At 44.7% G+C, this 917,430-nt stretch overlaps 4 protein-coding genes and 1 pseudogene across 7 annotated transcripts; 3 read left to right on the forward strand and 2 right to left on the reverse strand.

Moving 5' to 3' along the window:
- The first annotated feature begins 59,016 nt into the window (after positions 1-59,016).
- agrn (agrin) lies at positions 59,017-605,921 on the forward strand. Of its 3 annotated transcripts, XM_080215414.1 has the most exons (40): positions 59,017-59,603; positions 77,708-77,969; positions 303,420-303,440; positions 361,255-361,302; positions 414,339-414,554; positions 440,313-440,537; positions 446,215-446,439; positions 449,394-449,600; positions 467,346-467,567; positions 483,857-484,051; positions 485,616-485,816; positions 493,967-494,112; positions 500,127-500,232; positions 506,865-506,972; positions 508,993-509,157; positions 510,453-510,596; positions 512,325-512,449; positions 515,959-516,064; positions 520,640-520,767; positions 523,278-523,392; positions 523,503-523,619; positions 528,790-529,179; positions 532,454-532,585; positions 534,109-534,236; positions 536,717-536,831; positions 536,942-537,058; positions 542,159-542,515; positions 546,440-546,632; positions 549,546-549,761; positions 550,854-551,083; positions 555,186-555,320; positions 561,176-561,272; positions 562,978-563,142; positions 565,142-565,253; positions 574,486-574,602; positions 576,903-577,092; positions 580,644-580,731; positions 599,502-599,726; positions 600,307-600,410; positions 602,627-605,921. In XM_080215414.1, exons 1-40 carry the CDS (start codon positions 59,397-59,399, stop codon positions 602,782-602,784), a joined length of 6,558 nt encoding a protein of 2,185 aa, XP_080071540.1. In that variant the 5' UTR covers positions 59,017-59,396; the 3' UTR covers positions 602,785-605,921. The 3 variants fall into 3 exon arrangements, with proteins under 3 accessions (XP_080071540.1, XP_080071543.1, XP_080071544.1); XM_080215417.1 differs by lacking the exon at positions 303,420-303,440; XM_080215418.1 differs by lacking the exons at positions 59,017-59,603; positions 77,708-77,969; positions 303,420-303,440 and adding an exon at positions 346,546-348,340.
- A 24,101-nt stretch (positions 605,922-630,022) lies between these two features.
- Positions 630,023-779,241, forward strand: ptpn11b (protein tyrosine phosphatase non-receptor type 11b). Its single transcript, XM_080215420.1, has 16 exons — positions 630,023-630,142; positions 685,910-686,032; positions 723,340-723,534; positions 729,416-729,608; positions 736,314-736,430; positions 739,647-739,760; positions 742,977-743,073; positions 744,244-744,323; positions 748,459-748,602; positions 758,090-758,221; positions 758,912-759,066; positions 761,003-761,070; positions 764,029-764,180; positions 769,298-769,398; positions 775,394-775,500; positions 778,018-779,241. The coding sequence occupies exons 1-15, from the start codon at positions 630,129-630,131 to the stop codon at positions 775,476-775,478; spliced, it is 1,770 nt and encodes a 589-aa protein (XP_080071546.1). The 5' UTR covers positions 630,023-630,128; the 3' UTR covers positions 775,479-775,500; positions 778,018-779,241.
- A 25,384-nt stretch (positions 779,242-804,625) lies between these two features.
- On the reverse strand, positions 804,626-809,669 carry rnf223 (ring finger protein 223). The gene is made up of 2 exons (XM_080215267.1): positions 809,520-809,669; positions 804,626-806,963 (listed from the first exon to the last, which is right to left on the reverse strand). The coding sequence occupies exon 2, from the start codon at positions 806,954-806,956 to the stop codon at positions 806,297-806,299; it is 660 nt and encodes a 219-aa protein (XP_080071393.1). The 5' UTR covers positions 806,957-806,963; positions 809,520-809,669; the 3' UTR covers positions 804,626-806,296.
- A 55,262-nt stretch (positions 809,670-864,931) lies between these two features.
- Positions 864,932-895,598, reverse strand: c30h1orf159 (chromosome 30 C1orf159 homolog). 2 transcript variants are annotated; one of them, XM_080215308.1, is made up of 9 exons: positions 895,515-895,598; positions 895,208-895,332; positions 881,676-881,760; positions 879,907-880,008; positions 878,709-878,774; positions 878,452-878,586; positions 873,636-873,661; positions 871,538-871,568; positions 864,932-867,944 (listed from the first exon to the last, which is right to left on the reverse strand). In XM_080215308.1, exons 2-9 carry the CDS (start codon positions 895,277-895,279, stop codon positions 867,862-867,864), a joined length of 600 nt encoding a protein of 199 aa, XP_080071434.1. In that variant the 5' UTR covers positions 895,280-895,332; positions 895,515-895,598; the 3' UTR covers positions 864,932-867,861. The 2 variants fall into 2 exon arrangements, with proteins under 2 accessions (XP_080071434.1, XP_080071432.1); XM_080215306.1 differs by having other exon boundaries at positions 895,208-895,298; positions 895,515-895,593.
- LOC145360338 (U2 spliceosomal RNA) lies at positions 893,238-893,379 on the forward strand (annotated as a pseudogene).
- Positions 895,599-917,430: the final 21,832 nt, after the last annotated feature.

The raw sequence follows: 917,430 nt of genomic DNA on the forward strand, positions 1-917,430 counted from the left end.
GGTAGAGAATCATAGAGTCCTACAGTGCAGAAGGGGGCTATTTGGCCGATCAAGTCTGCACCAACCACAATCCCACCCAGGCACTATCCCTGTAACCCTATGCATTTACCCAAGCTAGTCCCCCTGACACTAAGGGGCAACTTAGCATGGCCAGTCCACCTAACCCGCACATCTTTGGACTCAAAAACATGACAAGATACAATTCTTAACTGCTAATCTATCACAATGAGTTCCAATCAAGCAATATTCATCTTATAGACTGAAATGTTTCTTCAAAATTAATTAGCAAAACACAGGCATACTTGCTTTTCTTAGGTTAACAGTCATGGAGCTTTCAGAACACCTTCAGAGAGAGAGAGAGAGAGAGAGAGACAGACAGACAGGCACACTGGTTTCTTCTGGCAGCCCAGGCAGCAACTGCTCTTGGTTTAAAATAAAAATGAAACCTTTTTTTCCTGTAAGCTTAGCTCCTCCCATTAATCATGTGACTCTACCCCTGCCAATCAGCCCAATCAAAACTCACAGAACTCTGCACAACTAATTTAAAATCCCAAGACGACTTAAATAAACAAAAGCTCCATTAATTCCACAAATCACAGAATAGATTATCATAGAATCCCGACAGTGCAGGAGGCCATTCAGCCCATCAAGTCTACACTGACCATAATCCCAGCCAGGTCCTGTTCCCCACGACTCTACTTATTTACTTTGCTAATAACCTGACACTAAGGGGCAATTTAGCAAGGCTAATCAACCTAACCCACCCATCTGTGGACTGTGGGAGGGAACTGGAGCACCTGGAGGAAACCCATGCAGACATGGGGAGAATGTATAAACTCCACACAGACAGTGACCCAAGCCGGGAATCAAACCCAGGCCTCTGGCGCTGTGAGGCAGCAGCACTAACCACAGTGCCACCGTGCTGCCCCGTGTTAACAAGTAACATATTGCTAGATTAAAATCAGTTATTACCCTGCTCTCAGCAGTTGAGCTCCCTGTTTTCCTTGACAACTGGACTCTTGTAACAAAGCACTGCCTTTTAAAGCGACTCCATCTTCAGCGTAAGTTTAAAAAGTGTAGTCCCAGTTTCAAACAAATGCTCTGGACGTCATTCCATTGCTGTTCATGGAATCTTGCTGTGCACAAATTGGCTTTGATGTTCTGATATGATAAGAGTGATCACATTTTAAAAATACTTTATTGGCTGTAAAGTGTTTTGGGACAAAGCGGGGGAGGGGTGGGGGTTGTGAAAGGTGCTATGGAAATGCAGACATTTCTTTTATTCCACATACTTTGGTTACAATACTTTGGGACAGTGCAGTGAATGAGATGTGGCATGGGGTATAAAATGATGCTGTGCGGCCGTGACGTGGGTCATGGAGGCCTTGAGGGCTTAATCTGAGATGAGTCTTCTGTGCAGGACTGAGGGGGTGCTGCATTGTCAGAGATGTCATCTTTCAGATATCACGTTCAACTAAGGCCATGTCCGCCCATTCAGATGGAGATATAAGATCCCAAAACTCCCTGAAAGATAGTTTCCCCTGGTTCTCCGACCAGTATTCATCACTCATTCAGCCTCGTTCACCTTTCTCTTCAGACTCTTCCCCCACCCCAGAGCTTTTGTTACTTTGATCCCAAGCCGATTGGCAAAATATGAAATTAGATACAAAGAGTGGGGTTTTCCGTTCGCCAGCAGAGGGCATCATCGCGGGAGGGACGGGAAAATTTGAAGAGCAACCAAAATTCAATTGACAGGCCATCAAGCCAACCGCTGGCAAACCGCCTCCAGGTACCTGCCAAGCTTACCACTGAGTTGGTGGGGGGGGGTTGTGGGCTGTTCACCACTGGGAAGATCCCAGTATCTGGCCGCCATTAGCTCATTAATGGGCACTGAATTGTGTAGATTAGTGACCAGCGATTGCCAGGTGGGTAACCTCTGCTGGCAATGGGCCACCTCCTGGAAGATTGCCTGAAGGCGGGAGATGGCAGCTCGCTGACCCAATGGCAACCATTGCAAAATTCCTTGTAGTCTTCCCTTCATACTCACCCTCGTAAGGCCTGGAAGATTCTGCCCACCATGTGCATTTGGGAGGAATAATCAAGTTTTCATCCATGTGTCCCAATCAGTGGCACAATGGTTAGCACCGCTGCCTCACAGAGCCAGCGACCCGGGTTCAATTCCCAGCTTGGGTCACTGTCTATGCAGAGTTTGCACATTCTCCCTGTGTCTGCGTGGGTTTCATCCGGATGTGCTGATTTCCTCCCACAGTCTGAAAGACGTGGCTGGTTAGGGTGCATTGGCCATACTAAAGTCTCCCTCAGTGTACCCAAACAGGTGCCGGAGCGTGGCAGCTGGGGGAATTTCACAGTAACTTCATTGCAGTGTTAATGTTAGCCTGCTTGTGACAATAATAAAACTTGTCTAATGCGGAGAGGTTAGGTTTCTGTCCACCTGAGTTTTGACACTAATAAATTTTTAAAAAATCTTTCCAGCACTGGGGTATTTCCTCACGCCTTGCCCATTCATTGATAAACGCTGTAATTCATCAACAAACTCCATTAATATCACTCCGTGTGAGGCAGAGGATGAATCAGATGGACCTTGGTCTTCTTCTGCCTCACAGTTCCTGCATTCCGAGATCTCTCTGTAGCTAAGGATAATGAAACATGAGACAGTGCTGACCTACAGTACTGAGTCAGAACCCACTATTTAACATTCTCACACAAGTGAGATTAAGCCTGTTACACTGAGAGACTAGGTCATGTGGGAAGCTATATCCACAGACCTTCAAATGCCAACACTGTTCCACTCCCTCGGCGAAGAGGACACTGTGTGCCTGTGTACTCAACGCTGTTTGATTACCGTTACCTACTACTCATTCACAGATGGGACCCCCAATCACGTGGTGTCACCTCATTTCTCCTTTACCCATGAGGTTGACCCTCCACCCCCGAAGCCTCAGCTAAACCAAGGTCACCATCACAGACGTCAGATCAGCCTTCTTGAATATCGACTTCTGGAAAGCGACCAGCCAGGATGGCGTACCCGGACGAGCATTCAGATCCCGCGTGGACCAGCTGGCGGGGGTATTCCCAAACATTGTTAACCTCTCCTTACTCCGATCTGAGGTCCCCACCCACTTCAAAAAGGCAAGAGAGGGGATTAAGGGTTATGGGGAGAGGGCGGGAAAGTGGAACTGAGCCACAACAGATCAGCCATGATCTTATTGAATGGCGGGGCAGGCTCGAAGGGCTAGATGGCCTACTCCTGCTCCTATTTCTTATGTTCTTATGTTCTTAAAAACCAGGCAGCGTGGCTAAATGACTATCACCCAGCAGGTCTGACATCCATCATTATGAAGAACTTGGAAAGGTTAGTCATGGCTTAAATCAGCTCTGGCCTCAAGATTGCCTAGATCCCACAACAGTTCGCCTACCGCCGCAACAGGTCCACAGCGGACGTCATCTCCCTGGCCCTGCACTCAACACCGGAACATCAGGATAACAAGAGCATTTATCAAGGGCACTCCTTGAAAATCAAGTTGGTGGGGAATTTGGCCGTGCAGTCACAGGTGTATAAGGAGTATAGTAGGGGGCTGAGAACACAGCCTTGTGGGGCAGCGGTGTTGAGGATGATTGTGGAGGAGATTTTGTTTCCTATCCTTACTGATTTAGGAAGTTCAGGATCCAGTCGCTGAGGGAGGAGCCGAGACCAAGGCCATGAGGTTTGGAGATGAGTTTTGTTGGGATAACGGTGTTGAAGGTTGTGCTGTGGTTAATAAAAAGAAGCCTGGCATAGGCGTCCTTGTTATCTATGAATACCTCATTTGAATCTGCCTCCCCCACACTATCAGGCAGTACATTCCAGACCCCAACCACTCACTGTGTGGAAGAGTTTCTTCTCACGTACTTCTTTGGCGCCGAGGTCAAGGATGTCTCTGAGAGGCCACATGACATTCTCTTGGGAATAGCCAGGTCCACATTAGGACCAATGATCCAGCCAGAGAGAGGGACAGGATCCTAACAACAGATTTTGGAGAGTTCGAAAAGAGATTGGAAACCGGAACCTTTAATCTCAGAATTACTTGGATTTCCAAAAGGCATTTGATAAGGTCATACTTTCCCGGGAGGCTAAGTCCACGATGACTCTCACCAACTCTTACAGATGTACCACAGGAAGCATTCTTTCTGGTTGTATCACAGCTTGGTAAGGCTCCTGCTCTGTCCAAAACCACAAGAAACTACAGAGGATCACAAACGAAGCCCAATCCATCACGAAAACCAATCTCTCATCCATTGACTCTGTCTACACTTCCCGCTGCCTCGGCAAAGCAGCCAGCATAATCAAAGACCCGGACATTCTCTCACCCACCTTCTTCCGTCGGGAAAAAGGTACAAAAGTCTGAGATCGCCACCAACCAACTCAAGAACAGCTTCCTCCCTGCTGCCACCAGACCTTTGAATGGACCTACTCACTTTGCATCCCTCTGTACCAGGGAGTTAGCTGCCGCTCAGGCCACGATGACTGATGAGGAAATTCTGTTGCTAGGCGGATTTAAAATGTTTCCTGTTGTGGGGACAAGAAGTTACAGGTATAGGTCGAGAGGCGGTAGATTTAAAACTGAGGTGAGGAGGGACTGCTTCTCGCAGAGGGTGGTGAATTTGTGGAACTCGCTGCCCCGTAGTGAGGTGGAGTCTGAATCGCTGAATGGTTTCAAGAAGGAGATAGATATATTCCTGATTTTTAAACATGAGTTAAAGGGATATGGGGAACAGTGGGGAGGTGGATTTGAGACCAGGGAGAGACCAGCCATGATTTGATTGAATGGCGGAGCAGGCTCGAAGGACAAGGAGGTTATTCTGAACTTATACAAAACACTAGTTAGACTTCAGCTGGAATATTGTGTACAGTTCTGGGTGCCACACTATAGGAAGGATGTGTACACATTGGAGAGAGCACAGAAGAGGTTTACAAAAATGGTTCCAAGATGAGACACTTTATTCATGATGTTAGATTGGAGAGGATGGGTCTGTTCTCCTTGGAGAGAAGAAGGTTAAGAAGAGATTTGATCGCAATGTTCAAAATCATGAGGGGGCTGGACAGAGTAGAGAGGGAGAAACTGATCCCCCTTGTAAAAGGATCAAGAATGAGACTGCAGAGATTTAAAATGAATTGCAAGATGATCAAATATGATTTGAGGAAATTTTTTTTCACACAGTGAATGGTTTGGGTCTGGAATGCGCTGCCCGGAAGTTTGCTGGAGGCAGGTTCGAGCCAGATATTCAAGAGGGAATTAGGTGATTACTCGAATAGGAACAATGTGCAGGTGTTACGGGGAAAAGTCAGCGCAATGGCATCAAGTCATAATGCATGTCCGGAGACATGATGGGCCAAATGGCCTCCTTTTGCACCATAAATTCTGTGATTTATAAAATTTTCCAAAAGAAATGACTTATCTGGATAATACTCATTTTGACCACATGATGGCGATAGGGTTCTATAATATAACACAAGGTGTTGGTGTTGCTGCTTTCTGCTTTGGAAACACAGGGGGTGATTTTCCAGCCTTGCTGCACCTGGCACAGATTGCACCAACCTTGGAAAAGAGTGTGGGGGCCTGGCACCAAATTGTTGGTAATTGTCCCAGTCCCTGGACAATGGTGCAAAGTGAATCTCAGCCAGAAAGTGTGCAAGGTGGATTAATGTTCTGAAAGTAGTATTTCCATGTGCTTAGCCCATTTGACGCTAGATTCTCCCAACCCTCGGGTCCGGTGGGAATCTGAACTGATCTTCACTGGCAGAGACCAGGCACCATGGCCACACTGGGATTGGGGGTTGCCATGGCCACACTGGGATTGGGGGTTGCCATGGCCACACTGGGATTGGGGGTGTGCCATGGCCACACTGGGATTGGGGGCGCCATGGCCACACTGGGATTGGGGGCGCCATGGCCACACTGGGATTGGGGGTTGCCATGGCCACACTGGGATTGGGGGTTGCCATGGCCACACTGGGATTGGGGGTTGCCATGGCCACACTGGGATTGGGGGGGGCCATGGCCACACTGGGATTGGGGGTTGCCATGGCCACACTGGGATTGGGGGTTGCCATGGCCACACTGGGATTGGGGGTTGCCATGGCCACACTGGGATTGGGGGTTGCCATGGCCACACTGGGATTGGGGGTTGCCATGGCCACACTGGGATTGGGGGCACCATGGCCACACTGGGATTGGGGGTTGCCATGGCCACACTGGGATTGGGGGGGGCCATGGCCACACTGGGATTGGGGGGGGCCATGGCCACACTGGGATTGGGGGTTGCCATGGCCACACTGGGATTGGGGGTTGCCATGGCCACACTGGGATTGGGGGTTGCCATGGCCACACTGGGATTGGGGGTTGCCATGGCCACACTGGGATTGGAGGCGCCATGGCCACACTGGGATTGGGGGGGCCCATGGCCACACTGGGATTGGGGGCACCATGGCCACACTGGGATTGGGGGGGGCCATGGCCACACTGGGATTGGGGGTTGCCATGGCCACACTGGGATTGGGGGTTGCCATGGCCACACTGGGATTGGGGGGGGCCATGGCCACACTGGGATTGGGGGGGTGGGGTGCGATGTTGGGGGGCTCATGATGGGAGACTCACTGGGAGGGTCCAATATCCTGCATGCTGGGGAAAGGATGGGCAACCATGCCATCAATGACAGGGGGAGTGGTGGTTCTGATGTCCGTGGGGGGAGTGTTGGGATTTCCTGGTGCCACTGTCAATTGTTTGGGGCGGGGGGGGACGGTGCCCTTTCAAAACCGTGCCCGAACGTTTTGGCTGCCGGCTGTCCGGTGCGTTGACACCCCACCCCCTCCTCCCCTCCCAGAAGTGGTACAAAACTCACCACTCTCCCAACAAATGACTGAGTTTGGGATGATTGCGTTCCAGACCACGGATCTCTCCCACTTTTCTCACCGTTCTGCCAATTAGACAATTTTGGGAAAATTCAGTCCAGAATTATCTAATATCTATCAAAGGAATATGAGAGATTTAACAAGGACATTATGATATCAGATTTTAATTCATGAGACTCTTTTTGTTGGAAGGCTGAATGTGGAGAGAATAGTTCTGAACTCTTGTCAATAATTGTTGGTATTCTTTGTAAATTTTTTTATTACAGTTTAATTTGAGTGTTAACCGTTTGCTGTGGTTTTTATTCAGATATGTGTAGAACACGCAGTAAGAAGCAATGAGGCTGGAGAGAGTCTGACCTTGTAAAGCACAGTTAGCTCAAACAATAGCTATTAGTCATCCAACACTGAACTCGCACACCTCCAACATACTGATGGCGCAGTGGTTAGCGCTGCTGCCTCACAGCGACAGGGGACCAGGTTCGATTCCCAGCTTGGGTCAGTGTCTGTGCTGAGTCTGCATATTCTCCCCGTGTCTGCTTGGGTTTCCTCCCACAGTCCGAAAATGGGTAGGTTAGGTGGATCGGCCATGCTAAATTGCCCCTGAGTGTCCAAAGATAGTAAGAAGTCTTACAACACCAGGTTAACGTCCATCAGGTTTATTTGGTAGCAAACGCCACTAGCTTTCGGGGCTTTTCCCCTTTGTCAGGTGAGTCAGCAAAGCCTCAAGAGCTAGTGGCTTGTGCTACCAAATAAACCTGTTGGACTTTAACCTGGTGTTGTGAGACTTCTTACTGTGTTTACCCCAGTCCAATGCTGGCATCACCACATCACGTCCAAAGATATGCAGGTTAGATGGATTGGCCATGCTAAATTACCCCTTAGTGTCCAAAGATCTGTAGGTTAGGTGGATTGGCCATGCTAAATTGCCCCTCAGTGCCCCAAGTGTACTGGTTAGATGGATTGGTAAATGCACGGAGTTATGGGGATAGGGTTGGGGGGGGCTGGGATATCCATTCAGAGAGTCGGTGCAGACACAATGGCCCGAATGGCCTCTTTCTGCACTGTAGAGAGTCTATGGATTCCATGGTACATTTTCTTACTAAGTCCCTGGGGGAATCTCATGACGATATCTCATGTCTTATGTTGAGGCCCTTGTAAAGGGCGATTGATGGTAAAGCCACTCAGTTGAAAGGCCATGTTGTTGGATTGAATATTGTCAGAAGATCCAGCCACAAATAGTTTTGCTTCCCTGATCCTTGTGTCATTGATGCAACAACAGCTTACATTTATCTAGCCTCCTTTAACATAATAAACTGTCCCAAGGGTCTCCGCAGGGCCCTGAGAAAGCTAAATTGGAAACCATGCCATATGAGGAGATATGAGCGCAGATGACCCAAAGCTTAGGGAAGGATGTAGGTATTAAGGAGTGTCTTAAAGGAAGAAAATTTTGTTTCAGGGTGTAAAGTGGAGAATGTTTGAGAGAAGGCTCCATGTGGACTGGGAGGTGAAGCTTCCGGAATAGCGATCGGTCATGCTGGATGTGCCTGGTTTCAGCTTGGCCACGTGACCAGAGCACAGGAATAATGGGAGGTTGGGGTGGAAGAATATCTGTGAATGGACTGTGTCCACCTGAGATCAGACAGATCCTGAACATTGATATTTTGACTGACCTTCACTCCCAATACACCGCCTGATGGAGGAGACATTTTGGAGAACGTTGCCACACTCTACTTACTCAGATTAACTCAAACACATCCCTAGCTGAAGTCAATCATTAGCCTGCATTCTCAGCATGTGAGCTATCTGATGCAGACAAATTGGCACCATTTAAACAGAGCTGAATTTTAAACATACCCCCCGCAAGAAACATTTTTTGAAGAGGCAGTATCATCACACCAGTACCACGATGCCATGGCCAGCAAGCTCACCCACCTTGCAGACCGCTCAGTCCCTTTCTCTGCCTTTCTCAGGGGGTCACATCGACCTGTTCCTCACTACTGCCCATAACATATGACCCTATTCAAAGAGGTGTGACTGCCCTCTGGGACAAAGTATTCTGGTATTTCTGCCGTTCCCTGATGTCGGCCTGTGTCTGCAGTTCAGCTTGTAAATCATAATCCTGATTCGGAATTTCTGCTTACACTTTCTGCCAATGTGATTGTCCTGGATCGCCTCGGCATCCCAAACTTCCCACATTCCATACCTGCTTCGCAACACCGGCTCTCCCCACGTCTGTATGGGTTTCCTGCACAGTCCAAAGAATGTGCGGGTTAGGTGGATTGGCCATGCTAAATTGCCCCTTAGTGTCAGGGGGACGAGCAGAGTAAATATGTGGGGCTACAGGGATAGGGATGGATGGGATTGTGGTCAGTGCAGACTCGATGGGCTGAATGGTCTTCTTCTGGACTGTAGGGATTCTATGAAAATATAGAATGGAAATATATTTCATGCATGATACCTCCCCAAGCCCCCCTACCTCTCCCTGCCCCCTGCACCCCCGCACCCACATGGTGTGTTTTCCAGCAGCCCTCAATTGGCTGGCTGCGGGAACTACGGGACCACCAATGTCTGTGGGACTTTGCTTGGCCCATATCTTCAGTCACTGGGGAACCTGACATGGTTTGGAGGGCAGTGGGGGGTGGCGGGGGGGTTGCTGTGGGGGAGGGTTTCCCGTCAATGGGATCAAAGATCCCGCTGGTGGGAAAGGCCAGAACATTCCACTCAGGGGGTGGGATTTTCTGTCTCCTACGCGGCATGTTTGGAGGCGGTGGGAGTGTCCCACCTTTGGCTGCAGGGGGGGAGATCTTCCAGTCCCGCCGTTGTCAACAGGCTTTCCCCCGGGCTCTCGCGGAAAATAGTTGCCAAAGGGCAACGCTGCAAAATCCTGCTGGCAGGAATGGCTGGAAAATCCCACAAATGGAGTTTGATTGGTTCGTCAGTGCCAATGGACCTGCATTTTCTGCCTCAAAGCGCCAGGGACCCAGGTTCGATTCCCGGCTTGGGTTACTGTCTGTGCGGAGACTGCATGTTCTCCCCATGTCTGAGTGGGTTTCCTCCGGGTGCTCCAGTTTCTTCGCTCAGTCTGAAAGATGTGCTGGTTAGGGTGCATTGGACAAGCTAAATTCGTCCTTAGTGTACCCGAACAGGCGCCGGAGTGTGGTGACTGGGGGATTTTCACAGTAACTTCATTGCAGTGTTAATGGAAGCCTTACTTGTGACTAATAAATAAACATTAAACATGGGGCCAGCTGTCTTAGGGACAAGACAAATGGTCAATTGAACAAATTTGAGTTTTTATCAGCACAGCTGAGGGTCTTCTGAATTCTGGAGGTGTTGTGGTTTCACATTGACAATATGATGCTTACAGATTAATTCCCACACTAAAAATTGATTTAAAAACCTATTAAAAAATAAACGATCAAGGTGGATGGAGCAAAATCAATCTTTCATGATGTTATTTTTCACGGGCTGTTCTCACACAGATGATCTCCTCTGCTATGTATTCGGATCATAGGATCCTACAGTTGCAGAAGGAGACCATTCAGCCCATCGAGTCTGCACCGACCACATCAATGAGGATGAAGTAGAAAGGGCCGAGAGCTCCACATTTTTAGGTGTCCAGGTCACCGACAACCTGTCCTGGTTCCCCCTCCCCCATGCCAACATTATAGTTAAGAAAGACCGCCAATGCCTCTGCTTTCTCAGAAAACTAAGGAAATTTGGCATGTCAGCTATGACTCTCACCAACTTTTACAGATACATCATAGAAAGCATGCTTTCTGGTTGTATCACAGCTTGGTATGGGCTCCTGCTCTGCCCAAGACTGCAAGGAACAACAAAGGTTCGTGAACGTAGCCCAATCCATCACGCAAACCAACCTCCCATCCATTGACTCTGCCTACACTTCCCACTGCCTCAGCAAAGCAGTCAGCACGGTTAAGAACCCCACGCAACCTGGACATTCTCTCTGCCACCTTCTTCCATCGGGAAAAAGATACAAAAGTCTTAGGTCATGTACCTGCAAGAACAGCTTCTTCCCTGCTGCTGTCAGATTTTTGGATGGACCTACCTTGCATTAAGTTGAACTTTCTCTACACCCTAGCTATGACTGTAACAGTACATTCTGCACTCTCTCATTTCCATCTCCATGAACAGTATGCTTTGTCTGCATAGCACGCAAGAAACAATACTTTTCACTGTATGTTAATACATGTGACAACAATAAATCAAATCAAATCAAATCAATCCCACCCATCCCTGTCCCCATGACCACATACATTTACCCTAGTTCATACCCCTGACACTACGAGGCAATTTAGCATGGTCAATCCACGTAACCCACACATCTTTGGGATGAATCTGGGTCCCTGGAACTGTGAGGCAGCAATGTTTACAACTGTGCCCTATAATGCCCATGTTTTTATATTAGTTACAATGATACATTTATTGTATCTGAAATTTCACTGGAACACAGCAGGGAGATGCAGGACACTCGATGTCCAATCTTAGTACCATGGGAGGACTTGATGGCTGAGAATTATTTGTAGTATTGTGGTGTTCACTCACAATCCAGCATGTAGCCCAGGGTGGCAGCAGTGTGATTGTTACGATGGCCCACGGAGGAACGTCAGTAGATCTTCCCTGGACCTCGTAGACTATCTTGGGACAGGAATGGCCAATTTAGCATGGCCAACCCACCTAATCAGCACTTCTTTCAAACTGTGGGAGGAAACCAAAGCACCCGGAGGAGACCCATGCAGACACGGGGAGAATGTGCAAACTCCACACAGACAGTGACCCAAACCGAGATTTGAACCTGTGAGGCAGCAGAGCTAACCATTGTGCCACCATGCCGTCCATGCTGTTTGTGGGTTGTAGGATTCCACTCAGAGTAATATTGTTCTGAATGCAAAAAGCACAGTTGGAGAGAGGATAAGATGACTTTACTCTGCACTAATACCCGTGTGAGTACTGCCAGTTGGTGCCATGTGGAACACATACCATCTGAAAGGTAACTTTGTGGGATCTACTAAGATTGGCAGTCAAGAATAGGCATAATCTGGGCCACAGCCAGTTCATTCTCAGGTTGATGCCAGCCATGTGGAGCACACACCAGTGCCACCACTTTGGTTCCCATGTGGGATGTTAATGTACCTTCAAGAAAGGTTTCTTCAAAAAACATCATTTCTACAACTCTCACGGTTTCTGCGGTTTCTTAACTCACAGCATCAGTGATGTCATTGTTGCCAGCTTGACTGGAAATGTCCTTATATTGCTACTTAAATGGCATAAATGGGGTTGTTTTGAGGTTACTCTGGGATTAGTTTTACCATCCAGGATTGTTACAACGACGGTCACGTGTTTTTGGACAGTTTTTTTTTCATTTTCAGTTTGGATCTACAGGTTTGAGTTTTTAGTTTTAGAAGGGACAGCAAGCTAAAAAGAAGTAATTTCCCTCTCTCCCTGGTGTTTTCGAAAATTCTGTTGGTGAGCTGAAAACAAGATCTTGTTTTCCTGAAGGGTAAAAATCTGCTGTTGTTGGGGGCCTGGACCAGACTCTCTCTGGTGTTTTGGGAAGTTGTCTTGTCTTCAAACTGCTCGGAGTGAATCCAGAGAAGTGCAGATTTCAACCAAAGGACTCAATTTCCATTTTCACATGAGCAGTAAACTTTGCTGTTTTGAACCTGTTTAAACGGTTTGTCTCTGGCAAAGATTTTGGTTTGATTGGAATGCATTGCGTAGTTGTTTTGTTTTTGTTTGCAATTGTTAGAAGTTCTTGTTAATATTCTTTCCATTCATGTTAACTATATTCTTAAATAAACTTTGTTTGATAAAAGCTCCCTAGTGGGTCTTTTGAATCATACCTGAAGTGGGACATCTCATGCTTATCCTAGCCAAATTCAAGGTGCAAAACTTATGATTCTACTAAAACACTTTGGAGTTTCTGACCTGAACCATAACAAATGCAATAGGCAACCAGCCAAACAGTCATGTAGTTATGTCTTGGTCCCTCAGTAAGTCTACAAGTTCCATATGTCCATTGCTTACTGTTCAGGAGCAAATACTCTCGCAAATATTGACACACAGAGACTGTTTGCTGTGGAGATTCAAGGGGAGGTTCTAATAAACCACAGCAAAATGGTGACCACCTAATTTAAAATGCAATCTGTGCGTAACATTTTGAAAAAAGTCATTCTCGAGATGTGGATGGTGCTAGCAAGCGCCCACTTCGATTGCCCTTCAGAAGGGTGATGGTTTGCCTCCTTCTTGAATCACTGCAGTTTGCGTGCCGTGACTGTCCTCCCGTGGTGCTAGGGAGGGAATGCCACCTTTTTGAGCCAACCATCCATGCGATATATGGAACTCTAGATGAAGTTAGCAGGAGTGAGGGTCACATCTAACGCCCAGTTTTGCCTCCAATGTAAAATTAGATTGAACAGAATGAGTGATTGGTTGACAACATCGCCATTTGGACGGCTAGATGAATACTGTGGTTTCACTTGCCAAACACTTGAGGATTCCAATGGGCCTCCTTCAAACTGGAACATTGGTTTGTTACACAACAAAGCAATGAGACTGGGAGGACAGATAATGTATCTCAAGTGATGGCTTAAAGTCTAGTTCACTCCTAGCCCCCAGAGTCCAAAATGGCAGACGAGGAAAACTCTCTGTTCTGTAATTAATGAGCTCTTATAACGACATGGTAGATTTCATTGAATAAGTGCTGTACCCTTGTGGTTTTCTTAAGTGCTTTATCAAGTTCCTCTAATTTCACTTGAAGTGATTAACAGTAATAGCTCCTTTCAGATCTCCATAATGTCAAAATTACTCTTCTATGTCAGACACTGTGGATTTAACATTCCCTGAGCATGTCCTTTACTCTGCTTCTCTCCTCACTGTAGCATTGAGTCAAATCTTATTGATCGTAGCCCTTTACTGATAGCAAAACAACTGCTTTGCCTGCTGCTGTGCCGTGAAGTATAGCGCCGCATGTGTGTGAGCATCTTGTTTTGTATTGCTAGAAAATGAGCAGTAAATGTGAGGTATTGCATTTTGAGAGGTCTAATACAGATAGGAAATATACAGTAAATGGCAGAACCCTTAAGAGTATTGATAGGCAGAGGGATCTGGGTGTACAGGTACACAGGTCACTGAAAGTGGCAACGCAGGTAGAGAAGGTAGTCAAGAAGGCATAGGGCACACTTGCCTTCATTGGCCGGGCCCTGAGTTTAAAAATTGGCAAGTCATGTTGCAGCTTTATAGAACCTTAGTTAGGCCACACTTGGAATAAAGCGTTCAATTCTGGTCGCCACACTACCAGAAAGATGTGGAGATTTTGGAGAGAGTACAAAGAAGATTTACCAGAATGTTGCCTGGTAGGGAGGGCATTAACTATGAGGCGGGGTTGGAGAAACATGGTTTGTTCTCACTGGAATGATGGAGGTTGAGGGGCGGCCTAATAGAAGTCTACACGATGATGGGAGGCTACAAGATTATGGATAGAGCAATAGTCAGAAGCTTGGAAGAGTCAATTACTCGAGGACATAAGTTTAAGGTGCGAGAGGCAAGATTTAAAGGAGATACATGAGGTAAATTCTTTACACAGGGGATGGTGGGTGCCTGGAACTCGCTGTCACAGGATGTGGTGGAAATAGATACAACAGTGAGTTTTAAGGGGCATCTGGACAAATACATGAATAGGAATGGGAATAATCTGAAGGATGGGCTTCAGGTTATTCATGAAACCCTACCTTCTCAACCTTGTCCCTCACCTGAGGTGTGCTGATCCTCAGGTTAGATCACCACCTGTCAGCTCTCCCCTCTCAAAGAGGAAAGTAGCCTATGGTCACCTGGGACTACAGTGACTTAATTCCAACCAACCATTGATAAATAAGAGTATACGTGGTGGACATATAAACCCTTATTTATCAATGGCCTTTGCTAGTCAAAGTTAGTTGAAGCTAAGAACTGTTCAAACTGAAATGTTTGTCATCATCTTATCTTTACCTTTCAAATAACCTTTATGCACCTTGAAAGATAATCACTCATAGGAATAAAATATATGCTGAATATTTTGTAGAGAATTAGCCTCAAGGTCCAATATCTCCATCACAACTCACAATGCTGGTGAGGTGTAGACTGATGAACATCTCTCCAGGATTACTTCAACTCCTTGTAGAATCCCGACGGAACAGCATAGAAGGAGAACACTCAGCCCAGCTCCAGAACAGCACCCACCTAGGCCCTTTCCCATAACTCCATGTACTTACTCCACTAATTCCTCACATCTACACATCTTGGGAGCAAGTTAGCACGGCCAATCCACCTAACCTGCACATCTTTGGACTGTGGGAAGAAACCGGAGCACACAAAGGAAATCCAGGCAGAACAAGGGGAGAGTGTGCAAACTCCACCAAGACTGGAATTGAACCTGGGTCCCTGGTGTTGTAAAGCAGCATTGCTAACCACCGTTCCACCGTGCCACCCATCCATCAGAGATCGATGTTCTTTGTCATTAACGGCAGTCTCCGCCTTTCTGGCGCAAATCAATACACCAGGGCTGTCCATATCATTGCAGAGAGCAAGACCATCAGGCCTTGGGACATCTCCATGGAAACGTCACAGTGGCACTCATTGGGTCAGCTTGACGTGAAAAGGAACTTGAAAATATTGAATTTAATGTTCTTCCCAGAGCCAGGTGAGCCAGACTAGCAAAGGTGCTGCCAAGTGGGAGGGTGAAAATAAGTCAAACTCAATCACATTCAAATGTAAGTCCATCAACTGATGCCTAATTGACCTGATGGGTCTATTCTCTGGACAGGTCAGAACACTCTATAAACAATATCATATAGACAACCATTGATTTACACACCAGCATTCTCCAATTATCAGATACTGGATAATTTGTTTTTTGCAAATAGTGAGGAAAGAATATTAACCAGAACATTAGGAGGATTTTTTGCTGCTTTCCTTTACCTCAGGCGTGAGATTGCAGCTTGGGCCTAAGCCAAAAGCCTAAATCAAAGAACCATATCTCTTCGATCAGGTGGTACCACTCTCAACTCTGAGTCTTAAGGTTGTGGATGTGGGTTCCATTCCAGGACTTCAGCACAGAAATCAAGGTTAACAGCCTACTTCAGTGCTGAGGGAGTGCCGCACTGTCAGAGGGTCAGTGCTGAGGGAGTGCCGCACTGTCAGAGGGTCAGTGCTGAGGGAGTGCCGCACTGTCAGAGAGTCAGTGCTGAGGGAGTGCCGCACTGTCAGAGGCTCAGTACTGAGGGTACGCCGCACTGTCAGAGGGTCAGTGCTGAGGGAGTGCCGCACTGTCAGAGGCTCAGTACTGAGGGTACGCCGCACTGTCAGAGGCTCAGTACTGAGGGAGTGCCGCACTGTCAGAGAGTCAGTGCTGAGGGTACGCCACAGTGTCAGAGGCTCAGTACTGAGGGAGTGCCGCACTGTCAGAGAATCAGTGCTGAGGGTACACCGCACTGTCAGAGGGTCAGTACTGAGGGAGCGCCGCAGTGTCAGAGGCTCAGTACTGAGGGAGTGCCACAATGTCAGAGAGTCAGTGCTGAGGGTACACCGCACTGTCAGAGGATCAGTACTGAGGGAGTGCCGCACTGTCAGAGGGTCAGTACTGAGGGAGTGCCGCACTGTCAGAGGGTCAGTACTGAGGAAGTGCCACACTGTCAGAGGGTCAGTACTGACAGAGTGCTGCACTGTCAGACGGTCGGTGCTGAGGGAGTGCTGCACTGTCAGAGGCTCAGTATTGAGGGAGTGCAGCACTGTCAGAGGGTCAGTGCTGAGGGAGTGCCTCACTATTCGAACATCAGTGCTGAGGGAGTACTGCCGGAATCAAACCAGGATCTCTGGTGCTGTGAGGCACCAGTACTAATCACTGTGCCAGTGTGCTGCCCCCACTGTCCATTGCTGGTATTAGTCCAGTAAACCTTCACTGAACTGCTTCCAACATATTTACATTTTTCCTTAAATAAGGAGACCAATACTGTACATAATACTCCACCTCCATCTAGAAGGACAAGGGCAACAGATAGATGGGAACACCACCACCTGCAAGTTCCCCTCCAAGCTACTCTCCATGCTGACTTGGAAATATATTGCCATTCCTTCGCAGTCACTGGGTCAAAATCCTGGAATTCCCTCCTTAACATGCAATTCAAGAAGGCAGCTTGTCTCCACATTCTCAAGGGGCAACAAGGGATGGGCAATAAATGTTGGCCAGCCAGCGACACCCATGTACCAAGAATGATTTTTTAAAAAAATGTGGCTTCACCAATGCCCTGTACAACTGAAGCATAATCCCCGTACATTTGTAATCAATTCCCCTCATTATAATAACATTCTATTAGCTTTTCTGATCAATTGCTGTACCTGCACACCAGCCTTTTTTGATTCATGCACTATGACACCCAGATCCCTCTGCATCTCAGAGCTCTATAATCTCTCACCATTTAGATAATAAGCTTTTCTTTTATTCATCCTGCGCCCGACAGCCCAATAACCTGCTGACAGTCCATGAATATTGGACAAGTTGTTGGGGGGGGGCAACTTGTGCCCGTCAAACCAGCCCCCAGCACTTCAACAGTACTTAATTCACAGCAGCACAGTGGTTAGCACTGCTGCCTCACAGGGACCCGGGTTCAATTCCAGCCTCGGGTCACTGTCAGTGTGGAGCTTGCACATTCACCCATCGTCTGCGTGAGTTCCCTCAGGGTGCTCCGGTTTCCTTCTTTAGCCTGGGTTGGCCACGCTAAATTGACCCTAATGTCAGGGGGACTAGCTAGGGTAAATACATGGGGTTGCGGGAACAGGGCCTGGGCAGGACTGTACAGATTCGATGGGCCGAATGGTCCCCTTCTGCACTGTAGGGATTCTATGATTCTTAGAGCACCTTGGAACAGCCTAAGGGTGTGAAAGATGCTGAAGAAAAACAGGTTTTTCAAAATATAAATGTCTTAAGGACAAGAGGAGGATAAATTTGCTGAACAGAAAGAATAGACAGTACAGATCAATTGAAGGTTTTTAAACTCTATCAATGCAGCTGAACCTTGGAGTACAGATTTGGTTGTAATTTTGAAACAAGCAAATGACTTTGTCTCACAATCAGCAATTGTACAATTGATTTTATGTACGCTTTTTCTGCTGAATAATGGTTATTACAAAGTTAAGGACAGGAATTCATGGAATATTCCGAGTCTCCGTATTCCCTGAACGAGAGTTTGATAGGCAATTCTTTCCTTTGCAATCAAACCTCTGATTTTCTCCCGAGTGCAGCTGAACTTGTGCTGGGTCTCCACCCTTTTGCTGGTTGGGTTGTCCGCATCCTCTGGTACCTCCACCAAGTGACCGTTCTTCGCCTGTGAAGGAGAGGCTAATGGAATTAAACCAGATGCAATTAGCAGAGCACAAATCTGAACCATCCGGTCAACGTTACCAAGGAATTCTTCAACAGAGGAACCTTCCTCCACGCTTGTGTCGAGGTGACCTGCCCAAGGCAGCTGGTCTGTTCATTTCCCTTGGCCTCGTGGCCTTAGTCTTCAGTTTTCCTCTTCTGTTGCTCAAAAGAGTGTCACATTTTCAATTTCAATGAGCGGTACAATGAGGAAGAAATAAATACAAATTGATTTTACTGTTGCCTTCTTTGTTGCGCACTGAGAAGGGGGCCATTTGACCCATCAAGTCCATAGCGAGTCTCTGACAGAGTATCTTATCCAGACATCTAACCGTCTTACCCAGCCATCTAAGGGGCAATTTACCATGGCCGACCCACCAAACCGGCACATCTTTGGAGTGTGTGAGGAAACCAGAGCACCCAGAGGAAACCCTCGCAGACATGGGGAGAATGTGCAAACTCCACATAAGCAGTCACCTCCAGGCTGGAATTGAACTTAGGTCCCTAGTGCTATGAGACAGCAGAGCTAACCACTGTGCCACTGGGCCTTTTCTGGAAGGAACCCCCACCTGTAAGCCACTACAAGCACCACCCCCGCTCCCCTACCACACACACACGCACTCCCGTAGGAGTGGGATTCTTCGGCCGCACTCACCTCAAGACCGGAAAATCCTACCCAAAGTCAACAGACCTTTACATTTTCTGCCCCGCTCCCCCTAAATCCCACCATCCAACTGTCACAATTCCCATGGCGAGCGGGATGGGAAAATTCCATCCAAAGTCTCAAATAATCCTGCCTCTTTACCTCTAAACCTACGGTTCTTTAAATCTAACCTGGGAAGTAAGCCCATAAAACCATAAGATATGGGAGCAGAATTAGGCTATTTGGCCCATCGAGTCTGTTCCACCATTCAACCATAGCTGATGTTTCCCGACCCTGTTCTCCTATCTTTTCCATTCTCCTATCTTAGAAGGTTCACTAGGCTGATACCGGAGATGAGGGGGCTAGCCTATGAAGAGAGATTGAATAGACTGGGTCTGTACTTGTTGGAGTTTAGAAGGCTGAGGGGGGATCTTATAGAGACATATAAGATAATGAAGGAGATAGATAGGGTAGAGGTAGAGAGATTCTTCCTGCTTAGAAAGGATAGCAGAACTAGAGGGTACAGCCTCAAAATAAGTGGGGGGGGGGGGCGCAGTTTATATCGGAGTTGAGGAGGAACCTCTTCACTCAAAGGGTGGTGAGTCTCTGGAATTCTCTGCCCAATGAAGTGGTGGAGGCTACCTCACTGAATATATTTAAGTCACGGGTAGATAGGTTTCTGATAGACAAGAGAATTAAGGGTTGTGGGGGAAAATGTGGGAAAGTGGAACTGATCCACTTCAGATCAGCCAGGATCTTGATGAATGGCAGGGCAGGCTCGAAGGGCTAGATGGCTGACTCCTGCTCCTATTTCTTATGTTCTTATCTTTTCCCAGTAATTTTTGATCCCCTAACTAATCCTGTGCTCTCTTTTCCTTCTTAATGAATGGTAAGCATGTGTAGCGCGCAAGAAACAATACTTTCACCGTATACCAATACATGTGACAATAATAAATCACATCAAGTTGGACTTGATGGTTTCAGTTATAAGGAGAGGCCGGATAGCCTGCAACTTATTTGCATGGAGTGTAGAGGACTTAGGGCTGATGTTATAGATGTCTATAATTAATGAGAGGTATAGATAAGGTCGATAGTCAATATCTTTTCCCAAAGATAGGGGAGTCTAAAACCAGAGGGCATAGGTTTTGGGTGAGAGAGGGGAGGTACTAAAGTGTCCAGAGGGGCAATTTTTTTCATGCAGAGGGTGGTGAGTGTCTGGAACGAGCTGCCAGAGGTAGTAGTAGAGGTGGGTACAATTTTGCCTTTTAAAAAGCATTTAGACAGTTACGTGGATAAGATTGGTATAGAAGGATATGGGCTAAATGCAAGCAATTGGGACTTGCTTAGTGGTGAAAAAAAGGGCATGGACCTAGTTGGGCCAAAGGGCCTGTTTCCATGCTGTAAACCTCCATGACTCTATGACTCAAATCTAATCAAAAGGACTTACCTCTCTCTGTCTTAAATTTACTCAATGACCTGGACTCCGCAGCCTGCTGTGGCAATGAATTCTACAGATTCAGCAACCTCTGGCTGAAGAAATACCCGTTCCATTTCTGTTCCAGTCATTTTCATTTCCTCCATCTCCGACTAATGGGGTCTGAGTGAAGATACTGATCGCTGTTTACTTCTGGGCAACTTTACACGATGGACTGTCCACACTGCCAGGGATAGGAATGAGACTACCCAATTCCACATTAGTTCGAGATAACAGAGAAATGAGCCATAGCCACCCAACTGGATTTAAACCTCTCTCATGGTGATCTTACTAAAATCCCACAAGCAGCAAGGCAGTGAATCCCCTCTTGCTTCATTTTCCAGAAGTAAGATTCGAAGGAGATTGTCATCGACTTCAGGAAGTGTGAAGGTGAACATGCCCCTGTCTATATCAGCGGGGACAAAGTAGAAAGGATTAAGATCACCAACAACCTGGTCCCCCCATGCTGACACGATAGTTAAGGAAGCCCACCAACACCTCCACTTTCTCAGAGGACTAAGGAACTTTGGCATGTCAGCTACGACTCTCACCAACTTTTACAGATGCACCATAGAAAGCATTCTTTCTGGTTGTATCACAGCTTGGTATGGCTCCTGCTCTGCCCAAGACTGTAAGGAACTACAAAGATCGTAAATGTAGCCCAGTCCATCATGCAAACCAGCCTCCCATCCATTGACTCTCTCTACACTTCCCGTTGCCTCAGCAAAGCAGTCAGCATAATCAAGGACTCCATGCACTCTGGACATTCTCCCCTCCACCTTCTTCCGCTGGGAAAAAGATACAAATGTCTGAGGTCACGCACCAACTGACTCAAAAACAGGTTCTTCCCTGCTGCTGTCCGACTTTTGAATGGACTTACCTTGTATTAAGTTGATCTTTCTCTACACTCTAGCTATGACTGTAACACTACATTCTGCACTCTCTCGTTTCCTTCTATATGAATGGTGTGCTTTGTCTGTATAGCGCGCAAGAAACAACACTATTCATTGTATAATATACTGTATATATGTGACAATAATAAATCAAACCAAATCAAAATCAAAATCAGAAAACATGTGAGGTACTAAACATACCACCACCACAAGAAGAGATGCATTTAAAGTGTAAAGGGGATAAACACACAAGGCAGAAAGGAATTGAGAGATATGTTGATAGAGTTTAATGCAGTTTAATACTTAGCAGCATTACCACTAGACATTTAACCCCAAAACTCAGCTAATGTTCTGGCGAGCTGGGTTCAAATCCTGCCACAGCAGATGGTGGAATTTGAATTCAATAAAAAATATCTGAAATTAACTGATGACCATGAAATCACTGTCCATTGTCGGAAAAAATCCCATCTGGTTTATTAATGTCCTTTCGGGTTGGAAATCTGCCGTCCTTACCCTGTCTGGCCTACATGTGACTCCAGACCCATTGCAAATGTGGTTGATTCTCAACTGTTTTCAGGAATGGGCAATAAATGCTGCCTAGCTGGCGACGCACAGGTCCCACGAATGAATAAAGAGAAAGGATGCTTGCGCGGAACACAAAACCCCAGCATGAACCCACTGCCTCAAATGGCCCGGTTTCTGTGTCATGAGTTTAATGTAATCATTTATTTTGATTGTGTTGGCTGAGGGCAGGGTACTGGTTGTGGAGAATGCCCCTCCTGCTCTTTAACTGAAATCGATTTTGAGCACTTTTTGAACAGCAGGCAGGAAGAGAAGGGGGAAAAAGATAAAATAGTGGCTTAAGTTTTCAAAGACAGCCCTGGTATTGCTGCTTTTGTACATATTACAAAGAACAGTCTGCTGCTGTAGTTCATTGTATTTACCCCAATGTGACCCTGGCAGTCAGAGTAATGGAGAGAATCATTCAAAGCATTAATCATGGGACACCTACAGTGCAGAAGGAGGCCATTTGGTCCATCGAGTCTGCACCAACAACAATCCCACCAGGCTCTAGCCCCTAAACTCCGCCGATTTACCCTGCTAATCCCCCTGACACTAAGGGGTAATTTAGCATGGCCAATCCACCTAACCTGCACATCTTTGGATTGTGAGAGGAAACTGAAGCATCCAGAGGAAACCCACGCAGACAAGAGGAGAAAATGCAAACTCCACATAGAAAGTGACCCAAGGCCGGAATTGAACCCAGTTCCCTGGCGTTGTGAGTCAACAGCGCTAACCACTGTGCCACTATACAATCAGAAAATACGCTCAGAAAAATATAGTTAGGAAGGAACAAAGGGCAAAATCCAGTCATAGGATCCTTAAAATGCAGAAGAAGGCCATTCATCCCATCGACCTGCACCAACTCTCCAACAGACCATCTGATCCAGGCCCACAACCCACCCTATCCCCATAACCTCACACATCTACCTCGCTAAATCCCCCTAACCCATACATCCTGGGACACTTAGGGGCAATTTATCATTGAATCATAAAATCCCTACAGTATAGAAAGAGGCTGTTTAGCCCATCAAGTCTACACTGACAACAATCCCACCCAGGCTCGATCCCCACAACCCCAAGTATTTTACTCTGCTAATCTCCCTGACACAAAGGGATAATTTTGCATGGCCAATCTATCTAACCAGCACATCTTTGGGATGTGGGAGGAAACCAGAGCACCCGATGTAAACCCAGGCACACACAAGGAGAACGCACAAACTCCACACAGACAGTGACCCAAACCAGGAATCGAACCCAGGTCCCTCGCGCTGTAGGGCAGCAGTGCTAACCACTGTGCCACCGTGATCCAATTGGATTCGATTGCACCGTTCAGGGTGTAGATTTAACAGCTGTCCAGATGGACATTTCCCAGGTGGACAGGGGGTCAGGAAGAGGAGAGGGGCTTGAGACAGAAGAGTGGGTTAAACATGCAATTTGCTGCATTTAAAAAGATGCGCAATTCAGGTTTGTGTGAGTATAAGAGACAATGGGAAGGCTGCACTGGCCTCATGCACACAGCAGGTGCTTGAATTCAAACTAAGGAAGGCTGGACATTTGCCATTCAATTCTAAGCTATCAAATAATTCATCATTGCCACAAAATCTGCCTTTATCTTGCCCTGTGGAAATATATTTGGAGAGGCAGAAGCAGAGCTCTGAGTTCAAAGGGAATCAAGAGTTTGACTGAAATCTAAATGCCGTAGTTACCCAATAACCTCAGATGTTAAGCCAGTTGCTGTGCCGCCATCTCACAGAGCAGCAATCGTCTCAGGTTCCAGTTCAGGAAGAGAGATTGGGAATCAATTCTGCCTCCTGCTGTCAGTCAGGAACATTGTTTCCTATTGGGACGGAGACCTGAAACCCCAAGAGATAGTCATCGAAGACTTTAACAATCTTGCCTCCTTTCACTCCTGTTGTGCAGGTACTGACTCTTTGTTGCAGTCCAGTTCCATACAGGGTGGTGCGGTGGTACAGTGGTTAGCACTGCTGCCTCACAGTGCCAGGGAACCGGGTTCAATTCCCAGGTTGGGTCACTATCTGTGCAGAGTCTGCACATTCTCCCCATGTCTGTGTGGGTTTCCCTGCAGGTGCTCTGGTTTCCTCCCACAGTCTGAAAGACATGCTGGTTAGGCAGCGGAGTGTGGCAACTAGGGCATTTTCACAATAACTTCATTGCAGTGTTAATGTAAGCCTACTTACAAACACTGATTAATAAACTTTAAATTTCCACCGGCCCCTCTCCGCCACCCCAACATCTGGAATAAATGCCCATTCGGTGATTAGAGTCAACACTGTCAATCCAATCCCATCCTCAGCTGTGGAATAGAATCTCCAGTGCAGAAGGAGGCCAGTTGGCCTTTTGAGCCTTCACCAACGGCAATCCTACCCCCATAACCCTACATTGTTTACCCTCCTAATCCTCTGACATTCGAGGCAAATTAGTACGGTCAATCAACCTAGCCCGCGCATCTTTGGACTGTGGGAGGAAACCCGAGCACCGGGAGGAAACCCACGCAGATACAGGGAGAATGTGCAGACTTCACACAGACAGTGACCCAAGGCTGGAATTGAACCCCATCCCTGGCACTGTGAGGCAGCTGTGCTAACCACTTTGCCACCACTAGAATCAAACAATAGGACCACTGGATGAGAGTCAAGAACCAGAACCGTAACTGATTCTCTCCTCCTTCACAAAGGGATACTGCATCCAACTGTAACAAACTGGCTGAAATCAGATAACCACGTAGAGAGTGAACGGAAGAATGATTAAGCTGAGGTCTTCATCATCTCTTTTGGGTTGAGCTAATCCGTGGACTGAATCATTAGGTGGGGAGGACCAGGTCAAGAACACTTGTCAGCCTACGAGCGATTGAAGGCAACAATTTTGGCTGCGGGCCTGGTTGTCTGTGGTAACGGCGAAATATTTTGATTACCTCTAAACCTTTAACCCTTCCTTCGCCCACTTACGATGTTGAAGAATTCCAGTCATGTTTCAATTTGGCGCAGGGAGGAAATAAAAGGAAGATGGCTTGTCCAGAATGGTTAACAAGATTGCCTTTCCCTTTCGCCAGCACATCAGCGAGATTCAAGGCTTTTGGTCCTCTCAAGCACTTTCGGGAAATTAATGAGCATTTCTTTTTTTGGCAACCGATACCAGAAAAAGCATTTGATTTGTCTCTGGGCTGATTTTCGCAGGCTACAACCTTTCTGATTAATTGCAAGAGACGGGGCTAATGGATGCATGTCCCTTCCCAGTCATTTAATAGATGCACACTAATTAACATATCGATTCCTCCTCATAATCCACAATTCTCCTGCGTCTGCAATTAAACTGTACTCTGGCATTTGTTCAATGCCCCATCAATCTAAATGATGAAAAGCAAATCTTACTGGAAATATTGATTTGAGTTCTTATCATATAATTTTTCCAGAACGGTAAGTGATAAATCTTTGATGAAGATTGAATTTCCAATCCACTCTGCAGTCAGCTATATTGAATTCTGTAAGTAGAGTGACTAGAACTGTACTTTTCCATTGCTGAATGAATGTTTTCTCAGTGATTACAGCTTCTTCTCTTCCTTCTTAGGCAGTCCCTCAGGGTCAAGGGTCATTTGCTTCCACTCCGTTTCAATGGGTTTCAAGATGGCTGCTCGGTCCAACGCATGATCTACAGACTCTCCCCCCTGGGAGACGGGTGCTGCACGAAGGTTTGGGTGGATGGGGTGTCGGATAGAGTGTTTGGAGGTTTGGGAACTGCCTCTGATGCCACAACTTCGCCATTGCACCTTCCTGATTAAGTCCCTCAATGTGATATAAAGTAATGTCTTAAATCGAGTTATCCAATTGAGTTAGAGAATCATAGCGACCCTACAGTGCAGAAGGAAGCCATTTGGCCCATCGAGTCTGCACCGACAACGATCCCACCCAGGCCCTATCCCTGATACGATGTGGAGATGCCGGCGTTGGATTGGGGTGGGCACAGTAAGAAGTCTCACAACACCAGGTTAAAGTCCAACAGGTTATTTGGTATCACAAGCTTTCAGAGCACTGCTCCTTCATCAGGTGAGTGGTATCACGAGCTTTCGGAGTGCTGTTCCTCCATGAGCATCAAAGTTCGTGATGCCAAATAAACCTGTTGGACTTTAACCCGGTGTTGTGAGACTTTTACTCTATCCCTGCTATCACCAGGGTCACTGTCTGTGCAGAGTTTGTGCATTCCCTCCGTGTCTGCGTGGGTTTTCTCCGGGTGCTCCGGTTTCCTCCCACAGTCTGAAAGACATGTTGGTTAGGTGTATTGGCCATGCTAAATTCTCCGTCAGTGTGCCTGAACAGGCACCGGAGTGTGTTCAGGGATTGTCAATCCCACCCTACTGATGTAAAGACCACTTGCGCAAGGTCATTTCCTGTTCTCCAGTGTGATTTGTGTACCTTGGTAAGGCAGATAGAGAGTCTTTCACACACACAAACCTGAGGGGCCATTGTCTCGGGTCAGTTTCTGTAGGAGGGTGTTCTGTGGTTCACCACTGCACCAGGGACATGTCCTGACATGTCTGTGTGTGCATACATGTATGTGTGTATGTGCAAGCCAGGAATGTTGTATGTACTCACAATGATTATGCAATTTAAATCATGTTTCAATTTTTTTAAAGTTTATTTATTAGTGTCACAAGTGGGCTTACATTAACACTGCCAAGCAGTTACTGTGAAACTCACCTAGTCGCCACACTCCGGCACCAGTTCGGGTTCACTGAGGGAGAATTTAGCATGGCCAATGCATTTAAGCAGCACATCTTTCGGACTGTGGGAGGAAACCCACGCAAACATGGGGAGAACATGCAGACTCCGCACAGATAGTGACCCAAGCCTGGAATCGAACCTGGATCCCTGACGCTGTCAGGCAGCAGTGCTAGCCATTGTGTCACTGTGCTGCCCGCCTGAAACTAGAGTATTGATGGTAGATTTTGCAAAGAAGCTGCAAAGATAAGCCATGCATTGCTTTAATTACCACTTTTGAAAGCTGGTACTCTTCTAAATGGGAAGCCTTGTGGCGCAGTGGGTTTGTGTCACTACCTCTGAGCCAGAAGCTGCAAAGATATTTTGGCCTTGGAGGGAGTGCAGAGGAGGTTTACTAGGCTGATACCGGAGTTGAGGGGGTTGAGCTATGAGGAGAGGCTGAATAAACTGGGCTTGTACTCGTTAGAGTTTAGAAGAATGAGAGGAGATCTCATTGAGACGTATAAGATGATGAATGGGATGGATAGGATAGAGGTGAAAAGACTCTTCCCGCTCAAAAAAGACAATAGGACTAGGGGGCACAGCCTCAAGATAAAAGGGGGGCGGTTTAGAACGGAGTTGAGGAGGAACTTCTTCACTCAAAGGGTGGTGAATCTCTGGAATTCTCTGCCCGTTGAAGTGGTGGAGGCTACCTCGCTAAATATTTTTAAGACGCGGGTTGATGGGTTTTTGATAGGAGAGGGGATTGAGGGTTATGGGGAGAGGGCGGGAAAGTGGAACTGAGCAGCGACAGATCAGCCATGATCTTATTGAATGGCGGGGCAGGCTCGAAGGGCTGGATGGCCTACTCCTGCTCCTATTTCTTATGTTCTTATGTTCGTGTCCCATTAAGAAGTCTCACAACACCAGGTTAAAGCCCAACCAGTTTATTTGATAGTAAACCCACCAGCTTTTGGGGTTTGCCCCTTGTGGGTTTACTATCACATAAACCTCTTGGACTTTAATCTGGTGTTGTGAGACTTCTTACTGTGTTTACCCCAGTCCAACGCCGGCATCTCCACATCATGACTTCGTGTCCCATCCCAGGGCTTGATGACCAAGGAAGGTACGTTAATAATGCGGCCAAACAGGAATGCGAACCTGCAAATTCTTCCAAACACGCCAATGGCTGGCAGTAAGAGTGGGAGAGACTACTGGTCAACCATGCTTGATATGGAGTTGTGCCCCTCAATCTATAAGCCTCTTGCAACAGATTGGTGACCTATTCCAAGAATTACTGGCTACGGAAACAGATGAAAGTCTGCCTTAGTCCCACTTAGTGTGGGAAGAGAATTGGATTCATTTAAATGGAGACAGGGTGGTCTGCAACTTGCTGTTCTGGTCAGGTCATTAAACCCCTGCCTACGCTGAATCAGTGCTCTTCAATTAATCAATGCAAGCTGCCCATCTCAAAAACCCCTGACAGATCAGCTCTTCATGTGTTTTGGGACTCTGGTGTTTGAAGAAGAAAGGCCACATCTGTTCTCACGCCACCTCCACCAATACTTCCACCACAACTTCACTGCATCTTGAGGCACTGGTTCTCTCCATCCTGCTGCAATCAAGTGTAAAAACAACAGAATTTATCCAATCTCAAGGGCACTGAACAAGTAGCTGATGCACAGGGCAATTTACACAGCAGAACCTCCCCTTCTCAAGGCCAGCCACCAAACGGCTAACACTCAGAAATGACACAATTACACAGCAGGGCTTTACAATCTCAGGGCCACTGAACAGCAAACTAACCTATGCACTGAAACAATAGAATCTCCCCTTCTCAGGGGCATGGGGTCAATTCCAGATACTTAGGGATGGCTCCAAATCAGGAAATTCTTTTGACACGGAGACCCGACACCTTTCTTTGGAATAGAGAAAAGAACAAAGAAAATTACAGCACAGGAAGAAGCCTTTCGGCCCTCCAGGCCTGCACCAACCATGCTGCCTAACTTAACTAAAACCCCCTACCCTTCCGGGGACCATATCCCTCTATTCCCATCCCAGTCATACACTTGTCAAGACGCCCCTTAAAAGTCACTACCATATCCATTTCCACTACCTCTCCCAGCAACGAGTTCCAGGCACCCACGACTCTCTGTGTAAAAAATCTGCCTTGTACATCTCGTCTAACCCTTGCCCCTCACACCTTAAACTTGTGCCCTCAAAGCTGACACCTCAAAGCTTCCAGCTACCTCCAAGTCTTAAACTTCTGGCCAATTTGGCTACAAACTGAATCATCGGAGACTCACTGGGTCTCCGTTTTCAAAGGAAGCAGGACCAGGCAGAAACTCAGGCGCACTATTGTCACTCTCTTGGCTGGAGAAAGAGATAAAAATTGGACAACAGATGGATTACTATCACTGAATCTCCGATTACCAGCATCCTGGAGGTTACCATTGACCGGAAACTGAACTGGACTAGCCATATACATACTGTGGCTAAAAGAGCAGGTCGGTGACTGGGAATTCTGTGGCGAGTAACTGACCTCCTGTCTCTCCAAAGCCTGTCCACTTTATTCACAGGGCACAAGTCAGGAGTGCGATGGAATATTCTCCATTTGCTTGGATGTGTGCGGCTCCAACTGCCACAGGCAGAGCTGAATTTTCTCAGCTGATTTACAGTGGGGCAGGAGTTGAGCCCAATGTCCTCTTACCAGCACAACATATTGCCAGTGGCAGGAAATTTGACAGCATGGTTGCCCATGGGCCAGCCAACTGAGCCACTTAGATATCCAAGTTAAAGAACAACTTCCCACTCACGCTTCCCAACATTTTGTCCATGTCGGGAGGGGGGAGGGGGGCAGTCTGCCACCACACAGGGAAGCTGCCAGGAAAACCAGCTTGTTCTGGTGAAGGGAATCCCTTTTGGCTGGGTGCTCCATGCTCCATGGAAAAGAATATCCCCCTACTCTCCCTACACTCCGAATATGGCCTCCACTGTGACAACAGCGCCATGATGTCTCTGTTTGCCAGGTCCCGCCCGCCTACCTGCCTGGCTGCAACTTCTCCTAACCACACTTACCTCTCCTTGCCCCACCATTACAGGTGCCCATCTTTCTGTTCAGGAAGCCTCAGCACTGACCGTTGCTCGCAGAGACTGCTGGCCAGCCTATTGAGCGGGCAGTTTCTAAGGGGGTGGAGGGGGTGGGGTGGGAGACCACAGAAAAAGACTCACAATTGGTTGCCATCGGTAAATACTTCCCCAGGGTCCTGCCGCTGACTGCCAGCACCTTACAGAAGATTACAACCATATTCCAATTACTTCATTGACTGTGAAGCACTTTGTGCCAGTGCAAGAGACAAAGAAAGGTGCTTTATAAATGCAGATCCTTTCGTTATCTCATCCCTTTGTTGGTGCAACTCATTTGCTTCTTATTCCACTCTTCAATTAAGCAGTGCACTACCAGTTCCTTCGACTCATTAAGGTTGCCCTCCTGGTTATAATAACTCCAGGAGCTGGCTGTAAAGAAACTGTGCTTTATTGTACAATATAAAGTAAAAGAAAAGCCACAAGCCTGTGGTGAACACAACAGGCCCCAACTGGGCTAATGGAACAATGGATTCACTCAGAGTCTTGCTTTATACAGGGCTTGTTATACAAGCTCCACCTGTTGAGTTAATTACCAATCCCCCAGGGAACTCGCATTCAGCATGTCCTACAGGAGGGGTCAGTCAGTGACTCCCCATGCAAGTCCTGGGAGTTATCACAACTGCTCACTGCGTCACTGTTCCATTCAAGACACATACCTTGCTTTTGATATGGAGGGTTCTTCTGTTCACATCTGGAAAGAGAAAGGACAAGGGAATGATTTTGGTGTATACCCTCCATCAGAACTGGAAACACAATGCTTTCAATGCAGTTGAAGGCTGGTTAACTTTCAGTGCTCATAAAAGGTAGACGGGTCTGAGTCATTTAGTTTTAAATAATTACCTCATTTGGATTCATCCTTCTGAACAAATTATGACTTTGAATGGACAAGGATAGACGAAAATTACAAGCACTGTTTGCTTATGTTGTTTCTAGATGCTGACTGACCTTATCCGTGATTCCAGCATGTTACACTCTCCATTATAATTCCTATTTTTAGTTGTTCAGTGCTCACTTATGTCCACCTTGAATTACAGCTGCCCTTTAACATAAACTTCTTGCCATATACCGTTCCTGTTGATTATCTGAAAGCAAGACTGAGCTAGGAAACACGTGAAGAGCTCTCAAAACGTTGGGTAGTTAAAATCCTTGTGGCAGCCAGACATACATTCCAGGGAAGTCCCAGGTTCAGGGCTGTTTATTGTACTGGAGGTTTTGTACTAACCAGAGCACACAGATTTAAAATAATTGGGGAAAGAATTGGAGAAGAGATGAGGGGGATGGCTTTTAACACAGGAAGTTGTTATAATTTGGACTGCACCTGGGCGGCAAGTGGAAGCAGATTTAATAATTAAATTCAAAAGGGAATTGAATAAATGCTCAGAATCATAGAATCCTACAGTGCAGAAGGGGGCCTTTTGGCCAATCAAGTCTGCACCAACCACTACCCCACCAGATCCTATCCCCATAATGCCATATATTTGCCCTGCTAGTCCTCCTGACATGAAGGGGCAATTTAGTATGGCCAATCCACCTTTCCTGCACATCTTTGGAGATGTATCTTTGAGGAAGATACATTTGCAGGGCTATAGGGAAAGAGTAAGGGGATTCATTGGATAGATTTTTCAAACAGCTAACACAGGGAAGATGGGAGCATCAGCTCCTCAACCTCCACCCATCACTGCATTCAAACTCCAGTTCTGTCCATCCAGCTTGTTACTGTGATTGTAGAGACATGGCTGCAAGATAACCAAGGCTGGGAACTGAATATCCAAGGGACCTCGATACTTCGGAAGGACAGACAAAAAGGAAATGGAGCTGGGTTGGTGTTGTTAGTTAAGAATGAAATCAGTTCAACAGTGAGAAAGGATATAGGCTCAGAAAGCCTAACGTAGAATTAGATTGGGTGGAACTAAGAAACAAAAAGGAGCGAAAACATTAGTGAGAGTTTAAGGTGAGAGGAGAAAGATTTAAAAAAGACCTGATGGGGAACATCTTCACACAGAGGGTAGTGCTTATATAGATCGAGCTGCCAGAGTGTAACACTACATTCTGCACTCCCTCATTTCCTTCTCTATGAACAGTATGCTTTGTCTGTATAGCACACGAGAAACAATACTTTTTGCAGTATGTTAATACATGTGACAATAATAAACCAAATCAGGGAAAGTGATTGAGGCAGGTATAATAGCAACATTTAAAAAGCGTTTGGGTAAATACAGGAATGGAAAAGGATTTGAGGGATATGGACCAAATGTGGGCAGTTGGGACTTGCTGGAAGGGCACCATCAAAGGTATGGACCAATTGAGCCAAAGTTTCCGTGCTGTATTGGTCTATAACTCTATGACCCTATGAGTTGTCTCTGTGCCTCCAAACAGCAGTGGTAAGATGGGGGATGGCATTAAACAGGAAACTTGAGATGCATGTAAAAAGAGTGCTACAGTAATCATCAGTGACCTTAAACTACATATACATTGTGCAAACCACATTAGCACCATTACAGCAGCAAATGAATTCCTGGAGTGTGTACTAGACATTTCTTTTAGAAGAGTATGTTGAGGAGACAACTAGGGAACATGCTATCCTCGATTTGGTATTATGCAATGAGAAGGGGTTGATAAATAATCTTACTATGCCAAGTCCTTTCGGAAACAGTGACCATAACATGATAGAACTCTTTATTAGGATGGAAAGTCAAGAAGTCCAATCTGAAACTCAATCTGGACAAAGGAAACAACAAAGGAATGAGGCGCAAGTTGGTAAAGTTAGATTGGGAAACTTTAGCTGGAATTTTCCAGCCATTCATGACAATAGGATTCTCTGCTCCCACTGCAGTGAATGGAGATTTGGCTGGGTGCCAAATTCTCCATCCTTGCTTGCAGTGTGAATGCCCAGAAAAATCTGGCCTTTATTAAAAGGAATGATGGTGGATGGGCAATGGTTAATATTTAAGGAACAAATGCATGCATTGCAACTATTATACATTCCTTTCTGGTACAGATACACAACAAGGAAAGCAGTCTAACCATGGCTAACTAACAAAATAAATAAAGGATAATATTGGATCCAAAGCAGAGTCATATAAAGTTGTTAGAAAAAGTAGCAAGTCTGAGAATCGGGAATACTTCAGAAATTCAGCAAAGGAGGACGAAGAGGTTGATAAAGAGGGGAAGAAAGACTATGAGAGTAAAGTTACAAGAAACAAAAGGAGACTGTAAAAGCTCCTATAAATATGTAAAAAGACAAAGATTAGTAAAGACAAATGTAAGGCCATTAGGAGTCAAAAACAGGAAATTTTATAATAGAGAACACGGAAATGGCAGAACAATTAAACAACTCTTTCATTCTGTTTTCACAGAGGTAGACACAAATAACTCCCCAGAAATGCTAGGGAATCAAGGGTCTAATGAGAAGGAGGAATTGAAAGAAAATACTGAACAAAAAGCACTGGGGAAATTAATTGGACTGAAAGCTGATAAATCCCCTAGGACAGATAATCTACATCCCAGGCTACTGAAGGAAGTAGCCATGGAAATAATAGACATGTTGGCTGTCATCTTCCAAAATTCTATAGATTCTTGAACAGTCCCTCAAACTGCAGTAGATCAGAGGGTGGCAAATGTAACCTCGCTACTTAAAATAGGATGGTGGGGGAAAACAGGGAACTACAGACCAGTTAGCCTAACATCGACATCGGGAAAATGCTGGAGTCTGTTGTAAAGGACATGATAAGGGGACACTTGAAAATATCTATCGGATTAGTCAAAATCAACACAGATTTATTAATTGATTTGAATTGGTTTATTATTGCCACAAGTCTTAGCATACTGTGAAAAGTATTGTTTCTTGCCCTCTATACAAAGCATACTGTTCATAGAGAAGGAAATGTAGGATGTAGTGTTACAGTCATAGTTAGGGTGTAGAGAAAGATCAACTTAATGTAAGGGAGGTCCTTCAAAAGTCTGATGGCAGCACGGGAGGAGCTGTTCTTGAGTCATTTGGTACATGACCTCAGACTTCTGTATCTTTTCCCAACGAAAGAAGGTGGAAGAGAGAATGTCCGGGGTGCATGGGTTCCTTAGCTATGCTGGCTGCTTTGCTGGGGCAGCGGGAAGTGTAGACAGTGGATGGGAGGCTGGTTTGCATGATGGATTGGGCTACATTCACAATCTTTTGTAGTTTCTTGCAGGCTTGGGCAGAGCACCTACTGGAGAATTTTGTAAGTAATAGAATAGATCAGGGTGAGCCAGTAGATGCTGTGCGCTTGGATTTTCTAAAAGCTTTGGATGAAGTCCCACACAACTGTTAGCATGCAACATTAAAGCACATGGGATTGGGGGGGTATATTGGCATGGATTGAGAATTGGCTAGCAGGCTGGAAACTGGACCTTTTTCAAAAAGGTAGGCAGTGTCCAGTGGGATCCTGCAGGGATCAGTACTTGAGTTCCAGCTATTCACAATATACATCAATGATTTGGAGGAGTGAACCAAATGTAATATTTCCAAGTTTGCTGATGACGCAAAACTTGGTGGGAATGTATATGGTGAGAAGGATTTTAAGAAGCTTCAAGCTGATTTAGAGAAGTTTGGGCAAACACATGGCAGATGCAGTTTAAAATGAATGAATATGAAGTTTTGCATTTCAGAAGAGAGACAGAATGGGAGAATATCATTTAAATGATAGATTGGGAAATGTTGGTACAAAGGGACCTGGGTGTCCTTGTACACTAATCACTAAAAGTAAGCATGCAAGTATAACAAATGGTTAGGAAGTCATGTGGTATGTTACCCTTCATTGCAAGAGGATTTGAGTACATTGGAAAGGATACCTTACTGCAGACATACAGGGATCAGGTGAGACCACAGCTTGAGTACTGTGGGCAGTTTTGGTTTCCTTATCTAAGAAAGCATATACTTGCCATTGAGAGAATGAGGCAAAGCTTCACCTGATGGGTTGAGCGGCATGGTGGCATAGTGGTTAGCACTGCTGCCTCACAGCGCCAGGGACCCAGGTTTGATTCCAGCCTTGGGTCACTGTCTGTATAGAGTTTGCACATCCACCCTGTGTCTGCGCGGCCTTCCTCCGGATGCTCCAGTTTCCTCCCATAGTCCAAAGATGAGCGGGTTAGGTGGATTGGCCATGTTAAATTGACCCTAGTGTCAGGGGGATTAGCAGGGTAAGTGTGTGGGATTACGGGAATAATAAGTGGGATTGTGGGTAGTGCAGACTCAATGGGCCGAATGGCTTCCTTCTGCACTGTAGGGATTCAATAAATCAGACAGGAGAGATTGGGTCAACTGGGCCTGTATTCATTGTAATTTAGCAGAATGAGAGGTGCAGTCCAAACAATGACATTGGCAAGATGTGATCATTACGCCAGGGCTTAAAGAACTCCATGCAACCCTGACAAGGCTCTTGCTTGGCTCCGTAACTATGCACACGCTAAATAAATGCAGTGTGGGCTTACTCAGGAACAACAACTTGGATTAGCATAGTACCGTTAGCATAGTAAAACACCCCAAGTTGCTTCACAGGAAGGATACCAGTAGAATTTGACACTGAGACATGTGAAGTGATATCAGAACAACTGACCTAAAGTTTGGTCAAAGCAGTCAGAATTAATGACACAAGAAATGGGGCCAAATATATACCATTCAGCCATTCAAGCCTTGCTCTACCAGCTAGTAAAGTCATGGCAGATTTTCTACCTTAACATCACTTTGCCGCACGATCGCCACATTCCTTCTTTCCCTTTGCACCCAAAAATTTATCAATCTCTTTCTTGAATGTACTCAGTGACTCAACATCCACAACCCTAGGATGGACAGTTCCAAAGATTGGAGGTTGTGGGGCAACCTGATAGAAGTCTACAAGATTATGAGGGACATGGACAGAATGGATAGTCAGAAGTCTTTCCCAGGGTGGAAGAGTCAGTTACTAAGGGGCATAGGTTTAAGGTGCGAGGGGTAAGGTTTAAAGGAGATGTACGAGGCAAGATTTTATACAGAAGATGGTGGGTACCTGGAAGCTGCTGCCGGGGAAGTAGTGGAAGCAGGTATGATAGTGACTTTTGTGGGGCATCTTGACAAATACGTGAATAGGAATGGAATAAAGGGATATGGACCCCGGAAGAGTCAGGGATTTTAGTTCGGTCAGGCAGCATGGTTGGTGCAGGCTTGGAGGGCCAAAGGGCCTGTTCCTGTGCTGTAATTTTCTTTGTTCTTTGTTCTTTGATTCACAACCCTTTAAGGAAAGAAATTTCTCCTTATCTCAGACCTAAATGTTTGACTCCCTTAAAGGAAAGAGATTTGGGAGGGACCTCCACAATTTAAGGTCTAGGCAGCTAAAGGCATGTCCGCTAATGGTGGAGCCAAAGAAATCTGGGGTGGTCAAGAGGTTAGCGTTGGAGGAGGTAATGGTCTAGTGGCATTATCACGAGACTATTAATCCCGAAACAGCTAATGCTCTGGCGACCTGAATTTGAATCCCACCACAGCAGATGGAATTTTAATTCAATAAAAAAATCTGGAATTTAGAATCTACTGATGACCATAAAACGATTGCCGATTGTCTGAAAAACCCATCTATTTCACTAATGTCCTTTAGGGAAGAAAATCTGGCATCCTTACCCAATCTGGCCTACATTTAACTCTAGAGTCACAGCAATGTGGTTGACTCTCAGCTGCCCTCCAGAGGCGACTAGGGATGGGCAATAAATGCTGGCCCAGCCAGCGACGCCCATGTCCCACGAGTTAATAGAAAAAGGGGTCAGGGATCTTAAAGAGTTGGAGGGCAGGAGGTGGTTATAGTGATAAGGAGGGCATAGGCATGGAGAGAAATTCTAGAAGCTGCTGACCTAATGTAAGTCACCAAGCAGAGTGGGTGATGAGGCCTGGAGTGGGTTGAGATACTGGCTGAGCTCAAATCTAGAGGGGATTCAAAGTTAAATGGCAGTCAGGAAAGCATTGTTGAGTCTGGACAAAGGTTTCAGGATTAGGGATTCCAAGGCAAGGGTAACATTGCAGAGGTTGAAATCGGCATTCTTGTTGATGGAGAGGAAATGGAACTGGAAGCTCAGCTTAGGGCAGGTACCATACACTGGCACGACTTACCTGGAAGGACTGAAAACCATGAGCAGGAAAGGGATGTGTTTGGCCCACTGTAGTGAGAGTCTGCTGTTGCCTGTGATCATGGTTTGCCCAGCCTAGGGTGGAGCAAGCAATCAGGATAGCCAATGAGGTTAAACTGAGATTTTACCTGATACAATTTTTCAAAGCCAACTCAAGTCTTTTGGCTAAAATGAAGCATTAGGTCAAGCCCGGGAGGGGGCTGGCAGCACTGATGTGTGAGGACAGATTGACTAGGTTAGGATTGTTTTCATTGTAGTTCAGACGAATAGTGGGGGGATCTCATTGAGACTTACAAAATTTTAACTGTACTAGACAGGGTAGATGCAGGGAGAATGTTTCTGATGGTGGGGGAGTGCAGAACCAGGGGCCACAGTCTGAGGATTCAGGGGAGACCATTTAGGATGGAGATGAGGAGACATTTCTTCACCCAAAGCATGTTGAGCCTGTGGAATTCATTATCACAGGAAGTAGTTGATGCCAAAACATTGAATGTATTCAAGAGGCGGTTGGATATGGCACTTGGGACGAATGGGATCAAAGGTTAGAGGGAAAAGGCAGGATTAGGCTATTGCGTTGGATGATCTGCTATGATCATAATGAAAGGTGAAGCAGGGTCAAAGGGCTGAATGGCCTCCTCCTGTTCCTATCTTCTATGTTTCTATATAATGCCTCATCCTGTCAGCTTAGATCTCGTTTGATCGAGCCCAAGATGGGATGTATATTCTTGTCTTGTCAGCTTGGATCTGTTTGTCCCTGGTGTGGGGACTCTGACTGAACTCAACTGACTTTTTGGATCAGGAATAAAGTAGCAAAAAGTGCAAAAAAAGGCTCACCTGAAGGGGTGAAAACCATGATGAAGTAAGTGGTTCACCCAGGACGAGTCTGGCGCATTTCACTTGGGGAACACTGATACTTGCCATCATACTTTGCCTAAACTAGGGTAAAATGAAGGATTAGGGTAGCCAATGAGGTCAAACCGAGGCATTACCTGATGCAGATTTTCAAAGCAACCTCAGCCTTTTGGCTAAGGTGAAGTTCGGTTCTGTGGTGCAATGGTAAGCTCTCGGGTTTCTGAATCCAATAATCCGAGGTCAAATCTCAGCTGAACCTTGCTTTTGGGCAACATAGTAGCACGCATTGCTGCCTCACAGCGCCAGGGACCTGGGTTCGATTCCAGCCTTGGGTAACTGTCTGTGTAGATTTTGCATGTTCTCCCTGTGTCTGCGTGGGTTTCCTCTGGGTGTTCCAGTTCCCTCCCCCAGTCCAAAGATGTGCAGCTTGGGTTGATTGGCTATGCCAAATTGCCCCTTAATTGGGTAAGTAAGTCAGGTTATGGGGATAGGGCCTGGGTGGGATTGTTGTCGATGCAGACTTAATGGGGTAAATGGCGTCCTGCACTGTAGGGATTCGATGATTCTATGAAGTGTTAGATGAAGCCCGGGAGGGGGTGCAATGCCTCAGCCTGTCAGCTTGAATCTTCTCTGATCGAACCCAAGGTGGGATGCAAGATCTTGTCTTGTCAGCTTGGATATTGTTTGTCCTTCTCGTGGGAGATTGACTGGACCTAATCTGAATTGGTTTTGTTGATTAGAATTAGAGTACCAAAAAAAAAGACTTGAACACAGGTGGGGAGTAGACAATAAGAAATAAATATCCCTGAGAATTAGCAGGCACCCGCCAACATCCTGGGTCTAATCTTTTTTAAAAGGTTACTTGACTCTTTTAACAACGCTCTCCCCAAACAATTAGAAAGCTGCGTTTACAATCTCCCACAAGAAGGTTTTGAGTTCCATTTAACATTCCAGCAAGTAAACAGGTAGTTCTTTGTTTCAATTTATTTGTGGCATGTGGGCGTTGCTGGCAAGGTCCAGCACTTGTTGCCCACCCCTAATTGCCCCTTGAATGGAGTGGCTTGCTAGGAAGAGTTAACCAGAAATCCTGAGGATCAGGAGAAGGTTAAAGAGGGCTGATTTCCTTCCCAAAGGGACATTAGTGAACCAGGTATGTTTTTACAACAATCACTTATAGTTGTTCTGCTCACCAGAGACTTGCTTTAAAATTGCGGATTTATTAATAGAACTTAAATTCCGCCATGGTGGGATTTGAACCCTTGCCCATAGTCCATCCGGCCCTGGATTATTAGTTCAGTGACATTGCTGTGGTATAGAGGGTTAACAGAGTGGATATGTTAATCTATGGGGAACAAGATGGCACTGACATTAGGAAGTCATGTGCTAGATACTGTAGGCATTGAGAGGTGATGTGACTTCTCTGTGACGCACTATGTATATGTTGTGAATAGTATAAATAAACTAGGTTATAAACAAATAGCCTGATATGTCTACAGCTCCTCATTGCTAGAATCTTAGTTTGCACATTCTATTACCATTGCATCATTATTTTCTCTCCTCATCACCAGTGTTGACGTAAGTCTTACTTGTGACTAATAACTAAACTTTAAAGTTTGGTAGAATCATGGGTGGCACTGCTGCCCATGTGCCAGGGATCTGTGTTTGATACTGGCTTTGACTGACTGCCTGTGCGGAGTGTGCACATTCTCCCCATGTCTGCAAGGGTTTTGTCCGGGTGCTCCAGTTTCCTCCCACAGTCCAAAGATGTGCAGGTTCAGTGGATTGGCCATGCTAAAATCGCCCCTTAGATTGTTAGGCCAGGGAGATTAGCCATGGTAAATGCATGGGGTTGCAGGATGGGGAAAGGACCTGAGAGGGATTCTCTATCAGAGACTCAATGAAGATTCACTGGGCTGAATGGCCTTCTGCTCTCTAGGGATTTTATGATATGAGTTATTTTTTGTTGCATTGCCACAACTCAAAGACAAGGGCATTTTCTTGGTCTCCTACCCAAGATTCCTCCTTCAGTGATCACTACGATATAGTTACTTCCTCACAACCATTGCTGCATTTCAAAGTAACCCATTGTGTGTCAAGTGCTTTCTGACAAAAGGATTTATGAATCCCAATGGATAGGATAACTACTAAAGGAAAAATGAGCTACAGGGCGAAGGAGAATGAGCAGGGTAGCGAGGCTAATTACACAGTTGTTTCAAAGGGCTAGCACAGATGCAAAGGGCTGAATGGTCTCCTTTTCGAGCTGCATTGTTCTATTATTCCATGATTCTAAACTCCTTTGTTTAACCATTAGGTGGTACAATCAGAGGCCGGAACTCTACCATCTTGCCCATCATGGAATCAGAGTGGGCGAGGGTCCGACAAAGGAAGTCTCCGTTGGCCTCGGGCGGGAACTTCCGGTCTCACCCGAGCAAGGCTGTAAAATCCCACCCGTTATGAGGTGTCTGCGGGGCGTTAACCGAGAATCAATCATCATTCTGCTATTGCGCTGTTTACGAGGTCCAGACAGGTTCCAGTTCATGTTTGTTCTTTCACACAGCCTCATGCAATAAATCTAACAACTTCATTAGCTAAATGGAGGAGCACAAAACCCCAACCTCTCCAAATTGGAGCCAAATGGTTTGGCTTTACCTTCAACCCTCTGGGAGAATGCGTGTGTTTTGCTCGCAGTGTGGAATTAATTGCTTGTGGCTGACCAGAACAGTTGACTCCCTGTTACATTAATCACAACATTGCTGTGGTGTGCTAGACCCATAGCAGAGAAACCCTGCAAAATATATACATTGTGTGATAAAAGCAAGACACTGCGACTGCTGGAATCTGAAACAAAAACAGAAAATGCTGGAAAATCTTAGCAGATCTGACAGCATCTGTGGAGAGAGAATGGTGCCAATGTTTCGAGGCCAGATGACCCTTAGTCAGAGCTCAACACAGAGTGAGTCAATCTGTTATCATCAGAGTTTTAAAAACTGATCTGATACAGTTGTTCCTGTGACATAAAGTTCTGTTTCAGAGCAACAGTCTGCTTTGAACAGAATTTGGCATGATCATTGTTTTAAGATGCAAGACTTTTCTTGACTTGATTTGATTTATTATAGTCGCGTGTATTAGTATACAGTGAAAAGCATTGTTTCTTGCGCCCTATACAGACAAAGCATGCCATTCATAGAGAAGGAAAGGAGACAGTGCAGGATGTAGTGTTACAGTCGTAGCTAGGGTGTAGAGAAAGATCAACTTAATGCGAGGTAGGTCCAATCAAAAGTCTGATGGCAGCAGGGAAGAAGCTGTTCTTGAGTCGGTTGGTACGTGAACTCAGACTTTTGTGTCTTTTTCCCGACAGGAAGAAGGTGGAAGAGAGAATGTCTGGGGTGCGTGGAGTCTTTGATCACGCTTTGCCAAGGCAGCGGGAAGTGTAGACAGAGTCAATGGATGGAAGACTGGTTTGCGTGATGGATTGGGTTTTTGGGTGACACCCCATCCAACACCTTAAACATTCATTCCATCCACATTCAATGCACAGTGACAGCAGCATGTATCCTATACAAGGTGCACTGCAGCAATTCACCAAGGTTCCTTCAAGAGCACCTCCCAAGCACCTTCAACTGCCTAGAAAGACAAGGGCAGTAGACACATGGGAACATCACCACCTACACGTTCCCCTCCAAATAACACATTATCCTGACTTGGAACTACATTGCCATTTCATCACTGCCGCTGGGTCAAAATCCTGGAACACCCTTCGTTACAGCACCATGGCTGTACCTACACCACATTTTTAAAAGCACAGTTACAGGATTCATTAGTGAGGCCAACATTTGTTGCTCATTCCTAATTGCCCTTGAGCTGAGATCATTTCAGAGGTTAAGAGTCAACCACACTGGTGTGGGTCTGGAGTCCACATATAGGCCAGATCAGGTAAGGATGGCAGATTTCCTTCCCTAAAGGATATTTATGAACCAGATAGGTTTTTATGACAAATCGACAATGGTTTCATGGTCATTGTTAGACTTTTAAGTCCAGATTTTTGTTGAATTCACGATCTGCCATGGAATTTGAGATGAGCATTACCCGGGGTCTCTGGATTACTCGCCCAGTGACAATACCACTAAGCCATACCCACTGGCACAGCAGTGGTTCAAGAAGACAGCTCACTACCACCTTCTCCAGGATGGACGGCACAGTGGCAAAATGGTTAGCGCCGCTGCCTCACAGCTCTAGGGACCTGGGTTCAATTCCGGTGCTAACCATTGTGGACCTCATTACCCAGTTTGGGGCAGAGTCAAAAAATCTGAGACAGACCTTTCAGAGTAAAATTGGGAACAGCTTCTGTGCACAATGGTTGGTAGAGGTTTGGAAGTCTCATCTGCAGATGGCAAATAATTGCTAGATCAATTGTTAGAATTTAGATTGATAGATTTTTGCTAACTGGGGTAGAATCATGGAATTCCTACAGTACAGCAGGAGGCCATTTGGTCCATTAAGTCTGTACTGACCACAGTCCTACCCAGGTCTGATTCCCATTCCCCCACATATTTACCCTACTAATCTCCCTGTCAATTTAGCATGGCCAATCAACCTAACCTAACCTAACCTCTTTGGAGGAAATTGGAGCACCCAGAGGAAACCCACGCAGACACGGGTGACCCGAGGCTGGAATTGAACCTGGGTCTCTGGCGCTGTGAGGCAGCAGTAATAATCACAGTGCCACCGTGCCACACAGATATGAAGTGCTACAGAGTTTGGTCATAGATCAGCCTTGATCTTACTGAATGGAGGAATGGGCATGAGGGCCAAGTGGCCTCCTCACTCTCCTTTGTTCTTATGAAGTTCTAGCAGTGCATTTTGCACAGAAAGAACATACCGAACTGGATGGTTATGGAGTTTACAAGCGCTCTGTTAAGCAGTAGCTCCAGCCATCACATCCATCACCTCATAAGTTCTCATCAAACGAAATTGCGTTTTGTAAGTCAGAACCAGAACACAAGCACAGAATTCATGAGCTCTGCATTGGACGCCCTCCAAAATGTCTGTTAAATTCATTTCCTTAATAAAAGCGGTGAATGTTCCAGATGGTTTTTTTGGGAGCTGCGAGTGATGTATTGATTGATAGTGATTCATCAATTGCTTGGAAGGCAACATTAAAACTTTCTCCTGGGAGTCGGCTAAATGATCATTGTTCACTTGCCAATATCAGGGGAACTTCAAATTGTGGGTGTTTGGGGAATTGATTAGCACACAGACTGAAGCATTAGCTTTCAGCTTGAATGCTTGAGACGAGAGGCTGCCCCTATATACACATACACATATATATATATTTAAGTGTGTATCTTATTTTAAAATATCTTTCCCGGCAGTAAGCATCACCTCCTGTTCCTTCCCCTCCCACAAGTAGAACTGAGAAATTGTGTAGGTAACTGGTTCATAATTCTCAAGTAATTCTTGGTGTCTCACACTCCTGTCTCTGAGGCAGAAGCTTTTGGGTTTATGCCATATCTGAGCACTTGAGCTCATAATCTAGGCTGCCATTCTGGTGCAGCACGAAGGAAGTGCTGTACTGTTGGAAGAACTATCCATCAAAGGAGACATTAAACTGACGAACTGTCTACCTTTCCTCACAGACGTTAAGGATTCCCATGGCACTATTCAAAGCAGAGCGAGAGCTCTTCCAATCTCTTAGCCAGGGCTTCCACTGAACAGCCCCGAAATAAAAATTAACTGTTCATGCATCTTATTATTAATTATGGAAAATGGCCTGTATGGAATAGCTGCTGCGAGAGTCAATAATCCTTTATTTCTTCCCAAATAACTGTGAGCGGCAGCGCACACCTGGCCTCGCCGACTCTTAGACCTGGGAACATTTGCCTGGATCATTAATAAAGTTTCAGAGTGCTGCCTTCAGCTACTCGAAGCCTCATAGCCGAGACCCTCCCTCCCGGATTAAGCGTCAGCATTTTGAATCAGAGAGATTGAACGCTCTGTATCAGGCAGAGGTCAGAATGAAGAGGTAGCCTATCCCCGGGTAATTCAGAAATGCAAATGATATGCCGATCACAGGCCCCCTTTGAAAAGGCGGCTGCAGATGCCAAGGATTCTGGCAGGCACTCGCTCTCTGTCAACAAAAGCTGATTGTCTGTGCATCCAAAAAAAAGTGCACAAAAAATCTTTGGGACTTAAGGCAGGGAAGCAACGATGCTCACTCCCCAGACCCAGTCTTTCTTAAAACCCAGCAGTTTTCTTCAACGGCTTTAAGAGCTGGGTCATCAAAGAGGCCCTTACAAATGGCACTTCTTTCCTTATCTGTGTTAAAGTTAAAGTTTATTTATTAGTCACAAGTAAGGTTTATATTAGCACTGCAATGAGGTCACTGTGAAATTCCCCTAGTCGCCCACAGTCCGGCGCCTGTTCAGGTCAATGCGCTTAACCAGCACGTCTTTCAGAATGTGGGAGGAAACCGGAGCACCCAGAGGAAACCCACGCAGACCCGGGGAGAACTGCGTCGCCTCCCCATGAGAGCATCATGAGGCTAACCTCTCCCAGGATGGAATGCTTTCTTTAAAAACACCAATTTCTCTTTCTTCTAATTTGGATGTTGAACTTGTTTGTATTGGGGCAAATAGAATCTCGACAGTGCAGAAGGAGGCCATTCAGCCCATCGAGCCCACACCAACAACAATCCCACGCAGGCCCTAACCCTGTAACCCAACGCATTTACCTTGCAAATCCCCCTGACACTCAGAGGCAATTTAGTATGGCCAAGCCACCTAACTCAGACTGTGGGAGGCACGCAGATATGGGGAGAAACGTGCACACTCCACACAGACAGTAATTCAAGCTGGGAATCGACCCGGGTTCCTGGCGCTGTGAGACAGCAATGCTAACCACTGTGCCACCTTGCCATACCTTCACATGGCAATTGGGAAAGGAATAATACATTCTTGCTAGTGTTACCACACCTGCCATGCATCTGTCCATTCCACCGGTATGCGCCCCCCTAAAAGCTGCTATTATCGTCCTAACTGTTTACTACATTTCCAGGTTTTCTGTCATCTGATAATTTTCTATTTATGTCCAATCTCCCATTGATGTCCATGCATGCACGCTTCTGAGAGTGATCCATAGGCGGTGATCAGGAATTGGAACTCTGCTGAAAACCCCTGATCTAACCTAACTTATACACTCTCCACTCCCAGCCACACACAAGGGCACAAGAAGTAGAAGCAAGGGTGGCCACCAGATCTTTCAAGCTTGCCCCACCATATAATACAATCATGGCTGATCTGTGCCAGCCTCAACTCCTTTTCTGTGCCACTCCCCCATTGCCCTCTATTACTCAATCTATCAAATATTTACCCAGCTCCAGTCTGAGTATTTTAACACAGGATTACACAGGATATACAGCACAAAAACACACAATCAACACCTTGCCTGAACTTCATTCAAGCCTCTTTCCATCTTTTCACGTCCAAATCCACCGTCGTGAACCTCTTTTTCCTTCTTCCTTGTTGGTTTGTCAGGGAATGGAATCCCTACAGTGCAAAAGAAGGCCATTCAGCCCATCAAATCCAAACCAACCATAATCACACATAGGCCCTACCCTTGTAACTCCACCTATTTAACCTGCTAGTCCCCCTGATACTAAGGGGTGATTTAGCAAGGCCAATCAACCTAACCCACCCATCTTTGGAGTGTGGAAGGAAACCCGCCCAGACATGGGGAGAACAAGCAAACGCCACACAGACAGTGAGCTGGGAATCAAATCCAGGTCCCTGGCGCTGTGAGGCAGCAGTGCTAACCATGCCACCCAGCTTGTCCAGCTTCCCCTTAATTGGATCTATGCCATGCACCTTGTGGGAGTGAGTTCCACACTCTTATCACACTGGGTAAAGACGTTTCTTCTGAATTCCCTGTTGGACTTCTTGATAACTATCTTACGCTAATGTAATGTTCTTTTCTGCAAAAGGAAACATTCTCCCTGTATCCATCCAAAATAATGTCTCATTATATTGATAAGACCTTGATTCAGCCTTCTTTTACCAAGAGAAAAGAGACCCTGACTGTCCTTTACTGATGGATACATTCACTCAGTTACTGCGATCATCTTTATAAATCTTCTGTGTACCCACACCCAAAGGTGGCATGGTGGCACAGTGATTAGCACTGCTGCCTCACAGCACTAGAGACCCAGGTTTGATTCTTGGCTTGGGTCACTGTCTGTGCGGAGTCTGCATGGTTGTCTGCGTGGGTTTCCTCTGGGTGCTCTGATTTCCTCCCACGCATGCTGATTAGATGTATTGGCCAAACTAAATTCTCCCTCAGTGCACCCAAACAGGCGCCAGAGTGTGGCGACCAGGGAATGTTCACAATATTTTGACTTGCAGTGTTAATGTCAGCCAACTTGTGACACTAATAAATAAACTTTAAAACAGTGCCTCTATATCCATTTTATAACAATGACCAGAACTGCATGCAGAACTCTCAGTGTGACCTAACCATGGTTCAAGCCAGAACTTCCTACTTTTCAAATTGATCTCTATGGAAATAAAATCTACTGCTTGTTTTTTAATGGCCTTGCTAACCTGTGCTGCAACTTTTAGTGATTGATGTATATGTAGTCCAAGGTCTCTTTGTTCCTCTACCCCACCTAAATTTGAACTTTTCAAGTAACAATTACTTCCCTATTCTTCCTACCAAATGTTAAGCTTAATTTGCTGATTATTCATTTTTAAAGCTGTCCTGTAATGTGTTGTTACCCTGAATATTAAGGAGAACAACACATTACGGAGACCATTGAGGGTGGCACAGCGGTTAGCACTGCTGCCTCATGGCGCCAGGGATACAGGTTCGATTCGCAGCTTTGGGTCATTGTCTGTGTGGCGTTTGCACGTTCTCCTTTGTGTCTGCATGGGTTTCCTCCCACAGTCCAAGGATCATGGAGTCATCATAGAGGTTTACAACATGGAAACAGGCCCTTCAGCCCAACTTGTCCATGCCGTCGCTTTTTTAACCCCTAAGCTAGCCCCAATTGCCCGCATTTGGCCCATATCCCTCTATATTCATCTTACCCATGTAATTGTCCAAATGCTTTTTAAAAGACAAAATTGTACCCATCTCTCTTACTACCTCTGGCAGCTTGTTCCAGACACTCACCACCCTCTGTGTGAAAAAATTGTCCCTCTGGACTCTTTTGTACCTCTCCCCTCTCAGCTTAAAGCAATGTCCTCTAGTTTTAGACTCCCCTACCTTTGGGAAAAGGTATCGACTTTCAAGCTGATCTACGCCTAGATGGGCGGGTTAGGTGGATTGGCCATGCTGAATTGCCTCTTAGTGTCCCAAAATTTGCACCTTAGGTAGATCAGTGGGATAAATGTATGAGGTTACGGGTGAGGCTCGATCTTTCAGAGAGTCAGTGCAGAATCGATGGGCTGAATGGTCTATACTGCAGGGATTCTATTATTTTATGATTGTCCGTCCCTCAATTTAACATCACTGAAAACTTAGCAATTGTGTTTTTGATTCTAAAGTCCAAATCATTAAATAATGTAAATTGCAGACAGCAGTTGTCTAGATCCCTACAAAACTTTACTTCCCACCTCTGACACCTGAGTAACTGCCCTTTATTCCCATTCTCTGCTTTCTGTCTTGAAGCCAACTAACAATTCATTCTGCCAACTGAGTGCCCTTAACCCACGTTCTTTCGCCTTATTCATGAGTTTATTTTGAGGCACGTTATCAAAGGCCTTTTGAAAATTCAGATAAATGACCCCTATTGCATTATCATTGCCAACACATTGTGTTACCTCCTCAAAGGATTCAGTAAGGTAGGTCAAGCAAGGTTTCCCCTTTTGAAATCTATGTTCACTATTTTTAAAATTTTTTCTTATTTCTAGATATTCTTCCTTCCATTCTTTCCTTCAATAAGGATTCCATTAGCTTTCCTGCCATTGTTGTTAAGCTGAATGGTCAAGAATTCCCTGGAAATGGAGGTGAGAGTAACTGCCCTTGACAACAAGGCAGCATTTAGCATCATAGAATCCATACTGTGCAGAAGGAGGCCATTTGGCCCATTAAGCCTACACCATCTCTCCAAAAGAGGAGTCACCCAGAGCCTTTCCAGTAACCCCACATATTTATCCTGCTTAACCTTCATATTTTAGGACACTAAGGAGCCATTTAGCATGGCCAATCCACCTAACCTGCACATCTTGGGGCAGTGGGAGGAAACCAGAGCACCCAGAGGAAACCTACGTAGAGACAGGGAGGAAGTACAAACTCCACACAGACAATCACTCATGACTAGGAATTAAATCCAGTCCCCTGGCACTGTGAGGCAACAGTGCTAACCATTGTGCCACCATACCACCCTGGCAAAATTTTGGTCAATGGGAATTTGGAGCAAAACACTGCACTGATTGGAGTTGGACCTGGCACAGAGGAATATGCCTGTGACTGTTGGAGATCAATTATCCCAGTCCCAGAACATCACCACAGGAGTTGCTCAGGGTAGTGTCCTAGGCCCAACCACCTTCAGCTGCTTCATCAATAGCCTTCCCTCCATCATAAGGTCAGAAGTGGGAATGTTTGCTGATGATTGAACAATGTACAACACCTCGATTAATTCACTGTTCAGCCTTCCTTTTTCTGAGAAAAGAGTTTCAATCCATCATTCCTTTCCTGATATGTATATTCATTCGTTACTGGTACATAACTGAATGAGTTCACGACTCCTCCCTGAGCAGTCCATGTTCGTATGCAGCAAGACCTGGACAATATTCAGGCTTGGGCTGATAAATGGCAAGTGACGTGCATGCCAAGCAAGTGCCAAGCAATGACCATCTTCAACTAGAGAGGATCTATCGATCTCCCCTTAACATTCAGTGGCATTGTCATTGTTGGGGGGCCTCTACTATCTACATCCTGGAAGTCATCATCAGCCAGAAATTGAACTGGACTAGGTGCATTGGCCATGCTAAATTGCCCCTTAGTATCCCAGGATGTGTAGGTTAGACAGATATATGTGGCCTCAACTGCTTTCTGTGGTAGCAAAAGCCACAGGCTGACCACTCTCTGGGTGAAGAAATTTCTCCTCATCTCAGTCCTAAAAGGTTTACCCCATGGATCCTTAAACTACGACCCCTTGGTCTAGATTGCAGCACCATCAGGAACATCCTTCCTACATCTAGCCTGTCTAGTCCTGTTAGTATTTTATAATTTTCTAGGAGATTCCCCCCTCATTCTTCTGAACTTTAGCGAATATAATCCTGACCAACTCAGTCTCCCCTCATATGTCCACCCCACCATCCCAGGAATCAGTCTGGTAAACTTCTTCTGCACTCCCTCTATAGCAAGAATACCCTTCCTCAGATAAGAGGACTAAAACTGCACACAGTATTCCAGGTGTGGCCTCACCAAAGCCCTGTATAACTGCAGCATGCTATCCCTACTCCTGTACTCGAATCCTCTCATTATGAAGGCCAACATATCATTTGTCTTCTTTACTGCCTGCTACCCCTGTATGCTTACCTTCAGCGACTGGTGTACGAGGACACCCAGGTCTTGTTGCACATTCCCCTCTCTCAATCAATAGCCATTCAGATAATAATCTACCTTCCTGTTTTTGCTACCCAAAGTGGATAACCTCACACTTATGCACATTATGCTGCATCTACCATGCATTTGGTCACTCATTCAACCTGTCCAAATCTCACCGAAGCATCTCTGCATTCTCTACACAACTCATCCTCCCACCCAGCTTTGTGCCATCTGTAAATTTGGAGATAGTACATTAGTTCCCTCATCTAAATTATTAATATATATATATTGCGAATAACTGGGGTCTTAGCGCTGATCCCTGCAGCACCCCACTAATCACTGCCTGCCACTCTGATAAAGAATTGTTTATTCCTGTCTGCCAGCCAGTTTTCTATCCATCTCAATACACCACTCCTGTCCTAATGAATTATTAAGTATGAAATTTGGCAGATAGGATATTATGTGGGAAAATATGAACTCATCCACTTGGCAGTAAGAATATAAAAGCAATATATTATTTAAACGGAGAGAGATTACAGGACTCTGAGGTACAGGGGGATCTGGGTGTCCTAGTACATGAATCACAAATAACTGTGTCCAGGATACAGCAAGTGATTGGGAAGGCAAATGGAATATTGTTCTTTATTGCAAGGGAAATGGAATATAAAAATAGGGAAGTTTTGCTACAGTTGTGCAGGGCATGGTGTGACCACATTTTGACTAATGTGTATAGTTTCAGTTTCCTTATTTAAGGAAGACTATAATTACAATAAAAACAATTCAGAGGAGGTTCAAGCCACTGATTCCTGGGATGAAGTGGTTATCTTATGAAGAAAAATTGGACAGGTTGGGATGGGCAGCGTAGTGGCACAGTGGTTAGTATAGCTGCCTCACAATTCCAGGGACCCGGGCTTGATTCCTGACTTGATCACTTGTGCGGAGTCTGCACGTTCTCCCCATGTCTGCATGGGTTTCCTCTGGGTGCTCCGGTTTCCTCCCACAATCCAAGGTGAAGGTGTTTATTGGCTATGCTAAATTTTCCCTCGGTGAACACAAACAGGTGCCAGAATGTGGTGGTTGGGGGATTTTCACGGTAAGTTCATTGCAGTGTTAATGTAAGCCTACTTCTGACAGTAATAAATGAAAAAAATTCTTATCCATTAGAGTTTAGAAGAATGAGAAGTGATCTTATTGAAACATGTAAGATCCTGAGGGGACCCTACAGTGGCTTGGGGGGGACTTGGCATGGTGAATGTTCAGACGGTGTCCCCTTCGTGGGAGAAACTAAAACTAAGAGATGCAGTTTAAAGGTGTTTCCCAGCTAAGACAAAGATGAGAATTTTTGTTGCTGGAGAGTCATTGGTCTGTAGCATTCTCTTCCCCACGGAGCAGTGGAGGCTGGGTCTTTGAATATATTTAATGCTTTAGATAGATTCTAGACTGACAAGGGAATCAAAGGGTATGGGGGGCATAGATAGGAAAGTGAAGTTGAGAGCACAATCAGACCAACCAGATCAACCAGATCATAAGATATAGGAGTAGAATTAGGCCATTCAGCCCATCGAGTCTGCTCTGCCATTCAATCACAGTTGATGCAATTCTCATCCCTGTTCTCCTGCCTTCTCCCTGGACTCCTTGATCTCCTTATTGATCAAGAACCTATCTATCTCTGCCTTAAAGACACTCAATGACCTGGCCTCCACAGCCATCTGCGGCAAAGCGTTTCACAGATTCACCACTCTCTGGCTGAAGAAATTCCTCCTCATCTCAGTTTTAAAGGAGCATCCCTTCACTCTGGAGTTATACCCTTGATTGTAGTCTCCCTCACCGGTGGAGAGAGATTCCATGATCTTATCAATGACAGAGCCAGCCTGAGGGGCTGAAAGACCTAAATTGCACATTCGTACATATGAGTAGCAAGGCCTTTGCTATCTCCTTCCTAGATTCCTTTAAAATTGGGGCATCATGGTGGCACAGTGGTTATCACTGCTGCCTCACAGCGCAGGGACCCGGGTTCAATTCCTGGCTTGGGTCACTGTCTGTGTGGAGTTTACACGTTCTCCTCGTGTCTGCATGGATTTCCTCCAGGTGCTCCGTTTCCCCCCCCCCAGTCAGGTTAGGTGAATCGGCTATGCTAAATTGCCATTTAGTATCAGGAGGACTAGCTAGGGTAAATACATGGGGTCATGGGGATCGGGTAGGATTGTGGTCAGTGCAGACTCGATGGGCTGAATGGCCTCCTTCTGCGCTGCATGATTCTATGAAGATCAGAAGATATAATTGATGTGAACCTGGGGTTTCATTTTCTTTGAGTTGTTTTGATTACGTTTTCATGTAAGTGCACTTATCTCATTGCACATCTCATCATTCAATGTTATGTCTACCTGTTCTGCTTCCCTGAAGCCAACAAATTATTTCATATTTTTGCTGTCTCTATTATTATTTGTGGTATTATCCTGCTGATCCTTTAATAACCCTATTCCCAATTGTTGTTTTCCTTTTTTATTGATTCGCCTGTGGAACATTTTACTTGTATGTTCCTCAATGATTTAGCTTCTAATTGCCTCCTTAATTGTATTTTTTTATTCGACTTCTCTTATATTCTCGTATCTCGCACTGCTTTGCTGTCTGTATGTTAAATATATGTCTTTCCTCACCCCCCACATGTTGACTTTGCTCATCCAGGGAGTTCCACAAGTGTTTAGTTTGTTTTTTTCCTTTTAGAGGAATATATTTTTCGTGCACTCAGTTGAGCACCACTTTAAATGTTTCTGAAGTCCTTCCACATTACCGTTTGTTAATATTCTATTATCTGTTCCATTATCCCAAGTTCCATCCTCAGCCCTTCAAAGTCAACTTTTCTCCAATTTATTAACTGGGTTTTCATAGAATCATAGAACCCCTACAGTGCAGAAGAGGCCATTTGGCCCATCAAGTCCGCACTGACTCTCTGACAGGGTATCTTACCTAGCCCCTCCCCTCCACCTTATCCCTGTAACCCCATCCATTTCCCATGGCCAATCCATCTAATCAACACCTCGTGTAGAAGGAAGCAGATTTGACAGGGTAGATTCAGACAGAATGGGGACAGAGTCCAAAACTAGGAGTCATTGTTTGAGGATAAGGGATAAATCTTTTAGAACTGAGGTGAGGAGAAATTTCTTCACCCAGGGGGTGGTGAGTGTGTGAAATTCACTCCCACAGAATGTAATTGAAGCCAAAACTTTGATTTCAAGAAGAAATTGGAGATATCTCTTGGGGCTAAAGGGATCAAGGAATATAGAATCATCGAGTCATAGAGGTTTACAGCATGGAAACAGGCCCTTTGGCCCAACTTGTCCATGCTGCCCATTTTTTTTAAAACCCTTTAGCTAATCCTAATTGCCTGCATTTGGCCCATATCCATCTATACCCATCATATCCACGTAACTATCTAAATGTTTTTTAAAAGATAAAATTGTACCCACCTCTCTTACTACCTCTGGCAGCTTGTTCCAGACACTCACCACCCTCTGTGTGAAAGAATTGTTCCTCAGGACACTTTTGTATCTCTTCCCTCTCACCTTAAACCTATGCCCTCTAGTTTTAGACTCCCCTACCTTTGGGAAAAGATATTGACTATCTACCTTGTCTATGTTGCTCATTATTTTATAGACCTTGGTAAGGTCACCCCTCAGCCTCCTACGCTCCAGGGAGAAAGTCCCAGTCTATCCAGCCTTTCCTTATAACTCAATCCATCAAGTCCCCGTAGCATCCTAGTAAATCTTTTCTGCACTCTTTCTGGTTTAATAGTATCCTTTCTATAATAGGGTGACCAGAATTGCATACAGTATTCCAAGTGTGGCCTTACCAATGTCTTGTACAACTTCATCAAGACGTCCCAACTCCTGTATTCAATGTTCTGACCGATGAAACTAAGCATGCGGAATGCTGTCTTCACCACCCTGACCCCACTTTCAAGGGGCTATGAACATGTACCCCTAGATCTCTTTGCTCTGTAACATTCCCCAACGCCCTACTATTAACTGAGTAAGTCCTGCCCTGGTTCAATCTACCAAAATGCATCACCTTGCATTTGTCTAAATTAAATTCCATCTGCCATTCGTCAGCCCGCTGACCCAATTGATCAAGATCCTGTTGCAATTGGAGATAACTTTCTTCGCTGTCCACTATGCCACCAGCCTTGGTGTTATCTGCAAACTTACTAACCATGCCCCCTATATGGGAGGATATGGGAGGAAGGTGGATCAGGGTATTGAATTCAATGATCAGCCATGTTCAAGATGAATGGCGGCCCATGCTCAAAGGGCCGAATGGCCTACTCCTGCTTCTAGTTTCTATGTAACTGGAGCACACAGTAGAAACCCACACAGACTTGGAGAAAATATGCAAACTCTCTGTAGACAGTGACCCAAGGCCAGAATTGAGCCTGGGTTCCTGGAGCTGTGAGTCAGCAGTGCTAATCACTGTGCCACCATACTGCCCTCAATCACACTTTAATCAGTTTAGTCAGAATGGTCACTGCATCAAACCTGGGCTTATTCCAGTCGAAATTTCTTTTACTCATTCAAGGGATGTGGACGTCACTGGATAGGTCAGCATTTATTGCCCATCCCTAATTGCCCTCGAGAAGGAGGTGGGAAGCTGCTCTAGTCCATGTGGTGTAGGTGCACCCACAGTGCTGTTAGGGAGGGAGTTCCAAGATTTCGACTCAGCGACGGTGAAGGAACGGTGAGGATTGTCATTGTTTGGAGGGGAACTTCCAGGTGGTTGTGTTTCCAGGTATCTCATTCTTCTAGATGGCAGTGGTCATGAGTTTGGAAGCTGCTGCCCCAGGAGCCTGGGTAAGCTCCTGCATTGTGTGATACACACGGCTGCCAATCTGTGCCAGTGGTGGAGGGAGTGTTTGTGGATGCGGTGTCAATCAAGCGAGCTGCTTTTTCCTGGATGGTGTTGAGCTTCTTGAGTGTTGTTGGAGTTACACTCATTCAGGGAAGTGGAAGGATTACATCACTTGTAGATGGTGGACAGGCTTTGAGGAGTCAGGTGGTGAGTTACTTGCTGCAGAATCCCTAGCCTCTGACTTGCCCTTGTAGCCAGAGTATTTGTATGGCTGGTCTAGTTCAGTTTCTGGTTAATGGTAATCCCCAGGATATTGGGGCCTTCAACAATGATATTGTCATTGAATATCAAAAGGCGATGTTAGATTCTTTCTTGGGGATGGTCATTGTAGGCACTTGTGTGGCATGAATGTCACTTGCCACTTGTCTGCCAGGTCTGACTCCAACAGAGTTTTCCCTGATTCCAGTTTTAAGAACATAAGAACATAAGAAATAGGAGCAGGAGTAGGCCATCTAGCCCTTCGAGCCTGCCCCGCCATTCAATAAGATCATGGCTGATCTGTTGTGGCTCAGTTCCACTTTCCCACCCTCTCCCCATAGCCCTTAATCCCCTCTCTTATCAAGAACCCATCAACCCACTTCTTAAAAATATTTAGCAAGGCAGCCTCCACCACTTCAACGGGCAGAGAATTCCAGAGATTCACCACCCTTTGAGTGAAGAAGTTCCTCCTCAACTCCGTTCTAAACCGCCTCCCCTTTATCTTGAGGCTGTGCCCCCTAGTCCTACTGTCTTTTTTGAGCGGGAAGAGTCTCTCCACCTCTATCCTATCCATCCCATTCATCATCTTATACGTCTCAATGAGATCTCCCCTCATTCTTCTAAACTCTAACGAGTACAAGCCTAGTTTATTCAGCCTCTCCTCATAGCTCAATCCCCTCAACTCCGGTATCAGCCTAGTAAACCTCCTCTGCACTCCCTCCAGGGCCAAAATATCCTTGCGCAGGTGCGGCGCCCAAAACTGCACACAGTACTCCAGCTGCGGCCTCACCAATGCCCTATACAGCTGCAGCAAGACCTCCCTACTTTTATATTCAATCCCCCTCGCTATGAAGGCCAGCATCCCATTCGCCTTCCTGACCACCTGCTGCACCTGCAAGCTGGGTTTTTGCGACTCATGCACAAGGACCCCGAGGTCCCTCTGCACCGTCGCCTGCTGCAGTTTTTCGCCACGTAAGTAATAGTCCTTCCTACCATTCTTCCTACCAAAGTGGACCACCTCACACTTGCCAACATTAAATTCCATTTGCCATTTCCTGGCCCATTCGCCCAGCCTATCTAGATCCTTCTGCAGACTCTCCACACCCTCCGCACAATTTGCCTTTCCCCCAATCTTGGTGTCATCAGCAAATTTCGACACCCTGCACTCGGTTCCCTCCTCCAGATCATCTATATAAATGGTAAATAGCTGAGGCCCCAGCACCGACCCCTGGGGCACCCCACTAGTCACCAACCGCCAATCCGAATAGCACCCATTGACCCCCACTCTCTGCCTCCTATTTGACAACCAATCCTCTATCCACGCTAACACCACGCTAACATCCACGCTAACAGTTTTGCTAGGACTATGTGATGCCAGACTCGGTCAAATTGTGCCTTGATGTCAAAGGCAATATAGGAAAGGTATGAATCAGTTACTCTTGGGAAAGATCTCCCGTTCACCATGGCAGATCAGTCTTTAGGCCCTGACAAGGAAGTGTGTTCAGATGGTAAGGAACAGCTGGATTTTCATTGTAGCACTGAATCCCATGCTAAAGTGCTATGGAATGAACATCAACACAAACTCCTGAACCTCCTTCCAGATTATCTTTGCAATAAGATCCACCGTTATGTGCAGGATGTTATATGCGAACCAATGCCTGATGCATCTGTCAGGAGTGTTCTTCTGGACAAACCAGAACAAAAGGATAGGCAGCACGGTGGCACAGTTGTTAGTACTGCTGCCGCACAGGGACCTGGGTTCAATTCCGGCTTGGGTCACTGTCTGTGTGGATTCTGCACATTCTCCCTGTGTCTGCATGGGTTTCCTCTGGGTGTCCTGGTTTCCTCCCACAGTCCAAAGATGTACAAGTCATGTAGATTGGCCATGCTAAATTGCCCCCTTAGTGTTAGGGGAGTTAACAGAGTGGGGTTACAGCGATAGGGCCTGAGTGGGATTGTTGTCCATGCTGACTCGATGGGCCAAATGCCCTCCTCCTGCACTATAGGGGTAATAAGCTGGTGCAACATAGTCCAACCAACTGGAATATTCCATGTGGTCAGAACCTCCTTTGAGACTTTGAGACCCCGGGGGCAAGTGGAAGCTCAGCATGTAGGGACACTTGAACCAGGATTTTCCGAACCCACTCCTGGCAGGAATTGTTGTGGGCAGGATCGGTCAAAGGTCTGTTGACATGGAGCAGGAATATGAATATGGGAAATATGAGCATGGTGGTTAGCACTGCTGCCTCACAGTGCAGGGACTCAGGTTCGATTCCCGGCTTGGGTGTGTGTGGAGTTGCACGTTCTCCCTGTGTCTGCTTGGGTTTCCTCCAGGTGCTTTGGTTTCCTCCCACAGTCTGAAAGATGTGCTGGTTAGGTGCATTGGCCGTGCTAAATTCTCCCTCAGTGTATCCGAACAGGAGTTTGGCGACTAGGGGATTTTCACAATAATTTCATTGCAGTGTTAATGTAAGCTTACTGGTAACAATAATACATAAATAAATAAAAGACTATCCAGTCCTGTGGTGGGCTGGGCTGGGAGAAACCCAGTATTTACATATCGAGGGTCCATGCACAGTTTGATACTGTCGCACACCAAAATAGCCATCAGGATTTGAGCAACACTGGCACATCCCTCACCCACCCACCCACCTACCTACCAGCCCCCGAACCAATGTAGAGATTTATAGAGAATGTCCCTGTAGACTCAGCCCATTTTCAATCTCCCTCTGAAACACGATGCAGTTTGGATGCCCACCAGGGTTCACAAGATGGAGACAGGCCAGACATGCACCGCTCGTGGCTGGTGATTTTGACCTTGCCCCCCCTCTCCCACAGGTGAAGGCTGAACTCAGAGCCCAGCTGAACAATGGAGGTCAGAGGAGTGAGGGGGTCACCTGGAGGAAGAGGAGGAGGCGGTGGTCCTCTCTCTGCTTATACCCGGAACTTAGCTGGCAGCTAATTGACACAGAACGCAAGGTTATTTTTTGATTAGATTTATTATCGTCACATGTATTGGGATACAGTGAAAAGCGTTGTTTCTCATGTTTCTCAGACAGTTCGTAGATTACATAGGAGGGAATGAGAGGAGAAGGTGCAGAGTGATGTGTTACAGTCATAGGTAGGGTGTAGAGAAAGATCAGCTTAATATATCATACTCTATTCCCACCTTCTTCCATCAGGAAAAGATCCAAAAGTCTGAAATCACATACCAGCCAACTCAAGAACAACTTCTTCCTTGCTGCCATCAGACTTTTGAATCTTATACTAAGGTGATCTTGAAAAGGTCATGAATGTAGCCCAATCCATCATAAAAACCAACCTCCCATCCATTGACTCTGTCTACACTTTCCACAGCCTTGGAAAAGCAGCCAGCATAATAAAGGACCTCACGCACTCCGGACATTCTCTCTTCCACCTTCTTCCGTCGGGAAAAAGATACAAAAGTCTGAGATCACATACCAACCGACTCAAGAACAGCTTCTTCCCTGCTGCCAACAGACTTTTGAATGGACCTAACTTGCACTCATTTGATCTTTCTCTGCACTACATTCTGCTGTCTCTCTTTCCTTCTCCCCATGTACTCTATGTATGTTATGCTTTGTCTGTACAGCAAGCAAGAAACAATATTTTTCACTGGATTCCAATACATGTGACAATAATAAATCAAATCAAATCAAATTCTGCACCCTCTCCTTTCCTTTTCCCCTATTCACTCTATGAATGGTACGCTTTGTCTGCATAGTGCACAATATTCATTACTTTTCCTTTGATCCCAATACATGTGACAATAACAAATCAAATTGGGGTGGCACAGTGGCACTGCTGCCTCACAGCACCAGGGGCCCGGGTTCAATTCTGGCCTCGGGTCGCTGTCTGTGTGGAGTTTGCGCATTCTCCCTGTGTCTGCGTGGGCTTCCTCTGGGCGCTCCAGTTTCCATCCACAGTCCAACGATGTGTGGGTTAGGTTGATTGGCCCATGCTAATGACAGGGGGATTAGCGGGGTGATGATGTGGGGTTGCGGGCGTGGGGCCTGGGTGGGATTGTGGCTGGTGCAGCCTTGCTGGGCCGAGTGGCCTCCTTCTGCACTGTAGGGGTTTCTTACGAATCAAATCAAACAATGTGAGTCCGGTCTGATGGCAGCAGGGAAGAAGCTGTCCTTTGGTCAGTGACTTCAGACTCTTATGTTTGTTTTTTTGGGAGGGGAAGGAAGGTCTTGCACCGACCCGAGATGTGTAATGTGCACCACTGCTGATTGGTGTGCCTGTCCTGAATTCCATAGGTGGGTAACCGCAAACCCACCCAGACCACCACCACCCACCTCCCCCCCACACCCCCCCCCCCTTCTCTTTCACCGATACCATCCAGCTTAAGGAAGATCAGAGGAGAATGCTGCATTCCACCACAGGGCAGGGTGTGAGGGAAAGGGGTTGGGGGGTGGGGAGCCACACAATCCCAGAGAGAGAGAGAGTCTCCTCCACCACCCTCTCTGCCTTTGGGGTGAAGTCTGATCACGGCGGCGTGCGGGTTATTGATTAATGCCGGGGCTTTTAGCTGCATTTCCGGGGGGTGGCGTTTTAAAGCTGTGTGTGTATCGCCATCAGGAAAGTGAATGAAGTGAGAGAGAGAGAGAGAGAGAGAGCTTGCGGAGCTGATTTGTATTCTGCACACTGATTATGCAAATCCTTTACAAGCTGGATTGAACAGAGAGAGAGAGAAAGGCAGAGAGAGAGCTTTGTGCCTCAGAGCTTGCTAGCTTAACTTAGGAGAGGGGTACAATTTTTTTTTGCATCCACCCCATTCTCCTCCCTCTTTCTCTCTCTGTGTCTCTTCCTGGGTGTTTGCAAACCCAAGTAGTAGACCAGCACCCACCCCCACCCCAACCTTCCCCAATGTCTTAAACATCTCCGGCTCGCAACAAAATAAGAATACAAGGCGGCATCAGCAATTTCACATTGCTTGAAATCCAACCTCTTTCTCTCTCTCTCTGCTACTTTTGCGTGTGTCTCTCAATGAGAATGGGGCGAGGAGACGCCGGGATGGTGGCTTTGCCCAGTCGGCTCCCAGCCCTGCTGCTGCCGCTGTTACTGCCCCTTGCCCTGGGGTTGTGTCCCGAGAAAGAGTTGGAGAGCCGGGAGGAAGAGGCGAACGTGGTTTTAACCGGGACGGTGGAGGAGATAATGAACGTGGATCCAGTCCACAACACCTACTCTTGCAAGGTAAGGCTGGTGTGTGTGTGTGTGAGAGAGAAACTGCAGAGTGAAACTTACAAAAAGAGACAAGGACTCTCTGCTGAGAGAGAGGGGGAAGTGGGCAGTGTATTCCACTTGTTGCAGGCTCAATAACTCATTTCATCTCCTTTCAGGAGCTGACTTTCAGAGAGAGGTTTTGCGAGGGAAGTTCTGCATTGTTCCTGGGGGATTTGGTCTAAGGTTCTAGCTTCTTGTTCCTGGGGGACTGGGTTAAGGTTCTAGCTTCTTGTTCCTGGCGGACTGGGCTAAGGTGCTAGCTTCTTGATCCTGGGGGACTGGGTAAAGGTTCTAGCTTCTTGTTCCTGGGGGACTGGGTTAAGGTTCTAGCTTCTTGTTCCTGGCGGACTGGGTAAAGGTTCTAGCTTCTTGATCCTGGGGGACTGGGTAAAGGTTCTAGCTTCTTGTTCCTGGCGGACTGGGCTAAGGTGCTAGCTTCTTGATCCTGGGGGACTGGGCTAAGGTGCTAGCTTCTTGCTCCTGGGAGATTTGGGCTAAGGTGCTAGCTTCTTGTTCCTGGGAGATTTGGGCTAAGGTGCTAGCTTCTTGTTCCTGGGGCATTTGGGCTAAGGTGCTAGCTTCTTGTTCCTGGGGCATTTGGGCTAAGGTGCTAGCTTCTTGTTCCTGGGGGACTGGGCTAAGGTGCTAGCTACTTGTTCCTGGGGGACTGGGTTAAGGTGCTATCTTCTTGTTTCTGGGAGATTTGGGCTAAGGTGCTAGCTTCTTGTTCCTGGGAGATTTGGGCTAAGGTGCTAGCTTCTTGTTCCTGGGAGATTTGGGCTAAGGTGCTAGCTTCTTGTTCCTGGGGGATTTGGGCTAAGGTGCCAGCTTCTTGTTCCTGGGGGATTTGGGCTAAGGTTCTAGCTTCTCGTTCGGGGTAGGGAGGGCTGGGCGAGGGTGCTAGCTTCTTGTGTCTGGGAGGGGGCTGGGCGAAGGTGCTATAGCTTCTTGCAAGGGTAAAGGTGCGATCGAGCGACCTCATCGCGTGTTTGAGGCACTCTAAACGTTACACATTAATTTGTACCGCAGAGAAAAGGCTCCTTCCATGTTTGTGTGTCCCAGGCTTATGGAGAATGGTAGCTTTTATTCTTCCTGCAACTTAAAAAGCGTCGTTTGAATTGTTTAAAAAAAACACAAGAGTTTAAGTTGCCATCTGTTTCTTTTACCCCCGCCCCATGAAAAAAAAACTTCAGTGAAGTTTGGGAAAGTTTCCCCGGGGATCTCACCACCTCCAGGGAGGTGACCAGTGACTCCTCCTGTAAGGTAGAGGGAACCAATATCTCAAATAAACATAGCTGCAGGCTACCTAAACCCGACAGACAGCAATCTTTTCAAATAATTGGAACGGCAGCAACAATGTCCTCAGGAGCTTTGGCACAGAGATCTCAAAGCGGGCTCCAATGTGTTCGAGTTTCACCCACCCTCCAGTGCCACTGAACTGTAGCGCCCCAGAGACACTGGCTTCCGCAGCCGGGGTGTTCAAACACAACCACAACCCAGTGGGTTACAGCTTGGGTCTGAGTCATCTTCGGGTATCCTGTTTCGAGGAAGCTGGCCTTTTTCCTTTAGAGTTTGAAGGTTAGGTCTGGCACTTTCAGGGAACATGAAACAAATCCCAGCCATCTGTGCAATTTCACAAAGAGATTTCCAGTAACTGTTTCCCACCCCTCACTAGTTTATAACTCTCTCAGAATCCAACAGCTAGATTTTAGGTAGCGGGTGGATGTGTGGTTGGCTGAAGATGGGACGTGCTTCTGTGCGAAGCGACTTGTGTGTGTGTGTGTATGTGTGGGGTGGGGGGGGGAGGTGGGGAGTAGAGAATTAATTTTCCTTTTGGGAATACCCAGTCAGGAGCTAGCTAGTCATGTGCTTCCCTCTCCTGGAGGTGGTGACACGTGTAGTTAGCTCTCCTGGTATCTCGCCCAGTGAGCCATGCCTAATGTCTTGACAGTGAGTGTCAAAAGATTTATTTGGACCATTGTGGGAGTGCCACAGCCTGTTCTTAACTGATAAGACCTAGGCACTTGTGTAGAAGCAGCCACTGTGGGAAGGGATCTAGTAGTAGGAGCCCCCACCTGATTTTATTTTCATCTCCTTCTCTATGGTCCCCGCTCTCCTCCCAACCCAATCACATTGACGTTTGTTGAATTGTCCCGACTGATTTCTTAGCTGAGATGAGCTAACTTGATATGGACTACAGGTCAAATCTGTATCACGTTGATCTAGAAAGAAAAGATTGGCTAGGATGCTACCAGAACTTGATGGTTTCAGTTAGAAAGAGAGGCTGTATTGACTGGGACTTTGTTCCCTGGAGCATAGAAGGTTTAGGGTGATCTTAAAGAGATTACTGTAAGATGATCTTATAGAGTCTATAAAATAATGAGGGTCATAGATCAGCTAGATAATCAACATCTTTTCCAAATGTAGGGGAGTCTAAAACCAGAAGGCATAGGTTTAAGGTGAGAGGGGAGAGATACAAAAGAGTCCAGAGGGGCAATTTTTTCCCATGAATGTCTGGAACAAGCTGCCAGAGGTAGTAGTAGAGACAGGTACAATTTTGTCTTTTTAAAAGCATTTAGACAATTACATGGGTGAGATTGGCACAGAAGGATATGGGCCAAATGCAGGCAATTGGGATTACTTTAGTGGTTTAAAAAAAAGGGTGGTATGAACAAATTGGGCCAAAAGGCCTGTTCCTATGCTGTAAACCTGTATGGCGCAATAGGGCTCAGTACTGAACCGGGTGAGGTCATCTGAAAGATGTACTGGTTAGGTCATGCTAAATTCTCCCTCAATGTAGCCAAACAGGTGCCAGAGCATGGCAACTTGGGGATTTTCACAGTAACTTCATTGCAATGTTAATGTAAGCCTACTTGTGACAATAAATAAATGAATTTAAACTTATTGCAGGGATTAGAAGCACACCTTGTATGTTGTTAGGCTTATTCATGGAGGAAGTCTCGAGATAGCTTCTGAATGCTGGTAGAGAGAGGTGCTGATTTTGACCATCTCCCAGCAACAGCAAGCTACATTAGGATACACTTCCACAGCCACTGGCTTCCTCTAGGGCTGGCTATGTCTCTGTCTGTTGTTCACTGGATACAGTTTTCCAACAGTGTTCACGGGATAGAGATCAATATGGCTTCTTCCTGTTCTCACTGGATGTGGAGATGGGAGAGAACCTCGGAGGTGAATTGTACCATCCCTACTGCCACTGGCTAAGACTAGCCAACTCAGTCTGCTGCAAGAACTGAAGCGAGGGCACTCTGTTTTGCTATACATTGTCTCTACCAATCGAACATTTGGAAGAAGTTATTCCTGTTGCTGTCACCTCTATCCTAATTCGCACACAATAACATTCACTTATCATCCCAGTGCTCACTGCCTGCAATGCTGCTGTGTCCAAAGATGTGTGGGTTAGGTGGATTGGCCAAGCTAAATTGCCCCTTGGTGTCAAGGGGTTAAGCAAGGGAAATATATGGGGTTATGGGGATAGGGTGAAATCTTTGTCACTGTAGACTCGATGGGCCAATTGGCCTCCTTCTGTAGGATTCTATCATTTTAAAGTTCTCATCCTTGATTTCAGATCTCTCCCTGCCCTCACCTCTCCCTATCTCTGTCATCTTTTGTGGCACTCTGAGATCTCTGCACTCCTCCAATTCTGGCCTCTTGTGTATTTTCTGATTTTTAATCACTGCACTATTGGCTTCTGTGTCTTTAACCGCCAAGGTCTTAGGCTTTGGAATGCCCTGTCTGAACCTCTCTGCCTCAGCCATGCTCGGGATAAATGGCAGAGCAAGCTCGAAGGGCCGAATGGCTTACTCCTGCTTCTGGTTTCTACTTTACCTCCATTTCTTCCTTCTAGAGGCTGCTTGGGGCCGATTCCTTTGGTCTTCTGCCCTAATATCTCTTGTATCTGGCCTGGTGTCAAGTTCTGATTCATTATGTTCCTGTGAAATGTCTGGCCATGTTATACTCCACTAAAGGTGGTTGGCATAAGTGCAAGTTGTGCTTGTGGTCCAAAGCAATGGTGTCCGCCTCATATCCTTCCAGATCACGCTGCCTTGCCTCTGTAAGTAACCAGTATAATCCTGGCAACACCCATGGGAATTGTAGGTTGTTCCTCGTACGCACTTTTTTTGCACTATTTGGAAATGCCCAGCAACAAACAGATCATTCCATTTAGAACTACTGTAATTAGAATGTGTGGGTGTTTTTAGCTCTTTGTAGAAGCTAAGCAGCATTCAGGTCACACTTGGGTCCCACATAATGGCCACAAAAGCAACTATTTTGGCTAAGTTTGCAGGTAATCCTGAATATTATAAAACCTAGCAAAGAGCATGTCCATCAGATGAGAGGGTTGCTCAATGAGGAGAGGTCAAGTAGAGTGGACCTCTTGGTCTTTACAAGAATTGCTCTTATTGAAACCAGCACGGTGGCACAGTGGTTAGCACTGCTGCTTCACAGTGCCAGGGACCTGGGTTCGATTCCAGCCTCAGTTCACCGTCTGTATGGAGTTTGCATGTTCTCCCCGTGTTTTCTCCAGATGCTCCGCTTTCCTCCCACACTCCAAAGGTGGGCAGGTTAGGTGGATTGGCCATGACAAATTGCCCCTTGGTGTCCAAAGGTTAGGTGGATTAGCCATGGTAAATGTGTGGGGTTACGGGGATAAGGCTGCGGGGTGGGCCTGAGTGGGTTGCTCTTTCAGAGAGTCGGCACCGACTTGATGGGCCGAATGGCTTCTTTCTGCACTGTAAAGATTCTATGAAACATCTAAGGTTCTGTGATGGTGAGACACTCGGGTTGTTTTTCCAGACTGCAGAGTCTAAAACCAGGGGCAGAGTCTCAGGATAGGGGCCATTCACTGAGGTTTGAGATAAGGAAGAATGCCTTCACAGCCAAGGGTTGTGAATCTTTGAAATGCTGTACCTCAGTTGTGAAGTATATACAAGAGGGAGCTCTGTGGATTTTTGAATGTTCATGGAACAGTACAACTGATCTCAACCCTGGTTTTATCACACGCTAGTATCCCTGGATAGCAACTGGGAGGTTTTAACAGAGGTTTGACATTTTCGATACATCAAGACATTTCAAATCACTCCCCAGTACCTCTGTTATGACTGTTTACGAGGGCAGTAAAAACTGAAATGTCAACATACAGCTTCTGATCCTTATTCTTATATGAACAAAATAACACCTGGATTACAAGCAAATGACCTCCAAGCCACTGAACTATGGAATGGAAAATTAAGCCAGTTGCTCAATGCTACCCAGCGGCCTGCACTAAAAAGTGTAAACATAGGCACTGTGAAATAGAATCCCTACAGTGCAGAAAGAGACCATTCGATCCATCGAGCCTGCACTGACTGTCCAAAAGAGCATCTTACCCAGGTCCATCCACCTGCCCCATCCCAATAACCTCACACATTTACCATTGGCTCACCCATCTAACCTACACAACTGAAGACATCAAGGGTCAATTTAGCATGGCCAATCCACCTAACCCGCACATCCTTGGGACTGTGGGAGGAGACCGGAACACCTGGAGGAAATCCACGCAGACATGAGGAGGACATGCAAACTCCACACAAACATTCACCCAAGGCTGGAATTGTATCACAGCTTGGTATAGCCCCTGCTCTGTCCAAGACCGCAAGAAACTGCAAAGAGTCGTGAACAAAGCCCAGTCCATCACTCAAACTAGCCTCCCATCCATTGACATTGTCCATACTTCCCACTGCCTCAGAAGATTAAGGACCCCATGCAGCCCAGGCATAATCTCTTCCACCTTCTGTCAGGAAAAAGATGCAAAAATCTAAGGTCACATACCAACCGTCTCAAGAGCAGTTTCTTCTCTGCTGCCATCATTGAATGGATCTACCTTGCATTAAGTTGATCTTTCTTTACACCTTAGCTATGACTATAACACTACATTCTGCACTCTCTCTTTCTCTATGAACAGTATGTTTTGTCTGTATAGTGCGTAAGAAACTTTTCATTGTATGTTAATACATGTGACAATAATAAATCAAATCAAACACCATGCCAGATTGAATCTGGATCCCTGGCGCTGTGAGGCAGCAGTGCTAATCACTGTGCCACCATGCCACTGCGTGTACCTGAATGAAGATGGTGTTAAGCATGGCTATCAGCATCTTTCCTTTGTCTCCTCCTCCCACCCATCCTATTGTGTCCCATTCCATGATGAGCACACTTGCAAGGTTTATCTGTCGGCTTGCTCATGGCTTCTGTGACGGGGCGAGGAGGCAAAGCTTAGACTGGTTACTGCACCCAACCATGGTCAAAGCACCTAACCAGCAAGTCTTTCAGACAGTGTTAGGAAAGTGGAGAACCCACGCAGACACGGGGACAATGTGCAAACTCCACACAGTCACCCAAGCTGGGAATTGAACCCAGGTTCCTGGCGCTGTGAGGCAACAGTGCTAACCACTGTGCCACCCATGAGCCTAACCATGTCCTCACCTGCCTCGCCACTCCAGTAGGGGCTGCAGGAGTTGGGAGTCCTGCCAAATACATTACTTTATTTTAACCAGCTTCAAACTTGTGGTGTCCCTGTGGTAACCCAGCATAGGTTAAAGAACTCAACTGATCTAAGTTCTATAGCCCCATGTAATACACTGGGGAAGTGAGATGCTGGTAAGTCTTGCCTAAGGTATCAGCAGGTGATCCACCCTAAAAAGAGACATGTTTCATGTATGTGCCTTGGTATAGTGGCAATTCTTTGGTGATTAATGTAACCCCCATTTGCACTGTAGGGCAATGCACCTTCTTGTCTGGTTTTGAGACTGGAGCAATGAGCTTCATTCCACCACATGCCCTTTCCTTGCACTGCTCTCCAAGGACCTCTTGGGGGTCACTGTGGGAAGTATACCAACAGCTGACCCAAGAACCACGCAAGATGCTGGTGGAAGTCTAGAGGCTCAATGCTTTCCCTCCTGAACGTGCTCTTAGTGCTTGGGTGGTGAGTGTGGGGGAAGTGGGGGTGTGTGGTGGTGCGTGGGAACAACACATCACCAATCAATGGCACTTTGCTCTCTGTGCCTGTAGGTTGCGGTAAGAAGTCTGACAACGCCAGGTTTAAGTCCAACCGATTTATTTGATAGTAAACTCACAAGCTTTCGAGGTCGAAAGCTTGTGAGTTTACTATCCAATAAATCGGTTGGACTTAAACCTGGCGTTGTCAGACTTCTTACTGTGTTTACCCCAGTCCAACGCCGGCATCTCCACATCATAACTGGTAGATTACACCAGTTAACACAGGGAGCCTTGCTTCCAATCAGTTCTGGCTTAATATGCAATGTAAATTTCCATCCTGTGACTAGCACAAGGTTGGAGTGAGAAATTGCATTTCCTTGCAGACCAGTTCTTCTTTTGAAAGTTGGTTTGGATTTTACTTGAAAGGCTGGAGTAAACTCCTCCGAGCACCATTTCTTTTATGAAACTAGACTTCTACCGCGTAACCTTGTTCCACATAAATACCTGAGAGAGGGGCAAAGAAAACTGATGTAACGGGGGAAGAACTTATCTTTTGTATGGATTCCAATCACCGTTCCTACATGATCCAAAGTACGCCATAACCAGTGGATTGATTTAGATGCATTTTGACTGCTGTTGCGAGGGAAATGCTTTATCCAATTTGCACGTAGCAAGGCCCATTTGCCAGCAAGTGAGATGAATGATCACCTAATCATCCAGATTGGTGCAGTGTTACTTGAGGGGGGGACTGTTGGCCGGGAGACTGGGGGAGAAATTACTCTAAGCATTATACTCGATCTTTCACAACCATTCTGAACAGTTTGAGGAGGGTTGTGGGGGTGTAAGTGGTTTCAGAATACTTCATCAAGAAAACTGCTTCACGAATGCAGAACATAATACTGTTAAATTATATGGCTGATTATAACAAGCCATCATCTTCTATATCTCTCCTGAGGATGCTAACTCAGACAGTGGTATGGTTCCAGGAGAGACCTTTGGCTTCCCTCTACCTTTTTCAAAGTGGCTATTAATCGTGTGTGGACTTAAAGATGGTGCATGTTGACAACTTACCAGTTCCTTTGGAAATAGCGACTTTTCTTGTGCGATCCCAGATCTTTGAGATTTGACCATGGTGGAAGCAAACTGCACAATCTGACCTTTTCCTTACTAAGTATTTCCACACAGTTTGAGGTAGGAAGCATTGGATAGTGATCCAGCCCAATCCGTTATGCAAACCAGCCTCCCATCCATTGACTCTGTCTACACTTTCCTCTGCCTCGGCAATGCAGCCAGCATAATTAAGGACCCACACACTCCGGATATTCTCTCTTCCACCTTTTTCCATCAGGAAAAAGACACAAAAATCTGAGGTCATGTACCAGCTGACTCAAGAACAGTTTCTTCCCTGCTGCCATCAGACTTTTGAATGGATCTACCTCGCATTAAGTTGACCTTTCTCTACATCTGAGCTATGACTGTAACGCTACATTCTGCACTGTGTCTCCTTTCCTTCCCTATGTATGGTATGTTTTGCCTGTATAGCACACTGTTTAGCACTATGCATGCTTGGTTTCATTGGTCAGAATGTTGAATACAGGAGTTGGGACGTCTTGTTGAAGTTGTACAAGACATTGGTAAGGCCACACTTGAAATAATGTGTAGTTCTGGTCACCCTATTATAGGAAGGATATTATTAAACTAGAAGGAGTGCAGAAAAGATTTAATAGGATGCTACCAGGACTTGATGGTTTGGGTTATAAGGAGAGACTGATACTTTTTTCTCTGGAGCACAGAAGGCTGAGGGGTGATGTTATAGAGGTCTATAAAATAATGAGGGGCATAGATCAGCTAGATAGTTAATATATTTTCCCAAAGGTAGGGGAGTCTAAAACTAGAAGGCATAGGTTTAAGGTGAGAGGGGAGAGATACAAAAGGATCCAGAGGGACATTTTTTTCACACAGAGGGTGGTGAGTGTCTGAAACAAGCTGCCAGAGGTAGTAGTAGAGGTGGATACAACTTTGTCTTTTAAAAAACATTTAGACAGTTACATGGGTAAGATGGGTATAGAGGGATATGGGCTAAATGTGGGCAATTGGGATTAGCTTCAGAATTTTTTTTAAAAAATGGTGAAGGACCTGTTTCCATGCTGTAAACCTCTATGACTCTATAAGAAACAATACTTTTCACTGTATACTAATACATGTGACAATCATAAATCAGATCAAAGAGCAGGAACGCTTGATGACTTTAGCTTTTCTTTCTTAGCCCAAGGGAACTGAGTTCAATTGCAACATTCTAATACTGCCCTGATGTACATGAGTTATAGATTAAACTTGATATGGCTGTTTTAGTAGCTCAGAACCCTGTGAGAAAGTGTAGACCTTAAAAGAAGGTCTAAAAAAAACTCCCAATAAAGCACCAAAGGGCTGAGAAGACCCCGGAGCCTGTGAGAAATTACTCAAGCAAAATGTTTGCAGAACGTATCGGTGCAATGAAGTGCATGAGTTGAAGGGTTTTGTGCAGGATAAAGAGGCTTAGAAGCAGCCAGAAGGCTTAAAAATGGAGTTCATTTCAATGCTGACATGTTACCCAAACTACAGCAGCAAGTGGCAGTGCAGAGAAAGCATCTGACTTAGCATTAGGAAAAGTATCTGCGATAACCCAAAAGGAACTAAACCTGTAAAAAAGAAAATGAAGCTATTCCATAGGAAAATGTTCATATCAAAATTGAGTTGGGAGAACTCGACCAGAAGCACAGTCAAGACACAACAGCAGGCAGAAGAGTTACTCAAAGAAGTTGCTGCCCTGAAAGACTCTTTGAAGAATGAGTACCCACTTACGGTAAAAAAAATGCAGAACACTGCTACAGAAAAAGTTGGAACTACCAGTAGCGATAAAGCAATGCACTGAAGAGCAGTGTGAGTTGACAAGAAGTAACCAGTTGAAAGAACAGCCAACTAGGGGATTTTCACAATAACTTTATTGCAATGTTGATATAAGTGTACTTGTAACTAATAAACTTTAAAAGCACTTTAATTGTCCTTCAAGATCAAATACAAAAAGACTATGTAATCTGAAGAAATGAAGACTGTTTTGAACAGAGTAAGAAACCTGAGGAGGCACTGTTGGATTACAGTAAAAAGTCAAATGCAAAACAATTGAACTTTGCAAAGAAAGGGCAAAGAAACGTGGTGAAGCATTTTCAGACGCTGCAAGGATCCTTCAGGTCGAAGTTTATTCCTCTGAAAGATTGCGACAAGAAGCAAATTAATTTAATGTGACTGAACAAACTGGGAAGGTTGGCACAGAAGCTCAGGCGATGTTCCTATTCCAGGAAGAAGCCAAGGCGTACAAGAAATAGATTGAAGAGCTGAAGAAGCAGCTGAATGGAAAAGAGGAGGCATTGAAAGGAAAAGCCGCAGAACCTCCCAAGCTGCGATCGGATAATGAAGCCATGAGCATCGGAATTACAGAACAGAGACAAACTGCCAGCGATGATCCTGGCTAACTGTGAAACCAAAATGAAGGACAAGGACAAAACTCTGCCGCGGGCGGGGAACAAAAAGACAGAAATAAGACTGAAAAATGCAAATCCGATGCTGCAGCCCATGGAACTGGAACAAAAAACACTGGATTTCTCAAACATTAAGACAGCTGAACTCACCAGAGCAGTTGCTGAATGAAATGATTCACAAGCTTGGAAAAGGACTGAAAAATAAGAAAGTGAAGAAATATTTAGTGGAACCTGTTAAACAAATGTGAATACCAGTTTTGGAACAGCAGTGTCCAGCAAGAACGTGGAGGACCCCCCAGAATAAGAAAATCTCTGAGTCCAAGTGTGTTTCCTCCACTTGACTATCTCCATTTGCTTCACTTTTTGCCCTCCTTTGAGTTGCATTCTTTATTGACAACCCATATGCTTTATTTGGATATGATTTGATTTATTGTCACATGTATTAGTATACAGTGAAAAGTATTGTCTCTTGTGCTACACAGACAAAGCACTCTGTTCATGGAGAAGGAAAGCAGAGAGTGCAGAATGTACTCTCACAAAAACATAACTCTCACCAACTTTTACAGATGCACCGTAGAAAGCATTCTTTCTGGTTGCATCACAGCTTGGTTTGGCTCCTGCTCTGACCAAGACCGCAAGGAATGACAAAAGGTCATGAATGAAGCCCAATCCATCACTCAAACCAGCCTCCCATCCATTGAGTCTGTCCACACTTCCCGCTGCCTCGGAAAAGCAGCCAGCATAATTAAGAATCCCATGCACCCCGGACATTCTTTCTTCCACCTTCTTTCGTCAGGAAAAAGATACATCTGAGGTCACATATCGAGCAACTCGAAAACTTCTTCTCTGCTGCCATCAGTCTTTTGAATGGCCCTATCTTGTGTTAAGTTGATCTTTCTCTACACCCTAGCTATGACTGTAACACTACATTCTGCACTCTCTCCTTTCCTTCTCTATGAACAGAGTGCTTTGTCTGTATAGCGCAAGAGACAATACTTTTCACTGTATACTAATACATGTGACAATAAATCAAATCATATCCAAATAAAGCATACGGGTTGTCAATAAAGAATGCAACTCAAAGGAGGGCAAAAAGTGAATCAAATGGAGATAGTCGAGTGGAGGAAACACAGTATGACAATTTCAATGGCGATTGGCAATGCCAACCCAAACCATTCCTCCACTCTCTCTCTCTCTCTCTCTCTCTCTCTCAATCTCTCTCTCTCTCTCTCAATCTCTCTCTCTCAATCTCTCTCAATCTCTCTCTGTCTCAATCTCTCTCTCTCTCTCAATCTCTCTGTCTCTCAATCTCTCTCTCTCTGTCACTCAATCTCTCGATCTCTCTCTGTCAATCTCTCTCTCTCTCTCTCTCTCTCAATCTCTCTCTCTGTCTCTCAATCTCTCTCTCCCTGTCACTCAATTTCTCTCTCTCTCTGTCACTCAATCTCTCTCTCTCTGTCTCTCAATCTCTCTCTCTGTCACTCAATCTCTCTCTCTCTCTCTGTCACTCAATCTCTCTCTCTTTCTCTCTGTCTCTGTCTCTCAATCTCTCTCTCTGTCTCTCAATCTCTCTCTCTCTCTCAATCTCTCTCTCTCTCTCTCTGTCTCTCAATCTCTCTCTCTCTCTCACTCAATCTCTCTCTCTCTGTCACTCAATCTCTCTCTCCACTACCCTGCCCCATATTGCTCTCTAGCCTAACATTATAAACGTTGCAACTTTAAAAACAAGCACATTAAACATTTATGGGCAGCACAGTGGTTAGCACTGCTGCCTCACAGCACCAGGGACCCAGGTTCAATTCCAGCCTGAGGTTACCGAGTGGAGTTGGCACATTCTCCCTGTGTCTGCGTGGGTTTCCTCCAAGTGCTCTGGTTTGCTCCCTCACTCCAAAGTGTGAATTGTCCCTTAGTGTCAGGGGGATTAGCAGGGTAAATATATGGGGTTACGGGCATAGGGACTTCGTTGTCTGTGCAGGCCCGATGGGCTGAATGGTCTCCCTTTGCACTGTAGGGATTTGATGATAAACATTAACTGACGTTCTGTCACTGAGATGAAAGATGGCTCTCTCCATCTCTTGTCCTGGCTGTTGGTTATTGTAGTGAAACCCAGGCTGCTCAGAATGGATAGGTAATGCTCTATCTGGTAAAGCTCTATCTATCTCTCTCTCTATTGGGTGAGCAATGGCACCCAGACTGGGTTAAACAGCGAATACGGCCTCTTAGTTCCTATGATGAATGGCTCTCATCTGCAGTAAATTGAGAATTTAGGGAGCTGAAGCAACTAGAACTGATTTCCCACAGGTAACGTGAAGATTCTTCCTTTTCCCACACTGCACACTCACCCTCATCAGCACTACGCAGTGGCTGTAGCCATAGCAACAGCAAGAATTCTGGGGCATTGGCAAAGCTTTGGGGGTCTATGGGTGGGAGGAGGGGAGGTAAAGATTTCTGATGCTACACAGCGTAGCCAAGATAAAACCAGCTTTGAGACAAAGCCAGGGCCTATGGCAGGTTTTACATTTTTTTGCCCATTTGTCGAAGTTACTGAATCTGATGGAGCCAACCACTGGGTAGTGCTGACTGAATGGGTGGTCAAGCAGGCGCACAACCGGAGAAGGGTCATGCCCGGTTAGACTTGCCGCAGGTGATGCTGGCTGACTTCACACGGCAGGGATTCCTGGGCTTGTGAATCTGGACCTGAGACGGGGGGAGGAATCTGGGCTTCCCACCCCTGAAAAAATGATGGGTCTGATCTTACATTCGTTGGCAGGGTAGAAGATAGCATCAGGTGGAGGCCATTTGGCCCTTCAAGTCTGCTCCCCCATTCATTACGATCAAGGCTGATTGTCCAACTCAATATCCTAATCATGCTTTCTCCCCATAACATAAGAACATAAGAAATAGGAGCAGGAGTAGGCCATCTAGCCCTTCGAGCCTGCCCCGCCATTCAATAAGATCATGGCTGATCTGTTGTGGCTCAGTTCCACTTTCCCGCCCTCTCCCCATAACCCTTAATCCCCTCTCTTATCAAGAACCCATCAACCCGCTTCTTAAAAATAACCTTTGATCCCATTCGCCCTGAGTGCTATATCCAGCCACCTCTTGAATACATTCAATGTTTTGGCATCAACTACTTCCTGTGGTAATGAATTCCATAGCCTCACCACTCTTTGGGTGAAGTCTACTCATCTCCGTCCTGGAACTTTTTGCTGCAGAAGACTGTGGAGGCCAGGTCATTGAGTGTCTTTAAGACAGAGATAAGTTCTTGATTAATAACGGGATCGGGGGAAAAGGCAGGAGAATGGGGTTGAGAAAAATATCAGCCATGATTGAATGGCAGAGCAGACTCGATGGGCCGAGTGGCCTAATTCTGCTCCTAGGTCTTATGGTCCTAAATGGTCTACCCTGTATCCTCAGATTGTGACCCCTGATTCTGGACACCCCCACCATCTGTAACACCATAAGGTGCAGGAGCTGAAGTAGGCCATTTGGCCCAGCAAGTCTGCTCTACCAATCAGTGAGAACATGATTGATCTGATAAGATAATCTGTCTGAGTGACTGAGTCTCTATCTCCAACTCAGATTAAGTTTATTTATTGGTGTCACAAGTAGCCTTACATTAACACTGCAATGAAGTTATGGTGAGAATGCAATGGGATGAGTTTGGAGTTGTGAGGTCCATCCGGGGTTGGACAGCTGGAGATTTTGCAGAATGAGGGAGCCATCAGTCCCTTTCTCTTTACTGACAGTAGCATGTGTGAGGGCAACGGAGTGTGGGACATTGCTACTTGAGACCTACCTTCCTATTACGAGAAATCTTGTGCCACCTCAGTCAATGTCCAGCGTTGCCACCGAAGTTGGCAATCTTCAGCAGGAATGGTATAGCGTGCCAGTGCTCAAAAGCTGGCACAGCAGTTAGCACTGCTCCCTCACAGCGCCAAGGACCGGCTTGGGTCACTGTCTATGTGGAGTTTGCACATTCTCCCCATATCTGCGTAGATTTCCTCTGAGTGCTCCGGTTTCCTCCCACAGTCCAAAAGACGTGCGGGTTAGGTGGATTGGCCATGCTACATTGCCCATAATAAGAACATAAGAACATAAGAAGTAGCATGTGTAGGTTAGAGGGATTAGTGGGTTAAATATGGGAGGTGATGGGGATAAGGCCTGGGTGGAATTGTTGCCGGTGCAGACTTGATGGGCTGAATGGCCTCCTTCTGCACTGTAGGGTTTCTATGATTTCGATGAAGACACCCACCAGAAAGACATTTAATTTGATACATTTTAGAAAGACATCAGTCTCCATCACAAACTCCTGCTTAAAATTAAAGTTTATTTATTAGTCACAAGTAGCTTACATTCACACTACAGTGAAGTTATTGTGAAAATCCCCTAGTCACTACACTCCAGTGCCTGTTCAGGTACACTGAAGGAGAATTTAGCATGGCCAATTCACCTAACCTGCACGTCTTCGGACTGTGGGAGGAAACCTGAGCACCCAAAGGAAACCCATGCAGATACAGGGACAACATGCAAACTCCACACAGACAGTGACCCAAGCTGGGAATTGAACCCGAGTCCCTGGCTGTGTGGCAGCAGTGCTAACCACTGTGCCATTGTGCTGCCCCATTTTGTTATCATCGACTCTTGCCCCCTCCTTGGCACCTGCTTGTGACTGTTTGCAACCTTGCTATGATATCTGATCTCCAGGTGAGGTTCTGTCCACATATCTGTGCCAACACTCAGACTGCCTCTGTAAAAAAAAAACCCTGGCTCCATTATTACCTCAGCTTATCTGATACAGAAAACCTTATCCATGCCTTCCCTAGTTCTGGACTCACCATTCCAACAAATTCTTGACTTGTTGGGCTGAATGGCCTCTTTCTGCACTGTAGAGATTCTATGATTCTAAACCCTGCTGCCTTGACAGCGCTTTGACTAAGTTTTTGGTTACCTGTCCTAAAATCTCTTTAAGTGGCTCTCGTGTCAAATTCCGTTTGATAATGCTACTTTGAAGTCCCTTGGGATAATTTATTGCATTACAGGCACTATATAAATGCAGGTTGCTGTTTCCACTAAATCCTTAACAGTCCAGGAAGTGGATGGACCCGTCCCTAGATTCTGCCTATTGACTATAAATAAGAGGCTCCATCCTTTGGTTTTTGCAGTCCACATTTGAGGCTGATGTGTCATTTTGGTTCCGTTGAAAGTGTTTTCCCTCAACTCGGGAGGGTTGTGGGTTCAGACCACAATCTGACACATAATCTGGGAGCACCAATGCAATGTTATGGAAATGCTCATTGTTCATTTTGGTTTGCTTTATATTGTCACATGTATTGGGATACAGTGAAAATATTGTTTATTGTGTGCTATACAGATAAAGCATACCCTTCATAGAATAAATAGGGGAGAAGGAAAGGAGCGGGGTGCAGGATTTGATTTATTACTGTCATATGAATTAATATTGAAAAGTTTTGTTTCTTGGCGTGCTACACAGACAAAGCATACTGTTCGTACAGAAGGAAATGAGAGAGTGGAGAATGCAATGTTACAGTCATAGCTAGGGTGTAGAGAAAGATCAACTCAATGCAAGGTAAATCCATTTAATGTCTGACAGCAGCAGGGAAGAAACTGTTCTTCAGTCGGTTGGTACGTGACCTCAAGATTTTTGTACCTTTTCCCCAATGGAAAAGTAAAACTGGAGTAATGTTTATTTATTAGTCACAAGTAAGCCTTACTTTGACACTGCATTGAAGTTACTGTGAAACTCCCCTAGTTGCTGCAGTCCGGTGCCTGGTTGGGTCAATGTGGCTAAACAGCACGCCTTTTAGACTGTGGGAAGAAACTGGGGCACCAGAGAAAACCCACGCAGACACGGGGAGAATGTGCAAACTCCACACAGTCACCCAAGCCGGGGAAAGAACCTGGGTCCCTGGCGCTGTGGAACAGCAGTGCTACCATGGAAGAGAGTGTGTCCAGGATGTGTGGGGTCCTTGATTATGCTGGCTGTTTTGCATTGTTGCAGCTGCTGTCTTTGAATTTCTATGCGCGTCTGTGCCATGTTGAGTGGTTGTTAAGGATCCCGTGGCACTACTTGCCGGCTGGGATGGAGTTCTTCCAGTTATCCTGGCAGACGGATTTGAAATCATCGCTTATCCCATTTGCTGAATTTGGGACTCGCAGCTGCCAAATTGGCTGCCGCACTTGCTCACAAAATAACAAGTACATTTCCAGATTAGTTAATTGGTAGTGGAGCACCCTGAGAGATCCTGACAGGCTGGGAAGGTGCTAATATAAAAGTTTACCTTTCTTTTTAAAAGCATCTCTGCCAATTTGCCAGAGGCATTGTCCTTGGATCAGACACCTCGTTCTGCTTAGTGTCTCTCGCAGTGAGGTTTCCTGTTCTGCTTGTGTCTTCCCCACTTAAACAGTGGTGTGATGTTATACAGATTCGCTGGTGTTGGCACTGTTGGGATAGATAAATTGCTTTCATGTGGGTTTCATTGTCCAAACGTGAAACCAGATGATGAGGAAGGGAAGAAGATCCGTGTTCTTGGACGATGGAGTGTGGAGGGAGGACAGTGGCCTTTTGAGTTTAAGATAAAAACACATTGGTTCCTCGTGTACACTTGAAGGCACTGACTTTTGAGTTATGGGACTGACCATTTGAGCTACAAGGAGAGACAGGATAAGCTTGGATTGCTTTCTCTAGAGCAGAGAGTTGACAGGGTAGATAATTGAGGTGTATAAGATTATGAAAGGTATGGACATTTATTGGCCATCCCGAGTTGCCCTTGAACTGAGTAGCTTGCTAGGCCATTTCAGAGGGGAGTTGAAAGTCAACAACATTGCTGTGGCTCTGGGATCACATGTAGGTCAGACCAGGTAAGGATGGCAGATTGGCATGGTGACACAGTGGTTAGCACTGCTGCCTCACAGCGCCAGGGACCTGGGTTCAATTCCAGCCTCGGGTGACTGTCTGCGAGGAGTCTGCACATTCTCCCCTCGTCTGCGTGGATGTCCTCTGGGTGCCCCGGTTTCCATCCACAGTCCAAAGATGTGTGGGTTAGGTTGATTGGCCATGCTAAATTGTCAGGAGGACTCTAGGGTAAATATGTGGGGGTGTGGGTAGGAATGTGGTTGGTGCAGACTCACTGGGCCAAATGGCCTCCTTCTGCACTGTAGGGATTCTATGATTTCCTTCCCTAAAGGACCTTAGAAAAGCCCATCTGGTTCACTAACAATTGACAATGGTTTTCTCGTCATCAGTAGATTCATAATTTCAGATTTTTTTATTGAATTCAAATTCCACCAGCTGCTGTGGTGGGATTTGAACCTTGGCACCCAGATCATTAGCTGAGTCTCTGGATTAATATTACCACTGAGCCATCGCCTCGGGCTGGGTTTTGTGCTCAGATCTCTAGAGTGGGACTTGACTCTATAGCAGACTCACTCCAAGGTGAGTCCCTCTAGGTGAGCAATGGTTCCTGCGGGGAGGTTCCCTATTTGAATCATTTATGTGAAGATCTGACTCAGTGCTAATTTGTGCTCTGTTGTGTGTTGAAGGTGCGGGTCTGGAGGTTTCTAAAAGGCAGAGAGACTGTGAAGAATGAGATTCTCCTGGACGGTGGGAATAAAGTGATGATCTGCGGCTTTGGCGATCCCTTAATCTGCGACAACCAAGTTTCCACGGGCGACACTCGGATTTTCTTTGTCAATGTGGCACCCAAGTCTATGTGGCCGGCTCACAAAAATGAGCTCTTGCTCAGCTCCAGCCTCATGAGGATTACCCTTCGAAACCTGGAGGAGGTGGAGAACTGTGTGGAAGGTATGGACTTGTTTCATGTGTCTGTGTTTCTGTTTTAGATTGCATTGTTTTATTTCCATTTCTCCCGACTCTCTTTATCCCCCCCGCTCCCACCAGTTCCCTGCTGCATGATTGATCCCAAGCCTGGGGCAAGTACCCATCCTTTATGTAAGGTATTACTTCAGTTAAAAGGAAATGACTTACCACTGATGTCAGAAGTGATGCCAGTCGGAAAGCTCGTTGCTGCACTTTGGCAAGTAGCTCCAATGTAGAGGATATCGCAGCTGAGTCTGAGCAGATCTTCATCTTCCGTTCCCAGAGAAACCTCCAAAACTGGGCTGGGAATCAAACATGGGAAGCTTTATATTTCTTGTCTGTATCTGAGAGGTTGTGGAAACAAATCATGTCCCTACCTTAGCAGGTGAAGCGCTTTAAACATTCCAACAGAGACGATAAGGCTGTTTCTAAGTTACTTAATGTGGCGAGCTTGCCATTTCATTACGGGGGTAAGCACTGTAGCCAATTTACACAGAGCAATGTCCAACTCACGGGAATCAGATAAAGACTCAGGTAATCCTTTTTTTTTGATGGTATTTGAGGGGGGAACGTTAGCCCGAACATCACGGCCTTTAACCTGGACAGGAGGAAGAGAATTTGGTTTAATGTTTTACCCAAAAAGGTCAGCTCCATTCGCAATGTAGCACTGCTTCAGCCTTTGTCCATTGCGAGTCTGAGTCCGTGGGTGAAATTTTATGGGAATTGTAGTGGGCGGGACAGAAAATTCGGCCCGAGGTGCAAAGGCCCGTTGACCTCAGGCAGGAATTTCTGGCCTCGGGCGAGCGCAGCTGGAAAATCCCGTCCCTTGTGTGGGATTTGAGGATGGCGTGAAGGGGAGATATCTACCAATTGAGCTAAGCGGACACCAATGATCGCTGGCCTGAGTGCTTTCTGTTAGGGAAGCGGTGACATCTGTTGCTGTTCTTGATTACGATCCGGTGATGCTCTGCTGGAAATTCTATCCGTGTGGAAATCCGCGGAATGTGTCCTTTTCATTCCTTCATCTGCGGTGCTCTCTGGCACTCTGGGTTCACCCACGCACGGAGTGGCTGCTTTGGGTGGAGAATGAGAGTTTTCAGCTGAGACGTACTGGAATTACAGGGGAGAAAGAAAGGGAAGGAAACTGGGGCAGAGAAGAAATAAAAGACACAAATGAATCTTGAAGAACAGGCATTACTGTTTGTGACTGGCCCTAAAAGTGCCAGCTCTTGGTTCGAACAGTCAATCCGAGGGCATGAGAAGTTATGGTTGCGACAAGATGACTGAATATAATCAGGATCCTTTAAATCAAAAGTGGACTGATCAAAACAGCTGAAGATGTATTCTGTAACAGCTGATATGCTGGAGATTACTGCAATTAACTGGGAAAGCCGGAGAAAATGCTTTTCAAATTGCAACTGATCATCATGCTTGTATATATATATTTTCTTTAAAATGGTGCAATTCGATTTTCTAAGCTGTAATTGTCCACATTTGCAAACTGGTCTTAAACTACATGAAACAAATCTGTAATCATATGAATTTATTACAAACAAAACCTTGTATATTTTAGAAAGCAAATTTGAAGGAGCTGGATGTTTCCTGAAAGTTAAACTAGAGAAAGTTAAGGGAATAAAAGTTTTTAAAGTTCTGGGTTGGGAATCCGACACCCAGATCGATTCTGGATTCCAACGCTCTGCCTCTGCTACACCACTCTCTCTGTGATTTATGGTAGCATGGTGGCATTGTCACTGAAATGGTAATCCGGAGAGCTTGGATTTGAATCCCACCAACACGGATGGTGAAATTTGAGTTCAATTTAAAAAAAAACCTGGAATTAAAAATCTAATTATGACCGCAATACCATTGTCAAGTGTCATTAAAAACCCATCTGGTTCACTAATGTCTCTTTAGAGAAGGAAATCTACTGTCCTTACCTGGCCTGGCCTAAATGTGACTCCAGAGCCACAGCAAAGTGGTTGACTCTCAATTACCCTCTGAAATGGCCTAGCAAGTTCACGGGCAATTAGGGATGGGCATTACATTCTGGCCCAGCTAGCAACACCCACATCCGTTTTTGTTGCATCCTGTTTAATGACGCTGATCTAGACCTTAGAATCCCTAAAGGGCAGAAGAAGCCATTCAGTCCATCGAGTCTACACCAACCACAATCCCACCCGTCACCCCACATATTTAACCTGCTAGTCCCGTGACACTAAGCATGGCCAATCAACTTAACCTACACATCTTTGGACTGTGGGAGGAAACCAGAGCACCTGGAGGAAGCCCACACAGACATGGGGAGAATGTGCACACTGTGCACAGACAGTGGCCCGAGCCAGGAATTCCAGGTTCCTGGTGCTGTGACACAGCAGTGCTAACCATTGTGCCATGTGCCACCCTTATTAAGTTATTACAATGAGTTCCTGGATTAATAGCGATGGTGCAGTGGTATTATCGCTAGGCTATTTATCCAGAAACGCAGCTAATGTTTTGGGGAACCCGGGTTCAAATTCCGCCACGGCAGATGGTGGAATTTGAATTCAATAAAAAAGATCTGGAATTAAGAATCTACCCATTGTCGATTGTCGGAAAAACTCATCTGGTTTATTAATGTCCTGTAGGGAAGGAAATCTACTGTCCTTACCTGGTCTGGCCAACATGTGAGTCCTGAGCCACAGCAACATGGTTGACTCTCAACTGCCCTCCAGCAGTGATGAGGGATGGGCAATAAATCTGGCCAGCCAACGACCACCATGTCTCACAAATGAATTTTAAAAATTTGAGAGAATAACTGTCTTTTGGATCACATCCATCAGTCGCTGCAATGGTAAATTCCTAATCTATAGCGACAGCTTTTCCTGTGGAAGGGAGGGAAAGGGGAAAATTTTCCTGAGATGTTCTAGTGATCCTGTTCTGAAAAAATTAGCATATCCCATTAACACCAAATGAGATTATCCAAGCAGTGATGAGAATCTGGGCTGGGGATTTAACTCTGAACCCCTAAAGGGGAGGCATGATACTAGCATAGATTAATTAAACTGAAAGGCTTCAAAGAGATGTGATTATCTATGCAAAAGTGTAAAGCCAGCGCACGTATCATGATCTGCACTTGACGGATTACTTTTCAATTTAATTTTTTATTAAGTGACTCTGGTTTTGTTGCGCAGCCCTGGTTTCTGATTTGATGGAGGTGAAAAGTTGGGATTATTCTCACTCCGACAGGGATAAATTAATCTCTGTTCGCAGTATTTGCCACCTGGCATATGTGCGCTTTGTAGTCCTGGCATCCTCCTTTTAGTTAAACTGGCAGTCGACACAAAATTATGTTGTTAAATTAGTTGTCAAGTAACACCTATTGTGCTGCGTGCTTGTAGTGCCAAGTGATCATTGGAAAATCTCGCCATTGAAAAGTCGGGAAGTTCTAACTGGGGAAAGATATATTTAGAACTAATATCAGGAGGAACATCATTTGTGATCAGCACAATGAACTTCAACTCGTCAAACGCTTAAATTTCTCAGTATTCCTTAAGCATCTCCTTCCAAATCCATGACCATTAATATTTAGAAGGACAGGTTTACTTTATTTTAGTGTCATAAGTAGGCTAGTATTAACACTGCAATGAAGTTACTGTGAAAATCCCTTTGTCGCCACTCTTCGCGCCTGTTTGGGTACATTGAGGGAGAACGTAGCATGGCCAATGCACCCTTACCAGCACGTCTTTTGGAAATGGGAGGAAACCCACATAAGGAGGGGAGAATGTGCAGACTCCACACAGACAGTGACCCAAGCTGGGAATCGAACCCACGGCCCTGGCGCTGCGAGCAGCAGTGCTAACCAGTGTGCCACCATGAAGGGCAGCGGAATCCTAGGAGCACCATCACCTGGCAGTTGCCCTCCGAGTCACTCACCATCCTGACTTGGAAATATTTTTTAAAATTCATCTTCTAGGATGTGAGCATCGCTGGCTCCACCAGAGTTTGACACCATTCTTTCACTGTTGCTAGGTCAAATCCCTGAAACTCCCTAACAGCACTATGGGTGTGCCTACACCTCAAGGACTGCAGCAGTTCAAGAAGGCGGTTCACCGCCATCTTTGAATCATAGAATCCCTAGTGCAAAAGGAGGCCATTCGACAACAATCTTCCCTGGTCCTATCCCTGTAACCACACATATTTACCCTTCTAGTCCCCCTGACACTGAAGGACAATTTTAACACGGCCAATCCACCTAACCCGCGCATCTTTGGAGTGTGGGAGAAAGCTGGAGCACCCGGAGGAAACCCACACAGTCACGGGGAGAACATACGGACTGCACACAGGCAGTAACCCAAGCCGGGAATTGAACCTGGGTCCTTGGCAGTGTGAGGCAGCAGCGCTAACCATTGTGCCACCTGCAGGGGTAACTAGGGGGTAGGCAATAACTGCTGGCCTAACCAGCGCTGCCAAATCTCACAAATGAATTTCAGAAAAAAATGTGTATTTACGTTTAAAGTTTGGATTTGATGAAGTTAGTTCCATTAAAATTTTACACTGTTTAATTTCCTACATTACAACAGCGACTATGCTTCAGAACACTTCACTGGCTGTTAAACACTTGGATGCATCCATTGCCATTGAAAAGTGTTTTATAAAAGCAAGCCCTTTTTAAAAAAAAAATCTGTGCCCTTTAACTCTGGAGCAAAGGACGGAAATGTGATGTAAGAACATAAGAAATAGGAGCAGGAGTTGGCCATCTAGCCCTTCGAGCCTGCCCCGCCATTCGGTAAGATCATGGCTGATCTGAAGTGGATCAGTTCCACTTTCCCGCTTTCTCCCCATAACCCTTAACTCCCCTGTCTATCAGAAATCTATCTACCCGTGACTTTAATATATTCAACGAGGTAGCCTCCACCACTTCAATGGGCAGAGAATTCCAGAGATTCACCACCCTTTGAGTGAAGATGTTCCTCCTCAACTCCACTCTAAAATGCCTCCCCCCCCCCCCCCCCCTTATTTTGAGGCTGTGCCCTCTACTTCTGTTTTCCTTTCTAAGCGGGAAGAATCTCTCCACCTCTACCCTATATAGCCCATTCGTTATCTTATGATGTGTATGATCTTCATTATTATGTGTAATTATCCTGCCGGGATAGGGAGGTTTGGTTTTTTTGAATAAAGGGACCATATTTTTCCTGCCTCCACAACCCCCTCCCCAGCTCCACACCCGTCCCCAGGGCGTACAGGTAAGCCTGGTCTTTGAAAAATACCTGAAGCGGTGAGTTGGGCTGATTTGCAGAGGTGTTGAGGGAGATGTTCTTATCAATGAATGAGTCCGTCATGTCTCCCTGATCGCTATCTACCTGGCTTTGTAACAGTGCTGGTGTTTTGTGAGTGAGGCAGACAGTGAAATGTTATGAATGGGTGTGAGCGATTGGCTTCTCTGGCTTGTCAGCGCTACATAGCTGGACGGATTGATTTTCAGGGAAGCTGTTCTGTTACCTTTCCTTCATCAGATGGCAGGTGAGCATCTTTGTTCAGGCAGTGGACAGTGCAAATTCCTTCTTGAGTTCCTACTTGCCAATGTGCCCACTGAAATCCCTGGCGCTTACAGAACGGTGCTGTGTTAGTGAAATATGTGGCTATCTCTTCCTGAAGCTTCAGCCCTCTATTTCTTTGCTTTCCTTTTCTTAAGATTAAAGTTTATTAGTGTCAAAAGTAGGCTTACAGTGAAGTTATTGTGAAAATCCTCTGCACTATGGCACCTGTTTGGGCACACTTAGGGAGAATTTAGCATGGCCAGTGCACCATAACCAGCACATCTTTCGGACTGTGGGAGAAAACCGGAGCACCCAGGGGAAACACACACAGATACAGGGAGAACGTGCAGATTCCGCACAGACAGTGACCCAAACCGGGAATTGAACCCTGGTCCCTGGCTGTGAGGTAGCAGTGCTAACCACTGTGCCCCATGCCACCCCAGGCACTGACTCTTTATTTGCTATCAACATCCTGGGGGCGACAATGCATTGACCAGAAACTGAACTGAACCTGCCATATAAATACCGTGGCTACCAAAGCAGGTCAGAAGCTAGGAATCCTGCGGTAAGTAACTCACCTCCTGACTCCCCAAAGCCTGTCCACCGACTACAACAAGATCACAAGTCAGGAGTGTGCTGGAATACTCTCCACTTGCCTGGATGAGTGCAGCTCCAACAACACTCGACACCATCCAGGAAAAAGCAACCCCGCTTGATTGTTACCCCTTCCACAAACATTCACTCCCTCCACCACCAACAAGTATTGGTGGCAGTGCATACCATTTATAAGAGGCACTGCAAGAACTCAGCATGCATGCTTCTAAAGAGCACCTTCCGAACCCATGACCACTACCATCTAGAAGGGCAGGAGCAGCAGACACATGGGAACACCACCAAGTCACTCGCCGCTCTAACTTGGAAATATATCATCGTTCCTTCACTGTCGCTGGGTCAAAATCTTGGAACTCCCTCCCTAAGGGCACTGTGTGTGTACCTACACCTCGGGCTGCAGCGACTCAGGGAAGCAGGTCACCCACCACCTTCTCGGGGGCAACTAGGGATGGGCAATAAATGCTGGCCCAGCCAATGATGCTCACGTTCCATAAAAATAATTTTTAAGAATTGCTGGAGTAGAGCTGACGTGGATCTACTTGCTTGTTGTCCTTTGGCATCTTGCCATTTGATAATGAAGCAATGCTGTGCCAGCCCAGCCCCCACTTGGAAGTGACTGTTCTGAAGCAGCTGAGTCAGAGCTGTTCATAAATGTTACTGGATTTGGAATAGGGCGTGGAATTACTCAAACTGGGAAGCGTCCTCATTTATCATTAAACTCCGACAAATCTTGAAGTGTACCTTTTCCCAGGTTTAGCTGAAGTGTGGCTTCACAACGTCAGCCTAGTGATCCCTCCTGGATCTGAGTCTGGAGTGTCAGTGCAGTCAGGAATAGTGAGGAAGGAGGCTCATCACATTCTAACTCGAACCCACCTCGCTAGGATTTGTCGACAGTACTTCAATTAGGACTAACTTTTGGCAAAATTCTGAGAATACAGTTTGACTTGTTAATGTCACATGTATTGGTATACAGTGAAAAGTATTGTTTCTTGCATGCTAGCCAGACAAAGCATACCGTTCATAGAGTACATAGGGGAGAAGGAAAGGAAAGGCTGCAGAATGTAGTGTTACACCCATAGCTAGGGTGTAGAGAAAGATCAATTTAATGCAAGGTAGGTCCATTCAAAAGTCTGATGGCAGCGGGGGAGAAGCTGTTCTTGAGTTGGTTGGTATGCGATCTCAGATTTTTGTGTCTTTTCCTGACGGAAGAATCATAGAATCCTTGCAGGAGGCCATTTGGCCCATCGAGTCTGCACCAACCACAACCCCACTCAGGCTCTATTCCCATGAACCACATATTTATCCTGCTAATCCTCTGACATTAGGGTCAATTAGCATAGCTAATCAACTTAATCCGCACATTTTTGGATTGTGGGAGGAAACTGGAACACCCGGAGGAAACCCATGCAGACACGAGGAGAATATGCAAACTCCACATAGTGAGCCAAGGTCAGAATTGAACCCGGTTCCCTGACGCTGTGAGGCAGCAGTGCTCACCACTGTGCCACAGTGCTGCCACTAAAATCAAAGTGGAGGGTGCGGGCATCGATCCCACTGTTTCTCACATGTGAAGCGAGCACTCTACCATTTGAACTAATCCCTGCAGAAGAAGGTGGAAGAGAGAATGTCCCAGGGTGTGTGGGTTGCTTGATTATGCTGGCTACTTTTCCAAAGCAGCGGGAAGTGTAGACAGAGTCAATGGATGGGAGGCTGGTTTGCGTGATGGACTGGGCTGTGTTCCCTTACCCTTTGCAGTTCCTTGTGGTCTTGGTCAGAGCAGAAGCCATACCAAACTGTGATACATTTGGAAAGGATGCTTTGTATGGTGCATTTGTAAAAATTGGTGTGAGTCATAGCAGACATGTCAAATTTCTTTAGCCTCCTGAGAAAGTCTGAGAACAGTAAGAAGTCTCATAACACCAGGTTAAAGTCCAACGAGTTTATTTGGTAGCAAAAGCCACTAGCTTTCAGGTGTTGGACTTTAACCTGGTGTTGTGAGGCTTCTTATTGTGTTTACCCCACTTCAACGCCAGCATCTCCACACAAAATCTGAAAAGCCAAGTTAGAGTTTTAACTGTAAACCCTTTCTGTTTTTTTTTCCCTTCCGCGATTTTATGAGTTTGGTGGCGACGCACGAGTAGTTTCCACTCAATGAATCTTGCACAATTGGCAACAGCCTGATCACAAGTCTGTTTCCTTTCCCTCCCTGCAACCTTAATAAATTTGATAGGCTTATCTTTTTGGATTGCAATTGACTTTGACAAGATGATGCATCAGAACCCAACAATGTTGGCGTAGGTCCCTCACCACTTGAAAATGGCTCTGGCCTGATGGGGAAAAGGTGGTGATACCGTACAAGGACTTTGATCAAATGTTTTGAGGGAATCTTGGGGTCATGAAAAGTGATATATAAATACACACCCTTCCTTGTGTTCCTTTTCCTTCCTTCCTTCCCCAGACCTATTTTTATCCTGCGGACATCCCTTGCTCTTCCATAGAATCGCTGCAGTGCAGAAGGAGAACATTTGACTCATTGTGTCTGCACCAACTCTCTGAAAAGCATCTTATCCAGCCTCCCGCCCTATCTTTGTAACCCCGTGCATTTACAGAGAGATGAAATTTCTTCACCGAGAGAGGAGTCAGCCTGTGGAATTAGCGACCACAGAAAGTAGTTGAGGCCGAAACATTGAATGTTTTCAAGAATCAGTTAGATATTTCCCTTGAGGCAAAGGGATCAAAAGATGTGGAAGGAAGACAGGATCAGGTGACTGAGTTGGATGATCAGCCGTGATGTAATGAATGGCAGGCTTGAAGGGCTGAATGGCCTCCCCCTCCTATGCCCAACTCTCAAACCTACACATCTTTAGATACTACGGGCCAATTTAGCATGGCCAATTCCCCCTAATCTGCACCTCGTTGGAGTGTGGGAGGAAACCAGAGCACCCAGCGGAAAGACATGGGGAGAGTGTGCAAACTCCCCACCGGCAGTCACCCATGCTGGGACTCCGAGCCTGGGTCCTTGGCACTGTGAGGCAGCAGTGCCAATCCCTGTGCCACCGTGCCATGTATGCAAACGGGACTGCCACTTTACTCTGATCAGGTATCAAATCTTTGCTATGTTGTGTTTCACCACAACATCGTGGGTACGTTTGCTCCTTTCGCCTTCAGTACATCTGGCAGCGGTTCTGCTTTTCTCAAGTAGCAAAACGAATTAACTGGAGAGGAAAATGGAGTTAACCACGAACTTGGCATAACGAGGACGTGTCAGGTGCTTAGTCTGAGAAGTGAAACAAATCCAATTTTAAAGTGCAGTGTGGTTTGAGTATTATTGGTGGCAGTATGTGGAGGAACTGGGAAAGAAACACATTATAAAGTGCAAGGAGGCTTTTCTATAATGGGATTTATTTTCATATTTAAGGTGGCAGACACGCAGCCTAGCAGATGCAGGTTTAATGTTTTGGGCACAGGGTGTGGGGGGGATGTGAGGAAGAGTGTTTCACAGCGAGTGATAATAACATGGGCCTCACTGCCCAGGAGAGGAGTGGACGCAGAGGATATCAGTGGTTTTGATGCCAAATTGAATGGGCACCGGAAGGAAACTTGTAGGGCTGTAGGAACAGAGCAGTGGAATGTGACTGGGCTGTGGGCGGCTGTAGTTAGACCTGCTGCCTCACAGTGCCAGAGACACGGGTTCAATTCTGGCCTGTGTGGAGTCTGCATGTTCTCCCCACGTCTGCATGGGTTTCCACCGGGTGTTCCGGTTTCCTCCCACAGGTTAAGAACGCTGGCCATGGAAAATGTTATGGGTTACAGGGACAGGGCTTGTGTAAGATATTTTTGTCAGAGAGTCGTTGGAGCTTCTGGTGGGCCGAATGGCCTCTTATGCACTGTAGGGATTCTCTGATTCTGTGGCTGCTCTACAGTGTGCTGGCATGGAACCAGCAGGCTGAATGGCCTTCTGTGTCCTAATGACTTGATGATCACTAAATAAGATTTTCACCATTAATCCTGCAATGCAGAGAGTTGATGAAAATGTGGTTCCAAAAAAGTGGATTGGTACCAGGGAGTTGGCACTGCTGCCTCACATCACCAAAGACCTGGGTTCAATTCCCAGCTTGGGTCACTGTCTGTGTGGAGTTTGCACATTCTCCCTGTGTCTGCATGGGTTTCCTCCGGGTGCTATGGTTTCCTCCCATAAGCCAAAGATGTGCTGGTTAGGTGCATTGGCCATGCTAAATTCTCCCTCAGTGTATCTGAACAGGTGCTGGAATGTGGCGATGAGGGGATTTTCACAATAGCTTCCTTGCAGTGTTAATGAAAGCCTGCTTGTGACATTAATAAATCAACTTTACTGGTAATCCGAGTGTGGGTGTTAGTGTATGTGGGGGTGTTTCTTAGGTGCTGAGTAAGCACCCCAAAGGCTCTTTTTTTTTCTCTTTCTCTCTCCCTCTCTCTTTCTTTCATTCTTTCTCACCCTCTTGCTTTTTCTCTCTCTCTCCTTTTCACACTGAAGTCAGCCAATTTATCAGTGGCTCCCATTTATTTAGGATCTTTTTAAATGGGGCAAACCTCCCAGATTGTTTCATTGATGGGAAATGGACTCAGGGCAACGATACATCGAGCCAAAGCTGATTTCCCTTTTCCTCTCTTGTGCTCTGCTGGCTATTTCATGCCTTGTTGAAGAACAGGCATTAGGGATGGGCTCCAGTCCAAATCTTGCACTGGGACAATGCTGTAGATCAGTTGAAATTGCTGTAAATCCCTTAGCTAATTGGATGGAAAGTTTGCTTGCTCTGCCCCTTTCTATCCCAGGGTGTCAAACCTGGTGCCATTAAGCCCATGTGAACACTAAGCCCTTGTAGTTTGGCTCACGTAACCATCTTTATTTTTACAAATAAAAATGGATTATCTTAAGCCCTCTGTTGTGCTGAGTTACCGTCCTTGTCACGACAATTGATAGGGCAATAAATAAGGCCTGTGCCTTTGTGACTGATCACCTGGCTTGTGGCGGGTTAGATTATTTAGCCCGTGCAAAGACTCAGATGGGCAGCAAAATACTTCTTCTTAACTGGCCTGACCTCTTTTGACGTGAATGGACTTGTAGATATAGTGCTGCTGCCTCACTTGATGGATCAGCCTTGAATTGGAATACTAAGATCCGCAACTTGAGATACAGTAACGCGGTGATGGATTTCTAAGTGTGGCCAGGAAGGTGGACACTTGTGCAGCACATGACAATGGCAGCACCCTTGAACGTCTTTACATTGCTGAGTGTCTGACTCACAGCTTTCGATCCACCAGGTTGTGACTATCTGTGAACAATGCTGTAAGACCGCACCATGGAAACCGGTTCCATTTTTCCACACAAAGGGTGGAACTTGTCCGATTGCTTTCTCAAAGTGTTGTCTCGGGTGGGAAAAAGCAGAGGACAGCTTCCCCACCAGGCTTGCTAGCTTTACCTCCATCCCCTCCTTATTCCCAAATACTTTGGGGGAAAGAAAATGACATCATGATGGTGGGGAAGACTTTGAGCAATGTAGGTTTTCTAAAGATCGGAGTGCTCTTTTTTTTAAAGGGTGCTCTGATTTTAAAAATAACACAAACACTGCACGGTACTGACCTGACTTGACCCCACCTACCTGCAGAGAACTCCCTCCACCCCCACAGAGCTTCCCTCCTCTGTGTGCCAGAGGGCAGTGCCAGGGTACAGCCTGGGCATGATCCTATTCCCACCTGTTTATGTCAGTGCGGGCCCTGTTTGCCAGGTGTACATCATCGGAGACCTGTTGTGATCCACGTTGGTGAGATGGCACAATAAGCAATCTAACATGGGAAGAATAATTGACCACAAATGCCTGCTTTGCACGATCAATATTAGGTATTACGGGGTTCCCGGCTTATAAAGTTGGCATTCCTATTACATCATTCTTTCCCATCTTCTTCCATCGGGAAAAAGGTACAAAAGTCTGGGGACACGTTCTAACCGACTCAAGAACAGCTTCTGCCCTGCTGCCATCCAACTTTTGAATGGATCTACTTTGCATTAAGTTGATCTTTCTCTACACCCTAGCTATGACTAATGCTATATTCTGCACCCTCTGCTTTCATTCTCCCCTATGTACTCTATGAATGGTATGCTTTGTCTGTATAGCACACAAGAAATAATACTTTTCGCGATATCCCAATACATGTGACAATAATAAATCAAATCAAGAATCGTTGAAGGGGGACAGGGATAATTTGGGTGGGGAAATCCCACTAGTGTAAGGGTCTCCCACTCGACTCACCACCCCCTCTTCTGTTTTCGCCCTCCTGAAAATGGGGGTGAAAACCTCCACCCCTCCTCCCCCCTTGCCGCAGGTCTGTCAGGTGACAGAGATGGAGAGACACTACTCTGTAACAGAAAAAAGTACTGGCATTGAAAATTTTTCTCTGTGTGAGGAACCAGCTACAGACACAGTCGAGCTCTGGTGTCAGCTTTCACACGAGGGGTGGCATGGTGGCGCAGCGCTGCCTCACAGTGCCAGGGACCCGGGTTCAATTCCGACCTTGGCTGACTGGGTTTCCTACGGATGCTCCAGTTTTCTCCCACAGTCCAGAGATGTGCGGGTTAGGTGAATTGGCCATGCTAAATTGACCCTAGTGTCAGGGGGGATTAGCTAGGATAAGTGAGGATTATGGGAATAGGGCTTGGGTGGGATTGTGCTCGGTGCAGACTCGATGGGCCGAATGGCCTCCTTCTGTACTATGCGGATTCAACGATTTGACTAGGCAGGTGAGGTGAGTGAGAGTTTCTGATTATCTGTGGAAAACGTCCTGCACAGTCATCTAGTCTGGTGTTTTCAGGAGAAATTTATGCAAAAAGAGGAACTAGGAGCAAGAAATGCTCAAAGATTTGAGTGGGTAAATTAGCTTGATTATTCCACACAGGCAGTACATTTTAAACAGTGGGCCACGCACTGTTGAGTAAAACCTCTTGTTTGTTGAAAGCCCAGTAACCAGCTGCTAATAGAGAAACACTGGAGCTGATCACTGATTGACTAGGATTTGCATGTTTGAAATTCCTGCTGCTGGGAATGGCCAGCTGATGATACAGGACTTGAACCACAACCCCCAGTTAAATGAGTGGAGAGTGGGAAGAGGGCTTAGCATCGTCAAGCTCACCATTGGTGGAGACTTGGCTACAGGTTATATTCTTCCTACTTTTGTCACGTTCGATTATGTGAAGTGGCAGGGGGAGGGGATGCAGTGTTGGGGATGTGTAGAGCAGGATGGAGATGTGTACAGAATCGAGCGTGGTAAAAAATGGGTTCTCTGCACGGTGGCACAGTGGTCAGCACTTATGCTTCACAGGGCCAGGAACCCAGGTTCAATTCCAGCCTTGAGTGACTCTCTCTGGAGTTTGCACGTTCTTCCCGTATCTGCATGGGTTTCCTCCGGGTGTTCCAGTTTCCTGCCACACTCCAAAGGCGTGCAGAGTAAGTGAATTGGCCGTGTTAGATTGCCCCTTAGTGTCGGAGAGATTAGTGAGGTAAATATGTGGGGTTACAGAGATAGGGCCTGGGTGGGATTGTTGTCGGTGCAGGCTCGATGGGCTGAATGGCCTCTTTCTGCACTGTAGGGATCCTGCGATTAGTGTGACCAGGTGACAAATGCAATGTGCAGTATCACATTGAACCAGTCTGTTTTCTCTTAGTCTGCAATGAGCCTCCCCTTATTCTTTCAAGGGTGTGAAACAGAGATGAGGAGGAATTTCTTCAGCCAGAGAGTGATGAATCTGTGGAACTCTTTGCCTCAGAAGGTTGTGGAGATCAGGTCATTGAGTGTCTTCAAGACAGAGATAGATAGGTTCTTGATTAGTAAGGGGGCCAGAGGTTATGGGGGAAAAGACAGGAGAATGGGGATGAGAAAAATATCAGCCATGATTGAATGGCAGAGCAGACTTGATGGGCCGAGTGGCCTAATTTTGCTGCTATTGCCTTATGGCGAACATTGCTGGCCAGTACAGCATTTGATGCCCATCCCTACTTGAGAAGGTGCTGGCAAGCTGCCTTCTTGAACCACTGCAGTCCATTTGGTGTAGGTACACCCATGGTGCTGTTAGGAAGGGGCTTGCCATTTGTTGACCCAGTGACAATGGCCAAACCCAAGTCAGGATGGCAGGCTTACAAGTGACGATGCTCCAATTTGGCTGTCCTTTTGAGGTGGTAGAAGTTGCAGATTAATAAGGTGTTATTGAAAACTTGAAGGTATTGAAACCATCTTGTCAGTTAAACACATGGCTGTTACTGTGAGTCGGTGGTGGACGGAATAAAGTTTAAAGTTTATTCATTAGTCATCAGTAAGGCTTACATTAACACTGCAATGAAATTACTGTGAAATTCCCCTAGTCGCCACACTCCAGCGTCTGTTCGGAATATGAACCTAACTAGCACAGCTTTTAGACTGTGGGAGGAAACTGGAGCACCTGGAGGAAACCCACTCAGACATGGGGAAAACATGCAAACTCCACGTAGACAGTCACCTAAGCCGGGAATCGGACCCGGGTTCCTGCCGCTGTGAGGCAGCAGTGCTAACCACTGTGCCACCCTAATGGGAGTCCATCATGTTTATAAGCTGACCATTGCTTAATATCTGGCAGGCCTTCCTGCGGGAATTTAATCTTTCCATTGTAGGGCCTCTGAGAGTTGTCCGCTCGGACGAAGACAACAGCAGTGAGTTGCAATGGTACCCGGGAAATCTCTAAACCCTATAGAACTGAGATTGAAATGAGAGAATCAAATAGAGGGGGAAATAAAACATCCCTTGGACAAACATTCATGTGTAACATTTTTGAATGAGTTATTCGTCTGGAGTGAGAGTGTTGAGGGTTTGGACACAATGGACAGGATTCTCCAACCTCATCTGCAGCTGGGATTCTCCACTCATAGAACTCCAAGAGTGCAGAAAGAGGCCATTTGGCCCCTCGAGTCTGCACTGACCACAATCCCACCTAGGCCCGTAGCCCCACATACGTACCCCTCTAATCTCCCTAACCTATGCATCCCTGGACACTAAGGGGCAATTTATCATGGCCAACGCACTCCTTACCCGCACATCTTTGGACTGTGGGAGGAAACCAGAGCACCTGGAGGAAACCCACGTAGATATGGGGGAGAACATGCAAACTCCACACAGTCACCCAAGCCAGGAATCGAACCTGGGTCCCTGACACTGTGAGGCAGCAGTGCTAACCTCTGTGCTACCATGTTTCCCCGCTCTCACTGGCCGTGACAGTGGGGCATGTGAGATCGGTGAATTGCGACCTAAGTGTTTGCTGGAAGCATGTGTAGGAAGCTCAGCGGCTATCTGTTTGGTTACAGTTGTTGTTCAGCATTATTTCCCCCCCGCCAACCCCCTGCACCACCCCCCACTCCACCCCTTGTTTCTAGAAAAGTCTTTGTGAAGCTGCCAGCAAAGCTGAACAAAGTCAAGCTGTATTTTGCACCTGACAAGTGTAAAATATTCACCTTGCTCTGAAACGGCACCCTCTCGTCTTCATTCAAAGCTTGCCAAATTCTTTCATTTTACAAAACAAACCTGCAGCCGCAGACTGAAAGCTCATCTGATTGTCTGGAATTTGATGAATGAGTCTCCAGTTGTCAGAAGCCCAGGTATTTCCTTAAGACCTTACTAGTTGGTGTCACTGTGTCGAGGATTGTTTCTGCTCTAGGCCCCACTCACCCGAATTTGAACCCTCCTGCCCTTGCCCACCTCACCCCCTTTCCTCCAATTCCTGTCTCCATTCTGGCACAGTGGCGTAGCACTGCTGCCTCACCGTGCCAGGGACCTGGGTTCGATTCCCGGCTTGGGTCACTCTCTCTGTGCGGAGTTTGCACATTCTCCCCGTGACTGCATGGGCTTCCTCCAGGTGCTCGGGTTTCCTCCCGCAGTCCAAGGATGTGTGGGTTAGGTGGATTGGCCGTGCTAAATTGCTCCTAAGTGGCAGGGAGACGAGCTAGGGTAAATGCATGGGCATAGGGGCTGGATGGGATTGCGTTCTGTGCAGACTTGATGGGCTGAATGGCCTTCTACACTGTAGGGATTTTATGATTTTTGTTTTGCTAACAGTTTCTGAGGTTTACACTCATTAATAGCCTTGTGAAAATTTTTATTTGAAGTCTTTGAGATTTTTCCCACTCCTTTTCAGGTGTCCCTCTCTTTTATAATAGCGGGCTCCCTCTGACGGACTGGATTACTATTGATCCAGTTGACTCCGAACCGGGAAATTGGGATGGGATGGGATGGCGGTGGGAAAGTCCTAGCCCAGCCCCCTTCTAAACTGCAATACACTCTGACAAGAAATTTCAGTCCCAAGCCAGTTTGAAAGAAGTCTGCAGTTGAGAATGTGAAGACAACGGCTTGTCAGGTTTAACTGTAACAGGAGCTGTTTAATCTCTACAAGATTCTGAGGGGCATGGATACAGTCTGACAGATAGAAGCTTTTTCCCAGGGTGGAAGAGACAATTACTTGGGGGCCTAAGTTGATGGTGCGAGGGTCAAGATTTAAAGGAGGTCATAGGATCCCTACAGTGCAGAAGGAGTCCATTCAGCCCATCAAGTCTGCACCGACCACAATCCCACCCAGGCTATATCCCCATAACCCCTTGCATTTACGCTAGCTAGTCCCCCTGACACTTGGGGTCAATTTAGCACGGTCAGTCCATCTAACCTGCAGAGCTTTGGACTGTGGGAGGATACCGGAGCACCGGAGGAAACCCACGCAGAAACAGGGAGAATGTGCAAACTCCACACCGACAGTGACCCGAGGCCGGGAATTGAATCTGGGTCCCTGGCGCTGCCCCACTCGAATCACAACCTTCTGACTCCGAGACATGTCTGTGACCCGCTAAGCCCACAGCTGACCTGCAGCAACTTCCACACTGTTTGAGCTGGGGGCAAGGGGAGCAACAAATCAGCCTGGAATCTTGCTCCAGCTCTGGCCCAGTGACTCCTAAAGGAAAGGTGCCTACTTTGCTATCTCATGCTGACCAGTTGCACGAAGCAGTGGCTTGGCATCCGTAGTACTGCACCCAAGTACCCGTCTGCCTTTTGGAGAGGAGGACAGGGAGACTTAATGACCAAAAGAAGTGAATTTTTAATTTGGTAAAACAAGGCAAGAGAAACTGCTACCATACTGCAAGAGATTAATGTCATCGGCGCAGGAATGCAAGCTTTATTTCATGCATGAGAAAATGGCCTGATTCTCAAAGCTTTTTTTTTGTGTTTCACCTATTCACAAACTTGGATGCGGTTCAGCATGCCTGGAGAACAAAGAGGGCTGTGTCCCTCTGGCCTAGGGAGTAAACCTAGTGTGTGTAACAGTGTATATTACCATTCTGTCACTTGGCACACTAACGCAGTGATAACTTGTTTGAGGAAAGTGCATTGTGCTGGATCTATTGTGTGACCTTAAAGAGACAATGTTCAGCTCCCTCTCTGTGGCATCCAATCGTAAAGGCCGGGAAAATAAGATTCGGTTCCTGTTCCGTGACGGGGAACCTCATCACGATAGGGGCAGCCCTGCCGCAACTGGCATCACTGAGCCAGAAATGGGACACGGGGTGGGGAGAAACATCTGGAGTTCCTCAACACTCAGTGAACCCTGCAGGAATGTTGGGTCCATGTGGATGCTTGGTGTGGGGATCTGGTTAATCTTGGCTATAAGGTCCCCATTGTTGATCCTTGGTATCCAGAGTTGTGAGGGAAGTTTAGCTCTTTGAGTGAGCAATTGGGATTATGGCCACCAAGCACAATAGCACAGTGGTTAGCACTGCTGTTTCACAGCTCCAGGGACTAGGCTCGATTCCCATGTTGGGTCACTTTCTGTGTGGAGTTTGCACATTCTCCTTGTGTCTGCGTGGGTTTCCTCCAGGTGCTCAGAAACACTTATCTACGTTCTACCTCTGTCCCATCTTTCCAACCCTCCCCCAACATCTTCATCTATCACAGCTTACAGCTCTGCCGTTTGGCCATTCACACTCTTTATTCTCTCTATGGACAGCCATTAGCAGCCTCTTCCCCTGGTTTCTGTGATAATCTGTGGCTATGACTCATTTTTCATTCCCTCGCCCTGCAGTATAAATGTCTGTCACTTTCTGTGCCTTTTAGCTTTGACAAAGGGTCACCTGGACTCGAAATGTCAGCTCTTTTTCTCTCCTTCCAGATGCTGCCAGACCTGCTGAGATTTTCCAGCGTTTTCTCTTTTGTACCCTTTTGGTACTTTTTATTCCAATCAAAAAACCCAATTCAAGTTAAATCCAATTCCCTATATGAGGAACAAACAGGACTCGAGCTGACAGGATGAGGCACTGCCACCCGCTCCCGGACTCGATCTGATGCTTCATTTTAGCCAAAATGACGAGGCGGCTTTGAAAAATTGCATCAGGTAAAGCCTCGGTTTAACCTCATTGGTTACCGTGATCCTTTACCGTACCCTAGCTTAGACAAACCATCATCACAGCATCATCTTTTTGCACACACTCGCACAATGGCATTAATTTCCAATTCAGTGCCTTGTGTGTGTATTATACCGTGGGTATTTGTGTCATTGGAATATTATTCCCCTGAGGCTACATTGGCATGAGTTCTTGGTGAAATGTTTGCTTTCGGCTGCTGTCATCTCTGGCCAGTTTTAAACCACAAATATGATGATCTGTTGATAACTTGTAATACCAACATATGTTGATTTGAACATGACAATGTCCCATAAGGCCATAAGATAGAGGAGCAGAATTCGGCCATTCAGCCCATTGAGTCTTGTCCACTTTTCAGACATGGCTGATATGATTCTCATCCTCATTCTTCTGCCTTCTCCTCGTAAACCTTGATCCCCTCATTGATCAAGAACCTACCTATCTCCGTCTTAAAGACATTCAATGAACAAAAAACTCAGTCAGAGAGTCAGTGCAGACTCATTGGGTTGAATGGCCTCTTTTTTTGTTTTGTTTTTATTCCAATTCAATCCAATCAAGTCCAATTCAGATTCTCAACAAGTTGAGACATTCCTGATCCAATCTGACAAGACAGGGGTGGCAATCTGTGTGGAGTTTGCACATTCTCCCTGTGTCTGCATGGGTTTCCTCTGGATGCTCTGGTTTCCTCCCACAGTCCAAAGATGCACCTGTTAGGTGGATTGGCCAATGCTAGATTGCTCCTTAGTGTCCCAAGGTCATTAGATGGATTAGCCTTGGTAAATGTGTGGAGTTATGGGGATAGGATGGGGGAGAGGGTCTGGGTAAAATACTCAGAGACTCAATGGGTTGAATGGCGTCTTCTGCACTGTAGGATTCTATGATTTAGCACTTTGGGACATCCCAAAATATTTGATAGACAACAATAAACTTATGAGCTGTATTCCCTCTGCTAATAAAAATAATACAGTAGAGAATTGGCCCATAGCAAAGTCCCACAAGCAGCAATGAAATAATTACTGTGTAATTTGTTTTACTGATGTCAGTGGAAGGATAAATCTTGGCTAGGATGATTATCCTGCTCTTCAAAATAGATCCATGGAATCACTTGTAGCTATTGATTTGATTTACTATTGCCACATGTATTAGTATACAGTGAAAAGTATTGTTTTTTATGCGCTATACGAACAAAGCATGCCGTTCATAGAGAAGGAAAGAAGAGAGTGCAGAATGTAGTGTTACAGTCATAGCTAGGGTGTAGAAAAAGATTAACTTAGTGCGAGGTAGGTCCATTTAAAGGTCTGACAGCAGCAGAGGAGAAGCTGTTCTTGAGTCGGTTGATATGTGATGTCAGACTTTTGAGTCCGTTTCCTGACGGAAGAACGTGGAAGAGAGAATGTCCGGTGTGCGTGAGGTCCTTAATTATGCTGGCTGCTTTTCTGAAGAAGTGAGAAGTGTAGAGTCAATGGATGGGAGGCTGGTTTGCTTGATGGATTGGGCTGCATTCACGACCCTTTGCAGTCTTGGCCAGAGCAGGAGCCATACCAAGCTGTGATACAACCAGAAAGAATGCTTTCTATGGTGCATCTGTAAAAGTTGTTGAGAGAAGTAGCAGACATGCCAAATTTCCTTGGCCTGAGAGGTTTGCCATCCTATCCAACAGATGACACCTTGCACTACTGCAGTAGAAAGTGCTGTACTAAGCATCAGATTAGACCATGTGCTAACATTACCTGAAGGTTTTTAAAAATGTATTTATTCATGTCAGAAGTGGGCTTACATTAATAATGCAATGAAGTTACTGTGAAAATCCCCTAGTGGCCACGCTCCTGCGCCTGTTCGGGTACACCGAGGGAGAATTTAACACAGCCAATGCATATCTTTCAGACTGTGGGAGGAAACCAGAGCACCCGGAGGAGAAAGGGCAAAGTCTGCTCGGACAGTCACCCAAGCCGGGAATTTTAGCCAGGTCCCTGGCGCAGTGAGGCAGCTGTGCTAACCACTGTGCCACCGTGCTGCCTGGCTTCAGCCCATGACCTCCTGAATCTGAGGTGAGAATGGGCCATGGCTAACATGCAAGCAGCTAATCCCTCAGCTTCTGGTGGCCACGTTCAATTCAATCATAGAGGGATTGAATTTCGGAGCCGTGAGGTCATGTTGCAACTGTACAAAACTCTGGTGCGGCCGCACTTGGAGTATAGCGTACAGTTCTGGCCGGCGCATTATAAGAAGGATGTGGCGGCATTGGAAGGGGTGCAGAGGCGGTTTACCAGGATATTGCCTAGTATGGTGGGAAGGTCTTATGAGGAAAGGCTGGGGGACTTGAGGTTATTTTCAGTCGAAAGAAGAAGGTTACGAGGTGACCTAAATGAGGCATACAAGATGATCAGAGGGTTAGATAGGGTGAATAGTGAGAGCCTTTTTCCTCGGATGGTGATGGCTCACATGAGAGGACATAGCTTTAAATTAAGGGGTGGTAGTTATAGGATGGATGACAGAGGTAGGTTCTTTACTCAGAGGGTAGTAAGGCCGTGGAATGTCCTGCCTGCAGCAGTTGTGGACTCGCCAACTTTAAGGGCGTTCAAATGGTCAGTGGATAGGCATATGGACAACATTGGAATAGTTCAGATTAGAGGGTCATTAGATTGGTTCCACTGGTCGGCACAGCATCGAGGGCCCAAGGGCCTGTACTGCGCTATAATGTACTATATTCTAAACAGTTGCGAATCTGAAAATATTGAGAGGCCCCTGCCTAGTAATGAACCTTAAATCCCTCGCATAAATTAACAGGTAAAGTTTAAACTAAAATTCCTGCATCCATTGCATCACAGCCCTGTCACCCAGACCCCAGCAGTCTATACAGGAAGGGAGCCTTAGACCTCTCCCATGCACTGAGCTGCAAGTTGCTCCGGCAAACTTTGCTGGGACGAAGTGGGAGATTTCTCATTGACGATTTGGCTCCTGTGAAGTTTATATTAAGAGTTTTGATCAAGAAGCTGTTTGGCTGAAAATAAGTCACTGTTTATAGACTTAATCTGGTGGACTTCAAAATCCATTAACTCTGCCTTTTTTGTTTCCTGCCCCATGTTGAACTTCACAAGACCTCTGACTCCTACCCCTGCTCTGACTTGAGAGCCCAAGAGGTCGGCCCAAATTTGATCATTGCTAATCTGTCCATTAAAGTTTTGTGCTTCCCACTTATTTATCAATGTTTCTTTGTTCTAATTGGGTTATTGATGGCTGTCGTTTGAGAATGATATTAAGGGGTACAGACCTTATCCAGCCTGTTTAATTTTTAACAAGGCAGAATTTTCCTGTTACAGTGATTTGTGGATTGACCATCGGTAAATCAAAATCTCCCCTTCCTCCCTTTTTTCCTGAGATTTCCTCACCGGTGTGCTACTTCCGATGTTTGTTAGCCAGCTGCCCGACCACCAGACTCCCCGCTTCCTCATGGCCCCCTGGTTTCCTGCGAATGCTCACTCGCTGAGGCAGATTTGTTCCATCCTCACATCCAAAAGCTTCGGAGGTGATGTTGAAGAGTGAGTTGGCAGGCCCTTCAGCGTGGGGAAGCACCAGAACTCATCCTGATCTTTGTGAATGCGTTGGCACCATTTTCTAGTAGAAATTCCAGAATTGTGACCAGGGATGGGAAGGCCAGCTCTTTATAATTGTCCCATTACTACCCAAGATCAGTTAATTGACCACAGTAGTACAGTGGTTAGTACTGCTTACCATAGTGCCAGGAACCCGGGTTCGATTCCAGCCTTGGGTCACTCTCTGTTGGCCTGGGCCTGGGTATGATAGAGTATCAGAGATTCGATAGGATGGATGGCCTCTTCTGTATTGTAAGATTTGAACTTGGGGCCCTTTCTGGTTTGTGGCTCTGGGGTGTTTAACCAATTAGCAGGAATGATTTACAGTGTCGTTAATGAGGGACACATCAAATGGCTTCACAGAAACATGGTCATGCAAACATTAACACTCAGCAAAAGGATGGGTGGCTAAAAGCAATAGTATTAAAGACCAGTCTTAAAGGAGGAGAGAGTCGGCAAAGAGAGAATGTTTGAGCTTTGAACTAGGTACTGAAGACACTATGCCACTAGTAGGGCAAATGGTATGCTCAAGGGACCAGTGTTGGAGGGAAGCAGAGCACACACGGGGATGTCATGGATTATCACAACTCAAGGTTCAGGCCACACTAAATGATACGTTCGTCCATTGAACCTTTGGGAAAATGCGTGCAATGTTGAGTTTAAAAGCTGGAGCATTTTTGCAAAATCTAAATCTTCATCTGTAAAAGGATCATGCCCACCAACACTTCTGTCAGCTCTTGTGTGCTTAGTTACAACTTGCTGACTGCATATTCTGATGATAAGTTAGCCCACCATAGTGCTGTGGATATGAGGCTGGTTACTCACTCACGCTTGCTTGCTCACTCGCAGATTGCGGGGCAGGACTCCTGCCAGATATATGGACTGAAATGTTTGAAATACCAGAGAAGATTTGGTTTGATGGGGCTCTGGCCAAGATTCAGACACAAGTTAACTGTGAGAAATTCCTGGGTGAGAGTTTGTCTTGACATAAAACACCTGTTAATGTTTTGAATGTAACAATTTTTCTCCTAACCTCCTGCTCCTCTCAGCAACAGGCCGGTCTGGTTGGCAAGTTCACTACCCTGTGCTGCTAAAAAACTTAGAGACCTAGAAGGCCTCCACTTTGATGTTAAGCATTTGATTAGTTAGCCGGTCTTGGGTCTGGCTGATCTTCTTAATCCTGTGGGAGGGAAGACTTGGAAATCAGGGGAATTGTCTCTAATGACTTCAACAAGGCCCATCATGCTGGCATCTTGGAGTATGAGCTTCTTGATTGAGCAGGCAATCACCTCAATCAGCAAGTCTCACCGTATGTATTGAGGAGTGTCAGGACAGCTAACAATCTTAGCAGTGGAGATAAGTTTGTAAATAAAGGGAATATGGTGACAAGACATTGGCATCTGAAGTTATTTCAGTTCCAGTTCCTATTGCAACTTGATGACCGCCTTCCACCGCCACCCAAATGAGGCAGCGATGGCCTAGTGGTATTATTGTGGGCCTGTTAACTTAGCTAGTGTTCAAATCCGACCACGGCAGATAACGGAATTTGAATTTAATAAAAATATCCAGAATTAAGAATCTACTGATGACCAAGAAACCATTGTCGATTGTCGGAAAAATCCTTCCGGTTCACAAATATCCTTTAAGGAAGGAAGTCAGCTGTCCTTGCCTGTTCTGGCCTATATGTGACTCCAGAATCATAACAATGTGGTTGACTCTCAACTCCCCTCCAAGGGCAACTAGGAATGGGCAATAAAAGTGCTAGTGGGCTGAAGGGCCTGTTTGTGCTGTAGTTTTTTCTACAAGCTGGCCAGCCAGCAACACCCATGTCCCACAAATGAATAAAGGAAAAGCTTCCCTGTAGTAAATTGCTTCAAAGTTTGAAGTTGAGTGTTGTGTACGCAAACACCAAGTTTAAATTTATTTTATTAGTGTCACAAGTAGGAAGTTACTGTGAAAATCCCCTAGTCTCCACACTCGGGCACCTGTTCGGGTACACTGAGGGAGAATTTAGCATGGGCAGTGCACCTAACCAGCACGTCTTTCAGACTGTGTGAGGAAACCAGAGCACCCACACAGACATGGGGAGAATGTACAAACTCCACACAGACAGTGACCTGAGTCCGGAATCGAACCCGTGCTGCCCCCACGGCAGTTTTTCTACCATAGCAGCAGAGGGCAATGGATTGAGTAGTCAAGGAACCTGAGGGAGGAATGTTGGCCTAGATCCTTTGCTTTTGTTTCGATGTATCACAGGATCACCGTTCTTTACACAAAGACTGCGGTTAACCTGAAGGACAGGAAGGTGAGGGCCCTAATTTTATCTCCCCCTCCTCCTGTCTGCTTGTAGATGAAGCGTTGTGTGAGTAAGGCTAAACCTCAACTTTCAGCAAATGGTACTAAATGTTTTTGTGGAAATTACTTCTTAAAATAAATTGCAGGAGTTGAGAGTTTAAATTGAGTAATTTTAAGCTCATTGAAGTTATTATTTGGGTTTGTGTAATAAGTGTTTATCTTACTGTCTGGCCATTTAAGTAAGAAATTTGTGTTGGCAGAACATATTGAAGTAAACATCAATACAAGTTTAAAATGCTACAGATGCTAGGAATTTGAAATAAAAACTGAGTGCCCTAGGAGTCTCTCTCTTTCTCCGAATGCCAACCCCTCACCCGATCCTGCCATCTCGGCACTTTCCATTCCACAGTGTTTTCCTGTTTCTTTACTTGTCCCATTACCACTTCCTGTGGCATTGTTACCATCTCATTAGGGACCCATTTGTTAAAGTAAATGACATTTGAAATCACTGTTATTTGCTAGAAGAGTGAAGCCACAGGACTCCATGGTTTAAAAGAGGGGTTTTAACTATACAAGGGTCAGCAAGGCAATCACCAAATACTATCTATCCTATAATCCAACACCAAGGATTAATGTGAGCTCAACATGAATTGACGGGCAAATTGTGGTTGAATAAAGTCCAGAAATTGCAATTTAAGTGGAAGGTACAGGTTAAGACAGGAGTTCACTCAGATTTTTGGTGATCATAATCGGTCACAAAATTCTTTAGTTGGATGATCAGCCATGATAGTAATGAATGGTGGAGTGGGCCCAAAGGACAGAATGGCCTCCTCCTGCTCCTAGCTTTTATGTTTCTGTTTCTTCAAACTCTTACCTTCCTCATGAGGAATTTCAGGAGTGGCTTGCTAGGCCATTCAGAGGGGTGCTTGGAGTTGACCACATTGCTGTGGGTTGGAGTCACATGTAGGCCAGACCAGATAAAGACGGCAGGTTTCCTTCCCTCAAGGACCGGATGGGTTTTTAATCTAGCTTGTTCACGATCACCAGTAGCCTTTTAATCAGAATTTATTTAATTAACTCAATTTAAACTCCCTGGCTGTTGTGGATGGGGTTTGACTTCGCATCTCCAGTGCAGCTCGCTGGATTAGTTACTTGTCTGGTAACATAACCACTGTGCTACTGTACCCCACCAGTTTACTAATAGATATGTGAGCATCCATATCTTTGTAATGTATGTAGTCATGCTCTGCAGAGTAGAACTTGGTTTACAAATTCCCTTGCCATGCATGCGTATAATTACTTAATTGCAAATTTTCAGACTTTGTGAAGTGTAGTTTTTAAAAGCACATGAAACACTGCTGTAAAAATGCAGTGAATCCTGCAGCATCTACAAAAGACAAATGTGGATAGTCTTTCTAGTATAATCCAGAATTCTGACAAAGGGTTTACACCCCAAAAATTTTCTCTTTACAGCTGTTAATAAATTAATGGGGCGGCATGGTGGCATAGTGGTTAGCACCGCTGCCTCACAGCGCCAGGGACCCAGGTTTGATTCCCAATTTGGGTCACTGTCTGTGTGGAGTTTGCACATTCTCCCCGTGTCTGCGTGGGTTTCCTCCGGGTGCTCCGGTTTTCTCCCACAATCCAAAGATATGCTGGTTAGGTGGACTGGCCATGCTAAAATTGTACCTTAGTGTCAGGGCGATTAGCAGAGTAATCGTGGGCGGTTATGGGGATAGGGTCTGGTTCAGATTGTGTTCGGTGCAGACTCAACAGCCCAGTGGCCTCTTCCTGCACAGCAGGGATTCTATGAATGATGTGTATTTTCCACTTTGTTGTTTTAATTTTAAATTTTGCTTTATCTGAATATTTGGAAAGGCAGCTTCCGTGTGAGGAAATGATGAGACCGCTCGCAAGATAAAGATTGTCGAGAGGTCCAATTTTCTGCCAGTTCGAACATTGAATCTTCTGGATGAGTTGGAGGAAAAACAGCAAGAGTGGAATGGAGTCTTTGCATGTGAATGGCTAAGATATGACAGGGTGTTTATTGATCCTTGGTCCAGTGTCATTAAGCATTGAATAGTTTACTTCTTAATCTGGGAGACTTCAAGTCAACCGCTCACACAGCACAAGAACGGGAAGTCGAACTTATTAACCTTATGGGGAAAAGATAGACTTGAAATGAACACTGTAATCGTTCTGAGTGGGCTTGGAGCCAAGCAGTTCAGCAGATGTTACAGAACAGCAGCAGGTCTGATGTTCTCCAGCAGAAATGAGCAAATTGCCTGGGAACATTTCCTGCACACTATCTCCTCAGAGCCATTGAGATAAGAGTTTGTATTTACATAAGAACATAAGAAATAGGACCAGGAGTAGGCCATCTGGCCCTTCGAGCCTGCCCCGCCATTCAATAAGATCATGGCTGATCTGTCGTGGCTCAGTTCCACATTCCCACCCTCTCCCCATAACCCTTAATCCCCTCTCTTATCAAAAACCCATCAACCCGCGTCTTAAAAATATTTAGCGAGGTAGCCTCCACCACTTCAACGGGCAGAGAATTCCAGAGATTCACCACCCTTTGAGTGAAGAAATTCTTCCTCAACTCCATTCTAAACTGCCCCCCCTTTATCTTGAGGCTGTGCCCCCTCGTCCTACTGTCCTTTCTGAGCGGGAAGAGTCTCTCCACCTCTATCCTATCCATCCCATTCATCATCTTATACGTCTCAATGAGATCTCCCCTTATTCTTCTAAACTCTAACGAGTACAAGCCTAGTTTATTCAGCCTCTCCTCATAGCTCAACCCCCTCAACTCCGGCATCAGCCTAGTAAACCTCCTCTGCACTCCCTCCAAGGCCAAAATATCCTTGCGTAAGTACGGCGCCCAAAACTGCACACAGTACTCCAGCTGCGGCCTCACCAATGCCCTATATAGCTGCAGCAAGACCTCCCTACTTTTATATTCAATCCCCCTCGCTATGAAGGCCAGCATCCCATTCGCCTTCCTGACCACCTGCTGCACCTGCAAGCTGGGTTTTTGCGACTCGTGCACAAGGACCCCGAGGTCCCTCTGCACTGTCGCCTGCTGCAGTTTTTCTCCACGTAAGTAATAATCCTTCCTACCATTATTCCTACCAAAGTGGACCACCTTGCACTTGCCAACATTAAATTCCATTTGCCAGTTCCTGGCCCATTCGCCCAGCCTATCTAGATCCTTCTGCAGACTCTCCACACCCTCTGCGCAATTTGCCGTTCCACCAATCTTGGTGTCATCAGCAAATTTCGACGCCATACACTCGGTTCCTTCCTCCAGATCATCTATATAAATGATAAATAGCTGAGGCCCCAGCACCGACCCCTGGGGCACTCCACTAGTCACCAACCGCCAATCCGAATAGCACCCATTGACCCCCACTCTCTGCCTCCTATTTGACAACCAGTCCTCTATCCACGCTAACACCCTACCCCCAACTCCATGTCCCCTGACCTTCTGCAATAACCCCTTGTGAGGTACCTTGTCAAACGCCTTCTGAAAATCAAGAAAGACCACATCCACCAGCTCTCCTCTATCCACCGCCCTAGACACATCCTCATAGAACTCCAGTAAATTTGTCAGACACGACTTCCCCTTAACGAAACCGTGCTGCGTCTGCTCTATCAAGCAATTCCGTTCAAGATGCCTCGCTATTTCCTCCTTGATGACGGATTCTAACATTTTACCTACAACAGACGTTAAACTAACCGGCCTATAATTCCCCGCCTTTTGCCTGGCACCCTTCTTAAACAACGGCGCAACATTAGCTGCTTTCCAATCTTCCAGCACTTCCCCGGAATCCAGCGACGTCTGGAAAATAACCACCAAGGCATCCACTATCACCTCCGCCATTTCTTTCAGAACCCTCGGATGCATTCCATCCGGTCCTGGGGACTTGTCCACAATCAGCCCCCTCCAGTCTGTCGAGCACCGCCTCTCTAGTAACAGTAATGTCATTGAGACCCTCCAGTCCTACCACCTTTCCATTTCTAACACCCGGCAAATTATTCACGTCCTCCTCTGTGAAGACCAAAACAAAAAAGTTATTTACGGCCATTGTCTAAAGTTTAGTCCAAGACAAATCAATAATCTTTCTCCTCCTTTCCCATCTTCCTTAGCCAGACATAAATTTTGATTTGATTTATTATTGTCACATGTATTAACACACAGTGAGAAGTATTGTTTCTTGCAACTACACAGACAAAGCATATCATTCGTAGAGAAGGAAAGGAGAGCATGCAGTGTTACAGTCATAGCTAGGGTATAAAGAAAGATCGACTTAGTACGAGGTTGGTCCATTCAAAAGTCTGATGGCAGCAGGGAAGAAGCTGCTCTTGTGTTAATGGGGAGACAATGGGCTAGTAGTGTTGTCACTGAACTATTTATCCAGAAACTCAGCAAATGTTCTGGGGACCTGGGTTCAAATCAGACTTCTTGTATCTTTTTTCCCAATGGAAGAAGGTGGAAGAGAGAACATCCAGGGTGTGTGGGGTCCTTGATTATGCTGGCTATGACTCAGAGGCAGCGGGAAGTATAGACGGAGTAAATGGATGGGAGGCTGGTTTGCGTGATGGGATTGGGCTACATTCATGACCTTTAGTAGTTCCTTGCGGTCTTGGGCAGCGCTGGAGCCATACCAAGCTGTGATACAACCAGAAAGGATGTTTTTTATGGTACATCTGTAAAGGTTGGGGAGAGCTACATTGCCCATATCCTAACTCGCACCAAGTCCCATTCGCTCATTAGTCCCGTGCTCACTGACCTGCTACGACTTCTAGTCCGGCAACACTTGGCATTTTACAATTCCTATCCTTCTTTCCAATCGTTCCATGGCCTCGCCCATCCTTACCTCTAACTCCCCATCCCAGATCTCTGTGCTCTGCCAATTTTGGCCTCTTTGTAAATCCCCAAATTTCATTGCTTTGCCATCGACAACAGTGCCTTCAGTTGCTCACGCTCTTAGCTCTGGAATTCCCTCCTTGAATCTGAACCTGCCTGCCTCACTCTGTCTCTTTCCTCCAGTTAAGAAACTACTTAAATCCTACTCTCTTTGACCAAACTCCTTGGTCATCTCTGTTAATATCCCCTTATGTTGGGTGTCAAATTCTGCTTGATAAAGCTTCTGTTAAGTGCCTTGGGACAATTTACTGCTTTGTTGTTACTGAGCTGTGAGTGGGTGGTTAGCATCGCTGTCCCACAGCACCAGGGATCCTTCTCTACTACAGAAAGCTGTGGGGGCCAGTTCATTAGATATGTTCAAGAGGGAGCTCGACATGCCCCTTGTGGCTAAAGGGATCAAGGGGTGTGGAGAGGAAGCAGGAGTGGGATACTGAAAGTGCATGATGAGCCATGATCATATTGAATGGTGGCACAGGCTGGAAGGGCTGAATGGCCTACTCCTGCACCTATTTTCTGCATTTTCTCTGACCCGTGTTTGATTCCAGCCTTGGGTGAGCGTGTGTGGGGTTTACGCATTCTCCCTGTGTCTGCACAGATTTCCTCAGGCTGCTCTGGCTTCCTCCCACAGAAGTCATGATGTGGGTATGCCGGCGTTGGACTGGCGTAAACACAGTAAAAAGTCTGACAACACCAGGTTTTAGTCCAACCTATTTATTTGATAATATACTCGCAAGCTTTCGGGGTTAGCCCCTTCGTCAGGTGAATGGAGAGTTCTGGCCTCAGACAGAGCATATAAAGCACAGACAGTTTAGAGATTACTGATTAAAATGCGAATCCTTACACCTAACCTGCTGTTCAAGACCTGAAGTGGCTGATAATGTGAGTGGAAGGAGCACTGATCACAGTTTAAAGAGATGTGTATTGTCTCCAGACAGTACAGTAAGTGAGGTTTTGCAAACCCAGGCAAGTCACGGGGGTTACAGATAGTGCGACATGAACCCAAGATCCCTGTTGAGACCGTCCTCATGTGTGCGGAACTTGGCTATCAGTCTCTGTTCAGCGACTCTGCGCTGTCGTGTGTCGTGAAGGCCGCCTTGGAGAATGCTTACCCGAAGGTCAGAGGCTGAATGCCCGTGACCACTGAAGTGTTCACGACAACGGATGAATGAACATCGCTCGACAGTCACCAGGCAAGACTGTTCCCTTCCTGTTGGCGAACACTTCAGTGGTCACGGGCATTCAGCCTCTGACCTTCGGGTAAGCATTCTCCAAGGCGGCCTTCACGACACACGACAGCGCAGAGTCGCTGAGCAGAGACTGATAGCCAAGTTCCGCACACATGAGGACGGTCTCAACAGGGATCTTGGGTTCATGTCGCACTATCTGTAACCCCCGTGACTTGCCTGGGTTTGCAAAACCTCACTTACTGTACTGTCTGGAGACAATACACATCTCTTTAAACTGTGATCAGTGCTCCTTCCACTCACATTATCAGCCACTTCAGGTCTTGAACAGCAGGTTAGGTGTAAGGATTCGCATTCTAATCAGTAATCTCTAAACTGTCTGTGCTTTATATGCTCTGTCTGAGGCCAGAACTCTCCATTCACCTGACGAAGGGGCTAACCCCGAAAGCTTGCGAGTATATTATCAAATAAATAGGTTGGACTAAAACCTGGTGTTGTCAGACTTTTTACTGTGTTCCTCCCACAGTCCAAAGATGTGCAAGTTAGTTACGTTGGCCATGTTAAATTGCCCCTTAGTGTACCAAGATGTGCAGGTTAGGTGGATGGTAAATGTGTGGGATAGGGTGGGGGAGGGAGCATGGGTATGATACTCTGTTAGAGACTTGGTACAGACTCGATGGGTCGAATGGCCTGTGGGGGTTTTATGATTGTAGTTTTTTCTATTTAGAAGGAAGATCAGAGGGAGCTCTCACCGGTGACTTGGCAAGTGTTTGGTCTTCCATCAGCATCATAAAAAAAAAGATTATCGGTCATTTATCATAAGAACATAAGAACATAAGAAATAGGAGCAGGAGTAGGCCATCTAGCCCTTCGAGCCTGCCCCGCCATTCAAGAAGATCATGGCTGATCTGTCGTGGCTCAGTTCCACATTCCCGCCCTCTCCCCATAACCCTTAATCCCCTCTCTTATCAAAAACCCATCAACCCGCTTCTTAAAAATATTTAGCGAAGCAGCCTCCACCACTTCAACGGGCAGAGAATTCCAGAGATTCACCACCCTTTGAGTGAAGAAGTTCCTCCTCAACTCCATTCTAAACCGCCCCCCCCTTTATCTTGAGGCTGTGCCCCCTAGTCCTACTGTCTTTTTTGAGCGGGAAGAGTCTCTCCACCTCTATCCTATCCATCCCATTCATCATCTTATACGTCTCAATGAGATCTCCCCTCATTCTTCTAAACTCTAACGAGTACAAGCCTAGTTTATTCAGCCTCTCCTCATAGCTCAATCCCCTCAACTCCGGTATCAGCCTAATAAACCTCCTCTGCACTCCCTCCAGGGCCAAAATATCCTTGCGCAGGTGCGGCGCCCAAAACTGCACACAGTACTCCAGCTGCGGCCTCACCAATGCCCTATACAGCTGCAGCAAGACCTCCCTACTTTTATATTCAATCCCCTTCGCTATGAAGGCCAGCATCCCATTTGCCTTCCTGACCACCTGCTGCACCTGCAAGCTTGGGATCTTGCTGTGTGTGAATTGATTCCTGCGTTCCCTACATAACAACAGTGACAATGCTTCAAAAGTATTTCATTGTGTGTAACACACTTGGAGGTGCCTGGCAACTGTGAAAAGCACTTTTTTGTTTTCTGAACATCACAATATAGAAACAAGCTGGGATTTTCCAGCCCTTCCTGCTGGCAGGATCTTCCAGACTTGCTGATGACAACCGTCACCCAACCCCCACCACCCCCAACCCCGCCCATGTATGTGACCCCCAACAGCAGGATGGGACAGTCACGCAAAGCGCTGTAAGATTCAGCTATAGGATTGAGGCAAGCCACCTCAAGTGGAAAGCACATCACGGGGAGACTGGATAATCCTGCCCATTGTTTTCATCAGGAGAACATTTTACAGTTGGATCTGGGAAATAAAGCAGAGTAAGCAGATGCCCTTAAAGTTGGGAACATTTCAGAATTCTGACTACAATGTAATGAACTCCAGTGTAAAAATAGCAAAAGATATTTTGGGAGACAAGGATATATAACTGGGGGAGGAAGCAAATTGTAACAAAATGGGAAGGAACATGGCCCATCTTAAATCGTAGAATCCCTACAGTGCAGAAGGAGGCCTGTCAGCCATCGAGTCTGTACCGACAACAATCCCATCCAGACCCTAGCCCCATAACCCCATACATTTTTCCTAGCTAATCACCCTGACACCAAGGGGCAATTTAGCATGGCCCATCAACCTAACTCGCACATCTTTGGACTGTGGGAAGAAACCAGAGGACGAGGAGGAAACCCACGCAGACACATGGAGAACGTGCAGTCTCCACACAGGCAGTGACCCAAGCCGGGAATCAAATCCGGGTCCCTGGAGCTGTGAGGCAGCAGTGCTAACCACTGTGCCACTGTGAAAGAAAGGAAAGTTTGTCAAGTAAAACTGTAGGTGAGCAAAGGTAAATTTGTAAATTGGTTGTGGATTGGGCCTACATCACGCATGGACCAGCAAAGAAAAGAGACAAGTATATCCAAGTTTGGGGTTTTCTTGATGTTAAAAGTTTCAACATTGTGAAGGGTTTTGAGAGAGTGAGGAAGAGTAAATTGTTTCCGTTGGCAGAAGAGTCAGTGCCCAAGGACAGAGTTGAGATAATTGACGAAAGGACCAGAAGGAAGATGAAGAAGAATTATTTTTAGGCTTGAGTTGTTTTGTTCTGAAATGCGCTGCCGAAAAGGCAGTGAAAAAGTAAAGTTTATTTACTAGTCACAAGTAAGGTTTACATTAGCACTGCAATGAAGTTACTATGAAATTCCCCTAGTTGCCACACTCCAGCGCCTGTTCAGGTCAATGCACCCAACCAGCAAGTCTTTCAGACTGTGGGAGGAAACCGGACCACCCGAAGGAAACCCACGCAGACATGGGGAGAATGTGCAGACTCTGCACAGACAGTGACTCAAGCCAGGAATCGAACCTGGGTCCCTGGTGCTGTGAGGCAGCAGCACTAACCACTGCAGCACTGTACCGCCCATCGCACATAGTAACTTCATTGCAGTGCTAATATAACCCTTACTTGTGACTAATAAATAAACTTTACATTTTCACTGCCTTTTCAGGCAGCGCATTTCAGATCAAAACAACTCAAGCCTAAAAATAATTCTTCCTCATCTTCCTTCTGGTCCTTTTGTCAATTATCTCAACTCTGTCCTTGGTCACTGACTCTTCTGCCAATGGAAACAATTTACTCTTCCTCACTCTCTCAAAACCCTACACAATGTTGAAACTTTTAACATCAAGAAAACCCCAAACTTGGATATACTTGCCTGTTTACTTCGCTGGTCCATATGTGATGTAGGCCCAATCCACGACCAATTTACAAATTTACCATTGCTCAGCTACAGTTTTACTTGGAAAGGAAAGCCTGTGAGGCTGTATAGAAAGAGCTGGGAGTGAGGTTGGATCTAATTGTACAGGTCTTTAAAACAGGCATGATGGGCTGAATGGCCTTCATTCTTGCCTTAAGACTCTTATGAGTGAAGATAGATCTTAAAATACTGCTTCTGAAATTGTGTCCATACTTTCTTCCAGGCTGGAGGCCCAAATGGCCTTTTTTGCAATAAAAGTTAGTGTCACGAGTCGGCTTACATTAATACTGCAATGATGTTACTGTGAAAATCCCCCAGTTGCCACACTCAAGCGCCTATTCGGTTACACTGAGGGAGAATTTAGCCTGGCCAATGCACCCTAACCAGCGTGTCTTTCAGACTGGCACACAGGTACAGGGAGAATGTGCAAACTCTACATAGTCACCCGAGGTCAGAATTGAACCAGACTCTCTGGCACTGTGAGGGAACAAGTGCTAACCACTGTGCCACCGTGTGTATTGAAAGAAATGTTTGAATGAGTTAAGGAGGAAAAGGATAGGGATTGGGTGAGTGGGGAGAGACACTGAGTTAAAGGGGAAAATGGGGGGGCAATGATAGGTAACCAAAAGCAGGGTTTTTGAAAGATGGTGAAATGGAAGGAGCTACGAGGCAGGAGGAGAGTTGCTGAATGATTGAATGGGCTGAGGCATGGACAGGCTGGGGAGTGTTTAAAGGGTAAAGATTCTTCTGGGGACTGAAGACAGGGAAAGTTCAAGAGGGTAGGGTGAGTGGGTTTACAGCTGAGAATTTTTGTCCTTGATGTAAGGTGTGAGTGAAGTCTGAACATCTATCAGAACGCAAGGGCAATTCCACAAGTTTGCAGTGCCTCAACTTCCCACAACTCATAAAAAGTATAATTGATAAAGCCCTTTCGTGGGGAGAACAATCTTCCTTTATCCTTTCAGCTGCGATTTTGGTTGCGTGTCTCGGAGAAACCGAGACAGGGAGATGTCTGAACTTGAACCCACTGCAACTCCAGTCCTTTTGCAGAGTGTGGTTAAGGAGTAGCTGTGTTAGAAACCAGAGTTTAAGACCTGTTTTGTTTGTAAAACTGGGATGCAATTCTTTGCATATTGCTTACATTGGATTTCCGTTTGTAACTGACCTTAAACCTATCAAAAGCTCCGCTCTTCATTCCCACAAGGCCCCTTTTGTTTCCCTCAGTTCGAGTCCGCTTTTTCCAAATCGTTCAATGAAATGGTGGAGTATTGTTGAAAATAACTGTGGTTGCCAAGGATTTGACACCAGTTAAAGAAGATTTAATTACTACCTTAACGAACAACAGGGAAGCAAATATGGGCATTCTTGGGGAATAAGGAAAAGGGCGAGAGAAAGTTTTTATGCTCAGTACAAAGTCTCCTTGTTGAACCCATTGAAAAAAACTTGTGAAAATGTCTTACTGTTTAATGGTGTTGCTGAACAGCTAACAGTGCACCCAACCAGAAGAAAACTTCAAGTGTTGAGTCACTCTTTGCATCTAAAAAAGTTTCTTCCGAATATCTACCTTAAATTGCCACTTTTATTCATTTTAAACCACCCTCCTTTGAGTATCCAAGCATATCTATGATGGCACAGTGGTTGACACTGCTGCCTCGCAGTGCCAGGGAGCCGGGTTCGGTTCACGGCTTGGATCGCTGTCTGTGTAGAGTCTGTACATTCTCCCCATGTTTGCATGGGTTTCTTCCGGGCGCTCCTGTTCCCTCCCACAGTCTGAAAGACCTGCTGGTTAGGTGCATTGGCCATGCTAAATTCTTCCTCCATGTCCCCGAACAGGCGCCAGAATGTGGCGACTAGGGGATTTTCAGTAACTTCATTGCCATGTTAATGTAAGCCTACTCGTGACTAATAAATAATTAAACTTTAAACCTTATATTCCAGATTAGTCTGGTCAACCTAGGGAAGTGTTGGCCTTGTTGGACCATAGCATTTCTTTTAACTCCACCTGAGAAAGCAGACAGGGACCCAACTGACCATGAAACCATTGTCACAGGGAGATGTCCTTGTGATATTATCGTTAGATTATTCATGCAGAAACTCAGCTAATGTTCTGGGGACTTGGGTTTGAATCCCGCCATGACAAATTTGAATTCAATAAAAAAAATCTGGAATTAAGAATCTACTGGATCACCATAAAACCATTGTCAATTGTCAGAAAAACCCATCTGGTTTACTAATGTCCTTTTAAGGAAGGAAATCTGCCATCCTTACCTGGTCTGGCCTACATGTGACTCCAGAGCAACATGGTTGACTCTCAACTGCTGTCAGGCAACTAGGGATGGGCAATAAATGCTGGCCCAGCCAGTGACGCACATGTCCCATCAATGATTGTCTGCTTCTCAAAACCATGGGTGTCGACACAGACATCAGATTTCTACACATTGACTTCTCAAAACCATCCCAGCTGTTTCACAGCTGTGACAAATTTGCTACTGAGAGATTATCTCTGTGCAAGTTTGTTTATTTATTAGTGTCACAAGTAGGCTTATGCAATGAAGTCACTATGAAAATCCCCCAGTCGCCACACTCCAGCATCTGTTCGGGTATACTGAGGGAGAATTTAACACAGCCAATTCACCTAACCAGTTGATCCCAAAGATCCCAAAGATTTAACACATGTTGCTCAGGGCATAGATTTCAATGTTAGATTTTTTTGCCTTGTTTCCCACATCTATGTGTTTCTAATCTGGTTGAGTCTATCTTGCTCTCCCTCTCTCATTGTCATGCTAATTGTTAGCACTTCACAAGTTTCATCCCTGGTCTCCATTTGATCCTGTTGCAGAGATATTATCCACCCCACCCCTGGAGACTTGTTAGTGTTGAGCCCTTTAAGCCTGATTAGAACATCTATCTCATTGATGCCAGAGTCCTTAAACCTACACGGATTATTCTCACGGTGGGGCGTGCTACTGCTTAGCTCTCTGCTGAACGCTTCAAGGAAGTATTCATTCACTATGTTCACTTCAATGCCCGTCCTCCATTACATTTGCATTGGCACTCTCTCTCAGATTATCATGCCTTCTTTATTAGGGCAGTCTTTCTGGGTCCTGGAAGAATTTCTTGCTGTTGTTTTTCGCATCAGGCTGGTTAAGTGAATTTGCAAAGATTTTGCAAATGGAGTAGAATCGTAGAATCTGCAGTGCAGAAGGAGGCCACTTGGCCCATCTTGCCTACATTGATCCCACCCAGGTCTTATTCCTGAAATTGCTCATATATTGCAATTGCTCCTAATTCTCCCTGATACTAAGGGGTAATTTAGCATGGCCAATCAACCTAACCCACACATCTTTGGACTGTGGGAGGAAACTGGTGCATCTGGAGGAAACCCATGCAGACATGGGGAGAACGTGCAAACTCCACGCAGTCAGTCACCAGAGGCTGGAATTGAACCAGGGTCCCTGGAGGCTGCAGTGCCAACCACTTTATTCTTTGTTCATTAACTTGCCACATCTTTGCATTTGATTCCATGAGTGTTGTACTGATCTCTTTACATCAGGAATGATGTAGATGTGTTGAAGCAGTTCAGGGAAGGTTTACCAGGCTAATACCTGGAACGGGCGGATAGGCTAGGTCTGAGTCTGCTGAAGTTTAGAAGAGTAAGAGGCAGCTTGATTGAAACAAAAAAGATTCTGAAGGGTTTTGACAGGGCGGATGTGGAGAGGATGTATCCTCTTGTGGGAAAACCTAGAACCAGTGGTCATTCAAAAAATAAAGGGGTGATTATTTAAGAATGATCAGGAGAATTTTTCTCTCAGTGGATTGGGCGTTTTTAGAACTCTCCTTCAGAAGACAGTGGAGGGAGAAGCTTTGACTATTTTTAAGGCAGAGCTAAATAGTTGAAGGTGAATTGGGTGCTGATGGGAATGTGGAGATCCGCCATGATCTTATTAAATGGTAAAGGAGACTGAAGGGTCAAGTGGCCTACTCCTGCTCCAGATTCAAGTGTTCCTATGCACTCATTTTCCCAATCATATTTTTCTTGCTTATCATCCTTTTCACTTGCCCCTGAAGTTTCCTGTAATTGTTTTATGGACTCCATTCTTCCTGCAGGCCTAATGAAGCTAATGTGTTTCTTTTGCAAGTTCTGGTGGTCTGGTGCTTACAAACCCTGCCTTTTGTATCTACATTCTCGAAGCTTGGCTCTGTATGAGTCTTGCATTTTCCTCTGTCTTTTTACAACTTGTTCGCCACTGAGGTGTTCCTGAATAATTTTCAATCTGACATTGGGCACCGTTGACATATTAAGAGTAAATAAATGATATTGTGCTTGCTATCTGCTAAGAGTTATAGAATCATTGAGGTTTACAGCATGGAAACAGGCCCTTCGGCCCAACTTGTCCATGCTGCACGTTTTTCTAAACCCCTAGGCTAGTCCCAATTGCCCGCGTTTGCCCCATATCCCTCTATACCCATGTAACTGTCTAAATGCTTTTTAAAAGACAAAATTGTACCCGCCTCTACCACTATCTCTGGCAGCTCATTCCAGACACTCACCACCCTCTGTGTGAAAAAATTGCCCCTCTGGACCTTTTTGTATCTCTCCCCTCTCACCTTAAACCTATGCCCTCTAGTTTTAGACTCCCCTAACTTTGGGAAAAGATATTGACTATCGAGCTGATCTATGTCCCTCATTATTTTTTGACCTCCATAAGATCACCCCTCAGCCTCCTACGCTCCAGAGGAAAAAGTCCCAGTCTATCCAGCCTCTCCTTATAACTCAAACCATCAGGTTCCAGTAGCATCCTACTAAATCTTTTCTGCACTCTTTCTAGTTTAATAATATCCTTTCTATAATAGGCTGACCAGAACTGTTAGAATCACAGAGAGTGGAAAAGCCCTACAGCCCATCGAGTCTGCACCGGCACACAAGAAACACCTGAACTTCCACCCTAATCCCATTTACTAGCACTTGGCCCATGGCTTTGAATGTTTTGATGTGCCAAGTAGTCTCCCAGGTACTTTTTAAAGGATGTGAGGCATCCTGCCTCTCCCACCCTCCTAGGCAGCACATTCCAGAATGTCTGGGTAAAAATATTTTCTTCACATTTCAGGCAGCGGTAGATCTTAGGCAAGGAAACCAAAGATTAATGGGGATGGATGACAGTGTGACGATGAAACACAAACAGGCCGGCCATGATCGAATGGCGGAACAGGCTTGAGGGGCCAAATGGTCTACGCCTGCACCTATTTTGTGTAGGCGTAGTAAGGAAGCCAGCCGTTTTGTGTCAACAGTTTTGGTGATGTCGATTGAGTAAAGAACAGTTAGCTGTTGATGGGTTTCACAGTGGTTAGCACTGCTGCCCCACAGCGCCAAGGACCAGGGTTCAAATCTGGCCTCGGGTCACTGTCTGCATGGAGTTTGCACATTCTCCCCCGGGTTTCCTCTGGATGCTCCAGTTTCCTCCCACAGTCCAAAGATGTGTGTGTTAAGTGGATTGGCCATGCTAAATTGTCCCTTAGTGTCAGGGTAAATATGTGGGGTTACGGGAATAGGGCCTGAGTGGGATTGTGATCGGTGCAGACGCGATGGGCCAAATGGCCTTGTTCTGGGCCAAGTGCTGGTAAATGGGATTAAGTAGAAGTTCAGGCATTTCTCGCGTGCCGGCGCAGTCTCAATGGGCTGAAGGGACTCTTCTGCACTTTATGATTCTATAACTCTTAGCAGATCGCAAGCACAATATCACTTACTTTCAACATGTCAACGGCACCCAATGTCAGATTGAAAATTATTCAGGAACACGAGGACAAGTTGTGAAAAGGCAGAGGAAAATGCAAGATTCATACAGAGCCAAGCTTTGAGAATGTAGACACAAAAGGCACTGCAGACATTCTATGGTTCTGTGAACCCCGAGCAGGTCAGCCTGGAGAATTCCTGACTCGCTGGGACCTCGCTGAACAGGCAAAAAAAAAACCCCACCTTGGTTTGATCTCTCGAGTACCGCACCTCCGCGCTGTCGGAGTGCTGGGTTACTGTGACAAAATAAATTCATTGTCTGTTTTTGAAAGACTTTGTCCAGAATGGTACGCTGGCAGGAATTTCCTATCCTGCCACAGTGAATGGAGACTTGGCTGGCTGCCAAGTTTGCCAACCTCGCTGCAGCAGGAGTGTGGCGTGAATGGCCAGTAAGATCGTGCCCTTTGGGACGTTCTGAGGAGGGATGTTCTAAGGATGTTATAAGAAGCTTTAAAGAAATTTAAGCTCTTTCTGTACTAGAATATTGGCCTGTAGTATCTGGTGGAATATGAATCTACAGCCTCTTGCTAAATTTATGTCAAAGCGACCTTGCCACCAGCGAGAAGAAGATTTGGGAAGGAAGCAGATTGTTACGAAACATCAGGCATTAACCATATGGATTTGCGAACGGAGTTATGATGTTAATGTTTGAATTTGGGCACCAAATTGGGAGGTCTTGCTAATAATGTGGAGACAACACCAAAATGCGGGAAGGCATTCAAAGTTTGCAATAAATGGCGAATGAAAAGATTCATGACACCCAAGTGTGAGATGGTTAATTTTGGTAGGAGATACAAGAAGTGTGATTCTTCCTCTGAAAGTAAGAAGCCAGATGGAGCAGAGGAGCAAAGTGCTCCAGGAATACGGGTACAGAAATTAGTACAAGTAGCCATGCAGGTTCATAAGGCTTTAAAGATAAAGGCAAAGATGGCACAGTGGTTAGCACTGCTGCTTCACCATGCCGGGGACCCAGGTTCGATTCCCAGCTTGGGTCACTGTCTGTGTGGAGTTTACATATTCTCCCCGTGTCTGTGTGGGTTCCCTCCAGATGCTCCGGTTTCCTCCCACAGTCTGGTTAGGTGCATTGACCCAAACAGGTAACTAGGGGAATTTCACACTAACTTCATTGCAGTGTTAATGTAAGTCTTACTTGTGACTAATAAATAAACTTTCCTTTTACGTTTTGCTCTTCATTTCTAGAGGAACAGAATATAAAATCGGGGAGACAATGTTGAACATAAGAACATAAGAACATAAGAAATAGGAGCAGGAGTAGGCCATCTAGCCCTTCGAGCCTGCCCCGCCATTCAATAAGATCATGGCTGATCTGTTGTGGCTCAGTTCCACTTTCCCGCCCTCTCCCCATAACCCTTAATCCCCTCTCTTATCAAGAACCCATCAACCCGCTTCTTAAAAATATTTAGCGAGGCAGCCTCCACCACTTCAACGGGCAGAGAATTCCAGAGATTTACCACCCTTTGAGTGAAGAAGTTCCTCCTCAACTCCGTTCTAAACCGCCTCCCCTTTATCTTGAGGCTGTGCCCCCTAGTCCTACTGTCTTTTTTGAGCGGGAAGAGTCTCTCCACCTCTATCCTATCCATCCCATTCATCATCTTATACGTCTCAATGAGATCTCCCCTCATTCTTCTAAACTCTAACGAGTACAAGCCTAGTTTATTCAGCCTCTCCTCATAGCTCAATCCCCTCAACTCCGGTATCAGCCTAGTAAACCTCCTCTGCACTCCCTCCAGGGCCAAAATATCCTTGCGCAGGTGCGGCGCCCAAAACTGCACACAGTACTCCAGCTGCGGCCTCACCAATGCCCTATACAGCTGCAGCAAGACCTCCCTACTTTTATATTCAATCCCCCTCGCTATGAAGGCCAGCATCCCATTCGCCTTCCTGACCACCTGCTGCACCTGCAAGCTGGGTTTTTGCGACTCATGCACAAGGACCCCGAGGTCCCTCTGCACCGTCGCCTGCTGCAGTTTTTCGCCACGTAAGTAATAGTCCTTCCTACCATTCTTCCTACCAAAGTGGACCACCTCACACTTGCCAACATTAAATTCCATTTGCCATTTCCTGGCCCATTCGCCCAGCCTATCTAGATCCTTCTGCAGACTCTCCACACCCTCCGCACAATTTGCCTTTCCCCCAATCTTGGTGTCATCAGCAAATTTCGACACCCTGCACTCGGTTCCCTCCTCCAGATCATCTATATAAATGGTAAATAGCTGAGGCCCCAGCACCGACCCCTGGGGCACCCCACTAGTCACCAACCGCCAATCCGAATAGCACCCATTGACCCCCACTCTCTGCCTCCTATTTGACAACCAATCCTCTATCCACGCTAACACCCTACCCCCAACTCCATGTCCCCTGACCTTCTGCAATAACCTCTTGTGAGGTACCTTGTCAAACGCCTTCTGAAAATCCAGAAAGACCACATCCACCGGCTCTCCTCTATCCACCGCCCTAGACACATCCTCATAGAACTCCAGTAAATTTGTCAGACACGACTTCCCTTTAATGAAACCGTGTTGCGTCCGCCCTATCAAGCAATTCCCTTCAAGATGCCTCGCAATTTCCTCCTTAATGACGGATTCTAACATTTTACCTACCACAGACGTTAAACTAACCGGCCTATAATTCCCCGCCTTTTGCCTGGCACCCTTCTTAAACAACGGCGTAACATTAGCCGTTTTCCAATCTTCCGGCACTTCCCCGGAATCCAGCGACGTCTGGAAAATAACCACCAAGGCATCCACTATAACCTCCGCCATTTCTTTCAGAACCCTCGGATGCATTCCATCCGGTCCTGGCGACTTGTCCACAATCAGCCCCTCCAGTCTGTCGAGCACCACCTCTCTAGTAACAGTAATGTCATTAAGACCCTCCATTCCTACCACCTTTCCATCTCTAACACCCGGCAAATTATTCACGTCCTCCTCCGTGAAGACAGAAACAAAAAAGTTATTCAAGACCTTAGTCATATCCCCATCCCCTACCACTAGCTCCCCTTTCTCATCCTCTAAAGGTCCAACGTTCACCCTAGCCAGCCTCTTCCTTTTTATATATTTATAAAAACTCTTGCTATCCTTTTTTATATTAAGTGCTAGCCCAGCCTCATAGCTTCTCCTACCCTCCTTTATCAACTTCTTTGTCAATCTTTGTTGACATTTAAACCTTTCCCAATCCTCTTCTCGCCCACTGCTCTTAGCTACTCTAAATTCCTCCGCTTTTAATTTAACACTTTCCTTCACCTCCTTCGTTATCCACGGCTTATTACCTCTCTTCCTACTGTCCTTTTTAACCATCGGAATAAATTTCTGCTGAGCACCAAGAAAGATCTCCTTAAAGATCCTCCACTGCTCCTCAGCAGACCTACCTTCCAACGCACTCCCCCAGTCCACATTTGCCAATTCTTCTCTCATCCTACCATACTCCCCTCTATTCAAACAAAGGACGCGTGTCCGGGAACCCACTTTCTCCTCCTCCATCTGCACCAGAAACTCCACCATACAATGATCACTCTCTCCAAGAGGATCCTTCACCGCAAGGTCCCTAATTCTACCCGCCTCATTACATAGCACCAGATCCAAGATAGCTCGCTCCCTCGTCGGCTCCAACACACACTGTTCAAGGAAATTATCCCGGCAGCATTCCAAGAACTCCTCCTCGAGCCCACCTCGTCCAACATGGGTCGACCAATCAATATGCAGATTGAAATCTCCCATAACTACTGCCGTCCCATTCCTGCACGCCGCACTTATTTGCGTGTTAACAGCCCGCCCCACCTCCAGATCATTATTCGGGGGCCTATAGACGACACCCACCAGCGTCTTCCTCCCTTTGCTGTTCCTAATCTCCACCCACAACGATTCCACGTTCTGCTCTTTGGCTCCGATATCATCCCTTGCTACCACCTTGATACTATCCTTAATCAGCAGAGCTACGCCACCCCCTCTTTCCTCCTGCCTATCCTTCCTAAACACTTGATAGCCCTGTACATTCATCTCCCAGTCCCTGTCACCTTGCAGCCACGTCTCTGTAATGGCCACCAGATCGTATCCATTTGTGTCGATCTGCGCCACCAGCTCATCCACTTTATTCCGAATGCTTCGTGCATTCAGATAAAGCGCTTTCATCCCAGCCTTCACCTGGACCCTATTTGCCGTAACGCCACCAATTGGGACATCCTCGGCCTCTTCCCTTACCTGTACCCTATCCTTAACTTTAGACCTCGTAGCGTCACCTACCCTCGCACCCTCCCCCCCCCTAATTAGTTTAAAGCCCTGTCTACAGTCCTCTTTACTCGATTCGCCAACACTCTGGTCCCAGCACGAGAAGTATGGAAACATGGTACAAGGCATGGTTAGTAATTTTGCAGATGATACTAAGTTAGGAGGCATCATGATAATGAAGAAGGTTATTAAAACCTACAGGGGGATCTTGATCAGTTAGGGAAGTGGGCCGAGGGTTGGCAAATGGGTTTCGACACAGCTCAGTATGAGGTGTTGCATTTTAGGAAGTCAAATGAGTTAGGACTTGTACACTGATTGGTAGGGTCCTGGGGAGTGTTGAGGAACAGACGGACCTAGGAGTACAAGTACATAGCTCGTTGAAAGTGACATTACAGGTAGACAGAGTGGTGAAGAAGGTGTTTAGCACACTGGCCTTCAACAGTCCAGGGCATTGAGTATGGGAATTGGGGCATTATGTTATAATTGTGTGAGTTGTTGGTGAGGCCACATTTGGAGTATTGTGTACGGTTTTGGTCACCGTGTTATAGGAAAGACACTGATAAACTGGAAAGAGTGCAGTGAAGATTTCCGAGGATGCTGCCGGGATTAGTGGGTCTGAGTTATAGGGAGAGGTTGTCCAGGTTATTCCTTGGAATGTAGGAGAATGAGGGGGTGATCTTATTGAGATGTATAAAATCATGAGGGGCATTGATAGGATGAATGCAAATAATTTTTTTCCCAGAGAAGGAGAACTGAAAACTAGAGGGTATCGGTTTAAGATGAGAGGGGAAAAGGGACCTCAGGAGCAACATCTTCACACAGAGGGTGGGAAATGAGTGAGTTGCCAGAGAAAGTGGTTGAGGTGGGTACGACAGCAGCATTGAAAAAGCACGTGGATAAGTAAATTGGTAGGAAAGGCTCAGAGGGATATGGGTCAAACATGGTCAATTGAGACTAACTGGGAGGGTGCCATGGTCAGCATGGACTGGTTGGGCCGAAGGGCCTGTTTCCGTGCTGTATTGCTCTATGACTCTAGTTAGACCAGATTTGGAGTACAATGCACATTTTTGACAATTTAAATAAAAAAGGATATTGAAATACTGGCGGAAGGTCAGTTGGATCTACAGAGGACAGTATTAGTCTGTGTGGAGTTATCTGTGGTCAGTTGATGGTGTGATGGAGGGTGTTCTTGTTGATGTTCAGTTCTCTGCCTCCCATCCCGAAAAGGAAGCTCAACCAGGGCTGGAAAAGCACAATATTGCAGATGCTGGAAACCTGAAAGAAGATGCTCAGTAGGTCAGGCAGCAACTGTAGAGAGAGAAACAAGAATTAGCTGCTTCAGGTGTGTGACCTTTCATCAGAATTGGGAAAAGTTCAAGATGTAACAGGTAAAGGCTGGGTGGGACAAGGACAAAAGGAAGGGCAGTAACAAGCAAGGAGATGGGACAGAATAGAATAACAGAAGAATTAGTCCTCCCAGGGGCAAAGGAATGGAGTTTGGGCAAAAGAAGATGTGCCTGGAGAAGGCGTGTTGATGTGTGAAAGTGAAAATAAAAGGAAAAAAACAAAACAAGTTTAGGAAAGTAAACGGAGTGGGGCAGAGGTTATGGTCTGAGATTATTGAACTTGGTGTTGAGACAGGGAAGCTGTAAAATGCTGAATCGCGAGATTGACTGGAAGTCTCATTGTTTGGATGGTTGATGACGATAAGATCAGGTTGGTTGCCCTGCCCTTGTTCTCTTTAACTTCTTCGCCCAGCGAGTGATGAGAATGTAGAATTTGCTACCACAAGGAGTAGTGGAGACCCACAGCATTGGTACATTTATGAACATACGAATTAGGGGCTACTCGAGCCTGTTCTGCCATTCAATACAATTATGTTCAGAAATTCCAATTTTTTAAATTTATTCATGGGACACAGGCATCGCTGTCTGGGCAGCATTTATTGCCCATGCCTAGTTGCCCGAGGGCAGTTTAGAGTCAACCACATTGCTGTGGCTCTGGAGTCACATGTAGGCCAAGTAAGGATGGCAGATTTCCTTCCCCAAAGGGCATTAGTGAACCAGATGGGTTTTTCCAAAAATCAACAATGGTTTCATGGTCATCACTAGATTCTTAATTCCGGATATTTTTTATTGAATTCAAATTCCGGATTTGAACCCGGGTCCCCAGAACATTAGCCGCGTGTCTGGATTAATAGTCTCACATAATGTCACGAGGCCATCGCCTCCTCCATATTCCTATCAAGTTGCCTTAGATTCTTGTTAGGCAAGGGAATCAATCTGCCTCTGCCTTCAATATATTCAATTACTCCACTTCTGAGGCAGAGTTCCAAAAGACTCACAAAATAATTCTCATCTCTGTCCTGAAAAAGTGACCCTTAATTTTAAAATAGTGCCCCTGAGTTCTGGACTCAGTCACTAGAAGAAACATCTTTTACATGAACACTGGCAATACTGTTCAGAATCTTATATGCTTCAATCATGACAGCCCTCTCTCTCTCCCAGACTCCACTGGAAGCAAGCCTAGTTTGCCTAATCTTTCCTCCTGAGACAGCCTGTTCTTTCTGGGTATCACTCTAGCAAAACCTCCTCTAAACAGCACCCAACACATTTACATTTTTCCTTCAATACAGAGACCACAATTGCACAAAGGATAAGCGCATGAGGGAGAAAGGAATATTCTGATAATATCCACTACATTACAACTGTGCTTCAGAGGTACATCATAAGTGGTAAAGCACTATGAGATGTCCTGAGGTTATGGAAGATGCTGGATAATATTTAAAATTTATTAATTCATGGGATGTGAGTATTGCTGGTAAGGACAACATTTAATTCCTAGCTGCCCTTGAAGGTAATTGTAAGCCACTGCTTGAGCCGCTGTAGTCCAAGTGGTATAGTTACACCCACAGTGCTGTTAGGAAAGGAGTTCCAGGGTTTTTATAGAATAGAATCCCAGCAGTGCAGAAGGAGGCCATTTGGCCCATCATGTCTGCACCAACTCTCCAGCAGAGCACCTTACCCAGTCCCACCTCCTGCCCTATCCCCGTAACCCCATGCACTTGCCCTGCATAATCCACCTAACCTACACATCTTGGGGTATTAAGGGCAATTTTAGCATGGGCAATCCACCCTAACCTGCACATCTTTGAAGCGTGGGAGGAAATTGGAGCACCCAGAGAAAACCCACGCAGACACTGGGAGAACGTGCAAACTCCACACAGACAGTCACCCAAGGCTGGAATTGAACCCAGATCCCTGGTGTTGAGAGGCCACCGTGCCACCTTCTTTGACCCAGCGACCAAGAAGAAATAGTGAGTCAGAATGCTGTGTAGCCTGCAGGGGAACTTGCCTATACTCCTTGTCTAATGAAGTAGGGTGCGTGGGCTGAATGGACTGTGGGCATGATGTAAAATTCTACGTAAGGGTGTTACCTGAATTGCAAGCCCAGTACTGTCATGAGGGATTGAATTAGGACTTGTTCTCATTCGCTGCAAAGGTGAAGAGAAATGCTGACTAACCAGTCAGCATAATCAGGGACTCCATGCATCCTGGACATTCTCTTTTCCACCTTCTTCTGTTGGGAAAAGTCTGAAGTCACATACCAACAGACTCAAAAACAGCTTCTTCCCTGCGGCCATCAGACTTTTGAATGGGCCTGCCTTGCATTGGGTTGGTCTTTCTCTACACCCTGTCTGTAACACTACATTCTACATCCTTTCCTTTCCTTCTCTATGAACTGAAGATGCCGGCATTGGACTTGGGTAAGCACAAGTCTCACAACACCAGGTTAAAGTCCAACAGGTTTATTTGGTAGCACAAGCTTGTGAGACTGGTGCTGTGAGACTTCTTGCTATCTCTGTGAATGCTTTGTTTGTATAGTGTGCAAGAAATGATACTTTTCGCTGCATACTAATACATGTGACAATAAATCTAATCACAGACCTATGGAGCATTTTCAGTTTTAGATTTTCAGCACTCTTAGTCTTTCTTTTGTTTTAGATACAAAGAGGAGGCTGGATTGAGTACTTTAAAATTACACAGGGGCTAAACGTGGATGATGCATATAAACTATCATCTTGTGTTTGGTCACCAGTGAGGAACAAGGGAGTATTAACATAAAACAGCTGCTAATGGATCATATGAAGAATTGAGGAATATTTTCTGTGTAATTAAGCCATCAGCAACATTAGTTAAAATCCTGACTCGACAAGCTGACAACATTTGGCCTCTTGCTAAATTTACGGGCTAATTTTTGCATGAGAAAGGCGTGGGGATAAGTTTCCTTCGAAAGTATGCCCTATTTTCAAGATAAATGTTGCCTAAACAACTGCCACAGGGGTGGGGATGCACTTTGCGAAAGGGCCACTTCGAATGAGCCTTTTGTTTTGTCCAAGGATTTAAACTGCAGATAATGTTTAAAAATTAGCGGTGCTAAAGTCAGTCAGTCATTAGAACTAGAAAAAAAAGGAGCAGTTTGTTGTTGCCCTGAGCTGTACATCTTGTCTTCTCCATTCTTAACAAAGCACGACTGAGCCTAGAGAGAGACGGCAGTGAATTTATTTAGCTGGGAGTGGGGGGGTTTGTCACCTACATAATCAGTTCAGGCCCTGCAGGGTTTTTTTTTAGATTTCCTCTTGTGGAATCTTGCTAAACAAACTTCTTATCCAAGCGTGGAATTCCAGTGAAGTCACTAATTGCTTGTTTTATCTGGCTTTAACTTTGTATTCCTTCGCTTGCTTTCCTGCTGCAGCAGCTGTTTTCACGGCAGCGTTTCGTAGCAGCCGACCTTACAGAATTGCTCAAGGCACCTGCAATGTGGGGCTGTCATCACCCAGCGACTATCATCCACTCGACTTGGGACTAATAAATGATTCTGGTGTCTCCCAATCTGCTGAGCTCCAACACATGCCTTCTGAAGGAGCTGGTTTTCCAATCTTTATTTATTAGTGTCGCAAGTCGGCTTACATTAACACTGATGTGAAAATCCCCTAGTCGCCACACTCCAGTGCCTGTTCGGGTACACTGAAGGAGAATTTAGCCCGACTAATGCACCTAATCAGCATGTCTTTCAGACTGTGGGAGGAAACCAGAGCACCCGGAGGAAACCCACGCAGACACAGAGAATGTGCAAACTCCACACAGACAGTGACCCAAGGCCAGAATCGAATCCGGGTCTCTGGCGTTGCGAGGCAGCAGTGCTAACCACTATGCCACGCTGTATGTATGCACCTTGGATTTATGGAACATCTCAGTATGGGAACAGATGTCCTTAAGCTGCTTCGTGGCAGTTTTATCTACACATCTTGCGACAAAAAGGGGCAATTTAGCATGGTCAATCCACTTAACCTACACACCTTTGGAGTGTGGGAGGAAACCGGAGCTCTTGAAAAAAACCCACACAGACATGGGGAGAATGTGCAAACTCCACACAGACAGGGGCCAGAGGTCAGAATTGAATCCGGATCCCTGGCAGTGTGGGGTAGCAGTGCTAACCATCGTGCCACCCTGTCAAAGATCACTGCAGAGCTAAAGAAGGGGAGCTATAAACTTGGTTAAAAAGAGTTGGATTTTAAGGAGTGCCTTAAAGGAAGGCGGATGGGTGGGCTGGGAGTGAAGTCAACACGAAGGCGCACGTGGAGCCAGTGTTGGAGGAATGCCGAGTTCTGGGGGTGGGGGGGGGGCCAGTGTGATGGGGCAGAATTCATTTGCCGTCGGCGCTGGCGGGATTCTCTCTTACCGTTGCGGTGAACAGAGACTTGGCTGAGTGCCAAATTCTCCATTGTTGCTTGCAATGGCGGCACGGATGGCTGGAAAATCCCGGCATTGGTGTGAAATTGAGCTGCGGTCAAAGTGCATGTGGGGCAGAAACTATCACAGGGCCAGCACCCTGACACCCTCCTGGGATGTGTGAGAGTATTTTGGTTATTTGAATTGGCCTAGATAGCAGCTGGAGCCTGCTCATTGTATGAGAGCCATGTGGAGAGATGACACCATCTCTAAACTGAGCCAGCGAGTTCCCACGGTCACAGAAAAATAGCTGCCCATCTTTGCAAGTTGACTATGTGTTGGAGGCTCTTCAGCATCATCTATAGCCATGAACATTTGAGGTTAGAATTGAACATTTAAGGTGTATCGAGTGAGTAGAATTGCAGAGAATTAATGCATTGATAAAATAACATGTAGCCCATTTGCATTGGAGTGATTGCCCTTGGCCACTGAGGTGGTAAGGGTATTGTGTAACAAGTCAAGCCAACCCAAAGGATCTCCAGTTCAATCCCCAGGCCTTTGGGAAGTTAGTTGATCTCAGTGAGGATTGACTTCCTCCCCAGTAAGTAACATTTATGTGTATGTTAAACTACAGTCGGTTTGATAATGACATAATTTGACCAATTATGAAGAAGAATCATAGAATCCCTACAGTGCAGAAGGAGGCCATTTGACCCATCGAGTCTGTACTGACTCTCCAGCAGAACATCTTATCCAGGCCCTATACCTACAATCCCACATGTTTGCCCCACTAATCTCCCTAGTTTACACAATTTTGGACACTAAGGGGCAATTTAGCACGGCCAATCCACCAAATCTATACATCTTTGATTTGATTTATTATTGTCACACGTATTAGCATGCAGTGAAAAGTACTGTTTCTTGTGCACTATACAGACAAAGCAATACTGTTCATAGAGAAGGAAACGAGAGAGTGCAAAAAAAAATAGTGTTTCAGTTATAGCTAGGGTGTAGAGAAAGATCAACTTAATGCAAGGTAAGTCCATTCAAAAGTCTGATGGCAGCAGGGAAGAAGCTATTCTTGAGTTGGTTGGTATATGGCCTCAGACTTTTGTATCTTTTTCCTGATGGAAGAAGGTGGAAGAGAGAATGTTCGGGGTGCGTGGACTCCTTAATTATGCCGGCTGCTTTGCCGAGGCAGCGGGAAGTGTAGACAGAGTCAATGAATGGGAGGCTGGTTTATGTGATGGGTTGGCCTACATTCACGACCTTTTGTAGTTTCTTGTGGCCTTGGGCAGAGCAAGAGCCATACCAAGCTGTGATACAATCAAAAAGAATGCTTTCTACAGTGCATCTGTAAAAGTTGGTGAAAGTTGTAGCTGACATGCCAAATTTCCTTAGTCTTTGGAGAAAGTAGAGGCATTGTGGGCTTTCTTAACTTATGTCAGCATGGTAGGGGGTTGGAGGGGGGGGAACCAGAATGGGTTGTTGGTGGTCTGGACACCTAAAAACTTGAAGCTCTCGACCCTTTGTACTTCGTCCCCGTTGGTGTAGACAGAGTCATGCTGTCCTCTATGCTTCCTGAAGTCAATGACAATCTCCCTCATTTTATTGACATTGAGGGAGAGATTATTGTCACTGCACCAGTTCACCAGATTCTCTATCGCATTCCTGTTCTCTGTCTCATCATTGTTTGAGATCCAACCCACTGTGGTAGGGGCATTTGGCTACACAGTCATAGGTGTATAAGGAGTAGAGGAGGGGGCTGGGAGCACAGCCTTGAGGGGCACCAGTGTTGAGGATGATCGTGGAGGAGATGCTGTTGCCTATCCTTACTGATTGTGGTCTGTGAGTTAGGAAGTTCAGGATCCAGTCGCAGAGGGAGGAGCCGAGGCCCAGGCCACCGAATTTGGAGATGGGTTTCATAGGAATAATAGCGTTGAAGGCTGAGCTTTAGTCAATAGATAATAGCTTGACGTAGGTGTTTTTGTTATCTCGGTGTTCCAGGGCTGAGTGCAGGGCCAGGGGGATGGCGTCTGCTGTGGACCCGTTGCAGCAATAGGCAAACTGTAGTGGATCCAGGTAGTCTGGGAGGCTGGAATTAATTCGTGCCACGACTAGCCTTTTGAAGCATTTCATAATGATGGATGTCAGAGCCAGCAGATGATAGTCATTCAAGTGCTCTACTTGGCTTTTCTTTGGCACAGGGATGATAGTTGGCTTCTTGAAGCAAATAGGGACCTCAGACTGTTGTAAAGAGAGATTGAAGAAGCCTGCGAGTATTCCCGCCAGCTGATCCGCACAGGATCTGAGTTCTTGTCCTGGTCCCCCATCTGGGCCAGTTGTTTTCTGTGGATTGACCTTCGAGAAAGCTGCTCTGACATCTGCAATGGTGACCTCAGATACAGGTTCATCCAAGGCAGAGGGCATGCTCTTGCTCAAAACGTGCGTAGAATGCATTGAGCTTGGCAGAGATGCAGTGGAGCCGGCAATTTTACATGCCTTCATCTTGTAGCTGTTATGTCTTGCAGACTTTGCCATAGTCGGTGGGGGTCTGTGTGGCTAGCCTGGGACTCTAATTTGATCCAGTACTTTGATGGATCTCCTTAGATCATATCTGGCTTTCTTGTATATGTCAATGTCGCCTAACTTGAAAGCCTCAGATCTGGACTTCAGCAAGCAGCGGATATTCCTGTTCAACCATGGTTTCCAGGTGGGAAACACATGGATTTGCTTTTACGGCACACAGCCTTCTACGCGTTTACTAATGAAGTCAGTTATTGAATTAGCCCAATCTTTGGACCATGGGAGACTGTAGGACCATAAGATATAGGAGCAGAATTAGGCCATTAAGCCCATCAAGTCTGCTATGCCATTCAATCATGGCTGGTATGATTCTCACCCCCCATTCTCCAGCCTTCTACCCACAACCGTTGATCCCCTTATTGATCAAGAACCTATTTATCTCTGTCTTAAAGACACTCAACGACCACAGCCTTCTGTGGCACTGAGTTCCACAGATTTACCGCCCTCTGGCTGAAGAAATTCCTCCTCACCTCAGTTTTAAAGGAACATCCCTTCACACTGAGGTTGTGCTCTCAAGTTCTAGTCTCTCCCACTGGTGGAAGCATCCTTCTCCACGTCCACTCTATCTAGGCCTCTCAGTATTCTGTAAGGAAACCAGAGCACCTGGAGGAAACCCACGCAGACACAGGGAGAACTAGAAATTTGCGGGCTTAATTTAAAATGGAATGGGTCACGATGAGAAGCGGGAACTGGGTGATGCAGGGAAGTGATTGGTCCACATTTGTGTCACTCTCCGAGGATCCCAATTTAAATCCAGTCTCCTCACACTTTCCTGTTCAATGTTGATTTAACTATCCAATGTTGGTTCAAATTCTGCACATTTGCAGCAATGTTACACTGGGATAAGTGGGTGGAGAGACTCCCAACACACTATAGCCAGGGGCCTAGGGGGCTTGTGATATTCACCAAGAATTTTAACAATATATTTGTCAAGTTCCAGTTTCCACTTGCAAGCAGCCGTTCCATAATTTAGTGCAGTTATTACTTAGCAACATTTAAGCACAGAGTAACACATGTATCATTGCTACGTGCATGAATTAGTCGTCCTGGTTTTTTTTACATGTTATCCTCTCTCCGGAGGCTGTTGAATCTTAAATTCAGATATCAATCAGCTTCTTGTAGTTTGTTCCACTGTCAACTTCCTCAAACATGACCCTGGCTGGTTTGATTTGATTTATTATTGTCACATGTATTGCGATACAATGAAAAGTACTGTTTCATGCACACTATACAGCCAAAACATACCGTTCATAGATTACATAGGGAAGAAGGAATGGAGGGGGTGCAGAATATTAGTATTGTAGTCACAGGCAGGGTGAAGAGAAAGATCAGACTTAAAATATAATTAGGTCTATTCAGAAGTCTGATGACAGTGGGGAAGAAGCTGTTCTTGAGTCTTTTGCCAAATGTTCTCAAACTTTTACATCTTTTCCCAATGGAAGAGAGTGGGCAGGATTTTATAGCGTCGCTCATCCCAAAACTGTAAAATGGCGCTTGACGTCAACAGACCTTCCCACTGCCTGCCCCTCACCCTCTCTGATTCATGTGGTGGGCGAGGCAACAAAATTCTGGTGAATATGTCCGGGATGTGTGGGGCCCTTGATTATGCTGGCTGTTTTTCCGAGGCAGTGGGAAGCGTGGATGTAGTCAGTGGGTGGGAGGCTGGTTTGCGTGATGGGCTGGGCTATTTGCATTCTTGGTCAGAGCAGGAGCCATACCAAGTTGTGATGCCTCTGGAAAGGATGCTTTCTATGGTGCATCTGTAAAAATTGGGTAAGAGTCATAACGACATGCCGAATTTCCTTCGCCTCTCGAGAAAGTAGAGGTGTTGGTGGGTTTTCTTAACTGAGCGGAATATTTGGTGTTGCTTTGGTTTCTCTTGTCTTCTTGATGATGATAGTCACCAGTATGAGTTTTATCTATTGTCAGCTTGTGTCTGTTGATTAGTATTGAGTCCGAAAGTCTTGGAGTGTTTGGAAACCTGTTGAGAATGTGATAAGTTGGCATGTGAATGCATACCCTTGTTATCTACTCATTACCTGGCAGTTAGGACAAAAGAAAGAACAAAGAAAATTACAGTGAAGGAACAGGCCCTTCGGCCCTCCAAGCTTGCACCGACCATGCTGCCCGATTGAACTAAAACCCCCTATCCTCCTGGGGACCATATCCCCCTATACCCTCCTATTCATGCATTTGTCAAGATGCCCCTTAAAAGTCACTATTGTATCTGCTTCCACTACCTCCCCTGCAGCGAGTTCCAGGCACCCACTACCCTCTGTGGAAAAAGCTTGCCTCATACATCTCCTTTAATCCTTGCCCCTCGCACCTTAAACCTATGCCCCCTAGTAATTGACTCTTCCACCCTGGGGAAAAAGCTTCTGGCTATCCAGAATGAGTGTAGATCCATGAGGATTAGGAATGGCAATGGTAGATTGATGTTTGTAACTTCCAGCTTGTCATAAATTTAACTCTCATACTCCTTTAGTGGCAAATTTACACCAAAACTGACGGGAAAAATCATTAGACTGGGGCACAGTGGTGATCAGAAGTCATTGTCAGATACTCGTCCAAAATACCATGGACTGAATTGGTCCCCCATTAGGCTTGCACACTTGGTGAGGCTGGCAACAGGCATGAAATGCCCTTCAGGCCGTGATTGGCTGCAGAACACAATTCCATGTGTGCTGTCGGGGAGCGTGGGTGAGGAGAAAGGGGAGGGTGTGGGCTGGCACTCCAGAACAGCCATTGCAGAGCTGTCTCTGAAGTCTGAGCGTCTCGGCTTCTATAGAGTAAAGGAGACACTAGTTCTGCTTTTTCATAAAATACCTTTATTTCTTTGATCCAACTCCACAAACAATTCTCCACCAACAACCCAGAGCCACCCGTGGCCCCTTTGTATATCAGTGACTTCAATTTGAATCATTGACATCAAATGAGGACTTAATTTCGAAGGCCTGTTAACCCTGACATCTGGGAGCTGTGGAGCAGTAAACAATAAATAGCCAAGGAAGAGCAATGCAAAGAGTATCTAGGCAGCTCATTCAAACACAAGCCACGGTCCCCGGACATCTCTTTAAATTTTATTTCGGCCCAGACAGTTCGTCCCACCCTGGATCGAGGTTGAAGCTAAAATGTGAAGGTTGGGCCAGTCGGCTGATCCACCAACCATAAAACCAGACAGCTCACGTACAGTTATGTTCAGTGGGCCCCTTAATGGAGTCAGCTGCCTGCTTGATAATCAGCAGGCGCACTTCCAACTCTCCCACGTACCCACTGACCAAAATGTTGCTCGAATGCGCGATGGTGTCGGGATGTGAGCCCCGGGCATCTTCTCGCACAATTTCACACACTTTGGGGTTGGGCACATACCCCTCTGAGCAACATAAAAATTCTGGCTCATGACCTGGACATCGTTATCACCACAGAAAGATCAAAAAACAAAACAATTCGGCATGTTTCTCTTCCTCATAACAGGCACAAGTCAGGAGTGTGATGGAATACTCCCCACTTGCCTGGATGGGTACAGCTCCAATAACACTTGAGAAGCTTGACAGCATGCAGGACAAAGCAGCCCGCTTGATTGGCACCACATCTACAAACGTTCAATCCCTCTACCACTGACACCCAGTAGCAGCAGTGTGTACCATCTACAAGATGCACTGCAGCAATTCATCAAAGATCCTTAGACAGACCTTCCAAACCCACAACCACTTTCATCTCGAAGGACAAGGGCAGCAGATACCAGGGCAGACTAATACCTGCAAGTTCCCCTCCAAGTCACTCACCATCCTGACTTGGGAATATACTGGCCGTTCCTTCACAATCCCTGGGTCAAAGTCCTGGAATTCCCTCCCTAACGGCATTGTGGGTCAACCCACAGCACATGGGCTGCAGCGATTCAAGAAGACAGCTCACCGCCACCTTCTCAAGGGGCAACTGGGGAATGGCAACAAATGCAGGCCTAGCCAGCGACGCCTATGTCCCATGAATGAATAAAAACAGTTTGAAATCTCTTATCATGACTGAGCTGATGAGTGGAGTCGTGCAAGATGCTGGCAATAAAGCTGGAAAAATTTTGGGAATGCTCAACACGTATCAGTATTGGTGGACAAAGGATCCCGAGTTAATCTTTCATTGGAAAGGCCTTCAACATCAGTCTTTGATTCTTTCTCTCTTCACCTTTGCTGCTTGACCTGCACTTTCACTTTCACTTATTGTGAACAGAGGTTTCTTTAACAATAAAATTTTGTGGCTTTTAATCAGGACAGCTTGAAAGGCCATTAGTCTGCAAATACAAAGGTCATTCATCATTGTTGCACACCGTAGACAAGTTCATTCACTTCTTGGAAGTCTTGCCTTTTGAATCTTGCTGAGACCGTGATCCAAAGCCATTCTCTTCCATTCCAATCATTTAGTATACTTGCCATAATCATAGAATCCCTGCAGTGCAGAAGGAGGCCATTCGGCCCACCAAGTCTGCACCGACCACAATCCCACCCAGGCCCTAGCCCCTTAACATGATGTATTTACCCTGCTAGTCCCCCTGATACTATGGGGCAATTTACCATGGCCTATCAACCTAGCCCCCACATCTTTGGACTGTAGCTTTAATGATTCAATTTTTATTCCTTCCAAATTATTGCAGGAAAGTCATAGAATCCCTACAATGCAGAAGTCGTCCATTCAGCCCATCAAGCCTGCAATAATCCCAACCAGGCCCTATCCCCATGTATTTACCTGACTCATCTCCCTGACGCTACAGATCAATTTAGCCTGGCCAGACAGCCTAACCCACACTTTTGGACTACCAGAGGAAATCCATGCAGACACGGGGAGAATGTGCAGACTCCACATAGGCAGTGAGCCAAGCCGGGAATCGAACCCGGGTCCCTGGCACTGTGGGGCAACAGTGCGAATCGCTGTGCCGCCTATGTTGGTGGAGTGATATAAGTGCAGGTTGTTGTCAAGTCGCACGTCTGTGGAGTTTGTGCTTGGCATATAGCATAGACGTGCCATTAATAGTTGCAGGGAATTCCAGAGTGTGAAGATTTTCCCTCTGCGTGGAATGAACAGACAGCCATACACATTCTGTTTGGCAGCCTCACAGTTGCAGTATTAGATTGGAGATTTGCCATTAGTATTCTCATCTCTGTGGGTTCTCGCGACTGGAATAGATCTTTGCTGCATCAATTACGAAGCCACTTTTACTATTCCCACATCCAAGCGCAGTGTTGTTCTGCTCTGAAGTCAGGAGGCTGGTGCGGGTCCAGGGTGCGTTGAACAGCGTCCAACATTGCAAATGAATCTGTTTGGAAGGGCACCGTGTGGGCCAGTTTGTCTTCCTTGAGTTGTGAGTTTATAAAAGGCCACCTCTGGCATACAAATTCCCCAGGATTACTGAACAAGCTGTGCACTGTGCGCTGTGGAAGTCACGTGCTGCACTCCAGAATGTAAACAGTGCCCACAGACTGAGGAAACAGTTGAAGACTATTAATTGGCATTCCCAGTGGGGGATATTCCTCATTTATGACCATAGTTTTCCACTCTGTTTTTCTTTAACGTGCTCTCTCTTTCTTCCCTCCCTCCGTCCATCTCAATAATACTTATCTCTTTGACTCAAGCTTTTGACCACCTGTCCTGTTATCTCTCTTAATGTGACTTGGTGTCAAATGTATTCTGCCCTGACTTCATGGGGTCCTTTCTGTAAAAACTACATTAAAGGTGCTACACGAATGCAAGCTGTCGCTAATGGTGTATAGCTTTTTGATTTATTATTGTCTCACATATTGGAATGCAGTGAAAAGCATTGTCTGTAGAGCGCTAGTCAGTCAAAGGGGGAAGGAAAGGAGAGGGTGCAGAGTGTACTGTTACAGTCACAGGATGTAGAGAAGGGCAGCACAATGATCAGCACTGCCGCCTCACAGAACCAGGGACCTGGCTTGGGTCCCTGTCTGTGTGGAGTTTGCACATTCTCCCCATGTCTGTGTGGGTTTCCTCCGAGTGCTCCGGTTTCTTCCCACAGTCTGAAAGACGTGCTGGTTGGGTGCATTGACCCAAACAGGCACTGGAGTGTGGTGACTACAGGAATTTACAGCAACGTCATGGCAGCGTTAATGTAAGCCTTAGTTGTTAATAATAAACTTTTAAGTTTAGAAGTGGCAGCAGGTGTAGAGGGGAGACGAGGAAGAACGCTTTTTACGCAGAGGGTGGTGGATGTCTGGAATTCGCTGCCTGAGTTGGTGATGGAGGCAGAGACCCTAAACTCTTTTAAAAAGTACCTGGATCTGTATCTTAGGTGCTATAAGCTACAGGGCTATGGGTGGGGTGCAAGATGGGCTGAATGGCCTCCTCCCTGTAACTTTTCTATGGTTCTATGTTGGTGATGTGGACAGTGAGCTCGGCACTGGGTTTTCAGAACATTGTAAAATAATGATACCACTTTCTTCCTCACCGTGAGATGTCATCTGATTAGTGGGTTTAAAGTTTCGTGTTTTGAGTTTGTACGCTGGCCAGGATTTTTCAGCCATGGCAGGACCCATCGCGGGAGTTTCAGGGGGCAAATTTTACCATCCCGCTTACCGCGGGAATCGGAGTGGGTGAGGGGTGGACCATGGAAAGGTCCTTTGACCTTGGGCGGGAATTTCCAGTTTCGGGGCAAGCGTGGCTGGAATTCCCGTGTCCCAGCCAATACTTCCGGTGAGACCAGATGACTTGCCAGGTACCCCCAGCGTCTGGGTCCCCGGCATCCAGCAACACTGTCTAAGTAAACTTAGTAAGAAGCCTCAATACCAGGTTAAAGTCCAACAGGCTTATTTGGTAGCACAAGCTTTTGGAGCACTGCTCCTTTATCAGGTGAGTGTAGAGTTAGTTGGGTTCACAAACACGGCATATATAGACAGAATTACAAAATAGTGGTTAGAATGCAAATCCTAACAGGTAATCAAGTCTTTATAGGTACAGACAATGTGAGTGGAGAGAGGGTAAGCACAGGTTAAAGAAATGTGTATTGTCTCCAGCCAAGACAGTTGGTAAGATTTTATCCTGTTTGCAACCCCAACTCTACACTCCCTGATGAAGGAGTGGCACTCCAAAAGCTCGTGCTGCCAAATAAACCTGTTGGACTTTAATCTGGTGTTGTGAGGCTACTTACTGTGCCTACTTCAGTCCAACACTGACATCTCCACATCATAAGTAAAGTCGCGAGAATCAGCTGGGACTGGTGAGGAGGAGTTACTTCCTGGCCCATCAGGCTTGGCAAATGCAGCAAGCTTTACAGTTCTCTCTGGCTATCCCGGGCCTGCGCAAGGAGGCATCAATAAACCAATGTAGGACAGCTGGTATATCCCCTTCCAGATGGGCATACTACACTTGCCAGCTGAGTTGGAGGAGGAGCAGACATTCAGCTCCCTTTTTCATTTCACCCCCCACCCCTTCCCTTTAAGAATATCGCAGAGTTTTGTCAGTCCCACCTTCTGTAGGGTTGAAGGTGTGCCCTGGAGAACTCCTTCAATGGGGGACAGTCTGGGAAGGTGGGAGGGTTGGGGAAGAAAATACATGCGTGTGTGTGAAATTGGGAGCTTGTTCAGCCTGGGAATCTGGGTGGGCCCAAATTAAGCAGCCCTTAGCTTTCATAGACTCCCTACAGTGCAGGAAGTGGCAATTTGGCCAATCGAGTCTGCACCGACAACAATTCCACCCAGGCCCTATTCCCGCAACCCCACATATTCGCCCTGCTCGTCTCTCTGACACTCAGGGGAAATTTAGCAGGGCCAATCCACCTAACCTAACCTTTAGGCTGTGGAAGGAAACTGGAGCACCCGGAGGGAACCCATGCAGACGGTGACCCAAGGCCCGAATTGAACCTGGGTCCCTGACACTGTGAAGCAACACTGCTAACCACTGTGCCACCGTGCCCGCCCATCTTCCAAGTGCGGGAGGAAACCGGCGCACCCGGAGGAAACCCATGCAGACATGGGGAGAACGTGCAACATCCACACAGACAGTCAGCAGAGGTTGGAATCGAACCCGGGTTCCTGGCAATGTGAGGCGGCAGGGCTAACCACCGTGTCGCCCCTTTGAATGGGTGATTAGTACAACAGGAATGGTAAATAGAACTGGCACGCCACTGCTGTACACGGTGAACATTGTGCCATTAAGTACTGAAAATGTGGGCCTGGGGTTGCTGGGTGGGGGTGAATGAATGTTTGGTTTATCCGAAGAGATGGAAGAATCTCCTTTTAAGATACGAGGGCGGACTTCTCAAGAATGTGGCGTGATTTGGGAGTCTGCCTTTGCATTCCCCTCCCCCCACCTGTAGCGAAGATTGACGGATCAGCTGGAATGCGGTCTGCATCCTGATAAGTTTCATTCTTCATCTGCCTGTACACAGGAGCATGAGCAGGCCACCACACAGAGAAACCCTGTCTTTTAATTGAATCTCCTCCCCCCAGCTCCTTCACCAAGGATACCAAGAGCAGATAACAAGAGGCACAGAAGCCTTTTCTGCCACACTTGTCGTTTGAAGAGTGTGTTTCATTTATAACGACAAGCTTGCACTCAAAAGCCTTCAGACCTGCAATTTTTCTCTTGAATTCAGGTGGATGTGAGTTTGGCTGTTCCAAAACCACAAATAGGCGTGGAATCAAATCTGTGTCTTCAGCCAGTGTCTGAACACTCTCAGTAAATAAAACCTTCAATGTGTTCTTCTTGAGCAGTCACCTGATTTAATTTCCACGCAGTCCGTGAGACATTGCTTATGAAATGGGTTTGCTCGCTGTGTTTCGGCTTGGGATTACAAGGAAAGGCCGTTCCCCCAAAGTGTTCTCCCCCTCCCCCTCCGTCTACTGATCTTCCCCGACCCCCGCTGACTGTTCTGCGCTCTTGTTAACATTTCAGATTCTCCGCTTGTTGCTGGTCGCTGCCGGCAGTGCTGGGCTCTGACTGTCTGTCCCTCCACTGCTGGCTGGTTGGGGGCTGGGTGTCCATGGAGAGGGAGCATGCCGTGTCCACGGGCACCATCGAGGCATTCCATACCCACGGTCAATAAGACCCTGAGGGGTCTTATTGATTTTGGGTTTTAACATGTTAAGCTTCATTTGTGATTTGGTTTTTGCTTTAGGCCGTCCTCCCTTTTATTTTGTCCCTCTGTCTGAATTACTTCAACTTCAAAAGAGTTAGCTGTATAGTAGCAGGGTTTTGAAGTGCAGTGTGAGTGGCACAGTGGTTAGCACTGCTGCCTCATAGAGCCAAGGACCTGGGTTCGATTCCTGGCTTGGGTCACTGCCTGTGTGGAGTCTGCACCCTCTCCCCAGGTCTGCGTGGGTTTCCTTCGGGCGCTCCGGTTTCCTCCTACAGTCTAAAGATATGTAAGTTAGGTAGATTGGCCCTTCTAAATTGCCCCTCAGTGGCCAAAGTTGTGCAGGTTCGGTGGTTTGGCCATGCTAAATGCTTGAACAGGGCGGGGGGACTCTTGTGGTTACTAGTTGATCAGTAATAAGTTGTAGAGCAAGATTGCACTTGGAAAAACAGCCAGCATAACCAAGAACCCCTTGCACCCCAGACATCAGGCAAAAGATACAAAATTCTGAGGTCACATATCAACCCACTCAAGAACAGTTTCTTTCCTGCTGCCATCAAACCTTTGAATGAACCTACCATATGTTAAGTTGATCTTTCTCTACACCTTAGTTTTGACTGTAGCATTACTTTCTGCACCCTCTTCTTTCCCTTTTCCCCTATTTACTCTATGAACAGTATGCTTTGTCTGTATAGTGCGCGAGAAACAATACTTTTCACTGTATCCCAATACATGTGAAAATGAAAGATCAAGTCAAAAAATATACTCTGTGGAGAACAGAGTGCAGGTGCATGGAATGGAGCACATGGGGAGGCAATACCCTAGTGGTATTATCGTTAGACCACTAATCCAGAAACTCAGCTAATGTTCTCGGGAGCCGGGTTCAGATCCCGCCACAGCAGATGGTGGAATTTGAATTCAATAAAAAATACCTGGAATTAAGAATCTACTGATGACCATGAAACCATTGTCAATTGTCGGAAAAACCTACCTGGTTCACTAATGTCCTTTAGGGAAGGAAATCTGCTGTCCTTACCCAGTCTGGCCAACATGTGACTCCAGAGTCACAGCAATGTGGTTGAATCTCACCTGCCCTCAGGCAACTGGGAAATGGACAATAAATGCTGGCTGGCCAGCGACGCCCATGTCCCATAAATGAGTAAACAAATAGGATGACACAGTGGCACAGTGGTTGGCACTGCTGCTTCATGGACCCAGGTTCAATTTCTGTCCTGGGTCACTGTCTGTGTAGAGTTTGCACATTCTCCCTGTGTCTGCGTGGATTTCCTCTGGATGCTCCAGTTTCCTCTCACACTCCAAAGATATGCAGGTTAGTGTTGGCTGGCCATACTAAATTGCCTTGAGCATCAGGGGAATTAGCAACGTAGATTCATGGGGTTACGGGGATAGGGCTGGGTGGGATTGTTGCCGGTGCAGGCTTGATGGGCCGAATGGCCTCCTCCGTAGGGACTCTGTGAAGAAAAAGAGGAGATCTAAAACTCCGAACTAGCACTGGAGGTGGATTGATTGTTTCAGCTGTTTAACTTTGGTTCCTGCACACAGGACTGTGAACCTTTTTCCCACACTGAGTTCCCTTCTTTTCGATCACATCTCAGGCCCTCCCTGCCCAACAGTTTAGCTTGGGAAGTGAGGGGGAGGAAACTGAGGGGTTTAACCTTTTCTTAACTTCCTGTGAATTGAGATGAGACAGTCCTGCGGGACTTGCACGTCTGGCTACATAATTCAAGTGTTGTTGAACAGGAAGAGGATACCAATACTGTGATGGACAGAGCAGCAAGAACTCTGCTATTTGCATCTGGAAATAGCCTCAGTTTAAACATTTAGATGGCCGTTCCCTGTCTTGGGCCCCGTATTGTACACTCAGCTGCACCACTATGCCAATGCCTGGTCATATCGAGTGCCTCTCAGATTAACCCTGTGCTCGTTCACTCCTTCTCTTCCGGGGACAAGTTGCTCGCTGTCTGACCAGCATAAGCTACATTCATAAAGGAGATTCAAATTGTGGTAGACTTGGATCATCCTTTCCTCAACGATTCCTGTTGAATGGGGGAGGAGACGAGGGGAAACTGCACACCATGGTTCATCTTTTGTTTTGTCATTCAGGGGATCTGGGTGTTGTCAATCTGTAATTGGCCTTGAATTGAGTAGTTTGGTCAGCCATTTCAGTAATCATCCACATTGCTGTGGATCTAGAGTCCATTATTGCTTCTCTGCAGTAACTGTACAAAGATAACTTCTTAAGACTAAAAGTTATGGAGGCCAGGCCAGGTAAGGATGGCAGATTTTCTTCCCAGATGGGTTTTTAATGACCATCAACTCTTAATTCTTACTGAATTTGAAATGTCTCCATCTGCTGTGGTGGGATTGGAGCCCATGTCCCCATAGCATCATAAAATCCCATCAGTGCAGAAGGAGACTACTTGGCCCAGTGAGTCTGCACCGACCACAATCCCACCCTGCTCCTGTAACCCCACATATTTACCCTAGCTAGACCCCTGACACTGAGGGGCAGTTTAGCATGGCCAGTCAACCTAACCCCACTCATCTTTGGTCTGTGGGAGGAAACTGGAGCACCCGGAGAAAACCCACACAGACATGGGATGAATGTGCAGACTGCACACAAGATAGTGGCCTGAGACTGGGATAGAAGCTGGGTTCCTGGTGCTGAGAGGCTAACTAGTTTGGTTTACTAGTCCAGTGACAATAGCACTTCACCACTGCCTCCCCTTGATAGGAGATGGTCAGTTTTCCTTTGTCAGTGATCTACCAGCTGACTTGCAGAACTGTGTGTGATGCTAACATAGATTCACATGAGCTGAACCCACCATCCTATTGCTTTATGCCGTGCAATGCAAACCACTGGGATCTGGCTTAGATGGCGCCTGGACTTGTCTGCAGTCAGGCCTGTTTATACATCGAAGGCCAGCCTTGTGTTAACCAGGGGAGGTGGGCTTACACAGATCGAGTCACAGAGGCAAATCCAAACCGAGGGTCACTTCCCTCCACTGTCCTGAAGTGGGGTAAAAAGAAAGGAATGTATAAAATGACCTTTTTAATTGGAGTCAAAATCTGAATCCTAGAGGTAACTATCGAACCTGCCTGTAGGCAGATGTGGAGAAAAGCTGAGAAAAAGGAATAGAGATGAGAACTGGAGATGGACCTACATAAAATCCATTGAACTATTGGACCTGGTTTGGAACTCTGTGCCTCAGAAGGTGATGGAGGTGGGGGAAGGGTCATTGAATATTTTTAAGATGGAGATAGATAGATCCTTGTTAGGAAAAGAGAATTGAAGGTCCTCTGGGTAGACAGGAATGTGGAACTTGAAACGCAAACATATCGGCCATGATTGTATCAAATGGTGGGGCAGGTTGGAGGGGTCTAATGGCCTACTTTTTGCTCCTGTTTTGTATTTATGTGTGTTCATTTGGGACTCCCAGCAGAGGGCTTGGTGCTGCCTCACACGTGTACAAAGAACATCCTCCCAGTGTGGACAATGACCGATGTTGACAGGACGCAGAGACATGGCCCCTTCCTGTTGACCTCTCATCTGGCACTGGGTACATGGTCTGGGATTATATCTGGGACTCCTTTCGGACAGAACGCTGGCTGCATTTAAAAGTTCTAAGTGGATTGAATTCCGTTCTATTTCAGTTGAGAACTTTGTGCGGGAGGCAGGAAGTTGGAATGCGGCCTGGATGAGGTTAGGGTGTAGGAGGGGGAGATGAATTGATTTGGATCCTGTTTCAAGTCGGTCCACTGCTTCTGGCATGATCTAATCTGCTAATGGAGACGGTTTGGTGAGCCAGAATTCTGGCTTGTTCTGACTGGTGTAGTCGGGTAAATTTCCTGGGATTCGGGCTGGAACTGAAACAGAGAAACCAGGAAAGGAAAGAAAGAGATGATACTTTTCATGTCCATCCAAAAAACCCAAATTGTTTTACAGCTAATGAAACAATTTTGATTTGAATTTCTTTTGGTTTGATTTGTTATTGTTACAGGTATTAACATTGAAAAGTACTGGTTCTTGCGCACTTTATACACAAAACATACCGTTCATAGAGAAGGAAAGAAGAGAGTGCAGAATGTAGTGTTACAGTCATAGCTAGGGTATAGAGAAAGATCAGCTTAATGCGAGGTAAGTCCATTCAAAAGCCTGATGGCAGCAGGGAAGAAGCTGTTCTTAAGTTGGCTGGTACACGACCTCGGACTTTTGTACCTTTTTCCCGAGGGAATATCCGGGCTGTGTGGGGTCCTTGATTATGCTGGCTGCTTTGCCGAGGCAGTGGGAAGTGCAGACAGAGTCATTAGATGGGAGGCTGGTCTTTGTGATGGATTGGGTTGCATTCACGATCTTTCGTAGTTCCTTGCAGTCTTTGAAATGTACTTTTGCAATATAGGAACTGTGCACAGCAAGCTCCCACACACAGTCGTGGGATAATGACCTGATAACCTGTTTTTTGTTACGTTAATTGGGTGCTGACTATCAGCCAGGACGCCAGGAATATCTCTCTTGCTTCTCTTCGAAATGGTATCAAGTGTGCCCGAGCAGGCCAGATAGGGCGTCAGTTTAACGAATCAAGATTGTACCTCCAACAGTGCTGTGCTCCTTCAGTACTGCACTGCAGTGTCAGCTTTGATCTTTGTGTCAGCATTTGGATATTTGAGGGGTTCTTGGCAATGTGACAAAAGAGGAGTGGGTCAGAGAGGCCGGGTTTAATAAATGAACAAGAAATGTCAGAATATCGCAACTCAGGGCACTAAGTGTATGGTGGGGAACTAAAGAAGTTTAACACCAGTGAAGATTCTACCTGTGCTTCATCTCCTGGTTAAGGCATTACGGAAACTAAATCTCTGAGGGAGATTGTTGACGCTGGCTCTTGCATTGGACAATTCACAAACTCCCATCTCCTATTGCGCGCATCATTAGATTTTTCTCTCTTCCGTTGCTTATCCAATTCCCCTTTCGAATGGTGCAGCCTTCACATCTGGCAAAATATTTTAGATTCCAACAATTCTCTAAAAATTTGTCTCCTGACTTCCCGTTTTGTTCTTCTACTGATTGCTCAAACTAATGGAAGTAACCTTTCACCATTCATCCTCTGGGTATACCTCGACTGCATTATGGAGGGATGGGACCTGGAACAGTTTATTAAGCCCTTCCTAATTGTAGCCATGTTGCTGCTATTCTGATATATCTTTAGCCTGGAAATAATTTGGTTTCCTCATTCCAATGTTTTTGGAAATGTTTGTGTGTGGGTTAGGAGAGAGGAAATGGGGAGCAGTTGGAAAGTGATCTGTTCACTCCCTTTTTTCTCACTCTCTCATTTCAAGAATTTTGACATTTTACCAATTCCATTCATAAAAAATCTAATGAACTGCACACCAAAATGCGCTCGCTCCCCCTCACTCACTCACTGCTGCTGTCATTTCTTTCTCTCACTTTCTCACATTCTCTCTGTCCTGCTACCACCACACACTTTCTCCCTCGCAGCGCTCTCTCCCTCCAACACCTTCTCTCCTTGCTGCTCGTTCCCTCTCTCTTTGTTCACTCATGCTCTCTGTACACGCTTCTCCCTTCTGCTCCCTCTCCACTCTCATTCTTCTCTCTCCCTCTCTCTGTCCTGTTGCCTTGTACTTTCCCTTGTGGTTCTCTCTGTCTCTGTAGAACCTTCTTCCTTTCTACTCATTTCCCCTCTCTTTGTTCATTTACACACTCTCCCTCTCTTACTATCTCACACTCTTTCTTCCTCCCTCTATCCTGCTGCTTTGTACTTTCTCTCCCTTGTGGTGCTCTCTCTCTCCAGCACTTTCTCTCTTTCTGACTCGTTCACTTTCTCTTTGTTCACTCATGCTCTCTCACACTCTTTTCTCCCTTCTGCTCTCACTGCACTCTCTCTCTCTGTCCTGCCACCTTGCACTTTCTCTCTTGTGTGTACTTTCTCCCTCCAGGACCTTCTCTCTTTCCTACTCATCCCCCCTCTCCACATATTGTAATGGGCTTAATAAATAGCACTGGTCACTAATGGGATTGGGCATGCAGCAACCCATGAGTTCTATTTGAATTAACTGGACACAAAGGAGCTCTTGATTCGCACAGTTATGAATTTCAGTTCTTTTTCAGCGTTTGTGGTGTATTTTTCTCCTTGTTGTATTTATTGACTCCTCCAGTGTGGGGCCTGTGTAGTTGGTGGTAACAGCAAAGTGAATCTGCCAGCATTGTTGAGGGTTGGGGAATAGTGGGAGAAATAGTGCAGGGATCTTCGAGCTGATTATCAGCCTGTTCAACCACGTTGGATGCTCCTTCTGTTGCCAGCAAGTTCTGACATTAGACTTGAACCTGGAGCTTCTGATCCAGATGTAGTGATACTACCCACTGCACCATTAGACCGCCAGGCTGGCAGTGAGAAAGATTCTTGGTAATTGGTGTTGGCATCAGCTATGCAAGACTTGATGGCACTGCCATGATCCAAAAAACACTTTAAACTGAGACCAGGTCCCAGACTGAGAGGGTCAGAGTCTCATTGGGCACCAAGTAAGTGAAGTCAGATGTTGTATTAATAGAACCCCTGCAGAGGAGAAGTAGGCCATTCGGCCTATTGAGCTTGCACTGACAACAATCCCAACCAGGTCCTATCCCCATAACCCCACGTGTTTACCCTGCTAATCCCCCAGACACTAAGGGGCAATTTATCATGGCCAATGCAACTAACCTGCATATTTTTGGAGAGCCCAAAGGAAACCCACACAGACATGGGGAGAACGTGCAAACTCCAAAAACAGTGACCCGAGGCTGGAATTGAACCTGGGTCCCTGGTGCTGTGAGGCAGCAGTGCTAACCACTGTGCCGCTCGCAAATGGCGGAAGCGCCAATTCTACAGAACATTGTGGTAAACGTCGGGAATATTCTGGATGATAGCTATCATCCAGTTCCTGTAAAATATGAGACATTTTCCATTGTTGCTGATGGATGGGCATTATGTGAAGGGTGCAAGGGAAAGGAAGAGATTCTTCAAGCATCATGGCTTTTGTGGTAGATATACAATAATTTATTGTTAGTGGACAAAGGGCATGGGTAGGTGGGTGGAGATGTTGATGCTTCCATTCAACATGAACGAAAACACTTTGTATTGGCTGCTCGTTGGCAATGGCTGGATCGGAGCCATTTTGCAGATCTTATTGCCACATCTGGCAAGTGGGAGGCTATCTGACCGTGCTGAATTACTCAGGTTCAAAAATAGATTTGTTTTGCCCATTGTGCAGTAATTGGCTAAGTGCCACAAGCCAAACTCCTTTGCAAATCCCGAAATACTGAATGTTTGCCTTGATTAATAAAAATGTGCACCCTCAGGCAGTTTCTCCCCACCCAGTTTCTCTGAAGTCGGTTCCAATGCAATGGCCCAGCTGGGAACAGAAAGGGAACATTTTCTATCTAAGGAACAGTTTGCAGTCTGTCTCCTTCCCGCTCCCTCTCTCCTCACTGGAAATGGACATGACCATTTTTGCATGCTGTTTGTGCATGTGCATGTATGTTGCATGTGTGTGTGCCTGTTGTGGTGTGTGTGCATATCATAGAAGTTTACAGCATAGAAACAGGTCCTTCCACCCAACTTGTCCATGCTGCCCAATTTTTACCACTAAGCTAGTCCCAATTAGCCACATTTGGCCCATATCCTTCCATATAAATCTTACCCATGTAATTATCTAAATGCTTTTTAAAAGACAAAATTGTACCTGCCTCTACTACTACCTCTGGCAGCCTGTTCCAGACATTCACCACCCTCTCTGTGAAAAAAACTGCTCCTCTGGACCCTTTTGTATCCCTCCCATCTCGCCTTAAACCTATGCCCTCTAGTTTTAGACTCCCCTACCTTTGGGAAAAGATATTGACTATCTAGCTGATCTATGCCCCTTATTATTTTATAGACCTCTATAAGATCATCCCTAAGCCTCCCAAGCTCCAGGGGGAAAAAAGAAATTCCAGCCTGTCTAGCCTTTCCTTGTAACTCAAACCATCAAGTCCTGTAAGATCCTAGAAAAATCTTTTCTGCGCTCTTTCTAGTTTAATAATATCTTTTCTATAATAGGGTGACCTATTGTGTGTGTGGTTATGTGTTTGTGCATGCATGCATGCGTGTGTGTCTGTGTGCATGGGATGAGGGAGGGGGGACTGTTGTAGGCCTGGCATTGCACGGCCCAGAGAATTTCCGGCAACTCTCTCTCACCTGATTTGGTTCTTGGCCATTTCAGGGGGAACTTAAGTGTCAACCGCTTGGGCATGGAGTAATATGTAAACCAGACCAGTTAGGGTAGCAGATTTCCTTCCCAAAAGGTGAACCAGATGGGTTTTTACAACAATTATTAGGGTACGAGATCAGAAACCCCCATTATGAAGTTAGACTAGACCCCAACAATTTTCTGTTCAGGCATTAATCTGAGAATGTGATGTTTCATTGCAGGTGTGATTCTATTGACACACTGGGGAGCTTTTATCAAAACAAACTTTGTTAAACAACAACAGTTTAATGATAACAAATGAATTAGCTCAACATTTAACAATTGAACAATACTTAAACATGACAAGATACAATTCTTAAACTGCCCACCTATCTCTCTTAGTTCCAATTGAAGCAATATTCCCCTTACAGACTTAAAACCCCTGTCAGATTTGGACAGGTTTGAAGTCTAGTGCACAATAATCAGCTTGTGTTTGAGTCAATTGCCAGGATTGACTGTAGGCTCATTGGTAGCGGTTGCTGCTTGTGAGGTGCTGGAACACTCCCACTGTCAGTGAAACTGTGTTTCTACCAGCCTGCAAGTGTGTTTCATGAGGTGTCAAGTTTTAGAAATAGAGGTTGTGGAGCATCCATTATTTGAAACCCTCGACATTGATTGCATTTTGGATTTCAGATAATTTTGGTATTCGGATGCCCCATATAAACTTAAATGGCAATACATTACAGCCAGCCTAGGCAGAGTTAAAATAAATAAACTGGCTCAATGTAAGATGTTGGGGTGAAGTCTTACAAAAAAAGGCAAAAAAACTTAACAAAAATGGCGAGAAAACCAGTGGTGTTTCTCTCCAGATCTTACCCCACATTGGCACAAAAAGTCAAGGGGGGCGTGTTTCATGCTGTCATACAGGAGGCAGGGCCTAAACATGCCAGCAAAACCTGCTTGCTCAGAGATCAGAGTGCCATCTTTAAAGGGCATCCTGATCAGAACCTGCATAAACCACCCAGCGCCCCCCCGACCCCCCCAAGCCCACCACGGAGCTCTCAGTAAACTCCTCCCTCCCCCAAGAATCATTGTCACCTTCTCCCCCCACTTCCACCCAATCACTGCCCTCGCTCCCCTACACACCCTTCCCAAATGGCCAACGCCGGCACCCACTACTCCACTTTCTGCTCTCTGCCCCTCTCCACCCCCTCCCCCAGAAGGTTCCTAATGGGGACTCGCCTGTTGCCTGTTATTTGGCTGGCAATACCAGGTTGGTATGGAGATGCTGGCGTTGGACTGGGGTAAAAACAGAAAGTCGTCCCACAACACCAGCTTAATGTCCAACAGGTGCCAGCTTGTGCCAAGGGGCAGTGCCAGGAGCCTTACCAGGCAGCTTCCTGGTCACGTCTCTCTCCGTCTGGCCTTATACTCACCCTTCCACGCACCCCGCCCACCCCCCTGCGCCCCGGAGAGACCCCCTCAACAAGTTTAAGTCTGGGTGGACCTGTTGGGAATGGCGCCAGTGTGATGTCATGCAGGCGCCCGCTGAGTATCTGATCAGGGTAGGGGGGAAGGTAGGAGGCATGGGGGTGATGGGGTAGTGGGGTGGGGTGCGGGGGGGGATTGTCCTGGAGAGAGTGCTTGCGAATGACATGATAATGTATTAAAATGAACTTTCTGGGGTCCTGCGATGTGCCTCAAGCCTCTCCGCTGCTGAGAGTAGGTACGATCGGAACTCGGAAACCTGCCGGTGCGAATCGCGCTCTCTGTGTTTTGAGCGTGCGCCGCAGAGTTTGGGCTCAAAACCACCCCCGTTGTCACCCGAGCGATAAAATACAGGATAACTGTAAAAGGCTTCTTTGTGACACATTCACCCCACCAATCGCACAGTAAGCCGCCCAGGCAAGACTTCCCGCGTGGATGGTTGTCTCTGGTTTGCGGATCTGCAGATGAAGGATTCCCGACCCTTTTGGATGAAAAGCAGGGGCCTGTTCCACCAGGACCTGCTGGTTGAAGTCACAGTGAACCCGGCAATGGAGCATGGTGACGGGCCAGCAGCTGTCACTGGGAGTTTGCCGCCAGACTGTTAACTGGGAGGTTGAGGGCAGACCTCCTGAAAACTGGAAGGGTGTTTGAACAGAAGCTTTAAGCAGTAAAATGACGACGGCTGGCATGCATGAAACCTTTGGACCGTTAGACTGTTGTTGCTATAGTAACGAACGCAGGCCGGGTTTACAGCGATGACCTGAAACATTCCCTCAGCCTGCAGTAAAACTGGATGGTGATCATCTTACAATTGATAGGTTAATTTTTCCATTAAGGCACTCAGTGAATTTGACCGCTAAATGTCTGCTAAATACAGATCAATCTTATCATTTCATTCCAGACATAAAGCTTGTTACTTTTTCTACGGGTCACAGAGTCACTCTGCGTGTTGTATTGAATTGCGACACTGTCTCCTCTCACTTGGAATTGACTTAATACCTCTTTAAGGAATCTATGGAATGGGTGGCACAGTAGCACAGTGCAGCGTCATAGAAACCCTACAGTGCAGAAAGAGGCCATTTGGCCCATCAAGTCTGCACTGACCACAATCCCACCAATTCCCCACTCCCATATCCCTATATATTTACCCACTAATCCCTCTAGCCTACACATCTCAGAACACTAAGGGGCAATTTTTTGTTTTTAGCAAGGGCAATCAATCTAACCTGTACATATTTGGACTGTGGGTGGAAACTGGAGCGCCCGGAGGAAACCCATGCAGACATGGGGAGAATGTACAAACTCCACACAGACAGTGACCCAAGCCGTGGTTAGCACTACTGTTAACACAGCACCAGGGACCTGGGTTCGATTCCCGACTTGGGTCACTGTCTGTGTGGAGTTTGCACATTCTCCCTGTGTCTGTGTGGGTTTCCTCTGGGTGCTCCGCTTTCCTCCCATACTCCTAAGATATGTGAGTTAGGTTGATTGGCCATGGTAAATTGACCTTAGTATCAGGGGGATTAACAGGGTAAATGTGGTTTATGGGAAAAGGGCCTGGGTGGGGTTGTAATCAGTACAGACTCGATGGGTCGAATGACCTCCTTAGAATCATAGAATCCCTACAGTGCAGAAGGATAGCATTTGAGCCATTGAGTCTGCACTGACCACAGTCCCACCCAGGCCCCATCTCCACAACCCCATATGTTTACCTTAACCAGTTCGCCTGATACTAAGGGGCAATTTAGCACAGCCAATCCACTGGACTGTGGAGGAAACCCACACAGACACGGGGAGAATGTGCAAACTCCACATAAACAGTGACCCGAGCCAGGAATCGAACCCAGGTCTCGGATGCTTTGAGGCGGCAGTTCTAACCACTGTGCCACCATGCCGCCCCTCAACCTCAAGTACTCACTGCATGAATGGCTAACACAGTGTTAGCGCTGCTAACAAGGGAGAATCCTTCAACTGTCTGAAATATGGTGAAGTCTGTACAGAGTCTGGCAGAGCGGCATTGCGGTTTGTCTCCTATGTGTCACGAAGCCTCATTGAATTCTTAAATCGGGCTGTAGTGCCTTTTGGGTGACTTTCTTAAAAAAAAACATTTGGAGCGAGTCAGAAGGGTTTTGTAACTGGATGAATCAGCTATTCATTCCAAAATAAAGCCCCTCATTTTCACATTCTTTCGGACAGTAAGCACCAGAACTTCAAAGGGGGATTGGGGGCGGAGAGTTGGGGGAATACAGTCAGAGCATTATCACTGATGGTGTTTCAGTCTTTATACACTTGCCGTATCTGGCTCTGAATGGGATCTCTCTCACTATACAATTGCGTCTGTTGGTTTGACTAAAAGTTGACCATTTCTTTTCTGGTCAGACTGCGGGCAGTATATGCATTGAACTTGCAACAAAGCAATTGCTCATTGGTAACTGCCCCAGCTTCCTGATGAGTTAGCGAGCATGTGGCCATGTATAGACCAGGAACATCTAGGTTTGACTTGTGGACTCATGGTTCAGCTATAACATTGCTTGTGGGGGGGAGTTACTGGAATCAGAGCACTTGGCCAAGTATGAGCTGATCATAGAGAGAATGGAATTGTGACAAATACATCAAGCTTGGTTTAATTGAAGTGTTGGAGGTCATTAGCATGATGGACAAAAGAGTTGTGGCCTGTATTGCTTTGAAGAAGGCAGTTGATATTGCATGCCATTCACTGAGCAAAAAATCTTAAGTGTGCAGAATTGGAGTTAAACTTGTGACGTGAAGTTTACAGAATACTGAAAGGGCTCGGATAGAGTGGACGTGGGAAGATGTTTCCATTAGTGGGAGAGACTGGGATCCAAGGGCACAGCCTCAGAATAAAGGGACAACCCTTCAGAACCGAGACGGGGAGTAATTTTTTCAGCCAGAGGGCGATGAATTTATGAAATTCATTGCCACAGAAGAAGGCCAGGTCATTGACTGTATTTAAGACAGAGATAGATAGGTTCTTGATTGGTAAGGGGAATCAAAGGTTACGGGGAAAAGACGGGAGACTGGGATTGAGAAACTTTCAGCCATGATTGAATGGCGGAACAGACTTAATGGGCTGAGTGGCCTAATTTTGCCCCTATATCTTATGGTCTTTTGGTGTTTGTTAGCCAGTTCAGAGGTAGGAGACAGCGGCTGAAGAGTTTGTTCTCTGTCTGACAGGATGTGTCCATGTTCTTTTGGTTTCAGACCTGCAACGGGGCTTCGAGCTTTTCACCATGTATAGGATCGAACTGATTACAATTTGCATAACCAAGTTTGCAGGCAGCACTCAGTTGGGCAACCTAGTCAGTCGTATACATGGGAGAATAAAGTTATAGGGCAGGATTCTCTGGCTGCGAATGGGGCTGAAGTGCAAACAAAACTGAGTATATGTTTTTTTTTAAACTAATTGAAGAGGACATGCAGTTTATTACAGCTTACAAGAAGTGTAGCCCAAGGAATTCACAAGACAAAAGACACAAGCATGATGGAAGTCCATGAACCTATGCATCCTATGATTGTGTGGCACTGCTTTTGCAACACCCTCCACCCCAAGTCCCCAGTGCTGAGAGGGAGGATTCCCACGTAAAGAGGCTTGCATTGAAAATCTCCACCATTGGACAGAAACAGGGCATGCTAAGTGTGTTTGGGCAGTGAGGGAGGGCATGGGTATGCAATAGCAGCCAGTGGCAAGAAGGCCTTCTGTGCCATCTAGCATGGCGCATTTATGTTGGCGCATCTAAGCTTAGCAAAGATGTGTTTCGGTGGCGGGAGTACAGTGCAAATTGGTAGGAATTAGCCGTCCTGGGGTTTAAAGTGTTAAATTGACAACAAGTTGCGAAAATTTGCTTTGTATGACCGTGTGTTGAGATGATTGATAGGTGATCTAATTGAAATGTCTAATAAAGTGTTTGATAGGGTAGACACAAATAGTTTCTTCTGGTGGAGAAATCAAGAGTAAGAGGGAATAATCTGAAAACTAGAACTCAGTCATTTAGGAATGAAATCAGGAAGGATTTGTTTTATAAGAAGGGTAGCATAATTATCAAACTCATTCTCCCAAAAGTCTTAGTCAATTGTAATTCAACAATGGGATGATTGATTCCTGTGAATCAGGAAGTAGGGAGCAAAAATAGAACCACAGAATCGCTGCAGGCTATTTGGCCCATTGAGTCTGCACCAATTCTCTGAAGAGCATCTTAATAAAAGTCTGAGGTCATTGCCAATTGACTTTTCAATTTTTTTTATTCAGCCATGGGACATGGGCATCGCTGGCTGGCCAGCATTTATTGCCTATCTCTAGTTGTCCGAGGGCAGTTGACAGTCAATCACATTGCTGTGGCTCTGGATCACATGTAGGCCAGGCCTGGTAAGGATCGCAGATTTCTTTTGGAATCTTGAATAATGTGCAGGTTCAGTCAGCAGTTAGGAAGACAAATGCAATGACAACATTCACGTCGAGAGGGCTAGAATACTAGAGCAGGGATGTACTTCTGAGGCTGTGTAAGGCTCTAGTCGGACCCCATTTGGAGTATTGTGAGCAGTTTAGGGCCTCATATCTAAGTAGAGATGTGCTGGCCTTGGAAAGAGTCCAGAGGAGTTTTACAAAATGATCCCTGGAGTGAAGAGCTTGTGTATGAGGAACGGTTGAGGACTCTGGGTCTGTATTCATTGGAGTTTAGAAGGATGAGGGGGGATCTTATTGAAACTTACAGGATGCTGTGAGGCCTGGATAGAGCGGATGTGGAGAGAATGTTTCCACTAGTGAGAAAAACTAGAACCAGGGGGCACAACCTCAGGCTAAAGGGACAAACCTTCATAACACAGTTGAGGAGGAATTTCTTCAGCCAGAGGGTGGTGACTCTGTGGAATTCTTTGCCACAGAAGGCTGTGGAGGCCAGGTCATTGAGTGTCTTTAAGACAGAGATAGGTTCTTGTTTAATAGTAAGGGGATCGGGGGTTATGGGGAAAACATAGGAGAATGGGGATGAGAAAAATATCAGCCATGATTGAATGGCGGAGCAGACTCGATGGGCCGAGTGGCCTAATTCTGCTCCTGTGTCTTATGGGAATCAAATCTGGATTCTTGGTGCTGTGAGGCAGCAGTACTAACCACTGTGCCACCAAGCTGCCCCATTCCCCATGATATAATAATGGCTGCACATACAAAGAGACTTCTGCAGCATACCTGAGAAGCAATTTGCCCTTCTTGAGGGCGTGAAAGGGGGGAGACACAAAGGAACGTGACAGTTGCTATTGACGAGGTTGGGATTTTTCTAGCCGCGCTCATTCCAAGGCTGGAAATTCCTACCTGAGATCAACAGAGCTTTGCAGGGTTCTCCCTGTCCACTACGATTCCTGCTGCGTTCAATGGCGCAGAGTCGTAGAATCGAAACTGAAGTTGTAAGGTTGGAGTAGCAACAATTTGTAAATGTCATGCGTGTCATTCATCGTAACTGGAACGTTGTAAAGTCGAGAACTGCCTGTAGACCGAATGGAAAATGTTGGTTCATGTTTGTAAGTTTTTTTTAACTAAGCAGTGACAGTATTTTTAGTTGGATTAACAGGGCTTAATTCCATGAATCCTTCCTGTGCAGGCATCTGCTTCTTTCAAACGTATTAATTCTACAATAAATATGATTCTTGCCTCAGGAGGCTTGAGCTTGAAGTGTCCTTTTAAAATTGGAGTTGTACAGAGAGAGAAGCTATACAGTTATCTTAGGATCAGAGGACAAGCCCCAAGGGAACAGCTCCGCAGCTGAGTAATAACTTCCAATTCTCTCTCCTTCCGGTGTTATGGTTTCAGGCAGCTCCTTTGGGATCAGTTCCCCAGAAAGCCGTGACATTCTCTTTGGATGTTGAAAATTTTAATTCTGGCACGTTTGGTTAATTTTCAATGAACGGTGTATTCCCAGTGTCGGAGCTCCAGAATTCCCACTTAGCTTCACAGCTGGAAGTAATAAGGGATGTGTTACACATCTGGACTGCTGTTGGAAGGATTTGTAGTGGAGCTGGGAGGGAGAAGGGGAACTTGCACAGTTTAAATGCTGTTTCTCGGCCGACTGATCTGTGTTCTAGATTTGGAAATGATGAAAGTTTAATTGGCATAATCTGATTATTGTCTTTTGTTTCTTAGTGCTGCATACATTTTAAAAACTTTCTGAAGGAAACACAAAAATGCTTTAGAATCAAGTCTTGAAAAGGTGCAGCTCTGAGCCTGTCAATGCGGGTGTATGTCTGCACTCACAGATGTGCATGCACAAGTGTGTGTGCATGTCCACATGCATACATGTTGTGTATATAGCTATGTGTACTCGCACAAGTGTGTGTGCCTGTAACAGATGTGTGCATGCACACAGGTGGGTGAATGTGTGCAGGCGAGTGGCTGTGTGTGCGGCACACAGGTGTGCAAATGCATGCCTGTGTACATACGCACAGTGTGTGTTTGTATGTGTGCGTATGTGCACACAAATGTGTGCCTGTGTATGCATGGACATGTGTGTGTGCATGCACCAGGTATGTGTTTGCATGTGTGTGTGCATGCACACAAGTGTGTGTTTGTGTTTGTGTGTGTGTGTGTGTGTGTGTATGCTTGTGCATATATGTGTGCGTGCACACAGGTGTGTGCCTGTGTGTTTGCATGTAGCAGCTTGCACAGCTCTTACCCAGCGCACAGAATATTTACAGCACATTTAAGATTGTGAGTTCAATTCTCTTTGCCTCCAGCACTTTGAACCAAAGTTTGAACCACTTTGCATGTCTGGACAACTCCACAGATGCTTTAGATGGTAGATATTTGGATGTTGAAAGTAATGTTGTGGGGGTTGGGGGCGGGGAAAGGAAAGCATGCTGAAGTGCTGAGGGGTGACTTATGATGTTGTTGTGATCGAACCAGATTCCGAGTTGGCTCTTGTTACGGAATGATTACATTGTGTGGCTACCTCTCTCTCAATCAGCCGAAACAGGCAACGGGACGCCTTTTGTTTTTTTTAAACTTTTTAAACTTTCCGTTATTGACGCACAGTTGAAATTCCTGGAATATTGAAAGCCCCACTGCTCTCAAATCCCTATTCTTGCCTGTGTGTCGATGCAGTGGATAGTGTGCGGGAATTCATTTATTTAATCCTGTCCGCGTGGAAGATTGAAACACTGGCACTTTCCAGCAGCATTTAGAACAAAGAGACTTGAATTTATATCGATCCTTCCTTTATGTTCTCGTTACACTCTTAATATCTGGTACTGATACTGGGTGAGTTTAGTATTGGGGCTAAATCTATTACCGGACTGACGCAGTCTGAGACTCCCCGGCGAAATTAGTTTGGGCTTTTGTGCTCAGTTTACCTGTGGGCTTACTTACGATTCTACCAACACTCACCGCATGGGGCAAAAATACACAGTCAGCAATGTTTTTCAAGTTCCATGTTAGACATTGCTTTTCTGTCTAATTTGCCCACATGACAGTCATATACAAAATGATGTGCTGGCTTTGGAGTCACCCATTAAACCTTGTGAATCTGCTTCAATATTCAGTGCCCCCTTGATAGATTGTCTGTTTGTCTGCCTGCCTATCCAGTTACAATAATCATCATAGAATCCCTACAGCGCAGAAGAGGCCATTTTGACAGAGTATCTTACTTAGGCTCTCTTTCCCCTACCCTGGATTGGATTGTATTTATTATGTGTCTCATATGTATTAGTGTACAGTGAAAAGTATTGTTTCTTGCACGCTGTATAGGCAAAGCATGCCATATGTAGAGAAGGAAATGAGCGAGTGCAGAATGCAGTGTAACAGTCACAGCTAGGGTGTAGCGAAAGATTGTAACTCCACACATGACTGATCCACCTAACCTACACATCTTTGGACGCTAATGGGTAATTTAGTATGGCCATTCCATTTAACTTACACATCCTGGGACATTAAGGGGCAATTTAGCATGGCCAGTGAGCCCATTCCAGCACATCTTTTGGACTGTGGGAGGAAACCTGGAGCACCCGGAGGAAACTCACGCAGACACGGGAAAGAACATGCAGACTTTATTTAGGGGATAGGTAGAGTGGACGTGCAAAGACTGTTTTTTCGGGTGGATGGAGCTGTTACTAGGGGCATAACTATAAGGTTCATGGTGGGAGGTGTAGGAGGGATGTCCGAGGTAGGCTCTTTACTCAGAGAGTGGTTGGGGTGTGGAATGCACTACCTCCTGTGATAGTGGAGTCGGACACTTTAGGAACTTTCAAGTGGCTATTGGATAGGCACATGGAGCACACCAGAATGATAGACAGTGCGATAGTTTGACCTTGGGTTTGGACAAAGCTCGGCACAGCATCAAAGGCCAAGGGCCTGTACTGTGCTGTATTGTTCTATGTTCTACTCCACACAGACAGTGAACCCTGGTCCCTGGCACTGTGAAGCAGCAGTGCTAACCACTGTGCCAAGGTGCTGCCCCCAAATCCAGCAGCTTTTTAAAATCCTTTCTCAGGATGTGTGCCTCACTGGCCAGCAATTATTGCCCATCTCTAATTGCCCTTGAGAAGGTGGTGGTGAGTCATCTTCTTGAACCACCATTGTCCCTGTGGTGTAGGTACACCCACTGTGCTGTTAGTGAGGAGATCCAGGATTCTGACCCAGTGGACTGTGAAGGAATGGCGATATATTTCCAAGTCAGGATGGTGAGTGGCTTCGCAGGGGAATCTGGTGATGGTATTCCCAGGCACCTGCTGCTTTTGTCCTTCTAGGGGTAGAGGTTGCCTGTTTGGGAGGTGCTGTTGAAGGATCCTTGCTGCAGTGTGTCAAGTGGATGGTGCACACTGCTGCCACTGTGTGTCGGTAGTAGAGGCCAGAGTGAATATTGATTGTGGTGGATGGGGTTCCAATCAAGCGGGCTGCTTTGTCCTGCATGGTGTTGAGTATTGTTGGAGCTCTTCATTGTGTGGCAACAAAAGATGTACAGCATCACAAAGGGTAAAGAATAGCCTGAGTACAAGTATAAAGCTTCAGTTTACAGCCAACAAAGAAGTTAACTGAGCGGCAAGCTTAATGAACATAAGAACAGGAGTTAACTACTCAGCTCCTTAGTCCAAACAATTCAGATCATGGATAATCTGTACTTCGATGATATCCCCGTCCCATAAAACTCTATCCATCTCAGTCTGGAAAGTTTCAATTGTTGCAGCACCTGCAACCCCTTTGAAGGGGGGGAAGCATTTCACATTTCCCCCTAATTGTTGGGGTTGGGAGTAATATAGGGTCAGCACAATGGCACAGTGGTCAGTGGTCAGCACTGCTGCCTCACAGCACCAGGCACCCGGATTTGATTCTGGCCTCAAGTCACTGTCGATGTGGAGTCTGCACGTTCTCCTCGTGTCTACGTGGGTTTCCCTCCAGGGGCTCCGGTTTCCTCCCAATGTCCAAAAGACATGCTGGTTAGGCGCATTGGCCGTGCTAAATTCTCCCTCAGTGTACCCAAACAGGCGCCAGAGTATGACGATGCGAGGATTTTCACAGTAACTTCATTGCAATGTTAATGTAAGCCTACTTGTGACACTAGTTAATAAACTTTAAATCTTTAAATTTTAGGAAAAAGAGATTTCAGTATCAACTCGATGGGCCGAATGACCTTCCACGCTGTAATGACTCTATGACTTGTTAGGAAATCCACCCCCAGGATTCATAAATATATGTCGGCATTTGAAAATATGTGATTGTAATGGGGAACTACGGTCTTTCTGTACACCCTAATATGACAGTACACTACATTCTGCTCCCTATCATTTCCTTCTTCCTTATATACTCTTTGAATGATATGTTTTGTCTGTATAACGTGCAAGAAACAATACTTTTCACTGTATACTAATACATTTGACAATAATGAATTAAATCAACTACATGGAGTGGGAAGGGGGAGGCTGGATTTGATTTGATTTATTATTGTCACATGTATTGGAATACAGTGAAAGTATTGCTTCTTGTGCGCTATACAGACAAAGCGCACCATTCATAGAGTACATAGGGGAGAAGGAAAGGTGAGGGTCCATAATGTAGTGTTAAAGACATAGCTAGGGTGTGGAGGAAGATCAACTTAATATGAGGTTGGTCCATTCAAAAGTCTGATGGCAGCAGGAAGAAACTGTAAACACGAGGGAGAAAGGTTAGCCAATATGTTCAGATGAAGAAGGGTGGGATGATACTCATACGGAGTATCAACACTAACATAGATGGGTTGGGCCGGATGGTCTGCTTTGTTGCTGTGAGTTCTATGTAATGCTCTATGCAGCTTTGTTTGGGTTGTTGTTGTGTACATACACTGGCTGGATTGTGTCGATGTGACACTGCATCTCACTCTTCAACATGTTGGGTCCAAATCTTATTAACATCTGTGCTGGAAGCAAGCTGAGATGATAGAATGAACTTCAATGCTTTGCATGCTGTTTATAAAAGAAAAGCTAGCTCCTGCTGCAACAGGATTTACTGTGATCAGAGTGGGACTTGTAAACCAAACGCAGGTCTCCCAGCTAATATAGATATTCCTAACTCGACTAACAGACATATCTGGGGTTAAACAAATACTGTTCTAGCTCCCTGCTGGATCTGTGAATAATAACAGACATGAGAAAGTCCCTGAGCCTTCTGCACAGAGTTATTTGATCTTGTCCAAAGCAGCAGTTGAGAGTTGTGGAATGAACTTTGCCCACATTAAGTTGTGCGTATTGAAGGGAAAGGAAATCAGCCAGGATTCCCAGTGACGATCACAGCTCGGTGAACTCTCCAGAAGGATGCATGTGGATGGATGCTCATGAGAAAATAATTTTAAGTTTTATTCATTAGTGTCACGAATAGGCTTACATTAACTCTGTAATGAAGGAACTGTGAAAATCCCCTAGTTGCCGCACTTCGGCATCTGTTTGGGTACACTGAGGGAGAATTTAACACAGCCAATGTACTTAACCAGCGTGTTTTTCAGAGGAATCTGGAGAAAACCCACGCAGACACTGGGAGAACATTCAGACTGCACAGAAAGTGAGCCAAGCTGGGAATCGAACCCGGGTCCCTGGCGCTGTGAGGCAGCAGCGTTAACCACTGTGCCACTGTCCAATTAGGTTTTGCCGTGATGGTCTTCCTGGCGTTTCACTGGGTTAAATGCCATGTACTGGATTTCACTGGAAAAATAACAGTGTTAACGATGCATGATGTTATTAATGAGCATATACACCAGCGAGCTCCGGGGATTAAGAGATGCTCCGTGGTTTGTGAGTCTGCAGGACTTGAATTTTGTGCGATTCCGTACATTTGCTTCGTACAAACAGCATACCTCCCCACCCGCACTTAGCCACCCACTTCGTAATTTTAAAAAATTGTTTTGGATTTGCACGTGAAACCAGTCAGAGAGAATTATGAGTCGGAATTTAACAGAGTGGGTACCTTGTTAATTATTGTTGTAATGGCAATCCTCATCCCTGACCCAGAAAGGGAACTATTTAAAGCCTTCTGTTTCAATTATGGATTGCAGTCATTTGTTGTTGAGGTTTTCAAAGCTTAAATTTTTAAACTTTTTCCCCCGCTTTCCTGTCTGCTGCTTAATCTGGCCTCCTCGCCCCCACCCTGCCCACCCCACTCACATCTTTCTCATAGAATCATAGTATCCTATAGGGCAGAACGAGTAACCCCATGCATTTCTCTTTGACTTTCGTTCTCCCCTGTTCCTCTATTTCTCTCTCAATCCTTAAACTATGTTGGTTGTGGAGATGCAGTATTGAGCCCCCTACTCACTGAGGATCCAGGCACTTTATTACAAAAGAGACAGCTCTTCAGAATATGCATAGAGCCTGATATTATGATGGGTCATTATAGGTGAAAAGAACTCTTCAGCTGTTGTTTCCCTTGTCATTGTTTTTTTTTTGACTGCACAGCGCAGCAATTCCATGACCAGATTTGAGATAATGGTTGAATTTCAGATATGGTGAGCATGTTATGATATTGTCGCCTACGTGCTTTATGTCTTTAAGAACTGCAGCAAGTTCCTACATATCCCAGTGCCTGAAGTTTGGCCTTGACAATCTGAAGATGGTAACTGATAAATCAGTCTGTTGACCTATAGTTGGAATACCAAGTTTGTGCACCAGTTAAAATTGAAGCATCCACATCATTTTGTGAAGTTAATACAGGTCAAATAAAGATCTATTGATTTTATTGCAACCCTTGTTTATTTTTCCCTTGAACTTCCTGCCAAGTAATGATGTGAATCTCGTACAGAATTGTTATGGATCAGAAGGAGGCCATTCGGCCCACTGTGTGTGCACCAGCTCTCCAAATGGGCATCATGACTTTTCCCTGCCTTTTCCTCATACTCCTGAACATTGTATCTATTCAGATAATTATCTAATGCCCTCTTGACTGAACCAGCCTCCACCACACTTCCAGGCAGTGCATTCCAGACCCCAGCCACTCGCTGTGTGAAAAAACAATTCTCACATCACAATTGCTACTTTTGCAAATCACTTTAAATCTCTATTCCTCTCCTTCTTGATTCTTCAATCAGCGGGGACAGTTGCTCCCTATTTACTCTGTCCGGCCCCCCCTCATGATTTTGAACATCTCTGTCCAATCTCCTCTTAGCCTTCTCCTCCCCATGGAGAGCAGACCCGTCCCCTCCAATCTTCATTCCAAATTGAAGTGGGAATTTTTCAAAAGATGCCTGAGAATTTTGAAAATTAAAATCTCGCAAAGGCAAAATCCATGTTTTAAAGCGTACCAAGATTTATTAAAAACATATCCAAAGATGTGCAGGTTAGGTGCATTGGCCATGCTTAATTGTCTCTCAGTGTAGGTTGCATAGATTAGAGGGATTAGCGAGGTAAATATGTGGGGTATGGAACTAGGGCCTAGATGGGTTTGTTGTCGGTGCAGACTCAATGGGGCGAATGGCCTCTTTCTGCACTGTAGGGGTTCTATGTTTCTGTATAAAACTTACACAGTAAGAAGTCTCACAACATCAGGTTAAAGTCCAACAGGTTTATTTGGTAGCACAAGCCACTAGCCCTTGGAGCACTGCTCCTTCATCAGGTAAGAGCTTATTAAGAGCTATTAAGAGCTTACCAGATGAAGGAACAGTCAAATATCTTAGTCAATTGCAATATACTACCCAATTTAGCAACATTTTTATTTATCCATTGATGGCATGGCAGCACAGTGGTTAGCACTGCTGCCTTGCAGTGCCAGGGACCTGGGTTCAATTCCCAGCTTGGGTTCCTGTCTGTGTGGAGTTTGCACGTTCTCCCCACGTCTGCGTGTGTTTCCTCTGGGTGCTCCGATTTCCTCCCATAGTCCAAAGACATGCTGGGTAGATGAATTGACTAAATTCTCTCTCTGTGTACTCAAACAGGCAAATAGGGGATTTTTACAGTATCTTTATTGCAGTGTTAATGTAAACCTACTTGTGACAAATAAGCAAATATCTGATTCCCATCTATTTGGCACATTCTAAAGATGCCATTCGTTTCTTGTATTTGTGGCATAAATACCAAAGTATCTTGATAATATCAAATCCCCAAATTGAAGTTTCCTATCCCTCGTAAAGAATTCTTGGGAAAAATGTTGAGGGAAAAAGATAAAACTTAATGCTCCTGAATGAAGCGACAAGGTTTAACTTGGCAAGGGGCAGGATTGCCTGCAGGGTATGTACAGCAGGAAACAATACAATAAAGTTCAATTTGTGGAGCGCTCCACAATATGTGCTACGGTTGAAAGTCACAGTGAGAGGATAAACAGCAGAAATTGCTTTCTCTCTGGAAGGTGTGACCAGCGTTAGTCTTTGTCCACATGCAGGTATGTTCCTGCATTGATGATTGGATCATGGTCATGAACTATGTACAGTTCTGGTCACCCTATTATAGAAAGGATATTTTTAAACTAGAATGAGTGCAGAAAAGATTTACTAGGATGCTACCAACACTTGATGGTTTGAGTTATAAGGAGAGGCTGGGTAGACTGGGACTTTTTTCTCTGGGGCGTAGGAGGCTGAGGAGTGATCTTATGGAAGTCTATAAAATAATGAGGGGCACAGATCAGCTAGTTAGTCAATATCTTTTCCCGAAGGTAGGAGAGTCTAAAACTAGAGGACATAGGTTTAAGGTGAGAGGTGCAGTTTTTTCACACACAGGGTGGTGAGTGTCTGGAACAAGCTATCAGAGGTAGCAGTAAAGGCAGGTAAAATTTTGTCTTTTACAAAGCATTTAGACAATTACATGGGTAAGATCTGCATGGAGGGATGTGGGCCAAATGAAGACAATTGGCACTAGCTTAGTGGTAAAAACTGGGCAGCATGGACTAGTTGGGCTGAAGGGCCTGTTGCCATGCTGTAAACCTCTATGACATGCACACATACAACAAACACGCAAATCTAGGGGAGCCTAAAACTAGAGGGCATAGGTTTAAGGTGAGAGGGGAGAGATACAAAAGGGTCCAGAGAGGCATTTTTTTCACCCAGAGGGTGATGAGTCTCTGGAACAAGACGCCAGAGGTAGTTGTAGAGGCGGGTACAATTTTGTCTTTTAAAAAGCATTTGAACAGTTACATGGGTAAGATGGGTATTGAGGGACATAGGCCAAATGCAGGCAATTGGGACTAACTTAGTGGTTAAAAACAAGAGCAGCATGGAAAAGTTGGGCCGAAGGACCTGTTTCTATGCTGTAAACCTCTATGATGGGCTGAATCTCAGTTTTATTCATTCAGTCACATCCATCCATCTACAGCGTAGCAGTCTGATGCATCATATGTGCAATTAAGGGAAAACAAAATTCAGGTGCTTTCAAATCGGGCGAGATCAAAAGTATGATCAGGTGTTGGTTCTTGAGCAGCCTGGCCCTGCAGGTGTATACTGTACTCCCGCAGATACATCAAAGACTGTTCAGGTAGCACTCTGCAGAACAACTGGATCTATTTACTGACAAACTCGGTGGAGACATGATAGCTTCCTCCAGGGTTTTTTACCTTCAATGTTAATAATATTCGAGGCACTTAAGTGATTCATTTGTTATCTGAAATCCTGAAAGGAATGTGTCCATTCGTCTGTTCCTGTGTCTTGTCCTGTGTGTTTGTTCTCTCTGTGTGGCTCCACACTCTGTACGTATGGGAGGAGCTGCTTCTAGCTTTCAAATTATAGACTAGGGAGCATTGATCAGAATTGATCCCCAATTTTAAACCACAGCACACTAAATCTAGCAGGGGAAGTTTGCCTAAACCATCCACGTTTTTATGTTATGATGTGGAGATGCCAGTGTTGGACTGGGGTGGGTACAGTAAGAAATCCCACAACACCAGGTTAAAGTCCAACAGGTTTATTTGGAATCATGGGCGTTCGGAGCATTCTGAAAACTCGTGATTCCAAATAAAACTACTGGTTTTTATGTCGATGCGATTTCCCATTCTGAATTCCACACAAGGTAGTTCCCAGCATTTGCAGCACTAAATCCACCAGCAGACTTTGAGATCCTGTTTGCCAGATCGTATAATTCAGGGCAGAAAGAGGCCATTTGGCCCATCGAGCCTGCACTGTCCACAATCCCCATACATTTACCCTAGTCAGTACCCCTGACACTAAGGAACAATTTAGCATGGGCAATCCACTTAACCCACACATCTTTGGGGTGTGGGAGGAAACCGGAGCACCCGGAGGAAATCCTCGCAGACACAGGGAGAACATGCAGACTCCGCGCAGGCAGTGACCCAAGCCAGGAATCGAACCCAGATCCCTGGAGCTGACAGGCAGCAATGCTAACTACTGTACCACCTTGCCACTTCAATATAGATTGGAAATAAAATTAGGTCTATATTTAACATTACTATTCCAAATTCAAATGGACAAACCCATCAAGCATTGAATAAGGCCAGTTTCTCCATTTGAGGCAATGGTGTTTCTCTGACACTCCTAGAATCGAAGATCCTACAGTGCAGGAGGAGACCATTTGACCCATTGAGTTTGCACCAACTCTTCGAAAGAGCATCTTACCCAGGCCCTAGCCCCATAACCCCACATATTTACAAGGTCTTTGAATTTCTTTCTTTATCCTCCTCTTGCTCGGGGCCTTCCTTGACCTAGTCGGAGAAGAATTGGTACTCTGACAAGCACACAGATGGCCCAGTGGAGTGGGTATTGGGTGATCGTGACCTCAATGCTAGCGCTCTTGGCTCTTCATCCTGGGGATAGAATATACAGCAATCATAGTGCACTTGTGGTGGAGAATGTTGATGTTTAACAGATGAATGGGTTCAGTTAAATGGACTGTTTTGTCCAGGTTGTAAACAATAAGTTCCCATAACTTTTGATGGTAAAGGAAGCTTTGAGGCTGGTGTTTCAGAACTGACTTAAATGTGAAACTATTTTTGTACATTTCTATTACTGTAACATAATCACTTTACATGTTACATAAGAACATAAGAACATAAGAAATAGGAGCAGGAGTAGGCCATCTAGCCCTTCGAGCCTGCCCCGCCATTCAATAAGATCATGGCTGATCTGTTGTGGCTCAGTTCCACTTTCCCGCCCTCTCCCCATAACCCTTAATCCCCTCTCTTATCAAGAACCCATCAACCTGCTTCTTAAAAATATTTAGCGAGGCAGCCTCCACCACTTCAACGGGCAGAGAATTCCAGAGATTCACCACCCTTTGAGTGAAGAAGTTCCTCCTCAACTCCGTTCTAAACCACCTCCCCTTTATCTTGAGGCTGTGCCCCCTAGTCCTACTGTCTTTTTTGAGCGGGAAGAGTCTCTCCACCTCTATCCTATCCATCCCATTACAAGAAGCCAACGATCGGCTCAACTTGTTCGGCGCAACTTGTGGGCCGAAGGGCCTGTTTATGCTGTAATTTTTCTATGTTCTATGTTTTCTATGTTCTACCATCAATCCCCCCTAAGCTACATGCCTTGGGACACTAAAGGGGCAATTTTAAAGGAGGCCATTTGGTCCATCAACTCTGCACCGATTCTCTTTGACAGAGTATCTTACTTTGGCCCTTTCATCCACCCTCTCTAATCCACCAAACCTATACAACTTTCACCCAAAGCTGGAATTGAACCTGGGTTCCTAGCACTGTGAGGCAGCAGTACTAACCACTGTGGCACCCTAATTCTGGCACAGGTCAGATCTTGTGCCTGTTCTGCGTAGAATATATAACCATACATTGGGTGCCATTGTTTAGGGGGGTTAGCACTGCTGCCTCACAGTACCAGGGACCCAGGTTCAATTTTGGCCTTGGATCACTGTGCAAACTCCACGCAGATGTTCTCCCTGTGTCTGCATGGGTTTCCTCTGGGTGCTCTGGTTTCCTCCCACATACTAAAGATGTGCAGATTAGGTGGATTGGCTGTGCCGTATTGTCCCTTAGTGTCCAAAATTGTGTAGGTTTGGTGGATTAGCCATGTGAAGTGTGTGGGGTTACAGGGAGAGGGTGGGTGAAAGGGCCAGGATAAGATACTCTGTCAAAGAGTTGGTGTAGACTTCATAGAACCCTACAGTGCAGAAGGAGGCCATTTGGCCCATCAAGTCTGCACTGACCACAATCCCACCCAGGCCCTATCCCCATAACCCCATGCATTTACCCAAGCTAGTCCCACTGACACTAAGAGGAAATTGAGCGTGGCCAATCCACCTAACCCACACATCTTTGGACTGTGGGAGGAAACCAGTGCACCCGGAGGAAACCCACACAGACACGGGGGGAATGTCTAAACTTCACACGGACAGTGACCCAAACTGGGAATCGAACCCAAGTCCCTGGCGCTGTGAGGCAGCAGTGCTAACAAGAGGACACTGGTTTAAGGTGCTGGGGAGTAGGCACAGAGGAGATGTTAGGGGTATGTTTTTCACTGACGGTGGTGGGTGAGTGGAATTAGCTGCTGTTGGCGGTGGTGGAGGCAAATTTGTTAGGGCCTTTTAAGAGACTTCTGGATGAGTAGATGGGACTTAATAGGATTGAGGGTTATAGGTAAGACTGGTAGGTAGAGGTATGATTGGCGCAACTTGTGGACCGAAGGGCCTGTTTGTGCTGTAGTTTTTCTATGTTCCATGTGTGTTCTAACCACTACACAATAAGCCGTGGATAACGAAGGAGGTGAAGGAAAGTGTTAAATTAAAAGCGGAGGCATTTAGAGTAGCTAAGAGTAGTCGGTGAGAAGAGGATTGGGAGAGGTTTAAATGTCAACAAAGAATGACAAAGAAGTTGATAAAGAAGGGTAGGAGAAACTATGAAGCTGGGCTAGCGCTTAATATAAAAAAGGATAGCAAGAGTTTTTATAAATATATAAAAAGGAAGAGGCTGGCTAGGGTGAACGTTGGTCCCTTAGAGGATGAGAAGGGGGAGCTAGTGGTAGGGGATGGGGATGTGGCTGAGGTCTTGAATAACTTTTTTGTTTCTGTCTTCACGGAGGAGGACGTGAATAATTTGCTGGGTGTTAGAGATGGAAAGGTGGTAGGACTGGAGGGTCTTAATGACATTACTGTTACTAGAGAGGCGGTGCTCGACAGACATAGAACATAGAACATAGAACATTACAGCGCAGAACAGGCCCTTCGGCCCACGATGTTGCGCCGACCAGTTACAAAACAATGACCCACTAACCTAAACCAATCCCTTTTCGTCCATAAACCTATCCACGGATCTCTTAAACGCCCCCAAACTAGGCGAATTTACAACTGCAGCAGGCAGGGCATTCCAATCCATCACCACCCTCTGGGTAAAGAACCTACCCCTGACATCCGTCCTATAACTACCCCCCCTTAATTTAAAGCCATGCCCCCTCGTGCTAGATTTCTCCATCAGAGGAAAAAGGCTATCACTATCCACCCTATCTAAACCTCTAATCATCTTATATGTTTCAATAAGATCCCCTCTTAGCCGCCTTCTTTCCAGCGAAAACAACCCCAAATCCCTCAGCCTCTCCTCATAGGACCTCCCCTCCATACCAGGCAACATCCAGGTAAACCTCCTCTGCACCCTCTCCAATGCCTCCACATCCTTCCTGTAATGTGGGGACCAGAACTGCACACAGTACTCCAAGTGCGGCCGCACCAGAGTTGTGTACAGTTGCAACATAACGCTGCGACTCTTAAATTCAATCCCCCTACCAATAAACGCCAAGACACCGTATGCCTTCTTAACAACCTTATCTACTTGATTCCCAACTTTCAGGGATCTATGTACACATACACCTAGATCCCTCTGCTCATCCACACTATTCAAAGTCCTCCCGTTAGCCCTATACTCGACACTTCTGTTATTCCTACCAAAGTGAATTACCTCACACTTCTCCGCATTAAACTCCATCCGCCACCTCTCGGCCCAGCTCTGCAACCTGTCTAAGTCTTCCTGCAAACTATGACACCCTTCCTCACTATCTACCACACCTCCGACTTTGGTGTCATCAGCAAATTTACTAATCCACCCAACTATACCCTCATCCAGATCATTAATAAAAATTACAAACAGCAGTGGCCCCAAAACAGATCCCTGAGGCACACCACTCGTAACCGAACTCCATGATGAATATTTACCATCAACCACCACCCTCTGTCTCCTATCCGCTAGCTAATTCCTGATCCAATTCCCTAGATCACCCCCAATCCCATACATCTGCATTTTCTGCAGAAGCCTACCATGGTGAACCTTATCAAACTTATCAGACTGGAGGGGCTGATTGTGGACAAGTCGCCAGGACCGGATGGAATGCATCTGAGGGTTCTGAAAGAAATGGCGGAGGTGATAGTGGATGCCTTGGTGGTTATTTCCCAGACGTCGCTGGATTCCGGGGAAGTGCCGGAAGATTGGAAAACGGCTAATGTTACGCTGTTGTTTAAGAAAGGTGCCAGGCAAAAGTCAGGGAATTATAGGCCGGTTAGTTTAACGTCTATTGTAGGTAAAATGTTATAATCCATCATCAAGGAGGAAATAGCGAGGCATCTTGAGAGGAATTGCTTGATAGAGCAGACGCAGCACGGTTTCGTTAAAGGGAAGTCGTGTCTGACAAATTTACTGGAGTTCTATGAGGATGTGTCTAGGGCGGTGGATAGAGGAGAGCCGGTGGATATGGTCTTTCTGGATTTTCAGAAGGCGTTTGACAAGGTACCTCACAAGAGGTTATTGCAGAAGGTCAGGGGACATGGAGTTGGGGGTAGGGTGTTAGCGTGGATAGAGGATTGGTTGTCAAATAGGAGGCAGAGTGTGGGGGTCAATGGGTGCTATTCGGATTGGCGGATGGTGACTAGTGGAGTGCCCCAGGGGTCGGTGCTGGGGCCTCAGCTATTTACCATTTATATAGATGACCTGGAGGAGGGAACCGAGTGTAGGGTGTCGAAATTTGCTGATGACACCAAGATTGGTGGAATGGCAAATTGCGCGGAGGGTGTGGAGAGTCTGCAGAAGGATCAAGATAGGCTGGGCTAATGGGCCAGGAACTGGCAAATGGAATTTAATGTTGGCAAGTGCAAGGTGGTCCACTTTGGTAGGAATAATGGTAGGAAGGATTATTACTTACGTGGCAAAAAACTGCAGCAGGCGACGGTGCAGAGGGACCTCGGGGTCCTTGTGCATGAGTCGCAAAAACCCAGCCTGCAGGTGCAGCAGGTGGTCAGGAAGGCGAATGGGATGCTGGCCTTCATAGCGAGGGGGATTGAATATAAAAGTAGGGAGGTCTTGCTGCAGCTGTATAGGGCACTGGTGAGGCCGCAGCTGGAGTACTGTGTGCAGTTTTGGGCGCCGTACTTACGCAAGGATATTTTGGCCTTGGAGGGAGTGCAGAGGAGGTTTACTAGGCTGATGCCGGGGTTGAGCTATGAGGAGAGGCTGAATAAATTAGGCTTGTACTCGTTAGAGTTTAGAAGAATGAGGGGAGATCTCATTGAGACGTATAAGATGATGAATGGGATGGATAGGATAGAGGTGGAGAGACTCTTCCCGCTCAGAAAGGACAGTAGGACTAGGGGGCACAGCCTCAAGATAAAGGGGGGGTGGTTTAGAACGGAGTTGAGGAAGAATTTCTTCACTCAAAGGGTGGTGAATCTCTGGAATTCTCTGCCCGTTGAAGTGGTGGAGGCTGCCTCGCTAAATATTTTTAAGACGCGGGTTGATGGGTTTTTGATAAGTGAGGGGATTAAGGGCTATGGGGAGAGGGCGGGAATGTGGAACTGAGCCACGACAGATCAGCCATGATCTTATTGAATGGCGGGGCAGGCTCGAAGGGCTAGATGGCCTACTCCTGCTCCTGTTTCTTATGTTCCTATTTCTTATGTTTGATGGGCCAAGTGGCCGCCTCCTGCACTTTAGGGATTCTATGATGGTTTGGATCAAAGTGGCTCAAACCATTGAGTGGCCATAAATTCTGTTAATTTGATACTTTGGCCTGTGTGTTGTTTTAGTGTTTATTCCAGACTCGCTCTGTTTGAAAAGTTTCCATTTTTAGCCACTGGCCAAATCTGTGGCAACTGGGATGATGCTGAGTGCTGGAACTGAGGCACCGTTTAGCGTGTGTGAGTCGCTTGTCTGCAAGTGATGCCTTTCGGCTTGCATCCCACATTTCCTTCAGTAGATGCCGCTTATTTTCTGTGCTAATCCAGGTGAAAGATGTGTACATTAGGTGGACTGACCATGTTAAATTGCCCCTAGTGTTATGTATCTATGAAAGATGATGGTGCTGGGAGTTCTTCCCACCTAGCGCCCCCTTCCATTCAGATGCACCTGGATTTGATGCAGGGTTGTTTGAAAGCCCAATCTATATTGAAAGAAGCCTCCCTCCCCCCACTGGGAATAACGAGAATGCTGTTGGAAAAGGAGAGGATGAGCCCTTTCCATCCTGTGCCGTTTAACCACCACTGCCTTTCAAACTGGTCATGATGTGGAGATATTGGCGTTGAACTGGGGTGGACACTGTAAGAAGCCTCACTACACCAGGTTAAAGTCCAACAAGTTTATTTGGAATCACGAGTTTTCGGAGTGTAGGTGAGTGGGCAGTTGGGTTCACAAACGTGGCATATATAGATAGAGACTCAATTGCAAGATAATGGTTGGAATGCGAATCTTAACAGGTAACCTGGTCTTTACAGGTACAGACAATGCGAGTGTAGAGAGAGATAAACACAGGTTAAAGAGGTATGAATTGTCTCAAGCCAGGAGAATTAGTAGGATTTTCTAAGCCCAGGCAAATGGTCGCGGTTACATGTAATATGACATGAACCCAAGATTCCAGTTGAGGCTGTCCTCGTGTGCAGAACTTGGCTATCACACAACACCAGATTAAAGTCCAACAGGATGAAGGAGCAGTGCTCCAAAAGCTTGTGATACCAAATAAACCTGGTGTTGTGAGACTTCTTACCATTTCAAACTAGTGGAAGTGCCCTTATGTTGGAAGAGGGGTGCCTTTGCTGTGATCATTTGTGACAGTGAGTTCAAACTTGACAGCAAAGCTAGCTTTCCCGCCCTCCTCCCTGATCATTCCAACCTTGTTGAGGTAGGAGCATTGAGCTTGATGCACAGCCCTTGCCATTGTGCACTCCGAGGCAAACTCCCACTTTATATTTTGCATTTGAGAACCGTGTTTATTCCTACCTGTTTATTCTGGCCTGGATTTGGGTCAGGAACTTTATTCAATGCAGCGTCTTGTTCCTCTGAGACACCGCAGCGGAAATTGAAGGTCTTAAACGCGAAAGATCTGCAGATACTTGCCTTGCTGGCAGATTGCTTGTTGGTTGCATTGTTTCTTTAATCTCTGATTTCCAGTTAGCGCCAAGTCCCTCATTCAAATTCTTTGGAATCTGGACTCACATGGTCCTGACGTTTTGGCCAAACCAGCTCACGGGCTTCCACCCACTCTTAATCATCTAACCCCATCAACACATCCTTCTATTTCTTCCCCATGTGTTTATCTCTCTCGCTTTCTTTTCATTTAAGTTTACGCAATTCAAAGCGGGGAGAATTTTAATGAGTTGTGAAATTTTTAGACCACATTAAAGAATCTATGTGGTGCCCTGTTTAAATGCTTTAAAGCCCTTAAAACCACTTGGCAATGTTTTTAATTTGCTATAAGCATTGATTCTCTCCCCCACTGCACATGAAGTTGCAGAGACCCGTCAGACATCTTTTTGCAATAAAGGAGTAGTTACTCTTCTCCCCAGGATCTAAGGGCCCTTTTAGAGTCTTTATTCCTCAGGCTCAGTTGGCAGAGTTACTATACCTTGTCTTTTGGCTGGGACCACCTGTTTGAAAGATTATCATTTGATATAATACCATTCCTGACCTCGGGGTGTCTGAGCGCACTTTCAATCCAGAACTTTTTGAAGTGTAGCCAATGCAATAAAACATAGGAGACGCAATAGCCCACTTGTACACAGCAAGCTCCCACAAATGGTAACGTGTTAATGGACCAGGTGCGATGCAGTGGCACAGTGGTTAGCACTGCTGCCTCACAGCGCCACGAACCCAGGTTCGATCCCAGCCTCGGGTCACTGTCCGTGTGGAGTTTGCACGTTCTCCCTGTGTCTGCATGGGTTTCCTCCAGGTGCTCCGGTTTCCTCGCACTGTCCAAAGATGCGTAGGTTTGGAGGCTTGGCCATGGTAAATTGCCCCTTAGTGTCCAAAGATGTGTAGGTTAGGTGTATTAGCCATGGTAAATGTATGAAGTTAAGGGGATAGGGAAGAGGGGGTGGGAGTGAGTGCCCTCTCAGAGACTTGGTGCAGACTTGTTGGACCTGATGAGGACTGCACAGTGGCACATTGGTTAGCACTGCTGCATCACAGCAGCAGGGACCCAGGTTCGGTTCCAGCCTCAGGTCACTGTCTGTGTGGAGTTTGCACATTCGCCCCATGTCTGTGTGGGTTTCCTTCAGGTGCTCTGGTTTCCTCTCACGGTTCGAGAGACGTGCATTGGCCGTGTTAAATTCTCCTTCAGTGTACCCGAACAGGCGCCGGAGTGTGGTGACAAGGGGATTTTTGCAATAACTCCATTGCGGTGTTAATCTAAGCCTACTTGTGATACTAATAAACAAACTTTAAACTAAAGGGGATATCTATAATTCTGATCCCTAACGCCTAAACCTGGGCCTATCAAAGAGGCCGGCTTTGCTATTGAGGCTACAATTTGAGGGATTCAGGATATCTGCAGTCAGGGTTGTTCTGAACTGAATAATGAGCTCACGCAGCTCACGTTGAGATGGAGTCGGTAGAGAGCCAACAGAACTTGTTAAGCCTTGCACTTTCTGTGCGTGTATATATGTACCTCTATGTGTGTGTGTGTGTGTGTGTGTGTCTCTGTATGCCTGTGTGTGCCTCTATGCCTGTCTGTTCTGCCCTAACTCACACTCCCCTATGCTTGTTGAGCGCTGGATATTGGCAGCTTTCAGAAGTTCTGTCCGAGAAGAATCAGTTGAACAGCTGGGTTTCCCGGAATTAGCGTTTGTTTGCTGTAAAAAGAGTTTTGCCAAGATCACAGGCCCCCTCGAGATGTTGTGATGCACCGACAGGAGCTGGTTAGAGTTTCCGTCCTAGCTCCTTGCTCACTCACAGCTGTGGAAATGGGGAAATCTCTGCGAGGAACCTGCCACTGAGGACTGGTTGCCAGGAAAAAAATCTACTAGTGTTTCATTCTGGAAAAAAAATGATTAGCAGAAAAGTTTGAGTTTATAAAAGCCCATTTAGTCCCATTTGTATGAAGGGATTTATGGGGATGTTTGAACACCTCTGCCAAAACTAAAATTGCTTGAACTGTCAGAAGATCAGTGGAATTCCCAGTAAGATTAATTGACACGGTTTCACTCTAGGCTGCAAAGATTTTTTTTGGCCATTTAGTCAGAAGCAGTTCTCAAGTTCAGCTTTACAGAATCTATCTGAATAGAATCGTAGAATGGTCACAACATAACAATTCATCCCATTGTTTAGATGAGACAGCCAATTCTGCACCCTCTCCCCTCGTTAGATGTAGTGAGCCCCTTTAAGGGGCAAGGTTTCAAAAGGTCGTGTGTTTCAAAGAACAAAGAAAATTACAGCTCAGGAACAGGCCCTTTGGCCCTCCAAGCCTGCACCCACCATGCTGCCCGACTGAACTGAAAAAGGAAAGTTTTTTTGTCCATTTTTACACCACCTCAAGATATCACCTCTTTTTAGAAACATGTTGTCAGATGCTGGGTCAGAATGGCCAAGTATTGCCATGTTAGATTTGACTTGAGCTGGTCTTTCACAGTTGGCTGCTTTTTTTATTGCTTGTTTGGAAGATTAGGAACAGCTTAATGCTTTGACTTTGCTTACACTAGATTAGATTTTCTCCGTCCTGGGAAATGGCAGGGCACCTTCTACGGCAGGTTATCTCACCGATATCTGCGCGTTGTACTTTGCCATTTGTGAAGGTGGCAAATCTACCCGAATGATCTACCTTCGTGTAATAACACACGATTCGGGACCATTGCCCAGTCTCGGAAGGTGTTGGGGGTGAGGCCACTCAACATAGAAACCAGAAGCACGAGTAGGCCATTTGGCCCTTCGGGCCTGCTCCGCCATTCATTTTGATCATGGCTAATCATCAAATTCAATATCCTAATCCCCACCTTACCCCCATATCCCTTGATCCCTTTAGCCCCAAGAGCTATATTTAATTTTTTTCTTGAAATCAGGCAATGTTTTGGCCTCAACTACTTTCTGTGGCAGTGAATTCCATGAATTCCACACATTCACCACTCTCTGGGTGAAGAAATTTCTCCTCACCTCAGTTCTAAAATGCTTACCCCTTATCTTCAGGCTATGACTCCTAGTTTTGGACTCCCCCACCATCAGGAACATTCTTTCTGAATCCGCTTTATCTAACCCTGCTAGAATTTTATAAGTTTCTTTGAAATCCCTCTCACTCTTTTAAACTCCTGTGAATATAGTCCTGACTGACTTCATCTGTCCTCATATGACAGACCTGCCATTCCAGGAATCAGCATGGTGAGTCTTCACTGCACTCCAATCTACAGCAAGGACATCTTTCCTCAGATAAGGACACCAAAACTGCACACAACACTCCAGGTGTGGCCCACACCAACGCCCTATACAATTGCAGCAAAACATCCCTATCCCTGTACTCAAATCCTCTCACCATGAGGGGCAACATACCATTTGCCTTCTTTATTGCCTGCTGTATCTGCGCACTTACTTTCAGTGACTCAGGTCCCTCATTTTAAACTCCGTTTTGTTTTGCAGCATATTGCTGGAAAGAACTATTCATTGAACACTATTGCTGCTAGTTTAAGTAATAAGGGGAGGCTGGGTAGACTCGGACTCTTTTCTCTGGAACGTAAGAGGCTGAGGGGTGATCTTATAGAGGTCTATAAAATAATGAGGGGCACAGATCAGCTAGATAGTCCATATGTTTTCCCAAAGTTAGGGGAGTCTAAAACTAAAGGACATAGGTTTAAGGTGAGAGGGGAGAGATACAAAAGGGTCCAGAGGGGAACTTCTTCACACAGAGGGTGGTGAATGTCTGGAACAAGCTGCCAGAGGTAGTAGTAGAGGCAGGTACAATCTGTCTTTTATAAAACATTTAGACAGTTTCGTGGGTAAGATGGCTGTAGAGGGATTTGGGGGTTAAAACAAAAGGACAGTATGGACAAGTTGGGCCGAAGGGCCTGTTTCCATGCTGTAAACCTCTCTGACTCTATGATGACAAATGCAGTGAACAATGTGGAGTCTTAACTGAAGAGACCATGGAGAGGCCTTGATGACTAACGAGATCACAATGACGATCCACACATCAAAAGTGCTGCTGGGTAAAGCACTTTGGGGATGTCTTGGGGTCATGAAAGGTGCTAAATAAATGCAGGCTTTTATTTCCAAGGAAACAACAACAAAACCTCCTGCTGTTCTGTGATGTGAGCCACGTCGGAAAGCTGCTGATAAATGTGTAACTTCACAACACCCTTGGACAATGGAAAGTGGACTTCAGTTCAGCAGGAACAGCTGACTAAAAGCACAAAAATTGTCAGGTTGAAGAACCTGTCCTGGTTTCTCTGATACCAAATCCTTTCATCTGCGCAGACTGAAGGAGATTCTGAGCATTGACAGATTTGAATTGCTCAGTGCATGAGGCAATTTGTCCCATTGTGCATTTTGACAGTTACTGCTGAAGCTGTCACCGCCAGCCTTTCATTTCTCCTCCTCCAGCTCCTTGCTTTTAAGTCAATTTAAGCTGGTGAGGCAGCATGGTGGCGCAATGGTTAGCACAGCTTCCTCACAGAGCCAGGGACCCGGGTTTGATTTCCAGCCTGGGTTTCCTCCGGGGGCTCCAGTTTCCTCCCAGAGTCCAAAGATGTGCTGGTTAGGTGCATTGGCCGTGCTAAGTTCTCCCTCAGTGTACCCAAACAGGCGCCAGAGATTTTCACAATAACTTCATTACAGTGTTAAAGTAAGCCTACTTATGACTAATAAATAAACAATTCTCTTAAAAACATGTATCCTGGTTCTGTTTCCCCCCCCACCGCTCATGAAATAATTTCTCCTCGTCTGTCAAAATGCCTCATAATTTTGAATGCCTCAATTAAATCTCCCATTAACCTGCTCTGCTCCAAAGGGAATTATCCAGGTTGTCTGATACAAAGGCAAAATTTTGCGGATGCTGCAATCTGAGGCAAAAACAGAACATGCCAGAGAAGCTCAGCAGGTCTGACAGCATCTGTGGAGAGAGGCGGCACAGTGGTTAACACAGCTGCCTTACAGCATCAGGGACGTGGGTTCAATTCCAGCCTTCGGTCACTGTCTGTGTGGAGTGTGGACATTCTCCCTGTGTCTGTGTGGGTTTCCTCCAGGAGCTCCGGTTTCCTTCCACAGTCCAAAAGACCTGCTGGTTAGGTGGATTGACCATGCCCCTTTAACTGCCCCTGAATGTTAGGGGGACTAGCTAGCATAAATGCATGGGGTTATGGGAATGGGCCTGGGTGGGATTGTGATCAGTGCAGACTTAATGGGCCAAATGACCTTCTTCTGCACTGTGGGGATCTATGATTCCAAAGTAAAGCTCATTGTTTCTCTGCCGAAGGGTCATTCAGAATCGAAATGTTGGCTCTATTCTCTCTCCACTGAGATTTTCCAGCATTTTCTGTTAACCCAGATTCTCTTCTCTACCCCATGCAACTGAAGTTGCTCATTCCTGCACCATTCGGGAGATGGTGCGTGGTGGGGGTCATTAGACCAGTAATCCACAAGCCCAGGCTAGCACTCTGGGGTTCAAGTCCCACCATGGAAGCTGTTGGAACTTAAATTCAATTAAAGCATTGGGAACTGAAAGACAGGCTCAGTAAAGGTAACCAGGAAACTATCATCAATTGTGGTTAGAAACTCATCTTGTGCAGTCATTGCCGAGGGCATTTAAGAGCCAGTCATGTTGCTCTGGGTCCAGAGCCACGTGTAGACCAAACCAGGTAAGGATGGGAGATTTTGCTCACTAAAGGACATTAGTGAACCAGATGGGTCTTTACAACAAAAAAAATAGAATCCCTATAGTTCAAAAGGAGGCCATTCAGCCCATCGAGCCTAAACCGAAAACAATCCCACCCAGGCCCTATCCCTGTTACCCCATGTACATACCCTACTAATCCTCCTGACACTGAGCGGCCAATCAACCTAACCCGCACATCTTTGAAGGAAACCAGACCATCTGGAGGAAACGCATGCAGACACGGGGAAAACCATACAGACAGTGACTCAAGACTGGAATCTCACCTGGTGTCTAACAGTGTGAGGCAGCAGTGCTAACCTCTGTGCCACCCAACAATCAACAATGATCTTGTGGTCAATGTTAGGCTTTTAATTCCCATATTTTTATTGAACTCAAATTTCACCATCTGCCGTGGTGGGATTTGAACCTGGATCCCCAGAGTGTTAACCTGGGTCTCTGGATCACTAGCCCAGTGACAGTACCACTACAGCACTGCCTCCCTGAATTGATTGCGTAGAATTCCCTGGCTATGTTTGAAGATATTTCTGGTGTTTCTTGTTCAGCACTGTTAGAATGGATTATTTGCCCACTTGCCTCCTTATATGCAATTTGGAAACCATGTAAAATAATTAGTGAAAGAGCTTCAGGAGAAGCTAGATATTTTTGCAGAGTTGTTAGGATCGGGAATGCACAATGTGGTAAAATGCTGGAAGGAGAATCTACTGTGAGAAAGGCAAACGCATGTCCCAAGGCTTCCTCCTGTGCTGTCAGATTCCGTGAAGGCCTACCTTCCAACAGTGACTGCGCTTGGAGTTTGTCGACCGTGAGGGTACGTGCTGAATCTGTGAAATGTGACAAGTAAATGCAAGTTGTTATTCCTCTTCTTCAGTGAAAATCAAGGCAATTCTTTTCTGATCCCTCCAGAGTGTGTCTTCCTGCAGACACTAACTGTGCGAGTTGACGTGCCCTACATCCCAAGTGCTTCATTATTGTGATGTGAAGTGGAAACTTTGTTTTCCATCTCTACACTGGACCGGCTGTGATTCTGACTTGGATGTTTCCCCAGTGCCCAACAGATGAAATAGCCTTTTTGAAAAACGCACTTATCTGTCTCACTTCAATGATTCATCTTCCTCAAAGATCCCAAGTCAATAAAAATTGGATTAATGTTACAGTCAGACTTTACAGAAGCACTTCTCTTTGTATACTTGTGCCAATTAGGAACTGCTGGAGGTGGGCATTGGTGAGGCCGCAGCTGGAGTACTGTGTGCAGTTTTGGGCGCCGCACCTGCGCAAGGATATTTTGGCCTTGGAGGGAGTGCAGAGGAGGTTTACTAGGCTGATACCGGAGTTGAGGGGGTTGAGCTATGAGGAGAGGCTGAATAAACTAGGCTTGTACTCGTTAGAGTTTAGAAGAATGAGGGGAGATCTCATTGAGACGTATAAGATGATGAATGGGATGGATAGGATAGAGGTGGAAAGACTCTTCCCGCTCAAAAAAGACAGTAGGACTAGGGGGCACAGCCTCAAGATAAAGGGGGGGCAGTTCAGAACGGAGTTGAGGAGGAACTTCTTCACTCAAAGGGTGGTGAATCTCTGGAATTCTCTGCCCGTTGAAGTGGTGGAGGCTGCCTCGCTAAATATTTTTAAGAAGCGGGTTGATGGGTTTTTGATAAGAGAGGGGATTAAGGGTTATGGGGAGAGGGCGGGAAAGTGGAACTGAGCCACGACAGATCAGCCATGATCTTATTGAATGGCGGGGCAGGCTCGAAGGGCCAGATGGCCTACTCCTGCTCCTATTTCTTATGTTCTTATGTTCTTAAGTGTGCATTTACTTCTTGCGGGCTGAATTTTCTTTGGATTTTCACCCCTTTGCTCCCAAAGACACTTTCTTGACTTGTGTTTCGGTTGTGGTTCCATGACCACTCGCGTTCATTAGGTATCTGCCCCCAAGAGTCCATTGGAGCCCAGACAGTCAGTAGTCACAGTCCAAGAGGCCAACGCAAGTCACTCGACAAGTGGGTGTTCTGAAAGGTGGAGTGAGCAGAGAATTGGAGATTCCTTCCTCTTTTCTCTTTACCTCCTTCCTTCCAAACCCAAAGGTGCTGGCACCAATTGAAATGCCCACGGTGCCACCTCAACTGAGATCGACAAGGGAATCGAAACCAGGATCTTCCCTGTGTGAGTTTGTGCATACTGAGCTGCATGAAGGGCTATATCTTACACAATAGTGGTGACCACAGACTTCAGGATAATGAAAGTTCCGTCATGTTGTCTGGGGGTGGGGGAGAGGGAAAGGGGTACAAGAGAGTAAAGAAAGAAAGAGTCAAGTGCAGGGTTTATTGACATATCATGGATGGAGAGTTCTAGTCCTGGTATAATTTACAATCCATCCTTCAGATTCACACACACTCACACACTCACTCACTCACTCACTCTTGAGGAGAAACTACTTCTCCCAAAGGATTGTAAATCTGTAGAATTCGCTACCCCATAGTGTGGTGAATGCTGGGACAGTGAGTAAAGTTAAGGATGAGTTAGACAGATTTTTAATTGGTAATGGGTTGAAGGGTTATGGGGAAAAGGCAGGAAAATGGGGATGAGGGGCATATCAGCCATGACCAAATGGTGGAGCGGACTCAATGGGCCGAATGGTCTAATTCTACTCCTATGTCTTATGAACTTGTGAAAAGGGTATTTTACAACTATGAACGTTAATAGTGAAAAAGAACCGTAGAAATCACCAAGGTACAGTAGGTTATTGATCAAGTTTTACTAAATGGGATTAGTATTGATTGTTGTTTGATGATCAACATAGACATAATGGGCCAAAGGGCCTGCACTATCTAACTCGATGACCCCTATAAGCTAGGTTCGTGCATGAAGAACCTTGTTAGGAAGTTCATACCCCCCCTGCTCCAAATTAAAAAGTAGCTTTTTTTTATTTGTTCATGGGATGTGGGAAATGCTGGCTGGGCCAGTATTTATTGCCCATCCCTGAGAGCATTTAAGAGTCAACCACATTGCTGTGGCCCTGGAGTCACATGTAGGCCAGAGCAGGTGAGGATGGCAGATTTCAGTTTTAAGTTTATTTATTAGTGTTACAAGTAATAAAGTTAATGTGAAAATCCCCTAGTTGCCACACTCTGGTGCCTTTTCTGGACATTGAGAGAGAATTTAGCATGGCCAACGCATCAAACCAGCACATCTTTCAGATTGTGGGAGGAAACCGGAGCACCCGGAGGAAACTCGTGCAGACGAAAGGAGAACATGCAGACTCCACATGGACAGTGACCCAAGCTGGGGATTAAACCCAGGTCTCTGGCAGTGTGAGTCAGCAGTGCTAGCCACTGTCCCACTCCAGATTTCCTTCCGTAAAAGGCATTAGTGAACCAGATGAGTTTTTACGATAATGATTCCGTGGTCATCATTAGACTCTTACTTCCAGATTTTTTAAATGGAATTCAAATTTCACCATCTGCCGTGGTGTAATTCGAACACAGGACCCAGAGCCTTATCCTGGGTCTCTGGATTGCTAGTTAAGTGATAACATCGCTATGTCACTGCCTTCCCACAATGCCATGGGATCTTTTCCATCCACCCGGGTAGACAGGTGAGGCTTTTAGTTCAGCGCTTCATCTAAAAGACAGCACCTCTGACAGTGTAGCACACCATGATGTGGAGATGCCAGTGTTGGACTGGGATAAATGCAGTAAGAAGTCTCACAGTACCAGGTTAAAGACCCTCAGTCTTTTGAGATCTCTTATCCATATTGTATAATATGAAATATTTGGGAGTGGGTTTAGGGTGAGAATGAAGCTCTCGAAAATCCCTTCCAAGTATGTTAAATCCATTGTGCGTGAGTAGAGACAGGATGAAGCATTGGGTTTGACTTGCTTAATTCTGCGCAAGAATGTTGGATTGGGCTTGTGTTAACAAGCTTGCTGGCACAGTGGCCTCTGTAATTTAAATGCAAGAATGTTACCTGCGTTGAATTGTAGTTTAAATACCAGATTGAGTATTCACAGCTCTGAGTACCACCTAGAAGAATTTGAAATTGAGTAACTGAAACATCTGCCCCCAATCATTTCAGTAAAACTTGTGCAATCTCTCTTCAGCCTTTTCAAAGAGGCTTAGAGATTATTCCTAGCAGCCACACGCATATAATATCAAATTTTCGACTGTTTTATTGCCTAGTCTTGCTTGTTTCCGCTGATACCTGGTCCTTCCTGGCACCACAGGCCTGTCCCAAGAGGCTGATGCACATCTGTGACCGATAAAGGGGAAGGGTCAGTGGGCTTCATAAACCTGTGCGTATTGCTCGAGGGCTTTCTTTCCAGCAAGGATCAATCTGGAACCTTTTCAAGTGACCGTGAGCAGGAGTGTCTATTGTTTGAGGAGGCAATGGCCTAGTGGTACTATCGCTGGACTATTAATCCAAAAACTCAGCCAATATTCTGGGCACCCAAGTTCGAATCCTGCCACAACAGATGGTGGAATTTGAATTACAAAGTAAAATCTGGAATTAAGAATTGACTGGTGACCATGAAGCCATTGTCGATTGTCACAACAACCCATCTGGTTTGTAGATTTCTCCACTTTTATCTGGCCTGGCTAACATGTGATTCCAGAGCCACAGCAATGTGGTTGAATCTCAACTGCTCTCCAACGCCAACTAGGGATAGGCAATAAATGCTGGCCAGCCAGTGATACCCATGTCCCATGAATGAATAAAAAATAGGTTGCTGGCTAATGGAATTTGGGCAATTTTTCTCTTTGATTTGATTTGATTTATTAATTATTTGATTTATTATTGTCGCATGTATTAGCATACAGTGAAAAGTGTTGTTTCTTGCGAGTTATACAGACAAAGCATACTGTTCATCTCAGCATACCATTCATAGAGAAGGAAAGGAGAGAGTGCAGAATGTCAAAGATTGAATTGGAGCATTGTTAGAGAGTTTGAAAGAGTTCAAATGAAGTTCTTGAAGCATAGAACGAGAGTGAAAAACAGAATTAGAAGGTATGCTGTGTGCAGCTTGCAAGGAGCTGCCTCGGTCCGGAGTTGAGATTGTTCCCTACCTGGGGACATTCAGCACTACCTATTATAGCGCCTTAGTTCGATCAGGTTTGGGGTCTGGAAGGAAAAAGATTGCAGGATTGTGGGGAACACAGCATGGGGGGTGGGGGAATGTGAGACCAATTAAATAGACGGGAGCAAATGATTCTATCAGACTAGGAATTCAATCACTCTGCCCTTCTCAATTTCAGCTAATCATCTGATAAAGTTGGAGCAAAATTTTTTTTGAAGTCAAAAGAATTGGGAGAAGTTTTATTTCATCCTAGGATGGCTTAAACCTTCCCAGTTTTGATTGAGTGGTACTTTAAAGCGAATGCCTTGGGCAACAATATGTGCACTGTAATTATCTAATCTCCAGCATGTTGCTACAAGTGTACACGAGGAATAAATTCACTATTAGATCAGAACCCCCCTCTACATTCACTGCTAGAATCAGTCGTAGAGCTCAGAAGGCGGGTTTACCCTCTCAAACATGGGACTTTGAATTAGCTATCCAATTTACCAACCCCTTGTTCTTGCTCCAAAATCTTGCCCATTTTGTTCTGTTCCAAGAGATATTCCCTTTTGAATGTTATTATTTAATCCGTTTCCACGTCCTTCAAGGCAAGGTATTACATAGAATCACTGAGTCCCTACAGAGTAGGAAAGGGCCATTTGGCCCATCGAGCCTGTACTGACAACAATCCCACCCAGGCCCTATCTCCGTAATCTTGCATATTTACCCTACTAATTTCCCTGGCACTAAAGGGGCAATTGAGCATGGCCAATCGACCTAACCTGCACCTCTTTGGACTGTGGGAGGAAACCGGAGCACCTGGAGGAAACCCACACAGACACAGGGAGAACATGCAGACTCTGCACAGATAGTGACACGAGGCCGGAGTCAAACCCAGGTCCCTGGTTCTATGAGGCAGCAGTGCTAACCACTGTGCCACCGTGCTGCCCAAAATCAAATTTGCTGCATGAAAATGTTTGCTCCTCAACTCCTGGCCTGGTTCTTCAGCCAATGACAATAAATCTGTATCCTCTGGTTATCGGCCCCCAGCTGCCACTGGGAATATTTTTTCTTTGCTCCATCAGAACCTTTTTCTTCCAAACCTCTATAAGGTTGAAAGTTTAAAACTATATTTCGTGATGAAAGTGAAGCTATGAAAATTATCTAACTGAATCATGTAAAACACTGGTAAGGCCACAACTGGAGTACCGTGCGCAGTTCTGGTCACCACATTGCAAGAAGGACCTGTGGGGCAGTACAGTGATTAGCACTGTTGCCACACTGTGTCAGGGATCGGGTTCGATTCCCGGCTTGAGTCTCTGGCTGTGCAGAGTCTGTATGTCCTCCCCGAATTTGCGTGGATTTCCTCCGGGTGTTCCGGTTTCCTCTCACAGTCCGAAAGACGTGCTGGTTGGGTGTATTGGCCATGCTAACTTCTCCTTAGTGTACCCAAACAGGTGCTAGAGTGTGGTGACTAGGGGAATTTCACAGTAACTTCATTGCAGTGTTAATAGAAGCCTACTTGTGATGAATAAATAAACTTTAAAACTTTAATTGCTCTGGAGTGAGCGCAGAGGAGGTTTGCAAGAATGTTGCCAGGGCTAGAAAAGTATCGGTGTGAGGAGAGATTGGAGAGGTTGAGGTCATTTTTCTCAGAACAAAGAAGACTAAGGGGTAACCCTCTGGTAAAGCCACTCTATTCAAGGACAATCAGGGAAGGACAATAAATGTTGACCCAGCCAGCAACACCCACATCCCATGAATGACGAAACAAAAATATTACGAATAACCACTTGGATTGGAGCCCATTACTGATGGGACATCACGCAATGTGGATCATGGATTCATGGAGAGGGAAAAGGATTCACCTCCAGAATTGAATTGAACTGATTTATTATTGTCATATGTATTGGGATACAGTGAAAAGTATTACTTCTTGCAAGCTAGAAGACAAAACATACCATTCATAGAATACATAGAGAAGAGAGAGCAAAGTGTTACAGTTACTGATAGGGTGTAAAGATCAGAAGAGATGGTATTGGAGAGTATAGTGGGGACAGCTCGCAAGGAGTCACCGCCCTCCAGCACCGTCTCAAAGAATTCCCCCAGGTTGGGGCAGAGATACTTCAAAATCTAATAGAACCACATTGGATTTATGAGTATTTTTTAATGACTATTTGTTTGATAATCCAACAAGGTTTGCTGAACAGGTGGATTTAGAAATGTCATCTATTTTAACTTCATTGTTAACACCTTAAGATTACCTTTAGCTAACATTTATCATGTCATGTAACCTATAATGAACTTCAATAAAATATACAAAGAGTGCCCTTGTAATTCAATGAAAATTTCACGACTGAGCTTAATCTTTACTGTAATCCTTGGGGAATGTCAGACTTTTCCTTTCTCTCTCTTCTCCTCTGCTGATCCTAGTAAGAGCACTTTGAGGAGCTTGTGTCAAACCGAATTACCAATGAACCTGGCAGAAACACACAGTTGAGGTAAACGGCCCCTGTCTGTTGACAGCCTCGTTCCCATTATCTGCTCTTCCCAGCTCCTGGAAGTGGTATACAGATTTAGTTGTCGGATGCTGAAATGGATAAATAGGCGAACAGTCCAATCACATACTGAACCTGGAGAGGATTGCAGCCTGAGTGATTCTGAATCCCACGCTTCCAGTTCTTGCCAGGATCATAGAATCCCTACAGTGCAAAAGAAGGCCATTTGGCCCATCGAACCTGCAGTGGCAACAGCCCCACTGTAACTCTATCCCTGTAATCCCACGTATTTACCCAGCTAATCCCCCCCGACACTAAGGGGTCAATTTAGCATGGCCAATTAACCTAACCCCGCACATCTTTGGAGTGTGGGAGAGAACTGGAGCACCCAGAGGAAACCCGTGCAGACACGGGGAGAATGTGCAAACTCTATACAGACACTCACCCCAGGCCGAAATCGAACCTGGGTCCCTGGTGCTGTGAGGCAGCAATGCTGAGCATTGTGCCACCCTAGATAGATTTAAAACTGGGATCATCAAACCATTCCTGTTGTTTGACCGCCAGTTTCACAAGTCTTACACCTTGACTAGCAAATATAGAATCCCTACAATGCAGAAGGAGGTCATTCGGCCCATTGAGCCTGCAATGACAACAATCCCACCCAGACTCTATCCCCGAAACCCCACACACTTACCCTGCTAATCCCTTGACACCAAGGGGCAATTTAGTATGGCCAATCAGCCTAACCCACACATCTTTGGAGTGTGGGAAGAAACCAGAGCACCCAAAGGAAAGCCCACACAGATACGGGGAGAATGTGCACTCTCCAGACAGAGTCACCCAAGGCTGGAATTGAACCTGGGACCCTGGTGTTGCGAGGCAGCAGTGCTGACCACTGTGCCACCGGGTGGATAGCCGTCGGATCTCTGAAACCAGCTGAGATGAAAATACAAAAGATTGAAGGAGGGAGACATTGTGTTTCAGCCCCCTCCCCTCGTTTACATCTTTACAATGTGCACCATCCTTTCTCCAAGGACAGACACGTGACTTTCCCCTTTGTAGTGCTGCTATATAACTGGCTACCATGCCAACGCCCTGAGGCCATTATGCATACAAAACATGTCAAGCAAGAAAGCAACAATTAGGTTGTTGCTTTATTCAGACAATGCACCTGAGGAGACTAAGCTCCCTCATGTTCTTGTCTGCTATGATCTGGTTCATGTAAATGTCACCATCTGAACAATATTTGCTACAGCTGCATGATTCTAGACAGGTTATTGCCATTACAGAGAACCAAAATTATTAAATATAAAAATAGGTATTTCATACACATTTTTAGAAACGTTTTTTTATGCTTCCACGGGATGCGGACGTCACTGGCAAGACCATTGTTTATTGCCCATCCCTAATTGCCCCTGAACTGAGTGTCGCACTTGGCCATTGCAGAGGGCAGTTAAGAGTCAACCACATTGCTGTGAGTCTTTTAAAGTTAAAATTTATTTACTAGTGTCACGAGTAGGCTTACATTAACACTGCAATGAAGTTACTGTGAAAATCCTCTAGTTGCCACGCTATGGCGCCTGTTTGGGCGCGCTGAGGGAGAATTCAGCACCTAACCAGAACGTCTTTCGGACTGTGGGAGGGAACAGGAGCACCCGGAGAAAACCCACATAAACATGGGGAGAATACGCAGGCTCTATACAGACAGTGACCCAAGCCAGGAATCAAACCTGGGTCCCTGGCGCTGTGAGGCAGCAATGCTAGCCACAGTGCTGCCCCATTTATAGAGTCACATATAGGTCAGACCAAATAAGGACAGCAGATTTCCATCTCTAAGAGCGCACTAGTGAACCAGAAGGGTTTTAACAGCATTTGATGGTGCACAGCATTGTCTGCATCACCATTAATTAGATTAGCTTTATATTCCAGATTTATTAATTCAATTTGAATGTCTCAGTGGGATTTGAACTCATGTCACCTGATCATCATCCTAGGCCTTGGAGAACCAGTGATATTACCACAACACCACTATCGTCCTAAGATGTGCAAGTTAGGTGGATTGGCCATGGTAAATTGCCCCTTAGTTTCCCAAGATGTGTAGGTTGTAGGGATTAGCCATGGGAGAGAGGAGGTGTGGACCTGGGTAAGATACACTGTCAGAGTTAGTGCAGACTCGATGCGCTGAATGTTCTCTTTCTGCACTGTAGGGATTCTATGATGTCTTCTATTGTAGCCCAGGGCATTCATCTTGGTTCAGTGAGTTAAATGACTTGAATGGCTGCTAATTCTTGTAATATGTAAGTGAAACCTCGATGGTGCCAACTTACAGCCGTGAACATGGGTGTTGAGTTGAGACATGTGTGTGTCAGATGAGATGTTTTCCTGTGGCCTCGCCAGCCCTCTCAGGCGAAAGCATAAAATCACCGACATTATTTGAGGGAGCTCTCGCTCATGTCCTGGCAATTCTACTGCTGTTTGTGGGATCTTGCTGTGCACTATTTTGGCAGCCCCCTTTTGTTATTGCAACATTGATCATGCTTCAGCAATGTACCATTGTCTGGAAAGCACTTTAGGATGGCCTTGGGTTTTGAAAGACATGGGGTATAATTCTGGCCTTTCTGCCAGTGCGATTCTCCCACCCTGCTGGAGGGAACGGAGATTTGGCTGAGCGCCAAATTGTCCGTCCCCTTTGGCAGCGGCAGTGAGGTGTGAACGGCCTGAGAATTCCAACCATCATGTGGGCAGAGTTTTCGCGGTCCAGCATTGTAAGTGGACCAATGGCCACAAACGTCCGCTCCCTCCACCACCGATTCTCAGTACTGGCAGTGTGCACTATCTACAAGGTGCACTGCTGTAATTCACCAAAGATCCTTAGACAGCACCTTCCATTCCCCCAACCACTTCTGTCTAGAAGGACAACAGCGTACATAGGAATACCACCACCTGCAACTTCCCCTCCAAACCACTCGCCATCCTGACATGGAAATATATTGCCGTTCCTTCGCAATCGTTGGGTCAAAATCCTGGAATTTCCTCTCTAACAGCATTGTGTGTCAACCCACAGCATGCGATTCAAGAAGGCAGCTCACCACCACCTTCTCAAGGGCAAATAGGGATGGGCAATAAATGCTGGCCAGCCAACGACATCCCTGTCCCATGAATGAATTAAAAAAAAGGTTACGCCTTTTGGGCAATCTTCCTGGAGGCACATCGTCACCTGTGCTGGCTACCATGTTGGCAGCAGCAAGTAGCCAATCTGCATTATCAGATGCCCATTGGGGCTATTGCCAGAATCATTCCTATTTCCTTTCACAGTGTGGCCTAGGAGCTGTGGCCACCATTTACTTTAAATTGAAGGAGGCGCCTCAAGGTGGAGGTGTCCCCAGGTTCTGCCCACCCCAACAGCATCCATGCCCCCCTCTGCTGGCAGGTTTGCCACCCCTCCAAAGTGACAGCCCCTCTGACTGGGACCTGCAGCCTTGGGTACTGGCTGGTCCATTGACCTTAAGTAGACGGTGGGCATGAAGGTGGCTTGTTAAGCGGCTGCCTCTGGGAGGATCGCCCAGGTGGGCATCAAGAACCCAGTCAATAAACACAGGTCCTTTTTTTTGCCAAATTTGGTTGGATTTATTCCTGGAGGTCATCGCGTGGTCTCCTTCTTTGAACCTTGTCCCACCTAACCATTCTCCAGACCCGCTGGGTGTGATCTTACTAGCCGCTTACAGCAAGTTTGGAGAATTTGGCGCCCATCCAAATCTCCGCTCGCCGCAGCGGGAAGGGAAAATACCGATGGCATGAATGGCCGTAACATCCCAGCCGCTTTCTTTCTGAAAGATTGGTATTTCTAGGGAATGGTTTCTTGAGGGCATTTTGGTTATATCGTTTTTGTGTCTCAAAGCCTGGACATCTGCTTTGCTGGGGGTTATCTTTTAAGCAGTGTGCACACTTTCGTCTCATTATGTGTGTCGCCTGGTGCCAGTGGCTTAGATTTCCACATTTAACTTGAGGTTTTATCTGCTCTCTGTTTATCATCTCTTGGAATGCTGGAGCTTATCCCGGAGTGTTGAAATATTCCTTCCAAAAGGAGTAGCACTTAACCCAATTAAAAGTGTTTGAGTGAGAGGTATCAATATGAGCAACGCTGACCACGTGACTATCATAGCGTTGATCCAAGACTGATGTATCTAATATTGAACTCTGCAGCAAACTGTAAAATATCTCCTTGGTTGCACTCGCATTAGCCTGAGGTTAGAGATGCAGCATCAATTTAGCTCTGATAACTCACGCCATTCTTAGGGCTGCAACTATAACATTCTTTTACTTACCAACAACAAACCGGGAATAATCCACCATGCCAGCATGAGGGAATAAATCTGCTCTGCTGAGATGTTTAATTAATTTATGAAAAAGCGAAACATTCTCTCATCTTTTCACACAGCAATGTAAGTTTAATATTTCTAGTGGAATATTTCGCCCTATTCCCAGCCCAGTCTGCTTTCATCTCTGTCCCTCACCAGCTCACTGCCCGTCTCCGTCTCTCTGTCTCTGTCCCTTCCTCTGCTCCCCCTCCTCTCACTGTCTCTGTCTCCACCCTCTGTTTCAATCCCTGTCCCTGTGACTCTCTCTGACCCCCATTCTGTGTGCATTCTCCAGTTAAGAGTGCAAAGAAGATTTACAAGGATGTTGCCAGGACTAGGGGGTCTGAGTTACAGGGAGCGGTTGGCCAGGTTAGGACTTTATTCCTTGGAATGTAGGAGAATGAGGGGTGATCTTATTGAGGTGTATAAAATCATGAGGGGCATCGATAGGATAAACGCGCATAATCTTTTTTCCAGGGTTGGAGCATTGAAAACTAAAGGGTATAGGTTGAAGGTGAGAGGGGAAAGATTTAGGAGAGGCCTGAGGGACAACTTCTTCACACAGAGGGTGGCTCGTGTATAGAATGAGCTGCCAGAGAAAGTGATTGAGGCAAGTACAACAGCATCATTTAAAAAGCATTTGGGTAAGTACATGGATGGGAAAGGATTAGGCAATTGGGACTAGGTGAGAGGGCACCATGGTCAGCATAGACTGTTTGGGCCAAAGGGCCTGTTTCCATGCTGTATTGTTCAATAACTCTGTGACTCTTGTTTCCTGGCTCACTCCCCTGTTTGCTCACATTCTTCTTATTCTTTAGACTTGCGGGTAAAAATTAATTTCTCAAGCCTTAGTTGGACGCTGGTTCCAATTCGCAATGTGTCCACAGCCATTAAAGTGCCCCTAATTCAGTGTTAGTGTGCAATTCCAATGATCTAATTGCAGTGTGAGTGTTGGGAGGAAAATATAGGGTGGCATGATGTCACAATATTTAGCGCTGCTCCCTCACAGCGCCAGAGTCCTGGATTCAATTCCAGCCTCGGCTCACTGTCTGTGTGGAGTTTGCACATTCTCCCCATGTCTGCGTGGGTTTCGCCCGGGTGCTCTGGTTTCTTCCCACAGTCGAAAGGTGTGTGGGATAGATTGATTGGCCATGCTAAATTGACCCTTGTGTCAGACGAATTAGCAAGGTAAATGCGTGGGGTTACTGGAGTGGAGCTTGGATGGGATTGTGGTCGGTGCAGACTTGATGGGCTGAATGGCGCCCTTCTGCAGTGTAGGGGTTCTGTTCTAGTTTTGGTGCATCTGGGAGATTTGTCGGAGATTGAGATTAAGATTCCTGTTCAGAAACCCTGAAGTAGCTCTGTGAGCACTTGAACCACGTTTGTGGGACACGCATTGCTGGCTGGGCAACATTTACTGCCCATCCCTAGTTGCCCTTGGGGGGGCAGTTGAGAGTCACAATGTTCATTTATTAGTCACAAGTAGGCTTACATCAACACTGCAATGAAGTTACTGTGAAAATTCCCTAGCTGCCACACTCCAGCACCAGTCTGGGTACACTGAGGGAGAATTCAGCATTGCCAATGCACCTAATATTTAGGCCAAGTTGGGTGAGGATGGCAGATTTCCTTCCCTAAATGATATTAGTGAACCAGATGGATTTTACCGACAATCGACAATGGTTTCATGGTCATCAGTAGACTTTTAATTCCAGATATTTTTTATTGTATTCAAATTCCACCATTTAATATGGCGGGATTCGAACCCGGGTCCCCAGAACATTCGTTGAATTTCAGGATTAATAGTCTAGCGATAATATCATAATGCCATCCTTTCCCATAATAAACTAAAAACAAAAGTGCTTCAATCCTCACACTGATGCTTTTCCAGTAATGAATGCAAAACTAATTTTCCATGAAAACATTCTTGTTTATGGTCACACGAGGGTGTTTAGTTTATGACTTCCTCCCCTTCCCTGCCCCAGCCTCCACTTCGACTCAACCCAGTGCTTTGATCTCAGTTATATGTGTCTCTTTTTCTCCTACCCTGGAAGCAACTCTTGGTTAAACCTCTGATTTGTCATTGGTTTTTTTCCATTGCTCAATGTCATTGGGAGCAACGCCAAGCCTGTGGTGAAGCTGCGGCGAATTTAGTTTTATTTTTAATGATATCACAGGACGTCTCCATCTCGTGTGCCCTCAGTTGATACAACTGAAAACACCTGGATGTGACCACAATCCGTACAGCACAAAAGGAGGCCTTTCAGTCCATCGAGCCTACATCTATAACAATCCCATCCAGGCCCTATCCCCAGAATCCCACTTGCTAGGCGGCACGGTGGCACAGTGGTTAGCAATGCTGCTTCACAGTGCCAGGGTCCCAGGTTCAATTCCAACCTCAGGAACTGCCTATCTGGAGTTTGCACATTCTCCCCATGTCTGCATGGGTTTGCTCCGGTTTCCTCCCACAGTCTGAAGATTAAGTTAGGTGGATTGGCCATGCTAAATTGACTGAAGTGTCAGGGGGATTAGCAGGGTAAATGTTTGGAGTTATAGGAATAGGACCTGGATGGAAGCGTGGTCAGTACAAACTCGATGGGCTGAATGATCGCCTTCTGCACTGTAGGGATTTTATGATTTACCCTGCTGATTCCCTGGGAAGGCATGTAAACTCCACACTGACAGTCACCCAAGCTGGGAATCGAACCTAGATCCCTAGCGTTGTGAGACAGCAATGCTAAGCATTGTGCCACTATGCTGCCCAGTGCCCACACAGGGGTTTTTGCATAAAACCCACAAAACTAAATCAAACAAACTTAGGGACTGCCTCTTAAAGGGACACTGCCTTCAACAAAAAACATTGCACAGTCTGGGTAGGTGCATTCAACATGCTAAATTCTCCCAGTGCACCCGAACAGGCACCGGAGTGTGGCAACGAGGGGATTGTCTCAGTAACATCATTGCAGTGTTAATGTAACACTCTTACAGGTGCTGCCAGACCTGCTGAGATTTTCCAACGTTTTCTCTCTTGCTTTCGCATTCCAGCATTTGCAGTAATTTATTTTTATTAATGTTAGCCTACTTGTGACACTTAACTTTAAACAGCAGTGTGGTTCACTCTCAACTGCCTTCCAAGGGTAACTAGGAATGGGCAATAAATGTTGACCAGTCAGCGATACCCATGTTCCACGAATAAATTTTAAAAAACTCTTGATGTGACTGCAGCTGTGTGACGTTGTCGCTTCACTGCTGACATTGAGGTTTCTGGGTGGGGATCTCCCATCCTAAATCTTTCTGGCCAAGATTTGCAGCAAAGAGAAGGATAATTATCTGGATGATCACATCAAGTGGAGAAACAGTTGGATACAAGAAAGGCCTGTTGTCACAGCAAGACAAGCTTAGCTCGAATATAAGCTCCCAGCCCATGCCGTTTGAGTTCTCGCCTTTTTAATGGTCGAATTCTGCCTCAGCAACTCCTGGCTGGCGGCCAGTAGATCTCTTGCTCATGCATCTCTGTTCACCGAGCTTACTGAATTGTAATAACCTGCCTTTGAAGCCTTGAAAGTTTCGATTGAATCCTGGTGTTTCCAATGTACCTCACACAGTATCATGCACTCTGCGCACTCATCTAACTGAATCACCAGTCAAAGCTGATCGAAGCTGCAAGGCTTTGCAACCATAGATTGCTAATTTACTTTACGGAATGAAACGGGAATGAGGCGTGTGTGTGTGTGTGCGTGTGTGTGTGCATTTACCCTAAGCTAGACCCCCTGAAATTAAGGGGCAATATAGCATGGCCAATCCACCTAACCTGCTCATGTGGACTGTGGGAGGAAACCGGAGCACCCAGAGGAAACCCACACTCTCCTACAGGCAAGGGGAGAATGTGCAAACCCCAAACAAACAGTGACCCAAGCCAGGAATGGAACTCGGGTCCCTGGCGCTGTGAGGCAGCAGTGACACCATGCCACCCTCTGGATGCCCGAAGCGCTTTACAGCCAATGAAGTAGAGGTGTATGGCATGGAAACAGGTTCTTCGGGCCAACTTGTCCAAACCGTCCAGTTTTTACCACTAAGTTAGCCCCAATAGCATGCATTTGGCCCATATCCCTCTATTCCCATCTTACCCATGTAACTGTCTAAATGCATTTTAAAAGACAAAATTGTACCCGCCTCTACTGCTGCCTCTGGCAGCTTGTTCCAGACACTCACCACCCTCTGTGTGAAAAAATTGCCCCTCTGGCCCCTTTTGTATCTCTCACCTTAAACCTATGCCCTCTAGTTTGAGAACCTCCTACTTCTGGGCCAGAAGTTAGCCATAAGTGAGCAGAAAGTGAGATGTTGAGAAGAAAGATGATCACTTTTTTTAATATCAATGTTACCAAATATGGGGGAACTTTCCTATCCCACCCACCAGGGGAATTGTAGCCCCCCCCTTTCCCACCCATCCTTGGAACAAAAGCCAAATACTAGAAATCTGAAATAAAAACAGGAATGATAGAAAAACTCAGCAGGTCTGGCAGCCTCTGTTAAAGCGAGAAGCAGAATTCAAATTTTGAGTCCAATATGACTTTTCACAACTCGTGTTTCCTGCATTGGAGGAGTGGCCACACTTGGAAAAGATACGCCACTGGCTATAAAACACTTTGGGATTCATATAGCGCTTTTCATGTGCTCGCTCGGCATGGCACGTTGACACAGTAGTGAGCACTGCTGCCCCTCAGTGCCAGGGACTCAGGTTTGATTCCTAGCTTATGTCACTGTGTGTGCAGAGTCTGCACGTTCTCCCTGTGCCTGTGTGGGTTTCCTCTGGGTACTCAGATTTCCACTGTCCGAAAGACATGCGGGTTAGGTGCTAAATTCTCCCTTGGTGCACCCGAACAGGCGCCAGAGTGTGACGACGAGGGATTTTCACAGTAACTTCATTGCAGTGTTAATGCAAGCCAACTCGTGGCATTGATAAATAAATTTTATATAAATGCAAGTTTGCCTTTCTTATTACTAGCTTTAAGGTGACGCACTGACTTCTGAATCATCTCATCACTTGTGTGCCACCGATGTATGACTGAGCGACCAGTGCTCTTTGCTGTCCTAATGAGTTCTTTTTGTATTTAAATGCTGATTCACTGGGATGGGACACATGCATAGAATCGTGTACAATGATTTCCTCTTCAAAGGACAGCTGAAGGTTTGATAACTTTGACGAATGCAGCAACTCTGGCTGCTCTTTGATGTTGAGCTTCTAACAAAGACGCACGTCGCTTTCATTTGCAACAACCGCCGCTTTCAAATGAGGGAAGCATTAATATTCATTTTTTTGGGGGGGGGATCTATTAGAAAATGTTCAACAAGCATTTCCGATGCAAAATTTAATCCCAGCTTTTATCTTTATCTTGAGCGTACGATTGAAAAGCAGGAGCCGAGGGCGAACATTAGCCGTAAAATGCACAATAAGCCTTTGACGTGGGAAGGGGCAATGCGGATGGTGCTTCCTCACATCCTTTTTATGTTGTCGTCCCGTACTGGTGGATCTGTCTGGAGTGAATAAAGATCCTACTTCATTGACTCTGTGCTTCGATCGCTGCCTTCTCTCTTTTTTTTTTCCCCTGGCTGCATTAAATTGAGTCCTTTTCAAATGTTGCGCAGGCCCCGACAGAAAAGACCTGTTGGAAGCCTTCGAGCCTGTCACACGGGGCATTGTCTCCTTCACTCCCACCCCCACTGCGGTAGGGTTGCATCTTGGCCTGTGAATTCGGAGAAAACAAAAAAAAACCGTCAGCTCTTTTTGGTGGTGTCGGAAGAATAGGTGCAGCTGTTTCGCTTGGGATTTGAATGACAATGAGGGACATTTGAAAATTGTCCCCCCCCCTCCCCCGCACCTTTTTCCCTCTTCCTTTTTCCTCTCTTCCAAGGCGTTCGTTCACATTGAACTTGTGGCAAACAAACACTATCCCTGCTCAACACTTGTCACAGGAAGCAGCCACTTCCAATCGGTCCACCAGTGCCAGCACAGAGCCACGAGCTCAGATGTTGCAGAGACTGTAAACAGTAAACTCGATCGCGTTGGGGCTGAAGGATGTCCGTCGCTGCAACTCTTTCCTTGGCTTGGGAAATTGTCTCATTTGGAAGTGCCTGCTATAAGTTATTAACGCAAACAGTTGGGCAGCATTGGTGGCACAGTGGTTGGCACTACTGCCTCATAAAGTTGAGAATGAAGCCAAGTCCATCATGTAAACCAGCTTCCCATCCATTGACGACACTTCCCGCTGCCTCGGTAAAGCAGCCAGCATAATTAAGGACTCTGCACACCCCGGGCATTCTCCCTTCCACCTTCTTCCGTCAGGAAATAGATACAAGAGTCGAGGTCACGTACCAACCGACTCAAAAACAGCTTCTTCCCTGCTGCTATCAGACTTTTGAAAGGACTTACCTTGCATGAAGTTGGTCTTTCTCTACACCCTAGTTATGACTGTAATACTATATTCTGCCCTGTCTCCTTTCCTTCTTTCTGAATGGTATGCTTCTCTGTAAAGCGTGCAAGAAACAATATTTTTCACTGTATACTAAATGAGAATAATAAATCGAAACAAATCAAATCACAGCGCCAGGGACCTGGGTACAATTCTGGCCTTGGGTGATTGTCTGTATAGAGTTAGCACGTTCTCCCTGTGTCTGCATGGGTTTCCTCCAGGTGCTCTGCTTTCCTCCCACAGTCCAAAGATGTGGGTTGACCATGCTGAATTGCCCCTCATGTCCAAAGATGTGTAGGTTAGATGGATTGGCCATGCTAAATTGCCCCTTTGTGTCGGGGGGAGGATTAGTGAGGTGAATACATGGGCTTGTGGGGATAGAGCCTGGGTAGGATTGTTGTTGGTGCAGACTCAATGGGGCAAGTGGCCTCTTTCTGCACTGTAGGGATTTGATGATTCTATTCTATGAATTCTTTCTTGCGAACAACTGCCTTTGACGAAGGGTCAGCCAGGCTCAAAACATTGCCTCTATTCTCTCTCCACAGATGCTGCCAGACCTGCTGAGGTTTTCCAGTATTTTCTGTTTTTATTCCTCTTTCAAAGTCCATTCATATCCATGCAAACCACGATTGGGGAGTTTAGTAAATGGCATTCAGTCTGATGTGAGCCTTCATCAGAGCTCAAATTGCCCGGAATTCTACTGCCCCACCCGCCATGAAATTGGAGCGGGCAAGGGGCGGACAATGAAACTATCCGTCTGGCCTTGGGTTGAGCAAGGCCGCAAAATCCTGCCCAGTCTATCCCAGTTATACTGAAAATCAGTGTCTGGAGAATTAGTCTAGGATGTTGATGAATTTTTGATTTGATTTGATTTATCATTGTCAAATGCATTAGTATACAGTGAAAAGTATTGTTTCTTGCATGCTATACAGACAAAGCATACAGCTCATAGAGAAGGAAAGTAGATGGTGCAGAATGTAGTCTCATAGCTAGGGTGTAGGGAAAGATCAGCTTAATATATGGTGGGTCCATTCAGAAGTCTGATGGCAGGAAGGAAGAAGCTATACTTGAGTTGTTTGGTACGTGTTCTCAGACTTTTGTATCTTTCTCCTGACGGAAGAAGGTTGGAAGAAACTTTCATTCAGTTGAACCTGAGCAGGATCTCAGTCCACAATTGCAAGACAACTTCAGCTATGATCGGAACAACCTCCTCCACCCTGTGATTGAGGTGACTCTCTTTATCCACCTACAGTTTTGACTAGCAGCTGCCATTGCCATCGGGAATGGGCTGTGATACCATCCGGTGCTCGAAGCTCACCTTGTCAGATCTCCAAGGAAGTTGCTGCAATGATTTGGGAAAGGAGGGGAATTTGATGCCAGGAAGAAGAGGAGCTTGCGACCCAATCCTTTATTTTCTGCTATTAGAGGACTTGAAAAAAATTAACTCCAGTGAGAGTAACAGTGAAGTGGTTCACTCGAAGGACGGGCTTGAACACATCAGCTTGGCCAGCTGCCAGGCAGTTTTTAATGTGCTGTTTTTTTAATCAAATGTTGGCACAAAATGGCTAACGGCCTTTTGAAAATGAATGAAAAGCCTCTGCTTTCTCAGCAGTTTTCAGTGAAGAGTTAATGCAAAGGTTTGATTAGTAAGTTCTCCACCTGATACAATGCACTCCGCAGTCCCAACTGTACGTTAACCGATTCTGTCCCAGGAACTGATCTTCTGTACCCCGAAGATGTGCAGATTAGCTGTACTGCCCATGCCAAATTAGGGTCAGGGAGATTAGCAGGGTAAAATACATGGGGATGGGACCCAGGTGGGACTATTGTAAGTGCAGGCTCGATGGGCCGAAATGGTCTTCTTCTGTCTAGACCATTCTGTGATTCTGAGCCCACTTTGCCCCTTCCTGCCCCACCCTGAGTGCACTGATACATAGAACATAGAACATTACAGCGCAGAACAGGCCCTTCAGCCCACGATGTTGCGCCGACCAATTAAAAAAGCAATGACCCTCTAACCTAAACCAATCCCTTTCCATCCATAAACCTATCCACAGATCTCTTAAACGCCCCCAAACTAGGCGCATCTACAACTGCAGTAGGCAGGGCATTCCAATCCCTCACCACCCTCTGGATAAAGAACCTACCTCTGACATCCGTCCTATGTCTACCACCCCTTAATTTAAAGCTATGCCCCCTCGTGCTAGCTTTCTCCATCCGAGGAAAAAGGCTATCACTGTCCACCTTATCTAAACCTCTAATCATCTTATATGTTTCAATAAGGTCCCCTCTTAGCCGCCTTCTTTGTAACGAAAACAACCCCAAATCCCTCAGTCTCTCCTCATAGGACCTTCCCTCCATACCAGGCAACATCCTGGTAAACCTCCTCTGCACCCTCTCCAATGCCTCCACATCCTTCCTATAATGTGGGGACCAGAACTGCACACAATACTCCAAGTGCAGACGCACCAGAGTTTTGTACAGTTGCAACATGACGTTACGGCTCCTAAATTCAATCCCCCTACCAATAAACGCCAAGACACCGTATGCCTTCCTAACAACCTTATCTACTTGATTCCCAACTTTCAGGGATCTATGTACACACACGGGGGAACTAACCCACGAACAAAGGAGATTAAATTCCTGCCCTCCACACTTAAAAACAGAAATTGGAGAGTTCTATTTTAGATTTGCACCTGGCTTTAGATTTTGTGAATGTTTTCATTATTTTTTTCCTCTCTCTTGGGCAAGTTTGGACAAGTATCGACTAATAAAGAGTCGGCGCTGGTTTGTTAGGGGCCAGTTGTGTGTTTGACTAACATGATTGAGTTCTCTGTTGTGCTAACGGGGAGGGTGGATGGGACAGCGCAGTTGGTGTTGTGTATATAGACTTTAGAAAAGTATTTGATGTAGAACCACAACTTTAGCTTGTGAGCAGAATTGAAGTCGATGGGGAAAAAAAAGGGGCAGTAACGCCATGAGTGCAAAACGAGCTGAAGGCCGGAAACAGAGTGGCGGTGGGTGAATTGCTGTTTTTCAGGCTGAAGGAAAGTATCCAGTGGGGGTTCCCAAGGTTCAGTAAATAAGACCACTACCGTTTTCGATGTTCATTGATGATTGAACCTGAAGATACAAGGCACGCTTTTGAAGCTGCCATGAAAGTGCAGTAGCTACCGAGGAAGATATCAGTAGAATATAGCCAGACTCTTGGAATGGACGTGAAGTTTAATGCAGGAAAAGTTTTGCAGGGAGAGTGAGGAGAAACTATGCTAAATGGTACATTGTTAAAAGGGGATGCAGGAAGACTATTGGGGATGTCTATGCTTGGTGGCACAGTGGTTAACATTGCAGCCCTTAGCGTCAGGGACCCGGGTTCAATTCCAGCCTCGGGTCACTGTCCGTGTGGAGTCATGGAGTTGCCGGTGTTGGACTGGGGTAGGCACAGTAAGTAGTCTCACAACACCAAGTTAAAGTCCAACAGGTTTCTACAACATTGTCTGCACCGGTAAAGACTTAATTACCTGTAAAGACTCACATTCTGACCATTATCTTGCAATTGAGTTTGTGTCTATATATGCCCTGTTTGTGAACCCAAGTCCTACTCACCTGATGAAGGAGCAGCATTCCGAAAGCTCATGCTACCAAATAAGCCTTTTGGACTTTAACCTGGAGTTGTGAACCTCCTTACCGTTCAGAGTCTGCACATTCTCCCCATGTCTGCATGGGTTTCCTCCAGGTACTCCAATTTCCTCCCGCACTTCAAAGATGAGGATGAACCATGGTAAATGCTTGGGCTAATGGGGATAGATCGGAGGGGAGGGCCTGGTTGGGAGGCCCATTTGGAGACTTGGTGCGGACTGGATAAGCTGAACAATCTCCTCTTGCAGTGTAGGGATTCTATGGGTTGTAAAATTTTAGAAGGTGGCAGGTACAGGTTTTAAAAATGAATACTGGAATTTGACAATACTGCCCATCCCTAATTGTCTTTGAGAAGGTGGTGGTGAGCTGCTGTCTTGAACTGTTGCAGCCCCTGAGGTTAAGGATGCATCCAAGATCCTGGGCTTTATAAAGAGAAGTGTAGAATTAAAAAACCCAGTGTATTTTTCTAAACCTGCAGAACATACTAATCTAACCCCAAGTATGTTGATACCAAGAATTGAATTTCCTTTGTCCACAGGCTAACTCACACAATCTGCAGCACGCTGTAAACTTAGAGTGGCACAGAAAGGGGGACAGTAGGCAGAAAGATCCATGTGTCTAATTACTGGGTACAACACTTTGGGAAGGTGCGGTGGCACAGTGGTTAGCCTTGCTGCCTCACAGTGCCAGGCACCTGGGTTCGATTCCGGCCTCAGGTGACTGTCTGTGTGGAATTTGCACATTCTCCCCATGTCTGCGTGGGTTTCCTCTGTGTGCTCCAGTTTCCTCCTAAAGATGTGCAGATTGTGCATTGGCCATGCTAAATTGCCCTTTTCTGTCCCAAGGTGAGCACGTTGGAGGGATCAGTGGGCTAAGTTTGTGGAGTTGTGGGGATATGGTCTGGGTAAAGGTGCTGTGTCAGAGAGGCGGTGCAGACTCAATGGGCCAAATAGCCTCCTTCTAGGCTGTATTATTTAAAAATTCATCTCTTGTCCCCCAAACAGAGGAAGGATCATCTCGTTGCAGTTTATAGCACGGTTTTAAACATGTGTAAAGAATAACAATTTTGTGCAATATCGCAAATTGCAGGCACTGTCTTCCTTTCTGAATATTTGGTTAGCTTCCATATGGCAATGTATCATATTATTAGTCACACTCAATAAAGTGGGACGCTGTCACAGCAGCACTTTGGCCAAGTCTCCATTATCCACCTTGTGGTTCCTAATGAGAGCTGTAATTTATCTTTCAAAATTACCCTGCTTTTTTTTAAATTGGACTGCGTAGCCAGAGGAAGGGAGATTGTCATTGTTCAACTATCCTAATTTAGCTCATTTCCTGCATTCGGAGCGGTTAGCTTGGTGCTGACCAAGGATTAACAAAAATACAAGGAGCTTTGAGTGAAATTGCTGCAACACAGACCCGTGCAGTTTTGTTAGATTCACAAACCACTGACTTCTTTTAAACACTCCTCAAAAACCAACCTTTTTGAAGAGGGTTTTCGCTCAGCTGCACAGATACCTCCTGATAGGAGGCAGAGAGTGGGCGTCAATGGGTGCTATTCGGATTGGCGGTTGGTGACTAGTGGAGTGCCCCAGGGGTCGGTGCTGGGGCCTCAGCTATTTACCATTTACATATATGATCTGGAGGAGGGAACCGAGTGTATGGTGTCGAAATTTGCTGATGACACCAAGATTGGTGGAATGGCAAATTGCGCGGAGGGTGTGGAGAGTCTGCAGAAGGATCTAGATAGCTGGGCGAATGGGCCAGGAACTGGCAAATGGAATTTAATGTTGGCAAGTGCGAGGTGGTCCACTTTGGTAGGAATAATGGTAGGAAGGACTATTACTTACGTGGCGAAAAACTGCAGCAGGCGACGGTGCAGAGGGACCTCAGGGTCCTTGTGCATGAGTCGCAAAAACCCAGCCTGCAGGTGCAGCAGGTAGTCAGGAAGGCGAATGGGATGCTGGCCTTCATAGCGAGGGGGATTGAATATAAAAGTAGGGAGGTCTTGCTGCAGCAGTATAGGGCACTGGTGAGGCCGCAGCTGGAGTACTGTGTGCAGTTTTGGGCGCCGCACTTACGCAAGGATATTTTGGCCTTGGAGGGAGTGCAGAGGAGGTTTACTAGGCTGATGCCAGAGTTGAGGGGGCTGAGCTATGAGGAGAGGCTGAATAAACTGGGCTTGTACTCGTTAGAGTTTAGAAGAATGAGGGGAGATCTCATTGAGACATATAAGATGATGAATGGGATGGATAGGATAGAGGTGGAGAGACTCTTCCCGCTCAGAAAGGACAGTAGGACTAGGGGGCACAGCCTCAAGATAAAGGGGAGGTGGTTTAGAACGGAGTTGAGGAGGAACTTCTTCACTCTAAGGGTGGTGAATCTCTGGAATTCTCTGCCCGTTGAAGTGGTGGAGGCTGCCTCGCTAAATATTTTTAAGACGCGGGTTGATGGGTTTTTGATAAGAGAGGGGATTAAGGGTTATGGGGAGAGGGCGGGAAAGTGGAACTGAGCCACGACAAATCAGCCATGGTCTTATTGAATGGCGGGGCAGGCTCGAAGGGCTAGATGGCCTACTCCTGCTCCTATTTCTTATGTTCTTATGTTCTTATGGTGTGTCTCGATATAAGATTTTCTGACAAAGTTCCTGTGCATCATCTTTTGGAATGTTTACTGTGTTGAAGTGCAGCTTGTTCATATTTTGGTTGTGCACCAAGAGTGACAAGAAATAATTATCGCCGCACCAAACGTGTTAAAATTTGCACCATATGGATTATTTCATAGAATCCCTACAGTGCAGCAAGAGGCCATTCAGCCCATCAAGCCTGCACCGACAATAATCCCACCCACACCACTAACCCCGTAACCCCAAGTATTTACTCCACTAATTCCCCTGACACTAAGAGGCAACTTAGCATGGTCAATCAACTAACCCGCACATCTTTGGACTGTGGGAGGAAACCCGTGCAGACACAGGAAGAATGTTCAAACTCCACATAGACAGTCATTCAAGGCTGGAATCAAACCTGGGTCCCTGGTGCTGTGAGGCAGCAGTGCTATCCACTGTGCCACCATGCTGCCCAAACTTGGAGGAAGTTTGCCTGATTGATTTTAACACTCCCTAAAGTCCCTTTTAGAAGACTACAGATCTCACGGTGGCGCACTGGTTAGCACTGCGCCAGGTACATGGGTTCAATCCCCAGCTTGGGTCGCTGTCTGTGTGGAGTCTGCATGTTCTACCCGTGTCTACGTGGGTTTCCTCCAGGTGCTCCAGTTTCCTCTCACAGTCTGAACAACATGTTGGTTAGGTGCATTGGCCATGCTAAGTTCTCCCTCAGTGCATCCGAGCAAGAGTTGGAGTATGGCGACTAGGGGATTTTCACAGTAACATCATTGCAGTGTTAATGTAAGCCTACTTGTGACACTAATAAATAAACTTTAACTTTTATCTGGCCTGTAAATGGCTCCAAATGTTAATTAATGGCTGGATTCAGCACCCTGACCACCCCAACAGCTCAGTAACTGCCCATTGAACAACTACTGAATCTACTAAGTATGTGATTACTTCAACTAGTTTAGTGGACTGTACATTGTGACCTCTTCCAATAACTACAAAGGGGGTCAGAATCAGTGGTGGCAGAACCAGTGTAGATTTTGAGGTTCATTAGGAATAATTTTCAAAGGAACACCTGAGTGCGCCATAGTTTAAATTCTTCAATCAGGAGGCACAGTGGATTTATTAATGTTTTAAGTTTATTCTATTAGTGTCACAGGTAGGCTTGCTTAACACTGCGCTGAAGTTACTGTGAAAATCTCCTAGTCACCACACTCTGGCGCCTGCTTGGGTACACTGAGGGAAAATTTAGCGTGGCCAATGCATTTAACCAGCACGTCTTTTAAACTATGGGAGGAAACCAGAGCACCCGGAGGAAACCCACACAGACACGGGGAGAACGTGCAGACTCTGCAAAGACATTGACTCAAGCCAGGAATCGAACCCGGGTTCCTGGCTGTTCGTGTCAACCTCTGTTGTTCCTGGCGCCGTGAGGCAGCAGTGCTAATCACTCTTAATTATTCAGATCAATGCATGACCTGTACAGTATCTAATTCCATGGTTTGTCATTTTCAGATCTCAAATGGTCTCATGTAAAATACAACAGAGGTTGACATGAACAGCCAAGTCTTAAAACAATATAATTAATCAGGGTGATTTTCAGGTCTCTACATTTTGTGTGTGTGTGTGGGGGCGTATGTGGGTGTGGGGGGATGGGATTAGTAGTGGTGAGGTTGGGGAAGAGGAGAGACAGAATGATATGAGTATATGCGTGCACACATGGATCTCTGTGAGGTCTGGGGTGGCGCATGGATGTATTTTGTAACAACAATACAGAAACCAACTGTGACTTAAAACAAATTTTCTCAAAACAGGATTCACAGCAGACGAGTGTTTTGACTGCACTTTGTGGTTCAGTTCATTCTGTTGGTGGGAAATGAGAAAGCTCTTGTTACATTTCCCGTTTTCTCCTTTGTTCTTTGGGTCATTCCTTGTCTCCCCTGGTGTGATGTGTCCAGTCAATGTGTGAGAAGGTGGAAGGGCCTCCCTCTCCAGCCCTGTCACTGAACTCAGGGAACAGTCTGTTATTTCCATCAGTTAACAGTCAACGCATTATCAGATGATTCTAGGGATTTCACCCTTTGGACTCAACCCACAATATCTACTGTAACATTGTCCTTCTGTCTCAATTGGCCATGGAACATAGATAGTGGTGTTACAGAGCGTCTGGCAGTCTTAATCTGGGCTGGGGGTGGTTAAAGTTTGCTAATCCTTTTGGATTGTCCTGACATCTGGACAGCAGAGTGGTTTGTACTGCTGCCTCACGATGCCAAAGACCCAGGTTCAATTCTGGCTCGGGTCACTGTGTGTGGAGAGTTTGCATGTTCTCCCCGTATTTGCGTGGGTTTCCTCCGGGTACTCCACAGTCTGAAAGATGTGCTGGTTAGGTGCATTTGGCCGTGCTAAATTCTCCCTCAGTGTACCCAAACAGGGGCCCGAGTGTGGCGACTAGGGGATTTTCACAGTAACTTCATTGCAGCGTTAATGTAAGAGTACTTGTGATACTGATAAATAAACTTTAAGCTGGAGTTAAAGGTTAACCCCCTGGATGTTGCTATGAGTGACTTTGATTTGATCTGTGTGAACACCCATGGAGTGGGTTTGTATTTTTAAAAAAAGTCTTTCATTTATTTGTTGTTGTTTATTAATTATGAAAATATTCCTGCTGGTTGATTAAAAGTCAAGAATCATTTAATCAACTAATGGCAAGTATTTTCCGCTTTCCCATTGATTGGCAAAGACAGATATATGTGTAATAGTTGGTCAGGTGATGACAGTTCCTGAAACATATCCTCTAGAACTGGTCACCCGAGGATTTCTTTTTAATTGTTCATGGAGTAGAGCGTTGTTGCCCATTTCTTGGGAAGGTGGTGGAAGGCCGTTACGGTATTAAGTATGCCCACTGTCCTATTAGGAAGGGAATTGTGTGACCCAGAGTGAATGGATAACTAGGAGGGAAACTTGTCAGCAGTGATGTTCGCTCTGTCTGTTGCCCTTGTCCTTCTACATGGCAGAACTGATGGGTTTGGAGGGAGCTGGTGAGTTGATGCAGTGCATCTTGTAGCTGTAACTGGAGGCAGTGATTGTTTAACGTGATGTCTTAGTGGGGCGCTGTGGTATTGTCACTCGACTAGTAATCAACCCAGAGACCCTGGATAATGCTCTGGGGATCTGGGTTCAAATCCCACCAAGGCAGATGGTGAAATTTGAATTCAATAAAAGTAAAAAATCTGCTGATGACCATGAAACCATTGTTAATTGTTGGAAAAACCTATCTCATTCACTACTGTCCTTTAGGGAAGGAAATCTTCTGGCTTTACCCGGTCTGGCCTACCAGAGCAATGTGATTGACTCTTAACTGCCCTCTGAAATGTCAGGCAGTTAGGGGTGGACAATAAATGTTGGCCCAGCCAGCGATGATCACGTCCCATAAATGAATTTTTTTAAATGCCCCATTGATATAGATATTCCAGGCCTCAGCATCATCCACATTCTCCTCAATGGCATAAACTTAAATGTGTTTATGTGGACTAAACTGTGTATAATATCTATTTCTTAAACTCTGTTACCAAATTGGGAATGGATCGAAGCTGTCTCAATAGTTTCTTTTTTGACCTTGCCTTCAACTGACCTCTGTACATGTAGATAACACTGGGCCAATTTACATTGTCGAGATTGAGATTGATGCATTTTCATTAGTTGATGGTATCCGGGGGGGGACCAATGACATGTAAATGAAATTGCGCTGAACACAACTGCTTCACAGCACCAGGGACCTGGGTTTGATGCCTGGCTTGGGATTCTGCACATTCTCCCCATGTCTGCATGGGTTTCCTCCGGGTGCTCCGGTTTTCTCTCACTGTCCGAAAGACGTGCTGGTTAGATGAACTGGGCATGCTAAATTCTCCCTCAGTGTATCCGAACAGGCACCGGGGTGGGGTGACTCGGGGATTTTCACAGTAACTTCATTGCAGTGTTCACGTAAGCCTACTTGTGACAATAATAAATAAACTTTAAATGAACAGGCGCCAGAGTGTGGCGAGTAGGGGACTTTTGCAGTAACTTCGTTGCAGTGTTAATGTCAGCCTATTTGTGACACTAATAAATAAACTTTAAAGCTTCAGGTCAGTCATGATCCAACTGATAGACCAGGATGGAGGGGCTGAGTGGCCTGTTCCTGTATTACTCTACTGCAGCAGTTAGTTACCTTTTGAGCTCTGGTTATCTAGCAGTGAAGCCCCATTAGAATCATTGTTCCATTTGCCCTCGGGTTCATCTGCTAGGATTTCCTGAGTGTGGCCGTGAGGGAAAGGCCTGTTATCGTCACTGCTCCCTTATCAGCGGAACAGTTCAAAATCCATCTTTGTTGAGGAAACAGCATTCACACCACCTCGAATTTATCTCGCTCTGTGTGAGGGGCATGGGGGACGTTCGGGGAGATGTTGTAACATACAGGATGGTTGCAAACTTTCATTATCTGTAACTCAGCTTCTGGGAAGTATTCGTGTAGAAATACAGCAATATTGGGAAGGGTATCCTGGCCCTTCCCACCAGCGGGAACACCAGCAGCCAATCTACCATCAATGAACATTGCAGAGAATCCCAACCATTGTTTTTTTATTAAGCAATGAAGGATCAATCTGCTTATATTTCAGGTTTTTTAAATATGACTCCCAGGAATCTGCTGTTATGGTTAAAGAAACTGCACCATTTAACATTTTTCTCAACCAAAAACTTATCAAATTCTCTCAGAAATATGTGATGACTGGTCCCCAATAGGAAATGTTTAAGTTTGTTTTATTAGTGTCACAAGTAGACTTACATTAACACCGCAATGAAGTTACTGTGAAAATCCCCTTGTTGCCACACTCCAGTGCCTGTTCGGGTACACTGAGGGAGAATTTAGCAAGGCCAATACAACTAACCAGCACGTCTTCCGGACTTTGGGAGGAAACTAGAGGACCCAGAGGAAACCCATGCAGACATGAGGAGAACGTGCAGACTCGACACAGACAGTGACTCAAAGCGGGAATCAAATCTGGTCCCTGGCGAAGTGAGGCAGCAATGCTAATCACTTTCATAGAATACCTTCTGTGCAGAAGGATGCTATTAGGCCCATTGAGCCTGCACCAACAACAATCTAACTCAGGCCCTAATCCCCTGACACTCAGGAGCAATTTAGCATGGCAAATCCATTTAACCTGCACATCTTTGGACTGTGGGAGGAAGCTGAAGCACCTGGAAGAAACCCATGCAGAAATGGGGAGAACATGCAGGCTCTGCACAGTGACCCGAAGCTGGAATTGAACCCAGGTCCCTGGCGCTGTGAGGCAGCAGTGCTAACCACTGTGCCACTTCTTAAAACAAGCTTACAATTTATAATTGTGATTTTGTGTGTGTTTTCCCAACTATCTATGTGTCTCTATCTGCCATTCTCACTCTCATGCACAAAGTTATTTTCTGTGTAACACCAAGTCCACAGAACAGAAAGAGGCCATTTAACCCAAATTGATCCATGCGGACTTCAAAGTATTTCTCCTGAATTCCAAATGGATATTTTTCATGGCTACCTTTTTTGATTTGATTTATTATTGTCACATGTATTGGGATACAGTGAAAAGTATTGTTTGTATTGTAAATGATTCTCCTCTCAGCTCTCTTTGTTTAACCTAATCTCCCAAAAACACTTGCCAGGCTCACTTTAGCTGGTGCGCTCTGTGTAATGCTGTGACCCCAGATAATGTTATAACTGGACATGAAGATCTCAGAATAGAACCCTGCCTCAACAGACTGCAACCTTCTTTACTATTTTTCAATCAAACGTGGAGGAACAGAGTTACAGGTCTGCTAATTGGTTTTAACAGCAAGGAAATAAAACATGTATTAAACCTGAAAAAAAAGATTAACGATACAACACTCCTTTATTCCCTCCTTAGCTTAACATATATACACACAGGTTTTAAGATTAACATGGATGACAAAGTACATTTGAAGCTATAAAGGTCTCATAAACACAAACAGGGTGGGATTTTCCAGCTGCACTCACCCCTAAGCTGGAAAATCCCACTCAAGGTCGACAGAGCTTTGCTGGTTGGGGTGGATTTGGCTCGGTTAAATTCTCCCTCAGTGTGCCCAAACAGGTGCCAGAGTGTGGTGATTAGGGGATTATCACAGTAGCTTCATTGCAGTGTGAATATAAACCTACTTGTGACACTTTTGAATAGATTTAAAACTTCAAAGTGTTTCTTCTGAATGCCCAATGGATTTTTTTCATGGCTGTCTTTTTTGATCTGATTTATTATTGTCACATGTATTGGGATACAATGAAAAGCATTGTTTCTTGTGCTCTACACAGTCAAAGCATACCGTACAAAGAAAGGGAAAGGAGAGAGTGCAGAATGTAACGTTACAGTCATAGTTAGGGTATAGAGGAAGATCAGCTTATGTTTAATGCTATGAGTTTTGGTCTCCTCCACAAATTAAAACGTTTATTTAACATTTATGCCCAGAGACCTTTTCATAATCTTACAGACCTCTCCCGGGTTAGCACTTTCTTTTCTAGGAGAGAGTTCCAGCCTGTCCAATCCTACTTACTTGTTATAATCACCCAGTTATAAAAAACAAGCTGGTGGCACGGTGGTTAGCACTGCTGCCTCACAGGGACCCAGGTTCAATTCCAGCCTTGGGTCACAGTCTGTGTGGAGTTTGAACATTCTCCCCGTGTCTGCGTAGATTTCCGGGTGCTCTGTTTTCCAAAGATGTGCAGGTTAAGTTGATTGGCCAAGCTAAATTGACCCCAGTGTCAGGGGGATTAGAATCATAGAATGCCCACAGTGCAGAAGGAGGCCATTCGGCCCATCGAGTCTGATCAGCAATCCCACCCAGGCCCCAATCCTGCAATCCCACACATTTATCCTGCTAATTCCCCTGACACAAGGGTCAATTACCATGGCCAATCAACCGAACCCACACGTCTTTGGAGTGTGAGAGGAAACCAGAGCGTCTGGAGGAAACCCACGCAGACCCGGGGAGAATGTGCAGACTCCACACAGGCAGTAATCCAAGGTTGGATTTGGACCTGGGACCCTGCCACTGTGAGGCAGCAATGCTAACCATTGTGCCACCACGCAGGGTAAATGTGTGGGGTTATGGGAATAGGGCCTGGGTGGGAGTGTGGTCGGTACAGACTCGATTGGCTGAATGGCCTTCTTCTGCACTGTTGAGATTCTGAGTTCTGATTTGCTAAAATTGACCTGAAATAGTAACATTTAAGGAAAGCAGAAATACAAGCGCCTCAGTCCTTTTATAATCAACTATTGACAATACACAGCCTACGTAAACAGCCACCTCAATACAATTTTTAAGTCATTGCTTCTTCCACCTGGTTCTTAACCCTCAGGTTTTCTATTTTTTCTTTTCATTCATGGGATGTGGGCCTCGCTGGCTGGGCCAGCATTTACTGCCCATCCCTGAGGGCATTTAAGAGTCAACCACCTTGCTGTGGCACTGGAGCCATATATAGGCCAGACCGGGTAAGGACGGGAGATTTCCCTCCCTAAAGGGACACCCATGAGCCAGATGGGTTAACGATGGTTTCATGGTCATCATTAGACTTTTAATTCCAGGTTTTTTTTTATTGAATTCTAATTTCACCAGCTGCTGTGGTGGGATTCGAACCCCGGTCTTCCAGAGTTATCCTGGGGTTCTGGGTTATTAGCCCATCGACAATCCCGCTACACCACTGCCCTCCCGCTATTTGTCCTTAGAAAGTATGTCGTGCCGACAGGATTGCATTCCTTAATCCGAGCTGCACGAAGTTGTAGTCAGCCTTTTCCTTCCACTGTGAGTTGCCAGCTCCTTCAGGATTGGCCTGGAGTCTCTCCAAAGAATTAAATATTAATCTGCTGGATGCAGTTGTGTGAGCCGCCTGGTGAGTCATGTATTTTTAAAAAACAGTACAAATTCACTTTGATTACATTTCTCTTCCTTGCAAAAGGAATTCATGGTGGAATAAAAAATTTAACTGGCCGGTGTTGGAATCCTGACTTGAACTACCACAGCTCCCGCGGTGATGGCGCTCCGAGATTGGTGTGAGGACGGACGGGGGAAAGATAAACCTGGGAGTAGTCCAAAGAGGCAGTTTGATGCTTTTATTGTTAAGAGGGGAGGTGTGGAGATATATGAGTTAAGGTAGCTTAATCACAGAGTTCTACAATGCAGAAGGAAGCTATTCAGCCCATCGGGTTTGTACCAATCACAATCCCACCCATGCCCTATACCTATAAGCCCATGTGTTTACCCTAGTTAGTCCCCCTGACACTAAGGGGCAATTTTGCATGGCCAATCCACCTAACCCACACACCTTTGGACTGCAGGAGGAAAGCACAGCACCTGGAGGAAACCCACACAGACACGGGGAGAACGTACAAACTCCACACGGACCATACTGACCCAAGCCAAGAATCGAACCCAGCTCCCTGATGCTGCGAGGCAGCAGTGCTAACCACTGCACCACCGTGCCGCCCCTCCGCAGAGGTGTACAGTGGGTTCTACTGATGGCACACTGGATGACTGTACCATGTGGCTTGTTGCTCGGTCAGCGATGCACAGTAGGCAGCCATGGCAGCTCTCTATTGGGCAATTGCCCTGCCCCCCCCCTCCCCCCCCCCACTCCAGCACTACTGGGTGGCACGGTGGCACAGTAGTTTGCACTGTTGCCTCACAGCGCCAGGGACCCGGGTTCGATTCCGGCCTTGACTGTCTGTGTGGAGTTTGCACCTTCTCCCTGGTTACACGCCGCCAGCAGGCGAACCATCTGTTCGACTGAGCGCCTGTTGTGGACCGTGAATTGGGGCTGGGATTGGACACCGAGCCGGAGGGTTCATTCATTCACAATCTGGTGCAGCAAGTTTGTAGTCTAGGCAGGCAGCTTTTCTTAAATATGGACTGCAGCTGACAGCAGCTGTAAGATCCGTACTTAAATACACATCTGTCCAGTCATAAAAACATCTGATTTACTGACGCCACTTGTGTCAGAATTTGTCTTGCAGTTTCTCTCCTGAAATTCTGTTTGTTTAATGCCGCAGATTCAATTACTGACTGAAGTGCTTACCCTGGTAAACTTTGAATGGAGTAGCTGGGTTAATTGATTCCTGACAGCACTTTGACCGATGCCTTTTCCATTCAGGCTAAACAGCTGGCAATGTGTGCTTGATCAGCTGGGGTGGGAATGTTTGTTCTAGCCCTTTAAATAAAGCTATAAAAATAATTTCGATTTTGCCCTGAACATTTAATTCTGCATTTGTTAAAGGGATTTTGTTAGGTTGCTCAAAAGAGTGGGATGATATTGTCATTTTATTCCAGGTTTATGGTGGGGAGGAGGGCTGGCACTGGAAGTCCAACACTGGCTACCAACTGAGCAATCCCTCAATATGCGAATTTAATGTGATTTATTATTGTCACACGTATTGGGATACAGTGAAAAGTATTGTTTCTTGCATGTTGTACAAGGCATACTGCTCATAGAATACAGAGGAGAGAAGGAGAGAGTGCAGAATGTAGTGTTACAGTCATAGCTAAGGTGTAGAGAAAGATCAACTTAATACAAGGCGAGTCTGATAGCAGCAGGGAAGACACTGTTCTTGAGTCGGTTGGTACGTGACCTCAGACTTCTGTATCTTTTTCCCGACGGAAGGAGGCGGAAGAGAGAATGTCTGGGGCACTTGGGGGTCCCTGATTATGCTGGCTGCTTTTCCGAGGCAGCAGGAAGTGCATCCTTATTTTCACATCCTCCCATAGCTTCACCTCTTCCTAACTCTGTGATCTCTACTCTCCTCCAACTTTACCCCTTCTGTAACCTTGATTTGCATTGCTGAACCATACTGTCAGCTGCTTGTATTTCCCTCCACGCCCTTCCCACTCCTGCTTTAAGACATTGTTCAAATTTAAGCTTATCAACCAAGCCTTTTGTCATCAATCCATATGAGGCTCGGTGTCACATTTTGCATGGTAGTGAATCTTTGAAATGTTTCGGGGAGTTTTACCTTGTTAAGGGAGCTCTACCAGCGCAACAGAGCTATATCCATTTTCATCAAATTACTTCGTGTAAAGAGTAACTGACGCTGATCAACCCAGTACCCACAAGAGTGGCACATGCGCAGTTAGCTGATATAACATGCACTGCTGCATGCATGGCTGCTTCCATCAGTTCACATCAACGTGAATTGATGTCACTCAATGATTCCAACTCAGGGAGCTCGCCCAGCTACACTGACCCTCTCCCTTTGCTGCCTAGCTTCCTTCCTATACAGGACCCTGGTCAAACCCCACTTGGAGTACTGTGCTCAGTTCTGGTCACCTCATTACAGGAAGGATGTGGAAACCATAGACAGGGTGCAGAGGAGATTTACAAGGATGTTGCCTGGATTGGGTGGCGTGCCTTATGAGGATAGGTTGAGAGAGCTCGGTCTTTTCTCCTTGGAGAGATGAAGGATGAGGGATGACCTGATAGAGGTGTATAAGATGTTGAGAGGTATTGATCGAGTGGATAGTCAGAGGCTTTTTCCCAGGGCTGAAATGATTGCCACAAGACGACACAAGTTTAAGGTGCTGGGGAGTGGGTACAGAGGAGATGGAAGGGGTAAGTTTTTCACTCAGAGAGTGGTGGGTGTGTGGCTGCCGGCAATGGTGGTGGAGGTGGATTCGATAGGGTCTTTTAAGAGACTTTTAGATAAGTACATGGAACTTAGTAAGATAGAGGGTTATAGGTAACCCTAGAAGCAACACCAACCCACTCCCCTGCCCTGGCCCGGACTCCTTTTCTCTCTTTCCAATCACAAAGAACTTCAAATTGTTGGGAAAAGCGAAATGGCTTCAAGCCCCATCAGTCATTAACATCTCCAGTTGGAGAAAGGTGAACGCAGGCATGTTATGATACGCCACTCGATAAGGTAGATTTGAGTCAAGTTCCTCCACTTCTGCCCAAGAGATTATTTTCCAGCCTCGGAAAATCTCTTTTTGTTTTAATGTGTAACACGATAATAGATCAATACACAAAGCAATGTGAGCAAAGCATCTGCTGAAGTGAACCGGTAGTTCAGCTAAAATTCAACTCCTTTGCCCTTTTCTTTGGAGCCGGCACAGGAAATGCACCCTCTGCATTTGAGGCATCACCAAACGCAGCCAAAAATCACAGGCTAATTTAAACCAATTGCACTCACGGGCTATTCAGTTTTGTTCTCCTTTTTTTTCCCCCCAATTTGCCCCCTATTGCTCTGAAAGGACTGACCCAGGGACCCGGGTTCAATTCTGGCCTTGGGTCACTACCCGTGTCTGCCTGGGCTTCCTCTGTGTGCTCTGGTTTTCTCCCACAGTCTAAAGATGTGCAAACTAGTGGATTGGCCATGGTAAATTGCCCCTTGGTGTCCTAAGCTATGTAGGTTAGGTGGACTGGCCATGCTAAGTTGCCCCTTAGTGTCCAAATATGTTCAGGCTAGGTGGATTGGCCATGCTAAATTTCCCCTTAGTGTCCAAATATGTGTATTTTAGGTGGATTGGCCATGCTAAATTGCACCTTAGTATCCAAGGATGTGTAAGTTAGATTGATTAGCCATGATAAATGTGCATGGTTATATGGATAAAATGTTTAAAACTTATTTATTAGTGTCACAAGTAGGCTTATATTAACACTGCAATGAAGTTACTGTGAAAATCCTGGGCAGGAGAGTGGGCCTAGGTAAGATGCACTTTCAGAAAGGCAGTACAGACATGATGGGCCAAATGGCCTCCTCCTGCACTGTAGGGATTCTATGAGTGTTTATTACCAGGTAACCCATTCCCCTCCAACCTGCTGAGCATTTGTATGTCAACAGATAACCAGAGCAGCTAAAGGCAGAAAGAGTCCTGTGTAAGGGTCTTTGGGTCTGTGTCTTTGCTTGCACTTCAACTGTTCCCTTTCATCTGAAGGAGATTATTGCTGAATCTCTTGCTGCCCAGAGACAAAAGCTTGCCTTCTTCTGTGCTGTGTGATCTTCAATTATTATGCTTGCGTCACGCTATGACAATGTTAACCTCTCGAACTTTAACCCCTGACCCTAGACTCTACGGATGTCTGTAGTTGGATGTCCAGGCTGTCTCAGAAGTCTGATACTGTGGCAGCGTGCGATCTGCAAAACTCATTTATTAAAGGACTACCTACACAGGGCAGGGGTTATGTGAAAGCAAGTTAGTGGATCTTGTAGCCTCATTTCCCCACATGTTGAAACTTGAGACACCATAAAATTTCACTTTCCTCCGACATCATTCAGTCTGCATGCTCTCATTATAACTGGCGCTGATCATGGGCATTTCACAACGGGAAGTCTCATCTGCATTAAATTCAGTCCAGTTGGTTGACTGTTTCAATGAGGCAAGGTCACAAGAAACCCTTTAGGATTAGCTCATAAGTATATTGCCCTACACCAGAGTAAGTGGGACGAGAAATCATGTTCTCAGGTTCAACAAACACATCGAGAAGAAGATGCACCAGAATGTTCTCCTTTAAAAGTATGCGGCCTCCACATGTTGTAAACTTATAATGGCATGATTAACATTGTAACTGACTATTCTTGGATCCTGAATTGGAGACGTGCTTCCTGGTAGCTCTATACAATGCGTTCAAACTCCAGCACGTCAGAATTGGCCTCTCTGTTGGCTTCCCTGTTATGTTGAGTTAGAATCATGGAATACCTAACAGTGCAAACCCAGGCAAGTCTTAGGGGTTACAGGTACAGGTTATGTGCTACCAAATAAACCTGTTGGACTTTAACGTGGTGTTGTGAAACTTCTTACTGTGCCCATCCCAATCCAATACCGGCATCTCCACATCATGACTAATCATGCGAAGCTGGAATTGAATTTGGGACCTTAGCACAGTGAGGCAGCTGTGCTAACCGCTCTGCCTCTGTGCCACCCTGAGTTGTGTCAGTCATGTTTCTCACTCCTGCCTGCTCACCAGTGAACAGCGTGCCTACCTGGTGAAGGTAGGGTCTACTTTGGAGAGGGCACCAAAATCAAATTCTTTATCAGTGGGTGGCACGATGGCACAGTGGTTAGCACCACTGCCTCACAGCGCCAAGGACCCGGGTTCAATTCTGGCCTCGGGTCACTGTCTGTGTGGAGTCTGCCTGTTCTCCCCGTGTCTGCTTGGGTTTCCTCCGGGTGCTCCAGTTTCCTCCTACTGTCTGAAAGCTGTGTAGTTCAGATTTGGCCACTATCGCCAAGAGACCCAAGGACACTGCTGCTCATCGGGATAGCATCAACTCCCACTCTCTCATTCAGCCCCAGCAATGGGACTTAACCCTCAAGGGAAAGATTTAGCCCCTAGTTCCAACGTCTGACTGATTGGCTATCACCCAATCATTTTGATTATGGTCAGGATGTGTGGGGTGACTGTAAATTTCTCCACTGGGGGGAAGAGGGGAGAATAAGAGATGTAAAAGTGACATCAAACAAGCTATTGTGAAAAATAGGCATTGACTACAAAGGAAAAATCGACTGTGTTATGACTTTCTATTGTAATAGTGCTTTATTGAGTGGGGTGTTTGAAAGGCCTCGGAGCCTCTAGTTGAAGTACCACCACAATATCAGTGTTCATAACTATATAGTTATGTATTTTTTAAAAATCAAATGAGGATTGGTAGGCATGCTGGCACACTAGTTAGCACTGCTGCCTCACAACGCCAGGGAGCCGGGTTCAGTTCTGAGCCGAGCCCTCTCCCCCACCTTATCTCTGTAACCCCATACATTTACTCCGCTAATCCACTTAACCTACACTTAACCTGGGCTAATTCAGCCTGAGCAATCCACCTGAACTACACAGCTTTCAGACAGTGGGAGGGAACTGGAGCACCCAGAGGAAACCCACGCAGACACGGGGAGAACCTGCAGTAAAGGTAAACTCATCATCGCCCCAGATCACTACGGGGCTGTTTTTTCATAAATCAGAGTGCGGGAGGAAACCGGAGCACCCAGAGGAAACTCACGCAGGCAAGGGGAGAATGTGTAGATTTCACGCAGACGTTGACCCAAGCTGGGAATCAACCCTGCATCCTTGACGCTGTGAGGCAGCAGTGCTGACCACTGTGCCGCTGTGTGAGAGAGAGATGACTGGTGGTGATTTAACTTGAAGCTCAGGCGAGGGACAAGATTGAGAAGAATGAATAACCTCAGCTGGTACAGGAATTGAACCCGCGCTATTGGCGTAACTTGGCATCATGAACCAGCCAACTGAGCTCAACTGATCCCATGTATCTGTAGTAGGGACAATGAACTCAAATGTATGAGAGAAGTGTGGAGTCAGAACCACCCCTGTCTCCCCCTCCCCCTGTATTTTCCTATTTCTCTATGCATCTGTCCACCCTCCGAGCCTTTGATGACTCTCCCAGCATCATAATTGGCAACACTATTTTGAATGTGAAAGTAAAATTCTCTCCGAAGCCTCTGATAAAATCATCCCTGTTGACTCCGGTGGGATCTTTAATCTTCCCTGCTCCATATTGATTTGCAAAATCCTTTGCAAAGCAGACTTAGAGAAAGAAAATTCCTGGTGCCTAATAGGCCTGGCTGACCAACTGTGAGCAGGAGTTGAGGGGGCGGGGGGGGCTCCTCTAAGCCGCCTTGTTAACACTAACAGGCCTGCATGTGTGATAGCATTATTACTGTACCAAGCAGCTCAGCGAGGGAGACATGCTGATTTAAAGCATGGACAATTGGCACTGTGTATGCTACATTAACACACGCTCGATTACTGTACTATTCTCTTCCTACAAAACCGCCGCAAGCTATCATTTTTGCAAAAAGAATCTGAGGCGAAATTTGTTTGTACTTTCCATTCTCTTTCGAATACATAAAATTGTGCAGGCAGAAATGAGCATAGAGTAATAAGAGGTGTGCGGCACAATAAAAGGCCCTTCAGCCCATCACTTCTGTGCTGGTCAAAGACAAACCACACAACTATTCCCATTTTCCTGCAGTCGGCCCATAGTATTGCACGAGCGTATCTAAATACTTCTTAAATATTACGAGGGTCTGTGCCTCCACCACCCTTTCCAACAATGGGCAGAGTTTTCCCATTCTGTCCGTCACGGGAATTGCTGCGGACGGGACACTGATCACCCAAAGGTCCGTTGACCTTGGTTGGGACGGTTTTCCGGTCTTGGGGCGAGCGCGGCTGGAAACTCCCGTCCAGTGAGTTTTGCCTCGAGATAAGGGTGAAAAGAAGTGGAGTGGAAATCGTGGCTATTTTAAATCGACAATTATTTTTAAGTACCAGAGGTAAGTTTCGAAAGGAAACTGGATCCTGACTGCAAAAAGAGAAAGCAGAATTGCAGGGTTATGGGGAAAGAGCAAAGCAGAGGAACTAATTAGATAGCTCTGTTAAACTAGAAAGATTTACTAGGATGCTACCAGAGCTTGATGGTTTGAGTTATAAGAAGAGGCTGGATAGGCTGGGACTTTTTTCCCTGGAGTGTAAGAGGCTAAAGGTGATCTTATAGAGGTCTATAAAATAATGAGGGGTTTACATAAGGGAGATAGTCAATATTTTTTCCCAAAAATAGAGGAGGCTAAAACTAGAGGGTATAAGTTTAAGGTGAAAGGGGAAAGATATGAAAGGATCCGCAGGGACAATTTTTTCACACAGAGGGTGGTGAGTGTCTGGCACGAGCTGCCAGAGGTAGTAGTAGAGGTGGGTACAGTTTTGTCTTTTAAAAAGCATTTAGACAGTTACATGGGTAAGATAGGTATAGAGGGATATGGGCCAAATGCGGGCAACTGGGACTAGCTTAGTGGTTAAAAAAAAAGTAGGCAACATGGACAAATTGGGACAAAGGGCCTGTTTAATGCTGTAAACTTCTATGACTCTATCAGAGAAAGAAATCTCACAACACCAGGTTAAAGCCTAACAGGTTTATTTGTAGCAAATGCCACTAGCTTTCGGAACTGGCCGTTCCTTTGTCAGGTGGGTTTGCTACAAATCAACCTGTTGGACTTTAACCTGGTGTTGTGAGACCTCTTACTGTGTTTACCCCAGTCCAAAGCCAGCAACTCCACATCATGCCTATCAGAGAGCCAGGACAGGTATGATATGCCAAATAGGACTGAGTTTAATCAGCCTTGCTAAATTGTCCCTTAGAGTCCCCAAGATATGCAGGGGATTAGGGGAATTAGTGGGGTTAATGTGTGGGCAAAGGATGGACCTGGGTAAGATGCTCTTTCAGAGAGTCGGGGCAGACCCGATGGGCTCAATGGCCTCCTTCTGCACTGTAGGGATTTGATGAATGGTTTTCAACAGGGGCCACAGCGTAACCATCAGGAGTTGACTCCGTTGTTCTAAGTTCAAACCCAGTTCATCACAAAACATCTCGCGGTGGTTCCCAAACATCTCACGCCACAGTAGCATCAGTGTGCGACGGTGTGGAGATTCCGAGGCTGCAGCATGGGTATTTTTGAAGCAGCTGTGACTAGTCATGTGGCGTATCCAGCCAGGGATTCAGCCCAAATTGTTCATAAAAGCAAAGAACATATCCATCCATCTTGGGAAATTCCCAGCTCCTGTACTAATATGGCCAGGACTTTGGAACAGCCTGCCTTACAGATAAGATAGAAGGTTGTTTCCACTGGTGGGTGAAACTAAAACTAGGGGGCATGGCCTCAAAATGAGGGGAAGCAGATTTAGGACTGAGCGAAAGAGGAACTTCTTCACACAAAGGGTTGTGAACCTGTGGAATTCCCTGCCCAGTGAAGTAGTTGAGGCTACCTCATTGAATGTTTTCGAGGCAAGGATAGATAAGTTTTTGAACAGTAAAGGAATTAAGGCTTATGATGAGTGGGCAGGTGAGTGGAGCTGAGTCCACAAAAAGATTAGCCATGATCTTATTGAATGGTGGAGCAGGCTCGAGGGGCCAGGTGGCCTACTCCTGCTCCTAGTTCTTATATTCTTATGCTTGCAGAGGTTGCCGCCATAGGCAATGGATTAGCCTCTGTCCCATTGCCTGCGATTCCTCTAGCCAGTTTCCTTCTCCCTCAGGAAGCATCTCCATGTAGTGTTGCTCCCTTTGGGTTTGAGAATTGCCACCCTCACACCATTAAGCCCTACGTGGAGTGCACGATGCAACAGAGATGGCGGGAGGAATGGGCATTTTGAATGGAAGATGAGGCTTCCAAATGATATGGCAGTCATCATCATTATTCACCCCAAGAATGACTTTTTTTAAACTTTATTTATTAGTGTCATAAATAGGTTTCCATTAACACTGCCAATGAAGTTACTGTGAAAATCCCCTCGTCGCCACACTCTGGCACCTGTTCAGGTACACTGAGGGAGAATTTAGCCCAGCCAATGCACCCCAAACAACACATCTTTTGGACTGTGGGAGGAAACTTGAGCAGCCGGAGGAAACCCAGACAGACACGGGGAGGACATACAGACTCCGCACAGACAGTGACCCAAGCTGAGAATCGAACCCAGGTGCCTGGCATTGTGAAGCAGCGGTGCTAACCACTGTGCCAGCGTGCCACCCGTGGTTAAGCCATGTGGCCTGTTTCTGTGCTGTAAAGCACTATCAAAAATTGAATTGATGGATTTTTTTGTGTATTGGTTACACTGGACCCCCGCCTGCCCTAGTATGCTGACTCCAGATGCCAGTCTAACTGAGGGATAATGATGAGGAATGTGGGAGTTACTAATATGTAATCTAATCGGGAGGTTCAGATGAGGTCACAGCCACAAAACCAAAACATGAGCAATTCTGTCAACAATTGGGCCCCAAGATTAGATTATGGAGTCCCCAACTCATTCCTTTTAAATTGACGAGAATTCCTATTTTGACTTTTTTTTCGCCTTCCGGGGAAAAATATTTGCACTAGTGCCCATTGACCTGCCTGCTCACTGGCGATGTAAGAGCTCATTCACAAGGAGTGTTTAGACTTCCGACCACATGAGCGACTTCAAAAATTCAGGGTTTGTTCCCACCGGGATCCTCACGTTATTCCAGTGAATCACTTTCCAAGAATGTTTTGGCTGGGCAGTTGTTAATACCAGGCTGACCACAGGGCCTTGGAGGATGCCAGGCCTGAGGAGCACCAGGAACAAGTTCAGGCACTACCACGTTCCAGAAAGAGCACATATCAAATTGGTTGTTCCTTCTCCTGGCTGGCATCCAGATGAAGAACTCAACTCTCCGACCCTTGTGTTCAGGCTTAAATTGTGAGGGGGATCTCATAAAAACTTACAAAATTCAAACAGGGAGACTGGAAAGAATGTTCCTGATGGTGGGGGAGTCCAGAACTAGGGGTCATAGTTTGAGTTCTTTTAGAACTGAGGTGAGGAGAAATTTCTTCACCCAGAGAGTGGTGAATGTGTGGAATTCATGACCTCAGAAAGTAGTTGAGGCCAAAACGTGGTGTAATTTCAAGAAGGAATTTGATATAGCTCTTAGGATGAAAGGATTCAGTGATCAGCCATGATCAAAATAAATGGTGGGGCAGACTCAGAGGGCCGAATGGCCTACTTCTGCTTCTATTTTCTACGTAAATCACATCTTTGGTGACCTCGGGGGTCGCTCGCTTTGGGAGAGGGAGGTTATCAGTGAGCAGGGGAATTCCTGATGCCATTGAGTGGGTGGGGGTGTGGTCTTTGTCAGCGAGGAGGGGGCAGGAGTGGTGTAGGGTTTTCTGGAAATCGGGGCGCCCTGATATCTAAGGAGTCTCTTGTTGGCATCTTTAGGTCCCCACATCAAAAAAAATCGAAGTGTGGATCTGATTCGCAACAAACCATCCAACGGGAATCTCACAGTTTTCTCCTTTGGGAGAGTTCCACTTGAAATGTAAATGTAAAGAAATGATTTGTATCAGTAATTAGTTGTGGCACAGTGACAGGTTTAGTGTGTTTTACCAACAGCAAATTTCTTTAACAGCAACAGATCATAATTTTCTTATTCATTCGTGGGACGTGGGCGTCGCTGGCTGGCCAACATTTATTGCCCATCCTGAGTTGCCCTCGAGAAGTTGGTGGTGAGCTGAGTGGCTTCTTAGGCCATTTTGGAAGGTAGTTGGATCCACTGCCTACCGCCTCAATAGATCCGTAGCAGACGCCATCTCTCTGGCCCTGCACTCAACCCTGGAACACCTAGATAACAAAGACACCTATGTCAGACTCCTATTTATTGACTACAGCTCAACCCTCAACACTATTATTCCCACGAAACTCACCTCCAAACTCTGTGGCCTGGGCCTCCCTCTGCAACAGGATCCTGAACTTCCTAATTCACAGACCACAATCAGTAAGGATAGGCAACTACATCTCATCCACGATCATCCTCAACACTGGTACCCCACAAGGCTGTGTTCTCAGCCCCCTACTATACTCCTTACACACCTTTGATGTGTGGTCAAATTCCCCTCCAATTCAATTTTCATATTTGCTGATGACTCCACTGTCATGGGTCGGATCTCAAACAATGACGAGACAGTGTACAGGATGAGGTAGACAATCTGGTGACAGTCCGTGTCCTGTGCGTTTATCCACAATACTGTTAGGCAGGAAATTCCAGAATTTTGACCTAGCGACTGCGAAGGAATGGCGATATATTTCCAAGTAAGAAGTCTCACAACTCCAGGTTCAAGTCCAACAGGTTTATTTGCAGCAAATGTTTGTGGCGTTTGCTACAAATAAACCTGTTGGACTTTAACCTGGTGTTGTGAGACTTCTTACTGTGTTTATCCCAGTCCAACGCCGGCATCTCCACATCATGATATATTTCCAAGTCAGGATGGTGAGTAGCTCGGAGGGGAACTTGCAGGTAATGGTGTATCTGCCCTTGTCCTTCTAGATGGAAGTGGTTGTGGGTTTGGGAGATGCTGTCTATGGATCTTTGGTGAATTGCGGAAGTGCATCTTGTAGATAGTAGACACCGCTGCTACTGAGCGTCTGTAGTGGAGGGTAGATGTGCCAATCAAGTGGGCTGCTTTATCCTGGATGGTGTCAAGCTTCTTGAGTATTGTTGGCGCTGCACCCACCCAGGCAAGTGGGGAGTATTCCATCACACTCCTGACTGGGGCCTTGTAGATGGTGGACAGGCTTTGGGGAGTCAGGAGGTGAGTTACTTGTTGTATTCCTAGACTGCAACTTGCTCTTGTAGCCATTGTGTTTTTGTGGTGAGTCCGTTTGAGTTTCTGGTCAATGGTAATCCCAAGGATGTTGACAGAACGGGATTCAGTGATGGTTACACCATTGAATTTGAGAAAAGCAAATTACTGCCGGAATCTGAAACCAAAAGAGAAAAGACTGGAAAATTTCAGCAGTTCTGGCAGCATCTGTAAGGAGAGAAAAGAGCTGACGTTTCGAGTCCAGATGACCCTTTGAAGGGTCTCCTTACAGCTGCTGCCAGACCTGCTGAGATTTTCCAGCATTTTCTGTTTTGGCCATTGAACTTGAGCTCCAGTTCCCTGGTCTGGTCCAGGCATTTGGGTTACTAATGCAGTAACGAGCAAGAGAATGAAAAAAACTGCCTGATCTACGATCCAACTGAGTTGTAGTCGGTAGAAAGGGCCTCTTAGGGAGGATGGAAGGAGCTTGTATTTATGAAACTGCTTTTGTGTCCTCAGGAGGTTGCACAGTTTTTCACTGCTAATGAAGCGTAGTCACTTGTTGATTTAGGCAAACACTGCAGCCAATTTGCACACCGCAAAATTCTGCAAACAGCCAATAAATAAATTGCCAGCTAATCTGTTCTGGGCACCGTTGGTAGCTGGGAGAAATGTTAGCTAGCACACTGAGAACTCGTTGAGTTCTTACACCGGAGGACGTGTCCTTGATTCAACTCCTCGTGTCAATTCCCTTAGACTGGCACATCTGTGCAGCGCCATATTAACAGCAGATGTCCTGGAGCTTTTTTGTATTTTTCATGGGGACGTGGGCATCACTAGCAAGTGATTACAGCCATAACCCCGAGACGAGTTACTGGCAATAAAGGCACGCCTTTGGAAATGATCTACTGTTTTGACAGCCAGTGTTCATTCAAGCCCTGATCCTTCTGTAGTGATGGTAATTCCCGGTTTTTGATCAAGGCAGAATTAGGGAAAGATATGATAGAGATCAGGATGCTGCGTGACTTGGAAGTTGCAACAATATTGCTGTCCTTGCCCTTTTCCTGTGGTGGAAGTCACAGGGGTGGGAACTGCTATCAACATTAGCTGGGTGATTTTCTTCAGGATGTCCTGTAGATGGTAAGTACCATTGTCAAGGTTTGTTGGCAGAAGAGAGGATAGGTTTGGAGTCCTTTGACTGGGGTGACAGTTAAGCGGGCCACTCCCTGAGGTTGCACCTGTCCATACTTGAACCAAAGCTATATTTTAGAGGATTTGAGTCGTCTGGAGGTGAACCACTTAATGCAGGGACTCCATCTTCTGCCTTGCTCTTGAAACTGCCCTGTTGATATAGATGTCCAGTGAGGTTGGGTGACCCACCATCCCCAGAATGAGACGGGAACAGAGCAATGGTGGAACCTTTGGACATCAGAGAGAAATGGCTGTCCTCTTTATTGTTGGGGATGGTCTTTGCCTGAAAGTGGAGATCCAAACAACTGTCTGTCTCTCCGTGCCCCCCCCCCCCCCGCCCCCCCAAACGCCGTCTCCCAACACAACTCATGTTCAGTCAAGGGCCAATGAGAAGCCTGGTCATTGAATTATACTTTTCCTGCAAGCACCTTGCGGTTAGCGTAAGCAAAAATTTACCTAGCAATGAATAATTTTGTAAAATGTGTTTGTGTTTAATTGCAGAACAGCTTCACAATATATAAATGTGTAGGTTAGGGGGATTAATGCATAAATGTGCATTATTTTGTAGCCATAGATACAGGGCGTAAAGTATCCCCACCCATACAGACTGCATGACAATACCATAGAATCCCTACAGTTGAGAAAGAGGCCATTTAGCCCATTGCGTCCGCATTGACCACAATCCCACCCAGGCCCAATTGCTGTAACCCTACATTTTTACCCTGCTAATACTAAGGAGCAAGTTATCATGGCCAATCAACCTAACCCACACATCTTTGGACTGTGGGAGGAAACTGGAGCATCCGGAGGAAACCCACGCAGACACACGGAGAATGTGCAAGCTCCACACAGACAGTGACCCGAATCTACTTTTGTGAAATCATCATGAATAAAGCATCCTCCCTTTGATTATGGCGCCAGCAGGGGTCCCGTGGTATTTGGTCACAGTAGATAGGACAGACTTGATGTTAAGGTGGGAGTGTTATAGCATGCAACATGCCATGCATTATTCTGCTGCCAAGGGTAATTGCACACACAGGCTGTGGGGTTGCGGGGTGAGGTGGGGTTGGGTTGGGAGCAGGAGTGGGTCATTTGGCCCCTCTAATCTGTGCTACTATTTAGCTAGATCATGGTTGATTGGAATCTTAATTCCACCCGCCAGTCTTGGTTCCATTAGCTTGGATCCACCACCTCCATATTGATGTTTCCAGTTGACATTCAGTCCCCCACAGCTTTCCTGGGTTGGGGGGATGCTTTGTGCCCGTAAGCACAAATAGTGATTTCCCAATAGTTGATTGATGCCAGTGATGCCCTGTCTGGACAGTACATAGAATCCCTACAGTCCAGAAGAAGGCCATTCAGCCCATCAAATCTATGCTGACTTTCTGACAGAGCATTTTACCTTATCCCCGTAACTCCATGTATTTAATCCCCCTAACCTACACACCTTTGGACACCAAGGGGCAGTTTAGCATGGCCAGTCCCCCTAACCTACACATCTTTGGACACCAAGGGGCAGTTTAGCATGGCCAGTCCCCCTAACCTACACATCTTTGGACACCAAGAGGCAATTTAGCATGACCGATCCACCTGACTCACACATATTTGGAGTGCGGGAGGAAACCCATGCAGACATGGGGAGAACATGCATGTTGATAGCTACCCAAGGCTGGATTCGAACCCGGGTCCCTGGCGCTGTGAGGCACAGTAAGTAGTCTCACAACACCAGGTTAAAGTTCAACAGGACTTGTTGGACTTTAACCTGGTGTTGTGAGACTATTTACTGTGCTTACCCCAATCCAACACAGGCATCTCCACACCATGGCTGTGAGGCAGCAATGCTAACCACTGTGCCATCGTGCTGTCCAGCAATCAAGATATCATTTTGGGCAGTGAGATTGGAGCTCATTCCCATGATGAATGTGCCTTCACAGCTAGGCTTGGAGTGGCGCCAGAGCTAGTTTGCTGTGGTTCAGTCCTGAATGTAGTGCTCTCCCCAAGTATGCGCCAGGTAACAGATTATTCTAATAAGAACATAAGAATGTAAGAAATAGGAGCAGGAGTAGGCCATCTAGCCCTTCGAGCCTGCCCCGCCATTCAATAATATCAAGGCTGATCTGAAGTGGATCAGTTCCACTTTCCCGCTTTCTCCCCATAACCCTTAATTCCCTTGTCTATCAGAAATCTATCTACCCCTGACTTAAATATATTCAGTGAGGTAGCCTCCACCACTTAAATGGGCAGAGAATTCCAGAGACTCACCACCCTTTGAGTGAAGAAGTTCCTCCTCAACTCTGATCTAAACTGCATCCCCCCGCCCCACCTTATTTTGAGACTGTGCCCTCTAGTCCTGCTATCCTTTCTAAGCAGGAAGAATCTCTCTACCTCTACCCTATCTATCCCCTTCATTACCTTGGAAGCAGCAGTCAATTTCTGTACAGAAGAAACAAAAGCATCACCTACTTGAGGTACATTCTCACACATCTGATATCACTTAAACCCTTTGAGTGAACCACAGCCTTGTGACTCCTCATTGGAATCGCTTATTTAGTATGGAGCTGCAGTGGTTGCGCTGCCCTCATTGCTTGCGAGGTTATCTTGCGAGCAGTTATCACAAACTTCATAGCGATGCATAACAAGGCCTGAGAACTCATTACTGCCTTTATAAAAAAAGAGAATGGCATTTAATGATATTTTGACATTTCTGATAGGTGAAAATCTGCTGGAATAACATTAGCATGGTGGCCCCCGCCCCTGGCTTCACTCGGCATTTGAACTTCTCTGGCATTTATCTTGTGGCTCAGAATGGCTGGGTTGCAGGAGCAATGTGTTTCCAGAAACCTGACACTTCTAACACCATCGATTCGTAACATCAAGAGAGGCGTCACTCACTCAGCTACTCCCATTAACGAGGATAAAAAGCAACAGACGGACTCGCCTCTCTACATACTCTGCCAGTTACTACCACCCTGCAGTATCAATGTCACAGCCACAGTCATTCGGGGAGGGAGTGCACCAATTATTTTTCTCCAGTTATTTTTAGATCGGCTTTTGACACTGACTGGAGTTTCAGTTCAGATCATAGCAGCTTGGTTGAGGTTTATCCATCGCTTTGTAACTCTACAGAAATGCAGTCTAAAGATGATTTTCACTTGTATTCCTTCACCTCATCCCTGCCAAACCCCCTCTCCCGCCCCACCTTCATTTTCTTCCATTTACTACCAAGCTACAGTTCTACGTCTTTAATCTTGCCGCACAAAAGGAGGCCATTTAGCCCACTGTGCCTGTTCTGGCACTTTCAAAAGAAGTTTAAAGTTTATTTACCTGTTTCACAAGTGTGCTACTTTAACACTGCAATGAAGTTACTGTGAAAATCCACTAGTCGCCACACTCCAGCGCCTGTTCGGGTACACTGAGGGAAAATTTAGCATGGTCAATGCATCCCTAACTAGCACGTCTTTCGGACTGTGGGAGGAAACCAGAGCAAGCGGCAGAAACCCACGCAGACATGGGGAGGATGTGCAAACTCCACACTGACAACCACCCAAGCCGGGAATCAAACCACTGCTGCCTCACAGTGCCAGGGACCCAGGTTCGATTCCCGGCTTGGGTGACTGTCTGCGTGGAGTTTGCACATTCTCCTCGTGCCTGGGTGGGATTCCTTCGGGTGCTCTGGTTTCCTCCCTCAGTCTGAAAGACGTGCAGGTTAGGTGCATTGACCCGAACAGTGCCAGTTTGTGGTGACTTGGGGCATTTCACAGTAACTTCGTTGCAATGTTAATATAAGTTTTACGTGTGACTAATAAATAAACTTTACTTTGCCTCTGTCCCTGGCGCTGTGAGGCAGCAGTGCTTGCCACTGTGTCGTCCATTAATATTGCTGACATGAATTCATGGAGGAAATCCATGCAAACACAGGGAGAGCGTGCAGATTCCACACAGGCAGTGACCCAACCCGGGAATCGAACCCGCTTCCCTGGCGCTGCGAGGCAGCAATGCTAACCACTGTGCCACCCTTAAGTGGTACCTGCGGTCTTCTGGTAAGCAATTGAAAGTGGCCAGGCCTGAGCTCTTTGCCAGGGGCTTGTCTGTCTACTCATGGAGGGCACAGAGCTGTGCCGTAGCCCAACCTCAGTTGCTGCCCACAAACGCTCTCCACTGTGGTGAAACTGCAGCGCGCTGACTGAGATGAGCTCAGAGGCATCAGACTCAAGACTGAGGGTGAGTGGGAGGGGGTGCCGCTTTGAACCAGGAGGATCACAGGTGATTTATCTCAAAATATATGGAGCGAGTTGCCAGAGGTACTTGAACATAGAACATTATAATGCAGTACAGGCCCTTCGGCCCTCGATGTTGCGCCGACCAGTGGAACCAATCTAATGACCCTCTAACCTAAACTATTCCAATGTTATCCACATGCCTATCCACTGACCATTTGAACGCCCTTAAAGTTGGCGAATCCACAACTACTGCAGGCAGGGCATTCCACGCCCTTACTACCCTCTGAGTAAAGAAAGCACTCTAGTAGTAGAGACAATTTTGTCTTTTAAAGAGCATTTAGACGGTGACATGGGTAAGATTGGTATAGAGGGATATGGGCCAAATGTGGGCAGTTGGGACTAGCTTAATGGTAAAAACTAGGCGGCATGGACAAGTTGGGCTGAAGGGCTTGTTTCCATGCTGTAAATTTCAATGACTCTATATGATTTGGGCATTTTGAGCACGTCTCCTTGAAAAACGACATAAAATGACCAGCAAAAACATCAGGCAAGACCGCTAGAAACCAGACAAATAAATAAATTGACAGGTCTTTGCATTTGCTCTTTCTCCTGACGCGATGCACACAGTAATATTAATATCAGCGACTGAGTGCATTCTGACAGAGCAGCGTGTACAGTTCCAAGGATTCAATTAAAGTGATTTGATTTTACAACCACAATTGACTTGAGTGTCACCAATAAATCTCCTCCACTGTACCAGTATTTCTCCTGAGAATGGAGTTCTCAATAACATTAGTTGCTGTATCCCCCACAGTATTCTATAATGGAGAGTGCTGTGTAACTGGATCAGATGCAGTGCTGCAGCCAGCTCTCTGTTACTTGGCTTCTCATTGCTCCATACGCACTCTCATTGACTATCACTGCGATAAATGTCTGTGAAAAGGAGATTGCTTTAGCTGCGCCAGTAAATTTCCGCAGTTCCTGTGATAATGCAAGCTATCATAATTAGCGCTTTCCTGCATTTTAAAAAGGGGAACATCTCACGAAAAGCGTTAAATATTGCAGTGTGTTACTCAACTCTACCACCTACAGTTTGGCTTCATAAACCTGCAATCTGGGAACTGCCAGTAGAACTCGTACAGTGCAGAATGAGGCCAGAGTGGCGTATGCATCAGTGCATCTTCAATAGTGCATCTTACTCAGGCTCTATCCCCAAAACCCCGCACATTTACCATGTCTAATCCCTCCCAACCTACACATCTTGCGACACTAAGGGGCAATATAGCATGGCTACTTAACCTAACCTATACATCTTTGGACACTGAGGGGTAACTTAGCGTGGCCAATCCACCTAAGCTGCACATCTTTGGACTGTGGGAGGAAACCGGAGCACCCGGAGGAGACCCACACAGACACAGAGCGCGTGCAAACTCCGAACAGATAGTCACCCAAGGCCGGAATTGAACCCAGGTCCCTGGCGCTGTGAGGTAGCAGTGCTAACCAAAGTTAAGTAAAGTAAAATTTATTTGTTAGTCACAAGTAAGGCTTACATTAATGCTACAATGATGTTCCTGTGGAATTCCCACAGTGCCACTGTGCATTTTGTTCCCTTTATAACTTTGACAAGTTCAGAGTCAAGTAGTGAATACTTCGTACATCCCATCTCGAACGTTGAAAAAACGTGACAGGGCGGTACAGTGACACAGTGGTTAACACTGCTGCCTCACAGTGCCAGGGACATGGGTTTGATTCCTGGCTTGGGTCGCTGTCTGTGGAGTTTTTACATTCTCCCCATGTCTGCTCCGGTTTCCTCCCACAGCCCAAAGATGTGTGGGTAAGATGGATTGGTCATGATAAATTGTCCATTAGTGTCAGGAGGGTTTAGCAGAGTAAATAGGTGGAGTCACAGGGATAGGGCCTGTGTTGGATCATTGTTGGTGCAGGTTTGATGGACCGAGTGGCCTCCTTCTGCACTGTAGGGATTCTTTGAGAGGAGCATGGCCTTACCTGAGATGTCAGGGTCTGATTTCACAACTCATGAAGGCACTCTTGATATCTCCGCTCCTTGTGTGAGTCAACTCATGAATGTTGACAGGCTGTGAGAGGACGTCACACTCTCTGATGTTGTTCTTGCCTGACATTCTACTAGACTGGTTGGTTAATGATCAAAACAGAATTCTCACCCTCCCCCAAAATCCTATTTTTGAGCTAAAGTCGAGTTAAAATCAACTAACCTCTCACAGAGGACTGAGCATGAGAGCTTGGGTAACTGATTGATTGTGAGACCACCCAGTGCATTGATGTATGAAGAGATTCGATAGTGAGCCATGAAATTTATGAGAGTATAGAATTGAGGGAAAGGAGAAGACCAGCTGGTCCATCAGTCCTTCCCCATGTTCACGATGGCCAAAGCATCAGTGGTTGAAATACTTCTCACATCCTTCTGCTCCCACCACTCTTCCCATTGCTTTGCAATCCGGGAGAGCCTAGAGAGAAAACCCAAGACCCATAAGGAATAAAAAGTGCCCTGGAAAATTCCTCTTCACGGTGGCACGCAGGTCACCTCTCAGCGCCAGGAAGCCGGGTTTGATTCTGGCCTTGGGCATCTCTGTGGAGTTTGCACATTCTCCCTGTGCCTGCGTGGGTTTCCTCCGGCTGCTCCACTATCCTCCCATACTCCAAAGATGTGCAGGTTAGGTAGATTGCCCATGTTAAATTGTCCATGCGTCTGGGGATTAGCAAGGTAAATACGTGGGGAAAGGGCCAGGGCGGGGTTGTTCTCGGTGCAGGCTCGATGGGCCAAATGGCCTCTTTCTGCACTGTGGGGATGCTATGATTCTAATTCCTTCAGGCAATCGAAACGAGTCCAGAAGATCACATGGACTCAGTGTCGTCTCCAACAACACTTGCCTTCTGTATTGTGCGGGGTCTCTGCCACAGTCAATAATGGAGGTGCTTAGGGAGTAAACCCCAACTGTACTGTGGGTCCACTGCATGAGCCAGATGCTACTCTCTAGGAAAAGAAGAATTGGCTGTGATTATTTTTAATTGCTCTTGCTCTTAATTATTCTTACTCATGGATGTGTGGGTGAAAATGAAGCTTTTTGATGTTCCTATTTTCTAATACTTTCACGCTTTCTATGAGATTGGGCAGCACAGTGGTACAGTGGTTAGCACTGCTGCCTCACAGCGTCAGGGACCCGCGTTCAATTCTGGCCTTGGGTCACCGTCTTTTTGCAGAATTTGCGCGTTCTACCCATGTCTGCATGGGTTTCCTCCCACAGTTCAACGGTGTACAAGTTAGGTTGATTGGCCTTGTTAAATTGACCCAGAATTAGCAGGGTAAATATGTGGCGTTACGGAAATAGGCCTGGGTGGGATTGTGGTCGGTGCAGACTCGATGGGCCGAATAGCTTCCTTCTGCACTGTAGGGATTCTAAGATTCTTTTCTAAGTGCTAAAAGGAAACTCAAAACAAAGTGCAGGTAGTTTTGGGGTGTTTAAGATGCCTTTTGTGATTCTGGGACGGTGTTCGGAACTGAAATGTGCCCTTCAATTCTGACAACTGACGGGCGTCGACACAATTAAGCTGAGTTTGGAGGTCATAACCTCGTAACACAACCACACTGCCCGGCTGGTGGGAAAGACAGTCAAATGTCAGCCCGCTCTTTGGAGAGCTTTATTACCCTTCAGGCAAGATGAACTGCAAAATGTGAAGTTTCCTCTTCATAAATCACTCTCCCACATTGCTCGAAGATGAATAACATTGTCGACTTCATGAACTGAGCTGCTCAATCTCCACGGCTCAAATAACTGGCATTAAATCGCTCGCCCTGGGTTTAGACTTGAACATTGGAGGAGCGTACCTGGACTTGTAATTGAGGGGCCTGGGATGGTAATCTAGAGAACGACTGTCCAATGCCTATGAGGGCCGCTGGTTGAAAAACTACAGAGGAATAGGGCGGAATTGTGGTCAGTACAGATTTGGTGGACCGAATGGCCTCCTTCTGCACTGTAGATTCTATGAATTCTCCAGCCGTTCACTGGATTCTCCAGGCCCACCGGCAGCGCATCTCTGCCTGTGGGTTTCTCAAAGTAAAAAGTCTCGCACCACCAGGTTGAAGTCCAACAAATTTATTTGATAGTAAACCCACGAGCTTTCAGAAATGCTGCTTCTTCGTCAGGCGAGTGGAATCCCACCGCGAGCGATCATTGCGCCATCTCCCACCTGCGGGAGGCCGGAGAATCTCACCCACGGTGTTTTCAGGAATAAAAATTGAACTTGAAGTTAAAAGCCCAACCAGTTGGCCAAGAATCCATCCCAAGAGGTGGCTCCAGTCCCACAGCAACATGGTTATCTCAAAGAATAAAAGCAAAATATTGCGGATGCTGGAACAGAAACAGAAAATGCTGGATAACCTCAGCCGGCCTGACAGCACCTGTGGAGAGAGAATAGAGCCAACGTTTTGAGTCTGGATATTTCTTCGCCAGAGCTCCGAACTGCTGTCCAGCAAACTACTCAGTTGTACTAGACAGCAAGGAATGGACCACAAATACCAGCGAAACCCATACCCTGAGAATGAGTTGCATGATAACAAAACCAGACGCAATTGCCTCCAGAATTATCTCAGAATTTGTTTTGAAAATCAAATTCCTTTCACAATCCATTAACTACCACATACTTGAGCAATGGCCTGTGTACAATATTGCAGGGCTGACTTGGTGCTAGACCCCAGTGTTGTCAGTAGATTATCTCACTCTCTCCAGCAACTGCCTGAGTAAAGATAATAATTTCCCTCGGTGTTGCAATCGGAAAACCACATCTGCTTTGAGTTGAAGGTGGAAGCCGCTGTCCCACATTGCATTCCTCATGGACCGTCCTTCCGTTACACGCAGGCCAGTTGGTGCCTGTGCATTGCAACCGACGGCTCCTGTGAGATGTGCACTTTTTGCCTCCCTAGCAACAGTCTCCAGGAGTGCAGTCGGAGGTCATGTCCACCTCTTCGTCTCCAACCCCCCACATCTCCCAACCCCCCAACGCAACACTCAACTCTTTGGGAGGTCAGTTATCACAGCTGGTAAGAACTACCCCCGGTTTGCTCCTGAGAGCTTCCGTTATCCAGCTTCCACCTCCAGATCTGACCTCCCAGGTCTGTGCCTTCCCAATTTGGACTGGTGTCTGGGAATATTCCTTCCTCACTTCCCAGTGTTACTAAGTAAGAGTTCTGAATGAGTAATGTTGGATATCATTAGACCAAAGTTAAGTAATGAGCAATAATGGGGAAGTGATCGCCTAGTGGGATTATCACTCATCTAAAAATTCAGCTAATGTTCTGGGGACCTAGGTTCGAATCCCACCACGACAAGTGACGGAATTTGAATTCAGTAAAAAAAATCTGGAATTAAGAATCTTCTGTTGACCGTGAAATCATTGTTGATTGTTGGAAAAACCCATCTTGTTCACTAATGTTCTTTAGGCAAGGCAATCTACCATCATTTTAATTCTAAGATTGATAGGTTTTGCTGGCCAAAGGTATTGAAGAGAGGCACGGTGGCAGAGTGTTTAATGCTGCTGCCTCACAGCTCCAGGGACCCGGGTCCAATTCCAACCTCGGGTGACTGTGTGGGGTTTGCACATTCTCCCCATGAGTGCTTGGGTTTCTTCCGGGTGCTCTGGTTTCCCCCGACAGATGAAAGACGTGCAGGTTTAGCCATGCTGTATTGCCCCTTAGTGTCCCTACATATGTAGATTAGATGGATTAGCCATAGTAAATGTGTGGATAGGGCGAGGTAGAGGGCCTGGGTAAGATACACTGAGAGTCAGTGCGGACTTGATGGGCCGAATGGCCTCTTCTGTACATTAGAGATTCTATGATACAGAACCAAGGCGGTAAGTGCAGAGTTACATTACTGATCAACCTTAATCTTGTTGAATGATAGAACGGGAGGAGCTGAATGGTCTCCTTCTGCTCCCAATGGTGATGTACTTGACTGTCAGAAGCAGATTGTTGGGGACCAACGCAAGGTTATGGCTGGCAGGCAATGAACCATCAATGGCCAACACACAACGTTGCTGAGCTTCCTGTTCCATGTCCAATGATGGGCACATTTTCAGGTTTGGAATTCTTGGGCAATCCTGTACCACGTTGGTACAATCATTTTGTAAGTTAGGACACTCATACTTTAAAAGCCAAATTGTGAGATTGAAAATGTGCCCCTAGGACAGGCAAGAAAAAAATTTGTATATTCAAATCAAATATATTCAAGAGGAGGCTAGATATAACACTTGGGGCGAATGGGACCAAAGGTTATGGGGTGAAAGCAGGATTACTGTATTGAGTTGGATGATCAGCCATGATCATGATGAATGGTGGAGCAGACTTGAAGGGCCAAATGGTCTCCTCCTGCTCCTATCTTCTATGTTTCTATGTAATCTAGGTGTGGAAAATCAAACCAGAGAAGATTGCATTGCGTATACTGAAGAGACAAGATCAAGCAGAAACTGTACGCTCAGGTGTATAGGAAGATTTTCAGTCTAACAGATGATGTGAAGCTACTGGAAGTGTCTGCCAGTCTAATGTGCATTTATATCAAGCAGGTGACTAATGAAAAAAAATACTCCACCAGAAATCGCTGTTAATATTGCACCAACACGGAAGCCTCGACACATTGTTAACACTTCAATAAATTGGAAATTATAGCTTTGCAGCATCTGCAAATTAAACTGATAAAGCTTCAAGGTAGAGTGGGTATTTCTTCACATTACGCTGCTGGCTGATTGATGATTGAGTTCTGAAGCCTCGTTCGGAACCAGATCAAAGCAGAGAGTCCTGAAGAAACTCAACAGATCTGGCAGAATCTGTGGCGAGAGAGACAGACTTAATGTTTCAAATCCAATATGACTGTTCCTCAGGAGAAGATCATGTCAGACTCGACGTTAACTCTGTTTCTCTCTCTACGTTGCTTCCAGACCTGCTGAGTTTTTTCCAGCATTTTGTTTTTATTTTGACTCCCCTGTGAAAAGAGACACTAAGACTGGAATTCCTGCGGCTGTGATTCCCCAGTCCCACTGCTGTGAATGAATCCTTGGCTGAGCGCCACATTTCCTGTTCTCACCAGCAGTGGTAACAACGCGTGTAAGACTGGAGAATTCTGGCCAATTCTGTCACATCCCCTGACCTTTTTGTGAAAGCTGCCTTGTGTTGTTCCATAATTTTTTTGTGTAACTATGAAAAGGCAAGTTTTCTCGATCATTTCACAGAACAGAGTGGGGGATTGGATGTTGTTTACTGGCTTATTCACCTCGCAGGATATTAAAGGATCATAATCAATATGGAATTAGGGTGATGGAGTCTCTTAAGAAAAATGTAAATCACCCTTCCAGGATAATTAACCATCACTGGGTTTTTGGAACATCCATTTGTAACCGTCACTTATCTGAAGACCATAACTTCAATTAATGAACTGACTAATGGAATGAGTTTCTGTAGAAAATGATGTGTATGCAACATTTGGTTTGAATTAGTGCAGTCGTGAGTGCCAGGAACTCGGAACTGGAATGTTTCCTTTCTGCCTTGTCACAGTCATCTATCACCAACAGGGTTTATGTGACTGTGACCATATATGACCGTCAGTCTGGCTGATTTCTGTGACCCTAGTAGCCAGTCTTTGAGCTGAGGTGGTGAGTGTCAGCAGGCTGACACTCTGCAGACTGCAAGGGGCATCACAGCTGATCCCAGTGGTGTTCTTTCTGAGCATCTTCACGTTCACTTCTCAGGAATGTCACTGGGCAGTGATCAGAAACCTGTGCCTTGTAGGTGCTTTTCTTCCCCTGTTATTTCCCTCCTTTCAATATGCACACACAAACACGCACATGCACACACACATATGCACACACACACACATCGTATACATACACACACCGATACACACAATATACCTACATGCACCATATACACCTATACTGTACATGTACACACCATGCATGCACAACACAAATCCAAACACAGACACACACCATATGCCTGCATGCACACAACATGCGTACACATGCACACACACATACCATACATGCATGTGCCATACGTGTGGACACATATGCACACGTACGCTCTCTCTCTCTAACGCAGTTCTGCAGAGGATGAAACAAAATCTCCAGGCTTGATAGTGATGAGATGGAATGTCGCCTCAGTTACGTTCCTGTAACATTATTGTGTTGTACCTGTCCTCACTTTTGCTCCGTGCGTTCTCAACCTGATTCCATAATATTCGGTTCATAAAGAAAGAATTCTGCTGTTAAGCTTCCTAATCAAAGAGTGCATTCTTGAAATTATGCAACATTTCATTGCTGTGGGGTCAATAGGCACTATAGAGTGAGGTACTTGCGCAGTCTCTGAGCGTTGACTCCACGTGTGTGAAGTATATGAGGTCGGGAAGCTTCACTTTGGTGCAAGACTGTGTTTTGTGGGTTAAATATGAGGGAGTAAGGGGTCATTGCAGCTGCTGGATCCCACTGAGTTTTAAATCAGGACATTGGAGACACGTTTGCAAGTGTAACTTACAAAGGCAGGTTTCTGAATGGAGTATCCAACCATTTCTTAATTTAGCCTAATCACAAGGTGAGATCATCACTGGGAATCAGACAAAGAATTCTGAATGAAAATGAATTTTTAAAACCATATTGTGTGAGAAAACTGGAGTAACATAAATGTGTCACTAGTGGCTCATTAGATCACATACCAGCATCTGTGTCAGTACAGAATAAGATGTGAAACTAAGGCCTTGATCCTCTCAGGTGAATACAAAAGCTCTCTTTGGGCTTCTTGCTTTTTTCTGGCAGTGGTGGCCCCCTTTCTCTTTCAAAACTGGCCCTGTTTCAGATATGGCCCAGGTTCGATTCCCGGCTTGGGTCACAGTGTGGAGTTTGCACATCTTCCCCGTGTCTGCGTGGGTTTCCTCCGGGTGCTCTGGCTTCCTCCCACAAAATGTGCGGGTTAGGCGGATTGGCCATGCTAAATTGCCCGTTCGTACCAGGAGGACCAGCTAGGGTAAATGCATGAGGTTATAGGGATAGACCTGGATGGGATTATGGCAGATGCAGACTTGATGGACCAGATGGCCTCCTTCTGCACTGTAGGATTCTATGACGTATGGCATTCTTCCTGCAGTCTTGGCCAGTATGTTATTCCTTGACAAACCTTGCGGGAACAGGTCACATAGAGTCACAGAGCAATACAGCATGGAAACATGCCCTTTGGCCCGATTTATGCTGACCATGGTGTCCATCCAGCTGATCCCAATGGCCATTATTTTATTGCCCTTCAGTGCACCAAATCGTTGCCACTCTTCCTTCATTATTACAGCAACTACACTTTTTGTTATTTCAAAGAATGTGGGTGTCGCTTGCTGGGCTAATGTTTATTGACCATTCCTAATTGCCCTTGACAAAGTGGTGGAGAACCATTGGCTTCATTGGTTGTAGAGTGCTTTGTGACTTGATTTGATCTGATTTATTGTTGTCGTATATTGGAATACAGTGGAAAGTATTGTTGTGCCCTATACAGACAAAATATAGCATTCATAGAGTACAAAGGGGGGAAGGAAAGGAGAGGGTGCACTCATAACTAGGGTGTAGAGAAAGATCAACTTAGTGCAAGATAGGTCCATTCAAAAGTCTGACGGCAGCAGGGAAGAAGCTGTTCTTGATTTGTTTGGTACGTGACATCAGATTTTTGTATCTTTTTCTCGACGGAAGAAGGTGGAAGAGGGTGGAAGTGATTGCCCCGAGGTTGGGTGCATGCAAATATTTATTTTAATCAGGCCAATTTGCATAGTGGTGATTTTGATCGGCTGTTCAGGTTAATCAAGTACCTGGAAGCTGTGGGATGAAGTAATTAATCCAACCTAAGCATCTGGCTTTGCTTACTCAAGACTATGCCAAGGGAGAGAATTTATGGTGACTCCCTCTGCCATTGTCAGCAGGTGCATGGTGAAACACGTTAGACAGTCATTTCAAACCTTATCTGTTATCTTTACTCATACCTAAATGGGACACTTTTTTTGATGCTCATGCATATTAAGGATTCAAGAGTAAAGGGGATTTTCTGCTGAAATGTAAAAAGTAGTGATGGGTCAGTGAGCAATGGATCAACTGTCCTAATCTCCAACAAAACAGCCACTTAAGTAAATTAGAAATTGTTGGTTTGTGTGATTTAGTGTGGGTGTTATTAGTTCAGGTTGTGGCCTGCAAGTGAGTGTACGTGTTTCAGGAAATCCCAGTTCACATTGATCGGTGAATTCTAAAGCCCATTGGAGCTGATTCATGAGTATGATCATGGAATCCCCACAATGCAGAAGAGACCATTCAGCCCACTGAGCCTGTGCCGACTCCCTGATAGAGCACCCTACCCCGGCCCTCTCCCCTGTCCCATCCCTGCAACCCCACACATTTAGTGTGGCTGATCCATCTAGCCTATATCTTTGGACACTAAGGGACAATTTAACATGGTTAATCCACCTAACCTGCATATCTTTGGGCTGTGGGTGGAAACTGGAGCACCTGGAGGAAACCCATGCAGACATGGGGAGAACGTGCAAACTCCACACAGACAGTGACCCAAGGCTGGAATCAAACCCGAGTCCCTGGAGCTGTGAGGCAGCAGTGCTGATCACTGTGCCACCGTGCTGCCCATGATATTACATGATATCTGTTACATTCTATTTTCCTCGCCAGTCCCTCTCTTAATGCCCTCCCTCCCGCATCCCTCGCCTCTTTGATTTGGAAAGCGAGGTATAAGGTTTGGGGTGCCACTTATACATCAAGGACGTGGAGGCTTTGGAGGGAGTACAGAAAAGGTTTACCAGGATGTTGCCTATTATGGACGGTATTAGCTATGGGAGAGATTGAATAAACTGGGATTGTTCTCCCTGGAAAGATGAGGGAATGACCTGATGGAAGTTGATAAAATTATGAGGGGCACGTTTGAGGCAGACATGTTAGCAACATTTAAGATTTATCTGGATAGATATATGAATAGACAGGGAATAGAGGAGTACAGGCGGTTAGTCCGGATAGGACAATGTGATCAGTGCAGGCTGGGTGAGCCTGTTCCTTACTATACTGTTCTTTGTTCTTTAAGATGATCTATGTTTAGTGCATGTCTTTCTCATGACGAACTAGTTTTCCTTCATTGACAGTTACTTGCCTTTTTTTTTTGACATCGAATCTAATGAGACTTCTTTTTCTCTTTCTCTTGCATGCTCTCTGCCTTCCTCCTGACTGGACGATTCCTCTCCAGGTAAGATCACTGATAGTTATAAAAAGACTGACCTCATGTCTTCTTGCATTAACAGTCCAAAAAAAAATCAGTGTTTATTGATAGATGTCTCTGGGCAGATGAATTGTTGGTATTTTAACTTGCATTGTGTTAACATGACTGGGAAATGGATGTGGGTCCAAATGACTGGTTTAACTGTGGGTACTTGTGATATCAGAGAACAGCTCGGAATTAAAGACCACCAATATCTAAAGTAGCTATCAATTCTTCATCAGAATGTTCAAAGTCTCTAAGAAAGATCATTGCCTTACCTCTAACATTGCATCTGTATAAGGTGCTGGTGAGGCCACACCTGGAGTACTGTGTGCAGTTTTGGTCTCCTTACTTGAGAAAGGATATACTGGCAATGGAGGGCGTGCAGAAGAGGTTCACTAGGTTGATTCCGGAGTTGAAAAGGTTGACTTATGAGGACACTTGAGTAGATTGGGATTATACTCATTGGAATTCAGAAGAATGAGGGGAGATCTAATAGAAAATTTAAGATTATGAAGGAAATAGATAAAATAGAAGCAGGGAGGTTGTTTTCACTGACAGGTGAAATTGGAACTAGGAAGCTTGGCCTCAAAATAAGGGGGAGCAGATTTAGGACTGAGTTGAGGGGGAACTTCTTCACACAAAGGGTTGTGAATCTGTGGAATTCCCTGCCCAGTGAAGCAGTTGAGGCTACCTTTTTAAGGCAAGGATAGATAGATTTTTGAACAGTAAAGGAATTAAGGGTTGTGGTGAGCGGGCAGGTAAGTGGAGCTGAGCCCACAAAAAGATCAACATGATCTTGTTGAAGGCGGAGCAGGCTCGAGGGGCCCAATGACCTACTCCTGCTCCTAGTTCTTATGCTCTCTATGATTTCCATTCGGACCTTGCTATAAATTAACTATGGCTGCAATTCCATAGTGAGAATGAGTACTGGCTGAGTAAATGGAATTAAATCTGATCTAATTCATTGTGTTGAATTCTTTAGAAATATCTTTCCCTTTTGGGCTAGGAACAGAAGAACAGGAGTGGGCCATTCCACCCCTCCAACCAATTTGGCCATTCAAAGGCCAACCTGTACTTTCACCCTGTTTCAAACTTATTTCCTTGCCTATGTAGGGGTGTGGGTACCTCCTCAAGAGCTTGGGAACACACTGGTCTAACATTCTGCTTCTAATTATGCACCAATGTTGGATTGTCACGTGCCCAGAGGCAATACTATAGTTGGTGTGGGAAATAGAAAAATATCACACTGGGGTAGAAAAAGGTTGGACTTTGAATGTTCTGTCCAAGTGCATCGGGTGCAGAACAGTTACGTACAGAGTAAAGCTCCATCTGTTTTGACCAAGGTGCTTAGACACAGAAACTAGAAGCAGGAGTAGGCCATTCAGCCCTTCGAGCCTGCTCCACCATTCATTTTGATCATGGCTGATCATCAAATTCAATATCCTGATCCCACCTCCTTCCCCACATATCATTTGATCCCTTTAGCCCATGGAGCTATTTTCAATTCCTTCTTCAAATCACACAAAACCCAATCACAGAAGAACATCCCTCCTAAATGAGTATAGCATCTCTTCTTCCCAATTCCCATGGCAACCAAGCAATGGCTGAAGTATGATTGGCAGTTAGTGTTGTGGTCCCTAGCCCAGTGGAAACTGGATTGAGATTGCCTGAACTCAGTTCACATTAGGATGAAAGAAGCTGTTTTGTGTCTCCGTTCCTTCTTTTGTCCAATGTACTGTGAGGATTGGCAGGCAACAAGTCTGTTAGATGAGCGTTCCTTCCATAACTGTAACTATCTTCACACCAGGTGGGTGTCCTGTGGTTATCCTGTACAGAGGGAGGATTTGGTGAGCACCCACACCCCATACAATGGTACCCACATCTGCAGCCACGTGCAGTGGCACGGACATCCAACTTGTCAATCCAGAATCCACTCATTGGGTCTCTCTGGAGTGGACCTGGAATCTCCTGGGGTGGAATCAAAGGTGTACCTCAGCAGATTGAGGTGACTTTTACGATTTGGAATGGATTTGAATTAATCTCCTGATGATTATAGAATCCCTACAGTGCAGAAGGAGGCCATTTGGCCCATTGAGTCTGCACCAACTTTCTGAAAGAGCATCTTACCCAGGCTTACGCTTCCCCACCACCCTGTACTTGTAATTCCTCACATTTACGATGGCTAATCCACCTAACCTACAAATCCCTGGACACCAAGGGACAATTTAGCAAATTTGGCAAATCCACTTAAGCTGCACACCTTTGGACCTTGGGAGGAAAATGGAGCACCCAGAGGAAATACACACACACAGGGGGAGGACATGCAGACTCCACACAGATAGTGACCCAAGTCAGCAATCAAAGCTGCGTCCCTGGTGCTGTGAGGCAGCAGTGCTATCCACTGTGCCACCGTGTCACCCTGATGAAAGACCAGTGGTTAACTCACAGCTTCTCTCTGTTCTGCGCCACAGTGGCACAGTGGTTAGCACTGCTGCCTCACAGCTCCAGGGACCTGGGTTCAATTCCGGCCTTGGGTGACTGTCTGTGTGGAGTTTGCACGTTCTCCCCGTGTCTGCGTGGGTTTCCTCCGGGTGCTCTGGTTTCCTCCCACAGTCCAAAGATGTACAGGTTAGGTTGATTGGCCATGCTAAATTGTCTCTTAGTGTCAGAGGGATTAGCAGGGTACATGCAAGGAGTTACAGGGAGAGGGTCTGGGTGGGATTGTTGTTGGTGCAGGGTTGAAGGGCTGAATGGCCTTCTTCTGCACTGTAGGGATTCCGTGATTAGACACCATTCCACAAAACCAGATCCATGAACGCTTTTTCAATTGAAGCAATTGCTAGTTCATTATATTGTGTTTGTTCATTGGCAGTATATTAGCGTAGGTATAATGATTAAATGTCAGCTAAGATCTATTTAGAATTAAATCAGGAAGTTACTTTATCAGAAAGTGTGCAGTGGCAGATATGATCATGCTGGGTTGAATATCACATTGTTTACGACAGCAATATGAATTTGTTTTTGAGTTTGTTTTGTAAAGGCTGATTTTATTCTACTCCCCATTAAGAAGGCACCAGGTGACGCTCGACATGTCTTGACCTTGTGTCGGCAGTTTCTAAATTAGTTCCTTCTCCCATTTTCTCTGAAGAACACAATATCTCTCCGTGATTTCTGTGGGATTTTGTGTTGCTATTAACAGAGTGCAGCAGTGTTTATTGTCTTCTGCTGATTATAGAAAGCCGTGAGTTCAACAACAACAGCGACAAGTGGATTGATGAGAACATTAAGGAAAGTTCTTACAGACATCAGGTCAGGAGGAAACCATTTGGCCCCTTGAGCCTGTCCTAACTCTCTCCACCTGTCTAATCTTTTAGACTAATCTCCTTAGTCTTTGGCTCCCCTATTAGCAGAAATATTTTCTCCTAATCTACCCCATCAGTTTCCTGCAATACCCTGAAAACTTTGCTCAAATCTTCATCAATCCCAGGATATACAACCTTGGTTTCTTTAATCCCTCTTCGTAGTTGAACCCTTAAAGTCCAGGTTTTTGCAATCTTTGTAGACAGCAGTAACTTCTTTTAAATGTTGGTGAAATTTGAAATCCCATTTACCAAAAAGATGAAGCCACAAGTTTCCTTGGTTTAAAACAGAAGACATTTTACTGTACAAGAGTTAATATAGCAAACACAAAATGCAACCTATCCTAATGTCTAACATCCAGAATAAACATAAGTTAAATGGGCATTAACGGGCAAATTGTGACTGCATATAAACTATAAATTGCACCTTAAATGGCAGGTGCAACTCAGGCATATTTTATAATTTGGTCCATTCAGATGTTAGTGGTCATACTCAGTCATTACTTTTTTTTAATTCATTCATGGGACATGGGTGGCTCTGGAGTTACATGTAGGCCAGACCGGGGTAAGGACGGCAGATTTCCTCCCTAAAGGACATTAATGAACCAGATGGGTTTTTCTGTCAATGGTTTCATGGTCATCAGTAGATTCTCAATTCCTGATTTTTTTGTATTGAATTCAAATTCCACCCTCTGCCATGGCGGGATTTGAACCCGGGTCCCTAGAATATTAGTCGGGTTTCTGAATTAATCATCTGGCGATAATACCACAAGGCCATCACCTCTCAATTAAATCTTTCAAACTCTTTCTCCCTCATAAGGAACTTTAGCTTTCTTTCTAGAAGCTAGTCCGATCCCCGGCCATCAGTGTTGATAACTTACACAAGTTTCACGACAAATGACATGTATACTCAACTCAACCTCTGGGTGGGGTAGACCCCTTATTGTTATCACCTGGCCACAGAAACAGCTGCAGCAACTTAGTCTCCGTTTCTGGGTTTGGATACCATCTTCTTCAGCTTGCCTATACTGCACCAGTGCACTCATCAACTACTACCGCTCCGCTTGGACTGATACATGCCCTTTTACATCTTGCAACCAGAAGCTTTGGTTTCCAAGGTTTTCTTGTTTTCTTAGAAACTGAGAGGGTCAGGTTTCCTTTCTATGTTTCCCTGTTCGGTTTCCCTTTGCATTTCGTTCGGAGAGTGAGGTTGAAAAAATACAATCTAAATTTAAAAACACAGGTTTCCTCATAGGGTTTAATTCTAGTAAACCTACATTGCACTCCCATCAAGGCCAGTATATCCTTCATGAGGTGTGATGTACAGAATACTCTGAGTATTCCAGATGTGGTCTGTTCGGGGCTTTGCAGCGTAGTGTCATGACTTCTACCTCCTTTAGATGCTGAATCTTTCTCAGATTTGAATATTTCATTTATGACACAGCAGGAACTTTCAGATCCAAAATTCTTTTTCAGTGCCAGCAGAGATTGAGTGTGAAATCTGCTAAACTTGCATGCGACCCATTCTGTTTTCTCCCCCTGTGGTCTTTCGTGGGTTGAGGGCAACACCAGCATTTATTGCCCATCCCTAATTGCCCTTAAACTGAGTGGTCATTCTGGAATCAACCACATTGCTAGCTGGTCTGAAATATGTCACATGTAGGCAAAACAGGCAGATTTCCTTCCCTACGCAGTGTTAGTGAACCGGATGGGTTTTGAAAGTTTCATGGTTAACGTTACTGAGATCAGTTTTACCTTCCAGATTTATTTTGATTTGATTCATTATTGTTGCACGTATTGGGATACAATGAAAAGTACTGGAATCATAGAAACCCTTCAATGCAGAAAGAGCAAATTTGGCCCTTCGAGTCTGCACCGACCACCCAGACTCTACTCCCATATGCCTACATACTTACCTGCTAATCCCTCTAACCTATGCATCTCACGACACTAAGAGGCAAATTTAACATGGCCAACCTAACCCGCACATCTTTGGATGGTTTCCTACACACTGAACATCAAAAGGTGGTTCCAAGATGGCATCAGAGCAAGGTAACTTCTTGCAAGCTATGCCCAGCATACACTCTAATTCTAAATTTACTCTTATTCTATGCTTTTACTCTTATTCTATGCTTTTAAAACTCTATTCTAACACTTTTACACTCTAGCTATGACTGTGACACTACACTCTGCACCCTCTCCTTTCCTTCTCTATGTATGGCATGCTCTGTCACGCAAGAAACAATAGTTTTCACTGTATCCCAATACATGTGACAATAATAAATCAAATCCAATATCACAGCGTACATAAGGGAGAAGGAAAGAAGGTGTAGAATGTAGTATTACATTCATAGCTAGGATGTAGAGAAAGATCAGCTTAATATATGGTAGGTCCATTCAAAAGTCTGATGGCTGCAGGAAAGAAGCTGTCTCCCCCTGCCCCCCAACTCCAAACCCCTGCCAGCGCATTCACCTGCATCTTTGGTTTATTAGTCTAATAACCTTACCATCATGCTACCATCAATCCTGTTGTCACATCTGTGGCTTATGGCAGCCTCATTCGTTGAACTGAAGGCAGCAAGAGATGATACTGTCTATCCTTGCTCTAAGCAGGTCAGAACATGGCTACAGTAGCACGAGAATTATTTTTGAAGAGTGATGTTTTAACAGCAGCAATGGCTAACCCCTGGTGTGCAATTTGTGAATCGCGATTAACTGACCAGCTGGCTTTATATTCTACGAGCCTGTCAGATAGATTGAAGTGATGTTGAATGAACCGGGTTATAACAGCGGCCCCTGGTCTCAATTTAAACAGCCCTTTGTCAACAAACCTAAAGCTCGTTGACAGACTGTTTGGTGATTGGTGTAAGGCAGGCTCACTCGCTGCTATCAGCTGGGGTGCATCAGGATTTTGAATTTCAATGTCAAAACATGGTTGTACTCCGAGAGAGTTTAAACTTTCTGTACAATAAAAACGGAGGTAATCATCATGTACTATTGCCTCACTGTCCGTTCCATACGACAGTGAGGACTTGCAGCCCTTCATTTGCAAAGAATACTTTTATTTATGACTTTCCTTGTTGCAATTTTAGTTGCTGGCTTTGAATTCTTCTGAGAGGGTTGAATGAAGGTTCTTTGACAACGGCTGTGTACTGAGCTCTTTGCAAACACATCCCCTCCCTCTTTCCAAGCACCAGGAGCAATCATTTGAATTCTTTTAGCCACATTTAGGATTAACATTTCACAATTTGCTTAGGTTTTTCCTGGAAGTTCCATAGGTGCCCCCACTCAAAAAGAGACTTGGTGCATTGCAGCTCTCGGTGAAAGTGCTCTTTATGTGGAACAAAAGCATAAATTCAAGAAAGAGGTTTGCACCGGGTGTAAGAATGTGGAAGAAATTTGAAATTCTCCCCGATGCCATTATTTTGGTTGATCGACATTTAAAGAAAACTTGAACAGATGAAAGTCTCCTGATGAAGGGCCAGTGCTCCAAAAGCTTGTGATACCAAAATGGGCTTTAACCTGGTGTTGTGAGACTTCTTACTGTGCCCACCCTAGTCCAACGCCGGCACCTCTACATCATGGTGCACTGAGGGAAGATTTAGCATGGTCAACACACCCTGACCAGCATGTCTTTCGGACTGTGGAAGGAAACCGAAGCACCCAGAGGAAACCCATGCAGACATGGGGAGAACATGCAGACTCCTCACAGACAGTGACTCGGAATCGAACCCTGGACCTTAGCGCTGTGAGCCAGCAGTACTAACTACTGTGCCACCATGCCGCCAGATCATGGCAGATGAGGTATTGCCTGTTAGCACAGTCTCATTATGCTATGATTTTTGGCTTATATAATGACAATGATTGCTGAGCATCTTGAAATGTTGATGGGGGAAGGAAGAGGCAGAATGCAGCACGGTGGCACAGTGTTTAGCACTGTTGTCTCACAGTGCCAGGGATCCGGCTTGGGTCACTGTCTGTGTGGAGTCTGCAAGTTCTCCCCATGTCTGCGTGGGTTTCCTCTGGGTGCTCCAGTTCTCTCACACAGTCCAACGGTTAGGCTGCATTGGCTGTGCTATATTCTCCTTCAGTGTACCCAAAAAGGTGCCAGAGTGTGGCGACTGGGGAATTTTCACAATAAGTTCATTGCAGTGTTAATGTAAGCCTACTTGTGGCACTAATAAACACAAAACAGCTTTGAGAATGCGAAGCGTAACCATTGTATAGTTATATCAAGATAAAGGCTGTTACCCTGAGTCTTTAGATTACCAAGCGACAATAGCACTATGCCATGGCCTCCCTTCATAAAAACGCAGCGGGTTCACTAATGCCATCCTTACCTGGTTTGACCTACCTGTGAGTCCAGGCACACAGCAATGTAGTTGACTCTTGAATACCCTCTGAAATAGCCCAGCGAGTAACTCAGTTCAACAAATGCCAGTGATGCCCACATCCCATGAATGAATGAAACAAGGGCCAAATGAAAGCCATTAGCAGAATTCCATTTCTTTCAGTGAATAAGGCCTCTCTCTATTCCTCTCACAGATTCATACAGTATAGAAGGAGGCCATTTGGCCCATCATACACATGCTGGCTCTCTGACCAATTAACCTTCATTCCCTTCCATTTTCTTTTTTCTAAGCATCTCCTCTCTGGAGTAAGTTAATCTTTCTTTTTACATCGTCCCCTTCACCACCACAGTCATAAGCTTTTTTGAGTTCAGTTTTTATTAGTGTCATGAGTAGGCTCTAATTAACACCACACTGAAGTTACTGTGAAAATTCCCTTGTTGCCACACTCTGGCACCTGTTTGGGTACACTGAGGGAGGTAGCATGGTCAATGCACCCTAACCAGCATGTCTTTCAGACTGTGGGAGGAAACCGGAGCACCCGGAGGAAACCCACGCAGACACGGGGAGAATGTGCAAACTCCACACAGACAGTCACCCAAGCCGGGAAACAAACCTGGGTCCCAGGCACTGTGGGATGCCTTTCTCCTGAACACCATTAAAGCTTTGTATGCAAGCTCTTTATAAATCTTCACTCATCCGTGATGTGTTTTCTGCCAGTTAATGGATGCTCCAAAGTGACAGTAAAATCTAAAAATAACCTTTCATATAATGAAGGTAATTTAGTAGTTATCCTACCAGTTCAAAACCTCCCACTTAATGGTGTCCATGTGCCATGGGTTTGTGATGTGAGGTTAAGATACTGTGTGCGCAGAATAGAACAAGAAACGCTAAGGGCTGTGAAGTCGAAAGTGAACTCTTAACTGAATGGTCTTTTCTCGTTGTATTAAGAAAGAGGAATGCCCTTCAATTTCACGGATCTTTACAATTCCACCTTCAGTCCTGGTTCCCTTTGTGCAGAGACAATATTAATAAACAGTATGCTGGTAATACTATGTGAAAAAAATGGCTAATATTGTTCTGCATGGAAGGTTAAAACTGTGTCTTAACAGGGAGGGAAGAAAGAAGCACCATCTGTAACTAACCCTTACGGTACCAGATTAACTTGCAGCCACTGCTTGAGTTGTAGGGGCAGCCGATGAGACTGATCAGTGGTGGGACTGTGGTTAGCGCCCGGGTTCGAGTTTGGGCCACTGTCTGTGGAAAGTCTGCACATTGTCTCCACATCTGCATGGGTTTCCTCTGGGTGCTCCGGTTTCTTCTCACACTCCAAAGATGTCCAACTTAGGTGAATTCACCAAATAAATGTGCAGGGTCATGGGGAAAGGGTAGAGTGGAGAGCAGGGCCTGGGTGAAATGCTCTTCCGCAGAGTCAGTGTAGACTTGATGGAGCTAATGACCTCTTTCTGCATTGTAGGGATTCTGTGATAAGTTACAGAGCTGTGGGCTGGGTGCAGGAATGTGGTATTAGAGCGGACACCTGGATGTTCTTGAGCTAGCATGGATATGATGGGCCGAATAGCCGCCTCCTGTGCTGTAACTTTCCTATGGGTCTATGGAAAGGTCATCAACCTGAAATGTCAACTCGCTTTCTCAATACCCCATCCCCCCCCACTTTGCCCCCCTCCAGTCCCTGCCACCCTGCCCCACTCCCATATACATTGCCTGAACTATTTTGCCCGGGGCCCTTCAAAGGAAGGCCAAGCAAGATCCCAAATCCAGATCTGATTTTATTTCTTTAACCACAGATCCTGAGATGGGAGATTATGGGAAAGTGAAACAAGGACTGTTTCCACTGGAGAAGAGGCGGCCAAGATTTGAAAGTCTTTAAAGTTCCCAAGAGCTGTTAATGGGACAGTTAATGGGAGATTAGTTGGCCCTTCAATTATGAGAGTTTTGTAAACTTCAAAATTGTCACTGAGGGAGAGAGGAGACAAGTTAGATGTTCCTTTATTTGCAAAATGTTTGGATCATGAAATGTTTTGTGAGCTGGAAGTTAGCCATTGCGGCTTTTAAGAGAGAAACATGTCAACCTTATGAGGGGAGAGACAACACCATGCATTTCAATTTTGGATTACTCCAGCAAAAGAGCTGGCACTATAAGATATAGGAGCAGAGTTAGGCCATTTGGCCCATCGAGTCTGCTCTGCCATTCATTCATGGCTGATATGATTCTCATCTCCATTCTGATGCTTTCTCCCTGCAATCGTCGATCCCCTTATTGATCAAGATCCTGTTTCTGAGTCAAAGACACTCAATAACCTGGCCTCCCCTGTGGCAATGAGTTCCACAGATTTACCACCCTCTGGCTGAAGAAATTCCTCCTCATCTCAGTTTTAAAGGAGGGTCCCTTCACTCTGAGCTTGTACCCCCATGTTCTAGTCTCCCTGCTAGTGGAAACATCCTTGGCGTGTCCATTCTATCTCGACCTCTCAGCATACTCTAAGTTTCAATTAGATGCCCCTTCATCCTTCTAAACTCCATCGAGTGTCGATCCGGACTCTTCAACCGCTCCTCATATGACAAACCCTTCAGTCCTGGGATCATTCTTGACCCCTCTGGACTCCTCTCTACCCCTGATTAAGGCCAGCACATCCTTCCTTTGGTATGGGGCCCAAAATTGCTCACAATATTCCAAATGGGGTCTGACCAGAGCCCAATGGATTAAACGACTTTCTCTGCTGTAAATGCGTCTGAACTTGGCATCTTCCACTTTACAAATGCTGCTTGTACTGCCCCATCCCTCATGATCTTCAACACTTGCATCAAATCCATCCCCCCCACATAAGCTATGACTGTAACATGACATTCTGCACTCTCTCGTTTCCTTCTCTATGAATGGTATGCTTTGTGTAGCAGGCAAGAAACAATACTTTTCACTGTATACGAATACATGTGACAATAATAAATCAAATCAAATCAATTAATCTCAGTTCAAATGCAAAGGGTAAGAACTCCAGGGACCCTTCTAGTGAAGCTGTGCTATGCCCCATTCCCTGTTTCCTGTTTGCGCTGTGCACCAGTGTAGGTTTCTCTGACGGTGCACGTTTTGTGGGAGTGTTTTATGAAAATGTGTCCTTTGTCCAGCTCCGCAGTTTGCTTCAGCCTCTTGGCAGCTCAGCAACGTAAAGGTGGCAGCTCGACGGGCCTGCCCCAGCCAGATCGCTTTCATGAATGGAGGGCCTGTTGGCCTGTCAGGATTTATCAGAAAGGATGTTGCAGCCTTATTGTTCTCAGCGATTCATCAATCCCCGTTTCCTGCTCTCCTCCGCGGCGTTGAACATGCCTCTTCCTTATCTTCGCCAGGAAGGTTGCGTGTGCAATGTCGAGGCAGAATGGAACCTTTTGTCTTTGGCTAATTCCAGTGTGTTAATTAGACAGATAGGGAGTTTTCACAGTAACTTGTAGTGTGAATGTAAACCTGCTTGTGACTAATAAATAAAATTTTTAAAAATTCCATTTCTTCACACACCAAATGCAAGCAGCGTTTGTAAGGCATCTCTTTAAGAAGAGGAGCAGGAGAAGGGAAAGGGGACTGAGGGGTGGTGGGTTGCATTGAATTTGTTTTTCTACAGCTATGGTCAAACTCACTAGCTTGAATTGTGTCTTGACAATAGATTGTCTGCATTGTGTATCGGGCATCATTAATGATTTTGGTGATGTCATCAAAAGTGCCTCTTTGCCGGGCTTTGGAATTCTTTTCCCGCCACGAGCTTCACTGTTTGTATCGAGTGGGACACAACGCTACCCACTCAGATGCTTGCCCAGTGTTTAAAGGTGGCCCCACGTTGACAAAACAACTCATACGTTATGGTGGCACAGTGGTTAGCACTGCTGCCTCACAGCGCCAGCAACCCAGGTTCGATTCTCAGCTTGGGTCACTGTCTGTGTGGAGTTTACACATTTTCCCTGTGTATGTGTGGGTTTCCTCTGAGTGCTCCAGTTTCCTCCCACAGTCCGAAAGACATGGAGATTAGTTGGATTGGCCATGCTAAATTTCCCCTCAGTATCAAGGGGACTAGCTAGGGTAAGTGGGAATAGGGTCTGTGTCAGTGCAGACTTGATGGGCTGAATGGCCTTTTTCTGCACTGAAGGATTCTTTAATTTGCTCTGACTGGAGTGGAACTCTTTGTGTAGAAGCACTTTATTATGTCCTGAGGTGTGACGGTGCAAATCTTTCTTTCCTTTGTTTGCTTTTACCCAATTAGGCAGCTTGTCCTCACTGTAACTGCAAATAACCACCGACAGCTCAGCACCCCAATCAGTGCGGCTTGCATATATATAGTGCTTATCATGACCAATGGATGCCTCGAAGCACTTTACAGCCAATGAAGTATTTTTTGAAGTGTAGTCACTGTTGTAATGTAATTGGACCAAGTGCTGCAAAATGGGATGAGAATAGATAGTTGCTTGATGACTGGAACAGATAGAATGGGGCAAAGAGCCTCTTCCTGTGCTGTAAAACTCTGAGTGGAATTATCCCATCCCACTACAGGAATCAGTGGCAGTGGAGGGATGTGGGCCCTGAGGACTGGGGGCCATATAAAGGTCCATTGAACTTGGGCGGGTATTTCTGGCCTTGGTGGGGGCCAGCGTGGATGGAAAATCCCACCCCATGAGTCTCGTCGCTGTTGTAATGTCGAAACTGTGGCAGTCGATTTGTACGCAACAAGGTCGCACTGACAGGAATGTGATTACAGTCCAGATAATCTGGGCACAATCTCACCAGCCATTCACACCACACTCATGCTGCAGCGGGCTGGGGCAATCCCGCCAGCGTGAATAGCCGTACCATTCCAGTCTCTGCCTTTGTGTGATGTTGAGCGAGGGATAAATCTTGACCAGGGCACCAGGGAGAACTCTCCAGGGCTTGTCTTCAAAATACTGCAATGACATCTTTCACATCTACCCAAGGTAGGGTCTTGATTGAACCTCTCACCATGCCGCCCTCTCTCAATACCGCACCAGATATCAGCCGAGATTAGACTTTTATCTTTAAAGCCAAGAGTGGGATTTGAACCTGAAACCTTGCAATTCCAAGGCAAGAGTGCTAGCAGGTGAGCTACAACCCGACCCCTGAAATGGGGCTAAAAAGCTCAATGTTATGACTGCCGCTAAATGCCCTAATGGATACACAGGATTAAAGTTTATTTATTAGTGTCACAAGTCAGCTTACATTTACATTTCAATGAAGTTACTGTGAAAATCCCCTAGTCGCCACTCTTCAGCACCTGTTCAGGTACAGTGAGGGAGAATTTAGCATGGCCAATGCATCCAACTAGCTAGTCTTTCAGACTGTGGGAGGAAACTGGAGCACCCGGAGGAAACCCATGCAGACATGGAGAGAACTTGCAGACTCCACACAGCCATGACCCAAGCTGGGTATTGAACCCAGTTCCCTGGCCCTGTGAGGCAGCAGTGCTGACCACTGTGCCACCCAGATGTTAGCAATGGATATAGAGGTATAAAATTTGAAATAACTTAGTGCAGTGGTCCATGGGCCCATCTCCATTCTTACTTAATTCAAATTCATGACGCAAGAATTGTTTATTTTACTCCCAGTCAGGTAAAAGAACGATACTGTAAATGAAACAGCAGCTCAGCCAGTCTGTCAAGGCCAATGCTTTATCAGCAGCGACACTGATCGCCAAATAAGTTTACGGATGTATTTGTCATTCCAGCTGATTTGGGTGGAGTCAGAATCAGCTGATTGAGTCAGCTCCACGCCTAATCCTGATAAGGAATGAATGTCAATCAAAGGTTGAAACTGAAGGATAAGCTAGATATGCTCAATAGTCAAACAGTTTCCAATGGGGAAGCAATAGCCTAGTGGTATTATTGGTAGACTGTTAATCTAGGAAGCTTAGCTAATGTCCTGGGGACCTGGGTTCACATCTCACCACAGCAGATGGTAGCATTTGAATTGAATAAAACATATCTGGATTCAAGAATCTACTGATGACCTTGAAACCATTGTTGGAGAACATGCAGACTCTGCACAGACAGTGACCCAAGCCAGGAACTGAACCCAGGTCCATGGTGCTGTGAGGCAACAGTGCTAACCACTGTGCTGCCCTACTGCAAATTTCACAGTTTAGTGGAGGCAAAATTTTCCTTTAGATAAAGATAAGATTACCCCGCAATGACAAAAGTTTTAGTTTAGAAAACTCCACCGGAACCGGACATTTGATCCTGTGGCAACACTAACAGTGGAAGATGCTGGCCAAGGATATTGAATAAACCCATTCATCGGTTTAGAATAATCGGCAAGTACTTCACTGCTGGGGTTAATAGCCCAGTAATTATCGTGTGATAACGAACAAACATGAGTGAGGGTTTTCTTTGCATAACTGTGGTGAAGGTTGAATATGGACAAACAGACTTCATGACGTAGAGTGAAGTATCTCACAGCCCTCAGGATGGTTCAAGGTAGTGACTGCCTGATTAACATGCCCAATAAGCGTTGAGGTGCGCGAAGGTGGTTTTCTGAGTAAATAGTGTTTCAAATTTACATTAACAACGTGGATTCAGAAGCTCATTTCCAACTGATTGTGATCTGCAGGCGCTACCAAACTGGCAAGGGTGAACGACCAGTTCAGGAACTACAAAACAAATTGTATCAAAAATACATAAGTGGGGAGATAGATTCGTTTGGCGAGATTCCCTGGCCTCCGAGCCCTGTGTTTCCTGCTGGGGGGTGGGGGGGGGGGGCGGGCTGTGGGTGGTGCGCGCTGTTTGCTAGTGGCGGGATTCTCTGGTCCACCGTTATGAATGGACATTCCCATTGATGCCACCCTACGAGGGCAGGAGCCTGTGGGTGAGGGTGCACTGCACGGCAGGACCGGAGAGTCCCGCAGGCGTGAACGGGCGGAGAATTCCAGCCATTGTCATTGCGCCACAGAGGTGGGACAAACACCTCATCAAGTCCACGTGGGGGTCTCTATAGCAATCGGGTCAATCCTATCCACATAGCTCTGCAATGATGTTCGAAACAAGTAAGTATAAAGTGTTAAACCAGGGAAGAAAATGACTGATAAAAGCAAAATACCACAGATGCTGGACTGTGAAATGAAAAATGGTAGTAAATCTCAGCAGGTCTGACAGCATATTTGGAGAGAGAGTAGAGTTAATGTTTCCAGTCTGGATGACCCTTTGTCAGAGTTAATAAGAGTTAATTGGCTGTACAAAATCTGAACATTATTTTGAAAGAGACTCAGTCAACTAGAAACTCAATTTGTCCAATCACTACAGAGCATTAGCCAACAAAGCCATTTTAATGGTTGGCATTTTACCAGCTCCTTAGTGATAGGCTGGGAGGAGGAAAGGCTGGTAAAATGGTATGGGGGCACTTGTGTTTGACAACCTTCCCCTGTCGATCTGCCAGTGGTGAGAAAGCTAGTAGATATGCTGCTTTTACCTAATTATGCCACTTAAAGACCTCCTCCCATCCCTGCGGTTATTTTACCCTTGTCAGGTTAAAGGCCCCAAAGTGCAGCCTTGGGGCTCGTGGCCACACAGTGAGCCCTGGGGAGAAGTGGGGGGCAGACTAGGCTCCTCTTTATCAGACATGCATGGTCCATTGATGGGCCCCCGAGCGATGCTCGAAAGATGCCCTCTGCCCTCAGTGGCTTCCCCCATCTCCAGTCAATACCTAACCCCAGCCTCCCCAGATAACCATTCTTTGAGGGTGCCAGGTCTTTGATACACCCTCACCCTTCAACTTCAGTACTGACCACCACCAGCGATGGCGCTGCTGAGCTGCCAGTCCTCTGATTGGACTGATCGCCCTAGGAGGCGGGCGCCATTTTCTCTTGGACAGCGTCCCCGTTGGCACCTTTGAGGTGGTGCCTCTCTACATCCTGCCAGCGGTCTAAACTTGCACCTTCCATTTTTAACCCCCGCCCCCGCAGTTGGGATCTCTGCCACCTCTGTAAAATTCGACCTACATTGAACTGTGCAGTCAGAAACAATAGCCTTCGAGGAAAGACAGAGTCATGTCCAAGCCACACAATATGGTCCTGTGGTTAGACCACACACCGAGCACTCAGTCCACTGCTGGTCATCGAGACACAGACAAGATTTTTGAGCTCTGGACACAGTTCAGAGAATAACCAATAACCAGAGAATAATCTTATATCGAGAGACTTTATATTATCCAGAAAAACTGGAAACATTTGTGTTTTTCATCCTTTGAAGGAAATAATTTGAATGCAATAAATAAGATATTAAACAGAATAGAAAAGAAACTTCATTTTTATTTAGTTATTTGTGAGTGTGAGAAGTAGGCTTACATTAACACTGCAATAAAGTTAGTGTGAAAATCCCTTCGTCACTACACTGTTCGGGTTCACTGAGAGACAATTTAGCACGGTCACCTAACCAGCACGTCTTTCAGACTGTGGGAGGAAACTGGAGCACCCAGAGGAAACCCATGCAGACACAGGGAGAATGTGCAGACTCCACACAAACAGTGACCCAAGCCAGGAATCGAACCCAGGTCCCTGGTGCTGTGAGGCAGCAGTGCTAACCACTGTGCCGCCATGAGTGAGTGAACTGATTTAAAATGTGGAAGGGTGGGGTGGAATCTTGAAGAATCCCCTTCAAGGGGGATTTTATTCAATGGCTGGACTATGGATGGGGCACCCCATTGCCTTCCCGTTACCACCCTGATTAAGTCTGTGGTGGGTGAGCCCATAGGTGGCTGTTCCACAGTCAATTGGGGTGCTCAAATGGTCAGTAATGCCCAGTGAAGGGCCTCACCCCACTGTCGCTGATGTTAATGCATTGTCGAGTGAGCTCTCGCCATGCAGGGTTGCTAGTGGAATCTGGGGAGGAGGGTCCGTTGTTTATTGAGGGACTCAGCATCGGAATGGCATGGGGGCTTGTGAAAGCCATTCTACTGCCCTTGCACCTGAGTACTGTTCCTCTGCAAATTCCACGCTGTGATTGCTGTCACTCTGGCCTGGGATCCAGCAATGTTCCTAGGCCTTGTGTGTGTCTGTTTGGGCTGTGTGTTTGTGTGTCTGTGTGTGTGTCTTGTGTGGGGCAGGGGGGGAGCCTCTTATAGGGTGGCAGCTCTGGATGAGTAGGACTGCCACCCCTGGGGCTGGGGATAGGCCATTCCTGATCCATCAAGTGTCCTTCATGGAAAGAAATATGGCCGGCCTTCCTGAGGTCAGAGGTCATGCAGGGCTCCCAGGGCCACCTCACTTGGCTGCCGAGAGCCTCTTTACCTCCACAAGATTCCACACACGACGTTAGATGCAGCAGAACATTGAATGATTCATTTCTCACCCTGTTTTTGCTGGGAAGTGGGTTGGGATAGATAGCAAGTTAATCTGATTGTATGAAGATTTGCTTTCAGGGAATGCTACAAGTTCTCTCGAAGGTAATTACTGTTTAAATGAACATAATCATGCAGTGAAACTAATTATACCTGGACTTCAAGTGATTCCACTTCAGATCACACTGTTTAATGTCTTGTGTAGATAACGTTGTCGTTCTGATGCGCATGTAGTTTAAAAATTGCAAACTAGACTGTATAACTGAAGGCAGTGTGGATATATCAGAAAGCTTTATGCACCAGACTGTGCTAAGCTCAAATCGTGGTCTCTGAACTAATCACCTCCTACACCTCCCACTCCAATCCCTCCGACAACCCTCCACATACTCAAGGTCACTGTAAATCCTGCTGCCGGGATCCTCACACGGACCAATTCACTCCGGGTTTGCTGACCTACATTGTCTGCCTTTCCGGCATTGCTTCAATTTTAAAATTCCCAATCTTGTTTTCCAATCCCTTCCGTAGACTCGCTGTTCCCTCTGCCTGTAACCTCCTCCAGTCTCACATCCTTTCAACTTGGTGATGGCCTAATGGTATTATCGCTAGGCTATTAATCCAGAAACTCAACTAATGTTCTGGAGACCTGGGTTCAAATCCCACTGTGGTAGATGGTGGAATTTGAATTCTGCAAAAGATATCTGGAATTAAGAATCTATTGATGACCATTGTTGATTGTTGCAAAAACCCATCTGGTTCACTAATGTCCTTTTGGGAAAGAAATTTGCTGTCTTTACCTGGTCTAGATCCACAGCAATGTGGTTGACTCTCAATTGCCCTCTGAAATGGCTGAGCAAGCCACTCAGTTTAAGGGCAACCAGAGATGGGCAATAAATGCTGGCCTAGCAATGTCCTGTTCCACGAATGAATAAAAAAACTCAGTGCGTTCCTCCAATTCTGGCCTGAAGCACATGCCCAATTTCCTTTGCTGTACCACCAGTGGGTTGTACCATCAGCTGCCTCAGCCCTAAGCTATGAAATTCCTTCCCCGAACCCCTCCTTCTCTCTACTTGTCACTCCTGCCATGCATTGTTCCATAAGAACCTACCTCATCAATCGAACTTGTTGCCACTTGTCCTTATATCTCTTTATGTAGCTTGATGTTATGCTCCTGTGAAGCAACTTGGCTTTTAGAACCAGGGGATTCGAGTACAGGAACAAGGATGTCTTGCTGTAATTATATAGGGCCTTGGTGAGACCACGCCTGGAATATTGTGTGCAGTTTTGGTGTCCTTATCTGAGGAAGGATGTTCTTGCTACAGAGGGAGTGCAGAGGAGGTTTGCCAGACTGATTACTGGGATGACAGGACTGACACATGAGGAGAGGTTGCATTGGTTACGATATTATTGACTGGTGTTTGGAAGAATGGGGGTGGAATCTCATAAAAACCTATAAAATTCAGAAAGACCAGACAGGAAAAGATGTTCCCAATTGTGGGGAATCTGGAACCAGAGGTCACAGTCTAAGGATACAGAGTAAACTTTTTAGAACTGAGCTGAAGAGAAATTTCTTCACCCAGAGAGTCAGCCAAAACATTGTATGTTTTTTTCATTCGTTTGTGGGACATGGGCCAGCATTTATTGCCCATCCCTAGTTGCCCTGGGAAGGTAGTTGAGAGTCAACCACATCACTGTGGCTCTGGAATCACATGTAGGCCAGACCAGGTAAGGATGGCAGATTTCCTTCCCTAAAGGATATTAGTGAATCAGTTGGGTTTTTCCAGCAATGGTTTTATGGTCATCAGTAGATTCTTAATTCCAGATATCTTTTACCGAATTCAAATTCCACCATCTGCCATGGTGGGATTCAAACCCAGGTCCCCAGAACATTAGCTGAATTTCTAGGTTGATAGTCTAGCGATAATGCCACTAGGCTACCGCGCAGGGAGGAATAATCATGCCGATATCCGGTTCCTGACCGCTATCTTGCGAAAGCTGCAGGTAGACTAGCCTAGGGGAAGACAGAGTGCCCTACGCTGTCATACTGTCTTGGTTTGAATAACCTGGTGACACTCGCATGTGGAATGACCACTTGACCTGGATATTGGAAGGTTGATAATACCGCTGTAACTCACCCAGCAGGAGCCATTAGTCAACAGTTTTAATCACCACTAACTTCTAAAAATGTGATCATCAGTGTTAAAATAATGCCATTTGGGTACAACATGTCTTTCTTTTCAATGCAAAACACGCCATGGCGCTATTTAATGAACAGTATAGGGGTTCTCTGGGCAAGCCTTGTAATGCAGTGGGTTAGTGTACCTGCTTCTGAGCCAGAAGCTCTGGGTTCAAGTCCCACTCCAGGACTTGATGGCCAAGGAAGGTGCGTTCATAACGCAGCCAAAAGATTGAGTGTCAGCTTGCAAAATCCTTCCAACATGCCGATGGCTGGTGGTAAGAGGGGGAGAGATTCCTGGTTAGCCCTGCCTGATGTGGAGTGGTGCCTCCTCAAGCTACACACCTCCTGTAACAGGCTAGTGAGCTGTTCCAGGAAAGAAAGTTCGCTCTGGGAACTGACACAAATCTGCCGTATGCGGGAAGGGAAACAACAATCAGGGGTTTTGTCCTGGCCCAATGTCTGCCACTTAACTAACCTCAATAAGCCAAATATTTGGTCATGTGTTTCATTGCTTTGATGCGATCGTGCTGTGTGCAAATTGGATACCACATTCTTCACATTATTAACTCCATTTGGTGCACTTGCTTCCAGGTGAAGCATTTGGAGATGACTTTGTGTTATAAAAGCCTGCATTAGAAACACTCATCCTTTTCTTCAAAACCCTCTGCAATTTCCTCTGGGTTTCTGTTTCAGAGGCCGGTTTAAAAATTTAGAGCCGTCACTGACCTGAATCTGTAATGAACTTTGGGCCTTTTTTGAAATCGTAAGCACAGAAGGCAGATAATTCCCATTATTGTACTTCAGCTGGTAATCATGTCAGAATTTACTCAATTGCAGAATCCTAGACAGAGATCAGCAACCATTGCTAATTATACATATTTATTGCCATTATCTCATTGCTATTCTTGAAGGCTTGCTGTGTGCAATTTGGTTAACATGCTGCCTGCGTTATACGCTAGCGACCACAATTGAAAAGTATTCATTGACTATAAAGTGCTTTGGGACATCCACTCTGGATATGCATGTTATTTTCATTCACCAATGTTCAAAGAATTTAAATATGTGAGCAGCTGAAGGAGGTCTCCTGTATTCCCACCTCCGGCCCATTCCTTCAAAAACGCTTCACTCTAGCAATAAGCCACTTTGGGAATTGGATTGGGCGGCACAGTGGCACAGTAGGTTAGCACTGCTGCTTCACAGTGTCAGGGACCTGGGTTCGAATCCTGGCTTGGGTCACTGTCTGTGTGGAGTCTGCACACTCTCCCCCTGTCTATATGGGTTTCCTCCAGGTGCTCCAGTTTCCTCCCACCGTTCAAAAGAGGTTAGGGTACGTTGGCCATGCTAAATTCTCCTTCAGTGCACCTGATCAGGGGCTGGAGTGTGGTGACTAGGGGATTTTCACAGTAACTTCATTGTAATGTTAATGTAAGCCTATTTGTGACACTAATAAATAAACTTTTTTTTTACTTTTAAAATATCATGGCATGAATCAGGAGGAATTTTCCTGGAATGCTCCAAAGGGTGACCAGCTTTGTGACACAGATCACATTCTATCCTTGGACCCTGAACATTGGAATGGTTGGCCATATTCCGCTAGCTGGCACTGGTTTATATGATCTGGGCTCTGTGGAGACCAATGGACGTAAACAGGTTGTTGGGGACAGCCTGTGAATTATCACTCTTAACTGTATACAAAGCTTGAATCATTCTCGCTCCAGTGTTACATTAGTTCCATCACAAGGCAAGAGACATTTTATACGCAGTATTTTCTAAATTCACCCTGCTGTTTTTGATTTATTTAGGGCCTCTGGGAATAAATAGTAATGAAAACCACTTTGTTCTTTTATCTGGCACATAATTCTGAAAGTATTAATTTCACCAGTCTAATTGGGCAGGATAGTTTACGGAGTGTTCTTCACAGTGACTGTCAGTCTTGCTTTCTGCAGGCTGAGTTCATAGAATCGTAGAATTCCTACAGTGCAGAGGGCAGCCATTTGGCCACAGAATCTGCACCGATTCTCCAACAGAGCATCTGACCCAGTACCAGTTTATGTTCTATCCCCGTAACCCACACACATTTCACAGTAGTTAGCACTGCTGCTTCATAGCGCCAGGGACCCAGGTTCGAAACCTGGGTCACTGTCTTCGTGGGTTTCCTCCAGGTGCTCTGGTTTCCTTCCACAGACCAAAAGACATGGCTAGCTAGGGTGCATTGGCCAGGGAAAATTCTTCCTCGGTGTACCCGATCAGATACTGGAGCATGACCACTAAGGGATTTTCACAGTAACTTCATTGCAGTGTTAATGTAAGCCTACTTGTGGCCACTAATAAATCAACTTCAGATATTTATCCTGCTAACCACCTCCCTCTCTCCAAATCTGCACATCTTTAGACAGTAAGGGGCAATATAGCTTGACCAATCAATCTAATCCACACACCTTTGGATTGTGGGAGGAGGCCAGAACACCCGGAGGAAACCCAGGCAGACACGGGCAGAATGTGCAGACTCCACACAGACAGTGATCCAAGCCAGGAATCGAAGCCGGGTCACTGGCACTGTGAGACAGCAGCACTAACCACTGTGCCATCATGCGGCATTGTTGAATAACTTTGCATTGATTTTTATCTCTATTGAGCTAAAATCTGCATGGGATATACAAAATCGGTCACTGCGCTAGTTTAGTAAGTGTATTCATAAAATCCCTACAGTGCAGAAAGAGGCCATTTGGCCCATCGAGCCTGCACTGACAACAACCCCGCCCAGGTCCTATTCTCATAATCTCACATATTTACTCTGCTAATCCCCCTGACACTAAGGGGCAATTTGGCATGGCCAATCCACATAACCCTCACATCTTTGGACAGCGGGAGGAAACCGGAGCACCCGGAGGAAACCCACGCAGACACGGGGAGAATGTACAGACAGCGACCCAAGCCGGGAATCGAACCCAGGTCCCTGGCGCTGTGTGAGGCAGCAGTGCTAACCACTGTGCCACCTGCCCGCCAAGGTGGCTGAAATCCATTTAGCTTTGTTTTTGCCCAATGTTTGCAGGCTTGGAGCTGCCTTCTGAATCTTTACTCGATGGTTAGAGCTCATCTGCCTGTCCGGATTCCATATAAAATATGAAGCGTGTTGCAGTGGGATTGAAACCATCATGTCGTTCTGCTTATTGAATAAATAACTGTGAGCGCTGGATCCCCCTCAGAGCCCGCCCGCCATTCTTAATCTTTATAAAAAGTGTGCTGCCATTTTTAACAGTCGCCCGATACAGAGAATTTAAATAGAATACTCACTGGCAACGCACGCCCCGTCCCCACGCAACACCCCTGCCCCTCCACCCCATCCCCCAGCTACCCACTAACAACCCCCTGGGGGGACAGTTACTACGTCGGCAATTTTTTAAGGCCGCTTTCATACAAGAATAGAAGAGCTCTCTCGAGGTGAAGTGCGCTTTTCAGATCAAACAAACCTGATCTCCAGGAATAACCGAGGCCTGAAGCAGAACTCTCGCATCAGTGCAAATTGAAAAATCCAAATCATATTGATAGCATCTCAGTGCTAAGAGATGCTTCAATGATTTAAAAAGCTTCAATTATGCGCAGTGCAAAGGAGGATGGAAGCACCTGATTGCTCTGCAATTTTTGGTTTCGTTTTGCTCATAGCAACAAAACGGGCAAGGATCTGGAATTCTGCATCCTAGTCTGTTTTTAGCAAATCTGGTCCTTGGTTGTAAAGGATTTTGGGGCTTCTTGTGGTTGGGAAATGCTCTATATGAATGCAATGCTTTTACGTTGCCCCTTAGCTCCCTGTCATGTATACGCACACACACACACACACACACACACACACACACACACACACACACACACACACACACACACACACACCATACACCTGCGCTCGCACACACACACACACACCATACACACATGCACGCACACACTCAGACACGCACATACCTGCTCTCACATGCACATGCGTGCACACATGCACCCACACACTCAGACACACACATACCTGTTCTCACATGCACATACACACACACACACACAGATGCGCACACACACACACACACACACACACACAGATGCACACGTACATGCACACAACTACAAAGTTATTCACAACAAACAAAACTTAATGTTTAACAGAATCTTCATGAATTGAATTTGAAGGTATCCACTCTCTGTATTTATAAAATATATTGTTTGAAGCTTTTGAATGATCTGGTGTGTCAATCTGTAATCCTTGTAGAGCCTGCATCTGAAGGTCTGTGATGAATGCCTCAAATCATCTCAATTCAATTTGAAAAGTTACAAATCAATGTGCATCATTGTCTTCAGTTCAATTTAATTAAAGCAAAGTAGCTTACCTTAGGAGTGGAATTACTCAGTATTGTGCTCCTTTCCCATCGCCCTGCCATCTCCACCAAACAGTCTTCTGCTCTCCTCCTAAAGGCACTACATTAAGTTAAAGTACCCTTCTGTAGGCTCTGTGGTCTTGTGGTGCACTGGGTTAGTGTCCCTGCCTCTGAGCCAGAAACTCCGGGTTCGAGTGCCACCCCAGCACCTGATGGCCAAGGAGGGTGGGTTCAGAATGTGGCTAAAGAGGTTGAGTATCAACCTACAAAATCCTTCCAACATGCGAGAGCAGGTGGGTTCCAGGTTAGCCATGTGATGGAAAGAATGTTGGAGTCTCAACCATCACAAATCACCGTGGGTTTCCTCCGGGTGCTCCAGTTGCCTCCCATGGTCTGAAAGACATGCTGGCTAAGTGAATTGGCCGTGCTAAATTCTCCCTCAGTGCACCCAGACAGGCGTTTGAGTGTGGCGACAAGGGGATTTTCGTAGTAAGTTCATTGCAGTGTTAATGTAAGCCTACTTACGACACTAATAAATAAACCATAAAATAAGAAGCTTCACAGCTCCAGATCACAATGTGCATATAAAAAGTACACGTTGCCACAACAACCGGGAGTCCCTTAGTGATTTGTAAAACCTCTACAGACATCAAGTGAGCGTCAATGTGATTTTTAACTGAAGGTTTTATCAATAATCTACTCTCTCTATCTGCTGAAATTGTCAATACCAGCCTTGAAAGCTCTAATTATTCCACATCCGCAACCTTCTCGTGCAAAAATTCCAGATTTCTACCACCCTTTATGTGGGTGATGTTGATCTGACGCTTCAGCTGCAAACAACAAAAGAACTAACTTCACAAAATCGAGTCATAGAATCCCTACAGTGCAGAAGGAGGCCATTCGGCCCATCAAGTCTGTATCGACCACAACCCTACCCAGACCCTATCCCCATAATCCCACGCATTTACCCTAGCTAGTCCACCTGACACTACAAGGCAATTTAGCCTGATCGCTCCACCCATCTAAACCACACATCATTGGGCTGTGGGAGGAAACCCACGCAGGCACAGAGAGAATGTGTAGGTTCCATATAGGTAATGACCAAAGCCGGGAATCGAACCCGGGTCCCTGGCACTGTGAGGCAGCAGTGTCACCCTAACAAATCAGAGTAAAGGTTTAATAAAGAAACTTCATTACACCAACCGTCCATCGGGCTACATGCTAGGTCACAGAAGTTCCCTACAATCTCCATCTGCTTTCTATTTATACTGGGATAGCTGGTGAGCTGGCCAAGACAGATGTTACCGTTGACCACATTATAATAGATGAAATGCTCTTTTCCCTTGGTTAGCCTGCTTTACTTTTTATTATTATGCCTTCTTGATTTCCCCACGTCGCCCCCAAAAAGAGAAATGTTTTACTCTACTCTGTTACACCCTTTTTTTTAACATTTCAAACACTTTCATCAGATCATTGGTCAGTGCACGGTGAGTTAATTGCTTTTTGTTGGGGGCCACTCACCCGGTCACAGCATCAATAAGACAAACCACGAAAGCTTGAAACCGCTCAATGTTGTGTCAATGAACAGTGAGAAATTGACAGTGGAGATCAGACAACCTGAACTGTCAATCAAACAATCTGGGCACGGTGTTTCAACAAGTGTGATGGATGACATTGAGTATCTAGACAGTCATTCAGCTTGCTGAAATGCCAGCTCCCCATGGGAAAGTGTTTGACTTGATGTCTCAGTCTCCCGGATTTTGGTTGTCAGTTTTGCAATGTTTGTTGACACAAGTTAAGTGGTTTCAGTGGCTTGAACAGTCATTCACTCCACCCTCGGCATACTGATGCTGCGGTGTGTACAGTCCACAGAAAAGCAGAATCTAGGTTTCTCTCAGCACCTGCTCCCAGATCCTCAACTGACCCAACCCTGAAGGAAGAGGGCAGCAAGAGCAATAAGAACACCATCTCCAACCTCCTCTTCAAGTTGTACACTGTCCTCTCTCGGACACCTTCCTTCATCGCTGCTGGGTCAAAATGCTGGAACTCTTAGTTTCCCGACAGAACTGGGAGAACTTACACCCCAAATGAACTGCAACAGTTCAAGGCGATGGCTCACCCAACCTCCTTCTCAACGGCAACTAGGGATGGCCAATAATTGCTGGTCTTACTGATGACACTTGCTTGGAATTCACTACCCGGGAAGGTAGTGGAGGCCAGAAACCTCACAACCTTTAAAAAGTGTTTGGAAGAGCACTTGAAACATCGTAATGTTTGAGGATATGGGACAAGTGCTGTAAAATGGGATTAGTGTGACTTTAGTGGTAGTTATTGGCGGTGCCAACTCAATGGGCTGAAGGGTCTTTTCTACTCTGTACGACGCTTGCAGCTGAAGAATGAATTCTTAATTATCCACCAAAATTTTCCAATCTTGCACATGGCTGAGATTCTCCAGTCCCGCTGCAATGAATAGAGAGATTTCATTGAGCGTCAAATTCTCCATTCTCGCCAACAAAAGTAGCCAAGCGTGTGAGACCAGAGAATTCCAGCCCTCGAGTGTTTTTCTGTGAGCTATTTAGCATACTTCTCTTTGGTCTGTTGGCTGGCCAAAATGTGCTTCAATTTGTGCTTATTTAGTGTTGATACAGTGTGTTACAATAAATAAAATCAGATCTGATCCAGTATGGTCCAAGCCCAGTGAAAATCTGTTCAACGACACTTCCAATTTCTGTCCTGTAACAGCAGTCTCAGAAACGAACATTGCCATTCCCCATGTAGGTCAGGCTTTCTGTTACTATCCCCTAAACCAACAATCATTCAGGATTAGAGGACAAACACATTCCCCCCACCCTCCTGCCTTCCAGCAGTTACCCACCAAGCAGCTAGCTGTTGTTGGGGCACGGTTCAATCAACACCGACTGCTCACGCCAGTGGGAATCTCTGGTCCTGCCGGCAGTGCGCCGCCACCTGTAGATATCATGGTGACGTGCAGTGCCTGCAATGGGAAATCCCATTGATAGTGGCAGGACTAGGAAATCCCACCGCCAGGGAACGGCACCCCCACATTACACCAAGAAACACAGCTGGGAGACCAGTGAATTTCACCCAATGTTTCTCCACCACCTATGCTGCCAGACCAACTGCATTTCCAGCATTTTTTATTTTTATTTCCAGCATCTATGGTATTTTGCTTTATATCTTGGTGTCCGAGGATCCATTCTTCACCCCTACCCGCCTCCAACGCTGTACAGGTCAATGCTGACTACTTTAAAGAATGGGCAATGGAAAAGATAGCAGAAGGAACCACAGCAAGTTTTTAAAAATTCATTCGTGGGACATGGGCGTTGCTGGCTGGTCAGCATTTATTGCCCATCCTAGTTGCCCCTTGAGAAGATGATGGCGAGCTGCCATCTTGAATCGCTGCAGCCCATGTTTTGTGGGTTGACCCACAATGCAGTTAGGGAGGGCATTCCAGGATTTTGACCCCAGCGACTGCGAAGGAACAACCGATATATTTCCAAATCAGGATGGTGAGTGACTTGGAGGGGAACTTGCAGGTGGTGGTGTCGCCACCTTCAGGAGAGGAGAGGAATGGGGAGAAGACTGGGGATTGGGGTTGCAGAATTGACTTTTAGGTGAAAGGGAAGCACTATCGAACTCATTCCTCTTTTATTTAAAATTTATTTATTAATATGTTCTCCGATAGTTTTATTAGCGGTTCCATTAAGCTGCTCAATACGCATTAATTATATAAAAAGAAGCCAAATAAGATGAAAAGAATCACTTTCCTTTTTGAGGCACAGTCTTCCATATTTGAGAGATCAACATGGGTTTTCATAGAATCCCTACAGTGCAGAAAGGGGTCATTTGGTCCATTGAGCCTGCACCGACAGCAATCTTACCCAGGTCCTATCCCCATAACCCCATACATTTACCCTGACACTAAGGGGCAATTTAGCATGGCCAATGCACCTAACCCCACACACCTTTGGGCTGTGGGAAGAAACTGGAGCACCTGGAGGAAACCCATGTCGACATGGGGAGAACATGCAAACCCCACACAGTCACCCAAGGCCAGAATTGAACCCAGGCCCCTAGCACTGTGAGGCAGTAGTGCTTACCATTGTGCCCCCCTATGTGTGTCGCTGTGCTACAGCACCTTGGAGTTCTAGAGCGTCTCAGTATGCTAAAAACAGCCCTAAGCTGTTTCACAGCAGTTTTACCCACACATCTTTGGACACTAAGGGGCGATTTAGCGTGGCTAATTAGCCTAACTCACACATTTTTGTACTGTGGGCGGAAATGGGAGAACCCAGAGGAAACCCATGCAGACATGGGGAGATTCCCCCCCTTAACCAGCACATCTTTGGATACAAAGGTGCACGTGGGAGGGAACTGGAGCACCCAAAGGAAACCCACGCAGACATGGGGAGAACATGCAAACTCCACACAGACAGTGACCCGAGGCCAGAATTAAACTCTGACCCTTGGCAGTATGAAGCAGGAATGCTAACCACTGTGCCACTGTACCAGTGAGCAAGCAGTGGGCTGCCATTAGCAATTAGTGGCTTTCTAAATCTGTGTACCCTGTGGGGAAATCTCTTTGTGAGCGTGATGGCCGGTAGGTTATTAATCCGAAGAGACTCAATGTTTTTCACTCGTCTACTCAACACGCACCAACTAGCTGATGGCTCTCAGATGTTGGTTCTTTCATTAATAAATGAATGAATCCATGTTAATAAGCTAGCGCTGCAGGTGTGTGTGTGTGTGTTAAAGCAATCTCCATGCATCTTTGTTTATGCAAAATCCTCTCCAACAGAGAAAGGGTTTCATAATCCAGTCTAGTTTAGCTCGGAGTTGCGAGGAATTCCAAGCTGTAAAGGTGCTGTGTTTCAGGCATCCGCCTCTTGTTAATAATCCACAGGCCTCGCAGTGCCTTGAGCGGGAATATTGTGGAAATTTCCACCACTGATAGAAACACCTCTGGATTTATTGCGTCCCTCTGAACAAACGATCAGAATGACCTCCCCGATACTGGAGAACAGCTTCAAAGAATTGGCTCCGGCCCCTGGCTCCTTTGAAGTTCTCTTTAGCTTGTTTGTGTTTGGTTGCTATTCTCACCAGCCACCCATCGGCAGAGCTGGATTGAAACGGCCTGCAGGGTATCCGCCCTGGAGAGGTGGGTCATGTACCTCACCCACTGGACGGGAATCGTCGCTACTCTCTCCATGATAGACACAGCAGAGAGAGGGAGAGAGCGTGAAAAATGCGAAGGAGCGCAGATAATTGATTGAGTTTGCACTCTGCACACACATGGGCGATTGGTAAATTGCTCCATGTTTCCAGGAGGAATAGCAGCGTAAATAAATGGGGTTATGGGGATAGGGCCTGGATGGGATTGTGGTTGGCGCAGACTCAATGGGCCGAATGGCCTCTTTCTGTACTTTATGGATTCTATGATTCTAAGGTTCATATTTGGACAAGTCAACTCGCTGAACACTTTCCCAGGAAGTAGTGCGCTTGTGATGAACAGAGCTCGAATAAAGTCCCTGAAGTGTGTCTTAGACCACAATCAACTGTGTAATTTATAGAATAGAATCCTACAGTGCAGAAGGAGGCCGTTGAATCTGCACTGACCACAATCCCACTCCGTCTCTATTCCCGTAACCTACATACTTACCCCACTAATCCCCCTGATACTAGGGTCAATTTAACATGGCCAATCAACTTAACCCGCACATCTTTGGACTGTGGGAGGAAATCAGAGCACCTGGAGGAAACCCAGGCAGGCATGGGGAGAACATGCCAACTCCACACAGACAATGACCCGAGGCTGGAATTGAACCCGGGACCCTGGCGCTGTGAGGCAGCAGTGCTCACCACTGTGCCACTGTGTGCCATTGTTGATGTCAAAGCCAAATGAATGCCATCCCAGCCCCAGCCTTTTAGAGTCAGCTCCCGCTCCCATATTTGGATTCCTGTTTCCTGATCTTATTAGCATCTCACCTGCTGGAAATGGATGAAACATTTAACAAGAATGTAACGTGTAAGCCTTGGGCAAGCTTTGATTTGCAAGAAGGGGCTGCAATTTCACACGGCTTGTTGTGGCTCTTATATTTGGCACAGATCACAAAACTGTGCTCTGGCCACGTGTCCCTACTCGACAGCGATACATTTTGAACTGGCAACCTGGTCGGTGATTTGGGGCAAAGCTGTTAACTTGTCAGGAATTGCATTTGAAAAGAATGAGATTGATTGGGAGCGATGTAGAATTCCCCATTCATGCGTGTGGTAGAGAGGCATTGTTTCTGAGGGGAAGGTTAGCCAACCATTGAATGCACCGCTGCCAATCTGCTGGAGGGGGGAAAGCAATTGTGAAAGTGTGACAAATTGCATGTGGCCGCTGTTCCGCCCAGTAACCTGGACGGCACCTCTTTAACATGCTGAGCTTGGCTGGTACACATCGCTGCATTTCAACTTTAGTCGAGGGCAGCAACAAAAACCTGCAGGTACTGGAAATCTGAAATAAAAACCAGAGCTTCCAGTAAATCCGGGCTATGATTGTGACACTCCATTCAGCATCCTCTCATTTCCTTCTCTTTGTATAGTATGCTTTGTCTGTACAGTGCAAGAAACAATACTTTTCACTGTATACCAATACATGTGACAATAATAAATCAAATCAAAGCAAAAAAAGACCTTTCATTGGAAGGTTCAGATATGGGCCAGATTTTCCGATCTCTGGATTACCAGGATCCCATGGAAGACCTGACACATTGATTGCTTGGGAAGTTTAAGCTTTCAATTTGCTGTTCCCCGCGACCCTCCAGAAATGTCTCTGACAGGGTCAAAGACTTTGGACAGTTTCAATTCATCCACCTGGATAGTTACCCAGGAAATGTTACATAGAAAAATCCCAGTCTGACTCCTGAGTGACTATACCTGCCCTCCTCCCAGTCCAATTCAGACCTCGGGACACTATCTGTGTGGAGTTTGCATGTTCTCCCCATGTCTGCATGGGTTTCCTCCAAGTGCTCCAGTTTCCTCCCCCAGTCCAAAAATGTGCAAGTTAGGTTGATTGGCCATGCTAAATTGCCCCTTCGTGTCAGGGAGATTAGCAGGGTAAATGGGGGTAGGGCCTGGGCAGGATTATTGAGTTGAATGGCCTCCTGGACTATAGAGATTCTATCTATCTACTACCTTTCCCATCTACTGCCCTCTGCATGCCACTTTACCTCCCTACCTACCTGCCATCTCTACCATCTCATCCACCGATCTTCACTTACCTTGGCCACTAACACACCCTACCCATTCACCCATTTGCTATTCACAATCAGACTGGGCATTTAAAATATCTTAATGGCAGCTGGTACCATAAAAAGGGAGGCAAATTACTGTCCTAGCTTTCTGTGAGGAAGTTGGAGCTGAGGGAGTTCCTCTCCATCTTGGCAAGACGCAGGTAAGTGAGTAGTTTCTGTTCTGGTCAGTGTAGATCACAGCGCTGGACACGGGGCTTCTGATGCTAATCAGCAGATTCAGACCCTCATGTTTAGGGCCACTGTGACGTGAGATAGTATCGCCACAGCGGAAGGAAAACACTGCCAGTGAACTGCTTCTTGTCAGATAGTCCATACTTGAAGCATCAACTTTATGCTCCTCAGCTAATCCGTTAAGTGTTTTCAAGTATTTTCTCTTCCCATTTCAACTTCTGTAGACACTGCAATTTAAAAAAAAACTGAGTATTTGTACATCAGCGGAAATAGACAAAGTGGTACTGGAACATCTGGTGGTTGGCACTGCTGCCTCACAGCTCCAAAGACTTGTGTTCAATCCCTGCTTGGGTCACTGTCTGTGTGGAGTTTGCATGTTCTCCCCGTGTCTGCGTGAGTTTCCTCCCGATGCTCTGGTTTCCTCCCACAGTCCAAAGATGTGCGGGATAGGTGCATTGACCATACTAAATTGCCCTTAGTGTCCCAGAATGCATAGTTTGGAGGGGCTAGCAAAGTAAATTTATGGGGATAGGGCCTAGGTGGGATTGTTGTTGATGCTGACTCGATGAGCCGATGGCCTCCGTCTGCACTGCAGGGATTCCATAATTCAATGATGCCAACATTTGGATTAATCCTGAATTACGTAGCTACACTTGGAATACTGTGTACAGTTCTGGTCACCCTATTATGGAAAGGGTATTATTAAACTAGAAAGAGTGCAGAGAAGATTTACTAGGATACTGTCGGGACTTGATGATTTGAGTTATAAGGAAAGGCTGGGATAGACTGGGACTTTCTTGCCTGGAGCGTAGGAGGCTGAGGGGTGATTTTATAGAGGTCTATAAAATAATGAGGGGCACAGATCAGCTAGATAGTTAACATCTTTTCCCAAAGGTAGGGGAGTCTAAAACTAGAAGGCATAGGTTTAAGATAAGAGAAGAGAGATATAAAAGGGTCCAGAGCGACAAGTTTTTCACTCAGAAGGTGGTGAGTGTCTGAAACAAGCTGCCAGAGGCAGTAGTAGAGGTGGGTACAATTTTGTCTTTTAAAAAGCATTTACACAATTATGTGGGTAAGATGGGTGTAGAGGGATATGGGCCAAATGTGGGTAATTTTTGTGGGACTGGCTTAGTAGTAAAAACTGGGCAGATTGGACAAGTTGGACCAAAAGGCCTGTTTCCATGCTGTAAATTTCTACTTCATTGGCTGTATTACTTCGGGCATCCAGAGGGCAGCATTTTGGCACAGTGGTTAGCACTGCTGGCTCACAGCACCAGGGACCTGAGTTCAATTCCTGGCCTGGGTCACTGTCTGTGTGGAGTTTGCATGTTCTCCTTGTGTCTGGGTGGATTTCCTCTGGGTGCTCTGGTTTCCTCCCACAGTCCAAAGATGTGCGGGTTCGGTGGATTGGCCATATTAAATAGCCCCTTAGTGTCAGGGGGACTATTAGGGTAAATGCATGGGGTTGCGGGCATAGGGACTGGGTGGGATTGTGGTTAGTGCAGACTTGGTGGGCCGAATGGCCTCCTTCTGCATGGTAGGATTCCATTCTTGAAGGACATTATGTCAATGCAATTCTGTCTTCCTTTCACCTTAACTCCCTCTCTCTTTGATTCTCCTATTTATTTCTCTTTTCACTCACTCGTTCCTCCCCTTCATTAGGAAGGGATGAAACTCATTCTTCAAAAGTGCAAGTTCAGATTCCTGCACCATGAAGTCATGTTTGTTACAATTATGACTCATGCAAATTTTGAGAGAACCCCTTTATATGGTTCTAGCCTATTCCGAGAAGCATTGACTAATTTGTATTCCTCTTTGGTGAGTCGCATTGTGGGAAGGTTGTTTTATGGGCTGTGTGACCCTGTTACTGACTAGGTGCATCTTGAACCAAGAGGGCTAGGAGCAGATTGATTTTAAATCCAACAATTCAGCCAAGGGCTGTTGCTTGTTTGCTTCTGATCCCATCTCCAGCCTAGATTTTATCTTGGTAAATCCAAACATTTTTGCAGCTGCTGCGATGTTTGATTTTAAATTCATCATAGTAATTTCTCTGACAAATGATTGTGGTTTTAGGTGGCCTTTTCTGCATCAGATTCAACACTTCCAAAGATATTAGTTGCTGATTAAAGTGTGGTGTCTCCCCCCACATCCCTTCCCCCCGCCATCATTTTAAAAAGCATTTTATTTCTAGTGGTTTTATTTCTAACTGTGATTTTCTCAAGTGATGTTGGGTATTTATTTGGCAGGCTGGAAAACATTAGGATAGTTATCATTTTTATTGTTGTATCTCATATTTTGGGACTAATTCCCTAACTACAACAGCAAATTGCATTTTTATAGCACCTTTCCCTGAATAATGCTACCTAAGGTACTTCAGTGGTGAGTAATTAGAATTTGACACCAAGGCCTGGATTTTTACGATGAGAGAGAGCCTGTTGCAGTTTGATTGACAGCTCTAAGTGGTTACAGACACAAGTACGACTATGAATTCCAATGATTGTTTTTCTCAGGGATTATGCACTTGAATGAAAGATTTGTTCTTAGAAGGGGCTATGTCGTTGAAGGAATGAAAATAAATGGGATTTTATCAACAAATGAGTTTTGTTAACAAAATAAAGTCTGCAAAGACACTTGCACCTTTATATTATTTCATCTCAGCATGACACCTGACACCTGTCTATGATGGACGCAGGTTCATAGTTGATATGGAGAGTGTTAGGGCAAAGGGTAGTGGGGGGGGGGGTGTGGATTGCGATAAATTGGCAGGAAGGTAGCATAAGTTGCTTTAAAGGCCATGCAGGTGGGTAGAGGGGCATGAAAGGTAAGATGGGACATAGGGTGGGGTGGGAACCGTGGGGAGCATGGAAAGTATAAGGGGCCATGGGGAGTGGGTGGGGTAGTATGAAAGGGGAAACGTGTGATAAGTGCAAATTGATGCATTTTGGAAGAAGAAATAAGATGAGGGAGTATTTAAGGAATGGCAGGACACTGGTTAGCTCAGAGGAACAGAGGGATCTTGGGATAATTATTCACAAATCCCTGAAGGCGGCAGATCATGTGAATAGGACAGTTAAGAAAGCAGATGAAACACTTACTTTCATCAGTCATGGTATAGAGTGTAAGAGCAAGGAGGTAATGATGGAGTTATACAGAGCGTTTGGTCGGATTGTAGCTGAAGTAGTGTGTGCAGTTCTGGTCATCTCACTACAAGGAGGATCTGATAGCACCAGAGGGAGTACAGAGGCGGTTCACCAGGATGTTGCCTGGGATGGAGTGATCGAGTTATAAGGAGAGACTGGATAGGCTTGGATTGTTTTCCCTGGAGCAGAGAAGGCTGAGCGGGGGACATGATTGAGGCGTATAAGATTATGAGGGGTATGGACAAGGTGAGCAGGGAGCAGCTGTTACCCTTGGCTCGTGGGTCAACCATGAGGGGACATCACTTTAGGGTAAGGGGGAGGAGATTCGGAGGGGATTTGAGAAAAAACATCTTCACTCAGGGTGATGGGAATCTGGAATGCACGGCCTGGGAAGGTAGTGGAGGTTGGAAACCTTACAACCTGTCAAAAACATTAGGATGAGCACTTGAAACAGCAAGAGTATGGGACAAGTGCAGGAGAATGGGATTAGTGGCCCTTTAGTGGTAATTATTGTCAGTGTGGACCCAATGGGCTGAAGGGCCTTTTCTGCGCTGAATGCTTCTATGACTCTAAGTGAGAGATAAGAGGGCTGGAGGGCCATTGACTTTATAACTTCACAGGTAGGGGGATGATTTTCAGGCTGTTTATCTTCTTGGTGTTTATTGGACCTTGCCGTACATAGATTGGCAACTCAATTTGCCAATGTTAGAGAACTAACCAGGCTGGTGGAAGAGAAATGTTTCTTCCCCTTTCCTGCCCAAGTTGGGATGGGTTGGGGACATGGGCTTTGAACATGTATCGGTAGTTGAGCCCTGTCCTTGAAGCATCCATCATTGTATTGATTTACAGTGGTGCAGGTCTTGCAACTCAAAACTTAAAACGAGGTAGGTCCATTCAAAAGTCTGACAGTAGCAGGGAAGAAGGTGTTCTTGAGTTGGTTCGTACATGACATCAGACCTTTGTATCTTTTTCTCGATGGAAGAAGGTGGAAGAGAGAATGTCTCTTAATTATGCTGGCTGCTTTGCCAAGGCAGCGGCAAGTGTAGACAGAGTCAATGGATGGGAGGCTGGTTTGCGTGATGGACTGGGCTACATTCACGACCTTTTGTAGTTTTGTGCGGTCTTAGACAGAGCAGGAACCATACCAAGTTGTGATACAACTAGAAGGAATGCTTTCTATGGGGTGTCTGTAAAAGTTGGTGAGTCATAACTGACATGCCAAATTTCCTTAGTCTTCTGAGAAAGTAGAGGCGTTTGTGGGCTTTCTCAACTTTAGCGTCGGCCTGGGGGACCTGGACAGGTTGTTGGTGAATTGGACCATTTCTGCTCACAGGAGACCAATTTTCTTCTTATTTTCTTTGGGAAAACCATTCTCTTCATGGCAGAACCTTATTCCCATAAGTTGATGAATCGATCATTGGGATAATTGTGTCAGTTTTAGCATAGAGCACATTGATATCAGTGTATTGCAGTCACGGCTACGAGAAGCATGAAATGGACAGTTGCCTAGTAACTGACACGTAACAGATTTTAGAACAAGTCCGTGCATGTTCTGTTACAGATGGGTCAACTTTATTGCTACCAATTTGGGATCAAATTGGCACTTAGTTATCATCTGCTGTGTTTTGTCATTTTTTGTATTCCCTGTTACTGGAAGTCAGATAGTGGTCAGATTAACCAATGTACCTGGCTGGAATCTGGATTTTCCCATCCCCCTGCAGTGAATGGAGATTTGACTGGGTGTCAAATTCTCCGACCTCGCTGCACTGGGAGTGTGGCGTGACTGGCCAGTAAGGTGGCGCCCAGGGGTTTCATGGAATCATAGAATCCCTACAGTGCAGAAGGAGGCCATTCAGCCCATTGAGCCTGCACCGATCGTAATCCAACTCAGGCCCTATCCCTGTAACCTCACATATTTACCCTGCTAATCCCCCCGTCACTAAGGGTCAATTTAGCATGGCCTGTCAACCTAACCTTCACATCTATGGACTGTGGGAGGAGACCAGAGCACCTGGAGGAAACCCACGCAGACACAGGGACAACATGCAAACTCCACACAGACAGTGACTTGAAGCTAGGAACTGAACTCTGGTCCCTGGCGCTGTGAGGCCACAGTGCTAACCACTGTGCCACCACGCCGTTTCCTTGGATGTGACTCAATGGAATGATTCTAATTTGGAAATAGCAGACCCCAGTTTAGTATATTTTAAGCTGTGCTAACTTCCTTTCATCTGCTGTGTGAGGAGCGTGGTAGACCAGCACTATCGCAGGGCTGGTGTGGAATGTTTTGGGTTACACTACTGATTTATACACCACCCATTAGCTGCACTTTCAGGAGCTTGCTGTAGTTTGTGACATCTGTCACTGCCAACGTAAGTGATGGATGATGTTAGAGCCACCTCTTTAATATTTTTTGAATTCTGATTCTGAGAGCCCTCACCCGGTATTTCCCAGAGCCAGAGGCAGAAATGCTGACAGCCAACTCAAGAACACCACAAATTCTGAGTTAAAAGCAAGAGCAGCTTGAGAATATCACATCATGAATATATCAGTTTAATTTTGGGTTCCGTTCCCTCCACAATATATGCTCAACAAGCTTACTGACAATGCTGCCTCATTGTAGAGATAAGTCATCTTGCTTTTTTTTACATTCATCGAATCATTGAATCCCTTCAATGCAGAAAGAGGCCATTCAGCCCATCAAGCCTGCATTGACAACAATCCCACCCAGGCCCTATCCCCGTAATCCCATGTATTCACCCTGCTAATCCCCTGATACTAAGGGGCAATTTAGCGTGGCCAATCCACCTAACCCGCACGTCTTTGGACTGTGGGAGGAAACCGGAGCATCTAGCCAAAACCTACACAGACATGGGGAGAATGTGCAAACTGCACACAAACTGTGACCCAAGACCGGAATCACTCATGGGACATGGACATTCCTGGTTGGGCCATCATTTATTGCCCAACTCTCGTTGTCGTTGAACTGAATGGCTTGCTCAGCCATTTCAGAGGGCAGTTGAGAGTCAGCCATGTGCAGGCCAGACGAATCAAGGATGGCAGATTTCCTTTGCTGAAGGACATTAGTGAACCAGATAGTTTTTATCTGACAATTGACAATGGATTCCTGGTCATCAGTAGATTCTTAATTCCAGATTTTTTTATTGAATTCAAATTGCACCATCTGCCATGGCAGGATTCGAACCCAGGACATTAGCTGAGTTTCTGGATTCATAGTCCAGCAATAATATCACTAGGCCATCGCCTCCCTTGTCTAATCGGATCAATAGAATGAATCCCATCAGGCCCTTCTGCCTTTGTGTCAAGTTGCGTTTGTATTAGGTAGCGTGACACAGTCAACAGGGAATGTTGATGTCATGTCAAAGAGAAGTGGATTCCTTGTTCAGTTACACCTTGAGGACCAGAGAAAGGAGAGACTATTTCGGAATTGTTGGAATTGCCATGTCATTTGACCTGAATCTCCTGAATTCTCTGGTTCAATATATTCGTTGAAACAGCGCTGAACACCCAGGCTGGGCGTAACCCAGTGGTGTTTTCTTTGTCAGTTACATCCATCGGATCAACAAATGTTCCTGATGGTGCCTGCACAGACTTGCTGCTAGTGCAAGCAGCGTAAAGCAAGGACCGGGTGGTCGAATTTGCTTTCAATGAAGCCCCTCTTCATATGGATGCCTCTGGAATTGTGTCCACAGAGGGGTAGGATTACAGGTGGTATAGTGACAGATTTGTCTCTGCAATGCTGTGGGTAGGTGGAATTTCATATTGAGATGAGAATTGTGATTCACTGATCTGCTAGGCATTTTCTTAGTCAATCTTAACTAGCAGTCAAATCATAGAATCCTTATTTGCAGAAGGAGGTCATTTGGTCCGAACTCTCCAACAGAGAGCACCTTACCCAGACTCTATCACTGTAACCCGACACATTTACCACGGCTAATACACCTACCCATATATCTGTGGACACTAAGGGGAAATTTAGCATGGCCAATCCACCTAACCTGCACATCTTTGGACAATGAGAGGAAACCGGAGCACCTGGAGGAAACCCACGCAGACATGGGGGGAACATGCAGACTCGGCACAGTCACCAGAGACCGGAATTGAATCCAAGTCCCCGATGCTGTGAGGCAACAGTGTCCCTGGAAGACAGCTAAAACAAAGCTAAACATTGTACAAATGAACTTTCTCCTCCTGTATCTTTGTATCTTCACTTGTGTATGAGTGTGTGGGTGTGTCTCTTCTTAACTTTCTATGTGTGTGTCCATGTCACTTCCTGTCTCTGTTCTCAATCAGTGCAGATGCTGAAGGCTACCCTAACCTTTGTGACTGTCAGCCAAGTCAGGGCGGACATCTGTGCCTTACTCACACAGAGAATGGACCTTCTCCAAGGCCAAGCCATAAGTGTGTAATGACTGCATCTCTCCAAGTGCACCACCTCATCAGTCAGAGGAGACTGGGATGGGAGGGTTCCTGGCAAGGGGATCTAAATATGCACGGGGGTTGAATCTTTTGAACTGCCTGCTTCGACTGAAATTTCTTACAATTAGTTGTCTATTCTTTTTATTGGATTTGGCGGGGGTGTCCATGGGGGTCATATGATATGTTACCGCAGACTGAGCCCCTTACTGTTTGTGAGGTTGATTTGTCCTATCTAAGCAGCACAAACATTCTTTATAGGCTCAAAGTCCTCATTCTACAAATGTTCTTGTAGGGTAGAGGTTAAACTCTGATTGACTGTCTATAAGATTGAGGTTTGTGCTGACTTGTTGATGTGAGGAACACAAATGGAAGATTTTGCTTTCATTAGCCACTGTTCAACCTGTAGGAGCTACTTTCAGATATAGACAATAGGTGAACATCATGGTCATCAGCAGGTTCTTGATTCCAGATTTTTTTTATTGAATTCAAATTCCACCATCTGCTGTGGGAGGATTCGAACCCGGGTCCCCAGAACATTAGCTGAGCTTCTGGATTAATAGTCTAGCGATAATACCACTAGGTCATCGCTTGCACTGATGGATGAGATCCAGCTACTCCCTGACCTCTACAGAGTACTTGAACCTTGCAATAGTGGACATGGGTTCCAGAGTATTTAAAACAAAAAGCAAAATAGACATCAAAAGAATATGTAAGTGATTCACTGCTGCCTCACAGCGCCGAGACCCGAGTTCGATTCTGGCCTCGGGTGACTATGTGGAGTCTGCATGTTCTCCCCGTGTCTATGTGGGTTTCCTCCAGGTGCTCCAGTTTCCTTCCACAATCCAGAGATGTGTAGGTTAGGTTGATTGGCCGTGTTAAATTTGTCCCTTAATATCAGAGGGATTAGGAGGATAAATACATGGTGTTACAGGGATAGGGCCTGGGTGAGATTGTTGTCGGTGCAGGTTTGATGGGCTGAGTGGCCTCCCTCTGCTCTGTAGGGATTCTGTGATTCTATGATTCATTTTCAGTGACCTTGCTGTACTGTCCGGTTCCTTTGCTGGATTTAATGATGTTCTGTGCTATGCAGACAGGTTGTCTCTGTTGCTGTCTGATGCCATCTGATTGATAAGTGCATCAAGTTAGGAGCTCTGCAATAATTTAATTTTCCCTTTTGCGGCATCAATCGCAACACTTAGATAAATTGCTTTTAAGTGGCCTCTTGGGAGTGGTACAGTGGAACCTGAGAGCGTGCCTGGCGGAATCGAGCAAAATTTGCAAGGGCTATTTGGAGTGCAGAGCCATGCAGCAAATAGAAAATAGAACAACACTGATCATTTTAACCATTGTGACAGTTTAATGACTTGATTAGATGACTTGGCGTTGTGTTGTAGAAACCACTTAAACACATTGGGCTTCATATCTTGCTACAGGGAGTGGATCCGTCCAATTCAATATTTGTCTTCCTTCCCCCTCGTTCATTTATTTTTCCAAGTTAATTACATTGGATGATGAATGCTTCCATGGTCCTGTAACTATAAACTCCAGTCTGACAATGTCTGCACTCATTCTATCCACAGTAAATTACGCCGTAGTGTTCTGGAAAATTGAATATGAAAATTGATCTCTTGAGCCAAGCCATTGCCATTTCGTGCCTCAGTCTATCCATGTTACCATAATATTATGTCAACTTCTAGGAGTTGAGGGAATGGTAGGGTGGCACAGTGGTTAGCACTGCTGCCTCGTAATGCCAGGGGCCTGGGTTCGATTCCCAGCTTGGGTCATTGTCTGTGCGGAATCTGCACATTCACCCTGTGTCTGCGTGGATTTCCTCCGGGTGCTCTGGTTTTCTCCCACAGTCTGAAAGACGTGCTGGTTAGGTGCAGTGGCTGTGCTAAGTAAATTCTCCTTAGGTGTACCTGAACAGGTACTGGAGCGTGGCGACTGGGGATTTCCCTGTACAGCAGTGGACATGCCCTCGCCACTGAGTGCATGAGGAGGAAAAGAATAGCAAGACGTGTGGTTGACAGAGCGAGGTGTGGTGAGGAACGAGGAAGCTCGTATGGTGGAGGCACGCTAGTGCAGAGATTTTTGGCCTGGATTTTACCAACCCTTTGGTAGTGGGTTGGGAGGGGCCAGATGGCTGACAATGGGGATACGGAATGGAAAGGTGGCTGGTGTCTTTCTCATTGCCCTCCCACTATTATACCTTTTTGCCAGCAATGGGAAAGGTTGAAGATGGCCCAACCATTTGGTAAAATGCGAGTGGAGGCAGGACAGCTGTTTTAGTGCCTCAACTAACCATGAGACATAGGAGCAGAAGTAGGCCATTCAGCCTGTTGAATATGCTCCACTATTCAGTGATATCATAACTAATCTGATGTGCTAACCTTCAACTCCACATTCCCGTCTCATCCTCATAACCTTCGATTCCCTTACTGATTAAACATCTGTCTGTCTCAGCCTTCAACATACTTAATGACCCAGTCTCCACGGCTGTCTGTGGGAGAGAATCCCACAGATTTCGCTATCGTCTGAGAGGAGAAATTCCTCCACGTAGAATCCTACAGTGCATAAGGAGGCCATTTGGACCATTGAGTCTGCACCGACTACAATCTCACCCAGGCCCTATTCTCAGCACCCAACGTATTTACCCTGCTAATTCACCGACACTAGGGTCAATTCAGCATGGCCAATCAACTAACCCGCACACCTTTGGACTGTGGGAGGAAACCGGAGCACCTGGAGGAAACCCATGCAGAGAATGTGCAAATTTCACACCGACAGCGACCTGAGACCAGGATTGAACCCGGGTCCATGGCGCTGTGAGGCCGCAGTGCTAACCACTGTACCACCGTGCCACCCATCTCCGTCTTAAATGGGTAACCCCTTACTCTGAGGTTATGCCCTCTGGTCCAAGACTCTCTCGCAAGGGGAAACAACCTCTTAGCATCTAGCTCATTGAGCTCTGAGTGGGTGGGACATCTGCTGGCAAAATGGCATGAGGGTACAAAAAAGATGATGACAATGTCACCTGCCATCTTCCCATGCTGCCTTCCCAATCTCTCCCCTCCCCCACCCCTGCCAACTCTCAACCCATTCCCAAAAGCCCATTTAAAAGTTCATTGCTGGTGTTTCTGCTTCACACGAGCTCCTCCTTCCTTACCAGACCTCAATCTGTCCTTCTTCCTCAAACACTCGCTGGGTTTCCACCTCAACAGAGCTATTCAGCCATGAGGCCAAGTCTTTAATCACCTGCCCCAATATCTCATTGGCTGATTCAGTGAAAACATGTTGTTTTAATAATGCTCCCATGAAGTACCTTTGACATATTGAGGTATGTTAAAGGTGCCCTGTAAATGCCAGCTGTTGTTGTGTCAATAGTTTTAACTGCATTGTAACCCCCGCATGCAGCTGACTGGCAGTCATCACCATGTGAATCATAGAATCATAGAAACCCTACAGCACAAAAGGAGGTCATTCAGCCCATTAAGCGCTGCAATCCCACCCAGGCTCTATCCCCATAACCCCCAACTATTTATCTTGCCACACCCCCTGGCACTAAGGGGTAAGTTAGCATGGCCAATCCACTTAACCTGCATATCTTTGGACTGTGGGAGGAAACCAGAGACTTTAACCTGGTATTGTGAGACTTCTTACTGTTCTTTTAGCTAAGATGGAGTAACGCTCGCACTAATTCCGACAAAGACTAAGTATGAAGCGAGCTTTGCTTTCACAGCACACAAGCAGGAAGTGAGGAGAGTGGGACTGGCCAGCTTAATTGTCTATATTCTCAGCCACACTGTAAATGGACCAAGAGACCCATTTGTCTAATTTTGCCACAATTTATGTAACGGGATAGCAGCGACTGCAAGGATCCGTTTCCCGTTAACTTCACATCTGTTTCTGTTCGACCCCCCCTCCCTTGAAAAGGAAATTAAATGTTAAATATTTATTGTTTGGCATCTCACCGATCGCACTGCTTTACAACTCTCGGGGGAAGGGACCTGGCCTTGACTTTTTCAAAGATTGCCAAGCTGTTTCCAATTGAAAAAAACGGGTATTTCTTAATTAAATGGAACATGGTGCTGAGTGACCTTGAAATGACCATTTAACACATGTTATCTGACATGCACGGTGGCACAGTGGTTGGCACTGCTGCTCCACCACACCAGGTTCCTGAGTTCAATTCCCATCTTGGGTCACCGTTTGTGTGAATTTGCATGTTCTCCCCGTGTCTGCATGGGTTTCCTCCCACAGTCAAAGGCTGTTCAGGTTAGGTGAATTGGCCATGCTAAATTCTCCCTACGTGTACCCGAACAGGTGCCGGAGTGTGATGAATAGGGGATTTTCACAGTAACTTCATTGCAATGTTAATGTAAGTCTACTTGTGACTAATAAGTAAACTTCAAATTTAAAAAAATTTATTTACATTTAAGATTGAATGAAAATAGCAAAAGGGAAAATTGGTACAAACAGGATTTGTACAATAATATCACATGACATTTGGGAGTTTAAGTTGGGAAAAATAATGTTGCTCAGGGTAGTTTGTCTGGAAGCTCAAATGAATCAAATTTTTCCTAGATGAGTCTTAGATGTAAAGTCGGATAGGTAGCAGCCAATTTGCACACAGCAAGCTCGCAGCAATAATAACCTGCTCAGCTATTTTGGTGATGTTGGTTCAGGGGTAAACGTATGACAAGATACCAGGGAGATCTCCTCTGCTCTCTGGTGAATTGTCCAATCTTTCCGAATGTATCACAGCTCGGTATGTTTCCTGTTCTGACCAAGACCTTAAGAAACCACAAACGGTTGTGAATGTAGCCCAATCCATCATGTAAACCAGCCTCCCATCCATTGACTCTGTCTACATTTCCCACTGCCTCGGCAAAGCAGCCAGCATAATTAAGGACTGCACATACCCTGGACATACTCTCTTCCACTTCTTCCATCAGGAAAAAGATACAAAAGTCTGAGATCACGACTCGGGAACAGCTTCTTCCCTGCTGCCATCAACTTTTGAATGGACCTATCGTGTATTAAGCTGATCTTTCTCTACACCCTACCTGCGACTGTAACATTACGTTCTGCACCCTCTCCTTTCCTTCTCCCCTATGTACTGTACGAACAGTATGTTTTGTCTGTATAGTGTGCAAGAAATAATACTTTTCGCTGTATCTCAATACATGTGACAATAGTAAACCAAATCATAGAATTACTATAGTGCAGAATGTGGCCATTCAGCCCATTGTGTCTGTACTGGCCATAATCCCACCCTATTCTTGTAACCTCACACATTTACCCTGTAAACCTCCCTGACGTTCGGGTCAAGTTAGCATGACCAAGCAACCTAACCCGCACATCTTTGGAGAATCAAACCAAATCATTAGGGATTCTGTTTTCACGTCACCACCCATCTTTCGCATGGAAATTGCAAACTGACAGCATTGGTCATGTCTTTGCAGAGATCCTTTGCCTTCATAGCAAGACAACCCTGTCCCTTCATCTTTGCTGAGATGTTATAAGACGGTCCACTCTTCCACTCTGCAAATCAGAGACCGTGTCTGGGGGAGTTAAAGGGAGGAGATGGGGGTGGGGTGGGGGAGGAGGGGGGAAAGGGGGGCAGGAGAGGTTGACCATTTATCAATGGTTGATCTTTGCTGACTGGCCCCAGTAGATGGTGAAGATTGCCTCAGAGACTAATATTAATCCTCTTGCACGCTTGAGGGTTCTGTACAGAGCAGGTTAATGAACCCATTGTGGATGTCCTTATGCCACACAGTTCAGGAAGAGGCTCACCACCTTCCCAAGGGCAGCGAACGATGGGCAATAAAATGCTGGGCTTGTCAGCGACGCCCACGTGCCTGAATATTAAAAAAAATTGAACACCCTAAAGTAATTTTCCCTGAGTAAGTCAGCAAACAACATTTGCTGCAGCTATGAATTAATCATTCCTGTATGAATTACCATTCCTTTAAGCACAGCCATTGCAAACAATCTGAACATGAGTCATTGACCTGGAGCGTTTGAGTCTGTCAGGAACTAATTTGTTTTAACCAGCCTGCATTCTTTTTGATATCCCTTTTTTGTGGTCTGTGTAGGTGGCTTTTAACTGTGTGTGTGTGTGTGTGTGTGTGTGTGTGTGTGTGTGTGTGTGTGTGTGTGTGTGTGTGTGTGTGTGTGTGTGTGTGTGTGTGGGCTGGGGGAGAATCTGTGAGGGAATAAGTAGTAAAGGTAAAACATGTTGGTACACGCTGAGGGAACACATTGGGAAACCCTGTATCCGCAGCTCCTGATTCCCTGGTTTAATGGCGAACGAATCCCTACTGTACAGAAGGAGGCCATTTAGCCCATCAAGCCTGCAATCCCATCCAGGCCCTATCTCCGTAACCCCACATCTTTCCCCTGCTAATCCCTCTGATACTAAGGATCAATTTAGCATGTCCCATCAACCTAACCCACACATTTGGAGACTGCAAGAGGAAACCGGAGCAGCCGAGGAAACCCACGCAGATGGGGGAAGAATGTGCAAACTCCACACAGACTGTGATCCAAGCCGGGAATCGAAAACTGGCCCCTGGCCCTGTGAGGCAGCAGTGGTAACCACTGTGCCACCGTACTGCCCCTATGCCAGCATGCCGCCCCTTAAGTAGTAAGGGGGTAACCATTTTCCATAAACCATAGACATAGTCTGGAATCTTAAGACCATTCACATCAGCTGGATTTTCTTGTCCTGCGACAGTAAACAGATATTTGACTGAGTGCCAAATTCTCCATTTTCACTGTATAGTATTGAAGTTTATTTATTAGTGTCACAAGTAGGCTTACATTAAGAATGTAATGAAGTTACAGTGAAAATTCCATAGTGACCACACTCTGGCACCTTTTCGGGTACACTGAGAGAATTTAGCATGGCCAATGCACCAAACCAGCACGTCCTTTGGACTGTGGGAGAAAACTGGAGCACCCGGAGGAATCCTACACAGACACAGGGAGAACGTGACCCAAGGCGGGAATCGAACCCGGGTCCCTGGATCGAGTATGGTGGAGGCAGGTTCAACTCTGGCACTTAGGGATGAATTGGATTATTATCTGAAAAGGAAGACTGTTCAAGGCCAAGAGAGTGGTGTGAGGCAAACTGTCCCTTCAGAGAACCAGCACCAAAGCGATGGGCGAATGGCCTCCTTCTATGCTGTAATCATTCTGTGATTCTAGTTTAGGGAGGGATTTTCAGGGCTTAGACCCTGAGCAGCTGAAGGGACGGCCACTAATGGGTGGAACGTAATAAAAATTGGGGATGTCAGAGGTTGGAGCTGGAGGAGCACAGAGATCTCGAAGGGATGAAGAGCTGCAGGTTGTCACAGAGGAAGGATGGGATTTATAAAAATTCCCTGCATCCATGATATCTTGCTTTTGAAGGAATGAGTGGAAGGAAGGATGTGAATTTTGAAATGAAGGTGGTGCTGGAATGGGAGCCAGTGTAGATCAGTTGGCTGGATGGATGAATGGGACTTGGTGCAAATGGAGGAAGGTAAACCCTTGCCCTTGCCAGAGCCCCTTTCATGTGCCCCCTTGGCACTGACAGGGTGCCTTGGGGCAAAGCTCAACCATGGCTCTCAACCCTGGATCCGACAGTTATATCCAGGTCCCCAGAATGGTCATCATGACTGCTTCCCACTTTTAAGAACTGGAACCAGACATTGTGCTACTGAGGTGGGTGTTTGGGGTGGGTGGATGCGCAGGGATGCACTGTGGTTGGAGTATCCAGAGGAAAAGTGGGCAGGGGAAGGGAGTGGGACAATGCTGGTATTTAGAGCAATGGTCACCCAATAGACAAATCAATCTCACTGTCTTTGAGATTCCAGATGCAACTGCCAGCAATGGGGAGTAACCAAATGAGATTTTCCTCTCTTTGCTTTGTAGAAATAGATTGGTTACTTGCCTTTATTTTTTTCTTTTTGGCTTTATGGTTCACTTGGTGTACAAAATCGCACGAACGTCAACTTTTGCCGCTGCTTGGAATTAATCATGCCTGTCTGGATTACCATTTCTTTCAGTTGCAAACGCTCTGAACATTAGTCACTGACCTGAAGCATTCAATCTGTCAGGAAATAATTTGTTTGAAACAGGCGGCATTCTTCTTGTGAACTGTGTAGGTGGCTTTTAACAACGCAAGGGTGGGAGAGGAGGAGGGAACGGCGAGCGGAGGAAGATCAAAAGCGGAAGGAGGCAGAATTGGAAAAATTGGGTGTCTCCAGCCCCCTCGAGTTCCTTGTCCATTGAGATTAATGATCGGAGTAGCCGTTCTTTATGAATGAACCGGGGTGGTGAATTATTGGACTCTTGGCAATCTTTGCCACCGGATTTTGAACCAGGTTCAGGTCAAGTGCAGATGAAAGTGCATTCTTTTCTCTCAGGGCTACACCTGCATGGAGAACCAGTTGTTATCTTGTAAAGCTGTTGAAAGTAAATGATGGCACATTGTTTGGTCACACTGTACAGTCAGTTTCAGCCCAATGGCCTCTGCCCATCTAACACAGGCTTGATATTTTGGACCTGCTTTTTTTAGTTAAAGGTGACCTAGGCCAGGAGGGGCAGAGGAGGGGTCCAGCTGCTTGGATTCAACTGAGGCTATTGTTTAAAGTGATGACATTTTAGTGCAGAATGTTCAGCTGTCATCAGCCTAGTTAGATATAGTAATCCTCCCCTCCGTTCCAAAGGCCTGACTGTTTGATAAATATCAGGCCATTGTATTTCCTGAGGTGTAGTTCCTAGCCTGTTAAGCAGGGCAGAGCCACTAGAATTGTAGGGGAGCATCTTGTGATAAGCTGCTTCCTTTAGTTAAGATGTGGGGATGCCAGTGTTGGACTGGGATAGGCACAGGAAGAAGTATCACAACACCAGGTTAATTTAGTAGCATGAGCTTTCGGAGCGCTGCCTCTTCATCAGGTGAGTCCATGCTACCAAATAAACCTGTTTGACTTTAACCTGGTGTTGTGAGACCTCTTACTGTCCTTTGGTTAAGCAACACTATTATATCTGCTCACCTATAATTGGATCTGTAATGGGAGCAGGAGTCGACCACAATGCTCATCATTTATGGGGTGGGATTTTACAGCCTCGCTCATCCTGAAATCATAACATAAAAGGTCAGTAAATTGCTTTGTAAATTTGCATTTCAGTAGCAAAGACCGTGGGTAAGATCAATACTTTTATTCTGAAAAAGAGAAGTGGCTTTCCACCCATTACAAACTAGTTTTTATGTTTATGTATTAGTGTCACAAGTAGGCTTACATTAATACCGCAATGAAGTTACTGTGAAAATCCCCTAGTCGCCACACTCCAGTGCCTGCTCAGGTACGAATGAGGGAGAATTCAGCACAGTCAATGCACTAACCAGCACATCTTTCAGAATGTGGGGAGGAAACTGGAGCACTCGGAGGAAACCCACGCAGACATAGGGAGAACATGTAGAACTCGCACAGACAGCGACCCAAGTCGGGAATCGAACCGGGGCATTGGCGCTGTGAGGCAGCAGTGCCAACCACTGTGCCACCCGAGAGGCCAAACAGGTTAATTATCAACCTATAAGTCCTTCCAATACACCAAATAGCCGGCGGTGAGGGTGGGAGAGTTTTCTAGTTATCCATACGGCAGAAGGGAATGGTAAACCACTGCAGTACTTCACCAATCATAACCACTGATCACCAAAACTCTCTTCAAGGGAGGCAGGAGGAGGAATGGAAGTGGGTTTCATTAGATAGCTGCTTTCGAAGAGCCAACACATTGGGCTGGATCGTTCTATGACGCTGAACCACTCTATGATCTTTCATAATATTCCTACAGTGCAGAAGGAGACCATTGAGTGTGCACTGAGCACAATCCCAACTAGGCCCTATCCCCATCATCCCATAATTCAATTTACTCCAGCTAGTCCCCCTGACACTAAGGGGCAATTTAGCATGCTAATCCACCTAATCCGCACATCTTTAGAACGTGGGAGGAAACCGGAGCACCTGGAGGAAACCCATGCAGACATGGGGGAAACGTGCAGACTCTGCACAGTGACCCAAGCCGGGAGTCGAACCTGCGTCCCTGGCACTCTGAGGCAGCAGTGCTAACCACTGTGCCATAGCGCCGCCCTCAATTGTGATTGAATAAAGAATTCTAATGATAAGCGGCCCTTTAGTTTCCCTGCAGTTTGGATTGCCGACTTTAATGAAAGCGACATGTGTTTGCCAAACATTTTGTGATCAGCAGGGCACAGCCAATACCTGACGTGATAACTGGTTTGATAGTGAAAGAGGCAGATTGGAGGCCACGTTATTTAAAAATAAGCTAATGTCTTGTCTTGGTTAGACAGTCGTCTTCCATCGTTCTGTTTTGACGATGTTCTCTCTGGATTCCAGTAATAGGTTTAGCTGGTGGAGATATGCACCTCGTGGGACATATTAGATTAAAAGGGGAATGACTAAGAGTGATGGCATTGATTGATCTCCACGCAGAGATTAACTGATACGCTTTGTGTTTAATGTCAGCCTCCTGAATGGAAGTTCAATGACACGCTGTTTCTCCCCCACATTTTATTTCGACAAGCTAAACAAGTTGGAACAGGAGAACAGGCAATAATAAAAGAAGAAACAGTCCGGGTCGAGACAACTTTGAAATTCTTGTAGAAAAATAAAACCTCAGACAGGTGGACCTGCAGCTTAGTTATTTTTCCAGACATTTCTCTTTTTGACCATGGGGTGGCTCGGTGGCACAGTGGTTAGCACTGCTGCCTCACAATGCCAGGGACCCGGGTTCGATTCCTGGCTTGGGTCACTGTCTGTGCAGAGTCTGCACGTTCTCCCTGTCTCTGTATGGGTTTCCTCCGGGTGCTCCGGTTTCCTTCCACAGTCCAAATTCTAACCACTGTGCCGCCGCATTCATTGAACACTTCTCATATTTCTTTTCATTGGTATTATGGTTTAGTAAGGAAGAAAATAATTTGCGTTGTCTGAAAGTTTTTCAAACAAATCAAAAACAGCCGTCTAATCCCCAGGCTCAGCTCCACATAGTCGATGCTCCCGATACAGCCCATCTGCCCCCCGTTCTATGAGGATGTGTCTAGGGCGGTGGATAGAGGAGAGCCGGTGGATGTGGTCTTTCTTGATTTTCAGAAGGCGTTTGACAAGGTACCTCACAAGAGGTTATTGCAGAAGGTCAGGGGACATGGAGTTGGGGGTAGAGTGTTAGCATGGATAGACGACTGGTTGTCAAATAGGAGGCAGAGAGTGGGGGTCAATGGGTGCTATTCGGATTGGCGGATGGTGACTAGTGGAGTGCCCCAGGGGTCGGTGCTGGGGCCTCAGCTATTTACCATTTATATAGATGATCTGGAGGAGGGAACCGAGTGTAGGGTGTCGAAAGTTGCTGATGACACCAAAATTGGTGGAAAGGCAAATTGTGCGGAGGGTGGTGAGAGTCTACAGAAGGATCTAGATAGGCTGGGCGAATGGGCCAGGAAATGGCAAATGGAATTTAATGTTGGCAAGTGTGAGGTGGTCCACTTTGGTAGGAATAATGGTAGGAAGGATTATTACTTACGTGGAGAAAAACTGCAGCAGGCGATGGTGCAGAGGGACCTCGGGGTCCTTGTGCATGAGTCACAAAAACCCAGCTTGCAGGTGCAGCAGGTGGTCAGGAAGGCGAATGGGATGCTGGCCTTCATCGCGAGGGGGATTGAATATAAAAGTAGGGAGGTCTTGCTGCGGCTGTATAGGGCATTGGTGAGGCCGCAGCTGGAGTACTGTGTGCAGTTTTGGGCGCCGTACTTACGCAAGGATATTTTGGCCTTGGAGGGAGTGCAGAGGAGGTTTACTAGGCTGATGCCGGAGTTGAGGGGGTTGAGCTATGAGGAGAGGCTGAATAAATTAGGCTTGTACTCGTTAGAGTTTAGAAGAATGAGGGGAGATCTCATTGAGACGTATAAGATGATGAATGGGATGGATAGGATAGAGGTGGAGAGACTCTTCCCGCTCAGAAAGGATAGTAGGACTAGGGGGCACAGCCTCAAGATAAAGGGGGGGCGGTTTAGAACGGAGTTGAGGAGGAACTTCTTCACTCAAAGGGTGGTGAATCTCTGGAATTCTCCGCCCGTTGAAGTGGTGGAGGCTGCCTCGCTAAATATTTTTAAGACGCGGGTTGATGGGTTTTTGATAAGAGAGGGGATTAAGGGTTATGGGGAGAGGGCGGGAACAGGCTCGAAGGGCTAGTTGGCCTACTCCTGCTCCTATTTCTTATGTTCTTATGTTCTTTACAGCCACTATGCCAACTTCCTGGCAGCTCATGCCAACCCATATTCCCACCCACCATCTTTTGCCCTTACAGCCTCCAGACCAACTCACTCACTAGGCAGATCGCAGGACCCATGCTGTGATTAAATACAATCAAGTTGCAGACTTTATATTTTTTAACTTTCTGTTTTTAAGTGGCATGCACTTTGATCACATACCTTTGATCACATAATCCCTTATAAAAACAAATGTTAATTTAAGTGCTGAAGCCCTTACAGAACAAACGTTGGAGTTCATAGTCCCACTTCAAAGAGTCCATAACCACTTAGAGCCATCAAGCTGTAAAATGATAACCACTCAGTGTGATAAAGGTTGTGAAATCAGTCGCACAACACTAATCCAGTAATGATAATCCTTGGGCATATGTCAGCGGATGTAGCAAAATGGCAAGCAATGATTTCTTTTTTAACAGCTGTGCTTTTTTTAAAAGATTTACTGGGCAGGAGTTTTAAATGCTTTGACAGTTGCTTTTGATAGCTCCCTTGATAGTTCCAATGAGTTTGTGCACTTTATACATGTATTCATGTTCACTTTAACATTGATGTTGAGGTGTCTATCCTCCCACGATCTTCCATAGGCAGTGTTGATGGTATGACCCTGTGCTTTGAGGTACCTCCTGTACCTTGTCCATGTTTTAGCTCTGTACAGTAAGGGAGGGATCGCTGCCACATGGCAGACCATGAGCTTTGTTTCAGTTCTGATGTTGCAATCTTGGAACCCTCGCTTCCTCAGCTGCTCAGAAGCTGCACCAGCAGATTTCAGACAATTGCTGAATTTCTGTGTCAATGTCAGCCTTTTGTGAGAGAGAACTGCAAGGCTTTGGAAGCGTTCCACATTTCCTAATCAATGGGGCTGGAAGTGTGTCCATCTGTACCTTGCTGAAGCAGGACTTTGGTTTTATTGAATCATAGAATCCTGACAGCGCCGAAGGAGGCCATTTGACCCATCGAGACTGCGCTGACAACAATCCCACCCAAACCCCATTCCCACAACCCCATGTATTTACCCTGCTAATTCCCCTGACAGTAAGGGACAAATGTTGAGTTTAAGTTCCATCGACATGTGCGGCTCACTGAATGTGGCAATGAGCCAGTTACAGCACAGTACATACTGAGTGTCATCAGCAGATTGGAGCTGAATAACTGAGGTCAGAGAGGTCTTGGGGTAAATTTTCCAGTCCCATCCACTGTGGGAATCGTCACAGGCAGGACAGATAATGGGACGGACCATTTAAAGGGCTTGTTGACCTCCAGTAGGAACTTCCAGTTTTGGGGCACGTACAACTGGAAAATCCCTCCCCTCCGTTTCTGACTGGCGTCTTCTGACATTAAACAGTCTCCCATCCCTACCACGAATGTTGCAGTTGAACTTTTCCACGTTTACTGAGTATCAAGCATGCCAACTGGACAATATAGATTTAAAGTTTATTTATTAGTGCCACAAGTAGGGTTACTTTAACACTGTAATGAAGTTACTGTGAAAATCCCCTAGTCGCCCCACTCCGGTGTCTATTCAGGTACACTGAGGGAGAATTTAGCATGCCCAATGAAGTCACTGGACAGTGGTCAACAGTGGGAACGCTTGTTGTAAAACTGTCTTTGATTTGATTTATTATTGTCACATGTATTAAAATACAGTGAAAAATATTGTTTCTTGCGCTGTAAAGACAAAGCATACCGTTCATAGAGAAGGAAAGGAGAAGTGCAGAATGTAGTGTTACAGTCATCGCAGAGAAAGATCAACTTAGCGCAAGATGGGTCCACTCAAAAGTCTGATGGCAGCAGGGAAGAAGCTGTTCTTGAGTCACTTGGTCCGTAACTTCAAACTTTTGCATCTTTTTCCCAATGGATAAAGGTGGAAGAAAAAATATGCGAGTGCATGGGGTCCTTGATTACGCTGGCTGCTTTCTCAAAGCAATGGGAAGTGTAGATAGATTCAATGGATGGGAGGTTGGTTTGTGTGATGGATTGGGCTACATTCACAAACTTTTGTTGTTCCTTGCGATCGTAGGCAGAGGAGGAGCCATACCAAGCTGTGATACAGCCAGGAAGAATGCTTTCTATGGTTCATCTGTAAAAGTTGGTGAGAGTCGTAGCAGACATGCCAAATTTCCTTAGTATTCTGAGGAAGTAGAGGCATTGGTGGGCTTTCTTAACTGTAGTGTCAGCATGGAGGGACCAGGACAGGTTGTTGGTTTTTTGTCCCAGGTCAATTGTTCCAATGACTGGTGCAGGTGAACAATTGCATGGTTAGCTGTAGTTAAAATTCCTGTCCCCACCCCTCGTCCCTCCCAATCGTGGTGTCCAGGAAAACATGCATTGGTGTCTCACCAGCTATAATATTGCATACTGAGCCACCACATTCAATTGGCTGGTGCAATGGCACAGTGGTTAGCATTGCTACCTCACAGCTCAAGGGAGCATGAGTTCGATTCCCGACTTGGATGTCTGTCTGTGTGGAATCTATACCTTCTCCCTGTGTCTGTGTGGGTTTCCTCTAGGTGCTCTGGTTTCCTCCCACAGTCTGAAAGACGTGCTGATTAGGGTGCATTGGCCATGCTAACTTCTCCCTCAGCGTACCCGAACAGGTGCGAGAGTCTGGTGACTCGGGGATTTTCACAGTAACTTCATTGCAGTGTTAATGTAAGCCTACTAATAAATACGACTAAACTTAAACTTTAAACATTCTGATGTGGATGACAGTAGCAGTGCATACCAATAAGAAGTCTCAACACACCAGGTTAAAGTCTAACAGGTTTATTTGGAATCACGAGCTTTCGGGGCACTGCTCCTTCTTCAGGAGAGTGGGGGTGCACTCAAGTCCACTCACCTGATGAAGGAGCAGTGCTCCGAAAGCTTGTGATTCCAAATAAGCCTGTTGGACTTTAACCTGGTGTGGTGAGACTTCTTACTGTGCCCCACTCCAGTCCAATGCCGGTATCTGTATATTGGTGCATATCAGGAGTCAGCTTCCTGAAGTAAGCTGGTGCCATTGAGAGTTGCAGGATATTTTTTGTTGCTGCCTTTCTGTCCATCATGAGACCGTGTTACAAGAAGGCTTGTTGCAAATGAAAATAAATGACAGTGGGATGGGAATTTTGACTGACTTTGTTACCACACTCCCACCACCCCCTCCTCTTTAATGCAGCCAGGGGAGGTGGTGGTATTATCACTAGACCATTATTCCAGAAACTCAGCTAATGTTATGGGGACCCAGGTTCGAATCCCACCACAGCAGATCGCAAAATTTAAATACAATTACAATTGGAATTAAGAATCTACTGATGACCATTGTCGATTGTCGGAAAAACCCCATCTGTATCACCAGTGAGCAAAGACAATTACAGCGCGGGAACAGGCCCTCTGGCCCTCCAAGCCTGCACTGACCACCTGCCCGTCTGAACTAAAATTCCATATCCTTCTGGGGACCGTATCCCTAATGTCTGCCATCCTTACCCAGTCTGGCCAAAATGTGACTCCAGAGCCACAGCAATGTGGTTGACCCTTAACTACCCTCGGGCAACTAGGGATGGGCAATAAATGCTGGCCCGCCAGCGATCCCCATGTCACATCAATGAATAGAAGTAAATTCATCAGTTCAACAGATACCATTTGATGTACCCTCCCAGGTGAAGGTGGGATTTCCCACCTCCCTGGGGGTTAGATGGTTTGCCACATCAGATTGGGCCTCTGAGTCAGGCCCCTTGATTGGTTTGGCTGTTTCGAAACAGACAGGGGTGTCATTCAGCCAGGGCTCAGCCTCCCTGAACTCACAGCTCTGCTCAGAAGCAGTCCCGACTGGTCTCTTTTGATGCATGCGAGTGAATATAGGTGCTGTTGGCAGGCACAGGGACATGAAAATGGGTTGGAGCTGAATGAGAGAAGGAAAGGCGGAGGGATATGAGAACCCCAGGGAATGTGCAGACTCCGCACAGACGATGATCCAAGCCAGGAATCGAATCCCTGCCATTGCGAGACAGCAGCACTAACCACTGTGCTGCCCCGATTATATAAATTTAGAGGGTGAATTTATTTTACACACACTCACAATGCAGGAAGAGGGTTTGCAAGCCTCCTCCTTTTTGTATTCATAAAGTTAAAGAGTGGTGAAGAAAAGAGGTACAGAACAAAGAGCACAGGGAAAATAAGAAGTGGATAGAGTCATTTGAATTTCATAAATTCTACCCAAGGACAAGGACAAGGCCATTCAGCCCATTTGGTCACTGCTGCAATTTCTGCTTCAGATGAACCTCCTCCCACTCCTCTCAATTCAACTCTATCACAACCTCTATTCCTTTCTCCCTCATGTGTTTATCTAGCTTTCTCCGATGCTGTTCCCTTGGCTATTCCATATGCTCGTGAGTTCCGCCCTCTGAGCGTGAAGATTTCACTTGAATTCCCAATTAGATTTCAAATCACCATCTTTACATTTAAAACCCCTGTTTCAGGTCTCCTCTACAGATAGAAACATCTTCTGCCACACCTCCCCATCCCCCATGCGGACACTACAGTTAAGAAAACCTACCAACGCCTCTACTTTCTCAGACGATGGGAAATTTGGCATGTCCACGACGACTCTCACCAACTTTTACAGATACACCACAGAAAGCATTCTTTCTGGCTGTATCACTGCTTGGTATGGGCTCCTGCTCTATCCAGGACTGCAAGAGACTACAAAGAGTCACGAACGAAGCCCAGTCCATCACTCAAACCAGCCTCCCACCCATTGACTCTGTCTACCCTTGCCTCGGAAAAGCATAATTAAAGACCCCACGCACCCTGGACATTCTCTCTTCCACCTTCTTCTGTCAGGAAAAAGATACAAAAGTCTCAGGACTGGGACCAACCAACTCAAGCACGGCGCCTTCCCTGCTGACATCAGATTTTTGAATGGACTTACCTCGCATTAAGTTGATCTTTCTCTACACCCTGGCTATGACTGCAACACTACATTTTTCGCTCTCTCCTTTCCTTCTCTATGAACGGTATGCTTTGTCTGTATAATGCGCAGGAAACAATACTTTTACATGTGACAATAATAAATCAAATCAATTCTTTTATAATCTTTAAGATCTCCACCAACTCTCAGGAGAATATCGTCCCATCTCGCTTTGCTTTTCCAGACCAGTGTAATCCCTCGGTTATGTTGAGGAAATGTGAATCATCTAATCTTGCCCCTGCCCCTCACCTCCCCAGTTAGATTTTTGCGATGTAAGCAGGAGACATTCGAATCAATTTTTCATTCTTCTCCAAAAACAAAGGCACCCCCCCGCGATTCGGCAAGAACTCCATATGAATTATTAGGGCTGGTCCCCGCTTCGTTGTAAGTTTTTAATTAAAAGGAAAAGCTCTTGGGCAGAAGATGGTTAAGAGAACAAAGCCCTTCATTCTCTCCCCTGGCCCAGCCCCACCTCTCCCCTGCCTACATTCCCTGCTTCTGAACTGTGACATCCTGGTGGTGTCAATCTGCAGCACTTCAAGTAGAGAGCCTGAATCAAGCTTTCTCATAATGGACTTTTGAAAGCAAAATGCTGCACTTGCACTTTCTAATCCGCCATAGTTTGTGTATCTCGAGTATAAGCTGTTTGTTTTTTCTCTCCCCCCCCCCCCTTCGCCATAAAGCAACGGGATTAAAGGACCCACATGGTCTTTGTGTGTTTTCTGATTTACATTCCAGTATTGTCCACAGACCTCAGTTTTTGCAACAACAGTGGCGGGGAGGGTTGGGGGGGAAAAAAACCCATTGAATTATCCTGCGCTGTTCCATTGAGTGACCTGTTTGCATTCTGTCGTTGCTAAAAAGGCCCAATCAAAGGCTGTTCAGTGCACTGATCTCCATATGAAAGCCGGGTTGCCATGGTAATGGCATGGGTCGCCTTCGCCAGTCCCCGAGGATGTTGGGAAGTGAGCAGCGCAGAGATGGTTTTCAGCACACTAAACCCCGCTCCTGAAGAGAGAAAAAAAACTTGTGTTACCAGTTATACTATTTTCTCTCATCCCCCTTCCCCCTCCCCTCCCAGTGTTGTTCCTCCCCTCCCCTCCCCTCCTCCCCCATTTGGTGGATTGACACTTTTCAGGAATTCCGGACAAGCTCATTGCCAAGTTCATCGACATGAGCATAGGCCAGAAGACCATAAGGCATCGGGGCAGAATTAGGCCACTCGGCCCATCGAGTCTGCTCTGCCTTTCGGTGAATTGCTGTGTCTCTTCTGTGACAAATCACGAGTGGTCACTGGGCCTAAGGCCTGGAACCTTCGCCAACCACACCGGCTGCAACAGTTCAAGGAGGCTTTATTGTGCCCCCTTCCCAAGGGCAATCAGGAATGAGCTAATAAATGCTGGCTTTGCCAATGGTGGCCACATTCCAAGAATGTTATCTCCACCTTTCAAAGAATTCATTGAAGAACCTTTGACCCAGATTTCATTCCCAGGGTCGGGTTCACTGTATTCGGGGATTTCCTGACTGGTTGAACCCGACTCTTAAAAATGGCCACCGGCAGGTCGGATGTTCGGCCAGGAGAGAGTGCGGTGCAGGGGAGTGGGGAGGGGTTGGCTGAAATAAAAGGCAGGGTGGGTGACCCCAGAATAAATGCAGAGGCTGCTAGGCACTGCCACAAGGCCTGCCCCCATGCTCTGGCACTGTGTTTAAATGATAATAATAAAGCAAACCTCTGGCATCATCCCCCACACATTCTGTATACTTCATCATAGGCATCTCTGTGCCGATGGCATGAGAACCCATGCCCTTCTACTCAGGCAGCATTGCCCTAATGCCCCATATCAACTTAGTGTCCCTCTACCCATCCCATACCCTCGTTTCAACTTAGTGCCAATCCATGTACCCCACCCACCACTCTTTGCCTTATTCCTTCCACACCAGCTCACCGAGTATCCTTGGATAATTCCTTGACAGCTTCCTGTCAGCTTTGATAGTTTTGACACTACCTCAACAGCTGGAGGGTTCCTTGACAGCTGCACGGGCCTTTAACAGTCCCTTGATAGCTGGACAGTTCCTTGACAGCTGGACAGCTCTTTGGTAGCTTGACAGTTTTGATGTGCTCATATGTATAATCATGTTCATATTTAACAATTCCAAAGGTTGCCTTACCTCTTCCAAAGATGACCTGGGACTCTAATGAAAGCTATATTTTACCTCTTTGAAGGATATCGAAACACCTTCACCAAGTTCAGACCTCGTGTTCTAATCTGTACAGTCCCGGAATTCCACGCTCCTGTCCTTCCAGATTCCAAGTGGAGATAGCTGGTGACTTAAGTGGCCGGCTGCCTCTGAGAATTGGACGATGTGTCAACCCCGGCCAAACTCCACTCCCACCACACAGAGGTGCCGGGTTTTGGGGGCAGGACTTAGATTTTTCAAGCATTTCTGAGAATTTTGCCACAATGGGCAGCCTTTTGTCATGGTCAAAATCTGAGCCTTTTATTGTTTACATCCCCTCCAAATACTTTTCTCCTGTTTGAGCTGATGTGCCATTCTGCCGGCTGGGAAGGTTTATCCAGTGTGTAGCTAAGCTGTAGAGCTCAGAGGGTTGGATACATCTGTGCAATTCCAGTATTGGGTCAGATGGGAGAGTTGCTATAATTTTCTCTCGACCACTTGGATATATTTTATGCGTATCATTTCATCTTTACAGGGCAAACGGTTAGGAAGCGGAAGAAATGGCCTGATAGGTGGCGAGGGCAAATCCAATTGAGACTTTCAAAAAGGGAAATTGGATCAACATCCATAGAAGAAACAAAAACTTGGTGCAGCCATCGGGGGAAGGGCTGGGGAGTGAGACTAGCTGAGTAGTCCTGTCAGAGAGCCAACACAGACATGATGGGCTGAAGGGCCTCATCCTGTGCCACACTTATTTCATGATTTTGTGTTTTGGTCTCTATATTATCAACCGACTCAAGAACGTATTCTTTCTTCCCTGCTGCCATCAGACTTTTGAATGGATCTACCTCACACTAAGTTGATCTTTCTCTACACCCTAGCTGTGACTGCAACACTACATTCTGCACTCTCTCCTTTCCTTCTCTATGAATGGTATGTTTTGTCTGTGTAGCACACAAGAAACACGACTTTTCACTGTATGTTAATACATGTGACAATATTGGAGCAACAATTACTGTTCCATGATCGTGAACCACGCGCTAAATATCCAATCCTTTTAAAAGTATTTTTCACTTGACCCAAAGAGTTGTTTTGTGTCATAATGTTATGCTTTCCTTTCTCAGAGCGGTGGTAGCTGCTGCTCCAATCTGTTCCCTGAGTGTTTGTTGAGTGATAAGATTATTGTAATACCATCCAGTCAGTTCAAATTCCTTACTCTTCAGCAGCACACTCACTCTTTTGTGAAAATATTAATCACTGCCATTCACACCACCAGCACCTCCCACCCACCCCCTCCCCTCGTGTTTCACTGTTTTATTTCCCAGGCCCACACGTGTTATCTCAAACACACTCGGGATTTCAACATGTGTTATCAATTCACTGATTGTCAAAAAGGGAGAATGGCGCATCTTACGGGCTTGTGGCGAGTGAATATATGTTCAAAAGGTTTCCTCTTGACCAGTTTGTTGTAAGTGCTCAGTCATTACAATCGATTGTGTCAACTTCCTCGGGAAGTTCCAGCTTTAGTCCCATTTCTGTGTACATCTGCTGGCATCAGGAACTGTACAGTAGCAAGTTGTGGCCAAATGGAAGCTAGTTTGATGCTCAGTTATACAGTATTGACTTTCACTCAGGCAAAAAGACACGAGGCCTGATTTTTAGGCCTCACCAGAATGAGGATTGGAGGTGGGCAAGTGCTCCAGGTAGGCCAAGAGACCCTCCCTGCATGCCTGCATACAGCAGTAGCCACAGATCCTTTCTGTAGAGGGTTCATCACACCATCCTCGCTCTCCACCTCCTCCTCCCCACCTCTCCCATCCCCACCTCCACCCCCACACACACTCTCTGATAAACACACACATGCTCACACACACACACACACACACACACACACACACACACACACACACACACACACACACACACACACACTCTCTTACAACAGATACACAAGCTCTGACAAACACATACACACATGCTGTCACTTACACGCACAGAGGGTGGTGAGTGTCCAGAACAAGCTGCCAGAGGTAGTAGTAGAGGTGGGTACAATTTTATCTTTTAAAAAGCATTTAGACAATTTCATGGGTAAGATGGGTATAGAGGGATATGGACCAAATGCAGGAAATTGGAACTAGCTTAGGGGTTTAAAAAGGGAGGCATCGACATGTTGGGCCTGTTTACATGCTGTAAACCTCTATGACTCTATGACACAGATGCTTTCACATACACACATTCACATTCACACATATGCTTTCTCTCTTACTCACATACACTTTCACTCATATACATTCTTACACATACACGCATACACATATACACACTTGCACTCACACACATGCTTTCTTTCTCACTCACATACACTCACACACATACACGCTGTCAGTTGCGCACGCACACATTGGTGGTCTAATAGTAAAATCCATTTTGAAATAAAGGATGGAGAGAGGGTGCTTCAACTCGGAGACACCCTCTCTCCTGCTCACCTTTCATTATAATCTGTATTTCTAACCTGGAGACCTTTAATTGCCCCTCTAAATTTGAAAACCCATCTGCCACCCTTAACTAAACAGCCCCCTTGATCTCTGGCCATTAATTGGTTTCTTCGGGGTAAATTGTGAGAGTGAGTTTCCCCACACAATACGGAGTTTTTGAGCCAGTCGGTGAGGTTCTGAAGTCCAATTGGAAAATCCTGGCCTGTCTCTGAAGAGAGATTTTCGGCTTCTAGCTCCAGACTGCAACAGTCACAGGATAAATGGGACTGTGAGAAGGTGTAGCCTGGCACGATGGTGCACAGCATTCGAGATTTGGGTGAATTTAGCACCCCCATGTCTGCTGACTCTCACAATCCCATCTTCCTCAGTAAGTGATCTGTGGAACTCAGCAGGTGGAGTGCAGAGGTGAGATGTCTAGACAGATGGATGGTAAAAGTATCAGCTAAACATCTCGAGTTGCAGGAACTCTCAAACTGCCTTTCTCCACACGCAAGCTCACACTGGGCGATGGAGTGACAGAGACAGAAAGATGGAGGAGAGAGGTGGGATAGCGGGGAGGGGTGATCACAGGGAGAGCATTGTGAGAAAGCAAGAGACAGAGAAGAGGGGAGATGGGGATAGTTAGATTCGAAAAGAGAGGATGGGAAATAGAGAAGGGTAGAAGAGAAAAGGGAAAACAGAGAGAAAGAGAGAGAAGGGGAAATGGAGGGAGAGTGAGAGAATAAGATCTGGAGAAAGAGAGGAAAGGGAAATGGGAGAAAGGGGAAGCAAGAGAGGGAGATTTGCAATGAGAGAATATAGAATAGAATCATAGAATCCCTACAAAGCAGACGGAGGCCATTTGGCCCATCAAACCTGCATCAACAACAAGCCAACCCAGGCTCACCCCGTTAGTGCCCCTGACACTAAGGGGCAATTTAGCATGACCAATCAACCTAACTCACACATTTTTGGAGTGTGAGAGGAAAGTGGAGCACCAGAGAAAACTCACGCAGACATGGGGAGAGTGTGCAAATTCCACACAGTCACCCAAGGCCAGAATTGAACCTGGGTCCCTGGCGCTGTGAGGCAGTAGGGCTAACTACTGTGCCACCCATGAGAGGTACCCTTTTATTAGGGCAGCTAGACTCAGGTCACTGGTGCATTATTTTGCCCCTGCGGTCAAATGGTAGGTCTGTCGATCTTTAATTGCCTTGCAGTCCGAGCTGTTGTTTAATGATATAAAGCATTGAAGCTGATGTGGATCAGATATCAAAATTAATATAGTGCCAACCTAGCAAATAACACTCTAACATCAGGTTTCCTGTTAGAATCTGACCACCTGATCGATACTGATGCACGAGTGCAGTGCTGGTGGAGTGTTTCATTGTTGGAGCTGTACAGATAGTTGGGGCAGCACGGTGGCACAGCAGTGGTTAGCACTGCTGCCTCACAGTGCCAGGGACCCGGGTTCGATTCCCGGGTTGGATCACTGTCTGTGTAGAGTTTACACATTCTCCCTGTGTCTGCATGGGTTTCCTTTGGGTGCTCCAGTTTCGTCCCACAGTCTGAAGATGTGTGAATTAGGTTGAGTTGCCATGCTAAATTGACCCTAATGTCAGGGAGACTAGCAGGGTAAATATGTGGGGTTATGGGGATAGGGCCTGGGTGGGATTGTGGTCGGTGCAGACTCGATGGAGCAAATGGCCCCCTTCTGCAGTGTAGGGATACTATGATAAGCTGTAAAAATGAGATCCTTATCTGCTGCCCGTATCCCACAATAACTGTGGAAAAAGGAAAAAATGATTTTCATAGTCCTGGCCAACATTCCTCCAGGAACTGTTTATCAGGGAATCCATTTCATTTAACGGGATTGCAAGACAAGACACAAACACAAGAAATGCAACCTGTATACAAATTCTGATTGGGTGCACAACAGCCGTGACTAAACTGCAAATATAACTCAAATAAAAACAGAAAGTGTGTGGAATCTTCCAGCCCCACCCACCACGGGAATTGCAGCAGACGGGACACGGACCCCTCAGAGATCCGTTGATCTCGTGAGGGATTTTCCAGTTTTGGGGCGAGTGCGGCCCGAGAATCCCACCCAGTGTTGGAAAAATGCAGCAGGTCTGAGCAACATCTGTGGAGGGAGAAACAGAGTAGACGATTCTGGTCCCTGGGCAGGATTTTCCTCAAGCAGAGCCCGGAAATTCTCGTTTGAGGCCAGTGGACATTTCCGTTGTTCACCCTTTGCCCGCTCCAATTCCGTAGCGATTTGGGTGGAAGAATTCCGTGCATATAACCCCGTTGTGTTGAAGAGTCACACCCGCTCAACTCTGCTTCTCTCTCCACTGCCGGACCTTGCTGAGTTTATCCAGCACTTGCTGCTTTTATTTTGGATTTCCAGCATTTTGCTTTTATTTGAGAAATATCACTTATTGGATGTGAAGCAGTTAAAGGGTTGTCTTCTTTCTCACTTTTTGAATTGGGGAGATGCTTTTTAAAGAACGGTTTGGAGTTGATCAATTTTACTTTTATCTTGAGGGGATAATACTAAGCTTTCTCATTCACTTTCTCATCTGTATTGCATTTATTTTTACCTTATGGTGCTTATAGGATGGAGGAAGGGGAATTATGTTGAGTAACTGGGTGTGTGAGGTGAACCGGCAATATTCCTTCTCACTCATGTTGGACCAACAAGGTCACATCTCCATTTTAACCAAGTCCTGGCGGATAGCTAGAATACCGTCTTCCTAGGGGCTAGCTGAAAAATGTGTGCATGCAGGAGCATTTTAGAATCCCTATCATGCACAAGGAAGCCATTCAGTCCATTGAGTCCACACCAACTCTCCAACCGAGTATCCCACCCAGACCCGATCCCCATAACCCCACACATTTCATGGAATCCCTACAGTGCAGAAAGGGATCACTCAGCCAATCAAGTGTGCACCAACAACAAGCCTACCCAGACCCAGTCCGCATAACCCCATATATTTACCACACTCATCCACCAACTTGCATACTTTATGACACTAAGAGGCAATTTACCATGGCCAATCCACCTAATCTGCACAACTTGGGCCACTAAGGGGCAATTTAGTATGGCCAATCCACCTAACCTATACAAATTGGGTCACTAAAGGGCAATTTAGCATGGCTAGTTCTTCCTAACCTGTGCATCGTTGGAGTGTGGGAGGAAACGGGAGCACACTGAGGAAACTTATGCAGACATGGGGAGAATGTACAAACTCCACACAGACAGTGACTGAAGGCGGAAATTGAACCTGCGTTGCTGGTGCTGTGCGGCAGCATTAGTTAGCACTGCTGTTAACCGCTGTGCCACCATGGAATGGTGTAGTAAGAAGCCAACAAAAAATATTGCATCATTTGTTTCATGGTACTGCCCCGCTAGACAGCCCAGATAAAATGGGCCAAACAGCCTCTTTGCACTGTACAAGTATCTGATTCTATGATAGCCATGGCCATACCCCTTTACACAACTGTATCAGTCTGACTATGTCATTTTATCCTTGATGTGGTGTTACTGAGATGATGCACTATCTACTGTGAAAACCCGGAGTTTTCTTCTGGGATATGAAAGAAAGGGAGAAAATAGACATTTAAGCACTCAAGACTTTAATGGTTGCTCATTTAATTTGTTGCTGGAATTTCTCTATCTGCGAATTATGTTTTGACTGCATTGACTACATTGTAAAAACAATTCGCTGGACATGAAGACGTTTGGAGCTGTCTTTCTTAATATATGTATTTCCTTTTATCTTGTGCTGCCTATAGGACGCAGAAGGATTAATCATGGTGAGTAACTGTGTCTTATCTCAACTCCTCTCTTTTTTATAAGAAAACTCAGTCTGCGAGATTACACCCTTCATTTTGATTAAATTCCTGATTGGGGGTGGCAATGGAAACTTCACAGTATCGCACTGTCAGGGAGGAGTACAAAATGTGGCTGAACTGTGTATGAGGGTCAGCCAATTTTGGTTCTTTGCTGCACTGGAGTGAGCGAAAGTAAAATAAGATTCGTTGCTTGTGGAAATGTTGACTTGACAGCAATGCATTTTGTCCCTCGCAAACAAGTGAAATTAAATTTTATTTGTTAGTCACAAGTAAGGCTTACATTAACCCTGCAACGAAGTTACTGTGAAATTCCCCTAGCCGCCACACTCTGGCACCCTGTTCGGGTCAATGCATCTAACCAGCACATCTTTCAGTCTATGGGAGCAAACTGGGGCACCTGGAGGAAACCCTCACAGACACGGAGAGAATGTGCAGTGACCCAAGCCCAGAATCAAACCCGGGTCTCCAGTGCTGTTAGGCAGCAGTGCTATCCACTGTGCCACCGTGCTGCCCCCAAACGCAACATTTGCCCAACATGGGGCTCGAATCCACGACCCTCAGATTGAGTCGCGTGCTCTACCAACTGAGCGAGAGAGCCACCCTTTGCTTAATTTTTAAGGTGAATTTTGTGCTTATTAAGGTGCAGTTATGAGGGTGGAGCAGTGGTTAACACTGCTGCCTCAAAGCGCCAGGGACCCGGGTTCGATTCCTAGCTTGGGTCATTGTCTGTGCGGAGTCTGCACGTTCTCCCCATGTCTGCGTGGATTTCCTCCCACAGCCCAAAAAACATGCAGGTTAGGGTACATTGGCCGTGCTAAATTTTCCTTCAGAATATCCGAACAGGTGCCTGAGTGTGGCGACTAAGGGATTTTCACAGTAACTGCATTGCAGTGTTAATGTAAATCTACTTGTGACATTAATAAATAATGTTTTAAAATAGAGCATGATTTCATAAAGGTATAACCTCCCTGTACTTGGCAGCAGCAATGTGCAAAGCCTTTCAACCCCATACTCAGACAAGGCACCCCTTCATTTTCCCACTCCCACCATCTGAATGAAATCAAGGGACCCTCTTGTTTTAAATTGAGTCTGGAATCTTTAACATGTTTAATTCATGACTGATTGAAGAAATTGATTATTTTTGAACCCTTTAAGCAATGTGGTAATTGCTTTTTTTATTCATTCATGGGACATGGGCATCACTGACTGGCCAACATTTATTGTCCATCCCTACTTGCTCGAGGGCATTTGAGAGTCAACTGCATTGCTGTAGCTCTGGAACCACATGTAGATCAGACCAGGTAAGGACAGTAGATTTCCTTCCCTAAAGGACATTAGTGAAGCGGATGGATTTTTCCAACAAGCACTTCTTACCTAGGCCCTACCCCCTAACCCACATATTTACCTCATTATTCCCCCGAACCAAAGATCGTTGACACTAAGGGGCAATTTAGCATGGCCAAGCCACCTAATCTGCACATCTTTGGACTGTGGGAGGAAACCGGAGCACCCGGAGGAAACCCACGCAGACACGGGGAGAATGTGCAAACTCCGCACAGACAGTGACCCAAGGCCAGGAATCGAACCCGGGTCCCCGGTGCTGTGAGGCAGTTGTGTTAACCACTGTGCCGCCGTGATGCAGTTGTCAGGGTGTATAAGGAGAATGGAGGGCGATGGGAAGCATCGTTTTGTGCCCATCCTTGGGTGTTTATTTATCTTTCCTGGTGTTGAATAATGATTTAAATTTCTTGCGGTTTAAATCTTTAACAATTGAAATTTCATCCAAGGTTTACAGAAACTCAATCCATGGATAACATTTTGTGAGCTGGCTAATTCAATTAAACCAGAATTTGACTAAATTCAGTATAACTCAAACACGATGATGGTTAGTCTCTTGTTGGTGGTTTGTCTTTCCATCAATAATGGTCAACCAGTTATAAACACTTTAACTTGCTTGAAGATTACAGGACAGAAACATTTTTCAATCCTTCTTCCAGCTGTTTTATCCAGAATGACTTGCAGACAAGTCAGTGAATTCCATTTAATCAACTGCAAACCTCCGTATGATTCACTTATGGTTGTGCTAGGTTACAGCAGAGACAAGTGATAATGTCACTGGACTAATAATGCCAAGTTGTCCGGGCATGAGTTCAAATCCCACCGCAGCAATGGTTAAGTTTAAATTCGATTAATAAAGCTGGAATTGATAAGCTCGCCTCAGTGCTGGTAACCATGGGAACTACCATCGATTATCGCAAAAACCCAGCTGCTCTACTAATGCCGCTTTGGGAAGGAAATCTGCCCTTCTCACCAGGTCAATTCTAGATGCGACTCCAGAGCCACAGCAATGTGGTTACTTTTCACTGCTTTCGGAAATGGCCTGGTGGATTAGCGGTTAGCACCGCTGCCTCACAGCGCCAGGAACCCGGGTTTGATTCCCGGCTCGGGTCACTGTCTGTGTGGAGCTTGCACATTCTCCCTGTGTCTGCATGGGTTTCCTCCGGGTGCTCTGCTTTCCTCTCACAATCTAAAAGATGTGCTGGTTAGGGTGGATTGGTCATGCTAAATTCTCTCTCAGTGTACCCGAACAGGCGCTGGAGTGTGGCGACTAGGGGATTTTCACAGTAACTTCACTGCAGTGTTAATCTAAGCCTATTTGTAATGCTAATAAATAAACATTAAACTTTAGTTCAAGGGGCAATTAGGGATGGGCAACAAAAGCTGGCCTTGCCAGCAATGCCCACTCCCCCATGAAAGAATAAAACAGTTGGCACCAAAATGGACTAGAGTGGAGTAGCCCCTTGTACAATTGGTATGGTTGTTGCCAAAGGTTAGAAGCTATGATGGTTTAGAGAGTTTTTTTGGCCACCAATTGAGCTGCACAGAACAGAACAAGAGTATTTCATACTGGGGCACCTGTACAGGAATTCCAATCATGCCAGAAGGATGGGAGGAAACAGATTGTGTGAACAAGTTTTCACTTCACAAGCATCCAAACTGTTTGCTCATTGTGTTTGTGGCCTCCTTTCAGCTATAAAGGGTCTATAATGATGGTGCTAACATGTAAAGGAGCAGGTGCACAAGCCTCTACAAGTATGGAACATGCACTCCCTCAGGAAATAGACCATCCTCTAATTACAAACTACATGCAAAGCACTGGAGAGGGAAAGTGCAACTTTTTTATTTATTCATTTGCGGGACATGGGTACTGCTGGCTGGGCCAGCATTTATTGCCTATCCCTAGTTGTCTTTAGAGGGCAGTTGAGAGCCAATCACATTGCTGTGGTTCTGGAGTCACATGTAGGCCAGACCAGATAAGGACAGCAGATTTCCTTCCCTAAAGAACATGAGTGAACCAAAATCCCCTCGTCGCCACACTCCAGTGCCTGTTCGGGTGCACTGAGAGAGAATTCAGCATGGCCACTGCACCTAACCAGCAAATCTTTCAGATTGTAGGAGGAAACCCATGTAGACACGTGGAGTTTGTGCAGACTCTGCACAGACAGTGACCCAAGCCTAGAATCAAGCCCAGGTCCCTGGCACTATGAGGCAACAGTGTTAACCACTATGCCGCCACACCATCCTTTTGACTTTTGGTTGAAGTGTTTAACTGAAACCACCATCTGCCTCACTGATTTGATTTGATTTATTATTGTCACATGTATTGGAATCCAGTGAAAAGTATTGTTTCTTGCATGCTATATGGACAAAACATACCGTTCATAGAGAAGGAAACAAGAGAGTGCAGAATGTAGTGTTACAATCATAGTTAGGATGTAGAGAAAGATCAATTTAATGCAAGGTAACTCCATTCAAAAGTCTGATGGCAGCACGGAAGAAGCTGTTCTTGAGTTCGTTGATGCGTGATCTCAAACTTTTGTATGTTTTTCCCAATGGAAGAAGGTGGAAGAGAGTATGTCTGGGGTGCATGGGGTTCTTGATTATGCTGGCTGCTTTTCCGAGGCAGTGGGAAGTGTAGATAGAGTTAACAGATGGGAGGCTGGGTTTGCCCGATGGGCTGAGTTATGTTCACGACCTTCCATAATTTCTTGAGGCCTTGGTCAGAGCAGGAGCCACTACCAAGCTGTGATACATCTGGAAAGTGTGCTTTCTGTGGTGCACTGTAAAAATTGGTCAGAGTCTTTTTTGGGCAGATGTGAAAGATCCCATTATTTTGAAGGAGTGCAGGGGAGTTCTTCCCACTGTCCATGTCAATGTTTATCCTTCCATCAACATCACAAGAAACGGATGACCTGACCACTTTGCTGTTTGTGAGAACCGGCTGTGTGCCAAGTTAACTGCTGCTACAACCCCTGCATCACAATGCCATACTTCAAAAATACTTTGTTGGCTACAAAGTGCTTTGAGACATCCAATGGGAATGAAAGGTGCTTTATAAAGGAGGTGCCAGAAACCCTGGTTCAATCCCAGCTTTGGGTCACTGTCTATGTGGAGTTTGCACATTCTCCCCGTGCCTGCGTGGGTTTACTCCAGGTGCTGCGGTTTCCTCCCACAGTCCAAAGATGTTCTGGTTAGGTTGATTGGCCGTGCTAAATTGCTCCTTAGTTTCAAGGGATGAGTAAGGTAAATACAGGGGTTACAAGGATATAGGGCTTGTGTGGGATTGTTATCGGTGCAGGCTTGATGGGCCAAATGGCCTCCTTCTGCACTGTAGGAATCCTATGATTCTATTAGTCAATTACAAGGGGGCACAGGTTCAAGGTGAGGGGGGGAATGTTAAAAAAGTTTGAAAGTTTTTTTATTAGTCGCAAGTAAGGCTTACATTAATGCTGCAGTGAAGTTATTGTGAAATTGAGACGTGGGGGAAATCTTCCACATGGAGAGTGGTGCGTGTATGGAAGGTGCTGCCAGAGGGGATGGTGGCATATTCACAATACTCAAAAGGCATCTGGATGGGAACATGATTCAGGAGGGGAATAGAGGGATACGGACCGAGTGAGGGCAAGTTTTGTTTAAATTTGATCTGATTTATTATTGTCACATGTATTAGTATGGAGTGGAAAGTATTGTTTCGTGCGTGCTATATAGACAAAGCATATCATTCATAGAGAAGGAAACGAGAGAGTGCAGAATGTAATGTTACAGCCATAGCTAGGGTGTAGAGAAAGACCAATTTAGTGCAAGGTAAGTCCATTCAAAAGTCTGACAGCAGCAGAGAAGAGGCTGTTCTTGAGTCGTTTGGTATGTGACCTCAGACTTTTGTACCTTTTTTCTGATGGAAGAAGGTGGAAGAGGTACATGGGGTCCTTAATTATGCTGGCTGCTTTACTGAGGCAGTGGGGAATGTAGACAGAGTCAACGGATGGGAGGCTGGTTTGTGTGATGGATTGGGCTACATTCACGACCCTTTGAAGTTTCTTGCGGTCTTGGGCAGAGTAGGAGCCATACCAAGCTGTGATACAACCAGAAAGAATGCTTTCTATGATGCATCTGTAAAAATGGGTGAGAGTCATAGCTGACATGCCAAATTTCATTAGTCTTCTGAGAAAGTAGAGGCATTGGTGGGTTTTCTTAACTATAGTGTCAGCATGTTTAGCTTAGTTCGGGCATCATGACCAGCATGGGCTTGGAGGGCTGAAGGGCCTGTTCCTGTGCCATACTTTTCTTTGTTCTTGTTCTTTGATTCTAAGTCATTTGTTAGGGTGGAGACGAGAAAGATGAGTTGGAGAGATATGTCACAGGATGTGGCGTGCTTGATGGAAATGAGTAGCAAAACGGGAAGCGGGTTTTATTTCCTGAAATCTCCCTGGTCCTTTTTTTCCGCTGTTCCATTCGATGTACTGTCATTCATCTGTGATTTTTAACCTTGGTGCGCTGAGTGGGCGTGCCTGAAATGCAATGTTTTCTAAGCCCCGCGCTTAACATCCTGAGCACAATGAGCGCAAGATTAATGCCAGTAAGATTAAACTAAGGTGTAAACCAGTTGTGGGTGAATTAACACCCTGTCTTGTTGGTTGAATAGAAAGCCTTGGCTGCATTCCAAGGAAGATCTTGAAGCATAAAATCTTTCATTGCAGAGCTACCCGAGCGTGAGGTTATCTGGATGGAGCCTCAGCCAGAGGGAGGGTTATATTAGGAAATCGCACTGATAACGTCTGTATCCAGATGCGAGTCCATTAAAATGAATGGTTGGTTGGATAATAATGCGTTGTGTTTAGTGTAGCACTCTATACTGAAGCTTTCTATTTATTCATTCATGGGGCATGGCTGTCGCTGGCTGGCCAGTATTTATTGCCCATCCCTATTTGCCCTTGGAGGGCAGTTGAGAGTCAACCAAATGGCTGTGGCTCTGCAGTCACGTGTAGACCAGACCAGTTAAGGATGGCCGATTTCCTTCCCTAAAGAACATTAGTGAACCAGATGAGTTTCTCCTGACAATCGACACTGATTTCATGTCATCAGTAGATTCTTAATTCCAGATATTTTTTATTGAATTCAAATTCCAACATTTGCCGTGGCGGGTTTTGAACCCGGGTCCCCAGAACATTAGCTGAGTTTCTGGATTAATAGTCTAGCAATAATATCACTAGGCCATTGCCTCCCCAGCTGTACTCTAAATTCTCCAAATTCTTTTTGTGGACGTCAGCCGTTCTCCTCTGAGTGAGAAGTTTGTGAGTTCACGTTGCGCTCTGGGTACTCTGTTGCAAAAACCAAGTCTATCACTCCAGTGTATTCGAGGGAGCACTAAAGGGTCAACATTGTTGTCTTATCCCAAAGGCAACAAACCTAGAACTCACCCCACTCCCATGGGGAGAATGGAAAAGCTCCTGCAGCACTATTCTGAAGATGAGCAGGGCAGTCCTCCATGTGTCCTGGTCCAAAGTTAACCCTCAACCAATATCCCCCCAAAACAGATCATTTGATTGTTGTCAAATAGCTCTTTGTGTGGGAGCTTGCTGTGCACAAATTGGCTGCTGCATTTCCTAAATTACCATAGTGCTTACAGTTCATTGGCTATGAAGTAGTTTGGGACATCCTGTAGTTGTGAATGATATGTTTCTTGTAAAGGGGTATGTTTAAAAGTCAGCTCTGTTTACACAGTACTGATTTGTCTCCACCAGGCAGTTCACTTGCTGAGAATGCAGATTAATAATTAATCTTAGCTAATGCAGTGTTTGTTTTAGCCTTAATACATTTTTGCTTATTTTGTTTTTTCCCCTGAGGTTTCAGAATAGGTTTTGATTAAGTTGATTAATAGAGGCAGCCATGTGTTAATGGGTGGAGCTAGGCTTACAAGGAAAAATTAAGATGTCCCAAAAGAATAACTTTTAAAAAAAGACATGTTATGGGACTGTGATGTGTGGCACATGTGCTATGGGGCTCTCTGATGAAACCTTTTCTTTGCTAATGGGGACAATGCGTGCAACAACACATGATTTCAGTTTCCCTGGATCCAGCCATTGGACAACCATTGCCCCTACACATGAACACAATCTAGTGACCTCTACTGGAAAATGCAAGACTTGCACAGTTGAGACTTGTCATCGTCCAATTTAACATCAGTTCTTTTCATTGTGATTTGAAAGTTCCTTTGCGTTTGATTTTTAAATAGAAAGTAATGGCTAGAATAACAGTCCATGCATGAATCGAACTCCTGATTACATTGAGGCATTTCGATGTGCCTCACACATTGAATTACATTGAGGCAGATGAAGGCAGAGAGATCTACCTTTGCAAATTCAAGATGGCGCTGTCACCGTGGTGACTTCTTGCAAGCTGTGCCCAGCATACCTTCTAATTCTACCTTTTACTTTCATTCTATGCTTCTGAAACATTATTCTAACTCTTTTAAACTCTCCAATAATGTTTTAATTCAATCTCTTACAGATTTGGCGCATTAAGTTGATCTTTCTCTACACCCTAGCTATGAATGTAACACTACATTCTGCACCGTCTCCTTTCTTTCTCTATGAACGGTATGCTTTGCTTCTATAGTGCGCAAGAAACAATACTTTTCACTGTATATTAATACGTATAACAATAATAAGTCAAATCAAATTGGTTGGTTGTTATTAGCCATGGACCATAAGATCTCAGAGCAAAGTTAGTCTATTTGGCCCAATGAGGCTGCTCTGCCATTCAACCATGATTGATAAGCTTCTTAACTCCATTCTCTTGCCTCTTCCCCATAACCTCTGATCCCCTTATCAATCAAGAATCTATCTATCTCTGTCTTAAATACACTCAATGACTTTACCTCCACAGACTTTTGTGGCAATGAATTCCATAGATTCACCACTCTCTGACCGAAGAAATTCCTCCTGAGTTCTAATGAGTCATTCCTTTACTCTGAAGCTGTACCCTTGGATCCTAGTCTCTCCCACGAATGGAAACATCTTCCCCACGTCCACTCTATCCAGGCCTTCCTGCAAGTTTCAGTGAGACCCCCCTCATCCTTTTAAACTCGATTGAGTACAGACCCAGAATCCTCAAATGCAGTTATATTTAAAGCTTATTTATTAGTCACAAGTAAGGCTTATATTAACACGGGAATGAAGTTACTGTGGAAATCCCCTAGTGGCCACAGTCTGGCCCCTGTTCAGGTCAAGGCACCTAACCAGCACGTCTGTCTTTCAGAATATGAGAGGAAACCCACACAGACATGGGGAGAAAGTGCAAACCCCACACAGACAGTGACCCAAGCCAGGATTCGAACCCCGGTCCTAGCGCTTTAAAGCAGCAGTGCTAACCACTGTGCCACCATGCCCCTTGCTCCATAGACACCAGTGAGGTGATGATCCGTTTAATCCATTTGCCTTTTGAGTCTAATCGGACTTGTATTGGATTTAGAGTGAAAGACTCGCACCAGCCTGCATCATGTTCCATTGAGGGATCCAGTGGGATCAATGGAGAAAGTTTGGCAAATATTCTTTTCCACAAGTGTTCTGTTCTTTCCATTGCCTCAGAAGTGTTTACCTTGTAGCGATGGCAGGGGTATTGCAACTCAGAAGCCGGGCTGGAGCTGATGGGGTCTATCACCATGAAGGTATTGGTAGGAACAAGATGAGCTCAGGCTCCTGCATGTATAAACAGCCCTCCCCCAACTTTGCCTGGACATTTTTAACCAACCTGCCATGAATTGAAATCATAGAAACCCTACAGTACAGAAAGAGACCATTCAGCCCATCGAGCCCACCAACTACAATCCCCCCCAGGCCCTACCCCCATACCCTTACATATTTTACCCACTAATCCTTCTCATCTCAGGACACGAAGGGGCGATTTTTATTATGGCCAATCAACCTAACCCGCACATCTTTGGACTGTGGGAGGAAACCAGAACAGCCAGAGGAAACCCACGCAGACACGAGGAGAATGTACAAACTCCACACAGTCAGTGACCCAAGCCGGGAATCAAACCCAGGTCGCTGGAGCTGTGAAACAGTAGTGCTAACCATTGTGCTAACACGCCACCCAAAAAATGTATACGTGGTCAGTATATACGTGCAGAGTTGACCAGGAGGATATTGTCCTGTTTCAGCCATGCCCTGTGAGTTGGTTACTATCAGTCCCAAGTTGGTAGCTGCAACCTCCGTGCTGTCTTTGAACGTGTGAGAGGGAGGTCGCCTGGCACCCCAGGCCATGGGCTTCATGGGTGTGAGGGTATGCCTTGGGTATGACAGAAACAAAATGTTCTGTTTTCTTCCTCTGGAACACTGTCTGTATGAGTTGGAACCACTGAGGGTTTGAACCACTCGGGAGACTGTGTGGAGTTTGCACTTTCCCCTGTGTCTGCGTAGATTTCCTCCGAGTGCTCCAATTTCCTCCCACACTCCAAAGATGTCGATTGGCCGTGCCAACTTGCTCCTTAGCACCAGAGCTGGCACTTGGAGTGATTGTCGGAAAGTTTTACCCAAAGAGTGTGGTGGGATCTCATACTTGTGAGGGGTGGCACAGTGGTTAGCACTGCTGCCTCACAGCGCCAGGGACCTGGGCTCAATTCTGATCTTGGGTGACTGCCCATGTGGAGTTTGCATGTTCCCCCCGTGTCTGCGTGGGTTTCATCCGGGTGCTCTGGTTTCCTCCCACAGTCCAAAGATGTGCGAATTAGGTGGATTAGCCATGCTAAATTGCCCCTTGGTATTAATGATGTATAGGTTAAGTGGATTGGCCATGCTTAATTGCCCCTTATTTTCGCAAGATATGCAGGATAGATGGATTGGCCATGATAAATTGTCTTTTAGTTTCGAAGTTGTGCAGTTTAGGTGGATTAGCCGTACCAAATTGCCCCTTAGTGTCCAATGATATGTCGGGTAGGTGGATTGGCCATGTTAAATTGTCCCTTGGTGTCCAATGATGCGTAGGTTAAGTGGATTGGCCATGGTAGGTGCATGGGGTTAGGGGGATAGGGCTGCCGGGAGGGCCCTGGGTAAGATGCTCTTTCGGAGAGTCAGTGCAAACGCGGTGGACCAAATGGCCTCCTTCTGCTCTGTTGGAATTCTCGGTGAGCCTTACAAAATGGAGATAATTTCTCGGCTGAGTGGCTGGATGTGACACTGGACTGCTGCCTGGAGATCAAATGAAGGATTGGCTAACGGTTGGAGTGGATTGAGCTGCTGGGCTTCTTAATTAAGTTGCCTTTGAAGGGCATGCAACATCATTTGTAGTTTGGCTCATAAAGCATAAGTAGGCATCTGTTCAAACTGTGATTCTCAACATCCCTCACAATCTCTCCTGCAGCTGAATATCGATCTCTGGAGAGACGGGATAATCTGAGGAGAATGTTGGTCACCCTCCGATCTCAGTTATCCCTCTTTAAAACTCACAGGACGTTTTGTCCCATTGAGCCCTGAAAATTGGGGAGACTGAAGATTAGGAAGGATATAGGGATAGTCAGGACTTCCATTGACAAGAATTTCATATACTCAATAATATGATCCTGCTAATGGGGATTTAATCTTGGATAAACACTGACTTGATCTTGATTTGATTTGATTTATTATTGTCTCTTGTATTGGTATACAGTGAAAAGTATTCTTTCTTGTGCGCTATACAGACAAAGCATACTGTTCATAAAGAAGGAAAGGAGAGAGTGCAGAATGTAGTGTTACACTCATAACTAGAATGTAGAGAAAGCTCAACTTAATGCAAGGTAGGTCCATTCAAAAGTCTGACAGCAGCAGGGAAGAAGCTGTTCTTAAGTCGGTTGGTGCGTGTCCTCAGACTTTTGTATCTTTTTCCCAATGGAGGGAGACCCAATGATCTCAGCTGAAATCATAGAATCCCTACAGTGAAGAAGGAAGTTATTTGGCCCATTGAATCTGCACCGACTCTCCAACAGCGCATCCTTCCTAGGCCATATCCCCATAACCCGATGTATTTACCCCACTAATCCCCCAAACCCACACATCTTGGGATATTCAGGGGCAATTTACTATGGCCGTTTCATCTAACCTGCACATTTTTGGACTGTGGGAGGAAACCTGGAGGAAACACATGCCAACACAGGGAGAATGTGGTCCCTGGCGCTGTGAGGCAGCGGTGCTAACCACTGTGCTGCTCATGAAACCATTGTCGATTGTCGGAAAAACACGTCTAGTTCACTAACATCCTTTAGGGAAGGAAATTGCTGTCCTTACCCAGTCTGACTCCAGAGCCACAGCAATGTGGTTGCCTCTTTAACTGCACTCACGGATGGGCAATAAATACCAGTCCCAGCCAGCAACACCCATGTCCCAGGATTGAATGAGAAAAAGTCTTACTCTCGTTCCTCTTTACTTCCCCCCATTAACACATCCTTCTATTCCTTTCTCCCTCCTGCCCTTACCTGTCTTCCAAATACTTCCTGATGATAGCAGGATCCACATTCTAACCACTGTCTGGGTAAAGAAGGATTTTCCTAGATTCCTCACTGGATTTCTCAGTGACTATCTTATATCGAAGTAGATACATCTTCTTGATGCCAACCCTTACAAACCTCTTCGGGAAAAAGATAGAAAAGTCCAAGTTCATGTAACAACCAACTCAAGAACAGCTTGCCACCAGACTTTTGAATGGACCTAAGTTGATCTTTCTCTACACCCTAGCTATGACAGTAACACTACCTTCTGCTCTCTCTCCTTTCCTCCTCGATGAACGGTATGCTTTGTCTGTATAGCAATACTTTTCACTGTATGCTAATACATGTGAAAATAATAAATCAAATCAAAACATAATTGATCTACTGGGCCACTCCTCTGCCATTCCTTTCAGAGAGAAATCCGTCCAATCTGTGGTTCTATCCTCTCAGTCCTGGCATCGCCACTCATTGTCAGACCTTCTCCGGCAGTGCTGCTGTGTAACAGGGCTGTGTGTGAGGAAGGGACAATGGCACTCAGTGCCCGAGTCCTCTTTGTGGACTTGGAGAGGCAGCCACAGCGAGCGGAAAAACTGGAGCGGAGGAACTCGGCAAAGTTGAAGGGAGGGGGGGACCTTTTTTTTAATTTGAAAGGCGCAGAGAGAGAGAGAGAGATCCGGAGAACAGTGCCATTCTGTCACAGATCTGGCAAAAAGCAGGTTTCCCAGCCAGAGGGGGGTCCCCGCTCAGAACGCAGACCATACTGTTCAAACATCCAGTATTATTCCAGCACAAAGCGAGATCTCAGAATGATCTGTGACACAGCTGCCTCCTTGTGGCAACACATCACAGAATCCTCACAAGTCTGTGACTGACTGTGAGTGCCACCCAGTTAGTTCACACGTTCTGTTCTACCCACTCGCTGCTTCCCAGTAAGTTCCCCGACTATCAGCAGTTACTTGACACTCCGTTTGGCTGCCTCTGGAGGAGGGGTTAGTTTTTGTGCGGTTTTGGTACAGGCTAGCAAGTTTTCATAACTAGGTGGAGAAGATTCTTGACTAGGAAGTGTTAAACCGGTGCAAAAAAAACCACTTCAGAGTGATTACCAGTGCGATTGGAAGCCTTGCCTGGAAGCCTGGCAGGGATCCGTGCGCTAAACTCTTTCAGTTTTCTGCTATCTCGTTACTTTTGCAAACTACTTACGAATGTGTTAATGGGATAACTTCCCAGAAAGAACGAAAAGGTTTGAATATCTCGCGCACATTTATGAGAGTGTCTGTTTTACACTGAGCCACTTTCAAACAGTGAAGTTTACTTATCAGTCACATGTAAGGCTTACATTAACACTGCAGTGAAGTTAGTGTGAAATTCCCCTAGTCGTCACACCCTGGGGCCTGTTCGGGTCAATGCACCTAATCAACACCCTTTTCAGACAGTGGGAGGAAACCCACACAGACATGGGGAGAATGTGCAGACGCCACACACATAGTGACCCAAGCTGGGAACCAAACCCGGGTCCCAGGCGCTGAGGCAGCACAGTGGTTAGCACTGCTGCTTCACAGCACCAGGGACCTGGGCTTGATTCCGACCTTGGGTGACTGTGTGGAGTTTGCACGTTCTCCCCATCTCTGCCTGGATTTCCTCCGGGTGTCCCGGTTTCCTCCCACACTCCAAAAATGTGCGGGTTAGGTTGACTGGCCGTGCTAAATTGCCCCTTAATGTCAGGGAGATTAGTATGTATGTGGGGTTATGGGGATAGGGCCTGGGTTGGGATTGTTGTTGGTGCAGACTCGATGACCCGAATGGCCTCCTTCTGTACTGTGGGGATTCTATGATTCTATATCCTTCAGCCTTTTGAGGTTTGCAGAGATTTGGGTTTAGGCTACAGGAATAGGGCTTGGCTGGGATTGTGGTCAGTGCAGACTCGATGGGCCGAATGGACTTCTTCTGCACTGCAGGGATTCTATGATTCGCTACATACTGTGGGTAAACATGGAGACGGAATGTCACACTGGCTAATTTGCTGTTTTCTAGATGAGATATTTAGCTTTGTCTGCCTCCTTGCTGCATGTAGAGATCCCATGAAACTGTCTGAAAAAGAGCTGGGGAGATCTCTCCAGTGTCCCCGCTAATATTTATCTTGATGGTATTGGTGTGGCCTCCTCACGCCCGTTCTTTAATTGAACCGATTTTGAGCGTAAAGATGGTATTATCGATACAAGGATAGCCCTGAGGATGAGGCAGAGTCTTTGAATGTCACGAGACTCAGTGAAGAAGGTGGGCAAAGTAGCTTTGGCCTTAACAGTTCTGCGAAAGAGTTAATAACAAGGCAGAGGCTTAACTGTGAGACAAACCATGACTTGTACGGAAAGCTATTTGAGCTAGATGTTTCTCGAGTGCTGGGAAAACAGCCCTGAGATTAGAAGGCGTGGGGTACAGTTGCTTGCCACACATTCCTGGTTGAAGTGGCCAGTGTTAGTTTGTCTTGGCACACGCATCTACAGGGAGAAATGCGTGAAATTCTTTACTACTTTTGTTACCCATGACTGCAGATTCCATTGGATAGGGAGAGGAATATAGTCATGGTGAAGATATCCCAAACAAAGCTGCGGTCTGTCTTGTTTTATAATCCATCAAGTTGCATTCCACGCAATTCTTAAATGTATCACTGCTCTTATCTTGAACTAATCCCTTTGCCAGTGAGCTGCCCATTCCAACTTTGAGGTTTCTCCTGAATTTTACTGGCATTATCCGTGATTGTCTTAGGTTTATGGTTCTATATTCTGGGATCATCTTCTCCACATATCTAAACTCGCAAACCCCTTTGTGGTGTTCTCTGGATGCTATCATTAATACACCTCTGTGTAAACCACATAAAGTACACAAGGGAGATTTCCTCTCTCCATCTTCTCATTTGCTTCTCTTCATGTCAGTTGAACTGGTTTGCAGCTTGGATACACTGGACAATAACTAACCTGCTCATCAGGAGGATAGCACTGCTGCCTCACAGCCTTAGGAACCCAGGTTCGATTCTGGCTTTGGGTCACTGTCTGTGCGGAGTTTGCACGTTCTCCCTTTGTCTGCGTGGGTTTCCTCTCACTCTCCAGAGATGTGCAGGTTAGGTGGATTGGCCATGCTAAGATCCATAGAATCCCTACATACGAAAGGAGGCCATTCAGCCCACAATCCTACCCAGGCCCTATCCCTGCCACCTCATGTATTTACCCTGCTAATCCCCCTGACACTAAGGGGCAATTTAGCATGGCGAATCCACCTAAACAGAACATCTTTGGACTGTGGGAGGAAACCTTTCGTATGTAGGGATTCTATGAATTTTAGCATGGGCAATCCACCTAACCTGCACATCTCTGGAAAGTGAGAGGAAACCGGAGCACCCGGAGGAAACCCAGGCGGACACGGGGAGAATGTGCAAACTCCGCACAGACAGCCACCTGAGGGCCGGAGTTGAACCCGAATCCCTGTTCTGTGAGACAGCAGTGCTAACCACTGTGCCGCCATGCCACCCTTAAATTGCTCCTTATTACCAGGGGCATTAGCAGGGTAAACATGTGGGGTAATGGGGACAGGGCGGGATTGTTGATGCAGGCTTGGTGGGCCAAATGGCCTCCTCCTGTATTGCAGGGGTTCGATGATTCTCTCCTTTTGAAGATTACTGACATTCACTAACACATACAATGTTGAAGTTTGTGCGGCTACCTCTGTACTCTGTACCTGAGCAGGAGTCACCGTTTACAGGCACAGAATTGGGGCTGTGTAGAGTGAGGATCTGGGATAGGGGAGAGGGAAATCCCAGGCAGGGTTTACAGGAAGAACACGCTGGTGTGTTATATGACTGAACACCAGCAGGTGGCAATAGAAGATCAGCAGAGTGAAGGACGTGTAAATTGTAGGTTTGCTTAAACCCAGTAATCAATATTCTGGATTCAAGGAGCCCTATTATTTCACATTTCGAATTAAAGGATGATTTTTAAATTGCAGCCTCTAAGCAATTAATTGGTGCTGCATTTTGATTTGCATAATTCCTCACAATTTCAATCTTGCAAAACAGTGATAAGAGTTCCTATTTTTATCGTGGTTTCCAATGCTGTAGGAGGCCATTTGGCCCTTTCCTTGTGCTGGTTTCTGCTGCAGGGCAGCTCAAACCCTCCCACTCTGTCCTCAGAGCAACACATTTACCATCATCGCTGACCTATGGATATGTCTAGCTCCCTCGCTGTCTGAGGTTGGAACTTGTTCACATTCCGGGGATTCTTGTTCATTTTGTGTAAATATTCCCAACATTGTGCAGAATCTGCAACTCAAAGAGACAGATATCAGAGCACACATCCTCCTGCACACACTCCCATACACTTTCCCACACACCCTCTCGCACAACCTCCCACATATCCTCCCGTACACCTCCGTACACCCCCACACACACCCTCACTCACAACCTCTCAAACACCCTCCCGCACATCAACCCCACCCACCAACTACACTCTCTCGTCATTTGCTCTCTCTAACCCAGCTCACACTACTCCCTTCTCTCTCCCCCCCCACCGCCTCACTATCACTCACTTGCGCTCTCTGATCCTCACTCTCCCTCCCCCACATACTGCCCCTCCCTCATTCTCCCAACCCTCGCTCTCCCCCTTCCATTCTTTCTTCCTTCCACTCTCTCCTCCCTCTACTTTCTGCGACCATCGTTCTCTCCTCTCTCGGCACTCTCCTCCTTTCACTCTCTCCTCTCTTCCTGCCCACACTGTGTTCACCAGAACCCCCATTCTCCCCCAGCACCTCTCCCTCCAGCAGCCCTGTCCCCTGTCTGCCTCCCTTGGTGGTTTTGTCTGAGCGAAGTGAATCCAGTTACACAGTGCTCATGCCCAGTTTATCTAATGATGATGATTAACATTGTGACAGGTCAGACTTTTTAAGTAACGATCTGAGGCTATTGTTAGTATTTCACTGAAAGACAGGGTTTGGGGCAAATGGTCAGGAAGCAGTGGTTATGAAAACTTGAATTTCTGTAGCACCTTTCACAACCTCAGGATGTTCCATTTCGTAGCCAGTGAAATAATAGAGTCACAGAGGCTTACAGCATGGAAATGGGCCCTTCGGCCCAACTTATCCATGTTGTCTTTTTGTTAAAACCCCTAAGTTATTCTCAATTGCCCGCATTTGGCCCATATCCCTCTACACCCATCTTACCCATGTAACTGTCTAAATACTTTTTAAAAGACAAACTGTATCTGCCTCTACTACTTCATCTGGCAGCGCATTCCAGGCGCTCACCACTCTCTGTGTGAAAAATAATTGCCCCTCTGGGCTCTTTTGCATCTCTCCTCTCTCACCTTAAACCTATGCCCTCTAGTTTTCGACTCCCCTACCTTTGGGAAAAGATATTGACTATTTAATTGATCTGTGCCCCTCATTATTTTATGACCTCTAAAAGATCACCCCTCAGCCTCCTATGCTCCAGCGAGAAACGTCCCAGTCTGTTCAGCCTTTCCTTATAACTCAAACCATCAAGTTCTGGTAGAATCTTAGTAAATCTTTTCTGTCTCTACTACTATCTCTGGCAGCTCGTTCCAAACACTCGCCACCGTCTGTGTAAAAAAACTGCCCCTCTGGACCCTTTTGTATCTTCCCCCTCTCACCGTAAGCCAATGCCCTCTAGTTTGGCTGTCTACATGAAAAAATTTCTTTCTTTCTGTAACTGTCACTGCCTTTTTTCCACTATTTGCTTCTTTTTTACCTTTTGCTATCTGTCCTTTAGCTCCCCCTGCTCTTGTTGTGCTTCTGCCCTCTCATTCGCGATCTTGAATGATTGTTTCTGTATTTCTCTCTGCCTTTTTCTCTAAGAAGTGAGCTGTCTGGTTCGCCAGATGCTTATCTGCTCACTCTGCTTTAGATGTATTCTGTTTTAGAGCCTTTGTTGACACAGATGTGCAGGGGAATCCCATTATGAATGCTTGACTGACCACCAAATCCACTGATGGATTCAGCTCAGCAGGGGGTCATTTACACAATTGTAAATGGGATGTTTGGCTTTATTTAACAGTTTTATGAGCTTGCAATAACCTTATATTTGTTTGAAATCATTTTTCAATGCCTGTGTGTTTATTTGGACAGCATTAAGGGATGTGGAGAGGATTGAAGCTTTTCTCATTGGGAGTAAGAACGGTTGTTCATGAGCATTTCAAAAAACTTGCCAGTGTTATTGTATGACTTGTTGGCTCTGTACTGAGTGGGTTTGGAGGAGGCACTGAGGTATGGAGTGTGGGTGAGTGGGATGAAGGCAAATGCTCAACAACCATGTTGAGAACTGGGACAATACCCCAACGGATGGAGATGGGCTTTCTAACTATGACATTCACCAGCCCAGATTGCCCCTCAAAAGGCAATGGACTTGTATCCAGCCTGTGCACTGCTTTCTCAGAATGAAATTCCAACAGCTGGGCCAGGATGAAGGCAGGAATGTGGAGTCTGGAACATTCCTGAAAGATGAAAATCCAGCCCTTTGTCTCTTTCTTCCCCTATGTCTCTCTATCTATTTCTCTCTCTCTCGTACTCTCTACCCCTCTGTCTCTATGCCTCTCTGACACTGTCTGTTTCTCTCTGTCTCATCTGACTCTCTCTCTCACACTCTCTACCCCTCTGTCTCTATATCTCTCTCTGAGTCTCTGTCTCCCTGTCTCTCTATCTCTCTCACATTCTGTACCCCTCTGTCTCTCTCACTCTCTCTGTCTACCCCAATCTCCCTCTGACTCTCACTCTCTCATATTCTCTCCAACTCTGTCTCTATGTCTCTCTCTCTCTCTGACTCTTGTCTATCCCTGTCCATTCCCCTGTCCCTCTGTCTTTTACTCACCCAGAACTTCTCTCTGTCTCCCCTGACTCTCTCTCTCTCTCGCACACATACATCACACTCTCTCCCCTCTGTCTCTTTTGCCTCTCTTCCCTTCTGTCTATCCCCCTCTCTCTCTGCCTCTCTCTCTCTCTATGTCTGTCTTTCTGTCTTTCTCTCTGCTTTTTGGCTTTCTGTCTTTCGATCAGTTCTTCCTTGAGCTCCAATTCTGTGGGAGCTGCGGGGATGATCTGATGTCTGCCTGGATTGTGAAAGCTGTGAGAAAGATATTAACCTGATGGGTTTATATCTGGATATAAACGGAGGAAGGAAACTCTATAGGTACAAATGGGAATGATTGCTGCCACATTCATTGCTGGCTGCCATTTTACTGCTTACGGGCTAAAGATTGGATTTCCCCACTCCTGACCTGCAAGGACCCTCCAGTGACCATCACATCGTGGTGAGTAGCCCCATAGAGTCGTGAACTTTGTGAGTGGGCGACTGTAGCCACCCCAAAACCCTCGCACGCTCCGTTCTCCTGGTGTTGCTGTTGACCTCTGAACTCGCCCGAGTGTGAGTGGAAAATTTCAGAAGCGCTTTCACAATATTAATGGAGGATGAATTATTCAAAGGAAAGGGAATTGTGAAGAGGATGTGGTTCTTCCACATCAGCTCACTTATATGTTGCAGAAAATTTATTTGTAATCGGGCAGTGTTTCTGACATTGCGAAATCCCTCCAGATTCACTTCACTGATTTAGTCTTTGTTTTTAGTCTGGGACTCAACTGGAGGACGTGCCAGTAGCTCCGATAAGAAACCTGCCTCTGACTCTGTTGCTGCAGATTTGGCAATGTTTGTGTCCTATGGGCAGCACACTGTTAGCATGTGACTAGACTCCGAATACCTCTGTCTCCCTCTATTTCTCTCTCACACTCTCTCCCCCTCTATCTCTCAGATCCTCTCTGTCTATCTCTGTCTCCCTCTCCAGCCCTCTCTGTCTATCTCTGTCTCCCTCTATCTCTCTCTCTCTCACACTCTCTCCCCCTCTATCTCTCTGACCCTTTCTGTCTATCTCTGTCTCCCTCTGACTCTCACTTTCTTCTCTCTCTCACTCTCTTTCCCACCATCCCTCTGTCTATCTCTGTCTCCCTCTCTATCTCTCTGGCCCCCTCTGTCTATCTCTGTCTCCCTCTGATTCTCTCTCATACTCTCTCCCCCTCTATCTCTCTGACCCTCTCTCACTCTCTCTCTTACACTCTCTCCCCCTTTGTCTCTACGCCTCTCTCTGACTCTGCCTATTGATTCCTGGCTTGAGTCACTGTCTGTGTGGAGTCTGCACGTTCTCCCCATGTCTACATGGGTTTCCTCCAGGTGCTTCGGTTTCCTCCCACAGTCCAAAGTTTGAAAGACGTGCTGGTTGGGGTGCATTGGCCATGCTAAATTCTCCCTTAGTGTACCTGGATTTGGTGACTAGGGGATTTTCAGAGTAACTTCACTGCAGTGTTAATGTAAGCCAGCCACATCTTTTGACTGTGGGAGGATACCAGAGCACCCGGAGGGAACTCACACAGACACAGGAAGAATGTGCAGATTCTGCACATGATGTGGGTATGCCGGCGTTGGACTGGCGTAAACACAGTAAAAAGTCTGACAACACCAGGTTTTAGTCCAACCGATTTATTTGATAGTAAAGGTGCGTTTACTATCAAATAAATCGGTTGGACTAAAACCTGGTGTTGTCAGACTTTTTACAGATTCTGCACAGACAGTGATCCAGACCGGGAATTGAACCCAGATCCCTAGTGCTGCGAGGCAGCAGTGCTAACCACTGTGCCCCGTGCCGCCCACTACAGCCTCACCAAGCCTGCACTGATACATGATGCCTTTCTAAACTGAAAACCTTTTGCCTCTACCTGATCTATCTCCCTCTATTCCCTGGATAGTCATGTATCTGTAAAGATGCCTCTTAAATATTGTTATTGTATCTGCTTCTCCTGCATTCCAGGCACATACCACCTTTTGTGTAAAAAAAACCTGCCTCCCACATTTCCTTTAAATTTTCCCCCTTTTACCTTAAACCCTGAGTAACTGGCATTTCTACCCTGGGGAAAAAAGACTCCCAGTTATCCAATCTTTCCATCCCTCTCAGAATTTTGTAAACTCCTATCAGATCCCTCCATCAGCCTCCAGCGTTCAAATGAAAACAAACCAAGTTTGTGCAATCTCTCTCATCTCTGAGGGCAGTATGGTAGCACAGCGGTTAGCACTGCTGCCTCACAGCGCCAGGGACCTGGGTTCAATTCCTGGCTTGCGCATTGTATGTGTGGAGTTTGCACATTCTCCCCGTGTCTGCGTGGGTTTCCTTTGGGTGCTCCGGTTTCCCCTCTCAGTCCAAAAATGTGCGGGTTTGGTGGATTGCCCGTGCTAAATTGTTCTCTTAGTATCGGGCGACTAGCTAGGGTAAATACACGGGAATAGGGCCTGAGTGCAGACTTGATGGGCCGAATGACCTCCTTGTGCACTGTAGGGATTCTGTAACTCTCCTCATATCTAATACCCCTGGTCAGTGGTTGGGTTTGTGGGGGGGGTGGTGGTGTGGAGAGGGGAGGCGCCCCTTATCCATGTGGGGTGGAGGGTTGAGGGTGGAGGGATGTGTGGAGATGTAAAGAAGGTGTCCTGATCTCTGTACACCAGCCGTTGCCAGCTCCATCGGGCCCTTCCTTGGCCAACACGGCAGTGTCAGACATGGCGGCTGCGTTATCCGGGGAACCACACGCCGTTTTTCTCATCAGAGCTGGCCCTCAGAGTAAATGTCGGAAAGCTTCACACAAAGAGTGCGATGGGGTCTCACACCTATGAGGGGCAGCACGGTGGCACAGTGACTACTGCCTCTCAGTGCCAGGGACCCGGGTTCAATTCCCAGCTTGGGTCAGTATCTGTGTGGACTTTGCACATTCTCCCCGTGTCTGTGTGGGTTTCCACCCAGTGCTCGGGTTTCCTCCCACAGTCCAAAGATGTGCGGGTTAGGTGGATTGGCCATGATAAATTGCCCCTTAGTGCCAGGGGGATTAGCAGATGGAATTATGGGAATAGGGCCTGGGTGGGTTGTGGTTGGTACAGACTCAATGGGCTGAATGGCCTCCTTTTGCACTGTAGGGATTCTATGATTCAGTTCAACATCTCACCTGAACACAAAAAGCAAAGGGAATTGATTTATTTAGCATCCTTCATGACTCCAGACATTGAAAAATATTTCACAGGCAATTAAAAATATTTTTTAAGTTTAATCACCATTCATAGAATCCCTACAGTGCAGAAGGAGGCCATTCAGCCCATCAATTCCACACTGGTAACAGTCCCACTCTATCCCCCATATCCCCACGTAGTTACCTTATTAATCTCTCTGGCACTTAAGAGGCAATTTATCATGGCCGCACACCTTTGGGCTGTGGGAGGAAACCAGAGCACCCAGAGGAAGCCCATGCAGACATGGGGAGAATGTGCAGACTCCACACAGACAGTGACCCAAGGCCAGGAATTGAACCCGAGTCCCTGGCACTGTGAGGCAGCAGTGCTAACTGTTGTAGCGCAGGAGGAGGCAATTTGCGCACAGCAAGATCCCACAAACAGCAATCTGGTAATCATTGAATCCCTACAGTGCAGAAGGAGGCTTTTCAGCCCAGGCTTACCACATAACCGCACATATTTACCCCGCTAATCCCTCTAACCTGCACAGCTTTGGCCACTAAGGGGTAATTTAGCATGGCCAATCTACCTAACCTGTGTATCTTCACAGTGTGGCCAGAAACTGGAGCACCCGGAGGAAGCTCACACAGATAGGGAGAGAACATGCAAACCCAAGGCCGGAATTGAACCTGGGTCCCTGGTGCTGTGCTAACCACTGTGCCACCATGCTGCCCGAGATTGAATAGCCTTTCTTTAGCAATGTTGGTTGAGGGATAGCCATTGGCCAGGCTCCTGGGAATAACTCTCCTTTGCCGTTCCTTGCACTGTAATTCTGCCTGTAATTCTGGAGTCTGGGCTTGTTCCAGGTATTGCTTCCGAGAGTTTCAGTGCCGGATCTCATGGATCACTGGAATTTCGGGGGCATTAATATTCATTGTGTGCTAGGATCATCAATAAAACTGGCAAAGCTGTTCACTGGTAGAACTGCCTCGCCGGGGTAAAGTCATCTTTCATCTTTAAAGTGATTAAGCAGCTTTAATTGGTAAGATAGGTGGACAAGATGGATTGTATTAGCATTTAAATTTAATCTTCTGATGTTCAAACAAAGAGAAATCCTCTGTGAAGCCGTGTTAAACGTCTTGTCAATGCACACCACAGAAAATCTGCGGATGCTGCGTAAATTCCTTCAATTCTGCTAATGCATGCAAGCATTAGCAGACACGATGGGCGGAATTTTACTGGCACATCCACCTGAGATTTGTACAATCCCGCCTGAGGCCAACGTTCTCCGAGCCTTGCCCGCCGCCGGAATCGGGGTGGGCACTCCGGTAAAAAATTCCGGCCTACATCTCTGACTCTCACATCCGAACGCGCACCGAGATTCACTCAGCTACCTCTCCACCTCTGCTTGTCCAGGCACACTGGTTCCTGCTCTCCCTGCATTCCTTGTTTAAAATTTTAACCCCTTTTATTTAATTCTTTGGCGGGATGTGGGCATCGCTGGCTTGCCCAGCATTTGTTGCCCCCACCACGAATTGCCCTGGAGAAGGTGGTGGGGAGTCATCCTCTTGAGCTGCTGTGGTCCATGTGGAGTGGATGCAGCCATTGAGCTGTTAGGGTGGGAGTTCCAGGATTTTGACCCAGCGACGGTGAAGGAACAGCGATACGTTTCCAACTTTGGATGGCGAGATGGTGCACAACTCTTGATTCTATGATTCTAACCTAAATGGACAGAGAACATAAGAACATAAGAAATAGGAGCAGGAGTAGGCCATCTAGCCCTTCGAGCCTGCCCCGCCATTCAATAAGATCATGGCTGATCTGTCGCTGCTCAGTTCCACTTTCCCGCTTTCTCCCCATAACCCTTAATCCCCTCTCTTATCAAAAACCCATCAACCCGCGTCTTAAAAATATTTAGCGAGGCAGCCTCCACCACTTCAACGGGCAGAGAATTCCAGAGATTCACCACCCTTTGAGTGAAGAAGTTCCTCCTCAACTCCGTTCTAAACCGCCCCCCCTTTTATCTTGAGGCTGTGCCCCCTAGTCCTACTGTCTTTTTTGAGCGGGAAGAGTCTCTCCACCTCTATCCTATCCATCCCATTCATCATCTTATACGTCTCAATGAGATCTCCCCTCATTCTTCTAAACTCTAACGAGTACAAGCCCAGTTTATTCAGCCTCTCCTCATAGCTCAACCCCTTCAACTCTGGTATCAGCCTAGTAAACCTCCTCTGCTCTCCCTCCAAGGCCAAAATATCTTTGCGCAGGTGCGGCGCCCAAAACTGCACACAGTACTCCAGCTGCGGCCTCACCAATGCCCTATACAGCTGCAGCAAGACCTCCCTACTTTTATATTCAATCCCCCTCGCTATGAAGGCCAGCATCCCATTCGCCTTCCTGACCACCTGCTGCACCTGCAAGCTGGGTTTTTGCGACTCATGCACAAGGACCCCGAGGTCCCTCTGCACCATCGCCTGCTGCAGTTTTTCGCCCCGTAAGTAATAGTCCTTCCTACCATTCTTCCTACCAAAGTGGACCACCTCACACTTGCCAACATTAAATTCCATTTGCCATTTCCTGGCCCATTCACCCAGCCTATCTAGATCCTTCTGCAGACTCTCCACACCCTCCGCACAATTTGCCGTTCCCCCAATCTTGGTGTCATCAGCAAATTTCGACACCCTACACTCGGTTCCCTCCTCCAGATCATCTATATCAGAGCATTGATGAGGGAAAATATGAAGCGATTAGGAGAATGTTGGAAGGTTGTATGTTGTCTCATGAAAGGGTCTCGAGGTTTGTCTGGTTGAACAATAACTGTTTATAGAAAAATAGGGTGGCACAGTGGTTAGCATTTCTGCCCCACAGCTCCAGCGACCTGGGATCGATTCCCGGCTTGGGTGACTATCTGTGTGGAGTTTGCACATTCTCCCTGTGTCCTCCGGGTGCTCGGGTTTCCTCCCACAGTCCAAAGATGTGCGGATTAGGTTGATTGGCCATGCTAAATTGACCCTAGTGTCAGGGGGAATTAGCAGGGTAAAAGTGTGGGCTCATGGGAATCGGGCCTGGGTGGGATTGTGGTTGATACAGACATGATGGGCTGAATGGCCTCCTTCTATACTCTATGGATTCTACAATTCTATGACTCTGAGGAAAACTTGTAGTGATGCTGTTCCCATACCCCTGCTGCCCTTGTCCATCCAAGTAGTTAAGATTAAGGTTTGGAAGTTGCTATTGAAGGAACCCTGGCGAGTTGCTGCAATGCCACCTGTATGTGGTGCAGACTATTGCCTCGTGTGTCGGTGATGGAGGGAGGGAGTGATTGAAGGTGCTGGATGAGGTCCCTATAAAGCAGCTGCTTCATCCTGGATGGTGTCGAGCTTCCTGAGCGTTACTGGAGCTGGATCCATCCAGGCAAGTGGAGAGAATTCCATCACATTCCCGACTTGTGCCTTGTGGAGGGTGGACAGGCTCTGGGAAGTCAGGAGGTGAGTTACTCACTGGAGAATTCCCAGCCTCTAATCTGCCGTTGTAGCCACAGTATTTATGTGGCCAATCCTGTTCGGTTCCTGGTCAATAACCCCCAGATATTGATAGTGGGGGACTCTGTGACAGTAACGTCATTCAGTATCAAGGGGAGGTGATTAGATTCTCTCACTTGAGATGGCCTTTGCCTGACATTTGTTTGGCACATATGTTACTTGCCACAATGAGCCTGAATGTTGTTCAGACTTGCTGCGTATGGACTGCTCCAAAATCTGACTAGCCATAGGTTGAACAGAAGATAATGCAATCATCAGCCAACCTCTGAGAGAAGGTCATTGATGAAGCAGCTGAAGATGGTTGGGCCTAGGACACTACCCTGAAAAACCACTGTAATGATGTCCTGGAGCTGACATGATTGACCTCCAACAACCATAACCATCTTCCTTCCTGCCAGGTATGACTCCCTGATTCCAGAGACTCCAACTTTTCTATGGTTCCTTGATGCCATACTTGGTCAAGGATAATCACTTTCACCTCATCTCTTGAGTTCAGCTCTTTTGTCCATGTTCGGACCAAGGAGGTAATGAGGTCAAGAGTTGAGAGGTCCTGGCATTACCCAAACTGAGCGAAAGGGGCAGATTGTTGCTGTGTAAGTGTCTTTTGATAGCACTGACCGCAACACCTTCCATCTCGCTGCCTCACTACTGGCAGTCATGATTTCGAACCTCTGTATCCCCCCTTCCTTCTTGAAGGTCCATCCTGAAAACATATGGGCGAAGCTTTCCAGCCCCTGGCATTGGCAGGATCTTCCAGTCCCGTCAAAGTCAACTGAAATTTGAATTGCTCGCCACCATCTGCAAACTCCACACAGACCCAAGCCGGGAATCAAACCTGGGTCCCTGGCGCCGTGAGGCAGCAGTGCTAACCTCTGTGCCACCACGTGGGACACTGGGGTGCAATTTAGCATGGCCCAGCCCACCCTGCCCTGCACACCTTTGGACTTGTATCCTCGAAGCTATGCCCCTGTAGCGATGGGTAATTTAAGGAGGGCTCTTAAAATTGGGTAAGTTGTCAGACTGTTTGCGTCTTTTGTTGGGAGACAGATTAAATGTTACCTTTCTCTAAGTGAGCTTTGAATTATTCAGCGAACCAGGTCATACAGTAATCAGCCAATTAACGTCTTATTTAGAGGAAGAAACACTTTTGACTTCTTTTTCCAAGGATTACAGATCAGGTCAGGCTGTTTTCAAAGATCATTGTTCAGAGGGAATTGGCTGTTGTGGAACCCTGTGTGCATGGTACTGGAGGGCGCATCTCCGAGTGTTAGAGCTTTTCTGTCTCATACTGAGCTGGATGTGCCGGCATTGGACTGGGGTAAACACAGTAAAAACCTGGTGTTGTCAGACTTTTTACTGTGTCATACTGAGCTGCCCAGTGGGGAGTTACTTCCAAACAGATTAGAGCTCCTTTGGATGATGGCGCTCTGCGCGGGGGGTGGTTTTATGGCTCTGCCTTCACCAACAGAATTGCCAGAAAATTCACATTTAGTTTTTTTACTTCCTCTCCGGCTCCTCGTCACATCTTCACGGGAGTCTGACGGTTGGGTTCTGATGTTATTTTGGTTTGATTCTGCCTGATTGAAAGTTTGCATCATTAACTTTCAAGCCTCGGGGATTTTCTTTTCTGTGTATCGCAGATCATTTGCATGGGGCAGAGAGAAAAAAAACAGGACTCTGTCAGCGGGCCCCGAACGTTAAAACGCGATGTATCAGAGCCCCTGCTTAAAAGGGGAAAAGCACATGAAAGAGCATTTTTTTGTTCGCAGCGTGCCATCTGCACTAAGTGAGATAGACATTAGGTAACAATTCCAATACATGGTTATCTTCTGAGAGCGAGTGCGCCTCTTTAAGTGCTTTTGAAAGAAATTTAATGTTTGGCTGTTTGTGTGATCATTTTGCATTTGATGTCTGTAATGTTTTGGAAAGGGCTGCGTCACTGAGGCAGCGAGAGGCGTCTGAAGTAAAATCCGGAATCATAACAATTCCTGAGAGAGAGCCCCCATTCTCTCAGCCATTCTGTGCGTCACCCCCTATTGGGAACCCACACAGGTGTATTTTCGACTTGGAAATGACTCATGCCCCCCCCCCCTCCCCAAGTGGCAGCTGTGGCTCAGTTGGTAGCACGCTCGCCTCTGAATAGCAAGGTTCCGGTTTCAAATCCCACTCTGTGCGGAGTCTGCGCGTTGTCCGCGTGGGTTTCCTCCGGGTGCTCCGGTTTCCCCCTCTCAGTCCGAAAGAGGTTGATTGGCCATGCTAAATTGCCCTTAGTGTTGTGGGGGGGGGTGAGGTGGTCAGCAAGGTAAATGAGGATCACGGGAATAAGGCCTGGGTAGGATTGTGGTCAGTACAGATTCGATAGGTCGAATGGCCTCCTTCTGTACTGTAGGAACTCTACGACCAAAACAAGCTTTTGGTGATGACCCTTGGCCATCTGACCTGATGATGTGTTTCTGTATCATAATTTGCTTTTATAATGTTACTGTGATGTTTTATTACTCTTTATTACTGAGAAAAGTATCAGCCAGGATTGTATGGCGGAGCAGACCCGATGGGCCGAGTGGCCTACTTTTGGTCCGATGTCTTTTATCGTCTTATAATGCTGCTGAGCAGATGCAAGGTTGGTGCTAGATAAATGAAAGTTGTTGCAGTTGCTGAGGAGAAAACTAAATTTTAATCTATTGTCACTTGGGTGAAATCCCAAGGAACCTTTGTCCTATCTGGGGAACCTTTTCCGTTATTGGTTGACTGTTGTCGCTGTGTGGCTTTTTTGACATTCTGTCAATTCCTGACCTTTGCCGGGTCACACTTTAATCCAGTTACAATTGCAAAGAATTAATGGACTCGCCACTGGGTTACGTGCTCTGAATGGCTACACTCGCTGGATCAGGGACAGGCCTGATCTGCCAGATTCACCATCTAAAGCAGGGATAGAGGTAGTCTGAGCAGAATCCATTAGGGACAGGGAGGTGGAAGAAATGGAAAGGACTGGCTGATTTCCCTGGAGGCAGTTCATTGCACAAACTTGGTTAATCAGTCTTTTAAATGAGGTTTCGGGCTTGCTGCTGGATTGAATAATAAAAATAATTCCACTAATGGCTTAGCAACTGTGTACTGAAAATTAGTATCCAGCACTAAATGTATCTGAGTTATTGTTCTGGTTTAGCCGTGGGAAGAAGACAATGGTTGCACCCTCAAATTATAGATTACAATTACAGATAAGAGGTCAGCTCATTTGAATGGTCAGCAACGTTGAACGATCTGCTTTGTCGCAAAGGGTCTAAATCAATGCTTCTGTCTTTTGGGTACAGTTGTTTTCTTACTATATTTTTGTTTCCCTGTGACCTGAGTCACACTGATATCATAATTCATTTGACCACTCTAAGGGGCATCATAGAAAAACTTAATCCTGCCTTCCAATAATGTCCTTTGTCGCCGTGGATATAATTCAGGTTCATATCACGAGGCCCTGTTGGCACAGTGGCATAGCGGTTAGCACTGCTCCCTCACAGCACCAGGGACCTGGGTTCGATTCCTGCCTCGGGTAACTGTCTGTTTGGAGTTTGCACGTTCTCCCTGTGTCTGCGTGGGTTTCCTCCGGGTGCTCCAGTTTTCTCCCACAGTCCAAAGATGTGCAGGTTAGGTGGATTGGCCATGGGAATTTGCCCCTTCATTTCAGGGGTCTAGCAGGGTAAATACATGGGAAATTCGTGGATGCAGCTTGGGTGGGATTGTTGTTGGTGCAGGCTAGATAAGCTGAATGGTACTGTCAGGATTTTCTGATTCCCCATATTAAGGATCAATAAGCAATAGCCCGGAAAACTAGAGTCATTTTCCTTAGAGCCTGGGGGTTAACCAGAGGATTGAGAGAGGTGGTCAAAATCAGGAGCAGTCTAGTCAAAACAGAGAACTTTGGTTGCTAGAGGATGCTGAATTAATGTAACTGAAAAAAAATCCAGGGGGTGGGAAATAGGGAAGAACTTTTTTTGATGATAGGAATGCACTACATACAAGAATGGTGGAAGTTGGAACTCTCAAAAGGCATTTGGATCAATGCTTGAAAAGGAGAGACTTGCAGGACTATCAGGAAAGCTCATGAGACTGGCACAGTGGCATTGTTGCTGGGCTAGTGATCTAGAAAGCCAGGGTAATGATGTGGGAACCCAGGTTCAAATCCCACCATGGCAGATCTTGATCTTTGAATTCAATCAAAATCTGCAAATAAAAGTGTAATGATGACCATGAAACCATTGTCAATTGTCAGAAAAACCCATCTTGTTCACTAGTATCCTTTAGGGAAGGAAATCTGCCTCCCTTACCTGGTCTGGCCTACATGTGACCCCACATCCACAGCACTGTGGTTGACTCTCAAATGCCCTCCATTAAAGCCACAATTCAAGGGCAATTAGGAATGGGCAGTCGGCACACTCCGGTGCCTGTTCGGGCACACTGAGGGAAAATTTAGCGCAGCCAATGCATCTAACCAGCTCACCTTTCGGACTGCGGGAGGAAACTGGAGCTCCCAGAGGAAACCCATGCAGACACGGGGAGAATGTGCAAACCATGCATAGACAGTGACCCAAGCTGGGAATCAAATCTGGGTCCCCGATGCTGCGAGGCATCAGTGTTAACTACTGTACCACTGTGCCACCCTTTGACAAAAATGAACCTTTGCAGAAGTAACTGCTTAATCCCAAAAAAAACAAGCATTTTTATTTAACAAGAGAGTTTGCGTTTTGCACCCACAGGCAGAAGCACAGAGCGTTCAGATAGAAAGATCAATCATTAAGGAATGAATTAACTGTGCTTCTGTGATGTATTTCAGTGTGACATACATGGTACTTCCTTATCCCCAAAGGATTCCCAGTCACCTGGGCTGTGCAGTAACGGTGCTGCATTTCACTGAATGTAGGATCAGCACCTCAGCGGACACTGTAATTTAGTGTTACTCCTTATTTACTGCCATGTTTACCCACAGTTCTCTTGAGCTCCTGCCCGCCCCACAGTTCACATCATTTGCGATGTATTTTACTGCTGTAAGCGGTTAATAAATTTGCAGAAGCTGTATATTAATATAACCCAATTTTTGTCTCCTGTCTTGTTCCCCACCCCCATTAGAGATATGGACACACACAAGACGCAGACACAAAGCCACTAGTGCCAGTAGCCCTTAGGTGTAATTCGGCTGGTGTTGCAGATAGGGGGTGAGATGCTCCGGCCTCCCAGTCACACGTTTCCTGTTGGCGGGAGGTGGCGCAGTGTTTGGTAGCGGCAGGATTCCCTGTTCCCGCCTCTGTCAGTGCGAATTCCCATTGGCATCATCCCATGAAACCCGCACAGCCAGCGGGACTGGAGAATCCCACCGACGTGGACGGCCGGAGAAATCCGGTCAATGTCTCGGTCATATCTCGGGAGCTTTGTTGACCGTTGTTCCTCAGAAGGAATTCTGTATGTGTTGGGGGCGTTAAGCAAAATGTATCAACGGCTGGGATTCTCCGACCCCGTCCGCAGCTGGGATTTTCCAACACCATCTGCGGCTGGGATTCTCCTCGGTGAATGAAAGGTGGCTAATTTATTAATGAAGGTTACTTTCCCTGAAGCTTGTAAAGATAAATGGCCAGCTCCTCTTGGCAATTGATGAGCACATCACACCCAGAGTGTTAAATAGTCTCTGATTCCCTCACCTGAGCACTGGAAAATGCCAGTGAAGAAAGTAAACCTGGCAGGTAGTCCAGAAAGGGCCGCGTGGTCAGTCAAATTTAAAAGCTGAGATTGCGAGAATGAGTTTTGGTCGCAAATGGAGAGTGAAAATTACTGTTTAACTTTGGGAGTTTTGATCCACTCTTGAGATAGCTTATCCAATAGTTTTATATTATTATGAGTTGCGTTGATGGGATGAGTTTATTTATAACGTGTTCACGTGCGGTGTAATGAAGTGGATTAATGATTTAGATTTGGCCTCTCATCATAGCGTTTTAAAGCCTCCCTACAAAAGATTTGACTATCTAGATCAGAACAGAAGGGGATGCTATTGTTACACCCCTGGTTATTACTAGTGTACAGTTAGATATTGCACACTGCAGCCAGCGAGGATAAAGCAGTCACTTTGCTTGTGCTAGTGACCAGCTGCGCACTTTAGCCCAAAAGGCAATGTTGTAACCTTGTCAATCACAAATTACTCACTGTCGGACTGAGACTTGGATTCTATTTGCATCTTGCAGCTGTACCATGGCATTTATATTCACGCGCCTTGCTGCACAACAGTGCATTGGGTGCTCATTACCCTAACAATATAAGTGAGATACTGTAGCTTTAACAAGGTGTTAAAGATAGAGGTCAGCTCATTTGAATGGTTGAAGGATCTGCATTTTGGGTACAGTTGTTCCCATGTATTGTTTACTTATTATATTTTTGTTTCCCTGCGACCTGATTCATTAACATTAATGCACCTGATTCAGCAGTCTTTGCTCACTGAACTTTTGCAGAATATAAGGCCCTCTGTGTTGACTGGGCTGTCCTCAGTCTGTGTTGACTGGGCTGTCCTCAGTCTGTGTTGACTGGGCTGTCCTCAGTCTGTGTTGAGTGGGCTGTCCTCAGTCTGGACGTGAGTGCAGAAAATGTCTTTGAACCAGAGAGGGCAAAGCTTCAAACTGGATTGCTGTCCTGCTTTTAAGGCTCTGTGTTAAAGACCTGTTAAAGGACAGCTGTCTGTGTGGAGTTCGCACATTCTCGCTGTGTCTGCATGGGTTTCCTCCAGGTGTTTCAGTTTCCTCCCACAGTCCAAAGAAGTGCTGGATTGGCCATGCTAAATTGACCCTTAGTGTCAGGGGTATTAGCTTGGGTAAATGCATGGGGTTATGGGGATGGGGCCTGTATGGGATTGAGGTCAGTGCAGACTCGATGGGCTGAGTTCCGTCCTTCTGCACCATAGGGATTCTATGAGTGGGTTAAAGGCAAGTTTCTGGCTTGTTTAGAATAAGCTACGGACATTCACTCTCTTGAAACTTGAGTGAGCAATTGGTAAATCCATAAGAAAGAGGAATAGGAGTAGACCGTATGCTGTAATGTCCCAATGCTGTTGGGGGTTGTGGGTTTTAAGCAAAAAGTGTGGCTTGCACACGGAGATTCAGACTAGCAACAATAAATCTAGTCTCGGAGCTCTGGCCTGTGAAGCAGCAGTGCTAACCATTATGTCATCCCTCATCTCAGCCCCTTATCCTGTGCTGGGGTTCTCAATTCCCCGGCAATGACCACTCTGTGTCCTACACTAATGCATCCATTGAGAATTCTCAGATTGTCGGTGCAGACTCGATGGGCCGAATGGCATCTTCTGCACTGTGGTGATTCTGTGGTTGCCTAAAGAACTGCACTCCAACAAGGGGTGACCTTCCCTCTTTTTTTAATTCATTAATGGGAGACCGTCGCTGGCTGGCCAGCATTTATTGCCCATCCCTAGTTGCCCGAGGGCAGTTGAGAGTCAACCGCATTGCTGTGGCTCTGGAGTCACATGTAGGCCAGGCCAGGGAAAGGTGGCAGATTTCCTTCCCTAAAGGACATGAATGAACCAGATGGGTTTTTCCGACAATCGTCAATGATTTCACTGTCATCAGTAGAGTTTTAATTCCAGATTTTTTTTAATTGAATTCAAATTCCACCATCTGCCATGGCAGGATTCGAACCCCGGACTCCAGAACATTAGCTGAGTTTCTGGATTAATAGTCTACCGATAATACCACGAGGCCATCTTGGATAAGCAAGCACAACTCCAAAATGACAATCCCCAATCATGGGCAACTGTACCCAACCGCGGGCACCCGTAGCTCAAAAGGCAAGAGAAGAAAATCTAAGGAAGGAAGCTTGTCATTCTGGACTGTTTGCAAGACTTTTTTAAGTGGGAAGTTTGAAATTGGTTTCCAATATTTGCTGTTCGCATGCTCCTGCTGTGAGATTCAGTGTATGATTCTGTTAGTAGTTTACCGTGGTCCATGTAATGGGTTCACAGTGGCAAACCTTTCTAAGTAGCTTCCCTCACTCAAACGTAGGGACCTTTTATGATTAAGAAAAAAAGCTTGGTGACTTTAAAAATGACAAAAGATCAGCAGCTACCATACTCAATAGGGTTTTTACACTTGGAAGTGCCTGAAATGATGCAAAAAATAGGTGGGAAGCAATAATGGCTTTGACAAGGTGGTACTGCAACTCAAAGGCAATACTTTTAAACAGGTAATTATAAAGGAACATTAGACTTAGGAACAGGAGTAGGCCATTCAGCCTATTAACCCTGCTACGTCATTTGATAAGATCATCAGTGATCGGGTTATGGTCTCAACTCCACCCTCCTGTTGCTCTTTCTCCACCACCTTTGACTCCCGTGTCAATCAACAGTCTGTTAATACGTTGACAATATATTAACTGAGTATTGAGTTAACAAAGATTCTGGGAAGGTGCGTTTTAGAATATTTCAACAGACTTACAGGCTGGGATTTTACAGCCTCACTCATCCCGAGGCTGGTAAGATCCCGCCCGAGGCCAAAGGAGAATGCTGTTCTGTAAGCCTCGCCCTCCCCAATTCTGGGGCTGGCGTGGTGGTACAATTCTGGTAATTGGGCAGGATTTTCTAGCCTCGCTCATCCCGAAACTGTAAAATCCCCCCCCCCCACACCCCTGAGGTCAACAAACCTTTTCATGGTCTGCCCCTTGCCTGCTCCGGCTCCTGTGGAAGGTGGGACGGTAAAATTCTGGCCTTAATAAACACCGCACGACAGAAATTTATTGCAAAAATTAGTAGAGCCGTTTTCCATTTCAATTCCTTGCTCCTCACAACATGTTATCTAGCATCTTAATTTGTTTTCATCCCCATTCATCATTATAAATCCTTGAATGATGTTGGTGTATATTCTGCTCCTTCATGTTCGCTGCGGCTCAGTCGTAGCATTCTCGTCTCTGAGGCAGAAGATTCCAGCTTCAGCCTCACTCCAGGCTTTGGACCTGGTAGTTTAGGCTCTCACTGCAATGCATTTCTGAGGGGGACAATGCATTTGAAGGGGGGTGTGCTACTTTTCGGATGAGATGCCAAGCCGAGACTCTGGCCAGGGTTTTTCCAGTCCTGCCGCTGTGAGGGAGAGGGTGCGGTGGGCCTGCCTAAAGTTCATTGACTTGGTGGTGAGTGGGTCCTCTGTCCATGGAAGATCCTGTGGCACGCTTTGTTGAAGAGTGGGGGATCCTTCCAGTGCTGTGGTCAATATTTCAACACTCAACTTGCAATAAACAAAAAACGGGTGGTCTGGCCATTTATCTCATTGCTGTTTTTGCAGACCTCTCTGCTGGCTATTTTGCCACTGTGACTGTGTTTCAAAAGTACTTAACTGGCATTTTAGGAATATCATGACAAAACACCCAACTAGAATTCTCCAACCTAGCCCTCTGCTGGGATTCTCCGATCTCTGCACATGGCTGGGATTCTCTGACTTTGCCTGCAGTTGGTATTCTCCAATCTCGCCCACAGCTGGGATTCTCCAATCTCGCCCACAGCTGGGATTCTCCAATCTCGCCCACAGCTGGGATTCTCCAATCTCGCCCGCGGCTGGGATTCTCCAATCTCGCCCACAGCTGGGATTCTCCAATCTCGCCCGCGGCTGGGATTCTCCAATCTCGCCCACAGCTGGGATTCTCCAATCTCGCCCGCGGCTGGGATTCTCCAATCTCGCCCACAGCTGGGATTCTCCAATCTCGCCCGCGGCTGGGATTCTCCAATCTCGCCCACGGCTGGGATTCTCCAATCTCGCCCACAGCTGGGATTCTCCAATCTCGCCCGCGGCTGGGATTCTCCAATCTCGCCCACGGCTGGGATTCTCCAATCTCGCCCACAGCTGGGATTCTCCAATCTCGCCCACAGCTGGGATTCTCCAATCTCGCCCACAGCTGGGATTCTCCAATCTCGCCCGCGGCTGGGATTCTCCAATCTCGCCCACAGCTGGGATTCTCCAATCTCGCCCGCGGCTGGGATTCTCCAATCTCGCCCACAGCTGGGATTCTCCAATCTCGCCCGCGGCTGGGATTCTCCAATCTCGCCCACAGCTGGGATTCTCCAATCTCGCCCGCGGCTGGGATTCTCCAATCTCGCCCACAGCTGGGATTCTCCAATCTCGCCCGCGGCTGGGATTCTCCAATCTCGCCCACAGCTGGGATTCTCCAATCTCGCCCACAGCTGGGATTCTCCAATCTCGCCCGCGGCTGGGATTCTCCAATCTCGCCCACGGCTGGGATTCTCCAATCTCGCCCACAGCTGGGATTCTCCAATCTCGCCCACAGCTGGGATTCTCCAATCTCGCCCGCGGCTGGGATTCTCCAATCTCGCCCACAGCTGGGATTCTCCAATCTCGCCCACAGCTGGGATTCTCCAATCTCGCCCACAGCTGGGATTCTCCAATCTCGCCCGCGGCTGGGATTCTCCAATCTCGCCCACAGCTGGGATTCTCCAATCTCGCCCGCGGCTGGGATTCTCCAATCTCGCCCACGGCTGGGATTCTCCAATCTCGCCCACAGCTGGGATTCTCCAATCTCGCCCACAGCTGGGATTCTCCAATCTCGCCCACAGCTGGGATTCTCCAATCTCGCCCACAGCTGGGATTCTCCAATCTCGCCCACAGCTGGGATTCTCCAATCTCGCCCACAGCTGGGATTCTCCAATCTCGCCCGCGGCTGGGATTCTCCAATCTCGCCCACGGCTGGGATTCTCCGACCTCTCCCGCGGCTGGGATTCTCCGACCTCGCCCACGGCTGGGATTCTCCAACCTCGCCTGCGGCTTAGATTCTCTGACCTCACCCGTGACCGGGATTCTCCAGCCTCGCCCGCAGCCGGGATTCTCCAGCCCCGCTGCAGTGAGTGGCGTTTTGTCTGAATGCCAAATTCACCGTCCTTGCTGGCAGCAGTGGCCGGGCATGTGAGATCGAAGAATCACGGCCAATGTAAACGCACTTTCTTCTTGTGCCTCCCAGCAATATTGGGGTTAAGCTTGTGAATCATACAGAATGAGAGAAGGTTACAGCGCAGGAGAATGCTTGTCATCTACTCCAGGTTATGAGTTTGAATGGCAAGGCAGCTTTGACACTCACCACATCAGCTGGGTTAGTTTGATAATGTCAAGTGAAACTCATTCCATCGGAGGTGAGAAGAAAATCAGCCAGGCCTACTTCCCACCTCTTGTCTGGCCTCCTGTCAGTAATTTACAGATTGACCTAAAGAGGCTTTGGAGGAGTGAGCAGTGCTCTCTCTATCTTTCTGGCTGCTCCAGTAATGGCTGCATCAATCACTGGAAATAACATCCGTGGAGTCTTTTAGCTGGGAAATTATTTGTATTTTGTTCGGGTGCTCCCTTGTGACATTGCCCGAATAGGCAGGCTAGAGCCAGGTACCAAGTGCTCACCCCCTTCTGCCTCCACTTGAGTGTCTAATACTCTGGGTTAACAGTGGCTACTTAGTCTGATTTCACAGTCTGGATACTCTTACACCAAGCAAACCAGAATCCTACAAACACAAGTTCTTTAATGAATAAAAATAAAGGAGTGTAACTCGATGGTGACGGTTGACGAATTTTGTGTCTACCCTTGTGCAACATACAGGTCTCACATAAGGCTTTAACTTTCATAGAATTGTCAAAGCCCAACAGCACGGGAGAGGCCATTTGGCCCATCAAGTCTGCACTAACTCTCTAACAGAGGAGGGTGTTTTCCCGTCCCACCTGCCACGGGAATCGTAGCAGGCGGGGAATGGACCATGCAGGATTTTGCGGTTTTGGGGCAAGAGTGGCTGGAAAGTCCCACCCAGAGTATCTTCCCATGCCCTCTCCCCTGCCCTATCCCTGTAACCCCATACATCTGCCATGGCTAATCCCCCTAACCTACATATCTTTGGACACTAAGGGGCAATTGACCATGGCCAATCCAACTAACCAACACATTTTTGGACACTAAGGGGCCAATCCACCTAACCTAACATCTCTGGCCACTACGTGGCAAGTTAGCATGGCCAATCCACCTAACCAACACACTCTTGCACACTAAGGGGCATTTGACCATGGCCTATCCACCTAACCTACACATCTTGGGACATTAAGGAGCAATTTAGCATGGCCAATCCACCAAAGCAACACATTTTTGGACACTAAGGGGCAATTTAACTTAGGCAACATACCTAACCGACACATTTTTGGACACTAAGAGACAGTTTAGCATGGCAAATCAACCAAATCTATGCATCCTTGGAGGAAACTGGAGCACCCGGGGGAAACCCGTGCAGACACAGAGAGAATATTGCCAAAGAGTTGGCATATCCATGGTGATGTGTGTTGCCTATTTAGGATCTGCAAGGATCTTCAGTTGGGGCAGAGGCAGGGAGGGACATTGGGAGTTTTCTTTGACCAAGAAAAGATTGGTGAATTGAGTAGTCCTGTTAGCAACAATGAGAGACTTTTGGCTTCCTGACCAGGGCTGATGCCAGCCACAATCTCTAGACTTTGACTCCTGTCTGAATTTATCATTGTTTGTTAGAATTGGGTGATGTGAATTAGAGCGACTTGTACCCACTGGGTGGGCTGGGTGCTTCAGATTGCCTGTGTATAATCCTGCAGGCTGCAGTGGAAGGGATCTTCAATTCCGTACAACTGAGCTGGATTTAATCTCAAGCCCTGGGGCCAGAGCTGGCGAAAGACTTACATTTATATAGCGCCTTTCAAAACCTCCAGCCATCCCAACGGTGACGCTTACAGACAAGAAAGTGCTCTTGGAATTTAGTCATGTGTTGTAATCACAGAATAGTAACTGCCCAGGAGGATGCCATTCGGCCCATCGAGATCATGTGGGTCTGCAGCCAAGAGTGAGTGTAATGCGGGAAATATGGCAGCTAATTGGCACACGCAGCAAGTTCCAACAAAGAACATAGTGACCAAAGTAATCTGTTTGAGTGACTTTAATGGAGTGGTGGGGGTGATGGGGGTGATGAATATTGGGCTGAACCCCCCTGTTGTGGAAATAGTGCGATGGGGGAGGATCTGTGAAAGGGGAGACTGGGTTAAAATCTCAACCTGAGGGACAGGTCCTTGAATGACTCAGTGCCCTTGCCACACAGCACTGAAGTGTTTGTGGTACCATGGGGTTTGAATGCAGAACCTCTGACCCAGAGGGTGTTAGCACCTCCGCTATGGCCGTTTTAAAGACTTTGCCATCACTGACTCTGTGTTTTTCCTGTAGGTTGAAGGTTTCCCCTGTCCTTTACTTAAAGTTATCACATCCTTGACTTTTAACACTGATATATTGCAGTGCTCTGGCAACAGTCATCGTGAGGTCCATTTATTTTCACAACATGTTTTCATTCACAATCTAGGTGTCAGCCCCCTTTTTTGCAATACAAATTGTACTGGAGAAATTTAGGTACAATGTGCTTTCCAATGTCCTCGGTGATCAGTGCGACCGTAATTTTTTTTAAAGTGCATTATTTCACAGGGTGTGGGCATCGCTGGCCAGACCAGCATTTATTACCCACCCCTAATTGCCCTTGAGAAGGGGGTAGTAAACCTCCTTCTTGAACTGCTGGAGATGCAGGTACACCCTGTTAGGAAATGAGTTCCAAGACTTTGATCCTGTGATAGTGAAAGAAATATAGAAAATAGGAGCAGGAGGAGGCCATTCAGCCCGTTGAGCCTGCTCTGCCATTCACTATGATCATGGTTGATCATCCAATTCACTAGCCTGATCCCACCTTTGCCCCATATCTTTTGATCCCCTTTGCCCCAAGAGCTATATCCAACTCCTTCTTGAAAACATTCAATGGTTTGGTCTCAACTGCTTTCTGTGGTAACGAATTTCAAAGGTTGAAGAAAGTCCTCTTCATCTTTATCCGAAAAAGGTTGACCCGAATCCTTACAATATGACCCTTGGTTCTGGACTCCCCCACCATCTGGAATATCTTTCCTGCATCTCCCCTGTCTAGTTTTGTTAGAATCTTATAGGTTCCAGGAGATCCTCCTTCATTCTTCTGAACTCCAGTGAACATAATCGTAACCAACTCAAATTCTCCTCATATGTGAGTCCCATCATCCCAGGAATCAGTCTAGTAAACCTGCACTGCACTTCCTCCACAGCAAGAACATCCTTTCTCAGATAAGGAGGCTAGAACTGCACACAGTACTCCAGGTATGGCCTCACCAAGACCCTGTGTAATTGGAGCACGTCATACCTGCTCCTGAACTTGAATCCTCTTGCTTTGAAAGCCAACATACCATTTGCTTTCTTTACTGCCTGCTACACCCATATGCTTACCTTCAGTGGCTGGTGTACGAGGACACCTAGGTCTCATTGCACACTATCCTCTCTCAATTTGTAACCGTTCAGATAATAATCTGCCTTCCTGCTTTTGCTACCAAAGTGGATAACCTCACATTTATCCACATTATACTGCATCTGCCATACATTTGCCCACTCACTCAGTCTATTCAAATCACACTGAAGCACCTCTGCATCCTCCTCGTAGCTCACCCTCCCACCCAACTTTGTGTCACCTGCAGATTTGGGAGATATTAGCTTCTTCATCTAAATCATTAATATATGATGTGAATAGCTGGGGTCCTAGCATTGATCCCTGCAGTATCCCACTAGTCACTGCCTGCCATTCGGGAAAAGAAGAAGGAATCATAGAGTCCTGCAGTTCAGAAGGAGGCTATTTGGCCCATTGAGTCTACACCAACTACAATCCCAAACAGGCCCTATCCCATAACCCCATGCATTTACCCAAACAAGTCCCCCTGACACTCAGAGGCAATTTAGCCTGGCCAATTGACATAATCTGCACATCTTTGGACTATGGGAGGAAACTGGAGCACCCAGAGGAAACCCACACAGACACAGGGAGAACATGCAGACTTCCTACAGAGAGACAGACAATGATGATATATTTCCAAGACGGGATGGTGTGTGGCTTGAAGGGGAATATGCAGGTGTCGATGTCCCCACGCACCTGCTACCCTTGGACTTCTGGGTGGAAGGGGGTCACGCGTGTTTGAAAGGTGCTGCTGAGGAACCCTGAGCGAGGTTACTGCTGTGCAACTTGTGCCTCTCACTGCTGTCACCATGTGCATGAGTGGTAGAAAAAGTGAGCCTTTCAAGTGGTGGATGGGGTGCCAATCAAGCGGGCTGCTTTGTCTGAGATGGTGTCAGGTTTCTCAAGTGTTGTCGGAGCTGTGCTTATTGAGCAAGTGGAGAATATTCCACCACACTGCCGAATAAATGGACGTGCTAAACAGACTGCACGGCCAAGACCATGATGTGCACTTAGGGGAGGGCAGAGTTGGAGCCACTGAGATTCCAGCTGCAAGCATAATTGTTGCTCACTCTTTGGCAGATTGTGGTGATGTCCAGTAATTAAACATGCGGCGTGGTCAGCCCATTTAGGAACTCGAGTTACTTAATGCAGGTTGTCAGGGCTTTACCCTTTTTTGAAAATTGACACCCACAGAGCACTCAGCGTCGTTCTGCTCTGGGGTCGGGCGCTGTAAGTGGATCTGTAGGTGTTTTTAAGTCTTCAGTCAAAGCTTTCAAAGGCATGATCTCTGGTAACCCTACGCTGCTGTCATTACTGTCTGTTAATGTGCCAGTGAATTTAGTTCTGCAGGGAACAGAGAATGGGTTTTGGAACAGAATTCAGGGACGGACGTTCAAGATTTTAACCCTGACGGCTGTCAAAACCCTCTTGCTTGCTTAAAAAAAACCAAATGACTCCTCAGGTACGCCACATCCAAGCTGCACTTCTGATTTGCGTTGCTATTAACCCTGCCTCTCCCTTCAGGCTGACAGAGTGATCAGTTTGCATATTCCCAACACCGAATGTGGTACTGCCAGACAAAGCAGTTACTTGAGGTGCCAACTGCAGGCACTATTCATCTTGGAAAAGCTTAAATCTCTTGTCTTATTCTCCTAAGGTGGCAGAATTGTGAATGTGAATTTTCCCCAGTCAAATGTCCAGCTTAAAAATAAGAGCACCCTCGGGTGTTTCATTAGAGATTTGATTCTTGGCCAGAAATAAGTTGCTATATAAAGCTGTGTAGATATATGACAGTCATTAATTCTACATGGAAAGCAGAGAGAGATTGCTTCTAAATAGAGCCCTTTGTATTAAATTTGCCTCATTTACATTGGGGGGTGGGTGGGATCAAGGAGCTAAAAACTTCACCTGCATTGTTCCTTTAAAGCTGCTTTGTGACTCTGATGTATCCAGCATTAGAGGAACCTTAGAACCTTGAGCAATACACAGTTCAATACCTCCAGCAGACAGGCCTGCAGCACCCAGAGACTCAGAACATTTCCGATTGTCCAGGAAGGCAAGATCAGTGTGAAGATCAGCAACCCCACCCCCGAGCATAGAGTGTGAGCTCACTGCACTCACAATAAACCAACTCCAATTTGTGATGGGTGACATCTGACTTGTCCCAGCTGCCAGAGAGTCTTCAGTGGGCACAAGAGAGGGGGTCCCTCCTGGTGTGGGGAGGAAGGGGGGAGGGTAAGAGATGTTGCTTCATCACACTGATGTACTAGATCCATGGAGGGTCATTGTTGTTTTATTATTTATTATGTAAGCTTACATTAACACTGCAATGAAGTTACTATGAAAATCCCCTGGACGCCACACTCCCGCACCTGTTTGGGTACACCGAGGGAGAATTTAGCATGACCAGTGCGCCTAACCAGCACGTCATTCGGGTTGTGGGAGGAAATCGGAGCATCTGGAGGAAACCCATACAGACATGGGGAGAATGTGCAAACTCCACGCAGACAGTGACCCAAGCTGGGAATCGAACCCAGGTCCCTGGCGTTGTGAGGCAGCAGTGCTAACCACTGTGTCATCGTACCGTCCACAGCATGTAAAGGGTTGTGAGTACCTCTGTGGCGGGGGGTGGGCGGAGGGTGCAGATTCACGGAGAGGGTGAGGCACATTATTTTTAACTATCAAAACATGATGCTAACGCTCTGCACTGTTATTGTTTTCGGGCACTCCTCACTATTGTGTTCGAGAAAGTGCAGGGAAGCAGTTGTTTTATGATAAATTCGTGTTAAGTTGCCCACAACCAGGAAATGGAACTATTAGACATGACAGTGGAGTCAGATTTGTGCCAGAATTTGGGGATTAATTCGCCCCTCCAGAACGTTCAATGATCGCAGACACGCACAGACAGCTGCCGATCTCGTCTAAACCCAGTTGCTTTGTGAAACTGGGAACATTTTACAGCGGCTGGGAAGGTCTGGGGGGGGGAGCTTTATGATTGTGATCATTTTTGTCCCCCCCCAAAAAAAACCCCAGATTTCTGCTGTGGCAAATCTTGCACCTTTCATTCGGATGAGGACAGAATTGTGTTCTGAAAAACTCTGAAACAGCTGGCAGCACAGCTCCACCTTTCCCCCTCGATAGCTTGCTTTTCTCTCCCTTTCCCAGAAGGTGAAGTTTAACCCCACCCACCCCCTCCCACCGACCCCCGTACGAGGGAGGGTCGAGGAATCATCTCCAGTTGCTGGGAGTGTTGGGGGAATAAGGCTCAGACACAGCAGGCTAGTTAGGGGAGTGAGTGTGTGTGTGAGAGAGAGAGAGAGACAGAGAGCATGTACATTCCCAGCCTGTGTCATTCTAACTGCTCTGGCTTTGTATTGTTTTGCTGTTCCCCTTTTTTTTAAACACACTCTCCTCCCACAGGGAGGGCGAGGAGATAATTCCCCAAAGCTCCCTCTTCTTTTGTTGGCTTTGCTAAGGCGAGGAGAACGGGGGGGGGGACAATTCCAGCCTCCAGCCCTGGACTGTTGGGCTGTCGAGAGTCTATTGTTGTATCGAGAATTCCTCCCCCCCCTTAACCTGCTGTGGTAAGGCTGGTGGGGGTGGATCCACCTTGCTGTCTATAGAAGGGAGAAGAAACACAGAGAGGGAGAGAGAGAGAAGAAGAAACTAAAATGTGATCCTGGCAGACAGGAGAGAAGCATTCATTCCGGAGATAAAAGGCAGAACGCGGTGGAAGAAATATTCTTTCTCTCTCTCTCTCTCTTTCTGCACTTGCTGGCGAAACTTAGGACTGGGAAGTCTTTGAAAGCAGGAGAAAGGAGGCGACCTCACCCACTCCGAGGATGAGGAGCGACTGGGACTAACCACAAAACAAGATACATCCAGAGAGAGGAGGAAACATATCAGCAGATTGGGGGAAAAAGGCAGCAACTTGATTCCTGAGACGCTTGCACGCCCAGATTTCCATTCAACGCTGTCTTTTTCAGCAGAAGATTTTTGCTCTCTTGTGTTTTATTTTAGGGTAGGGGGTGTGCGATAGAAAAAATTTACAACTCAAGTGAAGGATCTGCAGCTGAAAGCTTGTTGCTTGGGAAGCGAAGGTTTTGGCTGTCTGTTTTTACTCCACGTTAACCTTGGTCAATTTCTGTGGCCAGAAAACAGGAGGGAGGGAGTTGTAGTGGGAAGGGGGGTATGTGTTTGTAGCCACAAGTCCAGCAGTATTGGAGCTTTCGCTGAGGGGGTTTGCTGAAGAATTTAATACAGAAGGACAAATCTGTTCAGTCTGACAACAGATTTCTGCACTGTGAGTTTTTTTGGATATTGAGGACAGCAGCGTGGAAGAATTGGACTTGAGCTCAAACCTGCCCCTAGGATTCTGCACCAAATTTCAAGCGAAAAGGCAAATTTTGCTCCATAGCCAACTCTCAGTGAAAGAACAGCTGATAGCCCTGTCCAGTTGACCCAAGGAAGCTATTGTGGCTCAGACTGTAACCCTGGATGGTGTGTCTTTTTTTTGAATGTCTTTTTTTTTGTTTAAATGGGGCACTGACACTTGCTGGATGGTCCGCCTGGCTGCTTTTCCTGCAATCCTTTCACGTGTCGAGTGAACCCCTCCACCGATTGCCATGCTGAGTGTGAGCACCAGAGCTGGACCCCGCACAATATGCACCTCTTGAAGACTTGGGAATTATTTTGCTTTGCCCGTGGCTGCTTTCCAGGAGGGAACTGAATCTGCAGCGGTCACTGGCTTGATGTGACATGGGTGGTTTCCGGAAGGGGCTAGGCTATGCCACCTGAGGAGGGGTGGTGAAGATGTTTGACCAGCTTTGGCCTGTTCGTCACCTGGTGTTAGACGTTGTGCCGGGAGATCGCCCTCGGATGGTGGCACTGATTTGAAAAGCCCCCTGCCACCTCCCCCCCCCCCACCCACCTTAACCTGCCCTGCGATCCGGGGGTGCCCGAGATCACCTTTGCCCAGGGTAGCGAGGAGAACGGTGCGTGGGTGTAGTATGGCTGGCGGTCGTTATCCCACACCCCCCGCACATCGGGGCAGGATGTACCAGCATAAGGTCTCACTGGTGGTGAGATACTTCATGATTCCGTGTAACATCTGCTTGATCCTCCTGGCTACCTCGACTCTGGGCTTTGCTGTGCTCCTCTTCCTCAATAATTGTACGTCGCCCATTTCCAATCTTCCAAACGCTGTTCATGGCTGAACTCAGCGCGGTACTTGTTTAAAATCTTGTTGAATTTTAATGTTTGATTTACTTTGCATGACTTGAGTTATATCAACTACTCAGGACACTTTCTATGCCCCCACTAGTTGCACTGGATGTCCTGCCCTGGTTCCTTTCAAGCCTAAATATTAGACTTTACCAACTAAAGTACTAATTGGGATAGGCTTATTATCTGGGGTATCCAACAGCAAAGAGGGCCAACTTTTACCCCTCCAGAGAATAAGTAATGTTAGGCATTGAGAGTGGGTTTAAAGACAGCTGGGCTAATAAGCGAAGTGAAACCAGTCAACGGAAGGCTCTCCCCTTGGGGGAAATTTCGGGGGAATTTAGTTGATTATTGTTGTCACATGTATTGGGAGACAGTGAAAAGTATTGTTTCTTGCACGTTATACAGATAAAGCATAGAGTACATGGGGGAGAAAGTAAGGGGAGGGTGCAGAATATAGTATTGCCGTGACAGATAGGGTGAAATAGGAGTGTGAAGAGTTGGCATGGGCATGATGGGCTGAATGGCCATGTTCAAAATTGTAAGATTTGATGCCCGTCCCTCAACTGCAGAAGACACATTGCGAAGATGCATGTGAAAATCCTGGCTGGCAACTCTTATGTGCCACAGCAAATAGTGTAACTCTACTTATACTCATGGTGACTGCTTGATTTCCGCTGTGTGGATCTGGAGACAGCCCCTGGAAGAGTCTTTATGGAGGAAATGCTATTTTTTAAAGTTTATTTATCAGTGTCACATGTAGGCTTACATTAACACTGCAATGAAGTTACTGTGAAAGTCCCCTAGTTGCCACACTCCGGCACCTGTTCAGGTACACTGAGGGAGAATTTAGCACGGCCAATGCACCTGACCAGAGGAAACCGGAGCAGCCGGAGGAAACCCACGCAGACATGGGGAGAACGTGCAGATGCTGCACAGAACGTGCAGACTCCGCACAGAGAGTGACCCATGCTGGGGAATCGAACCGAGTCCCTGGAGCTGTGAGGTAGCCACGCTAACCACCGTGCTGCACACCTTTAGGCGAAGTGATTGGAAGTCAGTTTCCATCCTGTCATGAGCTTGGTGCCTGGCCAGGGGTTACAGTCAAGAGTGGTGAAAATTAATTAGAGGAGAAGGGAATAAACGGCAGTCCTGTCGCATATAGAATTAAAGAGCACCAGTTTTTGGGAGCTTAGCTGCTCTTTCTGAACCCATTCCAAATGGGGACATTTAGAAACTACTTCAAAGGTCTTCACTAGTTTTCTGATGTAGATCTGTCACTGTAGTCTTCAAAGGAATAATTGCAATATCATAAGAGCCAGAGGACACTTTATATGCAAATGTTATTCTTTTGAAGACAAGATTATTAAAAGGTTTTAATTAACGTCTTCACAAGCATCGACTGCAATATGGCAAGATTTAAGACAAATCTGTAATAATTAGGAAAGAAGTCTTTGATGATGAATTTGGTAACTAGCATTCCTGTTCGAAAATACGTTGTCCCATTGGTGTGGTTGACCGATGTCAGGTTAAGCTCAGGACACTTGTCCTCAGGACGCGGGGGGGGGTGTTGAGGAGCGCCAGTTTCCCATGATTACAATTTAGTAACTTGAAAGCCCAAGCATTCTGTTGGGTGACGAACTCGATTAGTTACGACGCTGTTCATGGGGATGGCTAAGCTGCATTGAGGATAACCATTTGGAGGAAAAGTACTGACGGCACTGCTGCTTCACAGCGCCAAGGACCTGAGTTCAATTCCGACCTCAGGTGACTGTGTGGAGTTTGCACGTTCTCCCCGTGTCTGTGTGGGTTTTCTCCGGGTGCTCCGGTTTCCTCCCACAGCTGTGTGGATTGGGGGAATTGGCCATGGTAAATTGCCCCTTAGTGTCCAATGTTTTGCAGGTTAGGTGGATTGGCTGTGCTAAATTGCCACTTAGTGTCGGGGGATTAGCAGGGAAAATATAGGGTTAAGGGGTTAATGTGGGATTGTTGTCAGTGAAAGCTTGATGGGCCAAATGGCATTATAGGGGTTCTATGATTCTAAGTGTATCTCCTTTGGGAGAAGGGGATAGGAAGCTGGGGGGGGCGAGAGAAGGAAAACTTGTGGCATGAGAGTAAAAGATTTAAGTACAGAATAATCTTCCCAGTTTTCATGCAGCAGGCTGATGAATATATTAAGCTTGAATCTAAAGTACAAGGTGACTTGACTATTCATGATTGCTTCATAGCATGATTCTAAATCAAAGGACATGACATTGGCACTCAGGGGAGTCTCAGCATGCTGCAGTACTCTACTCTTTGCTGACAGTGGGTGGGCTTGCCCTGAACCCTTTCAAGTTACTCAAAGTTGGAAGGATTCATCGTTTAGACATGGGGTTTCTCACTGTTTACTGAGCCTGTAATTAAGTTAAGTAGTTCCTGGGACATCGGAGCAGGGGAAGGCCATTCAGCCCTTCGAGCTTGCCCCACCATTCAATAAGAGCATGGCTGATCTGCTTGTGTCTCAGCTCCACTTTCCTGTCCCCATAACCCTTGACCCCCCCATGACCCTTGACCCCCACATCTGTCAGAAATCTATCGAGCTCAGCTTTGAATGAATTCAGTGTCCCAGCCTCCACTACTCTCTGGGGAAGAGAATTCCTCAGACTAACGACCTTCTGAGAAAAAAATCTCCTTGTTTCTGTTGTAAAGGGAAACCTTTTTTCCTTAAACTGTGTCCCTGGTTCCAGTCTCTCCCACAAAAGGCAACATCCTCCCAGTATCCAATCAATCAAGTCCCGTCAGGGGTGGCACAGTGGCTCAGTGGTTAACACTGCTGCTTCACAACGCCTGGGTTCGATTCCTGGTTTGGGTCACTGTCTGAGTGGAGTCTGCACGTTCTCCCCGTGTCTGCGTGGGTTTCCTCTGGATGCACAGGTCTCCTCCCACAGTCTGAAAGACGTGCTGGTTAGGTGCATTTACCCACACAGGAGGAGTGTGGCGACTCAGGGAATTTCACAGTAATTTCATTGCAGTGTTAATGTGAGCCTCACTAATAACTAAACTTTTTACTTTTGTCTTGTACGTTTCAATAAGCTCACCTCTTATTCTTCTAAACTCCAGTGGCTGTAGGCCTAACCTATTCAACCTTCACTCATAAATAACCCCTTCATTCCAGGAATGAGTGGAGGGAACCTACTCCTGACAGCAGGTCCTGGGATTGGTGGAGTTATGAATTTGTAGATTCATAGGTTATAGAAAGGATATTCGTAAACTAAGAAGAGTGCAGAAAACATTTACTAAGATGCCACCAGGATTTGGCAGTTTGAGTTTTAAGGAGAGATTGGATAGACTGGGACTTTTTTTCCCTGGAGCGTAGGAGGCAAGGGATGACTTTATAGAGGCCTATAAAATAATGAGGGGCATAGATCAGTTAGATAGTCAATATCATTTCCCAAAGGTAGGGGAGTCTAAAACTAGAGGGCATAGGTTTAAGGTGAGAGGGGAGAGATGCAAAAGGGCCCAGAGAGGCAATTTTTTCACACAGAGGGTGGTGAGTGTCTGGAACAGGCTGCTAGAGATAGTAGTAGAGGCGGGTACAATTTTGCCTTAAAAAGCAGATTCCAAACAGACAGCGACCCAAGCCAGGAATCGAACCTGGGTCCCTGGCGCTCTGAGGCAGCCGTCCTAACCACTGTGCCACCGTGCCGCCCAGTTATAAAATGTGCGGCTCATTTTTCAATCTCGTTGAATTTGTGCTGCAATAATGAAAAAGCTCATATCAAATATATGAGTGTAAAATAAAAAAAACTGGTTGGGGCAGATGATGGTGAAATGGATATAGAACGATATCTTTAGTACAATTATAGCTATCATTGAGTGAAAAGTGTAGAAAATCCCACAGCACATTTTTGACATAAAATCTATTATATCAAAGATCTGGGTGTCTGCACTAAGTGCCTCAGCTTTAACAATGTTCCATTAGGAAGCCAGTTGGTCATTAAGTGGAATAGAGGGTCATTTTCTCTCCCCATCACCTTTAACCCTCCTTATGTTCAAGGATACAATGTCAATCTCCTTAACCTCCTCACCTTGAATGAGTGCAGATGTTTAATACTGGAAACAGTTCGATTGTTACTGCATCGCGATGTTCTATTTTAAATGAATTTCCTGATGGACAAGCCAATGGACTGCTTGGTGACTTTGTCTTTATTAAGTAGATCCAATCTTTTTTGTTACTAATTTGTGGGACGTGGGCATCTCTGGCTGGCCAACGTTTATTGTCCATCCTTAGTTGACCGAGGGCAGTTGAGAGTCAGTCACATTGCTGTGGCTCTGGAGTCACATGTAGGCCAGAAGGGGTAAGAACGGTAAATTTCCTTCCCTAAAGGGCATTAGCGAACCAGATGGGTTTTTCCAACAATCGACAATGGTTTCATGGTCATCAGTAGATTCCTAATTCAGGATATTTTTTATTGAATTCAAATTCTATCATCTAGCTGTGGTGGGATTCGAACCCAGATCCTCTGAACATTAGTTGAATTTCTAGATTAAGAGTCAAGCGATGATATCACTACGCCATCACCTAATTAATTTTTATTGAATTCAGATTCCACCACTTGCCATGATGGGATTCAAACCCACGTCCCTAGAACATTAGTTGAGTTTCTGGATTAATAGTCTAGCAATAATACCATTAGGTCATCGCCTTTCCATTGACATCTGACATTGGCTGTCAAGGTATAGACTACCTGGAATATATGCAATTTTAGCTGCATGTTGTAGTCCAGAGTTCTAACTGGCTTTAACTTTCTTTTTATTCATTTGTGGGACATGGGCGTTGCTGGCTGGCCAAGCATTCATCCCATACTTAAATCTAGGTTAACGTTATTTAGTGACAGGAGTTCCATCAATGTCAATAATAATTGTCAATAATAAAATAAGAACATGCATTTATACAGCATCTTTCATGAGCTGAAGATGCCCCAGAGTGCTTTACAACCAGTTAAGTATTTTTGAAGTGTAATGTAAGAAATGTCGCAGCCAATTCTTTGCACAGCAAGATCGCACAAACAACAGTGCGTTAAACTCTAGTTTGGTAATGTCGGCTAAGGGATAACTATTGGCCAGGACACTGGATAGAACTTCCCCTGCACTTTTCTGAAATAGGAATCTTTCATATCCACACTTGCTTTAATGTCTAATGCAAAAAACTGGCACCTCCGGCAGCGCGGCGCTCCTTCAGTATTTCACTGAAATGTCAAACTAGGGTGGGATTTTCCCCGTGGTGTGTTTTGTGGTGGTAGAGGAGACTTGGATTGGTACTGACACCACGGCAGGAGTCTGCTGTCGGCAGGATTGGAATATCCCACCGACGGGAATGGCCAGCCCGAGATTTTATGCCCCTGTCTCCAGAGTGGAACTTGAAGCCCCTGATTCAGCAAAGAGTGCTATCACACAGAACAAGTGAACAAGGCCAAAGGCTTTACCTAGAGTAGATTGATGAACGTCAATCTGAGACTGAGTAGACTGGCACTATACTCATTGGAATTTAGAAGAATGAGAGGGGATCTTATAGAAACATATAAGATTATGAAAGGAATAGATAAGATAGAAGCAAGGAAGTTGTTTCCACTGGCTGGTAAAACCAGAACTAGGGGGCATGGCCTCAAAATAAACAGGAGCAGATTTAGGACTGAGTTGAGGAGGAACTTCTTCACCCAAAGGGTTGTGAATCTGTGGAATTCCCTGCCCAGTGAAGCAGTTGAGGCTACTTCATTGAATGCTTTTAAGGCAAAGATTTTTGAACAGTAAAGGTGAGCGGGCGGTAAGTGGAGCTGAGTCCGCGAAAAGATCAGCCACGATCTTACTGAATGGTGGAGCAAGCTCGGGGGCCTACTGCTCCTAGTTCTTGCATTTTATGTGAATTTTCAAATATAATATCAATGAGTGCACTTTTAAACTTGCCTTGCACATTGCACTAGTCTCTTAGTTTTCTGATGGATAACAGACCCAACTGTTCTTCAGTCCCCAGCCTGAAGGTAGATCTGACCTAGAGTGTCACAGCCTCTGCCACGAATACGATAAGAAAGCAGGTCCCACATCCACCCTCATCAGAATGAGAATCAAACCTTGTGCTGTTGACACCATACTGATCTATACCATCCCTCCTGCCAATGGCAGGGTAGCAGAATGGTCAGCAGTGCTGCCTCAGTGCCAGGGTTTGATTTCCGGCCTTGGGTCACTGTCTGTGTGAAGTTTGCACGTTATCCCTGTGTCTGTGTGGGTGTCCTCCAGATGCTCTGGTTCCCTCCCACAATCGAAAGACTTGCTGGTTGGATGCATTGGCCGTGCTAAATTCTTCCTCAGTGTACCCGAACAGGCGTGGAGTGTGGCGACTAGGGGATTTTTACAGTAACTTTGTTGCAGTGTTAATATAAGCCTACCTGTGACACTAATAACATTTTAAAAGACTGAGCCAACTGGTCCCCCGAGGAGTTTGAGTTGCTGTAGCAAGAGACTGTCTACCTGCATGTTGTAGTGTGGAGCTATGAATGGCTCCAATTTATTTCCAATAAGCAGGAATCGTTCCTGCTCTTACTGCCTGCCAGTCATGTGTGTTGGAATGATTTACAGGCTGCCTTACAATGCCATGCTCATCAATTCCTGCAGGGGACTTGAACCTGGAGCTTCTGATTACTCCTGCCCACAATATAAGAGACCCCCAATCTAGACCCAGTTATAAGGCAGCAAGTACAGAGGGGCTGACCTTCTGCATTGTATATCAGTGGAATAAGATGGCCAGCATCTGACAACAATGCCTGAACTCTCCGTTGTATGAGTCTATGAATGCCCCAGTCCATTGTAAATGCTGTTGCTGCTCATAGAATCTTCGGGTGGAATTTTACCATCCTGCCTGCCATGGAAATCGTAGTGAGTGGGATACAGACCATGAAAAGGTCCGTTGACTTCAGGATTCTCCAGACTTGGGGCGAGTGCGGCCAAAAAACTTTGCCCATAAAGTTCATGCAGTGCTGAAGGAGACCATTCAGCCCATCAAGCCTGCACTGACAGCAGTCCCACCCAGGCCCTAGCCCTACATATTTACACTGCTTTTCACGGTAACTTCATTGCAGTGTTAATGTAAGCCTATTTGTGATGCTAGTAAATAAACTTTAAACTAAGGGGCAATTTAACTTGATCCATCAACCTAAGACCCATATCCTTGGAGTGTGGGAGGAAACTGGAGCACCCGAAGGAAACCTAGGCAGACATGGGGAAAATGTGCAAACTCCACATAGACAATGACCCGAGGTTGGAGTTGGATTCGGGTCCCCGGTGCCGTGAGGTAGCATTGTGCCACTCTGCTGCCCGATATCAGAGGAAGAATTGAACCATCTCCAATTAGCAGCATTTCACAAATGGAAGATTTTATTTTTAGTTCTCTCCAGTCAAAAACCAAATTGGTCCAATCAAAGTCCCTACGAGAGAGACATTACAGATGCAGGCTGACAAGACAGGGCCCATACTTCCTGTCTTGGACTGGATCAACAAGATCGGAGCTGATAGAAGCAAGCATTGTATCCACTTCAGTGCTTGATGTAAGCAGCATCCTAGCCAAAAGACCAAGATGGTGTTTTTTAAAAAGTTGCTTCAAATGAAGCCTCAGTGTAATCTCATTGACGTCTATCAAGTGTAGGATCAAAAACTACACTTGATCTTAGCCAAAGTGCCAAGAAATGGAAGATTACCTTTAGGAATTTGTATCATACTTGCTGTATTGCATAACTTATACCATGTGCCTTTTATCAACTCACGATTTCCCAATTTACTTTATACTGCAGTAGGCACTTTTAATGTTCTAATGTATCTATTGTATCTATGTGAACTCATTCACTGCAATTTTCTATGGCCACTTGGCCTGAATAGGCTGAAAGCAAATTACTGTGGATGCTGGAATCTGAAACCAAAAGAGAAAATGCTGGAAAATCCCAGCAGGTCTGGAAGCATCTGTAAGGAGAGTAAAGAGCTGACGTTTCGAGTCCTGATGACCCTTTGTCAAAGCTAAAAGGCACAGAAAGTGGGAGATATTTATACTGCAGGGCGAGGGAATGAAAGATGAGTCATAGCCACAGAAACCAGGGGAAGGGCTGCTAATGCCTGTCCACTGAGAGAATAAAAGATGTGAATGGCCAAACAGCAGAGAAGCTTGTAAGCTGTGATAGATGGAGATTTTGGGGGAGGGGGGAGCAAGGTGGGACAGAGATAAAATTTAGTAAAGGGGAAGCAAAGGGAGAGAAAAGGTTAGGGAAGGAGGATAAAGTAGGGGGAAAGACAATAAAGAAATAAAAGGTAGAGAACAGTATAAAACTAAATGAAAACAAAGGGGTCAAGGCTGGGTAGAGCAAATCATCTGAGGTTGTTGAATTTGATGTTGAAACCGGAAGGCTGTAAAGTGCCAAGCCGGAAGATAAGATGCTGTTCCTCCAGTTTGCGTTGAGCTTCACTGGAGCTTTGCAGCAAGCCAAGGACAGACATATGGGCATGGGCTGTCACTCTTTGGCTGTTGTAAGTGCAACTCTGACCTAATTGAGGGGTAGTATAGGAATTTATGAAACTCCAAATGAAATCTTCCAGCGCAACGAAGGTATTTGGCTGCAAGAACCCCCCAAACTGGAAGAACTCAACGAGGATGTCAAGGGTGGGATGGTTGGAGGAACTAATTCCCATAGGAGCATGCAAAGTAAATATGCTTCTGAATAATTCCCATCGTTTTCAGCTTGTGTTTTATTATTTATAATTGTTTCATATGTTAATGAGTTACCATAGCGATGTGAATTTCCTTTCAGAAAGCATTTGCCTCAGCTTTTCAGCGAGCCTGAATCAAATACTTTTCATCTACACCAGAAATGTAAATAAGGAGTGACCGTTTATTAAACTGGGTTCGGGGTTCTGGCCTCTGCTAATGAACAAGGAGAAAGAGCTGGCGATGCCTTGTTGGATTTTATTTTCCCAGTCCCTCCCCCCCACCACCCCAATCTTTCCTCTTGCCTTCCATCCCTTTTCACTCCCCTCTTTTCGCCACATCTCTGTCCTCTGAAGAATCCGACTCTTGCTGGGGACAGCCTCGCTGGTGTCAATGCTCTTTGAATACTTGCTTGAAGTGGCCATTCTTCACACATGAGTGAGTGAGTGTTGGCAACTTGTTCAATCATTTTGGGGACCACTTTATTATTTGATCTTTTCCTAGTTGTTTAGAAAGAGGGGAGGGGCTCAGAAACTCTGACTGATCCTCCCCTCCCCACCCCCACCCTCAGCCCTAATGTTAGTACAATCGGTTGTTGCATCTCATTGGTGTTCCAGCTGAGATCAACCCAGAACAGTATTTGAATCCCGAACTGTTCTTATATCTTTGGCTTGTAGGGCGGCACGGTGTCCCAGTAGTTGGTGGTGCTGCCTTACAGCGCCAAGATCCCAGGTTCGATTCCTGGCTTGGGTCATGGTCTATGTGGAGTCTGCACATTCTCCCCGTGTCTGCGTGAGTTTCCTCCGGCTACTCAGGTTTCCAGTTCAAAGATGTGCAGGTTAGATGACCATGCTAAGTTGCCTCTGAGTGTCAGGGGGACTAGCTTGAGTAAATAGGTAGGGTTGTGCCTGGGTGGGAGTGTGGTTGGTGCATGCTCGGTAGGTCGAATGGACTCCTTCTGCACTGTAGGATTCTATGATTCTATTTGTACACCTCTAGTTGACAGCAGATTTACCCCACCAAACCTGCTGTACTCAGAATATATCCTGTCAGATCCTTGTGGCCTATCTCTGTTTCATTACTGTGCCTTGAGAGACATGGGGTGGATTTACAATCCAACCCCTGCGGTTGGGGGGGTGGTTGACATTTAATCCGATGGGAAAGTGAAAGGTGGGGCCTCACCATCTTCCTGCCTCTACCCTGATCTAAGTCAGATGTGGGAAGGCCCTTGCACTGCCTTCCAACTAATGCCCATTGTAGGACCTCATTCTATCACCATTGGTACTAACCCAATGGAGGCATACTTGCTGATAGCTTTTCAGGGCAGTCCTCATTCAAAGATACTCATTGCCTGATCGAGGGACCCAGCAAGGGATAGGGGGGTTGCTGGGAATCACCACCTCCTTCACCCTTGTCCCCGATTTCCACATCCACCCCTCCTTCCCCCAGGACCCTCTAGTCACCATCACTCACCTGAACCTGGATCCAACTCAATCTGAAATCAGTATAAAGGCAAAATACTGCAGATGCTGGAATCTGAATCAAAAACGGAAATTGCTGGAAAATCTCAGCAGGTCTGACAGCATCTGTGGAGAGAGAATAGAGCCAACTTTTCAAGTCTGGAAAACTCTCCTTTAGGTGGCTGTAATACTGCTAGGAGCCACACCAACCCAGTGGAGCTGCTGAGTACAGAAGAGCTATTGCCCTCTGATCGGCTGGCACATCTTGGCCGTTGATCAACCGCCCCTGAAGTCCTTAATTCCCATGAAGGCCTCCCTCTGACCAGTGCCTAAGTGGCCTCAATTCTATAAAAGAAACGGCACAGGACTACCGCTGGTTCTCCAGTTGGCCAGGAAAACCAGGTTGGCTGCCATTAAATTCAGCTCATGGTTTCTCACCTGCTTTGCAACATCCGCATATAGATTTATAAATAACATTTCCTTAGGATCTCTCATAATTCTGGGCATTCCAAAGTGTTTTACAGCTGGTGAATTATTCTTTTAGGTATAGTTGCTATTGTAATGCAGAGAACACAATGGCCAGTTGACACACAAGCTCCCAAAGACCACCAAAGGCCAGATAATCTGAAAAGTGGGGGGTAATTATTGGTTTGGACACCAGAGGCAATGCTCATGTTCATCTTTGAAAGTTGCCAAGGAGTCTCCAACAGCCAGTTGAGAAGACACATAAGCCTGGCGACTAATGCTTCACCTGAAAGATGGTACCTCCAACAGTGCAGCATTACCCTAGTACTGGCACTGGGACAATCAGCCTGGATTTATGCTCTCAAGTCCCTGAAGTGAGTCTTGGTCCCACAACCTTCTGACTCAGTGTGAGAGCAGCTACTTTGAATTGATTTGATTTATTATTATCACGTGTATTGGGACGCAGTGAAAAATATTGTTTCTTGCGTATTATACAGACAAAGCATACCATTCATCGAGTACACAGGAGAGAAGTAAAGGAGAGGGTGCAGAATGTAATTTTAAGTGTGGACCACGTCAATGGATTGGAGGCTGGTTTGCGTGATGGACTGGGCTTCGTTGCAGTTACTTGTGAAGTTGATCAGAACAGGAGCCATGCCAAGTTGCGATACCAAAAGAGAAAATGCTGGAAAATCTCAGCAAGTCTTGCAGCATCTATAAGGAGAGAAAAGAGCTGACCTTTTGAGTCCAGATGCCCTTTGTCAAAGCTCAGCAGGTCTGACAGCTTCAAAGGGTCATCTGGACTCGAAACAAGAGCTCTTTTCTCTTCTTAAAGATGCTGCCAGACCTGCTGACATTTTCCAGCGTTTTCTCTTTTGATTTCAGATTCCAGCATCAGCAGTTATTTGCTTTTACCAAGCTGTGTTACAACCGGAAAGGATGGTTTCTATGGTGCATCTGTAAAAACTGATGAGAGTCGTAGCTACCCACAGATCCGCAGGGATTCAAAGGCTATGGTCGGCACTCCTGCTTATTGGCCAATTACCCCTCCTGGAAAGTGTGTGGTTGTCGACTGAGACAAGATTAGGTGCACTGGATAGTAACTCTGCTGCCTAGGTTCAAATGTGAAGAATAAGCAGTTGGATAACTGTGCTTCTCCAACACCATCGTTGCAAGTCATCAAAGTGGGTGTCCAATCAAAGAGGCTTCCCAAGTCTTGGTGCTCCTCCTTCTGAATTGTTGTTAGTAGTTAGGATTTTTAATTTTAGAAATACACATCCAGAGGTTGTAATGAAATCTTTGAGACGTGACCGGTGTGACAGTATCCATTTCATCTATTCAACAAATCATAGAATCACAGAAACCCTACAGTGCAGATGGAGACCATTTGGCCCATCAAATCTGCACCAAAAACAGAGCATCCTACCCAGGCCCTGTCCCTATAACCCCACACTTTTACCCCACTAATCTCCCTAACTAACACACCTTGGGACACTAAGGGGCAATTTAGCATGGCCAATCTACCTATCCTGCACATCTTGGGATACTAAGGGGCAATTTAGCATGGCCAATCCACCTATCCTGCACACCTTGGGACACTAAGGGGCAATTTAGCATGGCCAATCCCCCTATCCTGCACATCTTGGGACACTAAGGGGCAATTTAGCATGGCCAATCCACCTATCCTGCATATCTTGGGACACTAAGGGGCAATTTAGCATGGCCAATCCCCCTATCCTGCACACCTTGGGACACTAAGGGGCAATTTAGCATGGCCAATCCACAGAACCTGCACATCTTGGGACACTTAGAGACAATTTGGCATGGCCAATCCACCTATCCTGCACGTCTTTGGACTGTAGAGGAACACAGAGCACTTGGAGCAAACCCACGCTGACACAGGGAGAATGTGCAAACTCCGCACAGACAGTCGCCCAAGGCCGGAATCGAACACGGGTCCTTGGCACTGTGAGGCAGCAGTGCTAACCGCTGGTTGACTGATGTTTGTGGTAAAGATTAATGGAAAAAAAGTCACACTGAAGGATCTATAAATTCTCAGGGAGCGATGTTAATCATTTTCTTGCTCTGGGCTAAGTGTTGACATTCTTCCCACTTGAATCCTCTCTGGGCCTTGGGTCCAATGTTGTCTCTGGCACTTCTCGGTGACATTGATTGGCTTGTAATCTTTCGCTGTTTTTCCCTTTCATTTCCAGATAAACCTATGATCAAGTTCACCCCGGCTCCTCCGACATCGCAGGATGGTAAGTGACCGCTTCTTGGAGTTTGAAAGGAACGCAGATGAAAGAATTTGAAGTGAGACAGTGTGCCTGGATATGGAGCGCTTAAACCCAGCTTGGCTGGAATTTAAGAATAACTGTGAGCCTGTCATCATGCAGAAATGGAACTGATTCACAGAATGTGGCCCTCAAAGTATTGTTAAAAAGCCCTGAAGCTGTCTGCAATAAGCACAGTTAAGCTGGCTTACTCACGCAGCAGCAAGTATCTCCCATTAATTCAGATTTTTTTTTTAAACAAAGAATAATCTGCAATCTATTACCACCCCACAGCTCCTGAAGCCACTGGGTGGAGTTCCGTGGTGAATGAGGGTGTGGGGCGAGAGACCATAAGGTATAGGAGCAGAATTAGGCCATTTGGCCCATCGTGTCTGCTCCGCCATTCATTCACGGCTGATAACTTTCTCAACCCCATTCTCCCCATAACCTTTAATCCCCTTAATCAATCAAGAACCTATCTGTCTTAAATACTCAGCGTCCCAGCCCCCACAGCCTTCTGTGGCAATGAATTCCACAGATTCGCCACCCTCTGGCTGAAGAAATCCCTCCTCTTCTCAGTTCTACAGGATCGTCCCTTTATTCTGAGGCTGTGCCCTTGGATACTAGTTTCTTCCGCTAATGGAAACACCTTCCCCATGTCCATTCTATCCAGTCCTTCGTTATTCTGTAAGTTTCAATGAGATCCCCCTACCCTCATCAGGATTTTCATTCTCAGGTTCGTTCTCGTGAACCTCCTCTGGACCCTCTCCAAGGCCAGCACATCCTTCCTTAGATACGAGGCCTAAAATTGCTCACAGAATTCTAAATGTGGTCTCACCAGAGCCTTATAAAGCCTGAGCAGTACATCCCTGCTTTTGCATTCTAGTCTTCCCAAAATAAACGCAAACATTGCATTTGCCCTCCTTACTACCAACTCAACCTGCAAGTTAACCTTAAGAAAGTCCTGAACTAGCACTCTCGAGTAGGGCATGGGAGAGGCAGTAGGGTCCACTGGCTAGCGCAGGAAGCAATGCCAGGTCCCCGACTGTGGGACAGAAATGCTAAATTATCCCAGCTAGAAAGAGGAAGCCCTGGATCCCATATTCCTTTTCTCAACTTATGCTGCCTTCTTTACCAATAATGCGCACCCACCCCCAGGTCTCTATTCTCCAGTGACCTCCCCTTCCGAATTTCACTTTTTGTTAAATTTTGGTCTACTCTTGTTTCCTAAATTGACCTATTGTCAAATCAAAAAGCACTAGACGTGGTCAATTTGACATTACACACTTGGTGGGGTGTGGCAACATGTATGTTGTAGTCTGGAGCTATAGACAGTGAAGATGGAGGCTCCAATTTCCTTTCCAACACACGGTTGATCAGGACTCGCTCCCACTCTCACCGCCTGCCCTTGGCATGTGTTGGAAGGATTTTTGCGGGTTGACACTCAAACCTGTTATGACTCTGTTATGAGCGCACCTCCCTCGGCCATCAAATCCTGGGGTGGGACTCGAACCCGGAGCTTCTGGTTCAGAGGCAGGGATGCGACCCACTGCACCACAAGAGCCCTTGTGGGCAATGTAACTCCTGCAACATTGGACTCGTGCTAATTCCCACATCCTCAGAAGCGGCTAAGTATGGCAAACAATTACCCGGAGAGGATTTCTCCGGTAGATTTTGCATGAAGCATGTTGAAAGACGGATTCCATCCACGATGGGTGGAAAATCAGTCTGCCGGAGATTATTCAATGGATGAGATTTTCCAGCCGGAAATTCCCTTCCGAGGTCAATGGACCTTTGCATGATCTGCCCCTGCCTGCGACAAGTCCTGTCGCGGACGGGATGGGAAAATTCTGCCCTCTATTCCTGCTCATGGTATCTGTTCCTAACTAAGTGCTACATATTGTTAAAAAGCCACAGTTGTACTTTTGACCATTTGTTTCTTCCTGGCATCATCCTAAAATTGTGTAATTGGATCATAGAATCCCTCGAGTGCAGAAGGAGGCCATTCAGCCTGAGTCTGCACCGATCACAATCCCATCCAGCCCTATTCCCGTAACCCTGCTCACCCCCCTTGACATTAGGCTCAATTTAGCGTGGCCAATGAACCTAATCCGCGCACCTTTGGACTGTGGGAGGAAATCAGAGCACCCGGAGGAAACCCATGCAGACACTGGGTGAATGTGCAGCCTCCACACAGACAGTCACCCAAGGCCAGAATTGAACCTGGGTCTCTGGCGCTGTGAGACAGCAGCAGTGCTAACCACTGTGCCACCGTGCCGTGAAACAGAGGTTTCCCCCCACACTCCAAAGATGTGTGAGTTAGATGGATTGGCTGTGCTAAATTGTCCCTTAGTGTCCCAAGATGTGTAGGTTTGGTGGATTAGCAATGGTAAATGTGTAGGGTTACAGGGATAGAGTGGAGGAGAGAGCCTGGGTAAGATACTCTATCAGAGAGTAGCACAGACCCGATGCAAACTCAATGGGCCAAATGAACTCTTCTGCATGGTAGGGGTTCTAAAGTCCTATCATGCTGGAAAAACTCAGCGGGTCTGGCAGCGTCAGTGGAGAGAGAAACAGTTCTTGAGCATTTTCAGCTCTTCAGAACTGAAGAGAAGGGAGAATGTCTTAGATATTAAAGTGTAGCTGTGAGAGATTGCAACAAGATGTAGCAACTTTAAGGCTGATGGGGCCTGGTGTGGGAGAGGGAGGTTGGAATATTTTTTGTAAAAGGGGTTTATGATGGATGAGAAAGGTCACAATCTAGAGTTGCCGAACTCAATGTTGAGTCTCAAGGGCTGCAGCACGCCCCATTGGAAGATGAGATACTGTTTACTCTGAGCTTCACTACAGCATTGCAGCAGGCCAAGGGTGACGTGTGCGCATGAGAGCAAGGTGCCGAGTTCAAATGGCACGCAACAGGAAGGTTAGGGTCATGCTAATTAGGATGCATGAGTTTGATGCATTGCAACGTTCTGCGATTTTTAGACTTACTGCATGTTACTGTACCTGTGGCCCAGGTCCAGCAGTATGACCGAAAAGATGTGGAGTGACAATGATCCCAGTTACCTTTTCCGATGAAAAATGCATCGCTAACACCAGCTTACTGCACATTTAGCATTGTGAAACATGCCAAAGGGTTATCAAACAGAATTTGACTTTGAGCCACAGAAGGGAATGTTAGAATATGTGACCAAAGTAAGATGGAAGAGTTAAAGATGATAGGGAGAGATGGTTGGGGAGGGAGTTCCCAAATGTAAATTCCAGGCAGCTAACTAGATGTCATCTTTGAGGTCTATCAGCCAGCCTATCAGGTGTCCATAGAACCTTAGAATCCCTACAGTGCAGAAGGAAACCATTCATCCCATCGACTCAGCACTGATTCTCTGAAAGAACATCCACCCAAACCTTTCCTCTGCAATATCCCCATAACCCTGTGTGTTTAGTGTGGCTAATCCCTCTAATCTACACATCTTTTGACACCAACGGGCAATTTAGCAATGGGCTGACCACCTAACCTGCTTACCATTGGACTGTGTGAGGAAACCAAGCTTTTGGAATGTTGCCCCTTCATCACTCACCCAATGAAGAGGCAATCAGTCATTCATATAGCACAATGCTGTAATCACTCACTTGATGAAGGGGCAACACTCTGAAAGCTTGTGCTACCAAATAAACCTGTTGGACTTTTGCTTGGTGTTGTGAGGCTACTTACTGTGTCCACGCAGACAGTCATCCAAGGCTGGAATTGAACCTGGGTCCCTGGTGCTGAGAGGCAACAGTGCTAACCACTGTGCAACCATCCCTCTGTGGGTCATTTTTAATATGTACTTGCATCTGATCTATATAAACCTCTATTCTGATGGTTGAGAACACCATTTTAGTACTGGAATTGGGCAAGTGGACAAAAGGTGTAGGTTCAGTGGCACCTGTCACAGGAAGATCAGAACCAGTTCTGTGATTCCAATCTCAAATGCCAACTTGGGTCACAATTTCCAATACCCACTTTGAACAGTCTTGACTTTGAACATCACAGTGTTGTGATACAGTTCCTCCGGCTTATTATTAGGCAGATTAAAGTGTTGTTTTATCACTCAAAGCAATTATTAACAATATTGGAAAGCAGCCAGCTAAGTTTTGCTGCGCATTTCCTTCCTGGTTCCATTTATTTTAGTAATGTGACAGAAATGCGCCTTTTTTTTTGTAAATTGTTTTTTGTGTGACTTGTAATTATAAAGGGATTAAGATAAGTTGGCCCACCATTATAAATGAATCACAGCTGCACCATTACTTGAGCATTGTCTCAGGCCCATTACTGTGAAAGACCAAATTTAATAATTAATGTCGATAATGCAATTCTTAGTTAATTGAATTCAAGGAACCTTTTCATGTATCTGGGGGGCGGGGTTTTGTTTATTGGTCTGCCGCTCTGGAGTTGGAAGGTGACAGGATCGGAGACGGGTTTAACCTTTTTGCAAATCCGGACTCAATCCCACTTTGAGATTTCAGAGCCAGTTGCGAAACAAAAGTGCTGGCTAGGGTGGGAATAAACAGAAGCTGTGTTTGAAGCAAAGTTGCAAGCGCCACAAAGCATCTGTGTTTTGTATTTCTACATAACTGGCAAATTAGAGAGAAAAGAAAGTGTTTGCGTGATGTGGTTTTCTCCGTGGGACGTGGAAGATATCAGATTTTGTTGTCCTGAGGCGAATGTTTCGTGAGGGAATTCCATCCCCACCCCACCCCTCCATCACGTTTGGAAGTTGAACATGTCAAACTCTCCTCCCATCCATTGACTCCGTCTACTCTTCCCTCCCGGCAAAGCAGCCAGCATAATCAAGGATCCCACCCACCCCGGACAGTCTCTCTTCCACCTTCTTCCGTTGGGAAAAAGATAAAAAAGTCTGAGGTCATGTACCAACAGACTCAAGAACAGCTTCTTCCCTGCCGCCATCAGACTTTGGAATGGACTTACTTTGCATTAAGTTGATCTTTCTCTACATCCTTGCTATGACTGTACATTTCAGCACTCTCTCCTTTCCTTCTCTATGAATGGTATGCAACAAACAATACTTTTCACTGTACACAAAAATAAATCAAATCAAATCAGCCCCATTATCTAAAGTTTAAGTTTGTTTATTAGTTCACAAGTAGACTTATAACTCACTGGCAGGTTTGATTTGATTTCATTTATTATTATCACGTGTATTGAGATACAATGATAAGTGCAGTTTCTTGCGTGTTTTACAGACAAAGCATACAGTTCATGGAGCACAGAGGGGAGAAGGGAAGGAGAGAGTGCAGAATGTAATGTTGCAGTCATAGCTAGGGTGTAGAGAAAGATCAACTTAATATCAAGTAGGTCCATTCAAGAGTCTGACGGCAGCAGGAAAGAAGCTGTTTTTGAGTTGGTTGGTACATGACCTCAGACTTTAGTATCTGTTTCCTAATGAAAAATATTGGAAGACCATATTTCAAAGGAGCAGAATTAGGCCACTCGGCCAATCGAGTCTGCTCTGCCATTCAATCATGGCTGATATTTTTCTCATCCCCATTCTCCTGCCTTTTCCCATAATCCCTGATCCCCTTATTAGTCAGAACCTACCTATCTCTGTCTTAAAGACACTCAATGACCTGGCCTCCTCTGCAGCAAAGAGTTGTACAGATTCACCACTTTCTGCCTAAAGAAATTCCTCCTTATCTCTGTTTTAAAGCTTCACCCCTTTAGCCTGAGGTTGTGCTCCCTGATTCTAGTTTTTCCTACTAATAGAAACATCTTCTCCACATTCACTCTTTCCAGGCCTTGCAGTATCCTGTAACTTTCAATAAGGTCCCCCGTCATCCTTCTAAACTTCAACGAGTACCAACCCAAGAGTCCTCAGCCGCTCCTCATATGACAAACTCTTAATTCCAGGGATCATTCTTGTGAACCTTCTCTGGATCCTTTCTAAGGCCAGCACATCCTTTCTTAGATTGGGCCCAAAACTGCTTAAATACTCCAAATGAGGCCTGAAGAGAATATGTCTAGGGCGCGTGGGGTCCTTGGTTATGTTGGCTGCTTTGTTGGCAGGGGTGGGGTAAAGTTCTACCTCCCTGTTTCTCCCTGCTCCCACAATGTAAGGTCCACACCCAGTCTCTCCAACAAACTTCCACCAGGCCGCGCTCCCTCTCCCTCAGTGTGACAGCTCCCCCCGCACCACCCAGCACTAACTAGGTCTTGGACCCCAGGATTTAGGATTGGCTATAGTCCCAGACCTGGTCACTCCTGCAGCGACTACTGGCCAACTGGATTGGCCGACAACTCTCCAAGGCAGGATCTGTGCTTGAGTGGTGGATGGGTGGGGAGGGCAGGGGGGGCTACTGACACTCCACGGAGCGTTAATTAAATGGTTGCTGTGTCATGATCCAGGGGGATGCGTTCCCCACCGACTGTTGGAGTGGGTGGGATGTGAAGCCACACCATCTTGCTGCAGGATTCCTTGCGTTGAGAGTGGGACATTGCTGCTTTCCCCCATCCCCTTGGGCAGTAAATGTTGTTAAAGCTCGTTACTCAGTTGTGGGGGGGGGGGGGTTTATTTGTTTCCGCGTTTCCGATCCGTGGGTTTGGATAGCGTGTTGTTAACCGCCACGCAGCCCATTGATGCCGCTCGCACTCGAGCTGTGCTCTGGGGAGTGACTGACAGGGGCACAGATCTGCACCAGCGCTGTGATTTCAGACACCCGCTGAGAGCAGCAATCGGAGACCGAGCATTTCCCCCATCGGGAAAGGAAAAAAAAACACCATCCAACCAGCTGTCTCTTTTAATAGGCTCCTTTCAGTTACAGTGCAGCTGCCTCCTGACAGCAGGATCTCTGTACCTTCTGCTGAAGAGCTAGAAACAGAGAGAGAGAAAGTCTTGCATTTATATAGTGCTTTTCATCACCACTGTATATCTTAAAGTGCTTTACAGCCAATGAACATAGAACATTACAGCGCAGTACAGGCCCTTCGGCCTTCGATGTTGTGCTGACCAGTGGAACCAATCTAATGACCCTCTAACCTAAACTATTCCAATATTATCCATACGCCTATCCACTGACCATTTGAATGCCCTTAAAGTTGGCGATTCCACAACAGCTGCAGGCAGGGCATTCCACGCCCTTAATACCCTCTGAGTGAAGAACCTACCTCTGTCATCCGTCCTATATTTATCACCTGTCAATTTAAAGCTATGTCCCCTCATGTTAGCCATCACCATCCAAGGTAAAAGGCTCTCACTGTCCACCCTATCTAATCCTCTGATCATCTTGTATGCCTCAATTAACCTTCTTCACTCTAACAAAAACAACCTCAAGTCCCTCAGCCGCTCCTAATAAGACCTTCCCACCATACCAGGCAACGTCCTGGTAAATCTCCTCTGCACCCTTTCCAATGCTTCCACATCTTTCTTATAATGCGGTGACCAGAACTGTACGCAATACACCAAGTGTGGCAGCACCAGAGTTTTGTACAGCTGCATCATGCTGTTCCTCTGCAAAACAAGTACTCTGTTTTGGATGAAGAAATGTCATTCTTGAAAAATTTGCGTAAAATAACCTCTAACAAACGGCAACGTGACGAAGGCCAGGTGACCTTTCTTCGCACTGCTGGTTTGAGGGGTGAATATTGGCCAGGATGGTAAGGACACCTCCACTACTCTTCCTCAGAATCATATCATGGAATCTTTTACATCCAGCCCAGCAGACTGATGGTCACCTCCGACAGTGCAGCACCTCTTCAGTACAGCACTGGGTTGCCAGCCTAGATTGTGGTGCTCATTTCCAGGAGTGGGGCTTGAACCTCTTCCCAACGCCTCCCCTTCACCCTCATGACTCGGAATGCAAGAATATAAGTTGACCCTGGAGAGGAAACAGGGCTAATTCACAGCCTAGGGAGTCTTGGGTGAAGGGTCAAAGGCCCACATGTTGGCCAGGACATCAGGAAAATTTATGTAGACAATGGCGCAAATGTGAGGTTGCCCGCTTTAGCAGAAAGAATATTATTGAATTGGAGAGAGCCTGCAACGTACTGCATTCGGGATGGATCTGAGCATCCTTATACTTCAGTCACAAAGGTTAGTATGCAGGTACAGCAAGTGATTAGGAAGGCAAATGGAATTTTGGTTTTCATTGCAAGTGCGATGGGATGTGAAAGTAGCAAAGCCCTATTTAAACTTGAAAGGGCATTGGTATGACTGCACCCAGAGTCTGCGTGGCACGGTGGCCCAGTGGGTAGCATTGTTGCTTCACAGCGCCAGGGACCTGGGTTCAATTCCGGGCTTGGGTCACAGTTTGTGTGGAGTTCGCATGTTCTTGCCTGGGCTTCCTCCGGTTTTCTCCCACAATCTAAAAGACGTGCTGGTTAGGTGCATTGACTCAGGACTGTGGTGACTAGGAGAATTTCACAATAACTTCTTTGCAGTGTTAATGTAAGCCTTACTTGTGGCTAACAAATGAACTTTACTTCCACTTTTACTTTCACTTTTACTTAATGCTAAATTCTCCCTCAGTGCACTCAAACAGGCACCAAAGTGTGATAACTAGGGGATTTTCACAGTAACTTCACTGCAGTGTTAATGTCAGCCAACTTGTGACACCAATAAATAAAGTAAACTGAATGACAGCTTGTTGGATCTCCGTTAACAGTCAGGAAAAGTTCTCAGGGACTTGTTGTTGGCCCTTATTTCCTCAGATGTGGATACAATGACAATGTAAACAAGGATAGTATTTCATGGAAAAAAATCTTCATTCAATCCAGTACAGTAACGCCCACTGTCAAAACATAAGAAACATAAGCTCAAGTGAGATTGGAAAATCTTGCCTCAGGATAATGGGCATTTCCATTATCTGTCCCTCACTCGCTCCGATTCCATGGTAGGCGGTAGAATTCCGGTGAACATTTGAGAAATACACAGCAGATCCCACCGGATTTGTAAAGAGAAAACACATGTTTAATTTGAACCTTTTGTTTGAAAACTGCACTGCAACATTAAACTGACTGGGGTTAAGGTAGGATCATTGCAGCAGGAAGCATGTTGGCTGGGCCCCTCATAGTCAGGCACACTGATCAAGGGACCCGGTACCAGGAGAGGGGGAGGAGAGGGGTGCTGAAAGCAAACTAAACGCCCTTGCCTTCAACCACTCCCTCCACCATGCTTCCAGCTGTCACACTCTGACACTGGCCCCACCAACAATCTTCACAAATTGTTCCGCATCTCTCCGCAGGTGGGATTCTCACAGCCCACGACCTCAAAGTTGTCTGAAAGGGCATTTGATTCTGTCGGGTCTTTCCCCGTGGAACCGATGGGAGTTTCCCGCTGGATCACCAGCCCGTGAGCAAGACCCCCGAAGGCTTGGCAGAATCTGCTTGGTGGCACAGTGGTTAGCGCTGCTGCCTCTCAGCTCCAGGGACCTGGGTTCAAATCCCAGCTTGGATCACTGTCTGTGTGGAGTCTACACGTTCTCCCTGTGTCCGTGTGCATTTCCTCCGGGTGCTCCGGCTTCCTCCCACAGTCCAAAGATATGCGGGTTTGGTTGGTTTACCATGTTAAATTGCCCTTAGCGTCCCGGGATGCATAGGTTAGAGGGATTAGCGGGATAAACATGTGGGGTGACAGGGATAGGGCTGGGGTGGGATTGTTGTCAATGTTTTTTAGGAGTGCTTCCTAATTAAATCGAAGCTTTATTTACCTTCACCGCCTGGTGTTTGTTAAATGACATGTGGAGGAACATGTAAATAAAATCTTTACATCAGGTTCTAAACCTTAAAATAAGCCAATTCTAACAGCTTGCCCAGACACTCCTTACTCACCCATCAATCTGGATAATGTGCAGCTTTGAGCAGTTGAACCAGAACTGGGGTTTTTGACAGCAAACCTGTCCCAGTTTTCCACTCAGATCCCAAAGGGGAAACAAGATAAACAAGAAGGAGAAAGGAATATCAAGGTGACTGAGAGAGATGGCTGAGGACAAGGCTCCTGTAGAGGATGAATGCTGTCACAATCCAGCTGGGCTGAATGGCCTCTTTCTGTGCTCCAATTAACCAGACTGTAGGGAGGGGCTTGATATGGAAGGGGATGAGAGTTGATTGCATTCTCCTCTCTTGGCCAGGCAAGTTTTAGGATCCCACTGCTAATTTCGTTAACTGGACACAGTAAATCTTCACCACTATGCGTAATGTAGTAGGTTTGCGTAACTTGCAATAGTCTCAAAAATCACACGCGATTAACCATTAGAATAATTTGTGTTTTGACATATGTAAGAATGGCATGGTGGCACACTGGTTAGCACTGCTACCTCACAGCACCAGGGACCTGGTTTCGATTCCTTGGCTTGGGGTCACTGTCTGTGTGGAGTCTGCACATTCTCCCCGTATCTGTATGGGTTTTCTCCGGGTGCTCCGGTTTTCTCCCACAGTCCAAAGATGTGTAGGATAGGTGATTGGCCATGCCATATTGCCCTTAATGTCCAACGATGTGTAGGTTAGGTGGATTGGACATGGTAAATGTCTGGTGTTACGGGAATAAGACTGAGAGGAAGGTGTATCTAAGGGTAAAGTTTGTTTATTAGTCAAAAGTAGGCTTACGTTAACACTGCAATGAAGTTCCTGTGAAAGTCCCCTAGTCGCTACATTCCAGCGCCTGTTCGGGAACACTGAGGGAGAATTTAGCATGGGGCCTATGCACCTAACCAGCACAATTTGGATTGTGAGAGGAAACTGGAGCACCAGGAGGAAACCCTCGCAGACACGGGGATAACATGCAGATTCCACACAGGCAGTGACCCAAGCCGGGAATCGAACCCCAGTCCCTGGCGCTGTGAGGCAGCAGCGCTAACTACTGTGCGACCATGCCTCATCTGGATGGGATGTTCTTTCGGGGAGTCAGTGCAGACTAAATGGGCCGAATGGCTGCACTGTAGGGATTCTATCACGTTAGATATAAATGTCTAATATCCAATTCTTTCTGATTTGGTGAAATCTAGAAGCCTTTTTACACACATTCCAGATTAATTGACCATCTTTGATGGATCTAATCTCCGAGCTTTTGCAAAAATGCTTTCAACTGACAACTTTGATTACTTGCTTGAAATAAAATCGCTCATCGTTGATGTGACACAAATGATAGTTTGATTGGGTAATTGGACTAACCAACTGTTAGGAATGGAGCAGCGAGTTGACATAATTTCAATTTTGGGGAGGCAATTGCCTTGATTTAACTGATTTAGTTGATTGAAGTTATTTGCCCTTTCCGAAACCTTCCAGGTAAAATAAATTCCTTTTTTTTCACAAAAACGTTTTTTTTTTCCTCTTAACTCCTTCCAAACAACAACAGCTTGAACAAATATCGAGCCTGTAAGATTACAAAAAAGGTTTTATTTTTCACAGCAGCCTATTTGAACAAAACGTGACACTGAACCACGCCAAGTAACTTTAGGGCAGCTGACCCCAAAGGTTGAGGTCAAAGTGCAAGGTGTGAGGAAGGAGAGAGAAATTGAGAGACAGGCCTGCCTGTGGCGGTTGTTGTTTTTCTTCCCGCATTGAGTGTTTTCGGTTTATTTACTAGTGCCTCAAGTAGGCTTACATTAACACTGCAATGAAGTTACTGTGAAAATCCCCTAGTCACCACACTCCGGTGCCTGTTCGGGTACACTGAGGGAGAATTTAGCATGGCCAATGCATCTAACCAGCACGTCTTTCGGGCTGTAGGAGGAAACCGGAGCACCCAGAGGAAACCCACACAGTCACGGGGAGAACGTGCAGACTCCACGCAGACCCAATCTGGGAATCGAACCTGGGTCCCTGGAGCTGTGAGGCAGCAGTGCTAACCACTGTGCCGCTAAGGCAGAAATTCATTTGTTTCTATAACTAGTAATTCCTGGAATAGGTCCCCCGCTTGGGGTGGGGTAGTGGTGAAGGGGACGTCTTTATATTGCCACACTCTGTATTGTTGGCTTTGCGTTCAAGGGCTAGAGGAGCTAGGGTGAAATTTTGCCACGCCACACTATCAGTCCCCAGTGAGGGCGGGCTAGCAAGCAAAGGGCACGTGAGACTGGGTAGAGTGGTAACAGTGCTGTCCCAATCACCTACCTACTTTGGCTGGTATTTTACTAGTGGCAGGAAAGGGTGACCTGCCCAACGTTGGACCAGTTGAGGCCTTTAAATTGTAACTGGTGGTCTCGGTGCCACTGCTGTGGGCATTGTAACGGGTGCTCTCTGTAGGCTGCTTCTTCGTTCATTTCAGGGATGTGGACCTTCCTGGTTACATTTCTTGCTCATCCCTAATTGCCTTTCAAAAGGTGGAGGTGAGTTGTCTTCTTCAACTGCTTTATTCTCTGTGGTGTAGGTACATTCACAGCACAGTTAGAGGGGGAGCTCCAAGAACTAATGACAGTGAAGGGAAGGCAATATAATTCCTGATCGGGATGGTGCATGTCTTGGAGGGGAACCTGCAGAGGTTGGTGCCCCCATGTGTCTGCTGCCTTTTCCATTCAAGGTGTTGGCAGTCATGGGTTTGGAAGGTGCCATTGAAGGTGCCTTAATGAGTTACACAAAGGTGCCATTGTGAGTGTGTACCATCTTGTAGATGGTCTTGCATTGGTGATGGAAGGTGTGTGTGTTTAAGGTGGGTAATGGGGTGCTTAGTTGTGGATGGTGTCGAGCTTCTTAAGTGTTGTTGGATCCTCCTTGATAGACACATCTCCTGACCCTGAAGACCTGTGATTGACTTTTCCAACTTTAATTTTAATATTATTAATTTTCATCCAGGGAAATGGAGAGTACTCCGTCACAATCCTGACTTGTGTCTTGTAGATGGTGAACAGGCTTTGGGGAGTCAGGAGATGAGTTACTCTCTGCAAGATTTCCAGCCCCTGACCTGGTCTTGCACATTATTTATAAGACTAGTTAATTTCAGTTTTTTTTATTTATCCATGGGACATGGGAGTTGCTGGCTAGGCCAGCATTTATTGTCCATCCCTAGTTGCCCTTGAGAAGGTGGTGGTGAGCTGCCTTCTTGAATCGCTGCAGTCCACGTGCTGTGGGTTGACCCACAAAACAACTGGGGAGGGAATGCCACAATTTTGACCCAGCGGCTGCGAAGGAATGGCCGATACATTTCCAAATCATAGGTGGTGAGTAGCTTGGAGGGGAACTTGCAAGTGGTGGTGTTCCCATTTATCTGCTGCCCTTGTCCTTCTAGATGGAAGTCGTGGTGGGTTTGGAAGGCGCTGTCTAAGGATCTTTGGTGAATTGCTGCAGTGCATCTTGTAGATAGTACACACTGCTGCTACTGGGTGTTGGTGGTGGTGGAATTGAATGTTTGTGTATGCGGTGCCAATCAAGTGGGCTACTTTGTCCTGGATGGTGTCGAGCTTCTTGAGTATTATTGGAGCTGCAGCCATCCAGGCAAGTGGGGAATATTCTGTCCCAATCCGTGTAGATGGCGGATAGACTTTGTGGAGTCAGAAGGTGAGTTACTTCAAAGTGTTCCTGGCCTCTGACCTGCAGTTGTAGCCACTGTGTTTATGTGGCGAGTCCAGTTGAATTTCTGGTCAGTGGTAACCCCAAGGATGTTGAAAGTGGAGGAATTAACAGTGGCCATTGAATGACTAGGGCAAATGCTTAGATTCACTCTTCTTGGAGATGATTATTACTTGACAATGTGTGACGCAAATCTGACTTTCCTGCTGAAGGGTGGGTCCTACGCCTGACTCGCTGCCTCATCTGTCTGTAGGCCCACTCAGCATGCAGTTCCAGCAGTGACCACCCGCTTCTGGTGGCGCTGCTGCAGATGGCTCTCAGGAGAGGATGGAAGCCTTACCCGAACCAAAGTTGTAAAATTGGCTTTGGGCTCACTGGACCATAGAACCCTACAGTACAGAAAGAGGCCCTTTGGCCCATCAAGTCTGCACCAAACACAATCCCACCCAGGCCATACCCCCATATCCCTACATATTATATCCACTAATCCCTCTAACCTACGCATCCCTAAGAGGCAATTTCTTATCACGACCAATTAACCTAACCCGCACATCTTTGGACTGTGGGAGGAAACCGGAGTACCCAGAGGAAACCCACGCAGACATGAGGAGAATGTGCAAACTCCACACAGACAGTGACCTGAGCCGGGAATCGAACCCAGGACCCTGGAGCTGTGAAGCAGCAGTGCTAACCACTAAGAGAGGGGAAAGAAATCTTTTTTTGTGTGTTTCAGCCAGTGAGAAAAAAACTCGTCAATCTGATGTGAGCACTTGACACTGGCCAAGGTAAGCCACAGATGGAGCCACCATCCAAGGAAAAATCCAATCCTATGTTCGGTGTTCACCTCTTCGGTGTTCACGCAGGGGGACAAGGATATAGCTGAGGAGGACACTGGGTTGCAGGGGAGTAGAATAGACAGTATTACAGTTGATAAGGAGGATGTGCTGGATATTCTTGAGGGTTTGAAAATAGATAAGTCCCCTGGTCTGGATGGGATTTACCCTAGGGTTCTCTGGGAGGCACGAGAAGTGATTGCAGAGCCTCTGGCTCTGATCTTCAGGTCGTCGTTGGCCTCTGGTATAGTACCGGAAGATTGGAGGTTAGCGAATTGTTTAAGAAGGGGAACAGAGACTTCCCCGGGAATTATAGACCGGTGAGTCTCACTTCTGTTGTGGGCAAGGTTTTAGAAAAAATTATTAGGGATAGGATTTATAGTTATTTGGAGAGCAATGAACTGATTGGAGATAGTCAGCATGGTTTTGTAGCGGGTAGGTCGTGCCTTACTAACCTTATTGAGTTTTTTGAGAAAGTGACCAAAGAGGTGGATGGGGGTAAGGCAGTTGACGTGGTATATATGGATTTTAGTAAGGCGTTTGATAAGGTTCACCATGGTAGGCTTCTGCAGAAAATGCAGATGTATGGGATTGAGGGTAATCTAGGAAATTGGATCAGGAATTGGCTGGCAGATAGGAGACAGAGGGTGGTGGTTGATGGTAAATATTCGTCATGGAGTTCGGTTACGAGTGGTGTGCCTCAGGGATCTGTTTTGGGGCCACTGCTGTTTGTAATTTTTATTAATGATCTGGATGAAGGTATAGTTGGGTGGATTAGTAAATTTGCTGATGACACCAAAGTCGGAGGTGTGGTAGATTGTGAGGAAGGGTGTCATAGTTTGCAGGAAGACTTGGACAGGTTGCAGCGCTGGGCCGAGAGGTGGCGGATGGAGTTTAATGCGGAGAAGTGTGAGGTAATTCACTTTGGTAGGAATAACAGATGTGTTGAGTATAGGGCTAACGGGAGGACTTTGAATAGTGTGGATGAACAGAGGGATCTAGGTGTATGTGTACATAGATCCCTGAAAGTTGGGAATCAAGTAGATAAGGTTGTTAAGAAGGCATACGGTGTCTTGGCGTTTATTGGTAGGGGGATTGAATTTAGGAGTCGCAGCGTCATGTTGCAACTGTACACAACTCTGGTGCGGCCGCACTTGGAGTACTGTGTGCAGTTCTGGTCCCCACATTACAGGAAGGATGTGGAGGCTTTGGAGAGGGTGCAGAGGAGGTTTACCAGGATGTTGCCTGGTATGGAGGGGAGGTCCTATGAGGAGAGACTGAGGGATTTGGGGTTGTTTTCGCTGGAAAGAAGGCGGCTAAGAGGGGATCTTATTGAAACATATAAGATGATTAGAGGTTTAGATAGGGTGGACAGTGATAGCCTTTTTCCTAGGATGGAGAAAGCTAGCACGAGGGGGCGTGGCTTTAAATTAAGGCGGGGTAGTTATAGGACGGATGTCAGGGGTAGGTTCTTTACCCAGAGGGTGGTGAGGGATTGGAATGCCCTGCCTGCTGAGGTTGTAAATGCGCCTAGTTTGGGGGCGTTTAAGAGATCTGTGGATAGGTTTATGGACGAAAAGGGATTAGTTTAGGTTAGTGGGTCATTGTTTTTTAACTGGTCGGCGCAACATCGTGGGCCGAAGGGCCTGTTCTGCGCTGTAATGTTCTATGTTCTATGTGTTTATTGTTGCAGCAGTTGGTTGTGTCAATTTTTGCTTCCAGTGGTTAATGATTCCATGTTGCAGGACTGCCCGTTGTCTGCTCAGTGCCATATCATACCCGCAGTGTGACTCAATGACCTTAGAATTTTCATGAAAATGATCCCAGCAATGAAGTGTTTGTCATCTGAGGAATGATTAAGGAGCCTGGGTCTGTACCTGGAGTTTAGAAGGATGAGGGAGTACCTAATTGGAACTTACGGAATACTTGAGAGGCCTAGATAGAGCGGACGTGGAGAGGATGTTCTCGCAAATGGGAGAGTCAAGAACTCGAGGGCACAACCACAGAGTGAAGGGACACTCCTTTAAAACCGAGACGAGGAGGAATTTCTTCAGCTAGAGGGTGGTGAATCTCTGAAACTCATTGCCACAGAGGAGGCCAGGTCATTGAATGTCTTTAAAACAGAGAAAGAGAGAGATAAATTCTTGATCAACAAGGGGATCAAGGAGAAGGCAGGAGAATGGGGATGAGAATCATATTGGCCATAATTGAATGGCGGAGTAGACTCGATGGGCCAAATGACCTAATTCTGCTCCTATATCTTATGGTCGTAAATAATCTAACAAATTTTCATTGTTGGTTAAACTCCCAGTGGCTCAGCTAGACTAGGCAGCCAGGGACTGAATCACACAGAGGCGAGAAAGATCTCACATCTGCCCCCCTGACCTGTGCTGCAAAGATTGCACCTGGTTCCAATATCTTTACTTGTGTCCGGGGACTGTTACTGGAAACGAGCGTGTGGGGAGAGTTTGGGATTTGGCAGAGATGTCCCCCCCAAGGCCGAGGGTCAGCTGGCCAATCGGCTGAATGTTGCTGACGGGGTGGGGTGAGGGGTGTGGGTGGCGGGAACTCCATCTGAATCATGACCACTCAGGCAAGACAACAGCAACTTGCAGCTGGAACTCCGCACAGCAACCAACGTGTTTTGGAGCTGAGAAAATTGTTGGAAGAGGAGAGGGGAAAGAAATCTTTTTTTCTTGTGTCTCAGTCAACGAGAAAAAAAAAACTCGTCAATCTGATGTGAGCACCTCAGTGTCTCGGTGCTGGAGTCCTGGTTGGCTGATGTTCAGTTATTGAAAGAACAAACATCTGAAGGGACACAAAGATTGGAAATGTCAAAACATTGAGATTTATCTCTGTATAAAAAATGGAGCCTGAGGCAATAGTCTGAGGTGGGTTCTCTTTTTCAAATTTGAGGGGCTTTTTTTATTTTTGCTGTGTTATTTCGGCAAATACAAGGACCATATTTCATGGAGTGTTTGTTCCCTTTGGCCTGCTTCCAGTATGGCCAGACTTAAATCTTTCGGAAACAATGCTGCATTTTAGTTGATAAACGGACATTATTGTGGACATTTCGAACTTGTTTGAGGGTCCTTTCTCATCCAGGATCGAGTAGAGAAAAGAGTGACTGAGGCTTAGGACAATATTATGTTCAGCTGTTGAGCCGCTGCTAATAAAAAAACTCCCTCTCCAGCCCCTTTGCCAATCCTGCCTGCCTGAAACTACTTGCCTAATTAACACGATATTACGCCCTCAACATGACATGGAACACTGGAGGAGAGGAGCGTGTGATGGCTTGGAATTCGGGAGAAAGAATCGGGAAGGAACCGAACAGTAGATGGAATGGCCGCATCAAAAATTACAGGAATACCCCCAAATTTGTGCCTCTGCGATAAGCTACACTGGAAAGTCACAGTGCAAACGATTTTATGAGATATGCCTTTTAGACTCAAGTTAGCAGCTATCTCCAGTCAGAATTATTTCAAATAAAGTGCCTCACGAGGTGGTGCACAATACCCCAAGTGCCCTACCGAGAGAGTGCTGCACTGCTGCAGACTGAAGATGTACATAATATTGCTTTGAGCCTCAGTTATTCCTTACTTCATTGGGCCTTGGATTACAGAGAATCCCAGGTCAGGTTTAAAGTGTCACATCAATGTCCCGGTTATCAACCAAGATGGCTGCCGCCCTGCAGATTTGCGCGCCTTGCCTGCTTCCTCATACAGTTAAATGTCCCTCGGCGCTCAGAGAGCTTCTCCTGGCCTGACATGCCTTCCTCAGTCAACAGCGTGAGAAGCAGGATTATTCGGGCATACGTCCCACTGCTGCCTTTGGGATCTTCCTGAGCAGCAAATCATTGCTTCAGGCTGTGTGATTATCTCCCAAGAACCATTGAATGTTGGAACATGTTCTGTCATTTGGTGCCACCATGCTGCATTTCAGAATCTGCTGCAGATTAAGTTTATTTATTAGGGTCACAAGTAGGCTTACATTAACACTGCACGTGGCACAGCTCCAGAGACCCAGATTCGATTCCTGGCTTGGGTCACTGTCTGTGTGGAGTTTGCACACCCTCCCCTGTGTCTGTGTGAGTTTCTTCCGGATGCTCCGATTTCCTCCAACAGTCCGAAGATGTGCGGGGCAGGTGGATTGGCCATGCTAAAATTGCCCCTTAGTGTCAGGGGACAAGCTAGGGTAAATGCATGGGGTTATGGGATAGAGCCTGGGTGGGATTGTGATCAGTGCAGACTCGATGGGCTGAATGGCCTCCTTCTACTCTATAGGATTCTATGAGTCTATGAATGAAGTTGCTGTGAAAATCCCCTTGTCACCACAATCCGGTGCCTGTTCGGGTACACTGAGGGAGCATTTAGCATGGCCAATGCACCCCTAACCAGCACATCTTTCGGACGGTGGGAGAAATCCCACACAGACTTGGGGAGAACGTGCAAACAGACAGTGACTCAACCTGGGAATCGAACCCGGCTCGAATCCCTAATCATTGTGACACCTTGCAGATGAAGGCTAGTATGAATTATTTTAAATGACCGGCCGTCTCGCAGCTTGAACTTTTTGCCTCAGGTTTGAAGTTTCTTAGACATCCCAGGCATTAGCCATGCTCCATGGAAACATGTGATACTATCACATGGTAACATGATACACTGTACGTTCTCACATATTGCAGATCCTGTAGTACCAGGGTACTATTTCCAAACAGATCTGACAACTTGTCATCTTTGTAAGGAGCACATTTCAGGACTAAGTCTAAAGTCACAATTATACCCGACGTTCCACAACATTTTTATGCATTTGTAATTTGTTTGGAGAATTTCAGGAGGAGTTCATATTTCCTTCAATAACATAAAGAGTCAAAGAGAATGGATAAACAAACCATTCTGCATTCAGCCTGATGGGAGGAAAATGCTTTTCCATAAGTCAAAGATTCAGTAATTTCAATTTATAAAACTTGACATCACCAGGGCGGAATTCAGAGTGAATGTAATATTAAAGGATTTCGGAGCTGGACAATTGGACTAAAAGCCCCATCCCAGTTGATTCTAAGGTTTAGCATTTAGGGCAGGATTTTCCAGGCCTGGTGAAGGCAACCTCCTTCCAGAGCCATGCAAATTACCATACATATCGGCAAGACTGGAAGATAGCAAGCTGCCAGAAAACAAGGGGTGGGAAATTCTCACTCATAAATATTAAAAACACATGTCACACAAAAGTCATACGCACACACACACACCATAAACACGCACACCCACAAGTAAACGCACAACACACAAATAAACACATGGATACAAATTAATACGCACACACAAACACATGCACACACAGAAATAAACATGCACACACACAAGTAAACGCACGACACACAAATAAACACACGCATACACACACAAATAAACATGCATACACACAAGTAAACGCATGACAAAGTCACGCGCACATGCACACAAATAAACATGCACGCACAAATAAACACAACACACAAAGTCACACACACACAAACACAAGTACACATGAAGAAACACACAAACACAGGCACATACAAATAAACACACATGCAAACACAAATGAACACATGCACACAGACACACGCACACACAGTCACACGCACGTACAAACGAACACACACTCACAAATAAACACAAACACACACAAATAAACACACATACAAATAAACACACACAGGGAAACACATGCACAGAAAGATGCACACAAACATACAGAAATATACATATAGAGGAACATGCGCACACACACAAAAGACAAAATCTCCCTATCTCCCTCTCTCTAAATAAAAGTCTCCAACATTACCAGCCGACACTGAGGGTTGGGTTCGTTGGTCCAGCTGCAGACTTGAGCTGGGATTGGATGGGAAGAAAGTCATGTGATTCGAATATAATCCCACATTGACACATGATCAAATACTGAAATCTTGCCAAGCAAAGCTAGTAGCTTTTACACAATAACTTGGAACCCTTGTAATAAATATAGTGTCTGTGAGAGAAAGGGAAAGAGTGTGTGTGTGTGTGTGTCGGTACGTTCATGTGTTGTGTGTGAGAGTGCGTGCACATGTATGTGTGTGCGTGTGAGTGTCTGTGCATGGCTCAGGGTGTGTGAAAGTGCTTATTTGTGTGTTTTTTCTCATTCACTCAAAGGTGAGGACAGAGCATTTATTGTCCATCCCTAACTGCCCTTGAGAAGGCGGTGGTGAGCTGCCTTCATCAACTGCTGCAGCCTCTGGGATGTAGAAACACCCAGGGTGCTGTTAGGCTGTGAACGGAAGGTGTGGGTGTGCCTCTGTCCGTGATAAGTAGCAAATCAGATGTTTGCGTGGCTTTAGAGTTGCCTTTTAGCCATGTGTGGAAATCCCATCGACACCCTCTCCCCCCCACTGGCCCCCCCCAACACTTTCTGTCCTACATTGAGCTGCCATTCAGTGACAACCCATTCACTCATAGCTAATTAAGACTGCAATAGTATCTAAATTAGTCTGTTTCTACAGCCAGTCTCGGCTGAACTGTGCTGCCACTGGGGAGAATGAAATTCCCAGCAACCTGCAAGAGAAAAAAAATCCAGACTGGGCTGCCAGGCTGCCTCAGAGTAGAATTAAACCAACACAAAACACACTGCACATCAAAAATCATCTGGCACAGAAAAATCAAGAGGGTTTTTTTGTTCAAGTTTTAAAGTTTGTTTATCAGTGTCACAAGTAGGCTTGCATTAACACTGCAATGAAGTTGCAGTGTGAAAATCCCCTAGTCGCCACACTCCGGCGCCTGTTCGGGTACGCTGAGGGAGAATTTAGCACGACCAATGCACCCTAACCAGCACATCGTTTGGACAGTGGGAGGGAACTGGAGCACCCGGAGGAAACCCATGCAGACACGAGGAGAACGTGCAGACTCCGCACAGACAGTGGCCCAAGCCAGGAATCAAACCCAGGTCCCTGGCACTGTGAGGCAGCAGCGCTAACCACTGTGCTGCCCATGAAAGGACCCCTAGGGGTATTTTAAGCCCCCACAATAGGTAGGCAAGAGAGAGTCAAGGGGCTGGTTAAAAATTTCATGTCTTATCTCCACCTACAGTGCATCGACTTCTGGTTTTAATGGAGGTAGGTGTGGGCTCATGAGGAGTTGTTGGGGAGCTGAGTGACCAACTCACTCCCTACAGTTTTTTTAAAAATTCATTCATGGGCGTCGCTGGCTGGCCAACATTTATTGCCCATCACTAGTTGCCCGAGGGTATTGGGAGTCAACCACATTGCAGTGGCTCTAGAGTCACATGTAGGCCAGACCGGGGAAGGACAGCAGACTTCCTTACTGTAGGACATTAGTGAACCAAATGGGTTTTTCCGACAGTGGACAATGGTTTCATGGTCATCAGCAGATTCTTAATTCCAGGTGTTTTTTTTTATTGAATTCAAATTCCACCATCTGCCATGGCGGGATTCGAACTCTGATGGTTACTCCGTTGTCTAAATCTGCTAACGAGGGCGCAGATTTAAACGGTGTTTCAGATTGAAAAGGCTACCGAGTGGGTACCCCTGTTTTTTGGAAATTCGGTAGCTGAAGGAAGGCAGATATGGCCAAACCCTCCCTCCATCCTTACTCTGGATCCTTGAGCAAACTCGATGCCTGACTCACGCTGCGATCTGAACCCTCAAACCATGCCACAGTCTCCCTCCTCTCTCTCCCCCACCCCCCCGCGCCCCCTTCGCACCTTGGCTGCTGCCCATTACCTCAGGCCTTGTCATGTGCCAGGCCAGGAATTGGAGAGTGAGGCCCTGTTGTTAAGCTAGGCCTGGTTTCCATGTTGCCTGGGCCTCTGAGATACCCAGGCCCCGTCACCCGCTTCCCTGACAGCATCGCCGCAAGTATCGGGGCTGCAATTTAAATATTAGATACTTATGATTGGGTGTGTTTTTTTTCCCAAGCTGTCACAGTGTAACAATCCTTAAGCCCACGGGGTAAATGGAAGCAGATGAAGGTCTCAGCTGGATATTAGGCCTCACTTATCACCATGGCGACAAACAGCCAGCTCTCATACAGTATTCATGTGACCTTTTCTCTTCAAACACAGACTCCAAAATGGAATAATTTGCAGTCAACAGCCTAATATCGTGCCCCCAAGTGACACTCTGCTAGACAAAGCAAGAGGGGGCAAAAGAAATTAGTTGATAGAGCGTTAATAAATAAGTGGACCACTTAAAAGTGGACAAGAATAGCACTTTACAGTCTCTTTCCTGCCCTTTTCCCTCTGTCTCCCGTCTCCATCACCACCAACTTCGTGACCTTATGAAAATTGGTGCAAGCAGCTTGTGTTTTGACACAAACGCCAGGGTTAGGGATGGTCCACATCAGACTCACACCTGTATTTCATTCTCAAGTTTCTAACACCGTTCTGTACACTATTCACTGTAATGAGCTCAGTGAGGTCTGTGAGGCGGAGTACAAGCTCCCTGTTTGAGATACTGATTGCCTGCCCCATCAGGGAGTCTCACCTGTGTACATGATGAGGAGTGTCAGGTCTCCTGCATGGTGGCACAGTGGTTAGCACTGCTGCCTCACTGCGCCAGGGACCCAGGTTCAATTCCCGGCTTGGGTCTCCCCGTGTCTGCGTGGGTTTCCTCCAGGTGCTCCAGTTTCCTTCCACAGTCCAAAAGATGCGCTGGTTAGGGTGCATCGGCCATACTAAATTCTCCCTCAGTGTATCCGAACAGGCTCCGGAGTGTGGCGACTAGGGGATTTTCACAGTAACTTCACTGCAGTGTTAATCATAGAATCCTGATAATGCAGAAGAGGCCATTTGGTCCATCAAGTCTGCACCAACCACAATCCCACCAAGGCTCTATTCCCGAAACCCTACATTTACCCTGCTAATCCCCCTGACACTAGGGTCAATTTAGTATGGCCAATCCACCTAACCCACACATCTTTGGACTGTGGGAGGAAGGTGGAGCACCCGGAGGAAACCCACGCAGACACGGTGAGAACGTACAAGCTCCACACTGACAGTGACCTGAGGCCAGTATTGAACCTGGGTCCCTGGCGCTGTGAGGCAGCAGTACTAAGCACTGTGGCGCCGGGGAATCTGGTGAAGGGACATTGGCCTCTGAGGAGTCCTTTCACTTACTCGAGGCCCATTGGAGGCCCGAATCGGCCTCACCTGATGCACGGAGTAATTCCAGTTTCAATGTGATCGGCATTCTGGCTGGGACGGGGGAAAGATCTTCCGTGCAGGATCTGCACGCAACAGTCTCACATTGTGGTGCACATATGCTGACATTGTGAACAAGCTGCGTGTGTTCACTAGGTCGTGGTTAGAATCTGGGTGGTAGATCCAGATAAGTTTGCCAATTCTAGTTAATCTGATTCCTGACCTGCTACCAGCTGCCCAGATCAGCCAAGCAGAAACCTGCCCACCCCCTTCACATCGCTAATATTGTTATCATTGTAACATCGAATGCAGAAGGAAACCATTCAGCCCATCAAGTCCGCAGTGACCACAACCCCACCCAGGCCCTATCCTTGTAACCCCCCCCCATATTTACCCCACTAATCCGCTGACACGAGGGTTAATTTAGCATGGCCAATCCACCTAACTTGCACACCTTTGGAGTATGGGAGGAAACCGGAGCACCCGGAGGAAACCCACACAGACACGGGGAGAATGTGCAAACTCCACACAGTTAACAGTCTCACAACACCAGGTTGAAGTCCAGTTTATTTGATAATAAACCCACAAGCTTTCGGAAACACTGTTCCTTCGTCAGGTGCGTGGAAGGTTACTTCTGACTGTGTTTACCCCAGTCCAACTCCGGCATCTCCACATCAGACTCCATACAGACAGGGACCTGAGACCGGAATTGAACCCAGGTCCTTGGTGGCATGGGGCAGCAGTGCTAACCACTGTGCCATCCACAGTGCTTGTATTCTGGCCATTGTTTCGTGTATTTGTGGTCACCAAGTATTCACAGTGCAGAAAGAGGACAAAATTCCCGGCTTTTCCCTTCGCCCTCATCCTGCTTCCTCCTAAACATCTCCACGTCGCTGACCTCAGCTGTTTTCTTGTGCTGGTGAATTCCACAACCTGAGCAGCCTGTGCGTGGAGACGTTCTTCCTGAATTCCCCAGCCGGATTCGTAACCCCTGTTGGTGTTGGGAGCGTCCAAGCTTCAGCTTTGAAGGATGACCAAAATGATAAATTGGAGAGGAAATTAGTTTTGAGAGCTGGCTTGGCAATTCTCCGCAGCAACAGCAGCTAATGCAAGGATGTCTCTGAGGCTTGTAACAGAGCAACACATGTATAGTACTGACAGAACTCCACTGACTAAACAACTCGGAGCAAAATTATACTGCCTTCCTTTTTACTGTTCGTTCATCCACCAATAATATTTTTAGAGCATTAATGGCTAAACGTCCAATATAGAAAAGAGCTGTTTTTCTCAGAGCATTTGCTCCAAATAATTGCATTGTCTTGTACTAGAATTTCATTTTGAATCTATCCTTCCTGTTTTGAGGTGTTCCACGTGTAATGTGAAACAGCCTTTGTGGGTTCACAAGAGCGTGAACCGTGGTGAGAGTGGGACCATCATCTGCCCTTGTTTCCATGGCAATGTCCATATCCAACATGGCGGTCGCGCTAGTCAATGCTGTGATCTCTATTTAGATGTACCTGCTGGCAGTGGTGCTCCATGAACTCCCTCCCGGTTTAGTGATACATTGCCAGTTTACAACGGGCATGTTGTTTTGTGCATTTACTGCCAAGCTTGTTCGGTTTCCAGGTGCCCCCATGAGTGCCATCGACCACTGTTCACACTAGGGTGGCAGGGTGGTTAGCACTGCTGCCCCACAGCGCCAGGGACCCAGGTTCCCAGCTTGGGTCACCGTCTGTGCAGAGTCTGCACGTACTGCCCCGTGTCTGCACGGGTTTCCCTCTGGGTGCGCCGGTTTCCTCCCACAGTCGGAAAGATGTGCCGGTTAGGGTGCATTGGCCACGCTGAATTCTCCCTCAGTGTACCCGAACAGGCACCAGAGTGTGGTGACCCAGGGATTTTCACAGTAATTTCATTGCAGTGTTGCTGGAAGGCTGCTTGTGGCACTAATAAATAAACTTTAAAAAAGACTCGTGGGGATTCCTCCACATTTGAACACAATCTCCTTATCCCGAGGGAGTCTGCGTTCTCTCCAAAGGGAAGAAAATACTATCACGGAATTTTTTTTCCACTCAGCACATTGTAGAAAGAACCTTTACACGCGAGGGCTAGGTCCAGACTTTACATTGCAAGCTGTGATCAATGTACTTTCCTTTAGATCGGGCAGAATATAGATTTTTTTTAAAAAACACACGCAATCTCATATCTATGCAGGAACAACTTTACAATAAGTCAAGGATCAAATATTTTTTTCAGTTCACGGTAGTTTCACGCAACCAATAGAACAGTGGTCTGTCCTACAGCCACGAGAAAATATAACAAGCAGGTGAAGTTGCCATAGACCCATGACCATAGACTGATCGCCCTTTTAGAAAAACAGAAAATAGAAGCAGGAGGAGGCCATTTGGCCTTTTGAGCCTGCTCCGCCATCCATTACGATCACGGCTGATCATCAGATTCACTATCCTGATCCCCTCCCACCCCATATCCCTTAATCCCATTAGCCCCAAGAGCTTGGGTGGCACAGTGATTAGCGCTGCTGCCTCACAGCACCTAGGATCCAGGTTTGATTCCCAGCTTGGGTCACTGTCTGTGTGGAGTTTGCACATTCCCCCCTGTGCCTGCGTGGGGGTTTCCTCCGGGTGTTCCGGTTTCCTCCCGCAGTCCAAGGATGTGTGGGTTAGGTGGATTGGCCATGCTGAATTGCCCCTTAGTGTCAGGGGGAATGAGCTAGGGTAAATGCATAGGGTGACGCGAATAGGATCAGGGTGGGATTGTGGTGGGTAGAGACTCGATGGGCCGAATGGCGGCCTCCTGCTCCATAGGATTCCATATGTAATTTCTTCTTGAAATGTGAAGGGGAGAGCTGAGCGAGGGGGTGATTTAACCTGACAGTCACCAAGTCTCAGGCAAGACTTCATGGATAACCTCACTCAGTACAGGAATTGAACCCCGTGCTGTTGGCGACACTTGGTATCACTAACCAGCCATCCAGCCAACTGAGCTAAACCAACTCCCTGAAAGCATTGCATAATGCAGAATTGTTCCATGCCGTGTTTTTCATTGTTGCCCAGCAATGCTGATTCACACAAGGTGGTTACACTTCCATTGTTATTTGCAGGTATTTGTATTGATGCTTCCAAAATATGCCTTCAGGCTGGCAATTAGAGATCAGCAACCGGCTGGCTCTGTAAGCGACGATCACATTCCTTGAAAAAAATTTGTTTTAGATTTTGAGAGTGAATCACTCATAATGTGTCCTGTTCCCTAATATCAGCAGTTCATAGATCCACACAATCCCTACAGTACAGAAGGAGGCCATTTGGCCCATCGAGTCTGCACTGACTCTCCAAAAGAGTACCCCATGCCCTATCCCCGTAGCTCCCCACATTTACTCCGCTAACCCACCGAACCTACACATCTTGGGACACTTAACGGGCAATTTAGCATGGCCAATCCACCTAACCTGCACATCTTGAGACACTTAAGAGACAATTTAGCACGGCCAAACCACCTAACCCACACACTGTTGGACTGTGATAGGAAGCCAGAGCACCCGGAGGAAACCCGGGAGCGAACAGGGAATGAACCTGAATTAGCCAATGCAGTCTGGGGGAGTTGAAATGTACAGAATGAGATAGAAGAAAATAACTCTATGACTTCCTTTGTTCTTTTGAAAAGTGGAACTTAAGTTGAAAACCAAGACAAAGGGTTGCAGGAAAGTTTTTTTTAAAGGAAAAAGAGAGCTCAGAATGTGGTGTTTTAGACGGACAGACAAAAACGCCCCAGGTTTCCGACCTAAGCAGAGCCTGGGGGCGGTCCATGGCTGAGGGACCGCAGGTGACAAAGTTCCAGAGTTTGGAGAAGAAGATCCCAACCTGTTTTGAAACAGAAAGTTAAGAAGTTTTAAAAACAGCTCCTTGGACCTCGAAAACAACAGATCTTCCAGTGAAATTGATAAAGGAAAGGAGGGCAATGGGTTAAAAAGACAGTCTCTCCAGGCAGCCAGAGGAACGGAAGAAAGCTGCAGGAATTGCACAGAGGGCTTCCTAACAATACAAGTGAAGCTCTGAAGATACGAAAAGGACCTGTCGGATTCACGGCAAGGCTTCAAAAGCCGGGGAAGAACACACGGAGAAGCTGTGAACAGCTCAGTGGGAAAATGTTGACAATCTCAAAGTGATAATGCGATTGAAGTGGTTGTACATTTAAGGCAGCAACCACAAGGAGGAACTAATGGCAACAGACAGGAAATTTGGAGACGACCACAGATAGAGGGCAACTCTCACGAAAGGTCCATCAGCAATGAAGATCTCAAAGAAGAGGCAACAAAGACCTCTAAAGGAGGGCACTGAGAGACCCCAGGAGGAGGGCACTGAGAGACCCCAGGAGGAGAGTGTTGAAAGACCCAGAAAGAGACACTCAGAAACCCTGGAAGGACGACACTGAGATATCCTAGAAGGAGGACATCGAAAGACCCTGGAAGGATGACAACAAAAAAACAAGAATTGACCAAATGGAGGGAAATGAGAAAATTGCAAAATGGAAACAAGTCACCTCTTCGTCAGAGACAGACCCAACCCACAGTGAAGCCAAAATGGTTTGGTTGAAGTTAAGGCCCCATCTGTGCAATGTACGTGTCCAGTAAGAACATGATGGATTTCCCTCGGACAAAACACAGAAATTGAAGACTTCAAAAGAAACCTGGAACTGCCGAACGTAAAGAAGAATGGGCAAAAAGAGTTAAAGCTCTAGAGGAAACATCAGAAAATCAGGATGAAAAGACTGATAGCAAACTTGAAAAATAAAAGTTACAAAAAATTTACAAATTGGAGTGAAAAGGGAGAACTTAATGAGACAATGGAGAATACGCTAACCACCCCGCCCCCCCCCCAAAGCAACTAGAACATACAAACAAGACCAGTGAGGAATTGAATCAGGAGAATAAGAACTTGAAAAAGGAAGCTTGACAATGAGAAATTAACTGAAGAGGGAAAAGCATTGAAATTGACAGCAGAATCAGCAATTCAGACAGAGAAACAAGCTGAGATTACGTGCCAGAACGAGATTGCTGAATTGGTCACGCGAGTAGAAAAGCAGTAAGCCTGCATGGAACAGCTCCACGCAAAATATAGTTGCAGTCGACCATTTAAAGTGTTCGTGTTACAAAACACAAGCCTTGGGATCTCATCAATAAGCCAAAGCTTTGACAAATTCTTACTGGTCTATCGGAGCGCCACGCACGCCTCGACCTCACCTGCATTACTCATAATGAAACGGTCTTATGGATTTGATTTTCTAAAATCTCCAAAAGCCAAGGAGAGTGTCAGACAACAACAGCCAGCACAGGTGGAATGGTGTGAAAACAGGCAAAGCACTGAGTGTTCCACCAGGGACAAGGAGCCTTGGCTCGGAATTATTCCACAGGGGAGAAATGGGTTCCTGCCAAAGTCCTTTTGCAAATTAGACTTGTCTCTCACACTGTCCAGACCTCAGATGGCCTTATCTGGAGGAAACACGCAGACTGGCTAGAAAAACAGACCAGCTAAAATTAGAGCCAGTTGAGAATTCAGATTCAGCTTTAGCAGGTCAGGACTTTCCTGTGAACCCGATACCACCAGAGACCGTTTAGGATGCCGACACCTCATCTTCTGTCCAGCTGCAGAGACAGCGTCCAGTTCCCCTGCCAACACCAGTTAAACCAGCCACCACTGGCCTCAATGTGAAGATGTAAACACCCAGAAGTTTACCGTCAACCGTTCCAATTGCAATGACCTCCAGACTGCCTGAATCGATAGCAGTGACTAACTGATTGACTGTTGTTCATGGTGAACTTGTTTTGGGGACGTTCAAATTAAAGGGGGAGGAAGTGTTACATATTTGACCCCGCTGGCTCACTTGTTGCAGTAATGTATGTAAGGTGGTGGAGTAGCAGGTACTCATTCGTTTATCTAGTGTTCCTGAGTGTCGTAGAATCCCTACTGGAAGTCATTCGGCCCATTGGATCTGCACTGACCGCAATCCCATCCAGGCCCTATCCCCTTGACACCACATTTTATTTCCACTCAAACACATCGGGCTCATCCTTTGTCCAAAGAATTTATAACACTGAATTACATATCCACGGCCCACTCCGTGTGGCAATTGCAAGGTTCGTCAGGAAATTCCCGACCCGTGACCTCAATGAAAAGTTGACTTTCGCAACAAAACTTCTCCAATCTTCATCGAACTCTTACCCACATTTCCATTCCATTTGAGTGGTGGACTCCAGTTCTACTCCTGTTTTTGCGGAGAAGGCAGCGATCTGATTCAGAGTTAGCTTGACTAAGACGGCTTATCAACTTGGCAGTTCAATTGCAAATATGCGAGCAAGGTTCGGGGCCAATTATCGGATCATGGACGCTCCCTGCACACCCTTGATGAGCTCGCCTGCCAGACGAAATGGCACCAAGTTTGACTCATTCTTGATTTGTCTTGTTGGGGACCTTTGCAAGGATGTGCAAAACTGGAGCAGGCGGCCATCTTTGCACCCTCTCTCCATTGAAGCTTCCCCCATCGTTCTTGGGCCACATGCTACATCGACTGCCAATTAAACAAATTTAATGAGGACTTGCCATTTAGGCCACAGCCATCCACGTGGAATCTTTAGATGTCCTTCGATCAGCCTATGGCTTATAGGTGGTCATATCTTAATTGGAATTCAGAATTAATACATGGCCACAAGTAGAAAAATACAGTGATTTTTTAAAACTTGCTAATTCCCCTCTCAGGATCAATAAGTGTTCAGAAGTATTTGAAAATCAATAGCTGGCAAACAACACTCCTGCTTTTCTTCATCTGCTCATTCTTCATTTTGGTCTCTAATTAATTCCAAACTTCACCAGATAACGACTTTAACCCTTTTTTGGGGGGAGTCGATTTGCCTCAGAGCTCCAGCACAGCTTCTGTGAACTTGTTACTGCCACAGTCCTTTCGCAAACATGGACCTGTCTCTTACACCGTCCAGACCTTATCTGGAGGAAACACACAGACAAGTTACTGGCTGGAAAACCAGACCGGCTAAAATTAGAACCTACTGAGAATTCAGGCTCAGCTTTGCCAACTCATGCCTTTCAAGACTACAAGAACAATCCCAGGAATGAAGGGTTTGTCGTATGAGGAGCGGTTGAGGAGTCTGGGTCTATACTCGAGGGAGTTTGGAAGGATGAGTGGATGGCTCTATTTGAGACTTGCAGAATATTAAGAAGCCTAGATAAAGCGGACGTGGAGAGGATGTTTCCACTAGTGGGGGAGACCAGAACTCAAGAGCACAACCTCAGAGTGAAGGGACACTCCTTTAAAGCTGAGATGAGGAGGAATTTCTTCAGCCAGAGAGTGGTGAATCTGAAACTCATTGCCACAGAGTTCAGTGGAAGCTAGGTCATTGAGTGTTTTTAAGATAGGTTCTTGACCATTAAGGGGATCAAGGGTTACAGGGAAAATGGGGATGAGAATGAAGATATCAACCATGATTGAATGGCAGAGCAGATGGGCCAAATGGCCTAATTCTGCTCCGAGATCTTATAGTCTTCTGTTCACTAGAACACTGGCGATTCTCTTAATGAGGATTTGACCATTGTCTGTTGGCTAGAAGGACACATCCTTTGAGAGGCGATCGCATTGCTGTAATCCTGACATCAACCCTTCAAGTGTATTCTCAAATTGGTGTGACAGCAATTCGCTATAATGGCACTTGTTCAGCTGTGCAGTACACCCTTATTCCAGCTTCTGACAGAATCTAGACAATGAAAAATGTGCGGCAGTACAATAATGGGTTTTGTCTTTTGCTTTCCGAGAAAATAAATTTCCCTTTGCCGACTTTGCGATAAATATAAATGTGTGCCAGGACAGGCATGAGGGTCCAGAATTTCTCTCTGCGGCGCAGTTTTTTATTTGGAGGTATTTGTGGCTGAGGCAGTACTGTAACAATTTGAAAATGCCTTTTGATGGTCTGAGAGAAATTACCTGCTGTCTTTTGTCCCTCTGGATGGATGGAAGATGGTGAATCTCCTGTCTTGTCGAGTGTGCCGATGCCATTATGACTAATATTGATGGCAGGCCTGTGCCTTAAGGGGGTCTTGCATACAAGCTTCTGTTTTTCATCGTCTTGTGTGAATTGTTTGGTTTAGGAATTCTGATGCAAGGCCCCGGTTTCTTTGCAATCCATTTTATTTGACAGCTTTAATTTTTATCGGGGTTACCTTTTCTGTCCTCCTTTGGAGCAGCTGGCAACATTAAAGAGAAGGGACGTGTGGTATTTTGCGAGGTAACCTTTGTCCCTCGGTGTTTTTAATGAGAATTCACTCCCACATACATCTCACCATCATCAACGCTGGCCAGAAAAACGTGTTAAGATTTTAGAAGTTTGTTTTTTCACAAAGGTGAAGCAAAGTTAGACACTACTGCAAATCTGGTATTCTGTTTTTTGGGTTTCTTTTTTTTATTCATTCATGGGACATGGGCTTCGCTGGCTGGGCCAGCATTTATTGTCCATCTCTCGTTGCCCAAGGGCAGTTGAGAGTCAACCACATTGCTGTGGCACTGGAGTCGCATGTAGGCCAGACCAGGAAAGGAAAGCAGATTTCCTTCCCTGAAGGAACCAGATGGGTTTTTCCGACAATTGATAATGGTTTCACGATCATCAGTAGATTCTTAACCCTAGATTTTTTTTTATTGAATTCAAATTCCATCTGCGGCCATGACAGGATACGAACCCGGGTCCCCAAAACATCAGCTGAGTCTCTGGATTAATAGTCTAGCGATAATACCACTCCGCCATCGCCTTCCCTTAATAAATTAATCGTTTATCTCTGGCTTACAGATAAAGTCCAGAACTTCCTGCCGATGGGTTAGACGGCAGCCAGAGGTGCATTCCAACAGGAAACCCCATTGACAATAGCGGAGCCAGAAGATCTCACTGCCAGCCAGTGGTAGGCTGCCACCCATTGCCACGGAACATGTGGTGGGTTGCGGGGTTAATCCTGCCCATGAATCATGAGGACACGGATTGAGTTTACAGTATCTTGAATATAAAGATTACGGGCAACATAGTGGCACAATGGTTCGCACTGCTGCCTCACAGCGCCAGCGACCCAGGTTCAATTCCGACCTCGGGTGACTGTCTGTATGGACTTTATATGTTCTCTCCGCATCTGCGTGAGTTTCCTCCGGGTGCTCTGGTTTCCTCCCACAAAGGAGGAAAGGATATACTGGCACTGCAGGGGGTGCAGAGGAGGTTCGCTGGGTTGATTCAGGAGTTGAGAGCGTTGGCTTATGAGGAGAGATTGAGTAGACTGGGACTATACTCACTGGAATTCAGAATCATAGAAATATAGAAAAATTACAGCACAATACAGGCCCTTCGGCCCACAAAGTTGTGCCGAACATGTCCCTATCTTAGAGATTACTAGGCTTACCTATAACCCTCTATCCTACTAAGTTCCATGCACTTATCTAAAAGTCTCTTAAAAGACCCTATCGAGTCCGCCTCCACCACCGTTGCCGGCAGCCCATTCCACGCACCCACCACTCTCTGAGTGAAAAACTTACCCCTGACATCTCCTCTGTACCTACTCCCTAGCACCTTAAACCTGTGTCCTCTTGTGGCAACCATTTCAGCCCTGGGAAAAAGCCTCTGACTATCCACTCGATCAATACCCCTCAACATCTTATACACCTCTATCAGGTCACCCCTCATCCTTCGTCTCTCCAAGGAGAAAAGGCAGAGCTCCCTCAACCTGTCCTCATAAGGCATGCTCCCCAATCCAGGCAGTATCCTTGTAAATCTCCTCTGCACCCTTTCAATGGCTTCCACATCCTTCTTGTAATGAGGTGACCAGGACTGAGCACAGTACTCCAAGTGGGGTCTGACCAGGGTCCTATATAGCTGCAATATTATCTCACAACTCTTAAACTCAATTCCTCAATTGATGAATGCCAGTACATCATATACTTTCTTAACCACAGCTTCAACCTGCACAGCTGCTTTGAGCGTCCTATGAACTCAGACCCCAAGATCCTTCTGATCTTCCACACTGCCAAGAGTCCTACCATTAATATTATATTCTGCCATCTTATCAAAATGAACCACTTCTCACTTAGAGAAGAATGAGGGGAGATCGTATATGGAAACATATAAGATTATAAAGGGAATAGATAAGATTGAAGCAGGGAGGTTATTTCCACTGGTGGTTGAAACCAGAACTAGGAAGCGTGGCCTCAAAATAAGGGGGAGCAGATTTAGGACTGAGTTGAGGAGGAACTTCTTCACCCAAAGGGTTGTGAATCTGTGCAATTCTCTGCCCAATGAAGCAGTCGAATGTTTTTAAAGCAAAAATAGATAAATTTTTGAACAGTGAAGGAATTAAGGATTATGGACAGCAGGTGGGTAAGTGGAGCTGAGTTCAGGAAAACAGTAGCCATGATCTTATTGAATGGCGGAGCAGGCTCGAGGGGCCAACTGGCCTACTCCTGTTTCTAGGTCTCAGGTTCTTATGTACCCCAAAGATGAGCAGGTTAGGTGAATTGGCCATGCTAAATTGCCCCTTAATGCCCTAAAATGTGTAGGCTAGGGGGATTAGCAAGGGATGAGGTGGGCCTGAGTGGGATGGTCTTTTGGAAAGTCAGTACAGGCTCGATGGGCCGAATGGCCTCTTTCTGCACTGTAGGTATTCTACGATGAAGTGGCAATCTATTTGAAGTGAGAAATTATCAAAGTGGGGAGTCCAGAACAAGACAGCAAAGCCTTAAAAGTCGTGTGAGGGTGTTCAGGAATAATGTTACCCCAAAGGCAAGTGAGAATCTGGAACTCATTTCTAAAAAGCTGATGATGGGCAGGATTGATGTGGAGATGCCAGCATTGGACTGGAGTAAACACAATAAGAAGTCTCACAACACCAGGTTAAAGTCCAACAGGTTTATTGGTAGTAAACACCACTAGCTTTCGGAGCGTCCCTCCTTTGTCAAGTGAGTGGGGAATTCACCTGTCGAAGGGGCAGTGTTCCAAAAGCTAGTGGCGTTTACTATCAAATAAACCTGTTGGACTTTAACCTGGTGTTGTGAGACTTCTTAATGGGCAGGATTGGCAGGCGTGGAGGAGGGGAAGGGTGGAGATGGGCGGGGAGGGTGTTGGAGGGTGGGCAGTGGGGTGAGGCAACAACAGGAAGTTTCAAATCTGGGTGCCTGATAAACAAGACGGTTAGTGGAGTTAAGGTGGAGATCAGGCATGATCTAATTGAATCGGGTTCAAGGACCTGAGTGACCTCTTCCGGCTTCTCCGCTCCTCTGAAACTGTCACGCCAGCGGGTGGTTAGCTATGATTCAGAGAGATCAGCATCTCTGATACCCCCAAGGTTGACAGATTTGCCAGAACTCACCGCCAAAGCTCACTTGGGCTTTGATGTGGAACAATAAAGGAAGAAAACGCCATGCAAAGTGTAGTGTCAAAACAGCTCGCTTCAGTCAGTGGAAACCCAGGACAATGACTGCGGTTTTTAGTAGTTAAAATGGACTAAATTCACCGGAACATTCCATTTGATATTTTTGAGCAAAATGTGCGTTGGCATCGGTTAGGGAGTTAATGAGTAACATGTTATCCAGATGGTTTGATATCCCCACACTCCCTTCATTTAACAGAATTATTTAACAATGTTGTTTCCCTCAGTCACTCTTGCACACTCAGGCCACATTTAATTCAGAAGGCTGCTCCATTGCGATAGCATCAAAACCCCCGCTGCGTTGATTGCGGAGAAACGGCAAATGAAATATTCAGTCGTCTATGCTTTCTCCTCGCTCTTCTGCCTTATGCTGTTTATCTAATGTGGAAAGACAGTCTTGATAAGCAGCCCAAGGCTCTTCATGTTCATCTTGCAGCCTTGGATGAGTTACATTTCATAGAATCCTACAGTGCAAAAGGAGGCCATTTGGCCCATCACACCTACACTGACCACAATCCCACCCAGGCCCTATCCCCACAACCCCATGCATTTACCCTAGCTAGTCCCCCTGACACTAAGGGGCAATTTAGAATCAGAGAATCCCTGCAGAAGGAGGCCATTTGGCCCATCAAGTCTGCACTGACCACAATCCTACCCGGGCCCTATTCCCATGCATTTACCCTACCTGGTCCCGCTGACACTAAGGGGCAATTTAGCATGGCCAATCCACTTAACTCGCTCATCTTTGGAGGAAACCAGAGCACCCAGAGGAAACCCACATAGGTACGGGGGAATGTGCAAACTCCACACAGACATGACCCAAGACTGGAATTGAACCCGGGTCTCTGGTGCTGTGAGGCAGCAGTGCTAACCACTGTGCCACCGTGTCATCTCTCTGTTCGTATGTCCAGGCTTAACAGTTGCCTGTTAGGCCTCAACCACTGACCTATCACCCATACTGCCCCATGCTCGATGACCTACAGGGGCTCTCAAATCAAGCCACCATCTTGATTTGAAAATTCTCACCCTTTTTTTTCCCAAATCCCTCGATGGTCTTGCCCTTCCCTATCTTTGTAATCTGCTCGAACTCCTCAGGTAAGATTTTATGGCCTTACTCATCCTGAAACCATAAAATCCCGCCTGAGGTCAACATACCTTCCCATTGTCTGCCCCTTGGCCACTCCAATTCCTGTGGTGGAGAGGGCAGTAAAATTCAGGCCCACAGCTCTCTGAGATATTTGTGCTCCTCTAATTTTGGTCTCCTGTGTGCCATCACCAGTTCTAGTCACTCCACCTTTGGTGACCGTGCCTTTAGTTGCTTCGGATCCAAGAACAAAGAAAATTACAGCACAGGAACAGGCCCTTTGGCCCTCCAAGCCTGCACCGACCATATGGCCCAACTGAACTAAAACCCTCTACCCTTCCAGGGACCATATCCCTCCATTTCCATCCTATTCATATGTATATCAAAACACCCCTTAAAAGTCACTATCCTATCTGCTTCCACTACTTCCTCCGGCAGCGAGTTACAGGCACTCCCCACCCTCTGTGCCTCATACATCTCCTCTAAAGACTTGAGTATTGATGCAAAAAAGAGACATACTGATGAAGCTTTTCATCTTGCACTCATCAGGGCAGATTCACAAGAATACCAAATTGTAATGGGAATGACAATTTACACTGCATGCAAAGTGTGTGCTAATTGGTTGGCAAATGAACTCTGGTTGGTAGAATTGTTGCCATGGAGAATACACCTTGGTGAACAGTTAACTGCCAAGCTTTTGTTTAATTTCAAACCGGGCAGATTGACTCATTGGTCAGTCACTGACATGGGGCATGAAAAAAGGGGGTGGCTGGTCTCCCAGCTTTTGTTCAGTTGAAAAAGGCTTAATGCGTGAACATTTTCCTTCTGTCTACATAGTATAGGGTCCTGTGTGTGGGATTTGATAGGATAGATGCTGAGAGATTGATTCTGTTGGTCGATGGGGCACAAGTCTCAGAATAAGGGGCTAGTCATTTAGGATTGACACGAGGAGAAATTGCTTCACTCGTAGGATCTTTACAGTTCAAAGGATCTTTGTAATTCTCTACTCCAGAGAATTGTAAATGCCCCATCATTGAATACATTTGAGGCTGGGATAGACATATTTTTATCTCGGAATTAAGGGACATGAGGAGCGGGTGAGAAAGTGGGAATTGAAGCCCTACAATCAACTATGATTGTGTTGAGTGGTGGAACAGAATAATGGGCCAAATGGTCATGCGTTCCTATTTCTTGTGTTACTCTGTCCATTGGATATGGAGCCGAGGCAAGAATAAGGAGTTAGCTTGCAGAAGTGCCACAATCTCATTGAACCTTGTTCCTCCTTTCCCTCCCGACACTGCCTGCCTCTCTACTTCACTTTCCTCCTCACAGACACTCCCTTAAATCCTATCTCTTTGACCCGTCTTTTAGTCACCTGACTTAATATTCTCTTATTAGTGACTCAGTATTGTACCTTGTTTTATAATGTTCCCGTGTGGCACCTTGTGAAGTTTTGTTACATTAAACGAGCTACATAAATATAAATTAGTAGCGTTGACGATTGAAAGAGGAGGCAGTGGTATTGTAACTGGGCTAGTAATCCACAAATCCAGGGCAATGCTCTGGGGATCCAGGTTCAAATCCCACCATGGCAGATGGTTAAGTTTGAATTCAATAAAAATCTTGCATGAAAAGTCCAATGATGACCACAGAATCCCTACAGTGCAGAAGGAAGTTAGTCAGCCCATCAAGTGTGCACTGACAGAGCATTTTTACCCCTCCGGCGCCATTTACCATGGCCAATCCACCTAACCTGCACATCTTTGGAGTGTGGGAGGATACTGGAGCATGTGGAGGAAACCCACACAGACACCAGGAGAACATACAAACTCCACAAAGACAGTCACCCGGATTCCTGGCACTTTGAGACAGCAATGCTCATCAGTATACCTCATGAAACCATTGTCGATTGTTGTAAAAACTATCTGGTTCACTAATGTCCTTAAAGGAAGAAAATCTGCCATCCTTACCTGGTCTGACCCAGAGCCACAGCAATGTGGTTGGCTCTTAAATGCTTCTGAAAAAGCTGATTCAGTTCAAGAGCAGTTAGGGATGGGCAATAAATTCTGGCCCAGCCAGCAATGCCCACAGCCCCTGAGCGAATAACAAGAAAATAATTACTCCGCTTGTCAGGTTTTCCCCAGCACTTTCATTGGCAGGTTCAACAATGCAGATTTCAACAAGATACCAGAATGAATGCAACAATCCCTGCCGTGGGAACGCCTTGCTTTGTGTGTGAGGGTCAGACATGGGGCCTCAAACACTGATTGATTGAAGTGTCTTAGATAACAGAGCAGATTGACAGGTTCAGTCGGGTGTGACCTGGCTCTTGGGAAGCCCTGAATAAGTGGGCAAAACTAGAATTTAAACAGTGTGTTCATCCGAAAGGAAAAATATTCATCCAGAGCTTGTGCGGTTATGGAATTCAGTGTTTCGGAGAGCTACAGTTCCAGAATGACCCTGAGGCTTTCTGCAGGTAAAGGGATGGGGGGGGCAGAATAAGCAGTGAATGATCAACTTTAGCACAAGGTGGATAAAATTTATTTATTCAGTAGTCACAAGTAAGGCTTATATTAACACTGCAATGAAGTTACTGTGAAATTCCCCTAGTCGCCACACTCCGGCACCTATTTGGATCAATGCATCTAATCAGCACATCTTTCAGACTGGGAGGAAACCAGGGCACCTGGAGGAAACCCATGGAGACACGGGGAGAATGTGCAAACTCCACACAGACAGTGACCCGAGCTGGGAATTGAACCCAGGTTCCTGTGAGGCAGCAGTGCTAACCACTGTGCCACCGTGCCACCTTGTTTAGACAAATGGTCTAATCGTCTTCCAGATGCAAATTTAAACTGAGGCCTCTACTGTCCTCTGAGGTGGAGGTTTGAAGTTCCAATGATGTTATTCAGAAGAAGGGCCGGAAAGTTCTCAACCAATATCCAATATCCCCGACCAATATCCAACCCTCAGCCGATGGCACTGAAACCTGTGGATTTCCACCATGCTGCTTGTGGGAGCTTGCTGTGCACAAATTGTCTGCCTTGCTGCGTCCATTGTAGCGGTGATTACTTTTAGAAGGAATTTCTCGGTGGTAGAGCATTTTGGGGTGACCTTAGCTCATGAAGGACATTGTATAAAGAGGAGTCTTCTTAAAAAATCTCTATTCCAATTCCCACATTCCAAGGCCAACTATAGCTGATTCCCCCCCCAACCCCCTCGTCCTCCCCCAGCTTAGTCAGCGGCGCTGTGCAATGGTTGCTGGAGAGAGGGTTGAGGTCATGTGTTTCTCTCCTCACAGTAACGTGGTTGAGATTGGAAGTCAGTAGAGTGGAGGGATCAGGCTTGCATTGGGCACTGTGTCTGCTTTTGGCGCTTTACGTTACTGTGTGACACCAGTCCATGACACCAGACGCTGCCAAAAGGCCTCTGTTGAATTGGCTTAAGGGCTCCTTGGGAATAATTTGCCCTTTTCTTTAAAACAAAGGACAGGCAGGATTGGAAACGCTCGCATTAAGTGAGACCCAAGCGACAGACAGAGGCCCCAGTGTCTGTCACAGTAAGCTGAACTGGTCGCGTTTGCAACAAAAGGTGCAAATGGACTTTCCGCACCCTGCGAGTACACTGTTCAAAGTCGATTTAATCTGTAGAGCACTATTGTGTGGAGAAAGCAAGATGTGTGTGCCCTCTCACCCATTCCACCAATGCGTTCTGTATGTGTTAACAGGTGTGGAAGTGTTCCCATATTGAGGCCTGCACCTTTACCAATTAAATGTCAAATATTTTCCTGCAAAGTGCAAACTCCACTCAGCACCAACTAATGAAGTGGCAGGAAGAACTTGCATTCTTATGACCCCTCTCTCATCCTCAAAACATCCTAGAAAGACTCCCAGCCATTGTCTGATTGGCCTGCACCAAATTCAGATGGCTGTGATCAGTGTAATTAGCTCAGTTGGCTAGACAGCTGGTTAGTGATGCAGAGCAACGCCAATAGCGCGGGTTCAATTCCTGTACCAGCTGAGCTTATCCACGAAGGCCCTGCTTTCTCAACCTTACCCCTTGCCTGAGATGAGGTGATCCTCAAGTTGAAAGGGAAGGTGATGGCCTAGTGGTATTATCACAAGACTATTAATCCAGAAACTCAGCTAATGTCCTGGGGACCCCGATTCGAATCCTGCCACGGCAGATGGGCGAATTTGAATTCAATAAAAAATATCTGGAATTAAGAATCTGCTGATGACCGTGAAACCATTGTCAATTCTCAGAAATATTCATCTGGTTCACTCGTGTCCTGAAGGAAATCTGCCATCCTTACCGGGCCTGGCCTGGCCCACATGTAACCCAGAGCCACAGCAATGTGGTTGACTCTCAACTGCCCTCCAAGGGCAACTAGGGATGGGCAAGAAATGCTGACCCAGCCAGCTACACCCATATGGGTGAATAAAAAAAGTCACCACCAGTATAGTCACCTGGGACAGTGGCAACTTTCACTTTGACTCTGCCAATGTCCAGTGTCAGACGAATGATTGGTTAGTCTGCGTTTACTGGTGGGGGGTGGGGGTGATGGTGGTTGTGGGGTGGGGATTGGTGGTGGTGGTGATGGCAGTTAAGGTATGAACATGTGGACAAAGTATTGGAAGATCTCCCCCCTCTTCTAGAATAATGGCATAGGGCCTTTTATATCTGCTTGAACCGGCCTGATTTAAGAGAAGCGTTCTGTGACGATATCCCAATTCACCACCTCCCACTCCATCACTGCCCCCCACCTGCCTTGTCCCATCAACCTGTCTTCCCACTCCCATCTCTAATATTTCTTGAACTTATGAAGAAAAGGCAGTTCAAAGGAAATTGGGGAAAAAGCACCCAATTTTAGCAAGGCCCCAATGATTCTTCTCCCTGGCTTGTGTGGGGCTGTACCCCACTCAGCAATTAGTCTTCAATTCCTCGAGGGATCTTTTGGAATGTTGGAAACTGACACAACGAGCGGGAAGGGGAGAGATGGAGGAAGAGTTCTCCTCCGTTGCATATCTGATTACTGTCCAATAACTGTCAGAGCCAGCAAGGTGAAGATATAAGTGGAACAGCAGCAGGGAGGAATCCCAGTCAGTCAACTGGAATCATAGGATCCCTACGGTGCAGAAGGAGACCATTCGGCCCATCAAGTCTGCACAGATCACAATCCCCATAACCCTACTTATTTATCCGACTAACCACCTGATACTAGGGCCCATTTAGCTTGGCCAATCGACCTAACCTGCACACCTTTGGACTGTGGAAGGTAACTGGGGGAAACCCACACAGACACGGGGAGAATGTGCAGACTCTGCACAGACAGTGATCTGAGGCTGGAATTGAACCCGGGTCCCTGGAGCTGTGATGCAGCAGTGCTAATCACTGTGCTGCCCCAAACTAACTGAAGAGAGAACCTGTAAATTTTACAGGTCTTGGGTGAAAGGGGGAGAGAGGGGAGTGGCACGGTGGCATTGTCACTGGACTAGTAACCCAGAGACCCAGGGTAAGGCTCTGGGGACATGGGTTCAAATCCCAACGTGACAGATAGCGCAATTTGAATTCAATAAAAATCCAGAATTAAAAGCCTACTGATGACCATGAAAAAACCATTGTCGATTGTTGTAAAAACCCTTAGGGAAGGAAATCTGCCGTCTTTACCTGGTCTGGACTACATGTGACTCCAGAGCTACAACCATGTGACTGATACTCAAATACCCTCACAAATGAGTAATAAAGGGCGACCCAGCCAGCGACGCCCACATGAATAAAAAACACCGGGGCAAAACATGAAGAGGCGTGCAGAATAAACCACGGCTGTTTTGATTTTTTTTTAATTATCTCAATGTAGAGATAGGAAGGTGGGATCTGTAATTTCCAAATAATCACTCATATTGCCATGGTGATTGCTGGCTATAGGGAAATGGAAATGAATGCAATGAAAAAATGTTTGGCTAAAGGCATCAGTAAGAACCTTGGAAAGGAAAATTAACTTGCACTAAAAAGACTCGAGGAAAGGAGACTGATCAAATACTTTCAGTGCAATTTGAAGGAGGTTAGATATCTTTATATTATAATTCATTGTGTCTGAAATATACATTGAACCTATCAATCTGTCAGCCACTGTTCCTTTCGCACAAGTGTCAATTTAGTTTAATTTGCAGCATTCCTTTCTCTGAATCACAAGATTGTGGGTTTAAGCCTAAGGACTTATTCTAGGTCAATACTTGAATACTGTACTGATGAGGCTGCCTTGTCAGAGGTGTTGACTTTCAAATGAGATGCGAGACTTGATCTGCCGGCTCAGATGGAATGTTAGCACCATGAGCGGCACAGTGGTTAGCACTGTTGCTTCACTGTGCTAGGGATCCGGTTTCGATACCTGGCTCAGTATAGTTATTAGTTACAAGTTACATTCACACTGCAATCAAGTTACTCTGAAAACCCCCAGTCGCCACACTCTTGGCACCTGTTCAGGTGCACTGAGGGAGAATTTAGCACCTAACCTGCACATCTTTGAACTGTAGGAGGAAACTGGAGCACCTGGAGGAAACCCACGCAGACACGGGGAGAATGTGCAAACTGCACACAGACAAGCTGGGAATCAAACTCACGTCCCTGGCACTGTAAGTCAGCAATGCTAACCACTGTGCCACTTGGGTCACTGTGCAGAGTTTGCACCTTCTCCCTGTGTCTGTATAGGCTTGCACCGGGTACTCCGATTTCCTTCCACAGTCTGAAAGATGTGCTGATTCGGTGCATTGGCCATGCTAAAATTGTCGCTCAGTGTACCCAAACAGGCGCCGGAGTGTAGTGACCAGGGGATTTTCACAGTAACTTCATTGCAGTGTTTAATGTAAGCCTACTTGTGACACTAATAAATAAACTCTTTAAAACTCCATTCAACGTGGAGCAGAGGGTGGTGTCTTGGCCAATGTTCTACCCTTGCTACCAACAGCACCCAGTCACACCTCATCCTAATTATCCCTCTTTCCTAGAGAAAAGATCCCCCTGTAGGTGCTGGTGCCCACTCGTACCTGTGCTCGCTGCTGGCGCTCGAGTCCAAAGCCCCAGTGCTGAGCGTTTCACTGGTGGTAACATTCTGATTCACCTCTATCTCTGAGTCACCAGCAGGTAAAGGCAGTAACAGTCACCACCCTTGTGTTAGAAAAGTGCAGGATCTGAGACGTTGAATGATAACAAAACTCTAATGTGACTCAGCTGTCCGGCACGGTAGACTTAACAACCTACGCAGCATCATTCAAGTGGTAAAATGACCCAGTGCTCCTCACAAATGCATTCTCCAATTAAATTTGACACCCAGCTATGTAAGGAACTATTAGAATCCCTACCAGTGCAGAATAAGGCCATTCAGCCCATCAAGTCTAACCAAGTCTCTGAAAGAGCATCTTACCCAATCCCCGTAAATCCGTGCATTTTGCCATGGCCACTCCACCTCACCTGCACTTCTTTGGGCACTGAAGGGAAAGTTAATCACCCCAACCAACACGTCTTGAGACACTGAAGAGAAATTTACCATGGCCAATCCCTCTGACCTACACATCCTGGGACATAAAGGGGCAATTCTGCCACAACCAATCAATTTAACTTGCACATCTTTCGGACTGTGGGAGGAAACTGGAGGAAACTCACGCAGACATGGGGAGAATGTGCAGAATCCACACAGACAGTCGCCCTGGGCCGAAATTGAACCTGGATCCCTGGCACTGTGAGACAGCAGTGCTAACCACTGTGCCGCCCTGTATCAGTGAAATATTGACCAATGCTTGTTGCTGAAGGTGCTGTCCCCCCTTTTCACAGTGGGCGTTTGTGTGTATTGCAAACAGTGATTGCCAGGCAGCAGAGTTGTGCAACCTCCCTGCCCCCTGTACCAAGCCTTGAACTTGTGCCTTTAAATCCACAGTCTGCCTTCGCACACGCAGTGTGCCAGTGTCAATGTAAATTGGTTCTCATGCGAGACATTCAATCTGGGTCACTGCAGTGAGAACAGAGGCAGAGTTACAGCTGTCACCAGAGCTTTGATTTGCATTGCATGACAAAGTGGGAAAGTGAGCCATTATTATCATTCCAGCAGCATGGTGGGGAAGGTCAGGGAGGTGTTGACTCTTGCGTTGGCCCCCACTTGTCTTGAGTGCATTGATTCCATTCCCTTTTTCAAGAAGGATAACCTGTAGTTTGCATTGAGTCACAATTTAATTGGGTCAGATATTTATTTATAAATCGGTGCTGACGAAATGCTCAGATCTGCTGAGCCCTTCCCAGCTGTGGAAGCTGGGGGGGAGAAACGTGAGTAAAACGTGATCGGGGCTGCTGATTGGCTGAAATTATTAATGGACGCCTGCGCCGACTGCGTGAGACTATGCATCATGGGCTGTGGGAGTAATGATGTGGAGATGTTGGACTGGGGTACACACAGTAAGAAGTCTCACAACACCAGGTTTGCCCCTTTGTCAGGTGAGTGGAGAGTTCTGGTCTCTGACAGAGCATATAACACACGTGTGCTTTATATGCTCTGTCACGTGTGCTGTCATATGCTCTGTCAGAGACCAGAACTCTCCACTCACCTGACAAAGGGGCAAACCCCGAAAGCTTGTGGGTTTACTATCAAATAAACCTGTTGGACTTCTTACTGTGGGAACAATGTAGAGTGTGGGACAGAGTTCCTCCTGGAGACTTTGATGCACCCAAATGCATCCTTTTACAACACAGCACTCTTTTTAACTTCATAGAATCCCTACAGTGCAGAAAGAGGCCATTCGGCCCATCAAGCCTGCGCCAACAACAATCCCACCCTATCCCCATAACCCCATCTATTTGCTCCACTCATCCTCCTGGGCAGCACAGTGGTTAGCTCTCAACGCCAGGGACTCAGCTTCGATTCCCAGCTTGGGACACTGTCTGTTTTGTACGTTGTCCCCGTGATTGCGTGGGTTTCCTCCGGGTATTCTGGTTTCCTCCTACAGTCCGAAAGACATGCTGGTTAGGTGCATTGGCCACGCTAAATTCTCTCTCAGTGTACCCGAACAGGCGCTGGAGTGTGGCGACTGTGAGATTTTCACAGTAACTTCATTGCAATGTTAATGTAAGCCTACTTGGGACACTAATAAGTAAACTTTGGTACTAAGGGGTAATCATATATCCCTTCGCCTGGGCTATTGCTAAATAAAGATGGAGAAGTGGAAACATTTGTGTGGGTTGAGAGCTCCAAAAGACTGGCACAAAACCGCTCAGCAGAGCTGCAGAGATGCAACTTTTAACCTGTACCCTGTCTGTGTGGAGTCTGCACGTTCTCCCTCTATCTAAGTAGGTTTCCCTCCAGGTGCTCCAGTTTCCTCCTACAGTCCAAAGATGCACTGGTTAGGTGGATTGATCATGCTAAATTGTCCCTCAGTGTCAGGGAGACGAGCAAAATAAATACATGGGGTTACAGGGTTAGGGCCCGGATGATTTGTTGTCAGTCCAGGCTTGATGGGCTGAATGGCCTCTTTCTGCACTGTAAGTTCTATGATTCTTTGACTTTAGCATGGCCAATCAACCTAACCCGCACATCTTTTGGAGTGTGGGAGGAAACCAGAGCACCCGGAGGAAAACCCAGAGGAATTTGCAAACTCCACACAAACAGTGACCCAAGCCGGGAATCGAACCCAGGTCACGGCACTGCGAGGTAGTAGTGCAAACCACTGTGCCAACCAGTCATGGGACCCTGTGGACCCCTCAGTGGAGAGCTGCTGTTTTCAAGCTTTCAAATGAACAGTTGGTTAAGATACTGCTGGCGACTACAGATGAGGTTGCGGCACTGGAAGATTCTGGGCTTGCCTTGTAGCCTGTGCCTCTGGGGAGTAGGAACGTCGCACGTGGCTTCTGATTTTATTGGCTATTCACTGACCGTATTGGAGGGTGCGCGCTGAGGGCGTGCTGGATGAGAACAAGGGATGGGTTGAGCCGTCATGTCGCTAATGATCTAATAACTCACTGGCACTCAGCGGCAGCGCGGACTGGAGAGTCGCTGTACCAGGGCAATCGAGAAGCGAAATTAGAAAAAGCAAACATTTTTTTTCAGAAGGAGAATGCTTCGTATTGAAGTGTGATCACATTTTCACTGGGCTCTCAAGCGTTGCAAGGTACTTAGAATTTAATGTGTGTGAACAGGGTAAGAACATTTGACCATTAAACATCCCACTTCTGGCAGACCAACTTAATCGTTAAAGAAATAACTGCAGGTAGAAAAGACAATGATGGAATTTATTCCTGATGCTGGAGGTTAATGGAGTGAGAATTCACAGATACCAATTATAATCCATCTTAGTCGATCCTGATCCATTGACCTTGGAACTTCATTTTCACTGCAACTTCCCTGCAAGGGGAAGAAGTATCATTTCAACCTCCAAAGCTACGACTTCCCTGCCTCTAGAGCACGTCCTTATTGAACACGTGGGTTTTCTAAAGTTCATTTGTCGGACATTGTCATTGCGGGCACGGTGGCACAGTGGTTAGCGCTGCTGCCTCACAGCGCCAAGGGCTTGGGTTCGATTCCCGGCTTGGAGTCACTGTCTGTGTGGAGTTTGCACATTCTCCCCGTGTCTGATTGGGTTTCCTTCAGGTGCTCCGGTTTCCTCCCACAGATGAAAAATGTGCACATTAGATTGATTGGCCATGCTATATTACTCCTTAGTGTTAGAAGGGCTGCCAGGGGGATCAGTAGGATAAATATGTGGGGATTACAGGGATAGGGCAACAGTGGAATTGTTGGTGCAGACTCAATGGGCCAAATGGCCTCCTTCTGTGCTATGGGGATTCCATGATTGGCTGGCCAGCATTTATTGCCTATCCCTAGTTGCCCTTCTTCAGTGGGCAGTTGAGAGTCAGCCAACTCTGCAGTCACATGTAGGCCAGACCAGGTGGGGACGGTAGGGAAGTGGTGGCATAGTGGTATTGTCATTGTACTAGTAATCCAGCAATACTGCGTTGGGGACCCAGGTTCGAATCCAACCATGGCAGCTGGGTGAACTTGAATTCAATGAAAAAGTCTAACGTTGTTAAAAAAAAAGCACATGGTTCATTAAAGCTCTTTAGTGGAGGAAACTTGTCATTCTGGCCTAGGTGGGTTGGCTATACTTGCCCCTTACTGTCCAATGATGTGTTGGTTCGGGGGATTAACAGAGTAAATACGTGGAGTACAGGGATAGGGCCTGGATAAGATGCTGTGTTGGAGAGCCGGTGCAGACTAGATGGGTCGATCGGCCTCTTTGGCACAGTAGGGATTCCATTACTTGTATGTGGTCCCATGCACTTTCTAATCAGGTGTTATAACCCAGGCCAGAAGTCCTAGAATGTTTTATGAGGTCAGCCTGGACCATAGGTTTTACATTTTGAATTTGGCACGGGTAAGCCTAAGGTGTTTTACTCCAGGTATGATTCAAATGATCCACTAGGGAGCTTTCATCAAACAAAGTTTATTTAAGAACACAGTTGAACTATAATAAGAAAAATCAGCAATAACTTATACCAAACACAAAAGCACAATTGTGACATTATGTAAACCATAGCAGTTAAGTATACTGTTCCAAGCTAAACAACCCCCATAAATATACTGTAGGTGCTAGATTTAGCGCAGAAAACAAGTAGGCTCATGTGATGCTGGATTTTTCAGCTTTCCAATGCCTGCTGTGAAGCAGTGCTTTGAATGGAGAATTGAAATACTGAGGCTTTCCAGCTCTGGAACTTCCAGCACACCGCGAGAGACAGAGGCACCACTTGCTTCTAGCTAACCAGTCACCGACAGCAGAATTTCCAATACCAGGGAGAGAGACAAAAACAACTGTTTTCAGCCTGCAGTCCCAACAGCTTCTGCCAAAATGAAAGTATAACTTTAGGCATTCTCCCCGTGAAAAACAACTTTCCCACGGCACCACCTGACCTGTCAGTCATTCTACACGCAATTCAAAAAGGACCATAAAACTCTAGGGCACTGTTTTAGGCCAAATTAAAAATCAACAAGCTGCCCATTATATTGCTTCAGCAACAATAAAAGATACCGGTACAGGCATTACCGCAACAATAATAAAAATGCTAGGCCTGCTTCAGAAAACCGCAGAGAAACATGATTAAAATACATTTTTTAAAAGTTCACACAGGTTACAATATTGTGTAAACGTTGAGTGGAAATCAAAGTGCAAATCAGAATTTTAAGGATTATAAAATCATCGATTCCCCGAAGAGCAGAAGGAGGCCATTCGACCCATCGAGCCTACACCGACAACAATCCTATCCAGGCCCCATCCCTGTAAACCCATGTATTTACATTGCTAATCCCTCTGATACCAAGGGGCAATTTAACATGACCATTCCACCTAACATGCATGTCTTTGGACTGTGAGAGGAATCCGGAGTGCTCGGAGGAAACCCACGCAGACACGGGGAGAATGTGCAGACTCTGCACATACAGTGACCCAAGCTGGGAATCAAACCCTGGTCCCTGGCGCTGTGAGGCAGCAGCGCTAACCACTGTGCCACCCGTGGAAACATCATTAAAAGGCTCGCCTGGGATTTGAAACAGGGACCTTTCGCCCGTTTTTGCTGGAAGTACCCAAGGCAAGAACCACACTTGTGGACCAATGAGCCAGAAATTGTATATACTTGTATATATTTAACTGGTAAGAATGGAGATAGATAGAAACAGGAATAGACCACTTAGCCCCCTCAAGCCTGCTTCATCTTCTAGTACACTGTTGCTGGAATTTTACTGGCATGCCTGCCCCAGAATCGGGGCGTGTGAGGCTCGCAGAGTGGCATTTTCTTTGATTTGATTTCATTTCATTTATTATTATCACATGTATTAGTATACAATGAAAAGTATTGTTTCTTGCGTGCTATACAGACAGAGCATACCATTCATAGAGAAGGAAACAAGACTGTGCAGTAATGTTACAGTCATAGCAAGGGTGTAGAGAAAGACCAACTTAATACAAGGTAAGTCCATTCAAAAGTCTGACAGCAGTAGGGAAAAAGCTGTTCTTGAGTTGGTTGGTACGTGACTTCAGACTTTTGTATCATTTTCCTGATGGAAGAAGGTGAAAAAGAGAATGTCCAGAGTGCGTGGCATCCTTAATTATGCTTTTTCGAGGCAACAGGAAGAGTCAGTGGATGAGAGGCTGGTTTGTGTGATGGACTGCCCTATGTTCACGACCTTTTGTAGTTTCTTGGACAGAGCAAGAGCCATACCAAACTGTGATACAACCAGGAAGAATGCTTTTTATGGTGCATCTGCTGGTGAGAGTCAGACCTGACATGCCAACTTTCCTTAGTCTTTTGAGAAAGTAGAGACGTGTTGGCTTTCTTAACTATAGTGTCGACACAGGGGCCATTGGCCTTGGATGGGATCTTACGAGCCTCAGGTGGGCAAGGTGGTAAAATTCCAGCCCATAGCTCCATCTACCTGTCTTGGCTCCACAATTTTTGAACGAATGGAAGAGGTGTTCTCACTGTGTGATCCAGGAGCCCTGTGGATCATCTTTGTTAGACATACGACTATTTATTTCCAATAATTTTCTGCAGCTACATGTATTGGAATTTCAACGCTGTCACAGTTGGAAAGTAGTGCATAAATTGCCCAATAAGACATCACGTAATGAAACCGTGTACCAGCAGACAGGCAAATGAAAGGTTTGATTAATTGACTCTAAAGATGGACCTAACCCAGGGATAATGAGAAATATTGAACTGCAATGGAAATGCGATGGCCTGCCTTAGTTAATATTGGCATCGTAAAGAAGACTCCTTGTATGCTGTCCCAAGCAGAGCAGAGGAGAAAAAATAAATTAGAAAAATTGAGGAAAAAGAGAAAGGGAGAAAATATATGTTAATATGTCAGGATGCATCCAAATTAGAGAGTTCTAGATAGACAAGGGCCTTATGGAGCTTATTACAATTTTCACTTGGTATAACATAAAGATTGTTTGTAAAATAATAGTTCAATCGTTGTATCTCTGTGGCAAGAGTCACCAGGCAGGATGTTCCTTACACGCTTGTGAAGCCTCAGATCCTCAGAAGCCTGCCCTGTGAGGTGGATGGCTTGTGTGTGTGTGGTGGGGGGGGGAGAGTGTAACTCGTTGCGATTTTCTCCAAAATGACTCTCCAGCGGAGGAGTCCATCCTATTAAAAATGGTGGGTGGACCCTGGAGGCAGCAGCAAGATACGATGGCAGATAAGTCATAGAGGCTGGAGTTTTACCTGCACACCCGTCCCGATTTCAGGACAGGCAAGGCTCGCAGAACAGCATTGCCTTTTGGCCTCGGGTAGGATCTTACAAGCCACGGGCGGGCAAGGCGGTAAAATTCAGGCAACAGTCATACAGCGCAGAAGGAGGCTATTCAGCCCATCGAGTCTGTACTGACCCTTCAACATAGCAACTTCCTCAGGCCCTATACCTGTAATCCCAGGGTATTAACCTCACTAATCCCCCTAACCTACACATCACGGGACACTAAGAAGGCGATTTAGCATGGCCAATCCACCGAACCCACACGTCTTTGGAGTGAGGAAGGAAACCAGAGCACCCGGAGGAAACTCACACAGACGTAGGGGCGACTTGCAAACTCCACACGGTCACTCAAGGCCAGAATTGAACCCCGGTCCCTGGCGCTGTGAGGCAGCAGTGCTAACTGTGCCACCGTGCTGCCCATTGAAGTGGAGGTGTTCTCTCTCTAACTTTTTCAAATATTAATTTAACAGTGGCCTTTGCAGACAGGACCCTGTTGTGACCAGGGAACTTTCTGGATTGGGGCCTTGCATCTGGCAGGGATGGAAGCCCCAAGCCTCAGCGAGGGCTGAAAGTTTAGCCCGTTACCTCAGACATTCATTCACCAGTTTTCCCTCTTTCATTTTCCATCCTAAAGAGTGGCTTGTTTATATTCCATTTCCTAGTTTATTCTGATAAAGGCCTCTTTACCCAGATGTTAACCTCTCCTTCCTCTTGTCAGACAGACCTGTCAGGCAGGCCAAGTTGTTATGCTCAGACAGACTTGTATGCTGCAATTCTGCCCCCCTGCCCACCACTGGAATCGGAGTGGCTGAGGGCGGACAATGAGAAGGTCCATTGACCTCAGGCAGGATATTCCAGTCTCGGGTTGAGCAAAGTTGTAAAATCATAGAATCATCGAATCTACAGTGCAGAAGGAGGCCATTCGGCCCATCGAGTCTGCACCAACCACACTCCTACCTAGGCCCCATTCCCGTAATCCCATGTACTTACTCTGCTAGTCCCCCTGACACTGGAGTTAATTTAGCACTGCCAATCCACCTAACCCGCATATCTTTGGAGCGTGGGAGGAAACTGGAGCACGCGGAGGAAACTCATACAGACACAGGGAGAATGTGCAAACTCCACACAGACAGTGACCAAAAAGTGGAATCGGACCTGGGTCCCTGGCGCTGTGAGACAGCAGCACTAACCATCTGTGCCACCGTACCGTGCCACCTGTAAAGTTTCTAATCACACACACACACACACACACACACACACACACACACACACACACACACACACACACACACACACACACGTCTTTATTCCTGGAAGTTTAGCAGCCCATATTGGAAGTTAAATGGGAGAGTGTACCGCTGGGAGTCTTGAACCAGAAAAGTAATCAAAAAACACTTAAAGCAAGCTGAACTGTTTGAGTTATCTCTCTCTTTAAAAGAGTATTGAAAAGTGGGAAAGTTACATTAAGCATGTATACAACTTGGGTTAGAGCACACACAGGGAGTACTCTGTCTCTGTCTGGGCTCTGCAGGCTGGATTGGATGTAGCCCAGCGTGGAGGGAAATATGGTGGAGGAGCACACTCACTCACAAGAGAAACCCCCAAAACATTTCCACTGATTAACATGGAGGGCGGGAAGGGCTGAGACCAGCCTGTTGGCTGCCGGCAGTTCATTAATGAGGCAGCAGACAAAGATATACAAGACAGGGTTCGATGAAGTTAAGTGTTAGCAAGTTTGTGGAACAGTTGGATCAAATGGTCTTGCATCTGTACTGTAAATATATTGTGTCTCTTATCTACGGAAAAATAATGACGACTCTGTAAACTCCGGGCGCAACCTTACCAACTGTTCACGCCACACTCCCGCATGAATTCGAGAACTTGACGCCCAGCCAAATCTCCATTTGCAGACAGCGGGATGGGAAAATCCTGCCAGCGTGAATGACTGTAACCTTCTGGTCAAAACCTTCGATCGTTGCTCCGAGTGTTTCCCTGATGATAACATTGCTGCTACAACCTCAGCTATTTCTGTGCCCATTCACCGTTTGTGGTGGCACCGCAGTTAGCACTGCTGCCTCGCAGCGCCAGGCACCAGGGTTCGAGTCCCAGCTTGGGTCACTGTCTGCGCGGAGTCTGCACATACTCCCCTTGTCTATGTCCATTTCCTCCAGGAGCTCTGGTTTCCCCCAACACTCTGAAAGATGAGGGGGTTAGGATGCTTTAGCCATGCATAAATTCTCCCTCAGTGTACCCAAACAGGCACCAGAGTGTGAACGACCAGGGGATGTTCAGAGTAACTTCATTGCGATGTTAATCATGGAATCCCTATAGTGCAGAAAGAGACTATTTGGCCCATTGAGTCTGCACCGACCACAGTCCCACCCAGGCCCTATCCCCTTAACCCCACATATTTACCCTGCCAGTCCCCCTGACACAGAGAGGCAATTTACCATGGCCAATCAATTTAACCCGCATATCTTTGGACTTTTGATCTTTTTACCTGTGACACTAATAAATAAACTTTAAAACTTGAAAAACAAGCATTGTTCTCATGGATATTTGCTGGCCAGCCAGTGAGTATCGCTCATTGTGTTCTAAGGTGATGTCTGGTCGAATATATGGAGTAGGGTGTGTGGTTGTTGAAAAGATGGGAACTCTAACTCCATTCTCCCCTCCTCTCCCGCAGTGTGTCGAGGTGTCCTCTGTGGATTTGGAGCCGTCTGCGAGAGAGACCCCAACGAGCCAGCCAACGGGATATGTGTCTGCAAGAAAAGTGTCTGCCCGACCGTCATTGCCCCAGTCTGTGGGTCAGATTACTCCACGTACAGTAACGAGTGTGAGCTGGATATGGCCCAGTGCACCCAGCAGCGGAGGATCAAGGTCGTTAGCAAAGGAGTTTGCGGTGAGTCTTGGGGTTTATTCAGGGAGAAACAGTCAATGCTTCAGCACCCAGCAATAAACAAAGAAAGGATTTATCTGCTGCCATGTCAGCCCTTGGCAGCCAATGAATTCCTGCTGAAGTGTAATCGTCGTCAGTACTGAGCCAGCTACTTGTAAAATCGGCACTCCACAAATAGCTGATGGGCGGGGGGATGAGTTAATGTGTGATTTTTGGAACCCTTTTAGTTAGATGGAGAGATGGTGATAGGGCACTTTTTGAACAATATTCCTTCTGTTTTTCTCCGCACGCAGGTGAGGTTTCAGCTTAACTATCCATCCAAAAGTCAGATGCTTAGAATCCCGACAGTGCAGAAGGAGGCCACTCGGCCCATCGAGTATGTACCGTCCACAATCCCACCCAGGCCCTATTCTCATAACCCTCATTTAATTCCCCTGACACTAAGGGGCAATTTCACATGGCCAATCAACTTAACCCCCCTCCCGTATCTTTGGACTGTGGGAGGAAACCGGAGCACCCGGAGGAAACCCGTGCAGACACAGGGAGAATGTCTACACAGAGAGCGACCCAAGCTGGGAATCGAACCTGAGTCCCTGGCGTTGTGAAGCAGCAGTGCTAAACACTGTGCTGCCCGATCATTTGTAAACTATCGTTTGGTTAGCGAAGTTCTCCTTATCGTTACTACTGAACGGCCTTGTTCTAATGGCCCCTTTGTTCCTGACTATGCCACCTGAGGAAATAGTCTCTCCCTCCCCAACTCATTGCCTTGTGACGCTGCGTCCCTGTCTCTGAGCCAAAAGTTCTGGGTTTGAGTTCCACTCCAGAACTTGATGACCAAGAAAGATACGTTCATAACGCAGTCATAGAGTCATAGAGGTTTACAGCATGGAAGCAGGCCCTTCGGCCCAACTTGTCCATGCTGCCCTTCTTTTTTAAAGCCCCTAAGCTAATCCCAATTGCCCGCATTTGGCCCATACCCCTCTATACCCATTGTTACCATGTAATTATCTAAATGCTTCTTAAAAGACAGAATTGAACACGCTTCTACTACTACTACCTCTGGCAGCTTGTTCCAGATACTCACCACCCTCTGTGTGAAACAATTGCCTCTCTTGCCCCTCAGTCCAACAGGTTGAGTAGAACCTTCCAAACACGCCAATGGCTGAGGGTAAGAGCAGGAGAGATTCCTGGGCAGCCATGTGGTGGGGAAAATGTTGGAGCCTCGACCATCACCTCGACATCATAAAAGTGTATGATGTTGCCACAGCAACTTGGACTTCCACGTGCCTCACCAGTCATCTCATTAACTCACTTAATCGGTTTAAACATCTCAGCTAGGCCAGTTGCCACCGGGCTGACTCATAATGAATGATGTGGAGATGGCCAGATGGGGACAAGATGTCGGGGGACAGGTGGCAGTAGTGGAGGCATACCACTCTCCTGAAGAATTGTGCCTTACCTTGCAGTTGGCGGGGTGTGGGGCAGAACTAGAGAAAGAAATTGTTTATGGCTGATTGTTAGTATAAATATTTAACAGAACACAGAATCTGCTTGTGTTAACCAAGCATGGCGTGAGATTCCAACACTCCCAACCCTGTGATTGACATGGTCTGACAGCCCATCAAGAATCCAACAGAAAAAGACTGTTAACACGGCCCCTCTCCAATAGCCTCACAGTGCAAAAATGCATGGATCTGTACTGAGGCTCCAGCGTGAGTGTGTTTTGTTGTCTATCATGCAATCCATACACAGCCCCTCTCAGTTTGCCAAAGCCTTGGCCACATCCAATCCAGTTCAGCCTGATAAGGGAATGTGCTGATTTGTCATTCCACGCGCATAGCTTTGCCCCTGCTGTTCTTTGCTGTTATCTTGTTCCTTCCACCCAACCTGTCCTGATATCGAATACTTGCTGCTTGACAGATATTTTTTAACGATTTCAAAAATAACCTGTTCAAACGGTCCACGAGCCAGTTTTATTTTGCCTCCACAGATTTTCTTTCTTAGTGTTTTTACCTGTATCGTGGCTCGAAAGCACAGTAGTAAATATTAACCGGCAAATGCACAGCGCACATATTGTGAATTTGCTCTCGTGTGTTAGAATAACCGCCTTTACAAATCGGAGTATCGAGTACAAAAGTTGGAGTGTTATGGTAAGGTCGTATAAGGCATTGGTGAGGCCGAATTTAGAGTATTGTGTACAGTTTTGATCACCTAGTTACGGGAAGGATGTAAATAAGGTTGAAAGAGCGCAGAGAAGGTTCACAAGGATGTTGCCGGGACTTGAGAAGCTGAGTTACAGAGAGAGATTGAATAGGTTAGGACTTGATTCCCTGGAGCGTAGAAGAATGAGGGGAGATTTGATAGAGGTGTATAAAATTATGATGGGTAGAGATAGAGTGAATGCAAGCAGGTCTTTTCCACAGAGGCTAGGGGAGAAAAAAACCAGAGGGCATGGGTTAAGGGTGAAAGGAGAAAAATTTAAAGGGAATATTAGGGGGGGGATTCTTCACACAGAGAGTGGTGGGCATGTGGAATGAGCTGCCGGATAAAGTGGTAAATGCGGGGTCACTTTTAACATTTAAGAAAAACTTGGATGGGTTCATGATGAGAGGGGTGTGGAGGGATATGGTCCAAGTGCAGGTCAGTGGGACTAGGCAAAAAATGGTTTGGCACAGACAAGAAGGACCAAAAGGCCTGTTTCTGAGCTGTTTCTATGGTTCTAACAGCTAACCAAATATTGTACATGTCCTTACACAATCACCTGCTAATATTGTCAAGACAAGGAGAAGGTTGTTGGGACGTCCTAGCCAGGATTCCTGCTCCATTGATCACCACTGAAAATATATTACTCGCTGGCCGTTGATTCACTTGCAGGACCTTTCTCCGCGATGTTGCGTTTCCCCCACTTAACAACAGTAAGTGCACTTCTGAAGTATCCCATTGGCTGTGACATGTGTTGGGACTCTGTGAAGATGCGGGAAGAGCGACAGAGAATTGCGAGATAGCCCTTTTCCTTTCTCGTCTTGTAAATTTGTGAGGAGTTGTTCCTCAAGGATCAGTAAGGGAATTAAGGGTCAAAGTGGAGTTGAGGATTATCGTATCAGATTAATCATGGCAGAGCAGACTCGATGGGCCGAATGGCCTACTTCTATTCCTACATCTTGTGGTCTTCGGCCACTTACGTCTATCCCACCAATCAGTCAGATCATAACAGATCCACATTATACAATTCCATCGACCCACCTTGCTTCTGCGGTTCTTAACACCCGCACATGGAGAAGAAATCCACCTCAGCTCTGAAATTTTCAGTTGACGCCCAGCTTCAATAGATTTTAGTGGAGAGAGTTCCAGATTTCCACTCCCCTTTGTACTTTAAATCTCCCCAAACTGGCCAAGCACTCATTATAGGCTGTGCCCCCTGCTCGAGACCCCAGCAACAGATGATAACGTTTCTTCCCATTGAACCTTTTCAAAACATCTTAAACATTCCCGTTAGATTATCCCTGAAGCTTCTGTATTGAAGAGAATACAAGGCTCGTTTATGTAACCAACCCTCACAATTTGCCCCAGTATCACTGTGATGAGTCAGTGCTACTCTCCTTCCAAGACCATTGATTTCCTCTTGAGGTGTTTCAAGAACTGGACACAGTACTGGAGAACACAAGAGAAATGAGGAGCTCTATCCTGTCATGGTTGGGAAGGTACGGCACTTCTGGGTGTCAGTTCCCTGCCCAAATACAGGTCCGACCCACAGCACCACAACCTTCAACGTGGTTAGGACAAGGTCCCAATCCACCCCAGCCGGAATGGGGATCGAACCCCAGACTGTTGACATCAATCTGATCCATACTGGCCACCTGAGCCAGCCGCTCCCAAGATATAGACTACCGAGATGGCTTCGTAAAACAGAAGTGAGGAGGAATTTCTTCAGCCAGAGAATTGAGAATCTGTGAAACTCTTTGCTGTAGAAGGCTATGGAGGCCAGGTCATTGAGTGTCTTTAAGGCAGAGATAGATAGGTTCTTGATTAATAGAAATCATGCAAATCCTACAGTAGAGAAAGAAGCCATTCAGCCCATCGAGTCTGCACCAATGACAATCCCACCCAGGTCCCATCCCCACATCCCTACATATAACCCCTCTAACCTACACATCTCAGAACACTAAGGACAATTTTAGCATGGCCAATCAACCTAACCTGCACATCTTTGGACTGTGGGAGGAAACTGGAGCACCTGGAGGAAACCCACACAGACACGAGAAGAATGTGTAACTTTCACACAGACAATCCATTCGGTAATAGAAAAGACAGGAGAATGGGGATGAGAAAAATATCAGCCATGGTTAAATGGCAGAGCAGATTTGATGGGCCGAGTGGCCTAATTCTGCTCCTATATCTTATGGAGCGTGCATGCACTTTGAGCTGCGTGTTGTAGTCCGGAGCCCTGAAAAGTGATGGTAGAATCTCTAAATTTTTTTTTAATTAATTCGTGAGACATGGGCATCAGTGGCTGGGCCAGCATTTATTGCCCATCCCCAGTAGTCCCTGGAGGGCAGTTGAGAGTCAACCACATTGCAGTGGCTCTGGAGTCACATGTAGGCCAGACCAGGTAAGGATGGAAGATTTCCCTCACGAAGGGGCATTAGTGTACCAGGTGGGTTTTTCCGACAGTCGACAATGGCTCCATGGGTCATCAGTAGATTCTTAATTCCAGATATTTGTTATTGAATTAAAATTCCACCATTTACCACATTGGGTTTCACACCCGGGTCCCCAGAACATTAGCTGAGTTTCTGGATTAACGGTGTAGCGATAATACCACTAGACCATAGCCTCCCTCTCTCTCCATTAGTGGACAGCACAGTGGCACAGTAGTTAACACTGCTGCCTCACAGCACCAGGGACCCAGCTTGGGTCACTGTGTGGAGTCTGCATGTCCTCCCCATGTTAGCGTGGGTTTCCTCTGGGTGCTCCAGTTTCCTCCCAATCTGAAAAATGTGCTGGTTAGGTGCAGTGGCCGTGCTATATTCTCCCTCAGTGTACCTGGACAGGTGCCGGAGTGTGGTGACTGGGGATTTTCACAGTAACTTTGTTGTAGTGTAAATGTAAACCTACTTGTGACACTAATAAATAAACCAATTTATTGCCTGCCATTGGTGCATGGTGGGCAATTCTCAGAGGCAGAGATACTACTTGCTACACCACAAGACCTCCCAGTAAGTACCACACCTTCATGATACTGAAATCTCCCGTTCTCTATGCCGCTCCCAGTTCACCTTCCTCAGAATCTTCCTAATCCATTCGGTAATACATGTTGCCTTTCTATTTCCTGAACTAAAACAGTTCCTTAACACTGACACATCATTAGCACTTATTGTAACAGGCTTTGTTGTCTAGTTAGAGCTTTTTATTTTGTAACTACTTTAAGAAGGATAATGATTACAACTGTGAAGCGACCTCTAGTTAGCTTTGCTCAAACACTTGCTATTGCTTCATTAAGTTTGCATCACTGCACAATTATTTTAATTTGCTACCCATGGTGTTATGAAAATTGCAGCCAATTTTTTTTTAACGGGAAGATGCAGCAATCTGAATTTCCTTCCTGAAGTAGCTAACTTTGTTATTAACTACCTAAAGTATGAGCTGTATAGACTATCCCAGAGTACAGGCTGTATAGACTACCCAGAATACAGGCTGTATAGACTATCCCAGAGTACAAGCTGTATAGGCTACCCAGAATACAGGCTGTGTAGACTACCCAGAATACAGGCTGTATAGACTACCCAGAGTACAGGCTATATAGACTACCCAGAGTACAGGCTGTATAGACTACCCAGAGTACAGGCTGTATAGACTACCCAGAGTACAGGCTGTATAGACTACTCAGAGTACAGGCTGTATAGACTACCCCAGAGTACAGGCTGTGTAGACAACCCAGAGTACAGGCTGTATAGACGACCCAGAGTACAAGCTGTATAGACTACCCAGAGTACAGGCTGTATAGACTACCCAGAGTACAAGCTGTATAGACTACCCAGAGTACAGGCTGTATAGACTACCCAGAATACAGGCTGTATAGACTACCCAGAGTACAGGCTGTATAGACTACCCCAGAGTACAGGCTGTATAGACTACCCCAGAGTACAGGCTGTATAGACTACCCAGAGTACAGGCTGTATAGACTACCCAGAGTACAGGCTGTATAGACTACTCAGAGTACAGGCTGTATAGACTACCCCAGAGTACAGGCTGTGTAGACAACCCAGAGTACAGGCTGTATAGACGACCCAGAGTACAAGCTGTATAGACTACCCAGAGTACAGGCTGTATAGACTACCCAGAGTACAAGCTGTATAGACTACCCAGAGTACAGGCTGTATAGACTACCCAGAATACAGGCTGTATAGACTATCCCAGAGTACAAGCTGTATAGACTACCCAGAATACAGGCTGTATAGACTACCCCAGAGTACAGGCTGTATAGACTACCCAGAGTACAGGCTGTATAGACTACCCAGAATACAGGCTGTATAGACTACCCAGAGTACAGGCTGTATAGACTACCCCAGAGTACAGGCTGTATAGACTACCCCAGAGTACAGGCTGTATAGACTACCCAGAGTACAGGCTGTATAGACTACCCAGAGTACAGGCTGTATAGACTACCCAGAGTACAGGCTGTATAGACTACTCAGAGTACAGGCTGTATAGACTACCCCAGAGTACAGGCTGTGTAGACAACCCAGAGTACAGGCTGTATAGACGACCCAGAGTACAAGCTGTATAGACTACCCAGAGTACAGGCTGTATAGACTACCCAGAGTACAAGCTGTATAGACTACCCAGAGTACAGGCTGTATAGACTACCCAGAATACAGGCTGTATAGACTACCCAGAGTACAGGCTGTATAGACTACCCCAGAGTACAGGCTGTATAGACTACCCCAGAGTACAGGCTGTATAGACTACCCAGAGTACAGGCTGTATAGACTACCCAGAGTACAGGCTGTATAGACTACTCAGAGTACAGGCTGTATAGACTACCCCAGAGTACAGGCTGTGTAGACAACCCAGAGTACAGGCTGTATAGACGACCCAGAGTACAAGCTGTATAGACTACCCAGAGTACAGGCTGTATAGACTACCCAGAGTACAAGCTGTATAGACTACCCAGAGTACAGGCTGTATAGACTACCCAGAATACAGGCTGTATAGACTACCCAGAGTACAGGCTGTATAGACTACCCAGAATACAGGCTGTATTGACTACCCAGAATACTGGCTGTATAAACTATCCAGAATACAGGCTGTATAGATTACCCACAGTACAGACTATGTAGACTACCTAGGATACAGTCTATATAGACTACCCGGTGTACAAGCTGGATAGACTACCTGGTGTACAGGCTGGATAGACTATCCGATGTACAGGCTGTATAGACTACCTGGTGTACAGGCTGTATAGACTACCTGGTGTACAGGCTGGATAGACTACCCCGTGTACAGGCTGGATAGACTACCCAGTGTACAGGCTGTGTAGATTACCCCGTGTACAGGCTGTATAGACTACCCAGTGTACAGGATGGATAGACTACCCAGTGTACAGGCTGTGTAGACTACCCCGTGTACAGGCTGAATAGACTACCCAGTGTACAGGCTGTATAGACTGCCCGGTGTACAGGCTGTATAGACTACCCGGTGTACAGGCTGTATAGGCTACCCGGAGGACAAGCTGAGTCCAGGTTAGGGGACAACAACTTGAATTTCTCTGACCTTTAACAAAGTAAGGCACTACACAGAAACATTATTGAACGGGATGTACGTTAGCTCTGAACCTCTGATCCACAGCACCACAACTTCCAACATGGTTCAGACAAGGAGGTAGGTCCTGAATCTATCCCAGCTGGAATGGGAATCGAACCCAGTGCTGTTGGCATCAATCTGATCCACACGGGCCACCTGAGCCAGCTGGCCCCTCAGGTGTCCAATGTGCACTTTTAACATAACATAAGAACATAAGAAATAGGAGCAGGAGTAGGCCATCTAGCCCTTCGAGCCTGCCCCGCCATTCAATAAGATCATGGCTGATCTGTCGCTGCTCAGTTCCACTTTCCCGCCCTCTCCCCATAACCCTTAATCCCCTCTCTTATCAAAAACCCATCAACCCGCGTCTTAAAAATATTTAGCGAGGCAGCCTCCACCACTTCAACGGGCAGAGAATTCCAGAGATTCACCACCCTTTGAGTGAAGAAGTTCCTCCTCAACTCCGTTCTAAACCGCCCCCCTTTTATCTTGAGGCTGTGCCCCCTAGTCCTACTGTCCTTTCTGAGCGGGAAGAGTCTCTCCACCTCTATCCTATCCATCCCATTCATCATCTTATACGTCTCAATGAGATCTCCCCTCATTCTTCTAAACTCTAACGAGTACAAGCCCAGTTTATTCAGCCTCTCCTCATAGCTCAACCCCCTCAACTCCGGTATCAGCCTAGTAAACCTCCTCTGCACTCCCTCCAAGGCCAAAATATCTTTGCGCAGGTGCGGCGCCCAAAACTGCACGGAGTACTCCAGCTGCGGCCTCACCAATGCCCTATACAGCTGCAGCAAGACCTCCCTACTTTTATATTCAAATACCCTCAAGTTGAGCCGAGGACGTATTAATGAAGTTGGTTAAGGGAGAAAAACAAGAGGCGGAAAGTTTCAGAAGGAAATTTCAGCGCTTAGATAGCTAAAGGCATGGATTTGATTTTGATTTGATTTATTATTGTCACATGTATTGGTATACTGTGAAAAGTATTGTTTCTTGCACACTATATAGACAAAGCATACTGTTCATAGAGGAGACGGTGCAGAATGTGGTGTTACAGTTTTAGCTGGGTTTGGAGAAAGATCAACTTAATGTGAGGTAGGTCTATTCAAAAGTCTGATGACAGCAGGGAAGAAGCTGTTCTGGGGTTGGTTGGTACAGGACGCCAGTGGATATGCAGGCCTTGACTTTACCGGCACAGGGTGGGTGAGGCTTGTAGAACGGTATTCCCAGTTGGCCTCGGATGCGATCTTACGAGCCTTACCGGCACGGTAGCACAGTGGTTAGCACTGCTGCTTCACAGCTCCAGGAACCTGGGTTCGATTCCCAGCTTGGGTCACCGTCTGTGTGGAGTTTGCAACTTCTCCTCGGGTTTCCCCCGGGTGCTCCGGTTTCCTCCCACACTCCAAAGATGTGCGGGTTAGGTTGATTGGCCGTGCTAAGAAATTGCCCCTTAGAGTTGTGAGATGCGTAGGTTAGAGGGAGTAGCGGGTAAAATATGTAGGGATGTGAGGGAGGGCCTGGGTGGGATTGTGATCGGTGCAAACTCGATGGGCCGAATGGCCTCCTTCTGCGCTGCAGGGTTTCTATGACAGGTTTCTCAGGCGGGCGTGCCGGTAAAATTCCGGGCTTCAATCTGGAGTTGTGCAGAGCGTTGGGTACACTCCAGAGGGGGTGGGGTGCAGTGGAATTGTGTGCACTCTGTGGGTCACCGTATTGAATAGTCAGTCACCTCTACGTGAAGTGTAAAAGCACTGGTGGTTCGCTTGTGGCTGCGTTGCCCCCATTTACCTCTGACTGTGGCACACTGCGGGGGGGGCGGGTGCGGTGAGCAAAAGACTGATCTGGTGGATTTCCTGTAATGAAGTTTATGAGGTCCCAGTCTGTCTGCCGGGAGCTGCTTATGCTGCGGCTGCCTTTGACGTGCGAGTTAATGAGGTGTTTGGCTGCAGCCTGGCTCACAGCAGCTGCACCTGGGGTGCTGAATATGAAATTCAAATCCTGCAGTTACTGTGTAAATTAGACTGACCTTTTTCCTCACAGCATTTGATAACATAACTGCAGTTCAGAATGAATCCAGCATTTCATTGAAAAGATGTCATAGCAGATTGGCACTGGCAGGAATATAACGCCATTATAGAGTCATTTTCTTCAAATGAATCAGATAGTGTGAAGAGACAGACCACTCGAAACCCTGACTTAGATATTCAAACGAGTATGTTAAATTTTAAGCCATTCTATCACATTTTTTTAAAGGGGACAGTTGCTGTTGGATGCTCTGTTCTTAAACTTTCTCAACAGCTTTGTATCTGCTGCGATTAGTCAGTCAGGGGAAAGATCTTTTAGATTGGGGGCGGCACGATGGCACAGTTGGTTGGCACCGCTGCCTCACAGCGCCAGCGACCTGGCTTCGATTCCCAGCTTGAGTCACTGTCTGTGGGGAGTCTGCATGTTCTCCCCGTGTCTGTGTGGGTTTCCTCCGGGTGCTCCGGTTTCCTCCCACAGTCTGAAAGACGTGCTAGTTAGGTGCATTGACCGTGCTATATTCCCCCTCAGTGTACCCGAACAGGTGCCGGAGTGTGGCGACTAGGGATTCTCACAGCGACTTCATTGCAGTGTTATTGTAAGCCTACTTATGACGCTAAGAAATGTGGAGATGTTGGGCTGGATTCTCCGACCTCACCCGCGGCTGGGATTCTCCAGTCCGTTGCAGTGAATGGAAATGTGGCTGAGCGCCACATTGCCCTCGCTGGCAGTGGTGGCAGGGTGTGAACGGCTGGAGAATGCTGGCTGTTATATATTTAAACTAGTCATTATCTCTGCTGATAGAATGACACGTGACCTGTAGTAATGCAAGCATAAGTGGCGCAGTGGTTAGTACTGCTGTCTCACAGCACCAGGGACCCGGGTTCAATTCTGGCCTCGGGCCACTGTCTGTGTGGAGTTTGCGCATTCTCCCCATGTCTGTGTGGGTTTCCTCCAGCTGCTCCTGTTTCCTCCCACAGTCCAAAGACGTGTGGGTTAGGTGGACTGGCCATCTGAATTGCCCCTTAGACTGGAATCTTACCACTGTTCACGCCAATGGGATTTTCCCATCCCTCTGCAATAAAGATTCGGCTGAGTACCAAATTCTCAGACTTCGCTGCAACAGGACCGTGGTGGGGATTAGCAGCGTAAGTATGTAGGGGTCACATGGAAAAGCGCCTGGGTGGGATTGTTGTTGGTACTGGATCGATGGGCTGAATGGCCTGCTTGTGTGCTGTAGGCATTCTATGACTATCTGTGTAGTCTCCATTCATTTCTGAACTCTCCTCTTGAGTGTGTATCCATGTATATTCATGTGTGTGCTTTTAGTGAATGCTATGCCAAACACATTTTCACAGTTATGCAATCACACTCCTCCCCTTTTGGTTATATTTAATAGTGAAGTTTTTCTTCTCTCTCGTATGCAGTAATGATTCAATTGCTAGCACCCTCGTCTCAGAGTCAGAACAGACAAACCAATTCTTGCATCATAATAATCGTGATCTCTCAGTAAAATGAAGCCTCACTTGTGACCTTGCAAGAAGCTTCTGATATAATGTCAGGATTATGTATTGAAGAGGCAGCGTCATTCCTGTCCTGTCACACCCTGCTCTGTCCCCAAGAGAACATGCAACTGAAAGGCAGCTTTTCACCTTCAGCGTGGCAGCGATATTTACAGCAGCAAATGGAGAGAGGGCTGTCGACTTCATAGCATCATAGAATCCCTATAGTGCAGAAGGAAGCCATTTGGCCCATTAAGCCGGCGCCCACAACATTCCCATCCTAGGCCCTATTCCCATAACCTCACACATTTACCCGGGCTAATCACCCTGATAGTAATTTAGCATGGCCAATCCACCTAACCTGCACATCTTTGGAGTGTAGGAGTAAACCGGAGCACCCGGAGGAAACCCATGCAGACACAGGGAGAACGTGCAAACTTCACACAGGCATTTGACCCGAGGCTAGAATTGAACCCAGGTTCCTACACTATGAGGCAGCAGTGCTAAACATTATGCCACCGTGTCACCCTATTTGTGGGGCAAAGGTTGCACATGGTTCTCACAATATAAACACACACTATAGTTCAAGGCTCATTCCGGGGCTTGAATTGACAAAAGCGATTTCATTTCTTTCTTCCAAACTTTACAATGCTTCACAATCTGTGCGGCACACTGGTGAGTGTCCCACGAGAAGTGTGCCGCGACTGTGGGGTATGCGCCAAGCCCCGGCTGAGCCACAGCGCTGCCTCAGCATATCTCTCAAGTCCACGCTGTTCCCTTGCTTTTCATTTTCCAACATCGCTTCTGCCGCTTTTACTTTTAACGTGCACTCTTTCCAGTTCTTCTCTTACTGTCAGTCAGATGGCGTCAGCTACAGATCTGGCTTTGAGACATTTTGGTATCCTTTTGTGCTTAATTTTCCACTCCTGTCATGGAGGCCAGTGACACACACACTTCTGTACTTTTCTAGATGTTGCTGTGGGTCAGTCTTGGGGCGACACGGGTGACACAGTTGTTAACACTACTGTTTCACAGCAGCCAGGGACCCCGGTTCAATTCTCGGCTTGGTCACTATCTGTGCAGAGTTTGCACATTCTCCCCGTGTCTGTGTGGGTTTCCTCTGGGCGCTCCAGTCCAAAGATGTGCGGGTTAGGTGTATTGGCCGTGATAAATTAGTGTCAGGGAGATGAGCAGGTAAATATGTGGGGTAAAAGCAAATTACTGCGGATACTAGAATCTGAAACCAAAAAAGAAACATAGAAAAACCACAACACAATACAGGTCCTTCAGCCCACAAAGTTGCACCTAACATGTCTCTACCTTAGAGATTACTAGGCTTACCTATAACCCTCTATCTTACTAAGTTCCATGTACTTATCCAAAAGACTCTGAAAAGACCCTATCGAATCCGCCTCCACCACCGTTGCTGGCAGCCCATTCCACACACCCACCACTCTCTGAGTGAAAAACTTACCCCTTCCATCTCCTCTGTACCTACTCCCCAGCACCTTAAACCTTTGTCCTCTTGTGGCAACCATTTCAGCCCTGGGAAAAAGCCTCTGACTATCCACTCGATCAATACCTCTCAACATCTTATACACCTCTATCAGGTCATCCCTCATCCTTCGTCTCTCCAAGGAGAAAAGGCCGAGCTCCCTCAACCTATCCTCATAAGGCATGCTCCCCAATCCAGGTAACATCCTTGTCAATCTTCTCTGCACCCTTTCTATGGCTTCCACATCCTTCCTGTGACGAGATGACCAGAACTGAGCTCCAAGTGGGGTCTAACCAGGGTTTATATAACTCAATTCCCCGATTGATGAAGGCCAGTACACCATCTGCCTTCTTAACCACAACTTCAAACTGCGCAGCTGCTTTGAAAATGCTGGAAAATCTCAGTAGGTCTGGCAGCACCTATAAGGAGAGAAAAGAGCTGATGTTTCGAGTCCACATGACCCTTTGCAGGATGTTGCAGGATTTTGCAGGTTTTAGAGGAGAGGTTCGGACCCTCCGGTTAAAATTTACACAGGCGATCCAAATATTTTTTGGACAGAAGTAGTCAAATTGATACATTCACTGCAGACTCTTGGCTACAGTTTGCTGGTTTCTATTTCTTTTTAATTACTGAGGGTGGAAATTCTTCATCTTTAGGTCAGTGATCCCAAAAGGTCATCTGTTTGTTGTTGTCCACGCTGTTAACAGACGTTAACAGATCTAACAGTTAGTGGTGGAGAGGTCAGTGAGTGAACCAAAATGAAGTGTAGCACGGCAGAGAAGTGCAGGGAAGAAAATTAAATGTTAAATGCTAATTGGGATTAGGAAGTGGCAGTTTGGACACTCATGAGAATCAGTCAGTTGTGGGTCAGTTTTCTCTACAGATTCCTGTCCACACATTTGGAGTATTGCATGCCTTTCTGCTCGCCACACTACCAGGAGGACTTGGAAGCTTTGGAGAGAGTGCAAAGAAGATTCTCCAGGGTGTTGACTATGAGGCGAGGTTGAATAAACGAGGATTGTTTCAACTGGAAAGATGGAGGCTGAGGGGAGGCCTGATAGAGGTTCACAAAGTGAAGAGAGGCATGGGCAGGGTAGATAGTCAGAGGCTTTCTCCCAGGGTGGAAGTTTCAGTTACACAGGGGCGGGGGTGGCACAGATTCAAGGTGAGAGAGAGGAAAGTTTAAGGGAGATGCGCGAGGGAAGATTTTCACGCAGAGAGTGGTGGGTGCCTGGAACGCGCTGCCAGAGGAGTTGGTGGAAGCAGGCACTTTAGCAACATTTAAGAGGCATATGAACAGGGAGGGAATAGAGGGATATGGTCCAATTAAGGGAAGAGGATTTGTTTTCATTTAGTTCAGGCATCGTGATCGGCATGGGCTTGGAGGGCCGAAGGGCATGTTCTTGTGCTGTACTTTTCTTTGTTCTCCTTCACACAACACCAAACCATGGGGCCACTACTGCCCCCTGGCTCCCAGTCAGTTGCATGGCCATGCTTAGCACGTCAACCACAATCTTCTTTCCATGTGACTTTTTTTGCCAATACCCTATATTTCCCACAAGTGGACAGTGTACCAGTGACTTCATCTCAAGGACACAGACACACAGTGATGGGGAAAGTTATAGAAAAGATCTTAAAATGAAGAATGATAGAAATACATCCAAAATTCAAGCCCAACGTCTGAAGACTTGAGTCGACAGTCCAGAGCGGAGTTTATTTTGGGGAATCCAAGTGATTATTCCTGCGTGCCTTTGTGGAGGAATCCTTGAACCACGACACGAGGGGCATACGATGAGAATGAAGGAACTGGCAAGATTGGATTTCCGCTGTCTGAGCCTTGAACTTGGAATTTCCACCCTCCATGTCCTTCCTTCGAGGGTTCCATTCCCATCTCAGGTCACCAACTGTGTGGAGTTTGCACATTCTCCCTGTGTCTGCACGGATCGCATATCAACTGACTCAAGAACGGCTTCTTCCCAGTCGCCATCAGACTTTACCTTATATTAAGTTGATCTTCATTTACACCCTAGCTATGACTGCAACACTACACTCTGCACTTTCTCCTTCTCTAGGAATTGTATGCTTTGTCTGTATAGCACGCAAGAAATTATACTTTTCACTGTATACAAATACATGTGACAATAATAAAGCAAATCAAAAGAAGCAGAAATTGTTACAGCAGACAGGTCATCTCCCTTGGGATGATGGAGCAGCCGGTATGGAGGATGCACAATGTAAATCAGGTTGGAGAATAAGTACCTGTGCAGAGATTTAGGGAAGGTTTCAGCATGAATGACGAGGTGTGGATACCCTCAATAGCCTGCAGAACTGCTGACTTTCAGCTACCCAAACAAGCGCTGACGATGTGTGAAAGATGGTATCGAGCGGTGGTGGGGCTACTTTTGATAATTGCTGGTTGTGGATTTCAGCTTATTCACCAGCAGTGGGAATATTGTCTCCTTAATTAAATGTGACTCTGCCTCGGTGTCATGAAATCGGCTCCCTGTCAAACAACAATACACAGTTAAGGATGTGTTAGGCAGTGCGCCCATGCCAGCCTGATGAGAGCTGGCCACAGTGATAATTAAATCAGACGTTAGCTACAGGTGACATTTCTTTCAAATATCAACTTGAATTGCTGGAGCCTTTGTGAATTACATTTAATTATACACTGGGAGATTTTGTTATTTTAATAGGCTATACTTTTAAATATGTATTATTTAGAGAGTCCTCCTATTCCTCATTTCTCATTTGTTTTCAATGAATGGAAGATATATTTTGATGGAGGGTCATCGGAAGGCAATGAAACAACTGTTCGAATTCTCCTTGAACAATTTTTTTTGCACGTGACATTGTTCATTTGCAAATGTGTATTCCATCTCCTTCTCCTGGCCGTTACATCTGCATTGTGCTTCTCCCATTCTTTGCACTGCAATTGTCTTCATTTTCAATCCCAGTTTGCAAACCAGAAGTCCAAAATTTGGGATCACTCACCGAAGCTTATTGTCCAGTAAGAGGTCTCACAACACCAGCTTAAAGTCCAGCTGGTTTATTTGATAGCACGAGCTTTTTGAGCACTGCCCCTTCATCAGGTGAGTGGGAGTTGTGTTCACAAACAGGGCATATATGGACACAAACTCAGTTTACAAGATAATGGTTGGAATGTGAGTCTTTACAGGTAGTCTTAAAGGTACAAATAACGTGAGTGGAGAGAGGGTTAAGCACAGGTTAAAGAGATGTGTATTGTCCCCAGCCAGGACAGTTAGTGAGATTTTGCAAGCCCAGGCAAGTCATGGGGGTTACAGATAGTGTGACATGAACCCAAGGTCCCGGTTGTCTCGGTTATTTATTATCCACAAGGGGTGTTCCATTCTGTCGTGCTGGATACGGGGAGGTCTAGCCGTAGTTTTCAATTTCTCCAAAAGGCAGGTGCCCTGAGTGGGGAAATCCTGAATGTCCGGTAACTTGCTGTCCTCTCCTTCTGCAACCTCGTGGAGTCCGTGGACCATGTCTATGCCTTGTGTTATAGGCAATGGCTTGGGCAATTTAATTTGATTTGATTTGTTTGGATTTATTATCGTCACATGTATTACAGTGGAAAATATGCTTTCTTGTACACTATACAAAGCATACCGTACATAGAGAAGGAAAGGAGAGAGTGCAGAATATAGTGTCACAGTCATAGCTAGGGTGTAGAGAAAGATCAACTTAATGCGAAGTAGGTCCATTCAAGAGTCTGACAGCAGCAGGGAAGAAGCTGTTCGTGAGTCAATTGGTGCATGACCTCAGACTTTGAAGCAAATATTCTACAGAAATGTCACCTGTAGTCTGATTTAAAATCTTTTATTGGTTTTCTTTTGCTCTTCAGTCCCATGCTCCTGATCTACGAGCACCCGGTGTGGAGAGGGTGTGAGGAAAACAGAGGAGCTCCTCATGGATCTGCTCCCGGGCTTGGCCAAACTGTCCATAAACAAGGTCCAGACACCAGGCGACCGAGGGGTCATCCGACCCGCCTGTCTGCCCCTCTACTGCAGCTACGTTTGCAGCCAGGTGTCCCTGGAGAGGGAGCAAGCAGGGTCCTCGGGCACCATCGAGGCCTCCCTGGGGTGTATCATTGATCCTTTTAATTGCATTTTGATGTTTACACTTTGTCTTTTGATTTGGGCGGTTCTTTTTCTTAATTTAAGTTTATTTATTAGTCACAAGTAGGCTTGCATTAACACTGCAATGAAGTTACCGTGAAAATCCCCGAGTCGCCACACCCCGGTGCCTATTTGGGTACACCGAGGGAGAATTTAGCGCAGCCAGTGCACCCTAACCAGCGTGTCTTTTGGACCGTGGGAAGGAACCGGAGCACCTGGAGGAAACCCACGCAGACACAGGGATAATGTGCAGACTCTGCACAGGCAGTGACCCAAGCCAGGAATCGAACCCGGGTCCCTGGCGCTGTGAGGCAGCAGTGCTAACCATTGCGCCACCCCTGGGGGCTGCCCTTCTTGCTTTGCCCCAAGTTGGTTTGGTTTAGATTACTTATTTAGCAACAAAAGAAATGTCTGCAGGAGCTGACTCACCCTAGGGAGCGGAGAGTCCCCCCGGGTGTCAGCAGCCTCTCTGCTCTCTCAGCCGACCATTAATTCTTCCTTCTCCATGAGGCTGAGTGTCAGAATCATTGTAGGGAGGAGGCTGTTTGACTGTGTGGAGCATCGCAACGCAACCCAATTCTGCTGTCATCCTGACACTCACACTGTGGCACTCTCCCAGGACAAGGCCCAGAAATAGGAACGTTGTTGGTCTCCCCACCCCCCACTTCATCCGACCCGACTGTTGAGCTGCAGTGGGAGCGGTTAACCTGACCTGCACAAAGCCAATGCACGAAAAGTTAGCGGGAAGTACCCGAGGATTTGGAAAATGTTTCCTGCAGATTTGCGATGCAGGTCGAGGATTACATTTGACTTGGTGGGCTTGAGGAGCGCTGAGCTGGGAGTGAAGTAATAGCATAAGTCAAGTCTTAAAGTTATAGGATTATGGAAAATGTAAGAATGAAGACTAAATTCAATGGTCAGCATTGCTGCCTCAAAGTGCCAGGGACCCGGGTTCAATCCCCAGCTTGGCTCACTGTCTGTGTGGAGACTGCATGTTCTCCTCATGCCTGCGTGGGTTTCCTCCGGTTACTCCGGTTTCCTCCCAATGCCAGAAGGACGTGCTGGTTAGGGTGCATTGGCTGTGCTAAATTCTCCCTCAGTGTACCCAAACAGGTGCCAGAGTGTGGATTTTCACAGTAACTTAACTGCAGTGTGAATGTGACACTAATAAATAAACTTTAAAATGTATGCTCTCAGATTGAGGAAGGAGTTACGCCCGTACACTCTGATTCAGTTGTTCCTTGCTATTTAAGCAGACTTGGTGCGTGTGTGTGCTTAATGTGTATACATCCAATACCCCCAACCCACCCACTCAGCCCATGTTTTAGGTAATCTCGTTACTCTTTCTGAGAACCTCCCCGAGGGCTGGATTGTCATGCTCCTGGCTCAGTGTGTAATGCTGGCTGCATTATTCAGTCTGTCCATCCAAAACACTTCCCAGTTTGAATTGACTTCCTCTGGCTTTGTCTCAATTATAAAGCCCTGCAATTCTGTTTGTTTTGCTGATTGCAGTGATTAGGCATATCGAGTGATTAGTCTCCTGAACCACTCACCTCTTTCCTCTCCCAACTCTAGCTATTTCAACACCATTTGTAAAGTAAATACGTAAGTACATTTATTTATTAGTGTCACAAGTCAGCTGACATTAACACTGCAATGTTGTTACTGTGGAAATCCCCTAGTTGCCACATTCTGGTGCCTGTTCTGGTACACTGAGGGAGAATTTAGCATGGCCACCTAACCAGCATGTGTTTCGGGCGGTGGGAGGAAACCAGAGGAAACCCACGCAGGCACAGGGAGAATGTGCAAACTCCACACTGCGAGCCACCTGAGGCTGGAATTGAACCCGGGTCCCTGGTGCTGTGAGGCCATGGGGTGTTGTGAGACTTCTTACAGTGTTTACCCCAGTCCAACACTGGCATCTTCACATCATGGCTACCATCAACACCGCAAACTGCTGGCTCCAAGTGGAGAGGATCTCCAAGAGTATTATGCATATCGACACAGACATCAAGTTTCTACAGGGTTGCAAGAAAGCAGACTTGAGTTTGTGTCTTTATATGCCCTGTTTGTGACTAGAACTCCCACTCACCTGATGAAGGGGCAGCGCTCCGAAAGCTAGTGGCATGTGCTACCAATAAACCTGTTGGACTTTAACCTGCTGTTGTGAGACTGCTTGCTGTGACGCAGCAGTGCTAATCACTGTCACCATGTCACTTGTTGTAAAGGCAGGGGTGGGTCATGTCTCAATAAAACATGGGAACCTTGACAGTTGTGATATTTAATATTCTGCAACTATTGAAGGATCTCCTTTAAGTACCAAGATTGTGATTATAAGCAACAGAATTTTCCTTATCAGCTTGAGGGAACAGTGAGATAAGTAACTTGCAGTGAATAAAGGAACTTCTGACAATACACTGAGAATGGTCCAATCTCTACACCGTATCTTCTGGAAACATGATAGTGAGACGGTTGTTTCCTGATTAACAGCTGGGATTGCTTCTGTCAAAACCCTAATTATTCATATTCCCAGGGGAGTGAACGCACCAGGTTCTCTGAGAGAATGGAGCATTGACTGCACCCACCTACAAGTTGGGCTGACTAGATAAACAAGCAAAGAATTGCAGTCAACCCACGGAGGCAAAAATCTCTGAAACAATCTGATAAATGTTGCTTCTGCTGGAGATGTATTTCTGTAGCCTGTTGCAATTTATCTACCAGAGAAAATGTGATTGAAAACAAAAATTCTGTATTGTAGTCGTAGAATAGAGAGAAGTATTGGCACCAGGAAAAGTCCACATTTTCCTATTTCTGAAGCTGAATGTTGACATCAGTCACACCAAGGTTAGATATAAACCAGGATCATTCACTGCCTCAGCTGCACTGAGACTTATTCCGCTTTCAATAATAATCCAAGTAAGTTGCCAGTGAAGTTCGGGGTGTGTCTGTGTGCATGCGTGCCCTTTGCCACCTGGAAATGGTTGACTTTGATTTGATTTATTATTGTCACGTGTTTCAGTATACAGTGAAAAGTATTGTTTTTTGCACGCTATACAGACAAAACATACCATACATGGAAAAGGAAAGGAGAGAGTGCAGAATGTAATGTTACAGTCATAGCTAGGGTGCGGAGAAAGATCAACTTAATGCAAGGTAGGTCCATTCAAAAGTCTGATGGCAGCAGGGAAGAAGCTGTTCTTGAGTCGGTTAGTACGTGACGTCAGACTTTTCTGTCTTTTTCCTGACGGAAGGAGGTGGGAGGGAGAGAGGTGCATGGGGTCTCTCATTATGTTGGCTGCTTTTCCAAGGCAGCAGCAAGTGTAGACAGAGTCAATGGATGGGAGGCTGGTTTGTGTGATGGTCTGGGCTTTGTTCACGACCCTTTGTAGCTGTTTGCAATCTTGGGCAGAGCTGGAGCCATACCAATCTGCGATACATCCGGAAAAGATGCTTTCTTTGGTGTAAAAGTTGGTGAGAGTTCACTTACAAAAATCTTGAAGCCAGATTACATGGCGGCCAATGTCTAGTCAGTGAACTGCATCCTGTCTCCAATCCCTCCAATTAGGATCTGATTGTCTGTGTAAAAATTAAAGCTCATTCTCAGGATCTGGGCATTAGTGGCAAGATGGTGCCGGAATGCAGTGGCCTCTTGCGAGCTGTCCCCAGCTTACCCTCTAATTCTATCTGCACTCATAAAACTGAACTTGAGCCCTTTTAAAATTTATACCACAAGAAACGAGAGCATAACCCAGTCTATCGCGCAGACCAGCCTCCCACGGAACTTTAATGTTGTATCAAAGCAGCCTCACACCCACTGACTCTGTCTACACTTCCTACTGCCTTGGATAAGCCGCCAGCATAATTAAGGACCCCACGCACCCCGGACATTCTCTCTTCCACCTTCTTCCATCAGAAAAAAGTTACAGAAGTCTAAGGTCACATACCAACTGACTCGGGGTCAATGAGGGCTATTCGGATTGGCAGTTGGTGACTAGTGGAGTGCCCCAGGGGTCAGTGCTGGGGCCTCAGCTATTTACCATTTATATAGATGATCTGGAGGAGGGAACCGAGTGTATGGTGTCGAAATTTGCTAATGACACCAAGATTGGTGGAACGGCAAATTGTGCGGAGGGTGTGGAGAGTCTGCAGAAGGATCTAGATAGGCTGGGCGAATGGGCCAGGAACTGGCAAATGGAATTTAATGTTGGCAGATGTGAGGTTGTCCACTTTGGTAGGAATAATGGTAGGAAGGACTATTACTTAGGTGGCGAAAAACTGCAGCATGCGACGGTGCAGAGGGACCTCGGGGTCCTTGTGCATGAGTCGCAAAAACCCAGTCTGCAGGTGCAGCAGGTGGTCAGGAAGGCGAATGGGATGCTGGCCTTCATAGCGAGGGGGATTGAATATAAAAGTAGGGAGGTCTTGCTACAGCTGTATAGGGCACTGGTGAGGCTGCAGCTGGAGTACTGCATGCAGTTTTGGTCGCCGCACTTACGCAAGGATATTTTGGGCTTGGAGGGGGTGCAGAGGAGGTTTACTAGGCTGATTCCGGAGTTGAGGGGGTTGAACTATGAGGAGAGGCTGAATAAACCAGGCTTGTACTCGTTAGAGTTTAGAAGAATGAGGGGAGATCTCATTGAGACGTATAAGATGTTGAATGGGATGGATAGGATAGAGGTGGAGAGACTCTTCCCGCTCAGAAAGGACAGTAGGACTAGAGGGCACAGCCTCAGGATAAAGGGGGGGCGGTTTAGAACGGAGTTGAGGAGGAACTTCTTCACTCAAAGGGTGGTGAATCTCTGGAATTCTCTGCCCGTGGAAGTGGTGGAGGCTGCCTCGCTAAATATTTTTAAGACGCGGGTTGATGGGTTTTTGATAAGAGAGGGGATTAAGGGTTATGGGGAGAGGGCGGGAATGTGGAACTGAGCCACGACAGATCAGCCATGATCTTATTGAATGGCGGGGCAGGCTCGAAGGGCTAGATGGCCTACTCCTGCTCCTATTTCTTATGTTCTTATTTTATTTCTTATGAGAACAGCTTTTTCCCTGGAGCCGTCAGACTTTTGAATGGACCTCCCTCCCATAAAGTTGATCTTTACACCCTAGCTACGAGTGTGACACTGTGTTCTGTACTCACTCCTTTCCTTTTTTATGAATGGTATGCTTTGTCTGCATAGTGCGCAAGAAGCAATACTTTTCACTGAATGCTAATACACGTGACAATAACAAATCAAATCAAATCCAATCTTAGCTTGATCATAGTAACTAAGCTCCCTTGGCCTCTGTCCCCCAGCCAACATGATGTGGCTTTGATCCCCCAGTGGCATTTCTCCCAGTGAGTGGGATGGGTAAAGCCTTTTGAAATCAGTTGCATCCATTTGTTTGTCTGCGGTGAAAGGATTGGTGAGAAACTGTTCGGGGTTACATTAAATCAGATCATTTTCTCACTAACACAAGTCAAGTACTCTTGGCGATACTCTCGCGAATGTGGCTCCTGCCTCATGAATTTTATAGACCTGACAAGGAAGCCCAGTTGTTTGAAGTGGTGAGGAGGTGTTACTTTCGTGTTGTGTTGAGTGAGCCCATTGTCAGACAGACAACACTTCTTTAGCTGGCGTATCATCTGCCACAATAACACATTAATCTTGAAGCATAGTTCCCCAAGGATTTATTAGTAAGCATGAGGTGGCACAGTGCTTAACATTGCTGCCTCACAGCGCCAGGGACCCAGGTACGATTCCAGCCTCAGGTGACTGTGTGGAAATTGCACATTCTCCGCATGTCTGCATGGGTTTCCTCCGGGTGCTCCAGTTTCCTCCAAAGATGTATGGGTTTAGGTGGATTGGCCATGCTAAATTGCCCCTTAGATTCAAGGGGACTAGCAGAGTAAATGCATAGGGTTATGGGGATAGGGCCTGGCTGGGATTGTTGTCAGTGCAGACTCAATGGGCCGAATGGCCTCCTGGTTCTATGATTCACATTGCCTTGTTTTTGAAGTGAGCCATACAAGTCAATCCTGGCAATGTGCTGATCATTTAGCCTGTTGCCCATCCCTAACTACCCTTATGAAGGCTGCAGTTAGTCCTCCTTCTTAAGCATTGGCACTTCCAGGTGGTGAAAGTGTTCCCACAGTTCAGTCAGGGAAGGCATTGTGAGTGTAAGGTTAGCCTTGATGTCCCATTGCCAATGAATCATAGGATGAGATTTTCCAACCGCGTTCACCCCAAGACCAGAAATTCCCGCCCAAGGTCAACGGACCTTTGCACACTCCATCAAATTTTCTGTCCTACTGTGTAGGAACATGCCGTTCAGCTCATCAAGCCTACACCGACAACAATCCCATCCAGGCCCTATCCCCGTACTCCTGCATATTTAGCCAGCTAATCTCCCTGTCATCATAGGGCAATTTAACATGGCCAATCAACCTAATCCACACATCTTCGGAGTGTGGGAGGAAACCCAGGCAGGTAAGAGGAGAAAGTGCAAACTCCATACAGACAGTCACCCGAGGCCAGAATTGAACCCAGGTCCCTGTTGCTGTGAGGCAGAGATGCTAACACTGTGCCACTGTGTTACCTGAGCGTAAGAACCTAAGAGGTACAATCAGGGTTGGCCCATTTTGCCTGTTGAATATGTTGTGCCATTGAACAAGATCATGCCCGATTTTTACTCTCAACTCCACTTTCCCACACTGTCCCCGAGTCCCCTTTGTATCCAAACTCTATCGACCTCTGGTCATGGATAAACTTAATGATTGAGTACCCACAGCTCTCTAGGGTAGAGAATTCTGAAGATTCACAACCCTCCAAGTGAAAAAATTTCTCTTCATCTCAGTCCTAAATGTTTGACCCCCTTCTCTCGAGACTGTGGTCCCATGTCCCCCAGCAGGTTGTCTATCTTATCAAGTCCCTGAAGATTTTTTATTAATCTTTCAGTTAGATAACCTATCATTTGAAAGGTCGAGTCCAAAAGATCATAAGATACAGCAGCAGAATTAGACCATTCAGTCCCCCCCACAAGTCTTCTCCGCTATTCAATCATGGTTGATATGTTTCTCAACCCCAATCTTCCATTTTTTCTCCATAATCCCTCATCCCCTTATCAATCAAGAAAGCTATCTGTCTCTGTTTTAGATATATTCAATGACCTGACCTCCACGTCCTTCTGTGGCAATGAATTCCATAGATTCACCACCCTCTGGCTGAAGAAGTTCCCCCTGTGTTGTTTCTAAAGGATGGTCCTTTACTCTGAGGCCATGCTCTCGGATCCTATTCTCTCCCACTAATGGAAACTTCTTACCCATTCAATCCAGGCCTTTCAGTATCCTGTAAGTTTCAATAAGACTCCCCCTCCTCATCCTTCTAAACTCCATCGAGTACAGACCCAGGCACCTCAAAAACTCCTCGTACATCAAGCCTTTCGTCCCTGAGATCATTCTTGTGAACCTCTTCTGGACCCTCTCCAAGGCCAGCACATCCTTCCTTCGATATGGGGTCCAAAATTGCTCACAATAGTCCAAATGTGGTCTGACCAGAGTAGTCCTACTCCTGGCAGGTAAAACGTTCACGACTCACTGAGGTTGTCGGGTGAAATAAGGTTTAGAGTCTAATACGATGACAATGAGAGACACCCGTTCAGGCTGAGGTACAGAAAAATGGTAATTTGAGTCAAGTATGATTGATATTGTGCCAGTTACTGTAGGTGTCCATTAAAGGTAGTGAGTATATTGTCGTGTTGACTTCATTGGAGTTGTCAGCTGGAGATGTGCAGATCTGTCTCCGGTGTGCGTGTTGGTACTGGTGCATGACCATACAAGCTGGCTTCCTGACAAATCTATTAACCAATTAATTTTCAATTCATTAATCTTTGCAATTAGGTGTGCAGTTTTGTGGCATCCGTCCTTAGAGCTCTGGAACGGAATCATTCCTCAGAAACACTGTGGAGCTGCTTCCCCGATTAGATGCCCGCAGCAGGGATAATCACTTAGTGTAATTACTGGCTGGGAATCAAATGGAATATCCATGCTGCAGATCACGGCTAGAGCTATTCTGTGCACTGCAGGTTGCAATTCAGACAAAGGTCAGCGTCCTCCTGGTGTATAGAAGCTTCGTGCTATTGGGTTATCTGTGACTGTGTTTCATAGGGTGGCACAATGGTTAGCACTGCTATCTCACAGCGCCAGGGATCCAGGTTCAATTCCTACCTTGGATGACTGTCTGTGCAGAGTCTGCACATTCTCCCCATGTCTGCGTGGGTTTCCTCCAGGTGCTCTGGTTTCCTCCCACACTCCAAAGACGTGCAGGTTGGGTGAGCTGGCCGTGCTAAATTGCCCCTTAGTGTCCCAAGATGATTAGCCATGGTAAATGTGTGGGATTACAGGGATTGTGTGGGGCAAGGGCCTGGCTAAGATACTCTGTCAAAGAGTCAGTGCAGTCTTGATGGGCCGAATGGCCTCTTGCATTGAAGGATTCTACGGTTCAATTATTCAATGATAAAGGCCTAGTGGCCAACAAACACTCTGAGCACCTTTTAAACCTGGTTTAACTTCTTTGTTTAGCTTCTTCTTGCATTACAGTGGTACTTTACACAATGCCACATCCAAGCTGACTCAAAGTGAGGTCTCAACCTGTGTGGGGCAGATAGAGGCTTGAGTTACACTTTAACCCCTGTTTCATTTTGCGACGCACATACCGCAGTATAATTTGTGCCCCAAAGAAAGGAGAAGGGTAGACTATAAAACGCAACCTGACAGCACTTGTTCTAACGCCCGCTTATCTCTCTTTCTCTGCCTCAGGCTCGAAGGACCCCTGCAGCGAAGTGAGCTGTGGGTATGGCAGCACCTGTATCCAGTCATCAGACGGCCAATCGGCCAAATGCGTCTGTCCCATCACCTGCAGCGATGACCCGGAGAAGATAGTCTGCGGCAGCGATGGCAAGGACTACAAGAACGAGTGCGAGCTCAACAAATACGCCTGCGACAACCATAAAAACGTGTACAAGAAGTCGGACGGACCCTGTGGTGAGTGAGGAGGTGCATGGGTTGGAGAGAATTCCCAAAGAGGAGGAAGAGTCCCATGTTTTCCAGACACAGTGCTGGTGTAGATATGTCCAGAAGATTTAAGAAAGGCTAAATCATCAGGACAGGTTGCAGAGGCTAGTCCTGTCTTTGCTAAAACACTGAATATTTGAATGCATTCAAGAGGCAGCTGGATATAGCACTTGGGGCGAATGGGATCAAAGATTATGGGGAGAAAGCAGGATTAGGCTATTGAGTTGGACCTTCAACCATGATTGTAATGAATTGCGGAGCAGGCTCGAAGGGCCAAATGGCCTCCTCCTGGCTCCTATCTTTTATATTTCTATGTATGCCTTTAGTGTATAGAAGATTAGAAAAGATTAGAATGTGATCTAGCTGAGGTGTCTTTAAGATGATTACAGGATTTGGGTGGAAAGAAACTGCTTCCTCTGATGGGGAGGTCTGGAATAGAGGCATAGGGTGGAATTTCCATGCCCATTGACCTCAGGTGGGATTTTCCAGTTTCAAGGCAAGCGTGACTGGAAAATCCCGCCCATAGTGTTAAAATGATTTGATTTATTGTTGTCACACATATTAGCATACAGTGAAAAGAATTGTTTCTTATGCACTATTCAGCCAAAGCATACTGTTCATAGAGAAGAAATGAGCGGGTGCAGAATGTAGTGTTACAGTCATAGCTAGGGTGGAGAGAAAGATCAACTGAATGCGAGGGAGGTCCATTCAAAAGTCTGATGGCAGCAGGGAAGAAGCTGTTCTTGAGTCAGTTGGTACGTGTCCTCAGACTTTCTGTATCTTTTTCCTGACAGATGAAAGTGGAAGAAAATATGTCCAAAGTGCGTGGGATCCTTAATTATGCTGCCTGCTTTCCCAGGGCAGCGGGAAGTATAGACAGTGTCAGTGGGTGAGAGGCTGGTTTGATGATGGACTGGGCTTCATTCACGACCCTTTGTAGTTTCTTGCAGTCTTGGGCAGAGCAGGAGCCGTACCAAGCTGTGAGACAACCAGAAAGAATGTTTTTGATGGTGCATCTATAAAAGTTGGTGAGAGTCATAGTGGAGCTACCAAATTTCCTTAGCCTTCTGAGAAAGTAGAGGCTTTGGTGGTCTTTCTTAACTATGGTGTCGGCACGGGAGGGACCAGGACAGGCTGTTGGTGACCTAAAAACTTGAAGCTCTCAACCCTTTCTACTCCGTCCTGTTGATGTAGTCAGGGGCATGTTCTTCTTTACGCTTCCTGAAGTCGATGACCATCTCCTTCGTTTTGTTGACATTGAAGCCAGTCAAATGCTGGGCCATTTAGAGTTGCTGTCAAGAAGCACTTTCTTACACAAGTGCAAATCTGCAACTAATATCTCCAATAAGCTTTTGGGACCAGAGAGGGTTAAATAAGCATTTCCACGTGTATATTTTTTGTTAGGCAAGGGTGTTAAAGGCTACAGAAGCAAGAGGAGAGAATAGAGTTGATGGAGTTCAACACTGATCGACGTAAATGGTGGAACAGGTTCAAAGGGCTGAATGGCCTCTTGTTTGTTTCACAGGTTTTGTGGATGCAAGTGATAGCATTGAAATTTATTCTTCAGGGGTTGTGCTATCTGGATGACCTTAATTTCACCAGGGTTTACACTACACTGCAGAGGATCTAGTGTAATGAATGTTCCTTCAGATCCAATTGAATATGTTCTCACCACCTGCTGAGCTAAAAGCTCTAAATTAATGCCAGGCAGCAAGACAGTCGTTCTCTGGCTTGATAAGCTGGTCTGCAGGCTGCAATTATTTATGCGACCTGATTTTTCAAATAGCCACCAGATGACTTAATGAATAAATACACTTTATTTATTAGATGCAGACCAAGACCCTCACAGTTCCAGGGACCCGGGTTCGATTCCCGGCTTGGGTCACTGTCTGTGCAAAGTGGACTTTAAATCGTAGTTTTGGAGGGTTTTGATAATGACAGAAGTTGAAACATCCTGGGCAATTCCTGTGTGGGGACTTCCAAGAGGTGTCTCCACAGAAGGGCTCACCCTGCGTTAGCAGTTCTCTTCTTGTCAGTTGTGTATATATAATATATATTTCTCCTCACATTGTAAAAGAAATGTGATCCTCACTCCCTGCTAATTGCAGCCTTGGCTGCTCAGCTCTCTGGTACATTTTAGTCATAACCTGTCACACCAATTTCCCGGGTTGTCTCGCGTTCTATATTCACTTTAAGCCGAGCAGACTGGTGAAGGAGCTCGGTGGCCTGGGATCAGTGTTGTGTGGTCACAGTTCCGAGCTTACAGAGCAAAGGCGGGGAATAGGATTCGCGGTGTGCCTCAGATAGGATCCAGGCGAATGGCAGAGCACGCCCGAGAGGCTGAATGGCCTCGTGCTGTGCTGATGTTAATTTGAGGAGGAAATGAGAGCTCTTCTGCTGCTCGTTGTCCAGGCAATGCCTGCAAGGCACCTCCGCTGAAAGATGTGTGGGTTAGGTTGATTGGCCATGCTAAACTGTGGCTTAGTGTCAGGAGGATTAGCAGGATAAATAGTTGGGGTTAAGGGGATAGTGGGATTATTGTCAGTGCAGATCTGATGGGCCAAATGACATCCTTCTGCACTCTAGGGATTCTATGATTTTTGTAAAGTTTAAAGTTTATTTATTAATCACGTGTAGTCTTACATTAACACTGCAATGAAGTCACTGTGAAAATCCCCTAGTTGCCACACTCTGGCACCTGTTCTCTTCCCGCACTGAGTGTTTATTTACTAGGTTTATTTACTAGTGTCTCAAGTAGGCTTACACTAACACTGCAATGAAGTTACAGTGAAAATCCCCTAATCACCACACTCCGGTGCCTGTTCGGGTACACTGAGGGAGAATTTAGCATGGCCAATCCGCCTAACCAGCACATCTCTCGAACTATGGGGAAACTGGAGCACCCGGAGGAAACCCACACAGACACAAGTGGAACATGCAAACTCCACATAGACAGTGACCCGAGCCAGGAACTGAACCCGGGTCCCTGGAGCTGTGAGGCAGCAGTGCTGACCACTGTGCCACCTATGATTCTATGATCCAAGAATGAATATCCACCAATGTTTCCCATTGAGACAACAAGCAAAGATTATCCACTGCAGTGAAAGTTCTGGAGGACTAGCTATGTCCATGAAAGAAGAATTGGAGCCCTGACCTCTTTCCCTATCACTGGCTCAGGATTGCTGCCTATTGTAGAACTCACATTTCTTCCTGATTTGGGGTACAGTCACAGCCATCTGGAATGCTGAGCACGACACCCCAGAGTAAAGAGGCACGAAGAATGAAGGTGCTGCTCATTTGGTCATATTGATCGATAGTGATCCACCAGTCGCCAGTGGCTATCAAAGGTTGACGATCACGTTTCTTTTATTGTGCCGATATTTAACCACCTGCTCCTTTGACCAAAAGGGAATAGTCAGGAAACTGTGGCAGCCAGCAGTTGAATTTCTGATTTGCAGCCCCCACTGGGTGAAGCTGCTTAATGGAAATGTGAAGCCAGTAAACTGCATAGCTCCCCCACAGCTCCAACATCGAACCCCTAGAATGTAGAAGAGACCATTCAGCCCATCCTGTCTACATTGACTCTGGCAGGGAGTCTTACCCAGGCCCTCTCCCCCACCCTATCCCCATAACCTCACACATTCCCCATGGCTAATCCATCTAATCTAAACATCTTGGGGTACTAATGTGCAATTTACCATGGCCAATCCACCTCACCTACACATCATGGGATGGTAATGGGCAATTTAGCATTGTTAATCCATCTAACCTACACATCATGGGACACTAAGGGGCAATTTAGCATTGTTAATCCATCTAACCTACATATCATGGGACACTAAGGGGCAATTTAGCATTGTTAATCCATCTAACCTACACATCTTGGGGCACTAATGGGCAATTTAGCATGACCAATCCAGCTCACCTACACATCATGAGATGCTAAGGGGCAATTTGTCATGGCCAATCCATCTAATCTACACATCTTTGGGCTGTGGGAGAAGACTGGAGCACCTGGAGGAAGCCCACATAATAACTCCAGGAGTCAGCTGTGAAGGGGCCATGCTTTTATTGAACAAAATAAGTAAGCAATAACCACAAGCCTATGGTGGACAGAACAGGTCCCAACCGAGACTAAAAGGTTAATGAACCCTCTCAGGGTCTTGCTTTATGCAGAGCTCGGATACAGGCTCCACCTGATTGGCTGATTACCAATCCCTAGGGATTTTGGATTCAACAAGCCTAACTGGGAGGTCAATTAGTGATTCCCCATGCAGATCACGGGGGTTATCACACCCACACAGACGCAGGGAGAACATGCAAACTCCACACAGGCAGTCACCCAAGACTGGAATTGAACCCGGGTCCTTGGCTCTGTGAGGCTAACCAGTGCTAACCGGGTCCCTGGTGCTGTGAGGCAGCAGAGCTAACCACTGTGCCGACCATGATTTTGTGATCCAGGAATGAGTAATCAGGAGTCCCAATAAGTGCTAACCACTGTGCCACCGTGTCGCTCCATCTGCCTGGAACGAGAGTTGTAATATATACTTTGAAAGAGGTGCTAGGTAAATGTATGTGGAAGAGGGAGTGGAAAGTAATGCTGTTAGTGGGGGAGAAGGGGGCTTCTATGGAGCATAAATACTGGCACAGCCTATTCTCACCATATGTTGCACATTTTATGTAATTCTATGTCACGCATGAATTATAGCAGTTGGGTGTCCAAGCCCATTGCTTCGTGTTTAACACAACAGAGAAAGGGAAGTGAAGGGAATGGGTTTCTCGCTGATGCTAAGAATTGAGCTGAATAGCTAAATACAGAGACTCGCAAAAGACAGTATGCTGGTTAAAGACAGTCTTTATTGACCAACACATGCCGGGAGGAAGACAGCCGGACACACCAACTCCTTCCTGAAGTTTACAATGGCAAAACGGTTATACATTTTCGAGAATTCATTTCTCCTGCCTACCCTGTCATCCTAACTGGATGCTCCAATCGCATTAGTACACGTTACTTAGCTTGGCCAATCGCATCCTACCTTCTGGCAGAATTAGGAGTTCATTGGTCTTTCGGACCCGGAGGTTGCGACTCACTGTTGCTAAGCAACCTCACTTGCATAAATCCGTAAGGTTCAAAGGTTGCTTTCTCACCATAAGCCACAGAGTAGAAAAGGTAACATTTCTAATGGCTCGCTCTGCCTTATCGGTAGAAATGGAATACTTTATATACTTTGTGAATACTTCTATTCATTATCTAAAATATGAGAATTTGCACTCTGCATGACTTTCTTCTGATAACATAACTGTACACTGTGGTCTATTGTTCCCAAAGATTGTGGCCTGTCTGGTTTAACTATCTTCCCGTTATGCTCCAGGGCAGTTTGCATTTTGTCCGAGGAAACATTACATTCAAAAATACTTATTTCGATTTAAAATACATGTTTAATTACAATAGCAGTAATAGTACGTCGATGCAAGTAGTACGTTTGCACAAAATAAGTATAAGGCACATTGTGGTCCTTATTCTAAGTTAATTTCCCCTGTTTAGTAAACTTATTAGTTTTTAAATCCCAAGGTTTCTGAATCCTTCCAATAGGAAATAACTCTGGGGGCCTCTCTGGTCTGTAACTGCTCCTTCTCTTGTGTACAGACCCGTGCAAAGATGCTCAGAGTGATCTGAACAAGGCCTGTCGAGTACACCCAAAAGCCCGCAAGCCCGAGGTGCTGCTGAGACCGGAGACCTGCCCACCGAAGTATGAGCCGGTTTGCGCGGACGACGGGCACACCTACGATAACAAGTGCAGCATGGAGAGAATGGGAGCTATCAAAGGCATTAACCTTCAGAAAGTCCGCTCGGGACCCTGTCAGGCTAGAGGTGAGCTGCCATTGAAAGTCGACTTTGTGGTGGGTGATTCTGAAGTTCAAAGGGATTCAGTCCGGGGTCCCATTCAATGCGCGATTAATTCTAACACATCTGAACACGTTCTCTAGAGAGAAAACAAATTTCTCTGAGTACCCCCTCAAAGCGCAGCCAATTTATTTCCTCATTAGCCCTCAGGCCAAATAGTGAATGAAGTGTTTTCTCTAATTGGTTCTTGAGATGTGGGCCATGGGTTCCTCAGTTCGCAGCGATCGCCTTCATCACTCAAGTGTTTTGTTAGGCTTCTTCAGAGGGCATCCAGGGGCAATGGCAGAGCACAGGACCAGAGTCTGGTGTAAACGTGGCCCAATAGGGATGACAGTTTCTTGCCCTCGAAGGTCATGAATGAACCAGGTGGGGTTTTTAACCACTTTCTACCAACTCTGATGTTAATTGTTTCCATTGCAAGCCAGGCAGATTATTAATTGGATTCAATTTCATGAGTTCTAAGTGCAGGATCTGTCTGGTTGGCTAAATTGGGTGCCGAGGCCACTCCACTATTGAAAACAATGACATTGCTTTGTCAGACAACTGATCATTCTAATTTCCTACCCTTTCTCACTGGGCAGCACTACGTGGAAACATTGGACGATGAATATTGGAAGTCCAGTTCTGCGATCACTGCTCCCATTTGACGTAAGAACTAGGAGCAGGCGTAGGCCATCAGGTCTCTCGAGCCTGCTCCGCCATTCAATAAGGTCATAGCTGATCTTTTCGTGGACTCAGCTCCACTTACCCACCCGCTCACCATAACCCTTATCCTTTTACTGTTCAAAAATCTATCTATCCTTGCCTTTAAAACATTCAATGAGGTAGCCTCAACTGCTTCACTGCACAGGGAATTTCGTAGATTCACAACTCTTTAGGTGAAGAAGTTCATCCTCAACTCTGTCCTAAATCTGCTGAGCCTTATTTTGAGGCTATTTCTGGTTTTACCCGCCAGAGGAAACAACTTCTCATCTATCCCCTTCATAATTTTGTATGTTCCCATTAGACCCCCCCCTCATTCTTCTGAATTCCAATGAGTACGGAATCATAGAATTCCTGCAGTGCTGAAGGAGGCCATTTGGCCCAACAAGTCTATACTGATTACCATCCCACCTAGGCCCTATTCCCGTAACCCCACATACTTACCCTGCTAATCCCCATGACACCAGGGTCAATTTAGCATGGCCAGTCAAGCTAACTCACACATCTTTGGATTTGGGAATATAGCCCTAGTCTACTCAGTCTCTCCTCATATGCCAACCCTGTCAACTCCAGAATCAACCTGGTGAATCTCCTCTGCACTCCCTGCATGCCAGTATATCCTTTCTCAAGTAAGTAAATCCTTTCTCAAGAATTTGAATTCAATTAAAAATATCTGGAATTAAGAATCTACTGATGACCATTCGACCATTGTTGATTGTCAGGAAACTCTCATCTGGTTGATTAGGGTAGGAAATCTGCTGCCCTTACCTGGTCTGGCCTACATGTGACTCCAGAGCCACCGCAATGTGGTTGACTCTCAACCCCCTTCCAGGGCCAACCGCAGCGTGGTTGACTTTCAACCCCCATCCAGGGCCATCCATCAGGGGTGGGCAATAAATGTTGACTCCCCTGCGACGCCCGTGTCCCACAAATAAATTTTTAAGAAGTCCCAACTTTTATATGAACATCTGCCCTTTTAGGGGAGAGTAGAAGATCTCAGGGCACAACTGAAAGGAGAGCCCTAAGTTTCTGCCTCAGCCAACATCACCAAACCCAGATGATCTTGTCCTTAATTTTATTGTGGTTAATGGGATCTTGCTGTGCGTAGGTTGGCTGCTGCCTTCCCGCATGCTGCAATGGTGACTGCATTTCAAAATATTAATTTTCCGTAGAGCATTCTGAGGTAAACAAACAGCATGGTTGGCATCTGGCAGGTAGTGACCAACAATTGATCCTTCACCCACGCCAACAGAGTGACCTCTGGCCTTGTCTCTTCGTCTCCCAGTGAAATGCAGCTTTGGGGAGGGAGGAATGAATCTTACGCCCATCCACTTTGTAGATCCCTGAAATCCTTGTGTTCCTCACTGCAAGAGGTGGAAGTTTACAGCTGTGCATCCGTTCATGAGACTGGGATCTCTTCATTGAGTCACAGAACATCATAACATCAAACCAGAAGATACGGAAGCAGAATTAGGCCATTCGGCCCATTGGGTCTGCTCTGCCATGGCTGATAAGTTTCTCTACCCCATTCACCTGCCTTTTCCCCGTAACCTTTGATCCCCTCACCAATCAAGAGCCTACCTAGCTCTGTCTTAAATGCACTCAATGATCTGGCCTCCACAGCCTTTTGTGGCAATGAATTCCATAGATTCACCACTCTCTGGCTAAAGAAATTCCTCTTCATTTTGGTTCTAAAGGGCCAATCCTTTGCTCTGAGACTGTGTCCATAACATGTACGGAAGCCACTCTCTGTAATTATCCGCTTCGTCCCATTCTCTTACCCTATCCCAATACCCCATTTCTAAACATGTACCCATTCCTTTCATTATGAATGCTGTTTCCATCACTATTTCTGGTAAGGAATTCCATGTCCCAACAAACCTTAGGTGTAATTTTAAACCCTCGCTTCTCCCTTCATCCAGTGATTGTCTTATTAACAGACCAATCTTCCTCATTCATTTTATACCTTTTCAGAATTTTGTGCAAAAGTATTGTATGTTTCTGTGCCCTATATCCTATGTAACACCTTGTAAATCCTCACTTAACCTGAGCTGTAATAGAAAGAGCCCAGATTCCTCCAGTCTTTCTCCACGATCAACACCTCCCTTTTCTGATTATGCCTTCTGGAACCTTTCTGTCAAGGACCAGATCCGAAACTCGAAGGATATTTCATGAAGTTAAAGCACAGAGTTAAAATCGCCTCGCTGTTTCCCTTACAGACAAATGTGAAGAGGAGTGTAAGTTTAACGCAGTCTGCCTCAACCGGAGGGGCATTGCCCGCTGCTCCTGCGACCGCATCATTTGTGACGGAGCATACAAACCTGTGTGCGGTCTGGACAACAAAAGCTACAACAACGACTGCGAGCGCAAGCAAGCCGAATGTCAGAAGAAAGCCTTCATTCCGATCAAATATCAGGGTCCATGTGGTAAGTACCGGCGGCGCCGGCAACTCACTGTGCTGAGCAACCAAGAGTGTTTTGCCTGGATGTAAAGCTATCTGTTGCCACCACCTCTGCAAAGATATCACACTGCGTAGCCTCATTGTGAGTCTAAACAGATACCTGTCTTGTCTATTCTGAATGTTGCCCTCACAACTCGACTGAAGTGAAGTCGGATTAATGTTGCAATATTGTTTCTGTTCCAACAATGTCCCATTTTCTCCTTTGGATCACTTGCCATCATGTCATATCAGAACATCGTTCTACGTGCCCATCACATCCGGTAGTGCCAGACCACAGTTCCATCACCGTGCTCCCCCTGCTGCATTTTCAAGTGTTTTTGTTTCAAATGTGTTTTCTCGTATGCAGTGTCTCACCGATGATCACCTCTTTTTGTCTTGTCTCGGGAACTGTCCGATCAGAGTCGGGAGCGGCGCGCCACTGTCCCTGCGAGTTCGACCTCTGACCTCCTCTGTGAGGGCTCTTCGGATCTTGGGTGTGACCCTGCCTGGACCAGGGTCAGGAGAAGTTGTCAAGTGAGGGGAAAGGTCAGGTCTGTCCTGACCCGGAAGGATTTGCTGTTAAGAATGCAACTTTCTTCAACATTTAAAAAAATACCTTAAGACAAAAATGGTTTCAAATGCTGCCAACCATTTCCCTCCCATTTGTTTTATTTGTAACACAGGCAGGTTTTTAAAACAAACAAAAACAGAACTCAGTATCTTTAATGAATTACAATGTTGCTGAGATTAATTTTTTTTTGAGGTGGGGGTAGAATCTTTCAAATGGTACGTCCCCACGCACCAGATATGTTTTGTTCTGCTCCTACGAGAAGCTAGAAATCTTTTGTAAGGTATCTTGTGTTCAGGACTGCATTGCATGCCCCTGTACCGATACTGTCATATTAAGAAGATATTTCCCACCCTACCATCTGCCTCCCCCCCTCTAGATTGGCATGCCGCATGATGTGAGAGTCAGTGCAGATGTTGAGTTGGGTGCAGAGGATGACGATGAGAAAATGTGCCTGCTATACTTGGATTTGTTTTCTTGATGGGTGAGAAGTGAAAATAAGCTGGGCGGGTGACAGGGCAGCACGGTGGTTAGCACTGCTGCCTCGGGGACATGGGTACGATTCCAGCCTCGGGTGATTGTCTCTGTGGAGTCTGCATGTTTTTGCCGTGTCTGCTTGGGTTTCCTCCGTAAAAAGTCTGATAACACCAGGTTTTAGTCCAACCGATTTATTTGATAATAGACTCACAAGCTTTCGAGGTTTCCCTCTTCGTAACTCTCCATTCACCTGACGAAGAGGGAAACCTCGAAAGCTTGTGAGCCTATTATCAAATAAATTGGTTGGACTAAAACCTGGTGTTGTCAGACTTTTTACTGTGTTTACGCCAGTCCAACGCCGGCGTACCCACATCATGGGTTTCCTCCCTCAGACCAAGGGTGTGCAGATTAGGTGGATTGGCTGTGTCAAATTGCCCAATAGTGTCCAAAGGTGTATAGGTTAGGAGGATTGGCCATGCTAAATTGCCCCTTAGTGTCCCAAGATGTGCAGGTTAAGTAGATTAGCCATGCTAAATTGCCCCTTAATGTCCCAAGATGTGTTGGTTAGGCGGATTAGCCATGCTAAATTGCCCCTTAGTGTTCAAAGATGTGTACATTAGGGGGATTAGCTTTAGTAAATGCGTGGAGTTGCAGGGATAGGGCGGAGGAGAGGGCCTGGGTAAGAGACTCTGTCAGTCAGTGCAGACTTGATGGGCCGAATGGCCTCTTCTGTGCTGTAAGGATTCTATGATTCGAAACTCTGGTGAATTATGTGCAATTTTCTGCACAGACGTGTTAGTCACATGGTCTGGTCACACCCGGGTTCCAGTTTTCAACTGATACACTGCCAAACGTTAGCTAACTTTATTGGCTTTAAAATCCAGCTTGGTCAATTGGAATGGCAGTGCCATAGAGAATATAATCGCCATCACATTTCCCCAAAGTCATTGTTGCTAGGTTAAAAATCCTCACAATTCCCAACCTAACAGCACAGTGAGAATACCTCCTCTACACAGCAACATCTACTCAGGGGGACTTAGGGATGCACGATAAATGCTAGCCAATCAGCAAGGCGCACATCAGAAGAATAAAAGCTGACAAGGACAATGTCCCTTTGTAGCACAATTATAATTATTGCATACATTCAGACACTCAAAAGTTGATCTGTAAAAGACTTTCTGAAAGCATGTATCATAGCATCCTTACAGTGCTGAAGGAGGCCATTCGGCCCATCAAGCCTGTACCAACAACAATCCCACCCAGGCCCTACCTCATAGCCCCATGTATTTACCCTGGTAGGTCCGCTGACACTAAGGGGCAATTGAGCCAATCAACCTAACCCACACACCTTTGGACTGTGGGAGGAAACTGGAGCACCCAGAGGAAACCCACGCAGACACTGGGGGAATGTGCAAACTCCACACAGACAGTCACCCGAGGCTGGAATCGAACCCGGGACCCTGGCGCTGTGCGGCAGCAGTGCTAACCACTGTGCCACCGTACTGTCATTTGCATGCGATGGGGACAGGGGCTAGTTTCACAAATCTAGCTAATTATTCAACGTTTCAGTGAATTTTTGTCCATTTGGACACTGCTACTTGTGCTGTCTGTGTTTTTGCATGAAGTTTGTGCCACAGCACTTGGACAGATGGCGGCGAACTTCCAGCTGTGGGGAATTGGGGACTCAATTGGCATCAAACTGAGCAGGCCAATATTCAAGCTTCCCCGAAGACAGGGCTTTGCCCTAATTGAAGAGCTTGAGTTCCAATCTGGGCTTTGGCTGAGCTTGAGGAGTCTGTGTGTGTGTATGTTGACCTAGGCGACTAGCTGAGAGCGTGCAAGAGGGCAGGGGAATGGATTAAGGCCAATTCCATCTCTGTGGCAGATTGCATCTGCCAGCTCATCATAAAACAGCCTCCGATGCCAAACATGACAAATGTTCTTTGGTGCAAACATGAGGGGGTTTTTGATAGGAAATAATAGGTTCGTGGTTTTAGATGTCTTTTAGTACATTTAAACCTTAATGTTTTTTGGCTCCTTCCTTTATTGACTTTTTTGGGAGGGGTTCAGGCATCACTTATTGCGATATTGAGCAATATGAGGTGGAAAGTATCAGTTTGGACTGCCTGCCTGGACTGAGTTAACAAGTCGCAGCAAGAAAGAGCCAACTGCGCTGCCAAATCCATGTCTTGAATGGCAAGGGAAGAGGAACTAGCAGCCAGAGTTCCTGCTCCCTTGTGTACGATCCAAAGACACCACGCCATAGTTTACGCGTGTGTGGATGTTGGCCTCGGATGCTTTTTCTATCCAAGCAGTCAAGACAGCAATAAATTCTCCAGTGAGAAATAACAATGTAGTGAGATCACGGAGCCTACCCCTGGAACTGCGCCTCCCCCCCCCCTTCCCCCTATCAATAATTATCTCCAGAGGGGAAAATTAGGGGGGACGGAACCTTAAGGAAGGATGCATTTTGGACTCTGAAGAGATTAGGCGAGTGGGAAGGCAAGATTTAAATCTGGGGTTTTATGACACCACAGCTTAAAAAAAATAAATATATACAGCGTGAAATGAGTAAATAATTTTGTTTTTTTTAACACACTAGTCTTTTGGAAACTTGGTTTATTTTCAAAGCTAATATTCATTTGAGATAGATGGATGAACAGATTTTCAAACAGTCGGGGTCTCACTATCCAGCCTCCTCTATCAATAGAGTTTGGAGTAATTATTCCCTGTTTAAATGAGTCATCAGTATTTACCACTGGATTTCTCCCACTCACTGTAACTTTGGTGCCGAGTCAGAGACTACGGCACGGTGGCACAGTGGTTAGCACTGCTGTCTCACGACTTCAGGGACCTGAGTTCGATTCCGGCCTTAGGTCACTGTCTGTGTGGAGTTTGCACGTTCTCCCTGTGACTGTGTGGGTTTCCTCCTGCCGTCCAAAGGTTATGTGGATTGGCCATGCTAAATTGTTCTTTAGAGTCCAAAGATGTGCAGGTTAGGTGGATTGACCATGGTAAAGATTGCCAATTAGTGTCCAAAGATATGCAGGTTAGGTGGATTACCTATGATAAATTTCCCCGTAGTGTCCAAAGGTCTGTAGATTAGGTGGATTGGCCATAGTAAATTGCCCCTTGGTATCCAAAGATGTGCAGGTGAGGTGGATTAGCGATGATAAATTGCCTCTTAGTGTCCAAAGGTATGCAGGTTAGATGGATTGGCCATGGTTTTGGGGATAGGGTAGAGGGGAGGGCCTGGGTGAAATGCTCTTTCTGAGAATCGGTGCAGACTCAATGGGCCGAATGGCCTCTTTCTGCACTGTAGGGATTCTTTAATTCTACATCATTTCCTGGGAATTTCATTCAGTATCCTGATTGGGAAACCCCTCGTGGGAAAACTACCCCTGAATGTTTGGTGGTATCGGAAGCTCTGGTTAGGTCAGTATTTGTTGCCCATCCCCAATTGCCCTCAAGGCAGTGGCAATAAGCCCCTTGTTGAACCAACGCAGTCTATTTGATAGCTGGTTGAGCATTGTTCTACTGGCCTGCGGGAGATATCCGAGAACTGCAGTAACATTGATAAGTACAGGCTAGAATTTTATTGGCTCACCCGCCACAGAAATCTGAGAGGAAGAGGGGTGGATAATGGAAAGGTCCATTGACCTCAGGGGCAATTTTACGGTTATGGGACGAGCGAGGCTGTAAAATCCCACACATTGGGTCAGTGCGCTTACCGAAGCAGTGTGAGATCAACTCCCTTTCTTTTGCAAGTACACACTCCCCCCTCAAGGGGCTCCAGGTGAAGCAAAATCAGTATTCTTTGTAAATAGCACACACTTCTTCTTCACACAGATATATTTTCACCAAGAACTCATACAACTCGAAAAGCAAATTACTGCGGATGCTGGAATCTGAAACCAAAGGAGAAAATGCTGGAAAATCCCAGCAGATCTGGCAACACCTGTAAGGAGAGAAAAGAGCTGACATCTCAAGTCCAGATGGTCCTTTGTCAAAGCTAAAAGGTACAGAAAATGGGAGATATTTATACTGCAAGGTGAGGGAATGAAAGATGAGTCTCTCTATGGGCTACCATCAGTATCCTTTCCCCTTGTTTCTGTGGCTATGACTCATCTTTCATTCCCGCACTCTACAGTATAAATATCTCTCACTTTCGGTACCTTTTAGATTTGACAAAGGATCATCTGGACTCAAAACATCAGCTCTTTTCTCTCCTTACAGATGCTGCCAGACCCGCTGAGATTTTTCAGCATTTTCTCTTCTGGTCTCATTCAAGTCGTAGAACACCCTTGACATAGTGAAAATGTCCCCAGGGCGATTCACAAACATTGTTGTCGCTTAAAAACTGACACTGAGCCGGGTCAGAAGCCATGACAAGTGATCAAAAGCTTGATCGAACAGATCGGAACAGTATAAAGGCAGGGAGAGGTAGGGAAGTGTGAGGAGGGAGTCCCAGAACTTTGGGCCCAGGCAGCCGAAGGTGTGGCCACCAATGGTCGGGTAAGGATGAGAAAGGGGACCTAGTGGTAGGGGATGGGGATATGGCTAAGGTATTGAATAACTTTTTTGTTTCTGTCTTCACGGAGAAGGACGTGAATAATTTGCCGGGTGTTAGCGATGGAAAGGTGGTAGGACTGGAGGGTCTTAATGACATTACTGTTACTAGAGAGGCGGTGCTCGACAGACTGGAGGGGCTGATTGTGGACAAGTCCCCAGGACCGGATGGAATGCATCCGAGGGTTCTGAAAGAAATGGCGGAGGTGATAGTGGATGCCTTGGTGGTTATTTTCCAGACGTCGCTGGATTCCGGGGAAGTGCCGGATGATTGGAAAACGGCTAATGTTACGCCGTTGTTTAAGAAGGGTGCCAGGCAAAAGGCGGGGAATTACAGGCCGGTTAGTTTAACGTCTGTGGTAGGTAAAATGTTAGAATCTGTCATTAAGGAGGAAATTGCAAGGCATCTTGAAGGGAATTGCTTGATAGAGCAGACGCAGCACGGTTTCATTAAAGGGAAGTCGTGTCTGACAAATTTACTGGAGTTCTATGAGGATGTGTCTAGGGCGGTGGATAGAGGAGAGCCGGTGGATGTGGTCTTTCTAGATTTTCAGAAGACGTTTGACAAAGTACCTCACAAGAGGTTATTGCAGAAGGTCGAGGGACATGGAGTTGGGGGTAGGGTGTTAGCGTGGATAGAGGATTGGTTGTCAAATAGGAGGCAGAGAGTGGGGGTCAACGGGTGCTATTCGGATTGGCGGATGGTGACTAGTGGAGTGCCCCAGGGGTCGGTGCTGGGGCCTCAGCTTTTTACCATTTATATAGATGATCTGGAGGAGGGAACCGAGTGTAGGGTGTCAAAACTTGCTGATGACACCAAGATTGGGGGAACGGCAAATTGTGCAGAGGGTGTGGAGAGTCTGCAGAAGGATCTAGATAGGCTGGGCGAATGGGCCAGGAAATGGCAAATGGAATTTAATGTTGGCAAGTGTGAGGTGGTCCACTTTGGTAGGAAGAGTGGTAGGAAGGACTATTACTTACGTGGCGAAAAACTGCAGCAGGCGACGGTGCAGAGGGACCTCAGGGTCCTTGTGCATGAGTCGCAAAAACCCAGCTTGCAGGTGCAGCAGGTGGTCAGGAAGGCGAATGGGATGCTGGCCTTCATAGCGAGGGGGATTGAATATAAAAGTAGGGAGGTCTTGCTGCAGCTGTATAGGGCATTGGTGAGGCCGCAGCTGGAGTACTCTGTGCAGTTTTGGACGCCGCACCTGCGCAAAGATATTTTGGCCTTGGAGGGAGTGCAGAGGAGGTTTACTAGGCTGATACCGGAGTTGAGGGGGTTGAGCTATGAGGAGAGGCTGAATAAACTGGGCTTGTACTCGTTAGAGTTTAGAAGAATGAGGGGAGATCTCATTGAGACGTATAAGATGATGAATGGGATGGATAGGATAGAGGTGGAGAGACTCTTCCCGCTCAAAAAAGACAGTAGGACTAGGGGGCACAGCCTCAAGATAAAAGGGGGGCGGTTTAGAACGGAGTTGAGGAGGAACTTCTTCACTCAAAGGGTGGTGAATCTCTGGAATTCTCTGCCGTTGAAGTGGTGGAGGCTGCCTCGCTAAATATTTTTAAGACGCGGGTTGATGGGTTTTTGATAAGAGAGGGGATTAAGGGTTATGGGGAGAGGGCGGGAAAGTGGAACTGAGCAGCGACAGATCAGCCATGATCTTATTGAATGGCGGGGCAGGCTCGAAGGGCTAGATGGCCTACTCCTGCTCCTATTTCTTATGTTCTTATGTTCTTATGTAAGGCAAATTGGGGGTGCTGAAGAGGACGGAACTTGAGGAGCATGGAGAAATTGGATCGTTTGAGACTGGGGGAGGATTATAGCAATGGGAAGGGACCATTTTGCAAATTGTAAATATCAAGGCGTTGTCAGACCAGGAGCCATTGTAGGTCAGTGGGGACGAGGGTGATGGTTGAACCGGTTAGGCGCAAGTTTGAACACAGGCCTTTTGGATGAATTTAATTTTCTAGCTATTGTCCAGACAAGCATTGGAATAGTCGCTATTTTGGTAACGAAAGCACGAGTGAGGGTTTAAGCAGTAGATCATGTCAAAGAAACAGTAAACTGTCAAAACGGGAGATTAGCATCAAATGGTCATGTTCCATTTCGAGACATTTAGAGACTGAGCCAAATATCTGAGGAAGGATGCCCTTCATATAGAGGGAGTGCAGTGAAGGTAAAATAGGCTGATTCTTGGGATGGTAAGACTGTCATGTGAGCAGAGATTCAGTCAGTTAGGATTGCATTTACTGGGGTTCAGAAGAGTGAGAGGGAATCTCTTAGAAATTTATTAAATTCTCACAGGGTGAGACAGGGTAGATTCGGAAGGAATGTGCCCGATGGTGGGGGAGTCCAGAACTAGAGGTCATAGTTTGAGGATAAGGGGTAAACCTGTTAGAACTGAGGTGAGGAGAAATTTTTTCACCCAGAGGGTGGCGAATGTGTGGAATTCACTCCCACAGAAAGTAGTTGAGGCCAAAAACGTTGTGTGATTTCAAGAAGAAATTAGATATAGCTCTTGGGGCTAGAGATATCAAGGGATATTGGGGGGAAGGTGGATCAGGATATTGATTTTGATGATCAATTATGATCAAAATGAATGGCAGAGCAGGCTCGAAGGGCTGAATGGCCTACTCCTGCTAGAGTGTGCGTGCGCACGTGTGTGTGTGTGTGTGTGTGTGTGTGCGCACACATGTTCCTGCCTCTGCCACCTTCACTTTGTGCATGGATCACTCGTGTTATCATGAATCATAGCTTCTGAAACTGCATGTAATAGCTAACCTGTTTGCCTGGCGTGCTGGTTGCAAGCTGTCTTGTGTACATGTGCATGTTATGCAAGTTTGCATAAAAGGTGTTTTAAAAAAAAAGAGTGGATCTCTTGGGCAGACTGACAGTAAATCGGATTAGAAATGTTCATTAGACAGACTGCTAGCTCCATCCTGAAGTGCCTCGACAAGCTTCTTTTCATATTGTAATGTTTGTGCATCGATTGTTCGAAGATAAAGCAATTACTGACCTGCAGTGGGTGAGGACTGCTTAATGTTTAACTGGAGCAAACTTTACTCCTTTGTTTGCATCTACATTGTGTTAGATTTCATCAGTCTGTGCTCTTCACATCATTTCACTGCTGTACTGCCTTCGCAACGGCGAACGGGCTAAGCATTATAAACCTGTTTTTCCTGAGATCCTTTTTAATTCTATCTGCGATCCTAAAAGCTAAAGATACAAGGAATGGTTGAACCCATTATGGGCATCCTTCTTCTCAATTTCACAAGTCAAACTATCGCTGCTTAAAGAATCCCACTGTGTTCCCCACACCCTTCCTTTGGTTAAATTGCACTCCACGGTTAGTAATAAGCTTACCAATTGACATTCCAGTTGCCGCATAAGAATCAGATTTTTGTCATGTCATGTATCATCAAAATTAGCATGAAGAAGAACCTTGGGGATTGTGAATTAGGACATGTAGTCCTGCATGCTTTTGCGCGAGCTTCCTTTATCTAACTAAGGCATTAATCTTTTCAAAGTCTTCATTTGCTCATTAACTTACCAGAAGTCATTAGCGATATCACGGCACTGTGATTTGCCCAACAGTGGCTGAATGTCCTGTCAATTCCCTCTACTTGCATGTATTTTGTCCTGTAACGCCCCCACCCCCAACACCCTCCATTTCTTATTCCACACCCGCTTGGTTAAAAAAAAGCATCGCAGTGCCGGAGAAGCAGTCGTCAATTTTTCCTCCCCACCGACTTGTCGCTAGAAATTTCCAGGGCTAATCTCTGTCCGAGCTACAGGAAAGCTGTGGGTATTTTGAAACCTGCGCCCATGGTTAATGAGCAGAAATCCTTGTGAGTTAACTGCTTATTAGGCATCAGGTGCACAGTTGGAGGAAAGGGTTTTCATACTAATTTTCTTTTAAGGATCTATTAGCTTGAAACTTGCATTTTCTAAAACTTCAAGAAGCATGATTTCACTGAGAGAATTGGCCATTTATTGTTCAGTTCTGGGAGCTGTAGTTTAGGAGGATGTGAAGATATTAGTTTATTTATTAGTGTCACAAGTAGGCTTACATTACTACTGCAATGAAGTTACTGTGAAAATCCCCTTGTTGCCACACTCCGGTGCCTGTTTGGGTACACTGAGGGAGAACTTAGCACGGCCAATGCACCCTAACCAGCACGTCTTTCGGACTGTGGGAGGAAACTGGAGCACCCGGAGGAAACCCACGCAGACACGGGAGAATCAGTCACCCAAGCTGGGAATTGAACCTGGGTCCCTGGCGCTACAGGGCAGCAGTGCTAACCACTTGCCATTGTGCCATCCGTAGGCAACACATAGAAAAGATTTCCAAGATTTTTTACCTGAGGTCCTTATTAATTCTGCCTGAGATCTTGTGGGCACAAGAAATGGTTTTACCCATTACGGGCATCATTCTTCCCCATGATCTCAGATGCAAGATTTCTAACACCGATTTGAGAAGCTATCTTCAAGAAAGAACAGATTGAGAGGCAATCAGTTAGAAATGTTCATAACCAAGAAGGATTTGCACAGAATAGACAGGGAGAAACAATTCCCATAGTGGAATGGTCAAAAATCAAAGATCATCAGTGGAAGGTGAATGGCAAAGGACCCTAAGGCAACATGAGGAAAAACCCTAGTACGGCACAGTGAATAGTTAAAGTCTACACAATCCCTAACATGCAGAAGGAGGCCACTCAGTCCATTGAGGCTGCACTTTACCTCCAGCAGAGTACCCCACCCAGGCCCCCTCCACCCCAACACCACAACCCAACACATTTACCCTGCTAATCCTCCTAACGCCCACATCTTGGTACACGAAGGGGCAATTAGCATGCCCAATCCACCTAACTTGCACATTTTTGGAGTGTGGGGGGAAACCGAAGCCCCCGAAAGAAACCCACACAGAGACGGGGAGAATGTGCAAACTCCACAGACATCCACCCCAGGTTGGGCTGGAACTCGGGTCCCTGGAGCTGTGAGGCAGCAGTGCCAACCACTCATCTAGGAGGACGCAGCCAGTGAGTGTCGTGGAGGCAATGGAGGTTTTCAAAAGGGAATTGGATAATTAGCCGCGGAGAAAAGACTCATGAGAAATCATGGAAAAGATGGGTGGATGGGGCTAACAGAGTTGCTTCTCGTGGTCTGTAAGAGAGCGAGCACGGAGACTTTCGGTGCTGTAATCGTTCAATGGTTCAAGAGGCTGCAGCCACTACTATTTGTGTGGGTGCTACCAGCTGTAAATCAAATAATAACAAGGCCCAGAATATGATTGGTTTGTATTTTGGAGACGATAGGCTCTTGATCGCATCCCTCAGTCAATCTGATCTGTGTTAACCTTGGAAAGCCCTCAGGCCTTGGATGTCCCTGTCAACGTTCCCCGTGCTGTATCATCCAATTAAGGACTATGCCTACAGGGAAAAGGTAATCTGTGTCACTGGAAACTTCTCCACTGAAACATGTCTCGCTCTTCAAACTGTTCCAGAGCGCAGATACTGCTTCTTTCATGCTTAATAGCAGAAAACTATTCTTATCTTTCTGTTTAATCTTTGAGAAGCATTAACTACATGAGTGGTGCCACCGTTTTTGTGGAATGTGGATGTCGCTGGCTAGGCCAGCATTCCCCTAACTTCCCTAACTAGGCCCAACTTCCCCGGAGAAGGTGGTGTTGATCTGCTGCAGGCCACGTGGTGCAGGTACAACCCACAGAACTATTAGAGAAGTGGGGGGGGGGGGGGGTTCCACATTTTTGATCTAGTGAAGGAACAGTGATATATTTCCAAGTCAGGATGGCAAATGGCTTGGAGAGGAACTTGCAACTGCTGCCCTTGTCCTCTGAGGTGGTAGGGGTCCTAGGTTTGGAAGGTGCTGTCAAAGGAGCCTTGGTGAGTTGCCGCAGTGATCTTGTAGATGGTGCGCACTGCCGTCAGGGCATCGGTGGTGGAGGGGAGTGAATGTTGAAAGTGATGAATGGGGACCAGTCAAGCGGAGCTGCTTTGTCCTGGATGGTGTCAAACTTCTTGAGTGTTGGAGCTGCACTTATCTAGGCAAGTGGAGAGTATTCCATCACCCTCTTGGGCCTTATAAATGGTGCACGTACTTTGGGGATTCAGTTTTTAATTACAGAACTCCGAGCCTCTGACCTGCTCTTGAAGTCACAGTACTTGTATGGCTAGTCCAGTTCAGTTTCTGGTCAGTGGTGACCCCCAGGATGTTGATAGTGGGGGATTCAGCGACTGTAATGCCATTGAATGTCGAAAGAATCTGTCTTTTTGGAGATGGTCATTACCCAGCACTTGAGTGGTGCAGACTTGCTACTTATTAACCCAAGCTGCCAACATCAACAGTTTAATTTAAAATGACATTATGCACTTCCCCAGAATCATTTAATTAATGGGCCCTGAGCTTCTTTGTCATTCATAGCATAAAAATTAAGAAGACAAGACAGATGATTATTGGGTTGGAAGCAAATTACTGCGGCTGCTGGAATCCGAAACAAAAACTGAAAGTGCTGGAAAATCTCAGCAGGTCTGACAGCATCCGTAGAGAGAGAATGGATGGGCCATGCTAAGTTGCGCCTTAGTGTCAGGGAGATTTGCAGGGTAAATACGAGGGGTTACAGAGATAGGGTGGGTGGGATTGTTGTCGGTGCAGGCTTGATGGGCCGAATGGCCTCCTTCTGCACTGTAGGGAGTTAATTGCTTCCTCTGGCTGTATTCATAACAAAATTTCTACCTGTGTCAGGAACATTAGTATTTATTATTAACCCACATATAGATGATTAAATTAGCTAGGTAGCCACCCTGCAGTGCGTCCAGTTTGGACAACTTTCTTTTAAAGGGTGTCTTGTTTCTGGGCAGTAGCTTCTGTCTTCCTCACTAGCAGCTCATCTGATCTCGGGCACTTCAGTTTGAGTTGATTTCAATTGGACTTAAATGGCGAGCTTTAGACTCGTTGAAGCGGTAATCAGGTTCTGGTGATGTCCACAGATGATTGCACACTTAGGCAGCTCCAGTAGAGGTGTCACATGTGATTCCGAGCCATCCCCAGCTCCCTTAGAAAGCAAAGTAATGGAAAAACTCAACAGGAAGATTGAGGCTGTCTGAAAAATTAACGGCAGCTTTTCCCGGGGATATTCACTATTAATAGTCGCTAAAGTGAACGCAGTTTCGGCACGAACCATCGCCGCAATTGTGACGGGGACGATATTTGATGGGCCAAACTAAAGTTGTAATTGTTTTCTCCCTATGACTGAGTTGGCAGCTGTGTCTTTTGACTGCTTACTTATCAAAATGGAACCGGAGACGAGACGCTGGTTTTTTTTTTAAAAAGATGTTGGCCGGAGTTCTGCAGCCGTTCACTCCAGTGGGATTTTCCAGTCCCGCCGGCAGCACACCCCTGTCTGCGGGTTTCCCACCGGTGTAGGGTGACGTCAGTGGGAATTCCCTCTCACAGTGGCGAGAGCAGAGAATCCCGCTGCTAGCGAACAACCCACCGCCTCCTGCAGGTGCGAAACATGGAGCTGGGAGGCCGGAGAACCTCGCCACATGTTTTTCCGAGAAACCCGGATGAGCAGAAGAGATTGGCCAGAATGTTGCCAGAACTCAAGGGGTTGAGTTACAGGGAGAGATTGGACAGGCTAGGACTTTTCCCTTTGGAGTATAGGAGACTCAGGGATGAGCTTACAGAGGTGTAGGAGATCACGGGAGGTGCGGATAGGGTGAATGCACTCAGTCTTTTTTCCAGGGTTGGGGAATCGAGACCTAGAGGGCAAAGGTTTAAGATAAGCGGGGAAAGAGTTAATGGAACAACTTTCTAACACAGAGGGCAGTGCGTACGTGGAATCAGCTGCCAGAGGGAGAGGTTGAGACAGGAACATTGACAACATTTAAGAGTTATTTGGATAGGTATGTGGATAGAAAAGGTTTAGAGAGATATGGGCCAAATGCAGGCAAATGGGTTAGCTTTAGACGGGCTTTTTGTTTGGCATGGACCGGTTTGGGTCGAAGGGCCTCTCTCCATGCCGTAGATTCTATGATTCTGCGATTATAGAAATTTTGACCCAGGCCCCATCTTAACATTTTTACCGAGCTATTGCCAACACAGCTGTGAGACATTGCAGCTGCTCACTCTGCTAACAGCCAGGATGACACTCTGGATTCATGAAGAACAAACGTTATTTTTCGGCAGCAAAGTCTCTCGCCTCCTCCAAAGCACGTTTCAACTGATTGGAACCTGGTGGTGGCATTTTCCAGTTCCTTCCCCGCTCCCTCACTCCTGACAAGAGGTGACGGTTCACCCAACCCACTTCTGAGGCAGCAAGTGGGGCACTAAATTTGGATCCGGAGACCCTAGGATAGTGAGGGAAACATCTGTTCTGGAAACTCCGGTGACGTCTGCATGCTGGGCAGAGTGGGGACAGATTTGTGCATGGAAGTGATGCCTGGCACAGCCGAATAGCCAGATTGCATTTTCTGGCTAGGCTTACTCATGGATGATGCCCATGTGTATAGGGTATTCAGGCTGTCCAAAACCCAGGAATCATCCCTATTTCATGTTGATTTGCTTTGATTTATTATTATCACATGTATTGGGATACAGTGAAAAGCCTTGTTTCTTGCGTGCTATACAGGCAAAGCATACCTTTCATAGAGAAGGGAAGGAGAGGAGGCAGATGTAGTGTTACAGTCATAGTTAGGGTGTAGAGAAAGATCAATTTAATGGGAGGTAGGTCCATTCAAAAGTCTGATGGCAGCAGGGAAGAAGCTGTTCTTGAGTCGATTGGTACGTGACCTCAGACTTTTATATCTTTTTCCCGATGGAAGAAGGTGGAAGAGAGAATGTCCGGAGTGTGTGCGGTTCTTGATTGTGCTGGGCGCTTTGCCAAGGCACTGGGAAGTGTAGACAGAGTCAATGGATGGGAGGCTAGTTTGTGTGATGGATTGGGCTACATTCACAACTTTTAGTAGTCCTTGCGGTCTTGAGCAGAGCAGGGGCCCATACCAAGCTGTGATACAACCAGAAAGGATGCTTTCTATGGTGCATCTGTAAAATTTGGTGAGAGCCCATTGTGAGCAAAAACTTTCTGGAGAGGAAGGGGGCGACACTGAGCTTTTTTTCTATTGAAGATGTTTCATTCCCTACTGCTATCCCCATCCGATGGGCTGGGCCTTTATTTCTGGAGGCTTTTTCCAGAGTGGTTGGCATTGCCGCTGTCTCAGTTCCTGAAATACAGTTTTCACGTATTGCTCCTCTTCTTCTTTATCTTACTCAAGGAGTTCAGCATTAGGGAGTGGGGACAGAGAGGTAGGTGGATTGGAGAGGTGACCTTCAGATCCAGCCCCCTTATCAGCCAGGGAGATGCCCAGGACCGCTGAGCGTCTCAGGTCACAGTTGAGGATGTGAGGGTGTCACGGGATAGGGGGGTCAACAGCAAGAGCTGAGGGGTGACTTTCAGCTACTCATTCCCCCCCTCTTCCCAATACCAGGTCCCATGGATCAGGCAGCGAGGGCAAAATTTTCCCAACCTGCCCGTCACGGGAATCTAGCAGGCGGGGACATGGACCACGCAAAGGTCCATTGAGCTCAGGCGGGGTTTTCCGGTCTTGGGGCATGTGCGGCCGGAAAATCCCGCCCTAAATGCCTAATGGGTAGGAGGATTTGCGCACTGTCCCACCTCGGTGGTGGCTGTTCATGAACTTACTCACCCTGGACCCAATCGAGGCAGAGGAAGAAAGGTGAGTGGGGTTTCCATCCGGCACCTTCTCATCCAATTAAATACCCCCAACCCATCCAAATGTGCCCTGGGGACCATAAGACACAGGAGGAGAATTAGGCCACTCGGCCTCAAGTCTGCTCCGCCATTCAACCATGGCTGATATTTTTCTCATCCCCATTCTCCTGCCTTTTCCCCATAACCCCGATCCTCTTATTAATCAAGAACAGATCTATCTGTCTTAAAAACATTCAATGACCTGGCCTCCACAGCCTCCTGCGGCAAAGAGTCCCACAGATTCACCACTCTCTGGCTGAAGAAGTTCCTCCTCATCTCTGTTTCTAAGGATTGTCTCTTTAGCCTGAGGTTGTGCCCTCTGGTTCTAATTTTTCCTACTTGTGGAAACATCCTCTCCACATCCACTCTATCCAGCCCTCGTGGTATCCTGTAAGTTTCAATAAGATCCCCCCTCATCAAGCCATTAATTGCCACCCTATGTTCTGCAATATCCCTTGTATCTGGGGAAGAGTCCTAAGCATCTGAGTCCATCTCTTAAAGATACATCTCACAGACTGGGAGTCGACTGTTGGTTTAGCGTAGAAACAGTGACCAGATTCCCGCCTGGTATTCACTAGATAAGCAACAGTAAATCACGAACTTGAGACTGTGGCTTGGGAAATGCTGTATTAGCCCAGTCAGCAGTCACCTGACTTGCTTAGAAGCCGTCTGTTACATTAAAGGCAACAGTATAAAGCCGAGTTCCTGAATTTGCAGAGGTTTGAACGCTGAGTTTGCAGCACGACACCGGGGCTTATTATAATTGAGAGATTATACCAGTCAGTAGCGCAGTTAATCAACAATTTACTGCTAGCTTTAGTGCCAGTTGTGTAGCAGTCAGCATTCAGGAAATCACCTCTGTTGTGACTGGGGAACTGTTTGTTTTTCGGGCTACTGTTATCTGCTCCAACTGGTTCTTTAATTCAGCCGAATTTACAATGTACTCTGTAAATATTTGTTGACAATATTACATTGTCAGGTACGCTGAGTTTACGAATTTAGTTAGCCCTTTTAAAGGTGCAACTTTAATACAAATTAACTCTTTTTGGACATTCTCTGCTGGAAACAGATGTTAAAATAGAGGAGTGCCTAGATTTTCAACTGTGAGGATCAAGGGGGAATGTGTAAAGTTTAAATCAAAGTGCAGGTTCTGAAATATGAACTAAAGATACTGGAAATATTCAGCAAGCCAAGCAGAATGTTCTACTGCATATTTCCAGCACTTTCTGTTTAGATTCTAGCTTAAGGTTGTGATTCCATTGATTTATGTGTACCAGAGCAGCAAGAGGTTAGCACTACTGCCTCTCAGCACGGTGATCTGGGTTCGATTCCTGGCTTTGGTCACTGTCTGTGTGGACTCTGCACATTCTCCCCATTTCTGCATGGGTTTCCTCTGGGCACTCTGGTTCCCCCTGAAGGATGTGCTGGTTAGGTGCATTGGCCATGCTAAATTCTCCCTCAGTGTACCCGTGATGCCAGCATTGGACTGGGGTGGCCACGGTAAGAAGTCTCACAACACCAGGTTGAAGTTCAACAGGTTTATTTGGTATCACGAGCTTTCGGAGCACTGCTCCTTCACCAGGTGACTCGCCGAAGCAGCGCTCTGAAAGCTTGTGATACTAAATAAACCTGTTGGACTTTGACCTGGTGTTGTGAGAATTCTCAGTGTACCCGAATAGGCACTGGAGTGTGGTGACTGGGGAATTTTTGCAGTAACTTCATTGCAGTATTAATGTCAGCCTACTTGTGACACTAATAATAAGTAACTTTAAAACTTCAAACACAGATTGCTGATGCAAACAAACTTCACTGTTGTGTATTAACAGTGATCTAGCATGAGGCACTGACCCTTTACAAATGAGACTAGACCCAAGCAGGTTGAGTAAGGGATGGAAGGGCAGTCAATGGGGAACTGGCACCTTCCCAATTTCATTGATAAGGAAACAGGGCCAATTGTGCCAACTTGTTAATACTTAATTCTAAACCATGTTTCAGTGACACCGAGTTTGAAAGTGCTGATAAAATTATAATGTACTTGGATAAATTGTTTAAAATAAAAGAAACCGGTTTCTTGGTTGAGGTTGCTAAGGCTTTGGGGCCCTGTAACATAGAAACCTTGGGCCTAAAGTGCACGAGCAGATCTGTTTCAAATCCCCAAGCGAGTGAGCTACCCGCGTACTCTTTAAGTAGAAGGCCAGGATGGGGGGAACAAAATGCTGGATGGGTTTGATCTCGGGTCACTTGTAAACAGCCACGTCAAAATGGCATCCCGCGTGAATAAGGTTTGCTAAAAATTAACCCCCTGCTTGATTTCTTCAAACAGACATTAACACTCTAAGCCCCTGCCTGAACATTGATTGTGATTTTGGGGCCAAATGCATTGTGAAGAATAACAAACCTGTGTGTGAGTGCCAGCAGACTTGCCAGAACGTGTACGAACCTGTCTGCGGCAGTGATGGACATATCTACGGCAATCAATGCGAGTTGGAGGCCATGGCTTGCATTCTGAAAAAGCACACCACCATTAAACACAAGGGTCTTTGCGGTAAGTGGCAAATAATCCATTCCGGAAAGTTCTTGCTTAAATAAAAGCGTTAGCGACTGTTAATTTTAGATCACGTTTTACTTTTTTTTAGATAAGGAATAAAGTATGTATTGTGCATTGACTCTGGCCAGTTTAATAGCACAGGGTCCCAAAGTGTCATCATTTTCTCTTCCTTCTGCCCGATTCTCCTAAATATAAAATTCTCTTGACGTCTGCTAATGATTCCATTCCTAGCAGTTGTCCCTCTTTTTTTACTCATTTGTGGGACACAGGGTGTCGCTGGCTGGCCAACATTTATTGCCCATCCCTAGTTGAATCTAATGATACACAGTCCCAAGTCAGATTTGGTTTCATTTATTATTGTCACATTTATTAGTATACAGTGAAAAGTATTGTTTCTTGCGCGTTATACAGAAAAAGCATATTGTTCATAGAGAAGGAAATGCAGAATGTGCAGAATGTAGTGTTAAGTCATAGTCAGGGTGTAGAGAAAGATCAACTTAATGTAAAGTAGATCCATTCAAAAGTCTGATGGCAGCAGGGAAGAAGCTGTTCTTGAGATAGTTGGCACGTGACCTCTGTATCATTTTCCCAATAGAAGAAGGTGGAAGAGAGAATGTCTGGGGTGCGTGGGGTGCTTAATTATGCTGACTGCTTTGCCGAGGCAATGGGAAGTGTAGACAGAGTCAACGAATGAGAGGTTGGTTTGCGTTATGTTCATGGATTGGGTTATGTTCACAACCTTTTGTAGTTTCTTCTTAGACAGAGCAGGAGCCGTACCAAGGTGGGATACAACCAGAAAGAAAGAAATCAGACTGCAAGATTCATTCAAAAAAGGTTTGGAATAGATAATAGATACTCAACAGATGAGAAGAGTAAAGATCAGCTTAAGTTTCAGGTGGAATTTCTCCTCTAGTTAGACTACCTTCTCTTTTTCCAGTTTCTAATAGGCCTGTGTTTTCCTCACTCAGTATTCCAGTTTGAATATTTACAATGTTTGCAACTCTGGAGTCACAAATAGGCCAGACCAGGTAAGGATGGCAGATTTCCTTCCCTGAAGAATATTAGTGAACCAGATGGATTTTACCAACAATTAACAATGGTTTCATCAGAAGATTCTTAACTCCAGATTTTTAAACTTGAGTTCAAATTCCACCATCTGCCACGGTGGGATTTGAACCCAGGTCCCTAGACCATTAGCTGAGTTTCTGGATTAATGTCTCATGATAATAGCACAAGGCCATTGCCTCCTCATTCCTCTCCATCCTCCTCCAGTTACCTGGCTAAGGTTGTTTAAAAGGAAGAAGTCAGGTTAGTTATTAAGGCCTCACCATAATATTGCCTCCCATTCTCACCCCGATTTCAGGTGAGATTGAGTGCCCGTCTTAGCGTCACGAATCCCGAGTTCAAATCCCAGTGGATTCATCTGGTCTTTGTTGAGGTCGGAAAAAGTTATAGCTTCGGATGTGGGGAGGGCCGAGCATAATGGGGCTACGTTGCCACGGTGTCAGTCTTGAATACTTTGACATTAATGTTCCTGCAATGATGCGCCAGTGTGCAACAGCCAGGAAAATACTGCGCGGACCTTGTTCCATGAACACACTTGGCCACCCAGATAATTTAATGGGAGCAAGCACTGAGAACTAAAGGAATAGCGGAACAGGAGTAGGCCCATTCAACCCCTCAAATCTGCTCAGTCATTTGACCAGATCATCGCTGACTTTGTACCTTGACATGTCATCTTCCTTCGCTATCTCCATATCCCTTTTTGTTCATTCATTTATGGGACATGGGCATCGCTGGCTGGCCAGCATTTATTGCCCATCCCCAGTTGCTCTTGAGAAGGTGGTGGTGAGCTGCCTTCTTGAATCGCTGCAGCCCATGGGTTGATCCACAATGCTGTTAGGGAAGGAATTCCTGGATTTTGACCCAGCCACTGCAAAGGAATGGCAATATATTTCCAAATCAGGATGATGAGTGGCCTGTGCAGGTGGTGGCATTCCCATGTATCTGGTGCCCTTGTCGTTCTAACTGGAAGCAGGTTTGGAAGGTGCTGTCTAAGGATCTTTGGTGAATTTGTGCAGTGCCTCTTGTAGGAAGTACACACTGCTGTTACTGAGCATCAGTGGTGGAGGGAGTAGACGTTTGTGGATATGATGCCAATCAAACCTGCTGGGTGGTCATTAGTAAAAGGGAGCATTGAGCACCACTTGATGAATGTTTTACTCTCATGGAGATGAGCACCCTTTTTTTAACTTGTTTGTGTTTTGTTTTTGAATGTTAGCCTGTCTGGTCTGGGGATGCCAACTCTGGCTGGATGTATTTTTGGAGGTTTCATTGCGCAGAACTATAGAATCCCTACAGTGCAGAAAGAGGTCATTCGGCCCATCAAGTCAATACCAACCACAATCCTATCCAGGCCCAATTCCCATACTCCCACATATTTACCCTGCTAATCCCCTGACACGAGGATCAATTTAGCATGCTAATCAACCTAACCCGCACATCTTTGGACTGTGGGAGGAAACTGGAGCACTCGGAGGAAACCCTCGCAGACACAAAGTGAACGTGCAAACTCCACACAGACAGTGACCCAAGCCGGGAATCGAACCCAGGTACCTGGTGCTCTGAGGCAGCAGTGCTAACCGCTGTGCCACCACGCTGCCCATCTCCTCCCAATGCCCCATCTCCCGCGTGCCCGCTATTGGTCACCCCGTATGTCCATCCTCACAGGCCGCTGCACCAATGGAAAGTGAACACGCCTTATTGCTCCACTTGCTCGCAGTCCAACCATCCTCAATATTTTTGTGTTTTGTAAATAGAAGCATTTAAAGAATGTGAAAATGCGAGGAATTGTTATTGCCCTTTGAATATTCTGCTGGCTTACTCAGTACAATAAAGTTTAAGTCATCTTGAGCCTGAGCCTTGACCCTATCGCCCTCTCTGCTTGCTGACTTACACCACCTCCCAGTTCAGCAAAGACTTAATTTGAAAAATTTTCCTCTTTCATTCCAATCCCACCATGATCCGCCTTTCCCCCTCTCTGTAACCTCCTCCATTGCGGCGACCCTCTGAAATATCTGAGCTGACCTAATACAGGTCCCCTGAGCATCCCCGATTTTAACTGGGCTGCCATTGATGACCGTGGCCGGAATGTTACCACCGTTCACACCGGCAGGATTTTCCCCATCCCGGTGCGGTGACTGAAGAGTTGGCTGGGCGTCAAATTCTCCGACCTAGCTGCAGCAGGAGCGTGACGTGAACGGTTGGGAAGATTATACCCTTCTTTCAACTCAGAGGTCCCAAATTTTGGAATTCCCTCCCTAAACCTCTCGGTCTCCCAAGCTTTCTAACTCCCTGTAAAATGCTATTTTAAAGCAACCTCGTTGACCTTCTGTGACTCAGTAACAAATGTGGTTTTCGGAACCACCTTTTCGGGAAGCACTTTGGGAGTTTATATTGTATGTAAAGTGCTGTATACATTGGGGGAGTTTAGTTTATTGATTGGTATCACAAGTCGGCTGATGTTAACACTGCAATGAAGTTACTGTGAAAATCCCCTAGTCGCCACATTCCAGCACCTGTTCGGGTACACTGAGGAGAATTTAGCATGGCCAATGCACCCTAACCACACGTCTTTCTGACGGTGGGAGGAAACCGGAGCACCCAGAGGAAATCCATGCACCCACAGGGAGAACATGCAGACTTCACACAGACAGTGACCCAAGCTGGGAATCGAACCCGGGTCCCTGGCACCATGAGGCAGCTGTGCTAACCTCTGTGCCACCGTGGTTGCTGCTGTTGGGGATTCCAGGTAATCTCGGTTGATTGACAATCCTGCCCTGGCTCCGTTTTCAGTCACATCCCATCGTTCAAGTAACTGCGCTCCGCTCTCTTGCCAAATTCCCGTGAGCTGCGCTGAGGCATGAAGGGTTGTAGAGGACGATTAGGATTAACAGCCTGGGCTTGACTGCACAGATTGTCCCAAGTCGAGTACCTCAGTACTGCCTGACACGCAAAGTGACCAAATGTTGGTTGCAGTGAGGTTGTAGCCTTGCGTGGCTCAATCTTTCAGGCAGAAAGTATCTTGAGGGAAAAGTTTAATTTGATTCATTATTATCACATAAGAACTAAGAGCAGGAGTAGGCCATTTGGCCCCTTGAGCCTGCTGCGCCATTCAATATGATCATGGCTGATCTTTTTGTGGACTGAGCTCCACTTACCCACCCGCTCACCATAACCCTTAATCCTTGCCTTAAAAAGATTCAATGAGGGAGCCTCAACTGCTTCACTGGGCAGGGAATTCCACAGATTCACAACCCTTTGTGTGAAGAAGTTCCTCCTCAACTCAGTCCTAAATCTGCTGCCCCTTATTTTGAGGCTATGCCCCCTAGTTCTAGTTTCACCCGCCAGTGGAAACAGCTTCCCTGCTTCTAGCTTATCTATTCCCTTCATAATCTTATATGTTTCTATAAGATCGCCCCTCATTCTTCCAAATTCCAATGAGCATAGCCCCAGTCTACTCAGTCTCTCTTCATAAGCCAACTCTCTCAATTCCGGAATCAACCTAGTGAATCTCCTCTGCGCTCCCTTTAGTGCCAGTATATCCTCTCTCAAGTAAGGAGACCAAAACTGTACACAGTACTCCAGGTGTGGCCTCACCAGCACCTTATACAGCTGCAACATAATCTCGCTGTTTTTAAACTCCATCCCTCTAGCAACGAAGGACAAAATTCCATTTGCCTTCTTAAATACCTGCTGCACCTGCAAACCAACTCCTTTGAAATTCCTGCACAAGGACACCCAGGTCCCTCTGCACAGCAGCATGCTGCAATTTTTTACCATTTAAATAATAGTCCATTTTGCTGTTATTCCTACCAAAATGGATGACCTCACATTTACCAACACTGCACTCCATCTGCCAGACCCTCACCCACTCACTTAGATTATCTATATCCCTTTGCAAACTTTTAGCGTCCTCTGTACACTTTGCTCTTCTACTCAACTTAGTGTCATCTGCAAATTTTGACACACTACCCGTGGTCCCCAACTCTAAATCGTAAGTCGTAAACAATTGCGGTCCCAACACTGATCCCTGAGGCACACCACTAGTCACTGATTGCCAACCAGAAAAACACCCATTTACCCCCCCCTTTGCTTTCTGTTAGTTAACCAATCCTCTATCTATGCTAATACATTACCTCTATCAATGCTAATACATTAATTGTGCACCTTTATCTTATGTAGCAGTCTTTGGTGCGGTACCTTGTCAAATGCCTTCTGGAAATCCAGATACACCCCATCCACAGGTTCCCCATTGTCCACTGGACATGTAATGTTCTGTAAGAATTCCACAAAATTAGTCAAACATGATCTGCCCTTCATGAACCCATGCTGTATGTTCCCAATGGGACAATTTATATCCAGATGTCTGGCTATTTCTTCCTTGATCATAGATTCAAGCATTTTCCCTACAACAGAAGTTAAGCTAACTGGCCTATAGTTAGCTGCCTTTTGTCTACCTCCGTTTTTAAACAGTGGCGTCACATTTGCAGTTTTCCAATCTGCGGGAACCACCCTAGAGTCCAGCAAATTTTGGAAAATTACCACTAGTGCATTTGCTATTTCTCCTGCCGTCTCTTTTAGTACCCGAGGATGCATCCCATCATGTATTGGGATACAGTGAGAAGTATTGTTTCTTGCACGCTATACAGACGAAGCATACCATTCATAGAGTACAAAGGGGAGAAGGAAAGGAGACGGTGCAGAATATAGTTGTAGAATCATAAAATCCCTACAGTGCAGAAGGAGGCCATTCAGCCCATCGAGCATGCACTGACAACAATCCCACCCAGGTCCTATCCCTGTAAATCCATGCATTAACCGCTGGCCCCCCGACACTAAGGGGCAATTTTAACATGGCCAATCAACCTAACCCGGACATCTTTGTTCTGTGGGAGGAAACCAGAGTGCCCGGCAGAAACCCACGCAGACAACGTACAAACGCCACACAGACAGTCAGCCGAGGCTGGAATTAAACCCGGATCCCTGGCACTGTGAGACAGCAGTGCCACCGTGCCGCCCACACTGTTACAGTCATAGCTAGAGAAAGATCAACTCAATACGAGGCAGCTCCATTCAAAAGTCTGGTGGCAGCAGGGAAGAGGCTGTTTTTGAGTCGGTTGGTACGTGACCTCAGAGGTTGCCTGATTCCTCTTCAAGAACTGCGATGAATAGACGTCTTTCACCGATGGAAAGATCTGCCGCTGGACTATATATCCCGGCGCAAGGAGGACAGGGAGAGAAAGGAGTGTGTCGGCTGGCTCATGTGGTCCGTTGCCATGGTTATTCACACTCTGTGGCCACTTGTCTAACTGCTGCCGACATATGTCACGCTCCTCCCAATAGCTGCACAGATGGGTTTCATCTTCAGGGGCTGCCAGGTGGTGCTTGACTGACAAGAGGTCAGAGAGCAAATTAGGAGAGATGGAGGCGGGTGTCGACTGAGTGGCTCTAAGTTATTCAGCGGCTAATGCTTATGCGTCTCATTGTTACACAGCAAAGGACTGATAACCACCATGCCATTATTAATCTGAGGCCACAGAACAATGGATTGATTAATAGATTTATTCCAGACTCTGTTAGTGATGAATAATTCACTCACTTCATTTAATGTTTGAATAATGGGGCGTTGGGTTAAAGAACAATTTTCTTTCACCCAGGGTGAAAATCCAGTGTGTGTGTGTGTGCACTGCATAAAGTTAGGATTTGTTCTTGGAGAGATTTATATTCCAGGTCAGGCGTCGAAATCTTTGTCTTTATTGGCTGTGTGCAGTCCATGTGCGAAATTTAAATTTGTGTTGTAATTCACTGATACAGAAAGAAGCCATTTGGCCATCGTGTCACTGCTTGTACATGATGATGCTGACTAATTAAAGATTTCCAATTTAGCATGTTAAAACTAAACCAGTTGATGAAGGAGGAGACTGGAAGCCAATCTTTTCCTGATTTATTCGTAGAGTGAAACATTTGGGCAGCACGGTGGCACAGTGGTTAGCACTGCTACCTCACAGAGCCAGGGACCCAAGTTCAATTCCCGACTTGGGTCACTGTCTGTGTGGACTTGGCACGATCTCCTCCAGGTGCTCCGGTTTCCTCCCACAGTCCGAAACATGTGGTGGTTTGGCCATGCTAAATTCTCCATCAGTGTACCTGAACAGGCTCTGGAGTGTGGCAACTTAGGAGATTTTCACAGTAACTTGATTGCAGTGTTAATGTAAGCCTACTTGTGACTCTATTAAATAGACTTTAAGCAGTGGTTGGCAGGGAGACAGGTTCAATTCTGGGCCATGGGTGACTGTCTGTGTGGAGTGTGCACGTTCTCCCCTTGCCTGCGTACGTTTCCTCTGGATGCTCCAGTTTCCTCCCACAGTCTGAAAGTTGTGCAGCTTAGGTGGACTGGTCATGCTCAATTGCCCCTTAGTGTCATAAGAACATAAGAACATAAGAACATAAGAAATAGGAGCAGGAGTAGGCCATCTGGCCCTTCGAGCCTGCCCCGCCATTCAATAAGATCATGGCTGATCTGTCGTGGCTCAGTTCCACATTCCCGCCCTCTCCCCATAACCCTTAATCCCCTCTCTTATCAAAAACCCATCAACCCGCTTCTTAAAAGCCCAAGGTGTCCCAAGGTGTGTAAGGGTTGGGTCTGTACTCATTGGAGTTTAGAAAAATGCAAGGTGACCTTATTGAGACATACAGGATTCTCAGGAGGCTTAACAGAGTGGATGCTGAAAGGTTGTTTCCCCTTGAGGGACAGTCTAAGACCAGAGGACATAATCATAGAGTAAGAGGTCACCCATTGAAGACAAGAGATGAGGAGGAATTTCTTCTCTCAGAGGGTAGAGAATCTGGAATTTTTTACCGCAGAGAGCTGCAGAGGTTGGGTCGTTAAGTATGTCCAAGGCTGAGAGACAGATTTTTGATCAGTAAACAAATCCAAGATTATGGGGATAAGGCGGGAAAGTGAAGTTGTGAATTATCACATCAGATCAGTCAAGATTTCATTGAATGGCAGAGCAGCCTCAATGGGCCAGATGGCCTACTTCTGCTCCTGTGGTGGCACAGTAGCACAGTGGTTAGCACTGCTGCTTCACAGCTCCAAGGACCTGGGTTCGATTCCCAGCTCGGGTCACTGCCTGTGTGGAGTTTGCACGTCCTCCTCCTGTCTATGCGGGTTTTCTCCGGGTACTGCAGTTTCCTTCCACAGTCCAAAGATGTGCGGGTTAGGTTGATTGGCCATGCTAAAATTGCCCCTTGGTGTCCTGAGATGCGTAGATTAGGGAGATTATGTAGGGATATGGGGATAGGGCCTGGATGGGATTGTGGTCAGTACAGATTTGATGGGCCTAATGGCCTCTTTCTGCATTGTAGGGTTTCTATGATATGTCTAATGTTCACACAGCTAAATGGCTAGAGTGTGACACAGGCTCGTATCAAACAGTGTGGATTGAATACTCATATCAGCTGAGATAGGATCCCAGCTCTGCTTTACCCCTGTGATCATGGGTTTGAGACTAGCAACCCTTGGACATGGAGGACACCGCACAGAGAACATACAGTACATTTTTATTCCGAGGTCTCGGAATCGGTAGCAGGGTTCCTTAAAGATGAGGCGACAGCAGCAATCGGACCCTCAGTTTGACTGGAACTGGTTTAGCAAGTCTGTGTTTTTCAGATCAAGTGAGCTCCACTTTCACTTTTCTAATAAGAAGAGCGAAAGTGACCACATACTGTCATTGCGCAGACGGTGCAAAGAAATATTCACGAACAAACATTTTCGCTGTACAATGACTGTAAGTCATCCCTGGCAGTTCCTGCTGCGACTGAGCTTCCAGGAGCTTTGGTTGTCTTGCGTTTTCTATTGGAATGAGCTGCAAGTGCCTGAGTCAGTCTGATGCACAGCGACAGTGATAATAAGGGGAATAATAGAATGGAAAGTCTTTATCTAAATTAGACAATGCCTATGAACCGGCAAGACTGACAGTGCAGGTGTGATGTCAGGCTAAATCGGGAAACTAATTGCGGCCTCAGAATGAAAAGCAATGGTAGATACAATATGGATATGAATGTGTGGGATCCATTGTAATTAAACTTACTGAATAGTTTGGACCTCACTAACTTAGATAAAAGAAGCAGAATTGGACCTGTTGCCCCCAGAGTTAGTTGCTAAATTCGAGAAACATTGTGAGGAATAGTGGAGATATGAAGTGTTTAAATGGGGAGGTAGATGGAGGGCTGATTACCCTGATCATTTTTCTGTTTTCTGGTGAACTTTTGTGATCATCATTGTAATAGACATGAGAATGGAACCAGTAAAGACCACAAGCAGTTTGAAATTATGTGAAGCACATTCTGGTGCTGAGTGAAATGCCTTTTAACCTGTGCCCTAGAAATGAAGTGACAATGCATTTTCAGAACAGGCATAATAAGATTGCAAAGTTTTTTAAAGTTTATTTATTAGTGTCACAAGTAAGCTTACATTAACACTGAAATGAAGTTACTGTGAAAATCCTCTAGTCGCCACACTCCTGCGCCTGTTTGGGTACACTGAAGGAGAATTTAACATGGTCAATGCACGTCTTTCAGAATGGGGGAGGAAACCGGAGCACGTGGAGGAAACACATGCAGGCACGTGGGAAATGTCCAAACTCCATACAGACAGTAACCCAAACTTGGAATTGAACCCAGGTCCCTGGCGCCATGAGGCAGCAGTGCTAACCACTGTGCCACCCTGGTTCTGGTTTTGTTCCCTCTGGCGCAGAAGAGATTTTCCCCTCTCTTGCGAGGGCATAACCACTATTTGAACAAAAGTGATTCTCTCACCTTCCTGACACATTCCTCCCAATGTCCCCCCAGCCATTCTTCACTTTGCAACACCGGGCCCTCCGAGCTGGACAGGAGGGAGGAGAGTTGACCCCGAGACCTTGCGGGCAACTGCATCCTAACCCATGGGATCGTGTAGGATGCTGATCTTTAAACCCTGCCCAATGTTTCCCTTTGACTTCAGGGGGAATTAAAATCAGGCTGGTGTCAAACCAGCTTTGTGCCCACTCCTGTCATTTTCACACCTGGTGCAACAGGTTAAAATTGCTCCCGTTAGACTGGGTGTAAAAGCAGCAGTCTGCCGGATCTTTTGGTTTCTCGATTGACAGAATAGGTTGAAATTCTTCCATAGATTTCTGCCCAATTTCTTTCTTGGCTCCAATGCATTAAGCGTTCATTCTTGGTGGATCCCAAGGATCCCAATTGATGCCTTGGCTGAAATCAACTAACCCACCACCAACAAGAGAATGGATTCAAGGATCAACCAAGATTTCTTTCAAACCTCATGGTTCGTTTACTTATCATGGCACAGTGCTTAGCACTGCTGTCTCACCAGGGACCGAGGTTCAATTCCAGCCTTGGATGACTGTCTGTGCGGACTAATAGAATCCCTACAGTGCAGAAGGAGGCCATTCGGCCCATCGAGGTCACAATCCCATCCAGGCCCTATTCCATTAACCTCTCATATTTACCCTGGTAATTCCTCTGACACTAGGGTTAATTTAACACAGCCAATCAACCTAACCCGCACATCTTTGGGGTATGGGAAGAAACCGGAGCACCCGGAGGAAACCCAAGCAGACACGGAGAACATGCGAACTTCACACAGACAGTGACCTGAGGCAGGAATTGAATTCTGGTCCCTGGTGCTGTGAGGCAGCAGTGCTAACCACTGTGCCACCATGCTGTCCATAAGTGTGCACATACTCCCTGTGTCTGTGTGGGTTTCCTCCCACAGTCTGAAGATATGCAGTTTAGGTGAATTAGTCATGCTAAATTGCCCCTTAGTGTCCAAAGATGTAAAGGTTAGATGAATTGACCATGGTAAATTACCTATTAGTATCCCAAGATGTGTAGGTCAGATGGATTGGCCATGGTAAGTTGCCCCTTAGTGTCCCAAGATGTGTTGGTTAGATGGATGAATCATGAGAAATATGTGAGGTTGTGGGAGTAGGGTAGGGCCTGGATATGATACTCATGTCAAAGAGTCAGTGCAGACTGGATGGGCTGAACAGCCTCATTTTGCACTGTAGGGATTCTATTAAATTGGCTGCTGCTTAATGCCACGGTGTTTGATACAAGTTTCCAAATCTGTGTTTGCATAGTCATTTGCACAGCCAAAACTTCTGGCTAACTTATGGGAGACAATTTTTATTGATAATATTTTTCTTTGAATGATTGAATGTTCCTTTTGCTTCTCTCCTTATTTCAATTGATTTTGAATAGTTCTGAGAAGTTTCACGATCAGCAGATCCTCGGGGCTGGGGGATATCCTGTGGCTATTGCTCATTTTTACAGGCTGAATTATTTCCACGAAAATGTGTCTTTTTTTTCAATTTGCTGCTTTTCCATTTTCACCGTGAAACTGTTTAATCTTTCCATTTGATGTATAATATTCTGTTAATGTGAATTATGGCAGAAGTGTAGAACCTGTGCCAATCTGGCCTGTTGGTTCTTTTACAGCTTATTGTGTGTAGCAAGTAGAATGACATTCCATTAAGGTTTTATATTGAATCCAATTTCTGCCCATTGTCACGTACCATTATTAATCTCTCTGCAATTTTAGTGCAAAGCTGAGAGTGTTATCAATAACGCTCCTTAATAAAGAGTCTGAGATGCTATTGAAACAGCTATCTCTATAATTCAGCAGACAGGTGATGCTGATATAGAACCATTATATTTGAACATGAGATGACCTTAATTTAAATGTACAAATGGATACTGCAATTGAACAAGCCTAACCTTGAACTGGATCACGCCTACATAGGGCATCGGCTGATCTGAAGGGAATCGTTTTATTAAATTCTGTCTCTCCGGAGATGGGGAAGGAACCAGATAACAAAGTGGTCTCTGAACTGGCCTTTCACCTCCTGAGACCGGGGTCCAAATAAAGCCCAGACAGATGGGCTGTCTGTCAGCTGACTGCGAGAGAGAGTCCGCCATGGCATGAGTTAGTGGAGCGTGAATCCGTGGGCATCTGCTTAGCATGTAAAACTGCCCCCGAAATGCGGCACTTAATTAGCAATCTCGTTCCTGGAACAGCTGATGTGGGACAACACAAACAACATTTTACTGGCACGTCTTCATATTTGCATGTTATCAATTGTCGAGTGTAATGGAAATATCATGGGCAGGATGCCGACAATTTTTGGATGCACATTGGGTACATCCAGAGCCTGGTAGATTTTACCCTTCTTGTACATCACTTAACCCAATAAGTCCCACTCAGGAACCTCTCTGCCATGCCTAGCACAATAAAAGACCTGCAGTACCAGTTATCCCTTATCAGATCTCAAGTCTCCATAAATTTAATACAATTTGTTTGGATTATGGTGAGTGGTGAGGATTCGAGATTCAATCAAACAAATTAATGGATTAGAACATAAGAACATAAGAACATAAGAAATAGGAGCAGGAGTAGGCCATCTGGCCCTTCGAGCCTGCCCCGCCATTCAATAAGATCATGGCTGATCTGTCGTGGCTCAGTTCCACTTTCCCGCCCTCTCCCCATAACCCTTAATCCCCTCTCTTATCAAAAACCCATCAACCCGCTTCTTAAAAATATTTAGCGAGGCAGCCTCCACCACTTCAACGGGCAGAGAATTCCAGAGATTCACCACCCTTTGAGTGAAGAAGTTCCTCCTCAACTCCGTTCTGAACCGCCCCCCCTTTATCTTGAGGCTGTGCCCCCTAGTCCTACTGTCTTTTTTGAGCGGGAAGAGTCTTTCCACCTCTATCCTATCCATCCCATTCATCATCTTATACGTCTCAATGAGATCTCCCCTCATTCTTCTAAACTCTAACGAGTACAAGCCTAGTTTATTCAGCCTCTCCTCATAGCTCAACCCCCTCAACTCCGGTATCAGCCTAGTAAACCTCCTCTGCACTCCCTCCAGGGCCAAAATATCCTTGCGCAGGTGCGGCGCCCAAAACTGCACACAGTACTCCAGCTGCGGCCTCACCAATGCCCTATACAGCTGCAGCAAGACCTCCCTACTTTTATATTCAATCCCCCTCGCTATGAAGGCCAGCATCCCATTCGCCTTCCTGACCACCTGCTGCACTTGCAGGCTGGGTTTTTGCGACTCATGCACAAGGACCCCGAGGTCCCTCTGCACCGTCGCCTGCTGCAGTTTTTCGCCACGTAAGTAATAGTCCTTCCTACCATTCTTCCTACCAAAGTGGACCACCTCACACTTGCCAACATTAAATTCCATTTGCCATTTCCTGGCCCATTCGCCCAGCCTATCTAGATCCTTCTGCAGACTCTCCACACCCTCCGCACAATTTGCCTTTCCCCCAATCTTGGTGTCATCAGCAAATTTCGACACCCTACACTCGGTTCCCTCCTCCAGATCATCTATATAAATGGTAAATAGCTGAGGCCCCAGCACCGACCCCTGGGGCACCCCACTAGTCACCAACCGCCAATCCGAATAGCACCCATTGACCCCCACTCTCTGCCTCCTATTTGACAACCAATCCTCTATCCACGCTAACACCCTACCCCCAACTCCATGTCCTCTGACCTTCCGCAGTAACCTCTTGTGAGGTACCTTATCAAACGCCTTCTGAAAATCCAGAAAGACCACATCCACCGGCTCTCCTCTATCCACCGCCCTAGACACATCCTCATAGAACTCCAGTAAATTTGTCAGACACGACTTCCCTTTAATGAAACCGTGTTGCGTCTGCCCTATCAAGCAATTCCCTTCAAGATGCCTCGCAATTTCCTCCTTAATGACGGATTCTAACATTTTACCTACCACAGACCCAAACTATATCATTGCAAATGTGAATTCCTTCTCAAAGTCACAACACACAGTCTTTATAAAGGTTTGAAATAATAGGGCTTGCCTTTATCAGTTAATATCTCCAGTTAGTTATGAATATGACTGAATTAATTTGTTAATGAGTAATGTGCCTTGGGGGGGATTGGGGGGAGGAGGGGAATGAAATCCAGTGACCTATTTCAGGAACTGTTTTCTTTTAGAAGGTTTGTTGCATTGTGGTCAGAGAGACAGACGCACTCTGGAACAAATAGACCCATGTGAATGGCGGCCAGCATTTGCAATGCAGCAGTTCCCCTGCGACAGAGGCAGCTGACATTAAAGTCATTAATTAAAAGTTAAGGTGGTACAGTGGTTAGCACTGCTGCTTCACAGCGGCAGGGACCCAGGTTCAATTCCAGCCTCAGGTCACTGTCTGTGTTGAATCTGCATGTTCTCCCTGTGTCTGTGTGGGTTTCCTCCAGGTGCTCCAGTTTCCTCCCACAGTCCAAAGACGGTAAAATTTATTTATTAGTGTCACAGATAAGGTTCATGTTAACACTGCAATGAAGTTACTGTGTAAATACCCTGGTCGCCACACTCAGGAGCACACTTGGGTACACTGAGGGAGAATTTAGCACGGTCAATGCACCCTAACCAGCACATCTTTTGAACTGTGGGAGGAAACCAGAGCACCAGGAGTAAACCCACGCAGAATGTGCAAATTCCACACAGACAGTGACCCAAGCCAGGTCTGAACCCAGGTCCCTGGTGCTGTGAAGCCGCAATGCTAACCACTGTGCCACCCACATGTAGGTTAGATGGATTAGCCATGATAAATGTGAAGGGTTAGGGGAGGGACATGGGTCTAGGCAGAGTGCTCTTTCAGAGAGTCAGTGCAGAATCGATGGGCTGAATGGCCTACTTCTACACTGTAGAGATTCTGTGGAACACAGAACTAGCCAGGGTCCTAACGAGGTTAGTGAAAGGTTTCAGCTCCCTCTTTGTTATCTAGTTTTCAGATCTATGTTTCCTCTGTTCAGAGAGATGTGCAGTGACCTCCCCAGTAACAGTGGAGATAGTGAAAACCATTAAATTATTTAAAAGGCAGCTGTGTGAGAACTGTAGGCCTTTTTGCTGATTGGATTGATCAAATGGTCTGCCTCATCCATATCTTTCTTGTCATTACACTTGATCTTAAGAATATCAAGGCCTAGCTGACAGACATTGAATAAATCTTTCACAGTATAGCCTGCATTTGGAACAAGTGTTCCAATTAGTTGGTACTTATCATTATCAGAAGTATGGATTGAGATGGATAGCATAAATGAATTTAACAAGAGGTTAGATAAATACAGGGAGGCAGTGACGCTGGTGGTTTTATTGCTAGACTGTTAATCCAGAATCTCAGCTAATGTTCTGGGGAAACGGGTTCAAATCCCACCACGGCAGAGGGTGAAATTTGAATTCAACTATAAAAAAAATCTGGAATTAAGAATCTACTGATGTCAATTGTGGGAAAAACCCATCCGGGTCACTACTGTTCTTCAGGAAAGGAAATCTGCCGTCCTTACCCGGTCTGGCCTACGTGTGACTCCAGAGCCACAGCAATGTGGTTGATTCTCAACTGCCCTCCAAGGGCAACTAGGGATGGGCGAGAAATGCTGACCAGACAGCGATGCCCATGAATGAATTTTTAAAAATTGTCGCTGAACTAATAACCCAGAGACAGAGAATGCTCAAGGGACCCACGTTTGAATCCCACCACAGCAGATGCTGAAATTTGAATTCAGTAGAAATCTGGAATTAAATGTCTAATGATTGCTGTTAAAATCTATGTGGTTCCTGAATGTCCTTTGGGGGGGCAGGGGCAGGGGGGGTGGTGGGAATCTGCTGTCCGCTTGTGACTCCTGAAATGGCCCAGTAAGCCACTCAGTTCAGGGGGCAATTAGGGAAGGGCAATAAATGAGGACCCATCCTGCGACGCCCACATCGAATTAACACAGGAGAAAGGAATAAAAGGGTAGGCTGTGAGGACTAGATGTACTAAGGTGGGAGGAGTCTCATGTGGAACATAAACTGGTATGGAACCGTTGGGTTGAATGGCCTGTTTCTGGGCTAACCTTGTTAGTTACACCAACTTTCTCTGTGAACTGTGACCTGGTTATTATTGTCGGATGATGAGACATTTTGCTTCCTGCAGCAGCATTGAAGTGATTCTGCAGAGTAGGGATGGATAAGAGTAATAAATGCCGATACATTCCCAATATTTTCTTACCACACAATTTCAGCGTGTGCTCACCCACTGCTGATCTGCATGTTTGTGGTTGTTTCATTTCTTCTTTCTCGCTAACAAAACAAAGGGTTACTTGGGCTTTCGAGTGAGGCCATCTTGTTTCTTCTCTGTGCTTCCAGATCGTTGTGGAAACTGCCAATTTGGTGCCATTTGCGAGGAGGAGACAGGAAAGTGTCTCTGCTCCACAGAATGTGTCAACTCCGAGCAGCTGGTGTGTGGCACAGACGGCAGGACATACAAGAATGAGTGTGAGCTGCACGTTCAGTCCTGCATCAAGCAGACAGATATCCAGGTCGCAGCCCAGGGAGAGTGCAGTAAGTCCTCTTGCATTGGCATTTTTACAGAGAATAAACCCCGCAGCTAGTTACAAGGCCAACAACCCCAACCTGAGGTTTGGCCTGTTTGTTTGAGTAATCCAAATGGTTGCTAACCATCCCGCGGCACTATTTTGAAGATGATCTTTCCTAGCATATAGGACAACATCCCCCGTTCCATCAGCAGTTATCATAGAGTAGTGATTGCTCGCCTCATTACTGCTTGTGGAATGTTATTGATTCTGAATTCTTGCTACTCCTAATAATTGCCACTACCATCCAAGAATAATTTATCACATGAAGTGCTTTGAGACATTTCAAAGTGATAAGGCCCCAAAATATTTTTGAATGGTTTTATTATTAATGATGACTGTAAGGATTGAGTGGTGTTCTAAATAAAGTATCTTGAGCTCATTCTGATGTTGGTTGTTTTATGTACACAACATTCTCGCTCTTTTACGGTCTTGTGTCTTGAGCTATGTTTTCCTCTGACGGCTGACAAAACACATTAGTCCCTTGATGCATCAGCCTAGTCACCGAAAGGTTTAGGGAGATAAATGTTATTTGGTTATTATTGAAGTCCACATTCATGCTCGTTTTCGTCTAAGGTTTGTTTAAGTATAGCGGATGTTTCATTAATCCTTTAAGAGCATGTAGCTTGTTGGATAGTCCAGGAGTCAAACGAGATTATGCTTTCAGAGTCCGTGCCTCAGCTTCTCTCCTGTTGGAAGTTTCAGAGTCGCAACTGGCCGGTGAGCAGCAGGGATTGGGTTCTACCAATAACTCCCCAATAACAGCACAAAAACTCGCATTTATATAAATGCCTTTTACCCTCTCAGAAAGTACTTTAATCTGCTCTCCGACATCTGCTTTGGCTTGCAAATGATGGTCAGCTTGCTGAGATCCCTGGACTATTTCTCCAACCTTACTTGTGACCATGTGGTTGAATTGAAGAGCAGAGAGGCACCTTAAGATTAGAAGGAGATGTAGATAGGGTCAGATAAAAATAGGGACAAAGGAGGCTCAGTTCCAACACGAACCTGTGAGGCTAAATGGCCTGTTTCTGTGCAATGCAATGAATTTCTTGGAAGAGATGAGAAAACCTCCCACAAAAGTTGTTATATATTTAAGTGGTTGCAAGATTGCTTTACAAGCTGATCACATGATCTAATGTTGATGTCATTAGGGTGTTTCACAGGCTGATGTTCATTTTCATTTTTTACTCTGTGCAGGCAAGAGCTCCTAGAAGAGTTCCTGTTGTGTGTTACTTTGAATCTATGTGTGCACACCACATCTTTTTCTTTTGATTTAAAACCCACAATCCCTAACATATTTAGGACATTAGAGAAGTGGGAAGTTCAGTTGGTAGTTGACACAGCATTACTCTTTTAGAGTGCTGCAAATTTTTTGAGAATAGATTCGGTGTGCCCTTCTAACTTGTTCTGACTTGTAAAAGTTAAAATGATTGAGTTGCAGTTGGAGGAGTGCCCCCCCCCCCCCATGTGATGTAGAACCGTTTCTTCATATCCCTGCTTGTTCACATTCCCGCTCTCCCATTTCTCAGGACAATGTGGTTCCAACATCTGCTTCTTTGGAGCGAAGTGCGTTGATGGCCAGTGTGTTTGCCCTCGGTGCGAGAACCAGCCCATCTCCCCAGTTTGTGGGAGCGATGGGATCACGTACGCGCATCTATGCGATCTGCAGTCTGCCTCCTGCCAGCAGAAGAAGAGAATTGAGGTTGTGGAAGAGAGTCCCTGTGATGATGGTATGTACCCCATGTGGACTGGTGCTGCACATCTTGGTGGTACAGGGAACAGCACTTAAGCGTATACTGGTGACCTGAACAAGTTATTAAGGCATGGCATGGTGGCACAGTGGTTAGCACTGCTGCTTCACAGTGCCAGGGACCCAGGTTCAATTCTGGCCTCGGGCGAGTGCTTAGCGTTTTCACGTTCTCCACTGTCTGGGTGCTCGGGATTCCTATGGGTGCTTGAGATTCTTCCCACAACCAAAAGATGTGCAGGTTGAGTGGATTAGCCGTGTTAAATTGCCCCTTAGTGTCCCAACGTGTGCAGGTTAGGAGGATTGCCCAGGCTTAATTGCCCCTTAGTGTCCAAAGATGTGCAAGTTAGGTGGATTGGCCATTGTAAATTGCCCATTGATGTCCCCAGATATGTAGTTTAGATGAGACTAGCCATGGAATTGCTGGCATAGGGTGGGGGAGAGGGCCTGGGTAAGATACTCAGAGAGTGAGTGCAGACTCAGTGGGCTGAATGGTTTCTTCTGCACTGTAGGGATTCTATGATAAAGGCCTGGTGGCTGACAAACACTTTGAGCACCTACTATTGGGGGATTGGCAGGGTAAATACGTGTGATTACTGGATTAGGGTCTGGGTGGGATTGTTATCGGTGCAGGCTGAATGGTCTCCTTCTGCCCTGTAGGATTGTACATCCAATTTCTGAGTAAGATCATCCAGTGAATGGAAGCTGGAATTCTATTCTCTTCCCACCATCATGCTAATCAGGAAAATGGAATGCTTAAAACAAGCAAAGGCTAATGTTCTATAAAACATAATCCATCCATTGCTACCCAATCTTCAGTGCAGTAGCCAGCTATTATTGTTAAATTTACTCGTATGGTTTGCACATTAACTGCATCTAAGCCGTGAAAAAAAAGCAGCCTTCTCGAATACATTTGAATATTAATTCGTGAAGCGATGGCCAGGCATAATGTCCTTGACTGTGCGATAGTCTCATCAGTCGACAAGTTCCAGACGGTGGGGATCAATGCTGGAGTTATTAAGACAGGTTTATTGGTCTACAGCACTCTGTCGTAGCTCTCACTAAATGGGAACTCATTGCCGTCAGAGTTTGCATGGTGCAATGGGTCAAGCCTATCCATGTCCAAAGTAATCCTTTCTCACTGTCCACTATCAGTGTGAGGGTGAGTGGGGTGGGGGTCTCAGAAATGATCAGTTGTTTAACTGACCAAAATTTCATAGAACTACATATTACCTACCATCTAGTGGGAGGCCATTCTGCCCATCACACCTGCACTGGCTTCTGAAGAAGCATCTTAGCAAGGGCCACCGCCCTGCTCTGGTCAGTTAACTTTGACTTTGCTTCCATTCCTTGCTGGGATGTGGGCATCACTGATAAGGCCCATTGATTGCCCCTGAACTGAGTGCCTTTCTCGGCCATTTCAGAGGGCGTTTAAGAGTCAATCACATTTCTGTGGGTCTGGAGTCACATGTAGGCCAGACTGGGTAAGGACGGCAAATTTCCTTCCCCAAAGTGACACTACTGAACCAGGTGGGTTTTTACAACAATCGGTGAGAGTTTCAGGATCACTGTCACTGATACTAGCTTTTCAATTGCAGCTTTTATCAAAATGAATTTAAATTTAATAGGTGGCACAGTGGTTAGCACCTCTGCCTCACAGCGTTCGATTCTTGAGTATCTGTGTGGAGATTGCATGTTCTCCCTGTCTCTGCGTGGGTTTCCTCCGCGTGCTCCGGCTTCCTCCCACAGTCCAAAGCTTTGTTTGTTAGGTGGATTGGCCATGCTAAATTGCCTCTTAATGTCCAAAGATGTGTGCAGGTTACATGGATTGGCCATGATCAATGTGTGGGTTTCCTTCTGGTGCTCCGGTTTCCTCCAGCAGTCCAGAGGCACGAGGGCTAGGTAGATTGGCCAAGCTAAATTGCCCATTCGTACTGAAAGTTGTGCAGGTTGGGTGGATTAGCCATGGTAAATGTGCAGGGTTACAGGGATAGAGTGGGTGCTGGCCCTGACTAAGAGACTCTTTCAGAGAGCTGGTGCAAACGTGATGGGCCAAATGGCCTCCCACTCCATGATAGGAATTCTGTGCTTCCATGAAATTCCAGCAGATGGAATATTAATCTGGGCCTTTGGATTACTGGACCAATTGCATTCCAATTACACCATTTTGGAGTAACTCCATAGAAATTGGTGAAGTTCAGTATCCCCTTTGAGGAGAGAGTGAATCTCTGTCCCCTCTGACCCCCCCTCTTGGTGACATTTTCTCTCTCCTTTCCACACAGTACATTCGGCCAGGAGAGAAACCCCTCCCTCCTTCCCCCCTGCCCATTTTGAATGAGGTCTGGCATTCTTTTTTCAAATCAACTCAATATTCAGTTCTGTGTTAAGAAGCTCAGGACTTTCAACCTGGACAATGGCGACATTTGGAGATGTTTAAAGAGATTCATTGCAGTTCAAGTGGAAATTTGTTCGCAGTGAGTGTCTGCCCAGGCATTAATGGGCAGAGTGCAGGGAGTCGAGCGTGTGGAACACTGATCACCTGGTGCTGTGCTGCACTCGGAGAGATAACCTGATGCATTTCGTTTCAAATTTGCCACTTCACTACCCTTGTCGTGTTGTATAATCTCCTCTGATTCCAAAGGTTCAGGAAACAATAAGCAAACTTAGTGCTGTGAAATTCTTACACTTGGCATGTGAGGAGGAACAGTCCAATCAGCCCTTATCTAAATGACCTGTACAAATGCTCCGTAGACTACTGCCACGCTGACTTGCCAAGCTCCTCCATGGTTACCAAAAAGACTACAGCAGCAGGTCGGAAGGAAGCCATTTACAACAAGAAAGATTAATTTTTATCAGCAAAAAACTGGGGGGGGGGGCCACGGTGGCACAGTGGTTAGCACTGAACAAACAAAGAACAACCCAGCACGGGAAACAGGCCCTTTGGCCCAACGAGCCCGCGCCACCCCTTCAACAAGGCATTTTCCTACACCTACCCTGCCCCGTCTGTATGTGAGTGGAACCCCTAATGTAGCCAGATTCAGGGGAGAAATAGTGTCAATTTGGTACACCAATCAGCCTAAGAGCACATCTTTGGGGTGTGGGAGGAAACCGGAGCGCCCGGAGGAAACCCACGCAACCACAGGGAGAATGCGCAAACTCCCACAGGCACAGGCCCAAATCCATGTATCTGCACAGCTAGCAGTGATAGTCACTGAACTGTTGTGGTGCCCGTCTGCTGGTCCAGGATTAAGCACACACAACGACACGAAGTACTAGGCCACTCTCGAAACCTCCAAGAGCAGCCCACGCACGACCCACCGTGTGCATGCCCCTCGTTTGACAACAAGGTGGACCGACACCTGTGGATTAAAAGAGACAAAACATTAACATGTAATATTACATTTCCAATGTCGTCCCGAGGCTCTGACCCTATTTAATACCGTCTTCTATAACCCTCCATCCCTGTTTCGCTCATGTGTCTATCTAAGTAAACTTTAAACAAGTCCAATGTGCCTGCCTCCACCACCTCACTCAGTAGTGCATTCCATACCCCTACGACCCTCTGCGTGAAAAACCTTCCCCTAGTACCCAAATTATACTTCTCCCCTCACCCTTAGATCGTGACCTCTCGTAATTGTCCCCAATCTAGGGAAAAGCCTACCACTGTTGACTCTATCTATTCCCTTCATTATTTTATACACCTCTATCAGATCCCCCCTTAATCTCCGTCTTTCTAAGGAGAAGAGCCCCAGTTTCTCCAACCTTTCCTCGTAACTCAGTCCTTCCATGCCAGGCAACATCCTGGTAAACCTCCTCTGCACTCTCTCCAGGGTCTCCACGTCCTTCCGGTAGTAAGGTGACCAGAACTGGACGCAGTACTCCAAATGCGGCCTAACCAACGTTCTGTACAACTGAAGCATTAGACGGCAGCTCTTATACTCTATACCCCTTCCTATAAAGGTTAGCATTCCGTAAGCTTTCTTCACAACCTTCTCTACCTCTGTTGACACCTTCAGAGACTTGTGCACCTGCACTCCCAGGTCCCTCTGTATTTCTATACTCTTAATCCGTCGACCTTTTATCACGGAATTCCTCCCTGCATTATTCCTTCCAAAATGCATCACCTGGCATTTGTCAGGATTAAATTCCATCTGCCATCTATCTGCCCAATATACCAACCTATCTATATCCTGCTGTGTCACCTGACAGTCCTCCTCAGTATCTGCCAATCCTGCCATCTTGGTGTCATCCACAAACTTGCTGATCACACCACGTACGCCCTCTTCCAAGTCGTTTATATATACTACAAAGAGGAGAGAACACTGCTGCCTCACAGTGCAAGGGACCCGGGTTCGAGTCCCGGCTTGGGTTGCTGTCTGTGTGGAGGCTGTGTGTTCTCCCCGTGTCTGCGTGGGTTTCCTCCAGGTGCCCCGGTTTTCTCCCACAGTCCGGTTAGGTGCATTGGCCATGCTAAATTGCCCCTAAGGTCGGGATTTCCCATCCGTGGTTAACGGACTTTTGCGTGATCCACCCATGGATGCAGGGGAGGGAAAATTTTGCCCTTAATGTTGGAGGATTAGCAAGGTAAATACATGGGGTTACAGCGATAAGGCCTGGGTGGAATTGTTATCGGTGCAGGCTCGATGGGCTGAATGGCTTCCTGCAATGTAAAACATAGAATATACAACATAGAACATCACAGCATCGTACAGGCTCTTCGGCCCTCAATGTTGTGCCGAGCTATGTCCAATCCCAAGATCAAGCTATCCCACTCCCTATAATTCTGGTGTGCTCCATGTGCCTATCCAATAACCACTTGGAAGTTGCTAAAGTGTCCGACTCCACTATCACAGCAGGCAGTGCATTTAACACTCGCTGAGTGAAATGTGGTGATTGTATGATTCTAAGTTTGAACAGAATATATGAGCGATTGATCTTTGCTGATGTGAGAGGGTTGGGTATGTGGAATGGGGGGTGTTGAGGTAGGTGGTGGGGGTTGGGTTGAAAGTTTGATGCCTGTTCCTGTGTATTGTGTGGGAATGTCACGGGGAGTTGGTTTAGCTCAATTGGCTGGCCACCTGGTTTGCAATGCAGGGAGACGCCAACAGCGCGGTTTCAATTCCTATACCGGCTGAGGTTATTCCCACCTTCTCAACCTTACCCCTCACCTGAGATGTGGCGATCCTTGGGTTAAATCGTCACTAGTCAGCTCTGGGCCCCAAAGGGGAGATCAGCCTCTGGTCATCTGGGACTTTGGTGATTTTGCCTTTATTGGGTGGGAAGTGTCTAATGTCGTTTTGGAGAAAGCGGGCAAGTTATTTGATACCCAGAGATCAATGCGGTATTGATTGCTCCAGTATAGAACGATGTACAAATGTTTACACCGCAGGAGCCTGAGCAATATTGTGGAGGACTAATCTAAAATCAGGATGTAAAGTATGACCCCTTCCTACGAGGTTTGTAACATTTAATTAACAAAGTCATTCCCATTACCAAGATTGACTGTAGCTAGAGAAAACATTTCCCCAATTCCCTAATTGGCTTCATGTCTGGTGGGGGAGTTAAACCCTTGGTTAGAGTGAGGACTTGGGAACGGCTGACCATCTGTGTTAACTGGCTTTGGCCAGAACTCTTTGGAAAGGGAAGGGCTGGATGACGGAAGGAGTTGAAATCGAGGACTGAGAGGGGTCTGTGAGTGAGGATTAAAATCGATTCTGACCGGTATCAATCAGTGCCACAATAGGAGGCTCTCAGGGGAAGGCAGGTATTTGGTTAGTTTCTGTTCTGCAGATTATTTTAGATGCTGGAAACAAGTAAGTGAAAATAGAACAAAGAACAGTACAGAACAGGAACAGGCCCTTCAGCCCACCAAGTCTGTGCCAACACAGATGCTTCTCTATTCTAATATCTTCTTGCCTCTGCACGTTCCATATCCCTCTATTCCCTGCCTTTTCATGCACCTATCCAGATGCTTCTTGAACGTTGCTACAGAATCTACCTCCACCATCTCCTCCGGCAGCGCGTTCCAGGCACTCACCACCCTCTGTGTGAAAACTTGTCACCCTGCACAATAAACTAAATGTTCCGTACATTCAAAACATCGGTGGGATTTTCCAGCCACGCTCGCCCCAAGACCAGAAACTCCCACCCAAGGTCAACAGATCTTTGCACGGTCTGCGCCCCGCCCGCTATGATTCCCGTGGCGGGCAGGACGGCAAAATTGCAGCCGTAGACTTTGCAGCACAGAGAGAGGCTCTTCGGCCCATCGTTACACACCAGCAATCAAGCACCTATCTATTCTAGTCCCATTTTCCAGCACTTGGTCCGTAGCCTTGCATTGCTACGGCATTTCAAATGTTCACCTAAACACTTCTTCAATGCTGTGAGGGCTCCCGCCTCCTCCACCCTTTCAGGCAGCGAGTTCCAGATTCCCACTGCCCTCTGGGTGAAGATGGTTTTTCCTGAGGTGTGACGGTGATTCAGAACACATTCTCCAAGTGCACATCTCAATTCCATCATCTTCATCCCTCCATCGGTCTCACGCTTGGACACGAAGCCAGGCATATCTTCCTTTTTAGGGGCTCTTTAATTATATTACTTCCCTGTCCTTTTCCTCTATATCTTTTTTCACTTGCAGGTAGATCATAGAATCATCGAACCCCTACAGTGCAGAAGAGGCCATTTTGAATAAAGGTTTTTTCCTTATCCTTCTTTTATTCTTGGAATCCCAGCCTCGATTTCCAGTTAACCACCGACCTTGTTTCATTGCGAAGATAATCAGTGCCTTGCACCCACAGAGTTGCAATTACAATTGGATCCCCGTTGGGGATAAAGTTTAAAGTTCATTTATTTATCAGTGTCACAAGTAGGCTTACATTAACACTGCAATGAAGTTACAGTGAAAATCTCCTGGTCGCCACACTCTGGCGCCTATTCGGGTACCCTGAGGGAAAATTTAGCATGGCTAATCCACCTAATCAGCACGTCTTTTGGACTTAGATTGTAGATCATAGTATCCTACTTTGCAGAAGAAGGCCATTCAGCCCATTGAGTCTGCACCTACCATAATCCCACCCAGACTCTGTCCTCATAACTCCATACATTTACCCTAGCTGGTCCCCCCGACACTAGGGTTAATTTAGCATGGCCAATCCACCTAACCCGCTCATCTTCGGACTGTGGGAGGAAACTGGAGCACCAGGAGGAAACCCACGCAGACACATTGAGAACATGCGGTCTCCGCATAGACAGTGACCCAAGCCAGGAATTGAACCCAGGTCCCTGACGCTGCAAGGCAGCAGTGCTAACCACTGTGTCACCATGCCACCCATATTACAGAGCATTGAGCAGATGAAGTAGGGTTCAAAGCCCAACAAATGTTAAACTGTGGGAGGGGAGGTCACCTTTGCAAAAATTATTGTACCACTTCAAGTGGCATTATCAGGACGAGATTTCAGAGGTAAGCAACTCATCGAATAAAAACATTGACTTAAATTTCCCTTCAACAGTTAATGCACCAAGCCATGTAAATAATTTGTATGAAAAAATAACCTATTCTTCCATTTCAGTTTACTGACAACTACACACAGCCTGGCAATCATAGCAGGCTGGTTATTCAGATTATTTTAAATCAGGCATTCTCCCCAACTACACTTCCCGCTGTTTCAGCAAAGCAGCCAGCATAATTAAGGACACCATGCACCCCGGACATTCTCGCTCCAACCTTCTTCTGTCAAGAAAAAGATAATAAAAATCTGATGTCACGTACCAACCGAATCAGCTTCTTCCCTGCTGCTGTCAGACTTTTGAATGAATTTACCTTGCGTGAAGTTGATCTTTCTCTCCATCCTAGCTATGACTGTAAAACTACATTCTGCAATCTCTCGTTTCCTTCTCTTTGAATGATATGCTTTGTGTCAATAGCGCACAAGAAACAATACTTTTCACTGTATGTTAATGGGGACAATAATAAATCAAATCAAAGGGACCAAAGCTGGCAGCTCAAGGTTGGGCTGTTTCAGGTGGGTAGAGTTGAGATTATGCCCGCTCCCCCTCCCCCACCACCGTCCTCCCCGATTCTATTGCTTTTTGAGCCACTAATTGTGTTGCTTTGTCACTTTCTGTTCTTGTTAGAATGTGGTTCCGGAGGGTCCGGATCGGGTGAGGACAACGAGTGTGAGCAGGAACGGTGCCGGAAGTACGGAGGCATGTGGGACGAGGACACGGAAGATGAACCTTGTGTCTGTGAATTCTTCTGCAGTAACGTCCCTTGGAATCCAGTGAGTAACGTGTTTCCTGATTTTCCTCCTCACCGTCGGCAGCTTGGTAAATTAAGACAAAGCTTTGTAATAATGTCATGAAAAGTGATTCCTTTACCCCCGTACTTCTTTGTAAAAACAAATGCACTCCAATGATTGATGATAAGGCACCCTATTGTTCCTGTGCGTATAAATTACAGATGCTGCCACTCAGCACTTCAGGCTAATCTAGTACAGAGATCAGGAATCCTTAATTAGAAACTTGTATTTTAATATCTTGCCGATATGATGAGATTCCCTACTTTCATTTAGTGTAAAATGAACATTCCCCGTTTAAGAGCATGTCATTTAAAGAATTCTTTACCCAGAGAATGGTGAGATTGTCAAATTTGCTCCCACGTGGACTATCATAGAATCCCTACAGTGCAGAACAAGGTCATTTGGCCCATCGAGTCTGCAGCAACCACAATCCCACCCAGGCCCTAACCTCACATTATTTAGCCTGCTAATCGCCCTGACACTGAGGGGCAATTTAGCATGGCCAATCATCCTAACACGCACATCTTTGGAATGTTGGAGGAAACCGGGAAGCACCCGGAGGAAACCCACGCAGACACGGTGAGAATGTGCAGACTCCACACAGTGACCCAAGCCGGGAATCATGCCTGGGTCCCTGGCGCTGTGAGGCAGTAGTTACAACCACTGTGCCACCGTGCTGCCACAGATAACGTTGAGGAGGATTCTAGATGAGTATAAGCGCAGAAAGTTAACAGGAATAGAAGAATGTGCCAATAGTATTCGACAAAGTAAGATAAGATAAAACCCATGTTTCCACAGCACGGTAGTACAGTGGTTAGCATTGCTGCCTCACAGCACCAGTGACCCGGGTTAACTTGATTACTTGAGCTGAATAGCGCAGTTTTAAGCTTATTTATTGGTGTCACGTGTTGGCTTACATTAACATTACAATGAAGTTACTGTGAAAATCCCCTAGTCGGCACACTCCGGCACACTGAGGGACAATTTAACATGGCCAATGCACCCCTAACCAGCACATCTTTCAGACTGTGGGAGGAAACCGGAACACCTGGAGGAAACTCATGCAGACACGTGAGAACATGCAAACTCCACACAGACAGTGACCCAAGCTGGGAATCAAACCCAGGTCCCTGGCACTGTGAGGCAGTAATGCTAACCACTGTGCCGTCACAGATAATATTGAAGAGGATTCTAGATGAGTGTAAGGGCGAAGGTTAGCAGGAATAGAAGGATGTACTGAAAGCGTTCAACAAAGTAAGATAAGAGGAAACCATGTTTCTGCAGCACAGTGGCACAGTGGTTAGCACTGCTGCCTCACAGCACCATGGACCCGAGTTCAATTCCCGGCTTGGGTGACCGTCTGTGTGGAGTTTGCACATTCTCCCCGTGTCTGCATGGGTTTCCTCCAGGTGCTCCGGTTTCCTCCCACAGTCCAAAGATGTGCAGGTTAGTTGGATTGGCCAGGCTAAATTGCCCCTCAGTGGCAGGGGAACTAGCTAGGGTAAATGCATGGGGTTATGGGATTAGGGCCTGGGTGAATAGAACAGATTCGTGACAGTGCAGAAGGAGGCCATTTGGTCCATGGGGTCTGCACCGAATACAATCCCACCCAGGCCCTATCCCCATAACCCCATGCATTTACCCTACCCAATCCCCCGACACTAAGGTCAATTTAATGTGCCAATCCACCTAACCCACACATCTAACCCACAGTATAGTGAATAAGGTAGATGAGCTTAGGGCGTGGATAGCTGTTTGGGATTGTGATGTGGTGGCCATTACGGAGACTTGGATGTCTCAGGGACAGGACTGGGTACTTCAGGTGCCAGGCTTCAGGTGCTTCAGGAAGGACAGGGAGGGTGGCAGAAGGGGTGGTGGCGTGGCACTGTTGATCAGGGATAGTGTCATGGCTACAGAGAAAGAGGATGTCGTGGAGGGATTGTCTACAGAATCTCTGTGGGTGGAAGTTAGGAACAGCAAAGGGTCAAAAACTTTGCTGGGTGTAATCTATAGGCCGCCCAATAGTGACAGGGAAGTTGAAGTGCAAATAGGGAAACAGATTCTGGAGAGATGTTTTAATAACAGAGTTGTCGTGATGGGAGACTTCAATTTCCCAAACATCGACTGGAATATCCCTAGGGTAAGGGGTTTGGATGGGGAGGAGTTTGTTAGGTGTGTTCAGGAGGGTTTCCTGACGCAGTATGTGGACAAGCCTACGAGGGGAGAGGCTGTACTTGACCTGGTACTGGCGAATGAACCAGGGCAGGTGATGGATCTTTCGGTAGGAGAGCATCTTGGATATGGTGACCATAATTCTATCTCCTTCACAATTGCGTTGGAACGAGATAGGATCAGGCAGGCTAGGAAGGTGTTTGTCTGGGGTAAGGGGAGATACGAAGAAGTCAGGAAGTTACTTGGACAAATAAACTGGAAGGAGGCGTTCTTAGGGAAAAGTACCGAAGGAAGGTGGCAGATATTCAAGGAATGTGTGTCTAGAGCTCTGAATGACAACGTTCCGATGAGACGAGGGGGGATTGGTGGGTCGAGGGAACCGTGGTGCACAAAGGATGTGTTGAACCTAGTCAGGAAGAAAAGGAAGGTGTACAAGAGGTTCAGGGAATTAGGAGATGTTAAAGATCTTGAGGAGTATAAGGACTGTAGGAGGGAACTTAAAAGGGAAATTAGGAGAGCCAGAAGGGGTCATGAGAAGACCTTGGCGAGTAAGATTAAGGAGAATCCCAAGGCCTTCTATAAATATGTGAAAGGTAAAAGGATAAGAAGAGAAGGGATAGGACCGATAAAAGGTGAGGGGGGAAAGGTTTGTGTGGAACCAGAAGAAATGGCGGAGGTGCTTAACGAGTACTTCGCCTCAGTATTCACGGTGGAAGCCGATCTGGGAGATTTTGTTATGGATTTGCAGCAGATGGAAAGGATTGAGTACGTGAATATTAAGGAGGAGGATGTGTTGGAACTTTTGAATTCTATCAAGGTAGATAAGTCGCCGGGACCAGATGGGATGTACCCCAGGATACTGTGGGAGGCGAGGGAAGAGATTGCAAAGCCCCTGGCGATGATCTTTGCGTCGTCAATGGAGACGGGAGAGGTTCCAGAGGATTGGAGGATTGCGGATGTAGTTCCTATTTTTAAGAAAGGGAACAGAGATAGCCCGGGAAATTACCGACCGGTGAGTCTGACCTCAGTGGTTGGTAAGCTGATGGAGAGGCTTCTGAGGGACAAGATTTACGAACATTTGGAGAGGTTTGACATGATCAGGAATAGTCAGCATGGATTTGTCAAGGGCAGGTCGTGCCTTACAAGCCTAGTTGAGTTCTTCGATAATGTGACTGAACACATTGACGAAGGAGGTGCCGTGGACGTAGTGTACATGGACTTCAGCAAGGCGTTTGATAAGGTCCCCCATGCAAGACTTCTTGAGAAGGTGAGAGGGCATGGGATCCAAGGGCCTTTGGCCTTGTGGATCCAGAACTGGCTTGCCTGCAGAAGGCAGAGAGTGGTTGTGGATGGGGCTTTTTCTGAATGGAGGTCAGTCACCAGCGGAGTGCCTCAAGGATCTGTTCTGGGACCCTTGTTGTTTGTCATTTTCATAAATGACCTGGATGAGGAAGTGGAGGGATGGGTAAGTAAGTTCGCTGATGACACGAAGGTCGGTGGTGTTGTGGATGATCTGGAAGGATGGCAAAAGTTGCAGCAGGACATAGATAGGATGCAGGACTGGGCGGAGAAGTGGCAGATGGACTTCAACGCGGATAAATGTGTTGTCGTCCATTTTGGCAGAACCAACGGGATGAACGAGTACACTATTAAGGGCAGAAGTCTGAGTAGTGTTGAGGAGCAGAAGGATCTTGGGGTCCGGGTCCACAGGACTCTTAAATCGGCCTCGCAGGTGGAGGAGGTGGTCAAGAAGGCGTATGGTGTACTGGCCTTCATTAATCGAGGGATTGAGTTTAGGAGTCGGGAGGTAATGCTGGAACTTTATAAGACCCTTGTCAGGCCTCATTTGGAGTATTGTGCGCAGTTCTGGTCGCCTCACTATAGGAAAGATGTAGAAGCTATTGAAAGGGTGCAGAGGAGATTTACAAGGATGTTGCCTGGACTGGGAGGCATGCCTTATGAAGTTAGGTTGAGGGAGCTGGGACTCTTTTCCCTGGAGAGACGAAGGTTGAGAGGCGACCTGATAGAAGTTTACAAAATGTTGAGAGGAATAGATAGGGTGGACTCTCAGAGGCTATTTCCCCGGTTTGAAATGGTAGCTACGAGAGGACACAGATTTAAGGTGCGGGGAGGGAGGTTCAGAAGTGATGTTAGGGGTAAGTTTTTCACTCAGAGGGTGGTGAGTGAATGGAATCGGCTGCCATCAGTGGTGGTGGAGGCGAACTCGCTGGGGTCTTTTAAAAGACTTCTGGATGAGTATATGGGGTTTAATGAGATTGAAGGTTATAGATAGGTCTGTAGGTTGGTAGGTGATGTGGTCGGCGCAACTTGTGGGCCGAAGGGCCTGTTTGTGCTGTAGTGTTCTATGTTCTATGTTCTATGTTCTATCTCTGGAATGTGGGAGAAAACCAGAGCATCTGGAGGGGAGAACGTGCAATCTCCATACGGACACTGACCCAAGCCGGGAATTGAACTCGGATCCCAGGCACTGTGAGGCAGCACTGCTAACCACTGTGTCACCGTGCCACCGGGACGTCAGAAGGGAATGGGTGGGCTTGTGGTCAGTGCAGGATTGATGGAACGAATGGCCTCCTTCTGCACTGGAGAATTCTATGAGTATCATTGCTGACATGGATCAGATGGGCCGAATGGCCTGTGCTACACATTTAAGCAACAGTCGAGAGTCCAGGGCCTCACAGTGAGCCGGGGCGTATTTTTATACCTCTTTTGAAGTGACCAGGGACATTAAAAAGAGTGTCAGCTGTGACATTACTATTATTTATTGGAGCAGGCATTGATTCTTTCTTCAATAACCGTACGTGTCAATTTGAGGCTCATTTTATTAAGAGCTCTTTAACTTATCACCCAGAGCTTTCTGTGCACTGGGTCAGATTTAAAGCTTTTATAAATCAATGCCACTTCCATTCAAAGCATTGTACTGTTCCTTTTTTCTCTTGCACTCCCCGGGGCAAGCAACTTTTGCAAATCAAGCTTTGTCAGCTTAACTCAGTGGTGACAGCCTCACCTCTGCATCACAAGGGCTCAAGCCTCGTCCCTGCGTTTTGAATGCACAATCCGGGCTGTTAGTCTGCTGTCAGCCAGCACACCCGGAGGCAGCGCTGCTTTGTCAGGGCTCTCAGCTCTTGGATGTGGTGTTCAGCTGAGGACGCTTCCACCCACTTCAGCTACCTGCAAAGGATGCCACGGCGCAATCAATTTCCTCCTCCTGGCGGAACAAATGGGCTCCGTGCTCTGAGACTCGTGACCTCAGTCGCCTGAACTAGAGGTGGGAGGTCAAATCGAAATTCGTTTGGGTGAGCTGTTCTTGCGCGAGAGCCTGCAAACCCCCTTCCAGTCATTGTCACTGAATTTATAACTGATTCCACACCTCCTCCCCCCCCCCCCCCCCCCCCCCGCTACTTTGGACTTTCCACAGATAGCTGGATTCCTTTCCTACCTCCCGGAGTGGGACAGAAAGGACCAGGCATATGGAATTTTAAGTCTGGAAGGCTTAGCTGAAAGTACTGCCAAACAGCCTGAAGGAAGAGGAGAGAACATCTCTCAGAAACTGCAAAGGAAAGAAAAGCTTTCAAACAAAACACTGTACAATTTATGAATCAAACAATGTCCCTTTTATCCCTGTCAGCAGTACGTCTGTTCGAGGTTTTGTCCTTTTGGAAATCCTGCTGGGAATGATGCTTGGAGCAGTTGTTTGGCTTTAGTCACTCAGCTATTTGTTTTAAACAGGGCTTAATACTTTTCCCGTAAAAAGATATATTTTTTCCCTCCTGCTAACACGAGGCTGCCTGTCTCTCTCTGGCCAGGTCTGTGGCTCTGATGGTGTGACCTATGACAATGAGTGTGAACTGAAGATGAGCCGCTGTGGGCTGCAGAAGGACCTCCACGTCGTCATGCCTAGCGCCTGCGAGGGTGAGTCTGCACATATGTGCGCACACACATGCACCAGTGTGTACAGATCCACATGTATGTACAACAAAACCAGAAAAGACTGGAGAATCTTAGCAGGTCTGACAGCATCGAGGGACAGAGAATAGAGACAATGAAACCTCAGGCCTGCTGAGGTTGTCCAGCATTTTCTGTTTGGGTTTCAGATGCCAGTGTGCACAGTATTTTGCTTTACTACATGTATGTGTACATAAGCATACACACCCATAATCATGCACACATACAGCATGCATACACATGCACTTGTGTACATGCACATGTGTGCTCACCTACATGCGCGCACATGAGTGTGTGTGTGTGTGTGTATGTGTGCGCACACACACATGCATTCATTCACCCAGCCATTTTGTTCTAACTATCAATCACATAACATTCTCTTTGGAGTTTGTTACTTGACCAGGATATTACTGCAGTAACATCACTTTGGGCTGGATGTTCTGTAGACAATATGAACCCCACTGAGCCAAAAACAGAGGGGCGACCCTGTTTCAGCCAGGAGTGGGACCTGAGGCGTCATGTTCCTGGTGGTGACAAATTCCAATTTGGGATATGGGCCTGCCTCCCTGCTGCACCCCCCCTTGCTGTAGCATGATAGGACCCTGCCAGGTTTCATTGGGATGATGTCACACAGGGGGTGATAGCCTGGTGGTATTATCACCAGCGTATTAAAACAGAAACTCAGCTACTGTGCTGGGAACTCGGGTTCGAATCCAGGCACAGCAGATGGTGGAATTTGAATTCAATAAAAAGTATCTGGGATTAAGAATCTACCGATGACCATGAAACCATTGTCGATTGTCGGAAAAACCCATCTGGTTCACTAAGGTCTTGAGAGAAGGAGATCTGCTGTCCTTACCTAGTCTGGCCTACATGTGACTCTATAACCACAGCAATGTGGTTGACCCTCAACGGCCCTTGGGGAACTGGGGATGGGCAATAAATGCTGGCCCAGCCAACGGCACCCATGTCTCATGAATAAATTTTTAAAAATAGTAATAGTTCTGCCACCCTCAACTTGGGAAAAATGCCAATGGAGGTGTGGGAAGTGGCACAGTTGGGTGACACTTCTGCCAATCTTCCTAGGGCTGGAAAATGGCATGGCATTAGGAAGACAGCAGACTCTTCCCTAAATCCTGACCACAGCAAAGCACTGGTAAAATTCCAGCCCTTGAATCCCTCACCCAGGTTCTCTATTACAGTGGAGCACAATAATACATTAACAATAGACAAGTGATTTAACTCACCAAATATCTCTGGAGACCTATTTCCAATGTTTTCCAGTCGGTAGCTGCCAGGAACAGTTCTTAATACTTGTCCTGTGGCCATCTGTTGTCAGGGAGTTGCAATCTGTTTATTTACGCTCACATTTGTTCCACCCCTGCCAAGATCAGCCACCAGCTGATTACCAATCATTTTGTCAACTATTTTTGCATGGCCTCCTGTGAATATGCCTTTTCCTCAATGTACATCAGTGGGAAGGGTGAAATGCCTCCCCTCTGTCCAACCTCCTCGAATGGTCACGACAATGGTTTCTCACGAGGATACGCCTTTTCCAAATCATCATGAATTCACCAATTCAACTGTGAACACCAAGGAGCAAACCAAACCAGGTTTTCTTGAACGAAAGAAAGCAAGTTTATTAACCACTCAACCTGCAAAAAAAACTAACGACGTGAACCATAGAATCCCAACAGTGCAGAAGGAGGCCACTCGGCCCATCGTGTTTGCATTGACCACAATCCCACCCAGGCCCCCATTCCCGTAACCCCACATACTTACCCTGTTAATCCCTTGACACTAAGGGACAATTTAGCATGGCCAATCAACCTAACCCACACATTGTTGGACTGTGGGAGGAAACAGGGGCACCTGCAGGAAACCCATGCAGACATGGGGAGAATGTGCAAATTCCACACAGATAGTGACCCGAGGCCAGAATCGAAGCCAGCTCCCTGGCGCTGAGAGGCAGCAGCGCTAACCCCCACTGTGCCACCGTGCTGCCCCAGAATCAAGCGTTCGGCCCTCAGGCCGAACATTCAATCACACACATGTGCACAGAGACACACCTACACGCACATGCATGCACCCAGACACAACATGTACACATTTATGAAATAAGACCATAAGATATCAGAGCAGAATCAGGCCATTCGGCCCATTGAGTCTGCTCCACCATTCAATCATGGCTGATATGATTCTCATCCCCATTCTCCTGTCTTCTCCCTGGAACCCTTGATGCCCTTATTGGTGAAGAACCTATCCATCTCTGTCTTAAAGGCACTCAATGACGTGGCCTCCACAGCCCTCTGTGGCAGTGAGTTCCACAGATTCACCACTCTCTGGCTGAAGAAATTCCTCCTCAACTGTGTTTTAATGGAGAGTCCATTCATACTGAGGTTGTGCCCTCTGGTTCTAGTCTCTCCCACTAGTGGAAACACCCTCTCCATGTCCATCTAAGCTTCTCTAAGGGGAGGGAATTAGAGTCCAATAAAAAAGAATGTAAGTAAGTCATTGGTGAGGTCACACTTGGGAGTATTGTGCCCAGTTTTGGTCACCCTTTCATAGGAACAATAAACAGGAAAGAGTGCAGTGAAGATTTCCAAGGATGTTGCCGGGATTAGTGGGTCTGAGTTATAGGGACAGGTTGGCCAGGCTAGGACTTTATCCTTTGGAATGTAGGAGAATGAGGGGTGATCTTATTGGGGTGTATAAAATCATGAGGGGCATCGGTAGGATGAACGCATATAGTCTTTTCCCCAGAGAAGGGGAATTGAAAACTAAAGGGTATACGTTTAAGGTGAGAGGGGAAAGATTGAAAAGGGACCTGAGGGGCAATTCATTCACACAGAGGGTAGTGCGTGTATGGAATGAGCTGTCAGAGAAAGTGGTTGAGGCGGGTACAGCAGCAACATTTAAAAAGCATTTGGATAAGTACATGGATGGGAAAGGATTAGAGAGATATGGAACAAACATGGGCAACTGGGACTAGCTGGGAGGACAGCATGGTTGCAATGGACCAGTTGGGCTGAAGGACCTGTTTCTGCGTTGTACTTTTCTATGACACTAATATACGGTGAAGTGTCCTTTGATTATTCTTGAGATGTAGAATTTAAATGCTGCAGTGGTTTAGTTTATTTCGTTTCTTGGATGCAGTCAGATGTAGAAGATATTGCAATTATTATGAGATTTCGTTGTGCTGGTAGGTTTCTGGCTTCTCAAGCTGGGTGACACACTTATTCCAAAAGAAGGAGGGGTAGTGGTGGGTGGGTGGGGGATGTGGGGGTGGGGGGAGCAGCTTTTGGCCTGTTTCCTCTGCTGTAGACTTTCTTGACACCGCCTGCGTCACTTGCAATCTCTCTCTAGTGGCTGGGCAGTTCTGAAGAACAAAGGGACCTTGGTGTGTTTGTTCACAGTTTTCTGACGAGGGAAAGGCAGGTTAATAGGCTGGTGAGAAAGGCAGACTCACCGTTACCGATCGGGGTATACATTGCAAAAGCAGAGAGGTCGTGATGGAATTATACAGCTGGAGTACTGTGTGCAGTTCTGGTCGCCATTTTGGGAAGGACATGAAGGCACTGGAGGGAATGCAGAGGAGGTTCACCAGGATGCAGCCTGGAACATTTAAGTTACGAAGAGAGGCTTGGATTGTTTTTGTTGGAGCAGAGAAGACTGAGGGGCAACCTGATCGACGTATTCATTATGAGGGGCATGTACAGGGTGGATAGGGAGCAGCTGTTCCCCTTAGTTAAAGGGTCAGTTAAGAGGGGACACAAGTTAAAAGAGGGGTGGAATGTTTAGGGGAGATTTGAGGAAAAACTTCTTCAACCAGAGGGTGGTGACGATCTGGAATGCACTGCCTGGGAGGGGGGGGTGGAGGCGGGATGCCTCACATCCTTTAAAAAGCATCTGGATGAGTACTTGGCACTTCATAACACGCCATATGGGCCAAGTGCTGGCAAGTGGGATTAGATGGGCATTCCATGCATTGGTGCAGACTGGATGGGCTGAAAGGCCTCTTCTGCACTGCAGTACTCTGTGATTCTGTAACCTTGTGTCCTCCCCTGTGATGAGTTTGGTTGCAGGGGGCATTTAATTGGGCAGGAGGGTGGCAGGTAATTATCAGCATCTATTCGAAAAAAATAAAAATATCAAATGAAAAGGTGAGGCAACAATTCTTTCTAAGAATCTATTTAGCTCTGCTGTGTAGATAGGTGGTGGCACGATGGCACAGTGGTTAGCACTGCTGACTCACAGTGGCAGGGATCCGGGTTCGATTCCTGGCTTGGGTCACCATGCGGAGTCTGCACGTTCTCCCAGTGTCTGCATGGGTTTCCTCTGGATGCTCTGGTTTCCTCCGAAAGTCTGAAAGACATGCTGGTTAGGTGCAAGGGCCATGCTAAATCCTCCCTCAGTGTACCCAAACAGGTACCAGAGTGTGGCAACTGGGGGATTTTCACAGCAACTTCATTGCAGTGTTAATGTAAGCCTACTTGTGACATTGGTAAATAAATTTAAACTTTACCCAGGCCTCCTCCCCAATCCTGTTGTCCCACACATTTACCATGGCCAATCCATCTAACCTGCACACCTTTGGACACTAAGGAGCAATTTAGCATGGCCAATCCACCTAATCTACACATCTTTAGACTGTGGGAGGAAACTGGAGCAGCTGGAGGAAACCCACACAGACACGGGGAGAAAGTGCAAACTTTTCACAGGCAATGACTCGAGGCCGGAATTGAACCCGGGTCCCTGGCTCTGTGAGGCAGCAGTGCTAATCACTGTGTCACCGTGCCTGCTTGTATTAGTGCGCGGAAGCCTTATCAACGGTAGCGCTGAAGATTTGACCACATCTTGCAGAGATGGATCTGCCAGCCTGTTACTGAGAGTCTGGAGCCGAGATCAGAGGGCATTGCGAAACCACAGCGTGTTTGTTGCCAACCAGTGTTGCTTCGATTTTTCTTGCAAGCAGCCTCCAGACGCTGATTTAGAATGTGATTCAAGTGTAGGACCAGATGCAGTGTGGGCTGGAAATGACTGGGATCAGCTGTTCCCCTACTTAAGTTGTTTAAAGTGCAATGAAAGGAGATTTAATTACATTAAAAGCACATGATTGAACCAAAGCTTTGATGCAGACGGCCTTGAGTGTGGTCAGCTCGGTTCCATTGAAAAGGAGCGGGGTGTTTTAAACTAGTGGAATATTGCACTGTCCACATTTCTTACTAATAACATCCTTAATTTATCAGTAAAATTCAATCATTAGTTACATTTGTGTGGGTGGTTATATATTCTATACACAGATTTATTCTGCATTTGCTGTCATATAATTAGTATATAATTCCATGCTTAAAACTACCATCAGTCTGGGAATAAAGTCTGGAAATGGGCAACAGGCTACTGAACTTGCCTTCCTGCTGCCCCACCCCACTGCCCCTGCAGACGCCACCTTGTATTCTCCCCTCCCCAGCAGTCCTGAGATCTCTGGATCTCATCAGCCATTGCAGCTGGAATTCTGAATTAGCCCCCATCGACCCGATCCTCAAACTTATAAACACCCTTTACCCCCACCCCTTCCCTTCCCTCTCCCACCCTTCACCCCACCAGCACTGGATGAAAGCAAATTACTGCGGATGCAGGAACCTGAAACCAAAAGAGAAAATGCTGGAAAATCTCAGCAGGTCTGGCAGCATCTGTAAGGAGAGAAAAGAGCTGATATTTCAGGTCCAGATGACCCTTTGTCAAAGCCCACCAGCACTTGCTAGATCACAAGAATTATTGGCTAAATCAAATCCCACACTCCACTGTCACCATGCTTTCACAGTAAGAAGTCTCACAACACCAGGTTAAAGTCCAACAGGTTTGTTTGAGGCAAATGCCATTAGTTTTCAGAACTCCCACCCACCTGACAAAGGAATAGCCAGTTCCGAAAGCTAGTGGCATTTGCTCCAAATAAACCTGTTGGACTTTAACCTGGTGTTGTGAGACTTCTCACTGAGTTTACCCCAGTCCAACGCCAGCATCTCCACATCATGACTATTATACCTTCAAACAGTACCCCATCACTGGAGTATACATTGATTTGATTTGATTTCTTATTGTCGCCTGTATTAGCATACAGTGAAAAGTATTGTTTTCAAAGCATATTGTTCATAGAGTACACAGGGAAAAAGGAAAAGAGAGGGCGCAGAATGTAGTGTTACAGATTAGGGTGGAGGGAAAGATCAGCTTAATATAAGGTAGGTCCATTCAAAGGTCTGATGGCAGCAGGGAAGAAGCTGTCCCTGAGTCAGTTGGTACATGATCTCAGCTTTTTGTCTCCTTCTCTCGATGGAAGAAGTATATCTGGGGTGCGTGGGATGCTGGATTGTGCTTATTCACCAGACCCACCCACCCAAAAATGCACCAAAACCCGCCCCATTGCTGTCAAACTCCACATATCTGCTCCCAAGTGGCTGCAGCTTCCTGCACCCCAACAACAGGGGCAGTGGGAACTTGACGACACTTGGTGTTCATCCTATATATAAAGAAATGAGGCCTGGAAATGTGTATTGGAGCATGTTCAGTGTATTAACCTGTGTAACTCTGTCTGCCTGCAGTTGCAGCTCCGCCGTCTGCCCCACAACAACACTGCAGCAAGTCGGTCTACGGCTGTTGTCTTGACAACGTAACTGCTGCCCAAGGAGTCGGCCTCGCAGGGTGCCCGAGTAAGTTGGGATGTCAGTGCTTTTGCTTCACGGGGCTGCAGCTGGTCACCTGCTTCTTCTGTAACTCTTTGCGCTGTTAGACAATGGCCAATTGACAAAAGTCAACAGTTGGATTCAGGCCACAGTTTTGTCATGTGTGTACCCTCATCGGGGTGACTCCCTGGTGAATTGGCTGCACCCACACAGTCAGTCACCCAAAGCTGGAATCAAACCCAGGCCCCTGACACTGTGAGGCAACCTTCCTAACTATGGTGCCACCGTGTATCCATTCCAATTGCCCATTCTGCCTCAGGATGGGGCTCCTTTTGAAGGGCGAAGCATTTCCTGAAATAGCTTCTGTGAATTCCTGTAGAAGGATAATTTCCAGCTCAGAGGGGTGCTGTGTACCCAACTAAGGATAGACTGTCAGGAATAGCGCCTGAACCAGTCTCCCACAAGATTACAGTGAGACCACGGTATGGGCGTAGGATACATTGGGATAGGGATCTCAGAAGGAGGCCATTTGGCCCATCGATTCTGCACCAACTCCCCACTCGAGCATCCCACAGAGATCCTATCTCCGTAACTCATTAATCCCCCCAACCTACACATCATGGGACACTAAAGGATAATTTAGCATGGCCAATCCATTCAAACCCTGCACATCATTGGAATGTGGGAGGAAACCAGAGCACCTGGAGGAGTGCATCATTTTATTTCTGGGATGTTGACGCCAGTGGTGAAGTGATGACCAAGTTGTGTGCGTATCCCTTTTATTCATTTGGAGATTGAGACACCCTGATATACCAGAGTACCAACCCAGGCTGGCAATTTACCATGAGGCCTGGAACACACTCCTTCGTGGGCAAACTCTGAGAAGAGGCCACTAACTCTGGTTAAGTGGCTACACATAGAAACAAAGAAGATCGAAGTGGGAGTAGGCCATTCGGCCCTTCAAACTGATCATCGAATTCAATATCCTGATCCTCCCTTCCTCCCATATCCCTTGACCCTTTTAACTCCAAGAGCTCTATCGAATTTGTTCTTGAAATCACTCAATGTTTTGGCCTCACCTGCTTTCTGTGGCAGCGAATTCCACACATTCACCACCCTCTGGGTGAAGAAATTTCTCCTCACCTCAGTTTAAAAAGTTTACCCCTTATCCTCAAACTATGACCCCTAGTTCTGGATTCCCCCTTTCATCGGGAACATTCTTTCTGAATCTACCCTGTTTAACCCTGTTAGAATTTTATAAGTTTCTATGAGACCCCCTCTCACTCTTCTAAACTCCAGTAAATACATAGAAATCATAGAATAGAAATCCTACAGTGCAGAAGGAGGCCATTCGACCCATCGAGTCTTCGCCAACCACAATCCCACCCAGGCCCTATCCCCATATCCCTACATATTTACTTGCTAATCCCTCTACCCTATGCATCTCAGGACTTTTAAGGGGCAATTTTCTTTAGCATGGCCAATCAACTTAACCCGCACATCTTTGGTCAATCCCAACTGAATTAGCCTCTACTCATTTAACAGTGCTACTGCCCCAGGAATCAGTCTCGTAAGCCTTCGCTGTACTCCCCCTATAGCAAGGACATCCTTCCTCAAATACAGTCATCAAAACTGCCCACAATACTCCAGGTGTGGCCTCACCAACAATTGCAGCAAAACATCCCTATTTCTCTGCTTGCTGCTTGCAGGTTGATGGCTCCACGGTTCCACATCCTGCCTCCGGAACTATGGTGTACAGGATGGTACGGGCAACGAATTAACCCTAATGCGTGCTTACTGTCCCCCCAACCCCCTCCCCCTGCCCCAATCCTCACAACCCCTTACAGCCAGACACTCCTGCGCAATGCCTTTTCGGGCGGGTATCTCAGACCCTGGGCGGGAGTGGAAAATCCCACCCGTGGTATGCGTGGGGTTTTTTATTTGTAAGAGTCAATACTTTCTTTGATCCTCTTATTTATTCTGGGATAAGTCGCGGCAGTAAACCTGGAGACAATAGAGATGTGATGTTTTGATGTGATCCTTGCAGGCACCTGTCGTTGTAATAAATACGGGTCATACAGTGGAACGTGCAACCCCAGCACCGGCCAATGTTCCTGTAAACCCGGAGTGGGAGGCCTGAAGTGTGACCGTTGTGAACCCGGCTTCTGGAATTTCCGTGGTATCGTCATAGATGAGAAGAGTGGATGCACTCGTAAGTAAACAGCCCTCACATCTGTATGTGAGGATCACGTAGAATGCCTGTGACATGTATGTATGTGTGTAAGGTGTGCATGCGTTGTTTGTGTAATCTGAGTACATGGTATTTGACTTGATTTGATTTATTATTGTCGCATGTATTAGTATACAGTGAAAAGTATTGTTTTTTGCACGCCATGCAGACTGTACATAGAGAAGGAAAGAAGAGGGTGCAGAGTGTAGTGTTAGAGTCATAGCTAGGGTGTAGAGAAAGATCAACTTAATATGGGGTAGGTTCATTCAAAAGATTGATGGCAGCAGGGAAGAAGCTATTCTTGAGTTGTTTGGTGTATGCTCTCAGACCTTGGTGCAATTAAGAATCTACTGATGACTATGAAACCATTGTCAATTGTCAGAAAAACCCATCTGGTTCACTGATGTCCTTTAGGGAAGGAAATCTGCCATCCTTACCCCGTCTGGCCTACATTTGACTTCAGAGCCACAGCAATGTGGTTGACTCTCAACTGCCCTCAGGCAGCTAAGGGATTGGTAATGAATGCTGGCCCACCCAGTGACCCTCATGTCCTATGAATGAATAAAACAAAAATGTGTAGGTGGGCACACCTGTGTTTATGCATGTGCGTGTATTTGGAGCGTGTGTTCGGCACGTGTGTGCGCGCGCACATGCTTTGTGCGTGTGGAGCGTGTCCACGCAAAGCGTGTGCACGCAGAGTGTGTGCACATGTGTTTTCATGCTGTCTCTTGTTAAATAACCTACCGACACTGGGCTCACAACAGAATGGCAGATTGGACAATAACAGTCAGGGCTCAACTGTGAGGGGAATCCCAGCGCGATCTTTGGCAAAGAAGGCGACAATATCATCTCTTTTTTTTCCAAACAAAAACCTGCGAGGAGCTAAAATTTAATAAGGTAGTGGCAGTTTTATTGTGGTTCTTAAAGGGCATGAATTCACCAGAGTGACCCAGTAATGTTGAGCGGGAGATGAGTTATATTATTCAAACAGAATAAAGGGAGCTTCACTCTAAGTCCGACTGTGCTATAACTTGCTGTAAATGTTTGCTGCAAGTATCAAAATGAAAATATGTTTCATTCCCCAGAATTTTTATCTTGACAAGGACTCCACTATATCATGGACTGACTTATTCTTAATTAAATCTTTTGAAAGAACAGTGAAGCTGAAAGCTCTTATTGATTTCATTTCACTTGCCACTTGATGCAGGAAGAGTATTGCTGATTTTTTGTTTGTTCCCTGCACTCACACATTGTTGTTCCCCCACTTCATTACACAGCCTGCAATTGTGATTCTGTCGGGGCCATTCGAGATGACTGCGAGCAAATGACAGGTCTGTGCTCCTGTAAAGCCGGCATCACTGGGATGAAGTGTAACCAGTGTCCCGATGGAAGTAAACTGGGTCAGAATGGCTGCGATAAAGGTGAGGGCATTAACAGGTGCGGTAAAGAAAATTCCTGCCACGCATTTCTTGTTTAAAAAAAACCCCCCTGAAATTAGAGATGACCAAGGTGCCAGGTCGGTGTTGGATTTCGGAGAGTTCGAGTGGAGAGCGTCTTTGTGCCGTTGAGTGAACCCGACAAACGGGTGTCATCGCAATTCTTTCACCAGCACCGGAAGCCTCTGAGCACTCAGAATCACAGCCATGATTTATCCCGTAGAATGTTAATTTCAATGCTAGTATATTGCGGAGGAATGATACAGCAGTTTGTCTTTTACCTTCAGCAAGTTTATTCAGGGCGGCACAGTGGTTAGCAGTGCTGCCTCACAGCGCCAGGGACCTGGGTTCGATTCCTGGCTTGAGTCGCTGTATGTGAGGAGTTTGCACATTCTCCCCATGTCTACGTGGGTCTCCTCCCACACTCCATAGATGTGCGGGTTAGGTGGATGTTAAATTGTCCCTTAGTGTCAGGGGGACTAGCTAGGGGTTACAGGGATAGGGCCTGGATGGGATTGTGGTCGGTGCAGACTTGATGGGCTGAATGACCTCCTTCTGCACTATTGGGATTCTATGATACAACACACAGCTCAGTGAAGATACAAACTACTTATGGTTTCCTCCCCAACACCAAGCATTCCGGCTGTGTCCATCTTTTGAAGATGATGGCAATAACCATCACCTATCTTTAATAAGGCACATAGCTTAACAGCGTAATGATCAAAGCATGCAGTTGCTGATACGTGGATGGCACGGTGACATAGCGGTTAACGCTGTTGCCTCACAGCGCCAGGGACTCAGGCTCCCAGCTTGGGTCACTGTCTGTGTAGAGTCTACACATTCTCCCCGTGTCTGCGTGAGTTTCCTCCGGATGCTCCGGTTTCCTCCCACAGTCCAGAAGACGTGCTGGTTGGGCGTATTGGTCATGCTAAGTTCTCTCTCAGTGTACCCGAACAGGCGCCAGAGTGTGGTGACTAGGGGATTTTCACAGTAACTTCATTGCATTATCAACATAAGCCTACTTGTGGCACTAATAAACTGTAAACATTGACATGGGACCCAGAAATGTATAGTTGATTGAGTCACAATAATTATTTAAAGAACGATGTAATTATCAGCTTCTATATGAGAGATTAAGGCAAATGGTGAAAAAGCAATTGGATTAAATAATAAAAATTTGAAATGTGGAAATACACAGTGGATCTGTTGATGCCTAAGAGCAGAGCTGGATTAACACATTAAGTGCAGAATCTTTGCCAAATCCTCAAGATCTGTTGGAAGATCTACATCCAGAATATTTTCTCTTTTTTTTCACAGATACCAATGGGCCTTCTATGAATTTTCTACAATGTTAAAAATCTCGAGGGATCTGAGTTACATAGAAACACAAATGATTCAGCAACAAGTTAACAAACTGTTGATAATGTGAGGGATAGACAGTGTGAGAAATGGGAGTATCACATAGGTGTAGTTGCTTCTCTGAGGAGCAGTGTAAATGGAGCTCGGTCTGCTGTCTGATCTGTACTTTGGAGGACAGACATTGCCAGGCCTGTTGGACTTTGATTGCACTTTTGTTTGTTTCTGTGCCTCGAGGTGCCAAGGGAAAAAATAACATTTTTTCTGCCTTCATTGCCTTGGTGATAAATTCATTAGAAATAACTCAAAGTGAATGCACAGAGCATTGAATGAGCTGGTTTTCCCACTTTCCCACAGACCCATCTGTTCCAAAATCCTGTGCAGATCTTCAGTGCCAGTATGGAGCAACTTGTGTGGAGAATATTGGTCGAGCTTACTGTGAATGTCCCCCTCCTCTTTGTCCAGAGAGTAAAAAGTCGAAGGTAAGACCTCACTGGTGCTACTCCTGTTTCATCTTTACTCCAGAATAATAGGTTGGGGAGAACAATTTTCTTACGAAGTAGTAATTTTATAAAAGTCTGTTCCTGTTGGGGTGGCACAGTGGTTAGCACTGCTGTCTCACGGTGCCAGGGAACCCCGTTTCAATTCCCGGCTTGGGTCACTGTCTGTGTGGAGTTTGCACGTTCTGTCTGCGTGGGTTTTCTCCAGGTGCTCTGGTTTCCTCTGACACTCCCAATGTGTGCCGGTTAGGTGGACTGGCCAATGCTAAATTGTCCCTTTGTGCCCCAAGATATGTAGGTTAGGTGGTTGGGTAATGTTAAATTGCCCCATAGTGTCCCGAGATGTGTCGGTTAGGTGGACTGGCCAATGTTAAATTGCCCCATAGCGTCCCGAGATGTGTAGGTCAAGTGGATTGGCAATGGGAAAGCGCAGGTTTACAGGAATAGGGTGGAGTGTAGGGCCTGGGCAAGATGCTCTTTTGGCGAGTCAGTGCAGGCACAGTGGGCTGAATGGCCTCTTTCTGCATTGTAGGGGTTCTGTGGATGTCATCAGTGCGTATTTTGTGAAATTGGCCAAGCAGACCTTAGATTTTTCCACCTAACTGTCAAACTGTGCCCCTGATGCACTAAGAATGAAAATTCACCCATTAAAATCCTCCATCAACTCCCCAGAGCACTCTGGCTGCCCCCTTAGCTCAAGGACTAACTCTGTTCTTCAGTACCATCATCATTTCCCTCAGGATATCAGCGGTACAAAGTAAATTAGAGTCGAAGGGAGAAATTTAGTGAATTTAACATAGGGGAAGAAATTCCAATGGAGTTTATAATTGTACATGAAATAAACAAACCTCCACCCCAGAGTATTAAAAGAAATGGGTGGGGATATTATCTTAGCCAGACCTTTTTGAAGCTCTTTAGATTCTGAAATTATACCTTTGGATTCTAAAATGACTGATGTTAGTCCATTATTTAAAAAAAGGGAGAGTCACATTGTTACGGAGCAGCCAGTTAAAACTTCACGGGGGGGGGGGTTATTCTCCGATATACTTTGCCCCGCCCCGGCTCCCAGCAAGAACGGAGAATGTGGCGCTCAGCCAAAATTCCATTCAATGCAGCGGGACTGGAGAATCCCAGCCATGGGTTGGAGGTTTCCAGCGCACGTGTGGAGGGGTTACTGGAACCCAATATCAGGACAAGATGGAGGTGGACATGTATGAAGTGATCAAATAGTCAGCAGAGGTTTATCGAGGGTGGAACATGTCCATGTATTGTTGAATACTTTGGGGAAGTGACTAGCAAGTTGAACGGTCTGTTGTCAGTAAGGGCCATGTTTAATAAGGCCTTGTAGGATTGGTCGGTAATTGGTTGTGTGTGGCAAGAAAATTGGTCCTGATTGGACAAATCATAGAATTCCTGCAGTGCAGAAGGAAGCCATTCAGCCCATCGAGCCTACACCAGCAACAATCCCACCCAGGCCCCATCCCTGTAACCCCAGGTATTCACCCTGCTAATGCCCCTGACACTAAGGGTCAATTTATCACGGCCAATCAACTTAACCTGCGCGTCTTTGGAATGTGGGAGGAAACCCGAGCACCTGGAGGAAACCCACGCAGACACGGGCAGAATGTGCAAACTCCACATGGACAATTACCCGAGGCTGGAATCGAATCCAGGTCTCTGGCACTGTGAGGCAGCAGTGCTAACTTAACCGCCGCGCCGGATGAGAGGTGTGGTGTATGTGTGTGTCCAGTGAGGGGCATTCATTTCCTACCAGACATAATGGCGACTTGGATGAAGGAACTGAGAGTTGTTTATCCAACTCTGCAGATGCAGCGTTCAAGAAGGCGACACACCACACCACTTTCTCAAGGGCAATGGTCAATAAATGCTGGCCTAGTCAGCAACACCCACATCCCACGGATGTGGTTAAAAAAAAACAATGTTAGGAAGTTCAGTAAATTATGTGAATGGGAGCCAGAACTTAGAAAATGACATAGATGAATTGAGTGCATTAAGACCATCAGATGTAGGAGCAGAAATAGGCCATTCGGCCCTTCAGGTCTACTCAGCCATGGCAGGGGCAAGTGTAAAGTCATCCATTTTGGATCTGAACAGGTAAATGTGACGTGGGCACTGCAAGGTGGGCCAGCATTTATTGCCCTTAACCTGAGTGGCCTGCTCAGCAATTTCAGAGGGCTCTGAATCTGGAGTCACATAGGCCAGATTTCCTTCCCTAAAGGGCATTCGTCAACCAGAAGGAGTTTTTTTATGACAATGGTTAGCAGAAGGATTTTAATTCCAGATTTTTATTGGCTTCAAATTCCACCATCTGCCATGATGGGCTCTGAGTCCAGAATCCTGGGTCTCTGGATTACCAGTCCAGTGAAAGTATCACTGAAACACCACCTCCCCTGTGACAGAGTGTGAAGAAATGCCTACGTGCAACTAAAAAGCTGGTGCATGGTAAAAGTAATTAAGAAGACGAGTAAATACTGTCCTTTATCTCAAGGAGGTTGCAGTTCAAAGCGGAAGAATTAATCCCTCAGTTTTCCAGAGCCTTGGTGAGATCCCATCTGGAACACTGCATTCAGCCCTGGCCATCAAACCCCAGTCAGGATATTCAGGCCTTGGAATGGATACAGCACCGATCCGCAGAGTGATACCAGCGCTTAAAGGATTAAGCAATGAGAACAAATGGCAGTAATCTGACTGATGTACCCTTGAATTGAATAGGGTGAGGGATAAGCTAATTAAAGTATTTTAAAATGACAAAGTGGTTTGCCAGGATATATACAGAGGAGCAGTCTATTCTGGCGGAGAACAAACAACAGAGAAAAGTACAGCACAGGAACAGGCCCTTTTGCCCTCCAAATCTGCACCGATCATGATGCCTGCTTAAACTAAAACCGTATGCACTTACGGAGACCACATCCTTCCATTCCCATCCTATTCATGTATCTGTCTAGTTGCACCTTAAATGTTGCTATCGAACCTGCTCCCACCCCCCTGGGCAGCGCGTTCTAGACACTCGCCACCCTCTGTGTAAAAAAAAACTTGCCTCGCCCATCTTCCTCTAAACTTTTCCCCACACACCTTAATATCCAGAAGAAACCCAGAAGAAGTGGTCATCATCTCAGACGAACAGCTTTGCCTTTTTCAAGAAGGATTCAGGAAGTGTCTTCTCTCTCAAAATGGAGGGTGAAAATCCAGAACTTGATACCTCGGAAAACCCGGAACTTGATATGCCGGAAGCCTTTGGGTCGAATGGGAATGTCAAGACTCAGATGCTGAGATTCCTGCTAGGCTGGGGTAGCAAGGGGTACAGGACAAGGATTGTGGAAACTTTGGGTCGGGGGACTCATCCTCCACTATGTACCATAATGGAGGGATTGAATGGTCTAATCCTTTCGTTGCTATGTTGTTGAGTATGCAAGTTCGAACAGCGACGTGCGAATGACTCTTGCCCATTTGCCTCCTTTGTACAATATCAGGTCTGCGGCTCTGATGGCAACACTTATGCCAACGAGTGCCAGCTCAAATCTATTGCGTGCCGCCAAGGCAGAGCGATCACAATTGCACACCAGGGGCCTTGTCAAGGTAAGGAAGTTTGATCAAACACATTACCATGTTTTAATCAGGAAGAGACAAGTGGGGAGGAGATGTTCAGGAGGAAAGCCATGCAAGGTTACCTTAGATATATCTGAAACCTCTTCTGTTGTATTTGCTTCCCAGATGGATACAGAAGAAGCTTGCAAAGTTAAAAAGACAGTTTGTGTCCATTTTTCTTATTTTTAAAAAAGCTCGCTGGGCAGCATGGTGGCACAGTGGTTAGCGCTATTGCCTCACAGCCCCAGGGACCCAAGTTCGATTCCAACCTCAGGTCACTGTCTGTGTGGAGTTTCTCCCCGTGTCTGCATGGGTTTCCTCCGGGTGCTCCGGTTTCCTCCCACAGCCCAAAGGTGTGCAGGTTAGATGGATTGGCCGTGCTAAAATTGACCCTTAGTGTCAGGGGGATTAGCAGGGTAAACGAGGGTTAGGGGAACAGGACCTAGGTTGGATTGTGGTCGGTACAGATTCGATGGGCCGAATGGCCTCCTTCGATACTGCAGTTATTCTATGAATTGTTTGCCTGGTCATATAGCCCTGTTTACGTGAATTGTGAATACATGGCGAAAGCTTTCCAAAAGAAACCCATTGGAAAAGTGATGATACCTGGGTAATGATTTTTTCTAGCGTTGATTTGCCATGAATTTTAAAAGTTTTGTGCACCAGCGGCTCCCTCGGGTTTGGTTTCCAGGAGCTTTCTTCCACCTGCCAATTCAATCTTTGAAAGACTGCATGGTAATCTGGCAGACAAGTCTTTATGATTCAGGTGAGAAACACCCAAGTGTTTTATGAAACCTGCCTGGATCATGCATTTTGCACTTTGAATTTGACCAGGGTGAGCATAAGATATTTCACTTCATGTGATTCAAATGACCCACGAGGGAGCTTTTATCAAGCAAAGTTTATTTAGTAATGCAGTTAACATGTATGGAAAGAAAATTAGCAATACCTTTTACTAATTACAGGCAAAAAAATTCATGATACTATATAAACCTTAACAGCTAAACACAGTTCCAATGAAGCAAATCCCATCAACAAAACCTTTGCCACAGGTTTAACACAGTAAAGATTACTGCTCACACGATACTGGAACTGAGTCCTTTGGTTGAAAAATTGAAACCCTGACTTCTCAGCCTTGTAATTTCTAGCAGCTGTCTGGATGCATCCGTAATAGTTTGAAGTTGGAACAGCTTCCCAGAATACCAGGGAGAGAGAGAGAGACTCCAAACACAAATAGCAGATCTTCCACTCCAGGAAGGCAAGAAACCTTGCTTTCAGCTAACAAGCAGAATTTCCAATCTCAGGGCGAGAGAGAAACACTGCTTTCAATCTGCCTTCTAAACTCAAACTGCCAGCAACTAAATTAAAAGTGAAACATTAAAATCACTATGAAGAAACAAAAGCTGTCCAAAAACACATGACTTGCTAACCAGTCTTCCCCCTAACAATGCAGGGTCATAAAGCAACTCCCAGAAAGTACCTAAGGCCCTCAGTAAAAATAAACAAAACCTCATTTAAGCCATTGAAGTAGCAATAAAAGGGCTTCTAGCAACAATGAAAAAAAAACAAAAAGGTTTGCTTACAACTGCAGAGATCATGATTTAAAAAAAATTCTTCACTGCACACTAAGAGCAAACAGTGACTCACTGAGCAACCCCCTCCCCCCCTACCTTAGCAAGCCTGACAGCATTTGTGGAGAGGGAGCTAAAGTCCTGAAATCTCCCATCCCACCCACCGTGGGAATCGTAGCAGGCAGGACAGAAAATTCAGCCGACTAGTTGAAGGTCTGTTGACCATGAGTGAGAGTTTCCAGTCTTGAGAATGCACAGCTGGAAAACCCCACCTAACGCTTTAAGTCTGGTTGATGTTTTGCTGGCGATTCTCTGGCCTCCCAGCTGGTGTTTCACGGTGGTGGAAAATGCCGTTTCACTGGCGAAGGGGTTCTCCTGCCGCTATCAGTGGGACTCCCCATTGATGTCACCCCACGCCGCCCAGAAACTCGCGGGCGGGGGGTGCGCAGCCAACTGGACTGGAGAATCCCGCTGGCGTGAACAACTGGAGAATTCCAGCCAGTAACTCTCTTCTCTCTCCACAGATGCTGTCAGACCTGCTGAGAGTTTCCAGCAATACTGTTTCAGACTCTGCAGTATTTTGCATCTATTTCGCTGGAGTAAACATGGGGCAGATCCTACACCATTCCTTTTTGCCAGATTTACACCCAAACATTGGAGATAAAAATCTTACTCCCACTGTGTTTACAATTCCTGGAACCCAAACTGAACGGTTGCCAGTGTTAAAAACTGCCTTCGCAAATGCTTTTCCTGTTGTCAAAAAAAAAATGAACTACTTAGGTGTTAATGTACTGCTTTCTTCGAAGTTTGTAGAATGGCAGCTCTCCTGCCCTGTTAACCTGATAGAACATAGAACAGTACAGCACAGTACTGGAGCATCAGCGTAAAATCATTTGCAATGGGGTTGTTTGCATGTTGAACTAAACACGCAGTTACCCGTCTAACGAAATCTAGGGTGCTAACACTGCATAATCCAGCTGGCCTGGTAAATATCAGCAGCTGGGACTCTGATATATGGAAATCAAAGTAGAAACCTGTCTGCAAAGAGCACACTTGTCTACAGAAGATTCCTCTGTCCACCCCCCAATCACCAACATGAATTCATTCTTGAGTGTTGTATCAAAAGAGAGCCAGTCCAACTTCAGATACCCAACAGAAGTTCATGTGAACCGCAAGATAGAGGAATACTTTCCACCACGTGAGTGTGCTATTTGTAGCCTGTGCTGACAGTGAGTAGCTGGAATGCATGTCAGTGGATGGCAGCCCATATTTAATGAGGTGCACGGGCAGTCTTGGGCTTCAGTAAAAGTAAAGTTCTATTTATTAGTCACAGATAAGGCTGACATTAACACTGCAATGAAGTTACTGTGAAGTTTCCCCGAGTCGCCACACCCCGGCACCTGTTCAGGTCAATGCAGCTAACCAACATGTCTTTCAGAATGTGGGGGGAGACCGGACCACCCGGAGGAAAGCCAGGCAGACACAAGGAGAATGTGCAAACCCCACACAGACAGTGACCCAAGCCGGGAATCAAACTCGGGACCTCAGCGCTGTGAGGCAGCAGTGCCAACCACTGTGCCACCGTAATGCCATATTAAGGATGGCCACGGAACAGCTGCAGTCCTCCGCTCTACCAGCTGAGCTATTGAAAGCTCTGTGGCAGCGGCACATGTGGAAACAGTCTCCAGAGAGACCTATTCACACAATACACGGATAAATTCTAGAGTACCGCGTATCCGATAGGGGAGCAACTCTACAAGGAGGTGCCAGTTAGGAAATCAATGCCACAGTGTTGATATCCTTTCACCAACAAAGCGGTGTCTTTGAATGTGACCCCTGCAAGGAATGCAAGCAGAGGTGAATTTAGTCGTGGGCGTAGGATTTTGCAGCGACCAGACTATCAATTACTGATATACCTCCAATATTACAATTGAGCAAACTATCCCTTTGACAATCTCTATACATCAGTGACATGAAACATGTCAACAAATCGAGTCAATATCTGACTATTGTTCCCAGCAAATAAAAATGGGCTGAATCCTCCGGCTATCCAGCAACACCCCCGCCCACAACACAGGTCATAATCTTATCGAGTTCAGGTCCTGTTGTAGATAGCTCTTGTGTTTTATTTTAAGTTTAATTTATAACTTTCTCCCTCACTCCCTGAAAGCATGGGCCCTGTTTCGTTGGCACCAGAATCCACTTCCATTAGATCATCTCAAGAGGCAGTTGGGGGCACCAGAATTTGAGCGGCATGGTGGCACAGTGGTGAGCACTGCTGCCTCACAGCGCCAGGGACCTGGGTTTGATTCCCAGCTTGTGCAGAATTTGCATGTTCTCCCCGTGTCTGCATGGGTTTCCTCCAGTGTTCCGGTTTCTCCTCTCAGTGCTGGTTAGGTGAATCGGCCACGCTAAATTCTCCCTCCGTGTACCCAGACAGGCATTGGAGTGTGGCAACGGGGGGATTTTCACGGTAACTTCATTGCAGTGTTAATGTAAGCCTACTTGTGACCCGAATAAATAATTTTTAAAACTTTAAACTTAAGGTAATTTGGGGCACCCCAACCTTTTTCCAGCTGAAACCCCAAAACTCAGCAAAGAATGTGAATGTCACAAATGCAAAGTGTGTTTTAATTTCTATTGAAAAGTGACTGCTCAAAAAATTTAAATTTCTTTATTCGTTTCCTTCTGGTTTAGACCTGCCTCTTCGCTAACCACTTTCTCTTTGTCTGCTTAACTTCTTGCCAACCTCAATAGTTTGGAGCCTTGGAGCAAACCTTGTGGTAACCTTTGGTATTTGTGGCATTGTGTTATGGTCCAAATTTACATGTGCACCTCAAAGAATATGTCATCCTACTAACCCTGACACTGGCACCAGCACTCACCATTCACCGTTACATCAGCCAGTGATACAGCCTTGTTTATTGTTGCTGATGGGGGTTTGGGGGGGCATTGATTAATGCCAGGTTTCACACTGTGAGTTTGCTTTCGACAGCTACTAAGGTATTCCAGGGAGTTCTCATTTTGGAAGCGGTCGATGGTCAAGAGCTTTTTTACACACCGGAAATGGACGATCCGAAGTCGGAACTGTTTGGTAAAACGGCCAGGAGTATTCGAAGCGCTGTAAGTGATAGTTGGCAGCTGGTGGATTACGCTCTTGTTCGCTAACTAGGCCAAGGATGTCCGTGGGTGCTGTGCTAATGCTTAGTTAACCAAACATTGTCCGTTTCCAGAAATGAAAAGTTAGGCTTGCTCTGGTTTTGGTGTGCACCAGTTTCTGAAGCATGTCGACTAACGTGTAGATTGATCTAATTTCTGATTTATTTGCCAAGCATTGTAACATACTAGCCCAGAGCTAGCTTTCTTTATTCCCCCTGAAGAATGGGATCAAGTATTACTGTCGCAGTGTGCTGTGGTTAGTCTCTGTTTTCGCCAGCAACCTGTGGGAACTGCTTCTCTCTCTCTGTCTTTCTCTCTCTCCTTCCACCTCCACCCCGGTGCCATTCACCACCATAAGACATAGGAATAGAAATAGGCCACTTGGCCCATCAAGTTGGCTGATATTTTTCACATCCCCATTCTCCTGCCTTCTCCCCATAACCCCTGACCCCCTTTATTAATAAAGAACCTATCTATCGCTGTCTTAAAGACACTCAATAACCTGGTCTCCACAGCCTTCTGTGGCAAAGAGTTCCACAGATTCACCACTTTCTGACTGAAGAAATTCCTCTTCATCTCTGTTTTAAAGGATCGGCTTAGCCTGAGATTGTGCCCTCTGGTTCTAGTTTTTCTACTAGTGGAAACATGCTCTCCACACCCGCTCTATCCATACAATGTCCATAGAATCCCTGGAGTGCAGAAGAAGGCCATTCGGCCCGTTGAGTCTGCACTGACAGTCTGACAGAGCATCTTACCCTATACCCATAACCAAATTATTTACCCCACTAATCGACACTTTGTGGAACACCAAGGGGCAATTTAGCATGGCCAATCCACCTACATACCTTTAGATTGTGGGAGGAAACCGGAGCACCCAGAAGAAACCCATATTTATACAGGAAGAATGTGCAAACTCCACACAAATAGTCACCCAAGGCCGGATTTGAACCCAGGTCCCTGGCACTGTGAGGTAACAGTGCTAACCACTGTGCTACCCTTTCTTACTCAATGAAGTAAGCTTTATTTGTCACTTCATGGATGAGGAACATTTACTGCAAATGCTTTTCAGTTTAAGCAATAAGACAAACTTAAATCAGACAAGGTTCACAGCAGCAATGGAGTTTCCTCCCCTTCCCATTCCCGCGTCCCCATTAGAAGCCCTCCACCACAGGCGTTTGTTCATTTTTGCTCTTCACTTAATCTTAGCAAAGAGTTTGAGAATTTTGTCATATAATGCAATAAAAGCCATTACTGCTGGAATCTGAAACGAAAACTCAAAATGCTGGAAAATCTCAACATGTCTTACAGATTTGGTTTATTATTGTCATATGTGTGAACATAGAATGAACATTATTGTTTCTTGCGCACTATACAGACAAAGCATACTGTTCATAGAGAGGGAGACAGCGCAGAATATAATGTTCCAGTCATAGCCAGGGTGTCGTGAAAGATCAACTTAGTGCAAGGTCAGTCCATTCAGAAGTCTGACAGCAGCAGGGAAGAAGCTGTTCTTGAGTTGGTTGGTACATGACCTCAGACTTTTGTATCTTTTTCCTGACAGAAGAAGGTGGACGAGAGAATGTCCAGGGTGCATGGGGGTCCTTAATTATGCTGGCTGGTTTTCCAAGCTGCAGGAAGTGTAGACAGAATCAATGGATGGGAGGCTGGTTTGCGTGATGGATTGGGCTACATTCATGACCCTTTGTAGTTTCTTTTGGTCTTGGGCAGAGCAGGAGCCATACCAAACTGTGATACAGCCAGAAAGAATACTTTCTATGGTCATCTGTAAACGTTGGTGAGAGTTGTAGCAGACATGCCAAATTGCCTTAGTCTTCTGAGAAAGTAGTGAGGCATTGGTAGGCTTTTATAACTAATAGTGTAGGCATGGGGGGACCAGGGCAGGTTGTCGATGTTCTGGACACCTAAGAACCTGAAGTTCTTGACCATTCCAACTTCATCCCCATTGATGTAGACGAGGCACGTTCTCCTCTACGCTTCCTGAAATCAATGACTATCTCCTTCATTTTGTTAACATTGCAGGAGAGATCATTGTCATCTGTGGAGAGAGAATAAAGCCAATGTTTCGAGCCTGATTCTCGCTCCACAGATGCTGTCAGACCTGCTGAGATTTTTCAGCATTTTCTGTTTTTTGTGAATTTTGGAAGTTGCTTTGCCCTCGGCGTATCCCTTCTGTCCATATTGGTGGCATCATTTTGGAATCCCACCTTAAAATTGGGCAGTCAGTCAGTCTGTGGGCTGGGGCAAGGGGCATGTGTTGAAATGAGGACAGAACACTTAGCAAAACTTCACCAAACACTTAGCAAACACTTCACCAAATTCTGGTTGAGAACCACGTGCAATCAGGTTTATTTCTGAAGGGAAAGCGATTAATCGCATCATTTGCGACCAAGTCTTAGATTATTTTTAACGTCTGATTGTCTAACTATATGTCGCTCCATCTCAACTCTGTCCAGCTGGAAGAACTCTTGTGGAACTCAAACGTCAAGAGAGATTTTAAGAGTGTCCGAGTCCTTGGCCTGGGAGCGAGCAATTCTGTGCGTGCTACTATTGAAGTCCACTTTGATCCACGTAAGTACAATATGGGCCTGCCCCTCATTTGGGTTGATAAGAGGAAACATTTAATAGGCTTGTTCCGGTGTTTTATCACTTATCAATATTCTGCTTCATCATTTTCCCAGGAACGACCTACACTTCCCGTGACGTACAAAGGGCTCTAATTGAGCAAGTAAGGCTCTCCAAGAAGAAGTCTATTGTTGTGAAGAAACCAGAACAGAACATCAAAATTGTGGACTTTGGTAAATGTGTTTTCCCTCGCCTTTTCTTTCTCCACACATTTCTGTGTTTGTTCTTTGACCACTGAGAATCTCTCTCTCTGGGTTAGGGTGTCCGTTGGTCTTTCATGGCTGGGCTGGAATGTTGGGCAACAGTGAGCTCTTTTGCACTGGGGAACAGCTAACTGACTTGACACCTCACACGCAAAACAGCCAGGAGCGAAACTTTTCAATAAAGCAACCAAGACTCAGTAAAACAGACCAAAACCTCAACCAGAGACCTTCATAGAATCTAGAAGCAGGAGTAGGCCATTTGTCCGTTCGTGCCTGCTCCCCCATTCATTTTGATCATAGCTGATCATCAAATTCAATCCCTGATTTCCCCCCTTTCCCCCACATCACTTGATCGCTTTAGTCCCCAGAGCTATACCTAATTTCTTTTTGAAACACACAAAGTTTTGGCCTCCACTACGTTCTGTGGTGATGAATTCCACCCATTCTCTGGGTGAAGATATTTCTCCTCACCTCAGTTCTAGGCAGGCATGGTGGCACAGTGGTTAGCACTGCTGCCTTGCAGCCCCAGGGACCCAGGTTCGATTCCAACCTCAGGTCACTGTCTGTGTGGAGTTTCTCCCCGTGTCTGCATGGGTTTCCTCCGGGTGCTCCGGTTTCCTCCCGCAGTCCAAAGATGTGCAGTTTAGGTGGATTGGCCGTGCTAAAATTGACCCTTAGTGTCAGGGGGATTAGCAGGGTAAACGAGGGTTAGGGGAACAGGACCTAGGTTGGATTGTGGTCGGTACAGATTCGATGGGCCGAATGGCCTCCTTCACTACTGCAGTTATTCTATGAATTGTTTGCCTGGCCATATAGCCCTGTTTATGTGAATTATGAATACATGGCGAAAGCTTTCCAAAAGAAACCCATTGGAAAAGTGATGGTACCTGGGTAATGATTTTCTCTAGCGTTGATTTGCCATGAATTTTAAAAGTTTTGTGCACCACCGGCTCCCTCAGGTTTGGTTTTCAGGAGCTTTCTTCCACCTGCCAATTCAATCTTTGAAAGACTGCATGGTAATCTGGCAGACAAGTCTTTATGATTCAGGTGAGAAACACCCAAGTGTTTTATGAAACCTGCCTGGATGATACATTTTGCACTTTGAATTTGACCAGGGTGAGCATTAGATATTTCACTTCATGTGATTCAAATGACCCACGAGGGAGCTTTTATCAAGTGAAGTTTATTTAACAATGCAATTAACATGTATGGAAAGGAAATTAGCAATACCTTTTACTAATTATAGGCAAAAAAAATCATGATATTACATAAACCTTAACAGCTAAACACAGTTCCAATGAAGCAAATCCCATCAACAAAACCTTTGCCATAGGTTTAACACAGTAAAGATTACTGCTCACGCGATACTGGAACTGAGTCCTTTGGTTGAAAAATTGAAACCCTGACTTCTCAGCCTTGTAATTTCCAGCAGCTGTCTGGATGCATCCGTAATAGTTTGAAGTCAGAACAGCTTCCCAGAATACCAGGGAGAGAGAGAGAGACTCCAAATACCAATAGCAGATCTTCTACTCCAGGAAGGCAAGAAACCTTGCTTTCAGCTAACAAGCAGAATTTCCAATATCAGGGCAAGAGAGAAACATTGCTTTCAGTCTGCCTTCTAAACTCAAACTGCTGCCAGCAACCAAATTAAAAGTGAAACATTAAAATCAGTATGAAGAAACAAAAGCTGTCCAAAAACACATGAGTTGCTAACCAGTCTTCCCCCTAACAATGCAGGGTCATAAAGCAACTCCCAGAAAGTACCTAAGACCCTCAGTAAAAATAAACAAAACCCCATTTAAGCCATTGAAGGAGCAATAAAAGGGCTTCTAGCAACAATGGAAAAAAACAAAAAGGTTTGCTTACAACTGCAGAGATCACGATTTAAAAAAACATTCTTCACTGCACACTAAGAGCAAACAGTGACTCACTATACCTAATTTCTTTTCGAAACACACAAAGTTTTGGCCTCCACCACGTTCTGTGGTGATGAATTCCACCCATTCTCTGGGTGAAGAAATTTCTCCTCACCTCAGTTCTAGGCAGGCATGCCCCCCTACCTTAGCAAGCCTGACAGCATTTGTGGAGAGGGAACAGAGCTAAAGTCCTGTAATTTCCAACCCACCCACCATGGGAATCGTAGCAGGCAGGACAAAAAATTCAGCCGACTAGCTGAAGGTCTGTTGACCATGGGCGAGAGTTTCCAGTCTTGACAATACACAGCTGGAAAACCCCACCTAACGCTTTAAGTCTGGATGATGCTTTGCTGGCGATTCTCCGGCCTCCTAGCCAGTGTTTCATGGTGGTGGAAAATGCCGTTTCACTGACAGAGGGGCTCTCCTGCCGCTATCAGTGGGACTCCCCATTGGTGTCACCCCATGCTGCCTGGAAACTCGCAGGCAGGGGGTGTGCAGCCATCTGGACTGGAGAATCCCGCTGGCATGAACAATCCCGCTCCGGCACCTGTTCAGGTCAATGCAGCTAACCAACATGTCTTTCAGAATGTGGGGGGAGACCGGACCACCCGGAGGAAAGCCAGGCAGACACGAGGAGAATGTGCAAATCCCACACAGGCAGTGACCCAAGCCGGGAATCAAACTCGGGACCTTAGCGCTGTGAGGCAGCAGTGCCAACCACTGTGCCACCGTAATGCCATATTAAGGATGGCCACGGAACAGCTGCAGTCCTCCGCTCTACCAGCTGAGCTATTGAAAGCTCTGTGGCAGCGGCACATGTGGAAACAGTCTCCAGAGAGACCTATTCACACAATACACGGATAAATTCTAGAGTACCGCGTATCCGATAGGGGAGCAACTCTACAAGGAGGTGCCAGTTAGGAAATCAATGCCACAGTGTTGACATCCTTTCACCAACAAAGCGGTGTCTTTGAATGTGACCCCTGCAAGGAATGCAAGCAGAGGTGAATTTACTCATGGGCGTAGGATTTTGCAGCGACCAGACTATCAATTACTGATATACCTCCAATATTACAATTGAGCAAACCATCCCTTTGACAATCTCTATACATCAGTGACATGAAACATGTCAACAAATCGAGTCAATATCTGACTATTGTTCCCAGCAAATAAAAATGGGCTGAATCCTCCGGCTATCCAGCAACACCCCCGCCCACAACACAGGTCATAATCTTATCGAGTTCAGGTCCTGTTGTAGATGGCTCTTGTGTTTTATTTTAAGTTTATTTTATAACTTTCTCCCTCACTCCCTGATAGCATGGGCCCTGTTTCGTTGGCACCAGAATCCACTTCCGTTAGATCATCTCAAGAGGCAGTTGGGGGCACCAGAATTTGAGCGGCATGGTGGCACAGTGGTGAGCACTGCTGCCTCACAGCGCCAGGGGCCTGGGTTCGATTCCCAGCTTGTGCAGAATTTGCATGTTCTCCCCGTGTCTGCATGGGTTTCCTCCAGTGTTCCGGTTTCTCCTCTCAGTGCTGGTTAGGTGAATTGGCCACGCTAAATTCTCCCTCCGTGTACCCAGACAGGCATTGGAGTGTGGCGACTGGGGGATTTTCACAGTAACTTCATTGCAGTGTTAATGTAAGCCTACTTGTGACCCGAATAAATAATTTTTAAAACTTTAGACGAGGTAATTCGGGGCAGCCCAACCTTTTTCCAGCTGAAGCCCCAAAACTCAGCAAAGATCAAAGGGTCGAATCTTGGATCTGCTTTAGTCTGTGTGACACAATATCTTGATGGGCAGATCATCTACTGAATTAGGTAGTGGGGAAGCAGCCGCTTAATAAGTCTAGCTGTACATAACATGGAACTTCTGGGAATGATTGCTCGATGCTAATGAGCTAACATATCAATGAATGCAAACTACCTTTTTATTTAGCTTCTCTTGTATTTTTTAAACTCCATTTTCCGCTGATTATTACACAATTTTTCTCCTCCGGATATTGTTGGATCCACAATTATTTGCCCCAGTTGCTCAGAGAGCCACAATTGTTGAAGTGCTCGGTAAATAGTGCATGAGACTGTAAAAATGCACTGTGAATTCCACGAGCTGTTTTCCCTTCAGTGTCTGTGAATTAATATGCTGTCATTTCCTCTCTCCTACCCTTGGAGAATTTCAGTAGAAATGAATCATTTTTGCAGCTGTTAACAATGGAATTAAGAATGGAAGCAAATTCTGAGGCCAAAATGTGTCCGGCTGTGGAAAAACATGCCCCGACCATGACAGCAGAACTGTACATGCTTTGTTATCGTCATCAGGGGTATAGGATTCACATTCGCAAGCCTGGTCCCAGTGCACATGTGGATGTACTGGTTGCATTACTTACAGATTGCGATAGCCCTCGCTCATTTCCTGCAGCCCTGGGCTTTATCAAGGTCTATCTCTTGGAAGACCCTGACTTGTTATGTGTTGACATGGGTGGGAATGCCTACCTTGGGTTACGTGGCCATGAAGGCCATCGATATGGAAGAAAACATTTCTTGCTGCAGCTTTTGAGGAGTGTAACAGATGTTTGTGCTAACTATAATATGCAGCTACTTCCCCCCGCTCTTGTTTTCCCTGAAAAAACGTGTGCAATATTTAAACATCTGGCCCCCTTCATCATGTTATATTTGGCAGGTCAGGTGTCCATTGTGAAACCTCAACTCTCGCATTGCCTGAGCAGTGTCCGTAACCTGCTCGTTGGGATAAGTCACATCCGTGCAAAAGCAATTCTCATTCAGAGCAAGAGCAAGTAAAATAATGAATGCTTTGTTGAGTCTCACACCTATCTGTTCACTGTTCTGGGGGCCTTTTCAAGCATTCATGACTTTATCTGTCGAGCATGAACCCAAAATGACTTGGGACCATCTGCTCTGCTGTAGTTAACCGGAGTCATCTTGCCTTGTGTGCAAATTGCATTGAACGCTCTGTCTTAAAGAGTTAAAGACTGAGAGCAAAAAAGCTTCCACAAGTTAGACTGACTTACCTGCCTGTTAACATTATGAAGTTGTGTACATGGTTTAAGATGTACTTCACCATTTCTTTTTCGGTTAAAGGAGTTTCCAGGATCCACTTCTTAAAGCCTGCTGATTTGTTACTTAGATTTGCTCTGATGTTTTCCTAAATATACTTCCATTTATTTCTGTAACTCTATAGAAAATATCTCCCTTTTCCACGCAGGAACTCTTTCAAGACCGACCTCTTCTCCTACCACCCTCTCTCCTCAGACAACCAAAGGGACGAAAATCACGCCGACAGTCCCTTCTCTGACAGGGGGAGAAGTCATTCCGATTAAACAGTTTGAAAACGAGAAGACTGCGGTCCTTGAAACCATGAACGGTCCCGGATCCACCGCTAGACCCGCACATACCACACGAACGCACGGCCTAGCCAAGTCATTCATGACGACCAGGCGCCCTTATGTCACTGCCTACCCTCCCACTACCGCCCGGCCGACAACGCCAGCCATTCCGTCCGAATCCCCTGATCAGTCAGGCAGCGGAGATTTCAGCGGGGATACAGATCTTGAAGCGAGTGGTGATCTAGAAGCTAGTGGAGTAGAGCCTATGGGTAATGTGAATTGATTGTGCTTGGTGAAATGGTTCCCGCTGATGCATGAGAGCGTTTGTTTCTTGTGTCGAGATGCCACACAGAGTGCTGAATTAGAGCTATGGTGCCTGAGGATCATTGGAATCAATGCATTGGTGTAACCTTTAAAGCTGGCAGAGAGTCTTGCTTTTTAGTGGCGCCTAAGTGTTGAAGTGGCACGGTGGGTTAGCACTGCAGCCTCACAACACCAGGGACCCAGGTTCGATTGTGCCATCGGATCACTGTCTGTGCGGAGACTGCACATTCTCCCCGTGTCTGCATGGGTTTCCTCTCACCCTCCGAAAATATGGGCCTTGGGTGGATTGGCCACGCCAATTTGTCTCTTAGTGTCAGGAGGATTAGCAGGGTAAATAGGTGGAGTTACAGGAAGAGGGCCTGGGTGGGATTGTTGTCAGTGTAGGCTCAGTGGGCCGAATGGCCTCCTTCCATGCTGTGGGGATTCTATGATTCTCCCACACTTGGGAAACTATGGGGTTGGGTGGATTGGCCATGTTAAATTGCCCCTTTATGTCAGGGAGATTGGATACATGGGATTACAGGGATAGAGCTAGTGGGCTCGATGGGTGGAATGGCCTCCTTCTGCACAGTGGGGATTCTATGATTCTCCCACACTTCAAAAATATGGGGCTGGGGTGCATTGGCCATGCTAAATTGCCCCTTCATGTCAGGGGATTAGATATGTGGGGTTACAGGGATAGGCCTGGGTGCGCTTGCTGCCAGCTCAATGGGCTGAATGGCCTCTTTCTGCACTGTTGGGGTTCTGTGATATACCACTGTTGAAGCTGATCAGCAGTTAAGGAGGACTAGTCAATGAGTAACTCACTCGGTGAAATGAAATTAAGTATGGTTGATCTAATTTAGAATCCCATCTGTTATCCAAGATTTGCAAATCTTTGAACTCAAGGTCTGTCGGGTGTGACACTGTCACTTCATGTGTAAAGGCTCATTGCGGTTGAAGCCTACAGCAATAGTAGTAGAACTGTCGAAACGCAGAGGAACAGACAATGAGGGAGAGGTAAGGACTCCATCCAGCCTGCCTCATACCATTTGTGACACCTCATTCATCATAATATGTACACTCCCCACCCGACCAGTTATCAAGATCCCTGGGAGGACCAGCAGAACAAATGAGATGAAACCAAAATCAATTTGCAGGTAAAAAGGTTCCTCTGCGACCCCCTTATTCCAGGAGAGAGTGTATCAATATTCTGCCCGATCCAAAAAATAGAAGACGGAGATTGGGTTCCTGAAGCAGGTGTCATCACTGTACACTATCCTTCAATATACAACGTGAAGCCATATTTTATCAAGCGTAGCTATAATATTAGTCTCATGGTTCAGCACAGTGAAAGCTCAGACACTATTCCTACAGCCTTCAGGCTTATCTCCCCTACACAGTTCCCGCAGTCTTAAATGCTCACACTGCCCCCAAAGTTCAGGAAGCAGAGTCATTGGCCACTTGCTGAGTTAAGATCCCTACATTGCAGAAGAAAGCTAATGGGCACATCGAGCCTGCACAATCCCACCCAGGCCCTTTTCCCATATCTACCCTGCTTATTTCCCTGACACAAGGGGGCAATTTAGCATGGCCAATCAACCTAATCTCACCTAACCTGCACATCTCTGGAGCGTGGGAAGAAACCGGAGCGCCCAGAGGAAACCCACGCAGACACCGGGGTTGGGGGAAAGTGCAGACTTTGCAGAGTGACCCAAGGCTGGAATTGAACCGGGTCCCTGACGCTGTGAGGCAGCTGTGCTAACCGCTGTACCACCGTTCCGCCCTAGTTGGAGCCTTTCAAGCAAGCAGTTGCTTGTAGGAAAGCAATTGTCCATGTTAAATATAAAACTGACCATTAGGTTCTCCCGGCACCCACTTGGATCAGGCGCGTGACATTGCCAGCCCTGTTGCAATTGAATTTGGCCGCTCCTGTTTACTGTAAGCCAGCTCAAAGCGTAAAATTGGAAGTGCAAGATTTATTTCAGTACTTTTTTTTCAAGTAACTCTGTTAAGTTGAATATATATTAAAAGCTGGCGCTGTAAATAAAGGTGCAGAGTAGCATTCATTAGATACAATATTTATCAAAGCGGACAGATGCAACTAAATAATTCATGCCTAACATTGGGTTTATCTGGTGAGTGTCGACTGCACACGTATTCTTTATTTGCACCAAGAGGATTTATATAAAACATAACTTAACAACGTTCTGAATATTAAATAAGTGACTGCACTGACAAGCCGACTGAATTGGTGCGTGTGGCTCTCAGTGACCTCACGACATCGTAGAAGGTTTTCGGTTGTCAAGGCAACATATTTTCTACGATGTGTCTTTTACAAACACAAGATAAAAGTTCACCCCTCTTGTCCGTTTAAACCCGTTATTCTTCTTATCTCTGAAACACCCAGGAATTAGAGTCTAACATTGTGAATTGGCTCCTTCCAAATGCTTAATCATAAAATCCTACAGCATAGGAGGAACCGTTCGTCCCATTGTTTGAGCGTCTATCACCCATTGCTTTAATGGGATCAAGCCACCTTTTATAATGTGTTAGCGGAGAAGGTAATTTCATATTATTTGTGTCAGATATTCATATGCTAAAATTGATTTCACAATGCAATGCATGTGCAAGAATGGATTAATATAATCAGGGTTTGAACAAGTAGAAATGATTCCAGTTTGTTGTATTTTATCATGTTAATATACTGAGGGAATCATTTTTGCAGTACGTACCAATGTTAAAATAACCAGCTCCAGTTATTTTGTGGAACTTATTTTTTCATTCGCTCATGGGACATGGGCATCGCTGGCTGGGCTAGCATTTATTGCCCATCCTTCGTTGCCCTTGAGAAGGTGGTGGTGAGCTGCCTTCTTGACCCACAGTGGTGTTAGAGAGGGAATTTCAGGTTGAATTCAGATCTTCCCATATTCCTTAATGAGCTTAGTAAGTAGTCTCACAACACTAGGTTAAAATCCAATCCATTTTTTTAGGAATCTCGAGCTTTCGGAGCATTGCCCCTTCATCAGGTGAGACTCACTTCTATGAATGTTAAGCATGAATTAAACCTGATGGCATTTAAACTGGAGACTACTTACTGTTCCCACTCCAGTCCAATGCCGATACCTCCACCTTAATGAGTTTATAAACTATTTAAAAGATGCTTTGAACAGCATCTTATTTTCGAAATTCAGTGTTCAGTTGACCCAAGTTATAGTTCGGTCTTTTTGTCATCCGTAGGTTCCAATGAGTCCATAATAGCTGCTCCAACACCTGTCCCGATTGAAAGGTCGTCGTGCGATAACACTGAGTTCGGCTGTTGCCCTGACGGAAAGACGTCATCTGTGGATGGTGAGGGAAGCAACTGTCTACGTAAGTACCTCGACGAACACAAGAGACTTGCCAGGCTGAGATCACTAACAATTTCCCGGGGGCAGGGTTGCCCTGTGGTATTTGTCAGAACGCCATGTGTTGAGTGAACCGCGTTGTTTGGGGGCAATGTATGCTCACAGTACCTTTCCCACACCGACGCTTATTGACAATCATAGAAATCCATAGTGCAGAAAGAAGCCATTCGGCCCATCGAGTCTGCACTGACCACAATCCCACCCAGGCCCCACCTCATAACCCCATGCATTTACCCTAGCTAGTGTCCCTGATACTAAGGGGCAATTTAGCATGGCCAGTACATCTAACCGGCACATCTTTGGGACGAAACCAGAGCACCCGGAGGAAACCCACACAGACACAGAGAGAACTTGCAAACTCCGCATGGACAGTGACCCCGAGGCTGGGAATCGAAATCGGGTCCTTGGCGCTGTGAGACAGCAGTGCTAACCACTGTGTCAACAAATTACAGGCTTCACATGTACACAAAACCCTAGCGTCTTAAAAACTGATTCTGTTACAGAAATGCCACTCGCAGAAGTTGTGGTGATTTAGCACAAGCACCCGATGGATCCATGGGGTACAATTTCCTCCTTTTCTTTTAATGGGGCGATGGTTAATGAGGTTAAATATCTGTCTACATTATCATAACCCACTTGGTACCAAAACAACAGAACCAGTAATTTGGTGACAATACACGGCACAATAATAACAAAACAGAAACAGCAAAAAAAAAGGCCCCCAGTGTTTCTTTTTTCATTTGGTTCATTAGAACATCTCAACATTTCTTTAATTGCGAGCTGACACTTTGTTTTCTTTCCAATTGCCCACATCTGCCCAAACCGAGCAGGCTAGCCGGAAATCGACACACATTCCGAAAATACATGCAGCGGGAGAGTGATGCTGTAGTAAATAGCTTTTCGTATTTTGCAAATTATAGATTTTGAATTCACTGCAGACAAATGTGTTGGAAATTCTTTGTCTCTCTAAACCTCCAATCAAGAACTTAAGTCAATGATGACATTTCGTATAATGGAAGGAATTGAATCAATCAGCGATGTATTCATTCCCGTACAAAACTGCGGAATGTGAATGTCACAAATGCAAAGTGTGTTTTAATTTCTATTGAAAAGTGACTGCTCAAGAAATTTAAATTTCTTTATTCGTTTCCTTCTGGTTTAAACCTGCCTCTTCGCTAACCACTTTCTCTTTGTCTGCTTAACTTCTTGCCAACCTCAATAGTTCGGAGCCTTGGAGCAAACCTTGTGGTAACCTCTGGTATTTATGGCATTGTGTTATGGTCCAGATTTACATGTGCACCTCTTCCAAGCTTCCTCTGAGCTACTAATTCAAAGAATATGTCATCCTACTAACCCTGACACTGGCACTACCACTCACCATTCACCGTTACATCAGCCAGTGATACAGCCTTGTTTATTGTTGCTGATGGGGGTTTGGGGGGGCATTGATTAATGCCAGGTTTCACACTGTGAGTTTGCTTTCGACAGCTACTAAGGTATTCCAGGGAGTTCTCATTTTGGAAGCGGTCGATGGTCAAGAGCTTTTTTACACACCGGAAATGGACGATCCGAAGTCGGAACTGTTTGGTGAAACGGCCAGGAGTATTCAAAGCGCTGTAAGTGATAGTTGGCAGCTGGTGGATTACACTCTTGTTCGCTAACTAGACCAAGGATGTCCGTGGGTGCAGTGCTAATGCTTAGTTAACCAAACATTGTCCGTTCCCAGAAATGGAAAGTTAGGCTTGCTCTAGTTTTGGTGTGCACCAGTTTCTGAAGCATGTCGACTAATGTGTAGATTGATCTAATTTATTTGCCATGCATTGTAACATACTAGCCCAGAGCTAGCTTTCTTTATTCCCCCTGAAGATTGGGATCAAGTATTACTGTCGCAGTGTGCTGTGGTTAGTCTCTGTTTTCGCCAGCAACCTGTGGGAACTGCTTCTCTCTCTCTCTTTCTCTCTCTCTTTCCACCTCCACCCCGGTGCCATTCACCACCATAAGACATAGGAATAGAAATAGGCCACTTGGCCCATCAAGTTGGCTGATATTTTTCACATCCCCATTCTCCTGCCTTCTCCCCATAACCCCTTGACCCCCTTATTAATAAAGAACCTATCTATCGCTGTCTTAAAGACACTCAATAACCTGGTCTCCACAGCCTTCTGTGGCAAAGAGTTCCACAGATTCACCACTTTCTGACTGAAGAAATTCCTCTTCATCTCTGTTTTAAAGGATCGGCTTAGCCTGAGATTGTGCCCTCTGGTTCTAGTTTTTCTACGAGTGGAAACATGCTCTCCACACCCGCTCTATCCATACAATGTCCATAGAATCCCTGGAGTGCAGAAGAAGGCCATTCGGCCCGTTGAGTCTGCACTGACAGTCTGACAGAGCATCTTACCCTATACCCATAACCAAATTATTTACCCCACTAATCGACACTTTGTGGAACACCAAGGGGCAATTTAGCATGGCCAATCCACCTACATACCTTTAGATTGTGGGAGGAAACCGGAGCACCCAGAAGAAACCCATATTTATACGGGGAGAATGTGCAAACTCCACACAAATAGTCACCCAAGGCCGGATTTGAACCCGGGTCCCTGGCGCTGTCAGGCAACAGTGCTAACCACTGTGCTACCCTTTCTTACTCAATGAAGTAAGCTTTATTTGTCACTTCATGGATGAGGAACATTTACTGCAAATGCTTTTCAGTTTAAGCAATAAGACAAACTTAAATCAGATAAGGTTCACAGCAGCAATGGAGTTTCCTCCCCTTCCCATTCCCGCGTCCCCATTAGAAGCCCTCCACCAGAGGCGTTTGTTCATTTTTGCCCTTCACTTAATCTTAGCAAAGAGTTTGAGAATTTTGTCATATAATGAAATAAAAGCCATTACTGCTGGAATCTGAAACAAAAACTCAAAATGCTGGAAAATCTCAACATGTCTGACAGATTTGGTTTATTATTGTCACATGTGTTAGTATAGAATGAACATTATTGTTTCTTGCGCACTATACAGACAAAGCATACTGTTCATAGAGAGGGAGACAGCGCAGAATATAACGTTCCAGTCATAGCCAGGGTGTAGAGAAAGATCAACTTAATGCAATGTAAGTCCATTCAGAGGTAGCAGGGGAGAAGCTGTTCTTGAATCGGTTGGTACGTGACCTCAAACCTTTGTATCTTTTTCCTGACAGAAGAAGGTGGACGAGAGAATGTCCAGGGTGCATGGGGGTCCTTAATTATGCTGGCTGGTTTTCCGAGGCTACGGGAAGTGTAGACAGAATCAGTGGATGGGAGGCTGGTTTGCGTGATGGATTGGGCTACATTCATGACCCTTTGTAGTTTCTTTTGGTCTTGGGCAGAGCAGGAGCCATACCAAACTGTGATACAGCCAGAAAGAATATTTTCTATGGTCATCTGTAAATGTTGGTGAGAGTTGTAGCAGACATGCCAAATTGCCTTAGTCTTCTGAGAAAGTAGTGAGGCATTGGTAGGCTTTTATAACTAATAGTGTAGGCATGGGGGGACCAGGACAGGTTGTTGATGATCTGGACACCTAAGAACCTGAAGTTCTCGACCATTCCTACTTCATCCCCATTGATGTAGATGAGGCACTTTCTCCTCTACGCTTCCTGAAATCAATGACTATCTCCTTTGTTTTGTTGACATTTGCAGGAGAGATTATTGTCATCTGTCGAGAGAGAATAAAGCCAATGTTTCGAGCCTGGTTCTCGCTCCACAGATGCTATCAGACCTGCTGAGATTTTTCAGCATTTTCTGTCTTTTGAGAATTTTGGAAGTTGCTTTGCCCTCGGCGTATCCCTTCTGTCCATATTGGTGGCATCATTTTGGAATTCCACCTTAAAATTGGGCAGTCAGTCAGTCTGTGGGCTGGGGCGAGGGGCATGTGTTGAAATGAGGACAGAACACTTAGCAAAGAGATTACACTTCACCAAATTCTGTTTGAGAACCACGTGCAATCAGGTTTATTTCTGAAGGGAAAGTGATTAATCGCATCATTTGCGACCAAGTCTTAGATTATTTTTAACGTCTGATTGTCTAACTATATGTCGCTCCATCTCAACTCTGTCCAGCTGGAAGAACTCTTGGGGAACTCAAACGTCAAGAGAGATTTTAAGAGTGTCCGAGTCCGTGGCCTGGGAGCGAGCAATTCTGTGCGTGCTACTATTGAAGTCCACTTTGATCCACGTAAGTACAATATGGGCCTGCCCCTCATTTGGGTTGATAAGAGGAAACATTCAATAGGCTTGTTCCGGTGTTTTATCACTTATCGATATTCTGCTTCATCATTTTCCCAGGAACAACCTACACTTCCCGTGACGTACAAAGGGCTCTAATTCAGCAAGTAAGGCTCTCCAAGAAGAAGTCTATTGTTGTGAAGAAACCAGAACAGAACATCAAAATTGTGGACTTTGGTAAATGTGTTTTCCCTCATCTTTTCGTTCTCCGCAGATTTCTGTGTTCGCTCTTTGACCACTGAGAATCTCTCTCTCTGGGTTAGGGTGTCCGTTGGTCTTTCATGGCTGGGTGGAATGTTGGGCAACAGTGAGCTCTTTTGCATTGGGGAACAGCTAACTGACTTGACACCTCACACGCAAAACAGCCAGGAGCGAAACTTTTCAATAAAGCAACCAAGACTCAGTAAAACAGACCAAAACCTCAACCAGAGACCTTCATAGAATCTAGAAGCAGCAGTAGGCCATTTGTCCGTTCGTGCCTGCTCCCCCATTCATTTTGATCATAGCTGATCATCAAATTCAATCCCTGATTTCCCCCCTTTCCCCCACATCACTTGATCGCTTTAGTCCCCAGAGCTATTCCTAATTTCTTTTCGAAACACACAAAGTTTTGGCCTCCACTACGTTCTGTGGTGATGAATTCCACCCATTCTCTGGGTGAAGATATTTCTCCTCACCTCAGTTCTAGGCAGGCATGGTGGCACAGTGGTTAGCACTGCTGCTTTACAGCCCCAGGGACCCAGGTTCTATTCCCGGCTTGGGTCACTGTGCGGAGTCTGCACGTTCTCCCTGTGTCTGCGTGGGTTTCCTCCGCGTATTCTGGTTTCCTCCCACAGTCTGAAAGGCGTGCTGGTTAGGTACATTGGCCATGCTAAATTCTCCCTCAGTGTACCCGAATGGGTGCCGGAGTGTAGCGACGAGGGGATTTTCACAGTAACTTGATTGCGGTGTTCATGTAAGCCTACTTGTGACACTATGAGGAGTATGAAGAGAGATTGACTAGGTTAGTATTGTTTTCGCTGGAGTTCAGATGAATGAGGGAAAATCTCATGAAGACTTTCGAAATTCTAACAGGACTCGACAGGGTAGATGCAGAGAGGATGTTCCCGATGGTGGGGGAGTCCAGAACCAGGGGTCACAGTCTGAGGATTCGGGGTAGACCATTTAGGAAGGAGGTGAGGAGACATTTCTTCACCCAAAGAGTGGTGAGCCTGTGGAATTCATTATCACAGGAAGTAGTTGATGCCAAAACATTGAATGTATCCAAGAGGCGACTGGGTATAGCACTTGGGGTGAATGGGATCAAAGGTAATGAAAAAAAAGCAGGATTAGGCTACTGAGTTGGACGATCAGGCTTGAAGGGCCAAATGGCCTCCTATCTCCTGTGTTTCTATGTTACTAATAAATAAATTTAAAATCTTCTAAAGTATTTACCCCTTATCCTCAGACTATGACCCCTAGTTCTGGACTCCCCACCGTAGTTTCTCTGCCTTGGATACCACACTGTAAACTTTTTTTTAAGTTGTAGAATATAAAATTCCTGGTAATGATTAGTAATATTTCTTTCTGCTTTTGAGTTGCACGTATGTATCTTCTTTGCCAACCTATTAATGGAATGATTATCCACTTTTTAATTTAAATGTTGGCTAATGAAAGCTATCGTCTGCCAAGTGTTGCAGACCAGACCGTACGACACTGTGGAGAAATACAACTTGCTGGAATGCTAATATTTGTAACCCATCAGGGAAGCTTTAGCATATCTTGCAACGTGTCCTGGGCAACACAAGCTCATCATAATCAAACTGTGCTCTGCAGATGTTCCTCTTTTTTTTTAAATAAGAAAGGAACACCTCCGCAGAGCTTTGGCTGATAACCGGAACAGCTGTTTTCTCATTTTATTGGCTAAAATTCTCTGGAAAGTTCCACGCAACATATGATGAGCTGCAGCGAGGCTGTGCTCGCCAGATTGAGGGGGATGAGAGAGGGGGAGTTCTGCTACCACCCTCTGGTGGCAGGAAGGTAAATAGACCCAGCTTCTCAGTACGTGCGAGCTGTGGGGGAAGTCCGCTTGGCTGACCATTGGGTTTTGCTGATGTAATGTCAAAGCCAAAGTGAGGCCAGAGGTCCACTTCGGAAGGGAAGACCATAATGGTTTTGCGCTACGCTTGCTGTTACTGCAAGGGCCAGGAATCTATGGGCAGGATTTTGCAGACCTTACCACCAGGTGGGATCTTCCAGTCTCACTAAAGGTGAACCCCACACCCCACCCCCAACCCTCCCACCTCCCCCTGCCAGTGGTAGGACAGGCAAGCCACAAAAAGTACCGTCGATTTTTGATTTGTTTGATTTATGTTAATATACAGTGAAAAGTATTTTTTCTTGCGTGCTATACAAAGTATACCGTACATAGAGAAGGAAAGGAGAGGGTGCAGAATGTTGTGTTACAGTCATAGCTAGGTTGTAGAGAAAGATCAACTTAATGCGAGGTAGATCCATTCAAAAGTCTGATGGCAGCAGGGAAGAAGGTGTTCTTGAGTCGGTTGATACATGACCTTAGACTTTTGTCTGAAGGAAAAAGGTGGAAAAGGGAATTCCCATGGTGCGTGGGATCCTTAATTATGCTGGCTGCTTATCCAAGGCAGCAGGAAGTGTCGACAGAGTCAATGGATGGGAGGCTGGTTTGAGTGATGGACTGGGCTTCATTCACGACCCTTTGTAGTTTCTTGCGGTCTTGGGCAGAGCAGGAGCCCATACCAAGCTGTGTTACAACCGGAAAGAATGCTTTGTATGGTGCATTTGTAGTAGTTGGTGTGAGTTGTAGCAGACGTGGCAAATTTCTTTCATCTCCTGATAAAGTAGAGGCATTGGTGGGCTTTCTTAACTATAGTGTCCGTGTGGAGGGGCCAAGACAGGTTGGTGGTGAACTGGACACCTAAAAACTTGAAGCTCTCGACCATTTCATCCCCATTGATGTAGACAGGGGAGTGTCTTTCACTACGCTTCCTGAAGTCAGTGACTATCTCCTTCGTTTGGTTAACATTGAGGGAGAGATTATTGCAGTGGGACTGGAAGATCTGTCTTGTGGTCAGTGGTGGGCTTGGAAAATCCTGCCCTATGTCTGTGGATGTAATCAATATCACTTCCATGGTGAGCACCTTTTTAGGGAGGATACAACACTGTAATGTTAGTGTTTTTTTCTATTTGTCTCTCCCTTGCTTCAAATACAGTGTTTCTAAAAGCACTTTCCTCTGAATTTACATATTTCAAATTATTCCATTTATACTTTCAATTGTATCCATCGAGAGTGATGACTTAGTCCTGTCAGTTACACTCCCCTTTGTGTAACCACGCAAGCAACACTTGTACCCTGGCAGCTACATTACAAATAATATCATAAATAATGTACAAACTGTGGCTTTTGATAGTACAGACAAGTATTGAGCACTCCCTAAGTTTAAAGACCTCTGTCAGGTCATTTCTCACTCTCGTTGCTTTTTGGATAGTTTTAGATTTTCAGTTCTGGTATATTATCCATGGAAATGCTTTTTGTTATTCTGCCAGTTCTTCTACATTCTCTCTGTAACATGGAATCTAGATGTGATCACATTGAGCTCTAAGTGTGGTCTAACAAATTTTCCGTTGCAATCACTGGAATTGAAGATGAGGCACTGTGTAAAATAAGGCAGATGATCCAATAGAACCCATTTCAGATTATCGCCCAAAGGAGTTTTCAACTCCCTATATACATTCAATGTTTTTTAATGCTGTTCTATAGCAATGTACCCCAGTGTTTTGTTTGAACTTAAGGCAGGACAGTGGTTAGCACCACTGCCTCAGAACTCCCAGGTTCAATTCCGGCCTTGGATGACTGCATGGGTGGAGTTTGCACATTCTCCCCGTGTCTGCGTGGGTTTCCTCTGGGTGCTCCGGTTTCCTCCCACAGTCCAAAGATGTGTAGGTGAGGTGGATTAGCCATTCTCAATTGACCCTTAGTGTCCCAAGATGCGTAGGTTGGAGGGATTAGCCATGGAAAATATGTGGGGTTATGGGATAGGGTAATGGAGAGGGTCTGGGTAACATTCTGTCAGAGAGTCGGTACAGACTGGTTGGGCTGAATGGCCTCTTCTGCACTGAAGGGATTCGATAATGCTTTGTCCATCAGTCTTTCAGATGACTGCAGTATTGCCACTTTTATGTGCTCAGGATTTTTAACAATTGCAGACATGTTTAAAGTTTATTTATTAGTGTCATAGGTAGGCTTACATTAACACTTCAGTGAAGTTACTGTGAGGATCCCCTAGCTGTACGTTCGGGTTCACTGAAGGAGAATTTAGCATGGCCAGTGCATCTAACTTGCACATCTTTCAGACTGTGGGGGGAAACCAGAGCACCTGGAGAAAACCCACACAGACTCAGGGAGAATGTGCAAACTCCACACAGACAGTGACCCAAGCCGGGAATCGAACCCAGGATCCCTGGCACTGTGAGGCGGCAGTGCTAACCACTGTGCCACCGTGTGTTGGTTGGCTGGGAGTATACATTGTGTGCTAATTCACAAACTTGCGTAGGCCGTTGGCTCTGGATTGATGATTCTTGGTAGAAACGTGGAAGAAATGCCCATTGCCATCCTGTGCTGATAATTGAGGCCTTGGTGACTAGTGAGGGAGCGAAAGATGAGTTGTGGACTATGAATTGCAGAACCTCCCCGTGCATTAGCGGTTGTGATTTATGTTCATTCCTTGCAGTGGATGTAGCTCATTGCTTAACCTTTAAACCACCCAAATGATCTGGGGGGGAGGGAATGTTTCTTAAATCTTGTTTCTCCCTTAAAAGCTGAGGGCCCATTAATCTTTGCGTTGGTGTTATTACACTGTCTTGCTATTGCCTTTCCTATCATGCGAATGATAAAGGGGCCTACTCTTCCCTTTTCACTAGGGTGAGCCTTTATCCCTCCTGGAAGGTGTATAGCTCAAACAAAAACCAATATAGAATGCAGCTATAAAATGGATGCTGTAGGAATTAAATTACCGGAATAGTAATATATGGATCTGAATAGTATGTGGAAAAATATATTCTTAATTTTAAAAAGTACGTTGTTGTGTGGATACAATTATTTTTTTTTGACAGGGTGACATTATAAATGGTGGTTGTTGTAATTAACATTTGACAGATTTATGTAAATGTGATTTATCAGGATGTTTTAAATTCTGTGGCCGTCCATTACAGGGAAGGTGGTTTAATTTAGTTTGTGTGCGGGCTCTGATTTTTTTGTTGTAGACTTGGCACCAGTGCTGTTCACCACGACCAGCACCACCACGGCAGCCACAACAATCCCGGCAACCACCGCGTCCACGCTGGTCACCCTCCCCCTGACAGTTACCAGGCGGCCTCTTACCACCACCCGACGACCGAAAGCCCACCAGCAGGCCAAGGGGCTGCCCACTACCATGGCAACCACAACGAAGGCAGCCACTACCAGGAGGCCCCATGTCCCTAAGGACAAGCTGCCAGATGTCTACTCCCGCAAGCCTTGTGATCTCCATCCTTGTCTCCATGGAGGGACCTGCGAAGATGATGGGATGGATTACACGTGCAGTTGTCCGGCTGGAAGGGGAGGAGCTGTTTGTGAACAGAGTAAGGCATTGGCGGTTCTCCTTACTTTCTGCATAATGAGATGAAGGATGAGACTTTTTTTTTCCTTGCTTAAAAACATGGCGGGTGGGGGTGATTTGGGGTTGGGGAGAGGGAATTTTCCCATCCCGCCCGACATGGGAATGGTAGAGAGCAGGGTTGGACTATGCAAAGGTTTATTGACCTTGGGCGGGATTCTCCGGTTCTGGGGTGAGCGCAGCAGGAGAATCCCACCCACGTCCTCTCCAGTTTTTCATTTCTCCCAATCAGGTTGGCTTCTTGACTGGTGTAAAGTTTAGGAGGCCCTCTGGTGTTTTGTAAACCAGGCCATTAGCCATCTCTGAGCTGGACGGCACGGTGGCACAGTGGTTAACATTGCTGCCACACAGCGCCAGGGACCTGGGTTTGATTCCTGCCTCGGGTCACCGTCCGTGCGGAGTCTACACGTTCTCCCCGCGTCTGCACAGATTTCCTCCAGCTGCTCCAGTTTCCTCCCACACTCCAAAGATGTGCATGTTAGGTGGATTGGCCATGCTAAATTGCCCCTTGGTGTCAGGGGGATTAGCAAGGTAAATACATTGGGTTACAGGGATAGGGCGTGGATGGGATCATTGTCGCTGCATGCTCAATGGGCCGAATGGTGCCTTTTTGCACTCTACAAATTCTACGATTTGTGAGGCAGGAAAGTTGACTGAAGGAAATTGAATCCGATTCTCCATTTACCTAACATCCACAATAGCCCACATCCAGTCAGGATCATTGCATGTAAAGCGAGAATGTGGGCAATAGGCATTCTCAACCCAGCCTCAATGCCCCCAACCTTCCTGTGAGCCTAGAGCTATGTGGCAATTTGTTACATCCAACTATTGTCAAGCATGACAATCATGAACCACTCAGTTCAAGGACAGTTGGGGATGGGCAACAAATCCTGACCTTGCCAACGATGCCCACACCCCATGGAAAAATAACCAAATCTGATCCTGAGCAAGCTGCCAAATCTCTGCTAAAGTGGTTTCCACACTTCCTTACATCAGTTGTGTTTTGGATTGAGATTTATTTTATGCCAAGGAGGAGGCTGCCCTACTCCATGTTGTCACACACAATGTCATGTGATCAACTGTCTTAGCATAGGCCAGCGATTGAACCTGCAACCTTGCTAACATGCATGCAGTTAGACACCACACCTTAACCTTGCCCCAACCACGCTACTACTCCAGAGTGGGAAAGTGACGAATGGCTGAGTGCTGTATTCATAGAATCCCTACAGTGCAGAAGGAGGCTATTCAGCCCATCAAGTCTGCACTGACAATAATCTGACCCAGACCTTATTCCCATAAGCCCACGTATCTGCCCTGCTAGTCTCCCTGATACTAGGGGGCAATTTAGCATGGCCAATCCATCTAACCATTTTTGGACGGTGGGAGGAAATCGGAGCACCCCGGAGGAAACCCCACACAACGAGAATGTGTGAAGTTTGCACAAACAGTGACCCAAGGTCGGAATCGAACCTGGGTCCCTGGCACTGTGAGGCAGCAGTGCCAACCATTGTGCCACCCTAATGACGGCATGATTGAACTGCACCTGTAATGTCTCTGCTGCGAAGCAGTGGTGCACTCGCTCTGCGCCGTTGCATGTCAGAGCCTAATCCAGCTTTTGTTGTGTTTTATTAAGTGTATTCACTAAATGTGAATAAGATGGAACCGTTTCTTCATGTCAGTGTTGTTCTTTGAAGAAAGCTAAAGAACGTAGAACAGACTAACCACATTCCTTTATTAAGTTACGTTATTAATTGAACAACATACACCTTTGTTAGCACTGTATTTGCCCCGCAAGTCATAAACTATATCAATTCCATAGAATGTCTCCTGTGCCAGGGCTTTGAAAGAGATTTTGGTTCGTCCCAGTTCCCCAGTCCCATAGATTCCCCTGCTCCCCCTTTGCATCTAATGGTATCCTTTATGTTATCTTTTGTGGTTGGGACATACAAACAGCTGAATAAAAGCTCATGACTGTGGATGCTGGAATCTGAAAGCAAAAGAGAAAATGCTGGAAACTCCCAGCAGGTCTGGCAGCATCTGTAAGGAGAGAAAAGAGCTGACGTTTCGAGACCAGGCGACCCTTTGTCAAAGCTTCTTTACAAAGGGTCATCTGGACTGGGAATGTCAGCTCTTTTCTCTCTTTACAGATGCTGCCAGACCTGCTGAGATTTTCCAGCATTTTCTAAATACTAAACAAATGTCTATGTCTTAAATACGCTGATTAAATTATGCCATATTGTCATTTTCCATTCTTGATAAAAGATGGTGGCATATTGGTTATGGCACTAGATTAATAATCTGCTGTGTTTTGCAATTGAAATTCACTTATGTCTAGTTATTGCTTCAGAAGCTGCGTATACAATATTGGCACATGTAATTCATTACTATTACACAGCCTTTCCTTTTTAACACATGGTCATCATTTTTGTTTTGAAACTGGAGCAGCATTTTTCTATGTTGGTTTTGTAAATGTCCCAGAGTGAAAAGTGTAAATTATGTCATGTTTTCATTATATCACCTCTGCTCCTGGTTGAAGGGAAGTTAAGGATACAGGAGCTTATCTGATTGTAAAGTATGCTGCAGTCAAAGAAGGAGTCAGCAGTGTGGTGTCCGCAAGTCCCAAATTTACAGCTGCCGGATACATACATGGGGAGGTAGCAAGTAGTGGTATCGTCACTGGACTAGTAACCTAGAGACCCTGGGGACTGGGGTTCATAGAATCCCTACCGTGCAGAAGGAGGCCATTCGGCCCATCAAGTCAGCACCAACCAGAATCCCACCCAGGCCCTTCCCATAACCCCACATACTTACCCTGCTAGTGCCCCTGACACTAGGGTCAATTTAGCATTGGCAATTCACGTAACCTGCACATCTTTGGACTGTGGGAGGAAACCGGAGCACCCGGACCCATGCAGACATGGGGAGAATGTACAAACTTCACACACACAGTGACTCGAGGCCGGAATTGAACCCAGGTCCCTGGCACTGTGAGGCAGCAGTACTAACCACTGTGCTGCCTAAATTCTGCCATGACAGATGATGAAATTTCAACTCAATAAATAACCTGGAATTAAAAGTTCAATGATGATTATTAGAAACCATTGTTGGTTTTTGTGAAATCCCATCTGGTTCACTCATGGAAATATGCCATCCTTACCTGGTCTGGTCTACATGTGACTCCAGATCCAATATCAATGTGACTGACTTTCAAATGCCTTCTGAAATGGAGGGCAGTTAGGGATGGGCAATAAATGCCCATGTCATCCCGTAAATCATTTGTACAGTGGCACAGTGGTTAGCATTGCTGCCTCACAGTGCCACAGATCTTGGTTCAATTCCGGTCTTGGGTGACTGTCTGTGTGGACTTTGCACATTCTTCCCTTGTCTCTATGTGGGTTTCTTCCGGATGCTCTGGTTTCCTCCCACAGTCCAAAAGAGGTGGATTCGCCAGACTAAATTGCCCTTTAGTTTCCCAAGATGTAGATTAGGGGGATTAGTTTTGGGAAATATGTGGATATGATGAGATGTTCTGTCAGACAGTTGGCGCAGACTTGATGGGCTGAATGGCCTCTTCAGCTCTGTAGAAATTCTATGATTCTATATAAAAAATTCTTGAAGGTTTCTCTTTGTAGGATTATTGTGAAAGAGTAACCTCAAAGAGATTATAGGTTTCCTATCATTAAATTACTTTAAAAAGGGAAGCAATGTGATAAAAATTTTTAAAAGCTATAAATTATTAATGTTGTATAAGCTGTTTGAAGGGATTTTCAAAAATATAAACTATTTGGTTAATCAAGTTGTTAAATGTCATTTTAAAAAATGCCTCTTGTTCAGAAATCACAGTCAGTGCTCATACTTGAAACTCTAAGATCTGTTTAATTTTGTGCAGCAATTGTATATCATCTACCTGAGTTTGGTGGCAAGTCTTACTTGGCATTTAAGACTATGAAGGCTTACCACACCGTGCGGATCAGCCTAGAATTCCGTGCCTCTGACCTGGATGGGTTACTGTTGTATAATGGACAGAAGAAAGGCAAAGACTTCATCTCCCTTGCCCTTGTAAAGGGTCGTGTGGAGCTCAGGTAAATTGTGCATTTCTGTTTAAAGAAAGAAGCATATTGTTTGCCACAGTTGAATTAATTGATAATTCTAAAATACTGTATGGCATGAAGTAAGCTGATCATTCCTTCTATTGTACATCATTCACCTTATAAAAATATAAATTCACTTATAAACATGGACATCACATATATGCTTATCCCACTGTAAGCCATTGTGTAGTCCCTAACATACCCTTCCAAGGAGGAGGCAGTGGCGTAGTGGCATTGTTGCTGGGCCAGTAATTCAGAGACCCAGGGTAATGCTCTGGGGATCTGGGTTCAAATCCCACCACGGCAGATGGTGAAACTTGAATTCAATCTGGATATGACCTTGAAACCATTGTCGATTGTTGCAAAAACCCATCTGGTTCACTAATGTCTTTTAGGGAAGGAAATCTGCCATCCTGATCCAGTCTGGCTGACATGTGACTCCAGATCCACAGCAATGTGGTTGACTCTTAAATGTTCACATCCCATGAACGAATGTATAAAATAAAATTTTATCTTGGTCCTCGAAATGTTGACTCTGTTCCCAAGGTATTGGTGTAAATGTTACATTTTATATGTTAATTTACCCAGTAAGATTCCACAGGTAATGACTACCATAATCTCAAAAACACCAGATCTTAACTACTTCAGGGTATCTCAGCGGGTAATAAATGTTTTAAATAATCTATTAGATGGTAGTAAAGACAAAAACATCAGGATTATTTAAAATTCAGCTGGATGGTTTGATAGGAGATATAACACACTACTGGATGAGCCTCAATATCCAGATAGTCTTCTTTCATTTTTGACTTTCCTTGTGTTCCAACAAAGAAACGTAGAAAATAGGAGCAGGAGTGGGCCATTTGGCCCTTCAATCCTGCTCTGCCATTCATTGTGATCATGGCTAATCATTCCAATTCAATAGCCTGACCCCACCTTCCCCCCCATATCCTTTGATCCCCTTTGGCTCAAGAGTTAAACCTTATTCCTTCTTGAAAACTTACAATGTTTTGGTCTCAACTGCCGTTTGTGGTAGCAAATTCTACAGCTCACCACTCTCTCATTGAAGAAATTTCTCCTGATCACAATCCTAAAAGCTTTATCCTATTTTCTTATACATCATTATCCCTTTCACATTCATGGGGAGGCAGTGGCCTAATGGTATTATCACGAGACTGTTAATCCAGAAACTTAGTTCTGGAGAGCGGAGTTCGAATCCCACCGTGGCAGATGGTAGGATTTGAATTCAATTAAAAAATCTAGAATTAAGAATCTACTGATGACCATGAAACGATTGTCGGAAAAGCCTATCTGGTTTACTAATGTCCTTTAGGGAAGGAAATCTGCTGTCCTTACCTGGTCTGGCCTACATGTGACTCCAAAACCACAGCAATGTGGTTGACTCTCAACTGTCCTTGGGCAACTAGGGATGGGCAATAAGTGCTTGCTAGCTAGCGATGCCCGTGTCTCACGAATGAATACAAAACAAAATCAGTCCCTTTTTGTAACCAGGCCTCTTATCTGAGGATGGATGTCCTTGCTATAGAGGGAGTACAGCAAAGGTTTACCAGACTGATTGCTGGGATGGCAGGTCTGTCATGTTAGGAGAGGTTATGTCAGTTTGGATTATATTGACTGGAGTTCAGAAGAGTGAGAGGGGATCTCATAGAAACTTATAAGACTTTAACAGGGTTAGACAGGGCAGATTCAGAAAGAAGGTTCCTATTGTGGGGAAGTCTAGAACTAGAGGGTCATAGTTTAAGGATGGAACTGAGGTGAGGAGAAATTTCTTCACCCAGTGGGTGGTGAACGTGTGGAATTCACTACCACAGAATGTAGTTGAGGCCAAAACATTGTCTGATTTCCAGAAGAAACTAGATGTAGCTCTTGGGGCTAAACGGATCAAGGGATATGGGGGGTGGAAGGGGGGATCAGGATATTGAATTCGATGATCAGCAATGATCAAAACGAATGGTGGCCATGATGTGTTGGACTGAGGTGGACACAGTAAGAAGTTTCACAACACCACATTGAAGTCCAACAGGTTTACTTGGTATCATTTCAGGACACTGCTCCTTCACCCCTCCACTCACCTGATGAAGGAGCCGCTCTCCAAAAGCTCGTGATTCCAAGTAAACCTGTTGGATTTAAACCTGCCTTTGTGAGACTTCTTGTAATGAATGGCAGAGTGAGCTCGAAGGGCCGAACATCTTTCTCCTGCTTCTAGTTTCTATGTTTCTTCCTATTCGGTTCCAGATATTGACTGCTCGGGGTTGCGGAAATGAACCATTTCGTTATGTGCAGCAAATTTGCATTTGTGCTCTCTAATGCTGCAGGTTGAAGTTAACCAACCTGCCAGGGTTCATGGTCTTCCAGCATTTCAGAAACTTGAACTTAGCACCAAGCAATCTTTCCTTCAGTTCGAGCAACCTTAAGTCTGTTAGCCTGTACCATTGGCTGGGCTGCAAAATCATATTTGCTCCTTCCCCTCCGCATAATCGTGCGGAGCCTGGGGGAGAAATAAATGAGGTCAGAGCCTGGTACATTAAGCCTCACCGTCTCTCTCTGCACCTTTAACAACATCCTCAAAACCAATCTTTTTCTTCAACTTGTCGGTCATTGTTCTTAACCTCTCCCTTTCCAACCCAGCATTTATCTTCCTCGTAATTGTTTGTGAGACGTTCTTGCAAGTTCTTGTCCCAAACTGTTGCTTTCCTGAGGCCAGTGTGAGAAGTATTAACAAACCAAAGGAAATTGATCCTGAGTTCAAAGTCGATGCAACATTGCTGCCAGGAACTCTCTGAGTCAACTAGCGCCTGAAGAGTTGAGATGCTGCTTGGTGTTGAATATTGAACCTGTTTCTAAGCACCGCCCTTAGTCGACTCGTCTCTCCCTCAATCCCCGCAGGTTCAACACTGGCTCTGGGACCGGTGTCATCATCAGCAGAAGGCGGATAGAGCCTGGGAAATGGCACCAAGTGGTCGTGAATCGCAACCGACGCAGCGGGATGCTATCAGTGGACGGTGAACCACACGTGATTGGGGATAGCCCAGCTGGAACAGACGGATTAAACCTGGACACAGACCTGTTCCTGGGAGGAGTGCCAGAGGATGAAATGACACTGTAAGTCTTCTTTACTTTCCCCGGGTGGCGAAGCGTCTATTTAGATTGTAAGCTTGGCTGTTTTCATTCCTTCACCTACATGTTGTCCTCGTGTTTGGAGAAACACTTGCCCTATCTGGTGAGACAATCTGCAGCTTTGACTGCCCTCATAATGTGAATGGAGCACTATTTCAATGAAGGATATCCTGACCAGAATCTGGTCATTATCATAATATCCCTACAGTACAGGATTGCACCCAGGCCCCATCCCTATCACCCTATGTATTTATCTGCTGACACTGATGGTCAATTCACCATGGCCAATCCACCTAACCCACCCATCTTTGGAGTGTGCAAGGAAACCAGAGCACCCAGAGGAAACCCACGCAGACATGGGGAGAACGTGCAAACTCCACACAGACAGTGACCCAAGGCCGGAATTGAACCCGGGTCCTTAGAGCTGTGAGGCAGCAGTACTAACCATTGTGCCACTGTGTCACCCAACAAAAACGCTATCTCTGGGATCTTACTATGCACAATTAGGTTGCCACATTTCCTATGATATATCAGTGACTACTTTGCTAAAGAACTTTGTGGCCTGTAAGCTCCTACTGCTGAGTATAACCACAGTTGATACCACAAAGTATATGTCTGATATTGGTTGGGAACTCAATCTCAGAACAGGTTGAGTAAGCACCATTATGGACCAGAATTTTACCACCCTGCCTGCCATGGGAATCGGAGTGGGCGAGGGGCAGGAACATGAAAGGGTCCATTGATCTCGGGCGGGATTTTACAGTTTCGGGACGAGCGAGGCAGTAAAACCCGCCATACTATGAATGGAGGTTAGGCTGAGTGCCAAATTCTCCATTCTCGCAGCTAGCAGTGGCCAAAGTCCAGAGAATTCCTGCCATTAACTCTTGTTCATCCATTCAGGGTTGATGCCTGATCTGCTGAGTGGTTTCTAGAATGTTCTTTAAAATTTGCAGCATCCAGTGTACTTAGAGTTTTTTTTCCCCTCTGAATGTTATGTTGAATAGCCGCGCTATTCCCATTGCGTCTGGTTTATGGAGTGATCTGGGCTTTTAAGAAAAATACTCTTTGTTTCTCCAGTGTTACGGAGCGAACAGCAGCAACAAAGGGGCTGAAGGGCTGCATTCGACTGCTGGACGTTAATAACCTAGTCTATGATCTGGAGGAAACGGGCAAAGATGTCCTGTATGGCAGCGGGGTTGGAGAGTGCGGGAATAACCCTTGCCAACCCAACCCCTGCAAGAACCGTGGCAAGTGCCGTATGAAGGAGGCGGAGATGTTCCACTGTGAATGTGTCAGCGGATTTTCAGGTAACTACTTTGACTACAAAGACAAGAAAATGAACAATATAGCTCTTTCTTCATGCCATACACAGCTGGGGTCAAAATAAATTTTTCAAGGATCCTTAATGAGAATTTGTTGAGGGCTACTTTATAATTCTCACTAAGCCCTTTATGACAGACTGAATTTTTGTATTCATTCATGGGATAGGGGCGTTGCGGCTGGGCCAGCATTTATTGCCCATCCCTAGTTGCCCTTGGACAGCAGTTGAGAGTCAACCACATCGCTGTGGCTCGGGAGTCACATGTCAGCCAGACTGGGTAAGGACGGCAGATTTCCTCCCCTAAAGGACATCAGTGAACCAGATGGGTTTTTACGATAGTCGCCAATGGTTTCACAGTCATCAGTAGATTCTTAATTCCAGATTTTTGTTACTGAATTCAAATTCCACCATCTGCTGTGGTGGGATTCGAACCTGGGTCCCCAGAACAGTAGCTGAGTTTCTGGATTAATAGTCTAGTGATAATATCACTTGGCTTCCCCTAATGCAGTCACCTCTGTGCTTGTGTTGAGTTTTTGTTCAGATTTTTAAAATCTTTGCATTTGGAATCTGCTGAAACCCTCATTGTTTTTTTATTCATTGGTGGGACATGAGCGCCACTGGCTGGGCCATCAGTTATTGCCCATCCCTAGTTCCCTTGGACTGGATGGCTTGCTAGGCTATTTCAGAGGCCAGTTGAGAGTCAATTTACCTGGTCTGGCCTACATGTGGCTCTGCAGTCATGTGTAGACCAGACCAGGTAAGGATGGCAGATTTCCTTCCCAAGGACATTAGTGAGCCAGATGGGTTTTTCCGACAGTCAACAATTGGTTTCATGGCCATCAGTAGACTTCTAATTCCAGATTTTTATTCAGTCACTCATTCACCTGGTCGCCCGTTCACCCAGCTACCCATTCACCCCATCACCCACACAGTTAGCTCCAGACAATTCTGAAGACTAATGTCTTATTCGCCAGGGTAGTCGTCACTGGATAACTAGTTCAACCAGTTAAACTCTAGCTCTAAGCTTGCCCGAAACCTTTCTCAGCCCTTGCTTCTCGCTAATCTGTTAATTAAGTGGGACAAGTCCCCTTTGGGGAGAGAGTACACAACAGCAGCAGACAAACAGAAAGTGTGTCAGCGTGCATTTTTCAAAAGCTGTAGATTTGGAATCACTTAAGCATGATGATGGCTTTCTGAGTGTGTGAGCGCGGAGCTAACAGAAAATCCATCAAAGCGTGCAAGTAAAAATAAAAGTCTGATACATGTTGATACTCATGACTCAATCTGTTGAAACTTTTGAGTCTCCTAGCTCTGCATTTCTCCCCATTTGGAAGTAATGTCCCTTCTTTCAGAGAGAATGGAATGTCGTAGTTAGTTACAGCATTGTCCTTTCGTCAAGGGAGCCTGGGCTTGATGTCGCACGGGGTGCCTCTGTTAGTTATGTGGGTTCATAGACTCCCTACAGTGCAAGAGGAGTCCATTCGGTCCATCAAGTCTCCATCAACCACAATCCAACCAGGGCCTATCCCCATAGTCTCACACATTTACCCTGCTAATCCCCCTGACACTAATTGGCAATTTACCATGGCCAATCAACCTAACCCGCACACCTTTGGACTGTGGGAAGAAACCCATGCAGATGCCACAGACAGGAAGAACCAAGAATTGAACCTGGGTCCCTAGGTGCTGTGAGGCAGCAGTGCTAACCACTGTGCTACTGAGCCGTCCCACTTGAAGTATACCCAACAGGTCTCTAGTAAATGTCGGCTCACTGCGTAGTCTGACATGAATTGTAACTGAAGTTATGGGTGGGATTTTCTGGCCTTTCCATGGCAGAGCCCACCATGGGAGTCACGTGAGGTAGCCAAAAATCCATTGACTTTGGGTAGGACAGAAAATCTTGACCTATGTTCTTGACTGTTGTCTGATGTGGGTATAACTAAAGTCATTGAGCAATACAGCGCAGAAACAGGCCCTTCGGCCCAACCAGTCCATGCTGACCATGGCACCCTCCCAGTTAGTCTCAATTGCCCGTGTTTGACCCATATCCCTCTGATCCTTTCTCCTCCATGTACTTATCCACGTGTTTTTTCAATGTTGCTGTTGTATCCGCCTCAACCACTTTCTATGGCAGCTCACTCATTATACCACCCTCTGTGTGAAGATGTTGCTCCTCAGGTCCCTCTTAAATCTTTCCCCTCTCATCTTAAACCGATACCCTCTAGTTTTCAATTCTCCTTCCCTGGGAAAAAGATGATTTGCATTCATCCTATCAATGCCCCTCATGATTTTATACATCTCAATAAGATCACCCCCTCATTCTCCTACGTTCCAAGGAATAAAGTCCTAACCTGGCCAACCTCTCCCCATAACTCAGACCCACTAATCCCGGCAACATCCTCGGAAATCTTCACTTTCCAGTTTATCAATGTTTTTGCTATAACATGGTGACCAAAACTGTACACAATACTCCAAATGCAAATGTATGGATAAATTGATATATTGGTGCAGGTTCATGTCCTCACCAATGTCAAGTTGAGACCAAAACAGAAACTGCTGGAGAAACTCAGCAGGTCTGACAGCATCTGTGGAGACAGAATAGAGCCAACGTTTCGAGTCTGGGATGACCAGAACCGAAAGCAAAGAAAATCAGACAAGGTTTATACTCTGAGGGTAGGGAGCTGTGATAGGACAAAGGGAATGTAAATGATAATGATAAAGGCTGGAAAAGGTGCTAGACGCGTCCATTAAGTGATCGGAATGTGTGAATGGCAGAGCAAAGGTACAGATTGTTTGGGGACTATATGAAGAATGTGGCCCTTTGGAGTTGGAGACAAGATGTAGAGCAAAATTTCAGATGTGGAAAAGTAAAAATAAGAATAAATGGTGAAAAGAATGGATGAATGAGATGAAAAGAAGAAATGAAATTAAAGCAAAATGAATGACAAAAGAATTGGATTGAGGCACATTGCGTGGGAGTGATAGATCAAAGCTTACCTCAAAAACTAACTCCAAGAAATCAAGCTATAAATGGTTGCGGATTGTAGTGTTGAGATAGTTATAGTAAGAAGTCTCACAACTCCAGGTTGGAGTCCAACAGGTTTATTTGGTAGCATGAGCTACTAGTGGCTTGTGCTACCAAATGAACCTGACGGACTTTAACCTGGTGTCGTGAGACTTCTTACTGTGTTTACCCCAGTCCAGCGCTGGCATCTCCACATTGTTGAGATAGATAACCATTCTTAGTGAATGATAGAGCGGCTCAAAGAGCTGTGTGGCTTATCTAGTTCCCCGTGTTCTTACTCGGAATTTTCCCCCATTCCCACTGGATCAGTATTGGGTGCTGCTTTTGAGGGTCAAAAATGAAAGTGTTGCAATTTTCAGACACTAACATTTTCCACACAGGACTTGAGTTCCTTAAGGACCGAGCGTGTAGAAAATGTACTTTGAGCAGGAAATACTTCCCTTCATCCTTATTTTATTTTCTTGGGGTCAGATTTCTCACACAATTCCACATTCTAAAGGTGAGAGATCAATAATTTACTGATCTTTGCCAAATCCTGAGCTGCCAAATATAAAGTGTCTGCAAGAGTCGCTGAGATTAAGAGTTGCCATGGGTTGCTATCTCCCTCATTATTACTTTAAAAAAACCCATTAGGGGCGACCTTACCAAAACAATGCTGAATGAGTGTGAAAATGCAAGAGAATCATGCCCATTTTTTCAGCGAGAGAAAAATTAAAATCTTCTGCCATTTAGAGAAAAAAAGAGGCAAAGTGTGATTCCCGCCAGAAGGGGGAAGTGGATGAAGTCAATTCTCACCGGGAAGCCGGCTGCTGACTGCTAGAGAGCGGCATTGCGCATGTGCATGATCTCTCAGCGCACTGTGTAAACAGTCACTGCACCTTGGGGGATATCTCACTCCTGGTTTTTTTGCCTCCCTTGCGATCTTACCGGCCTGCCAAGCTGATCGACCGGCATGACAAGCCGGTAAGATCGCCCCCTTCTTATTTACTACCGCGCGTCACATGGATTCGAATTGTAAGATGCTAACAGATTGCTAATTCTGTTTAACACTCCGCTCTTCCAGGACCAACCTGTGCAGATGAGCACAACCCGTGCGACCCCAACCCATGCCACCCGTCAGCCAAATGCTTGGTGCTACCCGAAGGCGGAGCGAAGTGCGAGTGCCCGATGGGGCGCGAAGGAGAGTTCTGCGAAAGAGGTACAATCTAGTGCTTTAAACCAAGCGAGGGAGAACTCAGCGATCACTGCGGTTAGAATTGAGATTAATCAGGGCTTTTATTGTTCAGTCAGAAGCACTTTCAGTGCAAACTGGCGTGCCATCAAACTGAAAATATGAGTGACACTTTGCTTGATGGTAAATTTTCCTGCGAATGTAAAAGGGCCTCAACTGATTCCTTTGATTCCTTTTATGTCCTTCCTGAAATTTGTGTTGGGGGTGACAATACAAACAGGAGCTGTGTGAACAGCTGGGCCAGCGGCAATCACTGTTACTTATCTTTGAAGAAGAGCAATTTAATTTTGGATGCCACTTGGAGATCTGAGGGCAGAATAGAAATTTGCGAGTTTAAAGATCAGCTCAAATTGTCCCCCAGTGTGGTATAAAAAAAAATCCTGCTGGCCTTTTTGGAAAAGAAAAACAAATCTGAATAAATGATCAAATGTTTTCCAGGCCAGGGAAGCATCATTTAAGAAGCATGCGTTGGAATAGATTTGATTTTTTTAAACTGTGATAAGAGGTTACTTTGACATGATTTGGTTTATTATTGTCACATGTACTGGGATATAGCGGAAAATATTGTCTCTTTCGCGCTATAGAAACATAGAAGATAGGAGCAGGAGGAGGCCATTTGGCCCTTCGAGCCTGCTCCGCCATTCATCACGATCATGGCTGATCATCCAACTCAATAGTCTAATCCTGCTTTCACCCCATAACCTTTGATCTCTTTTGCCCCAAGTGCTATATCCAGCCACCTCTTGAATACATTCAATGTTTTGGCATCAACTACTTCCTGTGGTAATGAATTCTACAGGCTGACCACTCTTTGGGTGAAGAAATGCCTCCTCATCTCCGTCCTAAATAGTCCACCCTGTCCCCTGGTTCTGGACTCGCCCACCATCAGGAACATTCTCCCTGCCTCTACCCTGTCTGGTTAGAATTTTGTAAGTCTCTCTGAGATTTCCCCTCATTCATAGAAGCATAGAAACCCTACAGTGCAGGAAGAGGCCATTTGGCCTATCGAGTCTGCACCTACCACAATCCCACCCAGGCCCCATCTCCATATCTCTACATATTTACCCATTAATCCCTCTAATTTACCCATCCCAAGATGCTAAGGGGCAATTTTAGCATGGCCAATCAACCTAACCCGCACATCTCTGGACTGTGGGAGGAAACCCATGCAGACATGAGGAGAATGTGCAAACTCCACACAGACAATGACCCAAGCCAGGGATCGAACCCAGGCCCCTGGAGCTGTGAAGCAGCAGTGCTAACCATTGTGCTATTGTGCCGCCTTTAGTCTGAACTCCAGTGAAAACAATCCTAACCTAATCAATTTCTCCTCATACGTCAGTCCCACCATCCCTGGAATCTGCCTGGTAAACCTTCACTGCACTCCCTCAACAGACAAAGCATACCATTCATAGGGTACGTCAGGGAGAAGGAAAGGAGAGGGTGCAGAATATAGTGTTACAGTCATAGCTAGGGCGTAGAGAAACATCAACTTACGATATGATAGATCCATTTAAAAGTCTGATGACAGCAAGGAAGAAGCTGTTTTTGAGTCGCTTGATATGTGACCTCAGATTCTTGTTTCTTTTTCTCGAATGAAGAAGGCGGAAGAGAGTATGTCCGGGGTGCATGAGGTCCTTGATTATGCTGGCTGCTTTTCCGAGGCAGTGGGAAGTATAGACAGTGTCAGTGGGTGGAAGGCAGGTTTGTGGGATGAACTGGGCTTCGTTCATACCCTTTGTAGTTTCTTGTGGTCTTGGTCGGAGCAGGAGCCATACCAACCTACGAAACATCTGGAAAGGATGTAAAAATTGGTGAGAATCGTAGTCATTGGCAAACTGCTCTTAATTGCTAACATTCTTAAAGAAGCTGGAGGTTGTTCTCCTTGGAGCAAAGGAGATTGAGGTGTAGAAGATTATGCCTTTCGATGAAGTAGAAAAAGGAATGTGGTTCCCATCAGCTAATGGTGCGAGGGCTATGGGGTGACAGGTTATATGTTCTGGGTAAGAGATAGAGGGTGATAGGTGAGGAAGGACCTCTCTGCTCAGCGAGTGGTAATGCTGCTACCTTCCAGGGTGACGGAAGCAGAGACAATGTGCGATTTCAAAAGGAAATCAGATGAGCCCTTGAGAGAAATAAAGGGCTAGAGAGAGAGAGAGCACAGGGGTAGAGGACTGATTAGATTGGTCAATCGAGAACCCAGCGGGCCAAATGGCCTCTTTTTGTGCCGCTATGACTCTAAGGCAAGCAGAAGATCGGGGTTGAAGATTCTCAGACGAAGAAAGGATATCGACAATCATTCTACATTTCAGAATGCTGGATTCCTGTCTCTTGGTCCACGCATGTGAGATCTGTGGAATGAAACTGGTCAGAGTTGAATTTAATCCGATATCTCCTGAGTTTTGCTTCAGTCACAATGTTTTAACTCCTTGAAGGCTTCTCCTTAATTGCTTGTTTCACTCGGCAGATTGAGTTAGGAAGAACACCTGACAGATAAATTATTTAAATCCTGCAGAGGGAAAGGCTGCTTACAAGTTAATTGGATTGTACTTATTGCATTCTTGATATGATTCCTAAAAATGGACTGAGCTGCTTGGGGAGAATTGTTCTCTGAGAGAGGAACGGAAGATGAAAACTGTGACACCCCCACCACCACCCCCTCCCCCCACCCTCTCTCCCCTCCACCGCCATCCCCCCTCACCACCCCCCCACCTACAATTGAACAGGTAGAAAGCTGAGGAAAGGCATGGACGGGGCTGGGCTGTCACTTTGGGAGTTGCCATGAGACCTGCTGTTGCTGTTCACTGCTCCACCAACAAGTGGCGCTCTAGACACATAGAGTGTTGTTTCATTCAGCAGTGATCAACAAATGACCTCCTGCTGTTCCCTCAGAAGGGTCTTGAGGACTAACTTGCCTGACCAAGACTGATGTCTGTGAAATTCTACCCGAATATAGAGACACAAAGATTTTCTTCCCTGCCACCCAGTGCCATGTCTTCTGGCCGCGGAGGTGTTTCACCATTGGCGACTGGTGGGATCACTACAGTGCAGAAAGAGGCCATTCAGCCCGTCTAGTCTGCACTGATTCTGACAGAGTGCCTTCCCCAGGATCTTTCCCCATGTCCTATCCCAGTAACCTTGCACATTCACCATAGCCAATCCACCTAACAGGCACATCTTGGGACACTAAGGGGCAATTTAGCATGGTCAATCCGTCTAATCTTCACATCTTTGGACTCTGGGAGGAAACCCACACAGACACGTGGAGAATGTCCAAACTCCATACAGTCACGCAGGGCCAGAATTGAAACCAGGTCCCTGGCAGCAGCGCTAGCCGCTGTGCTACCGTGCCACCCCAGTCTACGTTCTTTTGCTTGGTTCACCCTTCTCATTGGAGAGTGGGAGATGGGCCTTTGGCAGCACTGGAAGATCCCACCCATTGTGTTTTAATAACTCAGAAACTCAATACTCCATTCTCCTTATGGGACACGTGGCCAGGGTAGATTGGTCAAATCTGTGTTGGTTCCAGGATTGTAGTTGAATGAACGGAATCGTAGAATCTCTACAGTGCCATTCAGCCCATCAAGCCTGCACCAACAATCCACCCCGGCCATTTCCCAGTAACCCTACGTGTTTACCTTGCTAGTCTCCCTGACACTAAGAAACAATTTATTTAGCACGGCCAATCCACCTAACCCACACATCTTTGGACTGCGGGAGGAAACCGGAGCATCCGGAGGAAACCCACGGAGACATGGGGAGAATGTGCAGATTCCGCCCAGACAGTGACCCGAAGCCGGGAATCGAACCCGGGTCCCTGGAGCTGTGCTAACCAGCTGTGCCAACATGCCCGCCTTAAATAGTTATGACCATTTTGCCACTGAAATGCTTGCGTCACTCTGCACCAAACTGCTCACCTCAGTAGAAATGAGCCTCATTCTTGGTTCTGTGGGTGAGGTTCTCGTCTCCTGAAGTTCAACCTGATTTCTGAAGCTTGAAAAAGACAAATAAATGCTTGGTGTGTTCAGCGAACACGGCAGGCAGGAGAGAGTTACTGCTAACCAGTCAAAGAAGAAGGCCCATAAAATATACAACAGTTTCAATCCATTTATTCTCCTTCTGCCCCTTGCCTCTTTAAACTGATTATTTTCAGAAACTATTCCGCATTGCATTTAAGGATGCTTCATAAGGATTATTCAACCTTTTCCCTAGATAATACATAGTGCCATAGCAAGACTCAAAGTAGTGTGCGCTGAATGATGAATGACAGTTGAAGAAGTGCTAAAAGAATGAATATTATGTTTTTGGTTGAGTGAGTACCCTTTCATTGACAGAGCTCAAGGGGGAGAATACTTTGTGTAGTCTTAACAAAACCTTGGAGGTGCAATTGATCGCGCAGAATTCTTTCAACCCCGTCCCGTTTAAAGAACAGAAACTTATCAATTTAAGGAAATTGTGATTGAAATCTATTTCCCGGAAACGTGCATTAAAATTGAGACGTATTGTTGCCTTATGGATCTGGCGTAGTGGATTTTGACTAAACTGCAGATGTAGGGGACTGTTTATCTTCCAACAGTGACAATATAGGTTTGTGAATCAGGGCAGGTAATCAAAGCACGACTGAAACTCAACCACAGGGGACTTCACAGCACAACAGCACAATGTTGTAGGGTGTTGTTTGCAGTTCTGTAGACCTCAAGAGGTCTTTGTTTTCATATGTTGGCTCCCTGTAAGTCTTTAATGAGTCTTAGAACTGTTTACAAATACATAGTGAAGGGTACATGTTAGGAGCTGTCTCCATCTGGCTGGTACACATATATCTGTCCAACACTGACCCTAGGTGCAGGTCATTTGCCCCCTTACATCGCTGCATGGCTAGCATTGTATTCAATCCCACATTAATCCAAGACAATATTAACCCAGACCGCTATAATACAATCTGTGTGCCCGAGATTCATAGAATCCCTACAGTGCAGCAAGAGGCCATTCAGTCCATCAAGTAAAGTTAAAATTTATTTACTAGTCACAAATAAGGCTTACGTTAACACTGCAATGAAGTTACTGGCTAAGTTAGGGGTTCCATTCATAGATATGCAGGGTAGAATAGGTGTAGGGTGATGTGGCGGCACGGGCTCGTTGGGCCGAAGGGCCTGTTCCCCGTGCTGGGTTGTTCTTTGTTCTTTGTTCTTTGTACTGTGAAATTCCCCGACAAGCCTTTACTGTAACAATCCCACCCAGGCCCTTTTCCCTGCTAATTCCACTGACACTAAGGCAGATTTTAGCATGGCCAATCCTCCTAACCCGCACATCTTCGCAGTGTGGGAGGAAACCGGAGCACTCAGAGGAAACCCACACAGACACGGGGAGAACGTGCAGACTCCACACAGATAGGTATTTAAGGACAGAATTGAACCTGGGTCCCTGGTGTTGTGAGGCAGGTAGGGATTCTATGAGATCTTCTTTCAGAAAGTCAGTGCAGATTAGATGGGCCACTTTAGGGATGAAATAGGATGTTCTTTCAGAGAGTTGTTGCAGACTTGCTGGCCTGAGTGCACTGTAGGGATTCTATGGGACGTTCTTTCAGAGAGTCAGCGTAAACTCGATGGGCTGAGTGGCCTCCTTCTACACTGTTGGGATCAAATGGGGCGTTCATTTGGAGAGTTAGTGCAGACACAATGGGCTGAGTGGCCTCCTTCTGCACTGTAGGGATTCCATCGCTCTGTGCCTGTTTTGGGTCAGCTTTCTCTGAAATGTTTTTAAGCCTCAGCCAGCCAGGTTTGACTTCATTGTATTTATAGCTACCTCTTCTGTGTTTGTCCTAGAAGCGGAACAGAACCAGGCCACTGCCTTCATCCCCGAGTTTAATGGACTTTCGTACCTTGAAATGAATGGAATCCACACGTTTGTCAACAACATGCTGTGAGTTGGGTTGGTACTTGGGAAATGTGCTAAAATTAGACTCAGTCAGTACTCTCTGCTTGTGTACACACATCACCCAAATTCTCATTCAAACCCTCTCCAAAATAGAGCTCTCACAATAACCATTTTGTATAAACCAATCCCCAAATTAAAATCCTTGGGGCGTTTTTGTATCCAACTGGATTTTACAGGCATTAATTCTTGTCAGGTGGCACAGAGTGGAATCAATATTTGTTGACAGTATATATTTAGGTGAAAAAAATCCCTACAGTGCAGAAGGAGGCCATTTGGCCCATTGGGTCTGCACCGACCACAATCCCACCCAGGGCCTATCCCCGTAACACCACATATTTACCCTGCTAATTTCCACTGACACTAAGGGGCAATCTAGCATGGCGAATCCACCAAACCCGCACATTTTTGGACTGCGGGAGGAAACCGGAGCACCCAGAGGAAACCCACGCAGACATGGGGGGAACGTGCAAACTATGCACAGACAGCGACCCAAACCGGGAATTGAACCTGGCGCTGTGAGGCCGCAGTGCTAACCACTTACCGCCCCAGAATGAGCATGCTTGGGTGCTGTCAGGACAGAACAGGTAAGTAGCAAATAGATACAAGTGTGAAGTAATAAAATCTGATAAAGGAAACTGCATCTTATATGGTAAAATTTCAATTTGTGCAATTAGTCTTACATTCAGAGACACTTGAATGTTTTTGAAAATTGAGTTTCAGGTGGAAAAATAAAACAAAGGAATTCTTTAAATTCTTCATTCTTGGGACGTGGGCATCATTTATTGCCCATCCCTAATTGCCCTTGAGCTGAGTGGCTTTCCAGGCTATTTCAGAGAAAAGTTAAGAGATCCACATTACTATGGATCGAGAGTCACATGTCAGCCAGACTGCATAAGGGTGCAGATTTCCTTCCCTAAAGGAAATTTAGATGGGTTTTCCCACAACCAACAATCAATGATAGTTTAGTGGTCATCATTACTAAAATCAGTTTTTAATTCCAGGTTTTTACTAATTAAATTCTAATTTCACCAGCTGACGTGGTGGGATTTGAACCCCTGTTCACAGAATGCTTGCTTGAGCTTCTGGATTACTTATCCAGTGACTAATCTGCTTAACCTGCACATCTGGGGACACTAAGGGGCAATTTAGCATGGCCGATCCACTTAACCCACATATCTTTGGACTGTGAGAGGAAACCGGAGCACCTGGGGGAAACCCATGAAGAACATACAAACTTCACAAGACAGATACCCAAGGCCAGAATTGCCCAGGTCCCTGCCTCTTGAGGCAGCAGTGCCAACCACTGTGCTGCCCTAGAAGGCCATTCAGGTCAAGGGCAATTAGGGATAGGCAACAAATGCTGGCCCAGCCAGTGACGCCCATTTAGAGGTATAGAAACAGGCCCTTCGGCCTAACTTGTCCATGCCGTCTTTTGTCTTTTTACCACTAAGCTAATCCCAATTGCCTGCATTTGGCCCATATCCCTCTATACCCATTTTACCTATGTAACTGTCTAAACGCTTCTTAAAGGACAAAATTGTACCCACCTCTGGCAGTATCTTCTAGACACATGAAAAAATTGAGAAAAGATAGGATGTCGAGGGTGCATCATTCCAAAGGGTAGTTGAAATGAGTGGGGGAGAGATAATCTATTTACCAACGCGACAGTAAATGTGATGTTTGATTACAGTGTTACGATGTCCATGGAGGTGGTTTTCTTAGCTAAGAATCGCAATGGAATGATATTCTACAATGGGCAGAAGACGGATGGTCGTGGCGACTTTATCTCGTTAAATCTGCGCGATGGCTACTTGGAGTTTAAATATGACCTCGGGAAAGGCCCTGCTGTGATCAGGTAATGCTGAAAAATATACAACGTTCTGAATCACTGTAGCGATAAGATTCTTGCCATTTACCCATGGAAATGGAGATGTACGGCTCTCTCAGATCAATATTTATCATTAAAATAATAATTGTTTGTGAAGTTCTAGCCGTACTGGCAGCTTTCTGTACCACAAGGCTGTCCTCAAATCTTACCCAAGCTATATTTTTTTTTACCATGCAGAGTTTATAATATTGATTCGGTACAATTGAATAAAAATTAATTAAACTGCGCAGGAGAAAATTCACATGCATAAATTATAAATGTATTTACTCTGTGACGGACGACCTAAATTTTTATTTGTTCATTTTTGTGGGATGTGAGCATGGGTGGCGAGGCCAGCATTTATTGCCCATCCCTCTTCAGTAGGTGGTGGTGAGCTGCCTTCTTGAGCCACTGCAGTAAATGTGGTGCAGGTACACCCACTGTGCTGTCAGGGAGGGAATTCCAGGATTTTGATCCAGTGACAGTGAAGAAATAGGATTTACCCTTTGAAGTTTTTTCTAAGCAAGAGATTTGTGAAAGCAAAACCTGCAACATCTGACTGAACCTTTGCAGTGTAGAAGGAGACCGTTCGGCCCATTGAGTCTGCATCAACCCTCTGATACAGCATTCCACCCAGGCACTATCTCCATAACCCCGTGTAATTACCCCACTAATCCCCCAACTTACACTAAGGGGCAATTTAGCGTGGCCAATCCACCTAACCCATACATCTTTGTACTGTGGGATGAAACCCACACAGACACAGGGAGAAAGTGCAAACAGTCACCCAAGGCCGGAATTGAACCCGGGTCCCTGGCGCTGTGAGGTAGCAGCACTGACCACTGTGCCACTGTCCACCAATGCTAAATATCAACTAAAGATATTAGCTGATCCTGCAATCGTTTTGGTCAAAGCCCAGCACACACAGGCAAACAAATAGAGAAGTCTTAACGTATCCGACCCGGATCACAGCCCTTTTGTCCATTGAGTTCTTCCTTACTCGTCCGGTGGACTCAGACTTGCCAACTCTGCCTGAATAAAATCCTGGAGGCCACATCACATGATCATCATGTGCCGCCAATCTCGTAAATAAGGATGTCAGTCACAGCTAGCCAACCATTCTTTACATGGTGATCTGTAGCCTGCACAACTGGTTAGACACGCTTACTTTCTCAGTTGCCAACCTGTCCATCCTGAGGGATGCAGCACCTTTGCAAAGCCAATTGGGAAAGAGACAGAATTTCCATTGGCCAATTAACTATCAGCGAGCAGTCTTTATTTTCCCAGTTCCTGTGTTTTTATCGTTAATTGACAAAGGAATCAGAGAATCTCTACAGTGCAGAAGGACGGCATTCGGCCCATCAATCCCACTCAGGCCCTATTCCTGTAACCCCCCCCATATTTACCCTGCTAATCCCCCTGACACTAGGGGCAATTTAGCTTGGCCAATCAACCTAACCCGCACATCTTTGGACTGTTGGAGGAAACCCACGGAGATACAGGGAGAAAACTCTACACAGACAGTGACCAGGTCGGGAATAGAACCTGGATCCCTGGTGCTGTGAGGCAGCAGTGCTAACCACTGTGCCACCATGCCGACCCAAAGGCGCATAAAGAAAATATATTCTCTTTAATGCTCAAATGATTTTCTTACCAGTTTCTCTCTGCAACATCTTTGCGTTTTAATCTTTGCTACCTGTGGTGTAGAGAAAGGTCAACTTAATGCGAGGTGGGCCCATTCAATAGCCTGATAGCAGCAGGGAAGAAGCTGTTCTTGAGTTGGTTGGTACGTGACGTCAGACTTCTATATCTTTTTCCCGACGGAAGAAAATGAAGGAGAGAGAATGTCCGGGGTGCACATATTGGTGATGGAATAGAAAAGTTGCTCCCCAGTGGTTGTTTTATCGATTAACAATGCTCGCAACTCCATTACTCATTCTCTTTTAACTCTGAAAATACCTGATTTAGTCTTTCTTTGTTCAAACAGGAGCAAGGAACGTATCCAACTCAATGTTTGGAATGTGGTCACCGTTGAAAGGAATGGAGCGAAGGGATTAATGACCATTAATAAGGGCGAACCTGTCACTGGTGAATCCCCGGTAAGACACGATAATTAGTCCGATTTTAAATTGACTGCTGGGTCAGGGGAGACTTTACTGGGTCAGGTAGTCTCAGGTTATTCATGATGGCCAGAGTGTTCCTGTTTGCTGGCCCAGCCAGCAATGCCCACGTTCCCACGAATGAATAAAACAATCTTAAGCGGAGGAGGAAACTTCTGAAGTTGACTTGCAGTTTGTGACTGCACTGATAGATGTCAACCACGTTCCAAACCCTGGTGCCACTGGAATAACACTGCAGCACTTTTACTGCTTCTGTTTATTGAGATAAGAGCCTGTTGCATCTGCTTTATGGATTAGAGCGAGGCATTGTGTGCGTTAGTGCCTGTGTTATATCGTAGGGTTCTGTGAGGAAGGATGTGCGAGAGAGGGATGCCATAAGTAATTCTTCCCGTGGACGTTTAGTTGCAAACGTGGGTGTTTTTCGGATAACGTTTCCCCCCCCTTTCAGTTTTTTATTTGGTTCCTCCTTCACTTTCTCCAGTTGTGATGACGAGCTGGAGAGAGCACTGCACCACCCCACACCTCCCACTCCCTCCAGGCCTCCGCTGGACAACCTCCCAAAGAATGATGTCAAGAGCTTAGCAGTGGATATCCATACAATTGCCACGCATCAACTGGCTGAGATTCGACGCAACATTTACTGTTTTGTTTCCAAATGGCTCTCCCTCTGTGGATGGCACACCACTGACACCTATTGGCCCAAGCAGAGAAATGCAGGTTTCTGTGCCCCGCCAGGAGCTTGAGAAGGGATCATGGTATTTGGAGCAGAGTTTTTGGGGGCGATTCTTTTCCCAGTGCAACTTCAGACTTGAATCTCCCACACTCCAGTGCGATGCTGAGGTCACGATCAGGAATATCATTAAAAACTGATGGGGGCAGCGCCTATTCACATCGAGGGTCTGACAGTTCACTGATCTGTCAGCCTCCTGTTTGCTGGCCAGCCTGGGACCCCCACAGTCCGACCACGGCCCCCCCTGTCCATTCCTCAGCCAGCACTGACCCTGAGCACCCGGATCTCCAACCTCACCTCATTCTCCCCAGCAGTGATGATCCCCTCCCTCCACCCTGAGAGTGCCCCCCACTCCTGCTGCCCCCCCCCCCCCCAACCCCCTCCAGCTCAATCTGATGGTCTCCCTCCAGTCCTGATCGATCTCTATGCAGAGTGGCAGCGGGACTCCCCCCACCTCCCCCAATAATTCCCACAGGCCCTCCCCCCTCACTCCAGGCACTGTCCCTTGGGCAGTGCCTGAGGGTGTAGACTGGCACTGCCAGGGTGCCCCCCCATGCCCAGGGAGCACCACCCCCGCGCTACCTGAATCCCCCCCACCCCCCGGAGGGCCTCCAATGGCCCTTCCTTTACTCCAGCAGTGTTTAGATTATCTGCCCACTTTCCGGGAGCCAGCTGGAGAATTTGTCCTGGCAGGGTAGAAAATGCTATCGGGCCCAATAATTACATCCAAATGACATTAAAATAAGGTGTGAAGTATTTACCTGCTGGTCCAGCCAGTTTCCTGCATGGTCCTGACCATAGCAAGAAGCCTCACAACACCAGGTTAAAGTCCAACAAGCTTATTTGATAAGTTTATTTGATAAGTTTATTTGACTATCAAATAAACTTGTTGGACTTTAACCTGATGCTGTGAGACCTCTTATTGTGTTGACCCCAGTCCAATGCCGGCCTCTCCACATCATGGTCCTGACCGTTGCCAGATAACCAGTGATGGGGGATGCGTGTGCGTCGGGAACGCATGCATGGATCCCGCAAGTCGGTGCACGCGTGTATCTCCCGGCCCAACGCGCCAAAAATTTAGCGGGTTGGAATGGGAGGATTGCCCCCTTGGTGTTTTGCTCTGGTGGTGAACAAGATGGATGGTGAAAATCCGGATGCCAGCCTGCTCTGTCAAGGGCGGGCCACTAGGTGGCGGTGATGCGGAGCCACGGCCACATTTGTGAAGAGGGAATCTACGCGCCAAAATTTAAATCTGCGGAACCCCTTGTCTTGGGTGTTGAGGGAGGGGTCCATTATCTCTGCTGCCTTCAGCAGTAGGGTGGGCGATGCGTTTTCAGCTCACCATGAGAGCATCCTTCCAGCATCTGCATCCCCCCACTCCCCACCCCATCCTCAGCAGCTGAAGAACGTGTGAACAATGTTGGAGCGATCATTAAACCTTCAGACAGCAGCCCCAGACATTAATTTCAGCTGAAGCACCAAGCTGGAAATAGGTTGCAAGCAAAGCGTTTGGGAGGGGTGAAGTTATTAGTGGAGAGACACGGCTTGCAGATGTGGCAATCGTGTTGGGACATGTTGCAGTGTGCCGTGACGTCCGAGGGGCTGGGATTTCAAGCTGGCACCGCGATTTCTCCATCTCTCCATAATGTAAAGGGACGACCCTTTAGAACCGAGATGAGGAGGAATTTCTTCAGCCAGAGAGTTTGGTGAATCTGTGGAATTCATTGCCACAGAGGGCTGCAGGGGGCCAGGTCATTGGGTGCATTTAAGATGGAGATAGATAGGTTCTTGATTGGTAAATGGGGATCAAGGGTTACAGGGAAAAGGCAGGATAATGGGGTTGAGAAACACATCAGCCATGATCGAATGACAGAGTAGACTCGATGGACAGAATAGCTTAATTCTGCTCCTCTATCTTACGGTCTTAACTGGGGGAGATGGCGAGGGAGGGCTGATTTCCCAGGAGCGGGCAGAATTAGGGAGTGGGGGTGGTGATAGGATTGGAATTTGCCCCTTGTTAACCCTGCTGTCACCCAGGAGCAGACTACCTACCCAGTATCAACGGCTAGTTGTTTTAATGAAATTCTTCCCTTTCAAATCCAGAGAGATATGTTGTTGTAAATGTATTATCAACGTTATAAGAAAATCATCTGAAGATTGGATTCTGTTGCTCACAAAGTGGCGCGCAGTCTTTGGATTTTGTTGATTATACTTTGGTTAAGGACTGTGTGCTTTTCAATATGTGTTGTCTACCTGACGTTTACTGACTTCCTTTTTCTCTCTTTATGTTTTTTTTTGTACTTATTCTGATGTGCTTTCGGGATTTAAGAAATCGCGCAAGGTAAAAAAAAACACCAAAAGCAAAACCGAAACGATTTCATCATCCAATCACAACTTTTTATTTTTACCCATTTCTAAGCTCATCCAATTCCATTGCTAAATGTAGAGGTAGTCGTAGAGTTTCGCATTTTATAGTCTCTCCAAAAGTTCCCGTCATTAAATGTCAGTAACAAGACATTCAGGTAAAGTGAATGTGTGTGTGAAGGCGGGGAGGGGGGGGTGCGGGAGGGGAGGGGGGAGTCACTGGGTCTCAATCTGTTTTGTAATGCCAGATGGCCAGACCTTTCTGCTTCTGATAAATTCCCCCAACAGTCCCAAGACATTCTACTTAAGTGCGTTAACCATGCTAAACTCTCCCACAATGTTACCCGAACAGACGTCTACCTTTAATAAGGCAAATAGCTTAACAATGTAACAACCAAAGCTTGCAGCTGCTGATACGTGGGTGGCACGGTGGTTAGCGCTGGGTTTGATCCTCGGCTTGGGTTACTCTCTATACAGAGTCTGTATGTTCCCCCCATGTCTGTGTGGTTTCCTCCGGGTGCTCTGGTTGTCTCCCACAGTCCAAAAGATGTGCTGGTTAGGGTGCATTGGCCGTGCTAACTTCTCCCTCAGTGTACCCGCACAGGCACCGGAGAGTGGCAACTAGGGGATTTTCACAGTGACTTCATTGCAGCGATAATGCAAGCCTACTTGTGACGCTAATAAATAAACTGTAAACGTTGACATGGAACTCAGTTGACTGAATCACATTAATTTTTAAAAAACACACATATGTCAGCTTCTATATGAGATGAACACAAATGGTGAAACAGCAACTGGAATAAATAATAAAAATTAGAATTTTGGAAATATACAGTGGGTCTGCTAATGCCTTAAAAAGAGCAGACAGATTAACTTTAAGATAAAGGTTAACTGCAGATTCTTTGTCAAACCCTCCAAGCCCAGAGTGTGGCAACTGGGGGATTTTCACAGTAGCTTCATTGCAGTGTTAATGTAAACCTACTTGTGACTCAAATCAATAAACCTAAAACTAAGTCCAGCGCAGGAATGCTCCTGCCCTGCAGTCAGTTAAAGACCTGAAGTAGGCAGTCAGTGCCCGTGTGGGGAGAGGGTGGGGGGGGTCGGGGTGCGGTCTCACCCTCCCCAGCTGTGGCGAAGAGCGTCCACTGTATGGGAGCCTGAAAATCAAACCCTGTCGAGGTTACTTGCGGGCTTTTGTTAGAAGAGAGGGGGCCCCTCGTGCAAAGGCACTTGACTGAGGGATCCTACGTGGGGAAGGGGGTCCCCCAGAGAGCCAACTCCCTACTCCTTGCTCGCAAACCCCGTCCGGCCATCCCCCTCCTTACTCGTGGCTTGGAAGCCTGAGACTCTGGTGGTTGCATTACTGGCAGCTACCAGCTGGCGGTGCTGCTGAGCAGGCCAAGGCCAGCAGCTCTCTTGCCCTCCCAGGGTCCCTGGTCCCAGGGAAGGGCTGCCGCTACCAACTTAGCCACCTGGTTGACACTCAGTTCAGCGGGCCTGCCTGTAAAGAGGGGGAGTGGGCTGTCCCTGGCTCGTCAGTCAACAGGCAATACCCCCATTGCCTGACCCCACCCCCCCCTGCCCTGAATTGTGAAGCAATCTTCCTTTATAGTGTCATAGAATCCCTACAATACAGAAGGAGGCCATTTGGCCCATCGAGCCTGCACCGACCACAATCCCACCCAGGCCACACTGCCGTAACCCCATATATTTATGCCTCTTATCCCCCTGACACTGAGGGGCAATTTAGCACGGCCAGTCCACCTAACCCGCATATCTTTGGACTGTGGGAGGAAACCGGAGCATCTGAAGGAAAGCCACACAGACACGGGGAGAATGTGCAAACTCCCAAGTGACCCGAGGCCAGAATTGAACTTGGGTCCCTGGCGCTGTGAAGCAGCAGTGCTAACCACTGTGCCACCCAAGCTATTTTGCCAGCCTCTTTTTGTTTAATCTGAAGTGACTCTGTTGGCCTGCACAAAGCCTCTGAACATAGGGATTGCGCTGATAAGGAGACACCTCAACTGGGGCCTCTCGTCGCACACAATTTATGTTCCGAGTCCTTGGCTTGTGGTGTTCCGACCATTATCGTAGGGGAAGGAAGCAGACAATAACTCAATTGACATCCAACCACGAGTGTCTCTGTCTCCGTTACTGGGTGCCTCAGCTGCTGGGCCGCCCCGAACAACTCTTGACCCCTCAACTGCAGCCTACACTTGACCCCTGCGCTAACCTTCCACTACTGTGACCGTTGTAATGGCATCTCATCACGTTTCTTACGGGCAGCAAGGAAGTTAGCACAAAACTTGCTCTGCCCCTGAGTTACAAAAGAACAAAAGAACAGTGTTTAAAAGCATTCTATTGCAAATGGAAAACAGGAAGATTGAGTTCAGGATCATAAGAGGACTAAGTACCAAAATAGAGTAAAGATAGAATAAAATATCAAGCTAGAGATAGCAAAAGTAAAGAGATAAAGGTTTAAGAAACAAGAAAATAAGGAGTAATAATGGCACGGACAATGAAGCCACATACAGAGAGAAAGAAACGTAATTTAGTTCTAGGAGTAGCCATTTTTAGCTTTGTACATTTTTTGCAGTAAACACCATGCAAGCTGCACTGGGTTAATGAGCTGACTGCTATGACATTTTTATCAAATAACTTAGTGCAAATTCATTTCTACTACAGACAGGTTGTGTGTTGTTGGCACGAGGTTGGCAAGTTCTATACATTGGATTTTGCCACCGTTATATTCACAAAGTAAAACTTGTCAAGGTGTATTTTTTAATTACCACAGGTGAAGGAATAGGTAGGGCTTTATAGAATCATAAAATCCCTACAGTGCAGAAAAAGGCCATTCAGCCCATCAAGTCTGCACCGACCACAATCCCACCCAGGCCCTATTGCATACACCCTAGCTAGTGCTCCTGACACTAAGGGGTAATTTAGCATGGCCAATCCACCTAACCTGCACATCTTTGGAGTGAGGGAGGAAACTGGAACTTCCGGAGGAAACCCACGCAGACACGGGGAGAATGTGCAGACTCTGCACAGCCAGGAATTGGTCCCAGGTCCCTAGCGCTGTGTGGCAGCAGTACTAACCACTGTGCCGTCCTTTAGTTAAAAGCGAATGAAAATTCAGAGTAATGTCAAAAGTAGAGAAGGGAAAACGAACCACTTATTGTTTAAAATAAGATAGAAAACATTAGAAATTGTTTTGAAAGCGTAACAAAGAGGTGGTAGCATAAGCATAGAATCAGTGTAGAAAGCAGCCAGTCAGCCAATCAAGGCTGCACCGACAATAATCACACCCAGGCCCTATCCCCAAAACCCCTGCTAGTCTCCCTGACACTAATGGGCAATTTATCCGCACATCTTTGAAGTGTGGGAGGAAACCGGAGCACCCAGAGGAAACCCATGCAGACACAGGGAGAACGTGCAAACTCCACCCAAGGCCAGAATCGAATCTTTCATTCCCTCGCCCTGCAGTATAAATATCTTTCAATGACTTTTAGCTTTGACAAGGGGTCACCTGGACTCGGAACGTCAGCTCTTTTCTCTCCTTACAGATGCTGCCTGCTGAGATTTTCCAGCGTTTTCTCTTTCAGTTTAAACTTTAACTTTGAAGGATAGAATCCCTGCAGTGCAGAAGGTGGCCATTCGGCCCATCGCGACTGCACCGACAGCAATCCCACTCAGGCCCTATCCCCGTGACCCCCCCACATTTACTGTGCTAATCCCCCTGAAACTGGGGTCAATTTTAGCACGGTCAATCCACCTAACCCGCACACATCTTTCGGACTGTGGGAGGAAACCCACTCAGACACAGGGATCCATCGAATTAAGTTGGGTTTCAGGATGTGCGCGAAATAGAAGGTTGCGTCTTTTTTGAAACACTTAACTCCCCCTTTAGCAGTTCAGTGTGGAGTGCAATAATTAATAATTGTTTCTTTAGAAAGAAAGAAGCAGTGAGGCATTCTGACCTCAGCTAACTTCCAAACAAGCTGCAGTGAAGCATCTGTGGTCATCACAATTAAAGGAGTTTATGTTTTAATGTTTTATCTTTCTAAAGGAACAAGGTCACCACTAACCTGAGAAACATGACATCATGATGTGCGTGCGTGTGCGTGCGTGTTTGTGTGTCCCACTCGTGAGGGTTTTGCTGGATTTGTTTGACATTATTCATCCATCTCGTACATTTTTAACTTCCCCTTGCATTCCCATTTGGCACACGTGAGCTACTGTTGGTCTGTTTCTGGTTACTCATTGATGATAGCACTCGATGGGGGGGACGGGGGGGGGGGGGAGAGAGGGATTTATTTGTAATCTCTGAGAAAAAAAAATATTCATTAGCATTGAGCGCAAGAGTATCACAGATATTTGTTTTTGGGAGGGAACTCACTGAAGGCCAAGTTTGCCATTTAGTAACACTGAGCCCAGTCAGGGGTTTACCCTCCTGCCCAAAGAAGTTGTGAACTGGCATGTTTAAATTAAACTGGAATGCCACTGAACCTCTCCCCTCCCCAGTGAAGCCGGCTTTCGAGCGTAACAGCTGAAACTCAGAAGTTGGCTGACGAACAGAAGGTAAATAATCCTGAACATCCAGAAGCGTTTGTGTTAATTAATAAGCGCATTTCCATTTGGTCTCCTGTCTTGTCATGTGTAGAGATCTATTTTAAATATATGCTAGTTTGAACAAGTCACTGGCCTGATCTGGCCCAGAGTTTTGCGCATAGACACCAGCTGTTAGCTGGTATTTTTGAAAGTCTTTTATTGGGGGGGGTGGTGGAGGGATTGGCAGCTTCAAGAGAAACAAGGATTTCAACAGCAAACCACCAGCCTCATGCACAAATGTTCCTAAAATTCTGCACAGCGAGCACTTCTGCATTTTGGATGTTCCAAAAGCAGCTTTTTCGTTTTGAAAGGAATCTGTTATCTGTGCATAACTGAGCATTTCCCCTTACCAAGCTTCAGGTCACTGTCAGTGCGGAGTATGCACATTCTCCTGGTGTCTGTGTGGGTTTCCTGCAGGTGCTCCGGTTTCTTCCCACACTCCAAAGATGTGTGGGTTAGGTGGATTGGCCATGCTAAATTGTCCGCTAATGTCCTAAGATGTCCGGGTTAGGTGGATTAGACATACTAAATTGTTCCTAAGCGTCCCAAGGTGTGCTGTTTAGGTAAATTGGTTATGCTAAATTGTCCCTTAGTATCCAAAGACATGCAGGTTAGGTGGTTTGGCCATGCTAAATTGCCCCTTACTGTCCCAAGGAATGCTGGTAAGGTGAATTGGCCATACTAAATTACCCTTTAGTGTCCCAAGATGTGAGGGTTAAGGGATTAGTGGAGTAAATATGTGGGGTTATGGGGATAGGGTGGAGATGTGGGCCTGGATAACGTATTCTGTCAAAGACTCGGTGCAGACTCGATGGGCCAAACGGCCTTCTACTGCCCTGTAGGGATTCTGTGATTCTCTACGGTCACAAATTCATGCTGAAATGTGGTAAGTAGAATTTCTTCTTTAGGGCAAAATAAAAGAAACACAAATAGCTGACTTGTAAACAGAAACAGACTTCATTGGTAAAGTGTGAATCCGATACAGCGCTGTACACCTGGAATGGCCACGTTCCAGTTCCATTTCACCAAGGTTTTTGTTCAGTTATTGTTTTCTTCCATGGACTGCATTTGGACAGTGTTCTCACAGACCTGTCAGTTTGCAAGCCCAGTGCATTCCCTTAGCAAGAACACCCCCCTTCCTCCCGTTCCCCACCCCCCCAACCACCAACCCCACTAACGAGTCTATTACTCCATCGTTACAGATTTGTATTGCTAATATCTACATTGAGCCTTAAAGTCAGTCTGTCACGTTGAAAACAATGGATTTAGCCCATTATTAAAAGTGACTCGCGGAATGCAGAGCTCTCGGTGTGTGATTCCACTCGATTATAACACAAAGGAAAAGAAACCATTGGAATTGAACTTTGTATCGTTGTGGTAACAGACTGAGTTTTTGGTGAAATATTATGGCCATGTTTGGCTGTTGTTGCGTAGTCATTTTAGCGACTGTGACGTCTCCCATGTCAAGACTGTGTCATTAAATCTGAAGATGTTCTTCATTCCAAGGCCCCACACACAGCACTGAACCTCAAGGAAGCCCTGTACGTGGGTGGAGCACCAAGCTTCAATAAATTTGCCCGTGCTGCTACAATCACCTCCGGATTTACTGGAGCAATTCAGAAGGTAAGTATAATTAGAACATTTATTGAATTGACCTCAAGTAGGAACTGGGGACAAAGAACTGATTAAAAACCATTAGCTGCTCCTGCTAATAAGATTCAAGCCTTCATTCCCAGATTGGAAAGCAGCCTTATCACACATACTTGTATTTGTGTTGACTGTTACTCAGTTTTTAATTTGTTGGGAGAATGTTCTGTTGTGTCTTAGATTTATTTTCTTAACACATACTGAATTTTAAGTTTAAACTGCGATGGCTTAGTGGTGCTATCGCCGGACTATTAATCCAGAAACTCAGCTAATGTTCTGGGGGACCCGGGTTCGAATCCCGCCACGGCAGATGGTGGAATTTGAATTCAATAAAAAAGTCTAGAATTAAGAATCTGCTGATGATCGTGAAACCACTGTTGATCATTGGAAAATCACATCTGGTTTACTAATGTCCTCCTTACCTGGTCTGGGCTACGTGCCAGTCCAGAGCCACAGCAAGGTGGTTGACTTTCAATTGCCCTCCAAGGGCAACTAGAGGTGAGCAACAAATGCTGGCCAGCCAGTGACACCCATGCCCCATGAATGAATTAAAAAAAAGCCAGGAGTTGGGCACGAAACATTGCAATTTATCACCCTCTCGTACACAGCATCTAGTTTAATGAAAATAATTCTGCAAGAGAAGAAATTTTCCCCAAATTATACCCCACCCAAACTTTTTTTTACCTACGCACTGCCTGTGCCAAAACCAAGGGAGTGACCGCTTGTGGACACCAATATACACCCCCGCCCCCCTCCACCCAAAACGGCATTCTGAGTTGGGATGCTCAGAGGGGTTTGGGTGCCCTGCGCCCACCCTGGGAGGCTCACCCTGGCTGAGAGAGGGAATGCGGCATTCCGTGGTTCACAGATATGAACAGCTTTCCATCTGTTGGGGACCATGGTTGGGATTCTCCAGCCCCGCTCGCTGCCGGGATCTTCGGTCCTACTGAAAGTCAGTGGACTTTTGGCCGTTCCGCCACTTTCCCTCAAACGTTAAGATTCAACCTGGCCGCTTAAGGTGACGTCAAGAAGCACAAATCACACAAAAGGTGATAGAATCTAGAACATTCTCCCTCAGAGCAGTTGCTTGGAATGGGAAAAGGTGGTCAATGGAAACATTCAAAACTGAGGTGGATAGGTTGATAAATTTGGCACCATTGCATTGGTTCCCAGTCACAATCCCAACCCAAACCATTTGTAGAGGATTTCTCAGGGTCAAACTGTCTGCCTTCTGCCAAACAAAGGATGCCAAAAATTATCTGCAAATTAATTTATCTGAGGGGCCTGTTAAGGCCCAGTTCCCACACCAACTGCAATTGGCTATGCGGGAAGCCCACTGTGGCCATGGGTGGGAAAGGAGGGGGCGGGAGGGGCACCTGATGATAGTTCCCACTAGATGGCCCCTGGGGGTGTGGGGGTGGCCCCATCAGGATTCTGCCCGGGCATCTGTGGCTGTTATAAAAATAATTATCTGGTCTTCTCCCTCTATCTCAGTCTCTCTCCCTTTCACTTTCTTCTTCTTCTCCCTCTCTCTCTTTCACCTCTCTCTCACCCCCTCACTCTTCCCCCCCCCCACTCTGGCCCCCCCAACTCTGCCCCCCCAACTCTGCCCCCCCCCCCCACTCTGCCCCCCCACTCTGCAACCCCCCCCAACTCTGCACCCCCCCCCCCAACTCTGCACCCCCCCCCCCCCCCCCTTCTCCATTGTCAAGACTGGGGCAAATCCTACCTCAGCCGATTGGTGAGCGCTGCACTGCTTCCCATTGGCCCGCCAGCCATGGGTGTCCACCTTTGGCCCCTCGTTAGAAGGTGAGACTGCTCACTGGCTTCTGATTGGCTCCCTGCTCCAAAATGGCAGTGGGTGTGACTCCAACAAGCCGTGTGACATGGGGATCCGAAACCAGCTCCCATGCTGGGTTCCTGAACCCCGATTGAAGATTCAGCCTATGATTGAACCATAGAAATGGTACTGCATAGAAGGAGCCATTCAGCCCATCTTGATCATGCCAACCCAAAGACACCTATCTAATCCCATCTTCCTGCACATAGCCCTTATCCCTGCAACTTACAGCACTTAAGGTGCACTCCAGCTGGAATATCCGTTCAGTTGCTGGGTTGAGTTCTGTTGTTTTGGAAAGAAGCTTGAATTTTTAGAATTAAGTTCATCAAAACAAAAGTCTTCATGAAGCTGTTTTTACAGAATTTGTGCTTTTTGCATCTTTAGTTTAAAAAATGGTAACCGTGTCTTAATTGGTTTCTTCTGCATTTGCTCCTAGCTTTCAATAAAATCTGTTCCACTCCTTAAAAAAGAAAACATCCGGAAGGCCATTGAAATCTCCAATTACCGCTTGCACCCCTGCACCGCGAGACGGAGTCCATGCCGCAATGGTGGAATCTGTACTCCAAGACTCGGGGAATACGATTGCATGTGCCAGCGAGGGTTCTCGGGCCCACAGTGTGAAAAAGGTACAGTCATCTGCGTTCTCTGCGAAATCCTGATAGTTATCTCCTCTTCTCTCAGTTGACTTTCCCGGCTTGGGTCACTGTCTGTGTGGAGTTTGCACATTCTCCCTGTCTCTGCGTGGGTTTCCTCCAGGTGCTCCAGTTTCCTCCCACAGTCCAAAGATGTGCAGGTTAGGTGGATTGGCCGTGCTAAATTGCCCCTTAGCGTCAGGGGTCTAGGTAAGGTAAACGTATGGGGTTAGGGCCTGAGTGGGACTGTGCAGACCCGATGGGCCGAATGGTCTCTTTCTGCACTGTAGAATTCTACGAGTCCCCACTTAATGCATCAATTCTTTCACTCCACCTGTGAACCTTCTTGAGGGATCAGTGGAAACCTGTCAGCTGCATAAGGTGTAATATCCCCAACCTGAAACTGGCTTTCACCCATTTTCAATTGGGGGCACTGCACTGTGACCAGAAGCTGGAACACTGGCTGATTTCCTTCCGCTCTCTAACGTCGGGCTATGGTCAACTTCAGAGAGAAACAAACACTATTTATTTCCTGGGGGTTCTGTTCCCATGTCCAGAGGGTCCCGCAGTAAGCCAGGCTGATGTTTAATATTTGAAAACTGCTGTGAAACTACACACCCAATTAGAGACTGGCTTCCCCTTACACTGATTACAGAAACGCTCACTGGTAAAATGTGTGTGTGTGTGTGTGTGTGTGTGTGTGTGTGTGTGTGTGTGTGTGTGTGTGTGTGTGTGTGTGTGTGTGTGTGTGTGTGTGTGTGTGTGAGTGTGTGTATTTGAGAGTGAGTGTGTTTGTGAGAAAGATGAGAGTGTGTGTGTATATGTAAGCTGAGAGAGAAAAATGACCGTGTGTGCATGTAGCATCCTACAGCGCAGAAGGAGGCCATTCGGCCCATCGAGTCTGTACCGATCACAATCCCACCCAGGCTCTATCCGCATAACCCCCATGCATTTACGCTAGCTAGTCCCCCTGACACTAAGGGGCAATTTAGCCAATCCACCTCCATGTGTGAGAGAGAGTGTTGATAGTATGAGTGAGAAGGAAACAGCTGAGTCTGTGGCGGAGAGAGTGAGGGCTGTGTGGGTGAGTGAGTGCGTATATGTCTGTACATATGTGAGAGCGGGAGGTGAAAGTTTATGAGAGAGAGTAAAGTGTGTTTGTGTAAGAGAGAGAGAGAAACGTGAGAATGAGTGTTTGCGAGAGAGAGTGTGACTGTGAGAGAAAGAATGAGGGAGTGACGCAAGTGTGTGAAGAAGAGAGGTAAGTGTGTGAAAGAGAAAGAGAGCTGTATGTGTGAGAGAAACGTGAGTGTGAGAGTGAGCGGTGAGTGTGCGTCTGATACGCGCAGCACCCTAACATTTAACAAACCTGTGAGTAGCGGAAGCAGAATCACTCCTCCCATTAAAAAGGTTTGATTATAAGAAATGTATTCATACAAGAAATAGAAAAAATATGTTTGTACCTATTGTACAAAAACAATCAAATTACAGTTATTTAACTCTTTGACAAAATAAGAATGTTTCCTTGGGCTTCTGCTGTTATCCATGGGAGGACAAAAGGGTTCTGTGACCGGAACTGTTTAGGAAGCCAGATCTCCCACTTTTCACAGATATTGGGCATCTCAGAGTGTCGTTGCTGTTGTATAGTTGCTGATGTAAAAGGCTGTGGAGGCCAGGTTATTGAGTGTCTTTAAGACGGGGATAAATAGGTTCTTGATTAATAAGGGGGTCAGGGACTATGGGGAAAAGGCAGGAGAATGGGGATGAGAAAAATATCAGCCATGATTGAATGGCGGAGCAGACTCGATGGGCCGAGTGGCCTAATTCTGCACCTATGTCTTATGGTCTTATACTGTGGGGAAGCCAGCAACGAGCTCCCACAAATAACAATAATAATGACCAGGTAATCTATTAGTCGTGATGTTGAATGAGGGATAATATTGGCCAGGGCAGCAGGAGTAACTCCCCTTTGAAACAGCAGCGTTGGCATTCTCACCAGGCAAGGCAGCTCTTGGTCCTAAACCTCATCTGACAGATGGCATTTCTGGCAGTGTTTAAATCTTAAGAACTCATCTACAATTTTTAAAAATTCTATGATTAGCTAAATAACCAGCATGATTTCTCCCAAATCTCGAACAATTCGCTCCAAGGAATGTCTTGTAAAAGCATGGCCTGGGGAAGTCTCTTTACCAGAACCATCAGAGGCTGTAATTCACTATATAAATTCAGGAGGGAATCGGTGCGATTTAATTTCTGTTTCTGCTCCTCTTCTGCGGGGTTAGGGTTGAACATCAAGTCACTGGCTCAAGTGGCGATATTTTGTGTGAAGACAGGCAATGCATTATGTAAAAATATAAATATCTCCCACTTTCTATGCCTTTTAGCTTTGACAAAACTAATCTGGACTCGAAATGTCAGCACTTTTCCCTCCTTATAGAAGCTGCCAGACCTGCTGAGATTTTCTCTTGTGGTATCAAGAGCTTGTACATGGGAGTTGTATCACCAGTTTTCATAGAAACCTTACAGTGCAGAAGGAGACCACTCAGTCCATCGAATCTGCACCAACAACAATCCCACCCCAGATCCTACCCCCACACATTTACCCCTACATGTCCCGGTACACTATGGGCAACTTAACATGGCTGATCCACCGAACCTGCCCATCTTTGGACTGCGGGAGGAAACCGGAGCACACACGCAGACAGGGGGAGAACGTGCAAACTCCACACAGACAGTGACCCGAGCCAGGGGTCGATCCTGGGTCCCTGGAGCTATGAGGCAGCAGTGCTAACCACTGTGCTGCCTGATTTTCACATTCCTTAGTTGGGTGGAGGGGCCAGGGAGCAGGAGGAATCAATTCCATCTCATCCCTCCAGATCAGTTGCACTGTGACCAGTCAATGACCGTAGAATCACCCAGCTCAACTAACCCGACACAGGCAGAGAACTAAACCTGGGACTTTCCGACCTTGCATGAGTCAGACCGGTTTCAGGCAGTGGAGTGGCTGACTTCACCATTCGGGAATCCCCGAAAATACATGTCGTGAATATACCTTAAAAACGATCAGGCTGACACGGGATGGATAACTGATACACGTGGGCAAGCTTGAGGACGATCGTTCTTTTATTGACTCCAGCGTTGAACGGTGCACATTTGTTGAACGTAGCACTGGTTCCCACACAAAGCAGGACTTTATTTTTCAGGGACGCTGGTCTGAGCTGTGCCCAAGAGAGACCAGGCTAAGCCGTCGTTATTTTAAGCCCGGGTTCCTTTGCCTTATTTGTCAGCCTCCTGTTACTAAGGGTGCGCGTAAACTAGATTTCAGCTGGTACCGAAACAGCAAGCAAGTGCAATAGTGTCATCAGCCACTTAAAGATATGACCTGAGATCTTTTAGTTGCGAAATTTCGCATTACGGGACTCTCTGTTCGGACTTGCAGCAAACGTGTTCCCGATACGCCCCTGATGGGATATTTGCAGCGCTCCGTGTTGTACTTTGAAATTGGTAGTTGTAATTAGATTGTGTTGTTTTCTCTGTTTCCCCAGCACTGGAAGAGAAAACTGCAGGTGAAAGTGAATCTATAGCTTTTAACGGGCGGACTTTCATAGAATATCACAATTCAATAACAAGGAGGTACGTCATTTTTTTTGCATGTGAATGATTGCTGCTACAATGTTCAGCAGTTGACGTAATCAAAAATATATTTTCTCCCTAACCTTGGGGAAACTGCACACTTCTCCACCTCAGTTCAGAGACAATCCATCTTTTCTCCAGCCTCTATTGACGTATATTGTGGTGTTCACTTGCCTGCTAATACCTCCTACCATTTTGTCAGCGCACTTCATTAATAATTACAGATAACGGAACAAAGGAGAAAAAAAAAACAAGGATATATATCTTTCACCATACGTACAATCTTGGGGCTGAATTAGTCCCAATTTTAACATCGCCTGTAAGTGTGTAGATTCACCGTAACAGTTCTAATCTTTGTGCCGCACGGTTTAGCTGCCTTTGGTGCAAGTGTCAGCTCCCGGGGACTGAGGGCCTTGCTCCATTTTCAAGGTCATAGTCTGTGCAATAAAAGCAAACTGCAAGGTCACGACCTCCCCGAAAGGCAGCTGCAATTTCGAAGCCCCTTCAAGGTTTGATGGAACTCGTGCGCTGTAATTGCGGAGGGTTCAAATGTCAGCTCAGGTTAAGTAAGGTTAGAGACCCTTCATAAAATTATCCAGTGGGGCTCTTGAGTTTTTGATTGTTTTAATGCTAAATTTTATTGTATATGTACGTCACTTTTAAGTATTCATACGTCAACCCATACACAAATCCAAAAATGGAGCAGATCCATATAACCAAAATAAGCCATCTTGCTTTCCTCTCTTCTATCTGGTTGTTAGAAATTCTCTTTCAGTAAGTGACTTGTGCTTGTCCCAGTTTTATTGTTGTATGGTGTCTGTTTTGTCTCTTATGTGTGTCCTTGTTTTCTCTACTCTCAAGCCATCTTGCAAATGAGATTCCAGAGTAAGTACAATGTCCAGATACTGAACTCATTCATATGCTGTACCCATCCCCATCCTGTTTTATATGGCCATGATGTCAGATATGCAAAGAGGTGGCATGTATGCAAAAATCACCTTAAGGGAGGTGGGAGATAGTGAAATATCAAGCATAAACCAATGTACCTCAGGTATGTTGGAGATTACTCAGCTGCGTTGTGGTTTACTTTTCATTTTTTATGTCGTCCCAATGTCTGCTTTCCCTGTGTTACCCTCTTCCCGAGCAATTTATCTATAATTAAAGTTGTTTTCAGATTGCATCAAGGGGGACTGACGTCTGCTGAACAAATCTCACACCAGCTGATGGTAAACATGCCAGAACTCAATGTAAGGGTCTCACATCCAGCCCACACTTGACTTTGGGTGTTAGAAACCACTGGCCCAGGCCTCACCTCAACTCAAAGCACCTTAAGTGAATGGTGTTAAATAGCTTCTAGTCATTGAGGGCAGATGTTTTCAAAGACTATGCAGAGATTTCTGGAACTCCTGGGTTGTTTTCTGGAGTCTTACGGCAGTCAAATGCAAGGCAGTGCTGGAAACACAACCTGTATCCTTTATGGCTTAAAACAAAATGCTTCTGGTGTTGCCATAATATTAGTTCCCTCATTTAAGAATCTACTGATGACCATGAAACGATTGTCGAGTGTCAGGAAAACCCATCTGGTTCACGAATGTCCTTTAGGGAAGGAAGTCTGCCATCCTTACCTGGGCTGGCCTATATGTGACTCCAGAGACTCTCACTGCCCTCTGAAATGGACGAGCGAGATACTCGGCTGTATCTGTCGCTCAAGAAGGTAGCTCATCATCACTTTCATTAGGGATGGATGATAAATGATGGCCAGCCAGCAACGCCCACGAATGAATAAACAAAAAGTGACTACTTCGACAGGCAGTTGTATCTTTGTCACTTTACAGTCCCTGTGGGGCCCAACAAACACAGAAAGCCTCACAGTGCCCATGGACACTGCATACTCCCTCTCCATGGTTGCGAGTATAGCCGTGCTAGAGGGCGGGCAGTCCGGTCGGATGACCCCTTGAGTACCCGCTGCATGGACATAGTCCCTTTCTATATGTGTTCACGATACTTGATCAATACCCGGTTGAATATGTTTAAGTCACGGGTAGATAGATTTCTGATAGACAAGGGGATTAAGGGTTATGGGGAGCAGGCAGGTAAATGGAACTGATCCACTTCAGATCAGCCACGATCTTATTGAATGGCGGGGCAGTCTCGAAGGGCTAGGTGGCCTACTCCTGCTCCTATTTCTTATGTTCTTATCCTTGCACAAGTCCCTCACCTCCCCCAAACTGAAACCAGGGCAATCTCTTTCCTTTTTTAGGTTGTGGCGAGGGAAAGAGAAACTCTGAACTCAGGACTGTTTTTGAGAAGTTGTTACAGTTCTGTAGTGTCAGGAGCAAAGCAATTGAGTCTTTCCTTACAGACAAGGGTTCTGGTTTTCTTGTTTTTTTTGTCATTTCTTTCAAAAATAAAAGGATCCCTCAATCTAAAAACTTCAGAAACTTCCTTCAGCTCTCATTCCTTCTGAAGCTATTTATAATCGCAAAGTGTGCACCTCAGTAAAAGACACTGCAAATAATTTTTCATCGTCTGACATTGGGCCGTTTGAAAATAAGCATTACTTGAGTTGCATGAGCATCTTTAAGCTGAATAGGCAGAAATTCTGCAACATCAAGGCTGACAAATTACTTTTTTTCTCCGAGAATATATAGTTTATCATGAGCGCATGCCCGGGAGAATCATATCAGCTTGTCATTAGTTCATTCATCTGGAAGTAACTAGCCGTTCACAGTAGGACGTGAAAAATAGTGTCTCTCGCTTTGAGAGTTTGGATGCTGCTACATGGTTGTGTTCCTTATAGAGGATAAAGAAAGGGAAGACCGCTTGGTTCCAAAGATATGCGGGTTAGGTGGATTGGTCATGCTTAATTGCCCATTAGTGTCAGGGAACTAGCTAGAATAAATGCATGGGGTTATGGGGATAGGGCCTGAATGGGATAGTGGTTGGTGCAGACTTGATGGGCCGAATGGCCTCCTTCTGCACTATAGGATTCTATCTCAGTACAAGTGCCGAAAGGGCAAAATCTAAAGCTTTGACAAAGGGTCATCCAGACTCAAAATGTCATATCTTTTCTCTCCTCACGGATGCTGCCAGTCCTATTGAGATTTTCTCCTTTGGTTTCAGAATCTAAAAGCTGGTCATTTTTTAAAAAATTCATTCATGAGACATGGGCGTCGCTGGCTGGCCAGCATCTATTGCCCATCCCTAGTTGCCTGAGGGCAGTTGAAAGTCAACCACATTGCTGTTGCTCTGGAGTCACATGTAGACCAGACCGGGTAAAGATGGCAGATCTCCTTCCCTGAGGGACATTAGTGAACCAGATGGGTTTTTCCCAACAATCGACAGTGGCTTCACGGGTCATCAGTAGATTCTTAATTTCAGATTTTTGTTTTATTGAATTCAAATTCCTCCATCTGTTCTGGCAGGATTCGAACCCAGGTCCCCAGAACATTAGCTGAGTTTCTCGATTAATAGCTTAGCGATAATACCATTCGGCCATCAGCTCCCCAAGCTGCAAATGATGAGATGAGAGGAGTTTTTTCTTCTCTCACTAGAGAGTTCATGAGTCTTTAGAACTTTCTTCCTCCAAAGTTAGTGGAAGCAGAGTCTTTGAATGTTTTTAAGGCCAAGCTAGATAGATTCTTGATGAAGAAGGGAATAAAAGATTCTCAGAGTGAGGCAGGAATGTGGGGTTGAGGTTATAATCTGAACAGCCATGATCCTTTTGAATGGTGGAGCAGGGTGAGGGGCTGAGTGGCCTACTCCAACTCCTCGTAAGACAGAGCAGAATTAGGCCACTAGGCCCATCGAGTCTGTACTGTCATTCAATCATGGCTGCTATTTTGCTCATCCCCATTCTCCTGCCTTTTCCCCATAACCCCTGATCCCCTTGTTAATCAAGAGCCTATCTAGCTCACTAATCCATGTGTTTATTCATGAATAGATAACAGGACAGTGTAAAGAGAGATGGCCAGTTAATGTTTCAGGTGTATACAGAGCAAAGAGCAATACAGCACAGGAACAGGCCCTTCGGCCCTCCAAGCCTGCACCTATCATGTGTTCCTAACTAGACCATCCGTTTGTCTCCTCCAATTCCCAGTCTGTTCACGTGGCTATCTAGATAAGTCTTAAATGATCTTAGCATGTCTGCCTCAATCACCTTGCTTGGCAATGCATTCCAGGTCCCCACCACCCTCTGTTAAAAAGGTCCCCCACATACCTGTATTGAACCTTGTCCCCCCCTTACCTTGAACTTGTGACCCCTTGTGTTTGTCATTTCTGACCTGGGGAAAAAGCTTTGAACCATTCATAATTTTATAAACTTCTATCAGATCGCCCCCTCAACCTCTGTTTTTCCAGGGAGAACAACCCTAGTTTACTCAATCTCACCTCAAAGCTAAAATGTTCTCTATTGCAATAGCTCTGGCGAAGGGTAAACACCTGAGTCATTAACTTACCTTCTTTCCGACAGTGGCCACCTGCATGCATAATAATGGCATTTCCCGCTTATTCTTTCTCCCGTATCTGAGTGCTGTTCCGTCTCTTCACAGCCTAAGAATGGTGTTTATTGTCAAGGATACTTCTCATAAATTCTGAACTGTTTTAAGGCAATTACTTGTGTGACTTTGATTCAAATGCTTTAAAACGACAAAAAGAACGTGCACGTAAATATTGATAATGATCTGAAAAAGATGTAAGTTCCCACAGCAAATAAATGCACCCTTACAGAGACTGCACTGAATTAGATACAGAAAACAGTACGTGAAGCAGCATGAAGGAGGACTGGCAGTGCAAGAATTCAAAGGAACTAAAAATACTTCCCTTTGATCTCGTGCCAACCATTTTCATTTGGGGCTGGGATGACAGGGGACAAGGAGAACAAATAGTCACACCAAAGCTTTTAGTCATTTTGGAACTAATAGTTCACCGCACCGTATATACCAACAGCAGGCAACACGTTTGGACAGACACCTGAATGACATTCAGAACTTTCTCCCGTCGATGCCGGCTTAATAGTGGAATGTTCCTTTTATGAATCCCCGTGGCGGGTGTGTGAAATTTTCTTAGTGTCCACCGCACCGTGAGGAACATTCAGCAACGTTATTATAGATTTCATGTAACAAATTTAGATTGTATCTGGAGAGTGAGTCATATTGGGGTGTAAGATTCGTGTTTATGGGCTGGATATTTTAGACCTTTAAAAATGGAGGGGCGGAATGTGGAAGTCCAACCTCTCTATCTTGGTGGCAGGGGGTGAAGGGAACAGGGTGTAATCCAGACAGAAGGGAAACCCAAACACAGCAGGGTCATTTGAACTTAAAGCTGAGTTCAAAAGTGTCCCATTTTGGGTGTTGGAGGGACTTTAACCCTTTATGTGAAAGTCATTAATGATATAGTCAATATAAATGCTTTTGGCGATCAATTAAGATTTATTTATTTAAGTGTTATGTCCTGAAGGGTTTTAAATCCCCAGCTCTTTATAAAGCAGGCTTCAGCTGTCAGCAAGAGTTAAAAACCCTCTGCTGGAGTGCTTCAATTGACAGGCCATTTGGTATAGGTTAAGAAGAGAAAAATCACCTTCTGGTTGTGCCGTTTAAATAGTCTATGTTGACATTTTCCCAAGGGCTATCACTATATCATTTTGAAAGCTTGGCTCTTAAAAAATGTTCAATGATCTCAGCAGGTGTTCTAGTGCTGAAGTGGCTATTGAATGACTAACTGTCCTTGATATGCAGTCTGAATAGAAGTTATTTTGTTTTCCTAAGAGGTTAACCATTTGAGGTTGAAAACCTTTGACTGGGTTCCTTGAATGGAAGTTTTTTTCACTATCAAATATGCCAAATATACTCCTACTCCTAAATCCTATGTTTCGTTTGATTGACTTTAAATTCGGTATTGAAAAAAAACTCAAAAACCCATTTACTACATTTAACCCCTTACAAAAACAGGCATTAAAATTCATAGTCTCGCTTCAAATTGCTTATAACCACTTGGAACTTTCAATCAAACTGTGAAATGACAGGCATCCCACTGTGATAATGAAAATTTGTGAAATCAGTCATGTGCTGCTAATCTTGTAACAATAACTCTCAGGTCAATGAACAGAGTGAAATAGCAAGCACTGAACATTTTTCTTTATCGCTGCAAAAAATTTGTTCATATATTTAAAGGGCAGGAGACTTAAATCCCTTAATGGCTTGACCAGGTTCTTTTGACAACCCTCTATACGGCATGTTTTGACAGTTCCCTTTATGGTTCCAGTGAACTTGAAATCCTGATGGGTCATTTCCACTTTGGTGCAATCAGCAATCCTAATTGCGTTCGTATTTTTGATTTGGATTTTCATTCAAGCTGAAACTAATTTTCATTTCACTGAGAGAGAGTAAAGAAAATCAAACATAAAAGCCAAAATGTTCCAGCCCTTCCTTGGGTGGGGGAGCGTGGGGGGGGTGGAATCTTCCGGTGATGTCGATGGTGACACCCCACTGCCATTGGCCAATAGCAAGTCGCCTTCGCTGCTGCAAAACAGGGGGTAGGGAGTGAGTGGGAGGGTGGTGGGGTGGGGGAGAAGATCCTGCTAAAGATCAATGTAAAACCTCCACAATGCAGAAAGATTTTAGAACTTGCTTTTGCATTCTAAAATATCCCTTCAAATATTTAAGGAAGATGATGTTTTATTAAGGAAACTAATACTGGATTTATTAGAAAAATAAAGAATTGTAATTAGAGTTAATGTTGATAACTTGATTTTAAAGAATAGAAAATAACCCGAAAAAACTATACAGAAACATTTTACTAGTTTCAAGGCCAGTTTCTTAGTAAATTCAGTGTTTTTGAATTACCCGTGTGTCTTAAGAAGGCTTGATTTTAAGAAATTTCCCCAATGAGTGTGATCAGTGGAAACTCACAATGGTGATTTATCTTTGATCTTGGGTGGAAGGAGTGAGAATAGATGTCTTTGTTAGACCGGACAAACCATACCTAACTCCTGGGTAACTATACAACTCACCCCCTCCCACAGATGCTGCTTCCCCACAGACTCTCCTACTCTCGTGTTGACTCTTGACTCCCCTCCTAACCCTCCTCCCAATCTTCAGACTCTAGCCCCCATGACCTTCCCACTCCATGCCAGATCCTCCAATTCCCTCAGCTTCCGACCTTCCAACTCCCTCCTGTGGCCTGTCAGAACTAACCTTGCCACCCTACGCATGCTGGCATTCTGCCCACCCCTGCACGCTCTGTCCACCCCTGCACGCTCTGTCCACCCCTGCTCGCTCTGTCCACCCCTGCTCGCTCTGTCCACCCTGCACGCTCTCTGCCCACCCCTGCACACTCTGCCCACCCCTGCTCGCTCTGTCCACCCCTGCACGCTCTGTCCATCTGCCCACTCTAGCACTTACCTCACTCACACTCATTCATTAAATGCAGTGAAAAAATATTTAAACGTCCCAAAGCGTGAATGAAGGCAGCAGAGAAGGGCTCTGAGCACAGGTGCACTCCACATTTCTGAAGAGGCCTAATTTGGAAATCCAGAAATGCAGAGCTGTAGCACTGTGTAAAAATAATATAGGAGTGGAGTAGCAATCTGACAGTGATTGTCGCCCTTTATATCCTCCATCACTGCTTCAAATCCTTGACCACCCTACCTATTACTATGAGATTACTTTCATTTCATAGACTTCAGCTATTACGAGGGCCCAGCAGCTGCTGCTGAAGGACAGTTTGGGAGGGAGAATGAATGGAGGATGATGTTTTTAAAAATGAGTGATGCACGATTGCCTATCTTCACTTTGACAATAGATTATGATCAGTGATGTGGGACAGAAATACAGATTACAGGACTTCCCTCAGAGGTAAGTATCTCCTTGTCCAGACAAAGTAAGAAGTCTCACAACACCAGGTTAAAGTCCACCAGGTTTATCTGGAATCACAAGGTTTTGCAGCACTGCTCCTTCACCACATGAGTGTTGGGTCTATTTTGGTGGCGAGACAAAAATTGAGGCTTCAACTGACAACTTCAACTCACCTGAGGAAGGGGCAGCGTTCCAAAAGCTTGTGACTTTAAATAAGCCTCTTGGACTTTAACCTGGTGTTGTGAGACTTCTTACTGTGCTTACCCCAGTCTAACCCTGGCAAAACCACATCAGACGAAATAAAACTTGCACTGCGTAATTGTGACTACCTACTGATCCAGGGACAGTTGGATGCCATCACTAAGTGTAAGAATGAAGAGTATTCCATTTTTCCCATCACACAATGGATGGCACAGTGGTTAGCACTGGTGACTCACAGTGCTAGGGAGCCGGGTTCGATTCCTAGCTTGGATGACTGTGCAGACTGCACATTCTCCCCGTGTCTGCGTGGGTTCCCTCTGGGTGCTCCAGTTTCTTCCCACAGTTCGAAAGATGTGCTGATTAGGTGCATTAGCCATGCTAAATTCTTCCTCAGTGTACCTGAACAGGCACTGGACTGTGGCGAATAGAGGATTTTCGCAGTAACTTCATTGCAGCATTAATGTAATAAACTTTTAAAAAATTTCTTCAACTTGATCTGGTACAAAGTCCACTCCCACCATCACCACATTATGAACTTTGTACAATTATACATCATTTATGTGCTGTGTGTGTGTCATTCTGCACAATACTGCGAACCTTCTCAGATGGATCATTAAATACTGATCAAAATGGTTTATTGTGCCGTTTCCAAATATGCATTCAGCAAGTATTCCCATCAGTCAGGATTTCATTTTTACCTTTTTTTTGCCAAAACACACACGCGGGAAGGTATACATGTTCTTGCTTATTTTATCTAAGGCTAGCTTAGATTTCTGATTAACAAGCTTTATTCTGGTCTTTAGTTATGGTTATCCTAATAATTAATTCTTTGCCCTCCTCTTAATTTCTGTGCCTCCTCCCTCCCATGTGTGGCATGGTGGCACAGTGGTTAGCACTGCTGCCTCACAGTACCAGGGTTCAATTCCCAACTTGGGTGACTGCCTGCACATTCTCCCCGTGTCTGCATGGGTTTCCTCCCGTGCTCCGGTTTCCTCCCACAATCTGAAAGACGTGCTGGTGAGGTGCATTGGCCATGCTAAATTTTCCCTCAGTGTACCCCAACAGGCGCCAGAGTGTGGCAACTAGGGGATCTTCACAATAACTTCATTGCAGTGTAAATGTAAGCCTACTCGTGACACTAACAAATAAACTTAAATTTAATTTCCTCCCTTGTTGACCTCATGTGCTAAATATCTACAACTGAGATCAGTGTAAAGTCATGGAGAGCAACTGTTGTGGGTGAAAAGAGATCTCAGTAAGAAAAGCAGGAACAGCTACCTGGTTAAAGAGAGAGAAGAGTTCATGAAGATGGGCAATGCCTCGAAGATGTGAGGTAACAGGAAAATGTGGCTCACAGGGCTGCTGAGTTAGGATGGGATTTTTCTTCATGAGTTTGCAAAGGTACTGAATAAGTACTATAGAGTATGTATATTTCTTCTAATGCCACAGATAAACAGTGGTTGTGGAATTAGGATTTGGAATGCACTGCCTGAGAGTGTAGTGGAGGCAGGTTTAATTGAAGCATTCAAAAGGGAATTAGACTGTTATCTGGAAAAGAAGAATGTGCAGGATTACTGGGAGGGGGCAGGGATTTACTTATTCACAGTGGGACAAATGGCCTCCTTCTGTACTATAACAATTCTGTGATTCTATGTTAAGCCCCCACCTCACCTTCAGTGTGGGGAATTCAAGGCCAGTTACCAGATCAGCTAGTTCAGAATTGAACCATTAAAGGATGCTACCTTGTATTTAGTTTTGTTCATGGCCTTAGTGTCCAAACATGTGCAGATTAGGTGGATTAGCCATGGTATATGTGCAGGTTTACAGGGATAGAGCAAAGGGATTACCCTGGGTAAGATGCTCTTTTGAGAAGTCGTTGTGGACTTGATGGGCTGAATGGCCTCCTTCTGCACTGTGGGGATTATATAGTTCTGTGATATTTGCATTACTACTCTAGGGCAGTGGATAGAGGAGAGCCGGTGGATGTGGTCTTTCTAGTTTTTCAGAAGGCGTTTGACAAAGTACCTCACAAGAGGTTATTGCAGAAGGTCGAGGGACATGGAGTTGGGGGTAGGGTGTTAGCGTGGATAGAGGATTGGTTGTCAAATAGGAGGCAGAGAGTGGGGGTCAACGGGTGCTATTCGGATTGGCGTATGGTGACTAGTGGAGTGCCCCAGGGGTCGGTGCTGGGGCCTCAGCTTTTTACCATTTATATAGATGATCTGGAGGAGGGAACCGAGTGTAGGGTGTCGAAATTTGCTGATGACACCAAGATTGGGGGAACGGCAAATTGTGCGGAGGGTGTGGAGAGTCTACAGAAGGATCTAGATAGGCTGGGCGAATGGGCCAGGAAATGGCAAATGGAATTTAATGTTGGCAAGTGTGAGGTGGTCCACTTTGGTAGGAAGAATGGTAGGAAGGACTATTACTTAGGTGGCGAAAAACTGCAGCAGGCGACGGTGCAGAGGGACCTCGGGGTCCTTGTGCATGAGTCGCAAAAACCCAGCTTGCAGGTGCAGCAGGTGGTCAGGAAGGCGAATGGGATGCTGGCCTTCATAGCGAGGGGGATCGAATATAAAAGTAGGGAGTCTTGCTGCAGCTGTATAGGGCATTGGTGAGGCCGCAGCTGGAGTACTGTGTGCAGTTTTGGGCGCCACACCTGCGCAAAGATATTTTGGCCTTGGAGGGAGTGCAGAGGAGGTTTACTAGGCTGATACCTGAGTTGAGGGGGTTGAGCTATGAGGAGAGGCTGAATAAACTGGGCTTGTACTCGTTAGAGTTTAGAAGAATGAGGGGAGATCTCATTGAGACGTATAAGATGATGAATGGGATGGATAGGATAGAGGTGGAGAGACTCTTCCCGCTCAAAAAAGACAGTAGGACTAGGGGGCACAGCCTCAGGATAAAGGGGGGGCGGTTTAGAACGGAGTTGAGGAGGAACTTCTTCACTCAAAGGGTGGTGAATCTCTGGAATTCTCTGCCCGTTGAAGTGGTGGAGGCTGCCTCGCTAAATATTCTTAAGATGCGGGTTGATGGGTTTTTGATAAGAGAGGGGATTAAGGGTTATGGGGAGAGGGCGGGAAAGTGGAACTGAGCCACGACAGATCAGCCATGATCTTATTGAATGGCGGGGCAGGCTCGAAGGGCTAGATGGCCTACTCCTGCTCCTATTTCTTATGTTCTTATGTTCTATTTCTGCTATCCCTTTCTATGTTAGGACAGAGATCAGAAAATTGATAACTCAGAGTCAAACTGGACTGTGGCTTGAATGACAATCGACTGTTTTCTTTGAAGAGTTTTTGTGGCTTTTTTAAAAAAAATTGTCAATAAATTTCCTTTCCCTCTCTTGGCTGTAATTTTCTTTCCATGGGTCTGCAAACACCATCTGTAGCTGAGAGAGGTTGGCAGTTACTCCCACACCTCCTTTAATGCTATTGTAAGCAGTCCGTTGTTGGAGTTCGGGGGTCAAGTGAATCCTCTTACCAATCAACGATACGCTGTGTTGTTGCTCCAACGCTTTGCTGTAAATGTTCTTGAGCTTTATCTTTCTTACCTACGTTAGTATTTCCTGAATTTTACTTTCGGTTTGTAGAACGAAGGTCAACTTTCTATCTTAACTATGTTAACTTAAAAAAAACGTTCCACTGTTTCCATTCTTGGTGCTTTCTGATTTTTAACTTAGAATGTACTTAGAATTGATTAATTTTGGGTAAAACTTGGCTTTTTACTGATTGTGCTTTCCCTTAATAATTCAGCAATTAAACAATCTTCACTGCTACTTACTGCATGCATGCATTTTTCTTTCTGCCTCCCCCACCTAAGTCCTGAGTTCTTGGACTATCCTTCAGAACAAAGGTGAGTCTTCACCATGCTTGCATTCACTGCTTTAGTCTGTGGCTGTCCTCCTGTGTGTCGTGGCTTTCATCATGATGTCTTGGGTCTAATTAAGAAGAAACTGAGAGCTGATGTGAATCTGCTGTACAATTGTATTTTTCCAGCTGATTGGATTTGCACGCATAAATCTCTACCATTCAATGAACTCACTAAGGTAGCCACACAATTACCACCTGGCTTAGGAATCTGTCACGCTCTTAAGCGATAATCAAGATTTGCCTGACCCAACCTTTGCTGGTGTTACAACAGTGGTTACACTTCAAAAGCACCACATTGACTATGAAGCATTGGGGGTGTTGCAGAGGACACCAAAGCTGCTCGGTAAATGCAAATCTTTTTTCAGCGCAAAACTCTTCGTCCTCCTCCTTCTCCTCCCCTCCCACACATGCCAATCGCAAACCCTTCCCAAAAGGGAGGAAGAAAGCAACATTTATTATATGGGTGGCACAGTGGTTAGCACTGCTGCCTCCTAGCACCAGAGACTTGAGTTCGATTCTGGCCTTGGGCGACTCTGTGGAATTTGCACATTCTCCTCATGTGGGTTTCCTCCCATGCTCGAAAGATGTGCCGGTGAGGGGGATTAGCCATATTAAATTGCTCTTTCGTGTCCCAAGATGTATCAGTGAGATGGATCAGCCAGGGTAAATGTGTGGGATTACAGGGACAGGACAGGGAGAGGGTCTGGGTAACCTACTCTGCCAGAGAGTCAGTGCAGACTCGATGGGCTGAATGGCCTCCTCCTGCACTATAGGCTACTATATTATATATTTGTTAGGATTGATTACTGACACTTGGATGATACAGCAAGCTTCTGTATAGATGATTAAATGCTCTTATGTTTAGATAATGCCTTGAGACGCTGACCTTCACAAACTGAAATGGCTAATGTCGGAGTTTAGAAGGATGAGGGGGGATCTTATTGAAACTTACAGGATACTGCGAGGCCTGGATAGAGTGGATGTGGAGAGGATGTTTCCACTAGTAGGAAAAACTAGAACCAGAGGGCACAAGCTCAGACTAAAGGGACGATCCTTTAAAACAGAGATGAAGAGGAATTTCTTCAGCCAGAGAGTGGGGAATCTGTGGAACTCTTTGCTGCAGAAGGCTGTGGAGGTCAGGTCATTGAGTGTCTTTAAGACAGAGGTAGATAGGTTCTCGATTAATAAGGGGATCAGGGGTTATGAGGAAAAGGTAGGAGAATGGGGATGAGAAAAACATCAGCCACGATTGAGTGGCAGAGTGGACTAATCCTGCTCCTATGTCTTATGGTCTACAAGGCTGCAGTGCGTTTCATAATTATACTATTTTACAGCACAGACCAGGTCATTTAGCCAATTCTACTTGTGCCAGTTTGGTCCTGATACATTTCATTCTTTCCTTGAAAATATTTCTCCACGTCTCTTTTCATAACTATTACATGTTCAGCTCCCTCTGCTGCTTCTGGTGAAATAATTTAGGCATAAGATGGGAACAGGAACTGTCAGGTATGGGCACAAATGAAAAGGAACAAATACGCGTGTCCTTGATAGGTATGTCCCTGTCAGGCAGGAAGGAAATGGCCGAATGAGGGAACCATGATTCACAAAGGAGATTGAATGTCTTGTCAAGAGGAAAAGGAAGCGTATGTAAGGATGAGAAAACAAGGTTCAGTTGGGTCGCTTGAGGGTTACAAGGAAGCTTGGAACGAGTTAAAAAAAGGGCTTAGGAGAGCTAGGAAGGGGCATGAAAAGTCCTTGGTGGGTCAGATAAAGCCCCAAGGCTTTTTACTCTTATGTGCGAAATAAAAGAATGACCAAGGTGAGGTTAGGGCCAGTCACGGATAGTAGTGGGAATTTGTGCATGGAATCAGAAGAGAAAAGTGAGGCGTTGAATGAATACTTTTCTTCAGTGTTCACTAAGGAGAGGGGCCATGTTTTTGAGGATGAGTGTGTGATAGAGGCTGATAGGATGGAGAAGGTAGATATTCGGAGGGAAGATGTATTAGTAATTTTGAAAAACCTGAGGATGTATAAGTCCCCTGGGCCAGATGGGATACATCCTAGGATACTTTGGGCGGCAAGGGATGAGATTGCGGAGCCTTTAGCTTTGATCTTTGTGTCCTCATTGTCCACAGGGATAGTGCCAGAGGACTGGAGAGTGGCAAATGTTGTTCTTCTTTTCAAGAAAGTAAATAGGAATGACCCTGGTAATTATAGGCCAGTTAGCCTTACTTTGGTGGTCGGTAAGTTAATGGAAAGGGTCCTGAGAGATAGTATTTATGACCATTTGGAAAGATTCAGTTTAATCCGGGATAGTGAGGGGAAGTCCTGCCTCACAAATTTGATTGAATTCTTTGAGGAAGTAACTAAGTGTGTGGACAAAGGTAAAGCAGTTGATGTCATATACATGGATTTTAAATAAGATTCCCCATGGTAGGCTCATGAAGGAAGTAAGGAAGTTGGGGATAGAAGGAAATTTGACCGATTGGATAAGTAACTGGTTATCTCATAGAAGACAGAGGATGGTGATGGAGAGAAAATTTTCAGACTGGAGGCCAGTTACCAGCAGTGTACCACAGGGGTCAGTGATTTTTATCAATGACTTACAAGAGGGGGCTAAAGGGTGGGTTAATAAATTTGCTGATGACACCAAGGTTGGTGGAGTAGTGTATGAGGTGGAGGGCTCTTATAGGCTGCAAAGAGACATTGATAGAATGCAGAGCTGGGCTGAAAAGTGGCAGTTGGAGTTCAACCCTGATAAGTGCGAGATGGTTCATTTATGTAGGACAAACTTGAATGCAGATTACAGGGTCAACGGCAGGGTACTGAGGAATGTGGAGGAACAGAGAGATTTGGCGTTCATATCCACAGATCTCTGAAGGTTGCCACTCATGTGGATAGAGCTGTGAAGAAGGCTCATAGTGTGTTAGCATTTATTAACAGGGGATTTGAGTTTAAGAGCCACGGGGTTATGCTGCAACTATACCGGACGTTGGTGAGACCACATTTGGAATATTGTGTGCAGTTCTGGTCACCTCACTATAAGAAGGATGTGGAAGCATTGGAGAGAGTGCAGAGGAGATTTACCAGGATGCTGCCTGGTTTGGAGGATAGGTCTTATGAGGAAAGGTTGAGGGAGCTGGAGCTTTTCTCTTTAGAGCGGAGGAGGATGAGGGGCGACTTAATAGAGGTTTATAAGATAATGAAGGGGATAGAGAGAGTGGATGTTCAGAGTCTATTTCCTCGGGTAGATGTAGCTGTTACTAGGGGGCATAACTATAAGGTTCATGGTGGGAGATATAGGAGGGATGTCCGAGGTACATTCTTTACTCAGAGAATGGATGGGGTGTGGAATGCACTGCCTGCTGTGATAGTGGGGTCGGACACTTTAGGAACTTTCAAGGGGTTATTGGATAGGCACATGGAACACACCAGAATGATGGGGAGTGGGATAGCTTGATCTTGCGTTCAGACATAGCTCAGCACAACATCGAGGGCCGAAGGGCCTGTACTGTTCTATGTTCTAAAATTTGGCGTCATTAATCGGGCTCTCTCTTTCTGCCTCCTCTGATCTGTCTCAATATTTCGTTCCTTATCAGAAACATAAACTAAATTGTTCTAGCCTAGACCGTTTCCATCAACCTCACCATCCCCAGAATTCAGAAACAACACATAGTTTACTACCTGCATCCTTCAGATTGAGTTCCTCACCTATGTTTGTCACAACCCTTCTCAGAAGCACTAATATCACCCCTAATCACCATTCCAAGCCAACATTCGGCTGTCCCTTTTCCTATCTCTACCTAACATACATTCTGGTCAATTTTATCCATTTTAACTCTTCCCTTGTATTTTTTTGAAACTTCAAGTATTTAGAGTGACTGTGTGGAATTTGCACATTTCCTCCGGACGCTCTGGTTTCCTCCTGCGCTCCAAAAATGTGCAGTTTAGGTGGATAGGCAATGCTAAATTGATGTTGTGCGGTTACAGGGATAGGGCCTGGGTGGGATTGTAGTCGGTGCAGGCTCGTTGGGCCAAATGGCCTCCTTCTGCACTGTAGGGATTCTGTGATTCTCTGTCTCCCTGTTCCCATTGGCCATTTAGCAGTGAACTGCAACTATAATCCCAAAAGTGGATTTTATTGGATGAAACACAGCTTTCAGGTCTGATTTTATAGTCTCCTGTCAAGTAAGCCAGCCTGCAGCCTGATGCACCCTGGATGAGTAAACTTCCCCAAATAGACAACAGGGTGTACATCTCCCTGACTGACTGATCAAATGCATGCTGGATCTTACAGTAAGAGACTTCATTCTTTATATTTTTTACAGAAAATATAGAAAATAGAAGTAGGAATGGGCCATTCAGCCCATCGAGCCTGCTTCACCATTCATTCTGAACATGGCTGATCATTGTATTCAATATTCTGACCCCCTCCTTCCCCCCATATTCCTTGATCCCTTCAGCCCCTAAGTGCTATATCCAATTTCTTCTTGAAATCACACGTTTTAGCCTTAACTACTTTCTGTGATAGTGAATTCCACATTTTCACCACCCTCTGAGCAGAGAAATTTCTCCTCACCTCAGTCTAAAAAGGTTCACCCTTCATCCTCAAACTATGACCCTAGTTCTGGACTCCTCCACCATTGGGAATTCTTTATAAATCTACCCTATCTAATCCTGTTAGAACTTTATAAGTTTCTATGCGATCGCCTCTCACTTGTATAAACTCCAATGAATATAATCCTAACCGACTTAGCCTCTCCTCATATGACAGTGACATTGCAATTCTAAACTCTGAGTAGTGACATGAATCTTAAAATCAGATTACTGGGATTCTGATATACACACTTATTTGGCTCAAATTTTGAATCTATGACATTTAAACCCATATCAAGATCGATTATGTATAGCTCTATCAGCCTGTACAATACTTTGCTCTCAGTTTCTTTAACCTAAAGGCCCATTGATGGTGTATTTGATGCTATTTGGTTGTTCAATGTTCTGTATCTCTGGACGTTGTGTTTGTGGCGCTGCGGGTAACCAGTGTGGTCTATTAACCCTCTCACGCTCACTAGCCCAGCCTGTATTTTCAGACAGAAAGTCACCCGGAAGTCAGATTGTATTCAAAAGCTCAAGGGCAGAAAATGGGTGAAAACCCCACTTTTTGCCAAAGCTCTATCTATTTGTTTAAACACCGTTGCATTTTCCAATGACAGCGTCAGCACCCAGCTAAACAGATTATTTAATATTTTGGTATGCCATTTCCTGTCATTTTAATGTAGAGGATATTCAACATTTGGAAAAAGTTATCCAGGAATGCGGTAAGATTAGGGAAAGTACACAGAAATATTAAGGTAGGCATATTTTTGTCACTTCTAAGATATTTTTCTTAGGCAGCTGAGTTGTCACGAACCTTTGCCAAGTTTCAATAGCGTTTCAGTCTCATCCTGTTATTGACACCAGTGGGTTTTCCATTGGGAAATCCCCTGTCTGACATGCTTGAAAGAAGCAAAAGACTTGTGGAACTCTGAATGCGCTGGAGATTCTCTATGTCCTCTATGACAGGCAATTGGTGCTAATGTGACATTGAATCCAATGGCATGATACCAGTATTCAATACCAACCTAACCATAATATGATGCTTCCCAATCAGAGACTGTCAAGGTTTTAATAGCACTACATTAAAGGCAGCGTGACCTGGTGACTAATAGATGGTATATTGCCTGACTGGGATCCCAATTTTTCTGGAGCAGATTTTGGCAATGGCACAGGGTGCATTTTTCTGAAGATCTGACTTAAGAAAGATGCAGAAGCAGAGTTTGTGCTACTTGTTGTGAGAAGACCTGTACCTATCACGCAGCGTATGGTTTGCACATCCAGCGATGTTAATGATTAGCTGAACCCTGCACTTTGGTTTAACCTCCTGATGGTTTAACGTGCTTCAGTGATGATCGGCGGATACGGTGCATTGGCGCTGAGGGATCACAACTGTCTCTCACAGCGGGTATCTCCACTTCATCAGCCGTCAGACAGGAGGTTGGATGTGAGGCTGCTTCATCATGCGTTGCAGAGTCCTGCATCACTTGCCTTCGTTTCTGTCAGTGCCCTCCTGATCCCCTGATTCCCCCAGCCATGGGAAAAGACATCTGGACTGATGTTGCCCTATTGTAGCAGATCTTTTTAATTGGACCATCCCTTTAGACTTTGCAGGTACACAGCATTCTCTTCTTATCACCTGTATGTCGTGTAGACCTGTTCAAATCTGCACTCAAAGACATTGCACGGTGGCACAGTGGTTAGCGCTGCTGCCTCACAGCGCCAAGGAACCAAGTTTGATTCCCAGCCTTGGGTCACTCTGTGCGAAGTCTGCATGTTCTCTCCTCGTCTTTTCACTGGGTGCTCCGGTTTCCTCCCACAGTCCAAAAGACTTGCTGGTTAGGTGCATTGGCCATGCTAAATTCTCCCTTAGTGTACCCGAACAACACTGGAATGTGATGAGTAGGACACTAATAAATAAACTGAAACTCAACCAGTGCTGAGCACAACAGATGAAGAACAAAGCTTCTTTGAATCTGCCTAAAACTCACCAGATTTATTCCATCTCAGCAGCTCCAAAAGCCACAAATCTACGTCACTGGGTGTAAGGGAAGAGACATCCTTGGAAATTATTAATGTAAATTGAGAATTGATCATTTACACTGAGCTGCAGTGACAGAGGAGTTAGTGGACCCTAACAGTGATACATTGCAGTGAATATTTAGCACGGCCAACGTGTTTCCACCGTGTTGGCGAGATTTGAAATTTTTGGGCCTATTCTTAACAGATTTTTGTTTCTTGTGTTTAGTGAAAAAGCGATACAAGTTAATTACTTTGAACTGAGCATCAAAACTGAAGCAACGCAAGGACTGATTCTGTGGAGTGGGAAAATTGCCGAGCGGTCCGACTACATTGCACTGGCTGTAGTTGATGGGCATGTGCAGATGACCTATGACCTTGGATCTAAGCCGGTCATACTCCGGTCTACAATTCCAGTCAACACAAATCAGTGGGTTAGGATTAAAGCTAACAGGTAAATATTGGCTTCGACTTAAATTGTGACTTAATTGTACGTTGGGGAAAGTGAACATCCAAGTGGGAGAGTAGACAAACGCGTAAAGATTGCTGGTGATAACTCTAGTGGTTGAATGCTTAATACATCCAGATGGGCGGCATGGTGGCACGGTGATTAGCACCGCTGCCTCACAGCGCCCCCGGCAGTTTGATTCCTGGCTTGGGTCACTGCCTGTGTGGAGTTTTCACGTTCTCCCCATGTCTGCGTGGGTTTCCACCAGGTGCTCTGGTTTCCTCCTACACTCCAAAGATGTGCAGGTTAGGTGGATTGGCCATGCTAAATTGCCTCTTAGTGTCAGAGGGACTAGCTAGGATAAATGCATGGGGTTATCGTCATAGAATCTGGATAGGTCTGTGGTCGGTGCAGACTTGATGGGCTGAATGGCCTTCTCCTGCACTGTAGGGATTCTATGACTTTACCTTCCAAGGAATAGCCCATTCATGTACTCTCGATTAGACCAGTAGTGTATCATGAGTATTCTTTGTTGACATTCCAGTTTACTAAAATTAGTGCTTTTTCTCTTCTGGTTATCCAACAGAAAACACAGATACGGGACTCTCCAGGTGGGCAATGAAGCGCCAGTAACTGGGTCTTCCCCTTTTGGTGCCACACAGCTGGATACCGACGGAGCGCTCTGGCTCGGTAAGTTGGAAAGACCATGGATGGTGCTTGTAATCCCAATCAGAACATCCTAAGTACACAGATGGCAAGACAGTCAGCCTGAACTAAAGCAATCAGCTGGAAGCCAACTTGTCCCATCACAGCTATTCACCTAAGATCAGTTCACTCAGACCAGGGGTGGAATCGAAGATCTGCATGGCCTGATAGTGCGGGGCTGAGGCCTGGACCCCTCCCCCCTCCACCCTGCTTCAGCCTGGTTCCTACCCACTTCCCTCGACCCCCTCCCCCATGCACCAGCTTATTGTTTAAAATTTACATTTAAATATGACAGGCTGTTGCAGTTTGTTTATTTTTTTAGCCTCCCACCCAACCCTTTCCGTTAATTGTTGTAAAATGAGTGTAATGTATGCAGGCCCTAGCCCCTTTAAGGTGACTCGTTGTGTGGGGTGACCTGCCCAGGAAACTGCCCCTATAGCCACTCGAGGGCTGGAATACAAGGAGTACAGTTCCATAATAAACCACACTGTTCCCGTGGCTTGCCTTTCTGTGTGAATTCTTTGGCGCTACCTCCCCGGTAGTCTCAGACTTAACATTGGCAATGAGAATGGAGTTTGTGTAATGGGGTACCTCCAAAGAAGTCACACAGAAAGGCTAACCACCGGAACAATAAGGTTTATAATAGAACTGTACTCCTCGCACTCTAGCCCTCGAGGGGCTGTAGGGGTGGTTTCCCAGACAGGTCACCCCATGCCCAGAGTCACCCGACCTGTCCTTTTAAAGGGGCTACGCCCCGCATACATAACAATGGTGGAGGGTTCTGCTCTGGAGGTGAGGAACCTGATCTCTCGCCCAGCCATCGGGCAGACCCTTCTGCCCATCACTGTCGTCTTCCTGGCCTGGCTGACAGGATTCAGCTTCAGGTGATTCGCCATCATTCCAAGAGCTTCATCTATGAGTTTGACGTCTGGCTTAACTACCATTCCAGACATCATCTTGCATCCCACGGGTTGTACAATTTTCTAAACTGGTTAGAAGAAAGAACCTGGCCTTCCTTACTCTGCTAATCATCAAGTAAACTTTCCAATTCACCGGGAGATGCCAGGCTACTGTTTTTTGAGATAGGTGGTAGCTGGGATAACGGTCCTGAATTTCAAAAGGAGAAGCACAGGGCAAGTTTTGTCAGAACACTTGCGTTATGTGAGCAGGTTAACAGGTTTGTACACTCGAGGCTTCAGAAGCAAGTCCGAAAGACGTGCTGGTTAGGTGCTTTGACCATGCTAAATTAGAATTATAGAATCCTACAATGCAGAAAGAGGCCATTTAGCCTTAGAGTCTGCATCAACCACAATCCCACCCAGACCCTATCCCCATAACCACATGTATTTACCCTAGCTAATCCCCCTGACTCTAAGGAGTAATTTAGCATGGCCAATCAACCTAATTCTCCCTCAGTGTACCCAAACAGATACCGGAATGTGGCCACTCGGGGATTTTCACAGGAATGCCAATGCAGTGTTAATGTAAACCTCCTTGTGACTAATAAATAAACTTTAAACAAGTGTGAGTGTGATGTCATGGAACAGGCTGCTTGGGGGTTGGGGAGGGCCTGGTTTGCTTATGCTCTGCAATTAATTTGTACTGACTTTATTGGTTCTGCATAAAAGACCGCTTTTGTGTTAAACGCTTAACTTTCCACTTGGATGAGAGAGAATTAAATAAGTGCAAACGCAATCAATCTTTGCAACGTACCGTCGAATTTCTCTTTGAAGACTGTCCACGTAAACACTTCTTAATACTTTCTGTAACACTGACTCAGATTTCCTTTCTTAATGGCTGTGTGAAGCTTCCTGTGTAAAGAGTTGATTTGGATTGAAGATCTGCCAATTTCAAAGTACAGTTGACAATTGTTGCTGTAAATGTGCTGAACAAAACGATTTGTTATGGATTCCAAAGTAGATGTGTGTGTGTGTGTGTGTGGTGTGCTTTTTAAAAAAAAATCCACTTTAACATACTGATTATGTCATTATACATTAATCGGAATTCAACTGTATTGATCTGTGTCATTAGTACCGAGCGTTCCTTGGCCCGAGATGCAATATTCCCATCAATCGAGTGGCTTCTGCCTCAGGCAAAAGTGCTTGGAATGGCAATTCGTAACCGTGCAAAGCTTTTTACTTTTATAACCCTTACAGATAATTGTCCCTCCTTTTGTTTTATTCCCCCTCCCCCCGTCTCAGGTGGAATCGAGAAACTAGCACTTGGAAATAGACTGCCAAAAGCCTACAGCACTGGGTTCATTGGCTGCATAAAGGATGTAATCATCGATCGTCAGGAACTTAAGCTGGTGGAAGACGCCTTGAATAATCCCACTATATTACATTGTCCAGCCAAATAATGAACAGGCCATGCCTATTGCTGTAATTATTTTCTATTTTTGTATACTTTTATTGCTTTTTATATTGAAAATGTTTTGTTGCAGTATATCAAGCTGATCTCACAAGCGAACCAAACGATCAAATTGTCCTACGCTACAATTACACTGTACACAGTCAGTTCAGTCATACTTGAAGCTGTGAAATTTGGTGCTGGTGTTACCTGCTGCCTTCTTTTAAATCATTTTGCTTCACAATCTAAATAACTTGTGGTTAGGCTCTTCTCATTCGTGACAACCGGAAGAGGCCTGGGTGGAATTGTGGTCGGTGCAGATTCGATGGGCCAAATGGCCTCCTTCTGCGTCGTAGGATTCTATAAATGCTTTAGTATTTGCAACCTGCAGACTAAATATGACTAACCATCCTTACTCAGATTTGATCCTTTACATCAAATTGTCGGACGCAATGAAGCTCCACTTTCTTTGTTCCTACGCTTTTAATAATGTTTGATTCTGTGACCCTTTCCAAGGATTAAATATACTGCAGTACCAAACACGATGTGAGAAAATGTTGAGTCCCTGTCATGTAGAATGAGAAAACATTCGGCAAAATACAGCTAGTTGTAGAATAGATATCTTTGTCTCCTTTTTTTTAATACATCTACTTCCAATTTTCCAAAATCAAAGTAGCACACTTTCAAATTACTCTGGATTTTTCACATAGTTCTTCTTTTAAGTTACTTTTTAATTTTTCAAACAGCGCAATCTCATTAACACACTTACTTTTCAATCATCAGAGTTTGGTTTTAAGATCAAAAGAAAATTAAACAAAGCCTTTGATCATTCTGTAGCTCCAAGAGGAAAAAGAACATCGTTTAGATAAGGTCTATTAATGCAATATTTAACAATTAATTTCTTTTCCCCATACTATCGAAGTGGCTTGTTCCTCTTTCTCGCTCCCTCCCATCCAGAGAAATCTTTGTTTTTTTTTCAAAATAGTGTTCCTTCAACCTGTGCAAAAGAGATAAGTCACAGGCTGAGATCCTGCAGAAGGAAATTTTCACCGCATTTCGTTAACAAATACTTGAAACCCAACGTGGAATCAAACTGATATAGTTTATTGAATTTGCTATTCCTTTTGTCCACATTTGTCTATGTAAAGAGTCAAACTGTGTAGCTGTTCTACCTTACCACCTGCAGAAATAACCTTCCTCTTTTGTTGCCCACTGTGTATAGTGTATGTAGTAGCATGGACCGATATATGTAACTGATACCTTTCACTTAACACTTGTGAGGTTGCATGTGGCCTGCTGGTGGTCCGTTTTTTTTTCTAAGGGTCTTGGATTGGGAAAGAAAAATCTGCCTACAATTTAACGATTAATGGATAAAGACTGACATCCTGATATTCAAAGGAAAAAAGCAAAGAGCTTTGTATCACATGTGGCATGCTACTGAGCCAGTCCCCGTAATATAATTTTCCCCCTTAGCCGCTGCTTGCTGTAATGTAGTCCACCCGCAGACATGACCAATGGAAAGCACGTGGGCACAGGTCGGGAGCTTACTGCTGTAAAGTTGATACCCAATGGGTCATTTAGATTTACAACAGGCTGTCGGGAAAGATTTGCAGAAAACGAGCTTTGCTTTCGCAAACTACGAAATGTGCCAAGGATTTTGCGAGTGGCATGAGTGGCCATGAATCTGTCTAGACTGCTGTAAAATTTGGACTCTGCGATGTGCATTGATTCAGATTGTGATATTTTGTCATCGGCACCACTCAGTGGTGTCAGGTTATTTTATTTCTGACCCTATCACCTTGATTTTTTTAAAAATTTCCATAGAAGGTTTTTTTTTTAAATTCAGCCTTAACAACTAATGTGTATTCACGGAATTTCTTTATATTGTATAACATTCAAGTACATATCATTGTATAAACCTGTGAGGGGTGGGGTGGGGGGTGGGTTGTGGGTAACCTGTAAGAATGCAGTTAGGATTGGAAAGAGTGCAGCACCACGAGCTGGAAGGTGCCCATGCATCAAAGTAAAGTCATTGCAAGGTGGGAAAATAGAGGTGACTGCCGTGGAGAGAGTTAAAACTAAGATAAAAGCAAGTTACTGCGGACGCTGGAAAGTCTCGGCAGGTCTGACGGCATCTGTGAGCGAGAGAGAGAGAATAGAGGCAACGTTTCGAGTCTGGATGACCCTTCGTCATCACAAAGGGTCATCCAGACTCGAAACGTTGCCTGTAGTCTCCCTCCACAGATGCTGTCAGACGGGCTGGGGTTTTCCAGCATTTTTCTGCTTACGTGCCATGGAGATCATGTGGGGAGGCTTTTACAATGAACAGTGCTGCTGTCGGGATGCTGTTTCATTGTTCTGTGAAAGGACAACTAGATCATGGGAAAAGATGACGTGTGCTCACTGGCACTGTGTGAATACTGCCATCCTTTAGGCCAGTACTTGGACTTTTGCAGTTATTGTGGTTTCAGGCACCGTCACTGAGATTAGGTCACGTCTCGTTCCTCAATGTCGCTGTCCGATTTTGTTTTTAAAAACTCTTTTTCAATGTGATCTCCCTGGCCTCTGCAATGACTGGCGAGGAATGTGGCCTGTTACCCTCGTGGCCCTGATGCATTGTTGAGCCGACATTCCACTGAGGGCAAGCAGACAACTCGAAGGGGGTGGGGTGGGGAGGACATCAAAATGAGCTTGTGCGTTTCTTTTTTTATTCCAACATTGGGAATTGAAGAAGTAGAACGTTAAGGAGAAACATTCCAAACGCCGTGTCTTGTCTTCAAAAATGTCTATGAGAAAAGGGGGGGGGGGGGCTTTAGAAATGCCTTAAATGCCAATTCACCAATCTTGTGGTGAACCTCGCCACGCACACCTTGTGTTGTGCACTTATTTTTATTTGATGTTTTACTGCTGGTGTTTTAACTCTAGTGTAAAAATATTCAAGCCCTTTTTTTTAAAGAAAAGAAATGCTGGTTTTATTTATGTGTTTCCATACAGTGTATTTTCAGGTACATGAGCATTGTAAACTGCTGTAATTAATCTGTAAGGACAGTGCACAGTATATGATCAGCATGATGTAACCATTACTAACTTTATTACTCGTGTCCGTTGTCCAATCATCATGAAATAAAGTGTACAACTTCCAAGTAATTTTGATTTCTCTTTTCCTTCCCCTCGCCATTGGTGTGGAAATCAATGTTACGCTGAAGATATAATGTTGACTTTTGAGGAATTTTCTAACCTACTCCCAATATGGTGGACACCCCACCAGAAAAAACAGAAGCAAAATATTGCAGATGCAGGAAATCGGAAGTAAAAACAGAAAATGCTGGGAAAGCTCATCAGGTCAGGTGGCACCTGTGGAGAGAGAAACACTGGGTTGGGATTGCCGTTACGGTTCAGTAGGTCTGAAGAAGTCTTCGTAGTCATATATAGGTTATAAAGTCTCTGTTGACTCTTAGAACTGTTTACAAGTGTATAGTAAAGGGTACATAGAAACTAGAAGTAGGAGGAGGCCATTCAGCCCTTTGAGTCTGTTCCACCCTTCATTATGATCATGGCTGATCATCAAATTCAATGTCTCTTACCCCCATATCCCTTTAGCCCCATGAGCTATATCTAATTTCTTGAAATCACACGTTTTCATCTCAACTATTTTCTGTGGAAGTGAAATCCACACATTCACCACACTCTGGGTGAAGAAATTTCTCCTCCTGTTCGGAGCTGTTGCCATGACACACACGGCTCAGTCCAACACTCAACGGACCCTAGGTCTTAGTCATGCGCTCACTACTCGGTTCCACAATAACTGCAAATATGCCCGACCCTGCAATGAGTAGCAGCAGTGTATCGTATCTACAAGATGCATTGCAGCAATTCATCAAAGATCCTTAGACAGCACCTTCCAAACTCATGATCACTTCCACCTAGAAGAACAAGGGCATAAGATACATGGGAACACCACCACCTGCAAGTTTCCCCTCCAAGCCACTCACCATCCTGACTTGAAAACATATTGCCATTCCTTCACAGTCACTGGGTCAAAATCCTGGAATTCCCGCCCCAATGGCATCCTGGGTCAACCCACAGCACATGGACTACAATGATTCAATGCAGCAGCTCACCATCACCCTCTCAAGGGCAACTAGGGATGGGCAATAAATGCTGACGAGCCAATGGCGTCCGTGTCTCACAAATGAAGTTGTAAAAACCCGTGCGTATTCTGCGACAGCAGAGGTAACCCACCATTGGCCAGCAGTGGGATTTTCTGCTGTAGCTGTGGTCAATGGAGTTTCCTTTTGAACGCGCCCCACATCACCGGGAAACCCATGGCAGAGGTACACCATCCCACTGGAATGAATGGCTGGAAAACTCCAGCCAGAATTAACAATGGATTTGGTCGCTGGCCTGAAATGTTGGCTCAGTGTTCACCACAGAGACTACCTGACCTGCTGAGTGCTCACAACATTCAGCTTTCTTGATTTCTGACAGGTTGATGATTTCTACTGAAACTGGACACTAACAGCTATTTCGAAGAGAGGAAATTATAGCTTTCTTTTACCTGCTGGGTTTCCCTGAGGTTCAAGAACCTTGGCTAATATAAGTTAGAAAATAAAAAGTTTGTGAAGCTGGAAGAATACTGTCTCCTTTATTGACCAATATACCTTCTGAAAACAGGTTGGCAACTCACACTGATATCAACCCGCACTGATATCAATCCTCATCGGTATCAACCCACGCCACTATCAGCCCATGCCAATATCAACATACAGTGTATCAACTCACGCCAATATCAACCTATGCCAATATGAACCCACACCAATATCCACCCACATCGATATCAACCCACACAAATATCAAACAGCACCGATAGCCCATGCCGATACCAACCCATTCCAATATCAACCCACACTACTATCAACCCACACTGATATCAGCCCATGCCAATTTCCACCCACATCGATATCAACCCATACCAATATCAGCCCACACCAATATCAGCCCACGCCAATATCAACCCACATCGATACCAACCTGCACTAATGTCAACCCACACCGGTATCATGCAAGTACTTGGGGGGTTGGGCAGTTTCAGCTGCTGACCATTGGGGAGGTGTTGGGGGGGAACTGGAGGGTGGGATGGTGGATTTAGATCCTACGCAGAGTGTGTTGGGGCTTAGCTCCTTATGGGAGGGTACAGGGGAAAAGATCTTTCTGAATATGGGTTGGGGTGGGTGGGAGTGATTTAGCTTCTCAGTGGAGTGGTGGAGATGGGGCGTATGATGTGAGAGAAGTTCAGGGTAGGAGGAAATGTTTAAAGTGTGGGGATTCCTTTTTAGAAAAAGCAAATGCCTACTTTTCACAGCCTTTTTTTTGCAGAAGCGTTAAAATTGTAGGATAGTGAGGAGGCTTGTCAGAGATGCAGCAGGATATAAATCAGCAGGAGACCTGGGCCAAAAGACAGCAGGTGGCATTTAACTTGGACAAATGTGGGGTGATGTGATTTGGAAGGTCCCATGCAGGAGAAAAGTATACAGTAAATGGTGAAGCCCTTAGAAATGTTAGCATACAGAGGGATCTAGGTGCGCAGATCCACAGTTCCCTGAAGATGGCAACTCAGGTGGACAAGGTGGTCAAGAAGGCAAATGGCATGCTGGTCTTCTTCGGTTGGGACATTCAGTATAGAAATTGGAAAATCATGTTGCAACTAGAAAAAATTTTGGTTAGGTCGTATTTGGAGTATTGTGTACAATTTTGGTCGCCATATTACTGGAAGGATGTGGGTGCAAAGAGATTTACCAGGATGTTGCCTGGTTTGGAGGATATGGGTTATGAAGAAAGGTTGAACAAACTTGGATTGTTTACAATGGAGTGTCGGAGGATGAGGGGGGACCTGATGGAAGTTTACAAGATTATGACAGGCTTGGATAGTCAGAGTCTTTTTCCCAGGGTCGAGGGGTCAATTACTCGGGGGCATAGGTTGAAAGTGAGAGTTTAAAAGAGATGTAAGGGGCAAGTTTTTGACACAGAAGGTGGTGAATGCCTGGAACATGCTGCCTGAAGAGGTGGTGGAAGCGGATTCGTAAAATCCGTACAATATAGAAGGAGGCCATTTGGCCCATTGAGTCTGTACTATCTGGATAGATACATGAATAGGCAGGGAATAGAGGGACATGGACCATGTAGAGGCAAAAAAATATTGAATTAAAGAGGCTTCTGTGTCGGCACTGACTTGGTGGGCTGAAGGGCCTGTTCCTACGCTGTAGTGTTCTTTGTTCTTTTTATCCGGGTTACAAGTAAAACAGGCAGAAATCAGAGAACAACTGCTGAGCAATGCAAGAATACCACAATAGGCTATAAGAAGGGAATGATGTAAACAGAAAATAAGTTCAAAAAAGTCTTCAATTATCAACAAATAGTTGAAAATGAGGGATCAATTAGCTCAGTTGGCAAGATAGATGACACATGGATTTGGTCAATGTCAACAATATGGGGCTCAATCCCCATTCCAGCTGAACGAGATTCTGAGTCTGCACCCTCCCTCGTTCTAAATTCACAGAGCTTATCTGTGGTTTGGTGAATAATTTCCAAGGACCTTTAGGCAGAATACTGAAGAAGAATTCAAAAGTACTTCAAGTGCTCATGAATGCTTGCCACTATTCCAGCTATTTTCATATTTAATTTCACCAATTTTATCAGTCCCCTCAAATTGAACTTCCTCTCTTACTCTCTCCTTCCTGTCAACACTTTAGTTTATTTATTAATAGTGTCAAGAATAGGCTTACATTAACACTGCAATGAAGTTACTGTGAAAATCCCCCAGTGTTATCAGTTGAATGGGAAGGAGCCCATTCAGCACGCTGAACTTGTTTTGCCATTTAACTAAATCTTGGCCAATCTGTAACTCACAAACCAGTTACTCCCATCTCTGAGCCATGTCCCTTACCTACAGCAAAATAATGCAGATATTGGAAATCTAAAATAAAAATACTAGAAATGCTCAGCAGGTCAGACATGAAATTCTAGAGAGAAAAGAGAGTTCACTTTTCAGGTCAATGACCTTTCAAATTTAAAGTTTATTTATTAGTGTCACAAGGAGGTTTACATTAACACTGCAATGAAGTTACGATGAAAATCCTCCTAGTTTTTGTTTGCCACACTCCGATGCCTGTCTGGGTACACCAAGGGAGAATTTAGCATGGTCAATGCATCTAACTAGCACATTTTTCGGACTGTGGGAGGAAGCCGGAAGAGTCCCACACAGACAACGTGCAAAATCCCCTCAGACCCAAGACGGGCATCAAACCAGGGTGCCTGGCACTCTGAGGCAGCACATATAACCACATCATATTGAAAGGGACCTAAGTTATACTAACAAGGGCTGGAATTTTCCAGCTGTTCACACTCTGCCGCCGCTGCAAGGAAGAAGAATTTGGCGCACAGCAAAGTCTCCGTTCACAGAAGAAGACCCAGAGAATCCCATTGGAGTGAACGCCTGGAACATTCCAGCCATAACTTTGTCCCTGTGTGACTAGGGGGTGCTTTAATTTTATGGTTGTATTATAAGAATTTTATTCCAACATTAATATCATTGAAAAATTAAATTGGTGCATATTTAAGAATAAAACAATGATGTTGCTTGAAAGTAACTGAAAACTTTCAATACTTATTTTTAAAATTTAAAGTTTTTAAGTTTATTTGTTAGTGTCACAAGTAGGCTTACATCAACACTGCAATTAAGTTATTGTGAGAATCCCCTTGTCACCACACTCCAGTGCCTGTTTGGTACATTGAGGGAGAATTTAGCATGGTCGATGCACCTAACCAGCATGTTTTTCAGACTTGGAAGGAAACTGGAGCACCCAGAGGAAACAGACGCTGATACGGGGAGAATGTGCAGACTCCACACAGACAATGACCCAAGCCTGGAATCGAACCAGAGTCTCCGGCGCTGTGAGGAGGCAGTGCTAACCATTGTGCCACCATGATTGAAATTGTCATTGCAGAAAACTTTGACGACAATTCTACAGAAAATTAGAAACATTTATGTTATAGACTTGCTAAAATGCATTCATGCAATAACACACTGCAAACAAAAATAGATATAATTCTAAAAAAGTTTAAAAACTTTTGTGTTTAGAAACATAAGTATGTTGCTATCAGGCCTTTTTACAAAGCACATTTGTATTTTAATCTTGTAACACAAGACAAGAATGCATTAGCAACCAATAGTTAGTTGGGGTCTTTGTCTTGGGCTAAATGTCACGAGAAACCTAATTACTACATGTGGCAGATACAAATGGATTTTTGCAGCTGAGAGACAACGATGCTTGAGTCATATTTATTCTCCAGACACTCAGCCTTTGTAACTTAATTGAGCCCATTTCTTCCCCCTTCAACAAATATCGCAGTGTTCAAGTTCATTGGCACTTGGCAATAAATATCAAAATTTGATTAATTTTTAACAAGGTTCATAACAGATAACATGGCATGGTGTACGAGTGGGTAAGTTATTCAAACTTAAATTAGAAACTATGGACAGAAAAGAAACATGTTATTCACATCCCCAATCTCTCAATGTTTCTTCATGGGCAGCATGGTGGCACAGTGGTTAGCATTGCTGTCTCACAGCGCCAGGGATACTGGCCTTGGGTCACTGTCTATGTGGAGTTTACATGTTCTCCCTGTGTCTGCGTGGGTTTCCTCTGGATGCTCCGGTTTCCTCCCACAGTCCAAAGATGTGCAGGTTCGATGGATTGGCTATGATAAATTGCCCCTTTAGTGCCAGGGAGATTGGCAGGGTAAATATGTGGGGTTATAGGGATAGAGCCTGGTGAGGTTGTCATTGGTACAGGCTGAATGGCCTCCTTCTACACTGTAGGGATTCTGTGCAATTCAGTATTAATAGGTCTCCACCATAGACAAAGCTTCAAGAGTAACTAAAGCTGCATAACTGGATGTAAGATAGAATTCCCTACAATGCAGAAGAAAGCCATTCGGACTATCGAGTCTGCACAGACACACACCCAAGCTCCACTCCCCTTTCTGGTTAGGGTTTAGTCTTGCTGTGGCTTTTGGTATAAGGATAACTATAAGTGTAAGGAAAATTGTTTTAAGGTACAGCAGTTTGCTTAAGGTCTGCAATATGTTCCATGCAACGAAAGATTTGCAGATGTAATTATTCAGTTAGATGCATATTTGATGGGTTTTTTTGCCATCAGCCTCCAAAGCAGTAACATTGCACCATCCGCCCGCACCCCCCCCGCCCCCCCCGCCACCACCCCTCCGCCGTGGGACTGAGTCCCAGATGGGAGTATTCTGTGCATATTCTTCTCTTCTTGAGACAATAATACAAGTCGGCCAGTATTGCCCTGGATAGTTTCAGCCTTTGCACAATGTGTGATGCATTTTTACATCACTCAGAGATGCAGTCTAGCCCTGGAATTCTCTATGTGTCGATCCTGCCATTTGTGCTAGGATGGTGCCCTACAATGCCTGTAACATTGTGAATGTAGCCCAGTCCATCATGCAAACCAGCCTCCTGTCCACTGAATCTATCTACACTTCCCGTTGCCTCAACAAAGCAGCCAGCATAACTAAGGAGCCCACGCACCCTGGACATTCTCTCTTCCACCTTCTGTCGGGAAAAAGATACAAAAATTTTGAGGTCCACATGCCAACTGACTCAAGAACAGCTTGTTCCCTGCTGCAGTCAGACTTTTGAATGGACCTAATTCTCTGTCTGTTGAAGTGGTGGAGGCTACCTTGCTAAATATATTTAAGACACGGGTAGATAGGTTTTTGGTAGGCAAGGGAATTAAGGATTATGGGGAGAAAGCAGGAAAGTGGAACTGAGCCACTTCAGATCAGCCATGATCTTATTGAATGGCGGGGCAGGCTCGAAGGGCTAGATGGCCTACTCCTGCTCCTATTTCTTATGTTCTTATGGACCTACTTCGCATTAAGTTGATCTTTCTCTACACCCTAGCTATGACTGTAACACTACATTCTGCACTCTCTCCTTTCCTTCTCTATGAACGGTATGTTTTGTCTGTGGAGCACACAAGAATCAGCACTGTATGTTAATACATGTGGCAATAATAAATCAAATCAAACCAAAATGCCTTCCAACCTCTGCCTGGCACAGCTGGTCAGTGGGTGAGGACTGTATTTGCATGGGTGAGGTGTTAAGCCTTTTAATTTTAAACAGATTCCTCCCTCTGTGAAAAGAATAACAGAGGAAAGTCATGCGAACATGTTAAGAATTGTACTGCCATCAGCAATTTCAAAGCCATTTTTCCATGTGCACATAAATATGAGTACAGAAATAGATGCCATTCATAGATGCTGAATAAATTCTGCCCTTTATCTTCCCTGTGTGATAATGAAATGTGAAGCCAATCTCTCACATTGAGCGAAACCAGAGCTAAGCATCGAGTTTCATCTGCTATCATCTCACACTTGAAAAAAAAATGGCATCAATGAATACTTCAAACTGAATTTCTTTGTGAATAAAATAACAAAAACCCTATTACTGGCTAAGAGCCGGCAAATGGCTGCAGGAAAATGAAAGGATATCACAGAGTCTGGGATGTATTCCAACACAACAACGAAAGGTGAGGTTCAAATAACATAAACCATGAAAGCAGCTTATCAGTATCATTCCAACCCGCCACTGTGCCACTCCCTTGAGTGTGCTCCAGAGTGTTGCTCCTCAATGTGTGTCAGAGTGAAACAATAACTGTTTCCCATCTTTTGTTTTGCCAAGATAAGTTTCATGGCGAAGCACATTTCCTCACTGTGTAGTGTGTCATTAGGCCAGAAATAATATTGTGATTTATTCTGCACTTGTTGAAGGGCTGGTATCTTTTCCCCAGAAGTATCAGTTGGAATGTGAATGTATTTTTTGTGTCCTTATGCAAGCTGCCATCCGATGTTGAAGATGAGCCCACTGATAAGCACCTTGCCTGTAAATCTGTAAACATTTGTTGTCTCCTCGATGCCTTTAAGTCTGTACTGTATTATTTCAGACTCCATAAGTGGTTTCCATCACTCTCTGCATTCCCATTGAAAATCGATATACTTGCCACCACACATCTGTGAGCAGTAATGTGAAACTAGCGAGCTAGCAACAAAACTAAGTTGTGTCACATTTCATACAGGCTAACAGATAGTTCGTGTCGAGTGTGTGTTCCCCGACAACGAAAAAGCTGCATAATTCATGAGTGACAAAGTGTTGAGGGACGGCATGGTGGCACAGTGGTTAGCACTACTGCCTCACAGCTCCAGGGGACCCAGGTTCAATTCTGGAATCAGATCAGATTTGAACGCTCTCCCTGTGTCTGCGTGGGTTTCCTTCGGGTGCTCCAGTTTCCTCCCACACCCCAAAGATGTGCAGATTAGGTGCATTGGCCATACTAAATTGCCCCTTAGTGTCAGAGGGACTAACAAGGTAAATAGCTATGGGGTTATGGGGATGTGTGGGATTGTTGTTGGTGCAGGTTCAATGAGCCAAATGGCCTCCTTCTTCACCAAAAGATTCTAAGTTTTTTCCCAGTTCGGCAGAGTCAATGATCGAGTTAAATTCTGCCCCTTCCAAATACAAACACAACTTGTATCATTTTGAGTGACGTAAAGGAAACAAAATTAACATCCCTTGCTAACTGTGAATAAATTTTATAATCGTTATTTGCATAAGCACTGGGTGGAATATTATGACCCTGTTATAAATTCATAGTATCAAAGAACCCTTACAGTGCAGAAACAGACCATCCAGCCCAGTAAGCCTGCACCAACAACAATCTCACCCAGGCCCTATCCCTGTATTTACCCTGCTAATCCCTCTGGCAATTTAGCACAGTCAATCAACCTAACCTGCACATCTCTGGAGTGTGAGAGGAAACCGGAGTACCTGGAGGAAACCCAAGCCGGCACGGGGAAAATGTGCAAACTCCACAGACAGTCATCCGAGGCCGGAACCAAACCCAAGTTCCCAGTGCTTTGAGGCAACAGTGCTAACCGCTGTACCACCGTGCCACCCATAACTTTATAACTTTCCTCTCCATGGAGAAGGAACTATCCTTGAATTGTAATAGCAAGTGAATTTATCACATGGAGAATCACAATTGTTAGTTCTCTTCTGACCATTGTGTCACAAAAATGCTGTAACTACAAAACTATGATCAAGAAATTATTTGTCCAGATATTTTCTTGATTTATGTAGATTTCATTATTTCAGAATAATTTTGAACGTCTTATTAGGTTTTACCTTCGTCAAGAATGTAGGGGGATGATAATGGCCAAATGGTCTTATTGGTAGATTTTTAATCCAGAAACTCATCGAATGTTCTGCGGACCAGTATTCAACTCCCACCATAGAAGTTGGAGAAATCTGAATTCAATAAAAAATATCTGGAATTAAAAATCTACTGATGACCATGAAACCATTGTCAATTGTCGGAAAAACCCATCTGCTTCACTTATGTCCTTTAGGAAAATAAATCTGCCATCCTTACCTGGCTTGGCCTACAAGTGACTCCAAAGCCTCAGCAATGTGGTTGACTCTCAACTGCCCACAGACAACTAGGGATGGGCAATAAATGCTGGCCAGCCAGTGGCGCCCATGTCCCATAACTGAACTTAAAAAAAGATGTGTTGCACTCTGAAACTCTCCTAATGCTGTTTACGCTTCAACTTCATTTAGCTAAATTGAAATACAAATCTTGCACGTTTTACTACATCTCTGATACTTAGTTCCATGTCCAAACTCAAGATTCTATCATTGAAGTTTGGAAGAAAGAGGCTTGGGGCCACTGGCACTGGGACAAAATGGGAATCCTGAGCCTGTACCAACTGGCAGAATGCCCAACAGCAGAACCTGCCCAAAGGCGGCATCCTAATCCCAATCAGAGGGCTGACAGCTCTGGAGCCTCAGCCACACCCTTTGGGGCAGGTGGGTGCTGTTGTGGGAGATTGGGAACTGTTGGTATGGTTCGACCATTGGCAGCATGCAGTGATTGTCAGCTGACCAGTTGACCTGTTGCAATGGAACCAATGGCAACATGCTGTGGTGGTCAGCTGACCTGGTAGAGATAAGAAGCAGAAAGGGATTGGGGAAGAGCATTTGTGGCTCAGGATGTGGCCCAAGTGGTTGCACAATGAAGTTTATTTATCAAACCTTTATTTTGGATTCACTCTGTGAGTTTTTTTTTGTGAACTATGGCTTGCTACTGAGAATTCTTATTGCTGGATTAACAAGTGTGAGGGTCTCAACATGGAAGCATGCAAATTCTGAGGGGCATCAGGCCCTTCAAATCATCCAGATGGATTATTTGGATCTTAAGTCATGCCTTTCCTAGTGACTGTTAGGATAAAACAGCTGGTTAATGCCAACTTGCCCAAATCTCAAAGGAAAACTTGAACAAGCTACCACAACAATTTGTACTTTGTATGTTATGAAGAAATATCTGAAGTTAGGAGAAATAAATTTTGGACCACTTGTAAAGATTTTCGAGATTAAATTTAAATATTAAAGATACGCCGATTAGATGGATTGGACATGCTAAGTTGTCACTCAGTGTCCCAGGATGTGTCCCAGGATTAGTCAGGTAAGTACTTGGGAAACAGGGATATGGCCTGGGTAAGATGCTCTATCAGAGAGTCGGTGCTGACTCAATGAGCTGAATGGCTTCCTTCTGCACTGAATTGATTCCATAATTTGACAACGTTTAACCATTTATCAGAATAAAGGTGATAAAGTTTAAAAAATGCTTAAAACATAAAAACACTTCTACACAGTTAACAGTTAAATCTGATGAGATTTTGGCTTTAAGCAAACTCAGAGCTAAACTCCCTTTTGATGGTAACAGTCCTCATATATATTTTATATTACAGATAAATTATAATATATAACATAAATTAAATACATATAAATTACATTAATATTTTACATATTTTATAAATTATTAATCTATAAAAAATTACCAATAATGTAACCACAAAATGCTATCCGGGAATCGTACACATGTTTTTTCTCTTCTTTCATTCGATACTGAGAAGCTACAGCTTGTCTCAAAAATCTTGCAATCAAAAACTATCCCTCTGCGGGTGGTGAAGTTTGATTTGCAAAGGACTGTCTGCAACACATACTATCTTATCAAGCTTTCATCGCCACTACCCTAGCAGCCTTCGTTAAATATGATTTTTCACTTCGATCTTCCACTCTATTGTTTCTACGGTCCTTTAGAGGCTCCTTTTCCCAAAATTTATGAATCTTTCATGTTACTTTATGGTTATTTTTTAGAGTAAATTTATTACTTTCCTCACCCATTTACAATCTCCCAATTGTAAGTATTCCTTTTGAAATACAACAGTTAACTTCAAGTCACTACCCTGTCTATCGCAAATCCATATTCATGCTACCCCTTCATCTCCACCCTGCTCTCCAGCACTCCATCTTAACTCTGTTCATTTCTACTTCAACCATTTGCACTCTCACCTATCCCTCATTGATACTTTAACCCTTGCAGTCCAACTGTCTTCAGTTTAATCAAAGCAGTCACATCCCTGTCCACGCACACCGGCCTGTTTCACAGTACATAGTAGTGAGATTGAAGAAGTATTGAGAAGCTCACTTTTCCTCACACTAGGGACATCTCCTCCCCCCTCTTTGGGGTATGAAATGGTTCCATTAGCCTCCTGTGGCCTGATACAAGGAGGCCATCTCCATTCCGATGGAATGGGAACAGTTGTATTGACAACAAAGTGCCAGCAAAATAGGACCAAAGTGATTCTGCAATCATCTTAATTGCAGCCCACCTCACCACCACCACCACCACCACCCCCCCCAGTCTGTAAGACCATCTTCAGGGGGTTGAGAAAATTCGGCCCACTATACTTAATGGTAATTTGCCACCTCTCCTGTGCTTTTGTTTTTATCAGCTTTAGATTCCAATAAATTCAATTGAATCTGCTTTCTGCTTTCCCCATGCCCCAAGGAACTGGTAATTGCTATTATCAGGGTGACGATGATATGGATTATGTTCATGGTAATTTCAAGATGTACATATCCTTTCCATTACCAAGACCACTGACCTCCCCTCTGGATATTGCTGGTTTCTGCACCTGCCTAAACTCATTCCCAGCTGGAAATCTCAGCCGTGCATTTGAGACTTGATTTGGTTTAATTTGATTTATTATTGTCACATGTATTGAGGCACAGTGAAAAGTATTATTTCTTGCACCCTATATAGACAAAGCATTGCATTCATAAAGAAGGAAAGGAGAGGGCGCAGAATGTCATGTTGCGGTCATACCTAGGATGTAGAAAAAAAATCATCTTAATATATGGTAGAGTTATTCAAAAATCCGATGACAGCAGGGAAGACGCTGTTCTTGAGTTGGTTGGTACGTGAAGTCAGATTTTGTATCTTTTTCCTGAGGGAAGAAGGTGGAACAAAGTATGTCCAGGGTGCATGGGGTCCTTGGTTATGCTGGCTGCTTTTCCAAGGCAGCGGAAAATGTGGACAGAATCAATGGATGGGAGGCTGATCCATCTGGGCTACATTCGTTTTGTAGTTTCTTGTGGTCTTGGTCAGAGCAGGAGCTATATCAAGCTGTGACACATTCTTAATAGATTAATAGATCTTAGAGTGAGCGGAATCGGCTGCCGTTGGTGGTGGTAGAGGCAAACTCGCTGGGGTCTTTTAAAAGACTTCTGGATGAGTATATGAGATTTAATGGGATTAGGAGTTACAGATAGTTCTATGGCTTGATAGGTATGGATGTGATCGGCGCAACTTGTGGGCCTAAGGGCCTGTTTGTGCTGTAGTGTTCTATGTTCTATGTAATATATCTAACTATTCCAATGCTGGTCTAACAGGTGTCCCAATTTTCACCCTCCTTGATGTTGATGTCTATGATTGATACTGTAGTAATGTTGATACCAATCATTTCGACTGATGCTTCAGCTATTGTTGCAGACATTGAATTCTCCGATGGCTTAGACTGCTCATGAGGTAAAAAGTTAAGCCTTTCAGAAATACACAATGAACTTAGATGGTTGCAGTGCTAAAGAATATTTGTCGCATGCTGTATATCATAAAAAAGTAATTACAAAATATGACACCTTATAATATGTGAACATGCAAGTACACAGTGAAAATTAGATCTGATATGTTGTAAATTTAGAAACATGCTGTGCAGTTTGTTTGTATTTTCATGTATTTTTATAAACACTTACCTAAGTCAAGGTCACAAACTCCTTCCAAAGACTCCACTGAAATATTTCGATGTGAAATATTTTGCCAGTCCCTCTATAAGCTTAGTAGTTGATTTTTTATCTTGTTTTTCTCAGATTTTATTGAATTCGGTTATGATTCTAAAGTTTTCCAGAAGAGGGATGCTTTTTTTTTATCCCTAGGACGTGGACACTGCTGGAAAGGCCAGCATTTAATGCCCATCCCTAACTGCCCTCAAGATGGTGATAGTGAATGTACTTCTCCAACATAACTGAGGGACTTGCTGAGCCATTCTAGAGTCAACTGCATTAAGGCCGGTCTAGAATCACGTAGAGACAAGTCAGGGTAATGATGGAAAATTTCCACCCCAAAAGTACTTTAACGAACCAGATGGATTTCAACAATAATCCAGCAGTTTCATGACAACCATCACTCACGCTAGTTTTAAATTTCAGATTTATTAGCCAGATTAAAATTCCTTAGCTGTCATCTGGGATTTGAAGATGCATCTCTGGTTTATTAGACCAAACTTTTGGAAGTCAGTAACGTAACCACTCTGCCACCATCACACCTACGCCCTTCACTGCTCAATATCTCGATCATTCTCATTGCAAAACTGCAAACCTGAATGGAGGCCATTGCTTTGCTTACCTTTTCCTATTTTTTCATGGAACGTGGGTGTCACTGCAAGATCATCATTTGTTGCCCATCCCTAATTGCCCTTGAACTGACTGGCTTGCTGGGCCATTTCAGAGAGCCGTTGACTACGCTGGATCTGAAGTCACATGATGGTAGATGTCATAGAATCCTACAGTGCAGAAGGAGACCATTCGGCCCATCAAGTCTGCACCAACCACAATCCCACCCAGGCCCTAGCTCCATAGCCACATGCATTTATGCTAGCTAGCTAGCCTCCCCCACCCCTCACATTAAGGGGCAATTTAACATGGCCAATCCACCTAACCTACACATCTTTGGACTGTGGGAGGAAACCGGAGCACCTAGAGGAAAGCCACGCAGACACGGGGAGAACATGCAGACTCTGCACTAAGAGTGACCCAAGCCTGGATTCGAACCCAGGACTGTGGTGCTGTGAGTCAGGAGTGCGAACCACTGTGTCACTGTGACGCCCTGAAGGGCATTAGTGAACCAGATGGGTTTTTACAACACCTGACAAATGGTTTTAGGATCATAATAGACTTTTAATTCCAGGGTTTTTAAAAAATTGAATTAATATTTCCCCCCCGCCATAGTGGTAGTCAAAGCCTAGCATAGGAACTCTAATACCTCACCCGCCATGGAATCAGAGTGGGCGAGGGTCCGACAACGGAAATCTCTGTTAACCTCGGGCGTGATTTTGCCCGTGTGAAGTTGTAAAAGCCCACCTTAGCTCTGGATTACGAGTCTAATGATAATACCACTATGCCATCTCCATTCTTGGACTGATTGACCAGGTCATTTCAGTGGCCAGTTAAGAGTCAACTACACTGTTGTATGTCTGAAGTCACATGTCGGCCAGTCCTGGTAAGGACGGCACATTTACTTCCCTCAAAGACATTGGTGAAGCAGATGGTTTTTTTGCGTCATCTGATAACAGTTTCATGGTTACTATTGCTGAAACTGGCTTTGTAGTCCAGATTTTTATTAATTGGAATTAAAATTCCATCAGGTGCCATGGTGATATTTGAACCCATGCCCCTAGAGCTTTAGCCTGGGCCTTTGGATTAATAGTCTCGCAATATTACCATGATGCCACCATCACCTGTTTCCTTCAACTACATAGTAACCCTTGGGATTAACCTCTTGCCTCTCTTTCCCAATATAGTGCCAGAAACAGTTGATGCAAACAATTTCATTTTCTGGCTTAACTTACCTTTAGAACAAGATTGGTATTAAAATGCTGTGCAGTGCCTAAATCTAATAGTTACTGTCCAAATGTTATCAAGGGCTAACAATGCTACTCAAATATTGCTCATAAAATGACAGTTCAGCATTGTTTTAATTGCTGGACTATTTATGCATTGGAACCTGTTGAGAATTACATAATTTACCCTTTTCAATCAATTTACCACATGGGAAGCTTTCTTTCCCAGGATAACACTTTGAGGCTTCTCATTCAATTCTTTATGTCTCTATAATAATTACTATGGATTTTATTTATAATGTTAGGGACCAGTGGTTTGCCTCAGGGGATCGGTGCTGGGTCCATGGCTATTTGTTATTTATGTTAATATTTTGGATGAGAATTTAGGAGGCATAGTAAGTTTGCAGATGACAGCAAGATTGGTGGCATAGTGGACTATCTACTTTATCTATGCCCCTCATTATTTAATAGACCTCTATAAGATTACCCCAAGCCTCCTACACTCCAGGGTAAGAAGTCCCAGTCGATTCAGCCTCTCCTTATAACACAATCCATTAAGTCCCGGTAGCATCCTGGATGGTCATAGTGAAGAAGGTTATCAAGGATAGCAATGGGATCTTGATCAGTTGAACTAGTGGGCCTGAATGGCATGTGGAGTTTAATTTAGATAAATGCGAGCTGATGCACTTTTGGTAGATTGAACCAGGGCAGGGCTTACTCAGTTAATGTTAGGGTATTGGGGAAAGTTATAGAACAAAGAGATCTAGGAGTACAGTTCATAGCTCCTTGAAAGTGGAGTCACAGGTGGACAGGACAGTGAAGAAGGCATTCGGCATGCTTGGTTTCATTGGTCAGAATATTGAATACAGGAGTTGAGATGTCTTGTTGAAACTGTACAAGTAAGACCACACCTGCAATACTGTGTACAGTTCTGGTTACTATTATAGAAAAAGTATTATTAACCTAGAAAGAGTGCAGAAAACATTTACTAGGATACTACTAGGGCTTGGTGGCTTGTGTTATAAGGAGAGGCTGGATAAACTGGGACTTTTTTCCCTGGAATGTAGGAGATTTAGGGGTGATGTTATAGGGGTCTATAAAATAATGAGGGGCATAGATATGCTAGATAGTCAATATCTTTTCCGAAAGGTAAGGGGGTCTAAAACTAGAGAGCATCGGTTTAAGGTGAGAGTTGAGAGATAAAAAAGGATTGCCAGGGAGGCAGTTTTTTCTCTCAGATGGTGGTGAGTGTCTGGAATCACACTCTGGAACCATCAGAGGCAGTAGCAGAGGTGGGTATAATTTTGTATTTTAAAAAGCATTGAGACAGTTACATGGGTAAGATGGGTATAAAGAGATATGTGTCAAATGCGGGCAATTGGGGCTAACTTAGTGGTAAAAAATGGGTGGCATGGATAAGTTGGGCCAAAGGTCTTGTTTCCATGCTGTAAACCTTTATGGTTCTATCACTCTATGAGATCAGAAACTCCAAAGTATAGTATGAAATTAACCTAAACCCCAACTTTTACTTTTCGTTTTGGCATGAGGGTGAGAGTAAGATATTTTACTCCAGCTAGGATTCAGGAGACCCACTATGAACTTTCTATCAAAAGAAACTTTATTTAAGAACACAGTTAGCACCGATAGAATACTCAAGTGGATGCTAGATTGCCTTTTAACACTTCTGGACAGAGATCCAGCCAGATACACATCTTCTAATTTTCATATAGCAACATCCTAGGAAAGATCTACCCCTAAACAGCAGCATCTCAGACTCAGAGGCTTAATTTTTTGGCAGATTCCAGTCTCTAAATCCAGAGAGAGAAAAGAGAGGCACTGTTCTCTAAGAACGCCAAACGGCATTTGATTTGATTTTCCTGTGTAAGCCTAGCTCCACCCAGTAATCTGACCTTACCTGTTAATCAACCTAATCAAGTCCTACTCTGCAAAATCCCAGGGGAAATCACTAAAATAACAGAACAGCAGTTAGTCTAGATCAAAACAAACATTCAAGCAATGAGGAGCAATTATGCTGCTGCAGTAACAATACAGGGTACTGGATATAGACCCAGTGGCACTGTTAATAAAAACAAACTACTAAAGAAACATCCTGCTAAAACTGCTAAAGAAACACAAAGATCCTGCACAAGAAACATGACAAATAAGTATCTTAATGGCACAGTGTCGTCACAATAAACATCTTTATAACTTGGACTTGAGTCAGCAATAGGACCACTGCTCTTTCTTGATTCGCATTAATGATTTGACCTTGTGTATACAGGGCACAATTTTAAAGTATGAAGATGAGACAGAACTTTGAAATATAGCATGTAATGAGGAGGCTAGTGATAGACATGAGGAGGAATTAGACCAATGAAATGGGGAGGAATACAGCAATTAAATTTAACATAGGGAGGTATGAAATGATACAACTGGAGAAATATGTCCAATTCCAGCACCTTATTTTTAGCAAGGTTGTTGGGACCTTACGAAAGGACAGAGGAGATTTCCTCAAATGTAGAAATGAAGGAATTCAGTTATGCGGTGAGATACCTAAGGAAGGATATGCTGACCTTGGAGGGAGTCCAGAGGAGGTGCACAAGAATGATACCAGGAATGAAGGGCTTGTTATATGGGAAGTAATTGAGGAGGCTGTGTCTATACTCAATGGAGTTTAGAAGATCGAGGACGAGATCGAATTGAAACTTACAGAAATAGGGCGGGAGGCCTAGATAGGGTGGACGTGGAGGAGGTGTTTCCACTAGTGGGAGAGACTAGAACTCGAGGACACAACCTCAGAGTGAAGGGATACTCCTTTAAAACTGAGGTGAGGAGGAAATTTTCAGCCATAGGGTGGTGAGTATGTGGAACTCATTACCGCAGAGGGCTGTGGAGGTCAGGTCATTGAGTGTCTTTAAGACAGAGATATATAGGTTCTTGATCAACAAGGGAATCAAGGGTCATGGGAAGAAGGCAGTAGAATGGGGATGAGAATCATATTAGCCATGATTGAATGGTAGAGCAGACTCAATGGGCTGAATGGCCTAATTCTATTGCTATATCTTAAGGTCTTACAGAGATTGGAGAAGCTGGGATTGTTCTTCTTAGGCCAGAGGAGCCTAAGAGGAAGTTTGCTGGAGGAGTTCATAATCGTGAAGGATTTAGATAGAAGAAATAATGTGAAACTGTTATCTGTGATAAAAGAGTCAAAAATCAGAGAACGCAGATTTATGGTGATTGGCGAAAAGAACCACTGGCAGCAAGGTGGCACCATGGTTAGTACTGCTGTCTCACAGCACCAAAGACCTAGTTTGAATTCCAGCCTTGGGCGACTGTCTGTGTGGAGTTTGCAGGTTCTCCCCTGTTTGCATGGGTTTCCTTTGGGTGCTCCAGTTTCCTCCCACGGTCCAAAGATGTGCGGGTTAGATGGATTGACCATGCTAAAGTGCCCCTTAGTGTCGGGGGGGGGGGGGGGGGGGAGGGGGGAGCGGGCAGCTGGGTGAGTATGTGGGGATAGGGCCTGGGATGGATTGTTGTCGGTGCAGGCTCAATGGGCCAAATGGCCTTCTTCTGCACTGTGGGAATTTTATGATTCTATGAATTAAGAAAACATTTTTCAATCATAGTCGGTTTTGTGATCTGGAATGCACTGTAAATGGTTTGGTGGAAGTAGATTCATCAGTAACTTTCAGAAGGGATTTAGGTAAATAGTTGCACGGCTATGGGAAACAAATTGGGGGAGTGAGGAACTAATCGGACAGCACTATTGGAGAGCTGACATGGGATATGATGGGCCAAATGTCCACCTTCTCTGTTGTATCATTATATGATTATATAATTCTTTCACTAACATCAAGTTATGAGTGTAATCTCATCAGCTGTGAGCATACTGGTTTGGGTACTTCAATACTCAACAGCGTGACATGTTGGTTTAAAGTGGCTTTATTTTCATTCTTAATTCAGTTTGAAAGCAAGCTAACCTCCTACAAGATATCCGTAATTTGATTTGAAACTTCTGCCATGAAGTCTACTCCAATTTGCGCGTTTTCCCCATGCGTGTGTTTCCTCCTGCACTCCAAAGATGTAGGGGTTAGGTTGATTGGCCATGCTAAATTGCCCCTTAGTATTCCAAGATGTGCAGCATAGCAGGATTAGCAGGATACGTATGTGGGACAGGGCCTGAGTGAGATTATTGTTGATGGGCCGAATGGCCTCCTTCTGCACTGTAGAGATTCTATGTTTTTTGAATATTTTGCACTGGAATTTCCAGAGTAGAAAATAGTTGAGAATGTATTTCCCCTTAATTTTTTTCCCTTTGCCCCCCTTTTCCTGAAGAGGTGAATCATACAGAAGAATGATATTTTGACAGCCAGCATATTCCTTTGAACTTTTCAGATAAATCTGGATTTCATGTTTGCCTATTTTTAGGATTAAGGAAAAATTTGCGCTTTGTGATCCGAATACAAAGAGCATGTTGCATGCAAAATGTTTTAAACTACATTTATTCCACTTATAAAGGAAACCTCTGTAACTCACACAGCATATTTTATGAATAGGTCTGGTATGGTGGGTTTCTTTAACTGGATAGCGAGAAGCAGCTCCCAATGTTACTTGGAATATACATAGACAGTTAGTCATTCTGACGCTGTTGGCATGATCAGTTGACATTTAGTTGTCAGAAATCCTGTGTAGAAATATGTGTGTATGTGATAATGATTAGGATGCCATTTTGCTGAAGAACTTAGTTTCATTTATTTAGTTATGTTGTTCTAATGTGCTTGCTCAATGTTGTATACATTTCAGCATCCATTCTGTCATAGAACAGAAACACTACAGTGCAGAAGAAGCCTTCTGGTCCATCGCATCTGCACCAACTATCTGACAGAGTATCTTAGCCACACTCTCTTCCCCCTATCCCTGCAACACCACACATTACCCATGGCTAATCCGCCTAACCTGCACATCTTTGGACTGTGGGAGGAAAACCAGTGCACCCAGAGGAAACCCATGTAGACACAGGGAGAACGTGCAAACTACACACAGACAGCCACCCAAGGCCAGAATTGAACTCAGACCCCAAGAGCTGTGCTAACCACTGTGCCACAGTTGTAAACAATATATGTACAAATGCAATTCTCCAGAATGACATGGAGCGGTTATTAGAAAGGAAGGTGGTCCAGTATGCAACTGGTGCTGGCTAGTCAGAAGATGAATATGATTAGGGAGGCCATTCAGCCCAGCAAAACAATTCCCTCTGGGATATTGAGGGAGCACCCAACTGCTTGATGTACTTCCAACTTGGCATTAAGCTGGTGGTAAAGAAGAGATCTTGGTTCAGAAGTGAAAATAGGCTATGATTTGATTTGATTTATTATTGTCACATGTGTTGGGGTACATTGTAAGGCATTGTTTCTTGTGTGCAATGCAGACAAGACATACTGCTCATAAAGTACCTAAGGCAGAAGGAAAGGATAGGAAAGGATTAGGTGCAGGATATGGTGTTGCAGTTACAGGTAGCGTGAAGAGAAAGATCAGCCATTCAAAAGTCTGATGACAACTGGAAGAAGTTAGCAGCTTCATATCACTAGATGGTTAAACTTTTAGATATGATTCTGCTTTAGACCAAGTTTCGGAGTTGTCAGTTCTTAAACTATATTACACATATAAACCATCTTGTTCACTAATGTCCTTTAGGGAAGAAAATCTGCTGTCTTTACCTGGTCTGGCCTGCACATGACTCCAGACTCACAGCAATGTCCTCGGGAATGGGCAATAATTGCTGGCCCACTCAGCAATGCCCACATCCCATGATCAAACAAAGAAAAATATAGGACAGTGCTTTTGCGCTTAAATATCTTATGGCACAAGGAAATAGAGTCATAGAGTTATAGGAGTTTACAGCATGGAAACAGGCCCTTCGGCTCAACTTGTCCATGCTGTCCTTTTTTTTAAACCGCTGTGATAGTCCCAATTGCCCGCATTTGGCCCATATCCCTCTATTACCATGTTACCCATGTAACTGTCTAAATGCTTTTTCAAAGACAAAATTGTACCTGCCTCTACTACTACCTCTGGCAGCTTGTTCCAGACACTCACTACCTTCTGTGTGAAAAAAGTGCCAGTCTCGACACTTCTTCCCCTCTCACCTTAAACCTATGCCCTCTAGTTTTAGACTCCCCTCCCTTTGGGAAAAGATATTGACGATCTAGCTGATCTATGACCCTTATTATTTTATCGTCTATGGTTATCTAGGATTGCAACGGGATCTTGATCAATTGTGCCAATGGGCTGACGAATGCAGATGGAGATTAATTTAGATAAATGTGAGGTGATGCATTTTGGTAGATTGAACCAGGGCAGGACTTACTCAGTTAATGGTAGGGCATAAGAACATAAGAACATAAGAAATAGGAGCAGGAGTAGGCCATCTAGCCCTTCGAGCCTGCCCCGCCATTCAATAAGATGATGGCTGATCTGTCGTGGCTCAGTTCCACATTCCCGCCCTCTCCTCATAACCCTTAATCCCCTCTCTTATCAAAAACCCATCAACCCGCGTCTTAAAAATATTTAGCGAGGTAGCCTCCACCACTTCAACAGGCAGAGAATTCCAGAGATTCACCACCCTTTGAGTGAAGAAGTTCCTCCTCAACTCCGTTCTAAACCGCCCCCCCTTTATCTTGAGGCTGTGCCCCCTAGTCCTACTATCCTTTCTGAGCGGGAAGAGTCTCTCCACCTCTATCCTATCCATCCCATTCATCATCTTATACGTCTCAATGAGATCTCCCCTCATTCTTCTAAACTCTAACGAGTACAAGCCTAATTTATTCAGCCTCTCCTCATAGCTCAACCCCCTCAACTCCGGTATCAGCCTAGTAAACCTCCTCTGCACTCCCTCCAAGGCCAAAATATCCTTGCGTAAGTACGGCGCCCAAAACCGCACACAGTACTCCAGCTGCAGCCTCACCAATGCCCTATATAGCCGCAGCAAGACCTCCCTACTTTTATATTCAATCCCCCTCGCTATGAAGGCCAGCATCCCATTCGTCTTCCTGACCACCTGCTGCACCTGCAGGCTGGGTTTTTGCGACTCATGCACAAGGACCCCGAGGTCCCTCTGCACCGTCGCCTGCTGCAGTTTTTCGCCACGTAAGTAATAATCCTTCCCACCCCCTGGACTTTAGAAGAATGAGAGGAGATCAGATTCAGCATAACAAGATGGTAAGGGGAATTGACAAAAGAGATTTGGAGAGAATGTATCCTCTTGTAACACAACCTAGAACAGGAAGTTGTACTTTAACAAGGATGGCAGACTTATAGCAGAGGAGAAATTACTTCTCTCAAAGGGTCGTGAACCTGTGGAATGCATTACCCCAGCATATGGTGGATGCCAGAACTTTGAGTAATTGTAAAGAGGAGGTGAACAAATTATTAATAAGTAAGGGTTTAATGGGCTATGGTGAAAGGGCAGAAAGGTGGAGTTGCGGCCACGATGAATTAGCCATATAAGAGGGTGTTGCAGACTCGAGGGGCTAAATGTCCTCACTCTTGAAGTTATTATGACTCATGAGAGATTCAATCAAAAGCTTTGTGAAAGTCCATATATACCGCATCACATACATTACCCTCAACAAAGTGGTGAAGGAAGCATTCAGCATGCTTGGTTTCATTGGTCAGAATACCGAATACAGGAGTTGGGAAATCTTGTTGAAGTTGTACAAGACATTGGTAAGGCTGTACTTGGATTACAGTCATGGTTACCCTATTATAGAAATGATATTATTAAACTAGAAAGAGTGCAGAAAAAATTTACTATGATGCGACTGGGACTTGATGGTTTGACTTATAAGGAGAGGATAGAAAGACTGGGACTTTTTTCTCTGGAGCGTAGACAGCTGAGGGCTGATCTTATAGAGGTCTATAAAATAATGAGGGGCATAGATCAGCTAGGTACTCAATATTTTTTCCCAAAGGTAGGGGAGTCTAAAACCGAAGGTTTACGGTGAGAGGGGAGAGATACAAAAATGTCCAGAGGGGCAACTTTTTCACACAGAGGGTGGTGAGTGTCTGGAACAAGCTGCCAGAGGTAGTAGTAGAGGCAGGTATATTTTGTCTTTTAAAAAACATTTAGACAGTTACATGGGTAAGAGGGGTATAGTGGGATATGGGCTAAATGTGGGCAATTGAGACTAGCTTTGGGGATTTTAAAAAAAGGGCAGCATGGACAAGTTGGGCCGAAAGACCTGTTTCCATGCTGTAAACCTCTATGACCTTCTTCGTTGTCCATCATGCCACCAATTTTGGTGTCATCTGCAAACTTACTAACCATGCCTCCTATGTTCTCATCCGAATCATGAATATAAACGATAATGTCAGTATGGCATTGTTTAATTCCAGCATTAAAATCCATACCCCATGAACTCTATATCCGCGTTTATGTATTTGCCTATATCCATATTCCTTTGTACATTTTACCTATTGCTGTGGGGAGGTGGAGACTGGCTGCGGGCTGTGGTTGGGATCGAACCCGTAACTTGCTGATATGGTTGTTTCCCTCCCCCCGGGGGGGGGGGGGGGGGGCGGAAAGGGCCCGGCTTGATTAATAGGAGGAGGGCGGGGTCTGAAGCGCCTGGCGAAGAGAGAGGCAGGCTGGTGGCTCCACGGTGACTCCTTACTGGAGCCTGGGGGCGGGGCAGAATATCTGTCAATCCATCCCGCGCTCTCATGGAGGCGGGGCGATGTGTCAGTTGGTCCGCCCACAGCGCCCTCGTTGTTCGGGGGCGGAGGGGGGCGGGGAGTAATCTCACGATTGGAGGACGGTCTTGTCGATCAACCGGACAGCCGCTGTCGGTTGGTTCAGCGGTGCAGATGGGCGGGTCGGCCTCAGACTCTCGCCCACCCGCTCGCGGGGGCCGTTGTCAATCAAACCAGCGCGCACAGTGGGGCGGGGCGACGGGTCAGTTGGTCCTTCCGCAGCTCGCGCATGGCTTGAAAGAGGGCGGGGAGGAGGGGGCGGGGAGACAGCATGTGGTCACGATTGGAGAAGGTTGGCCGTCAATCAAGTAGAGACCCGCTGCCGATTGGTTGAGAGGCGCCGGTGGGCGGAGGCGGCACTTCGCCCCGCCCTCCGGCTTTCCCGGCCAGCTGTCAATCTCGTGCCGGTCCAGTTGTTCGAGCACCGGCTCCTAGTCCACTTCATTACCCCTCACGCACTCAGCCTGCAAAGTGTCAGTGCCTTCCACCATCCTCTCAACAACCATGACATCCCGGAGGTAAGACATGGCACAACTTTCTCAACCCATAGGAATCCCAATCGTGTGTTTTTATCCCTCTTAAGTGCTAGTTAAAGACTTGGGAACCTGTGTCACAATCCATGGGACTGGAATAGGTTGCAACTCTAGCTCGGTTCAATCTTGCAGGCCCTTGGGTCAAAATAAATAAGACATGCAATTTGATTTTTCTAAATTTTTACTGTGTATAAACATTAATCTGGGTGAATTTATTTAGTTCCCTGGTTGCATTTGTGCATTTTGCTTCTATTATTATTATGCACTTGTCTCTAGAAGTTTCTGCTATAAGATTTTTTACTAGAAATCCTCTATCCATTTATAAACTCTGGGTTTGACTTTCTTTCAACTCCTCCTCGGCAGTAAACTTTACTTTTTTTTGTTCAGTGCAGATGACAATGCACTGTGGTGATTGGCAAAGATGCATTTTATAATAATGTCCAAATCACAATTAACTTTTGGGGTTTTTATTTGAGGGTGCACCATGGATGTAGACAGAGAAATGTAATTATTAAAGCATTTAAATGTTTCTTTTTTCTGCTGTAAGGCACTGAGGCGTACTTGTCATTAAAACAAGCATCACAATGTAAGGTTCTGTATGAAAAATTACAAAATTAATCATATGTATTTTGTAAACATATTTAAGAGGACTTTTTTGCAGAAAGTTCTCTAGGAAAATAGTTGGACCTTGCTTTCTTTTATTCAAGTTGTAAAGAAATTGTAATTCAGTGTGCTGAATGTGTGTGTGAGCTCCAATTACAGCAATTTTTTAAAATCACCTTTCACTGTTCATTCTAGATCCTTTTTACAGATAGAATTATGTTGCTATCACTTTTTAACATAAAATGCAAGAATAGTTGAGATGGTAACTTTGTCAGATTAGTCAAATTACTGGCACAAAGTACATTGAATGGGAAAGAACTGATACTCCAGATGGTGTTAACCTGTTGTAAAGATTGTCAGAGGATTCATGTTTGTGTTTACTCCTGTTTATGTGTTACCTACAAATTACTAATTTGTAGATCACAAGCTTGTTTTGGGGAAATAAAAATATATAGGTGTGACTTTATACCAACTTTTAGCTTACAGTTTGTTTCTGTTTGCCATTTAAAAAAATTGAATGCCAATAACATGCCAAAAGTAGTTACAATTCAATAACAAGTTCAATAAATGAAACATAATAACATTTAAAATGGTAAAATATTGCAAATACTAGTTTGAAACCTTGGTATCATTCAGAAAGCACTACTGGAACTTAAATGGTTCTTTCTGTATAATTTTTTTCATGCAGTAATTAACTAACAACCTTTTATGTTGCAAGCATTTAGTTATTAACATAATTGAAGATAATCTTTTGATAACATTGAATTTTAAGTATTAATGCACTGGGGAAATTACCAAGGAAATATAAACTCAGGCAGAAAGTTTTGACTTGTCTGCAACATATTCATATAGTTTAGAAGTCAGTGCAGTTCTAAACATCTGATCCATAATTTAAAATGTTGCTAAGATAAAATCTTTTAGTTTTCAGCAAGTAAGTTTCATAAATTACAGATTTGTATAATTGTGAACCACCTTAATGCAAAATGAACCAATTTGTTGTCATATCAGTAAATATCTTGAGTGGGATTTATTTGTCTGGGCTGTGTCTGACCTGGTTACAGGTGGACAGAGAAGACCAGATAGAAATTACAGGGACTCATGTACTTTTTTTAAGGAACAGCAAAGACAACAATCGTATGTCTCCACAAAACCTCCAAGCACTTCAATCAGTGCCTGATGCCAGATAAAAGTTATTTCTTTTAATCTTTTTGGAAATAATTTGGAAATGAGCAGTGATGGAGAGCAAGGTGAAAATTTGTTTTGGAAAATTGAAATGACAATGAAGCCAATAAAAAAGAATCCAAACGTTTTTCATGCGGGAATAAAATCTACAGATCCAATAACTCTATATTTCCAATCATCTTTCTGGATCCTCGCCTCCTACCTAAGTATCTCAGAGGAGACCAGTTTTGGTGCTAAGGTGGAAGCAGTGACCAAGCTATGCTGTCTGTTGTGGGTTGACTTCAATCTCAAGGACTGGGACAGCTCGTGATAAAGCTGTGACATTCACAACATTAAGCTTGTATGCAACATGATCTTTTGAGGTCATTGCTAGGCAAATCTACTAGAGAAAGCAGTCAACTGTAATTGTATAAAGCAAGTCACCGACTTATTTGTCAGTGGAAACATCTTGACTAGTTTCCCAATGGAAAAGTGACAACAGCTGGAGAGGAGCGGTTTTCCAGGTGTCCGATGCATTATAGATGAAGCTAATGTTGCCACACATCAAATGGAATGCATGTACAAACAAAAAAACTATACCATTGCATAAATGTTTAAGTGGTTTCTGACCACAGAAATATAATGCTGCACTGTAATGTTTATTTATCCAGGAAGTGGGAGTGTCTGAATGTTTCTATCGTGCAGCAATCTGTGTACCCTATATTGTTTGAAAATCGTGAGAGAACCCAAACCTCTTGGGAGAAGGAACAATGAAGTCCATTCCATTTTTGCAATGATGTTGAATAATTGGACCTTAGGATCAAATTTTGCTTGTAATCATAGAATTCCTACATTATAAATGGAGGCTATTCAGCCCATCGAGTCTGTATTGACCATAATCCCACCCAGGCCCTATTCCCGCAACCTCATACATTTACCCTGCTAATCCCTGACACCAGGGTAAATTTGGCATGGCCAATCAACCTAACCTGCACATCTTTGGAGTGTGGGAGGAAACTGGAGCACCTGAAGGAAACCCAAACAAACACGGAGAATATGCAAACTCCACACAGCTGAGGTCGGAATTGAACATGGATCCCTGGCCCTGTGAGACAGCAGTGCTAGCCACCGTTCCACCCTTAAGTGACTTTCATCCCAGTTGACTTTCTGCTCCTCTTAGATTCTTCAGATCACTGGATAAACGTTATCAGCTTGTCTCCCAATGATGTGCCTCTTTAACAACACCTGTATCCTCTCCCTCCTCATTATTGACTCCAATCCTGAATAGTACTATATAAATGCAAGATTTGTTTTCATTGGACTGTCCTTGCAATAGACATGAATCATAGAGTTGATTATTAGTCTTTACCCATTTGGTAGAATCATGGTAAGTAGGGAGGGTTAAATTATTTGTGTGCCTCACATTCTTCCATTTGCCACTGTTTTTGCAAGTTAGGTTTTTACCATGTTTTGAGCAGATGAGGAGGATACCCACTGGAAACCAGCAATGTCCTTTGGCACAGTGGTTAGCCCTAGTGCCTTACAGCACCAGGGACCCAGGTTCAATTCCAGCCTCAGGTGTCTGTCTGAGTGAAGTTTGCACATTCTCCCTGTGTCTACATGGGTTTCTTCCGGGTGCTCTGGTTTCCTCCCACAGCCCAAAGATGCATGAATTAAATGGATTGGCCGTGCTAAATTGCTCCTTAGTATCAGGGAGATTAGCAGGGTAAATACATGGGGATGGGTGGGATTGTTGTCATTGCAGGATTGATGGGCCGATTGACCTCCTTCTGCATTGTAGGAGTTTGATGATTCTATGATTCTGTCTGTCTATCAGTGTTAAAATATGATTGCCATTTTAACTAGAGGCATATTTGAGAAGGGTGTTGTGGCTGTCTCTTTTTTCCCCTCTCTGGAGTTGGAGATTCTGCTGCAGGTGTTGCTGTTCTGGAAGCTGCGGAGAGTTATCCTTTTCTATCTCTGAAGTCTGAAGATTGGAGGCTGCCAGAGGCTATGTTTACTACTTTATTTTGCTGTCTTGAGGATATATCCTTCTCTGAAAACTGCTGTTAAAAGCTAGAAATTTAGTATCATGTGAGCATGCTTACTAATTCTGAAGAAGGGTGTATGTCTATGGGGTACTGCTTTAAAGTTCGAATAACAGCGATAGCTAGCTGTTAAGAATTATACTGTGTCATGTTTAAGTCTTGTGATTGGTGAAAGTTGTGCTGATTCTTTTTGTTATATTCTACCGTGTTCTTAAATAAACTTTGTTTGATAAAAGCTTCCTAGTGGATCACTTGAACCATACCTGGAGTGAAACACTTCATGCTCATCAATGGCAAAATCAAGTGTAAAACTCGGGGTCTTGGCTAGCTTCGCAAAACGTCTTGGAGTTTCTGGCCTGGGCCTTAACAGGTGGCAGCTAAGAGAGGCTGTTACCATCCTATTATGGATGACGAGCCATCCCTGAAGAACTGCCAGCTCAATCAGAGGACCTGCCATGCATAAGTGCCTCCAGGTGGTGTGGTTGCTGCTGAGGCACATTGTAGACCAGGGACTGACAGCAGGTAGGCAAAGACAGGATTTGAAATGAGAAAGGATTGAGTACTGGTATACAGTTAAGGGAACCACACTTCAGGAATGGTCATTGAGGCAAAAGAGAGAGATCCTTATTAAAATTCATTCATGGGATATGGGGCTACCATTGGTTAGGCCAGCATTTATTGCCAATCCCTAATTACTTTCAAGAAATCAGTGGTGTACTGCCTATTTGAATTGCTGTAGTTCATGAATTGTAGGAGTATTCAGTCCTGTTAGGAAAGGAATTCCAGGATGTTGACTCAGTGATAGTGAAGCAATGCAATAGATTTCCAAGTCAGGATAGTGTGTGACTTGCATCTGCTGCCCTTGTCCTTCTAGGTGGTAGAGGTCATGGGTGTTGTTGAAGGAGCCTTGGTGAATTTTTGCAGTGCATCTTGTTGATGGTACACACAGCTACCACTATGTGCTGGTGGCGGAGGGAGCCAATATTGATCATGGTGGTGGAGTGCCAGTCAAGCAGGCTGCTTTGTCTTGGTTGGTGTCAAGCTTTTTGAGAGCTGTTGGAGCTGCACTCATCCAGGCAAGTGGAGAGTATTCCATCTCACTTCTGACTTGATGGTGAACAGGCTTTGGGCGGTCAGGGGGTGAGTTACCCATACAGGCGAACCCTACACATATGTGAATAAATACAAATGTGATGCAGGATACTGTAAAGAAAAATTGGGCTGTTTAGTTCAGAGTTTATGGGGTGATATATTAGAATATATTAAAATTATGACAGGAATAGAGAAATAAATTTTTTCCACTGAAGGATCTAAAACGATGTTCATATCACATGAAATTAGGACAACTGTTCATCGAGAGAAAGTACCAAAACGGAATAATTGAGTTAAATGGCCTGGTTCAATTTTATAATTGCTGCGTAATTCAATTGACTAATTGTCAAAAATCCAGGCCTTACCCTTTAGTTACCAAACCCGCTAATCAGTGGAATTGGTATTTCCCTGGTTACATTATCATAAATCCCTCATCATTTGGAGCATCTCTATCGGATCTTCTGTTAATCCTCCTTGTTGGTAGCACAGTGGGGCAGCATGGTAGCACAGTGCCTTAGCATTGCTACTTCACAGCAGCCAGGGACATGGGTTCGATTCCTGGCTTGGGTCACTGTCTGTGTGGAGTTTGCACATTCTCCCGGTGTCTGCATTTCCTCCAGGTGCTCTGGTTTCCTCCCACATTTTGAAAGACATGCTGGTTAGGTGCATCAACCAAACAGGTGCCCGATTGTGGCAACTAAGGATATTTCACAGTAACTTCATTGCAGTGTTAATGTAAGCCTTACTTGTGATTAATAAATAAATTTTGAACTTGTTCCAACGTTTTTACTTGCAACAACAACTTTGGAACAGATGTTTACATATTCCAAGACATGAATTGTTTTCAGCAAGGATTTACTTTTATGCAAGACCCAAATTTGGCTATTTTAGCTGTATTCTGCAGAATTTTGGGAATTAAGATTTGAGGGAGTTCAGATTAATTGGTTTTCACTTCCTTAGAATTCTGTTCCCATTGAACACGTTGAGAGCTTTGTGTACAAAAATAAGCCTAGAGAAATTAGACTAATTTTAACCATTGAAAGGATGCTAAACAGTATTATTTTAGAAAAATTCTTAAAGATTGTCATTGTTTTATGCCTGTGTGTGAACAAATCTTTAGCAGTGTAAAGAGTTGGCTTCCAACAGTGAGGGGAAATCAAAGGGTATGAAACTAACAGTTAGCCAATTTCCTCTGCATTGTAGTGACATTGGCAGGGCTTTGGGAATTAAAAATAAAGTGCTTTTTACCAGTTCCTTTCTCCTTTAGGTATTTACATATCCAGTTGCTTTTGTCTCTTCAGTTTGCCTTGCAAAGTTATTTGGTGCTTTCTTTTAACTTACTTTTAGTTTTCAGGTAAGGAATTAAACAAAGTAGCAAGCCAGTTCAAAATTCAGTCTCATTCATTTAAAAGTGCCAGTTTTGTACAAGAGACTACAGTACATTAAATCTGGCAACCTTGGGACTGAGACCGTGCCAGATTTTGGGGGGGAAAAAAGTTGGAACGCCTTATTTCAGTGAATATGGAGATGCAGGAAGACCAACTGATGTGATTACAAAGCACTTTAGATTAATGGCCATGTTGCTGTTGATGTCAATTCATTTCTCATGCATTAGGTGTAATAAATCTTTCAGTCATTGCTCCACCCCCAGCTCCCCAAACGTTGGAACAACCTGTTTAAAATGAAAAAGAACCAATTAAACAAATTTTAAAATACCCTGTAATTGTAACTGAAAACTATTTGGAGTTAGACCAGCTGCAAAAAGGCAACCAAGTCCCCATGGAACTGAAAGGCTTTAGGCATCGAGTGCAATGTTTGAATTTAAGCCTATTTGGGTGGTTTAATGGCATCAAAACGCAACACTGGTACCTTGTACTGTAGCAAGGACAGACGTATGTCCTGATTCCACATACAATACATAGTTAAACATTCTACCTTATTAGATTCTGTAAGAATTGTTTGTTCATCCTTATCTGTTCTGTCTTTCTGCACTGGATAAGGTGGAGTCAAGGCTGGCTGGAGAACAGGGAAATAAAATGGCAGGCTTTCAGACACCATTCAACCGTCAGGTTTGATGTACTCCCACCTGGATTATCAAAAATGAAAGTGCATGGAATTGTTGAAACCTTAAATGTGGCTAGGGAATTAGTTAGGAAATAGGAGACAGTGGGCCCTTTTCTCCATTTTGATTCTAAGTGCTGGGTGGACTTGAAACTGGGAGTGTTTTAGTCCTGTTCTCGGGCACCTCCATATACACTCTGCCTGAATAAATATCAGCAATTCCGAATCGTGCTGCAGAAGCCTGTGGGCGGAGCTTAACGCGCCCGAAATCCTGCAACTCCGAAAGGCACTCCAACTGGTCAAGTGCAAGGAAAAGAGGCTAGAATGTGGCTCCCCTGCCACATTGCTGCTGGGTCGGATAATGCCTCCACCTGTCCCACACAGACATTGCACCACCCCCACAACATTACTGACCCCCTTATCCCCCCCAACTTAGACCGATTGTAGGCCCCTTCCCTCTTCTCCCTCACTGATCATAGGCAGAGTAGCAGCGGACCCCTCACTGACCTCAGGCAGAGTAGCAGTGGACCCCTCCCTTCCCCCTCACTGACCTCAAGCAGAGTAGCAGCGGACCCCCCTTCCACCTCACTGATCTCAGGCAGAGTGGCAATGACCCCCCCCCCCCCCCCCCCCCCCCACCAACCACCACCACCACCACCAATCTCAAGCAGAGACGCGTTGGATGCTCGGCACTTGCCTCCTAATTGGCTGGAGTGCCCAAATCGGACTTTTGTCGAGCATGTCTGTTTCATGCTGATTCTGGATGGGCGAACACAGTGGTAAAGGGGGAAGTGCCAGTAAGGTTGGGCGTGCAGCCCATTAAGTAAATTTAAATGCATGCAAATGCATTTAAATGGCTGTTGTGTCCGTTTCAGACGCAGGCGCAATCGCAGCCATTTTCGGGCCTTGGTAAAGAGGGAACTGGCGCAGGGCCGGGCGTGGATCGTGTTACTCTGCCAAATTTCTGCACCTGAAAACAGGCTCAACCTGATGTAAAATCGGACCCAGTGTGTACTGACAATGGGTATTTTTGGCAAGTTGTAACTAGTGGTGTCCCCAAGTGTGTCCATACTGGGGTCTTTGCTTTTCACTATATTTTATCAGTGATTTCAATAGAAGGCTATACGTCCAGGTTTGCTGACGTTATTAGACGTCACAGTAAGTAGTGTCGATGGGAGCAGAATGTTTTTAGAATGATATTAGTAAATTATATCCAAGTGGTCAAGCCAGTGACAGATGAAGATTAATTTACAGAAGTGTGAGGGTATGTGTTTTGGATTTGCAAAAAGATGAGAGTATTTTCTAAATTGTAAAAAGTTAGGAATTGTAGAAAACTAGAGAGATTGGGGGTCCACATACTAAATGTGAGTTACAAAACATAATTAACCTTTCTAAGGACTGGAATAAAAAGAAGTGGAAGTTATACTATTGTTACATAATGTTCTGATTATACAACATCTGGAGTACTGTATTTGCTTCTGGGAACCTTAAGAATGATACTGTGGCCTTTGTGGGATTGCACCATAGAGTCATTATAAAGATATCAAAGTGTTAAATTTTGTGGACAGGTTGAAGAGACTAGGCTTGAATTCTCTTGAGCATAGAAGGGGTGATCTAATTGATGTGGTATGAGATAATTAAAAGATTTGATAGGGTAGATAAGAACAAAACTATTTCCTGTAGTTGGAGCGTCCAGAACAAGGGGGCATAAGCTGAAAGTTAGGCTAGCTCAAGCAATGTCAGGAAGTACCTCTATATAAGGGGTAGTGGAGACCTGAAACACTCTATCCCAAAAAGCTGTTAAAAGTTTTAAAGTTTATTTATTAGTGTCAAAAGTAGGTTTATATTAACACTGCAATGAAGTTACTGGGAAATTCCCCTAGTCGTCACATTCTGGCGCCTGTTTGAGTACACTGAGGGAGAATTTAGCATGGCCGATGCACCTAATCAACACATCTTTCAGACTGTGGGAAGAAACTGGAGCACCCAGAGGAAACCCACGAAGATACAGGGAGGGTGTGCAAACTCCACACAAACAGTGACCCAAGCCAGGAATCAAACCTGGGTCTCTCGTGCTATAAGGCATCAGTGCTAACCATTGTGCTACCATGCAGACTGTCAATTGAAGATTTCAAAATTGAAATTTTTAGATTTGTGTTGGATAAAAATGTGCGCAGGTTGATGGGTTTTTGATAAGCAAGGGGATTAGGGGTTATGGGGAGAGGGCGGGAATGTGGAACTGAGCCACGACAGATCAGCCATGATCTTATTGAATGGCAGGGCAGGCTCGAAGGGCTAGATGGCCTACTCCTGCTCCTATTTCTTATGTTCTTATGTGATCGGAATTGGGACCAAAGAGGATAAATGGATTTGTGATTCAAATCAGAATATTGAATACCTAAGCTTGAAGACTGAGTGATTGTCACATTTTGAAAAAACAGTTCTTGCAGGGGCAGCCTGATGATCATTCAGTTTTCGTTAGACGTATCTTTCTTAGAATTAGGAGCAATGCAGATCAAAGTGCTGTGACACCTTATTTGGACTCGGACTGTCTGGATCCCATAGACCTCACATGTTTATCAGCTATTTTTTTCCCCGAAGTCTTAATGTTTTTGCTATAAACCTAATGTGGACAATTTATAGACAACACGTCATAACACCACTGAGGCGTTGCTAAAAATTGTGAATTGATGGTATTCTCCAGGTTTCAAATTACAAATTAGATTTCTGTAAATGATAGAGGCGATTCAGAATACAGAGAAGTGACTTCAGCTGTAAGAAAATTATTAATTATTTCTTGCTGTGAAATGGAATGAATGCTGCTTTAGGTAATATGAACTGCATGAGGCAACAGGTTAATGTTCTCTCCTCGTATAGCTTTAGGCTTGCCTCTGCAAACAACATTTTCTAAGCATGTTGTCATAAACAAATTGTCCAATTTCAGCTTTTTATATGTCATAGAATTTTACAGCACAGAAAGAGGCCCCTCAGCCCATTGGGTCTGTACCGGCTATGAATCACTTGAGCTGAAGGGTACAAAATTCCTGTTGTTTAAATATAAAGATTGCCCTGTTAGCATATTGAAGAACTAATCCTAGTCCATGAAATCTCTGTTCTTTCCAATTGCCTTGCTGCTCCTATTAGCAGAGATGTGGGGGCAGTCAGTGGAGGATGTGGGGGTGGAGAGGTAAGCTCCTTTAATGCCGATTTGCAGCGTCTCCCAAGTGCTGCCTGAGTGCAAGTTTAATAGGGAATTAGTGTCAAGGTCAATCATTGCCACAAGCAAAAACATTTAAGAAGTAACCTGAGTAATTTCACACTAAATTGTAATAGTGACCATACCGAATCGTCATGACATCCAGTAAAGTGCATTTCCCCTTAAACATTTCTGTTTGATATGCAGCTTAATAATAATGGTAAACAAAATGTGTCGATCAAATTTGTTCATACTTGTTTATAAGCATAGTTCTTATTCAGTGTGTTAATACAGTTCAATATTCAATCTTGCTCTTAAAGGAACCTGCTGAGACTAAGATAATAACCCCAATGTTTATGGGGAGGCTGGAATGTGACAGTGAGGGGAGATGGTGGAGTTCTGAAAGAGCAAAAGAGTAGGTTTCCTGGACAACTTGCAGAAATTAACTACAGAATGTATTTCAAAAAATTTTCCACCAGGTTTCCAGCCTGACAGCCAACCTGATTGTCAGGCTGTCTGCCTGCCTGTGAAGTGCAAAGAGCTATGGCACAAAGACTACAACAGAGGAGCAGAGAGGGAGATGTCACTGGAAAGTATTGTGGGCTAGGGGAAAAGATGTTGTTCAGGGGTCAGAGTATGGGGAGAGACTGTAGTTGTGGGAAAAGATTGTGGTGGAATGGGCAGAACAGTGGGGCTGATTGTCGTTGGAGGGAAGGTGAGATCACAAGAAGGTGGGGTGTGTTGGGGAGAGGCCAGGAGGATGGGGAAGAGCTTGAAAGTTGGGAAGAATTGTGGAAGGAAATCTGGAGGTGGGGGTTCCAGTGATTATGTGAAGGGAAACTTGTGGAGCCTGGATTAAATGCATCATTTATGGAACCATTTCCTGGCAGGTTTCCCAGCTTCTGAAAGACTCAGCCAAAATGGATTTTTTGAAAAAAATACATATTAAAATGGAGGAACATGGTTTGCCTAAGAAATTTTAGTAATTGACCTCCGTCCTGAGAGCAGATTGCTCAACAATAGAGGGACACATGAGCAACTTGGAGTTGAGTTTGAATTGTTTTCACATTTTAACTTCTCACCTGACAAAGCCCTTGGAGTAACTTTAATCAGTATGTCTTTGTGTTGCTATCCCCATAGGGACTGACAACTTTAAAAAATTGAACTTTGTTAGCTGAAAGGCTAACACAATAAGATTTCACTTTTTAAAACTTTTACCATAACAAACAAATTAAAAGCCCTATTAGCTAAACTATATTGTTGTAGGCAACATGTACTTTAAACTATAGAACGGAACTTCCGACTTTTACTTTTTAACACAGCTGAAAAACCCTTCACAGGTATACTTAAATAATCATTCAATCTTCTTAGAAAAAGTCCAAAGTGATTCTCAGCTCCTGAAGATTTACTTTCATTCATTTTGTTTTCACAACCTGCAACTTATAACCCCAGAACTCTCATGGTGAAGGATTTCCTTGGCAATTCTCCCTCTCATGTAGCTAGGTGAATCTTCCAGTCTCATTTCAAATCCTCACAAACCTGGTCTTTTTAACCAAGCGTGGATTTGCACCTGAATTCCTGCTTGGTGAACTGTTGTCTTATGGCATCTAGCTGCTGCTGCTCTTCTGAATCTGGCAGACTACCTGTGTCAGAGTTTCAGGGATATTGTAGAAACTCAAAGCTTATCTCTCAGAATGTAAGTCACACAGCCCTTGTATTCGGGTAGAAATGCTGATTAGCTGTTCTTGAGACTCCAACTCTATCCCTTATCTTGTAAGTAAATGGATAGTTTAAAGCACAGCTGTTTATAACCTGGCATTCTCTTTCCTGGGACTTTGGGGACTAGCAACCCAACTACTGTAAACACAGCTTGCTGCTGCCATTTGCCGGGATTTTACGACATCGCATGGGCAAAACTCATAAAATCCCACCCGAAGCCAAGGGAGAAGTCCATTCTGCGAGCCTCACCTGCCCCAATTCCAGAGCAGCGTGCCGGTAAAATTCTAGCCATTGTCTCCAACTGTGAACACCTTGACCTTCTACCTTTCAAAATAACCCTGGCCTCCCTTTCATTTTTAATAGCCATGTCACCCTTGCTTGCTAGATAGATTCCACAGATCCCCAGACCCTTTTCAGTTTCCTCTAGATTAAAATCATAATCCCAAAACAACAGTCTTAAACCTCATATTTGTAACATTTGGCTATTAACAAGTTCATGTGATGCCAACATGGGAGTGTTATTCATCTCAAGCACGTAAAAAGATTAAGAATGAATAAACTCCTGTCCTCCTTCAGCGAACAATACAGATTATATCTCTAGGCATAATTAGTGTTGAAACATTTATGATTTAGATCGCTGTTATTGTCGATGAATACAACTGTATGCCATCTTTAAATGATTATGGGTTAGGACTGGACAAAAGGAGCATGATTAAAAAAGCATGCAGACATTACAAAGCACCAATAAAGTCGGAGCACAAGAAATGAAAACATTAACATTGATGGAGGACCTTTTTAAAACAAATATTGATATTGGCAATGACTTATTCACACAAAATGATCAATTAGTTGGAATTAGATAAATGTGTGATGGGAAATATCAGTCTTTTTTTTCCTAGATGGTTGAGCTAAATGGGTCAAATGGTTTTGCAGATTTGTAATTGAAGCCCTAGCTATTTTTTGTTATTTCCAGCAAGACTTAACTCCATCTTTCTAAATATCGAATGCAGAAATACTTGTTAGAGCAGATAAACACAAGTTCTAATATGAATTAAATGAACGTGCATATAAACAAATTAGATCCAAAGTTAGCCATTTGGCCCCTGGTACCTGCTTCACCATTTGATAAGATCGTGACTGATCTAATTGTGATCCCTACTTTTCAATCCACCCCCTTTATCATTTGATTTCCTTGTCAATCAAGAATCCATCTGTCTCAGCCTTGAATATATTCAATGATCTTGGGGGATGAATTCCCTCAGAGAGAAGTTGTTTCTCCTCATCTCTGTCTAAAGTGGGAGACCCTTTGTTTTTAAACTGTCCTGGAGTTCTAGTATCGCCCCAAGGAGAAACGTCCACCCTGTCAAGTCCGCTTGGGATCCTCATATTATACTCATCACGATATACTAGTTTTTGAATTGCCAGTGGCCGAGATATTGCAGTGATAATAGTGGTGAAATGTGTGTCGAATAATGTGAAAATCTGGAAAATGTCAGTAATTTTATGCTTCTCCAGAGGAGGCAATGTTGAGTTTCTTCCAGAGTGCAGTCAATGGGAAATCTCTGAACGGAGAACATTGCTCTTAGACTGTGAGTCTCGTTGTAAAGTCCCTTGGAAAAAGTTACACTATGTTGAATGATGTGTAACTGGACATTTAACAGTATATTAACTTCATAATTACTGCTAAACACTGCACTGGCCCTGAAAAGTCAATTTTATATTTGTGGCACATCACATTTCCCCATTCTGATAAATTTGACATTTTATATATTTTTAAACATTTGTTTATCTTTGAATTGGGATATAAAATAAAATGATCATTTATTTCAGTATCTGAAATTTTAAGGTAAAGTTAAAGGTTCCAGTGGTTCTAACTTCCTGGTTTGCTGGGGTGAGACTAGTCCAACGTGCTTGCTGTTTACCTTGCTTGCTGACATCATTGCTGCTGCTTGCCTGGAGCTCTCCTAGACTTGGTGGGGGTTGTGGGGGGAGGTGGTGGGGGATTTACTGTACCGCAGGTAAGAAGAAGTTTGCGCCACAAGAAAACACTTGATCTTAATGGGCAACTTCCTTCAAGGTCAATGTGAAGCAATGACTGCATAATCCAGACTAATATTTTAATGTCTCCAACACGTTCCATTGCTGTAGAAGCATTAGTTGATCATTTCAGATTCATCTCTCATTTGCTTGTGCATTCTGTCAATAGTAAGGTGGCAAAGTACTGCACCACCTCTGGTGTGAAAAAATACTGTAATGGATTTGCTGCATTTGATTGCTCCTTACATTATACTGCCTCTTTCATCCTGATCCAAACTCAATCCAAACCATGTTATATCATTGGAAATGTGGCAGCATCACTGCAACCAAATCTATCATGAATGTGTTCCCAGAAAGCTGATTCTGTCCTTAAACCATTTAAAATTAAGTTTATTGATCATTTACAGTAATTTGAGATAATATCCCATGTACTGATACAGTAATGTTTATTTTGTTTCCTGGTGGATCCTAAAATTGAGCTAAAAATTAGTTGCACTATAAAATGCTTTTTCACATTTTGGAATGCAATTTTAGCTTTAAGAGCAAGAAACTCCTTTCCATCCTGAATTATTGAAATATTTTAGTGTTACACAGTTGTTGATTTCCACTCTTACCAGTCAAAGGTTGTTGCATCAAGTTTGTTTAAAGAAAGCAATCTCTTCCTTATTTGCTGCTTCTTTCCCCTGAGGTATCTACACCAGTTCTTCCTAACCACCTACACCAATTCTTCTTAACCATTACATAGCTTTTGTGATGGCAATGAAAAATTAATGAAGTCAGATGCTAATTGTTCAGAAAAATGATAGAGAAATTTACTGTTTTAAAGAGAAGTGAAATTTCTAGGCCTGAAAACCCACAACCTGGTTCCACCCTTTATAATAGTAGTGGAGCAGCACTTGCATCACTCTTCTCATTTTAATTATTGTTACCTGTTGGAATTCAAAGGAGCATGGCATGCACATGTAGGCCAGAATTCTCCAATGTTGTACAATGCCGCCACTGCTGCCAGCAAAAACGGATAATTTGGCAGCCAGCCAAATCTCCACTCACTGCAGAGGGACCAGAGAATCCCAGCGAGTTTGCAGAATTTTGTCCATAGTGTGTGGGAGTCTAACTTGTATTGGGGCACCTGATGAGCACACGAGGTAGCGGGAGCAAGAATTTGCAATGTTGAGCAGTTTAGTTGGGACCAGCACCAGCAGCTTTGGTAGAAGATCGGTGAAATTTGCATTTCGGAAGACTGCTTTTCTTTCAGCAACCAAAAAGAAACCAGCTTTTCCCACTTCCAGTTGTTTGATTATTTTTTACAGTGCTGTAAAACAACAGAGGAGAGATTAGTGAAAATTCTAGTGGGTGGAATTATTCTACCAATCTGCCATTGTGCCATCAGGCTACAGGAAATGGATATCTGTTTTCCTCCATCAAATCCTCACTGTATGTTGAATTGGGTGTAGTCTGTCATAAATTGTTTCATTCCAAACTCCAATCCACTTGAACCGATAGCTCAGTTTGAACTTGCAACAAAAAGTGCTGTTTTTTGAGGACACTACCTTTATGACTAAGTTAAAATATTTTCAGTAAAATGTTGGACTATTTGAAAGAAATGTAATGGCAAAATCTTCAGTACTATTCCAAAATTGTAATTATTGAACTGTAACACTTGGAAAAGTATTAGATGGTTTACTTATTATGTTAACTTTTTTTTTGTTCAGTTTAAGAATATCATAGTGTGATACATTGTGCTAGCATAGGGGTAGTTGTGTCTGTGTGGATTTCCTCAGGGTGCTCCAGTTTCCTTCCCAGAGTCCAGAAGTGTGCAGGTTAGGTTAATTGGCCATGCTGAATTGCCCCTTAGTGTCCCGGGATGTGTAGGTTAGAGAGATTAGCAGGGTAAATGTTTGGAGTTGTGGGGATAGGGCCTGGGGTAGGATTGTTGTTGGTGCAGACTTGATTGGCCGAATGGCCTCCTTCTGCACTGAAGGGATTCAATGAATTAAGCATAACGAAGGTGTCGGATTTGATGGCCTGTTTTCTGTGCTAAAAGTATTATGTATTACAATGTATTGACAAACTGCATACATTTAATTTAAACATGTGCTTCAGCAACAATAGCAACCAGTTCATAAAAAGCCAGACAAATGCAACCAGTCAATTAGCCCCCCCATCAGCCTGCAATGTGGTGGAAGGGGTCATCGATAGTGCTGTCAAGTGACACTTAGTTTGCTCACTGCTCACTGACACTAAGTTTGTGTTCTGCCAGGGTCACTCAGTTCCTGACCCTTTACAGCCTTGATCCAAATGTGGACAAAAAAGTTGACCTCAAGAGGTAGGTGAAAGTGAATACCTTTGACATTGAGGCAGTATTTGACAAAATGTGACAGGTACCGGAGAGCATTAGCAAAACTGGAGTCAATGGGAATCGGGGAGAAAACTCCCCACAGCCAAACATAAGATTGTGTTGGCTGTTGTTGTTGGGCTTCAACATCTCAGTCCCACAGCATGTTTGAAGGAGTTCCTCAGGGTAATGTCCTAGGCCCAACTATCTTCAACTGCTTCTCATCAATAACCCTTTCTCCAAATTAAGTTCAAAAAAGGTGGATGTTCACAGATGATAATGTTCAGCACCAGTTACAACTCCTCAAATACTGAAGCAGTGAGACATGGACAAAATTCAGGCTTGGGCTAATGCGTGGCACGTCACTTGCCACTTAAGTGCTGGGCTATTACCAACTTCAACAAGAGAGATTCCAACCATCTCCCAATGACATTCAAGGGCATGCCAATTGTTGAATCCCCCTCTTGTCTATCAACACCTAGGGAATTACCATTGACCAGAAACCGAATTGGACTAGTACAAGTGCAGGTCAGAGGCTGGGAATTCAGTGACAAGTAATTCAAATCCTAACTCCCCAAAGCCTGTCCATCCATCTACTAGGCTTAAGTCAGGAGTGGGGTGGAATACTGTCCATTTACCTGGATTAGTGCAGTTTCTAACACTCAAGTTTGCCACCATCCAGGACAAAGCAGCCTGGTGATTGTCACATTAAGCATTCACTGCCTCCACTGTCTATGTACAGTAGCAACAGGTGTACCAAATGCATTGCAGGAATGCACCAAGGCATCTTTGATAGCATCTTCCAAACCTGTGACATCTGTCATCTTGAAGGACAAGGCTAGCAGACAAATGGGAACACCACCACCTGCAAGTTCTCCTCCAAGCCATACACCATCCTGACATGGAAACATATTAGTGTTCCTTGATTGCCAATGGGTCAAAAATCCTGGAACTCCCTCCCTAACCGCATTGTGGATATACCAGCACCACATGGACTACAGTGGTTCAAGAAAGTGGTTCAAGAAAGTGGCTCACTACCAACTTCTCAAGGGCGATTGGGGAGCGACAATAAATACTGGCCTAGCCAATGATGCCCACACCCTGTGAAAGCATAAAATAATTATGTAACCCAACTACCAGCAGGAGTGGGACTCTGACTTTCTTTGCTGTGTGGAGTTTGCACATTCTCCCCTTTTCTGCATGGGTTGCCTCCAGATGCTCTGGTTTCCTTCCACAGTCCAAAGATGTGTGGGTTAGGTTGACTGGCCATGCTAAATTGCCTCTTAGTGTCTTGCAATGCATAGATTAGAGGGATTAGTGGAGTAAATATGTGGGGTTCAGGGGATAGGGCTTGTTGATGCAGACTCGATGAGCCAAATGGCAGTCTTCTACACAGTAGGAATTCAATGATTCTTTTTCCTTCCCTCTGCTTGTTTCTCTGCCTATAATTCTTTAACACAACATTATTTTTAATTTATTTGATGGATTGCTATCTTTGCCAGTTTTCATACTCTTGATTTTGATAAAGTAAAATAAACTTGAAAAAGGAAGTTCATGTGCAGAAAGGCAGGTTGATGTTGCTGAAATTGAAAGCCACCACCTTTCATTTTTCTGTTTTGCTGATTGTCGTGGTCTTGAAGAATAGGCCTGGTGCTTATACATGAGGAAATAGAGGAAGGAAACTGAAAATTCCAAAAAAAAAATCACCTCCTTTACACAGAGAATAAAAGTACCAAATAATAACTGATAGGCTAATTTTAAGAAGAGTGCCTCCACCATCTAGACTTGGCTGCTTTGTGGTGAAGGATTTTAAAATGTAAATATGTTTTGTTCACTGTTCAGTGATTTAGTTCCGAATAATTACTAGAACACTGTTTCTATAACAAGTTCATTGGCAGTGTTGTGTCCTTGAATGCAGTAATGGCACAGGCTGCCTACTGCTGCACAATAGTCCCTAGCCGTTTAAAACTCTTTTCATGGGTATTCAGGAGTAATGTTTGCATTTTGAGATTTAATTATCAAAGATGATTGGATTTGTAGGGTCCACACAAGTATTGCTGATTTTCTCTTGACATCTTTTAAGTTTGTTGCTATGTAGTCCTTTAGAATCTACGTGCTGTACACTGAAATTTTTGGAACAAGTGGTTGGGTTGAGAGGTTTAGCACAGCCACAGGCACAACGTGTTTAGTGATAATTGTTCTCAGATAGTGGACTTGAAATTGGAAAGATGTCTAAAGTGCCCACCTAGCAATGACATCAGTTGGAAAATAGATGACTTAACCTCAAGTTTCAGCTAGAGACACTTTGTCAGAGTTAAATAGGGAAATAATGCATTTTCATTCTATGGAAAGCAAAACAGGGCAGGGAAAAAGTAATGGCAAAGTGTGATCCTTCTAATCATTGATGACTATCAGGTTAGCAACAACTATTTATGAACTAACTCAAACTATGTAGCGTGCATCGACATGCATCTTCTCCATTCAGCTGTTGGTTCAATTCTGGTGGCAAAAGCCCGTGCTCAGCCCCAGGATTCATGCGCTTCCCCCACCCCCATTAGGAATTGGGTAACATGACCCTGCGGATGGGTTAGGTAGATTGGCCATGCTGAATTGACCCTAGTTTCAGGAGGATTAGCCAGGTAAATGTGTGGGATTACGGGAATAGGGCCTGGGTAGAATTGTGGTCAGTACAGACCCGATGGGCCAAATGGCTCCCTTCTGTACTACAGGAATTCTATGATTCTATGACTCTCCGGACAGTCACTCCTTAAAGGGGTTCACTACTACACAAATATACCAGGCTGCAAATGTCAAATACTGGTACAAACAAACCTGTGAATAGTGCTTTTAAATAAAATGATGATGATGAGTGAAGATCCAAAAATAATGGGTTCGGTTGATTGGCTGTGCTAAGTTGACCCTTAATGTCAGAGGGATAAGCAGGGTAAATATGTGGAGTTAAGGGGATAGGGCCTGGGTGAAATTATTGTTGGTGCAGGCTCGATGAGTTGAATGGCCTTCTTCTGCACTGAAGGAATTCTATGATAAGCATGTTGCTTCATGTATAAATCACCGTGGGCTGTGAAAAGTATTAAGAAAAACAGGAGAGACAACAACTTCAAAAAGAAAAAAAAACAAATTGGAACATGAATGGAGGAAGTTGGCAGGAAAGATGCAGAAATTGTGAGAAAGTGATTGTGCTGTCCTGATTATGTAGCTTCTAGTCATCCTAGTTTTAACTGGTTTGAGAAATATTCCACGTACTCGAGCATTCCTGGAATCCCAAAAGAAGCTTGGATATTGCTGAATTGAGAACAGTGGAATTTTAGTATCCGATTTAAAAAAAGTATCATTCATTTCTAATTACTTTTTAAATTACTCTCTTGTATTGCAAATAATTTTTTGTTCTGGGTGTAAAATAACTTATTTGTGCTATAGTAAGTGGCAATTGTACCAAGTGGCGGTGTTTATGGAAGAGCAACAGTATTACAAAAATAAAGTACTTTCAATCTCCCAAGGGGATAAAGATTTATCTGCGTATCTTTCCTAATACATTTAACAGCCTAGTGTGATTTATACATGAGACAGCATGCTTATCATAGAATTCCTTCAGTACAGAAGGAGGCCATTCAACCCATCGAACCTGCACCAACAATAATCCCACCCCCATGTATTTACCCTTCTAAATTGACCCTAACATGAAGGATCAATTTAGTGTGGCCAATCAACCTACCCGTTTATCTGCATAGACCTTCCAATGACACCATACACTCCGTGGATTCCTCAGTGGCAAATAATGCCATGGGACACTATGTGCAGCCTACATAGGATTCCTCATTAATATCATTGAAGAAATCAAGCAGGTAGTGGCCCTGGTGCTACATTATGAATTCCCCCAATGTATTTTGGATTCATGGCAATCATTTCTTTTTAAGGTGAAAGATTTTCACAAGGGTTATTATGTTTTCCTGGGAGTAAATTTTAGTTGCAATATGTTTGTGTGGAGGGTGAAATGATTTTTACCCTTACGAATATCAAATTTTTACAATGTTGACAGTCAGAATATTGGACAAACTTTATTTATTTTGATAAGTTCTCAAGAAGCGTAGTCCTACTTATCAAAATATATTCTTAATTATTGCGTTGTAGTACAAAGTTTAGATGGATGGTGCCCTTTTTTGAGTGCTGTGAGTAACTTTAAACATACAAAATGGCATCGCGCATATGTACTTATGACGTGAGTTGTCTGGATGTCATATTGGTGAGGGTTCTAGTGCGCACAGAGGAGCGCACTCTGAATGTATGCAGAGTAAGAAGATCATGACGTCAACCAATATTGTCATTTTGGAGTTCAGCACTCCAGATGACATCTTAATTGCTTATGGCCAAACGTGCATTCAGCAAGTGTTATCCTATGGAGAATAGTTGGACAGGGTAGGCTTGTATCTGCTGGAGTTTCAAAGAGTACAAGTTGACTCGACTGAAACACAAGATCCTGAGTGATCGTGACAGGGTGGATGTGGAAAGGATGCTCTCTCCTGTGGTAAAATCTAGAATTAGGATGGCTGTTTAAAAATAGGGGGTCACCCATATAAGACAGAGATGAGGAGAATTTTTTTTCTCTCAGAAGGTCATGGGTTTTGGAACTCTTCCTCAAGAGGTTGTGATACCAGAGTCTTTGAATACTGTTAAGGCAAAGTGGATAGATTCTTGATAAGCCAGAGGGTGAAAAGTTATTAGAGGCATGTGAAATTGAAGTTACAATCAGATCAGCCATAATTTTATTGAATGGTGGAACAGGTTTGAGAGACCGATTGGCCTACTAATTCATATGTATGCTTAAAAGGACTCCCTGTTAGTGCTATTTAAAGCGATCATCAACTTTTTTTTAGATTAGTTGTTAATTGATTTCTATTGGCAATTGCTAACATTGTTCAAGTATTTGGTGCTTTTTATAATTCCTTGAAGTTGGTGAATTCCGCAGGGAGTGACGTAGTCAGTGCTGATGGTGCTGGTCCTGCATTCAAGGCCTCTAAACAAACCAGTTGCTCCCAGTCATGGGCGCAGTAGTGGGCATTCCCCTTGGATTAGGAGAATGAGTAGTGGGCACGTAGATCAGGGCAAGATTACAGAGGAGGGAGGAAGAAGAGGAGGTGGCTCTCTGCAGTAGGTCATATCTGCTCATGGCATCCAGGGAGCAGTTCTATTCCTTGAATCTTTGGTCTTAACTAAATAGGTCTGCACTAAATTCTCACCCTTTTGCACTCATAACTGAAACCACAGAGCAAAAGGAGGACTATATTGCCATTGACTGTAAAAGTGACTGTGGTCATGAACTTAGCATCTGGCTCCTTACAAGCTAGAATAGCAGAGCTTTGCAACATTCTGTATTTGACATCCACTTTTAAGAAAGGGAGGTCACTCCTGCTCTCTATTCAGAGAGGGCTGGCTACATATCTTTCTTTCCAGTAGAGGGAGTGCGCTAGCAGCTTTATGAAGAGTGCAAGATGCCATTGACTGCTTGCGAGTTACTTTCTGTGGGTATTGCATATGTTCTTTGAGGTGTATGGCAGCCAAAATGAATTCCACTCCAATGTCCAGGTCATAGATCATAGAACCCTACAGTGCAGAAAGAGGCCATTCGGCCCATCGAGTCTGCACCGATCACAATCTCACCCAGGCCCTACCCCCATATCCCTACATATTTTATCCACTAATCCCTCTAACCTACGCATCCCAGGACACTAAGGGGCAATTTTTAGCATGGCCAATCAACCTAACCCACACATCTTTGGAGTGTGAGAGGAAACCGGAGCACCCGGAGGAAACCCACACAGACATGAGGAGAATGTGCAGTGACCCGATCTGGGAATCAAACCCAGGTCCTTGGAGCTGTGAAGCAGCAGTGCTAATCGCTGTGCTACCGTGTTGCCCATGTGTGACTTTATGCAGTGAATCATTGAGGTGAATACTTCATATCCTGGTAACAGTTGCAATTCCTTCGTTTTGCATCAATCTGCTGTGCCATCTGCATTTGACTCACCATGACAAACGAAAGAGTGACTACGAGGCAACATGGATTGTTGCTGACAACTTAGCTAATTAGGTTAGTGCACAATTTGTGCACAAGGCATATGGAATGTTCTTCTTCATTGGCAGAGATATAGAATATAAAAGTAAGGATGTAATGTTGGAATTGTATAAAACACACTAATAAGACCGCGAGTGGAGTACCGTGTGCAGTTCTTGTCACCACATTATGGGAAGGACCTTATTTACACTGGACTGAGTGCAGAGGAGATTTACTAGAGTGTTGTCAGGGCTAGAAAAGTGTAGCTATGAGTGATTGGATAGGTTGGGGTTATTTTCCTTGGAACAAAGAAGGCTGATGGGTAACTTGATTGAGGTGTACAAAATTATGAGGGAAAGAGGCAGAATGGACAAGATAAAACCGTTTCTGTTGGCAGAGAATTCTAGAACCAGGGGTCATAAATTCAAGATAAAAGGCATTAGGTGTAAAGGGGACATGAGGAAGAACCTTTTTTATTCGGAGGGTCATAGGTATCTGACTTTCTCTGCCTGAGTTAGTGGTGGAGGCAGAGAAACTAAACTCTTGAAAAAGTACCTGGATCTGCATCTTAAATGCTATAACCTACAGGGCATGGACTGGATGCAGTGAGGTGGGATTAGCAAGGGCATCTATGTGTCCTCAGGCAGACATGGACAAGACTGGTTAAATGGCCTTCTGTGCTGTAACTTCTGAGGTTCTAAGGTGGATGCATACATACAAGGGAGGTCATGATGTCACATGAAATGCAATAGAGTAAACCACTGATGCGCTAGAACATCAATTCTGTTATTTGTGCCTTTCTAGCGGAGCGTTGCATGACTTGGCAAAGTGAGTGTCAAGCTTCATTGTGGTCTGCTGCATGCTGCATCATAGAGTTTTAGAGCATAGCAATAAGCCGTTCAACACATTGTTGGTGCTAGGTTAAACACCAATCTATTCTAATCCCAATCCCTTAAGTCCTGTGCGATCTTGCCATCATGAGGGGACAAGCTCTTGTCACCAGCCAAATGGCGAGGAGAAAGAGAGAAGCGATTTCCAGTGCCAGCCTCAACTACAATGTTACATCCCTTTTACGAGGAGCAAGACAGTAGTGCAGCCTAATGCCAGCCTCTTGACTACTATTGGTCTTGCTGAGGTGTGACGCTAATTAATAGTGAGGTTTGTGTTTAGCTGCAAGCTGCAATAATCTAAACTAGCAGGAGCACTAAGTTGACTTGCTGTCTGTGTCAAAAACAACAGATGATCCCTGTGCTCTTTTTTGGGCCACATTGGTATTTAATTGGAACAATTTATGGCAAATAAATAACTGGGGAGATAACTGCTATCGTATTCAGACAGTTGCTCTTTTCCTACACTGCATATTGCACTTTAACAGGTCATTCATAGTGGTTCAATAATATAAATTAGTTGCAAGTTCAAAACTGATTCTTTTGGAAAAACTGACAATGAATGAATGAACAAAATCAATTTATATGCATGTCTTCAGGAGCTCCCAAAGCACTTTTTAGCCACTGAAGTCCTTTTGAAGTGTGGCCACTGTTGTTCTACATTACAGCACAGCAGGAAAGGTATTCATACTATTTCACACACACTAAACTTTATGACACTAGATTATTTTTCCAAAGGAGGAATATTGTTTATGCTAACATTAATAGAAACATTGTTTTAATCATTTATTTTTCTTTTAGTGGCCAGTTTACTTATCTGATTTCCTCCCCTTCCTGAAACCACATTTTCAATGATATAATACTGTTAAAATTACAGTCTGGTTCTTCTAATGCATCTCTTAAAGTAAGTTTCACATATATATGATTGTGCTTTAATAGACCTAAGAATGTTATACTGAGTGTTGCCCCACTCTTTCAAGAATCCTTTCAGAAAATGCTTTTTTTGTGTTTTCTTATCTGCTTCATAGAAACATATAAACTAGAAGCAGGGGTAGGCCATTTGGTGTTCAAGCCTGCTCTGCTATTCGACCTTTCAAGCCTGCTCTGCCATTCATTTTGATCCTCCATCCGCTCCCACCCCCATATCCCTTGATTCCTTTAATCGCAAGAGCTATATCTAATTTCTTCTTGAAATCAGACAATGTTTTTGTGATAATGAATTCCACGCTCAGGGTGAAGAAATTTCTCCTCACTTCAGTTCTAAAAGATTTACCCCTTCTCCTCAAACTATGACCCCCAGTTCTTCATTTCATGCTTCTCACAAAATAATCAATCTCCAAATGTTTATAAGAAATAATACATTCAGTATTTATTAAATATTGTTTGGATCTTGTTGTCTGCTTTGTGTCCATTATCAGTCTTTTGACATGAGGATAAATGGGGATTGACATATTTTGTAATATGGGACGTTAGTCCTGGTTTTTCAAAATGGCTTAAGCCGTAAGTGCTGACATGGACTCGAGTTGAAAAGCTTGAACCAACAGTCAAGAGTAGGAAGCATGCTGTTTTCCTACTCGACCTAATAATGTTTAGCTTCGAGGCAGACTGCCAGATGCGTCTTTATAGCTTGGAGACTCAATATATTGCATTTCTGTCTGGCTGATTTTCCTTGGAAGTGAAATGGAGAACATTGCAGGTTGAAACTGAACTCTGTGGCCCAATTTCTGATGCTGTGAGGCCTCGTAAACCACCAAAATGATGTCCAAGATGTGAAAGACTGAACTGGACATGATACCTGATAAAGGGTTAATGTAATGGAATGCCGGCGTTGGCACATACTGTTGCAACTCGGCCAGCATTGTCTACCTGATACGCTGAAGGAAAGGATGTCGCGAAGCATGGTACATGGGGGAGACTGTGCAGACACCACGACAAAGGATGAATGAACACCGCTCGACAATCACCAGGCAAAACTGTTCCCTTCCTGTGACGAACACTTCAGCGGTCCTGGGCATTTGGTCTCTGATCTTCAGGTAAGTGTTCTCCAAGGCGGCCTTCACGACACACGACAACACAGAGTCGCTGAGCAGAGACTGACAGCCAAGTTCCGCACACATGAGGAAGACCTCAACCGGGATCTTGGGTTGATGTCACATTATCTGTAACCCCCATGACTTGCCTGAACTTGCAACATCTCACTTACTGCCCCATCTGGAGACAATACACATCTCTTTAACCCATGCTTAATGCTATCTCCACTCACATTGTCTGCACCTTTAAGACATGAATAACAGATTAGCTGTAAAGACTCACATTCTAATCAGTATTCTGTAAAGTGTGTGTGCCTTTATATGCCCTGTTTCTGATCAGAACCTTCCATGCACCCGACGAGGGAACAGCGTTCCGAAAGCTTGTGGGTTTACTATCAACTAAACTTGTTGGACTTTAACCTGGTGTTGTGAGACTTCTTAAGGGGTTAATGCGCACAGCTACGTAACTACTGCATGCCTGTAGAGCTGGTAGATAATGACATTGTATGTTAGTTGTCAGTGCATTTTGGAACTCTTGTGCTGCAGTTTCTGCTTTCTTTTAATCTTGCAGAGATGAACACATGTTCAACAGCATGAAAGACCCCATCCCACCGATGCTATTTGTGTGGGTGGCCTAAGAATGTTTCCTCTTGGTATTAAGCATGACTGGGAGAATGAGCAGAAGTTACACAGAAGAGGACAAGCTGTTAGAGGTTGAAAGAGGAGGGTGAAGAGGGCTGTCAGTGGTGTCCCTTCCCATATAGTCATTACTGTCTCCTCGAACTGCACTGGGACACTTCTCCTCCAGTTAATTCCTGCAGTGTCCTATTGCTCTCCATCTATCTAAAAAGAAAAAGAAAAATGTGTCAGTGAGTGCTAGTTGTTTGCCTTGCTGCCTCACAGCATCAGGAATCAGAGTTCAATTCCAGCCTTGGGTGATTGTGTGGAGTTTGCATGTTCATCCCATGTCTGCATGAGTCTCCTCAGGGTGCTCTGGTTTCCTCCGCAGTTCAAATATGCGCAGATTAGGAGGGTTGGCCATGATAAATTGCCCCTTAGTGTCCAAAAATGTGCAAGTTAGAGAGAGTGTCCATGCTAAATTGCTCCTTAGTGTTCCAAGATTGTAGGTTAGGGGGAATTAATAAATACAAGGGGTTACGGAAAAGGGCCCAAGTGGGATGCTGTATCACAGAGTTGGTGCAGACTCGATGGGCTGAATGGTTTCCTTTCCACCTCTTCCATTAAGACCTTCTTTGCAGCCTCAAAAGCTTGGTGCATGCCCTCTCCTTCAATCATCAATACATGAATTTGCTACAGTGCAATATTCAGAATGATCCAGTGCCACCAGCAGCTTATGATGCAACTCTCCTTTAAGAGGTACAGGTTAACTTTAACTAGTGCTAGCGCTCACAATAATGCACCCTTTGCCAATGAATAGCACGGATTGTGAGCGCAGCACCTGTTTTTGGGGGGTTTCTGTTTAAACCCCTGTGTCTGATAGGAAATATTCCCAATTTTCGTTTGCAATTATTATTAAATAGGATGAAGGGCAGCAAATTTGGATGGCAGAGAGAAGATAAAATTAAATTGAATATTTTCAAATTCAAGTTCTTAACTTCTATGTACTATCTTGAAAAATAAGATTGATTCAGTGAATTGCTTCTCCTCACGTGGGATTTACCAGTTCATGTCTCTGCTTGTATGTTGAGTGATTTCAATGAAGCATATTTTGGGAGTTGCCTATATATGTTCTGCATTGATGCTTTACCATCTGAGACTCTGTACAAATGAATGGGAATCCTACTGTGCATCAGAGGGGAAGTTTTGCATTGGTAATGTCCTGAAATGGTTAGTCTTCAGGCAACTGATTTTCTAAATTAAAATTAAAGTATGTAAAAAGTAAAGGAAACTTTTTTGAAAAGAACTTGCCTGGAATTTTCCTTTAAAAGTGAGACCAGTTACTTTAAGCTTTGTCAAAAAAGAGTTTTCAGTGCCTTGGAATTTGGCAGTCTTTCGCATGATGCAATCATGATAATACACAAATTGGACATTAATAGAGTTGGTAGTGCTTGAAATTCATGCAAGAGGCATCTCTGGTAAGAGAGCCAGATTTGGCCATAAGATCCTCTTACATTTTGGGCATATAACCACTATGTTATATAAGGAAGATTATATCGATGTTTGGTCTTCTGAATAAAGCATTCATCATTTGGTGGTAACTGGGAGACCAAACAAAAAGTTCTTGGCAGTAATCACCTTGAACGTGACTGAGATGCTCATGTTTGCTCTGCAATGTGATGGAGAGCTCCATTCAATAAGGTATGGAATGTTTGGTCCTTTTCCTTAAGAAAGCAATAAAGCATAGATCTTAAAGGCACTCCTCCTTTAATATTTACAAAAGTAAATGTAGTTGTTACATGTTCTTTTGGATAACGGTGTGTGTTTTTGGCGGGGAGGAGGGGTGGGGGTGGCGTTGGAGAAGTGATAGTTGTCCTTTCCCTCCTTCCATGAATGTAACTCCCCTAGTATACAAAATTTCCTTCTATTTGTCCCTTTCATGTAAACAGATATAAATGTCTCATAACTAGGGCCCCTGTTATGCTGAAGTCTCCAAGGCTTTCCCAGTATTTTCTTATAATGGCTGCCCTTGGTGCTACACCAAACTTTGTGGGCAGAATTTTACCAGTTTGCCTGCCCATTGATGGGCAGAACAAACGTAAACTCACATGGAAGCCGGGAAATCAGGACAGCGCCCAATATCTCAGCTTTTGCAATCCAGATTTCTGGCATGGCCGGCCTCTCACCCGTTTCTAGCAAAAGGCTGAATATATTACTTAAATATTTTTAAATTTTTATTTGCATGTCTTTAGTGAGCCCAGCGCTCAATCTTTCGGGCTCACTTGCTTTTATGGCCTCATCAGGAGAGGTTCTCTCCTGCGAGGAAGATGCATACTCCCCATGAACAGGAAACAGGCATGTTGCCCTCGCTGGTAGAACAGGAAGCTGCTGAGGGCAATGGGGGTGCCACTTGGATAGTGTGAGCCTGGCATCTTGGCACTGCCAACCTGGCACTTTAGCAATGTCCACAGGGTGGTGTGGGGGGGGGGGGAGGAGCTGAAGGGGTGGGGCCTACGGGGGTGAGGCCTGGAGGGGGCAGGGCCAGGCTGGGACATCCTAATTAGGGAGGTGGGGTCCGCTGTGTACTCTGCTTGGTGGGAGGAGGGGTCGCTGCTCCCACTCTGCCTCCGAGTAGTGGGGGTGGGAAGGGGGTCACTGCTGCTCTGCTTTGCGATCAGTGGGGCAGAGGTGGTGCAATTGGTCTGGGCAGTGCAGCCACGTTCAGCCACAGATCCCCACGTTTGCTGGGGTTGCAGGTGTTGGTTCAGGCTGGCTCCAGCAGCTCTCTTTCTGTCAGGCCTCTGCTGTTGGAATTGTGCATGTGCAGCCACAGAGATCTGTACATGTGCAATAATTCCTTCTGTTGCCAGCTGATGAATTAAGCCCCACCCACTGCCTGTACTGGCTAGAAACAGTGTAGCCCATTTTTTCTTGCACAGTGCACAAGATTGGGCATAAAAATTCATCCAAAAAACGGATCTGGAATACTCACATTTTTACACTAGCTGGATACTTAAAATTTTTTTTGTAAAATTCCACTTTATAAGTTAACAGCAGAAAATTCAGAACACAAAAACTTAATGGGTGGAATTCTCTCAAAAAATTCTAAGTGTTGAATTAGCAGGAAAACTTTTTTCAGTGGGAGCTCACGCTAGAATCTCCCACTTTCAAATATCATTAGATTTCAGGGGCTTGGGCCTATTTCTGCTGAAGTGATTGAAACTAGTGAGTCTCTGCGCGTGTGTAGTGGCCTGAACTGTCAGCCTCCCATTCTGCAACCCCGCCCCCTCTTACAGGCAGAGCCCCAACTCAGCCAGCCCTGAGTGCTGGCCTCCTTCCTGTCCCCATTGATACCAATGTAGAGTGGCAGCAAGATCCCCCACTGCCTGATGCCCAGTGGGTAGTGCCAAGGTGCCCCTGGGAATGGGCACTTTGCCCCTTGGGCTGTGTCAGGAGGCACAGACTGGTAGTGCCAGGGTGCCCATGCCCTGGGGGCACCCTCCACCACCCAACCCCCCATTGGGGGGGCCCCGATTGCCCCCCTTCCTTCACTCCAGTACAGTCAGGGCGCTAGTTCCTGAAAGTAGGGAGCTACTCTAAACCCCGCTGCAATGAAACACTCCGGCAGGGTAGGAGAGGCGAGCAATCCCGGAGAATTCAGTCCGGGGCTGCTAATGGCATTTAAATGACATTTAAAATATTATTTAAATGCTAGCCCTGCCTCCCTGCTGATTTCTGGCGTGGAACAAACCATGCTGGAAATCTGATGCTAAGAGATGCTGGTAAACGTTTGCGGGAATCCTGCAAATTGTAAAACCTCTCCCCCCACCCCCGCCCTCCGGCCACGTGAGTCTCCTGGCCTGTTGTGCTAAAAAATTAATGCAACTGGATTGGAGAATTGCCCCCGTATGTGTTTCTTTTTAAATATGACGAAAATGGTGTGTTTAAATGGGAGCGTATGAGCTAAAGAAATAAAAGAAAGCTAGTCATGTGACCCAGTAACATTGCTTAACCCCGATTTAAATTTGGATTCTTTGAACATGCATAGAAGTAGAGCTGCAGTAGAGCACAAGCAGAATTATGTGAACTGCAGAATTAAGGTAGATACTTGTGCTTTTTCCCTCTGGTTTGTGTCTCATCAATAGGTGTAGATGGGGTGTACAACAGAGGAAAGCTAGTCCTTAGATCTTATTTGAAGCCTTGAAGGCATGGAAGGAAAGGAATTGATTCAAAAACGAGAGTAGGCTTTTATTCGTACAGGATTGTGTTACAGCTATCTACTGGTTCATTACAATTTTTTTACTGTTATTCTTTGAACTACTCTCTGGTTTTATCTTGGGAAGTCAGTTGGAACACATTTGGAAAGCCAGCAAGCTATGCCTTATTTAAGCCATTTATTGCACACTTGTGCTTCAGCATGTAGTTAGCAATGTCAAGCAATATGGAATTTCAGGTGATTGGAAACCACAGTGCTGTAGTTGAACAAAGTCTTTAGTTTTAACAAATTACCAATGATCCAGTTGGCAATGTTACTGCCATCCGGAGAGGTATCCTAACTGAAAACTTCATTTCATAGAATCATTGAATCCCCAGAGTGCTGGGGAAGGCTATTCAGCCCATTGAGTGCTCAGTTGGAAAGAAATGCTCTCCAACAGATCATCTCAGCCAGGCCCTGTTCCCTGTAGCCCCACGTATTTATCTCGCTAATCCCCCAAACCGACATCTTGGGACACTAAGGGACAATTTAGCACGGTCAATCCACCTAACTGATCAGTTTTAATTTTATGTATCTGTAGCACACATCCTTGGATCTGAATTTGCCAAAGTCAGTCAGATCAGGCTAATGTCAGAAAATGGACAGTTGTATAAGTTTTCAGTTGAAAAATCCTGACCTATATTTATGATAACTATAATAAACATAATTTTTAAAAAGGCTATTTAATTTCCAAATATACAATTGAAATAAGTTGGCATGCCACTCTTGCCTCTGAGACAGAAGAGCAGAAGAGTTGAGTTTATAACCAGGGCTGTTACTTCTGTGCAATATAAACATTGTTTGAGAGAGATTTCAGGGATGATTTTATTTTCAGTGGGGTTAAAATTGATGAGTTTTACAGCAGAGTTGGGGAATCTATTTTACCACCTTATTGAAAATTGCACCTATTGTATATCAAATGAGACAACCCGTCTCCCTTCTTAGGTGCAAAAAAACTCCTTATTTTATTTATTCTTTTATGTGATGTATATGTTACAAGGCCAGCATTTATTGCCCATCCCGAATTGCCCTTGAACTTGCTTGGTCTTGCTGAGCCATTTCAGAGGGCAGTTAAGAATCAATCACATTGCTGTGAATCTGGAATCACATGTAGGCCAGACCAGGTAAGGGTGGCAGAATTTCTCCCCTAAAAGATATTTGAAGCAGATGGTTTCTTTTTTACAACAATCAATGATAGTTTCATGGTCACCAGCTTTATATTCCAGATTTATTAACTGAATTTAAATTTTACTTGCCATTGTGGGATTTGAACCCATATTTCCAGAGGCCTGGGCAACTGGATTACTAATTCAATGAGATTGCCACTATGCCACCATCTCCCCCTATGGTACCAAAGTGAAGATCAACCTGTTTTATGGTCTGTATGTGATGGATTAAATGTAGAGCTTCTGTTTTGCCAAATAAAAGATACAGATAAATAAATTGTTAGAAATATCTAGTCCATGGAGCATAATAATATCTTGGAGGCAATTTTTAGTTCAGGGTGGATTAATGTTAACTGTAGAAAATTGGATACAGGAGTTTGAAGACTATTAAACTTAGAAGGTTGAGATCATTTTGATTCAAAGGGTTAACTGCTAGAAAGGCAAGATTTTTCAATTTAAAAACTAAATTCCTATATCATTAATGACATGCTTATGCTAGCAAAACAAACATTTCTTCTTACCATTGTAAGCAATTTGAACTCCGTACATAAAAGGTTTAGTGAACCACTTTTTGGTAATATATCTGGCTTTGGTTGACTTGGGGACATATTCTTCCTTTCTGCATCTTCACTGTGTTGAAGTCAGGATTTCTTTGAATAAGTCACTTTCCTATTACCTCAGAACTGCAAACATTATTATTCCCCTTTCTCCGCAATGTTCAAGTTTTAAAAGCTTAAGCATGAATCGCCAAATTGTTAGTTTCTGATTTACCTTATTTTCTACTTTTTAATTTGTTATACTGACCTATGGAACCTGGTCCTTTAGCTATATTTCACAGAAACCCTACAGTGCAGAAGGGGACTATTCAGCCCATCAAGTCTGCACCAATTCTCTGACAGAGCATCCTATTCGCCATTGGAATTTCCATGGAGTGAAAGACTTTATTTCAGCTCTTTCATTACAATTGAGTTATCAAATAAATAAATCTTTAATGTTAGAAACATATTGGTTAAAATGCTCAGGTCGGTTACAATTGTGTTATGGTTTCCAAATTGGTTAATTTAGTCAGCGTGGGGTATTAGCATTATCCATTGACTAACAAATAAAATGAAACAAAAGTAATTAAATTGTTGACGTTCCCATTTGTATAACATTTCAGACCAGCTCTTTTCAGTTGCGCGTGGTCACAATTTGTCGATCTCATTTTAGTAATTGAGAGGAAATTATTATAACGTCCTATTATAGCATTCATTTACTGAGGTAACATTCATCAGCTGTTGAGTTTTAGCTGAGTATTAAACTTGAGTATATCTGTATGATTGCAGTAAGCATTGGGATATTTTGGTGCGATCTAGGTGCTAGTATGCCTAGGGCAGGGGAGGAAATATTTTACACCCTACCAGCTGTTGTATGCACTCCACTACAAGATTGCTGAAAAATAAAAATGGGTCAGTCGCTCAAATTTTGATAACATTACCTGAAAGCTATTGTTCCAATCACCAGATATTAAATGTTGGGTAAAATCATTATCAGTTGCTTCAATAAATGTTAAATAGAAGATTTTTACAACACATTGAATGAAACTTAAGAAAATGCAGATTATCAAAAGTTATATTCTAACATGAGCTAGCATTAAAACTAGCAGTGTTTTACTTCCTAAAAATGTCTGCTGCTCTTTCTAAGATAGGACTTTGATCCGATTTCCTTTTCCGCTCTATAACCTCATTGAGGCAGCTGTCGTCTCTGCTTGAAAACCTACGGGGGTACAGTCATAACGTAATGTTGCAGTAACTCTGAACAAGCGTTGCAATCTGTTCATTACAAAATTCTCTTAACTGCCTGACCCCACACTCTCCAAATCCTGATTAAATTCCTTTCCCTTATTTCCTCAAGCTGTCCTGGAGTTATTGACTTCTGTATACTTGAGCTGGATTAACGGCTGTTGACTTTATTTGTAGGGCTGAAGCGCTTTGGACAGTATGGTGAGGTATGGAAGCTATAAAGATTTCTTATTGAAAATGTAGAATTTTTAAAATGTGAAACTTTTTTTGTAATAATGCGTATTTGGTAGGCCACAGGATTTTGTCTTTTGCTGGATGTACAATCAGGGTTGTGGAAATAGAAGAATTATCTGGCTGTTAGAATGCAATGTTGTCTGTGAAAGCATTCTCAATATTAATTGGAAAAGCTACGGTGCTGTATGTACCCTGTTGTAAAGATTCTTTTGTAAATTTAAAAAACACTCTGCAGTCCAGAAATATATTTTTACAATAAGTCGATCAACATAGATTGGGTTATATTTTTTTAAAAGGACATTCCCTCTGTTTTTCATTCTTTTTCAACTTAGGTTCAACATTTATTATACTCTGATCATTGTGCAGCTTCAAAACAATCAATTCAAAAGTTTACACGCAAAGGCTGACAAGAATATGGAACGTTTTGCCGCACACCGTAATCGATACCAGATAAATGGTTAATTTTAGATTTGGGATTGATAGATTTTTGTTAATCATGGATTTTAAGGAAAAGAGGGTAAAGGCAGCTGTATGGATTGAGGTCACAGATCAGCTATGATCTCATTGAATAGCAGAACACATTTGAGGGGATAAGTGGCCTATTGCTGTTTCTATATTCCTGTATACTTATGGGCTCATTTGAAGAGGAAAACAATGGCTTTATACTTATAAGTTTAGTAAGATTTATTTTCCTTAATTAGCAGAAAATTGTTAAGGGAAAGTAGGTAAGATATTGTTATTAATTAAGTTATTTCTGAATGCTCAGTCTATTTGTTTGCTGCTTTTGATTTAATCTACGACATTTTTGTTCCATTGTCATACTTATTCCATTAACATACAGTTAGGAAATCATGAGACAAGATTTAAATGCATTTGATAATCTGAGTCTATAATTGTGACCTCATTTCTTGGTTAATAAAGGCTTGATTTTGTTCCCCTGCCAATAAATTCTGTGGTGACTAAAACAATGATGGAAAGACTATGATGCATTGGATCAAATTTGGATTTGGCTTTGAATACAATCTAAACATATTGAATAGTGATAAGAACTTTGTTTCTTATTTTGAAACTAAGTCTTGAAAGATTGTATACAGAGTTCTGAAACCTTTAAAAATTATATTACTGTTTTAGCTGATGTGTATAACATCTTTGTAAACGGTAACAGTTTACTATTGAATTCAAAATTGTTGCAAGGGTTTTTGTACGGAGAACTCTGACCATCAGCGAACAGTTGTTAATCATACTATATTAACGGCACTGACCATTTTTGCTAATGCCCCAGAATCATGTGAGCATACTTTGAAAAGTTAGCTTGCTCTGTTTTTTTCTTAATACCATGTGCTGGCCCCTTTGTATTACCTCTTTAGTCTCCCTCATAATTTAGCAAAAAAACGATTTATTTCAATGCCTTTTGAATTGGGTTGCTTTTTAGTGCCACTGGCTTGATGGTGACCTGCTGTCCACTTTACACAAGTACTGAAAACTGTACACCCTAATTCACCAGTTAGTTGCTCAGTTATTACACGGATAATTTAATAGCAATTTTTAAACCATGGTTATTGTGTCAAAATTTTCAATTTTAAATTTTGTTATTTTGTATCTAAGGCTACGTGTTTCAGCTGATTCTTAACTGTTTGATCTTATCACCATGTAGAAAGATGTAGTTACACCAGGATGTAACTCAGTGTCTATTTTTATTCAAAAAATGCTCTTTTCTAAAAAAAAATTCAACACCTTTTTTTCAACTAAAAATACAAAGTGGTTCCTGCTTTACCATCATTTTGAGTTCTTCCCTCCATTATAGGGTCAGAAATGGGATTGTTCACTAATATTCAGCACCGTTCCTCAGATACTGAAACAATCCATGTCCGTATGCAGCATGTCCTGATCATCATTCAAGGTTAGGTATAAATACAAGTAACATTTGCATTATACTAGTGCCAGGAAATGACCATCTCCAACAGGAGAGAATCTAACCATCGCTCATTGTGCATTGGCATTACCGTTGTTGAATCGCCAACTATCAATACCCAGGGGATTACCATTGACTAGAAACAAAATAGGACTAATCATAAAAATACTATGGCTGCAAGAGCAGGATGGAGACTGGGAAGTCAACAGCAAATAATTCACCAACTGACTGCCCAAAGCCTGTCCACCATCTACAAATCAGGATCTGATCGAATACTCTCCACTTGCCTGGGTGAGTATAGCTCCAGCAACACTCAAAAAGCTCAACAGTGTTTAGGAAAAAGCAGTAGACTTGACTGGCATCGCATCCACCACCTTAAACATTCACTGCCTCCACCACTGATGCATTGTAGTAGCAGTGTATGCTATGTACAAGATGCAGTGCAACAACTCGCCGAGCTCCTTTTGATAGCACCTTCCAAATCCATGACTTCTTCCACCTGGAAGGACAAAGGCAGCAGATGCATTGGAACACCGACCCAACAGATTCTTCTCCAAGCCACACATTATCTTGACCTGGAACTATATTGCTGCTCCTTCACTGTCATTGGGTCAGAAATCTAGAAATCTCTACCTAACAGCACTGTTGGTGTACTTACACCACATAGATTGCAACAGTTCAGGTAGGTGGCCCAACACCACTTTCTCAAGGGCAATTAAGGATGGGCAATAAATGCTAGCCGAGTTAGTAACATCCACCTCACGTGAAAGAATACACTTTACAAAATCAGCAAGATTTAAAAATAAATCACTCAGCTCAGATTCCATGCTGCTTTATTATACAAATCAGAATTAATTATACTTTTGTTTGGTGAAAACAGTAGAATCATGTGCCCAAATGGGTTGGAAAAAAAACAAAAAAGGTAATTTTTATCTGCCTCTTTAAACGGTTTTACAAAATTGTAACTGAAGTTAAATTCAAATGTCTACAGTCATTCCCTACCTAACCTACCTCATTAAAGATTTTTTTAGTGGGCTCTCTGATCTACAATTGGCACAGTGATCTCCATTGTTGATCTGCAGAAAATACTGAGTCAGTTCAAAACTTTTAATATTGTTTTGCAAGTATGCTAAGACATAAATCTGGCTCAGCCTCAAGTAACCTGACTTGCCTGCCATGTGTAATTGTATGATGGCACACGTCTTCTGAGCTAGTCACTGATATGCCAGGGTGAAGTCTGGGATGAAATATTTGATTTGATTTATTATTGTCACGTGTATTGGTTACGAGAAAAGTACCGTTTCTTGTGTGCTATACAGACAAAAACAGACCGTTTATAGAGGAGAAGAAAAGATGAGAGTGCAGAATATATTGTTACAGAGTTAAGTTTTAAGAACGTGGAACAAGAGTAAAAGATGGAATTAGAGGGTATGCTGGGGACAGCTTGCAAGAAGGCCAGTATGTTGTTGCCAGTTGTTGTGTGAGGCCAGTATGTTGTTGCCAGTGCAACATGTGAGAGGTCTTGGAGGCTCCTGGTTTACCAGACATCCACACCTGTGCTCGGTGTGTGGAGCTGCAGTCCCTATGGAACCAGGTTAAGGAGCTGCAAATGCAGCTCGAGGACCTTCGGCTCATTAGAGAGAGTGAGGAGATAATTGACAGGAGCTATCAGCAAGTAGTCACACCAGGGCAACGGGAAGAAGGCACGTGGGTAACTATTAGGAAGGGGAAACCTCAGGTGATGGAGAGCACGCCGGTGGATGTCCCCCTTCAAAATAAGTACTCCTGCCTGAGTACTACTGGGGGGGAACAGCTCATCCGAGGGAGGCGGCAGTGGCCAGGTCTCTGGAGCTGAGCCAGTATGTCAAAAATTAAAAAAGAGTGCAGAAAGGTAGTACTAATAGGGGACTCTGCAGTGAGGGGGGTGGACAGGTGTTTTTGTGGACGTAGACGTGAGTCGCGGATGGTGGTTTGTCTCCCTGGAGCTGGGATCCGGGATGTCTCTGGGCGTGTCCCAGACATCCTGAAAGGGGAGGGTGAGGAACCGGAGGTTGTAGTGCATATAGGTACTGCTGACGTAGGCAAGAAGAGGGAGGCAGTCATGAAAAGGGACTATAGGGAACTGGGTAGGCAGTTGAGGAAGAGGAAAGCGAAGGTAGTAATCTCAGGATTGCTGCCTGTGCCACGGGAGAATGAGGGCAGGAATGGAATGAGGTGGAGGCTGAATGCGTGGCTGAGGGACTGGAGCAGGGGGCAGGGATTTCGGTTCCTAGATCATTGGGACCTCATTAGGGGCAGGTGTGACCTGTACAGTAAAGACGGGTGGCACTTGAATCCCAGGGGGACTAATATCTTGGTGGGAAGACTGGCTAGGGCTAATGGGGGGACTTTAAACTAGAAAGGATGGGGGGAGGGAATAGTGATGGGGAGACTGGGACCGAGGAGGTTGGCTCCCAGGTAGGGAAGGACTGCAGGCAGTACGAGAGGGAGGTTAGACAGGTGGTGGAGAAGGGAAATGTCCAGACTGAGGGGCTGAAGTGTATCTATTTTAACGCCAGGAGTGTAGTAAACAAGGTAGATGAGCTTAGGGCGTGGATTGCTGCTTGGGAATGTGATGTGGTGGCCATTATGGAGACTTGATGTCTCAGGGACAGGACTGGGTACTTCAGGTGCCAGGATTCAGATGCTTCAGGAAGGACAGGGAGGGAGGCAAAAGAGGTGGTGGAGTGGCACTGTTGATCAGGGACAGTGTCATGACTGCAGAGAAGGCAGATGCCGTGGAGGGACTATCTACGGAGTCTCTGTGGGTGGAAGTTAGGAACAGCAAAGGGTCGATAACTTTGGGTGTATTCTATAGGCCGCCCAATAGTGACAGGGAAGTTGAGGTGCAGATAGGGAAACAGATCCTAGAGAGATGTGGAAATAACAGAGTTGTCGTGATGGGAGACTTCAATTTCCCAAACATCGATTGGAATATCCCAAGGGTAAGGGGTTTGGATGAGGAGGAGTTTGTTAGGTGTGTTCAGGAAGGTTTCCTGACACAGTACGTGGATAAGCCTACGAGAGGAGAGGCTGTACTTGACCTGGTACTGGCAAATGAACCAGGACAGGTGACGGATCTCTCGGTAGGAGAGCATCTTGGGAATGGTGATCATAATTCTATCTCCTTCACGATTGCATTGGAACGAGATAGGATCAGGCAGGCTAGGAAGGTGGTTGTCTGGAGTAAGGGGAAATACGAAGACGTCTGGCAGTTAATTGGACAAATAAACTGGAAGGAGACATTCTTGGGGAAAAGTACAGAAGGAAGGTGGCGGATATTCAAGGAATGTTTGTCTGGTGCTCTGCACGACAACGTTCCGATGAGACAAGGAGGTTTCGGTAGGTCGCGGGAACCATGGTGCACGAAGGCTGTGGTGAACCTAGTCAGGAAGAAAAGGAAGGTGTACAAAAGGTTCAGGGAGCTAGGAGATGTTAAGGATCTAGAGGAGTATAAGGATTATAGAAAGGAGCTTAAAAGGGAAATTAGGAGAGCCAGAAGGGGTCATGAGAAGGCCTTGGCGGGTAAGATTAAGGAGAATCCCAAGGCCTTCTACAAATATGTGAAAAGTAAAAGGATGAGAAGAGAAGGGATAGGACCTATAAAAGGTGAAGGGGGAAAGGTCTGTGTGGAACCAGAAGAAATGGCAGAGGTGCTTAATGAGTACTTTACCTCAGTATTCACGGTGGAAACTGATCTGGGAGATTTTGCTACAGGTTTGCAGCAGATGGAAAAGATTGAGTATGTGGACATTAAGGAAGAGGATGTGTGAGAACTTTTGAATTCCATCAAGATAGACAAGTCGCCGGGACCAGATGGGATGTACCCCAGGTTACTGTGGGAGGTGATTGCAGAGCCCCTGGCGATGATCTTTGCATCATCGATGGAGGCGGGAGAGGTTTTGGAGGATTGCGGATGTGGTTCCTATTTTCAAGAAAGGGAACAGGGATAGCCCGGGAAATTACCGACCGGTGAGTCTGACCTCAGTGGTTGGTAAGCTGATGGAGAGGCTTCTGAGGGACAAGATTTATGAGCATTTGGAGAAGTTTAGCATGATCAGAAATAGTCAGCATGGTTTTGACAAGGGCAGGTCATGCCTTACGAGCCTAGTTGAGTTCTTCGAAAACGTGACTGAACACATTGACGAAGGAAGAGCAGTGGACGTGGTGTACATGGACTTCAGCAAGGCGTTTGATAAGGTCCCCCATGCAAGACTTCTTGAGAAGGTGAGAGGGCATGGGATCCAAGGGGCTTTGGCCTTGTGGATCCAGAACTGGCTTGCCTGCAGAAGGCAGAGAGTGGTTGTGGATGGGTCTTTTTCTGCATGGAGGTCGGTCACCAGTGGAGTGCCTCAGGGATCTGTTCTAGGACCCTTGCTGTTTGTCATTTTCATAAATGACCTAGATGAGGAAGTGCAGGGATGGGTTAGTAAGTTCGCCGATGACACGAAGGTCGGTGGTGTTGTAGATGGTCTTTAAGGATGTCAGAAGTTGCAGCAGGACATAAATAGGATGCAAGACTGGGCGGAGAAGTGGCAGATGGACTTCAACGTGTTTAAATGTGTAGTGGTCCATTTTGGCAGGACCAATGGGGTGAACGAGTACACTATCAAGGGCAGGAGTCTTAGCAGTGTTGAAGAGCAGAAAGATCTTGGGGTCCGGGTCCACAGGACTCTTAAATCGGCCTCGCAGGTGGAGGATGTGGTCAAGAAGGCGTATGGTGTACTGGCCTTCATTAATCGAGGGATTGAGTTTAGGAGTCGGGAGGTAATGCTGCAACTTTATAAGTCCCTTGTCAGGCCCCACTTGGAGTACTGTGCGCAGTTCTGGTCGCCTCACTATAGAAAGGATGTAGAAGCTATTGAAAGGGTGCAGAGGAGATTTGCAAGGATGTTGCCTGGATTGGGAGGCGTGCCTTATGAAGATAGATTGAGGGAGCTGGGACTCTTCTCCCTGGAAAGGCGTAGGTTGAGAGGCGACCTGATAGAGGTTTGTAAAATGTTGAGAGGAATAGATAGGGTGGACTCTCAGAGGCTATTTCCCTGGGTTGAAATGGTCGCTACGAGAGGACACAGATTTAAGGTGCAGGGAAGCAAGTACAGAGGTGATGTTAGGGGTAAGTTTTTCACTCAGAGGGTGGTGAGTGAATGGAATCGGCTGCCGTCAGTGGTGGTGGAGGCGAACTCGCTGGGGTCTTTTAAAAGACTTCTGGATGAGTATATGGGATTTAATGGGGTTGGGGGTTATAGATAGGTCTATGGATTGGTAGGTATTGATGTGATCGGCGCAACTTGTGGGCCGAAGGGCCTGTTTGTGCTGTAGTGTTCTATGTTCTATGTAAGTCACTTTGCTCCAGCACCATCTCTCTCCTCTGTAGTATGGTGCACAGAAGCAACTTTCCCTTATTCTGAAATGAGAGCTCTTGATTGACGAATGTAATATATAAACAAAAAATACATTTGCAACTCCTCAGTAGAAATCATAGAAATCTTAACCAGTTTATTTTAAATTTGAAATTCACCATCTTGTTGTGAAACACAATGAAACACCATTATGCTGCAATGTCAGCGATGAGATGCAAGCTTGAATTCCCACACTGCTGAGTTCCTAAGCTTCACAATCAAAGAGGAACAATTCTACTCAGACCTTCTTGTAGCTTACTTATAGTGACTTCAGCAGTGGTCTCAGGATACAAGTTGTACGTGTTGCCTTATAGAAAAATAGAGGGAATTCAGGGTTACTAAAATATATAATCACCAACAGGTTGTTTGGTAGATTAATAACTGTGACGATTTAGAAGTAATAATTATGCTTCTGCATATAGTGCACAATGGGAGCACATACTAAAAAAATTGTGAATCCCAACCTGTTGACTTTTCTGTATGTGAAATTTAATGAATGGAAAATTGTGGACTGTGGCCATGCTGTTAAGCAGAATGCACTATCGGGACTTAGAACATTTCCTACATCTTAATGACGTAAGAAGCAGACAAAGCATATTCTTTTATTTATTTAAGCATGTTCTCATGTCTGTTTCTATCTCCAGTTTTTCCTCGAACAGGTTGGCAGAGACTATGGCTTGAGGCATGCATGGCTGAGCAGGAGGTGGTAAGAGAGACGTTCTCTCTTACCACCTCCCATGGGAATATTGGAAGGATTTACAGGTTGCTGGTGAATCTGTTTGGCCCAAGCTATGGGTGGGGCTTGAACCCAGAGCTTTTGGCTCAAGAGGTAGGGATGCTACCTATGGTGCTACAAGACCTCCCGCAAAGCTACCAGGAGGCACAGGAATGCCTTTACACTTTGCATCTTCTTTGAGGAAGCACCTGTCTGAAAAGTAGAAATGTTATCTCCCTACTTATTAGTGTGTGCTCCCCTACACAGAATCTACAGTGAAGAAGGAGGCCACTTGGCCCATCGAGTCTGCATCGACAACAATTCCACCCAGCTCCTATCCCTGTACCCCATATATTTACCCTCCTAATCCCTCTGACACTAAGAGGCAATTTAGCATGGCCAATCAACCTAACCCACACATCTTTGAACATTGTTTAAAACCATCTGGTTAAACATAATGCAAAAGATGGTTTGGTAATGATTTACTGAAGTATGTGTTGCAAACCTTGCAAATGTGCAAAAGTAATTTGAACTTTTATCTGGTGGGCTTGCAAACTGTAACAAAGTGAATATTGTTCGCATACCACACACAGGCTTAGTTTAAATTTTTGTTTTTAATCCAAAAAGTGGCAGCAAGGAACTTTACGACATAGTACCAATATTTAGATATTGGCAGAAACTCCTGTGGCTTAGTGCTGGAATATTTTAGGCCACAATAGCTATAATCAGTGACCTGCCTAAATTTTGATGGTTGACAGAGTAATACTACATAAACCATTAACTTTAAGGTTCCTTGAGCACTAACTGTACCAATATAAATGAGAAGGGCAGCAAATCAGTCAAATGGGTACAATAGCAAAGCAAATAGAATTTTTGTTTTTCAGTGGTACCAAGATTTTGTGTTCTTATTGCATAAACTAACTGAATAATATATATCCTTAGAGATGCGACTCTGATAATCTATTATTTCCCTTCTTGTAAGGTAAACTCTGCACATCCCACGTTCCTTGTAGGGAGCCTTGCTCGGGAGCAAATGTCAGAGACTGTCAACTTCTCACTGTGAATGTGGAATTACTGAACTTATTTATGTATCTTCAATTTAAAACAAAAGCCTTAATGTTGAAATGCTCACTGTATATGACCATCAGCAGAATGTGATACATCTATACTTGTTATAATTGATTCCCATCGCCATTCTTACATGTCATTATTTTGAAGTTATCTCTGATGTCCTCTCCTGTTCTTGTCATCTGCATTCTCTTCGCTGACATCATTTTTAAACACTACATCTTTTTTCACAAGTGCAGATGATACCTAGCTTTACCTCACCACCATATCTCTCGGTCCTTCCACTATTGCTGAAATTATCACACTGCTTGCCTAACAGCACTGAATACCCAGTAATTTCCTCTGACTAAATATTAGGAAAACCAAACTCATTGTTTTTGGTTCCTGCCACAAACTCTGTTGCCTTGCGTCAAGCCCATACCTCCCATTATCAACTGAGGCTGGACCAGACTGTTTGCAACGTTGGTGTCATAGTGACCCAAGATGATCTTCAACCAAATGTCTGCACCATCATTAGGACCACCAATATCCTTCTCGATGACACTGCCTGATGCCTCTGTCTACACTTTCTGCTGCCTCGGCAAAGCAGCCAACATAATTAAGGACCCCAGACACCCTGGACATTCTCTCTTCCATCTTCCTCTGTCAGGAAAAAGATACAAAAGTCTGAGGTCACGTAGCAACTAACTTAAGAATAGCTTCTTCCTTGTTGCTGTCAGAAATTTGAATGGATTTACCTTGCATTAAGTTGATCTTTCTCTCACCCTAGCTATGACTGTAACATTATATTCTGCACTCTCCAGTTTCCTTCTCAATGGACAGTGTGTTTTGTTTGTATACCGCACAAGAAACAATACTTTTCACGGTATGTTAATACATATGACAATAACAAAACAAATCAAATCAGATCAGCTCATGTGCTGCTGAAATCCTCAGTTATGCTTTTGCTACCTCCTAGACTTAACTATTCCAACAGTCTTCTGGCCGCAATAATCTCTCACCCTTGTAAACTTAAGGTCATCCAAAACACTGCTGCCTATATCTTAATACTTACTGTAACCCCAGTGTTAACCCACATTGGCTCCAGAGTAATTACTGCTTGATTTTAAAATTCTGACGCCTTTTTTCAAGTCCCTCCATGGCCTCAACCCTGTCTATTTCTGTAATTTGCTTAGACTCCAAATCCTCTGAGAAAACTGCATTCCTCCAATTCTGGCTTCTTGAATATCCTCAATTTTAATTGGCTTAAAAATTATTTTGAAGTAAAAGTTTATTTATTAGTCATAAGTAGGCTTACATTAACAATGCAGTGAAATTATTGTGAAAATGCCCTCGTCACCACACTCGGACGCCTGTTTGCGTTCACAGAGGAAGAATTTAGCATGTCTTTCGGACTGTGGGAGAAACCGGAGCACCCGGAGGAAACCCATGCAGACACGGGGAGATTGTGCAGGCTCCACACAAACCCAAGCCAGGAATCGAACCCAGGTCCCACTGTGCCACCGTGCCACTTTAGTTCTGATAAAATGTTAATTCTGTTTCTCTGCACAGATGCTTGTCTGACCTGCTGAGTATTTCCAGCATTTTTTTAATTTCCATTTTAATTGCTCCACTCTTGGTGGCCATGTCCTCAGTTGCTATGGCGTTAAGCTTCGTAATTCCCACACTAACCTCACTGCCTGTTTATCTTTCCTTCTTCCTTTTATGTGCATCTTAAAACTTACCTCGTTGCTTCATAATACTTCTGTGAAGCCCCTGGGAATACGTTACTACGTTAGAGACGCTGTATTAGAGACGAATGTTGTCCCATTGTTTAAGAAGGGGAACAGAGACTTCCCCGGGAATTATAGACCGGTGAGTCTTACTTCTGTTGTGGGTAAGGTTTTAGAAAAAATTATTAGGGATAGGATTTATAGTTATTTGGAGAGTAATGAATTGATTGGAGATAGTCAGCATGGTTTTGTGGAGGGTAGGTCGTGCCTTACTAACCTTATTGAGTTTTTTGAGAAAGTGACCAAAGAGGTGGATGGGGGTAAGGCAGTTGACGTGGTATATATGGACTTTAGTAAGGCGTTTGATAAGGTTCACCATGGAAGGCTTCTGCAGAAAATGCAGATGTATGGGATTGAGGGTGATTTAGGTAATTGGATCAGGAATTGGCTGGCGGATAGGAGACAGAGGGTGGTGGTTGATGGTAAGTATTTGTCATGGAGTTCAGTTACGAATGGTGTGCCTCAGGGATCTGTTTTGGGGCCACTGCTGTTTGTAATTTTTATAAATGATCTGGATGAGGGTATAGTTGGGTGGATTAGTAAATTTGCTGATGACACCAAAGTCGGAGGTGTGGTAGATAGTGAGGAAGGGTGTCTTAGTTTACAGGGGGACTTGGACAAGTTGCAGAGCTGAGCCGAGAGGTGGCGGATGGCGTTTAATGTGGAAAAGTGTGAGGCAATTCACTTTGGCTGGAATAACAGATGTGTAGAGTATAGGGCTAACGGTAGAACTCTGAATAGTGTGGATGAACAGAGGGATCTAGGTGTATGTGTACATAGATCCCTGAAAGTTGGGAATCAAGTAGATAGGGTTGATAGGAAGGCATACGGTGTCTTGGCGTTTATTGGTAGGGGGATTGAATTTAGGAGCCGCAGCGTCATGTTGCAACTGTACAAGACTCTGGTGCGGCCGCACTTGGAGTATTGTGTGCAGTTCTGGTCCCCACATTATAGGAAGGATGTGGAGGCTTTGGAGAGGGTGCAGAGGAGGTTTACCAGGATGTTGCCTGGTATGGAGGGGAGGTCCTATGAGGAGAGACTGAGGGATTTGAGGTTGTTTTCGTTAGAAAGAAGGCAGCTAAGAGGGGACCTTATTGAAACATATAAGATGATTAGAGGTTTAGATAGGGTGGACAGTGATAGCCTTTTTCCTCGGATGGAGAAAGCTAGCACGAGGGGGCATAGCTTTAAATTAAGGGGTGGTAGTTATAGGATGGATGTCAGGGGTAGGTTCTTTACCCAGAGGGTGGTGAGGGATTGGAATGCCCTGCCTGCTGCAGTTGTAAATGCGCCTAGTTTGGGAGCGTTTAAGAGATCCGTGGATAGGTTTATGGATGGAAAGGGTTTGGTTTAGGTTAGAGGGTCATTGCTTTTTAACTGGTCGGCGCAACATCGTGGGCCAAAGGGCCTGTTCTGCGCTGTAATGTTCTATGTTCTGTATACAAATTTTGTTGAAGTGTTAGTTGTATGTTACAATACCAATTGCAATTTGCAAGCTGGAAATAGAATTAGCTTGTCTTGTTTAAACTGTTAATGCCAGTGTTTCAAGAACTGGTGGGTAAGCATTGGTATATAATATTTATGATGAAATTAGAAAGCTAAATCAATGCGTCTCAGGTATCTCTGACACTGTCCTTCCTCACAATTCTGTAGCTTGTGGGACTTGCATTAAACGTTTAGCTTCTATTAATGTTTCTTCTTATCCTCTGGCCTAGTTGTTTGCAAAAATAAGTGGGGATGTGCCTAATTGATGGAAAGAATGTGAAACAGTACAGTTTCAATATATCTTGCTCACAGCTTTATCAGTGGAGGGCATAAGGAGAGTGATACACAGTCACAAGTCTCTGCTGAATTTCAGAAAGAAAAAATTGGGGATAAAGAATTTTGAAACTGCTAGATGTAAACTCATGTTGGAGATGGTGATACTACTGTACCAAATCTGCAACCTTGCCAAGCAAAATTGAATTTCTTCACAAGTTTATACTTTTGGCTAGCTGGTCAATGTCATTTGCAGATATTACAGCATCGAAAACTTGTACTTAACATATTCTAACTTAAATGAATTTACTAATGGCATGAATGTTATAAATCATGATTATGTAGAATTGAAAATACATTACAATATTTAATCTTGGACTACCTGTTGTTATATGTACGCACAATGAAGGGAAATTTACAGTTGGACTAAGAGGAAGTGGTGAGTCCACAATGGATTTTCCGTGTAAAAATGTCTTTTTGTGTTCTGAGCAATAAATCAGCAAGGCGTAAAGACCAGATGTAGAGGGAGTGAGAGACCAAATTTAGCATGAGACATCAGGGCTAATTGTGTTATTCTTGTTAAATGTAAATGCAGGTTGGAGATTGTAATGTAAGTGTGTTCAGGAAGAGTGAGAGTTAGTGTGTGATGAGGGAAACAGTATTGCCTACAATAAGATGTAGACAAAGTGGTGGAATCTATAATGAATTTTGAACAAGCTACTGGGGTAAAGCATTATCTGATTAGAACAAGCCAACTTATTTTACGAAATAGAAAAGCTGTTACAAAGGTTGTAACAAGTAGGTTAGGTAAAGGGGAACCAGTAGAAGTGGTATGCTTAGATTTCCAAAACGCATTTGATAAGGTAGCACTCAATAGCTTAATACATAAACAAAGGGTTCATGGAGTTTGGATGACATGAAACATGGATAGAGGATTGTTTATCAGACAGAAAACAGAGAGAAGGAATAAATGGGACATTTTCAAGTTTGCGGGCTGTGACTAGTGAAGTGTCACAAAGATCATGCTGGGGCCTCAGCTATTGAAAATCTATTTATGATATGGACAAAAAAAGAGAGGAATGTTAGGTGGGAATGTGAGTTGTGAGGAAGAGACAAAGAATCAGCAAAGAGATATGCACAACTTAACTGAGTTGGCTGCCAAGTGGCAGATGGAGTACAATGTGAAAATATGAGGTTCTTCACTTGGGTTGTGAGAGTAGAAAAGCAGAGTTTGTAAAAAGGCTTGAACTTGTAAATATTTGTTTTCAGAGACTTGAATATACTTGTACTAGGAATGCACAAAGTTAACAAGTAAGTACAGCAAACAATCAGGAAAGCAAATGACATCTTGAATTTTATTGCAAGCATATTGGAGTAAGTGCAAGAATAATGCGGTCTCATTACAATTGTATGGTGCTTTGATGAGACCGTACCTAGAATGTGATATGTAGTTTTGACCCCCTATGTTCAAGGAAGAATATACTTGTCCTGGAGATCGTGTGATGAAGTTTCAATAGGTTGGTCCCTGGGGTTAAGGTTGTTCTCTGATGAGAGGCTGAATAAATTGAGTCAATAGTCTCTGAGGTTTAGAAGAATGAGAGGTGACCCCATTGAAACATCCAAGATTCTGAAGGAGCTTGCCAGGGTAGACATTGAGAGATTGTCTTAAATATATTCCCCTACCTGGGAAACAAAGGGAGCATAGTCTCAAGATAAAGGAACGATCATTTAGGACTGAGATTAGGAGAAGTCTTTCTACCCAAAAGGTTATGGACCTTTGACAACCCTCTGGGGTACAGAATTCCAATATGCCAACATTGACTATATTTAAGGCTGAGATAGACAGATCATTATCCTCATAGGGAATCAAAGGATGACATGGGGGTACATGAGAAAGTGGAGTTGAAGCCTATGTTCAGCCATGATTGGGGAAGATGGTGTCCTAGTGGTAATGTCACTGGACTAGGCATTCAGTGATCTAGGCTAATGCCTCTGAGGGCATTGGTTCAAATCCCACCAGAGTATCTGGTGAAATTTAATGAGATGGCACAGTGGTTTGCACTGCTATCTCATAGCCCCAGGGATTCGGGTTCCATTCTGGTCTCGGGTCACTGTCTGTGTGAAGTTTGCATGTTTGCAGATGATTGGTCATGCTAATGTCAGGGGATTAACAGGGTAAATATGTGCGGTTATGGGATTGTTGCTGGTGCAGACTTGATGGCTGAATGGCCTCCTTCTGCACTGTCGGGATTCTATGATCATATTGAATGGCAGAGCAGGCTCAGTAGGCTATATAGTCTTCTCCTGCTCCTTTTTCTTGTGCTCTTCTATAATAAAGTGGCAATCTTCTGTCTCGTTGTCTTAAGACAATGGCTTATGTTGTGGTGGCCAACTCTGTTAAGCATATCACCTGGTATGGTTCAGGAGCTCACTCTAGCATGGCAGTCTCTGCCACCTTTGCTGCTGTGGAAGACAATGGGCCGAGAAGGCACACAATTCGCTACCTCTTCAATCCTCATTGAACCATGGTTGGTCCCCTGGCTTCATGGTAAATGTAGAGTAACGGATATGCTGGGCTATGAGGTTAAAGTTTATGATAGAATTTTTTCAGGTTTTTGCAGATGCTGATGACAACCGTGAGGTGGTGTGGGCTAGTTTTGAGCTGTTAGATCTGCCCTGAATCTATCTGATTTAACATTGTGAAGTTGTGTGGCACTGATTGAGGGTGTCTTTGGTGTAAGGACGGGATTTTGTCTTCACGAGGTTGTCAGTCTTATCAGTGCTGCCTTGTACACCTGCATTTGCGATAGGTAGATTGCTAAAAGACTTCTATGCTATATTATCCTGGGATACAAATTGATAAATAATTTTTTGAGGACAGCACTTCTAACTGTTGGATTAATATGAAAATGACAGTTGTCTTCAGTACATTTGGAATGTAACCCTATAAATAGATTAAAATCAATAGATCGATTTAACAAAGCTGTCGTTCTTTTTAAAAACAAATTGGCAGCAAACCTCCAACAGTGGCCATAATTTTATTTTTCTTCAGCAAAACAAGTTGAAACATTTTGGATCTGATTGGGAGAATGGCTTATCAGTAGGAATGTGCGGACCCGTTATTGCAAAATGTAATTGGAGACTACAGATTTGAATTGTAAATTTGAATGTCCTCAGGTTTGTATCCTTTTAAGCAGTATCACTTTACACTTTCGCACAACTTCTTTTAATATCATGCATGATCTGATCTTTTTCACTGCAGCAGCCGCGCTGTTAAAGTAATTGAAACACATGTTGGCAGGTGTTTGTAAAAATAAATGAGGAACAAACGGTTGAAACGTGAGGTGCAGCTAGTTTAAGCTTCATATAAATAATTTCATAAATTTAAATAGAAGTATTGAAAGCACCTGTCACACTCCATTGCTCACGTGGTCTATAAAACATCACCAAATCATAACTGAAAAAGTAAGAAATGCAAAAACAGAAAATGCTGGAAAATCTCAGCAAGTCTGACAGCGTCTGTGGAGAGAGAGAGAGAGCCAATGCTTCAAGTCTGGATGACCCTTCATCAGATTCGAAGGGTCACCTGACTTGAAACGTTGGCTCTATTCTCCCTCCATAGATGCTGTCAGACCTGCTGAGATTTTCCAGCATTTTCTATTCTTGAGTAAGAAATATAGTTGTTTTCCGCAATTCTCTCTAATCTTGCAATAAGGGGTAGGTTCCTGAAATAAGCAGAAGAGCCAAGCAGATGCCAGTATAGAGAAACTTTCAAAAACAATTAGCTTCTCGTTGACCGAAGGGAAGTATTCATATTATTTCCCCCACAGGGAGCACAGAAGCAGTTAAACATTACAGCTGTGCTCAGGAGCCAGAGTACCCATTAGCAGTATTATGGGCAAGCAACTCATACATCAGATAAAAATATCTTTACTGTGCTATGCAAAACTGTGCTGTAAAATCAATTTTAACTTCATGCTCCATGCGGCTCCTTGTAGGCAAATGCCGTTGTTCATCATCGTGACCTTTGTGTTGGATGCTGTGTTGAGGCATTGCTGGTTTCGATCAAGAATGTGCCAAACAAACTGAAAGACCTCACTCATCTATACTTGTGTTTTTGATAAATGCGTACAAATCTGAAAGTGTGTATACAACTCAGCTCGGGGTTTCAGTTTAAAAAGAAATGCAGGTACCAAATGAGCTACATTTTATTAGAAGCTAATTTTAATCAGGGAATAATAGCTGCTGCAATTAATGTGACCTTTATAGAAGCAAATATTTGTACTATTAGGCCCAGTCAGACTACAACTTCTTTTTATCTGTTCCATCATCAGTTCCACATTATTTCACGAACATTTTGCTATGCTTGCAGTATTGTGTGCCGTTATGGTTGTCATGTTATAGAAAAGATATACAGGCACTGGAGAGAGAGAGTGCAAAAAAGATGCCAAAACTGAGAGGTTATACGTATTAAGAAAGGATGAAAAGGCCAGGTCTCCTTTTTACTGTTGAAAGCTGGGGGGGCGACTTATTAGATGTCTTTAAAAACATGCAATGGTTGAACACAGTTGTGATTGTTTTCCCTGGTGGAAAAGAGAAAAGCTAGGTACCATCAATATAGGGTAATTACCAAGAAATGAAATAGGGAATTCAGAAGAAACCGCTTTACCCAGAGAGTGGTAAAAATGTGGAACTTGCTACTGCAGGGAATAGTTGAGGTGAATAATATTTTAGAGGAAGCTAGGTAAACACATGATGGAGGTGAGATGAGATGGTTCTGCAGGTAGAGGTAGTTGAGGAAGGATGGACGGTGGTTTGAGTTGAGCATTACTGCTGACATGGGTGGTTGGGCCAAATGACATCACCAAATGTATTGTTGTTTTCTCTGACAACTGTGGGATTGCATGATGCATCTCTTCAACTGTCATGTCCTATCCAATTTTGTGGTATATGCTGATACGTGCTAATTGTTACATTGGCATTTTCTCTCCCCCTACCCCAACCTAAAGCTGCCTTGATTTGATTTGATTTATTATCGTAGCATGTATTGGTGTTCAGTCAAAAGTGTTGTTTCCTGCATTCTATGCAAACAAAGCATACTCTTCATAGAGTATATAGGGGAGAAGGGAAGGAGAGGGTGTAGAATGTAGTGTTATATCATAGCTAGGATGTAGAAAAATATCAACTTAACATAAGGTTGGTCCATTCAAACATCTGCTGGCAGCAGGGAAGAAGCTGCTCTTGAGTTGCTTGGTACGTGATCTCTGACTACTGTATTTTCCTGACGGAAGGTGGTGGAAGAGGGTATATCCAGGGTGCACAAGGTACTGGATTATGCTGGCTGCTTTTCCCGAGGTAGCGGCAAGTGTAAACAGAATCAATGGATGGGAGGTCAGTTTGCATGATGGACTGAGCTATGTTCACAACCCTTTATAGTTCCTTGCAGTCTTGGTCAGAGCAGGCGCCATACTAAGCAATGATACATCTGGAAAGGATGTTTTCTATGGTGCATCTGTAAAAATTGATTTGGGGCACCATTGGTTAAAAAGTCAGCTGAAGAACTGATGCCATAGAGGAGAAACTGGAGACAGGGTGGGGAAAGTGAGGCTCTGAGTCTAGCTAGAGCTGTTGTTGGTTATTTTAAAGTAAAAGATTCTTAACACATTTACTTTGATAGCTTTCTCCACCAGTATCTGACATGATGATGCAAATCTTCTTGCGTGCCTGTAATTTGTATATTTTATTACTGCTGACATTTTTAACGCGCCTACATAATTCCATGCCGTTAAAGTATTATCGAAGTATGTTTTTACTTTTAGGTTTAAAAGGTTGGCAGATCAAAGCTGAATCAGGGATCTGATATTGGTAAATGACATGAGAATGATTATCTTATTATTTCATTCTTCTGTCTTTTCACTAACAATTATTATTTAATTGTATAACAAATTTGTACATTTTAAAGTTAATTAAAACTTCAATTAAAATACCCCTTTGTCATATCTCCATATCGTAATGAAGAGGTGGTTGACCTGAACATTAAAAGTTTTGCTTGTTGAAAGAATACTATTCTATCAAAGGATGGTGGCAAGGGGAGTGGAACTGTGAGCAAGAGATATGACTTTCTATGTTGTTTCATCAAATGTGAAGTGTGATTGTCACTGGGATATGTGGAAGATTTGAAACAAAATTGAAAACTTCAGTATAAGGAAATCCACTTACAACCATGTACAGCTATTTGGCACATTTCTTTCCTGGATGCGAATCTGTGCAGTTTATATGCCCACTAAGCCCCAGAGGATGTTTTATTTGCATGTTCTGATCTTCATTAATACTTTATAAATATGGCAATTTTGGTTAGATTTAGGTCAGGTCATAAGCAATTTCTCTGATTCTCTCAACCTAATGTGGAAAGTGTAATTGGATTCCAGTATAATTGAAGAGTAAGCAAAGTCCAAGAAACTGAGAAGATTGTTCATGGCTTGTCTTTAAAATGGGTTTTAGAAGCTTCTGATATGACTTTGTTAATGTTCTAACATTGCAATTGCTATACCAATAAGGTATAATGTAAAGTGGAAATATTTGTTTCCTTTAGTGGCTTAGATTTGTATTATGGAAACATTTTGGCTGCCTGTTGAAAGTGTTTGCAGGTTATTGGCGAATATTGTTTCTGGTGAAATGGAACATTGAGTTTTGGATGGAAAATATGGTTAACCACAAAGAACTATGTCAGGGCGAGTACGAAGACATGATGATTGTTTTAGCTGTCACTTCATACTGATATAAACTGTAGCTGCCTTGTGTGTCTTACATATTAAATATTTGACTTTTGCTTCTATATAGTCAAAACACTATGGAACAAACATTCAAACTTTAGCCAACAAAATTCATAAGACCCCTCAATTTTTATTTCAGGGCTTGTGGAAGTATTAGCTTTCAAATGTAGATTACCTTGAAACAGAAATTGTGAATGTATCATAATGCGCATCACAGAATGTATGATTGAGGCTGTGTTTTGCTAACAATTCCGAGTAGAGGCCTTGTGATGCACTGGGTACTGTCCCTGCCCCTGGGTTCAGGTCCCGTTTCAGGACTTGATGGCTATGAAAGATTCCGTTATAACGTGGCCAAACGGGTTGATCGTCAGCCTGCAAGTCCTTCCAGTATGTCTGATAGCAGTCAAGAGAGTTTCCTGGTCTGGAAAAAGGTAACAACACACCATTGCCAGTACTTTGCCAAATATAATCATGGACTAATCCAAAGGGAGTCTAAGGTCGCCTGCACACTCATAGGGGTCTGGTACCTGGAGGAGATTGCCAATGAACAATTTTTGAATTTATGTAAAATGAAATTATGTATGCAAAGCAGTTATTGAGAATCTGAATGACTATATGATGTACATGTATCGATTGAAAAATAATCAACAGATTTCATACTAAATGGCCTTTGAACTAAACCAGTGACCAGCCTCCTGTCATAAAAACTGTTATTATAACCTATATGATACTTCTTTTAAAACATGAACTGTAGGCCATGAAAATGCAGATTGTTTATCCAATCCCAACACCATTTTGGTTAACCAGAATGATGAACAATATGCCTGGTAACAGAGACCTATTTCAAATATCATTTTTGCTGTAAGCTTGGAATTGTTGTAAACCATAAATATTAAAATGAGAGAAACAAAAGATGTTGGAAACACTGAGCAGGTCAGTGTTCGTCAAATTAAAGTTAAAATTACATGACTTCATAGGATGTAGGATCAGAATTAGGCTGTTCGACCCATCAAGTCCACTCTGCCATTTTTTCCTATCTTCTCCCCATAACCTTTCAACCCATTGCCAATTAAAAATCTGTCTAACTCCTCCTTAAATCTACTCACTGTCCCAGCATCCACTGCAGTTTGAGATAGCGAATTCCACAGTAGCTTCTCCTCAACTCTGTTTTAAATTTGCTACCCCTTATCCTAAGACTATGACCTCTTGTCCTAAAATGCTCCACCAGCAGAAGCATCCACTCCACATCAGCTTTATCTAGGTTTTATCATCTAGTATACCTCAATTTGATCTCCCGTCATGCTTCTAAATTCCAGACAGTGTAGGCCTAAACTGTCCAATCTTCTTCCATACGACAAACTCATCTCTGGAATCAATCTAGTGAACCTCCTCTAAACTGCCTCCAATGCCACTACATCTTTCCTCAAATATGGGGAGCAAAACTGTGTACAATACTGTAGGTGCTGCCTCACCAATCTCTTCTATGGTTGCAACAACACTTCCTTACCTTTTTATATTATTTTCCTTTAGCTATAAATGCTAACGTTCCATTCACTTTCTTTATTATTTGCAGTACCTGCATGCTAGTTTTCATAGTATTTAAATTTGATCTGAAACATTGGTCAAGATTTTCTGGCCCCACCCCCTGGTGTGCTTTCCAGCAGCAGAGGCAGCTTACCATTGGCTACCAGCAGGATCTCCTGGTCCACAGAGATCTATGACACTTTATATGGCTTATCCACCCCACTGCCAGGGAACCCGCCATGGCGGATTGCCTTCAACAGGACCAGAAGATCACACTGATGGAAAGGGTCATAAAATCCCGCCCATTAACTCTGTTTTTCTCTCTCAACAGATGCTGTCTGATCTGCTAGCATCTCTAAACTTTTCTGATTTTATTTCAGATTTCCAGCATCTGCAGAATTTTGCTTTTGATTTCATGTTAGAATAATTCCAGCAATGGATGACATCTTAAATATTGCAAATTCAATTGAACCTTCAACAGCCTGCTCTTTTAATAATGAGTTGCCGTTGACATAATGGACACATCAACTGCTGTTTAAAACTTCTCCCAGAGTATAGTGCATGTGTGGAACAGATTAGTGACCTGTGACATGAATGTGTTCAAATGAAATCCCTTTGAATAAGAATTAGACTTTTTTTTTCAGCAGGGCAGGGGTTACCCCGTAGACCAAGTTGGTTATCCTGCAATACAAATTGGGCCAAATGTGATTCCCTGGACAGGTTTCAATTGCCTAACACGTTTAAGAATTTTCCATTTTTTCCTCCTCATTAACCGGCATCTGTGAGTGAGAAATGTATGCATTGTGATGCATAAGGCAACAGAACTAATGCACTAAAGGCTTGATGGACCAGCAGACCTTTTCCTATTTATTACTTTTGGGCATATTATTATGCAAATTATTTTTTATTTATCACTTGGAAAGGAACTTCTAGAATGCTCATCACGATGTAACTCCTTGTACTCTACTCTTAAGCCCGTAACTCATATTAATCCTAACTTTTGCTGTATCTATTACATTGCATTTACCTCTGTCATATTGCTCATCATTCTTTCCTCGCCTCTGTTGTATCATTGTTCTCACACACTCCATTCTCTTGGCAGCAAGAGCAAATCGCAACTGAAGCAATGTAACTCAACAAAAATAAAGTAAGGTATACATCTGAATAATGGGAATAATGGTAACAAAATGCTAGTTTATAAATGAGAAAATTTGACTCATCTCTCACACACAGTATGCTTTAAATCAAGCCTCAAAAAGCAGTTTTTTAAACATAAGTACAAACGTGCAGTGAAGGAGATAACTATTTCATCATTTAACATGGAATTCCAATTTAAAAGGATTACTGTATTACAGTATTCTGCCCAATCCAATCTTAACTGTATTTTCTGCTTAATTCTAAGTGACTTAATCAAAATTATTAAATAATTCCAATCTTTAGATCATAAATTGTATTTAGATTTGAAATTGAATCGTTTTGTTTTATTTGTTATGCAGGTGGTTCCACCCCAATATCACAGGGATTGAAGCGGAACAACTTTTGTTGACAAGGGGTGTTCATGGAAATTTCCTAGCTCGACCCAGCAAAAGTAACCCTGGCGACTTCACTTTATCGGTTAGGTAAGGCACAGTTGACCCTGTAAATGAAATTATATCTGCAAAGAGAGAATTAGGACAGATGTGAAAAGAGGTAACCAGGTAAATGGTTAAGAATTCAAATATCAATTTAGGAAATTCCGATGTGGATCCTGCTATTGATTGAAGCCTTTCATCTGTTTCAGATGTACGGTTCTGTATGAGAGGATATTCCAATGAGGAGTTTTATCACTTGAGAGGTTAATAAAAAAAGACCAGCTGTTTTGGTGGTGGATGGGGTTGGCAGTTTAGAGTACCTGCAGGCCTTCTTTCAATGTGGGGTCAATAGGAACACTCCTGCTCCTCCACATTTGGGTAAATGTGAAAAAACTCATCTCTTTGGAAGGTGGCAGTCTAATAATCTAGTGCCAACTGTCAGACAGAAACCAATCTTGCAGTGTCTGAAATGGGAGGTTTGACACCTTATTTGCATATGGAAGAGGTTTAACACCTGTTTCGGGCATCTTTCTCCTCCTTTTATTCATTCATGGGATGTGGGCATCGCTGGCTGGCCAGCATTTATTGTCCAACCCTAGTTGCCTGAGGACAGTTGAGAGTCAACCATATTGCTGTGGCTCTGGAGTCACGCATAGGCTAAACCAGGTGAGGATGGCAGATTTCCTTCCCGAGAGGTAAATTAATGAACCAGATGGGTTTTTCCATCAATTGGCAATGGTTTCATGGTCATCAGGAGATTCTTAGTTCCAGATTTTTTTATTGAATTCAGATTCCACCACATGCCATGGCAGGATTCGAACCCGGGTCCCCAGAACATTGGCTGAGTGTTTGGATCAGCGATAGTCAAGCAATAATACCACTACACTATTGCCTCTTTTGCTAATTAATGCATTGTTTCTGGATTGCTTCCTGCCTGTCATATTAGGAGGTGAGATAGCATGTGAAAAACAGATGCTGGCTGGCTGAATTTATTGACCAGTAACTTCCCAACACCAACAAAGGTTGAAAGCATTCTTTATTTATTTGGGAAATAGTTTTGTTTTTGTTTTTTAGTCCAATTCAATCAAACCAAGTCCAATTCAGAGTCTCAAGTTGAGACTCCTGTCTTGGGTTTGATCTACATGATCCAAGTGGATTGGAGTAGGCAGAGCTCATCCTTCAAGTCTTGATCTCATTTGCATCCTCGCCAAAGAGCCGAAATGCCGCTTTTAAAAATGCCTTCAAATGAAGCTAAAATGTAATTCAACCAAGCACAGCATGTCAATACTACACTTGTTCTTAGCCAAAAGGCCGAGGTTGCAGTAATTTTTACTTTTATTTATGGGATGTGAGTGTTGCTGGCTGGGCCAGTATTTATTGCCTTTCGCTATTTGCCCTCAAACTGAATGGAGGCATTTAAGAGGGAACCACATTGATATATGTCCAGAGTAATGTAAGGATAGTAGATTTCCTTCCCTGAAGAGCATTTGTGATTGGTTTTATGACAATCAATTCATGGTTTAATTCCAGATCTTTTGCTAAATTCAAATTTCATCAGCCATTGTAGAATTCAAACCCAGGTCTCTGGAGCATTACTCTGGGCCAGTGCAGTCCAGTGACAGTGCCACCTTCCTAATTATTTCTGCAGTGTATTTTTAATTAGTATTTTTGGAGCATGCTGAAGCTTTAAGGTATTTATGCCAAGGATATTTATACTTCCATTTTTATTTAGTGTCAATAGTGTTTGGGTGATTGTCAATTTACAATAGGATTAAACTTGATTATCACATTCTCCATGGTCAAACAGTCATTCTGGAACTAAGAATCAGGAGACGTGAAATGGATTGTTAACTAAATAGCAATGATCACAAGTTATTACACAAGGTCAAAATTGCTCCCAAATAATTTTGTAATTGTGAAGAAAACAAGAAATTCTAATTTATTTTGGGTAATGTTACTGTCATGTGTACTGGGAGACAGGTTTTTGGGGTTGTAAATATGATAATAGAGTAAGAGACAGTGTGATTGCAAGAATCTAAACCAACAGAAGTATTTTGATACGTTAGTGAACCAAGAGGAACTCCAATCAAAATTTTACATTAAGCAATCACAGGAGTAGTTTTGAATGGAGTTGTTTTAGTTCAAATGTGGGTATATACAGATTGTAAAACGCTGTAAATAAATGAGGTAAAGATAGGCTAAGTTTACTCTTTTTAAAGCCTAAGAAAATCCAGTTGATTCTTGCAAGAAAATATTTCTGAAGAGAGTGATTGAAACAATAGTGAGATCAAAGAGAGGAATATATTTACAGAAATACTAAAGCCATACCTGGAGAACCAGTTGCTGTTAGAGGACACCCTAAGAGAAAAAAAAGCAGTGTGTGGTAAAAATTACTGGAATTCTGTAGATTTTATAATCTAATAAGTTAATGAACAGAAAAGGGGAAGGTTAGCTCTGAGGATAATTTGGATCAAGAGCTTTTGGAACTGTTAAAGTACTGCAGCTGACTCCAATTACAGTTTCAACAGGAGCCATTCTTGTGTTTAAGTTTAATTTGTCTTACTACTTTTCATTTTCTAAAATAAATATTTACTTTACTATAACATCATCACAAGTAGTTGGAGACATTATTTCCTGATTTTGAAACCTCTCCTCAGAAAACACAAATACCATTTTAGAGATGTTTCAAGTTTCCCCTCGGGATTTGGGCAGCTCAGCATTTACCATCAGCCATGCCATAACATAATGTAGACAAAGAAAGTTGAGTAACAATCATAAAGTCGGATAAATAACAAGTAGTCACTTTAATAGATTTAGGAGCTAACATGGTGCTTTGATATATATTACATACAGTAGGCTATGCAGGTTTAAGCTAATTTCAATTTGGGTTCTGAAGGAAATTCTTATTCTTGAAGGCAGTTGTATGCAATGACCACCCAACAGCTTCATGGAGTTCCATTTTGCTGCTTCTTTGATCTCAACTGTAATTTATGGAAAAGTGTTTGGTAAAGGTCAAGTGTTTTCTCATGGCATTTTGGAAGAACAAGTAGGATAATGAAACCTAGCTGCTCATATAATCATCTTGGACACTGGATGGATGTTGCACTTCTCCTCATTCCCACCGAGACGAATTAATTTTAAATCTACTTGATTGGTCACACTCAATTTACTTTAAGAATCGCACCATCAGCCCCAACTGTAAATGTGGGTAGCAGTTGTGCAGTGTGGGGTTAAGGTAGGTGGTAAGACATTCCATCTATAGCAGCCTGAGACACAAGAGATTGTAACTGTGAACTTTTCATGGACCTGTGCCAAATTTGACAAAGGACTAGCTTGCTGGCAAGCAAAAGAGTTAATTTTAACTGGCAGAGAGTTGCTGCTGTGGAACCTAAAATAATAGCGCCCAGTAATCAAGCAAGCGATTAGGAGGAAGTTCAGGAGTAGAATGTGGTCAGGGGAGGTGGGTGTGAACTCAGACAAGGGATACCCATTTCCTTGCGGGTCCTTGGCTCACCAAGTAGTAAAACAACATTTTGAGTACTTTTCTGGGCTCTCAGGCCCTGGCCCCCCAAGCCACCAAGTCGGCCTGGCAGGGAAGCATTGGGGGCAATTCCATTTAGACTACAGATTGAAATAACATTTGAGCTGCAGTTATGTCATTGGAAGCCAAACTGCATGTTTAAGGAAGAACGCCACTGTTTTCCCTGTAACATGTTTTATTCTTTCATGGGATGTCAGTGTTGCATTTGTTGTTCATTGCCCCAATTACCTTTAAAAACTAGTAGTGAGTTGCTTCTTGGACCAATTAAGATTCTTAAGTGTTGTTGAAGCTGCACTCATCTATGCAAGTGATGATTATTCTATCACACACCTGGCTTATGCCTTATAGTGGATAGACTTTGAGAAAAGAGGCCAGTTACTTGCTACGCAATTTCCAGCCTCTCACCTGCTCTTTCAACCACATTATTTATATTGCAGATCCGGTTCAGTTTCTGGTCAGGGGTAACACCTAGGATCTTGGTGGTAGAGGAATCAGCAATCATGTTCTCATGGAATGTTGAGGGGGAATGGTTAGATTCTCTCTCATTGAAGATGCTCACTGCCAGGCACTTCTGTGTGATGAATGTTACTTGCCACTAATCTGCCCAAGCCTGAATGTTGTCTAGGTTTGTGGACAAGGATCGCCTCAATATCTGAGGATTTAGAGATGGTTATGAACAATCATCAGTGAACATACCCACTTATCACCGTATCATGGAAGGATGGCCATTGATAAAGCATTTGAAAATGTTAGGCCTAAATGAACTCCTGCAATGTTGCCCTGGGGCTAAAATGATTGGCCTCCAAAAACCGCTTTGTGTTAACCTTGAAAAGTTGAATTTTGCCCTATAATCTTAGGCTGAAGGTCAGACTTTTCTTAAATCTGTTTACTAGGAGGTGCAAGCACGAAAGACAGGTTCCCTGCATTTTATAAGGACTTAGCACTGGCAACTTCACTTTAAAGAGCTTACAAAATCACTTTCAAAGCAGAAATAAGGTTTTAATTAATTAGAAAATAGTTTTAGTTGTAATCTAGCATGCAGAAATATGCAAAAATTCGCACATCGTTTCCCAGTGCTTGCCTGTAACTTCAATGAAAAATTAGCAGAAATCCCAGAGAAACGACCGAGACCGTTTTTTTGAATTATTACTCAAACAAACTTTACAGAAAATGAATGATCACAGTAATTATATTTTACCAAGTGACAGAAGCCACTGTTAAATGTAATTTTAAAGTTTTAGTCATCCATTGCTCAGGTTAAGTAACACTGCATTGTAATATCGAGCATTTTTAAAATATAATGTTTTTTATTTCTCACGGACTCCAGTTGTTTTCTTACACAATTAGGGTACTCTTGTAGTCAAGGCAATAGAATATTTCAGTTGGACACTTAGAGTCTTAGTAACCAACAGCAGTGGATGTTTGGTATTGCTTTACTTCCAGAGAATACAGCGCTCTCTTTATAGTGTGCGCTTTATAATTTAGAAATTGCTACATTTGGAGTACAAATAACTCTCAACTTTGTAGAAAAACCTCATTCGCCTTAGAATGGTTGAGAGAGGGCTTCTGATCTTGCCTCAATTCCAACTCATTTTATCAGATCTGAGATCATTAGTTACATAAGGGAAGCTGCTAGCAAGTTCTTTATGAAGAAGTGGGAGGCTGTCTCCACTGGTCAGAAACATACCAGGAATGCTTTATTTTAAGTCAAAGAAGAGATTACTATGTAAAGGCTCAAAGTGCTCCCAATAACCAATTTGTAATGCCATGTTTATGCCTTGTCATGGCCCAAATGCCTTATTCATTGAGAGGTAGTACCCTGATGACAGGGAAAGGGGTCTACAACTGGATTCAATCCTTCACAAAGGCTTTTTGCTGCTGCCACAGAGAACCTTTTTTTAGTCGTTCAAGAGTTGGAAGTGGTTCCAGCAAGGCCACCATTTATTGTTCAACCCTGATTCCCCTTAAGGTGGTGAGCGGCCTTTCATGAATGCAATTGAGTGCTTGTTCAGCAACTTAGAAGAGTCACCCGAATTGCTGTAGGTACGGAGCCAGACAGGGCAAGGACAGCAGATTTCCTTCACTAAAGAATATTAGTGAACCAGATTGCTTTTTAAGACGGTCAGTAATTTCATGATGAACATAAAGAGAAAATGCTGGAAAATCTCAGCAGGTCTGGCAGCATCTGTAAGGAAGGGAAAAAGCTGTATTTTGAGTCCAGATGACCCTTTGTTGAAGCAAAGATGAACATCCCTGATATAAGGTTGTTCATCCAGATTTACTTCGCTGAATTTAAGTTCCCCAGCTACCATAATAGGATTTGAACTTGTGCCTCCTGATCAGGATTGCTATGTCAGGATTACTACTCCAGGAAGGTAAGCACAGTGTTACTGTACCTGTGATACTGATTATCACTATTTTGACAAAGTGGGTGGGCAAAATTGTGACAGATGTGAAATCACTCACTTAGGACCTAAGAAAAATAAATCAAAGCACTTGCTAATTGTTGAGAAGTAGAAACTGTACATAAACCAAGGGATTTAGGGCTTCAAATATAGTTCAGTAAAAGCTAATGGGTAGGTACAAGTAATAACTTAAAAAAACTAATAGAGTGTCGAAATTATCTCCAGAGGTATTTTCAAGGGGTGGAAGCTATATTACAATTGAAAAGAGTTTTAGGATTGTATCATCACCTCCCACCACCACAGGATTCATGGTAGGCCAGGGCAAAAGATATAGCAGGATGCAAAAATTTAGTCCCCTTATGTTGGGGAAAGAAAGGAAAGACGCAGACCACACTGAATCAGTTGGTTGGGCATCCTGCAGCCATCCTTGAGGAAGAGCCTTTTCTGCACGGCCTTATGGAGATGCTCCAGGGATGCATCACTGAAGCTTTTTGCCTCTCTTCCTCCTTGTTCCCAGGTTGTGGCACCATTAATTATTGGCTGTACAGGTACCTTTATAAATATGGTGAGCCAGCCAACTTCCTTCCACTCTGCCATGGGATTGACATGAGTCACAAAAACATAACTAATGAGGCCGAGAGCACGTGATTACAAGCAAGAGCCCGCTTGGTTCCGTGGCAGGAGTCACTCTGACTTTCTGGTTCCAACATGGAACTCTGGGTGGAGGGGACAATTCCCTCCTTAGTTAGACCTGATCTGGAATATTGCATTTAGTTCTGGGTACCATGCCTTTAGGAAGGCAATGTACACCTTGAAGGAGATACAGCACAAGTTAATACAGGGCTAAAAGGATTATGAGGACAAGTCATATGAACTAGAGTCCCTTGAATCTCAAAGATTAAGTTGTGATCTATGACTATGATCTCATTGAGTTGCTTAAGATGATTAAGGCTCTTGATACGGCAGGTTGAGAGAAACTGTTCCCTCTGGTTGGGGAATCTAGAACGAAGACCTATAAAACATTAAAATTAGAACTTGGCTGTTCGGGGGTGATGTGAGTGAGCACTTCTGGGGTATTCTCCCTCAAAAAGCTGTTGGGTAAATTGAACATTTCATAACAGATTTTTACTCCTATTCCTATGTTGCTGTGCTCAGGATTGGTGGAATTAGCGATGGATGACAGGGAATTGTCAGGTTTGTCACATATTGTCACATATTTACAGTGATTGGGAAAGATTTGACCAGTGGACTGGGATGCAGGGTGGAAAAGAAAAATGGTTGAGGCAATCTCAGCTATTATAGCACCACATTTGGGGCAGGATATTGGAAGAAAACCTGAGCCTCGATATTGTATTGCTGTCATATCATCCTCTTGAATTCTTTGTCCGAAGGCAGGTTCTGGGAGATTAGTCACTGAACGACTAATGTCGAAGCTAAATGTTTTTCTTTCAAATTAGTCATGATGTAGAGTTGCCGGCGTTGGACTAGGGTAGGCACAGTAAGTAGTCCCATTGCACCAGTTAAAGTCAAGCAGGTTTATTTGGTAGCACAAGCTTTCGGAGCATTGCCCCTTCATTAGGTGAGTAAAGAGTTTGGTTCACAACACGGCACATATAGACACAAACTCAATTACAAGATAATGGTTGGAATGCGAGTCTTAACAGGTAATCAAGTCCTTACAGGTGCAGACAATGTAGTGGAGAGAGGGTTAAGCACTGGTTAAAGAGGTGTGAATTGTCTCCAGCCAGGACAGTTAGTGAGATTTTGTAAGCCCAGGCAAATCGTGGGGTTTACAGATAGTATGACATGAACCCAAGATCCATTCCAACCGTTATCTTGTAATTGAGTTTGTATCTATATATGCCCTGTTTGTGAGCTGAACTCTTGACTCACCTGATGAAGGGACAATGCTCCGAAAGCTCGTGCTACCAAATAAATCTGTTCAACTTTAACCTGGTGTTATGAGCTAGCTTACTTATCAAACTAGGGACAGGATAAGGAGGCAGACCATCAGTCTGATCCACACCATTTAGCTAACTGGCTCATTTGCTATTCTGTATGTAGCAACCCGAAAATATGAAAACTGTTTCAGGTCCTGCTGCCACACAAAGCACATGAAGGTACATTGAAACAGTGACACCTGAATATCATGTGGGGAACAGTGGTTTGAGCCTGGGTCCAATACACATATAAGGCAATTTCATCAAACAGGAAGCAATGAAAGAAAGCTTACTCAAATGGAAAATTTAATGAAACTGTGCAATTATTTTACAGTCACAATCAGATAAAGAATAAAGATAAATTTAAGTTAGCTAATTGGGGTTTTAAATTCCACATTAGATGCGAACTCAATTGAAGAAAACCAATTTTCTGGGTTTTTTTAGTGAATGCTATTATTAGTCTTATGACATCCTCCTGCAGGTAGATGCTACAAATGTTTGTCTTTAAGAATTCTATCTGTGTTAAGAATTGTGCACACATGCACAACCAAATTTATTTCCAAAACGCTTCTCTTTCCACCAAGCTATGTTTTTTTTTCTATACAGTGCTTTTTTGGTTTTCTAAATGAATAAAACTGACAAGTGTAATTCACTGAACTAATCTGGCAGGGCATTTACAGGACTAAGCAGCAGGAAATGCTTGAAATGCAGACTTGTTCAGTGATTAGCAAGCTGACACAAACTACTGTCTTCCCAGTAAGAGCATTTCTAAACAGATCAACTTCCCTGGTTTTCCAATGTACCAGTAAATTGGAGATGATGTGGGGGTGGGGATGGGGCAGGGTCAGGGTCAGGAATTTTCCAGTGCTGCAGAAAATGAACTCTCAGGCGATACAGTTAGCTGCTTCGATTTTCATGAACTCCCTCAGTTGACTTGATGGTGGGCTTGCATCTAATTGAGGATGTTTGGTAGGCTCTCCAAATCAACCAGAGATCTTCTGGCTTGAAAGGAACAGCAGGCTTTAAAATGGAGGTGCCCTCTTTCCAATTTTTTAAAAAACTTTTATTTAAGTTAACAAGGAGAGTCTCTAGGCTGCCTGGAATCTGCCTGCCCTCAATCTTCTGTGGAACTTGAAGGCTAACTGGAAGCTCCCAGTCGTCCATCTTTATTTGGTCTCAATAGGCTCTCAAGCCTTGTCAGCTGTCTCCCATGAGTGGGCAGGTTGCCCTGTTGAACCTCATCCTGTCCAGTCACTCATGCAAAATCCCACATCCACACATGTTCTGTGTCCAGCTCCATTTGGGGGTAGGGTGGGGGGCTAAACATTCAGTGCAGGATTTTGCCCTTCTGAATCTGTATTGACTATACAGTAGTGGTTGAATTTTGCTTCATAACACCGCATGAAAAATAAATTGTGACTGCTGATTTCAACAAAACATTTCTGAAAAATAAGAAATGTAAGAAAACATATAAGAATATAAGGCCTTTAGCAAATGCATACTACTATACTGTACCACAAACACTATACCACAAAGGAGAAGAACTTATGAGTGAACTTCATTGGTGTAACAACTTTATTTTGTGAATATGTTTGGGCTCTAGCAGTCGTCTTCCTTTTCAATCATGCTGATATCAGTATAGCAGGGAGCCAGATTTTCCCACAATGTTAACAGAGCAATTCTACCCGAACCTTAGCAAAGAATACTGCGTCAACTGTCTCACTTCATTCTTCAATGAAATCTGCTACCTCCACAACTGAGCAAGGCAAATCCAATTAGCCAGTATCTGTAAAGATGATCATGGTCATGAATTTTTATCCATCTGGTTTCTTATAGGCAACATCTCCCTGTTTGTCATCCATTGTCAGCCCCCTCATGACTGATCCTTCAGCTAAGGAGCAGCTGTTCCCCTTAGTTGAAGGGTCAGTCATGAGTGGACATAGGTTCGAGGTGAGGCGTTGTAAGGAAAAATCCTTTTACCCAGAGGATGGTGTCGATCTGGAATGTGCTGTCTGGGAGGGTGGTAGAGGCGAGTTGCCTCACATCCCTTAAAAAGTACTTGGATGAACACTTGGCACATCATAACATTCAGAACAATGGGGCATGTGCTAGCAGTTGGGATTAGGTGAGAGTTCAGGTGTTTCTAATGTATCAGTGCAGACTTGATGGGTCGAATGGCCTCTTCTGCACTGTATGATTCTATTGTTGTAAAGGAGGTCACTGAAAGGAAGCATGAATGCCAATGGAAGAATAAAATTACAATTAATTTAAACTAGTTATTTAAACCCACCAGAACAAACGGACTTGAATTGTGTGCAAAGTAAACTGTTAAATATTTCAAGCCAATTTGCCTCAAATCCATCCATTCCCATTCTAACAGAGGCACAACAGAGGTCTTGCAACCAGTCCACACTCTGGAGACTAGTAACCTTATAACCAGAATTTTACTTTTAACAAGTGTTAATTGGCCTTCACTGACCATGGGAAACCTGGTTTCAAGAAGTGAGAAAGACTGGATCCATGTGGTAAATCCCTTCAGATTGTTCCCTTTAGGCACCATGAGTTAACCCTGCCAATACTCCCATTCCATTGATTTTCCACCATCTCTTTTTCCTCATCACCATTCCTGTGACCTTTGGACTCACCAACATTAAGGGCATTTAAATGGTCATTGATAAACGTATGGATGATATTGGAATAGTGTAGGTTAGATGGGCTTCAGATTGGTTTCACAGGTCAGTGCAACATCAAGGGCCGAAGGGCCTGTACTGCGCTGTAATGTTCTATGTTCAATAAGGCATACCTAATTCTCCACTGAGGCCTTCCCTGGAACTTTCCTTGACTGACATTTAGCTAAATGTAATGGTCTCAGTGAGGCACATGAGGTTGGTCTCTTGGAGTATGAGCTCTCTGATTGAGGGTCACTTCAATTCGTGTGCCAATCAGGGAGTCTCAGCTATATATGAGGAATGCCAGGGCTACTGACATTGCGGATCCTGTCTTTGTATCTGAAGCACCTTTAGGAATGAAACTGTTTGTAAATGAAGGGAATGCGGTAAAGGGACACCGGTTTGAGGAGTTATTTACCCATTGGGTGAGGAACCGGAGAGACAAAAAATTCATGCACTGTGGAGTTCAAACCTGGATTTCTCGACCATAGCCCCTCTATCCTTCCACTGTTTTGAAACCACATTATTACTGGGGCCTAAGATTTGTACCTGGAATTTCCTGTTGAATCCATCATATTTCCATTATATATTGATATGATGCTTCAATGTATTTTTGAAACATTGTACAATGTGGACTATTAAACAATAAAGGCAGTATTTGCAGTTAATTGTTCAGTCCCTGCAGTACGAATTTGCAACTAAAATCCAGAGAATGAATAAACTTTTTGATATTTTTTGTTTAAATTCTAATTCAAGTGAGTAGCCCAGTCTAATGATTAGTCTGATTACATGTTCAGTGTTTTGTGTTTTATTTGGCAAAAGTAGGGGTAGATAATTATAGAATAGGGCAGTTTAAATTAATGGAACTGTATGATTTTTCAGATACTTAGGGCAAAATTACATGCAATAGATAAGGGAAAAGCTGATAAGGGAAAAGCTGATTACTTAAAAGCTGATGTGTAAATTTTGTGATCGTGGCATTGATGTTGGAAGGAACAGATTGCTGACTAGTCGGATTAAAGTATTATGCCTATATAAGTACAGCATTTGAATTCGGCGAGTTGTGTGGTTTGTGGTTTTGGTGGTAGGAATGTTAATAGTGAAGATTGCTTTAAAGAAATCTCATGCCATGTAAATATTTTAGTTGTAGCACTTGGTCTTAAAGGGTTCCTCCTGAACATGGAGGAACATGTAACATCTTTAAAATTATAGTTTTGATGTAACATTACACCACGGAACAAGTTAATTCAGCTCAAGCTACCTTTCTTGTATTATATGAAATTACATGAGTTGGATTGATGCCACATTTAGCCCTGTTTTTTTTCACATTTTGTTGGTTAGTCCAGGAGATAATATTGGAAAATTTAACATTAAAACATAGAACAGAAAGAATGGAAAAGGGATGTTAAGGAACAAATGGGAAAGGTGTATAATGTAACTATAGCAGGAAGATTTCCTGCATTTACTAAACATAAGCATGCTCTTAAAGAATGTAGCTACAATAGCAAACATAGGAAATAAGACCACTATTTACATCATCACTTGCAAATAATGACTAGATGCAATCTCCACCAAGAATGAGCTGACCAGTGTTTAATTTCATTTTTAATTAAGATTTAATTAAGATTTTTTAGTTTATATTTTGTAATTTGGAGTTGTTATGATTATACCAATAAAGCTACTCCAGTTACTCAAATAGCTTTATTACTCTGATATTAGTGTTTGTTTAAGCACTATTATGCATAAACTGAAAATTTAGTATGTTGAGAAGTTTATTCCAGGAACTGTTGGTTAAAGTTAGTGATGTTGTAGTTCGTATAAACATAGTGAGTTAATTTAGATTATGGAATTTGTAATTTTCATCCATGAAATTGAGCAACCTGTAGCTGTTATCAATTAATTACTGAAATACTAAAATAGACAGTTAGCATGTTTGTACTTCAATAAAAGGTAACCTTACAGTGGCTGATAATGGAGATGCACTTGAATATTTTTTAAAAGAAAAAACTGTTCGTCAACATATTTTAGTTTTTTGTTTCTGCATGGCCCTTGATTTATGCTGTAAATTTTCTCACAAATGATTGCTGTTCTTTATTAGCTGTTGTACAGAAAATGACAAGAGAACTGAACACTGCTAATTTTATTTCTTCCCATCAAACAGCCAAATGAGAATGGGTGACCATGCTCGGAAAAGAGCAGTGCTCTAATGGCAACCTAGCTTTCAGACACAGGCCTACACATTTTTGATGCCCTTCTAGATTGAGATATTTTTCTCACAGAACTGACTGCCACCCCATTCTGGAGATGCCATACTGATTTGTCTTGGACAGTGGGCTCATTTACATGAGAAAGTGACCACCTGGACTACTCCAGGTGTTTGCATATCAGTACAGGGGCAACGGTTTGCACAACAGGTCTTCTGCAGTGACAGAAAGAGAAGACAAATGAGCCTGTTGTTTTTTTTTAAAGAGTGACCTGAAATATTTGGTTTAAACTAATTGGGCGTAGGCACAGTTTCACTGAGGGTGCACCCATAAATCTTCTCTTTTGCTTCAAAGTCCCCTTTGTCAACATCTGAACGGATGGAACAGGCAATCCATGCATCCAGAATTCTAAAAATGCAAATGGCAGCAGCCACTGACCTTGCATATGCCTGATTGGACTCGTATCTGTCTCTTCAGAAATGGCTAATAGTATTTGAGGGCTAGGCCAAAAAATCTGATTGCACCTAGCATATGTCTTCAATTGTTGATCATTATTAACTCAAAAAAAAACTGTAAACTCTCAATCATTTATCAATAATGAACTGTTTCCTATATTTGAAGCAAGCACCAAATTTTTTGTGGAAAGCTGAGTCTGGAGTTATTCGTGATGGATCCTATAACAACAGTAATCCCTGAAGTTTCCTGCCATTGAATCTTTTCCACAACGCTTTCTTTCCACCACGACAGTCAAATACTTCTAACTGCAAATGCGTAGATGTTTAAAAGTGCTGATGTTTTGGAATACTTTTCATTAGTTCTCATACAGATTAGTCTGCAGTTGTTGTTGCTTTATCTTTCTAGGACAGATTTGAATATTGATTTTAAAGTTCAGTGATTTCAGAAATTGTCCAGTATCTGTTTCATATCTGAAATGTATACGGGAGGAAAATTAAAGGGATAGTCACACTGAGCTGCTCTCTAATGAATAGCATTGACAGATTGTCATGCTGCTTTCTTCCAAAGCATTGTGAGAAAATAAAATAGGAAAGAAGTACTTTAAAGGACAATTTATAAAGTAAAACTATACAAATTTTGACGTGTTACTTTCCACTTTCCTGCCAATTTGCAGAAAGACCAAAATAGTAATGAGGTGAGAAAAGATTTCAAAATAGGCTTTTCTCAGAACACCTAATTGTCTTTGAGATTAGGTGGTTTTGATGATATGCTAAATCTCTTAGATACCGCTGTATGTTTTTCTCAATATTCTGCTTTCCGTGAAATTATAAAAAATTTTGTAAGCTTTATGATTTACTAAAACATAAGTTTCCTTGGCAACTGAACAATTGATTGCTCATGAAATCAGGAAAAGAATCAAGTAGTGTCGCAAGTCACAGTTTCTACTAATTCACACAAGAGCCTAACTCTCTGTGGTTTTGTTGTACTTGAATGGTACTACTTCTATTCTGAATGTGAAGGGTAGAATGTGAGAGACGAGCTGGGAGTGCTTTGGAATTGTTATTTAGAGGTAACATGGGCATAAATATAAGGGTTTCAGTGGCAAGTAAGCTGAGACGAGGTGAAGTCGGGCAATGTTAGGGAGATGGAAATAGGCATTTTTATCAATTTATGAACTTTTATCAATTGTATGAAATGAGAAGGATTTAAGAGGAGAAAAATAAATACATTACTGCTGGTGTTGGAATCTATAACAAAAACAGAAAATGCTGGAAAATTTCAGCAGGTCTGACAGCATCTGTGAAGAGAGAATAGAGATAACATTCCAAGTCTGGATGACTCTTCAGTGGAAGATGTGTTTTAAGGAAGCCAGAGGTTATCTGTGCATTCCCAAGTGGTCCTGGAATAGTGAGCAGATAAGACCGTATAGTGCTTTGTAGTCCAGGCAAATGTGGCAATGGATGGCTAAACCTATTGTTCAGCATATCTATTCAAGTCTGTAACTTAAGGGAGTAGTTATGCAGGCTACACTGGATAAATAGCCAAGGTGAAAGAGAGTAATGGTTCTAGAAGGTCAAAGATGGAAGCAATAGTCCAGTTAATAAATCAGCAGCTGCAGAAAAGTTATGGCGTACAGAGGCCAAAGGCTGAGAGAGTTGAGGTTTTGAAAATGCAGTTGTAAGTAAATTGACGGCTATTTTATTCTGGGTTGGATACAGAAGGGAGTAAGCTAAGGTATGGGAGGAGAATATGGCTAGAGAGTGACACAAGGAAGTAATCAGAGATGATTTTTTTCTATGATTCATACGATGGGACAATCAAGTCCACGAGAGAGTCAAGGACTAACCGTGATTGACAGGTTCTGGAGAACGGATCTCACCAAAGAAGGTACTGTTTGAATAATATTGTAAACTTAGTTCTTTGGGCTTGACATTACTAGGAGGTCATGCCCTAATAGTGAAAGGATTACTGCCATATACCGTTATTTGCTCCAAACTTTTTTTTTTGTTTTTATTCCATTTCAACCCAATCAAGTCCAATTCAGAGTCTCAACAAGTTGAGACATTCCCGATCCAAGCTGACAAGACAGAGTTCTCACCTCCTGTCTTGGGCTTGATCTACATGATCCCAACTGATTGGAGTAGGCATAGCTCCTCCAAGGCTTGATCTCATTTGCATCTTAGCCAAAAAGCAGAGATGCCACTTTTTAAAAATTGCTTCAAATGAAGCTAAAATGTAACCTAATGACTTAACCAAGCGCAGCATGTCGATACTACACTTGATCTTAGTCAAAAGGCCGAGAAGCGAGCACTATCCTTTCACTTTGTTGTAACAAATAACAGTTATTTGCTCCAAATAATCCAGCAATTTGTGGAACTATTAAATAACACACATGGTCCAAGCTGCTATAATATGTTGAAGTGTTTCTGCTGCACCACTAATAAGCTCACCATTGCCATTAAAATCTCTTCTATGCACTCAGGCCACTGTTAAAATGGATGGTGATTATAAATTTTGTTCTGGAGAAAGTACTGACCCATAGCTGGTCAGAAACACTTTTGTGAAGCTGGATGGTCCTAACCTAATGTCTCTGGGTAGTGACACCTCCATAGGACACTTTCAACGGTCTAAGCCTTTGGCCTTCTGTACGACATAAATTTTCTGCAGCTACTGATTTATTAAATGGACACTCGCTTCCATTTTTGACCTAGAAAAATTGCTCTCTTTCACTCGTGCTATTTATCCACTGCAGCCTTCATCGCTGAGACATTTTATTTGGGAATCTGCAGGTAACTAGGTGTCCTGACAATGAAACCACTTAAACCTTGTCATTGGAGAAATTTCAGCTAGGTTCAACTTGCCTTTCCTGAATTTTGAACATGCCTGAGGGACAGGATGAATTAATTCCATGTTTAATCCTGTTACATCCTACTGTGCTAGCATTGCCTTATATAATATAAATACACCTAAATAAGTGAATAGAAATTGAGTCTTAACTTTTTTTTGTTGCATGTTAGGTCTCAATACTATTTGGTGTCTGATAAACAAAATATTTATAATAGAATTTCAGGATAAAATAAAGAAACAAGTTTAAGAGCACAGCTGTAGATTTTTTTGTCACTCCTTCATATATCAAATTCATAATGCCCAAGTTTTTAACATGGATAAACACAAAACCAATTAATTCCAGTAGGAAATGGAGGGAGATGATTTCTTAGTATCTTCATGAAATGGCTTCACAAAAGAAATTATTACAGTTTTATCTCGTTGCATTATGAAGACTGGCTAAAAAAAGGTTAAATTTATTCTCATTAGAAAAAAAAATGAAGGGATGCATATGATTCCAATTTTACAGTCATAAACCATTAACAGCACCAATGAGAATAAGTTACATATAATAAAAATGAGCAATGCGTTCTCAATAGTATAAAGTTCTATGAGATATATTTGATTCTAAATGTATTGTAGAAAGCATTACATGCGTTAGGGGATAAAATGGTGATTTTTTTTAATAAATGCTATTAATTCTATAGCTAAGATGTGTAGTAATGATCATAAGCACCTATAGACTAAATTACTTGTACTTTCATTTTCAATCATGAACTTTGGCTCCAAAATAAGCAGGGATTTTACATAACAAAGAAACTTGTAACATATGTCACAGAGATTTACGCCAGATTCTCTGGCCTCCCCATGGCATTTCTCTCATTGGCCATTGATTGCACCCCATGCCACCAGGAAACACACGGCCAGGGTGCGCCAGAAGATTCTGCTGGTGTGAAGAGTTGGAAAATCGTGCCCAATCGTGTTCAATCAGGGTCCCCAGGCCTTGGCGTAAATGGTACCTTCTGTGTAGCCTTTTAACAGCCAGCAGGCCATTATTGGCTCGAGGTGAGATTTCCATCACAACCTGGGTAGAAGGAGCCATTTCTGAGAGCTGTCAGCCAATTAATAGCATACAGCTTTCTAGTCCCAGCAGCACTGTGGTCACTGCTGGGACTGTATCCAGTGCTCGAGTGATCATTATTGCAGTCAGCCACAGAGTGTAAGGTGGGACAGATATCACTGGGGCCAGGCTGATGAGCCCTGGTAAGGAGTAGGACTGGGGTGGAAAAGTTGGGGAAACAGGGAGCGTACAGACCCCAAGACTGATAGAGGAGGTAGCACTGAAAAACTGCTGGGCTTCACACTTACCATCAGTCTCCATCCAATGTGGTGAAGGTTGGAGTAGGGCAGAAAGCGGCTCCTAAGTGGCTACTAATTGAGCAAGAGTATTCCTTCTGCTCCAAGACGTTATGTTTGGAACCTCTGTGGCCCATTGACCCGGAGGGAAAAAACAGTTTGGATCTGTATTATATACCCTTTTTATTGATGTTTTATTTGAAAATATACAAGACGAGTATTCTTATTTCCTTGTTTTAGTATCTTTTCTCTCTGGGGAACCACTGTCCGCCAGCACTGAAGTCTTAGCTGGGAACCAGTCTGCAAATGTATGATTATACTGGTGTGCTGGTGAGGCCCAAGGATCAATTTCTATCAATTTGCCAGGCCCTTGCTCAGGCATGTGAAGCTCAAGCAATGCTTAGTCTGGACTCCAAATAGTTCCAGATTAATTTCTATCCCGTCATGTTTTTGATTGTCTTGATAAGAGGGTGCATTAATAATTGTAATTGCATTGTCTACTTTTTCTACTGCGAGTGTGCTCCTAAGTTAAGGCACACACAAATTTGGGACATTGCTGTGCATTTGCAGACACATGTTGAATCATCTTTCATATTCATGTGGATGCAAAGATTCGTTGACATTTGGAAGAACTGCTCAGGATAAGACTGCCTCACACACACTTTACCACTGGGTCAAGTCTACTGGGCCAAGAATCTGGAATTATGACAAACGGTTATAAATTTCAGTATCGTGGTGCAGTATGTATTATAGAACATTATACATAGGATAAATGGCATAGAAACAGGCCATTAGGAGCAATGCTACACTGGCATTTATAATCCACTCAAGGCTCCTCCTGTCTTATCTCATTTGAATCTATCACTGTAATCCTTTATTCCCTTCCCCCACATGTGCTTGCCTAGCCTCCCCTTAACTGGTATGTACTATTTGCTTCAACCACTTATAGATCATTTTTCTACCTTGCTAAGCTGTAAGGACGCTCAAGTGCCTACATTTATCAAAAAATACAGGTATGATCTACCGGCCTGCACCTGAATTTAAATTTTATTGTGTCAATTTAGCTGTCAGACCAGAGCTGACATGTTACACTGTTCTTGGATTACCACAGTGACAGTATTAGCATGGTATTACTTTTATTCCAGATTTAGATTGCTGCAATCTTTTTGGGATTTAAAAAAAGTATTGAAATAGTGTAAATCCCCAAAGCATTCCCATTTTGATTAATTAGAAAAAGCAGAAAATGTTTCTCCTATCCAGCTGAATTATTAAACTCAGAAGAAATCTGCCTGTAATTAGAAGTAGCAAGCATTTTTCATAGATTGTTCCTTTATGAATGAGAATTAAGTTAGTCATTGTTTGGATAAGAGATGTAAATGCATACTTAACAACTCAGTATGCCAGTGTACAGTGACGAGGTAAATTTCAGCATTATGTGCTACCAAATTGGAAATTTCAGTTATGTTGTTGTGAGTAAGCCTTCAATGGAGGACAAACCAGAAAAATAGTGAGGTTTATTAAGATTATCAGTCAGAAACCTTAATTTGAATGAGATTTAGTTACAGATTAGAGTTTTACAATTCACTTTATTTAGTTGCAAGTTTCCATGGGGAAAGATTAAAAAAAACCCTGAATACTAATTAGGAATTTTCAACCCTGTAATGGAACATGAAATTATTTTCAATGCTCACTTTGACATTTTAAGAAAGAATTAATCCCAACACAGTACAGTGCTATCTTTCTTCACTCTGAATAAGGGCATTTTTGGTTCTGGAAATGCTTTGCAATGACTACGGCTTTACAGATAAAATTGTAAGCTGAATCCCTTCTGATAAAAGGGGAAACTGGCAAAGTGACGACTGTGCAATATGAAATTGTCATTGTGTTTGAACAAAGACACTGTTCTGGTGGAACTTCATTTTAAGATGATGACATGATTTTGGAATGTGTACCAGGGTGCCATTAACTCTTCAGAATCCCATCAAGAGGTCCAAGACTAGATTAAATTTAGCATCCTTTGTATAGGGTAGTTTTCCTTTTACAGTCAGACCAATTTTGAATCATGGCAAAGCCGTCTTAAATTATGCATGGTTTGGCTGCTTGGATGGGGCGTTGTAGTGGAGCAGTTATGCACTTGATGAGGAACTACCCTTTGTTGAACTTCTCTCAGTAGAGAAGTAGAATGCACGTGTGTTCCAAGCCTCTACAGCCCAGTTTCAGCCTGGTATTAGACTTGGAGTAATAGGATGTAGGATAGTTGTCAGCAGGTAGTGTTTATAGCTCTTTACAGGACAAATTATATTAACCCCAAAATACATGTGAAGAATTAAAGTACACAAACTCAGTCATTCATGAATTAAATTAAATATGACATCCGTTCTGAGTTAAAATGGCTCCTTTGGTATGTCGTGACAAAGACTCTAGTCATTAAACCTGTCCAAAATCTGCTCATTGTAGCCTTAACTTGAACTTTTTTTGCTCTTTTAGGAAGTTCCTTCTCTTCAACCTGTAATGTTCCTTAATAAATCTACTCCTCATTCTAATCTGTTGGGCTATCTTTGGTTTGGCTTTTTTCAGTGCAGAACAGTATTTGAGCCATTATTAGGTTATAGTTTCAAATAATAAATTGGAAAAATTCGCATAAATTATTGTTAACATACTATGAAAGCAAAATGTAAGAAATTGGGAACAAAGAGATATCATGGACTTTTCAGTTGATGTTTGAACGTTCATTGTACGTCAAAAACATACTGTGACAAGCAGTGAGTACCAGTCCAGATCATGTAGGATTGCATGAACGAACAACTAGTTTCACTTCTTCCTTCTTTTCTCTTTTTGGTACCTCACGTCTTCATGAGTATTCAAGAGTTTTAAGTTGGATCCACTCTAAGAAATTTCTCCACTACCTAAGGTGCTACAGCCTCCCAGTCTCTTACTTTATACCCTCTTTCAAGAATGATTTGGATAGATTTTTGACAGAGCTTATCGTCAAATAAAGATGGTCTTTATTTTGAAATAAATACCCACTAATATGACAAGTTATTTGTCTAACCCATTGGGTGAAAACCCTCCTTTAATGTTATCCATCTGTTATTATCTCTGGACCCTTTTGCACATACCTTCTGTCCTTGATCAAACGGATTTGTGCATCACCTTTGTGTCCCATCTCAACCTGTTCTCTCTGATCAGTTGCATCATCCCCAGATTCAATATCTAGCCTTCAAAGCTATTTTGGACCTGGATTCACTATTGGTTATTTATGTTAAAGACTATTTGTAAGGCCTGTTAACTTGCACTTATATTGGTCATCCAGTCTAAGTGGTTCAGTTCCTTAACAGGCTACTTAAATATCATGTTGTTCATTAAAGTAACTTCTTTTCTACTTCCACACACTAATTAGCATGTATGTTTCAGCATGCATCTTAATTAGGCAAGGTTAAATGAAAAGCCCAAACAGAGTTTTGTGACATGATTATTAGCTTAACGTATCTACTCAGTTAATCGCTAACAATTGCAAAGGCCTTTATCTGTCCATGATCCATTGCTAGGTACAGCAATCATCACCTAAGAATAATCATTTTTCTAATTTTGTTTCTAGGGAAACAAAACTGCAAGCAAAACATGTTGCACTAATCTATTCCTTTACTTATTTCAGACTGACCCATAAATATGTTTATTCTAACCATATTTCTAATTTTTAACACTTGGTTTCTCGTGACTCAATGTTAAATTTTGCCTAGTAAGGCTCTTCTATGGGGCCTTGGGACATTTCTACAACATTAAAAGTGTTGTATAAATGCAAGTTGATATTATATCAAAACTGGGGAGGACACTAGAATCTTCTAAGGCAGGAAGGATAGTAAGGTGTGAGAAATGGATCATAGCATCTGAGAACTCTAGATATGGTATCATAGTATCTTGCAGTACTGAGGAACTGGGATGTAGGAACACTAAGAGGGGGATCTCATGATCTGGGAGTCCTCTTAGAGTTGCTCATGCTCAGCCACTCCATGGGGCTGAGATTGACCAATTTTGTGAGTCACCATTACCAGAAAATGTGCATGAAGTTGATATATAATACTTTGGGGCATGCACGAATGGGTCATCTATCTAAACAGTATCGTTCCTAGCTCTGGCACTTTTGTGAAGGTCTGACATTTTCGCATATACTCCTGGATTCTGTGTTTACTGCAACTTCATTAACACCAGTTGTTACCTTCTACAAGGGAAGTGTTTAACTTATTACTGAGCAGAATCCTTCATATTACCAAACAGAGCAATCATCTTCAAACAGCAACACCTCCACTTCACCATCCATCCAATCGAGGACTTGGTTCCAGTGTCATCGCAGAGAGACTCTATCTACTACCTATACTTTTCTGCCCTGTTTGTTTTATTCCTAGCCACTACTTTGTACCATCCCAAATATTTCCTGCTGCCCATTTTCCTTTCAATTATTTGTATTCTTCACCTTCACCCACTTTGATTTGATTTGGTTTGATTTATTATTGTTACATGTATTGTCAGACAGTGAAAAGTATAGTGCGCAAGAAACAATAAAGACAAAACACACCATTCATAAAGAAGGAAACAAGAGAGTGCAGAATGTAGTGTTAGTCATAGCTGGGTTGTAGAGAAAGATCAACTTAATGTGAGCTAAGTCCATTCAAAAGTCTGACAGCAGCAAGGAGGAAGCTATTCTGGAGTCGGTTGATATATGACCTCAGACTTCTATATCTTTTTCCTGAAGGAAGGTGGAAGAGAGAATGTCCAGGCTGCTTGGAAGTCCTTAATTATGCTGGCTGCTTTGCCTTGCAATGGGAAGTGTAGATAGAGTCAACGGATGGGAGGCTGGTTTGCGTGATGGATTGGACTACACAACCTTTTGTAGTTCCTTGCAGCCTTGGGCAGGGCACGAGCTATACCAAACTGAGATACAACCAGAAAGAATGCTTTGTACGGTGCATCTGTAAAAGTTGGTGAGAATCGTAGCTGACAAGCCAAATTTCCTTAGCCTTCTGAGAAAGTAGAAGCGTTGGTGGGCTTTCTTAACTATAGTGCCTGTATGGGGGAACCAGAACAGGTTGTTGGTGATCTGAACACCTAAAAACTTGAATCTCTTGACCTTTTCTCCTTCATTCTCATTGATGTAGACAATATAGCGATCTTGCCACTCTTAGTGATAGGCTGTTTGAACTCTGTGAATTAACTACACACGTGTAATTGAGGCGGGTTCCTATTGCATGTGTCCAAAGTGTAGATATAAATGACAGTGTGGAGAGGGCAGTTATTTTTATTATTAGATAATGGCATTTCAAATCTAATTTGTTATTTCTGCTCTTCATTTAAACGTACAACAAAATGTGCTGTGGTACTATGTGTGCATTAAACATTGCTCTGAGTTGCACTGTGGGCTGGGAGAATACCCCAGCCCCCCCACTTACATTTCTACAGTGAAGTACCAAGCAAAATAATCCCCCCCACCCACTCAGTAATCTTCTTCAACATACTCCATTTCTACAAACATCAGGATGGAGTTAAGTATGCGGGAGTATTTCTGTGTAAACTGTACCTGAAATGTGTGCTATAATTGAAATAGGCATGAAAATGCCAACAATATGCAAGTTGATTAAGAATGTAATATTTTGGACATGTGCAAAGGGAATTTGGAATCTGAAAGTAGACCACCACGTCTCCTGTTTGAACTGAATACAAATATGGATTGTGAAAGGTAGATATCTACAACTTTCAGAAAAACTGAAACTGTTATATTTGAATACTAAGCAAATTGTTTAGATATTCCACTGGTTGTAATAATATGAACAATTAGTATTATCAGATATTGATATTTGTAATGCTTTTATTTTGATATATGGAACAGATTATCTCTAATAAATTACAGCATTATAAATAAAGATGGTGGTTGTCTAAAATATGTACCAAATGCAGCCAAAAAAATGAAAGACACTTGCAAAAGCAGTTGTGCAAAAACATCAAATGTGTACCATTAATTTTATCAAGTCAGTTTGTGTATGAGTAGCAATGGATAATGCTTGCCATAAAGTATCGTGATGCAATTGACTCGACATTCAAAGCACAGACCCGTGTTTAATGTTATTGAATTAAATATTATTGAATTAAATATAATCTTGCACACTTTGAGGATTAGATTCAAAGTACAGGTGTGAAATGGTTGAAGATGCTATTCTTGTTTTGATCATTTGTATTCAAAAAAGAAACTAAGCTCTTATGATTGATATTAATTAAAATAGCAATATAGAATTCTAAATGTTGATTCTGACCTTATGCTTTTTTGATTTTTTTTAAAACTAGTTGGCGTTAGTGTTTTTACATTAAAGATCTTATCTAGGCTTGAAAAGTGTGGTACGTGGGAGTTTAAGCAACACTGTGGAATGAAGGTTACCAGTTCTAACTTTGAAGACATTGCTACCACCACATTGCGATAAGATAACTAAACCAGACAGTGTAAAAAATACTTGTACTTTCAATAGCATGCATTTTTACAATGGTTTTATATAATTGCAGCATTTTCTTTGGAATTTCACAAACAGGAGCACACACACTCCACCTGTGCTTTTAAGCTAACCACAAGATTTCTTTCCATTCTCATTATTTTCTGTCATCATTCAAGGCAACTTTACAAATCAGCAAACGCAAATTCTATCGCACAGAAGCTGAAAAGAAGCACCACTGATACACATAGTGTTCCCACTGATCTTCCACCAAAGTTACAGTGGCTACAAGAAAGAACCTCGGTGGAAGGTCATGGAAACATACAAGCGGTTATTCTAGCATATGTTGAGTTTTGTAACAGAGATTGAAGATGGAGTTTTCTCAAAAAATGACTATGGGGCAACTTTACTAGTCTGTCACGTCAGTTGTCGAAGTGGCAAGCTGATAAGTTCAGGTCAGAGGCAAACACTTGGGTTTGTGCACGGTTTCTTGCCTCTCGCAATGTTACCTGTCCCATTCTGCTGGTGAAATTGGCCCTTCAATATTTACCAGGTAATTTAAATGTAGTTAGAGTGTCCCGGATGCAACTGTCCACGCTCACTTGTCCATCCCTGTCTGGCGGTGGAGCCCCTCACTGGCAAATATCACATATGGTCCCCATCAACAGGGACCTGACATGATGGCCCTGTGGTGGAATCGGAGGCCATTGAAGCCACCCAGGTGATTCAGGGCAGGGCCAGGGAGGTCTCTTTGGCACTGCCAGCCTGGCACCGCCCATCAGGCACCAGTCAATGCAAAGGGGGTGGAGCCTGAAGGGAGGGGTGGGACCAAAGTGGAGGGGTGGGGCTGAAGAGAAGGGCGTGGGGTCTGAAGGGGGAGGGAGAGTGACAGGTGCATTAGGAGATCGGGGTTCCTGGGAAATGGCATTCCTAAAATCAGCTGGCTTCCTGGCATGAATAGTCTCTGTCCATTCCCCCTGCTATTGAGAATCACATTTTTTTTTCTAAGTACCATATGATTGCATCTGGAAGCTTGCCCAAAATAAAGTGTTTCTCATTTAAGACTGAGATGAGAAATTTCTTCTCTCAAAGGATCACTAGTCTTTGAAATTCACTTCAACAGAGAGCATTGGAAATTGGGTCATTGAGTATATTTCCCAGTTAGCATTTTTGGAATCTATTTCTTGAACACAACTGCCAAATTGAGATGCTGGCTGGGCGTTTGACATTTAGACTTCTGGTGTCAGGCTGCAGCATTGATTATGCATTGGCCACTTGTTCCCAATCTTTGCAACCGATTGCCATTGATTGGACTCCCACCAACCCCCACAATCTAATCACCTCTCGATTGCCCTTCATGGCACACAATCTCTTACTCGCTGTACCTTCAAGTGCTTTCTGGACTCTAAGCTCGGGAAATAGGTGGGTAAACATGGACAGAGAATGTGCTAGGGACATGAATGGGGAACTTGGGGATATCTGTGGAGAAAAGAAGATTGCGAATAGGTCTTGAGCGATCTGGCCAAGGGGGACAGAGAACCCCCCCCCACCACCCCCCAAGAGGATGTTCAGAAGGTTGCTTAGAGTCCAGAAAGCACTTGAAGGTACAGCAAGTAAGAGATTGTGTGCCATGAAGGGCAATCGAGAGGTGATTAGATTGTGGGGGTTGTTGGGAGTCCAATCAATGGTAATCGGTTACAAAGGCAGCTTGCAGGGCTGGGAGAAAGAACTTTGGTTCCTCCTAGCTCACAAGCAATGCTGAAGATGTGCTTGCAGCTGAATTTCAGCAGTCCTCACCTTCTTTCAGCTGTCTAGCTTCCCAGCTTTCTGGGAAATCGCAGACACACAACCTTATTGAATACTTAAATAGAAGACCCACCTTCTGAATATGCAGTGGCCACTTGTTCCCAATCTTTGCACCACCACCCCCACTATCTGTCCTTCCTCCATTAAATCCAGACATGGGCCTGCCTGAATCATGTTCCAGCTTCCCCTCCATATGTGTCTGTCAGCTTAAATGTCAAGGATGGCCACCTGACAAAACATCAAGTGCACAAGGATTAATAACTTCATCTGGGCGTGGGGGGCAGAATTAGTGGAAATTGATTTAAAAAAAAGTGATGTTTTATCTGAAAACAACATTTTTTTTGCTGTTTCAGTCCTCAGAATTGTTAGGAGAATTGGAGAATAGTCGAATTAGAGATTATTCATAATCAAACACTAAGGTCTCCACCAGTTGTGACCAATTTGTGGTATTAATTGAAAAAGTAGCATTAAGTCAGATTTTCCCCTCTTTAATAACTAAATCTATTCCTTCTTTTTAAAAAAAAGTATATATTTTCCCCACTTCTCATCCAGTTCTGTTTGAAATGCGTACCCTGCAACTACAATCACTGATAATAAGCTGTCATACTCAGATATGTATATGACTGAGTGTCTCACTCCCCCCACGTTCCCCAAACTCCTGATGTGCCAGGAAAAATCGTCATTGAGAAATTGTAAGCGTAAAGCCAGTTTCTGCTATTCTGCACTATCCTATAGACATGTTTTTAAAAAATTTTCTTTCTTCACTATTTTTGTTTACTATTAATGAAGGAAACGGATATGATATCTGTCTTTTTGTTCCTAGCATCTCTCGTAAATCAACTTCATGTGTGGGTGGCGGAAATGAGTAAATGACAAACATAATTTAAAAAGATGACACTTAGTACAATTTATTCAAGTAAAAATCTTCAATATTTTTAATAATTAGACTCTCTATTGTCAAGAAGAAGAGTCAGGATTAAAAATATTTGAAACATTACTATCAACCTGCCAGATCCATTTTAATTTGAAATAAAAACCTAGTGCTGGAAATATTCGGCAGGTTTGGCAGCATCTGTGGAGTGAGAAAGTGTTAATGTTTGATTTGAATGTGGCATTTCTCATTTTAATTTGATAGTATTTTAGTTAAAGACACCATTTAACTTTTTTGATTTAAAGATGTGTACAGATATTTAAACTTGATGCAGAACTAGAATTTTTTTCAAGTACTTCAGTTTATATATACAATGGGTGGGGTTTTACGGCCTTGCTTGGGCAAGACTGGAAATTCCCGTCCAAAGTCAACAGAGATTGCTGGTGTCGGATCTTTGCTTGTGCCAGTTCCATGGTGGATGAGAATGTTGAGTTCTGGCTGTTATATCACAAGCAGAATTGGATCTGCTCTGTACCTATTCAATATTTCCATTCTTTGCTCTTAGTCAAATTATAATTTTAATGTGTCATTGAAAGAAATTGTAGTCATTTTTTCCTAATCTCACCACTAAATGTATTTAAAATCTGTGGTAATACATTAGAAAGTAACAATTAATAATGCAAACTTGCTAAAAACAACTGAATATTATAATGGCCAAACCCAAATGTTTTGAAGCAGTTAACAGTTAAACTCTCCATAAAAAAAGACTTGCATTTCTTATGACCTCCCAAAGCCCTTTACAGTCAGTGAAGTACTTTTCAAGTATAATTGCTGTTGTAATGTAGGAAATGCAGCAGCCAATTTGTGTACAACAAGCTCCTACAAATAATCATAAGATAATCATAGAATTCCTACAGTGCAGAGGGAGGCCATTTCACCCATCGAGTCTGCACCAACTTAGCAAGTACCAAGTGCCCTATTCCCATAAACCCCACATACTTGCCTTGTAAATTCCCCTAATTCCCTACACACCTTTGGACACAAATGGGCAATTTACTATGGCCAATCCACCTAACCTGCACATTTTTAACTGGATAATGACTGGATTTTTTTCAGTAATATGATTGAGGGACAAAAATGGATTAGACACCAGGATAAGTCCCCTGTTTTTCTTGGAAACCGCATTGTGGAATCTTTTACCTCAATCTAGGAGAGCAGATGAAGTTTCAGTTCAACGTCTTTTCCAGAAGATATCACCTCCAAAGGCACAGTATCTCTCTCAGTATTGCCCTGATGTTTCAGCTTGGATTATAGTGGATTCCTGGGTGGAACTTTAACCCACAACCTTCTGACTCCACCAGACATGTTATCCATTAAGACCTTGTGCTAAGATTATTATTTTAAAAAGAAAACTACAGCTTGTTTCAATACCAGCTGTTATCAGAATATCAGTTCAGTGAGTTCTGTTTTCTTGGAAGAACATAAGGAACAAGATGCCGTTCAGCCCCTTGAACCAGCTGTGTCATTTAGTAAGATCATGGCTGATCTAGTTGTGGCCTTAACTCCACCTTCCTACCCAAATCTGTATATCCCTTGACTTCCTTGTCAGTTAAAAATCAGTATGACCTTGAATATGTTCAATAACCCAGCCTCCACTGATGTATATTGAAAACAATTCTATACACTTAACCTTCTGAGAGAAGAAATTTCTCCTTTTCTCCATCTTAAGTGAGAAACCTCTTTATTTTGAAATTGTGCCACCTAGTTCTGGATTCCCCTACGGAGGAAACATCCTTTCAGCATCCATCCTGACAGGCCTCTTGGAGTCTTATATATTTCAATAAGACCACCTTTCATTCTTCTAAGCTCCAATGGATACCGGCCCAACCTGCTCAATCTTTCCTCATAAATCAAAGCCCTCTTTCCAGGAACAGCCGAGTGAACCTTCTCTGAACTGCTCCCAATGCAACTATGATCAAAGAAGGATCAGTCCTTCATGCTATAGTGGTGAGGTTTTCTATTTATAATCCTAATAAAAATTAAACATGAAGATTATTTCCAATATTCACTTATCAAAACCAGTAAATAACTCTGTACCATTTAATTACAGATTACACAGTTGTGGGCTTTAGTGAGATCATGTTAAAAAGGAAATGTATATCATTATCTCACAGAGCCTGCAAGTGATATTGAATTTTATTGTACCTGTTTTCTGGGTGAAAAAGGGGGAACGGAAGACGGCCAACCTCCCATACCAAACAACATTGGAAATCTATATGTTGGATATTGGCATCCTGACAGGGTGCCTATATCCAGCATTGAAACTTTGAATATGCTAATAAGTGACCTGGAGCTTAGTTTTGGACCTATCCTGGAAAGGTATTTGCCCCTAGCATTTCTGTGCTCAGGATTACCTGGTGTGCATTTAATCTAATAAACAACCCTTAAAAAGACAGCTGGAGGCCACCAAAATGCTACATTTCTTTAGAAAATACTTAGCTTCTAAATCCTCTCTGCCTCTTAGCACTTCAAGAGACAAGGCAAGCAGCCAGAAATTGAAGGAGACCAGAGAGGCAAGCTGACTCCAGAGCCATAGCAGGTGCTGGCAACTCACTCAAAAAAAAATTACAATGGATCGGAGCAACAATAGTCCTTGGACCAGTCTCCTCTGCCTTCTATAGTATGAGGCATTCGCTTTGCACTGAAACCAATTTATCACCCGTTTATATCAGAAGCCATGTTGGATTAGCTAATTGCAAGGCTCTCTCTTTCATTCAGTTAAAAATGTTCGAATCAAAGGCACCTTTATGGCATCATAGCGCTGCTTTTCAGCTCAAAGGGTGAGGAAGGGTGCACATGCAACGATATTCTTCCATAAACTGTAGCATGTAAACAAAAGCATGTTTTGAAGAGGAGTCTCTGACGTAGGGACATTAATGCTTGCATGCACTTTACTGCCATTTCTCTCTCATGCTCTTAATCTCTTTGAACTATGGAACATATTTAAGCTAAATATTTGAATACCATGTCAACCATCTTGAAATATGCTGCTGTGTTTGAGACTTACAGACACCACAGTATAAGGAACATTTGTAGAAGTTGGACCAAATCATGCATAAATGTTTATAGTTGTGTTTATAAGGTATCTTTTCCTCTGTGTGTAATGTAAATACTAAATAATTTTACCATACTGGGTTATAAACATATGACGACTATTTCATTTACAAGGAGATACTGTTGACTTGTACAAGATTTTAGTAAGGCCACATTTGGAGCATTGTGTACAATTTTATTTAAGAAGGAATTAAAGGTAATGGGAAGCGGACCCTGCAGATTCATGAGGATGTCACCAGAGATTAGGGGTTGCAGTAATGAAAAGAAACATGAAAAATTGGTGCTGTTTTACTGGTTATGAGATGATAAAGATCTTCCAAGTTATGATAATGTAAGAAATTAATGTTTCAAAGACTGGTGATTGAGATGGAACAAGAGGAGCATGAGGTTAAGATGATCACGTAATTAAAAAGGTCAGAAAGAGTTTGTTTATTGGGTGGTGAAAAAGTGAGCATATCTGGTGAACGAACATGAGTGTAATTTGGAATAAATGCCTCATGAAGAGAACAACTCTATCGTGAGTTTGAGTCAATGGGAGAATTTTAAGCCATTTTGCTGTGGAAATGGGGTATATTCAGTTAAGTTGTCTGTATAAAGACCTGCTGCTTCATTCCTACTTGATCCTGCCTATGGTAGCACATGGTTAGCACTGCGTCTCACAGCACCAGGGACTCGGGGTTTGATATTTGGCTTAGGTCACTCGCTGTGCGGAGTCTGTACGTTGTGTGTATGTGTGTGTGTGTGTTTCCTCCCGCAGTCTGAAAAATGTGCTGATTAGGTGCATTGGCCATGCTAAATTCTCCCTTTTGTGTAACCGAGCAGGTGTTGGAGTGTGGCAACTAGGGGATTTTCACAGTATCTTCAATATTGTGCTAATATAATCCTACTTGTGACTAAGACATAAACTTTAAAACCTCATTTCATTGTCAGCTTAATGAGGCCATTTCTTAGCCAGTCAAGGTACCCATCTGACTTAGGCATGGGCCACATAATACATTCACATCAAGGCCCTATGATTTCATTAGATTGCCAGTAACATTTTCCTGATCTACTGAGTGGTCTGCCATGAAGACAGCTCAGTAAGCAAAACTTGCCAGCAAGGCGAGTCAAAAAGTTTCCATATCGAGACCAAGAGAAGCAGAAGTGGTTTGCTGGTCTCTATAATGAAAGTCTACACCTCCGCTGCCCTACAGTCTTTTCTCTTTCCATGTATAAGGTATCTTCACACCCAGTGATTCTGACTTTCCTGAAACCAATTGGCTGCCATTTTGGACAAACATCTGTCCAAGGATGTGCAAATGAAGTCCACGAGTTAACAGCTCAAGTTTCAAAGAATGCCATGTAGGTATGAACTGCCACCAGAAGAAGAATAAATGCTTACAGGAAATCTCCTTCTAACATGCTCAGAGAATGATTTACTCACTCACAGATCCTTTTAACTGACTTTCTATATGGCCTGTTAATTTTGAAGCTGGTACTTGCAAAGATGTGAATCAGAGATGATTGGTGGGATTTTCCACACCCACCGCGGCATGTTTCGCAGCAGCGGGTATCCTCCAGAGGACTGTTCACCCTAGAAGAAAAGAGGGGGTGTTGCTGTGTGCTCTATTGAAAGGTTCTAATTTTGCTCATGGCAGAATGGTATCATTCTCACAGTAAATAATGGAGAACTGGAGGCAGTAGCAGGTGCAAAATGTAGAACTGGCAGCAGAAGGAGATTTAACAATGTGTTGCTGTCCTTTGGAGGAGAGGGAAGTGAGGTTGGGGAAAAGTTTGAGAGTGTTGAGGTTGAGCAAAGACTAAGCAAGGTGTGAGTATCAGCATTGCCATAACAGCTCTGTTGCCAGCTCCTCAGCACAATTTTAATGGCACTGTTTGACTTGATAATCTTTTTCCCATCAGCCAAAAATGTTTCCTCCTGCTGAACTCCTGCATAAGGACCTCCATGACAAAATCTTGGGGCCTTACACTTCTTAATATGACTGTGTATTCTTTCACTTCTGCTTTCAACTGGGCACTGTGATATCATGTCCTACCCACTTTGGATGTAATTTGAAAATTCCCCGTTCCCCAATGAGTCTCTTTTTAACTTCTTTTAAAATAGCATTGTGTTTTATTCTGATAGTAATTATCAGTTTAACACATCTTCTGGAAAAAAAAAAGGTCTTGATAATACATTATGTGGGTGGCACAGTGGTTAGTACTGCTGCCTCACAGCACCAGGGACCTGAGTTCGATCCCTGGCTTGGGTCACTGTCCATCTGGAGTTTGCACATTCTCCCCCTGAAATTCAGCAGAGACTTGTGACTATCACTTTCCTTGTGCCCTCCACTGATAAGGCTGTGTGAGCGAGATGAATTGAATTCCTACTGTTTCACAGCTCTTCCGTCAATTAGGTACATCCCCACTCATTTCTGCAAACAAGTTGTCCAAAAGATAAGGACAAACATTAATAGAAGCTAAAAGTTTAATGCAAGTCTCACAAGCTACAGAATTGTGAGGAGAAACAGCGTCAGAGATACCTGAGACAGATTTATCTTTCCAATTTCATCATAAATATTATACACCAATGCTTACCCACAGTTCTTGAAACATTAATTCTGCCGGTTTAAACAAGATAGGTTAATTCTATTTCCAATTTGCAAATTTGTATTGTAACATACAACTAACACTTCAACAAAATTTGTATGTAGCATCTCCAATATAGTAACGCACTCCCGGGGGCTTTACAGGAGTATTACAAGCAATGAGGTTAAGTTTTGAGGCGTACGTTAAAGGAGGAAGGAAAGGTAAACAGGCTTTCATTAAAATGTCCTTCATTAATCTACTGAGGTTGATCCAATAAATGAACTTTTCTCATATGTTGCTCTGCCCTATTTGCTATAATAAGAAGTCTCACAACGCCAGGTTAAAGTCCAACAGGTTTATTTGATAATACAAGCTTTCAGAGCGCTGCTCCTTTATCAGATGAGTGAAGAGTTGGGTTCGCAAACAGGTCATATATAGGCACAGGCTCAATTTACAAGGTAATGGTTGGAATGCAAGTCTTAACAGGTCTTTAAAGGTGTGTACAAAACTAGTGAAGAGAGGATTAAGCACAGGTTAAAGAGGTACCTACCCCAATCCAATGCTGACATTTCCACATCTGGCTATTTGCTATATATGGGATAAACATTTATGCAAATACAACCTTTCTAGTTTTGTGGCGTATTTAACTTTCAGTGCTTCAGATGTCAAAGCCTTGACTTTGGTGTAAATACTTTTCATTGAATGAATGATGCAGCATCCAGATGCACCAAATCACCGAAAGGAGTGTATTTTCCAGTGGAAGTATTACTGTGGGATTTGTAACAACCCTGGGATTCAGATATAGTGGAATCTATCCTATTTATATTGCAAAGTATATTCCACAGCTTTTGCAGCAACAAGCGAACAGCACATGCACAGGCTTGTGACGCAATCCTTGTTTGAAAGTTATTATTTATTTTCTGGGCTGTAGAATTTAATAACTGCTCTGTATTATTGACCTGAAAAGTTAGTGTTTGGTAATCTAATAATATCAAAATCTTTAAGTATTGGCGCATCTTGAAATAATACTATACAGGTACCAGACCCCTTATTCGGCATCCCAAAATTAAGAACCTAAAAGCCAACCTTAAAACTGATTACATTCAAAGCTGATATCGTGGGTGGCAATTTGAATAAAACCCTTTCTTTCTCATTTTTTTTGTACATTATTCTAAGTATATAAGTGCATGCTAGGCCTGGGATCCAAAATCTGTAAAATCCGGTCCATGTCCGATGCCAAACTCCCTGGATATAAGATTTAGTACCTGTAATACAAAAATCTGCATCAGTTATTCATATTAGGAAATCTTAAAGTGAAAGCATGAAGTGAATGTCTGTGTGGCAACACCTTAAAATGGATCATTCGGTTTGTATTTTAGTACTTAAAGTAGTAAATGTCTTATATCTCTAATGGTGTGATGAGCAATACCATTTTTAAACATTCATTTGTGGGCATTAATGTCACTGATTGGCCAGCATTTATTGCACATCCCTAGTTGCCCTTGAACTGAATGGCTTGCTAAGCCATTTCAGAGGGTACTTAAGAGTCAACCATGTTGCTGTGGCTCTGGAGTCACTTGTAGGCCAGAGCGGGTAAGGATGGCAGATTTCCTTCCATACGTTATGGGTTTTTCCGACAATTGATGGTTTCCTGATCGTCAGTAGATTCTTAATTCTTGATTTTTTGTTTTAATTGAATTCAAATTCTGCCATGGTGGGATTTGAACACAGGCCCCAGAACATTAGCTAAGATTCTAGATTTGTAGTCTAATGATAATGCCACTAGGCCATTGCCCCCCTATGTTTTCCCTAACTAAATTTTTATTAGTAACAGTAAATAAAACAGATAATTACTAAAGATTGGTTTTACGTTAAGATGGAGGAAAATCAGAGAGGAATGTTGTACCCAGTCTACTAGGCTTAGTTATGTAATCAATGGACAGCTGCAACCATGTAAGTCTGAGTTACTATATTGTAAGCAGTTGGGGCCCACAACTTTGAACTGAACTAAATCTACTTGATTCTAGGAAAACATGCTGCTGGTTAAGTACACGATTTCAAGTGCTCACTCCCTGTTAAGGCTGCCGCTTTGGCAGCCGGCATTTTGAAAGGGGCCTTCCCTTAAGCAGACCTAACTAACTGATTCATACAGTGGGTCATGCAATCGTGCTTATGTTGCTCATTTCTGTTTGGATAATTCAGTCAAGGAAGCTCAGATATCTAAATTATTTTCGAAAGAGAAAGACTTGCATGCCTTTCACGATTTCAGGACATGCCGATGCGCTTTGCAGGCAATGAAGTATTTTTGAAGTGTAGCCGCTGCTGTAATGCAAGAAACTTGGCAACCAATTTGCACACAGCAAGCTCCCAAAACAGTAATTCGGATGTTGATTGAGAGATAAATATATGCCCAGGACACCGGGAAGAACTTCCTTGCTCTTCTTCGAAATAGCTTCAAGGAGTCTTTTACATTTGTTTGAGACGTTAGACAGGAGTTCGGTTTAACATCTCATTTGAAAGGAGGTACCTCTGAATGTGCAGCACTCCCTCATTATTGCACTGGGCTGTCAGCATAGACTGTCATGCTCAAGCACTTGAACCACAGTGTTACCCACTGAGTCACATCTGTCACCGAAAACACACAGCACTTAAGTGGAAAAAATAGTGAGGGGGTGGGGTGTATGGGGGGATTGAATGTAAAACCCGACAATTAAAAATAAAATTGATAAAATGATGCTGTAGATTTACGATTAAATAATATTGAGCATATCCAGCATCTTCATTGAAACATTTACAACTTTTGTGATCATGCAAGATCAGTAAAAAGAACAGCCCTGGAAATGGTTAATAAAATTAGATTGAGCAAAATTTCAAGTTGTATTTTTTTTCCTCTATTTCATACGAGATACCTAGAGGATGTGTGGGGGCGAGCATTTGGATTTAAAAGAAATGGTACAACCACAAGCATGATAATCCAGTCGAGTTAAGTACTTGCCTTGTTCATCACTCTGTTCAAGATACCAGATAATGATGTCACATGATATTATCGGGCTCTGGGCTCTCACTGTGGAACGCTACGAGGCCTCAAGCTCCAAAGTACTTAAAGGTTGCATTCAGCATCTGGCTAATCTACTTTTGTATTGTAAACTGTCGTTTGCATTAACGTAACTGTAAGCTTGTGAGTTTTGATTTTGAACGGCAAAAGTCAAAGCTCAAGACATAATTGGACAACATAGTGATGAAAGTAAGGATTAGATGCCTTTCATTGGTCATTCAGAATAAGTCTTGGGTAACCAACTATGATGTGCTTTGTTTCTATACTTCTATTAAAAATATACTGGTTCCAGAATTATAAATGTGGAAAAACAGCCAGCATAATCAAGAATCTCACGCACGCCGGACTTACTCTCTTCTACCTTCTTCCGTCAAGAAAAAGGCATAAAAGTCTGAGATCGCGTTCCAATTGTCCCAGAAACAATTTTTTTCCCTACTAATATCAGACTTTTGAATGGATGTACCTTATATTAAGCTGATCTTTACACTCTAATTATGACTGTAATACTATATTCTGCACCCTTTCCTTTCCTTCTCCTCGTGTACACTATGAATGGTATGTTTCCTCTTTATAGCATGCGAGAAGCAATACTTTTCACTGTATCCCAATACATGTGATAATAATAAATCAAATCTAATCAAAACTGATACTGTTGTTGTTTTCTTATTCGAGGGTAAGTTGTGGGAAAACAGCTAATTACTGAGCTCCCAAATGCGTGTGCCTGTCTTTATGTCAGTACTTAATTCTCGAGCAGTCCATTGGTTCCCTTCCATCACTCCAGAGTTTTCGCACAATATTTGAGCTTCCAAACTCATTCTCTAATAGTGAGTTCAGATGCCTTAACAAATTTCTACATGAAAACCTTTCAAAACAAGTCCGTTATTTGCATGTTCTATTCAGGGAAAGAAAACTTCAGTGTAAAAAAAAATTACTTGCATATACATTTGAATATGGTTGCCTGCACCACAATGCAAAATGAATATTGTTTTGAATGTCTATTTTTATTCTATTGTACTCTATGACCCACTCGCACAGTGCTTTTATAAATGATTTACAACATGTCCCTGAGAATAATGTTTTATTGAAAATGTAAAGCAGTTATGCCATATATTGGTCAGATTTCATAGTCATTTCCAGCTCCACCTTGTTTTACACCAACTAATATACACCAGTACCTTAATCCTTGCATGTTTCTCACAGAATAATGATTACTCATAGTTACATCTGTGCATTTGAGGTATGAGGCTTGTGTCCCGATCCTTGTTTGAAAGTCACCATTTATTTTCTGGGCTCTAGAATTTAATTTTTCTTCAAATTCCCTGAAGGGGCATGATGCTTGACTGATACTGGTATGTCAAGCATCATGCCCCTTCAGGGCATTTGCAGAAAAATGCAGTTTGTGCGAAATACACAGCCCTACTTCTATATTGGTTTAGCAGATATAACAAAACTGAACTACAGGATTTTTTTGAGGTTTGCAGAATGCAATTTAGGGTGGCACAGTAGTTAACGCTGCTGCCTCACAGCACCAGGGATCTGGGTTGAATTCCAGCCTTGATTATTGTCTATGTGGAGTTTGCACGTTATCCCCATGTCTGCGTGTGTTTCCTCTGGGTGCTCTGGTTTCCTCCCTCACTCCAAAGATGTATGGGTTCGTTGAATAGGGCATGCTAAATTGCCGTTTAATATCAGGAAGATTAGTGGGGTAAATACTTGGGGTTACAGGGATAAGACCTGGGTGGAATTGTTGTCGGTGCAAGCTCGATGAGCCGAATGGCCTGCTTCTGCACTGTTAGTATTTTATGATGCCATTCTATTAATTTAAACGAGAAATTTGGCACTTAAGAAGAACGTACATTATTATGCTTATTCTATATATGGCATGAACCACATATAAAATAGACCAGTAATATTCTGAAATTAATTTTGTTAATTTTACATTACTGACCTGATAAGGTCTTGAATAACCTTAAATCCAATAAGTAGTTGATGAACTCTTAGATTGTACCTGATTTTCTCTGTTGTAGTTTTATTTTGCTTTCCTCTGTATTTATCTGTCCTTTTTGCTCAGGCGAAATGAAGAAGTGACGCATATCAAGATCCAGAATACAGGAGACTATTATGACCTATATGGAGGAGAAAAATTTGCAACATTGGCAGAATTGGTTCAGTATTACACAGAGCAGCAAGGTCTTCTACGGGAGAAGAATGGAGACGTAATTGAACTGAAATATCCTCTGAATTGCCAAGATCCAACATCTGAAAGGTATTTATTTATCTTCCTGTTCCTTTCAGCTCTTCTGTATGACAAAATTGTCAGGCAATCAATGTAAGATCTTTGTCATTGTTTTTCCTAGAATTAATTGCAGTGATTTAATCTCAGTTGCCCTTTTATATTTTTTATTTGTTCATGAATGAGGGTGCCACTGCTAGGGTCATCATACATTGCCCTTGAGGAGATGGTGGTGAGCACCCTTCTGGAATTTCTTCAGTCTGAATGGTGTGGATGCTGTCACAGCACAGTAGGTAGAGAGTTCCAGGATTCTGACCGAGGGACAAAGGAACAGCTGTTCATTTTCAAATCGGATAGTACATGACTTGGAGGGGAATTTGAAATTTGTTGTGTTGCTATGTGGCTGCTGCCCTTGTACTTCTAGGCAGCAGAGGTCACAGATTTGGAAGGCACGGTTGCTGCAGTGTATGTTGTAGTAGGACATACTGCAGCCACTGAATGCCAGTGCTGGAGGCAGTATGTGTTTAATGTGGTCAGTGTTTCTGAGAGTATGAAATGAAAGCAAAAACGTTTTACCACCAACTCGTGCCTAAAATAAGGACCTTAAGTGATCACGCGAGGTATTGATGAATTTTTTAATAATCCCTGCCAAGTTATTAGAGAACCCCGTAAGAAATATAAACGCCAGGCAATCAGCCCTGAGTCCATGTGCAATTTAGCCAAGATCAGAAAAATAGTGAAAAGTAATTAAGTAATAGTTTCCCCTTGGAGATGATGTACTTAAGTTTAAGGTTTTTAGTGTTCTAATCCTAGTGGCTGAAAATAGGTGTTGTAGGCGCATTTTATTTCATAAGAACATAAGAAATAGGAGCAGGAGTAGGCCATCTGGCCCTTCGAGCCTGCCCCGCCATTCAATAAGATCATGGCTGATCTGTCGTGGCTCAGTTCCACTTTCCCGCCCTCTCCCCATAACCCTTAATCTCCTCTCTTATCAAAAACCCATCAACCCGCTTCTTAAAAATATTTAGCGAGGCAGCCTCCACCACTTCAACGGGCAGAGAATTCCAGAGATTCACCACCCTTTGAGTGAAGAAGTTCCTCCTCAACTCCGTTCTGAACTGCCCCCCCTTTATCTTGAGGCTGTGCCCCCTAGTCCTACTGTCTTTTTTGAGCGGGAAGAGTCTTTCCACCTCTATCCTATCCATCCCATTCATCATCTTATACGTCTCAATGAGATCTCCCCTCATTCTTCTAAACTCTAACGAGTACAAGCCTAGTTTATTCAGCCTCTCCTCATAGCTCAACCCCCTCAACTCCGGTATCAGCCTAGTAAACCTCCTCTGCACTCCCTCCAAGGCCAAAATATCCTTGTGCAGGTGCGGCGCCCAAAACTGCACACAGTACTCCAGCTGCGGCCTCACCAATGCCCTATACAGCTGCAGCAAGACCTCCCTACTTTTATATTCAATCCCCCTCGCTATGAAGGCCAGCATCCCATTCGCCTTCCTGACCACCTGCTGCACCTGCAGGCTGGGTTTTTGCGACTCATGCACAAGGACCCCGAGGTCCCTCTGCACCGTCGCCTGCTGCAGTTTTTCGCCACGTAAGTAATAGTCCTTCCTACCATTCTTCCTACCAAAGTGGACCACCTCACACTTGCCAACATTAAATTCCATTTGCCATTTCCTGGCCCATTCGCCCAGCCTATCTAGATCCTTCTGCAGACTCTCCACACCCACTAACTGTTTTATGTCTTGAGCAAAGTATTCTCATTGTTGTCCACCAAGTCACCAAAGAATGAATATTATGGGTGGCATGGTGGCATTGTGGTTGGCACTGCTGCCTCAGAGCGTCAGGGATCCATGTCCAATTCCAGCCTTGGGTGACTGTGTGGAGTTTGCACGTTCTACCTGTGTCTGTGTGGGTTTTCTCCAGGTGCTCCAGTTTCTTCTCACAGTCCAAAGATGTGCAGGTTAGGTTGATTGGCCATGCTAAATTGCCCCCTTAGTGTCAGGGAGATTTAGCGGGGTAAATACGTGGGGCTACAAGGAAACAGCCTGGGTGGGATTGTTGTCGGTGCGGGCTCAATGGGTCAAATGGCACTGTATTGTCACTGCACTGTAGGGGTTCTATGAATCTGGGATTCTAAAAATAGTAGAAGATAACTTTAACCTAACCCACCCATTGAAAAAAAATGATCATATCAGCTACCCATTTTGTAACGCGTATATATTGACGTAGTGGAAAGTGAAATTGGTCGGGTGATAACTTCCCTGCAACATATAAATGCCAATGTTTACACTGAACCTCAGCATTTATGTTTCCAGTTCATTCCACTTTCATTCAACAGTGTCAGATACCCAACAGTGAAACGTCAAATGGCAGAGCTGGCATTTTCTGTGCATGATACCATTTGCCAATTTCATTCCATTGCTGTGTTTTGAGGAACAAAATGGCTAATAGATTCATGCATCTCCTCTGTCACACTTATTCTTCCTCTGCCTCAATCATTGCTATCTCCTTGAGCTCACCATTGCACCCTCTGGGATATAACTGGCCACGCTGGTGCTTGCAAGCATTATGAGAGATGTTGTATGGTGTTGCTTTTCTCTGGGCTACTAGCAATACTGAGTATAGCTTTACCAGGCCAAAACTGACAGGAAAAAGTAGCAATGTGGGCTCATAAGACCACATAAAACAAACAAAAATACAAGAGCTAAAAGCAAAATGCTGCAAATGCTAGAATCTGAAATAAGAACAGAAAATGCTGGAAAATCTCAGCAGGCCTGACAGCATTTGTGGAGAGAACCATAGCTAATGTTTTGAGTCTGAATGACCCTTCGTCAGAGCTGATGAGACTCTTGACGAATGGTCACCCACATTCAAAATGATGGCTGTATTCTGTCTCCACAAATGCTGTTTAAAAATACAAGGGTTCATTTCTAGAGGGTTAGATTTGAAAAACAGGGAAGTTGCTAAATCTTGGTTTGATCACACTTTGAGTACTATGAACAGTTTTGTCTCCATATTATAAGAAGGATACAGAGACATTGGGGAATGTGCCAGGAAGATTTATATAATGAGGCGACGGTGCAGAGGGACCTCGGGGTCCTTGTGCATGAGTCGCAAAAACCCAGCTTGCAGGTGCAGCAGGTGGTCAGGAAGGCGAATGGGATGCTGGCCTTCATAGCGAGGGGGATTGAATATAAAAGTAGGGAGGTCTTGCTGCAGCTGTATAGGGCATTGGTGAGGCCGCAGCTGGAGTACTGTGTGCAGTTTTGGGCGCCGCACCTGCACAAGGATATTTTGGCCTTGGAGGGAGTGCAGAGGAGGTTTACTAGGCTGATACCGGAGTTGAGGGGGTTGAGCTATGAGGAGAGGCTGAATAAACTAGGCTTGTACTCGTTAGAGTTTAGAAGAATGAGGGGAGATCTCATTGAGACGTATAAGATGATGAATGGGATGGATAGGATAGAGGTGGAGAGACTCTTCCCGCTCAAAAAAGACAGTAGGACTAGGGGGCACAGCCTCAAGATAAAGGGGAGGCGGTTTAGAACGGAGTTGAGGAGGAACTTCTTCACTCAAAGGGTGGTGAATCTCTGGAATTCTCTGCCCGTTGAAGTGGTGGAGGCTGCCTCGCTAAATATTTTTAAGAAGCGGGTTGATGGGTTCTTGATAAGAGAGGGGATTAAGGGTTATGGGGAGAGGGCGGGAAAGTGGAACTGAGCCACGACAGATCAGCCATGATCTTATTGAATGGCGGGGCAGGCTCGAAGGGCTGGATGGCCTACTCCTGCTCCTATTTCTTATGTTCTTATGATACCATAACTGAGAGATTACACCAATCAGGAAAGATTGTACAACCTGGAGCACTTCTCACTATAAAAGAGAAGACATGGGGATGACCTGGTTGAGAACTTTAAGGTTATGAACAGACTTGATAGGGTAGACATAAAGAGATGTTTCCACCTGCGGAGGAGAGTAGAACTAGGCAATACAAATGTGAATAGTCACTAATAAATCCAACTGGGATTCAAGAGAAACTTCTTTACCCATAGGGTGGTTCAAACGTGGAACTTGCTACTGCAAGGATTAGATGGAATTGAGCAGAATTTAGGTAAACAAGGGAGAAAAAATAGGACATTGGCATTAGATGAAGAAGAGGACACAGTGGTTAGCACTGCTGCCTCTCTATGCTAGGGATCCAGGTTCGAGTCCTGGCTTGGGTCATTGTGTGGAGTTTGCACATTCTCCCCATGTCTGAGTGGGTTTCCTCTGGGTGCTCTGGTTTCCTCCCACAGTCCAAGGATGTGCGGGTTAGGTGGATTGGCCATGCTAAATTGCCCCTTAATGTCAGGAGGACTAGCTAGGGTAAATGCACAGGGTTATGCAGATAGGGCCAGTATGGGATTGTGGTCAGTGCAGACTTGATGGGCCAAATGGCCTCCTCCTGCACTGTAGGGATTCTATGATTCTAGGAGGTGGCTCGTATGCTGCCTTAGCATGGGAATGTTGGTATAAATGATCTGCTTCATATAAACACTATGTAATACTGTGCACAAAGGACAGTGATTAGATTGCTGATCCCCAGAAATGCTTTCAAACAGATATCTCATTTAAAAATACTTAGTGCAATGTGTTTGGGTGTTATGCATGCCTTTGATGCGAGTGAGAAAAGAGGTTAGAAAATAAGAGGAAAGTAGTATTTGTTTCACCATTCATTTTGTTTTTGGTGCCCTGAGACACAGGACGTCCAGGATGGCTTCTTCCAAACATTTGAGGGTGATTAGCAAATCTTTATCTTGTTGGGACGTTTTCTCTTGAGTTTCCTTGTCACCAAGCAAAAGAATAGCCTACCCAAAAGACTTGAGTTTGTTTACTTGGTTTGTCCGGAAAATACCCTCCAAATCCTTCTTCCAAAGCTCTGATTGACCCGAAAGATTTGAGATGTTGTTAGATGGGCTGTTCCCATACTCAGCAAGAGCCTTGGTATTTTCCAGTTATACAGAAATTCATGTGTTCAGTGATCATGGGTGCTTAGCTCTTTTAACTTGGAATATGTTGTACAAAGTTGAAACTACAAGTATTCAAACTGAATTTGAACAAACAGATGAGAAAACAAATTTCATTTTTACTTCAGAGGCAATTGGAAGACAAATATGTATTTTTAAGAAGATTTTAGTCTTGATTTAAACTCCTGGAACCTGCCCATAACTGATATAAATTGGGACAAGAAGAGTGCCGAGTGGTAAAAAATGCTCCCTTGTGGGGCCAGGATGAGGAGCAGCACCTATGCTGGGATTTGCAATGAATTCTTGAGCTGCCCATCTATTCTTTTAACTTGGCATAAGAGACTATTCCCACTTACACAAGTAGCTGCCTTCTGCCACCCAGAACTTTGCTCCACACGTTCTGGCCAGACTGTGATTCTTGTCGATTTTTGGCAAAAATCTCACAACATTGGAATAAGGCCTGACATTTAAAATCGCCCAACCCTCAGCTCAGTGCAATCACACAAGCTTTATGCTTGCCCTGCACATCTTATGTTACACTCATGTCTTTGAAGTGCATGTTCTTAAGGAATCTTTAGAATGGATTCAGTTCCTTAAGAGACAGCTTGCTTCAATAATACACTTTCATGTTGGTTACCACTGGAACGGTTACATTGAATTTTATCATTTTTGAAGATGTCTAGACACACCAGTGGTCGATTGTCACAAGTGACACTAACTGCTTATTTTGCTCAAATTACGCACATGCCACTTTAATTACTTCGCTGTGACAAAAATGTCTCACTGAAGACGAAATTTTATATAAATGATATGTGATACTGTACCTGAGTTCGTAATTAACTTATAGTGAATGAGAAAGTGGCAGGAAGCCTATTGTCATTGTCAACATCGTCTATTTTCAGATGGTATCATGGACATCTATCAGGTAAAGATGCTGAAAAGCTTCTGACAGATAAAGGGAAACCTGGAAGTTTCCTGGTGCGGGAAAGTCTCAGTAAACCAGGGGATTTTGTTCTGTCAGTGCTAACTAATGAAGAAAAGGTTGAAAATGGGGATCGCAAACCAAGAGTTACACATGTGATGATTCGAAATCAGGTGGGTTGATCAGATTGGTCACAAATATTTAACATTATTAGAGAAATTTTGTTATTCTTTAGCTAATAAAAATGCCTTGAAATGTAATAAATTTTATTTGAAGTTAAAAATTACTTGGCAGTTGGAGCCTACTTTTTGCTAGTGTAAAATTCAAGTCTTAAAGCTTGTTAATACTATGATGACACAAAGCAATAACTTGATGAGGATTCAAAAGACAGCATAAATAAAGATTTCTCATGACTTTGTGGTTTTCTCCTTTTGTCAATGTACTAACTGATTTGGAAAGGACTAGGAAAGCCACAGGTTGAGGCGATGGTTCACGCTGACTTAGTTTACCAAAGTAGGGAGCAGAAATAAATTAGACATGGAGCCTGAATTTTCTGGCTGTTCATGCCATGATGTTGCTGCCAGCGAGAACGGAGAATTTGGCGCTCAGCCAATTCTCCATTCACTGCAGCGGGACCGGAGAATCCCAGCTGCGGGCAAAAGCAGAGAAGCTGGCTCATGGTTATCATTGCTAATGGCTACATCATTGCTGATGGCTTCCGATGGAAGATTCTGATGCGGATTCATGTCAATGAAAGAAAACCGCTCACAGTTTTGGTGCCTCTATTACCGAATAGCTTGGTGACATTTTCCGAACTTGCACAGTAAGTTTGAAGAAGACTGACTGCAGGTAAAAGTACCCCAAAGTGTCTTGACACCTATCAATCCATACACATCAACATCTCATCTATCAGGAGAGAAGGGATAAGGAGAGAATAAACTAATCATCCTTGCAGACAGAGAAAAGTTCCTACGATAATTTATTTTATATCCTTTCATCGATTTCTGCATTTCGCACCAAAAATGCAATATGTACAATGGTCCATAAAGGAACCTTTTTAGAAAGGAAATTTGAATTCATATCAAAGGGTGGAATGCTCGCATCCCACCCGTTACAGGTCTGGCGACAAGCAGAACCAGAGAATCTAGCAGGAGCAAAAAAGTTGGAAATCTGCCAGTGTAAAAACATACTGCAGTTCTCCGAATGGCAGGTTAGTGGTGGGCTGGTCTTTGTAGCATGAAAGCCATTTGCATTTCCTGAATACTTGTAAAGTAGCCGCTGGTCAGAATCCTGTCAAATTTTCCATTTTGTGACATGTCAGCGTGAAATTACGTCGGTCTAAAACCCAATTGATAAAGAGTGGCATGTACAAAGCCGTCCTCAGTTCACAGGAGACCTCAAGGTGAGTGCAGCAAAGCGTACCTACTATATGCGCTGCTCCTAGCGTCCTGTGCACCAGTCTGCAGGGGCAAACCTTTTCCTAGCCCACCCCCCCCCCCCCAATCTCTATTGCAAGCTGGTTTTCATGGACAGCATTATGCTGCTGGACCCATTGACCCTCCTGTTTCACTGTCTCAGCTCAGTACTATAACTGGGGTTGGGGAATACAAAGAACAACCCAGCATGGGAAACAGGCCCTTCAGCCCAATGAGCCCGTGCCGCCATTTCAACAAAGCATTTTCCTACACCTACCCTGCCCCGTGTGTATGTGAATGGTACCCCTAATGTAGCCAGATCCAGGGGAGAATAGTGTAGGGTCGGTTTGGTACACCAATCAGCCTAAGGGCACATCTTTGGGGTGTGGAAGGAAACCGGAGCGCCCGGAGGAAACCCACGCAACCACAAGGAGAATGCGCAAACTCCCACAGACACAGGCCTAAATCCATGTATCTGCACAGCTAGCAGTGATAGCCACTGAGCTGTTGTGGTGCCCGTCTGCTGGTCCAAGATTAAGCACACACGACACGAAGTACTAGGCCACTCTCGAAACCTCCAAGAGCAGTCCACACATGACCCACCGTGGGCATGCTCCTCGTTTGACAACAAGGTGGACCGACACCTGTGGATTAAAAGAGACAAAACATTAACATGTAATATTACACTTCCAGTGTCATCCCGAGGCTCTGACCCTTTTTAATACCGTCTTCTATAACCCTCCATCCCTGTTTCACTCGTGTGCCTATCTAGGTAAACCTTAAACAAGCCCAACGTGCCTGCCTCCACCACCTTACTTGGTAGCGCATTCCATACCCCCACGACCCTCTGCGTGAAAAACCTTCCTCTAGTATCCAAATTATACTTCTCCCCCCTCACCCTTAGATTGTGACCTCTCGTAATAGTTGTCCCCAATCTAGGGAAAAGCCTGCCACTGTTGACTCTATCTATTCCCTTCATTATTTTATACACCTCTATCAGATCCCCCCTTAATCTCCGTCTTTCTAAGGAGAAGAGCCCCAGTTTTTCCAATCTTTCCTCGTAACTCAGTCCTTCCATACCAGGCAGCATCCTGGTAAACCTTCTCTGCGTTCTCTCCAGGGTCTCCACGTCCTTCCGGGAGTAAGGTGACCAGAACTGGACGCAGTACTCCAAATGCGGTCTAACCAACGTTCTGTACAACTGAAGCATTAGACGACAGCTCTTATACTCTATACCCCTTCCTATGAAGGCTAGCATTCCATAAGCTTTTTTCACAACCTTCTCTACCTGTGTTGACACCTTCAGAGACTTGTGCACTTGCACTCCCAGGTCCCTCTGTATTTCTATACTCTTAATCGGTCTATCTTTTATCATGTAACTCCTCCCTGCATTATTCCTTCCAAAATGCATCACCTCGCATTTGTCAGGATTAAATTCTGTCTGCCATCTATCTGCCCAATATACCAACCTATCTATATCCTGCTGTGTCACCTGACAATCTTCCTCAGTATCCACCAAACCTGCCATCTTGGTGTCATCTGCAAACTTGCTGATCACACCACGTACGCCCTCTTCCAAGTCGTTTATATATATTACAAAGAGAAGAGGTCCCAGTACTGAGCCCTGCGGCACACCACTGGTGACTGACCTCCAGCCAGAAAAGGACCCTTCCACTACTACTCTCTGTCTCCTGTTGCCCAGCCAGTTTTCAATCCATCTAGCTACCTGTCCTTGTATCCCATGTGCCTTAACCTTTTCTATCAGCCTACCGTGAGGGACTTTGTCAAACGCCTTACTGAAATTCGTGTAGATGACATCAACGGCTTGTCCATCGTCAACCATTTTTGTCACCTCCTCAAAACATTCTACCAGATTCATAAGGCAAGACCTCCCCTGAACAAAGCCATGTTGCGTATCCCTAATCAGATCGCAACGCTCCAAATGCTTATACATCCTATCCCTAAGAATTTTTTCCAATAATTTTCCTACCACCAATGTCAAACTCACTGGTCTATAATTACCAGGGTTATCCCTGCTGCCCTTTTTAAACAGCGGTACCACATTAGCTACCCTCCAGTCCTCTGGGACCTCACCTGTGTCCAAAGAAGAGACAAAGATTTGCGTCAGAGGCCCAGCAATTTCATCTTTCACCTCCCTAAGTAGCCTGGGATAAATACCATCAGGCCCTGGCGCTTTATCTGTTTTTATGCTACCTAAAAACCCTAGCACCCTCCCTCGTAATGGATATTTCCTTCAAATGATCTACAGTGCTCTCCAAGACGTTATATGACACCAAACCCCTCTCCTTTGTGAATACTGACGCAAAGTATTCATTCAGGATCTCCCCCATTCCCTCAGACTCGATGCATAGCTCCCCTCCTTTGTCCCTAAGAGGACCAATTTTCCCTCTAACCACTCTCTTGTTCCTACTATAAGAGTAAAATGCCTTTGGATTTTCCTTAATCCTATCAGCCAAAGCCATTTCATGCCCTCTTTTTGCCCTTCTAACTCCCCTTTTAAACTCCCTCCTACTCTCTCTATATTCCTCCAGCGCTCTCTCCATTCCCAGTTGTTTCGACCTAACATATGCCTCTCTCTTCTTCCTGACCAAGTCTTCAATACCCCCTGTAATCCACGGCTCTCTAATCCTGCCTGTCCCATCCTTCCTCTTTGCTGGCACATGCCTTTCCTGCAACATTATCAGTTTGCCCTTGAAAGCCTCCCACTTACCAACCGTGGACTTGCCTGCTAACAACCCCTCCCAATCAGTGACCTTCAGCTCCCTCCTAATCCGACTATAGCTCGCCTTCCCCCAGTTCAGCACCCTCCCCTTGGGACGGCACTCATCCCTTTCCATTTTTATCCTAAAGTAGACAGACTTGTGGTCACTGTTAGCCACATGTTCGCCTACCGCAACCTCAACCACCTGCCCCGGCTCATTACCCAACGCTAAATCCAGTATAGCCCCCTCCCTAGTTGGGTTAGTTACATACTGCTCCAAGGACCCTTCCAACATACATTTTACAAACTCCTCCCCATCCATACCTCCAGCTCTAGGCACCTTCCAATCCACTCCACGAAGATTAAAGTCACCCACCACAACCACCTTATTCTTTCTGCACCTGTCTAAAATGCCTCTGCAAACACCTTCCTCCACTGACCTTGGGCTGTTGGGTGGCCTATAGTATACCCCTAGCATCGTAATCTCTCCCTCTTTATTCCTCAACTCCACCCACAGCGACTCAATCCCTAACTCCTCCATATTATCCTCCCTCTGCACTGCTGTGATGTGCTCCTTTACTAACAATGCCACCCTACCACCTCTCTTCAACCCTCCTCTGTCACACCTAAAACACTTATACCCAGGATCATTCAGCTGCCAGTCTTGCCCTTCCTTTAACCACGTCTCCGTCACTGCCACCACATCTAAATTCCTCACGAACATCAAGGCCCTAAGCTCATCCGTTTTACCCGTCACACTCCTCGCATTGAAACAGACGCAGTCCAACCATCCAGGCCCGCTCAGAACCTCCTTCCCCCTGATAATTTTCCTTTCACCCAAACCTACCCTATCTCCCAACTCACTCTCGACCCCAGTGAATGCTGGGATCTGCTTTGCCCCCGTGCCACATATCAGCATTTCTCTGGACAGCACTGTGGTACAGGACTCATGCAGCCACCCCAACAAAGGTTTGAAGCTCGACCTGGGATGGAGTGCAAGGTGAGGCCAAATGTGGGGGTGTGTCTAAGGGATAGCCTGGACTCCTCAAATATTGGTTTTGAGGGCACTGTGAAAACAGGCGCTGCTGCCTTCTTGAAACGACTCACCTTTTGCTTCTATCTTCCTGACATGTTGGAGGATCTCCTAAAGACAGGTGAACTGAAGAGAGTGATGCGAGTGTGCTGGATTGGTGCTTAAATATGGTGCTAGCACCTTCAAACCTGCCAGTTGATGGCGGGCACATGGATCAGCTGCTGGCCCACCAGAAGAATTGGAGAACTGTCCTGGCCATGATTAATGAGCTTCCAAGCACACAATCTGGCATGAGATCATACCAATCTGGCCATCGGGACAAGGACTGCCCACCATCTGCACTTAGTCTCAAAATTGAGAATTTTGCCCAAAGTGTCTGTCTTAATCTGACAATAAATATTCAATTTATAAATTTTTCCTTTCTAGTGGTTTAAGTTTAGTTCAGAAGAATGCAAAAGTTATACTTGCAATATGTGACTTTCTAAGTCAGGAAGGGAGATGAGCTGAGAAAGGGGGAGTAAACATTTGCTTGAGGATTATAATTACTTCAAAGCCATTGTTCACTTAAGGAGAATATTAATCATTGTAGTTATGATGAAACAAGTCTATGGAATAACAATTGTGCTGTAATGTAATAAAAGGTTTCTGGCTGAAGGTCACGATGATGAAGTCTGAAACTGTGAGAGTCAGTTTTTAAGCAGTTCGTGTAAGTTTTCAGTAGGCTGAAATTATTTTACTATTTGTCATTCACCAATTCCCGCAACTGTTGAAGTCTACAGAAATTATAAAAACTGAGATATTCCCCTGATTCAACCAGCAAAATAAATTTGAATGTTGCTGATGATCCAGTCACATGGTTCATGAAACTTAACCGTTTGACATTATCAATGTTGCCTTCCAAACAAAACCGAAAGCAGTAATCGAGATTATTAATAAGTGAACGAAGGGATTGGTTTTGGAGTAGAATGTACGGTTGTTCATAAGACATTTGAAAAGCACTCTTGTCTTGACCATCCGTATGAGGTCATTGAATTTCTTACGGCCCTGCATCCAGGCCCTTCAGGTTACCCTGCAGTCATTAGCCACAATGTCTATCTGTTCCCACTCCTTGCAAGTCCTAACTGGAAGGATCTTAATAAATAAATGATCTCTCTCTCTTCCTATCAACCTCCTGCACAATCCTCCAGTGCTGCATCAGAGAACTTTGGAGCACACACTTTGCGTTGTAGATCTTTCACTGTTCTTCCTGATCAGATACTCTTCCACAGCGACTTCCAGCACCTGCTCCAATCAAAATGCCTGTCCCTCCCTCCCTATTAAGAAGTGGAGACTGGCTTTAAAAAGTGCAGGTTGGCTTTAAGTGGTGTTGGCACCTCTCATGACAGGCATGCAGCCCTCCATTAATGCAATTAGTGCTAGATACACATAATCATGGTGATGAACAGACCACAGCCAAGGTTGATGTGCTGCTAGCATCAGTGGGAAGGGGCTTGAGTTAATTGTACAATATGATATCCGGCCTTGTTTTTGGGCCTTTACTGAATTTTGACAGCCCCTGTATATACAACCAGCTCTTTAATGTTAAATTCACAATGAACCCCTCAAAATCTCAGTGAATGTATTGGGCTCCAAACCTCTCGGTATATTTGTATTCTATATTTCAAACCATTGTGCATTTTAATCAGTCTTTTTTTTTGTATTGATGTAGGATGGGAAGTATGATGTTGGTGGAGGCGAAAGATTTGACACACTTACTGATCTGGTGGAACACTACAAAAAAAACCCAATGGTGGAAGTTTCTGGTATTGTCGTCCATCTTAAACAGGTACAGTATTTGTCCTTTTAAGGGGTAGGTTTACCTACTAGTAAATAATTTTCCAGGGTGTTAAATTATTTTGGATAAGGCACACAAAGGAAATCTGACAAATGCATCATTATCTGTTAATATTTTTTATTTGTAGCACTAGAACTTGGTATATGAGAATTCACGTTATAATAATATCAATGTACGTGTGCATCTATTATCATAGAATTATTGAACAATACAACATAGGAGGCCATTTGGTACATCATTCTGTGCCTGCACTTTGATAAAGCTAACCAGCTCCCTCACTTTGTTTTCCCTTTTGCAAGTTGCTGTTGTTTCTTTGCCACCCACCCTTTCAGGCAACACATCCCAGATCATAAAAACTCCACATGTTTAAGAAAAATATTCTGTTATGTTGCCTTTGGTACTTTTTACCACTCACCTTAATTCTGTGGTATCCCCCTGTTCCCTTTGCTACTGCAAACAGTTTTTTCTTATTTACTCTACTGTAACCCTCAACAATTTTGAATAGCTGTATCAAATCTCTCTACTAAGGAGAACACTCTAATCTTCTATGTCTCTTCATATAATTGAAATCCCTCATTCCTGGTACCAAGATAGTAAATCTGTTCTGCTTCTCTTAGGCTGGATATCCTTCCTAAAGTGTAGTTCCCATATTGTACACAGCATTCCAGCTCAGGATAAGCTAGTATTTTATAAAGATGTAGCATAACTCCTTACTTTATGTATCATTATATTTTAATAGAGCCAAGTTGAGAATGCTGTTTTTTTTAACAGCATTCTCAACTTGTCCTGTCACCTTCAAAGATTTGTATACACTTCACCCTTGGGTCTCTCTGTTCCGGCACCCCTTTTAAAATTGCATTGTTTATTTTGTATTACCTCCCCTCATTCTTCCTGCCAGAATGTGTTGTTTCACATTTCTTTGTGTTAAATTTCATCTGCCAAGGCTCTGCCTATTTCATCAGACTGTTTCATATCCTCCTGAAGTCTATTACTATAAACCTTAGCTCACCTGCCATATCAATATCTTAATCCTTTATAAGATTTTTGAAAAACTTGGTAAGTGACGTTTTATCTTAAGGTTCTTTATATTTGCTGAAATGAGACTGTCATTCATTGTGCCTGCCTCCCTATCTGCGATTTGATTGAAAACTTCCAAAAGTCTGCAACAGCCAAAAAAAGTGAAATCTGTGATACTATTTTAAAAAGTAGCCATCAAATACATAGGTATAATAACTCTGGCTTTTTTTTCTGTTTCAGGGAAGGCAAGCAAATGTGACTTTGTTGTAAATTAATGTGGCTGCCAACCCGTTATTATTTTGCTTGATGTTTTCAAAATGGCTGTCTTAAACTTGGATAGAAGTGCCATATATAGAACCATAGAAAAGTTACAGCACAGGGAGAGGCCATTTGGCCTATCTTATCCAGGCCAGCCCAAGGACACCCAGGTGCTATTTCTAATCCCACCTTACTGGACCCAGCCCACAGCCCTGTAGTGTACAGATCCAGGTACTTTTTTAAGAGAACTTAGGGTCTCTGTCTCTGTCTCCACCACCAACTCAGACAGCGAATTCCAGACACTCATTTACTCTCTGTGTAAAAAGGTTATTGCTCGTGTCCTCTCTACACTGACTGCCACTTAATTTGAATCTTTGTCTCCTGGTTCTAGAATTCTCCACCAAGTGAAACAATTTTATCCTGTGCGTTCTATCTTTTGCTCATAATTCTTCTATCAAGTCACTCCCTCAGCCTTCTTTGGTCCAAGGAGAATAGCCCCAACCTATCCGACCTCTTCTCATAGCTACACATTTGTTTTTGCATTTTTAATTATTGGATTTGGAAGGGCAGGCATTAGACCATAAGGATTTTAAGGAACAGGGATGAGGCCCACAGAATCAACAAGCCCATCCAATTTTGATCCATTTCAGCCCCTTTCTATCAACGTTTTCATCATATACTTCGTTCCTTTTGTACTTAGATTTTCTCTAAATAACCCCATACACAACACCTGTCACAGCTACTATGTCACTTAATTCAATCTGCTAATGTAACTCACCATTTTAAAAGCTTTTTCTTTATTGCAGCCAGATACTGGGCTGGAATTTATGCAGATTTGTCCATAAGCATCCTTGGATCTTTTCTTGATAGCAATCTTATATCTATTGAACTCAATACATGTTCCTTATGGTCCTTTGTTCATATGCTAATTAATTAAATCTATTCGCATTGCCTTGCGCTTATTTGCCTAAAACGCCTAAATCCTTTAGAAGCTGGTCGCATAGCATCCTATTATTTTCTGTTGTTTTCAAAATAGCTGTTTTAAACTTAGATAGAAGTGCCATATATAGAACTATAGAAAAGTTACAGCACAGAGAGAGACCATTTGGCCTGTCTTGTCTAGGCCAGCCCACGGATACCCAGGTGCTATTTCTAATCCCACCTTCCTGGACCCAGCCCACAGCCCTATAGTTTATAGTGCTTAAGGTGCAGGTCCAGGTACTTTTTAAGAGAACTTAGGGCCTCTGTCTCTAAGTTCTTAATTAAGCATCAGGAGTAAACTTGGACAGTTTGTGAAGGATGCCACATCCAAATCATCAATAGGGTACCAAAGCAGTAACATTTCTTTCTTTTCAGCCCTATGTTTGATTGTTATATCAAACATTCTGTTGCTTGCAATTCCATTTCTGAAGACCATATTCTTAAAAGTTATTTTTACAGCTGCACGGCTTCAAAAGGTGTGGGAGAAGCACAAAAAAAAGTGCACCTTCAGCCCATGAAATTTCCATCCATTTTTATTAGCAGAAAATAATGGGCTAGCAATGTTGAGATTTACATTATTTTCTCTAAGCCTGCACTGAAGAGCAACAGCAGTGATATTTTTAACCTCATAATATCCATAGTTTTAGGGAAAACCTTTTGCAAATTCCAGCACCAACTGAAAGTCACCCAGGTCAGCATTCATCGCTACCCGCAATCCTGGCATAGTTCAGGTGCAAAATTCAGAGACTGATGATTTTATTCTGGAAAAATGCACAGCTGTGACTTAAGTTTCTCTCCCAAAAGACACGACAAGGAACCCACTGCGATTGTAATTCTCTGTCCAGTGGACTGTGTGACATGTTTTAATTTAGCTGGTTCTGTTTGTTATTGACTATTTAGTTGAATGAACTGAAAATGTTCTCACTTTAGTAGAGCAAACTTTTTTTGCAGCCATTTAATGCTACAAGAATAAATGCTGCTAACATAGAAAATCGAGTGAAGGAGCTCAATAAAACAGCAGATAACACAGAAAAGGCCAAGCAAGGTTTCTGGGAAGAATTTGAGGTAAGTAGGATTATGTATGCATATGTTTTAATACATAGAACACCACAAGCTGACAAAAGAACATATTGTGAAGATGCCGGCGTTGGGCTGGGGTGGGCACACTAAGAGGCCTCCAACACCAGTCCAACAAGTTTATTTGGAATTGTGAGCTTTCAGAGTGCTGCTCCTTCCTCAGGTGAGTGGAGAGGTAGGTTCACAAACACAGCTCATGATTCCAAATAAACCTGTTGGACTTTAACCTGGTGTTGTGAGACTTCTTACTAAGAATGTAAGAAATAGGAGCTGGCTAAATAGTTTGATCCTTGGAGCTTGCTCTGGCATTCAGTAAGATTGTGACTGACCTGCCTAGATTGTTCCTTTCTTTGTATCCCTTAATACTCTTAGTACCCAAAATTCCAATGACCTTTATCTTGAATATTCTCAAAGGTTGAACGTTCACAGCTTTCTGGGGTACCACAAGTCTCTTAGCTCCCCGTTTGACCTGTCCACCCCATTATACAAGAACTATATTTTTAGATAGTTGCAATTTTATCTCACTTTCTAAACTTTGTTTAGTCCCATGTCTCATTTTAATCCCTTTTGATGTTTCTTTAGTCTAGATTGCAAAAGATTGACATCTGTACCCCAGAGACTGGATGTTATTACTAAAACCAGTTCCCTTAACCCAACCTCAATGTCATAGATCCTGAATAAGTTATGTTTAAAATTTTAGCAATGTATACAGGTTGATGTACCTTGACTTGAACTGCTGTAGTGACAAATATAAAAATCAGCCATTTTGCTAAACTTGCCTTTGCCCCTCAATTAGATTTCTCACAAAGAATTGCATTGCAGTATCTTTTTTGACAACTGTGACATCATTTTTAATAATGCTATATTGTAGTACCTGGGTTTTTGTGCATACATTAGGAGCAAGAGGGTATCGAGAAAGAGTAGGCCCACTCAAGGACAAGGGAGGAAAGTTACACGTGGGGAACCACAGGAAGTGGGTGAAATGCTAATAGAACATAGAACATTACAGCGCAGTCCAGGCCCTACGGCCCTCGATGTTGCACCAACCTGTGAAACCAATCTAAAGCCCATCTAACCTACACTATTCCAATATCATCCATATGTTTATCCAATGACCATTTAAATGCCCTTAATGTCGCAGGCAGGGCATTCCATGCCCTTACTACGCTCTGAGTAAAGAACTTACCTCTGACATCCATCCTATAATTATCACCCCTCAATTTAAAGCTATGTCCCCTCGTGTTAGCCATCTCCATCTGAGGAAAAAGGCTCTCACTGTCCACTCTATCTAATCCTCTGATCATCTTATATCCTTACATTTAGTCACCTCTTAACCTTCTTCTCTCTAATGAAAACAGCCTCAAATCTCTCAGCCTTTCCTCATAAGACCTTCCCACCATACCAGGCAACATCCTGGTAAACCTCCTCTATGAGTACTTTGCATCAGTATTCACCAAGTAGAAGGACATGATGGATGTTGAAGTCAGGGATAGGTATGTGAACGTTCTTGAGAACATCAATATATCAAAGGAGGAAGTGTTGAGTATCCTAAATTGAATTAAGGCAGACTAGTTCCTGGGGCTGGATGAGATCTATCCCAGTTTACTGCGGGAGGCGAGGGGAGAAATAGCTGGGGCTGTAACAGATATCTTCAGATCCTCTGACCACAGGTTGGGTTCCGGAGGACTGGAGTATAGCCAGTTTCGTTCCTTTGTTTAAGGAAGAAAACGGGTACGATCCAGCAAATTATTGACCAGTGAGCCTGTCATCAGTGGTGGGAAGCTTTCGGAGAAGATACCGAGGGACAGGATATATGCACATTTGGAGGAAAACGGATTAACTAGTGACAGGCAGCATTGTTTTGTATGGGGAAGGTCATGTCGCACCAACGTCATTGAGTTTTTTGACAAAGATGAGGAAAGGGCGGTGGATGTAGTTTATATAAAGTAGGACTTTATTTAGTAAGGCAGTTGACAAGGTTCCACATGGCAGACTGGTACAAAAACTAAAATCACATGGGATTCGGGTTGGGCTGGCTCAAGACAGAGTAGCAGTGGAAGGGTGTTTTTCAGAATGGAGATCTGTCACTAGTGCTGTTCTACAGGGATCAATGCTGGGACTTCTGTTGTTTGTAGTATATATGAATGATTGGGAGAAAAATATGGTTTGTCTGATTCGTAAGTTTGCGGAAAACATGAAGACTGGCGAACTCCTTGTATCCTCTTGACAATCTCGGCACTATCAGCAACTCACTGATAGTGCTGAGATTATCAGGAGGATACAAGGCACAGAAATGACAGATGGAGTTTAATCCAGATAAATGCAAGGTGATGCATTTAGGTATGAATTATACTGTAAATGCCAGAACCCTTAGAAACATTAACATACAGAGGGATTTCTTTTTTTAGTTAGGGCGTCATGATCGGCACAGGCTTGGAGGACTGAAGGGCTTGTTCCTGTGCAGTACTTTCATTTGTTCTTTGGATTCCTTGTTGTTTTGAATTCAGGTATTGCACAAATCCTTGTCCGCAGCAATAGTTTGACCCCACCAGCAGGTCAGTGTAGGAAGGACAAAGGGGGAATGTCATTCATTTCACCATCCCACGAATCAAAAGTGAATGCTGATTTACATTATTATTTTATTGTCATTAAATATAATCTACATATAACTGAACAAAAAGTAACCAATAAATAACCAAAACAGAAAATGCTGGATAAACTCAGCAGGTCTGGCAGCGTCCATGGAGAGAGAAAATAAGAGTTGATGTTTTGAGTCCAGTGTGACTCTTCTAAAGAACTGTCGGAAGTTACATAGACTCAAAACAGTTCTCCAATCTCACCTGCACCTGCCCCGCTGCCAGTGAGAATGAGGAATTTGGCACTCAGCCAAAACTCCTTTCGCTGCAATGGCTCTGGAGAATCCCAGTCACAGACAAGGTTAGAGGTTTTCAGCAATTAACTCTGTTTCCCCAGCTCTCCACAGATGCTGCTGTGCTGAGTTATCCAGCGTATTCTGTTTTAATTTCAGATTTCCAGCATCTGCAGTATTTTGCTTTGATAAAAAGTAACCGTACTTCTATGCACTGTAATAAATATTCTCCAGATCAATTCATCCCATCAAAGGTAGGTCCAGCTAATTGGATTTAATTGTGAGAAGTTGCTGCAAGCTTATCACGTGCAATTTTTGAAATGTTCTTCCAACAGCTTCTTCAGCAGCAAGAATATAAACTTCTCTATAGCAGAAAAGAGGGACAGAGAATAGAAAACAAAAGCAAGAACAGATACAAAAATATTTTACCATGTAAGTGGACTTCACTTCTACGTTTGTGTTTGCATTGTCATTCACTCAGTGATCCATCCTTCAACTAAAGATCAATTCAAAGAGACATAGCAACAGAGAATGCTGGATAAACTCAGCAGCATCTGTGGAAAGAGAAACACAGTTAACGTTTTGAGTCCATGTGACCCTTCTACGGATCTGAAAAGTGATAGAAATGTGATGATTTTTAAAAATTCATTTGTGGGACCTGGGCATCACTGACTGGCCAGCATTTATTGCCCGTCCCCAGTTGAGAGTCAACAATATTGCTGTGGTTCTGGAAATACATGTAGGACAGACCAGTTAAGGATGGTGGATTTCCTTCCCTAAAGGACATGAGTGAACCAGGTGGGTTTTTCTGACAATGGAAATGGGTTTCATAGTCATCAGTAGATTCTTAATTCCAGGTGTTCTTTTATTGAATTCAAATTCCTCCAGCTGCTGTGGCTGGATTCATACCCAGTTCCCCACAACATTAGTTGAGTTTCTGGATTAATAGTCTAGCGATTAATATCACTAAGCTATCACTGCCTCATAAATTAGAAAGTAGAAAAGGGAAGTGAGTTGTGAGGCAGAATAGAAAGTCAGTGATAGGTCGGAGTTAAGGAGAGATTGACAAAGATGTCGTGGACATGAGACAAAGGGGCTGTCAGTGGTGCCATTAGAGACTGAAGAAAGTTAATAGTGGCAAAGATGGGATAGCAGAATGTGAGAAACACACTTAAATTTTGGAGTCCCTATCATCCTTCTACAGAAAGTGGCCATATTCATCAAACCTGCAACAGAAAGCACACTCTTTTAAATTGATGCTATGCTTCTATTCATGGGTGTCCATTGCAATTTGATCTTTTTGCAATTTTATACACATAGCAGATAAAACAGAGACAGAGTTAATGTGTCCAAATTTTATTACTGCCTGATAATACCAACTGCAGTGAAACGTTGCGGGAGCAAAGTTACAATGAACTCATCCCTGCAAGCTTGTATGAATTTAGTTGTGCCCATCTCAGAAGTTTTCCAATAGCTAACGAAGTTGTACTAATTCACTATGCAAGTTTGCCACCATAGACATATAACCTTATAAAAATACAGTGCATGTAGAGCTTCAAGGATTTTATAATAATCATCTTAATTATTACTTTCTTGCTGTAGTTGATAATACCAGAGTTACACTGAAGGAAGTGGATGAAACAATATTGGGATCAGATTATATCAATGCCAATAATATCACAGTAAGTGCCTGTCCTTTTTCGTGACTTTATTCCCCATGCCAGTTTTAATCTGATGGGCTGATAAATTTTGTGTATCATCGGGAAAGCAATATGGAATCTGGAAATTCAGTCCCATGATTATTTGACCAATTCCATTGGGCTTGTGATGTTAGAATTCAAATATATCAATATTATATTAATTAAATATCTTGATTTAAAACGAACAGAACATGACAGGTTAGAAAAATAACATCCTTACTATGGCAACTAAGGGCCAGATTTTGGCTACTGAGGCATGTAGCTTGAGTTGAAAAATTCTTCACCTCTTTAAAAATTACTCTGAAACGTGTAATTTTCACTCTTGGGGTTGGGGGTGTGGTTGTGAGTTGGGGGGAGGGAGAGGGAATACAGTAGGGTTGCTGATCACGTAACTAGATACAGGGGTAGGAAAGTGTTGACGCGGACTGGCTTAAAGGTCTGTCTCAGTTCTCTGACTCCTTGTCCCAGTTGTTTTACCAGCTGTTATGTCTTCTAGCCCCTAAGTCTCATTACCTACCCCTCATAGACCCTCATACTCTCCATGCCACCTGCAAAGTTACTCACCCAATATCTACCAATGGCAGATCGCAGAAGCCATTTGAGATGAAAAAATAAATTTCAAGCAACCTAATACAGCTCTCAGACACATTTGAGATTGGGGGAAGAAAACTACTCAATCATAGAACTAATTCAGGCTTTTAAATCTACTTAGGCAATTAATATTTTACATAAATAAGTTTCTTGTCAGACCCTATAATCATAGAAATCTAATCCTTTAAGAGTGTCTTCAAACTCTCAGAACTCAGATCCCTCCATTGAGATAATTATAACTTTTGAAACTCAGCCAAGCATTCATAATTCCATGATAATTATGATCCAGTATGAATCCTGCTTGATCGGTGAGTGATAGAGATGTGGTGAATTGAACAGTGTCTGAGGTGAATATTGCAGCCACTATGATTTGGCATTAGATGATGCATTCGCCGATCTTGACATGTTTTGAGATCATTAAACTACCCAAGTTACTTCATCCAGGTCTTCGGGCGTGACTCCTGCCCTTGTCCTCCATAGCTATTGCTCCCACTACCTTTTGGATGTTTCAAGAGCCTCCTGGTCCCCACCACCTCCACCAGAGTTTTCAGTGCAAAATCTAAAGCCTGAATTTGCTTGAATTTTCGTCCTTCAGTGTTTCCCAGGTCATATTCAATTCTCGCATGACTGCGAGCACCTGCTCCAACCACCCTTTTCAGCAGTGCTGGCAAGCTTTAAAGTCATTCTCTCCGCTCACGATATTGGACCCCCTGATGTGTCCTGGAAGTCAAAAGAACAGTTAGCATTGGCTGGACACTGGAAACATTGAAATAAGCAGGCTGAATAAAGCCGCTAAGTTGCTTGCACTGCAATGCGCTGATGCAGATGAATCACTCATCGTGATCTCCTGCCCTGTTTTCAGGGAGTATCTAATTTAGCCCTCCAGAATATTGCCCAAAGGCTGATGGTGCCCTGTCAATTACAGAGGATTGTATGGAAATGTCAGTACCATGAAATTTGAACAAATCCAAATTGTTCCCGTGGAGGATATTTGGTTATTCCTAATTAATCTCAACATGTACAACTGCAGTTAAGGTTAATTGATCCACTAGCCCTATTTTGGACATGTGCCAAAACAAGACAAACCAGTGGTGCAGCTATTTAATGTTCTAATCTCTTACTCAGGCAAATCAATGAGCAGGTAGGGCTTGTACCCAAGGATCCTGTGCCGACATGGAGCTGCTGGTAAAACTCACAACTCAGTTGTTTTAGGGACAGGAAGTTGGAGCATTATTCACATGGGGTGACTCTCCAGCACATCCTGGAGCCACTAGGAGTGGATGATTAATCTCTTCCTTTGAGAACCTTGGTGGAAAATAGGGAAGTGAGTTTGCAGTGTATATATTCCATCTATGGTTTGTGTACACCTGCAGACGTTCTTTGCCTGTTTGCAGTGGCTGGCTAGTTCTTGGAATCACACACACAAGACGTGTTTGACTCTGCAACTAAACCTTTCACTCATCCAGTTTCAGAGCTCTCAAAAGGCTGAGATGCAGAACAGTCAACATTTGAGGAAATGACTGGCATGATAGCCTTGAGTCCTCAATTATATCAGTTCAGATTGTGTTACTTATCACTGCAGCTACAGCATTTTAATATAGATATTAATCTTAATAGTAATAATCTTAGTAGTAACATGATTTTCCTTCTTCCCCATGGATTCCAGTCTAACAATAAATAAATGCTTCATGATCATTGAAATAAGTATCTATTTGAAATAAGTACTTAACAACAGGCATATTCAGGTATTTTGACACGATGTTGAATGTAGCTGATGTATCTTGGATTATTCGTACTGAGAAATACTGCAACTGAAACATTTAATGGCTTGCTGTTTGTATCCTTAATTTTATACTGATAATACGTAACTGCTAGGATATAATAGAACCTGTTATTAAACCTGGTGCTGAGCTTACAAAATGCACAGTCTTTTTGTGTGTGACAAAATGAAGCAGTATCACTTAAGCATAGCCCATTGTGATGTGATTTACTTTATTATTGGTGAAGCATGTAAACATTATAAAAGCTTATTTCTTCATGCGTTTTACTGCACACATGCTTTAATGAATTAGGTGATGGTGTAGTGTGGGGTGGACGGTTGTTGCACAGGGCATGGAAGAGTTCTGAATGTTCTTGCTGTCCATAATTTTTCTATGATGCAGCTCCATAAATAGCCAAATTCCCAATCGCAGCTGTGACACCAGCAAGGGATGGTTAAATCAATTTGATTTGAGTTATTATTATCACACATATTGGGGTACAATGAAGAGTTTTTTTTTGCGAGCTGTACAGACAAAACACACCGTTCTTTGAGTACACGGGAGAAAAAAAGGATAGGTCGCAGAATATAGCATTGCAGTTACCGATAGGGTGAGGAGGGAGATCAGCTTAATATGTGATAGGACCATTCAAAAGTCTGATGGCAGCAGGGAAGAAGCTGTTCTTAAGTGGGTTGGTACATGTTTTGAGACTTTTGTATCTTTTTCCCAATGGAAGAAAATGGAAGAGATTATGCCCAGGCTACGTGGAGTTCGATTATGCTGGTCGTTTTCTTGAGGCTGCGGGTAGTCTAGAAAGAGTCAGTGGATGGGAGCTACTTTGTGTGATGGACTGAGCTGCGTCCACAACTTTTTGTCGTTTCTTGCAGTCTTGTTTAGGGCAGGAACCATACCAAGCTGTGATACAACCGGAAAGGATGTTTTCTTTGGTGCGTGTGTAAAAATTGGTGAATTAGCTGGCATAGACCAGTATCCTACATGTCAGTACCTCCACAATTCCCATTTCAGACCAGGTATCTCAAAGGTCTGAGAAATTGTTTGACTAATTGGTCTCCATATGATCTTCTATTTTGAAATAAACAATTTTTTTTAATAAAAGAAATATCAGACTTCATATTAAACAAAATCACTGCACACAGTTTTGGTGACACAATGATTAGCACTGCTGACTCAGCGCCAGGGACCTGGCTTCGATTCCTGGCTTGGGTCCCTGTCTGTGCGGAGTCTGCACGTTTTCCCTGTGTCTGCATGTGTTTCCTCCGGGTGCTCTAGTTTCCTCCCACGGTCTGAAAGACGTGATAGTTGGGTGCATTGGCCAGGCTAAATTCTCCCTCAGTGAACAGATGCCGGAGTGTGACGACTAAGGGATTTTCACTGTAGTGTTAATGTAAGCTTACTTGTGACACTAATAAATAAACTTTAACTTTAAACGTTTAAACTTTAAAACTTTAAATTTAAAACTTTAAAAAATTTCCTGCAGAAATTTGTGCAACTTGGAGATGATGACAAAATTTTACTCACTTATTTCTAAGTATGCAATCTGATTTTATCTCCAAATGGGTAAAATGTAAAAATAATTTTATTGGAATGGAAAAGGATGATGTCAACCAATTATTATTTTCCTACTTTAAAAGGCATGACTAAATAGTAGTTCTCTCTAGTATATCTTAGTCTTGATGCTAACCAGTTATTTTTTAAATTTCATACTTTGTAACATTTGGTTTTCTTTATTCCATGTGAAACTTGAGAATGGAAAAATTGGAGATGAATGTAAAAACTACATTGCAACACAAGGCTGTCTTCAGAATACTATCAATGATTTTTGGAAAATGATTTATCAAGAAAACACGCATGTCATTGTCATGACGACCAAAGAAGTTGAAAGAGGAAGGGTGAGTGAACTCTTATTGATGGATAAAATATTTGTTATATTCGGTACAGCCAAAAATAAGTTTTATGAAAAACCTCCTTGAAAAATAGTTGGCTAAAATTTCTGTTCATTGGAATTTGTAAGATTTTGTTTAATCAAAAATTTTAGCAGGGTCAGTGGCTATACTGCAGTTTCAGAAATTTATAAAATAAATAATATAATTGCTTAGACCACACCTGAGAATAGAGTCAGGCTTGGCTGAGAGGCCTTTAAGATTCAAATATCCTCCTGACTGTCACGTAAATAGTTTTTATTTCAGTGGTCCTGCTAAAACTGCATTAAAGCAAAGTATCACTTTTGTCTCCTTCCTCTCGCCAGTAGGAAGTAGAAAGCAAAAGAAATCCAAAGTGTACATTAGATATGTATCATGATCTCAGCTGATAATACTGGTTAATTAGATCCTAAAGCAGAACCCTGGCTCAATAGATAATGTTTATTGTTTGTTTAGAAACATGATGAACTGCTGATTGGCTTTTAACAAAATAATAAAACATTTATTCAACAAGGAAAGATTAACATTACTCCTTCACTCCGATTGCACGTTACATAATTTGTAAAATACCTTACGCTCCAATGTTCTCAGTAAGTACACAGCCTTTATAAACCAATGGGCAAAATTTGGTCAGACTCACCACACCCTGAAACCAAGTGAAAGATGTTAGTTAAACAACTGTGGATTTCTCATCAAATCCCCACAGATGTTTGTCACACTGTGAGCCACTAATCTCACAGGAATTCTGAGTTGCACACGAGGGTTTCCAATCACTATCTCAAAGAAGACAGTTTGAAATCTTCTCCTGTACAGGGTTTCCTCTCAGATGCCTTCACCAAAGATCCACATCCAGAATTTCAACCTCTCCTATTGGTACTACTCCACCTTAGATTGCTACATGTGTCCAAGCTTCCACGCAATTTCTAAGGCACCCAGCCACGCCAACAGATTGCACTCTGTAATGCTTTACAGCCTGTAATGCTTTACAGGCTGCATTAAGTTGTCATCAATCTTGCGACTCCTTCAGATATCTGGCTTCTCTCCAGTGAACGTCACCAGGCTGCGCCTTGCAGCTTTGTCTTTGACTGAAAACCTCTCTCTCTACTCCTTTTTTTAACTTCAGTGAACAGTACCTTGTTTAGATTCCAGTTCTTTGTCCCATTGATTTTAGTCTTCCTGGGACTTCTCTTTTCATCTTCTGGTTTCTGGAGTGAAATGTTCTTTAAAGTTTTGTTTTAAAGTTTATTAGTCACAAGTAAGGCTTACGTTAACGCTGCATTGAAGTTACTGTGAAATTCCTCTTAGCTTCTGTGATTTGTTTTCTGTCCCTTACTCCATTGTCTTGCCCTTGCTGGCAGTTTCTCTAAGAACTGTTTTTTTTCTAAGATACCTAGATTTAACTGAACCACAAGCGCTTATGCCTTTCAGTGTGGGGCCTGGTTGCTAAGCAACAGTTTAGTATTTTTATGTCTATCATTGCTTTTACATTATAGACATTTCATTACAATGGCAAGCACAGTTTAAAGTGAAACCAAAACCCACAGACGTGCAGGCACTTTTGTTTAACGTGAGCTAATTGAAGTTTTAATCCTTTCTTAACACATCAGCACAGAAATACAAATTAAGCTTAAACTGATACCTTACTTCTAATGCCCACAGTACCAATATAAATTGTTTAAACCAGTTCTATTTCCTAAGTTATTTCTGAATATATTAAACAAAACAGCAGAAAACTGCAGGCTATTAAAATCACGCCAGCAATTATTGTCCTGTACTAATTCTTGGAAACATACAGGACAGATCATCTCACCAGGGTGGCCATCTCATTTTTGTGAAGCTGGCAGCGTGTATGCCACTACAAGTGCATTTTTTATTTCGCACTTGCTCCATGCTTCTGCGTGCGCCAGTGCATGACCACCATCAGGTGTTGTGAAAATGCCGTCAGCTACCCCCACATTTTCCTCCGACCACCAGATCCAAGACACTTCACCACTCCGGGACCCCATCACAAGAGGCCAGTGCTATCATTTTTGTGAAAATGTTTCCCATTTTCAAGGAGTTGCATCATTTTTCTGACCTGAACCTGTCTCCATTGCGTCCACTTGTGCATCAAAGCATTCTTTTTACCAAATTCTTTACAAGAACAATTATTCCCACGTATATAGCAACTTTAGTATAGCAAATCATCCCCCGGTGCTTCATAGAAGCATTATTAAACAAAATTTGAAATTTATTACCCTGAGAAGTGTTGTTACTTAAAAGAGCAAAGCAGTTTGTGTTTATCCCAAAAATATTAATATAAATAATCATAAAGAGATACTTCTGAGGAACATCCCTTGCTGTGCTTTTGTTAAATAGGCCAAATATATTTTAATGCTCCATGAGTCTGCTTTTCTGCAGAAACATTTTCTCATGTCGATGTTGAAATAAATATATGTGAATACATTTTGCAAGGAAATTCATGATCATGCAAATGAGTTGTCAGTTGTAGATTGCAAAAATCCTAGGAATCAGCCTGCACTAGACATGTGCTTCCTGTGTTTCTGTATATGGCTGGATTAAATTTTCACTCCAGCCGACTCACTCTGCTGATTCGCTTGAGCTTCCTCAGGGGTTTGAAAATTATTTCAAACATGATTGGTCTTCCCTGTGTCCAGTTTGCATAGTTTGCCCCAGAAATGCAACATCCCATTGTGGGCGGCACGGTGGCACAGTGCTTAGCACTGCTGCCTCACAGCACCAGAGACCCACGTTTGATTCTCAGCTTGGGTCACTGTCTGTGTGGAGTGTCCACTTGCTCCCCATGTCTGCCTGGGTTTCCTCCGAATATTCCACAATCCAAAGCTGTGCAGGTTAGGTTGACTGGCCATGCTAAATTGTCACTTAGAGCTCAAGTTTACTATTGAGTTGTGCCGGTTTTCTGGCTCGAAAACTTGGTAAAGTCAGGCATGAGGCAAGTAGCGCGATCTGCACCCGCCTCTGTGTCTGTTCCCCCTTTACCAAGGCCCGAAAATGGCCACGATCAGGACTGTGCCCAAAGTGGTCACAATGGCAATTTAAATGCATTTGCATGTATTTAAATTGACTAAATGAGCAGAACGTCCATCTTTACTGGCACTTCCCCCTTACACTGCATTCGCCCATCAAGAATCAGCGCAAAACAGACATGCTCCAAAAAGATCCAACTCTGGTACTCCCTCAGTGAGGGTAAGTGCCGAGTATCCAATGGCTGTCTTCTGCTCACGGGCATCCTTTTGTTGTGGCCGCTTGTTTCTTGGGTCGGGGGGATTCTGTTGAGTGTGTAGGATCTGTTGCTCAGCAGGGTGTCCAATGTCCAATTTGCAGCACGGACCTGGTTCTCAGCACTGACCTTGGGTCTTTTGGGTGCTACTGGGCCCTAGTGCACTCAGCACTCTGCCAGCTGAATGTCCCTTTGCAAATTGCACTGTTGCAGTCTCTGAACTTTTCAAGGAGCTATGATTCTGGGAGTATTTGGGTGGGGAAATGGAGGGATCTGCTGCCATTCTGCCTGAGATTACTTTGGGGGGGGGGGGAAGGGATGTCCACTGCCATTCTACCTGAGATCAGTGGAACGAAAGGAGGGTCTGTTGCCACTCTGCTCAAGATTGGTGGGAGGAAGGGGAGATGGGGCTACAATCTGTCTGCGTAGTGGAGGTGTGGGGGAGATAAAGGGGTCAGTAATATTGTGGAGGTGGGGCAATGTCTGTGGCGGCCAGAGGGAGACATTATCCGGTCCGGGAGCGAAGTGGCAGGGGAGCTGCATTCTATCTTTTTTTGCGCATGTGCATTTGCAGGCTCGGATTGGAATTCCAAGGTTTTGGGCGCATTAAGCCCTCCCCAAGGTTTGTGCAGTGCGATTCAGAATCGCTGATATTTTTGCAGGCAAAGTGCATATGGGGGCGCCTGAGAACAGGTCTAAAAGTCAGATCTGACACACCCCCAGTTTCAAGTCCACCCAGCACTTTGAATCAAAATAGTGCCTTTAGTGTCAGGGGGACTAGCAGGGTCAATACATGGGGGGGAGAAGGAGGAACTTCTTCACTCAAAGGGTGGTGAATCTCTGGAATTCTCTCCTCTTTGAAGTGGTGGAGGCTACCTCGCTGTATATATTTAAGTCACGGATAGATAGATTTCTGATAGACAAGGGAATTAAGGGTTATGGGGAGCCACAATCTTATTGAATGGCGGGGCAGGCTCGAAGGGCTAGATGGCCTACTCCTGCTCCTATTTCTTATGTTCTTATGTACACGGATAGGGCCTGGGTGGGATTGTGGTTGGTGCCCACTCAATGGGCCAAATGGCCACCTTCTGCACTACAGGGATTCTGTGATCATTACTGATGGCTTGAATAAAACACTTCTGGACTCTGAGAATAACTTTAATGATTTAATTCCTTTCTTTGTAAATAAGTGAGCTTTATTTTGCTTTTAGGTTGTTTTTGTTAGTGCATTCTTCTTGCACTTTGTCCTCTGTGTTTGCATTGTTATATTCGTGTTCTGACAATTGAAGAGGGTTTACGGTCCACTGATAATTCAAAGTTGCTTATTTCGCTAAAAGAATGAGACATTAAATATTTTAAATTCAAGATGTAAATAGGACAATAAGGTAGAACTAAAAAAAAGTTGTGTTGCTAAATAATTTGTAATAACCAATTTTAAGTGAATAGGTTTTTTTGGCATGGATAATGGAATCTTAGCCAGAACTTAATGTCTTGCCTGCCAACTGGAGAACCAGAGGGATCTCTGCAGTCCTTCCATTGCGGAAGGCCCAGTGGAAGTAATTCCCATCAGGCACTTAACTGGTCAACATCAAGTCTTCTGGAGGATTTAGACTCTCCGAAGTCAAAGTCCTGCACCCTGAGAGCTGCCAATCGATAAGAGGCCAGCAGCTCCCTATTGGTTGGGAGCGGTGGCAGCCTGCTGGTAATGTATCCACCAGAGGTCTTTGACCAGTGAGGGTCAAAGGCCACAGATGAGTCAGGATCGGATGGGGTTGCGGGGAGGGAAGGGCTCAGAAGGAAAGCACTCTCAACAGGCACACCCTCCTGATGCTGGGATGGGGCCCTTATGTGGGGAATTGGTGTCCATTTAAGGGCTTCAATTAATGCCTGGGCAAGAAGGTCATCCAGAAGCAGGGAGGAGAAAAAGTCCCTACACCCTGCTCAAACATATTCTCCTTATCTTCAAACCCAGCAGCTTGGGGGTGGAGGTGGGGGCATTAAATTCCACCCCTCTTACTATAAGCATCACAAAGGATATAGTTTTGAAACTTTGCAAAGACCACCTGCAGTTTTGGAATAGGGTGATCTGCCAGTTATGTTGAAAGTCACCATTACCTTGAATTCCTACACCATTAGCTTTTTTTCAGCTTGCTCAGGTGGCATCACTCACATTAGCTTGCTTCACTATGCTGCTTCTCATATTAGATGACTGATGCTCACCTTCCAGGGCTAATGGCTTTATCATTTGACAAATGGAAGACATTTGAATCCCTGACCTTGTCACAAATAAAATAAGCATTCACCTATCTGCCAATTCCTCTTAGGGAGCTGGGGCAGCAGAACTCTGGGAAGGATGACCCTTTACTGCAAAAACACTGATTTTCTTTTATCACGCTTGTCTTAGAATCACTTTTGGGGTACAGCTTTGAGATTCTCCTTGTATTGTCCTCTGCTATGCAGTTTCTTCCACTGCAAACATGCACTGCTATAATGATTTGCCTGCTCCATTAAGACACAAAAATAGCTCTTTAAAACTGCTAATATATGAATATCCTATTTGAGTCCATATACTCTCAATATGTTCTGGGAGCTCAGTGCAATCATTTTAATGAGGATACCTTGCACACACTCGAAGTCAGTTCTGTGGGCTTCTGACAATAGATGTGTTTGCATCTTGTGGACATGTTATTGCTGAATTCCTGTTACAAAACTAGCTGTACGGTTTTAAAATTACCCACATAATTTGAAGCAATGACCAGAACGTCAATCAGGGAAAGCAATTGACTTTCAATCCACCACACCTAATGTTTCCTTATTCATTTGGAAAAATTAGGTTTTTCTGCCTTATGTAATACAAAAGTACATACAATGGCCTGATTTTATGATACGATGACAGTGAAACTGTCAGCATTCACCACCATTACAATTGTGAAAATGATGGCAAATTTCTGCATATGTGCAGTTAAGTGTGGAAATCCAGGGGTTGCTATCAGGGATTTCCTACTCCTGCACAGGGTGCACTGTTGAAATACCCACAGATGGAAACCTTTGGAAATCACCTGAATTGAAGAGAACTTCCCCCATTGTGCTGTTAGTTTCACTATAAGATCCTTTTGGGAAAAAAAATTGCACCATGTTGAATGAAATGTAATTACGTTTTTATTGATTTTTAATCATGCAAAGGCCATTATTACTGCTGAATGACATCTCTGGCTTCAAAAAGCTAACTTTTTCTATTTGAGGAATGTTCAATTTCTCCATTGTGATTTAATTAAAGAGGATTTAATAAGAACATAAGAACTGGGAGCAGGAGTAGGCCATCTGGCCCCTTGAGCCTGCTTGCCATTGAGTAAGATCGTGGCTGATCTTACGGTGGGTAAGCACCACTTACCCACCCACTCACCATAACCCTTAATTCCTTCACTATTCAAACATTTATCTATCATTACCTTAAAAACATTCAATGAGGTAGCCTCAGCTGTTTCACTGGGCAGGGAATTCCACAGATTCACAACCTCTGTGTAAAGAAGTTCCTCACCAACTTAGGGAATCTGCTTTCCCTTATTTTGAGGCCATGCCCCCTAGTTCTAGTTTTACCTGCCAATGGAAACAACTTCCCTGCTTCTATCTTATCTATTCCCTTCATAATCTTATATGTTTCTAGAAGATATCCCCTCATTCTTCTGAATTCCAATGAGTATAGCCCCAGTCTACTCAGTCTCTCGTAAGCCAACCCTCTCAACTCTGGAATCAACCTAGTGAATCTCTTCTGCACCCCCTCCAGTGCCAGTATATCCTTTCTCAAGTAAGGAGACCAAAACTGTACACAGTACTCCAGGTGTGGCCTCACCAGCACCTTATACAGCTGCAACATAACCTCGCTGTTTTTAAACTCCATCCCTCTAGCAATGAAGGACAAAATTACATTTGTCTTCTTAATTACCTGCTGCACCTACAAACCAACTCCTTGTTCTTGCATAAGGACACCCACGTTGCTCTGCACAGCTGCACGCTGCAATTTTTTACCATTTAAATAATAGTCCATTTTGCTGTTATTCCTACCAAAATGGATGACCTCACATTTATCAACATTGTACTCCATCTGCCAGGCCCTCGCGCACTCACTTCGACTATCTATATCCCTTTGCAGACTTTCAACATCCTGTGCACACTTTGTTCTGCCACTCATCTTAGTGTGTCAAAATTTGTAGATGACACTACACTTGGTCCCCAACTCCAAATCATTGATGTAAATCATAAACAATTGTCCCAACACAGATCCCTGAGAGACACCACTAGCCACTGATTGTCAACCAGAAAAACACCCATTTACCCCCCCCCCCACTCTTTGTTTTCTGTTAGTTAACCAATCCTCTATCCATGCTAATACATAACCCATAACACCGTGCACCTTTATCTTATGCAGCAGTCTTTGGTGCGGCACTTTGTCAAATAAGAACATAAGAACATAAGAAATAGGAGCAGGAGTAGGCCATCTAGCCCTTCGAGCCTGCCCCGCCATTCAATAAGATCATGGCTGATCTGTTGTGGCTCAGTTCCACTTTCCCGCCCTCTCCCCATAACCCTTAATCCCCTCTCTTATCAAGAACCCATCAACCCGCTTCTTAAAAATATTTAGCGAGGCAGCCTCCACCACTTCAACGGGCAGAGAATTCCAGAGATTCACCACCCTTTGAGTGAAGAAGTTCCTCCTCAACTCCGTTCTAAACCGCCTCCCCTTTATCTTGAGGCTGTGCCCCCTAGTCCTACTGTCTTTTTTGAGCGGGAAGAGTCTCTCCACCTCTATCCTATCCATCCCATTCATCATCTTATACGTCTCAATGAGATCTCCCCTCATTCTTCTAAACTCTAACGAGTACAAGCCTAGTTTATTCAGCCTCTCCTCATAGCTCAATCCCCTCAACTCCGGTATCAGCCTAGTAAACCTCCTCTGCACTCCCTCCAAGGCCAAAATATCCTTGCGCAGGTGCGGCGCCCAAAACTGCACACAGTACTCCAGCTGCGGCCTCACCAATGCCCTATACAGCTGCAGCAAGACCTCCCTACTTTTATATTCAATCCCCCTCGCTATGAAGGCCAGCATCCCATTCGCCTTCCTGACCACCTGCTGCACCTGCAAGCTGGGTTTTTGCGACTCATGCACAAGGACCCCGAGGTCCCTCTGCACCTTCGCCTGCTGCAGTTTTTCGCCACGTAAGTAATAGTCCTTCCTACCATTCTTCCTACCAAATGCCTTCTGGAAATCCAAATACACCACATCCACAGGTTCCTCATTGTCTGCTGCACATGTAATGTTCTCAAAGAATTCCACCAAATTAGTTAAACATGACCTTTCCTTCATGAACCCCTGCTATGTCTTATCAATGGGACAATTTATATCCAGCCAGTGGGACAATTTGTATCCAGTTTTCACAGTAACTTCATTGCAGTGTTAATGTAAGCCTACTTGTGATGAATAAATAAACTTTTTTTTAAAAGTTCCATAGATTCATGAGATAGTTGATTTGATATTTTAGCTTTTCAATTAGTCCCATGGGCCTGATTTTACCATTTTCATTCTAAGTGCTAAATCTGGGCACAATTCAGATCCAACTTGGAAATTTGCTTTCAGGTGCCCCCATATGCACTCAGCCTGAAAAAAAATTGCAGGTCTGAATGACACTGTGTGCGGGGCTTAGTGTGCCGGAAATGATCGGAGCTCTGAACTGCGCGCACACAGTTGGAAAACAATTTGAAAAAGCGTGCCTGTGTCAGATCACTCCCGGGCTGCAGAAAGCGGAGAAAGCAGCCCAGGAGCGAAAAGCATGAGCGATGGCTCCCACAGACATTACTGTCCTCTTAGCCAACCAACCCCCCACTACCCAGCCTGATCATGACCCCCTGCCCCCATCCTCCCCACTGATTTGCCTGCAGAGTGGCAGCAGACCCCCTGTCCCCTCCCATTCCAGCAGAGAATGAACTGGCCTCACTTCCCCCCTCTCCGAGAATGATGTGGCCTCGCTCCCCACTTCCCCCTTCTTCTACCCAGAGGTACATCTGATCTGCCTCCCTATCTCCCCAACCAGACAACGATCTGTCCCCCCTGCCCTCAACCAGACAACAATCACACCCCCTGTTCCCCAACCAGACAATGATCAGCCCTCCCTCCTCATGAAGAATAATCAATGCTCTTTGCTTCCTGTTTTTTTCCTCCAGAATAAATGTTTTCGCTATTGGCCGGATTTAGACGCATCAAAACAATATGGTGCAATTCGTGTGCGAAATCTGGAAGAGCGCATGGCACAGGATTACATTGTACGAGAACTACAGGTCGTACAAACAGCCCGGGTAATTATACTTTCGATCAGAAATGTTCCATCAGCAGCATACTAGCTTGTTTTATTTTTATCCCCAGAGAGAATACAGAATGATAGGTATCGTGGAAAGAGTTCTAGGTGCTGTAGCTAAGATTATGTAATTAGTGGAAACCTGGTGCTTCAACCTACACAATCAGATTTTTGTTGGGAGGGAGAACATATACAGGTGGAAAATAGCGTTTCAAAATAAACAAAAGAAAATAAATGGGTTAACAAGAAGGGATTAAAGATCATTATTTGACCAAGAAGACATATATGATTTTCATTGCAATTATAAAAAAGATTGTACAATAGTTACCTAGATTTAATGTTGCTGGATTAAAAGGAAAGCATTTTCTAATTGATCACAAAGTAAAATCTATGGAATTGGGGAAAACCAAAGCAAAAAAAAACTAGCCTCCATTTAAGAATACTCTCCTGCTGTACTATTTGATAATCCCCCAATCATCAATATTTGTTTAATAATTATTCAATCCTGATCAGATTTATTGAGCATTTTGTTTCGGGAAAATTGAATTAACATGCAGCCTCTTCCATGTCTCGTTGCTAATGGTACAGGATTACTTGTCTGGAATGTGTAACAATTGCTGCAGCCCCTGTTGCCATTCTTCAGGGAATTGAAAATGTGCTGACGAGCATTGTATTGTTTTATTCCACACAGAATGAACCACCTAGGCACATATGGCACTATCAGTATCTCAGCTGGCCAGACCATGGGGTGCCCAATGAACCAGGAGGAGTACTGAGTTTCCTGGACCAAGTAAACAGAGCACAGCAAAGCATTCCAGATACTGGCCCTATTGTAGTGCACTGCAGGTACTTGGATAAGTTGCAGATCTGATATTGGGTCACTGTAAACTGGCCACCATATGCTGCGTCTCCTCAAAACATATCCTTGTAAGATTTTCAAGGTTAATAGAGCATTCCGTAACTGGTTTGAAAACTGGACTGTTGTTCCATTGATCTATCATTGTTGAGAGTGAACTGGTCATCTTATATGCCCCTGTCTTACACTTTTAATCATGGCCGGATCCTGTCGCCAGCTTCTTATATTTATGGTGATACTAAAATTACATTTTAATCATAGAATCCCTACACTGGAGAAGAAGCCATTTGGCCCATCGAGTGTGCACTGACTCTTACAAAGTCGAATATCTTTGCAGGCCTTCTCTCCTGCCCTATCCCTGTAAACCCACACATTTACATGGCTAATCCATCTAACCTGCACATCTTTGGACACTAAGGGGCAATTTAGCATGGCCATTCCACCTAACCTGCATAGTTTTAGAGCGTGGGAGGAAACTGGAGGAGTGGATGGAGTGGCTAACAGTATTGTTTGTGGTAGTTTTATAAAACATTTCCACATAGGGAGTGGTTCAGGTCTGGAATGTACTGCCTGGAACTGATGGAGGCAGGATCAGTCGAGGTATTCAAGAGAGCATTCAATGATTATTTGAATAGAAACAATGTGCAGAGATTGGGGAAAAGACAGGGGAATAGCACTAAGTCAAAATGCTCATCTGAAAAGCCAGCACAGATACAATGGAATGGCCACCTCATGCAGTGTAACAATCCTGTGACTCTGATTTTGTCTTGCTCCTACTGTTCCATATGGAATTGCCAGAGGATGCTTAAAAAAACACCACATTAATGATATCAGAGCAGCCCAACAGATAAAAATACTCAATTTGACGTTCTCCATTAAAAGAATATCAAGCAAATTCTTGCACGCTCAATAAGGGTGAAAATCCTCGGCTTCTCCAGCACACTTCTGCTGCAGCTGTGCTAGGACTGCAGCATAAGAGAAGAAATCCAGGAATCTGAGATCCAGTTGCACTAGGTTCTACCCTTGCCGTCTCTGATCTTTCCATCATCTGCCAAACAAGACCATTGATGCACATGCCTAGAGCTTCTCAGCTTTTGGAATTCCTCTATCCCAGGGGGCCAAACTCAAAAACCAAAATTCCCAATAGGAAAATGTGTACTGACCTGCTATTTGACGAACGTGAGCCTACTTAGAGGCATAGGCCTCCCCTTCCAAAGAAAAATTTTTTTTGTAAAAGTTTGCTTTATGAAGGAGTATGAAAGAGGCATATAAGTTTTATTTTCCATGGGACGGAACCCAACCCCAGCCTCCCCCTTGCAGTTTACCAGCCGCTGGAACAAGGCTGGTACAAAGGTAGGCTCGCAAGTCCTGTCAGTGGCATTCATGCTTGGTTTCCTTTCCCTGACCCTGGTGGATTAAACAGCCAGCAGAACCCTGACATACCTAACACAATCACTGGCCAGCAGATTTTCTCGATCCTTTGGCTTTTCTACAAAATGTCTAGACTAAATTTTTCCTATTAAAAACCTGCTACTCGTTTTTTAGTTTAACATCTGTCTAAACCTCATTAGTTCAAGTATGTGAGGACTGACAAACTGTGTTGTTGCCGGGCAGATCCTAACAGAGCTGTGAGCTCCTCTACTGATCAAATAGATTTTGCAACCATTACAGTGGCCATACTTGAGACAGGACCCACAGTGGATGGAATCCAGTTGGACCCTTGGTCTCCCTTCCCTTTGGACATTACTGTTCAGAAATATTCTCTTTTGACCCTTGAATTTTGTGGGCTTAACAATTTATCATCAATCTCTGTCAGTCTGTGCTGTCCACACTCATATTGTGATTTTCAGAACTCAAATCAAAACTGCCAGACTATTAATCTCCATTTAATTTGCCTTCCCACTAATACAATTTTTCCTTCTTCAGTGCAGGGATTGGAAGAACGGGAACGATAATTGTTATAGATATGTTGGTAGCTGACATTAACAGGCAAGGTAAGAAACAATAAAACCAGATAAGAGCTATTCAGAAATAGAATATTGATAATTTACACACCAGTTAAGATTTTTGATTGTCTATTATGCATGATGGCAAATGCACAATTCTGCCACATTGTTTCGTATGTTGTCTGAGTGCATTTCCTCCGTTATAATTTTACTCCGTTAATCTTATCATTCTGTTCTGGAGACCCAAGTTAGGATTTCAGCTACATCTGTCTAACATAAAGGGGGCAACAGTAACGCTCCCGATGTTGTTGGGTCACTTAACTCCTTGTCTGTGCTGATTGTCTGGCCACTGCCACCTTGGCAGGGATCCTTAGACTGATGCCTGAAACATCTACCAGGATTCTTTGAAATACATGTGATCTCAGTTGCAAATTTTTGGATGTAAGTTGACCTAGCGTGCACCACAGACGTTCCATGCATTTATACCAGCACTGAACAGCTGAAATTTGTTAAATGGACCAAAATAGGTCACTCAAACGATGGCCAGAGAACATTGTCACCTATTTAATGGAGGACTTCGCTACTCACCACGTAAGTGGAGTACTCCTAGTCTCAGCAAAGTTCTCTGCGCAACTTTTGGCCCCATAGTCTGACCCCACCTGTCCTAGAGCTGGACTGTCAAATCTGGTTTGTCAAATGCTGATCAGCAAATCAAATTAAATGAGGTCCAGGTCTCAAAATGGCTCATGCCTCATTTAGCAACAGCAGCTATATTGCAACAGCATTCCATTCATCAACCCAGGTCATACAAAGTGTTAAAAAAAAACTCCTTTTAATCCTTATTAGTTATATCTGTAACTACTGTTTTTTTTCCCCTTTTCTGGTGTCTATCGAATTTCAATCTTGACATGAGTATTGTACACTATTCAGTCACAGCAAGCATCAGAGAAATCCTTTGTGAAATTTTCTTTTTCCTGAATTGGGCTTTTATTGAGCATCCTTGTCATTGACTGAGATAGACATACCTTACATACATCTGCAATTTATCTTATCTGTTTGGCTCAGCTATCCATTAATCAAATGGAGAAGCAGTGCCTTTTCGTTTAAAGTTGCAGATGAGGTGGTAGGAGAAGAGGAACTAAGCAGGAACTATTTCACTTCATCTGTTCATATAAATTCCAAGAATTTAATTCTTGTCCTTTGTCCACTTCCTTTGACTGTACTCACCCTCCAACCGTGTTGTGTTACCGTCTAACCTGTTTCTGGCACTGTCACAGTGCAAGTGTTAGTGAGTACAGGCAGGGTTGACTGGGCTGAATTATGCAGTGCAGTGTAAGGGAGCCCCCACTCCCAGCCAATCAGACTGGCGGCTCTCTGTACCGGCATTATTAGCAGGAGCAGTGGCTACTGCTAGTACTGTACTTTGATGGCGAGTAGCAGGCTCTGATGGATCAGAATTTTAAGTGCTTCGGGGGTAGGGTTTGAGAGGCCATTGAAGTTGCGCATCCAGAGTGGAGAGGGAGGGATGGGTGGTGCAGTACACCCAAGGAGGGACAATCCTGCCCTCAGAGGGCCAGGTTGGCCATCTAGCGTGGACCTCCCCTGCCACCGGTTAAATGCTGGTGGTGATGGTTGCTTAAAAATTGGCCCGCCGTGGGCCGGTGCCCCTGGAATAATTGTAATGTGGACAGAGGTAGGTGGTTAGGCGGGGTCAAGCTGCTCACTGGATTTAATGTGCTCCCCACTTCCATCCACCTCCTAAACCCATTAGCTGAGGAATGTTAAATCAAACCCATTTTGTTTCATTCTTCTGGAGCTCCTGTGCTACTCGCCTGTCTGTGACAGTCCACTGTGAATGGAAGTGTGTTATATCTGAATATGTGGGGGATTTAAAACTACCTGATCAACTACGTTGCTCCCAACCAGACTCTTGAACTCGAGCATGATTTTATTTTTATTCCAGTGTTTAATTATTGATGTTCTACATCCTTTCTCCATCTGTCTTACCTTTCATCTTCTCTTCTGTTCTTTATGCATTACCTTGTGTCTGTCTTCCTATTATTTATTTTTATTCTTTGTTTGCACTTTTTAATGTCAATAATTGCAGTCTGTCTCAAGTTCATGCAGCATCTTGCAGTTCAGTGCAACCGAGAAAGCAAATAGTGGACTGAGAAAGAGAGGAATTGCAAAGGAACATGCAATGAAAATTAGATTTAAGGAAGTTGGGATCATACAGAAGGAAGGCATTCAGGCCATCACACTATGCATGAAAATTAGAAAATAAATACATCCTGTGTCCCCTGAAATTCTTTTATCTAGTGACCAGAAAGCTACAAATTAGGAGAAACAGCAATGGGGAGAAGTGACTTGAGGAATGTGTGTGTGTGTTTTCTTTTTGTTGTTGGGGTGCTACTCAAGCTTGAAGTAATAAAAAGGCAAACATAGAGAAGCACAGTGTTGAATTAAGGGAGTGAGAACTTAAGACAGTTTTATATTTGACACACTTTCAGTTTGGGTTCTGGAAAACAAGGCCCATGCATCACCTCTATTCAGTTACATGACTGAAACCATTTTTTCTTGCCCCCATAGCAGAATCATAAATTGTATGTTTCACCAAGATAAAAATATGTAATTGTCCCACTATCCAAGCTACAATGCTACCAAATGTAGAAGCACCTTCTGTACTGCCACATCATCATCTACTTTGAAGCTCAGGACAAGAAACTGTCGATAAGGCACCAACTGAATTAACCATTGGGGCAATGGATATTTAAGATGGAAATGTGACTACTTTTCAGTGATGTCTTTTTTCCTCACTCAAGTTATAGTAGTATGTTGGTGGAACCCCCTTGGAAATTCCAGACGCTAATTTCAAAATCGGGTGTACAATTTTAGGTATTCAGTCCTATGATTGTTGTGTTCTGGTTCAGAAATGTGTCTTGTAAGCCTTTGTTACACTCTATTTTAAAATAATGATATGGAAGCTTTTTGTTTTCCCTTTGATAGGCTTGGACTGTGATATAGACATCCCTAAAACGATTCAAATGGTACGAAAGCAAAGATCAGGAATGGTACAGACAGAGGCTCAGTATAAATTCATATACATGGCTGTACAGCAGTATATTGAGACAGTTCAGAAAAGGCTACTGGAGGAACAGGTAATTATGTCACTTATCATTCATTTTGAGAAAATTTCAAAGCTTTCAGTAGAAATGACAATCTTTTCTCATTGGTTAGCACAACTTTTGTACTCCATGTCATAAAATAATAGGAAGCTTTTTTGCTTAAAGAAATGCTGACCACAAGACTGGTGTTCCAAAATATTTAAACTTCAAAGTTTACCAGAACTTAAAGCATTCCAAATGTGCAAATCTTAATTAAAGCAAGAATGGATTGGCCAAAGTTTCTCATCCTATTGTATTTGTTTCATTAAATTAGATTTACATTAATAATTTGAATATTGTTGACCATGGGGATGAATTTTCCCATTCCGCCCGCCACAGGAATCATAGCAGATGAGGGGCGGAACATGGAAAGGTCTGTTGACCTCAGGCAGGATTTTCTGTATTCAGAGCGAGTGGGGCTGAAACACCACGCCTATGCTGTTGAAGCTTCGACAACCAGTTCTCTTGCTAGCCAATCAGTCGTATAAGCTGTTGTCCCCTTTGAAATTTGTCTTGTTAAGTGCAGGACAAAAAGCTTCAATAGCATGTCTGCTTTTTCTCGGCAACGCTCAGGTTCTGCCTAGCCAAACAGCTAGTTATCAACTTGGTTTTCTTTCAAAACAGAGCATCTTACTTGGATCTTTGAATATTTCAGCACTTTCTGTGCTACTCAGCCATAGTAAATTAAGCAGTCAGAAGTGACAACCAATGCATCGCTCTGATCTGTGCTGTTCTCACTCTATGCCTGTACTGTTTTATCTGTTAGCTGCCCTTTGGCAAGAATCAGATTTGAACACGCTTTGAAGCTTAACTTGAATATGCTGCATTTTTCATAAATTGTGCAATTTCTGCCCTGTCGCAGAGTAACCTTCCACTAGCTACAATCATTGAATGTGCCAGTAAATACAAATATAAACTTCTCAGCATTTCACATTTCAAATAGACTAATAAAGTACATCTGTAGTTATGAAATCCTGAGGGAAAAACATTATTGAAAGGAGAAGGAATAAATGGCATACCTTGCAGCAACCAGTATAATGCTTGATGAGTAAATAGTTTGTGTCAGTACTTTTCATTCATTCATTGGATGTGGGCATTGCTAGCAAGGTCAACATTTATTGCCCACCTCTGTTTTCCCCATGAGATACAACTGAGTGGCTTGCTCAGCCGGTTCAGCGGCAATTTAGGAGTCAACCACATTCTTGTAAGTCTGGAGACACATGTACGCCAGATCGGGTAGACATGATGGATTTTCTTCCCTAAAGGACGTTAGTGAACCAGACAGATTTTTATGGCAATCTGGTAATTTCAATGGTGTGGAGATGCTGGCATTAGACTGGGGTGGGCACAGTAAGAAGTCTAACAACACCAGGTTAAAATCCAACAGGTTTATTTGGAACCACGAGGCTTCAGAACACTGCTTCTCATCAGGTGCTCCGAGTGCTTGTGATTCCAAATAAACCTGTTGAACTTTAACCTGGTGTTGTGAGATTTCTTACTGTGGTAGTTTCAAGATCACCATTGCTGCTGCTGCTAACTTTTCATTGAGGACTAATTATTTAGATTTAAGCTCCCAGTTGTCATGTCAACTTATTGATGTGGCAGGTGGGAGGTGGAATTGCATTGAGGGAAAGCTTGCCAGAATTAAATGCTACTCAGGGTAAAGAATGATCTTTAGAGCTGTTCTTCAAGTGCATTTTGATTTAGACTATTTCCTATCATTTTGTTTCAGTAGAAAACACAGAACTTAAAGGGGGGAGAGGGAAATGAATGAAATTGAGAGGTCTCCTGCCTTGTAAAAATGTAACAAAGTGCCAGAGAATTGTAGTGTATGACTGACCACCATGTGCCCACTGACAGTATAGCTAATGCTATATTCCCAAAAACCTCCTGCAGAGAAACCATTGCACTGATTTGTGTCAGGTTGTACAGAAAATAGGAGCAGGAGAAGTCCATTTGGGCCTGCTCTGCCATTTATTATGATCATAGTTGATCATCCAACTCAGTAACCTGTTTCCGCTTTCCCCCCTCCCCCTCCATATCCTTCAATTCCTTTAGCCTCAAGAGCTACATCCAACTCCTTCTTGAAAAGATACAATGTTTTGGCCTCAAATACTTTCTGCGATAGAGTATTCCATAGACTCTCAAACTCTCTATGTGAAGAACTTCCTCCTCCTCTCAGTCCTAAATGGTTCACCGCATATTGTGATCCCTAGTTCTGGATGTCCTTTAATATACAAAGCAGTGCTTCCTGATATATATAGGACCCCAATTTCCATTTTAGGACTCTTAAACTGTTTGGAGCAAGCGCTACACAGTTCCAGCTGACAGTCCAGCTAGAGAGTGCCCCATATGAGTTTACATTTATTTACATATGAATGCTCCTCCAAGTTCCACAACACACCAGATCTGCTCCTCCACAGAACTGACGCTGTCCCCGTACATCCATTTTCTGAGCCTGGAGGTCAACTAAGTTGCCCAATAATATGGTGGCCCAGAACTCTAGTACATTCATGTTGTGTCACAGCTGTTGGATGAAAGTTATTGAGTCTCAGTCCTCTTACTGGACTGGCTCTCCCACTAGCACTGTGAGGCAGCAAGATCACAAGCTCTGCTGCCTAGCTGTCCCAATTACACAGAGGACAAACCTAAAGCTCATGTTGTACTGAACGTGTGTTAGCCACACTATATTGGTGTAGAAATACACATATTGGTATAAATTGTCTTACAGCAGCCCAATATTCCATTCTTCTTTGCTGCTAAGCTGTTTGAAGATAACTACTGATGGTCTGTAGCTTAATAATGAAATTCCAGGCCCAATATTAGGCAGGTCTCGCATCTACTGAGAAGGCTGAGGGGCGATCTGATCAAAGTGTACAAGATTACGAGGGGCAAGGACAGAGACAATAAGGAGCAGTTGCTCCCCTTAGTTGAAGGGTCAGTCATGAGGGGACACAAGTTCAAGGTGAGGCGCAGGAGGTTTAGGGAAGATATGAGGAATACCATTTCACCCAGAGGGTTGTGACAGTCTGGAATGTGCTGCCTGAGAGGGTGGTAAAGGTGGGTTGCCTCACATCCTTTCAAAAGTGGATGAGCACTTGGCACACCATAACATTCAAGATTATGGGCCAAGTGCTGGTAAATGGGAAGTCAGGTATTTCACACATGTCGGTGCTGACATGACGGGCCTCTTCTGCACCCTATGATTCTATAATTCTATCCATTTGGCCAGAAGAAATGCTTCCAACATGCTGTGTGCACCCAGAAATTACAAAGCCCTGGACCAAAGACTGCCTGTGAGACCAAAAAAAACATACAGAAAGCAAGGGAGAGTATGCAGGGAATATGATGTAATGAGAGAATGTGAAAGGTAGATACGCATACACATTTGGAGAGGCAGACGCTGAGAGATATAAGGGACATGTATCGGATTCAGAAAGGAGTGACCAACTAAAGGAGAGAAATTTCAATATAATTTTAATCAACGGCATGTTTTACATGTTCATGTTCAGCTTCTCTCAGCACACCTGGTTACTGTAACAGCTGATTGCACAGTCAACATTGCACACAGCCTACCGGAACTGTTTAAAAATAGAGGTTAGATTAATTGTCAATGGTATCAGCAACTCTTAGAGTAAGCAGTCAGAAAGTGCCTTCGCTCTTCAGAAACCTGTGCTATTGTGAGACAGAAGAGGACAAGTTAGTTCTCTGTTCACCCGTGGCAATGTTTTGTGTTTGAACTTCACTGAAGCTGCAGTAAGGCTGCCAAATTGGAATCTGGTAAATTCTAGCCATGTGGGGAGCCAACCTGAAACAGATGTGAGGTGCCCTGCATATCCAAAGACCTTGAGGTAACATTGCCGGTCGTGTATTCCACATGGGCCACCCGTTTCAAGCCAAACTCTTGAACTAGACTATCCCCTGTCTCACGTTAAGCAACTTCCATGGGAGACTTGGTAGCATATAAACTGGTAACGTTCCCCGCCCCCTTCAAACCTCACGTCTTTGCATATAAAATTATTTTCCACTGATTGTTTCACATGCTATATTTATAGAGCCATCCCCAAGTAATTCCCAGACAGGCAAAGCAACCTACCAGTCAACAAGTAGAAAGCAGGAATGATGTTCAAATCAAAATAGGCAGTCACCATCAGATGGCAATAAAAAAGGAACTAGTGAAATTAAGTTGTTTCACTCTTATTAGAAACACGCCAATGAAATTTTGCTCCTGAATTTGAGCTGTTGCCCACCTGAGCTGCCATGCATTTTTCCTGGTCCAGGCTGCCCTGTTCAGGATCATCCTGAACATGTGCTTTGACTGTCAGACCACTTGCACATAGTCCCTACCCATTTACAGGTGTTCACTTCTATTGCCAGAAGGAAACCAGAAGAGGCAAAAGATTAAGAAAGCACCCAGGAATAAGAATATTTAAATAATCAAAGCTTTCAGGGAAAACTGAAAAAAAATTGTGGGGATTCATCCTTAAACCACAGCTAATTAGTTCATGAATACCATGTAATTTATAAATGCATACCTACGTTACTAATTTCCTTAAGTTTGTGATTTATTATTGTCACATGTATTAGTATACAGTGAAAACTGTTGTTTCTTACGCACTATACAGACAAAAGCATACCGTTCATAGAGAAGGAAACGAGGGTGCAGAACATAGTGTTACAGTTGTAGCTAGAGTGTAGAGAAAGATCAACTGAATGCAAGGTAATTCCATATGAAAGTCTGATAGCAGCAGGGAAGAAGCTGTTCTTCAGTTGGTTGGCATGTGACCTCAGACTTTTGTATCTTTTTCCTGACTGAACAAGATGGAAGAGAGAATGTCGGGGGTGTGCGGGGTCTTTAATTATGCTGGCTGGTTTTCCAAGGCAACGGGAAGTTTAGGCAGAAACAATGGATGGGAGGCTGGTTTGCGTGATGGATTAGGCAACATTCAGGATCTTTTGTAGTTTCTTGCTATCTTGGGTAGAGCAGGAGCCATACCAAGCTATGATACATCAGAAAGAAAGCTTTCTATGGTGCATTTGTAAAAGTTGGTGAGAGTTGTAGCTGACGTCAAATTTCCTGGAATTAAGTATTTGATTATTGTTTTTCTCAGAAAAACAAAACAAAGGAACGCGAATATTCAAATATTCACTATCTACGTACGGAGAAAGCTAAAACCAAAAGGCATGCCACCCCACCTCGAGTTTTTCCTACGTAAGTAACTCTGTTTTAAGACAGATTATAAAAAGACATTACAGGAACTTCAGCAAGTTTCGGCTAGTGTTATGATCCAACAGATGGTAAATGCTGTGCAAACTAAATCCTAAAGTGAAACTTGACAACGATCACAACTATGTTCCACTTGTAGTTTACTGCAAGACGATGTGTGTACTGAAGCCAGGAGCCACAAATTTCCAATAATACTTGTGGAGATTTTAAATATTAAATTGAAACATTTATTAACAAATGATTTTAAAAAAACATAAACGTACAAGATTACATTAACACAGTTAAAATTAGTCCCCCAAAAATATTCCTACTCTGTTAAGCTGACAAATAAGCCGCCTTTGAAGCAACAATCCTTATGAATATTTAGTCCATTGAAATTCCAGCAATTTACCACAAGGAACATTCCACTGTTGCTGTAGGGAAAAGATGTCACAATGCTTCTCTTCCAACTCCCAATCGGCTATGGAAAATGCCAAAAACTTTAAAATAAAACCCTCCTCTTTGGAGGAAATAAAGCAGACAGAAGCTAGAAACTGCTGTTTCCCAGTACCAGGGACACTCCAGAAAGTCTTCCATAGTCGCACCTCAACCCAGCTCCCAACTGCCCTTTGATTGTTTGCTTTGTCCTCTTTCATTTCTTCGCATTGTCCTTATCCTTCTTTGAAGTTTATGTTTCCCTGCCCTGGTTCAATCTACCAAAATGCATCACCTCGCATTTATCTAAATTAAACTCCATCTGCCATTTGTCAGCCCACTGGCCCAATTGATCAAGATCTTGTTGTGATCCAAGACAACCTTTTTCACTGTCTACGATGCTACCAATCTTGGTGTCATCTGCAAACTTACTAACCATGCCCCTATATTCTCATCCAAATCATTAATATGAATGACAAATAACAGTGGACCCACTGATTCCTTATGACCACTTCTTCTTGCTAAAAGAAAATTTAGTAACTTTTCCATATTTATTTATGACCTTTTCCGAGGTATAAACCCCTTTTTACTTCCCCTTGAAATTTAACAACTGAACACCAAAAAAACCTTCTTTATTTCCTAATACAAATTTCTGCTCGTGTCTTCTTTACCCCTCAAACAACCAACTTAGCATCATTCATCTCAAATGCCTGCCTTTCACACCTAGCCCCTTTGCTGTTCTGTACCTTACAGCCACCTACTGTTTAATTACATTAGCTACAGACACACTTTCACAGCCCCCACAAGCCTGCCTCACAGAATAACACAAATCCCCAAAAATATTAAAGTAATATTTTCTTCACACTAGGTTGTGCTTTTTTCAGCTCAATTTGCCTGAAGGTCATTGCAGCACAAAAAATTGCAAAATTTCGAGCGCAAGTTACATCCAGTGGACGTCAGGTTTCAGCGAGTTTACGCTAGTTTAAAAAACATTGTCAGAAACTGATCCATTGAACTGGCTATGCCCCAGATCACATTAATCATGATTGTGAGTTTCTGCTAATTTTTATGAAATCATTTATGGGGTGTGGGCATCACTGGCCAGAACAGCATTGATTGCCCACTCTAGTTACCCTCGAAGGTGGTGGTGAGCTGCCTTCTTGAACTGCTGCAATCCCTGAGGTGAAAGTATACCCACAGTGCTGTGAGGGAAGGAATTCCAGAATTTTGACCCAGCGACAGGGAAGGAACGGTCAATACATTTCTGAATCAAGTGAATTGGAGAGGAACTTCCATATGGTGGTGTTCCCAGGTATCTACTGTTCCTGTTCTTCTGGATGGTAGCAGTCATGGGTTTGGAAGGTGCTGCCTTTGGAGTCTTGGTGAGACCTTACAGTGTGCCAGTTTGCAAGTTTTTGAGGAGACTGTTTTGAGACATGTTTTAAAAGCTTTGAATGTATTGTTTTAATTTAATATGTGGACTGCTGGACATCAATAGCAAATAATTCTGTTTCTTTTTTTTAATTATATAAAATTGGGTTAAGCTCACTTGATAGACAAATCACCAATTAAAAATGCTTTTTTCCTGATGAACCTAATTTCAGGTGCATTAATCAAAATCCATTTAGATACCACTTAGATGAATCAAGGAATATTTTTAATGCATTTTTAATATAAAATAGATTCTAAACCCCTGTCCAATTGCATTGGTTTTCAGCTGATTTTATGTTTCTGACAATATAAAAGTGAGGAATATTTGACAGGGAAAAACAGCTGTCAAAACGAGTGCAATTTTGGACGCAGTTTGAATACAGATTGCCAACTGTATCCAAAGCAAAACGTCTTGCCCCTTAGACCTGGAAAGTAATGTATGATACCCTTATGTCCACTATTCAATAGAGGATTTAAACTTCTGATAAAGTGGCGGCAAATGAATTTATAACAAACCTTTGTGTAAGGAGCGGCATGGTGGCGCAGTCGTTAATATTGCTGCCTCACAGCACTAGTGACTGAGGTTCGGTTCTGGCCTAGGGTGACTGTGTGGAATTTGCATGTTCTCCCAGTGTCAGCATGGGTTTCCTCCCACAGTCCAAAGATGTGCAGGTTAGGTGGATTAGCTATGCTAAATTGTCCATTAGTATCCCCAGATACGTAGGTTAGATGGATTAATGGGGTTATGAGGATAGGACGTGGGATGGGCCTGGGTAAGATGCTGTGTCAGAGAGATTGGTGCAGACTCGATAGTCCAAATGGCCTCTTTGTGCACTGTAGGAATTCTATATCTCTTGGTGCAAGACCCAGGCCTTAGTTGTTTATTCTTTAGCAGGACTGCAAGATGACCAGAGTACTGCAGTGCCTTAAGACCAACACTACAGAAACTCTAAAGCAATAAAATGGAGTGTGGCATGTTGCTGGACTTCCAGAATGTTCTGCACAGCACTCCCCCACATTGAAGGAGGTGCAAGAATGGGCAGGCTGTGCAAGCAGCAACAACTCAAAGAGAGGCCCAATTGTGATATCACAAAGCCAGCCATCCTGTCATCTTCTCCCTGCTGAGGGAGAGAACAATTTCATAGAATCATAGAACCCTACAGTGCAGATAGAGGCCCTTCGGCTCATCAAGTCTACACCAACCACAATCCCACCCAGGCCCTACCCCCATATCCCTACATATTTTACCCAGAAATCCCTCTAACCTATGCATCACTTGACACTAAGGGGCAATTTAGCATGGCCAATCAACCAACCCCGCGCATCTTTGGACTGTGGGAGGAAACTGGAGCATCCGGAGGAAACCCACGCAGACACGAGGAGAATGTGCACAGTCCACACAGACAGTAACCTGAGCCGGGAACCGAACCCAGGACCCTGGAGCTGTGAAGCAACAGTGCTAACTACTGTGCTGCCCATTTATCATCCTCTCCTGATGCAAATGGCTTCTACAATCTTCCAGTGCATCAGTAGGTGGCATTCACAAAAATATTGGATATGTCACCTTCTCCAGCCTGGAAAAATCCAGTTCAGCACCACTTTAACTTTTGTAACCACAGGTAGCACTATCCTCATTCTGGTATGAGGCTTCGTGTTGTGTTGAAGGAAGTGTTGCACCTCTGTAACCACCTCCTTGTTGAGCTTGAGTCACTTAAGACACTGCTGTTCGTTTAGGTGGAGGTAAGAGAAGTTCTCTTAAACGCCTTGAAGGATAGGGCCTCTGCAGAGTGTCCCCTCTTGGCAGCTGCTGGTCATGTTGCAGGTCCAGTGACACCGCAGCCACAGCTCTCATGTCGCATGCAGTGTTGAGTCACCACATGACCACAAAACCTCCAAAAGCAAGCCACAGCACCTACACTGCAGAAGTAAATCAAAAGCATATCAGATGCCTGGCTCTTTTAATGATGCTTGTCGGTGTCCCTCATGTTGCTGATGGCAAGTTAGCGGACAGTTAAGGCCACAATCAGATAGGCTGTGATCTTATTAAATGGCAGAGCAGGCTCAGTGGACCAAATGGCTACTCCTGCTCCCATTTTTTTATGATCTTATATGAATTATCCATCTAATCAGCTGGGATAGCTTATTCCAATCGGACTTCTCTGTAAGCTGATGCTGCAGTCCCAGCTTGTCTGCTCTAGCACCTTGTCCAGTGTAGGGGTACCATGTGAAATATGCTGGAAGCCCAACAACACACGCCACTCCATTTTATTGTTCAGAGTTTCCACAGTACTGGCCTTAGTGGCACTTCAGAACTCAAAAGCCCTGGTCAAAATGCCATCTGTCAGCCCTGCTAAGGAATAGAAACCAAGGTGGTGATTCTAAGTGCCGAATTCATGTAAAAACTGGAATAACTCCCCCTTTTCTTTTAAGCGGGATTTTCAAAATGAATCTGTGCATTACAGAATGCCTCAGAGCTGAAAATCCAGAGGCATGACCTGTTACCAATAGAGAGTCATGATGTGGGTATGCCGGCGTTGGACTGGCGTAAACACAGTAAAAAGTCTGACAACACCAGGTTTTAGTCCAACCTATTTATTTGATAATATTCTCACAAGCTTTCGAGGGGTTACCCTCTTCGTCAGGTGAATGGAGAGTTCTGGCCTCAGACAGAGCATATAAAGCACAGACAGTTTAGAGATTACTGATTAATCAGTAATCTCTAAACTGTCTGTGCTTTATATGCTCTGTCTGAGGCCAGAACTCTCCATTCACCTGACGAAGAGGGTAACCCCTCGAAAGCTTGTGAGAATATTATCAAATAAATAGGTTGGACTAAAACCTGGTGTTGTCAGACTTTTTACCAATAGAGAGGCCAGCAGTATAGTGCTGAGTGTGCCACTGCACATGGACCAATCTGTCATTGCTGAGATCAGCGCATGCAGAGTAGCCCCACACTGCTGGTCTCCCCATCACTGGCCAACTCAGTCCCTGGCCAGCACAGCAACCCTGCATCACTGGCTTACTGACTCCCTCACTCCCCAATCGCTGGCTTCCCAGACCTCTCCCGGCCAGCCCCGATGTCCCTGCCGTCCACCAGCCCCGATCTTCCCGACCCCCTCCACCACCTGGCAGTCTTGACCACCCACCCCCACCCAGATGGCCAGCCCCTGACCACCCACTTCCCTCTCTCTGGCCACGACCCACCAGCCTAAGGGTAGAGTGGGATCAGGACCCCCACCCTCAGCGATTGCCCCCTCAATAGGCCCCACTCACTTGCCACTGCCTGATGCCCTGTGGGCAGTGCTAATGTGTCCCTTGGGCAGTGCCAGACAGCAGGTTGGTGCTGCCAGGCTGGCAATGCCCAGAGACATCCTCCCCCCCCCCCCCCACCCCCTTAACTCCCAACCTCTTAGAGGGAGGCCTCGATGGCCTCCCTTCACTCCAGTGGGGTCAACCGCCAGTTCCTTGTTAATTGTAAATCCAACTGGAATGAACCACTCCTAGTGGGGTAGGGGGACACTAGCACACCCAGAGACTTCAGTCCCGGGCTTGTTAATAAGATTTAAATGTGTGTTTTTAACATTTAAACCAGTTCTGATTCCCAGTGGAGCTGCCAACTCCAGAAATCCTGACCCCAGAGAGGCATTGAGGCAGTGATGCCCAATGGGGAGCCCGCCAAACAGCTTCCACAGATGTCTCCAATCCGGGATTGGGCGTATTGCCCCCTAAAACTTGGAATTACATTGAGTGATATTATTGTACAAAAGTTTGTGCAAAGTCATCTGTCTGTCACTTTATCCAAAGTGATATGTTAAATTCTCTATTAAATAAATAATGGTGCCAATAACTGCTTGCCCCAAGTCAACGAGGGGAGTTACAGGAACAGTTAAGGGCCACCTCTGCCATTGCTCTACCAGTGTGTAATGGTTTCTTTGAGTCAGTTTAAAGCTAGTTTATGAATAATTCTGAGTATTGGGTCCACACCCACAAGGGAATATGCTGTAACTGTCAAGTATAGGCAGAGGGAACAAATGACTTACAAATTCTCAGTCCACTTAATGTTGGGTAACTTATCAATGTATTTATGCAATAATGCAAAACTACAAATCACCATTATTTTTATCCAATCCTAAAGGTTGAAACAAGAGCCGTCCTGTCTTTATGAAAATTTAAACATCAAAAGTCCCAAATCATCAGGAAGTTGCAACACAAAGAGATAAAAGTACCGAGGGTAGAGTGGCTGTATGTATAATAAACACATTAACAATACAAATGATTTTAAAAAGTTTTGCTACTTATAATATGCAAGCTTCTAATTTTTCATGTGCCACATTGTTGTAAAATACTCCTTGTTTACTTGCATTCAGGTTTTGAATGCTCTCTTCTGATCAGAGCATTCGTCTTCTCTTTTTATCCCTGACATATCTGTTCTTCACCTCATCTTGTGATTCTTCAATTTTAGTGTTTTTCTTAGACTATAAGACATAGGAGCAGAATTAGGCCACTCGGCCCATTGAGTCTGCTCCATCATTCAGTCCTGGTTGATATTTTTCTCATCCCTGTTCTCCTGCCTTTTCCCCATCACCCCTGACCCCCATATTACTCAAGAACCTTCCTTAAAGTATGTCTTAAAGACACTAAATGACCTGGCTACCATAGCCTTCTGCGGCAGAGTTCCACAGATTCACCATTCTCTGGCTAAAGAAATTCCTCCTCATCTCTGTATTAAAGGATCGTCCCTTTACCCTGAGGTTGTGACCTCTGGTTCTAGTTTTTCCTACTGGTGGAAATATCCTCCCTACATCCACTCTATCCAGGCCTCGCAGTATCCTGCAAGTTTCAATGAGATCCCCCTCATCCTTTTAAACTCCAATGAATACAGACCCAGAGTCTTCAACCATTCCTAATATGACAAGCTCTTCATTCCAGGGATCATTCCTGTAAACTTCCTGTAGACCCTTTCCAAGGCCAGCACATCCATCCTTAGATATGAGGCCCAAAACTGCTCACAATACTCCAAATGGGGTCTGACCAGAGCTTTATACAGCCTCACCATTCCCTTTCCTTTTTCATTACAACACAGCCAATTAGATCTCCCTGTCTTTACTCCAATACTTTCCTGCTAAGCTCCAATGTTGTCCGTACTCTGTTTCCCTATGAGCTCCTTGCACATGCCTTAAGCTATGCCCCTTTCCTCATTCCTTAAGCTATGCCCCTTTCCTCATTCCTTGTATTTAGCCATGCTTCCTGAAGGTCAATTTCTCCAGTTTTCTCCCCACCCTTTCTTTCCTTCCCACATGCACCAACAAATCATGGCACTTCAGGCACCTTCCCCAACCCACAAAGGCCAGAATTTTTGGCCCCTCTGCATTGTTGCATAGAATCTGCTCTGTCACAAATAAGATTCTTCCAAGCTGTTAGCTGGAGGTGAGCACCAACAAGCTTGACTGTTACCTGCCTTGCTGCTGGTAACTCTTTTTATTATCATAGAATCCTTACACCGACAACAATCCCACCCAGGCCCTGTCCCATAACCCCTTGTTTTACCCTGCTAATTCCCCTGACACTAATGGTCAATTTACCATGGCCAATCAACCTAACCCGCACATCATTGGAGTATGTGAGGAAACTGGAGCACTCAGAGGAAACTCATGTAGATGTGGAGAGAATGTGCAAACTCCACACAGACCCAAGGCTAGAATTAAACCTGGGTCTCTGGTGCTGTGAGGCAGCAGTGCTAACCACCGTGACATCTTTTTTAAAAAATTCATTCATGGGACATGGGCATCGCTGGCGAGCCAGCATTTATTGTCCATCCCTAGTTGCCCTGTTCAGAGAGCAATTCAGACTCAACCGCATTGCTGTGTCTCCGGAGTCACATGTAGGCCAGATTGCAGGTTTCCTTCTTTAAAGGATATCGGTGAACCAGATGGATTTTTCTGACAATCGGCAATGGTTTCACGGTCATCATTAGATTCCTAATTCAATTTTTATTGAATTCAAATTCCACCATCTGCTGTGGCGGGATTCGAACTCAGGTCCCCAGAACATTAGCTGAGTTTCTGGATTAATAGCCTCATGATGATATGACTGGGCCATTGCCTCCCCTGCCACTCTTATCAAAGTTTACTGCCTGATCATCCACTCCACCACCCAAACCGCAACAGATGACAATCTTCACTAGATCGCATCTCAGCCTATGTCTTTACTCCACCAGCTTCTGCATTCTGCCCTTTGCCATTCTTATCAATCCTCTTAGATCTCATTTTAAGTTTCTCATTGTCTACAACCCTGTTCATAATCCTGAAATCTCATCCCACTGGAATTAAATTTCTGCACTGAAATGCTTTTTTTCCTGCCTGAAGTCTTAGGCTCCTTCATTGACTGGACCATTTCCTTGTTCCACACCCTGAGTTACCCCTAACTCACTTCCTTCAAATATATTTTAAAAACCTCTGTCTCCTGCTGTGATTTGGCCTTTTTAACAATGGCATCCCACCGCCTGACCATAATCCCTCTTATTACTTACTACTTAATATTCAGCTTTAAGCATCTTTGAACTGAAGTGCCATTTGATAAATTTTAAGTTACCAGTAGTTTCAACTTTTGTATTATTAAATGAATCTTGAACTAATTTTGCATTGACATATTATACTTGGTGATGCCATTCCTCTATAATGATGAAGAACTTAGTCATACATGAGGATTTTGCAATTATTATTTGACAACCTTCTAATGAATTCTTTTGGTTCTCTCCAGAATTACTTCTGTTCTTGTGACGCTTCTGCCTGCATCTACAATGAGAATTGCTCTGTCCCAGCTTGCCTCTGGATCCCTACAAAGTGCAGTTCTATGAACCAAATGTCTACAGGAAATTGCCTTATAAAGACTGTTTAATTTATTAACAAGAGAAAAGTTTTTTTTTAAAAATTACGCTGTTATTGTCAGCTTGTATTTATATATGTACTTTAAGTGCCTTGTCTTAAGACAGTAGAGGAGTGGGTGGGGGTGGGGGGTTAATTTTCTTCTTAAGATTTCATAGCTCTCCAAACAATACATTGGATGCATTTAGGGTAAAAGGGAAGGGAAATATTTGACTTGGAATACTGTAAGTTTAGTTTATCATCTGCTCAATTGCATGTTCTTAAGGTGAAGTGATAAATCGTGACCACTACATTTTGCAAATGGCTTTTATTACCCATCCATATTACGAACAGCTGCAGTACTGCCCCAGGTGTGTGTTGTGGCACCATTCAGTTCAACAGCAATTCTGATGGCAAAGGAGCCTATGAACTCAACAGCAGTGCCACCTGCAGGGATGACATGGCTCTCTGCAACTTAGAATTTAAGTGAAAGTTCATAAACGCGTATTTTGATTCTTAATTGTTTTTTGCATAGTAAATAATGTTGCAACAATTTTGTACATTTGAAGATTGTGGAAGCTTTCAGCTTCCATTTTATTGTGAGTTGCCTGAGTTTTTACTGGCACAATCCCTGCACGTGGTGAATTTTGATAGAATGGCACTTCTCAAACGTTGAACCTGAAATTAGTGGATGCATCTACAATAGTCAAAGATAGAAGGGTTTGCATATCTTTTTTTTTGAAAACCTTAAGTTTGTTGAACACGGCATTAATAAGGCATTCAATGCGGAGTAAAGACAATTTTCTTTAAAAAGCCATTGTCTATATAACAAAATATTGTAGTTTTGCTTTGCAAGAGCAAATATGAATGGCGGGTTCACTTACAACTTTTTTTCCAGTGTTAAGTACATGCTGATAATTGCCTCAGAAATTAAATGGGATGCTCGCCAACAAGCCATCAGCTACAATCATAGCTCACCCTGCATATGTCAACATTTATTGTTTTGTTCCAACATTTGTTGAATAGTAAATCCTGACATGTAGAAAATAGCATACCTAGGGAAGTGGTGACTGGGGGGAGGGGGAGAAACTTTTTCATCAATAAACTGACATTAAAAGCTTCTTATTCTGTGTGTGGCTGATTATTAGCCATTAACCTATTGAGTTCAGGTCTGCCTTTTGGTGAAAGTGGTCTCTGAATTTGACCCACTGCAGCACTCTGCAATTCAATTAATTTGGAAAGTAAACTGTAGTTTCTAGTCTTTAAATATAATATTGGGGACTGTTGTGAGAACAGAGAGCCCCATTTGTAGTCCTTACTTTGCTGTGCGAGCTCCCTCTCACTCTCAGCTAACATTTTTCTATCTCCTACACAAGGATTTCTGATGGAAGGGTCAACAGTATTTGATTTGATTTTGGTTCAATTTATTATTGTCACATGTATTAGCATTCAGTAAAAGGTATTGTTTCTTGCGCACTATACAGACAATGCATACTGTTCATAGAGAAGAAAATGGGAGAGTGCAGAATGTTGTGTTACAGTCACAGCTAAGGTGCAGAGAAAGATCAACTTAATGCAAAGTAAATCCATTCAAAAGTCTGACGGCAGCAGGGAAGAAGCTGTTCTTGAATCGGCTGATACGTGACCCAGACTTTTGTACCTTTTTCCTGAAGGAAGAAGGGGGAAGAGAGAATGTCTGGGATGTGTGGGGTCCCTAATTATGCTGGCTGCTTTGCCAAGGAAGTGGGAAGTGTAGACAGTGTCAATGGACGGGAGGCTGGTTTGCATGATTGATTGGGCTACATTCACGACTGTTTGTAGCTCCTTGCGGTCTTGGGCAGAGCAGGAGCCATACCAAGCTGTGATATAACCGGAAAGAATGCTTTTTATGATGTATCTATAAAAGTTGGTGTCGGTTATAGCTGACAATGTATAAAACCCCATTAATATTATCTTGGAGTCCAGTTTATCATAAAACCTGATTCTTGTTCTTCTAAGCTTAACAACTTAGAAGAGTATTTCTATTTATAAATGGTGTTAATTGTGACCTTACTAACTTGGCAGCATCTCAGTTGCTCGATGAATGTAGCAGAACAAATGTTTTCCTTCAACCACTTTGAAAATTTTATGTTTCTTTTTATATTCATTTGCCGTTGGCTGGTCAGCATTTATTGCCCATCTTTAGTTGCCCTTGGAGAGCATTTGAGAGATAACCACATTGCTGTGGCTCTGGAGTCGCACTTAGGCCAGACCAGCAGATTTCCTTCCCTAAAGGACATTAACGAACCGTGTATACTAACGTATTAAAGATTGCATGTTAATGCTGTTGCTCCCATCATAATATTGGTAAGAAGACAATCCCATAATGCATTAATTTAATATATACATACAAATATAAATTCTTAGGGGTGTACGGCCTGGATACATCTGGGAACTTATATACCTTTTCATGCTTTTTAAAACTTCATTAAGTGCAAAGTGCATGTGTTTTAACAGATTTAATAGTCCAAAGATAAGCGAGTTAGGTGGATTGGCCATGATAAATTGTCCGTTAGTGTCAGGGCAATTAGCAGGGTACAGTGAGGTTACAGGGATAGGGCCTGGGGTGGGATAATTGTCAGTGCAGGCTTGATGGGCCGAATGGCCTCCTTCTGCACTGTAGGGATTCTATGGATTTCAGGACAGGTTTAATTCAGGTCATTTTAAATCGGAATTCATTTCTTCCAGCAGATATTTTAGAGCCCCCGCCAAGAAAAAGTTTGTTTGCTGATCTGTTCTGTGCAGCAATTATTTTAAGTAATACTTGTCCTATCTCTTTTCCTTCAGCCCAAGTTATGAGCAGTTCCATGATCAGGTAACCTGTCCTTGACTGTCTCTGGGTTCAATTCTGGCCTCGGGTGACTATGGAGTTTCCACGCTCACCCTGTGTCAGTGTGGGTTTCCTCCCGCAGTCCAAAGATGTGCAGGTCAGGTGAATTGGCAATGCTAAATTGTTCCTTAGTGTCCCAAGATGTGTAGGTCAGGGGGATTAGCAGAGTAAATATGTGGGGTTACAGGCATAGGGTCTGGGTAAGATTTGGTGGAGAGTTGGCACAGACTTGATGGGCCAAGTGGCCTCTTTCTGCATCGTAGGGATTCAGTGAAATCTATAAAACTCTGGCTGTTATATTTTAAATATGTGGTGCTTATGGTTTAGAGTCCATTGTACTTTAGAATAAATGTTTTTCTTTTTCCTGTATATCAGTTATTCTAAAAGGGCCATCTCTGCATGGTATGTACTGGTGATGTTACTGGACTTGTAATTGAGGGGAATGGTCTAATAATCCAGTGTTCATACCCTGACTTGGAAAGCTTAAATCCTGAAGTTAGCGTTGAAGCTATTGAAAAAAATCCAACCAGTTCATGAGTGAAAGACAGTATATGTCTTTCCCTGGTCTGGCCTAAATATGACTTCAGCCCCACACCAATGTCACCCTTCATTACCCTCTAAAGTAGCCTAGAAAGCTAGCCAGCTGCATCGAATAATGAGAAGGGTTCCCATAACCTTGTCAAGGGTGATACCCACTTCCTGAGAACTTTAAAGTCAATTTTAGGTCTTTTAACCTTCATTATTCCCCTTGATATTAAGTAAGAAGTCTCGCAACATCAGGTTAAAATCCAACAGGTTTATTTGGTAGCATGAACTTTAGTGCTACTCCTTCATCAGATGAGCGGAGAGTTGGGTTCACAAACATGGCATATATAGGCAGAGACTCAATTACAATATAATGGTTGGAATGCAAGTCTTTACAGGTAATCAAGTCTTTACAAGTGCAGACAATATGTGTGGAGAGAGGGATGATCACAGGTTAAAGAGTGTGACTTGGGTTAAGCCAGGACAGTAAGTAGGATTTTGCAAGCCCAGGCCAAATGGTGTGGGTTGCATGTGATGTGACATGAACCCAAGATCCCAGTTGAGGCTGTCCTCGTGCGTGCAGAACTTGACTATCAGTTTCTGCTCGGTAATCCTGCATTGTCGTGTGTTGTATCTTCTGCCTTCTTCCCGTTCTCCAACAATGTAATTCATCCTATTTCTTATGTTCTTATCATATTTCTATCCCTTTTCAGTTCTGTAGGAGGGGCATATGGACTTGAAACATTAACTGTGTTTCTTTCGCCACAGATGCTGCCAGAATTGCTGAGTTGATGCAGCATTTTCTGTTTTTATTTCAGATTTCCAGCATCTTCAGTATTTTGCTTTTACACTTTTCTTCAATTCAATATGTCTGCCTTAGGATTGCTAAACTACATGAGAATTATATGTCCAGAGACGGTGGTAGTAGCAGTATGATGTAAAGGCAATTTTTTTCTTAATTATTTGCTAAGGTTTTATCTTAGCCCAGTGGTTAGCACAGCTACCTCACAACAACAGGAACCTGGGTTCGATTCCCGGCTTGGGTGACTGACTGTGCGGAGTCTGTGCGTTCTCCCTGTGGGTTTGTGTGGGTTTCCTCCCGCAGTCTGAAAGACATGCTAGTTAGGTGCATTGGCCACGCTAAATGCTTCCTTAATGTACCCGAACAGGCGCCAGAGTGTAGCGACTAGACGATTTTTCACAGTAACTTCATTGAGGTGTTAATGTAAGCCTACTTGCGACACTAATAAATAAACTTTATGAATTGACCCCATTTTAATTTGGTGTCATTCATGAGCTAACTCTCAGTATACATGCAGCTACAATTGGCTTCTGCTCCCAGCAGCAGACTGGTGTGTAATGTTTCTCGTGTATGTCCCTGGGATAAGGGAGCTCAAAGCTTCGATGCCAGGAATGTCCAGGAATATGAACTAAAGTGTTAAAATAGAAGCAGCTTAATCTTTATTGGGCAGACACTGCAGTGAGCAGATACACAAGGAAGCTCACTGAGCTTTTTATGCTATATAATTTACTTAAGTGCTTTGTTCTATTGTGAATAATATTGCTGATTGCAATTATGCATGTATTTTTAAAATTTTATTTACCTGTCATGTGCACATTTTCACTTCCTGTAAAGTAATTTCAATCAGACACATATAGCCAGGCAGTGCAGAATCTTCTCCTCGTTAATTAACCGCGTAGATCTAACTCCTGACATTCTCAGCATTTCAAACTTGCAGATATAACACAGCATGCTTCGAAAGAAATTTAGAATTTTAAAAAATAAAAGCTGTAGGTTAACATTCAAGATTGAAATAGACATTCCTTTGAGCTTTTTTTAAAATGTTTTTTTCAAGAAAAGTATTTACTGAAAATGTCAGTACTGAGAGTCACACTGAGTCGCAATATCTGAACCCAAAAAAAGTAGATTTGAATTTAATGATGTTACACAGTGAGGCATTTGTTTCATGTTCCTTTTGCTTTGTGGTTCAGGGTCTGCCTGTCCCTCAAATCTAAAAAGAATGTTGCTGGCTCATAGAATTCTGCAGTGCAGAATGAGGCTGTTCAGCCCATCAAGTCTACACTGACCACAAACTTACCCAGGCTCCATCCCCATAACCCCAGGTTTTTACCCCAGGTAGTTCCCCCTGACAGTAAGGGTCAATTTAGCATAACTAATCCACCTAACCCACACATCTTTGGACTGTGGGAGAAAACCAGAGCACCCGGAGGAAACTCCTACAGATAGGGGGAGTATGTGCAAACTCCACCCAAGCTGGGAATCGATCCTGGGTCCCTGGCGCTGTGAGGCAGCAGTGCTAACCAATGTGCCATCATGCCACTCCTTGAATAATCTTGCAGTGGTGGATGCTTTTTTTAAATTCATTCATGGAATGTGTGTTTCACTGGTTAGGCCTGCACTCATTGCCCATTTCCTAACTGCCCTCGAGAAGGTGCTGGTGCGCTGCCTTCTTTAACTGCTGCAGTTCATGTGGTGTAGGTACTTCCACAGTGCTGTTAGGAAGGGTGTTCCAGGATTTTCGCCAAGTGACACTGAAGGAATGGCAATATATTTCCACATCTGGATGGTGAATGACTTCTCGAGGGAACCGTGAGGTGGTGTGTTCCCAGGTGTCTGCTGCTCCTGTCTTTCTAAATGGTAAGGGTTGTGGGTTTGAATCATGCTGTCCAAGGAACCTTGGTGAGTTTCTGCAGTGCATTTTGTAGATGGTACACCTGCTGCCACTGTTTGATGGGATTGAATGGCACCTTTCCACAAACAATCAACCAGTCTGCTTTGTGCCACACAACACGATGGAGGGTATCCTCAATGTGAAGACAGGATTTTGTCTCTGCAATGACTGTGTGCGGTTGTTACTTCTACTGATACTGTTATGAACAGATGCATCTTGGTTGGTGAGGATGAGGTCAAGTATGGGCCAGGAACTGGCAAATGGAATTTAATGTTGGCAAGTGTGAGGTGGTCCACTTTGGTAGGAATAATGGTAGGAAGGATTATTACTTGGCGAAAAACTGCAGCAGGCGACGGTGCAGAGGGACCTCGGGGTCCTTGTGCATGAGTCACAAAAACCCAGCTTGCAGGTGCAGCAGGTGGTCAGGAAGGCAAATGGGATGCTGGCCTTCATAGCGAGGGGGATTGAATATAAAAGTAGGGAGGTCTTGCTGCGGCTATATAGGGCATTGGTGAGGCCGCAGCTGGAGTACTGTGTGCAGTTTTGGGCGCCGTACTTACGCAAGGATATTTTGGCCTTGGAGGGAGTGCAGAGGAGGTTTACTAGACTGATGCCGGAGTTGAGGGGGTTGAGCTATGAGGAGAGGCTGAATAAACTAGGCTTGTACTCGTTAGAGTTTAGAAGAATGAGGGAAGATCTCATTGAGACATATAAGATGATGAATGGGATGGATAGGATAGAGGTGGAGAGACACTTCCCGCTCAGAAAGGACAGTAGGACTAGGGGGCACAGCCTCAAGATAAAGGGGGGGCGGTTTAGAACGGAGTTGAGGAAGAACTTCTTCACTCAAAGGGTGGTGAATCTCTGGAATTCTCTGCCCGTTGAAGTGGTGGAGGCTACCTTGCTAAATATTTTTAAGACGCGGGTTGATGGGTTTTTGATAAGAGAGGGGATTAAGGGTTATGGGGAGAGGGCGGGAATGTGGAACTGAGCCACGACAGATCAGCCATGATCTTACTGAATGGCGGGGCAGGCTCGAAGGGCTAGATGGCCTACTCCTGCTCCTATTTCTTATGTTCTTATGTTATGTTCTTATGTTATGTTCTTATGTTATGTTCTTATGTTATGTTCTTATGTTATGTTCTTATGTTATGTTCTTATGTTATGTTCTTATGTTATGTTCTTATGTTAACTTCATTGATTTCCTCACCACGTGCTGCAGACCCAGTCTAGTAGCTGCATCTTTTAGGGTTCAGTTAGTAGCTACTGAACTATTCTTGATGATGAAAATTAAAGTCCCCAACCCAGAGTACATTCTGTGACCTTGCCACCCACAGTGCTTCCTCCAAGTGGTGTTCGACATGGAGGAGCACTTCTTCTTCAGCAGGGGGGACAGTACATGGTAATCAGCAGATTTCCTTGCCCATGTTAAATGAGACGTCTTGAGGTCCAGAGTCAATGTTGAGGATTCCCAGGGCAACTCCCTGCTGATTCTGCCACAATCTCTATGGGGTCTGTCCTGCCTTTGGGACAGTATGTACCTAGAGAAGATGATGGTGGTGTCTGGGGTGTAAGCTGTAAGGTATGCCATGAATATGATTGTTGAGCTGTCACTTGAATGATCTGAGACAGCTCTCCCAATTTTGGCACAAGATCCCAGGTGTTAGGAGGTTTTTGCAGGGTCGACGGGATTGAGCTTGCCGTTGTTGTTTTGTTTCCAAAAACTAGGTGGATGGTGGGTGGTCTGTCTAGTTTCATTCATTCATTTTTGTAGGTTTTGTCATGGTTTGATATGACTGGATGGCTTGCTAGACCATCTCAGGGTTTGTTGCTGTCATTGTTGTGGGTCTGAAGCTAGACTCAGACAAGATAAGTACGGCAGATTTCTTTCCTGTAGGACATTAGTGAACCAGATGGTTTTTGTGACAATGGTTTCATGGTCATCATTAGAGTTTAATTCCAGCTGTTTTATAGAATCCAAATTCCATCACCTGCTTTGACCCAGGTTCCCAGTGTGTTCCCCAGGTCTCTGGATTACTAGTCTAGTAACAATACCACTATGCCCTCCCCAGTAATGTGTCTTAAGGGCAGTGTCAGCATGGCGTCCTATTACTGCTATGAAGCTATTCCCTGAGTAAACTTCAAAATGACACAAGTTTTTGAGGACCTTTAAAGGGCATTGTGAAACCAAAGCTCAGAGAAAAATGTAGAGCAACGTCAATTAGAATGTAAAAAAGATTAACTGTTATCAAAATCAGCACTTGCTGAACCCAGCTGCAAAGCTTCCACCCCTTTGCCATGATCTTGATAAATGTACTACTTTTTATTGCTGTGCCTGAGAGAGCGTATGTCAATTAATAACTGGCATTATCTCTTGGACGTTATAATCTGGGGTGGCACAGTGATTAGCACTGCTCCCTACAGTGCCAAGAACCCAGTTTCAATTCCTGGCTTGGGTCACTATCTGTGCAGAGTATGCATGTTCTCCCTGTGTCTGAATGGGTTTCCTCCAGGTGCTCCGTTTTCCATCTACAGTCCAAAAGACATGCTGATTAGGTTGCATTGGCTGTGCTAAATTCTCCCTCAGTGTACCCGAATAGGCGAGGGAGTGTGGCGACTCAGGGATTTTCACAGTAACTTCATTGCAGTGACAATGTAAGCATACTTGTGACACTAATAAATAAACTTAATTCAATTCTGAAGTCTACCCTTGAGTGCTGATTCTGTCCAGAATGTGACAACAAATGCAAGTAGTAATTTATATTTCTGTTCTATTGTAGGGGAATGAAATGGAGCCACCACAGACTTTTCTCGCCATTGTTTTTAATAGTAGCAGAATTGTAACTGCATATCCCAATGAGTTGTCAATACTATACTGTAACAACACTTCTCATTGCTTGTTGAAGCACTCTGGGTCAGACAGGGTATAAATGCACATATTGCAGTCAAAACAACCCACTTTAAAGTTGGGATTTTGTTAAAATAATCATTTATCTAAATCCTACTGTAGAAATAATATTTAGGTCCAATTTCTTCACTGCAGTATAATAACCTTTCCCCCTACATTCTGGAGGTGCTCAGTCATGTTAAGACACAGCTCTATAGATAGCAGTGTCCTCCGGAATAAGGGTTCTTTGTGTTGGTTAACAATATATATTTTGGGGAAGTGTTTTAATGTTATGTCTAAGCTGTGCTACCAATGAACACTAATCCAGTTGATGTAGCTTCTGATGTTGCACATCTTGTATTTTTTTTCCTTTAAGTTTTTTTCTTTGGCCTCTTGCCATTGGACTATGTTTTTCTTATTCATTCAGGAGACATGGACATTGCTGGCTGGCCAGCATTTATTGCCCATCTCTAGTTGCCCGAGGGCAATTGAGAGTCAACCACATTGCTATGGGTCTGGAGTCACATGTAGGCCAGGTAAGGATGGCAGATTCCCTCCCCTAAAGGACATTAGTGAACCAGATGGCTTTTTAGGACAATCAACAGTGGTTTCATGTCATCATTAGACTTTTAATTCCAGGTTTTTTTTTATTGAATTCAAATTCCACCATCTGCTGTGGCAGGATTTGAACCTGGGCCCCCAGAACATTAGCTGAGCTTCTGGATTAATAGTCTAGCACAAATAATACAACTAGGCCTTTGCCCCCTCCGTGCTGGATAAACCAGTGGTTGTTGACCTGTGAAGAGGTGACTACCCTCTTGTTGTATTCAGTTTCAGAACTGACAAGTGCTTTGAATCTTTTATTATTGAAAGATTTTTGTTACAAGCAAAGGTATGGAAAGATTTTTCACTATATTACCCTTTATTTACCCTTTAGCGCACTATTCAAAACTGACTGGAATGTATTGCCAGTCAGCCTGGCAGAATAGATTAAAGTTTATTAGTGTCACGAGTAGGCTTACACTAACACTGCAATGAAGTTACTGTGAAAATCCTCTAGTTGCCAAACTCCAGAGCCTGTTTGGGTACACTGAGGGAGAATTCAACACTGACAATGCACCTAACCAGCATGCCTTTCGGGCTGTGGGAGGAAACCGGAACACCTGGAGGAAACCCATGCAGACACAGGGAGAATGTGCAGACTCCATGCAGACAGTGACCCAAGCCTAATCAAATGATGCAATTGGGATTTCTTATCAATTCATTGGCTGGATGACAGAGAATCTTCCAGAAGCAAGTGGAGAATTGTGGATAAGTGAGCCTTTATTTGCCAGCAATAATTTGATGAGACCAACAATCACAAGAAGATTTGTACCCTGAAGGATGCTTCAGAGAATAAGATTCTACACCAAGGTTATTTTTTGGCCGAGGTTTTCCTAAACTCAGTCATACCTATTTTCAGTTAAATAGTTAAAGTTGATGTTCAGTTAAAGTACAGTTTCATTGCTCTTGTTGTTCAAATGGCAAAGGCTGTGGCTCTTCCATTCCCAGCTTGTGAGTCCCCTTACCAGCTTCTCTCTCTGTCATTCCCTCATGTTCCTGACCACTGATCAGATGTTAAGCTAAAGGGTATGGCTGACTTCTGAAACAAAAGCATGCAGTTAACTTCCCCCTCTCTAATGCATCACAGTATCTGCGGCTTGGCCTTCCAGCACATTGACTTAAGCTACAGCTGTAAGCTCCTCAAGCACATACAGTATGGTTGAGATTGCCACGGATTATAGTGGTGGAAGCTCCCACATCTGCAGCAGTGACACATCACTTGTCCTGCCATCTTTACTGTGTTAATTAAATGTTCTTTTTCTCTTAATTAATTTATAGTTCTCCTTTCACTGAGCTCCTGGCTTCCCACTCTGTACACTCCAGCATCACTCCGTATAGACCGAAATTAAATTCTCGTGTTGGCCATGGCCTCTGCCTGGCAATTGTATGATGTGAATGTTAGTTGTCAGTTATTAATCCAAGTCTGAATATTGACCAGGTCTTGCTGTATATTGTCACAGATGGCTTTAGTACCTGAGGAGATGTGAATGCTGCTGAACATTAAACCTTATGATGGAAGGAAACTCATCAAAGCAGCTCAAGATGGTTAAACCTAGGACACTACGCTAGGAACTCCAGCAGCAGCGATGTTTTGGGACTGAGATAATTGACCTCCCAACAAACACAACCATCTTCGTTTTTGCCAGGATTCTTTAACAGAATCATAGAACCCCTACAATGCAGAAGGAGGTCAGTTGAACCTGCACTGATCACAATGCCATCCAGGCTCTTTCCTGTAACCTTATTTATTAACCCTACTAACCCCCCTGACACTAAGGGGGCAATTTAACAGGGCCAATCATCAACCTAACCTGTACATCATCTGATGCTATATTCAGTCGAAGGCAGTCACTCTCACCTCATCTCTGCATTACTTTGAGTGGAGAGGCTACAGTTACTGAGTCTTTATTACCAGGCAGCCAAGCTAGAATATATTGAGAACCTGAACATATTTCAGGTATATACAAGCAGCTGGAGCACATCATGGATTACAAGGTGCACCCTATTCCTGGCTAATAGGTTTTTGGAGTTGGAGGAAATATTCATTTGAATCCATAGATTTAAAAATAGCCTGATGATTGGATTTGTGAATAGAAAGGCTCGTTGGTTGATATGGCTGTCAACCACAATTACTGATGATGTGCTATCATCCAATGTTTAGATGGACTGCTTCACAAATCACTGCCAGAAAAAATATTAAGTTATCCAGTAGAATGTGAGTTGAACTAATTAAAACATTCCGGTCTCGTAATCAGAAATTAGCACTTGGCACTCTGTAAGAACTGGGGCGGGAAGATGCCAACACAGGTTTGAAGCCAGAATAATGAATTGCTCAAAACTGCCCACTATCTTACAGTGTGCAATCAAAGCAGGGACACACTAAATGGTTTATTGAGCCATGCAGGAAATATTCTTTTGCTCAAACCTTGAGGTAAGAGTTTCTTTTTCTTTGCAACTTTTAACACACACGCACACACCTTTCCGTGAAAGTATTTGCAAAGATTTTTATACAGTAGTAGGTTTTCTTTTTGTCAATTTTCTGTTACCTCTGCAGCACCATAAAGAGTTTCAAGTATCACCATGCTCTGGGTGGCGGCAGTTGGACAGAAATTAAATTAAATCGCTTCCTGAGAGATAAACGCAGTGTGGAGCTGACCCATACAAAACAGAAAGTTCCTTGTTTTCTAAAAGCAAAACGCCCATAAGACATTGGAGCAGAATTAGGCCGTTCAGCCCATTGAGTCTGCTCTGCCATGCAATCATGGCTGATGTTTTCCTCATCCCCATTCCCCTGCCTTTTCCCCATAACCCTTATTAGTCAAGAACCTAATCGAAAACAGAAACAGAAAATGCTGGAAAATTTCAGCAGGTTTGACTTAGCCTGTGGGGAGAGAATAGAGCCAACGTTTCAAGTCTGGATAACTGTGTCAAAGTGCCTCATTTTATTCCTGTTCTCTATCGAACTACCTGGTCTCTGTTGGGTTGCAGTAGAATCATTATAATTGCCCATGGTCAGAATTCTCCAACCTCGCCCGTGGCTGGTATTCTCTGGTTCAGCTGCTGTAAATAGAGATTTAGCTGGGTGTCAAATTCTCTGTCTTCAAGGCAGCAATAGCAGGGCATATGACAGCAGAGAATTTCAGGCCATATATTACTGGGTTAGAGTGGGCTTATACAGAGCTAGGCTTCCTGCTGCTAGTCACTGTTGCTGGAAGCCCATATACATGGGCTTTGGATGAGGGTGTAGAAACATATAAAATAGAAGCAGGAGGAGGCTATTCAGCCCTTTGAACCTGCCAGGCCATTCATTATGCTCATGGTTAATCATCCAAATCAATAGCTTGATCCTACATTCCCTCCATATCTTTTGATCCCCTTCCCCCAAGTGCTTTATAGAATCATAGAATCCATACAATGCAGAAGGGAACCATTCAACCCATGAGTATAGTAGTGACTTTTAAGGGGCGTCTTGACAAATACATGAATAGAATGGGAATAGAGGGATATGAGTCCCAGAAGGATAGGGGGTTTAGTTAAGTTGGGCATCATGGTCGGTGCAGGCTTGGAGGGCTGAAAGTTTCTTTGTTCTTTGTTGTAGTGAATTCCACAGGTTGACCACTCTCTGGAAGAAGAAATTTCCCCTCATCTTTGTTCTAAACCATTTACTCTGTATCTTCAGACTGTGACCTCTGGTTCTGAATATCCCCGCAATGGAGAACATCCTTCCTACAACCACTCTGTCCAGTCCTCTTAGAACTTTATAGATTTCACCGAGATTCCCCTCTCATTCTGCTGAACTCCAGTGAATACAATCCTAAGCAACTCAATCCCTCCTTGTACATCAATCCTGCTATCCCAGGAATCAGTCTGGTAAACCTTATCTGCACTTCCTCTCAGATAAGGAGATCACTACTGCACTCCAGGAGTGGCCTCAACAAGGCCCTGTACAATTGCAGTAAGACATCTCTGCTGCACTTGAATCCTCTCACTGTGATGGGCAGCATTATGGTTAGCATTGCTGCCTCACAGCACCAAGGACCTGGGCTCATTTCCAGCCTTGGTCTCTTCATGTTTGTGTGGGTTTCTTCCGGGTGCTCTGGTTTTCTCCCATACTCCAAAGATGTAAGTTAGGTAGGTTGGCCATGCTAAATTCTCCCTTGGTGTCCAGTGATGTATGGGTTAAGTGGATTGCCAATTATTCCTTTCTCATTACACAATACCCAATGTAGTATTTCCTGCTCTCTAGTTAGTTCCTCAATATATTGATCCAGGAAACAAAACCGTATAATTCCAGGGATTCCCCTCTACGTAATTGCAACCAATTTGATTTGGCCAATCCTCTGAGACTGAAGGGCAAAACTAGCAGAAGTAAGAAACCCTGGATTATTCGGGATATTGAGGCCCTGGTCAAGAAGAAGAATATAACAAGGAGCACTTGACATGTATAGGCAGCTGGGATCAAGTGAATCCCTTGAAGAGTGTAAGGGGTGTAGAGGTCGAGTTAAGTGAGAAATCAGGGGCAAAAAGGGAACACCAGATTGTTTTGGCAGATAAGGCAAAGGAGAATCTGCAGAAGGATCTAGATAGGCTGGGCAAATGAGCCAGGAACTGGCAAATGGAATTTAATGTTGGCAAGTGCGAGGTGGTCCACTTTGGTAGGAATAATGGTAGGAAGGATTATCACTTACGTGGCAAAAAACTGCAGCAGGCGACGGTGCAGAGGGACCTTGGGGTCCTTGTGCATGAGTCGCAAAAACCCAGCTTGCAGGTGCAGCAGGTGGTCAGGAAGGCAAATGGGATGCTGGCCTTCATAGCGAGGGGGATTGAATATAAAAGTAGGGAGGTCTTGCTGCGGCTGTATAGGGCATTGGTGAGGCCGCAGCTGGAGTACTGTGTGCAGTTTTGGGCGCCGTACTTACGCAAGGATATTTTGGCCTTGGAGGGAGTGCAGAGGAGGTTTACTAGGCTGATGCCGGAGTTGAGGGGGTTGAGCTATGAGGAGAGGCTGAATAAACTAGGCTTGTACTCGTTAGAGTTTAGAAGAATGAGGGGAGATCTCATTGAGACGTATAAGATGATGAATGGGATGGATAGGATAGAGGTGGAAAGACTCTTCCCGCTCAGAAAGGACAGTAGGACTAGGGGGCACAGCCTCAAGATAAAGGGGGGGCGGTTTAGAACGGAGTTGAGGAAGAACTTCTTCACTCAAAGGGTGGTGAATCTCTGGAATTCTCTGCCCGTTGAAGTGGTGGAGGCTACCTCGCTAAATATTTTTAAGACGCGGGTTGATGGGCTTCTGATAAGAGAGGGGATTAAGGGTTATGGGGAGAGGGCGGGAATGTGGAACTGAGCCACGACAGATCAGCCATGATCTTATTGAATGGCGGGGCAGGCTCGAAGGGCCAGATGGCCTAGTCCTGCTCCTATTTCTTATGTTCTTATGTTCTTAATTCACGGCTTGGGCCCTTGTCTGTGTGAAGTCTACGTTCTCTCGTGTCTGCGTGGGTTTCCTGTGGGTGCACTGGTTTCCTCCCACAGTCCAAAGGTGAGCAGGTTAGGTGGATTAGCCATGCTAAATTGCCCCTTAGTGTCAGGGGATTAGCCAGGGTAAATGCATGGGGTTATGGGGATTGTTGTCAGTGCAGGCTCAAGGCATCGACTGGCCTCCATCTTAGAATTCTATGATTCTATAAGTTCCTCTACAAGCCCCATACCTTCCTGACTTGGTAATATATCACTGGTCCAAAACTGAAACTCCCTCCCTAACAGCACAATGGGTGTGCCTACACCACACGGATTGTGGTGGTTCAAGAAGGCAGCTCACCACCGTCTATCTACTCAAGGGCAATTAGGGATGGGCAGTATAAAGGAAAATACTGCCAGCCCAGATATAGCACAACTATTTGAATGATTGAACCACTGATAGTGGTTGAAATAGGTAAGCTGCAGGCCATTCAGGAAATGCTCTGGGGGATTTCCCATCTGACCCCATCAGCTAATTCTGCAAAGCCTGATGCCACTTCAACACATATACTCATTGTCGTCATAGCTAATTAATAATTCACTTCTATCTCCTCTTCACTCTGGAGCTGAACAAGTTCTCTTTAAAAGGACTACATGCAAAATGCATATTTGAGAGCAATCAATCGCTGTAAAAAGAAACATTTCCAAGTACAAATATCTGAAAGTTACCCAATTTAAATCTTTGAATATGGACATGAAGAGCATTGCCTCCAGCCCCATCACCCCTGCCCAATGTAGGAACACTGTTATGAATATATTCGGTGGTACAGTGGTCAGCACTGCTGCCTCACAGTGCCAGGGAACCAGGTTCAATTCCAGCCTCGGGTCACTGTTTGTGTAGAGTTTGCACATTCTCCCCGTGTCTGCATGGGTTTCCTTCGGGTGCTCCAGTTTCCTCCCACAGTCCAAAGAAGTGCAGGGTAGGTGGATTGGCTGTGCTATATTGACCCCTTAGTATCAGGGAAACTAGCTAGGGTAAGTGCATGGGGTTATGAGGATAGGACCTGGATGGGATTGTGGTCAGTGCAAACTCGATGGGCTGAAGGCCTCCTTCTGCACTGTAGGGTTTCTATAATTAGTTGGATCAGTATTTGTTTATTAAAGCATCAGACAAATCCTTAACCAGCTTCTACCTTGTCTTAACTTCAGTCAGAGAGCCACCTGGTTTTAATAATGACAAGTTAATGCTGCCTGGATGTTGCTCGCTAAACTGACCTTACACCAATTTCTTCACATTGTATTAACATTTTACATTTTTATTCCTTCATTCACTGGAGGTCGGAGCCTCAGGTAAGGTCTAAAATATTTGGCCACTCCTAGTGGCCCTCAGGAAGCTGGTGGTGGGCCATCTATGTGTGTGGTGTGATGAAGTTGCTCTGAGGATGTTAGATCGAGAGTTCCAGGTTTCTGAGCCAGCCACCTCGTGGAATCTGCCCAGTCCACACGCAGATTGAATTAATCAAGCCTTTCTTGGTAATTGTCAAAGACAAGATGAGTGACAAATTCATCAATTAATTTGTTGATTATAGCTAGCAGCGGTTAAACTTTAACAGTGATTACTGAGGTAATTACTAGATAAGGTTACTGGATGAAATAACAGAGGTTAGAAGGGCACTTCAGTGATGTCATAATTGTTTAGCATTAACTGCTTGCTGACTAAGACTTTACATTTGAGATCAATGCCAGGGCTGGACTGATCAGTTTAGGATTGGATGTTTTAGAAGAAGTGCCAAGTTACCACCATTAGCTGGTCTATTGAATAGTTATATTTATACATGTCTATAGTCAGCAATGTTTCCAGAAGTTACACATTCTGGCTCTAATGGCTGGTTGGTCCCTTTGCCTTCCTCTCGGAGTCATGATGTGGAGTTGCCGGCGTTGGACCGGTGTGGGCACAACACCAGCTTAAAGTCCAACAGGTTTATTTGGAATCACGAGCTTTCAGAGCACTGTTCCTTCATCAGATGAGTGGTCACTCCGAAAGCTCGTGACTCCAAATAAACCTGTTGGATTTTAACCTGGTGTTGTGAGACTCCTTACTGTTCTTCTGGGAGGATTGTGAAATCAGCGATGGACCTCCGTCTGCAGCGGCGCTCCGTTGGTTCTGGGTGCTCCTCCTCCTGTGACATTTCCTCTTCCATGCAAGTATCTGTCTCTAAATGGGCCACCTTAAATCTCATCACTTTTGTTGTCAGGGAAACTTGCAGATCGAGCTGGCAAAACCTTACAAAATTAACTTCTGTAATCTCTTGTCTCTGTCTCTCTCACTCTTGATGTAGAGATTCCAGCGTTGGACTGGGGTAAACACAGTAAGCAGTCTCACAATACCAGGTTAGAGTCCAACCAGCTTATTTGATAGTAATCCCACAAGCTTTCGGAAATGGTGTTCCTTCGTCAGGTGTGTGACGAACTGACAAAGGAACACCATTTCCGAAAGCTTGTGGGATTACTATCAAATAAACTGGTTGGACTCTAACCTGGTATTGTGAGACTGCTTACTGCGTCTCTCACTCTTTCCAGTTATGGCTCAGTTGGTTGTGCTTTTAGTCTCTGGGCTGCAAGGTCCCAGGTTCAAGTCTCACTTCAAGACTTGAGCATTAAACTAAAGGCTGACACTCTGGCGCAGTACTGAAGGAGCGTTGCACTGTTGGTGATGCCATCTCTTTTTGGATTAAACAGTAAACTAAATTCTTGCCTTCCCTTTCTGATCACCATGCAAAATTCGATTTAATATTTTTGTAGAATGGCAGTGAGTTATTCCCAATGTCCTGACCAATATGCTTCTCTCGATCCATCACAAAAAAGCAGATTACCTGGCCATTGCTGGGAGTTTGCTATGTGCAATCGACCTGATTTGATTTGATTTGACTTATTATTGTCACATGTATTGGAATACAGTGAAAAGTATTGTTTCTTGCTTGCTATACAGACATAGCGTACCATTCATAGAGTACATGAGGAGAAGGAAAGGAGAGGGTGCAGAACGTAGTATTACTGTCATAGCTAGGGTGTAGAGAAAGATCACCTTAATATAAAGTACGTCTATTCAAAAGCCTGATGGCAGCGGGGAAGAAGCTGTTCTTGAGTCAGTTGGTACTTGACCTCAGACTTTTGTATCTTTTTCCTGTGCTTTCTGTGTTGCATCTGTAAAATTGATGAGTATTGTAGCAGACATGCCAAATTTCCTTAGCTTCCTGAGAAAGAAGAGGCATTGGTGGGCTTTCTTAACTATAGTGTTGGCATGGAGGGACCAGGACAGGTTGTTGGTGATCCAGCCACCTAGAAACTTGAAGCTCACGACCGTTTCCACTTCATCCCTGCTGATGTAGGCAAGGGTATGTGCTCCACTATGATTCCTGAAGTTGATGACTATCTTTTTCGTTTTACTGACATTGAGGGAGAGATTATTGTTGTTGCACCAGTTCACCAGGTTCTCTTTCCTGTATTCCGTCTCAACGTTGTTTGAGATCCAACCTACCACGGTGATGTCATCAGCAAACTTGTAAATCGAGTTGGAAGGGAATTTGGCCACGCAGTCGTAGTTGTATAAGGAGTGTTTCTACAATACAATGACAAACACATTCAAAATACTTAATTAGCTATAAAGCACTTTGCGGTATCTATTGATCATGGAAAGCTGTACATGTGTGCAAATTTTTTTTGTTGAATTTTACAACGAGTGCACAAAGAACTCCTGGAGCTTCTGCCACAAGGACTGTTACCAGAATTACTAAACAATCTGAGACCAAAACAAAGCCAAAGGACTGAAGATCTTTGTGTGAAAGATTTTTACATCTTTAATTCCTGAAAAATTCCACATTCAGGTAAACCTGGTCTACTAATGTTATCCACTGCGGTGACTGATTCTATAACTGAGTATGGAGCAGGGGTGGGGTGTGGTGGGGGCTTGCTGGCGTTGTGGTCACCTATTAGCCACCTCTCGTCTCCAATAGCAATCTCTGCCGCCGTCTTCTCCCCACCTCTCCCTGTCTGAGATACCATCACAACCACAACCATTCCCTTCAGCTTCCATCCACAGTCCTTTCCAACTGTAACTGTGTTGAAATGTATAAAAAGCGATACACTGGTATAATAGGTATATCATTGGATTACTGGGCTGCTATTAGTGGATGGGTTATTGGATATCGGCTGCTGTTGGATGCGGAAAGTGAATTCCGTCGTGGTTTAAGAGCATGAATTATGTTTAAGTGAATCAGGTGGTCAGCAGGTGGAATGAGCAAAAGCTATTCAATTGCTGTAAAAATCTCAATGATCCTCTTCAGGGAGGGAAACTTTGCCCAGAATAAAAACAGAAAATGCTAGAAATGCTCAGCAGGTCAGGCAGCATCTGTGGAGGGATACATTAGGGGGAATTTTCTCATTTCCTGCCCCCCCCCCGCCACAGGAATCGTAGTGGACAAGGGGCAAATGGACCAGGAAAAGGTCTACTGACCTCGGGCAGGATTTTCTGGTTTCTGGTAAGCACGGCTGGAAAATCTCGCCCCATGAGTTAATGTTTGAGATTCCACTGCTGGAGCAAAGGAAATTGAGGATGGTCGAGAGACCACAAGGCTTAGGAACAGAAGTAGGCCATTCAGCCCATCGAGTCTGCACTGCCATTCAAAGAGACCAGGACTAATCTGATTTAATAATCCTCAACTCCATTTTCCTACCTTATCCCACCAACCGTTGATTCCCTTACTGATTAAAAATCTGTCTATCTCAGCCTTGGACATGCTAAAGGACCCAGCCTCTACAGTGGTAAAGAATTCCACAGATTCACTACCCTGTGAAGAAATTCCTCCTCATCTCTGTTTTAAATGGTTGACCCCTGATTCTGAGATTATACCCTCTGGTTCTAGACTCTCCCATACGGGGAAAGAACCTTTCAGCATTCACCCTGTCCAAACCCCAGAGAGTCCCACATGTCTCAATAAGATCGCCTTTCATCTGAGCACAGGCCTAACCTATTCAAACTCGTCTCATAAGAAAATCCCTCCATGCATGGGATCAAACTAGTGAACCTTCTTTGGATTGCCTCCAATGTCAGAATTGGAGGAGCAGAGAGATCTCGGAGGGTTGTATGTCTGGTGGTGTTTGCAGTGGGGAGGCAGGGGCATAGTGGTATTGTTGCTGGACTAGTAACCCAGAGACACAGGGGGTAATGCTCTGGGGAAACTTGATTCACATCCCACCATGGCAGATGGTGAAATTTGAATTCAATAAAAACCTAAAATGAAAAGTCTAATAATTGAACCATTGCCGTAAAAACCCACTGATGTCCATTAGGGAGGGAAATCTGTCATCCTTACCCAGTCTGACCTACATGTGACTCCAGATCCACAGAAATGTGGTTGACTTTTAAATGCCCTCAGCAATGGGTAATAAATGCTGGCCCAATCAGTGATGCCTATATCCTATGAACGATTAAAAAAAAATGTTAGAGGAGTACGAGGCCATTGAGGGACCTAAAAACCTGGATGAGAATTATGAAGTCAAGGCATTGTTGTAATGACGGCTAATTCAAGCCAGAGGCTGCAGGAATTAATGAACTAACAGGAATGGGTGTGAGTTACAGGTGGCAGAGATTTGGATAAACTCAGGTTTATAGTTTGAAATTATTTGCGAGTGTGATTAATTTGCATTGAGTTGTGAAATCTAAAGATACTCATGTAAATGAGAAGCAGCAAGATTTCCATAATTGAATTTGTGTCAACCTGATAACTCCTCCAATAAGTACTGGGAATCACACCAGGGATCTTCATAGCAATATAGGACGATTTAATCGAGGCATCTGTGCATTGAATCTTTTTATTATTCTTCAAAAATTTCAAATTATTAAACTAGAAAGAGTGCAGAAAAGATTTACTGGAATGCTACCAGGACTCGATGGTTTGAGTTATAAGGAGAGGCTGGATAGATTGGGACTTTTTCCTCTGGAGAATAGAAGGCTGAGAGGTGATCTTATAGAGGTCTATACAATAATGAGGGGCATAGATCAGCTAGGTAGTCAATATCTTTTTCAAAAATAGGGGAGTCTAAAACTAGAGGGCATAGGTTTAAGGGGAGAGATACAATAGAGTCCAGAGGGGCAATTTTTTCACACAGAGGGTGGTGAGTGTCTGGAACGAGCTGCCAGAGGTAGTAGTAGAGGCGGGTACAATTTTGTCTTTTAAAAACCATAGTGACAGTTACATGGGTAAGATGGGTATTGAGGGATATGGGCCAAATGCGGGCAACTGGGGCCAAATGTGGGCAACTGGGACTAGCTTCAGGGTTTTAAATAAGGTCATCGTGGACAAGTTGGGTCGAAGGGCCTGTCTCCATGCTGTAAACTTGTGTGACTGTATGACTCTATGACATTTGGTAACAGTAACCTACAGGATTAATGCATCGAATTTCAAATTCTCATCCTTAACAGAAATGCCTACATGTCCTCACTTGACCAATGCCCTCTCCAGCCTTTTGCCCATTAATTTAGGGTTTTGATATTCAACCTCCCCAACAGTCGTCGAAGCCCAATTTTCGGAAACTCCCTTCCTAAACCATCTCCACGTCAGAGGGAAGGGGGTGATCTGTGCTGGCCACTTGGGTGTGTTGGTGGGATGGGGTTGTCCGGGGTAGGGGGTCAGGTCAGGACTGCCAGGGGAGGGGAGGATTGGGACAGCCCGGGGGCAGCGAGAGTAGGATGGCAGGTGTCAGGGAGATTTGTGGCTGGTCAGGGGAGTGGGGACATCGGGGCTTGCCTGGAGAGGTCCAGGAAGCCAACGATTAAGGGATGTGGGGTCGGAGGGGCAGCATTGCGGAGTTGCAGGACTGGCCACTGATTGGGCTGGCTAGCGATCAGGAGGCCAGCAGTGCGGGGCCACTGTACATGTGCCGGTCTTGGCGCTGACAGATTGGCACATGCGCAGTGGCGCACTCAGCGCTATGCTGCCGGCCTCTCCAGCAGGAAAAAACCCCATCCACTGATTTTTAGAAGGAATCCTGCTCGGGCACTCTGCAGTGCTCAGAGTGCCAGAGATTCATTCTGAAAATCCTGCTAGAATAACCAGCAGGAGTTACTCCTGTTTTCATGCGAATTTGGCACTTGGAATTTTTTGGGGAGAATCTTGTTTGTAAATGTCAGTATGATTAGCTTCGATTTTAACCTCAGACTCCAACTATCTTTATTCTGGGTGTGAGTGCTCATGTTATATAATACTTTTTAGGGTTGCTAATCCCTAAAGCAGCAGTATGTGCCTTTGAGTGTGAATGCTGTCTCAAGGGATCCAGGCTTCTGAATGATGTAATTTTCTCAGCTACATGTAACAAATACTTCTGTGTCTTACAGTTTTCAGAATAAGTCATTTAGAAAGGCTAAAATTGAAAAGGATACAGGGCCTTGTTTGATCTTCTTCAAGAAAGTGAGATTTTCACTGCGTGGAGTTCATAAAAATGCAGGATTTAATAAACATTCTGTCAGGTCTGATGGTTTTCAGTACAGCTTAAAATACAGAGAAATTGTTTGGTGAATAGACCAGTGTGGGACAAGTTACCAATTGTCACAGCAGGGGACTGTGAAATAAGATAAAAGCAAAATACGGCAGATGCTGGAATCTGAAAGAGAAACAGAACATACTGGAAAATCTCAGCAGGTCTGACAGCATCTGTGGAGAGAGAATAGAGCCAACATTTCGAGTCTGGATGACCCTTCACGAAAGTTCCAAGACCGGGAAAATCCCACTCAAGATCAACGGATCGTTACACGGTTTTCCCTCACCACACACCAACCCCCCCCCCACCCCCCATGGTATTATCACAACACATTAGGGGGAATTTTACCACTCCTCTGGTCACAGGAATTGTAATGGGCTGGAGACAGAGCATGCTAAGGTCCGTTGACCACGAATGGGGTTTTCCAATTTTGGGACCTGCACAGTTGGAAAATCCTGCCCATTGTTTCAATACCTCTGCCATTTCCTCATTCCGAGTTTACATTTTGCCTGCTTGTCATTCTAATGCATTAATAGTGATTTTAGCCACTCATACTTATTTTTATATACTCATAAAACAGAGGTTAGCACTCCTGCGTCACAGTGCCAGAGACCTGGGTTTGATTCCTGGCTTGGGTCATTGTCTGCGTGGAGTTTGCATGTCCTCCGTGTATCTGAATGAGTTTCCTCTGGGTGCTCCGGTTTCCTCCCACAGTCGAAAAGATGTGCTCATTCGGTGCATTGGCTATGCTAAATTCTCCCTCAATGGCCAACCAATTTTAAGGCCCGCCTGTCTCTTACATTGGAGCTAGTGGGGATCTTCCATTAATGGCTGTTGTATGTTTATTGATGTCTCCTTTTTACATTTACAGGCGATTCGGTCCGCCTTGTTGGCCAACAAGGGGCATACACATGAAGGGACGTGCCAGGGCTGCTCTTGGATGTTGTTTTGAGAGTTGCCTAGTGCTTCACGTCATTATTGTATGCTTAAATCGGACCAATTGACAGGCAACACGACAGCTCAGTAACTATCACCGTTTGCTGTGCAGTAACAGGGACCCAGGTTGGATCTCCGGCTTGGGGCAGTGTCTGTGGGAGTTTGCACATTCCGTGCTTGCGTGGGTTTTCTCTGGGTGCCCCGGTTTCTTTCCACACCCCAAAAATGTGCTTTTAGGTTGTTTGGTGTCAATAAATGGTCCCTAAATTGGATCTCCCTTAATGTGGTGCACATTTAATTCCCTAAATTTGCACCCCTTTATTGTGGAGTCCACTAGATGTTGTGGACAGAAGAACAAGATGTAGACAGAAGTCATAGGTAGAAGGACTTGAATAAGGCACTCACTGAGTGTTAAAATGGGCAGCACGGGCTGGTAGGGCCAATTTCCTATGCTGTGCTGTTCTTTGTAGCCAAACAGGTGCTGGAGTGTGACAACTGGGAGATTTTCGCAGTAATTTGATTGCAATGTTAATGTAAGCTTATTTGTGACACTGACAAATAAACTTTAAAAGCTCTAATAATGTGTTTTTATGTTACTGGCTAGCTTACCCACGTGTTATTTTTTCCCCCCTTTTTAACCAACTTTGTTGCCCTTTGCTTTTTACTAAAATGTTCCCAATCCTTAAATTTGTTCCTGGGGTTGTTTTTGCAACATTGTAAGCCTCCTCTTTAAGCCAATACTACTCTTAACTCTGTGAGCTATAGATGGATCTACCATGCTGTGTTTTTGTTTTTTAATGTAATGTATTTTTGTGAGACATTTTAAATTGTTTATTCAAACTTTTCCCACTGTTAATTTACCTCCCTCCCAGTCTAATTGCCCAGTTTTACCTTGGTCAGTTCTCCCCCATACCTATGTAATTTCTTTAACATTAAGATTCTTGTTTGTGATTGGAGTATTGTGATGATACTGTGCCATTAAGAAATGTACTTAGATCATGTTTCTTGTGAAGGGTATATTTAAAATTCAGCTGTTTAAAATGTGCCAAATTTGTCTGCTCCAGACAGTGCATGTACTGAGAACATAAAAGAATAATTGATCTGAGATAATGGAGTGTTTGTTTTAAGATGAGTTAAAGCATTTATCTATTTAGGATTTTCCCTTGGGGGTTTAAATGTGATTGAGTGACAAAAGAAATAATAGATAGAGTTAAGCTTACAGGGAGCACTACTGCCTCACAATGTCAGGGACCCAGGTTCAATTCCCAGCTTAGGTCACTGCTTTTGTGGAGTTTGCATGTTCTCCCTGAGTCTGAGGGCTTGCTCTGGGTGTTCCTGTTTCCTCCCACACTCCAAAGAGGAGGAGGTTTGGTTGATTGGCTATGCTAAAGTGATCCTTACTGTCAGGGTAAATATGTAGGGTTTTGGGGATAGGGCCTGGGTGGAGTTGTTGTTGGTGCATGCAGACTCAATGGGCAGAATGGCCTCCTCCTGCATTGTAGGGGTTCTGTGATTCTATAGATAAGCAGTTAATGTTCACCCCTTTGGAAGAGGTAAACAAAAACTACCTGAGAAGCTTTGCCCTGTAACTGAAACCACTTCCAATTAATTTCACTATCCTCAGGGATTTGCTATACCAGCTGGTGTGGTCATGTGGCAATCCAGCCAGTGGCTGGGATGTGCTCTGATGGCTCAGCTCCTGCTGAGTGAAGCTGGGCTCTCCATGGTTGAATCTGTGAGGAAATTGGGCTTAGCCATTGGGAGTCTGACCTGAGAACATTGTAGAGACATCCCTGGGAAAGGAATGCATTTTTCCACTACATGTGGAGAAAGGGTAGCTGGACAAATATACATTTCCTCTTCAACGCAAGTATTTTTGAAAACCAAATACTTGTTTGCATTTCCAAGAGGAGACAGTTACAGAATTGTTTCTCTGTCAATGGCCTACTTCTGCTCCTATTTTGCATGTCTGCATCTTAAACAGACAAGCATTGTCTCACTCCTAGCCTGTCCAGTTTGAAATTCATGCAGGAGATTGTAATCGGCTTTAAAAGACCAATTTGCTTTTTCCTGTAAGTAAACAGTTCCACTCAGACTGAACTCACATTTATAGTGATAGTTAATCATTGCTTTCAGAATTCTGTATGCAAAACATTCAATTGAAGTGCACTATCTGCTACATAAAAGCTGTAGATTATTTTCCATGCAAGTGGCAGCAATCCAAGTATCACTTGTTGTCAGTCTTTCGGGCCAAACCAAGCAAACTTAAATTACATTCGGACAAAGAAAAAGGGGCAGCTCCCCAAAAGGAAGGGGAATGGCCTGAACAGAAAAAAGGAAAGTATCACTTGTTGGCAGTTCAGTAAAGGGCATGCTTTAAAAGGTGTCAGCATTGGGAGGGGGTGGTGCAGTTTACCTCAGCTGGGTGTACAGCTGAGGTGTGATGCAGAGAAATGACAATAGCAGGTTCTGGCTGAGGTCATTTCTGAAAAGGTTCTCCCTTCTCAAACTTGCACCTTAAAAAAAGGTGGTGAACTTCTGGTAAAATCCCCACCCTTGGTTGCCTACAGGTTACTCTCCCCCACTGTCACTTCAATTCCAAGCAGGTGATAAATTCTGACTAACAGAAAAAACCCTAACTGGGGAATAAGAACAAAAATACATGTTTACAGCAATATCCATTTAAGTGGTTTTAATTCCATTTTCCAGTCCCATAAAGCCATTGAGTCTGTACCGACCCTTCTGCTCTACTTCTGTGCATTTACCATGGCCAATCCACCTAACCTACACCTCCTTGAAACATGGTTAGAACCCCATGCAAACTTCACCATAGGCCAGAATTGAACCTGGGTTCCTAGTGTTGAGGTAGCTATGCTAACCACTTTGCCACTTGTGCATTGATCTATAGTTTGACAAGTCATAAATAGGGATCATGGAAGTGTTTTGCATTTTTGTAGAAGATTCCTTTAAGTGATGGAAACAGAGGAAAAACTTCATGAAAAAGAACTTTATTGCAAATAGTTCACAAGTTAACATGTAAAAAAAATTACTACAAAAAACAATTCAAGCACCTACTGCAATCCAATCAGGACAGCAGTTAGGAGATCCTTCAGTTCATTAGCACATTTGAGAATCGACTGGTAACAGAATCCAGACGCTCATTTAAGTCCAGTTATTGCAGATAGGTCCCCCTTTAGGGCTCATTAGGTGGGCATCCAAACATTTGTTTTCACAGTCCCAAAGTCTTTATAAATTAAAATTCAGATGTTAAAAATGTCCTGTTGAAGGCTGTACACAAGGTCATTAGATTCTGCAGCTGCTGTGCAAAGCATGGGTTCAGAGTCATTGTTCTCACATTTTTGAAGATGAGAGTGTTGTGCCAGTAAGGGTACAAGTTGCATCAGTAGTCAGGCACAAGATGTTTCTCACACTAGATGAGAAGGACCACCTATGCCAAGTTTCAGTGACAAAAGTTACTTTTGACAAAATACTTGATCTAGTTAACCAGTGTTCCAAGGGACAATGGTTATGATGTACACAGCCTTCAAATGATGTTTATTTCAAAGCAACAAGAGTTGCTTTATTCATAAAAGCAGAATACTTGCTAACTTGATAAAAAGAGGAATCCCAAATACATCTTTTAAGACTCCAAGCAAAATAGCCATTACAGCTGGATAGAAGCAAACAGTTGCTGTGCTAAATAGGTGGCCAGACAGGTTTCTGTCCCCCTCCAATCTTTAGTCCACAGCTGACGTAGTGGGAGTTTAAGGGTTTGACAAAGATGGCTGCAGGTTCAAGGAAGGAACTAGATTATTCAAACACCAGGTAATTACAGAAATTTGTCATTTCCACCACCCACCCCCCCCAGAAAATATAACCAAAGAGCAAGAAGACAAATTGAATTAGGACCTTATTCCCCCATCTCCAAAAAAGGTGAAATATAAATAACTGGAGAAGTGTGACAACCTCCTCCCCAATAATTAACTTCTCCATTGTCAAAGTGAACTGTGACAAGAACAATGATTCCCTACCCACCAAAAACAAGTTAACCAGTTGATCAAAAGTGCTTAAGTGCCAGAGAGAAGCCATTGGCTTTGCTGGTTAGGCAGAACCAGTGGATTACAAGTGTTAAACTTTATAGTGTTTTGGAAGCCTCTTACCACCTGCATAGTTCTTGGTCTGTTACCCAAGTGATGTGCTGATGAAAGTAAAAATATACATAGTTTACCACCTTTTGAGATGAAAGTGAGCACTTGGATCACAATGTTTAACAAAAAAAAAAGAAAGTGCTAACACCTTGCCCCAAGAATATCAAGAGTCCCCAGACTTAAAATTATAGCTTTGTTTGCAACCCTCAGAGATTGAGTGACTCGAATCCAGTTGAGTTACAGCAGCACAACAAACCAGCTGACAGTCACACTTAACCCTCAAGTCTGTGGCTGGAGCATTATCCGTTGCACCAGAGAGAGAGACACCAAACCTCATGTAAACTAAGATACACTTCTTGTTGCGATTGGTCCCTCCTGTGGAAGAGGTTTAAAAGGTGGCTTTCAAAGTCACATTGAACAATTTTGTTCTCAATTGATGCATCTTCCAAGTTCAAGGAAGAGAGAGAGTGAGCTGTCTGTCCAAATGGTGCACAGTACCAGCTCTTCCTTCCAACCTATCTGTTCAAGGTTGATATGGTTGAAGGAGTGCTGACTGGGCCAGATGTTGGCAGAGGACTGCTCTTACAGATCAGATTCCCTGTGGCAATCGCATACCGGAGAGGCCATAACACAATGCTGAGGAAAATGATCAGGAATAGTATAAACAGAGCCATTCTCTTCCAATCACAAAACAAGCCAAAACAACTTAAGAGTCTGGGGTCCACTGCTACTGCAGGTGGAGATGAATTTGCTTGCTTGCTTTCACCAATATCAATACAAATACAAGAATCAGAGTTACCAAGCTCCTTGGAGTTCTTGCAGCAGAGTTTCTTGCCTTCCATCCACACCTTTTCCTCCAGTTGCAGCTCAGGGGGCAGTTTGGATAGCAGCTCCTGGCTGGTTCTTAAGGCAGGGGTACCATCAGCAGGCAATGGTGTCTGGACCCTGCAGAGGGGGCAGGTGATAGAGGTCTCATCTTCTGGTATGGTGGCCATGAGTCTGGACAGACACTCCAAGCAGAAGGAGTGCTGACATTCAAGTAACTTGGGAGTCTTGAAGGTGTTGTCATAGGAGCTGAAGCAGATGGTACATTCCAGACCCCCCTCAGAGTTCCCATCAGGGCTTTCTACAACAGAAGAGACTTCACTGTGCCACACTTCAGTTGAAAGAGACATTGCACACCTGAGGGAGAAGCAAAAAAAAATTATAAAATGTCAAAAGGTGGTTGATTTTTCCTGAAGGGTGACAAATGTTGCTGAGTCTTAATTAAAACTAACATTGCTTTCAATCAAGTTTTAAACTGCAGACACTAACTTTGAAGAACACACCTTGAGGAAGTCTGATCCCAAATGTAACTAATACCAAGTAAGATTCCTGTTTATTTCAATAACAAGTCAGTCAGCCAACGATAGAAGGTTCAGTGCCAAGAATCTGCCACTTTACAGAACAAAGCCCAAGTGAAGTAGAGAGCAACAAATTTACTGCTGCACACAAAGTCAGCAAGTGTCCTAGCTCATTAATGAGATTGTTACTGCAGTAATTTTTCTACCATCAAAAGGAGGATTTTCACTGCAACTTCATTGCAGTAATGCAAGCCTACTTGTAACGCTAATAAATAAACCCTATTCGGGTGGGGTGGGGGGTGGTGGTGGAATAGCCAAGGTGAATTTGGGAAGGGAAGTGACCAGGCAAAAATGAAACTCGGTCTTGCATCCGTCAACATTGGATAGTGGCCAATCACAACAAATAGGTGCACTCTACACTAAAGAAATTGAACCAAGTGAAACTTGCAGTGAGTCAGTGAAACTGTCCATCTTCCTGAAACTAAATCTTCTTGCCATGGGCAATGGAGAATTTCCAAAAAGCTTTCTGAAATAAACTCCCAAAATAGGGAAATGAGTTTTTAAAGTTTATTTATTAGTGTCACAAGTAGGCTTACATTAACACTAAAGTTGCCACACTCCAGCACCTGTTCAGGTACACAGGGAGAATTTAGCATGGTCAATGCAGCTAACCCACACATCTGTCAGACTGTAGGAGGAAACCCACACAGACATGGTGAGAATGTGCAACCACCACACAGGCAGTGACCCAAGCCAGGAATTGAACCTGGGTCCCTGGCACCATGAAGCAGCAGTGCTACTCAGGATGATAGAAATTGATTACAGCTACATGGATTTGGGCCAGTGTCTGTGGGAGTTTGCGCATTCTCCCCAGGTGCTCTGGTTTCCTCCCATACCCCAAAGATGTGCTATTAGGCTGATCGGAGGTAATAAGTTATCCCTAAATTAGTCTCCCTCAATGTGGAATGCCATAAACAATAGATAAGGGTCATGGTGGAGTACTGGTAATGTTAAAATGGTGGCACAGGCTCGTTGGGCCAAAGGGCCTGTTTTTGCTCTTTGTTCTTTGCTTTTACAATGTAAAGAGTGGAGAGGGTGGAGGAAGCTGTGAATAGAAATGGAGAGAAGGCAGGGTAGACATATATACAAGTGGGAGCCATACCCAAAGCCTTCCCTGGTCAGAAAGGAATTTAAAAAGCAGAGGTCAGAAGTCATGAACTAGGCCATTTACTTCCAAAATGGCATAAAACTATTGCTCAGACATTTTAAAATCCTCAGATTCTGATAAACATTCAGATGATCTGAGAGCTGAATTAAGTCCTAAATTCTCACTGAAAAAGATTCCAAATTGTTAGGTTTTTTTGGGGGGAGTGGGAGAAGGAGAATCATCACAGTGTGCATCAGGAAAACAGCTGGCGGATGGATATCAAAATGATTCTTTGCATTTCCAAAACCCCAAGCTGGTTATCATTCTCCCTCTCTACCCCACACTCACCTACCCCCCCCCCCCCCCAAAGAGGAACAGGTGCCCAGGAACACAGTGAGATGAGTTTCTCCCCTCTCCATCACTGTCAGTTTGATTTTTAACTACAACTCAATACAGAAAGTTGGATTTATTACTGTCAAATGCGGTACACAGCAAAAGTATTACTTCTTGCACACTATACAGACAAAGCATACTATTTCAGAGAGAAAGGTGTATAGAATGCAGTGTTATAGTCATAGCTAGGGGTAGAGAGAGAAAGATTAACTTAATGGCAGGTGGGTCCATTCAAAAGTCTGACAGCAGCAGTGAAGAGGCTGTTCTTGAGTCGGCTGGTACGTTATTTCAGACTCAGACACACATACACGGATTGTTGGTTTCAGTTAGGAGGCCAAAAAGGAAAATCGTCTCGCCAGCTCCTTTCAATACAACTGATCTGGTTTAATTCCCCTCGTTCTACTGTCTACCCCCAACGGAGGATTATCCAACTCAAAAAAAAACCAGAACTAAAACAAAATATCCTTTAAACAATAAATACACATCCTCACAGAAAACTGATACATGAGTTACCGAATGCTAACTATTAGCTTTGTAAAAGTAGCAATTTACAGTGGAAATTACAAAGTAAGAAATTACAAAGATTGGAAGTAGCAGCCAGTAGTGGGAATAAGTTAGTCAGTGGGAAAGTTAAAACTAATATTTACCCCTCAGTCAAATGGGACTTTTTAAAAATTAATCGGCCTTAAGAAGTTTTACTTTGTGAACACTAAAGTTTATTGACAACTGAAGTTATCAAACTGCTCTTTAGTTAGTTTATAACTCAAGAATTGACACCATCCGTCAAGACAATTTAAACTGAATTCAGATAATTAACTTACAAAGTCTATTTAATAGAACTGTTGACAGAAATACCTTTGTCCTGGATGCTCAGAGCGCGGAGCTAGGGTCCTGAAACCTCCTGCAATGAGATTGAATGAATGTCTGATATCTTCCCGCCGCTTGTGTGTGTTTTTATTTATAGGGAAGCGGCTGGAGTCTATTTCCTTGTTCTCAACTGAACAGGTTCAGGGACGGCTGCTTCTGACTGGCTTCTACACGACCGTGGGCTGACCCGTGACGAGATTTCTCTCCAATCAATCTCTCACCCCCAGGAACATCCCCGCCTCTGAGTCAGTCACTTATTCAATCCACGTTTCCACCAACCAGGGTGATGCAGGAGAGGGGAAAGTGTTTCAAATATAAAATAAATAACGAAAACGCTGCCACAAAGAGGTAGAGTGGTTATGGACGGAGAGAGGAGGTAAATATTATTGTGGAGTCTCAATAACCAGTGAGTTTACTTTATCCAACTCCAGTGCAGATTATTTTTCAACCTGTTCTAAACACAAAGGCAAGTCTGCCTTCTTTAAATTTGGGTTTCAACATGACAAGCTGCGAACAAGCTGTCTAATTTTATTAGACTTCTGGGATATCAGAGTCTGCATGCTTAACCACCCACCTGACTGTGGTTTTTAAAGGAATTAATCTTTCTTACTTTAATCTCCCCGCTCATCTTACTTCTATGTAACTTCATTGGGTTTTACAGCACAGAAAGAGGCCCTTCAGCCCTTCATGTCTGTGCCACCCATCAAGCACCTATCTATTCTAATCCCATTTTGCAGCACTTGGTCCATAGCCTTGTATGCGGTGACGTTTCAAGTGCTAACTAAATGCTTCTTAAATGTTGTGAGGGTTCCTGTCTAGTCATTGATAATCGTAGAGTCCCTGCAGTGCAGAAAGAGGTCATTCAGCCCATCGAGTCTGCACCAACTCTCCAATAGAGCATCTAACCCAGGCCCTATCCTCGTGACCCTACATATTCACTCTGCTAATCTTTCCAACCCAGACACCCTGGGACATTAAGGGGCAATGTAGCATAGCCAATCAATCTAATCCTCACATCTGTGGGCTGTGGGAGAAAACTGGAGGAAACCCATGCAGACACAGGGAGGATGTGCAACTCCACACAAACAGTCCCCTTGAGGTCGGAATTGAACCCAGGTCCCTGGCACTGTGAGGCAGCAATGCCAATCACTGTGCCATCTCTATCACACTATCTGGCAGTGAGTTCCAGACACCCACAGCCCTCTGAGTAAAAAAGAGTTCCTTCAAATCCCCTCTAAATCTCCTGCCCCTTATCTTAAATCTACTCCCCATTCTTCTATGATTACCACAATGACAGGTCGCAATCCATTACTGTGAGAATTTCTGGCCATTCAATCTCTGGACCTGGGTAAGAGTGGCATTTATTTCTCATTGCTCTGGAGAGTCTGACTTCTTTTCATAGTATCCCTAAGGTGCAGAAGGAGGCTATTCGGCCCATCAAAGTCGTCACCGACTCCCCGACAGACAATCTTGCCTCAGCCCTCTCTACCCCACACGTTTCCCATGGCTAATCCATCTAACCTACACATTTTGGGAAAATAAAAGACAACTTAGCAATCCACCCAACCTGCACATCTCTGGTCTGAGGGAGGAAACTGGAGCACCCGGAGGAAACCCACACAGACACAGGGAGAACTTGCAAACTCCACACAGACAGTGACCCCGAGGCTGGAATCAAACCTGGGTCTCTGGATCTGTGAGGTAGCAGTGCTAATCACTGTGCCACCATGCTGCCCACTCCTGGTGAGCTATTCCTTCTCCGACCCCATTTCCCTCCCTCCCTTCCCTCCCCTCAGTCTTCAGGGACTGACTACCCAGAGAGGAAACCAGAACACCCGAAGGAAACCCACGCAGACATGGGGAGAACGTGCAGAATCCACACAGACTCAAGGTGGGAATCGAATCTGGGTCCCTGGCACTGTGAGGCAACAGTGCCAACTACTATGCCACCATGCTGCCCCATGAGTTCATCCCCTCATCGACACATGTTAGGGATCGAAGTTAAACTGCTGTTAGCCCTCTGTTCACTCGCTTAACACTGAAAGGCATTTCCAGCTAATTCTAATAAAATCTATTCTTGCAGCTTTTGAGGTTTCAGCTTAATAGCGTTGCTTTTTTTAAAAAGATAGGAAGTGCCAGTGAGTGGAGAGAAGGCCAGCGTTGAATTAATGGCTGCTTGGTGTAGCTCACTAACTCACTGAACATCTATGAAAAGCGCAACTCTTGTTAATTGTATGATCACTGACCTATTATTGAGCTGATGACGTTAGATGCCGTTTAAATAGAGACGTAACATTGACTGAGCTTCCTAAATTCTGACTGGCTAAGGGTCGTGTGCGGGGTTAGTTACCATAACGATTATTTCTTTGTGTTTTTCCAGGAGATCCAGCTTCAATACAATGACCCAGCGCAGCTTCAGAATGAATGCCAACAATATTTATTTGTGTAAAACATCCAGGGTGAGCCACCTAAAATACAAATGACCAGTTCAAATGGTATTTACAACTAATTACAGATTGTGAAGGTTTACTGATGATAGGGAGGACTTTGAAACATGACGATGTCGCGTTTGTTACGTGTTGAACCTTAAAGCACGTTGTCACATAATCAGAGCAGAAAGTGTTGTGTTGTATTTTCATTGTTGTGCTACCTGACCAGAACCTGGCTTTGTGAATAAACTATATTTCTCTTTGCACTAAACTACTGCCTTTCCAACCTCCTTCAGAGAGCACCAGACTTCGCCCAAGTATCATTGTTTATAGGTGGCTCCTGAGTTAATTGAATCCCTACATTGCAGGAGGCCATCCAGCCCATCAAGTCTGCACCAAACACAATCCCACCCAGGCCCTATTCCTGTAACCCCTTTTATTTACCCTGCTAATCCCCCAGTCAGTAGGGTTAATTTAGCACAGCCAATCAACCTAACCTGCACTTCTTTGGACGGTGGGAGAAAATCGGAGGAAACCCACTGGAGGTTTGAGTGGAGTGCAGTTCAGTTCCACATCAAGACAGGAATACTTCTGTTTTTCTCTTGCATAAAATGTATAGGCAGAATTTTCTCATTCCGCCCGCCACGGAAATCATAGCGGGACACGGACCATGAAAGGGTCTGTTGACCTCCGGTGGGATTTTCCGATCTTGGGGCGAGCGCAGCCAGAAAATCCCACCCTCAGAGCAGGATTATCTCCTCGGGAGACTAAGTCCCATGGAAGTGGTCAGAAGGTGGAATGGTTGCCGCTGTGCCAAATCCCCCAGCCCCAATCTCATGAGTTATGCAACCGTGTGTTTTGCATTGGATTCATGATGGGGCAGATCTACTGACTCCGAATCCACTATCCTACCCAGGCGCCCAACATCATTGGCCCTCTGTTGAAGAAAGAAGATGGAGGTCCTGAAAATGAAGATCGATCTCTGGGAGAACTCTAAGGCTGGAGGATGGAACTCCCTGGGAACAAAGGTGGATCTTCAGGAACATTCTAAGGCTGGAAGATGGATCTCCCACCAGGACACCAAATCTGGAAGCTCCACATGCAGATGTTCCCCCCACCCAGCACTTGTGTTCTAGGATCCAGGGTTGCTGGCGACCTCCAGCCCAAACTTCGGAGGTGGCCCCAGGCATTCCTCAGGTGAGTCCCAACAACTGCATGCCAAATGTGTTTTGTGCCAGTGTGTTTTCCCACTAGCGCTATGGAGGGTTGGGCACGGGTGCTTTGGGATTCATCCGCATCCAATTAATGGGATGCAGAGGAAGTTAACATCAGCCTCCAGTGAGCTTCCTGATTCAACATGGCGGGAACGAGCAGAGGATCCCACTGTAAACTCACACCATCTTAAAACTGACTTTTGAGCCCGTTGTTGAATTCTCCACCCTGCCCATTACTGATCACACCTGCAGGACCTTGGGAGAATACCACCCATAGTCTATTGTAATTCAAAAGCTGGCTCTGGGTAGCAATATTCTTTATGTCCTTCTCTCTTGGTTATCAGCAATAATCAACCAGTTGATTTGTAGACAAGGTTCCACTCACAGTTGCAAAAGTTATATGTGGATTTCAACTCATACACTTTAGTGAATGGACAAAGAGGAATGGTATGGATTATTACAAGACAATTCCTGTTTCAAGTTCTTTGCTGTTTTTCTCTGGGAGTCTTGTAAATGATGTGGAGATGCCAGCATTGGATGGGGTAGGCACTGTAAGAAATCTCACAACACCAGGTTAAAGTCCAACAGGTTTATTTGGTAAATCTTTTTGTGTCTTTATGTGCCCTGTCTGTGAACAGAACTCCGACTTACCTGACGAAGGAGCAGCACTCCAAAAGGTGGTGGCTTTTGCTTCTAGGTAAACCTGTTGGATTTTAACCTGATGTTGTGAGATTTCACTGCGTTGACCGACATATTGCCAGAGGTGTCTCACAGTCATTAGATGTGAGATCAGGAAAGGTTATAAATAGATCATCTAAACCAATTAATCAATATTTTTCCTAAATGGATATTATTTATAAACATGTTATGATGATTTTTTTGAGATACAAAGTATGGTCCAGTCCTTGATTTGATTTGATTTAAGATTGTCACATGCGATACAGTGAAAAGTATTGTTTCTTGTGCGCCTATATAGTTAAAACATACCATTCATTGAGGAAAAGGAAAGGATTGGGTGCAAGATATAGGGCAGGGTTTTACGGCTTCGCTCAAGCTGAAACCGTGAAATCTCATGCGGGGTCAACAGACCTTTCCATGGTCTGATCTTCATCCGCTCCAATTCCCGTGGTGATGGGACGGTAAAATTCCGGCCATAGGTTTACAGTTACGGGTCGGGAGAAGAGAAAGAGCAGCTCAATACGTGACAGCATCATTCAAAGGTCTATTTGACAGCAGGGAAGAAGCTGTTCTTGAGTCTGTTGGCATGTGTTTTCAGACTTTTGTATCTTTTTCCCCGACAGAAGAGGGTAGAAGACAATATGTCCGGGGTGTGTGGGGATCCTTGATTATACTGGCTGCTTTCCCAAGGAAGTGATGGAGTCAAAGGATGGGAGGCTGGTTTGTGTGGTGAGTAACACAATTGTAATTGCTGGGACTATCCTGACAATCTTTTCTAAACAAGGGTGTAACATTTGCAACTCTCCAGTGCTCTGGCACCGCCCCTGGGGTCTAGGGAAGATTGTGGTCAGTGCCGCTGCAATTTCCATTCTCATTCCCTTCAATATCCTTGATGCACTCCAGGACTTGATAGCCAAGGGAGGTGGGTTCATACCTTGGCAAACACGTTGAGTATCAACTTGCAAATCCTTCCAACATTTGCCTGTGGCAGATGGTAAGAGTGGGAGAGGTTCCTGTGCCGGAATTTTACCGGCACACCCAGCCGGGAATTGGGGTGGGCAAGGCTTGCAGAACAGCATTTGCCGTTGGGCCTCGGGTGGGATCTTACGAGTCTCGGGTGGGCAAGACGAATAAATTCCGGCATTGGCCTGTCACCTGCCTGTTAACAGCCAAATCACTGCAGTACCTTGCCAGGCATAACCATAGACCCTTCCGGCTAGGGTTGCCAATGTGCCCTTAGGGCATGGTGCCTAAGAGGAAAATGCAGGAAGAGACTTGGGGCCACTGTGGAGGGCACAAGTCATGGGACAAAGTCTTAAACAGGTCAGCATTACGTCGCCCACATACCAGGAGAAAAGAAAGATCTTGCTCAAGTTTTATTGTTAAAATATAGGTCAGTAATTCCTGGCTCCATAAGACTGCTTGTCACTGATATCAAATAGCACAATTTCAATCCCTCAGTGAATAGGGACAAGGGATTATGAAGGCACTGAGAAAATTAGGTCAGGTTAGTAGGATTGAGATTACAGTATCGACTAAATTGACGCAAGGAATGTAACTCATACCAGCCTGGGATAGGGTTGGGGGGCATTGTCCGAGAAGACACAGTGAAAAGTATCTTTCTTGCATGCTATATGTATACTGTTCATAGATTACATAGGGAAGAAGGAAAGGAGAGGGCGCAGAATGTAGTGTCACGGACATAACTAGGGTGTAGGGAAAGACCAAGGTACGTCCATTCGAAAATCTGATGGCAACAGGGAAAAAGCTGTTTTTCAGTCGGTTGGTATATGTTCTTAGACTTTTGTATCATTTTCCTAATGGAAGAAGGTGGAAGAGAGTATGTCTGGGGTGCATGAGGTCCTTGATACAAAAATCTGAGGTCACACACCAACTGGCTCAAGAACAGCCTCTTCCCTGCTGCCATCAGACTTTTGAATGGACTTAACTCGTACTAATTTGATTTTTCACTACATCCTAGCTATGACTTTAACATTACATTCTGCACCCTCTGCTTTTCTTCTCTATGAACGGCATGCTTTGTCTGTATAACGCGCAAGAAACAATACTTTCCATGTGACACATTAAAACACATGGCAATAACCTATCCAATCAATCCAAAGACAGGGCTGATAGGTCAGTACAAGTGGTAGGATATGTTTTGTCCGTATAGCACGCAAGAAGCAATACTTTTCACTATATGCTAACACGTGACAATAATAAATCAAATTTTGCTGACTGCTTTCCTGAGTCAGCAGGAAGTACAGCCTGTATGTTGGTGAATTTTTAATGTAATATGGAGGAATATAATGGCACGGTTGTTATGTTACTCAGCTACTAACCCTGCAGAGGCCTGCAGTCGCAGGTTCAAATCCCGCCAAGGGGAATTTAAATTGAATTAATTATTTTAAAAAAGCCTGATGGCAGCAGAGAAGAAGTTGTTCTTGAATCGGTTGGTACATTACCTCAGACTTTTGTATCCTTTCCCAACAGAAGAAGTTGGAAGACGGAATGTCCGGGGTGCAAGAGGGTCCTTGATTATGCTGGCTGCTTTTCTGAGGCAGTGGGAAGTGTAGACAGAGTCTGGTTTATATGTGACTCCAGACTCACAGCTATGAGGCTAACTCTTAATTGCCTTTTGACCTAGTCTAACCCTCGCAGTCCATTCAATCCTATTCAAGGCAAGGGTTGGACAACAATCATTGGCCTTATCAGTGATGTCTACATCAGTGGCTTTTAAAAAAAATACACTATTTCCATTCTCTTGCCACACGCATGCACACCTTCTAGGCTACTGGATTTAAAATGACCCGCACTGACCTGGTCTGACCCAGTTTGGGCAGGTTTGTGCTAGTATTCTATTGCCTGACTCAATCCATGACCACAAGCTCCCATCTGATTGGGACTCTTCTTGCCTCTGGCAGAACCACCCACATGACCGGTTTAATCCAGGATTGAAAGGTATGGCAGATTAGCATCAGGTGAGCGTATACACCTGAGGGTGAATCTCCTCCTGATACTATCTGCTGATTACAACACGGTGGCAGTAACCAGTTTGAGGCAATGCCTTGTGTGAAAGTGAATAAGCTTGGAGTCAGATATTGTAGCATTGAGAATGGCATTTTACCCTGCACTGTAACCGAATGCCACTTTCGTACAGGACAAGAGTACTCGCTCCTGACAATTTCTATGTGGCTTTCGCCACTGTCAAGATCTGAGTAAGCGATCTTTGTGTTGGAGCAGTTTGCTGATAATTATTCTTATGATGTGCAGATTAATATTTTGCTGTGCGGTTTAGTGAGCACAATGGCATCACTGCTGGGAATGTGCCACCCAGTCCAATAAAAGGGCCATGCGCAGATCTTTTATAACATGTATGTACATGGCCATGTAACAACCTTCATGGCTGGCACAGTGGTTAGCATTGCTGCCTCACAGTGCCAGAGACCCGAGTTCGATCCTGGCCTTGGGTCACTGTATGTGTGGAGCCTGCACATTCTCCCTGTGTCTGCATGGGTTTCCTCCAGGTGCTCCAGTTTTCTCTCACTTTCTGGAAGATGTGCTGGTTAGGTGCATTGATCTGACAGGTACCAGACTGTGGCGACTAAGGAAATCTCACAGAAACTTCATTTTGATGTTAATGTAAACCTTACTTGTGACTGATGAATAAGTAAACTAAATAAACTTCAACTCCTAGTTGCCTGAGGACAGCTGAGAGTCAACCACGTTGCTGTGGTTCTGGAGTCACATGTAGGCCAGACAGTGGTTAGCGCTGCTGCCTCACAGTGCCAGGGATCTGGGTTTGATTCTCGGCTTGGGTCATTGTCTGTGTGGGGTTCGCACCTTCTCCCCGGGTGTGCGTGGGTTTCCTCCGGGTGCTCTAGTTTCCTCCCACAGTCCAAAGATGTGCGAGTTAGGTGGATTGGCTGTGCTATATTGCCCCTTAGTGTTAGGGAGAACTAGCTAGGGTAAATAGTTGGGGTTGTGGGAATAGGGCCTGGGTGGGATTGTGGTTGGTGCAGACTTGATGGGCCAAATGGCCTCCTTCTGCGCTGCACAGATTCTATGATCTATCTCAAAAGGCACAAGATAGAAAGCACTCAACAGAGCTGAATTAGAAAGGACCATTGAATTTATTCAAAGTGTAGAGTTTTTTTTTCAACAGTAATAACAGGAAAATCCTGTTCCTCTCTCTGACAGATCATGCACAAGCTCAGTGAGTTGTGATCTAGAATTTATTGCCATAAAGGGTAGTTGGTGCAGATTCAACTGTAAGTTCCAAAAGGAAATTGAACATATCTCTGAGGGGGTAAAACAAAGTGAGAGTGTGCAATGGGGAAAGAGTGTGAAATTCCGGTTTCATCACAGCTTGGTATGGCTCCTGCTCTGACCAAGGCCACAAGAAACTACAAAGAGTCGTGAATGTAGCCCAATCCATCACACAAACCAGCCTCCCATCCATTGACTCTGTCTACACTTCCAGTAGCCTCGGCAAAGCAGCCAGCGTAATCAAAGACCCTACACATCCTGGACATACTGCTGGAATTTTCCTGGCATGTCCACTCCGGAATTGGAACGGGTGAGGCTCGCAGAACAGAATTCTCTGTTGGCCTTGGGCGGGATTTTACGAGCCTTGCCTGAATGAGCTCGTAAAACACTGGTTACTCTCTTCCACCTACTTCTGTGAGAAAAAAGATGCAGAAGTCTGAGATCAAATACCAACTGAACTAGGAACAGCTTCTTCCTTGCTGCTATCAGGCTTTTGAATGGACCTACCTTATATTAAGTTGATCTTTCTCTACACCCTAGCTATGACTGTAACACTACATTCTGCACCCTCTCCTTCCCTTCTCCCGTATGTACTCTGTGAACAGTCTGTATAGTGCACAAGAAACAGTACTTTTCACTGTGTCCCAGTACATGTGACAATAATGAATTAAAAAAATGGTTATGTCTTTCTGAGAGTCAGCACTGGCACAATGAACCAAATGGATACCTTCTGCATCACATGGAACTGCCTCAATGTGATTTCCACCACTATCTGCAATTCGCGGCATTAAGGAAAAAAAATCATTGAACAGTTCTATTCAGTCAGCAGGGAGAGGAGTTTGATACAATTATACAGTAGCACGGTGGCACAGTGGTTAGCACTGCTGCCTCATAGCACCAGGGGCCCGGGTTCAATTCAGCCTTGGGTCACTGTCTGTGTGGAGTTTGCACGTTCTCCCCGTGTCTGCGTGGGTTTCCTCCGGGTGCTCTGGTTTCCTTCCACAGTCCAAAGATGTGCGGGTTAGGTTAATTGACCCTACTGTCAGAAAAATTAGCAGAGTAAATGTGTTGGGTTACGGGAATAGGGCCTGGGAGCGATCATGGTCGGTACAGGCTTGATGGGCCAAATGGCCTCCTTCTGTACTGCAGGGATTCTATTATTCTATGATTCTATACAATAACACCAGTCCATAATTTCCTGTATAATGCAAGAGAAACTGTTCTTTCTCCACATTGCGATGTTGGCTGCGAGGATAATTGTGGGAAATGTACTCAGAGACGGGATGTAATTTATCTTTATTCACTCATGGAATGCGAGTATCACTGGCTCGGCCAGAATTCATTGCCCATCCTGAACTGCTCTTGAGAAAATGGTACTATTTCAGCTGATGAAATGCTGTTTGTCTTTCCTGCAACACTCTGATAGAACTGAGTGGCTTGTGAGGCCACTTCAGAGGACAGTTAAGCTTCAGCTGTGGGTCTGGAGTCTGGGCCAGACTGAGTAAAGATGGCAGATTTCTTTCCCTGAAGATCATGAGTGACCACAGGTGGCTTTTTACAACAATCCTGTGGAAACATAGAAACTAGAAGTAGGAATAGGCCACTTGGCCCTTCGAGCCTGCTCTGCCATCATTTAGATGATGGCTGATCATCCAATTCAATATCCTGATCCCCACTTCTCCCTATATTCCATGATCCATGTTTGAGTCTCACGGTTGCTGCAAAGTAAAGGAGACACAAATTCTGCTTCTTCACAAAACACCTTTGTTTCTTTGATCCAACTTCACACACAATTCTCTACCAATAGAATAGTGCCACCTGTGACTCCTTTACATAATCAGTGACTTCTATTGAATAATTGTCATTAAATTAGGACTTAATTGGAAGGTCTGTTGACTGATTCCTAATAAACCACAATCATTATTAATGAGATTAACATTTAATTTCAGATTCATCAATTCATTGAATTGGAATTCCTCCAGCCGATGTGTTGGGATTTGAACTCCCCTCTCCAGAACCTCTGGATTACTGGACAATAGTACAAGCCTTGGGAAAGTTAGTCTGACGTGACACTATCATCATTTGTCATAAAACCCACCTGCTTCACTCATGCCATTGAGGGAAGGAAATCTGCCATCCTTACCCAATCTGGCCTACATGTGATACGTATCAATACGGTTGATTCTAACCTGCCCTCTGAAAGGCCATTCAATTCAAACGCTATTAGTAATGGGCAACAACTGCCCTTGCCAACAACACCCAGATCCCATGAAAACATAAAAAAAGATTAAACAGACAGTTCTGATGCTGGAATAAGGTGATGCACGCAAACAAATATGTGGCCTTCTATATGGTTAGGTTCCGACAGTTTAATTACGATGACCCAATTCTATACCCCCCCCCCCGGTTCTGCTATCCACATGAGCACAGTGTGTTTAATATGAATGAAATAACTCAGTGGTAGGAAGCGAGACACTAATGTCTACTCGATAAAATCTGAGCCCAAACGAGCCCAGACAGGTTTGCTCTGGTAACCAATTACCTAGATTGCTCTGCAGAATGTAAAGAATCAAGGCACTCAGTGCAGCCCAATGGGATTCCTGAACCTTCAGCGGCTGCACCTGCAGGTACCAGTTCAGGCTGGAGCTCTGATCTGACAGATTAGAGTCAGATTACCAGCGAAAGGGAGATCTCCCACAGTCATCAGCTGTCGAAGATACAGGGCAGTTGCTGGTTGGAAATCCAACGCAGGTTTGGGACAATCCTCTGCATTGTTGCGGTTCTCACCCTTGATGTGGGAACAAAGTGAAATTTATTTACTTTGTAAAGGTTTACATTACACTGCAATTGAAGTCACTGTGAAATTCCCCTAGTCGCCACAGTCTGGTGCCTGTTTGGGTCAAAGCACCTGACCAGCACGTCTTTCAGACTGTGGAAGGAAACTGGAGCACCTGGAGGAAACCCACGCAGATACGGGGAAAACATGCAGACTCCGCACAGACAGTGACCCAAGCTGGGAATCAAACCCAGCTCCCTGGTGCTGTGAGGCAGCAGTGCTAACCACTGTGCCACCCTATATATTCTTTGATGCGTAACTCCTTCCCCTACATGTCCACATTTCAATCACCTCCTCCATAGCACAGTATTATCTGTTGCTGACTTAAAAAACACATTGGAATATCTTGTCTGATTAAAGGTGTTCATGACTCAGTCAATATTTTGTATTTATACATAAGAGACTCCTATTCTGAAACAAGACTGAACTGAACTGAACAGGATACCCCAGCAGCATACAAGACCCTCGAAAGCCTTGGGAACAGCCTCCAGGGACCAGCTTGAAGTCAGTTTCTTGGTGCACAGCTCAATTTGATAAAGTTTTGAACACCGTGTGGGGGACACAGTGCTTTGGACACCAAAACTATACTGCTTTCAAAACAAGACAGAAATAGCTGTGCACTTAATCCTGTACAAATTCTGATTAAGCAGAAGAACAAGCTTACATTCTTCTTGAGTTGGAGATGTCGTTTAATCAGTTCAGGCATTGGGAGGACTGGCTTAAAGAATTCTTTAGCCAAAGAGGTTGAAAATGTCACCATGTGTATTCAAGCATTGTGCACACACTTCACCAGTGTGTCTATATGTTGCCCCATCTTGAATCACCATTTCCTAATTTAGTGCACAGATCAAGGACTGTGCATGATTCCAATCACTCCGATTGCAATCTTTACCTCTGTTGCAAGCGTACTTACATCTGACAGGTTGATGTGGGTGCTGTGAACTTGTCTGATCTGGTTTAGGACTGAGTTCTAACTGGTTTTCAGCATTGCTTATTCCCTTTATCCGCAGTATTTTACCCACAGTTTTCATACCACATTCCAAATGGGCAGCAGGGTGGCGCAGTGTGTAGCACTGCCACCTCACAGCGCCAGGGAACCAGGTTCGATTCCTGGCTTGGGTCACTGGCTGTGCAGAGTGCACTTTCTTCCTGCGTCTGTGTGAGTTTCCTCTGGGTGCTCCGGCTTCTTCCCCCAGTCTGAATGACATGCTGATTAGGGTGCTTTGGCTGTGCTAAATTCTCTCTCAGTGTACCCGAACAGGCGCCGGAGTGTGGCGACTGGGGGATTTTCACAGTAACTTCATTGCAGTGTTAATGTAAGCTGACTTGTGACACCAGTAAATTAAATAAGTCAATAAAATAAGCCTGTGTGTGGAAAAGTAGGAAGGGTGGGGGTAGAGTGGGAAGAGAATGTCGATTTGGATTTGAGAGGAAGGGGAGGCAGACAAACATCTGCTATGGATACAAGAATGAGCAGAATATGACAACAAACTCTGAGTCTGGTTTCAGTGGATGTGGCCTGCTTCAGAATCAAGGTTCAACTGACAATTGTTTCTACGTTTTAGAAATGATTTAGAGAGGATGGAATATAGGAACAGGAGGAGGCCATTCAGCCCTTTGAATCTACCCCACCATTTACAATAATCATGGCTAATCATCCAACTCAATAGCCTGATCTTGCCTTCCCCCCCATATCCTTTGACCCCCTTCACCTCAAGTGCGACATCTAACTGGGCTAAAGTCCGACAGCTTTATTTGGAATCACCAGCTTCCGGAACGTTGCTCCCTCATCACCTGATGAAGGAGCAGTGCTCTGAAAGCTTGTGATTCCAGATAAACCTGTTGGACTTTAACCTGGTGTTATGAGACTTCTTACTATGCCCACCCTAGTTCAACACAGCATCTCCACATTACATCGAACTACTTCTTGAAAATATATGTCCAAGATGTCTAAGTTTGCAGACAGCATAACTTACATGTAATAATCATAGATGCTAATCAATATACAACAATCCAATGGAATGGTCTGATTAATGCAACACTCTAAGTGATCATTCTTATCTAATCTGTTAATACACTACAGAAGGTACAATGGTGCAATTGGTGACAGCATCACATTAATCCTCATAACCTCTTACCTTTTCTAAAGCATTCTTTAACATTGCCATGCCAGCCATGACCTGTAACACCAGTCATTTATTGGTCCATTACCTGCGATTAAGTACATGGGTTCACCAATCACATCAATTTGCAATGTTTGAAACTTGACTTTCCTTCTCTCCACATTAGCTTATATTCTCTTAACATAGAAAATAAGAGCAGGAGTAGGCCATTTGGCCCTTCAAGCCCGTTCTACCATTCAATATGATCATGGCTAAACCTCTATCTCAATGTCATATCCCACTTTCTCCCCACACCCCTTAACGCCATTAAAGCCTAAAACAAAATCTCTTTCTTGAATATAGAAACATAGAAACTAGAAGCAGGAATAGGCTATTTGGCCCTTCAGGCCTGCTTGGCCATTCATTTTGATCATGGCTGATCATCAAATTCAATATCCTGATCCTGCCTTCCTCCCATATCCCTTGATCCCTTTAGCTCCAAGAGCTGTATCTAATTTCTTCTTGAAATCACAAACATTTGACTGATTTGATATGTTATTGTCACATGTATTAACATACAGTGAAAAGTATTGTTTCTTGTGCGCTATACAAACAAAGCATACCGTTCATAGGGAAGGAAATGACAGAGTGCAGAATGTAGTGCTACAGTCATAGCTGGGGTGTAGAGACAGATCAACTTAATGCAAGGTAAGTCCATTCAAAAGTCTGATGGCAGCAGGGAAGAAGCTATTCTTGAGTTGGTACATGACTTCTGACTTTTGTATCCTTTTCCCGACGGAAGGTGGAAAAGAGCATGTCCGGAGTGCGTGGGGTCCTTAATTATGCTGATTGTTTTGCTGAGGCAGCAGGAAGCACAGACAGAGTCAATGGATGGGAGGCTGGTTTGCATGATGGATTGGGCTACATTCATGACTTTTTGTAGTTTCTTGCAGTCTTGAGCAGAGCAGGAGCCCAGACCAAACTGTGATACAACCCGAAAGAATGCTTTCTATGGTGCATCTGTAAAAGTTGGTGAGAGTTGTAGCTGACATGCCAAATTTCCTTAGTCTTCTGAGAAAGTTGAGGCATTGGTGGGGCTTTCTTAACTATAGCGTCGGCATGGGGGGACCAGGACAAGTTGTTGGTGCTCTGGGCACCTAAAAACCTGAAGCTTTTGACCCTTTCTACTTCATCCCTGTTGATGTGGACAGGGGCATGTTCTCCTTGAAATATTCAGTAATTTAAACTCCATGGTCTTGTATGGTAGAGAATTCCACAAGTTCACTTTGATGAAGAAATATCTCCTAATCTCAATCCTAAATGGTCTACCTGTGTTCCCTGGTTCTATGCTCCTCCATAAGAATCTCACAACACCAGGTTAAAGTCGAACAGGGTTATTTGGCAGCACTAGCTTTCAGAGTCTCACTCCTTCATCAGGTGAGAGAGGACTTGTGTTCACAAACAGGACATATACAGACACAAACTCAATTTACAAGATAATGGTTGGAATGTGAGGCTTTACAGGTAATCAGGTCTTAAAGATACAGACAATGTGAGTGGAGAGAGGGCCAAGGACAGGTTAAATAGATGTGTATTGTCCCCAGCCAGGACAGTTAGTGAGATTTTACAAGCCCAGGCAAGTCGTGGGGGTTACAGATTGTGTGACATGAACCCAAGATCCCGGTTGAGGGTGTCCTCCTGGTTGAGGTGTGTGTGGAACTTAGCTATCAGTTTCTGCTCAGCAATTCTGTGCTGTCGTATATCGTGAAGGCCACCTTGGTGAACGCTTACCCGAAGATCAGATGCTGAATGCCCATGACCGCTGAAGTGTTCCCCGACTGGAAGGGAACACTCCTACCTGGTGATTGTCGAGCAGTGTTCATTCATCCATTGTCGTAGCGTCTGCATGGTCTCTCCAATGTACCATGCAATTTGACAAAGGGTCATCTGGACTCGAAACATCAGCTCTTTTCCCTCCTTACAGATGCTGCCTGACCTGCTGAGATTTTCCAGCATTTTCTCTTTTGGTTTTCAATTCCAGCATCCGCAGTAATTTACTTTTATCCAGGTCTCCTCTCATCTGAATAAACTCTTGTGAAAACAAGCCCAGTCAAACCAATCTCTCTTCATAGCATAGTCCATTCAACTCCAGTATCAGCCCTGAAATTTCTATGTTCATTGGGAGAATTGATTTTAGAAAATATTCCTCAGTTACTGAAGACCACTTTTCTCTCCTGTCATAACGTTGCCTTAAATAGTCATTGAGAGTTCCTCCGTAGCTCACTGGCTCTGTTCAGCTGCCAACTATTATTCCCCGAACGTATTATTTCTTAAATAAAATTAACACTGAGAAAAGAAATGAAGCATAAAGCGCAATTAAAAGGCCTTGAATGATGGAAACATTTTTTTTTAATTTGACAGCTCAATATTGATCCCTAACCCCTTTGAGGAAGATTGGCACTATTTTAATAATAATGGCATTTGCCCACACATTAACAATCATCGAGCTTGAATAAAGTAATTATCAAGTGGAGTGCTTTGGGATGATAAAACGCGAGATAAATTCAAGTAGCGTTATTCTTTTATATAAAATCAAAATCAAATTGCTGACTAACCGGCCTTGAAAAGTGTCTGTAACCCACGTTCAAATCGACCCCTCACCTCCAGTGAAGAGGGTTGGCAGGGACCAAAGGCAAAATGAGGGAAGACGGTTTCTGGTGGTTAAGACCAGGAATATGTTTCTGGAAAGGGTGGTTGGGGCAAGTTAAGCTTTCCGAAGGGATTTGGGTAGGCATCTACAGGGCCAGAGAGAAAGGGATGGGGAGTGAGTTGAGCTAACCAAAAGAAAAAACGCTGGAAAATCTCAGCCGGTCTGGCAGCATCTGTAAGGAGAGAAAAGGGCCGATGTTTCGAGTCCAGGTGACCCTGTGTCAAAGCTGAGTTGAGCTAAATTGCTCTTGCAGGGAGTCAAAATAGACACAGTGGCCAGAATGGCCTCCCTCCATAACTGTAACCATTCCACGATGTTACAATTTTATCCACATTTGTGCTATGATTCCAAAACTGCGCGGGAAAACTGAGTTTGTGGCATACGTCTTGACTTTTTCACTCACCTGACTTAAAGGAGGAAATTCATCCCCATCACTGGGACAGAGGGTTGCAATAACTTTATATTGATGTCGAATAGCAGAGTGCATCTGCTAAGGTCTGGAGGTTTAATAATTAGCCACTGTAGAGGAACATTATGGCGTTGTAGAACACTATAAAGTGTTTTTTACAACACTTACAAAGAACAAGTATTCTTTATTTGTTAAGATTAGTATAGCTTTCATCTAGTAATTCCCTGTGGGTGACATGAAGGCACAGCAGTTGGCACTGCTGCCTCACAGCGCCAGGGACCCGGGCTCGATTCCAGCCTTGGATGGCTGTTTGGAGTTTGCACTTCCTCCCCGTGTCTGCGTGGGTTTCCTCCGTGTGCTCCAGTTTCCTCCCACAGTCCAAAGATGTGCAGGTTAGATGGATTGACCATGTTAGATTGCCCCTTAGTGCTCAAAGATATGTGGATTAGGTGGATTCGCCATGGTAAATGCACAGGTTTATGGGAATAGGGCAGAAAGGAAGCTGGGTAAAATTCTCTGTCAGAGAATCAGTGACACTAATAAATAAATGGGGAGGCAATGGCCGAGTGGTATTACCAGTGCCAGACTATTAATCCAGAAAATCAGTTAATGTTCTGGGAACCTGGGTTCAAATCCCACCATGACAGATGATGGAATTTGAATTCAATAAAAAAAGTCTGGAATTAGGTATTTACTGATGACCACGGAACCATTGCTGATTGTTGGAAAAACCCACCTGGTTCACCTTCCTTTAGGGAAGGAAATCTGCGTGGTCTGGCCTATGTGTGAATCCAGAGCCACAACAGACTCAAAGGGCTGAATGATCCCCTTCTCCTCTGTAGCCTGAAACAAGGTTGAATATCCTGTGCCAGTTTGTCCATCATCTAGAATGGCTAATGTACAGGAGAAGTGAGGCAGTGTGACCTGAAGCTGCACATTATAGCGTACACGAGATCTATGGACTGGGTGTAGTAGGACTAATGAAAGACAGGAGAGCTCACTAAAATAGTTGAATGTGGATCACAACTGATTGACAATGCACTCTCGATTGTCTTATAGTTTACCCTCAAATGTTAGATCTTTTCTTAGGGAGACAGGATACTATCAGGAGGTGGGGTCTGACTCTGGACAATAATCAGCTTCCAAGTTTCTACCAGAGGCTGTGTCAGCTCTGAGACCAGATGACCTCATTTCTCAAACGGCATCACAAAGTCCTGGTTAATTCACATGGCATTCCAGGAGGCCTGAGATTGTGAGTCAGTTCCCTGTGTGAGCTCCCACGCACTATCTTCAAGAAGAGCAGGGAAGTTATCCTTGATGTCCTGGCCAAAATTTATCCCTCAGTCCATATCTCCCAAAAGCAGATCCTTTGGCGACTGTCACATGGCTGTTTGTGGGACACGGGCACCACTGGCTGGCCAGCACTTATTGCCCATCCCTAGTTGCCCCTGGAGGGCAGTTGAGAGTCAACCACGTTGTTGTGGCTCTAGATTCATATAGGCCAGACCATGTAAGGATGGCAGATTTCCTTCCCTAAAGGACATCAGTGAACCAGATGGCTTTTTCCGACAATTGACAAAGGTTTCATGGTCATCAGTAGATTCTTATTTCCAGAATTTTTTTATATTGAATTCAAATTCCATCTGCTGTGGCGGGATTCGAACCCGGGTCCCCAGAACATTAGCTGAGTTTCTGGGTTAATCGTCCAGCCATAATACCACTAGGCCATCCCTCCCCATTTATTTATTAATGTCGCAAGTAGGCTTGCATTAACACTGCAATGAAACTACTGTGAAAATCCCCTAATTGCCACACTCCAGCATCTGTTCGGGTAGGGAACAGGAGGGAGAATTTAGCATGGCACGTGCACCTAACCAGCCTGTCTTTCAGATGGTGGGAGGAAACCAGAGGAAACCCAGGCAGACATGGGGAGAAAGTGCAGCTTCTACACAGACAGTGACCCAAGCCGGGAATTGAACCCTGGTCCCTGGCCTTGTGAGACAGCAGCGCTGACCACAGTACCACCGTGGCACCTGGAGATCTTGGTGCCCGCAGATTGGTTCTCTAAAGTAGAACAATTCAGAATTAACCCATTGATCACAAAGTCCTTGGGGACATCAATGTAAGATGAGGTTTGAATGCAAGTGTTCCCTTTCTCTCTTTCCATCAGTGGGATTTTACAGTGTGAATGTAAAGAGCTGCTTCATTAATGCCACTCCCTGGGAATTGAAATGAAGCATGGTACCAGGATAAAAGTGGCTCTATATTTCTGTATTCATTACCTCTCTGTCCCACGGGTGCTTTAAAATATATGAGCACACAGCACTAAAATAATACTGGCAACACCATGGTTCCCAGGCTGCGTGTCGATGAGCAGAGGTAGGATATGTGGAACTCCCTTAGAGTCGAACGTTGCATCTGAAAAGAGGTGGCTGAGTTATCACAATCAGCGAAACAGGACATCAAAAGTATCTCTGGTGCCTGCAAAACCGAAGGCTGTGCGAAAATAAAAGCCAATGACAGCGAATGCTGGAATCTGAAACCAAAAGAGAAAATGCTGGAAAATCTCGGCAGGTTTGGCAGCATCTGTAAGGAGAGAAAAGAGCTGATGTTTCAAGTCCAGATGACCTTTTGTCAAAGCCGGGGCAAAGAGCAGTACTTGTTCAGGGTAAGCATCCCTGGAAGAGCAGTGGTGTTAAGTTAAACACTGGATAAAAGCAAATGACTGCAGATGCTGGATCCACAATAATTTGCTTTTATCCAGTGTTTAGCTCACCGCTACTTCTCTTCCAGGAATGCCCACCCTGAACAAGTGCTGCTCTTCTCTCCTAAGGCTATGCAACTTGTTTTTCATGGCATTTACAGAGTGTGTTAGGGGAATTATAGAATGGCTACAGTGCAGAAGGAGGCTATTCAGCCCATCGAGTCTGCACTGACCGCAATCCCACCCAGGCACTATCCCCGTAACCCTATGCATTTACCCCAGCTAGTCCCCTGACACTAAGGGGCAATTTAGCATGGCCAATCCACCTAACCCGCACATCTTTGGATTGACAAGGCTATGATTAGGCAGAGTCATTTTGAGGCTAATTCAGCACTCTCTCTACTACTCAACCTTGCATGTTTTCCATTATAGGTATTGGTCTTGATGTAGTGAATGTTGTTATGAGGCTATGCTCCTCTATTTTGAAAAAATATGATCTTTTTCAACTTTCAATTTTGAAATTTCAATTTCTGTTGGGAATTTTGTGGTTTGATCTGAGACGTAGCAAATTTGTTTATAACTCCACGTTCCAAGGTGAAGGTAAGTGCCCAACAAATCATCCTCAAGGGGGTGTGAACAGGGCGACATTTCCTATAATCCTGACACCCAAAGAAACTTGCAAGGAAGAGACATTATAATATCAAGAACTGGATATTGAAACAACGGCTGCCACAGGTAGACCCACTCAAAACCTATTAGAAGTACACAATGGGTGAAGTATTACAAGGCAAGGTTGTCCAGCCACTTGAGAGAGATTGCTAGTGACATGGGCATTGTCAAGAAAGTATTCAGCAGAGGACACAAGTTGAAGTTGGTCCTCTCTCCCTCTCCTTCACTTTTGGCATAAGTGTATTGCCCCGTTTGAGAAGGCGACTCAACCAGAAACCTATCGGTGAACTGAGACCTTAATTGCAAATGTACATCTGACTGCATCCAAGTAACCTGCTAACCTAAATCTGTTGCAGCATTTAAAATCTATGCCTCAAATATAATCAAAGAAAACATAAGGTGAGAGGGCATGGGATCCAAGGGCCTTTGGCCTTGTGGATCCAGAACTGGCTTGCCTGCAGAAGGCAGAGAGTGGTTGTGGATGGGTCTTTTTCGGCATGGAGGTCAGTCACCAGTGGAGTGCCCCAGGGATCTGTTCTAGGACCCTTGCTGTTTGTCATTTTCATAAATGACCTAGATGAGGAAGTGGAGGGATGGGTAAGTAAGTTCGCCGATGACACGATGGTCGGTGGTATTGTGGATGGTCTGGAAGGATGTCAAAAGTTGCAGCAGGACATAAATAGGATGCAGGACTGGGCGGAGAAGTGGCAGATGGACTTCAACGCGGATAAATGTGTAGTCGTCCATTTTGGCAGAACCAATGGGATGAACGAGTACACTATCAAGGGCAGGAGTCTTAGTAGTGTTGAAGAGCAGAAGGATCTTGGGGTCCGGGTCCACAGGACTCTTAAATCGGCCTCGCAGGTGGAGGATGTGGTCAAGAAGGCGTATGGTGTACTGGCCTTCATTAATCGAGGGATTGAGTTTAGGAATCGGGAGGTAATGCTGCAACTTTATAAGACCCTTGTCAGGCCTCATTTGGAGTACTGTGTGCAGTTCTGGTCGCCTCACTATAGGAAGGACGTAGAAGCTATTGAAAGGGTGCAGAGGAGATTTACAAGGATGTTGCTTGGATTGGGAGGCATGCCTTATGAAGTTGGGTTGAGGGAGCTGGGACTCTTTTCCCTGGAGAGACGAAGGTTGAGAGGCGACCTGATAGAGGTTTATAAAATGTTGAGAGGAACGGATAGGGTGGATTCTCAGAGGCTATTTCCCCGGGTTGAAATGGTCGCTACGAGAGGACACAGATTGAAGGTGCGGGGAGGCAAATACAGAAGTGATGTTAGGGGTAAGTTTTTCACTCAGAGGGTGGTGAGTGAATGGAATCGGCTGCCATCAGTGGTGGTGGAGGCGAACTCGCTGGGGTCTTTTAAAAGACTTCTGGATGAGTATATGGGATTTAATGGGGTTGGGGGTTATAGATAGGTCTATAGATTGGTAGGTGTTGATGTGATCGGCGCAACTCGTGGGCCGAAGGGCCTGTTTGTGCTGTAGTGTTCTATGTTCTATGTTCTATGTTCTATAACTGTACATTATATTACCTTTGGACTCTAACTCCCTTTATTTCTGATACATGTGTGTGCATGCATGTGCATGCGTGTGTGTGTAAGTGTGTGTATATATATTCAAATTACTGCATGAGGATGAACGCTTGACATTGCATTTCTATTATTTTTCTCAAGTTTTACCTGGTTTATAAATTAGTTTTTTCTTTGACTCAACAAAACCTGGTTTGATTGGTTCCTTGGTACTCATAGCTTAAATGGTGAATTGCGTTATGATTTGAAAGAGGGTTACCCTTGTGAAAAACCATTGTTGTGACCATTCGAGGAGGTTGGATGGAGGGGAGACATTTCACCCCTTACTGAAGCATCACTTCTTATATCAATGTGGGATCTATTTTGATGAGAGTACTGTGCACAGTTCTGGTCTTCATTTTATATAGAAGGTGCAAAAAAAAGGATGATACCAGGTTTGATGGGTTAAAATGTTCAGGGAAGGCGTGAACAAGATTGAATTCTTTTCTTTAGAAAAGGGAGACTGAGTGATGATCGAATAGTGATCTTTAAAATGAGATTCAATAGAGTGGCATAGTGGTTGGCACTGTTGTCTCATTGCACTAGGAATCCAGGTTCAATTCCGGCCTCAGGTCACTGTCTGTGTGGAGTTTGCACTTTCTCCCCGTGTCTGCGTGGGTTTCCTCTGGTGCTTTGGCTTCCTCCCACAGTCTAAAGATGACTTAGAATCCCTACAGTACGGAAAGAGGCCATTCGGCCCATCGAGTCTGCACCGAACACAATCCCACCCAGGCCCTACCCCCATATCCCTATATATTTTATCCACTAATCCCTGTAATCTATGACTCTCAGGACACTAAGGGCAATTTTTAGCATGGCCAATCAACCTAACCAGCACATTTTTGGACTGTGGGAGGAAACCGGAGCACCCGGAGGAAACCCACACAGACACGAGGAGAATGTGCAAACCCCACACAGACAGTGACCCAAGCCGGGAATTGAACCCAGGTCTCCGGAGCTGTGAAGCAGCAGTGCTAACCCACTGTGCTACCGTGCCGCCCTAAGATGTGACGGTCAGGTTAATTGGCCATGCTAAATTGCCCCTAGTGTCATGGTGATTAGCAGGGTAAATGTGTGGGGTTGCGGGAATAGGGCCTGGGTGGGAATGTGTTTGGTACAGACTTGATGGGCCGAATGGCCTCCTTCTGTACTACAGGGACTCTATGATTCTATTCCATGAATAGGCTATTTCTTAACATGAGAGAGTCCAAAACAATATGTGACAAATATTGTCACTACTGGCTTGTATAAAACACCACTTAGACTTCATCTGGAGTGCTGTGTCCAGTTTTGGGCCCAACACTTGAGGAAGGATGTGAAGGCATTGGAGACAAAACAGAGGAGATTCACAAAAATGAGTCCGGGGAAAAAGAGTCTCAGTTATGAGGATAGGTTTGTGAGGTTCGGACTTCTATACTTGAAGAAGGCTGAGAGAAGACTTGATAGAAGTATGCAGGATTCTGAGGGACGTGGACAGGGTAAATAGAGAGGTTCCCACTCAACAGCATCAAGAAATAGATGGCACACATTCAAAATAATGAACAAAAGCAGTAGAAGTGATGTGAGGAAAAGTGTTTTCATCCAGAGGAGGGGTTGGAGTCTGGAACAAACTTCCTGAGAGGGTGGAAGAGGCAGGTTTCATTGAGATATTCAGAAGGGATTTGGATCGCTATCTGAAAAGAAAGAATGTGCAAGGTTACAGGGATAAAGCAGGGTTAGGTGGAATGTTCTTTCCAGTGCTAATGTGATGGGCTGAATGGCCTCCTTCCACACTGTGAAGAATCTCTGATTCTGCAATGAATCTGAAGAGGAATCGGTGAAAAATCCCTTCTTCCAGTGAGTAGTCAGAAGGTGGAACTCACAATCACAAGTAGTATTTGTGAAAAAAAACATGGAGGAATGCAGAGATACTGGAAGATTGTTAATCTAGAGGTGGTACAGAGGAGTAGAAAACAAATACAGTTAATTTTCCTTAGATCAGAGGAACATTCACAACACTATTTCAATGACTAAGCTTGTTAAGACTGTATGGCATCATAGTTACAAGCAGACAACAGGACCCTGAGGGCTGTGTGGAGTTGCATGTTCTCCCCATGTCTGCGTGGGTTTCCTCTGGATGCTCCAGTTTCCTCCCACACTCCAAGAGTGTGCGGATTAGGTTGACTGACCATGCTAAATTGGCCCCACTATCGGGGTAAATGAGGGTCACGGGAGTAAGGGCTGGGTGGGATTGTGGTCGGTACAGACTCAATGGGCCGAATGGCCTCCTTCTGTACTGTAGGAATTCTAAGACAAGTTAAAAGCGGCATTTGGAGAATTGGGTCTGATTTAAAGGGAGAGGGTAGAATCTGGGAAGAGTGTAAAATATTTTGCCGTGGGAGGAAGTTTTAAACAAGCCAATATTCCATTTAGTCCAGGACAGCCCAGGGCTATCCCAGTACAACAACAACTTGCATTTATGTAGCGCTTTTAACACGTTTCAAATAATTGCTTCACAGGAGCATTAGAAAACACAGCTTGACACTGAGTCGTATACGAGAAGGTACTAGGTCAGGTGTTGAAAAGCTTAGACAAAGAAGTAAGTTTTAAGAGGCATTTTTAATGAGGTGGCAGAGAGTCTGAGAAATTTCAGGAGGCAATTCCAGAATGTCATGTCTAGGCAGCTGGTGACATCATTCCACATCCATCAAATTCCTGGAGATTGCAGAACCTTGACGGTCACATTCCATAATCCTTGTGAAGCACGGTGGATGAATCACCACATTATCTCAATTCCAATTCCTTCGTTTCTTCATTACCTCACAACGCCAGGGACCAGGGTTCAATTCCAGCCTCAGGTGACTGTGTGGTTTGCACATTCACCATGTATCTGCATTGATTTCTTCTGGGTGCTCCTTCCACAGTCCAAAGATGTGCAGGTGAGGTTGATTTGGTCATGCTAAATTGCCCAACGATGGGTGGATTAGTACGTGTGGATATAGGGTTTGGACCTGGGTAAAGTGCTCTTTCAGAGAGTCGGTGCAGGTGCTAGTTAAAATTGCCTTTCTCTGCGCTGTAGGGACTCCATGATTCTTGTCTTTCAATCCACCATGTATCAGCCATTGCTTTTATTCACTCTCTCTTTAGTCTTTCAAGGGAAAAAGGAATAGAAGAATATGCTGAGAGAATTAAATGACATAACATAGGAATTAGGAGCAGAAGTCGGCAAATTCAGCCCTTCGAACCTGCTCCGCCATTCAATCAGATCATGGCTGATTTCTCCCTGGTCTCAAATCCACCTCCTCATCTGTTCCCCATATCCCCCCTTTCCCTTTTTTTAAAATCAGAAATACATCTATCTCCTTCTTGACAGCATTCAACAATTCAGGCACTACCGCGCTATGGGGCAACGAGTTCCACAAATTCACCCAGCTCTGTGAGAAGTGGTTCCTCCTCACCTCAGTTTTAAATCTACCGCCTCTCAACCTATTCCTGTGGCCGCTTAATATAATAAGAACTAGGAGCAGGATTAGGCCATCTGGCCCCTCGAGCCTGCTCCGCCATTCAATAAGATCATGGCTAATGTCTTTGCGGACTCAGCTCCAGTTACCTGTCCGCTCACCATAACCCTTAATTCCTTTACTGATCAAAAATCTATCTATCCTCATTCTGGAAACAAGAAAAAGCTGTAACGTGTCTCGTATGAAGCAGAAATACCATCTCAGAGCAGTTAAGGTTGAATGGTCTGTTTCCGTGCTGTAAATTCGATGTAACTCTTTGTAATACAGTTTGAGGTAATGGAAGCTGTTATTGTGGCTTTTTTGCCATGTTCCAGTTTTTATTTGTGGTGAATCAAATTTCTGGGTTAAAGCGTACAACACATGATCTGACAGTTACAATTCTTTAGTCATCCGAAGATGAAGAGGGCATGGGATGTTACATATCATTTTCAAATGAACAGAAAAAAACAGCAATAAAGATATCCCAGCCCAGTGTGAAGCCTGAGTCTCAGTGCAGTTAATGGGACCACTCAGGGATCCATCTAATTGATCTCAGCAAGTGACATTAGTGAAGGGGCCTGGAGGCAAAGAGAGTCATCAGGGCTTTCATCCAACTGATAAATGTAACACTTTTTTTACAGAATGTCATGTATATATTTCCGTTACAAAGTTTTCCTCTCCTGCCTCGTCTGCAATGAAGCTTTTTTAAAGTTTATTTATTAGTGTCACAAGTAGGCTTACATTAACACTGCAATGAAGTTATCATGAAAATCCCCTAGTTGCTACATTCTGGTGCCTGTTCGGGTACACTGGGGGAGAATTTAGCACGGCCAATGATTTGATTTGATTTGATTAGCTTTGATTTATTGTCACATGTCAGCCTATTTGTGACACTAATAAATAAATTTTAAACTTTAAAAAAAAGGTCTCTGGTCAGGTGACCAAGCCACCAGCTTTCCCACTGATGGCAAGGTGACATGACGGCAGGAAGATGTCAGGTTCCCCTTCCTGCCACTTTGTCAACCCCTCCCTGCCCCCCCAAGACAATTCCCAATCCTCCCCAAATATTCGGTTTTGTGTCAATGCATGAATTTAACATCTTCACGTGGCTTTGTGACTCTCCTTATCATAGTTTGTGCCAAAGGTAAAGGCTATTGGCAGGAGCTGGTTAAAGTCTCAAATGATCTGCTCCAGACTGGTAGCCCATGCAGTGTGTTTGTGTGTGGCTGCAGTTTATTGTCCTGACATTTCAGACTAATAAAACTTCCGTGTGGAGTTTATTACTTTTTTCCAGAAGCTGCTTTGTGTGACCTTTCGTTAATCTTTGCAAGAAGTACAATGTAAAAACCACCAATGTGGAGAGAGGTGGATATTGCCTGTTAACAGGAACTGCATTGCAGTGTCATAAGTTTGCCAGTAGCAGCTTTTACTGATATGTGGAAGGTAATGGTGCAGTGGTGTTGTCACTAGACTACTAATCCAGCAGCTCAGCTAATGTTCTGGGGACCCAGATTCAAATCCCATGGCAGATGATGGAATTTGAATTCAATAAAAAATATCTGGAATGAAGAATCTACTGATGACCATGAAACCATAGTTGATTGTTGGGAAAACCCATCTGGTTCACTAATGTTCTTTAGAGGAGGAAATCTGTCATCCTTACCTGGTCTGGCCTATATGTGACTCCAGACCCATCTGCTGTCTGTCAACTAGGGGTGGGCAATTGATGCTGGCCAGACAGTGATGTCCAATGAATGATTAAAAAAAAATACTTTTGGCCTGGCCCCACTTCTCCAGAGGGAGATAAATGAAGAAAAAGATTTACGAAAAGGAATTATGTACCTGGTACTCTTTAATTTTTAGCCCTTTGAATTGAGGGAGCATCACTTGTTTTGGAGATAGGGGGAAAGCAGCAGTGGGTAATGATGGAAACTGTGTGATGAAAGGCAAAGGGACAGTCCAATAGGTCAAGGGTTAGCAGAGAAGATGTGTGAGGCAGTTCTTCCCACAAGTGTAATGGAAAGCTGAAGTCGCCTCCCCAGGCAATGGCCTAGTGGTATTATGGCTAGGTTGTTAATCCAGTAACTCAGCTAATGTCCTGTGGACCTCAGTTCGAAACCCGCCATGGCAGATGGTGGAATTTGAGTTCAATAAAAAATACTTGGAATTAAGAATCTACTGATGACCCATTGTCAGAAAAACCCATCTGATTCATTAATGTATTTTAGGGAAGGAAATCTGCCATCCTTACCTGGTCTGGCCTACATGTGACTCCAGATCTACAGAAATGTGGTTGACTGTCAACCTCTGAAGAATGGTAACTAGGGATGGGTAATAAATGCTGGCCAGCCAGCGACGATCATATCCCAGGAATTAATAAGAAAAAGATGTTGTTGGCTCAAGGCAGATTGAAATCTCAAAAATGGAGATTGGTACATTTTTATTGGGCAAGGGTATTACTGATTTTTAAACCCAGGCGGGTACATAGGATCCTTATCAGCACTGGAGAATTTCACCAAATTCATTTCTCATTTAAAATACCAGCCATGCACCAGCTGAAAGCAAAACGGGGAGATAAATTAGAGGCATGTTTGGTAAAATTCTCCTGTGCAGGAATAAATTAGGAAAGGGTCCCAACTTTGCAGGGGAGAAGCCAAAAGAATATGAATGCAGAAACCTGGGCACAATTGGAAGAATCAATCCTGCACAGAACACTGCATTAAGAAAGCCCACCACATTTACAGGCTTCATCCTTTGTAGTTCCTTGCAGTCTTGGGCAGAGCTGGAGCCATACCAAGCTATGATACAATCAAGAAAAAATGCTTTCTATGGTGCACCTGTAAACGTTGATGAGAGTTGTAGCACACATGCCAAATTTCCTTAGTCTTCTGAGAAAGTAGAGGTGTTGGTGGGCTTTCTTAACTATGGTGTCAGCATGGAGGGACCAGGACAGGTTGTTGGTGATCTGGACACCTAAAAACCTGAAGATCTTGACCCTTTCTCCTTTGTCACCATTCTTGTAGACAGGGCCATGTTCTCCACTATGCTTCCTGAAGTTGATGATGGCATCCCTTTGGGATGTGAGTATAAAAAAAACAAATTGCTGAATCATCCTGACGGTATTCACATTCCTGTAATTCCCTCCTATTCGGTAACAAAACCTCAATCTCACCACTGAAACAAAAAATACTATTTTGAAAAGATGGGCAAGATTTGTTTAAGTAAAGTCTGCCAGACGATGAGATGTTGCTTTTTATATCATAGAATGTTTTATTTTAGCAAAGTTCTCAGCGCTGGAGATTGTTGCTTCTCAGTGCTGGAGATATAGATTTTCCTGTTAATACCAAAGAACAAAGACAAAGAACAAAGAAAATTACAGCACAGGGGAACAGACCCTTTGGCCCTCCAAGCCTGCACTGACCACGCTGCCGACTCAACTAAAACCCCCTACCCTTCCGGGGACCATATCCCTCCATTCCCATCCTAGTCATGTTTTTGTCAAGATGCCCCTTAAAAGTCACTACCGTATCCACTTCCACAATTTCCCCTGGCAACGAGTTCCAGGCACCCACTACTCTCTGTGTAAAACATCTGCCTTGAACATCTCCTTTAAACCTTGCCCCTCGCACCTTAAACCGGTGCCCATTAGTAATTAACTCTTCCACCCTGGGAAAAAGCTTCTGACTATCCACTCTGTCTATGCCTTGTTCAGCTTATCAATAAATGTCGGTCAATAAACTTCACTTTGAATCAACTACGTATAATGTGTAATTATATATAATACATAATGTGTATAAAAAGAAAGACCTGCATTTAATTAGTGCCGTTTGCATTACAAAGCCAGTGAAGTACTTTCGAAGCATGATCACTGTTTAAATGTTGGATTATACAAAGCAAGATCCCTCAATCAGAAACAAGACAATGAGCAGATAATTATTAGTTAAAGGCGAAATACTGCAGATGCTGGAATCTGAAACAAACAGAGAATGCTGGACAATCTCACCTGGTCTGTGGAGAGAGAATAGAGTCAATGAGGATCATCCAGACTCGAAATGTTGGCTCTATTCTCTCTCCGCAGCTGCTGTCAGACCTGCTGTCAGACCTGCTGAGTTTCTCCAGCATTTTCTGCGGTTATTTTTAGTGATGTTGCTTGAGCAACATCTATTTACCAGGACACAGAGGGGGAATCCCTGGCTCTTCTTTGAATCATGCCATGGGATCTTTTACATTCACTGCGAGGGCAAGACCTCGGTGCCTCAGATGGTGAAGTTTTCCTTCAGTACTGTGCTGGAGTGTCAGCTGAGATGATGTGCTGAAGACCTTGGGGTGAGAGTGCCACTCGCTGAAACATGGCAGAGCCTAAGTAGAAGATGTGGGTGGCACAGTGGTTAGTGCTGCTGCCTCATAGTGCCAGGGACCCAGGTTCGATTCCCGGCCTCGGGTGACTGTCTATGTGGAGTTTGCACGTTCTCTCCATGTCTGCGTGGGTTTGCTATAGAGGGAGTGTAGAGAAGGTTTACCAGGCTGATTCCTGGAATGGCAGGAGGAGTGATAGAGGTGACTGAGACTGTATTCGCTGGAGTTCAAAAGAGTGAAGGAGGATCTCAAAGAAACCTATAAAATTCTAACAGGACTAGACAGGGTAGATTCAGGAAGAATGTTCCTGAGGGTGGGGGAGTCCACAGCCAGGGGTCACAGTCCAAGGGTAAGGTTCTTAGGACTGAGATGAGGAGAAATTTCTTCACCCAGACAGTTGTAAGTTTGTGGAATTTGCTACCACAGAAAGCAGTTGATGCCAAAATATTGTGGGGGCAATCTTACCATCGTGCCCTGATGGCCAATGGGTGGGGTGAGCTGGTAAGATCACATGAGAGCCAAGAAATCAGGTTTGTGCCCAATTTCCCATCTCTCGTAATCCTACCGATCTGAAATATATTTAATTTAAATATAATTTAAGTTAAATTAGTGAGCCTGGGACTCAATCGTCTGGGTTCACTTGTCTATGTGACCTCTGGTGAGGAAAACAGCGGGTCCTCACGAACGGGGATCCATCATGATGGTATTGCCAGTAGAACTGGAGGCCATTGAGGCCCCAGAAGAGGTTGGAGGCAATGGGGTGTTCCTTGGGCAGTGCCAGCCTGGCAGTGCCAGCCTGGCACCCTGGCATTGCCTACCAGACACCCTGGCACTGCCTGCCAGGCACCCTGGCACTGCTCACCAGGCACAGGGTAGTGCCAAGGGGCAGGACTTGAAGGGACAAGGCCTTCTGGGAGCCAGCCAGTGGAGGGAGCTGCACTGCATACTCTGCAGTTGCAATCAGTATGGGGAGAAGGGGGCGCCTTTGCCAGTCTGCAGATGATTAATGGGGGGAGGGAGAGGCGGTTGATCGGTGGGTAGGGGTCGGGGGATATTTCCAGGTCTTGTAGGGCTCATGATCGTTTGTGGGCCCCTGTGATGTCTGGGCTGTGGGGTAAGAAGCAGCAGCAGAAGCCTGACAGTTCTCTCAGACAGGGGTCTCTCTCAGACCTGTCAGGTCTCAGCTGGTTGACATTGCGCATGTGCAGCCACAGAGGTCTGCACATACGCAGTGGTGCACTCTGCTGCTACAGCAGGCTTGTTGGTGATGTAAGCTCTGCCCCTACTGGCAAGAAGTGGTTTAGCTCATTTTTCTCTTGCACTGTGTGCATAATATTCTGGGTTTGAACTCATCCAAAAAACGGGTGAGAAACACTCCCATTTTCCTGTCTGTCCTGGATTAGAATCTTTTTGGTAAGATTCCCCTGTGTGTTTTCAAAAAAGAGTTGGTTATAGCTCTTGGGATAAAGGAGATCAAAAGATTTTGGGGGAAAAGCGGGAACAGATTACTGAGTTGGATAATCAGTCATGATCACAATGAATGGTGGAGCAGGCTTGAAGGATCGGATGTCCTATTCCTGCTCCTATTTTTATGTAGTATCATTGAATTGAATTATAGAATCTTTGAGGAAAGAAGGAGGCCATTCAGCCTGCTCTCCTAGTGCTGTGCCAGCTCTCTGAAGGAGCTGTCCAAGTTAGTCCGATACTCCAGCGTTTTCCCCTTCAAGTGCATTCTCAACTGCCTTTCTAATGACCCTGTAGAATCTGATTCCACCACACTTTGCAATTTCTAACAACCTTCTGAGTGAAAAATTTCCCAATTTCCTCTATTTTCTGGTCTCCTCCATGGTGGGACCAATTGCGAGCGAGAATGGAAAATTCCATTCGGCAGCACTGGCAAATCCAAGCCACAGACGAGGATGGAGATTTTTGGTCTATTGGGCCCTTTCCTTAACCTTACGTACTCTCAGGAGAACAATTTCAGATTTTCTAATTTCCCCTCTGTTGTGAAGTCTGCCCTTAGAATCTCTATAGTTCTTCCAAAGGCCCATTCCACACAGGCCCACCCACACTCCTGCCCCAGCCCCATAATCCCGCACATCCATTATAACTAATCCACCTAACCTACACACTAGGGGCAGTTTACCACGGCTAATTCATCCAACCTGCACATCTTTGCACTGTAGGAGGAAACTGGAGCACCCGGAGGAAACCCATGCAAACAATAGGGAATATGTGCAGACTCCACACAGACAGTGACCCAAGTCGGGAATCGAACCCCGGTCCCTGGCACTGTGAGGCAGCGGTGCTAACCACTGTGCCACCGTGCAGGCCAGTGCCACCATGCCATCCTTCTCAGTAAACCTCGTAACCTTCTCTGAAGCTGTGACATCCTTCCTAAGGTGTAATGTCCAGAATTGGGTGCGATAGTCCCACTGAGTCCTAGTTCGAGGTTTGTAGAGGTTTAGGGTGGCTTTCTTGTTTACTTATTCAATGTCCCTTACTTTCAAAGCCAAACACTTCCTTGCTGAGCTATTAACTGGTCTTTAGAATATTCACCTTCGGGTCCCTGTACTCTTTCACCCTGAGCCTCTGTGACATGACGGATTGTCCATAACAAGAGCACAATGAATAATTGTGGAGAATGAGAAAGCAGAAGTTATATTAACGGCAGTAAATTATTAAACCCAAAGCTATCTGATTTCTCAAACACACTCTGGTTCTCGAGCTTCTCAATTTTAATGACACCACAACTGGATTAAGGGAGAGACAGCTTCTAGTAAAACAACATTTGTAAATTTAATTGAAGTCATTTACACGTCTACATTATAAGAGAATAAAACTCTCAGAAGAAACTTCAAAGTTGTAATCCAATCTCAGGGGTGTGTATTATGGTTATAAACGATTTGATCTTTGCCCCTAACAGTTTATGGTACTGCTTGATCATTCCGTTTGATAGCTGCCTCATAATTATTTCCAGTCATCCTGTCATGTACTGGGTTGGACGAGAGATAAGGATTTGGAACTGACAGTGAACTGTGGTGATTATTTCAACAAATGAGTGGCCATTGATTATTTTTAATCCAGTCATATTTGGCATGAGGGTGACGCTTGCAAATTAGGTATTTATTGTCCATCTATAAGTGCCCATTAAAAAGATGACAAGCCTTTTTGAACCACTCCAGTCCGTATGGTGTAAGTGCTATCTCACTGTTTGATACAATTGAGTGGCTGGCTAAGCCAATCCAGAGGGTAGTTAAGAGTCAACCACAGCCATGTGGAACTGGGATCCTGTATAAACCAGGCCAGAAATGGATAGTAGATTCCCTTTCCTGAATAAGTGAATACATTTGTTTTTGTTGAACAATAATCTGACAGCTTCAGCTCACTTTTATTGATGTCTTTTAACTCAATCTTCCCATCAGGTATTCTCATTTCACTCTATTTTTTGTTATTATTTTGACATCTAGAGCTTCCTGAATGGAAAGAAAATATACAATTCTACAATTTCCATATTTTTTCTCTCCTTGGGAACTTTCCCTGAAGGTGTTGATTTCTTAATAATCATAGAACCCCTTCAATGCAGAAGGAGGCCATTCAGCCCATCGAGTCTACACTGATCACAATCCGTCCCAGCCCCAATTCTCATAGCCCTACAAACTTACCCTAGCTAGTTCCCCTGACATTAAGTGGCAATTTAGCTTGGCCAATCCACCTAACCCGCACATCTTTGGACTGTGGGAGGAAACCCAGGGGGAGAACATGCAAACTCCACACAGACAGTGAACCAAGCTGGGAATCGAACCCAAATCCCTGGCGCCATGAGGAAGCAGGGCTGACCACTGTGCCACCATGTCACTAATAATATGCAGATTTGCCAGAGCCTGTCACCCTTTGTTGAAGTGGCCATTATTAATGGCTGGTCACTGTTGTTGATCTATTTAGCTGCAGTCCATGTCAAATCCAATCTGTCCTCCCTTCGCTCTCCCAGTTCCCTGGTCCACACTGGCCGCTGCTCCCTGCAATGCCTAAAATTCAAAATCTTCACTTCTGAGCTTTTATCCTGACCAGGCTTGACTCTTCCATGTTTCTGGCATTCTCCCCAGCCTTACAACCCAATTGTTTGCCCAGGGCAGGAGGGGATTTATTTGTCTGCCAGCATCCTGGATCTCCAGTGCCTTGCCTGGAATTGTCTCTGTTGCAGCTAATCAGCTCTGCGTATACTGCAGAATACAAAACAGTGTGCAGACTCTTAAATCATGTTTTTCATGGATCTCGCCACTCAGGAATGCACCTTTATAATACCGAGCATAATAGGAGCAGAATTAGAGCCAGAAATGTTAAAATACCTCTACATGCAACAGAGTAAAAGGTCCCAAAACTCATTGTGGCTTTATCAGACAAATGGTGGCACAGTGGTTAACACAGCTGCCTCACAGCGCTAGGGACCCGGGTTCAGTTCCCAGCTTGGGTCACTGTCTGTGTGGAGTTTGTACTTCCTCCCCGTGTCTGCTTGGGTTTCCTCCAGGTGCTCTGGTTTCCTCTCCAATCCAAAGGACGTGCTAGTTAGGTGCATTGTCCATGCTAAATTCTCCTTCAGTGTACCCGAACAGGTGCCGGAGTATAGCGACTAGGGGATTTTCACAGTAACTTCATTGCAGAGTGAATGTAAGCCTACTTGTGATGAATAAATAAACTTTAAACTTTACATAGAAACTAGAAGTATGGGTAGGCCATTTGGCCCTTCAAACCTGTTAATTTTGATCACGGCTGATCATCGAATCACCAACCAGCCCCCACCCCACCATTTCTGATTGCCACATTTCGTCTAAGCCAATCACCCACCTTCCACTAGTGGCAGTAATATTGAAATAGCCTCCCTGACTGAGTTGTGAACCAGATACCGTTGTCAAACGGAGATGGGTTTGCTTCCCTTGTAGGCGGGGTGGAAGGCAGAAAAATTTAGAAGGAGAAAAAATAAAATGCCGCGACTGCTGGAATCTGAAACAAAAGTAGAAAATGCTGGAGAAACTCAGCAGATCTGACAGCATCTGTGGAGAGAGAATAGAGGAAATGTTTGACCCTAAGTCAGAGCAGGAGTTTAGAAGGAAGGTGCGAGGATGAATTGAGGTGGGGAGGGGTGAAGTGCAAACATTGGCCGGGGGGTGAGGAGGGGAGGTGAAAGCGGTGGATTGTGAGTGTGCAAATTTAGGACCCCCTATGTTTTACTGGTCACAAATTCACAGAATTCTCTCGGTTGCCCCTCAATCAATTGTGCTAATCATAAGAACATAAGAAATAGGAGCAGGAGTCGGTCATCTAGCCCTTCGAGTCTGCCCCGCCATTCAACAAGATCATGGCTGATCTGAAGTGGCTCAGTTCCACTTTCCCGCTTTCTCCCCATAACGCTTAATTTCCTTGTCTATCAGAAACCTATCTACCCATGACTTAAATACATTCAGCGAAGTAGCCTCCACATTCAGTGAGGTAGCCTCCATCCAAGACCAAGCTTGAGTGCGATGCCTCCTAGAGTTAAGTAACCTACTCGAGGTAGAGTAACAGAAGGATAAGAGCATCTATTAAACATTACCCAGCTGGGAGGACATGGTTTGGAAGGCGTTGGGGGAAACCATCCAAAACACTTAGAAACACTATTCTTGGGGATATAAAGTCTCCAGATTTGGGAATGTGGATAATCAATGATGCCAGTACCAACTAAGTGAGTTCAAATGAAAGATTTCATTTATACAAAATGCACTCAGTGATCCTAAAGGCCATTGAGTGCATTGGCATTAACAGGTAACGTGCTTTCAGCAAGTATCGGTGGTCAGGCGTGCAGGTTCCTGGAGCCAGCCAACCATTCCCAAGGGGATCACAAATCAGCACGACCAACAGTAAGGTTGCGTTACATGTAATTGGCCCTAGTGCCCTCACCACCACTACCTCCCCCCTCCGCCCCTCCCAAATGATCATGTCCTCTGTGAACCCAGGCACTGTGTCACCAGGGCATACTACAGCTGAGGTTGATTTTGCTCTCACTTGGAATCCAAGCACAAATGTTACCAGTTTAAGTCACTGCAATGGAATAATAGTGATTTGTATGATCAGAGCCCCATAGCCATGACCATCGGGATGTCAAACTTGTGATTGTCCAGCCCGGCTCTTCGCTCTCTTATCTAGCAGTGGGGAAAGAATTTTGTCAACCCGCCTTCTCTTTGCAAACAACCTTTCATTGAGTTCCATCTATCTTCGCCTCTCAAAGCCCATGGGTAAAATGAACGGCTCGGTGGCATGGTGGTTAGCACATAGGCCTCACAGCGCCAGGGACCCAGTCTTGGGTGACTGTGCAGAATTTTACCACGTTCTCCCCATGTTTGCTTGGGTTTCCTCTGAGTGTTCCAATTTCCTCCCTCAGTCCAAAGCTGTGCAGGTTAGGTGGATTGGTTGTGATAAATTGCCTCTCAGTGTCCCAAAATGTGTAGGTTAGATGGATTAGCCAAGATTTGTTGTGTGGATTTACAGGGATAGGGCCGGGGAGAGAGCCTGTTTAAGATACTCTATCGGAGAGATGGTGTATATTTGATTAGCTGAATGGCTTCTTTTGCACTGTAAGGGTTCTATGATTATCTGGTCTGATGCCATCAAAGCCAGTCAGGCCACCCTGTGTAAACAGAGAAATGAAGGAGAGCCAGGGTTATAATCACTATTGGCTGAAAGCAAACTCAAGCAAAGTGGGATTATTGCAAATCTGGTGAATCCTTGACTGGGAAAGATGGTCATGTGTTGTGTGGAAGAAGATGGCATTTGGCCAATACATGTATTTAGCAGTTAGGGATGGGCAATGAATGCTGGCTTGAGCAGTGAGGCCCATGTCCCTTGAGTGAATAAAATCAAGCTTTTAGGGTGGCATTTTGGCGCAGTGGTTAGCACTGCTACCTCATAGCGCCAAGGACCCGGGTTCGATTCCAGTCTTGGGCGACTATCCATATGGAGTTTGCACATTCTCCCCATGTCTGCATGGGTTCCCTCCGGGTGCTCCGGTTTCCTCCCACACTCCAAAGATGTGCAAGTTAAGTGGATTGGCCATACCAAATTGTCCCTTAGTGTCCAAGGATGGGTAGGTTAGTGGATTACCCATAGTAAATGTACAATGTTACGGGGATAGGGCAGAGGAGAGGGCCTGCGTGGGTTGTTTTCCCCTAGGTCAGTGCAGACTCGAGGGGCTGAATGGTCTCTTTCTGCACTGTAGGGGTTCTATGGTTCTAGGCTGAAAACTGTACAATTAGAAAAGGAGAAAGAACATGATTTATATAGCACGTTGCAGAATTTCAGCATGTTCAAAGCCAATGAAATACTTTTGAAGTATCGTGACTGTTGGAGAAAGATTTGCAGGAACTGCTTTGGGCTGTTGGCCATAGGGAATTGAAACGGATTCATGCGGCATAGGGAAATTGGGTGATGCGTGAAGATTGATAAAGCTTTATAAATATATATGGCTGTTGAAGAAAAGGCTTTATATATAGAGGTGGTACAATGCATTATGGTAACCATTGAGAACCATTAGTTAGTACTCAGCTAATCCTCTGGGGGCCTGGGTTCGAATCCCACCACGTCAGATGGTGGAATTTGAATTCAATAAAAAAAACTATCTGGAATTAAGAATCTACTGATGACCATGAAACCATTGTTACTTGTTACAAAAACCCATCTGGTTCACTAATGTCCTTTACGGAAGGAAATCTGCCGTCCTTACCTGGTCTGGCCTACGCGTGACTCCAGAGCCACAGCAATGTGGTTGACTCTCAACTGCTCTGGGGCAACTAGGGATGGGCATTAAATTTGGCCAGCCAGCGATGTCCATGTCCCACGATTGAATAAAAAAAGCTGGAGGATATTGTATCCAATTCTTAACATCACATTTTTGAAAGGATGCTAAGGCCTTGGACAAGGTGGCATGGCGATACAGAACAATACCCATGATGTTCTGTGCAGAGAATAGGAAAACTGGGATTATCCATCTTCGAACAGAGAAGGCTAAAGGGAGATTTAATAGAGGGATGTAAAATTATGGAGTGTTTTGATTAAGTGGACAGTGGGAAATTGTTCCCAAGGCAGGCTCATCGGTAACCTGTAGACACAGATTTAATGGTTAGTTTAATGGTCTGCACATTCTCCTTGTGTCTGTCCTTCTTGAAAAATAAGTTATATAATCATACTGTGAGTTTCCTCCGGGTGCTCCGGTTTCCTCCCACAGTCCAAAGATGTGCAGGTTAGGTGGATTGGCCATGCTAAATTGTCTGTTACTCCCCAAAGATGTGCAGGTTAATTGGACTGGTCATGCTAAATTGTCTGCCCAAAGATGTGTAGGTTAGGTAAATGTGCCATGGCAAATGCATGAGTAGATTTGGCTAAGATGCTCTTCAGTGCAGACTCGATGGGCCAAATGGCCTCCTTCTGCACTGTCGGGATTCTATGATTCTATTCAATTCAATAAACTTTAGTAAGGTAACAGGGAACTGTCGGTGGCAAGTTTGACTACATAGTTTTGAAAAGGGGAGAATTTTTTTTTTGAAAAATAAATCACATAATCATGCAGGCAGATTGAATAATCATAATGGAACAGTTTTAGGGGTAATAGTGATTAGTTAATGGTGCAAGCTGCTTTTAGTTGCAAATAGTCCAGCCATTGTAGGGAGGAAGAGTTGCCGAGTGAGCTGCGTTACGCCACAAGTTGCTGGACAATTTCTTGTTAGTCTCAGGAACATAGACTCAGTCCAGCAAATTCTGAGTCATTACGTTAAACCATTATCAAAGTTGGCACCTCTGCTGAAGAGCCAAAGATGTGTGTGAAGGTTATTGTAACCTTTGTATGCTTGTTCATGTGCTTGTCCATGTGTTACTGTACATCCTATTGGCACTCCTCATAAGTATGAGTCCTTTTTCTTTACAAAGAGCCTGTAAAATTTGTATTGTAATGAGCTTTCAGTCATGTCTGAGTCACATGGATAATTGGTCATTTTTTTTGTTAATTGATATTTCATCACCAGATCTGCAAATGTGATAGACATTGCTAAGAGAAACCAGAGTCAGGAGCTATAGAATTCACACACTTCCGCTTTAGTTGATAAGCTGCCAATGAAACATCAGATAAGAGCATAATGGAAGTCCATAGTTTAGACATGTATACATTTCTTATCCTTGTGGGTCATATAACCAGCTACCTGCCATTGAACCTCATTGTAGGGTGGGGTATCATTTTTCCTTTTTGGGTGTGGGTGTAGAGCATTGCATGGGTGGGATACTAAAGGCACACCAAGTGCAGAGGACATCAACAACTTGCATTGTATGCCATGTTTAACATTGCAGGGAGATTATCAAGCAAAATTTGATAGTGAACTATTTAAGGAGATGTGAGGAGAGTTGATCAGAATGGTGCAAACATGTAATTGGTCCAAAAAAGACAGAGGCTTGGATCAAAGGCAGCTTTTAAAGCGAATCTTGAAAGGAGGAGAGAGATAGTGAGGCGGAGATTTTTCAGAAGATGCGGTAACCCGAGGCGACTCAATGTGGCAAGTGACAGACAAAGAAAGATTTATTGACTGAGATCCGTAAACAACTAAGGGTTTAAATGCACAATAAAGGTCGACTCCCAACCACGCTCTGACTCCAAATGAGGCCTTCAAGTCCCAGGAATGTGCTTCTGATTGGCCCAGTTTCACACTCTTGTGCCCCATTGGTTCTGGCCTGGTCAGGTGGCCTGTAAAGGATTGTTAAGCACTGGGCCTTTGTTTGATATTTGGCCCTTTAGGTACAATTAAACTTGACTATCATACTCTCTTAAGGCCTCTTATAAGGGTATGAATGACAGGAAATGGTAAAAGGAGTTTATAAGTAGAGTGAGAGGTCAGATGATCAATTACAAGATGTCATCAATCAGTAAATGTTACAACTGATGTCTTCCACATGAATATTTAACACAATTGTTGATTGTCTAAAATCTTTAATCACATGGACCTTTACCATGTGATTTAAGGGTGGCATGGCAACACAGTGGTCAGCACTGCTGCCTCACAGCGCCAGGGACCCGGGTTCGATTCTGGCCTCGGGTGACTGTATGGAGTTTGCACGTTCTCCCCGTGTCTGTGTGGGTTTCCTCCGAATTCTTCCAACAGTCCAAAGACATGTGAGTTAGGTGGATTGGCCATGCTAAATTGCTCCTTCGTGTCAGCAAGGATAAATATGTGGGATTATGGGGATAGGGCCTGGGTGGGATTGTTGTCAGTGAAGGTTTGATGGGTTGAATGGCCTCCTTCTGCATTGTAGGAATTCTATGATTCTATTCTATTCTATGAACTTTGGCAAGGTATCAGGGAACTATCAATGGTAGACTTGACTCCTCCACTTTGAAAAGGCGGAGAGAGTATAAATAGGTTACCATCTGCTATCAGAGCATCCAGTTCACATTAATAAATTATATCGGCACTTGTAATATATTTGCAAACTTTACCAGAACGGTGACACAGTGGATAGCACTGCTGCCTCCCAGCACCAGGGACCCTGGTTCGATTCCCAGCTTGGGTCACTGTCTGTGCGGAGTCTGCACGTTCTCCCAGTGTCTTTCCTCCAGGTACTCTGGTTTCCTCCCACAGTCCAAAGATGTGCAGGTTAGGCGGATTGGCCATGCTAAATTGCCCCTTTGTGTCGAGGGGACTAGCAAGGGTAAAGGCATGGGGTTATGGGGATAGGGCCTGGGTGGGATTGTGGTCGATTCAGACTCGATGGGCCGAATGGCTTCCTTCTGCACTTTAGGATTCTACAATTCTATGATTCCATGACTCGATGAAAATTAAAAAAAAAACAAGTGTCTGAAATTTTGTCCTGGGGGATCTTTTCAAGACCATATGCTTTGTGAGGCTTCAGTTGAAGTGAGCGGAATATGGAAAGGTTGGGAATGCGTTACCCACGGATTTTCAGAATTCCACAGACCACGTTTCAAATAGAGGTTCCCACTGGCCAGTACCCTAGCTGTGAATCTAAAATGTTCGAAAATCCGGGAGTAAAAATGGTAATTACGACAAGTGAATCGCTGCCTTGGTCATTGTAATGAAGTCATAAATCTGGTCAGAGAAAGATGTCACTAAACACAGCTGCTGGAGTCATTTCCAACCTCCTGTCCCCGTAAAGGTTTTGTTTAAAATCTTTACCCAGAATTTCAAAAGGTTAACCATCAAAACAAAATCGGCCAAAAGACAGTCAGAAGGCTCTCCAGCTGTGCCAAGTAATTTATAAGTGGATCTAATCTTCTGTTTTGCAGCAGATTTCTGTGGAATTAGTTATTCAGCACTTGTTGCAGTGTCATGCAACAATAATTGTATCTATGAATTCAGACGTCCTCGTTGTCAGATGCAAAGGGCAAGTATTTTGTTCAGAGTGAATATTTGCTCTAATTTCTGACAAGGGCCTTGTCAATTCTGTTTGCTGCCAGGGCTACTCCCTCACAGGAAATGTGATACTTCTGGATCGTGAGTCGACATTGCAATATCTGGTTGAGAACAGTGCCAAGGTGTCCTATGTTTGCTGGAGCATGTAAGTTGTGTTAAAACCCAGGCCTGAATTCCAAGGCATTTTGTGAGGTCTTTGACTTTGATTTGATTTATTATTGTCACATGTATAAGTATATACAATGAAAAGTATTATTTCTTGTGCACTATACAGACAACGCATCCTGTACGTAAAGAAGGAAAGGAGAGAGTGCAGAATGTAGTGTTCCAGCCGTAGCTAGGGTGTAGAGAAAGATCAGCTTAATACGAGATACTCCATTCAAAAGTCTGATGGCAGCAGGGAAGAAGTTGCTCTTGAGTCGGTTGGTATGTGATCTCAGACTTTTGTATCTTCTTCGCGATGGAAGAAGGTGGAAGAGGGTATGTCCGGGGTGGATGAGGTCTCTGGTTATGCTGACTGCTTTTCTGAGGCAGCGGGTATAGATGGAGTCAATGGATGAGAGGCTGGTTTGTACCTAGACCCCAAGTTTTCATATTTGAACTTGGCACGGGTGAGCATAAGGTATTTCATTCCATGTTTGATTCAAGTGACCCACTAGGAAGCTTCTTTCAAACAAAGTTTATTTAAGAACACAATTAAAATATAACAAAAATTTAGCATAACTTTTACCAATTACAAAATTTAAACATAACACAATATTCTCCTAGCAGCTCGCTATCTGTTGTTCCGAGTAAAACCCGTCTACACCCTACACAGCACAGAAACAAGTATGTTCATGCAATGTTGGATTTTCAGCTTTGTAACACCTGCTGTGAATTGGTTCTTTGAATGTTGGATCAAATCTTTGATGCTTCCCCATCTTGGAACTTTTAGCAAGTCTCTAGAGAGAGAGAGAGAGAGACAAAGACATTGCCTTCTTCTACCAGCTTCTAACAGCAACTAAGAAATGAAACTAAAAATTGGACTTTTTTGTGGAAAAAAGTCCCCAGGAATCTCACCTGACCTGTCAATCATCCCCAAATCATGCTTCACTCAGCAATCCCCAAAAGACCATAAAACCCCTGAAAAGTGCATTACTCCAGATTAAAATCAGCATGATATCAACTATACTGCTTCAGCAGCAATGAAGGACTCTGGTCACAGACAACATGGCACCAATAAAATCCTGCAAAGGAACATGATTAAATTACATTTCTTAAAGGCACAGTATCGTCACAGTTGTGTGTGGGATCCTTACATGGCGAGAGATATCAATAAGATCCAAGGATGTGCTGCACAATTGGAGTTTAGAAGGGGAAAAGGCGACTTGATTGAAACATATAAGATCCTGACGTGACTTGACAGGGTGGATTGGAGACTGTGTTCCTCTTGTGGGAGAATCTAGAACAAGGGTCACTGTTTCAAAATGAGGAATTGTCCATTTAGGATGGAACTGAGGACTTTTTTTTCCTCTCAGAGAGTTGAGATACTTCAGAATTTTCTTCCTCAAGTTGTGATCGAGGTAAAATCCTGAATATCTTTAAGGCAGATGTAGATGGGTCTTGGCAAACAAAGGGGTGAAAGATTTGCGGGTGTAGATAGGAATGTGAAGTTGAAGTTAGCCATGATCTTATTGAATGGCGGAGCTGGCTCAAGGGGCCAAGTGGCCTACTCCTCCTCCTAATTCATTTGTTCCTGTGTAAGTTTGATTTTGTATGAATCACTTTGGGAAATACGCCAGTCTCACATTTTAGATCAAAGATTTTGGCTGGAATTGTATCACTGTTCACACCAGTGGGATTTTCCCATCCCGCTGCAGTGAACGGAGATTTGGTTGGCTGTTAAATTCTCCGATTTCATTGCAGCAGGAGCGTGGCGTGAACGGCCGATAAGATTACGCCATTTGAACACAAAACACGGCAGAAAAGGAGGGAAAAAAAAAGACTGAGCACGTCTATAAAACAGAGAATGGACTCGTGGGACTTGAGAGATACAAGTACATGGTGCCCTCTGGTTTGACAAAACAAGGTAGTCGTCCAAAACAACTATAAAGACCAGGAGCGGGATTATCTGGTTGCACTTGTCCCGAAACCAGAAAATCCTGCCTGAGGTCAAGGGACCTTTGCATGGTCTGCCCCTCGTCCGCTCTGATTCTCATGGTGGGCGGGACAGGAAAATTTTGCCCCCTTTTGTTTCCAAAATCAACAGTCTTTCTTCCAAAGGGCAATCCCACAGTGGAAAGGAAGCAGTCACAGTCCCATCACTCCAAATCTTCAAGAATCCATCTTTATGTTTAAAAGTTTTCATTGTCAGGGCTTCCATTTTAGCTTTGTGTGACCTGCTTAAATGTTGATATAGATATTAGTCTGCGAAGCTGGCCCAAGTTTAAAGTTTATTTATTAGTGCCACAAGCACACTTACATTAACACTGCGATGAAGTTACTGTGAAAATCTCCGAGTTGCCACATTCTGGCACCTGTTTGGATATACTGTGGGAGAATTTAGCACGGCCAAATGCACCCTAACCAGCACGTCTTTCAGACTGTGGGAGAAAACCGGAATACCCAGAGGAAACCCACACAGACACAGGGAGAACGTGCAGTCTCCCACAGACAGTGACCCATGGCTGGGCTTGAACCCAGATCCCTGGTGCTGTGAGGCAGCAGTGCTAACCATTGTGCCATTGTGCTGCTCCACCGTGCTGCCAACTAAAGCAGAAGGGGATTTGAATATTCATAGCCCCTGGGACTCAAATCCCACTGAATGGCTGAATTGCTCTGCATTCCTTAACGTGAATTTCAACTGTCACGTCAAAGGAAAATCTAAACATACTCCCAGTGCAGTACTGCAGGGATGCTGCACATGTGGAGATGTTTGCTTTTGGATGAGGTTGTAAACCAAGGCCTTGGCTGCTCTTTCGACTATATAAGATCCCACAGCAGTATTCAAAGAGAAACAAACCAGTTATCCCTATGTCCTGACCAGTTTGTGATCCAGCATCAACAATGCTAGATACATAGATTATCCTTTTATTGCACTGCTGCTTGTGGGAGATTGCTGTGGGCAATTTAGCTGCAAAGTTTCCCATGTTACAACTACAAAAAAAAGGCAATTGGCTGTAAAATGCTTTGCAATATCCCGAGGAGGTGCTGTATAAATGCAAGCTCTTTATTTTGCCAATTTCAAATCGCTAACATCATTGCAACATTATAAACCAGGACAAACCTTTTGACAAAGGAATGAGAAAAGAGAAAGGGAGTAAGGCTGTCAATTGGAATAAGTGACAATTAATGAAACCGTACAATGACATATTTCCAAGGATACAACCTTCCAAGGAAAGAGTGGTCCACTCTCAACAGGTTCCAGACTAGCCACAGCCCGGGCTTGGTCAGTCTCTACAGATGGGACATTAGTGCCAGTCCCTTATGTGCTTGTGGGACAGAGAAAACTACACATAAATGTCCAGTTCACAGACTCTGCAGAGGCTTATCAGCACTCCACACAGCAGGATGGGATAAAATTGCTTGGCTTAGGGACTTTGCTTTCACTAAGCAAATAATAATGAGATACTTGCTGGGTAGCTTTTTGGAACTACTGGAATGGAATTGTGAAGTTGTAGACTTCTCTTCACTTATAAGTAGGAAAGAATAAAAGGCTTTAGAATCATAGTCTGATAGCGTTGAAACAGGTCCTTCAGCTCAACTTGTCCTTGCCACCCTTTTTTTTAACCACTAAGTTAGTCCTAATTGCCCACGTTTGGCCCATATCCCTCTATATCCATCTTACCCATATAACTGTCTAAATGTTTTTAAGAGACAAAATTGTGCGTGCCTCTACTACTACCTCTGGCAGCTCATTCCAGACACTCACCTCCCTCTGTGTGAAAACATTGCCCTTCTGGACCCTTTTGCATCTCTCTCCTCTCACCTTAAACCAATACCCCCTAATTTTAGACACTCCTACCTTTGGGAAAATATATTGACTATCTATCTGATCTATGCCTCTTATTAGTTCATAGGTCTCTATAAAATCAGCCCTAAGTCTCCTGTGGTTCAGGGAAAACTCAAAGCTTTAACTCAAACTATCACGTCCCAGTAATATCCTAGTAAATCTTTACTGAAATCTTTTTAATTTATTAATTAATAATAAACTTAAATTTTATTATTAGAATATACATTATTAATCCATATTGATTGGTGACTTGAGATTTTGGACATATTTGTCTATTTGCAGCCCAGTGGCACAGTGGTTAGCACTGCTTCCTCATAGTGCCAGGGATCCAAGTTCAATTCTGACATTGGGCGACTGTCTGTGTGGAGTTTGCACATTCTCCTGTGTCTGCATGGGTTTCCTCCAGGTGCTCTGGTTTCCTCCCACAGTCCAAAGATGTGTGGGTTAGGTTGATTGCCTATGCTAAATTGCCCCTTCGTGTCAGGGAGTTTAGCAGGGTAAATATGAACAAAATACAAATAACAGTACAGCACAGGAATAGACCCTTTGGCCCTCCAAGCCTGTGCCGATAATGGTGGCCCAGCTAAACTAAGAAAAAACCTTCTACCCTCACTTGGTCCATATCCCTCTATTCCCTCCCTATTCATGTACCCATCCAGATGCCAATATATGGGATTATGGGGATAGGGCCTGGGTGAGAGAGGGTTGGTACAGGTTCAATGGGCCAAATGGCCTCCTTCTGCACTGTAGGGAATTCTATCTAGTTTTTTCCAGAAGTAGAAATGGGAAGTCTACAGATTAACTGACTTTGGCACACTGTAGCATCAAGAGGAGGAAAGGTATGGCTTGACAGGCAGGAGCTGATGATAGGAAGCATGTCCATTCCCCTGGGTTGGGAAAATGGCACAGAGAAAGACAAAAGTAGAAAAGAAAATGGATTTAAAAAAGGCCAAAGGGAGTTAAAGGAATTTATTTTTAGGTTTGGGCACTCCTACATTAAAACACTGATACATTTCTCAGGTACCTCATTGGCCGTAAATGTTTTGGGCAGGCCCATGGTTGCATAAGCTGTTTTATAAATGCAAGTTACTTTTCTTTCCTGCAAATATAACAGATCGAAGGTGACTCGATGCAGCTTTAACAATAAAGGCCTTATTGTCAACAGAATAAATATACATCAAGGTGAGTCTTGACTACAAAACAACTGCTCTTCTGGACTCTTGGGTGGGATTTTCCAGCCGCTCTTGCCCCAAGACCAGAACATCCCACACGAGGTCAATGGATCTTTGCGCGGTCTGCCTCCTACATACTACCATTCCCGTGGCAGGCCGGATGGGAAATTCTGGTCCCTGGCTCCGACTGCCAGTCCCTCCTTGCACTGTGGCACACACCCTGCTGCCGATTGGCTCAGCTGGGACAATCCATTGGATTCCTGCCAATCACGTAGCCCTTGGGAAACATGCCCTCCCCCCCACCCCATTAAAGGGCCATGTTACTACAATAAATATGAATTAGTGTTGAAGCAGGTGTAGAGGATCAGATAAGGTTGTTTTCATGTTTTCATTTGTGCAGATGTGTCATGGGGCAGAATTGAGCTGCACTCCTTTGGAGTGGCCTCATCAACATCTTAGTTCCGTCAGGCATCCCAATAGTGCCAACTTTTCAAACGTGGTCAAAGACCACGTGGCATCAGGATGTTATAAATGTACCCTGATGTCAAGAAAGATTGGCTCAGCCTTCTCCTATGACAGAGGTGTGACAAGCAGTGGGAGAATGATTGCTGAACCATTGACGAGAACTGTTTTGGTGGATGGGTTGATTGAACTCTTGAGTCATTTCCCTTCATTATCTTTAATTGTAGGTACAGGCTGGAGTGTTGCCACTTCCTCATTCGTCATAGATCAGCCGGAATCTATGAGCAAGTGGGATTGCAATCGTTAGGCTGTTATCTTGGTTAGCAATTTTTTGTGCTGACCAAAGGACAACGACAAAGAACAGATAACACCATTCCCTGAAGTCAGTCTCCAGGGGGGTGGGATTTTCCAGGGCATCGTGATGCAGGGGGGCGTGGAAAATTTGATGGACAAACAAAACGTCCGTTGACTTTGGGCGGGAAATACCTGGTCCCACCAGCCTCCTCAGTCAGAAGGTCCTATTCCAGAACACCAAACCTAGATTGACATTCCAATGCCACAAGGGGAGCTGTCAGAGGAGGGGAGTTCTTCCAGTTCCATTGCATTGCTCTTCAGAGACCAGACATAAATTTAGCCAAAAATGATGCATTCACAATAAAATGTGTTGGGACATGTTGAGTTCATGAGCACATAGGACCCCACATATGCTGACCCCACCCCTTGACATTGAGGGAGAATTTAGCATGGCCAATCCACCTAACCCTTTGGATACAATGGGAGGAAACCAGAGCACCCAGAGGGGAGGACATGCGGACGCTGCACAGATTGTCCTTCCAGGCCAGAATTGAACCCGGGTTTCCTCCCCTTCAAGTATTTATCCAATTGCCTCTTTTGAATGTATTAGTGAATCTGCTCCCATCACCCTTTCAGGCTGCGTATTCCTGATGGACTCACTGCATTCAAAACAAAATCCCAGCTCACCTCAGGTTCTTTTGCTATGATATATATTTTAATTTAACCTTTTTAAGAATGTGGGCTGATTCATAAAATCGTTCATTATTCCTTAGATCACTATTAATCCTCCTGCCTATTTGCTCTGGTATTTCTTCCGGAGATTAATATACACTGGGCAACAACGGGACTGTTGTTTAATATATTGAAAGTCTTATGCCTGCATTACTCCACTAATTTTTGCATCGCCTCTTCGGTCTTGCTTAGCCTGGTCTTTGATTTAAGGCCAGTCATGGGGAACACAGTGTTTATGCTTCGTTGCCCTTTCCTGCGTGTGAGCTGCTGCCACCGCCTTTTACGATAAACTGACAATTATGTGGAGTGATGATGAGAAAGGACGGTAAGGAAGGAAGTCGCAGAACGCACCGGTCTGAACTTTACAATCAGGACTGTATTCAGCTGAAAAATAATCCTCCCAGTCATAGACTGATGGTGTAAAAAAAATACAGTGAACGTCCCAAGTTACACATTGACTTAAGTCAAGCAAGTCGTGTAACTTTTATTGCAACGAGCAGGCAGAGTTAGCGACGTGGATGGAGGGAGGGGAATATATAAAGCATCTCTATTAAGGTAGTTCACAGGGTTCATTTGGTTTATAGAGAACTCACTCTTCTCAACTAAAATACGATATTTATGAACAATCTGATCTATAATTGGATAGCTCTACCGGTGTCAAATAACATTGAGGTTAATATAGAAAGCGAGAGATGTATGATTAAAGGTTTTATACGATGATGGCACTCAAACCACCTACAATAGCAGTCCACTGATTGTACACACACACTCACACACGGACACACACACACACACACATACTCACTCACTCATACAGACACACCATCACACACACACACACACACACACGCGCACACACTTACACATACTCACACACACATACTCATACAGACACACATACACACACCATCTCACTCACACATGCACAAATACTCACGCATACACACATATACCCCTCACAATCACAAACACGCACTCACTCACAAACACATGCACTCATACACTCACTCACACACAAACACACCATGAGGCTCTGATTTATACACACAATTTTACAACTTAGCAAGGTTCAAGCTGTGGCCAGTGCAACTCACGCTCTGTCACTCAGTCTCTTATCTCTTGCTTTCCAGACCCGAAACAAAATCCTCTCTTGTAATGTGCTCTTTAGAATTACTCAACCTCGTTTTCATTTTGTTCCATTCTTTACTTTCATAATTAAAGGTGAATAATTGAAACGATGAATAGATGTAGAAAAGTGGGGGGAAATTTTATGGATTTTCTCATCACAGCATTTCAACAATGCAGTTGCTATCCCAGGATTTGATTTTGGGCAGGCATGGTGGCACAGTGGTTAACACTGCTGCCTCACAGCACATGGGACCAGGGTTCAATTCCCAGCTTGGGTGACTGTCTGCGTGGAGTTTACACATTCTTCTTGTGTCTGCGTGGGTTTCCTCCAGGTGCTCCAGTTACCTCCCACAGTCCAAAGATGTGTAGGTTAGGTGGCTTGGCCGTGATAAATTGCCCTTTAGTGTCAGGGGGACAAGCTAGGGTAAATCAGGAATTGGCTAGCTGATAGAAGATAGAGGGTGGTGGTTGATGGGAAATATTCAACCTGGAGTTCAGTTACAAGTGGTGAACCTCAAGGATCTGTTTTGGGGGCCACTGCTGTTTGTCATTTTTATAAATGACCTAGATGACGGTGTAGAAGGCTGGATTAGTAAATTTGCTGCGACACCAAAGTTGGAGGAGTTGTAGACAGTGAGGATGGATGTTACCGTTTGCAGAGGGACATAGATAAGCTGCAGAGCCTGGCCCAGAGGTGGCAGATGGAGTTTAATATGGAAAAGTGTGAGGTGATTCACTTTGGTAAGAGTAACAGGAGTACAGAATATAGGGCTAATGGAAGGATTCTTAGTAGTGTTGACGAGCAGAGAGATCTCGGGGTACATGTGCATAGCTCCCTGAAAGTTGGCACCCAGGTTGATAAGATTGTTAAGGCGTACGGTGTGTTAGCTTTTATTGGTAGAGGGATTAAATTTCAGAGCCGTGAGGTCACGTTACAACTGTACAAAACTCTGGTGCGGCCGCATTTGGAGTATTGTGTACAGTTCTGGTCGCCGCATTATAAGAAAGATGTGGAGGCATTGGAAAGGGTGCAGAGGAGGTTTACCAGGATGTTGCCTGGTATGGTGGGAAGGTCTTATGAGGAAAAGCTGAGGGACTTGAGGTTATTTTCATTAGAGAGAAGGTTACGAGGTGACCTAATTGAGGCATACAAGATGATCAAAGGATTGGATAGGGTGGACACTGAGAGCCTTTTACCTTGGATGGTGATGGCTAACACAAGGGGACATAGCTATAAATAAAGGGGTGGTAATTATAGGACGGATGTCAGAGGTAGGTTCTTTACTCAGAAGGTAGTAAGGTCGTGGAACACCCTGCCTGCAGCAGTTGTGGACTCGCCAACTTTAAGGGCATTCAAATGGTCAGTGGATAGGCATATGGATAACATTGGAATAGTTTAAGTTAGAGGGTCATTAGATTGGTTCCACTGGTCGGCGCAACATCGAGGGCCGAAGGGCCTGTACTGCGCTGTAATGTTCTATGTTCTCTATGTTCTAAATGCATGGGCTTGTGGGGATAGGATGGGATTGTGGTTGGTGCAGCCTCAATGGGCCAAATGGTCTCCTGCTGCATTGTAGGGTTCTATAATTCTATCCAGAACTTCAGTCAAGGGAGCACGTGAGCAGTCCCAAAACATTTACTTCTACATGGCGTGCAAATCCACAGAATTACCCCCTATGCATTACATTTAGGTGGTTTTATGTGTCAACATGCAACTTTTTAAAAGTGATACGATCATTTACTGCTCGTTAGACTCAGTCGATGCTTTAACAGGGATCATGGGCAGAATCTTCCCAAAAAAATGACAATGGGCGGAAACTTCCGGCCATTCATGCCCTTTGCCACTGTCAGCAAAGGTGGAGAACTTGGCGCTGTTACGCAGGTATAATTGAACCACCTTCCAAGCATTCCAGCTTAATGAGATAAACAAGGACAGTAATTCAATTATTTCTTTACTCACACTTCTAGTACCAACTCAGACATAAACAGTTGCATCTCATTAACATTTTACTGAACTTTAACTGAACATCAGCTTTCAACTGAACTTTAACTCTTAAACTGCACTTCAACGCTAACTAAACATCAACCGTAACTATTTAACTGAAAATAGATACTACTGAGTTTAGGAAAACCTTGACCAAGAAATATCCTCAATGTAGAATCAATTTTCTTCTCTCTGAAGCATCTTTTAGGGTACAAGCTTTGTTGTGATGGTTGGTCTTTTCTGAGTTATCGCTGCCAAACAAGGAACTCATGTCTTTTATCCACAATTCTGCACTTGCTTCCAGAAGATTCTCTTTCATCCAGCCAATTGTGGCACCAGAAACAGATCACATGGCTTGCACATCCAGTGAAACTACTTTTGAATGATGCCATGATGCTTAGTTCATTTTATCATGTCCCACATGTAGCAGCCATAAAAATCAAAGCCACAATGTCTCAGTAAATGTAAACAACTTCTCTGATTTGACTAACACAGGAATCTTCAGATCACAGCTCTCAGACCAGAGCCTCTTTACCACCTGCATCTGGTTTTAATCTACAAATTGACTAAAATTCCCAGCATGCTTCACTCTCAGCCAGGGTGGCCATTTTAAAGCCATTATTGTTATGAGATCATTGTTGTAGCCGTTCTTTCTCCATCCACAGCGCTCAGTACAATCTCCATTCGCTGCAGCGGGACCGGAAAATCCCGCCAGCCTAAATGGCCAGAACATTCCAGCCAAGGCATCAATCCGGTGTGAAAATCGGTATAATTCCCACTGACACTGGTGGCGTGATTCATTCACAATCATTAGGCACTTTAAAGAAACATTATTTCCTCAAGAAAAATGCCCCTGCAAGTGAGGTGCCAAGTGTCTGATCTGCTGTCTGTTTCTGGCTCATCTGAGCACTTCAGTCAAGGGGACGCCGCATTTAAATATGGACGGTAGCCAGAAAACCAGTGTCCAGATTCCCAGTGGTGACCCTCTCAATTACTGGATGCAGTCAAGAGGTGATGGGCAACAATCTACCCTCAGATTGGAAGGAAGCACTCTAGCAAGGTAGCAATCCCACCTGGAAGGTGGTGACAGCGCTGGTCATTATCAGAGCTTGAGAAAAAGGATGGGGGTTCCACGTCAAAAAAAGACCAATGACCTCCTAGGATCTGCAAGGGTCAATGCCCCCTGTTTCCCCTTGGCATTCTGCCCTTGTCACCCAGGAATGTCACTTAGAACCCACATGTAGCCACCCCCCCCTCCCCCAACATCATCACATTTGCAGCTATTTCATAGATTTTCAATATGCAACACCCCCCCCCGGCACCAGCATCATCCTCAAACCATCACCCCCCCCCCCCCCCCCCCCCCAACCTCATCAACACTCCTCCCTGCCAATGCACAGTGCCCACATAAGCCAGTTGTCCTTGATCTTTGAGGCATCTAGTCACATTATCCTCTTTGGTGTTCTTGCAGCAAATGATAGCCCATAACTGGCATGAGAGAGAAAAAATAGGTGGTGGTAACCCAAACTGTACCAGCATTCAAAGAAATTGGCACCCTAAGCTGATGATGTGATAGTTTGAGATCGATTTACATATCGGTAGTCGATTTACATGTATTCATCTCAGCCAAGACAAAACAGAGGAGAAATTGCTTTAAAATTCTCTACCCCAGAAAATGTGTATAGGGTGGAAAAGTTAGGTTGAGGCAGAAGATTGTATGGTCAGCTCTGCTGCTTCACAGCACCAGGGACCCGGGTTCAATTCCGGCCTCAGCTGACAGTGTGGGTGGGGTTAGCATGTTCTCCCTGTGTCTGCATGGGTTTCTCCTACAGTCCAAAGATGTGCGGGTTAGGTGGATTGGCTATGCTAATTGGCCCTTTAATGTCAGGGGGATTAGTAGGGTAAATATGTGGGGTTATGGTACTAGGGCCTGGATGGACTATTGTTGGTGCTGAAAGGCTTCCTTCTGCACTGTAGGGTTTCTATGATTAGAGGTGATCTCACTGCATGTCAGAGCAGGCTTGAAGGGCCAAACAGCCTACTCCAGTTCCTATTCTGATGCTCACACACACACGCTGATACACACGCACACACACACATACACACACACACAGACAGGCTAACACACACATACAGTGTAGGCACTATGAATAGTTTCTATTATAAATATGGATGTTGGATCAAAGGCAGGTTCAATCGAAGCATTCAACAGGAAATTACATGGTTACCTGAAAAGGAAAAATGTGCAGAGTTATAAGGGGTAGGTGGGAGAATGGCACTCAGTGTATTGCTCATTCAGAAAGCCAGTGCAGATATGATGGGCTCCTTTGACAATGTAACAATTCTGTGATTTTTAATTGCCAATATGAATAAACAAAGGACAGAATTTGTGTCTTTAACTGAAATCTATTTGCACATCCTGTAGCAATTTTCTCCACTCTCTAACCTGGCTTCATCTGATAAAAGCAAGATCCTGCTGAGACATGAATCGGAAACAAAAACAGAAAGTCTCAGCAGGTCTGACAGCATCTGTGAAGGAGCCAACGCTTCCAGTCTGGATGACCCTTCATCAGAGCTTCATCTGATCTGGACTCCACAAGTGCAACAACGAGGAAGATTGTTGAGTGTTTCAATGAATGTCTTGGATGAATGAGTCCTTGAACGCAAGTACACAGGCTATATTTAATTCATAGAATCCCTACAGTGCAGAAGGAAGCCATTCAGCTCATCAAGCCTGTACCAACTACAATCCCTCCTAGGTCCTCTTCCCGTAACCCCACACATTGACCCTGCTAATGCCCCTGACACCAGAATCATTTTTAGCGTGGCCAGTCGACCTAACCCGCACATCTTTGGACCGTGGGAGAAAATCAGAGCATCCGGAGAAAACCCACGCAGATGCTGGGAGAACTTGCAAATTCCACACAGTGACCCAAGCAAGGAATCAAATTGGGTCCCTGGCGATGTGAGACAGCAGTGCTAACCACTGGGACACCGTGCCACCCCTCAGTTGAAAGCACAGAAATTCTAGCCTGTCCCGAGTACGGAAATGCTGAGGTTGGTGGGGCAGAATCTGTTTTCTGTTTCCTGCTGACCACCTTGCCTAATTTTGATGTTTTATTATGGATGTTTCTCTTGCCTGTACCTTGATGTCTCAATTGGGGGCAGGACTGTGGTGGTGGTGGTGACGATTTCTCCAGCAAATCCTGAGCGTTCTATCCAGAGTTAAAGAAAGTGATTGCCGGTACAAGTGATGCGAGTGGGCCCCACCAAACAACTGCGGTCTGTCACCTCAATTTTTCACTTTCCAAGGGCCAAATTTTGTCGCCAAATTTTAACCTGCAACCATCTAGGTGCTCCTTTTAAATGAGGGATCCCATGAAAAAGGGACATAATCTTAAATGAATGCTAGGTAGCCCAGCGCTAGTATCTGGAAGCACTACTACGGTAGCACAGTGGTTAGCACTGCTGCTCCAGGGTCCTATTCCCGGCTCGGGTCACTGTCTGTGTGGAGTTTGCACATTCTCCTCGTGTCTGCGTGGGTTTCCTCCGGGTACTCCGGTTTCCTCCCACAGTCCAAAGATGTGCGGGTTAGGTTGATTGGCCGTGCTAAGAAATTGCCCCTTAGTGTCCAGGGATGCGTAGGTTAGAGGGATTAGTGGGTATAATATGTAAGGAAATGGGGGTAGGGCCTGGGTAGGATTGTGTTTGGTGCAGACTCGATGGGCCGAAGGGCCTGTTTCTGCACTGTAGGGTCCTATGAAGCCCTTCAGTAGAGAAGGGCACCATTGAGTCTGTGCAGCCCATTGAGTCTGCACTGATCACATCCCGCCCAGACCTTATTCCTGTAACCCCACACATTTACTCTACTGCTCTCCATGACACCAGGGTCAATTTAACATGGCCAATCAACCTAACCCGCACGTCTTTGGACTCAAAATACTGGAATACAATTTTCCAGTAAAAATCTACAGAGGCTCAGGGAATGGGGATCAATTGAAAATGTCCAAACTAAAGAACAACAGATTTTTGTTGGGTAAGGGTATTAAAGATTACTGAACCAAGTTAAGATGGAGATCAACCAGCTGAATGACCAACTGCTACACCAATGCAGGAAACAAAAGTTTACTTAATAATCGACTTACATTAACACTGCAATGAAGTTATTGTGAAAATCTTCCAGTCACCACACTCCAGCACCTGTTCAGGTACCCTTAGGGAGAATTTAGCACGCCAATGCATCCTAATCAGCACATCTTTCAGACTGTGGAAAGAAACCGGAGCACCTGGAGGAAACTCACACAGACATAGGGAAAACGTGCAGAAGCCACACAGACAGTGACCCAAGTCGGAAATTGAACCTGGGTCCCTGGCTCTGTGGCAGCAGTGCTAACCAGTGTGCCGCCTTAGAAAGAAGGCTACTATCCATGTTACGCAGGCCCCTCAGCAGATCAGCGGTATGGTTCCTACGGAAAGCTCTTTGACAAAGAACAAAGAACAACACAGCACGGGAAACAGGCCCTTCGGCCCAACGAGCCCGTGCCGCCGTCCCACTGTCTCAGTGACCTATTCATGATTTTAGTCTATGACCCGACGACCAATTTTCCCCCAACCAATGGGAGAGGGATGTGAAAAAAAAGATGGCCATCAACCAAACAACTCTAGTGCACCACTCAGTGGGCACTAGGAGAATAGCAACTACTCAGTCAATTTTCTCAGACCGATGGAGTTGGTACAGAAGTTACTTAGACAAGAAAATGTCTGTCGATGTTAATAATCCTTTTATTTGAAAACAATTACAAAACAGCTTTCAAATCAGTATAAAACAATTATTGGGCAAATAACAGAGAAACTATCTTGCTGTACGACAGCAGTAAAACATGCAACGGCTAACACTGAATCAATTTGGCTAGTTGCAAGCAACACACTTGATCAGTATAATACAAGATTCACATTCATTCTTGCATAGCACTTGGAGATCAAATCCTTTTTTCTCTCTTACAAATAATTCACAACTTATTGCCAATATTGTCATTTTACTATTAGAAAAATGGACAATATTAAGATATTCTCAGTTGAACAGCAACTGCACTACAAATGTGGGTCTGACTTTCCTCTTGTCCCCATTTCCTCCCAACATATTCACAGTGGTTTAATCCTAAGAAGATCGATGTCTCTCAAAATGAACCGCATCAGACTATTAGTTCACTCCTTATACATTTATCAGCAGCACTGGGAGAAGTAAAGTTTATTTATTATTGTCACAAGTAGGCTTACATTAACACTGCAGTGAAGTTACAGTGAAAATCCCTTAGTCGCCACACTCTGTTTGGGCACACTGAGGGACAGCATGTCTTTCAGACTGTGGGAGGAAACTGGAGCACCCAGAAGAAACCCATGCAAACACAGGGAAAACGTGCAGATTCTGCACCGACAGTGCCCCAAGCCGGGAATCAAATCAAATCCAGGTCTCTGGCGCTGTGAAACAGCAGTGTGCCACTGTACTGCCCATATAACAAAATGAGTAAAGGAAACACTTACTGATTTGTACGGTTGCATCCCATAGTTTCTGTAACTCTTAGTTGGTTATTTGAATCTCTGGGTGCTGTCCTTGCTTTGTTTTCAACGGTTGGACACACACTGAAATGGTTATTGTAATGGTCTGCAAACACTCGTATTCTAAACAGTTAATTCTCGCTCATTGGAAGTGAGAAGAATTTGCATTTTGTAATTAACAAAAATTCCTTTTTATGAAGTGTAAACATTGTCCAAATGTAGAAACTGCAGGATCTAATTTTGTGCAGTCACAAACAGCTATGAGATAAATGTCCAGAATCCTTTGCTTTTGTTAATGTTGGTTAAGGCTTCTTGCATGTGTTCCCTTTGCAAGGGGTTGTATTTATTTTTGTATTTCGATAAAGGATTCATATCAAAGTCATGTTATCTGGCTTGCTATCATTTTCGCTGTCAACAATGTTTATTTCATTCACAGCAAACTTTTTAAATGCAGTGGCGAGGTTTAAAAAGTCATGAAAGCACTGACAAATGAAGGAAAGGGGAATGAAGTACTATGTCATTGGATTAAGAGGATAGGCAACTAAGAAATGGTATTGCAAGAAATATATATCTTTGAGGACAAGACCCTATTCCCTGAACGTTTTCACAGAAATTATAAGACTATGCATCTCCAGAGAGCATGGTTGGAAAGATAAGATTGCAATGCGAGCCCAGGCTGACACCAAGGCTTACCAGGTCTTAGGTGACAGGCTTGAGACAGGGCTTTGGCCTCTCCTGTGTGGGTAAACCTTCAGCAGCGGCAGGAGAAGGCCCTTAAGTAGCCACTTAGAGGTCTCAGTTGGCCTGCTGATGGGTTGCAATGGTTAAAGCACCCGAAGAGAAAGACAAGTCATCGCACACCACCACCCCCAGCTCCCACTCAGGATGGGTATAAGGTAATTGCAATTTCTACCTAAAGTCCAATGCACCAGGCAGAATCTGGGGTTTAGAATTGGACTGGATGGCTGATTTCTCTTTAACATGCCAGCACTTGCTCCTGAAGTCAAGGTCTTGCATTGGGGTTCCGTTTAACTTCTACCAAGAGGCAGCAGTGCTACTAACTGGATCAGGCCGACACATTACAACTTTTGCAGTGGGCGGACAAAGTGGGTCAAACGCACGTGAACTTTTGCATTATCTCCCCCACCAAATGATCCCCGTGAATGTTAGATATTGGCTACTGATGCGTCTGCTACAATGTGAAAACAGCAACTCAACAGCTTCTCTCACTTGAACAAGAATACTATTACTTGTGATTTGTGCTGCATTTTATGATCAATTCAAAAGCACATCTCCAGTTATCTTCAGAGAATAATCCAGTATGAAATAAAAATCATACAAACCAGAATGCCAGATTTGTTCTGATTCGGAAACCTCAATGCAGATAACATTTGCCACAATGAAAAATTGTGCGTACGACTATCAGGTGAGGAGAAGATCAGATGCCTTAAATCCACAGACAAAAATAGAGGGCGGCATTCTCCAACCTTGTCCGTGCCTACCCCACTGTGAGCGAGGATGGAGAATTCGACGTTCTGGCCCGAACTCCGTTCACTTTCAACAACACAGGAGAACCCCAGCTGGCAGCACAGATGGAGGTTTTCAGCCAGGATTTGTTACGACCCAAGTTCAGCATCTAAAGAATAAGCACTGGAGGTGTCAGTATCTATGGAATTTTACCAAAGGAATTGTCAGCATCTCCAGGGAATGAGAGGAAATAAAAACTCTCTTCTAAATTTTGGCAGTATTTGAAGGTGGATGTGTCAGGAAGAATCCAGGTGAAGTCTAGTAACCGGGTCAATCTCTCGGTGAACAGCTGGACAGTGTTTCCAACTGGGAAATAAATAATGCTTTCTTGGTTACATATTAACCTTTGATTTCACCATCATGTCACTTCTGACTCTACAGAAAAGACCAGTGATAATGAACAGCCACGCTAGATAGTGGGGAGAGAACCTGCTTGTACAGGTTTGTTGCAGTTTGCAGTTCCAGTAGTGTGTCAATGAAACCAGTGACCTGGAACGTGGCCCTCATCACAGGCAATGTAGCAGAACGATATTATCCAGGAGAGGGAATCTGTATGGTGCACAAATCAAAACAATACCATTTCTTGAGCGTGAAAAGTAGACGGGACAGGATCATACGTCGCTTATGGCACTGGATGCAAAGGAAGCTGCAGACAAAGAGAGTCTTTCTCTTCTTGAATATCTTTGCTTTCGCACTGAAACACAAGGGGCAGAAAAGTGAACAAATTAGACAACGGGAAGGAGCAACGTGCCAGTCATTCATTTTATCAAGGAGTCTTGGTTCAGCAGATCAACATGGCAATCACACGAGTGCAAATTGTCACCTCTGTGCAACCAAAGAGGCAACATAACCTCAATCTCTGTTTCCATTTTAAGTCACAGTAAACCTCAAATTTTGTGCAAGGACATCATTCTTTTTCTCATGGAGTACTGAAATAAAACAATAACTTGTATCGTGTCTTCAACATAGCAAAACATGCCAAGGTGCTACGCATGAGTGTAATCAGACAAAAGAGCCAAAGGAGGAGAGGTCAGGACAGGTGACGAAAAGCTTGGTCAGAAGTAGGTTTTAAGCAGAACCTTAAAAAGGAAGCAGCAGTGGAGAGGTTTAGCAAGGAAATTCCAAAACTTCAGAGACAGGCGGCCTATGCCTGGCTGTTATGATTGGGTAAAGGTTAGCGTTTGAGGAATGTAGAATTCTTGATGGTTACAGAGGCAGAAAAGCAAAAAAGTAATGGAAAGATTTGAAACATGAAGGTAAGAATTCTAAAATCAAGATGTTGGTGGGGAACAGGGGAGTGCAGCCATGCAGCAGCAACCTGAAGGGAACTGTGCAGGCTACACACAAGCTGTCTCTTTTAAGATAATGTGTCGTCAGCCATGCAAAGAAAAGGTACTGCTCATTAAAAAGTTTGAGGGGACACTGATGGTGTATGAAAGAGACAGCACAAGTCAGGGCATGAGCAGCAGAGCTATAGATTAGCTCAAACTTGTGGAGGATGAATGACGGGAAACCAAATAGCAGAACATTGGAAAATCATAGAAACATACAGTGTGTGGAAATTAAGTTGTAATTCCAGCTATGGCCAAATATTTAATTCACTTTGTTCTGCAAGATTAAAGATGCTCGCTTCAAATAAAGTGCCATGAGATTGCCAGAACTTGAGAAATTATAGTAAAAAGCAGCTAAAAACAGCAGATGTTGGTACGGAAAAATAAAGTTACAACAGTTGTGGAAATTAAGTTATTACAAACAACTCTGTCAAGTAATGGAAAATGCTTATTAGCAAAAAGGCCTTCAATGAGGCCAGCACTTGCATACTCAGGTTAAGTGACAAATCTAAACCTTGTGTTAGTTTCATAAACACTATGTTCCCAGCCTTGGCCACAAGATGAAAATAAGACCCTTTCAATAACAAAATTCCAAAGAGCAAGCAAGATATAGTGAACTATAATTGTTACATTTTCTGTATGAATTGACAGAATACCATAGTGAAATTTACTATGTCTGTTCTCCTTGCTAGCAGGTAATAAAAGCTTAAAGGATTTGAGTACTCATCTTACATCATCTGGTTAATTCCAGAAGAAGCCCTCTGGCCCATCAAGTCTGCACTGACAGCTCCCACTTAATCACATTTACCAACACTTGGCCCAGAGCCTTGAATGTTATGTTGTGCCAAGTGCTCATCCAAGTACTTTGTGAGGTAACTCATCTCTATCACCCTCTCACAGGCAGCACATTCCAGACTGTCACCACCCTCTAGGTAAAAAAGATTTTCCTCACCTACCCCCACCCCTCACCTTGAACCTATTACTCCTCGCGACTTACCCTTCAACTAAGGGAAGATGAAGAAGTCAGAGCATATGGCTTAATTGCCTGGGTACATTATGAGGTGATTTGACACTAGAGAGGAAATGAGATTGCCATTTTGTCTTTCCCATGAACAGGTGATCATACAGGATCAGCAATGCAGCTTCTACATTATTGGCTGATATGGACCTTCCCTCAGATATTAGAGTAAGCACTGTAACAACCTCCTCTGCAGAGCAAAGGAGGAAAATTCAGAACAAAAACAACCACACTGCAGCGGTTGTGGATCTGAGATACAGTCAGTTCAGCACTTGCTACAGGTATCAGATTCTCCAGTTTCATGTAAAAGTGTCATTCCTTATTGGAATTGAAAATACAAGCAAACTCCTAGAGGACCAAGATAATTAATGTGCTCAACATAATACTTCCTTCCATTGCAATGTCTGGTCAAATAATTGACGTCTTGCCGATCAAACACTCATTAAGAGTTATGGATGAACGTTACACATTCTAAATACGCTCACAAATCTTAATAGGACCATAAAAATACCACTGTTGTCAGGAGTGGCTGCAGGGCTACACAATTTCATGGGATCTCCTGGTTGCTGTTAAGCAAAATTTATTCTGCTTTGTTATAGACCTTGATCATATGCAGATCATTACCAGCAACCTGAACATGCATCATTTTATAACAGGGTGTTGTTGCATGGGAGATCTTAACTTTTAGTAACACCAAGGAGGGAAGTATTCCTGAACTTTGGTTGCATTTGGGGGAGGGAATGGGAGTAGAGGGATCTCAGCTGAACTGTGGAAGATGAACCTGAAACAAAGTGGCGGAAGCTAAGGATTCCCGGTGGCTGTCAGCAATTGGGCGGGGGTAGTGGGGGCAGGAGTGAAGGCTCAAGCATGGCCTCACCATGAAATTCCCTGGATTTGCTATTATCTAGTATATAACCCAAAAACCAGTAGGGTTTATTGATTTGTGGTAAGATGGTGTGGTTTAAGGATAGTGAGTCATCACAGGAGACTTCTACCCAAGTAGAAACTAACAGGGGATCTATAACTGGAAATCCATCTGTAACAGGGAATCAACTGCACAGAAGTGGCTGAGAAAGAGTACTTACATTTTGCAAATTAAGTTTTGCCAGCCAATCATTTAAAATTTTTGAATGAAACGGATGCAAGAGAAGAGATGGATGAAAACAAATATTAAGCTGATAAGAACAGAGACTACATGATCTTAGCCAAAAGGCAAGGAAATTGATGGAAACGAAGTCATAAACAAAGTAGCTTCCAGTAAGAAAGAACCATGCACCCAACTAAAGGGGCTGGGTTAGAATGGTTGGTGTGTGTAGCAAAAAATCATAGAATCCCTACAGTGCAGAAGGAGGCCCTTTGGCCTGTCGAGTCTGCACCAGCCACAATCCCACTCAGGCCCTATTCTCATAACCCTGCTTTTTACCCTGCTAATCCCCTGACACTAAGGATCAATTTACCATAGCTAATCAACTTAACCTGTACATCTTTGGACTGTGGGAGGAAACCGGAGCACCCAGAGGAAACGCACGCAGTCGTGGGGACAATGCGCAAACTCCACACAGACAGTGAACCGAGGCCAGAATTGAACCCGGGTCCCTGGCGCTATGAGGCAACAGTGCTAGCCGCTGTGCCACCATGCTGCCCATAGCTCCAAATTGTTCTTGCTGAATGCAGTTAGATTACGACACACAGCAATCAAAGCAATTCTCTATCAGTGAGCTAGAGAAGAGGTGGGGGAGCCCACGATTGGAAAGAGATTTATGAAGCCACGCTTTATGAACACAAGGTTGATTATCATGCACTTGACAAGCACACAAGATCATAAAAGCAGTTAATATTATACAGTATGTTAAACCTCACCTCCTGGCACCCCACCCCTCATATTTGCATACATGCCTGAAATAACCTGTCCCCATCTGTCAAATTCATGTCCATTACCTGACCTAACGGGGCTCCTCATCATTTCTGCCTGTAAAACAATTGAAGAAGAATTTAAGTCACATTAATGCCGCTGGTTAGAATTATCACAAGATCACATTACCAGTGAATTAAAAAGGGACCGATGATAGCATGAATTACTGAGAAAACGTTCTACAGCATTTGCACATAAATTGCTGAGAGCTGTCAAGCAGATCAAATAAAGACAGCTGACTGAACCAATTCTAAACTCCATTATATCCATTACAATTGGCACAAACTCCTGATCAGGTAGAATACCAAGTCATCCTGCACATTTACAATGTTATGTTGCATCGTTCCATAAAGATGAATCATAAAATCCCTATACAGGGCAAAAAGAGGCTATTTGGTCCATCGGGTCAGCACTGACTCTCCAACAGAGCATCTTACCCAGGCCCAGCCCCTGCCTTCCCTATAACCCCACACATTGATCCCACTAATGCCCCTAACCTACACATCTTTGGACACTAAGGGGCAATTTAGCATGGTCAATCCACTTAATTGTACATTTTGGACTGTTTGCGGAAACTAAACCTCCTGGAGGGAATCCACATAGACACGAGGAGAATGTGCAAACTCCATTAGTCACCCAATTAATCTAACTCCAATGCCGTATCCCCGTTAACTCTCCCTTTTTCAATTCCCCTTTTTAAAAAAAAAGTTATTATTGAATCTGCTTCCTGCCCTTTCAGATCATAATTTCACATAACACAAACAAGGGATGGCATGGTGCAGCACGGTGGCACAGTGCCAGAGACCTGGATTCAATTCCAGCCTTGGATCACTGTCTGTATGGAGTTGGTTCATTCTCCCCATGTCTGCATGGGTTTCCTCTGGGCGCTCAGGTTTCCTCTCACAGTCCAAAGATGTGCGAGTTAGATGGGTTCGCCATGATAAATTGTCCATTGTCAGCAGGGTCAATACATTGGGTTACAGGGATAGGGCCTGAGTGGGATTGTTGTTGGTGCAAACTTGATGGGCTGATTGGCCTCCTTCTGCACTGAGAAAGCAATGGGCACAGACCTCCACATGAAAAGAAAGGAAATGAGGGTCCCTGATTTGAGCCTACCCCATTAAACATGAAATTACAACATAGAAACAGGTCAGTATTGGTGTCACTTGAGCTGGCTGCCAACTCCATGGACCTGCCCAACTTTTCCCACATCTCTTTATCCTTCATTTATTGCTTAGAAGTGTATATAGTAGGGAGGGCTGTTACTATTCAACTTCAGCAGGGCGGAAAACTAGTGCTGGTAGATGCGATAGGGTACAAAATAGGCAGCCAATATTTCTTTTCAGAATGAGTGACTGATGGTCAACATAGTCATAGAAGTTTACAGCATGAAAACAGGCCCCTCGGCTCAACTTGTCCATGCCGCCCTTTTTTTTAAACCTCTAAGCTAGTCTCAATTGCCATTGATATGGGCCAAACACTCTCTGCCCATCATACCATGTAACTGCTTAAATGCTTTTCAAAAGTCAAAATTGTACCTGTCTCTACTACCACCTCTGGCAGCTCATTCCAAACACTCACCACCCTCTGTATGAAAAAACTGCTTCACTGGATCCTTTTGTACCTCTCTCTGCTCACCTTAAACCTATGCCTTGTAGTTTTAGACTCCTCTACTTCTGGGAAAAGATGTTGACTATCTAGCTGATCTATGCCCTTCATTATTACATAAACCTCTAAAAGATCTATAACATGACAAGTATATAAACCATTGAAATCATGGTAAACAGCAGATAGCTAATTAAAAGAATTAAAATCACAAATGCTGGAAATACATAAATCTATGACTGAAACTCGAACCCATCTACTCTTTTTACAGGAGATTAGTTTTTTTTTGACCTGCTTTGGTTATCCATAACCAGATGATAACTGATGATGGTTTGGTTATGAAAATAATCTCAGAGATGATAGCATTCTTACCAAAAGCAACCGGGGGCAAGAAAATTGTGCTTGATAATGCAGACCAATGATTTTCCACTGCAAACATTCATGTATAACAACAACTTGCATTTACACGGTAGAACATCTCAAAGGGCTTCATGATAGAAACATTAAAGTTTCACTTACCATTTCACTTGGCTGTAGTATAGAAGCTGAAAAACAGTAAGAGTCACATTAGTAATAAAACACACATTTTAGACTGGTTGGCAGTACCAACTGCATGGTGCCCTATATCCACACACAGCACTTCATGGAGTGAGGTCAATTTATAGTGTAAATACATTACTAGCCTGGCCAAAACCACAGTACAGACTGGAAGCTAAACATTAATCCTTCCACTCTGTGATATTTAAATACTCAATAAACAAGCTGGTTGAGCAATTGGGGAGATGTAGCAAACTTTTTTAAACGGAGGTTTAAGAAGAGCCCAGGTAACTCTTGTACTGTTTTGAATTCCTAAAATTGGGAAAGAGCTCGACTGTCATTAAAAACTAGACCTCAGCCTATATATTGTGTTCAACATTTGAGGACAGATGCCAAAGTCTTGGAAAGGATTTACTAGAACATGGAATGGCACAAGGGCTGAGGGACTGGAGAAGATGGCATTGTGTGTAAGGTCAAGAGGATAGAGATGTTCAAAACCATTCATGATTTTGCGAGAGTAAGTAAGGAGAAACTGTCTCCAGTGGCAGAAGATGCAGATTTAAATGTGGTTGATTAAAGGACCAAAGGAAACCCTTTAAAAACAACATAGTGAATTGTTATGATCTGCAATGCCCTACCTGAAAAGGATGGTTGAAGCAGATTCACCAGCAACTCAAAAGTAAAATAGATAAATAATGTTTTCCCTTTAAGTAAGAGGATTATGGGGAAGGACCAGGGAAGTGGAACTAATTGGATAGCTCTACTAAAATGGCAGTACCAAGCAAGGGCCAAATGGCCTCCTTCTGTGCTGCATCAGTCGATAAGTCATTGAATTTTTTCAACATCTGAAAATTCACCCACTGCCAAGAGGTTCAGGCTCTGCACGTTCATTTAAAAAGGAGTGTGTCAAAATCAACTTTCCTTAGGAGTGCAAATGGATTTATCTATTGGCATCACTTCCAAAAATCATTAGTTCAACTTGGTAGGTGTAACATAAACCTCAGCATTTGTTATCTATGGTGCTAACCAATCACATTCTTAGGAATTTCTTCGCATTGCTCCTTCATCACATGAGTGAAGAAGCAATGCTCCAAAACCTTTTGATTCCAAATAAACCTGTTGGACTTTAACCTAGTGTTGTGAGACTTCGTACTGTGCCCACTCCAGTCCAACGCTGGCATCTCCACATCACAACATTCTTAGGAAACTGCTTGCGTGATTACAACATTCAATTTTGTAGAGTATTGCCCCCTAAGGTAGACAGTGGAGAGTGGGACACTAACAATTGTTGAGGGGAGAGAGAAAATAAGTGACAGAAAGAAAGGGATAGGGTAGAAATAATGGGAAGTTATTTTTTAAGTGATGATACTACACCTCTGTTTTTGAATCCCTTTGGGACATGTCATTTAAAATGGTCAAGTATCTTAATTTTAGAGATTTCAAATTGAAGCTTAACCTTGCACAACTTGACATCAACAGCTATAGTGCCAACTGTATCAAACACCATACTGTTTGCCAAGTATATAACATCTTAATGCCATTCATAGTTGCTAAGAGATTGTTGACCCTTGCTAAGAAAATAATGACAATTGTTCATTTGCTTTCATCAATGATAATGTGTCCTAAAAGTATCCTTTTCAAATGAGTTTTAATTTCTATATTAGCATCACAATGTATCACAGTATTTGAGAATTTATTTATGTTTTACAACTTGTTCAGGATATTAACAGACATAGGGCCCCAGCAGGTTCTTAGGTGGGGGTGGGAGGGGCAATTATTGGCCACTTAAGCGCCACTTCCCATCCAAGCCCAATTTTCACACTTGCGGGGAGGATGATCCATGGGAGAAGAGCAGAAATAATCCAAGTTTGATGTGGAGTGGGAAATGGTGGTGTGGAGGCACTTCTGCCTTCTGACTGGGGATGCTTCCCCCCAAGACCCGATGACTTCTGAACCTCCCTCCACACCCCGGCCCCTCACACATGACCTCTCCCCCCAGGCCATCACCTTCCTTGCCCTGGGACAGTTAATATCTCCTCCAATTCCCAGACTTGGGCCTCAGGCTTCCTGGTGCAGTTCTTCTTCTGTCCACTGTAGGAATTCTGTGATTCTAACTGCCTGTGGCAGTGAGGTAAACGAGTAAATTTAGCATTAAGCAAAATGGACCGGTGTACTTTTCTAACGAAACAAGAAAAAACCAACAGGTCCTTATTTGGAAATGATAGAGATAATTTTATTTAATCGTTTAGAATTAAATACTCCTATGATGAATGCACTTGGTTGTCTAAGGGTTTAAGTCCAATAACAATTCCTGTGCAGGCCCACAAACTGCTGCTTTTGATAACTGACAAGAATCAAAGCTGTTTTCTTTCAATCCTAAAAGATGTCCACGGAGTGAAATTTCTTTTAGAAAGCTATTAACCAACTATTTGGAAGTAAGCACGAGATGGAGACTTGAGAAAGATTACAAACACATGCTCGAGTTAAGTGGCGACGTAGGACCGAGAATGAGATGGATGGGAAGAACGATCAGCTGTAATTCCTACAAGTGGTGTTGGGGGAGGGTGAAGTGGTGAAATATCAATCCAAAATGAGCTAGATGACAAAAGCAAAATACCGTGGATGCTGGAATCTGAAACAAAAACAGAAAATGCTGGAGAATCTCAGCAGGTCTGACAGCATCTGTGTATGAGCTAGATGACAGTAGTTTTAGCTTACATAGTGAGATGAGCCCAGTATTGAACAGTCACTATTTGCCCTTCCTGGGAACGTGGAGAAAGGAGTGGGGGAGTTTAAAGTTTATTTATTAATGTCACAAGTAGGCTTACATTAACATTGCAATTAGATTACTGTGTAGGAATGAAGAATATAATTTTAACTTCCAAACTGTACAATCTTGTTTGAATGAATCATAGAATCCTACAGTGAAGAAGGCCATTCGGCCCATCAAGTCTGCACCAACTACAATCCCATCCAGGCCCTATCCCCATAATCCCATGCATTTACCCCAGCTAATCCCCCTGACACCAACGGCCCAATTTTACATGGTAAAGTCGGGTGTGAGGCCATTAACACGATCCGCGCCTGTGTCCGCGCAGATTGCCACTTTACCGAAACCCGGGAATGGCAGCGATCTGCTTCATTTGCGTGCATTTAACCTGAATTAATGCACTGCCCGCCCAACTTTATCAGCATTTCTGCCTTTACCACTGTGTTTGTCAATCCAGAATCATGCCACAACGGACCTGCTGAATAAAAGTCTGAATCGGGTGCTCCAGGTACTGAAGAGCACGTTCAGAGCTTCCAATGGCTCTCTGACTCAGATCAGTGGTGGGGGAGTGTTGGGGGGGCGGGGGGGTAGGCCGGTCAGATTATTCTCTGGTTGGGGGTGGAGGAAGTGAGGCCAGATCATTGTCTGGTTTTCTGGGGGCGGGGGAGGATGAGGGGGCCGGTCAGATGTATCTCTGGTGGAGGGGGGTTTGGGGGGGGAGGGCCGTTCGTTATCTGGGGGACGGCTGATCGTTGTCTGGTGGTTGGGGGGAGGAGGAGGCGGGTCAGATGTTCCTCTGGGGTGGGGGGGGATGTGAGTGAGGCCAGACCATTCTTGGGGGAGGGGGTGGTGAGTGAGGCCAGACCATTCTTGGGGGAGGGGGTGGTGAGTGGGGCCAGACCATTCTCTGGGAGGGGGGTGGGTGATGGGTGGGGAGGGGGGAGGGTAAGATGTACCTCTGGTTGTGGGGGGGGGGGCAAGGCCCAATTGCTCACTGGTTGGGGGGGGAAGGGCAAGGGCAGATGGATCTCGGTGGGGGAGATCAGATGGGTCTCTAGTGGAGAAGTGTGGGGGGCAGTGCAGGGGGGTCCGCTGCCACTCTGCGGGCAATTGGTGGGGGGATGGAGGGGGGCAGGGGATGGTTGAGAAGAGGGACAACGATGTGTCTGGATAGTGGGGGGGTGTGGATAACGGGGTCAGCAATGTGTGTGGGTACTGGGAGGGTGGGGGGAATAAGGGGGACACTGATCTGTGTGGGGGCCATTGCTTCTACTTTTTACTCCCAGGCGTGGCCCGGGAGCGATCTGACATGGGCACGCTTTTTTAAATTCTTTTCTAACTGCGCACGCACAGTTCAGAGCTCCGATCATTTCGGGTGTGCTAAGACCTGTCCACAGCGCGAATGGGACTGGCAACTTTTTTTTCAGGTTGAATGCATATGGGGGAGCCTAAAAGCAGATTTCTAAGTTGGATTTGCGTTATGCCTAGATTCAGCACTTAGGATCAGGCCCTAAGGGGCAATTTAGCATTGTCAATCCACCTAACCCCCACTTCTTTCGACTGTGGGAGGAAACTGGAGCACCCGAGGAAACCCATGCAGATATGGGGAGAATGTGCAAACTCCACAAAGATAGTAACCTAAGGCTGTAGTTAAACCGTGGTTCCTGATGCTATGAGGCAGCAGTGCTAACCATTGTGCTGCCGTGCCGACCCTGAATATATGGTCCTACCATATATTATGTTGATCTTTCTCTTTACCCTAGCTGTAACTGCAACATTATATTCTGCACCCTATCCTTTCCTTCTCCCCTATGTACTAATGAACAGTATGTTTTGTCTGTATAACATGCAAGAAACAATACTTTTCACTGTATGCTTTATGAAGAGTATCTTTTATCTGTATAGCGAGCAAGAAACATTTCACTGCATTTCGATACATGTGAAAATAAGAAATCAAATCAAAAATATCAAAGTCTAGAACAACACTCTTAGCAACCACAAACAAACCATTATAAATGAAGTCTTCACCTTTGTTTCGTTGATAAAACAAATGTGGGAGTTTCCTGGACCGCTTGAGGTAGAAAAATGCAGCCACAGACAGAATAAAGAATGAACTGATAAATAGTGTTCCCAGACATAATGAGGCAGCTATTCCAGGCCCTCCTTCATAAAAAAAGAGATGAGAGAGTTAGAGAATCACTTACTGTTTGGGGAAGAGTAAATTATGTTATTTAATGGCTAGAAGTTTCATGGCATTTCTACGCTTTCCTCAATGACATTCTTACCAATTTTAAGGATGGTTGGGCCCACAGTGGTGCCATTTGCCACTTTCTCTTCACTGCTGGAACGTGCTGTAACAGGAAAGCTAATGAGTGTGAGATTCACACAATACTAATGACATCCAAACAATGAAACGAACAAGTCTTCCTTAGGAAGTTGCACCATTTTCATTTTGCACTGTGTTGTAAAAATAGAATTATAAACTAAATGTAGAATTAATAAGTGCAAATCAAAGCAAAATTCTCAAAATCTGCCATTTAAAAGGGAAAATCAGGTAGGCAGGGGAAGGAGAATGGAATAGAAGCTGCGAGGAAGCACATGTCAAGTATGAACATTAGCATTGATGATTTGGCCCAAATGGTCTGTTTCTGTGCTGTGGATGCCAAGTAACGTCTTCAGAATAATGAAGTACATCATAGTACATGAATACTAATGGAGTAGACTGAACTCCAGCATTGAACTGGAAGCTTTGGGACAAGTAGAAACCATGAAACATTGGAACTTCAATAATTAGAACTTCTAGAGAGAGACATGCAATTTGAAGAAACATTGCTGATCTTTCTCTGCCAAAAAGTATGAACTTCCCACTCTTATTTCTCATTTCCATTAAATGTTAATTGGGCGCAGCAGATTTACATTGGGATACAGGCAACTGCACCCTTTTAAATGTCAAAGCTCATATTATATTTTAAACAACACCTACCATCTATTTGGTTCATGGCCTTACATTGAATTCAGAATGAACGTAAACTTTTAATGACATGCTTTTAAATTAACTTACAGTCTGAACGTGGCTGCCAGCCACAGCAGAAACCCAAGACATGAGTTTCGTGGTCGACTGCTCCTTAGAAGATGAAACCACAACTCCCAATTCTGTGCGAGTCTTTTTTACAACTTCAAATTGATTCCCTTGGTGACCAGCACAACTAGTAAAACATACCCAGTCAGGCCAAAACATCAGATTGGGAAAAAAAAACTGTCTTCTGCTTAGAAACACAGTGATCTACCCACTGTAGAAACTGCGCTCTCAAAGTTTTAGGTGTTCACAATGGTTATGTCTCAAGGAAACATGAGATTTTGTGTGGGGAATTGGAAGAGGGTTTTAATGGCTAACCCATACTGGCAGCTGTTAGCGTACAAAAACTGTTAGTGCCATGAAAGTTTAGCCACATGAATGTAACAATACATTACTTGCTTACTCACAGTTGATGCATTCAGTCTGATTGTTCGAGGAATCGGTGAATGTTCCATTTATGCACCTGATACAGGTGGTACTTCCATTCTTAAACCAATGTCTGTAACAGCCTGAAAATTGATGATGAGTGTAGAGGCATATACTGATATAAACTCCAGCAATCTTTTTCAGTCTATTGGGAGGGCTTAATACAGCTTTTCAGTTGAACTGCTGTCTCTCTCTTCCACCCCAACAACATGCTGATGGAGCTCAAGCTGGAGCCTCTGGACCCCTGCAAACTATGACACCCTTCTGCATACTTTTGGTGCTTTTATTTCAACCAAAAAGCCCAATTCAAATTAAATCCAATTCACGGTCCCCATGCTAGGGACAAACAGGATCCAAGCTGACAGGAAGAGGCATTGCTCCCCATCTTAGACTTGATCAAATGCTTCATCTTAGCCAAAAGGCTGAGCTGGCTTTGAAAAACTGCATCAGGCGAAGTCTCGGTTTAACCTCATTGGCTACTTATCCTTTACTCTCCTCTAGCCTGGGCAAAACACCATCGCAGGCATCAAGGCAAAGTATTAGCAAGCCCTTGAGAAAAGCTAATAACTCATTCAATGATGAAAGGCAACTAATTCATGACTGGTGTGAAGACCCAGTTAGTAATTTGATAAATTATTCAAACAGGAGTACAACTTTGTTAGTTCAGCATGAGAAAAGAAATGGAGGAAGAGCTTTTTTTAAAAGTTAAAGTTTATTTGACACAAGTAAGACTTACATTAGCACTGCACTGAAGTTATTGTGAAATTTCGCTAGTCGCCACATTTCAGCACCTGTTCAGGTCAATGCACCTAACCAGCATGTCTTTCAGAATTTGGGAGGAAACTAGAGCACCTGGAGGAAACCCATGCAGACATGGAGAGAAAGTGCAAACTCCACACAGACAGACAGTCACCCAAGGCGGGAATCAAACCCGGGTCACTGGTGCTGTAAGGCAGCAATGCTAACCACTGTGCCACTCAGAGGGGTGTTGGTATTAATTCTGGGAAGGATTTGTAAATTTATTTGTTTGGACATTAGTAGGTCAGGAATCTATCCTTTCACCAAAGGCCAGAATTGGCTAAAGCTAAGACATGTGATGGGCCAAAGGTCCTCTTTTTGTGCTGTAAAACTCTACGACATGCTGGAGGCGAACTCGCTGGGGTCTTTTAAAAGACTTCTGGATGAGTATATGGGGTTTAATGGGATTGGGGGTTATAGATAGATCTATAGATTGGTAGGTGTTGATGTGATCGGCGCAACTCGTGGGCTGAAGGGCCTGTTTGTGCTGTAGTGTTCTATGTTCATGCTAGTCCTAACCGAATTAGTTCAGGCAGACTCAGCCTGCTGCATAACGCCTGATAATTCAAAGAGCTTTTTGTGTTAAAGAAACCCTGGATTATCCAATAATTTAAACTAAGAAATGCAGACAACACAGTGGTAATAAAAATTGAATTTCAATTAATTAACAGGTGTAGACAGTAAAACTGCATTATTTTAATGCAAATCTGCATTAATTCTTGCACAAAGATGTACGCTGTGAAAAATGCAAACACTCAGTGATACATCAATTCACAAAAGGGATGCTCTTCTCGGGTTAATATCAGAGCTGAGAACGCTTAACATGGACAGACCACACAAAGTTGAGTGTTCCATTCTCCACTAAAAACATTTCTTATGTTGATGAGCAGCAAAGAACAATCTCCTTATTTTGTTGGCTGACACTACCAAGTTTGCTATTTTGAAAATGTACCTGGATAACAAAAGCTGCTTTGTGGACAAAGACCAGACTCGTCTAAGAGATCTGTGCAGCATTCAGTGAGTGCAACTGGCAGGATCTAGGGAAAAGAAAATAAGACATTGGAAATGATAGAGAAAGACAAAAAAAACCCTGCATTTCTATAGCACCTTTCAGAACCTTTGGTCAAACCAAAGCATTTAACAGCCAATGATGCACTTTCGATATATAGTCACTGCTATAATGTGGAAAGGGTGGAAGCCAATTTGCACCCAGCAAGCTCCCACAAACAGCAGCAAAATAATGACTAGATCAAATATTTTGATGATGTTGGTTGAGGTATTATTATTGGCCAGGCTGGTGGATATACCCCCTAGCATTCCTACTATTCCAGAAGTAAGCTAGTCTGAATCTGTGGCAGATTTATTAAGATTCTAAATTATGATGCGGACCACCAGCCACTAATGAGTACGTTCAGTAGCAAATTAATTGCAGAAAGCATGTTACAGTAATACACATTAACCATAACCCTTGGTCAATTATTCGCAAATCTCTGCAGGCTGAAGGCTTAACAACATAAGTAATTTTGGATGGAAAAGGCAGTGAAATTGTCATGGGTGGTAAAGTGAAATGGGCAATTATAAACTGGTTGTATGTCTGAAACTCCACTGCTGGTAGGGAGGGAAAAAATTCATTTGGCGTAGCGTAGACTGCTGATTCACTGTCATATATTTTGTGCAAATTGCTCAAATTGAATTTAACCCTCCCCACTCCAATTGTGTCCTCCACGCCATACACCAACGGTGGGCAGAATACAACTACTCTCTACTAACCTCGGAGTTGCACCAGAATGAGCCAGGCTGGTTTAGTCATTGGTTTCCCCTTCTGTGTCAAATCATACTTGTGCCTCTCCAGTTGATAGGGTGCCAGATCAAAAACCACAAGAAACTACGAAGGGTTGTGAAAGTAGCCCAGTCCATCACACAAACCAGACTTCCATCCATTGACTTCCCAGTGCCTTGGAAAAGCAGCCAGCACAATCTAGGACCCATACACCCCAGATATACTCTTTTCCACCTTCTTCTAATCAGGAAGATTCAGAAGTCTGAGAGCACATACCAACTGACTCAAGAACAGCTTCTTCCCTGCTGCCATCAGACTTTTGAATGGACCTACCTTATATTAAGTTGATCTTTCTCTACCCAATAGCTATGACTGTAACACTACATTCTGCACCCTCTCCTCTTCTTCTCCCCCATGTACTCTAAGAATGGAATGTTTTGTCTGTCTATCGTGCAGAAAACAATACTTTTCACTGTATCCCAGTACATGTGACAATAATAAAATCAAATTTTAAAAAAATTAGGAAGCTAAATTAGAGCCCAACATTTTTTTTTATTTTGCCATAAATGTGAGGAAAGGATGCCTCACTTCAGGGATGATTCCGCTGACAGATTAAGAATTTTTTAATCAAAATAAACTTTATTCATAACACAGTTTAAATACACCACTAACAAAATAGAACAGTTTAATTCTTAACTATTGAACAAGAATCAAATTCTTAACTTCTAATTTAGCATTATTCAGTTCCAATTAAGCAATATTTCTCTTATAGACTTAAATACCACTTTTAAAATAGCAAATCCAGCCTTGTTTTAACCTTTGATAGCAGCCGTGGAGAGAGATTTTGTAGAAAGAGAGAGAGAGAGAGAGAGAGCGCTGCATGTAGACAGCTATCTTTAAACAGCCCTCTACAGCAGTGGTTAGTATTGCTGCCTCACATCGCATGGGACCCAAGTTCAATTCCTGGCTTTGGTCACTGTGTGAGTGGAGTTTGTATGTTCTCCCTGTGTCTGCGTGGGTTTCCTCCAGATGTTCCAATTTCCTCTCACAGTCCAAAGATGTGCAGGTTAGGTGGATTGGCCATGATAAATTGCCCCTTAGGTGTCAGGGGGACTAGCAGGGTAAATGCATGGGGTTATCGGAAAAGAACCTGGGTGGGATTGTGGTCGGTGAAAGCTCAATGGGCCAAATGCACTGCACTTTTATGCACTGTAGGATTCTATGATTCTAACTGAACTCAGAAAGCTGTTTCTCACACTCCAACCCAGCTCCTCCGATTTTTAGTATCATGTGACTATAAGACCCTGTATCCCTAACTCACCTTTCCATTACTTTAATCTAATCAAGAAAACACTCCCAAGGGTCCTTCTCTTTGGTAAATAAAAGCTCATTAAGCCTTCTGCTAAATAAACACTTACATGGCTAAAATGAATAATTATCCTGCTTTCCAGCATCTGCTGTATTCCTGCCAGACAAATGCACTGTTTGGAACAGCTTAAAGCAGTCTTCCCTTAAACATAAAATACATTAATAGCACAATATCATCATACAGTGCTACCTTGGCTTTCTGTTCCATGTACTTCTGTATAGGCTTCCTTTCTTGAAACCTTCCCAAATCATCACTGTTGTCTTTCTTGGACCTTCTGTGTAAGCACTGTTTCTTGTGCAAGCCACGTTTTTATTCTGCTGTCCTTGATTCTTGATACTAGATACTCCCAGTATTCTTCTCAATTTCTGTTATTTACTTGTCAACTATTCTCGTTACCATACACAAATACACCAGTATGGTATAGCCAGATCACTCCAGTGACCCACTGGCGCACACCCACTGTTTGAGATAGAGGCACCAAATATGAGATTGTTTAAAATCTTGCCACATGAGAAGGGGAAGGAGGGGAGACTGCTCGAATATTATCTTTTAGTTCAAGGTTCACAAGTGCTTCCAATAAATAAAATCTGGTGACAGTATCCAACCTTAACTTGATCTAAATCATTCTGTTAGTTTTGTGTCGGGATTTTTCATCGATGTCTACCAGTCTGGCAACATTTCTCAGGAATATAATGTCAGGCGTGAAAATAAATCCAAAAATGTAACAAAACTTCTTGCTACTTTAAAATAGACATCTGCTGAATGACAAAATGGCTGCTCCAGGTCACATGGCTCACAAAATTGGCCATCTGCTCTGTCAGATTTCAACACAGACTGCAGTAACAAAAGAGTTTCACTCCCACCCTTATGGGATCTCACACCTCCATTGTAATGCCACACAATAATCATGAAACTAGATGACTAACCGACAAACTGACTCCCCCAGCTGGGATGATAACAAAGACGGAGACATCGAGACCCATTGTACCTGACCCGCCATTTCATTCCTGAGGGAAACAAGGGAGTTTAGCTAGGAGCACAGAATCTGCCCGAGAGGCTGCAAATAACTCATTAATGAAACATGTCACATGATCCCATGCTTCTCACCTTTTGAATCGTTTTAATATTATATTTCCAGCCACACAGCTTAGACTGATTTAATATCAACCAGAAGGAACTCCAGCAGCCCCTGGCCAAGCAAGCAGCAGCCACCATCTCTCATTCCTCAAAGCCTGATTGATTTTATAAGAATCATAGAATCCCTGCAGTGCAAAAAGAGGCCATTCGGTCCATTGAGCTTGCACCGACAACAATCGCACCCAGGTTCTACCCCGTAACTCCGCATATTTATCCCACTAATCCGCCCCCTCCTAACAATTTAGCATGGCCAATCAACCTAACCGCACATCTTTGGAGTGTGGGAGGAAATCGGAGCACCCGGAGGAAACCCATGCAGACACAGGAAGAATGTGCAAACTCCACACAGTCACCCAAGGCTGAAATTGAATCTGGGTGTGGGGTGGCACAATGGCATTGTGAATAGTGATCAGCCCTGCTGCCTCACAGCGCCAGAGACCCAGTTTCAATTCACAGCTTGGGTGACTGTCTGTGTGGAGTCTGCGTGTTCTCCCTGTGTCCGTGTGGGTTTCCTCTGGGTGCTCCGGTTTCCTCCCACAGTCCAAAAGACGTGCTGGTTAGGGTGCATCGGCCATGCTAAGTTCTCCCTTAGTGCACCTAAACAGGTGCCAGAGTGCGGCCATTAGGGGATTTTCCAAGTAATTTCATTGCAGTTTTAATACAAGCCTACTTGTGACGCTAATAAATAAGCTTTACAAACTTTAGAGTCTCTGGTGCTGTGAGGCAGCAATGATAATCATTGCTCCAAGGTGCAGCCGTGTCTGTGATCATTGCCTGCCAAGCACAGGAAGTCCACTGTGCTGCAGCACCACTCAGTCAAGGATTTCCTTGTTTGCTCCAACCAGAAACCTCTTCCTCTCCCACCCCCTCACCTGGTCTGAATGAGAATAAACTAACCTTCTGAGTTAATCATAATGCAACTTTGCTGCCAGTGATTTGGCTCACACAAACTAATGGATTGGGGAAATGATCCACAGCCTACTTATAAGCTCAGTTTCTCTCTCTGTTGTCTATAATTAATGGCCTGGACTATAAAGCACCAAACACCACCAGTTCCTAATTGATTAACCGCGCCAGAAAGTTTGCGCATCCAGGAAAAAGATTCCCACTGTCAAATAGATTAGTACTCATTCGACATCTGAATGACACATCAGAGGTAGCCAACAACCATGAACACTGTACTATAGTGGGAATGAGAACATTGAGGTAGGGAAAAAGATTGCAGTAGACACCTCATTTGGTAATTGAATGTGATGGAGAACGTTACCGTATGTCTCTTAAGATATTACTTTAAATGCAAAATTTAAGGTTTACTACCTTTAAAAAGAATATAAAGAGACATGGTTTTAGCATAGCTGCATTTTATCTTTCAGTTCTTGGATCATAATCTAATCTAGCATTTAATATCGTCTCAATTGTACCTATTTTGTCCATATTAGAAAATACCTTTAGTAATCCTTTATTGCATCTCTTTTTATTCCCTTTCTTTTTATATACAGTATAGGGGTTAATCTGTGCCCGAGTCAGTGTCCCTTTCAACTGAATATTTCCATCTTCAAAAAAGTATTTTTTTAACTATTATGTACTACAAGGAATTGTGCATTTCAATAGTAGAGAAAATCAATTACTGAAAGACTAATCATTAGTTGCATGCCAGAACACTGCACTTTACCTTCAAGCTCCCAACACTTTTTAAAGGGACAGGGGGTGGGGGGGTGGTGGTGCAGAGGGAAGAAATAATATAGAAGCCAGTGTACAAGACACAGTGACATTGCAATTCCAGTATAAGGTGCATTTACTTTAGAAACAGAAATTGTCTCTGAACCGTTATTAAAGAAACACTGTGCCATTATTTAAGCAGAACAATCCTAAAGGAGAAAGAACAATAATTTACTCGTCAATCTTAACTCAATTTCAGTCATCGTCTTTGTTGAACAGAAGAATACTTTGAAATGGAAGCATGAATCATGGTGCAGTACAGTGGATGTCTGGAGCGGAGCGTGGGGTGAGGGGAGCTGGTGGCGGTCATGAGAGAATGAGTGAGACACCCCTGGTTGCTATCAGAAGCCAGCAGTTGATTATACACATACCGAACCGTGGACTATAATGAGTTTGCTAGCTCTTTCAGAGAAGCAACAAGGCATGGTGTCCTCTCTCTGTGCTGTCTAATTCTATTGCGGGTAGAGGGTCAGGGACCAACAAGGGAACATTACAGAAACGGAGCCACCCTGAATAGGTATATGGGTTGCAGCAACAAGAGGAGTGGAATTTTGATTGATTTATTATTGTCACATTTTTTGGTATACAGTGGAAGTATTGATTCTTGCGCGCTATACAGACAAAGCATACAATTCATAGGGTACACAGGAGAGAAGGAAAGGAGAGGGTGCAGAATATAGTGTTGCAATCAACTGTCAGACCTGCTGAGGTTTTCCAACATTTTCTGTTTCAGATTCCAGCATCTGCAATATTTTGCTTTTATTCATTTTTGTATTGTCCTCTTGGTCAATGCTCAGAACTCATTTTTATAAAGAAACTCCAAATGATCTAAAGCTCCAGCCACTTGTACTAATCCATCAGCCCTGCCTTTGGATTGGATTTACTGTCATGTGTGTTACTATACAGTGAAAAATATTGTTTCTTGCATGCCATACAGACAAAACATACCGTTCATAGAGAAGGAAAGGAGAGAGTGCAGAATGTAGTGTCACAGACAGAGCTAGGGTATAGAGAAAGATCAACTTAAAATAAGGTAGGTCCATTCAAAAGTCTGATGGCAGCAGGGAAGAAGCTGTTCTTGAGTTGATTGGTACGTGATCTCAGACTTCTATATCTTCTTCCCAATGGAAGAAGGTGCAAAAGAGAATATCCGGGACGTGTGGGATCCTTGATGATGCTGGCTGCTTTTCCGAGGCAGCGGGAAATATAAACGGAGTCAATGGATGGGAGGCTAGTTTGCGTGATGGACTGGTCTACCTTCGCAACCCTTTGTAGTTTTTGCAGTCTTGGTCACAGCAGGAGTCATACCAAGCGGGGATACATCTGGAAAAGATGCTTTCAATGGTGCATCAGCAAAAATTGGTGGGAGTCATAGCGAGCCTGCCCAATTTCCTTAGCATCCTGAGAAAGTAGAGGTGTTGGTGAGCTTTCTTAACTATAGCTTCAGCGTGGAGGGGCATGGAGAAATTTTAAGCTTTCGACCATTTCCATTTCATCCACCACTGAAGTTGTGAAAGGAGAGGTTAATAATGGCAAAATAAGCAGTTCTGTCAACAGAGGTTGTGGAGTTTGAAGCTTGGTTCAGAGCTGGACAAGTTGTCAAGACTTCACATGGTTTTGCATAAGTGGCTTATGAGAAGGAATAAATAGCAAAGCAGCAAAGTGGAATCAAAAACATCGTTGATTTTTCTGATGTTATGGAGCATTTGTAGCTTAAGACTGGACAGTATGTTGAGACAGTGTGGAGGGTGATTGATTGCCTGTGAGAAGCAGTGCCGGTGGGACTGATGGAAAGTGTGGATGATATCCTCAAGAGTTGACATGTCGATGAGGAAATGGAGGTGGCCAAGGATAGATCCTGTGGGTGCCCTGATAGTCAGGATTTGGAAAGAGAGATCATTGCTGGGGCTTGCTGGCTGTGTTGCACTGGACAAAAATGGAGGCATGAAAAGACCATCTCAGACAACTGAGAGGTGACGGGGAATGCTGTGGTTAGCCTCATGGAATAGGTAATCCTTTAAACCTGGGAAAGGGGAGACATATCACACAATTTTAAGAGAGGTAGGGGGGAAAAAAGCAGGATAGAACTTTTCCTCAGGAAAAATAGCTTGTGTAGCTAAAATCGTATGAATGATGCAGGCTGTGTGTTTAACTGTAGAATTGTTTTAATTCTATATTTAATGGTGTCCACATTGGTTACATAGTAGACATAAAAATCAGAAATAAACTTGTACATTATTGGTAGAGTTTCAGTTTTATTGAAGTTATTGGAGCTGGAATAATAGGTTTTGCAGAGGGTTACGCACATATTGTACAATAAATATCCCCACACGCACATAAAATTCACAGCACACAAACTGGTCACTGAGCCTAACAGGTTTTATGTTGATGTCTATGTTCCCCAGTGGCCTCTTTACATCACGCTACCGGCATGACCCTCTGTCTCTTTAACCCTGATAAGTCATTCCAGCTTCCATTTAGATACATCTATACTATTTGCCACAACTACTCTACATCGAATGTAAATGTAAATGTAAATTCCTGTCCATATCCATCATGAATCCATAACCTTAAAAGTCACAAGTGCAAAATAATATTTAGAAAATTGATCATCATAGGCTGATTTTGTTCACCTTTCTTCAAAAAAAAACCCCACAATTTTTTTTATATACCTGCTGTGACGCTAGTGTACCTTTAAGATTGTTTTAAAAAATCATGCTCTCTGCAGTTATAAGCAGCCCTTTTGGTTTCACTGTTGCCCGAGCTGTCTACTAGAAGTCCTTTTCTTGCTCTTTCAATGGCTTAAATGTGGTTTTCTTTATTTTTACTCAGGACCTCAGGAGCTTTCTGAGATTTTTTTTATGGCTCTGCATTGTGAGGGAGAAGACTGATTGACAAGTCAAAGACAGGTGGATCTTCTCCAGAAGAATCCAAGGATTAATTTTCAGTTTCGGTTTAGTGTCAGAAGTTGTCCTGGTTGTCGTGGCAGGCAGGTTTTCCCTGTTCTTGTAAATTTTGCTGGCTATCTGGAAGCAGGTCTCCTGGCCTTCCTGGAATAAAAGTTGGTGCTTTGCTAGCTAGTAACTAGAGTCTCTCTCCCTGGTGTTTTGGGAAGCTGTTCTGACTTCAAACTTGTCTATTGTGTATGTATCAAGAGAACTACAACGTCCAACTACAAAAGAACTAAAGCATCTCAAAGAACTAAGTTGCAGTATCACGCCAGCATTTGTATTTTCTGTATTAAACCCGTGACGATGGTTTTGTTTAAGGAAGGTTGTTTGGTTGTAACATTTCATGTATTTGTTAAGTTTGATACAACTTTTTTTCCCTTGTTTGTAATTGATAAACATTATTCTAATTTTCTTTCTGTACCTGTCAACTGTATTTTTGTATAAACTTTGTTTGATAAAAACTCCCTAATGGTCATTTGAATCAAACATGAAGTGAAACATCTCATACTTATCCCAGCCAAATTCAAATTGCAAAACATATGATCCAGGCAGACCTCATAAAACACTTGGGAGTTTCTGACCTGAATGGTTAAGCCTGACTGCCCATTTAATTCTGAAGTCTGAGAGAAAACACATCTCTATCCAGACACCATCACCGCTACGAATATGAATTTTGCAAACAACCTAAGTATCTACCAAAGGGAATTTCAAAGTTCCCCTTTGTGGAAAAACATCAACTTGCTAAATTTAGGTTGGGTTTTAATTGCAGTGGCAAACACTTTGGAAAAGTGTCAGCTCAGATAGGAAAAGCAGGGAGTAGCCCACTGCTAACTTTATGATGGCACAGTGGTTAGCACTGCTGCCTCACAGCGCCAGGAACCCAGGTTCAATTCCGCCCTCAGAGTCACTGTTTATGTGGAGTTTTCACATTCTCCCTGTGCCTGCGTGGGTTTTCTCTGCAGGCTCCGGTTTCCTCGCACAGTCCAAAAGATGTGCTGGTTACGGCATGTTGGCTGTGCTAAATTCTCCCTCAATGTACCTGAACTGGCACCGGAGTATGGCGACTAGGGGGTTTTCATAGTAACTTCATTGCAGTGTCAATGCAAGCCAGCTTGTGACACTAATAAATAAGTTTTACCCACCATATTTCTTGACACTGTCAAAAGCCCGCCGCACCAGCAACTTGGGTTTCAGGAAAGGCACCCTGATGTTAAAAGTAAAAATAATAGAAAACAAACACCCCGCAGACATTCACCGGCCCCCTCCCCCAAACCCACAAATAACTCTGTAACGTACAAGAAGACAGTGCCAGGGTACATCCAGCACGGAAATGGTCCTCTTCCCTTGAGAGCTGTACTTACTCTTGCATCTCCAGCAGGTTCAGTTCACCAGGTGCACATTGCAAGGGACATGTTGCGATTCACGTTATGAACTGATAGTCTACCATGGGGGTCAATCAGGCACAAACACCTGATATGCATATTTAACTAGATTTAAAGGCAGGATTCCTGCAGCACCACTGTTGGGGGGGCAGTGGAAATCCTGCCAGCATAAACACAATGTTGGATCTCCGCTTGATTCTCCATCCTCACTGTCATTCCTGCCCCTGGAAATGGGGCACAAATTCTGCCCCCCCATCTTTCAAAAAGGTAAGATATGGGTTTGTGCTAATAATTCACAAGCTAAACTGTGATTTCAGTAGTGTTCCAGCAATAAGGAGCTCAAAGAAATAAAAGAGTTTTGTGTGCTGACTAAAAAGACGGATCCGAATGCCACCCTTAAATGACACATGCATACCTCCTAGTGGTTAACTCGAGAAAACCACCAACAGGCCTGGATGAAATTTGAGACATGATGTAGAGATGCCGGCGTTGGACTGGGGTAAACACAGTAAGAAGCCTCAGAACACCAGGTTAGAGTCCAACCAGTTCTCGTTGGACTCTAACCTGGTGTTGTGAGACTTCTTACTGTGAAATTTGAGTCTCCAGGATTGGTGCAAATAGAAGAGCCTAAAACAATGGCTTCAGTTCCTATACATTGATTTGAAAGAACCTACACTTTAATAAAGTGGCAGCAAAGAGTTGATCATTAGCCTGCTGGTCTGCCAACTTTATCACAAGCCCAAAACTAGAAAATGTCTCAGCTTTGAACCTTGATAGCTGAATCTATATTAGCAACAACACAGTCCGAACCACAAAATTAACAAGCAAGCATTGTGCTGTACAGGGTGGGGGATGGTAGGGTGGGGCAAACATATTTTTGTAACAGAAGTTTCTGTAGAAAACTTAAATACCATATTGACTCAAAAGAGCCCAATTCTTTCAAGTGTATTTTAAAAATGATATGCATATTTAACTAGATTTAAAGGCAGGATTCCTGCAGCAGCATTGTTGGGGGGAAATGAGCTTTCATCGTACTGAAAGAACGAATCACATTTTGCATAGATAGTACTTGAAAGACATCTAGGAATTGGAGGTGGCTGGACAGATGTAGTCACCGTGGAGCAGTAATCAACCAAAACCAATATGAGAATTATACTCCCAAATCATTAGGCAAGTAGTATGGTGACCAAATAAGTTTTGCCAGTACCTGTTTTTCATTAAACGTCATGGTGTCATAATCATTTTCTCAAAATATCTTAATTGTTCTGGATTGCAGCTTTTTGCTCTTAATGTATCAGAGACTTCTGTTAGTGCTTCACTTTTTTACGTAGAATCAGTATTGCTCTTTACTACAGTGGTTAGCACTGCTGCCTCACAGCGCCAGGGACCCAGGTTCCATTCCTGGCTTGGGCCACTCTCTGTGCACAGTCTGCACGTTCTCCCCGTGTCTGCGTTTGTTTCCTCTGGGTGCTCTGGTTTCACCCCCCGCTACAATCTGAAAGACATGCTGGTTAGGTGCATTGGCCATGCTAAATTCTCCCTCAGTGTACCCGAACAGATGCTGGAGTGTGGCAATTGGGGGATTTTCACAGTAACTTCATTGCAGTGTTAATATAAGCCTACTTGTGACACTAATAAATAAACTTAATTCCCTCTCCTCTTTGCTTCACTTCTTGCTGCATGTGCAAAAATCCTTGTTTTCAGCATCCAGAGGCAGTGCTAGGAGAAAGTATTTCACCCCTCTCCCAGTATGGATGGGTTCTCAATGGGACAGCGTTTCATTGCACTATTGGTTTGCCTTCCAATGCTGTGATTGGTCATTGTTGAAATCAAATTCCCCCAACCATTCCATCAGAACACTCCCGATTGGTTAATCGTGGATTCCGGAAAGTCAGCGAAGGGAAAGCTGGAAGCTAGCAGGGAAGACATTGACAGAAACATTGAAGAGTAGGCCATTCGGCCCTTCGAAAAGGAGACAATATGATTCATTTATAGAACACCCCTGCATGATCACCTGGGAGCCGGGAGGGAATTAGCTTCTGGGTGACAACAGAACATTGGCAGTGGCATCCGTAAGCTGCACTTGTACAGGTCATCAGAGGGTGCCATCAGTAAACCTGTCAGCATTGAGGAAGGTGGCAGGAAAGTTCAATTGAGTTGTGGCAGATTCAACCAAATTTCTTCTCAGCCTTTTGGCTAAGATCAAGTGTAGTATCGAGATGCTGTACTTGGTTGGCGTCATTAGGTTACATTTTAGCTTCATTTGAAGCAATTTTTTAAAGCAGCATCTCGGCCTTTTGGCTGAGATGCAAACGAGATCAAGCTTGGAGGAGGAGCTATGCCTACACCAATCAGCCTGGATCATGCAGATCAAGCCCAAGACAGGAGGTGAGAGCCCTGTCTTGTCAACTTGGATTGGGAATGTCCCAACTTGTTGGGACTCTGAAGTGGATTTCATTTGATTGGATTGAATTGGAATAAAGTATTAAAAAAAATTCTTCATTGAAAGATTTTGTGCTTTTCTGCTTGTGGGTCTGGCATAAACAAAACCTGCTACACTTGAAGTACATTTGCTAGTTTAAAATCCAGATTCCTGCTGTCTATTGTTAAAATCCAGTATGCAAATGAAAACAAACAAAGGAGATTGGGCTTACATTGTGCATTACACAGTAAAGTTAGAGCGGAATGCAGGATTCTAGGATCAATTCTAAAAAGATTGAACTCAGGCTTTATTTAAGAAAATGAGATAGAAATGAGATTGAATCAAGTCTCTAGTTCATAATTGCTGTTTCAGTAATTGGGTGTGTTTAGAATTGCCAATATGCTTGGAAATATTCCAGGAGGTGTCATCTCCTGCCTTGAATTGCTCATCCCCTAGACTACTTCCATTATTACTTGCCCAACATGTACATCAGCTGCAAGTTCCCCTCATAAGCCGCACATCATCCTGACTTGCAACTATAATCGCTGTTCCTTCATTATCACTGGGTCAAATTTCTGGAACTCCCACCCTAACAGCACTACGTTTTAAAGTTTTAAGTTTTTATTTATTAGTCACACGTAAGGCTTACACTAACATTGCAATGAAGTTACTGTGAAATTCCCCTACTTGCCACACTCCAGTGCTTGTTCGGCTCAATGCACCTAACCAGACTGTGGGAGGAAACAGGAGCACCTGGAGGAAACCTGCGCAGACACGGGGAGAACTTGCAAACTCCACACAGACAGTGACCCAAGCCAGGAATTGAACCCGGGTCCCTAGCGCTGTGAGGCAGCAGTGCTAACCACTGTGCTGCCAACATGTATGGGTGTACCTACAGGACATGGATGGCAGCTGTTCAAGGCAGCAGCTCACCACCTCCTTCTCAAGAGCGATTAGGGATGAGCAATGAAAATGCTGGCCTAGCCAGCAACACCCAAGTCCCATGAAAGGATAGCAAACACTTAAAGCTTAGGACTCATGTCACGCAGTACTTAATATAACGATCAACAGTTGGAGTGACTCTTCTGGGTAGGATAACAGTAAAATCCTTGGGAATCATTTACAAAAAGACAGTTGGATAATGTGATGGGGCAGGGCAAATGTGACTTTTCGACTGATTAACTGAGATAGGTCTAATACATTCCATGCCCATATGATTAGTGCAGTAGTGGTAATGTGGTAAGTAACTACTTTTCATGAGGGACTATTTCATCCAACCACTTTCACAAGCAAATTGCAGAAGTGAAACTGTTGCACAACAGCATTCAAGATGGGAAGAAAAACAGTAAAATGGGGAAATAAGAATACTGGTCTGAACTGTTTTTCCCTCCTGGGATACTCTCAACTAGATGTTCCTTTGCTAATTAAAGCTTAGTATAATATTCAAATTAAAGAATGAATGAAGAGAGACTTGCTGGCGTACAACCCAAAATCTCATGTTCAGATAACCAGAGTGGACTTACTTGTCAGGCCAAATGGCCTGTTTTCTTTTGCTGTAAATTTCCATGCAACAAACTTTTCAGCTTAGTTTGCTTGAAGGAAAAATTGCTATTTGTGGACGTCATTGTAGGCGCTTCCTGCTATTCAGCACGCAACAGCATTTAACCACACCTTGTCCTGAACAAATGCTGGCTCACAGTAAAAAAAACTAATGTGCAACATACCAAAGATTGTGGTGTTTCAGAGCAGGCTCGGAGCATTAGTCCTGCCAGGATTATGGTGAACGGTGCAGTCATGGCCAGTTGGAAGAAGATTCTGTGAAAGGAAAAATAAAACCAAATTCATCCTCCTGGGAAAAAAAGACAAAATGTAACTTCAATACAGGTACAAAGAGCTCAGCAGTCAGTGAAACATTTTGAGATCAATCTAAAGAAAGCACTTCAAAGTCTTGATCAACCACTTGGTAAACATGCACAAGGTAGACTTATTTGCTGAGCACTCAGATTTCTTTTAAACAAAATAAAATCTTACTTGAGTGAAAGAATTAAGTTGAGGCATTCGGATATTCAGCCTGTCACAGCAACTGAAAGCAGTTTCCTCATAATGGCAGCCCTGTTTGTTGCTAGGATACAAGGGGCCTTATCTGAATACAAGTACAGCCTTACTGGTTTATTCCACACCCACCTAAAATCAATTTGAGCAATTATAGCCTGACTCAAAGCTTTGACTGCAAAGCGTCCTTACACAGAAAAAGAGAATCGTCCCTACAAGAGGTTTAAGATAAATACATATATCAAATGGAGAGAGAGAAAAAAGTGTAATCCTCATTTCTGCTTCTTTAGTTTATTTGCCGGTTCAAAAGCAAACAATTTAACACACAAGCCGCAGCTGGTATCTGGCAGGCACAGACTTAAACCTGACAGCAGTGTTTCTTTATTATCAAATCTCCAGAAAACAAACTATTGAAGTGCAAAAAAAAATCTACACATTAGTGAACACCCACAACTTTTTGATGCTGTGGAATACAGCAATACAGTCAAGCCCAAGTTCGACATTTCCAGTAGATGCTCACTCCGAGAATATCTCACAAAGTGCCATGAAAGGTTGGGAGACAGTTTCAATATGCCATGCTTCTGGATTCCCAATTTCAATGGGAAGTTGTTGCAAAAAAGGCATCAGATGCTTCACCTGTCAGGAAGGACAAAAATGATAGTGGAGTCATCCTTGCTACCTTTTGAAAATTGGTTCTAAATGATGCTGGAGGACATCATGCACCCACCCTCACCTATCATATAAATCATGGAGCCCTTACATTGCAGAAGTGGGCATTCGATTCATTGAGTCTGCATGCTGACAGAGTAATTTATCCAGGCCCTGTCCTCCACCCTATCCCGACATCATGTACCCACCCATACCTATCATAGAATTCCTGTAGTGTAGAAGAGGCCATTCAGTCCATTGAGTCTGCACTGACTCTCTGACAGAGTAGCTTACCCAGTCCCTCTCCCCCATGCTATCCCCATAACCCCACACTCTTCCCATGGCTAATCCATCTAACCTACACATCTTGGGACACTAATGGGCAATTCAGCATGGCCAATCCACCCAACCTGCACACCTTTGGATTGTGGGAGGAAACCGAGCATCCAGAGGAAATCTACGCAGACACAGGGAGAATGTGCAAACTCCACACCGCTGGTCACCCAAGGCCAGAATTCACCCAAGGTCAAAATTGAACCCGGGCCCTTGGAGCTGTGAGACAGCAGTGCTAACTACTGTGTCACCGTGCCATCTTTAATACATTTGGCGAGTGCTGATGTTTAATACATTTGGTGAGAAGGTTCAGGCAATGTATCTTTCAAATCAGAAAAACAATAATTTAAAGATAATAAAATTTAAGTATGTAGATACTTGATCTATAAGGACAATGATAAATGACCACTCTGGCTTGTCTATTTTTCAGTGAAAACTGGGATGACCATATTTTCCAGGTAAACTGGATCCCTGGATGAACAACTCAATACTCATCCACATTATTCAAAGGTGCTCTGCTTTGGCCCTCAGGATATAAGAACATAAGAAATAGGAGCAGGAGTAGGCCATCTAGCCCTTCGAGCCTGCCCCGCCATTCAATAAGATCATGGCTGATCTGTCGTGGCTCAGTTCCACATTCCCGCCCTCTCCCCATAACCCTTAATCCCCTCTCTTATTAAAAACCCATCAGTCTTAAAAATATTTAGCGAGGTAGCCTCCACCACTTCAACGGGCAGAGAATTCCAGAGATTCATCACCCTTTGAGTGAAGAAGTTCCTCCTCAACTCCGTTCTAAACCGCCCCCCCTTTATCTTGAGGCTGTGCCCCCTAGTCCTACTATCCTTTCTGAGCAGGAAGAGTCTCTCCACCTCTATCCTATCCATCCCATTCATCATCTTATACATCTCAATGAGATCCCCCCTCATTCTTCTAAACTCTAATGAGTACAAGCCTAGTTTATTCAGCCTCTCCTCATAGCTCAATCCCCTCAACTCGGGCATCAGCCTAGTAAACCTCCTCTGCACTCCCTCCAAGTCCAAAATATCCTTGCGTAAGTACGGCGCCCAAAACTGCACACAGTACTCCAGCTGCGGCCTCACCAATGCGCTATACAGCCGCAGCAAGACCTCCCTACTTTTATATTCAATCCCCCTCGCTATGAAGGCCAGCATCCCATTCGCCTTCCTGACCACCTGCTGCACCTGCAAGCTGGGTTTTTGCGACTCATGCACAAGGACCCCGAGGTCCCTCTGCACCGTTGCCTGCTGCAGTTTTTCTCCACGTAAGTAATAATCCTTCCTACCATTATTCCTACCGAACCACATGTCATGGCTCCAACTCGTTAGTCCAGTTACCTGCAGCCCCAGTTGGTTGCACATTTTGATTCTGGGACCGTTTTCTCTTAAAGTTTTAAAGTTTATTTGTTAGTGTCACAAGTAGACTTACATTAACACTACAATGAAGTTACTGTGAAAATCCCCCAGTCGCCACACTCCAGCGCCTGTTTGGGTAAACTGAGGGAGAATTTAGCACGGCCAATGCACCTAACCAGCATATCTTTCTGCTGTGGAAGGAAACTTAATTTCACAGGAAAACTGTTCAGTAAGATCCAGGATTGTGGGCCAGTGTACACTATAGCTGCACAATGTGAACTCAGATTAAGTCCCTGAGTGAGTCCATCCCTATCACTGTTTGAACCATCACTTCCACATTTGGATCCCACCCTGTCCACTTTAGTGACTGACTACAGTGCTATTTGGAGTCATGGGGCTTTGATTTGAACCTGTTAGCCACTAATGGTTAGCATTATGTATGTTCTTATGTTCATTTGTTAACTATGGATTCTTCTGGGAGCATGTACAGTACCTCATTTGGGAACTGTCCCCAGAAAAAAAGACAAATGATCATCTTATGTTAAGCTCCTCCAAGACCCCTGTTTAGATTATTTCCATCCATAATTTTTTTTTATCAGAACTATCACTTCAGCAGATCATGCCTGGTTTAGTAGTATTACCCATATAACTGTGATGTGGAGATGCCAGCTTTGGACTGGGGTAGGCACAGTAAGAAGTCTCACAACAACACCAGGTTAAAGTTCAACAGGCTTAGTTGGTAGCATGAGCTTTTGGAGCGCTGCTCCTTCATCACTCAACTGATGAAGGAGCAGCGTTCTGAAAACTCATGCTACCAAATAAACCTGTTGGACTTTAACCTGGTGTTGTGAGAGTTCTTACTGTGCATATAACTGTTAGCAGAATATGGGTATTATTTGTTAATGGTGACGCAACTAAAGGGGAAGTAGAAGAAGCAGTCTACATTAGTGTAACTCTTGGCAATTTCTTACAACATGGGGAGTCAAGACCCAGTGAGATTACTGAGCAAGAGGTCAGGCAAACAATTTCGCCTCATTTTTATAACACTTTCAAAACTTCCAGCAATTTCTGGCACTGAGAAGTTGTGTCAGTTAGAGCATAGGAATTTGTCAGCAGTACAAATTAGGAGATGAAAGCTATAGCACTATTACTGGTGGGAAGATGTAAATACAGGATGAAAGGGGTAATCAGGCACTTTGCACTACAAATAACGGATATAGGAATTTATAACAGTGAAAATTTAATCGAAGAAGTGTGACTGAAAACTATGACAAGCAAAAGTACGACAGGAAGTTGTGTGATGTAAGATTTTTAATAATTTGTCACTCTCCTGCCTAAGTAAAGGTGTATCAAATTCCCTTTCAAAGGAGCATTGCCTCTATAAAAAGTTGCTTCGTAAACCTTCCTTGTCAGGGGAGGAAGAAGACAAGTCACGTGCCATATTTGTCTGATGTTATCATTATACCTGGCTCGGACAATGACACATTTTATTATGGTTTCCACCATAATGTGTCTGGAAAACAAATGTATAAATACTCACCATAAACATTCCATAAAGTTTATTCTCATTTAAATACAAGTGCAAACTAGTCACATTACAGTGGGTACTTTATATGTCACCTGCCAATCAAGCAGGCTGCTTTGGGATGGTGTCAAGCTTCTTAAGTGTTGCAGGAACTGCACCGATTCAGACAAAGGGACATCGTTCCATCGCAATCCTAACCTGTGTCTTATAGATACTGCAAAGGCTTTGGTAATCAGGAAGGGAGTTACACACATGGAATGTTCACCATCTGACCTGTTCTTGTGGCACCAGTATGTATGTAGCTAGTCCAGTTAAGTTTCTGGTGACCACCTAGGATACTGATGATGGAAGATTCAGCAATAGTAATGCCATCGAATGTCAATGGAAAGCGGTTAACATCTCTTTTGCTGCAGGTGGCCACTGCCTGGCAATTGTGCGGTGGAAATGTTACTTGCCATTTGTCCTGAACACTATCCAGGTTTTGCAGCGAAGATTGCTTCGTTATCTGAGAAGTTGCAAAAAGAACTGAAGATTGTGAAATCATCAGCAAACATACCTACTCTGACCAAATGATGGAAGGGAGATCATTATTGAACATTGTTAAACCTAGGACACGGCCCTGGAGACTTCTGCAATGAGGTACTGGGGCTGAGATAACTGGCCTCCAGCAACTACAAGCTTTTTTTTGTTTTTATTCCAAGTCAATCAAATCAAGTCCAATTCAGAGTCTCAACAAGTTGAGACATTCCCAATCCAAGCTGACAAGACAGGGCTCTCACCTCCTGTCTTGGGCTTGATCTACATGATCCAAATTGATTGGAGAAGGCATTGCACCTCCTCCAAGGCTTGATCTCATTTGCATCTTAGCCAAATGGCTGAGATGCCGCTTTTAAAAATTGCTTCAAATGAAGCTAAAACATAACCTAATGACTTCAATCAAGCACAGCACGTCAATATTACACTTGATCTCAGCCAAAAGGCTGAAAAGCAACTACAACTTTTTGCCGATGTGCTGGGCATGACTCCAGCCAATGGAGGGTTTTCCCCGGTTTCCCATTGACTTCAATTTTGCTGGGGGTCATTAATGTCACACTTGGTCAATTGGTGTCTTGATGGCTAGGACAATAATTCTCACCTCACCGCTGAAGTTCAGCTCCACATTTTAACCATGGCTGTGATGAGGTCTGAAATTGAGTGGTTCTGCTGCAACCCGAACTGATCCACTGCACCTCATAAATAATTTCTTTTCTACAAATTTCACATGAACCCTCCTATTTTGTGCTTCTCCAAGGAGCTGAAAGAACTTAAAATTTAAATTATCTGTGTTATTCACCAGTTTAAATGTTTGTATCATATTCTCTTCTTCACAAAACTCCTCCACTGTGCCAACCTACCTCACCCAATCCTCTTTCATTGAGAAATAAATATTACATAGAATTTACTCACTGAAACATGCTTTTTGGGACGATTTGTCGGTGCTACCGATTTTGTTTCCTTGAACCTCCTGCCATCCCTACTTCATCTAAACCTATCAGCATAAATTTCTTTCTCCCCATATTTCTTTAAATTCCCCTTAAATGCATCTATGCTATTCACCTCAATAATTCTATGTGGGAGTGGGTTTCATATTCAAACCATTCCCTGATCGTATTGTCATGAATCCAGCATGCATCCATCAAACATTAAAGTGAAAGTTTTTTTTTTAATTTTAAAAAAGAAAGCTAATTATTGTTGGCTGCTTTTTTTTTCTGCCCTTTCTCCAAAGCCAGAGGCCAGTGATTTACAAACAGCCACTGATCTACAGAGCCCTTTGTGAGTGTTTTCTCACGGGGAGTATCTGAACAATGAGTTCAAAGTGACAGACTAGGATAAACATGGCTCTGTGTTAAAAGCGAAATACCACGACCTTATTCCACATCCGAGGCTATTAATAAGTAATGTCACAGGACAACAGCAAGTATATGTCAATAAGTAGCGGGATCAAATCAATAACGATTTAGTCAAATCATTTTTCTTTAACTTTACACACAAAGAAAGATATGAAAGAATGTCCACGATTGTATCTCACTATGGACAGAGTCTGTAATCTTTGCCTTCTTGTACAATTCTTTATACCACCCCAAAGCTACAGCTACTTAATTAAAATTTAATCCCACATCCACCAAAACTTTACATGCAGGACAGTGTACCTTGTGTAGTAAATTGATGCAATGAACCTATTGAACATTAAACATCCCATCTCCAATCAATCCTTAACATTGATTATCATTCAATTTTTATTGGATTCACCTCTTACCTGAATATTTTCCATATGATTACTTCACATCCCATTTACAAAATGAAAATCAGTAAAATTCTAAAAATAAATTAATTACATATAGAAGAGTCATAATATTCACATCTCTAAATTTTCCTATCTCTCCAATTTGCTGTTATTTGCCTTTTATTTGTCCAATTCCTTTCCCGTCTCCTTATTTTCTTCCTTTGTCTGGGACCTCCATTGGCAGTGTTTCTCATGCACTCTCAGCCGCTTTCTACCCATTCCTTTTGTTCTATACTCTTGGGAATTTTTCCGTTTCTTCTGATTATCTCTCCTATTAATTCAACTCTGCCTCTTTGCACTCTCCATCCACATTCTTTTTTCTCGATTGCTGTTGTTACAAAGTTCTTCAAAACTATGTTCAGGAACTAAAGAACTCCCAACAATATTTATTAATGCAAAGAGAAAGTAAAAAGGTTTATAAAAAGCACACATTTCTACTGAATGTAGCGAGCCATTAGCTTAATTTTTTCTTGACAAAGAAGCAGTAGGCCATTCGGGCACTCAAGGCTGTTCCTTTAATTTAGTTTAGTTTGTTTATCGTGTCACAAGCAGGCTCACATTAATACTGCGATGAAGTTACTGTAAAAATCAGCTAGCTGCCACACTCCAGCGCCTGTTTGGGTACACTGAGGGAGAATTTAGCACGGCCAACACACCTAAACAGCACGTCTTTCAGACTATGGGAGGAAACTGGAGCACCCGGGGGAAACCCACACAGACATGGGGAGAACATGCAAACTCCGCACAGATAGTGACCCAAACTGGGAATCGAACCTGGGTCCATGCCACCATGAGGCAGCAGTGCTGACCGCTGTGCCACTATGCTGCTAGATTGTAACTAAAATCTAATTATCCATCTTGACTCCATTTTTCTTAAAAGTCATGTCAAACAAAAATCTATCAATCACAGTTTTGACATTTTCATTTGATCCCCAGCCTCAAAAGCTTTTTGGTGCAGGAATTTCCACAGTTCCATTACCCTCATGTGAAAAATGACAAATTCCTGAATGACTCAGCTTGAATTTTGGGGTTATGCCCCTTTGTTCGGCAATTTCCCACATTAGGCCACCTCTTGAAACGCAGTACCAGAAAGAATGCAAACTATTCAGCCTTTCTTTGTAATGTAATAATTCATCATGAGATGACTAGATACTGTTTATTCCAATCACAATATTCTGATATAAATTATTATTGAAGTAGTTTACATGAATAGAAATAAGAAAACAAAAGACAGGAAATAAAGAAAGAAATAAATAACTTTGCCATCTGACATACTTATCATGCGGCAACAACTTTAGCTCAAAGATTAGGAGGCGATTCTCCCAAAACAATTGTCGAATTCGTGTGAAAACTGGAGTAAATCATGCTGGTTCTTTTCAGTGGGAGTTTAGAGAAGAATCTCCCACACTCTGTGCATTGCTGAATGCACCAGCATATATCATGTGAAAAATCAGGTGCCTATTCCCGCCCAGGAGACCACAGTGCTGAGCCGGCCACTGCACATGCGCTGATCTGTCAGCACTGCATGCGCAGTAGTCCCTGTCCACCAGCTTCCCAACAGCTGGTCAGCCCATGATCCCTGCAACGTTAGCCCTCTGACACCTCCGTAGCCCAATTGCTGGGCCCCCAAACATGTCTGGGCCAGCCTTGACTCTCCCTACAGCCCTGTTATCCCACCTCCCCCTCCAAAATCACCCCCAGCAGGTTACACCTACCCTGAAAGCCAGCCCCGATCGTTGTCCTCCCTCCTACCCTACCCCACCCCACCCCACCAATCCAGACTGCAGAGTGGCAGCAGGATCCTCACTCCCACCGATCACCCCATCAGGCCCCATCCCTTTAAGCCTCATCCCGTCAGGCCCTGCCCTCATTTGGCCCTGTCCCCTTGGCATTGCCCAAAGGGCACTGCCAAGGTGCCCCGGGCATTGACACTGCCCCTCCGGTAGTTTCATTAGTGGAGAGCCACGGTAATCCCTGCTGAGGGAAATACTGCTGGCGGGTGGGAGAGGCTAGCAGTCCAGGAGACTTCAGTCCTGATATTTAAAATATATTTAAATGAAGCCCTGGATGGGTAACACAGGAAACAGGCATGGAGTCGACCCATTCAGGGCAGATGCCGTACACAGATCGTGCTAATCAGGACGTGCTTAAATCTCCCAGCCACCCCCGCGCTAAAAAATCGGCGCAATGCGATGGGAGAATCACCCCCAAGGTTTACCTCTATCCAGTTGCTGTTATTTTACACATTCAATTTAAGGAAAAGGCTGCCACCTAGTGTAGGATTTAATTGAGAAAGAAATAGATTCCCAGGTTTGATATAACACAAATTAGAAAGGAAAACTGCAGAAGGGAGAGAACTATTTTGTGTTCTTCCATTATATGAAAGGTGTTTTCTCATTCCTACCTTTCCAAATGTTGCTATTCTTGTCAATAGGTAGTGATAAATAAATCAATTTTCACATTTTAAACATTTATGTTAGTGATCATATTTAGCCCTGAGACAAGGACAGAAAATGCTGGAAAATCTCAGCAGGTCTAACAGCATCTGTAGATAGAGAATAGAGCCAACATTTTGACCCTTCATGCCATGAGACTGCCTCTTCATTGCTGCTGGCAACATGTGGAATTGTCTAATGTCGTTCACTCCACCACCGCTGCCAGTGAGAACGGGAAATTGGGCGCTCAGCCAAATCTCCATTCACAGCAGCGGGACTGGCAAATCCCAGCCACGGGTGAGATCGGAGAATTCCTGCCCACGCCTCCAGAGTGCATTGAAAAATCTGGCATTCTTTCACCTGCTGGAGCTACCTTCTCCTTTTCTTAGCACATCGTTGAGTGGTTATCTCTTAATTGCAGTCTTTTAAAGGCTGCAGCAGAATTGCACTTTCCTCCTTCTCATTGATGGTAAGCCAACGGTGGGTGGTTTTCAGGACTTCAAAACACCCCTTGTGGATAATGAAGGTTTGGGGAGAAAGTAATGGTGGGTTAACAATGTTTTTATGGCAGGTGTTCAACTGACCTGCTGAAAATCCAGCAAGGGAGACCAAACCTAGAGGTCTTTGTCATCGTCCTCTATACTTTTCTGAACTTGAGTTTACGATTAAAAGGTTTACCTAAGAAGTTTGTGGAATTCCTATGAAGCCCCAGAATTGTCTAACAATATGACAAAAAAGGAACGCCAAGTAATTTGAGATAGAAACATAGAAAATACGAGCTGGAGGAGGCCAATCAGCCCTTCAGGCCTGCTCCGGCATTCATTATAATCATGGCTGATCATCTAACTCATCGGGCTGATCCTGCCTTCCCCACATATCCTTTGATTGCAATCAACCTGTTTATACATTTTTCTTCACTCTGATGTCCGAGGAGGCACGGTGGTTAGCATGGCTGCCTCACAGCACCAGGGACCTGGGTTCAATTCTCAGCTTGGGTCACTGTCTGTGCGGAGTTTGCGCATTCTCCATGTCTGCATGCGTTTCCTCCAGGTGTTCCTGTTTCCTCCCACAGCCCAAAGACGTGCGGGTTAGGTGGATTGGACATGCTAAATTGCCCCGGTAGTGTCAGCGGATCTAGCTAGGGTAAGTGCATGGGGGTAATGGTGATAGGGCCTGGGTGGGATTGTGGTCGGTGCAGACTCAATTTGCCGAATGGCCTCCTTATGCATTGCAGGATTCTATGAAATTCAACTAAAAAACGCTCTTATCAAACTAAATGTAAAGTTCATTTAGGCTTACATTAACACTTGCAGTGAAGTTACTGTGAAAATCCCCTAGTTGCCACACTCTGGTGCCTGTTCGGGTACACTGAGGGAGAATTTAGCACGGTCAATCCATCTAACCAGCATGTGGGGAGAAACCGGAGCGCCCGGAGGAAGCCCACGTAGATGCAGGGAGAATGTACAGACTTCACACAGGCAGTGACCCAAACCTGGAGTCGAACCTGAGTCCCTCGTGCTGCAAGATAGCAGTGCTAACCACCATGTCACCTAATCTGCAGTGGCAAATCAGAAATAATACCAACCTCAGACTGTCAATGAAGTCCAACCCCATACTGACCCTTAATGGACAAAATTACTCTCACGTCCCAAGGTTTGCGTATTGGTCTCTGAAATCTTCAGCGCTAAAACAAAGCATCGATAGTGCATTAAGAATAAATACAATTCAGTTGAAATTGGGCTTCTGGATTGTCTGGGGTAATTGTCCAATATTTAAACATTTACTCTCTGTGCAAAAATTGCCTGATCTGTCACTCAGTCACGTTGCCACAATCACCTCATGTTTCACTTGAGCAACGATCGGACTTTAATTTTCTATAAAACAGCTGAGGGCATTGTGGAACTGATGAACAGAGAGAAAACTAATCAATTGATAGATTGATTCTTGTCAGCAGTGTCAACCATTGATCCTAGCTGACTGGGGCTGTTTACCGTTACTATTATTGACAAACTGGTTAAAGCTTTTTAAAATAAAGTTGATAGAATTGTTTGTGTATTTGCAGTTAACAGAGAAAGTAATTAGACTTGGGTGAATTATTAATGAAAGGTCACATAATGAGTTTAGAATTGCAAGCTATTTTGATTTCATTAACATTTCATTTGGATTTTGCTGACGGTAAACAGTTACCGAGCGAAATTAAACATTTGGTTCCTCCCCAATGAAGAGAAGTCAGCCACCTGTTAAACAAGTTATAAATTGTGGAATCTGACCAGCCACTTTCAATTGCATGCCATATTCAAAATTCAAAAAGGATGGCACAGCGGTTAGCACTATTGTCTCATAGAGCCAGGAACCCCGGTTTGATTGCCAGCTTGGGTCACTGTGGAGTTTGCAGTGTCTGTGTGGGTTTCCTCCAGGTGCACTGGTTTCCTCCCAAAGTCTGAAAGACGTACTGGTTAGGTGCATCAACCTGAACAGGTGCTGGAGTGTGGCGATTAGAGGAATTTCACAGTAACTTCATTGCAGTGTCAATGTAAGCCTCACTTGTGACTGATATTTTAAATTCAGAACTTCTGCTTAAATTATTTTACACCATTTAGGTTTGTCATTCTAAGGAATGGTGCAGCCTGAACAATATAAAGCTCATAAGATGCAACTTTTAACTTTGTTTTTGTTCTAAACAGTGCATAGGCACAATAATTGACAGATGGGTGGAGGTGGTGTTGTGGTGCTGTAATACATTGTTCAAGTTTTACTTACTCCTTCATCCAAACTCCTGGAATTTTTCCTGGAGTTACTGCGATGGAGCCTGGGATCTCTCTACTTAATTTGTAGTAAACTCTATATTTTGTCCAGTTACACAAATGGATAACTTGACCTTGATCCTGGAATGTTTGGAGTGGTAACCAGGGCTTCAATGATTGTTGGAAATTCCTTTGTCTCAGCTTGAGAACCGACTGACAATCTTTCAACACACAGTTCTTTCTGGGAGTACTACATTTAATGGCCAATTTAAAATAGGCCTGCAAAGTGCAATGTTAGAAAATAGTATTTAGTTTCTGAGTCAGTTTGTAATAAAAACATATAGTAATGCAATTTCAGAGTCAATTTACTATTAATATTTTACAACTGGAGTTTTACTGCTTTTTAAACAAATTTTAAACCCGTTTTTATTTGACTATTTATTTTGCAATAAACTTCTGTATTTTCTCCCTTGCTTTTTCACGGCACCTGTTTCACCATAACTTCTTCCCATCTGAGAGGATAGTTGGAAATCATTCATCTATTCGACTTCAAACAGGTGCATGGGAGTGCCCCACTGTTCACTCCCACTGCACAATGGATTTTAATAGTAATACCAAATGCAGCTTGCTTTAAATTGGTAAATAAAACTCATATTAATCAAGTTGTGCCTTCCTGATTTTTAATTTCTGTGCCCTCATCATTGAACTTGCTGCTGCAGCGAATATTTGCTTTGATCAGGTTTGTCAATCCTTTTACAACCTTCATTTAAATCACCATGACATCTCTACTCGCAAGATACGAGGTTCAGCTTCTGTAATTTCTGCATATAACTTTGATTCCTGATGCCTAGAATCACTTGGTGCTTCATCTTTCAAGGACAGGAATATCCTTCCCATGATTAGGTCACCAGGACATTACACAGGACTCAGCCGGGGATCTTTAATAATGGTTTATACAATAGCAATACTTCTGATTTGTGCTTCACCCTTTGAAAATGCCTTTCCGATGACTGCCAGAGACAGGAGTGATGATTTAATAGACTTATTCATCAGTTTTTGGAGGCATATTTCTTGATTAACATGTGTGAATGTTAAATTTAACAACTGTTTGATTCCTCTCTCTGTTCTTAATCATTTTACACTGAATTGAATATTGAAATGGTCATGCCATCTTTTGCCCAATTTACCTAAAGGATTCAAAACCTTAGCTCATATGTTCTGTTTTCTATTTTGGATCAGCTACATTGCAATGGAGTTACAATGCATTAAAAATGCCAAAGATATTAAAACTGTGATATGTTCTTTTTGAACTGAAACATTTTCCTTAGCTCCCTCTTAATAAGCTAATCATATTATCATCGTCAAACTCCTTATTTTGTAAGATCTTCATAGCCATTAAGAGTCAACGCAGAACCTTTGCAGTGGCATTTTGAAAATCCAAGCGTATAACATTATGTGCATTACCACTATTGTGCCACTAATATCTGTGGAAAAAGCTACACCAAATTAATTTAACATAACCTTTTCCTCATGACACCCTGCTGCATTTCCTATTAGCTGTGCTTCACTATTCTGAAGATTTTTCCTTCCAACTAATGTTAAAGTTACCACTTCATAATTCCAGTGACTGTCTTTCACCCCTTTTAAAAAATAATAGTTATAGTGGCCATGTTTTAAAATCCTTGTGCATTTATACTGAGTTTACAAATATATCAAAGATTCTCTCATCTCAGATTCCAGTCTCCTTTCTTTTGTGGATGCATGTTCATTTAGCTGTAGCTATTATAATTTGCACAATCAAAAACAGAATATGCTGGAAAATCTCAGCAGCTCTGAAAGCATCTGTGGAGACAGAATAGAGCCAATGATTCAAGTCACGATCACCTTTATATAAGCCATTCCAGCATTTTCTGTTTTTGTTTCAGATTCCAGTATTCTGCCTTTATAATTTGCACTATCTCTGGCTTCTCCCCTTTATGGGCACCTAATGTCTTACTTTGGCATCATTTCTTCTTCTAACTCAGTAAAGATGCTTATGAAATAATTTTACTGAGCACAAATTCCCTCTATCTGAACAAAATACCACACAAAAGTTGTTAATCAACAATTGCTATTTAAATGCCACCTTTAATGTGGTAAAATGCCTCAAGGTGTTTCATAGGTGCATAATCAGACAAAACAAAATCAACACTGAGCCAAAGAAGGTGACAAGGTAGGTTGAAATGAAGAGAGAGACAGAGTAACCAAGATGTTTTGGGAGTGAATTTGGAGCTTTAGGGCTCAGATAGCTGAAGATGTCATTGGGGTTCAGCTCCATAAACCAGTAATAATGCAAACTCAAGTTACTAAGAGGTGGAGATGCAGGCGTTGGACTGAGGTGGGCACACTAAGAAGTCTCACAACATCAGGTTAAAGTCCAACAGGTTTATTTGGTAATATGAGCTTTCAGAGCATTGGTCTTTCATCAGGTGGGTGGAAAGTTGGGTTTACAAACAGGGCATATATAGACACAGATTCAATTGCAAGATAATGATTGGAAGGCAGTTGGAATTGTAACCCCTACCATTTGGCCTGGGCTTGCAAAATCTTACTAACTGTCTTGTCTTGAAACAATTCACACCTCTTTAACCTGTGCTTAACCCTTTCTCCACTCGCATTGCCCGTATCTGTAAAGGTAAGCACTGGCATCTTATCGACTATGTCATTGTCAGGAGAAAAGACAGGCAGGATGTCAGAGTGACCAAGGCCATGTGTGGTGGTAACTGCTGGACAGATCACAGGCTCATTGTCTCCAAAATGAGGCTCCACATCAGACCCAACAGGCGACCACAAGGAAGCAAGGTTATGAAAAGAATCAATGCGGTCAAGCTAAAGAACTCCAGCGTAGCTTCAGCACTGGCTGAAGACTTAGAAATCAAGCTTGTTGACCTGCACCTCGCAGGCAGCGCTGAGGATGACTGGGAATGCTTCAGGGATGCTGTCCATTCATCTTCACTGAAGATGCTCGGGCCCTCTACCCGCAAGCAGCATGATTGGTTCGATGAGAATGATGAGGAGTTACAGGGTCTACTTGTTGAAAAGCACTGTCTTCATCAGGCCTGTCAGAACGACCCATCAGCTGTCAAGAAAAATGCTTTTACCAGTGCTCGCAGGACAGTCCAGAATAAACTGCGTAAAATGCAGGATGCCCGGCTGAGCACCAAGGCAGATGAAATACAGGGATACGGTGACAGAAACGACTTGAAACAGTTCTATGAAGCTCTCAACACTCTCTACGGACCTCAATCTCTCGGGAGTTCCCCCCTCCTGAGTACAGATGGGACAACTCTCATTACAGAGATTTTGCAGAATGGGCTGAACACTTTGAAGCTGTCCTCAACCGACCGTCATCTATTAACGATGAGGCAATAGGCAGGATTCCTCAGGTTGATATCAACAACGCCATGGATGACCCACCGGTAGTAGCCAAAGTCACAAAAGCTGTTAGCCAGCTATCCAGTGGCAAAGCCCCGGGGCAGATGCCATACCTGCAGAGATCTACAAAGCTGCTGATCCTGTACTTATCGAGAAGCTCACCAAATTGTTCCAGTCCTTTTGGAAGCAAGGATCCATTCCTCAGGAATTTAAAGATGCTTCCATAGTACACCTCTACAAGAGGAAGGGCAATGGGCAAGTATGCAACAATCACCAAGGAATCTTGCTGCTCTTCATCACAGGAAAAACCCTCGCAAGAGTCCTGCTAAATCGTCTGGTCACTCATCTGGAGCTGGACCTGCTTCCAGAGTCACAGTGTGGCTTCCGCAAAGGTTGTGGGACTATTGACATGATTTTTGCTGTGCGCCAACTTCAAAAGAAGTGTCAGGAGCTGAACCGCGAGCTCTACACAACCTTTGCTGACCTCGCGAAAGCCTTTGACACTGTCAGCCGACAAGGCCTGTGGAGGATCATGTTGAAGTTCGGCTGCCCCCAACCCCCCCTGCCCCCCACCAATTTCATTCAGATGGTACGCCAGTTCTATGATGGCATGATGGCCAGAGTACTGGATGGCGGAGAATCCTCTGAGGCATTCCCTGTCACCAATGGCATGAAACAGGGCTGTGTGCTCACACCCACACTGTTCAGCGTGATGTTTACTGCCATGCTGAGTGATGCCCTCCAGGACAGTGTTGCTGGAATCAGCCTCAAGTACAGAATGGATGGGAAGTTCTTCAACCTGAGGAGACTTTAAGCTATTACCAAAGTGAAGGAGACTGTTCTGAGAGACTTCCTCTTTGCCGACGACTGTACTCTGTATACTGGCTCAGAGCCAGAGATGCAAGTCAGTATGAACAAATTTTCCATGGCTTGTGACAACTTTGGACTCACCATCAACATTAAAAGACCAAAGTCATGCACAGAACCATAATCACAATCAAAGGGCAGAAAGTACAGGCAGTAGACCAGTTCACTTATCTTGGCAGCACCCTCTCTCAAGCAGTGAATATTGATACAGAAGTTAACTGCAGAATAGCAAAGGCAAGTTCTGCTTTCGGTAGACTGTGCTCCACTGTATGGGAACATCGAGGAATCAGCCCAACAACAAAACTGAAGGTCTACAGTGCCGTGGTACTCACTACCCTCCTGTATGCCTGTAAAACGTGGACTGTGTATCAAAGGTATGCAAGACAGCTCAATCATTTCCACATGACTTGTCTTCACAGAATATTACGCATCAGATGGCAAGACAAAGTACCAGACACTGAAGTCCTCTCTAAAGCAAGTCTACCATCAGTCGACACATTTCCGATGAGAGCACAGATCCAGTGGGGAGGGCATGTCATCCGTATGCCGGGAGAGCGCATACCCAAGCAGCTCCTTTTTGGGGAACTCTCTGCAGGTAGACGCTTGCATAGAGGGCAGAAGAAATGTTACAAAGACACACTCAAGGCCTCCCTGAAGTCACTTGACATAGACACGACCACCTGGGAAACGCTGGCACAAAACCACCCTATCTGGTGCTGCCTCACCCACAAGGGTTGTCAAGCTTACGAAGCAAGGTGCATTGCTGAAGCACAACTTAAGTGCGAGCTGCACAAGTCCAGAGCCACCAGTGCAACAACTACAGTGCCAACACAAGTCTGTCCAATATGTGCCAGGACATTCCATGCCCAAACTGGCCTCATCAGTCATCTTTGGACACACAACATCCACCCTCAAAATGACGAATGATGTCAATGTCCTCATTGACGACGATGGACGAACAACAACCTGTAAAGACTTGATTACCTGTTCCAACCATTATCTTGCAACTGAATTTCTGTTTATATATGTCCTGCTTGTGAATCCAACTTTCCACTCATCTAATGAAGGAGCAATGCTCCGAAAGCTCGTGCTATCAAATAAATCTGTTGGACTTTAACCTGGCATTGTGAGACTTCTTACTGTGCCAAGTACTTAGGACAGAGTTTAACATATTCAACACGAAGGAACAATTTTAAGTATACACATGGTTTGCATTTGCGCAATTTCTCATGTACAGTTGATCGCACATTATTGCAGAAAAAACACACAAGACAGTTTAATGGTTGGGGCAAATTTATTCAGGAAATTGCTTGCAAATTCATTTTCCTTTAATCTGAAAGTGATTTGAATGGTTAACGTTCTTGCATTATTCAGTCAATGCAGCTTTGGTGTGCCATTCTAATTGTGTATAATTTGTGTGAGACAATATTTTTGTTCGATGACTGAAGGAAAGAATCATGGAATTATTCAACATAGAAATGGGATATGCAGTTCATGAAGTGTAGGTGCATGATTTTCTCCACGTGAGACATCCAGTTTAAACCACTCTCCTCTTCAATTCCCATACTCTTTACAATTCTTCTATTCCAAACAATTGTCTACTTCCGTCTGAAAATGAGTTATGATGTTGCTTTGATATTACTTTGAGGCATAAAGTTCCATACAACCATAGAATCCCTGCAGTGCAGATGGAGGCCATTCAGCCATCTAGCTGCACTATTTCTCCTAAAGAACATCTTACCCAGGCCCACACCAACACCTGCGCCCCCCCACCTCCCCCCCCCCCCACCCCCACCATCCCCACAACCCCACGCATTTACCATGGCTAATCCAACAAACCTACACATTCCTGGATACCAAGGGACAATTTAGCATGGCCAATCCATCTAATCTGCACGTTTTTGGACTGTGGGAGGAAACTGGAGTACCCGAGGAAATCCATGCAGACGCAGGAAGAACTTGCAAACTCCACACAGTCACCCAAGGCCACATCCATATTTTAACTAGTCTTTGTGTTCAGAATTAGTTTCTAACCTCCTTTTCATGATTATCTTAAATTCATGCCCTCTTGTTATGGCCTCACTGACCAAAGAAAATAAATTTTCTGAGTTCTAGTGGAAGTAGCCCTAACACTGCATATCTTTCTTCATAACTGAAACCCTTCATCCCTTCAGGCTAATGAATATACCCTTCAGCTTTGTCAATACTTCGATATCCTTCTTGTGGGGGCCCAAATTTGTACACTGCACTTCAACTGTGGTCGAACCAAACTCATGTACAAGTTCAAGATGGTCTTCTTGTTTTTGTATTCTGTGCCTCGAGGTGCAAAACCAAAGATCCTGTTTGCCATTTTATGACCTGCATATTTGCAGATCATCTTTAGTGACCCGTGCATTGGCACACTGGAATCCCTTTGCTTTGTTGCATGATTTAAAATGTTATAATTTCAGATATATTTCTCTATCCTTTCTTAATGTAAATATTGCTTCACATTCTCTTCATATTTCCCACCTGACCTCCCACCTTGCTTTTGTGATAGTCTTTTCCATTTTTACAATTTCCCACCATTACGGTTTGGTGATGGAAAAGTCGAAGTATTACCATTGATTCGTCCTTTATCTTTGGACTTGGATTGCTGCATTCTAGGAAGCAGGCGAGTTAAAATCACTATAATACTGGGATATAAGGCAATAATCTTTACTCAACTGTTATCTCTTTCCCTGCTCTTCTAAAGACTGCTCATGAGGTACAACTCCATGATCTGATTTGATTTATTATTGTCACATGTATTAACATACAGTGAAAAGTATTGTTTCTTGCGCACGATGTAGACAAAGCATACCATTCATAGAGAAGGAAACAAGAGAGTGCAGAATGTAGTGTTACAGTCATAGCTAGAGTGTAGAGAACGATCAACTTAATACAAGATAGGTCCATTCAAAAGTCTGACAGCAGCAGGGAAGAAGCTGTTCTTGAATTGGTTGGTACATGACCTCAGACTTTTCTATCTTTTTCCCAAAGGAAGAAGATGGAAGAGAGAATGTCTGGGGTGTGCGGGGTCCTTAATTATTCTGGCTGCTTTGCCGAGGCAGCGGGAAGCGTGGACAGAGTCAATGGATGGGAGGCTGGCTGGCGTGATGGATTGGGCTACATTCATGACATTTTGTAGTTCCTTGTGGTCTTGGACAGAGCAGAAGCCATACCAAGCTGTGATACAACCCGGAAGGAATATTTTCTATGGTGCATCTGTAAAAGTTGGTGAGAGTCGTAACTGACATTGCAGATTTCCTTAGTCTTCTGAGTTGATGGGCTTTCTTAACTATAGTGTTGGCATGGGAGGACCAGGACAGGTTGTTGGTGATCTAGACACCTAAAAACTTGAACCCTTGACCTTTCTACTTCGTCCCCAATGATGTAGAGAGGGGCACGTTCTCCTTTACGCTTCCTGAAGTCGATGACAATCTCCTTTATTTTGTTGATATTGAGATGCATACAGAGTCCAAGACTAAAAAGTCTCATATGTTAGATACAGATATGGACTTATAAATGCAATAGGGTATTCAGGAGAAACCTCTTTACCCAGCATTATAATAATGTAGAATGGAGTAAATGGCTGTGGCAAATAGCATTGTCCATTTACAGGGAAGCTAGATAAGCACATGAGTGGAATAAGGAATAGAAGGATATCCTGGCAGGGTGGAAAGACACTCATGTGAAACATAATTGTCAGGATTGACCAATTGCACTGAATGGCCCATTTCTGTGTTGCATATTTATTATGTTTCACCCAAGTCGTCATTGCTTTGTGTGTAAGTGGATGTAATGAATAGCAGCAGGTTATTTGTCAGATGACTTAATTACACAGAAGCTCAGTTTTATTCATACATACACTCTCCAGTGACTGTTGTGTGATAGATCAGCAAAAACTCCAAACGGATTTTTTTCCTTTCTCTGTTCGTGGAAAACTGAGGACAATTGTAATATCCTGGTACAAGTTAGCATGAGCAGGAATTGAACGTGGAGCATTGGGTTAGTATAATACCTCAATTTGAACCTGCACATTAAGCCTTCAGAGAATCTCTAAAATTGCACCCTTCATCAAGGGCCAGACTTGAATTTTAACTTGCAAATCACAATCCAGCACTTTTCCAGGACAACTTAAACACTGATTTACTCATTTTTGGAGGATAAGTGCATACCTCTGTGGCCTCCATAATGTTTACGCATTAGCTTTTCATTCCTGAAGCTGCAAGCTAGTTAGTTTGTCTTGATTTTATTGATTGTTCAACCTTGCCTCAGGGGTTAGCCTTGACATGGTACCTTGGCTTTTTACCATGAATTCCTAGAACTCATCGACTAAAACTTTATTAAATGCTTTGATGACTTAGGTTTCATTTTGGGAAATATTTTCCAGTCATGTACTGTAATCTACTTCTACAAAAAAAAGACTGAAAGCATTTAAATACTGGAGTTGCAAATGTCATGATATGAAACCATACATTCCTAGGCTAAACTGACATTATAACTAAACTGAAATTCAAAGATTACTGCATATGACTAACATCATTTCTGCAGTGCAAAGAGCTGAAAACTTATGTTATAACTCAAAAACAACACTCAATTTTGTCGTAAACGTGAATTTAAAAACAAGGACGACTTTTGTTTTTGCACAGGATTAGTTCCATTAATAGGCCATGACCTTTTATCAAACAATGACATTTAGGAAATTTTTTTAGCCTATTTTCGTGTCATATGGAGGAGTGAAAATCTGCATTATGGACAATCCACTGGTAAGTCACAATCCAAACATTATAATTATTATGATACATGAATTATAAATGATCATTAAGAAATAATAATAAACTGGCAAAATAGATTAGTCAGTGGGCTTTCATTCTGGGACCCAAGTTTAAATTCACCCACTATTGTATGCTTGCCTCTTAGTCTTGTCAGAGAGGCAGTGGAATAGTCACTAGACTAGTAATCAAGAGACTCAGGATAATTCCCTGGAGAACCAGGTTCGAATCCCACCGTGGCTGATGGTGAAATTTGAACTCAATAAAAATCTGGAATTAAAAGTCTAATGTTGAATACAAAACCATTGTCAATTGTTGTAAAATCCCATTTGGTTCACTCATGCCCTTAAGGGAAGGAAATCTGCCGTTCTTATCCAGTCTGGCCTACATGTGACCCCAGATTCATGGCAATGTATTTAACTCTTACAATGCCTGCCCTCAGGGCTGGGCAATAAACGTTGGCCCAGCCAGCGACATCCACATCCCATGAACGAAAACAAAAGATTGAGGGTTAGCATATAATCAATGATAACAGTACTGAGTCAGAGATGCTGTCTTTCAGTTGTGACATTAGTCTTCTATCTCGGGTGGATGGAAAAGATCTCATGACATTCTTCTCTGGTGTAATAGGATCCCTCACAGTGCAGAAGGAGGCCATTCGGCCCATTGAGTCTGCATTAACAACAAACCCACCCAGACCCAATCACTGTAACCCATGTATTTACCCAGTGATTCCCACTGTCACTAAGGGGCAATATACCATGGCCAATCAACCCAACCTGCACATCTTTGGACTGTGGGAGGAAACTGGAGCACCAGGAGAAAATTCATGCAGACACGGGGAGAACGTGCAAATTCCAACACAGACAGTGACCCAAGGCCAGAAGTGAACCTAGGTCCCTGGTGCTGTGAGGCAGCAGTGCTAACCATTATGCCACCATGCCACCCCAAAATTGAAAAGACAGGCCTGGCTGCCTGAAACAAATTATCTGGTCACATCACTGTTTGTGGGACCTTGTTCTATGAAAGTTTGCTGCTCTCTATCCTATGTTTCAATGACTTAACTTCAAAAGTACTTAATTGGCAAAAATGCTTTGAAGACTAGGTCATTGAGTATGCTCAAAGCACAGGTGGATTTCTAAATATCAAGGACATCAAGGGATATAGGGAATAATGCAGGAAAACGGCGTTGAGGTAGAAGATCGGGCATGATCTAGTTGAATGGCAGAATATACTTGAGGGGCCAGATGGCCTATTTCTGCTCCTATGGGACATCCCGAAGTCATGAAAGGTGCTTTAGAAATTCAACTGTTTCTTTCTTTCCAATTCAGCTCAAATTGGAAATCTCAAATGATTTTTGAAACGTGCTTTAGTGCTGAGGGCAAGTCTTCGAGGCAGAGGAAGAAAAAGCTCGACATTGTACTTTGATCTACCATA

This window comes from Carcharhinus amblyrhynchos, chromosome 30 (assembly GCF_965287045.1).
Source record: "Carcharhinus amblyrhynchos chromosome 30, sCarAmb.v2.hapA, whole genome shotgun sequence".
NCBI lineage: Eukaryota > Metazoa > Chordata > Chondrichthyes > Carcharhiniformes > Carcharhinidae > Carcharhinus > Carcharhinus amblyrhynchos.

Coding starts and splice junctions, on each gene's coding strand:
- c30h1orf159 (XM_080215308.1), bottom strand. CDS start 895,279: ATGACTGCACCGTTCACCATAATCCTGGCAGGACTAATGCTCCGAGCC. Junction 878,775..879,906: donor TCAGACTGAATGCATCAACT/GTGAGTAAGCAA, acceptor TTCCTGTTACAG/CACGTTCCAGCAGTGAAGAG. Junction 873,662..878,451: donor GTTTTATCAACGAAACAAAG/GTGAAGACTTCA, acceptor ACTGTTTTTCAG/CTTCTATACTACAGCCAAGT.
- agrn (XM_080215414.1), top strand. CDS start 59,397: ATGAGAATGGGGCGAGGAGACGCCGGGATGGTGGCTTTGCCCAGTCGG. Junction 446,440..449,393: donor GGGACCCTGTCAGGCTAGAG/GTGAGCTGCCAT, acceptor TTTCCCTTACAG/ACAAATGTGAAGAGGAGTGT. Junction 534,237..536,716: donor CCAGGAGTATTCAAAGCGCT/GTAAGTGATAGT, acceptor AACTCTGTCCAG/CTGGAAGAACTCTTGGGGAA.
- rnf223 (XM_080215267.1), bottom strand. CDS start 806,956: ATGTCTCTTTCAACTGAAGTGTGGCACAGTGAAGTCTCTTCTGTTGTA.
- ptpn11b (XM_080215420.1), top strand. Junction 743,074..744,243: donor ATACAAAAATATTTTACCAT/GTAAGTGGACTT, acceptor TTCTTGCTGTAG/TTGATAATACCAGAGTTACA. Junction 761,071..764,028: donor AGCTGACATTAACAGGCAAG/GTAAGAAACAAT, acceptor TCCCTTTGATAG/GCTTGGACTGTGATATAGAC.